The sequence below is a fragment of the Colias croceus genome, chromosome 12, assembly GCF_905220415.1.
Source record: "Colias croceus chromosome 12, ilColCroc2.1".
Classification (NCBI taxonomy): domain Eukaryota; kingdom Metazoa; phylum Arthropoda; class Insecta; order Lepidoptera; family Pieridae; genus Colias; species Colias croceus.
The window spans coordinates 8,971,871-10,002,500 of record NC_059548.1 but is presented as its reverse complement, the minus strand read 5'-3'; the positions used below and the strand labels follow the sequence as shown (position 1 = coordinate 10,002,500).

At 33.9% G+C, this 1,030,630-nt stretch overlaps 36 protein-coding genes, 4 long non-coding RNA genes and 1 other non-coding gene across 71 annotated transcripts in view; 21 read left to right on the top strand and 20 right to left on the bottom strand.

The window, feature by feature from the left end:
- The window catches only part of LOC123696533 (Down syndrome cell adhesion molecule-like protein 1 homolog), a 52,030-nt gene extending 18,057 nt beyond the window's left edge, over window positions 1-33,973 (bottom strand). Inside the window, exons 1-3 of the mRNA XM_045642807.1 lie at window positions 33,757-33,973; window positions 33,520-33,677; window positions 2,890-3,001 (exon numbers count right to left, since the gene is read on the bottom strand). Of these exons, the coding sequence (XP_045498763.1) occupies window positions 2,890-3,001; window positions 33,520-33,677; window positions 33,757-33,805 (319 nt within the window). The 5' untranslated portion in view covers window positions 33,806-33,973. The remainder of the gene's footprint in view (window positions 1-2,889; window positions 3,002-33,519; window positions 33,678-33,756) is intronic.
- Window positions 6,332-7,382, top strand: LOC123696534. The gene is made up of 2 exons (XR_006752092.1): window positions 6,332-7,189; window positions 7,279-7,382. It is a non-coding gene; the product is annotated as an uncharacterized LOC123696534 (long non-coding RNA).
- Window positions 33,974-34,141: 168 nt separating the features above from the next.
- Window positions 34,142-49,243, top strand: LOC123696519 (kinase suppressor of Ras 2). Its single transcript, XM_045642780.1, has 18 exons — window positions 34,142-34,438; window positions 36,830-36,967; window positions 37,992-38,130; window positions 38,463-38,594; window positions 39,023-39,152; window positions 39,674-39,773; window positions 40,253-40,503; window positions 40,936-41,018; window positions 41,288-41,373; window positions 41,826-41,973; window positions 42,195-42,299; window positions 43,062-43,177; window positions 44,993-45,169; window positions 46,323-46,508; window positions 46,845-46,978; window positions 47,420-47,551; window positions 47,977-48,106; window positions 48,495-49,243. The coding sequence occupies exons 1-18, from the start codon at window positions 34,274-34,276 to the stop codon at window positions 48,645-48,647; spliced, it is 2,505 nt and encodes an 834-aa protein (XP_045498736.1). The 5' UTR covers window positions 34,142-34,273; the 3' UTR covers window positions 48,648-49,243.
- Window positions 49,244-56,567: 7,324 nt separating this feature from the next.
- LOC123696530 (exosome complex component RRP40) lies at window positions 56,568-57,398 on the bottom strand. Its single transcript, XM_045642803.1, has one exon. The coding sequence runs from the start codon at window positions 57,290-57,292 to the stop codon at window positions 56,582-56,584; it is 711 nt and encodes a 236-aa protein (XP_045498759.1). The 5' UTR covers window positions 57,293-57,398; the 3' UTR covers window positions 56,568-56,581.
- Window positions 57,399-57,696: 298 nt separating this feature from the next.
- On the top strand, window positions 57,697-61,195 carry LOC123696526 (probable RNA 3'-terminal phosphate cyclase-like protein). The gene is made up of 6 exons (XM_045642798.1): window positions 57,697-58,076; window positions 59,258-59,443; window positions 59,556-59,725; window positions 60,015-60,149; window positions 60,455-60,625; window positions 60,988-61,195. Exons 1-6 carry the CDS (start codon window positions 57,785-57,787, stop codon window positions 61,174-61,176), a joined length of 1,143 nt encoding a protein of 380 aa, XP_045498754.1. The 5' UTR covers window positions 57,697-57,784; the 3' UTR covers window positions 61,177-61,195.
- Window positions 61,196-65,192: 3,997 nt separating this feature from the next.
- LOC123696247 (mucin-5AC-like) lies at window positions 65,193-86,358 on the bottom strand. The gene is made up of 7 exons (XM_045642318.1): window positions 86,266-86,358; window positions 79,555-79,792; window positions 68,541-68,723; window positions 67,976-68,170; window positions 66,490-67,485; window positions 65,827-66,153; window positions 65,193-65,386 (listed from the first exon to the last, which is right to left on the bottom strand). Exons 1-7 carry the CDS (start codon window positions 86,356-86,358, stop codon window positions 65,193-65,195), a joined length of 2,226 nt encoding a protein of 741 aa, XP_045498274.1.
- Window positions 86,359-98,825: 12,467 nt separating this feature from the next.
- Window positions 98,826-157,013, bottom strand: LOC123696532 (mucin-17). The gene is made up of 20 exons (XM_045642806.1): window positions 156,756-157,013; window positions 122,957-123,011; window positions 120,506-120,691; window positions 119,959-120,110; window positions 118,476-118,708; window positions 113,173-113,302; window positions 112,576-112,761; window positions 111,727-111,946; window positions 111,255-111,360; window positions 110,578-110,691; window positions 110,175-110,263; window positions 108,926-109,048; window positions 108,054-108,265; window positions 107,531-107,645; window positions 106,114-106,252; window positions 105,572-105,688; window positions 104,953-105,198; window positions 104,470-104,613; window positions 99,319-104,147; window positions 98,826-99,238 (listed from the first exon to the last, which is right to left on the bottom strand). Exons 1-19 carry the CDS (start codon window positions 156,792-156,794, stop codon window positions 99,389-99,391), a joined length of 7,365 nt encoding a protein of 2,454 aa, XP_045498762.1. The 5' UTR covers window positions 156,795-157,013; the 3' UTR covers window positions 98,826-99,238; window positions 99,319-99,388.
- An 8,085-nt stretch (window positions 157,014-165,098) lies between these two features.
- LOC123696518 lies at window positions 165,099-193,889 on the top strand. Of its 3 annotated transcripts, XR_006752090.1 has the most exons (11): window positions 165,099-165,260; window positions 167,802-167,931; window positions 170,232-170,336; window positions 178,657-178,884; window positions 184,926-185,020; window positions 187,793-188,024; window positions 188,101-189,239; window positions 189,496-189,685; window positions 190,453-190,670; window positions 192,046-192,304; window positions 192,514-193,889. XR_006752090.1 is itself a non-coding variant. In XM_045642778.1 (10 exons), exons 1-10 carry the CDS (start codon window positions 165,253-165,255, stop codon window positions 192,212-192,214), a joined length of 2,514 nt encoding a protein of 837 aa, XP_045498734.1. In that variant the 5' UTR covers window positions 165,099-165,252; the 3' UTR covers window positions 192,215-193,889. The 3 variants fall into 3 exon arrangements, 2 of the variants coding, with proteins under 2 accessions (XP_045498734.1, XP_045498735.1); XM_045642778.1 differs by having other exon boundaries at window positions 192,046-193,889; XM_045642779.1 differs by lacking the exons at window positions 165,099-165,260; window positions 167,802-167,931 and adding an exon at window positions 167,964-168,085 and having other exon boundaries at window positions 192,046-193,889.
- Window positions 193,890-197,356: 3,467 nt separating this feature from the next.
- Window positions 197,357-205,050, bottom strand: LOC123696528 (transformer-2 protein homolog alpha). Of its 3 annotated transcripts, none has more exons than XM_045642802.1 (8): window positions 204,887-205,050; window positions 204,647-204,780; window positions 202,309-202,456; window positions 200,959-201,087; window positions 199,903-200,078; window positions 199,668-199,715; window positions 199,365-199,495; window positions 197,357-197,986 (listed from the first exon to the last, which is right to left on the bottom strand). In XM_045642802.1, exons 1-8 carry the CDS (start codon window positions 204,899-204,901, stop codon window positions 197,976-197,978), a joined length of 792 nt encoding a protein of 263 aa, XP_045498758.1. In that variant the 5' UTR covers window positions 204,902-205,050; the 3' UTR covers window positions 197,357-197,975. The 3 variants fall into 3 exon arrangements, with proteins under 3 accessions (XP_045498758.1, XP_045498756.1, XP_045498757.1); XM_045642800.1 differs by having other exon boundaries at window positions 197,357-197,750; XM_045642801.1 differs by having other exon boundaries at window positions 197,357-197,750; window positions 200,959-201,084.
- Window positions 205,051-206,243: 1,193 nt separating this feature from the next.
- On the top strand, window positions 206,244-226,116 carry LOC123696517 (valine--tRNA ligase). Of its 2 annotated transcripts, XM_045642777.1 has the most exons (20): window positions 206,244-206,498; window positions 206,835-207,002; window positions 209,982-210,115; window positions 210,890-211,048; window positions 211,526-211,787; window positions 212,254-212,384; window positions 212,909-213,006; window positions 213,325-213,449; window positions 215,700-215,845; window positions 216,185-216,394; window positions 216,983-217,079; window positions 218,551-218,736; window positions 219,293-219,399; window positions 219,853-220,080; window positions 220,497-220,638; window positions 221,694-221,867; window positions 222,931-223,125; window positions 223,983-224,147; window positions 224,993-225,106; window positions 225,750-226,116. In XM_045642777.1, exons 1-20 carry the CDS (start codon window positions 206,334-206,336, stop codon window positions 225,981-225,983), a joined length of 3,240 nt encoding a protein of 1,079 aa, XP_045498733.1. In that variant the 5' UTR covers window positions 206,244-206,333; the 3' UTR covers window positions 225,984-226,116. The 2 variants fall into 2 exon arrangements, with proteins under 2 accessions (XP_045498733.1, XP_045498732.1); XM_045642776.1 differs by lacking the exon at window positions 216,983-217,079 and having other exon boundaries at window positions 216,185-216,374.
- Window positions 222,431-222,507, top strand: Trnap-cgg. Its single transcript is given in 2 exon segments — window positions 222,431-222,467; window positions 222,472-222,507. It is a non-coding gene; the product is annotated as a tRNA-Pro (tRNA).
- A 517-nt stretch (window positions 226,117-226,633) lies between the features above and the next one.
- On the top strand, window positions 226,634-228,146 carry LOC123696527 (AN1-type zinc finger protein 1-like). The gene is made up of 3 exons (XM_045642799.1): window positions 226,634-227,033; window positions 227,265-227,367; window positions 227,601-228,146. The coding sequence occupies exons 1-3, from the start codon at window positions 226,753-226,755 to the stop codon at window positions 228,120-228,122; spliced, it is 906 nt and encodes a 301-aa protein (XP_045498755.1). The 5' UTR covers window positions 226,634-226,752; the 3' UTR covers window positions 228,123-228,146.
- A 1,226-nt stretch (window positions 228,147-229,372) lies between these two features.
- LOC123696520 (lutropin-choriogonadotropic hormone receptor-like) lies at window positions 229,373-261,958 on the bottom strand. Of its 3 annotated transcripts, XM_045642781.1 has the most exons (14): window positions 261,647-261,958; window positions 243,664-243,778; window positions 242,689-242,763; window positions 236,392-236,460; window positions 235,880-235,981; window positions 234,282-234,347; window positions 234,051-234,119; window positions 233,894-233,968; window positions 233,377-233,494; window positions 232,426-232,542; window positions 231,849-231,937; window positions 231,489-231,659; window positions 230,788-230,961; window positions 229,373-230,327 (listed from the first exon to the last, which is right to left on the bottom strand). In XM_045642781.1, the coding sequence occupies exons 1-14, from the start codon at window positions 261,762-261,764 to the stop codon at window positions 229,418-229,420; spliced, it is 2,268 nt and encodes a 755-aa protein (XP_045498737.1). In that variant the 5' UTR covers window positions 261,765-261,958; the 3' UTR covers window positions 229,373-229,417. The 3 variants fall into 3 exon arrangements, with proteins under 3 accessions (XP_045498737.1, XP_045498738.1, XP_045498740.1); XM_045642782.1 differs by lacking the exons at window positions 243,664-243,778; window positions 261,647-261,958 and having other exon boundaries at window positions 236,388-236,460; window positions 242,689-242,703; XM_045642784.1 differs by lacking the exons at window positions 242,689-242,763; window positions 243,664-243,778; window positions 261,647-261,958 and having other exon boundaries at window positions 236,384-236,460.
- Window positions 261,959-268,634: 6,676 nt separating this feature from the next.
- On the top strand, window positions 268,635-287,751 carry LOC123696521 (CCR4-NOT transcription complex subunit 3). Of its 9 annotated transcripts, none has more exons than XM_045642788.1 (16): window positions 268,635-268,737; window positions 268,832-268,897; window positions 271,609-271,841; window positions 274,914-275,069; window positions 276,075-276,254; window positions 277,554-277,752; window positions 278,067-278,164; window positions 278,667-278,761; window positions 280,016-280,104; window positions 281,583-281,662; window positions 282,148-282,413; window positions 283,251-283,431; window positions 284,182-284,274; window positions 284,693-284,818; window positions 285,279-285,488; window positions 286,972-287,751. In XM_045642788.1, exons 1-16 carry the CDS (start codon window positions 268,683-268,685, stop codon window positions 287,068-287,070), a joined length of 2,226 nt encoding a protein of 741 aa, XP_045498744.1. In that variant the 5' UTR covers window positions 268,635-268,682; the 3' UTR covers window positions 287,071-287,751. The 9 variants fall into 9 exon arrangements, with proteins under 9 accessions (XP_045498744.1, XP_045498742.1, XP_045498743.1 ...); XM_045642786.1 differs by having other exon boundaries at window positions 277,536-277,752; window positions 281,586-281,662; XM_045642787.1 differs by having other exon boundaries at window positions 277,536-277,752; window positions 284,182-284,268.
- A 5,744-nt stretch (window positions 287,752-293,495) lies between these two features.
- On the bottom strand, window positions 293,496-305,897 carry LOC123696524 (probable ATP-dependent RNA helicase DDX47). Its single transcript, XM_045642795.1, has 8 exons — window positions 305,681-305,897; window positions 305,245-305,503; window positions 304,883-305,049; window positions 304,178-304,414; window positions 296,576-296,799; window positions 295,770-295,902; window positions 294,272-294,400; window positions 293,496-293,658 (listed from the first exon to the last, which is right to left on the bottom strand). Exons 1-8 carry the CDS (start codon window positions 305,792-305,794, stop codon window positions 293,515-293,517), a joined length of 1,407 nt encoding a protein of 468 aa, XP_045498751.1. The 5' UTR covers window positions 305,795-305,897; the 3' UTR covers window positions 293,496-293,514.
- Window positions 305,898-306,733: 836 nt separating this feature from the next.
- Window positions 306,734-308,074, top strand: LOC123696531 (PHD finger-like domain-containing protein 5A). The gene is made up of 3 exons (XM_045642805.1): window positions 306,734-306,938; window positions 307,029-307,219; window positions 307,335-308,074. The coding sequence occupies exons 1-3, from the start codon at window positions 306,887-306,889 to the stop codon at window positions 307,422-307,424; spliced, it is 333 nt and encodes a 110-aa protein (XP_045498761.1). The 5' UTR covers window positions 306,734-306,886; the 3' UTR covers window positions 307,425-308,074.
- Window positions 308,075-308,986: 912 nt separating this feature from the next.
- On the bottom strand, window positions 308,987-334,500 carry LOC123696523 (kinesin-like protein KIF12). Its single transcript, XM_045642794.1, has 13 exons — window positions 332,968-334,500; window positions 332,471-332,615; window positions 325,665-325,757; window positions 324,034-324,187; window positions 322,460-322,591; window positions 314,327-314,467; window positions 313,856-313,997; window positions 312,795-313,031; window positions 312,334-312,449; window positions 311,925-312,029; window positions 311,413-311,530; window positions 310,908-311,124; window positions 308,987-309,367 (listed from the first exon to the last, which is right to left on the bottom strand). Exons 1-13 carry the CDS (start codon window positions 333,116-333,118, stop codon window positions 309,244-309,246), a joined length of 1,875 nt encoding a protein of 624 aa, XP_045498750.1. The 5' UTR covers window positions 333,119-334,500; the 3' UTR covers window positions 308,987-309,243.
- A 3,067-nt stretch (window positions 334,501-337,567) lies between these two features.
- On the top strand, window positions 337,568-345,233 carry LOC123696525 (prisilkin-39). Of its 2 annotated transcripts, XM_045642796.1 has the most exons (6): window positions 337,568-337,798; window positions 339,496-340,151; window positions 341,724-341,843; window positions 342,266-342,466; window positions 342,986-343,102; window positions 344,143-345,233. In XM_045642796.1, the coding sequence occupies exons 1-6, from the start codon at window positions 337,778-337,780 to the stop codon at window positions 344,306-344,308; spliced, it is 1,281 nt and encodes a 426-aa protein (XP_045498752.1). In that variant the 5' UTR covers window positions 337,568-337,777; the 3' UTR covers window positions 344,309-345,233. The 2 variants fall into 2 exon arrangements, with proteins under 2 accessions (XP_045498752.1, XP_045498753.1); XM_045642797.1 differs by lacking the exon at window positions 342,986-343,102.
- Window positions 345,234-345,889: 656 nt separating this feature from the next.
- On the top strand, window positions 345,890-404,007 carry LOC123696516 (unconventional myosin IC). 2 transcript variants are annotated; one of them, XM_045642773.1, is made up of 20 exons: window positions 345,890-346,017; window positions 383,818-383,974; window positions 385,074-385,189; window positions 391,123-391,193; window positions 391,952-392,343; window positions 392,710-392,919; window positions 393,380-393,642; window positions 393,988-394,157; window positions 395,234-395,388; window positions 395,819-395,959; window positions 396,389-396,530; window positions 397,050-397,167; window positions 397,879-397,992; window positions 400,071-400,312; window positions 400,773-401,042; window positions 401,562-401,689; window positions 402,282-402,500; window positions 402,746-402,846; window positions 403,137-403,239; window positions 403,976-404,007. In XM_045642773.1, the coding sequence occupies exons 1-20, from the start codon at window positions 345,890-345,892 to the stop codon at window positions 403,991-403,993; spliced, it is 3,258 nt and encodes a 1,085-aa protein (XP_045498729.1). In that variant the 3' UTR covers window positions 403,994-404,007. The 2 variants fall into 2 exon arrangements, with proteins under 2 accessions (XP_045498729.1, XP_045498731.1); XM_045642775.1 differs by lacking the exon at window positions 345,890-346,017 and adding an exon at window positions 354,495-354,759.
- A 2,505-nt stretch (window positions 404,008-406,512) lies between these two features.
- Window positions 406,513-424,094, bottom strand: LOC123696095 (cyclin-dependent kinase 12). 4 transcript variants are annotated; one of them, XM_045642105.1, is made up of 20 exons: window positions 423,824-424,094; window positions 423,407-423,545; window positions 422,749-423,142; window positions 422,274-422,285; window positions 421,547-421,710; window positions 420,834-420,954; window positions 420,195-420,311; window positions 419,315-419,438; window positions 418,738-418,869; window positions 418,019-418,204; window positions 417,582-417,719; window positions 415,923-416,040; window positions 415,357-415,469; window positions 414,660-414,779; window positions 413,540-413,767; window positions 412,823-413,019; window positions 412,457-412,535; window positions 411,861-411,986; window positions 411,047-411,315; window positions 406,513-409,096 (listed from the first exon to the last, which is right to left on the bottom strand). In XM_045642105.1, exons 2-20 carry the CDS (start codon window positions 423,495-423,497, stop codon window positions 408,871-408,873), a joined length of 2,955 nt encoding a protein of 984 aa, XP_045498061.1. In that variant the 5' UTR covers window positions 423,498-423,545; window positions 423,824-424,094; the 3' UTR covers window positions 406,513-408,870. The 4 variants fall into 4 exon arrangements, with proteins under 4 accessions (XP_045498061.1, XP_045498063.1, XP_045498059.1 ...); XM_045642107.1 differs by having other exon boundaries at window positions 422,749-423,139; XM_045642103.1 differs by having other exon boundaries at window positions 422,749-423,545.
- Window positions 424,095-424,709: 615 nt separating this feature from the next.
- Window positions 424,710-433,464, top strand: LOC123696387. Of its 3 annotated transcripts, none has more exons than XM_045642523.1 (8): window positions 424,710-425,382; window positions 426,916-427,193; window positions 427,433-428,269; window positions 429,193-429,534; window positions 430,058-430,162; window positions 430,611-430,700; window positions 431,063-431,296; window positions 432,164-433,464. In XM_045642523.1, the coding sequence occupies exons 1-8, from the start codon at window positions 425,106-425,108 to the stop codon at window positions 432,203-432,205; spliced, it is 2,205 nt and encodes a 734-aa protein (XP_045498479.1). In that variant the 5' UTR covers window positions 424,710-425,105; the 3' UTR covers window positions 432,206-433,464. The 3 variants fall into 3 exon arrangements, with proteins under 3 accessions (XP_045498479.1, XP_045498478.1, XP_045498481.1); XM_045642522.1 differs by having other exon boundaries at window positions 430,055-430,162; XM_045642525.1 differs by lacking the exon at window positions 430,058-430,162.
- Window positions 433,465-437,976: 4,512 nt separating this feature from the next.
- LOC123696204 (GATOR complex protein NPRL2-like) lies at window positions 437,977-488,359 on the bottom strand. Its single transcript, XM_045642266.1, has 8 exons — window positions 487,696-488,359; window positions 487,266-487,422; window positions 486,726-486,852; window positions 481,959-482,095; window positions 442,334-442,477; window positions 441,363-441,447; window positions 441,036-441,205; window positions 437,977-440,777 (listed from the first exon to the last, which is right to left on the bottom strand). Exons 1-8 carry the CDS (start codon window positions 487,893-487,895, stop codon window positions 440,601-440,603), a joined length of 1,197 nt encoding a protein of 398 aa, XP_045498222.1. The 5' UTR covers window positions 487,896-488,359; the 3' UTR covers window positions 437,977-440,600.
- A 386-nt stretch (window positions 488,360-488,745) lies between these two features.
- On the top strand, window positions 488,746-490,727 carry LOC123696206 (phosphopantothenoylcysteine decarboxylase). The gene is made up of 3 exons (XM_045642267.1): window positions 488,746-489,087; window positions 489,300-489,497; window positions 490,369-490,727. The coding sequence occupies exons 1-3, from the start codon at window positions 488,965-488,967 to the stop codon at window positions 490,645-490,647; spliced, it is 600 nt and encodes a 199-aa protein (XP_045498223.1). The 5' UTR covers window positions 488,746-488,964; the 3' UTR covers window positions 490,648-490,727.
- A 4,577-nt stretch (window positions 490,728-495,304) lies between these two features.
- On the bottom strand, window positions 495,305-568,174 carry LOC123696203 (formin-like protein). Of its 2 annotated transcripts, XM_045642265.1 has the most exons (19): window positions 567,830-568,174; window positions 514,682-514,852; window positions 511,120-511,199; window positions 509,743-509,882; window positions 508,806-509,026; window positions 508,179-508,346; window positions 507,538-507,618; window positions 506,865-507,008; window positions 506,379-506,495; window positions 505,860-505,988; window positions 505,349-505,460; window positions 504,549-504,901; window positions 503,728-503,929; window positions 502,742-503,314; window positions 501,749-501,927; window positions 500,950-501,051; window positions 500,405-500,509; window positions 499,073-499,184; window positions 496,970-497,095 (listed from the first exon to the last, which is right to left on the bottom strand). In XM_045642265.1, exons 1-18 carry the CDS (start codon window positions 567,980-567,982, stop codon window positions 499,104-499,106), a joined length of 3,111 nt encoding a protein of 1,036 aa, XP_045498221.1. In that variant the 5' UTR covers window positions 567,983-568,174; the 3' UTR covers window positions 496,970-497,095; window positions 499,073-499,103. The 2 variants fall into 2 exon arrangements, with proteins under 2 accessions (XP_045498220.1, XP_045498221.1); XM_045642264.1 differs by lacking the exon at window positions 499,073-499,184 and having other exon boundaries at window positions 495,305-497,095.
- Window positions 568,175-574,362: 6,188 nt separating this feature from the next.
- Window positions 574,363-616,759, bottom strand: LOC123696476 (CBP80/20-dependent translation initiation factor). Of its 3 annotated transcripts, none has more exons than XM_045642651.1 (11): window positions 616,608-616,759; window positions 603,090-603,158; window positions 601,526-602,231; window positions 600,168-600,249; window positions 597,813-597,951; window positions 582,055-582,205; window positions 581,296-581,569; window positions 579,068-579,258; window positions 575,814-575,942; window positions 575,471-575,539; window positions 574,363-575,120 (listed from the first exon to the last, which is right to left on the bottom strand). In XM_045642651.1, the coding sequence occupies exons 3-11, from the start codon at window positions 601,658-601,660 to the stop codon at window positions 574,899-574,901; spliced, it is 1,392 nt and encodes a 463-aa protein (XP_045498607.1). In that variant the 5' UTR covers window positions 601,661-602,231; window positions 603,090-603,158; window positions 616,608-616,759; the 3' UTR covers window positions 574,363-574,898. The 3 variants fall into 3 exon arrangements, with proteins under 3 accessions (XP_045498607.1, XP_045498608.1, XP_045498610.1); XM_045642652.1 differs by having other exon boundaries at window positions 581,308-581,569; XM_045642654.1 differs by having other exon boundaries at window positions 597,813-597,939.
- LOC123696477 lies at window positions 608,131-609,738 on the top strand. Of its 3 annotated transcripts, none has more exons than XR_006752083.1 (3): window positions 608,131-608,326; window positions 608,782-608,973; window positions 609,431-609,738. It is a non-coding gene; the product is annotated as an uncharacterized LOC123696477 (long non-coding RNA). The 3 variants fall into 3 exon arrangements; XR_006752085.1 differs by lacking the exon at window positions 608,131-608,326 and adding an exon at window positions 608,563-608,587; XR_006752084.1 differs by lacking the exon at window positions 608,131-608,326 and adding an exon at window positions 608,571-608,684.
- Window positions 616,760-626,664: 9,905 nt separating the features above from the next.
- On the bottom strand, window positions 626,665-642,576 carry LOC123696251 (SWI/SNF-related matrix-associated actin-dependent regulator of chromatin subfamily A containing DEAD/H box 1 homolog). Its single transcript, XM_045642323.1, has 15 exons — window positions 642,335-642,576; window positions 641,263-641,462; window positions 640,161-640,462; window positions 639,240-639,408; window positions 638,480-638,664; window positions 637,428-637,621; window positions 632,454-632,589; window positions 631,923-632,058; window positions 631,405-631,542; window positions 630,773-631,012; window positions 629,888-630,115; window positions 628,886-629,097; window positions 628,413-628,568; window positions 627,832-627,962; window positions 626,665-626,929 (listed from the first exon to the last, which is right to left on the bottom strand). Exons 1-15 carry the CDS (start codon window positions 642,447-642,449, stop codon window positions 626,853-626,855), a joined length of 2,619 nt encoding a protein of 872 aa, XP_045498279.1. The 5' UTR covers window positions 642,450-642,576; the 3' UTR covers window positions 626,665-626,852.
- LOC123696252 lies at window positions 636,711-641,923 on the top strand. The gene is made up of 3 exons (XR_006752049.1): window positions 636,711-636,856; window positions 640,796-640,799; window positions 641,910-641,923. It is a non-coding gene; the product is annotated as an uncharacterized LOC123696252 (long non-coding RNA).
- A 1,503-nt stretch (window positions 642,577-644,079) lies between the features above and the next one.
- On the top strand, window positions 644,080-661,280 carry LOC123696132 (palmitoyltransferase ZDHHC8). The gene is made up of 9 exons (XM_045642166.1): window positions 644,080-644,251; window positions 644,737-644,855; window positions 648,956-649,113; window positions 649,638-649,810; window positions 650,533-650,727; window positions 651,505-651,673; window positions 653,045-653,238; window positions 653,701-653,859; window positions 658,208-661,280. The coding sequence occupies exons 1-9, from the start codon at window positions 644,160-644,162 to the stop codon at window positions 658,602-658,604; spliced, it is 1,656 nt and encodes a 551-aa protein (XP_045498122.1). The 5' UTR covers window positions 644,080-644,159; the 3' UTR covers window positions 658,605-661,280.
- Window positions 661,281-663,622: 2,342 nt separating this feature from the next.
- LOC123696126 (60S ribosomal protein L27) lies at window positions 663,623-665,477 on the top strand. Of its 2 annotated transcripts, none has more exons than XM_045642156.1 (3): window positions 663,623-663,709; window positions 664,048-664,277; window positions 665,260-665,477. In XM_045642156.1, the coding sequence occupies exons 2-3, from the start codon at window positions 664,059-664,061 to the stop codon at window positions 665,443-665,445; spliced, it is 405 nt and encodes a 134-aa protein (XP_045498112.1). In that variant the 5' UTR covers window positions 663,623-663,709; window positions 664,048-664,058; the 3' UTR covers window positions 665,446-665,477. The 2 variants fall into 2 exon arrangements, with proteins under 2 accessions (XP_045498112.1, XP_045498113.1); XM_045642157.1 differs by having other exon boundaries at window positions 663,696-663,815.
- Window positions 665,478-668,268: 2,791 nt separating this feature from the next.
- Window positions 668,269-672,581, bottom strand: LOC123696549 (dynactin subunit 2). Its single transcript, XM_045642820.1, has 9 exons — window positions 672,410-672,581; window positions 672,134-672,336; window positions 671,729-671,864; window positions 671,311-671,417; window positions 670,685-670,801; window positions 670,309-670,384; window positions 669,550-669,699; window positions 669,188-669,284; window positions 668,269-668,709 (listed from the first exon to the last, which is right to left on the bottom strand). Exons 1-9 carry the CDS (start codon window positions 672,443-672,445, stop codon window positions 668,528-668,530), a joined length of 1,104 nt encoding a protein of 367 aa, XP_045498776.1. The 5' UTR covers window positions 672,446-672,581; the 3' UTR covers window positions 668,269-668,527.
- Window positions 672,582-674,469: 1,888 nt separating this feature from the next.
- On the top strand, window positions 674,470-676,255 carry LOC123696547 (B-cell receptor-associated protein 31). Its single transcript, XM_045642819.1, has one exon. It carries the CDS (start codon window positions 674,628-674,630, stop codon window positions 675,294-675,296), a length of 669 nt encoding a protein of 222 aa, XP_045498775.1. The 5' UTR covers window positions 674,470-674,627; the 3' UTR covers window positions 675,297-676,255.
- A 124-nt stretch (window positions 676,256-676,379) lies between these two features.
- LOC123696546 (venom carboxylesterase-6-like) lies at window positions 676,380-712,822 on the bottom strand. The gene is made up of 10 exons (XM_045642818.1): window positions 712,596-712,822; window positions 704,469-704,565; window positions 700,732-700,917; window positions 693,732-693,917; window positions 686,718-686,908; window positions 684,658-684,823; window positions 683,620-683,804; window positions 682,332-682,482; window positions 678,043-678,169; window positions 676,380-676,666 (listed from the first exon to the last, which is right to left on the bottom strand). The coding sequence occupies exons 1-10, from the start codon at window positions 712,815-712,817 to the stop codon at window positions 676,471-676,473; spliced, it is 1,707 nt and encodes a 568-aa protein (XP_045498774.1). The 5' UTR covers window positions 712,818-712,822; the 3' UTR covers window positions 676,380-676,470.
- Window positions 712,823-738,175: 25,353 nt separating this feature from the next.
- Window positions 738,176-819,952, top strand: LOC123696304. The gene is made up of 15 exons (XM_045642412.1): window positions 738,176-738,388; window positions 789,290-789,412; window positions 791,735-791,870; window positions 792,704-792,810; window positions 793,262-793,351; window positions 798,922-798,951; window positions 801,804-801,917; window positions 809,228-809,431; window positions 812,281-812,403; window positions 812,915-813,044; window positions 813,554-813,795; window positions 814,516-814,610; window positions 817,571-817,789; window positions 819,120-819,211; window positions 819,830-819,952. The coding sequence occupies exons 2-15, from the start codon at window positions 789,294-789,296 to the stop codon at window positions 819,950-819,952; spliced, it is 1,824 nt and encodes a 607-aa protein (XP_045498368.1). The 5' UTR covers window positions 738,176-738,388; window positions 789,290-789,293.
- A 19,370-nt stretch (window positions 819,953-839,322) lies between these two features.
- On the bottom strand, window positions 839,323-862,049 carry LOC123696439 (atrial natriuretic peptide receptor 2). The gene is made up of 12 exons (XM_045642595.1): window positions 861,952-862,049; window positions 855,611-855,724; window positions 854,914-855,039; window positions 849,668-849,796; window positions 848,186-848,315; window positions 846,799-846,921; window positions 845,469-845,558; window positions 844,537-844,660; window positions 843,905-843,993; window positions 843,244-843,373; window positions 842,867-842,958; window positions 839,323-840,087 (listed from the first exon to the last, which is right to left on the bottom strand). The coding sequence occupies exons 1-12, from the start codon at window positions 862,047-862,049 to the stop codon at window positions 839,938-839,940; spliced, it is 1,395 nt and encodes a 464-aa protein (XP_045498551.1). The 3' UTR covers window positions 839,323-839,937.
- Window positions 862,050-878,771: 16,722 nt separating this feature from the next.
- Window positions 878,772-896,116, bottom strand: LOC123696246. Its single transcript, XM_045642317.1, has 5 exons — window positions 896,113-896,116; window positions 889,052-889,248; window positions 883,312-883,409; window positions 881,012-881,146; window positions 878,772-878,775 (listed from the first exon to the last, which is right to left on the bottom strand). The coding sequence occupies exons 1-5, from the start codon at window positions 896,114-896,116 to the stop codon at window positions 878,772-878,774; spliced, it is 438 nt and encodes a 145-aa protein (XP_045498273.1).
- Window positions 896,117-909,242: 13,126 nt separating this feature from the next.
- On the top strand, window positions 909,243-919,328 carry LOC123696469. The gene is made up of 2 exons (XR_006752081.1): window positions 909,243-909,459; window positions 918,356-919,328. It is a non-coding gene; the product is annotated as an uncharacterized LOC123696469 (long non-coding RNA).
- A 4,514-nt stretch (window positions 919,329-923,842) lies between these two features.
- On the bottom strand, window positions 923,843-937,496 carry LOC123696418 (membrane-bound alkaline phosphatase-like). Its single transcript, XM_045642575.1, has 9 exons — window positions 937,391-937,496; window positions 932,299-932,378; window positions 931,799-931,972; window positions 929,903-930,095; window positions 928,664-928,827; window positions 927,400-927,733; window positions 925,860-926,071; window positions 924,649-924,757; window positions 923,843-924,154 (listed from the first exon to the last, which is right to left on the bottom strand). The coding sequence occupies exons 1-9, from the start codon at window positions 937,464-937,466 to the stop codon at window positions 923,964-923,966; spliced, it is 1,533 nt and encodes a 510-aa protein (XP_045498531.1). The 5' UTR covers window positions 937,467-937,496; the 3' UTR covers window positions 923,843-923,963.
- Window positions 937,497-942,971: 5,475 nt separating this feature from the next.
- Window positions 942,972-964,711, bottom strand: LOC123696382 (membrane-bound alkaline phosphatase-like). Its single transcript, XM_045642518.1, has 8 exons — window positions 964,609-964,711; window positions 955,090-955,388; window positions 949,053-949,245; window positions 947,084-947,253; window positions 945,398-945,568; window positions 944,923-945,088; window positions 944,034-944,354; window positions 942,972-943,442 (listed from the first exon to the last, which is right to left on the bottom strand). Exons 1-8 carry the CDS (start codon window positions 964,661-964,663, stop codon window positions 943,147-943,149), a joined length of 1,671 nt encoding a protein of 556 aa, XP_045498474.1. The 5' UTR covers window positions 964,664-964,711; the 3' UTR covers window positions 942,972-943,146.
- A 17,314-nt stretch (window positions 964,712-982,025) lies between these two features.
- On the bottom strand, window positions 982,026-1,028,198 carry LOC123696123 (calmodulin-A-like). 3 transcript variants are annotated; one of them, XM_045642151.1, is made up of 9 exons: window positions 1,028,109-1,028,198; window positions 1,014,757-1,014,798; window positions 998,702-998,783; window positions 998,208-998,365; window positions 990,232-990,265; window positions 989,853-989,954; window positions 986,052-986,187; window positions 985,536-985,684; window positions 982,026-985,033 (listed from the first exon to the last, which is right to left on the bottom strand). In XM_045642151.1, exons 1-9 carry the CDS (start codon window positions 1,028,196-1,028,198, stop codon window positions 985,002-985,004), a joined length of 825 nt encoding a protein of 274 aa, XP_045498107.1. In that variant the 3' UTR covers window positions 982,026-985,001. The 3 variants fall into 3 exon arrangements, with proteins under 3 accessions (XP_045498107.1, XP_045498108.1, XP_045498109.1); XM_045642152.1 differs by lacking the exon at window positions 1,014,757-1,014,798; XM_045642153.1 differs by lacking the exons at window positions 998,208-998,365; window positions 998,702-998,783; window positions 1,014,757-1,014,798; window positions 1,028,109-1,028,198 and adding an exon at window positions 991,018-991,515.
- LOC123696124 (troponin C-like) lies at window positions 1,001,280-1,010,374 on the top strand. Its single transcript, XM_045642154.1, has 6 exons — window positions 1,001,280-1,001,421; window positions 1,001,505-1,001,535; window positions 1,002,930-1,003,073; window positions 1,007,293-1,007,409; window positions 1,009,704-1,009,835; window positions 1,010,278-1,010,374. Exons 1-6 carry the CDS (start codon window positions 1,001,419-1,001,421, stop codon window positions 1,010,304-1,010,306), a joined length of 456 nt encoding a protein of 151 aa, XP_045498110.1. The 5' UTR covers window positions 1,001,280-1,001,418; the 3' UTR covers window positions 1,010,307-1,010,374.
- Window positions 1,028,199-1,030,630: the final 2,432 nt, after the last annotated feature.

Sequence of the window (1,030,630 nt, the reverse complement as noted above, 5' to 3'; positions counted from 1 at the left end):
ACGATTACACCCCGTATAGTCAAATATAAAAATTATGAACCGCATAAAGTCTTATAACTTCAGTTCAGTATTCTTAAAAAAGACAAAAAAGGGGCAGCAAAGTATATTAAAAAATATGAACAATATAAAAACAAATACCTATTTTAAGTTTATTATTTCCCAGCGGGAGTTTAGCGAGATTTTAGTACCAAGAAATGAAATCCTTTTTAATTAAAACCAGACTTGGTTTGCGCGAATTCAAAGTCAGTAAATGTAATGTAGGTCAACAAGAATTATCTCTAGGAATATTAATGTATTGTACATTTATTTTCTTGAGTTTTGGTATACGAGTGGGAAGTAAAGAAACTTAATATAATTACGGTTTTAAACGCGATCTATTTATAAGTGATTTCATATGATATAATAAAAAGTACCTAAGTACTTAATATAACTTTTTAGTTTTGGTTTTTGTACTTCTTGTAGTAGTAACTTAAAAGTCCGCCAATTGTATACAATATATATTTTTGTACTGACTTTCATTTCTATGTTACTTCAATATGTACCGCCTTCTTGGAACAGTGGTTGACGCGTGAGCGTAGAACCGAGGGGTCCTGGGTTCGATTCCCGGTGGAGTAGGAAAAAAATGTCTCGGTCTGGTAGGACGCAGGAGGCTGATCACCTACTTGTCCCTAAAGAAAATCGATCAGTGAAACAGATATATAATGCATCTGCCCCTTACCCCACTTGGGGACATGGGACTTCACTTTCAATATGTATACAATGAAAACAAAATAAACTAGACATTTAACCAACAAAGTGAACTTAAAGCAGAAGCAGTAAATAAGGATTTTACGACAGTGTATTGCCCCTCATTTACCGCAAGGATAGATTTTTATGATATTTGTGATAGCAGAAAAACTTTAAACATAGGAGAAATCAACAAAATATTTGTGTACTAGATTTCCGCCCACGGCTTCGCTCGCATTTTCAAAGAAAAACCCGCATAGTTCCCGTTCCTGTAGGATTTCCGGGATGAAAAGCTCTTGTCTTATTCTGGGTCTTCAGCTACCTACATACCAAATTTCAATGTTATCGATTCAGTAGTAATTGCATGTAAGAGTAACAAACATACATCTATCCATCCATCCTCACAAACTTTTGCATGTATAATTAGTAGGATATCGGAGAAATCTTTTAAATATTTTTATAAAGAATCGTAAATACGTATTTCATTAGGTCATCTTGTGATAGTAAATACTTTATTGAGGTAAATATTAAACAGCTTATTTCAAGGACCTGAATATAATAATTTCACGTGATACTGTCGCTATAGAATAAACACAATGTTATTAACACGCTATTGTTTTTACTATTTATTATTTAATTATATCTTTCTGACGACTTTGTATATTTACCAATATGTGTTTCTTGTATTTAACCGACTTCAAAAAAAAGGAGGAGGTTATCAATTCGGCCGGTATATTTTTTTTTTATGTATGTACACCGATTACTCCGAGGTTTCTGAACCGATTTACGTGATTCTTTTTTTGTTCGATGCGGGATGGTGTCGAATTGGTCCCATAAAAATTTTATTCGGATAGGCCCAGTAGTTTTTATTTTATGAGCATTTTTGTCTGTAGGTATTTGTAAATTTTGCAAGTGCAAGTTTGAAGTCGGTTGTTTTTAACGCAGTTATCACTTGTTTAAATAATAATTTATAGTATTTCTACGTGCTTTAGATTATTAAACGAATAAAAACATCTGGTACAGAGTCTGAACATCTAAAAAAATGCATTTTTTGTATGCTCTATGCACGCACTGTTACTTTGAAACTTAACGTAGTTAAATTCAAGATAGGTATTCTTCTCTATAAACCACAACACGAGTCCTTAAAATCATTTTCTCACACTCGACACCACTCAACCATTTACCATTGACCCCTCCTCTCCTCACCTACCCGCAAATCATTTTACGGTAGTTGGTACATCCCGGGGCTCAAGATAGTTTGGTCGTTATAATGATAGTCATTACCCGACCTTCACGTTATGCGTTGTGTGCATGTGAAAATTGCAGTTGGATGGGCGTTTTTCTATTTATAGCTTGCATTATTTTTAACCGATTGTGAAAAAGGAGATTATTGTTGACATGTCAAACACATGTCATTTAAAAAGTATTATTATTTAATTAACATATCAACAAACAGCTCACAACATAATTTAAAATATAAGGATGATAAGGTGAAGGAAGTTGATAGTTTAATAAACAGGCTAGGCTATTAATTAAATGGCTGATTCAGGTCCTTGTAAACAGTGCAACCGCCTTTATTGAAATATGATATTGAAAATAATGAAATAGAACCTGCTCACCCGTACCTATATAAAAGAAACTACCCAGTCCACACTTTTGTATCATATTGGAGATTCATATATCTCTTGGTTTATAGACCCTTGGCACTAGAATATTCGACATTTCGTGCTGGCTTCCAGCCACATGAAAAACGTTAGCTCATAAAAATTGATCGTCCTCTTGAGTTGTTACTGTGTGAACGTGAAACGATAGGATCCCGATGGATACTTTAAGAATTTTCCAGAAGACTGATCATTTACTTGGTAATAAAGAAAATCGATCAATGAAGCCGATGTGAAAAGCATCTGCTCCATATAAGGATGCCAATATTTATTATATTTTATATGAAGCCGGAATTAACTTCAACACATTTTATAACACTTAAATTAAAATATTGGCTATGTTATCCAACACTAAAGTGTATTTTACATTCTCCAATCCTACAATCACACAAACAAATACTTTCAACACTTAAGTATGTTCTACTTCTTCAGACCTTTCCAAATCTTGCACCTTCCAACAAAGTCTTCTACCATAAAACATTAGTACTTTAGAAGAACTTACTTCTGACAGTGACGTTAACTCTATCAACGAAGGAAGTCTCGTTTTCCACACCGCACTCGTAGAGGCCCTCGTCTTCTACCCCCACTTGGGGTAAAAGCAAGCTGCCGTCCACCTGGGGAAGATATAACAATTTAATATTAAATGAAACTAAGAACCCTTTGCTGTTCTTAGCAATGGTTTAAGACGTCGTTGGGTTTAGATGTGTCATTCATTTGACTATTTTTTTTCTCAAATCTTGTAAAGAAAAACGGAAGCCTGAATATCTCAGACACTTAAATAATTTTCTAATACATTTGCTGATGTAGTATGAAAATGTATCGAAATTTTCTTTTTTTCATTTGCACAACGCTATTAAAAATATAAGACAATAAAGCCATTTTTAAATCATTCTTTTCATAATAAAACGAGCTATACTAAAAATATAAAGCAGTCCATATTCTTTCCTGCAAATATATTAACCTAAATCAAATTCACCTACAATTTACCGGCATACTAAACTACAATCACCGGAGACATTTTACGTATTCATTCTATGCATTTGTGACAGTGGAAAATGACACTTTGTACCCTGTAATAGAACTGCATTTCCCGTTTCCCCCATTTTCCTTTTACTACCCGTTTTGCCCTGAAGAAATATACTTTTATGGCACCCGAATGACCATCGGTCTATATGATTAATAGGCTGTAATATCCAACCCCATTTCAGTTTCATTTATATGAATTAAACGTGAATCACGCCGGTTTCTGAATAAAGAGATTATGATGATTTTGGTGATTTCTTTTAAATTTGTTTTTGACTGACTCAAAAGATAGATTTGAATTTGTTTAGTTTGTAGGTAACGCAAATATTCCGAGGAAGTAATTCTTTGCAATCATAATTGTTTTAAAGTGTATTAGATTTTTATCAGGATACTTTGTTTGTTTGTTTGATTGTAATGAATAGGCTCATAAACTACTGGACCGATTTTAAAAATTCTTTCACCATTCGAAAGCTACATTATCCACGAGTAACATAGGCTAGGTTTTATCCCGGAAATCCCACGGGAACGGGAACTATGCGGGTTTTTCTTTGAACACGCGGGCGAAGCCGCAGGCGGAAAGCTAGTGTTTAATATATTTAGACTTAAGTATCTATGTAACAACTTATTCATTCTTTTTAAAAGTTCTTATATTTAGAGCGTGTAGGCGTTTCAACGTAGGATGAGATTAGAAGATGTGATGGACCATTTAAATTAATTTTACAGCTGTTAAAGGATGCGTAGGATGGTTAAATCTTGTTGAAGATAATATTATGGTCTGGTAAATTTATACTACGTTAGCTAAGCAAATTAATTTCTACGTTATCTCTGTTTCCTTTTTGAGGACAGCAACACATCCATCTCCTAGTGGCGTGGATGCTTATGGGCGGTGTGTATCGCTTAACACTAGGCAACATGTCTGCTACCTATCCCATAACATTAAAAAAACGTATACGGAGAAAGTATGTAGTAGTGGCAATCCGAACAAATATCTATCTCTGTGCAAAATTTGCGTAAGAGAGATACATAAATAAGTTACGAGTCCATAACAGTAATTGGCGGATAGGACAGTAGGATAATATTGCCCACTCAACGGGTTTCGGGGTTCCCAGCTAATTTAGGTGAGGGGTGTTATTATTTTGTTTTACTCTTTATAGCCTCACTTGAGCAATAATGCCTACCATTGTGTTTGAGAACAGCTTTTCACGGACGTAAATGCTGTTAAATTGTATGCATAGTGGTCTGTTTTTGGGTGCCTTTTGCTCTGTTGCTGAATTTTCAAGTTGCTGTTTGTGATAATCATAAAACAGGTCGGTGTATAGCTATAGAAAAGTAGGCCGAATTAAAGTTTTGTTAAATAGCTGTTTATACGCAGAACGGAAAATAATATGCAGAATAGTTCAGGGAATTCAAGATAATCAAAATATTGAAGCATTCTCAAGCCTGATACTAATAACGAAAAAATAAGAAGCTTTTTTAGTGACGGCCTTTGAATAGACCACCAAGAAATTACGAATCTGGATAAATTGAGCGATAAAACTTATTTCATCAACGTTTTAATTAATCACATCTTTGATTCTTTCTTCAGTAAGTCAGATAAGCTGAAAGCGAAAGACAGAGAAGCTGATTAAATAAATCAGTGACAAATTATTTTCCATAGATAGGGAGAGTAGATTCTGTTTTTTCTTGTGTTATTATTGACAATATTTTTAGCAAGCAAACTTAAAAGTCAGGGTACTTTAATACATCAACTTTTAAAGAGACAAAATACTAACTTACTACAACGTAATAACCGAAGCATTAAAGAATTTATAACTTTGGACAAGACCAACATTTCAGAAACAAAAACCACGAAAAAAGGGGTTAATCATAATTAAAGGCTTAATTTTTCACACAAAGTGAGTAGGGCGTGACTGGGGTGTTCTGAAAAATGCCGGCTCATGTTTTCATGCCTAATACCTATACGCAGTGCCGAATTAAGTAGGCGCGGGGCCCGTAGCTAATAGTTTCACGGGGCCTTTGGTCTACTAGGTAGTAAGTATAAGAATAGAATAATATAAGAACCAATCTTTCCGATTCATTTAGTTTGAAGTTTTAGCGAAGCGTTTAGCTTTTGAAGCGATACTATTGGTTATTTACAAACATATTCCTCGCTATACATCCTCGCACATTATTGGTGGAAAAGCAAGATTAGGTTTAAATTCGCGTGGGCCCTTTTCGCGCAGGGCCCGTAGCTCAATTTCTACTCCATACCAGTAAGGTTAATCCACCACTGCCTATAAGGTATGTTTTTGTGGCCAAGCATGACTGCTCTCGCATCCAATTTTGGAGTTTCCCGATATCAGCCTTAGCGTAATCCTGCAAAATCTTTATTTGTTACGGTCGATTTATTCGTTTTGATACAATATTTTGTAAACAATTTCCGCGGTTGATGAATGTAAGAGGATTAAATATATTTAAAATATTACAAATAATTACACAGTAGTTCTACAGATTCGATAAAGGAATTATGAATTTTATTTATATTCTTCTGTACCCGATAAACAACGATATTTTGGGTAAATTCAGATCGGCTATATTATGTCATTTATTTTTTGGTCGTTATTAAAAAAACAGTAAGCCAATTAAAGGTAGTTCTTATTTCTTGTTACTATATGTTAAGTTATAAATAATCTAAAAAGTCTTTCATTTCATAAAGTATACCCGCGTAAAATTCAATATATGGAACACAACATCAAATTACGTAATTACCTATTAGGTCACCCGCATACTCCTTTGTTTATCAAAGAATGAACCTATAAGTGTTTTTGTCATTTATCGGATTAAAAAAAAAACATTGCAAATCTTTTATTGTAAGGGTTGCTTGGTAGAGATCGCCCTAGCGACATGGCCATCTTTTGCCCTTTTTCATTTTGTACACTGAGAAAAATTTTCTTTAGCAAAGTACCAATTTAGCTCGGTTAAAAATTATTCTGCTGCATTCAATTAAGACATATTTAAAATATGCATTAAAGCTTTGCTAGTATTATACAAGCAAGTATTGCTAAATATTCTTGGCTATTATTAAAAAAGTACTTATTTATTTCAAAATTACCGACTCGGTCAATATTACCTTTACCGAATTAGGTTCAAAATAGACAAGCTTACGTTATTATTTAATGATAAGCAAGTTATTTAATTTTAGACTTAACCATAGTTGGCTACTATTTACACAGAGTTCGGTTAAAAATAAACAAGCTTACATAATGATTGAATGACAAGTAAATCATTTAAATTTAGACATAATATTATTTGGCTAAAATTAAATAACTTTCTATGATGCATATAACCGTGTTTCTTACTTAAAAACAAACAAATAACTTATCTATTGGGAGATAAGCACAGCTCGGCAATTAACAATGGAGCGAATACTATTTTTGACCGAGTAACTTGATAAAAATGAAACAAGGAATTGGCTGCGTAGCCCGCAAAGTCAGCCATTTCTATCAAATCATAGTCGAGTGACGAACGTGTCTGTTGAAGCGCCGCCTCAGCACCTACAAGGCAGATTCAAATTTACATTAAAAACTTTTCATCATCATTTTAATTCAAACTATTATAGAAGAAGAGCAAGATGCAGAAGACAAACTATTAGGGCTCAAAAACAGCCATGGACAGCCGTAGAACTAAAGTGGCAAGACTCTACAGAGACGAAGCTAATTGCTGCAAAATAGTTAACTATAGCTCCAATACCTCAATACAATGAATATGCGGCTCTTAAAAAACCCAAAGGATATCTTCTGGTGAGTTCAATTTTTTTGAATTTTTTGTCTGCTTTAGTTTAATTACTTTTGTATAATATTTACTTAGGTTTTTTTTTTATTTTTTACAGCTAGAAAAAGATTGTGAAAACCAAAGGACAATATATCACTGAAAGCTTCCCCACAATCAAGCCAAAAATATTTGAATTAGTAAGTTACTTCTGATCAAGCAAGATATTGTCATATACTTATTACTTTATTAAATACCTATTACTTTAGTAAATTACATTAGGTAGGATATAGTTCCCATATAATATGTAAAGAGCTTATTGTACTTTAATTTTTTTTTTGGTGCAAAAAATGTTTAAGTTTTAGCATTTATGATCATTTTCCCGACGACGAATTATGTTTCAATGGGAATAAATTCAAATGTTTAAAATAACGGTTTTACTTGTTGGGTTGTAATAAAATTATTAGATCAAAAAGATTACTTATTCTCCTAACTTATTCTTTAGTTTTTGCCTAAACTTTTGACTTATCAAATACATATAAGTAAAATTTTTAGATGTAGTAACTTGCTTACATTACCATAATGGTTGTTTGTTTTTATGTAAACAAACCTAAACCACTTTCATCATAGAACAAACTCCAACATCGCGAAATAAAATCAGCTGTTCCGTAGATTTTGGCAGAGTAGATAATTCCACTTTTGTATATGAAACAGCTGATATTTCTTTTACGATGTTGGATTTGGCTTTGGATTAGGTATAGACCTAATTAAAGTTGTTCAGGTTCGTAGTGTGAGTCATTCCTTAAAAGTTTACTCATGATTTATATTTAACCCTGTTATTGTGAAAATTAAAACACAAAATAGTTATTGTTTCTTGACATTGTGAATTGTGTACTATTTTTAAAAGTAGTATTATCTAAGTGTAAGTAGTATGTTACTTGAAATGATTGTATCGTGTACTGAATAAAGCTAATTTCATTAATGTGCATAATTTTCTTTCAGTTTCTTATAAGTTTTTGGTGTGTCGGTAAAATGAGTATTATTTTCCTACATGAACGTTTCATTGGCTTTTTTTCCGACATGCCAAAATTTTGCCCCCTGCACTAATAATGGTACAAATGACAACATATCGAACTAGGTAAATATTTTCAGTATGAGCTGACTTCACATTGCATACAGGGTGTAACAGAAAGGGGTTACACATCTAAGCAGGGCGTGATGTACCTACTGATGAAACTGAACAATTTTCCCAAAGAACATAATGTCAAAAGATGAAAATAATGGAGAGGTTTAATTTTTTTTTTATCTTTCGACTCATTTTCCTTGGGAAACGTTGTTCAGTTTCATCAGTGCATCACGCCCTGTTCGAATGTGTATATCCCCTTTCTGTTACACCTTGTATAGGTTTTACAAACATTCACAGGTCAGCTTATACTGAAAATATATAGCTTAATATATTGTGTCGTTTGAATTAGTACTTGCAACAAAGTATTTTAGCTATGGTTACCTAATAAACCCGCCTAAGAATACAAAGTAACTTGGCTAAATATACCAATCTTAATTGACTAGAAAGAACAGAGTATATTTAGTTATAGTTATAGTTAACCAATGAACACGATTGACAGTACCCAGTAACTTGGCTACTTATACAAATTTTCAATTGAGTAGAAGTAACAAAGTAGATTGGCTGTCCCTACCCAATAAATATGATTAACATTATCGTGTTACTTAGCTAGTTTTACGAAACAACTTTGCTAAAAACAACAGAGCACGTTGGGTATTGTTAACAGAGTAACGCGATTCACTATAGTAAGTAGGTAAGTTATATTTACTGAGTGAATAGGTTAAAAGCAACAAACCTTTAATACGTATTTTTTGACCAGCTTAGTGGGTTTATATTACCAACATACGTTAACAAAGTTGACTTGTATAATTTTAGCAACAAACTTTGCAGGCTCCCTCCGAAGCAAGTTACTCGGTTGTAAATAGCAGCAACTTGTTTATTTATAGCCGTCACGTTTTTTCAGTGTACGCTCTTATTTAAGTATTTAATTGTAATACAATGGAAAATCATTCATTCATTAATTATTAACACGTTTTCATTAGCTTTTATTTAGGTTTTTTTTTTCACTATACATTTTTACCTGCTTTTTCATAAGTTAAAGCCTAGTCAAAATACACATATCGTGTTTCGATCTAGGTTCAAGTGGATAGGTGACCTGGCCTTGCGGTGTGGCTGCCTTGAACACCGATCAATATGCCCGTCTCCTTTGTACAAAGTCGAAAACTGTGTAAGATTTCATTTAAACTTTATCAGACTGCATTCGGTGTGACGTGGGGAAAGAATGGCTGGATGCATAAGTTTATGACCTAGTTTTGGGTGGTATCTTTTTAGAAGTGTGGGAATTTTGGATACTAGTAGATATTCGATGGACGGACGGACAGAAGCAGGGAAAAATAGTAAAATAAATTTTAACCCTATTCAATTACTGGAAGTTATGATAAGCTTTCAGGCCATTAATGTAAAATGTGCGTTGTTAAAACTAGTCCTGAATTAATTTTTCCTAAATGTAATTTGCATTTTTTTAAACAAACTCTAAAGATCTACTTTGGATATAAATGCGTGAAATTTTCCGAGATTTAATAGCATTTTTATTATAGCAGATCATACTAAAAATGATTTTCTTTTCCCCATTAATAATATTTACCAATCAGGTTTTTTCATAACCTTTTTCTTAGTAGATTCTTAGCAGATCATATAAAAACGTTCTTCTTTTCCCCATTTATAAATTTCACCAATCAATTTTTTAACAAACTTCTAACGTGTAAAAACGTTCCAGAATCTTGAAAGCCTTCATAAATATCTCCAGGCGCTTCTCCGATAGCGTTATATAAAAAATTAAACACAATAGTCTCACAAAATGCGTTTGACAGGCGATTTATAACACAAAGAGCTGAATTATTATCAGCGCGGTATGCTGCATAAGCAAAATTCGATCGGCGTGCGATTTCATCCCCTTGTACAATACAATAACGTCTAATTTCCTCTGGAGGGGAAATAATGTTCCCTATATAGGAAAACCGTAGTTTACGAAGCAATTTTAAATTCAATTATTTGAATTAGTATAATTTGACAGGTTCTATTAAATTTCATGGTATTTTTATGCAGGGTGAGGTATGTGGTTTATGGATTTGGTAATGTAAAGTACCTATAATGCTCCACTTAAGGCACTACCCTCATAATCGAGATCTTAAAATATGAAGGTTTGTTTATAATAAGAAAACATAAACAACCATACAAGTTAGGTTCTCATATTTGCTAAGTATTTTCAAGTTGTTCACTCGTATCTAATAATATTTGCCTAAAATACGATAATACAAATTATAAATAAATTAAAACTTTAATTTTAAAAATGACAAAAACTTTTCACATTTAATAACAACAGTCGAAATACCTAATAAAGGAAAGTTAATAAAAATCGTAACAAATTTGAAAGTTTATTACAAAAGTTCCCTGAATTACAGTCAAATTGAGAAACTTTAAATTCAGTGCAAGTGCAATTATTTCACGGGAGTGGTCCGACTTTAGAGTCTGTAACTTTCAGAGTTCCATAACATTTCAGTACTAAGAAAATACGAAAAATCGCATAACATACATGGGGGTGATTCGGATAGCCCTCTGGGTCCTCCACCTCCCAGCTTCAGTATATCACTACTTTTTGGGACACCCTGTATATAGGTACGTACAATAAAGTCATAAAATGTAATTTTTAAATTATAAGTTACTAGCTTTCCGCCCGCGGCTTCACTCGCGTTTTCAAAGAAAAACCCGCATAAATTCCATTCCCGTGGGATTTCCGGTATAAAACCTATCCTATGTCCCGGGGTAAATAGTAGCCTATGTCCTTTCTCGGGTATCAAAATATCTCTATACCAAATTTCATGCTAATTGGTTCAGTAGTTAAGGCGTGATTGAGTAACAGACAGACAGACAGAGTTACTTTCGCATTTATAATATTAGTATGGATGAGATATTAAAGTCGAAAGAAAAGCTGAATCATGCAGCATGAGTACTTGATTTTGCCGGTGAATCCGCGCAACACAAGTAGTGAGATAATATATGCTGTAAGGGCGCGTTTGTATGACACGGAATGTTACAGCGTGTCAGCCGCGCGGCGGCCGCGCGGTCAGCCACGCCACTGCGAACCCGGACCATTTCCAGACGTAACAGCGCGGTGGCCACCGCGCAGTTAGTTACTCAAATTAATTTCAACTTTACGTCCTAGTTAATAAAACATAAATTTGCTATAACTGAACAGCCACCGCGCGCGTCGTCTAACTGCAGCCTAAAAGCAATATAAACATTAAACAACATTCACAGACGAAGTACCTAATGTTTCTATTCCAATCGGACGCTAGGTCCCCTAGACATGAGTCAGGCGAGGGGAGACATTAATGCGACACGTCACGCAGCCCGGCGTTACTCATAGGGGGAGACGACTGCGTTTTATTTAAAAGTTCTATAAAATATTTTATTTATCGTTTTGTCGCATTGCGTTTAGAAGGGTTAAAGTTTTCAGACAATTTTGTGTGAATAGAATGAAGAAGTGTTTGTGAAAGGTTGTTTATTCGTTATTTTTTTTAAGTGAAACTTTTTAAGGCGCGTTGACATGTAAGTCGACAATTTTGGTATGTTTGAATCTTGCCAAAGAAGTTTCACTTCTGACATGTGTGCTCGGCACACACGCTCTTTTCTATAAGAAAGAAGAAGTAATTTATGAAAAGGGAAGATAGTTTTGCATGTATGCATGCACAAAGTATTTCATGTTTTTCCATTCAAGTTACACAACGCGTAAAGGTAGCATTTTCAGTTGGATAGTTTTCAATAGACACACAGTGGCTTGCAACTTTTAGAGTACCTTATATTCTGCTATATAATACCATTCGACATTGTTTTTAGGTTATTCGTGAAGCTTCACCAACAACCAATACTTTTGATTTAAGAATATTAGGCGTTTGCCGCCCGCCCATAAAATTGATAAAGATATAAGCTATATTTTTTGCCTTGTTTTCAAAAACTAAACATTCTTCCTTTTTCATATTCGAGTAACAAACATTAAACACATCCTTAAACATAAATGGGATGCCATTAGCAAAAACAAGGCAAGCCCGAAGCCACGACAAGAGGCAATAAAGTAAAAACTTTTACACCTGTACTTCAGACGGGAGACTCATAAGTTATAAGACTCATAAGAAGCAGGTGCGTCCGACTCGCCAGACCGAAAGAGTTAACTCATATCTTATGCGTCTGGCATTTCAGGCATAAAGCTTGCTTTAGTGTTGGTTACGATAAGCTTCTTTCATTAAGCTAAAACTTGTAACAAGTGAATTTTTCATGTGAACGTAAAGGAAATGAATGAAATTTTGAAATGGCACCAATAATTCCGATTATGTGGCAGTTAGTTTCACCATCTTATTTTTATTTATTCTCGCAAAATATTATTTCATAGACACACATATAAAAAAGCGTGTGTGCCGAGAACATGTGTCAGAAGTTTTCTGACACAATCTTTGACAAGATTTAAAGGTAGGTACCAAAATCGTTGCCTTACGTCGCCATGGCGTGACGGTAGTGCCAAAACGCGATCTTGAAATTTTACTCTCAACGCGCCTAAAGAAGTTTCACTTCAAAACTAACATATTATGTATAACTTTGCACTAAGTTACAGCAGCAAGTTATTACGTAGAATTTATTACTTAACATCGGTTTTTAATGAAGTAATAAATCCAATGGTTCCAATACAGATACATGATCCCTCACAAAGCTTACACTGTGCATTCAAATGCAGTTGCAGTCGCGAATCAAAAGAGCGCATTTAATCAACTGTGCTATGACAACTGTGTTATGACTATGTATTGACTTGTTGTTTATTGATATTATTTCCGCGGAAATAAGTTTATTTGCCGTTTTGAGTGTTGGTCATTTATTCATTTAACTATTTATTGTACAACACCATTTAACATTAGAATACATAACCTATATTGTTGCACAGATTGGATGTAGAATACTTACAAAAGATGACCTTATCGCTTATTCGCGATTTCATTTATTTACAGTATAATTGTTACCTATTTATTACAACTAATCTGCAAGCTGAATTAATTTCTTCTGACAAATGTAGCCAACAAGCACCTATAGTAGAGCCATTTTAATAGGCAACATTTGACAGTTCAACAAAATTCAACAACGTAACCTAGTAACGACGACATAGAATAACATGATATTTCGTTTTGTTAGAACTGCACATTTGCTTAACTTTTTTCAATTACGATTACATATTTATAAAAATAATGACCGATACAAGTAATTTTAAGATTTCATTTTACTGATAAACCATCCTAAACATAATAAACAATTTCTGAATTGAAGAACTGACGTCGCTACAATTTTGTGTCAATAAACCTTTTTTCTTTTTAAATACTAGAGACGTTACTCTAAAAATCGAAATCTGACATCTAGAATCGAATGCATTGATTACTTGTGAATAAAAATCATCATAAATTAATAAATTCGATTGACAAATGTTTCAAATCCGTATCGATTAATACACTTTAATCGATGTTTTTAAGCAGGTTACCTCTCTTCGAAGATAAAATTGATAGACGTCAAATGTTGCCTATTAAATTAGCTCGACTATAGTCCGCAAACCTTTTACTTATCTGACAATTACAAGAATATTAAAGAGTATAAACCAATTTATTATCAGACAATAATCCTTACAATCAATGTATACTAGGTAATCCAGCAAATGATTATAATGACCTCACCTACGATTATAAGGACTGCCTACATCGGATACAATGTATCAAATTAAAGCTTTGTGGACACTCCCATTCATTATTATTGCTAATCTATATTTGTACTATTATGCGTTTTTCCGTTCGCAGAGTACCTATTTTAGAACCGCTTTGTCGATACGTGCAGTGGAACGCAAGTACAAATACTAAAGCCGGTTGCAGAGCTTGACCGACCATCAGTGCGTACGTCAGTCGCGCTTGTCATATGTATGGAAATTCATAAAACCGTTCATAGCTAGACCGACCATACGCACGCGTATTGTCATGCGCATTAGTGTCATAGTCATACAATTGTTGATGTGTATCGTCAGGACCGACGACGGTACGCACTGACGGTCGGTCAAGCTCTGCAACCAGCCTAAACACAAATTAGGCGACGTTAGAAGAATATGACTATATCAATGTAGTATGTCTGTTAGTTGTGTATGTTAGATAAATTAACCTACAAACACCACCACCTAGGTAGTGTGTCTATTTTTGTTCAAGTAGTAGTAAAATGTGCGAACCCTACTATTTGAGATATTTGAAAGAAAAAGTTACAAAAAAAATATCTTATATACCTACTTATTCTGAAATATAAATGGCGAATTGAACATACATGAAGATATGAATTACGTTTCTAGAAAAAAGATATAAAAAAAAGCCTTTAAAGATACAAGATAGACATATAATTATATAAACACTAGCGGTCCGCCCCGGCTTCGCCCCGTGGTACATATCAACGTTTTCTCTACATAAGAACCATCCTCGTACTTCAAGGAATATAATAAAAAAAGGATTATCGAAATCGGTTCAGCCGTTCTCGAGTTATGCGCTTACCAACACATTTTGGGATTCATTTTTATATTATAGAAGATTTAAAATCACCTAATTATATTCTTATCTATTCAACGTTGTTGTATAATAACAAGCGGAAAATTATATTCAATGTACATTGTAATCCACAAAAGGCGGAATTAACATAACACTGAAGCGTAAAAATACCTTTTAAATTGGGCATACGTTAATTACTTCGCATAATCCATACTAATATTATAAATGCGAAAGTAACTCTGTCTGTCTGTCTGTTACTCAATCACGCCTAAACTACTGAACCAATTTGCATGAAATTTGGTATGGAGATATTCTGATACCCGAGAAAGGAAAAGGAAAGTCTACCTTTTATTGCGAAATATGTACCACGGGCGAAGCCGGGGCGGACCACTAGTATGTAATAAATTCTGCGTAAAATATTTACGTTTTTTGTGAGGATACTTCATCATACTAACCAATATAAAGCTGGCCGAATATTTTCGATCATTCTTAAATTTTGTACAAAAATTTAATAAAGATAGTTTGTTACCTACTATTTAGTATCCTACTAATATTATAAATGCGAAAGTTTGTGAGGATGTGTGTGTGTTTGTTACTCTTTCACGCAAATACTACTGAACCGATTACAATGAAATTTAGCACACATATAGAGGGTAGCTTGGATTAACACATAGGATTTATCCCAGAAATCCCACGGGAACTAAAACTATGCGGGTTTTCGTTTGAAAACGCGTGCGAAGTCGCGGGCGGAATTCTAGTCGTCTATATTGCTAAAATTCACGAAAATCAGTATAACACTTATGTCGTCAAAACGATAACCGTAAAAAGTATAAAAATTTTAAATAATTATCTGCATTATATATTAGTTGGTATAGAAAATGATATACAAAATGTGATAAGATTTTCCTATCAGAACAAATACTAGAAAATACTTTATCTGAAGGCAAGCAACAAATACCTATAAATTTCACAACGTATATATTAATTAATAATTATCAATTTTTACCCTATATATCTGCTCAGCCCCCCTAGCCAAGTGGCTTTCTGTTAGCGTAGCGTTCAATAGAATAGACTACGAATGTATGAGATTGACGACATATCTACAGCTTACGTCAATCTCATACATTCGTAGTCTATTCTATTGAACGCTACGCTAACAGAAAGCCACTTGGCTAGGGGGGCAGGATATTTTATATTATAGACTTCTTTAGAAAAAACTTCTTAAAAAAATTGACTTGGAAAGCATTTAAGTATGTTCAGCTGTACTTTTTTTGTTACTTCTTCGAATTGTACTTACAAAGAAAAGAAAATCAAAATTGATCTTTAAGAAGCATGTTTAATTAACAGGATATACTGATACAGAAAGATAATACTTTATTGCACACAAAATTAACATAAGAAAATTGAAGGAAAATATACAAAAAAATATGTACAAATGACGGATGTAATTCATTTCCTATTTTTTTCTATTTTAATGTTTCGATTTAATTTAGTGTTTAAGTTATTGTTTTATGTTTTCTAAAAAGAAACCCAGTTTTGAAGTGAAACTTCTTTAAGCGCGTTGAGATTAAAATTTCAAGGTCGCGTCTAGACAATACCGTCACGTCATGGAGTAAGGCGACACTTTTGGTATCTATGAATCTTGCCAAAGAAGTTTCACTTCTGACACGTATGCTCGGTACACACGCTCTTTTTTTCAATATCTCATCTCTCTCATCGTCTCATCATTACCTTATTTCTTAAATATCTTCGATGTCAGTTTGTCCCAGTTAATCGTATTGTTACTATCTACTGAAACAATACATTCTGCGTTGACTAGACACTTTTGTATTTAACCATAGCGGCGCGCGGATCAACAAAGAGCACAATTAAGACAATATTCTTTTTCAAACTTTGATTGTTCTAAACAGACTTCTTTCTTGTCAATTCTTTTGAACTCTCCTTTTCATTTTCACTTTCACTACATTAGGATTCTTTTACAAACCAAATCGTCAAATTATACAATAATTAAGAACCACAGATGTAACTAACAATAACATATTTGCCATATTATTCTAAAAGGTCTTTCAAAGAAGCAACAAGAAGTGGAAATAACTCTTCCAATTAAGTTAACAAATTCAGATTCAAAGACGCTTTTCACAGGCCGGTAAGAAAACTTTGAATTCCCGAAAAAAAAAACAAAATGGAGTCACAAAAAGGCGCCAATAAGTACATTCATTCATTAGAGCCGTGATACCGCCTGAAGCGCCCTCATCTCCAGTGCATTATAGTGCCTTTTCGTGATGGCACTTAACATTGCCCTCGTATCGTACATGCCTTTTTATGTTCATAATAAGGTTTAAAAATAGCGTTTTGTCATTGATTTTAGATCATGCTCTCGATGTTTAGCAGAATTTGATATACAGCCTGCTTTGAATTGCATCATTCATGATGATCACCTATGATCACATAGACTGTCATATGAAAATTAATCATATTAAAACTCTCTAGAAGGAACTATGCCCATAAGAATATGATACAAGTGGTTATTGAGCGATAGTGCCATGGATAAGCACTGCTTGAAATTTATTTATTTATGCTCCAAATAATTTATATTCGGCATTCGTTTTGATGTCTATGAAGGTTTTTAAGACCATTATTATGAAGACATCTATCGAAGCTAAGTTCGTTTTCAACGAGTTCTACGCCAACTGATACTCAAATCACTTACAGAAAACGGAAACAACCGCTAGAACAAGATTGCAGATGTAGTGATGATATGAAGGATATTCGCTCGGAGTTGAGCCGTATTAGTACATTACTTGAAAAATATGTTTGCTCAAACGAACAAATAATAAACAAAATTCATGAAAACATTTCTGAGGTAAAAACACAAATTACCGAAATTAAATCGTCCAACGAACAATCCTTGAATTTAATTCGCCAAAATACGAATCAAATCAATGAAATTAAGTCATCAGCATGTATGATAATTACTGAACAAAACATATTGAAGAGTACTATTTCTCAATTAGAATCCCAGATCAACCAGGGTGAGAGTAAAATAAAATCACTGGAGTTAAATCTTCAATCAATAAATCAGTCATCCAATCCATCGGGTTTTACGTCTAAAAATCAACTACATATAAATGAACACTTAATCAAGGAACTACGAGACAGAAAAAGCCGCGAAAAAAATGTAATTTTTGCTGGTTTCCCAGAATCGACATCTCATCATAACTCAGAGGAGAGGATATCTAAAGACAACTACGAAATTTTAAAAATTACCTCGCTAATAAGTTCAGACCTACCGAAGCCAGTAAAGATATATAGAATTGGCAAGTATTCACCGGGGAAAAATCGTAGAATAAAGGTTTGCTATGACACAATTGAATCTGCTAAAATAATCCTACGTAACAAAAATAAACTACCCAACAATATTAAAGCTTTTAGTGATCAAACGCCAGCTCAGGAAAAATATCTTAAAAGTTTACAGGATGAACTAAACCGTCGCATTGGTGAAGGAGAAACAGATCTCACAATAAAATACGTTAACGGAATGCCTACTATAAAGAAAATTATGTCAAAAAACTAGAAATAAATTTAAAGACAAACAACCAAAATATCAACTCCTACGAAATACTAGACAGCTATGAAAATTTGCAACTCTCCCGATCCAGGCTTAGATTTATATACTTCAATGCGCGAAGCATAAGAACAAAAGGTAAACTAGATGAAGTGAAATGTATCCTGAGCTCATTAATAAAACCTATCCACGTAATTCTAATTACTGAAACTTGGATAAATTCTGATGCGCAAGCTTCAGAATTAAATATTGATAATTACACACATTATTTTAACTACCGGACTGACGCAAGAGGAGGTGGAGTCTCAGCATACATCCACAACGATTTAAAACACAATCTTATTGAATCACGATACGAGGAAGGGAACAATTACTTATGGATAAGTTTAGAACGATGTAAAATTGATGTAGGCGTTATCTATAAACCGGGCTATACTAACTGTCAAAAATTCCTTGAAATGTATGAATCGCAATTACAACAAAGGCACAGAGCTATTATTTTTGGAGATTTTAATATCGACTTGTTAACAAAAGATAAAAATACCAAACTATACAAATATACTCTTAAGTGTAATGGACATATATTACTCAATAAACTAACTAAAAAATACAGCACAAGAGACTCCTCAAAAAAATCTATCATTGACCATGTAAGTACGAACCTTCAAAATGATAATTTTCATTTCGCAATAATAAACTCATGTATTTCCGACCATAAGCACATATACGTAGAATTAAAAAAATATTTACCCCCAAAAAGTGTTAAAACTCAATATAAAGCAATTAATTACGAAAGATTATCATCCCTGTCTGACTCCATAGTTGATACTGAAATAAACAAAGATTATACAATATTAGAAAATAAAATTAAATCTATTATAGATAAAAGTAAGATTACTAAAACTAAATTTCTAAATCTGCCCCGAAAAGACTGGATAAACAAAGCAATTTTAACAGAAATTAACGAAAGAAATTTATTATGGTCTCAACTAAAAAACAACCCTAAAAATAAAAACCTTCAAATAAAATTTAACACTCAAAAAATAAAGGTAAAAAAATTTATTCAAGACACAAAAGATTCTTACTATTACCAAGAATTTACAAGGAATATAAAAAAACCCAAGAAATTATGGACTTTAGTAAATAAATTAGCTAATAACAAAACTGTAAAATGTACTTTACCTACTAAATTACTTATAAATTCTGAATATATTACCGAGCCAAATGAAATATGCCAGATATTTAATCAATATTTTTCTACAATAGGATCTCGTCTAGCAAATTTAATACCCCTACAATATCAAACCAACTCTTCCTCAACCTTACCTAAATCACCATCAAAAAAGTACGAATTATCCACTTTTGATCCCTGTACACCTAATGAAATTTTAAAAATTATAAATAACCTTAATTCAAACTGTAGTACAGGTCTTGATGGTATTACCACAAAAGCAATTAAATGCATTAAAGAAAAATTAAATCATACCTTAAGCGATTGTTTCAACCAAGCTATAAGTCAAGGACGTTTTCCGGATTCGTTGAAAATAGCGAAGGTAACTCCTATCTATAAGAGTGGTTCAAAATTTGAACCTGGTAACTATAGGCCAATTTCGGTGTTGCCAGTGTTGTCAAAAATATTAGAGAAAATTTTACACACGAGATTAGAAAAATATTTAGACTCATTTAATTTTATTTCAGTGCGTCAATACGGTTTTAAGCCAAAAAGTAACACTCTGTCAGCGACTATAGACCTGACTACTAAAATAAAACAGAACATTGACGCAAAAAATTTAGTTTTGGGAGTATTTATTGACCTACAAAAGGCCTTCGATACCGTTTCTCACGAACTTTTAATAAAGAAATTAGCATCCATTAACATTACTGGTAAAGCACTAGACATGCTGAAATCATATTTAAAAAATCGATCACAAATCGTTAAAATAGATAACTACAATAGCATTCCCTTACCAATTACGTGTGGCATACCACAAGGTTCGATTTTAGGCCCATTGCTTTTTTTAATTTATATTAATAATTTACAAGATTTAAAACTAAATGGTCATCTAACACTTTATGCGGATGACACCTGTCTGTTTTATTTTGGTCCCTCTATACATGACATGATAAAGCAAGCACAAAATGATTTAAATAAATTAAATAAATGGTTTCAATACAATCTACTAACAATAAATATATCTAAAACGTGTTATATTAAATTCAAAGCTCAGAACAAAATTATTCCACCACACGCTCCACTTAAAATTAATGGTGTTGTATTAGAACATAAAACCCACGAGAAATACCTAGGTTTGCGAATCGACAGCTCTCTAAAATGGAATTATCACATCGACCACCTAAAAAATAAATTATCAGCACTTCTTAGATCTCTGCGTAATATCACTTCTTGCATTCCTCATAAATTACGCCACACCATCTACAACACGTTAGTCAAACCTCACCTAATGTATTTAATAGAAGTATGGGGTAGCGCTTACAAAAATAAATTAGCGCCACTACAAATTTTACAAAATAAAATTATTAAAACCATTTTTAAATATCCTTTTTTAACTTCTACAAATAAAATCTACGACGATACTAAAATAATGAATTTAAAACAATTATACTTTTATAATACGTGTATGTTCATCCACAAAGCGCTACATAAAAACATAAATACAAATATAATATTCTCAACATCAAATCGCCACTATCCTAATAGACGAGCTAGCTATCTTGCCCTCCCGAAGATCCGAACGAATTATGGAAGGCGAACGGCAACATACGAAGGAGCACGTTTCTATAACGGATTGCCAAGCAAATTAAAAAGTGTAAACTCATTCATTGTATTCAAAAAACAATTAGCGAAACACATCCTGGAAGACCACACGCTCAAACTTTGAATGCAATGAATGAGTACCTAACCTAAACTTATGTTTATAGTATGTAACTTACTCTAAATTTTTATCTAACGAATGATATTTTTTATAAATACCTATGTTTAAAATTTAAGTTTCTCATGTAAGTGACTTTATGTCTTAATGGGAATAAATGTCTTTAAACCTTAAACCTTATTATGAAGACATCGACCACATCGTTTCGCTATTTTAAGTATTTATAATATTGCACTGTCATTCACAATTAAAAGGAGTTTATAGTTCACAAACTAGAGTCTATCAATCTATTAACGCCACAGAACTGACCAATGAAATACACATACATTTACTAAAGTAAACTAGAAACACAACCCTCCTACCAATCGGGTAAAGAGCCACTCAAAAGAATTGGTGACACACTTGCATATGACACTAGAACCAATTTACCTTAACCCTTAGCCATAAAAAATCTACGAAAACACCATAAATTCAAAGAGGCATAGTACATTTTTTTAATCTTAATTTTATTATTGAGTACATTATTTAAGTCCTTATAGCCAATTAGCCATAACAATCTACGGAATACATCAATTTAAAGGGGGAGAAAACAAAACATTTTAAATCTGTATTTTATTAAATAGCGTTTGATCAGCCATGGTTTCAAATCAAATCATGAATATGCTACTCTCATTGGCTAATACAAATAAGGATAAACTGATACAGGACCACCAAAAATCTAAACTCATCCAGAACATCATTCAAATCCACGTAACAAAGCCATTGTAATAGCACCGAGTTAAATTCGCCACTATTTCAATGTTCCAATTGTACTATATTATTTATTTGATGTCACGGTCATATACGTTAGCGCGGATGTGAGCAGTGAAACTGGCTGCGATTTAAGATTTATCTATTTGTTTAGTAACCACTTGGCTTTGAATGGTTATTTATTGTTCCGTTAATAACAACAAGGATTTTCTAGCATGTAATGGTTATTTAACGTCTTAGTGAGGGAGTAGTTGGAATTCCACAACTGGAACCTTACGATTTTTTCAATTTTGGTACCTGGGTGTATTATTATGTATTTATATTCTGGCTTCTGGGTATACATGATTGATGATATACATTGAAATTCTCATCAACTTCAATAATTTCTCATTCTGTCTCCAATATTCATTCTTCAAGTTGATGCCTACTGCAGGATATCTTTATTTCTCAGCCTTACAATTACATTCAAAGTACGAAATTGTTTTACATTAAGCAGATGGACTGATAAAGGAATTACATGCGAAATTTCTAGATGCTTGGGCAACTTCTAGGTGAGGAAACAAAATTCTTAAATACAATGTACAGCGTACGCAGTACACATTAGAAAATCTTACAGAGAACGTCTATCACGTTTCAACGCAGTACATACTTCCGAAGTGGCGAAAAGTTTCCTATATCAAAATTCCATATCAGTAAAACTTTGTTTACTTTCCGTGCATTGTCTACATTAGGTCAAGACCGGGTTTGTCGTCACTGGCCATGCCGTTGAAAGTCAAGTGACCTTGACGGTGATTCGCGTCATTTCCTCATTTTTCTTCAAGCCTGACGGTCTGGACAAGTTACAATCTTGTTTAATTAATCGAGACATGTTTTTTTGTATTGGAGATTTTATGGTTGAAATTTTAAGACGTAAACATAGAGCTACTTTGGCGTCAAAATGATGTTTTGGTCATTAGAATAAGTAAAGAAAGGAAGAAAGAGCGACAAATACCTACGTTTGTAGATACGTCAGTTTAGATAAGCAGCTAAAACTAGCTTATTACTAGGTTTTGTTCTTATTTTTTTAATATAAGATGTAGTCGAACGTTTAAGGTAATTGCGCTTAACAATCATTGTAATTATGTGTGAAATTGTTCCGCAGTTCATTTTCCTGATTTATAGATTTGTTATTACTGAAACTAAAAGTAATTATTGTAAAGTTATAATATGACTTAGTGACTGTGAGTGAATAATTTAGTAAACTACCGTATAGAATTTGAACAATAGAATAAATGTTGAAGAAATGTTAACCTTATTATTCAAGTCAAGAAAAAAATGTATACAACAATAAAACAATTAAAAATACGCAGACATATATTTCTCTGCGAATCACAACCAATAACCATCTTACCAAATTCTTAGAAAACATACACACAAACACCAACTATTTCTCTAACGAGAATCAAACCCACATCCCACAGTAGACAGTCATACCAGCTACAATCAGGTCGACATGAATATCTTTGAACAAACAGAGCGTACAGATGAGAAGCTGTAACAATGGCTTCTCGTCTAGCTTCTATACATAATAGCGATCCGTCAAACTACCCGCAACGAACTATTTTATACATGAGTAAGTGCAATGTGGAATATGTGGAAAATAAATAGTTCACATGTTTCAAATACCTTCTGCTTGCGTTTGAACGAGTGATTTCTGAAGAAATATGGAATTTCAGTAGGGAAGTCCAAAACTGTATCCCAAAATAGCAAAATTTTTGTGGCTTTCACAGTAACTTTTGAGATTCTTTAACAAATTGATGATTAGCAATGCTGCGTTTGAACAGTCCATTAATTATATTTTTTAAAGAAAGAAAGAATAATATTTTGAGGTAAGATGCGAACTACAGGAGTACTAGTTCTGGGAATTAATCTTCACGTTGCGCCATCATAATAAATTCGTAACAAGCTTCTCCTCAAAAAACTAACGAAGTTGTAATTGGTCTAGCCAATATCGAGTCACAACGACGATTCCAATACTGTATGTATTGGAAGAATGTACCAAAAGTCCCAAAGAGTTATGTCCCAAATCTACATTACTACCTATAGCTTCTTACGTAAAAAACCCTACATACATACTTTGAAAAATAAGCCGCTACAAAAAATCAAATCACAAAAGGCATAATTTCTCTTCCAATTAACGAGAGCACAGAGCTCATATAACAAATAACAATGGGGCAATCTCCTCAATCCGCAGACACGTTGTAATAACTGACAAACAACCTTCATGAACTAACTGTTGGACTAATGACTGAATTACGTGAACGTTTTAGCACTTAAATGCTTGAAGCTACTCTTGTTAGTTTAGTTTTAATAATGGGAATTAGATTGCAGGTGCATTGTTAGATATATGCAAATGATATTTGAATACACTAGTAACCATAAAAATGATTCTTAGTTGAAATCATTCAATTTCTACCATATGCTACAAACTGGAAAAAATTATTAATTCGACTAGATTTATTCTGGAAGAGATATTGTGTCAAATATTTTCAATAAAGGGTACAAACTACAAACCCTTTACTCTCTCTGTTTCAAAGATATAGTCACCAAATAACAGTAAGAATATTGTTTTTATAAAAATAATGGCTAAAAAGTCACATGTTATCATATGTTCGCGACTAATATAGAAGATCAAAGGTCGTGACCGTAACTTGTAAATACCCGTAGGTACGTTAATTTATAAAAACCATCTTATCTAATATCCTTGAGAAGATAATCATTGTCAATGTACAATTATACTCGTCCTTCCTAAAATTAATTCTCTTCTAATCTTTTACGCATGTATAATTGCTCATAAAACTAAATTGTATATTAAGATCTTTCTATAAGCCAAAATTCTTTACATCTAATACAACTTTCCCAGTTATTCCGGCACGATTATGATTTTTCGGGTGACTTCATCTCATACGGATTGATATTATTATAAACCCATCGTGAAATCATTCAATAAAAACCCAATCTTCATCCCTAGCAATTTATATAACATCATTGACCCTTCTTTTCGGAGACTCGAGATCCCAAGTGCAATTTGCAATGGACGCAAAATACGATCCCGCCAAATCTGAACCGAACTGGTAACGCTTTGCCGATTCAATTGGAGATAATCAACGAGCAAGAAGGCTATTTGCCATCTCCCTCATCGCTAAGGAGAGGGAAAGAGATGATGGTACTGGGTGCTCAGAATGGGTCCGTCAAATTTCACGAATGGATTATTTTTTCATAGCCACGATGCTTCAGCTGAGGCTTTGGGTTCATTAACGAAATTCGTGTTAAAAATTCAGTGGCTCGCCCAAGGTTTCGTAATAAATTGTAATCATTGAAGCCTTTATATTTATTATTTATTATGGTACGCAAATCATTAAACGATAAAGATGGTAAAGGATTATTTGGCACTATTTCTTATATGATTACCTTTCCATATTTATTTCAATGTTTATATGTGTAATCTTCCAATTGTGTTTCAACTTTTCTACTCAGCGGAATTATAACTATGTCTGAGAATCCTAATTCTGCCAATTAATTAATTTTACGATTTAGCCGCTCCAAGTAATTGCAGAACGGCATTAATTGCACATAAAAACCTGTTTTGAGCGATGATTGTTTACTATCATGTCTAAATCTAGAATTTTAACGACCTTGTTTGTTTTTTGGAGATAAATGGCAAAATCAATATTTAAACTTCTTATTTGAGAATCAATCACTGAAATGTTTTGTTTTGCGAAGTTTTGATTGTGGAAATTTACAGAGAAAATTATATAGAATTTATTTCAACACCAAGGAAACAGTTAATGCTCCCTTTAAAATACTATCGTAAGGTACCTGGTAAGGTACTTAATCTGGTAGATAAGTCCTGTCTAGTTATTCTACGTTCTCTAGCTTTTATTCTGGTGATAAGACTTCCTCTTAGCTACAACAAAACGATCAATCCTTAGCAATCAAATCAGCATTTAATTATAACAAATTTAATTTAATAATAATTTATTAATTTAATTATGCAATCAAACTCAATATCACGGTCGTTTACAGTAAACAATACTCTCATCTTAACGATAGCATCAACAAATGAGCACTTAATGGCTATTTAAGACGAATTAACAGCATCCATCCACTTAAGTGGATATCTTGCTACAATCTCAAGTGGCTAACATTCTTAGTTATTTTTCTTAGCAATTAAGTGTTCCAACGACCCGATGTTTTGACGGTCACTAGAATTGGACATTGTGTATTTAATTCACTTTAATAGCGAAGAATTAACGAGATTATATCTTTGATATACGATAACTTCTCGTTTTTAATAAAAATATCAAGAAATGATGTTTAAAGCTGAGGTGTTAAAACGAGTAAATTAACGCAATGTTATAAGTAAATTAACGTAATGCTTATAAAGTGTTTAAATGGCATTTCAAGTATTTTCTTAATAAACTTATTTCAAATAAGTTTTTGCATACGAATTTAGCACGACCTAACTTCATTTACGAACACATTTATAAAACCACTTTAAAATCTAAAAAACGTTTTAACCTCTCTATATAATTCCTAACCTAACCAACAAAAATCAACAAGAGAGGCGAATCAATTACTTTCCCGCGTCAAATACAAACTCTTTTGTTTTCCAACGCTTTGGCAAGAGATGATCAAAGGAGTCACATCCGTGACGGGATCACGGTGTGGAGGATTTTATTCTTCGTACAGACGCAATATAAACGTAATAGAATTTTTAACCTCACACAAGATGGAAGATTTTCCAGAATTTTTAAGGGTTGATCGGATTAGTTATCTCATGTGTTTTTTTTACGTTTAACGCTGCTTTTCAGAATTGTTTCAATGCATTTTCAAATCTTTATACTTAAACTCCAATTTCAGCATTTTTATAGAGACTATGAACAGACGAGTTTCCAGGTGTCCTGTAAATAGTTGTATATCTATTTATTTACCTATTAAGGCTAATAAATGTCCATTGGTTAAACAAAGGCGAATAGTCCCGCAAATAGCCCCAAATATACGGTCATTAGCTAAATTTGTCACTTTACTGTAGGGTATAGAACACAGAGTACTATTGTATATTAACTATATTGTATCATAAGTCTGTGCAGAATAAATAAATTCGATTTAGATGATCCTGTCATGGTAAATTCAACTTTTCAAGATGGCGATTTGTAGACAGCGTAATTTCATACTTTTCAGAATACGAACTTTTTCGGGCACAAGAATTTATTTTTTTAGTCCTCTTCTTGTCTTGTCTATCTTATACTTCTCAAAAGCTTTAAAGGCGGATAAAACTGAATTTAAACCAAAACTACTATAAAATCGATATAACTCCACGTGTTCGTTGTAATTCAATGGTTGATCGACTTTTCCATTGCATGTAATCTAATTATCAACCCGTTGACCTGTGTTATATTATATAATGTTCATAACAAACCATATAAAGGCTATGTAATGTTACCGTCTGAAATTAGATTCTATTTCTATTTATAAAGCTTCAGAAGTGATGAATAAATGAACATATTATTGCTATTGTCTTTGTTACGTGATTATTTTGCGTGTGTAAAGCCATTTCGACAAACAATATATAAATAAATTTTAATGACAATAAAGTAATACACAAAAAAGGGAAGACAAAATATAAATATTTCAGGAAAATTTCTTAAAAAATATCATATAAACATGAATTTTAATGGAAGGCCTTTTGCTTCATAAAATACAATGTACTTTTTATATTATTTAATCTGATTCAAATATGTTTTATGATTCAATTTTGTTATTTATAGTACAATCGTACTATAAATATCCTGAACTATAACATAATAAAATACACAAAAGCTTTACAAAACTAGAAAAGATATTCTCACAACAAATAAACTATAACAGCCGTACGATTTATCACTTCTCATCAAATTAATACACCTGAAAGCTTTCGAATGTGGAGACAAATATTGAGTCACTGTGTTCACACAGCATCGTTCAATTTATTAGATTTACTTTATTTTTGCTGCGTCATCTGAAACGTACAGATTTATAGCAAGCTTCGCCATAGAACGCGTCAGAGCGATAACCTGACGCCGCGCTATGACGGCGAATTGTGTTGTACTACGCGGTAATATACCGTCAAACAACGATCTGACGCCCATCAAGCAGGTACGCGTTCTATCTGACAGCCAATAGCGCGTAGTAAATTACATCTCGGCGTTATAGCGCTTCAGGTTATCAATCAGACGCGTGTTAAGTATTCAATCTATCTGGTAAAGTCAATATGGCTCTGTCAGATAAAATGCATACTTAGTGCGCGTCGGAACGTTGTCGTTCTGTTACCGCGTAGAACAACACAATTGTGCGTCATAGCGCGGCGTCAGGTTAGCGCTCTGACGCGTGTTAAGAACTCGATATATCTGTTAGAGCCATTCCATAAATTCCCTTAAAGCTTTCCATGAAATCAAAAGGAAAACTCTTTATTGGAGGACCGAATTACATTGATTCAGTGTAAATATTTCCATTATCTATTTAAAGCGAACTCCAACAATTGATTCTTAACAAGAGCACCGAGGACTAACAAACTTTAAGCCTTTGCAAATAGTCTGTCTTCGATTACTTTGTTGCGATGAACATTTTAATTGTGTTTATATTTACCTACTCATATAAAATCAGTTTTGCTACATATTATAATTTTTAAAGCATTTTATGGCACTTTTACTGCAAAATACGCAAACAAATACCAAATAACGGCAGTTAAGTGCCCAGATACTCAGATAGTCTATCTCGAATAATGAATATTCTATTTAGCTCATTCATGAAGCATGTAGGAGCACCTTCCTATATACATTTGTCCACTACAAGTGTCCTACAATATCACCTTCAAATCCAAACAAAACACTAGAGCGTTAAAATCAATACGGACACATTGTCTCGTCGGACTATAAATAGATATTCTGGTGAATTAAGACATCGGCCAATTCATTTTACGACCAGCGGCAATTTTTTCGCAATCGTACCGACGAGCGACTGATTGGACGTTATGGGGACGATTTGATACATATATATAAAATGTATATGTATTGTATGTTGGACAGACTATCATATAGAGATGGTATTTCTGAAAGTAGGTACTTATGATACATTTTCAGGACAGAATTAAACAGAGATTTATGGAAATTGGCACTATAATATCACAAAATTACTGAAGGAATGCCATGAAGTTAACTGCAATTCGAAAAGATTAAGTGTGGTTTTGCGTAAGAGCCACCGATAAAATACTAATCTTTTAAAATATACAAACTTTATTGCATTCATAGAAAAGTTTTTCAACTTATCTTTAGAAATTTCATAAAGGAATTAATAATTATATACTTTATATCCTAACTTCCAGACAGCTTTTTTAAATTATTGTAGGTAAGAACAATTGATAGCAAGACGACGATAAAATAGTACAACGTTTTGATAGAAAAATATTTCATACTTTGTCATCTCAAATAACGTAGGTCCGCCGTCCGGCACTCGCCACTCACACGGGCAAATAATAGACGTGATTTAGGGTTCTCTAGCCACATAGGAATAACACTTGAGGACATCCTTTGTTATATTTCTCAGCATTATAGCAGATACTTATAAAAATCGGGAGTTAATACTATTCCTTGCTAGGTTATATCCGTTTGCATTTTTCTCCTATTTTAATAAAACTTGTATTTATAAATGTTTGAAGTGTAGAACATTACAACTTTTTTCAAAAATTATTTGGGCCAATTTTGCTTTCTAATTTTTGAATTTTCATAATTAAATAACTTTTATTAGATACTAAAGTATTAGAAATAGCTGTAGATCAATACTACCCTACAGTCTACACTTTCCTGTCATTTAATTCGTGACATGCAATATCCGTCTCCCAAAGTTGGGGTAGCGCACGTGACTCAAACAAATATGCCCAATCTGGACATCAATGGCGACTCGGGCGAGCAATTCCACGCAAGGAACTATGCTATCGATTATTTAACTAGTTCAGAATACACAAATTTATAAAATAACTGCTTAATGAGACTGAGAAACTTTTATTTAATACTAGCATCCGCCCGCGACTCCGTCCGCGCGGAAAAATTAAGAAAAATTACGATTTATTTTTTTTCTACGTATTTTTCCGGGATAAAAAGTATCCTATTTTATGCCCAGGATAATAAGGTATAATTAGGTATACCAAGTTTCATCGAAATCGAACCGTTAGTTTTCACGTGATGCCTGAACATACAGACAGACAGACAGACAGACAGACAGACAGACAGACAGACAGACAGACAGACAAAAATTTTTTTAATCACATGTTTGGGCTTGGTATCGATCCAGTAACACCCCCTGCTATTTATTTTTTCAATATTTTCAATGTACAGAATTGACCCTTCTACAGATTTATTATATGTATAGATGATTTACTTTCTTCTTTCTTTCTAATAATTATAATATAGCAATAATTTCGGAGCATTATGTATCTAGCGGAGGTGGTAATCCTTCAACCAAGATTAGATCTTTTTCTTTTTTATTGAGTAATTGTGGCATAAGTGATAAGACCCAAACAGTACATGCATTTGCACAAAATACTGTATCAAGAAAGTTTTAATGACCATTTTCTAGAACAGATCATTTTAGATTGTACAATTAATTAATCACCTGCATTTTCTACCCTTCAATATTCGAACAGGCAAATTCTTAAGTACTTTAAAAGACAGAGCAGGAACGCGATAAACTTTCCTACATATTATTTCCATAACCGACACAGCAATAAGAGCCAAATCCATAACTTCTCGTAAACCAGGAAATCTTGGAAGATCGTAACAAACGGTCACACTTCACTCGAGAGTCACTCGAAGTCAGGAAAAGCTTAATTGTGAGGTGCGAATATAATAATTGTCTGTGATTGAACGATTTGGCGCCGAATTACTCTGTAATTGTCTATGGTATTTAGTGTGTAGGTAGTTCGGTAGTATAACATAGCTTTGGATATGCGGGTAAAATATTTAAGGTATTTTATTAAGGCCTTAAAAGGTTAAGTAACCTAACACGACTTTATGAGCATACACGCTCAGCTTTTTGGAACACTTTACAGCAATTAACAATTTAGCTAAGCAATGCTGATGTTTGTGTACACATTATACATATGTCTTGTATACCTAGGTGTGTATGCATATGTGTTAGGACAACATGTTTTCTACTATCTCAAACGGAGTTGGAAATACATACTAGAAATATACTTACTATATACTTATATCTTGAAAATTTGGTAAGTACGAGGTATCGAAATCAAAGTTGTAGAACGCAAGGAAGTTTTTACTGTTTTCTTTAATGAAATTAGTTTGTAAGGTATTAGATAGCTATTATATTGTATTAGGTAATTATCTCGATCGTACATTCCGTTCAAATTGAACGTCACAATAAAGCTGTCTATGTCCCAGATCCACTGATTAAAGTGAAGCCAATGCAATGTCTTTAACCAATTTAAATGTTTATTATGCTTTGAATTAACTATGTGTATTGTATGTTGTGGATATGGCAGGTATTAAGAACATAGATGTGCGAAAGTTCTGTTGTTCTTTTATCTTAAGTTAAAACTAGCTTTTCCGCCTGCGGTTTTTTCTGCTTCGTCTTAAAGTTAAAAACTCAACAAATAATACACCTCACAAGTTTTACTTTTTCTCTCAAACCAAGCTATCTATTTAAAAACCGCATCATAATCTGTTAAGTTATTTCAAAGATCTAAACATACATAGGGATAGACACAACGGGAAGCGACTTTGTTTAATACCATGTAGCGATAATAAAACGAAAAATACCGAGCCGCTCTGAAAGCAATAATGGATAAGCGGAAAAAATAAGCCATGAAAATGTATATAGTCATGTATTAAATGATAATCGGTACATAATCCATATTATTATTGCTCAAACTGAACAAGGGCTTATAGTTGTTTCCGATGACGCTATAGTTACACGCATATAGCGCGGGTATATGCGGGTATTAAGGTTAAGCTTAATTTTATGTTACAAATTAATTATTATCAGTAGGTCAAGTTATTTTTTTTTGTACCTATTGCTAAAAACACGTCAAGTATGTGAAAATAACTGTAAATGTGAAATTGTGATTTCGTTTTCAATTTTCATTTGGTTTCTTCGTTAAATTAACTTAGTAAAAAATTGTCCGAATTTTGTATTGGGCCTTTGAAGCACTTAAAAAACTTCGCAGTAGCTACATACGACAATTTTTTTAGCAATAAAATTTATTCGTTTACGAATAGGTATGGGATGGAGTAAAGAAGTTGGAAAAACCTAGCATAATCTGTCAGGTAGAAAAAAGAACATAAATTATTGTCGCAGCGGAGATAATACATCGCGCAAAAAAGATTATTTTTCCATTTTAGTGAAATAAGTTTTTGAACAGTAAATATTTACAGTGCTACTAAAATCGTTTAATAACGAAATACATAATTGTAACACTGTATAATCGAAATAAACATATTTGCATAATTATTAATTACACAGATTCTTTTAACCCCTACACAGAGGTTAAATCAAATCTAACAGAAAAAATATTAGATTTGATTCTTATAACCCCTACACCGGGGTTAAATCAAATCTAACAGAAAAATTATTAGATTTGATTTGTGAGCGATATAATTTATTCAATAGCACTTCCATTGAGCACATAGAAGTATTTATTCAGGTGTTTTATAGACAAATATAATATACTAGAACAGGTTGTTTGAGTCAATAAAATCTAAACAAGATGGAATGTTTACATTAGAATATGGGCATGCTTAAATACGCTACGAAATACGAATTGAGAACCTCCGACGTTTTGGCGTAAGTCGGTTAAAAAGCGCTTGTAGATAGGTCAATTTATTTATCTTTTCACAAAAAAGTTACTCATCTCATTCCTCTTGGTGTCATTTTTTTACTAAATTTTAATGTTATTAAAATTAATGAATAAAGTCATGAATAATTCATTAGTTTACCTTTTAAAACCGTGTAGGTATAAAACGCATTTGAATAATACGTTTAATAAATACATACCTACCTACCTGTTTAGTTTTTCATACTACCTACCTACTGAATAAGTAGTAGGTTGGTGGTATTATTATGATTAGGTAACACCCTTGTAACACCTTATAGATATCTCTGTTTGCGAAATAAATATTTAGAGATGCATGGGCCTCTGCAGTGCAAAATTGGATGGGATAAGTAATTTAGCTTTGTTGTTTATTTTTTTCTACTTGTGTGTTTTAAGCAAAAATGTAGTAAAACTAAAAATTTGTGTGCTCCTTGCTGGTGACAATAAATTAATATACCTAAATAAATCTTAATATTTTTAGATGTTCCCACTGGAGTTCCTCGTATACAATAGAAATTACCTAATAGCAGGCATAGAAAAAATCACGAATATTTATAATATTTCCGGTAAGAAAAATGACTGTACCAGTATTTCGTGGTGTGTGCGGTTGCCTCTGTGAACCCACTGGACGTTGACTGCCGGCGAGAGGGGCTCGGTTCCACAAGGAATGGTCACATTTATTGTTCCCTTGTCTGATGCTACCTGGCGAATTTCCACTTCCTCGCCAAGTACGCGCCCGAACACTAAATAAAAAACATACATATTGAACCACCGGGAGACAAAGGCCAAATAGTTGTACTTCGATCAATTCAATTATTTTACCTTCTATTCCAAGGCAGAACAGAGGCACCAATATACGTTCCAGTAACATCCTACTATTTCTACATCTAAACCCTATGAAAAAATCTCACTAACTCTACCTACTTGTAAAGTAAAAAGATTTATTCAAACTAGTTTATTTACATTACACCGATTTTTTTAAATGACGGAAGGCGAAATAATAGGAAACAAAATTCACAACAAACGTCTTCACTCCATTGATAAAATGCATAGACTATTTTTTTTTAGTTGCCTGACATTTGATATTTCAAAATAATTGCCATGCTAAAAGATTGTGACGTTTATTACCTGCACAAAAAACTAAACAGCTGTCAAAAACTGTCTATGACAGTGTATTGTCATAGAGAAAAATATAGATTTTCTTCGGACATGGCCGCTGTATCGGCAATACAACACTTGCAATGTTTTGTATAATCATATTCATTTTTTATAATGAATAAGGTGTTTTATACTTACAAGTAGTGATTAGTGGTTTGTGTAGAGTGCTGTGATATTTGTAATGGATGCAGAGAGCGGATATGAAATCAAAAGAGCCCGTGATGCAATTCAGATGATAGAGACCATACAGTCAATGATAGATGTTTCGGCGGATAGACTGGAAGGTTTGAGGACACAATGCTTAACAAGCGCAGAACTGACGCAGCAGGAGATTCGGACCCTGGAGGTAGGGCCGGTGCAATCATTTTATTATGACATGTAGTTAAAAAAATGAGTTATGCCCTTGAAATACTTGCAAGGCCTAAACTTCAAGGCCTCTGGGCTCAAGGATCCTTTCAATGCCGATAGTAGAAAGTGTAAGCGTGCGCAGTCCCTGTTGCCTTGAAATAATATAATCTTTTTTATCGAATTTCTATTTACTTGTAATTTATTGTTTAAATGCCACATTAGAGATATCTGATGATTTCATACATAAGATTACTGCTGTCTACAATGTCTTGGCGTAATTCTATACATAGTTTCATTTATAAAAATTAAAAACTATAAAAACAAACATTTAAAAAAATCCAAACTCACAAATTCCAAGAATTAAAAATGGAATCTGAACTTTATATTATCACTATATTTTAATTCGATTTAATACATGAATGTGTGTTCTGTATGAGTTATTATAAAATTCAGATTATTATAATACAATATGTCAGTCTTTTTGGATAGTATTAACAATAGTTACTTAACAATTCAATATTTTATATATTGTGATATTGCAATACAATAGATTTACTTCACCATTATGGGAAGCTATTAACACTTGATGACAAAACTGATTATATTAACTTATTAGAGCTTAGCTTGGGCATGTGACTCAATTTCATCACTTAAACATACCCTATGTTCTGTATCTCTATAAATATTTATGTAAATAAATTGAATTAAATGTAAATTCATTACTATTGATAAAACTAGTAGTAATTCATATTAAAAATTTGATTAAAATGACCTACATAAATTAAAGTACTTTGATTGTGCATTCCTTCTCCAAATGAAAATTGACACAAGTATCCAATAAAATCTATAAAAATAAAAATAATCTGAATCTTCAAAATATGAACAAGTAATGTTAATCTCAATTTTCATTTAGTGAGTAATATGTTTATTTTTGATGTGATATTTGTTAACAAACATGAGTCTTTTAATAGACACTATAACAAAACAATTAGTAATGCAACGCTATGCATCATTCAACACAAACAATACTAGAAATGTGTATGTAGGCCTGCATTTGATGAGAAATAATATTAATTCTTTAGAAGATAATTGGACAATCTTTTCTCTGTAAGAATGTCTTTATATGTGCAATGTACAAAAATGTAGTGATAAATGCTTTTTAACCGACTTCAAAAAAGGAGGAGGTTATATAATTTATATTGTTGTATTTAACATAGTAGAATTAAAAATAAAATATTTTGAAATGAAACAACAAAATATGATTTTACTTTTAGGGATGTTAAAATTATTAAATACTTTCTTCAAGTAAAAAGCAGTCTATACTATTTTGTTATTAAGGCATAGAAGTATTAATTAACTACTTACTACATAATTGTGAATAAAACAACATACTACTTTCTTATTAATGTATTCAAAGTAACAAAGTATGTATGTGTTTTTTTAATAAACTAGCTTACCGCCCGCGGCTTCGCCCGCTTTGTCTAAAACGTAATAAATTATATACTAAAACCTTCCTCTTGAATCACTTTATTAAAAAGAACTGTATCAAAATCCGTTGCGTAGTTTTAAAAATTTAAGCATACAAAGGGACATAGGGAAATAGAGACAGAGAAAGCGACTTTGTTTTATACTATGTAGTGAAGTTAATATAAGAGGCATTAAGATTTGTTCAAGTATCTATTGGGAACAATGAAGGGCATTTTAAGTGCTTTTTATATTTGAGACTGAATAAAACCATCTTCAAATATTTACAAACCAAATAAATAAATAAAGCATAGTATAAACTATTAGAGGAAGATGCAAATGTTATATTAATGTAGGTTTTATTTATAAACTTCTATGGAAATATTGTGTTTCTGCTCTACTTCAATAAATAAATCCTATTACTATTATAAAGGCGAAAGTTTGTAAGTATGGATGTTCGTTACTCTTTCACGTAAAAACTACTGAACCGATTACAATGAAATTTAGCACACATATAGAGGGTAACTTGGATTCACACATAGGATAGGTTTTATCCCGGAAATCCCACGGGAACGTTAACTATACTGGTTTTTCTTTGAAAACGCGGGCGAAGCCGCGGGTGGAAAGCTAGTTTGTTTATATAAGTATAAGTATTATTCATTTGAAAATACTTCTAAATATAAATTTATAAAGAATAGAAAAAATTCGATCACGAGGCGGGACTTGAACCCGCATCCTTCGCGCCATTCAAGTCCCGCCTCGTGATCGAATTTTTTCTATTCTTTATAAATTTATATTTATAAAGCATTTGAATGCCTTAAAAACCAAAAAATATAAATTCAATACTTCTAAATATTTTACCTAATCCTAAACTATGCTTGATAAATTTAGAGTTAAATAATAAATACAATATATTTAATTTCAGGGTAAACTAGTGAAACATTTTTCTCGGCAACTAGTGATAAAGGCAAAGTTTGGCGAGGAGCTACAGAGGGAGTTACGGGATGTGCCGAGTTTGAGACAGTGGCTGAGGGTGGTGGGGCTCAGTGTGGATGCTATCGAGGTGAACTTGATATTTACTTGAATACAGACTAATTACAGCTTTGACTAAATTTAATAACTCAGCCCCCGGAATCACAGACACAATAGAAAATACCGATCGGGCCGCTGGGGGCTCAATGGGTTAAAGTAGAATGTATGTGTAATTCTTTTGAGTAATTGAAGTTGTTTCAAATGTTTTTTTATGCTTAATAATTTTAAAAAGTAGCTTTGCATACATGTACTTTAAATTTTGCTATAAAAGTTACCTATTTAAAATATATGTTTCTGCTTCTTATTCCTAATGGGTTTAGTTTTCACAATAAAAAATAGTAAATCTATATGCTTAAGAGTTATCCAGGCTATTTATTAATCAATGAGATTCTGACTAATAATATTTCTCATTCAAAACTATTACGCACATTCGATCGCCTGTAAAACTAAAGGAAACGAAAAGTGGACATTCAAACACTTTCATATTTACAATATTCTGTATAATTCATAATAATAAATAAAGTAACCGCAAACGTTACACAAAGTAACATTAGAATGTCGTAGACACGTTCAGCGGCGAATGTATTACATCACGTTTAAATTATTTAGCCAGCGTTGCACCTTAATATAAACAATAATGTAACAAAATTGCATTCCAGCGTATGAGTGCTACGTAATATACATATATATTGTTTTATTGGTAGCTTGTAGAATGTTGTTTAAAAATAAAAGTCGTTATTATGTTTTGTTTCTATTGTATAAAATTTACTTAAATGTATTTCACCTTGAATCAAACACAAGAAAAATATATTTAAATATTAAGTAACTATAATAATTGTTATTCTCAATTAATTTGAATGTCATAGATACATACAGGAATGAAAAATGTATAATCTTTATTCGAAATTAACCATCTTTGCTATCCTACCGCAAGTTCCAGTAAGAGCTTAATCTTTTCCAATAAATGCTTCAACATATCATAAAAATAATCACTCCGTATACACATCTCTATATGTTATAACACAATTCTATAGCCTCAAAATCCACTATTCCAGGCGGTCTGTTCCCGCATATCGTCGCTAGAGGCTCTCCGGGAGCGTTCGGAACATGAGCTGCGCGCGATACTGTGCGGTGCGCGGGATGAGGAGGTGCGCAGGCTGGGGCGGGCCATGCAACGGCTTAGGAGTTATACAGGTATAGTAGAAGTAGTAGAAAGTGGTAGAAAGGTATTTTTTGTCAATGGAGATTTGGAGAGAACTTGTCTAACACATAAAATTAAAACCTTGTTTTTTACAGAATATTTGCTAAATTGGAACTGATTTAAGTTATTTGAAAGAAGTTTTACAATTTATTGACCTTTTTGAATTAAAAATATAGAAATATACTAATTTTTGAATTTGAATTTGAATTTTCTGCGACACAAACAGAGTCTTCTGACACGAGTTTACGCCATTTTCCTCAAATTAGATTTTAAAAGATGTATATGCTTTTTTTTGCGAAATTTGAAATGGCCTTAAAATTTGCAGAGGCCCTAGCGCGGGGGCACGAGGCGGTGGAGCTGCCCCTGTACTGGGACAGCTGGGAGCGGCACGGGCGGGGCTCGCCGCGCACGAGGGACGAGCGGAACCACAGGCGGGCCCCGAGGGCACAGGGCAACGGTGAGTGGGGCACGGGGCAACATTGCAGGGGTCCGAAAACTATAAAAAGATAAACTTGGGTATTTTTAAACAGTGTATTTAACCCATTGAGTCCCAAGCGGCCCGATCGGTCACAGACACAATAGATTTTCTATTTCGTCTGTGGTTCCGGGGCCTGAGTTACTACAAAGTTTTGGTTACCATTGCTCTAGAGAAAGGCAAAATTATGAATAAGTTATATAAATTTCAAGTATTAACGATAATAAAACTATTGAATTAGGATTACTAGGATTAGGATATATAAAGTTTTGTAGTCACAGCCACAAATAGTTTTGTCATGCCCACAAAACAATAAATACCATCTGTAACATCTTCGTATACCATGTTACTGTTGATGTTGTTGGCTGACATTAATTAAATAAATAAATAAATTCTCCACACGTTTCCAGGCGGCAAATCTCCCACGACCCCGGTGGGGAAACGGAAGCAGAACTCCCACTTGCCCGCGCCGGACTCGCTGACGAAGTCGCGCTCGCACGAGTCGCAGCTGTCCGTGCGGCCGGACGCGTCTGATCATAGGTTAGTTTTGTTTATCTAATATATAAAAATCAATGCCACTTTTCGTTGTAATTCCATAACTCGAGAACGGCTGAACCGATTTCGATAATTCTTTTTTTATTATATTCCTTGAAGTACGAGGATGGTTCTTATGTAGAGAAAACGTTAATATGTACCACGGGCGAAGCCGGGGCGGACCGCTAGTTTATTATGAAAATTTCTAAGATGATTTTGTAATTAAAAAGCTATATGCAAAACAATTCACATATTCTATTTATCTTAGTTATTTGGTTAATTAGTTGGAATAAAAATATAATAATCAGTGATAATTCTATTATAATACTCTGTCAGTTTCATACATATATAATTATAAAAAAAAAACTATGAAACCATATTATATGGTGTTATGTTTATGCATTACGGATTATATCCGTTGGATAAATCGTTGATACATTAGTGTAGTGTAGATATTAGCACTACAATTATTATACACACTACATACAGTCAAAAAACACACATTAATTCCATAAATTTTCTTCCAGTGATAACAGCCAATCGTCAGCAGTTGGCAATACAGAAACGAGTCCCCCCGCCTCACCGCACGAGCACGAACATCCACAAAGGATATATGATACTCATCATGTAAGTTTGGGTGAATTTGTATGAGAAAACACTGAAAAAAAAAAAACTAATATGACTCTATGTTAGATGTGGATGTGGTGTGTATGAGAAAATAATGAAAAACATTAATAAATGACTGTATGTTAGATGTATTTGTATGAAAAAACGACGGAATAATTATAATATGATCGTATGTTGATAAGGGTCTTTTAAATACTAACTGTCTGCGTTTATAGTCTGTTCTTCAAAATTTAAAATTCATATGTGTATTACTTATTAACAATATGATAGGAGAGTGTTTACAAGCTGAATGATGAATTAAGTTTGATTCTTTGTTACACAAGCTAATATAAATAATTAATATAAAGCTAAATCTAGAAGTATCAAAAGTAATATATTAATATTTAGATCAGACAAAGCTGTATCAATTAGTAGAAATATAAAAATTGATTTCCTACCACAATAACTTAATCTTTACAATACCATTTCTCAATTCACAGGGCAGTCCCGCCATGAGCGTGGGCGGGCCGCGGTCACCGCGCGTGAGCACGGTCACGCCCATGACCGCGAGCATGGTCACGGTCACGGGCACGGGCGCGACCATGGGCGCCGTGGGCGGCTGCATGGCGCACGATATAGCGCACCGCTTCACGAAAACGTTCAACATGATCGCCACTTGTGACTTTTGTGATAAGCAAATGCTGTTCGGGTCGGGCTTGAAGTGTAAAGAGTGCAAGTTTAAGTGTCACAGGTAAAATAAAGATTAGCTAAAAGGTTTTAGGATAAAGTGTATTCATTAGGATTAGGCTAGAGAAAAGAAAGAACACAAAAATTTACCAGTGAAAATAAAGAACGTGCGTGCCGAGCACACATGTCAAAAGTGGTCTTTGGCAAGATTCAAAGATACTAAAATCGTCGCCCTACTCCATGACGTGACGGAATTTCCATGACGCGACCTTGAAATTTTACTCTCAACGCGCCTTAAGAAGTTTCACTTCAAAAATTATATAAAAACTTAACTTACTGCATTCCGTCACTGGCTGTGCAGTCAGATTGAATTGCAGGAAGAAAGATACTAATAGATATTTAATTTATATCCTAATAAGTAAACTTTACATAATCATATTAGGTGGATTATATCAGTCAAAAAATAACTAATACATATGTATATATTTTGTTACAGAGATTGCGAGAGCAAAGTGCCGCCGTCCTGTGGGCTGCCGCAGGAATTTGTTAATGCGTTCAAAGAGAAGTTCCATAAAGACGGTATGTACATTATGTATTTATAGTGTTTTTTGCCTAAACAAAGAGTAATATTTTTCAGTTATGTATTTTATAAAAATTGTATGAAATAAGTAAGGAGTAAATTTGTAAATTATAGAAAATGTTTTAAAATACTTTGGTTTTTAATCAAACATTTTTCATAGAAAAGAGAAACAAAATCGATGCTTTTAAAAGCTATGTGCTTACCAATAAAAATACAAATAGTTAAATTGCAGAATTTCAATTATAATACGTATTATTATTTGTTATAGGTGGTTATTATTTATCATCTCCGGGTCGAATCATCCCCCCGCTAACACCCAAACGAAGACAGAGGCCGCCAGCACACCATTATTCGGTAAGAAACACAATTATACTGTTTTTTTTATTTAAGTGTATGTTTGACATATTACTGAATTTTAAGACTTATATTTCTAATCTTGATTAACATTTATACATTGGATATACTATAATTTCAAAAAATAGGTTCTAATGTCCTGAGTTTTATATTTTAAAAGTTACAATTTCCTATCATTGTGTTGTAGGTATCATATTTTAAACCAAAAATTTAAAATATCTCCATATGTATAAATGAATCCCATCACGCGTGAATGGCTGCACCGATTTCGATAATACTCATTTTGATGTGTTCGATATTGTCAGGAGAAGGATCTTATGTAAGAAAATCTCAATAAATTTGCCATAAAATTAAGAAAATGCGAAAACAGTTAGTTACGTTATAAAAATGTATCTGTAGATTTATGAACAAAAAAAGATACAAAAGAATAAATTAGGAAATTATCATCATAGGGCAACCCCGACTCATCATCGAACACGTCATCGTGCAACAGTTCGACCCCCTCATCACCGGCTCTAGCCCCGCCGGCGCCGGCTCATCACCAGCATCACCACCACCAGCAGCAGCACCAGGTGGACAGGAGACGGTTCCACTTCCCCGGTGAGTGGAGTGAATAAAATATGTAATGACGTTTCAAAAGTGCTTCTAGAAGAAGACGTCTAATTGAATAAATAAATGTTTGAGTTGAGTTTGAATAAATGTCTTTGTTAGCCGAGTGAGCAATAAGCATGCCTGCAAAATGTATGTCAGTTATTGCTAGAAAATATTTACATAATATAGAGAAGAAGAAAAAAAATCCCTAATAAAAATGTCACTTGCAGATGTGAAACCAACAGTGTCGAGTCCAAACCACACGTCAGCTGTGCAGTCACCCGCGAGGACCACAGCGGACTCCAAGCATGATCTCACGTGCAGTGTAAGGAGTGGTGAGTGTTATAGAATAATTTAATGAAAGAAAATATGTTTAATTACATTATATTTATACACTATAATAATTAATAGTATAAGCCATGACTTTTGTAATGTGAAATAATAGAAATGTTAAAATGAAACGTACCTTGTTGCTTGAATAGTACCAATTAATTATGTTGTAAAACTTGTAAGTATATTAGTAAACAATTTTTCATTGAAAAATATGGTCTTAGGCTAAAATTCTTACAATACTGAATTGTACGATATTGCATATACAATATTATGTTTGTTATCGTTTAGTTAAAAACGAATTGAGCAATCGTAGAAATTTTTTAACAGCAGAAAGCTATGAAATGAAATGATATTTTTTTTATCCTAAAAAAAAACAGTTGAATATCGAATGAAACACCATAATTATATGATAAAAATATATATACATATATAAAACTCAAAGGTGACTGATATAGTGATCTATCAACGCACAGCCCAAACCACTGGACGTATCGGGCTGAAATTTGGCATGCAGGTAGATGTTAGAACGTAGGCATCCGCTAAGAAAGGATTTCCCGAAATTCTTGCGGGAACGGGGAAAAACGAGGATGCACGTACGAAGTCGTGGGCGGAAGCTAGTCTGTAGATATAATTTTCTACATGTTTGTAGTTGACAACAATCACACATTTCTGTAGTACTTAAAACACAGCGATAAATTACAGCGAAACAACAACAAAACGAAAGAACTAAACACCATATTATAATAACTATGTTCAAATTACAGAAGGTTCCGGGCAGGTGTCTCTCAGTGGTTCTGGTTCGACTGACAGTGGAGGTCCGGCGAGAGACAATTCTGTGGATCTCGCTTCACATGATGAGAGGTGGCCGAGGCAGAATAGCGTGAGTTTTTTGTTACTAACTTTGGTTTGAAGTAACCTGTTTAAGTAAGAAAAGAAACTATAGCCGTTATGCTACAATTTTTTTTTGTATGGTTTAAAAATTTGATAATTAACAAAATGTGATTCTCTTCAATTCACTTTCCACCATCAAGTAATCATAATAAAAGCATTTGGGATTGTTTTTTTTAATTATTCGTCTTTTAAATGAGAAGACACAATAAACAATACTTTTCAAGTTGATTCAGTAAAAAGTAAAAAATGTTAAAAAATACACATTTAAAAATATGTCTATAAAAATCAGTGTGAACCGGGAACACACAGTAATTATTATTAGTATAATATGTACAAGACTTGTCCACTTTACCAAAGAATGAATCTTTAAACATAATGGGGAAATAACAACACGTAAAAGTTATTTGTAAATAAATAAAATACATGATTACGCCGAAGCTTTGAACAAAACTTTCTTATCAATCTGCCGAGTTAACAATTCATTTCCGAAGTGACGTTACTGATAAGAGAATGTCATAGTGCGAGTTGAAGCTTGTAGCTTTGTAGTGTTTTTGTTCAAAATTTGGTTTTATATAACATTTAAGTTAATATGTCGACTATAATACATCGCAGGAGGTTGTTTGAGGAAGTATGTGATTGAGTTGTGTTATTTTTTTTATGAAATAAGGAATTTTTTGTGTGAAATAAGGTGTTACATTGTTGAATTGGTTTTAGTTTATTTGTTTTAGATTTGGGTTGTGTTGATGTAGTATTTACTAATGACTAGCGGTCTGCCCCGGCTTCGCCCGTGGTACATATTTAGCAATAAAAGGTAGCCTATGTCCTTTCTCGGATATCAAAATATCTCCATACCAAATTTCATGCAAATTGGTTCAGTAGTTTAGGCGTGATTGAGTAACAGACAGACAGACAGACAGACAGAGTTACTTTTGCATTTATAATATTAGTATGGATTGTTATATGAAATATTAAATAATATTTTTTGTAAAATCACATGTCACATTATCTGTATAATGGGCATAGGTAATTTTAATTGATATTGTTTTAATGTATTTCTTTTTTTAGTTTAAAAATATTCGTATTTGGTTAAAATAATATCCGTAAAGATAAAGCATAATGTGTGGAAAGGAGGGGTTTTTTAAAACGTAATAAGTAATAAGGTTACAAATTTGCAAAAAAATATAAATTAACGATATTTATACAGCTCATGGTGATTATGTAGCGTACTAAAAGCAAAGAGACACACAATCGCCTATCAAATTCGCAAAAATAATTCCGAGCAACATTCTATGAATCATTTATTCAAAATTGCATCTTATTTATTGTCTTTAATATCTATATATATAAAACTCAAAGGTGACTGATATAGTGATCTATCAACGCATAGCCCAAACCACTGGACGTATCGGACTGAAATTTGGCATGCAGGCAGATTTCATGACGTAGGCGTCCCCTAAGAAAGGATTTCCCGAAATTATTGCGGGAAGGGGGATGCACGTACAAAGTCGTGGGTGGAAGCTAGTTCGTTATAAAACTCTGCCCAATAGACGCATAGGCAGAGTTTAGCTTCAGACAATTTCTAAACACAATTATTGTGAGTGTAGTCATTCATTGTATGTCAACGAGTACCTACTATAATTATCAATCATGTTTAGGGGGGAGGGGTCTTAGTTTTTGTGGCGAAATATTTCCAGGGGCGGTCACAGAAAGTGTGACACAGCGTGACAACCGGGGGGGAGGGGGTCAAAAAAAGTTAATTTTAGTGTGACGTATTTTATAAGGGGATTGGAAATTTCTTCAACAGCTGTCCATGAAAGAGTGGGACATACCGTACGACGAGCTGAAGCTGTACGAGGTGATCGGCGCCGGGCGCTTCGGCACCGTGTACCGCGGCAGCTGGCACGGAGCAGTCGCCGTCAAGCTGCTCCACGTGCACGCGCTCAGCGACCACTGCGCGCCGCTCGACACGTTCAAGCACGAGGTGAGTGTAGCGCGGCAGCTGGCACGGAGCAGTCGCCGTCGAGCTGCTTGACAGCGCTGGTTAGTTTTACACAAAGGAAGCAGGTTGAAGCAGACCAAGACAAATTTTATATGGCAGCGCCCAGCGCTGCCCAGCGCTTGTTGAAGCTTGTCGGAACTTGTGAAATGAAATGAATGTATTTATTGCCACAATAATTTGGATACAAAAAACTTAAAATCTACTTAACCTAATAACAAAATTGAAAATGAAAATATAAAAAAAGTATATACTTGTCGGCGCCGTTCAGCGCTTATCGGCGCTTGTTCATATACTTTCCTGCGTGGGTTACCAGCGCTGTCAAGCGCCGGTAAGCACTTATAAGTTTCCAGCTTTCTTTCTGCATACGCCCACACATGTAACAGCACGAGACGCTTACCAACTTATCAGAAACAAAAGTTCTCTGTGAAAATAGTCTCTAATACATTATTTAAAGGTTCACAATCAAGTAGTGGTTGTAATTGGCGCGCTGCCAAATTTGACTTTACCTAGTGCTATTCTATTATAGACTCTAACCCACTAAACATAAGATACAAAATCACGAAGGTTGCGATTCGTGACTTCGTAATCTTCATCAACTTTGTGCTATTTTATTATAGACTCTATCCCACTAAGCATAAAGCACACCCCGGACACTCCATACAAAATTAACGTTTTGACAATCACACTGTAGAGACTGCAAATGTGTGTGTTAACGCTTTATGGTTGGCACATTTGTGACTAGCGTAAAAAAAATTCGCGTTTTTCTGATGAAATACATCCGTAAACAGCACAATATCTAACGATTTTCTACGAAAAACGATAATCACAAATCCAAAATAATAAAATTACTTTAAGTCAATTTGATTAATGTTGTCAATCTTCGTTGCGTATCGTCCTTGCAGACAAATACGGACCATTTTTAGGCTAATCGTGCGGGGTGAGGTAAGTGTTTAATTTTGGCGGGAGGCGGAGAGTGTCCGTTCTGTAGCGTTTAGCTACTATTATGTATTCTGTGCATAAAGTCAAAAATCCCGCACATGGCAACACTCCGCAACACGCCTCGTCCTACCCATCACTTTTGTGCTATTCTATTATCGACCCTAGTTTCCTTAACATAAAGTCTATATTCCCGCAGGTGGCTACATTCCGCAAAACACGGCACGAGAACTTAGTACTCTTCATGGGCGCGTGTATGAAGCCCCCTAGACTAGCGATTGTGACGTCACTGTGCAAGGGCATGACGCTATATACGCATATTCACCTGCGAAAGGATAAGTTCACAGCGAATAAAAGTGTGCTCGTTGCGCAGCAGATATCGCAGGTATGTTTGGAATTAAATATTGATTTGTTGTGTTGTTTTTTTTTTTTTGTTTTTTGTGTGAAGTGTGAATACTTGCGTAAATATACAATTTTGTCAAGCAAGCGACAATATTTTTTGTGGCATGAAATATATGCACAGTGTTTTTTATTTTTATTAAATGCCTTATGTAAACTATAATTCTTCTATTTTCTATAATATCAGAAAATTGGTGATCGACTTTTAGAAATTTGTTGAAAACTAATTGTCCCTAAAAGTTTATGTGTGTATTAAAGATATAAGTTGATGCGTTATTTTATTTTGAAATGTCAATGAAAACTTTTTAACTTATATTTTCAGGGTATGGGCTATCTACACGCGAGAGGAATCGTCCACAAAGACCTCAAAACGAAAAACATTTTCTTAGAAAATGGCAAGGTGGTGATCACGGATTTTGGTCTGTTCAGTGTCACGAAGTTGTGTTTCGGTAACAAGTAAGTTTATCTTTTGTTAATATTATTAATTAACCTAATCTTATTCCTTTCAAATGACAATATTGTTACATCCTTACCCTCTTCGACACATAAATAGCACATTATCTATCTTATTACAATAACAATAAAGGTGACATTCGACCGCAGCGCTGGCGGCGACAGTCTGGGCATCCCGTCCGGCTGACTGAGCTTCTTGACACTCATTACTAATACAGACCTTATTACAAATTATATTTAGCGACCATCAACACATTTACCAATATCATCCTTATTTTTGTATGTTAAAATTCGTCCGTAGTCCTCGCGGCGATAGTCTCGGCATTTCAATTATCAATATCACTCTTATTGCCATACAAATAAAACTCACATTCGCCTACATTCCTATCAACTCAACTCAATATCACTCGTATTACCATACAAATAAAGCTCACAATTCCACAGCCCCCGCGGCGACAGTCTCGGCATTCCATCCGGCTGGCTGTGCTACCTAGCGCCAGAGTTAGTACGTGCGCTGAGGCCCCATGCGTCATTGCACCTGCCGTTCTCGAAGCACACGGACGTGTATGCGTTTGGGTATGTTACTTTATTTATTTATAAGTGATTTAGTGGTACTTTCGGTACGGACAAATATATTTTATTTGATTACAGACCCAATTTACATTATATTGTTTTTCTATGATTTTTAGCTAGTTTTTATGGGTTTTCCATCTAGGTTTATAAAATTTCTAATCTTACGTACCTAACATAAGATTAGAAATTTTTATATTACTGAATACAGTAATATAAAAATACAGTGATAAACAAATCAATACCATACTATTAGGTTGATTTTTAAAATTCTTGTTGTTGCGTAAAATTTCACTAAGGCATAACAAATCTCTTTTGTTTGTTATAAATAAAATGTTCACTTTTTACTACAATATATAAAACAATCATTATACTGTACTATAAAAAAAAAACTATCATTTTACATACGAATATATCTCTGAAAATTCCAGAACTGTGTGGTACGAACTGCTATGCGGCGAGTATCCGTTCAAAGGCCAGCCAGCAGAGGCGGTGATATGGCAAGTGGGCAAGGGGGCGAAGCAGTCGCTCGCTAACATGCAGGCCTCTAGAGATATTAAGGTAAGTTTCACCTCAAAGTCTGTTTTAATATTTGAATTATAAGTTTGTATGAACATTTCAAGTTTCTTGTATAAAAGCTGGTATGTATTAAATCAAGTCTCTTAATTTGGTACCACACTAAGTAATGAATTTATACACATACAATTTATTCTGGTATGTCAGAAAATACTGAATCAGCTACCATTCTCAGAGTTCCCTTTTACCAGAAACACATGATTTTTGAAGTGATAGCACTTCAAAAATAATAAAACCGTTTGCAGAATTTTATATGCAATTAGACAAACATTTAAACTCTCCTTTTACCAAAGGGCACAAACAATAATGATAATTTAAACTTACAAAAGTAGCTATATACAAACAAATACTAATAAACAATCCCCATTTCCAGGACATCCTAATGCTCTGCTGGTCGTACAGAGCGAGCGAACGACCAGACTTCCCGCACCTGCTCTCCACGCTCGAGAAGTTACCCCGCAAGCGTCTAGCCCGCTCCCCTTCACACCCGGTACACTTGTCCCGTTCCGCGGACTCGGTGTTCTGAGAGCGGCTCGGCGCGCTGTGCGTACGCCCGTAACAGTGCAGTGATGTAACAACAGTGAAGTGATATAACAGTGGAGTGATTTGTAACTGTGATGTGAAGTAACAGTGATTTATAACAGTCATTTAACAGTGGAGTGATGGAACAGTGTTGGAAAGTGGGATGGGATGTGGTAAGTGGGAGGGGTAGATATTGAATCGAAAATTTAGTGTATTTAAGGTGGTTTTGAATGTTTGTTTGTGCAATTACGTTTTCTGGCATTCTGTCGCTATTTTTTTTTTAAATACATATATTGGTTTAAAATCTAATTTAACAAAAATATATCTGTCTAAAGTTGTACATTTTTTTATGGTTATTGTACATGGGAAACATAATTGCACAAATAAATGTTTGAGCCCAATCTTGTGTCTCACATTTATTGACCAAATGATGAATTAAGTCATCTACAAGAGTGCCTATTTGTACGCAATCCAGTGGTGAACACCTCAAATGTCTTTGGTAAAATATTTTGCAATAAAAAAAAAAAATTAAAATCTATTTTATTATGTGTTGCAAATAAGTGTCAAGATTTATAATTTGAAAACACAATTGAAATTTATTATTTTTTAATAATTTTGCATTGAGATAATATTACTACGTATGGAGGAGACACCACGAACAAAATCTGTGCGCCATTTTTTTGCTCTAACTTAAGTTTTAAAAATTATTATCTAGTTAGGTACTTACCGATGAAAGTTATTCCTTTGCACTTTTCCATATAATTTGTGCAATATCGTAACACACACGAAGGCATATTTGATGCGTTTCACTTTAAAACAAATAAAAAATGAGCGTGCCGTTACGCCATATGGCGTATGTTGAGCGGAACATAAGTGATGTAGGCGGTGTCGTCTCCATATTATGTATATCTCAATGTAATTTCGTAAATTTTTCCTTGTTGTCCAACAGTTATCAAAGATTATAAGGAATTAGCGTTTAATGAAGAAATTCGATACTGTAACTGACGAATTGTAAAAAAGGGTAACATAAAATTTAAAATTGTTTAAAATGCATATTTTCAAAATTTTTAAAAAGAATCTTATACATACTGCTGCAAGAGAAAATGTTTTAAATATTTAAAATATAAACAAAACTGCATGCTAATAAATTATAATTTTTTAAATGTGTACATAGTCATGACAGACAATGTTTATTTTAAATTGTAGTGACAAAAATCTTCACTTTTGTAACGAAATAAAGGGCTAAGAGCCCAAAATACATGGTAAATAAAATTAGTATTCGCGTTTTGAATTTATTACTATACAAGTTATAGTTTTAAAATTCAATATAATAATTTTATACAACGGTTGGTAAATGCAATCGAAAATTTTATTTTATTTCTGTATTACGTAAGTAACACTTATAATAAACATATTATAATGAGTTCCCAAGTCCAGGGAAATTCTTAGTGAAATAGCTGCATCTCCCCTTGTCTAACTAAGGGATTTGTACGATTATATAATTAATAATTAATAGAGATAAAATGTGAAAAATATGGATTTTGGGGGTCTGTTTCTCAATGTCTAACTAAAAGTTGTAATGATGTTATCTTGAATTAAAGAGAATCTGAAAATACATTTTTAACTATTTGTCACATTTTTAGAAATAGTTACATTGGATATTAACAAAAGATTTGTAATAGTTATTTTAAAAATACTAGCTGTGCCCTGCGGTTTGGCTTGCAAAGAAAATCACAGGCAAAAAAGACACTACTAATCACACTTTACGTTGATATTAAACTATTTTCATTTCAAAATTCATCTGAATGACAGACAGACTGGCATTTTCCCATTTATAATATTAATATGGATTACTTGATACCTGAGAAACAGACCCTCTATGTCTTAAGGGCAATGCTCATTATACTTTATAAATATAATGTTAAAGTAAGAATCGAACGGGTACTTGCTACTTAGTATTGTAACGAGAAAGCACCTTACCTTTAACTTGTTAAGCTCTGATCTCTGATGTCAATAGATAGTATTTTCGTATTTGTAAGTAAATACTGAAAATTCGACTGCATAATATAATTGTACATAGCGTGTTGACTTTTTGTTGTGTGCAATGCTTATTTTAAGTAACGAAGGATTTTTTTTAACTAATTCATGGATTTAAAAATGATGTTCACACTTATCGAATGTTGTTACAATATTGTGAACTTTGTCATAGAATATTATTTGCATAATGTAAAAGTTTTAACCATACTCAAACTCAAACTCAAACTCAAACATTTATTTATTCAATTAGACTTCTTCGAGAAGCACTTTTGAAACGTCAATACATATTTTTATCATTTACCACCGATTCGGAAAGCAGTATCTATGGAGAAGAATCGGCAAGAAACTCCATAGTTGCTCTTTTAAATCATTTCAGTATTACAATTTAATTTTACAAAATATGTAAGTAACCGTACGTATATATTATCATAATATGCCAAAGAACTGTCCTGCGGTTCTCACGCGAGAACCCTCCATGGGTTTTTATCTTCCATATATTCCTTAATGCTGTAATAGGCTCTCTGAACTAAGACGTTTTTTACATAATTCTTAAATTTAGCACTACTAAACTCTTTAATACTATGAGGAATTTTGTTGTAAAAAAGTATACCTTGACCCATAAATGAATTTTTAACTTTAGCTAACCGGTAAAATGGCATTTCAATTTTATTTCTGTTCCTTGTGCCATAACAGTGTCTATCTCCTACTCTTGTGTGTAAGTCTGCGTTTTTGTGTACATATAAAATATTATTAAATATATACTGTGATGGTACAGTGAGGATACCAGTATTCTTAAAGAGATCTCTTAGTGAGTCCCTAGCACGTAAATTATATATAGAGCGTATGGCTCTTTTCTGTAATATAAATATAGTTTCAATATCTGCAGCCCTGCCCCATAGAAGAATTCCATAGGACATAATGCTATGAAAGTAGCTAAAATAAACCAATCTAGCCGTGTCTACATCGGTGAGATGCCTTATTCTTCGAACTGCATATGCAGCTGAACTAAGCTTAGCAGCGGTGGCGGCAATATGGGCCCCCCATTGTAACTTCTCATCTAGTGTCAATCCAAGAAAAACAGTAGAATCCACAGGGTATAATACCTCCCCGTTTAAAATAATATCCCTTTTTACCTTTTTTACATTTGGAAGGATAAATTCTACACAATTTGTTTTTTTTGCATTTAATAATAAATTATTAGCAGTGAACCAATTGGATATGCGTAAAAGAGCAGAGTTTACTTCGTCAACGTTTGAGTCATGTCTGTCCACATTAAATATTAATGAGGTATCATCTGCAAACAGTACTATTTCACACATATCCTGCAAATAATAAGGTAGGTCATTAATATATACTAAGAACAAAAACGGTCCTAAGATAGATCCCTGCGGAACACCTATGTTAATCGGCGCACCGCGAGATTTCTCTCCATTAACAACAACGGTTTGTACCCTGTTCTGAAGATATGAAGCTATGAGGTCCTGAGATAAACCTTTAATACCATAAAAATTTAGTTTCCGTAATAGAGTGGTATGTTCTACACAGTCAAAAGCCTTAGAAAGGTCACAGAATATCCCTAAAGCATTCTTTGAATTTTCCCATGCTTTATATATATGTGACAAAAGAGCTATTCCAGCATCAGTAGTAGAGCGCCCCTTTGTGAAACCAAACTGTTTGGCGTGCAGTAAACCATTTGATACAAAATGACTACATAATTGGTTTAAAATTAATTTCTCGAAGACTTTGCTCAAAGTTGGTAAAATGGAAATTGGCCTATAGTTATTACAGTCTTCTTGGTCACCACTTTTAAATAAAGGAATTACTTTACTTAACTTTAATAAATCAGGGAATATACCACAGTCACAACATTGATTAAATATAAACGCTAAGTGGTTGACAATGTTTTCTATAATATTATTTACTAAATTTACAGACATTCCCCAGAGATCACATGTTTTTTTTAAGTTTAATGTTTTAAAAGTTTTAACAATTTCCTCTGCAGTCACATGTCGCAATTCAAATAATACATTACACTCAGCAACATGGTCCCTCAAGTAGGACTCCGCAAGCGCTGATGACGAATTTAATTTTTCGGTAATACTAACAGGGACACTACTAAAAAAATCTTCAAAAGCAAGCGCAACATCAGCACTTTTGTCAATGACCCTACCAGCATTAACAAGTTTTATGGTACTATTTGATTGGCTTTTGCCCATTTCACCATTAATAATTGACCAAACCGTTTTAACTTTGTTATCAGAGTTGCGTATTTTATCTCTGACATACAAGCACTTGGCAGTGAAACAAACTTTTTTAAAAGTTTTTGAATAATTTCTAACATAACTAAGAAATGACATGTCTTTGTTATATTGCTTCATGCCATATAACTCATATAAAACGTTCCTGCATCTGTGTATACTAGGTGTTGCCCATTGGCTAAATGGTAAATCCTTGGTAATACTTAAAGATTTAACTTTAAAGATTTTTTCAAACTCATTATGAATTAAATTAAAAAGATTTGTAAACATTTCACAAGGATTATTATGAAAGGATTGATCATTCAGGCCAGGCAATTTATTATTAATATTATCTCTAAATTTATGAATGCCTTTTTTAGTTATAGGCCTAACATTAATTCTTTTAAATGTAGGTATGCAATCCCATTCAAAAACTACTTTCTGGCCACAGTGATCTGAAGTCAGTGTATTGAGAATATTTTTTTCTAAAAAGTTACAATCACAGTAAACATTATCAATACAAGTTGCAGAACTAGGTGTAATTCGTGTGGGTTCATCAAAAAGTTTATGTAAATTAAATGATTGAAATAAATTAACTATTCGTGTTGCCGTTTGTGTGTGTGAAAGTAAATCAATATTAAAGTCTCCACATACTATAACCTTCTTTTCACTTCTGCTCAAACGCTTTAATATTTCTTCCATGACTGTCTCAAACATATTATAGTCACTGGAAGGAGGCCTATAAACGCAAACAATAATGTAACGCTCAAGTTCAACACAGGACAGTTCAATGGTGCGTTCTACAGATAGACTAACAATGTCAGTTCGTTCTTTGCATTTTACACTATTGTGTACAAAAATAAGAGAACCTCCATGAATAGCATGTTTCCTAAAGTATATACTTTTTAACTCATAATTATCAACATTTATTAACAACTGACATTGTTTAAGCCAATGTTCTGTTACACAAAAAACTTTAATACTATAATGATTTAAGAATAATTCTATTTCTAATAATTTGCTAGCCAAGCCTTGAATATTTTGATGTACAATGGAAAAAGGCTGCTTAGCTGTTGTCTTATATACTAGTTTAAATCTAGCTTAGGGCTAAATTTTCTGTCAACACTTAACCTAGGTTGGTGTATATAATTACTACTACATAAAATTATAGTAGATCGATGGTCTGATACAGAACATGTACCAGACTGGTTAATAATTTTATATGCTATTAACATAGCAAGTTCTTTCTTATATCTAAATGGCAGATACACTGTATTCTTTGTCATACAAAAAGATTTTATACAGGAATTTAAGTCAAAATATATAAATGCATCACTATGATGATTTGTTAAATTATACAATTTCAAGTTAATATTATAGATAAACCTATATTGATTTTGTGTCAAACCAGGCAAATACGGTAATGTACACAACATAAATTTACATTTTGTCTCACCACTAATTTTTAACATTTTTTGAAATCCTATATCAATGTCATGTTTTTTTAAATTAAAACTATCTCCGTATAATATAATAACAATACTATTTTCATTAAAACTAAAATTATCTAATGAATTCATGATATATGTAAATGAACTATTAGGAGTGCAAAAATTAGTAACTTTATGCCCTAAGTTGTTAAGCAAAGCGCCAAAACCCTGACCTATATTATCTGACAACACAATAATTTCCTGCATGGAAAGATGTTTTGTTTTACTAGATGAAAGTGTTGCCGTTGGTTGAATACTATGTATGTTAGTGCAGTCAATGGTCTTATGGGGCGACGGTTGCTCATTGTCACTTATGGAACACTTACATACATAGTTATTGGTCAGAGACTCGAAGCGTTCCATATTTTCATTGCTTAACTTTAATATATAATCTGCCTCTTTTATGTGTTCATTAATTTGTAACTGGGCAGCAGAATATTTTTTGTTGAGGTCATAGGTCATAGGACGTTATTTTTTATCTCTATCTGTTCCTTTTCCAGTAAGTTAGTTATTTTAGGGCTGATTTTTCATTCCTTGGTTAATACTTATTAGTCGAATAATGTACTAAACTACCATTTCAAAAATGTATTCTTTAGCCGTATTTGACAGTTTACGGGTGACATTTTAATATTATCGTGTAATACTTTATTGGGCGGATAAGTTTTAACCATGGATTGAAAAATCGGCCCTTAAAATAATAATTTTAAAAGTAAATGCATAGAGTTTAAATTGCACACAAGAAAAATTTTTAATAAGGTAAATAAAGGTTCTTTTAAGGTATCTTAAAAAATAGATAAGACTTCAAAGGAAACATTCGAGTACTAATTTGTGAATTTAATGTAAATATGGATATGTTATTATTATGTATTTCTTATAATAGAATAATTAATGAACACCCACATATTGTGTGAATACATTTGTATAGAATGTAGATAAAAAATTGGCACCTTGAAAAATTATGATAAACTTTAATTTCATCAATTATAATACATATTATATAGATTTTCATAACTTCATTACAAACATTATGGTAATTTTCAAACTTGTATTATAAACATAATAATAGTATGTATCTTTCAAATCTTAATATATATAAATCTCGTGTCACAATGTTTGTCCTCAATGGACTCCTAAACCACATAACTGATTATAATAAAATTCGCACACCATGTGCAGTTCGATCTAACTTGAGAGATAGGATAGTTTAAATCTCATCGTTTTAGAGAAAGCGGGCGAAGCCGCGGGCGGTAAGCTAGTTATAATATAAATTTATAAGTAATGTGATTCGAAAATCATCTCTTACATAATAAAATGTTATTTTTTCAAGAGGCTTTTCTAATTAAGGTGAAATTGTAGCTTTTAATGAACATGCAATGAGTATTTATTTTCCTAATGTAACTATTGTTTCCAATGAAATGTAAAAATTGTAAAAATATGAACATAGCTTAACTAATGTATAAAGATAATAAGAGAAATAGCTCATATTGTTATTTTATTGTTTACTAAATTATTATAAAATAAGATTTATTCTGGTCACTCAGCTCCTATTGTAATAATTGTTATGTATTGATAATGGAGTGGCAGCCACATTGATGTGTATATAGTGCAAGTGGCGTGGCTTGATCAATTATTATTATTCATAGTTTGACACATTTGGTTTTTCAGTTTTTATAAATGGTTACTTTTGCTTATCGGCAATCAACTTTATAATAAGCTCCATCATAAGTAAAATTGTGATTTGTACTCTTTGTATTGAATACATAAGACAGGCCCTACCTATATCATAAGATTATTTCGCATTAGGTAGATTCTGCTTTACATGGAGTAAAATGAAGACGATACAATAGAATTCAAAGCTATTTTACTTCTTTGATATTTCTTAACTCAAGGAATGTTTTATGATTTACTGTGAAGATAATAAGCCAAATTTAGAGTTCCTCTGAAAGTCAAACAATTTGTTTCATACTGATTAGCAAAAGTAATCATTGAATTAATTACAGACATTGTACAGTTTGATGTCTGCGTAGTTACACATGTATTGAGATTTCCGTTACTAGGTTAGTTGCATTTGCCAAAATAAATCTCCCATCACTGTTTTTGTCTTATTTTATTTAAACCTTATAAATACTACATTATTTTTTATAAAATAGTTATTATATATATAATATTAAGTTTTACGATATGTGTCCAGCCAGAATTGTAGCTATGTTAGTACAGATGCTCTTTATTTCTTCATTGCTAAGGTATTCGGCGCCTAATATAGCATTCCCTACAGCTATAGTTTCTCTCATGGTGTTTGCTTTTATCCAAATTCGTCCGTTCATTCCTGCTGCTAATTCAAAAGGCCACTCGTTTTTTATAGAATCTAGTAAAGGACAATTTGGATTCAGTATTTTCCTTATAAGATTTAATGAGCATTTAAACACAAATCCGTCAGTTAAAACGCCAAGGCGTCCCTTTTTGCCGTGCGAGTCCACACAAACTAGCTCTGGTTCCATATCTTTGCTTGCAACTAACATTTTTGCATACACGACATCTCCAATTTGAACTTCTGGTCGGTTTTTCTTTGTAGCACCTTCGAAAGATAGATATGATAAGGCTGCGGTACAGCTTCCTCCAACATCGACTCTGAATATGTCTCCCGCCTTTTGAACAACTACGCCAATGACATTTTCTCCCTTCGAAGGTACGTATCGCTTCTGGTAACTGTCTACCCAAAAGGTATTTGGATTTCGCTTCCTTAAAACTCCTGGTTTTGTAACAAAAACATGGTCAGTTTCTTTCCTTAGCCCCGGACCGATCACAACTTTTGACCTGGCACCAACGGCACATATTTCATCGCAATAATCTCCCGGTAAAACAACGTCACCGATTTCGACTTTCATTATTACCAATTATTACAAACTAACAGATACCTATATTCTATAAAGTAAAATGTTATTTTCTAATTTCTATCAAAATAAATACACATGTCGCTGAAGTTGTAGGTACTTTTGACGTAAAAATAATGACATGCACAGACATGATATACTTCATGTAATAAGAACAAAAAATAATCAACGCTAACGAGCGTTGATTATTTTTTGTCTTTATCAAAATAATAATCTCCCAAAAATAATTTAATTAATTAATAGTAAGGTTTCCCTTTTCTTTTGATTTATTAATTTGTTAAAATTTGTATATTCCCAAAGTTTATCTTCTGTCTGTCTTTATTTTATAAGCTGTACAAAAATTCTGACAGATCCATTGTGAACTGTCAGATCTATCAATGTCAGCTTTGTTTTGAAAGTGATCCCACGTGTGGTTCCACAAATAGTTATAATAGACCATGTTATTTTGTAAATATTGAAAATAAGACAATATAAAAACTAATTACAATGCCGGCTGTAGTTCAAAATGACGTTCTCATCTATGAGGGAAGCAATTTCTTTCGCCAACGCCTGTTATTATCAACACTAAGTGGTCGGTCAGTAAGGATCGAGGAAATTCGAAGTTCAAATGATGATCCTGGGCTCAGAGAGTATGAAGTGAACTTAATACGGCTGCTTGATAAAATTACTAATGGTACTCGCGTAGAGTTGAGTGAGACTGGTACATCCCTTTACTTCCAGCCTGGACTATTAATTGGTGGCCAGGTTACTCATACATGCTGTCCTCAACGAGGCATAGGTTAGTTAACGCAAGTTATTTAAAGGAGAATGCCCATGAAAGTATGGACCACAGTATAGTGTTGCGTCAATGCTAGAGTGGTTTTGGAGGGTTCTTCGATATTCAAAAGATTTTTACCAATTGATTTTATTGTGATAAAAACAGGGGTTTTCAAGATATTGAGAAAAATGTGAATTAACCTCAAAACTTAAATAAACCCGATTTAGTTATGTTTATGTGTGATTTAGGTAGTATTTTATCGTCCGAAGGTTATTTTTCGTTTAACATATTTAATCTATGCGTAGAGCTTTCAGACAAAGTCGATGAACAGATAGTTCATCGGCTAGTGTAGGTAGGCACCAGAAATCTTCCGGGACGGATTTCAAGAAACCTAAATATATATTTAAAAAAGCCAATAGAGATTTTATTCGGTTTACATATTATTGTTGTTGTTTGAATCATTTTTTCACTACATATTCGAAGAAAGAAACAAATAAGAAATAACTGGTTACCTACCAAGCTATGTCATAATAATATTTTTTTTTTATATATATTTATATTATTTTACTTCACTATCTATGTTAAAACAACCTACAGTGTATAAACAATAAATACCTTACAGAGTGATTTTATGTTAATTGATTTTTTTGTAATTCAATGAAAACAATTATCGATATTAATACATTTAGCTATTTTCCATAGTAAATGTCATAATAGTTACCGCTTGGTTACCGTGGTAACCGGTAATGGATACCAAATCTATGGTAACGGATCTAAACAATTACATGTCTTATTAGATTTTACAAAACATTCCCTGATCAAAATATATTTTCCGATAGTGAGAAGGCCTCTAAATTGCTGAGATTTTTTTTAATAGTATTTTTATCTTGATGCATGAGAAAAAACCTGTACCAAAAATGTAAACGGTAATGGACACTAAATCTATAATAACGGATCTAAACAATTACATGTCTTATTAGATTTTTCAAAACATTCCCTGTTCAAAATATATTTTCCGATGGTAAGAAGACCTCTAAATTGCCAAGATTTTTTTAATAGTATTGTTGTCTTGATGCATGAGAAAAACCAGTACCAAAAATGGGCATTCTCCTTTACTAGCGTACTGAATTACTTGTGTGTGTTTTATGTGTTTAAAATTTTAAATAGCAAAATTTATTATTTATTCCTTCATTACATTTCAGGTTATTATCTGGAAGTTCTATTAGCCCTTGGCCCATTCTGTAAGGAACCACTAAACGCAGTATTACAAGGAGTGACCCACCATGATTTAGATGTGTCTGTAGACAAGGTAAAGACTGCAGCACTGCCTATACTATTAAAGTTCATACTTGTAGATGATGGCTTGGAATTAAAAGTAACTAGAAGAGGTAAGCTGTTTTGGTAATAACATGCTAGTTGTTAAAGAATTCATAGTGACTCCTTTATATATGTGTTGTTTATGCAATTATATAAAATCATCTATAATAATTTCATTTTCAGGTGCCCCACCACTTGGCGGAGGTGAAATAGTGTTCAGATGTCCAGTCAGGAGGCATTTAAGGCCTTTACAATGGACTAAATGGGGCCTCGTGAAGAGAATCAGAGGTGTTGTGTACGCGCTACGGGTCTCTCCTACTATGGCCAATAGGGTTGTTGAAGCTGCTAAAGGGGTAAGGAAATCCTATCCTACTAATATTATAAATGCGAAAGTTTGTGAGGATGGATGGATGTTAGTTATTATTATGATTACATATATTTTAACACTTTACAATTATATAGATTACAATGAAATTTGGTATATAGGTAGCTGAAGACCCAGAATATGACAGACTTTTTGTCTTGTAAATCCCACAGGAACAGGAACTATGCATGTTTTTAATATATGGAAATATGTTTTAGTAGATTGCTTGTAATTCTGGTTTGAGAAACATTGACAAACATTAAATGTTTTTATTTCAGGTGATGCTTAACTTCCTTCCAGATGTGTATATAAATACAGATCAATGTCGGGGATCAAACGCGGGAAAGAGTCCAGGGTTCGGGATCAGCCTTGTGGCAGAAACAAATGATAAAACATTTTATTGTGCTGAAGCTGTAAGTATTTTTATAAGATTTTTTTACATGTAAGATTTGCAGTTATATTTAGAAGAATTAAAATATCTAATGGAAGTTTTTAAGTCTTTGTTTCCTGAATTTTACTATTTCTAGCAGAAAAAAAAGGTCAGTGTTGCCAGAAAATAACAGATATAACTTCCAAATAAACCAAATAAAATTTATGTCAAACCAAGCATACATTTTCAGTGGAATAGCTTAAGGTTAAAAGGTTTAATTCAAACACAAATTATTTCATAAAATTTTAATGCTCATACATAAAATTCACAACCAAATAAAATCCACAGAAATCAGTAGAGGCAGGTACGGGAGACAGTACACTACCCGAGGACCTCGGCAAGGAGTGTGCAATGAGGCTCTTGGATGAGATCCACAGAGGGGGTGCGGTGGACTCGTCTCTGCAGTGGTTGCTTGCGTTGTGGATGGCGCTTGGACAGAAGGATGTTAGTGAAGCTGTGGTGAGTTGTTTTTGATATTATAGCATGTAAAATGTCTTAAAATTAATGACCATAACAGAAATCAGAACCATAACAAAAATCGGAACCATATCTAAAAATTATAACACATATACAGGGTAACTTGGATTAATAAGTAGGATAGGTTTTATCCCGGAAATCCCACGGGAACGGGGACTATGCGGGTATTTCTTTGAAAACGCGGGTGAAGCCGCGGGCGGAAAGCTAGTATCATTATATTGTTAAACACACTTTAACTACTACACAAGTCATTCATTTTATAGATTTTATTTCTTGTTATTTTTCTATCTTGTTATTTTTGATTCTCCTGTCGAAGATTATATGAATAAAAAAATATTTTCCAGGTGGGTCCACTATCAGAGTACACAATAAAATTCCTGCAACATCTAAAAGAGTTTTTCGGAGTAATGTTCAAGTTGGAGGTACTCCGGGATGAAGATGAAGACTCAGATGAAGAGCTGGTGGTTTCCCAGAAGGTCAAGATGACGTGTGTGGGCATCGGTTATATTAATATTAGTAAACGGACGTTGTAATAAATTGTTATGTTAGAAATTGTGTTTTATTTTCTTAGAATTTTAAGTACGAATAAGGCAATTTGTAGAAAATAATTAAAAAATTACATGAATTAAACTAATTAATTCTTAATTTATAGTTCTACGAAAAGAAACATGACGTAATGATTTTAATATGTTTTATCTATAATATGTATTTGTTATATTATTATTTGCACTCTGTGTATGATTTCGCATAAAAAGTCGCGCCATCTATCCCCCTTGTTTTTTAAATAGCATTTAGAGAAAGGTGTGCTCTTATAAAATCGTAGGAAGTCTTAAAGTACTGTACACTACAAGCTATACCTTGAGACCTGAGGAAGGAAATAGGATAGGTTTTATCCTGGAAAACCCACGGGAACGAGAACTATGCAGACTTATATTTATATAAGCTGACGTAGAAGCGGTCTATGTGAAAAAACTAGCAGTTATAGAGGTTCCGCGTTATCTACATAAACATTCTACAGACATACAAACATAGTAACGCATTTACGTATATACTCCGTAGTGAGACAAATGATTCTAAGAATTACACGTGAGCGCATGCTAACACCGCTATAGCCCACAGCTAAGTTTTCTGCTGCGTATGCTGTATTATGAAAAATATCAGATTAAAATGTTACTTCTGATTACATCGGCAAATCTATCACTGAAAGTCACATTTAAATCGGTCCAGCCATTCCAGAGATAACAGACAGACAGTTAATTTTTTTTTTTGTTTAACTACTTACTATTTTATGGTTTGTGTCCATATTATTATGCATTTAGTAAAAACACGGTTATTTTTTTATAATAACAAATAGATACCTACTCCAATTTTATTATTGGTTCAAACGAAATTCAATATTGAGGTAGGTTAGGTAGGTAAATTCATTATTGAGGTAAAAAAGAACGTTATCCTTATTGTTGTACACCATATTATGATTAGTAACATTTTCTCCTAGGCCTAGCATTTTCTATATAAGTATTATCTATTTAAATAAAAAATCATTCATTGATTGATTTGATACAACACTGTTTCATATAAGTTGAGATATTGTTTGACTTGCGTTTCAATAGATGGCGTTAGGTGCACCTAAAACAGCTAAGGATTGAGTGCTCGAGCAGTCAGTGTATGCCTCACGACCGCTCGCAAGCCGTCAACGGCACGGTGGAATTTCGGGCGGCCGTACACGGACCGCTTCAAGCAGTTGAGACCGACCGCTTGAAGCCGCAACCGCGCGGTGAACTATAGACATTCATTCACCGCCGTACACATGACCGCTCGAGCCGTCGCGACCGCTTCAAGCCGTCAACTGCATGACGAAATTCCACCGTGCCGTTGACGGCTCGCGAGCGGTCGTGAGGCATACACTGACTGCTCGAGCCGTTGACTGCGCTAGAGCCGTCGACGGCTCCCTATCCCCCTGAAAATCAATGACTTGACTAGTCAAAAAAATCAATTCCAACAATCAACAATCGCTTCCAACGGCTCGAGCGGTCAACAACCGACGGCTCGAGCAGTTGACGCCGACCGCTCGAGCCGTCCGTGCGACCGCTCGAGCCGTCCGTGTACGTCGCTCAGCCGTTAACTGCTCGAGCGGTCCGTGTACGGCCGCCCTTCGTCATGCAGTTGACGGCTTGAAGCGGTCGCGACGGCTCGAGCCGTCACGTGTACGGCGGTGAATGAATGCCTATTATAGTTCACCGCGCGGTCGCGGCTTCAAGCGGTCGGTCTCAACTGCTTGAAGCGGTCCGTGTACGGCCGCCCTAAGGTAATTATGGATAGGTATCTTTTGTCATTCTGGGATAATGAGTAAATCGGAGGCATAGAAAGGGCATGAAATAATAAAACCGTATTTAATTTTATATTTTATTTGTCTAACTATATAATATCTTATAGCTATAATTGTATATAATAATTAAGGCACATTGTGAAATATTTAACAATATTTCTTTGATTTAGATTTAAGAATACATACAATAATAATTTTATTTAGGTGTATAAAATAGAAAATAAAAATATAAAATAAAAAACGAAGAAAATGGCAGTGAATACATGAATAAAGTAGTAAAAAGGTAAAAATAATAGGAAACCATTTGTTTTATATAAAAATATAAAAATGAGTATTAAGTTTCTAGTCTTATAGATAAAAATGTACATAATTTTGACTTAGTTTAAAAATCAGATAATCTTAAAAATTTACATTACAAAAGAAAGTTGCTTTTCCAACACACTTAACGTATTTTGTAAGTACATTTTTCTTATAAATTGGAAAGAATGGATAACATCAGTCCGGAATATCCACAGAACAGTAAGAACATAATAGAAGTGCGATGTGGGCGTGGCCCACGTGTCACTAGTAAGGTAAGATCACCTAACTCGCTCTCAGTTGTGCGCAGAAAAATATTCGAGTCGGTTGTCAACTGTCAAACCTTATTTCCATATTTATTCATTATTTAGAGTGTGTTGTTCGGTATTAGAGTGGAAAAATGATAGCAGACGAAATAATATCAGCAATCGAGGCATTTCATACCATCGGTAAGTCTTATTTTAATTGATTTTAAATATATTTTAAGTTACAACTTCGCTTGTCGTAATTTGTCAAAAATTTATAAAAATATTAAGTCAAAATGAACCTTAATCCATATTAAATAAGTACTAATATAGATTGAACAGCAAACAAGACTTTCTGGAATATTATTGAAATAAACAAACGAATGTCGGATTAGTGATGCATGTGGCGCATATCGACAGTATCGATACTTTAGAAAAGACAAACATTTTAAATATTAAATTTTATTCTATTTTTCCTTAGCTTTCATTTGTCCTATTTATTTATAGATTTTCGAAAGAGCCTAATTTAAAAGAGAAATGGATAATAAATGCAACGTGACGAGTTAACTGGATGCCGAACAGCAATAAGCAGTCTAACAAAGGCCACCGATACATCAAACCTACGGCAGTTCCAAGATTTAAAAAAATGCATATTTTCTGTTTGTTTTGTAAATATAGATTTATACTATTCTATTCCGTTTTTTATTTAAATATAATAATATGAAAAGACGTACTTAGTAGTAATAAACATACTCCAAAATGTGACACATTATCCTATACTCATATAATAGAAAGAAAAAAAAATGCACAAAAATATATTTATTTGTGAATTATCGATAACAAGGCTGACATCCCTTAGATCATAGCATCAGGTTAATGTCAAGTTAATGTCATTAATTTACAGTGACACAAATTTCAACCTTATCTTTATGTGTAGAGGTTCAAAGTTATATGTATTGAAAACCAACGCCATCTGTTGTGGAATAGCTGAATGTTTTCGAATTTGGAATTTCTGAGCAAAGAGAAACAAAACAGCTAATATACCTAGGGATGTTATACTAAAATAAACCGTAACTTGGTTCGTTAGGGTACATATTGAAATGCTGAATTTATAACCTAAGTCAGTTTTTACTCAAATTAAGCTGTCCAATCAAAGGCATAGTTTACTTGTAGTGTACTGTATAACTATCGGTTTAAATGTGTGGGTTTGGCGACACTGGTTTTCATACTAATGATGACATTATAGCACTTCTATTATGTTCTTACTGTTCTGTGGGAATATCACAAGGATAGATTATATTACAAAGAATTTTAAGTACAAATTACAACAATATAATTTCACAGGGCAACATTATTTTATTACAGCGCCCTCCAATGACTAAGGAATGTGATTCCTTATTCATTGGCGCCCTCTGTCAACAAAATAACACGTCAAAGAGATCTTGTCAATTCAAATTTGTCAAAAATGTCAAATGATTTCGTTATTCAACATTTTTAAATTTTTAACGAACTGTGTGTCGATCATTAATATCAATTTAGGTGCGTTTTCAACACCAAAAAAGCTTGATTTCGCTTAAATATTTCGTTTCAACATAATTTTACAAGCACACTAGACATTTTTTAACATTATTGTATCGATTGTTTTGTTGTTATTATTGATTGAAAAAAAAAACAATTTTATTTAAATATCTTTCTCCTGACATCCCAACCCCGCGGACCAATTACAAATGCCTCCAACGGGATCGAACGAGAGACCTTTGGGACAGATATATTCCCAACCAAGCACTGAACCACCGCGGATTCGAGCACAAGATATGAACTTCTTACAAGACGTCGGGTGTGCGAAGTTGCCGATGTCGAGACATTCTATGTTACCTGGGGAAAAAATATTTATATTTAAAATGGATTAGGTAAAAATATGGTTAATATAATTAAAGGTTAAAAATACAAGAAAATAGCGTGTCTGCCGAGTACACGTGTCAGAAGTGAAACTTCTTTAGCAAGATTCAAAGAAACTAAAATCGTCGCCTTACTCCATGACGTGACGGTCGCGTCATGGCTGACCTTGAAGTTTTACTCTCAGAACGAAAGAAGTTTCACTTCAAAAATAATTTAGTTTGCAAAGCACTGTTGTAATAAATGGAAGTATAAACATTGATTGTTTTTTTTTCAAGATTTTTTGTGAGAGTATGTTAAAAGATAAGGATTTAAATAAGTTTGCAATTTCTTTTGAAATTTTCGTGAGTGTTATTTATTTAGAAGAAGAAAATTTGTTAACCTAGAGCGTTATTGGGTCATTATATTCATATTCTTACCTTTGCTGTCTATAAAGACTTGGTTCTCTTTCTCATATTTGACTCCAATCTTCTCTTGATTATCATCATAATAATCGTAATCGGATATTGGCTTGATTCTATTAGGAATGTCTACTTTTGTATTCTTTACTATCTCTTTAGTATCTTTTTCAGTAACTGGTATTTTTTCGAAAGGTTTTCTTGTAGTTTGTCTCGGTTTAATAGTTTCTGGGACTAAAGGTGAGGTGGGTCGGGGTGTGGAAATCCTTCTGTAGACTGTTTTCCTCCTTGGAGGCTTTCTGGTTGTTGTTTGGGGTGTCGTTATTGGAGATAGGTATTGGTATTCATCTGGAAGATAAATTTTGAATTGAATTCATGATTTCTTTGTTTTTTATTGAATAAACTATGTGATATTGAGCAATAGCATGTAAAATATACTAATGTTGAAGAACCAATGGTGGATAATTATTTATATTCTTAATTCTGCAATAGTTAAATAGTTATCTACGACTAGCTGTGCTCCGCGGTTTTACCCGCAGTGCTCCGCTCCTGTTGGTCTTAACGTTATGATATATATATTATAGCCTAATTATTTTTGATTGGTTCGTGTCTCACGTAAAAAACGATTTTAATTAAACATAATAATATAATTTCAAAGTAAAATTCAATTTATAATAAACTTACCATCATAAGCTTTAGTCACAGGGGACTCCAGAAGGTATTCTCTCGTAAAGTACGAAGGTTCCTGACTTGGACCATTCTCAGTAGAAACTGGAACCTTCGAACTGGACCCAAAGTATCTCGCAGTAGATGGTCCAGGGTTCGAATCCAATCTTAACGTCGACTGACCATCAGTTTCAAAGCCTAGGCTCACTAAATTGGGAGAAAATCCAGCTGGTCTTGGGAATTTATTGGCAACTGTCGAAGGATAGCTTGAAGCTCCCGTAGTGAATCTAGCTGTTGGTACATTTATGTCACTAACTGTAGGACTTATTGTAGTAGATAGTCTAGGTCTAGTTACTCTAGTTTCAAAATCACTAAAGGTAGTAGATGGGAAAGTATCATATGAAAATTTAGCTGTGGAGTCTCCAAAATTTTCTGACCCTACTGTTATTGAAACTCCTGAAGGTCTAGGAGGGTTGGCGTATGTTCTAGTTCTGGTGAAAGCTTCTGGGGTATTGTATGTCGTTCTTGTGAAGGTCTCTGGTGTGTTACTGTATGTAGTTCTTGTATTGAAAGCTTCAGGAGTTGTGTATGTTCTGGTGTCTGTGTAGTCTGTGTTTGGTCTGGTGTTTGTGTAGTCTGTGTTTTGTCTGGTGTTAGTGTAAGTGTCTGGTGTGTTTGTGTATGTCGTTCTTGATCTAGTGCTCGTAGATTCTGTAGAAGGTATCCTTGTGTCTGTGAAATATGTGGAGGATATTTCAGATTGGTAGAAGGGAGTTGATGTTTCTACGAAGCCTTGTCTAGTGGGAATGTTTGTTGTTCTATAGTATTCTTCGGTGAAGTCCTGATTTTTATAGTCTTCAGTGTAATACGGGCTTGTGTATTTATAGTCAACGATTGTTTGTGTGGTTTTTGGCTTTCGTGTCGTTTTTGGTTCTTCATAATCTGGCACTATTGGTACCGGTGCTGCGAGGAGTTGGTGCGCTGCTAAAGCTACAGCCGTTTCGGAGTTGTAATCTGGAAGTAAAGGGGAAGTTGAAATCATTGAAGACTTTGGAATAAAAGTGTATTATCGTAACTATTGTGTTAATGTACTTATTTGGACATTTGTACCATAAATTTAAGTCAACTTTATTATTTGTAACGGTGCACTCAATGTTTATATTGTTAGTATGGCTTGCACATTCCATTCCATAATTGATACATATATCAGCTCTCGTTTACAAGTTGTCCTCCAACTTAAATGTAATTTAGGAAATCATTCATTATCATTAGCAGCCCACGACACACGTCATCAGCACCAACCTAGGCTCCGTGCAGACAGAGAGCGTTCTGCGTTCCGCGTTCTTTGTGATGTGAAGGATCTATGGCGCAGCGCCGCGGTCTGACTGCGTTCTGTGTGCGCCGGCGCTATAGATCCTTCGCATCACAAAGAACACAGAACGCAGAACGCGGAACGCAGAACGCTCTCTGTCTGCACGGAGCCCTAATCCTGCTCTAAACTTACCATCAGCGACACTCCTCTCAGTGCCATCGATCTGGTTGCGGAAGCTGGCGCTGTACTTCTTGCTCTGTCTCTCGCTCGCATCATCAGTACTGGCGGCGGGGTTCTGGTCCGCGCGGGGCAGTTGAAGCGGGCGACGGTATTGGAGGGTCGAGTTCTGGGTAGTGGGCTGGATTAGGGAGGGGTCTTCGAATGTGTCTGGGGAGAGATAGATTAAAATGACAACACATACTTAAAAAAAGAAAAAACTGGTATGCAGCCTTTTCTTTATTCAAAATATGATTGTTTTCGTAGAACAGAAAACATAATCGAGCCAGAAAACAAAGAATTCATTAAGCTGCTAAGATTAAAGTTCAAAATAAGAAAAGCTAAAATGAAATTATTATATATATTTTCTATTCAGAAACCTACAATTTAAAATTTCCTCAAGTTTGCCGGTTTCGTAAATTGAACCATGATAAAACTAAGTTCAGGTTCAGAACAGGTCTACTAATAGGTACAGAACCATATTCTGTAACTACATCATCTTCTCCATTTTAATTCTATATCTTCATCCTCTTCTATTTACCTGTATCAATCTCCTGCAAAGACTCCTCGCTTTCCAACACTTGCGTGGTAGCTTGCGTGGTGGTGGTGGTACTGGTGGTAGAAGGAGTGAAAGGTCGTCTGCGGCTGGCGACACGGAAGGGTCTACGTGATGGCGCGACCGTTGTTGATGAAGTTTGTACTGAAGCGGTCGTAGTGGTAGTAGCTGGGAAAATTATCGAAGCTTAAGAAGATACTCAAATACAAAATAGACTGTATTGTCTTTGAAATTTAAAAAAAAATGGTTATTATTATTTACCTAACAATAGTCTAAAGGAAGTCCTTCTATCATCCAGAATTTGTATACTATTAATTATGTAACTTTTTTAACTAATTTATTTTTTATTTGACTTTCTTCTAACATCATCTATTTCCATCCATTATAATAAATTAATTTCAACGCAAATATGCAATTAAATAATACGACGTTATTTCTACACATTCATTACTTTAATTATCTCCATTAAGTTACAACTAATAAATCGTCATAACGACTTCCTAACATAACGCACGCAGTTGAGTAAACAATACATTTTCATTATTTGGTAACCTTCCGCGTTATTCTGTCTGATGTACAATGGATACCTTCACCAATGATTGTTGGAAACACTCGAAGCGGTAAACAACGGGAAACGAGTGTCCTAATGCATTGGATTGTGCATCACGATCTTTGAGAGTTGAGACGAATGCATTTAGAAATAGACACTAATGACGACAAAGTTTATAGATGTGCGTATTGATATTCCCTGAAATTAGGGTTAGCTAGGAGAAGGATAATTTTGAGTTTTGTCGCATAAACAATGTAGAACAAGTGAAACAGAAGCTGTATAGATTGTCCTAAAATAGGGCTGTTTCATAGCAATATAAAGTTCCAACTAGCGTCATCTTTAAAAGAGAATATTAGTAAAGACTAGCAAACCGGGCGAACTCCGTTTCGCCACCAGAGACATCTTTTCTTTGCTATAAACCTCACGGAGCCCGAGACCTTTCCAACGAATGCAAAACCGTGGAAATCGGTTCGTTCATTCTGGAGTTATAGCGTCAGGAAGGAAAACCCGACTTATTTTTATATAGTAGACTAGCTGTGCCCGCGACTTCGTCCGCGTGGAATAGTGACTGCATAGTAGTTACTACTTATTTTAAATTATTGAGTAAACACAGACTACCATAAATAATTAAAAGAACTGTAAGTAAAATTTATTACTAAACTGAGCTAAACAATACAAAAAAATGCCTTATTAATTTTCTACGTAAAATTTCTTTTAAATTATGTCATACTAGCTTCCGCCCGCGACTCCGTCCGCGCGAATGTCGGTCTTTGCGTGGATGGTTTATTTCTCCATTTTGAGTAACTCGGACAATGACATCTTATAAATATCTATTGGACCCAAATACGGCTAGGTCTATAATAATACGCAACGTGTGTTCGCGGTACCTACTACAGAACAACGTCTATGGATAACTGAAAAATTGAGATTAATTTTTTTTCTACGTATTTTTCCAGGATAAAAAGTATCCTATTTTACGCCCAGGATAATAAGGTATAATTATACCAAGTTTCATCGAAATCGAACCGGTAGTTTTCACGTGATGTCTTCACATACAGACAGACAGACAGACAAAAATTTTTTTAATCACATATTTGCGTTTGGTATCGATCCAGTAACACCCCCTGCTAGTTATTTTTTCAATATTTTCAATGTACAGAATTGACCCTTCTACAGATTTATTATAATATGTATAGATTATTTTTAGGCACCAGGGGGGAGGGGAGCAAATTTCTTTTCCTTCCTTCCTTGTATGGATGTTTTTAACTATGTATCGTGCAGCAACTGATCAGCTTAATCGATACTCAGTTTTTATCAAATCCAGCACAAAATCCAAATCAGATCTTTCCTGAATCCTGTCTCACGCCTGTAGGTAGTAACTAAACCGTTTAGACCGTGCAATAAAAATTAAATAAAAAAAAAACAGCGCTACGAAGAAAAGTGCATGCATAGAAAAAGGAATAAATAATTTCACAAACTTCCCGAAGATTTTTAAAAATAAATACCATTTTAAATATTTATAAAAAAAAAAACAAAGTCATCGGGGCTGCCATGCCAACATCATCATAATATACCTCATTATCAAAATACATATAATATGGTACTTAATTTTAAAGATCGTCGGGAAGTTTGTAAAATAATTATTTATTCCTTTCGGTTTCTTATTTTCATGTAATATTTTCAAGTGAGCGAGACCTACCTCTACCTCCATATTACATTCCTACATCATATTGATATCTATAAGTTTGTTGCTCCTTGACATCTTTTAAGTTGGGCCGTAACCGTGCACAAATTGTAATGGACCACAGTGGCAAAAGAAGTGGTATACTTAGGAAAAAATATTGCCAAGGGCCAGGCCTATGTAGCTTTGAGTAGAGTTCAAAATTTCCAGGGTGTGGCTATCCTCTCGCTCCCATATCCCCTCTTCTTTCACAGACTTTCAACCCTTCCCTTTCCATCCCTAGTAAATGGCAGAACCGATTTTGATGTAAACCATATCTAATTGTACCTATATGTACACGTCATATCCTGTAGTTTGATGCTCCATTTGGTTTATTTATCCCCACTGTCACCCCTAAAAAGCCCTAAATGTAATAAACGGATGAACCGATTTCGATAAAATATGACTAATTGTAATTCACACGTTGCCCTTTCATATTTTGATATGCCGCTTGAGTATATTATATTTGACCACATTATTCATTCCCACTTTTACCGCTGTAATCTAATAAATGGATAAACCGAATTGGATAAAAATATAACTAAGTGTACTTCACCCGCTATGCACTTTTATTTGATATGTCACTTGGGTATATTTGACAACATTCGTTTTTTTTCATTCCCACTTTTACCCATAAAAAGGTATAATAAATGGATGAACCGATTTTGATAAAACATGTCTAATTAAACTTTACACGTCATGCCCTTTCATATGATATGTCACTTGAGTATATTTTTGACAAATTCATTTTTTTATTACCACTTTTATACCTATATTAAAAATTAAAATTAAAAATTAAAAATATATTATAAAGGAGAAAGTTTGTATGGATGTATGGATGTATGGATGTGTGGATGTATGGATGTTTGTTACTCTTTCACGTAAAAACTACTGAACCGATTACAATGAAATTTAGCACACATATAGAGGGTAACTTGGATTAACACATAGGATAGTTTTTATCCCGGACATCCCACGGGAACGGGAACTATGCGGGTTTTCCTTTGCAAACGCGGGCGAAGCCGCGGGCGGAAATCTAGTATTAAATAAATGGATGAACCGATTTGTTACTGATAGGTCGTTCACTTTCATTTAATATATCACTTAGGTACTTATATTTGACAACTTTCGTTTTTTTCATTCCCACATTTACCCCTATAATAATATACCTAGGTATAATAAATGGATGAACCGATTTTGATACACTTTATCAAAGAACCAGCGTCGGAAAATATGCTGCCTAACTAAAAAAACCGCATCTAATTCGGATTACCTGTTAGCGAGCTACGGTGGCACAAACAGACACACACACACACAGACACACGTAGCGGTCAAACACTTATCACCCATCTTTTTGCGTCGGGGGTTAAAAATATAATACGACATAATTTAAAGGACATTTTATGTATAAAATTTACCTAGAAGTAAGAATAATTCTAATTTGACCAACCCCCCCCCCACCCTTGGGCACTTTCGATATGATCACTTGGACATTTACAGGAATAATAATTGTAACAGATAACTTACGTTTTATCGTACAGTGTATAGAATGCCTTAGCAAATGTTCGCCGTGAATACTTAAATGGTCATAACTTTTTTATTTACGAACCGATTGACATGAAATAAACACTAAATGTTAAATGAAGATTACCACAATATATTAGTGAAAACCGCATCTTAATCGGATAAGCCGTTTCTGAGATTAGCGTGCACGAACATACAGACAAACAGACAAACAGACAAACAGACAAACAGACAAAAAATTTTTTAACTACAGTTTTGGGTTTGGGATCGATTTAATAATAGCACCTGCTAATTTTTTTTTATATATTTTGATTGTACAGACACGACTTTTCTAGAATTTTATTATATGTATTGATGATAATTTTTTTTTATATATTTTGATTGTACAGACACGACTTTTCTAGAATTTTATTATATGTATTGATGATGATGATGATGTAGGTATGGCAAGGCAAGGTATGCAAATATGTATTTACTTTCAACATTCTAATATAATTCTGTTGAACACTGGACACGTCTGAGTGAGCTGATTAGATTTCAATAAAATAAGCCTTATAATTACCAATTATTAACCATAATTTATATTAAATTATTTCACTTTGATTCGTATTGAAAATTACATCGTCAAAAAGCACGAACGCAACAACTATTGCGATTAAATCTTTCTATGTTTTCATTGTTATCGTTATCAAAATTCCATTCTAATTAGAAAATATATGGGAACAGAAAATAAACAAAACAATAAAGTTATGACTCTATATGGTAATTATAAACACAAGCAATAGAACAACAATCAGGTGATAATTGAATGAAAAAAGGTAATTGTTAAGAAAAACTATTCAATAAGATTTCGAGGTGGGAATAAATAGGTATGTGAAATTGTTCAGACAATGTATATTAGAAATTAATAGGGAATGAAGTAACTTCATTACTTGGAATTGTGAAAGCGCATTGATTTTGCATACTATAATGTTAGTTTTATTTAAGTAAACTTATTAGATTGTTATTTTTAAAGTACTATAGATAGTAACTTTACCTACAATGCTACAGGAAATGATTGAAAATTTAAACGTTTGTATTTTCAGTGAACATAGATAACTTGCGTTTAAATGTTACCATTCTATTGTTGCACAAATCGGATATCGTATGATCTAACCATATTTTGTGGTGAAAATAAAAGGGACAAAATAGGGGATGGAAATAAAAATTATGACGAACGCCTCTCGTTAGACAATGTGAAGTTTACACGACATAAGCTTTGAGCTAAAAGCTTATCAATGTAAGCTTCATCGAAGGATTTGGTTGCGGTAAGGAATTCGTTGTTAAATTGGACATCTTATGATTTGTACACGTATCTTTAATCCTTTATTCAAAGAGATTGAAAAACAATATATCATAATGTACAAATATGAAGAGAATAAGAATTGATGGCGAAATTGTTAACTCTTTATGAGGTACAGCATGAAGGTCAACCATTAAAAGAGATTAGCGAATAGCTTCACGCTATCAAACAGTTAATTATAAACTTATTGCACATGTCACACAACAACACCATAATGTTATCGACTGTAGTTCGCTCCAATTTCTTTCACGGCGTTTCGCAACATTCGTGTAGCAACGCTAAATTGGAGCATGCAGCATATAATGATTCTAATAGTAGCTGTTATGTTAGACTAAGTATATTGACAGTGGCAGTTTGCTGTTTCCACTTTATGGTTTTAATAGAAACATTTTACGACATTGAATATTAAACAATTTGGGTTAATTTTTTTTATAAAATAGAGTCGTAGTAAGTTTTATATGCGTGTATGTAACCGACTACTTTAGACTCTATTTAAACGTACTTTAACAGACAGATTTAATTCAAACTTCGGTGAGTATAATTAAAGCCTATTTTAATTTTTTTTAAACTAATAATTTTAACATCAATAAATAAGTACTTTTGGTATACATAATATTGTAGCAGAGACTTAGCTTTCCAACCCTTCTTATTATATCTAAATATTTTATATAGTACTAAATATTTTATGTGTTTTTTACTGTGAAATTTTCCCAAGAGAAAATGAGACATGCGTCAGCGGTACAAAACGTACCGGTAGTAACGAAAAATAGGTCATTCTCACGGTTGGTCATAATTATTTGCGACATGTTTTGGCGTGTGTTTATCTATTTTTGAGCAATCTTTAGTTATTAAAGGCATTTATTACGTGCCTATAAACATGCCATAACGAACATTTTAAATTGCATATACTAATTTCATTGTGATTGTTATCAAATATCAAAATTTGAGGCAATGACCTCTTTAGAAAAAATGATGAATGTTAAAGATAACAATTTTAAAGCTTAGTTCACAAATTGAAATTTAAGACATCCAACATTGCAATGATAAATACTTTCTATTTCATTCATTTAAACTAACAACCTAGGTACTCTATCTTTATAAAAGGCTAAGTGCTAAAAGTTTTATACAACCGCCGTTTAAAATTTTACCTCCTATTTCCTTCACTTAAATTAACGACAGTCAACAATAGGCTTCTTTTCTTTTGTAAACAAAGTACCATTCTTTTTCATGGAACCAAAGTAGGGCATTGCGTGTAAATATTTTAGCAATTATCCATCGATTCTAGAGCACAAGAACATGTTACGATACTTACATAATATGTAAAAACTGTCATAAATGTAACTGTTATATAACTATGGAAGAAAGTTGACTACAACTGGTTGCTTTCACTGGGCGAGCCGACCTCTAGTGTTAAGTGTAGATCTAAGTTAAAGTTTCAAAGAAGCGGTATTTCAGTTATGTTGAACCTTTTGTTTATGTATAAACTATCGATATTAAATAGTATTTTTTACGTATATCTAGTAAAAAAAAATTGAAAGACTCCAATTTTTATGAGAAAACCTAGCGGTCCGCCCCGGCTTCGCCCATGGTACATGTTTACGTTTTCTCTACATAAGATCCATCCTGGTACTTCAAGGAATATAATAAAAAAAGAATTATCGAAATCGGTTCAGCCGTTCTCGAGTTATGCGCTTACCAACACATTTTGCGATTCATTTTTATATATAAGATTATTGAAAAGCATAAATAACATGTATAATTTGATATCAAGCCTAAATAATACACTGAATCAACAGTTTTTAATGTTAATATTACTTTAATAAAGGTTTTTTTATAACTACTTGTCACGAAAATAAAATCGATCAAACACAAGTTCTGAATATAACATGTAAAATATAAAAAAAAAAAATATTTTAATGAAAACGCGGTAATACTAAAAATAGAATCTTGAAAAACACCAATAGATTTTTATGTAACTACCTACATTCCTTGTCTAAATACGCGGCATATTTATACTAACATTTTTTTTTAATAGATTTTACCGCATTCTATGAATACTGGAGTATTTCGTTTAAATAATTTCCGTATCGATTTTTAAATATCGCTATTTGAAATTGATTTAAGTAAATTCTTTTATTTTATACAAACGTTATGTTTTTGTAGATGGAAATAATAAAGATAAGATTTCATAGCATAACGACACTTTATAATACAATAAATTATTTTCTAAATGTCCCCGAGAATATTTATTTAAGAAAGAAACACAAATTATAATTTACTAACTGTAGATCGTAATTTTGATAAGATCGGGAGCAAAGGTTATCGGATTTAGGAATATCGTAAATTAGAATGTAAAAGCTTGTATTACCTAATTCCAACCGAACCATTCCACACTAACCAATATAAATTGTATTGAATAAAGGTCACAAAGGGCAGATGATAGTGATTGGTTTAGAAGATATTGTAATTTATTAATAAATAAAAGCATCTTTGTATGAATAATTTAAATAATTTATATCAATAGACCGGCGACCATCTTTCTTCGACTGACAATTTGGAATTTTAAAGATGAAATGAAGGGAAAATTCCTAGGTCTAGAAGTGTAATATTGCAAGCTGTGTTGGCCTGTAATAATTTGATTCATTAGCTAGTTTTTTTTTATCTTTATTACCTATAAATTGTGAAAAAATATGTGTTAGCAAATATTTAAACAGTTACATAATTATAAACAGAATATTTAATCTAAAATCGAGTATCAGACGCTACTGTATAATTCATGGTGTGTGACAGTAAACCAAAATGTTGCAAGTGTTGCCAAATGCGTAAACGTTCGTGAGAACTGAGCGAGGGGCATGATATATTGCCATCATCAAAAATTCTCATTACTTATGTCTTCCCGTAATGGTTGAAGTAATTGGTTTCAAATGTGTTTTATAATTGAAATATTGAATGAAGGTTGTATCAATCATGTCATATAGTCTTATGCTTATTTTATTCGTATGCTATTATTATGTGGAATTAATTTAAAATTATTGATATTTATTTCATAAACTTTTTTTTTTTTTATTTATTAATTTACACTATATATTTTAACACTATATAACCTTAACAAATTTTCGCCAAACTGTAAAACAGTTTGTTGGCGATGCGCTCCTACTTATTATAGATTACCCTGGGTTATACATTGCCAAATTAGTTGATAAACAAACACTTAAATACCGCTATAAATGACATACATAGTATAAAACAAAGTCTACATAGTATAAAACAAAGTCACATTTCTCTGTACCTATGTATACTTAAATCTATAAAACTAAGCAACGGATTTTGATGCAGTTTTGTTTTTCTTCAACTGTTAGAGTGATTCAAGATGAAGGTTTCAGTATAAATAATCTATATTATGTTAAGTTTCAGCCAACGCGGGCGAAGCCGCGGGCGGAAAGCTAGTACTAGATATTTGACAAAATGTATTTTTTTAATTTACTCTTTACAGATCCTATTTTTAATTTATTATCGTCTAGTAAAATCGGGTACATGTTACAAATTTTTGGTATATAATATTTTCTAGATCGCTGGTCATAACAATTTTTTTTCAATTTTGAAAACAAGCAATTAATCGACTTAAAACAAGAATTTATATTATTATTAATAATTACATCGTTAGATGTGCAATAAAAACAGTCTCAGGTTTATAATTGACACACTCAGGATATTAAAATTCATCCATCCGGCCGTTAAAGAGTGAAAAGGATGTGAAACAGGTGTGAAAATAAACTTGTTCTGTGCGGTCGTCAAGATGCTAACATCTTGTGATCTTGACGACCTCGACAGAGGACAATGATGTCCAATGAGATCCTTTTTTGATGGGGATTATTAACATGTTTGACTTTATACTTTTGAACAAATAATTATTGGTTCTGAGCATATAATTATGGTATTTTGCAGATTGCATTTTTATAGCTGTAAGGTCTTGTAAGGTCTCCATAAGGTCTTGTGCCTGATCTTGCCTAGATATTGCTGATATTGTTCAAAAAATTGTCACAGTGTAGTCAAGATATAAGAAAAGCTCAAAATATATAATTGTAGTACAAAAAGCTTCTCTATTGCATTTTGCGTTTGCCTCTTGCACTGAGTTATGTGGGCTATCGAACTATGAGAGTAAAGAAAAAACATCATCATTACATAGTATCAAACAAAGTCACTTTTTCGTCCCTATGTCCCTTTTTACGCTTAAATCTTTAAAACTACGCAACGGATTTTGATGCAGTTTTTTTTAAAGATAGAGTGATTCAAGAGGCAGGTTTTAGTATATAATTTATTAGGTTTTAGACAAAGCAAGCAAAGCAAAGTAAGCTAGTACAACAATATAATATTATATAGACCTACAATACAACATATAACCACGTGATAATCCATGCGTGTTTACAAACTTATAAGGTAAGGTCACGAGTAAACATTGTCACGGTCGATTCATAAGGGATATAAATGAACTGTAATAATATAGGAGAGGTCGGATCGTAAGGACGAATTGTGCAATGATTTCGCGTTTTCTTGTTATTTTTTGTATTGGCTTGAGACTGAGGATCTCTTTAAGGATGTGTTAAGTAAAATACACTTTTAATATGCTTGTTTGATGGAATGATGCAAGTATATATATATAAGTATACTTGAATGAGAAAACTGCATCATTCGATATAATTATTATCTACTCATAAAAAACTATTATCAATACATATCCTTCGTCTTCTTCTTCTCTTCTTCAAAACACTTTCCCTGTTTCTTTGTAATAGTCATATTGATCCAATGCATTACAGTATTTTGAAATAGTTAATGGATTGGTGAAAAAATTGACATGAAACTAAAAACCCCAAAAAATAATTTTCCCTCGTTTTCACTCGAACGATGTCAAGTGAGACCTATAATTTTCATGGTCCATAAAATAACTTTCAAAGCGAATTAGTCATGCTACGGGCTGAGGTTGTTCGTTAAGGTTGTTTGAACACTATTTATAACAAACTATTAAACTGATTTAGTTTTATTTAATTTTATTTTTCAGGAGTTTTAATTACAAAATTGTCGCAAGGTAGGAAAGAAAATTTATCTTTTCCTTTACCATAGCGATGTCATGACCATGAGCTTAATGAGTCATAATTGATTTTGAACTTAATTTCAAATGTAGAGTTATTTCAAAAGAGCTTTTGAATTATTTTGTCTATGTGGTCGCCAAACTATTTAAATCAACATAATCAGGATCAGTATCAGAATATATTAGCTCACGACAAATGAATCACAATACACCTGTCTCCCTAAATGGTTTCGTAAAATCTGTAATATCCTATCAAATAATTTGCGTGCGAGCTTCTCAACCAGAATATGAAAAGTTGTTATAAACAATCTGTTTTGATCTTGTTGGTCGTGGAACTCAAAATACCTACTAGTGCTTGAACATCCAGTCAAATTTAAATTATGTCTATGCCTTTAATCTTAGAAGAGGATATCTAAATAAGCATAGTGCGCGACCTCTCGATTTCTGAAAGGAAACTTTAGAAAAGCTTTATATACCATTTGATATATCCATGGGTATACTAATTGCCTTTTCATAGTCAATCAAATGAGTCACTATCGTGTAATCATTAGATCAACATACTTCTAAGTCAATCCACTACGTGTCCATAACAAGGGCATAGTAATCACATTGATACAATGGATACAACGGCAAAATCTAAATTGCGCCGTAGCTATACATTCTACCAATTAATATACTATCGTGATCTGTTCTGCAAAGGAATTTGGGTGTCTATTGTATGGTGTTCAAGTGTGTAAGGTATATAATTGTGTGCCAATAAATGTGAATGTAACTTACAGCTTGCCCCACCAGGCCGGCGGCGTACGAACGAGCGCTGCGGTTTCTCACTCCGCGTCGGTTTCTCCAGCGATGGCTTGTCTTTATCACTCGCATCTTTTTCCGTTTTTCGGCTCTTGAATTTGTTGTTCCCGCGCCTTGTGAACTTGTTTGTTGTTGTTTCGACGTCCAAGGATTCTGTTGTTGTTTCCACGGAGGGCCGCGTGCGACGCAGGAAGGGCCGGCGCTCCCTCGCCGCCTGGACAAAATGGTAAGTCGATGTTTAGTAACTTTAGGAGAATAGACTGCGTAATTTATCAAGATGTATTCAATTTCATAACGCTCTTCCTTACAATTTATCTTGTAAATATAGGATTGGTATTGTACGAATTGTTTGTATTAATAGTGAACATAAATTACAATAGATTTGTACCGATAAAACTATTGTTACCGTATACGTTGAAATCTATAAAATATTTAATACCTAGCTTAGAAATAACAAACCAGTTTCAATGCCGGATCTTTTCACATCTAAATGTTAAATTTAAATAATAAATATAAGTTAGTAATGGATAAATATCACGACTGCGAAATTCTAGAAAATTTATGTCATGTTTGCTTTGTGGTTTCCTTGCGGTTTCATTTGAAAAAACTAATATTAACTATGTGGCGAAGTTTATATTTTATTTATACTGTATTGCAATTAAACCTGATTTCAAAGTAATTTATCAAAATGTTGCTGATTTTCCAAACTAGTCGTACAAGTTGCTTTTTAATACTTGTAACATTAATTAGATGAAAGAATGCTGAATGAAATTCATTTTTTGTTTATCTTTATTGCAATTTATATGTTTTATATACAATTTTATATGAATTTATTCAAGAAATACACTACGTTTTTCTATAAAATCACATTTTTTACGTTACAATGATACAAAAATATAAATAATCAACTACTACTACATATAGATAACTTGTATATTACAAAATATTTATAATTAAAAAATAACAGGTCTATAACTTATAAGTAATTAAGATCAGTAAATTCATAGATTCATTCAGATCAGAGAAGTACGATAAAAATAATACATCACTTTTATGACTACAGATACACATATATACTAAAAATATGTTACAAAATTGTATAGATTTATTAAAGTATTTAAACTTAAAAATATGTTTTTACGTAATTTAATTATTAAGAAAATCTCGAAGTGGCGTAATATTTAACAAAACTCTCACATAATTTACATAACGCTCTTGTAAATACATATATTTGGAATGTGTTGAAAACTTGATTTTAAAATATTCATTTAGTTATCTTCGTTTTCGTTGGTTTATGTTTAAATTTATGGTTATTTAGAAAATTATGCACGATTAATTTTTATATTTTTACTACATTGTTTTAACTTGGGAGTTTATTTCATTGAATCATTTCTTGAGAATTTATTTCATCGAAAAAATTAAAAATATAAGCTCTTGTTTTAAAGCTCGAGTCCATAAAAAATATTTTTATTGATGTGAATTTTATATTCTATGCTAGTATCGAGCTAGATCTTACTTATATCTTAATCGAGCTATCGTTTTGATAAATTTACTTGAAAATGGTATAGCCATTAACCATCAATAATACATACACACATTTTTACAAACCCTGGTTCTGTATTTGTACTTTTACCTAAGAATAACTCAAATAAAATATTTTGCCCTAGTGGTATTTAAGGCTTCGGTCATTAACCCTAGTGCATACGGTCAGTTGACTACAATCTAAGCTAATTAGACTCTAGGCAGCTTGAAAATGTAACGCTTTGTGAAACCGTATTCACTCAAATGTAAAAATTACTTTTTATATATTATTACGCGATGAGTTTTATGCTTTGTGAATTGTGAATTTTTATGTATTGTCTTTGTTTATTTATTATAATTATAAAAGTTAGGTTTTTATGGTTCTTACTACATAAGTACTTAGTCTTACGGAACATATTTGTATGAAATTTTTGAGAGTTAAAAGATTTTCATTATCTATAATATATCAAATCATAAAACTATTGTTTAAATCCATACTAATATTATAAATGCGAAAGTAACTCTGTCTGTCTGTCTGTCTGTTACTCAATCACGCCTAAACTACTGAACCAATTTTCATGAAATTTGATATGGAGATATTTTGATACCCGAGAAAGGACATAGGCTACCTTTTATTACGAAATATGTACCACGGGCGAAGCCGGGGCTGACCACTAGTACCTCTATAAAAGAGGAATTCTTTTTCTCGAAATCGTTATAAATATCATATAAATCAAATTACATTAGGATTCATTTAGATAAATTTAGTAATAGATACTTAGAGGATTATTTATTAATTGATATTTAATTAGTATTAGTTATTACGAAGTCATTAGATAAATTAAGCTTAATCGGAGCTTATATGTCCAATAATTATATTAAGAAACTAATGAATTTAATTACCTATATAAAAAAGCAAACGTTGTATAGTTGGCTAAGGTTCATAAAAAGATATCTACTAGTAATCATTTACTCAGAATTTTTTGAACCGAATTATAAATTAAATTATGAATCGGTACACAGATATCAATCAATCACACGTATTGAGACACATTTTATCAAAAATGGCGGGTACTTTTCTTATCTAATTTTATATACATAGTCCTAACTTCTAAGCAAAGAATAATGTACCTAGGTAATTTAATCTATACTAATATTATAAAGTTGAAGAGTTTGTTTGTTTGTTTGTTTGAACGCACTAATCTCGGGAACTACTGGTCCGATTTGAAAAATTCTTTCGGTGTTAGATAGTCCATTTATCGAGGAAGGCTATAGGCTATATATCATCACGCTAAGACCAACAAAAGCAGAGCTACGCGGGTGAAACCGCCGAGCGTAGCTAGTTTCTTATAAAAGTGAAGTCCCGTGTCCCCTAGTGGGGTAAGGGGCAGATGTATTACGCATACATCGGTTTCACTGATCGATTTTTTTCTTTAGGGACAAGAAGGTGTGCCTTCTGTGTCCTGCCAGACCGAGACATTTTTTTTCGTCTCCACCGGGAATCGAACTCAGGACCCCTCGGTTCTACGCTCATGCGACAACCACTGTACCAAGGAGGCGGTCAGTTTCTTATACATACTTCTAAACCTTAGAACCCACTTTTAGTCCCTCTACATGAAGCAACAACTACAATTATACCTAATTGGTGAACACGAAGCGATTACTCCGTCAACGAAGATTAATCAAACGCAATTATTGCTCCTGACACCAAACCAGTTAGTTATACGTTAATTATTTACAACAATAGCTATCAAGTGTTGCGTCACACATTGATTGTTGGTTCTCAAAGATAAAAATACGTGGGATGGACCGGTATTGTACGAAAATTCACAAGGCTGTGCATAAGCTTATTGGTATTATCCTTATATGTTTTAGTTCTATATTTCACTCTATCAAGTTTTGACTGGCTCTTTTTTTGTGTGGTTTCTCTTGATGATAGCTAGGGTTTGGACATCTCAATGCGAACGCGTGGGTTAACTGAAGGTTCACCCTGGTTTGATTGGCTAGCGCGTAGACTATTAGATGAGATACATCTTTTACATCTAGCTGCTCAAATTATTTTTATGTAAACATATCCTATAACCTAAGCAACTATATGCAAAGACTCAACACAATCGATTCAAAAGTTCTGACGTGGAAAGGAAAACCATTACGATCCTACTTGTTTCGAACTATTCTATTCTAGAAGATTTTGTTCTTCAGACAACCAAAAAAGGTTATAATCAATCAGTTTTTAAGAATCTATTAATAACAATGACGTTTTTGTATAGACTCAAGCCTATGAATAATTTAATTTAAGTTCCTTACATAACCCACGCGATTCATACATAATTCAAGAGTCTTTTTGATGACCTTGTGTTCGGATATTAGCAAATAATAATGTAATCGGTGTTATTTCTATATAAAACTATTACTTAATAGTTCTTAAAATCTAGTCTTTATATTTGCATATTTTAACGATTGTAATTACAAATTACCAATATATTATTTTTTTATTATTGATTAAAACGGACGTACTATATAATTACTCGTATATGTTGATGATTTAATGTTTTTAACTTTAAATATAGTTCAGTTAAACGAATTAATGAGATTGTTTTGGTTTGTCCTATAAAGAAGCTTCACAAAAACACGGGAAGTCAATTGTAGGTTGTACGTAGGTCACAAGTCTTAAGGCTTTATAGGAATGTAGTCAAGGTGAACTGGCCGCTTCGTACTCGCAAGGAAGTGTTTACTCTGTGTAAATGACCACAGATAATTACAAAAACAGATTAAAAATATGCCGCCAATTCTTAAGTACGGAGCTAATAATAATGCCTTTATATTTGGCAACGTTTCTTAGGTCAATGCTAATTTTAATGCAATGTCTGATAATTTGATAGTTTAGTTCTTGTATTTTACGTTATTTCCAATAAACGGTATTGAATAATAAAATAAACAGCATGAATAATAATCTGTACGAAATTGTCACAATAAATTGGTATTCAATATTTAATCGCTCGTTAAATTCACAGTTTAATTAATTTCGAATATTCAATTCATTTCACAACAAATTAGGTATTACGTTTTAATAATACTAGTATGTAAAACTTAATAGAATACTAGCTTTCCGCCAGCGGCTTTGCCCGCGTTTTCAAGAAAAACCCGCATAGTTCCCGTTCCCGTGGGATTTCCAGGATAAAACCTATCCTATGTGTTAATCCAAGTTACCTTCTATATGTGTGCTAAATTTCATTGTAATCGGTTCAGTAGTATTTGTCTGAAAGAGTAACAAACACACATACATCCTCACAAACTCACATTTATAATATTAGTAGGACTCGACGTTTTTATAGCCGTATGATAACAACAAAGACTGACATGTATGTACTTTTTAACGTTACAATGGTCAATATTAGCAATCTGCAAGTATACATCGAATTAAAACGATCTTTAAAAGCATCTAGAATAATAAATGAGGTAAAACTACGTGATACGACTATATATAGCTCTATCATCTTGAGTTACTCGTAGCAAAGGTCATATTCGAAGTAAAATTACAATTTGTAGGTCCATTACGAAAGCCAGGTGCAGTTAGATCTTTGTATATTTTTAATGTATATTATTATGTCTATTTTAGAGGTAATTTTTGGTTTGCAATATATTGTTACGTAATTATGATAATATATTATTGGTAGGGTTGTTCGAATGGCTAACATGAGTAAAGAAGGTTAAATAAATAAATAAAGTCAACAACTTTGAATATAAAAAGATAATAATATGAAAATACGTTTTTTTACGTAGGTAATGACTAGGGTATGAGGAAGGAGGAGGTTTAAATGTCATGGAAGATGTAGATCATTGTAGAGAAGAAAAAAACGACGAGTGGCACTCGGGGACTGCCGCGGTAAAGCTATTATTGCATGCTATGCCTTCAAGCCACACCTCCGCCCGTCCGAGTGGGGAGCGTGAGGTGTTTTCGTTACGGAATTTCTCGATTCGGTCCCCACGCTCAAGGCCCGCGATAGAAGCTATGCAATAGCAATAATATCCTCAGAAGTAGATACTAATCATAGTTTATTTTAAATCCGTCGCCTTACCGAGTTTATAAACCAAATCAGTTTTTCATTACAGAAAAAAACCGCATAACATTACGAATAACCTTCGTTTTTTTATGAAACTCCTACTTGATACATTTCAATATAAACGTGAATAGACTTCGTGGCTCCAAATAATACCTATTTAATTTTTTACACGTACTTAGTATACTGTATTTACAGTGTAGTCACATTCAATACTCCGTTTATTTAAAAACGTGGATAACTGAGTAATATATTTTTTGCGATGTGTACAGTTACTAACAACTACTATATAAAGAGTTCTGCCTTGAATACATAAAGATTACGATGACTTTAAGTTTAGACACATTGAACTACACGACAAAGAAATTATATTTATTGTATACGTGCCTTTATACTAATACTAGCTTACCGCCTGCGGCTTCGTCCGCTTTGTCTAAAACCTAATAAATTCTGTACTAAAACCTTCCTCGAGAATCACACTATTTGTTAAAAAAAACCGCATCAAATTCGTTACGTAGTTTTAAAGATCTAAGCATACAGACAAAGGAAAGCTACTTTATTTTATACTATGAAGTGATATGTATTATACTAATAGGAATCGCATAGAAACAACAATACGACTTTGAGAGTACGAAATATACCAATAGATATACCATAAAAACAGAACGACTTTGAGAGTACGAAAGAGATATCGAAATCCGGTCTTATAAATAGGTATTATAACAATGACTAGTTAGATTACATTCCATATAAACACCTGACAATAGGTTTGTAATCAAAATATTGATTTGCATATTCTAATAGCATTCTAATACTACTTTACTAATATTATTTGAGATGGTTATAAAATGATTATCAACCAAATAAGACAAAAATTATATCTATAATATTATAGTACTTATTTACACTTTATAGAGATGTAGAGATTATAGAGACTATATAGAGATTGTCTTGTATGTTTGTAAGGCATTATCTTCGGAAAATCATGAAAATTATTTTACTTATAGATAGCTACACTATTTAGGAGTTTCATAGGCGATTTTATATCTTTGTCAAACCGGGCGAAACAGGGCAACGGGTGATCATTATAATTATAATCTTATACAAAAGCAATTTGAGCTAAGTTAGCCAATCTAACATACACCATATCATGCATGGTAATCTTAAACTTGTCCAGCATGTAAGGCGGTGTCGACATGTCAGCCTTGGCTCGAATTGGAAATTAGCATTATTGGCTCCCTTGAATCATTGGTACTTCGTATACTAAACGTGACCTAAGCGTTTGCGTGGTCACCTTGTGTACTCCTAATGTGTAATCATTTGTTTGGGCAATTCAGGGCGGATAAAGAATCGAGTTGTTCAATAACTGAGAAAGAGGTTTGATAGTACATAAGTAAGGTAAATTTACTGTACCAATATAAAAAAATTTCGAAAGACTAGAGCTTAAAATCACATTTGTCTCTGCATAGAATATCCTTACTTACAATGGTGTTAACCTTATTGTAATCATATTAAATTTAACCTAGCAAAACATAGAAACAAAACTTGATTAGGTTTTCCGACAAATTCATGTTTAAATTTATTCTTATATATAAGGTACGTTAACATTAAAAAGTACAAGTACATCAGACGGACAATGTAATATATTTTCACTTAAACGAATACTATTATTTACCTACTTTGATTGCATTACTGTCATGTCTACCCGTATCATTACTAAACCATATTTACACGGGCGAGTTATGCGGTATGTTTGTATTGATCTTGAATGACATAACCGCATACCTTTCGCAATGGGGTTTCTTAATAGCTTTCTCTAGCATTTCCTATTTTGGATTTATCTTTGGTAATCTGGATAGTTCCTTGTGTTAATAATTTTTGTATTAAAATATTACTTCCACTAAGTAACATCAAGCCGACTCGAAGGACCAATATGATAAAATGGAAACCACAAAGTGATTAAAATTTATCGGGGCACAACCTGTGACATAATTATACGGACTGCTTTAAATTTAGTTTTTCTTAACCTGAGTTTGTAAATAAAAAAACTACTTATTGTATTCCAAATAAAAGAATTAAACGCGTGATAAAGCTCAACAATTATGTTCATGATCTTATAACTCCATTATTGAAGCATTATTCAATATTCATTCATAAATTAATATACAATACGAAGAAATAATAAATAATTCAACAATATAGGTATTATTACCATTGTAACTAAGAATCTAGATGCCTTTTGTGGTAAATTAAAGTATTACTCATACAATTACAATTTTTAACTAAACATTACGCCCACTACAGTGATTTTACATAAAATTTACATACAAAATGTTCTCTAGAACCGGATTTCGTTACTCAACATACCATAATCATAAAATTGTGATGCCACAGGGTTTTACGTCGTTATGCCTTGTTAAAAATTATAATGACATTGTTTTTTTTTAAGAGACGTTTATTTTATGAGGAAAAAGAAACGTCGAGGAATTTCGAGTTATTTTAAGAATGTTGTTAACAAGATTTTGTATTATGAAGTGATAAGAAGCTTTGGTATTGTTGAAATGTAGGGTTTTGTAGAAAAGTGTTAAAGTTTCATTTTAGCTCGGTACACTGACAAATAAAGAGCGAAAAATAACGAACACACATTGTATTTCAATGTGTTCCACATCGTCTAGACTCTAGTCCAACATTTCATTTATTCAATATTTAAAATCTATAAATACATATACTATGAATGAAAGTCGTGTTACACCACTTATAACTAATGAATGAACGAATTCGATTTTTGCCTCATTTCATTCATCGCCGCTTGGATAATGATTTCTATAGAATTGAAAAACTATTAAACGACTATCCAGGCATAGCGAGGCGCAGCTGCTTTCGCTTTTTTTTTTATTTATAATCAACATCATTTTAAATTGGCAAACGCTCATCGCGTATTATAAACTAATTAGATAAACATTATATAAGAGAGACGGTTACACGGAGAAAGTAGTTTTCTCTTATCGGATGCTGCGATGTTTTTATACCTGTTCTCCGTCAATGGAGAGAAACCGAATGTTGACTTGATCTCTCTGCGTTTCGTGTTGACTGACAAGTTGTGAATTATAATTAAATCGGTACGGATAAACAGATTATACTTTGAGATTACGTTTTATATGTAGCTATAAATTATATAACTAATTAAGAAGTTACTAACAAAGTTTCTTATCGGCTCTCTGTAAGAACTTCTTTCCGAACCGGTGGTATGGTAAGAGCTGGCGGGCAAGAGCAACTTTTGTCTCCGCAACTATTTTGTCTCTCCCATCAACTCTATAGGAAGTTGCGTCGCTACGTGCGCGCACTTTCTTACTAGCCCATAGAGTTGATGGGAGAGACAAAATAGTTGCCGAGATAAAAGTTGCTCTTGCGCGCTAGCTCTAAAACTATGTTAATCAGGTTGAATGTTGTTGATTCGAAAAAATGAAGTTTGAACTTTGAGTTGAAGTCTATTTTTAAATTCCCATGCAAGCATCTACAAAGTACCATATGATATATAAAATATTGTTCTATTTCAAAATATACATAATAAGACATCCTTTTTTAATTACAGGTCCGGCAAAGCGGAATCGAGTTTGCTGCCAAAGAAGATGAAAACTAGGTTAATCTTAAGGAGATATTTATCGAAATTGTAAAATAAAACAAGCATACTTTTGTGTTTTATTTATAAACCTTTAACGATATTACTCGACCCCTGTACACTTTCTTTCTCTTACTACCTGTCTTATAATTTTCAATTGTCAATTCACTAACATTACAATTAAAATATAAGGTAAGGTTGCCTTTAATTAATAAATAAACTAATATTTCATAAATTATGAATTTAATTTGTTTACATAAAATGATAAAGTATATAAACAGTTAACGAGATTGAATAATACATTTTCTTTTAAAACAAAAGAGCGGAACCAAGTTTTTTTCTCAAAAGTGAATGTAACCAAATTTCAGTCTGAATTAAGAAAATAATTATGACTATGTTACACAACGAGTTAATCTATTCCTCTTTCTTATGTTAATTATTATCATTACATATTCATTAATTTAAATGAGATGATGAATAATGTTTTTTAATTAGCAACAAGTATGAATTAAGATGTAGTTTTTATGTATTCAGAGTAATTGTTACTTTCTCAGAAGTTAACTATTTTATTGGGGAATTAGGTACAAAGAAGACAAAAAACTCAACACTTTATAGATTGAATCAAGGACTAGAAAATTATCTTAATATAGGTACCTCCAATAATATAATAGGTGCATTTAATTATTATTCTACGTAATCACTTTCAAATTAATTTTGTGAGGATTTACACTAACTGTAATATTGATAACATAGTTGAGTGAGGGCGTATATTGTGAGGGCATAACTAGGTCAATTAACATTTACGTAGAATAAAGAATAAGAAGTAAGATATCCTTATCTACTGTAATGCTCTAATCCTGCTTAACTTTAACAAGGAGAGAAGTCATATTATTATCAGTATACCTTAGCCTGACCTGTTTCCAACAGATGCACCTTGTTTCAATGCAATGAATTAACTTTAATAGTAATAGTTTTAAACGTAATACAGTTACGAAATAAAGGTTTGTGAAGAAGAAGCTCATTAACCTACTAATTTATTTCACACGACAAAATAAGTAGCATAATAAGGTTTAGGGCAGTGGCGCAACTGTTTAATGAATTTTATCTATTTTGAGAATATGATTGCTTAATAATATTTGAAAGTGGGACTTTATTAAGTTTTTTATATTATGAGTTTAATTTTAATCACATGTAAATCGAGATCGTAGCGATCTTAATTGCATATTATGATTGTTTTATGAATAAAATTCTGGGCAGTTTATACAATACTAGCGGTCCGCCCCGGCTTCGCCCGTGGTACATATTAACGTTTTCTCTACATAAGAACCATCCTCGTACTTCAAGGAATATAATAAAAAAAGAATTATCGAAATCGGTTCAGCCGTTCTCGAGTTATGGAATTACAACGAAAAGTGGCATTGATTTTTATTATACAACTAGCGGTCCGCCCCGGCTTCGCCCGTGGTACATGTTTACGTTTTCTCTACATAAGAACCATCCTCGTACTTCAAGGAATATAATAAAAAAAGAATTATCGAAATCGGTTCAGCCGTTCTCGAGTTATGGAATTACAACGAAAAGTGGCATTGATTTTTATATATTAGATATTATAAAGTCCCAAACTATGGAATTTTGTACTTTGGTATGACAACTGAGAAATATAGTATTTAAGGTAATCTACACATATATGAAAATCGAGACGAATAAAAGTAAAATTTTGCACAAACTATTCAAAATAAGTATAAAGTTTAAAGTTATACATGATTCATAGAAAATATCCTATTTCGTCGTCGTATCGCTGGTAATCAACTGACTGCAAAGTGACTGAAGACATGTATTCATAATTGTTTTAAAATTCTATGCAACCTTAATTTTTTATTTGCTAGTTTCTATGTTAATTTGTTCACCTGACAATAACCAACACAACAAAAAATATAAAGCGAAACTTGATGTTGATACCACATGAACTAGAGATTAATTTTAAACATATGTAGATATTTAGATAAGATCCGTTTGAATATATTTTATAGTCTTTAATATAATTTATGAACTAGACTCAAATTAGGTTTGTATTCCAATAAAATTAACATTATACCTGAAGGGGGTCACAATAAGAATATATTGTGCGAGTATGACTCATGGAGTGGAATGTGAATCCGCCACTGCGACATAACAAGATGTGTCATAACATTGTATAATTATTATTTAATAATAATAATTTACATTTTACATGACAATTTTTCTATACTGTTCTGGTCTTCTGAAGCCTGGCTTGCTACATAATCGGCAGGCTTGCTATCGAACTATCACAACCAAGAACTAAGTATTATCATAATCCATACTATATAATTATGTTAATATTATAAATGCGAAACTCTGTCTGTCTGTCTCAATCACGCCTAAACTACTGAACCAATTTTCATGAAATTTGGTATGGAGATATTTTGATACCCGATAAAGGACATTTCAAGTACAGACAAAAATGCTCATAAAATAAAAACTACTCGGCCTATCCGAATAAAATTTTTATGGGACCAATTCGACACCATCCCGCATCGAAAAAAAAAAGAATCGCGTAAATCGGTTCAGAAACCTCGGAGTAATCGGTGTACATACATAAAAAAAACATACAAGCCGAATTGATAACCTCCTCCTTTTTTTTGAAGTCGGTTAATAAAGCTAACTGAAAGCTGTGAGAAAATTCTTAACAAGATTAAATCTAAATAACAAGTTGATATTATCTACTAATAAGACGAGACTTTGTGAAGTTGGCCATGATTGATATGTCAGCCAAGAAGATAATATAGAGCAGGAATAACTGACTTACAAGTAGATACATAATGAGTAAATATACTATTGTACAATACAGGAGCCAATGAATCTATATAATCCATACTAATATCCATACTATATAAATGCGAAAGTAACTCTGTCTGTCTGTCTGTCTGTTACTCAATCACGCCTAAACTACTGAACCAATTTGCATGAAATTTGGTATAGAGATATTTTGATACCCGAGAAAGGACATAGGCTACTTTTTATTGATATGTACCACGGGCGAAGCCGGGGCGGACCGCTAGTACCTAATAAAAGAGCCACTTCTTAGACTGGATAGGGAGAGAATCATTATATTGAGAAGGTTGAATTCAGACTACTAGTTGATTCTTCTACACTAATATTATAAAGATAATATTATAATTTGGGGGCCGAGTCACCTTCGTCCGTAGGAGTATACCCAGAACTCAGAAACCCTACACGTGGCCCCTGGGTGGTGCTAAACAGGTGACATGGTGGGAGACCGTTGTCGTGGCTAAAATGACCACCCATCAGCTGAAGACGAGTCGCCAAGCGTCCGTGTTCCGACTCGATGAAGCTGATGTAGCCTTAGTGAAGACGGGTCGAGTTAGTTGCGCTTTGACAATCGGGACGATCTGACACACACTGATGTTGCTGCATCTGGTGCCTAGTCATGGAGGTTAGCGGGATCCGAGGCACGGTGCACCGCTGGCCGACCGCTGGTCAGTAGGGGGCCCAAGTAGAGTGCTAGCCACACTCGAAAGGCTGCCCCGCCAACCAGCGAAAAATCCCAAGTTGCGTCATAGTGCCGGTTGGCGACCGGATGAGAGGGCCCTATGGACAACTTGGGGGGGCTCGGGCGTCCCCGCAGTCTCCAGACTAGTCCCCAATAATGCGGCTACTAAGTGTGTGTCCCGGTCCTGTTGTTAAGCGCCTCGACTCACTGCCGTCTTCATACCTACTTCACTCTCTTCTCAATCGATCATGAAAAAGGCAAGATACAGGTATAAAGTTGCACAGCGGCAGCACTCCCTCTCGCTAAAAGTGGACCTAACCAACATCAGAGGTCTCCACTCTAATCTCGCTGCAGTCCACTTCCACCTTGAGACTAACAAACCGTGTATCTTGTTCCTCACGGAGACGCAGATTAGATGTCCGTCTGACCTGGCGTACCTATCCTATCCCGGCTACACCCTGGAGCATAATTTTAAGGCTCGGTCAGGTGTGTGCGCGTACGTCCGAGATGACATCTGTTGTCGGCGTCTCCGACATCTTGAAGACCCCCATTTTTCCGTGCTATGGATGCTGGTGGACACAGGCCCTGAGAAACTTCTCTATGCCTGTGTCTACCGGGCGCACAGCGGAGACCAGGAGACGATCAGGCTCACAGAGTACCTTAGTGAGGTGGCGGATGCTGCTCAACACAAATACCCTTCCGCTCAGCTTGTGTTACTGGGGGATTTTAATGCCCACCACCAGGAGTGGCTATACCCCTACCAGTGCACTGACCTTGCTGGGAGAGAGATGCGTAAACTCTCCATAGCATTAAATCTCACCCAGCTGGTTCAAGGAGCGACGCGGGTTCCTGATGTTGAGAGCCATACAGCCAATTGCTTGGACCTTCTGCTGACAACAGATCCAGACCGTTACTCGGTGGCGGTTTCTTCGCCGCTTGGCAGCTCCGATCACTGTCTGGTGAAATCTGTATCTGTCTACTCGCCGCCCGATCCCAGTCCTAGGGGCTCTCGGCGCGTGTGGCGATACAAGTCAGCAGATTGGGATGAGATGCGTTCCTTCTTTGCGTCTTATCCCTGGCGGCCGGTCTGCTTTTCTTCTGATGATCCTTCGACCTGCGCGGATGCTGTGACAGATGTGCTGCGACAGGGAATGGAGTACTTCATCCCATTCTCTGACGTAGCTATGTCCGGCAAAGCTCAGCCCTGGTTCAGAGCCGATTGCAGACGCGCAGAAGCGCTAAAACATGAAGCATACCTGGCTTGGGTTGATGCTCGACACCGCAAGGCCAAGGACGTGTCAGAAAAGAAGAAAGCCTTCAACCGAGCCGCCAAGTCCTGCAAAAAGGCTCTACGGAAAGCTCGATTTGACCACGTCAGCCGTATAGGGAACAAACTGGCTTCTTACCCCTCTGGTAGCAAAGCGTTTTGGTCCCTGGCTAAGACGGTTGAATCGAACTTCTGCCGCCCCTCACTTCCTCCACTGCTGAAACCGGATGGGTCGCTGGCTCACACCGCCGTAGAGAAAGCGAACCTTTTAGCTTCTCTTTTCGCGGAAAATTCTCGTCTTGATCCTGCAAATGCGAAACCTCCCAGTCTACCTGGATGCGAGGTGATCATGCCCGAAATTCGCATCCGTCAGACTGAGGTTCTTAAAACGCTGCGGAATCTTGACGTGAATAAAGCCAGTGGCCCTGATGGAATTCCAGCCATAGTACTTAAAACCTGTGCGCCTGAACTTGCTCCTGTTCTGACACGCCTCTTTCGCCTCTCAATGACGACTGGAATAGTACCGAAATCGTGGAAGCTTGCCAACGTGCAGCCCGTGCCCAAAAAAGGCAGTCGTGCCGACCCCTCCAACTATAGGCCAATTTCAGTCACGTCCATACTCTGTAAGACTATGGAACGTGTACTGAACAGTAGGCTCCTGGCACACCTAGAAGCGAACGACCTTCTCAGTGACCGACAATACGGGTTCCGCCGAAACCGGTCCACTGGGGATCTTCTAGCGTACGCCACCTACATCTGGAGTGAGGCCATAGAGAATCATGGGGAAGCACTTGCTGTCTCCCTTGATATCTCGAAGGCCTTCGATAGGGTCTGGCATGATAGCCTAATTGGCAAGCTTCCATCCTACGGTCTGCCTGCCGGTTTCTGCGCCTGGATCTCAGATTTTCTGAGAGACCGGTCGCTTCGAGTAGTCGTTGATGGCTGCTCGTCCGACCAAAAGGCTATTAATGCCGGGGTCCCTCAGGGATCAGTTCTCTCCGCAACACTCTTTCTGCTACACATCAACGATCTGCTGAAACCCGGTATCTATGGGTACGCAGACGATAGCACTGTTGTGGAGAGATATGTATCCAGCGCACGAACCAGTACGGCACAAATCCAGTCCCTACGAGAGTCGATGGTCGATCGCATGAACTTGTCCTTACAGGCGGTCTCCGATTGGGGCGATGCCAATCTGGTCAAGTTCAACGCGACGAAGACCCAGGCGTGTCTATTCTCCGCTAAACGGAGTCCATTCCACCTGACTCCGACTTTCCAGGGTGTGTCCGTGCCGATAACCAACCACCTCGAGCTTCTTGGCATTACCTTGACGCCTACTCTGAACTTTGGTTCGTATATAGAATCCAAAGCCCAAGTAGCCTCTAAAAAGCTTGGCATTCTGGCGAAGGTGAGACAGTATTTCAGCCCGGGACAGCTGCTCAACCTTTATCAAGCACAAGTCCGATCGTGCATGGAGTACTGCTCTCACCTCTGGGACGGTTCCGCCAAGTACCAGCTGGAGGCGCTTGAGGCGATAGAGAGGCGTGCCAAGAGGCTAATAAACGACGATGAGCTAGTAGGCAAAAAACTCCAGAGCCTCGCCCACCGTCGCAGAGTGGCAAGTTTATCGGTTTTTTATCGGATACACTTTGGTGAGTGCGCTGCGGAATTGCACGATTTAATTCCGCCATCCCCGTTTTTCCATCGATCGTCGAGGCGCACAGACTCTAGGCATCGCCATATGGTGGACGTTCCATGTACCCGGACAAAGCGGTTCGGATCGACATTCTTCATCCGAACCGCGAGGGACTGGAACATGCTTCCTGAGTCTGTGTTCCCCGACGAGTACAATATGGGGGTCTTCAAGCGAAGAGTGAACGGGTACCTTCTAGGGAAGCGCGCTCCATCTTAGGCCACATCTCAGCTTACCATCAGGCGAGATCGTGGTCAAGCGCTTCCCTATCGCACAATAAAAAAAAAAAAAAAAAAAAAAAAAAAAAAAAGAGGAAAATTTTGTTATAGAGAATTTTATTATGAATGTAGCAAGTATCTCTTTATAATATAATAACGATGATAATCGTCATGAAAGTGAATTGTCTTATAAAAGTTAATTGTCTACTAACAGTAAATGTTTTAAAGCCTTCCGGATTATTACAACGTGATATTGCAAGAATTGCAATATAATATTTTACGGAAGAAATTATGTTTGACGAAATGGACACTAAAATATAAGTTGGTAACTATTAGACTTCCTAGGATTCGTAATTATGATAAATGTATGAACATTTTTACAGATTAGTGTCATCATCGTCATCATCATCATCATCATCATCATCAGCCCATATACGTTCCCACTGCTGGGACACGGGCCTCCTATGAGGGTACAGGCCATAATCCACCGCGCTGGCCAAGTGCGTGTTGGCGGATGACACATGTCGTCGAACTTTTTAATTCTTCGACATGTCGGTTTCCTCACGATGTTTTCCTTCACCGTTCGAGCAGTGGTGATGTTACAACATACATAAAATACACAACCAAAATGACATTATTTTTTAGAGAAATTTAAATTATGATTTTTGAGTGAAACTTTAGTATAATAAATTTGGTTGTTAAAATTGTAAAAAAAATGCTGTAAACCTTTAGTTAATTTTGTAACCTGTGCCAAGGCATTTGATAATTTTGCTATTCTGTACTAGATGATGTCTGATTTTGGCCAAGATGGTGTTTTTTAATTATTCTATAAATTTGCTATTTTTAACAGCCAAAAAGTTTGCAAATATAATAAATATGAACCACGAAAGAGTCAAATGATAAAATCTTGAATGATCTATGAAACTGTGGTCTTTTATAATAAAACAAATCATACATTACAATATAATATTTTAAATAATAAAAAATGTCTTATGATAATAAATATTTTTGATTTTATTTATAGCGTAAACGATGAAAAATGTGTTAAGTTAATAATAAATTAGTATAGTAGGTACCTGTGCATTTTTTTGTAATAAATTGATATGATTTATAAATTTTATTTCATTTTCCAATCCCATTAAATATAACTCTACCTTATCGATCTAGTATTAAATAAAATAAAATTCTGACACAAATATCTTCTAACATAGCAATTGATGTACATATAATAAAATACACATCAACTTCAAACATGACCATTTCGATCTATACATCTATACATATAATAAATCTGTAGAAGGGTCAATTCTGTACATTGAAAATATTGAAAAAGTAAATACCAGGGGGTGTTACTGGATCGATACCAAGCCCAAATATGTGATTAAAAAAATTTTTGTCTGTCTGTCTGTCTATCTGTCTTTCTGTCTGTCTGTATGTGAAGACATCACGTGAAAACTACTAGTTCGATTTCGATGAAACTTGGTATAATTATACCTTATTATCCTGGGCGTAAAATAGGATACTTTTTATCCTGGAAAAATACGTAGAAAAAAAATAATTTAATTTTTCAGTTTTATCCATAGACGTTGTTCCGTAGAACCGCGAACACACGTTGCGTATTATTATAGGCCTAGCCGTATTTGGGTCCAATAGATATTTATAAGATATCATTTTCAGAGTTACTCAAAATGGAGAAAATATAAACCACCCACGCGAAGACCGACATCCGCGCGGACGGAGTCGCGGGCGGAAGCTAGTCTTGAATAAAATCACGACGAATTTACGCGTACAAATGCCTGTATAAAATTTGGGCTCATTAAACTGGTCCACGGTCCATAAAATCAGTCTTACCTATTTGGAAAATAGATTGACCATTTATATGTTTGATCCACCTACATTTTAATTCTATAAACTACAAATATGGAGCCTAGTTTAAGGATAGATCGAGCTTCATCTAAAATATGATGTAAAGTACAAATTTTCACGTAATGTTATGAAATCACTAGCCAATGAGGCGATGTTTCTTAAGAAAACGTGTCATGAAATACGTAGTCATATCATACTAATATTATAAATGCGAAAGTGTGTTTGTTTGCCTTTCGTTCATGTAGCAACAGGACAGGGTATGGAATGATTTTCTGTCGTGTGAGTGACACAGGCTATTTTTTACCGGGGTGGAATATCTTATTGCCATGGGATATCCCTTTATTTATTAAATACGGGCGAAACCGCGGGTCCTATGCTAGTAAATTATTATTTGTTAATTTGTGACGTTGTAGGGGTAATCACTGGATCTACTGAACCGATTAAAAAAATCACCAGTGAAAAGCAATACTAATAAATATCGAGTCTATCAAGTCGACGATCTTTGAGTATCTTATGCTATAGTTTATTTCGTTTATATCCCTGTCAACCCGGGTAAAGCCGGGATGAGCGGTTAGTTGATCATAATCAGTACATAGTATAAAACAAAGTCGCTTTCTCTGTCCCTATGTCCCTTTGTATGCTTAAATCTTTAAAACTACGCAACGGATTTTGATGAGGATTTTTTTAATAGATAGAGTGATTCAAGAGGAAGGTTTTAGTATATAAATATAATTTATTAGGTTTTAGACAAAGCGGGTGAAGCCACGGGCGGTAAGCTAGTGATGGATAAACTGTACGAGAAACGGTTTGCAGAGAAAGTAATATGATGCTTATTGCCTTTATTAATATTGCAAATGTTATGATAGAGATGTTTGTGAAAGTTTTATTCAAATTGAAAGAAAGGAAAAACATGTTTTGCATGTTTGTGAACTGATGTGATTTTATTTTGATGGAAGTTACACGAAAATACATAATAACTAGCTTACCGCCCGCGGCTTCGCCCGCTTTCTCTAAGATTTGAGATTTAAACTATCCTATCTCTCAAGTTGGAACGAACTCCACATGGTGTGCGAATTTTATTATAATCGGTTAAGTGGTTTAGGAGTCCATTGAGGACAATCATTGTGACACGAGATTTATATATATTAAGATATGCATAATAATTGGAAATATAAGATTTGTTAATTGCATAGTCTACTACTTTTTCTATTAAAAACTGATACTTATAATACTATATCGTGGGTTGTTTGTGTCGTATATACTTTATGTTTATACTTTATTCGTATTCCCGCCAGATTAAAGAAAATTGGTACTTACCTTCCTGTAGTGTTTCTTTTTTATCACAAAGTCCTTCACTTTTCTTCACCATAAATATTTGCATTTTTAAATACAATGTACGGTTCTTAAATTATACAATCTTTTGCGCAACACTAAAAAGCAATACGTATATAGTAAAAATAATTGAAGATGTCATTATAAAATATTATTTATTCCAATTTTTTTCGAGTTACAATACAACTATTACAAAATTCCCGAATCACTGTCTATATACATGGTAACAATTTAAAATATTAGTAAATTACACAAAAAAATTAAATATCATTTATTCTAATTAATCTACACGTTTGAAAGTCTCCGACCAAAACGGGCTTACACAACAATATACAATATTTTTGGTAAGATAAACTTTCTAAACACCTAAGTTAAAGCTATAATCTCCACGTGACTACATTAAAACCAATCCTATATTTACAATACACAAGATGTATTCCAATTTCTGATTACAAGCCAAGATTATGAAAATCTTGCTAACTTTCATTTTGTTAATATTGTCAAAACATCACTCTTCTACATTCGTTAAATGTTTAAGATTGTATCCGTTAAGCCTTGTTTCCACTTGAGCATGCTCAGGCGAATGAGCGGCTCATTTGGCCGAGCATGCTCAAGTGGAAACAAGGCTTAACTCAACGATAAATCTGGAGGCTAATTTAAATTACTCAGTCAGTTAAAAATAAGTACATAAGGTATTATAACTAACTATCATCATTTGTAGAGGGTGTGGTTAATCTCCGCGGGACAAACGCGGGCCTCGTGGGTCTGCTCGCTTTAATAAAAACTCGTCTTTCAGTTGTAGGCTTAGGAGATTCCGTCGAGAAAGTTCTAGACGATTTGGTTGTACTCTTTTTCCTTAAATCTACTGGTACGTTTTGCGCTCTGTTCGCCGAGAAACGCGATTTGCTCGGGCTAAATGGAGCTTTTGTGGTCGTTGTGAATGTGACGTTGTTCTTCTTTATAGGTCTTTGAACTGGGTTGTATCGTGTCGCGTTTGCACTGATAGGTTTGATTGGCCTTCGTGGGAAGTATTTGGATCGTTTAGCATCGAGGGGCGATATTTTTACAGTCGTTATTTCTTCAGTTATTGTTTCGGTTGTAGGGGCATCAGTGACGGGCGTTGTTTGTGACGTCATAGGTTCAGATTCGGTAGATAGTTCTGACGAAACTGTCGTTTGTACAGTTGTTAGAAGTTCTATTATTGGACTAGTGGGAGTTTCAGTCGTCGTGCTTGTTGTCGATGTTACTGTAGAAGTACTAGAGGAAGGGTTAGTGGTAGAAGTTGGAGGAGTTTCTGTTGTTTGAGATATTACTGAAATATTTATTGGGTATTTAATGGTAGCGTCCTCGCTTACAGTCGATCCTTTGAATTCTTGACCTTTCGCGAATGTCACTATGCTACGACCCGTTTCTGGTTTAAGAACTTGCAGTTTCACAATATTAGCATCTTCGTTTTGCGTTGGCACTGATGCCGAATATACGACAAATGGATGATTATTATTTTGATAAGCATCGTTTATTTTTCTTGCCATTGTGGGAGTTTCCGTTTTGAAAAGTGCCTCCAAAGATAGTGTGGATGGATCTGTAAGTATTGCTCGCGGTGTAACTATATCAAAATTTTTGGCAGCCTTATTGAGTCTGTTTTGTTCGTTTTCGTAAGCAGCAGGAATAAATTGCCAATTTGAATAAGAGCGATCTTCGTCAAACTTATCTGATTTCTTATCGTCCTCGTTTATAAAACTTAAAAAATTATCGTCCTTTATATGCTCGACGTGGCCCTTTCCAGCGTTCTCTTCATCAACTTTGACGTTTTTCGCTATTTTGTTCACATGTCGGTAAGCTTCGTTCATACTTTCAGACGCAACAAGGTTTTCCTTAGGTACATCTGAATAGTCAAAAAGGGCTCTCGCATTTCTTGCTTCATCAATACGAATTGGATTATTTGGCGGGTTATCTACCGGATAAACATGACTGAGTTTTGTCAGATAAATTGGTATTTCGTCTTCGAATATTTTTATAAGACTATATCTACTAACTTCACCAATTTTGTCTACAGTTGGTTTCTTTTCTACTACAAGTTGTCCTTCTTCAATGAGTGTTGTTTCGTTGTTTTTATTTAATCTATGTTTTTCTGATTTTGATGATACTTCAACAACTCTGCTAATAGAAAATAGTTTATCAAATTGCGTTTTAATGATAGGTGATACTTGAGGAATATTAGTGGTAGTTTCCGATGAAGTTTCAGTAGTTGTAATTTGGTTTGTATCTTGTTTACTCGTTATGAATGTGTCTACAGAAGTCGCTTTCTCAATGTCAACTTCAGTTTGTGTGTAAACAGGATATTCTTGGGTACTTGGATAGTTAGTTGTATATTCTAAGTAATCATCTGTACTGTTATCAACTTCCATTTCTGAGGTAACCGTTTCAAATTCTAAGGCATTTGTTGTAGAATCATTTTCAATTTTATTATTGTTTACATCAGATGATGTAGTAGTAATTTCGTCCATAGTCAAATAATCATCGTTATCAGTTGTTGTGGGATTAGTTTTGGGCTCTGACGAAACAGTAGTTTTTATTGTTGTTGGTGAAGATTCCTTTTCACTTGGAGTCGATTTAGTTATGTTCAATGTGTTAAGTGCTGGCGTGTTGGGCTTCGGTGCATTGTATCCTATTGGAACGTTTTGTACGCGTTTCTTAGTAGGATCAATTGGTTGATTAGCAATCCTGCTTACCGTTCCGGTTTTATTTTGGTTTGCAATTAGTGGTTTAGGTAACTCGGTGGTCGATGTAGAAGCTCTAAATGTATTAGAATTTACAAGCCTTGGTTTGAAGAAAGGTTTCCTAGTTGAAGGAACAAAGCGGTTTACTGGTGCTGGTTCGTCTTCGTAATTTTCTTCCTCACCCTCTTCCTCATCTTCTAGTGCAAGATCTTCGTCTTCATTGTCTTCATATTCTTCAGAGTCAGGTTTTCTCGTAAACAACTGGCTTGGTGGAACAAGCACCAAAGGATTTTCTGGTTCTTCCTCTAAAATTTCTTCGTCCGAATATTCTTCTTCTTCCTCTTCTTCTTCTTGATACCTTGGAGTTGTTCTTGCTGTAGGGAAAGTTCTTCTTGTAAATGGACGTGAAAAGAGTGGCCGTTTAGTGGTTGGTCTTCTGAAAGTATTTGGTCTGTCTACTGTTGATGGACTTGTATATGCACCTGGATTGTATTTACGACTAAAAGTTCTACTGCTGGAGGGAACAGATTCTGTTGTAGATGTGAATAATCTTTTAGATGGACGATAAGGTAACCTTGATCTTGCTGTTGATGATGTGAGTTGCTGTGTTGTGCTCACTGTCGTTTCAGATACTCCATCAGCATCAGTAATTGATGTTTGATTTTGATTTGATTCGCTTATTGTGTTATTTATTGAAGAATCGTTATTTATATCACTCGAATCGGAGACATTTTCGTTATTAGCATTATCTTTATTTACCACTTCATTGTCTTCTTTAATAACAGGGCTAACTGGAGCGGGTTCCGTAATTACCTGAACAGCTTCTGTCTTTTCTACGGGAGCTGTTGTTTCCTTGGCAGGTTCTTCGTCATCTCTTACTAATCCTGCGTTTGACTTGTTATTATTTTCTGAATCAGATAAATTAATTGTTTTATCTTCTTCTGTTACTGTTATGTTAGGCTTTTCGTCAGAATCTTTATTTTCTGAAACATTTTCATTATTTAATTCGGTATTTGTATTTTCATCTTCAGATTCATCATCATCATTATTTTCTGTGTTGGTGTTATTTTTCTTATCTTCGTCATCACTTTTATCATCGTCACTTGCCTTTAGCTTAACCAAATCAAAAGTATTCTTAAATGCTGTTAAAATAGTGTCTGTGATATAATCATCATTTTCTGTTGTTGTCTCAGGTAATGCTGTAGATGTAGATTTTGTTCTTTCTCCATAGTTTGTTACTTCCGCTGGAACGTCTTTAAAACCAGCATTTATTATCGGTACATTCGTAGGTCTTATCTCCTCTTCTTCAATAGGTTTAATTTTTTTCCTTATAATTTTACGTATTCTTGTTTGTGGTGTTGTGGCTGGTTCTGTTGTTTCAATTTTAGCCGTAGTGGTTGGTCGTCTACGAATGACTCTGAATTTTCTTTTACCAGTTTCGTCAATTATAGATTCATTAATAAGCCCGCTGTCGGGGTTTTGGTACTTTTTAATCGTTACACGTTGTCTGATAGGAGCTTTAGTTGTTTCGATTGGTTCATCGTACTCTTCGTCGTGTTCTTTTTCCTCTATAGCACTTTCAGAGAGAGCTATATCATCTTGACTTTCTAATTCGTCTTCATTTTTATCCGGTATCGGTATTGGTGTAGTTGTAGTTGAACCTCGGGAAGGGAAAGGCAGTTTCCGTGCTTGTATCACTGGAGAGTTAGAAGGTGCTCCGATTCTTGGGCGTGTAAAAGATAAGCGGGCACGGTTTCTTGTTCTTTCAGTTTGAGCATTGTTCGAATCATTCGGGTTTTCGGTTGAGGGAGAATTCGTCACTGGCCTACCAAAAGGTCTAGGAGTAAATCTTGTCAACGTTGGGCGTCTTTGTGGTGCTTCAGTTACAGCCTGTTTAAGTGATTCTGTGGTACTTCCATATCTACCACGACCTCTTGATAAAATAATAGGCCTTCTCTCGTCAATGGTGGCTGCGGAAAATTCACTGTCTTCTGCCTTTTCAGCAATAGTAGTTGCACGACCGCGTGGACTCACATCTTTCTGGTCATCTTCTTCTGAATCTTCATCATCTAGAATTTCTTTCTCCTCTACGTCAATAGGTGTAAGAGATAGAACTTCATCTTTAGTTAATTGTGGTCTAAAATCACCCCTCGGTACTTGAGCTGCTGCCGCTGGGATAGAATCATCACTTGTCGTTTGGAACCTACTACGGAATCTCCTAATTTGAACATTACGCGGACTAGGTTTTTCAGTTTCCCGACTATCTGGTGTAGTCGATCTAATTTTCCTACTAATTTCGTTAACTTCCTGCGACTCAGATATATCGTTGGGTTGTGATAACGGTCTACGGCGGCGGATAAATGAGTAATTCCTAGAGCTTACCTGAGTTGTTGTCGCCACTGTTGTTGTTGGTGTTGTTGAACCGCGACGACGTAATACGTTACGTCGAGTTGTTGGAACTGCTGTTGTTGGAGTTGTTGTTGGTTGTGTTGTTGTTGTAACTTCGGGTTCTGTTGTTTGAACTGGTACTTCAGTTTCAGTGGGGTTTGGAGAGTTCAATAGTGAAGATATTTGAACGGATAGAACGGTTGTTGGTTCTGGAGTATTTATTTCTTCTGGTGGTGAGAAAGTCGTGGATCGAGTTCGGATTATCGAAGAGTATTGTGTTTGAGGTGCTGGGGAAGAGATTTCTCTTTCAAGTATTGATTCTTGCGACTCTTCCTCGTCGGATTGTTGGTATCTGTAATAGGAAATTTATTATTATAATAATGCTTAAAATAGTGAAATCCTGGAATAAATAAGTTTTTATAGATTCTGAAAGAAAATGACAATAGTAGAATAACACACGACATTGCAATGTGAGTTACTTAAGTTACCAAAATTTTAACAATACTTTTTTCTGATTCAGGTTATTCTGTTATTATTGCTTTTTCAATCCTTGAACCTATTTGTCTATCAATAACCATTAAAAAACGATTATGTTATACTTAATTTTTCAGATTATTTTTAACCAAGGATAAAAAATGCATTTTAAGTATTTATTTCGCTAAGGAAAAACTTACGGCACAGTAGAGGTCTCCTCCGTAGTGGGTCTGGTGCGTCTGATGGTCACATACTCGGGAGTGGTCTCCCGCCGAGAGCTTATGTCAAGAGATCCGGTAGATTCTGCCACTGCTACGAACGGGTCGCGGTCGAATAAGGCGTTTCTGAAATAAATATATTATCAATTTATTGTATATGAAAATAAAATATATAAGAATTTCGGAAGAAAGTGAATCACACGACACGCGTTCGAATTACATTACAAGGTATTCCAGTATGTACTGTATTCAGAATTATATATTATATGAAGTGGTAGAATTATGAAATGGTAGTCAATACATAAATATTACAATAGAAGTGTAGAAGAGTTTTGTTGTTTTGCTTTCAACGCAAAATTTACTGGTCGATTTTCGAAACTTTTTTTTTGTTTTATACGTAACTAAACAGGCTATTACTCTATTTTTAAGAATTTGAAATAGAGCGGGTAAACAAATAATAATTACCTAGCAGGTACATCATCACTCTGTGTCGTCGGTCTGGTTCTTCTAATATTCACATACTGCAGCGGTTTAGCAGTTCCCCTGGAGATGGAGCTGGTCTCCAAGTTCTCCCGCCCCCTGAAGTTATTCTGTCTGGAACTGGTCTCCGAACTGGTCTCTATCGGATCCTGGAGCTCGTCTGATTCCTCTTGTTCTAAACTGTCTGGTTCTGGTGTTGTGGACTGTCTGGCGCGGTTTATTGTTACGTACCTGTAGAATTAAGGTATTAATATGGATTTTTTGAAAGGCATTGATATCTTGTTAAATTTGTAGGGTAGTTAGCATTAAATATAGTTTTGTTTTAGTTATGTACATGTGTTGTTTTTTTAGTAAATTGTTTGCGTGAAAATAGTTTTTGTAATTAAAAAATTAGTTAACTGCTCTTTTTATGGATTATTTGAAACTTTAAATATTAAAATTACAGTTTTTATAATAGCAAAAACAATAATACTTGAGTTTGCTTGGAAAAAATAATCAACTAAAAATTCGTTATATTCAATACATAAACAAAACTAATATACTATAGAGCTGAAACATACATCCCAAAATATAGTACGTAGTAGTAAATAAAGTAGTTACTTACTGTGGCCTATCCTTTCTATAAGTTTTATCAGTATCGGTCGAGGGTGGTAGCCCCGCGTTCTGTGGTCCGCGTCGACTGTTCTGAACACTATTTGTTGGTATATTGTTGTTGTTGTATCTGTAATAGATAAAGTTTTGATATTAATTGTAGTTACTTTTTTGTCAATGTTGCGAATGTAAACTAAAAAAAATTGTCGTAGAGCTAAAGGTATTTTTTTTAATATTTCAACATATTTTGTAATTGCATAGTTGCAAAGCTGATAATTAAAAAAATTTTGGATCGAAAAGTATATAAAATAAAAATTAGCTACTTACATATCAAATCAAACAAAAAAAAGGTTTTGGAAATTGATAAAACATGTAGTTATACAGCAAATAATAATGTGAATAAGCAAATTATTATTTCATAAGTATATTATAATAAAAAAATAGGTTTTGTCAATTAAATCATACCAAATTAAAAACAACAACAAAAAATGAAATCTATAAGTTATAAAAAAGTTTTTAGTAAGTAACTCTTATTCCAAAAAAAACAATACTAACTTGCTCTGTCCTCTAGCACGTTCCAGAACCTTCTGGTACAACTTCTTGTTGAAGTTGGAAGGTGTTGTTGTGACCACGCCGGGCGGACTTGCTCCTGACTCTGATAGGTGCAGATGTTTTTCCAGTTGTTCTACACCACCTGTGGAAAAAAAAATCTATATTTCATGCTAAATAATGGTATGAAAATATTGTACTTTTTAAAGTGAAACTTTTATTACATCGTCTCAAACTTTTTGCTCTGTGTAGCGCATGTCGCGTGACGGTCGAACCGTACGATAATTATCGTACAAATACGATAATTTTGTGCCTAAGTTTCACTTTTACCGTGGTTTCATAAAACCACACCACATTTTTTTACATATCTATGTAATAAATAATCATATTATTAGGTTTAGAGGAAAATTTTAGAATGGCGCCCAAACCTGTAATAGTATTCTTGCTAACAAACTTAATTTGAAAATTGGCTCTTGAATTTTAATGCAAATAATTAAATTATTTGCCTTTAATTAAATTAAGCCTTGAGTTTCAAATTTGATACCGAACTTTTTAACCCAATGTACACTAGCAGTAGCTCTTTTTTTAATTTTACGACCAAAATTAAAAAAAGTCAAATGTCAACATTGTTTGATTAAGGGGGGTTAGGCGGTCAGCGAAAATTCAGCTATTCGGGCCTGAGGTAAGCGGTGAGGGGGTCCGCGTTTAGTATGGAATCAACGTGCTCGAAACTAAAAATCGTAAGCGCCATTCACATTTTTATCAAAAAGTGAATGAAAATATTTAGTATTTTCTAAATCTAAAACAGTCACGAAATCGAGAAGCCTATGTACTTGTGATTTTATACGAATTATTATCGTAAAATACGGTTGTAATGAGCATTTATATGATATTTTAGAGGTAACTTCAGGATTTTTTTTTTATCGAGCAAAATTTTTCCAATCGTGTTTTGGAAACAGTCATCCCATCACACATACGTTCTGTAATACATATTAGAAATTTCAGTGCGAAAAAACCTCAATATTTTCAATTATAGCTCATAGAAAACAGTCCATTTTTCCGTGTTCACCTACTAAGGGCCCTTAATTATCTATGACATTTTGCTTTCCCGCCGTATTGAACAAGTGACCTTACTTATTTATTCGCATGAAACGATCGAAAGCGATAAATCTGATTCCAGCAATTCCTCTTCCGAATCATAAGAAAAATGTGATTCAAACTCAAACTCAAACTCAAACATTTATTTATTCAATTAGACTTCTTCTAGAAGCACTTGAAACGTCTTTACATATTTTAAACATTTACCATTCAGATTCAGAATCATAAACAGACTTAGAATAATAATAGAGATTAAAAAAGAATATTTTCATAATCACTGTTTCACAAATAACTTAAAACTAAGGTTCATATAAAATGTACTTACCAACTTTCTTAATAAGATCGATCAGTTCCTTGATAACCTTGGGATCTTCAGCTTCCACGTCACTAGCGTCATCCGCTTCTTCATCAGAGAATTCCTCTTCTTCTTCTTCACTTAGCTGTTCAATTAATTTTATATTAATTGTATTTAAATGTTTATAGGAATAACAATGAATAGTAGAAATAAAATATGTGATTAAGTGATGTTTTTTATTGCAGAAATTACCAAGTTGTAGCATTTTTTTATTTCAAATTATTAACTTGATTAAAAGTGCATTTTATTCAAGTTAATAATTTGAAATGTTATAAAAAAGCTTCGAAAGTTTCTAGAAATGTGTGACTTCTCAAAAAAAAGTACCCTACATTACTAAAGTAACTTGAAGTACCTGATTTTAATGCGTTAAAAAAAAGAAAGATTTTTTTTTTACATATATATTATATATAATTTAATTTTTTAATGAAATATTTGAGTGACAAGAAATAATAATAGTTATTTTAGCTTTATAATATTAGTATGGAAAAGTTACCTCAGGTTCTTGAGTAGTAGTAGAAGTCCTGAACAGCACGGAGCTCTTAGACGTGAGTCGGACCGGTCGCTTGGTCGTGGTCGTGGTCACGGTCGTGGTCGTGGGCGCATTCGTGGGCGCTTTTGTGGGCGCTTTTGTGGTCGCGGCGGGTTTTTTACATAGAACGTTGCGGGCAAAGTCACAGGAATCGGCTGCTTTGTTGAAGTAGAGGCCTGGGGAAAAAAATATGATGAATTTAGAAAATTTGAAATTTTGAAACAAAAAAAAACATTTTTTTACGTTTTTTAGGAGTAAACTCTTGTGTTTTGGAGCAATAGGACAATAAAACAAATTTTATGAAGTGATATAAGCCATTTACGTCTACTAGAGGTCAACTGCGCAGATCAACCAATCATAGTTAGGTTAAAAAAATATACAGGTCTGTTATACGTTACGGTTTACCTGCACAGATTTACCTTTCAGGCTTACCGTTGCGTGTGCAGCAGCCAATATTCAATTATTTTGATAGTGTTTTATTTCTTGTCAACCGAGGGGCCCTGGGTTCGATTCCCGGTGGAGACAAAGAAAAAAAAAGTCTCGGTCTGGCAGGACACAGAAGGCTGATCACCTACTTGTCCCTAAAGAATCGATCAGTGAAACAGATGTATAACTGCCCCTTACCCCACTAGGGGACATGGGACTTCACTTATTTCTTGTCACTATTATTACATTCAGCAAAAATGATACTTTTTTACAGAACAAAGACATTTCACATCTGATATGGGTCGATTTTTCGGATTTTAACAAATAGGAAAAGATTTTGTACTTTCATTGGTCAATATTCACGGATGATTTTAAGATAATTTTTGATAAAAAAGCAAAATAACACTTACCAGAAGGACAAGTAAACTGATGTGCCACAATGCCGAGGTCGGAAGGTCCGGAGTCGAGACACCAGAAGTACTTCTTGCAATCGCGCGGGTGCGGGAAGAAACCCTCGTCTGTGCACTTGAAGTCTGGAATAGTATTAAATTATATTAAATTTTGGTACATAAGTAAATTTAATTAAAATTTAAAAGTATACATATTATGCACACACACACGCGCACAAAATAATACTGTAGTCGTGTCGGAAAGACGCGGGTTCGAATACCATCTCGTGATCGATTTTTTTCTATTAAGCTTTTGCATAGCTTCTATCGCGGGCCTTGAGCGCGGGGACCGAATCGAGAAATTCCGTAACGAAAAAACCTCACGCTCCCCACTCCGACGGGCGGAGGTGTGGCTTGAAGGCATAGCATGCTATTGCATTGCAAGCTATTGCTTTACCGCGGCAGTCCCCGAGTGCTACACGTCGTTTTTTTTTAAATTTTTTTTATAAAGCACTAGGTTTCCGCCCGCAGCTTCGCCCGCGCAGACAAAGAAAAACCCGCATAGTTCCCGTTCCCGTGGGATTTCCGGGATTGCGTCATTTTCCCGGGATAAAAAGTAGCCTATGTCCTTTCTCGGGTATCAAAATATCTCCATACCAAATTTCATTAAAATTGGTTCAGTAGTTTAGGCGTGATTGGGTAACAGACAGACAGACAGACAGAGTTACTTTCGCATTTATAATATTAGTAAGTATAGTAAGTATGGATTTGAATGCCATAAAATAAAAAAATCAAATATTCTGTCGTTTTACGTCGAGGGTAAATTATTTCAAAGCAATGTAGAGACTTCCACATGTATTATTATTTATTCTTTTACCTACTGTTTTAATTGTAAAATGGGATTAAGTACAATATTAAAGATACGACAAAAAAGAGCGTGTGTGCTGAGCACACGTTTCAGAAGTGAAACTTCTATAGCGAGATTCAATGATACCAAATACTTTCAACGCGCTTAAAGAAGTTTCACTTCAACAAAGATAATAAATCTAATAAATAAAAGATATCGAACCCTTGTGAAGTTATTAATAACTAGCTTACCACTCGCGGCTTCGCCCGCTTTGTCTAAAACCTAATAAATTATATACTTAAATCTTCCTCTTGAATCACTCTATATATTAAAAAAACCGCATCAAAATCTGTTGCGTAGTTTTAAAGACATACAAAGGGACATTGTAGAGATTAAACGTTTAAAATAAAATAAAATAGTTACCGGATCCGGGATCCGGAGTGGTGGGAGGTTCTGGTGTGATGATGTTCCACGCGGGAGTCGAAGTTTGAACTGATGTCTTTGGCCTACTCCTGTAAAATAATTAAGTATAAAGCTATTGAATATAAAAAAAATTGTCTGTGTTTCTTACTAAATTAAAGGGAGAAATTATGTTTATTATATTTTTCTAAAGTATCCATGAGGAAAATTATTATTTCTCCAATTACAAATTTTTAAGGTCATAAATAAAAGCTTCTGCTGTCTATTTTAAAGCTGGCTAATACTTTTATTCAAAAAGCAAAAAGCAATTTCGCAAAAATGCGAATAAAACATATTTTTTGTAAAAAAAATTAAGTTATTTACAATTTTCTACTTATTGTTTTTGTAAAAAAATCTTATATCTTACTTAGAAGATGGTTTGGGAGTGGTAGTGGTGGTGGAAGAGCGAGGCTTTGGTCTCCTCCTCCTGGACCCTGATGATGAAGGCCTGGAAGATTCTGTCACTGTGTTTTGGGTTGAACTGTAATGGGAAAAATTACATGTGTAGTATTTTGCATTTTATCAGGATAATATTTTTAGCTATTTTTTTACGCTCTTAAAATATTTTTAAGCTATTGCATAGCTTCAATCGCGGGCCTTGAGCGCGGGGCCCGAATCGAGAAATTCCGTAACGACAAAACCTCACGCTCCCCACTCCTTGGGGCGGAGGTGTGGCTTGAAGGCATAGCATGCAATAGCGCAACCGCCCCAGTCCCCGAGTGACACACGTCGTTTTTTCGTTATAATTTTATGTGCCATTCAACGTTTGCCTAACAACCACTTTGAATGTGTTTCCGAACAAATGTGATGATAAGTTTTAAAGATTGTTTGTCCCTCAAGTTAGAATGACTGAACAAATAGGGATGAAATCGACCTAATTTTAATTAAAATTAATTTCAGAATTTCTCTTTTACAAATCATACATTTTGTATTTAGATACTATTATTTTGACAAATTTTATCAAATACCAACTTCTTTATCGTAATTTATACAAAGTTTCGTAATTTATACAAAGTGACTTCAAGTAACTTAAAAGCAACATACCCTAACTTAGCGATATAAGATTCCTTCGCAGCTTCAATAAGCGGGTAAGGTTTGCCGTAACAAGAGCCTCGGAAGTCGTCGTTATCGATAGCCCAGAACATTATACCTGAAAATAATATTATTTTGTCATTTGAATAAAAAATATTTTTCTTTGTAAGTCAAAAAATCCAACCTATCAAATATTTTTAAAGAATACATTCATTTTAATTCGATAAACAAAACAGATAAATAAAAATATGGTAACAAAACAATATAAACAAAACAGGTAGATAAAAAACAATATTTTAACCTGACTTTTGATTTTATTATGAACTTGAAATTAATCAGAAACAGAATAGAATTCGAAATCAAGATCATAATCATAATCAAAATAAGAATCAGAATCAATATTAGAATTAGAATCAAAACCAGAACAATTATAATCAGAGTCAGATTGAATTTGAATTCTCTACAATACAAAGATTATACATACCTCCAAGTCCATTCTCAGCGACATATTCTCCCTTCTTCTTGACAATATCGATATCATCGTAACCAACCCACTGATTGCCCTTATAAGCTACTGGACCCATAGCATCTTTGTTGGGATACATAACTGTCCATTCTTCGTCTTCTTCCTCTTCAGAGTCTTCAGAGTCTTCGTCAGAATCTATGGCCCGCTTCTTGCTTTTGGCTTTTAGCGCTTCGCAGATCTGAAATTTTATTAATGTTACATTTGTATTCAAATACCGGCACCATCATATTATCTAAGAGCTAGCGCGCAAGAGCAACTTTTGTCTCCGCAACTATTTTGTTTCTCCCATCAAATCTATAGGAAGTTGCGTCGCTACTGTTGCGCGCACTTTCTATACTAGCCCACAGAGTTGATGGGAGAGACAAAATAGTTGCGGAGACAAAAGTTGCTCTTTCTTGCGCGCTAGCTCTAAAACAACATGTATTGCTATAAAGTTTGTGAATTTGTTAATAAAAACTGCGTATGAAGTCAAAAGCATCGGTGTTAATTTGAAAAGAAAAGGTGATCAAAGTGAACAGCAAACACTAGAAAATGAACACTAAACAGTGAAAAATGAACAATACATAAATTGCTAACAGAAAACTAAAAAAAATGAACAGAAAAATGTAAAAATGAACAATTCGTAATAAATCGTGAACAGACCACATTGTAAAGAAACAATTAATTAACAGAAACAGTGTAAATTATCATTACACACTAAATAGTGAATATCAAACACTGAAAAATGAACAATGCATAAGAAATGAACAGAACACAATGAATAATGAACAACGCACAATATAAAACATTAAATATTAAAATACAAACCTCATAAAAAGCCAAGTATCCTTTTTCCCGGGTCGCTTCCCCCTGTTCCCCGGGCCCATCAGCCGGGGAACCGATCTCCACCGCGTCCGGGTTGAACAAAGTGTACGAACGACCGTATGTGGGGATACCCAGGACGAGCTTATCCCGGTCTGCTCCGTTTTCCAGGTAAAACTTTATTGTGTAGTCCTGGAAGGGATGGAGTTAGTTTGTTAAAATACATAGTATAGATAAGAGATAGAACTGATATATAGAAGAAATTCAATATAAAAAATAATAATTTGGACAACCCTTTTTTTTCGCCAAATTATCGTGTAAACTATGAATATTTGTAATCGATTACTTTCTTTATATACTTACGTGTATAATTTCTACTTTTCTAGAGAAAGCAAAAAGTTCTCATTATGATTATAAAAAAATAGTAAGTATACACATAGCTATTATATCACATGATTCTACTGCCTGTGGATGCTGAAATTATTATTTTTTATATTGTTTAAAGTATATGATGGACTCATTTACTATATTTTATTATAATTTCTATTTCGAGTTATGATGTGATTTGGAATTTACTTTAAAAATGACTCCATGAATACTTACAATATTAAGTTCGTTATCCACACTGTATTCATTAGGCTCTTCAAGAGGGTAGAGTGGTGCGTGGTGGTTGACCGCCGGTTCGAATGCTGAGTGGTAGTCGTATGTGAGAAGATTCATCCAGTCCAAGTATCTGTAAGTATTCATGATAATATTAGTCATATGAAAAATGAAATGAAATGAAAAACATTTATTTATACACATAAATATTTGGATAATGCCTTTTAAAAAGATGTCAATTTTTCATAATACCTGTGTATTGTAACTAGTTACATTCTTACAAATACATTTGAATTTAGCAATTATTAATAGCTTTGGTAGTACTTTACAATTTAATATTTAATTATTAAGATTCAGTTTCAGATAATGTTAATCAACAATAACATAATTTATTTATAAATTAAATGTTATGCTGCCTTGCCTTATAATAATTAACGTTGCATCACGGTGTGTACGACTTAAAGACCATCTTCTGAAGTTTACGCATTTTACATATTACATAGTAGCCAAATAACAACAACAATACATAGTTATTTTTAGTAATAGCTGCTTCTGAGTTAGCTACATATTTTTAAACCATACACATTATCAATTTCAAAACATCACAAAAATAAGAGTTTTAATTTGAACACGCTAACCACTGTACGTAACGTCTTGTATTACTACATTTGGTACATAATGAATAGCTTGAGACGGTTGGAACACGTTTAACTTAAGTATAGCTTACACATCTTATTTGGAAGCCTCTACTGTTTCGCCTACAGATTGCACATATACGGAAGTCTATCAATTTAGCAAACGATAAGGCTAAATGTTATTTTTAATTAAGAGTTTATAAAATTCCCTTATAGATTGTTTATTGGTTTTAATTGATGGTGGGCTTTGATCCACATGTGATTATTATGTAATTAACCTTTATAGGAACTGCAAATAGAAAACGGAGATAAGATAATTTTAGATAATAGGACGGTATGCAAGCTACTTAGGAATAAATAAATTGTATACCAATATACCCTATATTTAGAAGCATACAATATAAATAAATAAATAAATATTTCAGGACCACTTTCACACATGGCACGATCTGATCCCATACTAAGCTTTCACTGTTATGGAAACCAAATGGCTGATTTAAATATATTATACTTAAATAAATAATTAACACCCAGACACAGAGCAAACATCAATGTTCATCACACAAATATTTGCCCCGGGTGGGAATCAAACCCACGACCTCTGGCTTGGAAGGCAGGGCCACTATCAACCAAGCCAACCGGTCAGTCAGATATTATAATGAAAACATAAATTCTTGCAAAAAATATAGATACAATAATATTGATTTCATAAAACCATTTTATAATCCACCACATAGGTATCAAGCTTTGACAATTCCTTTATTGTTTTCATCTACGTGTGAAATCATATTCAAGCATAATAAATATTAAATAAAAAATAAAAATACCTAATGATTCTAGTCATCGTATCATTTATTTTTACAAAAATGGATAGATGATGTCACTTACAACACGTTATATGAGTAGGCCTATTAATTATTTCTAGTAATACATGGTCGCTATATAACCATAATTATAAAACACATATATATTTTATCCACTTTATATGTCAAAATAGAGGAAGTTTAATTTACTATAATATTAGACATGCAAAGTTAAGATAACGTAAATACGATAATTTAATCGAATGCTAAGCGACGGAAATATGTACCAAATGTAATCATATTTGGTTTTATGGTGGTTATTTTCAGGTCTTAAAAGCAGTAATAATAAACGATTGAAGCTTGGGATATTCTTTCTTCAGACTTAATCATAATAATAAGTCAATAGGACATGATATTGATAATTTATTCCTATCCTTTTAACTTTTCTATGTAATGTTATTTATTCAAATCAGTTAAATGTTTGAAAACATAATTTTGTTCTACCTATCAAAACGTTTAATTGTAATAAAACAGAATGTTATATCGAAAATTGAGAAAACGAAATATCTTCAAAGGCTGTACGAGAATTAAGAATAGGTACATAATTGAAAAAGCATTTGTTGTTGTTACAAATCCAAATTAAACATTCTCTGTGACATTCTTGAGCTACCAAATGATTGTGCATGCAAATTTCATACACCCATTGTTTGAACATTGCAACAGGATTGACTCACTCATCATTCACATAATGATGGCTGCTGTAATGATGTGTGATGAAAGATAATCCCCAGAGTCTTCGTAGAAGCTGCATTTTAATGTATGGAGTGTTTTGATTTTGTCCTAAACAAATACTAAGCTAACTTAAACGGTTTGAATAAACGAAATAACTGGGGGCTTAATCCTGATCGTATCGAGGTCTAATTCAATCGATTTCGATTCGATTGAACGTTAAATTGATACAATTAAAATTAAAGATAGCGCACGATCGTGCTGTTATTATAAACGAAATTAATTTCGATCGAAAATTTTAATCTACTCGATGATACAACATCGAGTTTGATCAAATCAACATAGAATCTTTCTGTGGTAAGGCTCATGTACAGAATTAAAGATTTTATAAACCATGCAAGTTCGTCTGTCTATACAGTATACTGAGTTATGATGAACTACCTGTTAAGTAGTCTATAAGTTTATCATGTAACTAATAGCTAATAGTCTGTTATAAAATCTAGGAACAGCTATAAGTTCATTTCGTAGATTGATCTTAAACAACAACATCGAAAACACCGTTAAACAATTACTATCAATGTTATTTAACATACATATGTTGTTAACAGTATTAACATTACATGTCTCCATTACCTAATATGACATTGTATTGAAAATTAAGGTGTCACAATTTCGCAAGTGACCACGGACGGCGCGCGTCGCGTTAGATTTGTAATTGCTAGTGTCATGCATTGGCCTGTATCGGTGACCATGAAATGGTTATTGGCACATACGTCGTGATGGTGTTAACAATTGTGGGGCTGGATTAGATTGCGTTCGAGTTCACACGTGTGAAAATATGGCATTGCATGGTAAGTACATTGTGAAGCTTCAGATAATTATTTGATTATAATCAAAGACGCTCTTTAGTAGTAAGGACTGGTACCTACCACCTACGTATCACGTATGTTTCACTAGACGATTTTCTTAGCATTGTTAGTTTTGGGATCGATCTTTTAAACGTGTAGGTACTAAGTAATTAGAGTTGTTCTATTTATGATTTATCTACTGTAATGTGATGTGATGGTACGAAAATATTGCGTTTAATTATAAGTTTTTCGAAATGGATGACGTTATCAAGAATTAGAAACTTTGGAACGCAAATTACACACGCCCGTTTTCCACATTAATATAACTGGTCAAACGAGAAAATTTTGAAATGAAATAAAACATAAATTTTGATTTATTTTCTAAAAGATTGCGTAATGAAATAAATGAGCGATAAGCTTATCCACTATTAAAAAAAAGAAAAATTGGTTGTCTGTAAAGTCGTTTTACTGACGATAGTTGAACGTGACAACGGCCGATTGTGCTTCTTTGTCGCTTGTTCCGCGCTCTCGCTTGCACTTCAAGCCTTGCGGAACGCCTCAGAGCGCGAGGTAACGCCGCATGAGTCATGTTTTTTCGTGCGTGCAGCCGGCTATCGAATTATAAGACGTTGTCACGTCAAAAAAACGATCGTTTTGACCCCATAAAAATAAAAAAACGACGTGTGGCACTCTGGGACTGCCGGCCGCGTTAAAGCTATTGCATGCTATGCCTTCAAGCCACACCTCCGCCCGTCGGAGTGGGGAGCGTGAGGTTTTTTCGTTACGGAATTTCTCGATTCGGTCCCCACGCTCAAGGCCCGCGATAGAAGCTATGCAATAGCTTAATTAAATACTTAGTTCAATTTGGAAATTTTATACTTGGCAGTGATGTAGCTTTGCTTGTACTTATGTATCAGAATAAATACGAGCTATAAAATGCAACCTTTTGCGGGTGAAACCGCGTTAAAGAGCTAGTCAATAATATGTTGTAAGCTACGATATACATCACAGACAGCCCTGAGCGTCACCTAGTGGTGGCGTGTTGCAATCATATCTAGATGTTGGTTATGTCGTAAGGTTAGTAAATAACTTGAATTATACATAGGCCTATCTTATATGTAGGTATTTGCGTTGTTTTCATTCACTTGTATGAGTGTAAATACTTTGAAAGATTGTCATACTGATTTTAGCTGATAGGTACGAACTTTTGCGTGTCATTTTTCCTCGATAAAGTAACATGATGATAATTGATAAAGAACCATTGGGGTAAAGTTAAAGTTCAAATTGTGTTGTATAATGTACCAATAAGATTATTTTTAAAAGAGCTTTATTTCGAATTTCTTCTCGATTCGTTGGAGTTGAGAGAGATAGAAAGTTTGAACTGACTATGGATAACGTTATTTAATATTTTGTTAAGTGTTTGGAATTATTTTATCAGGTGATATAATTTAAATATTCTAAACGTACAGAACTACCTCTAACTTTTCTTTATATTCAACAAAATCAAGCTTATATTTTAGGTGATGGTGACGTTAGTAGTTAGACCTCTACACCAATAAACTCTAAAAATCTTAAAAGCTTACAAATATAACATCTTGCTTATATAATATCAATGTCGTTCATCTGATACATTAATATGATACTATGTTTATATTTCCGGCACACAACAAGATTCCACTGCAGACTACCTTGACCTTAAGACATCTTTGACATTTACATGACCAATGCAAATAAAAATAAAACCAATATTATAAATGTTAAAACTTATGTACTAAAAAATAATATCTTTTGTCTATGCAAATAATTATTTTCAGGTAAAGGTTACATAGCACAAATTTAATATTTTTATTAGTTTTAGTCAAGCTTAAAAATTGTATAATAGAAGAAAAATATTTATGTAAATTGGTTGAATAAATTAAAACGATAATTATTAACATATTGAATTCATAAATGTCAATATATTTTTCACAGCTTCATGGGCTGATGATCCGATATCAGTCAATGATAAAAAATATCAGTGACGATCTGTGTTTGCATGAATACTCTTCAAGTCATAAGTCGGCGCCAAAAGCGCGAAACGTATCGACGTTCTCATAGTTAAGTTACGCTACAGTGTACCAAATAAATATACATACAAACAAAATTGTGGTTACAAATTTTAATATAACCCTCGTTTACGTATTATATCATTTTTATTATTATTTCAATCCCTAATCAATTAAATCATAATCTAAACGAATTTATTTTATTTTTTTTTAAATATGCAAACAAAATTAATAAATAACACTTACTTGTTCAAAGTCCTGACGTCAAATCCCTTCTCAATATATTCTATACCAGCTGGCACCGCCATGGTCAGTAAGAGACGCGGCTTCCCAGTCTTTTCCGATTCTCTTTCGAACTCCTCTCGCAACTCTTTCACGAGTTTAGCGTAGTTCTCTCTATCTTTAGGCTTGCCACCATCACGGAATGCTGGGTACTCCCAATCCAGGTCGAGACCGTCGAAGTGGTTTTGTCTTAAGAACTGGAAATAATATTGTAAAACCCAAATTAAGATGATTAAGAATGCAATAACGAAAAAGTAATGATAAAAGTTTACGAATAGATATAAAATCTAAAAAGAAAATTCAAATTGTTCTCCCGCGCTTTTTTTATTGCGTAAAGAACACAGATAAAGTAACCGCGCTTTCTATCTGTCAAAATACATACAGCCAATGTTGTTGACAAACTGGCAACACTATCGATTGGAATTTTTTTTTCATTAAATAAATTAAAAGAAAATGAGAAGACAACCTTCAGTACAATAATTATCTTCTATTACAATACAAACTTGGTGCGTAATTTAAAATATATTTACATACACATGATAGCAATTGATTCCTACGTAAGTGTTTTCGGTTTTGGAATAATCATTGAACATTATTGTAATACGCCAGTGTTTAGCTAATTACGTCTTGTCAATTCTAAATGCTCTAAACAACCAGATATCCGTTCCTCTAATAACATATAATGTATAGAAAGTGCTTTCATACTTGACGTTTTAATGTACTATGTTGTGGGAAAAGTGATTAATGTTGCTCAACGTACACAATCTTAAATAGAAGTGTAATTAATGGATTTATGACAGTGATAAAATAAACAAAACATCTATTCATAAAATATAATTAAACACATAGAGCACATTAGGAGAAAACAGTATTATTAAATTTTATAATGTCCCTGATAATTGAAATATGTATAAGAAATCTTATAGGATATTTTTATATTTATTTCTTATAGAAATTTTTATTTTCTTTATTCTAGATTGCATTTGGAGAAATATTTCTATCCCATTTAACAATGAGGACTGATGAGAGAACAACAAAAAAAAATGTCAAGATGTCCATTACATTTTATTTCGAAAAGACGCCACATTTAATGTCAAGATGCACAGAATGTCAAGGAGACTATTCTTTTTAATGGACTATGATTTTAAGAAGTGAATGTTATTTATATAAATGCAATAAAAATATCACCGACAAAAATTAAACCCTTGTCCATATCTTCTTCAATGAAAAAAAGACAGTTGTCAAAATTTTTCTTAATTTTTGAATTTCGAAGCAACACAAAACAAATGAATACCAAGATTACCGCGAAAATACGTGTCATTATTCATTTTGAATTCAGAACAGTATCGAAAGAAAATTAGTTTTAACTTGACACTGGTAAAAAGTCTTTGCTCATTATCTACCATGGTCGAAAAAAAAAAGAAAATTAATAACGTCAAAATCTTACCTTTATAACATTCCTTACGAATTCCTTCCTCCTATCCTTGGAAGCGACCATTGGTGAAAATCTGGAGGAACCTTCATTCCAACCACCAATCGCGAGAATTGTCTTCAAATTCTTGTTATACGTTTTCAAACCAGTGAATTTGGCGTAACCACCTGAGAAATATAGATTATTATAGAAAATTATCTAGTTGAAATAATAATGAAAATTGCGTTATGATGAATAATTGACTACACCCTACGAGTCGACTGAAATCATTTTTTAATTGTGTTCATTTGTTGTAAGTCAATTCTCATTTATTTTTACGAAAATAAAACAGCAATGTAACAGCATAATTGGTTTTAGTATATCAAATTTAATACGTATGCAATAGTTGAAACTGAATCTCATCGTCAAGTTTCTTAAAACTTTTAAAGAAAGATGACCTATATTTTTATTCCTAAACCTATTTCCCTTCATCTACCCTTACCCATATAGGAAACGATATCTTCTATTTTTCTTGGAATTCATACTTCATACTTTTATTCACATGACAAATAATTAAACTAACCTTTTTCAATATCCTGGTACTTATCAAACGGCTTCAATGTGTTGTCCTTAGTGAATCCTCCGAACGCGTACACAAGATGCGTGCAAAGGTAGGGGTTGATGTTCTGCGGGTTGAACTTGGCTGTGCCCGGCCGGTAAACCGACCAGTTTGTGTAGTAGCAGACCACGCGTGGTGAACTAGAGAGCGCTGTAAGAAAATAATATGGTTAAGGCCTATGCAAATGGATCGGGTTATGGGTAGGTATGTGTGGGTAAGTGTTTAATTGCCGTTTATACCTTTGTTGAGTAGATCTGATTGCTATGAAAAAGATGATTCAAACGTGCTTCTATGTCAGTCCTAGTAATCTATAGATACCATGTGATAGATACTAATATTATAAAGCTGAAAAGTTTGTTTGTTTGTTTGAACGCGCTAATCTCAGGAACTAGTGTTCCGATTTGAAAAATCTTTCGGTGTTAGATAGCTCATTTATCGAGGAAGGTTATACATATAATATAATCACGCTACGACTAACATGAGTGGAGCCACGGGGGTGAAACCGCGCGGAGCAACTAGTGAATAAAAAAGCAATTAATGTACGAATAACTCAATGAACCATGTATTCAGATTTGAATAAACTACGTTTAAAAACACTCGTTAAACTCCGTTTTCACTTAATAGATTATTTCCTACAAAAAGCATTAAGGTTTTACGAGAGACGTTGAACAATGCTCTATTGTGGGCGGCCATTGGAAGTGCATTGGCCTATACTTGGCCTCTACTGTAGAATATACGACCAATTTATATGTAAATACTGAAATAACTTTAGCCCGCGGCTATGCTTATATGACAAAAACATATAAGCTCATATTATGATGATAATAATATGTGCAGGTAGTATATTTTAAGTCTCTATAGACTATTGATAAAATTTTATATATATAAATAATAATAAAATAATAATAATATATATAAAAGATGACTCACAATAGTGATACATTCAAAATAGTGTAAATTATATAGTATCGTTAAAAGCCCACGTTTTATATTCATTGGTTATACGTCATAAATAGCCTAAATATCTATACATATAATAAATCTGTAGAAGGGTCAATTCTGTACATTGAAAATATTGAAAAAATAAATACCAGGAGGCATTACTGGATCGATACCAAACCCAAATATGTGATTAAAAAAATTTTTGTCTGTCTGTCTGTCTGTCTGGATGTGAAGGCATCACGTAAAAACTAACGGTTCGATTTCGATGAAACTTGGTATAATTATACCTTATTATCCTGGGCGTAAAATAGGATACTTTTTATCCCGGAAAAATACATAGAAAAAAAAATTTTTAATTTTTCAGTTTTATCCATAGACGTTGTTCTGTAGAACCGCGAACACACGTTGCGTATTATTATAGGTAGGCCTAGCCGTATTTGGGTCCAATAGATATTTATAAGATGTCATTGTCAGAGTTACTCAAAATGGAGAAATAACACACACATCCGACATCCGCGCGAACGGAGTCGCGGGCGGAAGCTAGTATGTATTAAATTACTGGTATCATCATCATCAGCCCATATATGTTCTCACTGCAGAGACACGGGCCTCCTTTGACGGTTCAGGCCAGTATTTATTATTAGTGGTATATTAATACTTAATCGAGATTTGATCTAGTTTTACGTATTTTTAATCTGTTAAAACTATCTGTACCAAAACAATCTGTGCAGGAACATTTTTGCAAGCAAATCGCATTGCTTCATTCTATTTGTGGCCGGTCCATATATGGCCACGATTGTCTCTTTTGTTCTAGAACAATGGACTTCTTGATATACGGTTCCCGATTGTGACTTTTTGTCGGAATAACTATTTTAGTATCTATTTTTGTAGCGAATGAAGATGTGAGTAGGAAGATACGGAATTATTGTTTTTTATTTGGTAGTAAATATAACATTTTAAATGTATAACGTTTGAGTCATCTCTGAACAACGATCTGAATAAACGATTAAACGAACATTAGGTTATATTTTGTAGACGATTTTTCGTAAATGTGTTTTTGTTTACTATTATAGACAATCATCATACATCCATACTAATATTATAAATGCGATAGTAACTCTGTCTGTCTGTCTGTTACTCAATCACGCCTTAACTACTGAACCAATTTGCATGAAATTTGGTATAGAGATATTTTGATACCCGAGAAAGGACATAGGCTACTTTTTACCACGGGACATAGGATAGTATTTATCCCGGAAATCCCAAGGGAACGGGAACAATGCGGGTTTTTCATTGACTGCGCGGGCAAAGCCGCGGGTGGAAAGCTAGTATGACATAATCTATTATTTTAATTTTTAGTATAGTATTAAACGGTAATGGAATTATTAACGAAACTAGGATTTAATGTGTACAAATTATTCGAATTACATATATTGAGACCTTATTTTTTTTATTTTATAAAAAAAAACTCACCTGGTGTGGCAAATGCGAAGACGGCCGCTATTAAAGCCAGCCATGTTGTGTTTCCCTGTGGACAAGCAAATTAGTTATTAGAATTTAAGAAGAATAGCTCTTCAGTTCAGCTGGTAAATATCTTTTAAACCTTATAAAAATTGTTTTAATGTTTTAACTTTTATGTGTTGTGTTTAACAGAGAGCTTAAAAAGCCTTATACATGATACATTATTCAATATGAAAACTGTGAGCAAATCATATCAAAAATCTAAAGGAAAAACTAGTGGTCCTTCGAGACTAAATATAAAATAGAATTGAAGCTAAAATCATCTAGATGAAATTTGGCATTATTATATGAAATAAATAGTTTATGAAATGTTTATTAATTACGAAGGATTAACAAATTACTTATATTTTAATCACCTTTTTATGAGACCTTTGGTTCCGTTTTAAAGTATGCAACGATGTCAAAGTAAGTAAACATGGCGAAATATTTAAGGTCGCTTACATTAACATTACATAATTGACAATATAGTGACCCCTTGTCGTGTCACTGAGAATTTATGTATTTTAAAATAAAATTTATTTATTTCCAAATATATGCATTTTCCATTCTTTTCTTGACAAACTTCACGTTATATCATTAAAACTTAATACCAAAGACTTTCTGTGTGGTGTTTCTCGATGCCAGAAGGGCCGTGAACGCGTGGGTAAACGGAAGGTGCACCCTAGTAGGGACATGCGCAAGGGCCGGGCGTCCCCCTTTGACGGTGATATATATACCTACCAAAGGCTGTGAAATACGTCATAGAATTTTACATAGCGGCTATCATAAACGCAAGCTATAGGCTAACAATATATGACCAATATTACGCAATAACAATTCTCCATTGCATCAATTATAAAATATCAATTACATCTATTCCCCAGACGCACAAATACAATAAAGTTCAACAACATCAGAATCAATATTCAAAAGGCTCGAACTAATTCATACCCGTTAAACTAACTGTTTCATAATTGTTTCGTGGCATGAATATGTAACATTAAACAATAGACGCGGTATGTAGACCGTACTGAGTATGGTAGAGCTTCCGATGCCTCTTCTAAGGTGTAATGGTTATGCTCCAGTTTGGTGCTAAATTTGGGATGGTTAGGCCCGCTTTGTATGTTACGGTTGTAAGATAGGCATTTGCTAATGTATCTGCATTTTTTTGCAGTAAAGTTGTTGTTTTCTTGTATTTGCTCCTACGAAAGTTCACACAATGCCGTTTGTCTCGATCTTTCGAATGTAATTAAATTAAAAATTTTATTTTATGAAATAAACCAAAATTCAGTATATAGTAAGTGAAATTGTGAAAACGAGCCAACATCATTTGAAGTATAAATAAGGAAATCTAACTTATTATTTATCTTTCAATGTGACAATAAAACGGAAATTCTCTTTAAAAAACCGTCTATCTTTATCCATTAACTTTATTTGTTAGAATAATACAATCAATCAATTTAAGTATTAGTCAATCTGAGTGATACTAAAATTGTGCGTGTGAAAAGAGCCTAAGGAAGTTTCGTCTCTAATGTCACTTGACCAATTTGAGCTAGCGGATGTAAAGCCTTAAACAATTCAAGGTCACGGTGCAGTCTATAAGAAGTAAGTAGATTTGTAGCACTCGCTATTTTAGTACAGTATCAAATAGTACGACTGTATGATGCCCCACATTGAACAGTATAAAAATGTTGTAAACTTTTATTAAATAATCTATTCTGAACTAAACAGTTAAGACGAAGACTATTATCAATATAATATTGATAAAGTTATCGCCTCAGTTTATCTTATACTAGCTGCGTTCCGCGGTTTCACCCGCGTGGCTCCGCTCCTTTTGGTCTTAGCTTAGCGTGATGATATATAGCCTATAGCCTTCCTCGATGAATGGGCTATCTAACACCGAAAGAATTTTTCAAATCAGACCAGTAGTTCCTGAGATTAGCGCGTTCAAACAAACAAACAAACTCTTCAGCTTTATAATATTATAGTATAGATTACTTGCATAACTTGCATGATGATTTAATGGTATTTGATACACCTTCCACGAATAAAATCCAATACTCGAAAATTGTATCAAATGCGAAGTGGTTAATATAAAAATAATTATATATATTGTCCCCTAACATAATACCTAAGAAATGGGAAGGAAACAATGTTCTAACTCTGATGAAACAAATGTACATAACTTTGTAATTTTACATAACTTAACGACGCAAACGCCGTGAAGTGATAACTTAGGTAACCAAGTAATAACTAAGTGTTCCGTATAATTTCATGGTTTTTGGATAATCTGAACGCTTCCGTTAGCTTTTCAATGTGGAAATATTACTACATATGTATAACAATGGTTTGCACAGCGATTGTCTTGGACAGTAGATGCAACGAATTGTTTAAGTTTTACTAAATATACATTTTTAAATCTACACTTGCATCAACTATTATTACGTTATAATCATTCTTAAGATGTACAGTAAATTAAATAAATAAATATTTCGGGACAATTTTCACACACGGCACGATCCGATCCCATAATAAGCTTTCGCTTGTGTTATGGAAACCAGATGGCTGATACATATGTAATTTTAAATAAATACTTATATAGATAATTATTACCCAGACACAGACCAAACATCTATGTTCATCACACAAATATTTACCCCGGGTGGGAATCGAACCCACGACCAGTGGCTTGGAAGGCAGGGTCACTAGTTCACTACCAACCAAGCCAACCGGCCAGCAATAACTATATGTATAGAATGGTATTTATCTGGTAAATTAGCTACACACAACATTGCAGTTTGAGCGTATTATGTTATTTATGTATTTAACGATTCATATACTCCTTAATAAATTAATCAACCTGTACGATTGGTTATGATTAAAATTAGATATTAACCATTCACGAGCTTAATTAATAAAAATGCGTATCACCGATCACGTTATTTCACTCTTCATCGAACCTCATCAAAACAACGTAAACCTGTTAAACAAAAACACGTTAAAGCAAGCATAATTAAAACACTTCCTAATGAGCGCGATCTAGTTTTTATACGCAGAAATATCTCAGTATCCTAAAGATTGCGCCTGCGCATTACAACACGGACATTGCCACACGCTCACTGAGACGGTATACGAAACTGTTCCATACCTATATCGTGGTGTAAGTGTATATAAATGGATTTCATTTGTGTACTTTATAAGCTTGTTTTGATGGAGATAGCTACAATAATAATAAAGTGTATCATCTATACTCATATCAACTAATATTATACAGCTAAAAAGTTTGTTTGCTTGAACGTGCTAATCTCAGGAACCACGGGTCAGATTGGATATATTTCACTGTTAGATAGTCCAACTATCGAGGTAGACTATAGGCTATCTATCATCACGCTAAGACTAATAGAATTGGAGCAATGCGGGTAAATCCGCGGGGCACATGCAGGTTGCTAGTCGTAGATATGTCATAAAGAAAGTGTACGTGAATATAAAAATAAGACTTAATCTTTCATTATTATTTTCTCTTCATTTTAATAAGCCAATATCGCCAGGATATAAATTATTATAGGTACGTCGATGTTTTTATAAAATTATTTGGTTCTAAAATAAAATAAAAAAAACTCATATAGACAACTGATATTTTAATAATCTGTAAAAAAATGTTCCTATTCAATGTAAGCAATTAACCACCGGATTGTATTTTTTGTACAAACAACCAGTTTCCTTATCAATGTATAGATTAACAGGATTATTTATATTTCCTATATTTAAAGAGGTATTAAAATTAATAACTTTATGTTTCAGCATTTAGATAGGTACAAATTGGTTAATGAAACTATTTAATTTAATTTTGATGAAACTATTTAAAACGGAACTTTACGTTGATTTTTAAACGGTTATTTACTACATTTCATAAATTTGCTGTTATCTATAACATACCTATGAAAGTTTTATCGCGTTTGATACAGTAAAAAATAGAAGAAAACATAAAAAATAGCTGATACGCTACAAGAGAACCTTCCAGCGGTTTAATAGATAAATTCTTCTCAGTAAAAATCCCACACATTCAGATTCTACGTAAATACTACGCAAAACCGAGTATCAATACTTGCCATACGCATATAAGCAAATTATTACGTAACTATGGTAACACTAACGGCATGTTGATTCCTGTACTGTAGCATTCTCTCCACGAAAGTGTTCACTTTCTATGTAGTACGCACGACTGGATTGAGTGATTTTTTTTTCTATTATTTCGAAGAAAATATTAGCTATAAATTGGAGTAATAGTTTTAATCTTATCTGTGGTCGATTAGGTATTCGCATACGCTTGAATAATGAATAATGTATAAAGTAATATTTTTTTACTTTGAAAAAAGTTTGTAAAAAATAATAAACAATTATTGGAAGAATTTTAAAGGCCATATGAATTACTCATATGATATTTTGACCCTATATAAATGTATAAAAAATAAAAAAAGACCACTATAATGACCAATGAATAATAATTTAATAATAATATAAAGTCATCTAGAACAAGTATTTAAATTGAAAGGTATTTATTACCACATACCGACGATATGAGTAATCTATGAATAAGCTCCATGCAAATAAGTTATTCCAAGTTGAATAAGCTTATCCTTAAAGAACTTTACATATTTTATAAGTTGAAGTACATCTTATTTATCTATACTAATATAATATTATAAGGAGGAAAGGTTTGTATGTATGTATGGTTTTCACGCATAAACTACTGAACCGATTATAATTAAATTTAGCACACATATAGAGGGTAACTTGGATTAACGCACAGGATAGGTTTTATCCCGTAAATCCCACGGGAACGGGAACTATGCGGGTTTTCCTGAAAACGCAGGCGAAGACGCGGGCGAAAGCTAGTATGTCATTATATATATACTTCTTGCAGTTTCTTATCAACATATATGTGTTGAAATTGTGTAAGTATTTAAAATATCTCCGTGACTTAGCAATAACAAATGAAATCTCAATCAAAATGCTCTAAACCACACAGTTAGTTGAATATGTCGTGAAATAATGTATTATTCTTTCTTCATAATTATTTTGTGTACGCATTTGCTGAACCTATGCAAGGATTATGACTCACAAATCGTAAGCATTGATATAAACAAGATAAGTAACCATTAATATTAGCAATTTCAACATCAATAATGTGTTATTAATAATAATTTATCAAGACGTAATTAATTATTTACATCCATGCAATCTTGACCTGATTTGACAGAAACGATACATTTTCACTACATCGTACATATAATTATGCGCAAGAACAGGAATTCCTGTGCCATATGATTGCCTGTAAGTGGAGCGTGACAGCGTCTCGTAGCGTAACGCGTGACGCACTGCTGAGAGTGTATCCGATATATTATATGGTATGGCCTTGTACTATTTCTTTATGATGTAAATTATGTGTTTAAGATCCTACTGCTTTATTTATGTGTATCATTAGATCCTGCTTTATATTTAAGTTTTGTTAGATTTGCTATAGCCTATGTAATAACAGCATTTAATATGTCATTTTCTACGTATATAATACATCCATACTAATATTATTAATGCGAAAGTAACTCTGTCTGTCTGTCTGTTACTCAATCACGCCTTAACTACTGAACCAATTTGCATGAAATTTGGTATGGAGATATTTTGATACCCGAGAAAGGACATAGGCTACCATTTATTGCGAAATATGTACCACGGGCGAAGCCGGGGCGGACCTCTAGTAGGTATATATAAAGGTATAACAAATGAACAAAATATGAAATCAATTCAACCAAAAAGTATATAAGCACGAAAAAGAGTTCATATTTGCAATATTTTCTTCCTCCCGAAATGGGGGCTTCAAATAATAAGTTAAACGACATTACTATTTATTGTAAGATAACGCTAGATCCTATTATATTATTCTCCACACATCACCGTTAGATTACCCATATAAAACTTAGGTCATAAGATATTTACGAAACACTCAAAATGCAATCCTTACCAAAGGTCACGACTCACGGTATTAGCTAAAGGTCGCGTTACAAAATAGACCGCTGTTCGGAATCTTAATTCTTTATTCATTGGAAAGATTCACGAAAAGGTATTTATATATGCATTGGCTATCGTCAAGCTTGCATAATTATTTTTAATGCGTTAATAATTCTCGTTTAACATTTATAAAGTAGAATGTCAAAAAATAAATGAAAAATAATTAATAATAATTTTGAAATAACATTTACGAATAAGATACTCATATCTTAATTATTCTACAAGGTCTTAATTCATAAAAAGTAATTTTAATCATCTTTGAAATTTTAAACAAGCTCCATAGTTATATAAATCCTAAATCTAATAGGTTCATCCTAAACCTTGTTATTTTCGTTAAATACTTACAGTACCACCTATACTAGCGGTCCGCCCCGGCTTCGCCCGTGGTACATATTTACGTTTTCTCTACATAAGAACCATCCTCGCACTTCAAAGATAAAAGAAGAATTATCGAAATCGATTCAGCCGTTCACACGTGATGCCGTGACAACGCGAAACGGGTTTCATCCTACTACTATTATAAAGGCAGAAGTTTGTATGGATGTATGGATGTTTGTTACTCTTTCACGTAAAAACTACTGAACCGATTACAATGAAATTTAGCACACATATAGAGGGTAACTTGGATTAACACATAGGATAGGTTTTATCCCGGAAATCCCACGGTAACGGGAACTATACGGGTTTTTCTTTGAAAACGCGGGTGAAGCCGCGGGCGGAAAGCTAGTTTTTATATATATAGATATGTCATTCATACAATATTAACATGTAACATACTAGATTTAAAGAAATGAAAAGTAAAATAAAATAAAAAAATAAAAAAATAAAAAAGCCTTTAATTCTCAAAATCACAATGGTTTCTTACATGCTAAAGAAATGGAAAGAAATGAAAAGTAAAACATATAAAATAGTGAGAAAATAATAATTTCCTCAAGAACCTGCTCGTACAGAAATTTAATGAAAAGTGAGAGTGTAGACCGGTTTCCGCAGCCTTTGAAAATGAAATCGAAATTGTTATAACATTCTTGATGTAATACACCGTTGTTTGTGAACTATTTCTACATCCTTATAACTATACTAGATTTCCACCCTCGAATTCGCCTGCGTTTTCAAAGTAAAACCTGTATAGTTCCCGTTCCTGTAGGATTCCCGGGATAAATAATAGCCTATGTTTTATTCTGGGGCTTCAGCTACCTACGTACCAAATTTCATTGTAATTGGTTCAGTAGTATTTACGTGAAAGAGTAACAAACATCTATCCATCAATCCTCACAAACTTTCGCATTTACAATATTAGTAGGATTTTACTATTTTAGCCCAACTATATATTAACTGTTAATCGTTACAAGAATTATAAAAATAATGTAAAAATATCTTTCTATTCAATCATTCATGTACATTTTTAAAAAATTTCTGTAACATAACAATTTATAGAGTTTACTATTACAGTAAACTCTTAACATACTTTTGTACAGGTATGTTTTATTTTTAATAAGTTAACAGTTATTTAAGAGAAATCATATTGAAACACGGTATAAACAACATTATTTGATTATCGTTTATAACAATAGTTACTTAAAATGTTCAACTACAAATCAACGATACATATAACAGACGTTAAGTTTTATCACATATTACATGTATGACTTTCCTAGGTCACAAATATCTTAGAAACCAGAACTCCAGACCGAGGTCACTTGCACACGACCTGGCTCACAATGACATTGTTCGAATAGCACAGAATATTTATATTAGGTATATCGGTCTACAAAACGAGATCATAAAAATTTTATAATATGATTCAATTCTACACCAAATCTAAAAACTTTTCCTGTTGGATATTTTGCATCATAATTTCGCACCATTTGAAATTGGCCAATCGCCAGAACGATTTTGTTTTACATTAGGTACATCAACGTTTAAGAAACACTGTTAATAAAACTAAAATTCAAACCTCTTAAATGTCACCACTTAAAAAACACAACGCTTAACACATCCGTTGTCTTTTATTTCTATATCATCTAGCATTTATGACAAAACATAAACAATTATAATATCTTTGGTATTTAAATTACAATTCGTAGCACGAACGGAATCTATTTCGGACTTGTATAATGAGTCGGACAAAAGCACAAACAAGAATGTGATCTCAATGTCAAATGTATCACGTTTGAATCCGTATTGACTCATTGATGGACATATTTTTCAATCCTGTAAGAATACCTAAAGTAAGTAATATAAAGATTACCTAGATATATTGTAAATTAGACTAAGGATTTACGTCAGTTATTCACATAAATTAATAATTTAACGGAAATGTCGAAGGCTTAAAAGTATAAGATACTACAATGTATTCATTATTATATTATAATCAGCAAAGTCCATTCCTATCCATAAAAAAGTATTTTATTACGTAACTGAGGGACCGAATCAAGTTCCATCAAATTAATGGCCTTGTCATAATCGTGGTAGCAGATGGATAATTATTAATAGCCAACAAAAGAATACTTTCACACTCTTTGTCTATGTCCAACATTGTAAATCCATTAGGTCTTTCAATAAGTATATAGATATTGTGTGATTGTATGTGTTGAAATACATGCTTTCTTTCTTTGCAAATTAATATTTAATAGGTACCTTGACGAAAATCAATTATGAGAATAAACTTTTTATAAATAGGCAGCGGCAGTTTCCATCTGGCGAAGTGATGGTCAAATAACAAAAAATATATACCGGCCGAATTGATAACCTCCTCCTTTTTTTAAAGTCAGTTAAAATTAAATGGGAAACCGACATCAAGGCGCTCTAAATCCTTCATACATTACTCTATTTTTAAGCTGGTTAAAGTATTCCTACGACACATACACGTTGCAAGAGTTCAGAAGCAGACAATACAAACATTACAACATTTCATTTCTCAATATTTTTTCGCACGCATTTAACTTTTAACGCAATTTGAACCTTATTCCTTTCAATTAAGCGTGATAATCGTGATAATGATTTGTAATCTTAATAATAGAATTGCAACCAATTATAATTTGATTTGAATAACGGTCTGATAATTATGGAATTAACTAGAGCTGATTTGCAATAGTTCGGATTTTAATGATTTACTTCCGTGGGGAAACATTGCCCTCCAAATTTTATAAATAGTCCAATTTGTACTAATTTACTATATTACATATTTTTTATTTATAGCAGTAACAACAATATTAAATTGGAACGTATATTATTAAAATTTTCGTAAAAAAGCAAACAACGAACACCCTTATAAGAATCTTGTAGTCTTAAAGATAGTATTGCGAAAATAATGTCAATATCTTTAAGACATAAAAGTCACTCTTCCTTAAGTTATTATCCATGTCACATAATACGTGATGTAGCATGACAGTATTGTGTTACAAAAGACATCAACGCGCTTCAGAGACGCATGGTATAAATTTACGCACTCAGTTGAGTGTATAAATCTTGAGAATATAACTAAATACACAAATAAAACTATATGTGATTTTATAAAGTACATGTGCAATAGTATTCTCGTTAGTGTAAATGGTGATTATCAGCAACAGCACGATTTGAAAACTGATTTAGTTGAATATTTCAACGTAGTTTGGTAAATGCGTTTTAAATTTTTAAAGTTTTAAAACAGGTAAATTTTAAAGCATAAAACAACAAACTCACCCATTAGATATTAATGTAAAGGTCAGTATTTCGTAAATTTATATCGACTAGGTATCTAAAAAATTAATAAAACAAGAATATAATAAGTCTATCCAAGTGTCTCAATCTTCCAACTTTCAACAATTAAAAAGAATCTTTAGAAGCAATTAAACAGGAATCTTTATCATTATTCTAAAGAATCTGTCGTAGCAATTACACATGTAACCCTATAATGAGTTCAACACCATAATTATATATGTATATACATAATACGACGTCTGATCGTCCGTCACATAGAATAGAAAGCGCGCCCCGCCCGCCTTGCGTCATCGATATCACTTTCAAATATTATTTGTTTGTCTGATGTCAGCAGGTGTCAAGGAATCGATGCGAATGTTATGTCACGATGTTCAGATGAAGACGGTATTTTCCTTATAACTTATAGTTGTCCTTACTAATGTTGATAATAGTAATTCTTGATCATGTTATAAGTACGTTAAACTCGTGCCAATACAGATGCGCTGATTTAATGTGTATTAGAATCCAAAATCATATTATATAGGTACATTAAATTTAACAAAGATAGTGAATATATAACTTGAATGCACGTGTAGTATGAAATAGCGATAAATTACGCGATAAATGTAAGTATCTAAAACAATACAATCTCGGTGTAAACTCTAAATTATATGAGTGTAAAATGGAATACGTTAAGTTTATAAGTAACTAGCGGTCCGCCCCGGCTTCGCCCGTGGTACATTTTTACGTTTTCTCTCCATAAGAACCATCCTCGTACTTCACTTCAAGAAATGTAATAAAAAAAGAATTAACGAAATCGGTTCAGTTGTTCTCGAGTTATGCGCTTACCAACACATTTTGCGATTCATTTTTATATTATAGAAGATATAATTTGGAAAAAAAAAACAAAAAACTTTTGATAAATTCTATAAGTCATTGAAGACAAAAAGGCTTAAACCGTAATTGAGCTATATAAGCAAGGTATTAATGACAATTAATTAAAGAAAAACCTTTAAAACATTTAAACAATTCGTAAATCATTACCGGAATTCAACACTTGCTAAATGGCAAATATATTACCAGATTCTTCCTGACATTTTTAGACTAAACCAACGAGGAAGGTAAAAATGTTAAAATAATCCGCCTTATACCAAAGTTTTATGCTAAATGCACCAATTATAGATGTAATGGCTGCATTCGTTTATGGTGACTTGTAGAGGTTCGAATAGTTATGTAAGGAAAGATCTCAGTTCTGTACTCATTATAAAGAAGTAGGAGTGTCAGTTGATTTGTTTGATAAGGATTATTTTGAACTGTAAATTACTTTATAATATGCAGAGAGATGCATTGCTCCTTATTTTATATGCCATAATCTACATATTCTTGAGTGACATAGGCTTTTTAAAAGAGCGTCTTATACTTCACGTATTACAAAGGATTTGATGTGATGCAAAAGGAGTACATGGGGAATAGCAATTTTATAATAATAAGTCTGTGTCGTAGTTCAGATTAATAGATATAATGAATAATCAATCTCAGTGTCAAATGCATACTGATTATTGAATGTATGAAATAATATAATACATACTATGTTCCTATAATATATTACTAAACCATATGACGAAGAGATTCGCCATATCATTGGAATGTTCATATCACGGATGTGTTTTAAGATTTAACGTTTAAATAAGGTTTCGATAAATAATTATAATTTGAACCGGACTTTTATACCTTATATGGATTTCAATACATAGTTACAAACCACTTTCTGAGCTATTACTATATTCTTAAACGAAAAGGAACTTAAGAAGTGTAATTTCATCCGGCTACTAATATTATCTATAAATGCTACTATTTGAAAATTTGATTATTAATTCTTACTAACTCGAGATTTTGTAAACACTACCTGTGTCTCGCGGTTTTACCGCTCCATTGGTCTAAGCGTGATGATATTATATAGCCTTATAGCCTTCCTCGATAAATGGACTATCTAACAGTGAGATATTTTTTCAATCAAATCAGACCCGTGATTCCTGAGATTAGCGTGTTCATGCAAACAAACAAACTCTTCAATTTTATATAACTTATAGAAAACGGAATTTATATTGGCAGAGATATAGAGGGTCAAATTTTTGTATAAGTACAACAAAAACAAAGCCGTAGGCTGAAGCTTAGTCATCTCAGGCAATGCAATATTTATGTAACGTTAATTTTTCTTGCGGTATCAATAACAATTGACAACTGCACTTTTTATTACAATATTTTCTGTTACAAAACAATATCTTTTATTTATACGGAAGATATTGAATGTTTACTGATAAAGCAGATTGTCAAATTGCATGGTCATTCAAAATGTTCCATCTATTATCTATCATATTCATATATAATATTTCATCGGTTAAGCTGTATGTACATATTTTTCTTATTTTATTTCAAAAGTTAGCAACACAACTTTACTGCAAATGTAGGCTTACTCAGAAAAAGGCATCACAATATCGTGGACGCATTAAAAAAATAGATATATAAATAAATTATATTATATTAAATTATAGCTTGAATTTGATATTTAGTCTTTAATAGAATTCAAATGCTTTATAAATATAAATTTTTAAAGAAAACATAAAATTCGATCACGAGGTGGGATTTGAACCGCGTATTCCGCCATTCCGGGGCTTCGCAAGTTCGAATCCCGTTTCGTGATCGAATTTTTTCTATTCTTTAAAAATTTATAGTTACAGTTTCGCATATTTTTTTCTAGACTTTAAAAATTAATAAGTTTACAAATATTTCACGTGTTGCATTTAAACCGTATCTCAAATACGGTGTGTCAATAAGTTTTACGGTTTCACCTCGTTAGCGGAATGCAAATTAGCGATACTTGTAAGTACAAGGTACCGTTGGCTCATAGTTTGCTTTGTTTCGTAACGTTCATTGAGAGAGCTTCCATGTGCGTATTGACGGGGCGTATAAATTCTTGTTTTACGTACTTAGTGAACGTACTTGTTTAGTTGATAATTTTTAAAGAATAGAACAAATTCCATTTTGAGGCGGGATTCGAACTCACGTCTCTTTGCCATGCCAGGGAAACAACTAGCCTCTCGACCACCTGTTATGCCTCACAATTTTGCCTGAGCAATGTAATTTCTTCTACTCTTTCCTATAAAAAATAAATTAAATTATAATACGTTTATATCAACGCTTTTTGAAACAAACAACGCGTCTTATATTATCCGTGTATCGACTATTTATTAAAAAGCAGTTGTATATCTATGTATTTTAACGATCCCTCCACGTATTGAGATGATATCGTTGTTTTTGTACTACAATGTAGATTTCATGAATATGTATTACGTGCAATGGAATGCAGGTGGGAGTTATAATGAGAAGGTCGTATTTCGACCATCAGGCGTGTCATTAATATCTCTTTTTGATTCAGATGATATCAAAACAAACCGATGAAGAGTTTCATGAGAAAAAGACAAAGCAAATACGTCTCGAATTGCAAAATAACTGGAAAGTATTTTTGTGTGTATACTATAAACCCATAGAGGGTTGTCGCGTAAAAACCACAGGACAGTTCTATTATGGGTTCTTCTCCGTAGATACTGCTTTCCGAATCGGTGATAAATGTTAAAACTATGTAATGACGTTTCAAAAGTGCTTCTAGAAGAAGTCTAATTGAATAAATAAATGTTTGAGTTTGAGTTTATAAAAGATTTTCACTAAAGATTATACCATTTAAGCTGTGGCTAAATAAAATATGAATACGCGAAAGTGTGATTAACTAATCTGTCACGAACATTTATGAAAGTTTGCATACTTGCAGCGGGTCTCAATTGCAAGGTCAATTGCTAATATACCCGGTCCTTGCTTAGCGGCTATCATTTAAAATTTCTCCTTTTAATATTCTTTGAAGTAGTATATTTATTTATTTGAATTATTATTGAATGAACAGGGCCTTTGCCCTTGCAGTGAATGAACTGAGTAATGTACTTGGAATACTGCCATGTCATTTACAAATATATAAAATGTTATACGTTTTGTGTAAGTGTTTAAATATATATTTAAAATTTAAATGTAAAGACGGTATAGATCATGTATTATTATTTTTAGATATACTCGAATATTTTCTTATATAATAACTAGTTTCCGCCCGCGGCTTCGCCCGCGCAGCCAAAGAAAAACCCGCATAGTTCCCGCTCCCGTGGGATTTCCGATATTGCGTCATTTTCCCGGGATAAAAAGTAGCCTATGTCCTTTCTCGGGTATCAAAATATCTCCATACCAAATTTCATGAAAATTGGTTCAGTAGTTTAGGCGTGATTGAGTAACAGACAGACAGACAGACAGAGTTACTTTCGCATTTATAATATTAGTATGGATTGTAACATTTAAGCTTAATAAAGTAAAATTACGTTAATTTTGTTAAATTATATAATAATAGCAGTAGCCAACGCTCTACTGCGCATAATATTTTCAACTCAATATTATGTAGACTGAAAAGATGGATATTGATTGGTGGATGTTTATTACTCTTGCACAAAATCGCTGATTTATTAGATTTTTTTTACATAAATAGATTTTGGTCTAGTGTTCTGTAAATGCATATTTTTATCTGGATCACAGTTCTATGGTTCAGATGAACAGATAAGATCATAAGTACACGGGAAACTAGTCTTTATTTAAAACTCTAAATCTGAGCTGATACTGAACAGAATTATGAACTGAACTGATAATGTAATACTGAAATGATTTTAAAAATCGTTTTACTCGTGAGGACAGGAGAGGACATTATTTGTGAGGATTTTTCATCCCGTCTAATCACGGCCGAAGCTCTGCTAGTCACTTATAAATTTTCCACATACCCACCAAATACAGCAGCAATAGCGTGTAACGCGAGTAAAGATAAACATTTGTTTCGCAGGTGACCTCTAGATGCCGAGAAAGTAGCCGGAGTTATATAATCGTGAGGTTCCGTTTATTCACAATGTACGCAGTTTTCATATTGAAGATCCCGTCAATATTAATCGTTGATCAGTGATTTATAGGGAAATTTAATTTCCTGTTAACAGTTAACAAAGATATGTTATTAAAGTGTGTTATGGTTGAATTATAGATGCTAAGGCTTTCTTCGGATATAAAGAAAGTAAAGAGAATATGAATTATGAAATGACTAGCTGTGTCCCGCGGTTTTACCCGCATTACTCTGTCCCTAATCTTCTTCTAGCGTGATGATATATAGTAGCCTTCCTCGATAAATGGGCTATCAAACACCGAAATATTTTTTCTAATCGGACCAGTGGTTCGTGAGATAAGCGCGTTCAAACAAACAAACAAACTCTACAGCATTATAATATTATATATACTTAATTAAAGATTAAAGTTATGCATATTCAACTTAGATTTTTAAAAGCCTTAGAAACTTCACGTATTCCATTAGATTAATATTTTATGTCTATGTTGATTTTCATTCAACTCCAACTTGCAATTTTGTTATCACACATCTAACTTCACTAACATTTGCATTATTACCAGTAAAATAAAAAAAAACGAATAGCAACAGGTTAATAACAGACAGACAAATGAACGTCGTTTATGGAGCAATTCATTCATCCCAAATTGCCCAACCAAGCTAGTGGTAATAAAAACAATAAATTTCCAAATAAACGGCGGCATAAAACTATTACGCGGTTACTGGACCAGATCCGACCGCAATGAAATCATGCTGGCCTAATCTAATAAACTACATGAAATAGTATTAAAGATTTATTTATTTATTTATTTTGTCTCATCACAACATTAGGAAAATAGATACATTGCTTGCAAATACATAGTGAGTGAGCTTATCAACTAGTATTGTGAGAGACTGGTGCCTGAAATAGGTTTCGAACCTGGAGGAACCTGGAGTACAAGTCACCAGCCCCCCCCCCCCCCCCCGCGTACCAATAACAAACTACAACAGTAATTATTAGGTGATGGTGCAAACGATCATAAATTATACATCTTAGTGATAAAAGACTAAATAACAAAATTACGTTATGTATTGTAAAGCCTACTGCTATACTAAAGTTAATTAACAGAAGTAAGAAAAGTTATACCTTATAAAATAAAATAAAAATACAATGAAAGCAAATCAACTCATGTGAATTTGATCACGATTTGATCCTTTTATTATAATAGAAGGAAATAAACATAAGTAAAGTAAAGATAATTGAAGGAAACTTTATTTGTTTTGTTGATTAAACAATTATGGATCTAAGCGTAAAACAATGTATGTATTGATGTTGATTGTAAATTTTAATTTAGTATTGTTAGAGTTAATAAAAGAAAGAATTATTAACAATTTTCGATGCATTTCTAAAAATGAAAAAGTCATAAATATTGACTTATATTAACTTAGACAAAAACTTCAATGATCTTTTACAAGTAGACATCTTATATTCTAGGATTTAGATGTCACGAAGACAATCTTGAGGCACTTAAATCGAAAGAGTAAAACAAATTCGATCACTGAGATGAATTCGTGAGTTGTCTAGTAGGTCAAGGCGCCAATACGCTAAATGCGAAAGATGCAAATTCGTATCCCCTTATCATAAACTATATAATATACTAGCTTTCCGCCTGCGGCTTCGCCCGCGTTTTCAAAGAAAAACCCGCATAGTTCCCGTTCCCGTGGGATTTCCTGGATAATACCTAGCCTATGTTGCTCAGTGAAGATGCAGCTTTCTAATGGTGAAAGAATGTTTGAAATCGGTCCAGTAGTTTATGCGTGAAAACCATACATACATACATAATTACAAACCTTTCCTCTTTATAATGCGATAATCTCAGCTAGTTTGCTATCCACACGTATAGCCATAGCCAAAGCTAGTTTATGTATAGAAGTTTGTAGGAATGATCAAATGTTGGCTTCTAATACCGACTACCTTATTACTATTATGATCGCTGATATCAAGAGACGTTGGTAGAGACTTTCACATACATCGGCAAGTTGAATCTGAATGAAATATTGGATAGATATAAATTAATGTCCAAGTACGCGAGAACATCTAGAGAGCTATTTATTATGAAATATGCGCTAAACAATAATTCAATTCGTATACCTATCTTATCTTAATATATATAAATCTCGTGTCACAATGTTTGTCCTCAATGGACTCCTAAACCACTTAACCGATTATAATAAAATTCGCGCACCATGTGCAGTTCGATCCAACTTGAGGGATAGGTCATAGGATAGTTTAAATCTGAAATCGTTTTAGAGAAAGCGGGCGAAGCCGCGGGCAGTAAGCTAGTTAGTCTATATAAACTACAAAGGCCTATGATATATAAAAGAGCTAGATACGTTACCCGCTCTCTATTTTGGCAAGAAAAAACTCAGCTAAGTGCCCGAGTTTCACTTAGTCACGCACCATTCAGCGTCGTGGCTGGACGTTCTTTTTTAGGTATGTATTAATTACGCTGTTTTTTAGTGCAATGTGTGGGAGGGAGGGTCCATCGTAGGCCCACTGATCAGTTACCGCCCGCTTTAAGCTGGGCAGCCCCCAGACACCAAGGTACTGATCCGTCCCGGTATTGGTATGCTTCTTTAAGGTGTTGGGAGCAATTGTTTGCCAGTACCGTATATTTTTACACCTGCAATAATACAGAAGAAAATAAATACAAACCACCGTTATAACATGAGAATCGGCACTTGGAATGTGCGCACTATGACTACTGGCTTCCAGACCACTGCCGACAGATCGGATGATACTCAGATCTTACGAAAAACAGCTTTGATCGATAGAGAACTAACGAGACTTGGCATATCTATTTGCGCATTACAGGAGACCAGGTTACCCGACGGGGGCTCTCTGCGTGAACAAAATTACACGTTCTTTTGGAAGGGAAAAGACATAAGTGAGCCGCGATTGTATGGTGTTGGGTTCGCTGTTCGCAATGATCTCCTCGCATCATTAGAGTCCCCCAAAGGAGTCTCAGAACGTATAATGGTCCTGCGTATTAGGAGCGCCAGTGGTTATGTTACACTCATCTCAGCATATGCTCCAACCCTCAGCGCCACTGCAGAAACTAAAGACGCTTTTTACGAAGAACTTTCAACGACCATTCGCGCCACGCGTACAGGTGATCGTCTCTTTATCTTAGGCGACTTTAATGCTCGCGTCGGCGGCGATACAAATGCGTGGCCCCAGTGTTTGGGTGCTTACGGAATAGGGAATTGTAACGAGAATGGACAACGTGTATTGGAACTTTGCTCTAGGTTCAATTTGTGTGTGACGAATACCTATTTTCGGGGTAAATTCTGTCGTAAAGTATCCTGGAAACATCCTAGGTCTGGACATTGGCACCAAATTGATCTTATTCTAACCAAGAAGAAGAACCTGTCAGAAACACTGCATACCCGAGCCTATCATAGTGCTGATTGCGATACAGACCACTCTTTAATTGTGTCTCGGGTCGCAGTTATACAGAAAAAGATTCATTCTCGTAATACCTTGGGCAATCAAAGCATCGACTGTAGGAACATCCAAAATGACAATAAACTGGAGGAATATTCTCAATTGGTACAGGAAGCTAAAGGCGTTGTATGGGCTGCCTCTTTGAATGAAAAATGGTTAAGAGTGAAAGACTTGCTTACAAACAGTGCGGAAAAGGTGTTTGGACGTCGTAGAGGAAAGAGCCAGGACTGGTTTTCCGATTACGAAAAGGAGCTCAGGCCATTAGTGGAGGCAAAACGCGAAGCTTTTTTACGTCACCGAATGAATCCTTCCAGAACCACTCATGCGAAATTAAAAACAGCTCAAGCCAATTTGCAGCGTTCTTCTCGTTATTTTAGCAATAAGTACTGGTGTGAACTCTGTCAGAGCATCCAGCATTTTGCAGAGGCAGGCGATTTTCACGGAGTGTTCTCAGCAATAAAAAAGGCTCTCGGACCTTTACCGAAGAAGACCGGAATTCTAAAGGAAGTGGATGGGACTCTCATTACAAATGGTGACCGCCAATTATCAAGATGGGTTGAACATTATACAGCGCTATATTCGCAACCTGCTGACATAAATCAAGATGTCTTAAATCGAATTCCGAAGCTAGAGGTGTTCAATGCTTTAGACGATCCACCATCCACCAAAGACTTGGATATTGCTATTTCTCAACTTAAATGTAAGAAAAGACCGGGATGTGACGGAATCCTCCCCGAAATAGTAAAGTTAAAATGCTTATCGCCTGTTTTGCATAACCTACTTCTTGAGTGTTGGGATCGGGGTGAAGTGCCACAGGATATGCGCGACGCTAACATCATAACCCTTTACAAAGGAAAAGGCGACCGCGGTGACTGCAACTCTTACCGCGGTATTTCCCTCTTAAGCGTAGTTGGAAAACTATTCGGAAGAGTCATCGTTAACAGACTCCTGAAACTTGCAGATCGCGTCTATCCTGAAGCCCAATGCGGTTTTCGCTCTCAAAGATCAACAATCGACATGATATTTACCCTACGACAACTTCAGGAAAAGTGCAGAGAACAACAGACACCCCTGTTTATTGCCTTTGTAGACCTAAATAAGGCTTTCGACTCAGTTAGCAGGGATGGTCTGTATTCTGCCTTGGAACTTATCGGTTGTCCTCCCAAATTACTCTCAATGATAAAGTCATTTCACAAAGAGACGAGAGGAGTAATCGTGTATGATGGAAAAGCCTCGGAACCCTTCATAGCGCGTAGAGGTGTCCGTCAAGGCTGTGTTATGGCACCTACACTGTTCGGTATATTTTTTTCACTACTTCTGAACACTGCATTTAATAATGACCAGCAAGGTATACATCTGCACACCAGAGCCGATGGTAAACTATTTAACGCCTCTCTACTTAGATCTAAGCGACACCGCCTAGATCTCTTTGTGGACCAGCTTTTATTTGCAGATGACGCAGCTTTTGTTGCAAATTCCGTCGTGGAATTGCAAACAATTTTGGACAAATTTTCTCGCGCTTGCACTTTGTTTTCGATGTCCATCAACACTAAGAAAACTGTTGTTTTGGCTCAGGGATTTACTGATAGACCAACATTTCTTCTAGATGGAACTCCATTACAATTAGTCGATAAATTTCTTTACCTCGGATCAACTGTTACGAGCAATCTTTCCATGAATGCTGAGATTGACAGTCGCATCGGCAAAGCTGCAGCAACGTTTGGGATGCTCCGAGAAAGAGTGTGGGAGAATAAACATCTAAAAACCAAAACGAAGATGATTGTTTACCGATCTACTGTACTTAGTGTTCTCCTATACGGCGCTGAGACCTGGACTTCGTACGCCAAGCAGGAACATCGGCTGAATGCATTCAACATGCGCTGTCTGCGTAGTATTCTGCGTATAACATGGAAAGACCGAATTACGAATGAAAAAGTCCTAGAGATTGCACAGTTACCCAGTCTTAGAGCCCTGCTTAAGCAGCGTCGGTTGCGTTGGCTAGGACATGTCCATCGCATGGACCCTTCCCGATTGCCGAGACAAGTTATGCTCGGTGCGGTTGCACACGCGAAGAGAGGCATCGGAAGACCCTTGCTACGTTTTAAAGACAGCGTGAAACGTGACATGTCCACGTTCAAGATCAACCCCCCGGACTGGGAAAAGCTCGCCCAAAACCGTACTTCTTGGCGTAGTCTTATTCATGAGGGTTGTAAGGCACATGATCGCAGTTGGTTCGATGCACTCCGTGATCGTCGGACTAGATTAAATAATTTATCACCTTCCACATCATCATCATATAAGTGTAAGACTTGTGGGCGTTATTGTCGCTCCAGAATCGGGCTCTTTAGCCACGAACGACGCTGCCCTAAGTCATGACTGATTAGGAAAATTGCAACACTTAAAATTTTTGAAATTTAAATGTAACTGCATATATGATCTACTACAGATCAAATAGGCCAACGAGATGTTGGCGTATGCCGCGTCTACTAGTATAATAGGTCATTGACAAAGGCTCTTTAAATATTTATAACAATTATGTATTAAATTCTGTTATATCGTAAATGTTACACTATTATTGATTCACAAATAGTTTCACACTTTCATATAGTTATTACAATGTATCGACGTATTCATCTAAATATATTCTATGGAGTTACAAAATCGAAATGCAGACTTCGTAATCGATTAGATACGATGGCTAGTGCTAAATATTTGATTTGGTAGGAGAAACTAAATATTTACGTAGAAAATTCTAATATACATATAGACTAGACGTTATAATTATTCAGAACTAGCTTTCCACCCGCGGCTTCGCCCGCGCAGTCAAAGAAAAACCCGCATAGTTCCCGTTCCCGTGGGATTTCCGGGATAAAACCTATCCTATGTCCTGGGGTAAAAAATAGCCTATGTCCTTCTCGGGTATCAAAATATCTCTATACCAAATTTCATGCAAATTGGTACAGTAGTTAAGATGTGATTGAGTAACAGACAGACAGACAGAGTTGAGATGTATGCTTTAACATTTATTGAAAGCGATGGTGTACTTTATAAAATTTGAAGACGAATCACTGAAACTAGAAACAGAAACAGAACGTGAACATTCTTTCAGTGTTATATAGATAATTTATTGAAGAATACTATAGGAAATGTATTTAAACGATTTCGATAATTCTTTTTTTATGATATTTCTTGAAGTACGAGGATGGTTCTTCTGGAGAGAAAACGTAAACATGTACCACGGGCGAAGCCGGGGTAGGCCACTAGTTATATTATAATGATGTACGCTAAGAACAATAAGATAGTAGCAATGCAGGTCAAATGCAAACAGCTAGATTAATTATATCCCTCACAACCATTATCAGTTATACCTACAGTAGCATTTTCATAAAATGATGATTAAGTTGATTACCCTCGTTAAACCACGTTTAAACATAACTACGTTAACTGTTTCGCAAAGACGACCACTTGTAATGTCAAAGGTGACATTTACCTTTCCGACCTTGACAGAGACGGTATCTGTAGGCGATTTTGAACCTTATAGAATTAATTTTAAGTATTATTTCAGATGACACCTGTTTGTATTTAGTTTACTATGAAATTCCGTTTACGAGTATGGCATATTAATAATATAGATGATGAAATCACGGTAGAGCTTTGAGGTCAATTTTTTACATGCGTGTACTTATATGGTACTAGAACAATGCTATTATTAATACATAACAAAGAACTATTTGGATTGTACGTGATCAATACTTATAAAAATATACCACTATCCATATTCCATATTAATATTATAAATGCGAAAGTAACTCTGTCTGTCTGTCTGTTACTCAATCACGCCTAAACTACTGAACCAATTTGTATGAAATTTGGTGTGGAGATATTTTAATACCCGAGAAAGGACATAGGCTACCTTTTATTGCGAAATATGTACCACGGGCGAAGCCGGGGCGGACCTCTAGTATTAATAAACTATTTTTTTATCATTGATTAGGACCAAGTAATACTATTAATAATAACCTTAAAAATATATGATAATTAATAATCACCATTGCAAATTATAGACGATCAAAGAATCCTTGGTCAGGATTGGAAATTACGCATAAAGAATGGTTAGTTTATAAAGGCGTGCTCACACGAACTGGTTTAACGAAAAGTCAAAGTCGTGAAGTGCTCTAACCTTTGGCATTCATACCACTGAGATAGACAAGCTATTAGCGATGTTGTAAAATATACTGCTGTATACTTCCTGCTGTGAAATTGATGGCACTTTGGAGAATATGTTTTGAAAGTATTTTTTTTTTTTGTTTAGTTGTACTGATGTAGAGTCCGGTCATAATCTGGACTTTACGAAAATAATTTATAAAATGTTATTAATATGGGTTAAGTTCTGTCTGTTAATTTAAATACATTTTTGCGAAATTGGTTTACAAATAATTATAATATAATAACAGTTGTTGTTTTGGGCTATAATATTTTTGTTAATAAATCTATTGAAAAAGAAATTAAACAACATAGGTCCAGTTAAGTGTAATCTTAAATGTCCAGTAAATTCCACTCATGCCTTATCTTAAAATTATCTTTAAAATTAAAATGCATTAAAAATTAACTTTTTGTTTATTTGACAGACCATACAATTCTACATTGTTTACTTGTATCTATACAAATGTTCTCTCTATTAAATGAAGAAATGAAAGCGTGTTCGCTAAACTATCCTTCCTTTTCCGTTCACTCTTGAAACTTGTCCACGGAATGGTCAACCTTGTCGATATGTCTACACGTTTACATACAAAATAACATAATGGTATGAAAACTTAGGCATAGGTATAGTTATGTCGGAAATCATCTGTGTATAATAATTGGTTACTCAATTAACAAAAAAAGCTTCAACAACATTAAGAATTTGAAACTGTAAAAATGGAATGTAGTTTTGAGAGCCTTTAGTGGTTCAAATCGAAGGAATGAGCTTAGCATTTTAATTTATATTTTATGTTTAAGAAGCAATTTAAAAATAACAAACTAAATACCTCGAAAACCAGAAAATAGATCGTAAAAATTCTCTTACATGAAACATTGTAAGTAACGAAAGCTATGCCAAAAATGTATTAAATATATAAGTACTTCAATATTGTAATGGAATTCAGTGAGAGGAATTACAAACTCGGTTGCACAGGTCCGACCGTGGGAATGCTATTATCTAGGTACTATTTGCTGTACGAATAATTGATTTAAATTACTAATTGTATTAAAAACAGTGCTCTATTTTATTAAGCAAACTAGCTGACCACACTTCGATGGTCGTCAAACAATATCATAGTTATTTCACATCTTCCTATAAATGTACTACCTTTTTATAACATTGTTAGATGTCTTTTTGACAATGTTCAATGTCAAATAATGTTCTCTATACAATAATAATTTTTAAGTTTTAAGCATGAAGAAGTAAGCACGATGTCATAATGTGATGTCATAGGTATATTTTATAATCAACGTTCCTAACATTCCCTAAACAACAGCTAGATCTAACAACATCATAAACTCCTCATTGTCAAACAAAACCGAATCGTTCTTTCACAAACCGTCATACAAAAATATTTCACAACTTACGGTGTCAACAACCCCGAGATCACCGGCTACATACTAATACGATCATCAGGTAATCACATAGTACATGAGAAAGCATACGTGCTAAGACTACTATACCACGCGTCTTTCACCTCGATTTTTTGCGACATCCGAGCAGGTATTGTTTTCGATTTCTACTTTATTACGTATTTCGAGGGACTATCACTTTCATTGCGATATGATCTTATTACGTTTAGGATGATTTCAGTCTGTGTTAGGTTTCTTTGTTAGACATAATTTTTACGTGAGCTGAGATAGTATCTAGAGACTGGTTAAATCTAGAATAAATGTTTTATTGTATTTAAATCGTGTGGTAAAATAAAACACTTAATTACCGTTGTTTTTGAAACACATTTCCTATACAGTTGTCTGTTTATCGAATATTAATTTAACGCAATTTCGTTTCGAAGAAAAGTTTGTTAATAGAGCTCTAGAATAATTGTACTTTTTTAAGGCTTTTTAATAGTACCAACTACAGATAAAGAATATTAAAAACTAATCAAACTAAATATCAAGTCTATAACTAAGAGCCAGTCATTTAAAAAAAGGACAGTAATAACAAACTAACGTTCACATTATATTTTACGTAATAAAAGTTAGTTCTACAAAACGACCGAACCTATTAATAGTTTCAATTGACCTAGAAAGCTAGACCAATCAGCCAGGCAATTTATTAACTTGTCGCCGATACTAGAACACTTATAAAATACAAGTTGAGAGTATTAGATTTCTAGAATTTATTTTTTAACTCATTAATTCAATATATGCGTATTCATTAATATTATCACGATTATAAACGATACATGTATATTGTATAGGATACATACGTTAGTATTCATAACATTTTAAAATTATTATAATTAGATTCGATTTGAAGGCCTGAGGAAAACCTCAAAATAAAGTTCAAAGCAATTTTGTAACCATGTATTACTAATCATTAAAAATGTACTTTTCAAATTACTACGTTCACAAACTAATATTTACATTAATTATCAAAACAAACACCTACAAATTAACCTTATGTGAAGGGAAATAATCTAAAATCAGCAAGGTCTCCCATTCAAAGAGCTTCCCATACTAAACATTCACCTTACATTGTCTATTGTTTGACCATCATTATCTTAAGCCTCGATTTCCATAGATAATATACCAAGGTATATTAATAATCTGCGGTGGATATTATCTCAATGCGTAAAAGTGACCGTGTATCTATGTATTTATGAGCTTATTACTAGCTAGGTATATATTTTTGTATTCTTAAAATCCTTCATACTAATATTTAAAATGCGAAAGTTTGTGATGATAGATGTATGTGTGTATGTTTGTTACCCTGTCACGCAAATACTACTGAACCGATTACAATGAAAATTAGCACACATATAGAGAGTAACTTGGATTAACATATAGGATAGGTTTTATCCCGGAAATCCCATAGGAACGGGAACTATGCGAGTCTTTGAAAGCTAGTTTATAAAATAAATCCGATCGCATTTAATGAAAGATGAAAATTGAGATATTTTCAAATATTTTCATTACTCTACAATTCTCTTTGAAAATATTTTAACAGACATTACTTATGATTACATTATCCGAAATATTTAATAAATAAAAGAATATCAATAGAAAGTTATTACGTACGAACGTCGACGCGCGCGTCGTAAGATTATTTGACAGCAAATAAATCACAAAATAAATGAACGCAAGCTGACATACATCTATATTGCGTTTTATAATTATTGTGTTTGCATTTCATAATTGTGAAGTTGTTTAATATGGGCTATCTAACACCGAAATAATTTTTAAATCGGACCAGTAGTTCTTGAAATTACCACGTTCAAACAAACTCTTCAGCTTTATCTTAATATATATAAATCTCGTGTCACAATGTTTGTCCTCAATGGACTACTAAACCACTTAACCGATTATAATAAAATTCGCACACCATGTGCAGTTCGATCCAACTTGAGAGATAGGATAGGTTTTATCCCGGAAATCCCACAGGAAAGGGAACTATGCGGGGTTTTCTCTGAAAATGCGGGCGAAGCCGCGGGCGGAAAGCTAGTATTATTAGTAAAGATTAGTGCAGTTTTTGGTACTGCACTCGCGCATTCCGAAACAAAGCTGTAATAAAGTCTTTCACCAGCTCATTTAGCGCTTTGTGAACATTGCTAACAATAATTCGCGATACCAATTAGTATTCACTCAACATTCACCACACAATTTACATAAGTGCTAAAAATTTCTTCTTTATATAATGTCAGTGATAAAATCATGTGGCTAATTGATTTTCAACGAGCAATGCAAGAGTGAAACGCGTATAAAACTTTTACGAAGTGTATTTTGTGTGTGATTGGTCGTTATTTATCAAATTATTAAGAAACCACTGATTGGAGTCTGCTACAGTTGCAATTGCAGAAGTGAAAGACAATCTATGTGAACGTAATTTACAAATTTGAAAACAATGTCTGTAATTATTATAGACTAGCTGTGCACCGCAGTTTTACCCGTATTGCTCTGCTCCTATTGGTCTTGGCGAAATGATAATATAATATAGCCTATAGGTGCCTATGGCCAACCTCAATAAATGGGCTAACTAATACTGGAACAATTTTCAAATCCGACCCATAGCTCCTGAGATTACCGTGTGCAACCAAAGTCTTCAGTTTTATGGCATTTGTAGATATAGATAAAGAAACTGACTTGTGCCTCCTACAGTTTCAATTGCAGAAGTGAAAGACAATCTATGAGAACGTTATTAACTAATTTTAAACCACCAATGTCTGTAATTATTATAGCAAGAACTTATTACTTCGACACGTAGAAATCTTATAAGCAACTTGTACCTAATAATGTTATGAAGTTCTTATGCAAGATAATCTATACTAATATTATAGAGCTGAAGAGTTTGTTTGTTTGAACGTGCTAATCTCAGGGAATACTGGTCCGAGTTGAAACCAAAGCTATTTCAGCTGATATTAAATTTTAATTAATACAGTTAAAAATGCACTTTAATAAGTATGATTAATATAATAAAAATAAATACAAGTTTATTGATTTATTAAAGTAGTTGAAACGTACAAAGGTTCTTCAAGGAAGACGGGCGAAGTTATTTTGCGACACAAACATGTTTCCTCAATGCTTTCTAGTTTTTGTTCGTGCAAAAATGCAAATAAAACAGGAACATTGTATTGAAAAAACAAGCCTATGTTAAAAACATTTAAATTAATGACTGATATATTAAATACAAGTTTTTACTCTAGCAAAAATATTAAATTATAATTGCAAATACTATTTTTAAGTAGGTATTTACACATGTGCTAAAAACTTAAAAAAGCATATTAGAGTGGGTAGGTATTACATACCCAGTGTACTATTTTAGTATTAAAAAAATAATAAAAAAAAATAAAAAAAATAAACTAGTTTGAATATTTGGATAGATTACCAATTACATATTATTACCATTCTTTATGTCCTGTATTTTGTTATTCAAAATATTTTATTAAGTTTCACTTCAAATATACACAATTTTTTATAAAACATACATATTATCTACTTATTTAAGTCAAAAAAATAGCGTGTGTGCCGAGCACATGTGTCAGAAGTGAAACTTCTTTGGAAAGATTCAAAGATACCAAAATGGGCTTACTCCATGACGTGACAAAATTGCCATGACGCGACCATTAAATTTAACTCTCTATACACAAGAGAGGTTAACACTACACTATAATACACAAGAATACAAAAATACGGTATTATACTAGTACTACAGATAATATAATGTACTAGACAAGTATCAAGTACCAACTATCAGAGGTTTTGAATCATGCTCATATAGGTACCTACAGACGGCGAATTTAAAACCTAGTAGCATGCTTACCTTGACGAATCGCAAAGGAATTTATACACGAAAGTCGAAACTCGTACATGACAAACATCTACATGTTATTTCTTTTAAGTTTTTATTTGTTTCATGTACCATAAAGTTAAAAAACCGGCCAAGTGCGAGTTGGACTCGCGCACGAAGGGTATATTATCTGTAATAGAAAATCATTTATTGTCTGGGGGTTAATATTTATTTTTATTTTTAGTATTTATTGTTATAGTGGCAACGAAAGTAAATTATTTGTGAAAATTTCAGCTTTTTATCTACCACGGTTTATGAGATACAGCCTGGAGACAGACAAACAGCGGAAGCTTAGTATTAGGCTCCCGTTTAACCCTTTGAGTACGGAACCCTAAAAAAATGTCACGCATGTATTTAACGTTTTTTTGACCCAAGTGACACATAAAATAGGCATTTAATTAGACCTACTTATATAAAACCACAATACCTGTTCACCTCAGAATTCTTAGCCAGATCAGCCGACATTGCTGCTGACCGTGGCCTTGGTACAACCTTTCTATGTGGTGTCATTACAGCTCTTCTTACCAGATCATGTTTCAATCGTTAATGCAAACAGCTGTATTGAAGGCACGCTTCTGTCGAGTGCCTTATAATTAACTAGCTGTGCCGCGCGGTTTCACCCGCGTGGCTCCGCTCCTGTTGGTCTTAGCGTGATGATACACATATACATTTTGCTCATATAATTTGTGTGGTTAGAATACACTTTCATTTTCATAAAATGTAGGAATGACTAGAAAATGCAAATTTCGAGAATGCCTTAATCAAATGGCTCTTATGCTTTATGCACTGGTAGATAATATGCAGTGAATTTGCTAATACGTACTCTATCCACATAATATCCTAATCCTGAATAAATATTAATTTTCAATTCAATAATCAATAATTTTCAATGTTTTTTCTCGATAGTACATCCCATCGTGCGATCCTTGTATTAAAAAGTCCATATTTCAATGAACTTTTGAAATTAGTTTTGCTATTTTATATATGACTTTAATTTTATGTATATTTTGCAAATAACTTGATAAATCGCTCAATCATTTGTTACGACTGCATTTGTTACAGTTATTATGAAACTGTTACGTACGCAGTAACTATGTCAGTTTTTACGCACAAAACCAACGGACATAGCCAGTGATCTAGAGCCAATCAAACAATAGTATTTTACACAGAATGTTCTGGAATACATTTACTTATATTTAAAACTAGTTGTGCCGCGCTGTTTCACTCGCGTGGCTCCGCTCCTGTTGGTCTTAGCGTGATGATAATATGTAGCCTTCCTCGATAAATGGGCTATCTAACACCGAAATAATTTTTCAAATCGGTCCAATAGTTTATGAGCCTATTCATTACAATCAAACAAACAAACAAAGTTTTCCTCTTTATAATATTAGTGTAGATAATTTATAACGTATTAAACATTTACTAAATAAATCGCTAGTTGGTTAACAGTAAATTAATAAATAATGATACGTTCAAATTTTACAGACTGAAAATTTTAATTAAATTATTTAGGTGTTACTTATTTCCCCAGATACGCGTATACTTCGACAGCGAATTAAGACAATTGCAAATATAATAAAAATAGGCTATTTAGGCCTTTCTTTTACCACATTTGCATAAAAACCATAATTTCACTTTCCATATTATTTCCCAAACATAACGCATCAAACTTTCTTCAGAACAGAATATTCACACAATAATAAGAAACACAGAATAAAAAACAGAAAGTGAAGCTCGTAATGAAGTCTCTATGGAGTAAGCGTAGAAATAATGTCATTTATAACTACGTGAACTTGGCTCAATTAAAACTGTCTCATTAATTTAGTTATTTGTAATGAGACCTCTATATTTCACAGCTGAGTAAGTTTTTGTAACACTATTAAAAGCACACTAATTTTTATAAACTAGATTACTATTCTTTAGGTTATGTCTTTTTGTTAAGCTTTCACAACGAAATCAATGGGCCCGTTTCGATGAAATTGGTTAGGTATGGTTTATAAGCTTGGTTTAGAAGCTAGATACATTTTCGACTATCTTATATTGTCATTCAATTGAAAGCCTAGCCTTTTCATTAAGCAGCCGTTTACCTTGACTTGAATGATATTCAAATAATCAAAATAAAAATGAAAACAAAAACCAACAAAAAATGTGAAACAGCTGTCGCTGAGTCATAGGAAAATAGGGACTCTGTCCTTACTAATGTTTATAGTAATTTATTGAACTGGTCCCAAAGTAGTACCCGCTTATATCAACTGTAAGATCTCACTGTGTGAAATAATTGTTCCTATCAAATGTAAATTTATATACTTTTGGACATTTTTCCAGCTATCGTTATTCGTTATATCATCAAAGATGTTGTTCTGCCAAGATATGCTACCCTTTAATTTGCTCTTATACCTAAAAATTCGGTAGAGCTGTTTAGGAGGAATTTAGTTGCAAACCGACGAATATTTTATATTATATTTTATGCTAAAGTTTTCAACGTACGTCTCTAGATGACGCTACAGATACAAGCACGCGGAGATTGTACATTCAAGGACGAGGGGTATTGTGTCGTGGGTACGCTAGTATTCGAACAATTTAAAGTCTATTTTGTGGCTAGAATTTGCTTTTAAATACTAAATAATATACGATTCACAGGTTGTAGTTATGTTTTGTAAAGGGAAATTATATTGAAATAGAGACACGTTATTTGTAAATCTATACTAATATTATAAAGCTGAAGAGTTTGTTTGTTTGTTTGAACGAGCTAATCAGAAAATACTGGTCAGATTTGAAAAATTCTTTCGATGTTAGATAGCCCATATTCGAGGAAGGTTATAGGCTATAACATCATCACGTTAGGACCAACAAGAGCGGAGCAATGCGGGTGAAACCGCGCGCCACAGCTGGTTAGGTATACAGCTAAGATACATTTATAGGTAGGTGATAGTGACGTAAATATTTTGATTTTTTTATAATTAGTACATATCTATAAAATGTATCCTAATTTATATTGATGATTAAATTACCTATAATTAATTGATTCGAATAAATCTTTAATCAGGAAGTTTGAAGGTTCTAGGTATGTCGCAATACGCATTATAAATATCCGGAAAATTAAGATGCGTCTAATTAAGCCTAATTAGGTCAAATTAAATGTCAAAAATTTGCAAATTGGTATCGCACACGGAAATTGACGATTAATTATCATTAAATAAACATATTTTTCTTGTAAATAAGAAGTTATTTAGTCTCTGATTGATTGGGGTTATGTTTTATTGCATTTTAAATCAATCACATAACGAGGTCAAAGCGTTTGATTAAAATTAAGGACTCAATCAAGTTTTGAAGGCAAAATTATAAATTTATGACGAGCAAATCGTATTACAAAATCGTTCCTATTTCACTGATTCGATATAATTTATGATGTAAATTTTATGAACATTATTTATTTTAAACTAAATATGGTATTTAGTATGAGTATCTTTTAAATTATTTATCGTATATTCCTTTTACGCGTTGTCTGCTACTTGTTACCCGTGACATCGTTGCTTTTAAATCTGCCATTATTTAATTCTAGCTGCTCCCCGCGGTTTCACCCCCGTGGCTCCACTCCTTTTAGTCGTAGCGTGATGGTATATAGCCTATAACCTTCCTCGATAAATGGGCTATCTAACACCGAAACAATTTCTCAAATCGGACCAGTAGTTCCTGAGATTAGCGCGTTCAAACAAACATACAAACAAACAAACTCTTCAGTTTTATAATATTAGTATAGATTCAATTTTGATCTTGGTATGTAGTAAATAAACTTTATGCAAAGAACATTCCCAAAATCTTTATGCAAGTAATATGTTCTAAACCTACACGTTTGGTAACACGATTATCCTTAATTTAAGTCTCGTAAGTTCTCCTAATATAAACTAGTAACATGAAAGATTCAAATTTAAACATTTTATTCTTCAAACTATGTATTTCAAACGTCAAGTTACTCAACCACCACCGGTTCTGAAAGTTTCTACCCAGAAGAATCTTGTTCCATGTTCCATCAATATGTAATCGCATTTTAATATAACAGATCAATAGATGTTTATATAACAATGAGTCAGCATATTTACTATCAACATTCCTTGTTAGGAGGAGAGAGTGTACCGCTTTTCACTACGTAACTGAAAGGGATATCTTGTATTTTGTCTGAGGGCTTTCCTGTTTCAACCATTTGGCTTTATTAGGCCCCATTATAGGCATGAAGAAAATGAAATTATTGTTTTCTTGTTGATGTGTTATATGGACAAATGATAAATCATTTTCGTTGAGTTACACTTACGACTGGCTCCGACTTTTGCAACTATAATTTATGCGAACATTCGTCAAAATTAGTTCAATGAAATAAAAATTTAATGTGCCTATTTAATATCCAGGTTCTATACTATATATTTGTGGGTTTTTCCGTTTTTGAAAGTTGGTAACAACGAAACAAATTGAAGAAATGAAATGAAAATATTTTTTTTGTGGTTGCTTGGTGGTTGGTTTGTTTAATGATTGATAAATAACTTTTACAACTTTTATTCAACATTGGTTATTCTATTGGTCTAAGCGTGAGTATAATATAGCCTATACTCTATAACCTTCGTCAAAACATGGGCAATTTAACACGGAAAGTTTTCAAATTGAACCCGGAGTTCTCAAGATTAGGGCTGATGATTGAGCAAATTCTTAAGCTTCATAATCTACTATATAAAAATAAGTCGGGTTTTGCTTCCTGACGCTATAACTCCAGAACACACGAACCGATTTCCACGGATTTGCATTCGTTGAAAAGGTTGTGTGAGGTTTGTAGCAAAGAAAATTTAGGAAACATTTCAAAAGAAAAGCGGGAAAATCAGGAAAATCATTTTTCACACACAGCGCCTTATGTAACATTTCGTTTGGTATTTAAACATTAGGTGGCGAAACGGAGTTCGCCGGGTTCACTAGTATTAGTATAGATTCCACTACTATTCCATAAATGCAGTACCTATAACATTACTATAATATTATACTAGTCTAATACATATATTTAAATCCACCAGCTATTACTCGATAAATTGACGTGTTTTATAGCAGTGGAAATGATATCATGTCGACATGCACTTACGCGGTGATAGCTAATGCAATACCTACTTCATACACTGACACAAAAACAAACATTTCACTGTTAATTATCTGTTGAAAATGAATATTGTAAGGAAGGATGTTTATATGTGTCGTGTTGTAATTTTTGATGTTTTTTTCACGTGAATCCGGCTGAATACGAAATAGTAATCTTATTAAGGAATGTAATTAATGAATATTGCTATTTGTATTAAGATACAAGGTGTAGACCTAAGGGTCTACACCGAGAATAAGCTAGTCATTATATGAAGCAGAAAATGCAGACGTAAATGTATGGACGTATTTAATAAGGAATATTACGAGACAAAGACAGTTATCATTGTTGAAAAGAATGAGACAAAATTTTCAAACTTATTTAATTTTTCAAACTTAAACAAAACTAAGGTTTAATAAGTGCATTTTGAAGAATATTTCAGTTCAATAAATATTATTCGTCAAAGTACCTAACTAGGTTAATTATAAATAAGTCATTCAGGTCATTTTAAACTGCAATTACATGAACGTATTTATTTAGATATACAGACAAGAATGTCGTAGGTATAATATTATTCTTCATTTTCATTACTGTCACATTCCTGCGTATTTACTTACCCATTGCGACGGTATTTACAAAACGATTAAGTTAATAGAGAGAAATTATAGAAATGCGCCGATTATGCATGGATTGGATTAACCAGTTTGTTACAAAACAGATCCGGGTCCAAAACTTTCAGCCTTGAGTAAAAGTAGCGAATGATACCGCGATATATACCCATAATATCTTTAATTACCATAATGAATTTAAAACGTAACATTTACATTAATTTTATAACGCGTAACATGATAAGTATACATTTTGTTATATAAAAGTAATCGTTCGTCATTTTTTACAATTCATCTGTAAAAAAAAAATATTGACACTCACCATTTTTGAAAGGGACGGTCTCCGATCGAAATTCCCCATAGCAATAACTTAACTGTTAGATACAAATATCCTTTTGAAATCACAACAGTTTCACATAATTCACAATCATGACATACGTACACAAATTACAAAGTTTAAATTAAATTAAAAAAATAAAATAATAAATAAGTGTCACTGGCTGCACGCACTTTTAAATAAAAATTGACAGGTGACAGTTCGCGGTTTTTCGTTGGGCGGGAAACGTGATGTCGCGCGGGCCGTTCGTCATAGACTGGCAATATGGCGGGTTTTTTTTTGAGGGTTCACACAAGTCGATTCACTTTCTACGACCTTACGTTGTGTGCTTGTAATTAAGCGCTAAGTTTTACGTAATATGACGATGTAACTTGTATTTGGTTTCCGTAAAATTCTTTGGAAACGTTTATTTAATCGATCCATGGAAACCGACCAATAAACTAATCTTCACAACGATTTCTATAGACAAATGCTATTTTTTGCTGCAACTCGATACCTAGTTCGAAATAACTTGTTTTTATCATCAACCTGAACCTAAGTCTTTAAAAAGATATAGTATTTCAGATGTTTGTCTTGTTTTTGTAGTATTCTTTCGATATAAACTTCGGTATTACAAAATTTGTTTGAAAATTGCGAATCCGTTTAAGTTTGGAAACGTGGGCGATAGGTACCTATCTCATCTTTACTAAACAATGACATTTTGCTGAAATAAATAATAACAGATCTTTAGTGTTTATTAAAAGATATAAAACACCTATATAAACCTTTCCAAAACTATGTTATATCGCAGAAACGTATAAAGTTTGCGAAACAACGAGTCATCATAACCGTAGCCTTGAGGATGCGACGCGTTGAATTCTTTTGCATGAAACGCCAACACGAACATCAAAAGCTTTATCGAATGCATTTGCTTAAATTATACAATAAACAATACAATATTTGAAATGAAAAACAAACATGGAATAGAAAACTAGGTACTAAATACTTAATTATACTGAAAAGTATGCGTCGCTTTATCAACGTCAATCGATATTTTAATCATATCGTTGATCCTTTAGACAACTTTTAAAACTATATAAAGGAGAACACATATTACGTTATCAGATAGATAGTCATATGTTCTTAATATGTCCGTAAAATGTACCTATGTAACTGATACGGTTTATTTTCCCTTTGGAAAAACTTTAAAACGTCTAAAAATATTGGAAGGTTATTTATAATTCTACGCTACATAATATTTTTCGATTGCTTATGATGCATTCAAATTATTACGCTATGATATATAGCCTACAACTATTCCCCAAAGGCACATATAAACCAACTCTTATTACCTTCCCATCAAATCCTATCCTTGTCCTATATTATTGCGTATTTATTTCCTTTTATAAGGCCATCTCTATCAAATTTTATTATAATATGTTTCGAGGTTTAAATGTGTAAGAGTAGCATCTATTTTAGTTACGTTATTTGCACATATAAGTGAGGATATATATACAAAAACGTATTAATTATATTGAATACACCAATTCACTTTCCGACAATTATAAATTCAATGAATTTATGTATCACACATTATATAAATTAAAAACAAATCATTGCATTCCTAATCATAATTATTATGGCAAATATTTTTCCCAATGTAGACATATCATCAATTAGCTGTGCCCCGCGGTTTCACACGCGTGGCTCCGCTCCTCTTGGTCTTAACGTGATGATATATATCCTATAGCCTTCCTCGATAAATGGGCTATCTAACACCGAAAAAATTTTTCAAATCGGATCAGTAGTTCCCGAGATTAGCGCGTTCAGACAAACAAACTCTTCAGCTTTATAATATTAGTATAGATTCGACTATTTAGAGCTATAGACACACATGGTCTAGATTTCTAGATTTTATGCGTGGACTCACAAAAACTCGAGCGTAGGAATGTAGTCCACCACGCCTTGTGATCACGCACATACCTATCTAACTTATTTTTGCGTAGAGATTACAGAAATGGTTTGAGTAATAGAATTAATTTTATGATGTAATTGAGTATTTTTACGAGTCAATAAAGATTTTAAATACATAATTGGTTTCAACTTTTTTGATAAACATTACAGATAGTCCGCAATCTACGATGAAAAATTCATAATTTAGCCCTATTTCTATTCTACACAAATAATTATCCAATAAAATATTATAAATCCAGGAAAAAAGTTGTACCCTCTCAAAAAAATGGCGCCACTCAGCTGATTTTACAAACTGATTTTCTTTTTTTATAATTTTATCCAGTATTATTTTACATTATAATGTTAGTTTGTATATTTAAGCATTATTTGTATATATAAGCGTTTAGCTACTATTATGTATTCTGTGGCATTACTACAAAGCTTAATTTTATTAAAAAACATTAATAACTACCTTTTTTTTTCAACTAGCAATAATCGCACCTCGGATTAACCTACTTATTCGAAGTATCGGTATTGTCAGCTAGTAACATGATATGCATAATACGTTACGCTCAATTTAGTATTGCTACAGAATATTATACAATTTCAGTGACTTTAAATTATTTACAAACGATACTTTAAAAATAAAAAGAGTGTATTACTTACTCTTTTTTATGTAGGTATACTTACTTCATAGTTCATTTTGAAAAATTTGTAGGTAGCTTCCTAATAGCGGCTTCTCCCGCTTTATCTAAAACTTAACAAATAATATTCTTAAACTAATCAATCTATTTATAAAAATTGCATCAAAATCCGTTGCGTATTTTGATAGATCTAAGCATACATGTAGAGACAGACAGACCGCGGAATGCGACTTGTTTTATACTATTTGTATTTACCTGATCAAAAGCCTACTATTTAGCGATTTTCCTAGCCTGTGTATAATGTATTTATTTTTAAGAAAAATTGCATTCATTCATTCACTTTATCGACAAATTTCATGTATAATCTAAAAGTCAAGCCAATCGAATCAAATACTTTATGCTATTTATTTTGTGCAGTGAAACTGGTACAACTAGCTGCAATTTAAACTATCTAATTGCTAAATTAAACAGTTGGTTGTGTATAGTAACTAACACAGTCACTTTTTCTCAATATAGCCAAAGTTTTATCTGTAAAATGTGGTTTTGATGTAAGTATGTAAATCTATCTATTCAAGACCTCATGAAAACTTGAACCCATCTGCTCACATTTTAGTTTTTTATATTCGACTTTTTGTTTCATTTGATATCCATATTTAAGTAGAAAAAAGCAAAATTGTATATTATTGGATAATTTCATTTAAAATATATTAATGTGCATTTAATCAATTTTTAATAAAGTAAACGATACGTATGAATGGTAAAGGTTATAAAATAAAAGGTCATCATCATAATCAATTTCTATTACTCGTTATCAATTCTCAATATAATTAATTAATTAACAATGTACCTATTAAATAATAAGTCACAAGTATTAATTACGAAATGATTTCTTGAACTCCGTTAAATACATAATGTTATAATTAAATAATTATTATTCTGCGAATGTTCGTGTAGCCGGTGCATCTATCGAAAGGAACCGGACGTCCGATGGGACAGTACCCGTTTCATGAATACATATTTTATTTCTAAATGTAATTGCAAGAAATTGAAATTGTCTTTTTTTTAATTTTACGACTACTTTTCCAGATGTAGCCATACTTACTGTGAGAAGCTAAAAGTATATTTTTATTCTTTGACAAATGAAATATTCAAAGGGGAAAGATTTTTTTAATTCTATTTAATTCTAACTATGTATATGTTACAGTCAAAACCCTGAACCAGTCAATAACGTTATTGACCGGTAAAATCAGTTAATAAGGATATTGACTAAGGGCGTCGGTTAATATCCTTATTAACTGATTTTATCTGATTAAACCAGTTAATAACGTTATTGACTAAGGGCATCGGTCAATATCCTTATTAACTGATTTTAAGTCGAGACATCTAGTCAATATAGGTTTTAACCGACGTGCCCAGTCAAAACTCATAAAAAGTTAAGGACGTTAGTGAAATTATACTAGAAAATCATTTAAAAAGGTTCATAAAACTTTTTAAAGTGCAATATTTAAGAGTTTTATGTTTTAAAAAAAAAAACCTTTCAAAAAAACAAATCTACCAATGATGCAATTTATTCCTTAACACATTCAATTCTTCAAAACATCGACGCAAAAATATTGACTACTGTATTATACTTTGACATGTCAAAAGCGTTCGATAGAGTGTCTCATGAATTATTATTAAAAAAATTAGAGGCATATGGAATTCGGGGGATTGTGTTAGATTGGTTCCGATCATATCTAAAAGATAGAAAACAAAGTGTTATTATTACTCGGACTAATAAGACTAATGAGAAAGAAAAATACCAATCAGAATATATATTTAACCAGTGTGGTGTACCTCAAGGAAGTGTCCTGGGGCCTATTTTATTTTTGTTTTATATTAATGACATTATAGACATAACAAATCGTAAAATAATTCTATACGCAGATGACATATCGATAATTTTTGAATCTGACATTAAAATCTTTGACATTATGAATTTTAACAACGACATTATAAATAATCTGGACAAAATGATAAAATGGCTTAGCACAAATAATCTTAAAATCAATCTTACTAAATCTAACTACATGACATTTTCAACTCCTCTGCGCAATAATTTAAAAATAGAATATGATGATGTTATAATGGAAGAAAAAAGTGAAACTTCATTTTTAGGTATAGTTTTAGACAATGAACTTAAATGGTCATCACACATTAATAAGGTATGTAGTAAAGTTAATAAATTTGTATATGCCCTGAGACGCCTACGAAAAATTACGGATTTAAGAACCACTCTATCGACTTATCACGCTCATGTAATATCTATCTTGAGATACGGTCTTATAATCTGGGGTAATGGCGTAAACATCAGAAAAGCGTTCATCTCACAAAAAAAATGTATACGCGCGATTTGTGGCGTAGGTCCGTACGAATCGTGTAAACCGCTATTTATTAAACTCAAGTTGTTAACTTTGCCGTGCTTATATATTTACGAAGTTTGTATTTTTGTAAAAAGACATAAATATCTCTTTAACACGGCCCAAGAAATATACAGCAACGACCACCGTCATCCAGATAGACTTGTTTACAATAAAACACCCAGGACCACTTTGTATACCAAAAATTGTCATGCTATGTGTATTCGTATATTTAATAAACTTCCCGAAACTATAAAAATGTTAAATATCGGTCCTTTTAAGACAAAACTATATGAGTGGCTAAATAACAAAAATTTCTATAATGTATCTGAATATTTAAATTTGTAACATATTATGTTTAATTTTATTTATGAATATAATATAAAATGTGTAAATTTTATCATGTGACAATGAAATAATGTACTTTTTATATAAAATAATGTTGCGGAATTTGCACGCCATTTATGGCTAATGTGTTGATTCTACCTAAGTATAAGTAATATCTTTGTACACACATTATGCAAATAAAGAAATTTATTATTATTATTATTATTATTTATTAATTAATTCGGGGAATTGTTTGTAAACTGTAACCGCGCAAGAATACGTGCCCCAAAATATTTTTGAAGATGGCAATTGTGTTTTAATAACAACTAGATTTCCGCCCGCAGCTTCGCCCGCGCAGTCAAAGAAAAACCGCATAGTTCCCGTTCCCGTGGGATTTCCGGGATTGCGTTAGTTTCTGATTTGATGGAGTGACCGCAGGTGTACTTCGAAGACTGCTACTGGATCTAATAGACGAGTAGAGCTAGGTGTGCCGAGTTTGGGCTCGTTTTGTTAGTTATGTTGAGACCTTACCTCCGGACTTGATGGAGTGACCTGCAGGTGTACTTCGAAGACTGCTACTGGCACTAATAGACGAGTAGAGCTAGGTGTGCCGAGTTTGGGCTCGTTTTGTTAGTTACGTTGAGACCTTACCTCCGGACTTGATGGAGTGACCTGCAGGTGTACTTCGAAGACTGCTACTGGAACTAATAGACGAGTAGAGCTATGTGTGCCGAGTTTGGGCTCGTTTTGTTAGTTACGTTGAGACCTTACCTCCCGAATTGATGGAATGACCTGCAGGTGTACTTCGAAGACTGCTACTTGAACTTTTATACGAGAAGAGCTAGGTGTGCCGAGTTTGGGCTCGTTTTGTTAGTTATGTTGAGACCTTACCTCCGGACTTGATGGAGTGACCTGCAGGTGTATTTCGAAGACTGCTACTGGAACGATACGAGTAGAGCTAGGTGTGCCGAGTTTAGGCTCGTTTTGTTGGTACCTGCTGGTCACTCCATCAAGGTTTCAACATAACTAACAAAACGTGACCGAACTCGGTAAATCTAGCTCTGCTTGTCTGTTAGTTCTAGTAGCAGTCTTCGAAGTACACCTGCAGGTCACTCCATCAAGTCCGGAGGTAAGGTCTCAACGTAACTAACAAAACGAGCCCAAACTCGGCACACCTAGCTCTACTCGTCTATTAGTTCCAGTAGCAGTCTTCGAAGTACACCTGCAGGTCACTCCATTAAGTTCGGAGGTAAGGTCTCAACATAACTAACAAAACGAGCCCAAACTCGGCACACCTACCTCTACTCGTATAATAGTTCCAGTAGCAGTCTACGAAGTACACCTGCAGGTCATTCCATCAATTCCGGAGGTAAGGTCTCAACGTTACTAACAAAACGAGCCCAAACTCGGCACACATAGCTCTACTCGTCTATTATTTCCAGTAGCAGTCTTCGAAGTTCACCTGCAGGTCACTTCATCAAGTCCGGAGGTAAGGTCTCAACGTAACTAACAAAACGAGCCCAAACTCGGCACACCTAGCTCTACTCGTATAATAGTTCCAGTAGCAGTCTTCGTAGTACACCTGCAAGTCACTCCATCAAGACAGGAGGTAAGGTCTCGACATAACTAACAAAACGAGCCCAAACTCGGCACACCTAGCTCTCCTCGTCTATTAGATCTAGTAGCAGTCTTCGAAGTACACCTGCAGGTCACTCCATCAAATCAGAAACTAACGCAATCCCGGAAATCCCACGGGAACGGGAACTATGCGGTTTTACTTTGACTGCGCGGGTGAAGCTGCGGGCGGAAACCTAGTTGTTATTAAAACACAATTGCCATCTTCAAAAATATTTTGGGGCACGTATTCTCGCGCGGTTGCAGTTTACAAACAATACCCCGAATTAATTAATAAAACATAAAACTCTTAAATATTGCTCTTTAAAAAGTTTTATGAACCTTTTTAAATGATTTTCTAGTATTATTTCACTAACGTCCTTAACTTTTTATGAGTTTTGACTGGGCACGTCGGTTAAAACCTATATTGACTAGATTTCTCGACTTAAAATCAGTTAATAAGGATATTGACCGATGCCCTTAGTCAATAACGTTATTAACTGGTTTAATCAGATAAAATCAGTTAATAAGGATATTAACCGACGCCCTTAGTCAATATCCTTATTAACTGATTTTACCGGTCAATAACGTTATTGACTGGTTCAGGGTTTTGACTGTAACATATATATTTAATTTAGTTCGTTAAAAAATAGCAAGCAATTCGCAGCTTTAAAATATTATTAGTCACATTTAAATGAATTTGAGTTTACAGCGCTTTAGTAGCGACATAAATTATTAATATAATGATAAAAATGTAGCGAAAACTTATCTCTAAAAATTCCAATACCATTTCCAATACGAATAAAATTGCGTCTCTGAAAACGTAATGCAGGCATAAAAAGTGGAACATTACATTTCAATAGACTTCTACTACTTAAAAAATATTGAAATATGAATAAGAAAGTGATATGAAACGGTTCTTGATTCTACCTTTTCCAAACAATGAATAATTATGTAAGTAAACTGTATTATAATATATCATTACATTAAAAAAAACCCAAAACAGAATTTTAGTATTTAACGAGCGCTATCTAGTGATCAATGCAGAAATTAAAATTAATGCGGTTATTCTAAATAGTTACATGTTTGACGAATAGACAGGTGGCGCTAAATACAAAAACGGAATGGTAATTATTTCGTTTTTATTTAAACAATCAGATAATCCAATGATTAGATTGTAAGCACAACATTAAAGCATTAATAATTCAATAGTTTGTGCAATAATTCATTCAATTATTATTTCCATTGATTTTACATTTTTACGTCTGTAAAATTATTGAATCTGTCTCCAAGACTCTACAACGCAACGCAATTCCATAATCATTGCTACAACGTCAATGTTGACGACAGTACAATGTCAAATCTCGGACGTCACTCGTCAGTAAAATTCATTTTTTAATCTGTAGCGCGATCGTGTGTTCGAGTGTTCGTATTCGTACATTGGATTTTGTGAAACGAAAATATTACGCGCATTGATCGATTTATTTACATAGTTCGATTTTATAAAATTAATGATATGTTGTGAGTTTGATTAAATAATCGTAAGTGATAAATCAACACTCCACAATGGCTAAGTAAGTGAAATTCAATTTGTCCTAATGAAAATTGATCATTGCATTTATCGCTTGACTAGCCGTGAAAAGTGTAGTGGAAAGCATGAATTTTGAGAAAGCTATTATCTTCTAGATATAGTACTGATGATATTTACGTTTTTAGTTGTAAAGTATCATGTATCTATTCTGAATTTTATATAAATATTGTAATGTTTTTGTTTTATTGCGCAAACCGATATATATTTTGATGGTACACCCTATTTCAGGTCAAAATATACATGAAATGTGAGTAGGTAATAGGTATACAAACAGTGTGCAAGATTAAAATGTATTTTTTTTATTATATAAAGAGAAAAAGTAAAGGAAATAACTAGAAACCTGATAATCTCTCTTTTACACTTAAATATTTTGATACATCTTAATTTTAATAATAATATATTTTAATAAATACATTTATTTATGTAAATATTTGCAAACAAATCAAAGATTCTAACCCAGTTTTTACATTGATAATAAAAATTCTACTATTAAGTAAATAAATATATAAAATATACCTATGTGTATAAAAATTACATTTGGTACAATAATTATTTATGTAAATTATATGCAAACTAAATAATGAATGACAATCAAAAGAGAAGTCCTTGAACCTCATCCTTTTATAGATCACACTTGACCGTGAACATGTCAACATATTTTAGGATCTTATCTTTAACCGACTCTTAAAATTAAGAGATTTTCGACACAAATTGTGTTTTAAACAATCTTTGAGTATTCTTAGCATTATTTTGTTGATACAAATCAAATCGAAACATAATCTAATAAATCAATTTATTCATATTCCTTGTATTTATAAAAAAATGTGTAAATGCTATGCTAAAAAAAAATGTATAGATTTTATAGACTCAAATCTTATATACTTTTACGCATTAGTGAAAAAATGACTACTGTATTATTCTATTATATCTGATATAAACAAAAATTTAATCCTAAATATAGATAGCTAATCTAAATCTAAGCCGCATTATAAAAATGAAGTGTTTACACATATTATTAATCTACATATTTTGTTTTTATGTTGCAACTGATTATAAAAATAATAACCTTGTCTTATTTATTCAAGAACTAGCTTTACGCCCGCAGCTTTGCCTGCTGTGTCTTAAACCTAATAAATTATATACATAAACTTTTCTCTTAAATCTATAAAAAAACTGCATCTTAATCCGTTGAGAAGTTTTAAAGATTTTAGCTTACATAGTGACAGAGAAAACGCCGTTGTTTTATACTAGCTACATATGTAGTGATAATAAAGGCTGTTATTTTATTCAAAAAAGATTTAGGAAACATCTGAAAATGATCATTTTTTCTTTAATAACAAGTTTCAAGATTAACATCTCAAGAAATAACATTTAAATAATCTAGATATCTCACATCGACAACACAAATATCTCGCTAAGTAATAAAATTATGGTAATATAAGTTGGCAGGAATTTGCATTAAAACAGCAAGGACCGCAAGGTATATTGATAATATGCAACATAAAAATGCTATTGTATCATATATTTTATAGTTATAAGGAAAATAGTTAACATTATTAATTTCAAATGCATGTCCAGAGAATATAAATCACTATAATAAAAGAGTTATTAAATTATAACAGCTGAATACGCTCCAACGAACGTTAAATAAAATTTTAAAATCATTTACTGTGGTATTTTAATTGTATGTGTCTAAAAATGAAATTGTTATTTCAAATAATAAGTGTTCTATTGCTAATTAAAATTAATAAATTGGAGATAATTGAGCTAGTATATTAATTTCTGTTCATTAGCAATGTTTTACTGTGCAATGTGTATTTATTATTTTATTTTAAACTTAACAAATTATATGCAAAAACCTTCCTTGAGAACTACTCTATGTATTAAGTAAGCCTCAAAATCCATTGAAAAGATTTAAGCATACATAGGGATTAGGGACGTACAGACAGTGTCCTTGTTCTATAGTAATTATGTAGTGATTTTCAACTAAATAAAAATTCATTTTATAAATTCTCTATTACACTTTATATACTATTAGTATGCACCAATAAATTAAATTAAAAGCCTATAAGAATATGCAATTATCCAATTTAACACCATTTATAAGGAAGGGTGTTCGCCCAAGTGTGTAAATGTTTCAATTAAGCTTATACCTGTAGTTGGTAATTGCATAAAAAAGGTATCCATGGCATATTATACATTGTTAAGCCATTCCATTCATTGGAACAAATAAAACTGCACCTTTTTATAGTAACCACTTATACAACTTACAGTAATTTTTATTTGAGAACTTGTGAATTTCATTAAAAAGATATTATTTTGGCAAACTTATTGTTCATGGTTTTTTTAGCATAGGTATATAAGTAATTGTTTCTTACATTTTCTTTTTAAAAGAAAGTATTAGTAACATCATTTAAAAAAAAGATTGGATTGCAATGATTTTTATGTATTTTATTAGATTGCTCTAAAAATAGTAAACCCGTCAATGAGGTACAGTTAGTCTAAAATATATCTATTTTCTCAGGGAAATGATGATAGTGTTCGTGTACGACACGCTGTGCTGCGTGTCGGAGGAGGACGACCCGGCGGACGCGGTGCTGTACTTCCACCCCGGGTGGGTGTCCGACACCCAGAGACACGCGCTCGCTGGACAGGTCAGTAGCTAACACCAGCGACACTTAAATGATGATAATGTTCGTGTACGACACGCTGTGCTGCGTGTCGGAGGAGGACGACCCGGCGGACGCGGTGCTGTACTTCCACCCCGGGTGGGTGTCTGACACCCAGAGACACGCGCTCGCTGGACGGGTACATATGGTGTTACGTCAAGAATGATGATGGGTGTAGGTGTGCATTGCCAGGTGGAAATATAAAATTAATAATGTAGTAAACGCGTTATGTTATTTAAATGTATGGGTCGCGATTTATTACGTAAGATGTGATATTCAAAATTGGTTGGAATTTAATAAATTAAAATAAAAAAAATACTGACAGTATATTATGATTCGCTTCGTAGTTTTTCAAAAACCACCTGAAATAATAAATACATACCTAGACTCTTGTGTTGTGGTTGGACTTAGTAACTATGTAGATACTAAATTGCTAAAATCACTGAACTATTTTATTTTTGCAAAAGATAATGAACCATGTTGGTATTTCAATACAACAATTATTATATCAAATAAATCCTAAATACATCATATTTATCTCGATTGTATGGCATTTGATTGCTTTTAACTGTCACGGTTATCGTTATCCAAATCATAAATAACGATTTACGATGTATTTCCCGCCCATCGCTTCTGTCGTAATATTGCCTGAATATTTGGTTAGTTTTCAAGCAATTATCACTAGGAAATCTTTATAAATGTATATTATTTATTTATTGTTGCGTGACAACCAGCGCTACGTTATCAGATTTTTAATAGTTGTAATGGCCAAGTATGCAATTAAATATAATGCAATTGGTATTAACAGTATGGGTAACTTTTACCCGACTCTCGCAAAAGAATAAGAAGTTATTGTAGTCGAATGCAAAGTTATTTTGAACTCTCCATAGCATAAACGTTTTATTATGTACATCTATACATATAAAAAAACTGTAGAAGGGTCAATTCTGTACATTGAAAATATTGAAAAAATAAATAGCAGGGGGTGTTACTGGATCGATACCAAACCCAAATATGTGATTAAAAAAATTTTTGTCTGTCTGTCTGTCTGTCTGTCTGTCTGTATGTGAAGGCATCACGTGAAAACTAGCGGTTCGATTTCGATGAAACTTGGTATAATTATACCTTATTATCCTGGGCGTAAAATAGGATACTTTTTATCCTGGAAAAATACGTAGAAAAAAATAATCTTAATTTTTCAGTTTTATCCATAGACGTTGTTCCGTACCGAACCGCGAACACACGTTGCGTATTATTATAGGCCTAGCCGTATTTGGGAATTGGGTCCAATAGATATTTATAAAATGTTATTGTCAGAGGTACTCAAAATGGATAAATAAACCATCCACGCGAAGACCGACATCCGCGCGGACGGAGTCGCGGGCGGAAGCTAGTATGTAATATTTCAGCTTGAAGTGTTGTTAGATTATTTTTATGTCTGAGATCGACTGTTAAATTGGATTTGATATCAAAACTGTATATAAAGTAAAGGATTTGGTGCAAAAGTCAAATTATATTTCCATTTTTTTCTATAAACTTATCAAGCTATTTACCTATCACGAGTAGGTAAATAGTAAATACATTTAACAAGTTGATTATAATGACCATTTTTAATTCAGTTACACGTAGTTTTTCCATAATATTTGTCCCGATTAATAAATATTTTTAATACTATAAAATTAACTAATAAAACTTATAAAGACATTCGTAAATATGTATGAAATAGACACGCCTCCTTTTATATTCTTCACGTATAAACAATTGATTAAAAAATGTTCCCCAACAGGTTTATTAGCGAAGTAAGTGTAATATAATTAATTAATTTTTCAATATGACAACATTGTTGGTATACCGGTATTGCCATCTTGGGATTAGATAGGGATCTATGAGGTTTTTGAACTGCTATAAAATATAAGTGCTATGAACTTAACAGTAAAGCAGCGTTAAGACAAACACGAGGTTATTTCCTTGTATCTTATTACCTAGTTGTTTAATAAGTATATTATGTGCACTTATAAAATCTGAATAATTTATGTAAAATTATTCTTGAATTTAAAATATTACCTACTTATGAATCGTCGACTCAATGTTCTATCAATTTTGATGCTAATACAGCTATACCGATTTTGATACAATTTTACTTGCGAGCGAGATTTTTTTAGATAGGAATTTGTGCCTACCTAAGAAAAGCAGTTTTCTCACATAAACTTATATTTTATACTCTCGTTTTCCCGTGTGGGGAAGGTTTACAAGGCAAAATTTACTTACAAGCCCTTCCTCTGAAGGTGGTGGGAGCGGCCCACTGCGTCAAGTCGCTGTTCTCGCAGCCAACGGCTATCACGCTGCAGAGCGGCAAGTTCATCATCAGGGAATATGGCAGATATGTTCTGGTGAGTTACCTTTACTATATAATGATAGAGGTAAGAATATTTGTGGGTCCTGTCTATGTATTGATTAACACTATAAGATGGATGTTTTAAGCAATCAGCAATTTTATGAAATACACTGTAGGTACGTAACCTAACGTAAAAAAATACTCAATAAAAGTAAATAAATGTGGAACAAGTTAATTGTGTTTTTCTTTAAAAAATCTAAATAAAAAAAATACTCGCTTAATTGATTGATACCTTCGCGAAAAAAGCTAGGTAGGTATGTATAACGAAATCATGTCGTATTGAAGATTACAATATGGTATTCATTATTTGCTCTATACTATAACATTGAATTAAGTTATTATATATTTTAACTAGCTTTTCGCCCCGGCTTCGCCCGTGGTACCTACATGTTTACGTTTTTTTTTTCATAAAAACTATCCTATCTCTCAAGTTGGATCGAACTGCACACGGTGTGCAAATTTTATTATAATCGGGTAAGTGGTTTAGGAGTCCATTGAGGACAAACATTGTGACACGAGATTTATATATATATTAAGAAGATAGGTACCAAGAAACATTCTTACGTATTCTTCACAAATGATTGCGAAACATTACAAAAGTTAAACACCTATCAACAAAACATTGGCTACGAAACATGTTACCCATTATACTACCATAATTAATAATTATTATCTTACAACAATATTAATTCCATGATGCCTTTACTACCATAAATACTATATAATACTGTATTAATTAAGGTTTCCAATAAAACATCTTATGAAAGCGACATTGCATAACTCGACAAGGATAGCCGGTATGTAAAGACTGTAGGTAATAAATTAGTCATTTGTATCGGAATCAATGAAGTGCCTTGTTGTCGAGTATAATGCGTTGTTTCCCGTCTTATCGTCATTATAATTAATTTATTATAATACGAGAATGATAGGAACTTCTTCTACGTGAAAACGGCTTATCACATCACAGTGAAATTTTGTAGAGATAGATGTTAGTATTTTTTATATGACCTCGTTACTCGTGTCACAGACTGATGCTAGAATTATTAATTTATTATAATACTAGCGGTCCGCCCCGGCTTCGCCCGTGGTACATGTTGACGTTTTCTCTCCATAAGAACCATCCTCGCGCTTCATGGAATATTATAAAAAAAGAATTAACGAAATCGGATCAACCGTTCTCGAGTTATGCGCTTACCAACACATTTTGCGATTCATTTTTATAGTATAGAAGATTAAAACTCTCAAAAGACAGAAAAACTCTGCGTGTTGGATCTATGTCCCCACGTAAGCCCTTACAAAAGACCGGGTACCTTTGTTTTTAATTCTAATTTTATTTAGGGACTTTGAGTCAACAATGACTATGTCAGTCCCATAGTATATGCAAAAACTTAACTTAACTAGCCTACTAATATCGTGTGAACATGTAGACTATTATACTAGCTGCATCCGTATTTGGTGCGGATAAAATGGTCTGGATCATACCCACATCGGTCGGTCTAATACTAAATTTCCTATGTAATTCCTGCCCCCTACTGGTGGTACCCGAGTATTATGGAATAGAGAGACATAATAATAAATTTCTCGTTCTTCGAAGGTATTCGTTGAAGTTTTTTTTTTTTTTTTTTTTTTTTTATACAAGAGGAGGCAACAGAGCAGACGCGTCACCTGATGTTAAGTGCACTGCGTCGCCCATAGGCACCAGCAATGCCAGGGACATTATTAGTGCGTTGCCGGCCTTTAAGGTAGGAGTACGCTCTTTTCTTGAAGGTCCCTAAGTCGTAACCGTTTGGAAACACCGCATGAGGAAGTTCGTTGAAGTTTTTTTTTTTCAGGAAATATAACCTCTTGTTTATGATTATTATTTCCAAGATTTATGATTTTAGTTGCAAGATATCAGGGAAATCCAGTTATGTGTGTCAGTGTTTATTATTATAAAAAACGACGTGTGGCACTCGGGGACTGCCGCGGTAAAGCTATTGCATGCTATGCCTTCAAGCCACACCTCCGCTCGTCGGAGTGGGGAGCGTGAGGTTTTTTCGTTACGGAATTTCTCGATTCGGTCCCCGCGCTCAAGGCCCGCGATAGAAGCTATGCAATAGCTTAAAACACAAGATTTAAGTCATGATATGTAATGCCATAAATAATTTAAAAACATCAAAATGTAAAAAAAATAAAAAATAATAACGGTACATTCAACAAATTGTTCCACATACTAAGGTAAATAAACTAATATATTCCACATATTTTACAAGGTATAATATGCCCGAAAAGAAATAAAAATATTATTTATTTCCATTTGTATCTCGTCTCAAACAAATTCTCAATATTAATCAAAGAACCTTCGAGAAGGCTCGCCTAATGAACCGTAACTACTTACGTACTTAGTACCTACTTCATTTTCGCAATAATTTGGTATAATTTTTACGCTTGATTGATCCACATGCAATTTTTTTGGACTTATTAATAAGTCGTAACTATGAAGAACAATAGATTTTTTGTTATTTTGTTTATAATTTAAATAGAATATAAACTAATAATTATAATTAATAAATGATGTAGGTTTAGATTTCCAACGTGAAATATTATATTAATATCTTTATTAGATGTTTCGTATTCTATGAGTTCGCGTGCATTTGAATTCGTGCTGTTTTAGCTAAGCAATGAATAAAATGAAATGTACAATTTAGTAGAAAACTAAATTCTTCACGGATACCTTCGTATTAGGTTTAGGTTCACGTTATCTATCGTATCTAGAAATTAGAAGGCTGTAGGCATCTACTATAAGTAGAAGGAAGGTAATAAAAAAGTACTTGGTTCTCAAGCTGGTACAGTTGTTTTTGCACAACATCTTTGCATAAAAATACAAGCTTTAGTTATAATTGTGTACAATTATTAGGAACTATCAGGAATTTAGAACCTATCTTATTAATTAACATACATGGCACAGGACTATCTAGATTCTAGGTTCACTAACAGGTTTTTCGAGTGATTAAACGAATCTAAATATTTCGTTTTGATAAAATCTCAATTTACATATCTGTGAAATCTTAAAATACATTCGAATACAAGAATTTCGCAACTATGCAAATCATTATTTGTTTACTTTTTCCTACCTACTTGCTTTAATCTGCGATTCCGCTCACCTACTAAAACTATTTGTGTCTTGCACACACATGACTGATGACACATCTTGATATAGATGGCAACAATCCCATGCTCCGTTGCGGCGTATTTGAAAGACAAACCAACAAAATTACACATTTAATCCTGGAATAAATTCAATTTCTCTCCTGTTCATATATAGTTTTAAAAATATTTTAAAAGGATTTTGCGGTAAGCTAATACATTATACACATAGTATAATAGGCTAGTTAGAGTCGATTTTCCATTGCAAGAATGCACTCAACTCTATCAATACATTTTCTACAGATAGAGATACACATTCAGAAACTCACGTGTTAACTTCACGTGGGTATAAACCCCAAGTAAACGCCCATACAAGTTATAAAGCTTATATGGTAGTATACGTCGGAAGCAATCCAAGCAAGAATAAAATCCATGGAACCTTCGATTTTATACATTCAAGAGCCCATTCAAATAACTCTATATAGAGCAGTCTCTCGAATCTCGGAGCGCTAATATATAACTAATTAATGCCCGGATAGAACAAACCACTTATCTTCTTATGAATATTGGAGTACCCTCAGCTTCTCGTTCCAACGTTAAGTCGAGTTTTATATGACTGATAAAAATAACTAGAGAATATTCTAGAAGTGGACTTATTTTTGTATGCAGTACTCCAATTGATATGCATATATCCTACTAATATTATAAATGCGAAGGTTTATGAGGATAAATGTTTGTTACTCTTTCATAAAAAAACTACTAAGTAGACGAATTCGGATGAAACTTTTAAGAAATATAGGTTATATATCAGAATGTGACATAATCTATAAAAATACTTGAATTTGTCAGATTTTACGTATTTTATATAGTGTTACTTATTTTTTGCATTGACTCTTTAGTGTTATGTGAAAGTTTACCTTCCGGTTGAATTCGCAGAATATTTAATTGAAACCTGTTATAATGAAATAGCATTCTGCACATGACTTTGCTTGCGTATGGTTCGCGATATCCCACGTATTATTTCTCCGTTATAATTTCAATTCCTTTTACCTCATTCAAGTTTCTTTTCAGGAGAAAAAGTGAGCTAAGTCTAAGAATGTTTCACTATAGAGTTTAGACGTAGGTACATAATACAAACCGGTTACCAACCTCACCACACTTTAATCTCAGTGACCACTGCCCACAAAACTTTAATGGCCTGTAAACAAGCCAATTGCTTCAAATTAAACAATTCCTCAGAGTACAGGTAACGAATGCAAAGTGTGCATAAAACTGGGAGCCAATAAAATTTGCTGAGATATTCGCCGTGGAGATGCTATCGGGAAACTTTAGTGTTACGATGGTCTATTGGAATTTTAAATTTAAATTTGAAACGGCAATGCCTTTCTGTAGACAAATAAGGTATAAAACAGCACAAGTTAGTGCAGAGTTTAAAGAATGTGTTAATCAAGACTTATAATATTATATATCTCTTTATGTGGTACATACTAGGTTTCCGCCCGCGGCTTCGCCCGCGCAGTCAAAGAAAAATCCACATAGTTCCCGTTCATGTGGGATTTCCGGGATAGCGTCATTTTCCCGGGATAAAAAGTAGCCTATATCCTTTCTCGGGTATCAAAATATCTCCATACTAAATTTCATGAAAATTAGTTCAGTAGTTTAGGCGTGATTGAAAAACAGACAGACAGACAGAGTTACTTTCGCATTTATAATATTAGTATGGATAATAGAGAACCCATGACTTCTTCTAATAGAAGAGAGAGATCCCACTATTTTATCTTCTAATTCCACAGTAGGTACATATTTTTGAAGTTCGACGTTCTCAAATCAAATCGATTCAACAACTTTGATCCTAAACCACAGATGCCGCAAACAACAAACTTATAACCCCTCCTCTATTCCCCTTTATAAACAGTAGGAATAATTTGCATGTTCGTTAATTTATAGGGACAACTTGAAATTATGGTTGAGAAAGTGTTTGTGCTTTGAATAGGGATTCAAGTCGTTTTTAATTACTGCCTTAATTTATTAATTTATTCAAGAGTTCTACCACAAAAAGTACGCAAAAGTGAACTTTATATCGTAGTGAATAGAGAATATTATGACGTGAATTGTTATTATTGAATAGCTAGTTGTGCCGTGTAATTTTTTTCGGTTTTTGTCTAGAGGTCGTGACTCGTGATGGTCTGGTTGGTTATTTGTTAATCATAATTATCTTATTGGTGTTACATATAGATCGAATATTAAAACAACTTTTGTAAAAAGCAGGCGTGTCCTAAAATTTTAATTCTTGTAATTTTATTTAACCATTACATATTAAATTAATTAAACATACACTGAGGAGTTTAGCTTTTAACTAACTCTGTTATATTTACTAAAGTTTGCTTAAAATAAATTAATAAAAATCAAATAAATTTCAATAATTAAACTTAGTTAAGTACTGATGTACTTACTTAAACATTTTTTGTTACTACCAAAACAAAATAATGATAATACAGAAACTTAGTTATATTAAAACCATCATGCAACAACTTTCCCGAAGTAACTTAGCCAGTTACTTAAAAACTTTTCTGGGAAACGAAGTTTTAGTTTTAATGAAACAAAGTCATATTTTGTAATATAAAGTTGTTTATTACTTTTATAAAATGATGTTGTTGAATAGTTATAACTAATAACTTAATAAGTAGGTATGGCAAAATATGTAGAGTAGGTAATTGTCGTGACATTGTAAGACAAGGTTAGGGCAAAAACGTTGCAACGCCGGAAGGAAGAAATGCAATGGTATTGAATTTAACAAGTTAACAAGTATGTTTACAAGTTTTACAAGCTATATTGAGACAATTTTTAACCGACTTCTAAAAAAAGGAGAAGGTTATCAATTTGGCAGGTATTTTTTTTTTTATGTATGTACACCGATTACGCCGAGGTTTCTGAACCGATTTACGTGATTCTTTTTTTGCTTGATGCGGAATGGTTTCGAATTGGTCCCATAAAAATTTGATTCGGGTAGGCCCAGTAGTTTTTATTAGTCATCCTTGTGTGTCTTGAAATTTAAGAAAATTTTGCGAGATTTACAATGCGTACCTAGTGTATGTTCTAAAAATCAGAGTACCTATCAGGGGCCCTGAAGTTGATCGTTAAGTTTTTTTTTTTATATACTTACACTATACAGTCATCCAATATTCGTGCGTCAGTAAATACCTGACGTCGGGCTAGATCTTACTCTATATGATATAATAGTTCGATCTTTACAGTATCAGTTTCATACCTGTCACGCTTTGAGGCTATGACCCGTTAGATACCTCGCTCACGTGACCACCCCCCCTAGCCAAGTGGATTTCTGTTAGCGTAGCGTTCAATAGAAAAGACTACGAATGTATGAGATTGACGTAAGCTGTAGATACGTTTATCTACAGCTTACGTCAATCTCATACATTCGTAGTCTATTCTATTGAACGCTACGCTAACAGAAATCCACTTGGCTAGGGGGGCACGTGACCTCAACACTCGTGTGAGTGTTGTAACTGTTCAATGTATAAACATTGATCAAAGATAAAACTCTATATCCACATCATTGACTCTAAAACAATAAACAACTATGTAGATTCATGCTAAAAACTGTCCGAAACAAAACTCTACCCACTCATATATAAGGCAGAGTTTCCTAATGAACGTATACAATAGACTTTAGACGTTACCCCACTGAATTAAGGTGTTAATTTAAATGATATTTATCAACGGTGCTCAGACATTTTGACGACCTTTTAATCAACGAGTTGTCTATGATCCATCCCTATCCCACATTGAAAATCTAGTCACACTACGACCTGTGTCTAACAATGATCGCATAATAGACTTTCGACGTTACCGCACCGAAATAAGGTGTAATTTAAATGATAGTTGTTCAATGGTGCTCAGGAATTTTGACCAACTTAAAGAAAGAGCAACTTTTGTCTCCGCAACTATTTTGTCCCTCCCATCAATTCTATGGGCTAGTAAGAAAGTGTGCGCACGTAGCGACGCAACTCCCCATAGAGTTGGTGGGAGAGTTTTAATCAACGAGTTGTCTATGATCCATCCCTAACCCACATAGAAAATCTAGTCACACTATGACCTGCGACACCTCGTGGATCACGTGACCAGCTCGGCTGCAGGGCTTCAAAGGTTTTATGGTTTAATACCTCGCCGGCCTTAATTGCTTGTAAGGCTGCATTGTGTAATGGTGTTTATGTTTTGCGAATAATTTCAGATTTGGTATCGGTTTACGGTTCACTTGGTAAAGAGTTTAAATTTTTACTTTTATGTTTAAAATGATTTTTTATGTTTTTAGTAGATGCGTATTAAATTTTTGGTTCAGGTTTGAGAGGCATATGTCCACCAGTGGACATTTATAGGCTGATAATGTTAATGATAATGTCGAAAGTAATAACTGTCCTTTCGTCAAGTCAACCTTTACATTGTACAACTTGTACACGTCAATCATAAAAGTATAAAAAATTCTAGTTATGAAAATTTTAAAACGCGGGAATTTTACGAGCTGCATGCGTTAGTAGTTAGTACGTTTATTGTTACGTTGAACGTCAAAGCAAGTACCCGCAGTTTTAACGATGCCACTCCAATCATGAATTTTATATGCCGGGGTTCATTTTTTGATGGGTTTGGAGATTACTTACAAATTCACAAATTTGATTGACATATAGCAGGATCTCAGATTTTTAAGCTATTGCATAGCTTCTATCGAGGGCCTTGAACGCGGGGACCGAATCGAGAAATTCCGTAACGAAAAAACCTCACGCTCCCCACTTCGTCGGGCTCGGAGGTGTGGCTTGAATGCATGCTATGCAATAGCTTTACCGCGGCAGTCCCCAAGTGCCAAACGTCTTATTTTATAACCTCTGTTTTCGTATTGCTATGAAATAATTATGGTTTTAAACACGTTTTAAGGTTGTTTCTTGTTCGTTGTTGGAGTTATAAGGTACCAAAAACAAAAAAGAACTGATTTTTAAGGTACCAAATATTTTTTGGAAATTATGCTTGTTAAGTTTAAGTATAGGTTAATAAAAAGAAGCTCTAATAAATGAATTAGTATTCCATATAAATACGCAGAAATGCCATCACAGTATTCTAGATTTAATTTAGAAATTATTCTTGTATTACTTTTCTTACTCCAACTTCCAAATTGTCAACAGGCGATAGGCAGTGACAGGAACATACCAGACTGGGTGCTGAAGAATCGAGCGAACCTTCTAACGTCCATTATCAAAGTGTATCACGGGGACCTGGAATCATTAGCTGATTCTATGGAAGATCAGAAAAGGCTTGCTGAGAAGCTGTATCAGATCTTCGAGACGTACCTCCCAGTGCTGCAGTATGGATGCCATATCTTTCAACGGGTGCCAATGTTGAGTCTTCCGAAGGTAAGGTTTTATGTTTGTATTAGTGCGGGAATATTTGTGAATATTGGTTCGGTTGGATGTTAGGTTTTTACGTAAATAGCTGAAGGTATTTTGATGAAATTTGGTACTTAAGATAGGTATAGTATAGGCTAGTTAGGCACCTAAAAAGGCATTTTTTGTAGCATGGTAGATTATAGTAGGCTTACATTGTAAATTGTTAACTAGTTGCTTGCTCAGATTTGACCAGAGATGAAATATTGTTTACGTAACTTTTTCGATATTTCTAATGGTCGATAGAAAATCGTTACAGTATACTGTGTAATGCTAAGTAAAAACCTTTATACTAGTTTAGACTAACTAGCCTCAGTAAAAAAACATGACAACAGACGAAGAAAAATTGTAGTTTAAACATGTTTTTATAGAAAATAGATCACAAAAAAATGACTCTATAGTCATGAATATTTCAGGGACTTTCTTGGAATAAAGGAAGGAGCTGTAATAAATTGTTTTCATTGCAGCAAATTTGTCGTCCGTGTAATGAGTAAAGAATAACGGACGATTATTTTCCCAATAGCTTACTTTAGGTATTGCAAATTGTTTCCATAGTTACTAATTACGAGCAATTAAAAGGAAGACATTTTATGTTTGTACCGTTTTTGATCGATACTACAACGACGTCTTCAAGGAAAATTAATTTCATATAGTAGGTAATAAAACGAAATAAATATCATTTGTTCCAGAATTTCGACGATACGAACAAATATAAATATACACTAGGTCTGCCCCGCGGTTTTACCCACAGTTCTCTGCTCCTGTTGGTCTTAGTGTGATAGTATATCCTATAGACCTCCTCGATAAATGGGCTATCTAACACCGAGAGAATTTTTAAATCAGACCAGTAGTTTCTGAGATTAGTGCCTTCAAACAAACAAATTCTTCAGCTTTATAATATTAGGATAGATGAGTAAAATATGTACAAACTTCACTGAAATACATAATTTCAAAGTATAATATTTAATATTATTCAAAACCTTTTATTCATATTTACTCCATAAAATAACGTTCCAATGTTTATACTATAATAAATATTTATTATGACCGCCTCCTTGGTACAGTGGTTGACGCGTGAGCGTAGAACCGAGGGGTCCTGGGTTCGATTCCCGGTGGAGACGAAGAAAAAAAAAATGTCTCGGTCTGGTAGGACACAGAAGGCTGATCACCTACTTGTCCCTAAAAGAAAATCGATCAGTGAAACAGATGTATGCATAATGCATCTGCCTCTTACCCCACTACGGGGACACGGGACTTCACAAAAGAAAAAAAAAATTATTATGAAGCAAAATCTTGTTAAGCTTTAAGCAATAAATATTCTTCATAACGTAAACTCAGTGGAAAGAAAATTTTCCATAAGCACTCCGAAGTTGTTTATTTAGGAGCGGCCATTTCAGGACAAGTCGAGTTGTTTCTTATCGTACGTTTACAGATAAATAGCGTGTACAAATATTATTTACTGGATTAAGGTATACACACAGGTACATCTATAATATAAATATGAATGTTGATAACTAACCGATTTCGTTTATTCTTTTTTTATAATATTCCTTGAAGTACGAGGATGGTTCTTATGGAGAGCAAACGTAAACATGTACCACGGGCGAAGCCAGGGCGGACCGCTAGTCCATACTAATATTATAAATGCGAAAGTAACTCTGTCTGTCTGTCTGTCTGTTACTCAATCACGCCTTAACTACTGAACCAATTTGCATGAAATTTGGTATAGCGATATTTTGATACCCGAGAAAGGACATAGGATAGGATTTATCCCGGAAATCCCACGGGAACGGGAACTATGTGGGTTTTTCTTTGAATGCGCGGGCGATGCCGCGGGTGGAAAGCTAGTAGCTTATAGATGTTATACACACACATGTACACACATAGGTGCATAATATTACACACATACATTCAATCGTAAGAATTATAAGTAGGTACATAGTTGATTGTTTTCTATAATTTTGTGGAATTTTGAAAATGCACACATTTAGCTTTTTTGGTTTGGTAATTTATTTTTGTAGAGTAAGTAATTAGGTACCTATCTATTTCTCGATTTTGTACGATTTACAAGTTTCGATACAGAAGTTCCGATAGTTATTTTTTAAATATTTTTAAAGTATTTCATGCTTTAAAAATATTTAAAAAATAACATGAATGTCTCAGTTTATCAGGTGCTTTGGTTTTGGTTTTAAAGTTACTGTAATCAAAAGTCTCAACCAGTCGAAACGCTAATACATATTCATTCATTACTTTATCATCAAGATTAATGATCCAAGCCTTATTTAAATTAAGTTTGGAAACGTATTAAGATCGCAGATATATTTTATTTTTACATTTACAGTAAAGTATGATAATCTTTCTTGACTTCACCGAACATCGAACTCAAGACCTTTTGGTTAAAATGCTTACTAACCACAATACCATGGAAGTATTTAGGCCGGTTGCAGAGCTTCACCGACCATCAGTGCGTATGTCAGTCGCGCTTGTCATATGTATGGAAATTTATAAAACCGTTCATATAAAGACCGACCATACGCACGCGTATTTCCATACATATGACAAGCGCGACTGACGTACGCACTGATGGTCGGTGAAGCTCTGCAACCGACCTTAGCAATAAAAGTCATTATTTATTACTGTTATACTATAAAAAGTAATAAATATACTGTAAAAAAGAGACAGAATATGTCTTTAAAATATCAGATAACAAAAACAAATTGCTCAAAAATATTTTATATGAAAAAAAAAACCGAACAAAACTACATAAAATGAATTAAAAAATGTAAGAAAATACCGTTTACGTTTTATATCCGTGTTTAAATAATTGTTTATTTAGGAAATAAGTAAATGTAATAAAATGTTTTGTGGCACCGTGGCATTTTTTTCCAAAAAATATTCACAATAATATTGATTAAATATTGAAGAATGTGAGTATCACAAGCATTTACAAAATACTCGGAATGTGTCCGTTGACGTCATTGAAAAAGTTGAATTTTATCGAAATGTAGGTATTGCAAAAAAATGTAAAAATTTCGTAATTGGAGCCGAAATGGTTGCTTTTCTGTGTTATTGCTATGAAGATGATTATTTTTGGTCTCATTGCATGTTAGCGGTATTAAATGGTTTACTTATGTTTTACAAGTTTAAACGCAAAACTCAATTATAGGGAATTTGGAAATTAATATAGAAATTATAGACTTTACAATAGTTTTGTTCATGCCAATAATGTCCTAATTTAATAATTGATTTTGTAACGCTGCATTCAGATCAAACGAGCGAATGCTTAGTCTAACCCCACTTTGACAAATTCTTTTAGTGTAAACAGGCTTAGAGCATTCTTTCGTTGTTCTTAGTGCGTTCGAAAAGATTCTATGCAATGGTCTAATATACTGAACAACACTGAATACGAATTTTCGTTTACATTAAAATATCACAAAAGAATGCTCTTGATCTAGCTCTATGTTCGTTTGATGTAAATGCACCGTAATTCGAAGACGAAGCAGAAATTACTGAGATGGAGATGTATTTACAAACTTAACTTTCAAATAGATATAATATGCACTTATATTGAAAGCAATTATAATAATTGTATTTATGTTATTCTCATATTCATTATTTTGAATACTTTAGGTACATTCCTCTCTCGTTGTTTTTAACGATAACACCGACAGTTCCACTTAGTCTTACTTATTTTTAACCGACTTCAAAAAAAGGAGGAGGTTATCAATTCGGCCGGTATGTTTTTTTTTATGTATGTACACCGATTACTCCGAGGTTTCTGAACCGATTTACGTGATTATTTTTTTTTGTTCGATGCGGGATGGTGTCGAATTGGTCCCATAAAAATTTATTCGGATAGGCCCAGTAGTTTTTATTTTATGAGCATTTTTGTCTGTATTTGTAAATGTTGCAAGTGCAAGTTTTTAAGTCGGTTGTTTTTAACGCAGTTATCACTTGTTTGTCACGATTTTTATAAGTGCAATAAATAATGAATAAGGAAATAGTATTTAGTAACTTCGTCTGGTAGGGTATAGTAAATAAATAAACGGAAAAGGGGCTTTCTATTAGTGATTTCTTTTTTAAAAAGCAGTACACCCTGTATCTTTTATAAAATCTACCCTCGATATTATCGTTAAATGCAGAAAAATAATGTCTAAGCTTTAAATATTATCAGGATCGAAGATTTTTATTTATTTTTTATGATTGAACTCAAAAAATAAGTAACCAATTTCAATTGGAAAGCTTCACCTTACCAAGAGCCATTTTTAACTTGAGTAAACAAACAGTACACACTTAGTATATACATATGTATATACAATCTGTCTGCAAATATAATGCCATTAGGCTTAGACATAGACAGGTTGTATTGATCTAGTAACACGATACGGTGCGGTGCGGTTGTGAACAATAGACACGAAATTATAAGTACACGTATATTTCTATGACTAGATGCGTAAACATATTATAACGGGTTTATTGCAATTTTATTGTACACAGTTCTATTGTTAATGATGACAGTATGTCTGTTAGCGATGAATTTCAAATGTTGCTTGTAAAGTGTGTAGAATTCTATAAATGTTTTAATGATTATCAGAGAGATGACAAGATAGAACGGTGAAAGAGTCTTAAATTATAATCTTTATTTCTATTCTTACAAATGAACTCGAACACTATTCGTACTTTCTTCTTGTGAAGGCTCCTGGGCGGTGGTCATCGCTCGCTACCGGGTGACCCAACAGTTCATTTGCCCGCTTTTTATTACAAAATATCGAATTATTTTAAAAAATAACTGACTGCGCGGGCGATGCCGCGGGTGGAAAGCTAGTATGAGATAAAAACAGAATGGTACATTTTACGTTCCTAGTTATCTAAAATGTGTTCTTAATTCGTTGAAACTAGGCTAAGTGCGGGTAAAGTAGACGGATAGAGCCTGCGAATTATACGCCACGTTATAATTACGCCTTTATGTAAAGACTGATTCGCTCTAAATATTATCTCAAGACCTTTTCTAAGAGACTGGGTTACAAATTATGTAGGCTAGGTTAAAGAGCGGTTGAATTCTTATAAAAGAGCGTAGTTGTTTATAAAAATTACTAGACGAATTTGACTGATATTGGTTATGCTGATAGATTCTTGCTGAGTAGATAGGAAATATGAGAAAAGCTACGCAGTGCATTTCGTTTCTATATTATATTCTTGCACTTGAGATTGAAGTGATATGCTAGTGGAAGAGACTCGCTTACATATTATATAGAAATTTAGCAAAGTACCCTCACTTGAAGTATTTGAAACGTTACGTAAAACAAGAATTTTCTGGAACAATTTTTTAATAAATGTTATTATGGAATCTCTTTGTACGGAGAAAACGGTTGTGATAGGAATTCTTTTACGGTCTTTAATGTTGTTAACTCATGCTTTTAGAAATGAAAGACTTTGTAATGTATTCGAAATACAATTTATTCATTATATGCCTTTTTACGAAATGTTCTTCGCGCTTCGCCCGCGTGTATTTTGCGTGTTATCTATTACTCAAGTCATCAACATTTATTCAGTAGTTAGAACGCTTATCTATACTAATATTATAAAGAGGAAAGGTTTGTATGTATGTATGGTTTTCACGCATAAACTACTGAACCAATTACAATGAAATTTAGCACACATATAGAGGGTAACTTGGATTAACACATAGGATAGGTTTTATCCCGGAAATCCCACGGTAATGGGATCTATGCGGGTTTTCCTTGAAAACGCGGGTGAAGACGCAGGCGAAAATCTAGTAAAACGATAAAGCTCTCTATACATTTAAAATTCTGTAATTTTTCTAGATACTTAAAACTATTTTACGAATTTTGGAAATTCTTTTAACTTCTTGACAGACTACCTATAATTTTTTTAGTTTAAGTTATTTCAAAGGTCAGAGCCGTGACAAATGGCTTGTTTTCAAGAAGTTTTATGTATTTATTGATCAGTGTTGAATATAGTATATTTAATTTATATTATTTTGTTAACAGAGTGCCACGTCAGTATTCATGGAATCCATGCAGATATTAGAGCACTGCCGAAGGAATAGAGGCGTTTTGGGCGGAGTTATTTTATATAATAATAAGTAAGTATTTCTATATTTATCTGAACCTTAATATTTGTTTTCACTCATAACCTGAGGTAAGAATCTCTAAATACAACAATTTGGTAACAAATATATTGAAAAATTTGTCTTATGGTCTCTTGTACACACGGTTTTTCACCGTGAAAATCTACGGTTAATTCGCCGTATGCGAGATTCTACAAGCTTCCATAGTGAACCATACAAAACTGACGACCGTGTCTCCTACACACGGCCAATTAACCGTAGATTTTCACGGTGAAAAACCGTGTGTACCAGAAGCCTAAGGGACACACTGTTTTGAAAAGTAGCTGCCTCTATGATGATATATTAGGTAATTTTGAGAAACTACATTATAAAAATACAGTTTTAATTATGCCGTGTAACTTATAACATGCTTATAACCGTTACAGCACCAATATACATTTCCTTTTAATTAAAACTTAATGAGTAAAAGACAGCATTAATTTTGGCATCAAACAGGTAACAGGTTCTGAATGTATTTTGGGATACAATTTGCGTACAAAGTTATTTTTGGAACACGGAAATTGTTAGAGATAACGGACACAGATCATACCAAAAGATGGTTTTTACATCATATTAATTTGAGTGTCATGTTAGGTATTACATAGTTAATCAACAATCATACACTTGGCCTCGTTAACATTTTATTTTATCCGGTGAAAGAGGCGACTTTTAACTAAATTAACCAAAAAGCGAATATCGAATATATTTTGGGAACGGAACCTGTTTGAGAAGTTATTTTTGGAGATAACACGGCCTTTTATAGGATACTCGGATTATTGACTTGATGTCGGTATTTATAACACTTGTTTTTTAGAATAAATAAAACATATTTTTAGCGTTGTAAACGCCTGTGCTTAGAATTCTTGTTTGAGATAGTAAAATTGGTTTTATTATTGAAAATGAAATGGTGTATTTTTTTCACTTCTAGTTAGATTTATTTTGGGTTGTCAAAAAAATTAAGCAGGCTATGGCAATGCAACATAATATGGACTCAGTGGTTATATTTTTGCCAATACATATTTATTCATTAGATGTATCTACTCACTGGGCGGGAATATATTATTAGGACATAAGCTATTTCATTACGAAACAAAATGAAATAAACATCATCTTATTTTGTTTAGATAATATTCCAGTTTTACGCTGCGACATTCCGTAACTCGTTTTGTATATCTAATCGAATTTTATTATTTTGTTATTCTGCCTTTGAAAGCTTTTTAAATATTCATGTGTGATTACATTATAAGTTTTACGGCTTGATCATCATCATCATCAGCACATACACGTTCCCACTGCTATGAAACGGGCCTCCTATGAGGGTACAGGCCATAATCCACCACGCTGGCCAAGTGCGAGTTGGCAGATGTCACATGTCGTCGAACTTTTGATTCTTCGACATGTCGGGTTCCACACGATATTTTACCTTCACAGTTTGGCAGTGGCCATATTATAGTATAATCGATATTATTTATTACTAGCTGCGCTCCGCGGTTTCACCCGCGTGGCTCCGCTTCTGTTGGTCTTAACGTGAGGATTAGCCTATAGCCTTCCTCGATAAATGGGCTATCCAACACCGAAATAATTTTCAAATCGGACAAGACCGGTTCTTGAGATAAGTGCGTTCAAACAAACAAACAAACTCTTCAGCTTTATAATATTAGTATAGATTTATTATAATTTCTTATAGTTAGAATGATATAGACTAGACCTCGAAGATAAGTGTCATTGAGTTATAATAACGCTTTCAAAGCTGCTGAATACAGAGAAATCGAATCGCAATTTTATATTGATAATATTTTTTTCTATTTGAGTAGACGGCGACGTCGTTATCAATCACTCTGCAATCTGAATATAATAGTATAAAACACAAACATAATTTTGCTCGATTATAACGCATTGACTGTATTAGAAAAAGATTTTAATAATAAATAGCAAAGAATTTTAATTCCCAGCATTCGCAGCTCTATTATATTCCATTGGTTCATGTTAAAAATAATATTAGAACACCATTTTTATCAAAACCAAACAGTGCCCAAAATGTTTCAGAATTAAAATGTCCTTCACGATAATTCCTAAATAATCGTCAATTCATACACATGTACACGAAACAATCATGTTCATAAAATACTTGTTAAAACATTAACAACAGTATTGTACAACTTATTGAACATTCCATTTCATCGAATTTACAGTAATCTCTCTCGAGCCAAAAGTGGCCAAAGTGACCGTGTTTATGGCCCCCTTTAGTTGTTTTGATCAAAAACGAGTTTTGGGATTGGTTTGGACGCAAGGAATTTTATGTTGTGCAAGTAGTTATTAATTATTCAAGTGTTATTGGTGTTTTAGATGGGGTGAATATATTAAATGTATGAAGGAAATGATATCGAATGCGGAAATACGTTCATGAATCTAATACGATAGAAAAAGATTATACAAAAATTTCTAAAAAAACTATTTATATATAAAATTCCGGACGTAATTTATAGAGTCATGCTAATCTACACTAATATTATAAACTGGAAAACTTTGTTTGATTGTTTGTTTGATTGTAATGAATAGGCTCATAAACTACTGGACCGATTTTAAAAATTCTTTCACCATTCGATAGCTACATTATCCACGAGTAATATAGGCTATATATTATCACGCTAAGACCAACAGGAGCGGAGCCACGCGGGTGAAACCGCGCGCACGTAGTACGTGCGTTTTTAGATTCACATTATAACCATATTAAATATTCTATTCCAGGATAATCGCAACACAATTACCACCGAGTCTGACCTCATACCTTACAGTAGTAGATCCGTATCGGATAAAGTCCCCAGCAGAGAGCTTAGAGACCGACACACCTCTGCCTTTAGGGTCACAAGTATTGGTAGTATATGTGGGCAGAAAGGCGTACAATAGTTTGAAGAAACAAGCCAATAAGTTACAGGAGTTTGCGAAAAATGGAGAGGAATTAGTCAACGGGTTTAAGAAGGTATATTTCCAACAGGTTTCTTAACAATTTGGTACGTAAACATTGTTCATTTTATGCTAAAATGTGATTTTTACAGGCACAAGAAGCAGATAGAGATAGGGCTCGAGAATTTCCACAGACAGGCATGAAAAGGGACAAATCGCTACTTTTTACAGCAGTACCTGAGGAAGATCACACAATGATCTCTCCGCCGAATAGAGAAGAAGTACCAGGAGAGAAACGGAAACCCAGTATGCCTGATGTAGTACCCTTTGCCAATAAACCCAGACCGCGACCCAACAAACTGTCACTAAGCTTTAAAAACCAGAAATCATTAGAGGAAGACGTGAAAGAAGATGAAAATGTCTTCACAGGACAGACCAGTGTTTGCTCAACACCAATGGTCGAATACAAAAGATTACACGGAAACATGCTATCCATCTGCCAAAACCTGGATAGCCAAGAAAAAACTGATGTGGAACCAGACGTTCTGAAAAACATCGAAAACTGTAAAATAGACGAAAAACGCGACACGAAAACGATCCTAAATACCGACTGTGTGGCCGAACATTTTATTAATAAACCCGAACCGTTGAGGAAACTATCTAGCGTCACAGATTTGCATGATACAATACAAAAGATAACTAATAAAAACGGGTCGAAAATAAAGTTAAAAACGTCCAAAGAGGATATAGACGCGTCACCGACGGCGCAACGTAAGAACCAGAACACAATAACAATAAACGACCCATCCTTCCCAGTATTCAGAAACGACGGCATCGCGATATCCGAATCGCTTTTCAATCAGTATCTCGAACAGTATTACGCGGACATGAAAGACAAATCTAAGGAAGACAACATGTTTAATTTCAACCTCAAATTGTGCGAGATGGATAAATTCCAAGACTTCGACTCGGAGTTGGCGAAGTCCCCGCAAAGAACGCCGAAGAAAATTGCCAAGGACTCGACTAAAACTTTGTCGATTACGGACCAGTCGAGGCGGAAGTCTTTGTCGTTGCCTTTGAAATCTTTGAACACGGATTCACAGACGGAGACGGATACGATAAGCTTTAAGAAAAAGTTGACTGGAGTTCAGCTAACGCCGTTAATGGAAAAACTTAGCCATTTAGCGTTCTCGGATAAATCTAGCGGCTACAGCAGTCGAGTGATGACCCCGCTCGAGTTGAGAGACATTCTAACGCCGGGATTGGAGAAACCAATTAATTTTTCAAATAAGTATGTCATGTCCATTGTTTGATATTTATAAAATTACTTAATACCTACTCTTTTTTTCTATTTTTTTAAAGTAATATTTTGAAATTTATTTTGTTTTTTAATTAACAAAGGCTGAAGTATGAACTATATACTAAAGTTGTATTACAATTATTATTTTCACCAAGTCAACTATTTAACATTAACAAAACAGCTACATATTTGAAGTCTCTTTTTAATAACATATTGTATTGAATAAATAAATTTTGAATATCCACAGACCAAAACCCGCGCAACGCGAGTCCGACAGTGAGAGCGATAGCGAAGCGAGCGAAGGCGAAGCGAACGTTAGCGGGTTCGCTTCCCGCGCCGTGCGATGTGCGCTGTTCGTTAGCGGTCTGCACAATGTTGCTCTGTTGGAATTACTTGATTTGGAAGCCGCTAATGATGCGGATATTATTAATTCTTTGGTGAGTAAAGTAAAAACAATCCTAAGATTAAAAAAATTTGTGATATTTTTGATAATTGCGATAGCGAAGCGAGCGAAAGCGAAGCGGAATCGAGTGACCCAGTTAGTTGTGCAATAGTTATTAGCGCCCTGCACAATGTTGCTATTATATTATTAATTCATTGGTGAATAAAATAAATATACTCAGACCAAAAATGGCGAATTTATTTTCTTTTTGTCTTTGGCGAATATATTATACACACACACAACTTTTCAACTTTTCAAGTGTGATTCATATTATAATTCAATACAACTTTATTGCACCAATCGAGTGTATTGTACTTATGGAAACAATAAATTGCACTATGTATGTATTTTATATTTTTAAGTACTAAAAAGCTAACAGCCTCGCTAAAAAATATCCACACGGAATCGCTCTGTGGATATCTATTGTTCCTGCTATTTATTTATTTATTTTATTTTTACACTTAATTAATTGTACAAATAGGAAACCTTAGTATTAATTACATCTAAAAACAGAGTACAATTAACTTGGCGGCCTTATCACTAAGTAGTGATCTCTACCAGGCAACCACGGTAAAAGGTAACAAGCAAAGAGGTCACTAAAAAGGCGGGACGAGAACAGAGAAAAAAAAAAATAATAATAATAGTACTTAGCAAGAAAAACAGAAAAATAAAGACGTTTCATCATTATGATGTTTAGTACATATTATGATGATTAGTACATATTTGTATTAGATTTAATATTTTTCTTCACTATCATTTCAGTGGGAAACATCCCTAAACGCGTTGGGCCCCATAGAGCAGCAATGTGTGGAGCCCCCCGTGGCAGGGCCCGACTGTAGTGACTATAGTTACTTGCTATTGGACCCCGACTGGGGCACGGTTAAACGCGGGGGGCCCTGGGCAGCGGTGGATATAGCCACTATGGGACTAATACATAATGAATTGGAAGAGGACCCCGATTTGGCAGAGTTTATGCTCAGGTAAGACGAAGAACTAATTTAATGAATTTTCAATATAATTATTTTTTAACAAAAAAAAAGACGTGTGGCACTCGGGGACTGCCGCGGTAAAGCTATTGCATGCTATGCCTTCAAGCCACACCTCTGCCCGTCGTAGTGGGGAGCGTGAGGTTTTTCGTTACGGAATTTCTGGATTCGGTCCCCGTGCTCAAGGTCCGTGATAAAAGCTATGCAATAGCTTAAAAATCAATAAACCACCAGCTTATTGTCAGAACTAAACCAAAATTGAAATGGGATCACTACAGACTCCAGCAAACAAAAAAGAATTATCAAAATCGGTTCACCCAGAAAGGAGCATAAAATAAAAATGTTTTATGACCAAATAAGTTCTTCCTACTTTGATTTATTTATACAAAATACATTTTAACACAAACTAATATGGGTAGATTCTGTCTATTGTGCCAGAAAATTCAAGATTGACTTCCACTGCTTTTTGGTGTCGCAGTAGAGGTAGTTTATAGTCATAAAAAGGACGATAATCGAATTAAAGCAATTATTTGAATAATAATTTAGTAACTGTAAACTCCGAATTTAATTTAATTTTTAGTATTCTTTAGCGTTAGTAACTTACTACAAGAAACAGGCAAAGACACAGAGAGATAGAGAGAAGGCATTTAATTAAAAACATGCTACTGCTAAATTGCCGACTTCATTTAAAATCCAATGGAATGTACGAAATGATTCGATTATTTTTGTAAATATTGCCCATCGATAAATTGCGTTCTCATTTTTGTTTTAAAAATAAACTACAAGCTTTTAAAGGTAATAAAGAAAGTGCCTTAAAGTGTTTGTTGTCCTTCAGAGCCGGTTTTACCCAAAATTGAATTTAAACTTTAGTAAACTTTGCAAGGACTTCTAAAAATAACTTTTTATCTGTCTTAAAAAGATGCAATATGAAAATAAATTTGACACAGTCCACCCAAAAATATAATAACCAACCAACCCAAAAATATAAAAATATATTACCGAGTTTTATGTAAATTTTTGTGCATCAAGATCCAGAATGAACTGCATAATCTGAATGTTTAATTAGCTCCTTACGAATTAAGAATATAAAGTGATGTTTAAGTGATAATTAACATGAATTTTTTACTTGAAATATTTTGAATTTTACCATGTATAAAAGAGGTATAAATAAGTGCTATACAGTTATTTGCCTTTGTTGTGCTTGCCGAAGTAAAAAAATAAAACAATCAATCTTTCATTCATTGACGCCACCATTTAATAGTCTGTATAGTTCTTTTCCATTTGTATTTTTATGCTAATTACAGCATATTTTGTTAATGTTACTTTTCGAACTGCTACAATCATCTAAAATCTAAATATCTCTCCTCAGGAGCGACGACAGCGTAGTACTAGGCGCGTCGTGCGGTCGAGCGCAAATGTTCTACCAAGAGAGCGGCCCCCGACCCGCCGGCCCGCCGCCCCCATCCGATATACTCGCCACCGCACCGTTACGGGCCCGCCGTAGATTGCATAGAGATCATTGCGCTTTGCTGATATAAAATGGACCTTGTGGAGTGAAGATAAGGTTCAGTTTGGTGTGAAAAGTTTATGGATAGTGTGGTGTACAGACTTTATATCGTAAAGTAAAGAATTCTGCCGAGAGAGCGGCCTCTGACCTGCCGGCCCGCTGCCTTCTGATATACTCGCAACCGCACCGCTACGGGCCCGCCGTAGATTGCATAGAGATCATTGTGCGTTGTTAATATAAAATGGACCTTATCATGTCTGAATAGGGTTTAATTAGGTGTGAAAAGTTTATGGATAGTGTGGTGTACAGACTTTATATCGAAAAGGAAATAATTCTAGCAATAGAGAATTGTTGTGGCAAATTTATGGAATATGGGGAAGTGATAATGTAGTGTTCTGTGAACTTTATTGTGTTGGAATAAAACTCTTATTCGATTGACACCTCGTAAGAATTATAACATCTAATTTGATAATATCTAATTTTGAACAGACATAATTATATTGATGTTGTTCTAAATTGATTCGTAATGTGTGCTAATAGATCTCAAATTGGAGTGACATCTTAAGGAAACATCTCATCTGTGTGCTATTGCAATTGAAACGGACTGAATAATTGGTAATAGGTTTGTAAACGTGACCTATTTCTATTGGAATATGACTCATGAATTCTTTTGATATGACGTTTTCAAATATGACCCAAATTCATTTGAAATCTTGACGTGACAAAAATTCCGCGTTTTAACTACTATAATATATGTATCATTGTGTTATAATGTTTTCTGAAATTATATTTTCATGCAACGATCATGATAATTGCGTGGTGCAAATGTAATCTGAACCTCATCTCGTGGTTTATATGTAAAGTTAGACGAGAGTAACCATCTACGTGTGTTTCATGTGAATTGACCCTTATTTCAATGTTATAAGAAGTAAACATTGGAGTAAACTATATGTCAAAGTAAACTGGGACAAAGCGTGTGTCAAGTTTTGCAATTATAATTTTTTTCATTTCATTAACTACCTAAATACTCTTGTCATGCTAAAATGCACCTTATTGCAAATTTTTAACGCTGATATTTGCTCCATAACCAGTGATAACCAGTAAAAAACCATAAAGTACCAGTAAGTAACCATAAAAACGTAGTTATTACATAAATTAAGACTTGAGATGACGTCAATTGAAACTAACTTAAATAAGAAGATTCTTCCAAAAGATTATTTCTAATAGAACTTCAACATACTTTAAAGAAAATGCAAAGGCGCATTTAATACTCTGACCCTATTATTACTTAAACTATACATATACCTATGCAAAGTTATAAACACTTAGAAATCATCCTAACAAAACATTCCTAATATTATGGATCTCATGTTTTATGACTTGTTTATGAATAACCTTTGCATATTTTCTATTTTTAATCGATCGATTTGAATGAAGAATAATTTAAATTTTAACAATAATTTAATGCAGGATAGAACTTGTGTTGAACTAAAATTAGGTCCTTTTTCTTTTGGAGAGAAGAGCTAAATTATTTAGCATTTGGATACATTTATCCAAAATAAACATTGTTCAGTTATGTACTAGACATACTATTATGTTTTGAATACTTTTATGTGTTTCTAAATTTCTAATACACTTTTCTACATTTTATCATTCCAAAAATTGTATTTATTCAGACAGAGCCTATACATGGCAGCACTTATCTTATTAATCTAATATATAAAAATCAATGCCACTTTTCGTTGTAATTCCATAACTCGAGAACGGCTGAACCGATTTCGATAATTCTTTTTTTATTATATTCCTTGAAGTACGAGGATGGTTCTTATGTAGAGAAAACGTAAACATGTACCACGGGCGAAGCCGGGGCGGACCGCTACTATGTTATAATATTCTTAAGTTTTTAATTTATCTGTTCAGACTTGTTAGACTCTGGACAATAAATGTAGACTTTTAACTGCATTGAAAATGTATTAATTCCGTAATTTATGCTTAGTATTAGTTGTAGATATTCGATTAGTATTATAGTAGGATTGTTATTTTTCTTTGTAGACGTAACTATAGATAGTAGAGAGACAGTTGTCCTTAAATTGGACGTTAGAATTTTTATATATTCGCTATAACATTTAACCTCTTCTATCTATCCACAATATAACTCCATATTAAAAACATTCAACTAAGTAGCCGTAAGTTTACATGATCCGTACATATCTTTGATGCCATCTCGAAAAGTAAATTTATTTACAATATTTCGCAACAATTTAGAATTTTATTGCAAAGCTCGTCTGATCCGTTTGACATAAAGTTGCATTTTGGCGGTAATTTTTATGTCATACAGATTATATATTACGAAAGTATGGCGTCCGAAACAATTTTAATATCTTTATTCCAGCCATAGAAATGAAGCTATACTTATCTATGCTACGCTAGCTTGTAATGTCCGGCCATATATCTACAGCTAGTCATGCTCAATCTTGCCGTCTGGTAGCTTCATATTTTTAATTTGTGGGTCTTAGACCTTATCTACCTACTTTATGTAAGGTAGATGCCAAATAATATGCTAGAAGCTTAGATCGGCATTTTGATGTATCCTTAGAAATCTAAATAACGAGACACTAGAAGTCGTAAGCACGCGTGACCTTGTCGCCATTCAGGTGACTTCCAAGCCACCAGTGCGTTCGTCGCTATTCAGTTGCTCTCGATACGTGCGTGTGTAAACATGGTATGTTTCATCACTTCCCATTGCGGAAATTCATCCTGTTATACTAATAAAGGAATAACATTTCATCGGTACCTAATTATTTTTTTGTAGAAATAATGACATTATAGCACTTCTATAGTGTTTTGTTATTTAGATTTCTATGATCTTAGCCTTTATCTTAAAATATATCGAAGCCGTCTATTTTGTGTCAGTATTTAAGATTTTTTGCATTCCATATTTGTTGCTTTAGATGTATATTCCATATTTTTAACATGGGATTCTTGCAATATGTGCTGTAATATGTTTGTTATGCTTAACATGTTCGTTTTATATGGTATTTCGTTTTATTTTTAAGCTATTGCATAGCTTCTATCGCGGGCCTTGAGCGCGGGGACCGAATCGAGAAATTCCGTAACGAAAAAACCTCACGCTCCCCACTCCGACGGGCGGAGGTGTGGCTTGAAGGCATAGCATGCAATAGCGCAACCGCGGCAGTCCCCGAGTGCCACACGTCTTTTTTTATTAATAATTTTGTATTCGGAATGAGATATCCACAATAAAAGATTTGTAGTATATTTATTGTCAGATTATTATCAGTTTCTTAGATTGTTGTTACATTTTAATTTTGAATACTGTACATTATATTATCGATGTCATAGAATTCTGTTAATTTATACCATTGTTACTTATATTTTGTTGTTCTTGTTTATTTCAGTATTAGTGAGGGCATTTTATATGCGAGCGTATGTTTTTACCTATTTTTACAATATCTAAGCATTGTAGCATCAGTTTTTATTGTAATCATTACCATTGTTTTTATGTCTTGTCCAAATGTATAGTTATGTATAATCTTTTATAAAAAAAAAACTACACCGATTTGTATGAAATTTGATTTGTAAATTATACTATACTAGATTTCCGCCCGCGTTTTAAAAATAAAAACTCACTAGTTCCCGTTCCCGTGGGATATCCGGGATAAAACCTATCCTATTTGTTAATCCAAGTTACCCTCAATATGTGTGCTAAATTTCAATGTAATCGGTTCAGTAGTATTTGCGTGAAAGAGTAACAAACACACACACACACATCCTCACAGACTTTCGCATTTATAATATTACTGGGAGTAGGATACTTTTAATTCATTGTACAGAAAAAAACAATGAATTTAATACTTAACTACTGTAGAAAACTGTCTTCCGATGCGCAGGCGCCGCTCGTTCCACACTCTATAATATCTTATGTTTAAGCAATGGTGATGATTTTTAATAAAATTTGTATATTTTACAGAGTTTGTATCTTTTCAACTGTACATAACATATTATATTGTTAAAGTGAAACTTTTATTACATCGTCTCAAACTTTTTGGTCTGTGTAGCGCATGTCGCGTGACGCACGATACGTACTAATTTTTAGTTAAATGTCTGTAGTGTGAAAAAAAGTTTCACTTTTACCGTGGTTTCATAAAACCACACAACATTTTTTACGATTTTGCCTATTTCTAAGTTGTACCAGAATCTTGAATGTATGTAATCAAATAATTTGTAATTTTCGATACAAACTCGTATACTCAATATAGCAACAGGTGTTTTTGCTTTGACTTTATACTGGCAATAACTATTCTTTGGTATTATATTCGTCCAAAACTATTTTGATCAAAAAGTGTTACACCGTTTTGAACCTGCGCAATGCCATCTCAGAAACAAGTGCCAATACATAATGCGCTATTTATTTATACTTCTTATACATAGATATTTTTAAGAACTTTAAAAAAACCCGATAGTGAGATTTTTTTGTTAACTTTACTCGTACGTGTAATACTATACTGAGAATAAAATATTACAAATATGTTGTGGTTTTATTTCATACTTATATATTATGATGAATGAGCATAACTAAATAGATTGCTTTTACTAAGTGTACAAAATTACTTCTTATCATTGAGGTATTACTACGTATAGAGAGGACACCACGAACAAAATCTGTGCGACAAGCGGGGCGGCTAATGAGTCATACACGTAGATATTCTGCCTCTTATTACTTATACATTAAAACCAATCAATGAAACAAAAAAAAATATTGTTTATCTTATTAAAAAAATATGAATAAACTTATCAATTGAAACCAATCAATGTAACAAAAATTGGTTTGAGCCGATTGGCTCTAACTCGTGTTACAAATATCACTACTACACGATGTCCTCTCTAGTACGTAGTACATAGTAACTCAATGCTTCTTATTCAGTATAATAAGCTACATAGTATGATGATCCCAAGACATTTAGATTGAAAATTAGGTTTCCCCCAAACATGAAAATAAAAGATATTAATTATTGATGTTATTTTATCAAAGTTATTATGCAATTTCTTCAGAAATATTTATGAAGTATATAATATTATTATGTGTTTTTACTATAGATAGGATGTCGAAAGGATAGATAAGGTGGGAAAGACTACAATGAAGAAGAATCCAATGTTATTTAAAAAAATCATTATTTATTAACAACTCGTTCACAACACAAGTCTACACTAAAATACGATATCATCAAACTAAATAATAATAATTATATATATATAAAATACAAATTCTACGGAATCGAATAGAAATACGTACGAGTCACTCAAAAAATATCTGTGTAGGGTGTGGTTAATTTGTATTGGAACAATTTGTTGAAAGAATATGATCTGATGGCGGATCTTCTTGGTATCGGAGCTTGCACAGACCGATCATATTCTTTACAAGTTCGCGAAACTTCGGTTCTCAAGCCGGCGGCCCCTTCTTTCGGCGACCAATATAGATTTGCAAAATTCAAAACTTCAACACAGTTAGTTTTTCAAGGAACTTCATCCTTTACTTCTTGTTTCAATACCTTTTCAAACAAACAAAATCAATATTAGACTTAGTTGTAAATCTTTTATTATCATCTAACGTTTGCGTTACATCTAGTGGCTACCTTACATCTAGACCCTTATCTCGCGAGTTACAACTATGACTGTTTAGCCGTTCGCGACATTTCTCTATAAATGCATATCCGGCTACATTTGGGAAGTGGTGGTGTATAAAAAATGTCTGAAGTGACGTCACCGTCGCGAGACTAATACCGACCTGCAAAGTCAAAGAGCAATGTAATCACGCGGCACTTCGGGAACAGCACACGGCACGTGGTCGGGCCTGTCTGTGGACGAATGGAGGGCACTTGCACGGAAAATACTTCGTTTATATTAATCAAATATTACTTTAATAATACCGCGTACTAAGGTTACAAAAATTTCAATTAAAAAGAATAAAAAATTAACGCGAAGCTGCATAAAGCGCAACGTTGTAATAACAAGAAATTTAGGACATATTCCAAATAATAGGAGACAGTTTCTTTTCAATTTTTCTAAAAAACAAAGTATTTCGAAACAAAATCACATTTTCCATCACACCAAAACAATAACAGTGTCATAGAAAATGCACATCGTAATTTTATATTCCTCTCCATTCCTCCAAGATAAGGGATCTGACCAGTATACAATAAAATCGGGACATCTTCAGACCAAATGCTTGAAGAAAAATATTAATAAAATACAACATAAATAGAAGATATTTACCACTTCCTTAACACTTTCTGAGAAAATTTTAGAGAAACAGATTAAAAAGAACATAGTAGAAATACATACAGTAAGATAACACATTTAAAAATGACATATACATACATGCAGCGTTTTGTGACATATAAATACTTACATATAAACCAACATTGGGAGATTGAAGGATTTTTTCAATCCATATTGTCTCGAACAATATTCGAGGTAATTTTTTTTTATGCAAATGATTGATATATAAAATTTATTGTAGTATTTAGCATCAATTACTGTTGCAAAGTGAATTTATTATCATTTACATATATCGAAAGATTAAGGGCAAGCGTGAAGCGTAACTTACTCGGGTAGTAGAACTTCATACTTCGCGATAACAGCGCCGTTTGACAGTAGCATGTTTCTGCGTAGTGACTGTATGATAGTGCGGTATGGCGGTATAACTTTGGGGTAATGTATGGGCGGTATCATTGCGAGCGTTACTTACGGGTCGATTAGCAGCGTTTCTTACAGCACTGCTGCACTAATGCTGTTGTATTGCGCACAAGTGCTGTGTTGCAGTATGACGGTAGTGCGGTATGGTGGTATGAATGTCCGGTAATGCGTGGACGGCATTTCTACGAGCACTGGTGTTACTTACGGGCCGAGTAGCAGCCACTCCCCACAATACTGCTGCACTAATGCTGTTCTAACGTTGTGTACAAACGTTGTCTCGTAGTACGGCGGTAAGCGGTGCCGGTAGTGCGGTACAGCGGTGCGGCGGTACTGCGGTATCACTTACGCGGCGAGTAGGAGCGCTCCCGCTCGTAGCGGCGCGAGCGGCGGTAGTGCGGCGAGGGCGAGCGGTGCCGGTAGTGCGGTAGTGCGGTACAGCGGTGCGGCGGTACTGCGGTATCACTTACGCGGCGAGTAGGAGCGCTCCCGCTCGTAGCGGCGCGAGCGGCGGTAGTGCGGCGAGGGCGAGCGGTGCCGGTAGCCGCGCGCGTAGTAGTCGCGCTCCCGGTAGCCGCCGCCGCCGCGGTAGTAGTAGTCGCTGGAAAGGAACAAAAGTATATGAATACTGTTGAACTGGTACCGGTTATGGTATAACGGTACCGGAAAAGAAGTGTAAAAGTAGTGTCGGTAAAGTGGCATAAAATAGTGTTTAAGTTGTGGTGGACGGTGAAAATTTATGCACTTAATAAATGTAAAAAAAAACTACTCACTCTCTGTCGCGCCCGCGTCTGTCATATCCATTGTCACCTCGTCCAAGACTGAAAAAGTAATTTACCAAATTAGTTTCCACAATAAAACAATTTTCTAATAATTCAAAACACTCATTATTTTAATTAAAAAAATATCCTGATTTCAATCATTATTTAAGCATGCACTTTCCTTCCAACAACATAGTACACAAAATTTTGGAAATAAAGTTATTGTTTATTGTTTAAAGTCACTCACTGTGTAGGTTTCCCCATATAAATGCCGGGTGTTGGCGTGTGCGCTCTCTGTGTGATCGAGAAGTCCACCCTGATCCGCCTGCCGTCAATCTCCATGCCGGTGCACTCGTTCTTCGCAACTTTTGCGTTTTCTTGCGACTCGAAGTATACAAAGCAGAAACCGCGCGAGCGACCGGTCTGGGAACAGAGTAGATTTAGATTTAATATTATGAAATAGGTAAATTATGTACCTAAGTAAAAATAATATTTGCTGAAAATGTAACTTATCAATTAAATAAAAACCGGCCAAGTGCGAGTCGGGCTCGCGCACAAAGGGTTCCGTAGCAGCAAATATAATAAACTTATTATTTACAGTTAAATCAACCTATCTCAAAAACTATAAGAGATACTTTGATCAAACCAAAAATCGTTGAAAGAGTTAATTAGCATGCATCACCTCTATTTTTTTTAGAATTTTATACCCCGTAGTTATAAAAATAGAGGGGGGGGGACATACTTTTTACGACTTTGAGAGCTGATATCTCAAAAACCGTTCACTTTAAGAAAAATGTTTTTTAGAAAACTTTATATCATTTTAAAAGACCTTTCCATTGATACCCCACACGGGTATGTACATCGAAAAAAAAAATTTCATCCCTCAGTTACATGTATGGGGGGCCCCACCCCCAATTCTTTTTTTTACTATTTAGTGTCATATTTTTGTAGCGGTTCATACAACACATATTCCCATCAAATTTCATCACTGTAGTACTTATAGTTTCCGAGTAAATCGGCTGTGACAGACGGACAGACGGACAGACGGACAGACGGACATGACGAAACTATAAGGGTTCCGTTTTTGCCATTTTGGCAACGGAACCCTAAAAATTAAAGAATTAAAGAAAAAAAATGTTAGTTAAATTATGACTAAGTAAAGAGTAATTGTAATTGATAATGGCTTTCACACTTGATAAATACATTTTTAATAACACACACTTGAAAAGTTATTTGATAACCGACTTTCTAGAAACTTGATAAATAAACTATATAACACGACAAATTAATCAGATTTACATACCTTTGCGTCAATAACAACTTGTACTTTGTCAACTTGTCCATATTTGGAAAAAATGTGATGAATTTGCTGTTCCGTAGTGTACAGACTCAGTCCGAAAACACCGAGGCATCGGGATGGCGTTGGGTTCTCCTGAAAAAAGAGAACACTAAAACTTGTGGTATGGTGCCTCTCTACATAAAACAAAACTGCAAAGAAGCTTAAAAAATTGTCATTGCCATTTTTAATTAATAAAAAACAAAAAATAGGTAAGAAAAAAATAACTTTACAGTCACTACTACTATATGGTCATGTTATACCATTTTAAAATCATTTAATGTACAGTTAAATTTCATGCTCAGTTGTCATAACATTATTCTTTCTGAGAGTATGTTTATCAAGACAAATTGTAATGGTATCAATCTGGTTAGCACCTTTTAAATGAGGTTATTGAAAATGTTACATGCATGCATTAAAAACTGAACCCTTCCAAGTAGTCGGGAAGACAAGCAAATTAGTTTTAAGCAGTGTTTTGTTACTTTATCTACACTATTTGAAACTACATAATATACATACATAAATATTACCTTCAAAGCTCTCTTTTTAGTGCGATATTTGTAATATTAAGATGTTATATTAGAATATTATTAATATTTAATAACTCAGCCCCCGGAATCACAGACACAATAGAAAATCTATTGTGTCGTGGTCCGATCGGGTCACTCGGGGCTCAATGGGTTAAAATATATGTATGTGCAAATGGGCCTTTAGTAAACTAACATATTTTCCAGTTAGCTCACTCTAAATCCACTCTTTACTCTTCCAACATATAGGATACTAATACGTATAAGTACTTCGTACAAGCATTTCTGTGTTGGAAAATTCAAATTCAATTTATTTCATAGTGATGTTTTTGTCAATTTGTAAATTGTAATTCTCTAAACAAAATTAAAACTCTATGTTTATTTTCTAACTTAAGTTATATGCATGTTAAACTAATGAAACATCATTAGCTTAAGTACCTACTAATTAAATTAGCATCATTTATTATATTAATTATAATTTACAAATGTATCACTTAAACTACATAATTAATGAACTATTGTAAGTAAATACATATATATATATAGCAAACAAAACTAGCTGCTAGCAAAATTATGTGATCGTTAAACATGACTAGGAGTATGGTAACTAACATTGTGACCAGATAACTTTATGTACATATAGAGAAGAGATGGTACAAAATAGCAAGTCTACTATACAAAACAAAACACTGCCCACCCCATCTCTACCCACCACCCAGCGCCCACAACACTTAGCACTTAAAACTAATAAAGCATGCACGTAATATGGTTTGGATACAATCAAACTTACACCACTCACCCTGTCGCCTGTGTGCCGCCTTCGCGACGACATGGGGCTGTGCGAGTGCGAGCGGCCGCGCGGCGTGTACGAGCGCGAGCGCGAGCGCGAGTAGCGCGCCGAGCGGTAGCGCCGCGGGGACACAGAACGGGAACGAGTGCTGCAACGATAGAGGAGTTGTTGTATTAACATTCCTAACATAACACTGGTTGCCCGCAGCTTCGCTTGCGTGGAAAAGATAAATTTTCATGGTATAAGTTTTCATCCCCTATTTTAGGTACCCCTTTAGGGGATGAATTTTCTAAAATCCTTTCTTAGGGGACGCCTACGTTATGACATCTACCTGTATGCCAAATTTCAGCCCGATACGTTCAGTGGTTTCGGCTGTGCGTTTATAGATCACTATATTAGTCACCTTTAAGTTTTATATATTATATAACATATCATCTTATGCAGGAACGGGTGCTGCAATATAACATATTATAACCTTTGACTTATAATATTAAATGTATGCAAAACTAGATTTCCACCCATACTCAAAGATAAGCTTGCATAGTTCCCGTTCCTATGGGATTTCCAGTATAAAAAGTAGCCTATGTCTTATTATGAGTCTTCAGCTAAGACATAGGCTCCATAATACAATAACATAAACATACAAAATTTCATTGTAATCAGTTCAGTAGTAATTTATAATATTAGTAGGATTTATACAATAACTTTTCAAATAGTGTTAACACATATATCTAAAAAAATTGTAATTTCCCTTTCCGACAATTTTTTGTAATAAATTGTTCCTTTTTGGATGGACATATAAAATATGAACCCATATCCAGTCTTACATTTGTTATGTTTGTATCTTATTCATGTGTGTCTTATGTTTGTTTTTTTTTCTTATACATGTGTAAACCTCGGAACTTATTTTGATGAAACTTCGCTGTGGTGTAATTTATGTACCAGGATAACACTAAAGCTATATAGATACTATCTTTTACCAGCCGGTTTCGCCTTGGGTAAAACCACTAGGCACAGCTAGTGCTATAAGTGCCAAAATATAGTGCCGATTCAATTTACTCCAGTAGCAATATTATCAAAATGCAATTGCATAGTGTGCCATAGACATTGCTGAAATTTAATTTGGAGTAATATTTCACAACTACAGTCTTTAATAAAAAACTGACGGGGTTTACCAACACATGAATCATTACACTTTGATAAAATATTTTCTCTTAAAGAAATGTATTTTATAACTCACACACACAATGATTGTATATTCATGAAACCGGCAATTAATAACATAACATAGAAATGTGACACTGGGTCTTCGCTTTTATTTACAGTTACAAAGCTTATTTTAATAAACATCTGCCTGACCTAAATTATTTTGTATTTCACATATTTGTACACATAGTTTTGACGACACTAGTATGTGTTGCATTAACCAATATACCTACTTCCTTTTAGCACTTTTTGCATGCATTCATAACAGGAAAGTAACGCAAGAATGGCTATGATTGCTGACAACAAAAATGTTTTGAATGTGGCGTGCGTTATCACATAATATCCTGTAATTTTAGCATGTAAATTATTATAATTGCCATTTACATTAAACTGAATTACTTACATTTTTATACACATCCCCGTTACATATTTATTGATAAGACTTTAATTATATGATAACAATATAATTAGTAACAATATCAAAGATTTGTATAAAATTTGAGAAAATGTAGGGTGAAATTAATGGAAATATGTTCCTCATTCATTGTAGATGATAAATGAAACTAGAAATTTTTCTTTAGTTTTCATTATTCAAAGATAAAACCAGCACAGTAACAAGTTTTCAATTATCGTAAAAACGAAGCACGCGTAAACGTTATCAGCAATAACGTTTCTGTTATTGATAAAACAATGTGTGTTTTATTGATCAAACACACAAGCTGCCTACCATTGTATAGTCACTATACAATGGTAGGCAGCTTGTGTTGTACTATACTATAGTGTATACTTTTTGAGCGGGCATACATATCTACAATACAATATAAATTATAATTTATCTCATGCTATTGTTATTTTAACATATTTGTAATAGAATCTCATTATTTAAAAACACATCCAGTAGGCGTATGATTATAGAGGTCACATAATTTACATCAAATGATCAAGTTCTAAAAATTTATTCAAAATTGCGGTACCGTTTTTTTTAATATATTATTGCGCAACTCGTTGCCTTGACAGCAAGGTTATATCGATAAAAAAACAACTACGGAAATGCTATTAAATCTTTGCAAATAACTAGAAATCTCTGCTTTTAACTACAATAATCAAAAAAATGCTGTAATTGTAGACTTACGGGCTCCTATACTTCCGGCTTGATGCTTTTGGCGGCGGCGGTGTTCTCGACCGGCTTCTGGTGTGTCCCCGAGACATGGTTGGAGGCTTTGGTACTGGCTCCCTAGACCCGTTGCGGGTCCTAGAGCGGCTCCTCTGAAATTACCAGAAATACAATCGCACCAAATAACCTCACGCGCCCCGGCAAAATAAAACGTACATAGCTTCAACCATAACTAAAAAGTCAAGTTAATTATAGTACCTCTCGATCCGACATGTTGCACAAAACAAAAGAAATAACAATCGTTTACTATTATTAAATAAGCACAATAATTATTCTAATTTTAGATCGCGGTTAAAAACAAAACCGATCATGCGAAAGCCGACAACGCGGTCGAGAGAGAAACAAAATGGCGTCTTTTATAACCGCGGTCCGCGGCGCATTCACAACTTGAAGCGGCCCGAGGCGTGCAACCACAGACTACATAATATATATTTTTTATCTCATAATTTAAATTATTTTGAATTTCAAATAACTTTAATGTTTCTTATACCTATTATGATGTAAAACGACTAGGATATAATATATATATAGCACTAGCTTTCCGCCCGCGGCTTCGCCCGCGTTTTCAAAGAAAAGCCCGTTCCCGTAGGATTTCCGGGATAAAACCTATCCTATGTCCTTTCTCGGGTATCAAAATATCTCTATACCAAATTTCGTGCAAATTGGTTCAGTAGTTAAGGCGTGATTGAGTAACAGACAGACATACAGACAGAGTTACTTTCGAATTTATAATATTAGTATGGATTGAATAAGTTTCATAATAGCATGCAATAATGAAAAGTGTTGCTGAATTATTGTTTTATCTATTAAATCTCTGTCGAAATGCAATCAGATAACATAATTGCTCATTAAGAAAGTTCATTAGTGAAATAATTAATGTTAAAGCTCCTAAAACAGGGCTATCTTATTATTAGATAAATAGCAGCGAATAGAAAATTTTATCAAGCAACCAGCAACTCACTATCACTTTGCTCTTAAATAGGTTCACAAAATCTCTTTATATATAAGTATATATAAAGTAACGTATGTTATATAAGGGCAATTTCGTATGATACGTATGATACGTTGCTATGGGAGAGATTATACTGGTCAGTCGTTACATACTTTTGGAATGTATTATAAAAGTCCTAGTAAATCAATTTTATACCACCTTTTTCAACAACTCCAGTTGTTATTCCAGTTACATCTTTAGTTAAGTGCATTTCCACAGTACGGTTAAAAAATTGAGTGCTATAGAAACGATGGAAATATTGAATGGAAGTTAGGCAAGGCGGAAGGGCTGGCTTTTGTGCGAGAGTATGTAAAATGGCGTCGACGCTTCTATATCGCAGCGAACTCGTTGCACTTCCGCGGCGTGTTCGTTGTGCACCTGCAACGTATTCGTAGCGTACAAGCTCCGCTTTGAAGACGCTCGCAATCCGCTAGTGTTATATGGCCCTAAAGTGGCTATAGGATATATAGTCCCTATAGTGTTATATTATCTGTGGTCAAAACCATAATATTGTGTCATCATAATATGTCAATTGTCAATGTCATTAATCATACGTCTGGTGTCACAATAAATTCGAAAATCGGAAAATATTTCGCGTGGACGTGGAAATGCTCGTTATTTTATTTAATTAGAAATAGAAAGAATTATTAAATCATGAGTGACAAAGATGCCGAAAACTGTCCCTCAGGCGACCAACCACAGGAAAAGACCGCTAAACAGTTGGAAAAAGAAGCTAAAAAGGCTGCTAAGTTAGAAAAACTTAAAGCCAAATTGGATAAGAAGAGTACTGCGCCAGCTGCACCAAAAGATAAACCTGAGGTAGATTATGCAGAAGCTTAACTCACATAAAGTTTTCAAATTATTGCTGACTTTTTATACATTGTTTAAAAAATCAAAATAAATAATATAAATTGTAGGTTAGAAAATGTTCAGGTGAAAGGAATATTACGTGTATTGTTTGAACGTTGCATCATTTCCTGAATACATGCGTTTATCCCATATGCTTACATTTATTCTACTTTAAATCTCCCCTCAATATATCTATGATATCTTATAATGAACTTCTAACTTCATGTTATTCATAAAACCTTCATATTACTCAAGCCACTGTAATTTAAACTTATTAATACCTAACAATAATATTCTATTTTATAGAAAAAAGTAAAAGAAACAAAGGAAAGCGCAGTATATACAGCAAATACTGCACCGGGAGAGAAAAAGGACATCAATGGACCTATGCCAGATGCTTATAGCCCCAAATTCGTGGAGGCGGCATGGTATTCCTGGTGGGAAAAGCAAGGATTCTTCAAACCTGAATATGGGGTTAGTCCTACTAGTAATATTATAAAGTTTGTGAGGATGTGTATGTGTGTGTTTGTTACTCTTTCACGCAAATACTACTGAACCGATTACAGTGAAATTAAGCACTCATATAGAGGGTAACTTGGATTAACACATAGGATAAGTTTTATCCCGGAAATCCCACAGGAACTGAACAGGGCCAACTAGTAACACTGCACAAAAGAAATTGAGATACATAAAGAACAGAACACTGGTAGTGTTTACAGGTAAAAGAGAAAGTAATATTATGTACATTTCATTTATGTTACGTTAATTCAGTTAGTTACAAAAGTTTAAAATTTATTATGCTTGCATTATCTCATGTTATCTCATAATGTTATAAGAATATAATAAACAAAAATTGCACTATCAAATTTTTGTTATCATTCCTGTAGTATATAACAATCTTTATTGATTTTTAAGCTAATGTAATAAATAAAACAACACTATCAGGTATGTTATAGGAATTAATATTAAACCATGTATGGTATTTTTGATTTTGATTGCATTTAACACAGTACTTTACAGTATAATAAATTGTCCACATGCTATGTGAAAAATTAATGTCATAACAATGCAATTTCAATTTAAATCAAAATACAAGGCAATCGTTTATCTCCACACAATTATAGGAAGAATGAATAATTAAAGCCATTTAACATATACAGGGTTACAGGAAAAGTCGATGTAGATCCGTTAAGGGCATGTAGTACACATCATTTCTGAATGATTTCACTATGTAACCTCCCATCCTAAACTTAACCGTTTTCGAGATATTCGAGTTTTAATTTTTTTTATGAAAATGCCCAATTTTTCGGCTATTCAATTGAATATTTTGAATTTTTTTGACTCTTATGATTATTTTTTTGGTTTTTTACATGAAGAATGAGATGCTTAATTACCTCAATGACTAAAATTGCACGTAAGTTTACTAAATAGGTCATTGTAGACGATCGAAACTTAAGAAAATAAGTACAAATTATAAAAATATATTTTTCTTTTCTGGATATCTCAAAAAATTATTATGGCACTTGCTCTGCAGATGTGCTTAAAAACATCTACATTTTATCAGCTATCCAACGAGGTATAACAACCTATGGTTGTATTTAAACTCATAGAGAAAAACACAGTTGAAAAGGTTCAGGTAGTAGGTCTAACGGGTCCCTCGGCTATTGTCCTTCAAGTTAATCCGGTGCGTGTGAGCGAGAAAACTTACGATTTATGCAGATGAGAGTGAGAAAAATAATGTGCAAAAACAAGTTTGGGGATACAACATGCCCATTGTTTTGTATTTGGTCGTTTGTTTGCTTGCCATCCATTTTAGTCTGCTCATGCGATTCGTCCATGGTAGATGCGAATTATTGTGCTTTCGGATTCCCACACGACTTATGTGTGTGACTCAGGTGACCTACTAATGATCTCCCATTACAATTACTGCGGGACATGTGGTTTCAACATGATGGCTGCTCTGCTCATTTCAGAAGAAGCGTTAGCGAATGGTTGGACACGTAACTATCCTAACAAATGGATTGGACGAGGTTGGCCTTTACCCTGGCCACCCAGATGTCCCGACCTGACCCCCATTGATTTTTATGTATGGGGGCACATGAAGAGCCTCGTTTACAGTGAGCCCAACCCCATATCGTTAGTGGAAGTTCTCAAAGAAAGGATGCTGCTTGTGTGCTGTTGAAATGCTGCTAACGACATAAGAAGAACATTAACCACATGGTGTAGTGAAAAGTGGACCACGTGAAGGAATGAGAAAATGTGTGCGAAATAGAGGTGGACACGTAGAACATGAACTATAAAATTTTATTCAAAAACATTAGGTGAATAAATGTTATTTTGAACTGATTTATTGTTTCATTTAGCTTACTACAATCACCGACGATCTGTACGCCAACTATGAGTTGAGCGTGAGTGACTTTGTATGCCAACTAGCGTTAACAACGCACCGATTACGTTATTTTCCAAACAATAGCCAGTAACTAGTCACTTACGCTCAAGTAATAGTTGGCGTACGGTCATTATTTGTACGATCGACGATGTGAACAAAAAAAAATGCTATAAAACTGAATGATCTCCTAGGTCAGGATAGCGGGATATCGATGGATGCATGAAGGTTGTACCTAGCCGAGGGAGGCCTATGTTCAATAGTGGAAGCCAGTAGGCTGAAATGATGATGCTGAACTTAAGTCAAATTAATAAGATTAAATAAGGGCTATTTATTCTGAGTGCCATGTAGCCTTAGAAACTAAGTTTCACCTTTGAGGTTAATAAATACCCTAGAGTGTTATACCTCGTTGGATAGCTGATAAAATGTAGATGTTTTTAAGCACATCTGCAGAGCAAGTGCCATAATAATTTTTTGAGATATCCAGAAAAGAAAAATATATTTTTATAATTTGTACTTATTTTCTTAAGTTTCGATCGTCTACTATGACCTATTTAGTTAACTTACGTGCAATTTTAGTCATTGAGGTAATTAAGCATCTCATTCTTCATGTAAAAAACCAAAAAAATAATCATAAGAGTCAAAAAAATTCAAAATATTCAATTGAATAGCCGAAAAATTGGGCATTTTCATAAAAAAAATTAAAACTCGAATATCTCGAAAACGGTTAAGTTTAGGATGGGAGGTTACATAGTGAAATCATTCAGAAATGATGTGTACTACATGCCCTTAACGGATCTACATCGACTTTACCTGTAACCCTGTAGAATATTATTCAAAATTTTAAGAAGACTTTTATCTTATACTAGCTTACCGCCCGCGGCTTCGCCCGCTTTGTCTCAAACCTAATAAATTATATACTAAAACCTTCCTCTTGAATCACTCTATCTATTAAAAAAAACCGCATCAAAATCCGTTGCGTAGTTTTAAAGATTTAAGCATACAAAGGGACAGAGAAAGTGACTTTGTTTTATACTATGTAGTGATTATCTATAAATTTATTTCAGAAAAAGTCTGTATTGGAGCCAAATCCTAAAGGCCAATTTATCATGGTCATTCCACCACCAAACGTGACAGGGAGCTTGCATCTTGGCCATGCTCTTACCAATGCTGTTGAAGACGCTATTACAAGATGGCATAGGTAATTTATTTTGTTACTAGCTTCCGCCCGCGACTCCGTCCGCGCGGATGTCGGTCTTCGCGTGGATGGTTTATTTATCCATTTTGAGTACCTCTGACAATAACATCTTATAAATATCTATTGGACCCAATTCCCAAATACGGCTAGGCCTATAATAATACGCAACGTGTGTTCGCGGTTCTACGGAACAATGTCTATGGATAAAACTGAAAAATTAAGATTATTTTTTTTCTACGTATTTTTCCAGGATAAAAAGTATCCTATTTTACGCCCAGGATAATAAGGTATAATTATACCAAGTTTCATCGAAATCGAACCGCTAGTTTTCACGTGATGCCTTCACATACAGACAGACAGACAGACAGACAGACAAAAATTTTTTTAATAACATATTTGGGTTTGGTATCGATCCAGTAACACCCCCTGCTATTTATTTTTTCAATATTTTCAATGTACAGAATTGACCCTTCTACAGATTTATTATATGTATAGATTAAGCATTTTATTGTAAATGATATTGATAATGAAAATTATAAATCCTAAACCATATTCTCATATTATAGTACTAGATTCCCGCCCACGTTTTAAAAGAAAAACCCGCATAGTTCCATGGGATTTACGTGATAAAAGATTTATTATTCTGGGTCTTCAGCTACCTACATACCAAATTTCATTGTAATTGGTATAGTAGTATAGTATTTGCGTGAAAGAATAACAAACATCCATCCATACTTACAAACTTTAAAATTTTATGACACATATTTATTTTCCTAGAATGAATGGTCGAACAACGCTTTGGAATCCCGGTTGCGATCACGCCGGTATCGCGACGCAAGTTGTGGTGGAGAAGAAACTATGGCGCGAGGAGAAGAAGACGAGACACGATCTGGGGAGAGAGGAGTTTATCAAGCGAGTTTGGAAGTGGAAGGAAGAGTGAGTGTTCTGCATTAATTATTTAGTAACTTCTTGCTATGGTAACCACCATAGAAGTACATAGTAGTAAGATACCATGGTAGAAGATTGAATAAATTTTGAAACCGATTTATTATATTGTTGATCTATCTAATTGGCTCTATTGTTTCATTGATGTGTGGATTTGTGACACTAAAATCAAACAGTGATAAATTCAAAACACTACTTTAAAAAAAATGAAAATAACAAATGGATCGGTAGCATTTCCATAATATGTGAATTTAATATTTAGTTTCATAGCATTCAAATGCTTTTTTAATTATATTTTTTTAATAATAGAAAAAAATCGAGGCGGGGTTCGAAACTGTCGTCCTTGAATACGCGGGTTTCATCGTTTTTTTTTCTATTCTTTACAAATGTACCATCCCAATATGTGTTGAATATTTTATTCGCATGCTAGATAATTAAATTTTATATTAATTAATTAATCAAATCCAGAAAAGGTGGCCGTATCTACGAGCAACTACGCTCCCTAGGCTCCTCTCTAGACTGGTCTCGAGAACGCTTCACAATGGACCCAGTGATGTGCCGAGCTGTGAAGGAAGCGTTCATCCGTCTACACGATTCCGGGGATATCTACCGGGCTAACAGACTTGTGAACTGGTCGTGTACGCTGAAAAGTGCGATATCGGATATTGAAGTGGACAAAGTGGAGTTGACTGGACGTACTATGCTGTCTATACCGGGGTATGATAATAAGGTAACGTACTATTTATAAGATCTCTGTGTAAATGATCTTATGTAGATTGTAAGAAGGTTGATTTTGCAATGAGAGGTTGTGAGTGGTGGAATAATGTTTTGTTAGGAAGGATGGCAAATGGCAATGATTCATCATATATTATATTTTATCATCATATAATAATATTATGATGAACATCATATATTCATCATATATTATTATAGTTCATCATATTATATTTCATTGTAAAAAAGTTAGATCAAATCCTACAAACTCTCAATAGAGAAAATAAATTTTACAAGAGAAAGAATTACAATTTTTGTGCAAATAATAATAATTTTTTTTTTTCATAATTTCAAAATTATATTGTCCACTATCCACTGTTAACTTATATTATCATAGAATTATTATGAATTAGTTTTGTAGCTATAACAAAATTTATTTAATAAATTCTTCCCATGCTTAATCTAAAAAAAATCCCAAACAGGTGGAATTCGGTGTGCTTGTCCATTTTGCATACAAATCCGAAGATGGTAGCGGTGAGGTGGTGGTCGCCACCACTCGTGTGGAGACCATGCTGGGTGATGTGGCCGTGGCTGTGCATCCTAATGATGAGAGGTATGTAAATTATGTAAAAAAATATTTTGGATTGGTGATCGTGTAGAAAATTTTTTATAAGTGTCGAAAAATTCCATCTTACTTTTAGGTTTCTTTTTTATGAAATACTAGCGGTCCGCCTCGGCTTCGCTCGTGGTACATATTTACGTTTTCTCTACATAAGAACCATCCTCGTACTTCAAGGAATATAATAAAAAAAGAATTATCGAAATCGGTCCACCCGTTCACACGTGATGACAACGCGAAACGGGTTTCATTTTTATTTATATAGATTTAAGATATTTTTTGCAATTTTATTTACGAGGAAATACTTGAAACCTATTGCGAGGGTAACACAAGAATGTCTAGGATTTTTTTATTTTAAATAACTAAAAATGCTAATAATAACTTGGACTCGGACCTAGAATCTAGATCTAAATAATATTGACTGGCATAAACTGGTCCTTCTGGATAGATTTAGTGCTTGTGTATAAAAAATAAATCTAGATTTATCCAACTTTTTACCATGAAAATTGTGTTTCCAGATACAAGAATCTAATAGGCAAGAAGTTGGTACATCCAATACTGAACAGGAAGTTGCCTGTCATTGCCGATGAATATGTCGATATGGCCTTTGGAACTGGTTAGTTGTATTTTTTATATAAAAACAAGTGATTTAACCGGATTTTAAGGTCAAATTATTTCATAAATTCGCTCTTAGAAATTAGAATGTCAAAAATATTACTACAAATAATACAAATTATTTGTCGCAACTGTTTTATAAAGTTATTATAATATACAATTCAATACAACACAAAACAATGTATTTAAATTAAAATTAAAACTATCTTTATTTGCGGAATGTAGATGTTAGGTATATGTACAAGTTAACAAGACTCTCATACACAAAATAAATCATAATAATTGAAAAGAAAATATATAATAAGTGTTATCAAATCAGGTGCTGTGAAAATAACGCCCGCCCACGATCAAAACGACTACGAGATTGGCAAACGGCATAATCTGCCTTTCATCAACATTTTTGATGATGAGGGTAAACTGCTGGACAATTGTGGACCTTTCTCGGTGAGATATTGAACCTTATTACAAGGATATCAAGATTTATATATGTGTTTGTTGTTTTTTTTTTATTGGAGTTATAAAATTATAGTCGAGCCAATTTAATAGGCAACATTTGACGTCTATCAATTTTATCTTCATAGGGTGGTAACCTGCTTAAAAACATCGATTAAAGTAAATTAATCGATACGGACTTGAAACATTTGTCAATCGAACTTGAAACACATGTCAATAATTTATGATAATTTTTATTCCCAAGTAATCAATGCATTCGATTCAAGAAGCTTATATCTAATACACTGGAGATTTCGGTATGAACATTGACGTGTAACAAGAAAATATTGCCCAGTTCATGTTTTTTATCACTTTCACACCTAACTTGGTATTGCCACTGTTAATACGAAGTTTTCCCAAGGCTACTATGTATGCTGTAATATTCTGTGCAAAAGGTTAGTTTTTGTACATGAGTTTGTTGATAAATTGCCAACAACGTCATTCAGAAGCATTGTTGGATGAGACAATTATTATTTATGCTAAATAAACTAAGTATCTGAACCAATTATTAAAAAGCGATACTCCCTGATTATGGGTAGTCACCATAATAAAATTGTAGCAACTCTCACTTTGTCAATATGGCATGTGTGTCAAAAAAATTGCGTCGCTTCGAATATTTAAGTTAATATTGTTGCTTATTTAATGAATATTTTCCGAATATAAAGAATGCATTGTATTGTGCAAAATTGCAGAAGTGTTTGGACACCAAATTCTGGCATAGAATTTCACAGGCAAGTGTATATTTACGTTATTTACAATATTCCTCAATACTCCTGCCTTTACCTGTTTAGAATCATTTCAATGGCAAAAATTGTCTAATTTAGCATCATTTTAGTAAGCAGTCATGTTAAATTTGTTATTTCCCTAATACTTTATCATTTTTCAACAAGTTTTCAATAAACAGATTTAACAAGTAAGGTAACCATGATGACGAGTTTTTATGGATAGCGAAGAGAATATATTGTAATAACAATATTATGATGAAAATTTAGAACACCATTTTAAAGATTGTTACTAGTAATGAAACAACACATGACATCGGTATTGCACTCACATGTAGTTATAAGATTGTTCGTTTTTACATTGAAATTTATACTTTTTTAACTTACCTCATATTTTTTGTTTTACGTATTTCAGCTTTCCAAAAAGTAAAATAAAAAGAAATATATGTGCCCATCAAGGTTACTGAGGATTACGACCCAGAAAAAAATACCTTTTGAAAAATAAACTTTGTAAAGTTAGCTGAAATTTGTGCAAGGCTGCTATAAACAGTTTTTCTTTGATGATTCTGGCTTGAAATTGACCCGTCGAAGCAACGCGTTTAAAAAGAAGATCTGAGTAGCTAACAATTTGGTAAACAGCATCTGATGCAAAACACAACTTTCCTCTATTTACAAAGGATGTTAATGCTATATATCGGTTCATATCCAAGCTTTGTAGCCAAAAGTTATTTATAACTATCATTCTATACCAATTAAAATTGTATGTACCTACCTATAAAGTATGACCATAATATTATAATATAAATACTGTTAAAAATATATGTCGTTATTATTTATAGACCATGATTTTTAGTTTTTTCTATTTTGAAAAATCCTGAATTTACAAACCAGCGTGGTCACTCGACAGAAAGAGACAAATAACATGACTGACGTCATTGAATGTCATAGTTTCTTGTTTCAAGTTAATGGTCATAGTGCAATCTCCAGTGTATTAGAGGATATAAGCTTCTTGATTCGATTCTAGATGTCAGATTTCGATTTTTAGAGTAACGTCTCTGGTATTTAAAAAGAAAAAAGGTTTATTGACACAAAATTGTAGCGACGTCAGTTCTTTGAATCAGAAATTTTTTATTATGTTTAGAATGGTTTATCAGTAAAATCAAATCCTAAAATTACTTGTATCGGTCATTATTATTATAAATATGTAATCATAATTGAAAAAAGTTAAGCAAACGTGCAGTTCTAACAAAACGAAATATCATGTTATTCTATGTCGTCGTTACTAGGTTACGTTGTTGAATTTTGTTGAACTGTCAAATGTTGCCTATTAAAATGGCTCTACTATAGTGGTAAACCTATCAATGATTATTTATAATTTAGTTGCTATTACGAGCGTTTTTGTAACAATAACCTAGTTGACTTTATATTTATTCTTTCATTATTTATTTTATGTATCCTTATACCCTTTTTTTATTATCAGGGCAAAAAGCGTTTCGACGTCCGTCGCGAAATAATCAAAGTGCTTGAAGAGAAGAAGTTGTACCGCGAGACGAAAGACCACGCGATGGTGGTGCCGCTCTGCAGTAGATCGAAGGATGTGGTGGAACCGATGCTGAAGCCCCAGTGGTGAGAGGAATTTCCGCGAGAAAATTATTTCCTATCGGAATTTCCGTGTGGAAATTTATTTTCTAATCAGAATTTCCGGATGGAAATTATATCTTTGGTGGAAATTTTTAATTTTTGCAGTTATTTCATGGAATTTCCATTTGGAAATGTGTTTGTGAGGGTGTTATTTATTACTGAAATCGACGAATAATGTTTATTTGTTATATTTAATTATGTAATAAAATCTAAAAATTGTTTATTATCACTTAGAAATGCGTTTAATATAAAATAATGCTTGTACATCTACTATAAACGAAAAACTATAAATTAGTACTGAAAAAAAAAAAAAATATCTCATAGGTACATACGCTGCGACAAAATGGCGGCGGACGCGATTCAAGCGGTCAAAAATGGCGATCTGAAAATAATCCCAGACAGCCACGAGAAGACGTGGTACCACTGGATGGAGAATATAAGGGACTGGTGCATCTCCCGCCAGCTCTGGTGGGGACACCAGATACCCGCGTACCGGGTTACTGTGCCGGAAAAGGTGAGGTTTTGGTGTAGTAGGTTCTTATTAAGTATAGATGTGCTAGATAAGAAGGAAGAAATATCTTAAAAATCTTACCTGGTCTTTGAACTATTACAAAAATAAAGTGCTAGAAATAATTAGTTTATTCCTAAATCCTCTTGTCTGTTAGTCTGCTACTAAAATAAAAACGTCTGTTATAATTATGATTATTATTCTGTAAGTAAGAGGTCTATAAAAACAGCCAATCCATTGGTCATTGATTTTCTCTATCTTTGTTGTCTTGTATATTCTGATTCGCTTAGTATGTAAAAAGAAATTATAAAAATATCTAGGGCAGATTCGGTGCGTTAACCATACTAATATTATAAATGCGAAAGTAACTCTGTCTGTCTGTCTGTCTGTTACTCAATCACGCCTAAACTACTGAACCAATTTTCATGAAATTCGGTATGGAGATATTTTGATACCCGAGAAAGGACATAGGCTACTTTTTATCCCGGGGAAATTACAGGTTTTTCTTTGACTGCGCGGGCGAAGCCGCGGGCGGAAATCTAGTAACTTATATATTGAATAATTATATTTGTATGAAAATGAATAATTAAAATAAACAAAATGTCGAAGGGCAGTGACGTAACAACATACACGCGTCCGCTCCGGCGCCGCACGCGCTCGGGGCGGCGCAAGGCTGCGCGCCGCGTGCCCGCCCGCACACACCACGCGCACGTATGTAAATCGTGCTTGTTGACGTGACAACGTCTTATTATTCGATAAAGCCGGCTGCACGCACGAAAAAACATGACTCATGCGGCGTTACCTCGCTCTGACTCATCTGAGGCGTTCCATGAAAGGCTTGAAGTGCGAGCGAGAGCGCGGAACGAGCGACAAAGAAGCACAATCGGACGTTGTCACGTTCAACTATAGTCAGTAAACCGACTTTACAGACAAACATTTTTTTGACTTGCGTTTAGGAATCGTGATGCTTGAATTGTACAATTTTTTATTTCGTTTCTTTTTGATTTTGTTTTTAAATAGAAGTTGGATATAAAAAAAATTGTTTGTTAAATAAATAGTGTGTAGTAGTGATATAGCTGTCTACACTCGTTTGGGGCACACAGCACGCGCACGTATGTTACTCGTGCTTGTTTTTTCTGATCTTTGTTTGTTAATTTAGGCACCGTGATGCTTTTTTTCTTTTTTCGATTTTTTATTGGAGGTTGTGTGTTAAAATAGTTTATTAATGATTATAGTATAAAAAAGCTATATCTAACGTATTCGTTCTTTGTTTGACTTGCGTTTAGGCACCGTTATGCTTTTATTTTTTAAGTGAAACTTCTTGATCGGGGTTGGAAAAAATTTTTGTGTAACAATTTTTCGTTACGCGTGACATTTTTCCGTTACGCGCTATCTTTTTCTTATCCCTACCACGCGTGATTCGACGTATTTCTGTAAAGTTGCATATAGTAAATTATTTTTTGAAAAAGAAGGTCATAAAAAAGTTTCACTTCTTACGTGTGTACAACTAGTACACGCACACATTTTTTTAATAGAGGTTGTGTGTTAAAATAATCGATTAATGATTATAGTATAAAAAAGCTACATCTAAGAGTATATCTAACGTATTCGTTTGGGGCGCGTGGGAGCCAGCACACAGCCCGCGCACGTTTGTACGCACAGCTTGTGGTTACACGTGCTTGTTTCTGCGTTTTTAAGAATAATGCTTGTTTTTAGTGTTTTTTCTCGTTTGACTAGGCACCGTGATGTATGATTTTTGTAATTTTTTTAGTTTTTTTTCGATTGTTTTAATTTTTTCGATTGACGTAGTGATTCTTGTTTGCGTGATTACGTGATGCTTGATTTTTGGAATTGTTTTCTTTTTGTTCTATTCATTTTCAGTTTTGAATGAAAATTGTATGTTAAAAAATTGATTAAATTGTAATGATACAAAGGATAGTGACATGGCTTCGCACACCTGACCGCACCGGTGCAACGGTAGTGGTTCTTGCAACATGTTCTAACTTTTGTTTTGTCGATTTTAATCGAAAAATGTGTATCATACTTTTTTCACGTAACTTTTTTTTTGGCATAGTTGCGTTTGTATATGTATACAAACGCAACTATTTATATATATAGCTATTTATTAGCATGTGCTAGATAGATAGTGTTTTATATTAAAATTTGAACTTCAATCCAATAGACGGAAGAGCTATGGGTATCAGCGCATACGCAAGAGGAGGCGTTACAAAAAGCCGCCAAAAAGTACAATGTCCCAGTAGAAGATATTAGCGTGAAGCAGGATGATGATGTACTGGATACCTGGTTCTCGTCAGGCCTGTTTCCGTTCGCTATATTCGGCTGGCCGGATAATACTGATGATTTGAAGGTGAGCTTTTACGGCCTTACTAATAAAAAGTTAAACAATGGATAAATTTCTACCATTTTCTACCATATAAACTCCTGCTCTTTCTCACATGAAAAGTCAATCATACAAACAGGACAGGTTATTGCAATAACTAATCCATTGCATAGCGAATGGGTAACATTTTATTAGTAAGACCGTCTGTGTGCATAATGGTCTAAGTAGTGTAAATATGAACTCAAAAAGGTTTCCCGACCTTTTAGTTGACAGAGATAAAAATACATGTCGCTGTATGCACCTTAATTTTCTTGTGAAACCCCAATTTTAAGTTTGTTTAATAGTTCTGTAGAAAAGAAAAAAGGGTATTTATTATTACATAAAAACACTTCAAATTGAGAAAATGCATAGTAAAATAGAGGTATTTAAACACCTTCGCCACTTTTTGACGTTAGATAACGCTTTTGATTCACAGACATATTTTCAAACATCAATCCCCAGAATCATTTATTTGTAATAACCTCCTCCTTTTTTTTGAAGTCGGTTAAAAACAAGTCGTTTTGAGTTTGATATTGTTTTGCAGGCATTCTACCCAACAACACTGCTGGAGACGGGTCACGATATCCTGTTCTTCTGGGTGGCGAGGATGGTGTTCTTTGGCCAGAAGCTTATGGGCAAATTACCTTTCAAGTGAGTGCGGGATTTAGGCTTAATTCTATTGCGGAAATATGTTTTTCTATCGAATTATTTAGAATTAAAATTCTGATGTAGGACTATCTTAAGGAATATTGGTGAAAAATTTCACGCCATTGTTTATTGAACATTGGATATACAAAAAAATATGACATTTTATATATTATTCATTAATTGTACAAAAATACTAAATACCGAATAAATATATTATGATAATAGTTTCACACTTTACGATACGTAGTTAATGAAGTGCACAGTTAGTTTTTTTTTCATGACATTGTAGGGTAGTTCTAATTTCTAACTACCCTCATAATACAGTTTACAGTTGCATACCTCAATGCTTAGAAAATATTTCTATGATATAGATAGAAAGTATTATACAAAATATTCTGCAATAATTAATTGCGGTTTCAATTTTTTTTCCTTCTTATGCCCCAAATAATTTTTCAGAGAAATCTACCTGCACCCTATGGTGCGCGATGCCCACGGCAGGAAGATGTCCAAGTCCCTGGGCAATGTCATCGACCCAGTGGACGTGGTGACCGGCATCACGCTGGAACAGCTCCACGAACAGCTGCTGGACTCGAACCTGGACCCCAAAGAGGTGGAGAAGGCAAAACTGGGCCAGAAACAGGACTATCCCAATGGGATACCGGAGTGCGGGACTGATGCGTTGAGGTAATACTTTCTGTTGTCAAAATACATACGTATGTATTATAAACTAGCGGGCCGCCCCGGCTTCGCTCGTTCATATATCGCAATAAAAGGTAGCCTATGTTCTTTCTCAGGGTCTAAAGATTGTCTGTGCCAAATTCGGTCCAGTAGTTTATGCGTGAAAAACATACATACATACGTACATACATATTTACAAACCGAGAGTTAATTTTAGTTACCATTTCCAGTATACCATTGAACAGTTTTTTATATAATGTTTGTTATTCACCTTAAAAACTACTCAAATAGCAACCTGATTTGCGTCTGGTTTATATAAAAAGGCCAATAATACGAGGAAAGACTACGACCCACGTTTTTTAATCAAATAATAATTTTTTAACACAAACACATGTTTATAACAAAAATCGAATATATTTCAGGTTCGCACTGTGCGCCATGACTCAAGGGCGCGATCTCAACTTGGACATCCTGCGGGTGCAGGGTTATCGTTTCTTCTGCAATAAACTGTGGAATGCTACCAAGTTTGCCCTTATGTACTTCCCGAAGGACACTGTTTATGAGGTAAGTTTTGTGTTCAAAAAGAAAAAGAAAATAAAAAAGAGTGTGTGTACTTATGTACACGCGTTAGAAGTTATACTTCTTTGGCGTATGGAAAAAACACTAGAATATACAACTTGAACATAGTTATCAATTTTCATAGCACCTAGAACTAACTTCATGCTGTTAAATTTCGGTGTCGGTGTGCGCGCGCATCGAAAAAATTCACTCTCATAATTTTTCTCCATCGCGCCAAAAGTATAACTTCAATAATAATAAGAATAGCCGAAGTTTAATGTATGAGTAATTTGTAATTCACAAAAATTTTACTAAATGTTTGATTTTCTAAGAAATACATTTAAAACGTCAGATTTATTTTGAAATATACTACCTTACCGCCCACGGCTTCGCCCGCTTTGTCTAAAACCTAATAAATTACCACCCAAACCAACCAACCAACCAAAACCTTCCTCTTGAATCACTCTATCTATTAAAAAAAACAGTGTTGCGTAGTTTTAAAAATTTAAGCATACAAAGGGACATAGGGACAGAGAGAGCGAATTTGTTTTATACTATGTAGTATGTAGTGATTAGATTTATTTAATACTTGTAAAAGTTTATATGAATAAAAAGGTTTTTAAGATTAAGTTCATTTTATATTGTTTAAATTAATTCTCAAATTGTCCTGCGACTTTTTTAATAACATTTTAATAACACAAACATACTCCCTTTGACATATTCATATTACTAGCATTCCGCCCGCGGCTTCACCCGCGTTTTCAAAGAAAAACCCGCATAGTTCCCGTTCCCGTGGGATTTCCGGGATAAAACCTATCCTATGCCCCGGGGTAAAAAGTAGCCTATGTCCTTTCTCGGGTATCAAAATATCTCTATACCAAATTTCATGCAATTTGGTTCAGTAGTTAAGGCGTGATTGAGTAACAGACACACAGTTACTTTCGCATTTATAATATTAAGTATGGATTTCCACATATACTTTACAGGCAATTATAATTTTTTTACACACTTAATAAAACCAGAAACACACAAGTTTTTTTTTCATAATATTTTTTTTTCAGGTACATACGCCCGGTCCCCTCCCAGATGATCTATCAATGATCGACAAATGGATGATGTCGAGACTAGCCGTGGCAGTCAATAAAGTCAACGAGGGCTTCAAAAACTACGACTTTCCCTCAGCCACTACGCATTGCTATAATCTGTGGCTTTATGATCTGTGTGATGTGTATTTGGTAAGTTTTATTTGTTTATTAAAGTTTTAATATTTTTAAATTAAATTTTCAAGTAAGACTTGGCCAGAAAGGATATGTAAGACATGGAATTGAAATAATGGAAGATAACATTTTTTAATATACAATATACATAATATACATATTCTTCTATGAATGAATTAAAAAAATAAATGAATAAATATTTGTTTGATAATCGCAATGAAATTATTTGAGAACAATGTATCCTTAATTGATTGAGAATTGTTTGATACTAAATAACTTTGATTATGATCTTCAAATTTCGATCACCAGAAATTAAACTCGGCGATATTAACTGCATTATAAACACGGTATAATATAATCACGATGCTATGATCTTAAACATCAACATGTTCATCTAATACATTGACATAAACATACCTTTATCTAGCAAAACAAAAATAGAGTAACAGAAACATTGAATTTATATTTTTGGTTTTATGGCATTCAAATGCTTTATAAATATAAATTTATAAAGATTAGAAAAAGACACATTCAGACACATAAAACTGAAAGAATAGAATAAATTCGATCGCTCGGGCGGGTCACGAGTGGCTGAGTTGGTTAGGCATCCGCCTCGGAATGGCGCGAAAGGATGCGGGTTCGAGTCCCGCCTCGTGATCGAATTTTTTCTATTCTTTATAAATTTATAACAGAAACATTTTAATTGAACCGTTTAAAACGGAGAGAAAACTTAATTTGTTATATAAAATGAAAACGAACAATTCAAAATAGAATATATAGATGCACTACTACTTTTTAGACAATAAATTTCGTTCTATCTTTAACAACGTTTTTTTTTCTATAATTGTTGACAATATTTTTTGACGTGATAACGTCTTTAAAATCGTTTTAGTCGGGTGACATGTTCAGAAACTTGTGTCACACCGAAACCTCACGAGCGCGATCGCAGGTATAACGAGAGAGAGACGGACCGATCTCCCGTCTCATCTCGAGCGTTGCCACTGCATTATGTTATCACGTAAACATCTCGATCGTAAACCTACTTTACAAACAACCAATTTTTTTAATTTAATAATTCCAGGAATACCTAAAACCCGTGTTCACACAAGGCTCCCCACACGAGCAGGCGGCCGCTCGCCGAACGCTCTACACCGTACTAGAGTACGGGCTAAAACTGCTCAGTCCGTTCATGCCGTTCGTGACTGAAGAGCTTTACCAGCGGTTGCCGAGGAGCGATGCGGCCTGCCCGTCCGTGTGTGTCGCGCCTTACCCCACTGTGAGTACTGCCTTTATTATTATTGAAGTTATACTTCTTTTGGCGCGATGGAGAAAAATGATGAGAGTGAATTTTTACGATGCGCGCGCACACCGACACCTAAATTTAACAGCATGAAGTTAGTTCTAGGTGGTATGAAAATTGATAACTATGTTCAAGTTGTACCTATATTCTAGTATTTTTTTTCCATACGCCAAAGAAGTATAACTTCTAACGCGTGTACATAAGTACACACGCCCTTTTTTATCATTTATTTACAGTATTATAAAGGCAGTATACTCGCATTATAATACTGTGTGTGCTGTCTTTATACAGCTTTATGTGTTACAAGCTTTTCGCCCGCGTTTTGAAAAGAATAGTTCCCGTTCCCGTGGGATTTCCGGGATAAAACCTATCCTATGTATTAATCCAAGTTACCCTCTATATGTGTGCTAAATTTCATTATAATCGGTTCAGTAGTTTATGCGTGAAAACCATACATACATATAAACCTTTCCTCTTTATAATATTAGTATAAATTAATACTTACTAGAGAAAAGGTTGAAACTTTTTAATTCTTTTTAAGCTATCGTATAGCTTCTATGCTTCTATCGCGGGCTTGAGCGTGGAGACCGAATCCAGAAATTCCGTAACGAAAATAACCTAACACCCCCCACTCCGACCGTCACAGCGTGATACTAACCTAGCCGCGGCAGTTTCCGAGTGCCACACGTCTCTTTTTTGCACCTAAAGTTCCATTTAATATTAATTTAAATGTCATATTAAAACCTCTATTAATTTTGAATGCGACTAATCCAAAATTATACAGTTTTAAAACGAAATAATTTTCCCACCATTTAATATTGTTATATTTTCAGGACGAAGACACGCCATGGCAGTGCAAGAAGCTAGAGTCTGACGTGGAGCAAGTGATGAAAATGGTCCACGCGATCCGGTCCACCAGGTCCGAGTATACGGTGCCGAATAAGACCAAAACGGACGTGTATCTGGTCCTTAGCGACGATTTGGAACATTTGAAAGAGGTAAAATTAATATCATGATATATAATAAAAATTTTTATTTATAGTAACTATACAGGGTGTCCCACTGTTGGTATACTAAGCTTAAAGGTGGTTATAGTTTTGCACACGCTGAGTACGTAAAAAATAAAATTCAAGACGCATTTTTTTCCGCATACTTAGATGAATTCTTAAAACTATGTGTACACCCATAACAAGCAACCCGCCCAACTTTGCCACCAGCACGTGAGCTGTCGTTTAAGATTATGTTTTCATAGACAAAATGCTCACATTAGCGAAGAAGTATATGCCGGCTGTGTGAAACTAGAGAAGAAATGAATTTTAAGGAAAAATTTAGCAAACAATTTTTGACGTAATTTTGTTGTTTACGTATTTTTTACGTGATCAGTGTATGCAAAACTAGAAGTCCCTTTGCGCTTAGTATACCGATAGTGGGACACCCTGTATAGTAAAAGCACATCAAAGTGTTATCACCACTCTTGTCTTTAAAAATATTTTTACCTTCGCCTGCATGTTTGTATGTAACCGACTCCTTTAGACATGACTTGACCTACTTCAAAAAGACAGATTTAACACAAACTTTATACACTTGTCAAGGATTGATGAAAAATAACAAGAATTTTAAATAAATTTATTAATGCGTGTTTTAAGTTTTAAGCTATTGCATAGCTTCTATCGCGGGCCTTGAGCGCGGGGACCGAATCGAGAAATTCCGTAACGAAAAAACCTCACGCTCCCCACTCCTTGGGGCGGAGGTGTGGCTTGAAGGCATAGCATGCAATAGCGCAACCGCCCCACTCCCCGAGTGACACACGTCGTTTTTTTATCTTGCATAATAATTTTTTCAGGTGTTCAAAAAGATGGAGTGTCTCGCAAATAGTCGTTTTGTAGCCGAAGCGCCGCCGATCGGCTGCTCGATTCTACCGATTTCGGATAAAATTGAAGTACATCTGTCCTTGATGGTGAGTTTTTTTTACAATTTCAATGAGAAATTAAAAAAAATATTGATGTTTTTGAAAGGTATAACGTAACGTAAAAATTTCAAAATTATCGCATCAAAAATGCATTTTTTTTATTAAGATCCTATGGGCTTACTTATTTATGTGAAAGGCAAAAAAGGATAAATAATAAGCACCAAGTATCTTTGGAATGTAGTACGTTTTGTTGATAAAAACAATTTTTAAAGTCAGTTTAGTAGTTTTTTTTGGTTTATTAATAATTTATTACTAATTGAGATATATATATATATATATATTGTCGTGGTTGTTTTTAAATGACATACATATTATCCTACTAATATTATAAATGCGTAAGTTTGTGAGGATATGTGTGTGTGTGTGTTTGTTTGTTACTCTTTCACGCAAATACTACTGAACCGATTATAATGGAATTTAGCAGAGGGTAACTTGGATTAACACATAGGATAGGTTTAATCCCGGAAATCCCACGGGAACGGAAACTACGCGGGAGTAGCCGCGGGCGGAAAGCTATTAAGCTATTATAGACTACTCCGTATAATATAAAGATATGAAACGAAATTAAGACCCCTTAAAAATTAAAATAAAATAGATAAAGCGAATACATCTTACAATAATTTATTTCCAGGGTCTCATCGACGCGGAAAAGGAGATTCAAAAGATAGTGAAGAAAGAACAAACTTTAGAGCAAACATTGAAAAAGCTAAACCAAGCGATGGCCGTAGACGACTACGCTAATAAAGTTCCCGCCGACGTTCAAACGGCCAACTCTGAAAAACTCAAACAAATCAAAGGAGAACTAGAAAAACTCAATAAAGCCATGCAAACATTGAAAAATATTATGGAAATGAGTAAAAACTGATCTTTATGTATAGATAATATTATATGCTGTTTAGAGTCACTTGCATTTTTTGTTTAAAATTAAAAGTGTTCAAGGTCACGATCTATGTAAGCTATTTATTTCCGTTTTATACAATAAATTATTTTTACGTCTATGTTTTTTTTTATTTGTTTCCTTTTCCTATCACTACATAGTATAAAACAAAGTCGCCTTTTCTGTCCCTATGTCCTCATGTATGCTTAAATCTTTAAAACTACGCATTGGATTTTGGTGCGGTTTTTTTTAAAGATAGAGTGATTTAAGAAGAAAGTTTTAGTATATAATTTATTAGGTTTAAGTCAATGCGGACGAAGCCGCGAGCGGTAAGCTAGTTACAGAATGTACCTAGTGGATTTAGATTTATTAATACAATATTAAAAATATATATAGTAACTCTAAGACAGTAGCGCACAGTAACGTGATCCAAAAGATCCGTGTAGCATGGTGTATGTCACAGAGCAAGGCAAGTATGTGATGGTGTAGCACTATACATATTCAAAATGGGGAAAATAAACCCACCGCTGTATACAACACTTTTACGTGAACGCATCGTAATTCGTAAACGTGAGAAAGCAAACAAAAAGATCTGTCAAATTCAATGTCAAATTTACACATGGACATGTGTCACTTTTGACAACAACAGATGATCAGGCGAATTTAATTAAACATTATATATTATTGCAATATCTTAGAGGTGCAATATATATTTGTTTGGAAATCATAAATACAATATTTTTACAATTACTACAAAATGGAATTCCCCGATCTCGGTGAACACTGCCAGTATAAGGATTGCAACCAGACTGATTTTCTACCTCTTCAGTGTAAATGTGGAAAGATATTTTGTAGAGTTCACTTCAACGACCACTGTCTTTCTGGTTTATGTGAAATGGCGCCAAAACCTCGGGATATAGTACCTAGTAATGATGAAATATACAGATGTTCAGAGAAGGGATGCAGGAAGGGTAACCTTCATGAGATGCTGTGTACTAAGTGTCATAAACATTATTGTATAGAACACAGGTTTCATCCGTAAGTTAATAGCGTCATAATAAGTTCCATTTTCCCTGCAAATGTTGTAGAGTTGAAGATAAACACTTTATACCTACCTAGGTCAAATCTTTTATTCCATTAACTGGGTCTATTCAGTAAAATTTATACCAAATAAATATCTATCTAACTAGCAATTCGTCATCCAGACAGGCCACTGCAGTCAATATTTAATCAGGACTATTTTATTGAATAAAATGTTTATTTTTTCAGGTCATGTCCTGAAATAGATGATGAAACAATGGCATTCAAAATTGAACAACTTGAAGCTCCTAGAAGGCAGTTTCATGAAGCTAATAAGCATTTACAGGAAAAGGTAAAAATTAATACATATTATTGTAAAAATTCTCTCTGTATGACAAGAATTTTTAAATGTGTTATAACTTTTTATATTATAAATGAAGTGTGTTAAATTTTATTGGTTGTAAGTTTTGATTGTATCATATTTGGTTAATAAAAAAATTAATTTGAGAATAAAATATTCTTTTAGATTCTTAGATCTTTGATCTTAAAAACAAATCTTTATTAATGTAATTCCTAACATTACAGATAACAGAAAACATAAGAAAAGCATTGCAATCAACAGCAAAAGTGAAGACAGCATCAAAAATACATCTAATGAGAATAAAACAAAAAGCCGTAGGACCAAAAAGTGTATCACCATCAGACAGGACTTATTTTGCTATCAAAAAACCAGCAAATGCCGAACCAAAAAATGTTAAAATTGTACGTGAACTAGAAAATATTACGCAAATAGAAACTGTTACTTTAGATCCAGATTTAAAAGGCACTGTACCAGTATTTATTAGTTCTAAATGGAGCCTAGGAAGAGCTATAGACAGTATATGTGATTCGTGTGATATTAAAAACGAGAATAATAAAATAGGTTCAACAAAGCTCAGATTGTTTCGGCAACTCGACGGTTATTGTATAAGTCCGGGACAAATGGATGTGGGTATCCAGGAGTTGATGGAAAAAGAGATTTTATTGGAAGGTGATAAATTGGTTATGGAATATGTTAGCACAGAGGTGTTGAATAGTGTGGATGACGGACAATTGTTTTTATGTTAAGAAAATAAATTTATACATTTTAAACCTTTGTTTTATTTTATCCTAACTCATAATCATTTTTAAAACCTCAAATCTACCCTTCAGGGTTGTGAATAAATTTGGCCTTGTAATTATAATAAGTTTAAGTACTTATTTTCCTACTGATAGTCTATTAAACTGAACTATTTGTGTCCGAATATGGGTTTTCTATTGCATTGAAATAACAAGAAAACATTTCTCATAATTTCATCGTAGGTGAGAAACATCTATAGGAATAATAAATTGTTAATTGATTGTATGTAAGATAAAGAACCAGTCTAATTATTATTTAAACATGGGCGTAGCTAGCCATGGGCTCAAGGTGGGGCAACAATAAAAAAATAATATGTAACTAGCAACTGTATGTACCCAAAGTCATATCCAGGTCTTCGAACCTCAAATGCCGGTGGCACGGCCGGCGGCTGTGCCGCCGGCATTTGCGAAGGCATTTGCGAACGTGCCTGCGAACGCGCCTGCGAACGCATTTGCGATGGCATTTGCGATGGGATCTTCTTTACCTTGAAAACTTTTTTTATAACACTCACTTTATTCTGTGTAATATTTTCTGAAAGTTTTTTTTTCTAAGGTCCATATTTTTTTGAGTTTTGTAACTAACTGTACTACACTCATTTTTCTTACAGTTTATGTAACATAGAAGCCTCAGCTATTTTCTTTTTTCGTGTGTAATTCGTTATTCGAATTATTCTTATTTATTGTTCACCTACCACATCACGAAATAGATCCAAAATGTGTCCCTATCTTCAGCCGTTTGGTCGCTGGGCGTATGACAATTAGAGCCAGCGCGCACGAGCAACTTTGTCTCCGCAACTATTTTGTCTCTCCCATCAATTTGTATGGGGAGTTGCGTCGCTACGTGCGCGCAATTTCATACTAGCCCATGGGTGGGAGAGACAAAATAGCTGCGGAGACAAAATAGTTTCGGAGACAAAGTTGCTCGTGCGCGCTGGCTCTTATTTGTTAATCAGTCATTGTAGAGGTAAATAATACTAATGTTTTGGTCTCATTTTCTGTGTCGACTGTCGACTTTCGAGAATCTAGTGTGAATTTTCTTACGGATATTAAGCTTAGTAGTTAGTACCTGGATAATTCAATTTTTAGATTTGGTTAGGTACCTTCCAGGTCAAAGCCTGGGTGGGGCAAGCGCCCAGACAGATAATGCAGCTATTTTAATGCACAATGGGTTCTCCAACAATTGAAATAAAACAACAAAATATAAATAAATTACAGCTATAATACAAATAATATCACTAATACAATTAAAGCATCGCCTCGCCGTTCTCCTTGACTTGGGACTGTGACCTTTTGTAGTCGACCAGCGGAAGCAGAGGTGCCGGCATCGACGGGTTCGTATGTGCTGTTGGTGGAGGCGTTCCCAACTTGTACTTCTCTATCAACCAATTACATTTACCCGTCCTCGCTATCAACGTGAGAAGGTCCTTACGATACTGTTTCGTGAGTATCGCGTAGAGAAATGGATTCGCACAAGCGTTCAATGGATAGAAGAATACGAGGAGGACTTTGCCGTGGCTGACGTCGACTAAAGGAATTCCAGCGAGTGCAGTCACTCCAAAGAAGGCTACTGGTGCCCAGCAGAGCAAATCAGTTCCAATTAATAAAGCCATTTTGTTCGCAATGCGTCTCTCAGCCGCTGCCGCTGCCCCCCTCCCGCCATACTTCTCCCCCCCTCCTCCCAATGACCTGTATATTTGCACATAGCATATCACAATGGTCACCCACGCGATCGCATTCGTCGCGAATAATGATCCTTGATACACAGCAACTCCAATATTTTCGCTTTCCACCGGTAGGCAAATTGACGTCGATGAGTAATCAGATACCCCAGCTAGCGGTAGACCAGCCATGAGTAAAGAGAATAACCACCCCCCGAGCATTATCTTCGCTGCAGCAGACAGTGTGATGCGTCTTTCGAGATAAATTGCGTACGTGATCGCAAACCATCTTTCTAAAGTGACGATAGTTAGGGTAAAGACAGAGAGTTGGCCAGAGAAGACCGAGAGAAAGCCGGCGACTTTGCAGCCGGTGCCGTATTGCCAGTCGTACGCGTAGTTAAAGAATTCTCCATAAGACCTGAGGTCGACTACTGCGAGCATGAAGAGGTAGAGTCCAGTGCAGAGGTCGGAGAACGCGAGGTGGCACATGAGGAACCTGAAAAGATATATGTCTTAATTTTATATGGTTGTCTTCTTTCAATGAACATCAGTTATGGAAAATTATATAGTTAGTTAAGTGTCTAAATAATCAATAAGTTAGGCGGATATACATTGATAAAAAAACCTATTATAGTCCGTTTTCAGGGCATGCTTGTATGGAAATGTATACATTGAGTAAAGAAATGCCATTTGGTAAGAATGTTGTACTTTTCCACCTAAGCCCCAATCGCCCGGTAGCCAGTCTTTACTCCCCGGCAGAAGGGAGGGAGGGGGGGGAGGGTTTACAACAGAGCGTCCGGCGCTCCGAAAAAAAATTCTATGCCCGATTCATGCCCCATACCAGTTTTTTTTTGAGTATTTAAAGCACTTTACAGTGGCAAATACGCAGACAGTGAAATTGAAAAGTTTGTGATTTGTGATGATAGGTCACTTAAAAACAATGTTTACTCACTGACCTGGGCACAGTGAGCTCGGTGTGGTTGGTGAGCAGCACGAGCAGCACGGCGACGTTGCCGACCACCGCGGCCGCGACCACGAACCACACGCTCGCGCGCAGCCACGACCAACCCATCACGTCTTCGCACGGGTTCAGAGCGTCTGGTAGTGGCGTGCATTCCACTTTCCGACGGCTGGAAATTGTTTATTTTATTGAGAACTAGCTTACCGCCCGCGGCTTCGCCCGCTTTGTCTAAAACCTAATAAATTATATACTAAAACCTTCCTTGAATCACTCTATCTATTAAAAAAACCGCATCAAAATCCGTTGCGTAGTTTTAAAGATTTAAGCATACAAAGGGACATAGGGACAGAGAAAGCGACTTTGTTTTATACTATGTACTATGTAGATAGATATAGAGAAATTTGCATCTTGGTTAACATGCTATTCGACCAACATGCAATGTGCATAGGCAGCTACGACACGAATTTTCCAATACAGTCTTTCTATGGTTGGCACCAAGGTTGACACAACGCGTAGTGTCGCGGGCGTTTTTAACCGACTTCAAAAAAATTAGGAGGTTATTTAAAACCATAACACAAAAATTGCGACATTTTACTATGACCACAGCACGTTGTGAACTATTTTTTCTCGTTTTCTGTCTGAGGTTGTAATAAAGGCTGAAAAGATAGAGTTCAATAAATTACAGGCTTATCTTACCTCTTGCTAAAATTCCCGCACTCCGCAAACAAGGGTACTCCAAAAGTATTATTAACGGGTGGATGAAAATAGTCATTGGTCTCAAAGCTGGAGGAATCAGAGAAGTATTGCTGTTCACTCCAGCCGTCGTATTCCTCGCTATTTGTTGTAGTTTCTTCTTCTTCTGAATATCTGCAAAAATAATAATTATTATTAACCAATAGAGTAGATTTTGACAGACTAATAACAGTACCTTATATCTGATGTTATAATTTATAAAGGCTAAGAAACTGGGGTTTTTATTTTTAACAAAGAATTTGCATATTTATAAAAATCTTATTGAATGGACTCGATGATAAAACAACAGAATTTTTTACTTACTCTATTCCAACTGTTGATATCTCCATTATTTCTTCAGGTGGGAGCGATCTTCGTGATCTGTTCGATCCATTCTTGTCTTTGCCGCATCTCTGTGAGGAGATAATTATTATAACACTATTTTTAATTTAACAAATTAAAATATCTGGAACTCGATTTATCTCTATCGGTTATTTATAACTAAAAATTATTTACGAGGCTTCGGAAGGCTTTGAAAGGAAGAGAAAAATATACCTAATTTTAAAAACGTATGAAGACATCTTATAAATATATCAGGGTGTTCTGAAATAACAAACAAACAATACAATCTAATTGTGACATTTATTTAGAAATCGGTTAACTAATGAAAAAATCTTTTAAAAAGTTTTTAATTTTTTAATGACACCCACCATCACAATGTATTCGCACCACCTCTGAATTAACGTCCAGAGACATTTTTACCATTTTTTTGATTTATTTCCGAATTATTTCAGTACAATTATTGCACGAGTTATAATCAGTTAGTTGAATAAATAATAATAAATAAATCTTTATTTGCCAAAAATATTAACATAGTTGAATAAATAATTATAATAAATACCTGAGCCATAATCGCCAGTTGCGTTTCATAGAGTGCGTGTCTCGCGGGGTTGTGTCGCTCGGGGAACGCGAAGGCGCAGCAGTGGAAGTGGTGGGTCAGATGTGCCCGCTCTAAGTTCTACACGAAATTATATCTTCAATTTATTTGTGTAGGTGTTGTTTGCATGCGACTTGAGAGAGCGAGAGCTCTATCTATACTAATGTAAGAGGAAAGGTTTGTATGTATGTATGTACTATGGTTTTCACGCCTAAACTACTGAACCGATTATAATGAAATTTAGCACACATATAGAGGGTAACTTGGATTAACACATAGGATAGGTTTTATCCCGGAAATCCCACGGGAACGGGGTTTCCTTTGAAAACGCGGGTGAAGACGCGGGCGAAAAGTTAGTCTAATATAAAACTCAAATTTATTTATACAATTAGACTTCTAGAATCTTCATAACATTGCTTTACTATTTATGACCAGTTTTTAAAGGTGTTTACTTCTTAAAGAGAATATCTACATAGTTTCCAAAGTCAATATCTTGTAAGATTTGTAAGTTTAAAAATGCAAAGTAGATATGTGACGAGCATTTTCTGTTCATATGTGAACTCTTTCGTTCTACTGTGCCGTTCTTACCCTTGATCAGAGTTCAAATCTAACATATCAATCCATACTAATATTATAAATGCGAAAGTAACTCTGTCTGTCTGTCTGTTACTCAATCACGCCTTAACTACTGAACCAATTTGCATTAAATTTGGTATGGAGATATTTAGATACCCGAGAAAGGACATAGGCTACCTTTTATTGCGAAATATGTACCACGGGCGAAGCCGGGGCGGACCACTAGTAATCTTATATGTACCTGACGTTAATGAAATCTAAATACACACTTGTCAACTAAAAATAATACGGATTATAAAAATATGCTTTTATATTAATAACACAATTTATTTTACTCACTTGAAATTCGTAAATAGACGGAATGTACTTTAGCGAGGGTGTCTTTTCAATCTTCAATGTTTCTAGTTTCTCCAGACCCTTGGTAGGCAATGATGTTATGGCGGTGTTACTTAAATCTCTGAAAGTAAATTAATAATTAAAATCTAATCTTATTAAATATAAATAAATAAATCTATACTAAATACTATTACTATAAAGCTGAAAAGTTTGTTTGTTTGATCGCGCTAATATCCGGAACTATCGGATCGGTCCCAAAAATTCTTTCGCTATTGGATTGGCAGATGGTTTTTGGATACTACGAGAGTGCGTTTTCTTTAGGCACTAGATGGCAATCGCAAAAGAAAACCATCTCAAATTTAATGGTGTATTTTCAGCCAAATTATTTCAGCAGTTTTGGCGTAAAATTGCATCAGCAAACTTCTTCTTTTCTAAGGCAATAATAATTAACGACATTTAAATGAGCGGCATTTCAGGTATTTGAGAAACAATTTAGAAACAAATTTAAAACATAACTTACAATTGTCGAAGCAGGAGATTACCAGCAAAGGCAAGCTCGTCCAGTCGTCTTAAATTCGGATTACCTCTAAAGCTACTGTAATAAAAAAAATATTTTTAAATCTTCCTTTTTTATAAGTTTAGAAATATATTAAAAAAATAATTAAAAGTTTACCTACAGCTTTGAAATTTGAGCGTTTTTGAACGCATGCGCCGGGACCTCTTCTAAGAGATTGTAGTTGAGAGATCTGAAAGAAAAATCATAATAATGTATCTGAAATTAGGATATGAAATAAAAAAAAATTAAAGAAAAAAGAATTATCGATATTTTTAAGCAACAAGGGAAAAAATAATAATTTGGGTTCGGATAAAATAAAAATAAATGGTTAAACATGTACCTAGTGACTTACACTTGATCTGCGCGGACTCTGAGCGCGTGCGCAGGTAAGCGCTTTATGTGGTTCCCTTCGAGATCACTGCAAATATAAAACTTATAATAATTGGGAATTTAAAATGCGAAAGTGCAATGCAAAATATGCAAGTGAGAGGAATTCAAAGTGATGTTTCGAATTCTTAAAAAAAAAAATATGGCAATGGCCAATGATAGTTGGATTAATGTGCATTGGGGTAATTCCGGCCACGGGGTAAATACGTATATGTTAAATTAATACGTAACTATCGATAGATTTAGCAAATATGTAGGCTAATAATCTATACATATAATAAATCTGTAGAAGGGTCAATTCTGTACATTGAAAATATTGAAAAAATAAATAGCAGGGGGTGTTACTGGATCGATACCAAACCCAAATATGTGTATAAAAAAATTTTTGTCTGTCTGTCTGTCTGTCTGTCTGTCTGTCTGTCTGTCTGTCTGTATGTGAAGGCATCACGTGAAAACTAGCAGTTCGATTTCGATGAAACTTGGTATAATTATACCTTATTATCCTGGGCGTAAAATAGGATACTTTTTATCCTGGAAAAATACGTAGAAAAAAAATAATCTTAATTTTTCAGTTTTATCCATAGACGTTGTTCCGTAGAACCGCGAACACACGTTGCGTATTATTATAGGCCTATAGCCGTATTTGGGAATTGGGTCCAATAGATATTTATAAGATGTTATTGTCAGAGGTACTCAAAATGGATAAATAAACCATCCACGCGAAGACCGACATCCGCGCGGACGGAGTCGCGGGCGGAAGCTAGTATCAAATATATTCATGCTCTTCCTTCGCGATACGATAAAGCGATGCTCTAATAGTGGTATTCACAATTTTCTGAAATTACCCCTCATCCGAAGTTCCCCCAATGCACTTTATATTTTTCGACAACGACTGTCACTAAAGGTGGTAATAACTCGTCAGAATAACATTTTTTTCCTTTCATAAAATGCTTTCCCAGTGTTGATTAAAATTTAAGGAAATGGCTTTTAATATACAAGTTCAAATATTATGACAATAGTAAATATAGACATGCTGATAAGCAATCCAAGATGAACTTGGATGGAAGGTTGACGCATTTAGAGTTACAAGCATATTTAATTAACTACTATTATGAGCCAAACAATATAATCAACTACAGGCAGAGGCATACAAAACTAACAAGCAATTGAATTACTTTTCAAAATCATACAAAATCCCCAGAACTCAGAAGTAATAAGTACCAAAGATCCTACAATCAGGCAACAACATTTATATTTTTATTTTATTTTTTCAGGACAATTTTCATGTCGGCATGATCTGATCCCATACTAAGCTTTCGCTTGTGTTATGGAAAACAGATGGCTGATAAACATACATATTATATAATTTTAAATAAATACTTATATAGATACCTTATTAACTTCAGACACAGAGCAAACATCTATGTTCATAACACAAATATTTGCCCTGGGTGGGAATCGAACCCACGACCTCTGGCTTGAAAGGCAGGACCACTACCACAACCACTACCAACCAAGCCAACCGGCCAGTCGGTACTATCGCTCGGTATATTATGTACTTACATAGCTTGTAAATAAGATAGTGTGCTGTTAGACCGCTTCCTATGGTGGTCGTGGACATGACTCAAGTTGGGCACCTCGAGTAGTCCAGAAGTGGTCACCATGCTGTGAATATAACTTCTTTCAATTGAGCAGTAGAGTAGTTTATTAAGTTGGATTACCTCGTAGTGCCACAGTAATGCGGTTCATAAATAATTCGGTTATTTTATCAATAATTAGGAATTCATTGTAAAGAAAACTAACAAAACTGATATATGGATTACCAACATTTTATAGGCATAATTGAAAATTGTGGAATTGTGCTATTTTTGTTATTGAATATGTCATATAAGTATAACAAAAAATCTTCTTCCTTGCCTTCATCGAAGCACATAAGCTCATAATATTCACTCACAAAAGGGTTTTGCATTTCAACTTTCATACTAAATTTTAAGGGCTAATTATTCTTCTTGAAGAAAACTATGGGTAAAGCGCTGAACTTATTTAAAACATCAATTAACAACATACATACGTACAATGTGCGCAGTTCAGGCAACGCCGGCAGCGGCGCTAGCCTCTGCAGCCGTGGTGCTTGTGTTATAAAACTGAAACAAATACGATTAAAATCAATTTTCGTTAGATAACAGAACGTCCTTTAACTTTGGCAAGAGGATATTCATCATCATCATCATCATCAGCCCATATTCGTTCCCACTGCTGGGACACGGGCCTCCTATAAGGGTACAGGCCATAATCCACCACGCTGGCCAAGTGCGTGTTGGCGGATGACACAATATGTCGTCGAACTTTTTAATTCTTCGACATGTCGGTTTCCTCACGATGTTTTCCTTCACCGTTCGAGCAGTGGTGATGTAACAAAATGCGCAGATAAATTGAAAAATCAATTTATTTCCTGCGCGCTCGCCTGGTCTCGAACCCCGGACTTATCGATTCGAAGTCCGAGGTCTCACCACTGAGCCACCACTGCTCAAGAGGATATTAATTAAGCTAATATAAAATAATAATAAGGAAAATATTAGGTAAAAAAAACTATGTAAGTACATTGTACACCCAACATGCGCAAATGGCAAGACCAAGACCGATAATATTTTTTTTTAATTTTGTAAATATTTCAGTACGATTATCTTGACTATCTAGCTATATAGAAGTTAAAGTTAAATCCCGAGTCTCCTTGTGGGGTATGGGACAGACACATTATGCATGTTTCACTGATCTATTTCGTTTCAGCTTTCTGTATCCTGCCTAATAATAATTAATCGGAGGAGCGATGGTGGTGAAAATTTAGCAGATTATGTTTCGGAAACTTATGTGAAATGTCTACATATACTTACCTAAAACCTAAGCCTAAGGCCGCGTTTCCACCTGCAAGAAAACTTCCGCGAGAAATGTCCGACAGTCTGTCTGACAGCAACTTGCAAGTCTACTTGCAGGTGGAAACGCGGAATTAGACTTGCAAGTTGCTGTCGGACAGACTGTCGGACATTTCTCGCGGAAGTTTTCTTGCAGGTGGAAACGCGGCCTAACACTGTTGTTGCAGTTAGTTACCACTATCAAAGCACATAAACCACAAAATATATATTTAAATTTGTACAAGGTTAAGTGTATCTTTTGGTGGTTTATAATCTCAGATTATGTTGGCTTGCTGATTATCACCAACCTACTGTTAATTCGGGATTTTATTTTTTTATAGCTGTGTGGCTATGTGTGTATTATATGGATAATTCACACCTACATTTTTTGTCGTCAAGTTATGTAATTTTTTATATTCATTAAATTTATAGTAGGTATTGAAAAGTAGCAAATAAAAATGATGTGTAGGAAATTATGACTGCATAGATTTAATAATCAAAGTGAACGGTATTTTTTGTGTATTGAATGTGATGATAAATGTATTCCGAATAATCTATAATATATATAAAACTCAAAGGTGACTGATATAGTGATCTATTAACGCACAGTTGAAACCACTGGACGTATCGGGCTGAAATTTGGCATGCAGGTAGATGTCATAAGGTAGGCGTAAGGATTTCCCGAAATTCTTGTGGGAACGGGGAAAAAAGAGGATGCACGTACAAAGTCATGGGCGGAAGCTAGTAGTTCATATATTTATTGATATAATATTTATATAGATTTATAGTTTATATTGTATCATAAACTGTAAACCTTAACCTGGCGATGCCAAAGTACTGAAGAGTCCCGTTAATTTGGTTTTAAATATTGTCCTGACGGGTTTGGCCGGTAACAGATACATATAAAATCGAATTAAAAATACATTTTGAAATACCTAGGTGACGAATTGTCTGATTTTCCTTTAAAATTACTAGACATTATATAAAAGCAGAGGAAGTGTAAAAATAATACATAGGTACCTAATATTTTAAACAAAATAATAATTATTATTATTTGCAAATGTCTTAAATTAAAAACACGTGTTGAATTATCTCCGGTAATATATATTTTTAAATGATACCTACATACACAGAAAAAAATCATCTTTATTGCTTTAAAAACAGCTTTGTATTATAATTCATGAAAATTATCATAATTGCACCACTCATTATATAATTTACAACGGCAGTAAATACTTCAAGACGTTTAACATGTTGTAAAATGTATTGTAAATGTAATCTCTATTGTTCACTGCTTGTTGCTATGATTAAACTAAACCATAGATATAGTGCTAAACGCGATTAGAGTGAAACCAAAAAGATTATGATTTTCACATTGAGATATTCTTAAGGAGACGACACCGCCTACATCACTTATGTTCCGCTCAACATACGCCATATATGGCGTAACTGCACGCTCATTTTTTATTTGTTGAAACACATCAAATATGCCTTCGTGTGTGTTACGATATTGCACAAATAATACGGAAAAGTGCAAAGGAATAACTTTCATCGGTAAGTACCTTACTACTTAGATAATAATTTTTAAAACTTAGTTTGAGCAAAAAAATGGCGCACAGATTTTGTTCGTGGTGTCTCCTCCATACGCAGTAATATTATCTCAATGGATTTTCAACTGCATTTACACATTTTCATTCTTCTTCAAAATATTTTCTGCATTATCACGCCGCGCCGCGCCGATTCGAAACATGGAGTGTCGTTAGAATGGTCTCTAACGTCATTGGCATTGGTTAATTAATAACTACAAAACAATATCCTACTAATATTATAAATGCGAAAGTTTGTATGGATGTATGGATGTTTGTTACTCTTTCACGTAAAAACTACTGAATGGATTTGAATGAAATTTAGCACACATATAAAGGGTAACTTGGATTAACACATAGGATAGGTTTCCTCCCGGAAATCCCACGGGAACGGGAACTATGCGGGTTTTTCTTTGAAAACGCGGGCGAAGCCGCGGGCGGAAAGCTAGTTTTTATGTATTACTTACGCGATACTAAAATTAAATTCATTATGGCTACAGATTATGGCGCTATATTAGTAGGCCGTAATATTATAAACTTTTGGAGAACTTTGTAGAGTAATTTTAGAATTAGCATTTTGACCAATTTTTACTAAGCATATAGATCAGTAAATAAAATATCTTCTTCGTGATTAAGAATATCGTATTATAACCATCCTTGTAAGATAAACAATGCTCAATAAAGATTAGGAAGATGTAAGAAGGCACAATGTTTATCTTTATAATCTTTCTGCAGTTCAAATTTGAATATTATGGTAGTAAGTATAATTTATTATATTTAAGAACTAGCTGTGCCCGCGACTTCGTCCGCGTGGAATAGTGACTGCATAGTAGTTACTAATTAATTTAATTATTGAGTAAACACGTACTACCATAAATAATTAAAAGAACTGATAGTAAAATTTATTACCGAACTGTGCTAAAAAATAAAAAAAATAAATGCCTTATTAATTTTCTATGTATTTCTTTTACATTATGTCATATTATTTTTAAGCACCAGGGGGGAGGCGAGCAAATTTCTTCCTTCCTTGTATGGATGTTATTAACAATGTATCGTGCAGCAACTGATCAGCTTAATCGATACTCAGTTCTTATCAAATCCAGCACCAACGACTTTCCTGTCTCACGCCTGTAGTAACTAAACCGTTTAGACCGTGCAATAAAAATTAAATAAAAAAAAACCCAACGCAACGAAGAAAAGTGCATAGAAAAAGGAATAAATAATTTCACAAACTTCCCGACGATCTTTAAAAATAAATACCATTTTAAATATTTATAAAAAAAACAAAGTCGTCGGGGCTGCCATGCCAACATTATCATAATATAATATCATATATACCTCTATAAATATTTTTTTTTAGAATGGTACTTAATTTTTAAGATCGTCGGGAAGTTTGAAAAATGATTTATTCCTTTATCTTCGTTGCTTTGGGATTTTTTTTTTTAATTTTTAAATTTTTAAACTTCTGTTTCTTATTTTCATGTAATATTTTCAAGTGAGCGAGACCGAACTATCAAATGTACATCCATATTACATTCCTACATCATATTGATTTGGGCCGTAACCGTGCCCAAATTGTAATGGACCACAGTAGCAAAAGAAGTGGTATATTTAGGAAAAAAAAATTCCAAGGGCCAGGCCTATGTGGCTTTGAGTAGAGTTCAAAATTTCCAGGGTGTGGCTATCCTCTCGCTCCCATATCTCCTGTTCTTTCACAGATTTTTAACCCTTTCCTTTCCACCCCTAGTAAATGGCAGAACCGATTTTGATGTAAACCATATCTATACGTAATTGTACCTATATGTACATTGTACACGTCATATCCTGTCGTTTGATGCTCCATTTGGTTTATTTATACCCACTGTCGCCCCTAAAGTGCCCTAAATGTAATAAACGGATGAACCGATTTCGATAAAATATGACTAATTGTAATTCACACTTTGCCCTTTCATATGCCCCGCTTGAGTATATTATTTGACCACATTCGATTATTGTTCATTTCCACTTTTACCGCTGTAATCTGATAAATGGATTAACCGAATTGGATAAAAATATGACTAACTGTACTACCCGTTATGCACTTTCATATTTGACAATATTCGTTTTTTTCATTCCCACTTTTACCCATATATAGGTATAATAAATGGATGAACCGATTTTGATTAAATATGTCTAATTATACTTTACACGTCATGCCCTTTCATTTGATATGTCACTTGAGTATATTTGACAAAATTCATTTTTTTATTACCACTTTTATACCTATATCAAATAAATGGATGAACCGATTTTGATAAAATTTGACTTATTGTTACTTTCATTTGGTCGTTCACTTTCATTTCACTTTTACCCCTATATACCTAGATATAATAAATGGATGAACCTATTTTGATAAGTACACTTTATCTAAGAACCAGCGTCTGAAAATATACTGCCTAACAAAAAAAACCGCATCAAATTCGGATTACCTGTTAGCGAGCTACGGTAGCACAAACATGTAATATACACATATAGTTGTCAAACACTCATCACCCATCTTTTTGCGTCGGGAGTTAAAAATATAATACGACAATCGACATAATTTAAAGGACATTTTATGTATAAAATTTACCTAGAAAAAACATAATTCTAATTTGACCCCTTCCCCCCTACTACTTCAGCTTACCCCTCTCCCCCCCACCCTTGGGGACTTTCGATATGATCACCTGGACATTTATAGGAATAACTGTAACAGATAACTTATATCGTACACTGTACAGTGTACAATAAATAGAATGCCTTAGCAAATGTTCGCCGTGAATACTTAAATGGTTATAACTTTTTTGTTTACGAACCGATTGACATGAAATAAACACTAAATGTTAAATGAAGATTACTCCAATATATTAGTGAAAACCGCATCTAAATCGGATAAGCCGTTTCTGAGATTAGCGTGCACGAACATACAGACAAACAGACAAACAGACAAACAGACAAACAGACAAAAATTTTTTTAACTACAGTTTTGGGTTTGGGATCGATTTAGTAATAACACCTGCTAATTTTTTTTTCCATATTTTCATTGTACAGACACCGCTTTTCTAGAATTTTATTATATATGTATTGATGTATTGATGTATTGATGTATTGATGTATTGATGATCAGTAGGATTAATGTCGACGATACTTATGTTTATTGTTATATTTCGATATAAGCGTTTCTAAAGAGGATATTAAGACGCATTAATTATTTGTTTTCTTTAGTTTATTGTTTATATTTAAATACACTTTAAAATAGGTACTTTATGAAAATTCTGACTGAAAAGAAATTATTTTGCCGCTATAACAACAAATGCTAACAATTAAAAAAAAGTAAAATATTAAAGGGCCCATAGTACGGAACCCTTCGTGCACGAGTCCGACTCGCACTTGGCCGGTGGGTTATTATTAGTTTTTTTTTTTGTGTTTAACTTTCGGAACATTTTTAAAGTGAAACTTTTATTACATCGTCTCAAACTTTTTGGTCTGTGTAGCGCATGTCGCGTGACGACTGACGATCGATACGTACGATAATTATCGTACAAATACGATAATTTTTAGTTAAATGTCTATAGTGTGAAAAAAAGTTTCGCTTTTAACGTGGTTTCATAAAACCACACAACATTTTTTTATTTTATTTTATTTTTGTTTATTAGGGGACAGCAGAACAGTGGTTATTTGTACAATAAAAATTAATCTAAATACAGGTATAACTGTCCAACCAACAACATTATCCACAGTTTCGATACATACATTTTTATACGTGCAATAAATGCAAACATATTCTTCATTTCAAACAAACACCATTATAGGTACCTACTATAACTGTAGATGTATGTAAAAGAGAGTAAGTACTCACAAAGATTTGAGATTAGGCATCTTAGTCAGATCTTCAACGGCGACGTGCTCCAAGTTGGGCGCATCCATCACTGATCTGAAAGCATTATACCATAATAAAAACACTGTAACAAAGGCTGTTATATAAGTTCTAATTTAATTTATTAGACTAGACAGATCAATAACGCTTGTCCGTTCGATCGTTCGTCGTTTGCAACCTTTGAGAAAGAAAGCTTGGGCCGTATTATGACTTATTACCAGACAGTTTTCACCGTGAATTGAACTGACTGGCAAATTCATATTATACCATAATTAACCTTGGCTGGTTATTGCGATCATCATAATATATGAATTAGCCAGTCAGTTAAATTCAGGGCGTAAAGTGCCTGGAAATAAGAGGTCATAATATGGCCCAAGTTTGTAAAAATAAGAGACAATCATTGGTTCTCTCTGTTATAAATTAATTATTAATTATATTTACATTGGACCCGCCCGCGGCTTCGCACGCTTTGTCTAAAACCTAATAAATTATATACTAAAACCTTCCTCTTGAATCACTCTATCTATTAAAAAAACCGCATCAAAATCCGTTGCGTACTTTTAAAGATTTAAGCATACAAAGGGACATAGGGACAGAGAAAGCGACTTTGTTTTTAACCGACTTCAAAAAAAGGAGAAGGTTATCAATTCGGCCGGTATTTTTTTATTTTTATGTATGTACACCAATTACTCCGAGGTTTCTGAACCGATTTACGTGATTCTTTTTTTGTTCAATAAAAATTTTTATTCGGATAGGCCCAGTAGTTTTTATATTATGAGCATTTTTGTCTGTATTTGTAAATGTTGCAAGTGCAAGTTTGAAGTAGGTTGTTTTTAACGCAGTTATCACTTGTATACTATGTAGTGATTAGCACTCATTATTATTGTATTAAGAAGGCGACCAAGGTATGGATACTACTGCTTTTGAAAAAGGAATAAAATCGTAGATAAAACTCACAAATGTTCAATAGTGTGTAGATGGTAGCCAGCCGCATGGATGGTCCTCGCCGTCAGCCGCGTGATATTCGTCTTCAGCAACACCACAGACACTGCGTCTGTTTCACATGGCCGTACTGTAAAATGAAAATAAAACGTTATAAAATAATCGTTGTTTTTAAAATGTTAGATGAAATGGGGCATCATTCTAAAAGCGTAAGGCGTATTAAGTTATAACCTGTTTTCGTCTGTAGGTTGAAACAAAAATTTGGAAAATCAGCATTATAATTTGAAGATAACTGTATATAATATATGGATAAATAATATGTATCATAGCGATATGTGCACTAGTGACACCAACTACCAAGATACATACGAAGAAACAATCTACTATTTATTAAATAAATAATTAATTAATGCTCCACATGAGAGTCCGCAAGGCATAATTTATCACATTTTTGTACGCACTAACCTAACTTACTTGAATTTATTAACGTATTGTATAGATAAAAGATAAGCGGTAAAAATAGCGCAGTGAAGTTTATAACAACAATAAATGTAAACATCAAAGGTAGGAAGTGAGCCATTTTGCATTCAGTTGAATTTAGCATTTGCATTTCAAGCCTTATAGAAATATGAATTAGGTTAAATACTCCTTATTTTCTTAATACTACCTACGTCATTTATGCTTTCAGGAATTAGTTTCAAAAGTTTAAGGCCTCTTTGCAATCCTAGTATGATAGTATCCTATCCTATAAATAAATATTAATAAATAAATAAATAAATATTATAGGACATTATTACACAAATCGACCTAGTCCCACAGTAAGCTCAATTAAGGCTTGTGTTGTGGGTACTAGGCGACGATAAATATAATATTTAATAAATACATATATAGATAATAACACCCAGACCCAAGAACAAATAATTGAGTTCATCACACAAATATTTGCCCTGACCGGGGATCGAACCCGGGACCGTCGGCTCAGTAGGCAGTTACTTTACCACTGCGCCAACCGCGTCGTCAATCCTATCTTACTTAATAATATCTAATATTATAAATGCGCAAGTTTGTGAGGATGTGTGTGTGTTTGTTACTCTTTCACGCAAATACTACTGAAGCTGAACCGATTACAATGAAATTTAGCACACATGTAGAGGCTAGAGGGTAACTTGGATTAACACATAGGATAGGTTTTATCCCGGTAATCGCACGGTAACGGGAACTATGCGGGTTTTCCTTTGAAAATGCAGGCGAAGCCACTGGCGGTAAGCTAGTAAATACATAAAGAATTCATACTGCCCGTATCCACAGTATAGATACGATCAGTGTCTATTTTACTATTTACTGATTGCGTATCTCTTTCCGATACGTAGGCAGGTAGTCGCTCACTTTCTCTGATGTAGAAACACTTTTCAGCGAGCTATGTAAATATTTGTTACAGAAAGATATTTCCCTGCTAACATTATTTTTCAAAAATCAGTCAAAAATATTTGACTAAGGGTCTCGCTCAAAACCACTTTTGAGGATTTGTTGTGTTGATTTGTAGTCAACATTGGTTTTGATCGGCAATGTATTCACATAATATATCCCAAAAACTAGCGCATGTATAACAAAAACTGCTTAGGTATATGAATAAATAACTACATTATAGCCAAAAAACGTAGATACTTTACGCTCGGCACAAAATACAAGCACAGTACTATTACAATATTAATGAAGTGAAACTTCTTTATCGGGGTTGGAAAAAATTTAGTGTAACATTTTTTCGTTACGCGTGACATTTTTCCGTTACGCGCCATCTTTTTCTTATCCCTACCACGCGTTCGTTCGCGGTCGTTCATTCGACGTATTTCTGTAAAGTTGCACATTAGTCAAATATTTTTTGAAAAATAAGGTCATAAAGAAGTTTCACTTCTTACGTGTGTACACTAGTACACGCACACATTTTTCCCTGTGATACAAGTGTTACACAAACTTTGTACTTTCTGTGATTTATATTGACGAAAATATGTTCACATACAAACGTGTCACAAGGAATTACTGACATGAGTCCACGTGTACCGTGTACCAAAGTAGGTATTTATTGCGTCGTTTTAAACAATACTTGTCGTGTATTTCAATTTACTTAATTGCTTGTTTACTAAGTTTCATACCGACTTGTGTAAGTATCCGCTTCTTACGCTTTTGTAGTTAATGAACAAACATATCAACCGTATGTTTGTATTGTAAAAGCAACTTAAGAATTTTTGATATATCTTTAATAGATACTAGATACCTACTATTAGTAACTATCTATTATTAATATGAGCCAAATGGGACGATTTTAATTTGATTTTATTTTCTTTAGGAAGTCCTGTTTAATAAGGTATTACAGAATTTTCTCTTCATTATTTATGTCGTGGCTATATCGTAGATTTGCTCATTCCATGAAATGATTGATCATTTCACGAAATGGTCGCATTTAAGCAATCGCAAAGCTAATAATTCCAAAATACCTACTATTTAATGAAATCGAAGAAAATCATAGCACATGATAACAAAACATTTTTTTCTTTATGTGTCACTTTTAATCGAACTTACATTATGAATCATGATTTATAAATCGGCACGCGGTCTTAAAGAATGCTATAATTATTATCATAAATAAATAAACGAACTAGTGGTCTTTATGTATGAATAATGAATATAAATACCTGCGATATAATATCTTCTAATATCTTTGTGTTATCGTATAAATTTAATTTTCCTGAATTATCATGCAAATATTACAAAAGCGAAAGTTATATTTGAACTGTGGAGTGCTGGCTTTATCCGAAAAAATTACCTACCGAAATGTTTTTTTTTTCGGTGGCAATGAAAGTCGCGGGCTAAAGCTTTTAAATAAAGATTTTTTTTTTCATTATTAATTTGATATTATTTTCGATGCAATGAGTAATTGAATTTTAATTTTTCTATAGTTTTCTTTATACATTTGGGACTTGCAGTTGCATAACTAGTATGGAAACAAAGTACAATTTATATCATCAATAAGCTCTAGTCTAGATACCTAGTACCTATTTTCAAATAAACCTTATTTTGTAAACACATTTTTTCGCGTTCTATTCCGCCATGTTTTAGCGTTCTCTATTGCAAACTAGTCAACTGTTAATATCATCTGTATATTTGTTTATATTATAAATTAGACCACAGCAGTACTAACTCCATATATAATAAGTGTGTCACGTTGAACTAAATTGTTGTATAAACAGACACAAAGTCACGATCATGACTTGTGTATAAAATATAAATATAGATACCTATTGGATTGGATGTTTCTTGTGAAAAATATGAAGCAATTGAATCAATCATAATGACTGATTTACAAAGGAAGCTTTTCAAAATTAGTGTATATTATGTTGTTAATAGCGTGTATTTGTCAGTTATTTCCTTTTCAATATATCTTCTTGGTAATAAAAATGAATAGCCAAATGTGTTGCTAAGCGTAAAACTCGAGAACATTTACGGGTTCCTGGTTATTAAATATTTATTTAACGTTTTTGGTATAGCAGAAGGAAGGTTCTTATGAAGAGAAAACACGAAAAAGGTCAGAGGGAAGCAGAACGGAAAACTGTGTATATATAATTTCAAAATTTCTGTAAATACCAAAATTCAAGTTTTAAACGAGGCGAAATCAAGACTTTCTAGACAACTACCTAGATACAGCTAGCACAAAATCACTATCATCATTACTACATCACTACATAGTATAAAACAAAGTCGCTTTCTCTGTCCCTATGTCCCCTATGTCCCTTTGTATGCTTAAATCTTTAAAACTACGCAACGGATTTTGATGCGGTTTTTTTAATAGATAGACTGATTCAAGAGGAAGGTTTTAGTATATAATTTATTAGATTTGAGACAAAGCGGGCGAAGCCGCGGGCGGTAAGCTAGTAGTATATAAAACAAAGTCGCTTTCTCTGTCCCTATGTCCCTTTGTATGCTTAAATCTTTAAAACTACGCAACGGATTTTGATGCGGTTTTTTAATAGATAGACTGATTCAAGAGGAAGGTTTTAGTATATAATTTATTCGGTTTTAGACAAAGCGGGCCAAGCCGCGGGAGGTAAGCTAGTAAAGAACATAAGAAAAACACATTCAAATTATTTTAGGTACGGATTTTCTTATAAAAGTATGTTGATTTTATCTTTATTTCTTTCAGATTATTATCCACTTATCTTCAATCTAAATTTTTGTCGGCACACTCAATAGTCACGTATAGATTAATTTTTATATGAAAAACTAGTAGGTACTTAATCTTATCCTACTAATATACAAACGCGTATGTTTGCTACTTTTTCACGCAAAAATAGATCGATCGGATCTGTATAAAATTCGGTACAGAGATAGATTATCGTCTGGACTAGACTAGCTACTTTTAACCCGGTACGTACGGGAGTGACGCCGCAGGCTCCGGCTAGTTTATTAAACGTGTCCAAACTATCCTATTTATTTTTTCTTTTGCCAGAAACATGCCAATATCGTTAATAACAAATTGGTTTCGTGGGCGTATACGAAATTTGTCTGCATAAGGATTCCTTGTGGATTCATATTACGTCAAGTCTGTATTTGATGTCAAATAACAAAGTAATTTGCAGCAAGGATTCATGATAGGGAGGCGAAGAGGGGAATTTTCTGTAATACTCGAGCGTGGCAGTTTAAGATATGAGAGATACCTTAGACCTAATAGAACAACCTTGTTAACTATTTAGCTCTATATGTAGTGATGCGCGCCTAGGATAGACGATCAGATTAGTAAAAAAAAAACGATAGTCTGAAATACTCGAGCGCGTCAGATTAAGATATTGGGGGTTGATTTTAGTGTTTTAAGGCTAATTTTAACTAATCTGACCATAAGTCCTTGACGCCGCCGAGTTATAGGGTCGCGAACTTGTAAAAAAAAAACGTTAATCCGGCATTCTCGAGCGCGATTTTTTTTATTTCTATTTTGAAGAATATAATCTAAAAATTACTAAAAATACAAAATCTGCCGGTTTCCGCATGACCGGAAGTCTGGAGGAGCCATTTCGTCTTCCGAAAAACGCGTTGTAGCATATAAGTCGCGAACTTTACTTTTTCCAAAAAAAAAATAGTTTAAAAAAACAAAAAAGATAATTTTATTTTACAAAAAAGGTCTCTTTTAATTTTTGTCCAAAGTTAAAACTTTTTTTACTTGAAGCATCAAGAAACTCAAACTCCCGGTTTTTTTAGTATATCTCGAAAACTGAGGGTGTTAAGAAAAATTGATATGAAATAACGATGATTAAAAAAAAGAAACCCACAAACCTTTTTCGGTCAGATTAAGAGAACCCACCAACATTTTTGTCAGATTAAGAAAATATGCTTTCAGGATACCGAGATAAACCTCCACTATGAAAATCTGACGCGCTCGAGTATTTCAAAAGGATTTTTTTTTCTGCATTTTCAAAAATTCATCGTAACTTATCGTCATGCCGTAATCGTCAGTTTTTTTAAGGGGAGCTTTTTTGGGGCCTACTTAACACCCCTTCCGAAAATCTGACGCGCTCGAGTAAATTTTTTTTTGTGCATTTTTGACTAATTTATATGCCTAGCCCCACCACGCAAACCGGCAGATTAGTATACCGTTGTTATCAGAGGCACTTGGGGCATACGTAGTATGAATATCTGACGCGCTCGAGAATGCCCAAGTAACTGTTTTTTTTTACATTTTTGAAAATCCGTACACGCCAAACCCACCGCTAAAATGGTTTTTAGCATAGAAGCTTTTCTTTTCGAAATTATTTTATCTTTCGATTTTGATAAGTCTCGACGACGCCGTTGAATTACGCCATTTAGCTACCTCGCCTCCCTATCTATTCTGAACTAATTCAAGTTTTGTTGATAGGGTACGTGATAATGACCTTTTTTCTGTGGTGTTACAGTAATACTAAATTTTAATATTTTAGGTAGTAGTTTTAGTATTTAGTAATTAAGTTGGTTGTAGCGAAATTTTTCACAGTTATGTTAAAAAAAAAGTAAAAAAAACATACCTACACACAAACAAACAGATATTACAATTTTCTTTTATTTGAGAGATTGCTTCCAACGATAATTCGCCCCCCACGTCTCATTATATGTGTTGTGACGTGGTTGTGACTGTCCCTTATTTTGTACTAGGTTTCCGCCCGCGGCTTCGCCCGCGCAGTCAAAGAAAAACCCGCATAGTTCTCGTTCCCGTGGGATTTCCGGTATTGCGTCATATCCCGGGATAAAAAGTAGCCTATGTCCTTTCTCGGGTATCAAAATATCTCCATACCAAATTTCATGAAATTTTGTTCAGTAGTTTAGGCGTGATTGAGTAACAGACAGACAGACAGACAGAGTTACTTTCGCATTTATAATATTAGTATGGATTTAGGTAAAGTGTACATAACGAATTGTTTTTATTAACCGACTTTTTGACGCAAATTGTCTCAAAGTGAGTTTCAAATCTTTTGTAAAAGCGTTAAGAAGGTCATTAAAAGTTTGTTAAAACGGCCATTAGCCTTTTAACCATCTCCAATTACTCTCACACGTTAATTGTAAACGTGCTGGAATATCGCCAATTCGTTTGAAGATTCATCAAGGAGCATGTCATGCGTGTGCCTCGTCAAGCCCTAACTGGGCCACGTAAGAAAATAAATAAGTAATTTTAGCCATTATGACCTGTAAAATAAATACGTTAATTGCTTCACTTGATTTGAACCATCTGTTACTCTGTATTTTGTGCATGAAATGCGTCAATATTGCTTCGTTGCAGTTTGAAGGAGAGCAAACAAACACTTTATATTTATATTTTGGCTAGAACAACCGTTCAAACCACCTGGCTTTCATTTTGAAATTGTAAATAAGTAGTATAAAACAAAGTCGCTTTCTCTGTCCCTATGTCCCTTTGTATGCTTAAATCTTTAAAACTACGCAACGGATTGTGATGCGGTTTTTTTTAATAGATAGAGTGATTCAAGAGGAAGGTTTTAGTATATAATTTATTAGGTTTTAGACAAAGCGGGCGAAGCCGCGGGTGGTAAGCTAGTTTGTCAATAAAGCTTATAAAAGAGACGCGCTGCTATGAACAAAGATATACAGTGCGAAGACGAATGGCAGCCAATTATCATCCAAAAATCAAAGTCGGTTATCAAACAAACAATCTTATTCATAGATGTATCTTATTCATAGATGAGATACATATTTTTGGCCACAGATACCATAATACTGCGTTTACAATCCTTTATGCCAAACTTCAGCTCATAACAAATTATTTTCATAAAAAACTAATATTCATTGAAAAGTTAACTCAGAATTGATGGAGTTATTTACTACGGAAACGGGCACTTGTTTCACTGCATTATATTAATATTTGATATCAAAAGACACCTCCTTATCACATAATAGATGGCTGATAACATGCCACTGTAGTGTACCTATCTACGATGTTTGAACTACATATGGAATAAGGCTTTCTAGACACTATATTTTTATTAATAAAATTAGTGGCAGTAGAGTAGATCCTACATACACCATAGTCCTGCAGTTAATATAGTAACATAAAAAAGAGCGTGTGTATTGTGCACACGTATCAGAAGTGAAACTTCCTTGGGCAAGATTCAAACATACCAAAATCGTTGCCTCACCAAAACGGTATTGCCATGAAAATTGACACGATCATGAAATTTTACTCTCAACGTGCCTAAAGAAGTTTCACTGCAATATTTGTTGTTATACAGGGTATATCACTACATCTTGGTGGCCAATTAACAAAAAATGCCGGAAGGCCAAATTACTTAAAGTGTCAAAATCGATCTCTGTACTTCAATCGCGGTAGGTACCTATTTTACCAAAATGTTGGGCTCTTAAATATTTTAGATTTTTTATTCTAATGTTTATTTTGAACGGACTACAAGTTACAACCCGTTAAAAGGTCAAGATGAACATTTCGTAATGCAGCCTTGCAGGGCATGCATGGCCGATGACGACTGAAGAAACCTTAATGATCTAAGGAAGAAACAGTAGCATAAGAAAGGACAGCTTATGGAAGTCAGGATTAATGGAGCTTTATGCTGGCCTGTTTGCATTTCTGCAAGATCGAGGTAAAGTTTGAAACGACTTAATCGGTTTTTTTTAGAGTTTCGATAGACAAGAGTTGCAACTTGCAGTAACAGCAAAAGCGGTGCAGAAAAAACAGTTATAAATACGTAGATTGATGTTAAATATTTGAAGCCTTTAAAAAAAAACTTTAGTTTAAAATCAATAACCGTCAAAAAAATTTAAGCCTACTCCGCTGTTATAAATTGAAAATGGCTAAAACTAATTTTACTCTATTACACGTGGTATTAATAAATTTTAAAAGCCGACATTATAAACACTAAAACAGCGTAGGCAATATTGAAGTTGTAAACCGCGCATAAATTCATAAACAAGAAGTAGGTTTAAAAAAGACAGACATACGAAATTATTGTACTTATTATCACGTATGCTTGATAGGTGTGCAAAGAACAAAGTTTGAAATAAATCTCTAAGTTGGATGTGGTGGATGGAAGTGGATCAAATCTATACTAATATTATAAAGCTGAAGTTTGTTTGTTTGAACGCGCTAATCTCAGGAACTACTGGTCCCATTTGAAAAATTATTTTGGGTGTTAGATAGCCCATTCAATATTCATCGAGGAAAGCTATAGGCTATATTATATCATCACGCTATGACCAACAGGAGCGGAGCCACGCGGTTGAATCCGCGGAGCGCAGCTAGTCAAGTGCTGTAGTCGCAGCAGCTGCGACTATGGCAGAAAGCTGAGTCATGACCCTTTTCTGGAAATGCAGTACACACACAGTACGAAATTCTCAGCGAACATGATGTCTAATTTTATGTATCGTAAGTACTTTCTTTCTTCTTCTATTTTGTGTTTTCTTCTTGTGTGTGTACCTTTTTCTAGGAATAAATGTTTTTTCTTTCTTCTTCTTTCTTTCTTTCAAGTATAAAGGAGGCGATTTTACACAGTCTCATAACCCTGTTAAAATATCTATTCTGAGATTGTTCAATATTACTCAATTGTCGTTAATCGGTTAAGCAAACAGACATTTATAATAACCACTCTTGAACTCTTGAAGGTGTAATGTTTGATATTGATAACCAATAGACAGTACCTACATATTGAAATTGGTCAATATTTGCCTTGATCGTCGGTAACAGTTGTTTACATTTTGTTATTAGACTTGTGATCTGAGCATGAGTATCCATTTCATAAATAAATTATTGAAGTGAAACTTCTTTATCGCGTTGGAAAAAAATTTAGTGTAACAATTTTTTCGTTACGCGTGACATTTTTCCGTTACGCGCCATCTTTTTCTGATCCCTACCACGCATGATTCGGCGTATTTCTGTAAAGTTGCATATAAATAAGTGCGAAGAAAATAAATGTGAAAATAATTCCGTTTCTATTATGTCAATTTGAAAAACAGTTACTTAAAAATATATTAAAGTCGCCTCGTCATAAATCAGCCTAGTTTCGAGAGCATCAATTATTGAATGACTCACTCGCGGTATCTTTACAAATTAACCTATTTAACCGTAATCGAATAAATTCTTTTCCTACAATAATATGTCTCATCTAGACTTGTGACGTTATAGTAGATAACTAGCTTCCGCCCGCGACTCCGTCCGCGCGGAAAAATTAAGAAAAATTAAGATTTTTTTTTTCTACGTATTTTTCCGGGATAAAAAGTATCCTATTTTATGCCCAGGATAATAAGGAATAATTATACCAAGTGTCATCGAAATCGAACCGTTAGTTTTCACGTGATGCCTGAACATACAGACAGACAGACAAAAATTTTTTTAATCACATATTTGGGCTTGGTATCGATCCAGTAACACCCCCTGCTATTTATTTTTTCAATATTTTCAATGTACAGAATTGACCCTTCTACAGATTTATTATATGTATAGATGACCTGTGGTAATGACTTTTCAACCGACTTCAAAAAAGGTTTTCAATTCAACTGTATTTTTTTGCGTTTAGTACTGTGGTTTAGTAGTTACCTCAGAACAACATTTTTATATTTTCACATTCGTGTCAAATATTACATTTTGTCTTGTTCTGACCATTTGAATAAAAGATGCAGGATGAAGAACATCACTATTTCCTAGGTACTGTAACTGTTACGCGACATTGTTAGATTTATTTAAAAACATGAAACATACTTACCTACATAATTTGTAATTAACCAGGAAGTTTTTAAAATTAAAAATTCTAGTTACCTATTATTACTATCGCTATATCTATAGTACCTATCAGTTCTAAATCAAATTACACAATGATAGGGTGCCAAATTTCTTGATAATGCTTAATAACTCATCCTATTAATACATAGTTTTGCAGGCATATAGATAAAATGTTACCGTTTCACACATTTTTTATCACAAAGCAAATGTGTTCATCACAATATTCAGAAGGTAGGTTTTCGTATGAACCACAATATACAGACGTATATATCTGTCAACTGTGTATGAACCCTCATTTTTTTCTTATGATAATCTTGTGTGCTTGTGTGTCTGTAACATTGTGTTAAAACGGACCTAGTTATAACTAATATTTCGCCAAATTATAACGTTGGCAGCGGTTGGCACAGAAGAATTTCGTAAAAAGCAGATATACCTAAATAGTAAATACCTACTTTTATTATACAACAAATCTACTCATATGTATAATTTTCCTAATTTCCATTATCGAGGGCCACACTTTAGCAATTTCGGTGTTTGCTCGCTCGCGACGCTGTCGCTAATTAGTAGATGACGTCTGTCTTTGTTTGCTGTCGCGTAATTTGACAAATGCCGTTCTAATCGAAACAACATTCTATAAAAATAATGCATTAAGGTTATCGTGATCAAAAACACAATAATTGTAGGTTATTGAACGTAGAGTATTGCTATGTTCGAGCGGAAATTTAGAGTCGTTGTGTGTGATTTATTACGAGTTTTAAAGTTACTAAATAATTTTCAATTAAATAATTTAATATTTAAGACTATCTACAGATAGTAACCTAGCCAACAAAACATTCGATCTTCAAAAAAGGCATACAAAAGCACACACGATTTAAAGTGAGATAGCATGATTCAACCGAAGTAAAATGCGGCTAATTAGCAACATTTCGACGTGCCGCTTCCGGTGCGCTACTGACTTATCTGCACCTTATTATATAGAATAGTATCATTGTAATACACTTACAAATTGATTCTATGTTGATATTTAATAATCACTAGGTACATTGTATAAAACTTTCTCTGTCCCTATGTCCCTTTGTATGCTTAAATCTTTAAAACTACGCAACGGATTTTGATGCGGTTTTTATTAAGAGATATAGTGATTCAAGAGGAAGGTTAGTTAGGAGGTAGTATATAATTTATTAGGGTTTAGACAAAGCGGGCGAAGCCGCGGGCGGTAAGCTAGTTGTTTTATAATGCATACTTCTACAACATCGCACTTTTTAATTTTATTTAAATCTACAGCTCTCCATTTTAACTGGGAACTAGTTGACGTTCTAAAATTTTATCAGTACGACTATGTAGGACGGAATTACACTGCAACCTGCTTTAGATGTGGGTGATAATTAAAACAATAGATATCTACGACATTCGTGGAGTCAACGACCGAGGTAGGTATTTTAGGGGCAGATTTAATTTGAAGCAATTATAGTTTAAAGTGAATTTACCGCTTTCCGTTGTAGAGTACGGGATTGCATTTAATTTCAGATCATTTTATTAAGCGGTATCTATCTCCTATCCTATATAATAAAATGATTAATGAATTGCCAAATCGAGCAAAATCTCGAGAACAGCTGAACCGATTTCGTTAATACTTTTTTTATAATATTCCTTGAAGTACATACGTGGATGGTTCTTATGGAGAGCTACCGCCAGCTGGACCGCTAGTTATAAATGAAAAAAAAAATGCTTTTTAAAGGTTGATACTGTTTGAAAATATTCCAAACTAGCTTCCGCCCGCGACTCCGTCCGCGCGGAAAAATGAAGATTTATTTTTTTCTACGTAATTTTTCGGGATGAAAAGTATCCTATTTTATGCCCAGGTTAATAAGGTATAATTATACCAAGTTTCATCGAAATCGAACCGTTAGTTTTCACGTGATGCCTGAACATACAGACAGACAGTCAGACAGACAGACAAAAAATTTTTTAATCACATATTTGGGTTTGGTATCGATCCAGTAACTGCTATTTATTTTTTCAATATTTTTAATGTACAGAATTGACCCTTCAGATTTATTATATGTATAGATATAATAACTTAATACTTAGGCTAAGTTCAGTATTCACACGTATATCAAAGATATCTTATCAACGATTGCCTAAATTTATCACTCAAGGCGCACCGAATATAAAAAACAGCAATGCATTATTGGATCAGCGATACATTAGTAGGTAATTTAAGTAATTATTAAGTATGACTTTAGAAGTAGCTGGCACTCCTATAACTACTGAAAATCAATGCTGTACATTATTGGGCCAAACGTTGATTTGAATGATAAAATTAAAAAAAAAAATACAAGCTGCGCTGCCTGGTTTGACCCCTATTTAAAGGTCAAATAGGTGCAGTAGATTTTTCGTGAAAGAGCGCCGAAATAGATATTTGCATTCAAACATCCATCCTCATCCTCACAAACTTTAGAGTTTAGATATAACCATGGACGAATATAATATATTATTCGTCCATGATATAAGTAACCTAATGTTCCATAAGTGCGAATTGGACAATAAAAAGTCAGTTTAAACAAAATTCTACAGTTTCCTCACAAATAAAGATACGTCCATAAATTCCCATCCAATCAACTATTTATTTAAATAATTCATATTAAAACATCGTTATAAAAGTCAGTTTGATGAACGTAAAGCACATGTTTTGATACAGGGAACGGTTAAACACTTCAATCGAGTCTGCCAAGTTATTTATGTAGTTTTATTACATTCCAACTACATAAAATATTTGTTTTATTGTCGGACGTACTTTTGAGATGATCGACCTTTTACTGAAATGTAAAAATTGTATTTTTAGATCCAATTGATGGAACAGTGCAAGGGCTGGTCATAAATGATTGAAATTTTATTGATGTTATTACTTATTATACTAACTGATAGCACCTAATAGCGACTAGCTTCTGTTTTGGAATGAAAAGCTTCAAAGCGTTTATCTTTTTTTATCTCGTCATGTGCTAAAATATTTAATAGCCGATAATTATTTAATTTTAAATTAATTGACATAATATTTATTTATAATCATTTTATTACTATAATTTTGCAATGTACCTATTGAGAACTAGTGTTGTGTGACGTAAAATTGTATAATGTAATTTATAATTTAAGATATTTGCACGCTCAACTACGAGCAGAATGTGTAAGAACCTATAAAATTTGTACCTCAGCTATGTAACTACATTCAGCAAATAAAGAGAATTTGAATTTGAATTTGAATTTGCCGCGTCCAGACCGGCTGAGCGCGGCTCCCGAGACTTTCTGCTCGCGAGCCGTGGCACCCGAGCTAATAACAATGATGTGTGAGTGACAGCTGTCCTACGATCCCATTAAATACAGGATTTCACGATTATAACATTTGTAAATAACTACAAATAATCCAAGTTTAAAATAACTTTTAAGTAAATGAAATTAAACGCTTGCGGCGAAATATATCATAAAATAATGTGAAATACTAAATATTTATAAAGACTACACAAAACAGAGGAATTATTATTGACCTTATGTATCTACGCACATAGAATGTAGCTCATGCGCATCTACGCGTTTCAATCTAATAGAAGACATACCAAACAGTTTAATCCAATTAAATCCCTAATTGTTTACAAATAAGGTATATTTTCCCAATAGACCTGTCAGTATTTAGCTACGTCGTAACTCGTAGCACCACTACAAACCTCGTAAAAGCTCTAATAAGGAAACTCGAGTTAATTCACCGCCCGCAGTTTCACGGCCTTTATTCACTGTAACGTAAATATTGTAGTAAGGTGAGGCAAATATACTAGAAAATAGATATAAATAATAATATAGACGTCTGTGTGAAATGTTTAACGTTGAATTGCCTTGTGAAAAAGAAAGTAAGTACAAGATGCCGCGGTAGGTACAACTTCGTATCACGCGTTATTTTTATGTTTTTCTCCGTTACTACATTTCATGTACTAAGACTATATTTTTGTAGGTACTAGATGACGCGGTGATTTTCATATCACGATTTCTTTTTTATAAACTCAAACTCAAACATTTATTTATTCAGTAATAGACTTCATAAGGAAGCACTTTTGAAACGTCATTATCATTACATATTTTCATTTAACATTTACCACCGAATCGCAAAGCAGTATCTACGGAGAAGAACCGGCAAGAAACTCCATAGTTGCTCTTTTAAATCATGTCAGTTTTACAATTTAATTAAACTATATGTTTTCACTGTATAACCCTTCCATGTTCTATGGCAAACACAACCAAAATCAGGTGAATCGGCCCAGCCGTTGTCGAGTTTTCAGCGTTTTCAGCGTTAGTCAGCGAGACTAACGAACGGCAATTGATTTGATTTTTATATAAGTATGAATATAGAAAGTAGATTAGTATCTAATATTTATGATTTTGTTGTATGTTACACGTGTATTGTTTTTGATTTATTCATTATTGTATTGTAACGATAATAGTTGTACTTTTTCATATAATTATTGCACAAATAGACACATCTTTGAGTTATGAAAAATAAACGAATAAGCAATCTACGGTATCACTACATTAATTAATATAACAGAGTCAGGATTGAGACGTTTTACTCTTATCGCAGTAAAGACAAAAATAAATGTAGAAATAAATTTTGATATTCAAAACAATTTTTTATGATCCGACGATGAAACTAAAGCCAATGATTGTCTTGCAAACGTAAATTGTAACTTTATTACAATGATTATAAATATACGCGCACGTGCTAGTTCTTTTTCAGAATACAATTCCTCAAAATTTAAATAAATGTGAGAATGATTATTGGAATTGCATGTAAGAATAGAAATGCTCTGTTAGAAACTATCAAAGTAGCGCAGTAGAAATATGGTATTATTACAATGTACTAATACAATTAGTTTTTATTTCTACAAATTATTTCTTATTAGGTACTCTTCTATTTCTATTTAGTGGTTTGACCGTAATCACTAAAATAACTGCGTTAAAAACAACCGACTTCAAACTTGCACTTGCAACATTTTCAAATACAGACAAAAATGCTCATAAAATAAAAATTACTGGGCCTACCCGAATAAAATTTTTATGGGACAAAAAAGAATCACGTCAATCGGTTCAGAAACCTCGGAGTAATCGGTGTACATACATAAAAAAAAAACATACCGGCCGAATTGATAACCTCCTCCTATTTTTGAAGTTGGTTAATAAGCGTGAAATATTGGTATTTTTTCCTCAAGCTTTGCTGAGCTTTTTCTCAGTGACTGACTAAATAGCGCTTCTTTTATTTCTACACTTTCCTATACGTCGTTACTCATTAACCTGCTTCAATTTATCCACAGAATCTTAAAATATGTTTTTTTATTCACATAATATGTTATACTTTGGTCGGTTCCTTTGTACGTTATCGCGTTGATTCTCTGTAATATGTCAGTCACGGTGTGTCAACACAATTTATATACGAAAAACAAACAGACACACAAATTTTGTAACTACGCAGTTTAACGCGGATATAAGGGTTTTAAGCTTAAAAAAGTCTTAATCTAAGTATTTGCCTACTTAAATACTTTTTTTTTTGTTAATAAGTAGACATCGGATTATATGCATTTGCATATTTGCATATGCAAATGCATAAAACTCTCTAATTACGGCGTTAGTGCATATTTTAGCCTTTTTCCCCAATCGTGCATATTTCGTGCATAAATCGTTAAGTAGCGGGAGTTTTGATTGGTCGACTAACCTTTATTAGCCAATCAGAACGCTCAGCGAGTAAACAAACCCTATTTTGGCATGGCAAAATGGCAAAAAATTACAAAATGGGCTCCATTTTAAGTAAATTTTGAGCCATTCAAAATAGGGATTCTATCCCTATTTAAATTAAAAACGTAAAACACGGGTTGAATTCCAAAAAAGGGCTAGATTTAGCCTGGAAAGGTCTAAGGTGGCAACACTGGGCTCGCGGGTGACAAACGTCACAAATTTGCGCTCGAAAATTTGGTAAAAATGCTTAATTGTATGTTGGCACAAAAACTATACTCAATTTCAAGAAAATTTCAATGTTTTTGTACAATCTTTCATTTAAATATATAAAAATAATAAAGGTTTTTTTGATTTATATGTGCATATTTAAGGCATATCAGTCGTTTTTAGTGCATATTTCGGCCTTTTTTAGTGCATATTTGCATGCATATTTTGGCATTTTGTTAGTGCATATAATCCGATGTCTATTAATAAGACTATGTATAAGCCTATGTAAAAGGATATGAATTAATAAACGTTATTTTTTTATATAATTACTTATTTTATATAATTATATGCAATACTGTATACTGTATTTAAAAATCCATACATATAATGTTCTTATAAGTAAGCTATTAATGTATTAGCACGTATTAGCATACAGTATTATATTATGACTCATTTAATACTGCAGGTACCGGCGCCATTATAAATATTTCCATATTATAATTATGTACATAATAATTATAGCCTAGCCTTATTTAGTAAAACCAGAATCAAAATATGTAATAGTAAATAATTGTTGTACTTTGTTAATTGCATTGGTATTTGGTGTAGACTTTTAATTCATTTTTATCAAAAACATATTTTTATTTTTACCAAAAACATATTTTTATTTGTTACTAGCGGTCCGCCCCGGCTTCGCCCGTGGTACATATTTACGTTTTTTTCTACATAAGAACCATCCTCGTACTTCAAGGATTATTATAAAAAAAGAATTAACGAAATCGGTTCAGCCGTTCTCGAGTTATGCGCTTACCAACACATTTTGTGATTTATTTTTAGATGTTAGTTAGATACACCCAGATTTCCGCCCGCGGCTTCGCCCGCGTTTTCAAAGAAAATCCCGAATAGTTCTAGTTCCTGTGGGACTTCCGGGATAAAAAATAGCCAATTGTCTTATTCTGGGTCTTCAGCTACCTATATACCAAATTTAATTGTAATCGGTTCTGTAATATTTACGTGAAAGAGTAATAAACATTCTTTCACGCAAATACTTACTACTGAACTTGAAAACGCAGGCGTAGACGCGGGCGGAAATCTAGTTTACAATATGAGTAGGATAGTTGCAGATTAGACTTCAAAGCGAGATGGCATGATTGAAATATCGGGAGCGAAAAGGGACAATTACTGAAGTAAAATGTGGCTAATTCGCCACATTTCCACGTGCCACTTCCGGAGCGCTTAGCCTATCTACACCTTTTTACTTACAATAAAATTTCGGCTACATAGTAACTGCGACGTTATAAAGATAAATCTCAGTACTTAAGATAATTGATAACGCATATAATTGTAAAACCAACAAGGATTTAAATACTTTCAATTATTTTTTTTTGTCGTTATATTCATCATACATGTACATGTTATTTCTGTTTAGATAATACTTAGGTATATTATTCAACAGTTAATATATATTTATTTATAGGTAACTAGGTAGTTGGTACATTAACGCGGAAAAACTTCAATAACAATAATTAATATATTATGCTCCCGAGGTCGCAGCTCGTTCAATCTAGGCAACTAACTATTACCTAGAGGTAGTTTTTTTCAGGTAATATTATTTTATAAGGCAAAACAAAAATAGTGCAATTCTCATGATTATTTTTCACATTCTTGGTAAAAGATTAAATAATAGATGTTTAATTTTAGAAGGAATAATAAATTAAATATTTAAATTAAGAATACTAAAAAAATATATAATAAATAGCAACTTACCGAATATATAAATACACGCCACCAAAACATGCTTCCAAGAAGGAAATAAAATGTACAGAAGATTCATTTTCACGCACAGTCTGTTTAATTCATATTTATTTGTCCCACCAAAATACATTTTCAAAATTATCACATGTCTATAGAGCTATTAATAATAATTCCCGCCAAATAATAATAAATTTTAAAACATGACTTAAAAAATACTCTATATTTTAATGTTAAAACAAATATAGTTTATAAGCCACTAATTCCGTTTATCGTTTTATTATCGTATTTATCTCAATGTTTGTGAGCGACGTGCGTTCGGTCACGCGGATGGCGGAACACTGAAGGAATAAATTTGTTTTTTTTTTCAGACATCCTGAAATCCAAGCACAAGTAATTATCACATAAGTGATACTATTTATGTTATCTGCGCAAATGTGGAGGATTTATTGCGCTGTTTATTTTTAAATAAATGTTTTTGAATGATGTATATACATATTATTTATCTGTATTCGCTGATGTGAAGTGATATTGATGATTGACCAGCTTTCGCGCTTTTTATAGTAAGCTTTATGATTATTGAACTAGCTGAAGACCGCGACTTTGACCACGTTGAATGAGTTTTGATATTTCAATGTTTTGATCTTTTTCGTTTTAGATAATGTTATGTACCTAGTTAATTATGCTATTCATAATAAGTATCGACAGCTTATCATGAAATTTTCTCTTAGTACCTATTTGAGGTTAAACGGATCAAATATCTATATATTATAGATATCAAATAAATACATGCTTTTAAATTGAAACAAAAGAACCTTTGTTATTTTTATCTAGGTTACATAATGTTATTTAGATTTCAATGTTAGGTATTTATATAAAGTACAATGTAGGTACATACGTCCATTATGATACGGACGACGAACTATAATCCTTGATCATTAAAACTCTATAATCTAGATAAATATTAAATACCTAAGTAGGTACTCAACTTTACTATTTATTTAATTTATTAATAAAATTTCACCGTTTCGAGTAGTGGTGATGTTTTCCACAATGCTCGCCTGGTCTCGACTCTCGAACTTCATCGATTGGAAGACTTAGGTAGGTACCTAGGCTACTCAACACTAAGCCACCAGCACTGCACCTTTTTGTATAATAATTACCTACTTATTTACCTACCTACTATGAAATTAAATAAAGAAAGACTGCAAACTCGAAATAAAGATACAGGTTTGTAAAAAAAGCTGTTAGTTACCTAGGCTACTCAACACTAAGCCACCACCACTGCACTTTTTTGCTTTAATAATTACCTACATATGTACCTACCTAACTACCTACTATGAAATTAAATAAAGAAAGACTGCAAACTCGAAATAAAGATACAGGTTTGTAAAAAAAGTTGTTAGACGTAAAATATTAAATAACTACTAAAAATAAAAGCTGACACACTGACACGTAATATATTAAAACAGTAAATTAATACCTATCACGATTTTATTACTTCCTTTAATTAATTATGTTTTAGTAAGATGTATACAGTCACTTTTAGTATAAATATTTATAATGTTTATCTAGTATTCAGATCAATAAAGACGAAACTCTGTTTTCCCTTTTTAAGATTTAATCTTTTTAAGCAACATCATCTCTTCGACTCAACATCGAAAAATCCGGGCGGAGTTGGGAACAGGCGGTAGCAGCACAGTATTACAATATTATTTCCTATATAGATATTGTAATACTGTCTGTGGCTATAGTATATAAATATTTTATTACATTTTTCACAAGCAATACCAGTCGAATAAAAAATAAAAATTACATAAGAAACAGGTACTTAGGTGTTCAGACCCAAGCCTTCGAACTAGTGGTAAACTGTGTTTCGAAGGCCAGTTTCTTCCCAGTCTTTATACCTATCTTATTATATTTATATGTTTCTGCAGACTCACAGAATAAAACATTATTATTCAATAGGTACATTCCTAAGCAACAAAATATTTAGTACGTAAATTCTATCCAAATATCTCATAGAGATAGGTAATAAATATTTTACGACTCATAAAATAGCAGTTTTTTACACCACATACTTCATAATTGAATACGAACCACAGTTTACATTACAGGGCTTTGGAAGATATCCAAAAAGATTAGTGAGAGTGGAAATTTTATGGACGTCTGAGGAATTTGTATTTAATCATTTTTCGATATTGATTGATGATTAACGCTCTAGTGCTAAAATAAAACTTATCATGTTTATAAATATTTGATGCAGTCGCAATTTTGTATCGTACCTACTTCTTAAGCCGGCTACTCACATACCTACCTGCGGAAGGGGCAATATTGCAAATGCACCCTTAATTGCCTCCCTTATTGTAATGTGTATAGGTATAGGTAACGCTATTTACTAGTTATTATTCTGTGCTATAGGCAAGCAGGGATAGTTTTTTAATTGGGCTCTTTTGCGTTTTAATTGCTCCGACTGCCGTGCAACCGGTACTGCCCCCGCGGCAGGTGTGTGAGTAGCCCGCTTTATCCGACTTATAAGAAATCGTTTTCTAGAGTATGATTTTAAAATACATAATTAGATTACATACCAGATACCTATATACATTTACAAACATTACATAGTAGATACCTACAATGATTAATATTTTGTGAGAAGGTATTTCGAATATTTTGAAAAACTAAATATAACCATGTGAAATACTTAGGTGGTGGTTGAATTATGGATAAAAAACATGGGTGACAATCCAATATAACATATAATATACATCTATTTCTAATTCGACATTAAAAAATGATCCTGTACAAAATCACAACTTTCACTCAGGTTTCTACGCAATACTTATCTGCAAGTTTATAATAACCCCACGCACCAGCATAAGCAAAATATAATATAACAATAACAAATAATATTTCATAACACAAATAATTGAGTCTGATTATTTTAAAAATCCACAAAATATACTACCATATAAATTAATAAAAACAGTTTATCAAACGTATCTTTTTATTGCTTAGATTACATATTTAATCGTGCTTTCTTATTTCCGACATTATATTGAAATGTATGTCGTATTTTAAAATCTAAAATTTAAATATAGCTAAGAATTTTATGGGTTTTTCTGCTCTCCGAGGCGCGGCGTTTATTCTATAATACATATATTTTAGCCATTTAGGGCTTAGCCCTGTTTTGAAAGAAATACCCGCATAGTTCCCGTTCCCGTGGTCTTTACGGAATGAAATCTATCCTATGTGTTAATCCAAGTTACCCTGTATATGTGTGCTAAATTTCATTGTAATCGGTCCAGTAGTATTTGCGTGAAAGAGTAACAAACACACACACATCCTCACAAACTTTCGCATTTATAATATTAGTAGGATAGTCTATAATTATTCCCGGAATAATAACAATATTTCAATAATTAAGTAAAAAATCTCGAATCAGAACTTTCGCGATCTATGGTCGAACCATAGAAATAAAAATAAGGTACTGTTATTTAGATTTTTATCTATGGGTCGAACACAGTCTTCAGGAATTTTTCTGAAGACAAATCTAAACAACACACGACAATCTAGGTATGTACCTACTTATATAGAAACGCACTTTTTAATAGATATAAGTAAATAGACGTTATATTAGAATAAATACTTCAATATTTACATTTACTTATAACGTAGGTAGGTACGATATAATGTCATCATTTGTTTTCGCGTCGAATTCTGAAACACAATATCCATATTTGAGACTATTTTTCTTTTTTCTTCCAACTAGATAAGATCTTTTATCTATGGACAATTCTTTATATGAAGCTAGAATGAATACCTATAATATGTGGGTATAATTAGTAATATTATTGATAATGAATTCCAATTACATTACTATAATATCTAAAACAAAGGGCTATGTCCTTATAATATCAAGGTCATATTACTCAGCTTAGATTTTTCACAAAGAAATAATACCTATATCGATTTATTTGTAGACATTCACAAATTCGTGTTATCATTGATAATATTTATAAATATAGATTTGTGATAATATACTTTAATTTTAATTGTGCATATAAATTCATTCACGTCATTGCATTGGTGTTATTCCATTCAATATTTTTCTTGACTCCGAAAGTGCAATTAAGTATAATAAAATAGCCTTAAGTATATCAAATATAAAACGACATGTTAATTTTTGTACCATTTCCCAGTAGTTCTTCCTAATGTTGAGTTGTTCGACCCATTGTCAAACTAACTTATTTTTTTAGTACCTAGGTATATCTAAATATTATCTGTGATTTTAACCAGATTTAATAATTCTTCATTTGAATTGTAATTACCTTGTCCTTAACTCAGACTTTTTTTGTCATAATTTTATTCACGTAGAACTTACTACACGTAGTAACTATAGTTACTATTCTTGTGCTGTATTGTGTCTGTTTGTATCCACACAAACCAACCATCATTCCCAATTCACACTGCTCGCTCTGTTTACATAATCGTGTTGATTAGAACACTCAATACTAAGGCACGTGCTACGTAGATGAAATTACAGAAAAATGATCATCCAGCATGAAGTAATGGAAATAATTATTACAAAATGGCTACTTGCTTGATTATGTCTTTGCTATCCAACTTAAATCTAAGCATTTTAATTTCCAAATCAAATAGTATGAGCTGTTGTTTTGAGTTTTGTTCGTTCTTCGTTCTCCAAGAAATTATTTCCCAGGACTATCAATTGTATTTTTAGAAGTCATCTAATCAAACATTCGTTCAGTACGTACAGTGGTTGACGCGTAACACCGAGGGGTACTGGGTTCGATTCCCGGTGGAGACAAAGAAAAAAAAATGTCTCGGTCTGGCAGGACACTGACAGAAGGCTGATCACATAAATAGATACTTGTCCCTTAAGAAAATTGATCAGTGAAACAGGTGTATGCATAATGCATCTGCCCCTTACGCCACTAGGGAACATGGGTCTTCAAGTTAATCAAACATTCCACAAAGTTGACGTTAAAATTCACTTCCTTAGAACTAATTCGCCGTAGCGCCCAGTAGCAAGACATAGGTACTTTACATGTTAAAAACATAACATTAGTATATTTCCAATCTTTCATGCTTCACAGCCTGTAACTATACACCATGTTTGCTGCTTAATTGAGAATCAATCTTGATGAAAGTTCGTCTGGACAGAGATTAATTGCTGGCCGTGACGCAACGGCGCGCAAACAATTATTTTATGACACAATTTCATAATCTTTGACAAACAATGTAGATATCGTCTATGTTTTATTCAAGAGTATTTTGATAGATATGGGAAGAACACAAGCACACGTGTCAGAAGTGAAATTTCTTTGGCAAGATTCAAAGATAGGTACCAAAATCGTCGCCTTGCTCCATAACGTTACGGTATTGCCATGACGTGACCATCATTTTACTCTCAACGCGCCTAAATAAGTTTCACTTCAAAACTAACTGAAGTTATTAACATAAGATCGAAATTCGACTATGTAGATAATTTATTTAGAATGGTTTTTAAGAGATTCTTGTACAAATACCGTGGAATCGAATACTATCGAGTATCGATATGTTAAAAATCAACATACCAATGAGTAGGTGTCTCTGTGGGCGCCTAACCACACGATCACGACCATCAATGTGCTAAATGTAATATTTGCCGAGTTTGATGTCCTTCAGAGTGTTCACTGAACAAGCAGAAATGAGTTTGAAAATGGTGTTCACATTATTTATTTATTATATTTTTTATAATCATCATTTTAAAGCATGTGTAACTATTGTAAAGTACCCTAGGTATTCTGTGGTGGTGCGCCTGTAGGTAATTAATTTTTATTTTGCCATGTAAATTTGTAACTAAAGAAGTTTGTTATTTTTCATTTTTAACTACTTTCTGTATGAAAATAGCAAAATTGCCCTGTGAATTTAATTTAAAAAATTATTCACACTCTAAAACCCAATATTAGTTACGAACTGAAATGTGAATCTCATAAGGAGTAGTCAGTTTTATAATGCCGGCTACCGCAGCTGCCGCAGCTGCAGAGTGCAGAGGCGATATTGGTTACAATCTCGGTTGGTCGGCCGCGGCGGTCGGAGCAATTTCAGTTGTTCTCTAAATTGCCCTTGCTTGCCTATACACATCACAATTAAGGAGCCAATTAAGGGTCCAATCCCAATATTGCCCCTGCTGAACGTACATGAGTAACCGGTCTAAGTTTCTCCTAGTTTGTTTCTCCATGGTTTCTCCTCATTCGTCGAATTATTCGAATTTCGATTCGAGACTCCATGACATTGTTAAACAAAATCAATGTAGACATTAAATGGAGGCGTCAGGGCATATTTTCATTCGGTCAACGGTCCAAGTACTTGTAAACGATAAACCCGCCATAAAACATAGTCATAACAGTTTTATAACACCCGTTAAAGGAGTTATAGGACCATTATCGTTTATGGACTTCAAAACAAATTTCGGTCTCGTTTATTTATCTGTGATATCAACATTATAGGCAATTTTCCTATCAGAAAATAAGATTTTGGAAGTGTAAGTGCATGTACCTATCATGCATATATCATGCAATTCTATTTATCTGTATGTTTTTCCGTCTACTAAGTAATCACAAATTTAATACATACAATAATTTGAGCTAGTAACATACCTATCAGTAGGTAAGTTCAAACTTCTTATTACTCGCACGTTCAAACCACAGGTTCAAACAAGCAAACAGTGTAGGTATAATAGGTACGTATAAGATTTACGTAAATATATCTTACACTTGGGTAAGACATAATATAATTTTAAGAAATAATATGCTTAGTCTAAAAAAATATTAAATACAAAATTCATGCATTCCATACATTAGTATGCATTTTATTTTATCAAATAAATATCTTAATTTATTTATCTGCCTATATCATTTCTCTACCCTCATTGTTTACAATTATTATTTCACGTTGGATGCTGCAAGCGCAAAATATAAGAGGGTAGTTTCAGAGAATAAGTTTCTAACCATTTGTCAAGGTAATTAGTATACCGTAGAATTCTGTGACCATGGCGCACGTTGCCGTGTCTAAATTTCGTCAAATACCCAAAAAAATCAACCGTGGTAAGGTTTAAAAAATAATATTTTATAGTGTTATTAATACCGTGGTATGTAATCAACAAAACAATTACTGTTCGGGGTGTTATTTTTCTTTCAGGTAAGGTTAAGAATAAGATTAGACTTGGCGATGAATGCAAGGACATCTTAGACATGACTATAGCAAGTATGTATGAAACTTTTTATTTGACACATTATTGTCTAGTATTTATAATTATATTCATTAGTTTTAATTGTTAAATGAGATTTTGTTTTATTGTTTTTGAACCTAGTTATTTTCTATAAGATAACTACTATATTATTGTTTATATCAATTTGCACGCTTTTTGTGTTAATGCAAAACATACGTTTATTCATTATCACTACAGAATAAAACAAAGACGCTTCCCGCTGTCTGTATGTCTGTCGTGGTCATATCGTAGATTTGATCATTTCATGATATGAGTGGCCATTTCACGAAATGGTCGCATATCGTGAAATGGCCAATTTAGTTTGGCCACATCATGATGTGGTTTGGGCAGATCAATGATAAGAAATCGTTTCACGATATGGCCAATTAACGCACGGTTTTTTCATGAAATGATCAAAACTATTTGATCATATCGTAAAATAGTTACATTTATCGTTGGTAGAGGCGCTGCAAGCTCTGTGTTTATGTGATAAGATGGCGGCCGCTGGCGAAAATTAAATTATTCGCAGTTAAAAACTTCATAATTCGTTTAATAACAATATTATGAAGAAAGTCATAGCAAAGAATTTACGACGAAGAGTACGAGTACTATGGAAAATGTGGATATCTTATATGAATTTAAGAAAAAATGCGACTTAAATAAAATAATTTAAGAAACTACTACTATATTATTATAATTGTTTGTTTTTTAAAAAGCGATCCGCTTCTGGCACTCGCCGGCCGCTGCCGCGGCACGCTCGCTTTGCTCGCTCGGCTCGTGCGTTGTTTATCAAAGTCTAACCTAACCTAACCTAACTGTTTTCTATTGCAAAAACGATTCGCTTCTGGTATTTGCCGGCCGCTGCCGCGGCACTAACTTAAATGACATTAAACAAGTTTTTAGAATATAGTTATTCTGAAATTTTTTAATATTTTATGGACTCTTTATATTTTATACGATCTGGCCAAATGTGGATGACCAAATCGTGAAACGTTGACGATTTAACGATCTGATCAAACTATGTTGGCCATTTCACGATATGCGACCATTTCGTGAAATGGCCACTCATATCATGAAATGATCAAATCTACGATATGACCACGACATGTCCATAAGAGTGGAGAGATCTAAGGAATAGATATATGTAAAACAACGTACCTACCTACCTACCGGATTGTAATATAGTTTTTTCAAATACATACTAAGATAGAGTTTTCAATTTATTTTCGACGAAGGTTTTCGCATAGAAAATGTTTTAGTAACTATTTAACTATGTAATTTATTAAGTTTTAGACGAATTATTAGTGGGCAAAAGCGCCAGCGAAAAGCCAATTTCAAGGAAATACCTATAGGTATATATAAGTTTTCGCACATTCAGTACAATATTAACTATACCACAGATTAGAGAATAGTTACTTCGACTATACCTAAAATTAGCGTTAGCTACTATTAATTAGTAGGTATTCTGTGCTAAATTATAAAAGAAAATATGTTTTATTTTATTTTTATTTTTAATATATAGTATTAAGTTCTTGCATACAAAAATATCCCTACTACTACTTCATTGTTTTTAAAAATACAAATTGAAATCACGATAATTTCCCGGAAACTAAAAATCACAACAAAAAACGTACGAAAATATAAAAGTGTGGAAAAGTCATTCTTGCGCCATCTTTTGACAATTATAGAAACTTATTACTTCGGTTTCAACGACATCTAGTAATGGTTTTCAAAACTCATTGCACTTGTTTTGCTTGTGGTACAGATAGGTAAGAATTTATTATATAATGAAGTTAGCATAAATCTTAATATGTATCGTCTTTTGTTTTAAATGATTTATCTGTAAAATATCAATTAGAATTGTAAATTTTTGATTAAGATAATTTGAAAAAATATGCCAACTTAACCCTATAATTGTCATTTAATGGCTATTTTGTCTATGGTTGCTCTATTATTTTGCACCTGCGCACTTGACTGATGGTCTACGCGACGTACAATAAAATCATATTGTAGAAAATTTGAAGTTTGTTGTTTTGGTGACAACATATCCATATTTATTTATGAAAAATTCACACTGAATGCAATTCCAGGTGCGAAACAGAATCATTCTGTGATTATCGCCCTGGATGCGTTCAGTCATTGAGAGTTCGAGCGGTGTACGGTAGCCATCTTGGATTCGAACAAAGCTTCAGATGTGTAGATTGACTGTTTATCAATAATTTTAGTGCATTTCCCTGTAAATAGTTTGTATGTTTAGGATATGTACGGAACGTTCGTCCACATGTGTAAATAGCTATGGCTGCGACAAGGAAACTCCAAGGTAATTTGTTATGTTATCAGGTTAGGGATTGATTGACCCCAACCTATGTAGATACGTGTTCTAGAGTTCTATTGTCCGTCCGTTGGGAACACGGCCGTACTGTCGAAACTGTAAAGTGCAATAAATTTACTACTATATGTCGTGATTTCTCGATTTATACGTAATATTTGTAAAATTGATTGATGTGTTAATCGCGTCCTACGTGCTTATATTCGTAGATTTTCTCCAAGTCTAACGTGATAATTGTGTGTATTGATACGCTGAGGATGCGAAAACAGTACAGTTGAGTTGTGTAAACAATGTTTCGATGGAATATCGTCACGTTTAGTGCAATGCATCTGCGAAACAGGTTTTAATTCTTGTTATTGACAGTAATGTTGTTTTCAGGTGAAATAGATAGGTGTTTAAAAAAGGTCACAGAAGGTGTGGAGACGTTTGAAGACATCTGGCAGAAGGTGCACAATGCGACGAACAGTAATCAGAAGGAGAAATATGAGGCAGATCTCAAGAAGGAAATTAAAAAACTCCAGAGGCTACGGGATCAGATCAAATCGTGGATCGCATCTGGAGAAATTAAGGATAAGAGTACACTTTTAGAATATAGGAAACTAATAGAAACAGTAAGTCAGTTTATTTTTGTTTACAATCATTTGCATAAATGCCTTTGAGAACTGATAATGCATAGATTATACCGCTTATTTTCCTTAGCTTTTATCAATATAGAATAACAAATATATAAAGTGACATATGGTGCTGTTTATAGGCTCAATATAATGAGATAATCTCAATTAAACATTTCATTTGTTGTTTATGAACTCTCAATTACTATTTTGTAAAAGAATGCTGTGGGTTTTATCTCAGAAATTTTAACCTTAGTCAGAATTTGATATAACAAGCTAAATATCACAAGACTAGCTGTGCCACGCGGTTTCACCCGTATTGCTCCGTTCCTGTTGGTTTTAGCATGATGATATATAGTAATATAGCCTATAGCCTTTCTTGATAAAAGGGATATCTAACACCAAAATATTTTTTCAAATCTGACCAGTAGTTCCCGAGATTAGCGCTTTCAAACAAACAAATAAGCTCTTCAGCTTTATAATATTAGTATAGATTATTGGTAGGTATTATGTTAGTTATGAAAGATTAATACATATTTCTATATATAAAGTCTGTAAAATTTCATAGTAAATTTTCCATTTTACTTTTCCATTAGTTATACAGCTTGATAATTTCTATTGTTTGAAATCTGTAATTAAAGTAATCTTCTCATACTTTATGTAAATAGTCTCATACGATTATAATCATTATTCATTATATATACCACTAGCTGCTCTGCACGGATTCACCCCCGTGGCTCGACTAATGTTGGTCGTAGCGTGATGATATATAGTCTATAGCCTCCCTTGATAAATGAGCTATCTAACAATGAAAGAATTTTTCGAATCTGACCAGTAGTTCCCGAGATTAGCCCGTTCAAACAAACACTCTTCAGCTTTATAATATTAGTATAGATTTATATACAGTGTGTGTTGATTGACTGTAGTTTTACTCTAGGAGTCTTGATTAAAATATGTTATACTAGCTTTCCGCCCGCGGCTTCGACCGCGCAGTTGAAGAAAAACCTGTATAGTTCCCGTTGTCGTGGGATTTCCATGATAAAACCTATCCTATGTCTCGGGGTAAAAAGTAGCCTATAGCCTTTCTCGGGTATCAAAATATCTCTATACCAAATTTCATGCAAATTTGTTCAGTAGTTAAGGCGTGATTGAGTAACGGACAGACAGACAGTTACTTTCGCATTTATAATATTAGTATGGATTATTTTCCCTTTATGGATAATCCATGGGCAATTTAATCAATTTTTCATATTTTAAATAGCTTCATTTTAAATATCTAGGCTAGCAAATAAACTATTAATACAAAACTTATATTTTATGTGATTCAATATTTCACACATACACTGTTACATTTTGTAGAATACAATATAGTTTGCTTGGTTACTAACACCACTGAAATAACCCTTTGATTCTATGATATAAATAATCTCATTCTAAACCTCTGCTCTGCAATTTTCAGTACATGTCATATTATTTAATAGTCTACCTTAACATTAACACTTTATTACAGTAATTCATAGCAGCAGCCCATCTTTACTTTTATTTATTAGTGATCCCAAAAGTGAAGCACCTTGTCCCCTTGTTGTGTATAGAACAGATGAATCCATGTTTCACTGACTGATTTTCTATTGAAAGTAGGCGATCATAGGTAGTGCTCTGTGTCCTGCCAGTCCGAGGGCCGTCTGTTCTATGCTCACCTTTATACCATTTTATCAAGACAGTCTTTCCTCACAGTTTCCCTATAAAATATTAGATTTCCCTACAAAATATTAGATCTGCTATCACACAATAACCTATACAAGATTTTCATACATCCCACCACTATTCAAGATCTGTCTCATCCATTTTCAATATTCTGTCTATCTAAATTCTAAACTCAGAGAAATTAATTCAGTAGTTTAGCTAGGATAACAGACAAGTCCATTTTATATATCCATCCATTATACCTACCTTGATTATGTATATATTACATAGTAAATCAAGGTAGGTATAAAGATGTATTTAATTATTTATTATCAAATCTAAGTTTTCCCAATATGATGTTATAATTTTATTAGTTACAGTCACACTATGATTTTATGATTTATTTTTTTACTTAGCAGATGATGAAATCTATACTAATATTATAAAGCTGAAGAGTTTGTTTGTTTGTTTGTTTGAACGCACTAATCTCGGGAACTACTGGTCCGATTTGAAAAATTCTTTCGGTGTTAGATAGCCCATTTATCGAGGAAGGTTATAGGCTATATTTCATCACGCTACGGGCAACAGGAGTGGAGCCACGGGGGTGAAACCGCGCGGAGCAGCTAGTACTTGATATACATAGTCCTCATATTTTATTTATTTATTTCAACTAACCTAGGGTCCATAAAAAATTGAATTTATAATTCATTCTGTAGTTATTTTATGCTATTATTATATTTATTATGCCATTAATACTATGATACATTTTATTTAGTAGTGACTTTGATTCTGTAAAGTAAAACACTGATACAAAGAAAAATTATTAACAAAAACATGTAAACAGTCCACTCAATCATGGATGATATGACCGAATTTGAATAACATAGTATTTGACACAAAAATTATGTTTGAAAATTCAGTAAACATCATATTATTGGGGATATTGACTCGTGTAAAATGACCTGGATAAATGTGCAGTTATATTGTAATTTGGAGCTATATAACTTTTCCATGAGGATGGAAAGTCTGGAGGATATAGGTCTAGATTGAATTAGCATTATTTATGACATGTTCGTATTGTACATGTTTATTACATGTCCCATCATTACTTGTATCTTATTGTATTAACTGTCGCTTATAAATTATATACAATGTTGAAAAGTATACAAAAATTAAGTTGAAAACTATTAAGTATTATTTAAAAAATATTAATAGGTAACAAAATCTATTCTGCAAATTTACACTCTGCTTCCTATAAGCAGATCTACTTTAAACATGCTCATATTCATTTTTTGTGTCATAATGTAATCTAAAAATGAAAATTAATACTACTTCATGTTTTATGTTTAAACCTACCAACAATTCTAAACATTACCCATATCGTTTCAGCAAATGGAAAGGTTCAAAGTTGTCGAGAGAGAAACAAAGACAAAGGCATATTCAAAGGAAGGATTAGGAGCTGCTCAAAAACTTGACCCGGCGCAGAAGGAGCGAGAGGAGATGTCATCATGGCTCATATCCTCTATTGACGCACTTAATTTACAAGTGAGATGTTTTTTTTTTTACATATTTTAAATAAATATCATGAAAACTTCTTGTCAGTTAGATTTCTAAGTTATTTTTGTGAATGGCAACAGTATTTATTTATATTATACAAAAACTCATAAATTGAAATTTCTCAAAGTATATTGAAAAGTTGTTGTTCCATACATTTCCAAAGTGTTTCTAGAAATTACAAGAATCTAAAAAAGAAATTAATGACAAGAATAAAATTTATTTTTTGCTTTAAAAATCAATAAAAAGTGAGAACATCTGCCATTGCACCTGCTCCTGTTTATGTATAATTGTTTTAATTTGCTTTAAAGTTTAATTCTATATTCTCTTAGTTTTTAACCGACTTCAAAAAAAAGGAGGAGGTTATCAATTCGGCCGGTATATTTTTTTTTTTTTTTTTTATGTATGTACACCGATTACTCCGAGGTTTCTGAACCGATTTACGTGATTCTTTTTTTGTTCGATGCGGGATGGTGTCGAATTGGTCCCATAAAAATTTTATTCGGATAGGCCCAGTAGTTTTTATTTTATGAGCATTTTTGTCTGTAGGTATTTGTAAATTTTGCAAGTGCAAGTTTGAAGTCGGTTGTTTTTAACGCAGTTATCACTTGTGTAATTTGTTATTTTGATTATTATTATTACATTTTTGCCCTTTTTATTGATCTTAGCATCTTAGTAGTTTTTGCTCTTTAGATAACGTATTTATCCATCTCTCTTTCTGCTCCTTGAGCAAGTTTAATCTTTATCACATGCTACCTAATAACGGTGGCGTGTTTTTTGTAGTACCTTGTGGTACATACACATACTTTTACCGGGTTGTAATAGTAGTAGTAGTTTAAAAAAACCTCTAAGTATACCAAATTGCATACAGATCCGATCAGCTGTTTTTGAGTGAAAGAGTAACAAACATTCAACATTAATTCAGTAACAAACATTCTTCAAACTTTCGCATTTGTAAAATTAGTAGAATATTAAATATGTACATAATTGTTTCAGATTGATCTCTTCGAATCGGAAGTGGAGTCACTATTAGTGGGTAAAAAGAAACGATTGGACAAGGAGAAACAGGACAGGATGGAGGAATTAAAATTGAAACTCGAGAGGCATAGGTATCACATAAAGAAACTGGAAACGTTGTTAAGGATGCTCGACAACATGTCCGTCGAAGTTGAACAGGTGATTCTCAATTCTTTGTTATTTTTAGATATAGTACACTCAACACAACACACTTGTAGAAAAGTAGTGTCTAAATTCTAGATAATTATGGTCATACTAAATTTCATCAAAATCAATAATGTAGTGTTTGTTTTATTGAATAAAATGTACAATTTTAGCATTTGTAAAATGTGTGTGTAAGATAGATGAAGTATTTAATGTATTTGAACTTCTTATTATAGTTAAGTTATAATTAGGTACATATTATAAAATTTAATTTCACATGCAACAAAATGCCCATAAATTTCTAAATGTGTCTTATGAATATTATATACTAACGGCCTTACTAATAAAAAGTTAAACAATGGATAAATTTCTACCATTTTCTACCATAGCTGTGTCCTGCTCTTGCTCACATGAAATGTCAATCATAAAAACAAGACAGGTTATTGCAATAACTAATCCATTGAATAGCGAATGGGTAACTTTTTATTAGTAAGACCGTTAGTTGTTGTTTTGATGAAAACCAAGGAATGGTTGCCTGAGACATGACTACTTTTAGTACAATATGTTCTTTTTTCTTTTGATTATATTTCTGAAAAGTATATGTGGTAAATTAATTAAAAAGTGGTCACTTTCTTGGCACAATTTCTATTTAGTAAGTTTGATTCTTATTTTAAAAGAAATTATTTATCTGGTAAAAAACAGAAAGCAGACAATGAGTCAAAAAATACCCATATCAATTAGTGTGTATGACTGAAAATGTTTCTCTTTCCATTTATAATGCTCTACAGAGTTTTCTTGTTTATTTATTAGTGTAAATTTTGTTTTATGTAAGAAATTAAATCAATATGTGTTTGACGCATAATATTTGAATTGTCCTAGGTTCGATTCCCAGTGGTCAATTCAAAATTCTGTATTACAGATAATTTATTTTACTCCCCTCACAAATTTCCAAAAGCAGAAACTGAATTTTATGAAATACTAGTGTTCAGTCCCCAATAAGTCGCTAAGACTTCTTACTGTAAATTATTTAGCTATATCATAAGCCCCATATTCATGGTAAACATTTTATTACCAAAAAATGTGTTGCAATATGATAATGCATGTAGAAAAACTCACCTCGGTGGAGCGGCAACATTTAAACAAATTTTGCAGCATCATTGTTGCTCAACTTATGTTTCTCAATTAATGTTTACCACAAATACGAGGCTTTAATACTCTACACTCAACAAATATTAGTATAACGTTATATATAGCGTCAGTGTGCTCAATCGATAGCTAGATTTACGTAAAGAAAAGGCATCCATAACTTCCCAGATAAAGAACATTCGAGAGGACGTCGAGTACTACATCGTGTCGTCCCTAGAGCCCGGTTATGAGGAGAACGAATACATATACGAGGACATTAATGGCTTGGAGGAAGTGGAATTGAGCGGAGCTGGTGTACCCTCATCGGCAACGACGGATAGTAACAATAGTAATGACTCACCTGGATCACCGACAAGCATGCTGTCAGGTATCAACACATTTTTTAAATTAATTTTATTAGATAATAATATACATGGCTTATTATAAATTGAATTTGAATCTAATCTTTAAAGAAATAAATCTGTCAATGAATATTTTTAAAATTAAGCCATAAAATTGGTGTAATTATTGTTTACATACAGAATCATATTCCCTGTGTAAACGATTCTACATTATCTGATTTTGACATATTTTTAATTTTTATTAAAAAAAAACGAGTATTCCAATGAACAAAGAAGTAACATTATAAACTTATTATTACTTTATAGTATTATTTTTACGATATATTTCACCATTTTTCAGGCACGAGTCCGCCCACATCGCCCGCGCTAGACCTACACAACCACACGTCAGACTCCGTAGACATCATAGACAAGAAGAAGAAGGACGACGTAAGTAAAGTGAGTACAATACAAACGCGCACACATTCACAACATTAACATCCGATATCATCATTAACTCCAATTTTATACCTCAATTATAAAGTTGTAGTATTGATTTATTTGAACTTGCGTTGTCTATGGTTAGTTTTAGGTTCTTTGGCAATAGATAGGGAGAAAAAGAAAAATTGTTGTTATATATCGGCTCGGATAAAAAATGTCCGTAAGCCATTTTAACAATTATTAACATTTATCGTCTTGGAAATTGTGACTAATAATTTTTTTTGATAGTTAAATTTGTGTAAAGAAAAAGACATTAATATTTTTTATAGAACCTAAAACTAACTCTATCCAAGTATTCATTTTATTCTTGATATTTATTTTATTTTAAATGCTCTTTAATCTCAATTTAGAACAACGTAAATATTGAAAACAGAGCTTTTTTTATTTTGTTTGAACATTAAATTAAATGTTGATATTGTACAGAGAACCTAAAACTAACGAGTTAACGTCCGTGTTTCAGCCGGTCAAGCCGCTACCGCTCCGTGCGGTGTCGTGCGGCGCGGCCCCTAGTCCGGCTAACCTTACCGCGCTCAATCACTCCGCCACAAACAATAGGTCAGTCCCGCGACACACACCGCTAACACTTATCTCACTCGTAACTCACACACTCACACCCACACCACTAACCTCACTCGTAACTCACACACTCACACCCACACCACTAACCTCACTCGTAGCTCACACACTCACACCCACATCACTAACACTTATCTCACTCGTAACTCACACACTCACACCCACACCACTAACACTAACCTCACTCGTAGCTCACACACTCACACCCACATCACTAACACTTATCTCACTCGTAACTCACACACTCACACCCACACCGCTAACACTTATCTCACTCGTAGCTCACACACTCACACCCACACACCTAACACTTATCTCACACGTAACTCACACACTCACACCCACACCACTAACACTAACCTCACTCGTAAGCTCACACACTCACATCCACACCACTAACACTAATCACACTCGTCACTCACAAACTCACATCAGTGGCAACACACACTCACACCACCTTCGAGTGTGGCGCACAGACCCACCTTTTTTTTTATTTACACACTTTTTTGCGTCTTTCCATCATGGATAAGGGGGTGGGTTAGGTTAGTTTTGTTTTTTATTTAACTACATAAAAATACCGTCGCCTCGCGATCATCTTCTTGTGGAATTATTACATTTTTAGCACTATTTTCAAGTGTAAGTAAGTCAGGAACGAAGACGCAAGCATCCGCAGTACAAAGTATATACGATCATTACACAAAATTCGTGTATATTTTTTAATCTCCATCTTAAAAACAGCATTACAATATATACACGAACAGTTTCCTATGGTTGCGTTCTGGCTATGTATAGAATGGAAAGACGCCTCGTTCCGTAACACACACTCACACCACCGTCACTCGTCATAACACACACTCACTCTTCCCATGCTCGTAGGCGCACACACCCACAATTTTTTTTAATTCACACACCATTGCGCTAATCATGCATCATGATCATTTCATAATATACTTCATATTTCGTAACCCATTATGACGATATCATTTTATTGCTATTCCATTGTATTTTTTCATAAATTAAGATAAAAAATCGCAATATTTGCACCCATAAAAATATTGCATGCGCAGGTTGATGCGATGCATGGTATTGTTTTCATTCGGTTAACGCCAAAAGCTTTAGGGATGTTTCGTGAACCGAAAATTTAGATATATCTTTAGAGACTAGCTTTTGAAATTGCTTTTTTTGGAAATGTTTGTTTATAGAATGTATTTTTTAACGTATTTATATCCGCAGTATAAACAACAGTACGGGAGCGTCAGGCACGTCGACGCCGATCAAACCGCCCGCGCCCAGTTCTCCGCACCAGCGGCCTAATAATACGGGTAAGTTAATTTTTCTTTTCATTAGAGAATCAGTGTCAATTATATCGGAAAATGGTTTTTTATAGGGTTCAGAAAATAAGGAAAAACTTATTTTTTTTACCAATACATGTCATTGTCATTTTTATCGGGACAAAATATTGTTATGCTAAAAATTAAGAATTAAAAAATTGTTCAAAAAACCTAATAATTATACCGATATAAAATTTCATATAAAAGTTCGTATGTATTCAAATAACAAATCTCGCTAAATTAAACTTCATTACATTCACTAATTTGAAAAAAGACCGTATCAAATTCGGTTAACCGCACGCTACATTGTTTACAAAACAAATGTGCGTTATCACGAGTGAATGGGCTGAGAAGCATTCACGTATAATAAAGTTGGCGCGATGCCAAACATTTTACGAATCTCTGTCAAATTGGCGCGAATCCAATCGCAATGAGACGACGATTCCGGCCAGTTGCGACTCTGTATTCGACGCGTGTTCTGTACCTTGTGAAAAAAAAAAAAAAAAAAAAAAAGTAAAATGCTTTCCCGCGCAAATGAAGAATAAATATGGACGATGGTAATTTGACGTGTGCATGTGTAAATAGTTTTGTGTGTGTTTTTTTTTAATTGAGTCATTTTAATAATTGCGTCGTTTTAGTTTACGTTAAATTCATTATGTAATTAATTTCATTGTTTTGGTTTGAATTCGAAATGTGAATTATTGTAAGATGTAATGTTGTGGATGCGTACATATTATAATAACACGACGTTCTGCGTAATTAAAGTGTATTGCGCCAACAAGTTTTGTTCTTATATTTGTGATTGGAAATATTCAATGGATTATTAATATTTCATTTATATATATATTTAAATAAATTAATTTGATTTGACGAAAAAGTTTTTGAAATAAGTCGTGATTAATAGATTTGCGTGTTTTATCTTTCGACATATATTATATGAAAAATGTATTTCTGTAAAACTCGTTATTTGGTGTAAGAAAAAACATAGAATACAGATGGTTTATAGGCATGAATAATTGCCTATACAATCATAAATAAACATATTTGTTACGCTTTACTTATGTGAATATTTTAATTTGGAACAGATTTATTTGCATAGTTTTAATTCTATTTTGAATAGGTATAATAATTTTATTTTCACAATAATTTTAACGATGGTTTTATTTTCGATTAATTATATTGGTAAGTAATAATTGTAATAACTCTTATGTTTATAATGTTTCAATTATTAGGTATCATGTGGCATATAATTGGATATCCATAAAAACGAAATCGACTAATAATAATTATTTCAGTTTGCTTTAATATGTACTATTCCGTCTTTATAACATATCCTGGGATAAAATAGCCTACTAATTTAAAAATAATTATTAATTCCACATATTGCATAGATCGTCACCCTACACACACACTATATCCTTAAGTAAAGTGACTATTTTATCATATAAATAGCGAAACGATTGTTGCAGAAGTGTTGGAAAATGGTCCAGTGTCGAACACGCCCGTACACACGGCGACACACCTACCGCCGCCCACAATACCAGCCCCTGTAAGTTTATAATGTTCATGTAAGGTCGACTGATGATATGTTTTTAAGCTATTGCATAGCTTCTGCGGTGACCAAATCCAGAAATTCCGTAACGAAAAAAACCTTACGCTCCCCACTCCGACGGGCACGGAGGTGTGGCTTGAAGGGATGCTATGCAATAGCTTTACCGCGGCAGTCCCCGAGTGCCACACGTCTTTTTGTTATAAATGTATGTTCATTTTTGTTTTATTTGAAGTAGATAAAATCTGATTTGGAGTGATTAAGCTTGAATTCAATATTTTTGTATAGTATGTTTATGTTAGTTTTTTCAATCAATGGTATAATTTGTGGAATAGAGAATTTATAAATGTATGGGAAAAAAGTTAAATGCTAAGGTTACATAGTTAATTATCCTCAGTAATAAGAATGTCTGTATTTTTGCGTTATTGTGAATAGAATAAAATTATACTTACTGTTATTTTAAACGCATACAATTACTTCCACAGACGTCAAAAAGTTCGTCCGCGACGACGTTATCGAACGCGATCGCGAACCCCAACCCGAACGCGAGCACGAACGCGAGCGTGAACGCGAACCCCAGCGTGAACGTGAACGCGAACGCGAGCGTGAACTCGAACGCGAGCGTGAACTCGAGCGTGAGCGCGAGCGTGAACACGAGCGCGCGGAGCGTGACGCCGTCGCCCCCGTCGCCGCTCGCGGTCAACGGGCCCGTGCACAATGCGCACCACACGCCACAGCATATGTTGAATAAGTGAGTCTTTTGATATAGTTTTATAGCATTCATTTGCTTTATTAATTACATAGAAATTTTTAAAGAATACAACAAATTCCATCACGACAAGGCGAAAGAGTCGGCTTCGAACCCCGCCTCGTGATCAAATGTTTTCAATAAAAAGCATAAGCACGGTATTTATGTAGTGGTGTAAATATAAATCGATATATATAAATCGATATATTATATAAATCGATCTTATTAAAAATATTAGTTCTTTAGGCTAATGCCCGTGAATGTGGTCGAAACTTACAATAGAACTTTGTGTGGTCTAAAAATGAGATAAAACAAAAATAGTGTCAGTATGTAAACTTATATTTATTATTATAACGCAGTTCATTAAAGAAACAAATCTTCAATGGCGGCCAAAGCTGACACTGACATATGGTAGGGTCAGCAAAAAAGAAAATAAAAATAACGTAAATCGATAATTATTTTATTAATTATTTCAAATTGTTTGTTGACAAACTTTTTTGTTATGGTATTTGTGTATTTATATGAATTATCATATTTACGTATACAGAATGTAACAAAATCCTCATAATACTTGTAATGAGCCCATAAAACTGAACAAATATTCTCAAAGAACATATTTTGTCAAATTCCAATTAAACATTATTTACTTTCGCAAATACATAATTGTTATTATAAATTTATGATAAAAACTAATAAATGGAAAATCAAATAAATTTTAGTGATTTTACTTTTCTCTTTTTTTTGCATGCCGTACGGCCGTGTGTAAGCGAGAAGGAATGATAAGCGCCGCCATTGAAGATTCGTTTCTTTAATGAACTGCGTTATATTTGTAATCCACAGCGGCAGAGTGAGCGAAACGCCGAGCACGCCGGCGCTGAGCGCGGCGAGCGGCGTGAGCGCGGCGAGCGGCGCGGGCGCGGGCAACCCGGCGGCCGGCCCCGAGCGGCCCACCACCGCGTCGCTCAAGAGCATGGCGCAGGAAGCCGTGCACCGCGCGGGGCTCGACGCGCACCACACGCAGGTGGGCCACCAAGGATGTTCTAGAAGCTTCTGGAACGCGCGTGCGAGATAATGTTCTAGAACTTTCCCGTTGTGAGCTGCGATGTGCTAAAACGTTAGTAACGAGCGCAAACGTGGGCTGTAATGTTCTAGAATTTTCGGCAATGGTTGTGACGTGCGCATTTTGTGCGTGGATGTTCTACAACGTTTGTGTCGAGCGCGACGTGTGCGTGAATGTTCTAGAAGGATTGTGACGAGCGCGACGAGTGCGTGAATGTTCTAGACGATTTGTGACGAACACGACGTGTGCGTGAATCTGCCAACGTTTGAGACAAGCGCGACGTGTGCGTGAATGTCCTAGAACTTTCTGGAATGTTAGTGGCGTTCGCGACGTGTGTTGTGATATTCTAGAACGTTTGTGAATTGTGTTATTTGTATGTTAAATATTTGCATTATGTGTGTGGATGTTGTACAATGTTTAGAAGTGTGAGTGAATGATCTAGAATTTTATTGCACCCACACTGCAATAAAATTCTGGATCATAATAATAAAGTCCAGATCAATATTGATAGTTACTGTATAGTGCATACTGATTTATTTTATGTTTAAAATGTAATTTAGATTTAAAACATGATGTTTATATACTCATAGTAATGTTGCAATGAATGTCTTAAATCTTCTACTTTGACGCCCTATTCATTAAACCTAATAATCTCGAATTTATCACAATAGTATAGTTTTTTATTATAAAAGCGTTATTACATAATTTCAGAACACAAGAAGAGGTGTCCCCCTATCTCAGGCGCACATCCCACCGTTATTAGGAGTCGCGCCGCTGGGGCCCCTGCCGCTTAACTCGGTACGTGTATGTATTGTTTGCTGTGCCTATTTTATTTTTAAGTAGTTTAAGTGCTAGTTTAGAAAATTATATTATTTGCTCTATAATATTTTGTTTTTAATGTTTAGTATTGCTAATTATATAGATGAATATAATCATATTCATATTTTTTATTGTCTTTATTATTTACTCCAATTTATTTTTCATATTCTGGTGAGGTTTCTCATACTCAGAGACATTAAACATTTCCTAGCTCAGCTTGCTTCTAGCTTTGCTATATCAGACTTTATTTTTAAAATGATTTCATTTCTGCTAATAAAGTAGTAAAATAACAGTAATTTTTACCTAAATATATTTTGTCTTTACATAAAGATTTTCAAAACTGCAAGACTAAATATTGTTTCGAGTGTACAGCTGCAATGTAAACCCCATCCCCTCTCCCCAGGAGCACCAAGTGCAGTTCCAGATGATGGAGGCGGCGTTCTACCACATGCCGCATCCATCAGACTCGGAGCGCACGAGGGTGTACCTGCCAAGGAACATTTGTCAGACGCCCGCGTATTATAATCAGGTGAATAATGAGATTTTTGTTATATTCATACTAACTAAGAGGGAGGCAGACTATAAATCTCTTTTGATCGGTTTAAATGTGTGTTAAAATAATATTTAAAACTTGATAGATCTTGAAAATCTTTCTGGCCTAAGTACTTGTATTGAATCAGGTTTCCATTAATATTAATTAATATGATATTATATTTTTTTATATAATTGATAATTCATAAAATGAGTCAATCAGTTGCAAAGTATAAATCAAAGTATAAATATAATCAGTAATAAAGAAACAAAGCCTCATATCTGTAATTAACATTTATTTAGCAGTTTTTGCTGGCATCACTGCATGTTGCTGAATTGATAATAGCATGTTGAAAATGTCTCGCTCTAGTATCATAGTTTCCAGCGACATTTTGTGTGAGTTGTCGTGACAATAACTCAAGACAACTCACACTAAAACCCACAAATCAAAATTCCAGGTGCTCTTACCCCACTCGGACACGGTGGAGTTCTTCCAACGTCTCTCAACGGAAACGCTATTCTTCGTGTTCTACTACATGGAGGGCACGAAGGCGCAGTACCTCGCGGCGAAAGCGCTGAAGAAGCAGAGCTGGCGGTTCCACACCAAGTACATGATGTGGTTCCAGAGGCACGAGGAGCCAAAGGTTATCAATGAGGAGTATGAGCAGGTGAGATTTGGTGTTGATGAGTATTTAAGTTCCATCATGATAGTGATTAAGGTAAGATGGAGTTCAATTTGGTCCCGGCTACGTGAAATTGGTGTACCAGGGAAGATAATCTCTATGATTCAAGCGATCTATAAGAAATATTCGTGTCGAGTCACCCACCAAGGACTAGTGTCGGAGGATATAATGGTACATGCAGGCGTCCGACAAGGATGTCTCCTTTCGCCTCTTCTCTTTCTGCTTGTCCTTGATGGCATTATGCGAAGCGCTACAAGCCCGCGTCGAGGTATAGAATGGGGACTATCAAATGTACTTGAGGACCTAGATTACGCTGACGATCTGTGCCTTCTCAGTCATACTAGAGCGAATATGCAAGCAAAGCTAGATGACTTACGCAAAGAAGCCGCAAAATCAGGTTTAAGGGTGAACACACAAAAGACCCAGGAGATGAGATGCGGAACAACAAGTTCTTCTCCGTTACTGATATCTACAGACACCGTTAAACGCGTCCACTCGTTTATTTACCTCGGAAGTGTAGTGTCGGAAAATGGAGGATCAGAAGAAGATGTCGCCTCTAGGATTTCGAAGGCCCGAGGAACCTTTGCACAGCTCCGAAATATATGGCAATCACGAAAACTTACACGCAAAATAAAACTAAAGATATTTCGATCCAATGTCAAGACCGTGTTGCTGTATGCCTGCGAGACGTGGAAGGTGACAAAGAACATCTCTTCGCAAATCCAGGTTTTCCTGAACCGCTGCCTTCGTCAAATCCTCGGTATCTACTGGCCCGAGACGATATCCAATGACCAGCTTTGGGTACGCTGTGGTGAGATCGCGATTGACCAACAAATTAAACGCCGCAAGTGGAACTGGATTGGCCACACGCTCCGAAGGGAAACTGAACATATTCCAAGGCAAGCCTTAGACTGGAACCCCCAAGGAAAGCGTAAGCGTGGTCGTCCTAAACAAACCTGGCGGCGGACAGTCATAGACGAAGCCAAGAAAATCGGGAAAACCTGGAGCGAAATCAAAAGGGAAGCTCTCGACAGAAACGCCTGGCGGAGCACTGTGGATGCCCTCTGCCCCAGCTAGGGGACACAGGAACATAAGTCAAGTCAAGTAAGTCATGATAGTGATTGATGAATTGGTTAATGTTTTACCTTTGGGAAATTTTTTTGCATAGGCATTATTTAACTTTTTTATGCTGCAAATCAATGGAATATAGATGTTCTCAAGAAGCTTATTATTCAGATTTATTTTTAAGAGTGTGTTAAAGGGTTGAAATTTTTATTAGTGTCAGAAAAACTAGATTTTAACTTACATACAAGTACAACTTGATAAGATAAATTTGCAATTTACTTTTCAGATGAGAAAAGTTGTACTTCTTGTTTGGAAATTCACTTGTGAAAATTGAAATTTTCGATTGTGTTATTTATGAAGAAAATTTTATAATATAATATAATTGTTAACACATGCATTCCAGGGCACATACATATACTTTGACTACGAGAAGTGGGGCCAGCGCAAGAAGGAGGGCTTCACGTTCGAGTACAAGTACTTAGAGGACCGCGACCTGAACTGAAGCGCCTCCGCCCGCGCCGGGCTCGCGGACTCAGTGCTAGTGTGTGCCACAGTGTGTGTCACAGTGTGCCACAGTGTGTGTCGCAGTGCCACAGTGTGCACAGTGCGTGCTACAGTGCTAGTGTTAGTGTCAGTGACAGTGTGTGAGCGATATCCGTGAGCCGCGCGGCCACCGACGCACCCATCCTCGTGGCATTCCATTGTAAGTATTAACCGTTCCCGCTTATTTCTGTGATGAAACCGACGCGTTCGACACTTTTGTATGTAGAGAGAGTGCGCATATTAATTTATTCCGTTCGATGTGACGCGCTCCGGCCGACGCCGGACGCCACTTTTGTAAAATATCTTTTCGCTCTTCTGGCAGTTTGTAATGTTGTACAGTAGAGTAACGAATTTGTAAGCGATCGAAATTGTGAATCATTATGATGAGACTCAATAAGTATAATAAAACATGTGATATCGGTTTAGGGCCCTCAGCGCACTCGGAAACCACGGTTTTTTCAACTTTATTGGACATCAATCTATGTCGGAATATATATTATATTAATCGTGCTTTACTGAATCTCATTTACTTCTAAAAGATTTGTCAGTTACATTATTTACATTGTAATTGTTTACGGAAAATTCTCATAGTGTAAATCAATCAATAAAGTAAGCAAGTGTCTATTAAGATATGTATCGAATGAATGAATACCTCTGTTAAAGCAATACTTAATATAGTAGAGAGCATAGGTCCAATGAATTTTAATGCTAGTCATGATTCAGTGCAGCAGTGATCTTGCTGTTGGTTTAGGATCTATTAAATAAATTATAAATTATGTAAACGAGATATGTACTCGTCAACACTGTCAATTGTTTTATTAGAAGTGTGTTAAGACAGTATAATAACTTAGGCAACTTTAGATAATTAAATTGGGTCCCACACAAACTCACAAATTATTTTAACATGTATAGAAATAATAAAATGGACCGAGCCTCAATATTTTTGTAATTATTAGATCCAACCTCAATGGTAAGAATCACAATGAAATTGAAAAGATTAAATCTGAGAGCGCTTTGGGCATTTGTTTTTAAAGTTTATATAGAGACTGGTTTAGTTTGAAATTATTAAAGTGCTTGTTTGTTTTACCACAAAGTATTGTCGATATGTGCATGGCAATTGTTTATACGCATTGGGAGTGTGATTGGCGAATTAATTATGGATATTTATTTTATTTTAAAACCTTATTTAAAATTGTAAGCCAAATCTTAAATTGGATGTGAAATTAAGTTTTAATATTTGTTAATTTTCATTTTATTTGTATATGGATATGAAAACTGATTCTGAAACAATTTTGTAATAGAATTTATATTATATAATATTAACTCTTAAGGTTACAACATAATTATATACATAGTTGTGAAAAGCTCAAATATATTTTCCCAAAGCGACTAAATTATGTGTAATTTGATAAATTTTATATTGGCCTGGGATAAGACATCTATATGTAACTATTTAAATTATATAAACGACGCCACGGAGGCTTTAATCGTAGCACGGGCCAAAGGTAACACAATATATTGTTATACTGAAACCTGCATATCACAATGTACTTAAAGGCAATCCTTACATTTACTTCGTTACAGCATATTTTATGTTTTGTCAAAACGGAGCGCACGCGTAACGCTCCCGGAAATAGAACGTGCTCGTAATGTGCCTAAATTATTTCTACTAAGAGAAAGATATTCTATACTCAGTTATGTTTATTAAATGTTTATTCGAAATTGTGTAAATTATATTTGTGGTAATTCAAAGAGCACTCGTAGCTAAGAATCGAATTTGTGGTCGCGTGCTCGCACCTCGCCCGGCGATCGAGGGGAACATTACATCACTGCCATCGCGTCGATCGGGGGAAAGCATGTGCCGGCGGGAGTCGGCCGCTATTGAGCGTTTAAAGTATTATGGGTCTCGTTTGAAATTATTAAAGTAATGTTGTGGGAGCGGGCCGGCTCCGGCGGGCGAGGTGCGGGCTGCGACCGGACGCTAGCACAATAGGGCTGCCAGATTGTCAATAATAGTGTAACGTCAACGAGCGAGACCAACATAGTTGGTGCCCGCGTGCGGAGCGATATTGCCGGAGGGAGCGGGGGGCCGGGGGCAGCGGGGAGCGGGGGGCTGGGGGCGGGGGGAGAGCGGGGAACGGGGGGCGTTAGTTTTCAGTTTTTTGTAAAAAGTCTTATCGTGAAAGCTGATGAAATGTGGTAAATAATTTAAAAAATTATCTGTACAGTTCTATTTGTATAGAAATAATAAATAACGATTAAATAAATTAAAACCATGTTGTGATTTCTTCTTAACGCTTAGTTTAAGTGCGCGGCCGCGACCCCTATTGGGGCCGCTCGTCGCATTTTTTTATTTTATTTATTTATTTTTATTATGGAAGAGATGACTGTTTACTTTGTAGAATAAACTGTAAGAAAGCATTGAATGGCGTGTTTGTTTATGTCGACTGATTTACAGGGTGTGTTCCTTACAAATTTGATCTGATTACTGAATCTAGGAGTTTAGGAAGATTGCAGAGCTAAACTACTAAATGTTCCTAACAAATAAGTCTTGAAACCTTCTTGATAACTAAATTTTGTTTAACCCTAAGTACAACAAAATAGGCAATTACCTTGTTTTATTAGACAAGTTGCACATAAGCATACACAGTAATATTATTCATTAATATAAAGCATTGATAATAATTAATACTTGAAGGTCAATAGAGAGCAGTAGATCATACATATAATATTTAAAAATAAAAATGATACTCCTACATACCATAGACAACTGGATCTATTTTAGAACAGAACATATTGCCAAAATAGAAAGAAAATATAATATGTAAATAGGACACTAGGAACCATTGTTGTGTTAGAGCCTGGACCTAATCTGTTCAGTCTGTCCTACAGATTCTACATATTTTTTCTGACCAATCATATTATAATAACTTAGTTTACCTTAAAATAAAAATGATTTTGAACCGAATTATAAACTTTTCCGCTTTGATTCATCATTCATCTATACATATTCCATCAAATTCGCACCTGCTGCATGAATTTTGAAAAAAACTTATGAAAAAGGCAAAATGCCGTTGTTTTCTGAATACAAGCCAAAACAATGATTTGACACACAAACAAAATTCCTAAATTATCGAAACGGCAAATCCGATTTAGAAACACTCCTTACTATATTTTTCCACTCCAACTGTTAACTAACTTGCTTGCAACATTAACCTGACTGTTATTGTAGATTTAAGAAGAGCAAAAACTACTGAACAAATTTGACTGAAATTTAACCAGATAGTTTTAGTATATAGGTTCCTGAATATACTTCTTTTCGAGAAACAACAATCGTCGGGCTGGAGCTAAACAATAAAGGATAAGACTGGTAAGGTTTTAATTTTTCACAGAAAATACGCTAATCTATACTAAACCAGAGAAGAGACAAATTTTATTCTGAAATTTGAATAAAAACTAAAAAAATATCCCGACTATATCACGTCAAGGCAAAAATAAATATTTTGAAATATTTGTCTGTTTTTCGGCGGTAACGCAAAGACTAGGTACTGAACAGATTTTGATAAAATCATATCCTACTAATATTATAAATGCGAAAGTTTGTGAGGATGTGTGTGTGTGTTTGTTACTCTTTCACGCAAATACTACTGAACCGATTACCTACAATGAAATTTAGCACCACAGAACAGTAAGAACATAATAGAAGTGCGATGTGGGCGTGGCCCACGTGTCACTAGTAAGGTAAGATCACCTAACTCGCTCTCAGTTGTGCGCAGAAAAATATTCGAGTCGGTTGTCAACTGTCAAACCTTATTTCCATATTTATTCATTATTTAGAGCGTGTTGTTCGGTATTAGAGTGGAAAAATGATAGCAGACGAAATAATATCAGCAATCGAGGCATTTCATACCATCGGTAAGTCTTATTTTAATTTATTTTAAATATATTTTATGTTACAACTTCGCTTGTCGTAATTTGTCAAAAATTTATAAAAATATTAAGTCAAAATGAACCTTAATCCATAAGAAATAAGTACTAATATAGATTGAACAGCAAACAAGACTTTCTGGAATATTATTGAAATAAACAAACGAATGTCGTATTAGTGATGCATGTGGCGCATATCGACAGTATCGATACTTTAGAAAAGACAAACATTTTAAATATTAAATTTTATTCTATTTTTCCTTAGCTTTCATTTGTCCTATTTATTTATAGATTTTCGAAAGAGCCTAATTTAAAAGAGAAATGGATAATAAATGCAACGTGACGAGTTAACTGGATGCCGAACAGCAATAAGCAGTCTAACAAAGGCCACCGATACATCAAACCTACGGCAGTTCCAAGATTTAAAATAATGCATATTTTCTGTTTGTTTTGTAAATATAGATTTATACTATTCTATTCCGTTTTTTATTTAAATATAATAATATGAAAAGACGTACTTAGTAGTAATAAACATACTCCAAAATGTGACACATTATCCTATACTCATATAATAGAAAGAAAAAAAAATGCACAAAAATATATTTATTTGTGAATTATCGATAACAAGGCTGACATCCCTTAGAGCATAGCATCAGCTTAATGTCAAGTTAATGTCATTAATTTAGAGTGACACAAATTTCAACCTTATCTTTATGTGTAGAGGTTCAAAGTTATATGTATTGAAAACCAACGCCATCTGTTGTGGAATAGCTGAATGTTTTCGAATTTGGAATTTCTGAGCAAAGAGAAACAAAACAGCTAATATACCTTAGGATGTTATACTAAAATAAACCGTAACTTGGTTCGTTAGGGTACATATTGAAATGCTGAATTTATAACCTAAGTCAGTTTTTACTCAAATTAAGCTGTCCAATCAAAGGCATAGTTTACTTGTAGTGTACTGTATAACTATCGGTTTAAATGTGTGGGTTTGGCGACACTGGTTTTCATACTAATGATGACATTATAGCACTTCTATTATGTTCTTACTGTTCTGTGTTTAGCACACATATAGAGGGTAACTTGGATTAACACATAGGATAGGTTTTATCCCGGAAATGGATCCCCAAGGGAAAGGGAACTATGCGAGTTTTTCTTTGAAAACGCGGGCAGAAATCTAGTATGTCATATAGCTTTTACTACTTGGCATAATATAGGTAATCGATTTTGAAGATTTTAATTTGTATCTATTCACTCGCTAACGAAGTAGCGGGCACAGCACGTATTTCTGAAAAGCAATTGAAATCTTTGATTTAGAATCTGTGCAACTTAAGGACTAAGGCTTAGACTAAGGTATTTCAGTAGACAAAACCTTAATAATAAATATTTATTATAAAAAAATGTGTTTTTCATTTTAAACCCTTATTCACTACTTTTCTCATCACGTCCCTCCAACCATTACTTTCTAACCCTTGATAAATAAAAACTCGCCCGTGTAAAATTTTAATGAATTTTTTAAGCTATTGCATAGCTTCTATCGCGGACCTTGAGCGCGGGGACCGAATCGAGAAATTCAGTAACGAAAAAACCTCACGCTCCCCAATCTGACGGGCTCGGAGGTGTGGCTTGAAGGCATGCTATGCTAGCTTTACCGCGGCAGTCCCCGAGTGCTACACGTCTTTTTTAACATTATCTAGTTAACAGTAACAGTATAATATATTGCACAAATGCAACAAACCAAAAATCATTTAAATCCGTTCAGTGGTTTTTAAGAGTCGTCTTGAGTTTTGAAGCTTGGTGCATTTCGCAATTTCACAAGTTGATCTAGTTTATAAAAAGTAATTAGCTGTCTGTACTAGAACACATACATATTGTTAGTAAACAATAGAGCGGCGTGACTTTAATCTACTAGTAACTAGGAATTGAATTGTACCTACCAAGAATTTATCCCTTCCTATCTGAAAACTTACATAGGTAATAGAACTACCACGAAAGCTACTCCTATATAAGATGTACATGTTAACAGTATTTTAAGTTCATTTCCAACTTGCGAAGGCATACTAATTATAATAATTTGTGTTTTAAGTTATCACTTGTACTTGTGTCTGTTATCACTGTGTATGTGTGTAAACTTGGTGTAAACCCCCAAGTGTAAACCCTATTACAGTTTATATTACTTTCCTCTATGACCCTATTCAAGCGTGAACTGTCTTTCACTACATGGTATAAACAATCGTTTTATATATTCAAGAAGAAGGTTTTAGTACAATTTATTAGGTTTTATACAAAGCGGGCGGAAAGCTAGTATAATCTGCACACTATAAACCAAATAAAAGCCAATCCCATATTCAACAAAGGTCACATCCACGAATAAATAAAACCACAAGTTTAACAAATCATTTATTATAATCCCCATATGTATCAAAGGTTAGGATATCCACAAATAAAACCACAATAATTTAATAAATCATTTATTTCATCGTCTCTTCTTCCCGCCATGTTTGGCGTGTTTCCCCTTGATGCGTCGCCGCACCCCGGCCGCCTCCTCCGTGTCGTCGTCCGACTCGGCGCCGCGCTTCTTGCCTTTCGCGCCTTTTTTGTCTTCTAGCTCTTTCATTTCCTGTGAATTGAAGTTTTTAAAGTTATTGAAGTGAAACTTCTTTATTGGAAAAAAATTTAGTGTAACATTTTTTCGTTACGCGTGACATATTTCCGTTACGCGCCATCTTTTTCTTATCCCTACGCGTGATTCGACGTATTTCTGTAAAGTTGCATATAGTAAATTATTTTTTGAAAAATAAGGTCATAAAGTTTCACTTCTTACGTGTGTACACTAGTACACGCACACATTTTTTTATAAGTACGAGAAACACTATATAATTTAAAGTTATATTTATGAATGAAAGATATATTATAGTTATGGTTTTGAAGTGAAACTTCTTTAGGCGCGTTGAAAGTAAAATTTCAAGGTCGCGTCATGGCAATACCGTCACGTCATGGAGTACGGCGACGATGTTGAGTCTCAAAAAAGTGTCATTTCTGACACGTGTGCTCGGTGAACACGCTCTTTTTTTTTTAATTATTAAGGGGAAATTAGTTTTAAAACTTACAAAAGTTTATAGCTACAAATTATTTTTAAACCAAAAAACAATAGAAAATGTTCAAATTTAAGTATTTTTATAAGTTTATAAGCAAAAAAACCACCTCATTCCTCACTATAACATAATACTCACAATCTTAGTAAGCCGCTGAGCCTCCGCCACTCGTTCCTGCAGCACCATCACTTCGCTCTCCTCAGTTTTGTACAGCGGCAACTGTTTGCCGATTAGTTGCTCGATACGTTGGTATAGCTCTACGTCATACTGTGGAAGTTTAAATAGATATATGAATATTGAAAATACAGTTTTATTGGAAGTTGTGATAGCATATAATTAAACTAAAATTAAAAATTTGGTACCTATGTTAGATACATTAAGGCCGTGTACGCGGTCCGTGCGCTGTTTGGCTCAAATATGTGATTTTTCAAACCAGATTGTCCATCAACCACTTATCTTACAAACATATGAATTACTAATAATTTTAGGAAATTTTATTGTCTATATAGTTAGTTAAGAGTTTTTTTCAATTAATACAGTATTTGTGAATACCATCAAGATAACTGAGCCGATGATTACTTGATTTCGCTTTTAGTGTCAATTTCGAAGCTAAAAATATCTGAAATCGCTGACAGATCTAACACACAATTTTTTTTAACTAACTGCAAAAATCCTTATTAAAATAGTTAGTTAAAAGATTTTTTTATTTTGGACTCCTAACTTACGAAATTAAAATCCGAACAATGTGAATTTTTTTAGAAATTATAGTCGACAAAATGATTATTTTCACCAAGATATTTGACTTAGTTTAATATTATTTTTACATATTGCAATAAAAGAACGTCTTACTTATAAGATAAAATTTAAAAAATCAACTAAGGTACCTCTATTATTTTTCTACAATTTTTTTTAAAGTACTATAAAACACTGCGCGCGACCCGATTAAAATCAGTCGGCAGCGAGCCTTTCCAGAGAGAGGACATGTTGCTCGGCGCTCTCCTGTGGACTTATGCTGTTCATAGTAAAAGGATAGCGCAAGCCGCGATCTATCGTAATAGATCGCGGAGATTTTGACTTGCGTTAAATTGAATAAGCCCTCTTAATACTGTATGCATTTTTTAATATGTGCGAAATACACTGATGAATCCGAAAACGTAGGTTCGAATTCCGTAGTTTTCTAAAAGTATTTGTGTAATTTAAATGAAATAGCTTTTAAAAGATGCATGTTTAAAGATTTATTAGATGACCTGACCATTATCCTGTCTTTCTACGTGTGAAGTAAAACAACGAAACCGTTTTCTTATTTATTTGGTGCAAATATTCAAACATATTTTTTCACAAAACTTCCAAAAAGTTAAATATATTCATAATCAACATCATCAGCCCATATAAGTTCCCACTGCTGGGACACGAGCCTTTTATGACCATATTCATACATACAGATTATACAGAAAAAAAAAAGACGTGTGACACTCGGGGAGTGGGGCGGTTGCGCTATTGCATGCTATGCCTTCAAGCCACACCTCCGCCCGTCGGAGTGGGGAGCGTGAGGTTTTTTCGTTACGGAATTTGTCGATTCAGTCCCCGCGCTCAAGGCCCGCGATAGAAGCTATGCAATAGCTTAAAACACACAAACCTGGGAAACAAAAGTGATAGCCTTGCCCGCTCTCCCCGCTCGAGCGGTGCGTCCCACACGATGTATGTAGTCCTTGCTGTGGAGGGGAATGTCTAGATTCACCACCACGTCTACGTGCGGGATATCTAGACCTCTGAAATGTTATTATATTGATTAGACTAGAATATATTTGTAAAAGTCTAGGCGAAAGACGAATAAAGACTGAATTTAAAATTTTAAAATGGAGTTTTTTTTTAGAAGATCCTTTAAGAGCTATATATAATGTTTCTTGATATATAATATAAGAATGGCCATTGCCATAATTAACAAACCTAAATTAAAAAAAAGAGTTTCCTTTTTGCAAGTACAAGGAAATCAAAATAACTGGAAATAGTCGAGTATAGTTACATAAAATGAATATCATTCCTGTTTAGATTTGGATTAGCTTTGCACTGCAAGGATTAACGAATTTATTGACAAAAAAAACATGCTTACATTACATCCTTGTAGGACGTTAAAATACTATATAGGTAATGTATTTCAAGGATAAATAAATACTTATCAGAAATCTATACTCATATTATAAAGCTGAAGAGTTTGTTTGTTTGTTTGAACGCGCTAATCTCAGGAACTACTGGTCCTATTAGAAAAATTCTTTCGGTGTTAGATAGCCCATTTATCGAGGACGACTTATACGCTATATTATGTTATTACGCTAAGACCAACAGGAGCAGAGCCACGTGGGTGAAACCGCGAAGCGCTGCTAGTTTTAAATAATTTTTTTTAATTATTATCTAATTAACACGACCCTCCAAACACGAGCTTACCTAGAAGCCACATCAGTACAAATAAGCACGGATCGTGCTTTACTCTTGAACTTGTTCAGTGCCGCTAATCTCTTCTGCTGCGACATCTGACCATGAAGCGGTACTGCAGCAACTCCCAGCGCTCGGAGCAATAGTGCTGTACGCAGTGCGTTGGCACATGTCGCTACGAACACTATGAACGAGTTGCCGGCTAGCTCGTTAAGAATGTGCACTAGGTACACGTCCTGAAAAGATTGATGTCTATATAGCCTATGATATATAAAAAATCTAAATACGTTACCCGCTCTCTATTTTGGCAAGAAAAAACTCAGCTAAGTGCCCGAGTTTCACTTAGTCACGCACCATTCAGCGTCGTGGCTGGACGTTCTTTTTATATTTTAATCGGCAGTTGTTATTACGAAGTACATGAGTGAGACATGTATTATGTCTCGTGCGTGAGAGTGAAAGAGAGAACAACTGTATTGGTAATAATGCGTTAGTAAGTAGGTATGTATTAATTACGCTGTTTTTTAGTGCAATGATGTTGGCGTATGCCGCGTCTACTAGTATAATAGGTCATTGTATATAGCTAGGTAATTATTTAATTATCGAAAGAAACAAGGAATATGTACTAGAGAAATATGAATTAAAAGAGAGATGATATACCGAGAGATTGTAGGAAGCTCGTAGCTTAGCTAGCTCACGAATACTATGAAAGACTTTCCGGAAAACAAAAAAAAAAAAAAATACATACTTTATAACACCTTCTTGCTCCAGTAACTCAATTATAACTAGATATTTTTCTATAAATCAATAAATTCACCTTTATTTTCAACGTTTTGCCAAAGAACCCTAAACAAAGACGACGTAAGGCTTTAGAGGGAGCCTTTTAATTATAAGGTCGCGATGACAGCTGAGAATACATTTTTTCAACCAATAAACAGAATATTTAATGCTTATTTGCTATTCCTCTGATAATTTGAAGGTAGTAATTAGTTTTCGTTTTAGAATTAACCCATTGTATTTCTCATTATCCTCCCAACCATCTTATTAATAAGTACATTTCATTTGTGAAAACGAAACCTTAATATGGCACCAAAAAATGACTTCGACAATTCTTTTAAAATGACCAGATTTGCGCTTATCGTTTCGGGAATAGACGTATACGAAAAATCTGATAGAAGATGGTTAAGGTTATTCTCGTATTTATTTCATATCAATTTAGTGTGGCTATATACTGACGTGGTAGGAGAACTATTCTGGCTTGTAGAAGGCATCAGAGTTGGAAAGAGTTTCGAACAATTGTCCATAATAGCCCCCTGCACTACCATTTGCTTGTTGGCCACGGCTAGAAGTTCCCCGCTGTATTTTAACAGGGATTCCATTTTGAATATATTCCATAAATTCCGACAATTACATCCAGGTAATAAAGATGATGATAATATACAAGGAGATGATCTGGCTAAGGAAAAAACAAATGAATCTTACAGTGAAATCGAAAACAAAATAAAGGTCTCTACGACGGATATTCTGAACAAATTGACGACTTTCATGAGCATATCCAACCTTATAGTTATCATTGCGTTTTGTTTCCTGCCTCTTTTTTCGATGTGGGTTGAATATAATCAAACTGGAGTGCTGAAATTGAAGCTACCCTTTCTGGTGAAGTACTTTTTCGATCCCTTCACGAAGACGCGTTGGCCTTTTATTTATATTCATCAGATTTGGTCTAGTAAGTACTACATTTGGTAATTACATAGTTTGTCATGTTTCATTAAAATTTTTGTTAACAGGTAGGTACATATACGCATTTTGTACACGTAGCTTATCCATGAAAATAGTAAATGCTGGGATTTAGACAACAGAATTTAAAAAAAAAGGTCGTAGGTCAATATGGCCAGAGTTAAAACCAACTTCGAATTTAACCTACTTAACTTATAATGAGTGAATTCTTTAGAATAGATTCAAGGTTTCTACTGATATTTCTTTTTTCTTCTAGCATTCATCGTCTGCTTCAACATCTTCGGCGCAGACACCACATTCCACGCGTTTTGCCTGTATTTGCGGATGCATTTCGAAATTCTTTGTCACCGATTCGAAGGAGTGGTGACTCCTTGTGCACGAGAGACGAAGATGGGTATACGAAAGTTGGTACAACGGCATCAACAGTTAATTCAGTAAGTATGATTACCTACTAAACGATCGAACTACTTCTGTGTTCTTCTAAGATGGTATGAGCACGAACTATTTTACTTGTTCTATTTTTTTGAGGAGTCTTAACCCTTTAAAAGAGTAAACTAACTTTAAAAGAGTCATGTGTGTTGGAGTTGCTTTAATATTATTTATTAATTAATAATTAATAAAGAATAGAAAATCGAATAGAATTCGATCACGAGGCGAGACTCGAACCCGCATCCTTTCGCGCCATTCCGGGGCGGATGCCTGACCAACTCGGCCACTCGTGACCCGCCAGAGCAATCGAATTTATTCTATTCTTTCAGTTTTATGTGTCTGAGGGACACACCTCGTGCTTTAATATTTTTAGCTTGAGAGAAACTGTTCTTTTCATGACCTTATTTCAATGTTATTATTTCATTATCGTATTTTTGTTACAGATTAGTTGAGGAAATTGAGGCACTGTATTCAAAATCTACATTATTCAATATTGTCGTGAGCTCTGTGTTGATATGTCTCAGCGTGTTTAACATTACGGTATTCGTTTTAAATATTTTATTTTAGGACAGTCCCTAGTCCCTTTCTAGCACAAATATTTTTTTCGGTAAACTTCGAGTTGTAAGAATACTTTTGTGTGTGTCTTTAACCCCTAAAGAGTCACATTATTTTGTTAAAGTTTTTTTAAATTGAAACACAAAGTACGTAATTACATTTTTGAAAATTCCAGTTCATCGATGATTTCAGCGCCGTATTCTCGTTCTCAAGTTTCCTAGTGATGAGTTTGTATCAAATATTCATGTCATGTTACTTTGGTGATATGATTGTGACTTCGGTAAGTTAAATCAAGTTTTTTATAGTAATTACCTATTACTGTATATTTGGCATGGGTATTGTTTAAGAAATTTTTTTGCAATAGGTCATAAATTCTTAAAAGTAATAAAATTTCATACAATTCTTCAGGGTTGGTGTATAAGTATGTAGTATAGTAATATGTGTGGTTTACGATATATTTTGTATAACGTTTTATTTATTTATGTTCCAGTTACTGTTTGAATGTTCCTCTTTATATTAGTAACTGTTTCAGAGCCTTCAAGTACATGCTGCTTTATACAGATGTAAATGGTACGACGCGGAGCCATCGATTAAAAGAACCATTCTCATAATCATGCTGAGGCGAGATTTTTTAATTTTTCGTTTTTTTTACCAGAATTTGATGAGCATTCGATTTTCAATATGTATTTTATTATAACATACATTGAAACGTTTTTGAAATTGTTCCAAGTGTATGCTACATACAAACTAAAAAATGCTTTGTAATATTGGAATAAATAATATGTTTTTTTTCAGATCACAGAAGCCTTGTTCGGTGACGGCGGCAAAATTCGCGACTTTAAATATCTCAGCCTTTACAACGGTATAATACTCATAATTTTTGATTTTTTTTTTTTTCGGAAAATTGATCGATATTATATTTCTTTTTCAGATATTGAGCCGATCATGGTCGTACTTTGCATTATTGAGGACAATGTATAAATAATGTCCAGACATCACACCAATGCAACTAGATTGAAATTATTTAGTTACAGAGCACGAATTATTTTCTAAAATTACACTGAAGACAATATTATGTTATTTGTTGTAATTTCAAACTCAAACTCAAACTCAAACATTTATTTATTCAATTAGACTACTATTTAGTAGCACTTTCGAATCGTCATTACATAAGTATTTTTAACATTTACCACCGATTCGGAAAGCAGTATCTATGGAGAAGAATCGGCAAGAAACTCCATAGTTGCTCTTTTAAAATCATGTCAATATTACATAATATGTAACTTATATCTAACTTATACATAATATATCATAATATGCCAAAGAACTGTCCTGTGGTTTTTACGCGACAACCCTCCATGGGTCTTTATCGTCCATATATTCCTGAATACTGTAGTACGCTCTCTGAACTAGTACATTTTTTATATAAGTTTTAAATTTAGAATTACTAAACTCTTTAATATTGAGAGGAATTCTATTGTATAAGCGTATACCTTGACCCATAAATGAATTTTTAACTTTAGCTAATAGGAAAAATGGCATTTCAATTCTATTCCTGTTCCTTGTGCCATAATCGTGTCTATCTCCTACTCTTGTGTGTAAGTCGGCGTTTTTGTGAACATGCAAAATATTATTAAATATATACTGTGATGGTACAGTAAGGATACCAGTATTCTTAAAATGATCTCTTAGTGAGTCCCGAGCACGTAAATTATATATAGAGCGAATGGCTCTTTTCTGTAAGATAAATATAGTTTCTATATCTGCAGCCTTGCCCCACAGTAGAATTCCATAGGACATAATGCTATGAAAGTAGCTGAAATAAACCAATCTAGCCGTATCTTCATCGGTGAGATGCCTTATTTTTCGGACTGCATATGCAGCTGAACTGAGCTTACCTGCAGCGGTGTTGACATGGGCTCCCCACTGTAGTTTCTCATCCAATGTTAACCCTAGAAATACAGTAGACTCAGTAGGATGCAATACCTCCCCGTTCAAGGTAATATCTCTGTTCAACTTTTTTACATTAGGAAGTAAAAATTCAACACAAGTGGTTTTTTTGGCATTTAATAATAAATTATTGGCAGTAAACCATTCAGATATGTGTAAAAGAGCACTGTTCACTTCGTCAACATTTGGGTCATGCCTATCCACATTAAAAATTAATGAGGTATCATCTGCAAACAGAACTATTTCACACCTATCCTGCAAATAATAGGGAAGATCATTGATATATACCAAGAACAAGAAGGGACCTAAAATGGACCCCTGTGGAACACCAATGTTAATTGACGCACCGCTAGAACGTTCTCCATTAACAACTACAGTCTGTATCCTATCATGCAGGTATGACGCTATGAGGTTCTGGGCTTTTCCTGTAATTCCATAGTGATTAAGTTTACGTAACAAAGTACAATGTTCAACGCAGTCAAATGCCTTGGAGAGGTCACAAAATATCCCCAGAGCATTTTTTGAGTTTTCCCATGCTTTATAAATATGTGTTAGAAGTGCAACTCCAGCATCTGTGGTTGAGCGCCCCTTTGTGAAACCAAACTGTTTGGTGTGCAGTAAATCATTAGATGCAAAATGACTACTCAATTGGTTTAATATCAACCTCTCGAATACCTTACTTAATGTTGGTAAAATAGAGATAGGTCTATAATTGTTACAGTTTTCTTGATCGCCCTTCTTAAATAGAGGTATAACTTTACTAAGCTTTAGTAAATTAGGAAATGTACCATAGTCACAACACTTATTAAATATGAAAGCTAAATTTTTCGCAATATTTTCTATTATATTATTAACTAAATTTACGGACATTCCCCAAAGATCACAAGTATTTTTTAGATTAAGCGTCTTAAAGGCAGTAACAATATCACTAGCAGTTACGTGTCGTAATTCAAATAATGTACTGCACCCCGCAACATGGTCCCTCAAAAAGGTTTCTGCAAGTGCTGAAGACGAATTTAAACTATTAGTAATAGTAGCAGGGACACTACTGAAGAATTCTTCAAAAGCAAGCGCAACATCAGCACTTTTGTCAATAACCCTGTCATTATATACAAGTTTTATGGTATTACTTGATTTGCTTTTACCCATTTCACCATTAATAATAGACCAGACTGTTTTAACTTTATTATCAGAGTCGCGTATTTTTTCTTTGATATACAAACGCTTTGCAGTAAAACAAACTTTTTTAAAAATTTTTGAGTAATTCCTAACATAACTAAGAAAAGATGGGTCTTTATTATATTGCTTCATACCATATAACTCATAAAGAACGATCCTACACCTATGTATGCTAGGTGTCGCCCATTTACTAAATGGTAAATCCTTGGTAATATTTAAAGATTTAACTTTAAATATTTTTTCAAATTCATTGTGAACTAAATTGAAAAGATTTTTAAACATTTCACAAGGATTATTATTACAGGATTGATCATTCAGTACGGGCAGGTTTTTATTAATATTATCTCTAAATTTATTAATGCCTTTTTTACTTATAGGCCTAACATTAATCCTTTTAAATGTAGGTATGCAATCCCATTCAAAAACTACTTTCTGGCCACAGTGATCCGAAGTCAATGTATTGAGAATATTTTTCTCTAAACAGATGCAGTCACAGTATATATTATCAATACAGGTTGCAGAAGTAGGTGTAATTCGTGTGGGTTCGTTAAAAAGTTTATATAGATTAAATGACTGAAATAAATTAACAATTCGTGTAGCCGTTTGTGTTTGTAAAAGTAAATCAATATTAAAATCACCACATACTATAACTTTTTTTTTACTCCTGCTTAGACGCTTTAATATTTCTTCCATGACTTTCTCAAACATAATAAAATATGTTTTGTGATAAATAAATAGTATTAATATATATTTTTTTTTATTTTATACCTACTTGCTGTGTTCTTCTTTAGTAACATGAATTTTTACGATATTTTTGATATATTCAAAATGATGAATAAAAAATCGGTTCTGCCATTCCCAAAATCGCCCACCAAACAGACATAAAAACTGTGTTATAGTGTGTTTATACTTTATTATTATTCATACAAATCTACATTAACTCAGATCAAAAATCCTCATTTATTATAATATGTATCTACATATACGATATATATAGATATGGCTAGACTGGTTTATTTCAGCTACTTTCATAGCATTATGTCCTATGGAATTCTACTGTGGGGCAGGGCTGCAGATATAGAAACTATATTTATCTTACAGAAAAGAGCCATTCGCTCTATATATAATTTACGTGCTCGGGATTCACTAAGAGATCATTTTAAGAATACTGGTATCCTTACTGTACCATCACAGTATATATTTAATAATATTTTGCATGTACACAAAAGCTCCGACTTACACACAAGAGTAGGAGATAGACACGATTATGGCACAAGGAACAGGAATAGAATTGAAATGCCATTTTTCCGATTAGCTAAAGTTAAAAATTCATTTATGGGTCAAGGTATACGCTTTTACAATAGAATTCCTCACAATATTAAAGAGTTTAGTAGTTCTAAATTTAAAACTTATATGAAAAATGTATTAGTTCAGAGAGCGTACTACAATATTCAGGAATATATGGACGATAAAAACCCATGGAGGGTTGTCGCGTAAAAACCACAAGACAGTTCATTGGCATATTATGATATATTATGTAGTTAGATATAAGTTTCATATATTGTAATATTTACATGATTTTAAAAGAGCAACTATGGAGTTTCTTGCCGATTCTTCTCCATAGATCACTGCTTTCCGAATCGGTGGTAAATGTTAAAATAATTATGTAATGACGATTCGAAAGTGCTACTAAATAGTAGTCTAATTGAATAAATGAATGTTTGAGTTTGAGTTTGAGTTTGAGTTTTACATATTAATTATTCTTACCTTATATTTAACCGGTATGAACACATAGTACTGCTGCAGTTTCTCCACCGTCTGGTACTTAGTGGAGACCTCAATCTTCACTGGATCCTGTAGCGAAGCCCTCTGCAGCTTCTGCACTTTCTTCGTCATGGTAGCGGAGAAGAGATACGTGCGTCTCTCGCGCGGTATCACGCGCAGTATCTTGTCCACTTCTACTTCGAAATCCATGTTGAGAATGCGGTCCGCTTCGTCCATTACCTGGTTGAGTAGATTATTTAAGAAAAAAGTAAAATAATAATTTATTTGAGTTTGAGTTATGTTTAAAATTTGAATATAAGGTAGGATTCGAAGTCGCGTTTTTTTGTCACACATTATCGCAGGACGCGGGTGTTATGGCCACAATATGGTTGTTTTTTTTTTTTTTAATTTTTAAAATATATTAACTTCATATAATAATTTAAATGCAATAACAAGAAAACAATTTACTATTTTCTATTTTTTGGTTTCTATTTCTATCATTCTAATCATTCCTAGTCTAAATGAGTAATAGCTATTGATTCTTACTTTTCCTGTATGTGTATTTGAATTTGGAGTATTTATTGGATAGCATTGATTAGACAAGGTATAATCTTATTAGTTCTGGGTTTTCTGGGTTTTTCATAATTTAAACAACTCACTATTCTATAAAATTAATAAAAGGCTTATTATCTATTAAACTATACTTACAAGATACTTCAAAGCCTTGAGATTAAATCCCTTAGTGTTCTCCAAGTGATCAACCAAACGGCCAGGTGTTGCGATAATTATATGCGGCTTCTTTGAAAGAGTTAGAGCTTGGGCTACCATGTCCATTCCTCCTACTATTACTGCACATTTTACACCTATACTTGCACCTAAAAGTCAATTGTAAGTAGTAATATTAACTAGTAGGATATTAACTTTATGAGTGGGACGGAAAGTTGCTTAAAATAAGATGTTGTGTGTTTCATCAACAAGTTCTATGAGCCTGCTTATGTACGTCAAAATTAGGTTATTTTGAAACTATTGCACTTATTAATGAATAAAAATAAAATTGCATTTCAACTTACCAAGTGCTTCAAATTGCTCCGAAATCTGGAATGCTAATTCTCTAGTAGGTGTTAGAATTAAGGCAAAATATCTCTGTGGACTTTCTAGTAATGCTTGTAAAATCGGTAGCGCAAACGCTCCGGTTTTTCCTGACCCTGTTTCTGCTAAACCAATAATGTCTTTCCCTTGTAAAGCTACCGGGATGGCTTCTTTTTGGATTTTGGAAGGCTTTTTCCATTTTAATTCTAAACACGCCTCACATAGAACGTCGACTAATCCCTAAAAAAATATAAAGACCATGTTAAACATTGATAGGTTATGTTTGTAAACTTGTATCATATTATATTCAAAACGATGAAATTCGTTATGTATTACTTAAATTAAGATTGTGAGTTTTAGCTTTTATTGTAAATATTCATAAAAGTACGATTTTATACCAAATGATCATGAAATTACCAAATCTTTAAATGTTCCACTATCTTCTTCAACTTCCTCAGTTTTTTCTTCTATTTGATCTTCAGCCTCGGAATGCTGACTTTCATTCTCACTGTTTTCTGTTTCTTCCGACATTGTGCAGGAAAGTTTTTAAATTATTTTAGAAATTAATCGGTTTGAAACGCAACACACCAATCACACCACCACCACCATACACATGGTTTTGACTTTTGACAATGACAATGACAATTGACAAGTGACAACCACTGGCACTGACAACCACACTGACAACGACAAGCAGAAACTTGGTTAGAGCACAGATAACGTGAACGCACAGATGCAAACGTCCGAGAAATGAATCGAAGTCAAGGGAGGCAGCGATTCAGATTAAACGGAACGCATTCTAATGTTGAGAATTGACATGACATTTGTCATACATGTCATCTACATGACAAGGCCCTACTCACGGTTCAACACAACCCACAATCTGCTGACACAATTTGTTGAAGTCGCGATTGAGCGTTCTCTACTCACGATTCAGCCAACCCTCAATCTGCTGATACAATTTCATTCCGCGATTGCTTGCCACAACGTGTGCACGTCACGTTGATGCCTGGCCTGATGCTAAACCTCAACGCAATAATACGCATTATTAATGGATATACTAATTTATGAAATATAAGATAATTATCTTTGTAAAGCTTGTATTTTTTCCAATTTTATTGATAGATTTCAAGGGCTATAAAGTATAAACGGCTATATAATATAAACATCTTCCTCAAATATGTAAAAATGTCTTTCCCGCGTTTATCTCAAAACCGCCATTTTGCGATTACTGCGCAGCGCGATTGAGCCGAGATTGGAGCAATCACAATACTCACGTTTCAACACGCACACAATCTGCTGAGACAATTTGTCGGGTTGCTTCCGCGCCGATCCAATACACAACATGTTGGGTTACGCCCCCAACGTACCCTCAACTATACTATTCACGACACAATCTGTCAGCTCACTGCAGATTGTGTCAGCAGATTGTTACTGAAATTGAATCGTGAGTAGGCTACTTAGGTACTTCTGAGTTCTGACAGATTTGTAGTTGACGGATGCGGACGCGGTGTATTTATTTTATATATTTGAGGTTAATTGTGATTTGTGTTTAATTCGGCATTTAATTATTCCTACATTTGAAACTTACAATATCTAGAATCTGAATTTGACCTATTTATAATGGCTAAGCATCATCCTGATCTGATTTTCTGCAGAAAACAGCCTGGCGTCGGTAAGTCTAGTGATTTTGTTTTGTTGTGGCCTTTGGGATGAGAATTTTGCAGTTTTATTTCATATAAATTGTATTTTATAATTATTTCAGCTATTGGACGTTTATGCGAGAAGTGTGACGGTAAATGCGTAATCTGCGACTCGTATGTACGACCCTGCACTTTGGTGCGAATATGTGATGAATGTAACTACGGTTCTTATCAAGGAAGATGTGTTATTTGCGGAGGTCCTGGAGTTTCTGATGCGTATTATTGCAAAGAATGCACTATTCAAGAAAAAGATGTAAGTTTATTGATAATTTCTCACTCATATTGATGTAAATATACTTCTTCATGTTGTCAATTTATGTGGGTTGGTTTTCTTAAGATTTAATAATGTAATAAAATATTATTTTCAGCGAGACGGCTGCCCGAAGATCGTGAACCTCGGTAGTTCCAAGACTGATCTCTTCTATGAGAGAAAGAAGTATGGTTTTAGAAGACACTAGCAGTAACTTTTTTCTAGTTTGTGTAAACTAGAACAAATATGGACTAATGTGTTTTTTTGTGTGATTAAGATTCATAATGAATGTGTCAAGTGGAGAACTCATTTTAAACAAATCTAAAATATGAGGTAGCATATCTATCTCGCTAAACTAAAATTTCAAAACTAAAATTTCTCTAAAGGATTTACTACTACTTTACTGTATAGTTCCCAAGACTATGTATTGTTGTTTGATTTGCAGATTTATGATATTAAGTAATGTTCCAATTACATAAAATACCGCAAATGAATAAAGAACTACTTTCAATGTGTTTGTTTGAAAGTCAGTGAAGAGTCTATTACATATACAAAGCTAATATTTCTATATGAATTTAGAAACTCACAAATAAACAAAACATAATTATTAAAATTCACAATTTGTAGTGCAACTTCGCTTATTATAAATATCTATTTTAAAACATGAATAATGCCTAGACATAGACAAAACAATTCAGTTGCATATTAAGTCTTAAATTTACTATCTGTGTAACCTTAGCCTATAATATATAACTTTGTGTTAGAATAACTTTTGAAATGATGTAGTATATACTTATAAGATAAATTTTAGTGTAAGGAGCATTGTCACATTGAAATAAAACAAATGTTTAATCCAAATATATTTATTTTTACTACAATTCTTCTTCCTTATAGACTTTTATGTTACTAACACTGTGGAAAAATAACTCTGTTATATTTTTAAGATAAATTATTGAAAAAGCATTTTTAACTATTTGAAATTAGTTTCAAATGTAAACCAATCATAAACCAATGTTTTAATCTACACTAATATTATTAAGAGGAAAACTTTGTTTGTTTGTTTGATTGTAATGAATAGGCTCATAAACTACTGGACCGATTTTAAAAATTCTTTCACCATTCGAAAGCTACATTATCCACGAGTAACATAGGCTAGGTTTTATCCCGGAAATCCCACGGGAACGGGAACTATGCGGGTTTTTCTTTGAAAACGCGGGCGAAGCCGCAGGTGGAAAGCTAGTTTAGGATATAATGAAGGCATTCTATGATTGTTATTAGAAATCTGTGTACAATAATGTGAATACTCAAATAACTTCATATTTACATAACACATCTAACAGATTATTTTATAATGCAAGTTTTCTAGATTGAAACTTCAAAACTGCTGATCTATACTAATATTACAAAAACTAAAGAGTTCGTTTGTTTGAACGCGCTAATCTCGGGAACTAATCGTCCGATTTGAAAAACTCTTTAGCTTTTAGATAGCCAATTCACGCTAAGACCAACAGGAGCGGAGCCATGCGGGTGAAACCGCGCGGTACAGCTAGTAGTAAATAATACTGCTGTCTTTATACATTAACAATTTTGCACATAAATTATATTCAAAAAAGCTTATAATTATAGACATTATATTAATATCTGGATAAAATTCAAATATCTACCGTTATTCACACAAGCACAAAATATATGTCTATAAAATATATTATTGTCTTTATTGCCATACTTAATCATATTTATTATTTATTAAAGTAATACATTATTTTACCTGTTCTAAATTTAGGGTAGACACACATTAATGTACACATATCTTTATTTTACAAATACATACAAACACAATAATTTCTTATAATATTGACATAGATAATTTAATTCAAAGTTATATTTTTACACTTGTGGTGTATTTTTCACAATATACTTGATTATCTTTAAGAGAATTTTGGAAACAATTCTGGTCTCTAGGAATTGTGCATCTACCTATACCGAATATAAAATAATATACACAAATAAAAATAAGCATAATTCGCTTATCTATCTTCACTAGTAACACTATTGGTAGAACTTGCAGTGTTCGTCCAGATATTTGATTCATTTGATCCAACATGGGAATACGCTGGTCGAGCAGGAATTATAGGCGATCTGATGCAAACACTAGAGAATTCAGAAATGATATATAATTGTGTGCTATAGTTTCTTATAAAGATTGTATTATATTCATTCTGGAATTCATAGCTACGAATGAAAACATCTATGTATTTGTGCTCTATTATGGAATGGGCTACATTGGTTCTTAAAAATATCATATGAGTATGGTATTGACCTTCCCATGTTTGACAAAATATGGTTTGGATATGGACCAATGTATACATATAATAAATCTGTAGAAGGGTCAATTCTGTACATTGAAATTATGGAAAAAATAAATAGCAGGGTGTTACTGGATCGATACCAAGCCCAAATATGTGATTAAAAAAATTTTTGTCTGTCTGTCTGTCTGTATGTTCAGGCATCACGTGAAAACTAACGGTTCGATTTCGATGAAACTTGGTATAATTATTCCTTATTATCCTGGGCATAAAATAGGATACTTTTTATCCCGGAAAAATACGTAGAAAAAAAAATCTTAATTTTTCTTAATTTTTCCGCGCGGACGGAGTCGCGGGCGGAAGCTAGTTATTAATATGTTTATTATATAAAGCTATTCTTTGTATAAAATACGGTGCTAGGAAGTTTTACCTATAGTCATTTTATTGATAATAATTTGATTTATTTACAATACTATTATGTTTAGAATTTTAAACGAACCTGTGTAACCACAGTGTGTAACATTTAAATTTTCATGCAGTGTTATACATGCTGAAATTCCACTGGTCATTAATTATAATTTATTTTAAAATTGTATTATTATAATTTAAGATTTTAAACAGTGAATGTCATGCAGTCCAATCTCTTGACTAACCTGTTTTATAAACAGCTCATCCAAATAATGTCCTATGGAAAAATATTTGAAACAGGAATTTTAATAATTATTTTTAATTTTGAATTCTGAATCTGGGTTAGATATTATTTATTTGAAAGGTAAAAATTAGGTAAAGAGACCTTGACTTGAGAAAATATTTGAGGGTAGGTTGAAAAAAGGAGAATCTCTTTAATGCCTTTATTACATTAACAAATTAACTCACCTTCTCTCTGCTTTATCGAGACGTTATCGTATACAATAGAAATTTAAAAATCAGTTCATACTGAGCTACTTACGAATTAACCGTCTTCCAATTCTTATGCAATTTCTTGTTCTTCTTGGTCATTATCTGTGATTTTACAAGTTGGTTCCATACCGTCTAAAATTGCCTATATTTTAAAGTTTAAATCTACTTACGAATTATCTACTTGAACAGTTTCTGGTTCTCGCTCAATATCTTCTGGGTCCTTACTTGGTTCCATATCATCTAAAATTGCCTACCTATATTTTTAAATTATTAACTACTTACGAATTAACATCTTCCAGTTTCTTGAGCAATCTCTAGTTTTTCCTGGTCAATATCTTCTGGGTTACCTTACTTGGTTTCATATCATCAAAAATGCCTTTATTTTGTATTTAACCCATTGAGCCCCAAGCGGCCCGATTACCAGACACAATAGATTTTCTATTGTGTCTGTGGTTCCGGGGCCTGAGTTATTAAAAGCTACTTACGAATTAACATCTTCCAGTTTCTTGAGCAATCTCTCGTTCTCTCTGCTCAATATCTCCTGGTCCCTCGCCAGCTGGTCTCTTATCGAGAAGAGTTCTGTGTTCTCGTGTCGCAGTGCTGAGTTCTCTTCCATGTGGAGTTGGATCAGTTCCACGAGCTCTGATTGTGGAAGTTGGTACAGTTTGTTCGGTTCGATTGGGAGTTGGCGTTTTCTTTGGCCTGTGGTTTTTATTAGATAAATGAGTTTAGTGGTTGTTTATCTTTGTTGTGGTAGAAAAGAAGTTGAGTAGGGATTTATTGGTGGATATTTTATTTTGGCATATTATGCCCTTGAAAATAATGTTTTTTAATTTTCTGTTTGTTGATTTAATAGTTGGGTTTGACAAAGTCGTCTTCTCCTACTTTTGTTGTAAGAACATTAGTAAGAATATATTTTAAATTGTAAGAGCTAGTTCCGAAAATTTCAAGATTCATATTAAAATACGCTAATTCAATTTAAAAACTTACCGTAAGCATCCATATTATAATCTGTCTGTATGTGTAGTGCGGTACGGAGATGACTATTTTCGGCTTGCAGACTTTCCACTTCTCGTTTTAGACTAAGGATCAAAGCATCCCTTGCATCCTAAATAAATAAGAAAATTTAATAATCATCATCATCATCACTGTTAATTTTTTTTTTCTGGTAATTCTACCTACTGACTAAATTTTTAAGTGAAACTTCTTTATGTGCGTTGAGAGTAAAATTTCAAAGTCGCGTCATGGCAATACCGTCACGTCATGGTAAAAGGCGACGATTTTGGCATATTTGTATCTTGCCAAAGAAGTTTCACTTCTGACATGTGTGCTCGGCACACACGCTCTTTTCTTCTGATATAATTCTACTCACCACGTTTTCCACTAAATTATTTTCAGAACTTCGCTATAACTAACCATAACACCTAGATTGTGCATAGCTTCTTTTAAAATATCCAATACATTTACTTCTATATAAAGGTCGTCTAGTACAAAATACTTACCATTTTTACAATAGGTTTCGATTTGATCTTCTTAGCTCTTGCTGCGTATCGTAATGTATTTATCGTCTCGCTCAAATTTGACTTCGTTGGGGCTATACACGCAATCTAAATCGAACATTGTTATAATTTTAAAAACAATTTTAATAATATTCTCAGTAGCATCAATAATTATATCTTCTAAAGAGGTAATTTATTTTCTTCTGTATCTTTATTATTCCTTAATTATTGCATTAACGTAATTTTTAAAACTTATACTGACAGTAATAATTGTTATTAGGGTTTAACAGTTGAAATTCAAGTTCTTAAAATTCAATATTAAATCTTACATCGAGGTCTGTCTGGTCAGTTAATTCTGAATTTGGTAAATCTATATCTAAACCGTTATTCATCATACCATTGATATCCTTACCATAAGCGTAACTCCGTTCCCAGCGAGACTATCAGCCAGTAATTTGGTCAGCTTACTGTCTCTGTAGGGTATGTGACCACGCTTCTTGCCATCACTTAGTTGAGCTATACAATATCCTGAAAATTTTAAATTATTATAGATTATTATCATTATGTTTATGTTCATGTGTAAAAATAGCGTTATCGTAGATTCATTGATGATAATTACAGTTCCATCAACTCTATTTTCATACTGAATTGTCAAGGTAGGTACCTACCTACTTAAAGTTCGTCCAGATCGGTTAATCGTTAGACTTTCTAAGAGAGTAAGTTATAAGTTTTAATATTCTTATCCAAACCAAGCAATAAGGTACTTAAATATTCAATAGGCAGTTAATAAGATTTTTATTTACTTCTCTTTTTTCTGGGAATTCGCACTAACCAAATATTTTACTTAATACTGTATCAAAAAAATGTACTCACCCAAAACCATCAAACTCCGATTAATATTATTCGCCTCTTCCAAAGTTTTTCCCGTACTATTGGTCCTTTTGGTCATCTCACTGCCCGCGAGGTCCACGAAGTTAATCTTCCCGTGTGTAGAGCACGTGACGTCACCATCGGTGCGCACATCCCGTCTCACTCGCACACACAATAATGTGTGTGAGCGGGAAGAGTGAGAGTTCATTGAGTGAGAACCGACTGCGCGGTTACGCATTCCTACAGAGAAGGATAAATGAAGATTTGGTCAAGGAAGGCCGAAGGGTCTATATGTAAATAGGTTTATGGACCGGTGAAAGGGAGTCTAAATGTGAAGAGGTCTATGAACAAAACAATATTGAGCAATAGTAGAAGAAGATTTCAAAATGAAGCATGTAGGAAAGTCTAATTTTGGAGAATTATAAAATGTAAATGTCTATATAAAATGTCTATAATTATAATCTTTCAATATTAAGGTCTACGAAAATGATCTTTCCATGTGTAGAGCACGTGACGTCACCATCGGTGCGCACGTCCCGTCTCACTCGCACACATAGTAATGTGTGTGAGTGGGAAGAGTGAGAGTTCATTGAGTGAGAACCGACTGCGCGGTTACGCATTCCTATACAATAATGGTAGATTTGGTAGAGGGAAGTCTAAATGTTTACAGGTCTATGGACGAAACAATATGGACTATGGAGCAAAGGTAGAAGACGATTAAGATATGAAGTCTAAATGTAGAGACGTCTATGTACAAAATTGAATTTCGTTAAAATTGAGGTCCACGAAGTTAATATTAATTGTTTTTTATTTTACACGAAGTTAGTTAATATCTTAATAACATTATCTACACGTATCTACCAAGTACCAACCTAACTGCTACGGTACTGAGGAGAAGATTTTGAAATGACGCTTACAGGGAAGTCTAAACGTGAAAAGGTATGGACAGTTTGTGAGCAAACCAATTGTTTATTGAATGAGAATGGAAAATCTTACAAATATTTTGCTAGTAGGTATAGGTCATATAGGTACTTCTTAATTAATTCTCATAAAAATCTATATACCTTCTTCCAGTACAGCAAATAGATCGTCTAACTCTTCACAGTCTACCATAAACAAGTTTTCTACGTAAAAGCTTCGGCTCTCTTTTGACCATCGCACTTGGAGCGGTTTTCTTGCACTGCCGGGGTTTAGTAAATCTATCACCTAAAAAAAATCAATAATATTATTCAAGAAATAAATGAATTTAAAATACTAATTAGTGATATAATTATAAAGTCAAGCTATTTATGGTTATTATTTAAGCTATCTAAGATTACTATTAAAAAAACTAACGGTTTTATTTCGATGAAACTTGGTATAATTATACCTTATTATCCTGGGCATAAAATAGGATACTTTATATCCCGGAAAAATACGTAAGAAAAAAATAAATCTTTTTTTTTATTAATTTTTCCGCGCGGACGTAGTCGCGGGCGGAAGCCAGTATTAACTAAATTTTAGAATTGCAAATAAAAACGAAACAATTTTAATACCTTTTCATTATAAATCTCCAGAAATGAGGCTTTTAGCACAAAATGACTTTCCGGCTGATCTCGTATCAGACGGAACAGATACACAAACGATCTGACAACCAGACCGTGGTCTGGCGCGTATGGACTCGCACCACTTTCTACCTGAATAATGTAATAAATAAGTGAAAAAAGAGTTAAAAGTACCCGAATCTATCTAACGTTTATTGTACTGATTTGATAGTCGTTGCCCTGTCGGTACGCAGAAAATTTAGAAAATTACTATTTTTTACACATATTTGACAGTTAGTGTTGCGGACGGCGACTACACGGACAACGGCGGTGCCGAGCGACGGGCAGTGGAGAGCGCGCCAACGTGATGCGCGCTATACCCAGTGAAAACGGCACCGGGCCGCAGTAGTGGGGTCGAGTGGGCGGGGCGTATTGTGCCCTTACGCTCATGTTACTCATCGTACCCACCGTTAGTTTTAAGTAGGATAGAAATGTACTTAAGCTGTAAGATTTGTAAATATTGTATGGTAAATAAATCACCTTGGAAATCGCTGCGAGTTTTAATCAACAAGTGGGAACCTCTGCGCCTCAACCCTATTCAAGAACATACAGTCCACTGACCGGGGCTATAATTAATAGTGCCTGGTCCATCGACGCGCCGGATTTTGTTGAAGCAAACTTCACTGCGAAGACGACGTGCTTATTAAGAAGAAAGAAGATAATACGCCGAGCTACGAACGTTGCGTATCTTCAGTCTTAAGCACAAGACGCTCAGCCGAACGACGACTGCGCTGCGTGTCTACGAGGCTGATTTATCTAACGCGGTTTACCGCGGCTGTGTGTTAGCCCACCTAACGGTGCCAAACGGGCGCACGCAGTTAACGCCGCAAGGCGGGAGTGACTGTTCGAACGCAGTCACCAGTTCGCATCCAACGCGACTGTACAGTTCGACTTCGCCGGTAAGGCGCGAGATCGTGTGAGGGCCGGACTGTAGGCACGCTGACGGGGCAAGGTGTTCCTCCTTGTCCTCGAGCAACCTCACGCACTTGCGTCCTCTGCTGGGTAGTTCCTTCCTACCTCATCCACCTTTTCCATTCTCACGGTGAGCGAACACTGTTACTACAGCACCTCGCCGTGGGCTGTTAGGGCTGCTAGGGACGTTAGGGACGTTAGGGAAGATGATGACCCGCAACCGACCGAAGAAGACAGACGAGGCGGATGCAGCGGCCGTTACACATACAAGACCGCCCGCATCACCGTCTGAGCTACGAGAAACGACGACGACAGCACCCGCAGAAACGGAAACGCGAGTAGACGACACTCGGTCACAGGCCTCAGTCAGAACGACGAGATCTGTGAGATCGCGAATGAAGGAAGCACAAGCAGAGGCAGGAAGCAAGCTACTAGCGCTCGAAAAGAAGATGATAGCGCTCGAAAAAGAACAGATACTTAAAGAAATGGAAGCGAACATTGCTAGAATTGCTGACGACGCTAGCGTTGTTGACAGAACGGACGCGCTACCGATAGAGTCAACTGATAGAGTACAAGACTGGCTCAAAAGACACAGCCAAGAAGCGACCGCTATACCACAAAGACACGGTGACGCCCCTTTTCCAACACGGGGGGAGTCATCGCGGCAAGTCGCGTGGACTAAAGATACGGTCGGGCAACGTAGAGATGAGTCACCCGTCGTAGAACACGACACAACGAAAGTCGGAACACCGAGAGCAAGATCCCGAGATCGCGGGATAGAAAAGCTAACTGAAGTCTTTGAGGAGCTGACGAGACAAAGGCCGCCTCCAAGACAAGGCTTCGATTTACCTCAGTTCAATGGAAACGTAACAGAATGGCTGTACTTCAAGGCCGCGTACGAGGACACGACGCGACTGTACAAATATACAAACATTGAAAATCTAGCCAGGTTACGTGCTTGTTTAACGGGAGCCGCACGCGACACTGTTGCGGTTCTATTAAGCACAACGAACGATCCTGAGCTAATAATGAGAACGCTTAACCAATGCTATGGTCGACCCGAAATAATTATCGACCGTGCAATGGATGAGATCAAGAAGCTGCCGCGACCCGGCACGACGGCTGTAGAACTTAACCAATTCGCCGTGAAAGTACAAAATATAGCTTGGCTGTTAAACAGCATAGAGGATAGAAGCTACGTTAATAGTACGATGCTCGTCAGAGAAATATTAAATAAATTGAGCCTGCACTATCAAGCACGGTGGACGGACTACGGTCAAGCACATGGCACGACATATGAACCCATATTTCTCACATTGTCGAATTATCTCATCAAAGAAGCGGATCTACAACTTACATACAACTACAGTAAGAAGACAGAGACAACAACAGTTGAAAAAAGAGAAAGTCGACCGCTACGCCGCGCGAACATTTATGCGACTAATAATGATGATAAAAAGATAAGTTGCTTATGTTGCGGGCGCGAGCATGAAACACCAAAGTGCAAAGAATTTGCAAATATGTCGCTAAGTCAACGTTGGGAACGAATGAAGAAGGCGCGAGCCTGTTTTCAATGCATTGTTAGCACGCACCTGCGATCCCGGTGCAAGCATAAAAGATGCGACATAGACGGGTGCGATAAACCGCATCACCCGATGTTACATGAAGAAAAAATAGCGATCGAAGAGAAACCGACTGAAGTTGTACTCTCGACTACTATTAACAGCAACAACCAAGCTGTTTTATTAAAAGTATGTCCGGTGTATATAAAATCGGATGGCGAAAAGCAAATCAAAACGTATGCTTTATTAGACGAGGGATCAACAATATCATTGATCGATGAAGACCTCGCACGAGAGCTTGAATTAAACGGACCTACGCAACCCCTACGAATAAGCGGGGTGGGGGCGTCAAGCGACATTATGAACAGTAGATCGGTGCAAATTAAGATAAGCCGACGAAACAATGGAGCGTCACACGCGATCCGTGTGCGAACAATGACAAACCTAGCAATAGGTGGACAAACAATAAGCGCGAACACGCTGAAATACAATCATTTAAAAGGATTGCCTTTGAAAGACGTCATCGGTAAAGTCAAACCGAAGTTGTTAATCGGGTCCGATAACTGGGACTTGATTATATCAAGAAAGCTGAGAACCGGCAAACGTGGCGAACCTGTAGCGTCACTCACACGACTAGGGTGGGTCATACACGGCACCACACCCAAAACAACATTAAGTCGTGAAAATGTGTTACATACGTATGAAAACGACGATGACTGCGTTAGTAACAAATCGTTGGAAAAACTAATGAAGAAAAGCTACGAAATCGACGCACTCGGTATAAAAGTAACACAAAGAAAATCGAGTGTCGACGAGCGCGCTATACGCATATTCGAAGAAACGGCACGTCGCATTGACGGACGTTTTGAAGTAGGCCTGCCATGGCGAACCGACAAACCTACGCTACCGTTAAACTATGAGATGGCTAGAAAAAGGTTAAAATCCATTGAGAACAAAATGGACCGATGCGAAGAATTCAAACATGCATACACGGCGGAGATTCAAAATCTTATTAACAAGGGATACGCCGCACCGGTAACAAACGATGACTTACCGGCGACTACTACGTGGTATCTCCCGCACTTCGCAGTCGTTAACCCAAACAAGCCGGGAAAACTCAGAGTAGTGTTCGACGCGGCCGCAAGAGATAAGGGCGTCTGCCTAAATGACGAGCTGCTAGACGGCCCCGACTTACTTCAGTCACTGCCGGGAATACTCTACAAATATAGAGAAAATGAAGTCGCAGTGACGGCCGACGTTAAAGAAATGTTTCTTCAAATTAAGATTAGAAAACAAGATCAAGGCGCGCAGCTTTTCCTTTGGCGAGGCGATGATAGAACGAGCCCTCCGAAAACGTTCAAAATGACTTCAATGATATTTGGGGCTCGTAGTTCGCCATTCATCGCACACAGCGTTAGAAACAAGAACGCTGAAGATTTCCGATTATCGCATCCGCTAGCATATGAAGCGATAACGAAAAATCATTATATGGATGACTTCGTCGATAGCTTCAGGACCGAAGACGAAGCTATACAAACAATCAAGGAAGTCATACATGTGCACGCCCACGCTAGCTTCACATTAGCTGGGTGGAGTAGTAATCGCGACACGGTGATACAACACACGCCGTTCGACCTGCGAACACGGGCGACCGCGAGTCTAGTGGCCACTAACCACGATATGAATAAGACATTGGGAATGGTGTGGATCCCGCGAGAAGATAAACTTTCTTTCAACACATGTTTAGCGAGGATTCACACCGACGTGAAAGAGCGCCGTCGACCTCCTTCAAAGAGGGAAGCGCTAGGAACGGTGATGTCAATCTTCGACCCGCTGGGACTCATAAGCTATTATACAATCACGGCCAAAATAATACTTCAAAATTTATGGAGGCTGAAGCTTGATTGGGACGAGCCCATACCGGCAGAAGACTACGCTAACTTCGATGACTGGCTGAAACGATTAAATGACATCACCAAGCTGCGAATACCACGATGGTACGGCAATACGGGGGGAGTTAAAGTCGAACTCCACGTTTTCTGCGATGCCTCTGAGCAAGCGTACGCAAGCGCCGCCTACTGGCGCTCCGAAGAGCCGAACGGAAACGTACGCATAGCGCTGATATCTGCTAAAGCGCGAGTAGCGCCGTTGAAAACACAAAGCATTCCAAGACTCGAGCTGCAGGCCGCACTAATCGGCGTACGTCTTGCGTCCGCTATACTAAAGGAGCATAGACTAGCCGTGGCGAGTCACACATATTGGACGGACTCAACAACCGTATTGCAGTGGATTCGAAACGATAAAGCTCGTCACACTCCATTCGTGGCGAACAGGCTGGGTGAAATAGCCGAATTAACGAAGATAAATCAATGGCGGTGGGTGCCTACCGCCGACAATGTGGCGGACGACGCGACTCGTATCAATAACGAAGAAAAGAACGAGAACGACCGTTGGTTCACCGGCCCTGCATTCCTACGCGAACCGAGGGAATCATGGCCCGAACAAGCACCGTGGCTAGAAGTGGCGGCTGTTGAACATCACACAGCCACAGAACGAGCCGACATACGACAGAGCGTACCGGATGTAACACGCTTTTCAAAATACGAGCGTTACATACGAGCGATCGCCTATGTGCTTATGTTTATAAATCGAGCGAAGAAAATCAAGACGACGCTCGACGCTAATTTGCTAGAAGAAGCCGAACGCTTAGCAATAAAAGCCTCACAACGTGACAAGTTTGAGGAAGATATAGAAAGATTGACGAACAAAAAGTCAATATGTCGAAGCAGCAGACTAGCCAAACTTGACCCCGTGCTAGACGAATACGGCCTCCTGCAACTGAACGGCCGCTTGAAGCACGCAGCCATACCGAACGTATGCAAGTTTCCCGTCATATTAGACGGCGGTCATCGCTTCACAAGACTATTAGTGCGAAGAGAACATGAAAGAGCGCTGCACGCGAACAATGAGCGTGTGGTTAATGACCTACGGCAGCGATATTGGATATTGCGAGTCAGACCGACAGTTAAGGCCGTAGCGAAGGAATGCTCGACATGTCGTATAAAGAAGGCCACGCCCACTATGCCGAACTTCGGTGACCTACCTGCGGAGCGGACCGAGGCATTCGTGCGACCATTCACGAATTGCGGACTCGACTATTTCGGTCCAATGACGATCACAATAGGACGCCGAAGAGAGAAGCGCTGGGGGGCTCTATTTACTTGCCTTTCAACACGGGCTGTACACATAGAGTTAGTCGGCACTCTCACTACGGATTCGGCAATAATGGCGATGCGACGTATGGCAGCGCGACGTGGGTGGCCGCGAGTTATGTACTCAGACAACGCAACTAATTTCCGCGGCGCCGATACTGAGTTACGTCGAGCCATTGAAGTATGGGAAAGTGAACTTAAAGACTATGGCCTACAACAGCGAATGAACTGGAAATACATCACTCCCGGCGCACCACATCAAGGCGGCGCGTGGGAGAGACTTATTCGTTCTGTAAAGACTTCGCTTCTCGCCGTACTTTTCCAAAAAGAACCGCACGAAGAGATATTAATTACGCTGTTAGCGGAGGTTGAGCACACGATCAATGCTCGACCGCTAACACACGTGCCGGTGACACCAGAGGACCCGGAGGCACTCACTCCGAACCATTTTCTGTTGGGTGGCCCTTCCGACATGCCATTAGTAGGCGCATGTGAACATGTAACAAAAAGAACATGGAAGAAAGCTCAAGCGCTAGCGAACGAGTTTTGGCGGCGGTGGGTACGCGAGTACTTACCAACACTCAACCCACGCGGCCACCTGCGACGAAGCGAGCAAGAGCTAAAGGTCGGCGATATTGTCATTGTTGCCGACGCTGCGCTTCCAAGAAATGTATGGCCACGAGGACGAATTATGAAAATATTTCCCGGACCTGATGGGGAAGTCAGAAGCGTCATCGTGGAAACAAGAGGACACCTGTTAAAGCGACCGGTAACAAAGGTCGTCGTCCTTCCCGTTGAAGAGGCTGCGTCCCGAGGACTTCACCGGGGGGAGGCTGTTGCGGACGGCGACTACACGGACAACGGCGGTGCCGAGCGACGGGCAGTGGAGAGCGCGCCAACGTGATGCGCGCTATACCCAGTGAAAACGGCACCGGGCCGCAGTAGTGGGGTCGAGTGGGCGGGGCGTATTGTGCCCTTACGCTCATGTTACTCATCGTACCCACCGTTAGTTTTAAGTAGGATAGAAATGTACTTAAGCTGTAAGATTTGTAAATATTGTATGGTAAATAAATCACCTTGGAAATCGCTGCGAGTTTTAATCAACAAGTGGGAACCTCTGCGCCTCAACCCTATTCAAGAACATACAGTCCACTGACCGGGGCTATAATTAATAGTTAGTATTACAAATAAAATAAGCTCATAATATTTCAACCACCAAGTTCCAATCAATCTAAATTATAGCTTTTTTCTTTACGTCACAATGTTAACGAACGGCTAACAAAAACAAAGTGGTAAATACGTAGATAATAATATTATCATTAACATACCGTCGCTTAAACACGCGAAGAGCTTTTAGTTGTCAGGTCAATACCAAATGCAATTACTGGTATTATCGCATTCTGAGTGATTTTGGTGTTATTTGTTGAGAAATAGATGTTTTTTTTCGTAGTGAAGTAAATGAAATGTTAATAATAGATATAGGCCTATGCTTAAAATACTAAGTTAACATAAGGGAATTTTCTCATTTTGCTTTTGGAATGTTCTGGAAGTAGAGCCAGAAATTGGGTACCTATCCATAAGAATACAAAAAGTATCTTATAATTACGATAGGTAGTTAACTTTGTCCTGGTTAGTAATACAAAATACTGTCTACTAGGTTTTGCTAGACTCCGAACGTAATATTGAAAATAAAGATGGAACCTTGCTAAAGTTTGTTAGGATACCTCAAAGTGGTTGAAAGAGGGCTGGACATTTTTTATTTGTATATGAGAAACGAATGTCGCGTGTAAAGGTATTACATAAAATGTCATGCTCATCAGCTATTTTTTATCAAGAATTTAAAATAAATTTTATTTCATAAAATAAAGTTCAATTTGTCTTGTTGAATAATTCGCGGTTATTTGTCTATACCTCGCGTATGAAGGTGACAATCGATCCGATTGACCATTGATGTCGTATGCAGTGAAAGGTTATAGGACGATTTTTTTACTTTCATATTTTTTATAAATGTATGGAGGGTAGTTTCTTCTTTATGTGGTTGTAACTATTAATTTCTGGATAGATGTCATCTCCTTTGTATTAAAAGGTTAATTTTATATTTTACTTAGTAATAAGTGATAAAAACGAAATCTCTGAAGTAAAATTCTTTATATATAAACTAGAAAAGTTATACAATTAAGGATTCAAGGAAAATGTCCCTCTGTAATAGGTACCTATGTGGAAAATCTGAATATTTAAAACACCATCTTTTTACATTATCACTATCAATCCGGAAAAAATGTTTGTTCTAAAAAATGGCTTAAGAAGTGAATGTGGGTAGGAGCCCACACCACATGAAACAAAAACATTAAAATTCTTATAATTTTACAGTTGTCATCAATATAGAAATCAATAATTACCAATCCAGGTGGTCCAGTAAGAGTGTGAGTTTTCCCACTCCCAGTCTGTCCGTAACAAAACGCGGTACATGAGAACCCCTCTACCGCCATCTCTAATAACCGCTTCACACCGGAATATTCTAGAACGTCTTCCTGTTGAAAGTTAAATTTATTTTTTAAAGGTCTGTTATCGTAAATAAAGGAGTGATTCTCTATTTCTTTTGGTTTCAAAGTTTAATAGGGAAATGTCCGTAAATTCATCCATAAAGTTTAATCGTACCTAAAATATAAAATAAAGAAAGCATTTTTTGATTTTTTAAAAATCCCAAAAGACAACCCAGACAATATTTACTTGAGTTTAAAAGTTGAGAATTATTTGCCTACGAAAAAAACAGCAAAATAATCGAAAAACAAATGAGCAAGTAAATAAATAAATAAATAAAATCTTTATTTTGCTTTAAACATGGTATTCAATGGTGATACAATTATATTAATAAAGCACAAACATGTTCAGCCAATACAAGCATGCAAAAGTAATTAGGTACCATAAAGGAGTTAATGGTCTGTTCGGGTTGAACTTTCCATGAACTCCTTTATGGTATAGAAGTTTTTTTCATTAAGCCAATTAAGAAGATGTTTTCTAAATTTATAATCATTACACGTCTTTAAGTTATTTGGCAGATGATTGAATATTTTAACGGCCATCCCCACGCAACTATCCCTGTATTTGACGATACGAGGGTTCTCTCGTAAAATTAATTTATTCGGATCCCTTCGTGATCTCGAGTTTAGTTGAGAGGATGTTTTAAACAAACTGCTATTTCTAAAAACAAACATACTTACACAGTTCAAAAATATATAAACAAGGTAGGGGTAATAAACCAAGCTTTTTAAATAAGGGTCGACATGATTCAGTGGGTGCTATTCCACAGATGGCTCTCATGCATCGTTTTTGCGCAATGAATGCCCTATCCCTAGCAGTACTGTTACCCCATAATACTAATCCATAGCGAAGGTGTGATTCTACGTAGGCACGGTATGCTGTCACGGCAGTCTCTAAATTTGTGGTAACTTTAACCCGTCTAAGCGCGTAAACGAATCTATTAATTTTATTACATACATCACCTACATGAGCCTTCCAGTCCAAATTATCATCTATTGTAATACCTAAATATTTAATATTTTGTAATGCGTCAATTTTGTTTATGTCTAAAGCAATGTTAAATTTTTTATTGGAAGATTTATTAAATTGTATGAATTTTGATTTTTTAAGGTTAATAAATAAATTTTTATTTTCAAGCCATCGTATCATTTTGTCAATTGTGGAATTAATGTCAATTTCATGATCTTTAATAGTGCAATTAATTTTATTAGATGTCACAATAATTGAGATGTCATCTGCAAATAGTATACATTTATGTTTTATAATATTAAAAATGTCATTAATGTATAACAAAAATAAAAGCAAACTTTACAAGAAATGCAACGAAGAAAATTACTTGGGTCTGTTGACAAATCCTACATCTATACCATATTTTACGTCCTCATAGCATTAAACCAGCACCAATGCTCTAAGTTTACGTTATTTACTTTACCTGTGTTGCAGCTGGTTCAAAAACAACATTATAGGAGAACACTTTAGGCTTCTGCCCGGGTGTAGTTCCGTGGCATATGATCTGTCCTTTCCCAGGGAATTCGAGCATGTTCACCTCCCGCACTGACCGCTCTTTTTCATTCACTGGTCGTACTCTAAAAAATTATATTTAATAGCGATTACTCATCCTGGATACGCTGAAAATATACACTAAAAATGAAAAAAAGTAAAAGTACTCCATCTTTTCTAATATAAGTAAATTTAATTCTTAGTACCTATAGTTCTAATAGGGTTATATTTTCTACTCCAAGAAATATTATTAGATCCCTAGAAGACTCTACCTCTGGTAGAGAAACAGATCTCCTACTTATATCTGCAGTCATTAAAGGTATGAATGACTTTTCTATAATAATAATACTTATGAAGAGTTTGTTTGTTTGAAAGCTCTAATCTCAGAATTACTGGTCCGATTAAAAAAAATATTTCGGTGTTAGATAACCCATTTATCGAGGCTCTAGGTCTAGGCTATAAACCTATCATCACGCTAAGTCCATCAGAAGCGGAGTGATTCGGGTAAAACCGCGGGGCACAGTTAGTATTAAATAAAGTTTTATTTGATTGTAGAAAACACACTTAAAAATGTTGCGGTTTAAGTGTCACTTTCAACCGCAAAATTTACAATACTATTGCAGAGATATAAAATAGGTGATAAGTACTTAAACACACGGCACACCTATATTCTTGGCATATATAATCCCACGACAGCAGGAGGAAATTTACATATTTTGTGCATTAATTACTGAAATATGTTAACGCAATACATATCTATTTTAATTGACGCCACCTCGTTAACAGCGGAAAATCGATAGCATTTTATTAGTCAATGTCAACAACCTTCCTGTTGGCTGTTAGACATGCCCCCACATGTGGGGTGTTTTGGAAAAACATTCAATTAAGTTTCCTTGTTGATTTTGTATATTCTTCGATAGTTAAAATTGTTGTAATGAGTTTCTGTGTTTATATTCAAAGAATATCTTGTAAATATTTGAACCTTTCTGAAATCTGACTGGGTACATTATTTAATTGCGATATTCTTGACATTAAAAATCTTATTAAATAATATTAACGATCCCATTGGTGTGACAAATATTATGCAATTTTAATTACAAATTAGAATTAAAGAAATTAGTAACCACGACTATATTTTTTTTAAATAAATTATTTTTAAAATAATTGTTAAAAAAAATTCTTAGGTTTATTTGCTTAAAATACTAACTATGATAATTTTTCTTTTTTTTTGCATACTTTTATTACCTTTCAAAATGAAAAAAACAATGACTAAGCTAATTTTTGCGATGTCTACAAGATTAGTTCGATCATTTGGTTACATGAGAATCTATTCTGTCGTTCTTCAATATCTTTTTTGCTGTTTAAATTATATTAGTTTTTTAGAAAAATTGTACCGTTTGAGCAAATTTATTTTTATTAAGCTTAATGTAGGTAAGTACTAGATTAGCACTGTCCACTGAACTAAAAACTAAAAAGTTACAAGTTCAAGCAATAAATAGGTACACCAATTTGAAGATAAATATAATCTAATAAATATCGTACCTTTATTTATATTACTCTTACCTTATAACTACGTTAATATTATCCTCGTCAGAGTTAAGGGTAGTGCTGGACCCTCGAGTGCTTCTATCGACGCTGCCGGCTCTACTGCTACCACTTAAAAATAAATAATTTACCACTTAAATAATTTTATTTCGTTTTCTACATACTCCTGAAGCCTAATTTTAGTTCGTTCATAATTCATAATTCCTTATTTACGATAAACATGGTATAAAGATGTTAGGTACATACATTTGTTTTAGTTACAGTAAGTAAGTACAGCATGTTAAATAGCCGTTATTCAAAAACAGTATGCATATTGCATACCTCGTGTGTTACTTTAAAACCTCGGAAAAGTTCTAGAATATTTGCATTGTTTTCTCCTGTGGTTTTTTTAGTGTACCTACATACCTAGTACCTACTAACATGGTAGTTACAAGTAAAGTAGATGGAATCGTTTTTAGAACGACCTGTTAAAATGGCCAAAATGCAAGTCGTAACTAAGATGCAAAGGGGTTTGAAACTTTTTGTATGGACGCTGGCATATCGACCCGCCGCCATTTTGATTTTTTTTCAAAATCGCGGCGCACGATTAAAGTGGTATGTATGGATAGAGGACACATAGACGAACAAAAAATGTCTAATAACATAGTACCCTAAAGCGCCACATTACCGAGATATTTGGAGGTAAATATTCACTTATGAGTACGACAAACACTAAAAATGGACTTATTACGTGTCTGTAAGCATAATATTATCTCCAACTAATCACTCCCAGGTATATTATTATTATTACAGGAAGAAAGTAGGTATTCATTACATTACTTACATTTTTATGTAATGTACGTATGTTTTTATGTAATGAATCTACCTACTTTCTTCCAATAAACTGTTATTTACCTCCAAATATCTCGGTAATGTGACGCTTTAGGGTACTATGTTATTAGACATTTTTTGTTTGTCTATGTATCCTCTATCCATACCTAGCACTTTAATCGTGCGCCGCGATTTTGAAAAAAAATCAAAATGGCGGCGGGTTTGATATGCCAGAAAGTTTCAATGCCCTTTAATTTGCTTAAATAATAATATTAATACAAACATATACCTAACCACTCATTTTGAAGTCAAATAAAAAGGAAAATTAATATAAACAAAACTATAAAGTCCATAATAAATAAAAGCTTAGAGAAATTATTTCATAACTTAGCCGTTTATATAAAAGCGATATTCCTGTACATAGAAAACATGTTAGCCACATCGGAAGCTATTATTTCCTCAAACACCAATCATTGATAACGATCGAAGCCCGTTGTTTTGATTGTACATCAATGTCAACATATTATAGGCACATTTAGGTAGGTACATATTCGACCTTCTGTGTAATCGGTAAATAAATGTTCCAAGAAAAAGTATTTGTGTGCACACGTGTCAGAAGTGAAACTTCTTGGCACGATTCAAAGATACCAAAATCGTCGCCATACTGACGTGACGACGTTATGGTATAAACATGAAATACCTTGAAATTTTACTCTCAATGCGCAATTGTTACACTAATCGTTAGATTGTGAAAGAAAATGGAGAAAAATGAATATGTAAACATTAATCAATTTAAAATAATTTCTGGTAACTGCTAGATAGTTGTCAATGTAGCCTTGAAAACTTCAAAAGGTCACATGTTATGTATTAATAGTTAAACATCATTAAAAGTAAGTTTTGCATCTGTTGTATTTCAGGGTGATATAGATTTTAAAGAAAATTGGGTCGATGATAATAAGGTAAGAAAAAATAAAGAAAACACTTTCAATAAGATAAAACAGATCACAGATCCTTGATAAGTGTACAAAGTTTGAATTAAATCTGTCGGTCAAAACGCTTCTACAGGCGTCGGTTACGTACAAACCACAGTACAAACATACAGATTACAGGTGAAGCTAATATAAAACTGAAGTGAATTCTTAGACTCATCCAAACCTAACTACTTCATATGAATGGGTCAAAAAGCTTAATTAGAAAACTCAAAACGTCGATAACATATCAATAATGTTTGTGCATGTGTGCGTGCAATTGTAAGCAAATATCTATGTATTGTTTCTGACTCGTGTAGGGTAGTTAAGAATTCATATTATTGTCAATACTTTGTATTCATATAATTTTATATGGAGTTTTTCTAAGAGCAATTTTAAAGTGTTTATTTTTTTTAATTCAATTCTGATCATGCCATATTCAATCATATTAAACTAGTAGGTATTTAAGGCTCATTATGATGAATGATAGTCAAAGGCCAATAGGAATAACATATTGTACCTATTAGGGTTTTATCGAGTGATTGATAAGATCGTATAAAATCCAATATAATTTATATTCCAGAGAAAACTGTTTTAACAATCAGGTATTTATATTTAACATTGGTATACGTTTACGTTTGGGAAAGTTGTTGGACGACTTCTGTAAATTCGGTTTTTTTACTTATGATAATTAATTTTGATTAAAACTTGTGTTGGTTGATGCAAGTGAATAGTGCGTTTCTGAAAAGAAAATAACTACAAATGCAAATCAATCATTTCACAAAAAAAAATTAAAAAAATACTTAAGTAAATGTTGGCTTTGAAAATAAATAGAATAACGTAATAATGTTCTATACATTGGTCGTATTGAAAACTTATTAAGCTATTAGACGAATTATAATAAATAACCAAAATTACTAATAAGTAATAACTTAACTATTAATGAAAGCACTACCAATTGGAAAGCCTACATGCAAGAATGATTCATTTGGTTATAGCTCCCAAAAACCCTTATTTGATTTGGTTAATAGACCCAGAAGGTTTTAACGAAAACTATGAATAATAATTCTTATTAATTCTGTGTTCTCAACATGTTTATGGTATGACGTAATAATATGATTGTAAGAAGATTTATTTCATAGTTAGATTGGTAATCGAAAGTTGTTAGTTTGGATTGCATATTTATTATGGACTAATATAATATGATAAACAAAAAATAATTTTGACGATTTTAACGATTAGGTAGCCAAAATTATGATTTTCGGATACCTAATCGTTATTGCACGCCTCATAAGCGAAGCGTTGAGGTGGGTACTACTGTCACTTCGCGCAAAACATCTGATTTTTCAAACTTATAATGTCTTTATGTATCATACATTGCACTTGTAAGATAATACATACACACACATATTAAGAAAAAACACTATTTTTAACATTCATGATATTTTTGATGTCATTTTTGTTATTTAACACGTTCACTGCGGCACAGAAATATCTGTACTTTCCATTACTGCGTTACGGGTCGTTTTAAACCTTGTCCTATACCAGAGATTGTGGCGGCACGAGGCATATTAAACCCCACCGCCCGTAGGAGACCAAAATCGTTTTTTTGGCGCCAAATAAGACAAAGTGTGCGGCTTTTGTCGTGATTATTATTAACAATGAGTTCATTAACCTAAATCTACCGTCGCCCGTGGTTAGATTTGTTAGTTTAGATTCTAGGGGTAAAATAAAATGTGGGGTCTGATGTACCCCATACCGCACTGAACAATAGCAGTTTTTCATATAATTTAGTGATGGGAAAAGAAATATCGATTTTATTTAATTGTATTTATTTATCAAACTTATGAATGTTTTTCATTAAAACAGGCCAAACAATAGGTAATATTGTTTGCAACCAGTGCATTCTGTGAGAATTTTCTTTACTTTTTTTGTCAGCCTCACGACTTGTTAAGAAGGTGCGGAGTTTTTAGTAACATCCTACACGTCTCCTCATCTTTGATCCCTTTAAGAGATGATGTGCCTTGTTTGTTGGCTTGTTGACTTGGGCAAGAGTTAAATTTTGATGAGCCATGCACCGATTGCCGGGTGTTTTGGATTTGCCGCTAGTTGATTCAATGAACAAACACACTAATAGTAATCATGATTATCAACCTATTTGAAGAAAGTTACTCAACATGTCACATTCACGTTTCTATTAACGATATTTATTATAACGAGTAGTTAGGATGTTTGTAAATTACCTGTATCTACATTCAAGTCATTCTTTGTAAACGCTTCAATAAGTTGTTCCACAAATAGTCTCGAATGCGTTGCACAACACTAACCGCGTGAGCTAGCTTAGGGTGCGGTACGAGGTGCGCGGTGGTACGAGGTGTTCGCAACCTCGTTCCGCACTGTGTTAGAATTTTTATTTGTTCAGTGCGGCACGAGGTCTAAGAAACCCGGTATTAAGGTCGGTATACCATTGAACTAGGAATCAATAGCACATCTCAGATATATAGATATCACTTTCCTACACTGAACCAGATGGAAGTTATGCCTCCCGCACGACAGAGAAGTTTACGTTTTTTCCTACCGCTATAATGACGAGACACGGACAGGGTGTTTCAAGCCCTGTTTCGCAGCTAACGTGTTAAACTAGTTAAAAAACAGTTTAAAAAAGTTCTGTCTTGGACGTCCGTGTGTCTGTATGTGCGGAGGATTTTCTTGTTAACACGATAGCGACCGAAATACTTTACTAATCGAGTCTTTTTTTTTCTCCTACGCTTGAGTATGCTCAGGAATAGAACCCTTTCATTTTTCAGGGTCTGATTCGATGTGGTTTAATTGTTATTAAATAAACAAAAATAATAATTAATAAATAATTATTAAAAAAAATTATTTTATAAAATTGAACATGTAGAAAATAAAAAAACTTTCATGTGCAATTTTTGGGAAAAAAATAAATTTTACAACCTCAAAATACCGTTCTGATTACGGTATACCTAGAGACTCGAAGAGCTGGCGCACACGTGCTACGCACATGTGTTGAACGGTACTTGGCGCCAGGCTCTATCGAGCCTGTTAATTTTCAATTTAAATTACCATCTAATTTAACAGTAGTGACACCTTGAAAGATCTTGAGACAGTACAAGAGCATTGGCACATGAGAACAAGTGTATCTACATACTTATATTATATACACCTTTATAAATAATCAATTTTATTGTAAAGGATAAGATTATGAGGCGTGCACTTTTGGATTTTCCAAACTTATTTTTTCATTACCATTGAAATTACACGATCAGAGAATTGTTACAATATTTTAGTTACTACATCAACTTTCAGTAAACCAAACTTTAATGCCTCTTCACTACCTACTACTTACATATCTAGTTTAAAACAAAGTCACTTTCTCTGTCCCTTATGTCCCTTTGTATCTTTCAAACTACGCAACGGATTTTGATGCGGTTTTTTTTTTAATACGTAGATCGAGTGATTCAAGAGGAAGGTTTTAGTATAATTTATTAGGTTTAAGTCAAAGCGGGCGAAGCCGCGGGCGGTAAGCTAGTATAAACATAAACCTGTGACAACATACTATTAAAATTAGTTGATATTACACACATAAAATTCAACCAAAAAACGTTAACCAAAATTCCTAGAAAACAAAAATTGAATCACGTATTTCGTCATGGCAACACTGCCCTTTGGCCGTCCATTTACCGCTATCCATTTACAAAAACGGAGGGTTGCGTGCCATGTTAGGGGTTCTAGTGACTGATTGCGCATTTAATATTTATTAGGCAATCTTATACACTTTGCGGTGATGGGTTCAAGGTGGGATTGCGGTTATATGCATAACTAGCGGTATTAATTAGCAAATGTTCAGCTTCTTATCACTTAGGGGTATGAAACATTGATGTCCGATTCTCAGACCGATATGAATTGATTATTACCGATATGAATTTATGATATGATTTGATGGTTCTCAAATAATATTTATTACTTACTGATTTTTTTTTGTTCAATCTCAAGATAATTACCTTAATTATTCGAAAAAATATTTGTCCTACAAAATCTATGGTTTGTTCAAAGAGTCCCCCTTTCCAAAGTGTATCGATAACAAGGTCATCATAAATGATTACTAACAAGCTGATTTTTTTGTTTTCACTTAGTTAATGTTTATATAATTCAACAGACATATTGTCCTACAAATTGCGTAATAGATATTTGAGAACCATCAAATCAAAAAATTTTATCCTTGTTATCTCTGTTACCTACCACAATCGAGAGTTTCGTACACGAAATTATTCGGTGTCTCATCAAAATAAAGCTACAAACGGAAAATCAGCTTGATAGTAGTCACTTGCAAAAATGGGCGATGTATCCTGAACTAGAAGCACTTTTGAATGGTCTTAACATAATTTCGCCATTTACCATCAATTTGAAACTTTTGTCGGCCGACGTAAACTTATTTGATTAACAATTCTTAATTCTAATAAATGGATGAAAACAAATATCACTTTCTTTTTTTCCAGAAAATAATAATTTAATATTTATCAATATAAAATAGATTTGCAGAAGCATCATCAGAACCTATGTATATGAGTTCTATGTCTCTACTTTAAAAACAAAAAAAAATACTGGCCAAATTGTGAACCTCCGCCTTTTTTAAAAGTTCCATTGTATTTAGTAGAAAAATATAAAAATAGCCATGCAGTCGAATTTTTTATATTCATTTTCACACGTAGTAAGTACTTATAACCTTGCAAAATTATTTTAACACGCTCTTATTAGCTTCATCTGTATGTTTGTATGTAACCGACTCGAGATAGACCTCGATATTGAGACACTTTAAACGGACAGATTTAATTCAAACTTTGTACACCTATCAAGGATCAGGTACAATACAATAATTGCATGGCTTTATGTGCGTATTTTTAACAATATTAATTATCGTATGGATTAATTTATCTCTTATGTAGTAACTACTAATATGTGCTTTATTTACGTCTGATAAACCTATTACTATTATTTACTTCTGACAAATCTAAAGAACCTTACCTGCCATTCCTAGATCTACTGCGAAGGCTGTCATCATCTCCAGTCCATTTCACCAATGCTGGCAACCCCACAGTACTGATGCCTTTTGAGAGCCCTACTCCAGGCTGTTCTGTGCTCCTTGCTTTGCGGGCTTTGAGTTCTATACCTGTTTAGTTAATTAAATTAGTAGCTACCTGATTGGTTTGTATGTAAAAACATATCTACAAACAGAAGGCTTTCTTTTGAAACTCCTCGCTAATTGTATAGCAAATTTCTAAGTAATTTTATTTCAATGTTAGTTATTAGATAACAATTAATATAATAAAATCGATTCCACATTCTTCAGTTTTTAATTTAGACTTTAGTCAGCTGTAGTTTTTAAAGGTAGGTACTAGGTAATGACCTACGTTATATTTTCCCGCAGTGTCTCAACTTTCTTATTCAAAAATGAATTCACACATATTTGACAATCGACTTTTGAAATTGAAAGAGATAAGTAGGACAAAATTTAAACTTACCGTATTTTGTAGATCCAGCCAACGTCTCAGCAGATTTTGAAATGCTTCTCGACAAAGCTGAAGGAGGCGCTTTCATAGGAGTAGCATGTCTATGGTGGTATACCATGTTTTGTGATAGCGGTTGAAATAATTGTAAATTCTTCAGCGACATGCTCTTTTTTGTAATGTGACATTTTTTTCGTAAAACACTATTTTTGTCATAATACACCCATTAACTTATTAACAGCTGTGTTCTTCAGGTGAAAGGTATTGGTAAATTGTCACTAGTTAATTTTACGACGCTTTTATAGACTAATTTGTTTTTAAATTTTGATAACAACGTTAAAAGTTATGCGGGTTTTAATTTCAAACGTATTAGTTTGCTCTTTTATTACGTAGGTATTGTAATTTAACTTCATTTATATGCGAATAAAATATTTATTTCATAACTATGTACCTAACAATATTTTTTATTGTTATAATATTTCCCGCGCACAATGACGTCAATTTTTTTTCACAAGAAAATTGGCGCCAGTTTTTTCTTTTTCAAAATGGCGACGCGACCGTGTAGAAACCACGCGCGGTTACCACTGATATGATTCGATTTTCCCTTACAGACAATAAAGCCAAGTATACACTATTAGTTTTATCGAAGTTCAATAATATAATAAGCGATTTGAAAAATAAAACTCTTTTTTGTTGTTATTGAAACGTAAGGTATAGTTGAAACAAATATGATGAAAATTCACAAATGTTTTTAAACATCATTTAAATTTCCCAATAATTGTTAATTTTGATAAGGCTATATTTTTCTTTTGTATAACCTAGCGAATAAAATTGACTGACTTTTTTGATTAAATTGAATGACTAAAAATGTAAAAAAAAATAATCAAACCAGCATTTTTTTTTCGCATTTTACAATAAAAAAAATGCGATCCGCATTTCTTTCACAATATTTCAACACAAAATTCCGTTATTGATTTCCACACAACATTTTCGGTAATAAGTACATATAATATTTCTAATATTCAACAATGCTTCCTTATGTCTACACATTCCACCCCTAAAATAATTACGGCATGTTCATATTTTATACGTCGGTTGTCTTTCACACCACGCTCTTATATAGGTATGAATTGTTTATGAGACAGCAGTGAAGTTATCGTCAAATTGATTTATCAGTTTATTTTCTAAATGTATGTAAGTTAAAACTGAAACGGTAAATCTTGATAGGTACCTACTTTATTTCATTGCACGTGTACCGAATCTTTAGTTTTCAGTGCTTTTCTAGTCGATAAATCTTTTGATTGATCGTTTATATCAATGAATATTAATGTTTTAGTTTATTTTATATGTATAAATTATTGAAAATGGACATAATTTAGGTATGGAGAGTTAGGTAACTACATGGTCAAGTGAAATACCACAAAGTCGATGATTTGTCCAACCTTTTGGTAACTTTAATAGGTACCTAGTTATTGTATTGAATAATAATTATATTAATTGCTAACATTTATCACTTGGTCCTTCTCTAATGCGGTAACTCTTCTAGTTAAATAAGTGGGTATTTATTTAAGCTGAAAGAACTCAATAGATTTTAATAAATTGTTTCCTTGAGTAATATACAAAAACAATTTTTCTTAATTATTATATGAAATACAACACAACAAACATATAATGAGTCGAATTACGGTAACAGTTACAAACTCATAACATCATTTGACCTTCTAAGGAAATAAGTAATTAGAGAAAATGGGTCAAAAAGGCTCTTTTTCAGACATAGATTGGCCAAAATCCTTGAAGTAAATCTAGACCGTATTACATAGGGCTTCAATTCAACGTTCATATTAATTTTTTAAGCTTATTTAGCACCCAAAACCAATTTGTGCTGACAAAAAGCAAGTCATTTATCATTTTTATCGTTTGTTAAATTAAAGTTATCGTTGATTACAAGCCAATATTAAAGGTAGTAAGTATAATTAATGAGAAATATTCAAAATTTTACAACGAATATTTATTGATGTTTAGCCCATTGACCACCGAGCGGCCCAATGAGACCGCGACACAATAGATTTTCTATTGTGTCTGTGATTCCGGGGGCTGAGGGACAGAATGCTTCGGTGGACGAAACTCACCTACAATATTTTTTACGAAAAGGGGAGGAAAATGGAGAAGCAAACTGAAACTAGTGATGCCAATATAAATACATACCTAGTTGAAAATATCGAGTGTTTTTTTTAAACCCCAAGCACAAAAATTATCTGTCATGTTTTTTATCTCATATCTGTTTTGCTTTATCTTTAAAAAAGTTTTCCTCTTTCTCTGAAACTACAGGTATTAGTAAAAGTAAATGATAATGCTATTGTATAAAAATCTTTTCCGGTCTGAGTCTGACCATCACATTTTACCATTAATGGGAAATCGATGTTACTAATCACAATATTGTCACAAAGCAATTTATGAACTTAAGCTTTTATATTAAAACGTCACACTAATCACTTTCTTCTATAAAAAGTTGGAAGTTTTTTTAATCTTACCCAAGTAGGTATTTCACCTAAGAATGGTTCATCATATCTATCTGAAAAAAGTTTGGTAGACACAGGGTATAGAGATAGAGTGTAGGTACACATAAAACAAATGGTAGATAGTAAGTAGATCGTCATCATCATCGTCCTCGTTTTAGCCTTTTCAGGTACCTACTTATTATACGAATGAAAAAGTACTTTTTATTTCGTTAATATTATTTCCTTTTATACATTCCGTGACTTAAAGTCTATGAAAATAACATGTATATTTTTTATTGTTTTGTATGAATGTTAATAAATTCTAGCAGAATTTTTATAAAAATATTAAAGGTAGGTATGTTACAATAATATATTCCGGAAGAAAGCGATTATAGTGCCCTCTGCCGCGTAACAGTGAAGTATGCTTGAATTGCGTACAAAAATACATTTAATGATAATAAAATCATATATTATGTTGATGTTGTATTGCAAAGGATGCTCGTTATGCATAATTTTGGATGTATATAATAATGGAGATGAGAGTGGCCTTGAACTATTTCCCTTTGTTGAACAAAGGGAAATAGTAGATAGTTTCGTATAAGATGAAGCTAAGGATGAAGTCTTCAATACGTTATTATGACATAATATATATCTGGGACACAGAATTATTATCATATTATAAAGTAATTCCTCCATCTGTACGAAATAGTCATTCTTAGACGTAACTTTTGATTTAATATTTTTGTGGATGAAATTAATATTTAACCCGGCCTCGCGAGTTATTTCTTAGATCATATTTTAACATAGAAATTAATAAATAATAGATTTCAACTTTCAACTAATGCACAGATAAAGCACAAACTATGTGGATATGTGATAATTATGCATAACAAGGGTGACGCAGCGCACAATGACGTGTCAGATGCGGTTCGCTGATCCTCAATTTTGGTTCAACTAGATTATAAATTGTAGTTTCCATTGTTCTACGTCACGGGAATTTATTGTTAATTATAGATGAGGTAGCGGCATCATAGTAGCTACTGCAGAAAAAAGCTTCAGATATACAATATCAAATTTGCTGTCATACCAAAATACCTACCCTTTATTTTGATATCTCTAACGTCATATTATTTATTATTAAAGTAATTATAGTATTAAAGTAAAGTAGTATGGACATTGTACACGGATAAAAATTTAGATCCAGATTTCATCCAAAATCCAAATCGTAATTTTAAGATGTGACACTTCCATAAGTATATCTAGGATAATTCTAGGACCTATTCGTCATTATGTCCTAACTGCAGTAGGATTAAATAAAACAGTATAATGGAAACAAACAAACAAACAAAACAATAGCACTTCCTCTTCCTACATATTTAATGCATTTGTTTAGTTATAGTATGTATTTAGATTCGAATTTCGATCAACATTATACCTACCTACGCAAAAAGTTGAAGAAAAAACTTTAATTATACATTATGAATATGCTTTTGATTAAACGCATTGTTACTATAAGAATTTGTATGTAGGTTGGTTACTACTAGAGCAATTTTAAAAAGTAAAGAAATAGTCGTTTTGATTTTAAAAGATAATATTCAATTTATTTATACTAGAAAAACATGATACTTATGATCCAAAAAACGTTCTAGGTGGAATGAAAAAAAATTACTTACCTAGGTACTAGTTACTTGAAAAAAAACAAATATTTTTTATTATCTCGTTTATCTAAGCCGCTAAATAATAAAAAGAATTAGGAGAATAGATTAGGAGAACTTCGACTGGATTATAGAATTTGTAGTTTGATATGATACATAATAAAAGTTTCATAGTAAGTATTTTTTTAACAAGCTTACCTACTAATAACAATTATTTATTTTAAATTAAATGTACTCGTTCCGTAAATGCAAAGAGAATTTTCGTAATTCACATAAAACCTTAGAACTTAGAAATTACATATCTCAATCGAAAATGGAAATTGCGAAACAAAAAATGTAAACCATACGAACCCACGGACATTATCTTCGCACGCACCATCAATAGCCTTGTTCGCTATATGGCCCTCAGTCAGATGGACGGATGAACAGACAAAAAAACCAACCATATAATTATTTTAAACCGCCAACGTAACTTGTAACCAGTCCAACATAGACGCCTGATCGTTCCGCACCGGTTCGAAATTCAAAAATTGAAATATAGTCGTCTAAATTTTTTTTTATAGATTAAAAAATGTAAAGCTGGCTGTTCACGATCTATAGGGTTTTATTTATAGAAATCTGGTTTTGTTTGTGCGTTTTATTGCATAGGATGCGCTGCATAGGCTGTTGAAGATGATTCGATTGATAAGTCAGGTGAGTGCTATTTTATTATTTAATATAATTCACAATGTAGAATTTTATTTAAATTGTTGTTCAATTAAATGCTGATTATTATTGTCATAGATTTATAGTTAGTTCGTAGTAAATTATGAAGATGATACAAAGTACAAACACAATACTAATTCAGTATGAAATTACTGAAGTTGACAAGATAAAGAAGATTATAATGAAAATCTAAATCAAGATATGAACAAATAAATGCTTATTTATAAATAAATCTTGAATATCTAATAACATAATTTAATTTTAAATTTCTTCTATTTAAATATTCCAAAAACTATAGTTAGGTACTTTTAGTGGAAATAAATTAATTTGCATTTTCGTTAAACTTAAAACGTTAATATAAATAAAAAATAATACAAAAAACATACACCGCATATGAACCAATTATTATTGGTAAAGAGATTTAATGTAACTAATTGTAGATTTCTTCAGACGCGTTAGGAGTAAAATCTCAAGGTCGCGTCATGGCAATACCGTCACGTCATGGAGAAAGGCGACGATTTTTGTATCTTTGAATCTTGCAAAAGAAGTTTAACTTCTGACACGTGTGCCTATAAATTGTATGAAACCATGCAGATTACGATCGCATTATTATCTCTGCGTTTCAAGCGTATTATTATGCATTATAATATAATACAATTACTCTACAAGGCAACATCTCCTATTAAAACAGCAAAGCATAATATAATAATATAATTTAAATGGTTTTTGTGTAGGAAATAATCATAATTACCCGGCAGTGAATTAAGATCTGGAAAGAATTGCAAATGGCAAAAACGCATCTTCCTAATCTAAATTAGTCGAGATATATTCTTGATTGCATATTTTATAAGATAACGTTGCATTTTATTTTTAAAATTGTATTGTTATTATTTCCATTTATATTTGTCTTTTTGTAAAGTGTGTATTTATTCATTTTATTTTACATAACCGATTCAGTGATTCTAATGTGAAAATTTACCTTAATAACTGAGAAAACAAAATTCAGTAATCTTTGTCACTTACAAAGATTATTATTATTCACAGTTATTATTCCGTTCAATTTTACTTGTCAGTACCTCTACATAATATAAAAATAATAATCTGTAATAACTAAGTATGAATAATATCAACGAAAAATACAAAATAACACCCATTGCCATTATTCGAAAAAACTACACAACGATTTTGTAAAAAAAAAGTAATTGACTGTGGGTCAATTAATAAAATTTATAAAAAAAGATACATATCTATGCAAATTAATAATGCCTAAAACAATTGCGCCTGACCTCCGTAGACAATGGTGTTACATCACATAGGGCGCAAAATGGCCGCCACCAAATAAAAACCTTGATTTATTTATTGTTTTACCCACGTAACTGTTCTGGTTTGTGAGATTTACATCTTAATATGTGTTATAATTTTTATCAATGTAGGTCACTGCCAATAATTAAGCAAAATTGCATGGGAGTATGCTAAGTATGTTTTGTTTTTAATATAAACAAAGGAAAGATACGTGTCACTTCATGCTTAGCGAGACATTACTTATAAAGCACATTGTTTCACTGAAGAAAATGTACTAAGTAGGTCGTAGAGCTTTAAAAGTTCATGGAACTAATCTCGAGCAATATACAACTGAAGCTAAGATATTATACTATTGTATTGCTGTATTTTTATATAATTCCCAGGTATTACTCGTAGCAGCTGCTGTATTAACAACTGCAGAATCAGAAGGCGACAATGAATCCATTTTATCCTCAGTACTTCTACCGTCAAACCAAATCCGATCAGTGAGAAGTTACTACGAACGTTACGGCTACGGCCGACCCTACGACAGAGACGACAGACCATCACGATGCGGCCGATGTGACGACGATGATGATGATGATACTGATGATAGACGATCAAACAAACCAACACATGGCAGTAGATACGATAGAAACAGAAACGATGATGATGATGACAAACGCTACAGTGATAGACGTAGCAGCAAAAATGAGACAGACGATCAAAGCGACGATAAACATAGGGACCACGATGAGAAAGACAGGGACAGAGGACGGGACAGACCGAGGAACAAACACAGGAATAGATATGACGACAGGGATAGATATAGCCCAGATTATTATGACAGGTTTTTAAGGGATAGAGATAGATATGACGAACCCTATCCTCGCCGACCGTTGTATGAAAGAAACCCTTACCCAGATCGTTATGATGACTATGGACGGTATGGTTATTCTGGATATCGACGACCGTATTATGATGATAGATATGATAGAGGCGCTTATGATGATGGTTATGGAGGATATGGCCCAGGAACTGGTGGTGGACCGCATGATAGGTAAGCTTTTTTAATTTGTTGTTAGCAAGTTGTAAGCTATTGTTGTTGTTAATTAAACATTTGTTTGGACTTGAAGGTTAAAAAAGTGTTTCCATATAATTTTGGTACTTTGATTTTCTGTGAATCTAGTTTTACCTACTACCTGGGTCTAGCACTAAAGTATCAGTTCTGTTCTAAAGTATCTGATCTTAAAAGTTTCATGTGCTTTGTATACAAAGCACATGCCTATAGGCTAGCAGGCTAGGCTCTGCGCGCGAGTAACTCTCGTTGTCGTAGACGTTCCCAATACCAAGTAACTATTTCTACTGTGGTAATACTTTTCCATTTTTTCATCCCCCATTTCACAGAAACAAATGACACATAGCTGGTTTTATTTACCGCTATTAGTAAATACATACTCACAAAGCCAAATTTACTGTCATAACGGAAGTCAAGGCCTCTATCAAATGTTACATACGAATAATTCTATCGAAAAGGCTACCGTTACGCAGCAATTATTGAACAATACAATACTACCCATTTTCAGTAATTTGTTCACGCTTTCACCTGAAATTCTATAAGCCAAATGTCAATACACTTTATGGGATGTAACAGTTAATGAAAATTGTTTTATTGAATTCACATTGTAACTGTAGACTGCTATAGTCTGTATGTAATGGCGCAATAAAAAAAAGGTGATGGCGGGAAATGTTTTTGAATGATCAATATTCGATATGTAAATACAACAAAAATACACAATATAAAACGACGTAGGTCTTTATCTGTAGGTTATTTAAAGCCCTAAGTTTAAATACATTTTAATTACCAAAACAAACGGTAACTAATTAGTGTAAAAGTTAATTTGTTTCAAAAATTCTTTAACTTTTTAGTCATTAGTTTTTATCATCTATTTAAAAATATTAACGGTAACTTTTTAACAATACTAACGGCTTTGTAATTTCTGAAGAAGGCATTATTTTTGTTTTTTTTTTCGTCGCTGTCCAACTTATTTTGATGGTGTGCGTATCATGTATGTTACATTCTTAAATATATTCTATATACTCTATTGATTATAAAAATTAAATGGACGTCTTGATCTTATTAATCAACCAATATTAACGGTTAAAATTTTTTAAAACAAAAAATAAATCTGTCATAATTGTGACCATAATTAATTCGATAAGTACATGTAGTATCTACCTATAAAACTGGGATGGTAATGATTTTTGATGAACTCTATATAACGGTTTTTGTTCCACTACGAGAAGAATGGTTCTTGATTATTTGAAATTATTTATTTTTTACAAAAATATAGAATGGAATTATTTACTCAACAGTTCGAAAAGTATTTTTAGACCTACAGAATAGGTGGTAGAGCCAGAAATAAAACGGTAAAGAAGTTGCTTACCAATATTTAAAAAATTCAAATCTATCAAGTTGTTTTTTAGATTTAACCTTAACAAAGTATCCAACAAATAAAATCTTCTCGTTTTTATACATTATGAAATTAGTTACTACAACATTGCCACTTCTTTATATAATAATATGTGCACGAAATGGTTGGAATTAGGTCTTATTACAAGTCTATTACAGTTTCAGACCATGGGATGAAACATATCGTGGCCAAGCAGGCTGGGATGCTGGTGGTCGAGGGTACTACTTCGCGTCAGGTAGACCTGACTCCACGGCGTGGACGCAGAGGGATTATGCAAGGTATGCTATAGTAGGTATAGAGTTATACCGATTTGATAATAATTATCAAAATTTTCTCTCATCGTTTTCAAAAAATGTTGACTATTCATGTACTTAAAAAAAAAATCAATTGTTCACATTTTGATCTTCATTGATTGACATTTCTTTACACATACATATCATGTAAAAACATAAAAACATATTTAAATCAATGATATTATACATACAATTGACTTAAATATTATAATAACTAAGAGCTGAAACTCGCGTGGTAATAGCCTATGTGCTATTTCAGACTGTTTTTTGCGTGAAAGAGTAACAAGCATCCATACATTCTTACAAACTTTCGCGTTCATAATACATTTTATATACGTTTTATTAGTAGGACAGTAAAAAAATGTAAATCTATAGCCAAAACATAAATCTCTAACTTATATTTTCAGACCGCAATCATCTAGTTGGCAGAACGTTGGCTACCAAAGCAACCCCACTTACTCCGGCGGTTACTCCAACGGTTACTCCAGCGGTTACTCCGGTTACGCCACGGGTTCCCGGGACCCGTACCGCGCGGTCGGTTATCAGGATGGTTACGGTCAGAGTGGTTGGCGCAATGTTGGTGAGCGCCGACCTTATAGGGATGAAAGGTTAGTATTATCATCATCAGGCCATATATGTTCCCACGGGACACGGGTCTCCTATGGGGGTAAAAGCTGATCCACAAAGCTTTCTGTAATTGTCTTCTTCTTCTAGATACTGGCTTTACTTGCATGGTACGCGGTAAAAATAGATACAATATAGAGTACAATAATCTATTTTTGTAGAAAATAGAAAAAACTTCCGTTTAGCTCATTTTGCATGAAAGAGTAATAAACGTCAGCTGGAAAAAACCTAAATGCTAGCTTTTCATGGCTATGCTCGGTGTTAAATGTTCGCGAAGTAGCTTTTTAGCTTGAGATTGAGATTGAATTTAAATAAACAGTTCATAGACAAGAAGAATATAAATTATTCGGAACAGAGACATAAATACAATAGAAAAATAAATAAATCGCTTTTTGCAACTGAAGTATAAAATAAACACACCAATGCTTTAGCTCTTTTAGAATAGTATATTCATTCGTATTCTTTATTTATTCTCATTAACATTAGGGAATGAAATATTCCAGTTCCTACACTGGTAACTTCGGCAAAGACCCCTATGGATCGAGTTTTGGTTACCAAGATGTGGTCTATGGTCAGTCTATCAGGAATGTAGGAGAACGCCGTCCTTATAGGGATGAGAGGTAAATGCTTCTGGAAGCTTCTAGAATGTTCTAGTTAATGATTTTAATAGGGTAAATGAAAAAAAGATGCTGGGATTACAATAAAAATATAAATAATACGAAAACGACACTAGAAATTAAAAATTACCTATGAAATGACAAAAAAAAAGTTTTAGGGAAATTTTCGTGTTCAATTTTCAGTAAAATTCGTTTTAAAATAGGTAGGTACCTAGGTTCTACCGTGTTTTTTGCCGATTTGTGACTTTCAATTTTGCATTAATTATTCCAGGCTGACTAATCTTTTTATCTTCAAAAATGAATAAATAAAAGTACCTACCTAATAGATATTGTAATTGATAGGTACAGTATCACGTGTGATTTCTGGGAAAGCATTGATTAGCATTAGCAATGATATATATTATTATATTCATTCTATCATATCATCATATGACTAATTATATTACCTTCTATATGTATGTAGGTAATTAGGTATATCGTTAAACATTTTGTATCTGAAATTGAAACAGATATATGGTGTTACTAGCTTTCCACCCGCGGCTTCGCCCGCGCAGTCAAAGAAAAACCCGCATAGTTCCCGTTCCCGTGGGATTTTCGGGATAAAATCTGTCCTATGTCTTGGGGTAAAAAGTAGCCTATGTCCTTTCTCGGGTATAAAAATATCTCTATACCAAATTTCATGCAAATTGGTTCAGTTGTTATTGATTGAGTAACAGACAGACAGACAGAGTTACTTTCGCATTTATAATATGGATTTGACAATCAAAGTACATTAGACCATCTTAGACCACATCTCAGTTTAACATCAGGCGAGATTGTGGTCAAGCTCTTCCCTATCGTCAATAAAAAAAAAAACATATTTTGAATAAGTCGCGATTCTGGAAATGTTACATATACATACCTACTACAGTAATAATACCTATACTAAATTATAGTACCATTTTAGTTTAGATAACCCTCAGGTTTTGATCATTCCTTTACGTATACATTTTCCATTCTAATATCTAAATTATTGTTCCTTATTTTTATCCCTTTTATTCCAGCGGGGTAACAAAACTAGACAGCCAAGACAGATACAACAGGGCGACTTATCAGCCAAGTTCGTACCAACCATCTAGCTTCAGTCAAAGCACTACTCCAGAAACCAGCTACCTTCATCAGAGAGACGACCAACTGGTCAAAGTAGAAGATTCTACGCAAGCTCAATAGTTATTTTAAATGTAATATAATGTCTTAGTATCTTCTTGTGTTTGTACTCGAGTATTGTTTGGAAATTACAGGTAAGGGATTTTAAAAGAGATTTATTGATTACCAGCTTACCGCCCGCGGCTTCGCCCGCTTTGTCTAAAACCTAATAAATTATATACTAAAACCTTCCTCTTGAATCACTCTATCAATTGAAAAAAACTGCATCATAATCCGTTGCGTAGTTTTAAAGATTTAAGCATGCAAAGGGACATAGGGACAGAGAAAGCGATTTTGTTTTATACTATGTACCTAGTGATTGAGTGTTTTAAATGTGGTATGAAAAAAATCAAAATACTTATTAGATTGCTACATAATACGGTATCACTGATATTTGTCAAAATACAAGTGTTCGTTAATTGACTTACTTGACTTATGTTCCTGTGTCCCCTACATCCACAGTGCTCCGCTAGGTGTGTCTATCGAGAGATTCCCTTTTGATCTCGCTCCAAGTTTTCCCGATTTTCTTGGCTTCTCTTGGCTTTTCTTGACTTGGTTCGTAAATTCGTAGTACCTAATTACATACAATTAATTAATTAAATTTAATATAGATTTAAGAACACACATTTGGTAATTCCCCAATCTTTTACTTACGTCAGTTTGATGAAATCAATGTGAATTACCTACTGAATTTATGGAAGTAAACAGTTTTCAAAATAATTTAGTTTTTTTTATTTAGGTAACATAAAATTTTGCAAGATTTTTTAAAGTGATTAAAAAAATAATAATTAAGACCTTATTTTAATTATTATTGGGGAGCAATTTATCATGACGAGGTTTCCCAATTCTATAATAAAATACACATTTTTATATTTCTACTTCATATTTTAAGTTTTAGTTGTATTTTATCATAAATGTGTCATTTATAATATATTAATAATTATTAAGCTGTGTTTTTATAGTGTTAATTGCATTTTTATTTGTAAGTATTTGTAATACGGTTTCATTGTAATAACTAATAATTGATCGAATTAAATATTTTTATAAATATATTGCGTTTTATTCCTTACTTTACCAAAGAAGTTACTTCCTTCAAAAGTTGGTGGCCTTTTTAATAAAAATCTTAAGGAACAGAATTTTCTTCTACATCAAATATCACTCAGATCGGTTGAGCCGGTTGTGATTGATGACAGAATAGTAGGTTCATAATATTTTCATGGTTGTTAAGTAATGTTATTTGAAAACATATTTAAATAAATATTTTTTACTATCTAGTACCCACTGAAAATACATAACTAATAGGTATTAACAATAACATTTATCGAAGTATTTACAATCAACTTATCATATGATTTGAGTCTAATCTAAAGACAATAATGTGAATTATTAAATGTGAGTTATTTAATGATGCGATAAAACACACGATTATTTCATTTTATATCTGATAATTTGAAGAACATCGATACACCATTTGCTTTCCGAACTTTGTGTCCTTAGCCACGTAAGCAATGTTCTAAATTTGAAAATTAAAAAGTTGAAGTTCGCGCGTAAAGAAAAAAATAAAAGAGGTTTTATATCCCGCGAGTTTGTGTTTGGAACTTTAAAATGGCGGATCCAAATTCTGTGAAAGTTGCGGATAATTCGGAGCAGATACAGGTTGCTGTTCCTCTTCTCATGGTGAATGGAGATGCGGAGCCGTCTAAGTCGGAGCAACCTGAGGTGGAAGGAGGAAAGTAAGTAATAGCCTTTTCAATAAAATACCGTATATGAGGAGGCAATCGTCCTCTAATTCGGTAATTTATCTAGATACCTAATAATATATCGGTCAGTAGTATGTCACAGTCCCGTCATCATTAATCCTATATATTTTCTTCTACGTACAAAATTGCTAAATTGTATGTGTTATTATCAAGCAGCTGTGAATATCCATCGACTTCTTATCTGTTTCATTTATTGATTGATAAATTACTAATCTCATCAGTTGTACATGGTTCTACTCTCGCAGGTTACTCTCTGAGTTACTCTGAAGGTTTTAATAGTAATTATTAAATATCATGAATAATTTATTGACAGAATATATCAGACAATAGTTTTACCTGTGGTTTTACTAGGTTAGGTTTGAACGAGAGTCCATAGGTTTATGTGACTAGATCTATAAATATAATTTATCGGAATGAAATGCATATTCTTATTTCATAAATTATTGTGGAGATATGTTTCATTTGTGATAAGAGGTTCATAATATAGGTCTTAAATTAATCAAGACATAATTTAAATTAAATTGTTTATCCAATGTACGAATACGTATTTCGATTTATAATTAATATGCAATTGAATAAGTAACTTTTATGTAGGTAGTATATTAATTAGTAAAATAAAGTTTATTTAATATGTAGAAATTCACATCTACGCTTATGTTTATTGATACAGAAAATGTAAGATATTATACAATGTACCTATTAGTATCTATTAGAAATCAAAAGTGTGTATGGATAATTAATTAAAGGGTAAAAATAATCCAAATCCGGCAGGCGTTACCGCAATTATATCTATCTTAATTATCTATGACTAATGTACATAATTATGTCGATTAGATGTCTGAATTTTATCGATTCATATAATAATTACGTCAATAAAACAACATGCATTAATAAACTGTACTTTCCACTAAAGAGACAGGTTGTCTTGGACTTTTTCCTTAAGGAATGTACCTAACATTAGATAGGTATATTTGGCGCGAACTAATCGGATTTTTTGTATTATATTTAAATGCTTTCAACATAACTTTATTAATAATAGCGGTCCTCCCCGGCTTCGCCCGTGGTACATGTTTACGTTTTCTCTCCATAAGAACCATCCTCGTACTTCAAGGAATATAATAAAAAAAGAATTAACGAAATCGTTTCAGCCGTTCTCAAGTTATGCGCTTACCAACACATTTTGGGATTCATTTTTATATTATAGATATAGCTCTATACCTATTTACTAGCGATTGAATAAATCTCAATTTGATGAAACCACTTAATTTAAGTAATTGCATTTTGATCATCGTAGTTATCTTTAATAATATCATATTTATGTTATCATAACATATAGTTCAAAACATGTTTAATTATCTTTATTATTTTATGCTTATAAAATTTTATTACATGCCGAATCAAAGATACGTTCACTTCAATAAATTGAAAGCGCCTTACAGTTATAAATAGCAATTACGGTTTAAAGTGTAACTTAACAATGTACTGTAGGCGTTAATTTTTAAAAACTGAAATCCAACGAATCTGGTGACTGATAAAGTATCAAGATATGCATATGCAAATCGTTTTTGTCGCAACTAGTATTATAAACAAATCGAAGAGTTTATGCGATGTGTCAATGGTCCTAAATGTGTAATGTTTAGAATATAATATAATACACTAACGCAACGTTTATATCGTGAAGTAGACCTAATATAATTAATGCTCTAAGTAATATAATGCTTAAGTAATTTGATCTACTTTTGAAATACTTTTTTGATCAACAATTTTTTTCTAGGTACAATGCCCCAATCTGGTTTCAAATTCATGTATTGAAAACATAAATTACCTATCCTTTTAAGCTATTGCATGCGGGGACCGAATCGAGAATTTCCGTAACGAAAAAACCTCACACTCCCCACTCCGACGGGCGGAGGTGTGGCTTGAAGGCATAACATGCAATAGCTTTACCGCGGCAGTCCCCGAGTGACACACGTCGTTTTTTATTTAAACTTTTCTTAAATTCATCATTACGAAAAAAAAAAACTCATAAAGTGCACATATTTATTAGTATTATTGACAATTATTATTGAACAAAACATCAGTTCTAATTCATTCTAATTGGCCAGCCAATATCTTTGATTAGATTGCGTTATGGAGCCAATGTACCTACTGTTATCATTTGGTTCATTTGGTACTTTATTTGAGAAGTAGGTAGGTATCAGATTGATGTTATTTCTAACATTATTCTTGTAGTGATGACATATAATATTATCTAGTATCGTAGATTATGTATGGAAAGAGGAATGCTAATATTTTTTTCAAATAAAGTCATCTATAATCTTTTTTTCGTATACCTACTTGCCATAGGCTATAGGTATCTGAAAACAGTCCCAATTAAATTCGATAAAAACATTATAAATACTGCAATGGGTTTTGTGATGGAAAATTTTCATTAAAAATTTTAAAGCAATTCTAAGTTTTAATGGAAACCAATTTGAAACAACATTAAAAAGATAATCATAAAAATTATTGCACAGCAACATGTTATTATGTGCATTTGTTTGCGCAAAACCTTTTAGTTGCACCATCTTCCAAGAATGTTACTTTCATTATACATTTGATATTCTTTTAGGTAAGTATTGCGTATACAAATTAATTCGGAATTGGTGTATTGTGAAAATCTGTGTTTTAAACGTTTTTTGGAAACAACTGGAAATAATAGAACCACAGAAATAGAACTATCAATTGCTTGATATGTGGGTTTCCGTACAGTTTTCTTTTTCTGATGGGAGCAATACCTAGTGATTATTATAATCAAAAGATAAATTGATGATAAACAAGTGATAACTGCGTTAAAAACAACCGACTTCAAACTTGCACTTACAAAAATGCCCATAAAATAAAAACTACTGGGCCTATCCGAATAAAATTTTTATGGGACCAATTCGACACCATCCCGCATCAAACATAAAAAGAATCACGTAAATCGGTTCAGAAACCTCGGAGTAATCGGTGTACATACATAAAAAAATACATACCGGCCGAATTGATAACCTCCTCCTTTTTTTGAAGTCGGTTAACAAATTAATTCTTGTTACCTATACGTTTATCGCCATACCAGTACCTCCAACTATTTTGATGTGCATCCATTGTGCATCACAACTTTTTTATATACTTACGTAAGCGGTTGGTCTACTATGTGTACCTACCTAAAATGATTCTTCAGCTCATTTGTCCAGGACACAAAACTTGAAGTAGGTAATGCATTTGTAAAAAAAATATGATAACGTTTGTAAGATCGCAAGGGGAAAGCTATTAAAAGTTAAATTAGTGAGCAACCTCCAATATTTCAAAGCAAATCACATTAAACAACGAAGGTTAGATACTATACATATAAAAGGATTTTTATAGTAAAATGTGTGTGTTGAGGAAAAACTCAAGGCGCATAGAATAATTTAAACTCAATTACCTACTAAACATATGTACACATCTGTGCAATATTGTTTTAATTATTATTTGTTAATATTAATAGATATTATATTTTGTAGAAGGTCCCACGAGAAACCAAATTTAGTACCTAGCATTTTTTTTTTCGAAAATACAAAAATATAGACAGCAAAATGAGATGAAGGGGTTTATTGAGAGGATGCAACCAACAGATATCACATTTGAAGCTATAGTATCAATATAAATAAATAAGAGCGTGAGTGCCGAGCACACGTGTCAGAAATGAAACTTCTTTGGCAAGATTCAAATATACCAAAATCATCGCCTTACCCCATGACGTTACGATATTGCCATGACGCGACTTTGAAATGTCGTTAAATAAAAAAAAGCACAAATCAGACCATACCATAATAATGTTTAATTCCTATGCGTTCACGATTAGCCTTATCAATGATATTGCTCAAGCCATCGGGATTAACATCACGACTCTACAAGGCGACATTGTGTGAGATGAGTTACAAAACAAGCTCTCTTTTATTGCACTACAGATTATGCTAATTATTGTCTATCTAAGTATACTAGAAACTCTTACGAAGCGGCTTGACTGATTTTTATGATTTTTTGGGCATATTCCGTATGTCTGCCGTAATAAATATAGGTGGATAATTTTTTTATATCTTTAAAAGGTGTCTTGGCAGACCGAAATTTGCAGGGTCATCATCATCTTTCGTCTAATGTACCTAAATGAGCTTTTTTCGCAGACCACACTATATGAATAAAAGTAAGTCGGGTTGAAACCCTAATTATTATTGTTCTGGTGGCTTCTTATTTATTATTTTCTCGACTTTGAATACTAGTAACTACATATTTATTGGCAATTTTTCGACATCCATCCTGTTAATGTAGGTCTTTGAGGAGATTATTTGGTTGGTGTAAAAAACCTTCCACTTTATGATGTTGGTATTAAAATAAAATAAAAAAAAAAATTCACTTTATGATGTTGGTAGATTACAATGTCAATAGAATCAGCCCAATGGAAGAGATTAGCCTACTAACAGTATGTAACTTGACCGCGAATATCGTCTGATCATCTGAATAGAATCCTATCATAGTTTAATGTCGGTGAAGACTTATATCAAGGCATACTTTTAGTCATAGAGTTTAGGACTTACGTCATTTTTCTGTACCTACTTTATACATAAAACTTATCTGTGGTATAAGTAACTAAATATCTAAAAAAATAAAAATATATATACATATAATTACAAGTTACAGGTATGCCACTAGCTGTTGTCCGCAGCTTCGCCTGCGTAGAAAAGATAAATTTTCATGGTACAAACTTTCATCCCCTATTTTATTGGGGGTAGATTTGATCAAAATCCTTTCTTAGTGGATGGCTACGTCCTAACAACTACCTGCATGCCAAATTTCAGCCCGATCCGTTCAGTGGTTTGGGCTGTGCGTTGATAGATCACTATGTCAGTGAGTGAGTAGTCAGTCACCTTTGAGTTATATACCTATATTTAGATTTCTAGGTCATAAAGTTTAGCGTTTCACCTGACCTATAAGGACAAACTGTATTATTTCCTTGATTCGTCTTATTATTTGTTAAGGATAACTGCGTCAGAGACTTGGCTAAACAACACATCATGACGAATCATGATATATGTAATATGTATATGGCTTTGATTTTACCTCTAAACCAGAATAGTAAATAGTAAACATATAAAAAACTACCTGTACCTCGCGGTTTCACCCGCCCTGCTCCGCTCCTGTTGGTCTTAACGTGATGATGTTACCTATAGCCTATAGCCTTCCTCGATAAATGGGCTATCTAAGACCGAAATAATTTTTCAAATCGGACCAGTAGTTCCCGAGATTAGCGCGTTCAAACAAACAAACAAACTCTTCAGCTTTATAATATTACTATACTTAGATTAATAAATGTTTGTTTGTACATTGCTTAGGTCAGCTTACAGCCAGATAAGAAGTATTTTCAAATGCACGAGATATTAATGCAACCAAAGCCTAGGCCTAGGTACCTATATCGGCTGTCAAACAAGTCACAACTCACAAATGTAACTTCCCAGGCTGATTTCCTATCTAGAGTACTTCAGAGAAAGTTATTTTATCAGCGTATGATAAACCTATCATTCAAAATGTATGCCAGATAAGGGTGAATGTTATTGCAATTTTTTGAGCACTTTTCGACCGACAAGGCACTTTATTGTGACATCATAAAATTATAAAAATTATTAGAAATTAATGTGCAGTAATAATTTGCAATTGGAATATATTTTTATTTATTTATTTACAAACAGCAAATTGTACAATTATAATCCGTCTTTAAAATTGTATTAGAAAATATTACATTATGTATTATAGTATACAGGGTGTAATCGTTAAGTGTGCACAAGCGATTATTCCGTAACTATTGCAGACACCAAAAAACTTTAAACTGATATCGAAAGTACTTAACCTAATGAGTAAAATGGCCATAATAAATTTTTAAAAATAAAGCGAGAAATATCCAAAAATGTTACATTAAACGCTCCCATACATTTTATTTCCCATACATTTTGTATTCATAGCAGATTTTCGAAGTGATGTCCTCATTGTGCAATACAATGAGGAGCTCTATTTACAGTTTCTAAATGAACTTCCCTTCAAATTTGCGAAGTAATTAAAGCAGAAAACCAAAAAAAGAAAGAAAAAACTAAAATCTTTCATATTAAATATACTAGGTTGATCCCAAAGTAATGATAATTGGGTATTTCCTGTGCACATAAAAATATAAAACAAATGTTTTTTGCTTGCTCATGTATTCACTAAGTAATCACAAAAAAATCATATCAACAGGCCACGTTTCCAATTATTTACATTAATTTGAATGTGAACCGTGCGTGCCAGAATGTTTCCCGACGAAAGAAGAAACAACGATTCGACACGTAGAGGATCATTTTTTGTGTTGTTGCATATCAGGATAATTTTTTGTCACGTTTTGTGATCATGAACGTTACCCGAGTTCACCATGTTTATGCTGAAACCAAAAAACAATCAATGTCCTGGATGCGAGCTTCCAAAGAGACGATGAAGAAATTCAAAGTGAAAATCAGTAGGTTAGATTAAAGCGGTAGTTTTTTGGGACGCTGAAGAAATAATTATGGTGGAATATTTTAAAAAGGTAGCCACTTTATTGGGCTCTTATTAAACAGACCAAATCAAAAGATTGCGGTAGGTTAGTAAGGAAAAGAGACATGGCAAACTGCGTACCTGAACGCTGTTTCACCAAGCAACGCACCAGATCACAAAGCGTCAGTTGCGATGACTGCCATTCAAAAATCGGCATTCCAAATGCTTCAACACCTACCCTATTTTTTAGATCTAGCTCCTATTTACTTTTATCTCTTTCCTCGGCACAAGAAACAATTTCTTAGCAACAAATTATTTTAAGACGACAGCGAAGTGATGGCCGCGTGGAGGGGTTTTTGTGGATGAAGGCAAAGTTTTTTTTTTTTTAAGTTTAGAAAAATAAATATTGAAGTATATTTTTTAGTTAGAAGAAGACTATCTAGAGAACTACATAATTATTTTAACTGTAATGACCTTGTTTAATATTGATTATCATTACTTTTGGATCAACCCATGTACATGGGATATTCGTATCTCATACTAAATGTATGGGAGCGTTTAATGTAACATTTTTGGATATTTCTCGTTTTATTTTTAAAAATTTATTATGGCCATTTTACTCATTAGGTTAAACACTTTGGATATCAGTTTAAAGTTTTTTGATATCTGTTATAGTTACGGAATAATCGCCTGTGCACACTTAACGATTACAACTGTATATGTATAAGTGAAAATAAATATTCAAAAACTAAAAAAGAGCGTGTGTACCGAGCACACGTGTCAGAGGTGAAACTTCGTTGGCAAAATTCAAAGTTACCAGAATTGCGGCCTTACTCCATGATGTGACGGTATAATCTTGAAATTTTACTCTCAACGCGCCTAAAGAAGTTTCGCGTCAAAAAAAACTATTTTAAAAACTTAAAACTGCAAATATTCTATCCGTATGTTAAATATTAACTGCATTGTATCTGCTTATAATTTGATAATTATTATAACTAGTCACTTTGTAGAATGGCATGCTAACAAAAAATAACATTTGACTCTTGACCCCGTTGAGTTTTGACCCTAGTTAGATCTAAACACAAATTATTTAGATAGACTAAGCCAATCATATTTCTGTTGGCCTATGGTTTCATCTCAAAATGGTCCAATCGTATTGTTGTTAATATTGTTACTTTTGATTATTTTGGTTTTTGATTTCATTTTGATTGTATGATCTTTTCTATCAAATATTATCAATTACATAATATTATAAATCATCGGCTCGTCCCGGCTCCGCCTGGGTAGACCTGTGATATTCTTTTGGTGAAATTATTTTTTAACCCGTTCGATACAGACTACAGTGGATTGTGTTCTTCTTTAAAATGCTCATAGAAAAATATGCTAGAAATCGCGCATGCGTTTTATAGCCCTTGTAGTGAAAAAAATTATATTGTTTAGAGAAAATTGTCCTGTAGTTACCTAAGTACCAACTTATTTTTTTTTCATTTTTCAGAAGGTCCACCAATTTAAGTAGGTATAGGTTATTAACCGACTTCAAAAAAAAGGAGGAGGTTATCAATTCGGCCGGTATAATACATTCCATGGAAGCAATTAGATTCATCTTGGCCTTGGACGATTATCATTGCGATACAGAGAAATTATTATTTTCTTAGTTCTAAGGCTCTTTCAAAGCTATTTATAAACAGACAGGAGTTTCAACTGAAAAAAAGCTTTTCCAAAGTTTCCAACCTGAAATTAATAACCATAAATAATATTATAATCCAAATAACATTAATTTATATACATATAATATAATGCCTATATTGTTCAAATCCTTCCAATAAACCTGAACACAGATGCTCTGTGTCAATAACTGGAAAACATTTGTGTCCGTTGACCGGTCTCGCATATGACGGCAGTTATCCGCGAACTCTCACAACGGTCTCATGTCAGTCGCACGCATTGGCGCCAAACGAAACGTCAAATCGATTAAAGTTTGAAATTGGAATTCGAAAAAAAAAAATTAACGCACGTTCGGAAATTTAATTTTATGTGACAAAGTGGTAATTAAAAAAGTTAACAAGCTTCAAAGTTCAGTGCTAGTTTTTGTTGGATGCATTGTCGGCATGTGCATTGCCGAATGTGGTGATATTTTAATCGAGTTTTCGCCACAAGGTGAGTTTGATGGGTCGATGACACCAAAATAAAACAAGTTCTTAAATTTGTTGTACCTATTGTTAGGTATATTATGTTTATAATTATTCAGATTTATCATATATTTTAAATCGTTAAACTAATGAAAGTTTGACTGTATCACCTGTCCATTGACGTCAGATTATGTTTTTTTTTTAATAATAATCAAGGTCGGGATCGAAGGTTGGTTTTTAAAGGTTCGCTTAAATTTTTTTATTGTAAAATTTTAACTTTTATTGGTCATATTCTTAAATCTATTTAAGCTAATATTATTATGTTGTAATATTAATTGGTATATAATAACATAATAATGTTTAAGATAGATTTAGTTTTATATGTATGTTTGTATCAGCAATAAAGGTTTAAATAAATAAATAAATATTATCTAGGTAGGTACCTAGTTATATATTCGTGAAACTTTCAGGATAATATTTTTTAGAGCCTGCAAATGGTAATGTAGGAATTAGGATGCAACTTCCTTTTAAATAAATAAGTCAGTAAGGCAAAGTTTGAATGTACCTATGCTATGATCTATGAGAAGGTGAACAATTTTTGCCCATAAATTTATTTTTGGTCTCTTGGGTAAAGTTAAGTAATGCATCTAACTAATACCTATATATGGATAATCCAAACTTTATAGAATCTAATTAAATATTAGCTTAATAGCTGATATAATGACGATGCACATTATGAAATTACTAACAAATATATCAAACAATGACCACCATAATATATCAGCTATAACATTCACGTACGTAGCTAATTAAAATATTTACTTATATGAAAATAAACATGATTCAACGACCATGTTTGCGGTTTATACGGAAAGGATTGAGGAAATAAACACGTAGACCTGCGTGATGATAAAATAAAGCCTTGACGTGCAGAAATAAGCTTTATTTTAAACTAGCTCACCTCCCGCGGCTTCGCCCGCGTTTTCAAAGAAAAGCCCGCATAGTTCCCATTCCCGTGGGATTTCCGGGATAAAACCTATCATATGTGTTAATCCAAGTATCCCTCTATATGTGTGCTAAATTTCATTGCAATCCGTTCTGTAATATTTGCGTGAAAGAGTAACAAACATACATACATATTTCGCATTTATAATATTAAAAAAAGTTGGATAGGATAAAAACAACAATAACTGCGTTAAAAACAACCGACTTCAAACTTTTACAAATACAGACAAAAATGCTCATAAAATAAAAACTACTGGGCCTATCCGAATAAAATTTTTAAGGGACCAATTCGACACCATCCCGCATCGAACAAAAAAAGAATCACGTAAATTGGTTCAGAAACCTCGGAGTAATCGGTGTACATACATAAAAAAAAACATACCGGCCGAATTGATAACCTCCTCCTTTTTTTTGAAGTCGGTTAAAAACACTTCACTTATAATACAATAGAAATTTATTTCAGTAAAGTAGAGTGGGAAATATAATAATTGTAACGTTAATTTAAAAAGAAGGTTATTGAAGACTTTCTATGTCACTGCACATGATTCTAAAATAATTTTGTTTGCAAAAAATTATGAGTTAGATTTTTCTTTGCAATATGTCCAGTCTTTAAAAAAAAGATGTAACAAGGCTTAGAACATGCGTGTGAATTCAGAGTATTTATATTAAACCGTTTATTAAATTTGCCATTATGGTAATTACTATTTAGTTTTAATAGGTATTTTTTATAGGTAATTAATTATTTAATTGATAAACATTAGTCATCGCTTTGGTCACACTACGTAACTCTAATATTTACAAGTCCTTCAATTTATACGGCTCCTCAAAAGTACCTAACTGTATAGGTATATAATAATTTAAAATAATTGTTTGTCGTTTATCTATTCAATCATAACTTAAATCCAGAATAGTTTTAAAGTGAAACTTTTATTACGACGTCTCAAAATTTTTGGTCTGTGTAGCGCATGTCGCGTGACGCACGATACGTACGATAATTATCGTACAAATACGATAATTTTTAGTTGAATGTCTATAGTGTGAAAAAAAGTTCACTTTTACCGTGGTTTCATAAAACCTCACAACATTTTTTTTTCATATGTTATGGTTAACGGATCCAGAATAATTTTACATCATACCTACATAAATAGCCATTTATTTTTAATAGCAGTTTTGTCTTTTTGTTTTGTATAATATGTCGTTTAGTCCATTCCAAGCTCTGGAACAAATCATTGACTTCGCAACCCTCACGTAAAAAAATAACATACAGATACAGGACCTCATCCTTTGTTTTGAACACAGGTTTTGAAATCAGTTTAAAAAACCACAGATATAATACAATGCCTACGTAACTTCTCCAAGGTTTTGACGTAGTACTCCAAGCATGGCCAGGTTATACACCTAATATAATTCATAATATATTCCATGCTTATCACCACTGACTCATCATCACTACTTAGTATAGTCCCTATGTCCCTGTGTATACTTCAATCTTGAAAACTACGCAACCAATTTTGATGCGTTTTTTTTAATAGATACAGTGATTCAAGAGGAAGGTTTTAGTATATAATTTATTAGGTTTTAGACAAAGCGGGCGAAGCCGCGGGCGGTAGGCTAAGTTCTATAATACGTAACTTCTTCAAGGCATTGACGTAGTACTCCAAGCATTACCAGGTTATAACACCTAATATAATTCATATATTCCATGCTAATCACCACTGACTCATAATGATACAATAAGTCTTTATTCGAACACGTTTGTATTGATAACAACTTTTATAGCACAAATGAACCGTAACGACCAATATTATTGCCTTAGATTAAGGATTGGTCTCCGCGCGCGCGCTACGACTAGATACCGCTCCACCTAAAAACAATAGCTCCGTGAGTGCGGCAACTCAGTTCTGTAGTGTGTGTAAGGCAATTTGTAAGGACGCTAGTGTGTGTGAAGAATTGTACTGCCAGCTTCATAAATTTTACCCCATAAATGGGAAATGGGCTATCTTGGAAAGAAGTTTGAAAAATATTTTTATTTCATTTTGGCCTTGCCGGGAATCGAACCCATGAACATGTGACTCAAATCCACTTGCGATGCCACTATACTATCACAAAGGTTTTTTAAAAGTAAAAAAGCGGTAATAAAAAAAATAACATATATATGAGTCAGTTAAACAAGGTTAAACAGAAATAAATTATTGTTATTATCATTTTTTTTATAATATGCGTTAGTAATAGTATTGAAAAAAAAAACATTATGAATAAAATAAGTTCAAATTAAAAGTGTGTTTTTGGGATATGCAGTACGGCAACACTAAATGGCGTCGTATTTTCGTAAACAACATTTTCAAAGTACAGGTGAAATATTGAATAATACGATTATTCCTGATGGTACGTGATCCCAGTGTCTTTCTTATTATTTGTTGTATTTTTTTTAAACAGTTTTATGGCACAAACAGGCATTTTACTTCAGGTTTTGTCCAAAATCTTTAGAAACTATCGGTACGCCCTCTCCACACAATGCTTGTGAGTCTTGTGACACGACTGGCTCGGGACTCGGGTACGCCGATTTCGGCGTACTTTTAGTTGCCGCATTTTTCGAGTACGCCGGCGGTATCTAGTCGTAGCGCGCGCGGAGATCTAAGATTATTGCCAAGGAAACGTATATTTCATTCGTATTCGTAAATAATTTAATTTGAAATGCATGCAGTGTAACTGATTTATTTAAATCGTTTTATGTAGAAAGTATGTGGAGTAAATGAATAATTGTATGCACCGTTAGCATTGATCGAACGAATTTATTGATATGTAAAAAATTGGAACTGTTTGTTAAGAGGGCTTATTCAATTTAACGCAAGTCAAAATCTCCGCGATCTATTACGATAGATCGCGGCTTGCGCTATACTTTTACTATGAACAGCATAAGTCCACAGGAGAGCGCCGAGCAACATGTCCTCTCTCTGGAAAGGCTCGCTGCCGACTGATTTTAATCGGGTCGCGCGCAGTGTTTTATAGTACTTTAAAAAAAATTGTAGAAAAATAATAGAGGTACCTTAGTTGATTTTTTAAATTTTATCTTATAAGTAAGACGTTCTTTTATTGCAATATGTAAAAATAATATTAAACTAAGTCAAATATCTTGGTGAAAATAATCATTTTGTCGACTATAATTTCTAAAAAAATTCACATTGTTCGGATTTTAATTTCGTAAGTTAGGAGTCCAAAATAAAAAAATCTTTTAACTAACTATTTTAATAAGGATTTTTGCAGTTAGTTAAAAAAAAATGTGTGTTAGATCCGTCAGCGATTTCAGATATTTTTAGCTTCGAAATTGACACTAAAAGCGAAATCAAGTAATCATCGGCTCAGTTATCTTGATGGTATTCACAAATACTGTATTAATTGAAAAAAAACTCTTAACTAACTATATAGACAATAAAATTTCCTAAAATTATTAGTAATTCGTATGTTTGTAAGATAAGTGGTTGATGGACAATCTGGTTTGAAAAATCACATATTTGAGCCAAACAGCGCACGGACCGCGTACACGGCCTTAAGCTTGTATCTTTTTGATTTAATAGCGTTTCGGGTAAAATTAATGTTTTATCGGAGGAACATTTCGTGAGAAAGATTTGAAAATTTTAAACACATAATATTTAGATTCTGTTTTGGTTATAATTATTTGTTGATTTCACTCCTTATCAAACTAAAACATATACACATTAGTAGTAGGTAGGCAATGAGCCCGTAAATGATGCCAAAATAATGACAAAAAAAAATTACTCCTGCAGCCTAAAGATGTTGCCATCTAGGCTTTTCTAACGTCAATTATACTGCAATGGACCATTTCTCCGACTACATCTAGATAAATTAAAAACAAAATACACGTAATAAGACGCACAGGTTATTAAATACCTATACATATGTATGTGGGGATGGTGTAAATAAAAAGCCAAAATCGCCCAATCGATTTATTTCCCAGACACCGGTTACATATCAAAAATAAATTTCAACAATCCTCCATTACAATTACATCGTACCAAAAAACACACAGTCAAGTCATAGACAACCAAAAATCTACAGTCTACAGATAACATATCCACAGATTAAATAATAGAAAAACACAGACTAAAAATAAAACTAGTAATCATGAAATACATCTTAATATTTTATCCTATTCCCACATGTATTAGATTCGTTACTAATAGCAACACAGCTAATCTGAAGAGGTCAAGATCCTACTTAGATTTTAAGTTGCTTCAATCGGAAATCTCTTTTATCCGGTTTAATTCATTATCAATATTAAATTGAAACTCTTCCGCATATTAGTCTATTATTTCTTTCCGCAAATTAATTGTAATTTAGTCATTAATAAATGCTAATGAAACTTAGAAATCAACTCGTCATTTTATTGTAATCTTGCGCTAATTTAATAACTATGTGTTTTTTTTTTTAATCTATACCACAGTCTATAATTAATAGTTAATATTAATAGCTGAAGAGTTTGTTTGTTTGAGCGCGCTAATCTCAGGAACTACTGGTCCGATTAGAAAAATTACTTCGGTGTTAGATAGCCCATTTATCGAGGAAGGCTATATATCATCACCCTAAAAACAATAGGAGCGAAGCAAATAAAACCGCGGGGCACAGCTAGTGTTCTAAATTATAATGGCTTAAAGAAATTTGTAGTTAAAAATATTAATAGAAGCATTGAGTTAATATTAACTCAATGTATAGAAGTTTGTGTTTCTATCTCTCGTATACAGGAATTGTGTATTGCAATTAAAACATTTCCTATACTTAGACAATATTTACCACGTCATGGGAAAGCATTTCATTTCACAGTACAACGTTCCCATGATTGTAGTATTGTACCTACAACAGGCAAATAAGGAAATCCAGCAAATGATATGTAAGTGGGAAAAACTAACTGATTTTCTAGAAGTTTCCGCGATTGTGACAAATAGGTACTTTTATTTGTTTTAGGGCCGATTTTTCAATGCTTGGATAAAACTTATTCGTCGAATAATTTATAAAACTAGGTACTTACCATTTTAAAAACGTATTCTAATTGCCCGTATTTGACAGTTTACGTGACATTTGAATATTATCGTGTCATACTTTATTGGACGGATAAGTTTTATCCAGGAAAAAGGGAACTTTGTTGTGTCGGAGAAAACACGTGCAATTGAGATTTTTCTTAAATAATTTGTTGAGAACACTCATTTATAGTGTAAAGTGGTAGTGATAACCAAATTTGTGACTGTCTTTATATATATATTGGGGTAAGCGTATATTTACTAACTTTCCTCATCCATCATGAATCCTGATCCTCCCGACCCTGGTAAACCTCCTGATATTCAGGGTGAGGCGATGGAAGCAGAACACATACGCAATAAAAGACAACGGTCAGAGCCTTCTGTTGCTGATATGGACATTATTCCGTCTAAAAGACATGTAACAGTTACTAACTACGCGATTGCATCTTCTCAAAATACATATGTGGATCCAATTTTATCGAATCCCATAACCTATTCCGGAAATGACAGTGGTCCTTTCATTGTTTATGTGTCTCGAACGGAAGCCGATCCTGCGGCGGGTTTAACTATTAGACCGATTAAATTTGGGTCATTCCTGCACAATCATCGGGTAGCTAACATAGCTAAAGATGGTGTAAAAGCTATCGGGCGTAACAAAATATCTGTGCAATTCCATACCGCTAGTGATGCAAATAATTTTATTAACTTCCCTCCTCTTAAAGATTCCAATTATCAAGCCTCCATACCTACTTTTCACATCACCCGTATGGGCATTGTCAAAGGTGTCCCTACGGAGTGGTCTATGGAGGAATTCATCAATTATGTGGATTTTCCTGGCGGGAAAGGCAAAATTTTGAAAGCCAGACGATTAAATAAAAAAGTAAGAATAGATGGTGTAACTTCATGGTCTCCATCTCAAACTGTTGTTTTAACCTTTCAGGGTCAAGTTCGCCCAGACAGAATTTACTGCCTTTTTAATTCCATGCCTGTAGAGGTTTACCAATACCCCACAGTCCAATGCTTTAAATGCTGTAGGTTTGGACATGTACGCGATCAATGCCGGTCCAAGGAACGGTGTTTCAAATGTTCACAGGCCCACTTGGGTGACTCTTGCCCAACTCTAGAATCTGACGCAACATGCCTTCACTGTTCTGGTAAGCATTATGCAACCGACAAGAAATGCCCTGAACAATCCAGACAAAAGGCCATTAAGCAATTAATGGCATCCGAAGGGATATCATTTGAGGAGGCGTCTAAAGTCATCCCATCAGCACGTAGGTCCTACGCTGAGAATACCCAGATGCAGAATACACTATCTATGAACTCCCAAAGCCTCCCCTCTTCCCAATTTAACCCTCCTATCCAATCAACTCCTAATATTTCATATAGAAAAACCGTCACTCAAACATCCCGTCCCCTCTTGGTAAGTCTTATGATAAAACTGTACATCAGTCTATCATCCGTGAACCTTCCTCCTCCCTTTCCAATGGTTGTGCTTTCCCTAATACAGGCTCCTCTTCTCCCTTTGATGAACATCTTCTTAATATGTGTTTATCATTTATAGAAACTTTACTTTCTTACCCTCACCAGTTACCGTCCAACGTTGCCCAAAGATTATCCCGATTCTCATCAATCCTTAATTATGGATCTAGTGTTTCTACAATGGAACGCTCAGAGTATCCGTCCCAAGAAGCATGAGATTTTCGATTTGATATCCAACCATAAACCTCTGGTTCTTGCTATCTCAGAGACATGGTTAATTCCTGGCTCACGCTTTAGGGTTCCAGGATATTCCTGTCTTAGAGATGACAGAGCTGATGGTTACGCTGGCTGCGCTCTGCTTTTGAATAATAGTATCTCCTTTTCACACATTCCACTTCCCCATCATGGCTGTAACTTTAATGCAGTTGCAGCTAGAGTTGCTAATATTTCAGTCCTATCCGTTTATGTTCCTCATCCTCATTCTACTTTTATTCCTGAGCTTTCCCTAATCATATCCTCTCTCCCTCCTCCAATTCTTATTATGGGTGATTTTAACGGGCATCATACTTCCTGGGGTTCGTACATGTGCGACTCCTTTGGTTATCTTTTGATTGACCTTTTTGAAGATCTGAATATGTGCATTATTAACGATTGCCTACCTACTCGGAGAGTCCCCCCGTTACAAAACCCCAATACTGTAGTGGACTTAACTATTTGTTCTTCCATTTTAGCTCCTTCCTTTACATGTTCTACACTTTCCTCCTCTCATGGCAGTGACCATTTTCCAATCCTCATCTCCTGCTCCCGCACAGTCCATGTTCCCACTAGAACTTTTCCTCCTTTGCTCAAATTTAAACTGGGTAATGCTGACTGGGAGAAATTCACTAACTCCCTCGAGTCCAAGATAAGTAACCTCCCGAACCCATCCCTTGAGAACTGTCTGGAATGCTATTCCCTTTTCGTTAACTGCCTCGATAACACGGCTATCGACTCCTTTCCATTGAAATCCTTTTCCACATCATATACTAAGAAGCTATCTCCTCCCTGGTGGGATCATGAATGTACTGACGTAGTTAAAGACCGTAAAGAAGCCGAATTAAGTTATAATTCTAATATGTCGACGGAGAACTTTATTCATTATAAGAAAGTTGCAGCACGCGCTAAACGAATGCTATCAAAAAAAAAGAAAGAGGGCTGGATTCGATTTTGTGAGAATTTATCTCCCAAAACACCATCATCGCTGATGTGGAATAGTATTCGGCGTTTCCGTGGAGCTTTAAGTGATAATAATAGAATATCCAACAACTCAGACGCTTGGCTTGATGATTTTATTGACAAACTATCTCCTCCATTCGTTCCCTCCTCTGATCATTTTCCTTGTTCTCCCCATCATTTAGTATCTCACGACAGTATGGATTGCCCGTTCACCTTGCAAGAACTTGTTACGGTTCTTGACGGCTTAAAAGACTCATCCCCTGGGGTTGACGGTATTCCATATTCTTTTCTTTGTAAGTCAGGTGATCAGACCAAATCTTACTTTCTAAATTTAATCAATATCTTCTTTTTATATGCCATTATTCCTTATTCTTGGAAAACCCAGATTATTATTCCTATCCCCAAACCCGGCAAGGATCCCCTTAACCCCAATTCCTATAGACCCATCGCTCTGTCTTCTACCTTAGCCAAAATCACTGAACACCTTATTAAAAATCGACTAGAATGGCTGGTTGAGAACAGGGGCCTCCTGTCTAGTTCCCAATTTGGTTTTAGGAAAGGTTTGAGTGTGCTAGACAGTCTTAGTATTTTAACAACTGACATTCGCTCCTCTTTTCAAAATAAACAGTATCTGGTTGGTGTATTTTTGGATGTAGTTTCAGCGTACGATAATGTTCTTATTCCAGTGCTCAGACAGAAAATTGTACAGCTGAGTTTGCCTGAGAGGATGATACATTTTATCTTCAACTTATTAATGTTGAGGACGATACAGGTACGCTCTTCTAAAGATACACCTACTAGACTTGTATTTAAAGGACTCCCTCAAGGGTCCGTTCTGAGTCCTTTATTGTATTCTATTTACACCTGGGATTTGGATAAATCCATTCCATCATATTGTAGCGTTCTGCAGTATGCGGATGATATAGCATTATATGCCTCGTCAGATAATATGGATGTGATTACCTTCCGACTTAACAGTGCCTTAGCTTATTTGGAAAATTGGATGAGTGATCATGGCTTGTCACTATCGCCTAGCAAAAGCAATGTAGTTGTGTTCTCTAAAAAACGCTTGATCCCACAGCCGGTAATATTGCTAGAAAACTCCTCAATCCCTGTTGTCAACAAGATTAAATTTCTAGGAGTGGTGCTTGACCAAAAGCTGAATGGTATGGCTCACACTAACTACATTTCTCAAAAGTGCGAAAAGGGTATTAATGTTTTACGCTCCCTATCTGGTGTTTGGTGGGGATCACATCCATATTGTCAAAAACTAGTTTATAATGCTATAATCCGTAGCCATTTAGATTATGCGTCGTTCATCTTAGAACCTTGCAATAAAACTGCTTTAGTAAAATTGGATAGAATACAATACAAGTGTCTGCGACTCATTATAGGCGCCATGAAGTCTACCCCAGTCAATGCCCTTCAGGTAGAATGTGTAGATCCTCCTTTATCTCTCCGCCGTCAATATCTGGCAGACAAGTATTTCTTTCGGCTAATACAATTATCTTCCCATCCCCTCCTTCCTAAAATTCGAAATCTTCTTCAAATACTTACCCTAAATAACCTCCGTTGTCCTTCTGATTTTCCTTGCCTACTTAAAAGTCTCATTAAATTTAACCGCCTCCCAGACCCAACATCCCAATTTAGTATCCATCCTTTATATTCAACTCCGTTTCATGCTCTAGTTTTTATCCCAAATATTAATGTGAGTTGTGGTATTCAAAAGCGTGCTCCAGATTCTAATATTGCTTTTAATTGTCTGGTTTCCTCCTACTGGCATGGTTATAATGTTTTTTTCACGGATGCCTCAAAAGTGTCAAAACATCTTGCTGTAGGGGTTGCTGTATGGCACCATAACTCCAAAACTATTTTGCATTTTAAATGTCCCCCTCTCTCTTCTGTTTTTACAGGTGAAGCCACTGCTATTCTGGAAGCTTTGAATTTTATCGACTCTCATAATCTCCAAAATTCTGTAATTTTTTCAGACTCCCTCAGCTGTCTTCAGACTATTACTTCTAACCCTTTCCGCTCAAAGTCTTAATTTCCTATCATCTTTCGAATTAAATCCGCACTTTACAACTGCTTCAGAAAAGGACTCCAGGTAGATTTAGTACATATTCCAAGCCATTCAGGTATTATAGGCAATGAGAAAGCTGACATTCTAGCTAAGTCAGCCATTCAACATGGTACTCTGGAGCATTACTCCAATTATGCCCATGATCTCTCTTCTCTGTCTAAGGATCGCTTGGACTGTACATGGAACAGCCAGTGGAAAAATTCAAATAAAGGGAAATTTTATAGAGACATCCAACCCTCAATTCCACGTAAGCCCTGGTTCTTCCGTTTCCCTAACTTAGACAAGCCCATTGTTTCCACCATTTGCCGCCTCCGTTTAGGTCACAATTCCACTCCTATTCATTTATTTAAAATTCATGTTCGTGACCATTCTCTCTGTGAGTGTGGTATAGACGAGGGAAGTTATGATCACTTATTCTTTGTTTGTCCAAAGCTTCGTGTCTCACTTCTGGATATCCTCCCCCCAGATGTTCCCCTCCCTACTAATTTTAAGTGTTTACTTTGTCTTGTCCCTACCTCATTTGTCAATATCCTATCAAAATTTATCAATTTTAACAATCTAAAATTTTAAACTCCATCTACTTAGATACTACCTATATCTATTTTATGTTATGCTTTTGTGATGTGTTGTGTTGTCTATAACTAATATTTGTTCTTTGTCAGGTTATTCAGCTCCATGTAAGAAGTTTATGAGTAAATAAAAAGTGAATCATCTCATCCGTGATTTTTCCTCAGCACAGAGTATGCTTAACATGAGCATTAACTTAAATTGATCATCTGTTCAAAACTTGACATTGGCAGAATCCGTCTTCACTGGGATCGGGAGTTGCCATTTGTAAAAAGAAGAAGAAGAAGAAGAAGTTTTATCCAAGCATTTGAAAAATTGGCCCTTATTTTCGCTCGGCAAATGTTTCCCATTCTGCTTTTTAAAAGCTTATTTAACTCAAGGGTATAATTATAGCTGTTACTGTTTAGTAATAGGTATGTGGTAATAGTTAAAGTGTAATTATTCAAGGTAGAATTTTAAAAAGACAGTTACGAGTTTCGTTAATGACAGTTTGCGGTAAATAAACAAAATATTGTGGCTTAAACTGCAGCTACAATGTACTACAATTCTTTTGACGATTAGGATTTCACAAGAAATATTATGTACTGTAAGTGTATTTTGATTTTATAAAATTATACAACCTGACCTTTGGACTTAAAAAGCATTAAATATATTTTTACAGAAACTTCTTGTTTATTAACCGACGCGACGTAAAAAAATGAAGATTCTCAATTCGTAGGTACTCGCAATGTACTTTCTTTTTAATTTTAATTTTATTTTATGTCCTCTAGCTATCATTAATAATGTTGTTATCTCTTCACTATGTGCATTATCATGAATTTTACAATCGCTCATTAATCATTAAAAATGTAAATTTAACCAAATATTGATTCTATTTACCGCGACACAATATGTATTACTACGGATTAATCACATTACATTGTTTGTAAAGGTGATCTAATATATGACTCATATTTACTTTAATATTTCTTTGTATGTCTGGTAATGCGTAGGTGTTAAACGAGTGAATGTCAGTGGTCTTTACCGTAATCAAATTCAAATTCAAGTTTAAACAAATAATTTTATTGACCGTGATAAATTTGCCATAAAAAGAGCAAATAATTTTTTTATTACAAGTTTTTTTCTTCAGTCGAAAATGTATTCTTGCTCTAACACAAAATTATTTATAGAAAGCATTTACGTAAATAAAAGTACTTATGTGAAATATGACAAAGTGATAACTGATAACTGATAATTTATCTCTTTTCAGTTTGCTATCAAAATCAATATAATATTTGTAACATAGATACCATAAAGAGAGTCACACAGTTTAGTGAAAGAAATGGATAAAGTTCGAAAGAATTAATTGTATTTCAACATAAACAATTTGTTATAACTGGACATAATTAACCTTAGATACATATTTAGACACCTATAAATAACACAAAACCTAAAATAAGTATATCAACACAAAAGAGAGCAAGGCTTGTTACAAAAGTTCGCATTAATTTTATATCGAAATCAAGTCGAATAGAAAATTTTAATGACACGATGTTTATAAATTGCCAAATTTCGGAACAGATGGTCAGACATGAGTTAGACATGTGTAACACTATATTGATAGTTTAGTATTTCTACCACATGCTATAAATATAACGATGAATTTAAAGGGCTTTTTTTATGTGAAACTCTTCAGGCGCGTTGAGAGAAAAATTTCAAGGTCGCGTCATGGCAATAGCGTCACGTCAGACGACGTCAGGTTACGATTTTGGTATCTTTGAAACTTGCCAAAGAAGTTTCACTTCTGACACCTGTGCTCTGCAGTCGGCACACAAAAGCGCCCCGTATAAAGTTAGTCAAAGTTGAATTATTATTTATAGTTTTCATAATTAAAAATCATTTTACATGAAGGTGTAAATTAAGATCGACGTCGTCGTCGAATCGTCGATCGTTCAACTTAAGATAACTGTTTCTTATTAGCCCCCGTTCTCTAAGTCGATAATATAATCTACGTTGTACTCAAATATAATATAACTTAGAGGTAACACCTAAAAATTACTATCATATAGGTCTACCAGAATCTGATGGCATATTTATATTTCAAAAATAAAAGATTTTCATGTGGCAACTTATTTGACAACTATCAAATTGGTTGTCAAATTATTTGTGTTGATGATTAATTTTTAGGATTTTGTCTTCAAAATCTTCGAAATATCGATAAAACCACTGCGATCACAAGCAATAGGTGTTGTTTACAATGTCTATATAAAAACATTCGATGAAGAAGGATCAAACACATCACAATTTTCAATTTTAAAGCGCGTGAAAGATTTTAGTGCTAAATTGGACTTACCCGTTGTGATACTTTAAATTAAAAATATTATAAGTAGGTACTTAACTATACTATTGTTTGTTGATTAAAATATAATTTTATGGAAACTTATTACAGGCGTTTACAATACGGCTATTTGTCAAGTCCAAGCAGTCCAAGTCAATTTTATAATGTGTTAGTACGAAAAACGAAAATAAACATGATTTTACATATTTTATTTTTGTTTTATTTTATAAAACATCGTATCATATTATCATATAGGTATTTTATAAACAGTTTTCTAGTTTTGATCTGGATTATCATTAAATCCATATTTTACAAAAATAGGTATGTATAAATAAATAATATATTGTATTACCTATATAAAAATAATATGTATATGTAATAAGTGCCTACATAATATTTCGTGGATATCTCATTATTAAGTACAGTATTATCCACTTATGTAATGTGAATAATGATATTGAGGTCTAAATAAAAAGTAAGCAGTATCAAGATCGTTCAGTCCATTTTCCCTAGGGTTGCACACTCAAAATTTTGATTTCCCTATTTGCCATCAGATTCTGGTTTACCTATACATAAAAATATTTACCTTCTAGAACAAATTGCTGTCAAGAAACTGCAAAACTGTCACAGATTGACCATTTATTCTTTACTAGCTTCCGCCCGCGACTCCGTCCGCGCGGATGTCGGTCTTTGCGTGGATGGTTTATTTCTCCATTTTGAGTAACTCGGACAATGACATCTTATAAATATCTATTGGACCCAAATACGGCTAGGTCTATAATAATACGCAACGTGTGTTCGCGGTACCTACTACAGAACAACGTCTATGGATAACTGAAAAATTGAGATTAATTTTTTTTCTACGTATTTTTCCAGGATAAAAAGTATCCTATTTTACGCCCAGGATAATAAGGTATAATTATACCAATTTTCATCGAAATCGAACCGGTAGTTTTCACGTGATGTCTTCACATACAGACAGACAGACAGACAGACAGACAGACAGACAGACAGACAAAAAATTTTTTAATCACATATTTGGGTTTGGTATCGATCCAGTAACACCCCCTGCTATTTATTTTTTCAATATTTTCAATGTACAGAATTGACCCTTCTACAGATTTATTATATTATGTATAGATGTATAGATTTTTAATTTTTATTCTTATTTTTTTATAACCACCACTGCATATTGGTCACATATTCATTTCTTGGACAGAATATATCCACGAAGGACTATAATATAGCTGTTATATATGTATACATATATAAACACACAAACAGAACGGGTGAAGCAAGGTGTGTTTGGGCGCGGCGACCCACATACCCCGTCACGTCCCTGGCCATAAAAATACACACATACACACTGCATTACATACAAAGTACTCTAATTAAGTACAACGGACAAGTTCGTTAAATATTTTACTATTGAGAATAGCGTGTAATACTAATTAGCCGTTTGTTGTTGGTCAAATAAAAAGTTTCGTTCGATGATATATGTGACATCTGCACACCTATTATGTGTCTGTTATGGTACAGACTGTGATACGATCCTAATAAGTCGTTGAAATAAGTAGAAATATTTCTGTAAAGTTGCATAATATAGTAAATTATTTTTTGAAAAATAAGGTCATAAAGAAGTTTCACTTCTTACGTGTGTACACTAGTACCTACACGCTGACACGCACACATATTTATTTTTTTTAATTCAGAAATATTGGCAACTCAATAAACCTTCCTACTTAATACCAATATTTCTACATCTGTAAGCTTTCGTATTTATAAGATTTAACAGAATAGGACAAGCAAACTTCTTCACCTTGTGATTTTTCAGGGTAAGTAATAGTTTTCATTAATTATTATGTTCTTAGTTTTTCTACTGCTTCGGGATTGCGACATCGTAATGAAAGGAAAGATCGACACTTAATATAGTTACTTATTTTGGAAAGTGTGTTAAATAACTTCATTGTTATTATTCAAATTGGCTTTATAATTGTATTTTTCAGAACAAGGGATCCTGCCAAGAATCTATTCATTTTAGAAACTTTTTATTCAATTAATCAATCTATTATTAATATACATTGCACATGAACCAACTCAGACTTTATTGCACGTAAATCCGTATAAGTGCTTCCGATTTATTCAAATAAAAATTATGTAACATCAAATATAAGAGTAGATATCAAGTTGCAGTTGATTGGAAAATAATTATATTAGGTATATTGTGTCAAATATTTAACACGAGGTGTGTATGTCGGCTACTGTATAGCTCCCGAACGGAAGATGCGTATTAATAATTGTAATCGAAAGTCTATAAATTGATTTTCCTGAGCAGATAATGCGTTACAATTTTGATTATTTAAATCACAAATTGTTATTTTGAAATAAGCCATGTAGCGTGAAATAAGAAATATTGTGGTTTTTTATATATTATTTAACTGATATTTCGAAAGAATGTTTTATCACGATAAGTGCATTGGAAAACATCTATTACCTATAAGTACATGCAAAATTTTGACCACTAGGAGTGACTAAAAGTAATATGAACTTAGAGGTACCTATCAAATAATTTGGGTAAATAATAATTTTAATTAGAGTTACAATATCAAACGGTGTTACAAATATTACGTCATACCTTATCAACAATGGGTGCATAATAAACAGAGCTGATATTAATGATAATGTCCTGTGTTAGTGGAACTAGGGGACGACCCTTGTTATTTGTATTTGTGCATATTATGTTATTTGCAACCTTTTTGTGTAGACATAGAATATCAGCAGTTTTAAACGGTAACGGTAAACCGTTGCAAACAACGGCAACCTGACAACGCTTATAATAGTTCAGAACTTTAGGGTAGAACATAGGAATAATTTGATCTTCAACTTTTAACTCTGTTTGTGTGTTGCAAGGTTTAAAATTTCATTGACTAGTGCTTCCTGTAAAATAAGAAATAATTTTTTTAAAAGTTAATAAGGTCTTCTGTGATGTTTTATAGTTAGTTCTGTTTTCAGTAAGTTAGGTATTGTCTTAGGTATTGTATTTTAAAATTAGCAGACACATAGAGTCAAAGAGTTAAATAAACAAAATGTACAAACGAAAACTTTAAAATTAACAATTGAATAGGCAACATATTCGGGTTTACCTTGAACCTCACAAGTCGTAAGGACGTGTGGACGTGGACGTGCTTTGAACTGATAATCTGTTGACATCATCGACACTAATCATAAAACGAAATTTGTTTTTTCTTCACTTATAAGGAGAAGGTCAATGGAACCTTTATTTTTATGTATGTATCCCTGAATATCAAAACGCCTGAATTAATTTGAAATAATTCTTTTTCTTTCTTGAAGGTTATGAATTTGCAGATTATAGAACAATAACTAGATGATATTTAATATTTCTTCCGTAAACACAACAGTTCAGAATATTAAATTTAACAACTTTCAATTCAGAGGAACTAGTTCCTTTTATTATTTTCTTTTTCGACTTTATGTTAAACTAGATTTCCGCCCGCGGCTTCGCCCGCGTTTTCAAAGGAAAACCCGCATAGTTCCCGTTCCCGTGGGGTTTCCGGGATATAACCTATCCTATGTGTTAATCCAAGTTACCCTCTATATGTGTGCTAAATTTCATTGTAATCTGTTTACTAGTATTTGCGTGAAAGAGTAACAAACACACACACATCCAAACAAACTTTCGCATTTATAATATGTATTAGTAAGAAGGATTGACTTTAATGAAAACAAATCTATACAAAAATAAGGATATATCCCCTTGGATAAAGGCTCGGAATTATAAAGCCTAGTGCTCAAATACATTATACAGGTCATGTAACCAGTGTTAGATAAAGCACGATCTACCTCTTTCCGTAATATGATTATGGGGACTATTCTCTGAGCGTTCGATAAGAGTTAATATTCTGCATTCGTTAATAATACTAGTCACATGATTCAATTGAAGTAATAAATTATACCGCGCGGTATCAATCATATCAACGTAATTTGTAGTAGGTATTGGTCGATTAGATACCTATCAGTATACTTACTTTAAAATCGTTTAACACTTGTGTTTGCATTTCCCAGTAAATAAATTTGCTGGATGTAAATAGAAATGAAACCGGAATGACACGAGCAATCTTTTGATTGAAACACTTGATTATACAACAAAAGTAAATACACGTATTCACGTATCACTTTTAAACACGTGCAATCCTACTGCGTACATCATTTTTGATTTTCATCTGACCTATTTATTAGTACCAGTAGCATTTTGTTAGTGAAAGAATTTTTAGGATCTTATTTGCTTATCTGCGGTATTATCACAGAATACGTAATAGTAGCTAACGCTAGTATTTAGTACAGTTATCGAACTCTACAAAAATACAAAGTTAATAACTTTAACTCTTAATAATATAGACAAGTACAGAAAATTCTGAAAAATTCCGGAATATCGAACGCTTTCAGAATATTCCACTCACGAAGTTTTTGTTGTAGTCATGGCGATACCTGATACTGTTGTAACGTAGGATCAAATTGCTGAAGTTAACATTGTTTTCAAAGCAAACCGAATATAATAATAATAATAGACGGGCATTTCTCCGCAACTCGACGTCAAGCGCCTATTTTGCGTGAGAGAGGGAGGTGGGGGAAACCAGCTAAAACTGAAACCACCCGAGCTCCTCCATGAAGCCAAGCAGCTTGTGAGGGCTGCCAAAGGCTTCGGGGAGGGACCCAGGAGACCCCAGGTGTCTTGCCCTGTACTCCGCAACCCCCTTACATTCCATGATGACGTGGGCTGCCGTTTCCTCGGTCGCCATGCAAGCTCTGCATAGCGGACTGTCTGTGATCCCTAGATTGAAGAGATGTTTGTTAAAGGGGCCGTGCCCTGTGAGGGTCCCTGTTATTACGCGTAGTTGCACTCTACGTAGGTTGAGAAGCCGACGTGCAAGTCTCGAGTCAATGTCCGGTAGGGCTTCTCTGGCTTGCTTGCAGTCAGATCTGCTTGACCATTCTGCTCTCTGAGCAGTGCTAGTGAGCTGGGTAATCAAACCGAATAATTCGTTTGTAAATAAAAAGTCGATGTAATAAAATACATTATTGTTACTGTATCGTATGACTTTAAACTTTCGAATATACATATTATTATTGTGTTGTTGTATAAAATTATTAAAAATCCTCCATATTTTTTCTATCTATCATGATTCATGTTCCATAATTATGGTTAGTATAACATTAAGTAACTGATTAAAATTCGCCGCCATATTTTATCGTCAAATGCTAATGGTGTGTCAATGAATTTGGAATGAGTAACTGTCTCATTTCCCGGATTTGCTCGCTGTGGTTTGTACTGGAATAATTTGATGTTCGTAGGTAATTCCGAAATTATTAATATAGGTTGTAACTTGTAACTTGTAAGATATCCTTTTCCTTATTTAATTGGTTATAAATTATAATGATTGTGTTAGTAAGTGCATCACTTGAAAACGGCTGAAATTGGCTTTCCTACCTACTTTATCACTCGCTATTATAAAGACGCTTTATTACTATGCATAATATATAATAATTTAATAAGTACTTAGATGCAATGACCTATTATACTAGTAGACGCGGCATACGCCAACATCATTGCACTAAAAAACAGCGTAATTAATACATACCTACTTACTAACGCATTATCACCAATACAGTTGTTCTCTCTTTCACTCTCACGCACGAGACATAATACATGTCTCACTCATGTACTTCGTAATAACTACTGCCGATTAAAATACAAAAAGAACGTCCAGCCACGACGCTGAATGGTGCGTGACTAAGTGAAACTCGGGCACTTACCTGAGTTTTTTCTTGCCAAAATAGAGAGCGGGTAACGTATCTAGCTCTTTTATATATATCATAGCTTAGATGTATTTTAATCGCATGCCAAATACCTAGTGAACGTTTCAAAATATGTAGCGTAGTTTAGGAGTTGGCGAATTAAAAGGCAGACAATCTTAAACAAAATACATATTTGGCAACTCTACATAAAGTTCGCAAAGTGACCTTTTACTTACGCCCTTTCACTTTAATATTACAATGAGATTTTACAGCGGTACCTAAAAAGTGGTTTAATGGTTTTGAAAGTAGTTATTTATCTTTATTTTTTAAACTATAAATCAATCCACAATCTCTTAACCCTAGCTCACTAAACATATTTCGGTGTTACTTTGTCACTAAACATTCGACTTACAGACGAACAAATTAAAATGCATGTATTTTATTTATTTGTTATATTTAAGTGAAATAATTAACAACATAGCCAAGTTAGTTATCTAAATATTATTATAAGAAATAAGAAGGTCTTTTTTTTCCAATCTTTGCAGTCATTACATGTAGGAATTGTGTGCTCGCCGCAAATTGCCTTTCTGCATGAGCGGCATGAGTTTTTAGTCATTCTGCGTTTCCTATATGGACAAAATCGGCATATTTTGCGTTTATTTGTCCGTCCTTGAGACGTACTAGGAAAAACATCATCGATTTTTAGAATATCTTTTATGTATGTTTTGATATTTTTCCTCAAAGTTGGTGTATTGTACCGCTCCTGCAACCATGGTTCAGTTAGGCCATCTTCCATTTTTTGAATGTAAGTTCTTAGTTTTAATGGTTTTTGACGCAGCCTCACCATGTTAGATACATAAATGACATATTAACCATGCATAAATTTAGAATATTATAAAATATAGCCTAAGGCCACCTATTGGTCTTCCGATTGTTGAGCACATTTGGTCAACTGCGTCGACTGCGTTTTTGGTGCTATTATAGCTGTTGGCGGCCTTCTGGCTGCGTGCTGGTATCCTCGTCAGAGTCCTCCTTATACAAAAGTTCTCCCTCTAACATTGAATTCTTGGTCAGAAGACGTATCAGATTCTTGTTCACTTTGATCAGTAGCGATTGCTAAATCTCTCTAAATTGTCTTCGCCTTCGAAATCTGAGCTACGAAAACCATCCAACTGATGTTCAAGTGTCTCGCCCTCTTTATTGTGGCTGTCGCATTCTTCAAGTATACTCAATATCTTCTCCTGATCTCTCTCTAAATTCATGTATACAATAAAAGGAAGGTTAATTTTTTTAATTCGTATTATTCCAAAAACTATTAAAGGAAACAGTATACATTACTAGCAAAAAGGCAGATAAACTTTCTACAATAAGTATTGTACAAAGTTTATTATAAATCGGTATCAATAAACAATAAAAAAATCGATTATTCAAAAATACACCTTTGTTCATATTGCACGCGTAGTCACTACACATTCGAGTCTGTGAGTCGAATATTTTGCTATAACTCCGGAACTAGAAAGCGTGCGTCCGCGTCGTCTCCACACGGGTCAATAAATTGCCAATCAGGAAGGTACTGAGAGGGGCGGGACGAGAAAGTGTTGGGAACATACCTAAACATCGAACGCGACAGGTGCCGGTCGACTGTGAGACGAATGATTAGTGATCTAGGGTTAAAATAAATATTGGAGAAAGTTGTTATAAAATTTGGAAGAATAATAAATCTATTTGTTTGTTCATCTATCATGTCAAAACCAAACGATGGATGGATTGGATTTATGTTAATTTTATTAAATACCGGAAATTGATATGATAGCCTACATATACACGGGAAATTAACTCATTCTCACGGAAAACGTAATACTATCCATTAGGTAGGTATATCAACTGAAGCGTTACTACTTTGTAATTAGTGTGTATTTAAGACTTTGTTAAATCAGACTACAAATTCAAGATCGTCCCAATGTTTATTATTCACATTTTAAACATGTTATAATATACAACATGACCTAACGTACCTACCTATGTCATACGTGCATCAAATTACCAACGACACAAATGTTTTAAAATTATTTTTCTTATATCAATTTGTAATAGATTTTACGATAGTAGTAATGCTGCTAATATAACTTGACAGTTTGTGAAGATGATTTTTTAAGCTATTGCATAGCTTCTAGCGCGGGCCTTGAGCGCAGGGACCGAATCGAGAAATTCCGTAACGAATAAACCTCACGCTCCCCACTCCGACGGGCTCGGAGGTGTGGCTTGAAGGCATGCTATGCAATAGCTTTACCGCGGCAGTCCCCGAGTGCCACACGTCTTTTTTATTCTTTCTCACCACCAAACGGATTTTTATGATACTTGACTGTAGTATCTTATGTAGGTACCAGAATAATGCACAAGTGTCAAGAAAGAACTACTTGGTTTTGTATGTGGCCGTGGTTAGGTCCACGTTAGGTCCACGAGTAGGGTGAAACCGCGCAGTACATGTACAGTGTCACAAACTTAACTGACCCGGTGGCAAAAACTGGAACTACCTGCCGCCATTTTGAAATGTCACATTTTCACAGACTTTTCATACGGAATATTTTGTTTAAATAAAAAGAAATCGACATCAGTGACACCGTCACCGCGTCAGATAAGTTTGTGGCACTATACAGCCCATACCACAGAATAAAAATTAAAAATATTTGTAGATAGGTTCCTATACCACAGAATATCCCTCTAAATATAATACATTCTTACATCGACACAGCTTAAGCGATGTTTATCCTGCCCGAGGTAATTGACTCCGGTTATAACCAGATAAATATAGCCCTTGGTCTATATTTATCTAGGACTCGGAAAACATTAGTGAAAAATAAACAACTTACGTATCCTTCAGTTTTATGTGTGATGTGATATTTCAATCGACAGCCAGCGTTGTTAGGTGAAGTCTTTTGAAATATTTTTTTGAAGTAATTTGACTTTTTTAAATCAAACTATAAAGGTGAAAGACATAGACAGTCCAATCCATCATATAGAGCAGCATTTAACAGTTAAGTATTGGACGTATTTAAACGAACTGATAAATAAATAATCTTAATTAGGTATATTGAGTTAGTTCTGATGTGTAAGTAGGTACCTATACCTAGATATTATATCCTTGCAAGTTGCAAGTATTCAAACTTATGAGTTAGCAAAACCTATTTCATGTAATTTTAAAAAGTCATTTCTTCATAGCAAGTCTATAATATCTACACATTCATGAAGTGTATTAATAGTAAAATATCCTGAAGCAGCGGCCAGTAGGGAGTGACGTAAGCAAAATAAATTCCAATTAACAAAAAAATAGCTTACAAATCAGTTCAAACGTCAGTCACAGACACTTCAATTTCAAAGCCTAGCATAACGGTCAATATCACGCAACGTTGAATGTCTTTTGTTTTCATTATTAAGACTGACAAAGAAAGATATTTCAATTCGTACCTACCGTTCAATATATTATGTTACTTATATTTATGTTTTTTATAATCATTAGGGACCAGTATCTATACAGTTTAATATTATAAAGCTGAGGAGTTTGTTTGTTTGAACGCGCTAATCTCAGGAACTACTGGTCTGATTTGATTTCGGTTTCGGATTTCGGTGTTAGATAGCCCATTTATCGAAGAAGGTTATAGGCTATATATCATCACCCTAAGACCAACAGGAGCGGAGCGATGCGGGTGAAACCGCGGGGCACAGCTAGTTTTACATAAAACAAATAACATTTTATTTTCGTAATATAAAGTCTATTTACTTTGCATTTTACCCTGAATATTGGAATATAACGTAGGTAATTAATTAAGTATGAGAATTTAATTGAATTCGACTAATATGTCCTCATAACAAAACAATGACTAATTGTTAGTACGTTACAATAAAATTCCACGCTTTGACATTCCTTTTATAGATAAGTGACCCTTTTTGATACTGGCAGCAAATTCAATAGTTCAAGAAATGGAAATAATATGCAATCTCTTTTTAATAAAATTGTGTTTGTAGTCCAAATTCCTCAAAAAGGTTTGACCGTTTTTTGTGTCAGTATATTCAGAAGATTGACTGAGAATTAGTCGTAATACATTCAGTCAACAAAGTATCGGGAATGAATGGTTTGTTTATGGTTCCAAATTCAAATTTTTGTTTTTTTCGTTGTTGTTAGGTTGGTACAACTGTTTTCCATTTTGGCGCGGAGTTTGAGTAGCCTCTGTCATTTAAATTAAAAACAGTGCTGTTTTTAGTTTGATAATATCTAGCGTGTATTGCGAATTTCATAATGGACAAAAACATCGAACAAAGAGTTTGTCTTAAATTTTGCATCGCCAATGGAATTTCGTGTTCGGAGACACTGAAAATGTTACAGAAGGCATATGGTGAATCGACTTTATCAAAAACACGTGCTTATGAGTGGTACAAAGCGTTCAAAAATGGTCGAGATGTGATGGAAGATTTGCCTCGCTCTGGTAGGCCATCAACGTCTGCAACTGAAGTTAACATTGCAAAAGTGAAGGAAATAGTGACTGAAAATCCTCATGCAAGTTTGAGAGAGATGGCCGCCGATCTTTCTGTATCTCACGAGTCGATCCGTACCATTTTAAGTAATCATTTGGGTATGAAACGTGTTGCCGCCCGGCTAGTCCCAAAAGACCTGAATTTTCTTCAAAAACTCAATCGCATGAGAGTCGCTGAGGACATGCTAGAACGAGTCAATACCGACCCAACATTCATGAAACGCATTGTTACTGGTGACGAGACGTGGGTTTACGAGTTTGACATGCAAACTAGTCAACAAGCTTCGGAATGGCGTCTTCCAACTGAACCAAAACCAAAAAAACCACGTCAAAGTCGATCACAAGTCAAGGTTATGTTGACTGTTTTCTTTGACTATCGCGGTGTTGTGCACTCGGAATTCTTGCCAGAAGGTCAAACGGTAAATAAAGTATATTATTTGAGCGTTATGCGGCGTTTAAGAGAACAAATTAGACGAAAAAGGCCAGTTTTGTGGAAAGAAAATTCTTGGATATTGCATCACGTCAATGCGCCTTCGCACAAGGCCATCATTGTGAACGAATTTTTGTCCAAACACTCAACAAATACCATCGAGCAACCACCGTATTCACCAGATATGGCTCCAGCTGACTACTTTCTTTTTCCTCAACTCAAATTACCACTTCGTGGCACCCGTTTTCAATCGGTAGAAGACATAAAGGAGAATTCGCGGCGAGAACTGAACTCCATTTCGGAAACAGCGTTTAAAAAATGTTTTGATGATTGGATTATTCGTTGGCGTAAGTGTATAGTTTCTGAAGGAGCATACTTTGAAGGCGATAAAATAAATTTGGATGTATAACAAAATTTTTGTGTATTATTGATATTTTCCCGGTACTTTCTTGACAGAGTAGTATATTATGCATTTATAAATCATACCCATAAGTTATGTTACGGCAGACGAATTCGGATAAACCACAAAAATTTTAGGTCAAAACTACGAAATTTTAGCCTTTAGGTTCAATGTTTACTGCTTTTTATTAAGTTGAACGCTTTTACTACCAATAAATGATTAATTATTGCCTTTTAGGGCACCATGACCGCAATCGTCAAACCAAAACAGTCTTGATATTTGAATGTCACCTAGATGACATTATCAAATAGCGCGACGTGCCACGATATTTCAAATACCATCTTTAGTAATTTTGAACAAAATTGGATAGTTTAGACTTAAGGGGATCTAAGAAATAGTTAACACTATATTTCAAGCTAATCAGGAATTGTTTTAGGCGAAATTAGCGATTTGATAGTTTTACTCGATCACATTTTTATACTTAGGTAATTTTTTGTTAGACATAACTTTTGTATATTTTTACCTTGAATTAGCAAATTGGCAAAATGAAATATATTCACCACGAATAAAAGGCAAGGCGTGGTATAAATAAGTTCCCGTTTCAACTGAAACTCCGATGTTTATTTTACTACCTTCATTAACACTAATATTTAGCTATACGCTAACAAGCGTGTCAGTAGGTCAGTGTCAGCCGAGCGGATAGGATGTGCATGCGTTATGACTCAATGCAATTGAATGACATCATATTTGTATATTAGATGCAAATGTGTGCTAATGCATATTTTTAAATACTGTTTTTCCGCTTTCGTGGTTTTATATAATCGTACGATAGTTGTCTTCCATATCCTTCTACTTTTTATCGTTGTAAATCCAAAAAAAAGAGTGTGTGTACTTAATTATGTACACGCGTTAGAAGTTATACTTCTTTGGCGTATGGAAAAAATACTAGAATATACAACTTGAACATAGTTATCAATAATTTTCATACCACCTAGAACTAACTTCATGCTGTTAAATTTAGGTGTCGGTGTGCGTGCTCATCGTAAAAATTCACTCTCATCATTTTTCTCCATCGCGCCAAAAGAAGTACAACTTCAAAAAACCCAATTTTTGACTCTGTGACCATCCGCATTGTACATACAGTTTTTTAAGTTATTTATAAACGTTCGTCAAATTTATTTTTTAACTTACAGCTACGCAACAGATGCAAATCTTTCCAAAAATTCAACACAACTTAAAATGCACTTTCAAATTTTTATTTTCATCCCATGACTAAGTACATACAGACAGAATATCCGCCTCAAAGAAATTCGTCACACACCTGACTCATCTTGTAAATCTTATTTTCATATAAACGTGACAATTCGTTACACTCGTGTGTGGAGATTTAAAAAACGATTAAGATTGCAGCCATAGATAATTTGGAAATGCATAGACTATAGATAGCGTTTTTTTCTTGTTTTTTCTCATAGGGTCAAAAGTCCAGACCCGTGAGAGCGCCATGTTTCGTTTTTTTTTGCGCAGTTTTATACTTACTTATTTCTATGCAATATGAATGAATCGCCAAATGTGTTGCTAAGCTATAAATCAACAACAGCTCAACTGATTCGGCTATTTTTTTGAATTTGTTTATTATATTATATCTACACTAATAATATTATAAAGAGGAAAACTTTGTTTGTTTGTTTGATTGTAATGAATAGGCTCATAAACAACTGGACCGATTTTAAAAATTCTTTCACCATTCGAAAGCTACATTATCCACTAGTAACATAGGCTAGGTTTTATCCCGGAAATTCCACGGGAACGGGAACTATGCGGGTTTTTCTTTGAAAACGCGGGCGAAGCCGCAGGCGGAAAGTTAGTATATCATAAAGAACCTTCCCTGTGCCTTAACCACAGATAATATATAGCATTATTATTTTATCTGTGGTTAAGGCACGGGGAATGTTCTTTATGAGTTCTATAGGAAAAATACGAAATAGGCGCAATTGGGCAGTCATCTGCTAGTTAGCTAGTTAAAAATGTTAAATTACTAGCTATTTTAAAACGAAAGTCATACCAAAGTATTTCATTAATTGAATAACTGAAATATATTCAAGTACAGTTCTGACATAAAATATTATCCAAAAGTACACAGTTAATTATATATTAGGCATATTTAGAGCATGAAAAAATAAACTTAAAGTTTAAAATAAAATATGATTTATTTTACTCTGATGAATTGAAATATATTAGTGTTATATTGAAGGGGAATAAAAAACAAATAATAAAGAGTAGTTACAAGACTCTTTATTATTTGTTTTTTATTTTTAACTGATTTATTTCATAATTGAAAAAAAAAATGTTTTATCTAAAATGATGATTAAAGAATTAGCTAACAGCTCTTATCAGTTACCGCTAAATATATCGTCAACCACGATAGGGCTGTATATCACACATCCGTCGTAATAGGGCTGACAAAATAATATATGGAAACATTTTTAAAGCAACAGGTATTAAATAAACAAAACCTTCTTAGAATAATTTACGCGCCAAAACAAACATCTTGGCAACGTTTACAGATAAAATAAAATTTGTGAATGGATATTAAACAGTTTTAATTTATTTAAGTGTTGTTTATAATAGATTTCAAAATTATTAACGCGAAACTATTATTGTAAGGATTTTTTATACAACTAAGAAAAAATTTTATGTAGGTACCTGGCACACAAGAATCATAATTCCCACCAATATTAAAAAAAATATATAATTCAAATTTAAAATAGAAATGCGTTTGTTTTCGCTTGGTTTTCGCATTGATATGACTAATAATATAAACAACCCTATTAGTATCAAGTAATTTTTATATCGTTAACTCATAAAAATACGTCAACAACCCTATTCATAATATTTACACTTCCCAGGCACATTAATAATTATAATGAGTTTATTTTTCTCTCAGTAAACGATCATATTTAGTAAAGGATAGTTAACAATATGGGATTCAGTGGTAGTGAACACAGGCTCTTGTGTCGTATAGAGAAATTTCGGTGAGTCATTTTGTGAACATAACCTCAAAAATTTCCCGCGTTTTTTACTTTCCGTTATCTGTGGGTCGAAATAAGTGTTTATCTATATTTGAATTTTAAACACTAGTTTATTTTTAGTATGAAGTGATTGTTATGTTAAATTAAATATACAAATATCTAGTTCTTTACAGCTTCTTTATTTCGTATTTAAAATATAGTAGGTAGGTATGTCTATTAACTATTCTAAATAAATTTCCAAAACGCTATGTAATACGCTTTAAAAAAAGTTACACTAATAACATTACTGCCGATCGTTGATAAAAGTACTTACCTAAAAATAAATAATAATTAATTGATATTAGTTTACACAAATTAAAGGAAAATAAATAATTATTATGCTTATCTAATAAAGTTAAAAATACAATATTTTTATCTCGTGTGATCCGTTAAGGTCATGGGATTATTGGCCGGTCAGGGTGAAATAAACAGATTTTTTACGATACAAAGAATGTTATTTTTTACGATCACATAACATAGCTTTCCTCGTTTAATATTGTTTCCTCGTTTTAATAAATCAAATATCAATTGTCCACTTAACTATATGTATAGGATTAGTCAAAACAAAATCTTCAGCTTTATTATTAACGTCGGTTTATTAAAAAAAACTAAATAGGAGGTTCTACGTTCGTCTGTGTGTTTCTCTTTTTGTTGGGTATCTTGTTAAATTTTTCGGCAATTGTAACCCATTTTTTGGAATTTTTCTCTATGTAAAGATTCAGTATTTAGCTGTGCCCCGCAGTTTTACCCGCTCCTATTGGTCTTAGCGTGATGATAACTTAACCCATTGAGCCCCGAGCGGCCCGATCGGACCACGACACAATAGATTTTCTATTGTGTCTGTGATCCCGGGGGCTGAGTTACATATTAATAAGTGTAGCCTCTATGTTGACCCTAGCTGTTAGTAATATTCATGTAAAATGTGAAGTAAATCCATGCAGTACTTTTTTAATTTAGCCCATTCAGGCCAACGGACAAAAATTTGCCTTCGAAACCGATTGTAAAATGCAGGTCACGCGGTCACGCCCCAAGTATTCTTCTAAAAAAAATATTGAATGTATGTACATTTTTGACTTTATTGGAGTAAGTTACGTTAAATACAATGTATTATATGTATAGATAGCTACAATATTCCTCTTTCCGCAGGCTCCAACGCCCAGTATCCGTGCAAGGCGTGATGGAGCACGCTTTACAACACCGCGAGCGTGTCGGCGTGCAGGATTTCGTCCTGCTTGAAGACTACCGGTCGGAGGCCGCGTTCATAGACAATTTGAGGAAGCGGTTCAGTGAAAATATTATCTATGTGAGTGGGAATAGACAACTTTTAAATGAAATTATCCATAAGTTAAGTTAGTTAATCGCAACTACAGTGCCACAAACTTAACTGACCCGGTGACGGTGTCACTGTTGTCGATTTTAATGCCCCTAAACAGTATTTCCCCGGATGCAAGGGTAAAAATAATGTCATTGCCAATGGTGTAAATTAACATTAATAAGTAACTTTTTATTTATGCAAAATATTTCGTATGAAAAGTCTGTGAAAATGTGACATTTCAAAAAGGCGGCACGTAGTTCCAGTTTTTGCCACCGGGTTAAGTTTGTGGCACTGCAATTACAGACTGTACGTCATTTATCCTTTTTTAAAGAGTCGTCATTTATCTATCCATATAATGTAGCTGTCGAGATTATTGTTCTAACTATATGATCACATATAATATTAAAGATTGATTACGCATGTTGAAAAATTCTCCCACGAGGAACAACATGGGTACGCGCAGACAGAGAGCGTTCTGCGTTCTGCGTTCCGCGTTCTTTGTAATGTGGAGGATCTATAGCGCCGGCGCACACAGAACGCAGTTAGACCGCGGCGGTCATTCGGAACGCTTGCGTTCTCGCGTTCTCTGTACAGAATTACAAAGAACTCACGTTCTCGCTATGGCTGGTCCGTCTTCTCCAATTGGTATCTTGTTTTTCTATTTCAGATTTTACATAGTCGTGTAACTCATTGAAGCTATTTATTGACTCCTCTAGACTCCACAAAAGCAAGGCTTCATCTTCGGAAGATGAACTTTCGAGAGATATGTTTCACGTGCGGAGAGTCGCGAAATAGAACGCAAATGTCTTGAACGTGCTCCTGTGTGCGCTAGAAGTTAGAACGCAGAACGCAGAACTGACGAACGCAGAACGCAGAACGTGGAACGCAGAACGCTCTCTGTCTGCGCGTAGCCTAAAAAAACCGTAAAAAACCGTATTGTTCATCAACTTTTGCTCTACAAATGTTTATCATGAATACAAAGCCTAATAACTCACATACACATTTGCCTTCATATTTTATAAAGTTTATTTTAAAGCTAAATGTATAAACTACCCTCAAAATGTAACAAATTTTAATACATTTCCAGACATACATCGGCAACGTACTAATATCCGTGAACCCGTACAAGCCTCTCCCGATCTACACAGAAGAGAAGACCAAGCTCTACTACAAGAAAGCCTTCTTTGAAGCGCCACCTCACGTGTAAGTTATTTTTTTTGTTTGTATCAATTTTTTTTTGGGCATTTCACTCCATTCACAAATTTAGAAGATAACCTACGTTTTTTTGTTTTTAAGAACGTATTTTTTTTTTTAGTTTTATGTTATGTTCCTCGTGAACCGTATTTGAAATATGTAATTGTAAACAAAAAACTACCCACATTCAAATGTAAAGAAACCTCTCTAGTTTCCTTGAGTACACTCATCTTCGTCTCTTGAATTCGACAAAATATTTTTTTTTTATTTTACCATTAACTTTTTTGACGTTTTTAGTGAATATAATGTGTAACGTAGTACCGGTAATAATACTGCAATTTACACATTTTTAAAGTACCTACATCCATTAATTAAGAGAAGAAGAAGAAGAAGTACCTACATACAGTATAATATTATAAGTACATAGTTTCATTCTAAGCGCTCTATTTTCACATATTATTTTGTTACCAAATTTCTTTTCTCAGTTTCATTTCCACTATTAATTAACATAACATTCCTAAATATTAAATAACATCGAATCTACAAATGATTATAACACTACATTGGCTTCATCCTTGAGCTACACAATATCAAGCTATCACAGATCGATAGAGATAGCAATATTGATAGCGATACGATTAGTTTGGTATTTACCCGACTGTGCTAGGAAGAGTATGGTTTTTAAGTGTATGTATGTATAGCAGAGGTGTTGATTTGTCTGTATAGTGAATCTAGCGTCGAATAAACCTGGTCTAAATGAAATCTAATTAAGGATTTTTCTGACGGTGATCAAACAAGTGAATGCTCATTCTAATCCCACTATGTCAAATTATTTTAGTGTAAACAAGCGTAGAGCATTCCTTCGTTATTCTAAGTGCGTTCGAAAAGATTTTATTCAGTGTTCTAATACTGAACAACACTGAATACGAGTTTTCGTTTACACTAAAAGATCACGAAAGAATGCTCTTGCTCTAGCTCTAGCTCTATGTTCGTTTGGTCTAAATGCACCGTTGCAATTTTGCAAAACTTTAATGTCTTTCATAGAGTGTTTCCAAAATATCAACTTGGTTAAGAGTATTATCTTTAAAAACGCCGAATTACAGTAGGTACAAAAATCAAGACAACGTTGTCGCTGGCACCAGCTGGTCCAAAAATATAATTTACTAGCTTTCCACCCGCGGCTTCGCACGCGCAGTCAAAGAAAAACCCGCATAGTTCCCGTTCCCGTGGGATTTCCGGGATAAAACCTATCCTATGTCCCGGGGTAAAAAGTAGCCTATGTCCTTTCTCGGATATCAAAATATCTCTATACCAAATTTTATGCAAATTGGTTCAGTAGTTAAGGCGTGATTGAGTAACAGACAGTCAGACAGACAGAGTTACTTTCGCATTTATAATATTAGTATGGATTAAAAAAAAAACCAATCTACTTAGTCTATACGAGTGATGAGAATTATTATGATAATATAGAGTTTTATCAAAATTTATATGAATACCTGATACATTATATTATACATTATAATACTTATCATTTTGATAAGATTGTACCTAGGCGATAATATTATGTTGGTCGTTAGTCGCTACCCAATAGCAATTTTGTTTGCAAATATTAGTACGAGTCAGAATAACAGGAATAGAATAATATAGACATCATCAAGTAGTATTATTTCTAAGCTAGATAAATTATTATTAGTGAACACTAGTTTTAGCCCTCAACGTGACTTTCAAAATACCGAGATAAAAAAAGCGTGTATGCCGAGCTCACGTGTCTGAAGTGAAACTTCTTTAGCAAGATTCAAAGATACCAAAATCTGAAAATCATCGCCTTACTCCATGACGTGACGGTATTGACATGACGTGACCTTGAAATTTTACTCTCAAAGCGCCTAAAGAAGTGTCACTTCAAATATCAAGTTTTCTTAAGAAGACGTTATTTGTGTGTAAACTTCATTCGAATTTCACCAGTTTCTTTTTGTACGAAATTGTATCAAATTTCCAAATTTCGCGTTTATAATATGAGCAGGATTAGGCAGTGACCCTAATTATAAATATTTAGTAAACTAATTAATTATAAGCCTAACATTGACCCCTGCCTTGGCCCGACGTTAATCGGGCGAGGCCAGTGAAATGACGAGGTTTATACCCAGGCCAAAACTTATGCAATATGTTAACTAAACTGTCTCTATTTCACGCCCTAAATTATCTTTAATGTCTGTATAAATAAAAGGAAAGTATCTGTATCACTTGTAGTAAATTCTTCTACACTTTTTCATCTAACCGACGCCGACCTTTTTAGAAAGACGTCTAATATAAGAGCATTAAGCATAATATGATGTTTTGACCATTCTTCCCTTTTCATTACATATATGTTTTGAGGTTTCGACAACTGTAAATAATTTGAAAAGTATGTACTTATATCTTGCACTGGGAGATAGAGATGCCTATGCTTTATATTTCAACAATAACATCATTTCTATCGCGTATTTCCACGAGTTAGGGATAAAAAAATTGTTAAAATCTTATTTATTACTAGCTTCCGCCCGCGACTCCGTCCGCGCGGATGTCGGTCTTCGCGTGGATGGTTTATTTATCCATTTTGAGTACCTCTGACAATAACATCTTATAAATATCTATTGGACCCAATTCCCAAATACGGCTAGGCCTATATTAATACGCAACGTGTGTTCGCGGTTCTACGGAACAACGTCTATGGATAAAACTGAAAAATTAAGATTATTATTTTTCTACGTATTTTTCCAGGATAAAAAGTATCCTATTTTACGCCCAGGATAATAAGGTATAATTATACCAAGTTTCATCGAAATCGAACCGCTAGTTTTCACGTGATGCCTTCACATACAGACAGACAGACAGACAGACAGACAAAAATTTTTTTAATCACATATTTGGGTTTGGTATCGATCCAGTAACACCCCCTGCTATTTATTTTTTCAATATTTTCAATGTACAGAATTGACCCTTCTACAGATTTATTATATGTATAGATTCTTAAACACATAAATATTAAACTTATTCTTAACTAGCGAACCCGGCGAACTCCGTTTCGCCACCTTATGTTTAAATACCAAACGAAATGTTACATAAGGCGCTGTATGTGAAAAAGGATTTTCCCGCTTTTCCCGCTTTTCTTTTGAAATGTTTCTTGAATTTTCTTTGCTACAAACCTCACGGAGCCAGTGACGGGAGACCTTTCCAACGAATGCAAATCCGTGGAAATCGTTTCGTGCCTTCTGGAGTTATAGCGTCAGGAAGGAAAACCCGACTAATTTTTATATCCTTAATAAATAATTGATTTAAGGGGAGTCCTTTCAGCGAAGCGGAGTAAAATTGGTTTGCAAGATCAAATTTTTCATGTATTTGCAATTATATGACGCTTCTAGAAAAAATAATCAATACACTTCAAGATATTTCCTAAAAAGTGTGCTAATTTGTTACACAACCACGTGTATTTTGGTCGATCATATAAAATCATAAAAATAGGCTAAAATAAAGATCGAAAACGAATTATTTATTAATGAAATTTCTGATTTTGGAAATAATTTTTATATAAGGATATGTATTTTGATGTACTGCAGAAAACGTGCTAAATTTTGGTTTTCTACTGAAGCCCTGTAATTATTAAATACATATTATATCTCAGAACTTAACGTTGCCCAGCGTTTTCTTTACAAACCGCGCTGCCCGCTACCCCGCCAGTCCTGATCAGGCGCTTGCTAACGTAGGACCTGTGTCAAATTATCTCCGCTCGATTTTACGTTTTGAGTAACGATAAATTATTGAAAATGGGTAACAAAACAAACAAAATTCGGAAGAAAGCAGTGTCAGTATAAAAAAAAAGAGTAAACTATAAGAAACGGTATGTAAATTGAGTAATATGATAAAAACGTAGTTACTTGATGACACAGAATAAAAATATCAGTTGGTCATAAAGTTTCACCTCGTATGCTTTTATTTCAAAACGATAAAAGCTGCGTTACTGTGAAATAAGAGTTTAGTTTATAATAATTTGTTTTATATATATAATACTAGTGGTCCGCCCCGGCTTCGCCCGTGGTACATATTTCGCAATAAAAGGTAGCCTATGCCCTTTTTCGGGTATCAAAATATCTCTATACCAAATTTCATGCAAATTGGTTCAGTAGTTTAGGCGTGATTGAGTAACAGACAGACAGACAGAGTTACGTTCGCATTTATAATATTAGTATGGATTATTATTACGTAATTGGTGTATTATTTGCATAATTTTGGGGTATTATTATTAATTACAGTTGTTTATTTTAAGGAAAAAAACAATAATGATTATTAGTTAAAAAATAATTGATAATAGTCAAATAATAATGATTTTTGACTTATAATAATTATTAATCACTACAGTAAAAGTTCCTTATTGGCGGGGTATATGTTCCATAAAATATATGCCTCGAATACAGAAACCGTAATTATTATATGGGATTATAGGTTCTACGTTATACGTTCCTAGGTGACGATTGAGATTTTTTTCGTGTCTCATTTTTTTTAGTTGACATTATAAACTAGGAAGAGTGCAGTAGACGTTACTCGATCACAATTTTTGTAACGAATGTGAAAGGCGAAACAATAAAACACGCAAAGCGGCTTTTACTATAAACGGAACTACATTTAAAAATATACTTTATTTATTGAGTTATAAGGTTGCTTCCATTCTGTTTATTTACGCTCCTTCTATGTCTCGTTTCAGCACCATACTATGCCTGATTAAATAAATAGATATTAGATAATAAATACAAGGGGAAGTGGGAGGCGGACACGCGCAGGCTCGCTCGCGCACCCTTCGCACACCTTACTGCCGCCACGTGATCGTAGTGATGTGACTTGACCAACGCTGTACTCGATAGTTTACAAGAAAAACTATATTTTAACATATTAATATTTGACTTTAATATTAAAACTCTTTTAAAAATATATTAAAAATAATTTTGTGTTGTGTTTTGTATCATACACTTTCTAATATTATGAATGCGAATGTATTATAGTGTAAATGTAAAGTATGTAATGTTACGATATTATATTTTAACCGCTAAATTGATTTTTGAAGGTCTTGGTAGGTATAGAATTGATATATATTTATATTGTTTATTATTTCATTTTAAATTATTAATTAATTCTTATTTTTATTTAACATTAAATACTATTATTATTTGATTTATTATTAAAAAATAGTACTAAACCCGATCTTTTATTTTCTTAATTTTAATAGTTAAGAAGTCCACACGTTTTTTCAGATATTTCAATTATACATTTTTTTTAAACTACTTATAATTAATAGAAAACTTTACATTATTATTTAAAATTACATATATTTATACTTTCTTCATACATTTCTCCTTTAATAACATATTGAACAATATATTTTCTTATGTTACATATTTATTTACATAACTTATCGATAGCTCAACACGCAATTGATACCTACCCATCCCTATTTGTCACACACACATTTATATAGTATCTATAGCTCATCTGCCTTCGATGCGCACTAAGCAATTTGTGCAATACACGCGCTCTATACTATTCTAATATTATAATACTCTAAGCTTCTACTGGTAGCAGCAAGTAATATTTATTAGTTACACCAAGTACTTCCATAATTATGTTGTGCTAATTAATAAATTCCTAGTACCTACTTATCTCAGTTTATAAAGTTGTAAATGCTTACTTTATTTACTTTTATATTTACAATCTGACACAAACACTTTTACATTGCTTACATAATAAAAATTGATCACAATTTACTTTTGATATATTTTACACTGTGGCATAGCGCACGTTACGAAAAACAAACGACGCGAGGAGCGCGAGGAGCGCGAGTCACGCGAACGGCCCCCCACACTTCACATCCTAAAATCTTGCCTCGCGTTGAAATACCTCGCGTTAATTTACAGATTCGCGATCGCTGACAACGCGTACCGCTCTCTTGTTTACGAGCATCGTGAACAATGTATTCTGATCTCAGGTAACGATTATACGATAATTAACTACTTAATTAATTTGTGTAATAATTGTTTGTTGACATTTAAGACCCCGAATAATTTGTTTGTGAAACTGATCTTGCTCTTAATAAATTCTTATGAGCTACTAGCTGCTCCGCGCGGTTTCACCCACGTACTCCTGTTGGCCGTAGCGTGATGCTAAATAGCCTATAACGTTCCTCGATAAATGGGCTATCTAAAACCGAAAGAATTTTTCAAATCGGACCAGTAGTTCCCGAGATTAGCGCGTTCAAACAAACAAACAAACAAACTCTTCAGCTTTATAATATTAGTATAGATTTATTCATCTGTACAATAATATGACAATGTAGGGCTTTTCTACGACTATTTTTAACGGTTAACAAACCTATCCAGTATTTAAACTCAGATACAAAAATAATATCGTAAAAAAAAAACCAAGAAAATATTAAATACTAGCTTACTGCCCGCGGCTTCGCCCGCTTTCTCTAAAACGATTTGAGATTTAAATTAACCTATCTCTCAAGTTGGATCGAACTGCACATGGTGTGCGAATTTTATTATAATCGGTTAAGTGGTTAAGGAGTCCATTGAGGACAAACATAACACGAGATTTATATATATTAGAAGATTATTCTTAAAGATTATACTTACCTGGACCAAAGTTGACCAACGAAAATTATCTGCCAATTTTTCCGCGTGTTAACGAACCTTAAAAGTGAGCGAAAAAAATTTCTGGTACATTTTTAATTTCACTCTATAGGAGAATCCGGTTCCGGCAAAACGGAAGCATCAAAGAAAGTTCTAGAATACATAGCAGCCAGAACGAACCATTTACAGAGCGTGGAAAATGTCAAAGACAAACTGCTTCAAAGCAATCCTTTGCTCGAAGCGTTTGGAAACGCTAAAACCCATAGAAATGATAATTCCAGTCGTTTTGGAAAATATATGGACATTCAGTTTAATTACGAAGGTGCTCCAGAAGGAGGGCATATATTGAATTATCTCCTGGAAAAGTCCAGGGTTGTGAGCCAGATGTCTGGGGAGAGGAATTTCCACATTTTCTACCAGTTGCTGGCTGGAGCCGGTCCGGAGTTGTTACAGCAGTTGAAACTACAGGGCAGACCGGAGATGTATAAATATACTACGGATGTTGTAAGTATCGTAAAAATGAATGAAGAGATTTTGCATTTAATATTGCATTATGTAATAATAGGGACTTTTGAGAATGTTTATATGATGGATAATATATTGAATATGCTATAGTGACTAATATAAACATTTTTGTGTAAATTGCTAATGTTGCCAATGCTCGCGTAAAGTCAAACACAAGAAAATAATGAATCTCCTTGTTTCAAATTGAAATTTTCCCCCATTTTATATTAAACGTATCTGTTATATGATCAAATTAAATTGCCTTTCTTGTGGATATCCAACTTTTCCAATACATATCAGTTTTTTATATCTTTTTCCTATTCCATATAAAATATTAATCCAAAAACCCATTTTTTCCTGATTCAGGTATCAGGCACCCAAAAGTTAAATGACGCAGAACAATTCAGAGCAGTACTAGAAGCAATGAAAGTTATTGAAATATCTGCTGAAGAACAAAAAGAAATCTTCGAGATTGTTGCCAGTGTGTTACATCTCGGTAATGTGAAATTTGTGCAGAATGAAAAGGGATACGCTGAGATATTGAATCATGATGCGAATAGTGGAAATGTGGCTAGTGTGAGTATTTTTAACCTGTATGAGGAGGAATTTTTAAATAATAGAATAGGGGCAACTGGTAGATTGAATGTTAATCATACGAAAAACAAATTAACGCATAGGAAAATGTTATAATATCTGTGTTGTATAATATAAATATGTTAATAAACTTTCAATTCACTGTTAATTTCATAATACGTCTGCAAAGTGCAGATACGTAAGTCTATTTCTATCACTGAAGATAAATAATCTTAAGTACAAAAAATTATAAATTACCGTAAACAAATCATCAATGACACTTTTTAAACATAACATTTCATAACTTAAATTTAATGCCATCATCATATTCTTCACCGTTATCTTACCTTGTTCTTGTCTTAAGCTTATTCTGTTCTATTATATCAATAAAAAATAGTAATTAGAACTAATTAACAATACTTCTAATAAATATCTGTTTTTCAAATTAAAAATCCCTTTACAGCTCCTCAAAGTAGACCAAACGAAACTTCGTGAAGCCCTCACAAGCAGAACAATAGACGCCCGTGGTGATGTGGTCAACACTCCATTAGATTTGGAACAAGCGCAATACGCTAGAGATGCTTTAGCCAAAGCCATATATGAGAAGCACTTTAGTTGGCTGGTCTCTAGGCTTAATTCTTCTCTAGCACCTAGGGATAAAGAGCCTAATTCGTCTGTTATGGGCATTCTGGATATCTATGGATTTGAAATCTTCCCGAAAAATAGGTAAGGTGAAATTTAGGCTATAAAGCTTACTTTTGTTTTTTATCCACATAACGAAGTTCACAAAGTCTTCCGATGATCTTTCACTTTAACTAAAACTGTTGAACTTAATTAAAATTATTTCAATTCTTTCAGCTAACGACTACCCCATTAGATATATTTATAAAATTTTTCACACTTGCTGACGATCCATGATAGCCTATTTAAATCTTTTTTGACGTACTTAAATAAATTTCGTTTTTTACCTTTATTTATCATTTTAAATAACAGAAAATCCATACAAAACATATCAGAAACGAACCACACCTTTTTATGAATTACCGATATTCTAATATGATTTTTCCCTAGTTTCGAGCAGTTCTGCATCAACTTCTGTAACGAAAAGCTGCAGCAGTTGTTCATCCAGTTGACATTGAAGCAGGAACAAGAGGAATATCTCCGTGAGGGTATAGAGTGGGAGCCCGTGGAGTACTTCAATAATATTGTTATCTGTGATCTTATTGAAGCTAGACATCAAGGTAATTGTGATGTAATTTTTACTTTTTGACTTTGGGAATTAAATCGAATAAGTCAACTTAAATAAGGGCCGATTTTTCAATGCCCAGATAAACAGCTAGATAGACTTTATTCTTCAGTTAACAAAATATTCAATTTTTCAATAGACGAATAGGACTTATCTATCGAATAACTACGTTATTTGAGGAATAAATCTATCTGCTGCTCCAACGGCCAGATAGCGTGCTATTCGACGATTAGACGTTTGAGTTGACAACTGACGCGTCAAATTTGGGATATTTTCGTATGTAATAACATAGAGCGTAGAATTTTTACAATAAAGCCTCTTTCTATAAAATAATTATCAATTAAAATCATATTGAAATTGATGTTTTTGATAGTACCTACTGATGATCATGCCATTGAAAATTTGCCGGACGCTGCCTTTATGTTGTTTCCATCGTAAAATATATAAATTTTAACACAAATTTAATCAAAACTCTTTACTCGAATCAAAACAATAATCAACAATCATAGAACACAAGATAAACTTAAAATGCACTCCTGACGTGAGTCTTAGTGACGGTTGTTGACATATTGCAAGTTGACTCTATCCCGCTCTAACCTGACTAATTTAATATGTTTGTTTCGCCACTCCAAGAGCAGAGCTGCCAATATGGAAATATTTGGTCAGATAGTTATTCATCAAATAAATCACGATTGAAAAATAGGCGAGCCGTTATGAGTTAAATAAGCAATTGAATAAATCTATTCGAGGGGTAGTTATTAGACTGTTTATCTGGGCATTGAAAAATCGGCCCTAAGAAAAGTTTATTCCATCCGACAGTTAACTGTACTCTCCTTATACAGCTTATCATTAACTGTAAGTTGCAGAACATTTTAAAATACTGATTTTTTTTACAGTTAATCGACTATTTACTGTCTGATGAACTTATTTTAATTTGACATTGAAACAGTAACAGAAGAAAACTTAATTTTTTTTTATTACAATGTGATAGAATAGTATGACAATGATTTTTATATACTATATGTACATATATGTATATAGGTTTTACAAACATACATTTTATATCTGCAGGTATTATTTCAATATTGGACGACGAGTGTCTGCGTCCAGGAGACGCATCAGACCTCAGTTTCCTGGAGAAGCTAAGCCAGAAACTTGACGGCCATGCGCATTACAAGTCACACAGGAAGGTCGATGTTAAAACGCAAAAACTTATGGGCAGAGATGTGAGTAGCGTTTGATTAAGTGCACATTTAATATGTTAATTCATATAGACAATGTATGCTATTTTGAAATAATTAATCAAGGTAATATTCAATACTTTTCTTCCTAGTATATATTGTAACTTAAAATGTTAATATTATCTATCAGTCAATAGATGAATGTTTTGGGGTTGCACAAGGTTCCATCTTTGGACCAGAATGAATTAGTGAAAAGTAACTTGCTTAAAATCATATTACTTTATTTAAATGTATGAGGTAGCACTTATACTCAATAAAAATTCAATAAATGCACAACACAATGCATAATTAGTTAAGTACACAGAAATTTCCGTTCGACTTCTGAAAAAAAGATGCATCTTAACATTTTTTTTAATACACTCTATTAAAATAGTGTCATATTATACCTATTAAAATCTAAATTTAATCTCATCAGGAATTCTGTCTCGTCCATTACGCTGGTGAAGTGACATACAACGTGAACACGTTTTTGGAGAAAAACAACGACTTACTGTTCCGAGACTTGCAAGGGCTTATGGCGGCGTGTGGTAATACCACTCTTGGGACTTGCTTTAAGGTATTTTTTTAAGTAATATTATTCTGAAAAAACCTCGAGAGTATCTTAAAATTAAGATGATAATTTCTTACACACAGATGCGAATTAATTTTTAAATTTACAAATTAGATTAGGTCTATCTTAAAAACTGACGAAGCCGAGTTTTTAGCTTCTTTCGTCAGTAAGACTTACGAAACTTACAACGATAATTCATAAATTTAATCTATTTATAATATTTTACGCCTTTTCCATTTGATTCACAAGATTCAAATTTTAATTGATAGCCGTTTTTTTTAAATCTGGAACTGAAGACCTATAAATCACCGGCGATCTTTATTTATTTATTTATTTATTCTCAGTATACTTTCTAATGGTTGAAACAGAACATTATATTCATATTTTCATTGGTAATTGAGGGTGAAAATTAATAATATTTTTCTAACTATTCAGGCACTAAACCTCTCGAGCAAGAAACGTCCCGAGACCGCGATCACACAGTTCAAGATCTCTCTCAACGAACTTATCAAGATTCTAAGTAGCAAGGAACCTTCCTACATTAGGTGCATCAAGCCGAATGACTTCAAAATGCCAAGTAAGTTAGAATTCATCATCATTATTCATTATTTATTATATCACTACATAGTATAAAACAAAGTCGCTTTTTCTGTCCCTATGTCCCTTTGTATGCTTAAATCTTTAAAACTACGGAACAGATTTTGATGCGGTTTTTTTAATAGATTGAGTGATTTAATTTATTAGGTTTGAGACAAAGCGGGTGAGGCCGCGGGCGGTATACTAGTTATGTATATTTTACCTTCTATAACTAAGTAGGTACATGAAATTTTAGTCACATCTCAAAATATTTTTTTAAGTTTTTTTTTGTTCTAAGTTTTTTTTTATTACGCTCTTAAATATAACTTATTAAAACTATATCGTGGTCGACTTCTTCATGAATAAAATACATTAGTACATCCTATGTATTATTTAATTTAATTACGTGAATAACGCGTAAGATGAATTAAAAAAAATTTGGGTATTTAAAAAAAATGACATTTTTCCATCTAAATTAATATTAAATTATATTAAAATACTATTTTTTTTATATTTCCAGTGCAATTCGACGACAAGCTCGTTTCCCACCAAGTGAAATACCTCGGTCTAATGGAGAACTTACGTGTGCGGCGCGCCGGCTTCGCGTACAGACGGACTTATGAAGCTTTCCTTGAACGGTGAGTCTTATTGCTATGGGAATAGGGATCATTTTTGAATGGAAAGCTTATTTTTGGATGTTTTATTTGTAGGAAGGTAACTTGACTGTTATTGATATAGTGGTTAAAGTTTCGTTTTTGCGTGTTTTGCATATGTAGGAAGGTAACTTGACTCTCATTGATATGGAAATAAGGTCTATTTTTGATAAATTTTTGTGTAATGTTAAATAATAATAGAAGACTTATTGTTATAGTGGTAAGGTACATTTTTGGGTATTTTTTTCGTATGCATGAAAGTCGAAAAGTAACTTGAATGTTGGTAAGGTGCATTTTTGACTGGTTTTTGTGTATGTATGATGGTAATTGAACTCTTATTGTTACGCTGGTAAGGTTCATTGTTGAATGGGTTTTATGTATATAGGAAGGTAACTTGACTCTTATTGGTATGACGGTAAGGTTTATTTTTAGTGATTTTTGACTATAATATATATTATATAGGAAGGTAAAATGTATTTTATTGCTAAGGAAGTAAGGTACATTTTTGAGTTATTGTTATGGTGATAAGTTTCACTTTTGGCTTTTGTGTATGATGGAAGGTAACTTACTTGACTCTGATGAATCCTATATCTGAAAAAAAGTTCAATGTGTGCTATATTTTTTTTAATTTAAAACGACAAATAGAGAACAGTTACATATTTGACTAATATTTATAAAAAAATGTTATTATTTCAGTTACAAGTGCCTAAGCAAAGAAACATGGCCGAACTACCGTGGACCAGCGCGTGATGGAGTACAGAAGTTGGTTGAAGCACTTCAATACCAAAGAGAAGATTATCGTATGGGCAAGTGAGTATAAGAAAACTAGTTGAAATAGAGAAAAAATTTAGTTTAATGAATATATGATTAAATGTTGCAATACAGGAGAAGCCAAAAAATCAACAATTAATGAAACAGTAACCGCAATAGTAGCAGTAAAAGAAAATGTTATTATTGAGTAGGGTAAACGCAGGTATTAACGACCCCTCTAAGGCAATTTCAAAATCAACCATATTTTTTAAGTATACTGGTTCTTCTAAAGATTTATAATTTCATTTTATATGCTAGTGTTATGTATAAAAAATGTATTTATTGAAGCAAATACATTCTAATAAAGGATTATCTTGTAAAAAATAATTTACAATGTGACTTAGTCGATTGTTGCTATTACCGACCCATAAAAACGGCTGTGAAGCTATTAACGATTTTTATGCAGCTATTCCCGATCGTATGTGAGAGGAAGCCTTTTTCCAGCAATGGAATGTATAGAAGCTAGTGATGATGATGATTACCGATCTTAATAAAATGAAATAAAAATGCAAATATATTCGTATTTTTTTATTGTAGTTATTTTTAATAAAACAAATGAGTACTTTTTAGTAATGAACTAAATAATTACAAACTTTTAAATTAATCAACATAATACTATTAATATATGTACATATATTAAATTAAGGATTTCAAACTCTAGGATATTTCGTTATGCTATTTGATTGATTGCTTCGGCGAGTTGTGTTTTACTGTATACTTTTCGCCGCTTTCGTGGCTCCATATTTCTGGAAAAAATATACCTAATTATATGTTTTATGTTAATTGAACCTAAAAAAAATATAATTTTTAATAGGCACCTATTATGTCATAAAAGTAATAAAAATATATTTGCACGCTCAATTACGAGCGGAATGTTTAAGGATCAATATTATCTGTATATACAAACATCTTTATTCTACATTCTGCAAATAAAGCAATTTGAATTTGAATTTGTAGATGAGAAACTAAACAATCTATATTCGATCGGTAATAGCTTCCTATAGTTGCTATTGCCGACCCACATGGGTCGGTATTAAAGTATGTAAGTATAAACCTAAATTGTATTACCGACCCATAAAAAAATGGTTATTTTAATTCATTTGACCATCAGACTATAAAATAGATTATAATTGATTAATGTCATACAAAATATGAACAAATGCATATTGTTTAAACAAAAAAAAACAATGATTTACTACTGTAACTATTCGATAGGGATCCTCGAAAATATCATAACTTTGTATAAATTGACAACGCTAAAAGACACAACACTAGACAAAAAAGTTTAGTCGCTAATAGATTTTTATGAAGACTCATAGCTTAGATTTAAACTGGTCCATAAGACCACTTGTGTTAGTGTGATATAATAACATAAAAGAAAATAAAACAAAAAGTTACGTTGCTGCCATTGCCGACTTACGGGTCGTTGATACCTGCCACGACTTAAACTGGTGAAGCTAACACCGTCCCATTTTAATTTTAAGTTTTATCGTTTCAAATTACTTTTTATTAATAAAATGTTGTAAGAAATGAAAAGTTGACACTTAAATGCATTGACATTTAGTAATATAAATTAAAGTATAGATGTCATTTGTTTGTAAATGTCTTAAAAAGATACTCACAGTACTTACCCGAAGGAACAACGGAACAGTACGACACGTCCTGCTTCCACGCTACCCCGCAGCAACTTACGCATTTTAACTCTTTTTTGCTCAGTTACTCACTCTAACGTTAAAGTATACGATGCTCAATTAATACATTCGTGTATAACTTTGCCTACCTATAGCTAGAATAGTTCTGGAAACGTTTAAATTTCGAATTACTTTTATAGGTCGGTAATACCTTCAGATTTTCGATGGGTCGTTGATAGCTGCGTTTACCTTATAATATGAATGTAAATATACATATATTGTTATAAAAAATACATTAAATTAGATTAATCTCTCATAGTGCATTCCGAATGAAACACTCTTAAAAACAAAAAACGATAATAAATAAGGATATATACGTAACATTATTAATTCCCTTAACATTAGAAATACACAAAAATAATTAAATTAACCCCAAATTTTCCACAGTACAAAAATCTTCATCCGCTTCCCTAAAACCCTATTCGAAACGGAAGACGCGTTCCAAATAAAGAAGAACGACATAGCAACAATCATCCAAAGCCGATGGAGAGGATACTGGCAGAGGAAACAATACCTCAAGATGAGGGAATCTGCTATTATTATACAGAAATGGGTTAGAAGATATCTGGCGCAGAGGCTCAGGGAGAGGAGGAGGAAGGCTGCTGACGTCATCAGAGCTTTTATCAAAGGTAATTTAGTAGAAAATAGTAAAAAACTTGGTAAAATTGGTAGAGAAAGCAGTACCTCCTGATGAGGGAATCTGCTATCATTATATACAGAAATGGGTCAGAAGATATCTGGCCCAGAGGCTTAGGGAGAGGAGAAGGAAGGCTGCTGACGTCTTCAGAGCTTTTATTAAAGGTAATTTCAGAGTAAGAACTGCAGAAATGGTCAGTAAATCATTGAGTAGTTAGAGAAAAGTTTCAAAATATAGGCCTATTAAATTTACATTTTTTTTTGTTATTTTTGAAAACTGACATTTAATTTCAATGAAATATTTAGAAATCTTCCTGTAATGTTTCTTAAAATAATTCTAATAAACCCAGTATCTAAATTACCATAATTTTAACATAATGTAATAATTTATTTTGCTACTACGCATTATTTGAAATTACCGTCACATTAATGAATTTCTTTATCAAATTCCAGGTTTCATAACCCGCAACGGTCCTGAAACGCCCGAAAACCGTCGTTTCCTCGCCATCGCTAAAGTCCACTGGCTCAAACGCCTCGCCACAATGTTACCGACCAAACTCCTCGATCTCTCCTGGCCCACTTGCCCCGCGACCTGTGTGACCGCATCACAAGAGTTGCAGCGGTTACACAGAGCCCATCTAGCTAGGAAGTACCGTTTAGCACTTAGTGCGACGGATAAGAAGCAGTTTGAACTGAAGGTGCTGGCGGAGAAGATGTTTAAGGGTGAGTATGAGGATAGGAAAGTTCTAGGACAGCTTTAGGGAGGTGGGATTTGAAATGGGATAGTGGGAGTCTGGGTGGGATAGTGGGATAATGGGTGGGATTGGCCTCATTTTAGCTACATGGCCAAAAGTCACATGGTTCAAGTTAAAGACATTAGCTTAAATAGTGCCAGGTAGTAATGGTGGGATACTGAATGGGATTGGTTCCATAATTTCTTCTTCTTTCATTTCTTTTAACCCATTGAGCCCCGAGCGGCCCGATCGGTCCACGTCACAATAGATTTTCTGTCTGTGATTCCGGGGCCTGAGATATAAATGGTCAATAACTTGGAATAGTTCACGCTATAGAATTATAAGCTGAGATGACGACATTCCAAACTAAAATGCACCCTATTTTACAGGCAATAAGATCAATAATCGTATCAAATCATAATTTAAACATTTTATATACAAATCCATATACACATATACAAATGCATATATTCAATATATTCAAACTAAATTTCACCTTATTCCACAGGCAATAAGAACAGTTATCCAAGCAGTGTAGCCGAACGCTTCGTAGAAGACCGTCTTTCCGCTGAACATCGTGTACTGCGGGATACTTTCATGGCCTCACCTTCTTGGCCTACTGGCGAACAGCTTATTGTGAGTAATTTTAACAAAATAACACTAATTTAATAATTTATAAACGTTTTATTTCTTTATAATTTAAACTTTAAACTTATTCAAATGTTAACAATGTGTAAACAAACTCAAACTGTACTACAACTCAATCTGTGACGATAACTCGAACTAAAACAGTAATTCAAGTTTTAACAAGCCCAAAGTGTAACAGTTAGTTACAGTTAGTTCGAGTTCGTTACATGTAACGAACAATATTACAACATTAACTCAAACAGTAACACTAACTCAAACTGTAATACTAACTCAAACAGTAATATTAACTCAAACGGTAACACTAACTCAAACAGTAATACTAACTCAAACGGTAACACTAACTCAAACAGTAATACTAACTCAAACAGTAATACTAACTCAAACGGTAACACTAACTCGACCTGTAACACTAACTCAAACGGTAACACTAACTCGACCTGTAACACTAACTCAAACGGTAACACTAACTCGACCTGTTACACTAACTCGAACTGTAACACTAACTAAATTTCTATAACTAACTAAAACTGTGAAACTCACTGAAAACGTAAATAAACATAATATTTGAACAATATTTCAGTACTCCTGCGAAGCGGTCAAGTACGATCGTCGCGGATACAAGCCTCGTGAACGGGCGTTACTTGCTTCTGATAAAGCATTATATGTATTGGATGCATCTGGTCGAAAAACATACAAACTGAAACATCGTCTGCCGTTGGACAAATTGAGGGTAGTCGTCACCAACGAAACGGATGGACTCATTTTGATTAAGATACCGCAAGAGCTGAAGAAGGATAAGGTAAGCGTATTGAAATTAATTAGGGTAGTTTGAAATATTGGTTTTATCGACTATAATAATTTAAATTGATTGACAAAATTATAAAAACCCATTTCGCCGTTATATAGTGAAATCATTTAATAAAATAAACGCTTTCATATTTTATTTATTTATTTGGGAGTAAGTTAGAAGAACTACATACTAATTTTATTTAAAAAATATATTTTTATTTAGGTATATTGTATTAATTTGTTAATGTATTTCAGGGAGATCTCATTATTTCGGTGTCGCACGTGATCGAAGCTCTGACGATCGTCACAGACTACACCAAGAAACCGGAACTGATTGAAATCGTTGACACTAGGACGTAAGTGTTGCCAATTATTACAAGGAATATTAATTAAATTATATAAAATCAAAGTAACCAATCAACAAAGTTTTTTTGACATTGAGTACCTACAAACTTTGAAAGACTAACAGTAATTGTTTTTGCCAACAAACCAGCATATGCATATGAAACTTTATTTATTTGATACTTAAGTGAACAAACGAAACAAAAATATATACTGTTACATAGATAGATAAAATATACTTAAAGCAATAACAAATAGAACACACAACTAATTTTATTAATCATTTTTTGTTTATCCATTGCAGCATAGCCCACAACCTAGTGAACGGCAAGCAAGGCGGCACCATCGAAGTGACGCACGGCCCGCAGCCCGCCATACAACGCGCTAAGAGCGGGAACTTGCTTGTTGTAAGTATTACCTTACGCAAAAATTATATAAATTATGAATAAAAACTGATTTAAGTGATAAACAATACACATACAGTACAAGAATGCGCAAAAGAATTAGAACAGATATATTTGAACTCAACCATTTGTATATAGTCATTATGACTTCCTCTAGAAGCACTTTTGAATCGTTATAACATATGTTTAACATTTACCACCGATTCGGAAAGCAGTATCTATGTAGAAGAACCAGTAAGAAACTCCATACTTCCATTGTTGCCCTTAGTTGCAGTTTCGAATATAACACTATAAAGTACACAAAAACAAAATAACTAAAAGATAATATGATATAGTGATAATCATTTCAAAAGAAACATTATGCTTTTATGCGTAGGTTTATATAAAACTAGCTTTCCTCCCGCAGCTTTGCCCGCGCAGTCAAAGAAAAACCCGCATAGTTCCCGATCCCGTGGGATTCCCGGGATAAAACCTATCCTCTTTCCCGGGGTAAAAAGTAGCCTAAGTCCTTTCTCGGGTATCAAAATATCTCTATACCAAATTTCATGCAAATTGATTCAGTAGTTAAAGCGTGATTGAGTAACAGACAGACAGACAGAGTTACTTTAGCATTTATAATATTAGTATGGATATACAATGCTCGTACACGCTCGTACTCGCATACATTCCTTGAAAGCACGTAGGCCTATAAACGTATAAAATAATATGTATCTAATCTAATCTTTTTCTTTTATTCCAGGTGGCTGCGACTCCCTAAACCAGTATTTAAAACTTTAAAAGGCAGTGAGATAATGTGACGACATCGAAACATTCTATTGCTATTACCATTTTTTATTGTTATTATCTATAATTTATTACTAGTCATAAGAAGAAGTCTTATCAAACGGCATTACTTTGCCGTAATTAAATAAAAATATTTTAAAAATCATGACAAAAAGTAAAAATTATCTTCCATTTGTAATAAACTAATAACAGATGTTACAGCTTTTTAAACATGACGTTATTTAATTTAAAATTAAAATGTTTTATTATATTATGTACTTATAAGCACTTGCGTAATTTTATATTATTTTATACATAAGTACACGTTTTCGTACAAAGTACTTAGTTTAAATGCCATAAGATTTTTCCACATGAGCGAAATGTGTCGATTTACGAAAAAAAGAAACCATGCAATAATAAATAAATAAATTATTAATTTATTAGTTTGCAATTACAGAAGAAGGCAACATTATTATCGTTTGACATTTGACAATTCGACAATCGACAAAAATATTGGCGCCAAAATTAAACACATTTGCTCTAATTAGCGAAATTTTCACGTAATTTCAATACGTTTTGAATAAAATAATATATATAAACGTACTTAGATTTTAGTTGAGATTTACAGTGAGAATTTAGAGGTATATTTATATATAGAGTGACTACATGTTCAAAGTAATAATTGAAGCCAAGCTGCATTTATGCGACTGGGATATAATTTATCGTTTTTACTTTTCACGTCCAAAACATATTATACCAAAACCATCTCTCATTTCCTTATCATCAGAATGGTAAAGGCAAGTCGATAAATAAAGTTTGGCTTCAAAATAAGAATCATACTTAAATATTATAACATAAACATGTTGTTTTATATTAAATCAAATGTGGATAGATTTATTTAAAATGTATAGGAACAAAATATATTAATTGACACATTTCCTTATGAATTTCTGCTGTAAGCTGAATCAAAGGTGCCTATAAGAATGAAATGTAGACTACCATTTTTATACAAGATAGAAAAATTATTATTTACACGCAAATCAATGTGAAAGTAAGTAGTTTCTTGTAGAATATGTGAAAATTGGCCATAGTATTATTTAGGCGAATATGTGCCTTATTGTAAATCATGGTAGTCATTTTTATAAAATAAATAAGTATGGAAAAAATCGTTTGTGTATTTATTTACCCTCCTCTTGTGACATGCTAAATATTATTTTAATAAACTACTATTGCGACCCAGAGTGAGTCTGGGGCCTTGAGTAATAGGAGCCAGTACATTTTCTATGCATTCAATGTATTCATAGTAGGTAACTACATATTTACTAATCTGTGATAACTACTACGGAAATAACATACTTAGTTGTTATACAACATGTTCGTTCAATGAACCCATCACAATGGTTTAGTATGTTTATTACTCAGAAGCCTATTCAATTTCTTATCAACAGACCAATGACCCCTTTCAGTTATGTTGTTTACATTGATTAAATTTTATTCATTCATTCAATGACCCCTTTCAGTTAATATTATGTTGTTTACATTGTTTAAATTTTATTCATTCATTCATTTTTGCAAACCTAATTCAATTGAATCGTGTGATTCCAAATATTTATTTTTAACAGGCTTTTATTTAATCTCTACTGAATGTTTGTATATAACATAACAATAATTACTTATTATGATTTAGCGTGTCCATAACACGCAGGGGAAATTTGTACTAGTGCAGAGTGGAAGCGCATCTAAGAATCTATCCAAAACGCGGAGGTAAGGTAACACTATTTCTCGGATTTTAAAAAAGACGCGAGCATTCTTCACTCTTCAGCATTCGCGGATCTGCACGTGAACAACGCTGATTGGTGTGCGTGCATTTGCTCGTATCCATCGCTCTCTAGCGAAACTACGCGTCCAATCCGATTCAATAGAACGCTCGACTATGCGCTTGTATAAATTGTTCCTTATTTAGTTATTTTTAACTATACTAAATAATTTAAGCTTTGTATCGGAAAAAGCATTCTACATGTTTCACTGGTCGATTTTTTTACGGATATGTAAGGAGATCAGCCTTCTGTCTCCTGCCAGACAGGATGATTTTTTAGACTATTGGGGTCTGGGAATCGAACCCACGACGTAATAATGCTTTACCCGTCCGATTAGGGCCCTTCTGGCCTCCTCCACTCAAGCGACAGCTCAAGCCGAGGTTCGTGGTCCCCGTGGCGGGGGGACGCCCTTGTGCATGTCGCTACCAGGGTGAACCTTCAGTTCACCCCCGCGTCCGCGTTAAAATGTAGTAGCCCTTCTGGCTAACATTGAGAAACACCATACAAAAAAAAAAAAAAATAATAATGCTTTAACTAAAGCGTTAAGGAAGTGTGTTGTTCTTTTCTTTTAAAGTATTTTTTTTTGGGTAGAATTATTCGCTTAAGCAATTTCACATTAGACTATTCTTTACTATGCAAAGAATTGTGTGTAGCTTTCCATATGTTAAAAAAATAATAAGGAATAATAAAACCACCATTTCGCTTCAATGTATTTTATTTTATAAAAGGTAGGTACATTTATACAATTGCATTATAATATATTAACAACAATCCAGAGTTACGGGGACATCAGTCTTACCTGCACACAAATAAATATATTGCATAAAATTGTGGCTACGAGTTTCAAGGAACATTTCAAATATACACCTACATCCAACTAATAAATACAACTTCATTGTCGTTCGCCTAAACTCTGGATTATTCGATTGTCCAAATTAATATGTTACATGTTCCGATACGTTCGGCTGTACAATTAGTCTTTTTTACATATAAAACTAGCAGGTCTTTACTTCGCTGTAAAACCTAAGGCAATGCTTGAACTTTAAGATCTATGACAAGGCCACATATATATTTTGGTTATGGAATAACGTGAATAAAACTAAACTTGTGGAATCCGACGAACACAAATCTACACATATATATGACTTATTGCTTTGGATTCCACAATATCTATTTTGTTCACACTTCTACATTTTACAATCTGCAGTTATTCAATGTTAATAGGAAAGTGCCAAGCTCTGCTCAACACCCCTTATGAATGCAGTTAAAAATTTAAATACTTTAAAATTATAATGCAGTAACATATCCCTGTAATAAATTCTATTTGTGACTTTGACAAAGCCAATTTCACTATTCATAAAATATTTTTATCAATTTAACTACTACTTTTAATACAATGTACATTTTATTGAGAATGTGTATATGAACATAAGATGAATGGATTTTTGTTACATTATACTTATGTGTTAACTGTTATACAAATTATTAAAAATAATTAAATGCAAAATATTGTCACATAATTGACAATTCATGACTCATCTATGAATCCTTACAGTGCCACAAACTGAACTGACCCGGTGGCAAAAACTGGAACTATGTGTCGCTATTTTGAAATGTCACATTTTCACAGACTTTTCATACGAAATATTTTGCATAAATAAAAAGTTACTTATTAATGTTAATTTACACCATTGGCAATGACATTATTTTAACCCTTGCATCCGAGGAATTACTATTTAGCGGCACAAAAATCGACATCAGTGACACCGTCACCGGGTCAGTTAAGTTTGTGGCACTGTAAATATTTAATTACGTTAAAAAGACAGATACACCTTTGGTACTATTAGTATGCCTGAATAAAATCTGGAAAACTACTACCTACAGGATTTTTGAAAAAGTAATTTAATTTAATAAAATTTAACATGCCTTTAAAAAAAACCGAAAACAAATATTTACAAAAAAATAATTACCTAATAGTAAACAAAAAAATATTTACCTGTTTAAAAAAAACAATTTTCAACAATCGTAATATATTTTCACTAGCTTGGTTCTGTAGTTACCAATTGATTCTCAAATCCTAAAGCAAGAATTGTCAATTGTGCAAAGTAATCAAAGATCACAGACTCTGAAACTACATTTTGTGATGTTCTTGTACTGGAATAAGTTAAATTCTGTTTAAAATATATTATGTAGTCGATAATTCTCTAATAGCAGAAGCATTTTCAAATACTGTCTCTTGGCACCATCACCAAAATATAACCAACACAATTGGACCAACAAGGGGCTAATTTAAAATGATTTTATTGAATTTATCTAACACGTCAACATATTATTGCATCACTAACAAGTTGTTCATAACACTAAATACAGGCTACACTATATTTACACCGTTATATACACTTAGATAATAATTATAATAAATCCTTGCAGGTAACAAGCGCAATGCTCGATGCTTTGGTTTATAACTTACTTTTTATGTGCATAAAAGCAATTTTACAAATCATTTAAATGTCTCTGTGTACTTATTTGATTCACTTCAATTTTTACTACTAGTTCAATTTTTTATCAGTGCTATGTCCATTTTTCACTAAATATCACTTCATCCACATTTATCCTCTAAAATTCACTTTTGCAACAAACCAACTCAACAGGCTCCAATACCGTACCATTATTAGGAACATATTATTAAAACATGCCGCATATTCAGATATAAACGCTAAATGAGCATTTTTTTTTTATTTATAGAACATCTATTTATTGCAATATGATAAAGCATCATTCTATACATGATTATTACACATCAGTAATTTACATATAGCTCCTAATATGATTTCTAATTATTGGCAGAATTTGTAGCATCCACATAACAACATCTCAAAAACACCATACACAGTACTCACGCCCAAAATAATTGTTTTATATCTGGCAATATCACTTTATTCCACAGTACTGGCAAAACTATCACTTCAAATCCATTGGACCACTTTTCTGTTCCTCATAGAGGCGCGGCACTTGAACACTACCGGTAATAGCCGTAATAGTAATACTCCAAATACTATTTCACTTGACCAGTCTCTTGCGGGGGGTCGGGTTTGAACTCTTTGAAGTCACTTTTAAAGCTCGAGTCCGATTGGTTGGAGGATTCGTTCTGTTTGAAGTCTTTGTCGTCTGCGTTATAGCCCTTGGGCTTGCCCTGCTCTTGCTCGCGCTGTTGGCGGCGCCGTTGTTTCGACCAGAGCTCGTGGCAATCCTGCCAGGTTGGCAATTCTGGTGCTGGCATTCTGGAAAATTTACATTGACATATTTTAATCGATTGTTATATGTAAATGAAATGAAATGAAATAAATTTATTTGTCCATTTTATGTTTTACAATTAAAGTACGACAGTGGATCCCAAACTAAGTGAAATACTTGTGTCTTGGGACCCTGAGTTGCGCTTCTTGGTTATATACATATGTTATGGACAGTAGAGAGTTAACAAGAAGGTAAATAATCTAATGTAATGGAAGTTAATACAATTAATAAAAAAAAATAAAAGAAAAACACAAAGTACATTATTTTGCGGTTTGCAGCACGCGTGTTCGTGATAATGTGTGTGTGTGTGTGTGTGTTTGCGTGTTTGTGTGAGAGTGTGTGTGTGTGAGTATGTGTCATTGTTTGTGAGTGAAGGCATGTGTGTTAGCTCAGTGGTCCTTTAAGTAATTGTTCGGTTTCTTCAAAAGATAGCGTTTGTAACCATTTCTTTATGACTTTCTTGCATGTGTAGTTCGATAGTAGTGTTATGTTACAATGTTTGTTGACACTATTGTATATCCGAGGAAATAAAAATTTTGGACATCGTTTAGCTAAAAGGGAGGATGCACGAGGACATGGCAGTGAGAATGTGCGCCTTGAGGTAAGTTTTTTAAAGTCCTTTCTTATTTTTAAGGTTCTGTGAGTAGTTAACACAGCCTTGAGAACGAAGAGCTGCCTGACCCTTAGGACTGCGAACTCGCTATACAGGTCAGCTGTTGGGAAGCGGAAGGGTTTTCTCAGCATCACCTTTATGACGGCTCTTTGCGCTCTCTCCACAGTGATGAAGTTAGTTATTCCGGCGCCCCCCCAAACAGATATGCCATATTGCAGAATAGATTGACAGAGCGCGTGAAATACGGAGGTGAGAATTGGAAGAGGAGTACAATCTCGCAGTTTTTTCATTACATAAATGAGTTTTCTTGTTCGCGAAGACAATGTTTCTATGTGGGATTTGAAAGATAAGTTTTCGTCCAGTGTGATTCCGAGATATCTTATTGTTTTTACACGTTCCACTGTAGTACAGTTTTGGTCGCAATTGGTTAATTCAGGATTATTGCACGTATGAAATTTAACTTGGAGATTTTGATTAGGTTTCGATGCCTGTGTTTTGGAAAAAGCAATTAATTTAGTTTTTTTTATATTTAAAGTTAAGAGATTTCTATCAAGAGCTTTAGCTAAAGTTTGGAGTCCAGATTCTGCGAGTTTGTACACCTCATCCCATCCGGTAGAATGGAATATAATGGCTGTGTCGTCTGCATAGGATATTATTTGAGCACTATTTAGGGGTAAGTTTACTATTTCGTTTATGTACAGGGTAAATAAGGTGGGACCGAGTATGCTGCCCTGCGGTACGCCAAATTTAATTGGTAAGACCTCACTCGCTATCCCGTCTATTTTTACGTATTGTTTGCGGTCAGTCAAGTAGCTGGAGAACCAGTCAAGCGCAAGGCCCCTTATTCCGACTGATTCTAACTTTTTTATGAGCAGACTCGGCGAGATGGTATCGAACGCTTACCAAATCATATAAGTAATATTCATATAAGTAATATTTAATAAATCATATAAGTTTAATATTAATTGAAAAAAGGCAGTGCCTGGCGAGTGCCAAAGGCCAGAAAACTGAACTATTTTTGTGAATTAAAAAATCAATTCAATCCTGCGTAATATTTTGAAAATAATGTGTTAATTTGTTACAATTTCAATTGTAATGGATGGAAATTTTAATTGTAATCCATCTTCACAATCGATTTGCCTAATAAATGATCGAACCGCCATTACAGCGATTACGAGTAAACGTGAAGAGGGCCTATAATGCTAAATTATTGTATTGTATAAGATACTAAATATATTTAAATTTTACACGCTATTCAGGCATTCACACTGACAAAAATGCCACAACACCAAACATACTCGCTACATAAAAACAATCAACTCACTGGTCCGGCACCACGCTCTTCAACCACTGGCTCTTCAGCGCCTCCTCAGCCGTGATCCGTCTATCCGGGTCCAGCTCCAGCATCCTGTCCAACAGGTGCAGCGCTGGGGCCGGCATGAACGCAAAGTGTTCCCGCACACAGCGCTTGTGGAAGCGCTTGGGACGCAGAGTGTGCCACAGGGGCAAGTTGACTACGTTCGGCCATACACCTGGGACAGGGGTGCCGCAGACACGGGATATCATCTCCAGCTGCATCATTTCCATGTTCGCCTGGAATTTTGGGAATGTTTTTTATTATTTATTGAAGTGTGTGTATTGCAATGATACAAAAAATACTTAATGTACAATGTATAGAAGAGTTTTAAAATGAATATAAGCGAATACGTTATTGTAAAACAAAGTTATGAAACAGATAGCATAATCTTATTTTTCAAATAAGTGCAAGACCACTTTCAAATAAAATCAAGCTAGACAATACAGAAAATGTTTTAAAATATAAAAATTAAAAAGACGTGTGGCACTCGGGGACTGCCGTGGTAAAGCTATTGCATAGCATGCCTTCAAGCCACACCTCCGTGGCTGTCGGAGTGGGGAGCGTGAGGTTTTTCGTTATGCAATTTCTGGATTCGGTCCCCGTGCTCAAGGCCCGCGATAGAAGCTATGCAATAGCTTAAAACCTATTAATTACAGATTAATTTTATCAATGCACTTGTTTGTAGAAGCATATCTGTCTCTGGCATGTTTGGAAACGGCAATTTTCGCAAATAAAATGTCATTATGTCATTAACCCAACTATCACAAATAAATAATTGTACCTGAAACAGCGGGTGCTTAAGGAACAGCTCCCCCAGTATGCAGCCCATCGACCACACGTCCACCGCGGGCCCGTAGCGCTCCTCACCCAAAAGTAATTCCGGCGGTCGGTACCACAACGTGATTACCTTTAATTATTTATTACTTAATATTAATAACAATGAAGTATGAATGTTGTTTGTTGCTGGCGACATCATCTGCGTGGCGATTTTAATGTAATATTTCTTTTTTTATCAAGAAAAACTACATTCAAATTTTCAGAACTAAACAAATAAAAAAGGAAATCCATCCCAAAAGGAATACATTTGAACTCAGAACCCTTTTATTATTATTTTTTTAAGTTAGTTGATAAATTGTGTCTAAAAACGTTAATGACAAGGTAAATTGCATATAAACATTTTTTGGAATGCCTAGGTGATTCAGTTAATAAAAAAAATCTCGTAATAACTCATGTCCCGGAACCACAGACACAATAGAAAATCTATTGTGTCTGGGACCGATCGGGCCGCTTGGGGCTCAATGGGTTAAAGCAAACTAACAAATAGGTCTTCTTTACAAATTATTTTCTGTTAATCATATTAATGTAACCTTATTATACCTTGTTAGTGTAGGGCCGTTGGCGGTCCTCAGCGGACCACAGCCGCGCGAGACCAAAGTCACCTAATTTCACTTCACCCCTGTAAGCGTATATTTAAACTGAAACCCTTTCGTGTAAATATTATACAAAGGATTTTATTTTATGAAAAAAATATCAAAAAAGCAATGGTTAAATATGATTTAAAAATCGATGAAAAAAAACAGCTCTCAACGTCTCCACTATATGTTGACTCAGGCTTCCTTCGGAAAATAAGACTTGTAAAATTGTAAAATATAAAAAAAAAAATCAACTTCCGACATTTATTTTCTCCAGAACACTTCTAAACACTTTTTTACTGGTTAAATAATCCTACAAACATTCACTCACTTATTATTCATCAATATATTACTGCACTTGATGTCTCGATGAAGAAAGTTCTTGCGGTGACAGTATGCCAGGCCGTCGAGGAGCTGCCTCATGATGGACGCATTGTGCGACTCCGTAAAGTCCACCATTTTGGACTCCAGCAAGCCCATGAGATCGTGGTCCATGTACTCAAAGACTAGGTAGAACGAGCCTTTATCCTGCAATCGAATATTTTATCATAATAAAAAGACAGAAAGACAGGCAAATATTATCATATAATTAATAATGCATTAAAATTTAATGCAAAAAAAAAAAAAATATTGATAAATACAAAATATAAGAAAAGCAATTATCATTTGTTGATCTGTACGCCAATAACAATTTCAAAAAATAGATATCAATTCACTTTGCTCAAATGCTCATAATATAGCTCTACTCAATTCTTGATTAAAAATTAAGGTACTTCGTTTTTACGTCAAGTATAATCCACTCTAATATTATAAATGCGAAAGTAACTCTGTCTGTCTGTCTGTTACTCAATCACGCCTAAACTACTGGACCAATTTTCAAGAAATTTGGTATGGAGTTATTTTGATACACGAGATAGGACCTTGGCTACCTTTTATTTCGAAATATGTACCACGGGCGAAGGTAGTTATAAATATTTGAGCAAAAAAATGTAAAATCATTAAAATACCAGTCACATACAGCACTAAACAAACACTTATAAAATCTCACCTTCCTAAAGTCCATAGCATCCTGCTTATCCGTGACAATCTCTCTCAAATTAACGATATTCTTGTGATTCAGCTGCCGCAGAATCTTGATCTCTCTCACCGCAGTGATCGGGAAGCCCTCCTTCTCGTTTTCCAGTCGAACCTTCTTGAGTGCGACAAGCTGGCCCGTGTTCTTATCGCGAGCTTTGTACACTTGCCCGTACGTGCCTTCACCGATTTGGGTTATCACCTAGAAAAACATGTTCTATAGATTTGGTATGTCATGCATTCAATTTATTGGATATGTTCTAGAGATATTTTTGTGAATACTACTACAAACTGTTGATTTTTTTTAACTTCTGATTATTTATTAGGTTTTGTCGCATTACCCATATAAATAATAATAATTACTTAATAACCAAATTAATGCATTAATTTTATGTTAATATTTTATTCCTAAAAAATAAAAATCATTTTATTTGATACAATTAGATCTAGCCACAGTGTATAACTTAACATACCTCCTATCAAGTACCAATTTAAGTAATTTATTCAAGATTATATCAAAGAGACATAATATACAGGGTGTAATCGTTAAGTGTGCACAGGCGATTATTCCGTAAATATTGCAGATATCAAAAAACTTTAAACTGTTATCGAAAGCCCTTTACCAAATGAGTAAAATGGCAATAATAACTTTTTAAAAATAAAACGGGAAATATCCAAAAAATTTACATCAAACACGCCCATACATTTAGTATGAGATATGACTATCCCCAATATGAAAGGTTTTGTTATTATTTTTTTTTGGTTTTGTGCTGAAATTTTTTCGAAAATTTTATTGAAAATTCATTTAGAAACTGTAAATAGAGCTCGATGTGGAATACAATGGTATTCCAAAACGAGGATGTCACTTCGAACATTTGCTTTGAATACAAAATGTATGATAAATTAAATGTATGGGCGTGTTTGATGTACATTTTTTGGATATTTCCCGTTTCATTTTAGAAAAAGTTATAAATGTCATTTTACTCATTAGGTAAAGGGCTTTCGATAACAGTTTAAAGTTTTTTGATATCTGCAATAGTTACGGAATAATCGTTTGTGCACACTTAACGATTACACCCTGTATAATTTCTTACCTGGAAGCCATCAACACACTTCTCTCCCCAGTCTTTCGCGTGATGCGTAGCGGTGACCACGGGCACCACTTTCGAGCCGCGACGTTTTAATATGCGAGGCCTTTTTAATTTTGCACCACTCTGGTAGAGATATTACTTATTAATAACGAGATTATTTTAAAATAGAGTAAAAGAATGGATAATAGAAGGAATAAATATAACTTTACTAATTTTGTCACCATGGAATTTGGTTTCGAATATAGTAAACTTTGTAAAAACAATGAGTGAAATTTCATTTTTTAATTTGTTAAACCATCTACTTATAGTCTAAAGACAACTAAAGTCTGTTAAGATTATCACACAAAAATGAAATATTTATTAAATTTCCCTATTTTTTAATATTCATAATAACTAATTTGTACTCCAAGCCACTTAATAAGTGGTTAACAGTCAACAAAATATACAAAAACAACTTTATTCTTTAAGAATTAACGACACATATTACAAACTAGCTGCTCCACGCGGTTTCACCCCCTCTCCAGTTGGTCGTAGCGTGATGATATATAGCCTATAACCATCCTTGATAAATGAGCTAACACTGAAAGAATTTTTCAAATCGGACCAGTAGTTCCCGAGATTAGCGCGTTCAAACAAACAAACAAACAAACAAACTCTTCAGCTTTATATTATTAGTATAGATATAAATAAAAAAACATACATTACTGTCCTTTTTCCTGGTGAACACATGCGAGTATCTATCCGAATGGGACACGGGCGGTGGTGTTGAACCCTCCACTTCATCCCCACTTAGTTCCTCTGAACCCGGTATCACTATAAATATAATATTAAATTATTATTAGATCTACTGAAATTTTTATAATTTCAATAGATCTTATAATAATTTGTCGTATTTGGGTTAAATTAATAATTTTAAGGATTACTATAATAATAATAACAACTACGCGCGGTTGCTTCAAGCAGGATACCAAGATATAAGTAAATAGATTAAGCAAGTTTTATTTGGTGTTCATTTATATAAATTGAATGAATGAATGTTTGATAAACCTGCAATGCGCATTAAAATAAATTTCAATCAAGAACTTGTACAAACAAACAATGAATTGAACATTTATTGATCTTGATCTTTCTTATACAATTAATATGAAAAATAAGGCAACACTAAACTTGTACTTATTAAATGAAATGCGCATTATGTAAAGCTGAATTTTGTATCCTGGAAAATTACATAGATTTATTTTCAAGCAAGTTAATAAAAATACATACCAGGTGGCATAGGCAAGTTCATGATGCCAGTTTTCTTGGGCTTTTCTGGTTTTTTCACGGGACTGGGCGATGGAGTGCTCAGTGGACTCTCGTTGGCTAGAGTTTTAATGTCTTCTACCTGTAAAACATACAAATAAATTTGTAATTTTGAACTAGGTTATAAAAGTTAAAAATGGTAAAGTAATAATCCATTTTTTTTTGCACACATTATTGAAGTGAAACTTCTTTATCAGGGTTGGAAAAAAAATTAGTGTAACATTTTTTCGTTACGCGCCATCTTTTTCTTATCCCTACCACGCGTGATTCGACGTATTACTGTAAACTTGCATATAGGTAGTAAATTTTTTTTTTTAAATAAGGTCATAAAGAAGTTTCACTTCTTACGTGTGTACACTAGTACACGCACACATTTTTATTTACTGATGTAATAAATAGCACATCTAATTAATAAAGAGCTATTAAACTTATCTGTATCATTATATCTACAAGAACTTGTAATATTTCGCAAAAATATTTCATTGATTAAGGCCGTGTACGCGGTCCGTGCGCTGTTTGGCTCAAATATGTGATTTTTCAAACCAGATTGTCCATCAACCACTTATCTTACAAACATATGAATTACTAATAATTTTAGGGAATTTTATTGTCTATATAGTTAGTTAAGAGTTTTTTTCAATTAATACAGTATTTGTGAATACCATCAAGATAACTGAGCCGATGATTACTTGATTTCACTTTTAGTGTCAATTTCAAAGCTAAAAATATCTGAAATTGCTGACAGATCTAACACACATTTTTTTTTAACTAACTGCAAAAATCCTTATTAAAATAGTTAGTTAAAAGATTTTTTTAATTTGGACTCCTAACTTACGAAATTAAAATCCGAACAATGTGAATTTTTTTAGAAATTATAGTCGACAAAATGATTATTTTCACCAAGATATTTGACTTAGTTGAATATAATTTATACATATTGCAATAAAAGAACGTATTACTTATAAGATAAAATTTAAAAAATCAACTAAGGTACCTCTATTATTTTTCTACAATTTTTTTTAAAGTACTATAAAACACTGCGCGCGACCCGATTAAAATCAGTCGGCAGCGAGCCTTCCCAGAGAGAGGACATGTTGCTTGGCGCTCTCCTGTGGACCTATGATGTTCATAGTAAAAGGATAGCGCAAGCCGCGATCTATCGTAATAGATCGTGGAGATTTTGACTTGCGTTAAATTGAATAAGCCCTCTTAAGGCATTTTTATAACCGACTATGAATCAACTAATTACGAAATAGTATAATTGAAATAAGTATGAATTATTGTATCAAAACAAGTGTAATTTAAATTAAAAATTAAATCTGTGTTTATTCTGAATTCAATTTCCAAAATATTTATTTGTACATAATAATCGTTTTGTATATGTAATAAAGGTTTATTATTTCATATTTATATCATTACATAGTTTAAAACAAAGTCGCTTTGACTGTACCTATGTCCTTTTGTATGCTTAAATCTTTAAAACTACGCAACGGATTTTGATGCGGTGTTTTTTAATAGATACGAGTGATTCAAGAGGAAGGTTTTAGTATACAATTTATTAGGTTTTAGACAAAGCGGGCGAAGCCGCGGGCGGTAAGCTAGTATTTAATAATCGTTAAATACCTGAGTATTAGGCGGCATAGGCAGTTTTGTGAGGCTCTTGGGCTTAGGGAGCGGTGGTTGCTGACTATTGAGGAGCACACTTTCCACTACGCTACCACCCTTGGCCACTGTGTTGGTGATCGGTGGTGTGGATGTTGGCTGAAATAAAACGTTATTTTTAAACAGAGATGAAAATTCTTTAAAGAGATGAAAGTTCTTTAGTTTCATGATTTAGTCACCATAGTGCGTACTATGCGACCTTAGTGACTACAAACCGATCTCAGTGACTATAGTGACCACTGAGCGACCTTAGTGACTATAGTGACCACAAAGCGACCTTACTGACGACATATAGTGACCATTTAACGACTTTAGTGACCCCTGAGCGACCCAAATGCCTTTAATGACTAATATGCGATCTTAGTGACCACTTGCCATGCTATTCTGTTATTATATACCTCTTCCCCATTAGTCTCCGCATCCCCATTAGCCGTCACAGGCTCGTCTGGTGGCTGCGGAGGTTCTGGTGGTGGTTCCTGTGGTGGTGGTGCTGGAGGTTGGGGTTGGGAGTCTTCAGCGAGCGGCATCGGAATGTCCACCACGTCCTGGCCCTTGGGGTGCGTGTCACCGTTCTCTTTGGACGCCTGGAGGAGTGTAATAGATATTTGGATCACAGTTGTAACGCGTCATTTCGATATTTGTGTTATTAAAACTGTGTGTGTTATAGAAACATTAAAGCTTCATTACAATAAAATAGAAGAACTAGAAGAATCAGAATCTAGGCATCATACAAATTATATAATTTATTATTTTTCTACTGTTATAAATATGATTTTTTTGCAACCTTTAGATACTTCACTTAACCAATACTGTTGCAATGATATTTTTAATACTTCTACATACTTTTTTATATTTTATTTTATAGTCTCCGCATGCAATATCAATTATTTGCACAATGCAACACTAATCTATACTAATATTATAAAGCTGAAGAGTTTGTTTGTTTGTTTGTTTGAACGCGCTAATCTCAGGAACTACTGGTCCGATTTGAAAACTTCTTTCAGTGTTAGATAGCCCATTTATCGAGGAAGGCTATATACTATCACGCTACAGGAGCGGAGCAATGCGAGTGAAACCGCGGGGAACAGCTAGTATTAATTATAAATTTCCACATTACCTGCGTAGAACTATCAGCCGTTGCATTGGATAGTTCGTCTATCGTCAGAATGTCCGCGTTGTTGATGGACGCCGTGCTCGACATCGCACCCTGAGACTCTTCCTCCTTTTGGTTCAGAATCTCTTGCAGTTTCTGGTTAAGAGCAGATTATATTATGTGAAGGCATTCTTTACAAATTATTTTTTTTTCCATAACCATATTCTCTTTACAACAAAATAGAAAATGGGTGAATTGACAAAATTTTTATGATATTTATAGTTTATTAAAAAAAAAACAGCAACTACTACTTACACTATAATACTTTTATAAATTTATACTAGCTTACCACCCGCGGCTTCGCCCGCTTTGTCTAAAACCTAATAAATTATATACTAAAACCTTTCTCTTGAAGCACTCTATCTATTAAAAAAAACCGCATCAAAATCCGTAGCGTAGTTTTAAAGATTTAAGCATACAAAGGGACATAGGGACAGAGAAAGCGACTTTGTTTTATGCTATGTAGTGATTTTGAAAAAACCAGCAATTTGACGTAAGAATAAGTAACACTTTTATCAATTTATTAATATATCAAAATAACCTTAGCTCTCTTATGCTTGTCCTTGACCAGTTCAGCAAACAGACTGGTATCGCTGATCTTCTCCTTGAAGTCTATCCTACGCTGCAGAACGTTAGTCGGCGGGCTCGGCGAGTCGTGCCTGCTTCTGAAAAAAACATGTAGTATTTAGAAGATTAAAAAAAACTTCATTTTGTGAAATATGTTTTGTTTTTTTATGGTTTGTTTGATTTGCAATAACTACTCCAAAGATCAATAAAACAAGTATTTAGGAAAAAAAGTGATTAAAACCCTCTATGTTCACCCCTCACGAAAAAGAAATTGTTTATAACAAGAAATAGTCCAATTTTTCAAAAAGTATGTTTAAAAAATTGCGTCATGTCAACCTCTATTTCCTAGAAAAGTGATGGGCTGATGGCACTTCTATTTAATCACGTACGGCTGTTTAGCAATTTTTCTTGTGCAAACATTTAAAATCATAAAAGGTATTTGGTCGAACCTTTTTTTTATTAGTTTTAATCGCAACTTATATGTCATACAATATCATATCTGGACAATTATTTATATCTAGATATCCATTGAGATATACATATGGAGACGTCACCGCCTACACCACTTATGTTCCGCTCAACATACGCCATATGGCGTAACTGCACGCTCATTTTATATTTGTTTTAAAGTGAAACGCATCAAATATGCCTTCGTGTGTGTTACGATATTGCACAAATAATACAAATAATACGGAAAAGTGCAAAGGAATAACTTTCATCGGTAAGTACCTAACTATTTAGATAATAATTTTTAAAACTTAGTTAGAGCAAAAAAATGGCGCACAGATATTGTTCGTGGTGTCTCCTCCATACGTAGTAATATTATCTCAATGTAGATATCTAGATAATATTACCTGTGCCGATCCCGACTGGGCTCCTTATGCTTGGTTCGGTGTCGCGGCGGAGATGACGAGCGTCGCTTAGTGCGTGACGCTGAACGGCGACGCTTGAGCGAACTGCGGCTGTCCGACCTGGGGAAGAATTTAATTTAATTAATTTCGGTTTAAAGAACTTTATTAATCTCACAAACAAGAACAATACAATATGATCTTTTACAAATATGAGAAATAACAATTTTGCAGTTAGTATAATACAATCAGCTATCGAAATTAGTTAAGCATGTCTTTAATTTATTTTTAAAAATAGTAGTTGATGAGAACCGAAAGAAGAACCGACAAGAAACTCCATAGTTGCTCTTTTAAATCATGTCAGTATAACAAAATTCGTAACTGCATATATTACTTTATTTCATACTAACTTTCCGCCGGCGGCTTCGGCCGCGGTTTCAAAGAAAAACTCGCATATTTCCCGTGGAATTTCCGCGATAAAACCCATCCTATATTACTCGTGGACAATGTAGCTTTCGAATGGTGAAAGAATTTTTAAAATCGGTCCAGTAGTTTATGAGCCTATTCATTACAATCAAACAAACAAACAAAGTTTTCCTCTTTATAATATTAGTGTAGACAATGTAGTGGCTAGTATACAGTTACCGGTGGTGCAGGCGATGGTCCCGGTGTCGCTCCCGCTCGCGGCTGCGGCGGCGGTGCGGGCTGCGCTTGCGGTGCCGCCGCGGGCTGAACTCGCGGCTGCGCGACTCGTGCACCGGCGAGTCTGTGCACGATAATATATATTTAATTATTTAGGGTATTGTTTCAAGGCTATTTCATTGGTCACTTCAAAATTCATTTGTTTTGACGTTTAAGCTATTGCATAGCTTCTATCGCGGGCCTTGAGCGCGGGGACCGAATCTAGAAATTCCGTAACGAAAAAACCTCACGCTCCCCACTTCCGACGGGCTCGGAGGTGTGGCTTGAAGGCATGCTATGCAATAGCTTTACCACGGCAGTCCCCGAGTGCCACACGTCTTTTTTATATTTTTGTCTTCAACTAGATGGACAGTGTCCATTGGACACCCTGACCAGGATGGCTAGAAGCTACTGAATGTAGACAGTCTTTGGTGGAGACTGTTGTCCAGAGGTGTTACGGATGACATTACCATGTCAATTATTATTTTTGTTTTCGTTTTTTTAACCTTTCACATTTGCATACTCTGGTTTCTCTTCAAAACATATAAATTCTTTTACACTTGCATAAACTAAGGGAGTGATTGAACAACCATGATGTTTCCATACTGCAAACCGCAAGTCTTTGAAGTTAAGTTTAAAGAGCAGTTGAGTTTAAAAAGATAAAACCATAATTTTACCTGAAATAACCATAACTTCGTTAGCCAGCCTGTGCTGCTCATGCCAGTATTCCCTACGACGGCTCTCATATTCCTCGTTATCAGAATCTATAGTCACAGTATCATGGTATGGTGGAATGGATGGTGTGTGCGGTGTGGAAGACTTCTGCCGCCTTCTGCTTGTGCTACAAATAGTCGACAATTTGTTAGAATAATTCTAATTTAAAGTAATTAGAACTAATCTACTAATATTATAATACTAGTCAATCGGGCCTCAGGGAAGATTTTTTAGAATTTTTTTAACAGTTATTATACTAATCCAAGCAGACTCAAAACCAAATCTTTCAAACAATCTGAGTTATAATAGTTTATATTCTCCTTCATGCCTTTATGTAAAATAAGTTTCAAAATGCATTTGCTGGAATAACAAAGCCAACTTAAGGGACTGACAAGACCAAATTTAACACAGAGCACAATATCACTTAGGTATATTTTATTTATTTATTTTTTTTTTTTTTTTGATGGGTTAGATTAAATATCTTTTCTTAAAAAACTGCCCAAATAAGCTGCAATTTGGTCATGTCAGCCCCTTAACATAATATAACAGTTTGAATGTAACTAACTACTGTAGTACATTATTTTATGTAATAAAAACATTTTTCTATAAAAGATTTCATATACTATGAAACAAATAACCTTACAATATCTAACTTAATATTAACAATTAACAAATAATTAAAAGGCTTACCATAAGTCAATACTGATTGCATGAAAAGAAATTAAATTTGTTAATGATGAGGCATTATAAAATGATTGTTACATACACAATTTCTTATTCCAAAAAAGCTTTTCTTGAAGTATCCAAAAGCTGGGTAAATAAAGTAGTTTAACTGTTTTAGTTATAAGCACCATAATTTGATCCAAGTTATAAAATATAATTAATTTTAAGTAGATTTATTTGACAAGGTCATATATAATTAGAGATAGAAATACTAACATAGAACTTAAAACTCATGACATAAAAGTAAAACATATTTTTGGTTTTTAATTTAGTTGGTTCAGTGGAGTTATTATATTTTATAGAGCAAAGTCTGAGATATTGGTTGTTTACATGATGATAAGATTATCAGAATATTTAAGTTAGTACAAAACACACTCTATGCATTTTAAATGTTGGTAAATGCTATAAGGGTAATAAATATAGAGATAAATTGGTGATTTACCTGATTAATGGAGATCTCTCACGTAGTGGAGAATATGGTAATAAGTTGTGTGGTTCATGATGATCAATCCTATGCCTCGGTGATATGTCATGTCTGTCCCGCAATATTGGCGGGGTCGTAGGGGAGACAGGAGAACATGAACCATTATGGAGCGGTGAGGACGGTTTCTCCCATTCGCTTATAGGCACTTGTGTGTACCGCTGCGGCGTCGGCGGCCTAGCGGTCTCGGTCAGCAAGCGATCGTCTGGCGACACGCTCTCTAAGCTTGCGGACTTCGATCGATGTTTGGACCTCTTCTTTTTCTTCTTCTTGTCCTTCTTTCTTTTCCCCTTCTTCTTGTAACGATCGAACTCCAGCTCATCGTCGTAGTCCAGGTCGCGCTTCTTCCTCGCTGCTGAAGAAGAATCACGGATGAGAGCGTATTCGTCCGCAGCCCGACGGCTCGTGGTCGTGACCGAGATCTTGTTGTCGAGAAACGTGCGGACCGAGTGGGATTTCCTGGTTCTATCTAGGTCGTCGGCAATGTGCCTTCCGATCGAACTAGCCTCGCTCTCGATCTCGCCGGCCTCCGGGGCCGACAGATCCTCGGAGCTCACATCGGAATACTCCACCAGGGGTTTAACTGAGTTACTAGTAGCATAAGATTGATCGTGTGTACCGCTGGAATGACTCCTGTGCTTCTTGTGCGAATGTTTCTTATGTTTCTCCTTGTGGTGCTTGCTATGTCGCTTGTCGTGGCTCCGCTCCATGCTGGACGACGGCAGCTCCACGGTGTCTGCCAGTTTTATCTACATCAACTGAAAACCAAAAAAATAATTTTTCACTTGGCAGGCATACTTAGGACACATTTTTTTTTTGAAATCGTTTTACAATAAAATATGTAATATTAAAAATATATAGGAATCAAAATTAAAATTTAATTCTATTTTTATTATCAAAGCCAAAATAGTGAACAGTTACGTGTGCTAAAAATAGACCTCTTAAATATCTATAAATCTACTAAATTGCGTCTAATATAAAGACTAGAACAGAAAATTACATGCAACTACACAAAATATAAATAAAAATGACTTACCTCAAAAATAAACGGACGTGGGTCCATGGGAAGCACGATTTTGATTTGCAAAAATACTAGGACTAAATTGGTTTAGGCAGGACTTTAGTTCTTTAAATTATGGCTATTTTATGCAGCCAATATTATTGTATTCTAATTCTTTAAAGCTTTATGAGCTTTATTTTGCTAATCATGATCATAAAAAGCGCATTATTCATGTAATAACATCGGATTATTTTATTACGGATTCAAGAATGTCGATTTCTGGTCAGCCATTTGCTTTTGCATTTCATCATAGTTTTGTGGTGTTGTCATATGACGACAAACAACATCAAACTTCTCGAATGCCGAGAAGTCGATTTTAACCGATTCAACTTGTCAAATCCGATAAAAATCACAAATTAATATTTTTGCTTTATTTAGCATAATTTCTGTAATTTTACGGATTTTATGTACCTACTAAGTTGAACCAAGTTTGCACTAAATAATAATCTGTTCTCCGTTTAATGTAAGTAATTTTTAATCACTTCAATAGCTTTATTTTTTTATTAATTCTCACCGTGAAAGATATTTCATAAAATTATCAATTTAATACATAAATTAACAATTGTCATTGCTTTCTAATAAATTATTTCATAACTTTTAAAAAGAATCAAGAATCGATGTGGAGAAAATCGTTTATAGTTTATTCCATTTTTTTATCAAATGTGCGTAAATTAGAATTTCAACAATTGTGTAGTGTTGTTTATTTTTATATACTTTATTTTTATATGAATTTTAAGCAGTAAGCAAGCCAGTTTACATTTTATTAATGACTTAACAGCTAGAATACCTAACTCAAAAGACCAGAATCATGAGAATTGCAAAAGTCAATATTTTTTATCTGTGACTGCGTGCGATTGCTTTGCGTCCTACTACAGAAGCATTATTTTTTGCAATAATCAAAGTTAAATCTAGATTTTTTGAAGAATATATTTGTTTGAAGTTAATTTACAAACTGCAGTTATTAACGTAATAAAGTCGCAAATAAATTATATTGGTGTAAAGTATATATACCTTATAAATATATTTGTGTGCATGGCTTGAGTTCATTGCGAATTTGTGAAGTCTCCCAATATGGGAAAGAGATTTGAAATATTTTAGTGATATTAATTAAATATATATAATATAAACGCAAGAGGCGCACACCTGGTATATTCGACAGATTTTGTGGTGCATAACTATGGTTATGATTGCGAGTCGAAGCATTGAGAAATATTCGGCATGCTGACACCGTAACAAATTCGAAAATATGTAAATAAACATGAACGATATAGATATTAAAATAGTGGATTCACCGAAAGACCGGTTAGTGGGAGCTGCGGAGTCGCCCTTGCCGGAAAACTCGGGTGAAAATGAAGTTGATCCATTGTGCATTGACGAAGAAATGAGCTCCGCGAAGGAAGCAGAAGACACCGCTGATAATAAGGTGGAAACAAATGAGAATGCGGGTAACTGTGATGATAATGCCAAAGAAGAGAGTTTAAGCGAGAGTGCAAGCAAAGGTGGTGATTTGGGAGAGCAACAGGAAGAAACAAAAGGTAAGATCTTTTTTCTTATTTAGAATTCAGAACTGGGCTTGGTACACTTTTATTTTATCCATAGTGCAGCATTAACAGGGAACAGGGAAGTAAATATTGAATGAATTAAAAAAAAAACTTATTCTTGATCTTGACATGAGCTAATTGATGGAAAAAATTTACTGCAAAATAAATATTTAATATTTTTAGTGATTGAATAAATGGGATAATTCTTAAATAATTAAATGTCCAATTAAATGTTTTCTTGTGTATTATTCTACCCAAGTGTACATAACATACATTTAAGAATTTTTTTTTATAGAAGAATAATTTGTTTACATTATTTTTGTCTCTTATAAATTAAATATAAGAATCTATACTAATATTATAAAGAGGAAATTTTTGTAATTATGTATGTATGTATGTAATGGTTCGCACAGACAATCTTTAGACCCTGAGAAAGAACACAGGCTTCCCTTTATTGCGAAATATGTACCACGAGTGAAGCCAGGGTGGACCTCTAGTGTAATATAAAAGTAGATTAAGTAATAAAATCATGTCTATTATTATCTACTTAAATATCCAACATTGTTCTTCTTTTTTCTTCAATATACAATTGTTTATCAATACCCAAAAGTATTAACTACTAAGTGAACTGTTGAAGTGAAAGTAACTTAGTGGTAGACTTGCTTAGAATTTCTTTATTATATTTGTTGACATTTGAAAATGAACAGACATATTTTGTTATCTTCTGCATATATACTATTTATGTGTTTATTTTTACTAGTAACAGGCACTGAAATTCAACCATAGCTGTAAACCAAACAGAAAATATATTATGATACTGTGTGTAGTGTTTTTATATTGATTTAATTACATTATGCATTATTTCCAAAAGCATAGCATTATGCACTTCTTTTTTATATAAAACTAGCTTTCTGCCCGCGGCTTCGCCCGCGTTTTAAAGAAAACCCCTTCCCGTAGGATTTCCGGGATAAAACCTATCCTATGTCCTTTCTCGGGTATCAAAATATCTCTATACCAAATTTCATGCAAATTGGTTCAGTAGTTAAGGCGTGATTGAGTAACAGGCAGACAGACAGAGTTACTTTCGCATTTATAATTATTAGTTTGGATTATATTGTGCCAAATTTCATACTCTTCAAATTGTTGTAAAAAACGGATACCAACTTTTCGCTTCATGTATTAAGCTCTGTAGACAATCCTTCTTAAATGTATAATATTCAAGTATTTCATTTGTCTCATATATCCATAAATGAATTAATCCTGTGTCTGTCTAAGTAATTTTATGTGAGGATTTAAATTATAAAATTAAATGCAAGCAAAGACGAATCTAACAAATAGAAAAACGTTAAAGTCTGGTCAGTCATTCTTGACATTATGTAAGTGAAACTTATAAAATAGAAAGAGCTGGAAAAATTTGATTGCTAAAAATCATGATCATAAAGCCTTGGGTAGGTAGGCCTAGTTGTTAATCAATTAAAACATGAAAATTATATGGATAGATTATAGCAGCTTCTTCTATTGTTTTAGAAACTACTAAAGAGGACACTAAAGTTTTCATTAAAATTCCACAAGAGGATGCAAAAACTTCAGAAGTTGTTGAAATTAAGAATGAGACAACGGAGCCTGAGGTAGCAATAGTTAGTGAGGAGAAAGAAGAGCCACCGGTAGAAGTGAAAAGCAAAGAGGAGAAGAAACAAGAGAGAGAGAAGAGAGAGAGTGAGACAGATGTTCAAATGTTAGAAGCGCCAACTGAGAAAGTAGATAAGGAACCAAAAAGTACGCAGCCTGTTAATGGGGATATTAAGGTAAAATTTCTTGATTGTTTTCATGTAACTACATATTTAAATTACACAAAGCAATTTCGCACTTAAATTACACAAAGTAGGTCTTTGTCTTTGCCATAACTTTGTCTTTGTTTTTGTTATGAACACCCCCTAAATAATCTAACATTTGTAATATTCCGATTTTTTTCCAGTTATTGTATATCAGCTCAATGTATTATTTTATAACTTTAATTTGTAACATCTAAACCTTTTAAAAACAGGAGGAACCTGTAAAGCGGCGATCTAGCGAAGACGTGGACACGGAATCGCCTCTAAAGAAACTGTGCCAAGAAGTCGAGAAAACGTTTCCACAACACGATATTATGATAAACGATTACATACAAACAGCAACTAAGAACAACGTGGACGAAATACAGAGGCATACGGAACAACTGCTCTCGGAAATACAGACGTTACGCGAGTTAGCTCAAAAGAAGGAACATGAATGGAACAATATATTACATCTTAAGAAGGTCAAAGAGGAAATTCTACTACGGCTCTTAAGGCGAAAACAAGTGCTATCCTTTGAGAAGTCGGCTGATATTAATGGGGCGGAGAGAACTGATCCATTCGACTATCTGAACCAAGCTAAGAACCTCGCTATAGATAAAAGCGATGAAATATCCGGTTTAGCGTTGAAACAACCTGGATCACTCAATCCCATGATGCAACCTGTGATGCCAGTTACGACGCATTTCAATTTAATGTCAGGGTTGCCACCGCCATATGACAAAACTGCGCATATGCAGCAGATGTCCAAACCAATGTTCCCGCAAGGTTTAATGATGCCTGGGCCGTTACCAGGGTTTCCTAGAGATATGAACGGTCAGTTGCCGTCTAGTTACGGTATGCCGATGGGCCGTCAAGGACCGACTAAAGATGTGAAGTCAATAATAGCGGATTATAGGCAGAGGAATCCGGAAATAGCTCCTAGGAGAGGAAGACGAATGAAGTCGATAGTGAACCCTAATATTATGAACCCAAGGCCGATAGCGCCGAAAATGGATAGTGTCAATAATCTAGGAAACCTAAATATGCTGTTCAATAATTTGGATATGGTAAGTGCCTCAAGCTATTTATTAGATAATGTTTTTCTTTTATTTTAAAGAAGTTTAGTATGTTTCTTTCAGTTAAGGTTCAATATTTATGAATTGACGAATCAATATAATATTATGTCTCGATCCCACAAGTATATCTGCTGTTATACCTTCAACCAAAAATGTACCTATTTTATTATCTTTCTTTACACACAAACAATAGTGTACATAACTTTGTCTATTACCAAATAATAAACATACTCATGTAACCAATAATACATGGTTTTCGAATTTACATGCATTTGCATAAAAAAATTAATTATAGTGATTAAATAAACTTTTGCCCTTTAATCTGTGATGTACCTCTGGAATATCCAATGAATACAGATTGTTCTATAATGAAATGATGATTTATAGAATGATAGATTATTTTAATAATTATTGTTATTATGTAATACACATTCGTAGTAATACGTAATTGCGCACATTCTTTTATTTATTCTTACTAATAAATACTTGAATTATCGAGAAAACATTTAATGTACTTCATTTGAAATGATACTAAGTTCCTTGAAGGTGACTAAAGTCATAATTACGATTTTGAATAATCGGTTTCTTTTATTTTATTTTTTACGTATGTACTGACGTTCGCAAATTATAGAAAACTATGTACGTAAAGGTTTACGTAGTTTTTATCAGAATTTTGAAGTCTGATCAGTATTTCTAACTTGTCATATTTAGTTTATACTAGAATTCAACAAATAACAATATTATCTGCTTTATTACTAAACATAGCTCAAGCTAAGTCGCATCTTATAATACAAATACTTAAAGACATGAATCCTATTTATCCTAAATATCACCTTACCTCCATAAAGCATAACCTCATAAACTTACTTCATAACACAAACTTCCACACTCAAATGACACAAACACAATTCCAGAATCAAAAGGCGATGCTCGAACGGCTCCAACAAATGCAAGTGGGCAGTCTACCCAACGGCCTATCCTTCAAAGACGTGCTAGTTCAATTCGCGAACATGCAGCAACCAGGCATGATGCCCAGTAGAATGGATATGCCACGGCCAGAACACATCAGGCCGGAGAGACGAAGGCCAGAAAGGAACGAAGAACACATACAGAAGCAAGCGGAGAGAATGGCGTCTCCGAGTCCAAGATTGCCACCTCCACCGCCGTACCCAGAAATTTCGTTGTTGCCTGTCACCACGAGTCACGATACCGGACAAAGCCAGCAGAATTCGTTGCTGCACGGGATTTTGACTAAGGTATGTATGGTGGAGAGAGAAGTAAGGATCAAAATGGAATGAAACTATTTTGATGGTTGAATCGGGTTGAACATTTTGTGGGTAGGTATAAAAATAGGTGGGAATATAATTAGGTTTCGTTATCTAGCTTTCAGTTATATAATATTATCTGTTATGGGATTAATTAAAGTTCAAAAATTTTCGAATACTTCAAATACTTTTTGATACTTTCTTTCAGAAAATCGGTGAAGGAAAATGATTTGACTGCGTCAAAATAGTTTTAATTCACACATTACTAATGCCACAGCTTATCATTTTCATTTAGCTTGCAATATTATCGTACATATTTAAATGAAACCATTTAATCTATTTAGCTTTTATAGATCCTATATCTAGCATGACCAAGAAGGGGCGTACTCTGAATACGATTTAATAAAAAAGTTTTATAATATCGACAAAGTCGAGCAAACTCGTCCATCCCGCAACGCATTCCAAGTTGAAATGATTGGATTAGCTTGAATGAGTGTTGCCAACCTTCCAGCAGGCGTCTCCTGCGTCTCAGAGTTACTCGCCGACGTTGGCAAAACTGCTTACGTCACCGGACGGAACACAGAGTGCACCACCGTTGCCAACTTTCGGTCAGGCCAAGGTACCATATGACGTAAGGAAATAAGACGCAATTGGTGTACGAATTGGCCTCGATCATTCCAAATTCAAAATTTCTAGTTTTAAGACAAAATTCTATCCAGCCTGTGTTTAGTTTAGATGAGTGAGGTGTTTCGCGCGGTTGCGATGTTTTTTTTTTGGTAAATGGCAATACTCATTGATTAACAAAAGCATTCGAAGCCACATTTTCATATTTGTTGCAGTACAACACTAGTTTTTGATGTCGAATCACTTCACCAAATTTAATGTTAATCATAGCATAATGCACTACAGTATTAAAAATGGGGGTCGATAATGAAATAAACAGTTTGTTAACGAAATGCTTGTGCATGCTTATGTATGCGGCATTGCGACTGATATAACTGAAAATTTGGGAACGATGTTATGATGTTTTTTAGTTGTTGTTATGAAAAGCTGTAAAATTTGTGCAGAATTGTGGCGAAATAACGATAACACCGGTGCAGCCGACACCCCCACCGCCGGAACCGCAGACACAAGATAAAGCGGAAGTTGTGCAGTTGGTAAGTTTCATTGACTATTATTTTTATTTATTATTTTCTCGAATAGCAAAGAGCAGGTAGAGTTTACCTTTGTTTAGGTTTTACGTAATATTTTTCCAAAGATTTTAATCTATCGAAGTGACCGTCAAATTTAAATCGGCCTGTTAAACTTTCAACTATCTACAAACGCTAGGGCAACGCAACGCAAGGGCCATTTACAAACGCTTGCAGTTGTTTCATAAATAAAATAAAAAAGCCTTTATTCTCAATTCACAATGGTTTCTTGTCATGTCCGAAAATTAATTTTCCCTAAACGTCTGTTAGGAACAGCTTTGAGAGTAGAGTTGCTTTTTATATCTACATGGTTTTCTCTCCAATTCCAGGACGACGAAGAGAGCCCTGCCTCAGAGGGTGAAGCGGCCGGCTCCGGCGCGTCCGGTGCGTCCGGCGCGTCCGGAGCGTCCGGCGCGTCCGGCGGCTCGCCGTCCGGCGCCGGCCGGCTCGTGATAGACGAAGCGGCGGACGACACGCCGCTGTGCCAGGGCTGCAGGGCTCGGGACGCGCAGTTCGTGTGCGCCGGCTGCGCCAACCAGTGGTACTGCAGCCGGGAGTGCCAGGTGTGTGGACATTCATACATACATACACATGATACACATACATACACATACGTGCACAAATATGCACACACATACGCATTAACACACGGGTATACACATACGCACAACATACGCATACACATATACGAAGACACTTACGACTAACATACGCAGACACTAACGCATAACATACATACACATATACGCACACATACGCACGCATGTACGCACACATACGCACGCATATACCCACATGTATACTCACACACATACGTAGATACGCATAACATTAGCAGACACTTACGGACTCATAACCACTCCTCCAAACGAAGGGCGGGACAATATGGCGATAATTAATATACCTCGCTCACAAACGTGTTCTAATCACGAAACATAAATGGTCATACCACAAAACAATTTAAACACAGTCTAACTTTAAACCAGGGATCTGTCACTTTAATAGTTAGTTTATCTATGTGAAATACGACAAAACCAGATTTAAGAAAACCCGCGCTTAAAGATAAACCCTGTCTTAAAACTTGTGTGACTGAATGAGTATCGTGGTTGTGTGTCACTAAACAGTAAATGCAAAAAAAAAATGTGTGCGTGTACTAGTGTACACACGTAAGAAGTGAAACTTCTTTATGACCTTATTTTTCAAAAAATAATTTACTATATGCAACTTTACAGAAATACGTCGAATCACGCGTGGTAGGGATAAGAAAAAGATGGCGCGTAACGGAAAAATGTCACGCGTAACGAAAAAATTTTCCAAACCCGATAAAGAAGTTTCACTTTAATATTTTTTTTTCCAACCCCGATACAGAAGTTTCAGTTCAAAAATATATTAATTTCGATTTTTATTCAATTTTAAAATAAAACTTTCAGGTAGCAGCATGGGACGACCATTCAGAAATGTGCTCCGGTTGAACGGCATGTGTTATTTAAGGTAAATAAGTTAGAACAAATAGGATCGCGTACTCGGGCGGTAGATTTTGCCTTATATATTTATATTGTAACGTGTTTTCATTGTATTCGGATGGATAATATAGACAAACAATGTCACAATTTTAATAATTGTGAATGTGGCGGATATAAAAAAAATTCCTTTTCCCAATGTTTCTGTGTTTGTTTAGTGTATAAAAATTCTGGTCAAATAATTTACGTGATGAAAACTTATTTTGAAAGTCTATGAAACAAAAAATTGACATTAGAAAGACAGATACAAAAATTCGGGAGCATTATTTAGTTTTTCTTATGTTTGTGGTAAATCTAACATTCGCCTTATTGTCTTGAAACCAATATTTTTAGTTTTAGCTTCACTTCTACAACGTGTTAATTGCACCAATAATAATATTAACAAAAGATAATACGTCGTTCGTCTGAATGCAATGAAAATACTCGAACTTATATACATAATGGGTGAATCTCTCTAGTATACAATGGTTCCTCGCGTAAAAGGTGCACGATTTTGCGTGATAAACTTTAGTCATTTTATTATTATAGAGAAAATTTAATTTTTAACAGCAAAAATTGTAAAAAATCTCATATATCATATATATTTTGTATATCATCATCTAGTTCAAAACTAAACAAAACTGACTTGTATCATAGAAAATAGACAATTAATGAATATTAATTACCCTTATACATATTGTAAAATAATATTTTTACTTCTTTTTCATATTCTTGATTAAAGTTGATTACGCAAAATATCGACATCTCATACGCACAATAAAATAGTTTCTGTTTACGCCTAAGATAGTATGTTTCTCGATTTTAATGTAAAATTCAACTTTTTATCGATTCGTTTAACGTAAAAGACAATATGGGAAACGTAATATGCACATAACATTAATATATATGAAGAAACAGTAAATATTAATTATAAATAATGGTTAAACATAAATAAATAATATGATAAACATACTTTCAGTATTTCATAACTGTTTACAAACCCTTTCCCAGTATTTTTCATTACAAATAAATGTCTTCTAAATGTGTGAAATTGAAAAAAATGAGTTTACATTCTTTTTATAAAACTTAAATGGCGGGAAATTTTGACGCATTGACATTGAGATTAATATTTCGTATGGAGGAGACACCACGAACAAAATCTGTGCGCCATTTTTTTGCTCTAACTAAGTTTTAAAAATTATTATCTAGTTAGGTACTTACCGATGAAAGTTATTCCTTTGCACTTTTCCGTATTACATATTTGTATTATTTTTGCAATATCGTAACACACACGAAGGCATATTTGATGCGTTTCACTTTAAAACAAATAAAAAATGAGCGTGCAGTTACGCCATATGGCGTATGTTGAGCGGAACATAAGTGATGTAGGCGGTGTCGTCTCCATATGTATATCTCAATGCGCATTGACCTTTTTTTTTTCAACTTCGGGCGTCACTTTTTTGTCTTACATTTTTTAACGATAGAAAATTGAATAAACATTTGTACATACTATGTAACAACGATGCTTATTTTTGTCATAATAATTCGGAGTTAGGCTTATCTTAATTAGGTCATTCCTTGATATGCTAGAGTAATAAATTATTTATGTATCGATTTAATTTATTTTTTACCAACGAAACACTGAGGGAGTCTTATTTTTCGAATATAGAAACACAAAACATTCATAATAGAAATTCATATAAAAAACCATTTCTATTAAATGTAGAAAAAAAGATTACTTAATTTCTACGCATTCGTATTCATATTCATGCGAAATGTACTTTTTCAATACTATACAATCACTAGAGGAAAAAAAAATCTAAATTATACAAAATAATTGAGAATTGCAGTAAAAATTAATTATCGAATCATAATGTCAAAATAATTGAATGTTATAACTGCTTCGAGAATCTTTTATTTACAATATGTATATGAAAAAGGTTACACTAAATACAGATTAAATATTAAAAGACAATTAACTCATTTTGACAGAAAATCATTCTCATTAGACTAATATAAAAACTCAACTGTTCATTAAATGTAGTTTTAGATGTAAGCGAATTGAAAAATTTATTACTGTCATGTAAATAATATACATTGTCTCATTTATTTCACGTGTACATAAAACCAACAACTTTTTTATATATTTAGTTACTGGCCTTATTTACTAAATGGACTTTTAACTGTAGAATGGAGCAAGAATATGTATGTATAGGTAGGTTATAAGTATGTACAATAAAACGTAAGTACATGAAATAAATAAGACAATGTTATTATGAAGATGGGATTTAATTTTCATACGAAACAACTTCACCAAATAGTTTGTGCCTTTTATCAACGTAAGCAATATATATTTTATTTTAAGGCGGTATTCCGGACACTCGCCTGTAATATACCATTGTGATATAACTGTATTTTATGTACTTACTTATTAATATTAAAAAAGCGAATAAAAATTCATGAATGTCTTTGCCGAAAATACGCGCCAAAACATATTACTTTTATAATCTGCATTTTATTAAAAAAAAAAATTGGCTGTTTGTAAAGTAGGTTTACGATCGAGATGTTTACGTGATAACATAATGCAGTGGCAGCGCTCGAGATGAGACGGGAGATCGGTCCGTCTCTCTCTCGTTATACCTGCGATCGCGCTCGTGAGGTTTTGGTGTGACACAAGTTTCTGAACATGTCACCCGACTAAAACGATTTTAAAGACGTTATCACGTCAAAAAAATAAATAAAAATCGATCATTCAGTGTTGATGACATGTAGTTGTATTACAATGGTATACAAGGACATGTATTATAATTTCATGAAAACAACTAATCTAATAGATTAAGAATCAGTTTTAATAAAAAAAAGTATTTCTTTAATCCTCGCTCAACCGCAGCAATATTAGAACTGCTGTAATAAACCACTATTTTTTTATTTATTTTTTTATTTATTTTTTTATCTATTTGACACTAAAATACGTTCCTGTTTACTCTATGCTTTTGGCTGTATGGTAAAACGCCCTAGTCTAAATTTATATAGAGTATTTATAACAGATAAAAATATATGAAACTAATTTGTAATCTGTGGTTTATTAGCGCAGTAAGGATTTAATAATGTAGTCTAACTGTAAAATATATAGCTTGCTTTAATTTCTATATATTGCGTGGTTGAGCTGTAACTTTAAATCTATGTGAAAAAAGAGTGTGTGTACTTATGTACACGCGTTAGAAGTTATACTTCTTTGGCGTATGGAAAAAATACTGAATATACAACTTGAAAATAGTTATCAATTTTCATACCACCTAGAACTAACTTCATGCTGTTAAATTTAGGTGTCGGTGTGCGCGCGCATCGTAAAAATTCACCATCATTTTTCTCCATCGCGCCAAAAGAAGTATAACTTCAATAATAATAATTTATAGACTTTCAACATTTTTGAAATAGTGTTTTAGTAACGATCAAATCTAACTAGAGTGTCACAACTTGGCGTAGTTCGTTCAGTTTTTAATTTATTTATTTTATACATTTTTTTATATATCGTTAGATGGTAGCATTTATTCCTAACGTTATAGGGTGCATATTTGAATGCCATTTGCAATACACTGTTTTTTCTACTTCTACTTTTTGAAATTGGCGCCTTTTCATAGTAGTAAACAAAATAATATCTTTAAAGAAATTAAAAAATAGCTAATTCGACAATTTAAAATGAAGCCAAGATAAATAAATCGTTATAAATTAATCTTTATATGTTTTTGATGATTAATGACGGAATTGTTTTTCAGTACCAATAAATTAAATCGCGCTTAAATATCTTGTAATAATTTTTTTATTTTTATTTATTATTTCGCCATTGTGCCGCTCGAGTTAGTAGCATTATGTTTCCGACCGTGCCAAACACTATACAAGCTATTCTTGTGATTATTATTTATACGCATCCGATATATATTGAAAATGGTTCTATTTTTATATAAATGCTCTAGACGCTTGCTGTTTTGTGTAAGACAACGCTTTTATTGTATAAGATTTGATTGTATTAAGGTGTCGAAGCGAAATTTGGTTTCTGCATGTCAGGGGTTGAAAAATGAAAATGGAATGACCACGCGCCATCTTTGTTTTTTGAGTTGGCGCGAATTGAGTTTTTTATAAATAATTGTACAGTTTTTTTTCGTCTTTCACCTCTGATTTACAGATATTGTCTATGGATATTTCTATTGCATACTACAGATGTTGTAAAACATAATTTACACGATTTAGTTGTATTGATTTTTATGAACCAAATAAGCATGCGTATACAAAAAACTATTTTGCCTTTAATCAATTTTGTTCATATACAAATTATACATTTTTTGTAAAAAATGCAAAGATCAAATATGCTTTGTTCGACAATAAATACGTTTTTTAAATTTCTTGTGACTTGTGCTTAATATCTATATAATTGGACTGGTAAGTGGAGGCCTGTAGCATGCAGTGGGTGTGTTGGCAGACTTGTTTCGTCTTAAAACGCTAGTCAAGTGTTTTGTTACCTACAACTGTTTATGTATTTTGTAACTTATATAATGTTATATAAGAATATTAAATCAGTACTGTCTTTCAATTGGTGTCTTATTTTTCCAAACTACTTTTAGTAATTAATATTTTTACTTGATCTTGATCACAGACACGCTTTCTGGGCTCCGAACCTCAAAAGGAAAAAACTGTACCCCTATAGGATTACTTTACTGTCCGTCCGTTTGTCGGTCTTTCTCAGGAATGCGTGGTCCCTTGAGCTGTGAAAATCTAACTTGTAATCTAATGCAATCTAAAGCAAATTTTCGCAAATTTTGACATTCGCATGGGAATCGAAACCTACCGTGTAAAAAGCATTTTAAGTTACAAAAATAATAAATAGGCTTATTCGGAGCCCTTGGTAAATGAGTCCGGCTCGCCTCTTTGCTACAATGAACGCCTGAATGTAAAACCCAGAGGTATTGGGTTCGATTCCAAATAAGAATAAAATGTCCCGGTGAGGCTCGGCACACAAAGCTACCTACTTGTCCATAAAGAAAATCGCCCAGAAACAGATATAGGTACCTGCCCCCTACTTCACAAACGAAAACGGGTATTCTTTTTTTTAGTTTGTATAGATAAGTAGAAGAAATATAGCTAAGCTGAAAGTTTTTAATGTCTGAACGTGATCTCTGTGTCTATGGTATGAGTGTATGCTGGATATCGACATAGCATTAATTGTACATATAGAAATGGAATAGATGTCAAGCGTTTTGCCATTTGTCTCGGACCCCTTATCTTTGTCGAAACATAGTCATTATGCACGGTGGCGATAGATACATTTGTAGTCAATGATATTAACTAATGGTACGTTCAGACGCATGGCAAGCAGCCCATGCGCTTACGGTACAAACGAACAAACACGGGCACATGCACAAACAACATGTTTACACGCTTGCTCGTTGAATGTCACTTTGAATAACTTTGCGCTAATAACTTTTTACTAATAAAAAAGGAAAAGCTTTAACTAATGCGGAGAGTATTCAAGGCCGCCGAAGTAAAAATTCCTTTATTTATAAATAATGTTGATAAGGCTACCTCGCTTTTAGACATAACAAACTATTAATAAAATATAATCATTGATCATAGTATTTCTTTAAAGGTGCAGTCGTTCTATGGATTTCTACTCAATATTACAGATCTTTATAAAAGTAGGTTCAAAATCAAGGGGCATCATTTATTTAGGTAAAATTAAACAAGAGAAATGAATAAAAACATTTATTTGAGTTACAAACAAGAATAAACATTGTAAATATACTTTACACGTCAATATATTTCCAAATCAATCTAGGACTAACAAGTTAAAGCAATAATCTCTTAAAATATAAACAACAGATTACAAATACATACACTTATACTAAAGTCACTTAAATCTAAAATTTTGCCATTTTTTCTTATTTTTTCAGTACATATTTATAGTAAATACAGCGATCTCATGAAAAGTAAAGGTTTAACATAGTTATAAATATTGAAAAATGAGCTTTAGTAAATAAATATGTATGGCTTTTCTTATGTTACATTTTGTTTTCAAAAATTATTAAAGTAACTATTTGAAAAAAATAATTTCAACATTTTTAACCTCTTAAGGTTTGACTTTCTATATAATATGAAAAAAGTATGTTATTAAATATTGAATGAATTAAATTACATATAAATCGAATACAAGACAAGTGATTAATATATTGAGAATATAAGTTCCTAACATATAAATAACATCTAATAATAATAACAAAATTTATAGACACTATTTTTTACTAATTTTGCAAAAACAAGATATATAGGTATTTTTGTATTATAAACAAACACTAAATGGTATGTTTCTTATTAAATAAATGCGGTTATTAAAAAATGTGCGTTAAAAATGTTTCCTTTTAAGTTTCTAGTTCTATTCTTAATAAAAACATTGTTTTGCATTGATTCGTCGTTCTGACTAGGCGCCATTAAAAATTAAATATAGACTAGGCATAGACAGAAAAGTTAATATCATGTTATTTAGTTTCACTTTTGGTAGTTATATGTATTTACAATGATGACTTAAATCTAAAAAAATGTATTTTTTATTTATTAATGTTATATGGTTATAGAAAAATAATAATAGAAAAAAAATATGAAAAAGTCAGTTTGGCGAATTAAATTATTTTTATTTTTTATAATTCTGGAAAATAGAGTCAGTGATAACAAAACTAAAATTACATATTTATTTAAATGGGACTTTTAATGTACCTATTGAAATAATCAGGTACAGTAATAAAAACTTAAATCTAATATTTCACAACAATTTTTACATACAGAAGACAACTATGAATATTTTAATTTCTATCAAAAAGTACGTACTAAATATATAAAATAAGCGCTAGAATATACAATAATTACACAAAAAAGAGTTTAGAAACCCCATGTAACAAAGAATGCCCCTATAGGTGACTCGGTGGGACTTAGTCTTCGGTAAAAATGTATAAAATTTAGAACATTTCCAGGCTCCTGAAACAGTTCTTACTATCTTAGGAGCCTGGGTCACTTTGAATTGTAAAATTATTACCTATGTGAAAATAAATGATTTATTTTATTTAAGAAATAGCACCTTTATTATGTACACAGTGTATATTTGATAATTATAAAAATATTTTACGACTAATATTGAGCATAGACTTATAATTATAATGGTGCAGAAACACAGTATTGCATGTGTCAAGCCTAAACTAATTCGTTTAGATTAGTTTGTGTTTCCTTGCCATTATTTCCTTATACATATAACATTACACAATACATAATATGCACTTTTAACATTTTTAAATAAACTTTCAAATATTATTTTAAGTTTCTCAGTTAGCGATAAATCTATTTATATTAAACAAATGTAAAAAAATCAATGCATCTAGTACAAATTCATAACACATACAATGGATATCGAAGTCAAAAAATTTCTTTTGTATTAGTTGTAAAAAATTGTATTTTCAATATTCAAAAAAGGTCAATAGAGTCCTAACAATATGTATTAACTAATTAATTTTTTTTAATTTTTATGGTCGTATTTAATAAATTCTAATTGGTTTACGTCACAAGTTCCATTACAAAGTCTTCTTTTATAACCAAAGTCTATATATATAATATTTTTGTCACTATATGTTCTATGTTTTTACAAAAAATTCATATCTAGTATATTTTCCAAGGAAGCTACACACCACACTTTTAATATCTTCTACTATTACTACTCATTCTTGATTACCGCTAACAATTTAATTCCAAAGTCTCATAAATTTTAAACCTAATTATACAATATAAGAAGCACTATTTAACAATGAACACAACGCACTGACTATCCATCTACTGCTCGTTGATCGAGTCACTATAATCCGGCCATTTAAAATCACTATTTAGCAACGAGCCTTTTCCATCTGTTCCTCAAAGGACCAGTCACTATAAAACGCCCATTTCAAAACCACAACGTTATTTCACGTCTCTTGTCGATTTCGTCACATCGTCCAATCATTTAAAAAGGTCTATTTCACAATGAACACCATCTCTCGTCACTACAACACTTTGAAATCGCGTGCTGGTTGGTAGCACACTATTACCTAATCTACTTTCAAGGGACTGTTCAGTATAACCCAATAATGTCACTACTGGACGAGTAATAATAATAATCAGTAAGCGAGTCATTATAATCCTTCCTTCATTATAACCATTCTTTGTTTCTATACGCACTACCCACAATAACCCGATCAGTACACTATTTCACAATGAACACAACATCGCTATCCCATTCCATCTCCTCTTTGAGCGAGTCACTATAACCCGACCAAATTGCGACGCACTACCCACATTCAAACTACTTCACAATGAACACAACATCGCTGTCCCTCTCCAACTGCTCCTCAATGAGCGAGACGGACACACCGCTCGTACAGCACAGCTCGTCGAGACACACGAGCCCGTTGTACGAGCGGCCGCATGCGCTGGGCGCACTGCGGGTCGAGGCTGAGTCGTTGTGGAGTGTCACTGGGTACTGGAAGAGAAATTATACATCTTTTAAAATAGATAATTATTAATATACAACAGTAACATTTTAGAGGCTTGGATTTGATCGGTTTGACAACACGAGTAATGACTGGAATGCCAGTTAGCAAAAAGCGTCACAATTCTAAATATTGTCATCTTAATTTCGATCTTGCCTGATATTAATGCCAACGCGAACGGTCATCATCTTTTATGCCCAGAATGCTAAAACCTCGAACAAATCCAAATTAATTTTCTCTTAACTCACCTTATAAACTCTCCGTATCAGACCCTCTAGCACACCAAAGAGCACAAGTTTCCTCTCATTAATAGCTAGTTCTTGCGGTCGCACCCGGCGGCACAGGTCGCGCACTGTGCTGCCGTACGTCATGCCCGCGTACATGCGGAAAAGGTCACTCACTTTGGGCAACTGACGAGCTGTAATGGGGAGATAGTTTATTTGGTAACTGGGTTGGATTATAGGAAAGGACATGCTTATTTTTGGAAATATTGGCGAGCTGTAAGGGGGTGTTTATTCAGAAGAAACTATAGGTAATCCACAGACTGATAGTAATGAAATTAAAGAAAACCTTACGTGATCTAGCGCAAAACTCGACGCATTGTTTCTGCAGGCCTGGACATCGCGTCAACTGCCTCAACTTGGGCGTCGCACTGTACACCTGTAAGTATTATACCTTTTATAAATACAATATAATAATTTAAACCCGTATGTAACACGTTTATACTTTTCAAGTTTTAATTTCATTCCTCCTCCCGTACCCGTACTGATTACTTAATATCTGTTTAAATTACATCTAGATTATTATTTAATTCGAACTCAAAAATTTAATCATCCACATCATTATAACACAATCAGCAATCACCAACTCTAAGACTGGTTGCAGAGCTTGACCGACCGTCAGTGCGTACGTCAGTCGCGCTTGTCATATGTATGGAAATTCATAAAATCGTTCATAGCTAGACCGACCGTCAGTGCGTACGTCAGTCGCGCTTGTCATATGTATGGAAATTCATAAAATCGTTCATAGCTAGACCGACCATACGCACGCGTATTGTCATGCGTATTAGTGTCATAGTCATACAATTGATGATGCGTATCGTCAGGACCGACGGTACGCACTGACGGTCGGTCAAGCTCTGCAAACAGCCTAAGAGCAGACATCTCATGGAAAATAAACTATACATTTTATTTCCAATAAAAATATGCAAAATTTCTAGAACCAAATAATGCTGGTATTTGTAATATAGAGCTAATAGAGCTTACAGCTTATTTATAAATATGAAGCTTATATTTCTTAATGTAAAGTATAGAGCTTACTCTATATAAACTACTAGCTTTCCGCCCGCGGCTTCGCCCGCGTTTTCAAAGAAAAATCCACATAGTTCCCGTTCCCAAGGGATTTCCGGGATAAAACCTATCCTATCTCTCAAGTTGGATCGAACTGCACATGGTGTGCGAATTTTATTACAATCGGTTAAGTGGTTTAGGAGTCCATTGAGGACAAACATTGTGACACGAGATTTATATATATTAAGATTGCTTACCGCACAATACTGAAAGATGGGCACCAGCGTGACAACACCATAGTAGACCAAATTCTGAACGCACGCTCTGACCAGACTGATTTCCACGTCAGTTAGCGCCGCAATCTTGGAAACGTGGTTGAACCCATCAATGTATGGTAATATCTGTAACAAGGGGATACAATTATTAGTTATTTGGTAATTACGTTTTCTGGTATCAGTTCCATTTCTCATGTATTATTAAGCTATTGCATAGCTTCTATCGCGGGCCTTGAGCGCGGGGCTTGAAATCGAGAAATTCCGTAACAAAAAAACCTCACTCTCCCCACTCCGACGGGCGGAGGTGTTGCTTGAAGGCATAGCATGCAATAGCTTTCCCGCGGCAGTCCCCGAGTGCCACACGTCTTTATTTATTACTAGCTTTCCACCTGCGGCTTCGCCCGAGTTTTCAAAGAAAAACCCGCATAGTTCCCGTTCCCGTGGGATTTCCGGGATAAAACTTAGCCTATGTTACTCGTGGATAAAGTAGCTTTCGAATGGTGAAAGAATTTTTAAAATCGGTCCAGTAGTTTATGAGCCTATTCATTACAATCAAACAAACAAACAAACAAAGTTTTCCTCTTTATAATATTAGTGTAGATTTTAGTTTGAGTACATAAGCAAGAGCACTGCCAAGCATTGGTCAGTGGTTTTCCCATGAAAAAGTAAGCAACATTTTATATGCATTATCCAAACACCCTTAGGTACAAGTGTACAACATTTTTGAATATATAGCATTAGTTTAAAGTAGGATTTTAGCACCATCCAATGATAAAAATAACAAAATTAAAGGTCTCCTTTTCCATTTGTAATAATCTATACTAATATTATAAAGCTGAAGAGTTTGTATGTTTGTTTGAACGCGCTAATCTCAAAAACTACTAGTCCGATTTGAAAAATTATTTCGGTATTAGATAGTCCATTTATCGAGGAAGGTAGCCGCGTATAAATTAAGCGCGGCAAACCAATAGGCTATGTATCATCTCGCTAAGACCAACAGGAGCGGAGCAACGCGGGTGAAACCGCGGGGAACAGCTAGTATCTTATAAATAAATTGACTATCTTACACCCTCAACCGGTACTCTATCGACTTTTTTCTTTATAAGCAAAAAGTTATCAATTGCTTCAGGCGACCCAACTCAAGGGACTTCGGTACCTACTTCTGTCACTTAAGCCTTGGGGAATACGCAAATTGTAAAGGTATATCATAACGTGATAATATATTAATTTATTAAATATGTAAGTAAGTAGAAGGTTGTGTAGTAAATTTCAAAATTTACTACACCTATGCATTTTGAAGGTTCAAAACTGCTTCTTAAGAATGTTTAGTTGAATGAATGAATAATTTGTTTGATTAAAGAATATTATGTTATTATCTCAACAATATGGAATATGGAAAACAATTTTCCAGAATATAACCGAGCCTCAATTGTATACGAGAAAGTATTCATTATAGTTTATTATCTAAAGTGCATCTAACGATAGTTAATTATAACCCAGGGGGTTGTAATGTCCCGTTGTGAAACAATCTTCCCATTAAAAGTGTTATTGCTGGACTGAACGTGCATACAACCGTTTTAAATAGCCGTGTTATAATAACTGGCTAAATAACAAACATTATTGAAATTAGAAATACAGGTTACGATAATACTGAATGTGAGGCAAAATCTATTTTAAAAATAAGAGGGTATTCGTGTAACTTGGCATGGTAACAATCATTCTTCTGGAACGTAAGAGCTAGCGCGCAAGAGCATCTTTTGTCTCCGCAACTATTTTGTCGCTCCCATCAACTCTATGGGGAGTTGCGTCGCTACGTGCGCGCACTTTCTTACTAGCCCATAGAGTTGATGGGAGAGACAAAATAGTTGCGGAGACAAAAGTTGCTCTTGCGCGCTAGCTCTAATTGAAAAAAATACTCTACATTGACAACAGCTCTACATTAGTTTAAACAAGTGAAGTCGTTTAATAAACCAATCTCGAATACCTACAACTAGCCCATCATAACAACTTAATCGTCTATACTATATCATATTTAAAACGCGTCATTAATAACGTTTCAGTTAACGGCCTCATCAATTATGCATTACTATGGAAGATACAAATCACAATATAATCAATAAGAAACAAGACGAAGCGAGGCGTATCGTAGTTTCCTTAAGTACCTCCTACACGGTAGTGTAAGCATGACTTATGATTTACGTAAACTGTCATGCTGTATGAAAGTCTATAAATATCAAATTTTAAACTTCTTTCGGCGCGTTGAGAGGAAAACTTCATGGTCGCGTCATGGCAATATCGTCACGTCGTGGAGCAATGCGACGATTTTGGTATCCTTGAATCTTGACGAAGAAGTTTCAGTTAGTCTTAACTGGCAGGTTTGAAAATAGAAAGCAATCATATTTTGCATGTCGTTCATTTGAATTATTAAATTAAACCAGCTTTGTGCCTGCGGCTTCATGCGCTTTGTTTAAAACCTACTAAATTTAAAATTATATACTTAAGTATATTATATTTTAATATTCGTTTAAACCTTCCTCCTAAATCAACCTATCTGTTAGAGGAACCGCATAAAAATCTGTTGCTTAGTTTTAAAAAATTAAACATACAAGGAATATACGGACAGAAAAAGCGACTTTGTTTTATAGTAGGTACTTATATAGTGACGATCATTCATGCATGACACAGGTACGCATGTCATGCTGCAATACCGTCTAGGGCCAACTTTATACACTGTATATAATAAATTGTGTAGCAACAGCAATTGCTTTTATGTGTTTTTACTTTTAATAACGGATCCAAATGCGAATCAATGATTACTAGTTGCGCTCGTTATTTTTCATTAGAGTTTATCGATAAAATGTAAATTATATGTTGCATGTCGGTTCTTTAGAGTTATCTTTACAAATAAATAAAACTGACGTGTGTTTATAATAAAAATGAAAACATATATTCAATGTTCGAAAGAGTTAGCAGATTTTGTTGAAATTGTAAAAAGCTTTTATATAGAACATTATTTATTATGTAGTGACGATCACTAATCACGCGAAACCGCAGGCTTTAATCTATACTTATATACTAATATTACAAGCTTAATGATGATATCCTTTGTTTAATTGTTTGATCGCGCTAACCTCAGGAACTACTGGTCTGATTTGAAAAATTCTTTCGGTTTTAGATAGCCGATAGAAGGAAGGCTATTGGATATACATCATCATTCATCACGCTTAGGCCAATAGGAACGGAGAAATGCGAAAAAGAAAGGGTCTTTATTAAATAAAGCTTCTAAATAAATAGGTCATCTTTTGTCTGCATTGTTCTTTGTTCCCTTCAATTATGTTCTCTATTTACTATCCCATTATAATAACTATGTTGATATCTGACGAAAGTTTCTTGTACGGAGTAATACCAAGAGATATTGCTTCTTATATTATAGTTTATATTGTATTCTGTTAACGCTCAATCAAGTATCTATTTAAACTAGCCATATCGATATGAAAACACCAACAACTATAATTTGATATGAAAAATAATAATATCTATTTTGTATATTTAGCGTAGGTAAAGAGGAAAAAATAGTACAATAATCTTCGTTTTGTTATGATGTAGGAATGAAGGAATGATCTTTAACTAAAGACCAGTTAGTATAAAAAAATATACATTAGATCAACATACCGGTCCAGTAACCTTTCCCTTTAAAGTTTGAATCATAATATTTTACCAGCCCAGTTGAATATATTATATGGATTGTTATTGTAATCTTTGAATTAAAATCATACTACATAATATACCTGAACACTAAAGTTGGTTCGTTAATCGTGCGAATTTCAGAATCTTCTGGTTCGAATTGAAAGTTGGTTCGTTAATCGAACGAATTTCAGAATCTTCTGGTTCGAATTGAAAGTTGGTTCGTTAATCGAGCGAATTTCAGAATCTTCTGGTTCGAATTGAAAAATTGTTTTTGTGCTGGATATTCTATTATCGAGCAATATAATAATATGATGATACGACTAATAGGAGCAAATAAATAATATTTAAAATTGCGGATTTTAATGATAAAATAAAAAAGAGCAGACGAAGGTGCGTGACTCTAAAAACTTAAAAGCTATTGACTTTGAAGCAAAGTTATTCTCATCAATAAAGTTAAATAAAAAAAATGTGTGGGTGTAATAGTGTACACACGTATAAGAAGTGAAACTTCTTTATGACCTTATTTTTCAAAAAATAATTTACTATATGCAACTACAGAAATACGTCGAATCATGCGTATATGAGAACGTATGCCATAAAAAGATGGCGCGTAACGCAAAAATGTTACACTAAATTTTTTTCCAACCCCGATAAAGAAGTTTCACTTCAATAACCTGTTGCTTTTATAAATGGATATCTGAGAAAAATGCAGTATTTTTAGCACATAACTAGGTACCTGTTGTTAATTGTTTCGTTATCAGTTTGTCTAAATCTCGGAAAATAACCAACACAGCAATTACACTAAGCAGTAAAACCTTATCCAGTTTACGCCAGTATATTCCAGTAATCTTCACTTAAAATCCGCTCATAAATCCAAGCGAAACGTGGGCGAAGTCGCGTGGTACAAGTTGTATATAAAGGTCAACATGAAAACATTATAGTGGGTGTTGAAGTTGGCGTTGTGTTTAATATTTATGTGAGTGCTAATGAGCCGTGAAAGGGAAAGGTTAAAGATAATTTTACACTTGCGCATATGGTTAGGTATATTACACGCTTGATTGGTGAAAACCAATGAAATCACACATTTTTTTTATTTATACTTAATATTATAAAGCTGAAGAGTGTTTGTTTGTTTGAACGCGCTAATCTCGGGAACTACTGGTCCGATTTGAAAAATTCTTTCGGTGTTAGATAGCTCATTTATCGAGGAAGGCTATAATATTATCATCATGCTACGACCAACAGGAGAGGAGCCACGGGGGTGAAACAGCGCGGTTCAGCTAGTATATTATACTAGCTGTGCTCCGCTGTTTTTCTCGCATTGCTTCGCTCCTATAGCCTTCCTTGATGTAGGGGCTATATCTTCAACTCAGACCGGTTCTTTAGATGTGCGCATTCTGCCAAACAAACAAACTCTTCAGCATTATAATATTACTTATGGTACCTAATTTATTTCTTAGTTATTTTACCAGATTAATATTATATTTCGCTTTGATTTTTTTATCTGTGTTAATTTTGTCCCTCTTCTTATGAATATGGTTTCAAAATAACAAAAAAATTGACATTACAAAGAAGAAAAAGTTTCTGAACGCTTCCATGGACCAGTGAGCATATAATCGAGGGCTTCCTTGTATTCCGGAGACGAAAACAATAGCTTTGAACGTATTTTTTCTATTTTTTAAAAATACAAAAAAAAATAATACTTATAAAAGAACGTATAAGGCTCAAAGAACGGTTTGAACCTAGCTAAGATTCTGTTCAAGTCAATTTTTTATGGGCATAAGATTCTGCTAATAAAATAGAAAGCTAATATGTACTTAGACTGTTTACAAACACTCTACAAAGCTACACCTTTTATAGTATGAAGAATAAAGGTCAAACATAAGGTTATTTCTCTCAAAATATTTGCGGATCATTCTCGAGGGCCACTCCTATACCAACAAAGCCTTTCTTTTTGGTAACATGCCCGTTTATGCAAATATATAGTTTTACGACTTACTGTTGCCAGAAGCGTAGTTTATGACTCTTGTTAATATTTATGGAATGCTATTATGGTGAATATAACGTGTATTAACACCGAACGGCCATAGAGCTAGAGCAAAAACATTCTTTCGTAATCTGTAGTGTAAATGAAACTCGTATTCAGTTTTGTCCAATATCAGAACATTGCATAGAATCTTTTCGAACGCAATAAGAACAACGAAAGAATACTCTACGTTTACACTAAGAATTTGACATAGTGATGTTCGTATGAGCATTCGCTCGTTTGATCTAAAATCTAAATGCACCGTTAGGAAATATTTCCTTCTCGACGGCTAAAAGACGGTAATCCCTTTATTTAAATTTATATACTAGCTTACCGCCCGCGGCTTCGCCCGCTTTGTCTAAAACCTAATAAATTATATACTAAAACCTTCCTCTTGAATCACTCTATCTATTAAAAACCGCATCAAAATCCGTTGCGTAGTTTTAAAGATTTAAGCATACAAAGGGACATAGGGACAGAGAAAGCGACTTTGTTTTATACTAGGTATGTACTATACTATGTAGTGATGAACTGCTTCAACAATATCTGTAACATGATATTGAGATTGAAATTTACTTTTATTTGAAAGGGAATAGACTTAAATGATACTTGAAAGTATTAAACTATCCAATAAATAATTTGTCTATTAATCTATTCCTAATTGTTTTGCCAGGCCATAACTTCACTTCCTTCGACCAAATTTAATTTGGAACTATGAAAAGCAACAAACATCTTCAAACCTAGATACACAAACTTTCAGTAGTAGGTACATATTATAAATTATAATGTTCAGGCTCTTAGCTTGTTTGGGCCCGAGGCCTCTTCCCCGGAGGCTGTGGGTATCTAAGCAAGATGTCCCCACTTAGAAAAAAAAAGACGGGTTGCACTCCGGGAGTGCCGGCAGAAGTGAAAACTTGATTATTAACGTTCAGCATGTTTGCTATTTTGGAATGGTATCCGTCTTACGCATGGAATATAAGGGCTAAAAAAAAATCCGTCTTACGCTTTTTCGATCAGGCCACGTGTCCTGACGCGAGTTCAAGATTTTATACCCAACGCCGCTAAAGAAGTTTTCACTTCAAAAAGGTATTTACTAGCTAACAGCGACTTCATTTTATAATATGTTTTATACTATGCAGTGATATTGAAACTTACCATACTGTAAACAATGACCTATTATACTAGTAGACGCGGCATACACCAACATCATTGCACTAAAAAACAGCGTAATTAATACATACCTACTTACTAACGCATTATCACCAATACAGTTGTTCTCTCTTTCACCCTCACGCACGAGACATAATACATGTCTCACTCATGTACTTCGTAATAACAACTGCCGATTAAAATATAAAAAGAACGTCCAGCCACGACGCTGAATGGTGCGTGACTAAGTGAAACTCGGGCACTTACCTGAGTTTTTTCTTGCCAAAATAGAGAGCGGGTAACGTATCTAGCCTTTTAATATATCATAGACTGTAAAAATGTAGATATAAAATGACCGGAATCAAATGTTTTGTTTCTTTCAAATATGTTATCGTATTTGTCCCCAATAACAAATAATCGTAAGCCACATAACTCCAATTTAATGTTTTATAACCACTATTACTATTTCAAGGCTAGAATCAAAAGTATAATAATAATTTCTACAAAAGGTTACGTTTGATAATCGTGATTTCCCTCCGTTTTACATTCTTGTAAACATAAGGTTATTTCATAAAAATTGATATTGTAATCAATATCAAGCTCAGTTTACACATACATCCTGACAAACTTTCGCATTTATAATATTATATATTACTACCTTTTCAAAGTCTATAAATAAATTTCAATGCAGTCGACATTGAATGTAAACTCTAGAATCAATTAAATACCATTCTTATGTCTTGTCTCATATTTTCTACTAGTGGTCCGCCCCGGCTTCACCCGTGGTACCTACATGTTTAAACTATCCTATCTCTCAAGTTAGATCGAACTGCACATGGTGTGCGAATTTTATTATAATCAGTTAAGTGGTTTAGGAGTCCATTGAGGACAAACATTGTGACACGAGATTTATATATATATTTTCTATTAATATGAAACTGTCATGTTCTAGGTAACATGAGAACAATAGTACTTACTTCATAAACAAAACTATTTTATATGAAAATATATTAAATATAATATTATATGTATGTTGATCCACGTGTAGGAAACAATGTTGCGCGCGCGCATGTAATGGAGTCGGCTAATAGAAGTGTACTGTGACTATTCAATTTTAGATTAAGGATATTTAAAAAAGCAAGTAAAGCCGACGCTCATTCGCCTGAGCATGCTCAAGTGGATACAAGGCTTAAAACATAATACGTATATAGTTTCACAACAAGTTAAGATATAGATTTTTAAGAAAAACTATTATAGTAATTATTCGTATATAATATACGATTACGATACAAAGATCGTGATGGTGGAAATTTCAATCGGATAAATGAATGTCATTAATAATTTTCATCAATCAAGGCGCTAATGCCTACAATCTACATTAATTTAGTACATAAAGTAACAAGTACAAAAAGATTATAAATCGCATCATAATCAAAATCCATGGTCACCCTATCACTATATGTATATTTATAAACAAAACGGCGCCTCGTGCAATTATTAACCACGTGGTAACGGGCTAATAAAAATACTCAATGCGCTACTTGAGGATAATAATAAATAATGTTATTATATATTCTATTTTTAATTTATTCAATTATACACCCGTTACGTTTTCCGTATTCACTACTTACCTATATTTTGTTTATTAAGCTATTGCATAGCTTCTATCGCGGGCCTTGAGCACGGGGACCGAATCCAGAAATTGCGAAACGAAAAACCTCACGCTCCCCACTCCGACAGGCACGGACACGGAGGTCTGGCTTGATTTTATTTTTTATTCCATTGTGATAAGCTCAAGCCCGTTTGTCAAAACTTCATCAAACCTAGTCCATTCATTTTTAATTTACACAAAAACATATTATAATCGTTCTTATACTTAAGTATTGGTAGAGAAATACCTATAGGACATAAAACTAGTTTTAAAATACGCATTCACTCCCATGATACACTCAAAAAAAATACCCTTTTAGTAGCGTAAAGTAGCCCATATTATAAACTATATTATAAACAAAATCTCACTCAAATATGTAGAGTTTATCTTGTGAAAGAGCATAACAACTTCCCATACAAACTTCCATATTAAATTATTTCGGTCATAAATAAGTTAATCTTACAATTTATTACTTGCTAGAACTTACTAATTGCTAGAACCACGTTAGCGGACAAAATAATCGTAATTTTGTACACATATTATTACACCACTATTTATCATAATAATGGCCGATAACGTTAGTTTTTTTTAACATCTGTTCTTCTAATATTAAAATGTATAAATAACAGTGTGTGTATGCATAGACTATCTATCATATAAAGCTCTACTAATAGGTATTACAAAGATGATTAGTTTGTTTGTTTGCTAACGCGCTAATCTCAGAAACTACTGGTCCGATTTGACACAGCTACTTTTATTCATAAAGATATATAGGTAATCAAAATAATGATTTCAACTAACTAACTATTTTTAAAGTTCTTATACTAAAACAACTTAAAAACACCTCAAATAGTTTCCGTAAACACGCAGCATACCGAAGTACTTAGCATAATTTTTTTATTACCATTTCAATGCCGTAGTACTATGACCTTGTGTTAAACGCTGACCTTTCCTATTTCGTGTTGTGGCCCTATGTTTTTAAAATTTAAGCTATTGCATAGCTTCCATCGCGGGCCTTGAGCGCGGGGACCGAATCGAGAAATTCCGTAACGAAAAAACCTCACGCTCCCCACTCCGACGGGCGGAGGTGTGGCTTGAAGACATAGCATACAATAGCTTTACCGCGGTAGTCCCCGAGTGCCACACGTCGTTTTTTTATTACCATTTCAATGCCATATGACCTTGTTTTACGCTGACCTTTACTATTTCATGTTGTGGCCCTATGTTTTTGTTTTTATCACGCTTTATTTAGCTTCACCTGTATGTCTGTATGTAACTGACTTCATTAGACCGATTTGACAAACAGATTAAATGCAACTCGTACAATCGAAGATCGGTAATTTCATGAGTTTTTGAAGTGAAACTTCTTTATCGGGGTTGGAATAAAATGTACCTAGTGTTACATTTTTCCGATACGCCTGACATCTTTCCGTTACGCGCCATCTTTTTCTTATCCCTACCACGCGTGATTCGACGTATTTCTGTAATGTTGCATATAGTAAATTATTTTGACGTGACAACGTCTTATAATTCGATAGAGCCGGCTGCACGCCCGAAAAAACATGACTCATGCGGCGTTACCTCGCTCTGAGGCGTTCCAGTGCAAGCGAGAGCGCGGACGAGGGACACAGAAGCACAATCGTTGTCACGTTCAACTATCGTCAGTAAACCGACTTTACAGACAACCAATTTTTTTTTAATACACGCACATATTTTTTATTTTTTTAAGTATATTTCATTACGATACGTTACTCTATTGTTCTTTGTGATATTATTTATGTGTAACTAGGTTTCCACCCGCAGCTTCGCCCGCGCAGTCAAAGAAAAACCCGCATAGTTCCCGTTCCCGTGGGATTTCCGGAATAAAACCTATCCTATGTCCCGGGGTAAAAAGTAGCCTATGTCCTTTCTCAGGTATCAAAATATCTATATATTAAATTTCATGCAAATTGGTTCAGTAGTTAAAGCGTGATTGAGTAACAGACAGACAGACAGAGTTACTTTCGCATTTATAATATTAGTATGGATTTAATTCTATTGTATATATTCATTATTCTTTGATATAGGTACTATATTATATATCAAAGAATAAATACTTAACTATTTTGATACCTGAATTATTTCTCTGTATTTTTGTATTTTTAAATTGGAAGCAATTTTAATTTGTCCATTTTAACGAAGGTACGATGACTTGCACAGCTACAACATCATAAAAAACACACACACAATCGAATCGTTTTCACACTTCAAATTATACCTATTTTCATATACTTAACGTTTAATTATAGATATCTATTTGTATTACATCCACAGATCGCGATATTAACACGATGTGAAGTCGTGCCCACGAATAATCCACAAATAATCGTAATTATATAATATGGATTATATACATAATTAATATCATAAATGCGAAAGTAACTCTGTCTATCTGTTACTCAATCACGCCTTAACTACTGAACCAATTTGCATGAAATTTGGTATAGAGATATTTTGATACCCGAGAAAAGACATAGGCTTCTTTTTACCCCAGGAAATAGGATAGGTTTTATCCCGGAAATCCTACGGGAACGGGACATATACGGGTTTTTCTTTGACTGCGCGGGCGAAGCTGCGGGTGGAAAGCTAGTTCTATACATATAAATACTTAGATATATATATACTATCGAGTTCCCGACACACGTGGATGAATATTATATTTATAGATGCCACTATCTTACGAAATTATCTATCTTGATAATCAGGAACTACTGTGGGAACTACCGGTCAAATTTGAACAATTCTTTCGGTATTAGATAGCCCATTTATAGATGAAGGCTAGGTTCTATATCATCACGCTAAGACCAACAGGATCGGAGCAATGCGGGTGAAACCGCGGAGCACAGCTAGTTTATTATATTATTTAATTGATTCAGTCACTTGAGACATCATTCTTCAGTTAATGAAACTAATCTCTATCAATATCAATAACACTTATATTGAGTGGACCAATTCACTCCGTGGTAGAGAGGTTATATCCATGAACGCTAAAAAGGTTTTGGGTTCGATTTCCTGGGGGTGTTTATTAATTACTGAGAAAAAAATCATAAAAAAGGAAGGAAAATATTTATATAATAAAATAAATGTAAATAAAATTATATTATTGAAAAAATTAAGAAATACATAAGTAATATGGAGAACAGTGCCAGTGCAATTATCACTTTCTGGCTTAAAATATCATCCCAACATTATTTTAGACTAGCTGCTCCGCGGCGTCTTTCCAAACTATACAAGGCCAGTACGTAACGGTGTGAAACTAATCACGTATAGTTTGGAAATATCTTTTTTACAAAGTTCTTCCAATCTATACAACAGCAGTACGCAAATACTCGCGTATACTTTGTAGTGAAGTACCTAAGTAAGAATAACGCTCCAAAATATACAGCGCCAGTAGTCAGTACGCATGCGGACTAATCGTGTATGTTTCGGAGTAAGCGCGGCGTCTTTTCATTGCTCGCGCTTATATTATTGTATTGCTGTTTTGAAATCTATTATTAAAATGCATGTGTATTGTGTATGTAATGTTGCGTACTGATCGTATATTTTTGTACTATTTTTGTGTAGTTAAAAAAAACACGAACCTAACCTAACCCATAGGTAACCCTTATATCTGTTAACTACCTATTTATTTTTCTAAGCTCACCAAATAATATTTTTATTCCAAATTTTACTGAATCAATCAAGAAGAATAAAAGTAGATAGATATAGCTGTACAAGTATTTGATTGCCTACGCCTATTTATTATTTTGCTCAAGCGTAAGCGTACTGATCGTGTATAGTTTGAAACGAAGAAGCAAGCATCCGCGTTACAAAGTATACACGATCAGTACGCAAAATTCGGGTATATTTTGTAATAACAAACTTAAAAACAGCATTACAAAGTATACACGAGCAGTTTCCTATGGTTGCGTTCTGGCTATGTATAGTTTGGAAATACGCTGCTCCGCGCGGTTTCACCCCGTGGCCCCACCCCTGTTGGTCGTAGTGTTATGATATTTATAGCCTATTAACCTTACTCGATAAATGGGCTATCTAACACCGAAATAATTTTTCAAATCGGACCAGTAGTTCCCGAGATTAGCGCGTTCAAACAAACAAACAAACTCTTCAGTTTTATAATATTAGTATAGATTTTAACTGACAGATAAGCTACACAGAACATATCCAAAACTTGTAGAATTCACATATTATCTATACATATTCTATAGAAGTTGTTACCAACCCGAATTCAGCTACGGACGAATGGTCGATCGTAAATATTTATAAAATTTAAAAATAAACACCCACAATGCGACGGACAACAAACTATCTATTTATGTTAATAATATATTACTAGTGTATAGGAATAACACTCGAATCTGTATATAAATAAAGTTTATTGTAGCGTGAGTAAAAGGTTGTTTTGAATGTTTTCATCGAGATCACTTTCAATATATTGGCAACTAACTTTCGATCCTGGCTTCACTCGCTTATTCTTTGTTGTAACGTGGACTTTTTGAATGCTGAAAACACGAAACAAACTTACAAATACATAAATAACTAGCTGTGCCGCGCGATTTCTCCCGGGTGGCTCCGCTCCTGTTGGTCTTAGCGCAATATATAGCCTCCACAGTCCACATCTCGTGGATAATGTAGCTTTCGAATGGTGAGAGAATTTTTAAAATAGGCCCAGTAGTTTATGAGCCTATTCATTACAATCAAACAAACAAACAAAGTTTTCCTCTTTATAATATTAGTGTAGACTAGCGAACCCGGCGAACTCCGTTTCGCCACCTTAAGTTTAAATACCAAAGAAATGTTACATAAAGCGCTATATGTGAAAAATGATAGTCCCGGTTTTCCCGCTTTTCTGTTGAAATGTTTTTTTTTTTTTTTTTTTTTTTTTATTGGTAATAGGGAAGCGCTTGACCACAATCTCGCCTGATGTTAAGCTGAGATGTGGTCTAAGATGGAACGCGCTTCCCTAGAAGGTACCTGTTCACTCTACGCTTGAAGACCCCCATATTGTACTCGTCGGGGAACACAGACTCAGGAAGCATGTTCCAGTCCCTCGCGGTTCGGATAAAGAATGTGGAACCGAACCGCTTAGTCCGGGTACATGGAACGTCCACCATATGGCGATGCCTAGAATCTGTGCGCCTCGACGATCGATGGAAGAACGGGGATGGCGGAACGAGATCGTGCAGTTCCGCAGCGCACTCTCCAAAGTGTATCCGATAGAAGACCGATAAGCTGGCCACTCTGCGGCGGTGACCGAGGCTCTGGAGCTTTTTGCCTACTAGGTTATCGTCGTTTATGAGCCTCTTGGCACGCCTCTCTATCGCCTCAAGCGCCTCCAGCTGGTACTTGGCGGAACCGTCCCAGAGTTGAGAGCAGTATTCCATGCACGATCGGACTTGTGCTTGATAAAGGTTGAGCAACTGTCCCGGGCTGAAATACTGTCTCACCTTCGCCAGAATTCCAAGCTTTTTTGAGGCTACTTGGGCTTTAGATTCAATGAAGGAACCAAAGTTCAGAGTGGGCGTTAAGGTGATACCAAGAAGCTCGAGGTGGTTAGTTATCGGCACGGACACACCTTGGAAATTCGGAGTCAGGTGGAATGGACTCCGTTTAGCGGAGAATAGACACGCCTGGGTCTTAGACGCATTGAACTTGACCAGATTGGCATCGCCCCAGTCGGAGACCGCCTGTAAGGACAAGTTCATGCGATCAACCATCGCCTCCCGTAGAGACTGAATTTGTGCCGTACTGGCTCGCGCGCTGGATACATATCTCTCCACAACAGTGCTATCGTCTGCGTACCCATAGATACCGGGTTTCAGCAGATCGTTGATGTGTAGCAGGAAGAGTGTTGCGGAAAGAACTGATCCCTGAGGGACTCCGGCATTTATAGCCATTTGGTCGGACGAGCAGCCGTCGACGACTACCCGAAGCGACCGGTCTCTCAGAAAATCTGAGATCCAGGCGCAGAGACCAGCAGGCAGACCGTAGGATGGAAGCTTGCCAATAAGACTATCATGCCAGACCCTATCGAAGGCCTTTGAGATATCAAGGGAGACAGCAAGTGCTTCACCATGATTCTCGATGGCCTCGCTCCAGATGTAGGTGGCGTACGCTAGAAGATCCCCAGTAGACCGGTTTCGGCGGAACCCGTATTGTCGGTCACTGAGGAGGTCGTTCGCTTCTAGGTGTGCCAGGAGCCGGCTGTTCAGTACACGTTCCATAGTCTTACAGAGTATGGACGTGACTGAAATTGGCCTGTAGTTGGAAGGATCGGCACGACTGCCTTTTTTGGGCACAGGCTGCACGTTGGCAAGTTTCCATGATTTCGGTACTATTCCAGTCGTCAACGAAAGGCGAAAGAGGCGTGTCAAAACAGGAGCAAGTTCAGGCGCACAGGTTTTAAGAACTATGGCTGGAATTCCATCAGGGCCACTGGCTTTATTCACGTCAAGATTCCGCAGCGTTTTAAGAACCTCCGTCTGACGGATGCGAATTTCCGGCATTTTCGCCTCGCATCCAGGTAGACTGGGAGGTTTTGCGCTTGCAGGATCCAGACGAGAATTTTCCGCAAATAGAGTAGCAAATAGGTTCGCTTTCTCTACGGCGGTGTGAGCCAGCGTCCCGTCAGGTTTCAGCAGTGGAGGAAGTGAGGGGCGGCAGAAATTCGATTCAACCGACTTTGCCAGGGACCAAAACGCTTTACTACCGGAGGGGTAAGAAGCCAGTTTGTTCCCTATACGGCTAACGTGGTCAAATCGAGCTTTCCGTAGAGCCTTCTTGCAGGACTTGGCAGCCCGGTTAAAGGCTTTCTTCTTTTCAGATACATCCCTCGCTTTGCGGTGTCGAGCGTCAACCCAAGCCAGATACGCCTCTTGCTTAAGCGCTTCAGCGCGTCTGCAATCGGCTCTGAACCAGGGCTGAGCTTTGCCGGACATGGCTACGTCGGAGAATGGAATAAAGTACTCCATTCCCTGTCGCAACACATCAGTCACAGCATCCGCGCAGGTCGAAGGGTCTTCAGAAGAAAAGCAGACAGGCCGCCAAGGATATGATGCAAAAAAGGAACGCATCTCATCCCAATCAGCTGACTTGTATTGCCACACGCGCCGAGAGCCCTTAGGACTGGGATCGGGCGGCGAGTAGACAGATACAGATTTCACCAGACAGTGATCGGAGCTGCCAAGCGGCGAGGAAATCGCTACCGAGTAACGGTCTGGATCTGTTGTCAGCAGAAGGTCCAAGCAATTGGCTGTATGGCTCTCAACATCAGGAACCCGCGTCGCTCCTTGAACCAGCTGGGTGAGATTCAATGCTATAGCAAGTTTACGCATCTCTCTCCCAGCGAGGTCAGTGCACTGGTATGGGTATAGCCACTCCTGGTGGTGGGCATTAAAATCCCCCAGTAACACAAGCTGAGCGGAAGGGTATTTGTGCTGAGCAGCGTCCGCCGCCTCACTTAGGTACTCTGTGAGCCTGATCGTCTCCTGGTCTCCGCTGTGCGCTCGGTAGACACATGCATAGAGAAGTTTCTCTGGGCCTGTGTCCACCAGCATCCATAATACGGAAAAATGGGGGTCTTCAAGATACCGGAGACGCCGACAACAGATGTCGTCTCGGACGTACGCGCACACACCTGACCGAGCTTTAAAATTGTGCTCCAGGGTGTAGCCGGGATAGGATAGGTACGCCAAGTCAGACGGACATCTAATCTGCGTCTCCGTGAGGAACAAGATACAAGGATTGCTAGTCTCTAGGTGGAAGTGGACTGCAGCGAGGTTGGAGTGTAGACCTCTGATGTTAGTGAGGTCTACTTTCAGCGAGCGATGTTTCCTGAAATTTCTTTGCTAGAAACCCCACGGAGCCAGAGACCTTTCCAACGAATGCAAATCCGTGGAAATCGGTTCGTGCGTTCTGGAGTTATAACGTCAGGAAGGAAAACCCGACTTATTTTTATATTACGTGTGTGTGTACGTTGATAACGTTATTTTATCGTATCTTTCTTTTCATAATCCTCTATATTTACATGTCGTTACTCGTTACATTGTCGCGATAAGATACTGTGCTACTGAAGAAGTTGCCAAGCAGGCATTTAACATAATATCCATTTTTATTAACATTCTAAAAGAAATAGGTTTGCCTGATCAGTGATCTGATCTGATGATTGAATCGAGCGAAGTAAGAAATAAGAAATTATGTAATTTGTTTCGGATACGGAAGCCATTACGTTACATTGACGTTACATACGTTGATGAAACTGGTCATTTCGAAATTCGTCAGTTTTGAATAGTATTCGTAACATAACCAAATATAAAAAATTGTTTGACACTTTGGGAACAGTCAATGGCCCTTAATCTTAAAATGATAAACAATATAACAATTGCATTTAAAATTTTCCATTAAAATTAAAGTTTGTTTTTTGAAAATGCATAAATCAGTTTCGAACCTGCTGACTTTGACAAAAGAAAACATATAGAAGCTATCTAATAGTACCTATCTGGTAATACTATTAAGGATCAAGTACGGGAAAGTAATGACGAAAAGCTAATTCCATGCTAGTCGTCATCTTTTCCATGTCCCGAGTATATTTTTTTACTAGCTTACCGCCCGCGGCTTCGCCCGCTTTGTCTAAAACCTAATAAATTATATACTACAGTACAGAGTAGATGTGACACAAAATGTGTTGCCAATTTTTCAGGATAAAGGGATAAGAAAAGGATTGCGGGATAATAAATAAACGGATATAATAACAAGGAACGGAATAAACGGATAAACGAATGGACTCAGACGAAATAGGAAATCCTTTTCCTCAGTAGGATTTATTGCTACTAGCTGTGCCCTGTGGTGCCCTCCGCTCCTATAGGTCTTAGCGTGATGATATACAGCATATAACCTTCTTCAATAAATGGGCTATCTATCACTGAAATAATTTTCTAAATCTGACCAGTAGTTTCTGAGATTAGCGCGTTCAAACAAACAAACAAACTCTTCAGCTTTATAATATGTATAAAGTATAGATTAAGGATTAGATACCTATGTTAATGCAAACCACTAAACCGAAGGCATCAAACGTGCTAATAATTTATAATCATTGGAGAACAATTGTAAATGAGATTTATACATACGAATGCAGTGATAATTTCATTAGAGCTATTAAAGCGGTATACATTATGTATGTTTGTTCATTGTTGTGTGGCACGAGTCAAGAGAAGACACGTGATTTTTATTATCATTTTTGTTTCAATATAAGAAAAACAACGAGCAAATTGAATAAGATTTTAAAATACATCGAAAATTTATTTATACATTGCTGGTTAGACAACAAAAAATATTTCAACGTTTTTATTTCTTCAATTCGCGAGCAATGTAGGTATAGAAGATTCTCAAAATCGATTTATCGCTCTTCCGTTGTGTTCGGTCCACACACACTCTCAGCTCATTGCGTGCAAATTTTTACACAAATAAAATTCTAAGTTAGCTTTGTGATTAGCTTGCTCTTGAATAAAGGTCTTCCTACACGATCACAAAATATAACTGGTGTCGAATGTTAGACCAAAGAGACTTGGCCGTGCTAAGTAACGTTGTAACCAAATTTTATGTGTATTCAAACTTTTGTTAGCCTCAATTTTCTATCTTCAATGTACCTACTATTTCAATTTCAATGATTTGTTAAATTTACATATTTATTTCAGTTTTCTCTTGCAATACTCTAAATGTTTCTAAACTATCTTATTGTAACTAATTTAATATTTTTACTTTATTGTAGGTAGTACTTGTTTATTTTCATTACATCACTTGAGAATTGAGATTTGACGTCATCCTTTTTCTATTTCGTTGTACCTTCACTGACATGTTATGACTTTGACAACTGAATGTTAGACGTCAAATGTCAACGCTTTTGTGTTCTTTGTGAAATATTGTGTTTGGATACTTGCTTATTTGGTATAAAATTGTAGCTATCTTTAAAGTATCTCATGTTTTACGAAATCTGGTGGTATTGGCTTGTTTAACTGGTAACGCTTCTATTTTTATTTTAATATATTGTTCTAATTTGTGTTTTTATATAGATATATTTATTTATCTTTATATTTACATATCTCATTTTTAATATTATTATTTTATTTTATTTTATTTTTATTTATCTATTAATATATTTTATTTTATTTAGTATATATACTATTTATTATTTATAAGATGTCTTTAGACTGCAGCACTTCTAGTGACACATTTATATCTGTTTCATCGAACGATGAGCGATCTGGGGAAGACAGCTTTCACAGTACATCATCTCCTTTAAATGTCCCTTCTCTATTCGACAATGGTCTTAAAAACTTTAATGTTGTTCACATCAATGCTCAAAGCATCCCGGCTCACTTTCCCGAACTATTAGCATCTTTCGATTGTAATTCTCTTCACGCCATTTTAATTTCGGAATCCTGGTTAAAACCTTGCTTACCTTCTTTATCTTATAGTCTCCCAGGATTCCAATTGATTCGCAATGACCGCATTGGCAGGACTGGGGGCGGGGTAGCTATTTATTTGCGTTCGCATATTCCTTTCTCCATAATCAGTAGCTCTCCCCAACCTCCACCTGCTGATGCGGCTGAGCACCTTTTACTTGAGGTATCCTTGTCCAACACAAAAATTCTTCTTGGTGTTTTCTACTCTCCCAATTTAACTGTTAACTATTTTTCGTCGTTTGACCACCTTCTTGATATTTACACCCCTGCCTATAAACACATAATACTTATGGGCGATTTCAACACCTGCCTTCTCAAGGGTGATCTGCGTAGCAAAAAGTTATTGTCCATTGTTGATTCCTTTAACCTAAACATCCTTCCTCTTAGCGCTACCCATTCCCTTCCCAACTGCACTCCTTCCCTTCTCGACCTCATCATAGTTTCCTCTCCTGAACTTGTCGCTAAGCATGGTCAGTGCTCAGCTGATTTGTTCTCCTTCCACGATTTAATCTTCCTTTCCTATAAACTGAAGCCTCCCAAAGCTAAGCCTAGAACCCTTATGCGGCGCAATTTTGGTAAAATCGATGTAGATCGTCTTTGTGAAGATGCCGCTGTTACCGACTGGTCAGTCATTTATTCAGCAGGGTCCATTGACGAGAAGGTTGCGTTATTTAACTCTCTACTTCTGAACCTATTTGACGAACATGCTCCTTTGCGTCCAGTCAAGGTGAAGCATTTACCTGCGCCGTGGATGTCGGCTGAGCTTAAATCACTTTTGAAAAAAAAGGCACGTGCGAAAACGAAATTAAGAATGCTCGATTCTGATACTAACCGAGCCAAGTACCAGAGCATACGGAATCGCTGCAATACATTATGTAGGGATGCACAACGACGTCACATTTCTTCCTCGATTGAAAATGGCGACCCATCCAAAATATGGAAATTTCTTAAATCCCTCGGTATTGGCAAGTCTGCGCAAAGTTCCCTTCCAGACACAGTTTCTATTGATGGACTGAATTCCCACTTTGCTAATCCTCTCTTGGATTTTAATACTAATTCTAAAGCGCGGACCCTGAGCTCTCTCCATTCGTTACCATCTCCCGACTATCGCCCGTTCGTTCTAAGTCAATTTTCCGATTGTGGTGTTAAGAAGAGCATATTGTCTATTACTTCTAAGGCTGTCGGTAGTGATTGCATTGGTCGGAGCATGATTATTCCTATCCTTCCCGTCATTAATCCTGTCATCACACACATCCTCAACTTTTCTATTTCCTCGGGTACATTTCCAGTAAATTGGAAAGATGCTCATATCTTGCCTCTTCCTAAAATTCCAAATCCTGTATCTCCCTCAGACTTTCGACCCATCGCTATACTGCCTTTCCTATCGAAAGTTCTAGAAAGACTAGTGCAAGAACAGCTAAGTCGCTTCCTTAATTCCAACAATCTCCTAAATCCTTATCAATCTGGATTCCGCCCAGGTCATAGCACGACCACTGCTCTTATTAAAATCACTGATGACATACGCCTAGGCTTTGACAATAAGCAGTTAACAATCCTTTCGTTGCTTGACTTTAGTAATGCATTTAACACCGTCGATCATGAGGTATTGTTGGCTATGCTGCGCTCTATTAACATATCTCCAACGGTTATTGATTGGTTTCGTAGTTACTTGCAGGGACGTCGGCAGCGTGTTCTAGTGGAGAACCTAACCTCTTCCTGGAGCAACGTTCATGCCGGGGTTCCGCAAGGTGGCGTCTTGTCTCCTCTCTTATTCTCAATCTTTATAAACTCTATCTCCAATCACATTACTTCTCCTTATCATATGTATGCAGACGATTTCCAGCTATATTCGCACGTGTCACTGCCAGAACTTACTGAAGCGATTTTTCGTACTAATACTGATCTCGCAGCCATCGTCAATTGGAGTAAGGATCATGGTTTAAAGGTAAATCCCGTTAAAACTAAAATTATTATACTTGGGAGTAAGCCGCTTTTGAACAAAATTAAATGGGACTGCTTGCCGAGTGTTGTTGTCGACGGTACTCGTATTCCGTTCAGCAAAACTGTTAAAAGTCTTGGTTTGTTTCTTGACCAGCACTTGTCATGGTCGGAGCATATTAAGCAAATGCGAAAGAAAGTTTTTGCTGCGGCATCCTCGATGCGCCGTTTACGTAACTTTCTTCCGCTCTCCGCCAAAATTGCGTTAGCTCAATCCCTTCTCCTCCCCTTCCTTGACTACGCCGACTCCTCATTTCCTGATCTTTTTGAGTACCAGCTAGACATCCTTGAGAGGCTGCAAAATTTCTGCATAAGATTTATTTTCGGCTTGCGTAAATTTGATCATGTCTCGGAATACCGCAAAAAACTCAATTGGCTTCCCATCCGTTTTCGCCGGGATGCCCACATCCTTCAGCTTCTGTACTGTGTTCTGTTCGACCCTAAAACGCCTAGTTATCTAAAAAAGCAGTTTAATTACCTTAGTGCAAATAGCTTAATCTCTCTTCGCTCATCTAACCTTCTACTTCTTTCCACACCAGCTCATCGTACTAAATTCTACAGCTCTTCATTCACTGTTCGCGCTATTCAGCTTTGGAACGCTTTGCCGGAATCGATCAGACGTGCAAAAACTATCAAGAGCTTTAAAGTGCTCGTTAAAAATCATTTCCTATCATTATAATGTGTTGCTTATCATGATATTTATTAATGAGTAGTATATTGTTTACTAGAGATCTCCTTTTAGTACTTTTGTATGTAGTGTATGTAGTATATGTATTCTTATACTTTTGTACGTAGTGTATGTAGTGTATGTAGTTTATGTATATTATGTATATTCTTGTATATAATATGTATATTAAATGTGTATTTTTAAAATATGTATTATCTATACCTACTACCCATTTTATAGCACTAGTATATAATTAAGTACCTATGTATTATTTATTTCTATTATCGTTATTTATTTTGTGCCTTCGCGTTCACGTTCAACATTCCGTGCCAACAGGGTTGCCTGGAAGAGATTGCTTTAAAGCAATAAGGCCGCCTTTTCGTACATATGTGCCTTTGTGTTAGTTTCTTTTGTTTTGAATTATTGTATCTTTTCTCTGTCTGGTATATATGTACAATAAAGTATAAATAAATAAATAAATAAATAAAATATATTATGTTGAATCCACACAGTGTAATATATACCTACAATATAAATTTGGTTGACGAAAATGCATGCATGCATCCGTGCGAAGCCGGGGAGGGTCGCTACTCGCTACAAATAATTTGTACAAACTATTTGCACAAACTTATTATTTATTTATTTATTTAACACTTTATTAGTTGTACAAATATGAAACCTTAGAATTACTTACAACTAAAAACAGAGTACAACTAACTTGGCAGCCTTATCACTAAGTAGTGATCTGACTGATCTCTTCCAGGCAACCACGGTAAAAGGTAACGAGCAAAAAGATCACTATTAATTTAATATTATTTATTAATTTTATTCTTTTACTTATATAACATGTAGACCGAACATAATCAATTAACATGTAGCTAGCTGCTGCCAACAATGGAAAATTATCAGTCAAATTTATTGATTGACGTCACTATATGTTTTTTTATTTCATTAATGTCGAATCTCCATTGTACCTTTATGCATAATTCATTGTATATTTGGAATAATTATTCCACACATGCCGATACCTGTATACCTGTGATATTTATATTATCTATACTAATATTATAAAGCTGAAGAGTTTGTTTGTTTGAACGCGCTAATCTCGGGAACTACTGGTCCGATTTGAAAAATTCTTTCGGTGTTAGATAGCCCATTTATCGAGGAAGGTTACAGGTTATATATCATCACGCTACAACCAACAGAGGTGGAGCCACGGGGGTGAAACCGCGCGGAGCACCTAATCTGTGATATTTAAAGTTGGTAATATCACAGAGTTCAGTATGAAATGGGCAACATATAAAGAGCCCTCCACACAATGGGGAGCGTTGGGTGTGAGAGTCAATCACGATAGTGTAGAAGACCTAAATGTCTGTGATCGGCCGTCATTGTAGATGTTTATTAATAATAAGCGCCGTAATGGCGACAAACCTAGACAAACGATAATTTGTCGGGCCAACGCTGCCCATTATGTGGAAGGTCCATAAAATGACAACAAAAATAAATGACATAATATTAGCACTATCAAAATATTGTGGCAGCACTCGTGAAAATAATGCATAGAGTTGTCATGTTGTAATAATTATCATCATCAAATAGTTCAAGTGGTCAAGGTTTATCTAAAAATAATATGGTAAGATAAATAAATATTACATACATATACAATACTTATATAAGAATCTCGTGTCGCGGTGTTTGCGAAACGGCTTGACCGATTCGCATGAAATTTTGCGTGCATATCGGGTACCTATAGTTCTTAAATTTTTCATCGAACTTCGTAAACAAAATTAACTCATATTGAAATCGATTTCCGTGACGAATTTATCGCGCATTGTTCAGCCGTTACGCATGTATGTACGAATAAAAAACAATCGTTGTGGTGCATTTAATTTAATCGAATTACAATTACTAACATAAACAACAGAAGTTTTTACTATTTAAGTATTTATCATGTACCAACTTGACCGCCTCCTTGGTACAGTGGTTGACGCGTGAGCGTAACACCGAGTGGTCCTGGGTTCGATTTGCGTTGGAGACGAAGAAAAATGTCTCGGTCTGGTAGGACACAGAAGGCTGATCACCTACATGTTCCTAAAGATAATCGATCAGTGAATTAAATAGGTATGTATTCCTATTGACTAATAAGTTAACTGAGTACTTACAAGTTACAAGTTACAACATAGCGTGAACGGTCCTTAATATTTTTTGCGATGCACCCAAATGCTTTTTCAAAATGAAATACGACATAGGTATCGTAAATTTAATTATAGTCTCTTTTAAAAACATTTCTATATTTATAGCAACAGTTATTCAAATAATTGAACTAAATAATTCACATCACATCGAGGTCACACAAATAAAGGGCTCGCCAGAATTAGCCGGCAAGTGGCCGAAATAGCCGAATAGACCCATTATATGCTTAGTAGGTGTCGGCGAGTCGGCCAATTGGGCAATTGAAGTATTTCATTAGCTTATAAATTAGTTTCAATTACACCTCGGTTACAATACGAATAAAAATCATACAGCTTATTTATTTTATTTACTCTTTATTGTACATCACTACATAGTATAAAACAAAGTCGCTTTCTCTGTCCCTATGTCCCTTTGTATGCTTAAATCTTTAAAACCACGCAACGGATTTTGATGCGGTTTTTTTGATAGATAGAGTGATTCAAGAGGAAGGTTTTAGTATATAATTTATTAGGTTTTAGACAAAGCGGGCGAAGCCGCGGGCGGTAAGCTAATAATCTTATAAAAAAAGCTTAGACACGGTAGATCTAGTTAGAGATATAGGAACTATCTGTAACTAGCTAGAAGGTTTTTATCCTAGTTTTAGAGCTCCTGGAATTGTTTTGATTAAGTAGTTTATCCGTTAGATGAAATCATAAATAATGTAGTAAAAGTCAAAATAGGGTATTTATTACTTGATCAGCAATTCATGAAACTGGCGCTTGTACATGCCAAATTGTGTCTTCCTGTTTTAAACTTTACCACGACGCAACGCTGAAGCGCTGAACTTCGTTCGATTAATTTTGTGCGAAAGATTGAAAGTATGGATGTTTATTATTATTTTACATAAAAACTAGTGAACGGATTTGGATGAAACATTACAGGAATATAGGTTATAGATCAAAATAGCACATGTGCTAGAAATACTTGATTTTTCATGCGGGTCTTCCGCAGGTGAAACCGCGCGGCACAGGTACGTAGGTAGGTATTAATCTACTACTTGTTTCAGATTCCCTAACTATTGATCTTTGATCTATCATTGATCATTGATCTATTTAGCAAATATATCAATGATCAATGATATTATAATTTCTAATGCTAGTATGACGTTATTTAATGCTAATGCTACTTATACGCCAGGAATTCTAGACGTATAAACATTTAAATTTTCAATTCATACACCAGAATATCATGCATGAGAATGCGGTGTAGTGCATATTATCGTCACAATGTTTGTCCTCAATGGACTCCTAAACCACTTAACCGATTATAATAAAAGTCGCACACCATGTGCAGTTGGATCCAACTTGAGAGATAGGATAGTTTTTATGAAAAAAAAAACGTAAACATGTAGGTACCACGGGCGAAGCCGGGGCGAACCGCTAGTTTTTTTTTTTATAAATAGAACAAAAAACTTATATGTAAGTGAATAACACTATAATGTATGTTAAACAATTAATATTATACACAATTAAATAATATCCATGTGTAATATGATATAACATAAATAAATACTTAGGTATATCAATGCCACTAACTGTAAATAATATAATATAATGTTATGTGTATAATTGTATATGTATTTTCTGTCTATAAAGAGTCAAAAGTCATAGTTTATTTCATTTCCTTCGTGGGATTGGGAATTAAAGAAAAAGGTAAAAAAAAAATAGTTATAGAAGCATTGAGTTAATATGTATCTACTAGTACATATTAACTCAATGTATATAAAAAGTTTATTTATTTAATCTTATTGTTAACCTGTGATGAAGTCTTATTCCCCTGAGTTACAAGGCAGATACATTTCATATTACTTTAACTGATCGATTTTCTTTACAAGTGAAGTGTCCTCAAACTTTATGGTTCCTGGACATTGACGTAGGTACTACAAACAACTTATAAACTCATACATTTCCAAAACATATCGTCAATGTTCTTGGACAGTTTTTCATGAAAATGTTCGTTTTCGCTTATTGGAATATATTCCAATAACGTAACGTATATGTATAATATTGTGATTTTTTTTAATTAGTACCTTATAAGCATTAATTTGCTTGATGAAATACCTTCCCTTGAAGAAAGATTTAACATTACCAATTTTTTATTTTATTTTATTTTATTTTATTTGCAACACAAACACATATAACAATAATATAGGTACAATACTTATTTAACTTTATAAACCTTAATGACTAATTGTTATTGCAATAACATGTGTTGACTACTAGACTATAAATTACAATCGCTTACACATAAACAAAGAGTAATCAATATACTAATTAACAGATATTAGGTAATTTAAAAAGGGGAATGGTACAATACTACTAGAGACAAATTTCTAATCTATTGAAGGACCTGCGACAGTATAGTAAGGTTATCAAATAGGCATTTCCGAAATCTAATAGGTTTACTCGCGATAATGTCAAGATCTGGAATTATCTCGCACAACTTATTGTAATTTGTGCAGATTCTGTTTAGAGTGCTATGATATGCTCTTTGGGTGCGGTGGATTGGCAACGTGAAAGTTCGATTATTTCGATTACTTCTAAGTGGTATATGAAAGGAGATTTGGGAAAGAGCTGCAGTGGACAGTTGACCACATATAATTTTATTTAGAAATATTAATTCCAATATTTTTCGACGATCTGACAGTTTTACTTGTTTAAAATAAGATAATCTTTCCTCATAAGTATGAAGCGTTTTATTTAGATGAAACCGATATGAAAGTATTCTCAAAAATTTGATTTGGATTTTTTCTATATTTTTTATATGAATCAAATAAAAGGGGGACCAAATCATACTTGCATATTCCAATTTGCTACGAATGAGAGAGTTAAAAAGACAAATATAAGATTTAGGATTCCGGAAACCTTTACATGAACGTAAAATAAACCCTAGCAATCTGTTACATGATTTATAAATATGTGTATAATGGTCCAAAAATGAGAGTTTGCTATCAAGGATAATTCCTAAATCACGTACGTTTGACTTCCATATCAGATTTTTAGCATTTATAGAATAATTATATTTTACTTTTACTGCCGTACTACCAAATTCCATAACATAGCATTTATCTACATTAAGAAACATAGCATTTGTAACACACCAATCTTTTAATTTATTCAAATCATTTTGTAGTTCAATGCAGTCATTTATAGTGAAAATTTTTCTAAATATTTTTAAATCATCAGCATAAAGTAAACAATTTGATGAGAAATTATTGCACAAATCATTTATAAAAATCACAAATAATAAAGGGCCCAGATTTGAGCCCTGAGGAACACCCGATAATACAGGAATAGGACGAGAATAACTTCCAAGTATTCTGACTATCTGAGATCTATTTAATATATATGAAGAGAGCCAACGCAGCAAATTACCGCGGATTCCCTCGCAGAATAGTTTACCAAGTAGTCGCCTATGATTAACCTTATCGAAGGCTTTCCTAAAGTCTGTATATATAGAATGGACTTGTATTTGACTATTTAACGCCCCATGAATAAAATTTGTATATTCTAAAAGATTCGTCGTTGTAGATTTTTGTTTCACAAAGCCGTGTTGTTTCGAGCTAATAGCTGGTTTGATAAAAAAGAATATATGATCATACACTAAAGCCTCAAATATTTTTGAAAAACATGAAAGAATGCTAATTGGTCTATAATTTTCACAGTTAGTTACATCACCATCCTTGTGCACAGGTACTACGTGAGCAGTTTTCCAGATAGTCGGAAATTTACCTTGATTTATTGAGAGGTTATAGATGATGTGAAGAGGTTCAACAAGACATTGCATGCACTCCTTTATAAATAAAGGGGATATACGGTCAGGACCTGGACCCTTATTAATATCGACATTTTTAAGATGTTGTTTTATGCTTAGTTTATCTATTTGAATATTGTGCAATGTAAAATTAAACCTATCGACACTATCAACTTTTGGTATATGATTACCTGATGAGTCTTTTTCCCAGACAGATGAAAAGAACTCTGCGAACATATTACTTATTTCAATATCTGTATGTGCTGAACGATCACCCAGAGTAAGCGTGGGAGGAACGGACGAAGCACGTTTTTTGTTTTTAATGTAAGACCAAAAAAGTTTTGTAGATTGGGGTAAAGATTCTTCTATTGATTTTTTATAGTTACGTTCACACGTTCTGATAAGGCGTTTTGCTCGCTTGCGTAAGAGGGAAAAGGTATCATAGTCCCGGGGATTACCGAATATTCTAAATTTTGTGTGATATTTTTCTTTTTCTCTCAGACATTTCTTAAGGGCGTTACTGAACCAAACAGGAGTTTGTGCGTTTCCGTGAACATTGCATCTTTTATAAGGTGTATTATTTTTAATTACAATGTAAAGTAGCTCATAAAATTTATTAACATATTCGTCTACATCGATAAAGCCTTTAAATTCATTATTCCAATTTATATTATTCAAAAATTTCTTGCATTCTGTATAATTACAATTTCTAAAATTAAAAGAATCAGATATCTTGTAATTAGACTTACGTTTTTTAGGTGTAGAAATATATACCTTAAAAGGAGGATGATGTCTATCTTCGTTTATTAAAGGATCTACATTTTCTGTTTTTAATCCCATAATATTCGTAAGGAAAAGGTCAAGTACTCTATTATTTACGTTAACTATTTTGTTTAATTGATGTAAGCTGCCTATAGACATTATATCAACAAGAGCCTTAGCCTTATGAGATAGAGATCTTTGCATAAAATTTAAATCGTGACTCCAGTCTATTTCTGGAATATTAAAATCACCAATAATTATGACCTGCTTATCATTTTCAGTGAGTACGTGTGTACATGTCTCAAAATAGTGTTCATAGATTTGCTTAGGTACATCAGGTGGGAGATAAACTAAACCAATAATGATTTCAGAAACATTACCTATTCTAAGAGATAGCCAAATATCCTCTGCAGAGCTCTCCCAGGTCTGGTGACGTATAGTGGGTATCTCTTTTTTAACCGCTATTAAAACCCCACCGCCGTCCACCTTTCTACATTGTGACGTATAACGATCTCTACGGAAGACGGTATACCTATTGTCAAACAACTCACTATCGCAAATACCTTCATTTAGATTTGTTTCACAAAAGCATATAACATCATAGTTCTCTATTAAAATTTGAGAGAAAATCTCGTTAGTTTTACTTCTTATTCTATTTACGTTTTGATAGTATATTAAAAGATCCATTACTAATTTAAATAGTTAAAACAATACTTAAATACCGATCAGAGTAACATTAAAAAAAAAAAAAAAATACTTGTATAATTAATTACGCAATTTATCAAGTGATTGTGTATTTTTAACATAAATGACACCTGAGTTATCATTCTTTCGTAAATATATCTTAGAATATTTAACCCAAGCATATTTGTATCCACATTCTTTTTTAAACGCACGAGTTTCTGCATATAACAACTTCTGTTCTGGAGACAAATGCTCGTTTACATAGACTCTTGAGGATTCGCCTACGATGCCAAGTAGTGAAGAACATAATAAGTCTTGGGGATGTGTATTATTATATCTTTTAACAGCAGATATAAGATTGTCTCTATAGCGCGGTGAAGGTAGAGTAACTATGATATTGCGAGGCCTTGTAGACTTACTATCCATTTTTGCAACGCGGCGGCAAGAAACAATGTCAGAATCATTTATAGATACGGATACTGTTTGACACAATTTTGTAAAAATTTTTACTAAATTTTCATTTTTGCGCTCCGGAACTGATTGAATTTCGATATTTTGACTGCGTGTTAGTTTATCAGAATCATTTATTTTCTTTTTGAGAAAAGCTACTTCATTTTGCATTTCGATGACACCCAATTCTAGGGTATGAATAGACTTATTTATGTTCTTTATAGATGTCTTAAGCTCCAATTGTTCATTTTGCAGTAAATCTGTAGTTGCAGTAAAATCTTGTTTCAAACGTTCGATCTCTCCAAATATTTCCTTTCTCAAAACATCCTGTAAGCTTTCGCGTAATTCCCGTATTTTAATATCCAATGTATTATTTAAAATTTCTTGAATGCGGTTGAAAGACATAGATTCAGTATTAATAGGACTTTGGAATTCATCACTTATTTGTTTATTCGGTGGAGAAACAGAGCATGCCGCATCTGACTGTCCAGACATGCAAGGCGAACACAACCATTTCGATCTAGGCTGATCTTGCCCAATTTTTACGCAATCTGCATGATATTGATGACTGCAAGAACTGCATTTTATTCTTTTTTGAGTAACGAGTATGCTTATTTTACATTTAGAGCATAATACCATCTTGGCGTGAATGTTAAAATTCGGGAAGAAAAAAAAAATTAAAATTAAAAAAAAAAAAAAAAAATCTGAATGTTCTACGATGATTTGAACCAGCGCGTTGACGTTATTTAAGTACGGGACTCAATCCATACAGCTACAGGCACTTATACGTCATACGTTGAAATTTATGTTCTAATTGTTCGAATAAGTCTTTGACAAAAACAGATCATAGCAATTAGTAATGATGTAATATTTTCGTTTTACCCTCGAGTTTGTGTTGTTTACCGTTAAGATTATTTTGTTAGAAATATCAATTACGAATGATGTAAAAACACTTATATATTCAAAGTTCAAGATCTTAAATAATAAATGTTCGTTATGATTATAATATAGCACCAAGAACCAAGTTATATTTCACAGAGTGTTTTGTTTGTTGTGACTTTCGTAAGTTTCTTTTTTATTAACAAACACTTATTTCCACTGAATAATTTATCTTTGCACTGGTATAACGTTTGCACTTATTCACAACCACTTATACGAACGTAATTTACTCAACAAAACAGAAAACATTAGGATAATCTATTTTTAATCAAAAAAAATATACGGAGAACTGAAAAAGAGCTGTCAAGCGACCGAGCGAGAGCGAGCGAGCAAGAGAGATTTACCACCATATATATTTTCTAAGAATGCTGACATTTGAAACAACTAAGTACATAAAAAATAAAGAGCCATAATTGAATCCGCTTACCAAAACAACAATATAAAAACACAAATTCTACGCATTTTCCAATACATAGATATCTAACAAGTTCGTTAAAAATAACTTTAATGTTTTCAAACATCAAGGACGGTAACGCATTTGGAATCAGTGTGACTCAATTATAATAAATACTTGAAACACGCAATATGTTACGATCATCTTAAATTGCTGCCAACATAAAAAAAATATGTGAGAGGAAAAACAAACTTAATACAAAACAATTGAGTCTATTCTAAACTTGGATTCTATATGATACATTTAATTACGTTGTTGTTTGGATTTATAGTGTTGTTTTGATGTGGTGATATTAAATTGTAATGTTAGTTACCTACATCTTGATGTTTTTATGGTTTATCTTGCAATAAAGAAATGTGTTTATAGTTAACTAGTAGTCCGCCCCGGCTTCGCCCGTGGTACATATTTCGCAATAAAAGGTTTCAAAATATCTCCATACTCATGCAAATTAGTTCAGTAGTTTAGGTGTGATTGAGTAACAAACAGACAGACAGAGTTACTCTCGCATTTATAATATTAGTATGGATTTCATTCACAATTAGTGTTGTTATTACTTATTATATTGACGCCCTGCAATATTAGCTCATTTGTGTTAAAATTATCCTTATAATTTTACCGTACTTTAAAAACACGATATAAAACATATTTTTTCACATGTTTTTCTATTTATTTATTTATTTATTTATTTATTTCGAGAACATAATGGCTTACAGTCATGCCAAAGCGCCACTATGCTATACAATACAAAATTATTATTAACACAATTCAAGTCAAAACACAAAAGAAAAATACTTATAAAACGTTATGATAATACAAACATACAGATATAATAGACTACAATACAATAGAAATTAATAGAAATAGAAGACAGACAGATTAGACAGATCAGATTATTATTGAATTAGAAATTGCTATCCAGATAATTAATGGCGTACCGAATAAATACAGTCATACTATCAGTGAAAAAGTCAAGATTTTGGTACTGGGAAAGCAAGTCTCCGAGCAACTTTCGTGCTCGCGCGGTGGGCGCGTTCCTAGCGCGGTGCGTTCGTGTGAGCGGCTGTGCCAAGAGGCGGTGCGGCCGCCGCGCGGTAAGCGTGCCGTCCCCACCACCCCTTGGCAGGCTGAGAATCATTTGCTCCAGAACATCGCGGTTGTCAATTTTGTTATGCATTATCAAGTAATAATGCACCACCAACAGAATCTTTCTCCTGAGTGCCAACGTATTCAATCCCACCATACCCAATACGTACATCGATGGATAGAGATGTGGGTAATATCCGTAGCGACGTTCTATACTAACGTCATTTAATTTGTTATTGTAAAGTCTTATGTTTTCAACTCATTTGCATAAAAATAACGTAAAACAAATTGAATTTCCATATAAATAGCAAATAGAGGTTTATTCAAAACGAGCAAGAGGGCGCCATATTGGTCATAAAATAGTTATTTACTTCGTCTTAAAATATTAGGTATATTGAAACCCATACTTTAGAGTTAAGACATACTGTTTATTATTTTTTTTTATTAATAGAAGTTTATATACAGAAGTATTGAATGCTAACATTCTTTAAAAACGTAAAATCAAAGAATACCATATAATCTATAATCAATCAATATCATATAATCAAAAATCAATAAAAAAACACTACACGCTCTGCCATGCATTTGACATACATATTATTACATATTATACCTTTTTTTTATAGTGGGGAAATCTTCCAAAGATACCCACGGCCCCCGGGGAAGGAGCCGTGGGTTATGTCGGATTCTTACCGACTAAAACCCCACTGTGTTCCGAGCCGCTTTAACGATGGGGGCTGGGGCCGCGGGTATTGGTTGGAATTCTTCCGCGACCATAATATTATACCTACTCCTTTGTTTATGGTTATTGACTATGGTCGAATTTCAACCACTGAGCGACCACTATTGTTGTACCGTAGTATATTATTATTAGTCTGTGGTTGTACATACTATGTTTTTACTTATACAAGCTGTATAAGTTTTTACCCGCTTTGCTGTTTTACCCGCTTTGATCCGTTCCTATTGTTCTTGGCGTAATGATATAATAATATAGCCTATAGCCTTCTTCGATAGATGGACTATCTGACAGTCAATAATTTTTCATTTCAGACGCGTGGTTCCTGAGATTTGCGCGTTCAAGCACACAAACAAACAAACTTTATAATATAAGTATAGATTATAAGTACTCACAGTTATAAGTACCCACAGTAAATAATTCACTTTACCATAGAACAATGCATTAACTTATCAAGCAAAACCCTTATTGAATTAATTATAACCGGTTCCAAACGCGAACTGTGTCAACTGTACACTTGATAATGTAGGCTGTAGCAAAAACTAGTTTTATACCGCGACACCGTCTGTTAAATGCAAGTACATATTTTCATATATAGCATGTGTAAGTATGGGAAATTTTATCAAAGTTCATTCAGCTGTTTAAACAATATGTAGGTAGGTATATAGAGAGAAATCATATACAAACAATAATGCTATATTCAAAGTATGTAAACATTTTCAAACTCAACATATAGATTGTGTGCTATAAAAACAAAATAATAGACAGGACAAGATGTCCTTCTTACGATTTTAAGATGTACTTTCACATATTATGCAAATAAATAATTAATTATTAGAAAACAAAAACGATCGCGGATCGGATCATCTTAACATTTTCATAGTACAATTTTCTCGTCAATAATTAACCTACTCTACATATTTTGTATAGAAATGACGTAATCAAAACTGCAATGTTCCTGTGGGATTATTAACACGTGTAGCACCCAGGGGCAGAGCTAGTTAACAACTTGTTTCCAAGGCTGAACCATTTATAGTGCCATGTTGGGACTTGGGACCTAAAGACGCCCAATTTATTATTATTAAGGCGACACTGAGAACACTATGTGTTACTATATTAATTAAAGATGATCAACCCATTCATACTAATGTTATAGTACAAGTTAGTTTGTAGGGATTTGACAGCTAAAGGGTGAACCGATTTTAGTAGAATTTAGAATGGAGATAGATGAAGTAACTAACGTTGTGGTTGGTAAAATAAGGCTTCCGTTTTTTTTTCCTTTTGTGGCTCAGAATCTTTAATAAACGATATGTAGGTATTATATGTTGTGAATAAAATATTATTATTTTATTCACGTAACATTTTTGTAATATCTTTTCAATTATTATTTGCCTGTATATGTCACATCCCCAGTCACATCCTTACCAACGTTGTACGCTCTTGGGATAACAATGCAATGTAGGCCCATTTCTATAAAAGCTGAAGAAATTGTTTGTTTGTTTGTTTGAACGCGCTAATCTCAGGATCTACAGGTCCAATTTGAAAAATTATTTCACTGTTAGATAGCCCATTTATCGAGGAAGGCTATAGGCTATATTATATCATAGGAGAGGCCATGACCAATAGTCCAGCGGAATAATGCGGGTAATACAGCGTGGCATAACTAGTATACAGATAATAATATATATAAATATAAGGGAATTTATCAGTTAATGAATATTACGTAGTCATCAGGCCTGACGTCCCTTGGGCATATATTGGGCATATATGACATGTACAGGACTTCCGTTCATAAAAGGACATTAGCTGAATCCATTACTAATTCGCTTTAATTAATTAATTAAATGTTACCTGTAACTAAAAGGGAAAACGTGTTTTTTCTATGATCATGGTATAGGAGAAAACTTGGTCACGCACTTTCCTATTGCGAAGTAGAAAAAAACTGTTTGTGTTAGTAAAAAAATGTAGATATTGCAACATTTCTTATTCAAATATGTAAATTGTATAAATACCGTGTATTGGTGTATTATAATAAATGTCTACGGGTTATATAATGCATAGTTCAATTTTCGTATCTTATAAAGATGTAACATAATTTTCCGCTTGAGAAAATCTTGAAATAAATTGGATAACATGCTAGAAACCAAATACTTCTAAAATCCCGTTTAGTATTAAAAAACCTACTAATATTATAAATGCAAAAGTTTGTGAGGATGGATTTATGTGTATGTGTACTCTTTCACACAAATACTACTGAACCTACACTGAAATTTAGCACACATATACAGGTGTCCCACTGTTGGTATACTAAGCTCAAAGGAGGTTATAGTTTTGCATACGCTGAGTAATTACGTAAAAAATAATTATAAAATTCCAGACGCAGTTTTTTTTTCAAATGTTTGAATTCTTAAAACTCTATGTGTACACCCCTAACAAGGAACCCGCCCAGCTTTGCTACCAGCACGTGACTTATCGTATAAGATTATGTTTTCATAGACAAAAAGCTCACATTAGCGAAGCTGTATATGACGGCTGAGCGAAGCCAGAGAAGAAAACATGGATTTTCAGGAAAAATTTAGCAAAAATTTTTTGATGTAATTTTGTTGTTTAAGTATTTTTTACGTGATCAGTGTATGCAAAACTACAAGTCCCTTTGCGCTTAGTATATCAATAGTGGGACACCCTGTATAGGGTAACTTGGATTAACGCATAGGATAGGTTTTATCTCAGAAATCCCACGGGAATGGGCGGAAAGTTAGTGGAATATCTTAATATAATATATTTTAATATTTAATATTATAAAGGCGAAAGTTTGTAAGTATGGATGTATGGATGTTTGTTACTCTTTCACGTAAAAACTACGATTACAATGAAATTTAGCACACATATAGAGGGTAACTTAGATTAACACATAGGATAGTTTTTATCCCGGAAATCCCACGGGAACGGGAACTATGCGGGTTTTCCTTTTCAAACGCGGGCGAAGCCGCGGGCGGAAATCTAGTACAAAATATACAAACATGTGGATCAATGTGTAATCCGTTAAACCCAAAAACGGATTAACAGAATTTAGGGAACAGATAAGACCATGGGTCTCTAATTCCCTAAGGCGACTTTTTTGTTGTAGAAAAACCGATCTCGGGAGCTTTGAAAAAAGGGAACTTTTATAAATCTCTAAAAAGATGGAGTGATAGAACTTTTAATAGGGTGCAGCAGTGCTATTAAATGAAAAGCTGAAGAGTTTGTTTGCTTGAACGCGCTTATCTCAGGAATAAATGGATCGATTTCAAAAATTATTTCAGTTGGATTTTCACTTGAGATAGAGTGATTCAAGAGGAAGGTTAATAAGTTAGGTATATAGGTATTAGGTACCATACCTATATACACCTAGTTTATTAAGTTTTCTTTCACAAAGTGGGCGAAGCGGTGAAATCTAGTAATTAATAAACAGTCATCTCAAATAAAGCAGCGCAATCTCAATATTATTTTAAACGTACAATAGAACTTCCTTCTAAATGCCGCCAATAAAAACAGCAGTAGATAACGATACGAGTTTATCGACCCGTCTGATACAGCGATCTATTTTGGTTTGGACGCTGCCCGCGCGCACCGTGTTGATAATGTCGCCTCTACACATAGGCCAGCGCATTCGCCAGCGCGCTGGCGGTGCGCTTGCAAACGCGCTTGTGAGTAATCCACACATTGGAAGGTCGTTCAGTATGGTTTGGTTCGAGCCAATGTGCGGACGGATTCAAAATGGATGTAACAAACAAAGAAATAAACACACTTTCACATTTATAATATTAAAATAATATTAAAGTAGGATGCTCTTTGTGAAGTAAAACATTGTGAGGAAAACGGCATGTCCAAGAACCTTATTTATTTGGCACTGTTAATACATACAACATTTTTATTTTTATGGTACTTATTTTTTGGGTTCCACAGGCAGATTTCACTCTGATAGAGCTCAATAAATTTAAATATTTCCTCGTTACTCATATTGTTCGCCATTTTGTCAAGTTAGGTGTTAATTCGCCGCAAGAAAAAAACGTGCACTCCTGATCGCTGCTACAGTCAAACTGATCGCGCGGCCAATGTGTGGATGGTGCGCCAAGCTTGCGACAAGTGTCCTTTGAAGTTTCCGACACCGCACGGCAAGCTCGCAAGCGCGCCGGCCAACGTTCAAATACCTACCGCAAGTGCGCATTTCGCCCGTTCTACACATAGACAAGTGCATGTGCCAGCGCGCTTGCCAGCGCGTTGGCCTATGTGTAGTGCCGGCATAACGCGAACGCGAACGTTACAACTGTTTGCTATTCTTGTTTTTATTGATATAAAAATATAGAGGAACTATTTTAAAACTGTTAAAACTAACAGGTGGTATATGAGTGTGGATTAATGTGTTGTTTTGCTAAAAGTTCGTTCACGTAACGTAGGTGCATTATATTGCTTATCTATACTAATATTGCAAAGCTAAATTGTTTGTTTGAACGCCCTAATCTCAGGAACTTCGGGTCCGATTAGAAAATTTCTTGCAGTGTCAAATAGTCCTTTTATCGAGGTAGGCATATTCACGCTAGGATCAATAGGAGAGGAGTAATGCATGTAAAACAGCGCTAGCAAACTAGTTGTGCTAGTTTTTATTATACAAATATCATTGAAAATCACACAAAAGGTTTACGAATTTGTCGAAAGAATTCAATATTTCGCGTGGGCTTCAAAACTATTGTAGGTATAAATCAGCTATTCAATTGCGTACGAAAAATACGATGCTATAAATATCCAATTATTAAAATGTTTTCATAGCAACTACTACAACTTTGTTTTTAATCTGTTAGTCTAGATTTTGTTACCCATATAACATATTCAAGAAAGCTAATTAAAATTTAGGGAGCCTCCCCTTAAACTCTAAATTATTGTTTTATTATTTATCACCAAACCATGATAAGTGCGCGAAGTTTGAATTAAATCTATCCGTTTAAAGTACAAAACCGTGCCTAATAGATTCGGTTATACAAACATACAAATATACAGGTGAAGCTAATAAAAGCATGTCAATTAAAAAATGGTAACCCTAGTCGTCCAGACAAAACCTATCATAATTGACAGCACATAGATAATAAATAATTAAACAATGCCAGGATCCACAGTACTAGAATAAATAATGTCTGATTATAATTCAAATCGTAATCAGTGGCCAATGTTTGTTTGAGGTTACTAGTTGGTTAATATTGTCGATAAGGAAGCATTGATTTAGTTGCTAGGCCAGTTATTGGTTTTGGATAATCTGTATTAGTAATTTACATGCGAATATATTCGACTATACTTTTCTACATACATCTAAATACTTCTCTATCTGTACAATTACTGACAGTGTGTTTGTTTAAGGTTTTTTATGATAGATATAATGTTAAATAGTTTTCTACACATTATTATCCAAATAAGTATGTATGTTATTTAATAATGTTATTTAATCCGCGGAAAAGTTAGCTTAGCTTTTAATTATTTTACAATATTTGGCCAATTAATATCGAATATTGACAAAGGAATAACTCTTAGTTAATAAATGGATAACTATAACATTCCAATAAGTAAGCAGTAAGCTATTATACTACATGTACTAAATCAATTCACAAAACATTCCCTAGATATCGAAAGCAAACATAAAACAACTTATTTCAATACAATATATCTAATTATGCACTATTCAAACATTAGTTCGAACCGGTATGTGGAACCCGCAGCCATAATTATTTCATTGTTCCACTTCTATAAGCGAATATTTAACTGATCTATAATGTATTCATGACAACATTGGAAACATTGTTATTAATAAATGTTAAGTCATCTGTAAAAACATTAGTTCAAAATTGAAATAAATACAAATTCGAGGAGGCTCCCTTTCTCATTTCTGGCACTGACGCTAATACAGCCGTAATAAAGTTGAATATCGCGTGCGCTCTTTGATCGCGTTCGAGCTCGAAAAGTAAGTCTCAATTCTTATTTCGTTTTTATCTAAAGTAATAATTGATCTAGAGAAAAAAATATCTTGGGATTCGATAGTAAACTCTATTTTCTTACTGTTAACATTTATTTTAGACATAAAGTTGAAGTAAATCTTTAAAAAAATGTAATAATCCTTAAAAAGGCATAATTTTTGAATAAAAAATGAATCGAGCGAAAATGTTACAATTACGTAACTGTCTTGTGCATCGAAAGAAAGAGACCCAATAAATCATATACTAAAGTTCCATTCTGATTGTATGTGTGCCTGTTTCAGAATATGCAAATTCACATAAAAGTTAGAGAAAAAAAAAAAATTAGAGAGCCTCCCCTTAACGGTGGCACTTTACACTATTATCAAATACATATCAATTCTTAAAATAAATTATATCCTATTTTTACTATTATCCCGGATCAAACCGAGGCGAGCTAATAGCATATACAGTATATAATTCACAATATTTTATCGGATCATTAAACACAAGTTCCGATCAAAAAGGTCGTTAGGTTATAGCCTTATAGGTAGGTATTATTTATTAGTATTCTTTACCTATATAATTATATGTATATAATCATATGTATGGAAATACGCGTGCGTATGGTAGGTCTAGCTATGAACGGTTTTATGAATTTCCATACATATTACATATGACAAGCGCGACTGACGTACGCACTGATGGTCGGTGAAGCTCTGCAACCGGCCATAATAGTACTACGTAACTATACATCCAAACATTAACCACCATGCACCAGCCTTACGTTCTAAACTCTATCCACAATGCAGAAACCTTACGTATCTTACTCTCTATCCATTCTCCATTCAAAGCCACTAACCTGGTTAGTAGTGAGATCCCATTGGTCAGCGACAAACGACTGGCGGCTGTACAGGAACACGGGCACCTGGTGGTCCTTCACGGGCGCCGGGTCGCTGTTCACGCGGACCACCGTCAGATGCGTGGTGGTCGTGCCCACTGTGAGATGGAGATTTGGCGTGAAAACTCTTTTATTTAATGAGGAGCAGACTCGTCACTTGATGGTGAGTGTCGCCCAAATATACAAACAACCCCGGCTTTCTTTCACAAACTTATTTATTTAAAGATTTTTTGGAAAGGAAAAATCTTAGGGTTCGCGTCCCGACGTCAAGTTTAAGGATTGACGACGGGAATACAGGCCAGTGAGGAAAAGGATACGTGTCTCAGGTTTTGCTGATAGTGCTACAAGATTTGGTGGATGCTGTGGAGCCGAGGTGACAAGACAAAACTGTATGGGGTATACAATATACATATTTGTCTTTAAATAACCAAAATAAAGTGCTCTACCTAAACCGCGTAAGAAGTGCAAAGTGGAATGAAACTTTGTTCTTTGAGTGCTTGGGTAAGTTAATCAGAGAGGTATAAGAGAAAAGTTTCGAAACCAAATGAGGTTATAGCGTAATTTAATATCCTAAGTGCAAAGTACTCCGGGTACGAAATAATTTTTCAGTAAGACATATTACAAATACAAGTTGGTAAACTACTCTTTTACATCAAGAGTACAAAACTAATTCGGCTGCAATTTGGCATGCAAATAGTTTATGGCCTGGAATAACATATGGGCTCATGTACCTACCTATACCTGATCGATACGGGCTTGTGACTTGTGATATTCTTATTATTGCTTATTCTTATGACTCTTGGTGAGGTTAAGACCATTATGTGGTTATAGGATGTTATTCATTTTAAATTGATATATGTATGTATACCTGACCAATACGGGCTCATGCTGGTTTTATGATCCTTTTAACTCTCAGCGAGGTTAGTCCACTATTTCTGCAGTTTTAAGGTGGTATTTACATATAGTTACAGGGTATCCCACTAGTGGTATACTAAGCGTATACAACAAAATTACATTAAAACAAAGTTGTGAAATTTTTACTGAAAATCCATGTTTTCTTCTCTAGCTTCGCGCAGCCGCGCCGGCATATACCGCTTCGCTAATGTGCTGGGCAAGTTGCTTGTTATGGGTGTACACATAGAGTTTTAAAAATTCATCTATTTGAAAAAAAACTGCTCCTGGAATTTTATGAGTATTTTTAACGTAGTCAGCATATGCAAAACTATAACCTCCTTTGAGCTTAGTATACCAACAGTGGGACACCCTGTATAACAAAAGATAGTGGATTCTCACTGCACTAGATAGTAATTGAACAGATGCATTTTCCACCTGTTTCGCTGACCGATTGTCTTCACGGGTGAGTTGTGGTTAGTCTTCCGTGCATTTTTAGTTAAAGACATTGCCAAGATCGTATTACTATCTTGTTTGAAATATAAATGATCATGGCTACAAACTACTTTCTTGAAGAAGTTCGCAAATTAAAGATTAACAAAATATAAAATTAATAGATAGGTAGATGTTTAATTTAAATATTTCGGGTCTTAATTTTCCTGGTGGTAAAAATAACTGAATGAAATCACAAGTCAGATGAACAAAAAGAGTGTGTGTATTTATGGCTTATGCACACGCGTTAGAAGTTATACTTCTTTGACGTACCTATGGAAAAAATACTAGAATATACAACTTGAACATATTATGTAGTTATCAATTTTCATACCACCTAGAACTAATTTCATGCTGTTAAATTTAGATGTCGGTGTGCGCGCGCATCGTAAAAAATTCACTCTCCATCGTTTTTCTCCATCGCGCCAAAAGAAGTATAACTTCAAAAATGTAATTTCTTCATAGCTATTCGAACACTTGTTTAAAGTCTACGCGTTTTTTGAGTTAAATGACCCCGTCATGGTTGTCACTTTAATGGTTTTATTAATAAGCTTATATAAATTCAACGATTTACTTATCAGAATCTTAGCATACATTAATAAATATTGATATTAATTCTATCAAAGTCTGACGCGAAATTTCGTTTTCTTCATAAATTTCGTTGAACTGCCTAAACTCTAAAACTAATTTATATTATTATTATAAACAGGATAGATTTTCGTTTTATTGTTTGTTACGATTTAACTCAAAACCTATTCAACAAAAAATTTGTGAGTTAGGTATATGTGTTAGGAGGAAGCTTTGCATCACTCAAGATCGAACCCCGAACCTGTCTGTCATAACTACTGATCCAGAGGTAAGTGGACAGTATAAAGAGCTTAATTAAATACATAAATCAACGTCAGTAGAATCTAGATTAGATTAGGTATGCACACATTGGATAACTAATCTACCTTTATAAAGGCTTATCATTTATCGATGCGATTTTTCTAATTTTGTTGCTTTATGATTAAGGATAAACCGCTTTAAAATTATAATTAGATTAATATTGAATATTTGTTAATTGAATATTTATTAATTGAAACAGTGATTACTCTGTTAATTAAAATTATTAGAATCGTCATGTCTGTTTATTGATTTGGTTAAAACATATTATTATAAACAGTAGCAAAAACATTGAGGAATTTATTGTATTAATTAACTAGGTAGGTAATTAACTACAATTAACTAACTACCTAGGTACCTAATTTTAATTAGTAGATAAGTAATTTCATAACATTGAATAGTGTAATTAAGTAGTAATAATAAGTGTATAAATATAATATTTAGGTTATAACAATACAAATAATTATGCGTTGCCATGTTTTGTAAATAGGTTGATAATTCAGTTCGTAAACAAGTTTTAACGCGACGCTGACAATTTCTGTTAAATTCATATAGATAACATTATTAAGTACCTAATGTAAATTAACTTATGATTTATTTTTAGAACATTCTGGAAACATTATATTATCGATAACGATTAATTTTGTTAAGTGACTGTTATTACCTATATCCTAACAGATGTCAATTTTCATTGGGATATTTTGATAACTTATTTTTATGAACAGTTTATTGTAAATGGTAACAATTTTCGTACTATATGGTTTTAGAAGCATCTGAATTATTTAAGAAAAATCATAATTATCTCAAGGACTCGTATTTTGACTTTATTTGCTGACACTACATTGAAAGATACGCTTACCAACACATTTTGCGAATCATTTTTCCAGTAACCATGAAACAATGTAGAGGTAAAGTTCTTAGGAATGTAGAATTGTAGAGTCAGCAAATAAAGTCCAAATTAGAAAAACGTAAATTTTAAAGAAAATCCTTGTCCAAATTAAGGTTCGTAGGTGGATATTTTATAATAAAAATTGGTTATTACTTATTATACATGAGCTTTGGAATTGCTTTTATGTTTCGAGATTATTATTTTATTCTGATGATAAATGAAAATAAAAATATTTTTTCATTGTATTTTCGAACTTATTTACGTAGGCAAGCCCGCATGGAATTATTTTATTTTAACGTTGATTTTCGTAAAAATACCAATGGGCTAGATGGAGCCCGCGGCTAAAAAGAAGCCTATGTGCCAAGCCAGATCTATCTCTGTAAGAAAACTTGTGATCAGCTTTTTTGTGTGTAAGAGAAGTCATACATCTATTAATCCTTCCTCGAAAACTATTTTTAAATATTAACTGTACATAGTAGTAGTGTACCTATAGCATCACTATCACTACATACCTACCTAGTATAAAACAAAGTCGCTTTCTCTGTCCTTACGTCCCTTTGTATGCTTAAATATTTAAAACTACGCAACGGATTTTGATGCAGTTTTTTTAATAGATAGAGTGATTCAAGAGGAAGGTTTTAGTATATAATTTATTAGGTTTTAGACAAAGCGGGCGAAGCCGCGGGTGGTAAACTAGTTTTTTAATAAAAAATAATGAAGTTAGTTTTGATTGTAAGCGTTAAAATTAACGATATATTCAGACTATCCACTATCTATTGAAATAAGCCTTATTAGTTATTATACCAATATTATTATCTGATAAACAAAGTCTGGGTGATAGTATAATTATCTGATAATTCTTTCTATTTGGGGAGTTAAGATTTTTCGTTATTAGTTTCTTTTTAATAATTTTTGCTACTATTTGTATATAGAAAATAATACTTTTTATTTATTTTGCACCACCATGTTATTGACTCATTTATTTTCCTCGTCTTTTCTGGGTTGCCTGGTACAGATCGCTGCCAGCTTTAAGGCATTGTTTACTTTAGTTTAATTATTACTGTACATTGTTATATTATATTGTTGAGTTTGTAAAATGTATTCTATAAGGTGTACAATAAAGTATTTTTCATTATTTTTCTGTGTTTGATTTTACCTGTGTGTTATATACATAAATAAATTGAAGTTTTTAATGGAATTTTAACACTATTTCATCCATCATTCTGTTTTAAATCCGTATATATCTAACACTTTGGACAATACAGCGGTAACAGCTAGATTTAATCTATACTATTTTCTAAAGCTGAAGAGTTTGTTTGTTTGAACACGCTTATCTTAGGAACAACTTATCCCATTTTAAAAATTATTTCGGTGTTAGATAGTCTATTTATCGAGGAAGCTATAGGCTATATATGATCACGCTAAGATCAACATCAGCGAAGATCTGTGGTTAATAACTCAGGCCCCGGAACCACAGACACAATAGAAAATATATTGTGTCTGGGACCGATCGGGCCGCTTGGGGCTCAATGGGTTAAAACCGCGGAGCACAGCTAGTTCCTAATACTTACCAGTAAGTGTACACATTCGTCTGCTATTTATATCTTGCATCACCTGCCTCATGAGTCCGCTGAGTGCTTTCGCGTCTCCAGATAGCGACTGCTTCGAGAGCCATTCTGTTTCCAATTCCATTGATAGCTGGGTGGAAGTGTTGATTATTTTATATTTGTTCATTTGAGTTTTATTCAAACTTTCTTAATTTGATTAAGGTATTACAGACATTTTTAAATCCTTTTGTTTTGTTAGCCTTAGTTAGTAGCATTTTTATATTTCTATACTTTTACATGAATATAAATTGTATAAATTGTAATAAATTGTGATAAGAAATTGAAATAAATAAATTAAGAACCAATAACTTTTAAATATGTTATTTTATAAATCTTTTCTAAATAAATATCTGATACAAAATTAATCATGTGTTTGCACAAATAAACTAACTAGAATGTAGCATGCAAAAATATTTATCTATGTATATTGCATTAACCAGATAATAATATTCATTGATAGTATTTGACTTATTATCTCACATAAATATAAAGAAATATACTTACAAGATATTCAGTAAGTTTCTTGACTAGAGGCTCCAAGTGCACTGTCCTGGCCCAGGCGTCGCACACAAAACAGAGATTAAAGTAGTATGCATTACGAGCATATTTCTTATTGTCTATCCGCACAGGGAATCCTAAAATCTTTGATCCAAGTAGAGTTCTGGAATAAACAAACAGTTACAATCAAATTAGTTTCTTTTTCTTGTATAAATTAGCAGTTAAAACTATGACAACTTTATAAATTAAAATATTCTAGAACGTGAAATATTCAAATTTTTTGTTATTGTTGTATATAATTTGAATAAGTTTATTTTTAATGTTATTGAATACAAAACTCGATTGTTTGTATACATGTACTAAGATTCTAATAAAGAAATATAAATTAAATAGGTAGTTATGTTATCTGTGATATAAAATGTGCACTAGTACTTACACTGTCAAAGTGCATCGCTGCAACTGCACTTTTGGTATGATGTAGTGGCTAACTGTGTCGAATATTTCTTTGGAAATATAATCTTCGGGTACTTGGCATGTTATTCGTGGACCAGCTGTTGGGTGGAATTCACATAAGAATATGCACCGAATCGGGCCTTCTTGTCCGCAGCCCTCGTAAAACTTTGAATTTCCATCCATTTTTGAAAGCAATCACAAGAGTAAATAATCACACGTATTGTTTAATTTACATGACAAACGAGAGAAGTTAAATTACACTTTTATTATGAATTAAATGTTTCGTAAATAGCAGAAGCTAACTCAGAACAACACAATATGCTCTCCTACGTACATTCCACAATAAACTGAAGTTTTTGAGTTTTTGTAACAGTCAACAGTGTTTGACGTAAATACATTGTTTTGACAATTACTGACTTTGACGTAATACGTTATCTATGTCAAAGAAGTTTTTTTTTTTAAATTTCTACAGATTGTATATCTGAGTATGAAATATAATATTTAATATAATATGTAGTGTAATTTATACATACACCGTGTTTTCCAATTACAGCACTAGAGCGCATTATGCGGCATAATGCTTAACGTTGAATGTTCCAACTACAGCAACGCTTCGCACAATCGAGCACTCTTATGACTTTTGAGTTTGAACTTTGAATAGCTCACAACCGTTTAATCGTAATCGCTCGGTACGCGAGCGGCGACTAGACCGTACAACGTGGTCACGCGAGAAAAACTAGCATAGGTCACAAGATGAAGAATTTGTTTTTTTTTTGCTCGTTAGAGAAAATAATAAATAAAGGTATCAAAACTTTCCAACTATAACCTAAGTTGCCATATTATGATGATTTTTGAATTTTGCAGCCTTTTTCCTACAGCTTTTTTCAGTCTCATCTTTCTTTAGCTAGACTTTACCGTTACCTGTCGAAACCTATCGATACGATATCGGCAATGTAACTTATTTATTTCTATTGTCGATAGTACCTACCTAATTAGCTGTGGTATGAGTTATGACAGCTGTCACACGCACAGCTGATTTTTATTTGTTATGACTTTTGAGTTTGAACTTTGAATAAACAACTGTTTATTCGTAAGTGATAAAAAGAAGTCCCCGAAACATTTATTGCCTTGTAGGAGTGTAGATTATTTCAGTAATTATTCAAACATCAATCTACGAGACAAACTCTGTTTATACATTTAATTTTTAAACATATTATTGTCATCTTCTTTTTGCATTTTTCATTTCTGTCAAATGGCTAAAAATACGTTTAATATTATTATTGGAGTAACAGGTAGTGTTGCTGCTATTAAACTACCAGTCTTGGAACAAACTCTATTGGACTTAAATGAAAATTATTCAAATTATAAGTTTCAGGTTAGTATCTAGTTTTGTCATATTTTATTGAAGATAATTTGCTTCTTTAATAACATGACAATAATTTACTTTAGATTTTTCTGATAGACAATTTCATATGAGTAAGTTAAAGAGTAGAAACATAAAACATTAATACGATCGCGATGTTCTTGATAAAGCATTTTCCTCTTTATTTATTCTTTCTAATATAATATGAATTTCCTACTTTACAGCTCCACATTATCTCAACTGAGCATGCCAAACATTTCTTTGATAAGAAACAATTAAAGAGTGATTTTTATGATGATGCGTGTGAATGGTCCACTTGGCAAAAGAGAGGAGATCCCGTGTTACATATAGAGTTGGGAAAACAAGCAGACATGATGGTCATTGCTCCACTGGATGCTAATACCTTGGCTAAGATATCTGTGGTAAATATATTTCTCTATATTTTAAAGTATGTGATATCAATAAACACTATTTTAGATTAAATAATATTAATCTAAAATAGTGTTTAATTATATTCTATGATCAACTGTCTTCTCAATTTAATGATGTCTTTGCATTATATAGTATTAACTATTAAGTAATATTTTATGTAATTTGAATGTTTTTTTATTTGTTCAAGTAAGTTTGATTATTTCAATTAATTGCGAGATTACGAGCTATATGGGAGAGACAAAATAGTTGCAGAGACAAAAGTTGCTCTTGCGCGCTAGCTCTAAGTTTATCATAATTATATTCCATTTCAACAGAAGGAAGATATCATTGTAGTTCAAATTTCAAAGTCTGAAGTAGATAATATATTAGACTAGCGGTCCGCCCCGGCTTCGCCCGTGGTACATATTAACGTTTTCTCTACATAAGAACCATCCTCGTACTTCAAGGAATATAATAAAAAAAGAATTATCGAAATCGGTTCAGCCGTTCTCGAGTTATGGAATTACAACGAAAAGTGGCATTGATTTTTATATATTAGATATCATTGAGTCAGTTTGTATGTAGATTAAGGAATTGTTAACTAATTTATAAAAAAAATATGTTGATTGTTGAAGTAAAAACTTCTTTAGCGGTGTTGGGTATAAAATATTAAACTCGCGTCAGGACACGTGACCTGATCGAAAAAGCGTAAGACGGATGGATATCAAACATGCTCAACGTTAATAATCAAGTTTTCACTTCTGCCCGCACTCCCGGAGTGCAACCCGTCTTTTTTGATTTAAATAATTAATCTAGTCTAATATATATTTTTGAACACTTTTAATTTTCTTATTTTTAGTAAAATAAAAATATGATTTACAGGGTATTTGTGACAATATTTTAACAAGCACAGTCAGAGCATGGGATATGTCAAAACCATTGTTATTTTGTCCAGCCATGAACACGAGAATGTGGGAACACCCCATCACAGCCAAGCAAATAGCAACTCTAAGAGAATGGGGTTATGAAGAAATTCCTCCGATAAGCAAGCTGTTAATGTGCGGAGACACTGGGGTAGGGGCTATGGCTGAGGTCGAAACTATTGTTGAGAAAATTAAGAGCAAGGCTGATCAGTTGTACAAAGTTTTAACTAAAAAGTGATTTTTTATTGTTGTAAATTTTTATTTTTCTATTGCATATTTTTGATATTTATATGATTATTTGTTAAATAAAGAAACTGTTTTAATAAATATTGTTTCTCATTATAGTCAAGGTACCTATATATTTAGTTTAAATTTTTCAAAATCATTTCATAATTTTAGTAAAGCCACACAGGTATAATATAAAAATGAATCGCAAAATGTGTTGGTAAGCGCATAACTCGAGAACGGCTGAACCGATGTCGTTAATTCTTTTTTTATAGTATTCCTTGAAGTACGAGGATGGTTCTTATGGAGAGAAAACGTAAACATGTACCACGGGCGAAGCCGGGGCGGACCGCTAGTATACCATTTGAAATAGGATGATTCACAAATTAAGGTGGTGATTTAGACATTCAAACCTTTATCATTTAACTCAATATTATCTTATACTATAGATTTCCCTTAAATTATAGAATATATTGTAAAATCGACAGGTAAATAAAAAACAATATAATGTAAAATGTTTATTGCATCACTGAATACTGTTCTAACTCTAGCGCACATGCAATGAGCGGAATAGAAAACTCATTTATACATCACATACAAAAGGTACAGGGATAATTCCGAATTGTAATAAAGCAAATCTATCTTCATTGTAGATTTAATATTATGGCAAGTGTTATTTGTATGCAATTTAAGTAAATTAGAATCTTGGTAAATTTTCAAATACAATAAAAAATATGTTTAACAAGAGTCGTCGTTTAAGATCAATTTTGTATGTCTGTTTAACAACAAAACCAAATCTACAATGAAGACAAAATTTATATAGGTAATTATGGATACAATATTCACCAACCAATGAAATCAATTTTAAAGTTTTTTCAAAACTACGTTTGGTGCTATCAGCATTATTGTTTTTCAACCGACCCTGTCATATACAGAACCAACATTTCAAAAACGACCTAAATTTATATAAAATTAATAATAGAACTACTCAATAACGTGCGGAAAGCACCTAATTTAGGACGAGAACACATTATCTCTTGCCTTCTATATAACATTTTTTTATAACTTATTTTTTCTTTTTTTTTTCTTTTTGAAAAAGAAAATTCAAATTGTATTCTGTATTTTTAATAAAGTAAAGAATAAATTCAAATATGTATCGTTAAAAAATACTATAAATGAAATATGACACGTAATATTTAATCACTGGGCGTAAAAAAGCAAGATATAATGTGTTCTTGCACTATTACAACTGTGCAAAACTCGAAACAATATATTATTTTAATTCTCCATTAAATAATATTAACTTATCGTAACAGCATGGCGACACCGACCCAAATTGTATACTAGATACATAAACTAATAGATATCGTGTGTCTAAATCCCAAGTATCTTGAGTGATATATAAAAATACATTATTTACATTCTTCGCGTGATATTTGTGTCGGTGTTGTCATGCGAATATAATTATTTACAAAAAAAATGTCGGAAAAATGAATAACACTAATCAGATCAGTTCCATTCAGCAATCCCAATTTTGTTTAAACATAGATAATAAATTACGTCATTAAAATTTAAAGTCACAGAACAGTAAGAACATAATAGAAGTGCTATAATGTCATAATTAGTATGAAAACCAGTGTCGCCAAACCCACACATTTAAACCGATAGTTATACAGTACACTACAAGCAGTGCCGGATTAAGCCAGCGCGGGGCCTGTAGCAAATTCTGTCAAGAGGCCCTTCGTTTGCTATAGTTTCTCAAGACCGCCCTGCAGTATAAACCGCTGAACCGATTTTGATTTATGAGGTGACATTGCAATCATCTGAATTATTATGGTAGTGGTGTTAGTGACGTTCTACATTTAATTAGCTGTCAGGGTTTAATTTTTATAATATTATAAATGTGAAAGTAACTCTGTCTGTCTGTCTGTTACTCAATCACGCCTAAACTAATGAACCAATTTTCATGAAATTTGGTATGGAGATATTTTGATACCCGAGAAAGGACATAGAATAGGTTTTATCCCGGAAATCCTACGGGAACGGGTTTTTCTTTAAAAACGCGGGCGAAGCCGCGGGCGGAAAGATAGTTTTAATATAAATATTTGTATATGATAATTTTTTATAATATTGTAAAAATTCTTTTGTTACATAAACGATAAATTTTTAATTAAATAAATTACATAAAAAAATGTTTCAAAATTTTAAATTACAATGATTACCTATATTATTTTTTATTTTCAAAATATACGAATGCGGATAGCGGTAGTTTTTAGTCTAGAACACGGGACATTTTACTTTTAGAAAGAAAGAAGGAAGAAACCATTTATTTCAATACACACAAACACACAACAATAGCATTGTAAATTATGAATAATAGGTAATAGAAAACATAAATTTATGTATGGTTGCTTGCGCTAAAAAAGGAAGCCACTCAGGATACCTGAGGCATAATACCTTAACACTGATTTTCAGTGACACCTTACGACATCCACATTGTCAGCTGCTTTACTGGATAATAAATAAATATAATTCCTGAATAATAATAATTTTGTCATATCCATCACGGAGTTCAAATGAATTAAATCGCGGGCGAAAACGACTCTGACGTTATATAAAAGTAACAAAAAAAAAGTATTATGCTTATTAAAATCAGAATTCTAATGTTGAAATTGAAATTTAGAATGTGCTCTGATTATGAAAAAGAATGCGCCGGCCTGTACACAATATGATATATATAAACTCTATGCATGTCTCCCATATCATTTTCAAAATACTGGCAGCATACGTTGAAGTTTTGTATTCCTTCGTATATGTAAAATTATTATTTGTATACAAAATTAAATAAGCCAAATAATCTATAGAGAACCTGTAAAACGATGTTTTATCTTTTTGTTTGTTTTCGGGAACAAATTTTACAGCGTTTTAATATCACAAGATAGCATTTTTTTTACTAAAATAGCAAACCCCTTTTGACGTATTGCATGACACTATAATCGCTATAGCACTGACGGAGGTTCGTATTCGTTTTTGATTTCGTATTTTCTTTGACAAGGGCTATGGATGATTGTCATGCTCCATCTGCCTTTTATTTTGTAATCCAAGTTGTAATCTAAGGTTTGATAGTCGATAGAATCCTATTTTATTTGATTGGGTTGTTACGACTAGCTCGTTCGATGACAATATCAGGGGATTCCCCTGTTAGTTTTGCCGTGCTACCAACTTTTGGTGTAGCCAGCGCTCAATTGTAGAAACGTGGTAAAATTTTAAATTATTGTTGTAGATTTTGATACCAACGTTTCTCGTGGTAGGTACGTGTATTTTTTTTACGATACGTCATACGTGTATTATAAATTGATATTTTTTTACGGTCAGACAGGTATTAGACCGCGGGGCCCCCCCGAGTCGCGGGGCCCGTAGCATTTGCTACTCTTGCTACGTGGCTAATCCGGCACTGACTACAAGTAAACTATGCCTTTGATTGGACAGCTTAATTTGAGTAAAAACTGACTTAGGTTATAAATTCAGCATTTCAATATGTACCCTAACGAACCAAGTTACGGTTTATTTTAGTATAACATCCCTAGGTATATTAGCTGTTTTGTTTCTCTTTGCTCAGAAATTCCAAATTCGAAAACATTCAGCTATTCCACAACAGAGGGCGTTGGTTTTCAACACATATAACTTTGAACCTCAACACATAAAGATAAGGTTGAAATTTGTGTCACTCTAAATTAATGACATTAACTTGACATTAACCTGATGCTATGCTCTAAGGGATGTCAGCCTTGTTATCGATAATTCACAAATAAATATATTTTTGTGCATTTCTTTTTCTTTCTATTATATGAGTATAGGATAATGTGTCACATTTTGGAGTATGTTTATTACTACTAAGTACGTCTTTTCATATTATTATATTTAAATAAAAAACGGAATAGAATAGTATAAATCTATATTTACAAAACAAACAGAAAATATGCATTATTTTAAATCTTGGAACTGCCGTAGGTTTGATGTATCGGTGGCCTTTGTTAGACTGCTTATTGCTGTTCGGCATCCAGTTAACTCGTCACGTTGCATTTATTATCCATTTCTCTTTAAAATTAGGCTCTTTCGAATCTATAAATAAATAGGACAAATGAAAGCTAAGGAAAAATAGAATAAAATTTAATATTTATAATGTTTGTCTTTTCTAAAGTATCGATACTGTCGATATGCGCCACATGCATCACTAATCCGACATTCGTTTGTTTATTGCAATAATATTCCAGAAAGTCTTGTTTGCTGTTCAATCTATATTAGTACTTATTTCTTATTGCTTAAGGTTCATTTTGACTTAATATTTTTATAAATTTTTGACAAATTACGACAAGCGAAGTTGTAACATAAAATATATTTAAAATAAATTAAAATAAGACTTACCGATGGTATGAAATGCCTCGATTGCTGAAATTATTTCGTCTGCTATCATTTTTCCACTCTAATACCGAACAACACGCTCTAAATAATGAATAAATATGGAAATAAGGTTTGACAGCTGACAACCGACTCGAATATTTTTCTGCGCACAACTGAGAGCGAGTTAGGTGATCTTACCTTACTAGTGACACGTGGGCCACGCCCACATCGCACTTCTATTATGTTCTTACTGTTCTGTGTTTAAAGTGCAACAACTAAATGTCATGTGTTTGTCCTTTGCGGTTGACCGCCATATTGAAGTGAGAATAATATACAAAAAGAATAACTGACGTATTATTATTATTAAATTTATTTACGTGAACATTAATTTTAAATTTGTGCGTGAATTAATACGACAAAAAATTCTATAAAAAAGCAATTCTTTTTTTCTTACTGTAGTATTCTGTTCGAATTCATAGTTATTAGTACATATTTAATAATATCTTTCACTTCAATATATCAGTCAACCGTTTTTAAAAAACCATCAAACCCGTCTCAGTGTTACCAGTGTAAAAATGGAAATATTTCTATCACTAATAATATAAGGTACAAAATGCTTAATGTAAATGCACAAAAAATCGTTCGCGCGCATCACAGTATCAACTTTCTCGATTAATTATTATTATTAATAAACCTACATTAATAATATCATATATTAAAAAACCTTTATACATACTGTCCTTTACATCGATACAAACGTGTAAAAATTACATGACGCTACAAAATATTTATTTAAAAACTGTGCGTATAAAAGCCAATAATATCTAGCCAGACTATAAGCTATAGGAGATGGGGAAAATCAGGCCCAGATGCGATTGCTTCGTCATTTTCTTTAATTTGGTCTTGCGAATATTATCTTAAACTACAAATATTGCTGTAAAATTTGGTTTTTACTGTTGTATTATCTTATCACATAAATGCAATTATAATCTACCGAAGGCCATTAATATAGTCAGATCAAATTTGAACTTTAAATACAACATTATAAGGCATATTATCTTTAGAACCTGACCTCCCAAGCGTAGCATGTGAAAACCTTTATTTGATTCGCTCCAGTAAAATGTCGGCTACAAAACCCCGATTATTACAATATATAAAGTCAAAAAGTGTATATTCACATAGCAAAATATTGCTTTAGCGTGGAATGAACTGTGGGCGTAACAAACTCTTCTGTCCTTATTTTAGTGGAGCATTGCGTATTGTTCACGTTCCGAGTCTATAGCGAGTTAATAGGTTCGATGTATATAAATTACAGTCCTTATTCTAAAACCGTTATCATAAATATAAAAATGCACAATATATCAAAATTGCACGTGATCGACGCGCAATACCCCATGAAGGCAAAAGATAAAAAAAAAACTAGGCACTCACACGACGGTTTCATTCTGTTTATCAAACATGGCGCGCGTGTACTTAGAAATGGCGTCGTATGTAGATTTAATGAGTTCACATCGCTCTTCCACCTGATGGTCTACAGGTGCCACTCTGTAGGTCGAGCATTTCGGTTTCCTGCCTGTGAAATCGCAGAAGTCGATATTGTCCTCTATATTGTATATCGCGATCGGTTTCTTGTGCACCATCTCTAGATCCTTGCGTCGTTTCGTCACTCCGCACTTGCGATCTATATTATTGATCGCATCTCTAACCGAGAAATCTTTGCCACGACAATCCGTCTTATTCTGACTCGAGAATGTCGAGTTTCCTTTGTATTCCACGTACGAGTCCAGCGTGTTTCCGCTCGAATGTTCCAGAACGTTCTGGAAGTCCCCGCTGGGGGGAGTTTCGTATCAGAGGTCCAGGTCATCTAGACCTTTGGAGAGGCGATGGCTTGTGATACGACGTCTTTGAGAACGTCGTACTGCGTCCGCACGACGGTAGGGTTCACTTCTGAGCCCGTGTAGTATGTCTTCTAATGCACCGTTGTAGACTTCGTCCTGGTGGAGCAGCTTCTTCTCGCCGACCGTTTGCGACTTCGTTTTCAACTCGTTTATTACAGCCTCCTGGAGATTTAAACATTCATTTATTAGAAGAGGTGTCAGTATAATATTCGATATAACCTATACGAAAAACAGAAGGGCAGTTTTATTCTTTATAAGTAATCCCTTACAGGCAACCAACTAAAAGTGTGTTAATAAACAGAAAGAAAGGAATTTTTTTTTTAATTTGTAAGATGATAAACAATAATCTTCACGAGGAAATTTATTTATATTTTACTGAGAATTGTGTAATAAAAATATTTAGAATAATATTTATAGTCGCCTTGACATTTAATATCATTTATATTGGTACAGGAGAGTATATTAATTTAATAAAAATATTTAAAGCAGCAAAAAGCGTATGAAACGATGACAGAAGCAGTAACTCCATGCAATAACATTTTACATTGGCCATCAAATCATACGCAGTTTTATGCTAATTTATTAGCCTTTGTTCTAAATTACCACACTATTGTATAGTAAAGATATGAGTTTTTTTAAATGATAATATGTGGACATGTACCATGTCAGGTACAGAAATATATTCTTTGGACCAAAATCTATCCACAAATATAGTAGCAATACAGGTTTTCAGATTATAATATAAGACCATGATGTATAAACCTATAGTTACAAAGTGCAAAAACTGGGCTAAAAAAAAGCCTGTAAATATGTAAATGGCAACTCTAAATCTAGCTTACACTATAAACATATTGCATTGCAATATATATCTACTCTAATGCTTTGTGAAAAAACATAATGTACAAGATATACCACACTAGTATTTTACAAAAAAATAGTAAAAAAAACATGCCCTGTGTAATGTATTTCCATGCAAAGTGCAGCCTAGGGGAAAAGATAAAAAAATCTATTAAAACAGAAAACCGACTTAATTAGTCATCTTGAAAATGAATGACTTTATAATACAGACTTATCTTCATCACTCATTCTTCCGAAAATTTCGTCTACATTTGGAAAAGATTTCTCCTTCTCCATGGAAAATAATCTCCATACTAAAATATTCTGTTCTATAATAACTCGAACAGGGGGTTATCCATGATATCTAATGGGCCCTCTTCACAATAAAAAAAAAAAACACGCTGCCCGCGTTGTGTAAGTAGAGGCAATCACCAATGTCTACAGTGCAATGTCTATGATCGGCCGGCATTGTAGATGTTTCTTCATCATCACCGTATTGGCAGCAAACATCGGCGTTTATTTGTTGGGCCAACACTCTCGATTGTGAAGAGGGGCCATTGTAGCTGTATCGTCATCTGCCATTTACCACATTGGAAAAAATACTTTAAGACATCATGGTACGGGAGCTGATCTATTTTAATACCATTTTAATGCTCATCAATCATCGCATAACGTGACATGAAATGAAGTATGGATGACAATAAATTATTCTACCCCATAAGGGTTTGTGTGCATGCTCGAACCGCGTGAAGTTATGATAAAGCCACTAACTCCCATTGATTGTGCTCAGACCATGCTTTGTTTTTAGTCACGTTTTAATTGGTGTTGATTTTTATCCCAGTTTCTATTCTATATTCGTATCCAAATCATAAATATCAATTTACTTTTACTGGATTCGAGGCGTATAACTGACCCAGGAATATATTCTATTTTTAGGACATTATAATGGTTAAAAAAATAGAATTTGGAAAAGCGATCATAGATCATAGATCAAGCGACATAACAGGGTTCGGGATAATCTTTTATCTTTACTGTTTTGATTTAACTATATCATAAAACAGACTATTAGATATGTAAATATGATTCACCGTTTCGTTAATCATTATTTGTGACATACCTACTCATAATATATTACGTAACAAACTAACATCAATAGAAAAAAACTACAAATCATTAAAATCTATAACAAAAAGGGAATTACAAAAAAGACATCTCACTTAAACACCAATTAAAAATCACAATCAAAACCGCCCAAAGTTAGTACACGCACACACAGTGAAAGGGCCCGTAACATCGACTTACGTCAATATCTAGATCTTTATCTAGACCGAAACTAGACTGAGTCTAGGCTGTGCCTCAACTGAGACAAGTGTTGCTGCAAGAGCCCTGCGCTCACCGCCGCGTAGTTAAACCTCTGCGACAATTAACATGGTGTTACCATCACCGCGTGATTGCCGTGTAAATATGGCAACACTATGTGATGTGTCAAATGTGTATAGAATGTTATGAACCCAACTGCAAAGCATAGATAAATGCAAAAAAAAACTTCAGAATTAGTGCAAATTTGTCTATTGCTCACGATAACTCAGAATTTTAGAAATTCTTTAAATAATTTTGATCCCATAATTATAATAAAATGGCATATACATGTATTTTCGACAAGAGAAAATGAGGTTTGCATCTTTTATATTGCTTTAGCTGTGATTTCTTCAAAATTTGTAAGTTCAATATTTGATCTCTTTAAAATTGTGAAAGTACTTCAAATTAATTTGCAGTTAGGTTAAAGTTAATAAATAAACTAAATTAGTGTATTTGTACTAAAATGCTGACATATTTACACATGACCGTCACCATACTAATGCATCAATGAAATCGCTCAAATTCAAGATGACAACAAAAATTGATTTTAAGGAAATCCAATACAAGCTTTCTCTTTCTTACGCGATTTCGTATAAGAAAAGAAACCATTAAGTGAAATGTTATGAACAGAATAAAAAGCCTGAGTACAAGGCAAAATTATTTTAAATCTCTATTTTTTTATCTTCAAAATACAGTATTTGATTTCCTTGTATGATACAAAATATGTGAATCAAACATTAGTAGTCAAAACTTGGCAACACTTACAATACTTATTCTAAGTATTTATTGTAAATATTGCCATATAAAAATATACAGATTAAATAAAACTACAGACGATAAAAATAAAATGCAAAATACCAAAAACGCACGAACTCCATTCACCAGAGAAGCATCACACAGTCTAAATAAGCGAGAATCATTATTTGAAGTAAAATGCTTAAAATAAATAAACTATTTGATACCAGATCTTCTAGATACATATTGAAAAAAAAAAGGATTTTTTTCGCACAAATTCAATAAAATAAAATAATTAGTAATGGATGGATAATTAAACATTAACTTGTCTATGTAAGTAAAAAAAAATTGAGAATTAAAAAAAAAAAAAGAAATGCTCTGTCTAATTTTTCCTTCCCCTTTAAAATAAAATTACACTTAATTCCTATAAAGCAGATTCAAAATCGAACAAAATCACACACTACCACATAGACAAACCAAAAACACATACATACACACACATACACAACATATAGTATAAAACATAAAAATATACATTACCTGTTGTTTCTTCTGCACAATCTTATTCTTATTGGTGTCGGCGCTGTCTGCCAATTGAGCAGCTTGCTCGAGCCTGCGGCGTTGCTCGTTTTCCGCATCTGCTTGCTGAAAAAATAATAAAAAAATCATTAAAACGGTTTATCTTACAATGCACAGATAAAAAAGAGGGTGTGTCAGAAGTGAAATTTCTTCGGCAAGATTAAAAGATACCATATTCGTCGCCTTTCTCCATGACGGTATTGCCATGACGCGACCTTGAAATTTACTGAACGCGCGTAAAGAAATTTCACTTCAAAATAAGATTACACAAAATAAATCATCTAAAGTATACACATTAGTAGAAACAATGAATATAAGTACAACATTAATTGTTTATGGTAAAATTGAATGAAAAATTTTCCTTAAATTTGAAGTTGATTAAGAAGAATGTCGTGGAAATAAAGAATACTACATCCACATGCGTTCAATCTTTCTTTAAGCATGAGGTTTTTTGAGCTTAATATTAATAATTATTTTAATTAAAATATGTATAGTACAGTACATACCTTGAAAGCTCTCGTAAAGCGTACAAGCAGAGAGAAGAACGTATTAGCGTCGCAGCCGCGCGGCGCTTCCCCGAAGTACTCCACGCACGATGCGAACGAGTCCTGGAAACATTATGTGTATCATTAGTATATTATATGATCACATGTCATTTTAATGTATTATTTATGCGCATACAAAGTGCAGTAGTTTTGTTAAACGAGGATAATATAATTTGAATGTTAAAAAAACAGATTTATATCACTCCCGCTTCGATTACGCTAGCGTTTTATTTCTGTCTCCGCTTTGCTTTTGCTTCCGCTACGCCTTCGCTTCTTATTTCTCCCTCCCCGCCGTGTTTTTCCTTCCCTCTTCGCTTTCACTATTACATCTCCTTGGTAATCATTTCGAGAATGTCACGCCACCTCTTTACTTTGTTTCCCGCTTCGCCTTTATTACCACTTCGCATTCACTCTAACTTCGCTACGCTCCCACTTCGCATTTACATCCGCTTTGTCTATATCCCTGCTTCGAAATCACCCTACTTTCACCCCCTCCCCGTCCCCCGCCCACCTTTTTTTTTTTGACGTGACAACGTCTTATAATTCGATAGAGCCGGCTGCACGCCCGAAAAAACATGACTCATGCGGCGTTACCTCGCTCTGAGGCGTTCCAAGCTTGAAGTGCAAGCGAGAGCGCGGAACGAGCGACAAAGAAGCACAATCGGCCTTAAGACGTTGTCACGTTCAACTATCGTCAGTAAACTCTACAGACAACCATTTTTTTTTAATAGTGGGGAAATCAAGTCAGTCTCCCGCCCACCTGCGCGTGCTTGGTCTCGATGCGCAGCCGGCGCAGCTTGTCGTGCGCGTTGGCGATGAAGTCGCGCAGCACGTGCGCGTGCGCAGACCGGTGCGCGTCGCGGGCCTCGCTCTCGCGCCGAGCTGCTTCCATACCGCGCTCTAACTCCGCCACGTCGGCCAATACGTTCTCTAACGACACTGGAAGAAGTATTCGGAAATTAGTCAGAAGAAAATAATAATCAAAATCTGAAAAAAAATTGACGGCAAAAGTTAGCCACAATGTCTCAATGTCAAATCTCTATCTCTCACACACGCGCACACAAATTCAAATTGAAAAATTACACGAATTTTAGTAACAAAACACTCACAAATACATAAAACAGCATTACATGAATTGAAATTCCGAAATGTTGTGAAATGAAAATTTAAAATTTCCATCACAAATCGCCAATTGATTAGCATTAAAATATTAAATCAATTCATTAAAATACTATCACCTAAAACAATTTTAATTCAATACCAATTTCAAGTAAATGTCAATTAGATCATTAATGTAAACTAGAAATAGTAAAGGTCCCATCATACTTCCTTGTGACACACCACATATTATGCAAAATTTTAAACTGCCAAAAAATTAATAAATTTGTTTTTTTTTTTGTGTGGTGTCTTTCAATGTTAGCCAGAAGGGCTTCTACATTTTAACGCGGACTCGGGGGTGAACTGAAGGTTCACCCTGGTAGCGACATGCACAAGGGCGTCCCCCCGCCACGGGGATCTCGAACCTCGGCTTGGGCTGTCGCTTGAGTGGAGGAGGCCTGAAGGGCCCTAATCGGACGGGAATAAATTTGGTTTGCACATTGTTTTCTATTAAATATCGGGTTCCTAATTAATTTATACATATTATATTAATTTACAGGTTTTCCAGTCACGATTTCGCTAGCGTAATTAAAGGAAAAGTCACATCGAATATAACTAACAGATCTACAATTACAATGGGTTTTGAAAGACTCACCTTGCGCAGCTTTGTCGATGTACAGTAACTCCGTATCGAAACTCAACAACTCCGGGAAGTTCTGTCGTATCGTCGCCACGATATAATGCAGTAACGACACTCTCTTATCCGTCGACTTTGTGTCCATTAGAGTATCTAAGGACTGTAGTTTAAACCCATACGCTGGACCACGTTTACTGCTATTCAAGTAGTTTCCAAACGCCAGAATAATTTCTAGAACATTCCGGAGTTTCTGGGACGATTTAACTGAGGAGGAGCCAGATATTATCGCGTGAATTTGCGGCGTGATCAAGTGGATATTATCGAAGAAGTTGCCCATATAGCTCATGATGGACAGCTTTGCGGATATTCTTTCAACCTTCGCCAGTTGCATCAAGAATTTATCTTCTTCAGTCAATTGGTTGATGTTTTTCTTCTCTGCGACATATTCTTTGTAGGCTTTCTGTTCAGCTTCTGTGGGCACCATGCGTTGTAAGATTTCGACGCTTTCGAGCGGCAGTTGTTTTAGGTCGAGATTGTTTATCGCGGCGATTACTTTTTCGACTGGCGTGTCGAGTTTTCTTCTCGAGATAGCTGAAAAGTTAAAATGTGGGTTAATAAGGGAATTGCTTTCTAAATACAATAATTGTATTGTAAATCATTTATTTGTATCTGTTATGCCAAAATATATAGATTTTACAATTATTTAAAATATGGTCAATATAAATAGCTTCTCTATTTGAAAAGTTATATAACTTCTCGTCTTCGTCTTTGTCTAAAAAGGTCTTGAATCATTAAAAAATGCAGACAAAATGGATCTTGATTGTTGTCATCCTCCTGTACAATATTCTCGGTTATTCAGCATTGTGGACCTGGTCCCCCCGCCTGTCTATTGCTGCAGCTCTTACACATCGAAGTGCTTCCGCAACTTGTTCTGTCTGCCCCACTGCCCCCTGCCCCTGCCCCACTGGCCCCTACCTTGTCCCCTGCCCCTGCCCCACACTCACCAATGTTCCTCAAGCGCGTGTGCTCCAACAGCGAGGTAGTATCAGCCCTGCGGAATCGCTTGCTGGGGAAGGACGCGAGCTCGTCCGCAGCGAGCGGCGCGGCACACGCACTGCCGATACGGAACTTCTCCTCGAACTCCGCGAAGTTTATGCGCCTGCGCGGACGCTCTTCGTCCAATTCGTTGAATATCGTGCCGCGGACCTATAGGTGTTAATATGGTTACACATTGGACGTGTAATTGCGTACGGTTAAGGTACAATTTGGTTTTAACGTTGCGGAAATTCAACCTATGAGTGTCCGAAATATATCTTTCAAGCAGAACGCGTCAGTGCTATGTAAACTACACTAGACACGTAACAATTTAAATGAAAAAAAAAAAAAAAACATTTGGTGATATTAAACAATATAAAAGTTTTTACACAAAAAAGGGCGTGTATCGAGCACACGCGTCCGAAGTGAAACTTCTTTGGCAAAATTTAAAATTAAACTCAAACAAAGTAATACTCAAATTAATAGTTCTACATGTGACTAGGAACACAAAACTTCGACAATCATCTGCATGTGTTACCAGTATTTTAAAACGAATTCATCTTTTTAATACGTATCACAAAATAAAAGACTCATTTAACAGTTCATGACCTTGAATATCTCTATTTTTTACCGATCGAAATGTCCTGAATGTAAACACATTGTTCATTGGTGCGAAACGCCCACTCAGCTAAGCATATACACACTATTTTTTTATCACTATGGCACCATAGTGATAAAAAATAGTGTTTAACCACGAGCAAATAAACATTGATTTGATAAAAATTCTTACCTGATTCGGCTTGAGCGCGATCCAATTCAACGTCGGCAGCTTATACTTCGTGTCCACTTTCCTCTTGATCGTCATCGCGTCCGTATGGTGCGGGGGTTGCATGAGGCCGGGCGCGGGCGGGGCGGGCGGCGCTGGGGGAGGGAGCAGCACCGGCGGGGGCGGGGGCGGGGGAGGGAGCGGGGCGGCCGGCGCGGGGGGGGGGGGCGGGGCGTGCGTGTGCACGTCGCCGTTGAGGTGCGCGTGTGTGGCGGGCGGGAGGGGGAGCGTGTGTGCGTGCGCCGGGGGAGGGGGAGGGGGGGACGCGTGCCCGTTTGTGGTGCCGTTGCACAGCGCGTGGGAGGAGATCGCGCCCACTGTAAGTTGATGTTGTATATGGTTATGGATTGTGGTACTTTTTTTGACTAAGTTAGTTTTTTTAACATTCAGTCTCACGCTAAATCGATCACTAGAGCCTCGGAAAAAGAGTTTTCTGTTTCTAATTAATGTCTAGCTTATTAAAATTTATTCTGACAACATAATACATCACTACGAATAATACATCAACAAACAAACTAAAATAAAAAATTCCATATACTTATACAGGATGTAAAATATTTTTCTTTATCATTTTTGATTCATTCAAATTTCAGCTTAAATAACAATAAAATAAAACATTAGTATACTCATATCATAAGTTATATCATAAGTTATCTCAACTTATATCATATCATCACTTATATCATAAGTTATCTCAACCTTGTAACAAACTGTATTTCTGTGTATGTACAATAAAGAGTATTCATTCATTCATTCATACTCACTAGAAGCACCTCTCGGCAAGGATTTGGTGAGCGATTCGAGCTCTTGCACTTTAGACTCCAACATGGATTGTCTGTTACGAGAATCCTGTTGCGCCCGCCGTAACGTGGACACCTAGAAACGATTAAATAAATCATTATAAAGTTTATAATTCCATTAAATTTCTATAAATATTAACATAATCGCCTGTTATAAGGTCTAAGTAGCTTATAATTTATTGAAATTAACATCTTATTTCGTGGCAGTAATGTTCAAAGTCTATTGCATTGCTATGTCTTATATACGGGTAGGCAGAATTTTGCTTCAGACAGTTTATGATCTAGTTATTTATTGTATGTAAATGTAAAATTCTAAATTTATCATCATAAACTCAGTAATAATACATCTATTATTATGGCATTTTGTAAAAGTGTGATGTAGGAACAAATTAAAACGGGCATTTTAGAAATTATTAGTATTTTTTTAATTCCTTGCTTTAGCGTTCTCTCAATCTAACAAAACATATTTTTTTACCTCTTCAACCACCTGTCGTCTGGCCTCAGCTAGTTGATCTCTCTCCTGTCTCACTTGCGCCAGTTCAGATTCTAGTGTAGCCAGTTTCGCTATTGCATCTCGCTCTAACGCGGCCAGCCGCTCGTGCGCCTGAAAGAGATGGCATTATATATGTTTATTCAATTTTATTGACATTACAGGATTATTATATGAGCACTATTACTAGCTGTCGGAACTATTTAAGAAAACTTATGAAGCCATTATAATCATGGTGCGTTTTTTTGACACAATTTTTTAAGTTTATATTACACCCTTTTTTCATTCCTGCTGTTCGCACGCAATGCACGTGATGCTATAACTAAAGGAAATAGGTATTCGATCATTGTTATTACAAACAATTAAATATTTAGTACCAAAAATACTATTAACTTCAGAAATGTGTAATGGTCTGACCATCCTGTTCTTTTCTCCCAACCATTTCGACCTCCTACTATTTCTTATTCTTATTTCTCTACTTCTACATAATAAGTCTCCACTCACATGCCCCAATTCATCCTCTAGCTCGTTAACTTTCTCCAGTGCCGCAGTTTTAGTTTCACTGTCTTCCATTAACGCGGCGACGTCAAACACGTTGTCTAGATATGCCGATATTTGGACCTGCACGAAAAAGGGATTACTTGTCATAAAAAATATATAAAAAAGCATCAATCCTGTGATTTTTTTACCATATTTTTCCTACTTTTAAAGAGGAACTAATTTGTTTCACTGTTTGTTTAAAAGGCAAAGGTATACAAAGACAGTTTGAGGCCTGAGATGGGGATAAGGTAGTTTTTATCCCGGAAATCCCACTGGAACAGGAATTATGCGGGTTTTTACAAATTCAAATTCATTTTTTTATTTGTAGTCAAAGGTTTTTAATTTTTATTTAACTACTCAGCTGAAACTACGGTCGGAAAGCTAAAGTTTATTGTTAAAATATTTTGGCCAGATTCAAGTAAAGTTTTAAGTTAATTTTATAATTTTAACCTGCAAATCCTCACTCTCGCACATGCGCAATCTCTCCAGATAATCATCCAACTTGAGCGCCGTGAACTCGTACTGCAGATGCACTCTAAAGTTCATATCTTCCACAGAGTGTACTATTATGTTTACGAACTGCATGCACGCCACCTGGTGGTGAAAAATTTAGTTTTAAAGGACTTTGTTACAGGTGAAACTCCAATACGCACTAAGTAGAGTATATAAAAAAAGTGTGTGCGTGTACTAGTGTACACACGTAAGAAGTGAAACTTCTTTATGACCTTATTTTTCAAAAAATAATTTACTGTATTCAACTTTACAGAAATACGTCCAATCACGCGTGGTAGGGATAAGAAAAAGATGGCGCGTAACGGAAAGATGTTCGCGTAACGAAAAAATGTTACACAAAATTTTTTTCCAACCCCGATAAAGAAGTTTCACTACAAAACTCAAATGTTAAGTTAGTCAGAACTATCATCATTCTCAATGAAACAGCTGTGATAAAGTACAATGTAAAATTAATTGGTTTGAACTTAGTAACACTTTTTGGCTTAAATTTCCATATATTATTTGACATTGACAGATAGACTAAGCAGAAAAAATAAAACTAACTTATTAGTGTGAAAGAAACATTTTTTTTCTTCACTCTAATTTTGCATAAATATGATTTATAATTTACCATAAATTCAATATGGAAGGTATCGTAGTTCATAAAGTACTCCATCAGAGTGTGAAACCGTCTCGGCTCGCCGACCACCTCCTGAAAACAGATGCAAATAATATTGTTACATAACCCTGGACAGGGAGAAAGACGCGGGTTCAAATCCCGCATGTCGATTTTTTTCAACTGTTTAAAAAATTATCATTTGAGTTCTGTAGTCAACAATTATTATTAATTGAATTGAAAAATAAAGTTGCGAACTGGCACGGTTTTGTATAGGCTGTAATTTGTATTTGCTTAGGCGATGCTCGCGTGTATGGCGCGCTTTTGTTTTATAATCTGAGTTTGTGCGTATGTCTTTTTCTATAAACCACAAAAATAACCTATAAGTTAATTGAAAATTCGCCCAAAACTATAAAAAAAAAACTTGAGCGAGGTCAAGGGACATTCGGATGGAACGAAGTGTTAAGTTAGAGAGAGACAGATAGAGAACCACGCGCACGCCGCACGACTCTAGCAAAAAGTGTCGTGACAACTTTTCGTAAGAATTTTTTCCATCTATATTTATATATTTCACAACGCGCGTTAAGGAACTTCGTTCCAAAAAAACATTAAAACAAAAACTACCCTCATTTTCACAAAAAATCCACTACCCTCACCTTAAAATTATCGAAAGCGGACAGTATAATCTGGTGTCCGCCCTTGACCAGGCAGATGGCCGCGAGCAGCTCGAGCACGAGCGCCTTCGTGCGCAGCGAGTGGTGCACCAGCGACAGCGCGATGCTGTTGATCGCCTCGCGGTGCTGGATCACCATGTTGAACCCGTACTGTGGGCGAGCAGAGAGTTAATAGAGGCAGAATACAATCTGGTGGCTGCAACTACCAAGGCAGAATCTCGTACAGACACCTCATCTGCTTATAGTCTTGCGACTGATTGCAGATCACAATGGCAAAAAAAAAAACTGCCGAGGCAGATGACGGCCAGCAAGTTCGTTGATTGGTTGTGTTATTGGTAGATGTGCCTGTTTAGTATGTTTGTGAGTTTATGATTATAGTACACAAACTATTGTAATTAAACAACATAAAAATATACAGTAATATTCAGTATAAAATTAAATATTATCATCTAAAAAATAAATACACATTCAATTCAAAGTTAACATATAAAAATTCTCTACTGGTATCGCGGCAATCTGCTTCTGAGTCAGCTGACCAAACCGCCGCCATTTTGACATGACACTTAAGATTTTATAGTGCATGTCACATTGCCCTAACAAATACCTCACCTTATTGTTCATAATAGCACGCATGCACATAATGCACACGTGTATATCATCAGTAGAGGCGCCCATATTGAGCCTCGCCGCGTGTCTCGTGCGCCGTCTAGCGACCGCTGGACTCGCGGCGCCGTCCGCTTCGGAGTCAGCTGACCGGGCGCGTCGCCGCCATGTTGATGTTAGTGTTGAACTCGCTTCCGCGCCGCTTATGTCGGATGTTGTTGTGTTTGCTGTGTGTACAATTAGAATATAAATTTAAGAATCTGTTTACAAAAAATAATAAATAGCTTAACCCATTGAGCCCCAAGCGGCCCGATCGGTCCCAGACACAATAGATTTTCTATTGTGTCTGTGGTTCCGGGGCCTGAGTTACTACAAAGCACGATTAAATAAGATCAATTCATAACATTATTGTATTGACACCGATCCTTGATAAGTGTATAAAATTTGAATAAAATCTATCCGTTTGAAATGGATCAAAATCGAGTTTAAAGGAGTCGTTTACACAAATAGAAGCGTGTTAATTACCTCCCTCCCCCTCCCACATGACATCGTGTTCATAACATTTAACATTTAGCGTAGCATTCACCTTTGTAAGTTTAACGCCAAGAATAAAAAATGTTTTGATTATAATAGCAGCAATATCCCAATAGACGATTAATACTTCTAAATCATACGTATTCAATATCCTGCAAGATCTTCCTTCATTATAACACTAGCTTCCGCCCACGACTTTGTACGTGCATCCCCGTTTTTTCCCCGTTCCCGCAAGAACTTCGGGAAATCCTTTCTTAGCGGATGCCTACGTCCTAACATCTACCTGCATGCCAAATTTCAGCCCGATACGTCCAGTGGTTTGGGCTGTGCGTTGATAGATCACTATATCAGTCACCTTTGAGTTTTATATATAATCAAGATAGATAATCATATACAAAATTCTCCATACCCTGATGTATTCCATCGCTGGACTGGCTCCTCGCCAGCGCGATCCGCTGCTCGTGCCGCATCATGCTCAGCCTGAAGCTCAGGTAGTCGATCAGCACGTCGAGCCCCTGGTTCTGCTCGTTCAGGAATTCGCGAACCCATCTGTAAAAATTAATCTTTAATCAATACATATAATAAATCTGTAGAAGGGTCAATTCTGTACATTGAAAATATTGAAAAAATAAATAGCAGGGGGTGTTACTGGATCGATACCAAACCCAAATATGTGATAAAAAAAATTTTTGTCTGTCTGTCTGTCTGTCTGTCTGTCTGTCTGTCTGTCTGTCTGTATGTGAAGGCATCACGTGAAAACTAGCGGTTCGATTTCGATGAGACTTGGTATAATTATACCTTATTATCCCGGGAGTAAAATAGGATACTTTTTATCCTGGAAAAATACGTAGAAAAAAAATAATCTTAATTTTTCAGTTTTATCCATAGACGTTGTTCCGTAGAACCGCGAACACACGTTGCGTATTATTATAGGCCTAGCCGTATTTGGGAATTGGGTCCAATAGATATTTATAAGATGTTATTTTCAGAGGTACTCAAAATGGATAAATAAACCATCCACGCGAAGACCGACATCCGCGCGGACGGAGTCGCGGGCGGAAGCTAGTTAATAATAAATAAATAATGCTACAATATTTTTTAGCTTTATCTTGTACGTACTGTATTTACAATTGTGTATATTCAAACATCTGTATATTCTTAATAATGAACACGAAAACAAATATAGAAACATAAAAAGCTGTTTAATTTCGTTTCCCTTCTTCAGAATTTTGAATCACATATATCGCAACATGTCCACCTTATGTCCAATTCAGTTGCCAAGTTACTTGAAAATGGCTATCTTTGCTAAAAATCTGCCAAGAGGACATTTTAACTGTTCTTTTTTACGTTTATGGGTTTGTAGACCAAATAATTACCTTTATTTACATACAAAAATGGATTATAAGGCAATAAATTAACCTTAATTGGCCACTACATGTTATGTCAATCTAAGTTTCTCTAATTAATAAATAATAAAAAAAACACATCCAACGCTCGATTCTTGTAATATTTAATCTAGTTTATCGCTCTACTTTGAAATAGAAAACATTGATGAGATATAAATGACGGGAGATAATGAATGTAACATATTTTAAAAAGCTGAAATAAGATAAAACAGATTTAACAGGAATTTTATTGAGTAAGATAATATTTAATCTGTAAAAGGATTTCCTTTGTTACTCATAAATTTGTGGTTACCAGAAATTATTAAGGCAATTTAATCAGTTCTTATAGTTAATATAATATGATAATTATTAAATAACCTTATTTAAAATGTTACACTTACTCTATGTGATTGGTTCGTAGTGATATTTCCAAATCCCGTAGCACTTGTGTCGACGTCGAATCGCCTACCATTTTTCGTTTCTGTAATTGAGAAAATAAATGATATTTAGTTAAATTCAAGTAGTCTACCTAGCCTGGTAGGTAATTAACTAAATAGACTGTTATATCCTTATAAAAATGCCATTTTTTATTTGCCTGCATCGGCGATTGATTCAAGTACCTATTCGTTGCAGAAATGAATAGCGACACACTAACCGTTTTACTTGAGGCAACCTTCTCATTAAAATAACCTACTACCTAAATCATCATGTTTAATTATCATTAAACCTTCTGTAATAAAATAACCACACTAAACCTTAACAATTCCGAGCGTATTGCATCCCACCGCATCGTCATTACAAAATCGATTCCATCAAAATTTATGTTACGAGAAATCATTCCGTTATCGCCCATACGATCCTGTCACTCACGACTCAGCAATAACTTGGTATAATAAACCGACCCGGTTTCCACTGAATAGTATGGTCATAACTACGCTAGCTAATTTGGCGCATCGCCTTATAAAGAGCATTCCACTATGTTCCTATATTCCTCGTTAACTTTGTAGTACATACATGAATGATGTGAGGACGTTCATTTCTTTTAATCATGGCATTACAGCATAAATTACGCATTCATGAGAATTTATTAACATCGATTGTAAAGGCCTTGGAGTTGTACAAATATAGTTTACTGGGAAATAAGGTAAACGCCACTTCTATCTATATCTCATTTGCATAGGTATGTTTTTGAATTCGTAATATATTTATTATTACAAAACAGATTTCTACTTTACTGCCTAACAAACTGCAAATTCAAAATGCATAAGTAAACTCCGATGGGATGGGATAGTGATTCTTGACTCTGAAATTGAAATTACGTAGGATCACATTCTTATTGACCATCGTCTGTATTTTAGGTGAACTGAGGAGCTTATCCTTAAGCACAATAACTTACTTAATTTCTCATCCTATATCTTCAACCATCTTCGTTCTTCCATCTCCCTGTCTCATTAAGATTGTAATACTGAACCATTATGCTACATCAGCCTTCAATTCGACGAATATGAATCAACGATTCCCAGATCAAAATTACCGACCTGTTGACCTAACCGTTTGTTTCCCTTCAACTAGCAATTACCATTGACCCGTGGCTCGATTACAATTCAGTCTCCGTCCATCAGATACGATCATGATATTGATTTGCGATCGCATAGATACGGAAATTGCTATTCATTGTATCGCCTGGAGCTCAACTCATACAGTAATGGAGGACAAAAGGGCGCCGTGGCTTTTACTCGGTCGCCGGATGGCGCGACACGATCGCAATTTTAAACGGTGCTGGTGTGCGATTGTGTGCAAAATCTCGCAATGGTAATCGATGATAGGCGTGCTTGTGCGCACGTCAAGGTGATACGGGAGTGTAAATGTATCAAATGCTACTACCACCTACTACTGAGTGGATGATGGAGGTGCTATCTGAACTCGTTCCAACTTAAACTTTACTTATTTGCTTGAAAGACAGACTGCTGAATAAAATAACTCACGGTTAGTACTTGTAGCACGTTTAGTGTTTCCTTAAATAAGTACTGTGAAATGGTATTGAAGACCTATATCTATAAATACGAAAAAAAAATTAGCCTGATCACGTTTTGAGAGGAGCAATCCTTTCAGGCTTCGAGAATCTTTAGAATAAGAGCAAAAAAAGTAATCCAAGTAATAAAAATGAAGTTCAACGTAAATCAACTATGTTCTACGAAATTCCGCCCGTCGAACGAGTTTGAACTACGCAATTTGTGCACAGCTTGCATACAGTTAAGTGCCAAGGTTAATGAGATGACAGCAAAAAGTAAATTGCCTTCAGAACAATAATTAAATCTTTACATAGCGAACCGGTTTTTATAGCAAACGCCATAATAGTCGTTTACTCACGAACAATGCATGACGCAACGTCTTCAATAAGTTTGATTGGTGTGAGTCACGAGGCGAATTCGATATTGGGCTGTTTAGAGTTTAGAATGCCTTGTAGGAGTTAGGTGATATGGCACATCATGAGACCTAATGAAGAATATAGCTACGTGTTTTGAAATTATTACATTTCAATTATCAGGAACGACTGACGCGACAGGAATTTTGAAATACCTAACTAAACAAATACTAGATAAAATATTTTTCTACGCTATGAAGAATGTCAGCAAACAATGTTTTGTTAAGCAGAAAATGCAGTGATGTCGTCGACGAAAATATTAAATCTGCTTAACGTACTAAAAATACGATAATAAATGCATTATGGAGCGCTTTATAAATAGTTATTAATACAATTTTCCGCGAGAGTAAGTAAGATTGTTAAAGCCTGTTTCATATAATATGGTAATATGATTATGATACTGAAAATAAAGATGCCTTAAATAAACAACTAATGCTCCTACTATGTAAACTGTGTCACTATCCATATATCCTTTCACAAGCCATTCATTCGCTTATTAAATGCACAGTCGCTTTGCATCATATATAGAGCAATTGTAAGACCGTATACACATACACAATAACGGCACAATGCACCATACATCAGCCGGGTGTACACTGCCGATGTGCAATTTGCAGAGACAGTAACTAATAGTGTAGCCTGGGGATAATTACATGCGGGCACTTGGCTATGTTTCTAAACTATTTAGGTCCTTGAATTGACGATCGATTTAAGGGTATGAGAGCTAATAGGGGTGTTGTTAACTATGTATATGTCTAGTTTTATTAAGCTGGTGTTTTTATTATTAAGCTTGAGAATTAAAAAAAGAGAATTAAAATTACATTTAATTTTAATTCTCAGCGGGTTTCCAACCTCTGCATTTCGCAAGTTGATTTTCTTGAGATAATTGAATTTTCCGAAATTATGAATGTATTTGTTCAAAATACAGTCTACTTCTGGGATCAGTTAAACAACATTATCATTAGTGCGAAAGCGCAATTACCAGAGATTTCGGACGTGCAAAATTAAATTTGATCTCCGTTTTGCTAATGACGTTAAAAGTGCCGGTAAAAAGTTCGCTTTGACGGTATAAAGTGTTTTAATACGAGAAGAGAAATAAGGGTGCTGTTCAATGATTTTTACTTCTCGTTAAATTAACGTCTCGTGTCCCGCTGTGTACATTTTACGCATTTTTTATTTCCTTTTATTACAAACTAGTAATCTCGCAAATTCAAGTGGGCTATATTATTTTTCATAAAATTCTAGTAACTGGTCATTTACAACGAAATTCGTCTCTTCCGTTGCCTCGGCATCCGTCCTTATAAGTTGTATCTAACTAATATTATAAACTGTATTTGTCAGTCTGTCTTCCATCACGTCGCAACGGAGCGTTATTTTGTCTTTGGATGGCTAGATTGTGACATAGACTACTTATTACTGTAATGAAATATCCCATTCCCATGGAAACTTCCTTTGACCACGTTGGTGTAGCCGCGAGCTGAAAGCTACAGTACTAAATAACATCTTTCGCAACTCACAAGGTGCTACTTAGTACATACCCTGTGACTCCTAGACGCCTTCGGGTCCAGGTACGTGCGCAACTTGTTCAGGTAGTGCGCGGGGGAATCCTTCGCCTGCACCATGTCCTGGTCGCAGATGATCTCCCACTTCTTCTCGAGGTCGTAGTTGCGCAGCAGTTTTGCTTTGTCCGGTGGCAGGTCCATCGATGCCTGGAAAGAAAATACCGATTATATAAGGATATCAAACTACAAGGAAATTAGCGTATATCGAGAACGAAGAAATTAAACGTAAACAGCGTTTAGTTAGTAATTCTAAATACAGTGGATTTCATTAATAACGACCTCGGTTGTAACGACCTTTCGGTTATAGCGACGTCGAACTTACGTCCCTAGAATTTGAAGCATACTTTCGTATAAATCCATTCGGCAATAGCGACTCCGGATATAACGCCTAATTCGGGTATAACGACTTGTTTTTATGAACTATTTGGGACAGATTCCTAGAAATTCATTGCGGATATCGAGACGGAGTCGGCAAAGGCGCAAAGACTCATTCATCAACTTTAACTATTAAGCTTGTATTATGTAGGAATGTAAACAAAGGATAAGAATCTTTTGTTTACATTCGCAGATGGTCAAGTGATTTGTTTCTGTGTAGGATTACTTAGCACGTGCATGAAGTTAAAATTATGAAATATATAATATTATGATAAGTCTAAACTTAAGCAGTGCACTTTAACTCGTTTTTTTAATAAAAGCCTTGTATAATATAAATAAGTGATAAATAAATAACTACGTATGTATATATACATAATGTACGTGATTTTTTATTATTTCGGATATAGAGACCTCCGGATATAGCGACAACATTAAAGTGGTCCCTCCGCCGTCGTTATAACCGAAATCCACTGTAGGTATATTTCGTGTAGCGTAATTTTTAAATTGTAATGTTATGTTCAGTACAATATTATATCCCGGAAGAAATTAGCCAAACGTTTTCGTTTACACATTCACATTCCCCTCAATCGAAATAAACAACATAATAACACTTTTTTCATCGAAAGCAACACGAAATCATAAATCAATCCGAACAATTTGTTCAACGATAAACGACATAATAATTGAGCGATTAAAGAATATGCATCACGAAACCTATAAGCAGATAATCGGCTTATCTTTGCGTGAGGATTCATTCTACACGCGTCTACTTACACGTCGAGGTGTTAAAGAAAAGAAAGCTTTAGTACAACAGTGTAAGGATGGAAATGAATTGATTGTTGTTATTGTAATAATTAAGATGGATCAATTGCACAAACATGACACTGAGGTCTAACATAAAACCGTACGCGGTATTTGTGAATGTGGTAAACTGTAAAGGATAGCTTTACTGTGGTGTCTCGTAGATACACTTGGTGGTCTGAGTAGTTATTGTGCTGTGGTAATAAGAGCTAATGTTGGGTTCGTATTCTTGGCTTTAAAAGTGATTCTTGGTTTACGTGATGTTATTCGAAGACCGTACCTATAGATTATGCTCGTTTTATGGGGTGATACTTGATATTTAGATGTGCTTTATGGTAGTGCGAAATTGAGTTACGTTGTTTTCAGTTAACGGTATTCAGCATTTGCAAGGAAATTGTACATTATAGAAAATGTTTTAGAAATCAATTTATAATGGGGAATGCTTTTCTTTAATATACCACTAAGCAGTATTCCGTGATCTTAAATTAAACTACCTTCTATTCTTATCCTTTAGATGAATTGAATGAATTTTTAAGCTATTGAATAGCTTCTATCGCGGGCCTTGAGCGCGGGGACCGAATCGAGAAATTCCGTAACGAAAAAACCTCACGCTCCCCACTCCGACGGGCTCGGATGTGTGGCTTGAAGGCATAGCATGCAATAGCTTTACCCCGGCAGTCCCCGAGTGCCACACGTCTTTTTTTATATATTTAGCTTCACCGAGGTTTCACCAAATATTTATTCAAAAAAATTAGTATCATCAAAAAAATAGCCACTGACGTCACAGCGGACATCCCGACCATTGTTGTCTACCATCGCTCACCAACCATAGAATAACCTTCACTTTTGTTTTCCAAAAATTTGCTATGGGTTTGTACAAAGAATTCACTTTTTAAGGTGTGAAAGAAAAAGCGAAATAGTAATCCTAAATTTTCCATAATAATATTTTAAGCGAATTCATAATCATTGTTTTACTTTTAACAACAATAAATACCCTAACGTACACTATCATCTAAAATGCAAAATGCAAACGAAACAAGGCTCAAATTCCAATTCAGTTATAACTTTACCAGCAACCAATACTTAATCTATAAGCTACACCCCAAGGGCATACATCGAAACTGCATTATATCACCTCCGTGTGTCGTTTCCATGCGGTCACACGGGTGGTCCCTGCTCTAGCGACCACCCGGGTCAAAGGTGATGTACCTGCATGCCAATATCAATCTTAACAATTCGACAAACGGGTTACAATTGAATTAAGAGTGAAAGTGTCAAGGTGTAATGGAAATTATGAGCGAACTGTTTTTTCTCTTAAAAACTTCATGGAAAAGGCTCCTGAGACAACTTGACCTTATTATTTCATCCTTGTTTCATTACTCTAAAGTCTAAATTCATTTCAAATATATTATAGTTAATGCAATTAATTTGTATAATATTACTTTTAATTCGAAATAGTTGTGTTATATGTTTCGATGTTATGTGATATATTTATTTATTTTATTTATTTATGCTTTATTGCTCAAAATAAATTACAAAAATAGATATATTTAGTCATACTTACAAAAAAAAATTATAAACATTGCTATTGTTCAATAAGATACATGCAAATGAATATTTTCTTATTATGCACACAACGGAATTACTTTCCACTTCCCAGTTTAATTTAAGCTCGCATAGTGATAACACAAAAGTCTACTTCAATTGGAATGAGAACAAATAAGGATATTAAAGTGAGGATACTATAATATTCGTTCAAATATTATTTTAAAAGAGGTTAAGCACATTATATTACCTACTTACTGGTACACTAATAACCATAACTACATTGGATTATTCAACAACAAGCCCATCCCGCCCATTACAAAGTTAACCCCATAAACCCTTAAGATTTCTTCTATTTATATGACAAAAATGGCTTCACTTAATCCCGTTGTCATGTGACGTGAGATTAAAGACGTTTCGTCAATGGGAAGGGATAGCTGAGCTATTTCTGTAATCTGTATCACTGACTCACTAAGGAAATCGTTATATCTCTTCCCACATGCTTGAATATGATGAAAGGGCTTAGGTATATGTCTATAATGTAATAGCTGGTGTCTGCGATTTACGTTTTGTGGCTTTTGTGGATAAACAATACCAATTAATGAGGGTAATCAGAAGTTCAGTGTCAATACGTAAGAGACTAGTTGTACTAGAGTACTTACTACTACTAAAAGAACGACAAATAAAAAGCTATAGGTGTTATAAGAATACATGCAAAATCTTATATGACATGCCAAGTTCCTTAAGAGCTGGCGGTATCGGTCCCATTGATAAGAGAAAATTTGTAAGTTTTACCCACAGGTTTTACCATTAATTCATAATTATTGGCAATCCAGTATTTCACGAGTAAAAAATTCAACAGAATTAAAACTTCTAGCAATACACAGCACGCTCAATTGAATTACTCAATAAGTGAACTCAGACAACTACGAGCACTGGGCGGGAACAGAATCGTAAAGCGGTATCTACACGAGATAGCTGAGCAGTAAACTTTTTACTGCCACCCGCGTGTATCTTCATTAAGTGAAATTTATTGGAAGATAATAGAATTACGCCGGCTACGAATAGTCGGCCTATCTGTGTATCCTTATCTTAACGATTCAAATATGAGGTTATGGGGTTCCAGACGAAATGGTCACGAGAGAGAAAGCAAGAACATGTTTAATTTGGTGACTTTTAATGCACGATAATGCAGGAAGAAATCAAACAGAACTCCAGCTACATAATATCATACATCTAGATTCTAGCCGAAAAACTCACGTCTTGCTAAAAGTTATACTCCGTAAGTAATAAAGACAAATTAACAGATTTATCATCTAGGGGTAAGGCCATCTGGGCGCAGATAAATCCTCACTCTTCTTTCCTTCTTGGCTGACCTTTCCAACAAACTACATACAAAGTGTATTAATCAATATTTGTGTTAGTGTTATTAGGGCCTCCGTTACAATGATGCGTCCCTGCTACACATCGTGAGCGTCATAGGCATAGATTATGACAAGTGATAACTGCGTTAAAAACAACCGACTTCAAACTTGCACTTGCAAAATTTACAAATACCTACAGACAAAAATGCTCATAAAATAAAAACTACTGGGCCTATCCGAATAAAATTTTTATGGGACCAATTCGACACCATCCCGCATCGAACAAAAAAAGAATCACGTAAATCGGTTCAGAAAACTCGGAGTAATCGGTGTACATACATAAAAAAAAAAAAAAAAAATATATACCGGCCGAATTGATAACCTCCTCCTTTTTTTTGAAGTCGGTTAAAAATAGTCATATTCATGCGTACATTTATATTGTGAAACATTGTATGTATTGATGATTATTACGATCGTTCATCAATTACTAATTCACGATAACGGTTTCTAGCATACTGAGTGTTTCGGAGAAACGGGAAATCAATATTTATTTTGATGTTTATTTCAAGTTCTCGCCCCTCAAATGTGTTGACTCAGTCGAAGGCCGCTCTATATCCACACACTATATTATAAACCGTCCGATTAGCTCGTTCTACTTCACTAGTTATGGGCAAATGTCGATATTTGGTTTCGATTAAATTATAGTACGCAAATGTAATTGCGTGATTAAAATATGTCAAAAGTCTACAAATTAACAGCTAAATTGAGAATTTGTCAAAAAGTTAAGCTAACAGAGTAAAGAAGAAATTGGCGACATTCAGTCGCATTATGATTTAGATATTCCTACTTCGAAAGCGTAACGCAAACTATACCTAGACAGTAGACACTCTCGTTCATTGTGCAATACATAAACAAGTTCCTGCACACATCTATTGTATCTAATAAAGTACATGAAGTCTCCATTCGTTGGGGACAAAAGATGAACTTTCTCACAGCGCATATTGAATACGGATAACCCACAGATTATCACTCCTAATGGACTGTCATTAGTGTGATGTCGTGTGAAAGCAAATAAACACTTCCGCTCTTATGCAACTAAATAAATTCTCTAGTAGGAGTGATAAATAATTAACTGGTTACTCTTTCATTGATAAAGTTGTTGTCGATGTGAATACTTAGGTAGTATGTGTTCATTTCACAAGAATTACATTTAAAAAAATGACAACGGAGATGAAATATTTTATGGAAAGGCACACTATGCTATACGGAAATATATTACATTGCCGGATATTATCCATTTTTTGTGACCAGCAATTTGTAGAACATTTAATGTTAGAGGAAATAGAACTTCTGTAAAACAAGAGTTTATTTCGCAATACTACATAACATAACATTAGACAGAAAACTCTCACTTTACCTCATTTATGATAAACACATTACATTCATCTTGCAATTGTTCTCTATTCTACTGTTATTTATAACAATATAAATAATAGCCAATAGGTACATAGAATCATCAAAAAGCAAGGAGTACCAGGATTACATACAGAATTTACTATCAAATACGGGTAATTCCTACATTATGAAAATCTGGTCCTTGGCAATTTAAAGTAGTAAGTAGAACAGTATTGTTTAGTCTATTAAATAGTAATTATAAATACGCTAACTATCAGTTGACTGGCGCCGACGCTGTTATCGCTCGATAAGCTTACTCAACTTCTGTTACTGACTTGAGTTCAACTCTACGACATTCAAATGTGAACGCTACTAATAAGTTCAAGAGATTGAGTTGTTTTGTTTTAATTTGCTAAATATAGAAAAGGAGCAATCTCTTACAGTTTATATACGATTTATAGACATTTTCATATCTTTAGTAATAGTTTTTAAATCTTCTCTACATTCATATCTAAAGACATTATGATAATATGTGTATCGATAGCTCTAAGCAAATTACCTCGAAGATAGGATGCATAAATGATATATAGCTTATCTGAGCTGAGATTTAAACAATCAGAACAAACATTACAAGCAATAATTTAAGCACGACCTCGTACTCAACCCGGAATCAAATCTCACCACCGTATTGCTTAAACGGCAATAAACAGAAGCCCATAAGAGCGCATTTATTCTAATGCTCTATAAAAATCAACATAACGACACTCAGTGCGATGATCTCACTTGAATTCTCTGTACTATTACGCAAAACTCCATAATAACATTGAAATCGGTGATTATCATTCAAATGGCGTGCTCCATTGGTACGTTGTGATTCACCAATCACTTCACTTGTGGGTTTCCTTGGCCTAAAGTATTGAGAAAAACATTTTATACAGCTATAAATAAAATAAAAATTGTGATTCATAATTTTCTTCATCAGGGTTAATTGTTCTGGTTTTTCTGCTATTGATGCTCCAAGTTATCATTATGTCTCATTGTTTGTTATCTTTGCTATTTAAATATGTACTTGGAACTAGCTATTGTTTTAATAGTTAAATATGATCGGTATAAACTGCGCATTATTTATCCGTTTTTCTAATGCGTTTTTTTTTGTGTTTTCAGCTTGAAATTTTGATGTGCTTGATCGCAAGAATATCTTTCTTTTTTGAATAAATTGTTTATGAATACTCTTCAATCTTTTAAGCATATAACATATGTTTCGTTTGAAATATATGTTATATTAAAATAAAGCCTACAAATTAAAACATTAAAATGTTTATAGTCCTACCATCAAACTGACCACTTTAGTGAAATCGATATAGAAACATTTATTGTTTTAATTTATCGACATAAGTGGCACATCACTACGATTAAATAAGAATTCATTCACGACTACCAAAATACCACTTGATCATGACTCAGGCGCATCATTAAGAGATTTATATTTGTTATTCTCAAACTATTTTTAGTTTTATTATCTTATGCTAGTACTTTGCTCCAAATCTTCACAAGGGTTTGGTATTGACTCATTCATTCATAATCTTTTTATTTTCATCCATCGTTTTTATAGGTATAGGGTTAATCATGCACAACTGTTCATAAGTCTATGTGGAACACACTTCTTCAAATTGCTCTCGTTTTTAGATATTCATATCAAACTATTTTTAAAACTTACAGATCATTAAATTCTGCTGGATTCAGTACTAAACTGATTTTTTTTACAAAGCACAAAGCGACATTCATAACGCCTAATATTAATCTTTAGTGACACATACGTATCAACCGCAAAAAACCTGCTCTAAAAACCTTTAAAACCCGAGACATAGCCTCTTATTACTAAACTATGAATCAATAGTATAAAATTGAAACCACGTTCAGCAATTTAAACGAACAACTTCTCAATACCACAACCTCCCTAAAGGTACGTATAAATTTAAACAACAATCCAACCAAATAAATTGATTCCTTAAACATTACATTACAGTAAAACAATTTCGATCGAAATCTAATCCCATTAGAAGACCGTTAGTACAATTGATTCGTATCCACAACAGTACAATCACATCGTAGAGCGCTCGTAAACAAAGACGGGTCGTAAAAAGGACACTTGTATATTATGCTTGAATTGTCGTTTGGTGGATTTTCATTACCCATTGCTTTGGTGATGAAGGCGTTATGGTGATAGGGCGAATAGATGGCGTAATAGATGTACCTATTTGTAAGAATAGTAGACATGAATTGTGTAATATTTGTCATATAGGTAATAGTATTTGTAATGTCTATGCGTAATTAACATCAAAATTTATGTTAATTTAAGAGGCAGAATAAAGCATAAATCATAGTTAACTAATGGTTTAATAGCAGTGATCTTTAACTGCAATTAGATGCAATTAGATAATTTTGTATAGCGTAGAGATAAATAAACCTAGACAATATAATTAGACAGGGACCACGATTTTCTAAAAACTCCATTCATTTAGTTAATGAATTATCTTTCATCTTACATAAATAATAAATACAACAAATAAACGTCTGTATTATAAATAAGACTAATATTTTAAACATTTTCTTAAGCTGTTTGCTGTTTTCGTGTCAAAATGCCTTTTACGTGGAGATGTAACAACTTGATAGTCAATACTCAATACCCATAGCAATGATTGCTGGGTACTTTACATTCGCAATAAACGAAGGAAATGTTATTTTAATGTGCCTGTATGCGAATAAATAAGGAACAGTTTGAAATTTCTATTTAGATTTAGATTTCTCCTGACAATGAGAATAATTCAGGGATTTGTCCAGCCAGTTTTGACATTGAAGCGGGAAAAATCAAAAAATATTTAAGCAGGTAATTTGTAATTGTGTTTGTAAACAAACTGTCAAACTATTTAACAGATACGAAAGTTATTTCTCTAGTAAAACACCATCTTCATAACTTCTGACCCACCCTGAATTCTGTAGGAACCCAACAACAGTTTGATCAAAACAATAAAAGTATTATAAGTACTAATATCAGCATCCCAATATTCTCTTCACCAACACCCAGTTCCTTTGACACACCTCTACTTATAATTTATTTAAACACTAGATTTCCGCCCCACGCTTCGCCCGCGTTTTCGGAGAAAAACCCGCATAATTCCCGTTCCTGTGGGATTTCTGGGATAAAAAGTAGCCTATGTCTTATTCTGGGTCTTCAGCTACCTACATACAAACATTGTAATCGGTTCAGTAGTTTTTACGTGAAAGAATAACAAACATCCATCCTCCAACTTTTACATATTAGTAGGACCTATGTTCAAATAAATCATCCACATTCACATACATCGCTTTCTCGACGTGCATCGTGTCCGCCGAGGCCCTGGCATTAAGCGGTGCGGTCTGTTCTGACCTTACTCCAACCTGCAAGGTCACCGGGACGCGTTAAAGGCCACGGCTGAGTAAACGTGTGCAAGTGTGGGTACTTTAACTGATCTGGGGCCTTAGACAAACGTACGTAACGCCATGGAATAGAAACTGCTAACGCTAATTATTGACATAAGCTCATGACATTTTGGTAATGGTTCGATCACACTACCAACGACGCAGACGACCACGACCAAAGTTCCAATCTTGCCGAAATTTGTTCAAAATCAATATTAAAATCTCCCGTCATTCTGGTACTCAGGAATAAAAAAATTCGAGGTCAATTAATAAAAAGAAATAGGGTTTTTTGCGATTTTTGCCGAGACGGTAAGTTTATCATACAATCACCTGAACCAAAATTGTATATAATCTAATTATCTATAAAAAAGGTTAAATACATTTTTTTCTAGGAGCCACCGTTTCTATGAAAAACCTGTTTGTTTATCCATTGATCTCAAAATTTTTTTTTCCAATCACCAATATGACAGGAAATTCTTAAATTTCATTTTTAATTGTGTTTTGCACAATTTTATTTAATTGCGACTGGATGAAAATTTTGTTCGTGGTCGTCGTTGTCGTTGGTAGGGTGACCGAATCCTTATGCAAAACATCATACGCTTATGTCAATTTCTATCGATAGCGTATTCTATTCCTTGGCGTTTTGCCGTTTGGCTAAGGCCCCTGGGGGCCTAGACAAAAACCAAGCGTTTTCAATGCAAGCGTTTTCCGCTCACGCTAAGGACTTGACATTAGCGTGTTGAAATTGGTAGACAAGTTACACATGGAACGCTGAACGCCCATTCCGCAGCGTTACCCGAAACATTCTATAATTAGTCTATGGAATAGTGTGTAGCAAGTGTCAACTGTCAATTGTCAAAGAGTCAGTAGGTATCTGTTACTGTCAAAGTTCAAACATTGAGCCATTTCCAAATGCGACTAAAAGTAAAAATTGCTATTTTAGTAATTATGAATAATATGGCTAGGTATTTAAAATGTTATGATGATTAATATAACCTATAAGCATACAAAATAGTATGAACTCAGACGAATTCGGGTATATTTGGTATGGTGACGTTTGTTCTTTGTAATGTCATAATTTATCACTGTCGTTTTAATTCTTTGCTAATTTTTTTATAGTTTTGCCTCATAAAGGGGATAAATGATGCATCAAAAATTTGCTTTTAATCGTGAAACAGGAAAATATAACTTTGATTCGCTTCCCGGTAACCGATTGAGCTGAAATTTTGTATATGTATGTAAATTGGATAGCGATGAAACATTATCATGACATAGAGCTGATTTGATGAGTTTGGGCTGATTCGTATTGAAATTTGAAAAATACACTAAAAATTATTAAATAAAAATAACTGCGTTAAAAACAACCGACTTCAAAAACGGAAAAGTAAAATATAAAAAAGATTTGATATTATTAATTACTACATATTATTTAGATGTGCTATTTACTAAAAAGGTTTGAAGTCGGCGCCAAGCACTAAACACTTAGTATTAAGCTGGTGCACCAACATTAATAATAATGTAATTAAGGACATTTTGTATTTGAAGCTTTTTAATTATATTTTGTTATTATTTTTTAAAACTCCTTTTATACTACAAATATTAATTTTATAAGTGCATATATTATTAATAAAACATATTATTTTAAAGAATATTTTTAATTTTTATCTTCAATGGAAATGAAATTTTTACATTGCTTTCACAAATTACTAACACAATATACTGTTATACACTAATAATAATAATAAATGATAATACACAAGTAAGAAATACTTTACTTTTTTTAGTACAAGTACTACACCAAATTAGAATTTAAGTAACATAATTATGTTCTGCCCTTCATTCTCAATGGTCAGATAATTTTTATCTGGGGAATAAATGTTGCGGTTTGACAGCTTTTGTATAGATATCTGGCTATTGAAAAATCAGCCCTTATACTATGTATTCTATGCCTAATGTAATTAAATATGATATTTATTCATATTCACTTGTTGCATTCCTTAATGTATAAAATATGTTACAAAAGAATAAGATTAAAACTACATAAACAAAATTATAACTACTACTTACTAATATAAAATTAATTGAACAATAAAATATGCATAGTGTATATTAATATTAAATATTAATGAAACATATTTGACAGAAAATAGGAACCATGTTATACCTTCAACTTGGAAATGAGGTTTTGTTATATTATTACTTTCACAAATCACTTACACCTAGACCATTACACACTAAGTAATACTTTAACTATTACAACTACTTAAAATTATACTCATGAATTAAAGTCTGGATAAAAGATTATTCAGTACTGCCCTTCCTTGGAGTAGCTCACTTTGACTACTAGCAGCACCAACACTATCAGATGCATTCTCAGGTTGAGCATCATCTTCTTCTACTTCCATAATAGATGGAGGAGGTAAATTGGCCTCTAAAGCCATATTGTGTAACACACAACAGGCAAGTACAATTTTCCCAGCAACCACAGGATAATAATGCAAGGTCCTGTGTCTTAATAAACACCTCCAACGTGACTTGAGCAATCCAAAACAGCGTTCTATACAATTCCTTGCTTGTACATGTCGCTGAGTATATGTATCTTCAACAGAGCCAGGAATAGCATTTAATATAGGAGTCATCAGCCATGGCCGCTGAGGATATCCAGAATCACCTAAAAACACATAAATAAATATTTGTACTATGTAATGATTATTCGCGAATAAAATGTTTTAAACAAGTGTTATCTAAAAATATACTATAATATTATTTATTAACCTACCTAATAACCACACTTGTTCTCCATTTTGGTGCAATTCTCTCATAAATGTTTCCATTCTGCTAGATGCCCATATGAAAGAGTCATGGGTAGCTCTGCCAAACTTTGGATTTACATTAGTAATTTTTAAATTACTGTCGCATACCTGTTGACGGAAAAATATTATTTAACAATTATTATATTATATACCTATGTAATTATCTTATGAATGTTTCTGTAAGAGCTATATTATGAAGCTATTTACATAGTTGGGTCACAGACAAATGTAAACTTACCATTTGTACATTCAATGAATGATACCCTTTCCGATTAAAAAATAGGTGTTCATCATCTGATGGCTTGACTATTGCCACATGGGTACAGTCTATGCATCCAACTATACCCAGGAGTCTAAACAGCCTCTGAAACCTGTAGTTTTGGAAAATATAATACTTTTATTTTAGTTTATAAGAGGACAGATTTTTTTACTAGTATTTTGAACCTAATGTGCATACGAGGCTACATGAGTCATTTTCTGAGTGTACCTATTAGCCTTAAAGAAAGTATATTGTTTAGTGTAATGTACATCAGGAATATGCTACTAATTAAAATTATTCTAGTATATCTTTAAACTTAAATACTTTTGTCCTATCATAACTTACTCAAGTCTTATTTGGGCTCGTTGTTGTTGCGACCTCGGAAACAGAATCCGTTTATTTATAATGGCCGGATGGCTCAATGCTTCAACAACTTGACGAATACACCTACTAGCTGTTCTTTGAACCAAATGCTGCGTTAGTCCAACAATGCGTTGATATGAACCCGTAGCCAAAAAACGAAGAGTACACAAAACCTGAAACATGATTTCATTGAGAAATTACACTAAGTAACTTTATATTTTAAATAAGGTTAGAAGTAGGTATAAAACTTACCTTGATTTCTAAACTAATTTCCTGTGTACCTTTCAATGAGGTTAAACACCGAAGATCATCACAAAGACGCCAAAAACTTTGTTTATCTAACCTAAAACGATGAATAAACTCCAATTCTCCATCTCCACAATTTGCACCATTTTACGTCGATTTATTCTTGTTTGACGTCTTTGCAATGTTGTTTCAATATTAGCAGCCCATAATAATCTTATATTATGCATTTTCACTATTTAATTTTAATTAAAAACACACAAAAATATCCGTTTACTCGTTAATAGCGTTAGCCACAGAGCAAGTAATGCGTTAGCGTCTGGGTCCGATCTCCCGCTAATTTATCGTGTTGCGGAAACGTCAAAATATCATTGGCGTTTGTCAAAAGTGGCTCATGTCTACCATTTTGATGAACATTTTTGTCGTTAGCGTGTCACGCTCACTTCGACGTTCCTTTCCGCAAGAGGAATATTGACTTTGTCTACCATTTAAGCAGCAATCACGTGACTTCTGGTTAGCAAATGTCAACTCCATACAATTAGATATTTCCGTTGGCGTTAACGCTTACAGAAAATGGTTTTTGTCTAGGCCCCCTGAGGAGATGGTGATGTAGAGAAACCACGAACGGCTTTATAATGTTTACCATAAAAAGATCGTTTTTGTTGTTTACGATATGCCTTTTAACTTGCTCAGTTATCAATCCTTTATCTCAAGTATCCTTGAAAGATAACTTCCTTTTTTTTCAGTCATAAAACTGCATTCCTATATGAAATGGTATATTTAATTTACCTCTAAAATTATGATTTTCACGAGCTCGCAGTAGTGAGTACTTTTGAGAATTCAATTTCCTACTCTCGAATTACTACTGACCTATATCTTACAAAAAATCCCATCCCGCATGAATCAAGTCGAAAATATACTCCTTCCACTAAAGGGTCTGATAGAAAAGTTTTCATCTAAATAGCACTTTAGATGCAAGATTGTGTACTATGTGACAATACACCTTCACTAAAACCGCATTTATTACATTACAACCGGCTCGTTTGCATTTTTCGATACGTCAACATAAATTGTACGTTTTTCGAAACGTGTTTACCACAACACGTAGCAATACACACATGAAGCGCACGTTTTATGAATATAATCAAATTTATGTACAGAATTCAAAAATACGGGATTAAGCAATAACAATATTCGTATACGAATGAGAGAATTTCGCCAAGGAATTGAATAAGACATGTAAATAATCTCGGTACTGATAATTTCATTGAATTAGAATGACAGCTACCGAATTCCACATAAACAATTTGGGGTCAACCAAGTGTGATAGCTTCACGTTTTCAGCTTTAAGTCTTGAGTATGTTCAATATTTTTGTTGTTTATAAAGGTACATAAACAGAACAAAATAAACTGTGTTTATAACAAACGTTTATTGGAATCATCCCAAACATTTAGATAGCTCGAAGGTATATTATAATCATGAGTCTCCTAAATCATCATAATTGTATGTATATTGTAAATCAAACTTATTAATCCCTCCACCTATATCATAAAAAAGTTTTTTTGCAGGATCACACAGTACAAATCTAAATGGCCATCACGGGAATACAAGTAGGCGTAGCATGAATAGACGATTGATTGGTCAAACCCAAGAAGCTTATATCCTCTAATACACTATAAGCTTCTTGGTCAAACCCAATATTTGCTAGCGGGTCATTCACCTTACACACGGACTGTTTTTACATCACACATGTCACGTGACGTAAGCAATGAGCTTTCAGTGATGAAGACAAGTGAATTCGGAGCTATCGAAAATGTTTATCGCATTAGATTCCGTAGCTCATAGCTTTCGCTAGCTTTATTTTTAGGGCTCCTTTGATGTTCAACAAAAACATACCTAGTCAAATAATAAGAAAATAAAAGAAAGTAACTACGTTTTCAATAATAAATTATGTTATCATATTAAATTACTTATTACAAGATAAGTATAATATCAAAGTGAAATATGACTAATAATAATTATTAGATAGCTATAATATCTAATGACTCAATTATTTTCTCATCATGTACTTTAGTCCAATATAAAGTAAGAAACGTACACACAAACAAAAAGCACTAATTTATAGGTATGTATTGTATTTACGACGCAATGCCATCATCCAAAAAATAAACTCAATAAAAATTCGTGTCGTGTTTGATGGGTATGTGTTCAAAATCCTCAATTTATTAAAGTAGATAATATGTTCGTACCAAAGAAAATATTAATTCGCAGTCGTTTGTATTGAACTATCAATTTATTATATTTTTTACACATATAATACTAGGAAAATAAAAAGCTCTATCGACCTCTACTTATTCAAACATTAAATATCGAAATTCAAATACAACTAGTTTAAATATGAACACCATATTCGCAAATAGGCAACGGTACTTTATAATAAAACACGTCTCTGAAACAATAGTTAGAACGCAAACAATATGACTTGGCCAATTTCTCCGTACTCGAGATGGTATCAATGTAACGATAACAGCCCAATCGTATTTGGGGTCAAATCTGTGACCTTTTAAATACTCCGATTTAATTCGTGACGGGTCAACGTTCGTAATTACAGATGGACATTAATTTGAATAAAGATTTTTTACTCTGTACGATGAGTGATAACTGTTCTGTTTAATCTGTGGTAACTTGTCAAAATATAGAAAAAAGTTAAATCTTTGAATTGATTAAAAAACCACTCGATAAAGCAAACACGTTTTAGTATCAGATGTAATGTTAAATGTACAAGTATAAATATTAAATTCCTAGTTATAAATTAATTAATAAAATTCCTAAGTAACTATGTAAAAGTTATTCAGACTAAGAGCGCCAAAACTTTCTGAATAATGAGTATAATGAAACAGGGAAACTTAAAGATAAAACCCTCAATATGCGAGGCATTTTGAGGGTTTTATTTAGCACTTAATTAACTCATATACCCTTAATTTACTCACTTTTGTGTACTTTTACATACCTATATGTATGTTAAAGTAGAATCAGAATAACAAGCGCATTTCTGGAGAGCCACTACAATTTCACAAAATATTCAACGATATCAAAATAAATAATAAACAAAATTTTAATAGCATGTGTCAATTAATTCCACACCCGCCCAATCCTTTAGCTCGCACCACAATAATATGCAGCATCACGCAGCATCATAATTGAACGGGCCATCTACAGATCTATGCTAATGCCGACACCACCTCATTTACATTTCATGTACGGCATTATAATTCCTATACAAACATACATAAGAACCAAATTACCAAACTTGGCCGCAAAGCTCGGAGGAACCGTTTTATAGGCAAACAATTTGTGATCAACTAGAGTACTTGTAAACTTGTTTCAGTTAATTGATTCATTTTTTACAAACTAAATGGAGCATTAAATTTTGTTAAACGAGTTTTAGTAGCAACACAGATCTGTCCATATTATTTAGATAAATTATTTCTCTAATCACAGTGCAGCTGGAAGATCGTTTATCATGTCGTCAGTTTTTGTGAGGACTTCCCATTAAATATGTATACTATTTTATGTCTGCATACGTTAACATTAAGATCTAAACTGAATGTTCACATTGATAAAATGAAAAATATTTGTCGCTACAAAATCAAAGAAACCCGCTAAAACTGTACTACATTATAATCAATAGTACTTGAAATAAAACAATACAAGATCCGTTACCCCATACACACGCGATCAATTCCCATGCCTACATTTCAACTGCACCCATACAATACGAGACAGTGAGGCACAGATCAACTGTCAACCGATACCACTGACTTGGCAAAAAGACGAATTCCCTGGGGAATGTAGCGTAAGCTGAGAAACGACAACTTGAAGACTAACATACATTACATGTGCATTTCCTGTTGTCGCCCACACGTGAATTTGTATTCAATGGCCAATAGCATTTCAAGTGAAACGGTAAGATGTACGACGAGTGAAGATTTTGAAATACGTGCTGTTCAGTTCGAGTGATTTGGTTTTGTGTATTTTCTGATTCCAAAAATATCGAATTACATAATGTAATCATGTCCTATGAGCAATAGATTACGTGATTTGTGTTTCGATCAGAAGTACATATTGGATTGAGAGCTCCGTCGCTTTGATCTAAAAATAGAACAGTGTGTGAAGTATTCTGATAAATTCGAATACTTGCTTGTACATAAAAATAAACGATTATCAAAATTACATTGAAAATATCATCACATAATGTTTCTAGGGAACATTCTGCTATCTGAGGCATTCAAGGCAATAATACGATCTCATACAATACGAATGTTATCTCATAGAATTTCACCCACGCGGCAGATGATCGACTAATTTACACCCCAAATACAAATAAGATTACATAATTCTCTCAATCTCAATTAGTTCTCCTCAATCTCAAGGTACTCATACATATTTGCAGGTTGCACCAAACACCCAATAGATGATAAATTAGGTAATTCGATCCACCGCGAAACCAATACAGTAATGAAACGCGGCTAACCCAACCGCAGAGAGGCTGTGCCGTTAGGCGACGACAGCGTGTCGCAAACTGGTTTAACTTCAACACTGAATAATATGCCTATTTAGATTCATTTCAAGGGAAAATGGAGACGTAAAAATAGTCGAAGGTGAAAGACATGGAGCAGTTACAAAGGCCGGTTTCACACTCTGTTTCTTTGAATATTTAAAGGATACAATACTTCTCCTCACAAAGGTCATAAATAATACCGTTATCCGCAACCCTCTACGCATACAAAATAAAATTAATATGAAATTTTCACGGTAACAAAAACATTTCCCGGCCAAAACATTGCGGGCACGGTCGTAACGATCATGACATATCATTAATCAACCAAATCCGCCGAGCCATGACCATTTGTAAAAGACAAAGGAAATTCCGTCGTCACTTTAACAAAATACATGAGGCATTCAGGACAATAAATAATACGAGTACAATCGACATTGCATTGAGAAGCTTTCTCTTGACTTAAGTGTAGTGTAGTATAATCACTATACATTGTTACAAATATTTTAGTTAGGGTAACTAATATGACTCGAAGGACCAATTTCAATACTCAAAATCGCCAAGATTTGGCGAATTATTAAGGATGTTTAGAGAAATTAACTATATCGCAGTAAATAAAATTTATTCACTAACTAAGCTTAGACCGTAAAGCGCAACACATGGATGCCAATCACGATCATAATCCCCTGCATATAAAAACCCCAATAAAACATCACATATTGACGAGAAATTAGCGTACTTTACTGCAAAACAACAATGTATGAATCTCAAGCACTCATAAAGATTTACCTCTAAAGCAGTGTCGAATATTCAGAATCCTTTGGGTTTTACGACACCCATTATTTCGCATACAGACTGCGTCGTTTATATTCCAAACCTCGACGGTATTAGCCAAGCCGCTTCACTTAATCTCAGCGGACACATTACGACCGCTACACTGTATTGAATGTTAATTATTGTGTGATGGTGTGTAAACTGCTATAAGGTGTTAGGCGAAATGAGGACAAAATTCTAACAAACTAGGCTCTCTACACATTCTATGCTAAAATAGTATATTCAACTGAAATCTTTGGATTTACAATGGTCACATTTTTAATAAACACAACACAAACACGCTAAATTAGACCAAACTTTATAGATTAATATAATGGTTGATCGGCTTAATCACATATATCCTCGAAGTTTAATTACTCCATTCAAAATTCTGCGATTCATTACAAACTTTTTTTAGACAAGCACAACCTAAAACAGCAAAACTCCTACTCTTCTATAGACTGGAACATTTATCCGAGTCACTTATCCAACCACCCTTGGTAGCCATGCAGACAAAGCTTTGAGTTCCTTAGACAAGACATTTTCAACTTTAGATCATAGAACATAAGATTTATTTTCCTCTATTAATTCGACCCTTTCGTAGATCGTTGGGTCTAAGAGTGATAGTATAACGCGTAGTCTCAGCGGGGTAAACAATATGTGCCAAAATAAACACGACGCTTTTGTATTCCTGAAATGTAGGCGCGTCTTGGTTTTGTTTCTGAAAATGGCTTTGCGTTAGTACAACGACGTTTACATCTTTTCTTTTGCGACTTGGCAAGCAATAAATACCAGGTGCATTAGTTAGTATGTGGTTAGTATATTGAGTAAAAGCAATAAAGCTCTTATCAGCATATTATGTTGTAAGTTAAGCAGTTATCTAGTTAGTATTTTTTTAACATCACAATAAGTTAAGCTTTTAGTATTGTCTAAATCCAAACTAAATTTACAGTTCTCAGACTTGGCTAAGTGTTTCCTTTTATAGATTGTTTAACTGGCATTTTTATCTTTAAAAAATAACTCTTGACAAAAAATTTGCTGCGTAATCACCTTTCACCAAGACACTATTCTTACAATATATATATGTACCCAGTACCTACTTGCTATTATCCAAAATAAAACGTAATCCATTCGATTTCAGAAAATAAAAGTCATTTCGCACGGCTCGTTGCGCACCGGAATCATGCGCATTTGATTCGGACCGATAGCGATCGGCGTGTGCGCACACAATGAGTGAAAGCAACTTGGTCGAGCTTAATCTTGATAATTTGTAAGGGAAACTCATATAGAGGGCATATGCAATATGGTACTTGGGAACAAATAAACTAGGTTATAAGCGTTTCTTAAGAAATAATTTTCCTTATCTCATACCAATCAAAATAAGGCATAGGCATAAATTATAGTTACAATAACTACTTAGAATGTTTTAGAAGTCGTAGATTCAATAGATTTGCTTAGAAATTTTTAAAGCATTTCTAGAAATAGCCCAACAACTTTTGTCATTATAAGCACATGTGTTGTGGTTAACATGGAAACCTGTCAGTTACCTTTCCCATTAGATTTCCCCTAGAACACATCAATGTGTGTCACCAAGGATTATAGGTTTCTATTGAAAAAATGCTTCATGAATGACGATATGCGGTATGCGTTATGCATTATGACATAGGCACGATGATTCATTTAAGAGGAATACTATTTTTTAAGTCATACGTTTGTAACCATGAACATCCTTCTGGTCATAAGTTTCACACAATCCTTTTATCCTTGATATCTACGTAAATAAAGAACCCACATCGTCTGTTGAATTACCCACCCAACTTAACAATTTGTTAAGTACCTAAAAATATGATGAACTTCCTACGTAACCTAACCATTTAAGAAAACTGAAAATCTAACCCAAAACTGAAAACACATTCAATATCCTCTAAGAAAATATTAAGTCAGACGGCAGAAAGATTTAATAAAAGCATTCTATCAGATCCAATGCAAACAAGAAAACCATCGATCCATGTATTTGCTCCAATAATTGGATTGAATTCGATAAGCTCGTCTGAGAGGATTGCTTGTACGTTAGTTCGTTGACAGAGATAGCCGTGGCGTGTAAGCCACACGGTAATGTCACGTAAGGTATGTATACCAATGGAAGTAATAAGCGTTGGGATAAATGCTTTAAGCTAGCAAAAGGGAAACCTGTCTGTAAACATGTAGGTAGGAAGCGTCTTTTTAATTGTCTATTAGTAAAGAAACCTGAGAGTTCTTCTTCAATACATTGTATTAATATCAATGCTTTCAGGAAGATTGAGTCAAAAATTGTCCTCAGAAATATAGCAATGTAACGGAACTTCTAGCATTCGTGCTCGTCTCGGGAAGTTCTTTAATTTCCCTAAAGCTGCTCTTCATTTCTGTCACAAATACTCTTATAAAATAAGCCTCGCTTCCTAGCGGTGTAACAATAACTTTATCATAGCAATGTCGCTTTAGTTCCGCGTGCGCTAAACGGCTTATCGTGCCAATGCAAGTAATGTGAATAGTATATTATCTGTAATGTTTAGTAAATAATCGGACATGAGAGTGGATTAGAGACAAAGTCGACAATCACTCCGCGTCAACGTCTTACTCAAGCGTGTAACTATTGCACTTTCAATCTCTTTTCGTTGTTGTTTTTTATCGCAAATTGCAGGTAATACATTATTAATGTGTCACGAGCATTAATAAATCTTTAGACTTTAACTTCTACTTCTAGTAAGTAACTAGTTAATAATAATCAACTTGTAATAAATAAAATTGTGATATTGCTATACTAGGTATAATTTAAAATGATCTAATGAACTAATGTAAATAATATATTGTTTAAATAATAAGTAATTTACGTTAATTAGTTTAATTATAAAATTAAATAAGCATAATATAAATATTTGTATGCCAATTTCTTGGCGAATTGTGCGGACATGAAATTTATTGTAAGGACTTTGTAACCACAATTCAAACAAATAAATTTTCATTTCATTTCATTTCATTTCATTTCATTTTCATTTCATTTCATTTCATTTCATTTCATTTCATTTCATTTCATTTCATTTCATAGGAAAATGGTAATTAAATATTATAACTGCAGCGCTGTTGGCGTTATAATTGTTCTATTTATTCTTGTATTAAGTCATTCATTATTCCACGAGTTTTTCATATTATTTCACTTCTTTATGTTATTATAGGTGAACCAGTTATGCACATGACTTCCAAAAACCAACCCTATTATATACCCCTGTAAGTTGTAACAAAAGTACAAATACATCGTTTCCAATTAATTCACTCTTCCGTCACCACATTCCACACAATGGGAGAACCTTCTCGAAACTTCGAGAACAAGTCATGTAGGAACATCATTAATGCTAATCGGTAATGACAGGCGAGTAGTTACCAGTCGTGTGGGCAGCGGGTGCGTCGGCCACATCGGTTTGTCGCGCCGTTACCCGCCCACCTTACAACATATATGTATCACCTAGAGAATTGTATTCTTCTTCGTTATTAATAAATTATTTACAGTAGATTCCAAGGCTGTTTAACCAAGCATCTTTCGGTAAATCTGTCATAAGTCAGTCTGGAACTGCCCTTAATAGAAATAAACAAAGAACTAAGACGAAAAGCATACTACTCATATTAATATCAAAACAATTATAGACTGGATCATTTATATTCAGGCCTTCTCATTCATTAAATCGTATGTTAAGTTAAATTATATAGTGTTTAAGAAAGTAATATCAAAGCCCAAACCTCTAAATCGACTATCATTATACCTAAATCGAAATCTTTGCTTGGGTGTAAAGATTTATGTCATGTGAACTGAGAACATTGTTGATCATTTACGTAAAAACTTCATGGTTGATTTGCTTGAAATATGATATACAGACAAAACATCGGCAACCTAAAGTGATATTTTATTGAACGTGGAATGAATAACCAAGTCTCTAAACACGGATTAAATTGTTAAGACGTAAATGTAAAATTCAACCGAAACTTACCAATTTGTAAAGACGCAAATTAAAAATTTTACCAAAATAAATCAACTCGGGAACTTAGGCATTTAAGCACCTACATTAACATTCAGGCAATGAATACCCCAGTGATTACGAACACTCCAAAGACAAAACATTACTCGACGCCAAACGGTCCATTGCTCCCTTCAGCCAAACAGCCATATCCTTAGAATATTAAGCACACTATAAATGAGCATAATTCACGACTGGTCACGATATGGGTCACCAAGCAGACACCATTCGTCGAGAGCTAACAGACGATGACATAATTCTGCAACTACGCGAAATGGAGCCGGCGTTGTGTTATTATAATTATTATAGCCTAGAATTTACAATGCTGAATGGCCTATTTTATTTTATTCTCCATTTTGCACTATGCATAATTAAAATTAGCAAACTGATGCAAATTTTAAATCCTTACTATTCTAACAGATATAATAAATGCGAAATTGTGTTTGTAGGGACAATAAAAGCGATAGATCATAAAATAGCTCCGTTGGAACCTGAAAGCTCTCTTTCATGACATTTTTTATAACTAACTAGGAGTATCGTCTCAATATTTTTTATCTTTGGCAAATAAATTTTCTATGATTGTGTTTTCTATTCTATAAGAGTGCCTTCTTTAAATGAAAATATAAGAACATAATGCTACAATTGAAGTATGATACAAACATTGTGACGGAAATTGGAGTCAACATCGGCGAACCTAACGAGCTGAATGCGCACGATTATAATAAATGTATGGAATGCATGTGAGAAATATGCGAGACATCAAGATAAGCAGCACATAATTTAACAAACAACTCTTTTATTTTTTTTAAGAATTTTATTGTAGAGATCATGCAAACTTTTGAATTTATATCAAAGTTCTAATCTTAATGGATGTCTCATTTTTCAGAAACTAATGTCTTAATAAATAGTAAATACATTCACAACTATAACAAATGCCAGCCCTGACCAATATCTTATAATATATATAAATCTCGTGTCACAATGTTTGTCCTCAATGGACTCCTAAACCACTTAACCGATTATAATAAAATTCGCACACCATGTGCAGTTCGATCCAACTTGAGAGATAGGATAGTTTATATCTCAAATCGTTTTAGAGAAAGCGGGCGAAGCCGCGGGCGGAAATCTAGTAATACCTAGTATAAATTATAATGGGTAACCCTTTACGCGCCCTTACAACTTCTATCAATTCCATTTCGAATACATAATCATATTTACACTCGATTCCGACTTACTAGGTACTATATTTACGTTACACTATCAAAACAATTACAAACATTATCTCATACACTGGAACATTAAACAAACCATATATAGAGCAAGAACTGAAAATGTTTATACACTAGAACAAAACTAAAGCGATAGATACAGGAGTGAGCGTGACCTATCATTGAAAATAGACAATAGACCTACATGCAATACATTCCGTGTTACATAGCGATGTAATGACTCATGTTTTACATAAAACTGTCATTTGGACCCCTATTCTTCGCTGAAAAATGCAAACGATACATATACAACTAGCTTTCCGCCCGCGGCTTCGCCCGCCATTTAAAAGAAAAACCCGCATAGTTCCCGTTCCCATGGGATTTCCGAGATAAAACCTAACCTATGTGTTTCCAAATTAACCTCTATAGGTATGTGTACTAAATTTCACTGTACTCGGTTCAGTAGTATTTGCGTGAAAGAGTAACAAACATACATACACATACGTCCATCATCACAAACTTTCGCATTTATAATACTAGTAGGAGTAGGATTTGAATAGGTTTTATCCCGGAAATCCCACGGGAACAGGGACTATGCGGGTTTTTCTTTGAAAACGCGGGCGAAGCCACGAGCGGAAAGCTAGTATACCATGAAGGTGTTCAAAATAAGTATCTACAGTTCGTTTGGAAATAAAATTTCTTCCAAGGTTTATCCATTTGTAGTCGAAAAAACTGTTAAAATTCCTATAACTATTAAAGAGGGTAATATTTCTTCCTTTTGAACTATTTCAGTACATTGTATTTGTTAAAAGAATGGAGCCCATTAGTCCATTACGTCTACATTTGGGTTTAAACTTAATTTCTATAAATGTAGATTGTGCTGTCGATTAGGGTTGTCACTAACGTTATTAACTTATTTTAAGCATTAAACTAATTTCAGTACCTGATATTATATACTACAAAACTTCATTCAGTATTTAAACACCACGAGTAATAATAAAATTGATTGTAACGAAAAGGTTTAATTTTAGTGTCACCATATACATACAGTTGGATGTTTAAAAACAAGTTAATCCCCTTAATACCTATACTGATTTTAATGAAACTATCACCAGGTAACTATTTAACGTTTTAAGGATTAACTTAGTCGTAATAAACTATTTCTAAATTTCCACCCATCGCCATCCCTTACGTTTCCCCTTACGCATTGAAACAGCTGTTGAGGCGGGGTCATCGGCCCGTGCAGTGCGCCCGCCTGAAACTGAGCTTTCAGCGACGAGGCCCCGTTGCGCCGCCCCGGTTTACGCTTGTTTTGTTCGACACTAGCTAGTTGTTATGGATGCACTCGGTAATGTACTAACTACAAATGTAGTACACAATACTAATCATATCTCTAAAGTCTAAGGTATGATTTGTCTTTGGTAAATTTTTAAATTGTGTATTTTGACGATTCAAAAGTGCTTCTAAACGATGTCAGTAGAGTTTGGTTCGGGATCGAAATTGCTTAGTGGATTTGTTAAGAGTTCTTGAAGTTACCTCTCAAAAACTTATAAAGTTAAGCTCTTGTTAAATGGATATAGACATTATTATCATTTCGTTAGTTTAAAGTTCAAACTACCGCCAAATTATAAAAAAAATTAAATTATTAATCTCTGTTTCCACTTAAATATAATAATATAAACACAACAACCAACGCAGCTTACACAATATAATCATAAGCATACCCTTGGTCCGCTTGCGGTCACTTGATACGGCATAACCTTAATATTTGCCCCACTTTGAATGGCAACGCATAATTAAATTCGCCGATAAAGCTCCAATCGGCACTGTCGAGGCTTATTAACATTGCACTTATATAGGAGACTATAATATCCCTTTGAATGCGTGTGCGCATTGCGACAATTAACCTGACCTTAATAAATGTAGTCATAACACATACTTGTAATAAATAATATATTTTATTTATCTTGTACAATATTTATATTAAACCATGTATACATATTTACTATTTAATATATTATAATATTCCGATCCGTTAAATTTTGTAAAGCATAATATACAGCATAGTACTGATAATAATCATTGTTTTGTTTGTAGTATGAATTGTTTCGCATTCATGTAATAACTACTTTACCGATTTAGATGCGATTACCGAAATAAACAGCGCTCAATCCAACTGCAACATAACATTTTCATCATCGTTTTACGAATTCCATCCATCAATTCGTAAACAAAATGATGTCAACGTGAATTCTTCACGCGACAGCTACTTACACAATATACATAAAGGTAAAGAACCTATAGTTAAGCCTGAAGTCCACGTCCTTTGATCGTATCACGACCGCGATGGTCCTTCGATAGCACCCGACGTGTTCGAGTGGCACCTCAAGGTTTTAAGTAAAGATAGGTCCTTAAGCTTATCATATTGCAGATGGCTGTATAATTTCGCACGCTTATAACAGTTTTGTTTTTTTAGGAGCCTATTTTTTTAGCTTGATAACCTCTGTCAACACTGATAAGTGATAACATTTTGAACTATAAGCACTACAATCAAAAGGTTCAAGCTCCAATTCCTGGTTGAACTTTAATTCCCATTAAAAAATAAAACGGTTAAACATAATTAAAATAAAAGTCTCAAAATCAATTTTCCTATCCTAAACCTGCATCAGAGTCAACTTTCACTTTTATTGAATACAACATTGCAAAACGTAAAAACAACAAAAATAAACGTTAAATTTTAAATATAAAACACCAAACATATTTTGGAGCTTCATAAATCTATGAAATATCCTGTTGAAATAAAACGATCGAAAGCAAAATTCAATTAGCACTGATCGAAACTTCGCGAAACGACTCCAATAAAAACTCAATCAAAATACTGTAACGAACATTACTTGAAATCGAATAGGTACTTAAAAATCCCTTGGCATAAATAATAATTATAATTTAAATTTCAAAACTCTTATAAAAACCAAGGCAATAAAGTAACCAAGGTAAAAAAGGGTATTGCAGATACTGTCTAATAAGCAAATTAGATTCGCGGAAACAATTACATGCTTCGTTTCCCGCATTTTGCCTCCAAGGCTGAAAATATTAACGAACGCTATGATAAACGACTGCAATAGCGTAACTCTTTAATTGTTACGGGAACCAAGTCGATATTGACCTTAGAGTTAAACTACAAATGTAACTGTACAGTAGGTAATTCTTTGGAATTTGGAATGAGTGACTTTTAAACAGATTTAAAAGGAAGTAGTAGAAGTAGTTACGAAGAGTTTTTAAAATAAGCTGAAACAGACTGATAACAATAATACATTTTATCAACTCAAAGAAGAATCAACTTAACCATGAAAATACAATACTCCTATAACTATCCATGGCACCTATCACGCAAACCCCTATTACTATATTACCCAATCAACCAAAACTAAAACAAAACTACACAAACCATATACAGGCGTACAGATTACAATAGTACAGAAGCATGCGTCAACCGCGTCTATTCCGAACGCCCGTGACCCAACCCCGCCGTGGCCAGCACCGAAATAGCAATACCAAACATCCTGTATGCACGCGCCACGTGTTAATGCCTTACAATGGCAACTTTTAACATTGTTATCGATTCCCAATCTGAACGACGCACTTAAAAAAGTTTTAATCTAGTCTCTGATTTTTACAAAAATACACGATTTCTAGTAAATTCGATAATATTTTTGGGGAAATATTGCAATAAACAAGTAGCCAAAAAATAGTTGGATTTCCATTATCAAACGTAACCTATTCAACCGTATTCCACAGTGTGTCATTTTACACGTTCAAAAAACTAGCCTACCATTCTGAATGGATGCCCATCTACACGACCCTATTAGAGACCAACTATAAGTGAAACCAATTAGCATTATTCTACCAAATAACCAATTAATATACAAGTTACACATGACACGAATGCATTACGCAGTCGACACATGCCCGTCTCTTCCTTCCTGCGTTCAAAGACCACACCGCCGCGTTTCAATTATCGGAATAGCCTTTTTGACGATTCACGGAAATATACTTGGAAATAACAGAACTGAGAGTATGGTAAAAGCACTTTTATCACCACTTGGAAGATTTCAAAGCTTCACCTCAATTGGATTCTGAGAGGTTTACCTTTTATGTATGTTTCTAAACCAGCTTAAGAGATGGAATTTTTTTGATGTTAAGATTAGATTATCTAGATAGGTTTCATGCAGAAGACAAGATCATTATCATGTCGAGAACTGATACACACGTTGGACCGGTTTTGATGATATGCGTTAGAGAAATGTTGGTAACAAATGAGCGCATCGGAATAAAATTATTGTCCATTTATGCAGTTAAAAATGAAACCTACATGATACACAGGTACTTAGACAGGTGTAATTTTTACCAAGGCATTTCTCTCTTCAAACCTATCCCTAAAATATTCTAATGGGAAGTAATTTGATAACCCAGAATACCAAAAAAAGCTGGATTGTTATTAAATCACACGTTAAAGCCCCCAGAGTACACCGTAACAATAACCCAACAAACAACAGCAAAAACAATTCACACAACTTTCCGACTATCGATAATTCACAAACAGCATTTATCAGTCTCCACGACGGTCTACCCTTACACAATGCCCGTCAATATGCTATTGAAAGTGATGTAAACAAAGTGGCCGATACGATCGGACGGACAATAAGTCGGTTGCGCTGGCGCGGGCGGTGACTCACCGGTAAGCCGACGTGATATGATAATATTTGGAAACAATGCACACGGCAGTCAAAGCTACCGTTGTACTGGGAAACGAACGCAGAATTCAACGTTCATGTCCGATTCTCGATATGAGATAAAACAATATGTATTGAGTCAATTGTTTATATAAACCAATACTAATCCTAACACAAATAAGAAGGTATTTATGTAAAAATAATTGGCTATATCCTCTTATTTACAAAACATTAAACTAAACAAAACCACAGTAATCTTATCAAAGTAATTGTATCGCTACCGAAGCTATTGATATCCAAAGTAACACAAATAAGAGGGTATTTATGTAAAAATAATTGGCTATATCTTCTTATTTACAAAACATTAAACAAAACAAAACCACAGTAATCTTATCAAAGTAATTGTATCGCTACCGAAGCTATTGATATCCTAAAGGCTAAAGATATTAGCTTTTTTGTTTGTTAAACAAAGAAGACAACAAAACCCATTGACTATAAAATGAAACAAAACGTTCTGTCCAATCTTCTAAATTCTTCTTGGAACTTTGTAATGGTTAACGCAGCTATATACAAATTTCTGCCAAGAAGATTCCTACTAGATTTCCAACCCACCCATCACCCAAACCGCACAGGAAACACACAAAAGCGACTCGTGTCATCAAAATGCAGGCCACTAAAAATAGAACAATGATATCGATTCAAACGCGTCCATCCGTCATTCACAGTGCCTTGCCCCCGCAACATTGTGTCGAAATTAGAAATACTCATTGTTGGATCGTGAAACAGTAAAGCACCGTATTCATGGTAACATTTTGAGCAACAGCTGATCAACAATGTTGCTGGAATATCCTGCTCCTCAATCGAAAACACATTAACATGCGTCATGAACTTTACACCACGCACGTGTTGCCAGAAACTCTTCAAACATTTTACCATGAATACGGGACTTTATTGTTGGTCCCCCGCGAGACTGGCAATTGCTTATAAAGTATGGCTAATAGCGGCCATTTAGCTTTATCAGATTGTAGACTAGGACTGTATAAACATGGAATATAATAAAGGTCAGTATAGATTGAAATCAATGAGCTGACTCAAAACAATGGCTCCGTTTTTTTTTTTTTTTTTTTTTTTTTTTTATATTAGAGTGGGCAAACGGGCTTGTGGAGCGCCTGATCGTAAGCGAGTCCACCGCCCATATTCATCTACAGGGGATTCTGCAGGTGCGTTGCCGACTTTTTGAGATGGAGGTACACTCTCTTCTTGAAGACACTCAAGTTGTAGACATTAGGAAATGTCGCTGCGGGGAGGCTATTCCATAATTTGGTAGTTCGTGGTAAAAAGTTACGAGAAAAACGCACTGTGCTCGTGCGCCAAAGATCTAAGTGGTGAGCATGAAACTTTGCCTTGTGTCGGGCAGAACGATGATGGAAGTCTGCGGCAGGTATCAGTTCAAACAACTCGTCAGAACACTCTCCATTGTACAGACGATAGAATACGCATAAAGATGCGACGTCTCGTCGTAAAGCTAGTGAATCCAGCCGATCAGTAAGTGCCCGGTTGCCGATAACTCTGACGGCTCTTCGTTGCACGCTATCGAGTGGAAGGAGTTGATATTGAGGGGCACCGGCCCAGAGGTGGGAGCAGTATTCCATATGAGGCCGTATTTGCGCTTTATAAAGTAACAAGAGATGGCCTGGCCTGAAATACTGCTTCGCTCTATTAAGGATGCCCATTTTTTTAGAAGCTATAGTAGCTTTGCCTTCCAAATGATAGCGGAACTGAACGTCGTCAGATATATCGACACCGAGAATTCCGATACTAGGCTTTATTGTTAGGGGAGTGTTCTCAAATAAGGGAGCTGTGAGAAATGGGGTTTTCTTGGCTGTGAATGAACATACTTGCGTCTTGCCAGGGTTAAATTGGACAAGATTTTGTCGACCCCACTCAGAGACTTCACCAAGGAGAGCCTCAATATTGGACACAAGTATGTTTCGGTTTGCATTGACGTGTTCTCGAGAAATATTTGGGCGGCCGGAATATATAGCATCTCCAGTACTGTCATCTGCATAGCAATGAATGTTACTGATTTGTAACATGTCATTGATATGCAGTAAGAACAGTGTGGGTGAAAGGACGCAGCCTTGAGGGACGCCAGCGTTGACAGGCAGTAGTGCAGAGCTCGAACCGTCAACCAAGACCCGGATACTACGAGATGTAATAAAGCTGGCAATCCACTTACATAATTTCTCTGGGAGTCCATAGGCTGGAAGTTTCGAGAGAAGAGCCCGATGCCACACCCGATCGAAGGCTTTTGCAACGTCCAGACTAACCGTTAAGGCCTCCCCTTTACTCTCGATTGCCGTAGCCCAACGATGGGTTAAGTAAACTAGGAGATCACCAGCTGACCGTCCATGGCGAAAGCCATACTGTCGGTCACTAATCAACTGGTTTTCTTCCAAATAACCCAGAAGTTGGCCGTTAATGATGCTTTCCATCACTTTTGAGAGTAAAGAGGTAATCGCGATAGGTCTGTAGTTGCATGGATCAGAACGATCGCCTTTTTTAGGGATCGGGTGTACTGAGGCAGTCTTCCACGAAGCAGGGACTGCGCCAATGTTATAGGAGTACCGAAACAGCTCTGTGAAAACCGGTGCCAGTTCCGGAGCACATGTTTTGAGAACAATGGCGGGGATACCATCAGGCCCACTCGCTTTGTGTGTTTCGAGACAGAGAAGAGCCTTTCGCACAGCATTCTGTCTGAAATGCACATTAGGCATAGAACTCTTGCACCGCGAGATAGCAGGCGGTACTTTCTCTCCGTCATCCATGGTTGAATTAGATGCAAAGAGAGCACCCAGAAGATCGGCTTTCTCTTTGGAGGAGTGGGCTAAAGTATCATCTCCCCGGCGCAAAGGTGGTAATGATGGCTTGCAGAAGTTGCCTTGGACAGCTTTGGCGAGTGACCAGAAAGCACGGCTCCCAGAAGGGTAGCGTATAAGCTTCTCACCAATGCTGCCAATAAATTCGGACTTCGATTTGGCTATTTCCCTCTTATAGACCCTGGAAGCAGAATTATACTGTTTTTTAAGAGCACCAGCATTTGGATCCTTTTTAGACACAGCATTTGCCCAGGCATGGAAACTCTCTTGCTTCTGGCGGGATGCCATTTTGCAAGAGCGACCATACCAGGGCTGGGACTTGCCGCCGATGGGGACTAAAGAGTTTGGTACAAACAGTTCCATTCCCTGTAACACCACATCAGCAACTGAGTCAGCGTAGTCGCTAGGATCAGGTGCAAAACAAACTTGCTTCCAGGGGTACGATGCGAAGAATTCACGCATCCCATCCCAATCCGCTGACCTATAGTGCCAAACGCGACGGCTCCCGAGTGACCGGGGACGAGTTAGACGCAAGATTGGCACTATGCTCCGAATCAGGCAGTGGTCTGAAGTCCCAAGAGGGGCATCGACGTTAACCTGATAATTAGTCGGGTGAGAGGTCAGCAGAAGGTCTAGTATGGAGGGTGTATGGTCAGCTATGTCGGGCAACCTCGTGATTGAGGTGACAAGTTGCGTAAGACCATAAGCCATCGCAAAATCGTGAACCGCTCTCCCCGCGTGATCAGTTATGCGTGAGCTTAACCATTGGATATGGTGGGCATTAAAGTCGCCCAAAACAATGATTTCTGATGAAGGGATTTGCTCAAGTACTGCATCAGCCGTTGTTTGGAGGTGCTCGATAAGACGGTCGGTTTCAGCATCACCACTGTGCGATCGATATAAGCACGCGTAGATGCGAGGATGGTCACCGCAATCCACACGGAGCCAGATGACAGACAGGTTAGTGCCCTCAAAACCGCTAAGGCGACGATAACAAATATCTTCCCTCACAAACACACACACACCAGCTCGAGGGATGAAAGTGTGCTCCAGTTTATAACCTGGGTAACAGAGATATGATGTGTCGGAGGGAGGACCAATTTGTGTCTCCGTTAGGAACAACAAGGCAGGCTTTGCCGTCTCCAGGTGGTGATGGACGGGATTAAGATTAGAATGTAGGCCCCTCACATTACAAAAGTCTACAGATAGTAAAGGCGTATTCGTAGAATTATGAGCCCGTTTGCGTTTGTTGGTATTCTTGAGCGGGATTTTGCCCTCCCCAGAGTACGCAGGGCAGCCTGAGCGCGAACGCTCAGGGAGGGATTCTCCAACAATACGAAGGTTGGTACCCTCCTGGGGTACAATACTATTTAATTCCGCTGCCATTATGTCAGTTATGAGAGAGATAAGGAAAGGATTAGCGATGGGAGTAAGGAAGGGATAGGGATGGGTAGGGAATAGGATGGGCCTCCGGACCTCCCACTCACCGAACGAAACACAGCAACACTTGCATGCTGCTATTTCACGCCGGTTTTCTGTGGGAGTGTGGTAACTTCCCCGGTGCGAGCTGGCCCAATTCGTGCCGAAGCATGCTCGACTCCCACTTACAAATGTTTGGAACCGTTTGGAACATAACAATGTATTTAATGTGACTACATTTGAATTTTATGTTTGTTTTGTAATAATGTATCAAAAACAAAGATAAAGAATGGATATTGGATGATTTGATGACTATTTTAATACAATATTCTGAAGTTAAGTCGAAGAAATGGTGTGTTAAAAATATATCCTGCCCTTTCTTCTCTTTAATTTCCACAATCCATAAATTGCACTTTAAACTCCTCACCCATAAATGACCTGGTGCTGATAACATTTCCTGACTCTTGACGTTTTCCCATTACAAAAGTTACATAAGCCGCTATGAATAAAAGAAAATACCCCAAGACATTGCGGATATCGATTTCATAGCAGTCACTTTCTCCTTCGTTCATAATTACTTATGCCGGTAAAGTCTAGGTATGGACCTATAAGGATAAGGAACGTGTATCACGTCCAAGTATATCTGTGTATGAAATATTGAATGTCATTCAAGGTCAAAGCTTATTATAAACAGTACGCATATATAATGTAACAAACAAATAAGTAACTACCAAATTGGAAACCGTCGCGTCGTTATTATGCACGTATCTTTAAAAGTCACCTAGGAAAACTTAAACATCGATTTTTCAATGTTCATAATTCATTGTATGATTTGGTCTGATACCCACAAATAAGTCCCTGCTTATAATAAGGACTGCTAACATTTTCTACCTACCAGGTATTCCTAGTAGATAGTAAATGTTAGCAGTCCTAGGATTTAAAGTGACATCATTTTAAATCCTTAAAATCTATTCCTATTTTCACCCTTTAAGTAAAATCTTATAAATCAGTAACAAAACTACTTCACCACACAGGAACCAAACGGCCAATTATCGTACGTCAAGTTACGTCGATTCCTACCGTTTAGCACCACCGGTTCCGCAAAGCAGAGCACTAACTTAGGAAAATAGGCAGTTAGCGCACCGTATATCATCTTGTATACGTTCAACCAGTCGACTGGATATATTTATAGAGCGTAATCGCGGATTACCGATTCGCTTATAAACGAGCGTCAATTTATTAGTAGTAATGATTGTTATAAAGGGACATAGCGTGCAACGTCCTCTGCAGTACGGAGTACCACGGATAAAATGCTTTATAAATTTGTTTATTTTTAAAAGCCCTTGTGTACAAGATAAAAAGTAAAACAATTAGTTTTATAAAACAATACCCTTGTCTCAAATTGTCTATCAGGATAGGTAGTACAAAAAGTATTTTGGTCAACGATAAAATTATCATTGTTGGAACAACTTCTATATTTGGTTTTATCGTGTTGGTTTTGTAATGCGACAAGCAAGGACATTTAGCTGGTTACATAGCGTTTACATTTTATAGCAGAAAACATCAATACATAATGTCATAGTTATAATCCATAAAAATGTTCTTGTACTTTTGATGGTTATCCGAATTAAGTTTTTGAATCTTTTATTACAGTGTTACATAAAAAATAAAAATAAAAAATAAATAAATCTTTATTTGCTCAAATGTGGTTCACAAGTTATTACTTTATGGAAAGTACAGCACATTCGCCAGTTATACTGGCATGCAAACATAATTTCACAGCTCCGCATAATCAGAAAAAAAAAAATTATTACATAAACATTATTATAGTTAAGTTCAAATACTTATTTATTATTATACATGTCAATATTTATGTTTATAATCCAAAAGGTCCCTTACATTATAAAAATTTTTGCTTAATAGCCACATCCCACATATATAAAGTAAAATAATTCAGTAGCCTCTATAATAAAGTTACGAGATTCATATTTTCTCGTATTTTCCATGCAAGCAATCGCATACAAATGTAACAAAGATAACATTATAACTTTCCAATTACAACAATACCATTGTTGACAGTGCAACCAGCGTGACGGTACATAGCACAAACATACATAATTATAATGACAGTTACACAGATTTCGCAAAAGCCACTCTGTCACGCCATCATTAATCTAGGACAGTAATTATACAAAATAATCATAATTCCAACTAAAATATTACTTGGGTGTGTCTCTAATTATCATTCCTACGAGTAAAGGGCACGCGACATTAGAATACATAGGAGGTATCTACATTATAATTAAAACATCGAGGTACCGGATTGCTTGTATGCGGTAAGGCAATGCGGCGAAATATTTTTAACTTATATTGTAAATGCTTTAACGAATGGAAAATGGAGATATACAACTTATTAATGGGAACGGAGAAGAAGTATGAATCTAAGATGCTGTGCTGGGAATAACAAGTGTATATTATGATGTTAATACAAAACTAAAACCCCTTACATTGCAATTTTAGGAATGTTTGTACCATTATATACCTTTCCTGAGCCAAGAATGCTCAATTCGACATCACACAAAACTAAAAAGGTTAAAAAATAGTTGCATCAAACAATCCCACTATAAGTTCACTACACCTCGACAATGACTTGCCAAATTAACCGGTAGTGGCGATAAAACAATAGATCCTAAAAAAGTCCTTTCTATATCTGACCCTGGACTGCATGGCGGCGTCAATCAAAAACCCATCCATCTCAATGCAGACCACATCCATATGAGATCCAAAAAAGAGGACTGCGAAACGGCAATCCGATAGTCGCGTCTGGGCCGGATAGGGTTGCCACACAGGCGGAAATCCCTTTGATACTGCCGCAATATTATGTGATTAATAAAATCATAAAAATCACTCATTATCGTAGATAGCTCTATTATTCGATAGGAATAGCTTCTAACCATCGCATGTGAGAATAGTGTATGTTAAAAATACATACTGTTCACTTCACTATTTAATAAAATATAAGTTGATGCAAAAGTAAAATACAAAACGAACAAAATCTCAAACAAAAAGTGATTAAGCACAATTTAATCCTGTTATTCCACTTTACTGACAACCCTAGCGGCGACGGCCGGTTCCAATTACGTTGAGTGTTTCGAATAAAACCTAGATTATGCATGTATCTTCCACTCAAAGATGCCCGCGCCGATGGAAACATTTTTTGCCATTTGTAACTGTATCCAATAAACATAATATAAATGCAAAACTGCTTATAAACCGTGAAATAGCACGGTCCCTATATAGATTGGATTAGGGGTGTTTCACGGTAGTCCGACTTATCGATATTTTTTACAACTTTTCTTTATTATGTAGTTAGATACCAAAAAGTCACCTTATATATGTAAACTAGCTTTCCGCCCGCGGCTTCGCCCGCGTTTTCAGAGAAAACCCCACATAGTTCCCTTTCCCGTGGGATTTCCGGGATAAAACCTATCCTATCTCTCAAGTTGGATCGAACTACACATGGTGTGCGAATTTTATTATAATCGGTTAAGTGGTTTAGGAGTCCATTGAGGACAAACATTGTGACACGAGATTTATATATATTAAGAAGATGAAATAATTTTCACCACCATTGAGTTAAACACAAAATTATATGAAAAAGAATGCGCATGCATCACTACACGCCTACTACGCCTACACTCGCACTTCATTCAAATGCAGTACGAAATATATTTAATTACAGTAATTACGCATTTAACGGGCTGCATATGGTTCCGGGTATCCTTATAGGAACACAATAGTTTCCATTTAACATTATTAATGGCATGCCTTAAAGAGCCCATGGATTTAACGACGTACGCGCGACTTGATTAATCACAGATGATCGATTAAAAATAATATTGTAGGTATAAAAAGTAAAAATCACGCTTTATTTTAAGAATTAAGATAAACTCGTGAAATTATAGTATTGCCGCTATGATAAGTGTACATAGTTAAATCAGTCATATGTGAGTGAAAATGGTTAAAGTTAAAGGGTTAGTTACATACAAACATACAGATGAAGCTAATATAAGCGTATTAATTAAACTATTTATTAAAGAACAACCAGTTACTGATGGTAAGGAAGTTAATTAGTCTGTGACAATTAAACGTGCCAAGAAAAACTGTTTTATATTGTGCATTGTTTTCAGACAAGTTTTTCTTAGTTGCTCGTGATAAAGATGTATCATGCATCGATATTAATGTCTCAATTAAGATATGTAACTGTGTATAATGTTGCTATTTCACGCAAACGCCACAAAAAACTTTTAATTGAAATATGGTAAGTTTTACTTTTAATAACTACACACGAAAAAAATGATGATATGAGGAGGTAGTTTTAAAAATTCTAATTACAATAAATTGAATTTGTTTTTGTTCAAAAACGCTTTCATCTACCTATTGGTAAGTAAGTGTGATAAAGGAAGACATAGCCTAGCCCTGTATTACATCACTACATAGTATAAAACAAAGTCGCTTTCTCTATCCCTATGTCCCTATGTATGCTGAAATCTTTAAAACTAAGCAAAGGATTTCGATGCGATTTTTTTAATGGATAGAGTGATTCATGAGGCAGGTTTTAGTATATAATTTATTAGGTTTTAGATAAAGCGGGCGAAGCCGCGGGCGGAAAGCTAGTAAAGCATAGAATAAAAGTAGGATATTAGGAGTGAACATTAAGTTTCAAATAACATGCCCCATCTAGCATCAAGAAAGCAGCTGCTCAACAAAAGAACTACAAGGAAAAACTTCATTTATTCGAATAATGTCATACATAAATTGAAGTGCATAACCAAAACGTACCACCAGATGTTCCACACAAGTGAAGGCCACTCAATCTCACTGACCAAACATGGAAACCGGTGTGAGTGCGCAACTCCCGTAATTGAGACACCTTAAAATCGTTTTGAGAATTCGAAACATTCTGATAATACATCTTGAGGGCCACGTTTCAATTCATATTATAAATACCAATCTCTCTCTGCAAGCTGTCTTTGACCATGTTCTTTGTCGTGTAAAAATGGAGGGTAGGGATTTGTGCATGGGATTTTCTTGTATGTTCTTTATATGTAATAAAAAATCTTTCCATGCCCAAAAACCGAATACATACGTACATAGCATGTAACAGTTTACAAACAGAATTGATATTTTGTAGGTACAACGGTACAATCTTTAAAATATTACTAGCCTCTCCGCGCGGTTTCACCCCCGTGGCTCCAATCCTGTTCGTCGTAGCGTGATGATATATAGCCTATAACCTTCCTCGATAAATGAGCTATCTAACACCGAAAGAATTTTTCAAATCAGACCAGTAGTTCCCGCGGTTAGCGCGTTCTAACAAACAAACAAACAAACTCTTCAGCTTTATAATATTAGTATAGATTAAATGAAAGTTTGTTTAAAAGATGCTTTCTTTTTACACCTGATAAAAGCTACATTTATTTATTTCATACAGAACTATTCCAACAGACACAACAAGCCACTTACAAATAATAACTATACCAGCTATCCAACTACCCACATAAAACTACCAACCAGCCCTACTAAAACGATCAAAAGCATGCAACAAAGTGCAGTGAGAACGTCAAAGCGTATGCACTTCATGTGGTTCCCAAAGGATGCACAAGGCTGGGCGGCACATGTGCTGTGACGTCATCGACAGTCAGCTGTGAGAGGATTGTAGTGTTTTATGCGTGTTAGTAAGTAGCTCGTGTGATAAGACTTTATGTATGTCTAATGTTCTGTGTAATGTATTTCGCTTAGGTACATATGGGATTTAATGCTTATGATTTTCATTTCGTAGGTTGGTAATGTAAAGCAGATTCAGAGCAGATCTTATTGCGTAGTGTTTTATGTAGCGTTTCTGTTAAGTTGGTAAATCCCGTAACTAATTTAATAAAATACATTTTAACAATGAAGTAATTAATATATTGACAACCTGTTATTTCTACCAAACTACGCCCTATTGCAAATATTCTAGATACCTTAGCAGTTACATTACGCATACTTTTATGATTATGTACATTGTACACAGTTATAAATACATTGATCAATCAAGAAACCACATAACTACATAGCAGAATTAATACTTCCATTACATAGAGTTATAAGCGACACATTAACTAGACGCGCCCACACCGATATCTTTGCGAAATAACTAATAAACGATTATGAAAGTGTGTCAATCTGTCCTTTAATCTGTGCAACGATAAAAATGTCAATTACACCGTTGTCGAACCAAAGACATTCCGCTTTGCGGTGGTATATTGACATTTTACGGGAATCGACACACTTGTGCATTGAGCATAAAAAGTCAAGTGGAGCCGGATAGGCGTAATGTATGTGATATAAATGATATTATATACAGACTGTACGTATGCTTATATTATGTATACGATGGTAAGGAAATTGATTCTCGCCGTTTTTATTTGCACTGGGTGCGTAACATCAAACAAAGTTTGGGCAAACTGCGATAAAAGCACGCATGTCTATGTGTACTTAGAATATACATATCGGATGATAGTTATAATGTAGCGATTTATCAAGCAATTCGAAAAATAAAAAAAATTGGAATTTCATGTACCTACACAAAAAATCGCATGTAATTTCATATAGGTACGTGTTAAACACAATATGCAATACATACTTTCCCCACCACTAACTAAGGTCATTTCAACATTTTTTACATCTACCTCAAAAAACCGAACACCAAAGTTTTCCTCAAAATTTCTCCCATTACACAAACACCTTATCCATTAAGTAAATGAGACTAATTCATATAATTCATCAGTTCACGGCTCGTTAGTTGCGACTGTATTAATTTCGGATCGTGTTAAAAGCCGATGATCGTCACGGCATGAAATTTGAGGCGTGGGAATACAATTTATATTGGATAAGTATTTGTTTTTGTTTGGTTGTGTGATTGCTGAAGTATAGCGTATTTAATTTCGTTTAATTTGTTGGATTTTTGTTTTAATTATATTTTGAACGTTTCATACATAATGAATTACATTCCTACACTAAGTCCTTATATTTTTGAAGCTATAACATACCACCGGTACCTAAAGAGATAGAGCCTAGAATATATAACAAAGGCTATATATCATATTATACTGACGCAAGTAAAACACAACGCACGATACAAAAACTACATGCAAAAAAAAAATCACTGAATCACCATACGAAGTGGCACAACGATCGTTTAACCAAAACATTGAAGCCCAAGTTCAACGACCTCCAAATCCCGATAATTAAACCGAATCTTAACTTGACGGGGCATAAAAAGTTATCGATGCGCCCGCGCCGATCATGTTCTATTGTAATTTGTTACAACTGTAATAACATTACGTATAATTAATTGTACGATTTAGTTTATTCACATTACGGTTTGGTGGAAGATTTTGTTTTCAATGTGTTTCATAATATAAATATTACGGAAAACTGTGCTTAGACTATGTCTCAGTGTTTAGTTATAGATTAACATAGAAATTCTAGTAATACGTTTGAATCCACAAGACTGTAGATTTGGCTTATAAACTTATTATCAAGAATGAGTCCTATGACCGGTCGATACCTATGAATGTATGTAACGCGCTAAGACCTAAGCGATAAGGCCTCCAAAAGGTTCCTATTAGGTTCATATAGGAAAAAAGATTTTAACCTTATTATCCCTGTTTATAATCTACAGACTACAGTACATAATATGGGTTAGTAAGACGACCTTGTGCGTCGCGCGTCACGGTGTACGCACGGACGTTGTTACACGCCGCCTTCACACCAAGTCACTTTATATCTGTGAGAACAATGTTTGGGAAAATGGAATGTAAATAAATTCCGATTTTTTCCCTATTTGTCAACGCTCGAAGTCGGACGGTGGACATGGAGTACCATTTATTTAGAAAATATTACACGTCATCTATACTCAAACTCAACTCAAAAAAAAAAAACGACGTGTGGCACTCGGGGACTGCCGCGGTAAAGCTTTTGCATGCTATGCCTTCAAGCCACACCTCCGCCCGGAGTGGGGAGCGTGAGGTTTTTTCGTTACGGAATTTCTTGATTCGGTCCCCGCGCTCAAGGCCCGCGATAGAAGCTATTCAATAGCTTAAAAATGTATAGCTGTTTATCGACTATCAATGTCTAGTTTCATTATTGAAGAGGTCAACAAACCATATAATTTAATCCCTCCAACCGTTTGCCCCGGCTTCACCCTGATTAACGCCGGATCTTGATTTGATTTTCAGAGAACAGCATAAACTTTATTTAAAAATCTAAAAGGTTTTTAAAATCTATCGATTCGTTTTTAAATTTAGTAGATGTAGATCTTATGAAACAATAAAAAAATCATCTTAGTTTAGAAGTACCCTTATAAATTGCAATATCCAGCAGTAATATGATAATAGTTGAATATCTGCACTATTCATATTGGATGGTTCGCAACTAGTATGGTATTATATTATCTCTGGTTCGTAATATCCGGTAATATCCAATGGATCTGCTTCCATTAATCTTACGACTGGCACTGTCGAGTGACCACGCTTTTAGTTCATAGCGGTTTTTTTTATTTATGAATTTTTTGCATTTTCAATTCATAGATTTATGTTAATTGGTTTTTAATGCATCAATTAATGCTGCTCTACTTGAATTAATGGTAGATAAAATATTCCTAATTTGGTAAATTTGCAATTCCTTGAATCTCAAATCTGTATTCTGTATATCTATACATATAATAAATCTGTAGAAGGGTCAATTCTGTACATTGAAAATATTGAAAAAATAACTAGCAGGGGGTGTTACTGGATCGATACCAAACCCAAATATGTGATTAAAAAATTTTTTGTCTGTCTGTCTGTCTGTCTGTCTGTATGTGAAGACATCACGTGAAAACTACCGGTTTGATTTCGATGAAACTTGGTATAATTATACCTTATTATACTGGGCGTAAAATAGGATACTTTTTATCCTGGAAAAATACGTAGAAAAAAAATTAATCTCAATTTTTCAGTTATCCATAGACGTTGTTCTGTAGTAGGTACCGCGAACACACACATTATAGACCTAGCCGTATTTGGGTCCAATAGATATTTATAAGATGTCATTGTCCGAGTTACTCAAAATGGAGAAATAAACCATCCACGCAAAGACCGACATCCGCGCGGACGGAGTCGCGGGCGGAAGCTAGTACATAATAAAATAAGTACCCCCTATCGTATAATTATGGACAAATTACAGTAATTTCTATTAGTTACTTAAGATTCATTTTTAAATTCGAAAAACGTGGTAAATTATGTACTTACTTACTTACTTAATATCCTAAGGCCCCTAGGTGGGGCAAAGGGCGTCGACAGTACATCGCCCTGTATCCCGATTTTTGGCAGCATGTTTTATTTCGCTCCAGCATTTTCCTATAGACTTGGCCTCTGCGATGACAGTCCGACGTGTAACCATCTGCTGTGTTTTTTGGCGGGACACTTACTCCAAGCAGAGCCTCATCCAGTCCGAGTCATCGACGTCCCCGTCGTCCACCCTGTGACCTGCTACGACCACGCCGCCGCGTGACCCGCCTTAATTGTCGTAACTAGTTGCTAACAAGATGCAGGGCGAAAGGCGAATTCTGCGCCTATAAATCAGAATCACTCACCAGGGAGGAAACCCGAAACTAAACCGAGTTCGTCTACAGACTCTGATGTGGCAGCCCCATCAGCAGACTAGGGTATAGTGGGCTAATCACCTGCTTATCCGAAACCTATATGATTTTCGAAACTGAAACGGTAAATTATTTAACACAGACATATTAATTATGTCAGCACAATGTATTTTCTATTTGCTTGTTTAATACAAGTATATACGTCTATCTAATAAATAAAGAAGAGTCACCCTATATACCCTTCAAAGTACCAATATTCATAATATAAGATCTTCATACATATTATACAAAAACTGCACATCAACAAAACCGCGTATACACACTAGCGGCTGCATTCCACAACACCTATGCCGCGGCTACTGCGCATAAATATTTTATAATTACATTCCCGGATGAATCGACGCGATTGTCCGATAGACTGTTTTGAGAATAACGCTAGAGTAATATTACATAGTGTGGTGGTTGTTTAATTACGTTGTAATATTTAAGGAACAAACAAAAACAACTTTGTAACAACTATAGAATAGATTTAATACAATATTCCGCAACTTGTATTGTTTTTACTATTTCACTCTTAATTTTTATTGACAAAGGTACATTTAATCGCAAATACAAAATTTAAGTTCTATAGTTATAACGAAGTTCAAACTCATACAGAAAAAAGGAACAATATTCCCGCAACGTTTCACAAACAACATGATTAAAAAAATAAGAAAAAACTCTGTACGACTCTTTTCCCTACATCTCCATGCACTTAGCAGCTAAAAGATGATAAACAGCCCAAAGCCACGAGTTCATTACGCAATGCGTCAAAACACCATTGCTCGCATACACAGCGCCGATAGCGGTTATACCCACCTACATCTACCGGCCACTATAGTCTATATCTAACGCGTCTGCAAGTTCCATGGTGCATTGCGGTGCAGATTCCCGATTCGATATAACTACAACATATCCAATCGATTCAACTGGACGTTTCGTTGAGATCGTATAAAACAATAATCGATTAACATTGTTCTGTTTATCTTCGTCATTAAACTGTAAGTATTATAATGGTATCAAGTTTTATTTGAAAGTAATTGCATTTGAAATACGTATATTAACTCCTTTTAATATGCAATTTCCTCATCATTTTGAGTGGAATGTTAAGAATGGGTAGATAATATGATAATATAGCGATAACTACGAAATACCAATACCATTACATTCTTATACATTAAGTGTAATTATATACCATAAACTAATGCCATACAACAGACAAAAACAATGAGAAAACGGTTCATTTCACTTTACTGCACTGATTGAATTGTGTCCCATCCGATTCAGCTATGTACATTATACATGTAATCACTAATGTATTTACATGCATTATGCATACAGCTCCATACATTGTACATCTACTTCGATAATAAACAATATCTTCTCTCATATTGTAACTATATGACAATCTTAAAAACAAGCTCGTAACCAAGTAAATATTGCCACATGCCCTCTACCTAAAATATAATTTGTTACAACACAAAATAAATACACATTACGAAAGATGCAATAAACCTTCAACTTTTAAACATGCCATAACTATTTGCGTCGCAACCTCGGCTCATCCACCATAAATATATTTCGAGTCGTAGTCGAAATGCCCATAACATTGAATTAACCAAGAGGTGATATATCAAAAGCAATCATCGACCGTCAAGCGCTTGCATAATAAAACGCAATTAAACACGCGATCCGACGTCTACACTCTACAGACTACAGACAGACTATAGCAAATACAGACTGTAAATAGCGTATAGTTAGTTAATATTTTGAATGATAAAAATCTATGGTCCTTCGAGGACTTAACTTTCTTGTATTACAAAAACAAAAGTTTGTATAGGTGGTTTTGTATTTATGCACCTACGTGTTTTATAATACGTACAGTGTAAACTCTATATAACGACACTCCATTTAACGTCAAACTCCGTATAACGTCAAGATTTCTCGACTTTGGTTGGTTTATATTGTTGTCTATACAATAATACACTTCATATAGCATCACGCTCACTCTAATTAACGACCACAATAAGACATTACCAATTACTAGGAAGTACTAACTAAGTTGCCGAAATCAATGAAAATGTAGTTGTGTACATTCTTTTTTACTGACATACCGAAGATTCTAAGAAAGTCGTTTGTTTGTTGTGTGAATGAACTTACACATGTTCACCTCAACTACTTGGCTTTCGTTAGTTACACGTTAAATAAAAAATTCTGCATGCCGAAAAAGATGGACGATCTGCCAAAAAATTGAAGAAACCTCAATATGAAGACCTTGATCAAGTGTTGATAACATGGTTTCATAGGCAATGTCAAAATAATATTCTCGGGACCAATCATGCAATTTTCCCTTTCTTTCCATTTAACGACCACTCTCTATAACGTCGAAAAATGAACGGTCCCTTAAGTGACGTTATATAGAGTTTACACTGTATTTTATTTTTATTAATAGACTTAAGTATAAGCAATAACGCTATGCATATGCATGCTAGGGCTGAATAAGTTAGTCGGTTAAAGAAATTACAATCGCATAAGCGTAGTTTATTTCAAGGCTATTCTGAAAACTTAAAATTGTTGCTTCATTCTCATACTTTTCCTACAACATCTTGCTCTTTAAGTTAATTATACACTTAGGAAACATATTGACTTTCGTCTCAAAACAGCACAAATCAATGGCAAATCAGTATAGCATTCTAAACAAAAATTATGCATGCAACTCAACTTAACTTAACTCTGGGTGTTAATTATCTATATAAGTATGTATTTAAAATTATATATGTATGTTTATCAGCCATCTGGTTTCCATAACACAAGCGAAAGCTTAGTATGGGATCAGATCGTGCCGTGTGTGAAAATTGTCCCGAAATATTTATTTATTTATTATATTTATAAGTAGATATTTACCGTTGCAGCTCTATGTAAAAATCTCGTAAACTCTACTCTAATCTCGTAAACTCGATTGCAGCTAACATTGATTGAATATAATATGTAAACCTTTTATGTACCTACTAGAGGAACTTTTAATCTAATGCATTTTAAATGCAGGAAGCACATTGTGATCAAGGTATGAATCAAATTATTTATTAGCAGACGATTTACCGTGTTATACCTAAATTGAAGAAAAATGTTGTACTTATTATATTCTGAGTAGGTACGTAAGTATATATTATATTGAACATAATATAACCTTAATAACTATTAATTTCTATTGACGTTGAAAACAACTTAATACAAGCGTAATTTCAATAACAAAATACATTACAAAATAAAATTGTTTTATTTTTGTTATGTTTCATTTAAATTTTTCTGCATTACAATTTACAGTAATCTAACAGTAATCTCAATCAACAATAGTTATTCCACTTAATTAAACTAATCTACACCTTTTTGTAGTTTTTGCTGTTTATTATTCTATTGATTCAATCTATAATAATATGTAAGACGATTTTGAGTAAAAACATAATGCCTTATGCAGTTAACAGCGTAATGAAGAAACCTTTACCTTGTAGTGCTCAACTCGTAATAAATTACCTCGAAGTTTTTTTAGGATATGACGTTGTTAATTAAAATACTTTCCGTAATGTTTGTTATTAAGATAACAATGTTGTAATTTTTTATTTATGCACACAATATTTCGATTTCATTTGCATGAATACTTTTTTCTATAAAATGATGCACTTATTCTTAAAATTCTTGACTTGATACAGAGTCCATTAAGAATTAATATTTTGAAGTGAAACTTCTTTAACGAGGTTGGAAAAAAATTTAGTGTAACATTTTTTCGTTACGCGTGACATTTTTCCGTTACGCGCCATCTTTTTCTTATCCCTACCACGCGTGATTCGACGCATTTCTGTAAAGTTGCATATAGTAAATTATTTTTTGAAAAATAAGGTCATAAAGAAGTTTCACTTCTTACGTGTGTACACTAGTACACGCACACGTTTTTTTTTATATATTCATTTGATTCAGTGCATTCGTATGTAGCAAGACCTAGGTAAGCATCAGGAGAAATTACTTCTATAATTAATAATGTACGCATGGTACAACCACCACATAATTTTCACCATGATAATACCACCATGAACGGTCTATTGGTTAGTACAATAGTGGCGTGCAGCCAACCTGGTCAACAAAGCATGTCAATTATTAATTTATTATGTGGAAACGTATACACATCGTCGCTTGTAATTTTGGCATAAATCATGAGCTTGTTACAAGCTTTTATTTGCATTTTAGGACAATATTTCTGCTGTTGCTGTCTGCTTTCAGATTAAAGAATAAATAAAGGATGAGGAAGGCCAATACTCTGTTCAGTAAAGCTGAAAGTAAATAAGTATCATCGCATACCCTTATCTCATGATGTGATCTGAAGTTCGAAACTGCGCTACACAAGAAATCTACCTTCCTCATATTTCAGTACGTTATTTTGCCCCTTACAAGCACCTCCTATACATAAGAATGGCACAAACATGAACAGTTCGTCCCTAAAGCACACGACACATTATCTCCATTATTCAAACCAACCAACTGCTTGCAAAATACGAATTAACTTGTTCTCGTTACCTACAACAGTTCCCTTCCTGATTGCATTACGGAGGTGTGCGCGCACCTTTATCTAGGATCAGCGCCCAACGGTAAATCGTAACAGTGGCATGATCATGCCTTGGATTAGTCTGTCACTAGTAACTAATTGGCATCTTACTCGAACGCGAAACCAAAGAGATCTGGAGTGAAACCTGTTTTTTGTTCGCTACTGTATATGTACTTGTAAGGTTACACTGTACACTTTAATCGGACGAATTTATCTTTTTATTTCGACTTTCTATAGAAATGTTTTTCTTTGAAACGTGCAGTGGGTTACGAAATCGCTTTCACGTGATAATTTTGACGCTATTATAGAATATTATTATTTTCCGTTACTAAATAATTCAAAATGCAGAATTCATTATTTTTAACTAGCAAAGAATCTACTGAAATCAAACTAACTTTGATGATACAACAGTTCTTATTCAGCATAATTTATAAAAGTATACCTTGACAACAAATAATAATATCAAAAGATACATGTTACATAAAACCTAACTAACCTAGCGCATTATGTTGACATGCTTACATCGTTTCAGTCTACAAGCCTTCATGCAATATTAATTTCTGAATCGTGGTTGAAGCCTTGTTTACCTTCTTCCTCTTATTCCTTACCAGGCTTTCGGCTCATTCGTAATGACCGAATTGGTAGAAGTGGTGGTGGGGTAGCGATATATCTCCGATCACATATACCCTTTAAAATTATTAGTACATCACCCCAGCCCCCACCTACAGATGCAGCCGAGCACCTCATTATTGAAGTCGTCCTTTCCTTTACCAAAATTCTCCTAGCAGTCTTTTACAGCCCCTCTCTTCTAATAGATTATTTTCCTTCGTTTGACTCAATATGTGATAATTTAATACCAATCTATGACCACTGTATTTTAATGGGAGACTTTAATACATGTCTCTTAAAAAAAGACAGCCGGTCGCAAAAATTGGTTTCCATCGTTGAGTCACATAACTTACATCTTCTTCCTCTCAACGCCACGCATTGTGCCCCTAATTGCATCCCATCTCTCCTAGACCTAATTATAGTTTCTTCTCCCAATTTAGTTTCGAAATACGGCCAGTATCCAGCTGATGCCTTTTCACACCATGACCTCTTGCTTCTGTCATATAGAATACGGCCACCTAAACATAAACCTAGAGTATTATTAAGACGTAATTTCAACGGTATGGATGATTCAAAACTAAAGGAAGATGCTCGTTGTATTGATTGGTCTCCGATATTTCTGTCTCTTAGCATCGATGAAAAAGTTGAGTTCTTTAACTCCGCGTTAATAAAGCTTTATGACTTGCATGCACCGCTTAGATCAGTTAAAATAAAACAATTACCTGCGCCATGGTTGACTGAAGATCTCAAAATTTTGTTGAATAAAAAAGCTCGCGCCAAGGCGAGGCATAGAGCACTTAAATGTGATGCAAGTCGAGAAAAATACAATGCGATAAGAAATAGATGCAATACATGTTGTAGAGATGCACAGCGACGGTATATTCATTCTTCTGTTGAGAACAGTGACCCCACTGTCATTTGGAAATTCCTTAAAACGTTAGGTATTGGCAAACAACGAAATAATTCAATTCCATCTAATATAAACATAGAACAACTTAACTTACATTTTTCTAATTCTTCGCCTTCTTTTGATACTCAATTAAAACATAACACATTAGATTACATTTCCAAATTACCACGTCCCAATATTCCTCCTTTTAGCTTCAAACAATTTACCGAGTGTGATGTCAAAAGGAACATATTGTCCATCTCGTCGAGTGCTGTTGGTGGCGACTGCATTGGACGTACTATGATCTTACCTATCCTAGACATTGTCACACCTGTTATTACCCATATTCTGAATTATTCCATATCCAATAGCTCATTTCCACAGGTGTGGAAAGATTCCCACCTCATACCGATCCCCAAAAGAAATAACCCTTCCTCTTTTTCCGACTTTAGACCCATCTCCATCCTTCCATTCCTTTCTAAAGTTCTGGAAAAGTTGATACATCATCAATTGCAACTGTTTTTAAACTCACATAATCTCCTTAATCCTTACCAATCCGGCTTCCGTCCAGGTCATAGTACGGCCACTGCATTAGCTAAAATAACCGATGATATTCGAATGGGGATGGACAATAAAAGGCTTACAGTACTGACCTTGTTAGACTTCAGTAATGCTTTCAACACTGTAGACCACGACATTCTCCTCACCTTACTGTGTTCACTAAATATATCCGCACCGGTAATTGGTTGGTTTCAGAGCTACCTGGATGGACGACGGCAGCGAATACACATCGATGACGTTTTGTCTTCTTGGTGTGATGTCTCTGCCGGGGTTCCTCAAGGTGGTGTTCTGTCTCCGTTACTGTTCTCAATCTTTATTAATACCATATCAGATACCTTGCTGTCTCTCTACCACATGTATGCTGATGACCTTCAAATATACACACAATTTACACTTGACGAAATACACCAGGCTATTCAAGATACTAATACAGATTTGAATACTATAGTCCAATGGAGCTACCGCTATGGCTTGCAGGTTAATCCACTTAAGACCCAAGTTATTATTATTGGTAGTCCTTCGTTAATCGCAAGGGTTAACTGGGTTAATCTGCCACCCATTGTAGTTGATGGTGCGATAATTCCTTATAGTGAGTCTGTAAGAAATCTGGGTTTGATTTTTGATCAAACCTTATCGTGGAGACCTCATATCAAGGAAGTGAGCAAAAAAATGTACGCAGCAGCTGGATCCCTGAGACGATTAAGAAACTTTCTTCCTTTGCCTACTAAAATCCTTTTAGCTCAGTCCCTCCTTCTCCCTATATTAGACTATGCCGATGTAAGCTATGTAAATTTAACGATGGAACAGTTGAATGTGCTCGAACGCCTACAGAACTTCTGCATACGGTTTATATTTGGGCTCCGTAAATATGATCATGTTTCGGAGTTCCGAAAAAAGCTCAACTGGTTGCCGATTCGCTTGCGGCGGGATGCGCATGCTCTCCAACTACTGTATCGAATTTTATTTGACCCTAAAACGCCAAAATACCTTAAGGAAAGGTTTGAGTTTAGAGGTCATTGTAGTGAGGTTCGTTCATCCGAAATGTTGAGGATAATTATGCCTCAACATCGCACACATTTTTATGATGGATCTTTTACTGTACATGCCACTAAACTTTGGAATGCTCTGCCAGACTCTATCAAAAATGCTCAATCACCAAATAGTTTTAAATGTATGGTTAAATCTCACTTTCTCAGTGTTAGCCGTACATAAAATTTATTTATATTATATATGTATTATTAATTACTATGTATTATTTTAGTATGGTATCTTTCTTCGAATCTCTATTCCCTTTTACTTATTTAGTTTATGTCACAATATAAATAATATGTATGTGTATCCTAATATCATAGTTATTATTGCACTACCCATTTATGTATTTTGGTATTTATTCCTCTATTGTACCAAAGGTTGTCTGGAAGAAATCGCTCTAAGCGATAAGACCGCCAATTGTACTTAGTGTAAGTTATATTTAAGTGTTTGTATTTCTTGTTTTGTTATCTTTAAGTGCAATAAAGTATTTATAAATAAATAAATAAATAACCTAATTCACTATATATGCAATGTAAAAACTAACATTCCTATAATAAACTTGAGATTTTGCATTCATAATCACCCTTTTTATGAGTGTCGAGATAGGGGCATATTAATAGAACCACCACAAGGTCAGTCTGACTAACCGTGAGTCACTAACAGGAAACATACAAATAAATAACAATGGCTAAAACTGTTTAAATATTCACAATATGGTGTAAAATTATTACTGAATTTAATTAATATTTATCATATTATTATGTTTAATTTTAAATGGATTTTGTTTTTAATAATTGGTAACATTTTTAATTTTGAAGGTTTTTATTTTCATTTTTTCCTCAGTAGGATAACTTTCTTTGGTTGCAATTTTATTAGTTTTTTTAATAAATTCACATACATATTTTCAAATGAGTAATAACCATATGCTTCCTAATTGGAACTACGACTTTACCAATAATCAGGTATCTCTCAGTCAACTATATTCCAAAGTAGTATAAAGTTTTAAACCGCACCTAATTTTACGAATTTAACTAAAACTAATTGAAGTCAAGGTCGTAGTTTAACCCTATTTCTCCGCAGGTCAGATGACGAATACTGGACCAAATTACACCAATTTGCCTATTACAATTGGTTAAATATCCAGCATCTCTGTGTTTCCTGTTTATAATGCCACTGTATGATTACGAACCCTGTTATTTTCTATTAAGTCACACTTTAATATATAATTTGTATTATGTATGGGAAATTTTGCATGTTGATTTGCAAGTGTTAATTTTAGTTAATTGTATCCTTATTTGCCATAATCTATACCTAATATTATAAAGCTGTAGAGTTTGTTTGTTTGTTTGAACGTGCTAATCTCGGGAACTACTGGTCCGATTTGAAAATTTCTTTCGGTGTTAGATAGCTCATTTATCGAGGAAGGCTATAGGCCTTATCATCGTAGCGTATCATCACGCTACGACCAACAGGAGTGGAGCCACGGGGGTGAAACCGCGCGGAGCAGCTAGTGGGTTATATTTTGTTAATGTTAAAATTATTTCAATTTCTTATATGATCGTTTATAACATTGAACAATGTCTGTAACATTAAATATATTTTTATTTTATTGATTTTAATACATATTATATCGTAAGATTTATTAATTTAAGCAATAACATTTGTTACGTGACATCATAAAAACTGATTATTTAGCTATAGTTTGAACAAAACTATTGGACACAATATGTTAACTCCCTTGTGTGCTACTGTAAGTAACTGACCTCTAGATTGTATATGTTATTTCAAATTAAAACGTACTAAGCGTTATTTGACAGTGTTATCAAATAACATGCGTAACACATGTTTATTAGTTACATAAAGAGCCGTTATGTATGCAAATTAATCCTATTTAAATGAATGTATGAAACATGTTGTAATAATGACCTTTTATTTTATGTTAATACTTTTAACCAATGTTGTTCATAGTGCTAATATTTTTTAAATTCTTTAAAAAAAAAAATTTTTTCCAATAAGATCACATTTTCTTTCTATATGTAGTTTCATAAATATTTATTACTAGTCTTCCGCCCCGGCTTCGCCCGTGGTACATATTTCGCAATAAAAGATAGCCTATGTCCTTTCTCGGGTATCAAAATATATCCATACCAAATTTCATGCAAATTGGTTCAGTAGTTTAGGCGTGATTGAGTAAAAGACAGACAGACAGAGTTACTTTCGCATTTATGATATTAGTATGGATGATGTTAAATTAATATGTGATTTAATTTCACTGTAGCATTTACAATAATTTACATCAACAATAATTTAAAATACAAAATAGAATTGTATAGAAGCACCTTTTAAAGGATATTCAATCATAAGAACATTTATCAATGATTGAACAGTATAAAACTAAGTTCAAATATTTCATACAATCAATATACACACTATTTCTAAGTATACAAGCACAGAGATAAAGACAGGAAGTTGTATTCAAGCCCAACTGCTCTCATTCACCACTATTGATAAGATATTATGCAGGAAGACATTTTGTGATCGGAAACTGTGATCTAGAAAGAGCAAATGGACGGGAAGATAGTTCATAGAATAGTATGTTTTAGGGTATGTAGTTAACTTATTTAAAGGAAGTAAGCTTTTTAAGTGTATATAGTAGTTACAAGAAATATGTATTAAAAGTTAAGATATATTTTACTGATCCAACTACATATTCTAAAACATATAATAATATTATGTTTTCGAGTATGTAGTTGGACTTTAGAGTTGATAAGCTTTTTAATATTTTTAAAATATGTATTAAAATTTATAAGTAGATAATAATATCTACAAAAAACAGAGAAAGGACGTATAAATAATGTTGATTATAATGTTTACCTACATGGTGTACACCATAAGAAACACATAAAATAATAACACACATATAAAATAATACAAAATAACACATTGTAATTACCTACTTATTTATTTAAATAATATGATTTCAATAGAGCCTCAGTTATATATATTATTATTTACTTTATTTACTCAGTTGATAAGATTTGCGTAAAATTCTTTTGTAGATCAGAATTATTTTTGTTTAAATAAATGAAGAATAACATTGTAAATTTGCACCACAATTTAAACGCTTACTTAATCAAGGGCATTAATGAAAAATTGACATTAATAAACTCATACACTTCCAATTGAACTAATTTCATTGACCTTCCATGTTTGTTAGCGCAGTGTGCGCAACGGTATAATTTCATCATTTCTCAATTAAAATAATTGTTTTATAAAAGACAACATAAATTTTTTGAATAATATACTATTTTGAATAGCACTTCGTTACATGTACATGAATTTGGACCAATATTCGAACAATAAACATCCGATACCGTCCAAATGTTAACATTCGTGTTTGTAAACAAAAATGCCGGTTACTGTAATAAATCAAAAACTCACCAAAACTTTGATAAATCTGTTCTCCAGTTCATCTCTATCGGGCATCGGAGGTTTGGTCCGATTTCTTGTGGACGGCTGCCGTACATGGTGGCTTTTTGTTGTTCCCACCGGTCCGTCCAACATCGTTTGTTCCCTGGACGTAATTAAACCCATTGTACACTACACTGGCTAATCAAACACTCATCACGATTTGATTAGGTCATTTTTATCACAGATTGCAACACAACTTCATAGAAATCTAGTCACATTACACATTCAAAACAATCACGATTTATTGTACCGCACTGGACAAAGCAAAGGCGAGGCACATCCGCACGCGCACAAACGTTTTTCGAAAGAATAACACTGGCGACTGTCAAAGTCAAACTATGAAACAACAAAAACACCACACTTAACTTTTTTTAACATAGTGGTAGGCTAGATACAAGCATATTTGAAATGTATCACACATTATCTGTGTTGATTTATGTCGAAATACTGTATTCCTAGATTAATTTTATTCCAATGTAATTTGTTCTAATGGATAGACGCGGCTCTGTTGTTGCCTTAAGTAATGTTCGTATAGTTTTATCTTATTCAAATGCCAATTAATATATTATAATGAAAATACCGCTTCATTGTTTGCGTTGAGTATGGGTGAAATAATTGTGGGTGTAATTATTTATTGATAGCGTGCAAGATTATCGAATAAAAATACAGGGAAGAAGATCAGGTACCTACACTTTTAATCTATTAAGGTTTTCTACTTGGTTATTTAGCACACATAGTCTAGTAGTAGTGGTGTGAGAAGTGTGAGTTGTATACACACGTGTGTGATTGCATTTGCATTGAAATAATATATACAATGAATTTTCATTGTGTATATTATTTCATGCAATACTTCGTTTTATAGCGCCCATGATTATTCTATAGGTTTGAAATCATAGTTGTAAAGGGAGAACTCATGTCCATATATCTAAAAAAATATGGCCGATCTGACAAATATAATATTAAAGAATAAAAATATTCTAAAATATTATTTGTTATGTTTGCCGTGGGACTTTTTTGGTGGCGATTTAGGAATACAGATACCAATAAAAATTCATTGATAAACTGGCAGCACCAAAGTTTTCCACCAGCATAGCTGTCGAATGTCAAAGTTTTAAATTATTTAAATCGAACCGCGAACCGAACGGTACAAAACAGTATATACATACCGTGTATAATTATTCGCGAAAGTGTTGTTAAGGTTGATTTTGTTTTTAGTGTCGTTTTTTCCTGTTTGTGTTGTGTTGAGTTGAACCTTCTCCTCCGCTTTTGCGTTGATTCAAGTTATATCAAATTGCTCACGATGCAATGCAAATCAAATTTAAAAATTAAAATTTGGGAACCACTGAAAATCAGTGCTGTAGGCAGTAGCTCTTAGAGCCTCCGATTTCCTGAGTGGACAGTGGTATCCCTATTCAACACATATTATTCCTACTTTATTGCAGAATTGTACCTACTTGGTTTTATTTATTATTGTGTATCTGTGTTTTATTGTGTGTTGAATTGTCTTTCTTTCTTCTTTCTAATAATATGAAGGCCAAGGGTCTGTATGTTCTGCCCGAATTATTTTAAATAACAAAGGGCCGGAGGTCTTGGGAGAAATACATAAATCGAATTGTACTTGGTATGACTTATGAGAGCTAGCAACGTTTGAAAAAAAAGAATTTAAGAACAGCTGGTTTTTTGATGTACTGTTTCTCTTGCTCTTTCGGTTAGAGTCCGGACTATCGGCAGTAGTTTCGTTTATAAGTATGGCACATAATTAACAATAATAAAAAGTGTCTGGCAATAAAAAAATTGTTGTCTGATGGATCTATCTAAAGGCAAAAAATTAAAAATTTCTACTTTAACGCCGTTAGTACACCGACGCATTCGCGTGCGGCAGCGAAACAACGAAAAATCTGTCAGTAGTATGGCAGGTTTTCGCATATGATATGTCTCACTCTAGCACATAGATAGATGAAATAGTTGCGTCCTTGTCAGTATTGTTTCACAAGGAACTGCGAAATGGCCATTACACAGACGCATTGCGAAAAAGTTGCGAAAACATTGCTGTTTACTAACGTTCCGCAGATATTTCGCTACGCAGTAGTTTCGCAGAGATTCGGTGTCGCACGCGAATGCGTCGGTGTACTAACGCCGTAAAAGTTAAGGATTTTTACCTATGCAGATAAGGTGCGCTCTAATAAACGGAACCACTGCCGCCAGCCAGATAGCCCGGACTAATCGAAAGAGCAAGAGAAACAGTATATAAAAAAGAATGTGTGCGTGTACTAGTGTGCATACGTAAGAAGAGAAACTTCTTTATGACCTTATTTTTAAAAAATAATTTAGGTTAGTGGTAGGGATAAGAAAAAGATGGCGCGTAACGGAAAAATGTCACGCGTAACGAAAAAATGTTACACTAAATTTTTTTCCAACCCCGATATAGAAGTTTCTCTTCAAAAACTAGGTAGCTGTTCTAAAATTATCTCTCGAAAACGTTGCTACCTCCCACTACCTCCTATACCTATACTATTGTGATAAGCAACAATCAGTATTATTTTTATTTTTAGAGTTAATACAAGCGAGGTCCACATTGGATTGTTGTTGCAATTAATAGTTATAATCTAAGAGCCTACGACGGCCAGACTTTCCTTTCTTTAGGAAAGTTGAAAGTATCTCTGTATATGTTTCCGATACAGATAAGAACAACTAGCGATTATCAAGTCTGGGTTGTGGTTACTTTGGCAGGAAACAGGTAGTAAAGGTGTATAAAATTGTACATAACTTTCATTATACTTTAAAAGCTAAATTTTATATACCTATGTTACTTGGAGACGTATAAAAAGATGTTACCTCAAGAGCCGGACAGTTTTCATGGTTCTTACATCATGCCAGACACATTTAAAAAATAACTAACATATCATCAAATTAACGAGATACGTGAAATTCCAACAACATAAGTCTCCGTAAAAGATAAGTAATAACTTATTATACTATTATTTTTTAATCATTAATTATAGTAAACTAATGTTTTAGTGGGTTATTTCATATTTGATACACTTTTAGGTAGTAACGTTAATTTGATAATATGGGTTATTTTTTAAATGTGTCTGGCAAGATGTATGGCAAGATGATGATGCTCTTGAGGTAACATCTTTTTATACAAATAACATATAAAATTTAGCTTTTAAAGTATAATGAAAGTTAGGTACAATTTTATACACTTTTACTACCTGTTTCCTGCCAAAGTATCCACAACCCAGACTTGATAATCGCTAGTTGTTCTTATCTGTATCGGAGACATATTAGTCCATTGAAATGTTACAATTTTTTGGCCTAACCTTGCGTTTTTTAGAGGACGCAATTTTATTTTTTGGATGTGTAGGGGGGTTCAATGTGAGGCTAAAACCAAGTTTGTGGGGTCGCCCCCCTTGTCCCACGGCCGCCATCTTGAAAATAGCGGAAGATATGGTTTATACGATATATCTCTTCAACTGTTTATCTGATAAAAAAAAATTGTTAACATTATTTGTTGCAAATTAAATTCTCTACAACTTTGGTCCAGTAACTTTTTGTCGTAGAACTATAAATAAAAAATTTATAAGCGAAAATGTTCAGAAATTAGAGCTATTTAAATGTTTCGATATAATTGTTTTTTATCATTTTACGAAGAAATGATATCAGACCATTTTTGTACATTGTTTTTCGAGGAACAACTTTTACATACAACATTTTTTCATTACGTCAACAGCTAAGGTTTTACAGCGCTCTGAAGCGAGTACTATTTTTCAGTACTCTTAACTATACATATATTGGCTATTGGCACTTTTCCCATGCAGCACTGCAAGAACAGAACATTTCAGCCCTGCTTTTCGACGTAAAAAAAACTGCTTGCTTGCTGCTTCCAGACTCTACCTCCTGGGTGGTGGGGAAAAGACTCAATAATTAATTATTAATAATATTGCAAAATTAATTATTAAAAATATTATAATAACAAAAAAAAAACAATTACTGATGACAAATAATTATTAGTACACACATAATATATGTATAACGTATAGCTAAGAGTACTGAAAAATAGTACCTACTAACTTCGGAGCGCTTTAAAACCTTAGCTTAGCTATTGACTTTATGAAAAAATGTTGTATGTAAAAGTTATTCCTCGAAAAAAATCTACAAAAATGGTCTGATATCATTTCTTCGTAAAATGATAAAAAAAAGTTTTATTGAAAAATATTAATGTCTCTATTATCTGAACATTTTCGCTTATAACTTTTTTATTTATAGTTCTACGACAAAAAGTTACTGGACCAAAATTGTAGAAAATTTAATTTTCAACAAATAATGTTAACAATTTTTTTTTATCAGATAATCAGTTTAAGAGACATATCGTATAAACCATATCTTCCGCTATTTTCAAGATGGCGGCCGTGGGACAAGGGTGGCGACCCCACAAACTTAGTGATAGCTTCACACTAACCCCCTCTACACATCAAAAAAATAAAATTGCGTCCTCTAAGAACAGCAACCCCAAATGTAACTTTTCAATGGACTATATACAGAGAAACTTTCAACTTTCTTAAAGAAAGGAAAGTCTGGCCGTCGTGGGCTCTTGATCTATTATTTCTAAACTATTTAAAAACATTGAACCTTTTAAATAAATTCGTATCATGTATTTGTATGTATTCATATTTGAATCAGCAAAGCATTGCCTCAATTTTTACAGTCTAGCTCAAGTGGCGCCGCTAGTTATTAATACATATGTGATATGGGTAGGTAAAAAATAAAACAAAAGATTTGCTATATAATTTTATGCTTTATTTTGTGTAAATATAGAAATACAATTGTAACGAGAATTAATGTTATTGCCCGTATCCGATAAATTAACTAAAATATAATACACCAATAGTCTTGTTAGCACCTTTTTTTATTATTTTTTCTTTTTTATAAAAACGTATTGCAACTTTACAAATTGCTATTATGCAGTAAGACGTTCTATATGTTAATTCTTAAAAATAACTTCACATATTGATGTAATTTGATCACACATTATTTTAAAAACTAAACATTACGATTATTTTCAGGCTTACAATATACGTTTTATTTGGGAATACAGGGTAATGTCGTATTTAATTGAGGAAATCTGTTGATATACGTACGTACGTGATGGAAATTATATTTTAAAACTCTTGTTATTTCCCTCAAGTATATACGACATTAGATAACACAAGACAATTTGGTCCAGCTTCAACAACAAGTACTTATTTTACAACAGTTTGTTAATAAAATTCAATTGAAAACCACGTGGATACAGTCTTTGGTTAGGACAGAAAGATTCAGATACGCCTTAAATTTATAATATCACAAGCATAAACATTCTCATAGTGTAACTCAGTCAAAACAATTTTTTTTATAGATTTTTATTATTTAAAAGCACATAAATATTTTGCATGTATATATCGCATTGTAATTATCGCATTATTATAATTTCAAGTGCAAATAATATCTTATAACGTAACAACTACCAAGGGAAGCGAAGGTTGGTAGGAAGCAAAGTTATCAAATCCTACGTAAACTAAAAACTTTATAAACGACAAAAGGATACAATGCACGAAGTACTATGCGAATATCGTACAGTAATGTACATCGTTAATTTGTCAATAACTACTTATTTTACACGTACTTTGTAATACTTTTAGGCATATATCGCTCATATATTAAATTTCACCTTAAAACTAGGTATTATTAAACCTACGATCAACTTCCACACTTTCAATATTTTTCTCTTGAAGTTTTGTTAAAACGCACATTCAGCGGATGAATGAGAAACTTCACTTACAATTTTGAAAGTAATGAAAATGCACAACCTACATTAAAAGGCACTATATCATGAGCTTATGGCAACAATTGCCTACAATTATACGTTATAAGTTGTATTGACCTGAATTAAACTAACGAAATACTACGAAGATCACAATAGTAAACCAAATCAAACCGTACGCTAACAGAAATGCTTGTAACCTTTGTATTTAGGCATTTATGTAACCTATAGTAGAATCCACCCCTCCTCAAACAATATCATCAATAATTACGATGTGAAATTATCAAACCAAAACGATACATTAATAGTCAATCAATAGACACGATACAATCATATTATCAAATGTATGTACAATCAGCGAATATAAAACAGACCTTTATGTCAACAAATATCCATCATGTCACAATTTGAGCTTGATAAAAAATGCATAGAAACGCACTTACACCACACTACAACATCGACACTTACTAAAAATAATTTACAAACATCACTGATTCGTATATAGACGACATGATAGTGTTGGATGGTTGGTTGGATTGCCTTTGTCTTTATTACAAATATTTCAACTTTGTTAAAACCGATCACTACCTTTCGTTATTGAAAAATGAAAGTGACTGATTAATTGAAACAAAGCTGAAATAAAATCCATCACACCTTTAATCAATGGTAAAAGATGCTTTTAGCTCAATTTCATTCATTAAGAAGTCAGCTGAGTTTCTTAAAGGGGGGTGGTTTAAACAGAAGCTTTTATATCCTACACCGGCAATCTCACCTAGTATACCTCGCAATACTTCCTAAAACTATTAAGAGGAGGGGCAGATGTACAATACTGCCAGCGTGTAACATGCAGCTGCCAGCACGACATCCCTAGATATCAACTATTTAAAGAAGAGGGAGTAGTACACCATCGCGATTCCCGTTAGCTACCAACGCGATGCGCGCAATACCATCATCAACATCATCAGTTTATTGTTATACAGGCCGCTAGAGAACGTCGACGATAGCTTGCTATGTGCCATCAACTATGGGCTATTTATTCGACGGATAGTCTACTATCCGTCTGTTCTAACAGTACCGCGCAGCCCGGCAGCTACCAGCGAGGCAAGCAGCTCAACTACTGCCGCTTTAAAACGTGACTATTAAGACGACGGATAGCAATACAGTACCGCGCAGCGTATCACCTTCCAACGCGACACATGCAGCTCAACTACTTTAGGGGCTGCTTTAATACATTGGTTATTTAGACGACGGATAGTAGTACAGTACCGCACAGCCGGGCAGCTGCCAGCGAGACGCGTGCAGCTCGATCAGCTGCAGCAGCGTGCGGCGGATAGACGGTGCAGCTGCTGTGTTTATAAACGCATCTCGTACAGCAGTTAGCAGCCGCTCCAGGTCACCTGGTAACTGGGTTTCCAGGTCCCGACCAATGTAGGTCAGCACGAAGAAGAGGTTCTCCGTCTGTAATGTATAATACAAATATAAGAGTGTGTATTGTATTTTCAATACTATGTAAACTCATGAACTCAATGTAAATTGAATAAATTATACAGAAATATGTTGTGTTTCATTTACATCAAACCTCACCAATTTTTTAGTAAACGGTCAATAAGCGGTGTTATTGTTAAAAACACACAAGACATTTTTATGATTTTTCTGTCCCACACACCGTGAAGTTTATTCTTAACAAATACCCTACAAGTACAAGTACCTACATTTTTTTTGAGATTTCATATAGTTATAGACTACTGCTCTAAAAATCAAGTTACATAATTTTTATAATATAATATATGAAAATATAATAAACATACATCACTGGGCGACGGCACAGGTTGTCGGATGCAGTCCTCGCAGCACTTGCAAATTAGCGTGAGCAGAACCTGAAATATTTTAACATAACACTAGTAAATAGTTATAAAAGATCACGACTCACCATAATCTTGTTAGAATAGATTTGACATGTAGGCAATTGTTTAATGCAATGCATGGAAATATTTTTCAGGACAGGATTACACATATGTATGTATAAGTAATATGAAGATTTGAAGATGTCAGAATCACATGACGCGACCTTGAAATTTTACTCTCAACGTGCCTAAATAAGTTTTACTTCAAACGCTCTTTATTAATAAAGTTGTTTTAAGAGTAATTCACCTGTCCCGGCTGAGCGCTGGCCCCGCGGCGCTGTATCGCACGACGGCGCAGTTGGCAGTACATCTCTAACAGGAACGACAGGAACGCCATCAGACGAGGCCGCCCGCCTCCCACCATCGCGCCCAACAACTGTAAAATATAATTTAATTGGTATTGTAAAGCTAACTGAAAGTAAAAAAAAATAATAAAGTTTGCATAGTGTCGTATCATAAAAAATGGTAATACAAAATGTCAACCAAAATGTCGAATTGAGTGAGATGTTGCACATACCGCACATTAGTTTTATGCACATTAGTTCGCGTCTGTTAGTATGTTTTAGGCGCGCCGCACACCAGCGCCACATGCTACATGCATCGAACATTTACGTCGACACAAACAATGCGCTACAATTTAGCTTGCTACAAATGTATTGTATATGCGCACATCGGAAGCACAGTTGTAGCGTGGCACCGCTTTGAGAATGTCGACATCATCGTCTGATGACGACGATTTCTTGGTGTGGCGCCACAAATAACGAACGTGTTCCATCTTTAATTCGTGTAGCGCGGACAACGTCTCGCCACAAAGTGCGCCCGCTACAAATGTTTCCTCGGTGTGCGTGCTCGCGTACAAATATATGGGGGCGATAAATGTGTCGCGTTTCAAATGTGGCGCCACAATTATCGAGATACAAATGTATGCCTGGTGTGCGGCACGCCTTACCATCATCTCGCGTCTGTCAAAATGTATCTCCGTCATCTCGTGTCTGTCAATATGTATGACCGTCATCTCGCGTCTGTCAGATTAAATCACTGTCATCTCGCGACTGTCAGTATTTATTACCGTCATCTCGCGTCTGTCAATATGTATTACCGTCATTTTGTGTCTGTCAGTTTAGATCACTGTCATCTTGCGCCTGTCAGTATGTTTCACCGTCATCTCGCGCCTGTCAGTATGTATCACCGTCATCTCATGTCTGTCAATATGTATGACCGTCATCTCGCGTCTGTCAGATTAAATCACCGTCATCTCGCGTCTGTCAATATGTATCACCGTCATCTCGCGTCTGTCAATATGTATCACCGTCATCTCGCGTCTGTCATTAAGTATAACCATCATCTCGCGTCTTTCATTAAGTATGACCGTCATTTTGCGTCTGACAATATTTTTTTTTTTTTTTTTTTTTTTTTTTTTTTTATGCTATAGGATAGCAACCGAGCAGACGCGTCGCCTGGTGTTAAGCGATACACGCCGCCCATAAGCATCCACTCCACTGGGAAGTGGATGTGTTGCTATCCTCAAAGGGATTTGGAAAGGGAGAAGGGGCGAGGATAGGAGGGAATGAGGATAGGAAAGGAGAGGATGGGTAGGGGATGGGAAGGGATGTGGGCCTCCTTATTAGCGTCATCTCGCGTATTTCAGAATAAATCACTGTCATCTCGCGCCTGTCAATATGTATGACCATCATCTCGCGTCTGTCAGTATGTATTTCCATCATCTCGCGTCTGTCAGTTGACACCGTCATCTCGCGTCTGTCAGATTAAATCACTGTCATCTCGCGTCTGTCAATATGTATTACCGCCATCTCGCGTCTGTCAGATTAAATCACTGTCATCTCGCGCCTGTCAATATGTATGACCGTCATCTCGCGTCTGTCAGTATGTATTTCCGTCATCTCGCGTCTGTCAGTTGACACCGTCATCTCTTGTCTGTCAATATGTATCACCGTCTACTCGCGTCTGTCAATATGAATGACCGTCATCTCGCGTCTGTCAATATGTATTACCGTCACCTTGCGTCAGTCAGTTTAGATCGTTGTCACCTCGCGTCCGTCAATATGTATGGACTATGGCCGTCATCTCGCGTCTGTCAGATTAAATCACCGTCATCTCGCGTCTGTCAATATGTATGACCGTCAGCTTGCTTATGTCAATATGTATATCCGTCATCTCGCGTCTGTCAATATGTATCACCGTCATCTCGCGTCTGTCATTAAGTATAACCATCATCTAGCGTCTTTCATTAAGTATGACCGTCATTTTGCGTCTGACAATATTTATTAGCGTCATCTCGCGTATGTCAGAATAAATCACTGTCTTCTCGCGCCTGTCAATATGTATGACCGTCATCTCGCGTCTGTCAGTTGACACCGTCATCTCGCGTCTGTCAGATTAAATCACTGTCATCTCGCGTCTGTCAATATGTTTTACCGCCATCTCGCGTCTGTCAGATTAAATCACTGTCATCTCGTGCCTGTCAATATGTATGACCGTCATCTCGCGTCTGTCAGTATGTATTTCCGTCATCTCGCGTCTGTCAGTTGACACCGTCATCTCTTGTCTGTCAGTATTTATTACCGTCATCTCGCGTCTGTCAATATGTATTACCGTCATTTTGTGTCTGTCAGTTTAGATCACTGTCATCTCGCGCCTGTCAGTATGTTTCACCGTCATCTCGCGCCTGTCAGTATGTATCACCGTCATCTCATGTCTGTCAATATGACCGTCATCTCGCGTCTGTCAGATTAAATCACCGTCTACTCGCGTCCGTCAATATGAATGGCCGTCATCTCGCGTCTGTCAATATGTATTACCGTCACCTTGCGTCTGTCAGATTAAATCACTGTCATCTCGCGTCTGTCAATATGTATTACCGCCATCTCGCGTCTGTCAGATTAAAACACTGTCATCTCGCGCCTGTCAATATGTATGACCGTCATCTCGCGGCTGTCAATATGTATAACCATAATCTCGCGTCTTTCATTAAGTATGACCGTCATTTTGCGTCTGACAATATTTATTAGCGTCATCTCGCGTATGTCAGAATAAATCACTGTCATCTCGCGTCTGTCAATATGTATTTCCGTCATCTCGCATCTGTCAGTATGTATCACCGTCATCTCGCGTCTGTCAGTATTTATGTCCGTCATCTCGCGTCTGTCAATATTTATTACCGTCATCTCGCGTCTGTCAGTATGTATCACCGTCATCACGTTTCTGTCAATATGTATTACCGTCATCTTATGTCTGTCAGACTATATCACCGTCATCTCGTTTTTGTCAATATATATTACCGTCATCTTGCGACTGTCAGATTATATCACCGTCATCTTGCGTCTGTCAGTATGTATCACCGTCATCTCGCGTCCGTCAGTATGTATCACCGTCATCTCGAGTCCGTCAGTATGTATCACTGTCATCTCACGTCTGCCACATTGAAAGTTTGCTTGTGTCACGTAGTGTCGCGCGGTGTAGTGTAGACTGTAGGCCACAAACCTTGTCCCGGTCGTGGTACCACTGCTGGCACGTGTTGAGCAGCGACTCGAGGAACGTCTCGCCGTGCTCGCGCTCCACGACGGCGATGCAGCGGCGCGCGGCCGGCAGCGCGTACCGCGGCGACTCCACCGCGCGCCCCACCAGGTGCCCCACCGCGTCCATCAGCGTGCGCGCGCACACCGCGTTCGGGTCTACGCACCACGTGATATAACAATTATAGAAAGAAAGAAAGAAAAAAGCTTTATGGCCAACAAAAACTTACGACTATCTTAACTTAAAAAGTAAACACATATTAGGCAATCGGAACAGACTCAGCCATGCTGTGGGCTAACACCCGAACAGCGCTGATTTTCATTTTTATACGTTCATCATCATCATTATCATCATCATCAGCCTATACACGTTGCCACTGCTGGGATACGGGCCGTCTACGAGGGTGCAAGCCATAATCCACCACGCTGGCCAATTATACGTTATGTACATTTATTTGACTTGCTTATACAGCATGTTACGCGCAAAGACCGTTAATGCTCATTAAAAGTGGGTATAAAGCAAAATTACCAATCTTCTATAAGATGATACGTGTAATATTCAAGACCAAATCAAAAAAATTAAATATATATCAAACTAAATACTTAGATGATATTTTCGAGGATTCTGTTTGATCATATTAAAATTGACTCGATAAAAAAATCACAAAGTTACCTCTAATTTTCAGACTTTTACGTTTATATATTTTATTTTTTAGATTTGGTCTGGAATATTTGGTTTTGGAAATTTTGCTTTATACCCACTCTTAAGAGAAAGAATTGATCACAACGTGTTGTGGTTAAATTTTAGATTGTCACAACGCTATGTGAGCGTTTCCATTAGAGCCAATATTAGGTCCAAATTTTCGCTCAATAAGCTATTGCGGTCGTTGAGCGTAAAATGCACTACAATAGTCAATATGTTATTATATACAAATCAGTCGAGAGCCTATTAAAGGTAAGAAATTTCAAAAATCAAATGTCTATTTACAATAGATTTTCTATTGTGTCTGTGATTCCGGGGGCTGAGTTATTTTAATTCCGAATCAGAGTTTAAAAATCCTTTCAAATTGTTCAAACAATTATTGTAGTCAAGACTGTATGTTTGAAGGATTTTTGAGTTTCTATTTGTATAGGCATTAAATGTTGTTCAAAAAACAAATCACATAATATTTACATCTTAAACCTAATGCAAAAACAATTTATAATTATGTGCTTTTGATACAGATTTGCATCTATCTATCAAATTTAAATACGAATTTACTTTAGTAGCAAAGTCTGAAGAATTTGATTTAAAAGTAGAGTGCACTACATATTTTTACAATTTTCACCACGAGAATCCACAAAACAGAAACAGGCATTTAACATTTTCATTATAAATGCTTGCTTCTTATTTAGCTGCGTTCACACATTCATTATCTATATTAGATTCCCGTGGTGACAAAAATCAAGATAAACTTTCGAAGAAAAACTTGAAACAAAAGCGCGTTTCGCCAACTCCGACAAATTGCTGAGTACCACCTCGATAGAAGCCAACTTAACCTACAAAAGTATAAAATAACCATCTTCAGCTTTCGATCATTAATAACACCTAGATACACAAAATTCGCGACAAAAAATGTCCTCACCAAAAGTCCACCCAGGGTATAGTTTTTGTCATTTGTAAATACGACTTTAGCTCCTGAGAATAAGGTTGAATTTACCGCTAACTTATGCATTACTTTTGGTACGTTCTGTGCATATGTACCTTAAGAAATAGCAATAAGGTTGATTTTTTTTTAACGCTCATTTTCTTCAATACAAACACATTAAGGAAAAATTCTATTTTTGAAGTGAAACTTCTTTACGCGCGTTGAGAGTATAATTTCTAGGTCGCGTCACGAAAATACCATCATGTCAAGGAATAAAGCGACAATTTTGCTATCTTTGAATCTTGCCAAAGAAGTTTCACTTCTGACACGTGTGCTCGGCACAGACGGTCTTTTCGATTTTGCTATCTTTGAATCTTACCAAAGTAGTTTCACTTCTGACACGTATGCTTTTTTTCATAATAATTACATTTCTTTATAATTTGTGTATCTATTTATCAACGATCGAAAGCTCCACACACCACTTATCCAAATACCACCTATAAACCGTGAACCTCCCCTCCCGTGAGCTCCCTCGCCCGTGCGCGAACAACTAAAGGGTCGTACACACCGTCTCGCTCACCTTCCAGCGCCTTGTCGATACACTCCTGTATCTCTGGCGGGAAGGCGCCGAGGTCGCCCGCGTCGGCCGCCAGCCCGAGCGCCGCCATGCCGCTCGCGAGCGCGTCCGCTGACGTCAGCGACTTGGAGCGCTTGAGCCCCGGCGTGAACGACTGCGGGCGCACGCTCTTGCCGTTCCCGTTCGAGAGGCTAGAGGGGGGCGATTTCTTCTTCTCGGATATAAGCTGCTGCGGTTGGAGCTTGAAGTGGACGCGCGGGCCGCCCTGGAATCGTAAGGGTAAACATAAACAACTGATGCAGGATATTTTACTCAAAATTTGTTAAATTTCAATAACGTTTAGGATGGAACAGAATCTTAATTTTAGAATCTCATTCATTCATTCAATAAATAACAACATTGTTAACTTGTTGCTGAAAATCACACATGAATAATTTATAGTACTATGTGTTGCTAAAAGATTAGAATAACGATCACATTATGACAATATGAGGCGATATAGGTACCAACTAATTAGGTAGGTATAGCAGGGGCTGTATTATGACTTCTTGTTTCCAAACAGATTACGCCGTGAATTGAACTGACTGGCAAATTCACATTATGATTGAAATAATCATGGCTGGTTGTAGCGATCATAATATAAATTTGCCAGGTAAACTTATAACTTCACCCAGACCTTCAGACCCAATCTCCACGCAACCTCATAAAGTATGGAAGATTCAGTAATGCAACTCTACTACACTAGCATACCGTAGCGTGAGGCACGTTCCCGCTCGAGGCGCTGGCGAGCAGCGCGTGCGGCGGCATCACGGGCCGGTAGTGCGGCGGCACCTGCGCGTGCAGCACCGCCGAGCGCGAGTGCTGCAGCCCCACGCTCGCGAACCCCAGGCCTACTGCCGACCTGCAATTGACATAGTAAATATATAGAAACAGTACATAAACACAAATAACATAATAAAATTTAAGACACAGCAGCATAAGAATGACAGGAATTTAATATGATGATCTTTGTTTGGTTAACAGGCTAAGTCTAAGATAGAAATCAATCTGAAATGCTAGTACGAAAACTATCGACAAAGTATTCACATCGTAATTGAGAAACTATCGACAAAGTATTCACATCGTAATTGAGAGCATTTAATGTATGGCAATTTTAAAAACGCCCCTGCCGTGCGTAAAAGTCAACCACTTTCGATGACGATACGAATACCTTGACGACAATTTTAGTACTCGCGTTTCTGAACTTTAATTTCTTAGTGTGAATATGCTCTGTTATATCATATCTTATTAACCTACATATTTCGTTGATAACAACAATTAAACACATGCAAAGCAGTGCCTAAAATCCTCTGAACAATTGAAGAGCACCCACAGATTACAATGAGACGAGATCTTATCTCAGTATAAATAAATGTTGATAACGTTCACATCTAACTAAGCTGCAATAATTCATACCATTGTAGAGCCAATGTACTTGTTGCTAATTATAATTCATTCGTCAACATTGTTATATATTTATGGCGAACAATAGTTGCCAGGAGCGATGATATCGACGGAAGTCTTATTCAAAAATTAATTTCGTAATATATGCTAAGAATTTTAACACGGTGGCTGTTCATGACAGATCATAGATTGTAAATTGTATAAAGTTAAATTAGTTCGTTACGTTGATCAATAGGTGGCGGTAATTAGTTTTAAGCTTTCTTAAATCTCGCTTCGTTGTTTTTTTGTGAGACCATATATAATTTTGTTCAACATTGTTTTAGCAGTGGTAATAAAGATCAATCAGAGTACAAGGCTGGTTTCATTTAGACGAACCCCTACAGTACCATTTTAAGACCGCGAATCGGGAGTGCAGTGAAGGTGTCCCACAGGGGTGCCTTCTCGTTCATTGGTCCAATTCGAACCGGATCATACGGTCATCGTACTAGTAAGGGGCAGTGGATCGCTGTCGAAAGTACGCGCGAGTGCAAAAGAAGACAGCAAGAACACCAGTCAAGGGCAGCCGGGGCGGCCAGTGGAGCGAGCGAGAGGGAGAACAACCGTGACGTCAGCGGCAGTGGAGCGAGCGAGAGGGAGAACAACCGTGACGTCAGCGGCAGTGGAGCGAGCGAGAGGGAGAACATCCGTGACGTCAGCGGCAGTGGAGCGAGCGAGAGGGAGAACATCCGTGACGTCAGCGGCCAGTGGAGCGAGCGAGAGGGAGAACATCCGGGACGTCAGCGGCCAGTGGAGCGAGCGAGAGGGAGAACATCCGTGACGTCAGCGGCCAGTGGAGCGAGCGAGAGGGAGAACAACCGTGACGTCAGCGGCAGTGGAGCGAGCGAGAGGGAGAACATCCGTGACGTCAGCGGCAGTGGAGCGAGCGAGAGGGAGAACAACCGTGACGGCAGTGGAGCGAGCGAGAGGGAGACAACCGAATCCGGAGCACAGGTGTGAGGGAGAAGAACTAACAAGTAGTGAGTGAAGTGAAACAGTGAGTACTTTGAAGTTTAATTAATCAAAATTGGACCTTAAGTCCAAGAAAATAAGGTGAAGTGACGGGGAATCCATGCCCAAATTGAATTTAAAACACTAAGAAAAATTTGCATTGTTTACATGGACTTAGAATATTACGGTCATGGAAGGCTCTTTCAATTCTTTAAAAAATTTGCAAAATGTTATCGGGAAAAGTTTAGTCAATTTTAAAAAAAGTCCTAAAGAAAGAATAACACGAGAATACGTCGAAGCGAGATTGGAACTCTTGGAAAAGGATTGGGGGAAGTTTTCCGACATTAACACTAAGTTATTTGAAAATTTTGATTTTGACACCATCGAAAAAAAAATAAGAGATATTTACGATAACACCGAAGACGTTTATATTACATATAAAACTTTATTGAGGGCAGCATTGGGTGGCTTTAGGGAAAACTATCAGGATAATCATAGACCGAACTCCTCCGATCCACTAGTCAAGTTGCCCAAAATTAGTATACCAGTCTTCTCGGGTAAGTATTCGGAGTGGACAACCTTTTCAGACTTATTCCAATCTTTAGTTCACAAAAATAAATCATTAGACAATGTCCAAAAACTTCACTACTTAAAGGGTCACTTGACTGGTGAAGCGGAGCAGTTGATTAGGCAAACGCCCATCACCGATGCAAATTATGAGCCATGTTGGCAACTGTTGCTGCAAAGATACAGTAATAGGAAGTATCTCTGTAATTGCATCCTGCAAAGATTGTTTGGTCAAAAACGTATGAATGTGGAATCGGCTGCATTATTAAAAGAATTACTAGACACAACTTGTGATTGTTTAAATGCACTCAAAAATTTAGACATAGATGTAAGCACCTGGGATGTTATTATTATACATATTGTTACATTTAAATTAGATACAGAAACGCGAAAGCAATGGGAATTAAATATATCTAGTAATAATTCTAAAAATGAATTGCCATCTTTTGAACAATTTAAGTCGTTTATTGAGAACCGTTTTCGTGCGTTAGAGTGTGTAGAACCAAAAAGGTCACCTGGGTATCAGTCGAATAGTACAGCGGCGCACAAACCACGAGCGCTGATCGCGTCGACTCCAAATTTAAGTTGTGAGTTTTGCAAAGAACCGCATAAGCTCTGTTTTTGTAAAAAGTTTGCTAAACAAACTTTGGAAAACAGACGCGACTTTGTAGCTAAAAATAAAATCTGTTTTAATTGTCTGGGTAGTAATCACATAGTCTATGAATGTAGGAAGCCTACTTCATGTAGACTCTGTCAAAAGCGGCATCATTCTTTGCTTCATCCTTCAGGAGAGGCTGAGCATAAAGGTCAACCCACCTTGAAGAAGCATGATCATGGAAGTACTAATGCGCCTATTAGTACTGATCCAATAGTTTCATGTTTTTCTTCAGGCGAGGTTTCTAAACCAAGACAGGTTTTATTAGCCACAGCGCTAATAAAAGCCGAGTCCAAAATGGGTCACTACCTTACGGTACGTGCGTTACTTGACCAAGGGTCACAGGCTTGTTTCATTACAGAGGCCACAGTTCAACTTTTGAGACTGAAGAAGATCCCAATTAAGGGCTCTGTTTCAGGTCTAGGTCATAGTTCAACCATGATAAAATACATGGTACATTTAACGATTCAATCCCGGTTAAATTCTGAATTTAGCCTAAGATTGAATGCATATGTATTAAAAAATATTACTGCCTACTTACCAGAGAAGGATCTTAGTACAAGTTCCTTCGACTGGTTAAGTTTAAGAGATAGTAAACTGGCAGATCCTGAGTTCAACACTCCCAATAAAATAGATGTTCTATTGGGTGCTGACGTATACGGTAGTATCATCCTGGAAGGTATACGGAAAAATCCTTCGGGGGGTCTAGTGGCCCAGAACACTACCTTCGGCTGGGTACTATCGGGAGCTATCGAATCTGAAAATAATAGATCAAACAATATTAGAGCAATGCATTTACATATTCAAAATGAAGATGATGAAATTTTGAAAAAGTTTTGGGAAATAGAAGAACAAAATAGTACAAAGAAGTTATACTCACCGGAAGAAACGAAGTGTGAAGAGTTCTATACAAAAACCACTACAAGAGATGCTAGTGGTAGATATATAGTTAAGTTACCGTTTCGTGACGAGGATCCTCCTTGTACAGCTGGCAACTCACGTGCAATAGCTGAAAAAAGATTTAAAGCATTAGAAAGAAGATTAGAAAAGGACAAAGATTTGAAAGAAAAATACACAGAAGTTATTAATGAATACTTACGGTTAGGACACATGAGGCAGGTTAAGGACAACGATAATAAAAAGAATGAAGCAGTATACTTACCTCACCACGCGGTCGTAAGAAACGACAAAAGTACAACCAAGGTACGTGTGGTTTTCAACGCATCTGAAAAAAATAGCAATGGAATATCTTTGAATGATACGTTAATGATTGGACCCACGTTACAAGCGGACCTCAGACACACAATTTTAAGATGGAGATTACATCCTATTGGATTAGTCGCGGACATTATTAAGATGTACCGTCAAGTCCTTATATCAGAAGATGATGCGATGTTTCAGCGGATCCTTTGGCGCGAGAGTCCTGATAAGAATATTGAAGATTATGAACTTATAACGGTTACCTTTGGAACAGCATCTGCACCATATCAAGCAGTTAGAACACTACATCAAGTTGCTTATGACGAGGGAGTGAACTACCCCCTCGCCTCAGATAAAATTTTAAATTGTTTTTATATGGACGATTTAATGACAGGGTCAGAAAGTGTTGAAGAAGGAATTAGAATTTACGAGGAAATGATAGAATTATTAGGAAAGGGTGGATTCGTGTTACAAAAATGGAATAGTAATAATAAGGAAATATTGGAAAGGATCAGGTCAATTGAAGGGAATGAAAATATAGAACAAACACTACATACGGGAATCATAAGTAATGAAGAAAAGGAAAATTTTAATATTAAGCTCGATAGTACAATAAAAATCTTAGGACTTACCTGGAACCGCAGCGAAGATAACTTCCAGTACTCGGTGAATATCTCGATGTCGACGACTGCACCTGAAACTAAAAGGTCAATTATTTCGGAAATAGCTCGTTTGTTCGATCCACTAGGCTGGTTAGCTCCTAGTGTGGTCATTGCCAAGGTTTTTATACAAAAGTTGTGGGTAGCAGGAGTAGGATGGGACGATAAGGTGAATACAGAAATGATGGAAGAATGGAATGCTTACCGTAGTCAGTTATCCCAACTTACCAGAATTCGGATTCCTCGATGGCTGGGAACAAGGTTGAACGATCGACTGGAGCTTCATGGTTTCAGCGATGCATCTAAAAGTGCTTATGCGGCGGTAATCTACCTTCGCATAATCGATGGCGAAGGTGGAGTAACGGTTTCGTTGCTGGTTGCCAGAACACGAGTAGCACCCGTCAAACAGATTAGCATTCCTCGTTTGGAATTGTGCGGTGCGCTTCTGGTATCTAGGTTGCTTGCAGAAGCAGCGGATGTACTTAACATTTCTAAGAACAATATAACGGCTTGGACTGATTCCACAGTTGTATTGGCATGGTTGAATAGCCATCCAAGCAGATGGAAACCGTTCATAGCAAATAGAACATCAGAGATTTTAACCATCATGAAATCCACTCAATGGTATCATGTTTTATCTAAGGACAATCCAGCAGATTGTGCCTCAAGAGGCGTATTGCCAAATTTGCTTATGGATAATCAGATATGGTTTTCAGGACCGTCGTTTCTCAAGCAGAAATGTATTGAGTACAATAGGCCAAAAGAAATGAGCACAGATTTAGAACAAAGTGTCAAGACATTTACTGTTGCCATAAAAGAAGAGAGGGAGATTACAATTTTAGAACGATTTTCATCTTTACAAAGATTAATACGGGTTATTGCCTATTGTCGAAGATTCTTAAGGGGATATCGCAGAAGAACAAATAAAGAGAAATATTTACAAAGTTTTGAATTGGAGGAGGCATTAGAATGTTGCATAAAGATTACTCAAAGGGATATATTTAAAGAAGAATATTTACAGTTAAGGAACAAGGGTGATATACTAAATAAGAATGCATTAAAAGCACTATGTCCTTACCTTGACGATAAGGGTATAATCAGAATACGTGGCAGAATTGAAATGTCACAACTAAGAAATGAAACCAAACATCCAATTATTTTGCCTAAAAGTAGTCATTTAACTCACCTAATTATAGCAAACGCTCACATAAAGACGTTGCACGGAGGGCCTCAATTGATGATTAATTATTTGAGAACAGCCTATTGGATTATAGGGGTTAGAACTTTAGTTAAACAACACGTTAGGAGTTGCGTTAAGTGTATTCGATTAAGAGCTAGCACTCAGTCTCCATTAATGGGTTCACTTCCAACAGTTCGTTGTACACCAGCTAGACCATTTTTGCACAGCGGTGTGGATTATGCTGGTCCGATAAACATAAGGACAACCAAAGGCCGAGGACACCACTCATACAAGGGCTACATATGTTTATTCGTGTGTATGGCAACTCGTGCCATTCACTTAGAGGTCGTAAGTGACATGAGCACACCAGCATTTCTGGCTGCTTTTCGACGTTTCGTTTCCAGACGAGGTCACTGTGCCAAGCTTTGGAGCGACAACGGGACTACTTTTGTAGGAGCATCGCGTGAGCTCCAGTCAGCTCTTTCATCGGTGGGTGAACAGTTGGAAGCGAATGGTACTGAGTGGCATTTCATTCCTCCGCACAGCCCTAACTTCGGCGGACTTTGGGAAGCGGGAGTGAAATCCACGAAGTTTCACCTCAAGCGAGTGATAGGAGAAACCACTCTCACTTACGAAGAGATGAGTACTCTTCTTGCTCAGGTAGAAGCTTGCTTAAATTCTAGGCCAATCACAGTCGATACATCAGACCCTAATGAGCCTGCACCTCTAACGCCGGGTCATTTTTTAATCGGTGGTCCTTTGTTAGGTATACCCGATGTATATAATTACTTAGATTCTAACGTGAGTTCATTGAGTAGATGGCAACTTATTCAAAGAATGTTTCAGTCCTTTTGGGATCGCTGGTCAAAGGAATATCTGTCGAATGTAATGATAAGGTATAAATGGAAGTCCAAAACCAGCGAGCCTAATATAGGAGATATTGTCCTCATAAAGGAAGATGATCTTCCGCCGATGCGGTGGATCATGGGAAAGGTCATAGATAAACATCCAGGTCACGACAAAGTTACTAGAGTTGTCAGTATCTTAGTTAAAAAAAGTATTATCAAAAGACCTGTCAACAAATTGTGTATTTTATTAAGGAAGGAATAATTAATTGTTATATTGTATTTTTGAAGATGTTTAAGCTGTATTTGTATAAGTCAAGTTATGTTATAGAAAGTTGTTGTTACTTAGCTAAAATGTTTGCGAGTAAAATGTAAGAAGATTAATTTAAGTTCATATATAGTTAGTTTCAGTTTCTACAATTATATTTAAAGATGTCCCCTCAAGGTGGGCGGATTTTGTTTGTAAGGACATTTCCTTAATAAATGTCCTTGGTGGGCGGTATGTTCATGACAGATCATAGATTGTAAATTGTATAAAGTTAAATTAGTTCGTTACGTTGATCAATAGGTGGCGGTAATTAGTTTTAAGCTTTCTTAAATCTCGCTATCGTTGTTTTTTTGTGAGACCATATATAATTTTGTTCAACATTGTTTTAGCAGTGGTAATAAAGATCAATCAGAGTACAAGGCTGGTGTCATTTAGACGAACCCCTACAGTACCATTTTAAGACCGCGAATCGGGAGTGCAGTGAAGGTGTCCCACAGGGGTGCCTTCTCGTTCAGTGGCTTAATAGTTTGTTTGCGGAATGGGTACATACTTTACAAGGGCTTAAATTGCTTCGTTATTATCATCAACTATTTTAGATGACTTTGTGTACCTGGGGATCATTAATAACAGACCAGAACGAAATATCTGCAGAAATATGCAAACGAATCATGGCTGCAAACAAGAGCTACTTCGGCCTTCTGAGATATTTTTGATCGAAACTGCTATCCCGAAACATAAAGGTACTGCTATACAAGACCCTACTAAGACCGGTACTAACATATGGGTCCGAAAGCTGGGTCTTGAGCAAAAAAGATAAGGATTGCCTGCTGGTCTTCGAACGAAAAATCCTCAGACGAATATTCGGTGCTGTGCTGGAAAATGGACGTTGGAGAACACGGTATAATCATGAGCTTTAGGGAATGTACGAGGAGCCGAATGTCATAAAGACCATAAAACTCGGCCGTTTACGCTGGGCCGGACACGTTGCACGTATGGACGACAACAGGGCTTCTTTGGTTGGATGGTGTGGAACAGGACTTAAAGACGATAGATGTGAAAAATTGGAGAACCCGGGCAAAGGATCGAGATGTCTGAAAGAAAATACTAGACCAGGCCAAGGTCCACTCGCGGCTGTAGAGCCTCAGATGATGATGATGATTTTAGGTAACCATACGAAAAACCTGATAATTAACGTTTGTTTTCTTTAATTTATGATTTGTTTTTCTTTGTCTAGACTCTAGATATAAAATTCAGAATCTAGTTTTCTAGGTCAACTAAATAGAAAGCTTTAATGAAATAAATATCTGAACAATTTTCTATAGGGACCCAAGTTGTCCTTTCCTCATATTTTTGGACAATGGATAATTATTTATTATCCAACATATAAATTCCCGTCACACTCAACCTTTCCCAATTATGGCAACGAATCCATAGCGCACACTCTACATGCAAATAGACTTCGAAATTAATCCGGAAGTAGGTAGGTATGCAACATATTGATGAAATAATTCGTGCTTCAAAGTTTTGACTGGTTCTTATTATGCTTATGTTAAATTCATTTATGTTGTTAAATTCAGGGAAGGGTAAAGCAGACAGCAAGAAGGGTAAAACAGCAAGCAAACAGGGATAAAGGTAAAGCATATGAAATAAATTAATATCCTTAAATTGATTTATAAAGACGACAGATGTTGGCAGATAAAATCAAGAATGATCAAACGTATTAATTTGACCTTTTCAGGGAAACCGCATAGAGAAGAATATTATGAATCCAAAATTTAAATGAATAACAGAGTATTTAGGACTCATGAAGACACCTGATACATTTCTTCTGTTAAGAAAGGAAAACCAGGAAGACACAACAAAGAGAGGGTTATTTACACAATGTATGTAAGAACGTGTTATTTACAGCAAGTATGAGACATACCATAAAGTAAGCTAACATTCCAGATAGTGTGACGACCCAAAGTGAGCAAACACAAAGAAGCAAGCGACAGACAGTATGCAGACTAGTGGAATTGAACAAGTGGCGTATCCTGTCTGTGACGGCCAGTTAGCGTCTGCGTACCTACTGACTTTCATCATATTGAAGCAAAATATCATGAAAGGACTAGATATGTAAATTACTTAAGCTAATATTGTCTGTAAAGAATTATCATAAATGTCGCGGATCCTCTGATATATCATTTATTTGCAAAGAGCATATGAATTTTCTCCTGACTGACTTCGAATGAATCAAAATTAAGCAAAATATCATGGAAACATTAGAAGCTTATAATCGTAATTCGTAACAAGAGAAACTAGTAATTGCCTTTTAAGGATATATGAATATTGATCACAAATATGTCGGTTGCTACCAAAATAAGTTTAGCAATTTAATCTATACTAATATTATAAAGCTGAAGAGTCTGTTTGTTTGAACGCGCTAATCTCGAGAACTACTGTTCAGATTTGAAAAATTCTTTCGGTGTTGGATAGCCCATTTATCGAGGAAGGCTATAGGCTACATATCATCGCGCTAAGACTAACAGAAGGGGAGCCACGCGGGTGAAACCGCGGAGCGCGGCTAGTATAATATATTTCCCAAGACTATAAAGCAATTTATGTTAACATCGCAGTAGTTATAATACTAATGTAATAAACCTAAATACATCATCTCGAAACTGGGCTTCAATCAAGTGGAAATAATTTTGATTGCAGTTACTTCGATTCAGGAAAATCGTTATTACATTTGGGTTTAGCTGCCAAATTATTATGCGTCGAATTTGAGCATCAACCCAATAAGTGTAGTGATTACATCAGGTTGCGTGTTAAAACAACTAGATTGGAATAGACGAGGCTTATACTAATATAGAATATAAATTTTCTTGTGCTTGCATGCTAAATTGTCTTTCATAATGAAGGTTTGAGTACCAATTATGATGGTATATTTTAACTTCAGATTTGCAGGATAGGTCGCCGATACCGTCAAGACTAGCAAAAGTAGCTCTATACGATAAGTACCTATACGATAGCTTGAAAGATTTCATGACTAAGATTTACTCAGCCCTAACTTATAAATTTTTGCTCCAGTTTTGTTATTAGAATCGTGAACCTCGCAACATCGTTCAAGGCAACGCTGAGAGAAACTAAAAACCTATTGCACTGCACACGTAATGCATCGACAGGAAGCACACACGTGCATTAAACACGCAATAAATGTATGAGCGAACCGAACTAAAGGGTATATGCTTATAATATGGATCATAAACAATACAAGATATAAATCCTATCCTTCTTGTTAGCTGGGTTGTGTAACAGCAGAAATTAGGAATTGATGTTACTAGCAAAATTGAAATAGTCCTACTGAACTTAGGTAATCCCATAGGTTTGTAAGAAAATATATTGCTAATAATTGCTATTTCTCACTTATACCAGGTAAACATTTACAAATATGTACATTAATGTTGGGTCGAAACCTTACTTAGCTAAGTGTCAAATCAAAATCAGAATCCAATTACTAAACACGCATAAGTGTTTAAGGATATAATGACATAATACGGAATTTAGAAAGTAGATAGACAAAATATAGCGAACTAGAATCTAATAGAACTATTATGAACATCAATCTATGCAAACTGAAATGTTTGTTTGTTTGCTTGCTTGGACGCTCTAATCTCAGGAACTACTGGTTTATATATTTCAATGTAAGATAGCCTATTTATTGAGGATTATAGGTTCAAAAAAAGCGGTGCAATTCACGTAAATCTGCGGGGCACAGCTTGTAATAAATATTTCTACTATGGACGCAATGCATTGTGAGGATACCTTCATCGCGGTCTATTACGACGGCGGGCCGGCTTCTATTACGGCAATTTGTATGATTCATATTTAATGCCCGAGTTCTGTTGCATACAATATGTTGCAAACTATATTTTTTAACACAGATGTTCCATGGAGAAGGTTCGATTGAATGCTCAACTGATAATATATTAGCTACAGCTATTGATAAAATTTATCTAAGCAGGAAATAGAAGTTACAAATTATGTAGTAGGAAAAGGTATGCAGCGCGTCTGTATTTAGCTTCCGAAGCTATCCCCCAATACTTATAGATGGCATCGTTTGTAATCATATCATAACATTTAACGAATTCCATACAAGATGGGACAAAACTGCAGTACCTCGAACAAAAAGGGGCAGTGTGTCGACAACTTTATAAAGTTACACTATAGTGCCATTGTCATTGATGGATCCATTAGTGACACCTACTTAAGATTCCTACCACCTATCCAAGCGTCAACGCTCTTAAAACGGCTAAAGTAATTAATATCCAATTATTCCGCTACATACCTACAACAATTATATAAAGAACTGCAATTGCTTCAACAACTGTGTTATGTTTTGGTACGCAAGGTGTGAAAGTCAGGACGCAAGATCCCAGCAGTTGCATATAACTCTGGTACCTTATGCAGCATATAAAGTGTTAAATGAAACTGACACCAGGAGTGTTAACAATTTCCTCGTTGTGGTGTGAGGGTAATTTTCCTAAATTCATTGTTGAGAGTTCGTCGCCGTGTGAATCATGCATGTGGGTAGAAATGTACGGGTCATATTGGTCTGAACGATCAAAAAACGAGTCATGTTCATAGAGCCATAACTTCTGTGTAATAAATTAGCAACAAACACATTAGTTTGAGATTTCAATAAAATAGTAATAGTAAAATAATAATGATAGTTGACTGTCGTATTAACACGTTAGCTGCGAAACAGGGCTTGAAACACCCTGTCCGTGTCTCGTCGTTATAGCGGTAGGAAAAAACTTAAACTTCTCTGTCGTGCGGGAGGCATAACTTCCATCTGGTTCAGTGTAGGAAAGTGATATCTATATATCTGAGATGTGCTATTGATTCCTAGTTCAATGGTATACCAACCTTAATACCGGGTTTCTTAGACCTCGTGCCGCACTGAAAAAATAAAAATTCTAACACAGTGCGGAACGAGGTTGCGAACACCTCGTACCACCACGCACCTCGTACCGCACCCTAAGCTAGCTTCACGCGGTTAGTGTTGTGTAACGCATTCGAGACTATTTGTGGAACAACTTATTGAAGCTTTTACAAAGAAGGACTTGAATGTGGATATAGGTAATTTTCAAACATCCTAATTACTCGTTATAATAAATATCGTTAATAGAATCGTGAATGTGACATGTTGAGTAACTTTCTTCAAATAGGTTGATAATCATGATTACTATTAGTGTGTTTGTTCATTGAATCAACTATTATTGTTTGGCCTGTTTTAATGAAAAACATCCATAAGTTTGATAAATAAATACAATTAAATAAAATCGATATTTCTTTTCCCATCACTAAATTATATGAAAAACTGCTATTGTTCAGTGCGGTATGGGGTACATCAGACCCCACATTTTATTTTACCTCTAGAATCTAAACTAACTAATCTAACCACGGGCGACGCTAGATTTAGGTTAAGGAACTCATTGTTAATAATAATCACGACAAAAGCCGCACACTTTGTCTTATTTGGCGCCAAAAAAACGATTTTGGTCTCCTACGGGCGGTGGGGTTTAATATGCCTCGTGCCGCCACAATATCTGGTATAGGACAAGGTTTAAAACGACCCGTAACGCAGTAATGGAAAGTACAGATATTTCTGTGCCGCAGTGAACGTGTTAAAAGACGTTGTTCATCTTAAATAATATGGTATTCCTTTAGTTAGGATAGGTATATACCTTGGATCTTCGCTCAAAAAATGAGACTAAAATTAATTTCAATATGATAACACAGACACAAAAAACTGAAAATTCGGGGAAATAAAACAAAAAAATCTTTGCCCTATCAAGTCAAACCAATGATGACAAAACCCGCAGTTCATGCTGGACATTTATCAGGATTAACCTCGCTTGACTTGCTCTAAGTGCTTCATTCTCATTCAATATAAAAGTTACATAAATTCCACACAGTGGTCACCTATTTGTTTCGACTTACTATTGTAAGGTTTCATGTCTTTCGCTAAATGTCGCGTCGTGGATAGCACGATAAGGTCATCGGGGTACAATTAAAGGCATTCTCTATGTAGAGTATTACGATTATTTTTATAAATATGAGCTTTTCTAAATACAAAGCTATATTGGGCTAAATAATAATAAATGTAAAATACATTTCGTATTACAAATTATGAAAGATCTAATAGCTAAACATCAAAACAGGACAGTGTGAAAGTCGGAAGAAGAGCCTTATTTACATCGAGTTCATAGTGACTTCTGAAACATTGAATGAAAACTATCCTTCGGTCGCCTGACTCACATTTATAAATGGCAAACGCTATTCATCTAGCTATGGCCTTGATTTGTTTTAACGAGTTTGTGGACAATACCATGGCTGTAGCTCGCTATAAACAATGTGTGACGCAACAGTTCAATGAGTTTTGTCTGCTTAGATGAGAACAATTATTAACAGGTATTATTTCTCGGGATTTTGAACCTTGATAGCTTATGTGTATAAAAGTATTTATAATGTGGTGTGATCAGTCCCGTCTTCGAACCCATTATCAACGTGTACCTACGGATAACTTTTTAACCGACTTTAAAAAAAGGAGGAGGTTATCAATTCGGCCGGTATGTTTTTTTTTTATGTATGTACACCGATTACTCCGAGGTTTCTGAACCGATTTACGTGATTATTTTTTTGTTCGATGCGGGATGGTGTCGAATTGGTCCCATAAAAATTTTATTCGGATAGGCCCAGTAGTTTTTATTTTATGAGCATTTTTGTCTGTATTTGTAAATGTTGCAAGTGCAAGTTTGAGGTCGGTTGTTTTTAACGCATTTATCACTTGTGACTTTTAGATTAGTTTAAATATAATTAGGTTCGGCAAAAGTCTATACTATAGCCAAAGATATTATTGAAAATACTTATTGTGAAACTGGTATTAAATTGGTAGGTATAAAAACAAAACATTAGACACAGTGAAGTAGCAAAGAATAGATACCTATTCAATGCAAAATATTTCACCCTATCAAAGTTCAACATAACCATTACACCAAAATAAACCAGTCAATGACAGGAACAGGAAAAACAAACCACCAGTGTTGCCCACAACACAACAAAGCGAAACAACTACAACATCTCACGTATTTTATACTTTAAAGTGAAAACAAAACAATTTATCATAAAATTAATTATTTATACATAACTCGACGTAGTTTCTAATTTAATATATACTCACATATCTGAAGTGGAATATCTTCCACGAACCATTGTAACAAACGTGCAAATAAATAGAGTCACACACTATTTAATTCACCACATTAATATAATAAAGATAACACTCGTGTTTTCGCACAAAATATCGCACTCACTCATAAAATCCCTATGCAAACTTGGCAGTCTACGGTACAACTACGATTCGACACAAAATTAAAAATAGAAATCCAGCTGGCCAAACAGAATGCGCGGCTAGAAAAATTGTTCCGACAAGGATTTCGTTGACTAAGCGTGAATGAAAAAATCGCGAGGATAGAAATCGGTTCGTTCGTTGCGTTCGTTTTGTTTGGCTGCGTTCGTTGGGATGTCGTATCCCCGAGCGCGTGCGCAGTCCGTGCGCTCCGGCGTCACGCTGCTGGTACCAAATTGGCGCGGGCGTGCTCACGTCATCGCAGCCGCGAACAAAGTGATAACAAAAAGTTTCAATTGATACTACGCAACTACGCGGCCGGCACCGGCCGCGGCGGAAACATCGCTATCTGCAGATCCTCCCGCTGCTTGGAAGGCTGCCAACGACGCCGGCCCTAACTACCGCCTTTGACGCGACGCGCAACAAGGTCGCTGCGAAAGCTCGCTGTGCGAAACGTAAACATTCTCAGCATTCGCTGATTGCTGAAAAATTTACATTCGAGACTAATTCATAGTGTCAAGGATACTATGCATGTATTTATATCATTTGAATACCTTAATTTTAAACGACCCTTTCACGATTCGAATCACGGGTACAAGACAGATACAAAGATATATATATATATAAAAGAAAATAATAATTTTGAGCATAAACAAGATAGACTGTAGGTACTAAGTATACCCACTATACAATAGTTGAAACCGTGATGATATAGATTGCAAAACTATTACATTTAAAAGCTATATTAGCTTGAATTGAATTGCCTGTTTACATCATGTGTTATGAATATCATCCAATATTATAAATCATTACATCATAATCGGTACGTAACACTTTCGCGGTGTAAATATAACAGATCATACCGGCCACTGGCCAGAACCTTCTGCACGTGGCTACGAATGATATCGTATTGTTACTTACACGGTACACCCACTGTTTGTAATCAAATAAAAGTTTTTGTGTCGAAGTCAGGTGTATTCCAGTACAGCTCCGTTTATTGCGAGGTCAGCTAATGAGTGTTATATCTGACCTGATATACTTATTGCTCGGTATACAACAGATCTTTTTGAAAGATTTTCGGGACGACAAAAAATAAATAGAACAGAAAAAAGTATCAGAGCTTTTCCCTTTTTTAGAGTCCTTCAAACGCTAAATAAAGCGATATGATTGTTTCTTTACAGACACATCCCTCGCTACGCATCCTCGCACATCTCTGGTGGAAAAGCAGCCTTAAACTGCATACTATCGTTGTTATGAAAGTTCTTTTGTTTCAGCAGTCGCATATCTCAACAAACAGCAAAACCAACTCACCTATTTTGCAGATCAGACGGTTTGGCCATGGTGAACTCCTTGGCGTGCACGTTCAGCTTGTTGGAGGGCGTCGTCGGCGTGGTGGCCGTCGAGCCCGTGGTGGAGCCGCTGGTCACCGCCACGGCGTCTGTGCGTACACCTGGCGGTCAACGGCGGTCGTCAAGAGAAGAGGCGATAGGACAGGCGAAATGTGCCGGAAATCGTGGTCTGATATGTAATGAGTGGAAAGTGTCGGTCTGTGATTATAGATTGTGCTCTATAGAAAGTGCGGCGTACCTTTGTCCCAGTTTAGGTTCAGTTAGTTATGTGGCTTGATGGTGTTCGAGTTTATTGTTAGTAGTAATGGTGAACACATTATTATTTCAATTGAAATGCAGTCATGTGATGAACAATGTCAAGTTTAATAATGAATAGAAAGAAGAAAAAGACAGCAAGATATGTACTACTACCATTACGACAAGTATTTCATGCAAGGACATGCAATTTTTATAACGTTCTTGAAGAACATTAACCGATTATTTAAATACATTTTAAAACATATAAATAAATTTCAATATACTTTTAATTTAATACCTATTATCACCTTGTTTTAATTCCTTCACCTTTATTACTGTCAGTACTTATTACGCTCCGGTCTAGACTATCATGTCCAATTAATACTACTTTCACTAAATTTATTACTTATTACCTACTTTTCAAGCTCATATTCGCACGGTATGGAAATGCTGGCTTAGAAACGACATTAGTTATAACGAATCATACAATAAGCTTTTTATATCATTCATTAAATAATATCATTCATAATCATTCAATCTTCATTTAATAATATCATTTTTTAACAATGGAAATCCGATGGACATTTGTACGCAATCATATAAACAACTCTATATGGCTCTATCATAGAAATCTAAATAACAGTGTCTTGTTATTTAGATTTCTATGGGCTCTATACTATTAAATAGAGCTATATCTTTACTACCTATATATTATATCAACGAAACTCTATTTATTTTAAAGCTATACTAGAAGTTAGATAATCATCTCATATATGTATTTAATTAAAAAATAATAAACCAGATAAATAACTCAAAGTTTCTTTAATTAGGCTTCACTCTCTAGCACTTAGAAGACATCGAATGGACAGCACTTAAACTATGTAGAAACCGCATATATAAATGACTTATTTAGAAAATATGCACAACTCTAATTTACTGCAATCTAGAATATTCTCAAATAAGATTCGGATTAACTAGCTCTTAGCCGTGCGTGTGCAGGCGTCTCGGTCAAATGCACAACTTTCTTATAGATTTACAGCTAACTATTGCTAGAGAATGATAACCAAAATCTATTTTCTTAGCCCGTGATGAAAACGGGTCTGTTTATTTTTTTAATTAAAAAATGTTATACCTTTTTAAAATGTAGAGCGCTAGAGCGATTTCTCGCTTGAAGATTTCTTATAGTATGGAATGAAAATTTGGTTATGTTTTCTGACTTATATGTCAGAATTTAGATCATTGAGGTTATCTTTAAGATTCTTCAACAAATTGACAAGAACGTTTTTCATTTACATTTCGTAATAGAATTAAATTTGTGAAACTAGTTTTTTAGATTACGAATGAGAAATATCTATAGGTAGTTTCCATACACTAAAATGTGGGCTACAAGTTATTGTTTCCATTATTTATCGTCCTTTTCTAATTTTTATTTCCATATTTCTACACCGCCTAGATGCTCGAGGAACATCCAGCTAAGATCTGGCAAATCATATGTTTACAAACCGGTCGCATCTGCAGTTTCTGTAATGGGGGGAACTTCCGGCTGGGGGGAAACCGACGTGACAGTCACGGGGGACACTTGGCTCACCGGGCTAGGCACAGGCACCGCTTGTTTCACAATAACCCTCGACATTATCCACAATTCACATTGAAACTATCGGGCGTCACAAATGTCGCCCGCCGCAACAAACATCAGACTGTCGACTCGTTCCAAATATGAAGTTTTGTTTATTTTTAATTTTGGCGCCAATTGCTCGTGGTGACGCTCATCAGCCAGCATTTCCTATACCGTTTATCGATACATGGGATCGCGAATATCGATTTGTTGTGAATACTTCAATATTATATAGGTAGCTAATTTTAACAGTAATTTTCTAGTTATACCTACTAAATAGCATACAAAACATCAGTGGGAGAATATAGAATAAGATTTTTGTAGTGGAACTTCTTTAGGCGCGTTGAGAGTGTCATGGCAATACCGTCACGTCATGAAATAAGGCGACGATTTTGAATCTTGCCAAAGTAGTTTCACTTCTGATACGTGAGCTCGGCTTATGTGACACGTTCTTTTTTTAGTTACCTGGTGGTCTATAGATTTCCAGAGTAGGTTTTCCTTTTGCGTTTGTTAAGATCATGCTCCGCCGTTTCCCATTATTCGGAAACTGTGGAAAGAAAATTGTTTTTATTGAATATCGATTTCTGAATATAATTTAAAAGAAAAAAAATACCGCCCAACGATTCGTCTTGTGTATTACTTACTATAAGTATTAATTACATTAAGAATATAAGAGCAACCTGAGTAGCAATTTTGTATGTGTCACAATTATAAAAAAAAAATACTTATTTTCTTAACTAGGTATAACATGGAAATAACAATTACTATATTAATGAATTCAATAAAAGATAATACAAAACATTAGATCGCTATAATTGGGCCATCTGTAAAAGTGAATTAAATTTCCCGCCAACATTAAATCTTGATGAACTGTCACGATTTATTTCTAAGCTATGCACAAGACTACGCATATCTAACATCATCGACGAATATAAAACAGAAATGAGTAAGTTCAACCAAAATATTTACTCTGTAATTCGTGTGTATTTCGTATAAAAATTAGTAACATCAGCAGATGCAAGTGACTCAAAACTTTATGATAGAGTGTAGAGTCATCTCTACATCATACATGCTTATCTAAACCTATAAAATAACTACTTATTACTCCAACAATATTTACTTTCTATTAGTTTTACATTAATTATAACATTCATTTAAACAATCATTGAAAGCTCCTCTATTATGTTTATGCCAAGTATGATGCTAAGTATTATCTATCTTCTATCTACTTATCGAGGTACCTAATATGCATACTGATACTTAATATTATAATATGTATATGTGAAAAACATTTTAATCCTGACAAATTTATTCGCAAAGCAACAAGACAATTAAATACGAAGGCCCTGTTATCCCAATACATATTGACCTACAGATTTATCTTATTAATTTGGTCAAATATTTCATAACGACAGAGGCCATCGAGTCTTGTAAATGGGACGTAGGCGTAGAATTGTGCAGTATCATATCACCCACGTCTAGATTACAATGCCAATAGACATTTGAATATTCTATGACCTAACTTTTACTTTTCGTGATTTCGTCTTGTTTAATTAGGTATTAATTAACTTGATTTTTAGAAGTTCTATTCGTTAGGAGTTTTGCGTTGAATTCCGATTCACGGATGGAAAATAACCACAAAATAACCGATTTCGGAAAATCGAGCATAAAGTGCATTTATTCCGGTTATAATCTATAGAAATCGAATTATGTCAATCTGTGTCAATCAATAAATTATAAACGAAAAATAATTTATTAGTAATATCATCTAAGGTAATATCATTATAATTCGTAATTGAAAATAATTTTAAATTGATATTTACCTGGTTATGATGCATATTGTGATGCGATTGTGGCCGTACGAAACTCCGCTCTCGCATGATAACTCCCGGGGAGGCGAAATCCTGCACCCGGTAGCTCCTCTGCAGCTCTCCGCCAACACCCATTTGTGTCTGCATTTTTAATCCTGGCAGAATGCCGCTAATCCTTTGCCTCAATTCTTGGCGCGTATTTTCAAATTTACGCGCGAAATGGACGGTTTACACTCTTTGGTAGTTACAGATAAGATATTTTTTTAATAAGAACCACGCATTTTTTTATTATTTTTTTGTTTTAAATAGATTAATTTAAATAAATACACTAGATGAATGACTAGTATTATAGTTACAATGTCGTAATTTTAAGGTTAATAATTTATGCAATACTTATTTACACTCTGTAAACACTTACTAGTATGTAATATACAGATTAAAAATGCGGATTAGTTTAACCTTTTTTAAAGATTATAGAAAAAAATATTTAAGAGACGTGACGTCACGTTAGAGATCTTTTCTCCTTAAAAATAAAACCCCTCCTGTGGCCACAAAGGGGGGTTTGTTCGAGAAATTTCGTTTTAACGATTTTTAAGAGCGGTGCAGGATAACTTGGTGCCTGACAGTCACAGAGCGATATATTTCGAGGGGCAAAGTCCAAGAGGTACAACGCCTGTCTCGAATCGTTTCGTTATAAGGGATCTTCGATACCCCTGATCTGAAACAAACAAAAGAACTTTAAAAATGTACTATGACCCCTTAAATTGCCGACGAATCATTATTTTGGCATATAAATTACGTATTTTATGTATTTTCACAGCCGAGCAACTTGGTAATGACAGTGGCTCGTAATGATACCTCTCGACTCTCGTGGTCGAACTTACATAACAACAAAAGCACGAAAAAAGCGGCCATCTAATAGTTGTTTTTGTCCCACACCGTAGAGCCAGTCGCGAGTTACTGTTATGTAGTGATGAGTCAGAATATTACTGGCATTTTTATATTCCTTCAGGAATAAATTTCTATAAAGTCCGCACAATTCTATACTAAGACCAATAATTATTATTAGTGGAACATTAAGTTGTAACAAGTCAGTCATACATTTTAGAGGTATGGAATAAAGAGAAAATCTAAATTAAATATACAAGTACTAATATAATTAGGCTATGTCTGCAGTTTTGTTTAAAAGTAAGCGTATGAACTATTCCAGCCCATAATAATATAAATCTCTGTGCCAAATTCCATCCAGATTCATTTAAGCGTACATACTGACCTAATTGAATTACCTACATCCTTCCATTCATTTAGACTTTCTGATTAGGTATCTATTTTTAAAGGTATGTACTTACTTCTAATATAGAACTCAGTTCTGGAGGATCAAGTGATATTTCTGATCAAATAATTGGAATCCTTTCTCTATTTTATAAAAGAGCAATCGAATTTATCCTTTTTACGTGTCTAAAGGGACACCCGACGAAAAAGTCAATAGATCTGTTACTTAATGTCTATGACTCTATTGATTTTTTCTTTAAAAATTATTTTAGCCACCTCCAGTAATAAATAAAATATAGTTTACCGCTCTCTCGTTGTGCGGGTCTGTCGCTCACTGCACTCGAGACTCGTTCACTTTACTCGTATTGGTTCACTGGAACGAAAGATTTCTTTAGTATAGAGCACAAATTACAGTTGTAATTAATTATATTACAATATTCACGGAAGCCAATGCTTCTAGTTTTTCTATTAATTTTTTGTTTGTGGGACTCTACTTCGAATGTTGACTTTTCATATTATTTGTATTCAGCAAGATTTTTGTCGATTATTTATAACTCTAAATAAACTCTAAATTATGCATCATCGAAAAAAAACTCTATATTCAAACGGTAGTGTAAATATATAACATATGAACATGTATAAAATGCACTTATTCCGCCTTATTGTTATGAGATGAAAATCATTGGAATAAAAAGAAAACAAATTTTTAATTTGTCATTAACTTTTAACATTAACTTAATAAAATTGATCAATGACCCTAAAGCAAGGATAATCCTGTATTATTTAAGTCGAATACAAAACTAAAAAAATACAAATTACTTAAACAATATATGTAATCTGTTTGAATTCGTGTCACTTTGAGTTGCATTAATTATAGTCGAGCCAATTTAATAGGCAACATTTGACGTCTATCAATTTTATCTTCGAAGAGAGGTAACCTGCTTAAAAACATCGATTATAGTGTATTAATCGATACGGATTTGAAACATTTGTCAATCGAATTTATTAATTTATGATGATTTTTATTCACAAGTAATCAATGCATTCGATTCTAGATGTCAGATTTCGATTTTTAAAGTAACGTCTCTAGTATTTAAAAAGAAAAAAGGTTTATTGACACAAAATTGTAGCGACGTCAGTTCTTCAATTCAGAAATTGTTTATTATGTTTAGGATGGTTTATCAGTAAAATGAAATCTTAAAACAAGTGATAACTGCGTTAAAAACAACCGACTTCAAACTTGCACTTGCAAAATTTACAAATACCTACAGACAAAAATGCTCATAAAATAAAAACTACTGGGCCTATCCGAATAAAATTTTTATGGGACCAATTCGACACCATCCCGCATCGAACAAAAAAAGAAACACGTAAATCAGTTCAGAAACCTCGGAGTAATCGGTGTACATACATAAAAAAAAAAAAAAAAAATATACCGGCCGAATTGATAACCTCCTCCTTTTTTTTGAAGTCGGTTAATTACTTATATCGGTCATTATTATTATAAATATGTAATCGTAATTAAAAAAAGTTAAGCAAATGTGCAGTTCTAACAAAACGAAATATCATGTTATTGTATGTCGTCGTTACTAGGTTACGTTGTTGAATTTTGTTGAACTGTCAAATGTTGCCTATTAAAATGGCTCTACTATAATTATACGTATGCATGGAATCTTGCATGGAATATTTTAAATATGGCACAAATGAGTGCAAAGTAAAAGTGCATAACTGATTTTAGGCAAATTTACGTCAATGTCAATGAATTAGATGCAATCATAGGGTGTATTCAGAAAGAAAGCTTGAAACTTATAAGCGCTTATCGGTGCTTGTCAAGAAGCTTATAGTGCTTGTCAATGCTGGTTTTGACAAGCTTGTCAATGCTGGTTTTGACAAGCTGGTTTGAGCATTGACAAGCGCCGATAAGCGCTTATAAGTTTCAAGCTTTCTTTCTGAATACGCCCTTATCTTATATATGATAAAAATTATAAATTACTAATTGCTTTAAATATGTCAGATCTCTTCATTATTTTAAATGTCGTTTTTTCATGTGAGAATTTAATTTAACGTGTAACTTCAAAAAATTGTAAACTTGTTGTAAAAGAAACAATAATAAAACAATGTATCAGTAATAGTGGTGTGTTCGACATGCTCTCAAAATCAAAACAATTATTTTCAAATCTATAATATAAAAATGAATCCCATAATGTGTTGGTAAGCGCATAACTTGAGAACGGCTGAACCGATTTCGTTATGTAGAGAAAACGTAAATATGTACCACGGGCGGAGCCGGGGCGGACTGCTAGTTGGAAATAAAAATTAAACATAATAAAATCATTTTCTTGAAAAAATACTTGAGATTTATATTTTTTGATGGACCATTGTAACGATTGTAAATATTTCTCAGCTTAGATTACAAAATAAAAGGCAGATGGAGCATAACAATTTTCCATCGTCCATGTCGCAAATACAAAATCAAATTTCACAGTATGAAGGTAGAGCATAGAGCATTTACGATAAACTGACAGTCGACTTTCGAAATTTAAAATTACAATTTTTTTTCTTAAAGTTCTCCAAATATCAGTCATTCTCAATCACAGTTCTCAATGGACCGAAGAGACTTCGACTAGAAAATGCAGTAGGCGTTGCCGTATGACATCACCATGTTTACCGTGCACGTCTGACACAAGTACACGTAACATGCGACTTTTTGCACACAAAAATAACCTTTACGGCTAACGATAGTAGTCACAAAGTCATGTAAAAATATATTAATGTACCGTGAACATGTTCGCAGTATTATATGCCGTATGTCTCAAGGATAAAGGCTAGTTTACAACGATACTAGGAGGAATGAAAACCATCTGTGTACATACAAATACCGAGGTTCTAGGTCAGTGGGCACGCTTTGTTTTTCATCATCAATTAAAAATTAAAAATAGAGGAGAATTTAACTATCATCCCATCGTCCTGATTTCTATAGAAGTACCCTTCAAGTAGGTACCTATTACATATCGTGTACAAAAAAAAATGAAAACAGATGAAGAAAAAAATTATGATGTCACAGAGAGCGATATATCTTACACGTTCCATTGATTGGTGTTCCATTGATTGGTTCCACAGGTTACCAAAAAATAAAATTACATTACTTTTTGGTTCGTATAAATTTCGATTTTTATCTATATCATTAATTTACAAAGCATGTAAGTATATTCTTATCAAAAACACTCATCACATATTCAGAATCTCTATCAAATCGTCTGTTTGCTTTACTGACCCAAAATTCATTTTTGTTTTCATTTTTATCTTATCAATCATTCCAATTCACGTATGAATTTTTATGAGCTGAGATTATACACTGGTAGAGGTAATTATGTCAGTGAAATAAATTTTAAATTAGCTATATTATGTGTCAGTAATTCATAAAATAAAAAGCAATTTGAGACGATAACGATAACTGCTACATTCTACATAAATGTTACACTTTTCAGTGATGTTAACTCTCACTAATGTGCTTCTTTCCTTGTCCAATAGCTTGAGAGTGAGAAGGATAGACTAATTAATGCTAATGACTTTTATTTTACAAGCATTTTTTAGCACGAAAACTATCGCTATGACAATTTGAAAAGCGCCCGCCCTTGCCGTGCGTAAAAAAAATCATTCGTTTTCAGTAGAAAATTCCTTTGAAACCTGTAGGTATATTATCTGTTTGAATGTATAAATTTAGTTTTGATAGTCAAATTTTTAAGTATTGTAATGAGGTCTACCTACTCATAGTTTGTAACTTATAGTACCTGATACCTATTCGTTTTAATATGATCGGAAAATTTCAAGGCTACTTGTGTTATCTAAGTGAGGTTTAATTTATTTTATTACAATTTACAGATACAGTGCTAGTTGCTTTTGAATAAATTATTCAACTTGTAGCGGTTTTGCTATTTTCTGAATGACCTAGGTAACAATACACATTAAAGATGTGAAATGTGAATATAATTTTATAGTTTGAATGCAAGTTTAATTAAGGTACCTACCTACTTAATCGAATCGTTTTGAAATAAAGTAAAAAAACCAAATAAATAAAAAATACAATGTAGATTGTAGTTGCATTATTATAATATTTATCCATTTTAATTAATATTTGGTCTGCTGAAATTTCGTTATAAATATATATAGGTAGGTACATATTAAATAATATAAAGAATTATAAAACAACTAAGTATTAAATCACATCTGCCAAAATTTAAACCAAAATAAATAAAGAGGTGCAAACTTAAATCTCAGGCAAGGATTACCAAACACGGTGAGTCAGAAACTCGTTTTGCAAAAAAAACTTAAGGATATCGAAAGTGTAATAAATTACGTGAATAAGATTTGGTTTTGGAGTCAAGTTAATTGAGTAGTTATTTAACAAAAGGTAGTAAGTAGTTATTTGACCATTTTATATGTTTTGATCATAATTTGGAGACAAAAAGTCATCTCAAAAATAGATAGGTAAGTTCAGAAAAGTTACAATTTAGGTCAATATAAAATAAATAAATAAATTAATTAATATATCGCGGTAGAGTAGAGCATGGTAGAGCCAAAGAGAATTATACTTTTTAAATATATTATAGGTATGTACTTATCTTTTTTTTTCAAGAGGCAAAGGTTTTTGGTGAATGAAGGTATCATGGCGCTATACATGATTGATATTTATTTATATGTTAAAATTTAAAATTTTCAAATAATTTAACTATTTACGGAGGAAATTGTTTAACTATAGGATATTTTTTGGTATTCTTATTTAATTTTATTATAATAGCACAGTATTACAATTGATAATAGTTTTTAACGTAACAGCATAAAAATGTGATGTTAATATAGAGTAGTATAGAGTCCTGAATATTATAGAGGCCCGAATATCATAACTATAGACTCTTATTGCTATAACTTGCCTAAAACTGATTGTAAAATAAGAATGACCTTGACTACCAACCAATATAACGCGAAAATGAAATGCATTTGAGCAACTTATTTGTTTATTGTCTGGATCCTTGTGAGGCATATATTAGCACATTATGAAATAGTTATGACAGGTGCAACGCGCGTCATGGCCGCGCATGCTTCGCGCCCAATGACTAAGGAATCCTATGGACAGGGCATATTGTTCTATACAAACAACTGATTATACAAATATCATGCATTTCGATACCGAAATAATAAAACTAATACTGTCTCTTTCTAACTAATGAATATTCTGATATGTGAAAAAATATGGCTATACGTCAGTCAGTGCTAATTCTATACCGCTTGACATTTGAAGTTAGCTCAAATACCTACTGTGGCCGGTCGCCATTTTATGTTCTCGTTATTACGATGTACATGTTCTGTCATTGCTCCGTAGTAAACATTGAAAAATATTGAATATTTTTGTGATTGTGACAAACATTTGTGTCTAAAACATATAGAGTGGTCAAGAACAAATAGTGGCATAATGCCAAAGCGCAGTATTGTGGGATGTGGCTCCGAAAAGAATGAAAACCAGAAAAGTTTGTCTTTGCACCGGTATGTATACGTTTTGACTGAAATATTAGTTATTTCTTTGCTGATTTAGTTATTTTCATGTATATTGAATTGAGGAGTATTCACAGACTATGTTCAGTGCAAAATTGTTACCAAATATAGCTTTATTTTGTATATTTTCGTTCTAGTAAAATAATGAATTTGGGTACTAGTGATGGCTTATAATATCGACATTAGCAAAATGTTCGATGAAGACGTGCGTCTCCCAAGGCTGTGTCATTAATCTTAAGAATAGTTGCTTTGGTGAATACACTTCCAAATTAACAAATTAATTTTGCCAAGAGCAAGGAGCAAGGAAAAATAAAACACTTAAATTTACCTAATATGAATTTTAACTTAAGTAAGATTAGTCGCTTTTATAGTACTTTAAAAATGTATTTATAAATAAGTCAGGTCAGGACTAAAATTATAATAACCTAAAAATTCATTTTTTATAGGTTACCAAGAAGTGAAAATAGAAAAGGAAAATGGTTAGAAGCAATTGAAACTGAAAATATCAAGCCAAATGTAAAGGATATATCATAGTATGTTCCCTACATTTCCCCGAAAGTGCTTTCAATAGAACAATGGATGTGATTAGTCTGCACGATGATGCTATACCAGTATGTTTGCCGCTGCATTCACACAGGGTGAGGTTTTTATCTGTAGACACGTGATGTCTTCCAATTTACTTTTGGTCTTTTTATTTAGATTTAGGGCTGTCATTTATATTCTAACGTTTCTCCTATTTTGAAGAGGGCCTGTGAACAAACTGAGATGGTTTTATATGATTTTTTGAGTACAAACTTGGGTGATATTTGGTTGTTGAAATGTTATTGACTGAGGGAAAGTGAAATTTACTTTAAATACATGGGGTGTTTTAATTTATTTTTCTATTCTTTATAAATTTATATTTATAAAGCATTTGAATGCCATAAAATAAAACCAAAAATATAAATTTAAATTCCGCTATTGCAAGCCCTAATGTTAATATTAATTTCAAACCGTCGCGTCAGCATTGCCCTTTTAATTAAAATGTATTGCATGTTAGTTAAAATGTAAAGTGAACAATGTTAGTTAATGTAAACTGTGACATTTCATTTCCAGGTACCGGTTGAGCCTCAAATCCCGAACTCAAAAATGAACAGAGTGAATCCGAGTGCATCACAGGCTGCACGAAATAGTTTAGTTCTTTATTTTTCTCTGTTATTAAGTAATTATTGTTTTTTTTTCTATTACCTACTGTATATTGTGTTGTTCATCGTAATAAAAAACTATTATATACCTATATTAGTATTTATTTTGTATCATTATATTACATTCCTCAAAACTGAAATTAGTTCAGCTAAAAGGTAACAAACAGCACATTCAATGACTGGGTGGTACGAAGTTCACCGGGACCGCTAGTAATTTAAGTTTTATTAAATTACTATTATTAATCGAATACTAAATTATTCTGTTTTTCCGGAGCATGCGCCATCCCGCATGGCTGTAATACCATAGCAGCAAAATGCATACAACAGATTTTATACCGCATTCCTGTACCACATTTGCTCTTTACTGGCATGCTTCCGTTAATACTACATTCCAATAATATCTGATTTCAAAAACACCAGTCAAACAAAACAAAATATCCAATAAACCAGTTGGTCAATTTAGCAGATAACTTAAATGCCAAATTGTAAGTCTACCGTAATCCTTATATCCAAGTCAAAATTGAACTGGATTTATTAAATTATACAGGGTTAGCTATCTTGTCCTGCGAGGTTGCTGGTGTTTTACAAGTAACCCTGTTTAGGTGTTACCGTCACGAGCACTCATCGTCATACTTCATTCTCATTATTTTTCTCCATCGCGCCAAAAGAAGTATAACTTCAAAAAATATGTATATATAAATACTAGCGGTCCGCCCCGGCTTCGCCCGTGGTACATTTTTACGTTTTCTCTCCATAAGAACCATCCTCGTACTTCAAGAAATGTAATAAAAAAAGAATTAACGAAATCGGTTCAGTTGTTCTCGAGTTATGCGCTTACCAACACAATTTGCGATTCATTTTTATATTATAGATTATTTTTATATCGATAAACATATTAATGTTTATCGATATATTCTCGGCACTAAACACCGCCATGTTTTGTTCCATTCAATATGGCGCCGGCCACACTTTTTTTGTAGGTATGTCACTTCCATGTGATTCCTTATTCATTGTTCGCGCCTTTTTCGATTCCCGCGCCAGCCTACGCAACGCCGCCATTTTTAATTTATTGAATTATTGGCTATAATTGTAATTATTAGTGCATACAATTAGTAATCGGAAATAAATTCATGTTACATACTTGTTGTTTATGAAGTCAATATCAATAATATTTGAAATATGATAGGTATACATACCTATTATAATAGGTGGTATAATTTTTCAAACGTTGTGGTTCCTACCTTGTTCCAGTAGTCATTTTTAAAGGAAATAAAACTGTGTAACTACTAAACATCTTGATATGATGAATGATGAAATAGTTACTACTTATTTTACTCTTTCTAAAAAGTTAGAAACAGTCGTTCACATTTCTCTTCAAATAATGGTTTTTCAGCAATTTATCTATTTTATTTACCAAACGGCAAACTTTTACAGCAATATATTTACCTATCTAACAGTTTCAAAAGGCCATTATCGCAGTTACCTAGAACTCTCGTAAATTCCACCCAATCTTTAGCTAGTTAATCTAACTTTATATAATATAACCTTATAAATCGCAAATTTAACTAAATAGTACCTACGTCGTATAAATACAATGTAAAATGCAATCGTGAAAGCAATGAGAACGGATGATCATAGTAATTTAGCCGGTTCGGGGGTGAGTGACCTCACTCAATGGAGTGTTGCGAACCGCTCACCGTCCAACATTGTTCAACAGCTAGTTCTCTGAGGAACGTGGTTTAACAGTGTTTTAATGTTATCTAGATTTATTTATGCCTATTTTTATATACATGTATATTAGGTGAATTCATAATATTTTTTGGCGGGTGGAATGATATAAAATTACATAGGTGCATATGGTAGAGCAAAAAAATAAGAATATTATTATTTTATTTCTACTTATACTGAAAATAAAATATGTTTTCACATTTGCACTGCCAAAATTTGTGTTAAATTACGAACATTGTATTATAATGTAAAACGGTGTTTTCAACTCTCTACTAACTCTATGTTTCTGCTTTTAGTGAATTTGTTATGTCTATAAATAATTAAAGCCTGTGACAAGTTCATTACAACCAACTATTTAATCATATACGCTATGATACTAATAAAAACAAATTATTACTTTTAAATTGCAAACATATAATATGTAGTTAAGTAGGTAGGTATAGAGTTCCCCCCAACGGTCCAGGCCTTGTCGCGGCGGAGGGGCTCAGTAGCTCAGAGTTATGGCCCTCTGAGTGAAGCGAAATTGGACCAGCGAGGGGCTGAACGGCTGGTCTAGAGTCGGGGAGATTCGACCGGCCCGACGGCCAGGGCTAGATGTGGCCCAGCGGCCGCTGTGTGCGGCGTGGAATGGCGACCAGAGGTCGTGGCTTGGCGGACCCCGTGTCCCCTAGGCAAAGGTGGCGCTGAACGGCAGTCGGGGTTGCGAGGCCTCGACTGACCCGACGGCAGAGGTCCTGTTTGTGGACCAGAGAGGAGCCGGCTTTTATGCGGCGGTGGATGGCGGCCAGAGGTCGCGGCGCGGTGGGCTCGCTGGTTTAGCAAGCCACGCCGTGCAGCGGAGGGCGGGATCCCGACGCGTCATTGTGATGACGCGCGGAGACTCCTGCAGAGAGGAGTGGGGCGGCGGCCGCTGTAAAACGGCCGTCTGCCAACTCGTAATCCGGTCCGTGGGGCCGGACCGAGGGCCGCCACCTCTGGTGAGGTGGGGGCTGCGAGGTATTCTCTATAAAAGTGCGCCGGAGGGTCGCCCGACGTGTATTTGACACATCGGAGGACCTTCCGGCGTGCACCCTCCGGCCGGACGGTGTTGGGGTCGGGAGTTTGGGGGAACGCGGATGATGGAGCGGGGAAAGATCCATTGTCTGCGCGCTGGTGGCGTAAGCCTTCGTTCCAGCAGCCGCCAGCGAGGGGGGTTCTAGTGGTGGGCCTGGAAACGGGCATCTGCTGGGCGGGACACGCGGTAGAGTCGTAACCGTTCCCGCAGTTCCGTCCAAAGCAGCGCGATGGAACAGAGTGGGGTTTTAGTCGGTAAAAATCCGACATAACCACGGCTCCATCCCCGGGAGCCGGGGGTATCTAAGAAGATTTCCCCACTATAAAAAAAAAAAAAAAAAAAAAAGGTAGGTATAGAGTTATTACTTAAATCTGAAATTGTTATTTTTTATTAATAACATAAAAAGCAAGTACATTTGTCTTTTTAAGTTTACGAGTCTCTATATTTACTTGGTAACAAAATTAAAAGAGAAAGTAACGCTGAGAATATGAAGATAAAATAAAATATGCATTAAAATGAATGAATATATTATCAAAATGAGACAGGTAGAACTGAAAAGTGCAGTGTATTAATAATAAATATATTTTTATTGATGGCATATGTGATTTAGTTTTCAGTGTTCTTCTCAACATGAAACACAAAGGGGGTTTATAAACTGTTTCATAACATAAATGTTTCGCTTCTATTTCTGCACTAATATACGCAAGGAAAAACTAATATGCATTTACATACTCAAAACTTTTTTTTATTTTTATTTAATTATTTAAAGGATAAATTATTTAATATCCTCATACGTAAAGTAAAAACCTAAAAAAATGAATCCATTGACTCTTCCTAGTCAGAAGGACATAATTTGATACTTGCTCGCTTTTCATATGAAGTTTATAAACATAACTTTGATGAGGTTCTTATAAAGTTAAGTAGGAGTAGGTACATAGTTAATACACATAAAATATTAAGTATGTAAAAATTACATTGTATCATTCATCATATTATGTCGTTTATCGAATGTAATTTTATATGCTAGATAAGACGTTTTAAAATAATCCTACAACAATGTACATACCGTAAAACGGGGTGAATAGAATTCACGGGGTGAATAGAAATATTCTTGGGAAAAAGTCTAAAAGCCTGTTATTTGAAAACTACTTCAAAAATCGTAATAGTGTTTTTAGTTTTTACAATGGCAACATTTTTTTGTTGGAATGACAACATTTGAATAGTATGAAGTTAGCAATTTATGTCAAAAAAGTGAGTTCAAAGTGCAACGGTTGTATGTATGTCTTTTGTGCTCTTATTAACTTCTCTCTAATTATTATTTAAATTGTGTTTTTGATTGTGAAATAACTTTATTCAACGGTGAAGTCTATCTAGAATAAATTGAAAAGGTAAGTTTTACTGATTAGTTTGATTTTTATTGGTAAATTAGTAAAATAATTGCACCTATAAATATTTCTCGATTAAGAGGTGAATAGAGACGACTGAGAGGTGAATAGAAACGCCATATGAGGTGAATAGAAACGGGAAAGGGGTAAATAGGAACGAGAAAGAGTTTAATAGAAACGCGAAAGGGGTTTTTAGAAACGCTTTTGATAGGGTTGGCACTTTATGCAGGTTGTTGAGTTATAACTTTATTACCTACCTACATTTTTAAAAAGTTGAATATTTAATAATTAATTTTGTGTACGCAGGTATAGTTGCGAGCAATATGCCACGCAACTACAAACCAGACCCTTGGGGTAAGAAATATGTATATAAAATATGACTTCAACTTAATACAACAGGCTGGTGATGAATATTCTGCGAGTAATTGTTCTCTTGATACTATCTCAAAGAAATATAATATACACAGATCTGTTTTATACAGACACTGCACAAGAAATATGAAAAGTCAAGGAGGTCAAACCGTTTTATCCAAAGAAACTGAAGAAGAATTTATTAAATAGGTATAAGTATAAATATATGTGCTGACTGGGGCTATCCTTTGGAGGATTATTATATAATACTATATTTTAATATTAATAAAAAGGTTTTCTAATATATTATGTACACTCTTTTATTTCATTATCTCTGTGACGTCACTACCACAATATAAAATATTTTGACAACCCTATCATTTTTCTCTATTAACCCCATATGTCGTATCTATTGACCCCATATTCCGGGAAAATAGAAATTGACCAGGTTTTTGTCTTTTTCTCCTAAGTAGATAATAATTTGGCATTAAAATTGTAATTATCTTGTAAAATAGCAAAGGACTCCCACAATGAAAGCAGCTTTATTACCCGAAACTTATAATTTATATTTTTAAAGTCGGTTTGAAAGTCTAGATTGTTTCTATTAACCCCGTTTTACGGTACTATACTACTACAAGCAATCTACAAGATTCAAACGAGTGATCCGTTTGAAATAAATTAGATTAGTAAATTGGTATGTACATAGTATAAAGTTTTAAAGAAACTTTTATTCTAAATTCAAAATAAATGAAATTATTGTCTATGCACAAATAACTGGCTGATAGAGCTATAGACCTCTTTGCTTTGTAGAGATTGAAAACAAACTTTTTTTTCCAAAAACTACGTCCGAAAACAATAATAAAAAATGAAACTATTTGCATCATCTCCAAAATTATAAATCAATTAAGTACCACATTGTTCAAGTAACTTAGACACAGATCTAGAAGTTGAATACATGTCAACACAACCATTATTTATCGCAGAATGAATCTTGCGTTTTAGTAATAAAAACACCATTTTAAAACGTACCTACATTATTGAAATCTGAACCTAGACAGTTTATAGCACTGACTCACTGCAAAAATATAACTAAAGTATATATTACAATAGTGTGACCGGCCATTCATATGTAGAGCCTTGAGCAATGCGTAATAGGATTGGAATAATGAGTTGTTATAGGTGTTTATTTAATATTACAAGTATTCTTGGATGGTATTTCTACAAGTGTAAGATTCATGTTGAATATTCTTTTTTTTTTCATAGTTCTTTTTACTGTCCACAGACAATAATTTAAATTTTTTTAAAGTAGTCATATTTAGAGAAAGACCTTTTTAGAAGATTGTGCCACGATGAATGCTTGTTTTTAAAAAATGACAAAAGTTACACGAGTAATAAACACTTAGGTCGGTACATACAATTATCTGAATAGGTATAGAGTTTTCGTTAGGTAGAGCAACAAATTAAACCTGTTTACGATTTATAAAGTCTAAAAGAAACAACCAATGGTAATATTTTAAGTATTGAAGAAGATTGAATAAAAATAAAACTAAATTATATAAAGGTTCCTTAAACTAAAACGAGATTATGTCGACAAATGCATTGATGCGTGCGACGCGACAAAGCGGTCTGTTTTCGTTAATTTGTTTCAACCTTAATCTTTTTTACTTTATTTATTTTATACAATTGCGCTACAATTTCAAACGAAACATTATAACTATAAGTAAACTTGGCGCAAATTATTGTAACACCCGGAAGTGACCACCATTTATAGCGGCAATATCGAATAGCGCGAAATTCGAATTTCTTATCTTTAAAATTCAACCTTGAAAACTTTACATAAGAAATAGGTATTACAATAATGATGTCACATTGATAGCATAATAGTGATGACAAAAACTACCTACGACGACGCACACCACAATCTACCATTAAAATATTTTGTACGCATTTAAAAGGAAGGAATTAAATATAAACAATCTCGCAGAACTCTATTTTTAAAAATCAGGTTAATATCTATGACTCTATGTTTCCGTAGAGAGTTCATTCATAAACGAATTAGGTATCATTATTTATTTGGTTAACCGAGAAAGTTATTTTCAATAGCATAATGTATTTTATGCAACGTAAGTAATATACAGTTGTTACTCCAAGAAGAATAGGGGATTTTCAAGCGCGTTGGTAAAAGCCGGGTAACTACCATGCGGGTCAAAATTATATCAACACTGAATTGTAAATTGCAATAAGATTCTATACAACCCATTAATTGGATAACATCATTAACTAGTAATGCGAAGCGCGCTAAAAGAATCGGTATTTAGGCCGACCGTCTGACGGAAGCTAAAGAAAATCTATTTTGTCTAAAGCAATTAGTAGAAACTTGTAGGCGCGGCGCTGCAAGCTGCACTCGCTTTCAACCTGCGGTGAAACTATTGCCCATACCGATTTGAATGAAAACTGTAACTAGGTAGACTGAAAGCGTAAACGCATAACCTCTTGCAGCGGCCGAAAATAACACTAATTAAAAATAGATTTAGACAATATTTGCGTGTTCGCAATAAATATATACTTACCAGAATCGTGCGCGCGCGTGTTAACAATAGTGTTGTGTTCGCGTTATATTTCACTGAAATTTTTATTTAATCGCGAATGTGTCGCTCGCGCAGATTCCGGTCGTATGGCGCCCGCCCGGGCGGATTGCCGACTGGAGCGTCGCGCGCGCACCCCGGTGTTGCTACATCGACCATTCTCATTTCCCTAGCGCTGTAAATACTTACGGATTATCTTACAGCGCTTTTGCTAATTTATTTAATTGTTAGTTAAGATAAAGGGATAATATTCATTCTGCATTGAACAAGATAACATATTAAATAAATATATTATTATCTATTTCGTTGTATGCAGTGCGTCATTAATTATGAGATATAAGATGTAGAGCCACAGAATAATAAGTGGTAGAGCGTAATTAATTAAATAAAAATCATGAATATAATCATATTAGAGTAACGTTATAGTGTACCCTATTTGAATACAGTAAATTGCTTATAGATTTTTCCTCAATCATTATAATATTTATGTAAATGATAAAATATTTTTGTAGCTGAATAATTGTCTCTCCTCTCATCTCTCGTATCCTCAATCTTCTTCGTGCAGTTTTTCTTAATGAACCACCACTTTGAAGAAGAAACATTGCCTTAATTTTACTCTCATATTACGATTAAAAAATTTTCGAATATTTGTAACGGTGAAAGAATTAATAAAATCGATTATGTTGTTTTAGAACATTAAAAAACTTTCCTATTTATAATATAAGTAAAAGTAAAAATACACCATTCGATTAAATGCAACAAAATCCAAAATTTTCCTGACATTCGTGGAAATGTTCTAACCAGGCCACACCAAGCCAAACTCTACTTTGTATTTACTCCGTGGTCCGATCAGTCTACACCGGGCGGTATTCATCCGCATCTACCTACCCTAAGAGCAATTAACCTATAGAGTACTTGTATCGAGCGTATACAATTTACATATATTTGTTTCTCTCTATCTAAAGAAAACGTCGTATGAAAGAATGAGACAGCTATAGACAACAAGCTACGTTTCACCATAGTCATGGCACCATTTTTACTATAGGTACGTATTTAGATAGATAGAAGGTGATAGTGATGGGATGTGCTTCAATCGATAAAATCGTGAATGTATTTTGCATTTACGGTTTCGTGAAATAATAAATAATAAAAAAACAAAACTTATAATTAATTTCAGTTGAATACATTATTTGTTTAATCCTACGTATATAATAAATGCGAAATTATGTGAGAAGGGATGTTACTCTTTCACTGCGGAACCGATTACAATGAAATTTTGTACATACACACATAGGTTAGGTTTTATCCCGGAAATCCCACGTGAACGGGAACAGTGTGCCTAGTGCGAGTTTTCATCGAGTACGAAACGTTACTATCGCGTTTGCGTCACAGCCGAATTAGTATGGGAAATCGAACAGCGCCCCTAGCGGACGTATGGGGAAGCTTTGATTCCCCATACAAATTTCGCTGTGACGCAGACGCGATAGTAACGTTTCGTACTCGATGAAAACTCGCACTAGGCACACTGTGCAGGATTTTCTTTAAAAACGCGGGCGGAAAGTTAGTACATTATAAAAGAAATTTTAAAACTTGAAATGTAATTTAAAATAAAGAAGGAAATGATGATAAAGTTAAAGGAGTGAGGAGAAAGGCACAGTCAGCATGAAGGAATCATGCAGCATTTTAACAAGTTAATAAAAGGACAGTCTTAATGAAAACATTTTCCTAACATCCTACTAATAAATCGAAAGTTTGTGAGGATGGATGTTTGTTACTCTTTCACGCGAATACTACTAAACCGATTACAATGAAATTTGGAAAAATTACTTTTGATCCCGTAAATCCAACAGGAATGGGAACTATGCGGGTTTTTCTTTGAAAACGCATGTATATTAAGTATGTATTTCAATAGTAGTTTCTCATCTATGAGAACTGTCATTTAATCAACCGTTTAATTTTCACATAGTTACACATTTAAAGTAGGTAACTTATGTGTAAAAAATTTCAAAATAAAAATTCACTCTCTTTAATCAAATGTATTTATTATCTACAGGAACAAAAAAAAAACGTAAGCGTAAGATTGCACAATTCTTCTAGAGTATCCATCTTGATAACACGTAGGCTCGAAATGCAGTGAACACAATATTGCAAATTGTGGCGGCGTCCAATCAACTCATGTCTCACGTTTTATACCCATTTTTTATTTAGCTCTGGAAATCTAAAACAAAATGAATTTATTAATAATCTGAAAGAGAAATTAATAAACAACAAACGAAAACTAAAACACATAGTGCAAATAAAACAACCACGTGGTATGTTTTATTTTCCTGCGGTAAAAAATTTACATCTATTATTTGCAACAACAACTACATATAAATCTGATTTATGAAACAAAATAAATAAATCAACGTTAATATGAAATAGATTTTTTGTCATAAATCGATAATATACGCTAGATGTGTTACAACACTACGGTGGTAAACAAAATGCCAAACGTGATATTATTGTGACGTTTTTTAAAAATTATTTCATTATTTTATATTCCACAACCCCATAAAGTGGGTAAATGTTACAGTTACAACATAAAATTACAAAAAAGTGCTTGATAAAACCTTCAAATAGGTTTAAAACATAAATATTTATCAATTTGCTGAAAATCACTTACCGATGGAAAGATATTTACCCGACTGCCAAAGAAGGAGGGTAATGTTTTTCGAGTGTATGTAAGTATGTATGTATGTCTTTTCCTTTGTGACCACCTGTAGCCTAAACGGCTTGATGGATTTTGATGTATGAGGTATCGTTAGATTTGTCTTGATTACGGGAGTGTCATAGGATACATTTTATCCTAAAAGTCCCACGGGATAAAGACATAATAATATTTTTTCTAAATTTCCCTTTAAAAAAATATGTATGCGGTATCATTAGATTCATTTCAATCACGGGAGTAATTAATATAGGATACGTTTTTTCTCAAAATTCCCACGGGAACATGTTAATTCTGCGTCAACGCAAATCAACTCATGCGTTAGCAAGCAAAAAGATAGGGCGTGGCCTGGCATGCGGCGCGCGGCGCGGTGCGGTTGTTGCGGAGTAACATCACTCGTAATCTAAAGCCAAATGTCGTCGAAATAATTTAAAATGGTACTTACATATACATAGTCTTCTACATCTACAACATTTTCGTTAAATAAAAACAGCTAAAAAGTTATAAATAAAAAAATTATTATTAAAAAAACAAAATACCCGACTGCACACTAAAAAAAGAGTAAAACAAGCCCCACAATAATATTGATCAATCAAATGCTAAAAACTAATTATGTAATACCGTTTAAACAATACCTATATTAAAATACACTACAATATGTGTTCGTAATCGATAGTTAAATAAACAGAAACTTATTTTGAATACAAATTTACTGAACATAATTTATAAATGTTGATGGAAAGCATCGCAGGCGGGGACCACCTTGACCGCCACCAACGAAAATTCTGCTAAATGGTGCACAACCGAAATGACTATAAATAAGCCTCTGTTGGTCCCCGCCTGCGATGCTTTCCATCAACATTTATAAATTATATTCAGTAAATTTGTATTCAAAATAAGTTTCTGTTTATTTAACTATCGATTACGAACACATATTGTAGTGTATTTTAATATAGGTATTGTTTAAACGGTATTACATAATTAGTTTTTAGCATTTGATTGATCAATATTATTGTGGGGCTTGTTTTACTCTTTTTTTAGTGTGCAGTCGGGTATTTTGTTTTTTTAATAATAATTTTTTTATTTTACATTGTTTTTATCCAAAACTCCCATTCGACTAGTGATAGCCGGTTGCTAAACATACAATAGTTATTTTAGCACACTGACAAATAAAAAGAAACACTGTACACTTTATATTTTCTAAATATTTCGTTAAAAACACTTGACGCACTGAGCCCACCAGCTGGTTGGAAAACAAACTGACTGCCGCGGCCGGCGCGCTACGTTTGAAGACAGTGCAGATACTCTATCGCTATCTCAATCTGGCTTATGCTGTTATTGACTAAGAGTAAGTAGATTAGAAAATATGTATTTTGTTCTGTCTTAATATAAGAACTCTAATAGGTTAATTGCTCTTAGTACCTACCTATCTACAAAAACTCTGTAGGTTATAGGTAGATATTAGCATTCGTTCGGAAACAGGGACTACTCAAGCAGTGAGTCAATGTTTGCTCTATAAAGTCTAACATGCAATAATATTGCACTTGTCTTGGGGTTCACAACGAAATTGGCATTTGGTTAACCTGTTACCACCTTTTTTGCGTTAAGAAATAAAAAAGGTGTGATTTTAACAATCGTTTCGCAGTTGCATTGAGATTTGAGATTACTGTTTTATTTATGAGTGAATGCAGTTCAGTTAAAGCGGTACTTTTAAAGATTTAATTTTCAGTCGCCATCATGAATCTTAAATTCAATGGCGACTGAAAATTATATCTTGGAGCGCTCCACAAAATGTAGGTACCAAGTATTTTTAAACGATTTCAGAAAAAGGAGGTTTACGATTCGTTATGTTACTCCATTTCCTTTACTTGAAGACGCTGGATCACATCGATTTGAAAAATAGCTAGACAATTAAAATTAATAAATTTCTCTATATTCATACAAAAACGTGTTTATTCAAAACGAGTAGAGGTAGTAGCGTTAGCTACTATTAAGTATTCTGTGGTAGAGCCTAGACCTAGAGCATAGAATATACAGGGTTACTGGTAATTAGACCGGATCCTTTTAAGAGGTGGTAGGGGAGGTTATTTGCAACAATTAGACTGTATATTGTTATATCCGGAAATGGCTCATTTTTGAGATATAATTTTTTTTATATTTTTTTAAGAAAATCCAGTTTCACTACTTTAAAATTAAATTAAAAAAAAAATTATGAATCGATTTTAATTTTCTTTACAGTTTTAGAGAAACCTTGTTATAGCTCTTAATAATAAATAATAACAGTGAACTAATGTGGATCCATCTAGAAACTAGAGGCGGTTTAATTTTTTTTTTTTAATAATTTTCGGAACTTGGTTTACAAAAACATTTATTTTCTCCAAAAAAACGCTGACAAATTTAGTCTGCGTTTCACTTAAAAAACATCTACAATTCTTCAGCTATCCAACGACGTAAAAAAATTGGCACTTTGTTGCACAGTTGCAGAAATAATGCGATAACAAAAGATTCAGGTAGAGACATTCCGAGAAAGGGTTATCTTTGTTGAATGCGCCGTTTCACTCTTGCTCTTGTTTGTTGAACGAGCAATGAGAACCCAGTTTGCTCAGGCGCATCGTACTGTTCAGACGCTCTTTTCAACCCTCTATTACGATAAAACTTCAACCTTGATAACGTTATTGGACTTGTGTGATTTCTTTTTTCTGTGACTTGTCTTGTGAACTGGACTTTGTGATTGACTGCTTACCCGAAGACTTGGCTTGTACTTCCTGATCATGGCTGCGGAGCCCCACGACCATCTACCTCGTCTTCGAGAATTCACAAACGAAGAGTATGCAGACATACTATTTTGCTATGGTTTTGCCAATGGCGTCGCTACTCATGCTCGAACGGCATATCAGTCTCGATTCCCACAGCGCCGTTTACCCTATAAGAGTGTGTTTGAGGGAGTGTACCGGCGACTACGAGAATCTGGTCAAGACGGCAAAGCGATGCTGGAAGACCTTGTGTTTACCAGTCGGAGGGAGAGGAACAGATAATTCACATGTTTGAGCTAGATCCGGAGACCTCTGGCATGTTTGTTGAGGTTATCAAGGTCGAAGTTTTATCGTAATAGAGGGTTGAAAAGAGCGTCTGAACAGTATGATGCGCCTGAGCAAACTGGGTTCTCATTGCTCGTTCAATAAACAAAAGCGAGAGCGAAACGGCGCATTCAACAAAGATAACCCTTTCTCGGAATGTCTCTACCTGAATCTTTTGTTATCGCATTATTTCTGCAACTGTGCAACAAAGTGCCAATTTTTTTACGTAATTGGATAGCTGAAGAATTGAAGATGTTTTTTAAGTAAAACGCAGACTAAATTTGTAAGCGTTTTTTTGGAGAAAATAAATGTTTTTGTAAACCAAGTTCCGAAAATTATTAAAAAAAAGAAATGAAACTGCCTCTAGTTTCTAGATGGATCCACATTAGTACGCTATTATTATTTATTATTAAGAGCTATAACAAGGTTTCTCTAAAACTGTAAAGAAAATTAAAATCGATTCATAATTTTTTTTTAAATTTAATTTTAAAGTAGTGAAACTGGATTTTCTTAAAAAAATATAAAAAAAATTATATCTCAAAAATGAGCCATTTCCGGATATAACAATATACAGTCTAATTGTTGCAAATAACCTCCCCTACCACCTCTTAAAAGGATCCGGTCTAATTACCAGTAACCCTGTATAATAGTTACCTACTATACTTACCTAGAGGTCAAATTAATAATTCGCTCATCGTTTCTAAGAAATGTAAACTTTAAACTGTAACCAGTCAAAATATTATCATAAAAGATCTTTTAACTTTTTTTTTTGTTTCCAGATTGTTTTTTTTTTTTATAAATAGGTCATGACCAAGGTCATGACATTCAGAAGCAGTACCGGCCGTCATAGAGCGAAAGTATGGCTCTCTCCTGAGTATATATTATGTTCTGTGGTACGGCCGTAGCTCGCATTGAGGGTAGAGCGTCGGTGGTAGAGCTCTATAGTACATATTCTATAGTAGAGCCAAAATTTCTCATGACGCGCTTTGATAGAGGGGTAATATTTTCATAAAAAATTTAAAAATTAATATTAATTGACGTATATTAGTATTAGTGATTTCAATGTCATGAATTTTCTGCTGCTTTCGTTGAAAAAACTGTGTCCTGTTTTGCTTATTGCATTTTGGCGCGTCTTACGAACTGGTGCCTAGAATCACAGCTCTTATCACTGTACACCAGAACACTGCTATTTGCAATACTTGCAAGGGTTCTGATTTCCCTATTGACGATAGCAACGTCATCTTGCGTCAAACTTGGTAGAAAATATTGCATGGCAATCACAGAATGGCAATCGATGATGCGAGAAGGGTAGATAAGAGCTCATTACCCGGAGTCCGGAGTTGCATATCGAAATGATCCACATAAGTATATTATTCTAACTAAAAAAGATTTAATAAATTTCACACAAACATCATATACATATACTCTTAGATCATATACTATACTAATCTTGTAAAGTTTGTTTGTTTGTTTGAACGCGCTAATCTCAGGAACTACTGGTCCGATTTGAAAAATTATTTCGGTGTTAGATAGCCCATTAAACGAGGAAGACTATTAGGCAATATATCATTACGCTAAGACCAACAGAAGCGGGGCCACGCGGGCGAAACCGCGAAGCACAGCTAGAATAAAATAGGTAACATGGAATAATGGAACATTATTATTTACCTACGACTCACATAGTTACTTAATTTTAAACCATGTTTTTAAAAACTATTTTTGTTCAATTCTGTTTCATTAATTTGACTGTTCATTTGTAGAATTCTGCATAATATGAATAATTAAAATATTTCCCAGGAAAAAAATACGAACAATTATTAAGTAAAAAATGCACAAAAAATTCACCTAATAAAACATCTAACAAGCTTGTGTTGTGACTTGTGACTGTGTATGTATTATGTTGGTGGGAATTCTATTTTTATTGTACTCAAAAATACTTTACTTAATGTAGGTAATTATGCATGTACATATATTTTCTTCGAGTTTTTGCTTTATTTCAGGTACCAGGTTCAAAATAAAACTTCAACATTTGCTCAAGTATTTTTCATTTCCATAACAAAATATACTTATACATATAAGAGTGTTACGTTTTCTTAATAATTGCTTAGAATTTAAAGAGACACGACAAACTCGCATTGGGACCCTGTAAGTACTATTGCAATTTGTATAAATGAATTAGAAATTTGAAAAAAATGAATGTCTATGGAATTAAACTATAATAGACCAGCTCTTGTAGTAATAGTTATTTTATCAAATTCTCAAACAATAAGTTGAAGATTAAAGCCTTGTTCGGGCCGCGCGTGCTCAGGCGTCTCCACTTGAGCGGCTCGGCCAAATGAGCCGCTCATTCGCCTGAGCATGTTCAAGTGGATACAAGGTTTTCGGATATCTAAGGAACTTCTATTCATTCCACCTCTCTCTGGATTTCTTCACTTACCGCTTTCCGATCAATGATATTATAAATAATATGGTGTAGATAGGTTATTGGCGCTCCAGGCGCACATAAAAAAGGCTGATTAATCACATTTTACTTCAGTTGTCTCTTTTTCGCTCACAATAGTTGAATCATGCCATCTCACTCTATCGGCTTATCGCGTGTACGACGTACGTGCAAATGTTAGTGTACCTTTTTTGAAGATCTTAGTTGTTTTGGTAACCTATCATCACCATATTACTTATAACATCACTACTTTTTTTATCATTTTTCTTCCATCTTCTACTTCAACTCAATGTTCTTCCATTAATTAAATATTGTTTCAGAATTTGATTCATTTGTAGAGAGGGCAAGAACATAATAGCTGGTGTCATCATTAAAATACACTAAGCAATTAGTAATTTGCTTGCGCAAGTTGCATGACAAGCTTTCATCACAATTTCGAACAATTCCTGTACATAGAAATGCTATACAATCTTAATATTATACAGTATACAGTCAGTTGCAATTTTTCATTTAACAGTATATAATATATTAATTATCTTATAAATTCGTAAGATAATGAGATTATGAATTTTTATACAAGAAAAATTCTAATGTTATTTTTGACAGTTTTTTCTTTGCTTTTGTTTATGAGCGATTTATAAGCAAAATATTACAGAAAGAAAAAGTGCTTTTATATTAAAAAAAAAAGTTCATAAGACAAACATTTTATCAAATTGATCAGTAGGTACTAGGTCCAAATTTGGAACAGATAGAATAAGATTTTATTGACCTGTTTGGGTTCTTTTTTAATAAGAAGTTTACACCTTGCACATTTCAATCAAATACTAATATACTTATAACACGATAATTAGAATTGTAAATCAAAGGTAAAGCTTTTGTGCATTAATAAAAGAAAAGAAACTATAATTACATTCGAAAAACACATAAGCATTTAGGAAAAAATATTTCATTACACATATTTTTATAAACATGTGTGTTAAATGAAATGAAAAAGAATTTATAGCTAGTAATTATAATTTATTTTATAAGTCATATGTTGTTTCAAAACAGTATCATTTCCCAAATAACAAAGATGTCAAAAAATAAGAAACTAATACAAGAATTGTTAAAGAAAAAGAAAATTTAAATAATAAATCAAAATCATATCTTCTAAAAATAAAAAAAAAAACTAAGTCTATATTGCTAAAAAAGCTTAAATAAATTGTACTAAATCTAGTAAATTAAGGAATGCAAACTATTACATAAAGATTGATCTACTTAAGTAACTAAATATATTAGTGAACTTTCGCAATAATGTAACAGGTGAGATTTTTTTAAGGCCTGGTACTTTTTAATAAAAAAGCATTAATTTCTGACAAAATTGTAATAAGAATGAGGCAAAAGAAATCATTTTTTAAAGGAACAGAAATACGAAAAACTAAGTGTCACTTTGGTGGTCAAAATACATATATAAAAAAATATTCTGTTTTAAGAAACAAAATACTATTTAGAGAAATTACCCTTTTAATTTGGATTGCCATTTCTAAACATTTAAATTTAATTATAGAATTAAATGGAAATCAGTTTTTTATAATAATTCCATGGATTAACTAATTAACTGAATTTATTCCATGAGTTGTATTTTATATTTAGAAATTAACAAGAACTTATTAATCTTTATTTGTCTATGGAAATAATGTTCACACAATTTTTTTTATATCTATTATTAATTTCATAGCACATAATAACTGGCTTAACCAAGCCTGAACAGAGACGACAGTAGTTCAAATTAGCAAACACTTTTAATCAATATACTATATCTACCGTAGAAAAACAAGATGAATAATTCCAGTATTTTATTACCTTATTTACCTCACTTTACACTACACTTGAACTGTCACATTTGGTGGGAGCATCACAATTTTTCACTTATTATGTCAAATGCACAAGAGTTATTTATTTAAAATCCACTAAACACTTGGACACTTGGTCTAGTCAATGACGACGACACCACTTTTGGTTGAACATCATTTGTTTGGTGACGTCAAACCCAGCGCGGCTGACAGGAGTCGCACTACGTTCTTCTGTTCTGTTGGCTCGTTTTCTGTAATGATAAGAATGGTTTTAGAAATAAACTCGATTAATCTCTCTTTTCTCCTTATATAATCGAGATATAAGGAGAAAAAAACTCGATGCGGGATTCGAACCCGCGAATTCCGACTCGCCGTGGCCACGCCTGATTTCGCGACCACCCGAGATCCAGCCAGGGCAAATGAATTATATAATAAAAAAAATTGTTAGAGTGTACATTAGAATTACTGCAACAATTCAAAAACAAAAACTAAAAGAGTTAACGTCTTGAAAATGGGCTAATGTAAAGTCACATTATTAAAATTCAAAAGAGATTGAAATAGGCATTCAATATTGCATTAGTGCACAAAAATATATTTTAAATTAATATTAGAAAAAATTCGATCACGAGGCGGGACTCGAACCCGGATCATTTCACGCCAATCCGGGCCGGATGAATAAATTCAATCGCTCTGGCGGGTCACGAGTGGCCGGGGCGGATTCTAGACCGACTGTCTAGAATCCGCCCCGGATTGGCGTGAAAGGATGCGGGTTCGAGTCCCGCCTCGTGATAGAATTTTTTATATTCTTTATAAATTTATTTAATTCTTTCTTATAAGCATTTTTATACAATTTTCGTACTATGATTACGACCACAATAAATATATACGATCATAATTATATACGATATTAATAGATACAACCAAAAAATCCATACTAATATTATAAATGCGAAAGTAACTCTGTCTGTCTGTTACTCAATCACGCATAAACTACCAATTTTCATGAAATTTGGTGTGGAGATATTTTGATACCCGAGAAAGGACAAAGGTTACTTTTTATCCCGGAAATCCCACGGGAACTATGGGGGTTTTTCTTTGACTGCGCGGGCGAAGCCGCGGGCGGAAACTTAGTAAATAAATAAACAACTCTTACCATCAACCCCAGTGACATGTTTCTCCAAGGTGAGCTTCTCTTGAGCCACCTGGTAGATCCCCTCCTCGATGGTGCCCGCACTCAGGAGGCGGTAGATTGTCACAGGACGGGTCTGACCCATGCGGTGGCATCTGTATGTGTGTAATATAATATTATTTATTTAGCATAAATAATATAATAATAATATGTAGTTTGGATTGAAATAATTTAAGTTTGATTTGTTGAGATTGGAAAGTGACTTTGGTTGCAATTTTTTTTTGTTGAATCTTATGAATACAAATAAAGAGATAAATAATTATTTATTGGAATTGCCCACTAGACATTCAGTAATAATATATTTCTGGACTATTTTTTGTAACTGCATTCTTACAAATACATATAATTTGAATAAAAAAGAGATAAGGGCTTTGGATCAACGCAGATTATCAATATCTTATAAATCTCACTACTTATGTCAAATATTTTACAGCATATTCAGTAAAAACTTTTTTACAAATACAAAAAATGTTGACAAAAAAATTCAAAAAACTTTCGCTAAATAAACCCTTTTTTTAAATATTTTTAAATAAACCCAGCCATACCTGTCCTCAGCCTGTTTATCGTTATAAGGGTTGAAGTCTATATCATGTATAATGACTGTGTCTGCCGCAGTCAGGTTAATGCCAAGTCCACCTGCTTTTGTGGATAGCAAGAACACAAATATATCCTCTGTGTTGTATTGGTCTATGAGATCTTGTCTGAAATAGATAACAAAGTTTTGTTACATTCTATTTGTTTTTTTTATTTTATTGAAAAAATTATGGAAAAATTACTTTTCACAAGATACAACTGTGAAACACTTATTAATTAGTATATTTCTATATTTTACATTCAAGAATTCATAATAATTTTCACTTTTTAAAATGTCGAAACCGCGGAAAATAAGTGACTGAAAAGTATACAGTCAATTTATTATAAGAAAGTATGAAATATTCATTTAAAATTTTAGAGAGTGAAACAAGGGAAGATACGGAAATTTTCAAAATACCCTCAACATCCTGCTTAAACTACCCACCTTTCATTAACAGCAGTACTCCCATCGAGCCTCAGGTATCGATAGTTCCTCAGCTGCATGTAGGGCTCCAGGATGTCCAGCATCATGGTGAACTGGCTGAAGATCAGCACTCGGTGTCCCTCCGCTTGCAGCTTTGGCAGCATCTCGTCTAGTTTAAGGAACTTTCCGGAGTCTTCTATGAGGTGGGATGGTACGGCAAAGGATTTTATACACTGAAATGTATGAAAGAGTTTTAGTTTTGGTGATAAAGTATAGGTAAAAGTATTGTATTTATTAAGAAGTTCCATAAAGGTAATAACAAAGTGATTATGAAATTTATTTACATCATGAAATGTTCAGTATTTATTGATATACAAATATAAGCCTTGTTATAGTGTACTAGGTAATATTCTATGGTAATATTTAGGTAATATTTAACTAAACTAATATTATAAAGCTGAAGAGTTTGTTTGTTTGTTTGAATGCGCAAATCTCAGGAACTACTGGTCCGATTTGAAAAATTCTTTCGATGTTAGATAGCCCATTTATCGAGGAAGGCTATAGGCTATATATCATCACGCTAAGACCAACAGTAGGGGAGCCACGCGGGTGAAACCGCGCGGCTCCCGGCGGCTAGAATATTATAATCTAGATTGATAGACTAACAAGCATGAGAACTACATTTTTTAGTTGTATTATTAAGAAACTTACTTTTTAACTTCTTCATATTTAAATAAAAAAAAAATACCTTGATTAGTTGTTTTCAAATGCAAATCCATACAAAATTAACAAAAATACCTTTATCATTATTTTTATTACTTATATCTTTATCCTTTACTAGCAGTCCGCCCCGGCTTCGCTCGTGGTACATATTTACGTTTTCTACATAAGAACCATCCTCGTACTTCAAGGAATATCATAAAAAAAGAATTAACGAAATCGGTTCAGCCGTTCTCAAGTTATGCGCTTACCAACACATTTTGGGATTCATTTTTATATTATAGATTATAATATTTCACTCACCGCATACTGCCTAGTCAGCTGGTGTATCTGAAAGTCAGACATGCACAGCAGATCTTCAAACAAATACTGCTCGTTCCTCTCCTTATAGTCCGGGTCTCTAGCGAGCCTGGTGGCAATCTTCCTTAGCTCCGGTTCCCGATAATGGTATCGGAGAAGCAGGGGATGGTTGGCAAGCTTGCGCATGTCCATCATCATGGACATGCCGCTTTGTTCTGTTGTTGCGTGCACCTGGAAGTTTATTTATTTTATTTAAATTCTGTATTTAACACACACAAAAAAGAATAAACACAAAGAATAAAAAGAAAATCATAACATGTTAAATAGGCGGCCTTATCGCTATAAGCGATCTCTGCCAGGCAACCTTTGAATAGGATTTATCACACGAATTAAAATTAGATAGAAGTTATTTATTGAAGTGAAACTTCTCTAGTAAAATTTAAAGGTCGCGTCATGGCAATACCATGACGTCATAGAGTATAGCGACGATTTTGGTATCTTTGAATCTTGCCAAAGAAGTTTCACTTCTGACACGTGTGCTCGGCATACAGCTTTTTTTTTTCATTACTATTAGTCTATATACTTGTATATGAATTTAAGATACCTAATGTTGCAAATGTATAAAAAAATTGCAGTAGTCTCATAAATGCATGAAATTGCACGTAGATTTTTTGTTATAATGGTTTTACAAATAACCTAAATCCATCACAATATGAGTATGAAAATATATTGAATATATTGCATTTCGAACGAAATCACGCAATCAAAATATATAAAATGGATAATACGATTTTCCTGACGAAGTATGGTTCGGAATAGCGAGTTTATACCGTAAAAGCAATAAAAAACAACCAAAAAACCATCAAACACAATAATCATAATCATTACCATGCCGTCCGTAGCCGAGAACGCAGCGATGAGATTCTTATACAACGATTGCTGTCTCTCCGACATTGGACACAATTCCTTGTGATTAGTTTTCTTCGGTAGATCTTGTAGCACGTCCTGCTTAAGCCTTCGTAACACAAACGGCTTCATGATACGTTTCGCTTGCGTGATCTGACTCTGTTCGAACGCTGGCACGTCTTCTTCTGTGTTACCGCTTGCCTTTTTTGTTGTTTTCGCTTTCTGAAATAATGGAACAATAATTTATTGTATCTATGTAGATGTTAGTCTGGTTTTATTGTGTTAATTGTTTTTTGAAGTAATGAAGATAGGATCAAGTGTTTATTTTTAACTATAGATACAAACAATGCACAATTTAAAAACTACAAAATAAATTATACAAAATAATAGGTTAATCAATTAACAAAACCTGACTACTGTTCATGTTGACTTCGCCTTGGCTTCGCCCGTGGAACATATTTCGCAATAAAAGGTAGCCTATGTCCTTTCTCAGGTATCAAAATATCTCCATACAACATTTCATGCAAATTGGTTCAGTAGTTTAGGCGTGATTGAGTAACAGACAGACAGACAGAGTTACTTTCGCATTTATAATATAAGTATGGATAACTCACAGCGTTCTTCTGGAATAAATTCTTCAAATCATCAGTCTTTCCGGAGAACATGTGCGGCATCACGAAGCATAGTAGTGACATTAATTCGATGAGATTGTTCTGCAGCGGAGTCCCAGTTAGCAATAGCCTATGTTTTGACTGAAATTAAAAAAGTATTGTGTGAGTCTTGAAACATGGACAGTAACAAATAAATGTGATTCTATATATAATATTATTATGTACTTAATTTGTTTCATAAAAACTATTTCTATGCATGTGGAATAAGTACTTGTTCTTTTTTTCGAAAATAATAATGTTAGTTTTGCCTACATATTTTTAAGCTATTGCATAGCTTCTATCGCGGGCCTTGAGCGCGGGGACAGAATCGAGAAATTCCGTAACGAAAAAACCTCACGCTCCCCACTCCGACGGGCGGAGGTGTGGCTTGAAGGCATAGCATGCAATAGCTTTACCGCGGCAGTCCCCGAGTGACACACGTCGTTATTTCATTTTTTATGTTGAAAAGGAACTTCACTCACCTTAATTTTTAATAGATTATCATATCGTTGCGTAGACATATTTTTGAGCATATGCGCCTCGTCATAAACAACATAATGCATCGGTGTGATGCGGAACATTTTGCGTTCTTCCGGACAACTGCTCACCATTGTGTATCTGGAAATTTTGAATATATTTTGAGAAACATTTTTATATGAGATATTTGATATTATTTCCAAATATCCAATATTTACGTAATAATCACTACATAGTATAAAATAAAGTCGCTTTCTCTGTCCCTATTTCCCTATGTCCCTTTGTATGTTTAAATCTTTAAAACTACGCAACGGATTTTGATGCGGTTTTTTTTTAATAGATAAGAGTGATTCGAGAGGATGGTTTTAGTATATAATTTATTAGGTTTTAGACAAAGCGGGCGAAGCCGCGGGCGGAAAGCTAGTAATAGATAAAAGTAATGGTATTAAAAATAATCAAAACCAATTCAAAAAGCATAGTTATTTTTAATACATTTTAAATCCAATTTCTAACAACAAACAGACAAACAAACTTACGTGGTAAGTACAATATCATAATTATGTAAGTGCTTTGCATATTCAATACGCAGTAAGCGTCTCTCTTCTGGATGGCCGTAGTATTTGCTAACTGTGAGGGATGGACACCAGCGGGCTAATTCACTACTCCAATTATCTGTAGAAAAGAATTAATTATTACTATTAATTGTATATAATCACATTTTAAGCAACTATAAGTTTTTGCATGAAGTTTGTATGGTCGTAGGTTCATATAGTGAAAAACATGTTAAAAATTAAAATAAATTTGGTTAGGCCGTATGGTAATTTAGCAAACTGTGTTAAGGTGATTGCTACGATCTGTTCCCAGCCAATGTCCCGCTAGATGGCGCTGAATTCTACATTTCTAGTTTATTTGAGTTTTTGCGTAATTGGAAAAGATTAAGGTCGTAGGAATAGTCATGGCGATTACTGAATATTATATTTTATTTAAATATGTCATATCATTGCCTTAAAATCCACCCAATTCGGTAAAACCATGCGTTTTAACATCTGTCATTGCATACAGGGTCGTTTACACACACAGACGTATACAAAAATGATAAAGATTGAACTCTAGATGGCGTGAATATAAAACAAGTTTGGCGTGTATGTATTTGAGTAGTTAGTAGCATATTATATTCTGAATTTCTGATCCATGCCTATTCACTCAAAACTACCTAATAACACTAATGATTTGTAACAGTAAATTATTTCAATAGGTAGGTATTTGAACATTTCCCAACAAGACGTAAGAATAATTATTCGTAGGTATACAAGATACAATAACAAATCTAATACACTATTTATTATTTTATTATTTACTAGCGGTCCGCCCCGGCTTCGCCCGTGGTACATGTTTACGTTTTCTCTCCATAAGAAGTAAGAACCATCCTCGTACTTCAAGGAATATAATAAAAAAAGAATTATCGAAATCGGTTCAGCCGTTCTCGAGTTATGCGCTTACCAACACATTTTGCGATTCATTTTTATATTAGACTAGCGGTCCGCCCCGGCTTCGCCCGTGGTACATGTTTACGTTTTCTCTACATAAGAACCATCCTCGTACTTCAAGGAATATAATAAAAAAAGAATTATCGAAATCGGTTCAGCCGTTCTCGAGTTATGGAATTACAACGAAAAGTGGCATTGATTTTTATATATTAGATAAGATTATGTGAAAATCATGGGTGAAAATAACCAGGAAGGTGAAAAACATATTTACGAAAACATAGTAACATATGGCTGTCGCTACAATAATTATATTTCAATTTTATCTTTTTATACCTAGTAGAACTGGCCGACGAATAAAAAAAATCGTATTAGAATACAATATATTACGGAACAAAAAAAGGATTGTAACTGAATTAGGTAGGTATGTTTGTTTCTGGGCGCACCGTTTTCGACGACGCGACGCGACGCGCGACGTAAGCGTATAGGTATAGGTACCTACTTTGCTAAAACAAACTAATAAAATTGTGTGTCTGTCTGAAAATTCGGAAAAGCATATTTTGCAAGTTTGTGATTACTTTGATAGTTTACCGATTTATAATAATTGTAATTGTAATTGTATAATATATAATTTGCAATGTGGTGAAATTTCATAAAAATCACGGGCCAATTTTTTGTTTTGAATCCCACCGAAAATATAATTGCGTTATTAGAATAATTAATTACTATACCTACCCACGATCAATTATTACAATATAGTCTCAAATGCATACTAGAGAAATATTGCAATTTGATTCAATTAAAATGCATAGCATACAAAAATAAATTCACAACACAAGAAATTCCGCGCGCAAATCATAGCGCGTGTCAATGAAATCAAGAATGTTTTATATCAAGCCGACGCGGACGAGCGACGACGCGACGCCGAACAAAAGTACCTACGACGGACGACCACGCTTCGAGTTGCCAAACACACAGCCAAACAACAATAATGAGTAATAAATTGTTTACAAAAAAAACAAGTTTTCCATTTTTCTGTATGAGTAGACAGAACTTCAAAACGCCACCTGCTACGGTTTATATTATGAACGATGGTTATAAAAATAAAAGTTATATTTGTTGGTGTAAACTATTTTATTGATCAATAATTTTGGAATTTAAAACTGTCAACATTGATTACAATAAAACGCAGTTTTATTTTATTACACTATTGTTTTTTTATCAAAACATGTATTTGAAGTACCATATAATATTATGCTGATCCAAGCATTTTCACTCAAAACTAATATCACTAATGATTTGTAAAAGTAAATTATTTCAATATACATTTCATAACCAACAAGTAAGAATAATTATTATTATTCCTACCTACAACAACAAACCTAAAACACTATTTACTATGGGAAAATAACCAGGAAGGTGAAAAACATTATATTATTATTTACGATTTCGACGCACTCGACTTTTAGTAAAATATAGTAGGTAAACATAATATTATGGTTTTGATTTTTGCTACTAGTATAAGAAAACTGCGTGTTCAAACTACTTGTTTGTCTGTCTGAAAATTCGGAAGTACTTTGGTAGTTTACCGATTTATAATAATATTGTATATATCGTTGTTTAAAAAATATTCAAACACAATAAAATATGATATACTGATTTATCACTGGTTTCAGTGATGAACTGATGAGTCAATGTTAGCCACTATACTTTCGTCATACGTGTGTATGATTGATGTGATTTGCAACGTGGTGATATTTCAGAAAAATCACGGGTCAAATTGTCCCACCGAAAATATAACTGCGTTATAAGAATAACTATACCTACGATAAATTATACATAATACAATATAGTCTCAAATGCATACTAGTGAAATATTTTATTTAAATCAATAAAATAAAAAAATAATAATAAAAAATAATAATAATACAAAAATAAATTCACAACACAAGAAAATCCGCGCGCAAATCATAGCGCGTGACAATGAAATCAAGAACTTTCGAGCCGACGCGACGCGGACGACGAAGGAGCCTAACAAAAGTACCTACAATCATAGGCGGCTCGTGACAAAATTGTATGGCCGTGTTCACTTGAAATAAAACAACGAAAATAGGTACCTACAATAGCGTTAGCAGTACAAAAAAAATGAGCACCACATTATAAATGTCTATTTAATATTTATACACTAAAAATTATAGAGTATTTCAAAACGAATTCAATTATTATTTAGCAATAATTAGAAAATCCCCGAATTTGCATTCGTGATCGTATTCATAGTGTTTGTCTACACTAATATTACAAAGAGGAAAACTTTGTTTGTTTGTTTGATTGTAATGAATAGGCTCATAAACTACTGGACATTTTACCAATGTTTGCAAGTTTGTGATTACTTTGATAGTTTACCGATTTATAATAATTGTATACTTATATCATTGTTTAAAAATATTCAAACACAATATGATATAGGTACTGATTTATCGCTGGTTTCAGTGATGAACTGATGAGTCAATGTTAGCCACAATACTAATCACTTTCGTCATACATGTGTATGAACTATGATTGATGTGATTTGCAATGTGGTGAAATTTCATAAAAATCACGGGCCAATTTTTTGTTTTGAATCCCACCGAAAATACATATATTACTAATTGCGTTATTAGAATAATTAATTACTATACCCACGATCAATTATTACAATTTACAATATAGTCTCAAATGCATACTAGAGAAACATTGCAATTTGAATCAATTAAAATGCTTAACATACAAAAATAAATTCACAACACAAGAAATTCCGCGCGCAAATCATAGCGCGTGTCAATGAAATCAAGAATGTAATTTATATCAAGCCGACGACGACGCCGAACTAAAGTACCTACAGTACCATTTACCTTCAGTGTACAATACAGTTTACAGACCTATGACGGACGAACAATAATGAGTAATAAATTGTTTACAAAAAAAAACATAGTTTCTAAGGTCATTAGTTTTATTTTATTTTATTGTTATTTTCTTTGAACGATTGGAAATGAAATTACTCAATTTTTACACAGAACTTTGATTTATTAGAATTATTATGCTCATTATGTATAAGATAACGAACGCGAATGAACGACATCTAGCGCGTCTTATGTCTAAACATCGCCTTTCGTTTAGACATTGACGCGCTAGATCTGTAATAAGTATATAGTCTATGCGCTAGATGTCGTGCTTTATGTCGTGTTTCGCTTGGCAAAAGTCACGCACACTACTGTAGAAGTGTCAAATTTTTCCGGTATTTTACTGTTGTTTTTCTAAGTAAATATTGTAAATTATTGATTAAAAAGGTCGAACGCGCACACATTTCATTATAGAGAAGTGATAAAATGATTAGTTTTAAAGAAATAGTGTCTGTGTTAAGTGTTTAGAGGTAATCAAAAATGTATGGAGGGACGGTCGGAACATCCACCTTAACAGTATTCCTTTATATGCTCAGGTCTCAAGCTATCTCTATACCAAATTTCATCCAGATCGGTTTGGGGCCGTTCATAAAATACGTTCGCATACAAGGGGGGGAGGGGTTTTCGCGTGTGTGACAAGATGTGACAAGAGGGGACAGGGGGTCTACGGCAACGTGACGTTCGCCGTCCATTAAAAAATTTTACTGAGTATTCGTTCTCTCGACTTTTTTTTCAATTTTGTATTAGTAAATATACAGATATTTAAACATAATGTATATATGTATGTATATATTTATTACAATAAATTGTAACTTGATATATTTTTTTTCAACATGAGCGCTAATATTTAAATTTTATTATAAAAATAAAAAAAAAGATTTTCTGATATCAAAATTGGTGTATTATCTATCAAAATTTATCATGTTTAGGAGGGAGGTGTCTTAGTTTTTGTGACGAAATATTTCCAGGGGGGTCACAGAAAGTGTGACACAGCGTGACAACCGGGGGGGCCCCTTTAGTAGTTTTCAGTAAAAACGTAACAAACAAAATTACATTCTCATTTATAGTATTAGTAGATATTACTTACCTAAAGTAGAAGCAGGCACGACAATCAAATGCGTGCCCTTAGCCTGTCCAGTCTCCTTCAAGTGAGCGAGGAAGGCTATCACTTGCACCGTCTTCCCTAAGCCCATCTCGTCTGCTAATATACCGGAGACTCCTTGCTTGTGCAACACGGCTAGCCAGTTTAAGCCCACAAGTTGGTAGGGAGCTAGTTTTAAACTGAAAATAAATAAAATTGAATAAAGTATACATTATGTATAACATAAAATACAGTTAACTTTAAACTCTGTATCTGGCACGAATTTAAATTTAATTGAGTAACAATATTCAGTTTTAGATTTTGCTATTTTATTGATGATTTCATCAAAATGGATGAAAAATGTTTGTATCACATGAATAGAATCTTCACGTGATAGAAACAAAAAGCGTGTAAATCTTTTACGCGCTTAGTGCTTGTTTAAATAAAATCTCATTTGTGCTTAAACAAAACCCTTCGAAAAAATTCAATTGAGTTGAATTACATCTATACATATAATAAATCTGTAGAAGGGTCAATTCTGTACATTGAAAATATTGAAAAAATAAATAGCAGGGGGTGTTACTGGATCGATACCAAACCCAAATATGTGATTAAAAAAATTTTTGTCTGTCTGTCTGTCTGTCTGTATGTGAAGGCATCACGTGAAAACTAGCGGTTCGATTTCGATGAAACTTGGTATAATTATACCTTATTATCCTGGGCGTAAAATAGGATACTTTTTATCCTGGAAAAATACGTAGAAAAAAATTAATCTTAATTTTTCAGTTTTATCCATAGACGTTGTTCCGTAGAACCGCGAACACACGTTGCGTATTATTATAGGCCTAGCCGTATTTGGGAATTGGGTCCAATAGATATTTATAAGATTTTATTGTCAGAGGTACCTACTCAAAATGGAGAAATAAACCATCCACGCGAAGACCGACATCCGCTCGGACGGAGTCGCGGGCGGAAGCTAGTATAAAATAAAATATTGTATATATATGATAGATACAACATTAATTAAAATTTAGTATAGATATGGCATTAAAACTTACCTAGAATCCAATATACCAGGTTGTTTTAGCCGACCAGCCCCCGCAGCCACCGCAGACTCGAGCTGCTGCGCCAAACCCACACACTTCTTCATTAAACGCTGTATATTGTTCCTGGTGCAGAGCAGTTCTTGCGTTGAATTTAACAGCTCCGTACTTAACATTTTGTTGTTGTTGAATTTTTCTACCTGGAATATGAATAAAATATTTAATTAACGCATATAGTTACATACAAATCATTAGACATTTACATTTGATCCCAATATTAACGTAATTTGGTTCAAATTGAATTTAAACATTTATTTAATATGATTGTGCTATCCATAAGCTAAACAGCATTGACAGCATTTACAGAAACTTTGAGTCAAAGTCTTAAAAAGTTATTAAAACATAACTAATGAAAATAAACAATTTGATTCATATTTCATTCAATCCTACTTATATTATAAATGCGAAAGTTTGTGAGGATATGTGTGTGTTTGTTACTCTTTCACGCAAATACCACTGAACCAATTACAATGACATTAAGCACACACATAAAGGGTAACTTGGATTAGCATATAGGATAGGTTTTATCCCGGTAAGCCCAAGGGTACGGAAAATATGCGAGTTTTTCTTTGAAAACGCGGGCGAAGCCGCGGGCGGAAATCTAGTATTTCATAATTTCAAACTCAAGCTAGAGTGACTATGTATGTAATATGATATTAGTAAGTAAATAACTGACCCTGGTTTGAAGAAATATTAAATTCAACCAAAAGCTTACCATATCTAACCATCCCTTAAACGGTCTCTGCGCTACAATAGCTTCGGCTTTCTTCTGTGAGCACCCACTGAGCAACAACAGCTCACTGGGACTGCTCGTGTTGAGGAACTCGAACACTTTGCGCTTATCGCCCACAAGGTCGTCTGTCACCTCATTGTCTGAATCATCACTGAAAAATTGGTATTTGAGTATGAATTAACAATGTCTGATATTTGATATTTTTCGTTTTATGGTATTCAAATGCTTTTTATAAGTATACGGACGGATTGGCGTGAAAGGATGCGAGTTCGAGTCCCACCTCATGATCGAAACTTTTCTATTCTTTATAAATATTAAATTTTAAATTTATATTTAATGTTTGATATGATTTAGTATTTTATCATAATGTTTATCATTGATGGGAAGTAAATGTTTACAAATAAAAAGAAATAATTCTTTTCTATTAGCATATCTGTCGCAGACACATTACATAATTTCGGCCATAAGGCTGGTTGCAGAGCTTGACCGACCGTCAGTGCGTACCATCAGTCCTGACGATACACATCAACAATTGTATGACTATGACACTAATGCGCATAACAATACGCGTGCGTATGGACGGTCTAGCTACGCGTCGCGTATTGTCATGGTCGGTCAAGCTCTGCAACCAGCCTTAACAAAGGGCGATGTTGACAAGCACTTGGCATTTTGAAATAAGTTTAGAATTTACTTTATACATCCACGAGGAGCTAGTCACGGGCCGATAAAGTCGCTTTGCGGGACTCCTATTCCTATATAGTTAAAAATACAACAATCTACCCCCTGATTCAAACCAAAAACTTCCTATTCTCTCCTACCATGTCTGATATTTAAACCACAAATTCAAACTAATCCTACCTCTTATTCATATTATTTAACAAAAACACTTCTCCTATCACATACCTATCATAAACTTTGTCGTCCTTCCCTTTCCTAACACCATAGTCGTCGTCCTCGCTACCACTACTGCCCCGTCTCGCCCTGCCACCCTTCGCCGCTAAAGGTTTCCGAACAATCCCCGTCGGTCCACTAGTAACACGAATAATCGTTGTTCCGTTAACTCGCGCCAAGCCCGTGAAACCCGGCCGAGAGCCAAAAAACTGAGATGTTGCTGGCTTTTCATTGGTTTCTGGATCGTGTTTTAAGAGTTCATCTCGAGATCTCTCTTCATTCCAACCGTGTTTAACTAGGGTGTTTTTTACAAACTGAAATAGGAAAATTTCAATGAGTTACTGTATGCAATGGCTGATGCAATCTTCAACAGTATTTAACCTCAATAAGAATTCAGCTTCACTTAGGAAGCCCAGTGAGCTAGGAACTTTATACTTAGTTTAATAAATCTTCACTACATACTACATAGTATAAAACAAAGTCGCTTTCTCTGTCCCTATGTCCCTTTGTATGCTTAAATCTTTAAAACTATGCAACAGATTTTGATGCGGTTTTTTTTAATTGATAGAGTGATTCAAGATGAAGGTTTTAGTATATAATTTATTAGGTTTTAGAGACAGCGGGCGAAGCCGCGGGCGGTAAGCTAGTTAAGTATATATCTTTTATTGGTAGACATATCAACTGTGGCACTGTTAAAGTTTTTAGAAAATAATATGAATGCAATAACAGAATAGTTTTGTGATCAATACATTTCTAAACTAACCATTACAAATCACATTCTCTATTTCCTTTTTAAATAACATATTACAACTAATTAGTGATATAATCTATTTTGACTGACCGGTTGGCTTGGTTGTTAGTGGCCCTGCCATCCAAGCCAGAGGTCGTGGGTACGATTCCCACCCGGGGCAAATATTTGTGTGATGAACATAGATGTTTGCTCTGTGTCTGGGTGTTACATAATATCTATATAAGTATTTATTTAAAATTATATATGTATGTTTATCAGCCATCGTTTTCATAACACAAGCGAAAGCTTAGTATGGCATCAGATTGTGCCGTGTGTGAAAATTGTCCTGAAATATTTATTTATTTATCTATCCAAAAATCTTACCAAAGGTGAAATATCAGGGAACATTTCCAGCATATTTCTAAACCGTCTCTCCTTAACGGCAGTTGTGAGTTCTACAGTGGCAGGTTTCTTAGCTGGTGTGCCTGCATCATCGGAATCTGAGTCCAACACTCTGATGCGTTTGTAGACCACTTGTCCTGTTGTATTTGACGAATTTGGTGCTGGCATTCTTATCTGATTTTCTGTAAAGTTATATTAATTTAAGGTTAATCATTTATACTTGAATGAATTGAGATTAAATTGAATGTATACCTAATTTAAATTAAAATACACTGGGCTTTAGTAAATACAATCCTTCTAACATTATAAATGCAAAATTTTATAACGATGGATGTTTGTGAGGGTGGATGATAAAACTAATAGACAGATTTGGATGAAATTTTACAGTAACGTTTTAAAAATTCGAGTAACACATGAAATATATAAATACTTCATCTTATCAACTGCTTATTTACAAATTACAAGATGCTGTAACTAGGCTTAGATATGCCATATCATGGGACCTTAGTTAATACATTTATTTAAAGAATATAATAATATATAATTTCTTAAGTAAATATTATTAATAGTAGTGCAATTTCCTCTATATTTTAATGCAACACTGCAAGATCAAATCTACAATTTTTAAGCATAGTTTATGAAGCTAGCTAAACAATTCTGACAAAGCATTATGCAACAAACAGAGGTGTTAAAGATGTGACAATTGATTTTTATTTGCACGTTAAATTACAGACATTTTATATAAATTTAAAAAGATAGATTGTTGTATCATTTTGAAGTACACTGGTGCTTGCCATGTGGTATAGGTGTTATTGAAACTAATCGTGCCTTCCGATACAAAAAATACACATAAAATCTAATGATTTTTGATCGAGAAATTTTCTCATAAATTTAATTGTAATAAGATCGAAGGGTGAAATCGAAAGCCTCGAGTCCTAACGTGGTCCGACATAAAAATAATTTTACGAATATATTTTTATTTTTTATTTCCTGAGTTTGTCGAGTAACATGTTGCTCGGTTTTTATTCACCTTGACGTTAAATTTTTTACTCACGAGAACTTGATGGTGTTACGACTGTGACCGTTCCACTGGAGCCAGGTGTAGGTTTTCTCTGAAACCTGTACTGCCTTAAATAACTTAAAACGCTAGGGCTAGTACTATCAGACATCGTGTTTATCTACACGTTTCAAATATTGAAAGATTTTATGTGATAAAAAATAAACTTTTTTACAGAACTTTTTATAAAAAACGGGAAAGAAGATTCACACCATACCGAATGACCACGGAAACAACACTGCGGCCATTTTTATCCGCGAGATTGTCTCGAATATAAAATTAACCAATAATAATGAACTGAAATTGACATATGATCATTTCAGCCAATAAAAAGTTTTCTTTATAAATTTTTATTATCTATGTCAAATAAGAAACCAATAAAATGTATTGATTTATTTTAAGTTTTTGGTACATAAGACGTCATAAAATTATTTTTACAAGTTGAAAATTATTTTATTTTAATTATTTAAATTCAAATTCGTATTATTCAAATAGCTACTGAATTCTTTAAAAAATGTTTCATTTTATTACTCTTAATATTTCCATCTTAATTTAGATATTAAATTATGATCAACCACTACAGTTTTCATGTTTATTGTTATTAGTCACACGTAAACTGCTAAGCATATTTTGATACAGTTTTAGGTTTCTTGGTGTCTATATTTCAGTATTTTATGTACATATTATGTATAATATATTTTTTTACAGCACACGATTAACGGAAACACAAATTCAGGAAGCATGTTCCAGTCCCCAGATCGTCATTCTTTATTCGAACCGCTACCTATATTAGGCTCGGTTAAAGGTGCGGTTCGAATAAAGAATGACGATCCGAACCGCTTTGTCCGGGTACATGGAACGTCAACCATGTGGCGATGCCTAGAATCTGTGCGCCTCAACTAACGATGGAAAAAGGGGAATGCCGGAATTAGGTCGTGCAATTCCGCAGCGCACTCTCCAAAGTGTATCCGGTAGAAAACCGATAAAATTGCCACTCTGCGGCGATGAGCGAGGCTCTGGAGTTTTTTGCCTACTAGCACATCGTCGTTTATGAGCGTCTTGGCACGCCTCTCTATCGCTTCGCTGGTAGGTACTTGGCAGATCCATCCCAGAGGTGAGAGCAGTATTCCATGCTCGGACTTGTGCTTGATAAAGGTTGAGCAACTGTTCCGGACTGAAATACTGCCTCACCTTCGCCAGTATACCGAGCTTTTTTGAGGCCACTTGGGCTTTTGATTCAATGTATGAACCAAAATTATGAGTAGGCGTCAAGGTGGTCAGTTATCGGTACGGATACACTTTGGAAGGACGGAGTCAGGTTGAATGGACTTCGTTTAGCGGTGAATAGACACGTCTGGGTCTTGGTCGCATTGAACTTGACCATTGGTTTCGCCCACAGAGTTTCGCCCCGCTCGGAGACTGCCTGTAAGGACAAGTTCATGCGTTCGACCATCACCTCCCGTAGAGACTGGATTTATGCCGTACTGACTCGCGCGCTGGATGCGTATCTCTCCACAACGGTGCATTATTGTAACGGTGCATGTTGAAAAAGCATGTACTAAGCAGGTAGATATCTACCTGCTTAGTACATGCTTTTTCGGCACTTCACACAGAAATATAAAATTATTTCGATGTCTGTGCTTTTTCATTATCTGAATGGAATTGCAAATTATTTGAATAATCTGTTTCTAATCAAGATACGTCAAAGTCATTAATGCCACACAGATTTTCTATCTGTCACATTAATAGGCGCGGCCATGTTGGTCTGTAGTGAATAAAATTCATTTAATTATTGCTTTTAGGAAAATAAAATTGACACAATATGCCCAAATGCGACCTCAAAACGAGATACATCCCCGCGACATTCGCCTGGACATTACTGTTGGGCACGACGTCCCTGTTTTTTTATTATCCGTAAGTATACATTATGTTCGCAAGGTATGAATCTCTTAGATTTGACAACTTTCACATAAAGATTGTAGATTTGCTGCTATTAATATCCTCGGGCTACCTTTGCCCTATTTGACTTTACATAAACACAGTTTTTGTGCTATTGTACCAGTTATTTTAATTGCGTGAAACTTAATTTAATTGCTTGTCAGCTAATTATTTACACTTTGTGAGACCACTTTAAAATTCGTATCAGATTGTTTTTATCCTTTTGTGTTTGATCAAACCCTTTAGGTACACATATATCTTTAAATGGTGTAAACAAAACCTTGTTGGTGATATGATTAAGCTTTTGTGGTTACCATTTGATGCAAATTATCTTGTCAAATGAAGTTATATACTGATTTACATACATGTACTGAGGTTTTGTTTGTGGTTAAACAATATCAGTGTTTATATTCTATTCCTATAAGTATATAGGTTTAGTTATTTTTTAATTTATATTTCAGTTGCCAGTATTATCTCTACAAACACCCATGGGTGCCAGCATATCAAGGTGTCATAACATTTTTTGTTTTGGCCAATTTTACACTGGCCACTTTCATGGACCCGGGGGTGATACCAAAAGGTATGTTCATTGTTCTTATACATTTCAAGTTAAATGTAAATATTCATACATAGGTATTATAAAAAATAAAAAAAATAATTGAGACCTTAAAAATGATTGAGACCTTAGTTCATACATTGTTTGTATGGCCTTGGTCAATATGTACCTTAATTATTAAATTGTTTGCGTGGACACTGGTATTGATAATTAAAAAAACAAAGCATGGAAATCACTGGTATTGATAATTTTAAAAACAAATAGAATATAAAAAAGTATGTATGTATTTAATTTACACAATGTAAATACATTTTCATTCAAAAAATTAATCCAAATAAATTAGTGAGAAAACTTTATCTTATGGCCGACTGGATAAGAATGTTACATTCTTTTAAGTATTTCATTATATTATAAATACTTTTTAATGCTAATTATTTGATACAATGGTCTTGTGAACTCTTGCAGGGCATTTTACTAATATAAGTAATTTTAGTACTAGTAGGGTTCTAATATAACTATAATAATTATTGACAGTTGTTCCTAAAAACTCTGATATTAATCGCTCTATTCTTTTAGCTAATAATATGCATGATCTGAAGATCTTTTGTTTGATAGATAATTTTGACATTGAACAAAAGTTGATTGCTCAGCAAACTATATCTATACTAATATTATAATGGTGAAGAGTTTTTTTTGTTTTAATGCGCTTATCTCAGGAACTACTGGTCCGATTTGAAAAACTCTTTCGGTTTTAGTTAGCCCATTTATCGAGGAAGGCTATACGCTAAGACCAACAGGACCAGAGAAATGCGGGTAAAACCGCGAAGCGCAGCTAGTTTATGATAATTTTCACATAGGAAAAAATAGCCTCGCTAATCCGAGACTATTATTAATTTATTAGATGAAAATTTATGGTAATAAAATAATCAATATTGTGAATCATATAATAAAGTGTTAATTAATTATCCATACAATTATATTGTTTCTATTAGCTTTAATTGCTTTTCAACATATTATCATGCAATATTGGATATTTGGTAATATTCGAAAATTTAAGTTCAACTTTTATCGATAAGTAGCTGTTCCCCGCGGTTTCACCCACGTAGCTCCGCTCCTGTTGGTCTGAGCTAGACAATAACTATATTATAGACTATAGCCTTCCTCGATAAATGGGCTATCTAACACCGAAAGAATTTTTCAAATCGCACCAGTAGTTCCCGAGATTAGCGCGTTCAAACAAACAAACAAACTCTTCAGCTTTATAATATTAGTATGTATAGATTTAATGATCTTAAGAATTATTATTAGGATTGCCAATTGGTTATAAATGCGAAAAAAATATTACGAGAAGTAACAGCCAGGATAAAAAAGTAACACATTATCCACACAGCATAATATAAGCTTTGAAACTATTAATCCAAAAACTAAATTTAACCTGCGGAAACTGCACAAATGTAAACTAAAGAGACCTGTGTCTATTTACATCCATATAGCATATAGCAGTTGAGCAGTCAACGGTGTAAAGTTTAAATTGACTTTGCTACTCTAGTGTTAATTTTGTTTTGTTGACGTACACAGACCTCATGCTATTCCCGATTGAAATAGATTTTTTTTACGTAAATGTTCGACATCTTGCTTTTCTTCATTATGCATTTAATTCTTGAGTATGATTTTAATTTTTGAGAGTAATTTTAAAATTACCTCAATTATTATACTTTCTTTTTACGTAAAGGGAAAGTTTTTATCACCTTTCTTAATGTGATAAAAACTTCTTCATTAATTATTTTTAAAAATCATTTTTGAAGCTTAATTTTTGGAAGGAAATATAGAAAGTAGAAAACCATTATATGATATTTTACAATTCGATTCGATCACGTGGTTTTTAATTGGTAACGACATTAACTCACAAGCATAATAACTACCGTAAAGAGCTTCTTAATTAGGTACCTATATTTATAAAAAACAACGATTTAATAGTACATAATTAAAAAAAATGTTATAAACTCAAAAGTACAGGGCAAATATATTTTGTTTATTTTCCCAAATCTTACTTTAACCTTGTCGTCGATCTATATAGAAAATAAAATACTTATTGCGAATATTTTCAACTTTTTTAACTCTAAAAATACGTCATAGTTTTATCCACTCAAGTAAACTTGTTGCAGAAGTACTTTTAAATGGCTAAGTAATATAAAAACTGATACGGTTTCAAAAAATAGTTTGCGAAAAATCTAAGTGAAATAAGTTGGAGGCCTAAATTATTTTATCTGGAAAAAGTGAGAAGCGTTACGAGGTCGAGGTTATAATTTGTCCTCATAAAACTAATCCAATTGTTCACTGCTGATCATTTCAGTTTAAGCCTAAGCCGAATTTATTGCATAATTCATTCACTATTAAGTACCTTAAGAACCAAATAGCATGACATAAAAACGTAAGGAATGTGAGTGTTATCACATTCTTTCAAAATATATTCTCGATACCATTACCCCAAAACTTCAACTCAGGAAAATCAATAAGTCACATTTTTTTGTTAGGTATTTCCTTCCAAAGTATCAAAAAGTGCCTAAATCTGATTAAAGAAAAGCTCTTTTGTGACCCTTAAGAAAAATAAATTTATTCATTCGACAGGACGAATTAGCAAGCATTTATCACGTAATAAAAAAAAATGCTATGACAAAACGACAAAACGTAACATAACTTCAAACCCTGCAATTTAGATCCTTTGAAATTTCGACATAATTCGATCCTACAGCGGAGGTCGATTTTCCTAACAAGTACCCTCAGAATTTGGTCACCTTCAATTAGCTAATTACACGGTCCCATTAATTAGATGGAATTTGTATAAGAATCGCATTTTATCAGTGTATTGACGTAATACGGATTTAAGGCGGGGTATATTGCGATATAAATATTGTGAGTCATATTGATATATTTGTTTTGTGTATTTGTAACTGTTTGGCGTAGAGTTTGTCCACTTTACGTGACTATTATTTAGTAGAGAGCTAAAGATCAGAATATTACCAATCTAATCATTGCGTTCGATTTCAATATTCGGCATGATATTGTCCAAATTATGTGTTTAGTCAAAGTATAATTTACCAGTCTGAAAGTATATAGTTACATACGGATTTGAACAATTCGAATTTATATACTTGATTATGAATAAAAACTTGGATTTGTTTAGTCAGTGGAAAAACTTAAACTAGGGCCGCACCACTAAACGATCCATTCATTACATGGTGCCTAAAATCTTAGTTCAGGATACATCGCCCATTTTTGCAAGTGACTACTATCAAGCTAATTTTCCGTTTGTAGCTTTATTTTGATGAGACGCCCAATAATTTCGTGTACGAAAGTCTCGATTGTGGTAGCTTACAGAGATAACAAGGATAAAAAATTTTGATTTGATGGTTCTCAAATATTTATTACTAACTGATTTTTTTTTTGTTCAATCTCAAGATAATTACCTAAATTATTCGAAAAAATATTTGTCCTACAAAATCTATGGTTGGTTCAAAGAGTCCCCCTTTCCAAAGTGTATCGATAACGAGGTCATCATAAATGATTACTAACAAGCTGATTTTTTTGTTTTCACTTAGTTAATGTTTATATAATTCAACAGACATATTGTCCTACAAATTGCGTAATAAATATTTGATAACCATCAAATCAAAAATTTTTATCCTTGTTATCTCTGTTAGCTACCACAATCGAGAGTTTCTCACACGAAATTATTCGGTGTCTCATCAAAATAAAGCTACAAACGGAAAATCAGCTTGATAGTAGTCACTTGCAAAAATGGGCGATGTATCCTGAACTATCTGCATCTTTGAGTCCAACGTAATATACAGGCACGTTATTATACTTTTTTTTGTTAGAACTTTATCATAAAAACAAAAAATTCTGTCACCATCCATACCTACATTTTATGGTATTTATCTGTTGATGGAACTTTACCATTAACAAAAAATACTATCAGCCTACTCTATAGCCGTATTGACATGTAACGGCTTTAATTATTGTACCATAGACAAAAGAAATAATACCCGTTTCCAGGCTAGTTCCGTACATATATCCCTTATTTTTCTCAATTGAATCATGGCATAGACAACAAATGATTCCAGCCCCACCTGACGAAGACCGCGAGGACGACTTCCGCGCGCCGCTCTACCGCAGCGTGGAGATAAACGGGATAACCGTGCGCATGAAGTGGTGCGTCACGTGCAAGTTCTACCGCCCGCCGCGGTGCTCGCACTGCTCTGTGTGCAATCATTGTATAGAGGTTTGTCTATGGTCTAATTACTGTATAGAGGTTCGTGTACTGTAAAGGCGCGGTCGCGGCCTGAAATTTTGAGGGTAGTCACAAATATGTTGAGTCCGTAGATTAGACTTTAATACCAGAATACACAATTTTATTACTTTAGAAGTATTCTACTTTGACGAAAATAATGTTTTTTTTAACACCTTTTATATTAATTGAAAAGTTTTATTAGACTAACGCCCACGCGACTGGGCCGCCGGTACCAGCGTTCTGACCATCATTTTTCTTTTTGTCTTTGCGTACTTAGACCCCTGTAGAATCGCCATACTTTTACAAATGACCCAAAATTTTGTGTCGGTATCTCCTGGCCTAAATATTATTTCTTTATTTTTATTCCAAGCGATTATAATTTATAATAGTATATAATTATATTATACTGACATTTGAACTGAATTGCTTTTTCTGTTGTTAGATCTATTTCTAAATCTATTTCTAAAATAATGTATCTAATCTCATAATATATTCTTTATTTCCTCTCTTTCCAGACATTCGACCACCACTGCCCATGGGTGAACAACTGTATAGGTCGACGGAACTATAGGTTCTTCTTCTTCTTTCTAATATCGCTCTCAATACACATGCTGAGCATATTTGGCCTCAGTTTATACTACATTATGAACAACAACAAAACATTGACGCAGGTCGAGCCTATAGTGTCGTATCCTTTTTACAAACGATCTTGTTATATACAAATGTTATCTTTTTTGTGCTTAAAATACGCTACAGATTAAAGGTTGAGAACAAAATAAAATAGGATAATTTTTATATATAGACAATATTTATCTCTGTAAATTTTCCTTTTTTTTGTAAATTACTAATCGTTACCATAAGTACATAATATATTTAGTTCTATCCAAAAAGTGATTTATGAAAGCCTTATATTCTCGCCAATACAACATAGTAAAGTTATTTTAAAAATTAGCCAGGCATAGACTTTAATGCCTCATTAAGACTAAGATTTAGTCATTCAAACGAAGCCATAATAACTTTATGATATGGGATTATCTCCATTCATAATGTATTAGACTTGTTACAATTTAGCTCTAATCCCGAATGAATAAGCGAATTAAAAGTAGACTAGAATGTATCGAGTAAGAACTGGAACTGTACTTAAATACTTTTTAGAATTGAATAAATTAAAAATCAGGAGAAAATAATTCAAAGTGAATTTAAACATTTTCCAAAATATTGTTTATGTAATGTGGGATAATCGTGTAACATAATATTTTGATACATAAAACTTCGCATCTAGAACTATACGGTACTCTTACATGCTTATTTCCAAAGAGGAACCTTACAATTTGACTTCTGTGTAATAATTAGTAGTTCTACTACATAAATTAGCAAAACTACCCCAATAACCTTAACCGAAAACATCAGAATGGTGATTATGGGCATAATAGCGTTATTAGCTATACCCATATTCGGTCTGACCGGCTTCCACATGGTGCTGGTGTCCCGGGGGCGCACCACGAACGAGCAGGTCACGGGCAAGTTCACGGGCGGGTACAACCCCTTCTCGAAGGGTTGCTGGTCCAACTGCTGTTACACGCAGTTTGGCCCGCAGTATCCTAGGTAAGTTGGAAGTTTAGGACCTTTTCCAGATAAGATAGATGTAGTATTGTAAAGTATTATGATGGTATTTATGGTGAATGGGGTCACGGGCGGGTACAACCCCTTTTCGAAGGGTTGCTGGTCCAATTGCTGTTACACGCAGTTTGGCCCGCAGTATCCTAGGTGAGTTGAGGTTTTGATAGGTTCGGGACCTTTTCTGGGTAAATATAAATGGGTAAGAATAATTTTCGAACTTAAAAAGTTTTCAATGAGCTTTAGCATGGTATTGGAAGTCACAATCAATTATTAATTTTTCGAGTCTTTGCTACTTTTTTTATCGTAACGTTCAATGTAACATTAATGCTTTTTTATTAGGTTGTTTAAACGAAGTAATAATTATGACGCTCACTGAAGTGGAAGGAAAGAAAGCTCGAAAAGTTAGTAATTCTATTTTTTTTTTATATTATTATTATTGGTATGAACAATAGTAACTTCTAGCCGTGGTATAAATCTTGCTTTTGAAGAGCTTACTCATTTATAATATTGATGTATAAACATTTTTTGTCACAGTACCATCTATCAGAAAGTTGTAATTACTGTTCATTAATGTAACAAGTAACTGTATTTATTTGTCAAAGAAACCCACTTTCCAGCCTAGTCCTTCCATCTATTATAAAAATAGTGCTTAATAGATATTATGAAACGATTAACATTCAACCTTGTCCAACCATCAAAGAACATATAGCAATGATATACAACAGTTAAAACACATTTCTCACCAATTATTCAACATTTCAGCCTAGTCCGCCCATCAAAGTACATGTACAAGGGTGGGAAGAAGCGTCGCGACGGTACATCAAGTATGGGCGTGGCCACTATAGCGGCCGGCGCCGCGCAGGTAAAGACGTACACCGCGGACAACGGCGCCGCGCACCGACCGCTGGGTGCACACGCGCATTACAATAAGGTGAGGGCCAGACTCGCTTGATGCTTGGGACGGGGGGGTTTGATATTTGGAGGGGAGGGGGTATATGGGATGGTCTTTAAAAGTGTATATGGGATGGGAAAGAGCCACACCCCCTTTTTCCCGTCACATATATACATGGGATGCCAAAGAGGGGAGGTGCGGTGGTAAATTTTTTTAAATGTTTAAGTATTTGGGGGTAGATGTGAAATTGGATAATCTTGGATTTATTATTGGGGTTTGCTGTTTAAAGATGAATTAACAGATATAATGTAATATTATATCTAATGAATATGAAAATGAAAAAAAAAAATAATAAAAAAGAATTGATATGGGATATCATTTTAATGTTTATGGTTTCGATGTTATTGTGGTGATAAATGAAACAATGTTGTTTCATTTTTTTTACTATGTATTATCAATTAGTTAACTCATCTATCAGCGATAAGATCATAGTATATTATAATGATAAAAATATATTATAATAATGACCTCCAAATATCAAAGATTCCAAACAGATATAGCTAATGTCCACTGATACATTTTTTGTAAATAATGACTCTTATTCTATTGGTGGCTATTAGCGTATAAGGTTTTTGTTAGTATAGTGGTCACAAAATAAAATTATCTTAACTAAATGTGTTAAAGCGACCACATTACTAATAAAGATCTCTAACTTTCCATTAGCTATATTTTCACAGCTAGTTTCTCGTATATCGGTATATCCAATGGAAGAATAAAGAAATTGGACACCCAGGACAATCCATAGAAAACTATTTAAAACTTATCCTAAATTATGTCATAGACAAACTTTATAATACCTGTGTTAACATAACAAACCAGAATAAATTTCAAACCATAGATGTTAGTCACAAGCTAAGTAGTATTTTTTTATTTGCTCAATATAGTACAACTCCATCTAGTGTCCAATAGATTTCATGCTTGTAGAGCGATTACATACCTTCAATTCACTGCCATAAAGTTTATTTTTCTTTGCACAATTTCTTGTAATATATGGTGAATTGAAGACATGCCGTATGTCTGGCTCTCCAGTGTTCAAAAGATGTATGTTTGTTTAAAGAGAATATTATGAAACTTGGATTTAATAACGTTATTTTTATTAAATAAAAATTGTCTATTAAAATGTTTCCTCATTGAATACAAGTATACAAAATAAGCTGCAATTAATTTCTAAAATAAGTTAAAATTATTTTCATTATGGATGGCTTATTTCGTCAAATGGATTATTAATTAGATTTAATAGTCCTGATTTTATCGATGTTTCTTTCTAGAGCGACGTGCGCAGCCGGTATATAACCACTCTAATCTCTGTACTGTTATGTAATGTCCCATAAATACGAGGCCCGTTTGCAGCTATCCCCCGGGCGGGAAGAGCACGAGGGCGAGATGGAGGGCCCCGGGGCTTCGCAGTCGGCGGACTGTGAGCCCACGCCTCCGCCCCTGCAGCGGCGGGGCTCCTCCACGAACCTGTTCCCGGAGCCCCACCACCACCTGCCGCCAAGGCCTCACCACTATCCGCGGCTCAGTCCGCTCTCGAGGAATACTAGGTGAGCGTTTTGGTGGTTCTTTTTTCTGGTTTATGGTTTGGTATAAAAAATGTCAAATGCGCTATAGCGCGTCAGATGGGAGACGTCATTGTTCTCGATGGAGTTTCTCATTTTCTGTTTATGTTATTGGCTTTTTCACGTTCTTTAAACAGAGTTAAGGCGAAATGTTAAATTTAAGACGGACAGTTTGGAAAAATTAATTAAGGAAATATTTTTATGAATCAATTTTAATTACCAAACATATTTTATAACAAACAAATAATTTTTCATGAACGGCGAATATCACTTTAACGTGAAGTCGTGAACCATACCTAATGCTAACTTTTTTATGAATGTCCTCTATGACATTGTATTTCGTTGTAACCTGTAACGTATTTACGAAATCGCCAAATTTAAACGCAACATTTATTTATTCATCTATTTAGTCAAATAAGAGATATAACAATACATTTGGTTCGCCAGTCACGGCGGCACAACGACGTCCGGCTACCGCGTGGTGATGGAGCCGCTGCGGTACGACGCGGGCGCCAACGGCGGCGCTCGGCCTTCGCCCACCATGCAGCAGCGGATCAAAGCGCTCGGCGTGCCCACGCCGCTCGCGCTCAGCAGCCCCGTGCGCAGGTACGTGTGTGTGACGTCATCATGACGTGAAGAGGAGCGTGACGTCATCGTGACGTCATCATGACGTGAAGGGGAGCGTGACGTCATCATGACGTGGGCGTGTGTGGCGGGACCGTGATTATGGACGTACGTACGTGTGTGCGCAGTGACGTCACCGTGCCAGTGTACGCATGCAGCCGAGGTGCGTATGAAATGTGAGCGTAACGCTAAAGAAGTTAGGTACTTGTGGTCAGTGTGACGTCATCGGACAAGGGGCGCGTGCAGTGTAAGCGTGAGGCTGGGCGATGGTACCTATGGACAGTGTGACGTCATCAGAACAGGGTGCGTATGAAAAGTGAGCGTACGTTGGGCAAGAGTGCAGTGATGTGTAGTGCGACGTTGCCGGACCGTGCAAGGTGCGTGTGAAACATGACGCTGGGCATACGTTATCACGTGACGCTATCAGTTAAAGGTTCGTGTGCTTATATTTAGAGCAGCTGGATGCAGGGTAATATGCGCAGTGGGGACAACAGCGACACGTCACGAACGCAGTTAAATGCATGCAGAAGCAACTGCGCAATATAAATAATTTTTTACAGTATAATTTATTATATAGGTTTGTATAGATCGATAAACGAAAATACATCTTTGACAAAATTGTGATTTTAAGTGCGTATTCGTTGTTAATGAATCCATTACATACGTATTAAAATCACAAATTTGTCTTTAACCGTATTATATTCTTAAGGAAAGTGTTATTTATAATCTGTGTCAACACTATGCTTAAGCTCAGAATTGTTATACAATTAATTGGCCCAATATATATTTTATAAGTATTCCCCATTTCATGGCCTTTTCCTATAGCATACAACTGTCTTACGAAGTTATATTCTTCTTGGCTATGGTGTCAAAATTCGATATTATAAATAGTTACCGTTGTATTTAAAATGTAAAAATACTAAAAAAAAGAGCGTGTGTGCCGAGAACACGTGTCAGTGTCAGAAGTGAAACTCCTTTGGCAAAATTCAAAGTTACCAAAATCATCGCTCCATGACGTGACGGTATTGCCATGTGAAATTTTATTCTCAACGCGCTTAAAGAAGTTTCACTTCAAAAAACTATAAACTTCATGAGACGGTTATTCCTAAAATGTTGTCAACACTAACTCCCGTCTGCATCGCTTACTTTTGTTCAGTGTTAGATAGATTTATTATTTGCATGTAAAATTGTTTGCATCATGGGTAGTTTTGGTTATTAACTGTATTACATTTTTTCGCTTGGGACGGGGACATTGGATCTTGTATAGAGTATCTTTATGGTACTAGAAATATTTCTTTAGAACCCTTGCATTTCATTTAGTAGCATTTTAACCAACACTTGTATAATATATTTCAGTTATCTTCTCATGTTTAAACGTCCTTAGTTTTCATTTAGTTTATTTTCTGTGTTCAATCTCTCTAAAGTTCCAAAATGATTACAGTAACGAAAAAAAGTTTTTAATAACTCAGGCCCCGGAACCACAGACACAATAGAAAATCTTTTGTGTCTGGGACTGATCGGGCCGCTTGGGGCTCAATGGGTTAAAGGGTACCAAATGAATTGCTATTGGGCATAAATGCTGGATTGAATATGGAATCGATTCTTTTATACCTTCATATTTCATCCCTTAAACAAGTCGCTAGCATTACAACAGCTATTATTGAAGGGAAGAGAAAATGCATCTTCTTATAATCGTATAGTTTTAGTTTCTCATATGTTATTTAAAATATTGTTGATGGAAACTGTAAACGAAAAGTTAAATGAGATAGGTAACTATTTTAAGGCGAACAATAGTTCGGCTTTAGTGAATAAAGGGGATCTTATAACAAAAATATTTTGTCCATTCAGTAGTACAATATAACATCGGACAAGTAATACAAGGTATTGATTATTTACTAAACGTCTTTTCAGTCCACCGTAATATGGGTGTATGTAAGTTTAGATTGCATAGGCTAATAAACTCCATTTAAATATGTCCCATGAAATGCAAGGTGATATTATAGGGGTACCGTTTTGGGCACTTTTATTACCGTGCTCATAACGTCGAAAATCGTAGACGCTATATCACAATGGGGCATGCTTGATTTTCCTTTTGCAGTGTTTATATTGTTTACAAACTTAACAATTATTATTTGGTTCATTAACGCTTTTAATATTCATTATTTATGATGATATATTTATGTAATGTCTTATAATATATTTGGTGATACAGTGCTTTTATGGTTGAATTATAATGTTCGTAACCTTTTTATGTTTTTAATTTGACCGTAAAAGCAATGTACTCAGAGGACAGGCATAAATTTTACCACATTTGCGATTCTATGAAGAAATAAAGACGATTTTAAAATGGATACTTTTTGTCACGCAATTTTGAACTTTATATAGTTTGAATAAGGTTTATGTCTGTCCGAAGTTTATAGGTTTGTGGAATATGTATAAAGTGTAAGTTTACCGCTTACCGCGGCAGGTGGACGTAGCGCATAGAGCCGACGTGTGGACGGTAAATGTTTTGTTTGTTTGTGTGTCGTATGCGGGATGGAATGTGCTAGAGTTTTATTACGTCATCATCATTATTCATGACATCAAAGCAAAAGTCGCAGAAAAGAGCTATTTATGCTCTTTTTGCAATTTATTTATGAATTAATTAAGTATGTATATTATTAAAATATTTTATTTCATGGGCTGTTTGAATCGGCTCACATTATTATTTGAAAATTAATCTAAAGTTGACTGTAAATCTTGAAATGTCGTATCTGTTGTATTGCTAAATGTGAACAGTCAATTACTAATGGAAGTGCGAAGATATTTTGTTTTTATTACAGTCAGAACACATCAATTTTCTTTCATCTCTTTTGGTAGTTTTTATTATTAGTATAATTAAATATTTTTAATTGCACAACATAGATGTGAATTTTAGTCAAAATAAGACACATTGCACTTATATAATTACATTCGATTTACAGCATGTAATGGATTTAGTTTTTTAAATAATGCATATTAAATTTTTTTTATTTTTTATAAGGTACAAGAGCCCTTTGTATTGCAATTTATACTTTATTGCTATGTACATAGAGCTCAGTTTTACTGCAAGCATGTACGGTAGCAGGTGCAATATACAATGGCAGTTTTTCTTTGGTTTATTTATTTTTGCTTACGGTTTATTTTTATAATGATCAAATGCAAAGGTACTTTCACACTGGTTTTACTTACTGCGATAATTTTATATGCCAGTACATAATCTGTGTGGAAGTAACTTTAGGATAACATACTTTCTCACTCTTATCATAGCAGTTAGAGTGAGATAGCATGATTATTTTCAATTTAATGCGTAGATTTAGGTTCTAATTTATGGGTTATTGATATTGTTATATTAGAATTTTGCTCAACTACCCTCAAATCCCAGCCATTGTAGGCGCATCGGCTACGGTACACATCTTAAGGAGCATTTAAATTTATCTACAGAAATCATAGAAAAGTTAACAGAATAAGTGAAAATTTAAACATAGATATTTATAAATGCTCCTCTGTGCAATATTGGTTCACTGGAGTATTTCTGCATGGATTATTATTTAGTGTTAGTGTATAGAGTGAAGAGCACTTTGATTTATGTGGCCAAATTGCGAGGTATTTCTTTGTATTCTGATGATTTGTTTTAAAATTTTCCTTGCTTTTTCTTGTTTTATTTTCAACTGACACGTTCAATTTATAGATATTTTCGTCAGGATACAAAGGTTAAGATGTAGCTTGTAAATTCGTAGTTAGTGTATAGTTGGCATGGCGTTGGCATGCTCTCCGTAACCGCCGTTTCGACTCGGGCACGTTCAGAACAAGCTAGCTATTGGCCATACAGGTGCTGGTTTAATAATGTTTCCATTCCATAGTTTAGTCGAGGTATACGAGGTTGTTTCCGCTTGTAATTACCGCCATCCAGTAGTCGTGTAGTCCCCACGAGGCGCGGTGTTCGAGGCGGTTCGCTTTGCGCTGGACTCGTCCGCGTCGACGATCCGCAGTCAACGATACATTGCTTTCTCTTTTCCCTCTAGATTCGGCGAGCGCACGACGTCGACGTTTTCGGCGCAAAGCGAACTAGCCAAAAGCGTCCCCCCTCGAGGCCCCCGGGGATCGGACATTGTAGACCGGTGAACCGCGCGCCGTATAGTCTGTCAGCTCGTCGAAACGCGAAAGCGTAATCGGTTCTGAACGCGAGTCGAGGGGCGTCGGACGCTTCTCCCCGCAGCTCCCGTCTCCTTCTGTCCGTAGGCCGTACGATAATAGCGAGCGCTCGGACGAGCTCGCGCGATTAAACCCCTGACGTGAGCGCGGCGCACAGGTCCAACCCCGGCACGCCCACGCAGCCGCGCCGGCCCGACTTCATCGGCGTGCGCGCCTCGCCGCAGCGCCGCTTCCTGTCCGAGGGCGAGCTGCTGCGCGACGCGCCCGACGACATCCGCGAGCTGGCCTCCTCGCCCCAGCGCGGCGGCTACCTGTGGGCCGAGCGGCCGCACGTGCCGCACGCGCCGCACGTGCCGCACCCGCACCACCCCGCGCCGTCCCCGCTGGCCCGCCGCCGCGCGCCGCACGTGCCGCACGCGCCGCACGTGCGGCCCGCGCGCCCGCTCTCGTTCGTGCGCGCGCTCGAGGTGCAGGAGCAGCTGGAGCGCGCGCCGCAGAGCGAGCCGCCCGACCGCGCCTCCGTGTACGACTGCAACTACGAGATCTCCGTGTGAAGCCCGCCCCCGGCCCCGCCCCCGCCCGGTGTTATTCCAAAGACTTACGCACAATGAAACTCGACGCGGCCGCCGCGTCGGCGTTTCGCGAGATCGTGCCATACGACTCCGAGTTCCGAGCGATTCTGATGCGAATGTCGAACTACGTGTATGTATATTTGTGAGCGATCCGTGAGGGTGGATTCAGTTGTACATAGCCCCCCTCCCCCCGCGTTGTGACTCAAAGATGACATAATAATTTTTACAGTAGATCCGTTTAGAATAGACTGTGTGTATATTGTATTTATATTTATTAAGTTCGTTTCGCTTCGACCGGTTGAAATTATGCGACGGCATCGACTGATTGTTTAGTTTGATGCTATAGAGTTTTGACTGACCTCGAGACGTCGTGCTTCGCGACGTTCTCTTCGTGGGTCATATTGGAGACAAAATTGTCAATGTACCCGCATTATACAAAGAGTCGATTGTGACTATGTGAAAGGTCTATCTGACAAAGTTTGTAGAGGTCACTCGTCCACCAATGAGGGATCCTTTAAGATATGTGCCAAATATTCCGTAGCGAAGGTAGATCAAAATAAACGTTACTAGTTTATTTTGATACATTTAAAATTAATCGATGGAAATTTTGAGATAGATGGCAATTTTTTTATTAAATTTTATTATTTTCCTTACGAGTGCATTTAACGAAATCCAATGAATACAAATTAACAAATAGAATTAATTGTAATAATGATTGAATTTTTATCTGACTTTTTGAGATATATTTCAAACGGAATCTTAAAATTTTCTTATTTTACTGAGTTGCTAGACGAAATATTTTATTTTATATAGCATGAATGTTGTGCAATAGATATAAGATCTCAAAAGTACCGAATTCTGTTAACGGCCCACGGTAAGTACTTAGGATGTGTGACTTGAATGTAGATATGAATAATGTCGAAAAAGAGATATATGATTATTGTAAAATTAATGGTTTTAAAAAAATAATACTGTAATGTCAATATTTTTCAGTTAAATATATAAGAATAGTATTATTTGCATATTATTTTTCTACTATATAAAAAAGAATGAGTGAGTTTTATTACTTTTCAATACCATTATGACATTTTTTACCATAGTGACGTAGACCGGTGTGGTTAATATTACAATAGGTTGTAAATAAGTATATTTATAAAGATTATATAATTGTAACAAGTGATTTATGCTATTGTAACTCGCTAGTGTACTATTTGTTACTTTGAAGTGAAACGTAGACAAAGTTTTCTATTGATTGTTCATAGCATAGACTGTATATACATTTATTTATAATAGAGTACGAAAACGTACAAGGGAGGACGAAATTAGATAGGGATCAGAAGTATTACATATATTATCACTATATTTATATGCCTTGGTAATGTAAAGCAAAATCACCGTGTTAAAAGTGTCTAACGTTAAGTTTGTACATATTTAGTTTTAAGGCGAAACTTGTAAATGTGTTTTCGTTATGAATGTTACTATATGTAAAAATTGATGACGTTTGTTTATGGTGCGAGTAGACTTCCTTGTTTGACATATCAGTAGCGCGGTGTCAGTTAGCGTCGGTTCTAGTGTTGCCATTCCATAGCGAGTTTGTTTGAATTAAGTAAAGTGCATTGCAATTAAGTTTTTAAACCAAAATCGCCGGTTCGATTTTTTTTATGGTTGTATGATGTAACATAATGACACTGAGCTATGACTTGAAATTATTTCTCTATGCCCACATTCCGTCTATTCTTTTGTCTATGCCACGCGAGTCACCGGGGTAATGTAACATAAAAGTTGCCACGCTTTACACCTCTTGAGTTTATTCCGCTACACGCGATTGTAACAACTCTTAACTTTGATTAATTAATTCCAAAGATTGTTAATATTATTATCACGTCTTAATTGTACATTTTTGTCTTCCGCAGTGTTTTGACCTCGCCTTGTGATTAAAGTAATATTGGTGTAGACTTCGGCGTACTTAACTCTACGCATTTGTTATGTGTTAGCGAAATTTACGGAATGTCATGTAAATGGCGCTTAAATATAACTGACTCAAGCTAGTCTTGTGGGACAGACCGTCGAGTTACCAAGAAATTAAATGTTGGTTGTGTAGCACGGACGGTGTATAAATCAAACACTTGAACGAAAAATATGTCACTTATAATATTTTTCATTATTGCACTTTAAACAATAACCTATAAACCTTATATATAAATTTTCATCAAAATCATTGTTTATATTTGGTTGACTAACAATAGAAGGCAAAAGAAAGTTGTATAATTTTTTTTTTTATATATATGGATGACTAGATACTGTCGCAAAACGTGCTATGTAACACAAAAAGATTGTCAGCGACGCGTCTGGACCCCAATCAAAGGGCATGTTGTAAATCATTAAATGTTGATTTAATTATAAATGTTTCGTATAGTAAGTTGTCCATTTAAGTTACAGATTAGGTTTAGTACCACGTTATTTAATAGCTCAAAGTGTGTTTGAATGAACGATTGGTTATTGCTCTGTACCACACAGATAAGACTAATGTGTATTATAGTACCTCCTCATAAATCGTTATTACCTATGTGTACGTGACAGTGTTTTATTTTTGTATTTTGATAAAATTTGTGTAAATAATTTTCTTATTTTATTGATATTAAACTCAATTAATCAAGATCTGTTTGCATTTGTTTTTGTTCAACCCAATTATTGTATGTCTGTGTATATTTTATAGGTGCATGCTTAGATTACAAAATAAAGTACAGATGGAGCATGACAACCGCCCGTCGCCCTTGTCAAAGAAAATACGAAATCAAAAACAAATACGTCGCTGCACCAGTGCTATAGCGCATATAGTGTCATGCAATACGTCAAAAAGGGTTTGCAATTTTAGTAAAAAAATGCCGTCTTGTGATAATAAAACGCTGTAAAATTTGTTCCCGAAAACAAAAAAAAAGATAAAACATCGTTTCACAGGTTTTCTGTAGATTATTTGGCTGATTTATTTCTTTAATACGAATAATAATCTTACAGATATGAAGGAATACAAAACTTCAACGTATGTTGCCAGTATTTTGAAAATGAATTTGCCATTTTTATTGGTAAAACGGTAAAATGGTTAAAGGATCTTCAGGGTAATGCTGTTGGATTTTTCGATCGTGAATGTGATTATTTGTATAGTGCACTAAAGGTTCATGATAATTATTAGATTATTTTAATAAGCATAATACATTATTTTGTTACTTTTATAAAGCTTAAAAACGTCATAGTCGTTTTCGCTAGCGATTTAATTTATGTGAACTCCATGATGGATATGATGAAAATAAAGTGTCCCGTATTCTCGACTAAAAACTACCGCTATTCGTATTCATATATTATGAAAAATAGTTAATATTGAAACTTTTTTTATGTAATTTATTTAATAAAAAATTGAATACAATTTTTTTGTCCATATATAACTTTAGTAGGCAGGTACTTTATGTAATAAAAGAATTTAAATAAAAATTAAAACTTGACTTCTCATTTATGTATATAGCCTACGTCACTACCGCCACTAACATAATAATTCAGATCATTGCAATGAAACCTCACAACTCAAAATCGGTCCAACGGTTTATACTGCAAGGCGTGTCAAAGAAATATTATACATACATCCATAAACTCGAAAAACATAACCCTCTTTTTTGCGTAGTCGGGGAAAAATTTGGGAAATTTTTCAATATCTGGCAACATTACACGCACACAGAATCACCGTGTACGTACAGTGCAGCGGCGAAATGACAGCACACATAGCTTTATTGAAAATGACGATAAATTATTCGGTTTAGTTCGGCAACGCTCCATCTGTCTTTTATTTTGTAATCTAAGGGTGCATGTAGGAAAAATTTGTTGAAATAGGTATATCTCCTATTTGCATGGTGGTTTATTAATTTTAGCTTGTATTTATTAAAACAATTAATTCAACAAAGAATACCTTATTGGATGCACTACAAGAAGATGTATGAGAGGTATGAGAGGAAAAGGCATGATCAGTTCATTAAAATTGAACACAATATGGTAAATGTTAATCAAAAAATACTAGAGGGTCTACACTCTACAGCCAAAAGCACAAAGCTTAGGCATTATTAATAAAAAAATCCATGAAGCGATCATTGAGGTATTATTACTACGTAGCGATTAACGTTTATTTCAAACAACACAGATTTTCAGCAGTAAAAGAGAAGGAACACCTTCCTAGACTTGACGCACTAACTGAAAGTCAACACGTAACTTTTCTACAGACAAACAGTAAACATAATATGCAGGTTACTACAAAAAAAAACAATAATTATCCAATGTAAACGTTGATGTTGTAAACAATTTTTAAATCAATGAACCATAGAGCATTGGTGATAGAGATTAGAGTTTAGACCATGGAACTATAGTCATAGACATTACTTGCGTCTTGCACTGTGATTAGATACCTACTATCACAGTACTATATTACTTGCAAGATTACTTGCCATTAGTTGCTCTGTGTGATTAACTGATTAGAGATTTGAAAATTGAAATTTGAATTTGAAAATTGAAAGCTGAAGTGAGACTGTAAATGTCAAATCCCAGAATGATATTGACATTGACATTTGACAGTGAATTATTACGGTACCGTGCCCTTTGGTATCTTATTTTGGTTCCGACCCATAAAATCCACATAAAATCATTATTTACCACTCATGCAGCAATTCATAAGTTACATATGACTTTTAAATATAATTTTATTCAATGATTATTCAATTGAAGAGTAATTGTTTAAAAAAAAAGTTCTGAACAAATGCATAAATAATAATTATTAGTCTAACAGCGATAGGTACTGTGGATATTTATGTAAAAATATAGAAAATCCATTAATTATTATGCTTCGTAGTCGTACAAACTGAGGGGAATCCCTTAAAAATTAAAATACTCAAGTCTCAGTTCGAACGATATTTAATCCTAATTATTGCTTGGTTTTGGTTTTATTATATATTTTTTTTAAATTGCAACATATTTGTATGTCAATGTCAATGTCGTTGGTCTAGTATGTCTTTTAAATCTATGGTCTTTTCTTGTTGACGGGTAAAGAGAATGTGAGTTTCGGAAATTGATGAAAATAAATCCAAGAAAATCTATATAATATAAGTCAATAAAGTTTATGCGATTTTATCCTACTTTTAAGTAATAATTAAAGTTTTGGTACGGTGAATATATTTTATGGCACGACCCCGCAATTAATGTAAAAAACTTGTAAATTTGGAAGTGTTTAGGGGTGTTTGTGTCAGTAACCAAATATTGGCAATAATTATGAATTTGTAAATGAAATGCCTTTATTGGAAAAGTCCCAGTGCAATAATAGTGGAAAAACAAGTGATTCAATATTGTTTTTATGGTAAAACAAGTGTTATATTGAGGTTATGTTTTTTCACAGATCCATCCAAGATGGGTAAGATTATGAAACCTGGGAAGGTAGTGCTGGTCCTCAGTGGCCGGTACGCGGGCCGTAAAGCTATCGTCGTGAAGAACTATGACGAGGGCACATCAGAGAAACCCTACGGTCATGCCTTTGTTGCCGGTATCGACAGGTACCCCAGGAAAGTGCACAAGAGGATGGGAAAAAACAAAATCCACAAACGCTCCAAAGTCAAGCCTTTCGTTAAGGTAAATGAGAACTTTTTATTCATATAAATTAAGATTTTAAGGTTATGTTTATATTGACAATATTTTATGTTTTTGTATTTTCATTAAATAGATTAAATAAATGCCTTTCAAATAAACTCAAAATCGTACCTACACTACAAAATTAAAAAGCACCCTTATTATTATGAATCTTACGAAATATTACATTTCTGTGTATTTTGTATGACACCAACATGTGTCAATCTAGAAATAAAACCATATTTTTGTAGATCTTATAGAAAATATAATATTTATGTATAGTATTATATTGTGGAATTAATGTATGCTAAGAAGTATTTCATAATTGATATAGGTACTTTTAAATTTGCATTTTCATATTGTGTTGTTATTACAATTCAATCCAAAATAAGTGCAGATAACAGTGCCATAGTTTCATTTTACATTTTCTTATTTAGATTAAATTTTATTTTTACAAACTCATAACGCTAGATTTATGAAGCAATAATTATAAACTAAGTCTTAACTGACTGACTGACTGACTTGATGACCAAATTGATTAGCTAAAGCAAAGGAAATTGACTTTATTTTGTAAATAATACTGAATACATGCACATATTATACTATTCATTTAAATATATATATTATTCAGTAATATGCCAATAGTAAGACAATTTCATCAATTTATTTTATTCCTGAATTTATGTTGGTTCTAGTACAGTCTGTTTCTTTATATTATGTACAATTCATTTTTATTCAAGCTTGTGATTAGCCTTCTCTGCTAGATAGACCAATCATGTTTTTGTTACTTTCACCAAGAATCATAAAAAAAATGGTTCTTCAGTCAAAAGTTCTGACGTATCAAATACAAAAAAAATACAGAAAATTGTGTTCCTGTTTCTTTTTTTGAAGTTGGTTTAATATAAGGAAATCCACTACATTATACAGTATACTAGTTAAGATAAACTCGGATCTAGTTAATAAAATGTATGTTATTCTATTTCAGGTTGTAAACTACAATCACCTGATGCCCACAAGGTACTCGGTAGACTTCAGCTTTGAAAAGTTCAGTGCCAAGGACTTGAAGGACCCCGCAAAACGCAAGAAGCTGCGCTTCAACACCAGAGTGCGTTTTGAAGAGAGATACAAGAGTGGAAAGAACAAGTGGTTCTTCCAGAAGCTTAGGTTCTAAGGTGTACTTTAAATAAAAATTTCAAAAAAAAATTGTTGTTTTATTGTTGAAGGAGCGAGATTTGTGGCACTTTACTAGTATTGTGTATATTTCTTATTAGTATAGATTTACATTTAGATGTTAACAATTGAAAGCAGTACAGACAAAACGGTTACCAGTAACATAAAAGAAGGATACAGATTTTTCAGTCATTTTGGTCATAATTATTATGTAGTTACTATGTACTTCAAAATATCATAGTCTAAAATATTTATCGATATCTCCACATTAGGTTCACACTACATACATTATTTTCAGCAAATCATTAAACCCTGATAAAGTAAAAACAAAAAATATATAGCCTATTGCGCAGATTTAGATTTTTTATTGTTATAGGAATATTATCTATCCACCAAAAAATCAATCACTAGTTATTTATTGAAGTGAAACTTCTTTATCGGGGTTGGAAAAATTTTTTGTGTAAATTTTGTGGAAAAAAAAATCTTTTTCTTTCCCTACCACCTACTACGACGTATTTCTGTAAAGTTGTATATAGTAAATTATTTTTTGAATAATAAGGTCATGAAGAATTTTCACTTCTTACGTGTGTTACTAGTACACGCACACATTTTTTCATAATCGAAGAATTAAACACCACAGCGCATTTGGTAACTCATTGCTCTGAGTAACACGAAAAAAAAACAAATCTCAGAATTCAGAAACATTTTGAAGCCGGTTAAACACCACAAATCTGTATAAAATCAGTAATCACCACCATCTATAAAAAATATTAAAATACGAGCGCCCTCTAGTATACGATAAATATAAACTTTTGAACAATCTTGAAGTTACCCTATATTCTTTAATAAAAAATTGCTGCCGATAACTATGAGTATATTATATAGTTAAGGAGCAATATTTTCAAGAAGGCAATGAAAATCTAACCAAAACATTGACTGTTGGAACTTTTGAATGATTAGTTACCTACCTACATGAATATCCGTTTTTAAAACTACATCGATTCGATTTCGCTCGCACAACGCCGCTCTTGTTCCGAAGAAGCGACTTAGATGCGAAACGTTTCGTGCGATTGAAATTCGCAGGCTAGTACTAGGCATCAATACATCACGTCCAAAAACATCGCGCGAATTTAAAACAAAAAATTCGCCAGATCCTCGACTCGCTCGTCCAACGCGCGTTATTTCAATGAGAACAATATGGATATAGATAATAGTTTGACAATGAAAAATGTGCCGCGTTGCACTTCACCATATCTGCGCCGGCTCTAAGGCCGGCCACATACATCAGTTTTCCTGATACGGTTTCCTGATCCGTTTTCCGAATCAGGGTCTCCGAACGCAGTAAATTCATACAAAAGTCATGAATGTCACACACATTCGACAACTTTCCGTACGGTTTTTTCTCCGTCCGTTCTTTCCGAATGCAAGCCCTTGCATCAGGAATTCCTGACGGAAAAAACGAAACGGATGCAAAGCCTACATACATTTTGTATGGCCCGCCACACACATTCGAAAATTCCGAACGGAACACTCATTCTGTGACTCATTCAGCGCAGCGCGATCGAGTTGAGCGGACACGTATTGTGGTCATTGCTGGGGCACCCACGAATACGATTATTGACAATGAGTGATATTGAACATTTAATCATTAGTGTAGAAGGGTTCCCATGCCTGTGGCATCTAAATAACGAAGATTATAATTATTTATTTCATAACTATTGTTATTACATAATTATAGTCCATTGAAATGTTACATTTTTTAGGTTTCCATTATTTGTTGCAAATTAAATTCTCTACAACTTTGGTCCAGTAAGTTTTTGTTGTAGAACTATAAATAAAAAAGTTATAAGCGAAAATGTTCATTAGTTAGAGTAATTTATATTTTTCAATAAAACTTTTTTTTATCATTTTACGAAGAAATGATATTATAAAGATCATTTTTCGGCCGGCCTAAAGCGAAGTAGCGATAGGTACCTACTCCCTACAAAATGTTCGAAACGGCTCACTAACACAAATATACGCATCGACGTCCGACGAACGTTTAAGGGTTAATTCAAGCGGATGCCCGCTTAGGTTTCTCGTTGATACAATTTAACTTTATTAGGATTTGCTTACGATGCAAACAAGATACTTTCCGAATGAAAATTGATTGCTTTGCGATACTGATTTCGAGTAATATGTAGTGTAGTGTTTAGAACTGTGTACTATAAAGAACTGGTTTTATTCATGTTTTATACTAAAATTTATTGAAGTCATTGTGTTTCAATTTAGATCACTGTAGGGATGAAAAATAAAACAACTGAATAGGTATAATAATTTCTTTGTATTAAATAAATTATTTTAACCGATAAGCAGTCTAAACTTATACCTAGTGATTTTATACAATAAAAAAGGTTCTATCGTATGGAAACATTTAGCATTAATATAGAGATTAACACAAGCAGATAAAGTAATATTGTTACATTGGAATGATTTATATTACTCAAAATTTTCAATTATAACAGTATTTCTGTGTGAAATTTAACATCTACAAGTAGAATTTTCTAATTGATAAATAGTGATATTAGTTTAGCTATGATCAAATTAATGATTTGACTATAATAATAAAAGCGTTTTCACAACAATAATCAAAGTGTTGAGCATTCAAATCATAGAATTAAAGTTATAATTAAAATCAATAAAATCATTTTCTGCTAGCAAGTATCATAGCAGCCACAGTACATAAAATGCAAATAAGAGCTAGCGCGCAAGAGCAACTTTTGTCTCCGCAACTATTTTGTCTCTCCCATCACCTCTATGGGCTAGTAAGAAAGTGCACGCACGTAGCGACGCAACTTCCTATAGAGTTGAAGGGAGAGACAAAATAGTTGCGGAGACAAAAGTTGCTCTTGCGCGCTAGCTCTAAGTCATTCATAATATTCATTGCCCTTTAAATCATGGTCCATTTTCAATTACTTTAGACGACAAGGGTTATATTAATTTTTATCTAATGGTAATACAATTAAGCCGCCATTTTAAAGTGACATTGACAACCGAGATACAGATAATAAATAAACTGGGTTAGATATTTTTAATCTGTTCTATCACGCGATGCTGAGTTTCCCGATTCTTTCGTCTAACTTTTTTATTTCTTTCTGTAAGCTGTCGATGTTGTGAGCGAACACTTCTTGCACACCTTGAAGTAATTGTTTGTTATTTTGAACGCCATTAGCGATTGTGCTTTGCAATGTTTCTAGTTCCGTGAGCGACTTGCCGAAGTTGCTGGCTGTAATAGAAATGTGTATGTGTGAAATGCAAATAATTATTTATTTAGATAATTTAAGCGACTGCTGTACCTATATTTATCTTACTAATTACAGAGAATCCATACTAATATTATAAATGCGAAAGTAACTCTGTGTGTCTGTCTGTTACGCTTTCCCGCTTAAACCTCTCAACCGATTTTGATGAAATTTGGCACAGACAATCTTTAGACCCTGAGAAAGAACATAGGCTACCTTTTATTGTGAAATATGTACCACGGGCGAAGCCGGGGCGGACCGCTAGTGCTGTATAAATGTTTATTCTTTCATCTTAATTTAGAAATTGTAGAGTTGTTATGCGGGTTTTAATTGATCCAAGAAACGAATAACCAAGAGATGATAGAAGAAGCGATTTCAAAACAATTGTAATTGGATGAAAATACATACGTTATTTTCTTTTTTATTGAAAAATAATTAAAAATACACAAACATGAAATTTACCTTGATTGTGAAGAGCTTCCAGCGCCTCCATCCGTTCGAGTATTTCGGAATGAGAAATGCCGTCAATTTGTTTCAACAGATTGTGCAATTCAGTCACCTGAAACATAAATCATAAAATATGTACTACGCCTTAAAAGGGAATGAATCAGACAATTGAATCTATTTAAGATAGTCGTGTTATATACAACATACAACGAGGATTTAGATGATTTTTTGGTTTCATAAAATTTGTAGTTGACAAAACTAACCGATGCTCATCGTTCTTTATCAGGCGGCATCTCATAGTTATTTCATTTGCTTGCGGGAAATCTTTATGATTGCTTAGTCTAAATTCTCCCCATTTTCCCCCCTTATAAACTAACCTTAGCCTCGAGCTCAGCGGGTCGAGCAGCCTTCAAAGCATCGACACTATTCAACAACGCAGCTACACGTGTCTCAGCGGCCGCTACATCAGCCGGCCGTAACAACGCCGCTTGGCTCGCTAGAGCTGCGGCCGCACCGCAGAGCGACGCCTGTAGAATAAAGTTGAAAATGGAATGTCTTTTTAAGCTATTGCATAGCTTCTATCGCGGGCCTTGAGCGCGGAGACCGAATCGAGAAATTCCGTAACGAAAAAACCTCACGCTCCCCACTCCGACGGGCGGAGGTGTGGCTTGAAGGCATAGAATGCTTTACCGCGGCAGTCCCCGAATACCACACGCTTTTTTTCTTGCAAGGCATACATAGATAAAGCAAAGACGGTGTTTGTCGTTGGAAAATGAAATGTTCTTTTTTTTTTGTAAGGCATAGATAAAGAAAAATTGTGAGGTTGGCTATGGCTACACCTGGCCGCATGGTGAAAAAAAAAAAAGAAATTCTGGAGGACCATAGATAAATAATAACATTGCGATTTTTTATGAGAAAGCATAGATAAAAAAGTGTGAACGTGGCAATAATATTCCATAAAAAAAAAACAAATGGAATGTCAAAATAGTTTTAAAAATGGAACAATTCATCTTGATAATGGGAGAGAAAAGAAAATGTATGACTTTTGCAGCGGAAACTTGAAATTTTTAATAGAAATGAATATGGCACAATATTAATTATGAATAGACTATTGAAATTAATAATTTATATATAACCTCTCCAGTGGCTGTCTGCAATCTTCTGAATGCTTCTTCGTCTCTCACGCCAGCCGCTTGTTCCAATTTATGTAACCTGGAATTATCAACAAATAATGTAAATTTTATAAAATAATAATAATTTATTGTCGCTCCCAACAATAATTTCATAACATAAATCTTTATTACTAGCTGTGCCCCGCGGTTTCACCTGCATTGCTCAGCTCTTGTTGGTCTTAGCGTGATGATATATAGCCTATAGCCTTCCTCGATAAATGGGCTATCTAACACTGAAAGAATTTTTCAAATCGAGCAGTAGTTTCTGAGATTAGCGTGTTCAAACGAACAAACTCTTCAGCTGTATAATATTAAGTATAGATTAAAACTACAAACTGACCTGTGTTCCAACTGAGCGATCCTCGCAGTCTGAGCCAAGTTGACCTCAGGCTTCAGCTTCAGATGCGCTGTCACCAGCTCACCTTGCTTCTTCTTACCATTCACTGATAAATACTCCCTGTATAAATAATTCAATTCTTAAAGATTTTATTCTGAAAGAATATTCAATACTTGTAACTACCTGGTGATTAAATTCTGTTGAGAAATTATATTATGTTTGTAATATTAAATAGTTTATTTTTTTTAATTTTATCATATTATGTCTTAAATCATAACTATTTTGTGAGTTATTCTATTCATGAAATCTGTGTAGAAATATTGAAGTAATAACTCAGCCCCCGGAATCACAGACACAATAGATTTTCTATTGTGTCTGTGATTCTACACAATAGAAAATCTATTGTGTCATGGTCAGATCGGGCCGCTCGGGGCTCAATGGGTTAACAAAAAAAGAAAAAATGTTGACTAATTGTTATTTATACATATTCAATACTGATTTACTTTGCCTACAGTAAAGACATAACAGTGATAATAAATAGATGCTTACAAACATTACCAATACTATACTGACTAATAAAATACATGCCTCATAATATATTTTATTTGTAATTATATTTTGTTACTAACTTTAATTTCTCAGCCTTAGGATCAACTTGATCTCCCTCTTCCAATTTAAGCTCCTCCAAGAGTTTCTTTGTAGTAATTATTTGTGCAGCTAATTTAGAATGCTCGTCCTAAAATACATAATTATTTATGTATGATTAATACATTAAAAGAACTCTTAATAAATAGAAAAACTCTTAATAAAAAGAAACTCTTAATATTTTAGATAGAAAATTTTGCACATAGGAAACATTCCATTATTTTTGAAAATAATGAAAACTGATGTGGCAAGCAAATTTTTAAATCTATAAGAAAAGTGTACTTTTACCCATGCGGAATTACTGAATTCCAACCTGTATATTATGTAGTCATAACTTGACTTGATTATACTTTCTATTGTAATATATGTATATATTATAATTTGAATCAATATTAATATTACCTTCTCACTCTCAGTAGCCCTGTTCTGTTGTTCCGTTACTTGCTCGAGCAGCTCCGAGAACTCACATCTCAAGCGGTTGTACCTCTCTAGAGGAGTCTCTGGTTCGCCCTCCGCAGCCAACTCCCATTCACCAGATCTATGACATTTAGATATTTATATTCCTAAAGATCACTAATTGATAAGCATTATGTAAAACTTTTTAAGTTGAACTTATTTACAATATGCTATTACATAATAATGAAGTATTTTCCTACATAAATATTCATGCATAACTATGTATAATTAATTATCATATTAAAAATAAATTGGAAACATAAAAATTATAAAAATAAAACAGGTTAGGATAATAATACCTATGTTGTATAGACTACCTATTAACCAATGTTCAATGATTTTAGAACTTACCTATAACCAATTCTTGATTTTCTACTCAAACGATCAGAGAAATCAACATTCCCTGTCAGAAATTTTCCTCTGAACTTGTTGAAAGAATCTTTAACAGAAAGGTGCAGTTGTTCGATGCATTCGTTTTCTTCGTCTTCGTATGGCTCAGGCTGGTCAGCTTCCGGCAAGTCACCAGTTTCATAAACATCAGGTTGATCGTAGGCCTGAAAATATTTGCCCAACGTAATGTAGGTTATAAAAATCAATAATTTCTCGATATTCGTTCATTATACTCACAATTCCCGGAAGATTTTCGTATTTTGGATCAGCCATTGTTACCTACTTTTATTATTTTTTAGAGAAAGTTCTTTTATTGTATTGATTTAACAATTTTTAATTTGTTTTACTCATTCATTTATAATTTTATAACAAAGATGACGTCAGTGTCGTCAGAATTTGCAAGCCGTCAAGTTTGATTGAGACAAAATAAAGACATTGACGTTGACAAACTTCAAAGCTCTCTATTCTATCCATTCCCCTTATTTTCCATTCCCCCTTAATTTATTCTGTATAAATGAAAATAATGTTACTTTCGTGACATATCACACTAGCGGATTGCGAGCGGTTTCAAAGCGGAGCGGGTGCGCAGCGAATACGTTGCGGGCGCGCAACGAACACGCCGCGGATGCGCAGCGAATTCGTTGCGGACGCCTGGCAGATGCGCAACGTTTACGTCGCGGTCATGTACACTCATTAACAAAATGGAATCCGTGCTGGTTGTTTCTTATAACTTGTTATAGTATAATAATTATGAGATCATTATTTTTTACGAGTTTCATAACATGTTAATGTTTAGGGTATTGTTTTATCTATTAAATCTTGGTCGAAATGCAATCAGATAACTTAATTGCTCATTATGAAAGTTCACTAGCGAAATAAATTTTAAAGCTCCTTAACTTAAACAGGACTATCTTATTATTAGATAAATAGCAGTGAATAGAAAATTTTATCAAGCAACCAGCAACTCACTATCACTTTGCTCATAATTAGTTTCACAAAATCTCTTTATAAAATACGTTGCTGTGGGAGAGATTATACTGGTCAAGTGGTCAGTCGTTACATACTTTTGGAATGTATGTTACATTCTTAAGTCCTAGTAATTCAATTTTATAGCACCTTTTACAACAACTTCAGTTGTTATTACATATTTAGTTAAGTAAGTGCATTTCCACAGTACGGTTAAAAAATGGAGTGCTACAGAAACGATGGAAATATTGAATGGAAGTTAGGCAAGGGCTGGCTTTTGTGCGAGAGTATACAAAATGACGTTGACGCTTCTATTCGCAGCGAAACCGTTGCGCGTCCGCGGCGTGTTCGCTGCGCATCCGCGGCGTGTTCGCTGCGCATCCGCGGCGTGTTCGTTGCGCACCCGCTCCGCTTTGAAACCGCTCGCAATCCGCTAGTGTGATATGGCACTTACGAATGAGTAGGTACCTAACTATTGCTAATGCGATGCGATGGTTATCACTCCGATCCTTGTGTAAGTATTTAATATTAAAGAAAAGCATTTTAAAACCTTTCCTTTTTGAAAGTAGGTTGCAAGAATTTGATCATGTTTATTGCAATTTGCAAAGGTATTGCGTGACTACAAATTGCCGCAAAATGAAACTTTTAATTCTTTGTAATCAGTTCAGAAGTATTTGCGTAAAAGAGTACAAACATCCATCCACAGCATCCATACATCCATTGTCACCTTATTGTCACAAACCTTCACGGTTTGTGACAATAAGCAATATAATAATATTATTTTAGCATTTAAAATATTAGATAATCCAGCCTTTCAACATCGGTTGATGTTTTCTTTGCTTTCTACGAATAGGTAACATTTCTTCAAGCCTATCGATGTTATTACCTATATTTGTTATTTCAACCATTGAGATAATATTACTACGTATGGAGGAGACACCACGAACAAAATCTGTGCGCCATTTTTTTGCTCTAACTAAGTTTTAAAAATTATTATCTGTTTAGGTACTTACCGATGAAAGTTATTCCTTTGCACTTTTCCGTATTATTTGTATTATTTGTGCAATATCGTAACACACACGAAGGCATATTTGATGCGTTTCACTTTAAAACAAATAAAAATTGAGCGTGCAGTTACGCCATATGGCGTATGTTGAGCGGAGCATAAGTGATGTAGGCGGTGTCGTCTCCATATGTATATCTCAATGATTTCAACACATATTTCAATGTTTACAGTATTCTATTCATCTCTTTTATTCTAAATAATTATTATGATTATCTATGGTTTTAAAAGTCTTTAGTTTGACATGTTTTTTTACCTTGATTTCAATTTTCAGGTAGGTACACGTCATGTCAAATAAAATTGACTTTGCACTTTGAGAGAATATGAGTCATTGATATTTTCAATTGCATACGATTTCGTGGTCTCTTTAGTATAAAACTAGTGTGAACTCAATTATATCGTAAGTAGAACCTATATAGACGCAAGATGAGTTTGCAGTGGACGATAATCGCTACTTTTTTGTACGCTGAAATAGCGATCGTACTTCTTTTGACTTTGCCAATAGCGAGTCCTTCAAGATGGCAAAAGTTCTTCAAATCAAAGTTTTTAGCGTATGTAAGTGGCCAGGCATCCATATACTTCTTGGTATTGATCGGAGTTTTGATCCTATGCCTCCTAGATGCTATCCGTGAGATGCAAAAATACTCTAACATGGAAACGACCGACCATCAGCACCTCGACGCGGAAATGCAAGGTAACATGCGGCTTTTCCGTGCGCAAAGAAACTTCTACATTTCTGGATTTGCATTGTTCCTTCTTGTTGTAATTCGTCGTCTAGTGCAAATGATCTCTGAATTGGCTACTCTATATGCGCAAGCTGAGGCTAACTTCAGACAAGCGCAAAGCGCGTCGGCGGCCGCCAAGAGCCTCCTTGCGCAACAAGGCTCTGGTGATGAAAAGAGCAAGAAGGATCTGGAAGAACTTGAGACCAAGATTTTGAATTTGGAAAAAGAACTGTCCAGGGAAAAGAAGGACAAGGAAGCTGTCAAATCTCAGGCTGAAAGCTTAAACAAGGAGTACGACAGGTTGTCAGAAGAGTACAGCAAATTGCAAAAGAAGATCACAGTTGCAGGTGGTGATAAGAAAGATGAATAAGCATTTAATATCATGGGTATTAAGTCCAACTTTTAAATTTATATTTAAGATCTCTATTTTTGAGCAAAATCAAATAAACTTCAAAATGTCAGTTGTACTAAACGGCAACTGTGGCTTATCTGTAAATTATTGTTATTGCATCAATCATCAATGCTTTATTAATGTTATCATATCAGTCATATAAATAAATCAAGAACGATTATAACTATTTTTAATAATGAATCAGCTCTGTGATTCATTCTAGCCTTGAACAAATGCCTTGTGAAAGAGAATATTTTCCAATAATTATTTAAAGATGTTTGTCTTCTGTTTCTGTTTGCTTAGTATTAGCTGAAAAAGTCTGATTTAGTTGTTTTGGGGCATTTTTATTAGATAAGTGTGTAATGTTGAGAATTGTTAAGCTATTGCATAGCTTCTATCGCTGGCCTTGAGCGCGGGGACCGAATCGAGAAATTCCGTAACGAAAAAACCTCACCCTACTCCGGCGGGCGGAGGTGTGGCTTGAAGGCATAGCATGCAATAGCTTTACTGTGGCAGTCCCCGAGTGCCACACATCGCTTTTTTAAATATTTGAGTTGCTTTTACTTGGTTGTTTCTATACACAAGTTTTTGATTCTTACTACCTATATTTTATTATGAATATTGTGCTTTGGTTTATTTAGTTCTTTGTATGCTACATGTTTGATTTTCTTTGAAATAGAATTATTGTGTGCCAGCTGATCATGTTCTTTTCATCATATTATTGGAATCATCGAATGTATAGAAACAAAATTTTGTCATAAGAACATTTGTTGTTCTCTAAATTTAATAATTCTCTCTTTAATAATTTATAATATTATATAGATGTATTTTTGCATTTTAACCTTTAACAAAAGTAAAAGGATTATATGGGTTAGGTTAACTTATTACAACTTTGTTTATTGTGGTGTTGTAATGTGAAAATAAATATTTTTTATTAATTTGCTGTTTTAATTTCAAGAATAAGTCCATAAATAAAATTATTATTGTATATCAACATTATAGATAGGTACTAAGGTTAAAGAAATAATAAGTATGATTTTAATGGGCAGTAAATAAAGTAAACAATTTTTAATAACATTTAATTATTATAAACAATAGGTAAGTATATAACTCCATAGGTACAAGATATTTCATATAAGAAATACTACAAAAGTTACAACTCATCCTTTATGTTAGGATTATAATTTTCATTTTCAATAAACCCAAGGCTGTCCCAAAATGATCTGTGGCCGAAGTCAGGACAGGCTTCCATCTCGATTTTATCTGGTCCGTTAATTTGTAAGTAGTTCAATTCTGGTGAATTTGGTTTGATAGCGAGCCATTGCGGACTGTTTGGTAGACTGGGTTTCCTGTAAAAATACATAAAATTACAACAACAACAAAAATACTTTATTGTGCACTACAGAGAAAAGTGCAAGTAAGGACACAATACATTAGTTAATAAAAGAGCACAACAGGCGGTCTTATCGCTCAAACAGCGATCTCTTCCAGACAACCTGATGGACAACGAGACGCAGTGCAATTACGTATGTTTATGGACAAAGTTATAGAAAAAACATATTAATTAAAAATATCTGGTAATGTGTTTGTTGTTAAAAGATCTTTATGTATCAGAGATAAAAATTATGTTAGGAACTTATAGATGGACAAAATCGTCATTGGTGATGGAACATTGAATAGATTTTTTCCACTAATTTAAATTTATTCATGTATGCAAAATATTTGGTTTTCGCTTACAATTGTTTACGTACCTATTGTATTTTATCAGAATTCATTGCATAGGTTTTGGCAATATGAGCGGTATTGCTGTGGGTATTGCTATTTTATTTCAATATTTATAAACTAAAATAGACGGGGCTCAGTAAATATTATGCAAAAATGCTATTTTGATGCTGTCGCGGTAGGGATGACGTGGCTTTGGCTTCGTCTCCCGGTAGATAACATCTTTGAGTTCAAGGTTAATAAATATTAATCATTCTAAATAATAATTACTTACTTTTCTATTATTAAACTAGCTTTTCGCCCCGGCTTCGCCCGTGGTACCTACATGTTTTGATGTTTACGTTTTTTTTCATAAAAACTATCCTATCTCTCAAGTTGGATCGAACTGCACGTGGTGTGCGAATTTTATTATAATCGGTTAAGTGGTTTAGGAGTCCATTGAGGACAAACATTGTGACACGAGATTTATATATATATTAAGATATACATATTGTTCCGTACACTTTATAATTTAAAATACATAGTTTACAAATAATAGTTACGACAGATATGTACCTATAAACCTATTTCTTAAAAATACCCGCAACAAACGGGCGCGAAAACTATGAATGAAATGACGTCATTTTGTAAAAAATATGCTTACAGTATAAGTTCATAAAATTAATTTTCTCTTCAAAAATCAGTATTTACATGTAGGTATTGTTTACGTTAAATGTGTTGTACATTCAAAAAATATTCTAGTTATCCTAGTTACTTCCTACTAATATTATAAATGCGAAAGTTTGTGAGGATGTGTGTGTTTGTTACTCTTTCACGCAAATACTAATGAACCGATTACAATGAAATTTAGCATAAATGTAGAGGGTACCTTGGATTAACACATGGGATAGGATTTATCCCGAAAATTCCACGGGAACGGGAACTATGCGGGTTTTTCGTTAAAAACGCGGGCGAAGCCGCGGTCGGAAAGCTAGTTGTTGCTACAAATAATAATTGAACTCACCCAGTACTAGCAAAACTGTAAACCATATCAAGTAGCGCTTCTCTTATCTTGCCATCAGGTACATTGGAGGAAGCCGGTGTTGATTCGAAGTTAAATATTAGAAGCACGTCGTCCGCGTGACTAACGCCTGAATAAAAGGTTTTTTAATAATATTAATATAATTTTTTCTAATTTAAAATACATCGTGTATAACACACATTGTCATGCAAAATATCATAAAATAAGTTTTCCTACATTATTTTAGTTGTCTTTAAAATAGATGCACTGGGTGGATCCAAAAGAATAGATTTTATTGTTATAAAATCTTTAAAATCTATGTACTCGTATATGGAGGTATACTTAGTTTTTTTACTTATTTGTATAAATATTAGCAATAGCTGTATTCGTAAGTTATATTGTAATCATTATGAAAAGAGGAATTTATATTGAGGAAAAGTCCCTATCTAAAAAACAATTTTAAAATAGCGACTTCCTCAACGTAAATTCCTGTTATTTTTGGACAATTTCTTGATAAATATTTCTAGTTAAAATGGGATTATTAAATTAGAATGATATTATTATAGTTTATGTTTTATCGACCTTATCATAGATATGATACAAATATCCGTTCAGGAAAATGTAAATAATACCTACTTAGTTTAGGCGTGTAACTATGGAAATATACAAAATTTACGATATTCCTACCTACCTACATGTAAAACTCTCTGTTAAGAATCTTATATAAACCTGCCCGGGGCTACTCGGTTATACATAATATAAAGTTTCTTAGAATAATGGCCCAGGGCAAAGCCTAAATCCACATTTGAGCATATTGATATTACAAATGAATTTCACCCGTTTTAATTTAGGCATAGGCTTTTTGTTTTCAGAGAATACGTTTTATAATAAGAAGCAAATATGACTTGAAGTTAATTTTCGGCTTTTACCCGACTTTTGAAGTAAAGTATTGTGTAGTAATAGTACGGGAGCTAGCAACGTTTAAAAAAAAGTCATTTTAGTATAGTTGGGTTTTTGATATGCTGTTCCTCTTGCTATTTCGGTTAGAGTCCGGGCTGTCTGGCTGGCCGCAGTGGTTGCGTTTATTAGTGCGCATCTTATCTGCACAGGAAAATATCCTTAATTTAAAGTCATTTTTTAACGCGTAATTTTTAATCGTTTGCCTTTAGATAGATCCATTAGACATAATTTTTTTATTGCAAGTCGTTTTTTTCGTTGTAAAATAGGTGCCATACGCAATTTTTATTTCAAAATAACTAAAATGTCATCGAAATAAGTGAAATTACATCAACATGAGTCCGCTTAAAAGGTAAGTAATAACTTTATTATTTATATTATATTATCCTTTTTTAATACTTATATTGAATTATTAGTAAACTAATATTTTTAATAGATTGTTTCATATTTATTACACTTTTGGGTATAAATATGAATTTGATGATATTTGTATATTCTAGTGTTTGATTTTACGCGAGTATTATACATTTTGAAATTAAAGACTTGAGAAAATAATACAATGAATAAATCGCGTTTAAAATCCGTTAAAAAGTCTTTAATTTCTTGATGATATTTGGTTTTTATCAAGTTTACATTAACGTCCTATTTGAGGTTCGTTGGGAAAAAGGAGGCGATATGGTAGATTGTTGCAAAAAAACTGTAAATAGTAAAATGAATATTATATATAGTATAAGTAACACAGTGATTACTTATCCTTCACTGGGACTCATGTTGATGGAATTTCACTTATTTCGATGATATTTTAATTATTTTGAAATAAAAATTGCGTCTGGCACCTATTTAACAACGAAAAAAACGTCTTGCAATAAAAAATGTATGTCTAATGGATCTATCTAAAGGCAAACGATTAAAAATTACGCGTTAAAAAATGACTTTAAATTAAGGATATTTTCCTGTGCAGATAAGATGCGCACTAATAAACGCAACCACTGCGGCCAGCCAGACAGCCCGGACTGTAACCGAAATAGCAAGAGGAACAGCATATCAAAGAACCAACTATACTAAAATGCTCACTTGTCAACGTTGCTACCTCCTAGAATATAAAATTTGAATTGCTTTTAACGGAATATTTTGTTAGTTAGGTACGTAACTTTAAACTGATATTGTAAAGATAAGCTAATTCGAAAGATAAAAGTATGAAGAATGCTGTAGTACCTATGAATAGAATGTACCTACATATACCTTTGATGTTTTAGGAAATGAGTGTTTTTATTATTTTTATAACACTTTAGTCTAGCATAATACATAGATATTAATAAAAAATACACTCACCGGCACGGAATCTTGGCCACTGCAAAATTTTGCGTAAAATAACACTATTTCTTTTCTACTACAAAAATCAATAAAAATTTAATCAAAACTAGTTACTTTAATGTTTTAACTAACTTTTAGTAATAATTGGAAGTTTATAAGAAGTACTATCGCGTAGATATGAATTAAACAAGAATATACGCTTTTCCTGTGAAATTTAAATGATTTCTTAAAAAATGCACAAAAATTAGAAAGAACGTTTCCATAAAAAAAAATTGAATCTTTTAATATAGGGTGTTTCCTTCTCTTGCCTTAAACACTGTTTGCATCCAGTCTGGCATACTCTAGAAGACATTTTTGATGTCCACTTGAGCTATAGTGTACCAAACGGCCCCAGCTGTACTTCTAAGCTCATCTAACATTGGTGCTGGGTTGGAATCGAACTTTATGTTTCTTTTTAGCATGTCTCAGATGTGTTCTATTGGATTAAGATCCGGGCTACGAGCTGGCCACTCCAATTTTTCAATAATAACCTATTGAAGGTACTCTTATACGCATCGTACGACACGCGGACGTGCGTTATAGTGTATTAGTAGCAAATTTTATTCTCTGATAAACCTGTAATAGGGCTGAACATGTTTCTGGAGAATTTCTTCGATGTACCTGATCAAATTTAAGCCATTATCTACGATAACTAACTCCGTGCGAGCATCGAAACTTATACCTCCCCATACCATTATTGACCCTCCATGAAAAATCGCAGTTTGAGTGTGGTGATGGGTGAAAACCTCTCTTCTCGTCTCCTCTATAATGACTCTTGGCTATCAGAAGCTCGTAAAGTGCCTTAGCAGTCATCTGTGAACACCTCACGAGCGCACTGGCTGTGGGTCCAGTTTTCATGTTCTCGTGCAAAACGAAGACGTGCTTCTCTGTGATGTCTGAGGAGTTCTGGACGGCGTGCTGGTCTGCAAACCTTCAAATTAACTTCCTTCATTAGTCTTCTCACCGATTGCTCACTCACATTTATTATCCTGGTGTTTTAGAGTCGGTGGCGTATCTCAAAAACTGTCAGAAAGCCATTTCTGAGTATCTCTTGAACAATAAACGGGTCTTCTAAAGCTGATGTGCACCTCACGCCTTCATTTCCTGGTCTGCACGTGTAGCTGCCAGTCTCCTAGTATCTTCTCTATGCATAGTGCATCGCCGAACGTGGTACGTACTGTACATTAGGTACTTTATGTTGCGGCAGTCATTGGTCTAACATTGTGATGGCCTGAGCAGGTTGTTCAGATGTTAACGGCATTTTTTATTGTTTGTTATGATCATTGACTACAGTACAACAATAACAATATCTTAAAACGGCATAAACGATATCGAAAAAAGTTTAAAACGAACAATTCGTAACTTCGGCTTAACCGCACAAATCACAAATTTCGAGTAACTCTTAAAAAGTGGTAAAAGATTATTCTCAAACTTAATGATTTCTTACCATAAAATTAAACAAATAATATGTTAACATATCTGCATACAAAAAAATCGTGAAAAACACTTCAAACTTTTTTTATCGGCAAATTTGCAAGTGGCCAAGATTCCGTGCCGGTGAGTGTATTATTTTTCTTTGGTTATAGAGGTTGTGTCTAGTTGTTATTTTAATAGATCAAATATTTAAAGCCAACAAAGATCACAGCAAATGAAGAAAATAAACAGGAATACACAAATTATTAAAACAACATAATATTTCGAAAAACAGAGACAAACGTGCACTGTATTCTTAGAGAGTCTTGTCTTAGCATAAAATATGTACCTAGGTATGTTGAGACTCACGCTTGTATTCAGTATTGTATAGATAATTAACACCCAGATACAGAGCAAATATCTATGTTCATCAAACAAATATTTGCCCTGGGTGGGAATCGAACCACCCACTTCTGGCTTGGAAGCTGCCTTCCGACTATGCGGTCACTACCAAGCCAACCGGTCAGTCAAAGAGGAAGCAATGCACAAACATACAAAAACAAACTCACCATAATCCTTATCACTACCAGTCATCAATTTGGACAAACTGAACTCAGCTCGATGCGAATATCTATACAAGTAGGTCGGTTGTCCCGTTGTAGAGGCGTGCATTTGGACCATCTTGCCGACGTCTACTGCGAATAAACGGTCCCCGAGAGCCTGGGAAATTTGTTTAATGGAGGGTAGAAATGAAAACAAAAAAACTGGAGAGCTGTCAAGGGATGGAACGAAGTTACTAGAATAATTACTGGATTGCTTTCTCTGAGTGAGAGAGACAGAAAGAGAATTATAAGGAACTTCGTTCCAAAAATACAAACAATTGCAAACTGCATAATATAATAGTGGGTAGAATGAAAAAAAAAAATAGTTTGTAAAAACACGTAGTTACAATCGTAAAGTGTTCATATATAAATCTTATGATAAATGTGAAAGTTTCTGAGAAGAATGGAAGTTTGATACATTTTGAGGTAAAAAAAGGCGATATGATATGTAAGAGAAAACTTTATAAAACTAATGTTTGAGATTTGCAATCAAAATATTCAGGGCATTTTGAAATTTTTATGTCATTTTCACAATGGGGCTTAATCTAACGACACCGTAGGTAGGTACTAAGCTAAATATGTTATGATTGCAAAAACTACCATGTACTTAATTTTCACGAAAGTGCATAATGTCCATACCAATGTTATTCTCACTCGTAGTCTGTTAAAATCTAGACGATATTCTAAAAATACCACTCTACAGACTGTTTGGCGTCCAACAGTTAGATAACTACTATAAATATCAGCTGTTAGTTTAACTTATGTGCACGCTCCGGGACTTTCAATAAATTTCACTGAAGCGACACTACTTGAGTAATTATGTGATTTAACGTGCGAAAGAATAGAAGGTTTGGTATTTGATTTCGCGGGGTATTTTCTTCTGGTCTTTTCTATACATAGACTGATGCAATTTTGGAATATTTCTGTTTACCTTTTGGTCGGTAAAAATAAAAAATCTTACAAAAAAAAATTATAACTGTATGTAGTGAAACTGGCTCTTATAATATAATATATTATAAGAGGAGGGGAATATATTATTACAACTCTATGGGGAGTTGATGGGAGAGATAAAATAGTTGCGGAGACAAAAGTTGCTCTTGCGCGCTAGATCTTACTATGATTTTTTCTGTTTTTATGTGTAGAGGGATCAATTCGATAAATCGAACATCGAAGAATAACGCAGGATACTTCTGTCACGAAAAAAGAACTTAAAAAAAACAAGCGTTTCACCAATTAAAAAAAATGAATTCCTCACCTGTACTAGTTCTCCAAAGGTTTCTTCACTAACAGGCTTGCCTTTCAAGTAAAACTGTTTGATCTTATTCGCTACAGCAGTTCGGAGGCTGAGGGGTAAAGTGTCGTTATACTCGAAGATGTTGCTAGCGAGATGATCCCATCGGGCCTCTAATTCAGGTAGGATGCTAGGGTCTGTGAGGTATGCTGGAAAATACAGAGATAAATAAATAAAATGTATTTGTAATAGACAAAATATTTTTTTTAATGAACATGGTAAAGTCGTGCTTTTTACCTTCCATCTCCTAGGAAGGTAAAAAGCACGACAAACAAGCTATTTTTTAAATGAAGATAGTAAATTGAAGATTAAAGAGGGAAAGCAGTGCTTATTTGCTGTTTCAGCAATATATTGTATCGACAAGTCCCGCTATCTCCTGAGAAGAACTTGCTAAGAAGGCTATATCCTCCAGGTATGGTTGGTAAATATTTATCAGACTTTTTGGCAAAAAAGGAAACATACGATAAGATCTCAGGGTAAGACTATGTTCATATGATTAGTATGTGATATTCGTAATAACACGCTCGAAAAAAGCTCATTATGATAATATAATTGATACCTAATTATCTCATACAAAAGAATTTCCATTTTGTTAAACAAAATATATTAAAAGCGCGATTTATAATAAATTTGATAGCAAGAGAGTTCCGAAGAAGAAAATATAAAGCAAACAAAAATTTTCTAATAGTGTCTGAGATTTATAGACCATTATTTTTCTTACGTTTCAAATAACATGGCGGAGATAAAAACGTGGTTTTATAGTGTTTTGGTATTAGGTAGATCAAGATGCTTGTTTTATAGATCCTTTTTTTTGTTATAAAAATAATAGTTAATAACAAATGATTTTGTTTTGTTTATTAAAAGGTAAATGATTAGTCTAAAATGCCTATCATACAAAATAATTTAAAATGTTTAAAATAAATAAAAGGAATTCAAACCCCATCGGGTCCTGAAAACTTATTAAAAATACATACTTAAAATATATACTAAACAAAACATTACCTGCAGCAGGATACAAGCCCTCTTCTGAAGTAACAGACCCTATAAGGGGCACGCTATTAACGGAGCCAGATTTGGCCGCATGGTACGGGTACTGGGTCAAAAATGGGTACTTAGAGCCCACCTCAGCTGTGGGAGTGAATGGTGTGAACATGTGGACCTTCCAATCCTAGAATAAATGACAGAAAATATTTAATATTTAAAGAATAGAAAAGATTCGATCGCGAAGCGGGATTCGAACCCGCATCTTACGCCTTGCAGGGGCAACGCTTGACCTTTCGGCCACTAGTGGCCACGGCCAGGTCATCTTATGTTAAAATATTTAGTTTAATAGCATTCAAATGCATTGTAAATAGAAAGATCGATCACGAGGCGATTTAATCATTAAGTACTAGACGCTTGCTCCGACTTCGTTCGTGTATAAAAAATATTTTTTTTTTCGTTAAAGACGTAGCATTCAAATGGTAAAAAAATGGATCGAGTTTTTTAGTTTAATCAACAATAACAACAACACATAAAAAACTCAATTTTTTCAGTTAAGTTTTTTTAAGTTGACGGGATTGAATTTAAAAAGGTTAAGTTAAAGTTTAAGATCATGTTACACAGTTGATGGATTAATAGGTAGTTGGTTAAACTAATAAACACAAAAAAAAAAAAATGTTGCGTGTTTTTTGTTGTTGTTTTTGTACTTATTACATGGAAAATTATATTATAATGACTAATCCTAATAACGAATAATTCGAATGTTTGCACGTTTATTTTTTATGTTAATTAGCTAAACATTTAGTTTTTATACTGAACCCGTGTGAAACGGATTATTTATAGAATATTTTGAAGATCCGCATGAAAACAAAAAAATGGAAATTTACCAGCCAATTATTTTTTGGTAATAAACGAAATACACAAAGCGACACAATAGATTTACATAACAGTGATGCAGATAAGATTTACCTAGCCTCAGTAATTTAGGTAAATTTGGCTCTAAATTATCATCAAATCTCATTATCAAAATTTGTGCTGATCAATCATCCGCATTTACGTGACGTCATTTAATATTTTTTTCATACTTCTCAATTTTTTATATGATTTTTTTCGGAAATTAGGAACAAACCATTATCTAATTAGGTAATTACATAATTAAGTCACGTTTATTTAGTACGATAAGAAATACAACTACAAAAAAGCGTGTGTGCCGAGCACACGTGTCAGAAGTGAAACTTATTTGGCAAGATTCAAAGATACCAAAATCGTCGCCTTAATCCATGTGACGGTATTGCCATGACGTGACCTTGAAATTTTACCCTCAACGTGCCTAAAGAAGTCTCACTTCAAAAAAATGTAGCACTATTGTAATTTAGTTGTTACAACACAATTTAACAGTTGACGTAAATGAAGAAATATACTGCATCATTTGTCACGCGAAACTATAATCAAATACTTTGTAATTATCTATAGGAATTATATTTGCAATTTTAATTATCGGTTGAGATCTTTCAATATGGATATTTCCTGTTTTTTTATCTAGTTTTGTATAATTTGTATAATCTATACTTCCACGTGTTTGTACCGAGTTGAATTATAGAAATATGCGCTCTTATTAATTCCGCCCTTCTTTGCTAGAAGGACGCGATGTTTTTTGAAATATTAGCTATCATCCCTATATATTTTAAGTTTAAGTTTTGTTTGAAATTGATCTTATAAAAGATTTAATTTAATAAAACTAATTTATAAGGCAGAAATTACTACAAACAACTATTTATTTTATAATATGGCGTAATACTTGATATCTACTTCTTGAAAATGATTCATCTTTTGAGCTACCTACAGGGTGGAAAACGCGCAGTGACAAAAAAAAATCGCCAATTAAGCGAAATCCATAACCTATAATAACGATAACCATTGACGTACGATATACATACATACTATGTTGTTTATAGTCTACTTATAAGTTATAGCGCTTTGTGGTCCATTACGTAACATCAATACCTTATTTTAATAATATACTAGTAAGCGGTAACATATACCTACTAGGTATGTACTTAAAAATTACTCAAGATACTCACATACATCTCGATCTGTGCCTTCACAATGACCTCAGCTGGCCTGTACTTCATACAATCCACCATTTCCTTGTTATTATTTGTAGGACAGCCAACTACAGCAGCCAGGGCCTTTGCCTTCTCAGCTGGCTTGATGGAATGTGTCCAGGACGCGAAGGAGGACCCGCTGAAGGCTATGCCGCGGTGAAATTTGTCTGAAAATAGACGTTATACAATGGGTGGAAGGTCGTTTTTTGGTTGGTGTTTTGGAGAGTTTTCTCTGGGTTTAGCGATGATAGACAAATGGTAATTGGTTTTATAATGCAGTTTTGTTGAATGTTTCCAACGTGAAATGGAACGCAGCAGAGCCATAAGCATACCTAAATACCAATATATCTTTCAACTAATGATAATCTACCTGTGATGTTATCACCATTAAATATAAAATGACATAAAAAATATTTGAATTAACAACTAATTTCGAATTACACCAAGTACATGTTAAGAAACACTGACAAGTTTTGGATCAAAAAGATCAAAAAAGCTAATAGCTTGGGAATTTTTTTAGTTGAAATCGAAAAAAAAAAATGGAATCACGAGAGACTCATGTTGTTAGTAAAATACCGAAGTTTCTTAAATATAATTTTCCTGGAGCATTGTTTCGAATACTCGAACAAACCAAGAACATTTTTTTTAGTTTTGTCATGTTTTTATGGTTTTATTAAGAACTAGCTGCTCCGCGCGGTTCAACCCCCGTGGCTCCACTCCTGTTGGTCGTACCGTGATGGTCTATAGCCATATAGTTAGAAGGTCTATACTCTTCCTCGATGAATGATCTATCTAACACCGAAAGAATTTTTCAAATCGGACTAGTAGTTCCCGAGATTAGTGCGTTCAAACAAACAAACAAACTCTTCAGCTTTATAATATTAGTATCTCATTACACTATGTAGTGACTATGTATGTTATGAATAGGTCGTGTTTTTAGAAAAAAATTGTTATGTTTTCTTGTTACCTTGAACATGTTTAGTAAATTATCATTACCGAAGTATATAATACATACGTATAAGTTCTAGATTAGATTAAATGATCCAGGATATTTTCTACCACTTAAGACTGATTTGATTATATTTTTTTCCTGGATATTTTCCCTTAATGCCTTATATTGTATAATATGGGAAAATATTCAAATTGGTTGTGTTATGTAGCACGGTATACATTATTAAAATAATACTTCACGTTTACATAATACGAAGACGAAGGAAACATTTATATGGTATTATTGTAAGAAAAGATAAGGAAGAAATATATAGTAGTACATTTTGCGTTTCTTTGCCTTTCTCCCCGTGGTAGCCTGGCAGAGATCACTGCATAGTGACAAGGCCGCCCTTTGTGCTTTTTAATCTTATTTTTTGTAACCTTTATGTATATTTTGTTTCTTGCACAATAAAGTGTTAAATAAATAAATAGTACCTAGGTACATACTAACTGTGCCCCGGGGTTGAACTCGCGTATTAAATTGGTCGAAACTTTCATCCCCCATTTCACCCCTTTATGATTGACTAGCTTCCGCCCGCGACTCCGTCCGCGCGGATGTCGGTCTTTGCGTGGATGGTTTATTTCTCCATTTTGAGTAACTCGGACAATGACATCTTATAAATATCTATTGGACCCAAATACGGCTAGGTCTATAATAATACGCAACGTGTGTTCGCGGTACCTACTACAGAACAACGTCTATGGATAACTGAAAAATTGAGATTAATTTTTTTTCTACGTATTTTTCCAGGATAAAAAGTATCCTATTTTACGCCCAGGATAATAAGGTATAATTATACCAAGTTTCATCGAAATCGAACCGGTAGTTTTCACGTGATGTCTTCACATACAGACAGACAGACAGACAGACAGACAGACAGACAGACAGACAGACAGACAAAAACTTTTTTAAACACATATTTGGGTTTGGTATCGATCCAGTAACACCCCCTGCTAGTTATTTTTTCAATATTTTCAATGTACAGAATTGACCCTTCTACAGATTTATTATATGTATAGATTCTTTAAAAAAAAAGTTTTAGTCTTACCGTGTTTCTTCGACTAAGTATTTTCATTCAAAATTTATCCCAAATCAATGCTGTGTTTTAGCCGTAAATACGTAAACGTATAGTAACAGAGGGACAGACAGAAAAATTTTCAGATTTTCAGATTTAGTTAGAATTTTTAACATTGTACGAAATAATGGTAATGAACTTTGTTTAGCAATGTCAATAGTCGTACGTAGTTCAGACATGATTCAATTAACCTCGGATGCAACCAGTTATAGTTGCAATTGTTAAATGGATGCAGTTAAATTTCCTACAGATTGAAACCAATATTTTCTATGTTATTTTTTACGTGATTTAATTTTTTCGATACCACAGCCGAATTTTTTAACTAGTGGTCGAAATAGGACAGTAACCATAAACAAAACAGTATGTATGTATTATATAAGATATAATCTGCGAAATCTATATTTAAATATCTGACTTACTCTTCATCATTTAGGGGTATGAAAAGATGTTACCCGATTCTCAGACCTACCCGATATGCACACAAAATTTCATGAAAATCGGTCCAGCCGTTTTGTAGGAGTATGGTAACTAACATTGTCACAGGGGAATTTTATATAAGAAGATATACCGCTGGGCAGACAAATATATAATATGTATAGTTGTCTGCCCAGCAGACCCATTTCACTCTCCAAAATTCCAAATCACGTGGCTATTGTGAAACTTAGCCGGTAAACATGCAAATACCCGCGGGCGTTTATTTACTCTGAGATGGGTTTGTTTGACTCTGTTAAATGCATTTACATAATTAAACTTGGAAAATTTTAACTGGTAGGTGGTCTGGTTTTGGGATTCAATTGTGTTGGTATATGTTACATGTTGTTTCGTACCTAGATGTTATGTGTGTTGTATTAGCGAAATAAATGTTTTGTCTAAGTATACAATCGTATAACGCACTTCATTAAAGAAACGAAATGGCGGCCAAAGCTGACACTGACATAATATGGTAGGGTCAGCAAAAACGAAAATAAAAATAACGTAAATGGATAATTATTTTATTAATTACTTATTTCAATTTATCGTTATAAAAATCTTTTGGGAGTGTGGAAATTAGAAGAGCAGGATTCGTTATATGTAGTTAATTGATTTAGTTTCGTGTTGCATAAATGCATAGTTTATGTAATTAAAAATTGTAAATGAGGAATTGACGTGTAGAGTGCAAGCAGATTCTTATAATTCTGTGCCTCCAGTGAATAAGGGAATAACTCAAAAACAGCACTTTTCAGGAGAGAAAAAACTATTTATCAACACTAAATCTTTATAACTTCAAATTTTTAAGCTTGTATGGGTAAGATATGATGTTAGACTTTAGTTTTACATATGAACAGATATTGTAACAACCCCATAAATATACTTTTTTCGTGTTTTTTTGTAGTTGTGCCCTTATGAACGAGTACTTCATGGAATAACTCAATGTATTCACATAATGTTTTTTTTGCTCTTTGCAATATAACGACTTATGCCCTAATGCACTATGTTCATAGTCGCATAACACGACTTAAATTATTGCCAGTTTTGGTTTTATAGAAATGATGCGACTTATTATGCTTGAAATTTGTGTATTTTATGACTCAATTGAGGCCTTTTAGTGGAACAACCATGCACGTAGTTTGAAAAACGAATAAAATCAACGGATTTTTTATCGTTATTAGATATAATAAAAACAATACAACATGTAGGTGCAATAAAAACAAAACAACATGCATTTAACCCTAGAAGTCCAATCTACGTAAATTTAATGTACACCGCGGCGAAATAACTTTGTCTTTTCTATATTTACCATCGAATCGCTTCGAAATCCAGAAACAACTCATTAGCCGTCGAGACCTAGCAGTACATAGTTGGCTCATCCCGGTAAATTCCGCCATTTTGTAGTAAAGAGGATGTTGTACGTCATTTTGACGTATAATTGGGCTTTTCGTAACTTTTACGATTGTTTAAAAAAAATATTTTGTGTTGATTTATTTGAATATTTTTTTTCCAAGTCACGTTTAACATGATATAGTATTATATACTATATATTGAGTATAAAATAGGATCCAGAAAACTTTAACACTAGGACGAAAAACCTTCAATTTTAGTAAATGACGATTATTGTCCTCCGCTGGATTTGGACTCCAAGCAAGAGGATTGGGTGGCTGAAGATGTTGTCTGGAGAAAAACCGAATATGTCATGGTGGTTATACATTGAGGATACAAGCACTATTAAGAGATAAGAGAAGCTCGAAAACCATATTCCTGTAGGTATGTTCAGTTACCTTACAGGGAAAGTTATAGGTGGTCAGTGGCAATATTTTACGGCATGATATGGAATTTTAACAATTTCTATATCTTATAATATCAAAATAATATAGATAAATAAAGAAAAAACAATGAGCCGCAAAGATTTTATGAAAAAATTAAGCACAGATTTGAAGGTGCCTTGGATGCAAATACGACTTGAAGAGACTCTACGTGACAATATCCAAATTTTTTCAAAATATATGGTACCAGAGTATCCATAATATGTTTACGATAATGCAGGACCAAAATAGTTTCGATATTGCGGATTTTTTCCTATAAAAAGGCAAATTACAGTGGCTAAAACGCTATATGAGAGAGAACACAATATTCATAATTGTCAAGACTGGTTATAATTTTTTTTTTCTATGCGTCTATAATTATAGTATTATTGTAGTTAGATTAAATAAATAAAAAAAGATTAAAAACTAGTTATTTTTTATAAAACTTACCCAAATATAAGAAGAAAATATTATAAGTTTAACATTTTTGTTGGCTTTTTTTAGATGATTCAATTATCGTTCTGTATTTATATAAACAAGGAGTATAATAAATTAAAACTGTATTTTTAATATCTATTGCAAAAAATAGTTAATTTCCATAGAAATATTATTAGTATCCCAAGTTAACTGATAAATAAAAAAACATTGAAAAATATTATTAAGCAAAAAGGAATAGTGTCCGTTGTTTCCGTGCAGTATTCAAATAGACCAATAGTAACACGGCATTAATGCAAAACTGTCTCATGTCGTCACTTGAACCAATGACACTAAGAGTTGTTCCTTTATGCTCATGTTAGAAAAATGACACAACTGCGTTTATACTAAAATAGTGTTAGCACGGATGGAACAAAATGAATTAAGTCTTTATTCAAAAAGTATAACTACACATATGTCTTTGTGTTCGTGGGTTATTTTGACTCGAAACGAATAGTTCCTTTGCGATTGCCTAAAATGATGGATAAGGTAACTTATACCGTTTATCACACCCTACTTATACCGTTTGGGTCATTCAAAAAACTGGGTTAGGATGCAGCTAGAGATATGACCTTTTGATATGTTGTGTATTTTGACGAGCTGAATCCAATGGTGCAATAAAAACCAAAGGGAATAACTCGTCTTACTCCCTTATTCACTGGAGGCACAGAATTTTCTACCGATTAGATATCTTTAGAAACTGAAGTACTGAAATGGATAGAGTATATATAGTTGGTATTTGGCTACTTTTTATAGCTACTATGTATTCATATAAATACTTAGTTTGGGATTAAGCAGCAAAAAGCCCGTTATACTAGAACTGCTTTTCAAAAAAAAAATGTAACTTGTTGAAATTTATCTACATCCGTTCACAAGTTCCGGCTGAAACGATGAAACATACGAACATAGAACCACTCTTTTTTGGAAGTTAGTTAAATAGAGTATCTATCACGGATATCTACATAATAATGGACAATGTTGCATTCGTTTTTTAATTATTATTGCATGTATTATGCATTCTCAGGCAACACCGGGTCGTGAACAAGTATTAAACAGCACATCTTACGTACGATTCTTTAGGTCGTAAACAAGTAGGTATTAAACAGCACATCTTAAGTACGATTCTTGTAAGTTTATCTAAGTATGTTCAAACATGACTCCCTAGATAAATGCTTTAAGGTACATATTTATAAATCTAAACCAATATTTAGTTAGTTTGTTATCGTTGCATTGTGAACGATTATATCTAAGAATAGAAAACTTGTTCTCAATAATAGTTTTGTTTACAATGTATGTTACAAATGGATGAGAATTTTTTGAAGTAAATACGCCATTGTAAAAAAATATATGAGTGACTGCTGACTTATAGCCTCGAGATTATTATGGTAAACAATTTTTTTGATTGGTTTTGTGTTAAACCATGTTTATCTATCGACGTTAAACTTAAGTTATAATTATTCGGGTATATTTTTTGTTAATGTTTTAATAGTATATTTTATGGAAAAAAATTCTAATCCTCTTCCTATTCGTGAAACTCAATTCTCATACCTAATCCTCGTCAAAGGTTGCCTGGAAGAGATCGTTATTTAAGCGACACGGTCGCCTTTTTGTGCGTAAATAAGCATAAAGTATTTGTATCCTTTTATATTGGTGCATTGAAAGTGGTATCATTATTTCATTTATTCATTAAATTGACAATATAAAAATATTATCTTGTTATCATTATTGTTTATTTACTACCAAAACAATACAAGACGGTGATAATTTTTCAAATCAAACTTCCTTATAAAATTCTTATAATAATATATACACAAGCTATAAGAAACATGAAGGTATTTAACAATTTAAAACGTCGCGTTCACATCAAGTGCACGCGCGGCAGTTGAGTGACATTTCATTTCCGACCGCTGAACGGGAAACACGCTCAATAAGATATTGAATTAATAATCATACCTACTTCTTGGACGTTTTTCAATTTTATGATATCAATATAGTGGTTTGAAAAGTTGGTATAAATAGATACATGTTGCATTATTGATAACTGAATAATATGGTATTATTATGTTTATTACCTGGTGTCAAAATATTCGATAGGATTATTATTGTGTTATTTCTTAAACAGTAAACTCAACACATGCAGAATTTGTAAAACCGGCCACTTTATCACTTACCTCTCGACATAGGAGACAGATAGTGATAGTGCACACTAGCGCCGCCAGCGGAGCACCCAGTTATTGTGACACTGTCCGGGTTGCCTCCAAACATCATGATGTTTTCCTTAATCCATTGCAGGGCGAAGGACTGGTCCTTTAGGCCTATGTTTCCTGGGGCTGCTTCATCGCCCGTGCTGAGGAAACCTGTAGGAAAATACAGATTTATTTTACTAGTGTATAGGGAATGTTCGAAGTGAAATTATTTTGATGTAACTAGTGGTGTTATAAGTAGAAAGGTAGGCTATAAGCGCTGCGGGAATACGTTGAAATGTGGCTAATTAGCCAGAATTTAGTCCAGTTGTCTCTTTTTCGCTTACGATAATTGAATTATGCCATCTTATAGATGTCTAATCGTGTGTGCGTTAGTGTGCCGTTTCGAGATCGTAAGTTAAGTTGGTAACCTATCTACACTACATCTTTTTACTTATAATATCATTAGATGTTAATGCAAATAGCGTATATCTATACATAAAGACAACAAAATATTAAATGAAGGTAGAAACAAAATTAGTATGCAGACCTTTAATAGATTTTTAATCCTAGGCGAGGGTCGTTATGATTAATGAAAGCGGTTTAACACCACCAAGTGATATTAGCTCTAATAAATCATCTGTGTAAATTGGGATGAGTTTATTTTGAGCACAGATTAATAATTTATAATAATACCTACTCCTACACCTGGGTACATTATCTATGACAACCAATAGTTTAGGCAATAATGACTAATCTTAATCTTAAATATAAATCTGTGGGGTGCGTGATAATGAAGGTTAATTACACTAGGTACAGTACCTTTGGGTGATGCACAAATAACCACACACTCACAGTTTTAACGTTTATTACTCCACATAGAAGGAGAGAGACAATTATCAGATACAAGCAACACTTTGGACATGAAAATACAAGAACAAAAAAGACACTGACTAGATGCGCATTCGGTAACTAAGATCGAACTGTTAGTTTTAAATTGTTAAGAAACTTGAATGCCAAGTATTACGATCTACCCGCTGGGATCGTGATAATTTAGTCGCGGCACGCATACTACGCAAATACCGCGACTATGTCATGAAATAATAAATATTATAATTATTTTGTATAAGTGTAATGCATGTCTGTATTTCTTGTGTTTTTGTGTAATGAATGTTTGTGTTATAATTAAATACGAATATAAATATGAAATAAAATATTTAAATACTTGTTGTGTGTAATAAATACGTATGATAAAATACATACACTAAAATATCGTGTGTTAGCCACATCACTCCCCTCCAGAGACCGGGTTAAGGGCGATAAAAGTCTGGAAAGTGAACTCTCCTCCCAGAGCGAGTGGTATATGCCACGGGGGCACTGGGAAGAGGTAGGGGAGGACTGGGAGGTGGAAGAGCGGGAGAAGGAAGGATTTCGGGGAAAGACGATAGTAAGTAGGCTGGCTTAAGGCGGTCTATGCTTACCGTCGTTGACTTCCCTTTTAATTTAATTTTGAAGAATTTGTGATCTCTTGAAATGACCTCGTATGGTCCTGAATATGCGGGTTGTAAGGAGCCACGCAGTGCGTCTTCCCTAAGGAATACGTGACTACATGTGGCTAAATCTTTGTAGATAAATATTTTTTTCTTGCCATGATGCTGAGTTGGTACAGGACGAATATTCCGGGCAAAATTCGTCAACCGAGCTGATAAGTCGGTGATATCGGTAGTGTAAGACAAAGTGTCGTGACCAAAAAATTCACCTGGTAGGCGAAGTGGTTCACCGAAAACCAGCTCAGCTGAGGAAGAGTGTAGATCCTCTTTTACAGCACTTCTTATGCCGAGGAGCACAAGAGGTAGTGTTTCTACCCAGTTTGCGTCAGCGTGACAGGTAATTGCAGCTTTCAATTGTCTGTGGAAGCGCTCCACTAAGCCGTTGCACTGCGGGTGATATGCCGTTGTCTTACGGTGATCGAAGCCGATAGACTTAGCGAGCTGCTGGAATAGGGCCGATTGAAATTGTGCACCGCGGTCAGTAACGACGTCGGTGGGACAACCATAACGGGCTACCCAGCAGGACACAAAAGCTTTCGCGACTGTTTCTGCGGTGATGTCGGTAAGTGGTACAGCTTCCGGCCATCGCGTGAAGCGATCGACGGCTGTTAGGCAATACCGATAATCACCGCAAGGTGGTAAAGGGCCGATTAGGTCTATATGGACATTTTTGAATCGCGCTGAAGGTAAAGCGAGCGTACCAATAGGTGACGCGACATGCCTGTTTACCTTCGAGCGCTGACAGGTCAAACATGCCTTAGACCATTCGCGGCAGTCCTTCCGCATTAAAGGCCAGACAAACCTCTGTGCAACAAGCTTGGCTGAAGAATTTGCGCCTGGGTGGCTTAATGAGTGCAGACAATTGAAAACCTGCTGACGCAGTTGTGTAGGGACGAAAGGTCTGGGAGTCGGTGTACTGACGTCGCAGTACAGTGGAGTACGACTTCCAGGTACATTCATCCGTTTTAGACGAAGAGATGATTCGCCTTTGAGATGCGCAGTGAGCTCATGATCTGAAGCTTGCAACCTTGCCATCTCTTCTAGATCGACCGGCCTCTGCAGTTCACATACGCGCGATAAAGTATCAGCGACGACATTATTTGCACCTGATATGTGCTGTATGTCGGTTGTGAACTGCGAGATGTAGTCGAGGTGTCTATACTGACGCGGCGTGCAGTTACTTTTCCTTTCGTGGAAAGCGTAACATAACGGCTTGTGGTCAGTATAGATCGTAAAATGATTAGCCTCCAGCATGTGTCGGAAGTACCGTATGCTCTCGTAGATGGCAAGGAGCTCTCGATCGTATGGTGAGTATTTCACCTGTGATGGGCTCAACTTGCGCGAGAAGAATGCGAGCGGCTGCCAATCATCATCCTTAAGCTGTTGTAGGACTCCACCTATCGCTGTATCTGAAGCGTCAGTGACGAGTCCTAATTTAGCTTCACTGGCAGGATGAGCAAGCAGGGCTGCTTCGCAAAGGCTTTTCTTACAGTCCTGGAATGACTGCAGCGAATTTCCTTCTATGACCACGGGATGAGAACCTTTAACAGAACCTACAAGCAAGGCGTTTAATGGTGCTTGAATTTGGGCAGCATTGGGCAAGAAACGTCGGTAGAAATTGACCATGCCCAAGAATCTTCGAAGCTCTCGAACAGTTCTTGGGACAGGAAAATCGGCGATGGCTTGCACCTTGCTGTCCAAAGGTTTGGTTCCCTTTTCAGAGATTTCGTAGCCTAGAAATGTTACCTTAGGAGCGCCGAAGACACACTTGGCTGTGTTTATAAGAACACCATAATCTCTCATACGGGTAAAGAGTTGGCGCAGGTGGTCTTCGTGCTCTTGTGCTGATCTGCTGAATATCAGGAAGTCGTCGAGATACGGATAACAGAAATCTAGGCCTCGCGTCAATTCATCGACAAATCTCTGAAAGGTTTGACCTGCGTTGCGAAGTCCGAAGGTCATGAAAGGAAATTCGTACAAACCGAAGGGTGTGGTGATTGCTGTTTTCGGGATATCGCTTTCAGAAACAGGAATCTGATTGTACGCCTTAACTAAATCGATGACAGAAAATATAGTACAACCAGACAGACAGTGTGAAAAGTCCTGTATGTGCCTGATTGGATACTTATCTGGTATCGTTCTTGCATTGAGAAGTCTGTAGTCACCGCATGGACGCCATCCATTGTCCTTCTTCGATGCGAGGTGAAGCGGAGACGACCACGGGCTGTCAGATGGACGGGCTGTTCCGTTGGCTATCATAGCCTCAAATTCCATCTTTGCAATTTTAAGTTTGTCAGGAGCCAGGCGCCTAGGGGAACAGGAAACGGGAGGGCCAGGAGTTGTGCGAATGCGGTGTGTAGTGTTGTGTTTGACAATACCTGGAGTACCAGCGGGGCGTGTTAGTTCTGGGTATTGCGCTAAAATTTTATGATAGTTAGTATCACCACCAGTTACAACCTTAACACTAGAAATGTTACAATTAATCATATTACAATTTATTGCTGAGCTGCTGACATTGGTTAAGCCATCGATCAATTGTTTCTTACTTACGTCAACAATAATTCGGTAGTGTGAGAGAAAATCTACACCAATAATTGCTTTAGTGACGTCAGCTACAACAAAACGCCATGGAAATACGCGACGTAGGCCTAAGTTGAGATTTAACTGAATGTAACCGTAAGTATCGATGACGGAACCATTGGCAGCACACAGTTGGTAATTAGTTTTACATCGTTTTTCAGACACAGCAGTTATAGGGAAAACACAAATATCACTACCGGTATCTATTAGATATTCAACATTTAGAGTGGGGTCCGTAATGAAAAGACGACTTGGGGAATTGGGGCAGTCGCTGGTCACCATCACTGACTGCCGTGTGCATTTCCCGATGCCTTGAAGTCGCATGGCTTAATGCATCTGTTAGCCTTTGTGCCATGTTTATTATGATACCAGCAGATGGGGTAACGCCGGTAATTAGAGTGGGATCGTCGAGAAGAAGACCGTGGGCGATGGTGTGGAGAGGGACCTCTGCGCTCGCGAGGGCGGGACCGGGAACTGCTTACTTGAGCGGACAGCGCGCTCACCTGGCGCGTCAGCTCCGCCACCTGGCGTGCCAGCTCGTCCATAGGTGATGTAGATGAAGATGCCGCCGCAACATGAGCGGTAGGGGCCGCGATGTCATTCACGCGATCAGCTAACTCAGCCAGAGCGTCCAGGGACAGCGTAGGTTGTGACGCCACGATCGGCTGCAATCCAGCAGGTAACCGGCTGGTCCAGATTGTTTTCAAAAAATCTTCTGGGATTTCGGGACTAGCCAGGTGCTGCAAATGCCGTAGAAATTGGGATGGCTTGCGTAGTCCCAGCTGCTCGTGCATCAACAGCTGTTTCACTTTATTTTCTCTGGATACGGACAATCTTTTAATTAATTCTGATTTTAATTTATTATAATCAGCGGGGCCGGTAAGGATGTCTTCGACCTCGGCCGCATACTGCCGGTCCAATGTGGCCAATATGTGATAAAATTTTGTAGTATTGTCAGTTATGTTCATTATAGCGAATTGTCCTTCAACTTGTGCAAACCATATTGCGGGTTTTTCTGGCCAGAAAGGTGGGATCCGTAAATTAACGGACGGTTGCTGGGCGGGCGACACGTGCGACGGTCGTTCCGCCATTTTGGCGCACCTTCGCGCTTGAGTATTTACTCGATCAGCGTTGTCGGAATCGCTTGCACTAGACATAGTTCGTATATATATATATATAGTGTTCAGAGGGGTCACCAATTTGTGGGGTGCGTGATAATGAAGGTTAATTACACTAGGTACAGTACCTTTGGGTGATGCACAAATAACCACACACTCACAGTTTTAACGTTTATTACTCCACATAGAAGGAGAGAGACAATTATCAGATACAAGCAACACTTTGGACATGAAAATACAAGAACAAAAAAGACACTGACTAGATGCGCATTCGGTAACTAAGATCGAACTGTTAGTTTTAAATTGTTAAGAAACTTGAATGCCAAGTATTACGATCTACCCGCTGGGATCGTGATAATTTAGTCGCGGCACGCATACTACGCAAATACCGCGACTATGTCATGAAATAATAAATATTATAATTATTTTGTATAAGTGTAATGCATGTCTGTATTTCTTGTGTTTTTGTGTAATGAATGTTTGTGTTATAATTAAATACGAATATAAATATGAAATAAAATATTTAAATACTTGTTGTGTGTAATAAATACGTATGATAAAATACATACACTAAAATATCGTGTGTTAGCCACAAATCTCGTGTCACAATGTTTGTCCTCAATGGACTCCTAAACCATTTAACCGATTATAATAAAATTCGCACACCATGTGCAGTTCGATCCAACTTGAGAGATAGGATAGTTTTTATGAAAAAAAAAACGTAAACATGTAGGTACCACGGGCGAAGCCGGGGCGAACCGCTAGTATTAAATAAATCCCTATACTATGTAGTAGATTGTCAAAGAATAACAAAGGCACCTGGCCTGACTAGCTATTAGCTCAATAATTAATTGCATGCTGTTTTAAATCACATAGCAGACATATTTTTTTCAGAAACAACCATGAGATATCGAATTTTCGGTATAATGAAATATCTCTGCTTACCTGCCTCCGTGTTCGTGGAAAACGAAACAAGCATTACTGGTTGTATTGTTTTAATAATAATTCTATATTTCGGATTTTCAATATTGTTTACAATAGAGAACAAACAAACAATAATTTAATTTTCCAAGAATCTAATACATAGCAAGCTACTTCGATTTACATAACGAACATAATTTCAGTAAGGGCCGATTTTTCAATCCTTGGTTAAAATTTATCCGTCCAATAAAATATTACACGAACATTTTAAAATGTCTCCTGTAAATTGTCATATACGGACATTTAGAATACATTTTTGAAATGGTAGTTTAATACGTTATTCGATGAATAAGTTTTAACCAAGGATTGAAAAATCAGCCCTAATACGGGTAACTGTATTACAATATTGGAACACAACAGTTTATTATTTGAAACAAATGCTGGTTTATAACAAACAGCTGTGCCGCGCGGTTTCACCCGCGAGCAAGAGAAAGTATTTCTACGTACGTAGGTACGCTACATCACTGCCAAATATGATTAAAATCATGATATGATCAGGATGAACAAACGAACATCCTTTATACTAAGTTACACGTTATAATAAATAGTAAGATAAGATATTTTTTTATGTCAACGTCCGCAAAAGAGCTGTTGGGGCGCCTGATGGTAAGCGGTATCACCCCTCATGAACATTTGCAAAGGCGCAGGATCGTTAACAGACAAGTTTACGCCTCTAGAAATGGATTGATGTTCGACATTAAAGAAATGAATACAGTGGACTAGGAAGTAAGAAACAGGCCTTGGGCTATGAAATCTTACCAAGTGGTCCCAGCCTGTAGTTAATCGTCACCAGCACGATGTCTCTGTCCATCAAGTTGTCAGCACCATACACGGCACCACTGCCATACATGAAGGCACCTCCATGGATGAATACCACCACAGGAAGGTGGGTCCCCACTGCTATGTTTGGCGAGTATACGTTCAGGAACAGGCAGTTTTCGTCACCTGTGGAAATATTTTAGAAATGAGGTTGTAATACATGTTTCTTATTTTAGGTTCCTACTTAAATGAGAAGAAATGTTCAGCTTAGTATAGTTCTATTAAGCTTTGTATAGTATATGTAATATTTATTTACTTATAAGACGACTGAAAATCAGCGCTGTCTAGAATTTAAATTATGGACAGCAATCGCTGAGACGAAGCCTTTTGCTCCTTTTATGTTGTAAGAAAATGATTAATGTATGACGAGCAATAAATTATTTTATTGTAAAGCTGCAATAATTATATAATGGGAAGGGTATAAATCTTTATGTCAATTGTTATATTGCTATTACATTGCTACAATTAAAGTTACGATATTTTGAGTAGCTGTTAATCGAAGGTAGGAAACGCAAATAAAATAAATAGTAAGGAAGTAAAATAAATGGCATTTACACCTAGCTATATCTATTTCTAAACAAAGCAAAGATTTTAGTTTTATAGGATTCAATGCTTTCATTAATATAAAGTAAAGAATATAAAAGAATATAAAAAATCTTTCACGAGGCGGAATCGAACCCACCGGGGCGACGCTTCGCGTCTTCTGCCTTACCGGGGCGACGCCTGACCATTCGCCCTCTATGTTCTCGCAGAATTTATTCTATTCAGTATTCACATTATACGAAAATAAATGATTCTTAATTGGTTTTTAATAATTAATACAAGCAATAAATCCTTTCAGGCATAGCGAGAATTTGCAAAGAATTATGACGAGTAAAGCCGCAGGAGGAAAGCTAATACACATCTTTATACAGGGTGTCCCACTATTGGTATACTAAGCTCAAAGGAGTTTATAGTTTTGCATACGCTGAGTACGTAAAAAATACTTATAAGATTCCAGACGCATATTTTTTTCAAATAGATGAATTCATAAAACTCTGTGTGCACCCCTAACAAGCAACCCGCCCAACTTTGCCACCAGCACGTGAGCTATCGTTTAAGATTATGTTTTCATAGACAAAATGCTCACATTAGAGAAGCGGTATGTGCCAGCTGCGCGAAGCTAGAGAAGAAAACATGGATTTTCAGGAAAAATTTAGCAAACAATTTTTTACGTAATTTCGTTGTTTAAGTATTTTTCACGTGATCAGTGTATGCAAAACTACAAGTACGCTTAGTATACCAATAGTGGGACACCCTGTATATCTCTACTAGCTGACTCGACACCCTTATCATTGAGAGGTATAAAATAGTTTACGACCGCTCAAAACTACAGAATATACATAAAAACAATGAGAAAACTCGGTCAAACTGTTTCAGAGGAATTTGTTAACAAAAACTGTGATTCGAGAATTTTGTAATTTACTAGCTGTGCCGCGCGGTTTCACCTGCCGACAAACCTGCGTGCAAAATCAAGTATTTCTATACCTCATGTTTTATTCTGATGTTTAACCCATCTTCTTGTAAAGTTTCATCCAAATCCGTCTAGTCGTTTTCACGTGAAGGTAACAAACATCCATACATCTATACATCCATCTACACTCACAAACTTTTGCGTTTATAATATTAGTATGACAAAAGGTTAGGTACAGGTTAATGCTTTTGTATGTAGTGATGATTTATAACATAACGGATTAAATGAGATGATGATTTAAGAATGACCTGTCCATTTAGGGCCGATTTCTCAATCCTTGGTTAAAATTTATCCGTCCAATAAAGTATATTACACGAACATTTTAAAATGTCACCTGTAAACTGTCAAATACGGACAATTAGAATACATTTTTGAAATGGTAGTTTAACACGTTATTCGATGAATAAGTTTTAACCAAGGATTGAAAAATCAGCCCTTAGATAAACATTAAGTCATCGACTGTATTAATAGGTAAGGAAATATCTGGGATTCTTAACCCTGGAACCCTACCCGGGGTGCTCGAGCACCCCACAGCATTTTGTTTAGTTTATGATTTTTGTTATTTCTAATTCACAGATTTGGCCTTCGGTGTATTTTCTCTTAAGTTAATTAGCCTCTGATTGGTCAGTCTTGCGGCGACCGCTGTGCATCGTAGTCGTGTGTAGGTGGTTGTTGGGGTGCTCCTACACCCCAGTGAAGGAAAATTGTAATACCGAAATCGAAGCAAAAGATAGTAGTTATCATGTTATCTACTCTTCACGACACCCCAGACAAGACAGATGATGTACAGCTCCCTGAAATAATACAATATTATAACAAAACTTAAGGGGGTGTGGACGTGTTTGACTCGATAGCTAAAAAATATTCCGTCCAGAGAAAAACAAGACGATGGCCACTTTGCCTCTTTTATGGGATGCTTAATGCAACTGGTATTAATTCTTGGGTCTTACACAAGTGTTCAACTGCAAACAATAAGCCAGAAATAAAATATCGTCGCACTTTTTTAAAGCAACTGGCCTTGAGTCTAATCACAAAACATTTGGAGGACCGTTTACAAAAGCCAACTTTGAGGCGGGATATAAAAGAATCCATATCAGGTATTCTAAAAAAACCTCTATCAAACCAAAGCGCAGTTCAGGTGCATCATACACAAGGACGCTGTGGATTCTGTCCTAGAATAAGGGACTGAAAAAGCAAGACAAGGTGCAACAAGTGCCAAATTCCAATTTGTTTGGAGCATCAAATTAAAGTATGTGAAAAGTGCTCAAATTAATTATCTAGTTTAAGTTTAAAGGCTGATTTGTAATCGCATGTTCCTATCTTACATTAATAATAAAAAACTTAAAACAAGTTCTGTTTTATTTATTTTTCCAATATTTTTTTACTTTGGGGTACGACAGCACCCCATGTAGGAAAATCGGATAGGCAAATACAGTGTAGGGTTCTAGGGTTAACATAGTTTTGCAAATTATTTCCAAATGTTTTAACAACTCATGAAAGGGCATTTATTAGAAAATCAATATAAATATTGTTTGCGTGATTGGTGGACCCCAATTCTATGAATTTTTCGATATTACGATATTTTATATTTTAATTGAATTTAAGAGAAGGGCAAAGCAATTACAATCACAAGGAACAAATATCAAAAGGCAATTTATTTTACCTACACAATTTTTGGAAATAATAAAAATGTTTATTGAGTTAATTTTTTATTCGGACCATTTTTTGTATCAATCGTTAACAGGAAACTGGGAGATAAATGCAAAATATTATTGTAATTTTAATATTTTCATTCGCGAATGTTTTTGATGATTAAAGTTATCTATACTAATATTATAAAGAGGAAAGGTTTGTAATTATGTATGTATATATGTATGTATATATGTATGTAACTTTCCGCCCGCGGCTTCGCCCGCGTTTTCAACGAAAAACCCACATAGTTCCCGTTCCCGTGAGATTTCCGGGATAAAACCTATCCTATGTGTTAATCCAAGTTACCCTCTATATGTGTGCTTAATTTCACTGTAATCCGTTAAGTAGTATTTGCGTGAAAGAGAAACAAACACACACATACACATCCTCACAAACTTTCGCATTTATAATATTATTAAGTAGGAAGAAGGTTATAGTTAATTTACTTAAAAGCTCATTTAAAACTACCCACCATAGACTTTATTGTAGATAGGATCGTATTGCAGGCAGTCTGAGAGTGTGCGCGTCGCGTCCCACGTGCCCAGCCATGGTTTCATTGATTGCGGTTCCTGTGGGGTAATATTATAACATTAAAAGAAAGATTAAAACGATTTGAACATTTGATAAATAACTTCTCTGAAGCTATTCATATGTAGGTGCAAACACTTATAAAAAAGAGCGTGTGTACCGAGCACACGTATCAAAAGTGAAACTTCTTTCGAAGATAGCAAAATCGTCGCCATCGACGTGACGATATTGCCATGACGCGAACTTGAAATTTTACTCTCAACGCGCCTCAAGAAGTTACACTTCAAAAATTTAAAAATAATAAAAAATTGGTATAACATATTAACGTAGGCGTATTTTCGTATCGCTTACATAACTCTGAAATATAATAATTACTGTAAATTCAATATCCTGTATATGTAAACTTGTCTAACATGGTAAAACTATACCACAGACCACACTATACATATCTGTTTACCGTGTCTATACATAGGTCTCAATAATAAATTTTTTCATTAGAAGTTAGAAAATGCTGAAATTTTGATGTCGTTTCATCAAACTTTTTATCTCAATCAAGTCAATTATTTGTTTTGTAACTGTTATAACTTTAATCTTATATCAGCTTTTCTTATCTGGAAAGCTTTGGTACTCGAGGATTATCTTGACCAAACAATTATAGTTAATCTACATCAATCTTTGTTACAAAACCTCTACGTATAAACGAGCACAGTATTAATTTATTTATTGTACAATCTAAGACAAAATACAGGTCATTAAAAATACTTGGTGATAGTAAATACTTATCTACATTGTACCTACGCTACAATATCGTTTTCCACATTTGTTTATAAATGTATAATTTTGATTCAGGCTCACGTATGTCCCCAATTACGTGTAAAATACAAGTAAATAGGTACATAATTAATTGGTTGATTCAACAGAAGTAACGATTGTCCGTTACCACAATATCAGTGATATTTGTTGCCTAATTGGTGTGAAATTGTCATAACTCTGCTCGAACTGAACATTTTCAGCTCATTACGTATTCGAAATACCAACAAGGCAAGGGCAAAGAGCCGCCATGTTGTTTTTCTGTGTTCTCAATTTGAAACTCTAGAATGTTCTAGAATGTCATCGAATAAAAGAAATATCATCAAGGCAAGAGTAAAGATCCGCCATGTTTGTTCTGTGTGGAGTTCTTATTTTGAAAATTTAGAACATTCTAGAATGTCATCGAACAGTGGAACATCCAGTTTCGAAGTTGTAGATGTTGTTTGCCCTTATCTTGCCGAACTGACCAAGGCGTAAAATAAAAGAGATTAAAAGAGTTTTCTTCAAGTTTCATAGTTTCTACGGGATTATTTGTCTATTCTAAAGAAACTAGAAAAAATAAAAGAAAGTCATTATCAAGTTACGACGTGACTAATGTAAATACAAAATACCGACATCAACAATTATAAATTGATGACAATCGATATTATTTTCCATATTGTTCCCCGGCTCTTAGACTAGAATTCTATGCGTCACTGGATTGGTTACCATTTCATTGGAGTAATTGTAAAAGCGAGATACACCTACATGAAATATACAACGAAATTTAGGCATGGCAATATTTGGAAATGTATCTAAAGATTTAAAATTTTGGAGCATAAAATACTACCTACATCTGTGGTCATGTCAATATACTCATTATATTTTCTTCACATTTAAATTCATTTGCTTTCTGTTTATTTTTTGTAATGTCGTAAGGTCTTTAACTAAATACAGCAAACACATACAGATTAAAAAGGCAAGGCATTATAATAGACCGGGAGATACTGACACAAAATTTCGAGTCATTTGTAACAGGATGGCGGTTCTACAGGGGTCTTAGTACGCAATGACAAAAAGAAAAACGATGGTGTGAACGCTGGTACCGGCGGCTTAGTCGCGTGGGCGTTAGTCGAACTCGTCGGAAAAATAGCGAAGTCAAACGATTTGTAACACAAAAATTTTAGAATTTACCGATAGCCCATAAAAAAGAAGTAGGCGGTAGTGTCATGCCATACTTTTCCGGTGTGACTTACAGCCCGCCATACCGACGCGAATGTGTTGATTTAAAAAAAACAATTCAACCATTTGTACCAGGCTAACTTTTGCACAGGTAACCATCGTCGTGCAGCCATTTACGAAAATCGCCATGCCATACTTTTCGGACGATTCCAAATAGTCGCCATACCGCCGAAAATCTGCAAATTTTTTTTTTCGCCGAACTTTTTGTACCAGTATTGCATTTGGATTTTTCGGTCTATAACGTAAGCTGTCTGCTAGTGAAATTTAATTGAAAAATAGTTTTGTTTCTTATATAAAACTAGCATTCCGCCCGCAGCTTCGCCCGCTTTGTCTAAAACCCAATAAATTATATACTAAAACCTTCCTTGAGATCCACTTTATCTATAAAAAAAACTGCGTCAAAATCCGTTGCGTAGTTTTAAAGATTTAAGTATACAAAGGGACATAGGGACAGAGAAAGCGACTTTGTTTTATTCTATGTAGTGAAGCCAGACCGATTTAACACACATAATTTTTGTTCTGGTTTACGTAATATAACCCCTTATCTTTATTAGCAATGTTATTTTAATATATTACACAAACACACAATTCAATAAAACTGTATATTAGTATACCGTTTTCCCTTGAAACGTTATGTCAACGATACGGGAAAATGAAAACACCACGATATTTCATTTCGATGAAATTTTGGATCCCTTGTGGCTTAAGAAAAATGTCGTATAATTTTGTAATACATTATTTTCATATAGCTTATATTGGTTTTTGTTGCGCACGTAAAACATTTTTCGATATTTGCAAATATTGTTGTCATATATCAGCCAATTTATATAAAACCTTCATGAATTATACACCACAACCTTCCGGAATGATTCTACCAATTGATGTAGGTATAGGTCTACCAGAATCTGATGGCATATTTATATTTAAGAAATAAAAGATTTTCATATGGCAATTTTATTTGACAACTATCAAAATGGTTGTCAAATTATTTGTCTTCTTTGCAATTCTTGAATAATTTTTAGGATTTTGTCTAAAAAATCTTCGAAGATGTCGAAAAAGCCGCTGCGATCACAAGCAAGAGGTGTTGTTTATAATGTGTATAGAAAAACATTCGATGAAGAAGGGTCAAACACATCACAATTTTCAATTTTGAATATTTTATTGGTAAATTGGACTTACCCGTTTTGATACTTAAAATTAAAAATATTATAAGTAGGTAGGTAACTAACTATAATATTGTTTTTTGATTACAATATAATTTTATGAAAACTTATTACAGGAGTTTCCAATACGGCTATACGTCAAGTCCAAGCTGTCCAAGTCAATTTTATAATTATTTGTGTATCTGTTAATACTTACGAAAATAAACATAGTTTTATTTTATTTTATTGTTATTTCTATTTTATAAAAAAAAATATTAGCATTATCTAGTTTTGATCTGCATTATCATTACATCCATATTTTTACATGGCTTAATGATAATGAATATACAAATACAGGTATGTGTAGGTAAATAATAATATGTATTACATAGATAAAAGTAATATGTATATTATACATGTAAGTAGTACCTACAAAATATTAAGTGGATATCTCATTATTTGGTACAGTATTATTCACTTATGTAATGTGACTAATGATGTTGAGGACAAAATAAAAAATAAGCAGTATCAAGATCGGTCAGTCCATTTTTCCTAGGGTTGCACACTCAAAATTTTGATTTCCCCAATTGCCATCAGATTCTGGTTTACCTATACCGACTTATTTGTACTATACATAATATAAACTATACTAATATTATAAAGCTAAAGAGTTTGTTTGTTTGTTTGAACGCACTAATCTCGGGAACTACTGGTCCGATTTGAAAAATTCTTTCGGTATTAGATAGCCCATTTATCGAGGAAGGTTATAGGCTATATTTCATCACGCTACAGGCAACAGCTGGAGTGGAGCCACGGGGGTGAAACCGCGCGGAGCAGCTAGTAGTTTAGTACTTAATATTATGACACAAATTATATTAAGCTAAGACATTCATTAAACAATACATTTTTTTATACGGTTAAAAAAGTTTTCACATGTATAGGTAAACCAGAATCTGATGGCAATTAGGGAAATCAAAATTTTGAGTGTGCAACCCTAGGGAAAATGGACTGAACGATGTTGATACTGCTTATTTTTTATTTTGTCCTCAATATAATTAGTCACATTACATAAGTGGACAATACTGTACTTAATAATGAGATATCCACTTAATATTATGTAAGTACATACTTACATGTATAATATACATTATACATATATTACTTTTATACAGGTACCTAATACATATTGTTATTTATACATACCTATATTTGTATATTAGTTATCAGTATGCCATGTGAAAATATCGATATAATTATAATGTAGATCAAAACTAGACTGCTTATAATTTTTATAAAATAAAATAAAAATAAAATAAAACTATGTTTATTTTCGTAAGTATTAACAGATACACACATTATTAAATTGACTTGGCCAGCTTTGACTTGACGAATAGCCGTATTGGAAACTCCTGTAATATGTTTTCATAAAATTACATCAACAAACAATATTATATTTACCTACATAATATAATATTTTTTAATTTAAAGTATCAAAACGGGTAAGTCCGGTTTACCAATAAAATCTTCAAAATTGAAAATTGTGATGTGTTTGACCCTTCTTCATCGAATGTTTTTCTATACACATTATAAACAACACCTCTTGCTTGTGATCGCAGCGGCTTTTTCGACATTTTCGAAGATTTTTTAGACAAAATCCTTAACAAAATCCTAAAAATTAATCATCAACTGCAAAAAAGACAAATAATTTGACAATCGATTTGATAGTTGTCAAATAAGTTGCCACATGAAAATCTTTTATTTCTTAAATATAAATATGCCATCAGATTCTGGTAGACCTATAGGTAAACGAAATATATTGAATTAAAAATAAATAATTATACGAATTAATAAGTTGTTTTTACCATTAGATTTGTTTGTTATTGTAATACGGGAAAAACTTATGCGAACCTTGAATTTTTTTTTGGAGATGCGATATCCTATTCACACTACGTTTTTTATGGTGTTATGAACGTTCGTAATGATTAAATTTCACGAAAACCGTGGGAGCCGTTTCCGAGGTTGCTAGTAGAGCAAAAAAATAAATTTATAATATCTAAGAGCCGATTTTTCAATCCTTGGTTAAAATTTATGCGTCCAATAAAGTATTACACGAACATATTAAAAAGTCACTTGTAAACTGTCAAATACGGACAATTACAATACATTTTTGAAATGGTAGTTTAATACGTTATTCGATGAATAAGTTTTAACCAAGGATTGAAAAATCAGCCCTAAATCGGGTAATTCGTGTTGTGGCTCTAATGAAAATAACGTGTTGTGGTAGTAAAGAAAAGCCATGACGCATTCGCATCCCTAGGAATTCGTTTACATATAATTTTTAGATTATAATGCAATTTATAATGCACTTATAATTCAATTTAGCACACACATAGACGGGATTTGGATTAAGGGGGGTTAGGCGGTCAGCGAAAATTCAGCTATTCGGGCCTGAGGTAAGCGGTGAGGGGGTCCGCATTTAGTATGGAATCAACGTGCTCCAAACTAAAAATCGTAAGCGCCATTCACATTTTTATCAAAAAGTGAATGAAAATATTTAGTATTTTCAAAATCTAAAACAGTCAGGAAATCGACAAGGTAAATACCTATGTATTTGTGATTTTATACGAATTATTATCGTAAAATACGGTTGTAATGAGCATTTATATGATATTTTAGAGGTAACTTCAGGATTTTTTTTTATCGAGCAAAATTTTTCCAATCGTGTTTTGGAAACAGTCATCCCATCACACATACGTTCTGTAATACATATTAGAAATTCCAGTGCGAAAAAACTTCAATGTTTTCAATTATAGCTCATAGAAAACAGTCCATTTTGCCGTGTTCACCTACTAAGGCCCCTTAACACAAAATACTACCTACTGAACTGATTACAATTCAATTTAACACACATATAGAGGGTGACTTGGATTAACAGTTAACACATAGGATAGGTTTTATCCCGTAAATCCCAAGGGAACGGGAACTATGCGGGTCTTTCTTTGAAAACGCGGGCGAAGCCGCGAGCGGAAAGCTAGTGTTTATAGAAACGTAGAAAAACTACGGAAGTCATTTGAATGAAAATTACTATTCATAAAGATTATCTAGTATCTTCTATATTTTTTATAAAAAAAAAAAAAAAAAACTATCATCTTAATTATAACGATAAAACATCTTTCCATTGTTATGTTATAAGTATGTAATTTAAAAATATGTGGTTTTTCCTTATAACTATTGGAAAGTGCGGTATTTTTCACGGGTATTAGCTGTTTTATTAATCTATACTTAAGCTGAAGAGTTTGTTTGTTTGAACGCGTTTATCTCAGGAACTACTGGTCTGATTTGAAAAATTATTCCGGTGTTACATATTCCATTTAACGTGGATGGCAATAGGCCGCGGGTGAAACCGCGGGGCGCAGCTAGTTTAATATATGAGATTAGTAGAATGGTAATATCTAGACGTAAGAACTTTGTTTATAAAATAATTTTAGTTAGGAATGTTTGGAATTGAATTATTAATTTATTTATTAACAATAAACATTATTTAATGGTATTTACAATAACATAAAGCTACACATTCGTTAAATATTATATTATATAGTCTCAATTGTCTTTTAAGTTATTGCTTTTCAATTTTCAAGTTGTTTACCAACAACGTTATTGTTAACGTCAATACAAATTACGCAAAGCTATAACATATAGCGTTAATATAATATGTTCTAAACTAATTAATATAAATAAAATAAAATAGTAATGTATTTTAGTTTAAAATATAATAAACGGGAGCGAAGTCGCGGGTGGATCCATAACAATATTATAATTATTGCGAAAGTAGGTACCTACTGTCTGTCTGTTTCTAGAAAACAAATAAAATAAAATAATTATAATCATTATAATACTGTAATTAAAACCGTAAATGAAGGATAATTTGCGGTAAACCGAAAAGTATTCAAGTTACAAATAAAAATGTTAAAATTAATTATTTCTCGTAACTACGCAAGTCATAATGAAAAGAGCAATATTTTTGGTTATTTCACATCATTTTTTCCTAATTGATGAACATGTTATAATTTTATGGGAAGTTGACCGTGTTTTTTAGTGTATTTCAGGCTTCGTTGATAGTTTCGTACTAGGCTGAACAATTAGAAAGCCTATAATAATTAAAAAGAAAACGAAACTCGGTTTTAATGGTTTTTCTGTAAAGCTGGCGATAAAAAATCGGCGAAATTACGATAGACGGTAGATTTGACACACTCTTGACACACTCGTACATAAGTCATAGATAACAACATTTATTTTATAGCAACATTAATTTATTTCTAAGAAAAAGATAGACTGAATAGACTGAGAGGCACAGCTGAATATACTGATGTTTTAAAATAAATAAATCAACCCTTCTTTCATAATTTAGGGGTATTGCCATCCTATCTTTAATGTTACATTATTCTTGAAATGAATTCTGTAAAAATGGTCTTCATACATTATTTTTTATTTTTATACACATTTTTGGATCGACGACTAGGTACCTACGTGATGTTATAATAATGAACCTCTTTGTTTTTTTTTATAAGTTGTAGACATGTATTTTGTAATAGTTTCATGGAGTAGTGGGATCCGAGCTCAATTAAAAAAAAATGTAAACAATCAATGTAAATTATAATAATTTATAATAATTATTATGTATTTATTAAAGAGTAAAAAAATGATAGTACCTACCTACGCGATTAATTTGTTATGTTCCGGTGTTGACCAGCTCATTATCTTGTGAGTATAATAACTCAAATTGGTTAATTACTTGGACCAAAACATTACATTTTTTATGCAATGATGTTTGAAAATTTTTGTCTTGGCGTTCGACAAAATTAAAAAAAAATTAGAAGGTATTCGAAATTCAAACTTACCCTGAACCTATATTTTCCAACCGGCGGTCTCGCATACGGGATCCCTTGAAAACTGGCAAACATTCTTCCATTGGTAGACTCCTTCCAGGTGCCTTGTAAAATGCCATGGTGCACCCGTACAATGGGATTTGCCCGTTGACCCGCCGCAAACGCTACGAGAAGCGATGTTAAAAATAAACACAAATTTGACATTTTGAATCTGCGTGTAACGTGCGCGCGCATCAATCTCCCGCGCTTTACTAATAGTTATTAGAGCAGATTAGTTAGAACGATTTGACAGCTGTCATTAGCTAATAGTTTTTTTTCTATTGTGTTAGTGGTTAAGGTAAATTGATGGAATCATTAGCGGCATAATAAAATGTTCATGTTGATATTTTATGATGGATAAGGACGTATAATTGCTGATTTTCATCTATAATGCTAATTATAATTTAATTAATTAATTAATTGGTACAAATTATTGAAATTTGAATTATAATATTTCCTCGACTTCGGTATTTTTTATAAAGATATTTTTCATCAAACATGTATATTTTTTTTCGTCACCAAAAATTTTATACATGATACAATTATTACTCAATATTAAAATTTAATTGTTGTAGCAATTAAAAGGCTAGCCCTTTTAAATTTTATAGAATTCATAAAGTGGTAAGTCAAGATTTAAACTTACGTTGTTTTCATGTAATCTGTGGTGCTAAGTAAGGCCACTTAAATTATATTTAAGCCATTCACCAAACAACCCTTGACGTGATCTTTGTCGGAAGTTCAATGGTCAGGGCGTGGGTGCAGTTCGATCCAGAGGTTAAATAATATATGATACTAAACTGACGTTTAGATAACAGACATGTAAGGTATAGTTAGGAGTTTATAGTGAATAATTAAAATACCTATCAACTGTTTAAGTTCTACCTGTCTTAACTCATTAATAATTTAAAAATGATAATTTTATCTAGTACCTACTCGTACTGCTCTTGATATTTTATCACAATTTTAAGAATATTCGTAATGAGTTATGATGAATTGACAATTTGTTATTTGACCAATTATTTAGTCGTTAACCTATAATTTGGTGATAATTTTTTATCTACTTTTAATTAGAACTTTTAAGTGACTTTAAAAGGTTATCAATACGATGCGTCTGTGTGTAATATTTTTGAATATAGGTGTATGGTGTTAGTTATTATGGGGTGTTTCACCTAATTATTGCCCGCTTTGTCTAAAACCTAATAAAGTATATAGGTACTAAAACCTTCCCCTTGAAATCCTCTATCTATTAAAAAAGCCGCATCAAAATCCGTTGCGTAGTTATAGGGACAGAGAAAGCGATTATGTTTTATACTACTTATGTAGTGATGTAGATGTAACCCATATATACTTACTTACATTCACAGAAAGTCGGTTGTTACACAATTTTTTCACAATAACTGCAAAGCGATTTTATAAAGAAAAGTAACAAAAGATAATATTTATTTTATCAGTTTTAAAATTGAATAAAGTTATAGATAACACTAAAGAAAGCTCACTATGACATTCTAAATTGTACTTGACTAGTTTTTATTCAGTTTCAAGTTGAAATCCTTTTGAACCTTTGTTGTCTGAAATCTCGAAGACATACAATAACTCATAACAAATAATATTAATTTGTAAAACAAGAATTTTGAAACAAATTGAATTTGTATATCTCCGATATTCATTGAATAATTAGGTACAATAAAACGACGATTATGTCCCAAACAGATTTATAATAATTGTAAGAACGTTTTGTTTTCAAATTTATAAACATAAAACACGTATATGAGATGAGAATAAAATAGATTTCAATTGAATAAATTCTGATCGAATTAATTTGTGTTGTTGACATTCCCGATGTTCACTTAAATGGATTGGTAGCTTTGCCAAAATTACTTTGCCGCGAAAATTATTTGAACTGTCATTCGCAAAGCTGTTATTATTTATGGTACAAAATTTTAGTGGAGGCTGCGAAAAGAATTAATGGAAAATAGAGTTGGGTAGTTAATGTACAGTTATGGGCAATGACAAAATATTTTCAAGTTTAAAATCGTGAAATGTAGCTGAATCAGGATTTTTGGCAGGCATCTACATTCTACACTAATTTACAAGTTCAAGAAACTTATGTGGTAGGTATGTGACAAAATAAAAAATTTAGTGGTTTGAACGCGTATAAGTATATGTAATCAATCATTACGAGTAATATATGTTTTTACATCAATACAAACAGCATTATATTATTAACTTTTTTGGGATATAAACATAATGACGTCATAGTTTAGAAAGCTTCTGTAATACTGGTACATCAGAAGGAGATTACGTCATAGAACTGATTTTGCTCATCATCTCTTTGAATAGGCTGATACCCTGGTACAAATACCAACAATGAAAGAAATTCTTTCATTTTTTTCTTTCATATTGTATTGTTGGTATTTGTACCAGGGTATCAGCCTATTCAAAGAGATGATGAGCAAAATCAGTTCTATGACGTCATAGATATCTTCTGGAGGAATCTTCATACTGTACATTAAAATGACGCAATTGACTTCTTTGCAAATATTTTACGGTCCCGTTGTCTGTACTAGGATAGCACCGGATTTTACACCTTCTAGCATTTTCTCTACAAAAGAGCTGTGTAACAGTTTATATGTGGAGTTGATTTATATAAAACCGGTATAAAGTAAACAGGTAAAATAATATTATGTATTAAAAATGTAATAAATCATCATCATTCCACAAGACAGTAAGTAAATATGCTTTTTATTATTTTATACAAGTACATAAAGGTTAAAATATAAGGTATCTAAAGATTTACGCAAATTGACAAAACTTTGTAAAATTTTAGGTACCTATGTTGGCGAAAATTTATTGACGTCATTTTGAAAACCGGAAATAGGTATAATTCCAAAACAATTCGCAAATTAAGTTTATGACCTCTTTCTTCTATAATTAAAAATATTTTCATTGCCCTGTATAATACATTTAATGATCGGGTATACAATAAAATGGTCGCTAAATCCATAAAACTGAGGTAACAGTCGTTCTAAAAGTATACAATTTATTGTTATGTATTGTTTCCTATCAAATATATGTTAGTATCAAATTTAACTCGTAGAACAGTTATTTATAGCCTTTTACTTCATTCATACTGAATACAATAAAGTAACTCAATCGGAAATAAATATGTTCGATTTTTCGAAACGAATTGGGATATATTTGGAAATAAAGCGAAATGTACAATAATTGTTCACGCTCAAGTAACTTATTTATAGATAATATTGAATATTTTTTGCGTTTCTTCAAATTTGGAACGTGGAAGATTCTGGAAAAAGAATCTTATGAAATGCGAAGTATAACCATAGAATCTATCTTAACCAATTCTTATATATTATCTGATAATATATAAGAATTGGTGACGTTGGATGTAATAATACTTAGTGTACATAATATTGGGTAACTTACTTAAATTATTTTAAAATTTGATGTATAATTGTGTGTAGTTTTATCGTTAATTATTTATTAATTTGTCTTTGGGAAACAAACAATACAGTGTTTCTTAAATACTAGTCACATACAGTACACATTAATTTACATTTAAATTATTTTAATAAACTTAATTAATATAAAATAATTAATTAAAACTTACTACTCAATTTTATGCATAAATTTTGTGTAACTATTAATGTAATAAGTTTAATTAATGAATATTGTAATTTCCTTTCATTCATGAATCTATTAATAACGCTTCAATTTACAAATGTACTTCGGAAAATTGTACGAACTTCATAAAATTAATATTGTAGCTTTTATTAACAAATTTGGTATTTCGCATGTATTTCGTTTCATTCACTCGTATAATTAATATATATTTTATGAATGCTTTTGACTATTTAAGTATTACATAATACTAATTAACTAACGAATATTTATTACATAATAGTTGTGCCCCGCGGTTTTACCCGCTTTGCTCTGCTCCCTACCTCGATAAATGGAATTACAGTGAAATAATTTTTCAAATCGGACTCGAGGTTCCTGAGATTTACGCGTTCAAGCAAACAAACTGCTTTTTAATATTAGTGTGATATCAGTATAGATTTAACGAATTTGAAAAACACAAATTAATATACTTTTTTGAATAAAATTTTGTTCTCTACCATGTGTTTTAATAATTTTATAATGACTGTCGCTAATAAGTGCTAAGTTAATGGGGCTAATATTTACACTAGAATTATGATTATTTAACATTCTTATCGTCCAGTTTATATAGTGGACATTGACCTGATGGTAAATAATGATAAGGTAAGTACTAAGCACAACTATCCTTGGATAGAGGTAAAATAATTTGTTAAACTTGTTTAGTTTCATGAATTTGTCGATTATCCTCACACTATTGATTTTTTTATTTAAATACAAATGTATGCAATAAAGTTATATAATGCTCAGTCATTATGTATTAGCCAATGTGACAATTATTTTTATTAAAAGTAAGTATGCCGCCTCCAAATCGTCAGAAATTGACCAAAAAATAATACAGACAAGAATCGTCAAAATCTGTGAATGTTCTAACGTTACAAGGCCTAAAAAGTCAAATTGAGAACTTTCTTTTATATTTTAGGTTACGTTTTAAATAGAGAGATAAATCTCCGACTCCGAGGAAATTAGCAAAAGAAACACTTTTTCGATACAAAACACGTTGTTGTGAAACGTTAGTCGTTTTTTATATCGTGATTCGTTCAGTATTTATTGATAGACGTCTGCTTTTATTGATCAATTCGATTACATTCATCCACGCTAGTTCCACGTCACATAAATACAATACACTAGTATTTATTGGAATACTTTACTATACTTTGTGTTATAGGTATCTAACGCCAATCAAAACATGACAAAGGCGTGATAGGTTTAGGTTAGGAAATTGGTTTAGGATTATCAAAAAAAGTGATAGAAATTTTGAAACACCGACGTAACTGTGTTTTCACGATCGGGTCCAGTATGAATTAGCCTTAAATTTCATACATATCGTTAACATGACAAAATATAACATATTTTCAAGTTTATAAAATAGAAGACATTATACCTATGTAGGTATTCCTAAATTCAAATTTTTATATTATCTTTATCAAAATTTGTCATAAAACGTTCCGTTTCATTTAACTCGAAGAGAAAAAGAGTAATGAATTTCGAATATCACCCTAAACAAAAGCAAAGGAATATCAAAGGTGTGAAATTACTTTGACATTTTCATTATTTTAATCAACGAAAGATATTCGTACAGGATAAGACGAAATCTCATCTCTTTTGAAAGTGCTAATAACGCTTGAGGTGGAACGAAGTTTTCTTTGAAATAATATTTGAATACTGTCCTTGTTATAAGGGTACATTTATGAATATTTATTATCTACGTATAACAGTTCACAGTTCACTTAACGAGTTTATAAGCATTATTATGTCATACGTTTTGTTAAAATAAAATAAAAAATACTAACAGGACATTAAGTATTTATTTTGAGAGCGTCATTGGTTTCTACAAGAAAGTTTGAGGGGTTAGGCGGTCAGCGAAAATTCAGCTATTCGCGCCCTTAACAATTTTTTATGAAAATGATGTATTAATAATTTTACCCGCATTGCTCCGCTCTTATTGGTCTTATCGTGATAATAAATAATATATTGCCCATAGCTATACATATAAATAAATTGGCTAACTAACACTTAATGTTTTTTATTATTTTTTAATATTAGTATAGATAAATGTTTTAATTGTTTTTTTTAATATTAGTATCACAGAACATAGAAATAAGTACTTATAGATAAATGTTTTAATTATTTTTTTAATATTAGTATCACAGAAGATATAAATTAGTATACCTAGATAAATGTTTTAATTATTTTTTTTAATATTAGTATCACAGAACATATAAATTAGTATAGATAAATGTTTTAATTATTTTTTTAATATCAGTATCACAGAACATATAAATTAGTATAGATAAATGTTTTAATTATTTTTTAATATTAGTATAGATAAATGTTTTAATTATTTTTTCATGTTGGTATAGATAAATGTTTTAATTATTTTTTTAATGTTGGTATAGATCAATGTTTTAATTATTATTTACCTATGTTCGTTAGTGTAGAGGTATAAACCGTAGATAGAATATTGACCGTGGTTGAATTTACATTTACTTACCTTTAAAATAATGTCTATTCTCTTAACCAGATTAGATATATAATGTCTAGACACATCAGATTGTTATGCAAACATGTTAATTTGCATTGAGTTATATTTAATTTATATGTATGAGTGTATAGGTATGCATTGTAATGTTCATGTAGGGGTATGAATACTTATAATGCATCCCTTAGGTACTATTTGCAGCTAGTTTCAGTAATACAAGCTTTGATACATTTTATTTTTCAGGGCAAAGCTTGTAGGTACTGAAATTTTCTTTTTCAGAGCAATTTTATTCTATTTAGTTCCAAAGACTAAAATCTTCTTAAAATACAGAAGTTTCTAGAATTTTAAGGTGATCTGGTAAATGTTTAGATGTTGAAGGAATTAAGCGATATTTAATCTGCGTCTTTGCTTCTTAATTCTGGGAAGAAGATATGAAAGTGGGTAGTAAAATCTATTAAAATTTTGAATTCTTTGTTTTTGAAGTGAAACTTCTTTATCGGGGTTGGAAAAAAATTTAGTGTAACATTTTTTCGTTACGCGTGATATTTTTCCGTTACGCGCCATCTTTTTACTATCCCTACCACGCGTGATCCGCGTACGCTAGTACACGCACACAGTTTTTTTTTATTTTATTGAGATTTCACGATCTCAATAAAATAATTGAGTTGAATAGTTGTGAATTAATGTTGAATAGAACAAAGGATTCTGCATCTCTGCATGAGATGTAAAGTTCTTTGTGTTTTTAAACTAGACTTTAGAATATAGATAACAAAAGTAAATCCACGTTATATTTTATATACATTACTATATTATAAAATTCTTAATCTTCTACATTTTTATTTAACGCTGTACAGTTAACGATACGAAATAATGTAGGAACCAAATTATAAAAATTACCCCACTTGTATACTTCGCTTAGATAAACGTAAACTTTTCAGCTAACATTTAGAAGGAGAGTCGATCTCACCCTTCAAACGCCCTCATCACTACATATAAATAGACTTGAACTTGGTAAACGTCCAGTCGTAACCCATTATTATCAACCCAGCACAAGCGTGTTTGCGCAAAAAAGAAAGTAGAGACGTAACCTCTTCCCGCCAATAGCGTGACATAAAAAAAAGAAGTTAATAAAACCACCGCACACAACCATCCAATGATGGACCACTGACCGAATATAAATCAGTTTCGTGCGTATGTGTGGAAATGCACACAAGCAAAAAGTTAAAAGCATTTATCGTAGCTATTAACCACACAATAAAAACAGCATTACTATCAAGTTTTGTCTGTACTTTTTTCTTGTTTTATATATCTTTTTATATAGTTTTAACACGTGCATTTACCGAATAATAAAGCAAAATGGTCGCACGTATGTTCTAATATTTGTCACGACGATAGCGCCTGGATGGACTCCAGTATCCAGCGTCCAGTAGGTATACCAAGTAATACCATGGAACTGTACGACGCAATAAATCGTGGCTAAGCTAAATTTATCGCTATACATTAGTAACGTGCTACGTACAGGCAATGATGCTCTAATTGAAATAGACTACAAAATATATAACTTGTAGCTCTAAATTCGACTCGTTGGGCTCGTGGTTAGCAAATTACGGGTTGTACTAGATTGATTCCGATTTTCTATTGAACTTAGCTTCAACTAGACGTCAAAGAGATCTTGGTATTGAAAGTGGAGTAGCAAATAGCAGTTAATTGCACGTCTTCAGAATACTCAACAAACTAAAAGAAATGGTTTTGTATATTTGCATAATAATCATTTTTCATTTCTAAAATATCATAGTTACTAAGTACTACGTAATAATTTTAAATAGGTTAAATGTAGTGTATATTACGAATATAATATTGATTGATATCAATATAATATACAAAATTATAATATATTGCTCAATTTACTTATGAAAATCCGATAACTTGTTGATACGTTTGTTTATCTTTTGACTCAAGAACTACTGAAACAATTAACGACATTTGCATATTATTGATTATGATACGCAATAACACACAGGGTTACATTTCTGAGAAATACAGAATCGTGGCCGCGGGTTGCTATGAATAATTAATTTTCCCATAAATATGGGAATCGTTATCTCCCAGTGGTGTACTTTCTTGAGCTTCGAAAACATCAACTAATTAACTTTTCTATAAGTATTCTTTTATCATGATAATTTCTTTAATTTATACTAAGACTAGTTCTGGAAAACGTTATTCTGCCTTACTCTTATCACTTAGGGGTATGGAAAAATGTTATTCGATAGTCAGACTTACCCGATATGCACACAAAATTTCATTAGAAACGGTCCAGCCGTATCGGGGAAGTTTAACTTCAAATACCGCGACACGAGAATTTTAATTTTTATACCATAGATATATGTGTAAGATATTTCTACCTTATTTTATCTCCTATTACTTCTTCAAGAATGACTGACCGCCTCCTTGGTACAGTGGTTGACGTGAGCGTAGCTCCGAGGGGTCCTGGGTTCGATTTCCGGTGGAGACGAAGAAAAAATAAAATGTCTCGGTCTGGTAGGACACAGAAGGCTGATCACCTACTTGTCCCTAAGGAAAATCGATCAGTGAAACAGATGTATAATGCGTCTGCCGCTTACCCCACTATAGGGGACTTGGGACTTTACACTTTTTCAAGAATATAGTTTTAAGTCTAGATTACTAGCTAGATTGAAACAGTAAAGCTAAGGTTGAATTTCTTTTGACAAGCTTATTCTATCCCCTTTTATCCGAGCTGACTTGTGTTATCTAAGAAAATAAGTTCACGATTTACTCACTTCAAGGGAATTGATTAAAATTGTGTATTATTTTGTCATGTTCTTTGCGTTTTAATCACCAATTTCAAATTATAATTATAAGTTTTAATATGGTTTTAATTATACTGTAAGAGTCAAGAGATCTGAAAACCAGCGTTGTTTGATATTCTCAAGTTTTGACAGCAATTATTAAGAGGCAGCCTTTTTACCTACCAAAAATAGGTACATAAGAAAGTAATGTATTTTTGAGTGGTTAATGGTTATTATACGAAAATATATGAATTTTTGATTTTCGTAACCTTTTACAAATGCCTTTGATATTTTAAAATTACCATCGATTGTGAATGCCAGTTTTTATAGACACAAAATACAAAAATAAAATTATTTATTATTTTGTATGTCAGTGAAGTATAAAGGCATTTTAAAAGGTAGATCTATTTCTTATTTGTTCTATATATGTTTATTTTATCTATGGTTAGGGCTTGGTTGTATTGAAAATTGAGGAAATAAAGCAAACATTTAATATCACTTCAAAATAAACAAAGATCTTCGATTCTGTTTTCTGATACACATTTATTTAATTGAAATGTTCATATTTCACTATTTATATTGTTATCTTTCAACGACCGCCTCCTTGGTACAGTGGTTGACTCGTGAGCGTAGAACCGAGGGGTCCCGGGTTCGATTCCCTGAGGAGAAAAAAAAAATGTCTCGCTCTGGCAGTACACAGAAACAGCTGATCACCTATAACTAGTACATAAAGAAAAATCACAGTGAAACAGATGTATGCATAATGCATCTGCCCTTTACCCCACTAGGGGACACGAGACTTTATCTTTCACCATGATCCTTCCTCCAGAGACGAAATAGTCCAAAAACCTCAACTACAATTAAAACATAAATAATGTTTACAACTATTTAATAACAGCGTAATTACAAATTAAACGATGAATTAAACTGTATGAATTTCTATGGTTGACATGAGTCCCTGAGGCCTAATTTGTTTAACTAAGTTGTAATGACCACTGAGATGCTTTTTAACGTGTTGAGTTGTACATTGTAAACATAAAATAATAAACGATTAGGTACTTTTGGATGGTTTTTATTGTACTGTATTTTTCGTTGCATTTGTTGATATTCATGTATTTAGTGTTATTCAACAAAAATTAGAAGAGTAAGCACAGATTATATAATACTATATACAAGCTATCCACCCGCGGCTTCGCCCGCTTTGTCTAAAACCTATTAAATTATATACTAAAACCTTCCTCTTGAATCACTCTATCTTTAAAAAAAAACCGCATCAAAATCCTTTGCGTAGTTTTAAAGATTTAAGCATACATGGGGACATAGGGACAGAAAAGACGACTTTGTTTCATACTAGGTATGTAGTGATGTAATAGCATAGATGCAGCAGATCTTAATATTTTATGGTTCTGATTTCAGTTTCATTTTCATGAATATAAATAGTTATAATTTTAATTCGTTTCCCTTTTTTCAAGAGCTGCATTCAATTGCTGGGAAAAAAGTCTTTATGCATCGAATCGGTATGTTTTTTTTAATTTTTACAAACTTTTCATTCTATTTTCTGTTCCGTATGTTGTAACAGCTGTGACCATTATAATAAAACAAGGCCATGTTTAGCGCGCTTTTAAAGTCAGCATTTTTCTATACTTTCGTTAGTATTTTTATATTCAATTGGTGAAGTTAGGTATATTAAACTATACAAAATTATGTTAAGTATAAATTAATTGGGTGAAAAAATTAGGATGAGAATTAACTTAGTTATATGGAGCCATAAATACGCTGTTAATAATATCAGGACTTTCAGATACCTTTTTGAATTGAAATTCTTTGCGTGTTGAGAGTAAAATTTCAAGGTCTCGTCATGGCAATACCGTCACGTCATACGTAAGGCAACGATTTTGGTATCTTTGAATCTTGCTAAAGAAGTTTCACTTCTGACGCGCGTAGGTGACTTAACATAATAGACATTCACCATGGCGAATGAAGAGAAGCTATTCCTTGTTTTTATTATAAACTGTATAGGTCCTTTATATGTATTTCGAAAAAATATGACGCAGGTAAGACTTAACAAATGTACAGTTTCAATTTAAGGATATAAATAATTACATGTTCCAAATAGCCGTATTTCATAACTTTTAACCTGTAATTACACTAAGAGGTACATTTATTACAACCCTAAAGTTTCACCCTTTATGATATACTACATTTATTGTGCCATTCGGTTTTATTATTAAAGGGTGAACATTACAACGATTGAACTTTTATAGTTTTCTAATGGATTATGTCAATTTTTATTGTTAGCTATTACACAATAGAGTATTATAATCATTGGTGATAAAACTTTGATAAAATGATAACATGAAATTCGTCATTATTTCTTTATGGTAGGTAGGTACCTATGAATAAAACGAACGCTTAAAAGCAATGTAACACAACAATATTAAAAAAAATATGGTAACGTGTAATATAGATGAACATTTTTATTTAATTTAAATAAGGGGGAAAATCTTTCAATAATTAAACAATAAGGGTGCTTTTCCATCAGAGATGTGCTATGCAGCTACGCCACGAAAATGAATTAGGTATGCTGTGAAACTACGTGACCATTGCAACTGATACTGTAGCTTCGCGACTAAATTCATAAGAAACAAAAGGAGACTTAGAACTAGCCAGATAAATTATGATAAAACACTCTACCTTTTATTATCTACATAAAACTTAAAAGCATAAAATATGAAGGCAATATACAGTCATTCGTCACATTCACAATTGGTCGGGTTATACCTTTGTTTACTATTTGCTATCAACTCAAAGCTATTCGGTCTCACGTCCGTCGATTGAATTTTTCCTCATTCCTTTGTTTAGAAAAGTTTAACTTTTAAATTTCCTAAAGGTTTCGTCTATTTACTTTTCATCTTGACTCCCATTTCATTATAATTTATGCCTTAGGGCATTCAGTTTGAATAAATTCGTTTAAGAACCGGATAGAATATGATTAAGTTTTGTTATAATATGTAGAGTAATACCTACAATGGGACTTTTTTCACCATTAACATTAATAAACATTTAAGAGACATGATTTTTATTACATATTGTTTAATCGATTTGTACATTTAGGGCGCTTTTCCACTTATAATATGCGAAGATTGGGAGCGATATGATTGTTTATTTTTAAACACATTCCTCGCTACACATCGTCGCACATTACCTATTGGTGGAAAAGCAACCTAAAAAACCTCTAATAAAACACACCTACGCAGCACTTGACTGGCCGGTTGGCGTGGTTGGTAGTGGCCCTGCCTTCGAAGCCACTGGTCGTGGGTTCGATTCCCACCCGGGGCAAATATTTGTGTGATGGACATAAATATTTGCTCTGTGTCTGGGTGTTAATTATATAAGTATTTATTTAAAATTATATATGTATGTTTATCAGCCATCTGGTTTCCATAACACAAGCGAAAGCTTAGTATGGGATCAGATCGTGCCGTGTGCGAAAATTGTCCTGAATATTTATTATTAATATTACTTAAACAAATTATTAGGTCCCTAATATACATAGTACATACATTTCCGTAAATCCCAAACATCGTACATCGTCGCGGTTTAACAATACGACGATATCGTTGCATGTATGTTGCATAGTTTAGGAACAGGGAACAGTCAACTGTTCAAATATTGTCAAAGTTTAGGAATCCTTGTACTTTCGCTACAATATCGTTGTTCACCTGCTTTCCTATTTGAATGTCTGCAGTTTGTGAATGTTTTAAAGCAATTGAGATTTATTCTATCTCGTTTTGTAGTTGAATGTGATGTATTTATTTGAGAAACTCTATATCATATATTAAATAAAATAACTATGTTATAGTACTAGTATATTATTATATTATCTGTGGTTTTAGTATCGTTAAATTATGCGTTTTCTGGTAATGAAATATATACATATATATAAACTCATATATCATAATTGTCTTTGTATAGTTATCATGATTAATAATCTATAATGCCACGCAGAGAGCCTATGAGGAGGAGATATCATGGAGTAAGTTATTTTTGAATCTTGCGAAGGCGTTTCACTTCTGACACGTATACTCGGCACACACGCTCTTTATATACTCCGAAAATTTTAAAATGTAGTAAAGTTACATTCAAAATGTATACAAAAAACTTCTCTCTTTTTGTAAAGCCACCAACGCGCTTGATTTTATTTTAACACAGTTACAAAACGGCCTAAAACCTTCGCTAACTTTTTAAACGTTCAAACAAAAAAAAAGTATTAACTATTTACACTATTGGCAACCCCAAATTGCTTATTGTATCTTTATTTTAGTACAGAACACTTTTTATCCGACTGCGAAAGATGGAGGGTTGTGTTTTTCGAGTGTATGTATGTTCTTTGGCACGCCCTACCTCCGAAACTGTTGGACGGATTTTGTTTTATAAGCCAAGGTGTCGTTGCAACCATCAGAATTGTGATAATTATATAGGCTACATAAACTAGCAGTCAGGTTTTTTTGTTTGAATAATTATAAAGTTCTTGTCCAATTTTAGTTTTAAGTTCTTTTTGCTCTATTTTTTCATTTGTTTAGTTTTAAGTCCTTGCTTTTCTATTATATATATGTAATATGTTTATCAGCCGTCTGGTTTCTATAACACAAGCGAAAGTATGTGATCAGTTCGTGCCGTGTGTGAAAATTGTCCTGAAATATTTATTTATTTATTTGATTTCTTGTAGAATAAGCTTTTTTTTCTTTCAATTAAAATGTATTCCATCTTGTATAAGTCACAAAGACAGTTAAAAATTCATCCGGCTCTTTGCATTAAAACAAACCAAGATACGCCTATTTTCGTCAAAAGCGTTTCTCTGGTGTCAAGGTTGGGTATATTGATGTCAAATAAAACTAAGCTGCCTCTCCACTGCTGAAAGGTTAGAATTCAATATCTGATACAGTGTTTGGAAATAGCCTTATTTGTAGGTTAAATATTGCCTGAGTTTATAAATTTCGAAGGGATATTATAGTGTAAGGGAAATTGAGTTTCTTTGAAGAGTGATATCTTGTAGGATCATACTATTTTAATTTAAGGTAGAGTCGTGTTTTGCTCTAGTTATGTGCTCGTACGAGAACCATATTTGTGAGGATCGTAGATACCATAGATATCACAGATAAAAAATATCAATATTTTAAGTAAAAAAAAATTATGACTGAAATTAAAAAGAGAAAATTTATAAAACATTACATGCTATAGCATTTTGCCAGTTGATTTCTGGCTTATATTATACTATGGCACTAATGTTCGGGATAATTAAGTCGAAAACCAGCAGAAGCTAAAAGTAATATGAAGTAAATGTACTTTCTAATTGATAGCCATGAAAGTCTTGATATATAGGGCTGCTGTCTTTATTTGACGCTCCCGGGCTCATCCTCGCCATTATGTTGATTCGTATTATATTTCACATATGGCGATTTGTGTTAGGTGATGTATAACTTCTGTTTAATTAAATTAGAAGTCATTATTTTTATTACGTTGTTGTACCTAATGGTATCCTCATAGGAGGCCCGTGTCCCAGCAGTGGGAACGTATAATATGGGCTGATGATGATGATGATGATGATGACCTAATGGTATGTGCCAATAAGGTACAATAGGGCATTCAAAAATTTTACGTTAATGTGTTGCAAATTGATTATCAAATATAGAATAAATATATTAATTTACATTTCTATGATATATCTTCTTAATATATATAAATCTCGTGTCACAATGTTTGTCCTCAATGGTCTCCTAAACCACAATAAAATTCGCACATCATGTGCAGTTCGATCCAACTTGAGAGATAGGATAGTTTAAATCTCAAATCGTTTTAGAGAAAGCGGGCGAAGCCGCGGGCGGTAAGCTAGTAAATTAATATAGATTTCGATTAATAATTATTCAGCTTACATTTAAATTTATTGGTAACAGCCCTAGCCTACATGTGAAAAAAAGGAAAAACTCGAAGTTTACAAGTTTTTTGGATAGTCTGTGATAAAGTGTGATTTAATTTGTCAGAACCATATGTCGGTTTTAGTGAAGTAGATTGCGGAAAAGCGAACTCGGTCCAATCATAATTTATAACCTAGTAGCAGCCCTACGTTCCAGCGAACATATACGCCAATAACTTTAAAATTATAGACTTGACAGCTGCGTGTAATATCTTAAACCCTATCATAAGTTATAACTCCCAATGCGTATAACATTGTTTAAAATTATAGCTTAAATTAAAAACCGGCACTATAATTCTGGTCAAATTTCATCACAGGGTTGGTCCGGCGTTGTCCTTGCTCCATAATATATTGATACTAGCTGTGCCGCGCGGTTTCACTTGTGGATGAACCCACTTGAAAATTTATTTATTTCGAGCTCATGTGTTATTCTGATGTATCTATACTAATATTATAAAGCTGAAGAGTTCGAGCTCAGGAAATACTGGTACGATTTCAAAAATTCTTTCGGTGTTAGATAGCCCATTTATCGAAGAAGGCTAGGCTATCATTACGCTACGCGGGTGAAACCGCGAAGCGCAGCTATAGTAACCTATATTACTGTAAAGTGTAAAGTTTCATTCAAATCCGTCGAATAGTTTTTTCGTGAAAGAGTACCAACACACATCCATTCTCACAAACTTTATCATTTATAATATTAGAAGGATAGTAGGATATGATCACGATTGAAATATTCTGACACGCTCTGGCGTGCTATTGATCGTTTTTGACCCGGGAATTTGGACTCGGCGTCGAGGGTCGTGCCGTTTCTGAGTTTCAACTTTATAGTGACAAAACTCCTATGTTAAGTTTAATTAATGTTTTGATCCATTGGGATGTGATTGCGGGTAGTTTGTTTTAGTCTGTTTGAGCGATTAGAGTTATCAGTGAAAATTTTCCCCTTCCTTAAGTTGTAAGTTGATATAGATATGTATGTATACTTATTTATATTCTGGGGTTGCACTTCTAACACATATATATAAAGCATGGGAAAACTCAAAAAATGCTCTGGGGATATTTTGTGACCTCTCCAAGGCATTTGACTGCGTTGAACATTGTACTTTGTTACGTAAACTTAATCACTATGGAATTAAAGGAAAAGCACAGAACCTCATAGCGTCATACCTGCATGATAGGATACAGACTGTAGTTGTTAATGGAGAACGTTCTAGCGGTGCGTCAATTAACATTGGTGTTCCACAGGGGTCAATTTTAGGTCCCTTCTTGTTCTTGGTATATATCAATGATCTTCCCTATTATTTGCAGGATAGGTGTGAAATAGTTCTGTTTGCAGATGATACCTCATTAATTTTTAATGTGGATAGGCATGACCCAAATGTTGACGAAGTGAACAGTGCTCTTTTACACATATCTGAATGGTTTAATGCCAATAATTTATTATTAAATGCCAAAAAAACCACTTGTGTTGAATTTTTACTTCCTAACGTAAAAAAGTTGAACAGAGATATTACCTTGAACGGGGAGGTATTGCATCCTACTGAGTCTACTGTATTTCTAGGGTTAACATTGGACGAGAAACTACAGTGGGGAGCCCATGTCAACACCGCTGCAGGTAAGCTCAGTTCAGCTGCATATGCAGTCCGAAAAATAAGGCAACTCACCGATGAAGATACGGCTAGACTGGTTTATTTCAGCTACTTTCATAGCATTATGTCCTATGGAATTCTACTGTGGGGCAGGGCTGCAGATATAGAAACTATATTTATCTTACAGAAAAGAGCCATTCGCTCTATATATAATTTACGTGCTCGGGATTCACTAAGAGATCATTTTAAGAATACTGGTATCCTTACTGTACCATCACAGTATATATTTAATAATATTTTGCATGTACACAAAAGCTCCGACTTACACACAAGAGTAGGAGATAGACACGATTATGGCACAAGGAACAGGAATAGAATTGAAATGCCATTTTTCCGATTAGCTAAAGTTAAAAATTCATTTATGGGTCAAGGTATACGCTTTTACAATAGAATTCCTCACAATATTAAAGAGTTTAGTAGTTCTAAATTTAAAACTTATATAAAAAATGTATTAGTTCAGAGAGCGTACTACAATATTCAGGAATATATGGACGATAAAAACCCATGGAGGGTTGTCGCGTAAAAACCACAAGACAGTTCATTGGCATATTATGATATATTATGTAGTTAGATATAAGTTTCATATATTGTAATATTTACATGATTTTAAAAGAGCAACTATGGAGTTTCTTGCCGATTCTTCTCCATAGATCACTGCTTTCCGAATCGGTGGTAAATGTTAAAATAATTATGTAATGACGATTCGAAAGTGCTACTAAATAGTAGTCTAATTGAATAAATGAATGTTTGAGTTTGAGTTTGAGTTTGAGTATATATGGATCTATATTTAATCGGTGTGCGATTAAATAGCATTAATTATGACGTTAATTTTTCTCTTCCTTTAATTGATATAAAATAACAATTTTTAACTTAACTCGAACTAAAAAGTACTCTACGTAAAGTGTTACTTATAAAGTACTATATAATGTACTTTAAAAGTACGATATATACCGTAAGTGCATATTCAATATCGTCTAGTCAATCGTAGTAGTCAATTATATCTGTGAACACCACGCAGGCTTCTAAGTTTATTATACGATACAGTCATTAAGCATAATGTGTGTAGTTAAGGTATTTGTTTGTCACTTAGGAATGTATTCGGTGAAAGAGGTTGTTTTCGGTAATTATAAAGTTAACGATATAAGGAAGAATATTAATGGTAAAGACGATAAGATAAGATCTAAAGGGTCGGTAGAGTTTTGAGAACATGCTTTGATTAATCAGCTTTTCAACTTATTATGAGCTACAAGCACAGTATAACAATATTAAAATATATTGTAATAGATACTGTGCTACAAGTATGACTTTGCACTTAATATTATTTATGACACACCATGTTATTTAACACCATGTTAAGAATATGCATTTATTTAATTGTCTACTTTTACATTATAATTTTGTTAGTTTATGTAAATGTTTTTGGATTATATTCTGTAACTGTGCCTTCTATCTATACTAATATTATACAGAGGAAAGGTTTGTAATTATGTATGTATGTATGGTTTTCACGCATAAACTACTGAACCGATTTCAATGAAATTTAGCACACATGTAGAGGGTTTCTTTGAAAACGCGGGCGAAGCCGTGGGCGGCTAGTCTTATACAATAAAAATGAATCGCAAAATGTGTTGGTAAGCGCATAACTCGAGAACGGCTGAACCGATTTCGTTAATTCTTTTTTTATAATATTCCTTGAAGTACGAGGATGGTTCTTATGGAGAGAAAACGTAAACATGTACCACGGGCGAAGCCGGGGCGGACCACTAGTAATTAAATAAATATATCTTAGATTAAATATTGTTTTATAACCATTCGATATAATGTAGAAAAGACTTACTAATGTAATAAACCTTTTTTTAATCAAAATCAAAAGGTGGGTTTATGTTAGATTTACAGAGGCAAAGAGAATCGATTTATGTGATTCTTTTCGGATAAAGATTCTTATTTGACGTAGGGATTGTCCCAGAAAATTTACGATTCCTTTGACACGGATTTGGGCCTAATTCTATTGACAAAAACTCCTATAATTCCATTAAATTACCAAAGACAGAAGCCTCAGAGAAGATCTAATTATTTATTAATTGCTCACATCAAAGACAAAATAATGCTCAGAATTCCCAACTAGCTTTGAAGAGAGGGTTTCAGACAAGGCCGTATATAGCTGTATAATAGTTTGTTTATTATAAATTATATTATAGAGATGAATTTATTCATAGAAATTTAATATAAAATCTTGCTTGGAAGCTATTGCTTTTACGCAATAACACCGCTTTTTCGTATGTATGTACTTTCGTATTATTTTCTATATTAAATGATATTTTTTCCACTTTTAGTATATTTCTTCAATTTTACAACTAATAATAAATAAATCTTGTTTAGGATAGGACTGTATTAGGTTAAACTGTGATGAAAAGTACACTGCTTACAGCGTTTTATGTGAACCTTAAAATTAATAAAGTTCCTGAAACAGCAAACGTGTACATGGTCACGTTTGCGCAATTACTTTAGGCAACGTTATCTACGTACCGTATTTTGATTATAACATTTTTAGTATTATTATGAATTACATTTTAAATTATTTTATATTTTACTAAAACATCGTAATTTAACTATCTATGTTTTAAGTAACTTGAAAATACCTATCTATGTTTTTATTAATCACATAAAAAACTACTCGATTGAATAATTGTATATTGTACTAGGTTTCCGCCCGCGGCTTCGCCCGCGCAGTCACAGAAAAACCCGCATAGTACCCGTTCCCGTGGGATTTCCGGGATTGCGTTATTTTCCCGGGATAAAAAGTAGCCTATGTCCTTTCTCGGGTATCAAAATATCTTCATACCAAATTTCATGAAATTTGGTTCAGTAGTTTAGGCGTGATTGAGTAACAGACAGACAGACAGTTACATTCGCATTTATAATATTAGTATGGATTATTGTATAGTGTTTGTTTTGTACATATAAATACTTTCAAGTAGTTTAGGAAATTGAATGTTTTTAACCTTATATTTTTCTAACCCCGGATCAGAAGTAGAGATTAGCTACTTGAACACAATTCTTTAAGCACCGATGAAAAAGATTAATAGTGATATATCGTAGGTATCCATGAGTAGCAACTTTTAAACGATTGAACTTAGCAGTTTTCAATAAGACTGTTAAAAGCATTTTTTTGAGGAAATAGGAAAAACTTCTTGGATATTACGCTCTCATTGAAACTTGTGTTTATAATCTAGCTAAGTATTAAAAAATTTGGGTTTAAATTTAGTCATAGTACCTTTTTACTGATTCTTTTTCCTATATCCCAAGGTTGCCTGGAAGAAATAGCTTTTAAGCGATAAGGCCGCCAAATTGTACATTTATTTTAAGTTACATATCGCTTCTGTAAATTTTGTTCTTGTGTGCATTGTACAATAAAGTGTTTTCTATTCTATTTTCTATTCTAGTAGCAATTTTATACTATTAACTTCCATTTTAAATTAATATTCATTAATAACATTTTCATATTATCAAATCCTATATTCTGGTAGGTTACGTCGTACGGTCAACTATAAAAAGTTTATCGATACTAAAAATGCCGTTATATTTCTCTCATAAGTTACTCACGGCGAAAGATTTTTACGTTCCTACGGGAGTGTTATTTTGTATGAAAGAAATTGCGGAAATAGGACGTTGGCTATTATAAATAAATTATTTTTTAGGGTCCGAAGTCGGAGGCGTGGAATGAAAGATGAATCCCAAAGGATAATTTTACTGCAGGTACGTTTAGGAATCTTGTTTTGAGGAATTGGAAATGTAAACAATGTTTTAACAGTGAACTTACATTGTGCATGCTTTATAGAATAATATATGTATTGAACGATCTTGATTTATGTACATACTATTTCAATACTGCTTTTAATCCATTATTCCACAACGCCGTACAAAAATCATGGAGACAAAGGGAAAATCTCTACCTGTACTTTCGAATTCTCATCTGCACTCAGTTGGACAGCTTACAAGTGACGGCATAGTGCTGAATCTTATTATTTATTAACCGACTTCAAAAAAAAGGAGGAGGTTATCAATTCGGCCGGTATTTTTTTTTTTTTTATGTTTGTACACCGATTACACCGAGGTTTCTGAACCGATTTACGTGATTCTTTTTTTGTTCGATGCGGGATGGTGTCGAATTGGTCCCATAAAAATTTTATTCGAATAGGCCCAGTAGTTTTTATTTTATGAGCATTTTTGTCTGTAGGTATTTGTAAATTTTGCAAGTGCAAGTTTGAAGTCGGTTGTTTTTAACGCAGTTATCACTTGTGCTCTTATATCGTTCTAGATAGGTCACCTGGTGTTCCAAATGACCCATAACTTTTTCAACATGGGCCTGTAGTATATTTAACTCTACGCGTCTCCTGCTAAACTTGAATTTGTTGCACTATTAACATTATCGATTTTTATGCCATACATCGAAATTTAATTTTCAAATTAAATCCTTATCCTTTCAGATGTTTTAATCTGTTCTTCAATAAAAAACTGGATATCACAGAGACTCCACGAACTCGGCCAAGTACTTATTCTTCTTTAGAGAAACCTGAGAAGTAGCTGTGAAAAAATATTTCATTTATTATTGTTTGCAGTGTAATCAAAACACGAAAGAATCTGAGCAATTCAATATGTGTTTACACAATTCTTGAGTTCAGTGTCTTCGTATAATTGCCAAAGGCATTATACTAAAAATTAACTGCGTTAAAAACAACCGACTTCAAAAACGGAAAAGTAAAAAATAAAAAAGATTTGATATTATTAATTACTACATATTATTTAGATGTGCTATTTATTAAATAGGTTTGATGTCGGTGCACGGGCTTAATACTAAGTGCTTAGTGTTTGGCACCGACTTCAAACCTATTTAATAAATAGCACATCTAAATAATATGTAGTAATTAATAATATCAAATCTTTTTTATTTTTTACTTTTCCGTTTTTGAAGTCGGTTGTTTTTAACGCAGTTAATTTTATTTAATACTTTTTAGTGTAATTTTCAACACAAATCAAACGAGCCCAAACTCGATAAAGTTGAGTCAATATATTACTGAGTTCCTATGGCCACCTTCCGATTCCATCATCAAATCAGCTCTATGTCATGATAATGTTTCATCGCTATCCAATTTACACACTTATTCAAAATTTCAGCTCAATCGGTTACCGGGAAGTGAATCAAAGTTACTTGCTACATTCCAATTAAGTCATCGAGTACAGACAAAAATGCTCATAAAATAAAAACTACTGGGCCTAGCCGAATAAAATTTTTATGGGACCAATTCGACACCATCCTGCATCGAACAAAAAAAGAATCACGTAAATCGGTTCAGAAACCTCGGAGTAATCGGTGTACATACATAAAAAAAAAAAAAAAAAAAAAAAAATATACCGGCCGAATTGATAACCTCCTCCTTTTTTTTGAAGTCGGTTAAAAAGAAATGATGGTTGAGATTCTGCGACACGCTTACACTTAATTAAAGAAATAATTTCTTTTTAGCACTCCGACTTTGCGGAGTTACGAAAGTTTTGCGGGGAACTCGTATAAATTTTGTTGATGAAAGCGTGTTGTGAAGGAAAATATTGGACAAATAAAGGGTACCTTTGCTTTTGTGTGTATGAATTGGGAAATATGATGGAATGGTGAAACTTCCTCTGTTATGTACTGGCCGCTTTGAGATTAGGGTTAAGTATCTGCTGTATAATAAACCAGTTTTATACATGGTTTTAGTTTGATAAGTCTTGTGTTGTATTTACTTATATTATAGTGTAAAAAAATATGCTGTCTTAATATCCTACTCTTCCATAAATGTATCTAATATTTTGGAAGAATTATATATTCATATTGTCAGATTTATCTTTTGCGAAAAATCTTGATACAGAAAACTAGTAACGCTTACGGTTTAAAACTTTTTATAGAATAAAACTAGGTTTATGTAGAGTGGTCGCGGAAGAATTCCAACCAATACCCGCGGCCCCATCATTAAAGTGGCTCGACGGAACACTATGGGGTTTTAATCAGTAAGAATCCGACATAACCCACGGCTCCTTCCCCGGGGGCCGTGAACATCTTTGGAAGATTTCCCCACTAAAAAAAAAATACAGGTTTATGTAGAGTCCTAATCTATAGCTTTTTTGTTCAAATTGAATTCATTAACTCCTATAGTTACGTAAATTATTATTCTGCATAACATCAAAAGTTAGCAGACAAAAAGTTTGGCAATTTGATGAACTCAGTGTCTATGGATTCTACGTTTATCGGATGGTGTTGATTAACGTTTTTGTATATGTTTCTATTGACTAATCAACATTGATTTTAAATAAAAAGTAAGATTATTATTTTCATTATTGGAATTAAGAATAAGGTTATTTTTATTAACTAATAATAATCAACATTGATTTTAAATAAAAGTAAGATTATTATTTTTATGATTTGAATTAAGAATAAGGTTATTTTAAAAGTTAAGTTTAAGGTAGTAAGTAATTGGTGTGTTCAAGGATAAGATTACCTAAGGTAGCATCAGTTGTTTTCGATGTGAAAATTAAATATCAATGTTGTGAAATTAAGTATATTGAGTACATTATATGCTAATTTGATAAGCATTAAAATATCTCACTGTGTCATAAATCATCTCCTATACAAGCTTAAGTATAGGAGTCTAAAATGTCACGATAAAGCAGTTACGTTAACGCATAAATTTTATATTGAGATCTTTAAAGTAATAAAGAGTGCTGTGGTAAATTATACTAATATTTTATAGGTATTATCAAGGATATTATTTAAGTAAGATGGTTTAGATAGGTTAAATGTTCTCCAGCGGCACATCAAACTGTGGCTAATTAGTTTTCTCTTTTTAGCTTACGATAATTTAATCATGCCATCTTACTTAGTGCCGTGTTACTCTGTATCGCAAATACTACTTAACCGATTACAATGAAATTTAGCACAAATGTAGAGGGTAACTTGGTGTAACACATAGGATAGGTTTTATCCCGGAAATCCTACGGGAACGGGAACTTTGCGAGTTTTTCTTTGAAAACGCGGGTGAAGCCGTGGGCGGAAAGCTAGTAGATCTAAAATACTTCAGCGAATGACGTAGGCTTCGTTTTGACGTGAAAACAAAACTTGAAGATTGTGAAATGGGTTATGGAAATTTGTATGGGAACGGTTGAGCAAGCGAAACCTTGTAATAAATATTATTAAAATATGAGAGGGTTCCGTCGTATTTTACAAGATTAACTCCATTTTTACTTTTACTGAGCTGTATAATGTATATTATTCGAATTGAGAATTTTTGATCTTCACAAAGGAAGTCATTTTAAATATTTATCTTAACGATGCATTTGACGAGATTTTCTTAACTTTACTGTTTATTAATTTTATTACCAAATGCAAACAAAAATCATCATTATAACGAGTAAAAAGTTTTTTAAGTGTTTTTCAGGTTTCAGTTCGATGTTTGTTTCGAGTTAGAAGGCACGTGTCGTTAAAAATGGACAATAATTTTGTACGAATAAAAGTTGAACCGAAAACATTTCATACTTGACCAGTCTCCGCTGTGACAAAGCTTTGTGTCGGGTTTTACTTTTATTCTACAAAATATCTTTCTGTTACAGTTTTGTATCACTTTTTTGACGTTGTATTCAATAAAACAAGTTTGTGTATTGGCCAAAGAAAACTATTTGATAAATTTTTGTTTCTGAGAAATTTGGATTAATGTTTTCGACGTTTTCTAGAAGATGAATTGTCGTTGATATAAATTCATTATTTTAGATTTTAATTTTGATATCTAGAGTTTATAACTCTTAGAAATAACTTGACTACAATGGGTAAAGTTTAAAATTTTAAAATTGTTATATGTCTTAGAATTAAAAGAGAGAAAATATGTTTGTATGTTCTTTTAAAATACGATTTGTTTCAATAATGAATATTCTTCTGCATAAAGATTTTAAGTTTTTCTCACGTCTACTTTTGATTGCTTCTACAATTTACCAATTGTAACATACGTATCACACCCAGCAAAAATGGAACGTATTTCAGTTTATAAAATACTAGCTTACCGCCCGTGGCTATGCCCGCTTTGTCTTAAACCTAATAAATTATAGAGCTTCCACTTGAATCACTCTATCTATTAAAAAAACCGCATCAAAATCCGTTGCGTAGTTTTAAAGATTTAAGCATACAAAGGGACATAGGGACAGAGAAAGCGACTTTGTTTTATACTATGTAGTGATTTATTAAACTCATGTGAATAATTTTATTTAGTTTAGAACATAAGAATATAAGTATGTATGCGGAGAAAAGCAGGCGGTTGAAAATCTAATCTTAGAAAACATTTTTGATATGGGTATGAAATGTTATTTTCCATTTTGTATACAAAATAAAAGGATAATATAAATTTGTTTCCTTCAAAACACTTTTACAAACCTTCAATGTTTGCCGTTTTCGGATAATGTTATTTCCCATTGAAATAATGCTAAATGTAGCGAAGTGTTCTTCAAAAGGTTATTAGCTAAAACAGTATACCTACAACAAAAAGGTTATTAAAAATTTATGTGTTAAAATTATGTGTTTAGGAGAGCACAATTTTAATTAAAAAGAGTCATATTACGCTGTTTTTAATTACTGGTAAAACGCAAAAATTCTACCCAAAGCATTATTTGTTCATGTTATACAAATAATGTATCCTAACATAGCGTACATTTGGCATATTTCCATACACCAAATGTGTATTTAATAATAACAAATGGCTACTTAAGACTTAAGCGTGCTCTGTTATAGGGCGGAAATTCGTTACGCTAATAAAAAATTCACTTTCAACAAGTAAGCCATTGCGTATATCTCTATACTATACGCATAATGTTTGCTCGACCAAGTTCCTCGCCCGGAGGCTGACTCCATTCATTCTACGTCAGTTTTGCTCAGACTCCCACGGCAGGCGCACGTGTTTGCGGCGTTCGCAAAATTTAATGAAATGCTGTTGTTTTACCATAAAGTATTAATTAAAATAGCTCTCAAAACACGCGGCGTACCATTAAATTAATGAATATTCGGTCTAAAATGTGGAATATACATTATTCGAACGCTTTATGGGCGTAAAGTTTTGAAAATAGTGTCCTTGGTTCAAATCGTTTTGCTGTTTACAAATGTGAACATCTGAGTAAGTATTTTTGTGGTACGTTAGTAGGTAGTCCTTAGTAATTTATGGCCAATCGAATTAATGATTTCATTTACCTTTGCCATTGATTGGGCTTATTTGATTTGGTGTAGTAGTTTGGTGTTCTATTTATAAGATGTAGGTTATTTTCGTTTGTAACAGTTTGAGAAAGCGGGTTTTTGAACGGCGTTTAAGCGTCTGCAATTTTTAGCTGAATGTGAATCCGTTTAATATTTAAAAAGCTTTGTGAGGGGAAAAAAGATCGGTGTGTCGTCGCTTTGCGTTTTTTTTGTATGGAAATTGTTGTAATGTTGAATGAAAATATATTTATGCTATTATTGTAAGTGAAAAAACAAGAAGTGGTTATACTACAATTTCAAAAATGTTTGAGCTGAAGAGTTTCATAATTATTTTATAATTTAAGAATGATTAGTTTAGTATAATTAGTTTGTTAAAATTAAGCTTTTATTGTTTGATAATAAATCACGTTTGATAAATTGTATGTTGAAATTGTATCTAATTTTATAAACTTTGGAAGTTAATTATCGGTTTCCCGAGAGACAGGGAGAACTGTGAGGCGTGGCTTGTATGTGCTATGAATTGTTATTGCAATTTGATGACGTGAACATTTGCTATTGCTAGCGACCGGAACGTTAACTCGAAATAGGTACCCAATGTATAATATTTCATGTTTATTTTGACACAAAATTCGAGTAATGTGTTTACCTTTTTATGTTATAGCCTTTTTACGCTATTTAAAAATGCTCTCAGAGCGATCTTATACCGTAAGTATATCAAAATAAGCGTTCTAATTGATTCACATAGACAGCCAATTAAAGCGATTGGTTTTATAAACAAACGTGTGTTGTACAATTAATAACAATTTTTAATTAATGGAAGATGAAAAATAAAAATAATAGCAATAATTATTTCTTAGAAATTCATATTATTAACCCCTTAATGTTATACAAGAATACCTTTTCATTGATAAGAAATATAACAATCATGTCTGCGAGCTACACACGAGTTTGCACGGAAGTCGGAGATATTACCGCTAAGTCATCTTTTAGAAACAACCACAAGAGAAATTGATTAGAAACTATAATACAAACATTTACAGCTACGGAGCTACGCGGCTACGAGCTACGAGCTACGCGATCGCCTACAATGATCTACCGGCTCTATCAACTTATTAATCCCTGAGATATCCTTAAATTAAAGTGATAAAGTCTGCTGAAATTTTGTAATACTTTGTTCTTATAAAAGTCTCTTCAAACATCATTTTTTTTCGCAACCATGTTTCGAAATCAGATAAAGGGAAAAGAAAATTTCTTTGCCGTTTCGTAATTGGTTGTTAGAACGGAATTTTAAGGCTTCTTTCGCAACCTTTTTTGCAATCCGTCCATTATTTAGTCTTTGTGAGAAAATGGAACCTCAAATGATAAGAACCCTTATCGGTACGTTTCGCCCGCCAGTCTGTCATGACCATTTATTTCAAGGCTTGCTAGATGGCATTATATTTCATAATTTAGGGATAAGATAATTCCAACCTTAAGATAGTGTGTTGTTCTTAACATGTCTTGACAAATAGCAAATGACTTACCATATATTAAACGACACGACCATAACAAGAACATTCACAACCTTATTTTCGTGTTCAAAAGGCAATAGGCATTATTTAGAAAACAGAGTGAAACAGGAAGGTTGGGATATGGGTCGGGATCCTTTATACAGTGTTTGAAACGTGACGACACATGTACCAAATTGCTGGTTGCTATTATAACGTCAATCAAGAGTAAGGTAGCCTCCTTGGTGTTCACGTGACTCAAATCGTGACGAAGCATCATATCAGAGGATTTGGGAGGTAAAAGGAAGAGCATTTCTGACGTTGATTGGAATGCGCAATTTGTTTTACAGAAAATAATATTTGATGTTCGTTTGGGGTTGTGTTTAGCGAGCATAAGCTTTATTAAAAATGTGGAATGATTTTTGTTCATTGACACATAACTAACAAATTGAATTTGTTGAAATTTTAAAATATAATGTGTAGAATTGAGTTAAGACTACTTTTTGAGATACAATGCCAACATGGTAACTTCATCACTAAGATCATCACTACATAGTATAAAACAAAGTCGCTTTCTCTGTCCCTATGTTCCTTTGTATGCTTAAATCTTTAAAACTTGGCAACGGATTTTGATGCGGTTTTTTTAATAGATAGAGTGATTCAAGAGGAAGGTTTTAGTATATAATTTATAGGGTTTTAGCCGCGGGCGGTAAGCTAGTATTATACATGTTATCTAGATCAACGTTTATTTAATTATTATACTTTCCAGAGTCAATCTTAACTTGAAAATCGATTTTTTCGCTATCAAAATTAATAGTAAAACATCAAATACTATTTATACAATAATATGATTCATCGCCAGCCCTAGAAATGTAACTGTAAGTTCAATTCAAGCATAAATTTTATACAAGGCATTCTGCCAGTTCAGCTTTGATAAAGCTCTCTAGTTTGAAGCAGAAATTTAATCTTAATTAAGTTAAAGTTATTTCAATGACTGCCCCATTATATAGGGGCAAGTATTTAATAACTTAGTTCTAAAGAGCTAATCACTATAGGGAATTGCTTATATCTATTTATAGACATTGTTTACTTGCATGATTTTATTGTCTTACAAACAGAAGCAATATCTCTATTTAAAGTAAATATCGTTAATCTATATATTATTTTCTGGTATCGCTTAAAAATACTCATTTAAAAAAGTTTAAATCCGATTTATTCATTATATTATTTTCCCGTCGTTTCGCACACTTTGCAGCGAGCGTGGTCACGGGAAGACCGTTTCCCCAAACATACAAATTAATAAAATGAATAAATCGCGTTATAAATCCGTTAAAAATCTTTAATTTCTCAATGTATCGCGTAAAATCAAATACTAGAAAATACTAAGTTTGCAATAAAGATTTTCTTTGTAACGTATAATGATATCACATGTTAGAGACAAAAATACAAATATATAAAAATCCTCATTTATGCGGGTGCGTAAAAATCATATCCTTACTCTCATTATAAATACAAAAGTAACACTGTCCGTCTGTTATGATTTCACGTTAAAACCTCTGAAGGGATTTATGTAAATTTTCATAAATTGATAAAACATTCATTTGTGATATAAGATACTTTTTGTGGCAAAAAATATCAAATGAAGGAAAAGAGAAATAGCAAACAATGCCGGAGGGGTAATAAGTTAATCCATACTAATATAATAAATGCGAAAGTAACTCTGTCTGTCTGTCTGTTACTCAATCACGCCTAAACTACTAATTTGCATGAAATTTGGTATGGAGATATTTTGATACCCGAGAAAGGACATAGGCTACCTTTTATTGCGAAATATGTACCACGGGCGAAGCCGGGGCGGACCTCTAGTAATAATATAACATTGATTGTTTTCTTTACAATATGACATGTCGTAAATCACAGATAAAAAGAGTATCTAAATATATTGGTTAAAAAGTTCGTAATTGATTTTGAATGGCTTTCCCTTCATGCATTTGCATCATAGAGTATTTTCATGCAAATAAACCTATATTTAGACAATTACTATTCTGCAATTTAGGTGGAAATTGGACTATCGATCGATCGATCGAGTTCATTGCGTTTTTGGTATAGTTCTGAATTTTTAAAAACGGCCGACTTTTTTATAGGAAGTATTCCTTTTTCCAATATTTTTTGTCAAATAAAAAATGCTTTCTATGTTTTATGTAAGACTATATGCGTTGTATATATTTTTTATGCGTCCAGTTGATACCACCCGCTGTTTACTGTGACGAAGTTTGCACATTAATAACAAAAAAGTGAATCCTTTCTAATTTAAGTCTATCTATTTGTAAAATACCATTCAAAACCAACCAGCCGTTTAAGTATAATTAGGTCAAACATTATCGTAATAAATATAGCAGTATCGTAAATAAAACGAACTAATCTTATTCTGAAATTTACTCCAACATGTTACGAAGTTAAAAATTGCGTGTCACAGCATCTCGTAGCACATGTAGTAAATAACTCTACGATACGTCTACGATTTACGTTCGTAACGCCTACGTGCCGTAGCCGATCATGAGTTCCTGATCACGTCCGCTTTTATATTAGAACCTTTGACATCTTTCAATACCTATTAGTGTGAATATGCAAGAGATTAGAAGCCTTCTCATTGCTGAAGGTGGTAATTGTTCTTAGGAAATGTTAAAAGTGTGACTTTTCAGATTTGAAGTATTAATTATTTAGGCTTGAGGCTCTTTATTTTATTCCGTGGAGGCATCGAATGCTTCTTTCAGGTGATAGTTAAATCTACTTCAAGAGTATTTTTACAACAATTGGTGCTAATTTTCATAGTTGATCATTTTCTCTGTGTTCTAGAAAAAATACTTTACAATAGTTACATGTGCTGTTATATGATAGCATATGTATTGCAAAGTATTTCTTCACATGGTCAATATAATGATCGAGTTTCAAATAGGCTTTCATTCTATTCCTCTAGTCAATAGACTAATAGGGTCTTCAAAATAAATACGCGTCTCCTCAAATTCCCAATAAATCAAGTTAAATTCATGACACTTTAACGAGCGCCGTGACGTCACGTTTTATAATCAAATAGCCGGGATTCAGTGATAATTTGAATGAATTTTGCTAATCTGGTTTTCGTGAATGCTGACGGGAAGTTCGAATAAGGTCAACTTTTGGGTTCAAACGTGAAGGATCGGTCACTCGCTGGATACTTTTGTCGTGTGTTAATTGTTTTTTGCTTTATATAGGGTAATTATTTAAAAACAGGTACAAATGGGATTAACTCGATATTTGTCTTTTAAAATAGAGACTTTTGAAGATAAATACCTATATCAATATTTGGTCAAACATATTAAGTATGTAGCTAATGGTAAAATAAAAAACCAGCACAGAAACATTTTATACATGAATGCAAGAATTTCAATGTCGTATCCTAGATATTATTATATGTTCTATTATTTTTTTACATTTAATATTACAAGACAAAGTTATTTAAGGATTCATATTTTTTTTTTATTAAATAAGGTTGCTAATTAAAATAGCACCTTATACAAATTACAATCTAGCCTACAAGACTAATAAGTAATTTTATGTTAACCTAAACTTCTAAATAACTTATTCAGAGAGTGTCCATTGTCACTTGCTTAGTGTCTGTTAAGGGGAAGTAAGTCACTTTGCACGTGTGATTTGGTATACAGATAATTATTGTGTCACTGTTCACTTTTCACTTATCACTACACTAACTCAAAAGGATTAGTCCTTTTTAGTCTTTGCACTAGGTCCGTATAAAACTAAAAATATAAATGTAAAACATAAAGCGAACGTTGAAAACAAAAGGCCTTAAAATATATTTTATTTATGTCAAAATATTAATTGAAATAATTTTGACCTACTTAAAAGTATTCTTTAAATAGTGACACAGATTTACCCAAACTCGATTATATTAATATTGATGAATTCAGTACCAAATGTCCATAATAATTCCTAAATTCCACAAGCCTTATGCTAATGCCGTCGTGACTCTCAATTGAATATACATAATTGCTATTTGTATTGATTTGCGAATCAAAATAGATCTCCAAGTCGATGACATAATTTAAGATCGTGCTACAGTGATTGGTAGGTACTATAATATGTTATATTATATCTAATATTAGTAGAAATAGGATACATGTAAACGAACAAACTCAAAACCTACGGAAACGATATCAAAAATATGTCTTTATTGGGCGATGAAATAAGTAAAATTAAAAGGGTGTCAAACATGCGGTTAGTAACACAAAAAGAATCAATGATATATCAAAATCGACTGTCTAAAAGGGTTGAAAACGTTCTAGCTGTGTTCATGAGTTTTCTTATTCTACTGTGACATTAAAATCTCCGAAATAATGCCTGTATGGCCATCGCTAGAGGCCTGTTACATGTATAGATAATGTGATTCGTCACTTACCTTACTAGGCGTTTCCACATAGAGCGAGCAAACTCGATAAGTGTGAACGTCGCCTGGCTGACGAAAGCGCATTTCTCATCCCCTATTTTACCCCTTTATGGGATGAATTTTCTAAAATCCTTTCTTAGGGGACGCCTACGTTATGACATCTACCTGCATGCCAAATTTCAGCCCGATACGTCCAGTGGTTTGGGCTGTGCGTTGATAGATCACTATATGAGTCACCTTTGAGTTTTATATAATATATAGATAGATAATCTAAAATGTATTATTAAAGATACTGACATCAATCATCCAGCTATTCAGTAAACCACGATGCATTAGTATTCATTGGTGGTACATGGCAAATACTATGTGTATCAGGTGCCTTAATTGAAAACATTAGTTAGGATAGGTAGGTAAGTTTAGTGTCCTTTGTTTAAGAATAATTGTTAGGCTTATTTATGTTAATTCAAGCTTAAGAAGAATACAATTAAGACATTAAAGTACGCTCTATTTAATGTTATATAAGTATAACAAAACGAAGTCTATCAAAGAAAGTACAAATTTGGACAGCCCATAACATTCTCAGAAATATTTTGCTCTGTAAATCATGTCTATAAATAAACTCAAAGTCAAACAATTATTTATTCAACTAGACTTCATTTAAAAGAGCTTTTGAATCGTTACAATACAGAAAAATAAAAATGTGTGCATGTACACACCTAAGAAGTGAAACTTCTTTATGACCTTATTTATCAAAATATATGCAACTTTACAGACATACGTCGAATCACGCGTGGTCTGTGGTAGGGATAAGAAAAATGGCGCGTAACGGAAAAATGCCACGCGTAACGAAAAAATGTTACAATAATTTTTTTTCCAACCCCAATAAAGAAGTTTCACTTCAATAATAACTTACCACCGGTTTGGAAAGCAGTTTCTACAGAGAGGAGCGTGCAAGAAACTCTATTGAAATCTCAATGTAACAAGATTTATATGATTAAATAATAATCATCCTTGGGTACAGTCATGTGGTGCATTAGCGTCAACATGAATTTCCATCACTACATAGTATAAAACAAAGTCGCTTTCTCTGTCCCTATTTCCCTTAGTTTATTTAAGTCTTTAAAACTACACAACGGATTTTGATGCAGTTTTTTTTTAATAGATAGAGTGATTCTGTAGGAAGGTTTTAGTATGTAATTTATTATGTTTTAGATAAAGCGGGCGAAGCCGCGGGCGGAACGCTAGTTTTCTATAAATCCATTAGTACTAAATACTTGAACGAGTAAGTAAATAAACATAAATCTCATCAATGTTTCTTATAACCACGACCATATCACCCTCTTAGGAATACATGCTCCCCTGCGATCGATTCACCAAATTAATTAGAAAACTTTCTATACATTTTGTTACAAAGAGATAACGATTTTAAAGGTCCTTTGTATGTGTGCATGTACTATTATAATCTATTTATACACACACATGCATCTAATGCTTCTTGAGCACAGCTAAAGCACTAATTACATTCCCTTGTGGATATGGCGTCTTGAAATTTGAATTAAGGTTTCAAAGGAAGCTCAGATCAATATTGTTACAAAGTTTTTTAATCTTCAATAAAAGGATTGTTACATTTTTATTTCTTGTTGTGTGTTCGTTTGCTTTGGCAGAAATAGATGGAAATATTTGTAGAAAACATTTATTCAAAACTATTCTTAGTAAATATGTAGTGTAGAGCGCAGAAATCAATACTAAAAGAGAAGCAATCAAAAATCATACACATTCTATTTACACGCTTTATGTTTAAATACATAAATATTTACTGCCTCTCTTATGTTTATTGGGAAATAAAACGATCGTTCAATGTATAAAGGGTACTTAAAGATAATAATTTTACAGATATAGCTGCGCTTCACGGATCAACCCGCGTGGCTCCGCTCCTGTTGGTCGTAGCGTAATAATAATAGCCTTTCTCGATAAATAGGCTATCTAACGCCGAAATAATTTTTCAAATCGGACCAGTAGTTCCTGAGATTAGCGCGTTTAAACAAACAAACAAACGTTTCAGCTTTATAATATTATATAGTATAGATTTTTTACTATATTTGCTAAATAACTACTTACTATGATAGAGAAATCTCGTCCCCTCGTGGGGCATGGGGCGGATGCATTGTACATTTACTTCAGCATAATGATTGATATACCTAACGGGAAAGTAATCAGCTTTCTTTGCTTTTTCGTTGATTTCTGCGGAAGTCGACCTTTTACACAAAAAAAACTTTTTGCACTTTGAGATGAAATTACTGTGTTAAGATGCTAAGGGTTAATCCTTACGGTTGTAAATCAAAATTAGATACCTACCTACTGTATATTAAAGCAAGTAAAACAGAATTAACATTACTTTTGTTAAAATAGTTAATGTTTATGTGATTTCTTAGACTGATTTGGAAGAACTATACTTACATAATATGCATAATTTTTGGATAAAAGAGAATTGAGAATATTTTAAAGAATTTATGAAGGTAATAAACCTCTACTTTTGTAAACTATATGTACATTAAAAAGACAAACGACGGAGGTAATGTATATCTTGCGAGAATATTGTAAACTACTTTTCTTGTTTCTTTCTAAAATTGTCTCTTCGATCAATCACAATTTGACGTGATTGAGGCATTTTATAGACAAACAAAACCTTATACAGATAAATGCGAAGTTCAGACATTATTCGCGAAAGTTCAGGTATTTTTCCTACTCTGTAACTATAGATATATTTTATAACTAGCGGTCCGCCCCGGCTTCGCCCGTGGTACATATTCACGTTTTCTCTACATAAGAACCATCCTAGTACTTCAAGGTATATAATAAAAAAAGAATTACAGAAATCGGTTCAGCTGTTCTAAAGTTATGCGCTTACCAACACATTTTGGGATTCATTTTTATATTATAGATAGATGATAGCTGTGCCCCGCGGTTTTACCCGCATTGCTCCGCTGCTATGTCTTAGCGTGTTGATATAGCCTTCCTCGATAAATGGGCTAAAGAATTTTACAAATCAGACCAGTAGTTTCTCAAATTAGCGCGTTCAAACAAACAAACTCTTCAGCTTTAAAATAATATACTAGTGGTCTATAATACTAGTGGTCCGCCCTGGCCTCGCCCGTAGTACATATTTCGCAATAAAAGGTAGCCTATGTCCTTTCTCGGGTACCAAAATATCTCCATATCAAATTTCATGCAAATTGGTTCAGTAGTTTAGGCGTGATTGAGTAACAGACAGACAGACAGAGTTACTTTCGCATTTATAATATTACTTAGTAAGGATAATATAGTATAGATTGGACTTCATTTGTAAGAGAAATCGAGACTAGAGAATATTCATTACATTAGTTTTAAATTGAATTCATAACAGAATTATTAACTTATTTTCACGAAAGGTCACATTAACTTTTGTTCTGAATATTTTCTTTTTTATATTCGTGAAATTTGAGTAGTTTTTATTCTTCAGTGGTACAATTTCCATAAAAAATAAATTAAAGTTCTTCAGAATATACATACACAATAGAGAACAATAATAATTAATATTTGTGTATTGGATATGGAAAAAATAAGTAAGTTTCATACTTATATTATAGCTATTTAAGTCAATAATGGCCTTATAAATAGATTTATATTGTATTAAATACTAGCTGCGCTTAGCGGTTTTACCCGCATGGATCCGCTCCTGTTGTTCTTAGCGTAATGATATATAGCCTATAGCCTTCCTCGATAAATGGGCTATCTAACACCGAAAGAATTTTTCAAATCGGGCCAGTAGTTCCTGAGATTAGCGTGTTCAAACAAACAAACTAACAAACTCTTCAGCTTTATAATATTAGATTAGATTAAATATTAAAGAATTTATATTACACTTCTAAATTAACTGCAAATCTCGACAAACACATGAGTGGACAATAGTCGAGTAACTAATTGCACATGTGTGGGTGACATGATTTGTGATAGTTTATAACTTCTTGCAAGTATCTATAGTATTTATGCTTGTGTGGGTGGAGTTTTATAGGTTTGAATAAAATAGTTTCTTTATGAGGCTGGATTTTTTAATTTCACTCAAAAATTATAAACGTTATTACAATTTTGCAAAAAAATATTATAAATAGATGTTAGTATAATTTTATTATCTGTGTTAATCTCAAAATAGAACATCAATTTATCCTATACGAATACTTATGAAATACAATATATCAGTTTCCGAACGATTTTGTCAAGAATTTTGTCTCGAAAAATATTCACAACGTTGTTAATATTTTATAAGATTCCAAACGAGCGGTATGTTACTACCAAAAGGAAAGATAATAATCCAATAGTTATCTTCGAAAAATGTTATTATAAAATATAATTTGACATTAATATTAAAAATAATTGTTTGAGTCGGGATTTCATACCCATATTAATGACTAGGGACATCTTATCGTATTATCATTTTATCCTGTTGTTTAGAAAGTATTAAAGTCAGTGTTTTGTTTTAATTGGAACAACTTTGTAGATGGGTTAAGGATTCTAAAACATTTTATTAATTAACTATACCATAAAAAAAACATTGGAATTTTGTCTCCCGGGTATAGTGTTTATCCTATGATATATAAAAGAGCTAGATACGTTACCCGCTCTCTATTTTGGCAAGAAAAAACTCAGGTAAGTGCCCGAGTTTCACTTAGTCACGCACCATTCAGCGTCGTGGCTGGACGTTCTTTTTGTATTTAAATCGGCAGTTGTTATTACGAAGTACATGAGTGAGACATGTATTATGTCTCGTGCGTGAGAGTGAAAGAGAGAACAACTGTATTGGTGATAATGCGTTAGTAAGTAGGTATGTATTAATTACGCTGTTTTTTAGTGCAATGATGTTGGCGTATGCCGCGTCTACTAGTATAATAGGTCATTGGTGTTTATCGCATTAATATTTCAACAGGGTCTGATGATCGATACTTGAGATCTGAACAAACAAACCTTAGGCATTTTATTCATAAAGAAAAAGAATAAGAGATATAGATAAAACGCAAATAGCGCAAATTAAAAGTTTTTAACCTAGATCTGTAATGACAATAATTATTTAAAATCACGTAGGTACATCATGTATTGAACTTATTCGTATGAATTTAATTTATATCACCATTATTGGTTCTAAAGAAATAATGTAGTTTAAAAATTATTCTTAAACTAGCGGTCCGCCACGGCTTCGCCCGTGCTACATATTTCGCAATAAAAGGTAGCCTATGTTCTTTCTCAGGGTCTAAAGATTGTCTGTGCCAAATTTAATCAAAATCGGTTGAGAGATTTATGCGTGAAAACCATACATACATACATAATTACAAACCTTTCCTCTTTATAATATTAGTATAGATTACACATTATCGAACAGTTCGAAGCGGGAAATGAAGAATATATTAAAGTAAATGTCAATTTTGTTTGAGTTACATTTCCATTTTCCAGAGGTAAATTTAAACTTTGTAAATTCAAAAACTTTGAAAGCGCTATCAGACTTAAATAGAGGCGCGAATACTTTTCACGTTATATTTCTAAGAAAAACAATTAAAATATGTTTCATATTCTTGTGTTTTGATTTTAAATGAGTTTCATACATTTACAAATTTATAACGTACTTACTTTATATATCGTATATATAAATTCGTATGAAATGAATTATAAAACTAGTTGAACACAAAATTAATTACATTAAAGCAATCAAATATACATTTTAACTAAAGATAATTACATTGAATTTCATAATGAAATAAATATAAATCCATCTCATGGTTATTACGTTTTGATAAAATTCGATCAAAAATCAATGTCATAATGAGGAGAAAGCCTTTCTCAATATAAATGACGATCCCATTCTCTCTACTTAAACGATTTATGAGTTAAGGTCAATGTATGATAGAAGTGAGTATGTACATAGTATAAAGAGAACGTATGTAGACGCTAAAAGTCTCTAAAAATAAACATTTTAAATGTGCTGTGTATTGAGTTACAGTGTGACGCAGATGTAGTTACCATAGTAAGAAGGTAGTTTATTGTGCACAGATACAAAATGAGCTAACATCCATACTAATATTATAAATGCGAAAGTAACTCTGTCTGTCTGTCTGTTACTGAATCACGCCTAAACTACTGAACCAATTTTCATGAAATTTGGTATGGAGATATTTTGATACCCGAGAACGGACATAGGCTACTTTTTATCCCGCGAAAATGACTCAATCCCGGAAATCCCATGGGAACGGGAACTATGCGGGTTTTTCTTTGACTGCGCGGGCGAAGCCGCGGGCGGAAACCTAGTACCTAATATATAAATTAATAGAATAAAACCACGGGTATCAAAACTTCCATTAATTTGATATCAAAAATTATGGATTTTAGAGGAAATGCAATCTTTTAAAATAATGGGTTACTTTTCAAGGTTTTCATCACCTAAGTACAAATTAATTGGTAAACTTAAGCGAATATTTGATTTATTCAAATGTCTACAGTAATTTTATTATAATCAATCTGTTGTTGTCATATTGAATTTTGTTACAAGTCGAATAAATGTCGTCTTCAGTGACGAGAATAAGTTTGAATACGCTTTAGGTGTCTAGCAAAACACACATAAACATACTGTAATGTATCTGCTGGTTAAAGTTAAAGTTAAAATTCGATCATTCATCATACGCAGGTTTCGCATTATCTTGGAGGGATGCAATTTTAAAATTAATGTTATAAGTATGACATATTTAGCGTGATACTAAGACATGCCTCTTAATATGCGTCACGAGCGGGCAAATACAAGTTTACTCTATATTTACATTAGGCAAAAAAATACACATATTTCGCTATTTTACGAATGCATTACAAAGTTATAAGTCCCACGTTTTAATTTTATAGAATTCAAATGCTTTACGAATGAGAATAAAAAAAAATAGAACAAATTCAATCACGAGGTGGGATTAGAACCAGCCTCACGGTTTTTTTCATTCTTAAAAAAAATTCTCAAGTCCTACCTTGTTACCTGGTTAATAAAAACATATTGCAAGGGTTGCTACTAAATAAATCGTATAGATTACGCAATGATAAGCTTCCAGGTCACTCACTAGATATATAGATAGGGAGGCGAAGAGGGGAATTTTCTGCAATACTCGAGCGTGGCAGTTTAAGATATGAGAGATACCTTAGACCTAATAGAACAACCTTGTTAACTATTTAGCTCTTTAAGTAGTGACGCGCGCCCAGGATAGACGATCAGATTAGTAAAAAAAAATCGATAGTCTGAAATACTCGAGCGCGTCAGATTAAGATATTGGGGGTTGATTTTAGTGTTTTAAGACTAAATTTAACTAATCTGACGATAAGTCCTTGACGCCGCCAAGTTATAGGGTCGCGAACTTGTAAAAAAAAAACGTTAATCCGGCATTCTCAAGCGCGATTTTTTTTATTTTTATTTTGAAGAATATAATCTAAAACTTACTAAAAATACAAAATCTGCCGGTTTCCGCGTGACCGGAAGTCTGGAGGAGCCATTTCGTCTTCCGAAAAACGCGTTGCAGTATATAAGTCGCGAACGATACATTTTACAAAAAAAAAAAGTTTGAATAAACAAAAAAGGTAATTTTATTTTACACAAAAAAGGTCTCTTTACATTTTTGTCCAAAGTTAAAACTTTTTGACTTGAAGCATCATAAAAACTCAAACTCCCGGTTTTTTGAGTATATCTCGAAAACTGAGGGTGTTAAGAAAAATTGATATGAAATAACGATGATTAAAAAAAAGAAACTCTCAAACCTTTTTCGGTCAGATTAAGAGAACCCACCAACATTTTTGTCAGATTAAGAAAATATGCTTTCAGGAGACCGAGATAAACCTCCCCTATGAAAATCTGACGCGCTCGAGTATTTCAAAAGGACTTTTTTTTTCTGCATTTTCAAAAATTCATCGTAACTTATCGTCACGCCGAAATGGTCAGTTTTTTTAAGGGGAGCTTCCTTGGGGCCTACTTAACACCCCTTCCGAAAATCTGACGCGCTCGAGTAAATTTTTTTTTTGTGCATTTTTGACGAATTAATATGCCTAGCCCCACCACGCAAACCGGCAGATTAGTATACCGTTGTTATCAGAGGCACTTGGGGCATACGTAGTATGAATATCTGACGCGCTCGAGAATGCCCAAGTAACTATTTTTTTTTACATTTTTGAAAATCCGTACACGCCAAACCCACCGCTAAAATGGTTTTTACCATAGAAGCTTTTCTTTTCGAAATTATTTTATCTATCGATTTTGATAAGTCTCGACGGCGCCGTTTAATTACGCCATTTAGCTACCTCGCCTCCCTATCTAATATTTTTATCGCGAACCTGGCGACGGATTGACGGCATCTGTCTGCGATCTTGTCTAATCTTGTTCCTTATTAAATAACTATTTAGTATACCTTTTTTCTTATGAAATTGTTTATTTTGCAATAAAAGATGTGTTTACGGATTTTTCTTAGTATTTTTACAATGAAAGATAACAGATTCTTTCTATAACCTTTTATTTTATCAATGTTTGTGAATTGAATAACAAATGTCGAAATATAACTTTCATATTTATATATTAATCTTGTTGGTATTACTATGAGACGTGGAAAAGTTTGAGTATAAATGAATAAGGCATACATATAAAAGTTTGTGCAAGATAAGTTCTTACTTCCCGTCCTCAGTTCCCGTGGAATAAAATGCCACTCCGCCGTGACATTTTGCGAAGAATGTCGTGAAAAAAGGGTGAATATTAATCGATTATTTATTGAGTACGAGTCGTTCACTTCCTCTTATCGCATTATAGACGTGCCTTTACCTCGTATTACGTTTTAACTTACATTCCTTGTCGTGTGTTTTGATATTTAAATTTTAAATTTATCCAAAACAGTACATTCCATCAGACTGTAAACGTAAAGGTAGAGACTATATACCTTTACATTTTCATGAATATACGGTAAATGTAAAGTCGTATACGATACCTGCTATAATAGAGAAAAAATATTATATAAATTAAAATCAATACAATTGGTACTTGATACTGCTTTAAAAATAAGCTCGTATAGGTACATTCATTTTTCGGTTAGAAAAAAACATTCATATACAAGAAACATAATACGAACGATACCTATAATGAACAATATCAAAATACATGTTTGCACTTTTTATCTGCTAATCTCTGAAACGGTTTTATCGACTCGACTGAACTTTCAGAGGCAGTTAGCTGATGTTATAAAAACAGAGTTACACTTTTACGAAAACAAACATGCGTTGTCAACAACACAACACACATAACACAAACAAAGTCGCATCATAAACTATAACTAAATATCACATACTCGGTGTTTAAAAAAGATATCCTTTGGGAAAATCGAGTTTTATTTGCAAAGTGTGTTACGAAATGCATTATAAATGTTCAAGACTGGCTTACGTGGTAAAATATTTACGTGTGAATTTTACATTTATAGAAACATATGTTACTTGTTAAATTATTTACAACTATATTACAATGATGTTACAATCATGAAGCGACTTGGCTCGGTTTCGTAGGAAGTTGGATACATTTTATGTCATTATGCGCTTAGAATATTGATGTTTCGAGTGTTTTTTTAGTGATAATTATCTATAAGTATCATACTAAAACAGGTATACTGTCAAATTAAGCTATGAAAAAAAAGGTCAAAGATTTTTTAAATTCCAATTTAAATTTAATAAGAATTTATACAAAGAAAGCAGGTTCTTGTTACACACGCTGAAACAAAATTCTGTAAATACGTATATATACATAATAATTATATGTTACATAAAAATGAATTCATAGTAAAATCAGATTCAGGGAAATAATAGTAGCACTGGGTCGGTGAACTATTACCAATTTACTACCAGTAAAACCAACCACAATTTAGTAATATGGGGAAAATATAAATCAGAGCAAAAATATTTTGATGGCGTTCTGGCAAATATCATTAACATTCTACTGATAGAAACTCAAGCATAATATACAACATCGCACTTTTATCTTAAATCTGTGAATATTTCTTTTTGATAAAAACGGGTCAAGTTCATCGCACCCTTCATTTTTCACAAAGTAAACGAACTCAGAGCGTTTTCTTTCCTTTACGCTTGCAGTTTTACAATACAAGGGCAGTTATACCGCTAATTGTATAATTCTATTAATTGTATTGTTGTATAATTGTATACTAAGCAATTCCCGCTGTAGCTCCATAGTCCATTCATTTCATTGCAATTTTGTTGTTTCGCATTTGGACCATTTGTACACGCAAAATACAAGCTAATGGGTTATTAGTATATATTGATTAAAGTTCTGTTAAATGGAAATTTAGTAACACATTTTAACTTATGTTTATGTTGTAAACGGTTTGAATTAAAGCTTTAATTATAAAGTAGTAAGGCATTAATGATATGTATTTACTTAGTAAAGATAGCTAGTTGATATATTTAGATTTAACTATTTATGCGTTAGATAATAATTCAAATTAATACAGAAATAACATCATCAGCATTAAGAAAATTATAATACGCCTTTGAGCATTGTAGCTAATTCGTATATATTTTGTTATATAAAGTGTATTGTAAGTAAGGCCGTATTCATAAAAAAAGCTGGAAACTTATAAGCGCTTACCGGCGCTTTTCAGCGCTGGTTCGTTCTACACAAAGGATGCAGGTTGAAGCAGACCAAGACAAATTTTACATGGCAGCGCCCAGCGCTTACCAGCGCGCTTGTCGGCGCAGCTTTCTTTCTGAATACGCCCTAAGTAAGTAAGTGTATTGTTGCATGTAATATGTACATGCAACAAAATTATTTTTTGCTACTTACCATGAATTCGGAGCGAAAACGACTAGCCAGGAGTAAGAGCCTTATAAACTTGTACGAAAACATAAAACCGAGCGGGTTGTAGGATGAGTATGTAAATTGTTATTGTTATTTGTAATTTAACAGAACAAAACAGTATAAACGCGAGACTCAAGACTAATAAACATTAAGTTTGTGAGTAACTGGCAGTTTTCCATTGAAAAGAGCAGATGTAACGTAGTATGAAGGAAATTAGAATAGTTAATTGTGTGATTGTTGTTCTTGCTTTCTTTGGGGCTTTATTTAGTTGGATCTTCTTTGTTTTTAGGCATATTAGGCTGCCATCAGACAGACTGCAACACAACAACCGCACGAAGTCGCATTAGTAACCGCACGCATTTGCTATACTCAACTGCACGCAGTTGTCTGCAGTCGGGTCCGACTTCACGCAGTCGAAACCAAGCATGTAGGCCAAGAGTTAGTGTAAGGTTTGACGTCGAAATGGAAGCACACACGTTACGTCTCTTAAGGCGACTACACCACCGAAACTAGCGCCCCCCCAACATTTTATTTTTTTACTCCTAAACCAGATCAAATTTAGTATATTACTTGTAGTATTTTTGGTATTACTTTTCATTATTTTGCATTCGGTAAATAAGGAGAACTTTTGATTACCGCCAAAAGTGGCCACATTTGGCGGTAATCAAAAGTTCTCTAGAATAATGAACAGTTAGAATAGTGAAAAGTAATACCAAAAATACTACAAGTAATATACTAGCAAAGTACCGAGCTAGATTTTTTAAATTTGATCTGGTTAAGGAGTAAAAAAATAAAATGTTCGGTGGCGCTAGTTTCGGTGGTGTAGGCCTCTTAATATTATTACGGCGCCGCCGCCGCCGGCGATATAACCGAATTAAAAAACTGCAAAATACACCACGAATGTGGATTGATCCTTTGCTATTATTTTACCATACGGAATATTATTTTGCTATTATTTTGCGTTCGGTTCTTTGACTGACTGCACACTAACTGTATGCAGTAGCGGTGGACAGCATGCGGCGACGCTACCCGACTTCAGCCGACCGCGCGAAGTTGAACGCGCGACTGTATGCAGTTGATATTGACTTCACTCGACTGCAGCCGACTGCGTGCAGTTGATATCATGACAGCATGAAGTCGAACACACAACTGCTTGCAGTTATATATATCGACCGCGCGCAGTTGCTGCGATGCAGTCTGTCTGATGGCACCCTTAGGTTCCGGATTGACCTGGGACTTGAAGAAGTTCATAAAATATAGTTTTTATTACAGCGTTTCAAGGGTCTCGTACTAAACTGTGTTGGAAGGATGAACGATGATTTTTTTTTATTATTTATTCCTGTAAATAATTTTTAATTTAAGAGTAACGTATTTCGTTTAATTTTACCGGCATAAATGTTTTTATTAATGACCTCTTTAACGGATAGTATAGATTGTACTGACTAGCTGTGCACGCCGCATTTCTAAACTTCTGTTAGTCTTAGCATAATGATAAATAGCCTATAGCCTTTCTCAATAGATGGACTATCTATCACTGTAAGAATTTTTCATATCGGACCAGTAGTTCCAGAGATAAGCGCATTTAACCAACCAAACAATCAAATAGACAAACTCTTCAGCTTTATAATATTAGTATAGACACGTATATATATAGAAAAGCTCCTCTAGTTCGTAACTTTACGTCGTACCTGATATTCGATAAGGAGTACTATTTTAAATTCAATGCTAAAGTGATATTATATAGGTACCAAAGAATATCGGTAACTTTCAAACTGTATCAGTATAATAGTAGAAACACGTTTTCGTGAGAGGGATATCGAAACTCTCGTATAATATTCGTAAATAGGTACATATTATATGTGTTAATATAATGTTGTTGAAAATGTAGATATTTATTGAAAACATTAACTGTTTAAAATTGTCAGAACTGGGACCAACCAGAAGACACTAGGTTTCAAATAAGAAAAGAATCATCAAAATCAGTTCACCCAGTCCAAAGTACTAAGGTAACAATCCCAAATAAATACAGTCGGTTTGAGTATCTTCTCCTTTTTTGGAAATCGCTTGAAAATTAACCTTAGACTGAAGCTGAGTTAATTTATATTATAACAAAACAACCCTCACTCGTACTAATTTATCGCTTCGCTTATTTAACACCCTTCAGCTTATTTCCCCATTTCAAAAACCCATTGTCCTTTAAAATTCATTAAAATAGGTGCAGCCGTTCTAGCGTGAACACAATGAAGGACAAACTTAAAAGTTTGTTTTCGGACTCATAATGATTTCCATATTACTCAACCCCGATATAAAAACTAGCTTCGCCACCCGGTTTTACCCGCATTTCTGCGCTTCTATTGGTCTTAGTGATGATATATAGCTTTCCTCGCTATATTTACTTTTATTTTATTTCCAAGACTAACACTGAAATAAATTTAGAAATCGGACGAGTATTTCCCGACATTAGCGCGTTCAACCAAACAAACCCTTTAGCTTTAGGTATATTTTAGCAAGTATAGATAAGTAATACCGAAAAAATATGAAATGAAAAATAAATGAATTGAATTTAACTATTTAACATGTAATTCGAAGCAGAATATTATTCAAAGAATAACTGGCGCTTGAATAAGTCCCGCCATTAAAGAAGATACCTACCTAACTTAAATGGCTTCTATTTCTTGCTGTAGGTACGGTTAGCAAAACAGTTATTATAAATTATTATTTTAAGAAAAAAATGTTTTTATTACGATTATGATTCTTTAAGGGGGATTTTTAATATTATTATTTAATTTGTATGATTTCAATTTGGAAGTATGTATATTGTATATATTCGCTATATTATGTTCAAAGTATTTTTTTTTACTATCTATACCTATATTAAAGCTGGAGAGTTCGTTTGTTTGACCGCACAAATCTCAGGAACTAATTAGGTACGACGGATAGGAGAAGAGCATCAATGAAAGTTGTAAGCATTGAAAAAATAAACCTTTTGAGAGCAGAAGTTGCGTTAATCTATTTCTTATATTATAAGCTACTAGCGGTCCGCCCCGGCTTCGTCCGTGGTACACATTTACGTTTTCTCTACATAATAAACAAGGAATATAATAAAAAAGAATTATCGAAATCGGTCCACCCGTTCACGCGTGATGCCGTGAACAAGGAAAATAATTACAATTTATTATAATTATTACATTATAAACAGAAAATACATTAAGAATTGATGTCATCACACAAATATAATAAGATATTGATTAACGATTTATTCAAGTTCAAGGCAAAAAGCATTACAAGACAGAAGTCTGAAGCCATATAATCATATTGTTTCCAAATAATATACCGAAAGATTCTCAATACTCATAATAGTATGAAAATTATATTTAGACTTACAAAAGGGCCTCTTATAGGAAAGGAATAAGAAATAAAACTTCACAATATTCTATAAGTTTCTATCGAACAAATTTGTCTATTTATATTTGGCTCTAAATATTCCACATAGAAAGGGATATGAAACACCTTTAATAATTTTATTTATATATCAATCCTTTAAAGAATAAAAAAGAAATACAAATACTTAAATGTAGCTTAAACTAAGTACATGGCGGTCTTATCGCTTTAGAGCAATTTCTTCCAGACTACCTTTGGTACAGTAGAGGAATAAATATAAAATAAATGGGAGGTGCAATAATAAATAATAATAGTAGGGAAAACATACACATACATATTTATATTGTTATCCATACTAGTTTAATATTAAAAATGCGAAAGTAACTCTGTCTGTCTGTCTGTTACTCAATCACGCCTAAACTACTGAATCAATTTTCATGAATTTTGGTATGGAGATATTTTGATACCCGAGGAAGGACATAGGCTACTTTTTATCCCGGGAAAATGACGCAATACCAGAAATCCCACGGGAACGGGAACTATGCGGGTTTTTCTTTGACTGCGCGGGCGAAGCCGCGGTCGGAAATCTAGATAATAAATAGAGAAAGGGGAAGAGAAATATAAATAGTCAAATAATTAACAATCACACTGATTCCAAGCAGCCATGTTATCAAAACCTTAACCACGTTCCCTTGTGAATTCATCTTTGGTACGAATCGTACTAAATTCCAATCTACTGTTGACAAACGCAGGCTTGGCTTCGACTGTGGAATTGATTTCTCCAAGCCTATGATTTTCAATTCAGAAATAATTTCACCAACTTGATGTTTTAATGAAGGAAATGTACTTTTATTTAAAAATCAGGTTATACCACTACAAGGTATCGCTAAACGCTATCTGTCCCTATATGTATGTTTAGATCTTTAAAACTACGCAACGGTTTAATAGATAGAGTAGTTCTTGAAATAGGTTTTTTTTTACATAATTTAGACAAAGCGGGCGAAGCCGCGTGCGATAGACAATATGTCAAAACTAGCTGCGCTCCGCGGTTTCACAAGCATTGCTCCGTTCCTGTTGGTCTTAGGGTCAACTCACACCAAAAGAGCGGCGAAGCGCAGCGCAGCGCGGCGAAGCGCGGAGTAGCGGAGACCCGCGACTTCTCGAGCATTCCAGCGACTTCTCGAGCAGTCGCGGGAATCCGCGCGCCTTCCCGCGATGAATTCACGGGTCGCTCTTTGCGCAGTTCGAATGCTCGCGCGCACAGACGCGTGCGGGGAGCGGGCGCGAGGGGCGGGATATTGCCAGCGGCCGCTCGCGAATGCTCGAGCATTCTCTGGAATTCCCGCGACTTCTCGCGCAGTCGCACGGCTCCGTTAATGGAATTCCACGGAATTCCAGCGGCGCCGCGGGCATCCGCGCGACTCGTTCGAGCTTCTCATGCGATAATAAGTATTATAGTAATGAAAATAAAGTTAAAATTCATATGACACGGAAACTGCGCTCCGCTTCGCCGCGCTTCGACGCTCTTTTGGTGTGAGTTGACCCTTAGCCTATAACCTTCCTCGATAAATGGGCTATCTAACACCGAAATAATTTTTCAAATCGGACCAGTAGTTCCTGAGATTAGCGCGTTAAAACAAACAAACAAACAAACTCTTCAGCTTTATAATATTATAGTATAGATTAAGCAGTAATTGAGTAACTTCAATACGCGATGTAATATAAAAGCTATTGGAGGTAAACCATTCGACGTTCTAGAAATATAATATGGAAGTTTCTCGCTTCTACAATCTTAGCATTGATATAAATTTTGTGCAATGTAAAGTTAGTTTGACATCTTATCGGTTGTCGGAAACGAATGTTCATTGTTAAATGTTTAGCAATTTTCGTAGATATTTATTTTAGGATACGTTCTATAAATATGAGCAATTCCTTTTGTTAACGGTAGGTTGGGTTTTAATATTGCCTCGTAGAAGGTAATTAGGGTTTATAAATCTTTACAATATAAAACACAGGGCAGTATCACGTAGGAACCTAATATGCTGTCATGAGATCGATATTTTTAAGAAAAAGTGTGTTAAATCTTTAGTCGATGCATTTGTTTTCAGCCAAAAATCTAAACTAACTCATAAAATCATTTTAATTTAAACGTAAAAAAAATCTGACATTTTGAAAAGTATTTTTAGAATTTTAAACTCCCTTTTAATCCTGTTATAATGATGGTCGTTTTACATATCCCATGGATTTATTCCTGTGACTTTTTCTGGCAACGTTTTCCAAATTACTTTTAGATTAGACAGCCACAAATACTTCTCTCTCATTTATATCAACTTTGATTGAAGTTTTCTATCCCTATTTCCGCCATATTAAATCTGGAAGTTTGTCAATTTGTCCCCTGTAAAGGAGAGTGACGTGGTTTATCGTGGTTCTAGTTTATTTTGTGAGATTCCGTGTATTCTGATTGATGTCCATGTTTATATTGCTGTTTATTTTGTCACTTGCTTCTTGTTTCGGAGTCGTTCGAATAGACGTGTTTTGACGGCTTTTAAAAAGAAGAGGCATACCTGTTAGAAAAGATACTACGGGTGTAGGTACTAACTAATCTGACTTGGTTGACATGTGATTTTGTGGTCAAGTGAATGAATGGAAAGGAAAATGTTTTTTAATAGGTAATAAATTATAATTATTTATTTGTTGTTGATTTAAACTGTGATTTAAACTATGTTAGCGATGTCCTAACATAGTCGTCCCTTACAGCAGCAGTTTTGAAGTATTCTATTTTGATATATTGTAAAAACATTGGTCTCCTTTTAGGTATGTATTAAAAAGAATGTCTAAAATGTTAATGTTTACGAGTTATTCTAAAAATTAATAAAGAATTAATTATAGAATCGTAAACAACGTTTGATGATGTGATGATCTTCAGCAATTGAGTCCATGAATTTCCTTAGTTAGTACGACAAATCTTCAACAGCATACAGGCGAAGCCAGGATGCACAGCTAGTCACCTAAAACAAAGATGGTTTAGCATTTGAGATCTTGCCCTTAAAACGTGTAAAACTCTACTAATTGTCCATTAGAAGTCCTCTAAATAGGCTTGCAAATATAACCAAGCATATTATTAAATACTTTCATATGAGAACTGATAACTTCGTACATAGAGACGTCTATAATTTTTGATAAAATCGTGACTACAGTGTGAGAAATATAATTGAATTCTTATATTCCGTCTAGACCAATTTATATGATACAAAATCTATTTATATCTTCCCACTCTAGTACTCTGAAACTATAAATGAATTTAAAAGCATCTTAAACCGACAAGTACAATAAAATTTACTTGAAATAATTGTCATTTCTTAATGTTGGAGAAGAAACTTTATTATGTACTTTTTATTGAGTAATAATTTTCATTCGAAACTTTGAAGAAGTGAAAGAGATTGTAAGCCTTTTACGGTATCTGTGGTATCTATACATATAATAAATCTGTAGAAGGGTCAATTCTGTACATTGAAAATATTGAAAAAATAAATAGCAGGGGGTGTTACTGGATCGATACCAAACCCAAATATGTGATTAAAAAAATTTTTGTCTGTCTGTCTGTCTGTATGTTCAGGCATCACGCGAAAACTAACGGTTCGATTTCGATGAAACTTGGTATAATTATACCTTATTATCCTGGGCATAAAAAGGATACTTTTTATCCCGGAAAAATACGTAGAAAAAAATAAATCTTAATTTTTCCGCGCGGACGGAGTCGCGGGCGGAAGCTAGTAGATAATAAGATAGTTTTAGTTATTGTTAGAATGTACCTACGTATAAATGTTTTTAGCTTTAAAAATAATAAATTTCAATACATAGAGTTAATAATATAATCTCGAGTTGAATCTTGAACTTGCTGATTTAGTGTTTTATCTACTGAATATCATCTAAAGCTATTTTTACGCATACTTTGCAACAGGTACCTAAAATATGTTATTTTAGCTTTAAAATATTGTTATAGATAGACTTAATAACACGATCACGGGTTGAGAAATTTTAGGAACTTCCTGATTAAATATTTTCTCTACTGTATATTTTCATAGCTTTCGCGATTAATTTTTAACAGATTCTTTGTACGGATAATATTAATCTAACAATATCGAAGTAAGCCAAAACTCGTATAAAAACGTATATTTTTCTTACAATGTGTATTGAAAGCCAAAGCAATTATTGGTTGAGGTAGAAATATAGGGTATTCGTAAAGGGAAGCAATTTTAAAGAAAGCTGTATACTTATCCTCTTTAGATCTTTAACAATGGGCCTTTTAAAAGTATATAAAGGTAATCTTAATATGGGAGTGTTGTATTTATTACAGAACCTATTTTTTGTGGTACCTAACAAAGAATGCTATAGTTTTTTTTTATATTATCTGTGGCATAAGAACACATATTATCATCATCACTAATATTATAAATGCGAAAGTTTGTGAGGATGTGTATGTGTGTGTTTGTTACTCTATCACGCAAATACTACTGAAGCGATTACAATGAAATTTAGCACACATAGAGGGTAACTTGGATTAACACATAGGATAGTTTTTATCCCGGAAATCCCACGGGAACGGGAACTATGCGGGTTTTTCGTTGAAAACGCGGGCGAAGCCCCATGCGGAAAGCTAGAACAATATATATTATTTGAATTATCTACTATAAAGTATTTTACTTCTACATGATATCGTGAATCTCGTTATTCGCTGATTATGAAGATTACGAATTAAAAATAATGTTTAAAATTCTTCCAGATAATAAAATAAAGTTTTAGTTTAATAATGGCAATAACACTTTATAGTTCTTTCTCTTTTATGGCCGAAGTATTGTATGTGGGTTTAAGGTGAAAATTAAAGTTGGAGGAATTAATCCCTACATTTTATATTAGGTATTTATACAAGTAAAAAGAAAATTATTTTTTCTTTATATAATAAAACTAGATTTCCGCCCGCGGTTTTCCCGCGTTTTCAAGAGAAAACCCGCATAGTTTCCGTTCCCGTGGGATTTCCGGGTTAAAACCTATCCTATGTGCTAATCCAAGTTACCCTCTATATGTGTGCTAAAATTCATTGTAATCGGTTCAGTAGTATTTGCGTGAAATAGTAACAAACACACACACATCCTCACAAACTTTCGCATTTATAATATTAGTAGGAAGGATTGTATAAAGATATTTTATTTTTAAAATATATGTCCTATCAACAAATAATATAAAGACAAAAGAAAGAGTCGACATCTTGAATAACATTGAGAATGGTCGTCTTATTTTGCATCAAAAGGAAATATAATTTACTGCTGTTGTTGCAAAATGCAAAAATGAGTTGTAATTCTTTTTATTTCTTTACTTTTTATGGGTTAATTTGTACGAAATGTATTTTTGTTTTAGTCTCAATTAAAAAACTGCGTAGGTGTCTGAATATTTTGGTTAACAATTCTCTACCAAAGTGTTGTTTGTAATATTTCCCATGTCAAAGTTTTTAGTTCCCCAGCATACCGATTCACGAGGTTTTTTTTTACAGATAGCAGCGGTGGTAAAATCAACTTTTTAATATTTTTCTTGTATGAACAGCCAGGATATGCGAAAAATTTTAAAATGTCAAAATTTCACGTGATAGAGGGGATGGTTTCCAAATGAGCTAATTACGTTAGTTTAGTGAAGATCTTTGTATCCCAGCCATACCATTGATCATCAGTTAATCATCTACTAAATAGCAATAATTTGGCTTCTTTCTGGCGTATAAACGAAGTTATCAATTTATTTCACACTAGGTTTGCGCCCGCGGCTTCGCCCGCGCAGTCAAAGAAAAACCCGCATAGTTCCCGCTCCCGTGGGATTTCCGAGATTGCGTCATTTTCCCGGGATAAAAAGTAGCCTATGTCCTTTCTCGGGTATCAAAATATCTCTATACCAAATTTCATGACAATTGGAACAGTAGTTTAGGCGTGATTGAGTAACAGACAGACAGACAGACAGAGTTACTTTCGCATTTATAATATTAGTATAGATTCCGAAAAATTGTTACTCGTAAAACATAATGAAAAATTTGCTCTTTTTGGCAGGTTCAATAGATTGCAGCAAGATTCTGTCATATTCGAAAAATTCTGTTGGAAAAAAAATAGATAAAAGATTGTTTGAAAATAATCGGCACTGTCACAGGGAGTGACACAAACTGATAATAAGTTCCAGACAGAGGTCTTAAATGATGAATAATTCAAATGCGATAAGGATCTTTATAATTTGATTGGAAAACTTGTGAGGATTCCGAGTGAAATTTTACTTATTCATGTGGACTTTATTTATTTCCAACTTTTGCTGTTTTGCTGTGTAATAAAAAAATGTGTGCGCGTACTAGTGTACACACGTAAGAAGTGAAACTTCTTTGTGACCTTATTTTTCAAAAAATAATTTACTAAGTATATGCAACTTTACAGAAATACGTCGAATCACATACACATTTACATAAAGAAGTTTCACTCGAATAATGTAAATAAATTATAATATAATTGTACCTAATACTTGTTGTTGTTAAATCGTGTCAAAACTATGTTTGTTATTAAGGAATTTCAATTCAACAAAAAGTGTCACCTTAATTTGTCTCTTAACATTATTTTTTTAGGTATGTTTTTTCTAATAATTGATACATATTTGGCATGTTAAAACAAAAAAAAAAACTTGACTAAAACATACTTTTAGCAGTTTTTTCTACACATTTTTAAACTCGATTTATTATTTATCTTTAAACTCATTTTATGTTACCAATGTGTTTAATGAAACGATCCTAAATCCTAAGTAAAATGGTTAATATTTTGTAGCTAGATGCCTTGAATATCATCGGTATTTGAATTGGCTCGATGCCAAACAACGGTTAAGCCAGAAAAGCGATATGTAACCAATGCATTAATCTAGAGTTTAAAATGAATTAGTGTTTACTAAGTTTGCACGGATTAAGATTGTACGCGCTGAAATAAAACGATTTTCTATTTTAACATGATAATTAATTCCTTTTAACTTTATTTTCTACTTTGTATTGCCTAGGTACTCGTTTTAAAAGAAACACTTAATTCACAAGTTCCGCTTTTATTTACTTTTGTTTAGATTTTTAGTAGTTTTTATAATAATATAAAGAATTGCGTGTTTCTTTAAATTTAAACTACCTATAAGTACTACTAAAATAAAATGATATTTGAAAACTGAAACTGTAGTTTTAGGTAGAGGTCTCTTACGTGTTTAATATATTTAGTTATAAATAATTATTTAATTTAATGTGTTAAAAACTAATAAAATTTTACACAAAAAATTATACAGCTAAATTTTTTTTTTATAATATTTTGACTTGGGTACTTACGAGTAAATGGAAGTTCGACTTTCGTTGCATACGTTACTTAGCAGTTTTGACATATAACAAAAAGTTAAATATTAGCTGTTTGTTTGCAGTTGCTTCTAGCAAATGCATTGAATGCAGTTTTTATCTATTAAAATTTATATTTTAAATTGGAGCGCCTATTTTCTGATAACAATGTCTGCAATATGAAGCCTGATATTAAACACGGTATAAATCACATCGTATCGTAGAAAATAGGCCATAACGTTCGCATAGATTTATTTTATTTGTATTGTGACTTGTTATATTATTGAGTAATTTAATGGTCGTTATTTTAAGGTGTTTGTTTCGTGGTTTTCATTGGTTCGTGTGATATTCGTAGGCAATTATCATGTAGTCCAATCGTTATATTTTGTACACCTTAAATATATAAAACCACAGACTAATAATAATATACTACGACATAAAACTCAAAGGTGACTGACATAGTGAACTATCAACGCACAGCCCAAACCAGTGTACGGATCGGGCTGAAATTTGGCAAGCATGTAGATGTTAGGACGTAGGGATCCGCTAAGGATTTTAATTAATTCTACTCCCAAGGAGATACAAAAGGGGATGAAAGTTTGTACCATGAACATTTTCTTCTTCATCTTTTCCACGCAAGCAAAGCTGCGGGCAACAGCAAGTTACTCCATTGTCATTTTAACTGTGAAATAAGCTAATCAGAATTATTATATCTACTGTAAAGTTAAACAACCGCTTTTCTTGAAATATGCGGTACATAAATGTTTACGATTATTTCGCTTTCAATGATAGGTATTGTATGTATATATAAATGTTATATATTCTCTAAAGGGCGGTTTCAGTAACAGATATTATTACAAAATCTATAGATTAGATAATTTGGTGTACATAGCTTCCTCATTTGAACGTGTAACAACGAGAAAGCGATCAAAAGTAACAATGCATACGAAATTATATCTTTAATCCAGATCACGGGTTACAGTTCGATATTGAAGCCACAGATAATATAAAAATTTACTTGAAACACAGCGTATAAATACTATACACTGCAAATACTTGTTAATAAGGCCAATTTAAATCATAGTTTTTTAGCGAGATTCAACGTAAATATAAAAGTTTAAGTAGCAAAATCTTTTGCCATTAAAACAATAAGCATGTACATATTTTATTCTGAAAGTAAATTTACAATTGTGAAGAAACAGAATTGTAAATTACATTTTCTTGTAAGAGCTAGGAGCACTTCGTTATAAGTGAATTTTGATGCTAGTTAAAATGCGATGTATTTAACTTTAATTTTATCTTGTGTGCCAAAAATTCTTCCAAGAATAGAAAATAAAAACAAATATCTACAGAAAAAAGAAATAAAAGCGTAAGAAATGTGAAATCATTAATTGTGTGTGCTCGTGCGAATTCCTGGTGTGTAGTGCATTTTCTTAAATCGTTTTGGCTCAGCGTATTAGAGTACTGCAGTGCTATAGAAACCCTTACAGTTTCAGTTGCTAGAACTAGAAGAGAAAGAGTACATTTATTTGCGGGAATATACCTAGTAGGTAGTAGAGCGTGTGTACCGAGCATACGTGTCAGAAGTGAAACTTCTTCGCAACATTCAAAGATACCTAAATCGTTGCCTAATTCCATGACGTGACGGTATTGTTATGACGCGACCTTGAAATTTTACTCTCAACGCACCTAAAGAAATTTCACTTCAAAAAATTTTGAAAAAACGCAATTCTTAGAAAATATAGACACATAATACAACAAACTTTCTATACCTTAGAAACACTTATGCCTATGTTTTTTTTCAGGGTCTAAAGATTGTCTATGCCAAATTTTATCAAAATCGGTTGAGAGGTGCGGGAAAGCGTAACAGACAGACAGACAGGCAGAGTTACTTTCGCATTTATAATATTAGTAAGTATAAGTAAAACAATTTCTTCATTTCATTAATTAAATGAAATGTAAATTTCTACGTGTGTATTAATTATTATTATGTTCGAACTTATTCTCTTTGTCATAACTAAAATCAGTTCAACATAAAATATTTTTCGTTTTATTAATAAAGGATAATTAAACGTTCTGCACATTTCCGAATTCGGATCACGAATATGTAATATTTTCACTAATTGTTTTACCAATTTACGCCGAATATAAATTCATACCTTTTGGGAAATTTCGAATATTCGAGAATGCGAACACCGATTTCAATGAAATTACGTTTGGCGCGCCACGTGTGAAAAAATCTATTTGTGTGTTTAATCTTTGAATGGATTTGGCAGGAATTCCGGCGGTTTGTGAATGGCTTCTCTATATTATTTAAATTGCTTGCACTTGTGTGCACTAGCTTGCATTTACAATATGGATAAATATTGTTACAACTGGATATAGGGTTATTGGCCATTGGGTATTGTCATTAGCTGATGCCCGCGCTTTCGTGAAGATGTTTGTTTGAGAGACTATCCTACTAATCCTACTAATATTATAAATGCGAAAGTTTGTGAGGATGTGTGTTTGTGTGTGTTTATTACTCTTTCACGCAAATACCTACTACTGAACCGATTGTAATCGGTTCAGTAGATTTTCATTGTTATTAAATTAAGCACACGTCATATAGAGGGTAACTTGGATTATCACATAGGATAGGTTTCATCCGGTAAATCCCACGGGAACGGGAACTATGCGGGTTTTTCTTTCAAAACGCGGACGAAGCCGCGGGCGGAAAGCTAGTATTTTATATTTTCAAATCTATAACGAGTGTAGTAAACTGCCGCCTGCTTAGTAGAGTGCTTAGCCTCTCGGTTAGAACCTTGAAGCTCGGGTTCAAGTAGTTCTACTAAAAAGTAATAAAATGTCCCTAGGTATAGCAGCCCCCCTAGCCAAGTGGCTTTCTGTTAGCGTAGCGTTCAATAGAATAGACTACGAATGTATGAGAATGACGTAAGCTGTAGATACGAAGCCACTTGGCTAGGGGGGCAGAAGGCGCTAAAGGTAGCGTTCACGAAAATTGCTCAGTGAAATGGAAGCGAAACACATTTGTATTCTGCTCCAACAATGGCAACGATACTTATAAATGCCCATATAACCATTAACTCAGTCTTTAGCTATATCTCTCGTTCTTAAGATTTAACACTCCAGTATTGATCGGATTTACCTTCTCTAGGTCAACCATTGAACTTGCTGAAAATCGTAACGATTTGTGTTAGTCCAATCGTAGTTTGTTGGTTGCTATAAACTATAAAGTGATTAATAATTTAGGTTTTTATGTTATTCTAAACAGGATTTGCTATACGAAACACTAGTTTTTGAAGTGAAACTTCTTTATCGGGGCTGGAAAAAATTTAGTGTAACATTTTGTCGTTAGAGCGTTTTCACATTATCCGATCCGATATCGGATATCGGACGCCGATAGCCGATATCCGATATCGGAGGGAAGTAAAATGTATGAAATATGTATCTACCTGTCTTTCACATTGTCCGGTCCGATATCGGATATTGGAGCCGACACCGATATGCCAGCGGCTATCGGACGATAATGTTCAGTGTTGCCAACTCAATTTTCGAAAAGGCAGTATACCAACAGCAAAAAAGCACTAGTTTGTGTATTCTCAGTCTTATAGGGCGCTAAATCTTAAAAAAAAATTCTTTGCTTTAACCTAAAACCCTTTCTATATTATTTTAGGATGTCTTCAGTGTAATAAGAAAATGTGAACAAAGATTGTATCACTTAATAAATTTATCATAGGTACTACATGAACTTTTATAAATGTGTATAGTGAAAAAATGACTAATTAATGACTAGGTACGTCTTGCTAAAAATACATTTAATAGATTTTGAAATATGTATTACTAAAACTATTAACTAATACTAGGTTGTAGTAGGTATTGATATAAATTTATTTAATTTATAATGTGTTAACGTAATATATATACTATACAAATGACCGATATCAAAACTACATATTTAGTAAATAGCACATCTAAATAATATGCAGTAATTAATGATATCAAATCTTTTTTACATTTTACTTTTCTTTTTTTGAAGTTGTTTTTAGTTATTTTTAATGTATGTACAACTATGATCGATCATTTGATTTTTTTTAATTATACCTTTTTTATCAACTAGCAATTTAATTTAGTTTTCTCTAAAAAAATCTGGCAACACTCATGATGATATCGGAACGATTTTATCGGACAATGTGAAAGGGCAAATTGTATCCGATATCGGATATCGGCTATCGGCGTTCGATATCCGATATCGGATCGGATAATGTGAAAACGCTCTTACGCGTGACATTTTTCCGTTACGCGCCATCTTTTTCTTATCCCTACCACGCGTGATTCGACGTATTTCTGTAAAGTTGCATATAGTAAATTATTTCTTGAAAAATAAGGTCATAAAGAAGTTTCACTTCTTACGTGTGTACACTAGTACCTACACGCACACATTTTTTGTTATTTTAACTCCAGTTGGTTTTTAGTGATTCTATATGAATGGTATAAATTAAATATCAATCGGATACGTTTTTGTTTCCATTAATTCGTTTTATTTACTTTTCTGTATTTAGTGCTCGTTGAGTTTCAGTTAGCGCTTTGTTTTGTTAGAGAATCTTTAGCTTTAGAATGTTTTGATAGCTTTTTAGTTGTTTTAAGATTTTTACTGATACTCAAATAAAGTATGGGATAACAATTTAGTAGAAAGAAAGAAAGATATGTTCTTTTCTATCTTTCTGTCAATTTATTATTATAGTAAGCACTTTTTTAGCTTTCGATATTTTATGTTTCAGATTATTTATTTTATTTATATTTCAACTAATATGGAAAAACAGTAAGTAGGTGTTATTTTCTTTTGAGAATATAAACTTCAAGTCTCAGGAAGTTTCAGGGCTAAATTGATTTACCTTAGCATGTTTGTAACAAAGTAGAAAACATTTCTAGATTCCGTATCACTTCAAAGTCTGTGAAAGTTACGTACGACAGGCATTCGCCATAAATTTCCAACCTTAAGTAAAAGGAAGCCTATGTTTTTCTTCAACGACTAATATATCTTCAATATAAGTATGCTTATGTATATGTAAAGTATTAGGTTTATAATACAATAAGGGAAGAATAGGTATATTTTCATGAAAGCTTGGCATGAAGATTTTTAAAGCACGGTTACCCTTTTTCGTAACGTACGATATTCCTTCATAATATCTTGAAGAAAAAGATAATAAATGTTCCGTATTTTCAAATGAAATGTATTGTATTATTTTACTTATCGGAAAACAGCTATACAATTTTGGCGTTATTCTATATTCGTATAACACCTACACGTGTTTTTATTTGGTGATTTCTACAAGTTTAATACCCCTTGTCATATAAATGTGTCTCATACAGATTTACATATATAATCCATTATATAATACTGTAAGTACACAGCCTCCGCTACATAATATCACTAACCTTAGGCTGCGTTTCCACCAGAGACAGAGAAAGAACGAATAGTATCGTTTCATTTGCCTAACCTCGGTCAGCACAGCTCTGGTGAAAACGTGCGAATACAAAACAAGCGAGAGATGTGTACGAGGAAAGTGAGCGATGATGTTTATTAGTTGTATAATTTTGAGCAATAAAATACCTTTACATGTCACAGCTTTGCAACGCATCCTCGCACAGCTTTGAGGGAAGGGGAGGCCTCGCGCGACAGATTTCGATAGCACAACTCTGGTGGAAAAGCGCCCTAAACATATGCCGTCTGCTCGTTCGGTTAATTGAATTCTGAGTGTAATGACCATACTGACAGATGTTAACCATTATCAAGTTATTAGCAATAAGCAAGCAATATTCCACCGTGCGAATGGTCTACATCGCAGAGGAATGCACAAAGAATTTTTAATTAAAACTCAAATGTTACGAAGCCGTCTTTCATTAGTGATTTCCCGTAACTTTGATATTTGCGGGATTCTTGACTGTCTTGAGATATTCGACATCAAATCGAAACGGCTGTGATTAGTCGTACTTTGCAAGCTTGAATATTGAGGAATCAATATATTTCGTTTGAATGTCTTGAAATAACTTTATGATGATACTCGTATCTGTTGCTTTCTCAAAAATATATTTATTTATTTATAGAGATACTAGCTTACCGCCCGCGGCTTCGCCCGCTTTCTCTAAAACGATTTGAAATTTAAACTATCCTATCTCTCAAGTTGGATCGAACTGCACATGGTGTGCGAATTTTATTATAATCGGTTAAGAGGTTTAGGAGTTCATTGTAGACAAACATTGTGACACGAGATTTATATATATTAAGATATACACTATACAGGATGTCCCACTGTTGGTATACTAAGCTCAAAGGAGGTTATAGTTTTGCATACGCTGAGTACGTAAAAAATACTTAATAAATTAAAGACACATTTTTTTTCAAATAGATGAATTCTTAAAACTCTGTTGTACCCCATAACAAGCAACCCGCCCAACTTTGCCACCAGCACGTGAGCTATCGTTTAAGATTATGTTTTCATAGACAAAATGCTCACATTATAGAAGCAGTATATGCCGTAAAACATGGATTTTCAGGAAAAATTTAGCAAAAAATTTTATTGTTTAAGTATTTTTTACGTGATCAGTGTATGCAATACTACAAGGCACTTCGCACTTAGTATACCAATAGTGGGACACCCTGTATAATATTTTCTTTACTGCTTGAAAGTTCTCTTATGTTATATATTTCATAATTTTTGTTAATGTAGCTTATATGATATTTAACTTATAGATAATATTATTCTCTTAGGTCTATCTTTATTGCTCTAAAAATAACTTTTCGCATATTATTAGGAATATAATAAAAACCTTGTTACATTAAATAAATGAGAAATCTTTGGTCTACATTATAAAATGTCTTAGTAACTTGGAAGTTGTAAAAATAGCGCTCATTAACTGTCCAAGTTTATTCTAGGCATCTTCCACTTGAGTTCAAGATGTATTGTTTTAGAGAAATGATGTTTTTACTGTGCTTTTTTATTTTTAGTCTGTGATTGTTGTTATTAATTGGAAAAAAAAAAGATAATTAATTTACCGATTCTTCCAAAGATACTGTATTTTTGTTCTTTTTCTTAATTTCGTTATTTGATAAAAATAATATTTGTTGAGTTAGGGCTGATTTTTCAATCCTTAGATGTTTTGTAATTGTCCGTATTATCAGTTTCCAGGTGACATTTTAATATGTTCGTGTAATACTTTTATTGGACGGATAAATTTTAACCAAATATTGAAAAATCGGCTCTTACTGAGTTTTATTTCAGTCAATATATAGTACGAAATACATAGTAGTATATAATTGGATTTCGCAAATAATAGAATGTGTTGAATACCTGTTCTTGAACAGGTTTCACAATTATTTTACGGTTTTCCCTCACAATGTAAGGTGAGACTTTCACAATAGTTTAACCCTTTGCCAACCGACCGTGCAAACCCTTACGATCGTCGTTAAAAATAACGGGCAAATGTATGAGAATTTATATGTAACTAGTGGACCGCCCCGGCTTCGCCCGCGATACATGATTACGTTTCTCTCCATAAGAACTATCCTCGAAGTTCAACGAATACTATAAAAAAAGAATTAACGAAATCGGTTCAGTCATTCTCGAGTTTTGCGCTTACCAACACATTAAGCGATTCATTATTCTCTATACTAATAATAATTATAAAGAGATATATAAGATATATAGATATATTATACTAAGATAATTATAATTATAATATAAATTATAAAGAGGAAAAGTTTGTATGTATGTATGTATGGTTTTCACGCATAAACTACTGAACCGATTTTAATAAAATTTAGCACACATATAGAGGGTAACTTGGATTAACACACAGGATAGGTTTTATCCCGGAAATCCCACGGGAACGGGAACTATGCGGGTTTTCCTTCGAAAACGCGGGCGAAGACGCGGGCGAAAAGCTACTTATATTATATAGAAAAAGATAAAACAAATAGGTAATAATCTTTGTGTACATGAAAAACATCTCATAAAACGCTTCAACTTTCATGTTATTTTATTGCCAAGTTATTTTTGGAAAACGCTTTCGTATAAAAAATAAGAGGGACTGTTGAAACAAAAAGATTTTAACATCCTTAAGGAACAGAGGGTATAAAGAGTACTCAAGTGACCCAGCTTAAAATTGGCCTAATTTGAAAATCTCTTTGCTTTATAAATATAAAACAGGACTCTTGGCTTTCTCTCTATAATAATTATTGTATACTGCGATATAAATTATATCTATATATATAAAAATGAAACCCGTTTCGCGTTGTCACGCCATCACGTGTGAACGGCTGAATCGATTTCGATAATTCTTTTTTTATTATATTCCTTGAAGTACGAGGATGGTTCTTATGTAGAGAAAACGTAAATATGTACCACGGGCGAAGCCGGGGCGGACCGCTAGTTATTTAATATATTCCGTAATGGTTTATAGTTTCGTATGTTTGAATATATATTTTTTTTTTGAACTTAAGTTTGATTTAAAACTGTCCCTTTAAAGTAGGTCAAAATCAAAGGAAACGGTTTCGATGGCGGCCGAGGTGGAGAGATTCTCGAATTCAACATTCAAAAATTCAACTTATGAGACGATGACTTTCTTGTATTGACTTGACGACGGTGACATCCATACTAATATTATAAATGCGAAAGTAACTCTGTCTGTCTGTCTATTACTCAATTACGCCTAAGCTACTGAACCAATTTTCATGAAATTTGGTACGGAGATATTTTGATACCCGAGAAAGGACATGATATTTTTATCCCGGGATAAAAAGTATCCCGGGATAAAAATATCATGACGTAACCCGGAAATCCCACGGGAACGGGAACTATGCGGGTTTTTCTATGACTGCGCGGGCAAAGCCGCGGGCGGGAACCTAGTTAGTCCATATACCGCCCATATCTATTATGTTATACTAGCTGTGCCCCGCGGTTTTACCCGCATTGCTTCGCTACGTCTTAGCGTGATATATTATAGGCTATCTAACACTGAAAGAATATTTCAAATCGAACTCTTCGTTCCTGAGATTAGAGCGTTCAAGCAAACAAACAAACTACAGCTTTATAATATGAGTATAGATATGGATGTTGGTGGATGATGAATGTTTGTATTGCAACGTATGGGGGAAAGTTTCCCCGTGAGATGAAACATAATGTATTTGTTTTGTATATTTTGGGTATGAGTCGAAAGGGATATCATTTATGTCAGATCAGTACAAGGGTTGGATGTCACTATGGTATGTATTTATTGTTTTTATTATAGGCTGAATTATCATTAGGTACATTATAAATAATAGTCTGGGATACATCGCCCATTTTTGCGAGTGATTACTATCAAGCTAATTTTCCGTGAGTAGCTTTATTTTGATGAGACGCCCAATAATTTCCTGAACGGAACTCTCGATTGTGGTAGCTAACAGAGGTAACAAGGATAAAATATGTCGATTCTATGGTTCTCAAATATTTATTACTAACTGATTTTTTTTTTGTTCAATCTCAAGATAATTATCTAAATTACCTCTGTTAGCTACCACAATCGAGAGTTCCGTACAGGATATTATTGGGCGTCTCATCAAAATAAAGCTACTCACGGAAAATTAGCTTGATAGTAATCACTCTCAAAAATGGGCGATGTATCCCAGACTATAAGTTCACTTTCTTTACGTGCCTAAAAATAACTTTTCAAATAAAAGTTAAAACTTAGTCATTTTATTAAGGGTAAAACACATTATACAAAATGCGTAGGCTGAAGTTGCAATTATAAAATTTGACTAATTATTTTGTCCATATATTGGATTAAAAGCTATGTTCTAGATCGTATTAATGCCTTTGTCATTGTTAAATTTGAATTATATTATGAGGTTAGAGTGGAATTTAGTTTATTGGTATTTGCGGTTTTATTATATTGAGAGAATAATTAAATGTTACTTGTATTTGTTTTTGTGGGTGTAATTTTACATACAAAAATCGTGTTACTATTTAATAATACTTATTTATGTAATTTATTATTAAAATTCTAAGTCGAAGTTATAGCACAATTTTGTTTTATTTTAGATTCTTAAACAAGTTCAATCCTATTTTGAAAAAGAATAATAATCCAAAACAATGATAAATATTAATTCATAATACTAAAGGCAGATATATTTAGTGTTCATTTAAAATTCTTTAAAAATTATGTTTTCCCCTGTCTTTGAAAATATATTGCGTTAATGCTTTTTGCCATAATTCAGTTTATTATAAAGGTGTCCTTTTAAAAAGTATCTTCGGTTATTTTAAATAATTTAAAATATTCGTTCTTGTTACTTTTATAGCTGCAAAATCGAGAAATACGTACGTGCCACTAGCTAACGTAAAGTACTTAGTTTATTGGTTGATATTTGATGTCGAAGCGATTGCGAATCGAGTCGTAGTGGTAACTTAATGTTATATATCGCTGTCTATATTGGTACAAGTCATTCGAATTTTGTTATTTTCTTGATACATCCATACAATACCTACAAAATTCTTTATTTAACACACACATACAGAAGAAAAGAAAAAGAAAAGAGAAAAAGATATAAGATACGTGATAAATAGGCGGCCTTATCGCTTTCAAGCGATAACTGTCAGGTAACCTTCGGATAGGATTAGTTTTATGAAATAGAATCCATACTCATATTATAAAAAAAATATAATGCGAAAGTCTGTATGTTTTCATAGCCAAAACCGCAGCATTGATTTGATGAAATTTGGAACGAAAATAGGTCAACACCCAGGGTTAAACATAGGCTACTTTTTAATAAAAAATTGGAGGTTGTTTTGTTCGTGGTTTTATCCGCGGTTGGAACCACGCGGCAAATTTATACTTAATATATTATAAACTTTGAACGCGCTAATCTCGGGAACTACTGGTCCGATTTGAAAAATTCTTTCGTTGTTAGATAGCCCATTTATCGAGGAAGGCTATAGGCTATAACATCATCACGATTAGACCAACGGGAGCGGAGCACTGCGAGTAAAACCGCAGGGCACAGCTAGTATAGTATAAAATAAAGTGGATAAATTTTACGCAATGCTCGGCTATTTCCTGGTCCGTTTGGTCCATTCGTTTTTATTGCTCTGTAATTATGATTCAATTAAAAATGTTTCGGTTGTGAAAATTATTTCCAATTCAATAAGCTGTTTAATTAACGATGTTATTCTTTAATTTGCAATTCTTTTAAAATTGTAATGGAATTGAAGGATAAATACGATTTAATAAAACGTTCAAATTGGAAATTGATTGCATAGAGCAGTGTAAAGGATAATTTTATTATTTATGTAAACCATACCGTTTTTTCCATAGAGAGAAATACGATATTAAAAACGATAGTATTTGTTGTTGAAATATCGAAAATATCTTCTCTATATACCTAGAAGTTTAGAATTCTACTCGCGGCTTAACCGTATATTTCTCGTTCCTGTGGAGTTTTAGCCTATGACTTATTCTGGGTGTTAAGCTACCTACATACCAAATTTCATTGCAATCGGTTCAGTAGTAGGTATTTGCGTGCGAGTAACAACCATCCATCTATCCATCCTTAAAAACTTTCGCATTTATAATATTAATAGATCTATCTATCTAGTTATTAACTGCTGATACAGATGCTTAACTGCTGTAAAAAAACAATTTTTATTTCCATATCAGCACTATAGAATAAATGATAACATTTTTCATAATAAATAACTACAGAGTGGTTTAAATAAAAAAAATTTATAACACTAGATATCTTCTTCCAGTAGCTTGCTTGCAGTCGTAAATCTTAATTAGCCATTGTGATCGGTCATTATTTTATGACCGTGTTATGGGCCGTTAATTTTGCATTGAATATTATTATTTGCTTCGCTAATACAATTAAAATCTAACTATTTGAATAATTACCTGTAATAATTAATATGTTAATTTAATAGTTTATGGTTTGGCTTACAATTATGTGCACTGGTTTCATTTATGTTTGTTGCACTTTTAGGTAATTTCGCAGTTGGTATCGAAAGCAGAAAATAAATCATTATATCAAATAGATACTACGATATTATGTTTTTATAGACAGCTAGCTTTCCGCCCGCGGCTTTGCTCGCGTAGTCAAAAAACTTCCGCATGTTACCGTTACGTGGGATTTTCGGGATGAAACTTATGTCATTTCTGATCTCAAGCTATCTCTTGACCAAATTACAATCAAATCGGGTAATATAAAATTAGGAGCCAATAATAATAAATTAATTAAAATTATTTAATTTAGCAATTATATAATAAAGTTATAAAATAAATTTCATACATACGTCGCAGTATAGATACCACGAGCAAAATATTTTAAATAGTTACTTCAGTATAATTATGAAGCTCATTTCATGCTACATAATTTTCAAGTACTATGTTGACTAGGTCTATCTCTGGAATAAGCCTGCACGGAACGATGCACTAAGCCTGGTTGGCAATCTAGATATTTTTTATTGAATTATACTCTATTAAATCATATTTTTTTATCAATTTGTAAAGTGGAAAATTTTGTAGGGAACATATTATAAATGTATGAAATCAAAGTTTACTTTATGTACTGATTTCAATATTGCAAATGGCGATTCGAATCCTTAAATCTGTGTTAGTTTCGTGATCAATGTATAAAGCATTACAAATTCATATTGTACTAAAATCGCCTCGCCAGGTGGTAGAAATTGTATTCCTATTCAAATTTGGAACGTTAATATCCTACTATTATAAATGCGAAAGTTTGTGGGGATAGATGGATGTCTTTCACGCAAATACCACTGAACCGAACCACTGAAATTTGGTATGTAGGTACAGGTAGCTCCAGACCCAGAAAAAGATTTATGCCACTTTTTATTATAGAAATCCCATAGGAACGAGAACTATGCAGGTTTTTTTAACAAAAAAAGCGGGCGGAGCCGCGGGCGGAAATCTAGTTATATGATAATAGTAAATTACAATGCTTTGTCCAATAATAAAACTTTAATTATTGGATTTCAAAAATTATTCTCAGTGGTCGTATCATGAGCGATATGATTTACCAATAGGTATGTTCATGTCACTCTAGTTGGACGTTGAGTGACGCGTGTTAAATCAACGTTCGGCCTAGTCATTCAATTAAATTTCGTCATTTAATGAAGGCGCCAGTCATTCAATCAAATAGTAAATTCAACCAGAAGATTGTGATATTCATAATATGAAGGAATAAATTGACAAACTTCGAGTGTATCTATGGTGTCATATTATGGTAAAAAAAAAACGACGTGTGGCACTTGGGAACTGCCGCGGTAAAGCTATTGCATGCTTTGCCTTCAAGCCACACCTCCGCCTGTCGGAGTGGGGAGCGTGAGGTTTTTTCGTTACGGAATTTCTCGATTCGGTCCCCGCGCTCAAGGCCCGCGATAGAAGCTATGTTATAGCTTAAAAAACCAGTAATTGCAATTATTGACTTAAATTTCAAATGCGTTGCTAACAGCTGCTAAACGAACGGTGTAATTTTGAAATGGCGTTGAATTTATGAAATGTTTTATTGTTCGCTCTTTTAAACAATTATCTTTATAATTTACGACTCGTTTTGTATAGGGGTGATTTGACAAGTGGGTGTTGAAATTGAGAATTGTTTTCCTTATTTATTTTACGATAAAAAGTGTTGAGGTTTCTTCATGTTCCAGATATTGTAGAGAATGCAAATAGTAGGTATCAATGTTGATACCGTTGTACGTAATTACAATATATGTCAATTATGTTGTTTTTAAATTCAAATTTAGTTTTAAAACTTCTCTTTTTACCTATAAAAAGATTGGCGTTGCAAAAATGCTGTGCATGTACATTTTTTAACGTCAGTTATTAAAAAATAACATTGCATGCGTTGAATTCTGCATGCTAAGCTCAAAAATGTAACATTTCAATGTATTCTATTTGTCACGGGCATCCTCGGCATCTGGATTTTACGAACGTATAAAAAAAGGATTTTTCAAAGCTTTTCGTTTATATTTTTTTACTAATTTGTGTGCATATTATTTTATAAAGGCGTTTTTTATGTTTGATTTGGTTTGAATATTGTTGATTAAGAATTCCTTCTGAGTGTTCTAAAACGTAGACAATAAATGTATTATTATAATTAAATATTTTGGCTCTGTAGATTTTATTTTAATACACATAGATTCATTCTATGCGTAACTAGTACAACAAACATATGTTACACTTTCACTCTATAAAGTATATTAAGAAGAGCTGGAACGTCAACACATTTACACATTGCACATGTTAGGCCGGGAGATACTGACACAAAATTTCGGGTCATTTGTAACAGGATGGCGGTCTAGAGGGGTCTTACTTATCCGACGAGTGTGACTTACGCCCACGCGACTAGTCCGCCGGTACCAGCGTTCTGACCATCATTTTTCTTTTTGTCATTGCGTAATAAGACCTCTGTAGAACGGCCATTCTGTTACAAATGACCCGAAATTTTGTGTCAGTATCTCCCGGCCTATGTATGTGTCATATTTTGCAATTGTTTATAAATACAGGGTGATGTAATTGGTGTAGTACGAATATCTAAAAATCTATGAAGAATTTTGTGATACAGTAAATGGAAGAATTATATACTATTTTACAGTATTTAATAAAATCATTTAATTTTTTGTTAATTTTCATTAGAAATGTCAATTTTTCTCACCAAGGTCGAATTTGGATGATAAGGATCTTGTTAGAAAAATATAAATTTTGACTAAAATCGGCATTTTTTTTTTCAAAAATCAAATTACTAATTAATAATCAGAGTTATCACCATTTACATTAATTTACAAACGATATCGGTTGTTCTTACTTAAAATTGAATACCAATGTCTTATTGCGGTATGTGTTCTTTAAATAAATAAATAAAATAAAAAAATAAAATTGATTTATTTCAGGAGTATTTCCCATACAAGAACATTCAGTTTCAAATAAAAAAATCAATAAGTCAAAATAAAATAAAGTAATAAATAAAAATCAAATAAAAATAAAAATTAAATTGCAAAATTTCTACATACAAAACATTAAAATCGATAAAATAAAATAAATTAAATTAATTGGACCAATATTAAAATAATAAAATTTGATACAATTTGAAATTGAAAATTTTAAAATAAAATAATTGTAATTAGCTACTTCAATCAAAAATAATTTTACTAATTTAGGTATTTACCACCCTCTGGGGCCCCAGGCACACGCACTTGTGCTTGAACCCAGTGCCTCAGAAGGGGACTGTCCAACTTGTGACTGAGCACGTTCAGGATGGTGTTGGGACTCCCACGAGTACGGAACATCAGCGAAGCGATGCGGCGCCGTATCACTGTGTGAAAGCCGTCTGTGTGCGCATGCGCAAACATCGCAGATGCACTACAGTAGCGCGGAAGCCCCACCAGCACCCTGAACGCGTTATTATATTGTACTCGGAGAGCGTTGATGGCCCGCTGCGTGTAGTTGACCCACAGATTGCAGGTGTAGAGCGTTTGGCAGAATGATTTAAACAGGGTGATCTTAACCTCTAAACTACACCTCGCAAATCTGCGTGCCAACATGTTACAGCGGACCGCCATCGCCCTCCTTTCTCTTTCAATATCCTTATCGTCTTTTAAATCCTCGGTGACCACATGGCCGAGGTATTTAAACTCAGTCACTCTTCGAAGAGCGACACCGTTAAGCAGGACAGGTGCCACCTCCCCCGTTTTACGACCCCTGGCTTTAAATACCAGGAGCTCACTTTTCTGAGCATTGTATTTGAGACCGTGTACCCTCGCATACTCCTCACACACGCCTATCAGCTTTCTGAGCGCGGCTCTTGATGGGCTGAGCAACACCATGTCATCTGCATAGCTAATACTGTTGATGCAGTGACCATCAATCGAGCATCCTACTCCGATGCTGCTCAGCTCAACAATCAGCCCGTTCACGTACAAGTTGAAGAGAGAAGGGGATGTTAATCCCCCTTGTCTCACCCCACACTCCAAGCCGTACTCGTCAGAAAATTCACCAAGCCATTTGACCCGGTTAGTTTGCGGTCATACCAGTATTTAAAGATATTGACTAACTCACCTGGCACACCTGTATCCTTCAATTTACGCCAGAGAATATCGTACCTAACCAGGTCAAAAGCCTTGGAGAGATCGAGAAAGGCTGCATACACGGGCGTGCTCCTATCTGTGTAATACCTGACAGTCTGCTTGAGAGACATCACCGCACATTCTGTCGAAAGTCTAGGTCTAAAACCGAACTGAGCGTCATTTAAATTTAGGTGTTCTTTAAGCTGTCTCTCAAGCAGTCCATCAAGTACCTTAGCTGTGGCTGTAGCTAATGATATCGGGCGGTAGTTGCACTTGTCGGAATTATCTCCAGTCTTGTTTTTAATTATAGGCACTACCACCGTCTTCATCAGCTCATTTGGCAGATAGGAATGTCTTATACAGAGCGTAAATAAAAGTCCTAAAAGTCTCGGGAGGTGTGGCCCCGCATGCTGAAAATGTTCGATGCTGAGGCCATCGTGTCCGGGCGACTTCCCTCTAGTCATGCCTTTTATTATTAGAGCAACTTGTTTTGCTGTGACCCGCTCAGGCACCACGGACACGACGACCCCCGCATCCCTGGTCTGTTCACCTTTTAGCGGAGACTCCACTTGAAAGTGACGTCTAAACAAATTTGCAATATCTTTTGTATTGCTGATGCCGTTGATACTCACAGGGACGCTAGGTCTTGGGTTTAACTGTTTTGTCTGTTGCCAAAATCCTTTAAAATCTTTATTTTTATGTTTAGTAGCTAAAATATTCATTTTTATAAGTTCCTGGTTATTCTGACAATAACGTAATTTGGTTTTGAATTTTTTTCTAGCTTCATACATTTCATTATAAATGTTACCAGATCTAGGTCGTCCATGAGATACCCAGTTTAAAAACTTCTGCCGAGCCACCCTGTGAGCGTCACGGACATGCTTATTCCAGCCGACAATATGACGAGCGCGGTGCCGTCCACCACTACCCCCGCGCCCCACATAGCTGTCAACAGCCGCCTCCTGTAACGCTGTTACAATGTCACCATAAAGTGCGTCTATCGCTGCCAAGTGATCCTTGCTACTATCGTTACAGATGCTATCACAACATTGTTGGAATTCATGAGGGAAGCCTAATTCTCTTAGTTTATTGTTACAACATGTAGTATACTTATCTGTTTGACTCAAATCTCTATCTCCCCATAGAACTTTATTTGTTTTCGTGAACGGTGGCTTAATTATTCTACAAACAGATTTTAAGTTACACTGAATCTCAATTGGATAGTGATCAGACCAGAAAATGTCGTAGCATACCCTTACTGAAGAAACTGTCCTTAAAGCAGCATCAGTAACCACACAGTGGTCCAACCACCTGCGGCTGCCGTGCGCTTCACTCACAAAAGTATGGGTATTTGAAATTGATCCCAACATCTTTAGGTCTACACACATCCAATTTTGTTCATTACAAAAATTTTGAAGTTCATTACCAAACAATTCCCCCGGATGAGCGTTAAAGTCCCCCATGATAAATACATTTTCAATATTACTAGTCTCAACTATTGACGTAATTTCGCTTAAACATTGAACAAATTCCAAAAGATTGTCAGAAGAGTCGGTAGGCATATAGATGGAAAAAACGAGTATTAACCGTTCCGACACACTCACCTTAATTGCACTTATTCGGTCACTTTCACACGGAATTACAGACACATCATTACACTTACTGTTTCTCCATAAAAGTGCTACGCCGCCATATGGCCGCCCGCGCAGTATACCGCTTGATAGGTCAACCGCAGATTTGCCGTAAAAACCAAAGTCTTTGTTTATATTACCGAGTTCAGGTATCTCGTGTGGCAAGAGCCAAGTTTCTTGAAGCGCAATAATATCAGCGGTGAGGCATAGCTGTCTAACACACTCTGAGGATCTTTTAAAAGACTTACAATTGAAACTGATAAAACTTAAACTTTCCTTGTTGGTTGTACTACCCATTTAGATTTATTTTGGCACTAATATCAGATTTCTTACGTCTGTCTAGATCCCGTCTGCTAAAATGCACGAAACGACGAAAAGTTATACCGTCAGGCCATAAACTGCAGTCCAAAAACAAACTCAGTTTCTCCCTAGGAACATACATTTTATATGAGTTGTATTGTTTCTCTCGCTTGGGTTCGATCTTCTGTAGTGTTATATCAATGTTTGTTTTGCTTTTTATGTACGCAACTATGTGATTCTCGCAAGTTTCCTTATGAACGTTATTTATAAATAAAGGGACAGTGATATTTGCGGCCTTAAAACTTTCACTTCTTTCGGTGCACGTTCCTTTTTTACCTATAAATCGATTCCGGTACCTTTTTCTTTGTACAACTTGCCATTCGTCGTCTTTATTCTGCGTAGATAAGGCGTTCTGCGTCTGGGGCGCTCGAATCAGCTGATTGTTTGTTGCACCTATACATTCAGAGGTATTAGTCACCGCGCTAGTCGAAGTGTCCTGCGTTTGTTCCTCGGTGAGTACCGCCGCACGCGCAATACTTGGGCTGTGTGCGACAGAGAGATCGTCACCAGACAGCGGTGCGCGCGAGCGAGACAGGGACAGTGAGCGCCGCGCTTGATTGTGTTGATTTACCTCCTTATCAATAACGGTGGAATGATTATTAACGATCACCGGCTCCTGTGTTATATGAATAATTCCTGAGGGACCACTTTCGCAATTGAGTTCTGAGCTGTCTAACATACGATTCGTGGTACCTCGTTTTCTGTTGACAAAGTTGTCCCGTTCAAAATAATTAACCATGGATGCTTGCTGAAGATTAATGACTTCATTTTGTAATCTCGAAAACTGGTCAACATGTGTATATGTTTCCTTAATAGTCTCAATCTCGTGTTTGAGTAAAATAAGGTCCTTCAATATCCGTGTTGCGTCCAGGTGATCAAAAGTGACCGGGGGTAATTTTTGTAGGTCACGGGCGACAAAAATCGGCAATTCTTCAGGATCTTTCTGTTTTATTAGTGAAATTATGTCTTCTATTTCTCTTTGAGTTTTTCCCTCCCTTTTACGGTTGATGTTTCTTCCCGTTGTCTTGACAGAGGTAAACAAAAGATTTTTTGCTGCACTAATTTCTTCCGGTTTAAACGCCGTGATACACAGTCTGATCATTGAATCTTCGTCCATCACATCACACTTGTTCTGAATAAAGGCCAGAACCTCGTTTATAACTACATTACAGTTCGCGCACTTTAACATGTTGGAGGTCGTTGACCCGTTCACGTCAGCCATTGCTAACGTTCGCACACAATGACGTGCCGCGCGAGACTTTCTTTGGAAGTGTTCGTAAAGTTGTTGATCCGTAATTAAATTTTGCGGAAAATCTTTTAGAGCGCTTAGTTGTGACATATCCTTTTTTTTTTTTTTTTTTTTTTTTTTTTTTAATAGTGGGGAAATCTTCCAAAGATACCCACGGCCCCCGGGGAAGGAGCCGTGGGTTATGTCGGATTCTTACCGACTAAAACCCCACTGTGTTCCGTCGAGCCGCTTTAATGAGGGGGCCGCGGGTATTTGTTAGAATTCTTCCGCAACCCCCTCGGCGGCAGCCCATCTCCAGGCCAGGCGCAAGCCAAGAACAGGAAAGGTGGATTGCCTGCTCTTCCCTCCCGTTGGCGGCATGAGCGGAACACGTCTCAAGTCGCCTCACCGCACCGGACGATGGATTACATTCCCCGTTCCACCGCCCGGCGCCCTTCATCAAGGAGGCACGTTGCGACCGTGTAAAGCGGCCGCAACACGGCGACGACGCCCAATAAGACGTCTGCGCCGGATCGGGTCCACGTGAGGATCCCTCTCGCGCACCCGCTCTGCCTCCTAGTTGTGACATATCCTAAGCATATTCAATAGAATTAAAATACGAGCGAATATGCAAGCCAGTCTAAAACTTGAATATTTTCTAAAATGAAACTAGAGTCGCATTTATTTTTGAACATACTGTAAGTGAAATTGCATAAGTGTGAGTACTGTGAACATGCCAGCTTTGCTTAATTGACCGATATATTAAGCAATAATATAAATAATTATATAGAGAGAATAAGCATTATTTACTACTTATATGTTGAACACAACCAAAGTCACGAGTTGTATGTAAAAAAAATACAAGACCAAGTTTTCTCAGAATAAAAATATTTTTAAACTAATGCGGTTTCATAAAGCAAAGGCTTAACAGATTAAAAATATAAAACCTAATTAAATTGTTGCTTTGTAATTAACATGCTTAATTATAAAGAGAAAAGACTTGCTCATCATAGCGTTTCTAGGACACTCAAGGGCATTTATAATTTTTATTATATCATAAAAATATTCTTTGTTTAAATATTAAAATTTTCATAAACAATTGTTACATTGCCAGAGCTAGTCTCTACACGAAATGTTGTATATGCGAAATGGTTACTTCTAAATATGTACCTATACCTATGAAATAACTAAATATTTACTACCATTATTCATATAATATGGAGAGTCAAATAAAATTTCAATCTTGTAGGGCTCATAAAGTTTATTAGTTCCTATTTCATGTATCTTAGTAGTATTGACTATGTGCGAAGTGGGTGGTGGGGAACGGCAAATCGATCGCAACGCACGACGTGGCAGAAATGTGAATTAATTCTGGGCTGTCATGTGTCAAATTGCTTTATTTTCATAACTTCCTTTATAATTTTAAGTAAAAACGTAAAAATTTGCGATATGGGTCATAGTACATGCTGTGTCGTAAATTGTAAAAACAATGGGAAAAACAGTTCATGCAAGTTTTATTCGTTTCCAACATCAAAGTGGACGTTACAGCAAAGACAAAAATGGATAGCTGCTGTGAAGAGAAAAAAGTAAGAAATTTAACCTAGTACACTATAATAATAATAATAAGCGTTACAAAATTACAGTCCTATTTTATTTGTTTTACACTATTTTTTTCAAATTCGTTGAAAAACTAGTCGAAAATCAATATCACAAAAATATCTTATCATCTAGTTGACATGATTTGACAGATGACAAGTCCTGAATAGTTGCGGCCACTAGGGGCGCTGTCATCGCGCACACAACGAATAGATATATTGCTCTGAGGATATAACAATTAAACTTAAACCTTATTATTTCAACGCACTTCTTAAAATCGAACTCACCAGTATTAACTTTTTTCTCAACTAGCTGTACCCCGCGGTTTTACCCACATTACTCCGCTCCTGTTGGTCTTAGCGTGATGATATATAATCAATCATATTGCATATTAGCCTTCCTCGATAAATGGGCATATCTAACACAGAAATAATTTTTCAAATCTGGTCGGTTGTTCCAGAGATTAGCGCGTTCCAACAAACAAACAGACTCTTCAGCTTTATAATATTAGTATAGTACATAGTCGGTATTTTTTCAGCGTTCGCCCATTAAACAAAAATGTACTTTACTCTATTAGTTTTAAAACTCTAATTTGCTAAAGGGTCTCATGAACTGTAAGATGAAAATAAAATTCTTCAGTAAGATTTTTAAGTAACCGAGCGAACTGAGTTCATAAATCTCCATTATCCCATGTCGAGATTGCTCATTACGAAAATACATTATGTAACATTTATTTTATACTGCAGAGATAAACTGCTATTGGTTTTTCTCTTATCAGTTTGGGAAGTTTTTTAGGTTGTGAAAATCGTTTTTTTAATTGCTATCCAAAATATTTTGTTATTATTTTATGTTTTACTAGCTTACCGCCCGCTATGTCTAAAACCTAATAAATTATATACTAAAACTTTCCTCTTGAATCACTCTATCTAATAAAAAAAACGCATCAAAATCCGTTGCGTAGTTTTAAAGATTTAAGCATACAAAGGGACAGAGAAAGCGACTTTGTTTTATACTATGTACCTAATGATAGTGATTTTTTGTGGTTTGCTAAATGTAGCATGATTTTGTAATTCGTTATTTTTCGTGTTTGATTTTACGCGAGTATTATAGATAGCTATACACTTATTTAAATTTAGTTTAACCGTGGATTTTAATGCAATGAATAAATCGCGCTTAATATCCGTTTTATGTATTTTATTTCTACGTGTTTTGTAATATAGGTATTGATTATTGTTATTTTTTTAAGTAAACCAAAGTAAATGATTACTACATTAACCTATGAGTGCGTTAATAGTAGAATTTGCAAATAAAATTAGATGCAAATCACGTCTGCGTGATTAAACGACAAATGACACCATTAAAATGTTCTCAAAAGAACCCAGTTAATGACGCATTTTTGGTTAAAAATTTCCTGGTAGAGCAAAGGGACATGAATTTACGCTTATTCTTATTAGTCGGTTACTCCCTGTCTCATGAGTTTCTTAAAATTTCCATATAAACGACGTTTAGTACTAGCAATTATTACGTAGATAAGGTGCTCTACATAACAAATGTAGGTACATACCTTTGTAGTAACGTGACAATCTAAATACATACGTCTTTTTTCAACTACAGTTCAGTTCACTCACAGTGCGCCCGCGGCTTTGTCTAAAACCTAATAAATTTCATGTTAAAGCCTTCCTCCAGAATCATTTTTATAACTACGCATGATTTTAAATGCGGTTTCTTTTAAAGATTAAAAAAAAAACCGCATTAAAATCATGCGTAGTTATAAAAATTTAAGCATACAGACGGAGGAAAGCGACTTTGTTTTTTTATACTATGTAGCAATTTAATGTATCACACATTGAATAATTAGATATTATAATTGGGTTTAGAGATAATTTGATTATGTATGTTTAGATATCTATACAAAAAGAATTGCGGGTTATCTTTTACATCTGTTTAAAAATACTTAAAAAAATATTATTGCTGTTGTAATGCTGTCGAATATTAATTAACATAATATGCTGTGTATTAACGCGTAATTCGTACCTACAGTACATTTGAGCGTTGTTGTATTCATAAGAATATGTTTTCAACAGCGACATCATTAAAGTGAAACTTTTATTACATCGTCTCAAACTTTTTGGTCTGTGTAGCGCATGTCGCGTGGAGCACGATACGTACGATAATTATCGTACAAATACGATAATTTTTAGTTAAATGTCTATAGTGTGAAAAAAAGTTTCACTTTTACCGTGGCTTCATAAAACTTATTGCTTATTTGCTTATATCATACTATATTGTTATAATTGTATAATTTTGTTCCAGCACAATGATATCAAACACGCTTCGGATAGATAATTCGTCGCACTGTACCACGCCCTCAGATCGAAACGGTCCCCAACTGGTGCCCGTCAAAGTTGGTTGTATGCACATTAACTTAGCTACCGAGTGAGTATTACAATCATATATAAAAACTAGCTGTTGTCCGCAGCTTCGCGTGCAAAAGATAGATTTTCATGGTACAAACTTTCATCCCATTTTTATCCCCTTGGGGGTAGAATTTATCAAAATCCTTTCTTAGCGGATGCCTTCGACCATGTGTGTTGATAGATAGTGATTTATGTCAGTCAGTCAATCACCTTTGAGTTTTATATATTTAGATGGAAGATTAATTCAATAGTATAATTTATTATTATTTAAATATAACTAGCCACTGTCGTAGCTTCATGGTAGACGCTCAGGAAATATAAATGTATAGATAGCTCTCTGCTGGCGAAAGACCCAAAAATCTTAGCACTGGCTTATTAGGTATTGGCAAGAAGAAGGAATGTTTCCGCCTTTTAATAATTGTAGTATAGTTGAAGATTAGCTAACTTGTTGAATGGAAAATCGAACGAGAAAGTACTTTTTGAGGTTAACAAGTTTGGTTAAGAATTAATAGATAGTTATTAATTTACGGTAAGCGAAAATAATACGAAATGCGCTGTTTTTGCTCCGATACCGGACGTAATATTTGAAGGAAAAAAAACATAATACATGCAATTTATGAAATATATCTGAGTGTTCTACTGTTCTATTGTTTTTATATTTTCCCGGTAAAATAGCACAGACAGCAAATGTTCAACGTTTTGACGTTTATCTAAAAAAAAAAAAAATCTCAAATTTTAGAAAATACGTACTATAAAGTGAATTTAAATTATTCCAAATGCAAATCCTACCTGAAATCCAGAAGAGTGAATATTGAATTATCTATTTGTACCTACTCGTACGTATCCAGAGAACTGACGGAATGTAAATGTACCTTGGAGATTTGAGCGAGTTTAATCTTATTGAAACAGCAAGCATTAAAGCATTTACACTTTGTACTTGTTATGTTAATTTTAATATTTCAAGGAAAGGGAAATTTGCCACTTGAGTGAGAGAATATAATAATTATAGTAACTACTTGTGTATACTTGTATTTGTCTAAATTGTTTCTAAGACAGTGATATTAAATTAAATAGACTATAAAGTTGTAAGTCTTAATTATATTATGTTAAAAATTTAATTTGAACTTATATTAAAAAAAAAACGTAGGTAAATTTATCAAATTTGTAATAAATGATTATACTTACCATACATAAAAAAGTACATAACATGTATTAAGCTGTTGACCATAGCTTATAGAATATCATAAAAAATACAAATATTTAAAATAGGAACGTGTGTGGAATACAAAGAGGTTTTCAACCTCTTTTATTTATTTGGTCGCAGAGGATAAGGCTGAGTGGACATTATCTCAGGCGGGCAATGTGCCATTATACGAAATAATGTGCACGCAATCGGTTATTTATTTATCAGAAAATGGGCCTGTGGGCTATTTTTATCGTTGCAGTGCAGGGAACTGATGTTTTTATATTTTGTGTAAACAATATTTTTTAAAATCGTGGATCGGAATATGTTTTCAGAAAAAAAAATATAATGAAAAAAAAATATATAATAAAGAGTTATATTAGTAGTTTAACCGCAAATAACTAAATAGTTAGTTAAACGTTGAGGTACTTTTCATACTAATTGTAAATAAATAAAAATCAACATGTAAGAAAAATAGAAGCTGGACTAAACATTGAACAAAGAATATCCTTTAGCCATTTTTATTTTAAAGCAAACATATAATTATCAGTTTTCTCTCCGTTTTCAGTGAATTCAATTTGGTTTTAAAACCTTTTATTGTTCACTAAGAGGAAATCAAAACTCGTTTGATATTTGTGCTTGAGTATTGTTGTCGTGTTTAGGGCTTTATTCTGTAGGATAAGAATGTTCCTTTTACTTAGAATTCTACTTTTTCACCATGGCTTATATTTTTATATTAAGTGTTTAAGAATAACACTTTTAATTTAATCAAAAATGATCAATTAACTTGACAATCCATTGATAGCTGATTTTATGTTCATATCACAAAAATATTAAATTCATGTTCATTTAAATATAGAATATAAAAATTATTTATAATTTACTATTTTGTTTTCACTTTTATGAAAACATCGGATAATAATTAATTAAAAAGTTAAAAAAAAACAACAAAATCAAACAACAAGCTCCTGGCTGAAAAGACATTCGAAATTCCAATTTCAAATTGACATTGCTGTCAAATTGTTTTTTTTTCACGTTCTTTTTTTCATTTTTGTAACTTTAAAAACTTATAATAATTGTGTTTACAATACATAATATTTTCATTTATAAACTGACAAATATATTTTCAGTTCATTTATTTTATATTTTCTTAACCAGGCGCGGTCGAAAGATATTTCTCCTGCAAATGCTGGTCCTTTGTTTCGTGCCACACGCGGCGCTCGTTCTACAGAATTGTACAATTATGGCCCATCTTTCGCACACGGTGGACGCTTCACTTTTCTTGGATCATAAGGTAAGTTTTCATAAGAATATAATTGTATATACATGTCACTTGGTGTGGAAAATACTACTGATTTACCTAATCTACTTATTTATGTAAATGAAAGGTCTTCCGCTGACTTTTTTCATGGGAAAGGGCTAAATATGTTAAATTTCATTTTTTTTAATTTTATGTAACAACATTTTGTTCTTATAATTTTAACTTGTTTTCGCTGTGCGACATAGTATAAAACAAAGTCGCTTTCTCTGTCCCTATGTCCCTTTGTATGCTTAAATCTTTAAAACTACGCAACGGAATTTGATGATTTTTTTAATAGATAGAGTGATTCAAGAAGGATGTTTTAGTATATAATTTATTAGGTTTTAGACAAAGCGGGCGAAGCCGTGGACTGTAAGCTAGTTCTCTCTAAATAATGAAATTATCGAGAGGAGATAAATTATTTATTAATTTAAGCTTGGCTCTATTATTTATTGTTGCAAATTGAATCAATTTGAAAAACAGAATTTCACGATAAGTGTTGACTTGGGTTCAAAAATACTTTATTTTCTTCGCCAGATCCAAGAATGATATTATAACTAGATGCTATTGAATTCGACTATAAAACCGCAGTAAAGCGGATTCATTTTGGATCGATATACATATTCCACAAGTATAATAAAGGGGCACAGTTCTTGGTCCATACAAATTTTTATTTTCTGTAGCACTTTTCATGTAACTTACTGGAGATAATAATCCAAACTTGTTATGTGTAACGTTATTTTCACGGATACACGGCTCTTGCAAAAACGTAAAAAACTTACGGGATCTCCGTAAAATGGGAATACTTTTCCTAAAGCTTTTTGCAGGTGGCTGCGATTCTGTCGAGTTGTGAAGCCGTGTTATCAATACAGGATGAACGTATTGCAGTATACAAATACGTCATGAAGGTAGCGAGCGAAGCGAACGCGGAGCGGTGAGTGGATAGCGTGAATAAAATAGATAAGGGTTAGTTTTAGAGGGAACGAAGTTTTAGTAAAAAATATACCTATTAGACCATTGAAATGATCATTTTAAGGGACCTAGCATGCGTTTCTCACAGGACGCAATTTTTTAAAATTGACTTCAATTTTTTTAAGGTGACAGCGCTTGTCCCGTCATTTTGAAAAAGAGATCATGCTGAGGGTCAATTTCGCACGAATAAATAAATAAAAAACAATTCGAAAAAATGAATTTGCGAATCTTTTTTAAAATTAAGCTATTTATTTTCAATTAGATTAAGAAAAGTTTTATACTTTATTCGGGTTCAACTGTTTTTTTAATTGTTAGAAAATTGCATTTGAAATTCTGTAAACTTTAACATGGCTGAACATGGCTTCAAAGCTAATTATTTGAATTATTTTCAAAGGTAACAAATGGTATTACAGGGTACCGTTCGAGCGGGTTTTCTCAATATCAGACTCAAGATTACAAGAGTTACAGTTTAGTATACCGGAGCGATTGAAGTTGATTCTATAGTAAGTATTTATTTTTTTATTTAAATATTAATGAAAGACGAAGAGTGACTCTGTTATCAGGTTTTTTCCTTTAATGATAATTAATTAGTGAGATTTTTTTGTACACGCGATTTTGACTCTACTATTATGGATTTTCTTTTTGAAGTGAAACTTCTTTGATAGTAATATTTCTAGGTCGCGTCATGGAGGGCGACGATTTTGATATCTTTAAATCTTGCCAATTAGAAGTTTCACTTCTGACACGTGTGCTCGATACACACGCTCTTTTTAAAAAAAAATAGTGTTTGTTTTTATATTAACCACCTGGCAGGTGGTATAAATCTCACTAAACAGTTTGAAAAACGTTTTTACTGACTCGAGTAGCCTCATACAAAATGGTTTCCGGAGCGGAAAGCTTTCCTGTGCTTATAATATTTTAAATTGTAATAACTGTATGTTGTTTCATTCAACCCTCAAAAGATAGCAACTAGTGTCCTACTTAATATATTTACAGTAATAGATTTAGGGCTGATTTTTCAATCGTTGGTTAAAACTTATTCATCGAATAACGTATTAAACTACCATTTCAAAAATGTATTATATTTGTCCGTAGTTATTTGACAGTTTACAAGTGACATTTTAAAATGTTCGTGTTACTTTATTGGACGGATAAATTTTAACCAAGAATTGAAAAATCGGCCCATAGTAGGTAGGTATTAACGTAACTAGACCACAGACTATACAATACAGGAATAGAAATTTGTTTGTGTTTTTTGTGTGAAAATTTTCTATTCTCTAGAACTTTCGAGTTTCTAGAGGGTTTATATAGAGAGTGTATTTTTTCTAAGGTGTGCTCTGAAATTGGAGTAATGCCATACGTAAATGGTAAGATAATAATCGTTATTATTTATGCTATTTTGCGCCATGTTCGTCATCTTGTATATTATCATAAGCGAGATGTTTATCACATTAATACAAGCAATTCATACAATATTCATATAATTACTTCGAAAAATAAGCAATTGAATTTCATTTGATGACGTTTTTCGGATTGGTACTATAAGATTATGCAGTGTTTGTTAAGTGAAATAAGGAAATTAGGTAGACACAAACTTTTATGAATATGTTAACTTTGTTTATTCTTTAAGTAAAATATGTAAGGAACCAAATAAATATTTCTGTAATTTCATACTAGTGTACGAAGAATAATTATAATATATTCACTTTCACACACAAATTTGTAATTACCTATATGTAGATACATACAGAAGTTCAATTTGCAATAAGATATTTTTCGACTACACAGTTACTAAAATTATAGGTACACAAAACTAGCGGTCCGCCCCGGCTTCGCCCGTGGTACCTACATGTTTACGTTTATCTTCATAAAAACCATCCTCGTACTTCAAGGAATAGATTCCACAGCGCATGCGATGACAGAATTTTTATTAAGGATTTTTTTACACCTTGGGTTACATGATTGCATTTTTGGTAAGGATCTCTACTTTTTTTGAAAATGCAATATAGCCTATGTTGCTCAGTGAAGATGCAGCTTTCTAATGGTGAAAGAATTTTTGAAATCGGTCCAGTAGTTTATGCGTGTAAACCATACATACATTTACATACATAATTACAAAATTTCCTCTTTATAATATTAGTATAGATAACATAGAAATTTATTGGTTCCAAAGATATTATTCAGTACTTTAATATTCGGTAACTTCCCAGTAGTGATGATGAAACTTGTTATATGGTAATAGTGTTTCTTGTGTTATGAATAGAATCTCTGATCGAAGGTGACATATGAATGTAGAATACAATGGGAGAGACAATCGACGAACGAATACGAATATAGGACAATGGCGGATTATTGTACGAAGTAAATAAATGTGCGCAAAAGTAGCTTTTGTTGTTTATTCGTTCTGTAGGATTGTGTTATTAATTTATTATTATTATTTGTTAGGAATCAACAAGATTTGGACATGGATGGATACATTGGATTGATAGCGTTACTTATAGTCGAGCCAATTTAATAGGCAACATTTGACGTCTATCAATTTTATCTTCGAAGAGAGGTAACTTGCTTAAAAACATCGATTAAAGTGAATTAATCGATACGGATTTGAAACATTTGTCAATCGAATTTATTAATTTATGATGATTTTTATTCACAAGTAATCAATGCATTCGATACTAGATGTCAGATTTCGATTTTTAGAGTAACGTCTCTGGTATTTAAAAAGAAAAAAGTTTATTGACACAAAATTGTAGCGACGTCAGTTCTTCAATTCAGAAATTGTTTACTAAGTTTAGTATGGTTTATCAGTAAAATGAAATCTTAAAATTACTTGTATCAGTCATTATTATTATAAATATGTAATCATAATTGAAAAAAGTTAACCAAATGTGCAGTTCTAACAAAACGAAATATCATGTTATTCTATGTCGTCGTTACTAGGTTACGTTGTTGAATTTTGTTGAACTGTCAAATGTTGCCTATTAAAATGGCTCTACTATAGTACTCTAAAAGATATTATGATGATAAAAGTAAATACTTTGATTAATTATCTACATAGTACAAAACAAAGTCGCTTTCTCTGTCCCTATGTCCTTTTGTATGCTTAAATCTTTAAAACTACGCAACGGATTTTGATGCGGTTTTTTTAATAGATGGAGTGTTTCAAGAGGAAGGTTTTAGTATATAATTTATTAGGCTTTAGACAAAGCGGGCGAAGCCGCGGAATGTAAGCTAGTAAGTTTGTCATATTTATGACCAGCAGTGCTTTTATCCTCGACTTCGTTTATTTTTTAACTCAAATAAACACTAAAATTAAAGACATTATTACATTATGTTCTCAAGAGCACCGATTCGGTACCCTCTCAAATTATCTACGAGTCTAGGATACACTTTCTTGTATTGTATACTTACCTTTTTCCTTTCTATTTGCCATAATCAAGAGAGTTTTTTCTTACAAAGGACTTCGACTTTTTAAATATCCCAAAACGTTCAGGTATTGAACAATAAAACAGATAACGAAATATTTTTACGTAAATAATACAACAATGGAAAAAGCTACTAGTAACAATATAAGTATAAATCTCAAAGAACAAATGGCACAATAACATAGTCATAGAATTCCGTTTCAATAGATTTATATTTCAACTAGCTTTCCGGCTGCGGCTTTGCTCTATCCTATATCCTTCCTCAGATCTAGGTATATCTATGTACCAAATTTGAAGTAAATCCATTAAGTACTTTTTTAGATTAGCCCGGACATACATACAGACAAACAGAAAAAAATCTACAAACAATATTTTCCACACAAATTCAAAACTATTTTTGTTAGTTTGTAGTTTGCCACAACTATTATTTAAAAAAAATATTCAATGTAGGTACAGTTGACTTTCCTACGATTTTATTATATGTATAGATACTACAGGTAAATCATAAATAGGCCAATTTTAGTAAATTGTAATTGAGAGTCGTATAAATCTGTATTAATAGTTAATGCGAACGGGGTTTCAATACAATACATTACCAAGCTCTACTAATTTTCTGTTAGAAATTATTGATTAATATTATTAATATGTTAGAGTGGATTGGTTCCCGTTGTATTTAACACACATTTGTATCAAATGTGTCAACACATTTGATACAAATTTTTAACATTTGGATCAAGGGTGGCCGAGTGTTCAATGGCGAAAGACGCGGGTTCGAATCCCGACTCGAGATCGATTGTTTTTTATTCTTTAAACATTTATATTTGAATAATATTTAACACAAATATTACCTACATAATACATATCAAATATTTTATTGTTCAATATCTCGCAGCCCCGTCGGGCACAGGTGCAATTAACCCTCAAGCAACATATGTTTTTTGGGACTTGCCTCGAAATTATTTTGTTATAATATGATAGCTTAAATAATCGGATAAACGGCCGGAACGATACAGAAGGCGAAGTTTCTTTAATTTTTTACTTATTCATAATAATTTATGTATTCGGCTACTGTAGATAGATAGATAATTCTTTATTGCACACACACAAGATTTACATAAAACACAGAAAAAGACAAACAGATGCAAGTATGTACAAATGGCGGCCTTAGCGCTAGGCAGCGGTCTCTTCCAGACTACTGTATTGTTTTTAAACAAAAATAACTACAACAACATTTTTAATTGAAATTAAGAATGTCATTATTACTGTCAATGTCATTAACATACCTATTTTAAATAACACACATTTTATACTTTATAATACCAAGAATAGAAAACGTAGCTGTTATAAAACCAGAAAACTTATTTCATTACTCCGCTACAAAAGTGTTGTCATGCGAATATATTTTTCACTATAAAGAAATGAGAACGGAGTTGTTAGGCGAATGAGTTTCAAATGCCTTTCAGATAAGTAGAAATGTGAGGGCAGACTTATTGAGGAAATATGTGGACTTTGTTATATTCGAAACTATTTGAGATGGGTCTACGTTGTGTATTGTTTTGTTGACGGCTATGAGTTTAGTTTTCGCATACTTTAGGTGCCGAGCGTAGTAATTTAGTGGATTGCGGTTTATTTTTAGTAGATATTAATGAAAAAGCTCCATAGATACGTATGATATTAGATACTTAATCTATACTCCTATACTAATATTATAAAGAGGAAAGGTTTGTAATTATGTATGTATGTATGATTTTCACGCATAAACTACTGGACCGATTACAAAAATTCTTTCACCATTCGAAAGCTGCATTTTTACTGAGCAACATAGGCAAGGTTTTATCCCGGAAATCCCACGGGAACGGGAACTATGCGGTTTTTTCTTTTAAAACGCGGGCGAGGCCGCAGGTGGAAAGCTAGTTTAAAATAATTAGGAAGTTAAATGGAGGACTTTATTCCCTCGAGGATGTTCAGTTAAAAAAATAATTAATTAGTTGTTTTCTTTCTTTGAAATGAAATGAAAGAAAGTTTTGATCGGTGTGAATAAAAAATATAAGATTAAGTCTAATTTATTTTTAATTCAGTATGTAAATCTCACTTGCCTAAATAAATTTCGCATGACAAAGTGTGTTTATTAAATTACCTGGCGTAAGGTTCAAGGGTGTGAGAATAATTAAGAATGTAAAATAATCAAATTAAGTACTTTTTGTAGAATGTTTATATACTAAGATTTTAGACACAAAAAAAAATATATACCGGCCGAATTGATAACCTCCTCCTTTTTTTTGAAGTCAGTTAAAAAGGTAACTTCACAGATTAGTAAAAATAGTTCTTTTACATCACCAACTTTTTGATTTTGGGCTTATTCTTGCATTTCACACCCTTTTTTAATTTATTATTTCCTAGTTAATTTTTGAATTACAGGCATATTTTTAGACTTATTTTTCCGGAAAGGAACGAACGATGTAAAAACAAATCGTAAAAAAAAAGCTTTTTAGAAATGTAACTAAATATGGATATTGCATATTGTATTGTTTTATTTCATATCATTGTTTCATATAAACGATCACGGAAATAAATGTTTTATTAAAATTCGTTGAATACAGTAGTTTGTAATCGTTGTTTTTATAGAAATATTTTTATATTACATGCAGTAACTTTCGACGAGATGTTTTGGATATGGTGTAAGTATGAAATTCGTTAGTTGATATTAAAAATCTCCTATGGGCCATCTTCACAATGGGCAACGTTGGGAGAGTAGAGGCAATGACGATAGTGTAGAGCGCCTAAATGTCTATGATTGGCCGTCATTGTAGATGTTTATTCATAATCATGATGGCGGCTAACATCGACGATCATTTCTGTGCCTCCAGTGAATAAGGGAATAACTCAAAAACAGCACTTTTCAGGAGAGACAAAAAACTATATATCAACACTAAATCTTTATAACTTCAAATTTTTAAGCTTGTATGGGTAAGATATGATGTTAGACTTTAGTTTTACATATGAACAGATATTGTAACAACCCCATAAATATACTTTTTTCGTGTTTTTTTGTAGTTGTGGCCTTATGAACGAGTACTTCATGGAATAACTCAATGTATTCACATAATTTTTTTTTTGTTCTTTGCAATATAACGACTTATGCCCTAATGCACTATGTTCATAGTCGCATAACATGACTTATATTATTGCCAGTTTTGGTTTTATAGAAATGATGCGACTTATTATGCTTGAAATTTGTGTACTTTATGACTCAATTGAGGCCTTTTAGTGGAACAACCACGCACGTAGTTTGAAAAACGAATAAAATCAACGGATTTTTTATCGTTATTAGATATAATAAAAACAAAACAACATTTAGGTGTTTATGCATTTAGCCCTAGAAGTCCAATCTACGTAAATTTAATGTACACCGCGGCGAAATAACTTTGTCTTTTCTATATTTACCATCGAATCGCTTCGAAATCCAGAAACAACTCATTAGCCGTCGAGACCTAGCAGTACATAGTTGGCTCATCCAAGTAAATTCCGCCATTTTGTAGTAAAGAGGATGTTGTACGTCATTTTGACGTATAATTGGGCTTTTCGTAACTTTTACGATTTTTTAAAAAAATTATTTTGTGTTGATTTATTTGAATATTTTTTTTCCAAGTCACGTTTTACATGATATAGTATTATATACTATATATTGAGTATAAAATAGGATCCAGAAAACTTTAACACTAGGACGAAAAACCTTCAATTTTAGTAAATGACGATTATTGTCCTCCGCTGGATTTGGACTCCAAGCAAGAGGATTGGGTGGCTGAAAATGTTGTCTGGAGAAAAACCGAATATGTCATGGTGGTTATACAATGAGGATACAAGCACTATTAAGAGATAAGAGAAGCTCGAAAACCATATTCTTGTAGGTATGTTCAGTTACCTTACAGGGAAAGTTATAGGTGGTCAGTGGCAATATTTTACGGCATGATATGGAATTTTAACAATTTCTATATCTTATAATATCAAAATAATATAGATAAATAAAGAAAAAACAATGAGCCGCAGAGATTTTATGAAAAAATTAAGCACAGATTTGAAGGTGCCTTGGATGCAAATACGACTTGAAGAGACTCTACGTGACAATATCCAAATTTTTTCAAAATATATGGTATCAGAGTATCCATAATATGTTTACGATAATGCAGGACCAAAATAGTTTCGATATTGCGGATTTTTTTCCTATAAAAAGGCAAATTACAGTGGCTAGAGAGAGAACACAATATTCATAATTGTCAAGACTGGTTATAATTTTTTTTTTCTATGCGTCTATAATTATAGTATTATTGTAGTTAGATTAAAAAAAAAGATTAAAAACTAGTTATTTTTTATAAAACTTACCCAAATATAAGAAGAAAATATAAGTTTAACATTTTTGTTGGCTTTTTTTAGATGACTCAATTATCGTTCTGTGTACTTATATATAAACAAGGAGTATAATATTAGCACTTAATGTGTTAATTAAAACTGTATTTTTAATATCTATTGCAAAAAATAGTTAATTTCCATAGAAATATTATTAGTATCCCAAGTTAACTGATAAATAAAAAAAGATTGAAAAATATTATTAAGCAAAAAGGAATAGTGTCCGTTGTTTCCGTGCAGTATTCAAATGGACCAATAGTAACACGGCATTAATGCAAAACTGTCTCATGTCGTCACTTGAACCAATGACACTAAGAGTTGTTCCTTTATGCTCATGTTAGAAAAATGACACAAATGCGTTTATACTAAAATAGTGTTGGCACGGATGGAACAAAATGAATTAAGTCTTTATTCAAAAAGTATAACTACACATATGTCTTTGTGTTCGTGGGTTATTTTGACTCGAGACGAATAGTTCCTTTGCGATTGCCTAAAATGATGGATAAGGTAACTTATACCGTTTATCACACCCTACTTATACCGTTTGGGTCATTCGAAAAACTGGGTTAGGATGCAGCTAGAGATATGACCTTTTGATATGTTGTGTATTTTGACGAGCTGAATCCAATGGTGCAATAAAAACCAAAGGGAATAACTCGTCTTACTCCCTTATTCACTGGAGGCACAGATTTGTTGGGCCAACGCTGGCCATTGTGAAGAGGACTTATAGACAATCTCCGACCACTAAATAAATACGTCTATATAGTATGTTTTACATAGCCAATTACAGTTCTAAAACTAGAGCTAGCAATAACTCTACGGTTTCTGATTAAATTAACATAAATTCAATAAAAAGTGTATCGTTACTTTGATAATATTTTGAAGTATAGTATAGTATAGTTTAATAAATATACGAAACAAAATACGTTTTACTAGTACAAGCTGTCTCGACAAACGTTGTTCTTTTCCTCTTATCACTTAGGGGTATGAAAAATAGATGTCCGATTCTCAGACATTTCATTTGAATCGGTCAAGCCGTTTCGGAGGAACTACAAACACCGCGACTCGAGAAATTTATAGTAGATAATGTTTTATATTATCTATAGGTACTTATGTTATGTTTCAGGAAGTCGGAAAAGCCGGAGCAACTAAGCCAAGCGTCAGTGTACGATCAAATCAATTCAGTTCTTCTGCTGCATATAATGGGGAGTGTTAAAGCTACTTCTTCTAATATATGGAGGTGAGAGAGTTTTTATTATTGAAGTGAAACTTCTTTATCGGGGTTGGAAAAAAATTAAGTGTAACATTTTTTCGTTACGCGTGACATTTTTCCGCTACGCGCCATCTTTTTCTTATCCCTACCACGCGTGATTCGACATATTTCTGTAAAGTTGCATCACAAGTTGCATATAGTAAATTATTTTTTTGAAAAATAAGGTCATAAAGAAGTTTCACTTCCAAATATAGATATATAATTTTAATGTAAAATAAATAAAACAAAAAATAAATTTTTGTATTAACCATTATAATTGTAATCTTCAAGTTATTTTCAAAATATGTTTGCTCTATGAAGTTTGCTTCTTATCAAAAGATTTAAATGTTTGTGATAAATGACTGCTATATTAATTTATTATATACTAGAGGTTCGCCCCGGCTTCGCCCGTGGTACATATTTCGCAATAAAATGTAGCCTATGTCCTTTCTCGGGTATCAAAATATCTCCGTACCAAATTTCATGCAAATTGGTTCAGTAGTTTAGGCGTGATTGAGTAACAGACAGACTGACAGACAGAGTTACTTTCGCATTTATAATATTAGTATGGATTTGTTGAATATAATAATATAATGGCGATAATGACCACCGAAAAGTGAATAATTTTATAGTAACAATTATCAATCTTTAAACATAATTTAATTACGAGCTTTTCATTAACGGCCTGTAACTACACAACAACACATTTAATATCGACATCAAAAACAACAAAATTTAATATAACATAACGAAACAAGTAATTAACGTAGAAATTCGTGTTGGATATGACATTGCGGCTAAAATATTGTTGAACGCATAACTTGGAGGTGGAGTTTAATTAAATGCATTTTTTTTAATATTCTAGTGTGCAATGTAAATTGTATTTCATGTTTCTAGCGAAAATGCGCAATATGATATTTAAATGTATGTTGGTATATATGTATTATCTTCAGTCAATCCCCTTTAACTTTCTCTTTGCGAAAATAACACATACACACGTTAAATTTAAAATATAGCTCTCATTCACGGCGCCTAAATATAAATAATATAACACAATTGAGAATTGAATCCTTTAAACCTTATTCCTGTTAAAGATGGGTTTACATCAAAGTCATCACCACCAAAATGAAAAATAAAAATAGGAGAACAGGATTTAATTTTTAATTCAGATTTACGACCGTTCAGAATAATCGCAAAAGAAACATCTAACAATATTGCTGTTATTTAAGGAACATTGCTTTTGCGGCCTCGTGAGATTTTATAAGATAATGACCATGTCAGAGAGAACGCATTTTTAAGTGTACGTGAGAGCTCTAAACTTGTGCTGCTCTATGCGAAGTGACATAATACTATAGAAGGCATTGCCATATAGAACGTGTAAGTAGCACGCTAACCTGACTCCACGCCTTCATGTACAATTGTGAGATCCAAGGCTCTGATGCTCGCTAAGTACGCTATTTATCTGGCAAAACCAATGGAGTGTGGTACATACCGGCGTCATAGCGCGGCTTCAGGTTAGCGCTCTAACTCGCGCTAAGTAAACGTCCTATGTGACCAAACATTTAGCATTGTCAGAAAGACCGTAAACTCAGCACGGCTCAAAGCGATATGCCTCTGTTTGACGGTATCTGTACAACACAATTTGACGTCATAGCGTGGCGATAGTTAGCGCTCTGATGCGCGCTAACAACGCGTCTCTCACATTACTAAAGGACGCGGACGCTGTGAAACATAAGAAGTTATTTTTTCAACAAATTGCCTCGCGTTTAAAACTTAATGCCCTCTAATTGGTTTCTACTTTCTCGTCAATAATGGCTTTGAAACTAGACTTATTGATGGTGTTTATTTTCGTTCAATGTGTTGTTATATTTATAAAAATAAGGAATTGTACATTCAATTTAAAGACTAGCTTTCACTCAAACGATAAAAAACTTTTCTATAGAATCCCGCTACTCATTTGTGAAAACAGAATGAAAATCGGTGCAGTAAATTTTTAGTTTATAACGAACAGACTGACAGTCAGTCAGTTTGTTTACCTATAATATATGTATAAAACAAATATATGAAACGGATGTAACATTTTATCGCATGATACACGAGTGACGTGGTTCATGAATGAGCCCTTTTATGTATACGTCCATTCACCAAAAAGCTATTTATAGTAAGTAATCTAAAGATATTTACGGTAAAGTCAATTGTTTATGAAATTCAGGCATTAATTTGTTATGTTGTGGTTATAACTACTACTAGTTGTAAGTTGTCTTTGTTTACACCTTGTTTACACATATTATTATATCTATACTAATATAATAAAGCTGAAGAGTTTGTTTGATTGTTTGTTTGTTTGAACGCGCTAATCTCAAGAACTACTGGTCCGATTTGAAAAATTATTTCGATGTTAGATAGCCCATTTATCGAGGAAGGCGATAGGCTATATATCATCACGCTAAGACCAACAGGAGCAGAGCAATGCTGGTGAAACCGCGGGGAATAGCTAGTTATTACATATTTTTCGTCTTTAAAAAATAAAGTTTCAATAGGTAAATCACGATCAAGTAAATTTTACTAGTGTTGTTTTCCTGAAGTATTTTGTTTTGTTTTTAAAATGTAACAAGGTTTAAGATGCCAATAGCAACTAAATTAACGCGTAAATAGTAAAATCAGCACAAAACAGACTCTATTTCAGAAGCCATTATTTTAATTGTTCAAAATAGCAAGCAAACTTTAAACTGAATTGCACATTTCGTCGCTTCCAAAATTTATACGGTTGTGTACATTCAGGGGATTCTTGCCTTTGTTCCGGCTACCGAATATTTTATGAGATATTTTCTGTTTTCTCAAATTTATGTGTTTACACTTGACTTCACTTTTGAGGTAGCCATGTTGTACACATTTTGACTACGTGTTTTCATTCCAAAGTTTGACGTCAAAGGATGTTTATGATAGTGGTTTTAACAGGAAAAGTGTACACTTAAAATGTATGTACGTAAGTTTTTAAAACTGTAAAGGACGTAAAGTTTAACCAAATTTGAAAAACAATAGTGATGTTGTTTGTTTGTCTTTCTTTTGCATCGAAACGGAGCTATCTGTAATCGTGATTTTTGTGACTGGAGAGTGTAATGGCCACCATTCACAAGAACGCCCATCCGCTGGATTTGTAGCTGTACGACAATTCCGCGGACAGTGTACTTTTACCGCGATAAATTATTAAGCTATTGCATAGCTTCTATCGCGGGCCTTGAGCGCGGGGACTGAATCGAGAAATTCCGTAACGAAAAAACCTCACGCCACGCCACGCCACTCCGACGGGCGGAGGTGTGGCTTGAAGGCATAGCATGCAATAGCTTTACCGCGGCAGTCCCCGAGTACCACATATCTTTTTTTATTTTTATATCATGTCAGAGATAACAGGCACAAAAACTAAATTAAGCATAATTCTCAATTAACTCGATACAGACGGAAAACAACTTTAAATATAGTTACTACGGGGAAAAGTTTATATTTAAGAAATTCATCCAAAGTATCAAGAACTTTGGTTTAAAACTATTGAACAAGAAATTAACGAGGGAACTGAGTCTTTGAATAAAGTACTGATGGTTCATTTTAAATAGTTAACGCGGTTGTTAAAGAAACACTTTATTTAAATGAGAAGTGCGGAACTTCACTTTCAACTAACTTCAATAAAAGGAGATCCTCAATTCGACTGTACTTTTTTGGGTTTATTACCTCGAAACTTTCGACTAGGTGAACCGATTTTTACGTTTTTTTTCATGCTTAAAAGCTAATGCCTTAATTTTGCCAGATTCTGACCATAATATGAAGGCTGTTTAGTATTTGTTGAAAAATAATTATTTAACGCAGGAGTTGAATTATTTGCGGTTAGTGGTTTGGGTTGTAGAGCGTGCCAAAGAAGACACACATGCACTCGAAAAACATAACCCTCCTTTCGCAGGCGGGTAAAAAGGACTGCATTAAAAATAGTTCTTTTCAATTTCAACAGAGCTATTGTGTTTCCCAAACAATCTCGAACAGGGTTCTTATCCCGAATTCCAGCAGATTGCTTACATTTTGATAGCGATCTGACCTTTATTTTGTTAACATATTGTGATTCGTAGGGAGCAGAAATATTGGTAAGGTCTTTTAGTGGAATGTACTTGACAGTATGTTATGAGTACCTAAGAAGCTTAAGTTTATGATCACAATAACTATGAGGGTACAATTGGATTCAAAAATAAAGACTCTAAGATACTTACGTGACCTATTTTTGGCAAATCGTTAATAAGTGTAAAAAATATTTTTAACTTTATATGACTATTTTTAATTTTTCAGTTATGCATTCAAATTTTGAATATTTTATGAGAAAGCTCACGGTGGTCTAGACCTTAATAAAGTACTTACTTTTTCAACTCTACCTTTATCCTATATCTCCTTTTGATCGGAACACCAATCTCTTCTATAGCACTGAACAATCCACAGTAGGTATGTTTTATCCGAAATAGGCATACATTGACACCTCACACAATACAATAATAGCTCTTCAACAATCAATTCTATTGCCAATTCCAAAGGGTATATTTTGCATTGCGTCACAAAATGATGAACGGCCAGTGATTTGGGCCATTCATCAAACAAATAGTAACGGAATTACCAAAGTTTTTGATTAGAGACGAACTCGTGTGTTTTGGAACAAATTTCTATTAAGGTTAAGTGTAAGTGCTGAACTATTTTCTTAAAGATACTCGAAAAAGTTCAGAATGTACTCCAGCTTTGTAATAAAATAGTGGTGTTGACGGGAATATAAAAGGATGCTTGTTAGAATTTAAATACCAGTAGTCAAGATAAGGGCTATAATATTTAAAGCATTATATAAAGATGAAGATGAATATCATCTTTACTTAATATTATAAAGATGAAGAGTTTGTTTGAGCCCGCTAATCTCAGGAACTTCTGGTCCAATTTGAAAAATTATTTCTATGTTAGATGGCACATTTATCGAGAAAGGCAGGCTATAATTTTTATTATGCCATCACGCTAAGAGCAGCAGGAGCAGAGCAATACGGGAAAAACCGAGGGGCACAGCTAGTTAAAGAATAAATAATAAATTAATTAATAAATATTTCAGGACAATTTTCACACACGGCACGATCTGATCCCATACTAAGCTTTCGCTTGTGTTATGGAAACCAGATGGCTGATAAACATACATAATATATAATTTTAAATAAATACTTATATAGATAAATAACACCCAGACACAGAGCAAACATCTATGTTCATCACACAAATTATTGCCCCGGTTGGGAATCGAACCCACGACCTCTGGCTTGGGAGGCAAGGCCACTACCAACCAAGCCAACCGGTCAGTCAAGAAGATCACTCGGTGGTCGAAATTTGACTTTCTCTTTGTAATATAACTTACCTTCGTTTCACAACACATAGCGGTGTAAATTATATTTAAAAAATCCTTACTTTTATGCGAAAAATACCATAATATGTCATTTATCATGACGCTGAACATTCTGCAATACATTAAATATGAATTTAACCATGCAACGTATAAAATATGATTGTTCTATTCCATTGAGGGTTTTTATCCAATCAATGTATAAGTTCACTTTGAGAAATTATAACTTTATTTCCTAAAATTAGAAAAATGAGAATTTTTTAAATTGAATACCTAAAGTATAATTGAGCTTACGTTTGAAACTCCAGTGGCGTTTGTAAACGAGCTTTGAATGCGATTCTTTATTCTGATTACAAATTCCTCTATTTTTAATTCAGAAAGAGATTTTTGCAATAGAAAATTTTAAACGTAGGTATAGTACCAAAATGTTCTTTCTACCAAATTGTTAAGCTGCATTGCATAATATGATAGACGTTTTAACTTATTTTCCTAAAGATTATTTGATTTCCGATAAAATTGTACGAATAGGACGGATCCTTACGGATCACGAAGTTATTCAATGATTTATTTGATTATTTCTTGTATTGTTAGTTTAGGTCATTATAAACGATGATGATTTAAATTATTAATTGCTCCACATGATTCTTGAGGGCTTCATTAGCAGCAAATCTTAGGTTGGTTTTATTTTAAAACTAGCTGCTCCGCGCTGTTTCACACCCGTGGCTCCGGTCCTGTTGGTCTTAGCGTGATAGTCTATAGCCTTCCTCGATAAATTAGCTATCTAACATCGAAATAATTTTTCAAATCGGACCAGTAGTTCCCGAGATTAGCGCGTTCAAACAAACAAACTCTTCAGCTTTATAATATGTATTAGTATAGATTACGTACACCATCATGTATTCCGGGAAGACGAAGTTTCCAACGTTTAACTTGCATTATATAATATACTAGCGGTCCGCCCCGGCTTCGCCCGTGGTACATATTAACGTTTTCTCTACATAAGAACCATCCTCGTACTTCAAGGAATATAATAAAAAAAGAATTATCGAAATCGGTTCAGCCGTTCTCGAGTTATGGAATTACAACGAAAAGTGGCATTGATTTTTATATATTAGAAGATGTATAGAGTTAAGATCTTCAAAACATGTCTGTTCCGTTTCTACAAAGGTCACGAGACAATGTTACTAAATACCCAGAATGTATGGCATGTTAATTAACAAGGGATTTACTATCGAACTAAATCCTAATGAATCTTCTGGAACATTCGACGGAAATTCGATTACAATAGTGATGGTAATGGTCAGCTTTGTATGAAATAGGACATAATTTTCATAGTCCACTTGCATAATAGTTTGTCATTCAATCTTTTAGTTCAGTATGCGTAAAAATGGGTACTTAATAATGTAAAAGTAGGTTTAGTAGTTTTGTATATTTAGTCGTCGTCTTAGATGAGCTGACATTGCGAGTTGCGACAGAAAGTGGGAGTATTTAACACTAAAAATACGAAAACTTGTTTTATACTTGTCTTTCCTTCATGTTGCAACGGATCGATTTAATGATATGATATTTCAGTTTTAAATTTAAAGGCTAAAGAGTGTCAGAGACTTATATCCACGGTGGTGTATCAAATTCCTATGACTATGCGGGCGAAGTCACGGGCGAAAAGCTAGTACGTCTGTACTTATAATATTATTATAAAGCCGAAGAGTTTGATTACGCGCTAATCTCAGGAACTACTGGTTCTATTTGAAAAAATATTTCGGTGTTAGACAGCCCATTTATCGAGGTAGACCAACAGGAGCGGAGTACTGCGGGTAAACCGCGGGGTGCAGCTATCTAGTTGTCTATATGTTTTGTTATTCTAGTTATTAATCCAATATTATTTCATTTCCAGACAGTTAACAGCCTGTTACGAGATACTGAAGACAAGAGAGGAACTGTCAATGGCGTTCCTTCAACCAATAGTGGTAGATGCTCAAACAAAAAACTTTGTGACACAGTTACATTTGAAATTATCTATGGAATATTTAGAGTCTACGAAACAGTACCTTAAGTTAGAGAATTTGGATGTTGATGTGTTAGAAGATGTGTTGTTAAGGTCAGTATATAGTGTTGCTTTGTATTTTTGTTTATTTGATGAACAATAAAAATGTTGTGTGGTTTTATGAAATCACGGTAAAAGTGAAACTTTTTTTCACACTAGACTTAACTAAAAATTATCGTATTTGTACGATAATTATCGTACGGATCGTGCGTCACGCGACATGCGCTACACAGACAAAAAAGTTTGAGACGATTTAATAAAAGTTTCACTTTAAAAAAATACAAGATTCGATTCCACGTTAATATTTAAATATCTACGATTTATTATTTTATTTTATTGAATAAGAATACTTTTGGATTATACACATACGTCATTGTATCTTGGATACCTATACATACATAGACTTGGATACCTATACAAGAAAACTTTTAGAAGCGTAAAAGACTTACAACAAGAAGAATAATACAAAAGTGTCACCACAAAATGATTTAAAAGCTGTTATAGATACGGCTCTTTAATATACTACTTAGATCAAAGATTTAATATTTAGGTAGATGAAAAGCGAAATGTTGAGTTATTCAAAATATTGAATACGAAATATGACACTAATAAGGGTAAGTTAGAGAATACCCACGGATTAGAAATACATAGAATATGCAAATAAACGAGTAGATTAACGTCGATAATAGATTATTACAACATTGCATGGAATTTACAAAATAATAAAATAAAATTATACGCTAGCTATTAGTAAGGAATTCCGTTTGGATTTCCAAACGGTCCCCATGGTCCTGACCTATCACTACACTAACGATATTTAATATTATGTAATGTTACCTATATAATAATTATATCCTGTGACACTGACTATATTTATAAATAATGATACTGACTTTGAAGTAATAATAATAACATAACAGTGTCACAAACAGCTTTTGCTAGGATCCTAAACATGTTCTGCAATGAAAATATATACTCCATCCGTTTCGAGGAAGGTTGGTTACCCCATGACACAGAAGTTTCATATCGTATACAAATACATATTACATAGTAAGGTAGGTAGTGTATAAAGCCACAAGTTAGATTTTCTCTGTATGCGTCAAAAATAAAGGAATCAAACCTTGGCTCACATTTTTGAATCTAGAAGTTCCTTCTAATCTAAAGATCTAGACAGATTATTAAAAATATGTATGACTAATTGCCCTTCGCTGGGAAGACAATATCGCACCTGCAAGGGAAATATCAAACATAAATTGCAACGTTTTTCCTGTTTGAATATGCTATTACGTTGTTAAATATGCGTTTGCTTGTTTCACTTTTTACCGTGTTATTTTTTTACAAATAAAACGGCAATAAATAGATGATGTAATAATAGATTTAAGTAATTAGCGTATAGACTTAACGAGAGACTTAAAATAGTGTGCCAAAGTTTACCTGAAATAATGTTTATATAGGTACCTAGTAATTAAGAGCTATTCATAATACATACATAATTATAAATTAATATAATTATAGTATATTACTTAAGTGATATTATAATTGTGAAAATGTTTTATCTTAAGAGCTAGCGCGCAAGAGCAACTTTTGTCTCTGCAACTATTTTGTATCTCCCATCAACTCTATGGGGAGTTGCGTCTCTACGTGCGCGCACTTTATCTAACTAGCCCATAGAGTTGATGGGAGAGACAAAATAGTTGCGGAGACAAAAGTTGCTCTTGCGCGCTAGCTCTAAACTCCTTTTTAATAAAATTCTACAAACGCAAGACTTTTTAAGGACTATAATAGTGTATGTCAACAAATATTGTAGCTTGTGAAGTTTTAAATTTTCGAGGACTCTCTAAGATTCTCGTTGTTGGTTTTGTGTAGTTGTTCCCGCGCTTTTCTTTAGTCCTTTCTCCATAAATTACGACTATTATTAACTTGTATTTCTCTCACTCGACGTGTTCTCGTCAAATTTACAGTACATATTTTACTTTTAATCTTTCTTTGCAGTACATATTTTACAAATGCATTCTCTAAATTTTAAATTTCATAATTTCTATAAATTACAGTACCAATACAGCTTTTACTTGTCGTTTGTTATCGTTAGTTTTTCTTTAGTTATCTACTTAAAGTGCGCTCGTTCTTTATAAGCATAGTATTAATATGAATTGTTATATCGGGTAATCAGGCTTTTTCTTTCATTTCGTAGTTAATTTTGTATCGTAATACTGTCGTTATTCGCAATAATACCCATTTTTAACCGACTTCAAAAAAAAGGAGGAGGTTATCAATTCGGCCGGTATATATATATATTTTTTTTTTTTTTTTATGTATGTACACCGATTACTCCGAGGTTTCTGAACCGATTTACGTGATTCTTTTTTTGTTCGATGCGGGATAGTGTCGAATTGGTCCCATAAAAATTTTATTCGGCTAGGCCTAGTAGTTTTTATTTTATGAGCATTTTTGTCTGTACTCGATGACTTAATTTCAATGTAGCAAGTAACTTTGATTCACTTCCCGGTAACCGATTGAGCTGAAATTTTGTATACGAATGTAAATTGGATAGCGATGAAACATTATCATGACATGGAGCTGATCTGATGATGAAATGGGAAGGTGGCCATAGGAACTCAGTAATATATTGACTCAACTTTATCGAGTTTGGGCTCGTTTGATTCGTATTGAAAAATACACTAAAAAGTATTAAATAAAAATAACTGCGTTAAAAACAACCGACTTCAAAAACGGAAAAGTAAGAAATAAAAAAGATTTGATATTATTAATTACTACATATTATTTTTATGTGCTATTTATTAAATAGGTTTGAAGTCGGTGCCAAACACTAAGCACTTAGTATTAAGCCCGTGCTATTTTTTATTTTTTAATTAATACTAACAACAAAACACATTGACTTTCAGTTATAAATCGCAAGAGGGATTTAAGTTTAACGAAGAGGGCACAGAGCAGTATCACCTAGAGACGGCATTGAACCACTTGGATCGTCTCCGGACTGTTCAGTTGGATCTGTGGAGTTATGTACGGTAAGCAAACTTTACTTGTTAAATAATGTAATGTAATCCTCGTTGAGGCTTGTTGTAACTAAGGGAATTGAATGTAAAAAAATTTTTTATTTTTTTTATCACTATGTACACAAGTAAGAAGTGAAAATTCTTTATGACCTTATTCTTCAAAAAAAAATTTACTATATACAACTTTACAGAAATACGTCGAATCACGCGTGGTAGGGATAAGAAAAAGATGGCGCGTAACGGAAAAATGTCACGCGTTACGAAAAAATGTTACACTAAATTTTTTTCCAACCCCGATAAAGAATTCTTCAATAATGAGGAGTTCTATTATTTGATTTGTTGTATGATGTCCACGATAAAAGTTCAAATAAAAGTTTAAATATAGTCGTATTAAATGTGTTGCATTTTACTTATTTACACCTTATTATTATTATCATACAAGAACTTCATGAGGGCACACTTACAGCTCTTTTGCACTCTTATTTTTATCATCCTGTTCAATATTATTTTTTCCCATTTTCAGGTCATCAGTGAACCGCGAAGTGTGGTCAGCAAGGCAGACTCTGGTGTTTGGGATCGTTATTCTTATATTAGTTCTTCTTGTTTCACCGTTGTTAATATTGTTGTTGAGATATACTATAAATACTATACAGGTGAGCTCTTTTTAATTAAAAGTTCAATAAAAAAAAATAATTTTAAAGAAAAATGTCATAAAAATATTCAATTAATTAAATCTGTTATATATCTGTTATTTGAACTGAACGTCCATAAAATTTTAACTGTGAATTGAGAAATAATGCAAGCGATAAAAGCAGAAACTTTTTTTTCACATCCTTATCCACCATTGTATAGCTTTATTATCTCGAATGTTACCGATGTAGTAAAGCGTGTTTTTAAAGACTTTGTTGCAATATTTAACAATCATAAAAAATATCGTTTTTAGAAATTCACAGAATCAATAGAAATAAGTACTCGAAAACTTGTAGCAGATAAACAAAAAAAGCGATTTAGGTACAGGAGTACCTCTCTTGCATACTTCCCTTGCCCATGCTATTAATATCTCGAATGTTTCCAACGAAATAGTAATAGCACGGGCAAGAGGATCTAAACGTGTTGAAAGGTTCTGCTGCAATATTTAACGTTCTTAAAAACATCTTTTCAGAAATTCACAGAATCAATAGAAATAAGTACCCAAAAGCTAGTAGCAGAAAAGCAGAAGAGCGACTTGCTCCTCTCCCGCATGCTCCCCCTCCCCGTGCTGCGCCGGCTCCGCGCGCAGCGCACCGTGCCCGCGGAGGCGTTCGACGCTGTCACTATATACTTTAGTGATATTGTGGGATTTACCAACATAGCCGCGAACAGCACGCCCATGGAAGTCATCAATATGCTCAACATGCTGTACAAGTGAGTTGAGTTTTATTGTATTTTTGTGCATGTTGTGTTTAGATGGTCTATTATACTTCAGTGATATTGTCGGCTTTACGAACATAGCCGCCAATAGTAATGCCTATGGAAGTCATAAATATGCTCAACATGCTGTACAAGTGAGTTGGCTACGTTGTTTCTGTGCTTGTCGTGTTTAGTAGCTATTGGTCATATTATCGTACGTGTTGGTTCGACACTGTCACTACATACTTCAGTGATATTGTCGGCTTTACCAACATAGCCGCGAACAGCACGCCCATGGAAGTCATCAATATGCTCAACATGCTGTACAAGTGAGTTGGCTCTGTTGTCTCTGTGTGCATGTTCTGTGCTAGAATGTAATGGTTCGATGCGGTCACTATATTATACTTTAGTGATATTGTCGGCTTTACCAATATAGCCGCGAATAGCACCCCCATGGAAGTCATCAATATGCTCAACATGCTGTACAAGTGAGTTGGCTCTGTTGTCTCTGTGCAATGTTATATTCTCGCTAACTTTGTGTAGCCAGCAGAACAGTCATCTAATGCACGTTGGTTGGTCCTGGTAAAGAGAAGACGCGGGTTCGTATCCCGCCTCGTGATTGTTTTTCTATTCTTTAAAAATTTATATCGATTCTCTTATATTATTTAAAGTAGACAAGTCGTGTAGATAAATGTAAAACTAATTTTATTTAACAAATATTATTCTTTATTTCAGAATGTTTGATGACAAAATAATGCAGTATAATGTATATAAAGTGGAGACAATAGGAGATGCATATATGGTTGTGTCAGGGCTTCCACAGCGAAACGGTAAGATATAGAATTACTGCCTGCAGTCTGCTTTTACAAACTAAAACAAATATATCCTTATGTAACTTTAGTTTTGAGACAAAATTTCTTAGGTAAATGTTGCTTATAATAATAGTTAAATGCAAGTGTATAAAAAATTGGAATTGTTAAAAAATTAATGACGATTATTACAATGCCTTTGAATTAAAAAATAAACTTTCACTGTCTTACCACAAAACTTTAAGCGCCGGTTCTGTTAATCTGGCTTTGTCGTATTTCACATAGACAACTATTAAAGTGACAGATCCCTGAAAGGACCATCATTTTTTAGTAACTACGGTTACGGAACTCACTAATAAATAAGGTTTGCATAAACGCGTGATAGCATTGTAACTATAATTAATGCCTTGTTATAATAAACAGATTGATGATGATTTATTCAGAAGCACTTACAAGAAATTACGTTCAACGTGCCGAATAAAAAAAAAATTATGAAAGCCATATTTTTACATCTAATTCGAGCAATTATTTGCGGATACAATCCATTTGGAATACTAAGAATATAAATTATATATACAAATTCTGACGCTTATTAAAATCACGTGTAGGAATGTCGAAAACAGGATTGTTTCGTTGTTTTCCTTGAATTTACTAATAACAACAATTTTGTGCTCTATATTTAGAGTTTTTGTACAGGGCCGTGTTTCCTTTTTCGGCATTTTGTATTCTTATTAATAGAAATTGAAAAATCTTTTTTGTTTGTGGTGTCCAGCCTATTTAAAAAATAAGCAAAATAAATATCTCCATACCCAATAAATTTTTTGGATGTTCGTAAGATTACAATTGCCTAAATCTATAATATAAAAATGAATCGCGAAATGTGTTGGTAAGCGCATAACTCGAGAACGGGTGGACCGATTTCGATAATTCTTTTTTTATTATATTCCTTGAAGTACGAGGATGGTTTTTACGTAGAGAAAACGTAAATATGTACCACGGGCGAAGCCGGGGCGGACCGCTAGTACGTAATATAATATATTATATTGATTATAAATAAGTTTTAATAAAACGAAAACAGTCCATATAGACAAAATAGAATGGATAATTTTGTCGGCTTTGTTAGACTAGTTTAAGGACTTCGATTATATAAAAATGTAGTTCCATATACTGCATTGGAAAAATATTTTGACTTACGTATTTTGTATTGAGTTATTTTATATTCTATGCTAAAGTTCTGCTTGTGTGAGTTTATTGAACTACAACAGTGTTGTAACCACATTGAACTTTGACCCTTCATACTTCACTAGGTCAGTGACGTACAATTTCAACCTTCCTCAAGGAAAAGAGTTGATATTACGTATTCCAACCTCATGACGTTTTATTAATGACATCATAATATACCAAATTGTTGCTGTGCAAGAATCAACCATGTATTACCGCAATGTAACGATTCGTTATTGCAGCAATATTGCCTTTTAGCAATTTATTATAGCAATTTTTAGATTTTGACACAGTTGACCAAATAACTAACGTATGTAGGACCATAATAATTTAAGCTGAAAATTTGTTATAAACCATTTTCACATTTCAAGTTCATTTTACCATGAAGTTAATTACTCACATATTTTGTTTTTTTTAACACTGAACTATGGGAGAGGACGTTGACTCCTGACTAACAGGTTTTTTCTAATTATTTATTAGTTGTCAATAGGTAATTTATTATTTATTTTTTAGAACGAATGACGACGAAACTAATGTGAATGAAAGCTCTTTTTAATAATATTATTTTACAGTGTTTAGTTATTCATATAATTTTACAAATACAATAATAATTACTTGGAGCATAGTATAGATCACATTATATTACTTAGGGATTCACACATATGATAGGTTATCCCGGAAATCCCACGGGAACGGGAACTATGCGGTTTTTCTTTGAAGATGCGGGTTTTTTTTAAACCGCGGGCAAAGCCGCGGGCGGAAAGCTAATTGCAATAAATTCCCATCTTTTTGCCGGTTTTACTACTTTGACCACGAGCTGATTTCTTTCCTCGTATTCCCCTGTATCTTATTTATTATGATGCTGTTCTGACGTCATCACATACCCACCGGTGTGTGTTATGTTACTAAAATAACATTGCCCATTTATAGTTAATGATATTAATTTATTCATGATTTGTTCAAATTTATGTTGCCTTGTTTCTATCTATTTTTTGAAAATATTAATGTCAAATCTTTAAATTGTTTTGTTTATGTTACTTATTTGTATGCATGTAGGTATATAATATATACCTACATAGCATATATTATATGTTATTTGGAACTTGCCATCATGAACGTGCATCATGGCAAGTCAGTTGGTACGCTTTTCATTCGTAAAATTACGTACACAAACTATAACAGTAGATTTTAGAGTCGAGAGTCTTTAAAAAGTTTGTGGTATAATAATTTTTTTAACAAAATGGATGAAACTTTTTCTTAGGTTTTTAATCAATCTATCAAACTAATCTCTATCATCTGTAGGTATATTTATACATAATACATAGGTACTTATGTATAGAAATATATAAATTGTGTACTGAATTTCCTACTCCGTATAGCTGTTCATGTTAACACGGAATGTCTTCATCAAAATCCTAATTTATTAGTACCTAGGGTATGAATAGAATCTTAGAAGGATATTATTAAGGGCACTTTGTGACACATGAGTAAGATACTAATATTAGAAGGATATAAAGTTTAACATAAGCTGGTTATAAACAGGATATTTGGGACAAATTAGTAGAATACGAATAGAATTTAGAAGTATATGAGATCAGACGGGCAAAACAATTGTATGAATATTGCAATTTGTAAGTGACAAGGCCGCCTTCTGTGCTGTATGTACCTTATAAACATGTATTTTTGTTTTACCTTTTGTTCATAATTGCACCACAATAAAGTGTTCAAAATAAATATGTAAACATAAGATAACGTTCAAGGCAACCTGCACGCGTCCGAAATAGCGGACATGTCGCTGTCGCTCATGCGCAGTCTGGAGGGCGCGCGCGTGCCGCACCGGCCCGACGAGTTCCTGCGCATACGGGCCGGCGTCAACACGGGCCCGTGTGTCGCCGGCGTGGTGGGCACCACCATGCCGCGCTACTGTCTGTTCGGCGACGCCATCAACACGGCCAGCCGCATGGAGAGCACGGGGGAGGGTGAGTCACACACAATAGCGCTACGGGCCGGCGTCAACACGGGCCCGTGTGTCGCCGGCGTGGTGGGCACCACCATGCCGCGCTACTGTCTGTTCGGCGACGCCATCAACACGGCCAGCCGCATGGAGAGCACGGGGGAGGGTGAGTCACACACAATAGCGCTACGGGCCGGCGTCAACACGGGCCCGTGTGTCGCCGGCGTGGTGGGCACCACCATGCCGCGCTACTGTCTGTTCGGCGACGCCATCAACACGGCCAGCCGCATGGAGAGCACGGGGGAGGGTGAGTCACACACAATAGCGCTACGGGCCGGCGTCAACACGGGCCCGTGTGTCGCCGGCGTGGTGGGCACCACCATGCCGCGCTACTGTCTGTTCGGCGACGCCATCAACACGGCCAGCCGCATGGAGAGCACGGGAGAGGGTGATTTAAACAAGCTCTTGTTACAAATCTACTTACAATGTTTGAATAAGAAATCTATACAATAGAGCGTTTGTATTGAAGCTCTTACAACGTTAGAATGAAAATATATAGAGCATTTGTATTGAAGCTCTTACAACGTTTGATTAAAAACATATAGAGCGCTCTTACAACGTTAGAATGAAAATATATAGAGCATTTGTATTGAAGCTCTTACAACGTTAGAATAAAAATATATATAGCGTTTGTATTGAAGCTCTTACAACGTTAGAGTAAAAGGTATAGAGCGTTTGTATTGAAGCTCTTACAACGTTAGAATAAAAATAAATAGAGCGTTTATATTGAAGCTCTTTCAACGTTTGATTAAAAACATATAGAGCGCTCTTACAACGTTAGAATGAAAATATATAGAGCGTTTGTATTGAAGCTCTTATAACGTTAGAATAAAAATATATAGAGCGTTTGTATTGAAGCTCTTACAACGTTAGAATAAAAATATATATAGCGTTTGTATTGAAGCTCTTACAACGTTAGAGTAAAAGGTATAGAGCGTTTGTATTGAAGCTCTTACAACGTTAGAATAAAAATATATAGAGCGTTTGTATTGAAGCTCTTACAACGTTAGAATAAAAATAAATAGAGCGTTTGTATTGAAGCTCTTACAACGTTAGAGTAAAAACATATAGAGCGTTTGTATTGAAGCTCTTACAACGTTAGAGTAAAAACATATAGAGCGTTTGTATTAAAGCTTTTCTTGCAATCCTACCTTACTTTACCTATACTCTGGAATTGGTTAGGAGCATAAAAAATAATTCGAAATTTGCCAGTGATCCCCTATCCTTTTTTAATATAGAAAAAAATGTACACTTTTACGCCATTAAAAGCTCAACTTTTTTTATTTATTTTACAGCTATGAAAATACACATTTCACCAACGACCAAAGAAGCATTAGATGCGATAGGAAATTATATTGTAGAGTCGCGAGGTCTTGTTGATATTCAGGTATGTTTATCATCTTCGTTAATTTACTAACGTGACGTTTCTACTAAAATACAAAATTTTTAAATAAATAGTTCTACTTTCAACTTTTATATAATTTTAGTTTTACCCGGCTCTATCTGGATTGACCCAATGAAAAAAAAGTTTTTATTACTCAGTAGAAATATAGCTTTCAAATGGTAAAGTATTTTAAAAATTGATAGAGCAGTTTTTGCTTTTAGTAACAAAAATGTTTTCTGCTCTTAATTTTTTGTTTTTGTATAGGTTAATATCATTGGTGAGGTAGAAAACGTTCGTTTTAGAAGCTTCATGTTTGTATATAACCGACTCCTTTAGACTCGATTATGACCCACTTTAAACTGACAGATTTAATTGAAACTTTGTACACTTATCAAGGATCGTTGACAATAGAATAATTTCATGAGTTTAATCGTGTTTTTTGAAGTAAAACTTCTTAGGCACGTTGAGAATAGAATTTCAAATTCGCGTCATGACAATACCTTCACGTCATGAAGTAAGGTGACGATTTTCGTATCTTTGAATTTTGCTAAAGAAGTTTCACTTCTGACACGTGCGCTCGGCTCACCAGCTCTTTCTTAATTATTGATGGTTAATTTTCAGGGTAAAGGGATTATGGAGACGTTCTGGCTCGTGGGACGGACAGATGAAAAGATTGAGAGCCCCAGATGTGTGCGTTTGCAGGATTATGATCAGAATGTTCTAGAACTATTAATTAGGTCATAGTTTAAGATTTTGTTTCAATAAACAAGTTGAAAATCTATGTGTTTTTTTATTTTAAATGATTTATTGGTGCAATTATTTTGTGCGTTAAATATAATTTAAAATGGGGTTACTTATATTGTATTAGTTTAAATATTATCACAAATAAATAAATTGGTATTACTTTATTCAGACTTTATACGCAATGCTGTAAAGCTTTATCTAAGTCCTATTTTTTGATAACAATAATTGTAGGTACTTACCTACATAAAAAAGTACACTGGTGCCAAATTGATATCATCATTCTACTCATTTTATAAGTTTGTTTAAATAGGGGGTTTATATTAGGTTGAGTTACAAAGAAAAATGTAGAGCGTTCCTTTGTTGTGAAAAACTTAAAGTATCTTCGTTATGAAGGCTGACTTCTGTTTGGCTTTATGAAGCATAATTTATTAATGTTTAAAATCCAATCAAAATACCGTTAAACATAACAAAGATAAGTTTAACATAATTTTTTTAACAAAGTTAATGAATATTTTTATTTCAATGTTCAAACTATGTACTTATTTGGGCTTTCCCGAAAATACGTCATCAATCGTAGTAGTATTACAACAGTACAAACCTAATGTATGTCGCTATATGTGACTCCTGCACATGAGTCAACGCTGATTTATATACTCAATCAATTGAAATTTCGTTCATTCAAGCGCCGGCTCTTCCACGATGAAGACGTGTATTCTAATATTGGTCGTGTGCGTCGCGATCGCACATACGCGGTATATAGATTCTGGTAATTCTGGGTCCGGTGTTATCCCCGTGGACCGTGATGTTAGTGCCAGTGTACGACTGTCTAGTGTGAGAGTGAAGAGAGGAGTTATAAATAATGGAGGAAATCTCTGTCCCAAAGGACAGGTGTGGTACAAAATTAGATGCGTGTAAATTGTAAGTTGTTTTTCTTATTGACAATACTTTCAAGTTTCAATATTGCAATCAAAATATTTCATAAACCTAACTTATTTGTTTTTAGATTAAAATAGTCAAATGCCAATAAATTTAGATTCGATTACGGAACATTGTTTTCCATGACAGATTTTATTATTATTGCTTGGTTCGTTTAGTTCATTCATAATAAAATTTTATAGCTTACTTAATAGGAATTTAAGTGCGATGTCCTTTTTATATGAAGGTATTACAAATTTGATGTCCTATATTATTATATATATTATATTCATTGGTGCCTTTCTTCTTCCAGGTACCAGAAAAAACAACAAGATGTAGAAAACATTAGCACCGCCTCCGCGTATTTAACCTCCTGGGGCCTGCGGTCATATATATATTACATAAACAATAAAAAAATATTTCAACGCCATCTCTTGCGTATGTGCGGAAATATTATCTTAAATCGATGTAGTGGTATGTCATCCGCCATACTAATCGGTTATTGGTTGTTTTAAGTGAATGTATTTGAAGTTTGCTCATTTAGAAGTTGACGATGGCTGTGCGACGACAAACACGTGGTGAGTAATCTTAAATTTCTAGTGGAATTATTAGTATATTGCAATATATCTTTGTATATCTAATGTTAATAGATACTATTTCTGCAATCGTGATTGTTATTTTGTAAGATAATTCAAAAACTTGTGAAAATTATGAATATTTTGTTTTATGTCATACCGGTAAGACATTTGGTCTCAATTCCATCTCTTGGTTACTGGGGCCCCATGTATTACCTATATGACATTATTTAGTTTATGTTACGAATAATTTTTTTATTATTTTTTTCAAGGACTAAAAGATATTGAGATCTACCAATACCTGGATGAGTCAGATATTGACCTATCTGATGAAGAGAATCCCCCAAATGATAACGATGAAGCCTCCCAAATATCAGAAAATGATTCGTCAAGTGAGTCTGAGTCAGGTGATGATGTCAGAACAGAATCGTCGCTCTCTTTGTCATCATCAGTTGCGGGCAGACCATCTCGGGGACGCACACGACGTGGACCAAGAACTAGAGGAGGCCGACCGAGAGGAAGGGTAAGAACCAGGGGCGGGCGTGACCATATAAATACACCGCCGGTCCAAAATACTTGGACCAGTCGTTTTTCACCATTACACATACCTATCTTCGAACCAAGGTACAAAAAAATAGATACTGAATTGTGGAGAGAACAAGACTTTTTCGAGCAGTACATAAATGATGAAATTTTAGAAAAAATGGTGGAAGCTACTAATAGAACATACCTTTTACAAACGGGAACCGAAATTAAATTGACTCTCAAAGAGCTAAAAATATTCGTGGGTATTTTAATGGTGATGAGCGCTGTAAATTTGCCAAAAATTAGAATGTACTGGTCGAAAAAATGTGGAATGCGTGTTATTGTAGCGAGTATGACTAGATCCCGATTTTTTACGATTAGAAAGTCCATAAAAGTTGTTTTTGATCAAGATATTCACGAACAACAAAAAACAAATAAGATCTGGAAGGTGGCACCTCTTTTTGAGGCAATTTTAAAAGGTTGTCATGCACAAAATAGATCGGATCACATCAGCATCGATGAAATGATAATACCCTTTACAGGTCAATGCGGTATAAGGCAATACTGCCCGAACAAACCCAATCCGGTTGGGATAAAAGTATTTGTTCTGGCTAATCCGAACGGATTGGTATGTGACATGGTTGTGTATCAAGGAGATACTACATTTCCAGATCTCAAAGAGCAAGGATATAGCCTAGGTGAGGCAGCCATCCTCCGCTTATGTGATACATTAGTTCCTGGCCATCACATATATTTTGATCGATACTTTTCGTCTGTAAAATTAGCAGATGCACTTTTACAAAGGGGATTTCATGCCACTGGAACCATAATGAGGAACAGAATTCCGAAAAATGAATTTTCACCAGAAAATCTTTTCATAAAAAAGCCGAGAGGAACTTCAGACACAATTGTACGTGGTGATGGAACTATCGCTATTACGCGTTGGTTGGATAACAAACCAGTCATTCTTTTGTCTACCGTCTACGCTGCCAACTCTCAAGACCAATGCAGACGATGGTCTAAACGCAAGAAAGAGTACGAAATTGTTAATCGCCCAGAAGTTGTAAAGAATTATAACCAATATATGGGAGGAGTAGACCTCGCAGATAGAATGCTGGCGGTATGTCCTTCACGGGCGCGAACCAAATATTGGACAAAGCGTTTCATATTCCATATGATAGATTTAGCGGCATGTAATGCCTGGTTTCAGTTCAAAGAGCGTCAAAAAATAAATAGGATTCCTGCTAGCAAAATCCCTCAAATGAGAGTATTCAAAATGGAGCTTGGGGAATCCCTTATCATGGGCAATTCTTTATCTTCAGATTCTGACTCTTATAGCGACAATGTTGAATTGGAACCTAAGCATAAGCAACGGAAGAAGGAAATTAAGCCTATCCCCTCAGAGAAATTCCGGTTTCATAAAGCAGCTCATTTGGTGAAATATGCAGATAAACAAAATAGATGCAGAAAATCTGGTTGCAAGAACACAACAACTGCATATTGCATCAAATGTGAAATCTTTCTATGTTGCACAAACAAGAGGAATTGTTTCCTAAATTTTCATACAAGTTATTTTTAATTGCTAGATATTATGCCAATAATTATGTTATAATTAGTTATGTAGGTGATTTTGATCTCATCCAAAATGTGATTAAGTTTATAATAATTTTCTTTGTTTATTTTTTTAATTTAAAATATTTAAATTTGTTAAAAATTTAATTTTCCTCTTTGATACTTTTTAAGAATTGTTATGAATCTACAATATTTTATTAGTAACTGCTAATAAGTGAGATAAAGCGAATCAGCTGACTGTGATTGTTTGATTTTAGAAAGTTCCTAAATAAATATTAATAATAAATTTCAAAATAAAGAGCTAATTAAAAAAAAACATGTAGTTTTTCTTCATTTTCAATGACTCATTACATTTGGAACTGGGACCCTTTGTAATATATACATGACATAAAGAAAATCCAGGTTTTCCACGAAGGATTTTTTTTTTCATTTTTTTTAATATCCATAAGTACATAATAACAGATACAGCTAATTTTTATTGAAAAATAAAGGAAAAAAAATCCTGGGTCTCAGGAGGTTAAATAAATGCCGACCTTTAAGGTTTTTTTACCGACAAATTTTTAAGATTGTGTCATGATCTATCGTCGTTCAACAGAAGATATATGTGTTATGAATAGATTAATTATATTGTTGTATAATTAATGGGTCGATAAAAAAAATATCTACGAGAATATTGATGACCAGTGTCAGTGACAAATCCTATACCCGCCGATGGGTTATTGTAAATTTGCCACAAAGTTAATTCGTCACCTAAAAAAGTATGTGTAAATTTGCCACACTTTTATTTTTTTTAAGTTAATTCGTCACGATTTAATATCAAGTATTGTAAATTCGTCACATCGATAATTTAAGTACAGATAGCAAAAAAATTAAGCAATAAATTAATTTAAAATGTTTATTTCTTAATCAGTTTTAGATTTTCAACCTTACATGTAAAAAAATCACAGTCAAATTGGATGACGATGGACTTTGTAAAAACATAAGGAAAAGCATAACAAAGATAAATTTTGCTAAAAACCAAGGAACATCTATTTTGTATATGTTCTAAAAATTCACAGCAGTTATAAAGAGTATTACTTAACATCTACATTATTCTACATAGGTAATGGTAAAAATCACAGTTCTCTCTATAAATATTTTTAAAATGTAATGAAATGAGAGCGGCTCTATAATATTTATCACAATCGTATAAAAATAAGGATAAAATATTTTTCACCTATTTTGTATACAGGGTGTAAGGGACAGCCTCCCGAAAACTTTAACCATGGAATCATTCTGAGCAACTATCCCAAAGAAACCATATTGCGGAAATGAAAAAAAAATTCGGCTTCCCATACAAAATTTTCGAGTGAGATGCTAATTTTGTATGGGAGGTTGAAATTTTTTTTAACAAAAAACTCAAACAGACTAGCGGGTTTCATGATCATGACACTTAATAAATCACAGTTAAAATCACATTAATTATTTTTATAATTCAACTTTCGTTTTCCATAATTTCCTTACTACTTGTGGCAAATTTACAATAACCCGAATATACCTGTGACGAACTTACACATACTTTTTAAGGCATGTGACGAATTTACTTTCAATGTATGGAGTTTTAAAAACGTGACGAATTAACTTTGTGGCAAATTTACAATAACCCGATGAAATGAAAGGGTGATGAAAAAATCTTTTCGTCTAGTCAATTACTTTGTTATTTATTTATTTTATTATTTAAGTTATTTATTATAATCATAGACGGGTGATAATGTAATCGGAAGTATTATTATAAGATTGTTTTTTCTTTACTTTGTGTAAGGCTAGTTAGAAACGCTATGTATTAATACTGTAATATTATTTAGATTTTAGATTTCTATAAATGCAAATGTGATTTGATAATAAGAAACCTAGTAATTATTGTTAGGTACTTAATATTTAATTGACTGTCCTGTAATATATTATTAATTGTTTTTTATTATTTATTTTGTAATAAATAAGTAGCTAGGTAAAACTAAGTATTCGTATAAAGTAATGAAAGGCTTGCTTATTATTTAATTAAATAATAAGCAAGCCTTCTAAGAAATTCCTACAAATAAGTAAATTATTTATTAATAGAATTAAGTATTGTGATATTATGTATAGGAAATCGGTATTAAATTGTTAAAATTATTAATAGAGTTGATAAGTTTTAACGATTTACAAACAAATGTTATAGGTATACCTAGTAACGATACAAAAATAATTTATTTATTTAAAATAAAAACATGTGAATTTACTTTTTTGTCTTTATTTCTAATACATTCCTATAGTATAAGAGTAATAATTGGCAATTGCCATAGGTAACTTATTTATATCAAGAACCAAGTGATAAATGTGTCATATACATGCTGCTCAAGCTTTATGAAAAAATCATCAATATGAGATGACAGATAACAGATTCATAAAAAATATTCAAGTAAATAATTATACATAGGTATCTATCGCCTACTTGGCAGATTAATAAAAAGCAAGTTCAATTAGATCAGTGGTGGCTCAGTGGTGAGACCTCGGACTTCGAATCGATAAGTCCGGGGTTCGAGACCAGGCGAGCGCGCAGGAAATAAATTGATTTTTCAATTTATCTGCGCATGTTGTAACATCACCACTGCTCGAACGGTGAAGGAAAAACATCGTGAGGAAACCGACATGTCGAAGAATTAAAAAGTTCGACGACATGTGTCATCCGCCAACACGCACTTGGCCAGCGCGGTGGATTATGGCCTGTACCCTCATAGGAGGCCCGTGTCCCAGCAGTGGGAATGTATATGGGCTGATGATGATGATGATGATTATGATGAAGTTCAATTACTATTCTCTTTATTTTTGTTACTAAGCCTTAAATAAAAATGCAAATAAGGAATACAAACACAACTACATTAAACTCAACATTTCTTTCCACTAGTTTCCACTACACATAGTTTGCTTCCGCTTGAGTGAGAAATGCCCTAGAGTCGATTCTGGTTGATAAAATTATTACATATCTATCGTCAGGTTCACAGTCAGCCCACTGTGCTAACACGTTCGTCACTGCGCTCCTCATTTATCTATTTTTACACTAAAAACATTGCTGAAAGCTTTATAACCAATGATTATAGTAATCCTTAAAAGCTGTATATTATGGAAAATATTTAAATAATAATAATTAATAACTGGTTCGATAATACTCGTCATTATTCAAAATGTCCTCATTAATCACTAGTCTATAACATAAAATCTTACGTTGACTTAAAGCACAGAATACATAATAGTATGCTTAAAGATAAATATGAGAATCTATACAATGAAATTATCTATACAGTGTTTGTATATGTACTTAGTACGGTATTAGTTAAGTTTCTTAGTTTTGACACTAATCTTTAGTAACCCTTCAACCAACCATTTCATACCTATAATATGATTTTTGTCGTTTATTTTCCTCGTAACAAGCTTTCAAACTAATTAGGTAGGTAGAAAATAATTGTAACAAATAATATTTTATAGCCTTCCTCAAGAACCGCTCTATCTTTAAAAAAAATCACTATCAAAATGTAATGTAATTTAGTGCAAGCGACTTTGTTCTATACTACGTTCAGATTCTTTTGAATACAAATCCTGTTTTCCTGACTTTGAAAATCAAAACACAAGCCTATGGTTTGGCATATATAGTTTTCATTTCTTGTGCATAGTACTGGATTACTACATAACACAGTTTGTAAATATTAGGTTTTTTCCGTAACCATTTTACGCACGTTAACATCGTTCGTTCTTCCGCTTGAAAAATTAAGAACATAATTTTAATAAAGCAACCAAATAATCTACGTAGGTAAGTAAATGTAAGGCATTTTTATATTTACCTATTCAAATAGTTTGAACTAATAAACTAGTCGAAATCATATGGTATGGTAATTCCCATTTAATGCTGATACTGAATTAAATTAAATACTTATAAAAATATATTTCAAGTTTTCAACGAGAGGAAACCACTTTCCTCTATTATTTGATTTGATTGTTATTTACTGCTGCTTTGAGAATGTTTTAATCTACTATACAGGGTGTCCCACTGTTGGTATACTAAGCTCCAAGGAGGTTATAGTTTTGCATACGCTGAGTACGTGAAAAATACTTAAAAAATTCCAGACGCATTTTTTTTCAAATATATGAATTCTTAAAACTCTATGTGTACATCCATAACAAGCAAGCCGCCCTTTGCCGCAACTTTGCCACCAGCACGTGAGCTATCGTTTAAGATTATGTTTTCATAGACAAAATGCTCACATTAGAGAAGCGATAATTGCCGGCTGCGCGAAGATAGAGAAGAAAACATGGATTTTCAGGAAAAATTTAGCAAAACATTTTTGACGTAATTTTGTTGTTTAAGTATTTTTTACGTGATCAGTGTATGCAAAACTACAAGTCCCTTCGCGCTTAGTATACCAATAGTGGGACACCCTGTATAAAAATAAGTCGGGTTATCCTTCCTGACGCTATAACTCCAGAATGCACATACCGATTTCCACGGTTTTGCATTCGTTGGAATGGTCTCGGGCTCCGTGAGGCAAAGAAAAGGTGTCTCTGGTGGCGAAACAGAGTTCGCCCGGTTTGCTAGTTTATTCATAAGAAAATAAAATTGTATATCTGCATTTTATCTCTACATACGGCACAAAATATTTTGTACCAAAATAAAAGAAAACGGAAGTAAATATAAAAGAGTATCTTTTCTTCTAACAAGTATTTTTCACAATATATTGGATAAATATTTGTTATACCTGGTGTTTTTACTTTCAAAGTAGAAGGCATTCCAATTCTTAGAAATTAAGAAAGAAAAATCTTGACCTACCATAACAAAATTTAATAAGATAGTTTTATTGCTCCTAAGATAGTCTTAAAATATGCATACGTTTAAGTGATTGAATAACATACATGTATGGGCACGCTTTTGAGTTTTCCTCTAAGCATTTATCCCCGTGCTACGACAGATTACGTATTAGTAGTTTATATTTGCATGTGTAGTGAGTCAATGATCGTATAAATATTTGCATTAATTGAGATTTCATTCATTCACGTGTTGACTCTCGCACGATGAAGGCTATTCTTATATTGGTCGTGTGCTTCGCGATCGCACACACGCGGTATATAGATTCTTGGTCCAGTGCGATTCCCGCGGGCCACGATGTTAGTGCCAGTGTAAGACTGTCAAGTGCCGTGAGAGTTAGGAGACAGATAATAAATAGTGGAAGTAACTCTTGTCCGAAAGGTTATATAAAGTACAAGATAAAGTGCATTAGATTGTAATGTAAGTATAGTTTTTTACTGGAAAACCCATGATAAAGTAGATTTTGTTTATTTAATTGAAATTTTCTTCCATGTTTGTTAAACTTTACCAAGTTATATTTTGTGATCTAAAACGAATAAAATTGTAGTTTTCAACTTTTATTGTCTTAAATACTTATGTCTAAAAAATGTAAAATGATTCAATGTTTAATAATTTGAGGTCTGCATTATTATATATTATTATATAAGAGCTTTTATTTTTTTTTCAGAAATATTGAACAATGAAAACTTCTAGTCAACTTATTTATTATACCGACGGTGATCAAACCTGAAGAAGTATTATTACAATAAGGAGACATATTATAGTTATTGTTAGTAACTTATATGCGCATACGTATGCCGAATGAAGCCGGTATACCTACTTGTATAATGTGTTCGATCCGTGAAATGTCTTTTTCGGAGCGAAGCTACTGGTCCGGGAGCCAGAAGCAGATTTTATGACCAAGTTCCTCTCAAGCGGTAATTAGTAAAATGCATCAAAGTATAGTATTATGAAGCCTCGTGAACGTCAGCTGGAGCTCGGTTGGGGGGGTGAGCGGTTGTAGCCTCCCACGCACGTAAGAAAAAAAAGTATATTCATTTATTTCCTCTCATCTAAAAATTTGTCAAATTGTAGCTAACCCAATATCTCAACGAAAAATAATAATCAGCTGGTTACAGCATGGTGTATTATACGTCAGCTGGTGTCTCGAATATAATGAGACATTAATAAAATCATCGAGATACGTGGAATTCCATCAACATAAGTCCCCGTAAAAGATAAGTAATAACTTTATTAATTATATATTACACTATTATTTTTTTAATAATTATAGTTAACTAATGTTTTTAGTGGGTTATTTCATATTTGTTACACTTTTAGGTAGTTATGTGAATTTGATGATATGATAGTTATTTTTAAATGCAGTTTATAATATTTGTAAAAACATGTTTACCGATGTGGCTGAATGTACGTAGTACCCCGATCATGCGCACAACTAACCACCTCCAAGTACCTTATTACTGTCTATATTATGCTAGCGTGTGTTGCTTGAATTTTAAAAAATAACGATAATAATTAAAGATACGTCATTTCATCTCAGATGAAAATTTGTGAGCTGATTGTTAATATACTGATGCGATAAATAAAAAAAATCAGCTAGCAATAATTCGAGGAAAACCTAGTCACTTGATGCATATAAATTGGCTTAGATGCTTCTGTCTAACTCCTATGTAATAACTTTCAAAGTATCAGCTGACGGTTTTTCCACCAAGATACAGCCAGCTGACCTATATATATATCCACAGTTACATATAAGCTATCATCAGGCAAATTTTTGTTTGAGAGGAAATCACGGAAAATAATTTTATTTTTTTCACGTTCGAGACACCAGCTGACGTATAATACACCATGTTGTAACCAGCTGATTATTTTTTTTCGTTGAGATATTGGGTTAGCTACAATTTGACAAATTTTTAGCTGAGAGGAAATGAATGAATGTATTTTTTTTTCCTACGTGCGTGGGAGGCTACAACCGCTCACCCCCCCAACCGAGCGCCAGCTGACGTTCACGAGGCTTTATAATACTATACTCTGATGCGTCTGACGAATTATCTCTTGAGAGGAAATAATTAACCAAATTTGCACCTGGCTCCCTAACCATACGTACTCGAACTAGTTTTAAATAATTTAAGTATTTATTTGTCAACTAATTTAAGTACTTAGAAATTAATGTTATTCATTAAAATAATGAAGCATTGTGATATTAATTTTATGAATTATCTAGTTAATTATTTATTGTGTTTGTTAAGATGTTTTAACTAACCTTAAAAATATGCAAAAATTACGTATTTATAAAATAAATTATTTCATGGTTGATTTGAAATAAATATACAGTGAAACTGATTGGAGTATCTTATTTGAAATCCTTTATAATCTTATGGAGCTTAAGAGTTTCCTTATTTAACTAAATACATAATGTCATTATTTTGTGTTGCATAGTTCATAATATATATTATATAGCACCACTCAACTAATAGGACTGGAGGCTGGAGCAGTCAGGAAAAAGTGCAAAAAAAGAAACATATTACTTTTGAGAACAGACGAAGGTGCGTGGCACAGTTAGTAATATTACATTAGAGAATAAACTAATTATCTTCTCGTTGTTGAAATCAGCAGCATACTCAAAAAAATAACTTGATTTCGATGATATTTCCAGTATCATTCCATTGATATTCAAGCTTGTTGTAAAAGCAGTATAGTTTAATAATCGTTTAATTTTCAAATAGTGGAACAAAAGACAGCCAAGATAAAAAATAGCCTTTAGTCATAACTGTCCAAAATTTGTGATACGTTACATTATAAAATATTATAACGCATTATTTTTAAAAATATAATACAAATATAATTTTTGTATCGATGTGAAAACGTTAATTTTTGAAATGAGCATTCCATAATGTGATTGTTAGATTAGGTTCGACTTTAAAACTATACAGATGTAGATAATAGCTTCGCGAAGTTGAGCTACGTCAACTTGTAACCAGCATCTTGGACACATCATGACTGACGCGAGCATCGGAACGTTTGGAAAAAGTAAATCCTACTAATATCTAGACACGCGGCAGCGTGTCAAGCCGAGTTCAAGCGAAGAGAACTGGCGAGCAGCAGCCGTGTGTATATTTACACGAACCATTTCGAGCCACTTTTCACCCCCTTATAACTCGAAAACTATCAAGATAAACAAGAACCTTAAATTTCATAAATACAGATTAAACAGTTGCGTAGATATTAATATCCAAAAATCGCAATTTTTAAGACTGACTGACTTATAGACATATACAAAACCTAACCCACTTCCAGATGACCTAGAAAGTTCAAATTTTGTAATCAGCTAGGTAATAGTGAGTGTACAAAGGAAAAAATCAGAAAATACTGAATTTATTTGTATTTAATTTTTTTTTCAATGACATTAATTTTGTTTGTATGGAAAAATGGAAAAGTTTAAAAAAATAGAAAATAGTATATTCACCTTACTAGTCTTAAAAAATAGATCAAAACTAATCAGTGGCCGAAAAAAATTTTGAAATCCATCAATAAATGACTGAGATATCGATTATTGAAGTTTACATATTTTAGGACGAAACATCTGTAGATTCGAAGCGCCTCTGACATCACACTCACTCGCGCTAGTATCGCTAGGGCGGATTACTTCGATTGCATGATTTCTTTATTCAAAACTGTTATTAAACGTAAAATAAAAGAAAATTGTAATAAAAATATTGCTCATACAGTTAAAAATAATATATAATTTTACATATTCACATTTATTTATTCTTTATTTATGAGTGTTTAGTTTAGTTTTAATTTCAGTGTAAATAAATAAATAAATAAAATCTTTATTTTGCTTTAAACATGGTATTCAATGGTGAAACAATTATATTAATAAAGCACAAACATGTTCAGCCAATACAAGCATGCAAAAATAATTACCATAAATGGTGTAATGGAAGAAGGCTTCGTCGAAGGTCGAAATGATTTAATTTGCGTATATTAATATGAGTGAAACATCTTTAGGCGCGTTTAGAGTAAAATTTTAAGATCGCGTCATGGCAATACCGTAACGTCATGGAGTAAGGCGACGATTCTTCTACAACGATCTTTGCATCTTGGTAATAGTTTGTGTACAAATTCACGCTGGATGTTTGGAAAATCATGTAATCTTTTAAACAGAAAACGAGTTTAAAAAATTGCAGATAATGACGGGGCAATGTGCGCTGACATTCATAACATATAAGAAAACATAGAAAACTAGCGGTCCGCCTCGGCTACGCCCGTGGTACATATTTCGCAATAAAAAGTAGCCTAAGTATGTCCTTTCTCGGGTATCAAAATATCTCCATACCAAATTTCATGCAAATTGGGTCAGTAGTTTAGGCGTGATTGAGACAGACAGACAGAGTTACTTTTGCATTTATAATATTAGTAAGGATAATACTAAACAAACCATACAGAGAAAACGCAAGAAATAATAAAAAAAATCGTATATAAAAAGTATTATATTCATAAAGTAAATCAAATTTGCAGAGTAATTTTCTGTACAAAAAGTAATGATATCCCACCAAAAACATAAATGTAAAATTTGGAGCCGAGTTCAATCGTTGACTTAATTTGCCAAAAAAAGAAATGAGATCTAAATGTGTGCCAAGTTCTGCAGACAGTCCAGAAATTTATTTACATAGATGTATTAAGTTCTTAGGTTGACTGAAAACTCAATCGTTTTATTTTCCCTTAGAGAACAATGGTTATTCCAAAATATAACTTTTTAAATTGAACCCCATAATTTAATGAGGCTAGTTTTACATACTGTTTATATTTTGTGAGGTTCTAAAAACTAGCCTCATCAAATTATGGGGTTCAATAGGTCATTAGTTGTTTGCTTTGTGAAAATAATTATATTATTCAAATTTAAAAAGTTATATTTTGGAACTAGCTTCCGCCCGCGACTCCGTCCGCGCGGATGTCGGTCTTCGCGTGGATGGTTTATTTCTCCATTTTGAGTAGGTACCTCTGACAATAAAATCTTATAAATATCTATTGGACCCAATTCCCAAATACGGCTAGGCCTATAATAATACGCAACGTGTGTTCGCGGTTCTACGGAACAACGTCTATGGATAAAACTGAAAAATTAAGATTAATTTTTTTCTACGTATTTTTCCAGGATAAAAAGTATCCTATTTTACGCCCAGGATAATAAGGTATAATTATACCAAGTTTCATCGAAATCGAACCGCTAGTTTTCACGTGATGCCTTCACATACAGACAGACAGACAGACAGACAGACAGACAGACAAAAATTTTTTTAATCACATATTTGGGTTTGGTATCGATCCAGTAACACCCCCTGCTATTTATTTTTTCAATATTTTCAATGTACAGAATTGACCCTTCTACAGATTTATTATATGTATAGATAACCATTGTTCTCTGGGAAAATAAAACAATTGAGTTTTCAGTCAACCTAAGAACTTAATACATCTATGTAAATAAATTTCTGGACTGTCTGCAGAACTTGGCACACATTTAGATCTCATTTCTTTTTTTGGGAAATTAAGTCAACGATTGAACTCGGCTCCAAATTTTACATTTATGTTTTTGGTGGGATTATAATTACGAAAACTTGTATGTTTTTTTGTTACACCTTCACGCAAATACTGATGAACCGAGTTTCATAAAATTTGGCAATCACATAGAGAGCAACTTAGATTTACACGTAGGATAGTTTTATCCCAAAAATCCCACGGGAACCGGAACTATGCGGGTTTTTCGTAGAACTTGGACCACGAGCAGAACAGTGAACAGTTACCTCATGACATTCTCTTCTTATTGATCATCCTGACGTATATCATACATACTAGCTGTGCCCCGGTTTTACCCGCATTTCTCCGCTCCCATTGATCTAAGCGTGATGATATATTATAGCCTATACTTATAGGCCTTTATCGATAAATGTACTATCTCACAGGCAAGTAATTTTTCTAATCGAATCCGTGGTAGTATATATTCTATGCCCGTGGTTCCTGTGATTAGTGCGTTGAAGCAAACAAATAAACCCTTCAGCTGTATAATATTAGTATAGATATACCTGAAAATATTACGAACATTATAAAAGACACTTACCAAGAACTGATTAATGATTTCAGTCTGAAATCACTTTTATACCTTGTCGATGCAGTGGAAACAAAATATGGACTGATGATAATTTCAAATTAAAATATGACCATGAAATGTAGGTTACAGATGGAAAGCTATTTTCATCACGTAAAAGCATGTACCTACAACAGATTCATGCAAACATTTAAGAATTTCGTTGTAAAAAAAACCCTTTCGTTATATAATGCAAATTTTTTAACTCCATCCTTCCTTTTTTGACCTTTTAGCCTATTACCTCCTCTGCATACGTCAACTCCATTTCGTGGCTTACGTGTTACCGGAAAAATTGCTTATGTGTTGACGAACAAAACGCCACTCAATGGTCCCCTAAGTACTAGCATACAGTGTCATTTCATTCAGACAGGTGTCGACACTTCCAGTATGAAGACTATTCTAATATTGGTCGTGTGCTTCGCGATCGCACACACGCGGTATATAGAATCTGGGTCCAGTGCGATTCTGCCCGTGGACAATCGTGTTAGTGCTAGTGTGCGACTATCCAGTGCCGTGAGGACTAGGAGACAAATTATATTCAATGGAAATAAAAGGAACCGATGTCCACGCAATCAGATATTTTATAAAATTAAGTGCATCAAAGTTTAAAGTAAACATCACTATCTTAAGAACTTTTCAAAGTAATAATAACAACGTTTTTATTCGAATATGTCGCAAATGTGATTGTTATAATTTTTTCGGAAATTCCTAATCTAATGTAATTATGCATCTATAAATGTTGTTTCCATATACCTACGTTTTAATTTATATTATGTTCTTCACGCTTATAACAGGCATATACATTTTCTATTTAGTTCCGCTATGTTTTTGTTATGCTTTATTTCAAGTACCTAGTTACGAATATTGAATATATTGATTTTTTTTCAGAATAAATGAAATATGTGAAACTACTCTTCTAGTCAGCTGTATTATTATGGAGAATAAGGCGAGGCAATTCATTGTTTTTAGTTAATAATTAATTTTATAAAAACAAGTCATGTTTATGTTATGTACAAAATTATAGATAATAATTAATTTGGAATAACAAACCAGATATAATTGGTAGAGCAAGCAAAGTAAGAAATAATGTTTTGTAAGTATATAGCGAAGTACAGTATGTATAAAATTGAGCAAAGAAAATAATTGAAAGGTTAAATAAATATAAGTATATTTACAACTAGCTTCCGCCCGCGACTCAGTCCGCGCGGATGTCGGTCTTCGCGTGGATGGTTTATTTCTCCATTTTGAGTAACTCTGACAATTATATCTTATAAATATCTATTGGACCCAAATACGGCTAGGCCTATAATAATACGAAACGTGTGTTCGCGGTTCTACAGAACGTCTATGGACGTCTATGGATAAAACTGAAAAATTAAGATTAATTTTTTTACGTATTTTTTCAGGATAAAAAGTATCCTATTTTACGCCCAGGATAATAAGGTATAATTATGCCAAGTTTCATCGAAATCGAACCGTTAGTTTTCACGTGATGCCTGAATATACAGACAGACAGACAGACAGACAGACAGACAGACAGACAAAAATTTTTTTTAAGCACATATTTGGGTTTGGTATCGATCCAGTAACACCCCCTGGTATTTATTTTTTCAATATTTTCAATGTACAGAATTGACCCTTCTACAGATTTATTATATGTAGTATAGATAATATAAATTGAGACGTTTCGAATCTCATGTATATGTGATATTTATAAATTTATATCAATTTATACTTCAACGTTGTATAATGTATTTATTGATTGTGATAATAAAATTACTCTTGTATGTATGTCTTGTTGTATGTATGTCATAAAATAAAGTTAAGAATCAGTTTAAATGTCGTTTATTTCAAATATGCATTATTACTTATGTTAATATCACAAACACAGTATGGTAGAGCCACTGTGGTAGATACAATAATAATTGTGCATTGTTACAGTTGTGTATCTTTACTAATAATAATGCGAAAGTACTGTTTATATGTTTGTCTTTCTTTACGTCGGAACTCGAAATTTGTTGTCTGCCTAATTGTAAGGATATAGACTGCTTTTTAATACAGTGAAACATCTCATGATTCATTCTTATGGGAATTCCCTTTCACCTCGTTGGCGAAGCCAATTCATTATTTACATTTTACATTACTATGTCGAGAAACATCTCACTTAAATAAATAAATCACTTTAAATTTAATTCTTAAATATTAATTAGATTAATAACATACTTCTTTTCCAAAATGCTCTTCCAATTAAAATAATCATGTACAGTTTATTTTGAAATAAAAAATGTACAATATTGCTTTATATGCATTAAAAAATTGTACTTTTCATACATTTTATATGGACTCGCCGCATACGGTTGAAGCTACCCCCACACGCTACACGGTACACGCTTCTATCTCATGGCAGCGCTTGTGGATGTCGCGAGTGGCTCGTGTGCGGCGACACGAATGCGGGCACGCGGTAACGTGTATAGGAGAATCGTGAGATTTTTTTATGTTCATATAGGTACAGACCACAGAACATAACCTCTTTTATATGTTCTGTGGTACAGACTTTAGAATATTAGGCACTTTATATGTTAACACGTTCACTGCGGCACAGAAATATCTGTACTTTCCATTACTGCGTTACGGGTCGTTTTAAACCTTGTCCTATACCAGAGATTGTGGCGGCACGAGGCATATTAAACCCCACCGCCCGTAGGAGACCAAAATCGTTTTTTTGGCGCCAAATAAGACAAAGTGTGCGGCTTTTGTCGTGATTATTATTAACAATGAGTTCATTAACCTAAATCTACCGTCGCCCGTGGTTAGATTAGTTAGTTTAGATTCTAGGGGTAAAATAAAATGTGGGGTCTGATGTACCCCATATCGCACTGAACAATAGCAGTTTTTCATATAATTTAGTGATGGGAAAAGAAATATCGATTTTATTTAATTGTATTTATTTATCAAACTTATGGATGTTTTTCATTAAAACAGGCCAAACAATAGGTAATATTGTTTGCAACCAGTGCATTCTGTGAGAATTTTCTTTACTTTTTTGTCAGCCTCACGACTTGTTAAGAAGGTGCGGAGTTTTTAGTAACAACCTACACGTCTCCTCTTCTTTGATCCCTTTAAGAGATGATGTGCCTTGTTTGTTGGCTTGTTGACTTGGGCAAGAGTTAAATTTTGATGAGCCATACACCGATTGCCGGGTGTTTTGGATTTTCCGCTAGTTGATTCAATGAACAAACACACTAATAGTAATCATGATTATCAACCTATTTGAAGAAAGTTACTCAACATGTCACATTCACGTTTCTATTAACGATATTTATTATAACGAGTAGTTAGGATGTTTGTAAATTACCTGTATCTACATTCAAGTCATTCTTTGTAAAAGCTTCAATAAGTTGTTCCACAAATAGTCTCGAATGCGTTGCACAACACTAACCACGTGAGCTAGCATAGGGTGCGGTACGAGGTGCGCGGTGGTACGAGGTGTTCGCAACCTCGTTCCGCACTGTGTTAGAATTTTTATTTGTTCAGTGCGGCACGAGGTCTAAGAAACCCGGTATTAAGGTCGGTATACCATTGAACTAGGAATCAATAGCACATCTCAGATATATAGATATCACTTTCCTACACTGAACCAGATGGAAGTTATGCCTCCCGCACGACAGAGAAGTTTACGTTTTTTCCTACCGCTATAACGACGAGACACGGACAGGGTGTTTCAAGCCCTGTTTCGCAGCTAACGTGTTAAGGCATAATTATAAAGTTCATAATTATGTAAGTACCTAAATTTCTATACTTAATAAAAAGCTGAAGAGTTTGTTTGTGTGAATGCGAATCACGAGTCCTATTTGATAATTATTTCACTGTTATAGTCACGAAAATAAGTACACTTGCACCCCAATAAAAATAATTATTATTTCCGCTATTACCTTATTGTATAAGAGACAAGCATACATATATAAAGTTACCTGCGCACAGTGTATCCTATTAAAAAAATATATTAAATTTAGGATAGATAGATGAAACGGGGACGTAGTAGGTATACATACAGACAAATATACAAAAATTATAAAAACTATAGTCTTAGCTTAGATATCGATTGTTGATCACGCCCCAATTATTCTTTAGAAAAAATATTAAATATGCAGTTTTGAATATCCTACGATTTTATTATATACTAGCTTCCGCCCACGACTTTGTACGTACATCCCCGTTTTCCCCGTTCCCGCAAGAATATCGGGAAATCCTTTCTTAAGGGGACGCCTACGTTATGACATCCTGAACCTGCATGCCAAATTTCAGCCCGATATGTCCAGTGGTTTGGGCTGTGCGTTGATAGATCACTATATCAGTCACCTTTGAGTTTTATATATTATTATATACATAGATATGTATACATATACGAATTTACAGATAGAATTATTGATAGAGTAATATTATATTATACCTATAATCGCAATATAATATTGTTATGTGACGAAGGGTTTAAAAAAAGACGAAGTTTATAGCATAAAATTATATTTCTCATAAATTCACACAAACATTATTACAACAACAGAACTTTAATATGGTTGAAAATCTTTAAAAATACACATATTTATTATAAATTGTTTATTCTAAGTTTAATTTAATAAAACAATTAACTTTATTAAGCTGGTATGGGTAATTAAACTAACAGAGATTCTATATTTAAAAAAAAAAAAACAATTTTTAAAAAAGTCTTATTTAATAATAATATATTCTATCTATATCATTTATTTTATCCTACAGTTATAAAAATATATAATTAGGAAATAAAACAGAGCTTTCAATAGCCGAGTAATTCGATTTACAGCAAATCAAAAGTCCTGCATGTATAATAATTAATTAATGCACATACTATATCGAAATTACATTTACATGCTATAATTATATGGGTTATGGAGCCTCTTCACAATGGGCAGCGTTGGGCGAATAGAGGCAATCACGATAGTGTAGAGGGCCTTAATCGGTCGTCATTGTAGATGTTTATACAAAATCGCCATTAGGGATGCATTAGGGTGCTTTTCTACCAATAATGTGTGGGGATGTGTAGCGAGGAATGTTTTTGTAAAGAACCAATCATATCACTTCATTTAGTTTTAAGTTTGGAACGTTTAGCGTTTTAATCAAAACTATTGGTTATTTACAAACACATTCCAAACACATTCATCAACGATCATTTGGGCCAACGTTCTCGATTGTGAACAAGGCCCATAAAATGGTATAAAATATTAATAGTTAGTTTCGGCTCTTAAAAAACAATTTATACCTAACTATATTAGGAGCCTGGGTCATTAAATGTATGTAGCAAATTATGATAGAAAATATTATACGATTTATTTATTTATTTAATTATTTATTTATTAGTTTGGTAACGTGGCGACGCTCGTCCCTGCGAGTGTATTCTCTCAAGGAACGTGGGAGTGCAGTCGAGGGGCGCGCTCGGTCGCGCCGGGGACGGTCCCGTCCGGCCTTCTAACCAAAATGTCATCATTTCACCTTTACCCTAGAAAGATATGAAGATGTATATAGCGACGAAAAGATGGTCGAACGCGTGAATAGGAGAGGTCTCAGAGAGGTCTCAGATTGGGGCGACGCCAATCTTGTCCAATTCAATGCCAATAAAACTCAGGCTTGCCTTTTCACTGCCAAAAAGAGTAGTTTTGAGCTGACGCCTTCTTTTCAGAATGTAGCGATTACAGTAGCTGACCACCTCGAGCTACTAGGAGTAACTCTCTCATCTGATCTTAACTTCGGTGCTTTCATCGAATCCAAGGCTCGAATGGCTGCCAAAAAACTTGGCATATTATCGAAGGTCAGGCAGTACTTCACACCAAAACAGCTTCTAAATATATATCAAGCACAAATTCGTTCGTGTGTGGAGTACTGCAGCCATTTATGGGCTGGAGCTGCAAAAACACATCTAGGACTTAGGAGCATTGGATTCGATTGAGAGACGTGCTGTAAGGATTATAGATGACCAGAATCTGACCAAGAGTAGACTGCTTAGTCTTGAACATAGACGTAAAGTCGCATGCCTATCAGTTTTTTACCGCTTGCACTTCGGGGAATGTGCAACGGAGCTGCATAATCTCATTCCACCCTCCCCTTTCCACCACAGAACATCTCGACGCGCGCTTGGCTTCCATCCCTTCATAGTTGATGTACCTTTTTTGCGCACAAAACAGTTTCAGAACTCTTTTATAAACCGAACAGCGAGGGACTGGAACGCCTTGCCCGCGTCTGTCTTTCCAGAAACCTATAATCCGGATCTGTTCAGGGTAAAAGTGAATAGGCTCTTTCTAGGCAGGCATGCTCATTCATAGACTGCATCACTACTTACCATCAGGTAGGATGCAGTCAAATGCCTGGCTATCTTTAATTAAAAAAAAAAAAAAAAAAGCAATAATAATAATAATAAAATCATCTTTATTTTGTTCTCAGAACATTAAAAGTTTACTAAACTTAATTATGCTACACAAAGTATAGTAGAGGATAATGTTGTGAGAAACTGGTGCATGAAAGGGACTTATTAAGTCTATTTCAGGCACCAGTTTCTGAATATAGCAATAAATGCAACTTATTAAGCTATTGCATATAGCTTCTATCGCGGGCCTTGAGCGCGGGGACCGAATCGAGAAATTCCGTAACGAAAAAACCTCACGCTCCCCACTCCGACGGGCGGAGGTGTGGCTTGAAGGCATGCTATGCAATAGCTTTACCGCGGCAGTCCCCGAGTGCCACACTTTTTTTTTTACTATTACTATCACTACACAGTATAAAAGAAAGTCGCTTTGTCTGTCCCTATATCCTTATGTCCCTATCTATGCTTATCTTTAAAACTATGCAACGGAATTTGATGCGGTCTTTTTAATAGATAGCGTGATTCAAGAGGAAGGTTTTAGTATATTATGTTTTATTAGGTTTTAGACAAAGCGGGCGAAGCTGCGGTCGGAAAGCTAGTATAGTAAAAAAAAAGTCACTTCCCGCCGTCTATGTGTCGGTATGCATATATCTTTAAAATTAGGCAACAGATTTTTATGGAGTTTATTGGAACGAAGTTCCTTACTTGAAAATTTGAGAAGAATGAAGATTTTAGAATATAATTTGTAAAGTTTAAGACTAAGCAGGCGAAGCCGCGGGCGGAAGGATAGTATTTAGTAAATTTAAAATGTTTATTGACATAAAATCTACTACTAACTATACTACTAAACCATTTGAAAACTGTGTTTCGGTTGTCGGTGGCTTCTCGTACAAGTCGCGTCAAGTAAAAAGAACGCTGACGGATGGCTGCGCGTGCGCATTGGCGATTTATCGGTGTATTTGGTGTTATGAGGTGGTATAAAAATAACAAATAGGTAGTTGCGAAGCCACGATTCGCGAGCCTAGTTCAAAAATAAAATAATCGGCACATTGCTTTCGTGCAAAACTCGATCCATGTGCAAACACACCCCATCACTTTCATCCAGCGTTCTTTTTACGTGACGCGTACTATACCTAATACATGTTACGATAAATTTTATGCCTAGTAATAACATAGGTATTAGGTAATCTGTATTCCAAACCAGTCATCTCCAATTATTCGATTGGTATATAATAATTTTTTCAATATAATAATTTTCAAATAATACCAGGAGCAATTCAGAGCGGTTCACAAGAGTAGGATGACGTCACACGACACAATTGAATGATGGCGTGTGACGTCATTCCTCATCACAGGAAGATGCCATTTTGTCATTCGTCACAGGAACATGTCGTAATAATATAAATACGTTTGAAATAACTTGTGTGGTTATCACATTTTGTTAATACGTAACTTTGTTGTTTTATGTTATTTAATTAATGTTATTTCCTGTAACGTCGGTTTTTAAATGAAGGTATAAATCTCTTAGGACGAAATGGCATACTATCTACTACTACGAAAAACTAGCTTATTTCCCGCAGCTTCGCCCGCATATTCAAAGGAAAATCCGCATAGCACCGTTCCGGTGAGATTTTCCGAATAACACTGTACTATATTAAAATATATTAAAATCCAGGTAACATGTGTCCCAAATTTCATGAAAATCGGCTCTGCAGTTTTTGCGTGAAGGAGTAACAAACCTACAAACTTTTGCATTTATATTGTTTATTAATTTCGCAGTTCGACTGATACATATAAAATTTCATAAAAATCACGAAAATTGTATGTAAAAGAAAAAAATAATAAATATAAAAAGCTTTATAATGTTACCACAGATCACAAATGTTACGCTCAAGGTTACGCTATACTTTTGACTTTTTACCTTGACATCAACCATCCCTCGCGGAGTTGTCACGAAGTAGCCGGTTCTGTCAAGCGCTCGTTTCACATCTTCCGATATTTGTATCTTCATTGCTGTAAAATGTTATAATCTTCATTCCCTTAAAAAATTAAATTAACCACCTGGATGCGTGGCGTCATTTACAGTGCGATTCTCGAGACACTTGTTCCGAGCACACGTGTCAGAAGTGAAACTTCTTTGGCAAGATTAAAAGATACCAAAATTATCGCCTCACTCCATGCCGTGATGGTATTGTCATGACGCGAACTTGAAATTTTACTCCTAACGCGCCTAAAGAAGTTTCACTTCAAAAAAATACACTAGGTAACGTTCACAAAAAACTAGTGAAATGTACTAACGTTCTCCAGTACTCTCCATTCTGCTTGCTGTATTGATGGTATCTCCAAAGAGACAGTACCTCGGCATTTTGGTGCCAACTATACCGGCGACACACGGACCCGTGTGGATACCACTCCTCATGTAGAGAGTCTGCAATTTTATACAATTAAGTCTGATATCTAACGAAACGTAACTTGGGTGAACGTACTTATTATGCTGTAAATAAAAATAAAGTAAATAAAAATTAGACTGTGATAAGAATACACACGTTATATTCCTTAGGTAACCTTAAAAATTCCTTCATTTCAATTTTCCCCTATTGTTCAAAGGCTTACCATGCATTACACATTAGTTTTTCGGCAATCAAGGACAATCTTTTATGTCTTTAGGATCGTCTTCTTAAACTTGCAAATAGACTAGCCAATTTTGCCATTAATTATGATTGGAAAAATTAACATTGGATTAATTTTCACTCTAAATTCTCCTCTAAATGTTACAGGCTTATGCAATAATTCTAAACCGCAGGCAGTGTTGACATTGAAGCCAAAATCAAAACTGTACAAGCAGAAACGAACAAAATAAGGATGCTTACATTAACGCTGAATATAAAAAAGTAAACAAAAAAAAATAAACCTCAAAAATAAAAGAAATAAGCAGAAATACAAGTTTTACCTATGTTACCTGTTCAGGGCGGTGCGGCAGCCGACACATCGACGTGGCTTCTAGCAGTTCTAGTGCCATGCTTGCTATTTCTGTTGCATGTCTATTGCCTATTTGAATTGAAATATATGAATTATTGACTAACATTTAAAAACAGATAACGTTTTATCCAAACGTATGAAATGTACAATAAACAAATATAAACATACATGTCACACTGTTCCCTAAGGGACCAAGTTTAATGTTAAAACCTATTGGTCTAATAAATAGTTTTGAAAATAATTAATTAGCTTTGCAATAAAACTTTTTCCACAGGAGAAGAAAACCCGTAAAACCTTTAATCCTCCCGCCCTCCCATTTCACGGCCTCAGATCGACCTTTTTCCTCCTTTTGCAATTGGTTTTATCCTACTATAAATTTGTTGCTGTTTTCACACTTAACATTGCTGTGCTTTGATTAATAAACATGAAAAAACATAGTAGATGTACAATAAAATATAATCCAACAGTGAGCTTTAGTATTATATTAGCCATAATTTTTTTTAAATTATATTTCCGCTTTATCTAAGGTAAATAATTTAATAAAATTAAATTAATAATAATTAATTTAATTTCTAATTTCATACTTAGGTATTTTAGAAATAAAATTCTTACCGTTCCTCACAGGCAGCCCCGACGCGACCATATAAGAATCTCCAATAGTTTCAATTTTATAAACATCGTAGCATTCTATTCTTTCATCGAATAGCTTATACACCGAGTTTAGAAAACTTATAACCTGCAAAAGATAATCCTTTAGCATCGAGTAGCTTCGCAAATCGGAAGTTTGTGAGCAAGAGCTTAAAATTCCAATTCTATTATCTTACACAGGGTCACTACCATTAATAAAATAAAAAAAAGACGTGTGGCACTCGGGGTCTGCCGCGGTAAAGCTATCGCATGCTATGCCTTCAAGCCACACCTCCGCCTGTCGGAGTGGGGAGCGTGAGGTTTTTTCGTTACGGAATTTCTCGATTCGGTCCCCGCGTTCAAGGCCCACGATAGAAGCTATGCAATAGCTTAAAAAGTTAAAATTATACGGGCTGATCCATGATTTAGGGCTGATTTTTCAATCCTAAGTTAAAACTTATTCATCGAATAACGCATTAAACTTCCATTTCAAAAATATTTTCTAATTGCTCGTATTTGACAGTTAACAGGTGAAATTTAATACTTTATTGGACGGTTAAGTTTTAACCAATGATTGAAAAATTGGCCCTTATAAATTTATAAAGAATAGAAAAAAATTCGATCACTAGACGGGACTCGAACCCGCATCCTTTCGCGCCAATCCGTGGTTAGGCATCCGCCCCGGAGTCCCGCCTCGTGATCGAATTTTTTCTATTCTTTATAAATTTACATTTATAAAGCATTTTAATGCCATAAAACTAAAAATATCAAATTCAAATTGGCCCTTAGTATAAAATCGTCTTAAAATATAACACCTATAATATATAAAAACTAATTTTTAATAAAAGTAACTATGTAAAATCGACCCTATCAAATTAATCTAACACATTATGTTTTAGTAAGATATTATTATGTACCTGATATGGGGTCGAGACAGCAGCGATCGCAGTAAAGCCAACTATATCACTGAAGTATACAGTGACTGATGCGAAAAATTCCGCCGGTACCTGGCGTGAAAAATGGAATAGGTTTTAAAACCATTCTTAAATTACGTGTGCTTTCTGTTTTTGTTGCTGCACTACTTATACAGGGTGTCCCACTGTTGGTATTCTAAGCTCAAAGGAGGTTATAGTTTTGCATACGCTGAGTACGTAAAAAATACTTATAAAATTCCAGACGCATTTTTTTTAGATGAATTTTTAAAACTCGTATAATAAGTACATAACAAGCAACCCGTTCAACTTTGACACCAGCACGTGAGCTATCGTTTAAGATTATGTTTTCATACAAAAAATGCTCACATTAGAGAAGCGGTATTTGCCAGCTGCTCGAAGCTAGAAAAGATAACATGGATTTACAGGAAAAATTTAGCAAAAAAATTTTGATGTTATTTTGTTGTTTAAGTATTTTTTACGTGATCAGAGTATGCAAAACTACAAGTCCCTTCGCGCTTAGTGTACCAATAGTGGGATACCCTGTATATGTAGGTACTAGGTAGGTATAGATACAATGTGTATTCAGATATACAGACAGACGTTCGTATGTATGTAATCCAAAATTATTCATGAATTGAATGCACAAATTTCCTTTGACACTATTTTAATTATGTGGAATATAATGCGGTTATACATAAAGTAGATATCCTTTCTTTGAATAACATTTACTTATTTGTGATCGGATTTCCTATAAACGGTAAATCCACAACTCTGTTGTTTTGTACTAAAATTAAGTTAATAATTTATTAATTACCGATTTCGCCGAGGTTTCTGAACTGATTTACAGGATATATTGTAGTGTGCTCTATCCTTAGATAGTTTACAAATACAAAATTCTATCTGTGATTCTATCTTCAAAAACGGCACAACGCACACATAAGACACACGTTTAGGCCGGTTTCAGAGCCTCACCGACCATCAGTGCGTACGTTAGTCGCGCTTATCATAATATGTATGGAAATTCATAAAACCGTTCAGACCAACCACACGCACGCGTATTTCCATACATAATATGACAAGCGCGACTGACGTACGCACTGATAGTCGGTGAAGCTCTGCAACCAGCCTTAAAAAGATGGCATGATTCAATTATCATGAACGAAAAAGAGAACTGTATTAAATACTGGCTAGTTAGCCACATTTTTTTTTAACCTATCTACACCTCTTTATTTATACCCTAACGTGACCATAACCATTTGTTATGATTTTTGATCGAGTGTTGCTCAACATAATATGTTTATTGTAACTTTACCTGCTGTGTTTGTTTCAACTGTTTCGCAACACTCGCCGGCAACATCTGGTAGAGAAGAGAGTCGCTTAATTCCTTCTCGTATTCTAATTCTCTTGCTTTCTCTGATAGGTTTCTTGCGTATACCTGAAAGTATAGGGTTAAATGCCTTAAAAAATCACGCAATCATTAAATTATGTAAACAAATATTAAATGCAAAAATTCAATTGTAATATTGGATGATCGTGATAGTAGAATCAAAGTGGGCTTATAAATTAAAAACGGTGTGATTGATTATGAAGAGATTTTCAATAGAAATATTATGTAGTCAATACTTTCTCTTTATACTATGGCTATGCTTTAGAATCTTATATAGGTATTTACATAAAAACATACCGTAACCACAGAATAGCTGTTAATAGTACAGGTACGTAACTTCGAAAAGGTTTCACGATCAAATACGCAACTATTAAATGCGAGATGACGACATACGATGGTAGCTCAAATGGCATTATTTACATGATTTACCTCGTTTATAAGGTCAAATCTTGGCGCCATCGCAGTAGCGGTCAATGACACGATCAGCTGTTTTCTCGTATTTATTTATTTTACTTACAAATGGTTATTTAATAAAAAAAATGTGTGCGTGTACTAGTGTACACACGTAAGAAGTGAAACTTCTTTATGACCTTACTTTTCAAAAAAATATTTTACTATATTATGCAACTTTACAGAAATACGTCGAATCACGCGTGACGGAAAAATGTCACGCGTAACGAAAAAAATATGTTACACTAAATTTTTTTCCAACCCCGATAAAGAAGTTTCAGTTCAATAATATATTTTTTGTTTAAGGTAACGTAGACCTATTGTGATAGTTCTATATTGTCGTGTTATTTATAATATTGAACAAACAACATTAACTATCTACCATCTGGCGTTCTTTAAAATTTATCCCTATATAATAATAAAATCATATTATACTAGATTTCCGCCCGCGGCTTCGCCCGCGTTTGCAAAGGAAAACCCGCATAGTTCCCGTTCCCGTGGGATTTCCGGGATAAAAACTATCCTATGTGTTAATCCAAGTTACCCTCTATATGTGTGCTAAATTTCATTGTAATCGGTTCAGTAGTTTTTACGTGAAAGAGTAACAACCATCCATACATCCATACATCCATACATCCATACATCCATACAAACTTTCGCATTTATAATATTAGTAGGATTATTGTATAATATTATTAAGTAAAGACCTTAGATGTCTAAAAAAGGCCAGTAAAACCACAAAAACAACACCACTAGTTTTGCCAGTGTTTATGAGCGGTGAAGACCAATTAAAATAAGCCTTTGCTTGCTCTACTATAAAAAAAATTATTTTTTTTCCTTGTAAATGTGTATGATTTATTACCTGTATGGTATTAACTGCATTCCTAACGAGTACTATGATGATAGGCGATATCACACACACGAGAACCAAGATGGCGGCACACACGGCTTCGCTTTGCCGCGCATTTCGTAGACTCTCATTGACGCCATTCCTGAAAACAATGGTTGGTTGAACATTCCATATTTTTAATTGTTATGGTGTGTAGTGTCAGAAACTTAGTGAATCAAAGCATATTTACGGAAATATATTGTTTTTGTATTTTTTTTTTGTTATTATTGGCTCTATATAAAGTTGGTAATTTGCTATTTTTATATATCTTTAAGATAACATTAGAAATCTATGGCATGTTATCTTTATTTTGTACTAGATTTCCGCCCGCGGCTTCGCCCGCGTTTGCAAAGGAAAACCCGCATAGTTCCCGTTCCCGTGGGATTTCCGGGATAAAAACTATCCTGTGTGTTAATCCAAGTTACCCTCTATATGTGTGCTAAATTTCATTGTAATCGATTCAGTAGTTTTTACGTGAAAGAGTAACAAACATCCATACATCCATACAAACTTTCGCCTTTATAATATATAATATTAGATGATCAACCAAAAGCAGTATTTCAATGAGCAAGGTACAAACACGCGCTTGAACATGATTCATAATAATTTTTAATACAAATTATAATATTATATCCATATACGGCGCACGCGAGTGTATTACCTCCAAACCACAATGCTGTAACTATACTCATAACGTCATAGATGCTATCTTTTTGGTCCTGTAACAATTTATGTCCCAAACAAACACGTATCCCATCTTCCCAATTTTCGTATCCCGTATCCCGTTCCCGTATCCCAATTTTCAGGATATATATAAGTGTATTTAAAATATTATGTAGATACTTATAGTTAAATAGTGGCAAAGGGTCGTGCCTTCATTGTGAATTCATCTCTCAGACCAAAGGATCATCTTTAACTCGACAAACCCTACTCGGTCACTAAATCATCTTATACAAAGATTTTGAGCTTTCCTATAATAATAGTTAAGATGACGATATGAATGTTTATGTGACGAAAAAATAGAACACCGTACGTACACATAGAACCCGACAAAAAGTAAACATGTAGTAGACAAAAAGAAAATAAAAGTAAAGTAACCTAACCTAACGCTTTCGTGAAGCTTTCGTGTTTTTTGGCATGCCCTGGCGAGAGCTATCTTTACGTAACAAAAATATACCGGCCGAATTGAGAAACTCCTTTTTTTGAAGTCGGTTGAAAACTATAACTACCTGGCTAAAAGTGAATGAATGAGCATTTGAATTCAAGATTGATATCGTTTTTAGTACGTACAAAAACTTCGTTATTAAGAAGTTATTTTGACTCGTTAAGTACAGAAAGAATTGTTATCACCGGTTCGTACAAACTTTACATACAAAGAACACAAGTTATGTATGTAATACTATTCATGTAGGTGATTAGACACTACCTTTTTTATATTATTCTAGTTTTTATTACCGTATATACTCCCTTAGCTGCTTTTGCACCGCTCGAAGTTTGTACAGCAGCGTCGCGGTCTGGTCGAAGTATTCTATGGCATCCGTGACGCTGCCTGCGCGTTGCTTGTTGTCAACTATTTGCTGGTTTCTGAAGAGAATGTTATCATTTATAGTGGGGCCAATATGTGCTATAGCAGTAATATTTTCAGTGTGGGAAAGAGATGGCGCTACACAACGTATATAGCGCTGTCTTTTTTCACAGGTTCAAGTTTATCAATGTAGCCTATCAATACGATGGAGGGCATTAACTTTTGTTGCGGTTGTTGCTAAATTTTTTAATGATTTATCTTTTTGAAGTGAAACTTCTTTAGGCGCGTTGAGGGTAAAGTTTCAAGGTCACGTCATGGCAATACACGTCACATCATAGAGTAAGAAGACGACTTTGATATCTTGGAATCTAGCCAAGGAAGTTTCACTTCAGACACGTGTACTTGCTAGACATACACTATGTGTATAAGAATGTATGGATTCTTTTATATTCACATGACACCACAATACACATAGGTACCTAAAACAAAAATAAAATTGAACTAACTGATTAGTAATTAAGAAAATATCACAGTTCTTAGTCTTTAATGAGATAAAATTATTAAATTATTACAAAATATGTTGTGATTCAGAGAAAAGAAGGAAAAGGAATTTACGTTATTCATGATTTCAGTCTTCAACAATTACTGGCAATTAGCCAATAGTCATTTTCATTACTTACTCTATATTTATAATGTGATAACGTACCTACTGGTTTGTAACAATATGAAAAGATTGTTTAATTTACAAACGACAAAATATTATGTAGGTAACAACAAATCAAATATTATGAACCAATAATTCTATGACAATTTTTTTTAAGCTATTGCATAGCTTCTATCGCGGGCCTTGAGCGCGGGGACCGAATCGAGAAATCCCGTAACGAAAAAACCACACGCTCCCCACTCCGAAGGGTGGAGGTGTGGCTTGAAGGCATAGCATGCAATAGCTTTACCGCGGCAGTCCCCGAGTGACACACGTCTTTTTTTTTCTAATTACAAGAATTAAACTGATACGAAAGTAAGATCAATATTGACTTTGAATAGCGTTTCAATAGACATTCCTCTATATTTTATTAACCGACTTCAAAAAAAAGGAGGAGGTTATCAATTCGGCCGGTATATTTTTTTTTTTTTTTTTTTTTTTATGTATGTACACCGATTACTCCGAGGTTTCTGAACCGATTTACGTGATTCTTTTTTTGTTCGATGCGGGATGGTGTCGAATTGGTCCCATAAAAATTTTATTCGGCTAGGCCTAGTAGTTTTTATTTTATGAGCATTTTTGTCTGTACTCGATGACTTAATTTCAATGTAGCAAGTAACTTTGATTCACTTCCCGGTAACCGATTGAGCTGAAATTTTGTATACGAATGTAAATTGGATAGCGATGAAACATTATCATGACATGGAGCTGATCTGATGATGGAATCGGAAGGTGGCCATAGGAACTCAGTAATATATTGACTCAACTTTATCGAGTTTGGGCTCGTTTGATTCGTGTTGAAAAATACACTAAAAAGTATTAAATAAAAATAACTGCGTTAAAAACAACCGACTTCAAAAACGGAAAAGTAAGAAATAAAAAAGATTTGATATTATTAATTACTACATATTATTTTTATGTGCTATTTATTAAATAGGTTTGAAGTCGGTGCCAAACACTAAGCACTTAGTATTAAGCCCATGCACCGACATCAAACCTTTTTAGTAAATAGCACATAAAAATAATATGTAGTAATTAATAATATCAAATCTTTTTTATTTCTTACTTTTCCGTTTTTGAAGTCGGTTGTTTTTAACGCAGTTATTTTTTGATACTTCAATAACAATATCCAGAATAACTACGGCATGAAATGTTAATAATAAACACGACACGAGCTATTAATTTTAATATGTAATAGGTCAATTTATAAAATGTTAAGGCCAATTATGTTATCAAGTAGAATAAGACAGTAAAACAGGTTTTCATAACTACGTATTTCCCGATAGACTACATTAATATGCAATAAAAAGATGGATATAAATGTATATCAGTGACATAAATTAAAAGACAAGTGGTATTTTGTGTGAAAACCTCAGTTCGGTTCGGGTAATCCCAGTGCATCGCTTGTAATCTTATCCTCTCCTAGTACATCATGCTAATTTTATGCACGTAAAATTCTGCTTTATATTTATTTATTTTTCACGGAAAAAACAGATGATAATATTTGGGAAAGAGATACATTATTATTATTAGTTAACATACATACGCATACTTCCAGCTAGTAGATTATAATATTATGCACCACATACGACTCATATCAAATCATCTGTTTTCTTTAAAAAAAAACAAACATCTATTCATCCATCCTATTCTTGCAAGCTTTCTCGCTTATAATACTAGCTAATAATACTAGCTGTTCCCCGCGGTTTCACCCGCATTTCTCCGCTCTTGTTGGTCTTAGCGTGATGATATTATAGCCTATAACCTTCCTCGATAAATGGGCTATCTAACACTGAAAGAATTTTTCAAATTGGACCAGTAGTTCCCGAGATTAGCGCGTTCAAACAAACAAACAAACTCTTCAGTTTTATAATATTAGTAGAGATAAGTAGGATTTATATTATAATCTGTATTAGTACACACGTAGTAACTATTTAGCATTTAGTAGTCTGTGGTACCTATCTACTAGATACGCGAATGAAACCGCGTACTTCAGCTATCATACATTTTAGTACGAACATGGAATACGAAATTACATATTAAACAATTCGAGATGAAAATAGATATCAATACATTTGAAGGTAAGCAAATAAATTCGGTGCACGTTTGCGAAACAAATTCAATTAGGGGATTGTTTATATTAGACGCAGGTCAATGACCGCGAAATAGCCTTGACACGCATTACTGAATTCTTTCAGGGGCATTTTCTTTTTATATTGTTTTTTAATGCTAACTCATTTCTTTGATTATGATGGGCTGATTAGTGTCCTTTTCTATATTTTAATATATTAAAAACATGTGAAAATGCTTTGTCTGTTTGTTTATTTAATTTTCTCATCTGAGTAACTTAACTGATTTATTGGGAAGTTCTATGTCATCTAAGATTCAAATGTATACTTAATTTTATTAGAAACAAAATTCGCTTTTCGCTTTCCTCTTATTTATTAATACAACATCATACAACATCCATCATCGTTGATCGTAAATCCTAAATCTAATCTTATTATAACACTAGCTTTCCACCCGCGGCTTCGCCCGCACAGTCAAAGAAAAACCCGCATAGTTCCCGTTCCCGTGGGATTTCCGGGATAAAACCTATCCTATGTCCCGGGGTAAAAAGTAGCCTATGTCCTTTCTCGGGTATCAAAATATCTCTATACCAAATTTCATGCAAATTGGTTCAGTAGGTAGTTAAGGCGTGATTGAGTAACAGACAGAGTTACTTTCGCATTTATAATATTAGTATGGATTTATATATATAAATGGGGACTCCCAGTATAATTGTATACAGTAGCTTGATTATAAGCGCCATACTATAAAATTTATTTAATATGGAGACTAACAATATAATTGTATACAGTTGGACAAAGATTTTTCCTCATCAAAACGTCACAGACCATTATGAATGAAGATCAGCTATTTACAGAATATATATGACTCATTTGAATGCAATTGTTACGTAGTATTACGACTTACGAGTATTGAATTATGCTTTATGAGATATGAAAGCACGTGCTATTGAAAATGTAATTATTGGATAATTCGCATATTACAAAATATGTAGAATTAATAATTATTAGTAAGTAATTAATTATGAACTTCCTATATCTGTATTCTGTAGCTGTAAAGAACGTTTTATCAAATGATTCGTTGAAGAGAAAAAAATAGAGAAGAAAAATTTGGTTTTGCATATAAGACTTTCTTAAATCGTTCTTATGTTATTGTACACTATGTAAAATAATTAAATGTATTTTAGATCTGATGTTTTATAGTCAGATTTCAAAATGATTTTAATCGTAGAAATGTTCTATGTAGTCTTAATAAAAAAACCTGTAATACATATTTTATACCTAAAGGATAAAGTAAAAACATTAGTATTTAAAACAAATTAAGTATGACGTTTTTTATAAATTGAAACATTCATGGGGAAACCGAAGTAGCCACAAGTAATTACGTAATCGAACAAAATTGTTTACTGAAAACTGGATACATGAATGAAACTGTAGTGAATATAGAATTATTTATTTATCCTTTAATGCTTTATATAGTAATAAGTTTATGAATGAACGTCAATACGGATGCATGATTTATGTTATACATTTAAATTACCTACAGCTATAAATAAATGATTCTTAATTTCTTAGGTATGTCTGATATCGCCTATAGCACAGGTCTAGTACCTAGTTTAGGCGATTGTCGTGTCTCATTTATGTAATCTTCTTATAATGTGGGTCTAAATAAATATTTTTTCATTTTCATTCGCAAAAATATGTGATACTAATTATATGGTTTACGTAAAATATTAAAAAAAAAATTATATGGTTTTTTTCAATTTCTTAGGTACTACTGAAATTGGCCTGCGCACGAATAAAAAATGATGAACAGTTTAATTAGTTAATAAACAAAAGTTTTTAGTGATGTACTGACTTACCTAAAATAACTTTGTCATTTGTTCCTAGTTTACATTCAAAGTTTAACAAAACTTAATGATAATAATTGAAAACATTTAGAATATAGGTACTTACACATTATATTGAGATGTTAGAAAGCAGATGTAACCGCTGAACGAATGAAAAACAGATAAAAAAGCTATGTTTGTTAATTAATAGTAGGTACTTATAATAATCTACAATTTTATATTTTTTTACACTTCATTTAAAAAGTATGTATTTACTAAGAAAATATAGAGAAATATACTATACGAGTTCTTTTCAAAGTATTTGATATTCTTTTCCTGTCTACCAAGCGTAGAGTGAACAGGTACCTTCTAGGGAAGCGCGTACCATCTTAGACCACATCTCAGCTTACTATTAAGCGAGATTGTGGTCAAGCGCTACCCTATCGACAATAAAAAAAAAAATACCACAAAGCCCCAGTTGAACAAAAACATTACTCTCCTCTCCGAAAATTAGGTGAAATGTTTGTAAGTATGTATAAACAAGAAGATTGAGAAAATTGTGGGTATATACTTACTTCTTTTCCAGAACCTGGTATTCCGGACTGTCTTCTTTTATATCCTTGTGTAGGGGGATCAATGCTGGTACCAGGTTTAATGTGTTATCCAGGAGATCTCGGCCAAGGACCATGTGAGTTATGTACCTGAAAGAGAAATTTAAGAGTTATCTAATAACACTAAATTTATATATTTCAAGATAAGCGTCCAGTATGTATAACAATGTATGGCATAGAACTAAAATAATACATTCGACTATTCATTGACTGTTACAATTAATTGGTATTTTCGATTACCTATGAACTTAATGTTTATTATTATCAGTAGTTCGAAGATGGGAGGATGAAATTAAGGCTTAACTGGAAAAAACATTGCCAAGGAAAGCACTTGGAAAGATGGAGGAGGCCTTTGCCAGGATTGGGCAAACAGACCGTGTTGTTGGTGTCATTGACTCATCAGAGTCGTCAGAATAAGTGTTTAATATTACGTATCATATTGTGTCTGAATAAAGGCTTATATTATATTATTATTATCAGTATGATTTAGAACATGATATTTTGCAGTAAATAATACTTACCTACTTAAAAAATACATTCAAAACAAATATGAAAATTGAAAAATATATCTACGAATTTTAAGCTTTTTAATTTGAATAGCTTCCCTGTTTTTTTTATTATAATTAATGTACATACTAGCATACAATTCTTATTAGTGTACCTTTCATGAGCTCTGGACTGCAGGTATCCCCACGCGAAGTAATTTATACCAAGCACTGATGCTATGCCCTTACACTCAATACTTCGCAGAAGGTTCTTGAATCCAACTAGATATCTAAAGAAACACAATATTTACATAAAAAGGAACGTGTGTTCCGAGCACGCGTGTCAGAAGTGAAACTTCTTTGGCAAGATTGGTTTCGAAAATCGTTAACTTACTCCATGTCGTGACGGCATTGCCATGACGCGAACTTGAAATTTTACAATACGCGCCTAAAGAAGTTTCACTTCAAAAAAAGTCTATGAGATAGAATGAGAAGCTGGATAATAGTACATATTATAATATAATTTATTATTTGAGCTCACTCAGTTTTACCACTCACGAAGCCTTTTTTATGTATTTTAGATTTTATTTTGTATCAACCAATACGCTACGGTACACGAAATGATTTTGAATTTCGAATTTCGAATTCCCCTCTTCTTTATTTTTCTTTTCTGTGCCAGCTTTTTTGTTTATTTTAAATTTTAATTTGTAACAACCACGCTACGGTAAACGAAATAATTTTGAATTTCGAATTCTCCTCCATATTATTTTTTTTATGTTTTTATGTGCCAGTTTTAATCATACCTAGAAATATTATATAAATGCTAATAGAAAGGTAAGTTCCCGTTAGTCCCCACAATTATGACGACATCTTTATGGAAAAACGTACTTATTAGTCATTTAAGGGCCGATTTTTCAATGCTTGGATAAAACTTATCCGTCCAATAAAGTATTACACGATAATATTAAAATGTCACGTAAACTGTCAAATACGGGCAATTAGAATACGTTTTTAAAATGGTAGTTTTATACATTATTCGACGAATAAGTTTTATCCAAGCATTGAAAAATCGGCCCTAAATAAACTCTAGTAAAAAATACAATACCCTCAAACTTTGACTCACACAAATAATTTTAATTAGTGTACATGTCACCAATTCATCAGTTTAATAGTTCACTCATAAAGAGTAAACTAATTGAAACGGTTCACTCATAAAAAAATCAAATTAAACGATGTGTGACATTTCTTATTCACAATACTTCGCGAAATCCATTCAATATGATTCATGATTTTGAGATGAATCATTCTTATGTTGGCGATGATCACAAAATCTAACTAATTTACTAGTTGGTGTAAAGACTTTTTTTATTTAAGTGTTGCCCGCAAAAATATTTTTTTTTGTTATAATGTATTTGATGGCGACTATGATTCTGTTTAAAAAGCAAAATCACATGCAAATTTTATCAGCGGCTATAAATTTATAAAAGAAGTATGAAGATTTCTGTATTTTTTTAGACTTATAGTAGGTAATTATTATTTGTCACTACTAATCTAATCTCATTTTGCGTATATTGCTGAAGCAATAATTTTGCCAAAGTGAAATGTCACTGGGGATAAAACCCAAAATTTAAATATAAATTAAAATGTATAACTAATAACTATGAATACTAAAAGTTTTCAGAAACTCATAAATTTTATTTTATTTTTTATTTAATTATTAATAGAATCTTAGAGTATATATTACAATAGTATAGAGCGAGTGTATTGCACAAATTGCTTATTGCGCATCGTAGGCAGATGAGCTATAGATACTATATAGATGTGTGTGTGACAAATAGGGATGGGTAGGTATCAATTGCGTGTTGAACTGTCGATAAGTTATGTAAATAAATATGTATCATAAGTAAATTTTATGTTCAATAAGTTATTAAAGGAAAAATATACGAATAAAGTATAAATATGTAATTTTAAATTTGTCTACCAACTGAATAAAGTTTGTTTATTCCATTTGAATATTAAATATTATATATGAAATTTTCTTGTATTAATTATAAGTACTTTAAAAAAATATGTTTAATTGGAATATCAGAAAAACGTGAGTACTTTTTAAATAATAAAGTTAATAAGTTTAGTGCTATTTCTTTAATAATAAATCAAACCATAATAATAATGTTTTAAAAATGGTAAAAAATATTAAGAAATAATTAATAATTTAAAATGATAATATAATAAATAATATTAATAATTTTTTTATTTAATTTTATCCATTCTACTATCAAAATCTTCAAAATCAATTAAGCGGTTCAGAAAATATATCGTAACATTACATACTTTACATTTACATTCGCATTCATAATATTAAGCCCCTAGTACACAATGGCCCATGCTGATCCATTGCAGGCCATTGCCATTGTGTACACGGGGCAATGGTATATGATGGCGGGCAATGGTCTGTCGTGGCGCGCAATCGGGGAGTTGTCGGTTTTTTGGGCACACTTCAAAGGAATCGTGGCGTAGCGTGGCCTGCGGTGTTCACACAATGGGCCATTGTTTAGTTCGTAACCGACCGCTGACCGGATTAGAGCACTTTTTTGTTGCGTACTAGAACTAGAATTTTATTTTTATATTAAAATATAGTATTTGATCGCCTAAAATGTCAGAATCGTGGAGCAATGAAGAAACTTTCAGGTTTTTTGATTTATATCAATCTGAGCCCTGTACGTCCATCGCAAGTGGCTTGCCAGGCAGCAATGAGACATGGGCCATTGTGTGAACAGCAATTGATCGTGGCCTCCAGTTGTGCATTGCCTGCAATGGATCAGCATGGGCCATTGTGTACTGGGGCCTTTAGAAAGTGTATCATACAAAACACACCACAAATATATTAATAATACATTTTTAAAAGAGTTTTAAATTTTAAGTTAAATAAATAATTTGTTAAAATATAGTTCTTCTAGTAAACTTTATATCGAGTACAGCGTTGGTCAGGTCACATCACTACGATCACGGGGCGGCAGTGAGGCGCGCGAGCAAGCCTGCGCGTGTCCGCCTCTCACCTACCCTTCACCCCCGCGATGCTAGATTTATTTTCATAAAAATAAGTATAACAATCGACTTACTGATGGAATGTGATAGTGGATTTCAATTTTGTGTATTTTCTAGTATCGTTTTTGCAAGATAGAACAGAACATTTCACCATGTTTATTCGTAATATGAAAAAAAATCCAGAGCAACGCACTTCGTGAGCACTCAACCACGACTGCGAGCGCTCGCGGCGGGAACGTCGTGTTGTTCCCACCTGTGCCTACTGTTCCCACTTGGTTGTTCGCACTCTATAGATAGTATATACTCTAAGAATAGAATTTAAATAAATTTGCCACATTATTTACCAATGTACCTATTGATAGTGATACGACACCTATTGTATAATCTATGGACACAGATTAAATATTATTATCTGTGACCCTGCTACATAATTTTTTTTTACTTTTACGAAGAACTGGGATAATGAATGTTGTGTTTATTTATAACAATTTAAATGTTAAAACAAACATTTAATAGATATTATAATAAATTATTTAAATTAGTATCTATTCAAGTAGTAAATTTTGAATATAAGTACATAATATGTTACGCCCTGTGTGACTGTACTACAGAATTATTACATTATTCTGTATAATTCTTAAAATGTATTAATAGTACTTTATGAATGGGATATAATTTTGTTTATTATTATTTTACCCTTGCAACAAATACCGCGTAATAATTGACGTATTGAACACGTAAATTCTGAAGAGTCATTGAGTGCGAAGATACACACAATATTATAATATGCACATGTGAATATTATATAATATGTTTAGCTCAATTGCCAAAGACAAAATACGTTGATATTTCTCTCTGATTACCTAATTGTAACCTACCGTATCATTTTCTTTACCTAAAATGCCTTATCCTCATGAAAGTACAAAAACGCGGAAAAAAGAAACATCGTCTATTTGAATTTTGTGAAGAAGTACTGCATGTTTGACATGTAATTATTTTGGTCCTAATCCGCGATAAACGTGAAAGTGTTCACATCCTACTAAACAGGAAAGTTACAAAGAAAAACTACTGGATGAAACTTTACAGTAATATAGGTTATACTTCAGAATAGCAGAGCTTGAAAAACTAGATTTTTCCCGCGGGATCGCCCACGATTGCAACCACGCGGGATAGCAAATCTGTTATAAATCATTATAGGTATATTAGTATACAGAAGTTTAACAATTTAACAATATAAACATTAATTACCCGATCAATCATCGGTAACACGAAACTAATGACATCAAATTATTTACATAAGCGAGTTGATTACATCGCAAGCACTGATTATGATAATCATAGATGCATCGACGAATTAACCTCGATATTCAATGGAGTGGATATTGGTTTATTATAAATGAGGCTTCACTTTTGAAATTTGTTTCGTAAAGCTCATACAGTTTTAAGTTGTATAGTTTAGATGCCGAAAAATTTGTCGTGGCTTCGGAGTATTTTGGTTATTGTTATGATAAAAATTTAACTTTGTTGTTGTTATGATAAAAACCGCAATGTACGTTAAAAAGCTTAGTATCAGTTTTACCCCGATTCCTCCGCTCCTATTGGTTTTAGCGTGGTGATATTATAACATATCCTATAGCCTTCGATGGATTATAATAAATCCAAAGTTCCTGAGATTAGCACGTTCAACCAAACACACAAACAATAATATTATTAGTATTCTCTTTATAATAATATTAGTAAAGATGTTTGAACATTGTATACCTTAATAATAAAACGTACTTAGCGGCCACCCATCAATACACTGACTGCGCCTCAGGTTGCTTAACTGTGCAACAGATCTTGTTAAGTAAGACATATCCTGTCAAGGGGTCAGTAACAGTAAACAAATCGAAAACCGCTACGCAAATATACGCAAACAGTAGCGGTTACAATATTGTAGAGTGATTAATAAATATTGTGCAAGATTGTGCTAATAAAAATGGGGAACTATATTTTCTATCACCAAAATTTATATTTGTCATAAAGTTGTATCACCTAATAAATAGATCTATCACCACGAAATATTTTCGTTCTCAGATAAACAAAAATTGTTCCCAGGTATGAATTATCAAATTAATGTTAATATATGTGTAAAATAAGAGATCGATAACCAATAAAATTATATTGCATTACATGAATATAAACTTCGTTATTATAATAACAGTTTTGTTACTTATATAATAGCTCTGTGCTCAGAATGGTAGATCTGTCACCAAATAAATCGATTATCGATCCCTGACTGCGACTCCTTTTTATTTGATATTTTGTCACCTATACAGTAGTAACATTTTATTTCGTTCAGATAATAAATTAATAGTATTCGTTATCAATTTAATACATCAATTTATAATTTTAATGAAAAAATGATCAAAGGGGCGGAGACAAATTGGCGCACTTTAAAAATTGACATGTGCAAACATATTATCGGATTAGCCATACGCTTAAAGCTGGCCAACCCCCCACCAGAAGCAAAAAAATGTGCTTATCGGCCAGAAAAGAAAAAGGGGGCGCCCTTCGAAATCCAAACCAGCGCCGATTATTCAGTGATTAGGTATTGTTTTTTAACAATAAATATTGATTATTTTAACTTTAATTAAGTGTTTTATCTAAAATTATGCTAACCATTAGCCAGCTATTAAACCAGAGCTGATTATTCAGTGGTTATTATTTTTAAGAATAAATATTGATTATTTAACTTTTAGTAACATAATATGATTTATTGGTGATCTCTTTAAATTAGTTTGCTTAAGTACTTATTAGGACACACCTATTATAATACATACAAAAACATTTATTTGGTACTAGACCTTATATCTCAGGATTTTAGGTGATTTATTGTGGAACTGATTTTGCATTGTTTGGTGACTACATTTTGGTGACAGATCTACTATTTTGAGGGTAAACCGTATTATTTAAGAAACACAAAACTAATTAAATTGGTGATAGCTTAAATGATACCCATAAAAATGTACGTAATGAGAGAATTTTTTTTTTAAATATTATGATTAAGGAATTAATAATTGGGCCAGAAAATGTATAAATTTTATTTATTAATTACATAATAATAGATGAAGAATCATGCTATAATTTTAAACAAAAATTTTTGGAAAAATAGATTGCTATACTCTCACGCATGATGCAACCCTATAAAACGGCTAAGCAAGTAATATGGTATGCGGATTAAATTATATATTTTGTAAGTTAGGTACATATTATAATATTATATACCTACTGCCTACTGGTTACTTATACTGTATTCAAACTGAAAATACACTAGCTGAAAAAAATAGTTACATAATAAAATATTCTCCTTAGAAATTACAATGACAACTCATACAAAAGCCGACGCGGACGTTCCCAAAAAATACGGCTCTCATTTGAAATTCACAAGGATACGGAATTCGGAATGACAAAGTGTCTCGTTAAATCATACCTCCATATAGTACTGCTATCGGTGTCCTTTATTTCCTTAGTAAGGTGAGTCAGTAAGGCAGCATTCGCGTTGGTGTACCATTCGACGACCTCCGACATGGAGGTACCCGGATTGATCTTGGCCCTGGAACAGATTGCATCCAATTGCGTCAAGTATGTCGAAATGTGCTAATGTGTGATAAAAGTGTGGGGTTCCCTACATCCGTGTACCGTCAGCAATGGAGATTGAAAATAAAAAAAGGTGAAATTACGTAAAAAATATCAGTTGTTGATTTGTCATCATGAAGAATTTTCTAAGGAATAACAATATGCAGAATCTACATAGTATGCACAGTATTAGTGATATAATAATTATTAAACAAAAATGAGTTGTAAGTAGATAATATAGTACAATATTTTATTACCAAACAGTACAAGAATAGACGCTATGCCAACATGTTCTACTTGATATTATTATTATGCAAAGATGATTAGAATTGATATTGTATATATGCAGCATTAAGGTCCGTAATCATCCTGCCCCCCTAGCCAAGTGGCTTTCTGTTAGCGTAGCGTTCAATAGAATAGACTACGAATGTATGAGATTGACGTAAGCTGTAGATAAGTGGCTTTCTGTTAGCGTAGCGTTCAATAGAATAGACTACGAATGTATGAGATTGACGTAAGCTGTAGATACGTTTATCTACAGCTTACGTCAATCTCATACATTCGTAGTCTATTCTATTGAACGCTACGCTAACAGAAAGCCACTTGGCTAGGGGGGCTGAACGCAAGTAAAGCGTTCCGCTAATATATTAAGAAGCTAGAATTTTCTATTAACTTTTGTTGCTTACAGTACGAATAGGATAAAAGAGGCCAGGAAAACACCCAAAGGTTTAATCAACAATTTTCCTGTGCTGACCAGAATACAAATTTTCAATTAATCACCTTAAACCAACCTTAAACGGATGTATTGGTATTACCGGCTATTAGACATTTTTTTAATAAATATAGTACTTAGTAACTTTATTAATAGCATTTAATTGAAATTACAAGTCAAGGGTTCAAATAAAATGGCATGTTATATCACGAAATGGTAAACGCAGCGCACTCCAACAGCTTCCAATTGATAATAATAATTTCCTTCGGAATTGACAACATGCTTGGCATAGTTTCAGTAAATTAAAAAAAAATATTACACATCACATTAAAAATAATATTATTTACTAGCTTTCTACTCGCGGCGTCGCCCGCGCAGAAGATAGAAAAACCCGCATAGTGCCCGTTCCCGTGGGATTTCCGGGTTAAAACCTATCCTATGTCCTTTCTCGGGTATCAAAATATCTCTATACCAAATTTCATGCAAATTGGTGCGGTAGTTAAGGCGTGATTGAGTAACAGACAGACAGACAGAGTTACTTTCGTATTTATAATATTAGTATGGATTGTTTATGTATTTACGTAGGTAAGTCTAGTTAAAGCAGCTTTTAAATTGACGCAGCCATTGAACTTTTATACGTAATTTTCTTGTATGAAAAATAATTAATAATCTATCAAGTAAGTTCGCGGGAGATTAGGATTTGGGACCTAAAATAAATAAGAATGAATATAGTATCAGTTTTTGAAAATATTATTACACAATATTGCGGTAGGTAAGTTATAAACGCGTAACTAAAAATAGGTATGCTCACTTACAGAGAATGTGGTATTAAGCAATAATTACGTGTTCACCCGACTCATCTGGTTTTTTTAATAACCCAAGTTGAATCAACCCCCATTTATGGTAGATTATTAAAACACCTCATGCATATTTTTTAAAACATTTTTAACAACATTCACACTCAAAAACATATTTTTTATTCAAATATATGAAACCCGCGTTTTCGTAATAGACTGGCTTTTTTACAAAAATCACAGCACAGATTATATTATTATGACGATCACGACGATGGCATCCGCAACCGATTAAAAATATTTTTTATCTATACCTACCTATTTTAACAATTTGCAGACAAGCAAATGATGCAATACATAATATAGTATTATAATTTATATTATCTGTGCAATATATAGAAAAGAAAAATCTAGGTATCTCTTTAAATAGAAACAGTATTTGTGTTTGTCATACAGTTTGTTTTGCTCGAAGTTTCGCACGAAGTTTCTCCACGTGTATGCAGGCGTCACTTTGAATTAGTTATTTATAACTTTTTTAAATAACAATAATAGTTATTATTTAGATTGTATTAATCCCAATAACAAAAGGGAGTATTAAAATTTCTTACTTATTGCTTGATAAAACAAAGTCGCTTTTTCTGTCCCTATGTCACTTTGTATGCTTAAATATTTAAAACTACGCAACGGATTTTGATGCGTTTTTTTTAATAGATAGAACGATTCAAGAGGAAGGTTTTAGTATATAATTTATTAGGTTTTAGACAAAGCGGGCGAAGCCGCGGGCGGTAAGCTTGTATAAAAATAACTATCATAAACGCATTTCGAAAAATATATTTTATGACAATTTAACAATAAGGGCCGATTTTTCAATCCTTGGATAAAACTTATCCGTCCAATAAAGTATTACACGATAATATTAAAATGTCACGTAAACTGTCAAATACGGGCAATTAGAATACGTTTTTAAAATGGTAGTTTTATACATTATTCGACGAATAAGTTTTATCCAAGCATTGAAAAATCGGCCCTAAGATTAATTAATATACCATTTGCCCAGACACTGCATATATAGATACCCCTTTAAAATAAGTTATGATTAAAATACATACATAAAAATATCCTATAAATTTATAATTATATCATGGTCCCCTATTCTATAAGGAAATGTTAAATCCCCATATAAAAGTGATTAGAACTGCATATGTGTGCTATACCTAAATAAATAAAAATATTATCTCAAGCTGCTACCTACGTAAGAAAAATACACTTTATTAATGTTTGCTGAATCTTTTGCTTCCCTGCGAGAGTTAGTGCTGATTTACACAGGGTCAGTAACTGACTACAAATTCGAGGCAAATCAGTGCTGACCCGAAAAAAAACCCTGTGTAAACAGATTTGAAGTCAGTACAGAGGCTTGAAGTCTATGTAAACAGTTAACGGCGCCGAAATTCGGCGCCGCGACTGACTTGTCTACTGACCCTGTGTAAATCAGCACTTATATGCATTAGGTAGGTATAGAGACACGTGTATTTTAAGGTCATTTTTATGTATGTGCCATTCCACATTACTAGGGCTATTTGTAACTCATTATTATTTATCATTTATTTGTACCTTTCTCTCCTCTGCTGCCGAAACACATATTTAAATGATGAAAGAAAAGATGAAAGTTTAGCAATTAACAACTCGTTATTTTTTTTTAATAAAGCTCAAAAATGTTTTTTCGCCTTTGAATGATTATTTTTACCTAGGTATATTTATTGATTTATTGTTATCCTGGGATAAAATTACAACAAATTTATCCTGTTTATTCAATATTATTTTATATATTCGTCTAGACAAACTCACAAAGTATAATTCAATTCAAATTTTCGATACAACTACAAATTACTTAAATTCGTTTCCAATTTTCATTTGCAGTAAATTCACTTTCTAAAAGTGTTGGATGGTGTAATTGCTGATGCTTATTAATATCTAACACAATTATACAATTATGCGAAAACATTAGTAAAATTAATAAAATAATTATAATTCTTTTTGCAACGATGTCAAAGGTCGAGAAAGCAAAAATTTCATACAGTTAAATTGGTACTAAAAAACGGTTTTTACGTGTGAAACCGCAAAGAGGTCCACATTTTAGAACGATGAATAACATCTCCAGTAACTACAGAGTCCTTTGATTCATCGATTCCTGTTTAATATGACTCATTATATCCTTTACCTGGTTGCTGTGTAATTAATTTGCTTTCTAAGTTAGGTGTAAATTGTTCCCGGGAAGTGCGCACTTTGAACGTTCGCATGCTACATTTGAACTTGTTATTACGTCTCTCTATATAATTACAATATATTATTATAGTCACGGTCTAGTAGATAAAAAGGTTAAATTAAACTGATGTTCAGTTCCTATCCTGTGGATAATGGTAAAAGAGAAAGAAGTTTTATTGTATTTTGAAATAATATTTAAGCTAATTACGGTATGTAATTTAAAACAGAATTGAAGCTGAATCTGGTCATCAAAAATTAAATAAAAGAGAAAATGTATTGCGCATTTTTAAAGAACCAAAAAATATAATTACCAAAACACTACTACAATTATTTATGATTTATTTTCGATAAGGTTCATTATGTTATTATGTCAATCAAATTATATCTCTTTCATAGATGTTAGTGCTATAAGATTGGCTACAGTGGAAAATTCTGGAAGCTAACGCGCCAAACTCATAAATTGTCTTCCAGCTACTTCAATTTCAATTAAAAAGAGCCCTTGAAACGAAAGCAAATAATTGTAAGGCGTGCCGTATTGAAGTAGCAACTGAAGATTTTTTTACGACTGACTCCATAAATATACAATAAAATCTATAATGAAAGTTTTATGGCCAGGTGCCGTGTCCTCGATAACAGAACTTTTTTTGTTATTGGTAGATAATGAATGGAAGAGGAAAGTTTTGCTTTGAGAATATGGAGAAAAAGTTTTTTTTTAATGAATACCTAATTTCCTTAGTCATGGCATCACGCGTGAACAGCTGGACCAGTTTCAATACTTAAGTAGGTACTCAAAAATTTTATTGTTAGGGTTGTTATTGTCAGGAGAAAATACTTATGAAAGCAAAATCTTAAGATGTTTGCCCAAAAAGAATAAGAAAACTTACCGGCTTTTTAAACTTCTTACGATTCGAAAGAAGTCGACAACATCCGTCGATTTCTTATAAAGTTGTCAAACTTATACAGTGCAATATCACATCAATTTTTTTAAATAGCGTTAGCTACTGGTAAGTATTCTGTGACAGGAAGATAATATGTCCAGAATCAAATGCAAAATAGGCAAGATTTGTTATTATTAATAGAAGTAATAGAAGTATATTTAATAGAAGTATGGGGTAGCGCTTACAAAAATAAATTAGCGCCACTACAAATTTTACAAAATAAAATTATTAAAACCATTTTTAAATATCCTTTTTTAACTTCTACAAATAAAATCTACGACGATACTAAAATAATGAATTTAAAACAATTATACTTTTATAATACGTGTATGTTCATCCACAAAGCGCTACATAAAAACATAAATACAAATATAATATTCTCAACATCAAATCGCCACTATCCTAATAGACGAGCTAGCTATCTTGCCCTCCCGAAGATCCGAACGAATTATGGAAGGCGAACGGCAACATACGAAGGAGCACGTTTCTATAACGGATTGCCAAGCAAATTAAAAAGTGTAAACTCATTCATTGTATTCAAAAAACAATTAGCGAAACACATCCTGGAAGACCACACGCTCAAACTTTGAATGCAATGAATGAGTACCTAACCTAAACTTATGTTTATAGTATGTAACTTACTCTAAATTTTTATCTAACGAATGATATTTTTTATAAATACCTATGTTTAAAATTTAAGTTTCTCATGTAAGTGACTTTATGTCTTAATGGGAATAAATGTCTTTAAACCTTAAACCTTATTATAAAAGCAAAAAAACATTGCAAATTTATTTGCAATACGTATCATCATTATAATAGTGTGCATTGCAATATATATGAATAGTCATACATAATATTTATGCATTAGCTTTCCGTCCAGAGCACGCGTAGTCTAAGGGAATTCCCACAGCGCGGCAATGAGAATTTTTACAGCACATTTTTTTAAGACTCTAGCCACCTAGCTATCCCCAAACACAAAAATCATACCAGCAAAACGGTCCTAGCATAAGAAAAAACAAACTCTCTTTCGCATTTATGAGCTTTATTACAATTATAGACAATCTTACAAAGTAATAAAAAGTCAATAGTCTCAAAAGACTTAAATAGAATGTCTGAGAAGTAAATCAAATTATCGTTTTTTTAAATTCTATAATTTTTCACAATGATAGTTCGCTTTTCGCGAGCATAAATCAGGAAAGTTTTTCTAATTCAGCTGACTAAAAGATTTTAAAATTTCTTCTCAATATTTTACAACTACCTGTGCCCCGTGGTTTTACCCGTATTGTTCCACTCCATTGGTCGTATCGTGATGATATAATATAGCCAATACACTTCCTCGATTGATGGACTCCACAGTGAAATAATTTTTCAAATCGGACACGTGATTCCCAGGATTAGCGTTAGCAAACAAACAAACTCTTCAACTACATAACACTAGTTTAGTTTTTACATTTTTATATTACTATTCTCTAGTCACAGAATATATCATCTCTAGTGTGAAATATCATGCAAACTTACATTGTGTTATGTTGAAATTTTTACCCTTTTAACTACCCTTTTAAATAATTGAATATCAAGACCTTTGTACGTGTTGACCGCCTCCTTGGTACAGTGGTTGACGCGTGAGCGTAGTACCGAGGGGTCCTGGGTTTGATTCCCGGTGGAGACGAAGAAAAAGAAATGTCTCGGTCTGGTAGGACACAGAAGGCTGATCACCTACTTGTCCCTAAAGAAAAATCGATCAGTGAAACAGATGTATGCATATAATGCATCTGCCCCTTACCCCACTACGGGGACATGGGACTTCACTTTTTGTACGTGTTATGTAATTTTAACTAGCACAATTATTTAATTATAATTATGAATACTGTGAATAAATAACATGCTTGCAAAGTATGTGAAGTTTTTGCTAAGTGGAATTGGTGATAAGCTTTATTTACATATTGAAGTGAATTAAACATATAACAAGTGATAACTGCGATAAAAACAACCGACTTCAAACTTGCACTTGCAAAAATGCCCATAAAATAAAAACTACTGGGCCTATCCGAATAAAATTTTTATGGGACCAATTCGACACCATCCCGCATCGAACAAAAAAAGAATCACGTAAATCGGTTCAGAAACCTCGGAGTAATCGATGTACATACATAAAAAAAAAAAACATACCGGCCGAATTGATAACCTCCTCCTTTTTTGAAGTCGATTAAAAAGAGTCTTTATTGAAACGTTAAACTAATATTATTTTAAGAATACGTACAATCTATAATATTATTTTCTTGGTGTTTAAACTATTGTATAAAAACTGAGCCACAAAATGAGAAATACATGAATAGAATCTATTCATTTCTATATGCATAGTCAAATAAAATAGGGTAAAGGCGGGATAGATGCCGCACTGGGATAGATGCCTCATTTTCAAAAAACCTAACTTCCCAAACTCGTGACTACGAATTAATAATTTAAAAAGGAGCTGCTATCACCCCGCACCTCTGTTACGCATGAGCTGTTGTTTGGTGAAGACGTGTTTCGCTAGTGCGTATTATTATCTGCGCGGCGAACTTCACGAATACTTCAAATTTTGAAGGGTTAATATTTGCTTTTGCATAACTTTATAAGTATTAATAAATTTCATTATATTTCTTATTGTGCCAATACTGGTTCATTAAGTATATAACTAAGTGTAAATAGTCGCTCTTTTATTTTTGTTTAATAAAAAAAATACTAGGGCAACTATCCTTATCAAAAAGTATAGTTGCCCTGCTTTTTCGAGGGATAGATGCCCTTAGGCACCCCTAAGGGCATCTATCCCTCAATAAATATATACATGTTATTATCGATAAACACACATGCAGTTTATATTTTTACCTGAGTGATTCAAAGGTTTTCTGTATGTTAACCGATTTTACTTGTTAAATTTGCTTTTTTATTGTTATGTATACTTACTTATTAATGATTTGACCTTATACTGATTGTAGCAGAACCATGCCACGAAAATACAAAAGAAAAGAAGGAGTGCAACCGCGAGTATATTCTTGGACAACAGAACAACTAGAGTTAGTTATGATTACAAGATATTTGCTGGTTTATCATATAAATTTTATTTGATTTCGCGTTTATAGAGTATGTAAGGCATCTATCCCACTCTGCAGGCATCTATCCTCCATAGTATTTTCATGGTGGGGCAACTATCCGTATAGGTAGGCATCTATCCCCAAAAAAGGTGTTCTACAAAAATTGTTATTACACTCTATCTATAAATGATAGGATAAAAAATATACATAGTAATTCAAAACAGATAACTAACCTAGCTATATTCATGCAAAGTGTTCGTATAAGATTCATATTTTTTAAATTATGAGCATATTTCAAAAAGTGGGGCATCTATCCCGCTTTTACCCTAAAGTATGAATCAGATTCATTTCATATACCTATGTATATGAAAGTTTCTTAATATACTGGTTAACTTAATATAATTATTTAAAAGTAACTTTTATTCTTTGGAATGCAGAAATACCCCGGATACGTTATTTGAATTCCACATCTTTGACGATGATGTGACTAACAAACCAGTCTCAGGGATAGAATTTGTCGTACTTTTTTGTTTGTTTATGTTAAGGCACATTCCAGATCATCTCTCAAGATTTTCTAAGGCCTATCAGCCGATGAAGTCGGGCAATTTATTTAAATATTTTGGTAGAATTTACATTCCTATAAACATTTGAACTAAGTAATAGGTACGAAAGATTATTATAAACAAATCCTTTATCCTTATCCCTTTTATCGGGGATTTTTTTATATTTCAATAGGTACGTAGTTCTCTTAACATATCTCCAACAGATATTGATTGGTTTCGTAGTTATCTACAGGAACGCCAGCAGCGTGTCCAAGTTGATAATTCTTTTTCCTCTTGGGCTGACGTTACTGCTGGTGTTCCGCAAGGCGGTGTGCTTTCTCCTCTTCTTTTTAGTTTATTTATTAATTCAATATCCCTCAACATCACTTCTCTCTATCATATGTATGCCGACGTCTTTCAAATTTATTGTCACACTTCGCTTGAAGACCTGCCGAATGCTATTGCTAAAATGAACGACGACGTATCCACTATTGTTGATTGGAGTTTTAGTCACGGCCTAAATGTAAACCCAAAAAAGACGCAAAGTATAATATGCGGTACGAAATACTTTGTATCCAAAATAGACTTTTCTACTTTGCCTAGGGTAATAGTTGATGGGATTGCTATACCATATAGTTCCGAAATTAAGTGTCTGGGGATTTGGATTGATTCGTGTCTATCTTGGAATCACCAAAATATAAAGGAGGTTCGTAGAAAGGTTTTTGCTGCTGCGGGTTCGCTCCGTCGCTTACGTAATTTTCTGCCGATACCGACTAAGATTGCGCTCGTCCAAACACTCCTTTTACCTATCATAGATTATGCTGATGCGTGCTATCCTGACCTCTTCGAATACCACCTAGACTGCCTTGAGCGCCTTCAGAATTTCTGCATAAGATTTGTGTTTGGCTTGCGCAAATACGATCACGTCTCCGAGTTTCGCACTAAGCTCAAATGGCTTCCCATCCGTCTTCGCCGAAATACTCATATCCTTCACCTCCTGTACTGTGTTCTGTTCGATCCGAGAACTCCGCGATACTTAAAAGAGAGATTTGAGTTCCTTGTGTCTAACGTCAACCCGACGCGTTCCTCTAATAAACATCGTCTAGCAATGCCACCGCATGTCAATCATGTTTACAACTCTTCGTTCACTGTGCGTGCCATTAGACTTTGGAATGCTTTACCCTTAGACATAAGAGCAGCTCAATCTCTATCTACGTTCAAAAACTTACTGAAGCAATTTTATTTATCCAATTAGTCGGTAATTCATTATTTATTTTATTAGTCAATTGTGTCTGTGTGCGTTTTCTATTTTATGTATGTGTATTTATATATATGTATATGTTTATTTTCATATTGTAATATATATGTTTGCATCTATTTATATAGTGATTATATTTTGTATATACATTATGTATACTATATGTGTATGTTTATGTATATTGTATGCTTTATATTAATATCTATTTATATATATAGATTTTTATTATTTTTTTTCTGTTTTTAGTGCACTTTGCCCTGTTTTTTTATTACTTTTGCACTGCGTCTCCTTGTCCACCAGGTTGTCTGGAAGAGATCGCTGTCTGAGCGATAAGACCGCCTGTTGTGCTCTTTTATTAACAATGTATTGTGTCCTTACTTGTACTTTTCTCTGTGGTGCACAATAAAGTATTTTTGTTTGTTTGTTTGTTTGTACGTAACCTAGCAATTTAATATTCACAAAATTATTCTTATTAAGTAATGGTATTATTAAAAGCTAGCTTATTTTTGAACGTGTTTCCAAAATTCGATATTTAGGCACAATGGTTGATGATAGAGGTGACCACAGCCTTGAAATTCGTTGTAGGATTGAGCAAGCACGTAGTGCCTTCACTAAGTTAAAACGAGTTCTATGCGACAGACGCCTTAACATTAAGCTCCGGACACGTATTGCACGATGCTATGTCTTTTCTGTACTCCTTTACGGTATGGAAGCTTGGACGCTGACAGAGACTATGTCCAAAAAACTGGAAGCGTTTGAGATGTGGGTGTATAGAAGGATGCTTAAAATATCTTGGACAGAACGTGTACGAAATACCACCGTGCTAGCTAGAATGCAAAAGACAACAGAGGTACTGACAACAATCAAGAAAAGAAAACTCGAATATTTCGGTCATGTGATGCGTAACAGCAAGAAGTATGAACTCCTTCAACTAATCATGCAGGGCAAAGTGGCAGGTAGAAGGAGACCTGGCCGCAGACGGATATCATGGCTCAGAAATCTTCGTCAGTGGTTTGGGAAGAGCACTAAATCATTGTTCAGAACAGCGGTTTCCAAAATTGAAATAGCCCTAATGATCGCCAACCTCCCAAAGGAGAAGGCACTTTAAGAAGAAGAAGAAGCTTATTTTTAACTAGGTACGTCATAAAAACGTTTAAGCAGTTTAAAGTATGTTAAAATATTTCACTTTAAATAATAAATACCTGGTAAAGATGGGATAAATGTGTAGTAAATAATAAACTAATATATGCTAGAACGTGTTTACTTCAAGTGCATGAATAATGGATTGGAAGGCTTTCCAGAAAATTCTATTACCTTGTAGATTAGTATAATATAGGAGAGCCATTTATGTTGTAAATAGATTTGTAAAAAATATCTTTATTATGTTAGTAATTTTTTTATAATTGAGATTGAAAGCTTATACTCTTAACAAAGATTTTGTTTTTTCCTTATGTTATAGGTACGTTAACGCGGCTGTATTCGACTTTTTTATTCAAACAAAATTAATGTAATGTGCTTCATAAACTCTATATGAAGAAACAGAGATCGAAGATAAGAAATGAAATATAACTACAATAAATAGATTATAATTATGAAAAGGGAATCATCAATTATTTATTCAATATTTTAAGAAAGAAAATACGTAAAGAAAATACGTTTAATCACAAATACTTAACTACAATTTTTCACGTATAACTAATACACTTTTGAGAAAAATACACATTAATAAATTTAAACCAATTAATATATTCAAATATTAGTCGGTATTCGTGATTAGGTGGACTACTCAGCATTTGCCTCTCCGTATTAGTGCCTAGTGGAGAGGTGCCGGCAAGCATTAAATTTTAGCATTAGATACTTTCTATTCAATATAAAATGTAAGAAAATGTCATTATTTTCATAGTAATAATTAAAATGTGGAATTAGGGAATAAATATGTAATAATTGTATTACAGATGTAGGTAATTACTATAAAATACGATTACAACAACAACACAGTCAAAACAATTAGCAAATGGTCCAATATGCGTAAAACATCCGTCCGAGAATCAAGGCCTAATCGCTTCAATAAGAACGGTGGGACTTGAACCACAATATACAGATACATACAGTAAGGAAACTTCATACAAAATGTTCGAAATGGCTCCCCCCATCAAGCGTGTTTACGAGGGTATTGAGGGGGATCGATAGTAGCGGGTGACACATCCACAGATTTTGAATATAGTATGGAAAAAAGTTTAAAGTGATGTCAATTCACATTAAATAAATATCGATTGTTTCAGTTTGTAGCCCTTTCAATAAATATATTTGTAAATACCATATCTGACTACAAGTTAAAAAGAGACTATTTTTTAATTTCTATAGATATGGCAGTATGAGTTTTAAATTATGTTGACATATTTTCTATCAAAATGATAGCTACAAATAGTACCTATTAGGAGTCCAGTCTGTTTAAAGATCGCATCTATTTTTTTACGCAATCTAGAAGAGCACGAAAATATAAAAAAAGGAAACCTTAAAAAAATCTTGTTTAAATTTATGCGCATAATTACGTAAATATTAGGGAAGAAAAAGATAGATATTATAATTATTGTATTTTTATCGATACGTGGCGTCTCCACTTTGTCAAGCACTAAGCCTGTCAAACTATTTTCTTTTTCTTCCTAAAACAAAAAGGTAGAGGTTCTATGCTCGTATAATAATAATTTTAATTTATTTTTGCATATTTTGTGTTTTTTAATTTAATTTAATTTATCGTTTTAAAAATAATTTAGTAGGTATACCTACATACAAGTATTGTAAATTCTGGTTTAAAATAATTATTGAATACCTATAATACAAATATCAAGCATTATAAATAATTTAGGTACATTAAATAGCCTTCGGCGTCCATAACAAAACAAGATTTCGAAATATAGCACTGATAAAAACGTATTTACTTTTACAAGCTGTATTAATTCGGATTGTTTCTTCTTGTAAATTCATATTTAGGCTACACCATTTTTGTATTTTAACGGGTTTTAATCTCCAAATTACCACAAAATCAACTGTGAAAAAAAGCAAACAGAAATATACAGGCCGAATGGATAACCTTCTTCTTTATTTTTCAAGTCGGTTAAATATCAAAAAGTAACAGCCCTATAGCTATACGTCATAATTTCATGGGGGGGGGGGGCTTAGTTTCCTAACTGTATGTACGTAGTATATATCTGTCAACTGTGCTTGAACTATGGGACTTTGACAAATTGACCAGTAACAACAAATGACATTTGTGTCACATGCTGTTTGTCACGAAATCACCGGCTACTTCCTATTGCTTTTATTCGCTAAGGGCGGATTTTTCAATGCTTGGATAAAACTTTACCGTCCAATAAAGTATTACACGATAATATTAAATGTCACGTAAACTGTCAAATACGGGCAATTAGAATACGTTTTTAAAATTGTAGTTTTATACATTATTCGACGGATAAGTTTTATCCAAGCATTGAAAAATCGGCCCTAACTCGAATTACTAACAAGCATTTTATTAAGGGCTGATTTTTCAATCCTCGGTTAAAACTTATTCGTCGAATATCGTATTAAACTACGATTTCAAAATGTATTCTTATTGCATGCAATTGACAGCTTACAGGTGACATTTTAACATTATCGTGTATACTGTAGTCTGTAATGTAATACTTTATTGGACGGGTAAGTTTTAACCAGGGATTGAAAAATCGGCCCTAAGTGAAAAAAGTTATCTATGGAAACGCAGGTCATTATAATATTGCTCTGCACTTGTCTGATTCTATTATGTCGACATTTTTGTCTTAGAAAATATGTTTACGTTACTACGTGAAGAAAATTGAAACATTGTAATCTTGTTATACTGTCTGATTAATGTAATTAATAATGTTGTTGTTACTATATTAATTTTGAAGAGTTAGATTACTTTAAGCCATGTACAACGATGTTCATAGGCATACCACAAGATTATTTTTTAGCTTCATTATAATGACGTATGAAATATTTAAGTAATTAAAGCAGAAAAAAAAGAAAGAAAAAGCTAAAATCTTTCATATTAAATGTACATGGGATATTCATATCTCATACTAAATGTATGGAAGGGTTTAAAGTTATTTTTTTAGATATTTCTCGTTTTGTTTTTAAAAATATATTATGGCAATGTACTTTCGATATCAGTTTAAAGTTTTTTGATATCTGTAAAAGATACGGAATAATCGCCTGTGCACACTTAACGATTACACCCTGTATAGCTGCTTTAAAAATCTGTGTAAGATTCAAAAGTAAAGGAATAAATAAATGAATTTGAGTAAGATTATGACCTAATTCTTCAGAAGACTTGTCTACCTAACGTGGGAATTTCGCTTTACGACAATAAAAAAGAAGAAAAGTAATATTCACTTGTTACTGAAGAGTTGCCCTGCCTTTAGTTTATTCTACGTATCCAATACCTACACGGCTAACGACACATAAACCCATTTGCGTAGGAGTGCCGATAATTACATCCATTACGAAGGATTAGAAAAATTCCATTATGGAGGTTAGAAAGTCGTTAACTATACGGTACTTTATATAGCTTTGAATTGATTAATTTGAAAATTGAAGTGTGGACACACCTTTAAATGAGAATTAATAGAATTACGATGAAGAAGCTTAAATTACAATTTCGCTAGTAAATAATATCTGCTTTTCTCTATCTGTTTTATATTTATTCTGCTTGTCTCAAAAAACTAAACATCTATATTTTAATATGCGTACAACAACTAAACGGATTAGATTTACATCTGTGACTGTGACATATTGAATTAAAGAAAAAGGAGCCATCTTTTTTCTTTAATTCAATACGAACCATTTTTTTTTCAAGTGGGGGAAATCAATTGATTAACAATACGAACCATGCCGCGAACTCAAACTAGTAGGTATAAAGATATAGGGGAGAGGGGGGCATTACGGGGACGCGGGGCACGACGGGGCCATCCACACTTACAGAAAACTATACGGTCTAGATGTGTTTTGTTTTCGCTAATAGGTAGCCAATTTGTATCTCTCTTAAGTCTGAAAGTGACCGGCGAAAGGCTGCGCACGTTTGATTTTTAATAGGAAAAACGATTTTCAACGTAATTTCATGTAATTTTGAGTGACTATGAATACGCTTATAAAATGGTAAGTGTTTATGTTGCTACTATCATGTATTTACTTTGTTATTGCAGATAAGTTATTTATTGATATGTTTTGAACAAAAATACTCTAACCCTCACTCATTTTATTTGATTTGTTATTTAAAATAATGTGAGAATTGGGGCATAACGGGGACATGGCTACGGGGTACGATGGGGTATCCCGTTATGTTAGAAAAAACGAGAACAATTTAAGAGAACGAAGAAATGTTCTAATCCAAATGACCCCAAGTTAAAGAAGAACTCTAAGAAACAGAAGACCCAAAAAGACTCTTCTGAAGAGAATACCGACGAGGATACCATGTGCATGTACTGCCTTGACGGGAACCACACTATTTAAGGTCTTCGGAAGGTTGGGTGGCTTGTCAATTATGTGGACGGTGGGCTCATATATATTGTGCTGGTGTAGATGACGACAATACAGAAGAAATCCACATGTGCTTGTATTGTGACGCAAATTAAATACGTACCCCATTCTGCCCCTACCCTGGGGCACGATGGGGTTTTCATAATAGTTTCAAAAAATTAAAATTATAACGTGATATGATTATTTACATCACCAAATTCTATGCCAAATGATAGTTTAATAAGTAACCAAAGTGTTGTGATTCATTTTAATTAATAAATACATTGCGTTGATCATGTTACTGTATATTTTCCTTAACGTCCCCATTATGCCCCCCTCTCCCCTACTCATCATGTTTTCATGTTCAAAAAATATCAATAATTACAAAAAGCGATACTCAGTAATAATCTAACAAGACGACAAAAACTTTTGACGCTTGACTTAGATGGATTATACTGAAATTGATTAAGAAAAAAGCTTTTAAATTGTATTAAACACCATTAGAATTGAGTGCTATGAAATAAAAATATGAATTTAAAAAGCTTTTCAGATATTAAATTATTGAATGATTGAAAATTCAGTAGCAGATAGTCAGGACGAAGAAGATGTAGAAAGATCTCTTAATAAAGATATTTTGAAACAGGTATCATGCATCTATTACTTATAATAAGACTAGATTTCCGCCCGCGGCTTCGCCCGCGTTTTCAAAGGAAAACCCGCACAGTTCCTGTTCCCGTGGGATTTCCGGGATAAAACCTATCCTACGTGTTAATCCAATTACCCTCTATATGTGTGCTAAATTTCATTGTAATCGGTTCAGTAGTATTTGCGTGAAAGAGTAACAAACACACACACATCCTCACAAACTTTCGCATTTAATAATATTAATAGGATTAGTAGGATTGATTCCGGCTTATTGAACAGAAGAGTAAAAATTAGCCCTATTTTTATTGTAATGATGCCCTTTTTACAGTTAGCGTTTGATTTTATAAGTATTAACTTTATATAATTAACTTACCATATTATTAAAAAAAAATCAAACATTTCCTCTTTATAATATTAGTTTAGATAATCTTTACGACATTGATTTCTATGCCGAATTCAGTTTGAATAATATTTTATTTCTGGACAAAACGTAGTTTTTATTTCTAGAAGCGTCTTTGTGAGGCTTTATTTGCTTAAATTTGTAAAGTTAAATAACAAAAGAAAATAAAGACACTGAAAGGAATTTTAGGGACAAAAATAACCTTATCTAACGAGTACCGATAAAATTAGGTTCTTTAAATTGCTTGTTCTTATATTTTTTATCGTAAACATACAGAACTAGATCTGTATAGAATGCTTCCTCTTTTATAGTTGACTAGCTGCGCTCCGCTCCGCTTCTGTTGGTCAGCGGGATGAGCCTTCCTCGATAAATGGGCTATCTAATGGTACTGGAGCTACCAACGTTTTAAAAAAAGTCATTTTAGTATATTTGGGTTTTTGTTATGCTGTTTCTCTTGCTATTTCGGTTAGAGTCCAGGCTGTCTGGCTGGCGGTAGTGGTTGCGTTTATTAGTGCGCATCTTATCTGCACAGGAAGATATACTTAACTTAATTAGTCATTTTTAACGCGTTATTTTTAATCTTTTGCCTTTAGATAGATCCATCAGACATAATTTTTTATTGCAAGACGTTTTATTCGTTGTTAAATGGGTGCCATACGCAATTTTTTATTTAAAATAATTAAAATGTCATCGAAATAAGTGAAATTACATCAACATTAAATCACTCTATCTCTTAAAAAACGCATCGATATCCGTTGAGCAGTTTTAAAGATGTAGTGGTGTATCATTCATATTTTGTTTCCATAAAATATACGAAATGTTGCAGTAAAAATAATTAGCAAAATGCTGTTATCTGTTTATTTAATATTTATTCAACATTGCGGAGCGAATGTTAAAACCTTTTCACTATCAAGCAAATTAATTATTCCAGAAGATTTGCTGCATTCTAATTATTTGTGTATGTATTAAATATAAAAAAGATATTCCATAACTACTTGCAAACATACGTAAGTGTTAATGAACGCAAGATAAATATATATAAGTTTCGTACGATTAATTAAAAAATTCAATAAGATCGTTTATTTATAAAGTACGAGACTACAACTAAACTGATTTACGTTAAGTAGGACTAGTAGAATAACATGATATCAATTATAATGCAAACAATAATTATCAAGTTTTCTTGTGACGGTAAGAATTGTTCAAAATAATATTTGTAACAACTAATTAGCACTGTAAACAAATCTATAAATAAACGTCGCAGGTAACTACATAATAATCTCCTGTATGTTTACAAGAAAGCTTCAAGATTAGCTCGTAAGCGTAAATCCGCACGTACCAAGATTAATTACTAGTCCACTATAACACTTTGTTTGCGTTTGATTCAATTGAAAGTTATTGCTCGATTGAATTACACGGCTGGCGACTTGGAAAAAAACGCTATTGGAGTTACTAAAGATAGATAATTAGATGAACGTTCCGTTTTAATGATAGGGATATATAAATTAATGAAATGAATGTTTCGATTAGAAATTACGATAATTAATAATTGGCTTAAAGGTATCGTTTCCACGCCATTAAATCTTAAAAAAAAAGTGAAACATGAAATTTTGTGACAGAAATAAAAATTATATTGTCTGATTTTTACTAGGTACCTTAGATTTTGTTTTAAAGTAAGTAAGTACTTACAGATATTTTTGAAAAGAAAAGGACCCTCTTGATAATGCACTTAAGAGGCCTACACCACCGAAACTAGCGCCACCGAACATTTTATTTTTTTACTCCTTAACCAGATCAAATTTAAAAAATCTAGCTCGGTACTTTGCTAGTATATTACTTGTAGTATTTTTGGTATTACTTTTCACTATTCTAACTGTTCATTATTCTAGAGAACTTTTGATTACCGCCAAATGTGGCCACTTTTGGCGGTAATCCAAAGTTCTCCTAATTTACCGAATGCAAAATAATGAAAAGTAATACCAAAAATACTACATGTAATATACTAGCAAAGTACCGAGCTAGATTTTTTAAATTTGATCTGGTTTAGGAGTAAAAAAATAAAATGTTGGGGGGGCGCTAGTTTCGGTGCTGTAGTCGCCTTAATGAATTATGATGAATTACTTCGACTAGGCAAGGTTATTTCATGTAATAATATTGTGTTATAATCACCATAAATATAATTTAAATTTAATTTGAAACACCTCCTTTGTCAAGTAAGTGGCGTATATCAATAACTATATGGGTCTTTTTAATTACCAGCAGAGCCTTAATAAATGTCTTAACTCTTAACCTGAACAAAACATGGCAAGCCAATAGAAAATCGAATTGAAACAGGTATAAAATGGACCCCTTGTCCCATTAGGGAAATTAGTCTTTATTGTGTTTCATTAATTCAAGATCTAAACTAGGATCAGGTAATATTGAAAATATAAAGTAACAAAACTTTACAGAATATTGTATACGATAAACCCAATTTTTAATATCCTTCACATCTCTAGAGAGAATTTATCGTTTACGATAACTTACTAAATGCTCGTCCCGGGTTTACCCGGGATAAAAACAAAATAAAATATAACCTAGTCACTCAGAAATTATGGAACAATTTATAAAATCGCTTCAGTAGTTTTTGAATTAAATCGTTTCAAACAAACAATCCAATCCTTTCTCATTTAATATAAGTATAATAAGTATTGCGAATTTATAAAATCTTCTTTAATCATTCTCAAAACATATTATTTCACAATCGATATGTAAACTGACCTTAAAGCAGATAATTCTCTCAAAAAGACACTCCCGTTGATAGGTCTGGCCCGATTCTTGAACACCAGGTTTGGAAGTTCTCCCATCTGGTCCAACGCGCTGTCAGTCGCTGCAAAGCGCTGGGTTAAATTCGACCTGCGTACAAAATATTATATTAAACCTTTGTTGGCCAGTACCGTAAAATACGTAGGAAAGAACTGTGCCCAGGTCGAAGACAATTTACATTAAACTATTTTAGTAGGTAATTTATCCCCACGTAAATGAGGCATCTATAAAAACTAAAAATGTTTAATGATATGCATCAACAACATTGAACACAGGTCTCAATTCTTTAATAACAATAACAAGAGATGGAGCCGATGAAACTTGCCATCTACTCCTATAAGCCAAAATTACCGAATATTCAAATATTTGGATAAGGACCTGTACCGTGTAGAGCAAATTATACCTAGATATATATTATATACTAGCTGCTCCGCGTGGTTTCACCCCCGTGGCTCCACTCCTGTTGGTCGTAGCGTGATTATAACCTTCCTCGATAAATGAGCCACCTAACACCGAAAAAATTTTTTAAATCGGACCAGTAGTTCCCGAGATTCCCGTTCAAACAAACAAAAAACTCTTCAGCTTTATAATATTAGTATACCTATGTAGATTAGGTTTGATCTCTGATTCAGAATGTAAGATAAGCTCTCAATCTTGCAACAAGTGATAACTGCGTTAAAAACAACCGACTTCAAACTTGCACTTGCAAAATTTACAAATACCTACAGACAAAAATGCTCATAAAATAAAAACTACTGGGCCTATCCGAATAAAATTTTTATGGGACCAATTCGACACCATCCCGCATCGAACAAAAAAAGAATCACGTAAATCGGTTCAGAAACCTCGGAGTAATCGGTGTACATACATAAAAAAAAAATAAAAAAAAAAAATACCGGCCGAATTGATAACCTCCTCCTTTTTTTTGAAGTCGGTTAAAAAAGAGTCACATGTCACTCTCATCTATGAAACAAACAATGAAAATCTGTGTTATATATGATAACCAAATTTCATCTAAATCCTTTGAAACGTTTCCATTTATATTATTTGCACAGTGCTCAGTTCACGGAAGGATTTAATGGCAAATTAAAATGAAATCTTGCTGTTATAATGGTAAAGTAAATATTTTGTTTCGATCAAAGTTCGACGACTTTTATTTGTATCTAAAACACTTCTATTATTATATTTATATTACTGTGTAGTATCTATGTACCTACAGTATAGGTATGTAGTTTATGTAGTATGTAGGCATTTTTATTTTTAAAGTGAAACTTTTATTACATCGTCTCAAACTTTTTGGTCTGTGTAGCGCATGTCGCGTGACGCACGATACGTACGATCACGATCACGCACGATCGTACAAATACGATAATTTTTAGTTAAATGTCTATAGTGTGAAAAAAAGTTTCACTTTTACCGTGGTTTCATAAAACCACACAACGTTTTTCTTCTCACATTTACTTTCCTACCAGGTTGCCTGGAAGAGATTGCTGTGTAGCAATAAGGCCGCCTATTGTGCAAAATTGTTGTACCTTATTAGTTGTACTATACATTTCTCAAATTGTTTTTTACAATAAAGTGATATAAATAAATAAATAAAATATATGGATGAACTCGAAGGGTTTATCCTTTAGATAAAACGTCTGTTTTATTTAAAAGATGTGGTTATTTTATAAAACTGTTGTGACAAATTATGAACAGATCGGTAAGCAATTTAATTATAGCTTAATTCCTTAGAGAAAAAGAGCACAATTGCGTTTAATTTATTTTGTTATTCAATGTTAACTCTCTAAATGAAGCTTATACAGCTGTAAGGCAACAGGAAAATTTGCAAAATTTGCATTTATTAAGTTCATGAAATAGCTACATTACGCTTGTATTTTGTATTATGAAAAATATCGACCTGGGAGTAACTGTTGAAAGTTTACCCTAATAAGTAATATTACAAAAGGACTATTATATTGTTGTAAGTATACATAATATGAACATAATATAAACTTAACGTATATTTTAACGAACTCACGAACCAACTTAAGCAATAAGAATCTGACTAATCTCTACTTTCAGACACTTATATATTATATTTGATTATGATTTATGAACACAATCTAATAATTATAATAAGTAATTAAACTCTTTTTTACCGAAAACACTTGAGCGAGCGCGCATAATATAAAGAAATGAAGTCACTATAAAAGTTCGACATAATAATTTATTTGATACGTAATAAAGTTTAAGTAGTTTTATTTGATTACCTTAAAGTACTGCCATTGGTGAAGATGAAGAAGGCCACCTCAGACCTCTCCTGTTGCAGTCTTGTCACCAATTTACCAAGCTCTGTTGCTCTGCTAACCTATCAAAAGAAACAATACTATATTATTAACCCATTGAGCCCCAAGCGGCCCGATCGGTCCCAGACATGAGACACAATAGATTTTCTATTGTGTCTGTGGTTCCGGGGGCTGGGTTATTAAGAAAACGTAAAATGAAGCACAACATAATTTAATTTACAAAATATACTGAGTAAGAAAATTGGAAATTGTTTCTGTAAAAGTTTGTTATACTATGTTTTGATCATTACATACTGTATGTATCCCTTTATATTAATAACACGAAGATAAAACTTATTCTATACAACAAACAAACACTACAACTTGAAATTATAGTCGAACAATAATGTATAAGGTGCATTGGGGTAATTCCGGCCATGGGGTGAATACGTATAAGTTCAATGAAATGTATGTAAAAAAATATCAAAACCGCTAATATCTTCATGCCCTTTCTTCACTTTACTTACGATAAAGCAATGCTCTGAAGTGGTGTTCACAATTTTCTGAAATTATCCCTCATCCGAAACTCCCTCAATGCACAATATTTCTTAAAAGTAACAATAGATCGACGCAAAAATAACACCACAAAGGCTTTTTCAAATAAAATGTATGCAATTTGAAAACTAATGTAGGTACCTACAGTTAAAACACGAAATAGCCGAGATTGATCAAAGTTACGCAAGAAGCTGCAGTATTATGCAACACTTCAAATAGCTTAGCCTGCGAAATGTTGCATACATTCATATTACAGGTGACATTATTTTTTAGTAGCTACTCGCTACCTGGGTTCGATTCCCGGTGGAGACGAAGAAAAAAAAATTGGTTGTCTGTAAAGTCGGTTTACTGACGATAGTTGAACGTGACAAGTGATAACGTCCGATTGTGTTTCTTTGTCGCTCGTTCCGCTCGCGCGCTTCAAGCCTTACATGGAACGCCTCAGATGAGTCAAAGCGAGGTAACGCCGCATGAGTCATGTTTTTTCGTGCGTGCAGCCGGCTTTATCGAATTATAAGACGTTGTCACGTCAAAATGTCTCGGTCTGGCAGGACACAGAAGGCTGATCACCTACTTGTCCCTAAAGAAAATCGATCAGTGAAACAGATGTATTAAATGCATCTGCCCCTTACCCCACTCGGGGACATGGGACTTCACTACTTTCCAAAACATTGGTTAATTCCCAAAATAGGGTTGTTATTTGAATGAGAGATTTTCATCGTAAATCGAATTCATGAAATACCAGATACGGTTTCCTATTCGCATTTTCTGATAAAAAATATGCACAGTGATAATCTACACCACTTCGAGCGAATAAAATCTGCATACCAAATTCGTCTAAAACGGATCGAGTTATTTCGTCAATTCCACACATATTGCTTTTAGATTTGTATAGGTATGTGAGATTTTCGATACAAATACAATATACATATTATGACTTGGTAGTTCGTAGTTTCAATTATACAAGGAATATTGCGTCGGATATAATATCAACCGACAATAATTTTTAATCTATACTTATGTAAGTAATATTATAAAGCTGAAAAGTTTGTTTGTTTGAGCGCGCTAATCTCAGGAACTACTGGTCCAATTTGAAAAATTATTTCAAATTATAATTACGCTAACAGGAGCGGAGCACTGAGGGTAAAACCGTGGGGCACAGCTAGTAAGGTAATAAAAACAATAGAAACTACGTCAGTTGCAGTACGTACAATAATTTTGTGGTAAAGATGCTATGTATTCGCTTTTATTTAATTTTCACTTATAATACCACAAGAGCTTCAAAATTATCGGGTATTTTCCGATAGGTTCGTTGCAAACAAATGAAGGAGTCAAGTTTTTAGTCAAGGTTAAAAAATTCCTGAAAAACTTGACGACTTTATAATATGTTTGCAGGGAACCTTGAGGGAAATGCCAGATAATTTTGAAGCTCGTGTGGTATTCGGGAGATTATTTTTCCGTCCCAAATGTCGGCCAATATAATTTCACAATTGAATTCAACCTGTCAGTTTGACGTCAACGACCAGAGAAAATTTTCAAAAAATTATCAGTATAATACCATGTAGGTTGTACCACGTGACGTCGAATGGTGCAATTCTATTGGTCGATATTTGGGTCGGAAAAATAATCTATTGTATTTATTTTCACACTAAATGACAAATTAATTTAAATATTCTAATTTTATATAAATCTTTATAAACGTGTGCCTTTAACGCCATCATAACACATGCAATTTATTTAAAATTTAAATTAAATGTACTCGAAAGATAAATCGAAAGCCTTTCCAATCAACAGACGCTAAAAGAAAATTGTGTTGTCCGAAGTAATACATTTTTCATGAATTCCTCTCAGACACTATGACGCTCACAGGGCAAATTAACATCAGAGAAGTAAGATAATTTTAAATGGGAATACACATAGTATTTCCATACACTCCATATATTTCATAATATACTAAATGTATGGAATATTTTCACAGAATATTAGCTAAACCTCATGCTAATTTTAATTATTTTTTTATAATAGTATCTAACTAAGCTAAAACTTGTATATTTTGCATCAACGTACTTGGTAGTTCAGTAAGAAACGTAACTTTTTTGAAATTGTTTTCTAAACATGATTATTTTCTCGTTTACATAAATAGTAAAAAATTTCATCAAATGAACGCTTTGGTAAGAGACGATACATGAATAGTTCTTTGTCAGTATGAGATAGAAAAAAAAAGACGTGTGGCACTCGCCCTGCCACTGGCACTCGGGAAAGCTATTGCATACTATGCAATAGCTTTACCGTGCTTTATGCAATGTATAGCATGTCTTCAAGCCACACCTCCGTGCTCGTCGGATTGGGAGCGTGAGGTTTTTTCGTTACGGAATTTCTGGATTCGGTTCCCGCGCTCAAGGCCCGCGATAGAAGCTATGAAATAGCTTAAAAAAATAATATCACTGCCGAATAATATAACCTCTTTCCTCCTTTTTTTTTGAAGTCGGATGAAAATTAGCCGAGTACATTGTACATAATGTTACATAATATTTTATTAACATATTATATGATCAAAATGAAACAGAATCTCAGTAACTGCTACCTTCAACATAACTGATTGAGCCCATTTAGATGAGGCGACAGGTGGAACGAAATAATAAAATTTATTTTATAGCACTTAAACTGTAAATGGGTTATTTTATGTGCGTACATAATTCGGAATATGATAATATAATTCAGATGGAGATTTTATATTAATGGCTAGAAACAATAATATTTTTATGATATGTCCATTCTATAATGATTTTCATAATTCAATATTTATTTTATGAAATATTATGGGAAGGGGTAGGGCATGAATTTCACACACGACCGTCTGAATCGAAAGCTTATCAATACCAAAAAATCTTTCAAAATACAAAGAATATTTATTTCATGTATTGTAAAGTAAATTAAATAACCAAATACCATCAGGTATTTGAAATGCCAGATCTATGTAAATAAAAATGAAACCCGTTTCGCGTTGTCACGGCATCACGCGTGAACGGGTGGACCGATTTCGATAATTCTTTTTTTATTATACCTATTCCTTGAAGTACGAGGATGGTTCTTATGTAGAGAAAACGTAAATATGTACCACGGGCGAATCCGGGGCGGACCGCTAGTTTACTATACAAACATAGCTAGTGTTGCAGTAATCATCTTTCTAGTAAAACATCGTTATAAAATTTTATTTATAAATTTAGACACTGAGTCCTCTTTGTTAAAATAAGAATCAAGGACCACATGTTACTATGAGGTTATAGGACTTTACATATAAATACACGTACATAACTGAAAAATAAATAAATTGCCGTCGTTATAACATGAGAATTTGTTACCTCAATTTAAAGTTTGACACTAATTATATCAGAAAAGATGTTGCTATATTAATTTTTCTGTCTAATAGGACGAGGGCAAAGGTTCAGTCGTGTTACCTGATATCGGGCGATAAAAAAGCTCATAGCAAATCCTCTATAATATATGGGAAAGAAGATAAATATTTGGATGAAGGTTCCCTGTTGACACAAGTAAATTCGATACAGCAAAACCTGGAGTGGTTTTGCTGTATATTTTTAATATTGAATACCTACGCATTTTTTACTTGTTATGTTTTTGTCTACTTTTAACCATGATTATTTTTCATGAGTTTTGTATAACTTGAGAGTAATATTTAAAAAAATAGTAAAAAACAACATAAATTTTCGGATTTTGATGAACGTTTTCGCAGTTGTATATTCAAAAAATAATTCGTCTAACTATAGAGTTTTGAATGTGAAGCAACACTTAAGAATTACATGCGTAACAAAATGAGGGATGAGGAGATGACAAAACCAATTAAAGTTTAAATAATTAATAATTGATTGGTGGTCTCTGTGCGTTTGTTACTCTATGCCATGTCAAAGCGTACAACACAAGCTGACATCGAATAATTACATTTTTCCAGTGGAAAAATTATCTTCACACCGATGTTGTTGGTTTTTGAATGTTTCGAATTATAAACACAACCCTTTTATTTATTTTGATATTTATCGCTTTTAAAATTTGAAATATTTGTAATAACCGATTATTTTTTATAAGAATTGGATAAGAGTTGGTTGCTTTTTTAATTTTTTATATTAAATATTACATACTAAGAGTTCGTTAACTGAAGAAAATATTGTTATTAGAACGCGAACGTAGAGTGATATAGATTTTTAGAAATTGTCTTTTGTAATATAATAACATAGCTTTTAATAAAATTTCAACAATTCAAGTATTTGTTATCTCTTTGCAACAATTATTTGACCGTTAAAATCAATCCGTGTAAATATCCTTCGTTGAGCGGATTTGAGCCAAGTCTATATGAATAAGGTTTTAGTCTTCCGGTTTTTAACGGGATAAAATTTAATAAAATAAGAGAGAGGAAAGTTGGCAATGTTTGAATTGTGAAACATTTTAAAACAGAGAATAGATACTTTTTTTACTAAACAATGTACCACAGATTTTTAAGTATTTTTTTTTAAATGTAAACTATAAAACAGTTTTTTTGTACAAATTGTGCCTTCGTGTTTCAAACGTTGTTTATTCAATGTACGACCCAATTACCCTCGCTTTGTTAATAATCTTTGTTCTAAGGCTGTCATCTGGCTGTGTTGTTATCAACCACTTATCAACTAACCACATCAATTGGGCAGTTGTGTTCATTTATTTCACCGGCAAGTAAGTACGTTATTACGTTAAAACTATTCAACACGTTCCCCCTTTTGATTTCTAAGTTCTAACATACCTAAATCAGCAATACAATAAAAACTTTATTTTATAGTATTTGAATTTCTACCCTGTAGAATCTTACTGGAATAACAAACGTAGGTATTATTTTCTGTGAAAAACAATATTCGATAAAAGTGGATTACCCTATTGCATCTATAATATTATTCTGTAAAATATGTACCTATACGTACATCCCTTTTTTAAGAATTATTTTGCTCAATTACATTTTCTGCTCAACTATACATATACACGAATATGCCATGCGATTTTTATTCATTTTATCTCATGACAAAAGAGTACATAATTACATAACAACATAATTTCCCATGTTTAATTGAATTTATTTGTTTTTTTTTTAAAGTAAATTCAACATAATTTCTCTATTTTTCTAACTAACCTGCTCCTCAACATCGGCGACTTCGAGCCCGTTAGTCAGGCTGTTATTCAGCGACAGCGTGGTCTGGATGATCAGCGCGAGGATCGGGATGAAGGGTAACAGCAGCAGCCGCCACAGCTGGCAGCGCCGGCTCTGGCACCAGCGGCGGAAGCGAGGCCGGCAGCCAAGCGTGTCGGAGGTTTTGAGTACCGGAGACTCTGTAGTGAAAGGGTGATGTTATTCTTCCTACTTAAAATTCTAATTCTAATTCATTTGCCAATAAAGTTTTTCAGCATGTTTAGCAATAATTATTAATATTATCACATCGACACTGTTAAACAACCTCATTGAAATTTTGAGTATAGGAGATTCGGAAATTTTATTGAAACATTTTTTGTATTTTCAAATAGGCCGACCGTTTTTTATTATTTGTGTGTGCCGTCTCTTATAAATTTTGTCCGGTTTTTGCTACTTGTAACTTGTAAGTGATTAAGTTTTTCATAAAAAGTTATAAAACCTGTTTAATTACATACTATATTTTAGGGTCTAACTATTCAAAATCTCAAGACCTAAATAAATGTACTAGGTACCTTTGGTTTGAACATAAATATATACAATATCAGGCTCAGTTTCGAAGCTCAGTACCTACCGAAGCTCAATACACACTACTTTCGTGTAAACAAATTTTATTTACATGACAGGATGTGCTTCCGGTCTGCCAATACGATTGACGATGTTGAGCGATATCTATATCCGTTAGGCTACAATCGTAGACCATTTTCTCTTAACTGTACAACTATTAAAGAGTTAAATAAATAAATAAAATGTATTTTGATATGAGCGCACAAGCTTGATTAATTGAATAAAAAAATCTGTCCTGTAAAAAAATGTGTCTATTCTTTTTGGCAATAATATTGCTGTGTTGAATAAATCCTTTAAGCATTTGAAATAGCGTGGGTGTACTTGATGTGTTACTGTAACAATGGAGGTAATAAAGTTCACACCGAGCATCTAAATGTGAACCTGCACAATGTATTTTCTAAGTTAAATAAATGAAAACATTTTTATGCAAAATAAACAGAATTTAAATGAGGTTTTGTTTAAACAGACTAAGATACAAAGTGGGAGGCGGGTATATCCATAGAGACTGTATAATATTCATATAATTTGACTTAGGTTATGAAAAAATCAATATAGTTTGATGATAAAATAGAGACAGGAATTAGATTGTCTCGTGTCATAACTTTTTGACTGACCGGTTGGCTTAGTTGGTAGTGGTCCTGCCTTCCAAGCCAGAGGTCGTAGGTTCGATTCCCACCCGGTGCAAATATTTGTGTGATGAACATAGATGTTTGCTCTCATGATCTCATAACATTTATGTTCATCAGCCATCTAGTTTCCATAACACAAGCGAATGCTTAGTATGGGATCAGATCGTGCTGTGTGTGAAAATTGTCCTGAAATATATATTTATTTATTATTTATAATGCTTTTGATTATATTTATTCTTTCATAAACTGTTTATAGTTTAATGATTTCTAATTCTAAAGTTTTTGAATAATTTAAATTCGTTTAAACCACATATAATTGTATCTTAATTTAATGATACTAATACCAGAAGTATTTTCTTTTAAGTTTGTAAACAATGTAAAAACAAGCTCACATGTAAACTGTCCGCTAAATTAAGTATTCCTAGTGGAGTGATGTTCGGAATAAATGGATTTCCGTTATCGACAATGGACTAGATAGACTGCATTTGAGAAACGAATTCGCTGGCTTTGCTGTTAAATATTTTGCTTTCGAGTGCATTGAAAATGTTTTCCGAGCCAGTGATTATACTAATGTAACACCCACGGAATATAGGGGTCAACTGCACCCGTTGAAAGGGGGTAGAATGATTCTAAAGCTAGACATATGTATTTACGGTTTTTTGGTTTTAGTATATCAACTTACTAGTCTAATAATATATTATTATCTGTGATATAACTAGGTGACTCTTTCCTTTTTTATATTTTATTACATTGTTTAATCTTACATCAAATAAAGAATACAAGATTATTAATTTAACAAAAAATTTAGCGAGATTTTGGTAACCATACATAACCTATCATCATCATCAGCCCATATACGTTCCCACTGCTGGGACACAGGCCTCCTATGAGGGTACAGGCCATAATCCACCACGCTGGCCAAGTGCGGGTTGGCGGATGAATTTAATATAAAGAAAAAGTGATTTTTTGAAGTCGGCACAAATTGTTAACAATTTACCTCAGTTATTATGTAAATATATATACTTTGCCTCTATCTGCAGTCATAATATATTATGATTTTAAATTGGCACTCGGCGCGGTTACATGCATATTTCATTTAATCTTAAAGTAATACTGGGTTTTAGAAATGTATAAAATATTAAGAAGAAATAGAATATTTTTTACACCAATAATAAACAGGCTATATCACTCGGGAATAATGTTCCTTAACCTTGCCTTATTGGCAAAATAATTAATAGTACGGTTCAGTAGTTTCATAGATTACTTCGAACAAACAAATTCACTTACTTATACTTACAAAGTTTACCTCTTTATCGTATTAGTACAGAGGAAGATAATTCTGTTAATACGCAATACCACGGAATAAATAGAAAGAGATATTAATAAAGTAGTAGCATAAGAACCAACATAAGAACTGTATGAAACTATTAGACGTAAAAAAACCTTGATGATGAGTATTTTAATGTATTTATAGCGTTCATTTCAGTTTTTAGCCGACTTCAAAAAAAGGAGGAGGTTATCAATTCGGCTGGTATATTTTTTTTGTAAACTATAACTAGAAGTTTGCAAAAACAAACCACAAATTGCATTCCTAGATTTTTTTTCGGATATACAGAAGTATTAAAATTGGGCAATGGAATCTAAAACAGGAGGGATTTTAATTTTTTTATAAACGAATTGTAATTTTTAGAGTATTTTTAGACCATTTATTTTATGCTGAATTTTTTTTCATTAGTATTAAATTCGATTTATATCAAAGAAAACAATAAATAAACATTTAATTTTGAAAATTATTAACGCATTTCAATAGCTTTTAGTAATATTTATTCAGGTATAAGCTAGCCACTATTTCGAAGAAAAAGCTCTCAACATGGCGACGGAAGGACATCATATTTTTATATTTACCGTTCGAGAAACTTTGATCAACGCGAAAGAAAAATACCGCCTCGAGTTTTCATTAGCGCCGTCAAAGGAGCAAAATATGATTTCTTGTGTGTCTACGTTTTTTCCTGACATTTACTTTATTAAACTTCAGTAAGGTTTAGAAATTCATCTAATCCTTGATCTAATCTAAAGGAATTTTGCTGTATTTTTGTCTGCGTTTGTTAAAAGGTCCTATTTTCGTCTAGAAATGACATTTCGGAATTTGGGAGAGATCAAAAAGATCATAACTTTTTTGTACAAAAATAGTTCTATTATAATATTAGGGTATTTATTTAATTCGTAAATTATAAAGTTCAACTTTTTTTATAAAAATTCTTGATCACTTAAAATCGATATTTTTTGGTGACTTAAAACAATATAACTGAAAAAAAGCAAAATAATTGTGTAGACTGTAAACAATACACGCATAGGGTAGTAACAATAAATATACATATGAGATAATATAACTGTCCAATAACGCAGAGTGACATGTAATTTATGCAAAAGGAATACGTGCGTAAAAATAGTATTTTTAGCCGTCAACGCAAATAGGGGGGTGTTTTAGTTTGACGTCGCTGTCTGCCTGTCTGCAGTGGCCCTGTAGGTGTGTGCCTGTCTGTGGCATCGTAGCTCTCAAAAGGATGGACCGATTTCAATGCGGATTTTTGCATTTGTAAGTCAATTTAGATTTTCAACTATGGTCAAATTTCATTGAATTCATTTGAATGAATAAAACGGGACATTATACAGTGTACAAGTGTCATTTAATTTAAAATTTGTTATTTTGATACACCTAGAGTTTTGCTCTACACTTGACGAATCTAACCAACTTAGGTACACTATAAAATGAAAAGGACCTATATAATCTATCTATAATAATAAAAAGACGTGCACGTGAAGTGGCACTCGGGGACTGCCGCGGTAAAGCTATTGCATGCTATGCCTTCAAGCCACACCTCCGTGCCTGTCGGAGTGGGTAGCGTAAGGTTTTTTTGTTACGGAATTTCTCGATTCGGTCCCCGCGCTCAAGGCCCGCGATAGAAGCTATGCAATACCTTAAAAACATAACCCCTCTTCTGATGAAGTCAGTTAATTATTTATTAAAACGGAGCAACTCATTATCTGAATATAATCATGCTCTGCCAATGACAAAATTCAATCGGAAAACTTATAACACAAAGATATTCATTTCCTACAAACGGATGAATCTTTAATTAAAAATCTCATTAGTATTATCGTTAATTAAAACAGTCAATCAATTTTCTTGTTAGATTTTCATTTTCAAAAATTGCACTTTGGAGTAAAGAAAATCGATATCCGATTTTCCGAGTTTCATATTATATTTATATTATATCGTATGATATTTATACGTACGTATCGAACGTAATAATTATTATAGTTTGATAAAAAAAATGTTGTGTGGTTTTATGAAACCACGGTAAAAGTGAAACTTTTTTTCACACTATAGACATTTAACTAAAAATTATCGTATTTGTACGATAATTGTCGTACGGTACCGACCGTCACGCGACATGCGCTACACAGACCAAAAATTTTGAGACGATTTAATAAAAGTTTCACTTTAAAAAGTATTCTTGTTTTTTTACATTTTCGTTTATTAGGTACGAAACAAAACACTTGTTGCCAATAATTGTATGCTGTATATAATATATTACTAGTTTTCCGCCCGCGTTTTCAAAAAAAAGCCCGCATAGTTCCCGTTCCAGTGGGATTTCCGGGATAAAACCTATCCTGTGTGTTAATCCAAGTTACCCTCTATATGTGTGCTAAATTTCATTGTAATCGGTTCAGTAGTATTTGCGTGAAAGAGTAACAAACACACACACACACATCCTCACAAACTTTCGCATTTATAATATTAGTAGGATTAGATATGTGACGCATAAGTTTTTCTTCATAATTTCGAGTTTTTGCACTAAAGATACTATTTATTTCAATGGGTTTTCTTTTTTCATGTATCAGTTGTAGTTCAGGATACATCGCCCATTTTTGCAAGTGACTACTATCAAGCTGATTTTCCGTTTGTAGCTTTATTTTGATGAGACACCGAATAATTTCGTGTACGAAACTCTCGATTGTGGTAGCTAACAGAGATAACAAGGATAAAATTTTTTGATTTGATGGTTCTCAAATATTTATTACGCAATTTGTAGGACAATATGTCTGTTGAATTATATAAACATTAATTAAGTGAAAACAAAAAAAATCTGCTTGTTAGTAATCATTTATGGTGACCTCGTTATCGATACACTTTGGAAAGGGGGACTCTTTGAACCAACCATAGATTTTGTAGGACAAATATTTTTTCGAATAATTTAGGTAATTATCTTGAGATTGAACAAAAAAAAAATTCAGTTAGTAATAAATATTTGAGAACCATCAAATCAAAAATTTTTATCCTTATTATCTCTGTTAGCTACCACAATCGAGACTTTCATACACGAAATTATTGGGCGTCTCATCAAAATAAAGCTACAAACGGAAAATCAGCTTGATAGTAGTCACTTTCAAAAATGGGCGATGTATCCTGAACTATTGAAGAACCCTAATAACAAGCGCACTAAGAAGCTCGGAAATGGATTATAAAATATAATATGAACATTGAACATAAACAGCAAGCGTGGCTGTAAACTTTTAAGTATCAAGGCGTATCCCTGGTTTTTCCGTTTTAATACTGCTTTTTAATATAGATTATGTGATTAGACATTGTAGATTAATATTTTTGTCAATTATTGTTGATTAATTTTCTTTAATTATTTAATTATATTTAATTTTCTGACCGGTTGGCTTGGTTGGTAGTGCGCCTGCCTTCCAAGCCAGAGGTCGTGGGTTCGATTCCCACTCTGGGCAAATATTTGTGTGATGAACACAGATGTTATCTCTATGTCTGGGTGTTAATTTTTTTTTAATTATATATGTATGTTTATCAGCCATCTGGTTTCCATAACACAAGCGAAAGCTTAGTATGGGATCAGATCGCGCCGTGTGTGAAATTTGTCCTGAAATATTTATTTATTAATTTATCATCAACCAGACAATGAATTTAATACTTACTTATCAGGACATAATGTATTTTAAAACTCCGTACATAAATATATATATATTATAACCGCTCACTGTATTATACATTTTTATATTTCTGTTTATTGTGTTTATTTTCAAGAAATTAATACACAAACAAGCAGGAAAATAACCCTTTAACGATTATGTACTCAATAACAATCAATCACTTGAATATAAAGCCTTTATCAAAAAAAATTGTTTACGGTTTTCGAACGATGTTTAAAAGCTTAATACTGTTGAAATATTGTTGATGTAGATGTTTACAGTAAGTGATTTAAAATAAAATGTTATTATAGGGAAGTATAACTTTAACTTTTGAGGTACGTTATAGAAGATACACAACCACAGGTCAACCACAGGACAGTTCTTTGGCATATTATTATAATATATGATGTTATATATGTATTTTGTAAAATTAAATTGTAAAACTGACATGATTTAAAAGAGCAACTATGGAGTTTCTTGCCGGTTCTGCTCCGTAGATACTGCTTTCCGAATCGGTGGTAAATGTTAAAAATATGTAATGACGTTTCAAAAGTGCTTCTAGAAGAAGTCTAATTGAATAAATAAATGTTTGAGTTTGAATTTGATAGTCGAAACATTCCAATGAAAGTTAAATCAACAATGTGTAAAATACATAAACTAAATAAAAAATGTAATAATTAATATTAATCATATAGATTATTCACTATTTGTTCGAGTTAGTTTTTCTTAAAAACACATTCCCCATAATTTTCTCATCAAGATTTATTACATAAAAACACAGATTCCATTAAACTTTCTAAGACGTATAAAGTAACTCACCCATAATATTACACAAGCACTCGATATAAAAAAAAAAACTTTTTCTATTTTCTGCACGAAACGCGTACACCCCTGTCGAGGGTTGAAACGATACTAACAAATAAGGGTGGCTACTGGCTTCAGTTTTATTCACAGGTGGAACTTCGAATTTAATTTAAGTTTCATTAATTTGTTGTCAAGTTTTTATTAACATGAATGCCGGAGTTTCAGAGAGGCCTTATAAGTCAAAGTTTTTATTATAATTAACTACTTATTGTGTGCCCGGAAACTCATTTCCGTTATATAACCAAATTAATAAACGTTATTTCAATTAAATGCTATTAAATTAAAACTTTACTTTTCATTTTTAAATAGTGTGGGATGTGGATACAATATTTTTGTTTAATTAAACCAAAGTCTACTTTCACTATACTCCAAAAATTGGAAGTAATTATTTGGCAATGTTTAATCATTGCTTAGTTCTTTTCATATTAATTTATCTCTATTTTAAAGTATATTTCCTTAAGACGATCTGTCTTAGGTATCCTGCCAGAAGTTTTATAAGTTTTCTTTAGAATCCAATTCAGTATCTGTGGTCATAATATTCGAGTGGCAATTGCTATACTGAGTCATATTACCTACTAGCTGTGCCCCGTGGTTTCACCCGCATTGCTCCGCTCCTATTGATCTGAGGTTGATGATATTATATAGCCTATAACCTTCCTCGATAAATGGGCTATCTAGCACCGAAAGAATTTTTCAAATCGGACCAGTAGTTCCTGAGATTAGCGCGTTCAAACAAACAAACTCTTCAGCTTTATAATATTAGTGTAGATATTAAAACTGTATACATTAGTAAGTAATTAAACTGCAGTTTAAACTTTCCAATATAATAGTAAAAGATTTTATCGAAATATAACGTTAATTTTAATGCAATCTCTTTTGAATTTGCTAATAAGTTCGTAATGGTAGTTATCTTTATAATAATAGAGACAGCTTATAACATACTATTAAGTTTGTTAATAACAGGGTGTCGTGTTTCAAATAGATCAATGAACGTATCGTAGGGATGTTTATTCTAAAGGTCTTGCAAGATAAGGAAACTACACGTTTCAAATTTCCTAGAAATGGATTGGTTTGATTGCTGAAAATTCATCTTATATATTTCTAAATGTTATATTTTATAATAATTTATTTCATGACAAATGAAAAAAAAGGTTTTCATAATTAGAACAATTATATTATGTTTTTACTTCTTTTATGTATTTCCATTCATAAAAACGAGAGAGATTTAGAGATTGAAATGAAATGAAATGAAATACGTTTATTATGGGATACATAAAAGATACAAATAAAATAAAAGATGAAGATAAAGATTGGCGTACGATGAACCTTTTTGAGTAATAGAAAACTATTTAATTTCATTCAATTTCATTTTTAACCGACTTCAAAAAAAAGGAGGAGGTTATCAATTCGGCCGGTATATATATATTTTTTTTATGTATGTACACCGATTACTCCGAGGTTTCTGAACCGATTTACGTGATTCTTTTTTTGTTCGATGCGGGATGGTGTCGAATTGGTCCCATAAAAATTTTATTCGGATAGGCCCAGTAGTTTTTATTTTATGAGCATTTTTGTCTGTAGGTATTTGTAAATTTTGCAAGTGCAAGTTTGAAGTCGGTTGTTTTTAACGCAGTTATCACTTGTATTAGGAAGTCTCATATAATTATGAACTTCAGACATCATGGGTTCGAAGCCTTTTGAGAACTAAACAGACATGTTACATACTAACCATTCATATTTTTCACACTTATTATCTCAATCTATATATATAAAAGAAAGTCTGTATGTTCCAACACTTATAACTCGAGATCTGCTGAACCAATTTTCATGGTTTTGGATTTGTTGGATTTGTCACCGCCCAGAATAGAAGAATAAATCATAAAAACAACAAAAACTAGACGAATAAATATTTTCCGAAAATTTTGATTTTCGTACATGTCAATCATTAGTTGTCAATCCTGTCAAATACGGAAAATAATGTTTGACATTCATGCGTTCAAAAATGTATTATGTGTAAAATAATTAAAAAGTAAAAAGGGTGAATTAATATTGTTTGTATTTATTTTAAAATCAATTATTAAACTTAAAAAAGTGCAATAAAAGCAGATACATAAAAATTCCTCAAATGTTTGTGTTTACGCGTGTTTTCAGAAATTTATAAGGTATTTTTGGTGGGGAAACTAACCAAGAAGGTTGGTTCGATTAATTATTGAAAAAAATCTATAAAAATGTAAAAATTCTGACAATTATATTTTGATGCGATTTCGTCGACTGCGTCAACAATATAAACAAGCTAAATTGCGTTTTGAAGATTGCAACCATTTATGCGATGCAATTAGCACAGAAGAAGATGCAGAAAATGTTGGTCTATTGATTATTTTACCGGCGACATACACAGGCAGCCCAAGTGAATATGCGCAAGATGCAATGACATCATAATATGTTCGTCATTATGGTCGGCCAGATTTATTCATTACATTTATATGTAATCCGAAATGGATGGAAATTGTTCAACTGCTGCTTCCCGGACAAATATCAAGTGATCGGCACGACATCACCACACGTGTTTTCGAGCAAAAAATCCGATCACTGATGAGTTAAATTAATGAAACACATCTTTGGGATTATTCAATGCTGGATGTATTCAATCGAATGACAACAATCTGGCTTGCAGCATGCACATAATTTGATTAGTCGAAAGGATTCGGGCAGATAAAATATATGAGTGTGCGGGGATTGATAATCCTGAAACCGATCCAGACCGACATGACGTTGTTATCATGGACCGTGTGAAACAATCAACCACCAAACACTATGCATGGTTGACAGCGAGTGTACCAAAAGGTATCCACGAAAATTGATGGCAGAGACCATCACAGCCAACGATGGTTACCCACTGTATCAGGGTCGATCGCCCAATGATAATGGTAGAATAATTATGACAACTAAAGTGAAACGAAACGATGGTGTGGTCGACAACAGTTAAAGAATGAAAAGAGTTAATCCATGCTGCACAACTTATTAAAATTAAATCATTTTTCTCTGAGACGTGTTTGAAGTAATAAAATAAAATACTATTACCTATCAACCCATATAAATATTTATTTTGTATCATTGTATTACGTTCATCAAAGCCTTAATTAGTTCAGCTAAAAGGTAACACAACATTCATTGACAGGGCGATACAAAGTTCGCCGGGACAGCTAGTACTATTATAAAGGCGAAAGTTTGTAAGTATGGATGTATGGATGTTTGTTACTCTTTCACGTAAAAACTACTGATCTGATTACAATGAAATTTAGCACACATATAGAGGGTAACTTGGATTAACACATAGGATAGGTTTTATCCCGGAAATCCCACGGGAACGGGAACTATGCGGGTTTTCCTTTGCAAACGCGGGCGAAGCCGCGGGCGAAAATCTAGTACAGTATATAATATATTGTATAGAAGTTGGAACTTTTAATTCATACTACTATCACTACTATATAAATATTTTTGTTTTGTTATCCTTAAGAAGGAAAGAGTTCAGTGACCCCTCCATTGGGCGGCGAGACAACGCAGTGGGGTTGTAGGCTTGTAGAATAGGCGCCAACAACTTATAGTGATATAAGCAACGAATCGTGCAATTTGTGTTATTGAGAATAACTAAAAGTTGCGTATAATCGTGAACTGTAAATAAATATTAGTATAGCTGGAAAATGTGACTTGTCGTCCTTTGGAATTGGTAAGTGTAGATTCAATTGAACAATGTAATGTCTCTTTAATTATTTCGCAAAGAAAGGAGAAGATTTAATTCAGTTTGAACATCGACTGAAACGTCAAGTTGCTCCTTTGTTTGCTGTGGCATAAAAAAATCAAAAACATCAACTTAATTTATGCCATTTAGGAGATGTTACTACCAACACAACTATGTAAGCGTTTTCCCTAGAGTCCTGTATCCTTGTATTTACCCATTAAAGGTATTAATTACATCAGTATTTTTACAAACTGTCCCTCAGTACACTAATCGCGAACTCCCTAAAGAGCGATACGGACGTTAGCAATGGACTCTGATCGTAACATCAATCCCTTTTATTAAGATTGCGTATATAGTAGTTTTGACCCCACTGACCTAGTTTGGTGATTTAGCTTTTAATGCCTGTTATATGAACGGCTGATTTATTTTTACACACAAGTCACAACTATGTTTTTACATGCATAACACAATGCATAATGTATAAAAGCTACCTATACTATAAGTATAATGCATGATTGCAAAATCATGTTTTAGTTGATGGTAAGTGTGGCCCAAAAATATACCTAACTATATTAAAACAACCATGTTTTTGGACAAAATTTTACGTTCGGAAATAATAATTTCGCAAAAATACCGTAAATTAATAATTTTCATTCCAATTGGAGTTAATATTCAAATGTATGTTTAGTATTATATATTTTACTAGCTTACCGCCCGCTACTTCGCCCGCTTTGTCTAAAACCCAATAAATTATATACTAAAACCTTCCTCTTGAATCACTCTATCTATTAAAAAAACGCATCAAAATCTGTTGCGTAGTTTTAAAGTTTTAAGCATACAAAGGGACACAGGGACAGAGAAAGCGACTTTGTTTTATACTATGTATTGATTGCCATAAGCGACCAAAACTTGCTTTAAAAAAGGTATCCACTATATAAAAATATAGTATTTCATCTTCCAAATATAAAGAGTTTCTCCTGTATATTTTAGATGAGGTAAAAATACGTGATATATCTTCTATTGTTATTCAAACAGGCCACTTCATCTTTTGTTATTTATGCTGTAATCTAAAATATGTTTAAGAGAACACACGAAAGCCGCCTTTCTACTTCATTGAACACCGAACTGTTACAAAAAGGCGAATATCAACAATGTCGTCGACGTCCCTAAACTTAAATCAGAATGATAAAAAACATCAAAAAAACGTTTGAGGTCATATACATAAAAATTAGTGACTAATTATTGAAGACGGTTAATAATAATTAGAATGACAACCTGAATTTGGCTTGGAATATTTTTCATAAATAGATCCAAACTTGTAACCCAGAGACACCTCATTTATTATTCCTTCCTTCTACAACTCTAACGCAAACTCAAACTTAGAACTGTTATATAAACTTACGTACCTATGCATTTATTAATAGTCTATTCGTATATTTACCTGACTACATTTTATAGAACCAAACTAAGTATGAAACGGTGAAGGAAAATATCGTGAGTGGAAGAATCAAAAGTTCGACGACATATGACATCCATGCACTTGGCCAGCGTGGTGGATTATGGCCTATCATGGCCCTCATAGAAGGCCTGTGTCCCAGTAGTGAGAACATAATGGGCTGATAATATTTTGTGAAATTAAATTGTAATACTGATTTAAAAGAGCAACTATGGAATTTCTTGCCGATTCTTCTCCATAGATATTGCTTTCCGAATCGGTGGTAAATGTTAAAAATGTATAATGACGATGCAAAATTGCTTCTAGAAGAAGTCTCATTGAATAAATAAATGTTTGAGTTTGAAAGAATAAATGTTAAATGAAATATCAAGATTGATTCAGAACTCAAACACATTTATTTATTAAATGGCCCTAAAATATCGATCCGCAAATACTAGATTATCATGAGTCACAAGCCAAAAATCAATAAGTTACATAAAAAGATAAAACTTGGCGCCATATTGCTAACGAGGTTAAGATTATTGGTATTTATATTGTGAATCATGATATCATAATTATCTTCGTACCTTGGGTTGGTATTGCAAATTCAATAAATATATAGACGATAATGTTACCTGGGTCGGTATTATAGACCCGCGGCTTCGCCCGCGTTTTCAAAGAAAAACCCGCATAGTTCCCGATCCTGTGGGATTTCCGGGATAAAACTTATGTGTTAATCCAAGTTACCCTCTATATGTGTGCTAAATTTCATTGTAATCGGTTCAGTAGTATTTGCGTGATAGAGTAACAAACACACTCACATCCTCACAAACTTTCGAATTTATAATATTAAGTAGGATAGGATAATGTTACCTGTGTCGGTATTATAGATACAAGAGTTAGTATTAGATGTATTGGGATAAAAGTTGTAAGTTAGGGCCACAGATATGTAATAGTATGTCGGTTTATCCAGGATAAAACTTAATATAAATGTAGCATTCTAATAGTAGTATAATTTTTCAAATTATTTGAGTAGGTAGTGTTTATACATACTTTAAGTTTAGATAAATAATTATAGAAATACAATTATTTTAAATTTATTTAAATTGATTTATAAATTTGAACTTATAAGAATTTTCAGGCCACTGCAATGGTAGTTAACATGTTTATTTTATTTAAAATGATTAAAAACTTGTTATAGCTCTATGTTTCAATCCAAATATTCAATAACTAAATAAACTTATAACTGAATATTACCTACTACTAGTGACCTAAGAAATTAACAAAACAAATAATAAATTACACACTGGGAAACCACGACATAATCAACGTAATCAGTTTCTTTCATTGAAATCAAAACGCACATCCTGTGTATTTAAATTACGTTTAACTAAACACACAATATTCTGGATTACCCAAAAAAAGGGATTGATAAATACACTTCGACGAAATTCAATGTCATGATCCATATTATACATTATGTACACTAATACGTAACCGAATTATCATAGCCACAGATCTATTTATCTATCTATGCTAATATTGTAAGCTGAAGAGTTTGTTTGTTTGTTTGAACGCGCTAATCTCGGGAACTACTGGTCCGATTTGAAAAATTCTTTCGGTGTTAGATAGCTCATTTATCGAGGAAGGCTATATCATCACGCTAAGACCAACAAGAGCGGAGCACTGCGGGTAAACCGCGAGGCACAGCTAGTTAAATATAATATTCATAGCTATACGTATGATTCATGTGAAGGGAAGTCAGAATCAATCTAACAATGAAATCCTGAGTTAAATCGTTGATAACAGATTGATAGTACTTTGAGTCACCTTTAAAAATAACTACCGTTTCACCGTTAGTAATATGGAGCTTACACATTTAGCTAGAAATCAATAAAATTGGTAATTATTTTCAGGTTAAGATTTTCAAACTCGATACGCAAATGAGTTTTTTATTTTATTTTAAACATAATATAGTACAAGTTTCTTAAAAAAAATTCGTAGCTCCTATAATAATTCAAACGATTCGATTATGATTTTTAACACAAACCACATGTTTCTGTTCAATATTTTTTTCAAATACGAGTTCGTACAACAGGGAATTCTTTGAATAGGTTCCAATACCGTAGTACCAATTTTTTTTTAATTTTCTTCGCAAAGATTACAACACATCTTTGATATTACAACTGTAATTAACAAGCTTAAAACACATTTAGATACATGTGATGATGTGAATGAATTAAAACAAAGATTATTATGAAAACAGATACTACGAATAACAAACTCTTCAATATTCTATTTAATTTTGCTAAAATAACAATCTCAAGAGTTTACTGTTTAAATATTAGTAAACAGTTATCATCAAAATACAGATCAAGACGTAGTCAAATTATTAAACACTAGCGGTCCGCCCTGGCTTCGCCCGTGGTACCTACATGTTTACGTTTTTTTTTTCATAAGAACCATCCTCGTACTTCAAGGAATAGATTCCGCAGCGCACGCGATGACAGAATTTTTATTAAGGATTTTTTTTACACCTTGGGTTACATTATTGCATTTTTGGTAAGGATCTCTAATTTTTTTGAAAATGAAATATAGCCTATGTTGCTCAGTGAAGATGCAGCTTTCTAATGGTGAAAGAATTTTTGAAATCGGTCCAGTAGTTTATGCGTGAAAACCATACATACATACATAATTATTAATTACAAACCTTTCCTTTTTATAATATTATTAGTATATTAGTATAGATAAACTATGCGACATTAAATTATTTGAATTTGAAAATAATTAAGTGTAACACCATCATTGGAAGATGGACAGCATTTCATATTTGAAAGAAAGAAAGTATTTTTCATGTTATCTTTTTAGGTTTTATGCAGAGTACAGTCTTCATAATTTTATTAGCTTTTACCTTCATTCAGTCATCATTATTTTACGATATTGTTTTCAATGTCCGCCAGGAATTAGAAGAATTACTTCCATAAAAAAATACAATATTACTAAGGACCTACAATATACTTCTTCATACTCAAGCATTTATTCATTCATTCATTTATTCATTCAACAAGGCTGCTATTAGTTCATTTGAAACGTCCAAATACGTCATGTGCCACGGGAAAGCAATCTCCACACATAAAAGCCAGGAAGAACTCTATAGTTGCTCTTCTAAATCTAGTTCTGCCTTGGGCGAGAAATGTTCGATCATTCGCGGATACAAGTGACATTTTCGAACCATGAACGCATCAGCTCATTAAATCTTTATATTAGGATCGATCTCATCCTTCAGCTTTACCTCAACATAATGGTGGCTCCACATTCGTGCCGTGAATCTCAGTGAACAGTTGTGAACGTGAATGTGGATGATTTTCGCGATGTTCACCAGTGTTCGCGTCTGTTCTCCGATCAGAGTCGGTAGCGTGTCCCACGATAAAGGATTCGCGCCTCCTTTACGCAGTGTTTACCTATATAGTAGTAGTAATATTGTGATTTTAGCAGCAGTTTCTAGGTCCATTTCTCTCACATTCATTCACTCTTATTTAACGGCGGGTTTCACGAACGACTGCGAGCATCCTGTGAATGTGGAAGGTACAACTTTTGCTGCGATTTTACAGCGCGAATTTGCGAGTGAATTCACGGCACTAATGTGGAGCCACCTTAATTTTTGTATTAAGTAACGTGAAGCACGAATTAATACGGGAAACGGATTCTCAAGATTAGAGGAGTGACGTCATCAACATTCTTCGATGGTTAGTGTATGGATTGATCGAACAATAAATTGAGTCGTTAAATAATTTCTTTTACTTTGTAGGTTGCATTCCTGGGAAGATTCATCGTGTTTTTTTTGTATATAGGCCGTTAACGGAGTAAGGAATTTTATTTAATTTAAATGACTTAAAAAATATATCCTAATTTTTTTGTGGTTCTGCTTTTGTCGCTTTTGTCTGTATTGTGTATGTGATCTGTGTGATCTATTGTGTATCTGTATTTTCATTAGTTGTGAAACGATTAGTAATCATTTTAAATATTTTAATTTTATATATTATATAGCATATAGTTGCTTTTTAAATACTGTTTTTTTTAAAGAATAGAAAAAACGAGATTACGGGGCGAGATTCGACGCACGTCGTTTATAAAAATTTAACAAATCATTTATATTTCGAAAGATGTTCCAAGTTGGCCCCATTAGACTTCTAATTAACTTACTAACGATGTAATTAAATCTTATACAATTTAGACTCACTTCCCGAATTTCCTATTCAGCTATTTTGTATACCTACTGTAACAATACAATAAATTAATCCGAATTAGCTATATTTTTAATGAAGGGATTTGCACTGTTCAATAGGCTACAAATAAACTGCATTCGTCTGAATTGTTCATCTGTGATTAGAATTTAGTTAAATATTATATGAAATGTAATTATGAAGATGTTTTATAAATATCTTTACCTATTTTAGATATGATATTTTATTTATTGGTACATTTATCTAACGATGTGTTCGAACATAAATCCCTTCTGATTCCGTCTGATGTATCATAATTTTAAGAAAACGATATAGAAAAGGACGTAATAATTCTATATATATTTAATACCAAGGGTTTTATATAAATTGAAATCATGTCTGGCATTGTGATCCTCATCCACCTACGTCAGCAATTTTCCTTATAATTTTTTAGAAAGATATCGGAGTAATAGAAAAAGAAGGAAATGTATAAGTTATATTTGGTAATAATATTACAGTATATTAAAATTTTTACTTTTTCTGAGTATAAACATATGGGCAATTCGTCATTGGTCGGTTCCTTAGAGTACCTAGGTGTATTATATCACTACATAGTATAAAACAAAGTCGCTTTCTCTGTCCCTATGTCCCTTTGTATACTTAAATCTTTAAAACTAAGCAACGGATTTGGATGCGGTTTTTTTTAATAGATAGAGTGATTCGAGAGGAAGGTTTTTATAATATATAATTTATTATATTTGAGACAAAGCCGGGCGAAGCCACGGGTGGAAAGCTAGTTTGTTTATAAGAAGTAAAAGCTTTGAAATATATTAAATTTATTAAAAAGTCAACAGCTAAATCTCCGTATTCATGGTAAGCATTTATTGAGCAACAAAAATAAATCTAAAAGTTGAGGAATTGCTGTCATGTTGCTGGCCACTCTTCATTCTTTCAGCATGCGGAAATGGCGCCGGAGTCGTCGATACTTATAAATAAAAAAATTCTAGCAAAATTTTTGACTGACTTTTATTCTTTACCATTGCATATTTAAAAGTTTAGGCGGTAATTAATATCCAGAGCATTTATAAAGTTGATTGAGCATGCCTACATTATGTTAATGCAACCCTATATTATATGTTCGATATTTTTCGTTTCATGTATGTGGTGTAGTTTTGTTTATAAAAAGTTAAGTATGTACGAGAACAATGCTGTTAAAACCTTGACTCATAAATGATGTAAACAATTGGGTTTTTCATATTTTCCGTAGAAATTTAGATGCAAACGGGTCACTGTCTAGTGACAAAGAAAACCATCAAAAACCGCAACTCTGACAAATTTAGTGGTACGTTCAGGCGCGTGGCAAGTAGCCCGGCAAGCAGCCCATGCGCTTACGGTACAAACAAACAAACATGCACAAACAACATGCTTGTGCCCGTGCTTGTGGTGGTTGAATGTCACTTTGAATGCAAGCGTCTGAACCCACCATAATGTTAAACCATGTTAAACTAACGCTTGCTCCGGCTGTACCCTTGATAAAATCTAAAAAAATGTAGCAAAGCACCCCATGATCTCTAAAAGTGAAGTCCCATGTCCCCTAGTGGGGTAAGGGGCAGATGCATTATACATCTGTTTCACTGATCGATTTTCTTTAGGGAAAAATAAGTGATCAGCCTTCTGTGTCCTACCAGACCAAGACATTTTTTTTTCATTCCTCTCAACCGGGAATCGAACCCAGGATCCCTCGGTGTTACGCTCACGCATCAACCACTGTACCAAGGAGGCGGTCTCTAAAGGCAGTATTATTTCCAGTGAGGAAAAATAACAGCCCTTTACAGGTCGTCGAGTTTTACTTGAAATGAAATGAAATGAAAATTTATTTGTTTGAATGACTAGGTACTTCAAAAATTTAAGTAGGTAATGGTAATGGCTAGGCTGAACTGGGTTTTGCCCAGCTTGTTCAAACTTTAAATAGGAAGGCGTGTTAAATTATAATATATTGATATCGTTACAACCAATAAGTAAAAACTATGAAAATATACGTGAGACAAAATACCTTAGCAAAATTTATACCTATATTACAGAAATTTAAATTCTTCGTATAACCATAATCATTATGATCTTGTTTTCAAACAGTGCAATATCAGTTGCCATAAAATGTATGAAGACCATCTTTAAAAATTTACCCTCCATAAAAGTAACGAATCCAAGAAGTTATCATTTGTCTCAATTAATTCAATCAAGGTTCCCAATTTTCCTTACTAGATAGGGAGGCGAGGTAGCTAAATGGCGTAATTCAACGGCGTCGCCGAGACTTATCAAAATCGAAAGATAAAATAATTTTGAAAAGAAAAGCTTCTATGGTAAAAACCATTTTAGCGGTGGGTTTGGCGTGTACGGATTTTCAAAAATGTAAAAAAAACAGTAACTTGGGCATTCTCGAGCGCGTCAGATATTCATACTACGTATGCCCCAAGTGCCTCTGATAACAATGGTATACTAATCTGCCGGTTTGCGTGGTGGGGATAGGCATATAAAATCGTCAAAAATGCACAAAAAAAAATTTACTCGAGCGCGTCAGATTTTCGGAAGGGGTGTTAATTAGGCCCCAAGGAAGCTCCCCTTAAAAAAACTGACGATTACGGCGTGACGATAAGTTACAATGAATTTTTGAAAATGCAGAAAAAAAAAGTCCTTTTGAAATACTCGAGCGCGTCAGATTTTCATAGGGGAGGTTTATCTCGGTATCCTGAAAGCATATTTTCTTAATCTGACAAAAATGTTGGTGGGTTCTCTTAATCTGACCGAAAAAGGTTTGTGGGGTTTTTTTTTTAATCATCGTTATTTCATATCAATTTTTCTTAACACTCTCAGTTTTCGAGATGTACTCAAAATACCGGGAGTTTGAGTTTTATGATGCTTCAAGTAAAAAAAGTTTTAATTATGGACAAAAATGAAAAGAGACCTTTTTTTGGAAAATAAAATTACCTTTTTTGTTTATTTAAACTTCTTTTTTGGAAAAAGTAAAGTTCGCGACTTATATGCTGCAACGCGTTTTTCGGAAGACGAAATGGCTCCTCCAGACTTCCGGTCATGCGGAAACCGGCAGATTTTGTAGTTTTAGTAAGTTTTAGATTATATTCTTCAAAATAAAAATAAAAACAATCGCGCTCGAGAATGCCGGATTAACGTTTTTTTTTTTACAAGTTCGCGACCCTATAACTCGGCGGCGTCGAGGACTTATGGTCAGATTAGTTAAATTTAGTCTTAAAACACTAAAATCAACCCCCAATATCTTAATCTGACGCGCTCGAGTATTTCAATATATCGATTTTTTTTTACTAATCTGATCGTCTATCCTAGGCGCGCGTCACTACATATAGAACTAAATAGTTTACAAGGTTGTTCTATTAGGTCTAAGGTATCTCTCATATCTTAAACTGACACGCTCGAGTATTGCAGAAAATTCCCCTATTCGCCTCCCTATCTATACGTATTAGTTACGTAAGTAGTTATAATATGTTCTTTAGGGATATGTGTTCAATACTCCTACGGGAACACTCATAGCGCTAAAACTTGTCATAATATATATGACACCTCAATCGAATTGACCATATTATGTTATCGTGCATCTCACACTGGTGAGTCATTATATATATTATAAATTATCACCACACACCTGCCTCCGCTCAGTCGAAAGGTGACTGCCGCAAGATGAAGTCCATATACTTAATATTCATTTTGTTCATTCTGAGTGCGTATTGCAGAACTATAATTGATAAAAGTGAAGTTGTTAGTAGAAATGGTGTTAGTGGAAGGACGAAACGTAGTGTTATTGTTGATTATAAATGTCCTGTGGGATATATAAAAGTGTCGCCACGTTTGATGATTTGTGTGCCGTGTCAACAGTAAGTATTTTGTATGTGTGAGTGTGTGGTGATTGCCATTTAGTTGCGGTAAATATTATGATGCTTTATTTGGCCATAATTTTTTGTATTTTATTTTATGATGTTTTTAGAAGAATTGAAATGTTTTATGTGTGGATTTTTTGTCGTTTTAAAGGTCATTTGTGTTTTGGTTTGGTTTCTTTTTTTGTTTTGAAAGGATCGTCGTGAATTTTTGTAGATAGAATTGTAACGTGTAAAAATAAAATACTGGATTAATCGATTTAATATAAAACAACCTCCCCTACATTAAATTAGGATTTAGCAAGATGCAATACATTGAATAAAGCATATAATTTTGTGAATAAACCTATTTCTATTATCGCTAGCTACTATTAAGGTATCCTGTGCCTATTCGATGAAATAAAATTGACGGCATGCATTAAGTTGTATTTATTTAATTACCTAAATACCTATCTACAACTGTTCTGAAAATAAATTTTACTGCGTTTTGAGATAGTGTTTACAGTAATTTAAGTAAAAAAACACTATGTATTGCTAAATCGTAATCCAACATATCTTATTTTTTAGTTATAGCTATTCCTATTCCGTGAATTCTAATATTATTCTGATTTGGAACAATTAGCATAATGGAAAATCTAGTATGAATTTTAGCGACTCGTTTTGACTTTTACGTTTGAATATATTCAAGGCCATTTGTATTTTGATTCGGACAAAATGTAAAGTTATTAAAAAATGTATAGGTATTTGATTGAAAACTTATTGGAGTATTTTCGATTAACTTGCAAATTCTTCGCATTCAGAAATGAATAACAAAGTTTACCAAAATAGAAGTCATCACTTCCTAGTGATATAAAAAGTTGTGCAAAGGTCACTGACTATTCAAGCTTTTGACTTTTGGGTTCATAACAATATGGAGGAATTCAAAATTAATACAGAAATATATATTCTAAATACCTAAATAGGCAAGCGAATCGCCAAGTTATAATAAACTTTCTACCCAATGTATGTTTTATTTATTTACAACTTGAATTATACCTAATAAAGAGCAGACACTTTTATCTATTAAATCAATAGAAATGAAGGCGACCAGCTAATTCATAATATTCTTATCTAATAGTTCTATAAAATACATAACACACCTACCTACCTACCTATAGGTATAATAATATAAAAGAACTTCAAAACATTGACCACAATAGGTAAGAATTATGTAAACCTCAGTAATGAATTAAGTCGTGACCGTGAGTCACTTGTTAAACATTGAGTTAATTGTAAAAGTTGGTTTAGTCACACTCATATTACCTATGATTTTACTTACACTGTTAATTCCTGAGAAAGTCCTGCAAAATGTAATTACCTGATGCCTTTAATTAAACTTGATGAGATTTATAAAGTTCTGTTTTGTAAGGATGGTAAGACATACCTAGTAAGTACTTGATCATGTTTGCATTTCATATGCAATTGTTACAGTGACAATCACTATCACTACATAGTATAAAACAAAGTCGCTTTCTCTGTCCCTATGTCCCTTTGTATGCTTAAATCTTTAAAACTACGCAACGGATTTTGATGCGGTTTTTTTAATAGATATAGTGATTCAAGAGGAAGGTTTTAGTATACAATTTATTAGGTTTTAGACAAAGCGGGCGAAGCCGCGGGCGGTAAGCTAGTTAAATAATAAAAAATAGTTAGGAACTGATAAACAGTTAGATATTTCGAACATGGACATAAAAATAGCCCAGGCTTTTTTATTCCTTAAGTTGTTTAGTATTTTCTGGGATCAAACCCAATTATTTTCGAATCAGTACATCAAATGCTTTAATTAGAAGCAGTTTTAATCTTGCAAAATCATCCATGTTTGTTTGTTGAGTTGACCGATGCGGAATAAGGGGATTTCAATACATGACGCATATTTAGATACTAACATAGGTATGAATTTATTTTACACATAATTTTTTCAAGAATCGATAAAGTATTCTTGAAATATTGCTTGCCATAATTATGTATGATTTATTATTTAATCCTATATATATGTTTGTATTATACTTTTATGCTTTAGAATACTAATTAGTTTCAATTTAGACTTCACTAAAAACATAAAGAGGTCAATCATTATGTAAACAAAAAATTAAAAACTTTAACTGTCCAATGATTATTCAAACAAATATTTAATTTTTAAGTACTTCTCATAAGAAGTAGGTCCGTTAAGTATGTTGCATCTTACTTTGCGGCCAAACCTGCTTGTGACTCATTCGATGAATTTGTATGAAGTGTAACTACATGGTGCATTTCTATTTGTAGAAATGTACTTTTATGTATGTACTTATAATTTTGTTTCAAAAAGTACAACATAACTTACGTAATTTGTTAAAAACGTAAAACAGAATCTATACATATAATAAATCTGTAGAAGGGTCAATTCTGTACATTGAAAATATTGAAAAATAAATAGCAGGGGGTGTTACTGGATCGATACCAAACCCAAATATGTGATTAAAAAAATTTTTGTCTGTCTGTCTGTCTGTCTGTTTGTGAAGGCATCACGTGAAAACTAACGGTTCGATTTCGATGCAACTTGGTATAGTTATACCTTATTATCCTGGGCATAAAATAGGATACTTTTTATCCCGGAAAAATTGCTTAGGACATAGTATTAACATATTAAAACTTTACAAAGTTTTATGAAAAAAAGTTTTGTTAAAAAAGGCTTTCTTGCTTACAATTTCCTTATTATAATTTCGATCAAGGACAATGAAAGTAAAAGGCATTCTTGATTACTTCTTGGAACAGAGGTCAGTGCATTAAATGTTCCAGTTGCCGTTATTTTAACTACTTAATTAAAAAAATTAGGATACATAAAGATAAGTATTTTCCTAAAAAAAACAACTATTTTCGTAAATAAAACCTATCAGTGAAGCAGACTTATAAGAACACTTTCTCTAAATAATTTTTTCTTGTGATAGTTTTAATATTATTTTGTTTTAATGTTACTATAATATGATGACTGTTATTATAATTGCGAAAGTATTTCTATTTGTCTTATACACTTTCACACTCAAACCACTGAACTCATTTTGATGAAATTTGGTACAACGATAAAACTAGACGGGTAAGGAAATACCTTTTTTGATTTCAAATTGAGTAAGCCGGTTGAAAAGATTATTGTTTATAAATCGCGTTTCAATAAAATGTGACACAAATGTGACTCGTACAAAACAAAAATTTAATCAATTCTTACAAATTGCAGTCAATAATTCTGGTTTCGATCTTGTAACATCGGTATATAACCTATACCGTTATTTATAAGAAAAGGTTTCGTCTTTATTGACCTGATTTGTACGATTTTTAAGGGACATTAAAATTATTAGCATGTTAACGAAATGACATACATTTTTTATAAGTGGCTAATAATAATAAATAATTCTTCCTGTTTTTATGAATTCAAGAGGGTAGGCTCTCTTAAAAATATACTCAATTTTTTACCTATATCTTTTATCAGTTTAGTTTACTTCAATTTCTCCAACTTTCAATGTTTATTTAAATTATTTTTACGGACAAATAATATAATTCTACAGTCTGTTGCCAATTCTTGTTTAATTTTATAAGTATTGCGGACAATAGATAATTAAATTACGTAAATATAAGGTATGTTTGTAAATATCTCAATAATTATTGTGTCACATTGTAGACTAAACTTCCATTGTAGGGTAGACTGGGTACGATTGAAACAAAGGACGGTTGAAACAACACGAATATCTCGCAAACCGTTGGTGGGGGGGTTAGGGGTCCAAGGGGAAAATGAAGCGCACAACTGTTCTAAACACGAACCACAATGTTGCGTCGATCTCCGCGCGCTTCAGCTGATTCTATCAGACCCTATTATGTTTTTATGACCAAAAGTAAGTATTTTTGCTTGGAGATTTTTCCAATTATTGGCGTTTCTATTTAAGTGACAGTATTAAGAGTGCGTTTTTGTTTGAAGTGAATCTTGTGGAATATGACATTGCGACTAGTTTTTGTGTATCATTGTTGTTACTATTACTATAACTGTATTTTACCTAAAGTAGGAGTTGGGGACGGTTGAAACATTTTTTTTGGGTACGGTTGAAACATTGTTTTAATTATATTTTGTGTTTTTAGATGCCGATAGTACGTGTAAGAGAGATTTCGGGAAGATAAATATACTTATCAAAGTACAAAGACGCATATGGGAAAGTGAAAACCGGAGATCATTGCGAAAAGCGGCAAAGAAGCACAATTAATCGCTTCTAAGGTAAATTCGAATGCGAGATAACTCTTGCGAGCCAGAAAATAAAAAAAATGGATATAATAGAGGATATAACTATAGAAGGTATAATAAAAGAGGGCGAAAACTCAGGAAGTCTACTATTTACACTGACAGATCAGATAAGGAAGAGATAAGAAAAGAGCAAGAATTAATATTGAAACGAACAAGAGCTTAGCAAGTGAAGAAGCGATTGGAAAGAGGAAAAAGGAAGAAATTTAATGGAAGAAAAGGTAAAAGTAACACCGAAGAAGCAAAAAAGAAAAAAATACAAGAGGAGATATCATCAGAAGATGAGGAGTAGGTCCGTTCAGGTTCAGGCCGGAGGTTCCGTCTTGTTTGTATGTCACCATATTAGAGAGAAGACCTTATTGTAAAAGAGTTACTTAATTATTGTTAGATTTAAAATAAACAATCAATAAAACATATTTTAATGCTATATTTTGTATTATTCGCATATTTTCAACTGACCCCAATCACTGCTTCAACCGCCCCTGGTATGGGGACGGTTGAAACCAATCGGATGTATTTTTTTAATTTGATCTGCTATAAAAAATAATACACATGGAACTAAAATCATTGCGCCTATTAGTAGACAGATACATGCTCTTTTATTTAACATATATTTTTCATCGCTCGGGTTATAAAGAGCAAAGTTATGGTCGTTATAAGTGAAATTGTTTCAACCGTACTCAGTCTACCCTACTCGAATTTGATCATTCAGTTCATATTAAACGTTAATTATCCATTGTCTATGCTTTAGAGACAGGTGAGTGTTGCCTTTATATAACATACTAGCTGTGCTCCGCGGTTCCACCCGCATTGTTCCGCTCCTGTTGGTTTTAGCGTGATGATATATAGCCTTTAGCCTTCCTCGATAAATGGGCTATCTAACACCGAAAGAAATTTTCAAATCGGACCAGTAGTTTCAGAGATAAGCGCGTTCAAACAAACTCTTCAGCTTTATAATATTAGTATACCTAGATTTCGTATTAGAACTTCTATGCAATTTATGAATATTTAAAGTCAATATTTTTATAAATTTTATATTTAAAAAGTAGCTAGTTATATTAAATAATGTGTAATAATAAACATCTATGTGTTGATCTTTTTAACACTATAAAATGCTGAAATTTTATAAATTCTGCATCTGATTATACCAGATTGTACCGTAAAAAAACTTTGCACTTTTTATTACTAGCATAGTTTTTTATTATTATCTGTGATATTACTTTCTGATACAAAAGTCGTGAAAGGAGCATTTGCTGTCCCTGTTTTTACTTTCACTATTGCTGACTCATTTAAAACATTAAATTTATCATAAAGCAAATATATTATTTTTCATTTGCAACAGGATTTACAATCACTATTGAAAGTTAGCATTACTCACATAATATATCTAGGTATATCCTGAAGTCTATATGTAGGTAGAATAGATATAATTTAAATTAATTTCTACCTACAGGGTTTATCGAACTGTTAAAACTTAAAGTAATGAAGGTTGTTTGTAGTCGAAGGATGTTCTCATCTCATGTCACGTCTCTGATCATCTTCCTAGGCTTGAACAATCTTTATTATCCATACTAATACTATAAATATGCGAAAATAACTCTGTCTGTCTAGCACGTCTTTACTAGACTGAACCAATTTGCATGAAATTTGGTATAGAGATATTTTGATACCTGAGAAAGGACACAGGCTACTTTTTACCCCGGGAAATAGGATAGGTTTTATCCCGGAAATCCCACGGGAACAGGAACTATGCGGGTTTTTCTTTGACTGCGCGGGCGAAGCTGCGGGTGGAAAGCTAGTTTACAATAAAGATTTGATACACCGATTTTGATAAAATCTTTATTATTTGAAACCTACCTTCTTGCTCGTCCTGTTTAAATTTACATAAGTTCTCACAATTTTAAGGCAGTTTATTTTGTTAAAAATATTTATGTTAAAATCTATAATCGTTTCCATAATAATATTGCAGTAGCTCATAAATATTCATACTTAGAAAGTAGGATTAAACTCAGATGTCGCATCTCATAACTTGTTTACTGGATCTAGGCTTCTCAGAAATGAAGGCATCGACTGACATTTCGAACTTATTTTGTTCTAAAATAAGCAAAAGAACCTTATTTATTTTTTATATCCTTCACTTGGTAATTAATTTGCCACTAGGTAATGAAGGGCTATAAAATCTTTAATAGTGTAGGTACCTAATAATATCATCATGCGTTTTATAAGGATAAAAACTAGTAAGCAAGGCTTCATTCTTTAAGTTAGTACTAACTTACCGCCCGCGGCTTCGCCCGCTTTGTCTAAAACCTAATATCTATTAAAAAAACCGCATCAAATTCCGTTTCGTATTTTTAAAGATTTAAGCATACAAAGGGACATAGGACAGAGAAAGCGACTTTGTTTTATACTATGTAGTGAAGTAACAGAATAGATAGAACATATAAATTTCTTAATATGTTCATCTATACCTATAATATTATAGTTAGATATACCTCTACAAGCGACTAGATATTATTCAATTGTTTTCCATATACCCAATTTAGTCAGGTGTGTTCTATACAAAATAGCACTATCCATATAAAACAAACACTCCTACGTCAATTGCACGCAAATAAATGACTATACAAAATATATTATGCTAAAGTATAGATCGTAAAGTAAAGAAAACATCGTAAATTAAAATAAAACAGAAAGTAAACGTCATTAATCTTAAACAAATATTGCCACTTGTTTCTTATCAGTTCAGACAATGATAACAATGCACCGAGTTTTATATACGCATTATTACTTTTTCATCTGGCCTTTGTAACTTTTACAACGCACATTCGCTTCGCTTCCGCAAAAATAAAAAAAAGAATTTCTTCAAACAACCACATCTTCAGTTTGATGAAAGCTTTTGAATAAATATAATCTGTAACAATTTTAAAATGATTGAAATGGGAGAAAATTGTAGCACGTTGAATTTAATTAAGTCTATGTAAATACAATCTTTAATAAAACCAAAATATGTTCCTGTCATTAGCTTAGTCTTATATGAATATATTAGTAAAATTAACTAAGTAGATCACGATTTATACAGAATTCTTTATGCAACAATTTCCACAAATAATTTCTAGTCTGATATGAATCTCATTCGAAATATTGCTTTCCTAAAAAAAATGTCTTGGCCTATATATTTGTGTTTATTAACCGACTTCAAAAAAAGCAATTTAATTTTTTATGTATGTACACCGATTACGTCGAGGTTTCTGAACCGATTTACGTGCTACGTGACGTGATAACGTACGTATTTTTTTTTTGATGCGGAATGGTTTCGAATTGGTCTCATAAAAATTTGATTCGGATAGGCCCAGTAGTTTTCATTTTATGAGTATTTTTTTACTCTTTAACACATTGTAAGAATTGCTTTTCATTTTGTGCGAGTCAACATTGCAGTTTGCAAACAAGATTATTGACCTTCTGATTTGAGAGGCGCGACAAGGTGCTATAAAATTTATTACTATAAATTATAGCAGTATTTATAGTCGAGCCAATTTAATAGGCAACATTTGACGTCTATCAATTTTATCTTCGAAGAGAGGTAACCTGCTTAAAAACATCGATTAAAGTGAATTAATCGATACGGATTTCAAACATTTGTCAATCGAATTTATTAATTTATGATGATTTTTATTCACAAGTAATCAATGCATTCGATTCTAGATGTCAGATTTCGATTTTTAGAGTAACGTCTCTGGTATTTAAAAAGAAAAAAGGTTTATTGACACAAAATTGTAGCGACGTCAGTTCTTCAATTCAGAAATTATTTATTATGTTTAGTATGGTTTATCAGTAAAATGAAATCTTAAAATTACTTGTATCGGTCATTATTATTATAAATATGTAATCATAATTGAAAAAAGTAAAGCAAATGTGCAGTTCTAACAAAAAGAAATATCATGTTATTCTATGTCGTCGTTACTAGGTTACGTTGTTGAATTTTGTTGAACTGTCAAATGTTGCCTATTAAAATGGCTCTACTATAGTGTTCTTATAACAACGTTAAATGTCATGTTTTGTTTCGATTACAATAAAAAAAATATCATCTTAAACTATGTATAAGATATTAATTAATTATCTGCGTTCATAAATAGTATTGCAATATGGGAAAATGATTCAAAATAGTTTTAGTAGTAAAAGGTATCTGTTATTTATCGATCCTAGTAGCCAAGTCGGTAAATCATTTATTTTCTCAGAACAAGTAAAGTACAATGTTATTTATTATCTTAAACAATTATGTAATATATAATAACTGCCATCAGTTTCACCTACAATTTTCATATAAAATTGTTGTACATGACGAACATAACATATTTTGATTTTCAATTAGCAACTCATTGTTTGTACACATTCATTATTTTATATTTTTATAAAGCGTAAAATTATTTCACGGATGCTAAAGCTCTGTAAAAAATCTGATAAAAAATGGACCCTGGTAATAATTTTTTCCAAACATAATATTTTTTTTTCGTTTATCATGGCAACAAGACTAAAATATTTGCCAGTGTCAAAAAACATAATAATAAGTAATAACTTTCTAATTTACTTTTTTATTTTCAGGCTCAAAGGCAGTTTCTGCTAAAATATTGCTCAATGAAAACGAACCACGTTGGACTGAAAAATATATTACTATTATATTTATAGTTTCATATAAAGATGGCGGTCTGGATGAAGGAGATACCCGTCTATTCAAACAAAACAGGCATTTAATAGCTTGTAGTTGATAATTTGAGATGATTTTCAATCTTCATGTAACAAGAAGATAATTAACTTGCTATCCATCTCTTTCTTTTATATTGAATGATATGAGATAGCATGTGTGTAGTTTTAATTCTTGTTTGAAGATTGAAATTGCAAACGATTGTATCATGGAAAGAAAACGTTTTTTTTGTAAAGTTTTAAGTCGAAATATTATAAATGTATTCTAATTTTCCTACTACCTACTATGTATTTATGTATTATAACGTTAACACTAATTGTTATTATTATTTATAGGGTTGATTTGCTCGCCATTTTTGCCATATTTCAAATACTTATAGGTATCTATATAGATAAAATAGTTAATTTATTGGTCACATCCTGTCCAAAAATTTATAAGTTATAGTCAACGCAGTAAATTTTATGAATCATGTAAGGATGTGATATATAAAGTAATTTGTAATTGAAAAAATGTTCCGTACATTCCAATATGCGAAATAATATCTACAGATAAAAAATAATGTAGCATCATACAATGTATGACCCATAAAATTGTAAAAAATGTTAACAAAAAAGCTTTTGATTTTTTCAGTCGAAAATCAGATGTTTTAACTGAATAATTTCTTGCCTCTTTAAAGAATTTGTATAAAAATGTAATTTTTCAGAATAGATCAGTTAGTAACCAAAGAAGTAAAACATCACATTTCTATGTTTAAATTCTTACCTAACTATTTTAGTAAATACTATTTAAACTTTTTTTGTAAATTATGAAGACGATGTAGAAAATTGTAAGTGTTGAACAGTTAATTTAAAGAAAATATACTTTTTGTATAATACATTGTGTGTTTTATTAATTTCATGGTACCAAGGTAAATGATTTGATTACCTATAATTAGTATGTTTATGTTAGCAATCAGATTATCCGGTTTAAATCTACACTAATATTATAAAGAGGAAAACTTTGTTTGTTTGTTTGAATGTAATGGAATAGGCTCATAAACTACTGGACCGATTTTAAAAATTCTTTCACCATTCGAAAGCTACATTATCCACGAGTAACATAGGCTATGTTTTATCCCGGAAATCCCACGGGAACGGGAATTATGCGGGTTTTTCTTTGAAAACGCGGGCGAAGCCGCAGGCGGAAAGCTAGTTGGATATATAGACAAGCAAATATCGATCTTCACATTGATATTTTTCTCCTTTTTAGTACTTTTGTATTTCTCTGGAACTACTTACCCATTTTACGAAACTTGCATATAATTAGCAGATGGCTATTTTTCGTAAAGCCTTTCGATAAAAGTTGGCCCAGTATCTCGAGAACGGCTGAACCGATTTCGCTAATTTTTTTTTATAATATTCCTAGAAGTAGTGTGGATGAGAGACAACTTAAACATGTACCACGGGCGAAGCCGGGGCGAACCGCTAGTTGTTAATATCAAATATGAATGATTTGAATGGGAGTATCATGTTACCTAGTATAGTAAGTACACTCATGTCATTGTCACCTAACGAATAATCACATTGTCTTTTATCAAATTATGACTGTCCGTCCTTTATCAAAGTATGAATAAGGTATTCTTGACTAATTTTAGTCACCTGAGGCGATCATCCATCAATCATATTACTCACTTATGACTAAATGGAAAAAAGTCGATTAGGATTTTTCGTTGACTATCTTGAGCGTATTTAGATTGACGTTATATTATTCTTTTTTTTACCTATATAATAAAAATGAATCGCTAAATGTTTTCATAAGTTCAACACCTATAACGGCTGAACCGATTTCGTTATTTCTAATGTTCCTTGAAGTACCAGGATGTTTCTAGGAGAGAAAACTTGCGAAGCCGGGGCGGACCGCTAGTTGTTATAAAAAGTGGTATGTAACAAGATTTTAATAAAACAGATGATTGGTGTCATCGCCATTTCGGTAACTGATTTGTGAGTGACTTGCCTAATTATACAGATATGTTTTTTTTTTTCAGTTAAAGTTAATTTCAATGACAATAGTTAAATTGTACAAAATCATTTCAGGGTAAGAGATCAGGTGGGTAAATAAAATAAACTGTATAATTTGTTTACTTATGTTTTATTCGACTTAAGTCTAGTAGTTAGTTACTTATAATAATAATTAGTACAGATCATTTTCTTTCCATCACCAATCATTGGTAAAAACTACTTTATACATAGATACTGACATTATTATCTTGCCAGCCAGCAGCGTGTCCAAGTTGATAATTCTTTTTCCTCTTGGGCTGACGTTACTGCTGGTGTTCCGCAAGGCGGTGTGCTTTCTCCTCTTCTTTTTAGTTTATTTATTAATTCAATATCCCTCAACATCACTTCTCTCTATCATATTATGTATGCCGACGACTTTCAAATTTATTGTCACACTTCGCTTGAAGACCTGCCGAATGCTATTGCTAAAATGAACGACGACGTATCCACTATTGTTGATTGGAGTTTTAGTCACGGCCTAAATGTAAACCCAAAAAAGACGCAAAGTATAATATGCGGTACGAAATACTTTGTATCCAAAATAGACTTTTCTACTTTGCCTAGGGTAATAGTTGATGGGATTGCTATACCGTATAGTTCCGAAATTAAGAGTCTGGGGATTTGGATTGATTCGTGTCTATCTTGGAATCACCAAATAAAGGAGGTTCGTAGAAAGATTTTTGCTGCTGCGGGTTCGCTCCGTCGCTTACGTAATTTTCTGCCGATACCGACTAAGATTGCGCTCGTCCAAACACTCCTTTTACCTATCATAGATTATGCTGATGCGTGCTATCCTGACCTTTACGAATACCACCTAGACTGCCTTGAGCGCCTTTAGAATTTCTGCATAAGATTTGTGTTTGGCTTGCGCAAATACGATCACGTCTCCGAGTTTCGCACTAAGCTCAAATGGCTTCCCATCCGTCTTCGCCGAAATACTCATATCCTAATAAACATCGTCTAGCAATGCCACCGCATGTCAATCATGTTTACAACTCTTCGTTCACTGTGCGTGCCATTAGACTTTGGAATGCTTTACCCTTAGACATAAGAGCAGCTCAATCTCTATCAACGTTCAAAAACTTACTGAAGCAATTTTATTTATCCAATTAGTCGGTAATTCATTATTTATTTTATTAGTCAATTGTGTCGGTGTGCGTTTTCTATTTTATGTATGTGTATTTGTATATATGTATATGTTTATTTTCATATTGTAATATATATGTTTGCATCTATTTATATAGTGATTATATTATGTATGTACATTATGTATGTATATATGTGTATGTTTATGTATATTTGTATGCTTTATATTAATATCTATTTATATATAGATTTTTATTTATTTATTTTTTTCTGTTTTTAGTGCACTTTACCCTGTTTTTTATTACTTTTGCACTGCGTCTCCTTGTCCACCAGGTTGTCTGGAAGAGATCGCTGTCTGAGCGATAAGACCGCCTGTTGTGCTCTTTTATTAACAATGTATTGTGTCCCTACTTGTACTTTTCTCTGTGGTACACAATAAAGTATTTTTGTTTGTTTGTTTGTTTGTATTGATAACACAAGAGAAAAGCTACATTTATTATATTTTTATAAACTTAAGTACCTAATTTTTATGTAATTTATACAACTATTATAAGGTTAATATCATAGTAGCACTATTTGGAACATCTCAAATAATTTCCATCAATCATCCAAAAAAATCACAGATAATAGCCTAGATTTGAATAGTCAATCCTAATTTATTATTCAACCACAATAATAAACAACATATTAATAACTAATAATACTACAAACCTACTAAGTACCTATATCTAGTTCAATTAAAAAAAATACAAAAAAGATTGGGCTATAAAGCTCATTTGCTAATGAGTGTGGAGAATATTATCAAACATGGCGGTTTCATACGGTCGCAACCCAAATTGAAACAAATACAGTGAAACTTGGTTAAGTGGGACCTGGATAAGTGAGAAACCTCCATTACTGGAACTCATGCTGAGGTCCCAACACTTTGGCACTGATTTACCTCTGTTAGTGGGACGAGGTAAACCTCTATATCTGGGATTTGTTCTTTCGATTTATCATCATAGTTACCTCTATAACTGAGACAGCAAGTAAATTTTATATGCATAAGCCTCTGTAACTGAGATAACTTTGTTTACTCATTCTTAATCTACCCACAAATTTCACACGTAATTTCAAGTACGTAAGTACAAATTTTGAGCATCAATTACCTACCTTCAGTTTCGCTTTACTACCATACAGATGTTTTTTAAATGATCACACCTGTATAACTGAAATAACCTGTAGAGTGTATTCTCTCCTCTATTAATGGAACCTAATGGAACCACCTCTGTAAATGAGACAGATATTTATTTATACCTGTATATCTGAGACACTGGGTAAGTGGAATACCTCTATAAGTGAAACGAAATTGCAGGTCCCTTGATGTCTCACTTAACCAGGTTTCACTGTATTTTAAAGCAAATTACAAGTATTACCTTATATATCAGAATCAGTAAATGTAAAGTTTTATTGAACAGGAAAATTAAAGGTTTACAATTTGAAAAATAATTTATATTCTGTGCATCTTCATCCTTCACTTACTATAGTTTAACTAGAGATTAGCTAAGGTCACAAAGATACTGATTTATTTATTTATTTAAATAGGTAGACATCACAGCTGACAATTTTGACTAATTATACACAAATTTAATCACATGTTGCGGTAAAATGCCAGCCAAATTGTATGTACACAGCACGTAATTATTGAGGTTAAAAAAAAATCTTAAAAATTACATTATTTAGCACAATTCATATTCAATAATATATATATATATATATTTTTTTTTATTAAATTAATATGTAAAAACACGTTTAGGTAAAGATTACAATTCTTAAACTTATTTAACAATATTGTTTAAAATATCCTAAACAAAGTATGTGTATCGAAACTCATACAAGTATTTGTGAATTTAAATAAATATCTACTCTGAAACTGACGTGGATCGTCTAGCAGAATAAATAAGGAGCAGAAAATTATAAATTTGCACTAAACTTAACGACATAATACTTACAATTGAGACAAAAAAGGTCTGTGTGTCAGCTAGTACCAAGAACATAATATAAATATGTAACTAATGACATTAACAACAGATTAACTACATGCTTAATATCGTTACTTACTTTGTTACAAACATAATTATTATGGTATGAAAATAATACTATAGGAAATACCTAATAAATTATTACAATATAATCAACAATCATCGTCTGCTTAAAAACTATCTATACCTCTCTTTCTTTTGTTTTCAGTGGCAAAACTTTCTACCTAATATCTAAAATTTGAAATCCTGAGCCTACATTATAATACAGCATTATTCTAATACAGTATACCTAATTTCCCCCCCTTCAATTGAGCACAATATCGATAAAAATCAATAAATTAATAACACCTATCTAATAATGTCTATCATAATTCACACATGGTCAAGCCCGAACCGATGCATGCTGCATATGCTATGGCATGAGGAATGTAGTTTTGTTCATAATTCCCGCTAAAAATATGGGACCAGGGACCAATAGCGAAGACAGCGACATCTTCACCCCCGTGGGTCTCCCGGGGTATTGGGACCAGTGATGGGTATGTGTAGTTCAAGCTGTCTGAAATTAGAATAATCCTATTAACTTTCCGATCCTATTTATTTTTTAACTAGCTGCGCCGCGCGGTTTCACCCGCGTGGCTCCACTCCTGTTGGTCTTAGCGTGATGTAGCGCCTGTCCTCCTCAATAAATGAGCTATTTAACACCGAAAGAATTATTCAAATCAGACCAGTAGTTCCTGAGATTAGCGCGTTCAAACAAACCTATTTGAGATAAATGAAAACGAAGTAGGTAATTATAGTTACTTTGAAAGTAAGAAAAATAATATGGTAATTAAGATGGAAGATATTATTTTAATGCTGATGATAAAATGAAGGAGATAATATACTATTTGGTATGTAAATTTTATTGCCTCAATTAAAGCTGGTACAAGCTAATATATTTAGCTAGGTATTCATTAATTGAAGTTATCCGATTCCGATATATTAGATACTTTCAAAAAGTAGTCTCTGCTTAAGGTAAATAACAAGATAAAAAGAAGACCAAGGACTTACTCATATCATCTAACATAAGGTTGTGTCTCCTAAAGGATTCGTGGGGCTTATAACCAGGGCCATTTGCGTAACTCAGAGTGGTGTAGGGGAGATCGTCAGAAGCGTTCACCTGGAAAACAAAGGGAATCTATACATATAATAAATCTGTAGAAGGGTCAATTCTGTACATTGAAAATATTGAAAAAATAACTAGCAGGGGGTGTTACTGGATCGATACCAAACCCAAATATGTGATTAAAAAAATTTTTGTCTGTCTGTCTGTCTGCCTGTATGTGAAGACATCACGTGAAAACTACCGGTTCGATTTCGATGAAATTTGGTATAATTATACCTTATTATCCTGGGCGTAAAATAGGATACTTTTTATCCTGGAAAAATACGTAGAAAAAAAATTAATCTCAATTTTTCAGTTATCCATAGACGTTGTTCTGTAGTAGGTACCGCGAACACACGTTGCGTATTATTATAGACCTAGCCGTATTTGGGTCCAATAGATATTTATAAGATGTCATTGTCCGAGTTACTCAAAATGGAGAAATAAACCATCCACGCAAAGACCGACATCCGCGCGGACGGAGTCGCGGGCGGAAGCTAGTAGACTAATATATTGAAATGTCAGCTAACATACCTCCTGGGTATAATGTTAATGCTAGCTTTGTGCCAGTTACTTTGTCTAAATGCGATTAAAGATGGATAATATCAATCAGAATTCTATCCGAATAATAAAGTTTAGATATCAATAGAATCAGAATTATATAATTCTGCTGTTTCGAAGTAGTCATAGGACTAATCGTATATTATACTAGCGGTCCGCCCCGGCTTCGCCCGTGGTACATATTTCGCAATAAAAGGTATAGGCCTATGTTCTTTCTCAGGGTCTAAAGATTATCTGTGCCAAATTTCATCAAAATCGGTCCAGTAGTTTATGCGTGAAAACCATACATACATACATACAAACCTTTCCTCTTTATAATATTAGTATAGATTGATTTATTTTTACTAATGGAAGCAGGAAGTCCTTGGTACACAATAAAATAAACTGAAACTGAAAAACTACTAAAATTCCTTATTAGAGATGATACGTTTAATAAATCCGTTTACGTCACGTCGATTTACGAAGAAAAAACAATAAATATCTCAGTTATAACAAACACATAAACAACCTACCAAAAAATTGGCGCCGTACAACAACTGTTTACATACACACTTACCTTATTATTATTAACCAGGCCCAAAATATCAGTGCCCCGTTCACTGTAGCCACTATACGTCATCGTGTGACTATGGTCTGACGTCACAATGACGAGGGTGTCCTCTGTATTCACCAGGCGGAGGGCCATCTCAACTGCCTTCGCGAATTCTGAGGTTTCGTCGAGAGCTTTACGGGCTTTGGTCTCGTGATGAGCTGTGTCTATACGACCACCTGAAATGCCAAATGTAATTGTATGATTAATAGAGTAAATTCTGTAATTTATCAACCAAGTTTGATTTAATGTGTTGAATGAAATAAATGGAATAACAAAGCGATACTTCAAGATGGGTAAGTATACAATAGTTTTGTCAGAAATCAAAATTGGTAATTCACAACTTGGATTATCCCTTATTCAAACGCGAGCATGTGGAGGAGTTAACAAAAAAGTAAGATACGTTCCTAGGTAATTTTGGGTCGTAGATTTCAAAAATACACACAAAAGAGGGGTTAGTGGGGGGAAAGTAACCTTTTTTTGGTGGGAAGTATATGCCCCGTCATCTGTTCTCTCTTGTAAAAAGGTTGGAAAGGTGGGAACTATAGCTCCCAGTGTCCATTATGACACCAATATTTTCAAACACTAGCTAGTTGCCCTGACTCCACTTGTGAATTAAATTTTATCGTAAAAAATTATATAGATCATATTTTTTAATAAAGCAGGTGAAAGTACTCATCAATGCAAGTTTCTTTTACTAAGGGAAGAATTCGGGAATTGAAAAATGAATGACTTCAACATAAACAAGGCATTTTTCTAAAACAAAATAAAAGCAATAGGTAAATATAATGTATTGAGTTAAGATGTCTAATTATCTGATCAAGAAATAATGAATATGAATAAATAAGTTGCTTATACCAACTAAAAAGATTTTTTAGACACATGGATTTTATATATAGAGTTTCCGAATGTCGTGTGCAGTGAAGAACACTGGGATGATATCTTCCCACTTATAGACTTAATTTCAATCGACTCTACCAAGGTATAAACGAAAGATTCTGGGCATATTTTTACGTTTCACGCAACCGTAATATAGTCTAGTTTACATAGCTAAAACTCAAATCTACTTATCTAATTTTTTTTCAGCACTACACAAAAAACTAAAAAATAACGGTCGTTTTTGGCGGAAAAATCACGTCCCTTCACTTTGACGTGTGTTTACCATGACATATAATAATTCTCTGAAAAGTGTTTCCATGAAAAAAAGTTCTCTGAAATGTTAAGATTGCGTAGATAAATATTACACTGCATTAGGTTTAAGCATATAAAAATAAAACACGATTTTCTTCAATCTGAGACGTGGGAAGTATAGCTCCCAGCGTTTTAATAAGGGTTATCAGATAAAAATATATGACTAAGTACCTAAATTGTAATCATAATAGAGTCTTCCATATCTTACACAATCGGTCAATATTTTCGAGCTCGAAGTTCATCATCAATAGTGTGACATTATAAGCATTACCACGTCATTGCATTATAACTTAACAAAATAAACAGGTTACCTTACCTTCGACAAACAGGAAGTATCCATTCTTATTTCTAGACAGCAATTCAATAGCTTTCTGTGTCATTTCACTGAGACTTGGATCATCATCATCAGCCTCTAGATGATATGGCATGTGATCATGTGAAAACAATCCTAGAACGCTATTATATTTATCGACATCTAGATTATACAATTCTTTTCTGTTCCTTATATACGTGGGTTTGTATCCCAATGATTCTTTTGTAAGGAGCCATTCTCTAATGAGGTTTTTGTTATCACGCCTGTATCCGGGTTGACCTTTGTTATCCTTTTCTGTTTTTGGCATGAAGTTCTTTCTACCGCCACCAAAGACAACCTGCAATTAGAGAAATGTAAATTATTTTATGCAATTGAATTTTCGTTTTATTTTTAAATGTAGGTTAGAGAGAAATGACTACAATATTACTCTACCCACTATAACGTATCATACCTACCTACTATGGCCGTTAGTATCTATAAAAAATATGATATTTGGCATATGCAGCCACAAATATGATAAACCAGCATTTTTATTATACAGTATAATAATATAAATAGCATTTGTGTAGCATCACAATATACCACTCATTGTTTAAATGAAATATAATTTGTTGGAAATGTATTGACTAATGAGTGTATTCAAGAGCAAAATATTAGAAATGTTATATTAATATAGATGAAGGAACCAAATGCATCGATTAACATCACTTAGCATTGAAAACGTTGTGAATGTGTTTTAATTTCCTACTTTGCTCCCAGTTTACCTTGCATGTCAATCCGGACGTATAACCAAGATCCGGGACCTGTTGCAGTATTTTATATGCAGCAGGATATATTAAAAGTAATAATTGGGAATCCGTTTTCTTTACTGCAGTCGAGACTGGTTTGAAACCTTCACCCAGGAATATGGATTGGTTTATTAAGGGTATTTGATATTTGCCATATTTATGCATTCGATAAATGTATTAATGCAAAAGTAACACTGCCTTTAACTTACGATATCGCATTTTGCTTTAGTATGGACTGAATTAATTGGGAAATAAAGGCGAGAGGATTAGCGCATGTAATTCAAAATATGTATTTTTGTTTTATGAAGAATAGTTAGTGATTTTAAAATTTGTTTCCTAAAGTGATCGTGTAAAAGAGTTATTATTGTATGTATTGTATACAAGATACCACAACTACTGTTTCCTGCATCATTCCTCTTAACTCTAGCTCTCCAAATCTTCATATTCTATACCAACCAAGGTTATCCAATGAAACTTACATCAACATGACTGCCAACACGACCTCTCACGAGTTGCGTCGCGATGTCGTCACAGCGCAGGCCTTGCTTCGGCAGGTCAGCGTCTGCCTCCCACCGTCGGTCAGCGGAGTGCGCGTACGCAGACGCCGGCGTCGCGTGCGTGACCCGCGTGGTTGTTACTATACCTGGGGATTTAGTACTTGATTAGATTTGAATATTGTTATTTTATATCCTTAATTAGATTCTATTTTTTTAGAGTTATAAAATGAATAGAATTATTTGTAGAGTTATTAGAATTGTTGTACTCATTGCTCGCTAGACAATTGTTTTTTTTTTCTAGGCTACCTATTATTTTGTAAAGTAATAAAGATAGTTACTTGTTTACAGTAGCGGATTAACTTTATGAATATCAGTATTTATTTTACTAATGTGACCAAGACAAAAATCAACCTAGACATGTAAATTTAGATATCTGAAAACTTTCGTACTTTTGTAGTCAAAGTATAGATGACTTCTGAATTATATCCCAGCACTACATTTTGGCCAGTAAAACAATAAGTAAACGTGCTTCATTTAATTCTAATAAAAACACTTCCTGGAAACACTAACGGATGCTCACGCTTTGCATGAATTTGGATTCATGGTTGTTTGATTTATAAATTATCAAACAAATAAGCTGAAATCCCAATATGGTAATAATCATTTCTCATAAATAATTTTCTGGCTCTAGTTCATAGAAATCATTACTCTTGACCGAGTTTTCTTTCAATTGTCTAGATTTAGTGTCAAGGAGTTATTTTTATGATCACTTCATGTTTTTATTCTCTCTTAATTTCAAAATAGATTAGTATCGATCTAACAGTCTAAAGGCCTTTAAATTGTAATCAATGTTAGTGTTAATTAGTTGATTCTATTAGGAAAAGTCTTATCAAGATTATGTTGAATTATTACCAAGTAAAAAACATCAACTCAATGTTAATAAAACAATCAAAGGTACAAAAATTGGGTCATCTAATAATCTTCATTCTTTATATTAAAATCTAGTCAAAATTTTATTAAATCTATTGAACTCAAACTCAAACATTTATTCATTCAATTAGGCTTCTTCCAGAAGCACTTTTCACCTTCACTAGTATACCTTATACCTCCGTATGTTATAGTTACCTCATAATCATACCTAATGTTACAATACTGATGAATCACAAGATATATATTTTGCATCTTCTAAAACATAAGACGAATAATTTACGAAGTTAATACCTGTAGCCTTCCCGGCCTTCTGTGCCCAATCAGTCAAGCCAGTAACAGAATTAGCAGCATTGCGCTGTCCCTCACAGTCCCCTCGTTTGACAGCAGCACTAAGTCCTACAGTCTGACTGTTGGCTTTCACCCCACTGAGGTAGGCTGTTCCGCTGCAAGCTGAATCTGCTACATTGTGATCTACACAATACGTCTGCAGAAACAATATTAGATTATATTACTATAAATATAATAAAAAAAAATAAAAAAATAATAATAAAATTTATTAGCAATAATTATTATTTTCTGTGTATCTTAGCTCGCTTTTATTAACTTCATCTTTAAGTTTGTATATAACTGACACCTCTAGACTCGATTATCCACTTTAAACTAACATAATATTTAATTAAAACTTTGTACACTTATCAGGGATCGACGACACTATAATAATTTCAAGAGTTAATCTAATCCTGAACCAACAAATATAGTATAGTGTGTTTGTGTTTCTTAGATTATACTGTGATTATATTATTATACTATGAATTTTTATATCTATACATATAATAAATCTGTAGAAGGGTCAATTCTGTACATTAAAAATATTGAAAAAATAAATAGCAGGGGGTATTCCTGGATCGATACCAAACCCAAATATTTGATTAAAAAATTTTTTGTCTGTCTGTCCGTCTGTCTGTCTGTCTGTCTGTATGTGAAGGCATCACGTGAAAACTAACGGTTCGATTTCGATGAAACTTGGTATAATTATACCTTATTATCCTGGGCATAAAATAGGATACTTTTTATCCCGGAAAAATACGTAGAAAAAAAATTAATCTTAATTTTTCCGCGCGGACGGAGTCGCGGGCGGAAGCTAGTCATGAATAAATTCATAAGTTATCTAAACCATGTAACAAACTGTATTTCTGTGTATGTACAATAAAGAGTATTCGATCATTCATTCATTCAATTTTTATTATCTGTGCTAGCTATTGCAAGTTTTCGTTTTATATTATGCAGCTATTTGTTAGTTTTCGTTTTATATGCAGTCAAAATTAACAAGCATTTTCAATCCAATGTTGAATTCAAAATAAAATCTTTGCCGTTTATTGCGATTGGAGCTTTAATGAGTTTGTTTATCGCCTTTTAAGCAAGAGATATGGATTTCATTTTCTGTTGTGCACGTGTAGAATGAAATTTCTATTTTTAACCACAGAAATAGCAATTAGAACCCTAAATCTTTTCGTTTTTATACAGAGGAACAGCCTGTATAAATCGAAAATATTTAGGCACTATTGGTATACTATGTGCGAAGGGCCTTGTAGTTTTGCATACACTGATCACGTAACAACAAAATTACGTCAAAAATGTTTGCTAAATTTTTCCTGAAGATCCATGTTTTCTTCTCTAATATACCGCTTCACGCAACCGGCATATACCGCTTCGCTAATGTGAGCATTTTGAAACATAATCTTAAACGAGAGGTCACGTGCTGGTGGCAAAGTTGGGCGGGTTGCTTGTTAGGTGTACACAGAGTTTTAAGAATTCATCTATTTGAAAAAAAAAATGCGTCTGGAATTTTATAAGTATTTTTTACGTACTCAGCGTATGTAAAACTATAAACTCCTTTGAGCTTAGTATACCAACAGTGGGACACCCTGTATAGTCTCGATGCCTATGTTGTTGCTACATAAAATTGTTTATATGTCGTTATGTACTACAATATTACTTTTGTGTAGATAGATCTTTACCAATGCCAAATTAATCGACAGAAATGAGTCAAAATTATAGTTTTAACTTTTTAATTAATCAGGCACTTTTGCAAACAAAATTAGTAAGGATGTCATTTTTTTTTGCTCTATTTTGTGTTATATTAACACAAAATCGAGATCAAATTGACAAATATAAATACTTTATAACCTTAGCTAACCCAGTATGCGGGAACGACTCGAAGCTTAGTTTCACCTCCTCCCCCGTGAGGCCGTACTTCCTACCCAAGTAGACCCTGGTAGCTGCCAGGGTGGTGATGCTCATACCATCACCAAGGAACAGGATTATGTTCTTGGCTATGTTTTTATTTTGCGGTTTTGATATCTGAAATAGGGGAACAAGCAAATAGCGGTTTTATTTTAGCTTAAATTACCAGTAGATGAGTAATTTGATTTTTCAACATTGAGTCATTTCTATTTGGTATGATGATGCTATGTAAAAATAAAAAGCGCATTGATATCCTAAATATAAACACTGTCCATAGGTGCTAGGAATTGAGAACCTTCCGAAATAAAGCGAATGAATCATGGTAGGTAATTTTCTTCGAAAAACTATTAAAATAATTAATAAAGAATACAAGCTTTTAAAATGGGTTTATACCTAGATATTTTAATGATTTTGTTTGATACAAATATTATTTAAATATTTACCTTTGATCTTAAGGTCCATTGCGCCTGCAGCCTCCAGTGATCTTTATTTTTCTCGTCAAATGGTGTTTTAGGTACGCCATCTGTAATAATAATTATCAATATTAAGAACTATTTGTGCTCCGCGGTTTTACCAGCAGTGTTCAGCTCCCATTGATCTTAGAGTAATGATATAATATAGCCTTCCTCGATAAATGGGCTATCTAACACCGAAAGAATTTTTCAAATCGGACCAGTAGTTCCTGAGATTAGCGCGTTCAAACAAACAAACAAACTTTTCAGCTTTATAATTTTAGTGTCTAAGATTAGTTCATAGTAAGGTATTAAATTGTTTGTTTATTGGTACAGCAATACCAGTTCAATATAAGTGGTCTTATTAAAATGTTATTTTATTTTATTTGTATATTAATTGTGTAATACCTACGTGGTGGTAAATTTTATACAATGCCACGTTTTGAGAAAAAATATATTTGCCTTTATTATAATAGTCCCTATAATATTATTATCTTCGTAGACTTTTATAGCTGTATTTTTTATAACGTGAAAATTTCCTTAAACTGCAGCACATTAGGGCAAGGTTGTATTGATTAAAAACATGTAATATTGCAAAATGGCTATTTAATTCTCGTTATCTCATTTGTATAGAAAGGAAACCTTGGCCCAGGTGCCTAGTGTCATTGACACTGGGAAACAATTTCCACATGATATTTATTTATGAAGCGAGATATAGTAAAAAAAGGGATTCCTTTATATTGCCGTTGTTTTACCTTGTCTCTATCTAACACAATATTATATTATGTATCTACTTTACTGATGCTGTATAAAAAAAAGACGTGCGGCACTCGGGGGCGGCCGCGGTAAAGCTATTGCATAGCATGCCTTCAAGCCACACCTCCGAGCCCGTCGGAGTGGGGAGCGTGAGGTTTTTTCGTTATGGAATTTCTCGATTCGGTCCCCGCGCTCAAGGCCCGCCATAGAAGCTATGCTTAAAAAATGACTTCGGCCGATAACCAAAAAAAAAATGTCCTTATTTAAAAAAACGAGTGTGTGTGCCGAGCACACCTGTCAGAATTGAAACGTCTTTGGCAAGATTCAAAGATATCAAAATCGTCGCCTTACTCCATTTCGTGACGGTATTTCAATGACGCGACCTAGAAATTTTACTCTCAACGCCCCTAAAGAAGTGTTACTTCAAAATTATGCTACGGATTGAGTACCTATATCGAGTATTTTCATAATATAGATAGGTACATTAGGTAATAAAAATATTTTATTTTTTTTAAAAATAAACATAAACATAATTAAGCGGATAAAATAATTATAAATAACTAACCCGGCGAACTCCGTTTCGCCACCTTATGTTTAAATACCAAACGAAATGTTACATAAGGCGCTGTATGTGAAAAATCTTCCCGGTTTTCCCGCTTTTCTGTTGAAATGTTTCCTGAATTTTCTTTGCTACAAACCTCACGGAGCCAGAGACCTATCCAACGAATGCAAATCCGTGGAAATCGGTTCGTGCGTTCTGGAGTTATAGCGTCAGGAAGGAAAACCCGACTTATTTTTTTTTATTAGATTAAGTAAGATTAGAAAAATACACATGTATGAAAAAATATTGGAAAATGTAACTGCATTCATTTCACAATTCATTTCTTCTATATTATGGCAGATTCGACACAGCTGTTATTATGTAAATTAGGCATGAAGATTTATATTTTAATGTTTTATGATCAATCACATGTCATAGTTAAAGTGAAATAAGTATAGTTATACTATGGAACCGATAATTATAATAAGGATAAAAATATTATTTAATGATGTGAATTATGTAATTACTAGCTGTGCTCCGTGGTTTTACCCGCAGTGTGCGTGTTGGTCTTAGCGTGATAATAAATAGCCTATAGCCTTCCTCATTAAATGGGCTATCTAACACCAAAAGAACTTTTCAAATCGGACAAGTAGTTCCTGAGATTAGGTCGTACAAACAAACCAACCAACTCTTCAGCTTAATAATAATAGATATTTGTCATATGACATAAACAACAGTTTGCATTAAAATGACAACATTGTCATTTTAATGCAAATTGTTGTTGTTTAGATAATGTGTAATATTAATCTCACACTCTAGCGATCCGCCCCGGCTTTGCCCATTTTCACATAATATCATAACCTATATTTAGAATCTGAGTTCTACCTATAGGTTATATGTGATCCATGAGGATTACATACGAATCCAACTGTGAAAGAGTTTTTGAAATCGGACGTAGATAAGTTCAAACAAACAAACAAACTCTTCAGCTTTACATTATTAATTTATTAGTAAAAATAAAAGCGCTTGTGGTTCGGATATCGGGAAATAATAAATTATTATTTTGGAGGTTCCATAAGTTTTAGCTTTCATTGAATAAAACATAATTATTTATTGTTTAACAATATTGAATATCCATTTCCTTCTTTAATTACTACTTTGTAAGTATATTATGTTAAATTATGTGAGTCATAAACTATGGCCATTTTGAACAGACTCTAGTTATCAGTTAGGCTCTTTGTTTAGGTTTAATCGGATAAGTATTATCAAACATTTTTTGCATTTTGAGATTATTTAGTTCGCAATGTTTGAGTCAATCAACAGTTTTGGCTGAAAATTAGGCCAGATGGGATAGAAGAGAACACACTCCCAGAGGAGATAATATGAAAAAATGTATCTCCGAAATCTTTGTAGGTACGTAATACTATGTAAAGTACATTTAGAACGACCTTATTAAATGATTCTTTTTCTTAACGTATGGCAAACGAGCTTCCACGTCACCGGTGACCGGACAGAAAGCGATGATTGGCGCCGCCCATGAACATCCACAGACTCTGGAGTATTGTGACTTGTGAGTGCGTTGCCGGGCTTTGATGGAGCAGTACGCTCTCTTCTTGAAGTAATCCAAGTCATAGAGACTTTTGGAAATGCTGAATTTGGAAGGTAGTTCCACAGAGGAGTAGTGCGCGGTAGGATTTCCTCCTAATACGTATAGTGGAACGATTCTATTTTTTGGGTGCGATAGAGCAAGAATAGGATTCAAAAGAAAGAAAAATTCAGTCCGGGGAGAAGCGTTAGATATTATTATATACTAGCATCCGCCCGCGACTCCGTCCGCGCGGATGTCGGTCTTCGCGTGGATAGTTTATTTCTCCATTTTGAGTAACTCTAACAATGATATCTTATAAATATCTATTGGACCCAAATACGGCTAGGCCTATAATAATACGCAACGTGTGTTCGCGGTTCTACGGAACAACGTCTATGGATAAAACTGAAAAATTAAGATTAATTTTTTTCTACGTATTTTTTCAGGATAAAAAGTATCCTATTTTACGCCCAGGATAATAAGGTATAATTATACCAAGTTTCATCGAAATCGAACCGTTAGTTTTCACGTGATGCCTTCACATACAGACAGACAGACAGACAGACAAAAATTTTTTTAATCACATATTTGGGTTTGGTATCGATCCAGTAACACTCCCTGGTATTTATTTTTTCTATATTTTCAATGTACAGAATTGACCCTTCTACAGATTTATTATATGTATAGATTATACTCATGAATCATGATTTACCTAAGTAAAAATGATGGTACTAATGGCGTTCATTCGAACAAAATTCGATTCATATTTTAATTTTGCAGTTATGAAAATATTTATAATTCAATCAAATAAAATTCTGAGAATCATTATTGTCTCTTTGTCTTGTAGTTTTATTCTCAAAACAAAATGACACAATATACTTTTGGTTGTTTGTTCATGAAGGTCTTTAATTATTTTTTTTATTATTATTGCCTTTTTAATTTAAAAATGTAAGAGCCATTAAATAGAGCAGATAATTAATTAGCATTTTTATGCTTTTATATAATCCAAAATGAAAGAAAACTTGTATTAGAAGAATATTATAACAAATATTTCACAAAGGTATACATACACCTAAGGTATGCAAGTTTATGTGTAGGTATAGTTGTGTGTTTGTGTGATACCTACATTAATTATGCATTATGCAATTATTATATTAATTATACAAATCCAATATTAACAGACAGCCGTTTATTTTTAAAATAATTAATTCAGATAACTTAATTAATATGCAACTATTTACATAATATTATATAGTTGTAGTTTCTGTAATGATTTCGATCCTAAACGCTCTATATAATATATCCCTATATCTTTACTATCTTCCCGACACAGTTTCGTCCGGATATCCATTAATTAAAGCTTCGAGCTATTATCCTAATCCAGGTAGACAAATGTTACTAAAAATCGATAAAACTATTCAGCCGTTTTTTGTAACTAACAAATTTCTTTTATGGTCGCTGTACACGGGTAAAGTAAACGGTAGAGTAGAGCTGTAGAGTACCAACTGTCCTACTTACTATCCTAATGTAGCATTGGTAGAGTAGAGAACTAAAATCTCTACTAAAACTGTTAGAGTACTGAGAACTGGTAGAGTAGTATGCTAGTTCACTCTACCGATTACTCTATCCGTGTACAGCTGCAGCCATTACAAGCTATAAATTAAAAATATTGTTCATAATATTGAATGCAACGAAAATTATATTAATAACTAGCTGCGCTCCGCGGCTTCACCCGCGTGGCTCCTGTTTCTCTCAGCTGCAGCGTGATGATGGCTATCTAACACGAATTTTTCAAATCGGACCAGTAGTTCCTGAGATGAGCGGGTTCAAACAAACAAACTTTTCAGCTATAATAAAAATATTCTATAAATTGTAGTATAGTATAGATTTAAAAGAGATAGAATGGCATTCATCATAAACCTAATAACATTAATAAGACGTTCTCCTGGCAGTTTGATTAAGGTCTCATAGTACATCTAGACTTAATAATATTATAATGCTTTATGAACCAATTATAAATATTGTAAAAAGATTTACTTTCCTTCGTTTGTTTTGAAATTTTGTATTTTTCGAGACAAATTTCTATCATAATTGTTTATTTCTTGCTTAATCGAAAATTTAATAAAAAAAACAACATTGGTTTATTTCATAAAATTACTTCATAAGCAGCATAATAAGCTTTTAAAGAAAGTACTTACTTTTATTATTTACACTCCTTGATTTTACGTAAGCACAAAAAATTAAAACAAAAATCAGAGAAAACCTCATTTTCATCACTTTAACTATAACTTTAATTTTATTTATTTATTTGTCATTATTTTCTGTAATACATAAATATAACAAATAATTAATTATTATACAAGAAGTTTATTCTACTGCGGTCGACATAATACTAGTCATATTGCTCTTTCATATCTCTTAATAATGCAATTTCGGTGGCACAGAGAAACGCATGGAGTTGTCATTGAACATACAATTATGTTTTTTAATTACCTTACTAACAATGTACACAAAGCTATGTAGAATTTGTTTGTGGACGTGATGGTACGTTTTAAGTTTTTTTAAACATGAATATCCTTGAAACTATAACTGTATATAATATTATGGTAGCCAATCAATTTATTTTATAGTTAAATGAAAATATGTAAAGATAACATTTTGTTTAAATAATAAAGTGGACCGTCAAAGTAATGCATGTTTAAAAATCATAAAAATAACGAGAATTTAGTCACGCCATCATTCATTTGATTTAAATTAAAACACTTCTCTCGTAATGTTTTCGAATGTTTGCATTAAAATAATATACGTGGAAAACTCTACTTATTCATATTTTGTTACCTATATAATTATTATATATAAAAAAATGAAACCCGTTTTCCTCGGTCACGGCATCACGCGTGAACGGGTGGACCGATTTCGATAATTCTTTTTTTATTATATTCCTTGAAGTACGAGGATGGATCTTATGTAAATACTGGCGAAGCCGGGGCGGATCGCTAGTTATTATAAAAACCGCATATTTTTTGATAAATCATCCATAAAAGCCCACTAATTATTTATTTAGAATCTATGAATAAGATACCTACATTACTTTTATTATTATAAAAGTGTAGTTTAATCTGTTCAGTTACTGCTAATATTATACCTTGTCAGGAAAATATTTTTGCTACATTTTTATTAAATGCACAAAACAACTCCATGCATTTTTATTCCATTTCAATATAATCTGGCGGTTGAGAACCAACCTTTGAAAGATTCCTTAAATTCTGAATTATAATAATCTTTTATTTCAACAAATTTGCTGAACTAATTTCGGTGAATACATTATACATGATAATGTCACAGACCTACGTATTCAAATGTATTCCTACACACACAGTTTCTATAATAATACACCCTTTATTTATGTTTGTTTATGTGATCGACTGAAAGACAGTTTTTTAAACTTCTGAACAAAGCTGAAACCATTTTGTGTATAAAATATGTCAGCTAAAAATATCGAGAAATATACACAAAAATTATATATTATAGCTATAGTCTTAAGTATCTACATCTATACGTACAGACGAACGTAGAACCGTCTTATTTTTATGAAGTCGGTTAAAAAGAATAATGTTATATGACATTGAATATAAAAGTTAAAAGTGTTAAATATCAGCGAATGGAAAAACCGCCCGTAAAGTTCAAACTGCCATTACTTTTAAAGAATATAACCAATTCAGGATCCATGAACCTATATTTAAAAACACAAAGAAATGAACATAATATTATAGCGAAAAAATAAATATTTATATACGGTACTAGCTTTCTGCCCGCGGTTTCGCCCGCGTTTTCAAAGAAAAAACCGGGATAAAACCTATCCCATGTGTCAATCGAAGTTACCCCTATATGTGTGCTAAATTTCATTGTAATCGGTTCAGTAGTATTTGCGTGAAAGTGTAACAAACAACTAACCGGGGAGATACCTAGTACAAAATATTATATTATGTGTAAAAAAGTCCTATACATAAGGATAACGCAACGAATAAGAATAACCCTATAATATATCCCTATATATGTTATAAACGGTATTTTGTAAATAATTGTAATTGAATAATGTCCGTATTTATTTATCACTAGCTTTCCACCCGCGGCATCGCCCGCGCAGTCAAAGAAAAACCCGCATAGTTCCCGTTCCCGTGGGATTTCCGGGATAAAACCTATCCTATGTCCTTTCTCGGGTATCAAAATATCTCTATACCAAATTTCATGCAAATTGGTTCAGTAGTTAGGGCGTGATTGAGTAACAGACAGACAGACAGACAGAGTTACTTTCGCATTTATAATATTAGTATGGATTTGTATTATATTTTGCTATAAATCCATTCCAGTATTAGATCATTTACCAGAGCTGATATCTACTACTAGGTATCTCTGTTAAAACTTCGTTGCAAATTATAGTAATTTGAACTTTTAAACCACACGTCTTTAAGAGAGATAATCTATTTTATTCTCCTTATTCTTATATTATAATATATTTGAATGTAGAAGTAGATAACAAAGAAGTATTTTTCTTAAAATCTTATAAATTACTTTTTTCTAGTTAAATGCAATGCAACAAAATGTAAACATTCCTCATATCAGAACTACTATAAAATCCTACGTATAACAATAGTTCCCTGAATTTTATAAATTAAAGTCGTTGTAGTAACACCAGAATAACTCCAGATCTGCTGAACGGATTATAATAGGTACTTTAATTTTTTTTAATTATTGTCCAATATAACAAGCAAAATAGGGATTTGTGAGTGACACTTTTCCTTGGGTATGATTGTAGTTCCAGAGAAAAACCATATGAATAAGGTGGGAGATTCCCTATTTATTAACATACGTAATAAAATGTTTATTATCCATACTAATATTATAAATGCGAAAGTAACTCTGTCTGTCTGTCTGTTACTCAATCACGCCTAAGCTACTGAACCAATTTTCATGAAATTTGGTATGATATTTTGATACCCGAGAAAAGACATAGGCTACTTTTTATCCCGGGAGAATGACGCAATCCCGAAAATCCCACGGGAACGGGAACTATGCGGGTTTTTCTTTGACTGCGCGGGCGAAGCCGCGGGCGTAAACCTAGTATTACTATAAAATTGTGTTATGTATGAACAGTCACGTAAGCTTTATGTACTGTTTGACACGGAAGGAAAGATGTGGTAGGTAGGTACATAGAAATCTAAATAACAAGACACTATTATTTAGATTTCTATGGGTAGGTATCTATATTCTTTCGTCTTTAGCGCCTTTTTTGACGCTGGTATTATCTTATTCTGATCAAGAACATTATTTATGACTAATGAGTTCTAACTTCTAAACCATTCTTTCTTTGATATATTTCTTAGTTTATTTTTCTTCCTTCGTATGCTAGTTCGGTGACAAAAATCAGCCATTTTTGTAATGCCTTTCTGATTAATAATAATAATATGTAATATATTGATTACATGATGTTTTTTATATCCAGGATAATTATTATTTACGACTAGCTGTTCCGCGCGGTTTCACCCCCGTGGCTCCACTCCTGTCGGTCGTAGCGTGATGGTATTATAGCCTATAACCTTCCTCGATAAATGGGCTATCTAAAACTGAAAGAATTTTTCAAATCGGACCAGTAGTTCCCGAGATAAGCGCGTTCAAAGAAACAAACAAACAAACTCTTCAGCTTTATAATATTAGTATAGATTATAATAAATCCTTGTCATACAGTTAGATGGTTTGAGTTTGAGTTTGTATTCATAACTTCTCAATGACAATGCTTAAATACTACCTACCTACCAAAGCATTTCTTTTTCTCATACAATAAAATTACATGAAAGAAAAGAAAGGAAAGCACTGAAACACAATATAAGTCAAAATAATTTATTAGTATTTCCATGGTCTAAATATTAGTCATAAGGCACCTACAATTATTAATAAATTCATTTATTCACAATTAATTGCATGAAATAATTCGTACATTAAAATTCGATAATATTCATATAAGGAACTATCAACTATTAAATAAAACACAATACATGAATAAAAATAACACAATGATAACTATAATTAAAATAAAATATTTAACTGAATATAAATTTAAAAATATTTCTTTTCTATGATATTTTGTACTTAAAATGAATGAAATTTGTTATGTACATAAATATTACGTTTCCATAACAATGGCTCAGGCAACATTCTTCATATTACAATATCATCTAGCTGATTTGTTTTGTCAAAACAATAGAAAAAAACTTATAATCCCTCGTCTTTTTACATTTTTTTTTTCACTGCAGTAACAACAATTTTCGCTACTTAAGATAATATCCATCATTGTTTTAATCTATAATAACAGTAGGTATGCATGTATATTTTTATTAATTTGTAATTATAAAAATATTAATTGAATGGCACTTGTATAAAAAATGCTTACAATTAATTAAAATTTGTAACTAAAAACACAAATAAAACATTATTTGCTTTGTCTGGCTATTTATTAATTTCATTTGATTTTTTTCTTTGGCCAGTTATTACAACCTTTTTGGTGATCGAACGTGATCGCAAGGACTGGCATAAAATAAAATACGAAAAAGAAGACATAAACAATAATCATGTTTAAATTGTTCCGGAATCGTTCGATTAAACGGCTTTAATTATCTAAATCGCAATTAAATTATAGTCGAGCCAATTTAATAGGCAACATTTGACGTCTATCAATTTTATCTTCGAAGAGAGGTAACCTGCTTAAAAACATCGATTAAAGTGTATTAATCGATACGGATTTGAAACATTTGTCAATCGAATTTATTAATTTATGATGATGATTTTTATTCACAAGTAATCAATGCTTTCGATTCTAGATGTCAGATTTCAATTTTTAGAGTAACGTCTCTAGCATTTAAAAAGAAAAAAGGTTTATTGACACAAAATTGTAGCGACGTCAGTTCTTAAATTCAGAAATTGTTTATTATGTTTAGGATGGTTTATCAGTAAAATGAAATCTTAAAATAACTTGTATCGGTCAATATTATTATAAATATGTAATCGTAATTGAAAAAAGTTAAGCAAATGTGCAGTTCTAACAAAACGAAATATCATGTTATTCTATGTCGTCGTTACTAAGTTACGTTGTTGAATTTTGTTGAACTGTCAAATGTTGCCTATTAAAATGGCTCTACTATAAATAAGAAATATGTCAAAAGAGAAATGGAAGAAGTGGAAGGTAATTAATAGATGAAAAAAGAAAATTTTCGAGTAAGAACTTCTAGGTAAAGTATGGTAAGTAAAAGTAATAGAAAAAATAAATACTTGTACTGATACAGATTGATATTTGATCAACAATTACTTACTTAATTACATCTAATATTCATTATTAATTATTTTAATACTTAGGTAAATTATGCACTTAGTGCAAAGTTTTTTCTATATTATAACTTTGCTACACTACGTATTTGATGTACTACAACAATTTAATATTTAACAAAAGAAATTAATAGTCATAATTATTGTACATTGCATTTATTTTTATGAAGACTTTAATTATAATTTTTAGAAAAATTAGTACTCCTGAAAAAAATAATAGCTATTTACTGTTTAGTTTTATTTGCACATATTTTTTCTGTAGGAACATTAAAATTTATTTGATGAAAGCAGTGTATTTTATGTTTTCAGTTTATATCATAAATTAAAGATTGGGATCACGTATTATCTAAATGCAATAGTCACCCATAAAACTACTTAAAATTAATTTGTGTCAACTGATTTAGGATTGAGATGCATAATAAAAACATAACAACAATCTATTTCAACAACTTGAGACGGCTCGTTTCTACAAAACTCTATCTATGTACTGCAAAATTGTAATTATTGATAAATTCGTTTTCCTAACCTCTGCTTATTCCCTCAAATTTAAGTAACTCTGCCGCCATTCCTAACCTATTTAATACCTAACACAGCCAGCTATCACAGCACAAGTTAACATAATATAATACTCTGGTTTGTGGGTTGTACCACTGGAGGTCCAGAACGTTCTATGCCTGGACTTCGGTTTGCAGTTCTCGTGTTTGTCGTCTGTAAGGCACATGGCGTAGGCCATGAGGTGCGGGACGACGGATTGTTCGTAGCTGGATGTGAAGAGGTGCTGCCAGGGGCCGAGTGCGAACACCGCGACGTCCTCCCCACCGTGGGTTTCTGATTCGAGCGGGACGAGGCTGGGGTAGGAGTAGTCGAGTGCACCTGGAGAGGTAAGGTATTATAAATAAATAATTATATAAATAAATATTTTCGGGACAATTTTCACACACGGCACGATCTGATCCCATACTAAGTTTTCGCTTGTGTTATGGAAACCAGATAGCTGATAAACATACATATATAATTTTAAATAAATACTTATATAGATAATTAACACCCAGACACAGAGCAAACATTATTTGTTCATCACACAAATATTTGCCCCGGGTGGGGATCGAACCCACGACCTCTGGCTTGGAAGGCAATTCCACTACCAACCAAGCCAACCGGCCAGTCAAATTATTGTAAAGTAATGGGATTTTTGTTACTTCAGAATATTTCAGTTTTTGTATTAAAGTATAATATAATATAATATTCTCGTATTGGTGCAGTAAATATGTGAAAATGAGCATTGTAAGTATCATTAAAAAAAGACCAAAGTAAAAAAATCTATGCGTAATATTTATCACTTGAGTGTTTTTTTGGGATTTTAAAAAGTTAACTAACAACATAGAAATTGGTTAACCTATTTTAGAACCTTGTTATACAATTAAATTATTTTTATTTTATTAATTGTTACGTTCATATACTTACGATTAGAGAACTCGCTATGCAAAGTGACGTCAACTCGTCCATTCTCATTGATCGAAGTGGCTTTGCCATTCGCATAACTAATAGTGGTATACGGTTTTCCATCCTGACCGCTTGCTGTATCCACTACACCGAGGATATCATTACCCCTTGAAGGATACCCTGCTACTGTCATTGTATGAGCGTGATCAGAACTGACTACTATGAGAGTTTCCTGATCATTGGTCATGTCTCGGGCCTTTTTGACAGCTTTGCTGTATTCCACTGTTTCATCTAAGGCAAGGTGGGCATAGCTGTCGTGGTGGGCATGATCTATTCTACCACCTGAAATAGTTACCATTTATTTATTAGTATGCATCTTAATATACATGCAAATGTTAATGGAGTATGAGTGATGAAGAGAAGTTTTCGGTATAGCACTTGATTTCAAATGAACACAAGAACAAGGACAGAAAGTAATGATACATTACATCAATCTGCAGTTTAGCATATTGGTTTGGGGAAAATGATAAAAGAAAAGATAACAAGCATTGGTAATGAATAAATTAAAGTGCTTCCTTCTCCACAGTAGGTACTTGTAATTATATATTTTTTTACGTTAAACATAAGAAATACTAAGAACTTGTTTCGACAGAGAACTCATTTTATAGATAAGTGACTTGGCTGTGTTTGTGCATTATCAGTATTTCCTATTTTTTTACACATAATGAGCGAAGCAATATCTTTTCAAACAATGGTACTGGCTTTGAAATACTACTGTGATGCGGAAAATAAATTCTTTGAAATAGTCAATAAGCCATTGTAAACGCTACGAACGTGAAAATTGTCATCGTGCGAAGAATATTAAACATAATTTTATAACCTATAAGTTATATTATCTGAATCAACAGACCTTCAACAAAGAGGAAATATCCTTTCTCGCTTCTGCTCAACATTTTGATGGCCACTTCGACCATTTCCTCCAAGGTGGGCTGGTTAGAAGCCTTCAGATGGTAGTCCATGTGGTCATTCTGGAATAGACCTAGGAGGTATTCTGGGAGGTCATCGGAATTGAACACCTGGAAAAAAACGATTTAAATTATTATCATGCCTAGCGTGTAAACTATGGTTCGACTACTGGACTGCAGAAATAAATAGGTATCACTGAGATCTGATGATTTTTATTCACACCACAAATCCAATATTTCAATCCTTTTTTCGGTTCAAAGTTATTTTGGCATTTCTGACTCCACTTATAGATGTATTTTTAGCTTTACAACTATTAAGTGAAGCATTTGCTTTCTTGAAGTAAATCGAAAGATCCTGATTGTTCATCAACTTTTTCTTTTCGTACATGACTTAATATTCAGTATGAAAACCATAATTACCTTCATAAGTTCATTCCTATCTGTAACATACTGGTGGCTGGCATTCTTCTCCATCTTATCTACATGCCACATGTCTGTTAGGTCGAGGCCGTCGTTCCGTCTGCCTGTGTTGTTGGTAAGAGGTGATGTGATGTTTGGTAGTAATTCCCGCCTACCACCACCCAGTATTACCTGGAAATAGAGACATATTTAGAAAAATACTTGCGTGATTGCTATGTGGCTTTACTAGGTTCACTATAAACTTTTTATTTTTAATTAAGTAAACACTTGTTTTTAAAATGTATTGTTCAATTAAAATTGTTTTATTTTACAATAACTAAGTATTGCAACAACATTTATCGATACAATATGAAAAATGAATGTTTAAAATTGCAGGTAGAAATATGAATTTAAATGATATTAAAATTAAGATTTTTGAATGTTCACAATCAATTTACATTGATCTTATTTAGACGAATTTGTTCGCGATTTCTATACCCACTTGAAATAAATTGAAAGCATGTAGGTAGAGGTACTTGTCATAAATACAATAACATTGTAGTAAAGTTTAAATGAAGGTTGATGTATTGTTCCAAGTGCGCATATATTAAAATACTAGCGGTCCGCCCCGGCTTCGCCCGTGGTACATATTAACGTTTTCTCTACATAAGAACCATCCTCGTACTTCAAGGAATATAATAAAAAAAGAATTATCGAAATCGGTTCAGCCGTTCTCGAGTTATGGAATTACAACGAAAAGTGGCATTGATTTTTATATATTAAGAAGAAGATATGCAGCTGTTTTAATATTTATAGATATTTCGTATTTAAAAAGAAATAAACTGAAACAATTGTTTCCAAAGTAGTCTACTGTTCGAACCATTTCTGACAGAATGAATAAAAATTAATCGATATTGTAACTATTTGGCAAAAGAAGACAGACTGGTCTATATTCGCAAAAATAGACTCACGATTAATGTAGTTAATATAATTTATAATTATTATATTGATATAAGTTAAAATAATATCTCAATTAAATATTTTATGCCTTCTGATACTTGGAAAAGAAATTTCAGGACAAGGGTAAACTGTTCAGTTTAAAACGCTTACTATCAACGGCCTTGCTTGCATCAGGTAGTAATATCTCGATAATGTGCCGTGAAGTCGCGAACACCGTCACACCGTAAAGTATCCGATTTACATACTATTTAACTGATGTGTCATTGTTTAGAAGGTAATGAAATTCGGAACTAATTGAAGATGACGTTGAGATAAACGTATTATATTCATTGCTCATTGAATGCCGCTTTTCGCACGTTCGATATAGCGTCATCGAAGCAAATGCGAAACATTTAATTTCATAGCATGTAATATTTTGTAAAGTAATTGTAAAGAATTAACAACTCCAAAAAATATATTAATGGTCTCCTACGATTACTAATAACGAGACACATCTAGTAAAATTTATTAAATTAATCTCCCAAAGATTACATCAACATCATTAATATCAGAGGCCTGTGTACTTTTCCTCCCCCTTCCCAGTTCCTGTCGTTAATTCTTTCACCATTCTCTTAATTTCAATAAGAGTGCAACACTATTTGCAGATACATTACTTCTGCAAATATTCATGGACGGTGTTGGTCGCTTTAGATCAAGTGACCCACCAGACCAGTTGACCACTAGGACAGAATAACATCTACCTCTTACCTTAAACTGCCGTCCAGGGTTGTTCATAACCAGTTGATATGCGATATCCCGGCAGCCCAGGGACAGACAATCATCAGGCACATCAGCATCTGACTCCCAGTTTCTCTCCGAGCTATGTGCGTACATTCCCGCGGGAGAGGCGTGGGTCACACGCGTTGTTGTTACTAATCCTGTAAAAGATATTACAATTTAAACTAGCCAGGCTTTATTATTATTTTGTAAATTAATTTCGATGCTCCGCTCGTGGTAGATAATATATTATAGCAGCACACAGGAATCATGTATTTACGTTAAATAATTATGGAAATCGTTGATCAGGATTAGTGAATTCATATATTACCTTTTTTATGATTTGTATAGATATAATCACATAATATTATATTAGGTACATATTTATGTAGGCAGGTCTATACTCTATATAATTTAATTTCTTGCAGATCCCTTTTATTTCTTTAATTAATATCTACTGAAATTAGTTTAAACTGTTTCTAGAACATTTTTAAAGGTTCTTCTTTGAGTTGAGATCTTTGTTTCACAATAAATTTACGTCAATAACTCAATAGAGTTATATTCAATGGTGATTTATTTGTAAAATTTTATTGTTTTTCCTCCATTTTCGTATTTAATGTTTCATTGTTCTTTTTATTAAATCATAATTAATGATTTAAATGTATTGCAGGTGCTAAGACGTCACTATTCTCTTATTATAAGAGTTTAGGAATAATTTATTATTGTAAAATCTATAATATTATAAAGTTTGTTAAATAGACCATACATCGAGGAAGGCTATAGGTCTAGGTATATCATCACGCTAAGACCAACAGGAGCGGAGCCATGCGGGTGAAACCGCGGAGCGCAGCTAGTCATTATTTTTTTACGTAAATTAACAATAAAATCAGTGAAAATAATATTATACAAAATAATATTATACAGATTTTATTGTTTAAAAATTGATAATTTTACTTATAGATAAGCCTAAACCTTGGCTTCATTTTTCATCAAATATTACAAAGTTAAGATAATGTTTTAAAAATTTTGTAATTTGAATTCCATTTCAAGGGTATTTTTGTACAAATAATGGGTTTGGGATTAATGTTATACCTATTTTAAGAATTTATATTACAACATTTAAAATTTCAATTATTTTTAGGTAGGTAATTTAAACCCTATTTTGCAGATGATTTTGTAATAATTTACCTAAACCTTGAAAATTATCTACCATAATATAGATAAAAATACGTCTATTAAAGGTAATTAAATAATAAAGTAAGGCACATCTAGGTGCACTTAAATATACTATTTTCCTTTAATTTGAAGTAATTATAGTTGTAAGTTTTCAAATGGACACATAACTAGGAGGAAAATGCAGTCTTGTTTACACAAATTTTATAGTGTTTACTTTATGTGGTCATTTTAATATTGTTACTATAGCTACATAGGGCGAGAAATAGAAAATAGAAATTCTTGTGAATACCCCTATGTATGATTACAGGTTTAAAATTCAAATTCAGACCATTTATGAAGTTTTAAGGAATGAATCTTGGAATGGCGTCCTTGGACCGGGCGAAGAAATGCTGGATGTCAGCCTGCTAGGTGGGCTGACGATATAGTGAAGGTATTGGGAAGAAAATGGACGCGGGTGGCGAAGAACAGAAAAGAATGGCGTGCCCATGAAGAGGACTATACTCCACTTTGGGTTAAACCGGGCTGAGAAAGAAGAAGAAGAAAGAAGATGAAGTTTTAAAAGTACAGTACACACTTAGATACTTGGGTTGGGATCTGGACTTTACAGTTAAAGAAAAGAAGAAGAAGAAAAAGATATGTTCATAGAAAGTTATTTAAACTAAATAAAATACTCAAAAATCTCTTCCTTCGCTTCTAAGCAAAGTTGTGTGCATTTAATAGACTATCATTCACCTTTTCCGGTGCAAAAGCATTCTTTAAAAAGTAAACTTAAGTTTCGACTCACCAACATCCAGACCATTCGCCAATGCCCATTGGCCAATAGATGGCGCCCAATTGGCCTTATGCAGTTGTGAGTAACATGACCCCCTTGTAACATTGCCGTCCAGACCAATCACACCATACTTCGTCTTCACACCCGTGAGGTAGGACGTGGCTGTGCAAGCAGAGTCGGGGACTTGAGCGTCTATGCAGTACGTCTAGAAATGAGAAATTAATGTATTTAGTACGGTTAAATTATGCTTCATATTATGGTGTCCAAAATGCAGAAGACATTGTTGATATTTAACAAAAACGTTTTTGGGTCAAAAAGTACCCTCATTTCTTTTTTCATTAATTGAGACAATGATAATATAGGTAGATGTTAAAAAGTAGGAAGGTAGGTAGGTTCTATACATACTAGACAAGGAAATAAATGCATCAGAACGGTTTGATGTTTAGACCTATAATTGCATAAAACGTTACGGCTTGTAGTAAAAGCCCATATCATCTCAAAATTAAACAACAGACTAAATTGCCCAACAAAAAATGAATAAACAACGCAATATATTTTCATATATTTGCTTTTATTTCACATATTTGCTCCGTGAATAAAAGTCCATCAACATGTTTGAGCAAACACATTTTTTGACATCTTGACAAGTCCAGATAAATAACGTCATGAGATGTCACTGTCACCTTGACAAGACCATTGTTTTATATTTCCTATTTAGCTTCCTTCCTTTGATTGTTCTCTTTACTATTGATAAGGTAATTCCAAATGGCTTGGTTTACGTGTTAATGTTGTGTCATGTTTTAATAAAGTATTTAAGGAAATAACTCTTGTAAAATTTTATGTTTGTTTTGAATTAAGTTACTGAATGTAGTAAATTAAATGCCTACGTTAAAAATAATTCCCTAATACCTAGCTTACAATTTTAGATACAATTTATTGCTTACGTTTACCTTTAACAAATAAAAGTCAACAAAAATAATTGTAAAAAAAAATCCAGCCGAATTGAGAACCACTTTTTTTTTTGGAGAGAACATTTTTATATGGAACTGCCTAAAAACCACATTAATCACCGAGCAACGGAGCTTATCTATGTAATCTTTATGTGTTAAAAGTATCGATACACTGATGCCAAGCCAGACCAACACTAGTTACTGAATGACTATGACGTCATCAGTCACCGAAATGGCTCCTTTCACGCAGTGGTACAAATCGGAAAGACAGTACGTGCGACCTCCTGCGCGTACGTTCCCTTGAACGTGACACCGGTCAACGCATTTTACCAACTAATGACAAGTCACGCTTGGCTTCTTCTATACTAATGTTATAGTATTACTTATGACAGATTTACGAGCACTAATGGTTAGTTACTGGTACTAGTAGCGAATAATTGACCTTACATGCAATTGTGAATATATATCAATACATGAAAAATCTTCGTAACAAACGTTTACGGATTCCAACTGCTTATGAACTTTTAATTGGAAGAGATTGAAATGAATAGAAGAAGGAGTTAATAAGTCTCTCTATGTAAGGCTTCACAAAACATGTCTTCAATTTGTTCAGTTAGGTCAGTAAATTTTATTCAATCCGGAAGCAAACACGGTCATCGACCATTGATAACGTCAACAAATTGAATTTTAATAAGATACAGTGTGTATACTCTGAATGTTTATGATGTTAATCTTAAAAATAATATATTGAAGTTAAACTTTGATACTCCCAATAATAAGTGAAAGTTTTTTTTTAATATTGGTTTCTGCTTGAAAATCGATTCCTTTCATTCAATTCAAAAATTCTCTTTTATTTTGGGCAATGCCTTATTTTTCAGCTGAAAAATTAACGTGAACATGACAGAATTATTAATTTTCGATTTTCATATGGTTCAATGAAATATAAAAAATACATTTTTCGTATGGTCGTAAAAAATACATTTTTTTTTACAAATAGAAAATAATACTTCGCCTTCCATTCGATTTTTCTTTGTGTCGTTTCCGGACAAAACAGGATAAATATGAAATTTTCCTTAAATCATAGGTAACGTATAATTTACACTCTCATGGTCGTGTTTATTCGACATGGCATAGTAATAATTAATTACAATTACTATATTATTTAGCTGTATTAAATTTATCAGTACACAAATTACCATAATTTATTATAATGATGTGTGTCGTTAATAAGTTATTACACTTTTCACACATCACACGTTACAGTTGCCGATCTCTATCATTGATTCTCAGTCGATTTGAAAATGCGAATAAAACCTGTAAATTATATTTAATACCGGCAGGTGTGTAAGGGTGTCCGAGCGTAGTAATTGTACGTTGTTCTAAGTTTCCCGGGTCAACTAGTACTGTTTATATTTTTTACTTGTTTGAAATTGTAGCAATAAATCACCAAAAAAGAACCGTTGCGTATTGTACTACATTGTTCAAGTGTAATCGTATTATAAGTCATTGACATAATATTATAATGATAGGAAACTTTGTGAAGAAATCTGCCGAAAAGAAGTACAGTCGTCCACAAAATGAAAAGTGCGTCAGATTTATTTGTGTTTGTTTTATTAAATACCTACTAGGCATTTAAATACTACTACTACCTAAAAGATGGGTATAAGTTTTTCTAGGAGCTAATAGAAATTTTAAGGAATAAACAAACGCAGCAAAACATTGGTGCACTGGATTGTGTTTAAAATAATTTTGTTTGTACTTTCTAGATTTACTTTTATGCATATTAAAACTTGTATTTAACCTAAGGCGTGTTCATTAAACGCCTAACCTTGATCCGATCCAATCATAAAACGGTACCATTAAATTAATTATTTTATAATATAAGCTGTACCATTCGACTGTACAATAACAGATTGGTACCGCTTCATTGAGCAAAGAGATCAGTTTTATTGTGAGCAATTGTGCAGTTTTTGTCAACTCTTCCCGGATATTGTAACTTGTAAGACACGACAAAACTTCAATTACTTTAAGCCCATTATTTTTTTTTTGGCACTTTATCACTGCTTATACAATGATCAATAAATGGGAATTTGTAGTTGTATTTATTTTATTAGCTGTCCCGGCAAACGTTGATCCGGGATGAAATTGATGTTGGCCGATTCTTAGATCTACCCAATAGGCACACCAAACTTCATGAGAATCGGTCAAGTCGTTTTGAAGGAGTAGGTATGCTTACTAACATTGTGACACGAGAACTTTATACATATAAACTCGGAATAGAGAATATGATAAATAATACTGTTAATGAATTCAATTGATGAGTATTTAATGACTACTTATAGCTTTAACGCCCGTAATAGATACGTTAGCTATAATATGAATACGAATGGAATATTAAAAAAAAATGTAATGAATGCTCGTGCAATCAATAAATTAGTTTTTTTATACTTAATACTTAGTATTTATTTATGAATATTATAATAATGATAGAGATGTATACTTAATTTCTTGCCGATTCTTCTCCATAGATACTGCTTTCCGAATCGGTGGTAAATGTTAAAAATACTTATGTAATGACGATTCGAAAGTGCTACTAAATAGTAGTCTAATTGAATAAATGAATGTTTGAGTTTGAGTTTGAGTTTAATAGGTATCTATATATATAAATCTTCTTAATATATATAAATCTCGTGTCACAATGTTTGTCCTCAATGGACTCCAAAACCATTTGACCATTTATAATAAAATTCGCACACCATGTGCAGTTCGATCCAACTTGAGAGATAGGATAGTTTAAATCTCAAATCGTTTTAGAGAAAGCGGGCGAAGCCGCGGGCGGTATGCTAGTCTATATATATAAAACTCAAAGGTGACTGATATAGTGATCTATCAACGCACAGCCCAAACCACTGGACGTATCGGGCTGAAATTTGGCATGCAGGTAGATATTAGGACGTAGGCATCAAGTATTTCCCGAAATTCTTGCGGGAACGGGGAAAAACGGGGATGCACGTAGAAAGTCGTGGGCGGAAGCTAGTTTTTATATAAATATTATTAGGAATTCAAATTTGACACACATTAAAATTTAATATACCTACCTGTGTAATAGGAATTCTAGATATTAATTATGTACAAATACAATTAGATAGCGCAAATTAGCATAGACAATATTCAATATTGTGAGACTAAACTACAATCAGTTGTTATAGAAATATCAATGATAAATCATTATCTATGTTATTAATTATTATACTCATATTACATATTTTATATTATTATTATTGTATATTTTGAATTATATTAAAGATTATCTCTGATAGTCTTCTATCTACATAGTTTTTAATTGTGGTATTACAGCTATTGCGGTAGGATTATCAAAAGTATTTTTTTACTGGATGTTAAGAAAAAAATTTTTCAGTTCTATATAGATGAGATAAATTATAATATTGATCTGGCGGGATCACGAGTGGCTGAGGCGTCGCGGTCACCCCGGTAAGACAGAAGACGCGTGTTCTAATCTCGTCTCATAATTTAATAGTATATTGATCAAGGCACAGAATAAACATCAAAGTAAGCGAATAGGCAACCGGTCTTGGCTCCTAGGGGTTAGCATTTGGATAGGTAGGTATTCATGTTTTCTTAAAGCAAACTTTTTTCCGAAATAATACATATTATTTTAAGATTTATGACCAATTTCACATATTCGAATGCTTAATTAAATTTCACTTGCAAAACTTTAGTGCTTTAGCATTTAAAATATAAAGACCTTATGTAACAACCGGTTAGAACTTTAGTGTTAAAAATAGTCCAAAAATCTGTATTTTTATGCAACGTGTTTGTATTTCGATTTCGTTTAGTCATTGTTTAGTATTCTATATTAGAACAAGATTAGAACCACAGAACATTATAATTACCTGTGATAGAATTTTGATTGACATCAAAATAATTTATGTGTACCTAAAGACATTATGTAACATTTTTGTTTTATTTTAGATGGTTAAATATAAAGGAACCTATATAATGAATGATCCTACTACTATTATAAAGGCGAAAGTTTGTATGGATGTTTGTTACTCTTTCACGTAGAAACTACTGAACCGATTACAATGAAATTTAGCACACATATAGAGGGTAACTTGGATTAACACATAGGATAGGTTTTATCCCGGAAATCCCACGGGAACGGGAACTATACGGGTTTTTTCTTTGAAAACGCGGGCGAAGCCGCGGGCGGAAAGCTAGTATTTCAATAAATCGCCTACTCAATTCTTAGATCGAAACCAATTCGGTATTTTAATAACGATGTTTAAATAATGAAATAAAAGATTACTCCAAACTAAAAATCAAGACACGTTACTGACCATGTTAAATTTTGAGAAATTCATTTTTTTCCTCAATTAACAACGTGAAGGTACTACCAATAATTATAACACAGGGTAAAATGTCAACTGTGGGACTTAACCGACAAAATATACTGTATGGATATAAAATCATAATTAAAAATACTATATGAAATCATTGAGATATACATATGGAGACGACACCGCCTACATCACTTATATGTTGCGCTCAACATACGGCCATATGGCGTAACTGCACGCTCATTTTTTATTTGTTTTAAAGTGAAACGCATCAAATATACGTTCGTGTGTGTTACGATATTGCACAAATAAAACAAATAATACGGAAAAGTGCAAAGGAATAACTTTCATCGGTAAGTACCTAACTAGATAATAATTTTTAAAACTTAGAGCAAAAAATGGCGCACAGATTTTGTTCGTGATGTCTCTTTCCGTACGTAGTAATATATCGAATATTATTTAGTTCAACAATAATGAATAACAACAACTGCCTATTAATATAACAGTAAAAAATATGACGTAGTTTAAGTACCTACCTACTTCATTTCAATTAGTCAATAAATTAATTGATAAAGTTAATTGCTCTCTTAGGTATGTCTTTAGTTTGTTTTTAGAAACAAAATTTAACACACATATTATATTATTATCTATACAGATACGCACACACACACACATAACCGTAACTACAATTACTACTCAGTAAAAAGATACCTATCTTTTCTACAAAATATCACTCACCCTAGCCAATCCAGCAACCGGGAACTTCTCAAAGTCCAGAACGTTTTCCTCCCCCAAATTCCTCTCCAACTGACCACCGAACGTTCTAGCAGCCATGATCGTCGCTACCGACATTCCATCGCCAATAAACAGAATGCCATTTTTAGCTTTATTCGTATTAATTTTCTCCTGGAGCTTTGACTTGAGAGTCTCTGCAGCGGATTTCTTCCAATAGGAACCGTGTTTTTCGTCAGCAGGTATGTAGGATGGATTCATGACGGTGTCTAGGATCTTCTTCGATTTCGGTGCTGGTACATTTTCTGTAAAAGGTAGTTAGAGTTTAGATACGTGTTTTAATATATTACATGAAAATATAGCCCATGTTTATGATAGGTAACTTATGGTAATATCAATGTATTTTATATTTTTATCTAATGGCTAGGTATAAACTTTTAAATTAATTAACGTTAGTTACTTCAGTATTTTTTTTTATAATATTGGTTCTAATTAACATTAGTTCAATGAGAGATATTTTAGATAAACAATGTAGGTACTGTATGTACGAGTAGTTACCTAACTTATTATTCTTCTTTTGTTATTATCTATTATTTTGGGAAGTAAATTAATATTTGAAATGATTATTTTGAGGTATTTCATGTATTATTACCTGTTTTTGTTTAATGCATTCTAATTTATGTTTTAAACGTGCAAGTTACACCGTAAATTTAATAATACAGCGATAATTCATAGCGATTTACTAGAAAATCGATTTATAAAGAAATCCTTTTTCTTGAAACGTGTACATTATGCTAATGTTTTAATAATATTATGAAATAGTCATGTAAGAGAGTGCCATTTGAAATATTGCAGATTTCTCATAAAATATAGATTTTTACTTATATTATAACAATGAATTTGACAGGTAGATAATAATCTCATTATTGTTGGTATGTTTTTTAAAAGTGTGCGATGTTGCAATCATAAAATCTCGCATCTAATGTTCTTGTAATCATAAACCAGTTCTTTTTGTTGTTTTGTTCGATTTATATTATTTTAAATGTCATTTAAAAATATCACGACTGTATATTTAGATGGAGATTATATTTCTTTAGTAATCACATCAAAAAGTATCTAATGAAAATCTGAACTGACTGAATACATATATAAGACAACTTATGGAAAACTTGCATTTGGACAAAGTATAGTAACTTAAAAATATACTACATATCTTGTAAGTAATAAAAATTGTTTAACAATGTAGTTATGTCTATGTAATAAAATATCAACCAATTATCATCAGTTTTTCTACAGATCGTCACGTTCGGTTTAAACCAAGATTTAATCACGTTTACATGTTATTTATTATCTGTATTATCTTTTATGGTGTTACTTGCTAAAGAAAATTATATCTCGTATATTCGGTCAATTCATTGACTAATAGGTAACCATTATAAGCAAATTATTGCAAGTCATCGCAATTCGCAACCAATCTAATTAGATAAATGGTAGATACCTAATCCATAAATAAATTAAAATTAATAGGTTGACCTATTAGGTTGACCTTTCTCCCGTGTGGAGTTTCTGGTCTCCCATCGGGCGCGTCCCCAGGTGGCGGATAGGGGCAGGCCCCCCAGATATGGGGGGTACCGGCTGCTCAGCCTGCGCGGACCAAAACCAGCGAGGAGGCCGGAGGGCTGCTAAATAATACTCCTAGGTGATGGTATGTGCGCAGCATCACCTAGTACTGGGGTTGGGGCCGATGAGGCCGTTGTGGAGCCGAAAGGGCCCAGCCCTAGGTAGCGGCTGGCGGGTTTAACCCGGCAGGCGTACTGCAAACTAGAGGAAAGAGGAGGAGATGATGGAGGTAAGTTTTAAAAATAAACTACCCCAGGAGGGTACCACCAAAAGTGGAGAATCCCTCCCTGAGTCCAACTCAGGCTGCCCCACGTATTCTGGGGGGGGCAAAAACTTACGCAAAGACACTGAGGAGGTGGGTTCCCAGGCCTCCTCGGCGCCAAAAGTTACTGGACCGACCGACGACTTCGGCAAACGGACAAAGGAAAACAACGATTTGCAAAGTGATACGGATATTGGGATAGGGACGCGCGCTCAAATAGAGCGTATGAGAACAAGGGGGAGGAAAGCTGGACCTAGTGGACTGTCTGCGGCAACGTCTGTAGACAGCCTCATGACGGTCCAGTCTTACGAGGAGGACCGATTGTGGGCGAAACGCAAGCGGTCTTCTGGAGCGAGCTGCTCGGGCTCCTCCACAGAGGGACGAACGCGCACGGCCAAGAAGAGTGCCAAGAGGGGCAAGGGACGCTCGTCGACATCGCGCACACCTACGGCCTCTGCAAGGAAGACTCTGTCGGAAATGGTTGCCGCAAGGAAAGCTCTTGAGCTTGTAGGCGGCAAGCCCGAGTTTGAGACTGAGCGAGAGACCCAGGTCTCGAGAAGCTCTCAGGTGGCGGACGCAGAAGCCGGCGGCGGGCGAACCGACGTCAACGAATTAATCGCAGCCCTACGGCGCCGCATTGAGGAGAATCTTGCGGTCATAGAGGCTAAATCCTCAAACCTGAAGGGGACATCGAAACGGACCCTAAAGGATGCGTCGGAGGCGATACAAGAGGCGGTAGCACTACTTGTGCAGCGCACCGCCTCCGAAGACACACGGCGGCTCCAGGCCGACAACACTCGGCTGCGTGGGGAGATTGCAGCCCTCCGCAAGGAGATGGCGGAGATGAAAGCCGCGCTTGGGGGCGCACAACATGCGCAGCGCGCACAGCAGCAGCAGGCGGACTCTGAACTGACCGCGAACATCATGCGGCAGGTTGGAGAAATGGTTAACGCCCGACTGGATGTGCTGGAGGAACGCCTACCTCCAGAAAGGCGCGTGAGGCCGCCACTGGCGGCGGATGATAGGACTGGGGGGATGGCGGTTAGCCAAGTGCTAACAGAGGACTTCCCTCAACTCCCGCCTTCAAAGGCTTCTAAGAGGGCCAAGGCTGTGAATAAAAACCAGGGCGAAACGCGGGCTGTTGCACAGCCTGTGGGTACCGGTCTGGCCCCAAAGGCCAATCCAGAAAAAGAAGGAAAGAAGGCGGAGCGGCGTCCCGAAAGGGTTGCCCCGTCTACGTCATCCGCTCCCCAGCAGCATCCGCCTAAGCAAGGGTGGACTCTAGTGGAGAGGAAGAAGAAGAGGAAGAAAAGCAAGGCGGAGGCTAAAGTAGGAAAAAGGGCTCCTAAACTCCGCTCTCCCTCGTCCTCGGCTGTAGTCATAACCCTGCAGCCGGGTGCGGAGGCGCGCGGGGTCACGTACGCCTCTGTAATGGCTGGGTCCCGGCAAAAGATCGACCTCACGGAGATCGGTGTCAGCGCCCTACGCTTTAAGCGTGCCGCGACTGGGGCTCGAATTTTGGAAATTCCGGGCACTACAAGTGCGAAGGAGGCGGACGCCCTTGCTAGTAGGCTACGTGAGGTGTGGGACGAGGATACCATAAAGGTATCCAGACCGGTAAAGTGCGCGGAGGTGCGGGTCACTGGTCTGGATGATTCGGTGGCTGCCGAGGAAGTTACAGCTGCGGTCTCCCGGGTGGGTGAGTGCCCCGCGGACCAGGTTAAGTGTAGTGGTCTGCGCGTGGGATCGAGAGGTTCCACCACGGCGTGGGTGAGCTGCCCAGTTGCTGCTGCAAAAAAGGTGGCGCAGGTTGGGCGCATCCTTGTTGGATGGATCTCCGCGGGGGTCTCGCTCGGTGCAGTGAAGCCGCAACGCTGCTTCCGGTGCCTGGAGGTGGGACACGTTAGGGCCATGTGCTCGTCGCCCACAGACCGAAGCAATGTCTGTTACCGATGTGGCGAAAATGGGCACAAGGCTGCAGGGTGCACGGCAGCTGCTCATTGTGTTCTTTGCGCCGATGCAAAACTGCCCGCGGGACACCGGCTCGGGGGCCTGGCCTGCAAAGCCCCGAAGCAGAAGAGAGGAGGCCAGAGGCGCGATCGCCCGGTAGTCGCATCGCGTTCAGGCCCTGCGCCATCTGAGGCGCCCGTGGTGGTAGAAGGAATGGAGACGTAGTGATGGCTCTCCGCTTTCTTCAAGCCAACATCAACCACTGCGCCAGAGCTCAGGACCTGTTACTCCAGGGTCTGGCGGAGTGGATGATAGATGTGGCGGTCGTAGCTGAGCCATACTCGGTACCTCCCCGGGATAACTGGGCGGGGGACGTGGATGGCTTGGTGACGTTGGTGGCGCAGGGGGGTGCTGTCATGGATCGAGTTGCCCGGCGGCGAGGTTGCGTCTCGGCATCGATCAGAGGGTACACAGTGGTTGGAGTATACTTCTCTCCCAACCGCGGACTGGACGAGTTCGAGCAGTTTCTGGCAGAGCTGGGGGAACTGATTGAACTCGCCCGTCCCCAGCCTATACTCCTGGCCGGAGATTTCAATGCCAAGTCAATGGCATGGGGGTCTTCGGTGAGGAATGCGCGGGGAGCGGTATTACAGGACTGGGCAGTTGCAGCCGATCTCTCAGTTCTCAATCGTGGGTCTGAACTAACTTGTGTTAGGCAAAGGGGTGGATCCATCGTTGACGTCACGTTTGCCAGCCCCCCCCTTGCACGGCGAATCGAGGATTGGAGGGTCGTTACCGATGTGGAGACGCTGTTGGACCATCGGTATATTCGCTTCAGTATCTCTGCGCCCTCGATGGCCTCCAGTTGGTCTCCCCCGACTGAAAGGCGTCCGCGCTGGGCACTTCGGAGCCTCGACAGGGATCTTCTGATCGAGGCTGCCATAGTGCAGTCGTGGATACCTACGCCCCAGGACGGTTCGGTCGAGGAAGAAGCAGCATGGCTGGCAAACGCCATGGTGCAGGTTTGCGATGCATCTATGCCCAGAGCCCGCTCAACTCCGCGCAGACGCAGGATGTACTGGTGGTCTGCCGAAATCGCCCAGCTGCGCACCTCCTGTGTGGCTGCGAGGCGGGCGTACACTAGACACCGGCGCCGGAGATGGCGCGATGAGGAAGAGGAAACGCGACTGTACGCTGCTTATAGGGAGTGCGTGACCGCTCTGCAGGAGGCAATCAGTAGCGCCAAGGACCGGGCCTGGGACGAGATGCTTGAGGGCCTGAACCGAGAACCGTGGGGTCGGCCGTACAAGCGGGTAAGGCAGAAGCTTCGCCCGTGGGCCCCTCCCCTGTCTCAGTCCCTCGAGCCTCGCTTACTGGAACAGATTGTAGTAACCCTGTTCCCAGAAAGGGGAAGAGATGCCTTTACAACGGCGCCGACGTCTGATGGACAGGAAGACTCCGCAGGTACATCTGTTCCGGATGTCACCCGCGACGAAGTGGAGACAGCGGTGGGGCGGCTCAAGCAGAAGAACACCGCCCCAGGCCCAGACGGAATCCCTGGTCGAGCCTGGGTGCTGGCGATGGAGGCTCTGGGACCCCGAGTAGAGCAGCTATTTTCAGCCTGCCTTCGGCGGGGCCAATTTCCCCGCAGGTGGAAGACGGGGAACTTGGTCCTGCTGAGGAAGGATGGGCGCCCGCAGAACTCACCCACTGCCTACAGGCCAATTGTACTGCTTGACGAGGTGAGCAAGCTTTTTGAGCGCGTTTTCGCAGCTCGCCTCGTCAACCATTTAGAGGGAATAGGCCCGGACCTCAGCAACAATCAATTTGGCTTTCGCCGAGGTAGGTCCACGCTCGATGCCATATCGCGTGTGAGGGCGACAGTGGAGAGTGCAACTGAGGACGGTGAGGTTGTTCTGGCGGTGTCTTTGGACATCGCCAATGCCTTCAACACCCTGCCGTGGGACAAGATTGTAGACGCTCTCCACTTTCACCGCGTTCCGGAATATATGATGCGCCTATTGCGATCATATCTTTCGGACAGGGCTGTGGCGTACCCTACTCGAGATGGATGGAGCGAGAGGGAGGTGTCGTGCGGTGTTCCACAGGGTTCAGTCCTCGGACCGCTCCTGTGGAACATTGGATACGACTGGGTCCTGCGCGCCGCAAATCTCCCAGGTATCGGCGTAACCTGTTACGCGGACGATACCCTGGTGACCGCGCGCGGTGCCTCGTACAGCGAAGCAGCTCTCCTGGCTGCTGCGGGGGTGGCGGATGTGGTGTGTCGTATTCGGCAGCTAGGTCTCGAGGTGGCGCTGGAGAAGTCGGAGGCTATCTTCTTTCCCGGCCGTCGAAGGCTGCACAGCGCTGGATCGGAGATCCGGGTGAGCGGGGTTCCCATCAAGGTCGGATCCACAATGCGGTACCTTGGCATTGTGCTAGATAGCAGATGGAAGTTCGTGGAGCACTTCCGTCGCCTCGCCCCCCGACTTGTAGGGGTGGCTGGGGCACTGGGAAGTTTGCTCCCGAACCTCAGGGGTGCTAGGGGCGGGTGTCGCCGCTTGTATACAGGCGTAATCCGCTCCATGGCCCTCTATGGGGCCCCCATCTGGGCAGATGCCCTAAGCGCCCGTAGTAGACCATTCCTGCGGAGACCGCAACGGGTCATGGCACTTAGGGTAGTGAGGGCGTACCGCACGGTGTCATTTGAGGCAGCGTGCGTGATGGCCGGGACGCCCCCGTGGGAACTGGATGCCGAGATGCTTGCGGACGTGTATCGCCGCGTCTCGGCGTCCAAGTCGCTTGGGATCAATCCACCCTATGAGGAGGTTGAGCAGTGGAGGGCTGAGGCTGCCGAACGGCGGTCCCGAGAGTGGGAACGCCGGCTCGAAGAGCCCAGCGCTGGAGAGCGGACGGTCGCAGCGATTCGACAGGTGCTGCAGGAGTGGTGCGACAGGCGGCATGGGGCAATAACCTTCCGCCTTACGCAGGTGCTGTCCGGGCACGGTTGCTTCGGGCGGTATCTGTGTAAAGTCGCGAGGAGGGAGCCCAGCATGGCTTGCCACTGGTGCGCCTGCCCGGAAGACACGGCAGATCATACTCTTGCCGTGTGCCCCGCGTGGGCCGAGCCTCGTGCTCGCTTGGTCGCGGTCGTTGGGTCGGATCTCTCTCTGCCCTCCATTGTTCGCGCAATGGTGGGTAGCGACAGATCCTGGCGCGCGGTGATCACGTTCTCTGAGGACGTGATCTCGCGGAAAGAGGAGGCGGAGCGGGTTCGCGAGAGGGATCCTCACGCGGACCCGATCCGGCGCCGACGTCCTATTGGGCGTCGTCGTCGCGCTGCGGCTGATTTACGCAGCCGCAACCAGCCTCCTTGACGATGGGAGCCGGGCGATGGAGCGGGGATTTAGTCCATTGTCCGGTGGGATGAGGCGGCGTGAGACGTGTTCCGCTCACGCCACTCCATGAGGGTAGAGCTGGCAGGCTCTTAGCTTGTTTGGGCCCGGCGACGGGCTGCCGCTGATGGGGTCACGGATGAATTCTACACATACCCGTGGCCCTGTCGCTGATGCGGCTTGACGGAACACAGTGGGGTTTTGGTCGGTAGGAATCCGACATAACCCACGGCCTCTTCCCCGGAGGCCGTGGGTATCTATGCAAGATTTCCCCACTAAAAAAAAAAAAAAAAAAAAAAGGTTGACCTTTCTAAATAAATATGAAATACCTACCTATTCGTAAACAATCAATAAATTATATAAATTTATAATATTATGTAATCAGTGCTCCCGTTTTAAAATCACCTTTTAACACAATATAAAAAATAAGGAAATATGGGGCAAGTATTTTGCATTTAAGCTCATACTTCTTCAAATTTTTATCATCGTTATCTATGTAATAACTGTAATAAGACACGTGTTACATTAACATTATTCATATAAAGTATACCTAAGTGATTTTTGCATACAATAAAGTAACAGGTATTATCCAGTTATGCAAGGAACAGGTTTAAAAGCACGTGATTTCTTGCAATTGCACTTGTAATGTCACTGTCCAAATGTAATAAGGCCCACCCTTTAATATTATTTAATATACTCTTTAATATTTGTTATTTATGTAGTAAAGTTCAGAGAATTTATTAATAATTAGGCCATTTCTTTATTTTAATGATAAAAGCTTTCTGAGCTTAAATTAAAAATGGAATATCAAAATCGGTTCATCCTGACGAAAGTTCTAAGATAACATGCATATTGTATGCATGTTATAATACATTTACCGACGATTAATTATGATCATTAACTATAGAAATCGCATTAGTGATAAAAATTTAAATATAAGTAATGTTGTAAAATGAAAAACCCCTAAAAATCTACACAAATGTGGATAAAACTGAAGAGTAAAAAGTAATTCTATAAATTCAAGTGTTATCCAGTTTCACCCACACTTCATTCCAGACATCCTAATTAAATAAACAACCCTAGATTTTATATTTTCATCTTATAATTTAGTAGCTAAATTTGTTGTGTATTTAGTCTAGTGTTGTATATTTTTAATACCTACGCTTTCTAATTGCGTAGAAATTTATTAATTCAAATGTCATCTGCATTTTGAATTTATTTAATAATTGTAATTGTAATTATTATTATTGCTCTTTAGCAATAACGACGAAAAGGAACAAAAAGTGGGATGTCTTCATATTTCTGCGAAATCTGTGCTTATTTTAGCAACGGTAAAAAAACAAGCTTCTCAATAATTCCTACTTATTAACGCTTTATGATGTATTTTATATATTATATTTATGAAAATTGTTTGTTATGATATTTTTCCCTTCTTTTTTTTATTTTTAATTGGGAGAGTAGGTTCCTATAGTATAACAGTAATGACGTTTTAATGACACAACGATACGTTAGGTAACTAATTAATAAATCGACATCAATCGAAAGTTCGATATATTATATAATATGTATAGTTTATATTCTTACCTCGGTTTTGTTAATTGAAGTAAATAATAGCTTTTTACACACGTCATAATTACTTTTTCAATTACATTATTGATTTTACAAAAACAATATATTACAATAGAAAAATAGATAATATATCTGTTTTTTTATGTTAATTAATCTTTTGGGTCGATTTCAATTAATTGATTTTTTTTAAACAATCTTTTCGACCTACATAAGTCTACATCTAAATGAAATAAATACCTATAAAGTATAAACGATATTTTATTTCTCGTATTTCGATTGTTGGTAACATATTATTAACCGACTTCATTTTAAACCCTAGTTCAAATTCAAATTCAAATTAATTTATTTGTCAAAAAACATGGTATACATAGATGTTAACAATAGAGTTCCAGCATGTTCAGCCGTTATTAAACAGCATGCAAATTATGTCACTTAAAATATATAAATCAAAATTTCATTTAGGTATTTAATTTATTAGTTTTAAACAATATGCTGACAAACCGTCACCCGTTGATATTATTAACGCAAAACTCAATTCTTTTTGGGGGTAAACATAAAACCACATAGGTAAGTGAGATAATTTTTCGTCACTAAAAATATAATATTTTGAAAAAATCCGTTGATATTTTTAAATGTTATAACAGTACACACGAGTAGACACCAAAAACTTTTGTATTACTATTTATAACTACTAAGTACATTATTATAATTGTATAACTAAATACGAACCTGAATGAACAGCGTAAATAAATAACAAAACTTGCAACACACAAATTCGCGCCATTGCGTACCGTGCGCGCGCCGACGGCCGTGCTTACCAACTGCCTCAACTGATACCGCGGGTTAGTTTTTACAAAGTTTTGAATGCAATTAAACTGATAAGTTCATCTCGATGATTGTAATGCATTTTGCAAGACTCATTTTAAAAATAATATAGCAATTAAACTGAAAGATGTCGACAACAATAATTATTGTAAAGAAGTTTGTTTGTAAGTTGTACAGTTTGAATAGGCAAGGAGTTGGATAAACTGGATGTCGTTTTTTTATTAAACTGCTGTAACAACATAAGGCCGTATTATGACGTGTTATTTCCTGACAGTTTACGCCGTGAATTGAACTGTCTGGCAAATTCATATATTTTAACCATACCTAATTATTAATTATTTATGGATGGTTATTGCGTTCGTAAATCGTAATACCTATGAATTTGCCAATCACTGCAATTCACGGCAAGAGGTACGACCCTTGATAGGTTCATCTTGACACTAATTGTTGTAGTTTGTTTGAATTAGAAGGATTTTAGAGTGAAGATAAAATGAAGGATAACCTAATTGTGATAGTACCTAATTTTTTATTAAAGTGATAGGTTCATGACTCGAAAGTATTCTAAGTTAGGCACAACTTTGAGTAAGGATTAAATATCTACAGGATAAACTAAATGTAATAGTCATTTTTTATTTCACTGTTGGTAGGTACCTACCTAGGTACGAAAAATGATTTTTTTCTAGGTTGGTAGTATCTATCTATTTCTAAATACCTGAACACATTTTAAACCTCTGGAATTAATGAATAGAAATTCTGACATCTAGAATTGATAAGATATTCAGATCTACTTAATTGTAATCATGCTTTTATGAAGGAATAATTAACTTTTTTATATCCTTGTGAGTTGTATCAATAGAATTAAACAAGAATTCGACGTTAATAAAAAAATGCAAATTGCATTCATTGTAAATATTCTGGAACATTTCAGTGATGTATTTTTGCTTTATTTTGAACGATTTATTTACGTAAATATTATTTGACATTAATTATTAGATATCACAGATACTAATAAAGCGTAGATTAAAAAAAAAACATTTAATATTATACAGGAGATAGTAGTAAGTACTTTTATTATTACAAGTACTTTTATTATTTTCTTATTCTTAAGAAACGTGATGAAATGGTATTTTAATATATTCTTACTTTAAAGTTATATTTATATTTTTAATTAAGAAATCCATGTAAAACGTTTTTCAATATCGATAAATACTAGAATCGGTTATGGATAATGTTTTTTATTATGTAGGTAGGTATAACTTTTGCCCATTACGCAAGTTCGTGTTGTGTAATATATTTTACTAGCTGCTCCGCGCGGTTTCACCCCCGTGGCTCCACTCCTGTTGGCCGTAGCGTGATGATATAATATAGCCTATAGCCTTCCTCGATAAATGAGCTATCTAACACCGAAAGAATTTTTCAAATCGGACCAGTAGTTCCCGAGATTAGCGCGTTCAAACAAACAAACAAACAAACAAACTCTTCAGCTTTATAATATTAGTATAGATTAGTGCATTTTAATAAACTATTATATTATTTGAAGTACCTACTATTGTTTATATCTTAGATTTTTCTATGAATTAGGTAAAAATAATATTCCCACATTCCCGATCCAGCTTTAGGCACTTAAAATATTATATAAGAGTTTGTTTGAACGCGCTAATCTCAGGATTTACTTGTCCGATTTGAAAAATTATTTCGGTGTTAGATAGCCCATTTATATAGGCTTAGGTTATAATATTATACAATCACGCTAAGACCAACAGGAGCGAAGCACTGCAGGTAAAACCGCGGGGCATAGCCAGTTATAATATAAAACTGTAAAATCCATTTACTTCGATAGTTATTTTTTTTATATAACAATAATGCCATATGTATGTATATATTATGTATTTTATTTATTTGTATTATAATTTATGCATTTATATAGTAGGTATTTGTTACTATAATTTTATTTATTTATTAGGTATAATTATTATCATTATTTTTTTTTCTCTTCTTTTTGCACTATCCCATTAACTTCATACATTTCCTTTCCCATCAGGTTGCCTGGTAGAGATTGCTGCTCAGCAATAAGGCCGCCTCTTGTACAAACTATGCCTTTCTTTTGTATTTTAATGTTATTTTGACCTAATTTTTGTTTGTGCAATAAAGTGTTATAAATAAATAAATAAATAAATGCCAAAGAATTAATATGTTTATCCTTTCATAATAGATATTATAACTGTGAAGTTTAACGCTCGTACGGTAAATCATTGAAAGTAGACAGATAAGAAGAACAGCACGTGCTGAGAGATCTGTCCTTATCTCAAATGTTGTAATTAAATACAATTCATTTATAGAGCGATTATGATGGTTTATCTTTTTAATATTTATTAATAGATGATTAAGTTAAAAGTACAAAATTTACTACAATTGTAATAATTTTATTAATATATTATGCAAATTGCAATCCAAATTATTTGTTAGTTTAATTTAGAATCAACCTTGTTTTGTGTATCTCGGAAGTGAAAATAATTTGAAAATAGGAGTCTGTTTACTTACATTAATTTTGTAGTTTTATGCAAGTCTATGTGGCACATTTAACACACAGCATTTACACATAACAAGGCATTAACAAATGTACATTATAGGCGATCGTAAATGGGTCTTTCACAAAAAGCAGTAAACAGTGTGGATAATAAATTCATTTATGTATGTCCAAAATTTTATATTGTGTGTCCAAAATTCAAAAGTTTTTTTGTACAGATGTCGATGAACTTTGATGAAACGAACGTCCGAAGCATGTAATTACATTTGCAATGCAGTTTAACAAGTTAAAAAGTACATTATTCCTTTGAATTCCCGATAACATTTATTCTTTATTTTACGCCAATATTAGTACTTATAAGGATAGGAAGATACATTTATTTATTTGTTACAGATACATTTATTATTTGTTACAGATGATACATTTATTTATTTGTTACAGATGATGTTTAATACGGTATCTTTCATTGTTTAACACAAGAGCATTTGTAAAAGATAACGTAATTTTCCAAATTTTAAGATCAAGGTCTATAAACACAGTTTGGCACATATCAAATTAACGCGAATTGGTGATAATTGATTGATCAAACATTTTCTAATGTATTCTTGCACATTTTTATCGAGATAATAAGAATAAATAGAATGCTGTGTAGTGGCATTCCGCACATATAATGATTATTTGCACGGCGCAATCTACACGCGAGAAGCACGTGGTCTGATGTAATATTATAATTCATATGGATTACAAATTAAAGACTTAGCGGATTTTAACCTTACTAATGTCACCTAATGTTATATAAAAGTAACTCTGTCTGTCTGTCTTTTCTTCACGTCTCAAACACTGAACTAAGATGAAATTTGGTAAATGATAGCTTGAGAGCTGAGAAAGGATATAGGATACGTTTTATCAAATCACACGGGAACGGAAACTATGCGGGTTTTTCTTTGAACATGCGGGCGAAGCCGCGGGCCGAAAGTGAGTTTATGGTAGGTACATTAATTTTTAATAATTACCCTGACGTAAGAATTTTAATTTTTAAATGTTATAATAGGTACCTACTTGTACTAACAATCTAACTTACATCTAAATTACTCTTAAATCTCAAACTAACATCAAAATATACTTAAGATATTTATATAATAATGCATTAAATGTAATCCAGTTGTAAGTAGGTAATTAAATCTATACATATAATAAATCTGTAGAAGGGTCAATTCTGTACATTGAAAATATTGAAAAAATAAATAGCAGTGGGTGTTACTGGATCGATACCAAGCCCAAATATGTGATTAAAAAATTTTTGTCTGTCTGTCTGTCTGTCTGTCTGTATGTTCAGGCATCACGTGAAAACTAACGGTTCGATTTCGATGAAACTTGGTATAATTATACCTTATTATCCTGGGCATAAAATAGGATACTTTTTATCCCGGAAAAATACGTAGAAAAAAAATAAATCTTAATTTTTCCGCGCGGACGGAGTCGCGGGCGGAAGCTAGTTATTAAAATAAAAGAAGCTTTCTCTCTTTTTGGCGTCGCTTTGTTATTTTAACTTTGTTATTAAAATGATTAGTACCATTAATATTTAATTGTAGATTTGTAATGATGTAATTTAGTTGATATTAGAGTCGTGATAATATTGTTTTCTCTGTTATATTTAGATAATATCATACTTTTTATTTTCATTTCTTTCTTAGTCAGTTAAACTATATTATTTATTTTATATGTAGAAAATAAATATGAAGAATAGGACTGTTGCTGATGTAGAGTTTAGTGTAAGGTAATATGGAGTCTAATGTATTATTTAGATATTCAAAAACAGGCATTTGTCGGAAAATAAATTTCATTTTCTATTAGCCTATGCACTTAAGAGGTTTAGGTATTCTGATCTATTACCTTATAGTATAATCGGATAACGTAGACTACCTGATTTATCCAAAACCATGAAATCAAATCAAAATCATACCCGGTCCCAATATTCAAAAGAACTACCTCGAAACAAAAGATATTTTTAAATTCGAGACCTAACAATGTAAACACAGAACTTATCTATTTTTAAACTCCCTAATCCTCCATTTTGAAATAAATCTGCGATTTTTAGCAATAAATGCACTATTGCATTTATTTTCCCTAAAATGTCCCAAGAGCGTGTTTATAAAATGCACTCACCGTACAACCCTTGCACAGGAATAATTGAATAAATACAGAAAAGCCACAACAATGACATATTGTATGGGGGCGTGGTCCACGACTGTGCGTTATCTTACGCAGCTTCGTTATATATTTAAGATTATTATAAACAGGATGATAATTGTTTTAATTTGTCTTTTGCAGTCAACACAAACATTTATTTAACCAATACTAGCTTTCCGCCAGCGTATTCGCGCGTTTTGTCAAGAATTTAAAAAAAAATAAAAAATAAACCGGGCGAATTGCCGACTAACCTCCTCCTTTTTTGAAGTCGGTTAAAAATTATGCAACTAACACCATCAAAATCTGTGATCTAAGCATACAGAGACACAGATTGCGGAAAGCGAGCTTTCTTATACTAGGAATATAAAAATGTAGTCAAGTCTTCTTCTTGAATCACTATTGAATCGTCGTTACATAGTTTACCATTTACCACCAGTTCAGAGAAGAGGCGGCAATTTTCTACAGAGAAGAGGCGGCAAGAAATCTTTAATTTCAAAATATGATGTCTTGCCTGGTAGGTATCGAAAACAAGAAAATACTGTAGGTTATTACTCACACAGAGGGTAACATTTTACCTCAATCGAAGTTATTAGTTAAAATTGCAATTATAATCTGAACTAATTACTACATTCATAGATTACCAAAGACCACAAGGGTCAATAAAATTTAAAGGAGCACCCTGTATAAATGTACCACGCCCAAACACCGTGGGACAATGCTCTGGATAAGCACTGACGCAAATTCTTATCTATAATATGGGTTTATCGAATTTATGAAAAATAATTACAGTTTAAACCTTTCTTAAATACCGTCTGAGTATCATTACTTGAGAAAACATTAATCTATATCGTTAATACAAATAAACTACTTATTACCGCAATAGTATCGTAGAACTATAATAAAAAACAAGGAAGTTGAAATCTCTTCCTGAAGTATGCTTGGTACTTCAGTAGTAGTTAACACGTTCACTGCGGGTCACCCACAATCGGCCTGGTGCTGTGCCAAATCACTGTGCGCGCGGAAAAAACAGGTCTTTCTCGCTTGTGCGGAACAGGTTTTCTGGGCATTTTTACGAGCATGATAGAGACAAATATAGTTTTCGAATTGTGACAAGAAATGTAGTAATATAGGCAGTTTACTTACGCGACAGGTCGTTTTCGACCTCCGCCGCACAGGACTTTAAAAATGTTACCTCAGTGCGGGAGCGGGCCTGTTTCGGTGGGTGACCGGTAGCGACCTGTTGCCGCACTGTGCAGATGCGTACGCGTTGAGCCGCCAGTAGTGTTGTGCAGTCAAAAGAAGGACGCGCGCTCATCGACTTCAAAATGGCGCATCGTAAAAAAATAACGCTAGAAAATGTAAGTAATAGTGATACTGAAGACGATTACGAAGAGACTAAACGATTTAAATACAGGAAAATATTTCAAATGCAAGAACCAAAGCCATCCAACAGCAAATTCACAATTTTAGAAAATAAAATAATCCGCCCAGCAAATTATAAACGCCAAAGTATTCTCGGCGACGACATAAGTGACGAAGAAATTTTCCCTAAAAGAAAAAAATATGACTACCCTGATTCTAGAAATGATATTTACATCAGTCCGAGTGGAACAAAACTTCATGTTATGTCAGGACCATGATAACTCGGTTACGAATAATATCGTGGTGAGAATCATTAAATAGTTAAAGTTAATTAAATAAAAATAATTTTATTTAATTTTGTTTTTAATTACCCACTATGTTTGGCTTAGTGCTTATAAGATTTAAATATAATTAATGAATCGATATTTTATTTTATTTCACTATCCCATCACTATAAAAATTACACTTTGGTGCGGGATCAGGCCTTGTCGGCCTGACAATTTCGATTGCTAATTTCTCAATTTCTGTTTAGAGAATCCAGGGGCGGGATCAATGTATAGACAAGTGATTCATCAAGATTTCAAAACTGTAAAAAAATCATAGATACTTTATGGTTTGGCTAAGATAATAGAGCTTTAATACTTCTCAGAGCTGTCGTGTCGAAAGGGCCTGCCACGCACATTAAGAAAGTCAAGTGGGTGCTTTTTTGGACTGCCACCGCACCAGCTGAAAGTCATTGTTATTTTTTACGCAGTGAACGTGTTAATAAGATATTTCATGCAACCTATCGGTGTTTGTGATTTATCAGCGCTTTTAATTGTAAATAATGACATTTTCTGTGATAACTGATAAGGCTCAGGCAAAATACTCTCCTATAAATTTCTGAAGAGGCAGTCCAGGCAAAAATCAAATAGAGGTTAGTTTTTGGTTAGTACATCTTGCACATAATATCATGCGACCCACCACACCACACAAGTACTGACTGGTCATGGTGGATTCGCCTTCTATTTGAACAGATTCAAGCTGAAGGAGAATCCGTCATGTCTATGTCAGCCCGGAGTAGAGGAGACGGTTCCTCACCTGTTACTCGAGTGCCCAATTTTTGCAAGCAATATAATTGAGCAAAAATTGGGCATGGCGATGACGGGTGAGAATCTGCCTTCCGCCCTGGGGGACAAGTGTAGGGATGCGTTCTTGCAATATTGTAAGCATATTGTAGTCGTAGTTAACCAAAGAAATAAGTAGTGTGTGATATTAGTTTAACTGTGATATAGGATTAAGTTGAGTGTTTTTGTGCCGTGTTTTTATTGAATTTTTACTTAATAATTTTGTATATTTTATATTGTAATTTAATTTAAGGTCTTATAATTTTAATTGTACCTTATTTATATTTATATTATGTGAGTAACCAGTATGTTAATATTTCTAAAAATTGAAAAAAAAAAAAAAAAAAAAAAGCAAGAAAAGTCTCTGGACTATAATCCAGAGGTGGCGCGAACACCCTGTGATGACGGGTGCCTTTACAAAAAAAAAAAATATCATGCGACCTTTTTCTTTCATTGAAATAGTATGGCAAAAAATGTTTTGGGTTTAAAATACTTCCGCAACTGACGCAGAATTTCTTATCTAAATATCTGTTTTTCCATGGAAAAAGATGTTAATTTTTTAATATTCTATTCATTGCATTAATATTAATTAATATAAAATAATGTAAGTGAGAAAATTTTATGTTGAAATAAATCGTTTTTTATTTATTTATTTGCATAAAATTGTATGAAATGTCTCGTTCTTATCAACCACGGTTTCATTAGCGTTTAAGGTTTGTTGTAAGTTATTTTTTGTTTCCGCTTATTTTTTATACGTCGTTATCATTTCTTAGTTTTGAAGTTAGCAATTTACTTCTCATTTCGCCTTATTTTCGATCTATCTTATAAACAATATATTTACTTATATAAAAATTATTATTATTAATTATATTAATTGCCCTATTTCCCTTGGTCACGGCATCACGCGTGAACGGGTGGACCGATTTCTGTAATTATTTTGTTATAATATTCCTTGAAGTACGAGGATGGTTCTTATGGAAAAAAAACGTAAATATATACCACGGGTGAAGCCGGGGCGGACCGCTAGTAAACAATAAAATTATTTTATTGATTCCTCATAAATAATCCATTTCGCATTTCATACATTCCGAACCTTGGCCATGAGCTAAAAAGAGAAAATATTCCAACTCTAATTGGAAGCTATTTTATTTCTTGGCCGTGCTATTGTGTGGGCGCCATTCATGCTAAGAAGGATGTGTGTAATTTACGATACTTCAGTATTGTGATTGTATTGCATACTGCAAGGAAATACGTGATACGATACCGAAAATAAGACTTGGTGACGTAGCGTTATATGTCGTGTTGTTTACGAGAGTAACTGAGGACATGGGGGATCATGTCTTAAAGGAGTGCTAATTCTTGTGTGGGTAGTGATGGCGCTAGGCGACCTTGTGTTTCTTGTTCCACACTGGAAGTAATACTGCTTTAAGACATCGTGGTAACCCTCAAGGATCATTAGAAGATAAGGGGACGTTACAAACAAACTGATTTAGAGATATCATTAGTTATCCTCCATAAATAAATGCTATGGGAAGGGCACATCATTAAGCCATGACCCTGAAGTTATAATTGAAGGAAGCTAGTACTTCAAATAATAAGACATTGAATATTGGCCATTATTTTATAAGTAAAAGCGATATGAGTGTTTATCTTTCTTATGTATCGGAAAGTCCTTCTCCTGTCACGGTCATGTGAGACAATTATGTAAAACTGAAGGTTTTTGTTTGGGCGTGATAAATTTACAGGGTAAACGTGTCCCAATTTGTGCCTCACTGATAATGATAATATTTATTCATATATACCTACTATTAGTTTAGTATAAATAGTGCATTCATGGGACTGCAGCTGATGGCGATCCTCATTACATTTCAGTTCTCTAAGGCTGCGTGTTGGACCTGTGTCCCCACGTAAGCCTCCCAAAGGACTGGGTATCTTCCTTCTGGAAGTGCCCTTGAATATGTATAGTAAGTTATATATTTTATGTATAAATATAGGTTATGGGTGTAGGTAATAATAGGTTTTTAATTAATTTTAAATTAAACATCACCGCAAACCTTAACGATTTGAGTGGAAATTAATTATTCTTGAACGTTGTATCGAAATTAAGTCCTAAATGTAAACAATCAAGGACAGCAATATATCTAGTTTTACGACGATAATATTAAACCTTGCTATTATTACTCTGAATATAAACCACATAACAATAATATAATATTATTGTTCTGTGGTTCTCGCAAATAAAATTTAGAAAAACTACAATATTGATATTACAGTCTATATTCAAAAAACTATTTAATATTTATTCTAAATATGTATATGGATATTGAAAAAAATCCCTGATCTAGTTCACTTAGAAGCAATTACACACTTAATAGTTATTCATTTCGTGCGACCTTATATGGCATATGACTTTGACCTGGTCAAAGTATTTAATAAAAACTCTTTACAAAAAAGGTCAAACACTTCTTCATACCTTCTAAAATGTACTAAATAAGTTTTTGTTTACAATTTTCATTTTCTTAAACAATGTCTTTGATATACTTACTGAATGGCATGATGGTAAATAAGAAGGCAATTTTTCGCTATCATGTAGGTACTTAAGTCATTTAATATGTCGTCTCAGAATTATGTGTCTATCCAAAGAAAACAATTATTAATAGGTAAGCTTCATAGTTGATACATATATAGAATCTGTTATATACTTAGTGTACATGATTGTGGAGAAAAAAAGGAGACGGTATTTAAATGAAAGAATATAAAAATTCGCGAATCAGTTTAGATGTATCGATACTACCGTTGCGTTGAACTAGGCCACTCACGTACCCGCATCTCAAATCGAATTAGTTCTATTGAACCTGAGATGTTTATAATGTTACATCATTGTATTCAACTCTAACTGCTCTTATAATAATTGTAGCTAAAAATATTTACCACGATATTATATCCAGAGTTTTAACTATCACTACATAGTACAAAACAAAGTCTTTCTCTGTCCCTATGTCCCTATGTCTACGCAACGGATTTTGATGCGGTTTTTTTTAATAGATAGAGTGATTCAAGAGGAAGGTTTTAGTATTAATTTATTATGTTTTAGACAAAGCGGGCGAGGCCGCGACAGAAAGCTAGTCGATAACAATCTAAAAAGGTAAGTGATTTTGTTTGAAGTGGATAAATAATGTTAAAATGCATGAAATTGTATACGGATTACGAAAATCTATAAGGGAACGGTTCCTATGTCATAACGTGAAGAGCATAATTAAAAGTTTAAACAAAGACAAATGTTTTTATTTGGCAATCACCACGTTTCACGGCTCCGTGTTTGATCCTATTAAATCATCAGATGAGTAACTTTCATCTAAATTTTCTTTAAGCCCAGCGTGTATATATATTATGTATTGTAAAGTGCAAAATAATGTATTCTTTGTGATAGAACTTTATGATTAATGGCGCGATTCGTGGTTAAACAATGATATTGAAATCGTAGTATTATGTTTATTTTATTTGCTGAGGTTTTGAGTTATCTTCTTATTGTTATAGGAATAAATGGTTTTATTAATACGGAGCCAATCTTAATCTATGTACAGTTTATCAAAGAGTTGAGATAAATTATATAACAGATAACTACCTATTCATATTAAATTCATCGTAAGTTATGTAATAAATGTTTTCATTTGTGGTGTATATTTATTGTTATATTTGCCTTTCGAGAATACCAACCAATCACTACATAGTATAAAACAAAGTCGCTTTCTCTGTCCCTATGTCCCTTTGTATGCTTAAATCTTTAAAATTACGGAGCGGATTTTGATGCGGCTTTTTTTAATAGATAGAGTGATTCAAGAGGAAGGTTTTAGTGTATAATTTATTAGGTTTTGGACAAAGCGGGCGAAGTCGCGGGTGGTAAGCTAGTACTAAATAAAATAGTAAAAAAACTTTGTTGTGTAAAATAAAGCACGTTTTGTGAAATAAATGTGTACGAAATATTATATATTGAGGGAACAAATGTCTGTGTGTCTGTATATGTAAAGGAAACTATTTATAAGTATAAAATACATTATTTGTAGATAATAAATAAAAATTATTTGCATAACTTCATCTTTCCTATTTGCAACACAGATAGTGATAAAAAATAATGATGTAAAACTTACAGACAATTTACCATAAGTAGTAAATAAAGGATATGTCTAATTGTTATCTTAAAAAAACAGGAGTAACACTAACTGTCATAAAGTTTTATTTACTATCACGTTAATTAAACATGGTTGTAAAAACACGACGAAAGTAAAACATACGTTTATTGTGTGATGTTTTATTTCTTACTAGCTTTCCGCCTGCGGCTTCGCCCGCGTTTTCAAAGAAAAACCCACATAATTCCCGTTTCCTTGGGATTTCCGGGATAAAACCTAGCCTATGTTACTCGTCGATAATGTAGCTTTCGAATGGTGAAAGAATTTTTAAAATCGGTCCAGTAGTTTATGAGCCTATTCATTACAATCAAACTAACAAACAAAGTTTTCCTCTGTATAATATTAGTGTAGATAATTTGGTAGATGTGATATCATGATATGGAGATGGCTTTTATTATCAAGAACTGTTTATTTTAATTTGTTGCAAAAGCTTTCCAACGACTGTACATCAATCGAGTAATGTCTTGAATCCTAAATTTTAGATATAGGTAACAACTTGAGGTTCCAAGTTGTAATGGATAGCAATGCAGTTTTTATCAACGCTAAATACAACAATTACTCTATAGTACTTAAGATAAAAAATAGTATTATTTTATCTGTGGTATAGATAGGTATATAACTATGGAGTAAATATAAATTTTTATGAGAAAAAAATACGATAAAATTGTGCAATTGCATCCGCTTTCTAATCTAAAATAACAATTTACTAACAAATAAGTGTTACCAGCCGCTAATTGACAATAATATATGTCAGAGGTCAACTTATATTTTTACCCCACACCATTTTTTGGGCACTTTATCAATACATAATAAGATAACTAAATAAGTTCATTTATCAGCCCCCACATCACAGGCGCATGACGCGTGACAGGCGTGTGAGAACGCTGGCATGTGATTGGTCGAGGCGGATAGGCGCGTGCGCATGACGTCATGTGTTTATGATTTATCTTGCAGTGTTTGCTTTGTAGAGTTCCGTAACCAAATGGTAAAACGGGACCTTATTATTCAAAGTTTAGTGGCCGACTGCCTGTCTGACCACCCGTCTGGCACCAGACTGTATCTCATGAACTGTGATATAGTCAGTTGAAAATTGCAGAGAGGATGCTCGTTGCTGCTATAACAACAAGTAATAAAAATAGAAGTAAAGCAATGGTTATTAATTGGGGAAACTTGACCTTTTTGCAGTTGCTTTAGCTTATGGAACCCTTGCTGTAGCGAGTCCGACTCGTACTTGATCGATTTTATTTTTAATTAACACTCGTTATAGTTGTTTAATAGACATCTGAGTATTTTTAGGTTGGACAATTAAAATATTTTGTGTGCTGTATGTTTTATAAGATAGGTAGTACGCATGTGAATTTGTATAATTATTATTTTAATGATATTACATTGTATTTGATTTTGAGCAAGTGTTATACATTTAGACATTTTTAAAGTGAAACTTTTTTTACATCGTCTCAAACTTTTTGGTCTGTGTAGCGCATGTCGCGTGACGAACGATACGTACGATAATTATCGTACAAATACGATAATTTTTAGTTAAAATATGTCTATAGTGTGAAAAAAAAGTTTCACTTTTACCGTGGTTTCATAAAACCACACAACATTTTTTATTTCTAAATGTATAACACTTGCAACACAATTTATTCATTATAATATTAATTAAATTCAAATTCAAAATTCAAATTCAAATTAATTTATTTGCCACAGAACATGGTATACATAGATGTCAGGTAACAATTGAGTTCCATTATTATTAATTGTAGGTACACGGGGAGACACCCTGCATCCACGCACACTGTAGACTGTAGAGCTTTCTTTAAAAAGCTCTACAACACTGAACACACAGGGTTCTTTGAACTCAGTGAAAGGAAAATCGCGTTTAAATTTAAATGCTTGTATTCATAGTTTAGGTAGGAATTTGTATATAAATGCTAGGTATGTACGCTATCTGTAGGTAGTAATTTAATCCTGTTACTTTGTCTAAAAGAGGAATAATAAAACACAAATCACGTACCAATTTTATTAAAATCTTTCCATACGAAGCTTGTATAATCATCTAGACAATTACATTGATCTAACGCATAACATACATGTATAACTTCGTATTATATAATATTACATATTTATACACTTTATTATTTCAAACGTTCAATCCAAATTTGATAAGCAATCAAATCAATAACTATATGAGAGATGATAGCAAGTTTGTACTTTTAAATAACTTTTAAACCTTTAATTCATATAAGTTAAATAAAATATAATATACAGGGTGTCCCACTGTTGATATACTAATCTCAAGGGAGGTTATAGTTTTGCATACGCTGAGTACGTAAAAAATACTTATAAAATTCCAGACCCATTTTTTTTCAAATAGATGAATTCTTAAAACTCTATAATATTATGTACACCCAAAACAAGCAACCCGCCCAACTTTTGCCCAGCACGAGAGCTATCGTTTAAGATTATGTTTTCATTGACAAAATGCTCACATTAGAGAAGCGGTATACGGCTGCTCGAAACTAGAGAAGAAAACAAGGATGTTCAGGAAAAATTTAGCAAAAAATTTTGATGTAATTTTGTTGTTTAAGTATTTTTTACGTGATCAGTGTATGCAAAACTACAACTCCCTTCGCGCTTAGTATACCAATAATGGGACACCCTGTATATGTAGTTTTATGATAAAAATACATTTCGACGATAATATAGGCCATTAGATAGAATTTGGATTAGTAACAAATATGGTAATCAAAGCTAACTTACGTAAACATAATAACTTGCACATTAATTACTTGATTAATTAAAACAGTTTGTAATCTTTGATTATTTATTATTCATATAAATAACTAATGATTTTAGATCTTGTAGAAATTTTTTATGAATCCACCAAGGCTTAGGTTTAATTGCTTATAATATGTATATTAAAATCAATTCATTAATATCATGAATGCAATTAAAAAAATAAGTAAACATTAAATAACAATTTTATAATGAAATATAATGACTCAATATAATGACTCTAAAAGACCTAAAATCATGTAAAAAATATGTGTGTATTTAAAATTGATTATACACCTAATTAATCCATAGTAAATAATCTTTATAACTTTTTCAAAATAAATATTGTAAATAATTTGTATTTATTGCTTGTGATATGCTCGAATATAAATTTAATAATAAAATATAATTTAAAAGTTTCGAGTAAAATAAACAATTTTCAAAATTGACTTGACAAAATGTATTTTATTGTCGATCATGTAATGTGCTATTAGAGGTAGCGCGCACGAGCAACTTTGTCTCCGCAACTTTTTTGTCTCCGCAACTATTTTGTCTCTCCCACCCATGGGCTAGTATGAAAGTGCGCGCACGTAGCGACGCAACTCCCCATACAATTGATGGGAGAGACAAAATAGTTGCGGAGACAAAGTTGCTCGTGCGCGCTGGCTCTTACCTAAGAGCCAGCGCGCACGAGCAACTTTGTCTCCGCAACTATTTTGTCTCCCTCCCAACTCCCCATACAATTGATGGGAGAGACAAAATAGTTGCGTAGACAAAGTTGCTCGTGCGCGCTGGCTCTTAGAGCCAGCGCGCACGAGCAACTTTGTCTCCGCAACTATTTTGTCTCCGCAACTATTTTGTCTCTCCCACCCATGAGCTAGTATGAAAGTGCGCGCACGTAGCGACGCAACTCCCCATACAAATTGATGGGAGAGACAAAATAGTTGCGGAGACAAAGTTGCTCGTGCGCGCTGGCTCTAAGAGCCAGCGCGCACGAGCAACTTTGTCTACGCAACTATTTTGTCTCTCCCATCAATTGTATGGGGAGTTGGGAGGGAGACAAAATAGTTGCGGAGACAAAGTTGCTCGTGCGCGCTGTCTCTTACCTAAGAGCCAGCGCGCACGAGCAACTTTGTCTCCGCAACTTTTTTGTCTCCGCAACTATTTTGTCTCTCCCACCCATGGGCTAGTATGAAAGTGCGCGCACGTAGCGACGCAACTCCCCATACAATTGATGGGAGAGACAAAATAGTTGCGGAGACAAAGTTGCTCGTGCGCGCTGGCTCTTAGGTAAGAGACAGCGCGCACGAGCAACTTTGTCTCCGCAACTATTTTGTCTCCCTCCCAACTCCCCATACAATTGATGGGAGAGACAAAATAGTTGCGTAGACAAAGTTGCTCGTGCGCGCTGGCTCTTAGAGCCAGCGCGCACGAGCAACTTTGTCTCCGCAACTATTTTGTCTCCGCAACTATTTTGTCTCTCCCACCCATGAGCTAGTATGAAAGTGCGCGCACGTAGCGACGCAACTCCCCATACAAATTGATGGGAGAGACAAAATAGTTGCGGAGACAAAGTTGCTCGTGCGCGCTGGCTCTTAGGCTCTTACAATTATTTTAAGCCAAATGGAAGCCCATTTTAGCTTTCGATTGTAAAAATATTAATGAATTTTACGAGTAATATTATATACAGGTATACATTGATATTACATAGCATACAGATAAGCAGAATACGATATAATAAATATCAATGTAGTTTTCTCGTTTCTTATTTATTCCTTCCTAAGGACATGTAACTTAAAAGGTTTTCGTCATTTCCTATTGTTAAACCGCGGTCACATTGATGTTATTTTCAAATATATAGAACTTTAAACATGAATTTGAATTGATTTAAAATACTATATTAGCCACTGTATGTGGTAAACCATTACAAAACTCAAAATTGTGGTTTTTTTTTTGGACGTCGTGAATTCAAAAAGATTTTCTAAGGATATTAATATAGTACTTGCACTTTAGACACCTTTCCTCTTTCTATGTATTATATATTCAATGTATTTACTATCATTAAGCTCTACCACAGTATTACAATATAAGTAGGAATAATATTTTAATACTGTACTCTACGCTGTGACCGCGGCGTATTTTTGAGACGACTCAAAAGTTACCTTGAAGACGTTACGCTGGAAATCATGTCTTCCAACTCTATACATATAATTTTGAGTGACATAAAATTGTGTGTGTTTGAAAATTCGACGCAAATATGAATACAGTGCTTATATGTGTTGGATTAAAGCGTGACGATGTTAAAAGATACGTCTCTTTCACACATAGCAAAAGTCACACACGCCATCTTAACTTGTATTTTGAATAACATTATTCTCTCGATTTCATAAAGTTACCCTTTTCTTGTAAAATTGTTAAAATTACTTATAACATTCATTAATAAACCCTAGCTTCACAATCAGCTGTATGAAAGACTAGCCTGTACCAAACTCTAGTTTAATAAAGTATCATTAACGGTTAAGTAATTTCGCATGTTTGTAAATCTAGGGCTTTTTATATCAATGCTTTGTTACATTAAACACTCAGCACTAAATCTAAACCTATATAAGTAGGTATATAATCTTTCGCATTAAAACCTTAATGAACTTTACCGCCTTTCATCAGTCAACCTTCGTTATTGGAAGACTAACTAAAAATCTTTAAGATCGTTGGATTATACAAAAATGGATATATTCAATATTCATATAATTTTGGGAAAACAGCTCTACCTTTTAAATTATTGAAGTGAAACTTCTTTATCGGGGTTGGACAAAAATTTAGTGTAACATTTTTGCGTTACGCTGTAGGCGTGACATTTTTGCGTTATGCCGTAGGCGTGACACTTTTGCGTTACGCCATAGGCGTGACATTTTTGCGTTACGCCGTAGGCGTGACATTTTTGCGTTACGCGCCAACTTCTTCTTATCCCTAAGTTTCACTTCTTACGTGTGTACTCTAGTACACGCACACATTTTTATTGAAGTGAAACTTTTTTATCGGGATTGGAAAAAAAAATAGTGTAACGTTACGCGTGACATTTTTCCGTTACGCGCCATCTTTTTCTTATCCCTACCACGCGTGATTTGACGTATTTCTGTAAAGTTGCATATAGTAAATTATATTTTGAAAAATAAGGTTATAAAGAAGTTTCACTTCTTACGTGTGCACACTAGTACACACACACACATTTTTTTTTATAGCATTTATCTGTTGTTTTCCAACTAACAGCTAAAACTGTGTGTATTAGCAAATCTTGTTGAATAAAGATAATTAGATCTGTATCGTCTTAATTTAGTTAATATCATCATATTATATAGAAAACAACAGCACAGGAACATCTACCCTAATCAATATAAAATACGGTTTAAAATTGATTATTATTGTTAAATATCTGGTAACGTTAAGAATGGCCTGATTTTCCCAGAATTATATCTATATTCAATACCAAATTAAGTACTCTTCTTAAAATTTCGATATACCATGATGTTACTTTTCTTCACGAATAAAATACACAACCTTTAACTACTTCAACATTTTCGGGTACAAATTTGAATTATTTACTCTTTATACAATGCTAGAATATTTCTTTGTTATATTATGTATTCGCTAAAAAAATTGTTTAGTAATTTTGTACACAAGACATTTCTTGAAATCGTTTATTACGCAGTGTTGCTTAAAAATATGTAATGAATCAACAAGTAGATAGGTACCTAACCTAAATTATTAAAAACCAAATAATGTTTTGATAGATATTATATTATTAAGTTTGCATGTATTATTGATTAGTTTTAAACAAATAAAAACGCACTAAATCTGAATAACAAGTCAATATATTATAATATATTATGAACATTTAAAATGGGTTCCTTTTCGTTTACGTTGTTGGAAAAAAATACATGTAAAGGAAATTGCTTCAGTTATCAATTTCCTGCTGATCAAAATACCTGCACATAACCTTTTCAAGCCATTTTAGTCACAATAAGTATTTGTAGCAACATCATTGCTTGAAATTTACAAAACTTTGATTTTAATATTAATTTTATTTTCTGCTTCTGAAACAACATATTAGTTACATAATAAAAAAAAAATATACTAGCCGAATTGATAACCTCCTCCTTTTTGAAGTCGTTTAAAAATGGCTACCAAAAAGTAAACAGATGACTCTTGTAATTATTGCGATTTCAAGAAACGTAAAGTATACTTTACTATCTACTTGTATATTGGACTAAGTATTATACATTAAGGCTCCGTGCAGACAGAGAGCGTTCTGCGTTCCGCGTTCTTTGTGATGCGACGGATCTATAGCGCCGGTGCACACAGAACGCAGTCAGACCGCGGCGCTGCGCTATAGATCCTTCGCATCACAAAGAACGCGGAACGCAAAACGCAGAACGCGGAACGCAGAACGCTCTCTGTCTGCACGGAGCCTAAACTGGACCTGGGTTCAGGACAGACTAAAGATCTTAGATCTAAACAGTAATAAATAAGATTAGATTGGTTTAGGTAAAGTATCCTGAATCCAGGATTGTAACAACATATAAAACTAGCTTTTTACAGCAACACTTTACAAACATAACAATAATAAAATATTGTTTCTGCCTTTACAGAAAAAAGGTATAATTGAATATAGAATTCAAGTGAAGAAATAAGTACGTTGTAACTAAGAATTTAAAAACCATAGAATTAAAAAAATATTTGTAAATAATACTTATGCTTATTATTATAAGTATAATGTAGATACATTTTGTACATACAAGCTAACAGAAAAGTCAACGTACCTTCGTAAAGAAAAACATAATAGGGGTTTAAAACACAATATTATAAATTATACTTATAATAATTAGCTTTTAATTTTAATGAATACAAGATGGCAAATAAATGGAAAACATGACTAGATAATTAAATATAGCGTAAAGTGAATTATACATAAAAAAAACCTTAAATGATTTTACAATAACGCTTACATTAAATTCTCCCTCAAAATATTTGAACACTTTGTTATTTCTATATTATTCTATCGCGTACACACAGTTCAAGCAAGCTATTTGTACAATTGGTAGCAAATGTATTGGGTGCTTTATTTAGTTGTATCTATTATACAAAACCCGAACGAATAAATAATATTAGTCCAAGGTTGTTCTAGTTTTACAGTTACGTGAATTAGGTAATTAGGCACACAAAACATATGATTACAAACAAACATACGACTTGTTTCAACTTCAATTTTTCAGGAAACAGCACCTAAGCTCACATAATACAAGGATTTGTGGAAATCTACATTGGAAAACTAATAATTTCAAAGTTTAAGGATCTAGAGTGGTATGAAGCGGAATATTATATGCGATCAATGTTATAGGTAATGGTCGTAAAAATGAGATTTACAGCAAACAATAGCAGCTGAGTAGGTACCTATACCTTTTATTGCACCTTAACTTTGGAACCAATTGTACATAACATTTAAACGAACACACATCTAATTTACAGATTGGTCAAAATATTTTCTAGTCGAAATTGCCGCTTGCCGCTCTCCTTAATAAGTACATAACATGAAAAGGTGAAGCTTGAAGAAGTACATTTAAATTTGCCCTTATACAAAATTCATAGCAAATTAATTGAAATGAAAAAAAAAACATCTTTGCTATTTTTTATAAATAGGCGAAAATTTTTTATGAACCTACCAATAATATTATGTATTTGTCTAAAATTTTAGATAAACACTTCGGTAACATATCTGAAAAATAGCGCAATACATTTAAACATTAGTTACACGAAGTTTAAAAAAAATGTTCATAAACCAAAAAATAAAAACAACATTAAAATAAAAACCTTTAACACATATTTATAATAAACTCCTTCACACAAGGCTCAACAGTCGTTAACAATCCGTAACCTAAACAAAACGCTTACCTAAATATTGTTCCATCGTCACGTCATATCACTTCGATACACATAGAGCATCACTAGAAACCACTTGAACCAATCGACAAGCACATCACTAAGTCAGTTGCTAGGCAACTAGATAAGAGTTTCTTTCCCTCCGAGCTCAGTCAACTCCTTATGGGGAAGCGAGCGTGGTGGAGGGCGATCTCTTCTGGGTTTATCTGCATACTAGTTTTTCGACGTCAATATTGTCACAAATTCTGGAAAATGAAATGTTTAATTAGTAATTCTTATTTTTTCAGTTAGCCCATTTGTTTATTCGTAAATTGGAAATAGAGAAAGAAATCCCATTAAAGATATGGACGCCTGCTACTTAATGGTGTTTCTATCATTTTTATATAAACAATGTTTTATTGTTGGCGATTGGGTAATTTCTTAGTCCTTACTATTTAGAAAGTTAAGCTTCTTGTTGACGACTTTATTAAGAGAAAAGAGGCAAAAATTTGGTGACAAGCAAATGGCAATGATATCATAAGTAGAAAGGTATGGATAGGCAAAAGCGAATAAGCCAAAATTGACTTGTATCTTTTTAAATCACGATAATGAATCATGCGATCTTACTTTGACATCTAATCGTGTCTGTGTTTTTTTTAAATTTTCTATTGGTAACCCATCAATACCTGTTTACTTATAAAATCATTGATAACTAGCAGGATGCTGAACGTATATCCTATACTTATAGTATGGCCAAACCAAACCCACCATCGTAATTGACCATGCCGTCACCATCGAGGTCAGCCTCGCGGATCATGTCGTCCACCTCCTCCTCGCTGAGCCGCTCGCCGAGGTTCGTCATCACGTGCCGTAGCTCTACTGATGATATCAGACCGTCGTTGTTCTTGTCGAACACTCTGGAATGTTTAGGAGGAAAATTTATTGGGTTTGAAGTGATGAATCACAGGGTTGATTTTTAGGTTTACTTTCTGGGTGGAAATTATATTAGAGAATTGTGAGAAAAAGCTTTTGTGTGTGAGGTACGGGAGGATTGTTTGTGAAGTTTCATTTTTAACATTCATATTTTCAGCATGTAATAAATAAGCCTACGAATTACCACGATTATTCTACTTTGAAATATCACCTGGGTCAAAAATACGAAATAAAATTGTTTTTAAAGATAGCCAGTAAAGCAGCACTGAGATTATCAGCTACCTAATCGTCTAGTTGACAGCTAAAAAAAAACCAATGTAAGTATGAGTGAATAAAATTAGTATGTTTTACCTGAAGGCTTCTCTAAGCTCATCTTCACCATCTGCTCCCCGCATCTTCTTGGACATCATCTGCAGAAATTCATTGAATTCGATCGTTCCATTCCCATCCTGGTCCACTTCCTTAACCATATCTCGTAGTTCAGTCTCTGGAAATGTTAATTTTAATAAATGTTAATAAAAAAATGAAAATGTAGTCAAATATTATTATTAATGTGGAAGTTGGTCTATTTGTTTGTCTTTCGCTTTCTCATCTATATAACTGAACCGATATAGATATTAGTTGGGAATGTAGTTTATAAAAATCAACCTCTTATGAAATAAATGTGAATGAAAGTATGAACTATGAAGTTAGTATCTCTATCCTTAGAGTAATTCTACGTTTTTTAATTTACTATCTTTTAATTAACATGCTTCGAAAAGGACTGAGAGAGGAATTACCTCAATGAATAAATGATCGAGTACGATACACAAATCTACAAACTGTATAATCTCCTCCTGTCCTTTCTTTTCTCTAACCATAAATATGTCAGAGTAAGCATTTAATTCCAAAGAGTAGGCAAGTTAATTTCGTTTAGGACAATGCGTGAATACGAGCCGCACCATGAATTCTAAGTGGCCATTTTATGTAGACCTCCCTACTTTTTATATTGTTTCGGACGAATTTGGTAAACAGGAAGATTCTGCAGGAAATAATAATAAACATGAAAGAAACAGAAATATAGAATGTTTTTTTGTGAAAAGATAGAGAAATATTAATGAAATATGAATAGGTACATGTAACATAATAAATTTTCATAAAGGTAATTTACAAGGAAATGGTTTTATTGCTATAGAAAAGGGAAATATCTATTTCATGAAGCATCGTTGTAATGATATTATTCGCTAGTTAATGTTAGATTACGTAATAAGCTAATCAGCTTAAAATATGAACATGGCCGCATAGAAGACATACAAAAATATGCATTTTAATACCAACCGGTCTAAAGCCTGCTCTACGTCGCTTATCCGGTTTTTATTTCCCATAATCCCACAGACTATCGTAAGCTCTCGAAATGAAGGGGGGTTGAATAGGGCTGTCACCATTTCATATTTGAGACCTAAGTTTTTCCAAATGAGATCGCTGAAGCGTTAGTCACTGACACTGTTTTTTTCTTCTATTATATTTGTTACACTTACCATTATTACCTTATATTTGTTTTCATAATTGAGAAAGCTGTATGATTATATAAATATGTATAAATAAATATATTTTTAACTCCAAGTGACAACCCTAAGCTCAACTTAATCTGGTCGTGGTGTAGTAAAAATTCATGAAACACATTCATCGCTGGTCGAAAATTGAAATGTCTATGTGTATTCATTTATTCACGTTTTCATTCGTATTCCATTATACTTATAAATAATTGAACCGGTTAAGTGGGTTATTGGTGAAAAATGACTTATTAATTTATTTTTCTTTTATAGTTTGCGGTGTGGAGCGTCTTAACTATGTATTTATTTATATTGAGACATTCTTAGTTGATCGTTGATTCTTTAAATATATTACAGGATGCTAAATTATTTTTGTCACTAGCGTACAAATACTACGCGCTACGTAAATATAATACCAATGTTATTGCGGCAAAGAAAATTAAGATTAATATTTTAACGAATTCTTTTTCTTTCTTCATGGCAAGAAGATATTAAGACTGTTTGCCTAACGAATTTTCAATGATTGTATTCCAATTTCGAAATCCAAAAATATATCGAAAAATATAGAATAATTTATTTATTTATTTCCATTATAAAAATAATAAACATTCACATGACACATTGAGATAATATTAATATGGAGCAGACACCACGAACAAAATCTGTGCGCCAAGCGCGGCGGCGCGGGGCGCGCGAATGACGGCTAGACAGTCATAGATTATGCGATGTCACTGACTCACCGCTATAGAGGCGACACTTTGTTTCATTCTGTCTATTTTATTGGGTGCCACTCCTTACATGTTGACTTGAAATTTTCTTTGTACTTACTTAATATTTATTTTAGGTATAAACTGACTTTACTACGCGGGGCTAACAATATCTGGCATATAATATAGGATGATAGTGACGTCATATGGAATAATTTAATTTTTTTCGTGTTTTAGGTTCAGTCAGGGCTATGGGAAGTTTTATTCCTTACAAATTGAGCCTTTTTTAGAAAAAAAATAATTTTTCCCTTTCTTCACGGCCCAGACATGGAAACCTTGAATAGAAAAAATATTAATTACTTATCTCTGAACTAGCGGTCCGCCCCGGCTTCGCCCGTGGCACATATTTCGCAATAAAAAGTAGCCTATGTTCTTTCTCAGGGTCTTAAGATTGTCTGTGCCAAAGGAGAATGCCCATGAAAGTATGGACCACAGTACAGTGTTGCGTCAATGCCAGAGTGGTTTTGGAGGGTTCTTCGATATTCAAAAGATTTTTACCAATTGATTTTTTTGTGATAAAAACAGGGGTTTTCAAGATATTGAGAAAAATGTGAAATAACCTCAAAACTTAAATAACCCCGATTTAGTTAGGTTTATGTGTGATTTAGGTAACATTTTATCGTCCAAAGGTTATTTTTCGATTAACATATTTAATCTATGCGTAGAGCTTATGCTTTCAGACAAAGTCTATCTGTTCATCGGCTAGTGTAGGTAGGCACCAGAAATCTTCCGGGACGGATTTCAAGAAAACCTAAATATATACTTAAAAAATGAAAATTGAGTTTTTATTCGGTTTACATGTTGTTGTTGTTGTTGTTGTTTGAATCATTTTTTCACTACATATTCGAAGAAAGAAACAAATAAGAAATAACTGGTTACCTACCAAGCTATGTCATAATAATGTTTTTTTTATATATACATATTTATATTATTTTACTTCACTATCTTTGTTAATCTAAACAATTACATGTCTTATTAGATTTTACAAAACATTCCCTGTTCAAAATATATTTTCCGATGGTAAGAAGGCCTCTAAATTGCCGAGATTTTTTTTAATAGTATTGTTGTCTTGATGCATGAGAAAAACCAGTACCAAAAATGGGCATTCTCCTTTCATCAAAATCGGTCCAGTAGTTTATGAGCCTATTAATTACAATCAAACAAACAAACAAAGTTTTCCTCTTTATAATATTAGTGCAGATAAATAAATAATAATTCAATTATACGTTCAAGTCAGTAGCTTATATACAATATCAATTAAAAACTTGATTAAAATCAATTAACAAAAAAAAAATTGGTGATTGAGTAATTGATTTTCATATTTCATGATTTCACCTTTTTTCAATTAACAACCAGTCTATGCTTTTCTAAATAATTATGTAAAATTATTATTTTATACTATAAAAATATACGCCAGCAAATATTACTAACAACACTTATTTCATGCCCAATGTCATATCTTAAATTTTTAATCTATGACAAAATGTCGCCCGCCAAAAATTTTTCTATAACTAAGTTTTAAAAATTATTATCTAGTTACTTACTGATGAAAAGTTATTTCTTTGCACTTTTCCGTATTCTTTGTATTATTTGTGCAATATCGTAACACACACGTAGGCATATTTGATGCGTTTCACTTTAAAACAAATAAAAAATGAGCGTGACGTTCGCGCCAATGAGCGAGCAAGCGACTGAGTGCAGTTACGCCACATGACGTATGTTGAGTGGAACATAAGTGATGTAGGCGGTATCGTCTCCATATTAATATTATCTCAATGACATGACATATAAAATTATTAAAATTCGTACCTCAATTATTTATCTAGAATCTAGATAATATAAGTTTATATTACCTGTAGGTCTCTGTCCCAAAGATCGCATGACGACACCAAGCTCGGCAATCGTGATCGTGCCGTCTTCATCTTTGTCGAATAACATGAACGCTTCTTTAAATTCTGTAAAGCGCACAGATAAAAAATATTATTACTTTTTTTTTTGTAACGAGCATGGCACTGGCAATATTTAAAATAAAAAAATGATTTTTTTTTATAATTTGTACAAAGCGCTAACAAGAAGCTAAAGATATCAAAAGACGTAAATACTTTATATATTTTTGCTAGTGTTTTATAAAACGCTTATGAATTTACTCTATGATCACTTTTATTTAAAAAAGCTAAGAGTAAAAATTTGACTTAATCAATCGTATTTCAAAGTACACATTATGAAACGTACCTGCAACTTGTTCTTCTGTAAGGCCATATTCTGACTGAAAATGATAAAAAATATCAATTAGCTTTTTTTAATTTTACTCTACATTGCAAACTTTTAATGTAGGTAAAACAGAAGAAACTGACAAATAAAAATATAGTATAAAATAATGATTTCAATAATGTAACGTATATATTTAATATTATACACATTTAGAAAGTCTGTAAATAATAATTATTATAAAGAGGAAAGGTTTGTAATTATGTATGTATGTAGGTATGTATGGTTTTCACGCATAAACTACTAGACCGATTTTGATGAAATTTGGTACAGACGATCTTTAGACCCTGAGAAAGAACATAGGCTACCTTTTATTGCGAAATATGTACCACGGGCGAAGCCGGGGCGGACCGCTAGTAATTCATATTAAAACAATACACATACTATTATATTAATTAAAAAAACAGTTACGATAATTAGATCACAACCTTTAAAAGGTATTTAATTAAAAGGCCAACGTATGTTAAATTACAAAACTATACAAACAAAGTCGTGAGTAAAACTCATTCGCAATTAAAGATAATTATAGCATTGGGCGGGAAAATGATGATGAGTCAAATGACATTTGATTTGGCATGGATCTGGGCTATTAGTAATACGAAATAAATAGGAAAACAAAATATTTGCCTAGTTATTATAAGGTATCTTATTAGCTCTATTTCCAATAAAAACAAATATTAAATTTAAAAAATAAGAACTTGAAGTGTTTGTTTTTAATGTTTTAATTAAATAATACAGAGAAGCACGTACGGAAAATTGCCTTGTAGCAAAATCAGCAGTTAATCGACGAATCCTCCTGTATTCCTTAGTATAGATCTCATCCCTCTTCGCCATATTTTAATACATACCGATACTAGAACCGTTTACAACTCAACGATTTTTGCCGGCTTCAAACTTATATCGAGAAAACTTTTTCCAATATACACTAGAAACTTGGCTGTTTGTATATTTCCTTTGCCTATATTGCAACAGATACGCTTATTTATTTTCATTCGAAATTCAAACTTGCGACGAAAAACGCGCGAATATGTTACCAAATGGCAGCAAATCGCGAACAGCTTTTCACAATTTTACGCTTTGTTGAGTTTTTAATTACTTCTCTGCACCGAAAGGCACTTTTAAATTCAGTTTCGCTTCATGATTATTTTCCCGCCACTTATATGAAGAGCACTTCTGTTTGACAGTTTACTTTTTAATGATTACTTTTTAATATCGGCCATTTAAGAACGCTAGTGACACGCGCGTCTCTACAATGACAGCTCAGTTATAAGTAGATTCTATATTTAAATTAGATTTTTGCGCCATAATGACAACACGGGTCGTGCTATAATGGTGACTTGATGGTGACACTATTTTTCTCTAGGCCTTTCTATTCTGCATAGAGTAGGAAGAAGATCAATTATTATTGATATTATGAAGGCATTTTACGAGACCATTACTAAATAATAGTTTATTCACAAGGAATTAGTTTCACGATTGCTGATTTCATTATTCACTTCATATTATGTATATATTTTTCGGGATAGATTTTAGATAAGTATATAACTTTTATTAATAAAAGTTTGAGAGGACGAATTGTGATTAAGAACGAACGGACTTCTTATATGGGCAGAACGCCCACAAAACCGCGGGCTACAGGCTATATTTAATAAAAAAAACAATAATTACTTATACCTTTAAACATTATTAGAATGGTATTCCCTAATATTAATTAAAATAATTTTCAGTGTGAATAAATTCCTGGTCATTGTAGAACACACAAATAACTTCGTAATCTTGGCACGAAACGATAATTCGGAACAAAATACTTTTGGCATTGAGATAATATTAATATGGAGACGATACCGCCTACATCACTTATGTTCCACTCAACATACGTCATGTGGCGTAACTGCACTCAGTCGCTTGCTCGCTCATTGGCGCGAACGTCACGCTCATTTTTTATTTGTTTTAAAGTGAAACGCATCAAATATGCCTACGTGTGTGTTACGATATTGCACAAATAATACAAAGAATACGGAAAAGTGCAAAGGAATAACTTTTCATCAGTTTAGTAACTAGATAATAATTTTTAAAACTTAGTTAGAGCAAAATTTTTGGCGGGCGACATTTTGTCATAGATTAAAAATTTAAGATATGACATTGGGCATGAAATAAGTGTTGTTAGTAATAATTGCTGGCGTATATTTTTATAGTATAAAATAATAATTTTACATATTTAGAAAAGCATAGACTGGTTGTTAATTGAAAAAAGGTGAAATCATGAAATATGAAAATCAATTACTCAATCACCAATTTTTTTTTGTTAATTGATTTTAATCAAGTTTTTAATTGATATTGTATAAGCTACTGACTTGAACGTATAATTGAATTATTATTTATTTATCTGCACTAATATTATAAAGAGGAAAACTTTGTTTGTTTGTTTGATTGTAATTAATAGGCTCATAAACTACTGGACCGATTTTGATGAAAGGAGAATGCCCATTTTTGGTACTGGTTTTTCTCATGCATCAAGACAACAATACTATTAAAAAAATCTCGGCAATTTAGAGGCCTTCTTACCACCGGAAAATATATTTTGAACAGGGAATGTTTTGTAAAATCTAATAAGACATGTAATTGTTTAGATCCGTTATTATAGATTTAGTGTCCATTACTGGTTACCACGGTAACCAAGCGGTAACTTATTACATTTACTATGGTAAATAGCTAAATGTATTAATATCGATTATTGTTTTCATTGAATTACAAAAAAAATCAATTAACATAAAATCACTCTTTAAGGTATTGTTTATACACTGTAGGTTGTTTTAACAAAGATAGTGAAGTAAAATAATATAAATATGTATATATAAAAAAAAATATTATTATGACATAGCTTGGTAGGTAACCAGTTATTTCTTATTTGTTTCTTTCTTCGAATATGTAGTGAAAAAATGATTCAAACAACAACAACAACATGTAAACCGAATAAAAACTCAATTGGCATTTTTTAAGTATATATTTAGGTTTTCTTAAAATCCGTCCCGGAAGATTTCTGGTGCCTACCTACACTAGCCGATGAACAGATAGACTTTGTCTGAAAGCATAAGCTCTACGCATAGATTAAAATATATGTTAATCGAAAAATAACCTTTGGACGATAAAATGTTACCTAAATCACACATAAACCTAACTAAATCGGGGTTATTTAAGTTTTGAGGTTATTTCACATTTTTCTCAATATCTTGAAAACCCCTGTTTTTATCACAAAAAAATCAATTGGTAAAAATCTTTTGAATATCGAAGAACCCTCCAAGACCACTCTGGCATTGACGCAACACTGTACTGTGGTCCATACTTTCATGGGCATTCTTCTTTGGCACAGACAATCTTAAGACCCTGAGAAAGAACATAGGCTACTTTTTATTGCGAAATATGTGCCACGGGCGAAGCCGGGGCGGACCGCTAGTTCAGAGATAAGTAATTAATATTTTTTCTATTCAAGGTTTCCATGTCTGGGCCGTGAAGAAAGGGAAAAATTATTTTTTTTCTAAAAAAGGCTCAATTTGTAAGGAATAAAACTTCCCATAGCCCTGACTGAACCTAAAACGTCACTATTTACATCATCCTATATTATATGCCAGATATTGTTAGCCCCGCGTAGTAAAGTCAGTTTATACCTAAAATAAATATTAAGTAAGTACAAAGAAAATTTCAAGTCAACGTGCATGTAAGGAGTGGCACCCAAGAAGCTTATATCTAATACACTGGAGATTTCGGTATGAACATTGACGTGTAACAAGAAAATATTGCCCAGTTCATGTTTTTTATCACTTTCACACCTAACTTGGTATTGCCACTGTTAATACGAAGTTTTCCCAAGGCTACTATGTATGCTGTAATATTCTGTGCAAAAGGTTAGTTTTTGTACATGAGTTTGTTGATAAATTGCCAACAACGTCATTCAGAAGCATTGTTGGATGAGACAATTATTATTTATGCTAAATAAACTAAGTATCTGAACCAATTATTAAAAAGCGATACTCCCTGATTATGGGTAGTCACCATAATAAAATTGTAGCAACTCTCACTTTGTCAATATGGCATGTGTGTCAAAAAAATTGCGTCGCTTCGAATATTTAAGTTAATATTGTTGCTTATTTAATGAATATTTTCCGAATATAAAGAATGCATTGTATTGTGCAAAATTGCAGAAGTGTTTGGACACCAAATTCTGGCATAGAATTTCACAGGCAAGTGTATATTTACGTTATTTACAATATTCCTCAATACTCCTGCATTTACCTGTTTAGAATCATTTCAATGGCAAAAATTGTCTAATTTAGCATCATTTTAGTAAGCAGTCATGTTAAATTTGTTATTTCCCTAATACTTTATCATTTTTCAACAAGTTTTCAATAAACAGATTTAACAAGTAAGGTAACCATGATGACGAGTTTTATGGATAGCGAAGAGAATATATTGTAATAACAATATTATGATGAAAATTTAGAACACCATTTTAAAGATTGTTACTAGTAATGAAACAACACAATATGACATCGGTATTGCACTCACATGTAGTTATAAGATTGTTCGTTTTTACATTGAAATTTATACTTTTTTAACTTACCTCATATTTTTTTGTTTTACGTATTTCAGCTTTCCAAAAAGTAAAATAAAAAGAAATATATGTGCCCATCAAGGTTACTGAGGATTACGACCCAGAAAAAAATACCTTTTGAAAAATAAACTTTGTAAGGTTAGCTGAAATTTGTGCAAGGCTGCTATAAACAGTTTTTCTTTGATGATTCTGGCTTGAAATTGACCCGTCGAAGCAACGCGTTTAAAAAGAAGATCTGAGTAGCAAACAATTTGGTAAACAGCATCTGATGCAAAACACAACTTTCCTCTATTTACAAAGGATGTTAATGCTATATATCGGTTCATATCCAAGCTTTGTAGCCAAAAGTTATTTATAACTATCATTCTATACCAATTAAAATTGTATGTACCTACCTATAAAGTATGACCATAATATTATAATATAAATACTGTTAAAAATATATGTCGTTATTATTTATAGACCATGATTTTTAGTTTTTTCTATTTTGAAAAATCCTGAATTTACAAACCAGCGTGGTCACTCGACAGAAAGAGACAAATAACATGACTGACGTCATTGAATGTCATAGTTTCTTGTTTCAAGTTAATGGTCATAGTGCAATCTCCAGTGTATTAGAGGATATAAGCTTCTTGGTGGCACCCAATAAAATAGACAGAATAAAACAAAGTGTCGCCTCTATAGCGGTGAGTCAGTGACATCGCATAATCTATGACTGTCTAGCCGTCATTCGCGCGCCCCGCGCCGCCGCGCTTGGCGCACAGATTTTGTTCGTGGTGTCTGCTCCATATTAATATTATCTCAATGACTTTTGGCGGGAAAATAACAGATACATCAACAAAACACGAGGTGCTTGGAACGGATCAATAAATAATATTTAAACCAATATAAAATTAAATTTAGGTTATAACACATTGTTTGCTTAGAAATTTATACTAATATTATAAAGCTGAAGAGTTTGTTTGTTTGTTCAGGAACTATTTGTTGTACTTTTTATAGGTCAATGGACATATATTTTCACAGATACTATACGGGAATTAGATAATAATCAGTATACTGTGCGATGAGAAATCGATCGTTTATAGTCCTATCTTTATATGACTATAAAATATATAGGGTGTATTATTTAGACCAAGAAAGACGCAAACTGTTTATCTCTACTAAGAACCTATTATCCAATTATTATGAATTAAAAATAATGACATATTACCTGTGTTAACTCAGGGACAGATGTGCTGATGAAACAATATCTTGAGACTCCATAAATACTCGGTCTAATAAAAGCAGAGCCGTAAAATGGAGTGATTACAGAAACGTCAACATGTTCACACCTTGTCTAGAGACGTACTGGAGCGTGTCAACTATATTATAATATTTTATTCCGTGATTTTCTATAGAATCTCGATAAAAATAATCAGGGTTACTGAAAAATGGTGCGCAAAATGTTATTGTAATTTAATTGTTTCGTTTTACACTTATTGCAAACATTTGAAAATTATACCCAGATATTTAGTATGTATGTAGGTATCTATGTAGGTATAAACATTTTCTTTCGGTAACAAATCAAACAAAATTATAATTTGTACTATATTTTTATAACGAATAGATGATTTAGCGGACTATAAATATTTGGAGATTGGTAAATCATCGATTTATCGACCTCGTAGAATTGTTCTGTTTTTCGTTAATCTATTTAAAAAGTCTACACGGCTTGTCTCATTTGACGAAATACTTCAAAGGGCCTGCTTTTCCTCTAATACAACTGAATTTAATAAAAAAAAATATTTATTGACAAAACATTTTACTTTTTGTGATATATAAGTCTCTTACTCCCAAACTAGGTATAAACTTGCATGTCAGGAGTCTGCTATATTTGTATTATAGCTATCGCTATTATATCTTTAAACCTTTATATCTATTATCTGTTTAGTCTTTATAGGTTCCATTTGATTCCTCGTACCGAAATACTCAAAATCGGTCAAGTGCTTGTCGAACTAGCAACGGGGAAAAGTTCCAGTTTGGAGTTCGAAATCGCGTATCGCAGAAACTACCGATTTAAACACGGGAACTTTAGAGAGAACTTCTATTAATGTTGATATAATTTTCTTATATATTTTACTAGCTGCGCTTCGCGGTTTCACCCGCGTGGCTCCGCTCCGGTTGGCATACCTACCTACCTACCTATAGCTACCTATTATAGCCTTCCACGATAAATGGGCTATCTAGAACCGAGAGAATTTTTCAAATCGGACCAGTAGATTCTGAGATTAGTGCGTTAGTATAAACAAATAAACAAACAAATTCTTCAGCTTTATAATATTAGTATAGATAATACTTTACATCTCGCAGTATCGTAAAATGTATCGTTATCTATAAGGCTTTAAGGCATTTTTTCGTCACATTGTAACTAACGTTTTAAATTACCTATTATTAAACTGTGAGAGTGGTTGTTGTGCCTATATATATAGTATATGTATCGACATGACATAATGTCTAATACAAAAATTTCTTACACAGATAATTTTTTAAAATATTCAAGTAAAGATGTTTCCAGAAGCAATTACACTATGACCTCGAGTACAATTTTACGTTCAGGAATTTTTAAAGTCAACTAAAAATCGACTGATCTTAAATTTAGTCAGAAAATCGCTGCAAAATTTTCCTTGGCTCAAAGGGCTTCTTATAAGATTACTTTAACTGTGCCTGAAGGCTGTTTTTACGGCACATAGTAAAATAATGCTTCGAGCGGATTTTAAGATTGGATCATTATCTAGACGCTTATGTTCTGACACAATAATGATATTAAAATGTAGATAAGGAGATTGCCATAATAAAAATAAACGCGTAAAATATAGGGTATTTATTATAATTATTATTATCTACAATGTATCATACTTGCTTGATATTATATTCTATGTTGGGTATATTCTAATACTAAAATAGTATTTGAATTAAAAAATCATCGATGCATTATGGTTTTTAATAATTTACTGTAAGCTAATAAATTAAAAAATTATGTTATTATTAAGGAAGTATGATTTGCTCTATCTCTATGAATTTGATTGACATCATGCTTAAGAAGTTTTATGAACTACTAGCGGTCCGCCCCGGCTTCGCCCGTGGTACATATTTACATTTTCTCTACATAAGAACCATCCTCGTACTTCAACGAATCAAATCGGTTCCGCCGTTCTCGAGTTATGCGCTTTCCAACACATATTGCGATTCATTTTTATATTATAGATATGAACTATAATTAATCGTTTAAAATCATACTAACAACACAGACATTAACCATTCTTAGAAAAATAGATGTTTATTTACCACTTACCAAATTAATAGTAACAATAAGTTCATACTGCTGATGTTTGTGTCCCTTCTTCTTCTTTCCCTGGGGGGTTTTGACGGCCGCGGCCGCTGCCTGCTTTGGGGGTGCTGTCTTAACTGATCCCTTTTGAGCTGATGGCTTGACGGGGGTTTTCGGTCCACCTTTTGAGGGTAAATATATTGGATAAATATTAGGTTAAGGTCTTAGAATTAGCTTAAAAGCTTCGAGAATGTGTGTGAAAACATAAACTTGTTGTATGTATATCATTTTTTAAGAAGTAAATTTTTTATACATTAAAAATTTATTCAAAAATGAGCCGCACAGGTGATTTAGATTAACAAGTCTTAGCAAGAAACAGATTTAGATTAACAAGTCTTAGCAAGTCTACAGCAAGCCAAATATTTACAGATTCTAAAAATTATCGACTTTAAGTAATTACAAATTGGTTGGTTATTGTTTTAGTTAAGGTTTTAAGTTTCTAATTAAAAAAAACTGACCTTTTTGACACGGTGCCGACGATTTCTGTCCGGCGGAATTCTTCTGATTGACGTGACTGCCATCTGCTGGCTTGTTTCTGGCCTGGAAAAATAATATAAATCTAATTAATTATGCTATTTATACGCAATAAAACGACATAAATGAAAAGTTACCTTATACTAACGCAAATATAACAATCAGTAAAATTGTCAGTAATATTGTGTTGGGCACAAAATATTTGATGGGGTTTTCATTTCTTATTCTATTTATATACCGAGTTAAATAATAAAAAGCGCAGTATGAATGCAAATATTTACACTACCTACTTGAATAAAAATATGGGTTCAGACGTATTCTATCAAAGAAAGTTTATAAATTTAAGCTTTAAAATAAAGTGAAATATCTAAAATATTGAACTAACAAATGATATTAAAATCTCTGTAAAAAACATATAGAATATATTAAACTATACCAACCAACAATCTAATTTTATTCACCTTCTTCAAAATACCCACGAATTAACAATGCGAGAAATTTTCAACACTTCGCGGTTAAAACTATTTCCTACATTTGATTACTTTGGCTCATACGAGTCGTTAAATGTACAAATACATCGTTTACTCACTGGTTAAAAAGCAGTAAAGCCTCTAACACTTTGAAATCAGCTATAACATGCTGTAAAAATCGTACGACAGAAGTGACTTTGTTATGGCGTCCGTTTTATTTATTTTTTATTTCATGAAACGGTTTATTGTACTTGTTTTGCGGTTATGTTTTATGAGCATATGATTTTATGTTGAACTTTTATTATAAAATGAGGGAACGAATGTAAACCGTATTTTAATTAAAAATATGATGAGCGATGGTTCTTGTTATGTAGTAATGTGTATTTTATAACATCTTTTTATTCAATATAAAACCATAGCAGATAGAGTTCTGTTCTGTACTTTATCATAAAATTCTTTAAAAACCTTAGAGCTTATTAATACTCTACTTTAACAGCTCTACTTTCACACGCATACTTAAACAAGCTACTAACAGCAACTATTAACCGCTTAAACAAAACACCCCAACAAACAATGATTTTACGATTATAACTTCATAACTATGTCCCTATTAAATTTATACAACACACATTTACGTCGAAATCTGCGGGACTGTAACATCTAATCTCATAACAGCCAGCACTTAAGGCTGCGTTTCCATCAGAGATGTGCGAGGATTCTAAACGAGGTGTAAATTATATTTATTAGTTCTATAATTTTGAGCAATAAAGCTTCGCCACACATCCTCACACCACACATTTTTCTCGCACGGCTTTGGTGGAAACCCTCACACATTTTCACAGCACAGCTAAACATCCTCGCACGACATATTTCCCTTGCACATTATTGTTGGAAAACCAATCTGATTATACCTTGCAAACAATTTTTCGCACACATCCCTTACTTTTCCACAAGATCTGTACTGACCGAGGCGAGATAAATGAAGCGATACTATTGGTTCTTTACAAACACATCCCTCGCTGCGCATCCTCGCACATCGTTTGTGGAAACGCAGCTTTAAGCGCTAAACTTGTAAGTCGTTTAATTAATGCAAGCGGAGACGTGACATTCAGTCGGGGTTCATTTGATTCGCTCTGTCAGTGAGAAATGGGGATTATGATTGTTCTAGAAAGCTTGTAATATTTAAGTGATTTATGGTTTTTGGTATACCTTAACATTTGGTTGATATCTTTATTAACTATCCAGTCAATTAAGATACAAATAGTTGATAAGAAATGTCTTTAAAATTTTATAGTCATCAATATCAACCAATTTATTAATGACATTCGTAAAGTACCTAGTAAATCCTCTTTATTATTTTTTGTAAATTCGCTTATAAGTTATACTCTACTCATCTTCTGAATGAAATAACTTTTATATTGTAAGAAAATAATAAAACTCTCACTTGGTTATTGGCACTTATTGGAAAATCAAATCACACTTGCAAAAGTAAGTTATAATACTGCCGAAAGGAACTGGCAAGTCGTTTATTGATCTTAGGAAATGTTTAACCTGCTGACCTATCTGATTTTTAGCGCAAGACGTGAGCCGAGTTTGGAAGTAGTTATAAGGCTTTCCTTCTATAGCTACTTTTGGGTACCTATTCCTGGTAATAGGGTAGGATGTTTTGGTTCGATCCTAAACCGTCCTTTGAGTTAAAATTGGGGTGTGATAGGGCGAACGTAAGATAATTAAAACAAAAAATATTATGGACTCTACACTAAACCATTTAAATTTGTGCAAAAACTATTTTATTAGTTTTCTAGCAAACGCGTGAAAGAACGACTTAAACTTTTTATATAAAAGTTGAATTAAAAGGAATTGAAAAATTGTGGTTATTGTCTATTCTAAATTGTAATATATCAATCAAATACATGAATGGACTCTCGTAGTTTCAAGTTTGTATAGTTCATAATTATTGTGACATTATATTTTACTGCTATCATAAAATTTAATTGTCGCTAGGCCGTCTTTTCAAGCATATGTGTTGGGCTGGATTTAGATTTGGGGCAATAAAAGTAGACATTTATTGTGTACATTCCGTATTTCCAAACATTCTTCATAGGTTTCGATTTCTCGTAAGCAGTAAGCTGCTTCGTCCAGTTGGTGTCTGGGTGCGCGCGCAGTTTGACAGCCCGCGCTTTTTCCTGTCATACCTTATTTTTTTATAAGGATAACATTCGAAATTTAAAATGGTGCGATTTATTTTTTAGTTTTTTTTTTGTTAAATGCCAGTGATTTAAAGAGCTTGTGATTATAAGTTTATTTTATGTTACAGAACAATCAAATAGACGACGAACAAATAACTAGTAAGTCTTTCTTTATTTAACTTTTTTAATTGGGTTGAAAATACCTAAAGAGAGAAAAAATAAAAAAATATCTGCATGTGCATATCATTGAAATATCTCAAATAATTATTTTAATCAAATTGTTCACTTTAATTCTTTGGAAAACATAAAATTTCCCGCGCTTTCAAATAAAAATAAAAACAATACTGTGAAATGGAAATGTCGTATCATGGCAACTAAAAAAAAAATAACTTTAACCGAGGCAAATTGCTAGACCGCAGGGGTGGGAGCTATTAGCATATTATTTATGTACCAAGAGTCATTTCACGGGGCGCTTGCCAGCAGAAAACCTCAGTATTCCGTGCTATTGTTAATTTGCGGCATTTTGACATGGCTAAATATTTAATAATTTTTTATCAATTATCTTTTACAGCAATTAATTTAAAAATAATACTTTACAATATTTTTAAGTCGTAGTTTTTTTTCTTATAAATAAATTCAGTACCTATCAATATGAAATGGCATATATGTATTATGTATGTTGAATATTAAAAATTATTGAATAAATACAGATTCTGGAAAATGCTATCGAATAAAATTAATAAAACACAGAGAGCGAGCAACAGTTTCTAGGAATTACACAATATTTCCTACTAATTGTATCAATGACGGATTTAATACATTTCCGGTAACATGTTATTGTATATAGGTACTTACACATTTAATTTAGGTATATTGTAACTGTTTCGGTTCATATTAGAAACGTTATTGCATTTGCGATCAAATAAAATGAATAACAAAAATGTCTTAAAAAATAAACAAATACCTAAGTATCGTATTAAAAAAATTTATAATGAATGTGATTATGGAAATTTAGAAAAGGTAAAAAAAACCCGTATAGCTCTCGTTCTTGTGATATTTCCAGATTGCCTATGTCTTATTCTGAGTCTTCAGCTATCTACGTACCAAATTTCATTGTAATCGGTTCCGTAGTGTTTGTGTGAAAGAGTAACATACATCCATCCATCCATCCATCCTCACAAACTTTCGCATTTAGGAATAATATTAGTAGGATAAAAATAGCTTATTATAGGGAACATTTATATGAAAACAAGTGATAACTGCGTTAAAAACAACCGACTTCAAACTTGCACTTGCAACATTTACAAATACAGACAAAAATGCTCATAAAATAAAAACTACTGGGCCTATCCGAATAAAATTTTTATGGGACCAATTCGACACCATCCCGCATCGAACAAAAAAAGAATCACGTAAATCAGTTCAGAAACCTCGGAGTAATCGGTGTACATACATAAAAAAAAAACATACCGGCCGAATCGATAACCTCCTCCTTTTTTTGAAGTCGGTTAATAAAATGTTTTAATACGATCTAATTCCCCAAATAATTTCAGTGCTGCGACGTGCGTTCAGCATGTTCGACTCCAGTAAGCAAGGAAAGATCGAGAAGGAGAAAGTGCGGACGATCCTCAACACCATGGTACATAGCTTTGATGATAACGAGCTTGATCAGAGACTGGACAATGAGGATGTTGATGGTAAATATAGTTATGATTTTACTATTTAAATCCATGAAAAATAGTATACGTATATGATTGTTTTAGTGAAATTATCTTGAGGATAATTTAATCGTAATTGTTGTTGTTTTTTGTGTTGTGCTATAATATATTTGTGGTTAAGGTGATCAGACTTTTTTTTCAATAAATATGTCTAACAATATCTGTATTTTAAAGTATGTATCGTTAAAATTAAAGATAGTCAATTTCACCACTTTGTACATAATTTTGTAAGAATTTTGTATAGGTAATTAAAATATTTGATGACAATTTTTACGCATGGCACGATCTGATCCCATACTAAGCTTTCGCTTGTGTTATAGATTCATATTTGTGAGCATTTTCTGTATTTCAAAAATTTAAGTTCTTCTTACTGATGGATTTTTTCAGTCAAGACTTTAAAATTTTATTAATATCCACCGCGTATTGAACTATTGAATGAAAGCCCTCTCGTTTCGCTCACGCGCCAACGCCCGTATCAAGGAGCTTTTTTCATTTCTATGAATATATTTTCAAACGAATTAATAAATCGATGTCTTTTGAAGTAAAATAAATCAAAGATAACATTATCTATAAACATACAACATTGGCTTTCCTTCACAGAAAAGACTATGTCTATTAATACCAAAATAGAGATTCTTGCTTGCCAGGAAATTTTGCCGCAAGAAAAATATATGCAATTATTATAAGGAAGTCAATTTTTCATTAACAAAACATAAAATTGTAATAAGTACAAGGCTTGAAACAAAACAATATTATTATTTTTTCATTCGTAAAATTATATTTAATAATAAAATAAACTAAGTATATTAAGACTATCTATATAATACTGGCTTTTCCACGCGGTTTCACCCGCATTGCTCCGCTCCTGGTGGTCTTAGCGTGATGAAATATAGCCTTCCTCGATAAATGGGCTAACACCGAAAGAGTTTTCAATCGGTTCCCGAGATTAGCGCGTTCAAACAAACAAACTCTTCAGCTTTATAATATTAGTATAGGTATATTATGTATGTAAGAACGTAGTTTCAACTTCCTTAGTATCAATTCACGTATCCAATTCACGTATCCAGTGGCCAGTCTAATTTAATACATACACTTTTATTACAGAAGGTACTTTTAAAATCCAGTTTGCCGAGTTAAAAACTAATAATTTTCACCAACGTCGCAAAGTTGTCGTACCGTGGAATTTAATCTTGCCGCCATCTTGTAAAACATCAAAGCACCTTTGAACTAAAACTGTCTTCGATTGACGTCTCGTAAAAATCACACTTTAATATTGTAGCGATGAAACTATGATTGGAAGTAATGAGTTCACTGTGATTCGATTAATTATCCTTTATTAGAAAAGTATGCGAATGTTTATTTTGAACTGTATAATGGATTACTAGACTGCTAATATACTGTTTACAATATTAGATACCTACGTAGCAAGTTAGGTATAAAGGTCACAAAATTATGGAGTACAGAGATGTTTTAGTAATTTATCATTCAACAATTGGTAAACATTAAAATAAGTAGATACCTATGTATGTAAAATTACAACTAGTTCGTTGAAGAACTTTTATTTTTTCTCGAAACCGGGTCCTTTATAAGAGGATAAAATCCGATGTCATTATGGTCTGTTGAGTCTTAACTTTTTCTCAAATAAAAGATAGTCTAGCTAGATGGGTGAAATTATCCGTTCATGAGATAAAGTCTGTTAACTGGAAAGGCTTGTTAGAGACAAAATTTTACATATTATACCTACGTCTGTATTCTTATACTAGGTATCTAAAAAGATATTATATACCTACGCCAACCTTTCGTAAAAATATAGTACCCTAATACAATTAAAGAAGTACATTTCTAAACAGCAAATTATTTTATGGTATTTGACAATTTTTAAACAATGGATTTTTTTAAGCTATTGCATAGCTTCTATCGCGGGCCTTGAGCGCGGGGACCAAATGGAGAAATTCCGTAACGAAAAAACCTCACCGACGGGCTCGGAGGTGTGGCTTGAAGGCATGCTATGCAATAGCTTTACCGCGGCAGGCCCCAAGTGCCACGCGTCTTTTTTTTAATTTCAGGCTTGATCCGAAAAAAACCATAAAAATGAATTGTTATTTTGTAATTATTGAAGCGGAGCTAAATAACTGCAATAATTAAATATTGAAATTAATATTGTCTTCACGTATGAAAGTATAAAAATACTTTTAAAAGTAGCAAAGATATACGCTTGTTTCTTTTCCTTTTTTAACGGAATAGCCCTGGGGATAAATTTAAAGTGAGCATAGCTATAGTTAACTAGCTATAAATAATGTCTGCATTATAACTCTTTATTTTCAGAGCCCTCGTTTAAAAGTTTAAATAAATTTTAGGCATTTAATTAAACTTTTTAATTGATGCTTCAAATAATAGCCCACGGGAAACATTTTTCTGGTGGAAAAGGGTTATCACACGTGTGCAAATAACAACTAATTAAAAAAAATTCGGAACATATTTTTTTACCTTCTATTTACAAACCTCACGACTGTTTTTGAAATTTGTAAATAACGTTTCTATGTATAAAATTAAATGCTATTTGTTCTAATAAGGTAACAGTGTCGTTTCAACGACTTTAACTATGATTAGTTAAAAAATTAATTAATCACTAACTAAAAAAAAATTACTCTGACTGATAGATCTAAATCTAAACTATATAATATTATTATTAACTGCGACAACCTATGTATGTGCTTTTTGATTTAAATATATTAAAATTACTTTCAATGTATGCTTAAATAAATAAATAGCTCTTGTGTTTTGCAAACCACCATTTTTGGTCCTTTCGAAAGAATTCTTTACGAGAGTTATTCTTCAATTCAGGCTCAACCCGGATGAATCCGGTACAAGCTATTTTATATATTTACTGTATGCTTTATTTAATATCTCCGAGATATAACAATAGGAGTATATCTCTGCCACATTCAATCCTGCACAAAGTTTAACAAAACTTGCTCCACTTGTGACGAGTTCGTCCAAATAATACATAACTCTTTGTTTGTTAAGAATTTGTACCGGCATTGCGCAGTATGCAATTAATATTTGTTTATATTGTGATATCAGAAGTTAAGGAAATCCAGTTGTCCTAATAAGCTAACGTCAAAGATCCATTAAATCCGAAATTTTAAATTTACTGATTTAACCGTTAGAATTACCTACAGCATTTACTACCTCACTAATACATAGGAAAAAAAATGTTTTCTAAAGCGCGGCATATTAGGATAGTAAGTACGATGATCTAATATTTTTAGGGTTTATATTTAACTTTATAGTACAATATTAGTTAGTTTTCTTCTGTATATTATGTACATTTATCCTCAAATGACTATCCACGTCCTAAAATGCTGAAAAAGCAGGTCATCATTATACCAAATCGGTTATCAAGACCATATTCTAACATAGCATATATAATCCTTATTACTGTGTACTATTCAAGAGCATTTGTACAAATTAAGCTTCCAGATTCGTGCTCGGAGATTCCACAAAATTAAAGCTACCAGAGAATAATATCTCTTCCCGAAGTATTACGGGAATGCAAAGCAGTTTATAATTGTAATGTTTTGTTTGAAGCTGGGAATATTATGTAAGATTGTATTTGTAACGGGTGACGTCATAGTTTGTTTATTAGATGCAATTATTGTGGTCAAGGATCTAGTTAATTTTTTGATAAATATAATAATGTAATAAGAGTAGGTATATTATCTTAATATATATAAATCTCGTGTCACAATGTTTGTCCCCTCAGCCCCCGGAATCACAGACACAATAGAAAATCTATTGTGTCGCGGTCTCATTGGGCCGCTCGGTGGTCAATGGGTGGACTCCTAAACCACTTAACCGATTATAATAAAATTCGCACACCATATGCAGTTTGATCCAACTTGAAAGATAGGATAGTTTAAATCTCAAATTCTGTGGATTGAAGCAGCATACAGTATTGAACTTATTCGATTAAGCGGAAAAGTGACAGTCTTTTCACCGTTTGAGGAACCGCACAATCTATCAATACTATGACGTTTCGTGTGATACCTACTCACTGTCTACGTCGTAGATCCAAACTTCATCAATACTTAAACCACTTAAACAGATGAAAGACAAAAAAGCACTATTTCATTCATTTTCCATTTAAAGTATACCACAATCCATTTTATTTACCACAAATCTATTTTTATTCCAGGTTCAGGCAAGCTGAATTTCGATTCGTTTGTCCGAGTTGCGACACATTTCTTGGACGAGGACGACGAAGCCTTACAAAAGGAGCTTAAAGAGGCTTTCAGGCTGTATGACAAAGAGGGTCTGTTGCTTTTCATGGGAAATAACAATTACAATACTTTTGTAGAGAGCACTTATTATTATTAGAAGATTTTTTTTTAAGTTGAAATGGATTAAACCAAGACAACATTACCTAATCTTAGAAGTGAACTGCTAAGGCATTAAAGTCAAATGTATAAATTTACATATTTTGCTCAAATAAACAAACAAAATTTCAATACCAGATAATTTTTCATTAAATTAAACGTTCACTTCATGAACTTTACAATATAGTTATACGAAGGAAAAGATTTAAGATCAGCCAATATCTGGTTACTAAGAGAACTCTAAATTTATAACAAAGTACCACTTCCAAAAGAAAATATCGAACATTATTCTGGCTATTGAAAATTTAAACTTGATTTAAAGATATTACTCGGAGATAAATTATTGCCTGAAGTGGCTGGTTGAAATGAAAATGCTATTATATTTCATATTAAGCATCGCGTGGGAGCAGAATTATTAGTACTCTATTTAAAACTAGAAACAAATGTAAGAATTGTTCGAAACAATGTATTTCTTATTGAAAATTTTCTTTGACTAGTGGGAATTGTACAGAATTTTAATCAAGCTTTGCGGTCTTTAATGATCGCAGATTAATCGACACAGTTTTGCTGTTGGGAAAATAGCGCTTACTTTTATGAAAGAGTTGAAGTATTGTAGTGCCTGTTAATATCCCAAAGAAATAATTAAAAATCAGTGACACGAATCGATATTGGAAAAAACAATGAAACAAGTTCTTATTTACATTTTTTTATATAACTATTAAAAGCGTATTATGTTTGTAGGAGCCGCAAGAACAGCAAGCACTAATATTTTCGATGATTACTTACTTAATATCCAAAAAGATATGTTTTACCCAGCTCTACTGCAAATTCAGTTCCAAGCAATTTAAATCTACTATATAAAAATAAGTCGGGTTGTCCTTCCTGATGCTATAACTCCAGAATGCATGAACCGATTTCCACGGTTTCGCATTCGTTGGAAAGGTCTCGGGCTGCGTGAGGTTTATAACAAAGAAAAGGTGTCTCTGGTGGCGAAACGGAGTTCGCCCCGTTTGCTAGTTTTGTATAAAAATCTAACCAACTCTGAGTTAGCATTAAACCTCTTTTTATTGCATAAGGGCTCTGAATCTTTCGAGATAAAGCACTTAAACATTATAAATTTTAACTTTGATTCAGTAGCAACCAAAACTCAAGATCACAATCTCAAAAAGCTTCTAACCAATCGATACGATTTCGATATTGGAAATGCAATTTTATATTTAGGCATTACGCAACGCGCGAAAATCTAGTATTCTATTTCAGCACTAATGTGCCCTGCGAACATATTTATCGTGAATTCCATTACTGCACTTCCATTGTCAGCTCATCAATTCCGAGCACGTTTTATCGGCCATTATTAATTACAGCTAGCTAAATGAATTTTAAAAATAAAACAGCATTCGAGTTTAACGGTTTGTTCTGGAATTTCGATTTCAAATTTTAGGATTATTGGTTTGTTATCGATTTCATGATTCACATTTCAAGTAAGTACTATTTCTGCTTCTGTATTGTAAATCCTTTAGAAAAAGTGTGAAGTAAGATCACCTTTCATCCATTGTGTCACAATACAATACAGAATATGATAATGAGTGAAAATTTGAGTAAACATGTCTTTGAAGAACATAATAATAAGTATAGAAATTTTATTCACAGGTTCATTTCATTTTTATATTATTTGGATTAGTAAGAAAAGGACGGAAATACTATTAATATCTAGACTTTAGTAGTTTTGAATTTGTAAACAAACACTTTATAATATTAACGTAGATAATACACGTATCTCTTGAACAGATGGTAATAATTCCACCTCACAAAAGTGGAGCACCACAACGCAATAATCATTTAACTGTCAGAACTTATGCCCACTGATATGAAAAGTTAGTGCTAATGCCTGAAGTTACTGCCGTCACAATTATTAACTATAAATTACAAGTACAAACGACAATTTTGTTTTCTGAGAACTTCTGAATAATTTGACATAAGCTTACATAACCAAATATAACGTCATTTCCTCTGTCTGCTCTTTCTGTTTCATTATGTCCTTTTTTTATTAGGCATCAAGAAATTAGAGTACCTACACGATTCTGTACTCTAATTTTTTGTTAAGATCTAATGACCGCTAAATTTGACTCTGTTTTATTTCAATTAAATTCCTTACAAAATCAACGGGTGATAATATATTAAGTTGATATTTCGCACACGAATCACTAATCAAAAAATACACAATGTTCAGGTAACGGCTACATTCCCACATCGAGCCTCAGAGAGATCCTTGCTGCGTTAGATGATCAGCTCACACCAGACCAACTCAATGAGATGATCGCCGAGATTGATACAGATGCATCAGGCACTGTAGACTTTGATGGTATGTACGGAATGTTATTAGATAAAGGAAATATAAGATATGGCATATGAGTTTATTTTAGTAACATTTTATCTAATCCTGTAAATAAAGGATGTTCCAAATTTCGTGGTCTTTGGTATTGCAGGTCTTAAATGCATTTTATTATCTTCAATGGAAACTGACTCGTACTCATCTTTCCGCCATATTTTATATTGTTACAGTAGCATTTTCTATACTCCTGACTTGTCAGGGTATTTTTATATTTTTAATTGAATACTAATTACAAGTACACATTTTATAACTGTATTCGTTTTTGCACTGCTAAAGATTAATAGAGATATTTTCTGCAAATTAAATAATTTTACCTTACCTAGAATAAATGATTTTTATTTATTATAACTGAGTACGTACTCATTGAAATATATTTTAGTTGGCTACAGTAAGATTAAACTTTTCTTTTCAGAATTCATGGAGATGATGACTGGCGACTAGTCTTCAAACTGCAAAGAATAATAAAAATTGTCGACGGAGATTTTCTAATAAACTTTATTTATTAATTCGAAGAATCTTTCATTTAAATTCAAGAATATTTTCACTGTTGCTGCAATTTCTGTTCTAATTAAATGAAAAATTCATTGACAGACGCGAAGTCGTTTTCCAGAAATTTGAATGAGAACGTCAAAACTAACTAAACGGTTAACGAATAAACTCATGTGAAATAAAGTCACAAAAAATAGCACAAAACTTTCTTTTGTGCTATACACAAACACAGTACAGTGTGAAGTAAACTTTATTAAGTTCTTAATATAAGACGACTTTTTGAAACACATAATGTGTTTGAAGAAGTAAAAAATATCCTAGCCGAATTGACAATTTTTTTAAGACATTTTTTACCAGTAGATTATTTCTGAGATATTTTAACTCTCAATCATCATTCAGCCCATACAAAACCGGGGCGAGTGGCTAGTATTATAGATAGGGAGGCGAGGTAGCTAAATGGCGTAATTCAACGGCGTCGTCGAGACTTATCAAAATCGAAAGAGAAAATAATTTCGAAAAGAAAAGCTTCTATGGTAAAAACCATTTTAGCGGTGGGTTTGGCGGTACGGATTTTCAAAAATGTAAAAAAAAACAGTTACTTGGGCATTCTCGAGCGCGTCAGATATTCATACTACGTATGCCCCAAGTGCCTCTGATAACAACGGTATACTAATCTGCCGGTTTGCGTGGTGGGGCTAGGCATATAAATTCGTCAAAAATGCACAAAAAAAAAATTTACTCGAGCGCGTCAGATTTTCGGAAGGGGTGTTAATTAGGCCCCAAGAAAGCTCCCCTTAAAAAAACTGACGATTACGGCATGACGATAAGTTACGATGAATTTTTGAAAATGCAGAAAAAAAAAGTCCTTTTGAAATACTCGAGCGCGTCAGATTTTCATAGGGGAGGTTTATCTAGGTATCCTGAAAGCATATTTTCTTAATCTGATAAAAATGTTGGTGGGTTCTCTTAATCTGACCGAAAAAGGTTTGTGGGTTTCTTTTTTTTAATCATCGTTATTTCATATCAATTTTTCTTACCACCCTCAGTTTTCGAGATATACTCAAAAAACCAGGAGTTTGAGTTTTTATGATGCTTCAAGTAAAAAAAAATTAAACTTTGGACAAAAATGAAAAGAGACCTTTTTTTGTAAAATAAAATTACCTTTTTTGTTTATTGAAACTTTTTTTTTTTTTGAAAAAGTAAAGTTCGCGACTTATATGCTGCAACGCGTTTTTCGGAAGACGAAATGGCTCCTCCAGACTTCCGGTCATGCGGAAACCGGCAGATTTTGTGTTTTTAGTAAGTTTTAGATTATATTCTTCAAAATAAAAATAAAAAAAATCGCGCTCGAGAATGCCGGGTTAACGTTTTTTTTTTACAAGTTCGCGACCCTATAACTCGGCGGCGTCAAGGACTTATGGTCAGATTAATTAAATTTAGTCTTAAAACACTAAAATCAACGCCCAATATCTTAATCTGACGCGCTCGAGTATTTCAGACTATCGATTTTTTTTTACTAATCTGATCGTCTATCCTAGGCGCGCGTCACTACATATAGAGCTAAATAGTGAAAAAGTTTGTTCTATTAGGTCTAAGGTATCTCTCATATCTTAAACTGCCACGCTCGAGTATTGCAGAAAATTCCCCTCTTCGCCTCCCTATCTATTATATAGCAATAAATCATTGTTAGACTGGCTGTTGACTGTTATGTTACGTAGATTTAGTCATTGTTAATTGATGTTATCTTCAGCATCCGGTATTGTACCGGAAATCACGTCATGTGATGGATTTCAGAACTAATTTATGTCTATTCTTTAAGTTAATATATTCAAATAAATAGTATAGCAACTACAAAATATTCATTTTTATATAAGATCCTTTACAGTTATCATCGTGTTAATAATATGATACTCTACAATAGAACCTGTGCACGTTTGTAGAGTTTTAAGAATTTAATCCTTAGTTTCCGACTCTGCCTCTCTTTGATATTAAAAATACATTCTTTAAAATCAGTATTTTAATATCCTCGATTCATTATCATTCTGATTTAAAACCACACATAGGAAAGAACCACAAAGCGAAGTAAAATGAACAAGTAAAATTACCAAAGGCATTCAAAGTAATGCGAAAAACTTTCATTTTAACTTTTTGTACGGTCAGGAGAGCTGAGTGCGGACTCCGTGAAATTCCTGCATTTTCAATTTTACCAACGAACAAAATAACATTACTATATATGGGTATATTATACCATCCATAGTTTTTTAATACCTGGCTGTGTAAAATACCTAGATTAAATGCATGCTTGAAAGTAATGAAGTACTTGAAAATCGACAGCTGATATCTTTATTATAATTCGTGTATATAGGTCTACCAGAATCTGATGGCATATTTATAATTAAGAAATAAAAGATTTTCATATGGCAATGTTATTTGACAACTATCAAATTGGTTGTCAAATTATTTGTCTTCTTTGGAATTAATGAATAATTTTTAGGATTTTGTCTAAAAAATCTTCGAAAATGTCGAAAAAGCCGCTGCGATCACAAGCAGGAGATGTTATTTATAATGTGTATGGAAAAACATTCGATGAAGAAGGGTCAAACACATCACAATTTTCAATTTTGAATATTTTATTAGTAAATTGGACTTACCCGTTTTGATACTTAAAATTAAAAATATTATAAGTAGGTAACTATAATATTGTTTGTTGATTACAACATAATTTTATGAAAACTTATTACAAGAGTTTCCAATACGGCTATTCGTCAAGTCCAAGCTGTCTAAGTCAATTTGATATTGTGTTTATCTGTTAATACTTACGAAAATAAGCATAGTTTTTATTTATTTTATAAAAAAATTATTAGCATTATCTAGTTTTGATCTGCATTATCATTACATGCATATTTTTACATGACATAATGATAATGAATATACAAATATAGGTATGTGTAAATAATATGTAATATGTATTACATAGATAAAAGTAATATGTATATTATACATGTAAGTAGGTACCTACATAATATTAAGTGGATATCTCATTATTAAGTACAGTATTGTGCACTTATGTAATGTGACTAATGATGTTGAGGACAAAATAAAAAATAAGCAGTATCAAGATCGTTCAGTCCATTTTCCCTAGGGTTGCACACTCAAAATTTTGATTTCCCTAATTGCCATCAGATTCTGGTTTACCTATACTAATAATATTGATGTTTGATGATTCTATAAAGGTAATCTATGAAATGTAGATCTAAGTCAATATGTGTTAATTCAATTAACGTTTTAATGAATAGTAATGGGAAGCTAAAAAATGTATATTTGCCACATCTTGGTCAATTTGACAATTCTTCTACAAACCTTGATATAGATCAAACATTTTTTTCGTCATTTCCCTTGGATCTAGATCCACAATAATAGTTTAAAATGATAACGATTTCATAATCTCCTCCATTGTTTAAATGACAGTGAAATATGGCAGTTCACACTTAACTTGAATTGGGGACAAAAGTGGGTTTCTAGGTCACAGGACGTTATATATAATGGACCAACTCCTTCCAACATGTCGAATGGTTTTTATTGATAAAAAATACTGAGTATTCTAAAAAAGGTATTTTTAATGAAAATTAAGTGGTACGTAATGTTTAAATAATCGTATTTGAAAAACTAGAAATTAATAACTCTAGAAACTACATCTATAACGATATTCAATGATGTTTTTGTAATTGTCGTCTGTTCAGAATATGTATACACTTATGGACATAAGATATGTATCTTGATAAATTATTCTTCCTAACTTTTCAATAGATACCCATTTCCCATGTATTATAAGGGATCAATGGACTGTTCAAGGACACGTATGAAGTCCAGATTTATATACATGTTCACCTACATGTTCTCATGTAAATAAATATGGTTTTCTCACACTTAAAAACTAAACCAAAGCTTCTTTCTACATTTAAATGAATTAATTTTGTTGTCATAAGTTAAATGTGAAGAATTTTGCTATACTTGAGAATTTATTAAACTGGAATAGAGTGCAAACTTAACCAATAAGGTATAGAAAACAGCTGAACATCATCATTAATTTTATTTTCTAGTGAATTTTGCTTTCAGCCAGTAGCATTTCATAAATTAAATTGTATTGACGAATTAAGTGTTCCTAAAACTGTCCATGAGTGTATATCTTTCGAGTCGTGTATGACTTACCTTGATCGCAGTCTAATGCGCAGCTAGTGGCAAACTACTGAAAATGCAGATGGTTGACATGACACAAAACATTGACAATGTACCTCCACATTCACATAGCAATACATTGCCAAAAAAAGTAAAATAACAAAATCATCCAAATAGAAAATCATCATGAATGGTCAGGCATGATCAAGCATTACGTTGTCATTACCTGACTTACACTCCTAAAGCTACTGGTGCTAGCGCTCCGGGCCTGCAAGAAGAAATATTGGTCCTATACACCAAGCACACATAGCCTTTGAGAAGACCAAGAAGATTGACGTGCCACGACACTTGATAATAACCTGGTCACAAATCATAAGAGCGTAAATGATAGACAAGTTTGAGTTGGGCAAATCTATTTTATGTAAGCTAAGCCTTTGTTGGATATAAATTCTAAAGAACGTTAAATTGCTTTTAGTTTGTGAATTATAATAAGTATGATTAATAGGTCATATACAATCCAGGAAAAAAAAAGCTTTATCAGCAGATAATGATTAGGCTACTATACTGTGTTTCTCATACTGTGTACTTATATAAATTGGTGTTAACTTGCCACAAGCACTCACAAGAAATTAAATTTTACTTGTGACAGACAATTTGACAAAGGTCTGACAGTTACAACAGACATGGTTGTTGGTGGAATTTAATAATAGGAAGTTCGTACTAAAGATATTTGTGACCATATTACTATCAATATAATATATTGTGCAATAGAGTGCATAACAGTCAAGAAAGAAAGTATTCGTGCAGCATATCGACCTTTTTGGTCCAAAACACATAAAACTGTTTTTTATTATACATACACACATATATTTGGAACTGCATTTAAAACAATCATGCTAGTAATATGACAATACTCATCATTTTTCAGTTTCAATAAATACAAGTCCCAAAACACGATAAATAGTTTTGCAAGCATAACGTAAACAGATATAGAAATATATAAGACATTCATAGATCATATATTAGAGGAAATCTAAATAGAATTTGCAAACGTACTCTTTACAGCTTATGAAAATAATAGGTTCAAATGAAATAGCATTAGCGTTTGTTATTACTTTATTAATGTAAAGAGCACTTAAACCGTTTTGTAGAAGCTGACACGTTGGCATACATTTAGCGAAGTTGTACACTCAATTATGGTTTTTGTAGGAACCATTACAAACAATACAAAAGCAGGTAACACTTAAAGCGTTTGCGTTCAACCAGCGACAGCATATTTACAACACGTACATTAGTGTCCGTAACAATGTTCAATTGATGTCAATGATGTGCAAATGTGAATTGAATTGCCAATTTTGAACAATCGTATTAATAGTTAAAAAAGTGAAGTCCCGTGTCCCCGTAGTGGGTAAGGGGCAGATGCATTATGCATACATCTGTTTCACTGATCGATTTTCTTTAGGGACAAGTAGGTGATCAGCCTTCTGTGTCCTACCAGACCGAGACATTTTGTTTTTTTTCTTCGTCTCCACCGGGAATCGAACCCGGTTCTACGCTCACGCGTTAACCAATGTACCAAGGAGGCGGTCGTATTAACAGTTAGTGAAGTGATTAACTGCTTCGTATTTAAAAAGCAATTTGTATATCCATAAAAATTGTAGTCTCCGGTCGGTAAGCTGTTGTAAAATTTATACACGACTTTGCGACAAATAATACAGGAACAAATCTTGGTTTGAGATCTTATACAACCAAACTAACCCTCCGATATATTTCCGTAGGTTTTCCTGATTCCTATTTTACGATCACTTCTGGGATATTTTTTCCATATATTATATGAAGGACGCTGTCGCCTATAAGGAAGTTGTATAGTCTTCGAAGAATATATGAATTGTTTTCATATCTTTTCCTGGAGAATTTGCTTTCACTTGAGTGGATTTTTATAACCTAAAACAATTTCATAAATGAATTGCACAGAGCTTATTACAGACATTTAAACAAAGTATGCGATATAAGATTGAAGATTATACTCTGGTCGATAAATACGAATGATAACAACATTTTGTAGTTTATTGTTAAATTCTCAGAAAAGCTTCACATAATTTTATCAATAAATTGAATAAATTAAATGCCGACTACATTAACTTAAGGATAATGTGGTTATTGAACAAATTAAAATCAATTTACAAATAAGAAATCTCAAAATTATCTATATAATAACCTAATCCAATTTGTACATACTCGTTTACCTTCTCATTGAATCAAATGCTTTACAAACCCATAGTAAAGAAAAACAGAAAAGTCTTTTCATTACAAATCTTCCTTTATTAATAAGAAAATGTTTTATCAAACATATCGGCCTGCTAGCTAAATAAAAATCTTTAGACGTCGATAAATTGGGATAAAAGGTGAAAGGAAGTCGTGATAAATTATTCATGAAAAGTTATATAAAGGCCTTTTAAAATTTTATTTATTACACCGGCGTTTTAGGGTTATTTAAAATTAGAGATACATAATCTATACTAATATTATAAATGCGAATGTTAACTCTGTCTGTCTGTCACTCAATCACCCCTAAACTACTGAGCCAATTTTCATTCCGGGAAAATTACGCGATCCCGGAAATCCCACGGGAACGGGAACTATGCGGGTTTTTCTTTGACTACGAGGGCGAAGCCGCGGGCGGAAACCTAGTGTGTTAATAAATGGTTGAATTTCGATATTTATTAAGGGAGTATTATTTAAGTTAAAAATTAGTAGCAATAAGTTTTAATTAATTATTAGTATTTTTATGTATGTTTTAATTAGAATTCCCGTTTTTAGCATAAAAGTGAATCCAATTGATATAAACGTTTGGTTGTTAATATGGATCCAATAAATGTACATTTTACTGAAAGAGAATATTAATTACGATCGTTCAATTTATCTTTTTGAGTCAGTTTAATTTAATTTATTTGCTGTAAATGTTATTTATTATTTATTTGGTTTGAAAATATATATATTGGAATATCAATGAGATAATTTCGACTCAAAAATACATGTAGATATGTTTTACAGACTTGTAAATATTTGTAAATAGTAAATCAATGACTTATAACTAACTTTGAACGCATCAATACAATATTAACTTAAAATATAAGATTATTTTGAAATTTATTTATTTATAATACAAAATTTAATCCAAAACTTATCAACCATGTTCGTTTATAAGAGAATTTGATAGTTATTATTTTAAATACTATAGTTTTACCTTATAATGATGAAGAACCCGCTTATATTGTAAAGGTAAATCATGGATCGTGAAGTAGGTTATATTTTTCGGCCAACAATAAGGAAATTACAATAGTACTGGCCGTTCCACGTATTCCTTGCGAACCAATTTCCTCTCTTGGGCCACTTCCGTACTTAGTACAATTATTACGATCTTGAAATAGCTGATTTTTTGGAGGCAGGGTTTTATACTCGAGTTACGATTACGATTTTTAATAAATTGTGTTGTCAATTGTTTATTTTATATTAAAGTAAAGATGTGTTATTTTTTTACGTACTTAGGAAATAACAATGATAATGCCTTTATTAGGAAATAACACAATATCAAACGGCAGTTACTTTCGCATTCCTTTTTTTGTGTTTGATGTTAATATTAAATAGTAACCCTCATCTTTTCGAGAACTGAAGATTTCCAAATCTATGTATTTTGTTTATCTTGGTACATGTTAAACTATTTTCATTTAACTTCAATACAGATAAAAAATCGAACAATAACATAACACGTCACACCGCACCACTGCGTTTACCAATTTCCTGCACGAAGCGGTTCCGGCTGAAGTTCTGATCAGCAATTATAGCCCTTTGTTTACTTTACATTGCGTGTTATTGGTTAAGAAATGTTTTTTCAGTTCCACACAAGCGTATGTAGTGGGAAATGGACGGGTAAAAAATTATGACATGGTTTCAGCTTTTTAATCACTGTGATTGGTGGTTAAACGAAAATGTTTAATTAACGTAAATAAAACATAAAAAAAGACGTGTGGCACTCGGGGACTGCCGCGGTAAAGCTATGCATAGCATGCCTTCAAGCCACACTTCCGTGCCAGTCGGAGTGCGGAGCGTGAGGTTTCTTCGTTACGGAATTTCTGGATTCGGTCCCCGCGCTCATGGCCCGCGATAGAAGCTATGCAATAGCTTAAAAAGTTTGGAAAATCCAAAAGTGCACGCCTCATAATCTCATCCTTTACAATAAAATTGATTATTTATAAAGGTCTATATAATATAAGTATGTAGATACACTTGTTCTCATGTGCCAATGCTCTTGTACTGTCTCAAAACAGTTGGAAAAGTAAAGAAAGCGGTACCGTAATAATTGAGCTATTTTTCTTGTGGCCCCACCTAGATGTGAAACTGCGCAGGTTTAAGGGACTGACTACCAACTTATTTTTTTAAACCTTGGCTTATAGTATAAAGAATCGAGTTTATAATGGTGAATTTTGAGTACACTATAAATATAAAAAAAGTCGATATTTTTTTTGTTTATTTAATAACAATTAAACCACATCGAATTAGACCCTGAAAAATGAAAGGGTTCTATTCCTGAGCATACTCAAGCGTAAGAGAAAAAAAAAGACTCGATTAGTAAAGTATTTCGGTCGCTATCGTGTTAACAAGAAAATCCTCCGCACATACAGACACACGGACGTCCAAGACAGAACTTTTTTTAACTGTTTTTTAACTAGTTCAAATAACAAAAATGACATCAAAAATATCATGAATGTTAAAAATAGTGTTTTTTCTTAATATGTGTGTGTATGTATTATCTTACAAGTGCAATGTAGGATACTTAAAGACATTTTAAGTTTGAAAAATCAGATGTTTTGCGCGAAGTGACAGTAGTACCCACCTCAACGCTTCGCTTATGAGGCGTGCAAAAGTAATGCGAAAGGAACCTATTCTGCTCTTTTTTATATTATCAATGTTTAAGATAAATTTTGTAACTCAAACTCAAACTCAAACTCAAACTCAAACATTCATTTATTCAATTAGACTACTATTTAGTAGCACTTTCGAATCGTCATTACATAATTATTTTAACATTTACCATGTATGTTAATATTATAATTATAATTATTTTGTATGTTAATATTATAACGTAAGCGCTACAATTAGACTATTTATCAATACATTTTGTGATTTAAGTTATAATCTGAATTATGTGAAATATTATCAATATACAGAATGAGGTTATTCAACTGCCTGTACCAAGGGGCGCCTCTCGTCTCCCCCTTCATTTTCCCGGGAGGTGAGAAACATCGGCGTCGAGGATTACATACATACTATTGTAAGCATATTGGGAGTGTGTGTCACATCCTATCAGATAAGTGGTTCACGTCTTTTAAACACCAATGTTCTTACAATTACTTTAACTACCATCCTAAATACGTCCAATATTTTTTACTTCATAATTAATAATGGCTCTTGGTTTTATAAAATTTATTAAAAAGTACGTACGCAATTTTAAACATTCATGCTCAGGTACCTACCTGATTAATATTAGACTATACCGACTCAGGTTTCTTTTTATTATATATATATTTTTTTTATTTTAAAATATTAAGATAATAATTATGTGAACGTGAAATGGCAAACAATAACTTAGTACAGTACCCACGAAGGATCCCATAGAGGCGAGCCGGAAAACAGCCCGACGTCCCTTTCCCGCAGGTCTACAGGATTACCCTACTAAAAAGGTCTCAATGGCTGTTGTAACATTCCTTGTAATTTTATTAATTAAGGGAGTGTTATATTGATATATTTTTATTAAATTCTATTAATTGTATTACATAAAATTTATTTAAGAAAGTATCATCAAAGTCCTTACAACAATAAATAATTAAACGAATATAAATAAAATGTTAATAGATATATATCTAATACAAAAGTCAAAAATGCAATAAATAATTATTTTTCACAAAGAACAAAACCGCCCAAGACATACATAGGTAACCCTTCACCACCTTTTTGAAAGTCGAATGAAAACAAAATTTAAATAAACGATTTTTTAGGAATAGTTATTCCTAATTTATCTTTTAATTACATTTATAACAAAAAAGTAAACAATAGTACCTATCCGTTACATCTACATTATACTCCTAACTCTGGGAAAGGTTTAAGCGTACATGTTTATACTCTCGACATTTAGGATTATACAGATTTAGGCGTTTTCTAACGGTTAACCCTGCAAAGTTTAATTTATTTGTGTAACCGTATTTAACAGTAACTTTTTGCTGGGTGTTAGGTTTCTGTTTTGCTCGCGTACTTATTTGTTTTGAGTTATTTATTGTTTGAGTGAGTTTTGAAAGGTTTAAATTACGTTTTATAAAATACATTGATATGTAAAATTTGAGTATTTATTGGATTGCACCCATTAAGTATTCGTTTACTGTCATTATAAATTATACTTTGCCTATAATTAAAAATTACACGATTATTAAAAAAAAACATATTTTGCTATTGGAAATCCTACAATTGTTACCTAATAAATTTAGTTTTAACAATGCTCAATCCACCAAGAACTAGATTATTAATTACAATAATCAAATTTATGTAATGGGTAATTAATAATTTCCCACAAAACATTTAATTAGCGCACGAAAATACTCAGGTCATGCGATTATTGTTTTCAATTATTGTTGTTATGAAAAGAGTATTTTTTTCTCTAAATATACACTATTATTATTTATTATAAAATAGAGCGTGTGTGCCGACACCTGTAAGAAACTTCTTTGGCAATATTCAAAGATACCAAAATCGTCGCCTCACTCCATGACGTGACGGTATTGCCATGGCGAGAGCTTGAAATTATACTCTCAACGCGCCTATAAAATTTGCACTTTAATAATAGTTGTTATTATAAATCTAATGGTTTATATTCGTTTGTTTTTCTATAATAAATCGTATCAGTTAAACCAACACAACGAACTGTCAAAAGTTATTATGGGATTTCGCTTTGTACGAGGAAATTTTTCCAATTTTCTTTTCGTAGAACGTTCACGATCCAACTTCTTATTTTTTATTTATTAAGATAGATGTTAAGACATGTGTACGGTATGTTATTTTTAACGATATGTTATTTATTTGTTACTTTAATTTTCCCTACAGTATTTATCCTTGCAAAGTCTACGATTTTGACCTTAGATTTTGACTTTGAAAGTTTAGGTTCACACACATTATTCATTTGATTTACAAATTATCCTTTTTTATAGTTATATGCCATACGAATATTATTAAGCTTTAAAATTGAACAGCATACTTCGTAAATTATTATTTTTGTGGGCATCGTAATTCGTACAATATTTTTTTACGATTAAATAATATAAATAACAACACAATATTTGTAACAAACACAACATTTAAAATCAATACGATTATTTACTACTTATCGAATTATAAATCACGCAACTACATAAAACATAACATTCAATTCTCAACTAAATTATTGACCACTAGACTTAAACATAATTGGATTTATATAATATGAATGGAATAGCCTGTAATTCGTGTCAAGATCCCGGTTTAATTGTATCCCTTGTTAGAGTAACATGACCTCGACGTTGGAATCCAATGGACTTATGTTTGCTTTTATACTAATCTGGTACTATTCGTGTTTTCTTGCATTGATATTATTTATTATTTACTAGCTTTATTTTAGCGCTCGCGGCTTCGCCCGCGTTTTACCTAGAGAATACAATCCCGAGCGTGTTTTTCAATCCCGGGATTACGGGATTTTTGATGGGTAATCCAGGGATCCCGGGACTATCCCGGGATCAGCCTTATGTGGGAATTGGGTTCTAATAAAAAAAAATTGAAGTATAGTTTCTCAAAAGATGTTTTTAATGTTGTTAGTTGCAATTATACTAAAATAAAATAAAAAATATACAAATCAAAATCACTATTTAGAATTTCGGAAATAGAATCTTAGAAATATCAAAGCATCCAATTACCCCGCATCAATATTTTGATATGAGGTGATCGGGTGATTCCCCTGTTAGCCCGTCCGCGTCGGGGAGTTACCTTAAGCGAAGGGGAATTACCTTATTAAAAAAAATTCCGAGTGGGAAAGTCCCTTCTAAGGTCTACTATTATTAGGGCCGTACCAGTACAGTCCGTATCCACATCGTACCTTAGGTTTGTTTTTTATCGTTATATCATTTTATGCGTTCGTATCCATAATCTAGGCTAGGTCATAATTAAGGCGCAACGGATCGTAGAATGCAAACTAAAATAGCTGTTTTTATCAACCCCGAAAATACCGGGATTAGCCAAGTACAGTCCCGGGATTTTCGGGATCAGAAAAAGGTCGGGATCCCGGATTCTCTAGTTTTACCGGACATAGAACTATGCGGGTTTTCCATTAAGAAAAACCCGCATAGTTCCCGTTCCCGTGGGATTTCTGGGATAAAACCCATATGTGTTAATTCAAGTTACCCTCTATATGCGTGCTAAATGCCATTGCAATCTGTTCAGTAGTATTTGCGTGAAAGTGTAACAAACACACACATACACATTCACAAACTTTCGCATTTATAATATTAGTAGGATATGAATTAATTTTTCTAGTATTAATAAGACAAAGATTGAAAATTCTTATCTATTATCAAGTCGTTTTAAAGCATTTTTACCGAACAATTATTAATCATAGTGTTGTTTTATAATTACGTTATTGAAAATTAACGGATAACAATTTTCACGACAAAAAGCTCCAATTCCAGTTATTTAAAAAAAACAACAGCAAAATATACATAATATTATTATATTTTAAATATATTTTCTTTACTAAAATCATTCTAAAGGCTTGCCCTTCCAGCTTTTGCACTTAAAGCTTTTACTTCACTTAGTTACTAAAAGTACACAATTTAAAAACCAAATTGTTTAAACGGTAGCTTTGTGTATAAAAACAATATTAAAGCTTAAAACTCATAGTTTCAGAGCGAAAATTAAAGTAGAAAGTAAAAAAAACTCATTAAACACAAAGTCTGTAATGGTTTTAGTCAGCCCACGACCGGATACGGCGGCGCTTGTTCATATAGCGGCCGCTTTTACACCGATGCGTATGAAATTTTTAATTAATTCGGTATCTAGTTATTTGTTGTGTTTTTTATTTGGCAGGGTCACATATATACAATGTTTGTTTGTTAGCATTGTTATTTGTTTAAGTTTATTTTTTTAATTGACAAAGGATATGACTTATTTAGGTTCAACTTTAGTGTTATAAATATATTTTTTACTTTATTATATCATAAAAAAAATAACAAACGTACTACGTTATGTTTTGAACATTGTCTACTTAACATGTAATCTTATATTTAATTTTATTGTATTCTGAATTTGCACTAATAAATCTGACTTACATAGTTCCTCATATTATAGGTACATTTCATGTCTCAAAATATTTATTTATTCTTTTTTGTACATAATATATACCAGAACAATGAGAAAATAAATCAATAATTTAATATAGATCGTAACACGAAAGATCTTTAAAATAATATTCTGTGTCAAAACGAAAGCCCTTTTTGAATTACGGTGTGAGCGACTGCCCATAATCACATAACGTAAGCGACGTGGCTTAATGAGCAATTTCCTTACGAACTTAACTAATGAACTGTTCTAGAAACCTCTTTATATCGTCCACCGTTTTTGTAATTGAAAGGCGATAAATACATTGGAAATTAATATCTATTTATAGGTAAAATATGAATAATAGAATGTGATGAAAAAATTATAATAGAATAATGTCACACCTTTTGGGTTAATCTTAAGAAGGTAATACGTATAAGTTGTTTATGTTTTCTTCCCACAATGGTTATTTTACACAGTTTTTTTTTAGATTAAGCGCCGAATACCTACCTATATTTTTTGTAATACTAGAACTCAAAATAATATACGGTAGGATAGTTTTCTTACTGCATTAATTTTTGCGACTATAATTTTGTAGATATTATAAAATCAGAATAATGAAAAAGTATTTTAAACTAAGAAGAAGACAAGAATAAATGTATTGTATTATTTTAAAACTCTTTACCTCCTCTAACTCTATTGTTAAAGAATAAAATTGTTCTATTATTGTTTAATTGAACTTTTAAAACCTGAATGCAGTAACAGCTGGACTCAATCAAGTCTAGACATTCTTGAATTAAAAATGTTACACTCAGAGCGTTAAAGTTTTATTGTCGCATCGATTTTACCTATAAGTTTTTAGTTCGAATTTACTGCTTATTAGTTAAACTTAGATTAACGAACAAATTCCGAGTACCACTTAAAATTATAAGGAGTATTAAGACAAATTCACACACTATAATAATTGAAATTCCTATATCTATAGTGTGTTAAAGCTCTGCGCCATCATTTAAAATAATTTACTATACATAAGGACATTTATTAGGATAAAATAAATGAACAAATTCGAGTAATATGTAAAATAATCAGGTTTATTAAGGCAAATTTAGAAACTATTTAAAATTCCTCTATATCTATAGTCTGTTAAAGCTCTGTGCAATCATTTTATAGAAATGTTCAAAATCTCATTAGGTTAGTTTAAACAAGATATTTAGACGCTACAAAAACTGAAATTCCGGTTCATAAAGTCCGTTAAGCTCTGTGCAATCATATAGAAAAAAAACGGTCCAAATATTTGAAATAATATTTTAATAAACCCATTAACAATAACATTCATTTCATTATAATTTTCACATTCATTAGGATTAGTGTCAATTAATCATGAGGATTATCATTAGATTTAACGATAATTATAATTAAAATTTCCTATTAATTTCTTCTAATGATGCTGAACATAAATTCCCGAAAGTATAGTGTAAAGTGAAGTCCCATGTCTCCTAGTGGGGTAAGGGGCAGATGCATTATACATCTGTTTCACTGATCGATTTTCATTAGGGACAAGTAGGTGATCAGCCTTCTGTGTCCTGCCAGACCGAGACATTTTTTTTTCTTCGTCTCCACCGGGAATCGAAGCAAGGACCCCTCGGTGTTACGCTCACACATCAGCCACTGTACCAAGGAGGTACCCGAAAGTATAATTTTTATTTTTATTTTAAACACCAATTACCACTTTTCACACATTGGCATATTATAACCAGTGAAGAGAGGAATTAAAGATTTAAGACACAATTTTCATTTAGTAAATTATTAATTTATAGTGTAATTCATAATTCATAATTATTTATTTACATTAAACATGGTATTTTTAGATGATACATTTTTACATAAAGTAGGTACAACATGTTTAGCCGTCATTAAAAAACAGCATGCAAATTTTATAATTGTATATAAAACAATGAGTCCAATTAAATTATCAATGTAAATTACAAAAAATATTACTGTAGGATTCAAATAGAGATTATATGTTAACCTCCTGAGACCCAGGATTTTTTTTTCTTTCTTTTTTAATAAAAATTAGCTGTATCTGTTCTAATGCAATTATAGATATTCAAAAAAATGGTAAAAAAAATCTTTCGTGGAAAACTTGGATTTTCTTTATGTCATATATATATTACAAGGGGTCCCAGTTCCAAGTGTAATGAGTTTATGAAAATGAAGAAAAACTACATGTGTTTTTAGTTATTATATATTTTTAAACTTGAATCTAAATATTTATTATTCTATCCATTGTTCTGTGTCTATTTTTTGTACCTTGGTTCAAAGATAGGTATTTTTAAGGGTAAGAAACGACCAGTTCAAGTATTTTGCACCGGCGCGGCGGTGTATTTATATTGTCACGTCCACCCCTAGGTCTTATTTCTTATCCATCCTCTCGGTCAGCCTCCTCTAATGCTTGCTCCACGTGATGTGCGTCCCCAAGATGGTCTGCCAACAACTGAAGACGACATACATAGTAACGATTCTGTCTGACATGACTCATACTCAGTGGACGAATGGAAGAAGAATCATTTTCTGGTATTTGGGCGGCTTCATCGGTATCATTTGGGGGATTATCTTCATCTCAAACATTTATTTATTCAATTAGACTTCATCTAAAAGCACTTTTAAATCTTCATAACAGTATTAACATTTACCACCGATTCGGAAAGCAGTATCTATGGAGAAGAACCGGCAAGAAACTCCATAGGTCTATCATATAGGTCAATATTTGACTCATCCAGGTGTTGGTAGATCTCAGTATCTTATAATCCTTGAAAATTATAATAAAATCTGTAACATAAACTAAAGAATGTCATATAGGTAATACATGGGGCCGTAGTAACCAATGCCATTTTGGCAAGAATTGAGACCAAATGTCTTACCAGTATGACATAAAAGAAAACATTTATATTTTTCACAAGTTTTAGATTTATCTTACAAAATAACTATTGCGGTTGCAGAAATAATATCTATTATCATTAGATATACAAAGATATACTGAAATATACTAATGGTTCCACTAGAAATGTAAGATTACTGACCACGTGTTTGCCGTCGCACAGCCACCGTCAACTTCCAAATGAGAATACTTCAAATCAGTGTCACTTATAAAACCAAAAACCGTTTAGTATAGCGGATGACATACCACTACATCGATTTGAGGTATTATTCTCGCATATACGCAAAAGATGGCGTTGAAATATTTTTTTATTGTTTATGTAATATATATATGACCGCAGGCCCCAGGAGGTTAAGCATTATACCTGGCGCGGCCTAAGATGATCCCTATGACAGTTCGTCTTAGTGATTGCTCGTATGATGGATCGTGTCGATACTTTACTATTTTATAGGCAAAGGCGTGGTTTGCATTCAGCCACCTCGGTAAACATGTTTTTACAAATATTATAAAATGAATTTTTAACGTCTATTATGTAAACGAAACGGTAAGTACTTAAAACGAAAGTTTTCCAAAACATAAAAATACACCTTATCATTTTCTCGTAATTTTTAACCCATTTAACACAGTGTATATTATTTTATCATGAAAATGGAATCCCCCATTTAATTTTTCTAAAAAACTTATATTATCATAGGTAAGTAAATTAAAGCGAACGGTAATTATTAATTAAGTATGCTGCGATCTTCTGTTCCATTCAATAGTGAATGAACTATAGCTTAAGTATGGAAAAAATGTGAACTCGTTTCCATTATCGAAATTTGTTTATCGATACTTTCCGCACTAGTCGATAAATGCCAACGATGTAAGTTTTGAAGGACGTAAACGTAAAGTCAGATTGATATAATTTCTCGTAAATGATAAGAATTGTTATAATTCCAACGGAATATCATTGTAATAGGATAAAGCTACGTAAAAATTAATAAATGCCATTTTTAGACGCCTCCAATACGTTTCTAATTTAATGGTGACGCCATTACAAGTTTGTCTCTTGAGAATAACTGTCAGTGTCATAGGGATCATCTTAGGCCGCGCCGGGTATAGTATTAATTTCAAATATATAAAAATCGTCATTCGCTATAGCACTTCTATTACCACCTAATTTTTCACAATCCCAAAAATAATCACAAATTCATAACTTTTTGACACACAAAAATATTACCTAAGTATATGGAATCTGTTTATAATAATACCTTGCTTCTATTCCTTGGATCTCTGAAATCTTCCTTAGATGCCTTCCGCCGCTTGTCTTTCAAGATCATACGAGCTGCTGCGAACGCCATTTTGTTTACACACACACACACAACACTATATATATATACGTATCACAGACGAGTTTGAATTGACTAACAATTGATTTATTTACTTCGTTGTTGCGGTTCTATAACTATACTTTTACGATGGTTCGACGTATTGTTGTTTGTTTGTTTTAGAGATTTTATTGTTTTCTGGTGTGTCTGTGGAAAAATGTTTGTTAATTAATAGTGATGGAGATATCATGTGAAGCGTGCAATTAATTACAATAATGGCTTGCTGTTTTTGCTTGATTGCTTGATTTTATTTGGATTGTTAGTAATTCGGTTAATTGAAACAATCAGCTCATTTTAACTGAAATCTATACTAATATTATAAAGCTGAAGAGTTTGTTTGTTTGAACGCGCTAATCTCGGGAACTACTGGTCCGATTTGAAAAATTATTTCAGTGTTAGATAGCCCATTTATCGAGGAAGGTTATAAGCTATATATCATCATGCTACGACCAACAGGAGTGGAGCCACGGGGGTGAAACCGCGCGGAGCAGCTAGTATTAAATACATATGTATTTACAGTTTATATAAACTACCTTTATCTAATTCCTAGCTAGAGAAAGTATGACATCAAATATGAATGTCGTTTTGAAATTAAAAGTTTATCATAATATTACTATTAAATAGAACACAGATGTTTTCAATGCTTTTCAAAGAATGTCCTGGCAAAAGAGGAACAAAAACCCTCCACAAAATGGAGAAAACATTAAACTTGTGCCTCATTGACGAAAATAATACATCTTGAAATAAAAGCCACTAATTTTTTGTTCATTTTGATATTTCGTGACCGCGCTCATTGAACAAGCCATCACGTTAATTATATTTATGAATAAATCGCGTTGAAATTTCGTTAATATAATATTTTCCAAGGTCTTATAATGGCTTGAAATTTATATTATTTTCATTTGAATGCGTGCATGATGTAATCGCTTGGTTCAAACTTATTCATAATAAACTGTTATCAGAAAAAGGGTAATAAGGTTTTTGACTTCCGCATTGTTGGTAAGAACTTACGTCAAAATTGATCAACCCTTCGGCTTCAATTCAAAGCTCTTTTGCCGCTCTATAATGTCTCATATGACACGGGTATTTCCGACTTTTTATATTTTCTTGGGAGTGCAGAAAAGGCAGAAATTGACTCACTTCTAAGACTATGGAATTAACAATTCATTTATTAATCTAGGGAAGTATTTGCAGGTTATTTGGAATGAAACCGGTACCATTCATATCATTAACTAGATTTCCGCCCGCGGCTTCGCCCGCGTTTGCAAAGGAAAACCCGCATAGTTCCCGTTCCCGTGGGATTTCCGGGATAAAAACTATCCTTTGTGTTAATCCAAGTTACCCACTATATGTGTGCTTAATTTCATTGTAATCGGTTCAGTAGTTTTTACGTGAAAGAGTAACAAACATCCATACATCCATACAAACTTTCGCCTTTATAATATCTATATACATATAAGATTAGATATTAGATTAAGTCTGATTTAATTTTTACACTAATATGGCTCTACAAGGATTGTTAAGCTTATAATTAGGTTAAGTCTTGTAAAATGTAATAGCACAATGCGCCTATAACAATTTTTATATTTTCAGAATCATGATTGTCTCGCGGAGAGACGGGTTAGTTTAATTGAGCGTATTTTTCAACCTTTTTTTCATTATACGCATTAAGTCAGCTTATTCTGTGTTTACTTCAAAACAATTCTTGCTTAACATTCTAGTTAATTGTCAACAATATGTTGAGATGTAACAAAGGCTTACACTCCATTAACAGGCGACAACAACTAAACTAAATTATACTCAAGATAGGCTTCTAAATAGATAAGGGTAAGGATTTACTGACGGAAACTACGCTAATCTACTAGTTATCTATTCTCATATAATATAAAGGAAGTATTTGTTTTTTGTTCGTTTGTGGTAAGCTACGAAAATAGTTAAGTCGTTTTGAAAATTCTTCCATTAGGCAAAGATGTGATATAGGCAATATTTGTTTATTATTTTCATCACGGGACCTGGATGGGTTTATTATAACAACAGCATAATAATAACTAATATATAACAGGTATAATCATCAGAATAAATAAAAATAAATGGTGGCAATGTGAAGTAATGTTTTAAAGTTGAATATAGGTATTGTTTTAAAATTTAAAATATGCTAGTAATATTTGTAGAAAAGTTAAGGATTTACTAATAAGGTGCGTATAAATTAAGCGCGGCAGCCGCGCGAACCAATGTTCGACCAGAGTTGACGTTCATTTGCTGCGCGAGCCAATATGTAGATATATTTTTAAGTTGAACGTAGTTGCCGCGCGCGGCAGGCGATCCATCACGAACATCTCTTCTGTAGGACGCCAAAAGTGTAGAATTTTCTTTTTCAAGTCAGGAATAGGTACCTATATCCATTT

Excerpts from the sequence above, each read along its gene's own strand:
- LOC123696519 (XM_045642780.1), top strand. The coding sequence starts at position 34,274 with ATGGATGCAGAGAGCGGATATGAAATCAAAAGAGCCCGTGATGCAATT. Across the intron at positions 42,300-43,061 it reads CACGTGCAGTGTAAGGAGTG|AAGGTTCCGGGCAGGTGTCT; the intron begins GTGAGTGTTATA and ends TTCAAATTACAG. Across the intron at positions 47,552-47,976 it reads ACGGACGTGTATGCGTTTGG|AACTGTGTGGTACGAACTGC; the intron begins GTATGTTACTTT and ends TGAAAATTCCAG.
- LOC123696530 (XM_045642803.1), bottom strand. The coding sequence starts at position 57,292 with ATGAAAGTCGAAATCGGTGACGTTGTTTTACCGGGAGATTATTGCGAT.
- LOC123696526 (XM_045642798.1), top strand. The coding sequence starts at position 57,785 with ATGCCGGCTGTAGTTCAAAATGACGTTCTCATCTATGAGGGAAGCAAT. Across the intron at positions 59,444-59,555 it reads ATTAAAAGTAACTAGAAGAG|GTGCCCCACCACTTGGCGGA; the intron begins GTAAGCTGTTTT and ends TTTCATTTTCAG. Across the intron at positions 59,726-60,014 it reads TTGTTGAAGCTGCTAAAGGG|GTGATGCTTAACTTCCTTCC; the intron begins GTAAGGAAATCC and ends TTTTTATTTCAG.
- LOC123696247 (XM_045642318.1), bottom strand. The coding sequence starts at position 86,358 with ATGTCGACACCGCCTTACATGCTGGACAAGTTTAAGATTACCATGCAT. Across the intron at positions 79,793-86,265 it reads ACTTAGCTCAAATTGCTTTT|GCGGCGAGGGAGCGCCGGCC; the intron begins GTATAAGATTAT and ends CATTTTGTCCAG. Across the intron at positions 68,724-79,554 it reads CCGGCCTGGTGGGGCAAGCT|CTACTACCACTACGACCGCT; the intron begins GTAAGTTACATT and ends TAATTTTCCCAG.
- LOC123696532 (XM_045642806.1), bottom strand. The coding sequence starts at position 156,794 with ATGGGGAATTTCGATCGGAGACCGTCCCTTTCAAAAATG. Across the intron at positions 123,012-156,755 it reads GACCGTCCCTTTCAAAAATG|GGAAACACAACATGGCTGGC; the intron begins GTGAGTGTCAAT and ends GCTTGTCCACAG. Across the intron at positions 105,199-105,571 it reads TATAGAAAGGATAGGCCACA|GTACGTAACAATAAACCGCG; the intron begins GTAAGTAACTAC and ends TTAATTCTACAG.
- LOC123696518 (XM_045642778.1), top strand. Across the intron at positions 185,021-187,792 it reads GTTATTTTATATAATAATAA|GATAATCGCAACACAATTAC; the intron begins GTAAGTATTTCT and ends ATTCTATTCCAG. Across the intron at positions 189,240-189,495 it reads CCAATTAATTTTTCAAATAA|ACCAAAACCCGCGCAACGCG; the intron begins GTATGTCATGTC and ends GAATATCCACAG.
- LOC123696528 (XM_045642800.1), bottom strand. Across the intron at positions 199,716-199,902 it reads TATATGGGGAAACCTACACA|TCTTGGACGAGGTGACAATG; the intron begins GTGAGTGACTTT and ends TTACTTTTTCAG. Across the intron at positions 199,496-199,667 it reads AGACGCGGGCGCGACAGAGA|CGACTACTACTACCGCGGCG; the intron begins GTGAGTAGTTTT and ends GTTCCTTTCCAG.
- LOC123696517 (XM_045642777.1), top strand. The coding sequence starts at position 206,334 with ATGAGTGACAAAGATGCCGAAAACTGTCCCTCAGGCGACCAACCACAG. Across the intron at positions 220,081-220,496 it reads TGCGGGACTGATGCGTTGAG|GTTCGCACTGTGCGCCATGA; the intron begins GTAATACTTTCT and ends AATATATTTCAG. Across the intron at positions 223,126-223,982 it reads GTGTCGCGCCTTACCCCACT|GACGAAGACACGCCATGGCA; the intron begins GTGAGTACTGCC and ends TTATATTTTCAG.
- LOC123696527 (XM_045642799.1), top strand. The coding sequence starts at position 226,753 with ATGGAATTCCCCGATCTCGGTGAACACTGCCAGTATAAGGATTGCAAC. Across the intron at positions 227,034-227,264 it reads ATAGAACACAGGTTTCATCC|GTCATGTCCTGAAATAGATG; the intron begins GTAAGTTAATAG and ends TTATTTTTTCAG. Across the intron at positions 227,368-227,600 it reads ATAAGCATTTACAGGAAAAG|ATAACAGAAAACATAAGAAA; the intron begins GTAAAAATTAAT and ends CTAACATTACAG.
- LOC123696520 (XM_045642781.1), bottom strand. The coding sequence starts at position 261,764 with ATGTATTTTGGTGGGACAAATAAATATGAATTAAACAGACTGTGCGTG. Across the intron at positions 234,348-235,879 it reads CTATCTTATTTACAAGCTAT|TGATCTCGAAGGGAACCACA; the intron begins GTAAGTACATAA and ends TTATATTTGCAG. Across the intron at positions 233,495-233,893 it reads AATCTCCTGCTTCGACAATT|AGATTTAAGTAACACCGCCA; the intron begins GTAAGTTATGTT and ends ATTTACTTTCAG.
- LOC123696521 (XM_045642785.1), top strand. The coding sequence starts at position 268,683 with ATGGCGCACGTTGCCGTGTCTAAATTTCGTCAAATACCCAAAAAAATC. Across the intron at positions 277,753-278,066 it reads ACCGACAAGCATGCTGTCAG|GCACGAGTCCGCCCACATCG; the intron begins GTATCAACACAT and ends ACCATTTTTCAG. Across the intron at positions 281,663-282,147 it reads CGCCCACAATACCAGCCCCT|ACGTCAAAAAGTTCGTCCGC; the intron begins GTAAGTTTATAA and ends TTACTTCCACAG.
- LOC123696524 (XM_045642795.1), bottom strand. The coding sequence starts at position 305,794 with ATGTCGGAAGAAACAGAAAACAGTGAGAATGAAAGTCAGCATTCCGAG. Across the intron at positions 305,050-305,244 it reads GGAGCAATTTGAAGCACTTG|GTGCAAGTATAGGTGTAAAA; the intron begins GTAAGTTGAAAT and ends ATTGACTTTTAG. Across the intron at positions 293,659-294,271 it reads CTCAGCGGCTTACTAAGATT|GAAATGAAAGAGCTAGAAGA; the intron begins GTGAGTATTATG and ends TTCAATTCACAG.
- LOC123696531 (XM_045642805.1), top strand. The coding sequence starts at position 306,887 with ATGGCTAAGCATCATCCTGATCTGATTTTCTGCAGAAAACAGCCTGGC. Across the intron at positions 306,939-307,028 it reads CAGAAAACAGCCTGGCGTCG|CTATTGGACGTTTATGCGAG; the intron begins GTAAGTCTAGTG and ends TAATTATTTCAG. Across the intron at positions 307,220-307,334 it reads GCACTATTCAAGAAAAAGAT|CGAGACGGCTGCCCGAAGAT; the intron begins GTAAGTTTATTG and ends TATTATTTTCAG.
- LOC123696523 (XM_045642794.1), bottom strand. The coding sequence starts at position 333,118 with ATGTCGCTGAAGAATTTACAATTATTTCAACCGCTATCACAAAACATG. Across the intron at positions 324,188-325,664 it reads AATATTAACGTAGTTATAAG|AGTACGACCAGTGAATGAAA; the intron begins GTAAGAGTAATA and ends ATAATTTTTTAG. Across the intron at positions 313,032-313,855 it reads ATTTGCTGTACTGGAAGAAG|GAATGCGTAACCGCGCAGTC; the intron begins GTATATAGATTT and ends CCTTCTCTGTAG.
- LOC123696525 (XM_045642796.1), top strand. The coding sequence starts at position 337,778 with ATGATTCGATTGATAAGTCAG. Across the intron at positions 337,799-339,495 it reads TGATTCGATTGATAAGTCAG|GTATTACTCGTAGCAGCTGC; the intron begins GTGAGTGCTATT and ends TATAATTCCCAG. Across the intron at positions 340,152-341,723 it reads GGTGGTGGACCGCATGATAG|TTTCAGACCATGGGATGAAA; the intron begins GTAAGCTTTTTT and ends AGTCTATTACAG.
- LOC123696516 (XM_045642773.1), top strand. The coding sequence starts at position 345,890 with ATGGCGGATCCAAATTCTGTGAAAGTTGCGGATAATTCGGAGCAGATA. Across the intron at positions 392,920-393,379 it reads ATAGTGGAAATGTGGCTAGT|CTCCTCAAAGTAGACCAAAC; the intron begins GTGAGTATTTTT and ends ATCCCTTTACAG. Across the intron at positions 402,847-403,136 it reads GAAATCGTTGACACTAGGAC|CATAGCCCACAACCTAGTGA; the intron begins GTAAGTGTTGCC and ends TATCCATTGCAG.
- LOC123696095 (XM_045642103.1), bottom strand. The coding sequence starts at position 423,497 with ATGGAGCGGAGCCACGACAAGCGACATAGCAAGCACCACAAGGAGAAA. Across the intron at positions 416,041-417,581 it reads CTATGCCGCCTAATACTCAG|GTAGAAGACATTAAAACTCT; the intron begins GTATTTAACGAT and ends TATGTTTTACAG. Across the intron at positions 413,020-413,539 it reads ATGCTATGGACTTTAGGAAG|GATAAAGGCTCGTTCTACCT; the intron begins GTGAGATTTTAT and ends ATTCGATTGCAG.
- LOC123696387 (XM_045642522.1), top strand. The coding sequence starts at position 425,106 with ATGAACGATATAGATATTAAAATAGTGGATTCACCGAAAGACCGGTTA. Across the intron at positions 428,270-429,192 it reads TGTTCAATAATTTGGATATG|AATCAAAAGGCGATGCTCGA; the intron begins GTAAGTGCCTCA and ends ACACAATTCCAG. Across the intron at positions 431,297-432,163 it reads ACTGCAGCCGGGAGTGCCAG|GTAGCAGCATGGGACGACCA; the intron begins GTGTGTGGACAT and ends TAAAACTTTCAG.
- LOC123696204 (XM_045642266.1), bottom strand. The coding sequence starts at position 487,895 with ATGGATGGAAATTCAAAGTTTTACGAGGGCTGCGGACAAGAAGGCCCG. Across the intron at positions 487,423-487,695 it reads CAGCGATGCACTTTGACAGT|AACTCTACTTGGATCAAAGA; the intron begins GTAAGTACTAGT and ends TGTTTATTCCAG. Across the intron at positions 441,448-442,333 it reads CCATCTTTCAGTATTGTGCG|GTGTACAGTGCGACGCCCAA; the intron begins GTAAGCAATCTT and ends TAATACTTACAG.
- LOC123696206 (XM_045642267.1), top strand. The coding sequence starts at position 488,965 with ATGGCTAAAAATACGTTTAATATTATTATTGGAGTAACAGGTAGTGTT. Across the intron at positions 489,088-489,299 it reads ATTCAAATTATAAGTTTCAG|CTCCACATTATCTCAACTGA; the intron begins GTTAGTATCTAG and ends CCTACTTTACAG. Across the intron at positions 489,498-490,368 it reads CCTTGGCTAAGATATCTGTG|GGTATTTGTGACAATATTTT; the intron begins GTAAATATATTT and ends TATGATTTACAG.
- LOC123696203 (XM_045642264.1), bottom strand. The coding sequence starts at position 567,982 with ATGGGTTTAATTACGTCCAGGGAACAAACGATGTTGGACGGACCGGTG. Across the intron at positions 501,928-502,741 it reads CATCGACAAAGCTGCGCAAG|TGTCGTTAGAGAACGTATTG; the intron begins GTGAGTCTTTCA and ends TACTTCTTCCAG. Across the intron at positions 497,096-500,404 it reads TTGTGCAGAAGAAACAACAG|GAGGCTGTAATAAACGAGTT; the intron begins GTAATGTATATT and ends TTAAATCTCCAG.
- LOC123696476 (XM_045642651.1), bottom strand. The coding sequence starts at position 601,660 with ATGCAGACACAAATGGGTGTTGGCGGAGAGCTGCAGAGGAGCTACCGG. Across the intron at positions 600,250-601,525 it reads ACAATATGCATCATAACCAG|TTTCCGAATAATGGGAAACG; the intron begins GTAAATATCAAT and ends TTCTTTCCACAG. Across the intron at positions 575,121-575,470 it reads CTGTGCCGTCGCCCAGTGAT|ACGGAGAACCTCTTCTTCGT; the intron begins GTATGTTTATTA and ends TATACATTACAG.
- LOC123696251 (XM_045642323.1), bottom strand. The coding sequence starts at position 642,449 with ATGTCTGATAGTACTAGCCCTAGCGTTTTAAGTTATTTAAGGCAGTAC. Across the intron at positions 641,463-642,334 it reads CGTAACACCATCAAGTTCTC|AAAATCAGATAAGAATGCCA; the intron begins GTGAGTAAAAAA and ends ATAACTTTACAG. Across the intron at positions 631,543-631,922 it reads ATAATCTATTAAAAATTAAG|TCAAAACATAGGCTATTGCT; the intron begins GTGAGTGAAGTT and ends TTTTAATTTCAG.
- LOC123696132 (XM_045642166.1), top strand. The coding sequence starts at position 644,160 with ATGCCCAAATGCGACCTCAAAACGAGATACATCCCCGCGACATTCGCC. Across the intron at positions 651,674-653,044 it reads CACACGCGCATTACAATAAG|CTATCCCCCGGGCGGGAAGA; the intron begins GTGAGGGCCAGA and ends GCCCGTTTGCAG. Across the intron at positions 653,860-658,207 it reads CTCAGCAGCCCCGTGCGCAG|GTCCAACCCCGGCACGCCCA; the intron begins GTACGTGTGTGT and ends CGCGGCGCACAG.
- LOC123696126 (XM_045642156.1), top strand. The coding sequence starts at position 664,059 with ATGGGTAAGATTATGAAACCTGGGAAGGTAGTGCTGGTCCTCAGTGGC. Across the intron at positions 664,278-665,259 it reads AAGTCAAGCCTTTCGTTAAG|GTTGTAAACTACAATCACCT; the intron begins GTAAATGAGAAC and ends ATTCTATTTCAG.
- LOC123696549 (XM_045642820.1), bottom strand. The coding sequence starts at position 672,445 with ATGGCTGATCCAAAATACGAAAATCTTCCGGGAATT. Across the intron at positions 671,418-671,728 it reads GGGCTACTGAGAGTGAGAAG|GACGAGCATTCTAAATTAGC; the intron begins GTAATATTAATA and ends TATGTATTTTAG. Across the intron at positions 669,285-669,549 it reads CCGCTGAGCTCGAGGCTAAG|GTGACTGAATTGCACAATCT; the intron begins GTTAGTTTATAA and ends TTTATGTTTCAG.
- LOC123696547 (XM_045642819.1), top strand. The coding sequence starts at position 674,628 with ATGAGTTTGCAGTGGACGATAATCGCTACTTTTTTGTACGCTGAAATA.
- LOC123696546 (XM_045642818.1), bottom strand. The coding sequence starts at position 712,817 with ATGCGCGCGCACGTTACACGCAGATTCAAAATGTCAAATTTGTGTTTA. Across the intron at positions 704,566-712,595 it reads TTGGAAAATATAGGTTCAGG|GAACCGCAATCAATGAAACC; the intron begins GTAAGTTTGAAT and ends ATTACCCCACAG. Across the intron at positions 686,909-693,731 it reads TCTGTCTCCTATGTCGAGAG|ACAAATTTCACCGCGGCATA; the intron begins GTAAGTGATAAA and ends GTCTATTTTCAG.
- LOC123696304 (XM_045642412.1), top strand. The coding sequence starts at position 789,294 with ATGATATCAAACACGCTTCGGATAGATAATTCGTCGCACTGTACCACG. Across the intron at positions 791,871-792,703 it reads CACTTTTCTTGGATCATAAG|GTGGCTGCGATTCTGTCGAG; the intron begins GTAAGTTTTCAT and ends AGCTTTTTGCAG. Across the intron at positions 813,045-813,553 it reads ATACTATAAATACTATACAG|AAATTCACAGAATCAATAGA; the intron begins GTGAGCTCTTTT and ends ACATCTTTTCAG.
- LOC123696439 (XM_045642595.1), bottom strand. The coding sequence starts at position 862,049 with ATGTCGGAGGTCGTCGAATGGTACACCAACGCGAATGCTGCCTTACTG. Across the intron at positions 849,797-854,913 it reads TACCAGGTTCTGGAAAAGAA|AAACCAGCAAATAGTTGACA; the intron begins GTAAGTATATAC and ends CATTCTCTTCAG. Across the intron at positions 842,959-843,243 it reads AATGGAGAGTACTGGAGAAC|CAATGAAGATACAAATATCG; the intron begins GTTAGTACATTT and ends AACATTTTACAG.
- LOC123696246 (XM_045642317.1), bottom strand. Across the intron at positions 883,410-889,051 it reads TCGCCGATGTTGAGGAGCAG|GTTAGCAGAGCAACAGAGCT; the intron begins GTTAGTTAGAAA and ends TTCTTTTGATAG. Across the intron at positions 881,147-883,311 it reads ACCAATGGCAGTACTTTAAG|GTCGAATTTAACCCAGCGCT; the intron begins GTAATCAAATAA and ends TTTTGTACGCAG.
- LOC123696418 (XM_045642575.1), bottom strand. The coding sequence starts at position 937,466 with ATGAAAATGAGGTTTTCTCTGATTTTTGTTTTAATTTTTTGTGCTTAC. Across the intron at positions 931,973-932,298 it reads AATGGACCTTAAGATCAAAG|ATATCAAAACCGCAAAATAA; the intron begins GTAAATATTTAA and ends CCCCTATTTCAG. Across the intron at positions 924,155-924,648 it reads CCTTATGTTAGATGATATGA|ACAGCTTGAACTACACATAC; the intron begins GTAAGTCCTTGG and ends TTCTAATTTCAG.
- LOC123696382 (XM_045642518.1), bottom strand. The coding sequence starts at position 964,663 with ATGGCGCGAATTTGTGTGTTGCAAGTTTTGTTATTTATTTACGCTGTT. Across the intron at positions 945,569-947,083 it reads ACCCTGGACGGCAGTTTAAG|GTAATACTGGGTGGTGGTAG; the intron begins GTAAGAGGTAGA and ends CTCTATTTCCAG. Across the intron at positions 945,089-945,397 it reads ATAGGAATGAACTTATGAAG|GTGTTCAATTCCGATGACCT; the intron begins GTAATTATGGTT and ends GTTTTTTTCCAG.
- LOC123696124 (XM_045642154.1), top strand. Across the intron at positions 1,003,074-1,007,292 it reads GGACAATGAGGATGTTGATG|GTTCAGGCAAGCTGAATTTC; the intron begins GTAAATATAGTT and ends TTTTTATTCCAG. Across the intron at positions 1,009,836-1,010,277 it reads AGGCACTGTAGACTTTGATG|AATTCATGGAGATGATGACT; the intron begins GTATGTACGGAA and ends TTTTCTTTTCAG.
- LOC123696123 (XM_045642151.1), bottom strand. The coding sequence starts at position 1,028,198 with ATGGCGTTCGCAGCAGCTCGTATGATCTTGAAAGACAAGCGGCGGAAG. Across the intron at positions 998,784-1,014,756 it reads GCTTTAGGAGTGTAAGTCAG|GCCAGAAACAAGCCAGCAGA; the intron begins GTAATGACAACG and ends TTATTTTTCCAG. Across the intron at positions 990,266-998,207 it reads TTATTGTTACTATTAATTTG|TCAGAATATGGCCTTACAGA; the intron begins GTAAGTGGTAAA and ends TATCATTTTCAG.